The sequence below is a fragment of the Anabrus simplex genome, chromosome 10, assembly GCF_040414725.1.
Source record: "Anabrus simplex isolate iqAnaSimp1 chromosome 10, ASM4041472v1, whole genome shotgun sequence".
Classification (NCBI taxonomy): domain Eukaryota; kingdom Metazoa; phylum Arthropoda; class Insecta; order Orthoptera; family Tettigoniidae; genus Anabrus; species Anabrus simplex.
The window spans coordinates 113,914,310-114,866,565 of record NC_090274.1 but is presented as its reverse complement, the minus strand read 5'-3'; the positions used below and the strand labels follow the sequence as shown (position 1 = coordinate 114,866,565).

The 952,256-nt window shown below is 40.6% G+C and overlaps 2 protein-coding genes and 1 non-coding gene across 13 annotated transcripts; 1 reads left to right on the top strand and 2 right to left on the bottom strand.

Moving 5' to 3' along the window:
• Window positions 1-10,528: 10,528 nt before the first annotated feature.
• capt (adenylyl cyclase-associated protein 1) lies at window positions 10,529-872,437 on the bottom strand. 11 transcript variants are annotated; one of them, XR_010861164.2, is made up of 15 exons: window positions 872,283-872,437; window positions 827,883-827,922; window positions 768,848-768,904; window positions 400,790-401,081; window positions 392,589-392,787; window positions 391,090-391,175; window positions 383,880-384,148; window positions 368,133-368,302; window positions 354,226-354,432; window positions 330,528-330,671; window positions 330,025-330,104; window positions 324,513-324,724; window positions 90,449-90,765; window positions 65,154-65,292; window positions 10,529-11,351 (listed from the first exon to the last, which is right to left on the bottom strand). XR_010861164.2 is itself a non-coding variant. In XM_067155021.2 (10 exons), exons 2-10 carry the CDS (start codon window positions 400,906-400,908, stop codon window positions 306,071-306,073), a joined length of 1,374 nt encoding a protein of 457 aa, XP_067011122.2. In that variant the 5' UTR covers window positions 400,909-401,081; window positions 746,755-746,849; the 3' UTR covers window positions 305,616-306,070. The 11 variants fall into 11 exon arrangements, 3 of the variants coding, with proteins under 3 accessions (XP_067011122.2, XP_067011121.2, XP_067011123.1); XR_011018799.1 differs by having other exon boundaries at window positions 872,279-872,432; XR_011018798.1 differs by lacking the exon at window positions 872,283-872,437 and adding an exon at window positions 871,865-872,050.
• Window positions 570,553-570,629, bottom strand: TRNAS-CGA (transfer RNA serine (anticodon CGA)). Its single transcript has one exon. It is a non-coding gene; the product is annotated as a tRNA-Ser (tRNA).
• A 55,689-nt stretch (window positions 872,438-928,126) lies between the features above and the next one.
• Window positions 928,127-929,438, top strand: Bug22 (cilia- and flagella-associated protein 20). The gene is made up of 2 exons (XM_067154410.2): window positions 928,127-928,429; window positions 928,691-929,438. Exons 1-2 carry the CDS (start codon window positions 928,154-928,156, stop codon window positions 928,994-928,996), a joined length of 582 nt encoding a protein of 193 aa, XP_067010511.1. The 5' UTR covers window positions 928,127-928,153; the 3' UTR covers window positions 928,997-929,438.
• Window positions 929,439-952,256: the final 22,818 nt, after the last annotated feature.

The window sequence follows — 952,256 nt, the reverse complement described above, 5'->3', positions numbered from 1 at the left end:
AAAATACCCATAGTTTGAAAACTTGCCACTGCCTCCCCCTCTATCTCTGCGCGGTCCAGAATGAAGTCCATTGGCAGAACCACTGCTCATACAAAACTTTCCAATCTGATGAACGCACAGTGTTGTGCAATATTGAATAAATTTATTATGGGACATATATGGTATGTCACAATACAAAGGGCAGAATTGTGGTCAGCGGTGAGAAATTTTAGAACAACAAGGTGGGTACGGACAGAAGCATTGAAAATAAAGGAAAAAGATGGGCTTCTATGCACCCAAACTCATTGTCAATTGGCATTCCTGTTGCAGAGGCAACTGTTGAAGCATTCTGGTGCACAATGGGCAAATGATTCTCGCCTGCAGTACTATAAACGCGTGACTGAAAACAGCAAGTGATTCAAAATGTGAATACAGGTCTGGATGACGAAATGTGTGAAGAAAAACCTGAAGAAGAGAACCAAAACATAGATTTTGTGGTTTTTTTTTAAAAAGAAAGGACTATTATCTTAATGCCTAAACCTGTATAACCACTTAAGTGTTCACATTGTTAATTCAAAGGATAATTAAAGCATTATATTATTATGCCTGTTGTATACCATCAAATTTCCCTTTCAGTTCAATACTTCACAAGAAAAGTTGTCAAATCTTTCAAAGACTGTTCAACATTGCAGAAGGTTTGACAAGATTTGAAAAGATTTGGCAAGGTTTGATAGAATTTTGTTTTAATGTGGAAGAAATACAAACAGCTGTTGTGATATTTAGACCAGCAGTGAGATACATTCTAAAAAACAAAGAGGAACATGCAATATGCCATAATTTACATGGGGAAAAATTAATGAGGTTAACTTCACCGCAATTTTTGCAATGTATTTACTGCCATAATCTCACTTGTAGAGGTTATTTTATATTGCATTTACTCGCATTAACTGAAAAAAGTTATAGCAATGCAATGGAAATTAATATCTTATTACAGGAAACATATTTAGGAATTCCAAAATAATAATTGAATTGCTACTAATCACAAACCTATTTGGTACTGAACAATGGTACTACGTGCACGTAAAAGCGACCCATGGTGTTCCCCGCGTGGTGGTACTAATCACAAATAGTTTCATGGTTCTAATTTGATCAACCCTTGGTCACCCCTTTTGACAGGCGTCCCCCCCCACCACAGGGGGTTGTATGTTTGGTCCGCGAGAGGTACTTTATTTCCCTCAAGTCCGCCACCTGGGAGTATCGCCTCTCCCCCTACTACACCAGCATAGTAGGTTTGTGGACAAGCAAAGAATACAAAAGTTTCAATGAGACTGATCTTTATATTATTAGTAATTCCCCCGTTCTTCAAGATCTTAGTTAATTTCATCACCCGAGGTACATGAAGTCATGCACTACCTCCAGCTCTTTCAAACGGCCTGTGCTGCTCCATCAATCACCATGAGTTTGAGCTCCAGTCCATACTCACGACTCACATTCTTCATTCTTGTTCTTGTTAGTATTTCCGTAAGCTATTCCTCACTGCTGGCAAGAAGGGAGGTCTCATCAGGGAAACTGCAAGTTGTTAACTTTTGTCCCACCAACTGAGATGTCTTCAATCCAATATACTCATAGATGTTCTAAAGTTGAGGGGACATGGTGCAGCCTTGTCTGACGTCATGGGCATGGAAGTATTCTGAGATCTCACCATCTACCTTTTCTTTCCTTTTTTTTTTTTCTTAGCCGCAGTGTTGCAGTCATATAAACCTTTTATTAGTGATGTAAGATGAGGTGACAAACCAAATTCACATACCAATTTTCCCCACGCAATGCAGTCGAAGGCTTTTTTTTTTTTTTTTTTGTAGCCAAGGAAGCAGATGAAGACAGGGACAAAAAAACTCCAAGTTTTTTTTATTATTATTTAACGCAGGTTGAGAATCTGCTCACATGTTTCTTTACCCACAACAAAGGAGGCTGTATGTAAGGTTTCAGTTGCTGATTTACGATGTGTTACCTAAAGTTTTTGGATACCTTTGTATACTGATAGGTTATATCTATGAAGATATTTAGGCCCAAGGAAATATTGTAATTTCTCTCATTCCTTGCGCTTTTGCAATAAAGTATTTCTTGCCTTATCTTACTAATAAAATATTACAGTGTCTGTACATTCTTTTTTTTTTTTCTTTGGTCGCAATTTTAAGAGAATAGTATACATGATGTGAAAACTATATCGTAGTGTGACTGTTGCTCAGTTTGGATTGAATAAATGCAAACTATATAGCCTCTGTGGCTCAAGCAGGAACCTCCCATCGCTGGGTTCTGTGGTTCTAATCCTGGTCACTCCATGTAAGATTTGTGCTGGACAAAGCTGAGGCAGGACAGGTTTTTCTCTGGTAATTCCAGCAACACTCTCCAATATCATTTAATTTCATCTGCCAGTCACTAATCATTGCCCCAGAAGAGTGCGACGGGCTTCGGGAACCGGCACAATTCCTATCCTCGGTGCTAAATGGGAGCTTCATTAATTCCATTACTGACCCGGCTGAATGACTGGAAACAGGATGTGGATTTTCAATACAAAAACTACTACCCCATTTTTCATGGAACTTGCTGATATTGAAAAAACAACCAGAACTTCCCTACACTTCGTTTTATCTCAATCCATTCAGTAGGAACTGGGGAAGATGATGCTTGTTTAGAGGGGCCTAAAATCTAGGTCATCGGCCCCTAATAATAACACTATTAACCTAAAAAATATAGCCTCTCAGAGAGAAGTGAACCTTTGCACTCTTACCACTGATACCACACCTAAGTCCGTTGTTTGGTTTGTTGCTAATAATAGTGGTACTTTGTTGCTTTCTGCATGGAATTCAAAACCATCTGAAGTATTTTATTCCAACACCACATGTTTTTGAGACGTCAGTTTCAGTGGTGTGCCATTTGGGGCCCGATTGGTGTATTACATACCCAAGTTCAGTGATTTTCTACTTGTTTCCTCTACACTCCTTCAATCCTCTTCATACAAATATTCAACTTCTAAAAGTAAATTAACAAAAGCCAAAATGCACCAACAATACTAAAAAGATCCTGAACATATTTTGTTTACTACAAGGATGTCGAGAGGAGTGAGGTAAAATCAGTGCTGCTGCTTGTCCTCATCTCATCTAGAAGATCAGGGACTGAAAAGAGAGAGTCTAGTAGTGAGATATTTGAACAAGTTTGTCTTTGCCTCTCCAATACATGGCTCCTCCTGCATACACTGCTTCCTTCAACCCTACCTTCCTTCTCATATCCAGCTGACAATGATGGTTATTTGAAATTAAGTCTTACCCATAAATAATGCTACAATTGTATACATACATGTTTTGTTAATAGCGAGAATACCCTGGTGGTATACTATGGGGAGTTCTATTTTTTGTTCAAGTTGGTTTACATAGCATCGACAAAGATAGGTAGATCTTATGGCAACAACGGAATAGGAAAGGGCGAGGAGTGGGAACGAAGCGACCGTGGCCTTCATTATACGGAATGCCTGATGTGAAAGCGGGAAACCATAGAAATCCTATGTAATAGCGTTATTTGGTGTACGTAATAGAATAATGGCGTAGTAAACAAATATGCACAGAGAAGATGATGGACCCCAGAGGATTAAACAAAAAATGGGGATGGGGGGTGGGGTTAGAATAGAAAGAACCAGAATATTAACAGAACAAATAAATATCTTTAATGATCAACAACAAATATAAGTTTTGTTATGATTAGGACACCAACATGATAAAGCAAACAATGAAAATCATAGGAACAGTTCTGAAATTAATAGATATGAAGTGAGAATATGCCAACATTTACCTCACATAGATAGTCGAAGTACATCCGATGAATAAATATAAATTTAAGCGTGACAAAGATATAATTACAGAAATATATAAAAATGGTGAAGAAACTCCAAAAGAAGTACAAAGAAAGAAGCGGAATGTTATGATAGAAAATGCGAGGAAAGGGAAGGGAGAGGGGAGTAAAGATGGATACTAGGAGGAAGAGATTCTTTGCCGGGTAGCTATATTTGCTTGAAAAATGAGTGTCGAACAACCAGTAGGTATCACAAGCACGTAAATAGGTGATTCCAATTAATGTTCTTCTGTCCAGAGTATAGTTGCGGTAGTAAGCTAAGTTGAAGAGAATAAAGTTTGCATCTTGAATGTTATGAAGGTATTTAGGGGTTGTAGTAAGGATGTAAAGGAGAGGGCATATAAATCTCTGGTAAGACCTGAACTAGAGTATAGTTCCAGTGTATGGGACCCTCACCAGGATTACTCGATTCAAGAACTGGAAAAAATCCAAAGAAAAGCAGCTTGATTTGTTCTGGATGATTTCCGACAAAAGAGTAGCGTTACAAAAATGTTGCAAAGTTTGGGCTGAGAAGATTTGGGAGAAAGGAGACGAGCTGTTCGATTAAATGGTATGTTCCGAGCTGTTAGAGGAGAGATGGCGTGGGAGGACATCAGTAGATGAATAAGTTTGAGTGGTGTCTTTAAAAGTAGGAAAGATCACAATATGAAGTTGGAATTCAAGAGAACAAATTGGGGCAAATATTCATTTATAGGAAGGGGAGTTAGGGATTGGAATAACTTACCAAGGGAAATGTTCAATAACTTTCCAATTTCTTTGCGATAATTTAATAAAAGGCTAGGAAAACAACAAATAGGGAATCTGCCACCTGGGCGACTGCCCTAAATGCAGATCAGTAGTGACTGATTGATTAACATTGACACTAGCTGGCTGAATGAAAAAGTACATAAGAAGCCAGGTATAAAAGAAAGGAAATAAGGCTAGACAGGCCAAGGAAAAGTCTAAAATACAAATAGCATATGATTTTTCTTGCTCACCAAGCTGTCCGACATAAAAAGGCCAAGATGGTAATGGCCAAATAAGACGGCACACAGGTCTTCGGTGCTTCACCACTCTGTAACGATGCAAGACCGACTTGTGAGGGGTGGAGCCCGGGTTATACAGCAAGATGAAAAAATCTAGAAGCATAGGTAAGAGACAGCCAGCATTTTCGAGAACAATGACGTCACATGGGTGGACGTAGCAGCAGGCGAGCAAGGCAGCAGCACAGCAGTCGAAAAGAGAAGTGGCGGGAGAAGGTAGGAATGTAAGAAACTTGCATAGTTGTAGAGAGAATGTTACACCTACTTTAGGGCTGCTGGCAGTGGTGTTCAAACCCACTATCTCCCAAATGCAAGCTGACAGCTACGTGACCCAAACCGTACGGGGAGTTCAATGGAGCAGGAAATCAGTCATAGTGAAGCTAATGAAATATCATTACTTTTAGAATGGCAGACTGTGTAGTGTGTTAAATCAAAACTGATGGTGCCCTAAAACCCGAGTTTTTCAAGGGTTGGTGGTGACTTGTGGTGAACTGTGGGCCCTGAGAATTCTCATAGTTTCTCGGCTGACGGTATGTGATGGACTATGAGAATTCTCGTGTTTTTATGAACTTTGTGTTTCCTTGATCACTGCTACAATCTGGTGGCAAAATTGTAAACTTTAAACAGTGTAGTCATGGAATGAATAGTATAAGGCAACTATTGCTCCATCATCTTTTCTTTAAACCTTCATAACAAAATATCAGAAATGTCAAGCTTTCTGGTAAACTAGAATGTGGAGCTTCAGTGTAGATGTCAATATGACGCGGCGCATGAAGTTGCTAACAGATATTAATATTTGTGATGAATTATGTGCAGACCAGTTATCAGATTGACCTAAGGACACTGAATTAGATAATTCTAATTATGTGAGTGATTCTGACAGTGATTATGGTCCTATGTCAAATCGTGGACAAAAATCTTGTGTTGGAATATAGCAGCAACTCAAAGGCACACAAGTCGAGTACAGATAGCACTTGTAATATGTAGTAGGTACAGATACAGTCAGGAGCTTCTCAAAAGATAATCCAGTTCATAATTTAGAAGTTTAAGGTCAACATCTAGAATACTTTCAGTGCAGCAGCAGTGAAAATTTGTCTTGCAGGCTCGAACTATCCAGTCAACAGGGGGTAGCAGCCTCCATTCGGACCCTGTCACCAGTGTGTTAAGAAATTCCTGAGACAAGCAACCATAGATGTAGTCTCAACAACATTAACATGATGTCATTTTTCTGCTTTCTCCAGTCGCTCCACCAGGCATGGTTTTACACGGCCGCCAATATAACGGATGCATACAGCACTAACCAGGGTGCGGATAAACACTACTGTGACTCGTGACGCCCAATAATTACTGTTATTGACTGGTTCGATTCTAGTTTACCAGAAAGCACTGACAGTGATTAGTTAGTTTAGAGTTTGTACTTATTACTGTTAGCAACTAGTTGGGTCTTTTTCATTTAAAAGCACTGTAGATGGAAAAAAAAACACGAAACATACCACCATTGGAGTATCTTCTTTAGGACTAAGATTTCCTGCTTCTGAGCTCACTGGAGACAGTTTTGACAGTTGTTTGTCATTATGTTAGAAGGTTTCTTGTGTTTTCTTGTGCATTTCAACTATTTTTTCCCCTTGCTATTGATGTTGATAATTTATTTACATCCTTTTAAACTTCCTGGTATAAAAGCACGCAATGACAAGGCTCCTACCACAAGATGCCTTTGTGGATTGGGGGCAGCATTTGACATAACAGTTGTTACATCACTGACAACTGGTCACAACATGGGTTTGATGTGTCATGGTATCTAGTTTACTTGCAGTAACTACTTGCTGCAAGTGAAGGTTCCAGGCAAGTCGATATTTACATGGAGCTAGTAGAAGCTGCACACAGTTGTCAGCTAGTTCAACCCACACATCATTCCGTATTGTCTACACTAACGCAGATTGAGGAAGATACAAGTATACTGCAGTAGTTTCGATGGAAATGTGTAATAATGATGCTGCTATCAGTAGTCTTAAGTGAAGAACTTGGCCAATTACCTTAACGTTTAAACAACAAGCATTATCATCAGTGAAGAACTTAGAAAAATAGTGAAGGAAAAGTGTCGTAAACGACAGCCATGTAGGCAATGGACAGTAGCATTTATCCACACCCTGGTTAGTGCTGTATGCATCCGTTGCATTGGCGACCGTGTAAAACCATGCCAGGTGGAGTGACTGGAGAAAGCAAAAAAATGACACGATGTTAATGTTGTTCAGACTACATCTACGGTTGTTTGTCTCACACATTGGTGACAGGGTCCGAACGGAGGCTGCTACCATGTTGACTGGATAGTTCAAGTCTGCAGGAACAAATTTACACTGCTGCACTGAAACTCATGTAATGCAAAATGTATTCTAGATTTTGAGCTCAAACTTCTAAATTATGAACTGGATTATCTTTTGAGAAGCTGCTGACTGTATCTGTACCTACTACATACTACAAGTGTTATTTGTACTCGACTTGTGTGCGTTTAAGTCTCTGCTGTATTGCAACACAAGATTATTGTCCACGATTTGACACAAACTGTGTGCTTTGTGAATTATCAAATGAAGACCCGCACAAATACAGAAGATATCTTACACTGGATGTAGATAAATTCGAAGAGTTGTTTCACAGGATCGAACCTTTTATTACTAAACAGGATACACTTATGAAATGTGCAATTCCAGCAAGAACCATGCTTGGGGTTACTCTTCGATATCTCACCAGTGAAGACAGCTTCTCCTGTCATGCGTTATTGCTTAGAATATCACCATGCACAATATTAAGATTTTTACCAGAAACTCTGCAGTCAGTAATCACTGTGTTGGATGACTTCTTAATGGTATGCATTTCTCTCATAAGTAAGGTATAGTACTTCTAATAACAAGGATATTATAGTAAGAAAATTTAAATTCAAGTATAAGTACAGTACACCAAGTTCTCTTTCAAGTGATTATGCAGAACAGAACCAAGAAAATTACCATTTCAACATTAGAATTACAAAACAAAAAGCTATAAAAAATTGTGTCCTGATACCGATGCAATAGAGACAGTTACAGCAGAAGCATTGTTCCCTTGCAATGGAGAAGTTACACCAGATACACAGTGAATTCTCTCTGTTGTAATCAGAGACTGGAATCTCCTGAGGGATTATAAAGCTGCGTAACGGCAACTGCCTCAACTGTGCAACAATATGTTTTCCGAATATATCCTGTTCACCATCATCGGCTTTGCATCTTTGTATTATATCTTGTAATATTGTTATTGCTGATTCCACGGTAACAAGCCCAGTATCTCTGTGTTTCCTCTTGTTCAGAGTAGGGAGCATTTTCCCTGCGCAACCTTCCCATGGTCATCGTCCTCATCCTCACCATCACCACCACCGTTGTCCGGTATTAGATGGGTAGGCTGAAAGCAGTGTGTTCCTGAAAAAAATATCACAATATTAAGTTCTGAAAATAAACAAAAATGTTGTTTTTTTTTTGCTAGGGGCTTTACGTCGCACTGACTCAGATAGGTCTTATGGCGACGATGGGATAGGAAAGGCCTAGGAGTTGGAAGGAAGCGGCCGTGGCCTTAATTAAGGTACAGCCCCAGCATTTGCCTGGTGTGAAAATGGGAAACCACGGAAAACCATCTTCGGGGCTGCCGATAGTGGGATTCGAACCTACTATCTCCCGGATGCAAGCTCACAGCCGCGCGCCTCTACGCGCACGGCCAACAAAAATGTAACAACTCATAGGATAGAGTTAAGAAAAATATAATATTTGTATAGACAGCCTCTTCCTTCTTTTCACAGTTACCACAAACAAAAGAAGAGTTGAGAGGATTCAGGATGTATTTAAATCAAAGTGGAATTTCCCAAACTGCTGTAGAGCTTTCAATGGGAAACATTACATAGTAAAGCATCCAAATAACAGTGGGTCTGAATTCTATAATTATAAGTACACTTACAGTATCTTCCTATTCACCTTGGTAGGTAGCGATTACCGTTTTGTGTTTCATAGATGTTGATCCATGGGAGAGTTTATGACAGTGCAGTGTTCAGAGATTCGGCTATGGAAAATAGTTTATTTAACTGGCCTGACAATTCTGTTCTAGTTGGTGATGATGCATTCCCTCCCTTAGAAACAATCTACTAAAACTTTATAGCAGGCAAAATCTTTCCTTACAGCAGAGAATATACAACTATTGCTTGTCGAGAGCCGGGAGAGTCACTTTTGATATTCCGGCTTCATGATTTCTAGTTTTCAGCAGGCCAATCAAATTGAAGGCAAGTACCCCTCATCTGGTGATAAAGAGTGCCTGCTACTTGCACAACTGGCTTAGGACATCTGGTACCCGATATATTACAAGAGAATGTGTCAATGTTGAGGATCCAGCACTGGAGACCTCTGTCCAGGGCACTGGCAATCGGAATTAAATTTGGGATTAGTTTCTGTACAGAATATTGCCTCTAATAACTACAGTTCATGAGCAGCACATACAAGAGATTAGTATTCCAACTACTTCTCCAAGCAATATAGATGTTGATTCCTATAGGGAACCTGAAATATTTCTCCCAGATGAGCCATGCGCCTTGGTAGCTGTGCTATTTACCAACTGATGAGCCCAGCTTAGCACACTGGGGCAAAACGCTGGCAACCAAGGAATGAGTTAGCTGGAAAATTGATTATGTCCAATAACAGACTAACTATATTGGTATTTCTTCGCCAGGTCCGGTTCGGTATCATGGCAACTAAGAACGGTTGGGGCCGATTAGATGAACGATCTCTCGTATGAAAGGAAACTTACGTTTCTCCATGTAGGCCACGTTATAAGAATGTTGGAGTTTTTTTTAGAAATATTTACGTATTTCACTAGTGAGAAATGTAGAATGTAGAAACATTAGTGAAATAAATTATTATAAGATACTTACCAGATTTGATGTGCTTTGTTGACAAGTTATACATTGGAATGATAAATATCATCTACGCCAGCTCCACTTCTTTTAGACTTATCTATCTTGAGTAATTCTTGGCGATAAACATTCTTTACTACTTTGATCTTTTTGTGCAAGTTCTCTATATTATCAACACAAATATTCTCCTTTTCCAATGCACTCATTACTTTAATCATAGCAGAGTCCCGTTTATTTTTATTGCAATAATTAAAATGCCGTATGTTCCAAAGGCGCTCATATTGCTCACGAATATCAAGCAACCTTACCATTTCATCACAATTCCATTTCAATGACATCTTGGTTCTGACTTTCCCAGCCGGTAACTTAGTTAACTCTGTGTTTGCATGCGGCAAGCTTGTCACGTGATTGGTAAGTGGACTGTAAAGTAGCTGCTTGCCACTAGCCTGGTAAGCTGGAATCTAACTAGCGAGTATGTTTACAATGGATAAGTTCACAAGCCGCTAAAACTTGCAGCTCGCAAACTAGCCCTGTCAAAATGCCCCTTTAATGACCATCAATCCATGCTGATATACAAACAAGGACGAAGATTCTTAAAGGAGATAATGTGTGAATAACAAGCACTGGAGTGTTTGATAAGATTGTGGGGCCAAGGAAGGAGCAAGAAAAAAACACCTGTGAGCAACTAAAATTTTTTTCTGAATATCTTACTGTAGATATAGCTCTAAAACACAAAATTATAGTAGACGGTTTCTGGGAGAATGTAGCTGCTATTTACAGCAGGCTCTGTCTCGACACTCAAAAGATTCATAACTAAGTACTTTTTTATTTTCCACCTTGTCGATACATTAATTAATCTTCTTATGTTAATTTTAAGGACACTTCCTCTCAAGCATTGATACTTTGTCAATACATGAATTTTTCATCTAAACAGTGTTATGTGGCTGCAGATGTTAATAATATACGAAACATACCACTTTTAACCAGTAAGTTACCTTAAGCCACTAAATGTATCGTCAAGGTGGAAAATAAAAAATACTTAGTTGTGAATCTGTTGAAGTGCGATACGGACCATGAGGCTGATTTTATATAACTCAAAAGATTAGCGGTCCATTTGACTCAAAAGTACATCCAGTATGTACTTATGTATGTATAAATACACAAGAACATTCTAAGATAAACTAACAAAAAAAAATCAAGTACCGTACGACCATTAACACGGCACACTAAGGCGATCACTCAAAGTCTCTTCACCCACTGGTACTAAATACCAACAAAGAAAAAATGTAACACTTAAAAGAGATTCCTACCTTTACACCATCAAAGAATTAGTAAGAGTAAACATTTCATCTCTGCACTTAAAAAAAAAAAAAATTGATAAATACTTATAAAATACACTTAATACAAGCTTCAACTAAAAACTGTTGCAGTTCTTCTGCAGAAAGTCCACGAGCTAAATCACTAATCTTCACTAAATTTACACCCACTGTTCTCTTCGTTAGCTTATTTGCGCCGCTTGTTGCTTTATCCTGAAACCAAGAGAAAAATCAAACTGAGTACAAGGCTGCAGCAGGGCGCTCAAACGACTGAGGTTACGCTCCACAAAGACAAATACTCTCACAAACAGAACAAGAATCAGAATTTATTTTACTTCAAGTAGATGGCTCAAGGAATTAAAATTTACAACAAAAGGTTTAATAGACAATTTGGACCAAGGAAGGTCTCTTTTCTAGCTAACTGAACTACATGAATAAAGCAGAGGCAACCAATCTGCACTGTGGGGGGAAAAAAATAAAATAAAATGAGAGCCACATCAAATTTTATGCGTGAAGGTTAGAAATTTACATGGGACCATTCAAGAATGCTAATTACACATTAAAACAAGGTGATTACTACAGTCAGAATACCAGGTCGTTGCAACTGAGTAAATTTGAAATTAATGGCAGTAACTCCAACCCATGATGCTGACTTGAGTTTTCTGTTCTGAATGAATACTGTTCACCTGATCTTTCATTGTTGGGTGTCCAACAAGAGCATCAAAAGATTTTTATTTACTCTATTTCTCCGAATCCAAGACTATGTTTTTTCCTCAGGATCTCATGTGAAAAATTAAGTGTCGTCTTGCATTTCCGACCTAACGGTAATAAACACCCCCTGGCGTAATGTCACTGGCTCTCAGGAAATACTGAAGAGAGAATGACATTCTACTTGGCGGGAGACAGGCTCGCAGCACAGGTGACCGACAATCCCCTGAAGAGATTAAAAAATGTCCCTGTATTAGCCTCTTCAAAAACTCTTTTCAAATAGGCAGAATGGCATCAAAACATGCAAGCCTTCAAATTCCTAGAAAGGCCATAGCTATTCAATGTCTACTGTACATAACACTTATTAAAATTAACAGTTTTACAGATAGCAGGAATATTTTCGTGATGAATAGTCATATTGTAAAGACACATGGAACAGGTATTGCTGGCATATTTTCAATGGGTTCTTGCCGGCACTATGATGCCAATTTTAAGTTAATGGTTATTAAACATGCGGGAATGAAGAATAATTGTGCAGCCACAAGAAACTATGGCATAATTGAAGTCAAGGTTCCACATTAGCATGAAGACAAAGATAGCTTAAAAATGAACACCAGTAATGTACAAGAAATGCATTCAGTGGCCCGCAACAAGGACGCTTTAAAAAAGTCGATTAAATTGTGTGGTATGTACGTGAAAAATGCAAGGGCGGAATGGCCATACCACGGTGCAATAAACTCGTTGACCTTCAATGCCCGTGTCTTCGTTATACATCACTAGCCGCTGAAGTCGCCCGAAGCTGGCAAGCAAGACAATCCCTTGAAGATAGTAAAAAGTGCCCTTGTATTAGCCTCTACAAAAACTTTTCTCCAAATCGGCAGAATGGCATCAAAACATGTAAGCCTTCGAATTCTTAGAAAGGTCATAGCTACTCAGTGTCTACTGTACCTAACACTTGGTAAAATTAACAGTTTTACAGACAGCAGGAATATTTTCCTGATGAATCGTCATATTGTAGAGACGTGGAACAGGTATTGCCGGCAAATTTGGAATGGGTTCTCTTCAATATTATGATGCCAATTTTAATTACATGGTTATGAAACTCGTGGAAATAAAGAATAATTGTGCACTCGCAAGAAAATACGGCATAACTACAGCCAATGTTCTGCGTTGGAGTGAGGACAAAGATAGGCTACAAATGTGTACTGTATAAGAAAGGCATTCCTATGAATTCACAAAGCACTTTTTAAACATGATTAATTTTTTTTTGAAGGAAAAAGTGGGGGTTGTCTTGCATTAGGAGAAATACGGTAATATTACACCTTCGGCTCACTGTCCTTTGAAATATTGCTGCACAGTTTTGCCTATATTTTCTTCATAATATGTACATACTAGCCCCAAGATGTTTCTTTACAGTGCTGCTACTGCCCAATGAAAGCAGTATTTTTTTTTTTGACCGAGCTCGATAACTGCAGTCGCTTAAGTGCGGCCAGTATCCAGTATTCGGGAGATAGTAGGCTCATACCCCACTGTCAGCAGCCCTGAAAATGGTTTTCCGTGGTTTCCTGTACCTTAATTAAGGCCACGGCTGCTTCCTTCCCACTCCTAGCCCTTCTCTGTCCCATCGTCGCCATAAGACCTATCTGTGTCGGTGCGACGTAAAGCAACTAGCAAAAAAAATTGTTGGCACAGCCCATAGCATCTACTTAAGTTTTAGTCACATTTATGACTATGGCAGTATGGAAGCTACTGAAGTAAGGGTGGTTCAAAGTAATGACATTCAGAATAAAACTAGTGAATCAGGATGTTATAAAAAGGTCGGTCGTGCTGCAGTAGCAATGTCTTACCCAGTGATGAAAGCCATGGCAACCTACTTCACCCATTTTGCCTAGTATGCTTCACTACCGCCCCACAATCAATATTTGTAGTTTCCCAATAGCTACATAATTTCTGATGAGGTTATTTGAGGACTTGATCTAACAGCCCCTGAGCTAATGGTACAACTGATTTACCATGAACAATCTACTAAATCAGGTCTCCTGAACTGCATAAATTCCAAGTGACTAGGAACCACCTTTAACATGAACTCAAGCCTCTACCATCTGCACTACTTAGCTCAATGGACAGTATTTCAAGCAACAGATTCATTAACTTGACAATAATTTGGTTGAAATTAAGCATGATAAAATTAGAATTTTACAATAGTGAATATCCCACGAGAGAGAATAGATTGAAGCAGATAGTCCATATCAAGTTGATACAGGGCTACAGATATTCAGATAACGAAAAATTGAATTCTCTTTGTATGGATAATTAATGCTCAACTGTACATTCGTTTAACCTCTACAACCCTTGATACCCAAAACGGGCACTAACTATACTACAAAAGGGAAATGTTTACACTTTACTACCATAAGGATGTATGAGAGTATTTTTATGCGACTGTTGACATCGTGATCATTTCAGAAATCTCACATGCATTAAGAGGAAGCCAGTGACTATGCCACTCCGCTATCGCACTCTCTCAGAGGTATAAAATAACTATTAAGTGTGTGCAGTCCAACTGCAACATCCCTGAGGTAAGTGAACTACAATCCTTACTCATATAATCTAGCTCTTCCTGCCGACTGCTGACCGTATGATGGGAGGTTTTAGAGGGTGCTTGGTTCCTCACTGATGAAGGCACTTGAGTTACAGTAGTTCGAACACCGAGCACACTACCTCTCCAAGTTTGACTGATTTATGATTATAACCTATTCTTGGATTTGACACTGATTAAATAGATTGAGAATTGGATTGAAAATCAGACAAGGATTTATTTTCAAGACTTAGAGAGATAAATTTCCCTGCAATTACTGTTACTGTACAGCATGTCTACTTGTGGACTGAGCATCATCATTTACAGCATGACTTATTGTTTGGAGCTTGGAGACATCAGCAATACCAGCAGCACTCAAACTGAATATTCTAATGAGAAAAATAATCTTATTAGTTAGCAGGCACCCAATTTTGAATAACATGGATGACAGGATGATTCATGTATCTTAAATACGTTCAGCCTAGCATTTAAGACTGAAATATTGTAAATTACAAAAACCTTAATTTATTTACTTTCTGCCTTTGTATGTGGTAAAGTTAGGGCTTCCAGCCCTCCCTTACACTTAGCCAGTGACATAATTTAAAATTATTACATAAGACAGTAAAAATGATGGAGAAAGTCATAGACAAAAGACTGAGGGATATAATAGAAAAACAATTATGATGATGATGCTAGGTAATCGGCCCCTAATTGTACGAAATGAGATGAAATGAAATGACAAATAAAAAGCCCAAAAACATCCACTGACCACAATTCAAAACGTGAGGACAAAGAAAGAATGAATGGATGGATATTAATTTAAAACGATCAGTGGAACCGACCCACAGTGTCTGACATGCACAGAAGCTGGCATAGAACAATAGTATTATTCTAGAGCACAATACTGAATCGATGATACTTGTAGTCAAAAGGGGTCCAAAATCCAAGTCAGTGACCCCTCGCAATGGTACTTATCGCTAGGAAAGTAGAACCATGGTATTTGTCATGTTGCGGTACTAATCAAGAGTAGTTTAGACTCACGGTATTCCACACATTATGGTACTACTCACAGGTAATGAAATCCGCACACGTATTACAGACCTGCAGTGTTTCGCAGATTGCGGCGCCATTCACAGGCAACGCAAACCTATGGTGTTCATCACATAAGGGTACTAATCACAGGGACTCGTACTATTCCATGGTGTTCCTCATATAGTGGGTACTAACCATAGGCAAGCCAGAACCATGGGTTCCCCCATTCCATGGTGTTGCTCATATAGTGCTACTAATCACAGGTACTGTAAAAGCCGTCGCGCTCTCGTTTGCTACTAATCACAAACCTATTTGGTACCCAACATAGTGGTACTACGTGCAAGTAAAAGCGACCCATGGTGTTCCCAGCGTGGTGGTACTAATCACAAGTAGTTTCATGGTTCTAATTTGATCATCCCTTGGTTGCTCCTTTTAGTCGCCTATTGCGACAGGCAGGGAATACAGTGGGTGAATTCTTCGTCTGTGTCCCCCACCCACAGGGGGTAGAAAAACAGAGAAAGAACAATATGGCTTTAGACCGAACAGATCAACAACAGACTTGATATTGACAGTGTGAACGATAATGGAAAAACATCTGGAAAGGAACAAGAAAATCATATTCATTTTTTGGATTTGGAGAAAGCTTATGATACAGTTAAGAGAAAACATGGGAATGCCTACTGAAAAGGAATGATATAGATAATGTCCAATAACGGACCATTTATATTGGTACTGAAAAGCACTGGCGTAGCCAAGGGGGGGGGGCCCAGTGGGGCCGGGCCCCCCCCAAAATGTTTCCAGAAACTAGAGCGAGGATCAGCCGTTGTTTTACGTACGATACGAACAACTTAAAACTTACGCCGAAATGACGAATTAACGTAGCGACAAAGAATTTAATCAAAGGTACTTTTCCAAGACTATTACACTTTCTCCCGCACCCTTTATTCCCACCTTAAGCCCTCTTCCTAAGCCATATTTCATTTCAATACAAGAACTTACTGATTTCCATGATTATAATTTTTACAACACCCCATTTATACTTTATTCTTTGTTAAAAACCTCTTAGTATGTATATTCCTTGTATTATTAACTATTACCATAACATCTCATTTCACTTGTTATTCTTTAAAATAACATTTTCTTAAGATTTCGCCACAAATGATCTTTGCTCCAATACGGCTGATGATGACCCCTAGATGGGTCGAAACTAGTACCGTGTAATTTGTAATTTTGTGAATATATTGTAGTATTGAAAAGGTGGAAACGTTTACGTTGTTATTATTATTGTTACCGTGTTTTGGTGGTAGTTATGCATGAAAGAAGGTGCTGGGTGGTGAAGGGGTCTCAAGCTACTAAAGTGAAATTAATTTTAAAATTTAACAAGGTTATATTTTCTTTCCAAAATTAGGTAACAACAAATAGAACAGGTACTTAGTAGCCGAAACACGATTGACAATTACATTTACATAGGTACCCCATTTGGGGCTTCAAAAGGTCAGAAACATAATTCTTGAGCCATGAGCCCAACCTTACAATGAACACCATACAACAAAGGGGCCGAAAACCCCCAAACATGCCAGAAACACCGGCTTCCAATTACATCCAAAAACCTCCTTGAGGCAGAAATACAATTTTCAAAAAGGGCAACTTCCCCTTAAAATACAAGCCTATCATAGGCCACTCCGAACTCCACCTTAAAGCCGTCCTCAAAGGACATATACACAGGAGCAAAATACCCAATCTACTGAGGTCTGTTAAATGACAAGAAAGTTAATACATGACCTCTAAAATCACAATTTGAGAGGAGGCGAACTTGCACTCCTAATACACTTTGTCTTTAAGACCTATTTTGGCTCTAAGGCCACTGATGCAAGGGCTAATCCCATACTAAGGAGGTGACTTAAGAAACTACTAACTTACATTACTGAAGAATAGGTTGCGAAAAATAAGTTCACCTCAAACAATGTGAGTGGGAGCTCGAGAGGGTTAACACTCTCTATCCCAGTACGTCGCTTTACAAGAGAATAGAAGAAAAGAGAAGTTACATATTAGGAAAAGGTTACATAGGGGAACGCTTAGAACCTGCCCCGAAAGTTAAACTGCTGAGCTGGCAAAGAAAAAAATTTATTAATCGGCCATTACCTTATTGTTGACCGCTGCCGAGGAAAGAGGCGCTTCCCGCCTCCAGCTATGTATTTAATACACTGAAAGATGGAACAGAAGTGGCTCGGAGACCCTAAAATCAGCAGTTTAAATACTCTCGCAGAAAGTTCTAGGCGTTAGGGGAAAGAAAACACCCTCCCACAAAGATTTTATTGGGTAGGACCCCGCAACAGATTCAAGTTGGGGAAAGATACACCAGATTGGTCAGAAATTAATTGAAAAAATTCGTGATTGGATACATTCAAAACAAGGGGAAGAAAGGGGTAAATATTGCCAACTTAAACAATGACAGAAAGAAATTTAACAAAGAACAAACTCCTGAAATTAAATTTTCTCCACCAAAATAGTTCTTTGACTCCGCACTAGGGTGCACTATTGTTGATCTTCAGTAGTGTCCTCTAGAAGAGAAAGTTCACACTTCTTAATACAAGCAAGACAAAAGTACGTCGAAAATGAAACAGTTCACAAACTCAAAATTTTCCAGGTAGTGACATCTTCTGAGAAATTTGGAAATTAAGACCGTAGATAAAGTTCAGACTTCCTCCAGAAGAGGGGTTTCAACTGGCGCAACTTTTAAATAAACGGTGTGGAGGTGTACCGCCCGGTACAGACCTCCCCCCCCAAAAGTTCCTCCACGGGGTAACACAGAAGAACATAAACTTTTGTTTGAACATAAGTTCCAAGTTTTGATGTTGATATTAAGATAACTTGCAGAAGTATTTGAGAAATTTCTTAATTCGGTTCCAAAATTTTGTTGTTGGAGGTGAAGTAAAGTCTTTAGGTTTATAGAAGTTGAATTTCTGAAGATAAGCTTTTACTACTTAAAAGAGAAGGAAAAATGTGCAATGTCCATCAGATATTGCTGTTGAATTCCCAAATGTAGTTATCTCTTATAGTAACTGTCCATGTAGTTGATGTTGATGAAGTTGGATGGCCGGACCGGCCGTTGCAGCTTGCGTCCAAAAGGAGGCCGCTCGGACCCCTTAAGTACCCTGAGATACCGCTCGCCCGCACTATGAGGGGAGCGGAGTGTTGAAACACGCCGCGCCCGCGGTGAACATATACAGGCTGCGGGCCAGAAGCAGGTCGTGCGCCGCACATCAGCCTTGGCCGGGAGGAGAGCTCCGGCTCGCCGTGCACATGTCGTCCTCGCTGGAGAGGAGGGGGCCCATCCCCCTCCCCAGTTGCTGCACGGCGCTGCGCGGCTGCGGGGGCACTGAAACATTAAGGCTAGGCGGCAGAATTGTGTTGGACCATCGTCTTTTTGAAGGCACAGGCATTATGGAGAGGTTGAGGGGCCAGCGGCGTGTAGATATCCGTGGCATTTAATCTTATGAAGCCACAGTGTAAGGTGGAGCAGGAGACGGGAGCGTGGTAATGGCCGTGGCAAGAACAGGATGGCAGTTTAACGGATCGGGGCGGGTTTTACAAAAGGCTTACATCTAAAACCAAAATATTATAGAAGGGGCAGAATGCCATAAAAGTGAAACTCAAAAAAAATATAACCTTCATATCCTTTCAAAATAATATGAAGCAAGTTAACACAAAATTACACCGGTTTCACCTGGGACAGGTGAACCCTAAATATCCTCTCGGTGGCTGGATTACTTAACAATAAGGTAACCGGCGTAAGAAAATCGAGAATGATACAAGGCCCATGAAATCTGGGGGCAAGCTTGCCCGCGGGAACAAAATTTTTGACCATAACCTGGTCACCTACCTTCAAAGGGGTGGGTCTCCGTCCACGATCATACCTTTCCCTAACCTTTTCATGAGACACTTTAAGATTGGCTTTAGCCTTCTTCCAAAGATCTTTAATGTTGTCCGGATCTATTATCTCGGGTAGAATGTCATTCAGAGACCAGAGATTAGAGAGCGGCGAGTTGGGAACAAACTTGAACATTAAAGAAGCTGGAGTGAACTTGTGAGATTCATGAACCGCCGAATTCAAAGCAAAAGCTATCCAATGCAGGGACGTGTCCCACCTGGAAGGATCTTCATGATGATAGGCAATGAGTGCGGACCTGAGATTACGGTTAACCCGTTCAGCCAGAGATGGTTGAGGGTAATAAGCAGAAGTAGTTACATGAGAGATGGATAAGTCAAAACAGAATTTACGAAATAAATTAGATGTAAAAGCCTTAGCATTATCGGAAACTATGTATTGACAAGGACCAAAAGAAGCAAAGATAGTATTAAGACAAGAAATGGTGGACTGAGCGGTAGCCAGCTTAGTCGGAAATAACCAGGAAAATCTAGTAAAACCATCTACACATACAAAGATGAACTTGTTGGCATTCCCCTTTGACTGGGGGAAGGGTCCCACATAATCAATATACAGGCGCTCCATGGGGCGCGACGCTTGATGAGAAGACAAAAGACCTACCTTAGTGGACATGGTCGGTTTACTAAGCAAACAGGATTTACATGCCTTTACTAATTCACGGATTTCACCGTCCATACCTTTCCAGATGAACATATCACGAATCTTTTCACGAGTTTTAAAGATACCAAGATGCCCTCCTAATGGGGTCTCATGATAATACTTGAAGATCATAGGTACAAGAACCGCTGGAACAACAACTTTCATCATCTTATCATGCCTCGAAGGGCAACATAGAACTCCATTCCTCAGAACATAAGGGACAACATGTTCCCCAGAAGAAAGGGTTTCCATTATCGGAGCCAGCGTCGGATCTTCACGTTGGTATTTCTCGATATCCCTAAACAGCATGGGAACATCTGTTAGGATGGCATTAACCTCAGATAGCATGGACTCGGGAGGTGATGGACTGTCGACCTGTTCATGCTTCTCAACGTCGTCTGAAAACATACGGCTGAGTCCATCAGCGACAACATTTTCGGTACCTCGGATATGCCTGACATTGAATTGGAAGGCAGAAATACGGATGGCCCAACGGGCTATACGACCAGTACGACGCGGCCTACCTAAGACCCAGCTTAATGCTTGATTATCTGTCTCCAGATCGAATTTGACATGTTCCAGATAGAGACGGAACTTTTCTAAGGCAAATAAGACTGCCAACCCTTCGAGCTCATAGATGGAATACTTGGCTTCTTGAGCCGATAGAGTCCTAGATGCATAGGCGATGGGTCGCCTCCCTAGTTCAGTCTCTTGAAGAAGGACTGCCGCAACCGCCGACGACGACGCGTCCGTTTGGACGATGAATTTCTTTGAGAAATCAGGCATGACAAGGACAGGGGCATTACAGAGAGCTAATTTCAGATCTTCAAAAGCGGCTTGTTGAGAAGGTCCCCACTCGAATTTGATGCCTTTCCTACGAAGAAGGTTCAATGGCGCCGCTCTATTAGCAAAGTTAGGAATGAACTTTCTGAAGAAATTCACCATACCAATGAACCTGGCGATACCTTTAATGTCCTTGGGAGGTTTAAAATCACGGATGGCCTGTGTTCTAGAATGATCGACTGCTACACCATCAGGTGACACAATATGCCCTAGGAATGACATAGAGGGCTTAGCAAAAGCGACCTTGGACAACTTGACAGTTAACCCAGCCTTACGAAGGCGATTCAGAACTTCTCGCAGATGATCTAGATGTTCTTCGAAGGTCTCCGAAAACACGACGACATCATCCAAGTAGTGATATAAGTACTCAAATTTGATGTCGGAGAAGACCCTATCTAGTAGCCTAGTGAGCACAGCTGCCCCCGTGGGGAGCCCGAAAGGCACGCGGTTGTATTCGTATAAATTCCAGTCCGTGGCAAACGCTGTAAGGTGTTTAGACTCTTCAGCAAGGGGAATTTGATTATAGGCCTGATTCAAGTCCAAGATAGTAAAGAACTTGGCCTTACGAAACCATGAAAAGCAAGAATGAAGGTCGGGAAGGGGCACAGATTGTAACACCACCTTCCGATTGAGAGCCCTGTAGTCAATTACAGGCCTGAAGCCCCCTTGGGGTTTCGGGACTAGAAAAATAGGCGAAGAATACGCTGACTTAGAGGGCCTAATAATACCATCCTTCAACATCTGATCGATGATTTCTTTCAGAGCCTTCATTTTAGGTGGAGATAGCCTATACGGTGGAAAACGGACAGGAATCGAATCCGTGACCTCAATTTTGTATTCGATCAGGTCAGTAACGCCAAGAGTATCAGAGAATACCTCGGGAAACGACTGACACAGTTTGCGAATACTATCAGCCTGCTCCTCAGGTAGATGTCTAAGGTCTAACAACATCTCATCCTGGGTAGGCGAAATAGAAGAACATGACACAGAATTACACTTTAATAGTGGAATTTTACAACTAGAAGCAAATTTGAATGTGCACGACCTAGACTGGAGATCGAGCACAAGACCAGTGTGAGAAATAAAGTCAGCTCCCAATATAATGGGGCAAGACAAGTGCTTGGCCACAAACAATTTAATTTTCCATGTAAATTTAAAAATACGAATTTTGACCAGTAAGGAACCTAGAATTTCTAATGGAGATGTATTCGCAGAAACACATTTCACAGGAGAAGAGTCATAGACAGGTAGGTTACAAACAGACTTCAATTTCGAGTACCATTCAGCCGAAATAATGGAACAAACACTGCCTGAATCTAATAGAGCTGTTATAGGTTCGTTATTTACCTCAATCTTAAGGAAAGGAACAGGTGCGGGGGTATCCGCCGCAATCTTAAGACACTCTTTGGGGCATTCAAAGGACAGATTAGCAGATTGAACGTTCCCAGAATTTTCGATCTGCTTACCAGGGGCTGAGCCTCGGGAAGATGAATTAGTTGACTCAGCCGAAGCCACTAGTCACTTTTGATTGTTGTTGGAAGTTACCCCAGAAGTTGAGCAGGAGGGGGTGCTATTCGAATTGGGACAATTCTTGGCGATATGTGAGAAAGCCCCACATTTAAAACAGCCTTGTGATGAACCAGCTCCATTATTTGCCCTACTAGACTTGATCAGAGGACACTTATTGCGCAGGTGGTCAGGCATAACATTTACGGGGATTGACTGGTCGGCGAGGTGGAGGCCGAGTGTTACTAAAGGAAGGCGGGGGTTCTTTCGCGACACGCAAAGAATCGGCGTATCTAACTCCTTCCGCCGAGATGGCCAACGCTTCAAGTTCCGAGAAGGTTTGCGGGCACGCCGCGAAACACAAATATGACCTATAGGGAGGTGAAATTCCCTCTACAATAGCCTGCACAATCTGATCTTCAGGAAAATGAAGGGCAAACACCCTAGTATAAAACTTAATGTCCTGTATGAAATCAGCCAAGTTTTCATCCAAGCGCTGTACCCGATAATAGTATTTCTGAATCAGAGATGACCTCGCGCGGGCAGGAATGAAATTTGCAAGCAAGTGTGCGTGAAAATCTTCAATAGATGACTGTTCAGCAATAGCTCTTACTATTTTATCTGAGAGAACACCAATAGCATAAGGATAGATTATTTGTAAAATTTGACAAGGGGAAAGAGAAAACACAAGGGCGTGATCCTGAAATTCAACTAAAAATCTTAAAAATGAAATAACTTCACTGGTGGTGTTGACAGAAAACTTAGAGATACTTCTTAGCAACATTGCCAATGGATGAGGCAAGCTGCTAAACCCGGGTGACATAGTAGGTAGAGGTTTCAGGGGCAAAGAAGTTAATTCAGCACGGATGTTACTCAACGATGCACGGCGTTCAGACTCGTTGTCCAATGGGGCAGAAATAGTTTGAGCAGTGGGGGTTTTCCTATTTACTTCTCCCTTAGGAGACTCTTCCTCACTACCTACATTCACTATGGTGGGTTGATCAGATTTGGGAGGAATTTCCCCAGTTAACAATTGAGTGACTTTACTAGACAATTCAGAAATAGTTTCAAGGAGCGTATTAGCTTCCTTCCTCTGAACGTCATTCACCTTTAGAGACAACAGATCATTAACTCTATTTGAAAAATGATATAGCCTGCCTTGCACACGCTTAATTTGATTAGGAGACGGATCATTTTCATCAAAAAAACTAACGACCGATGCTAGCCCAGTAATGTTCTCGACGATCGTGGAAAGAGAGTCATCAATTTCTTTCTCTCCCAAATTGGGGATGGAAATGGGCAAATCAAGGGAGTCTCTAAGCTTGTTAGTGTCGATAGCAACCGTGCCTCCAGATTGCACGTTTCTAATAGTTAATTCGTAGATCAACTCCTCTTTGCGCAAGTAGTTAAGGAGGAGAACATCGCGAGGGCCGGGCATGATAACAGAAAAATTTTGAAAAACCTCAATAAAAAATTTCCAGCAACTGAGAAAATGGTTAGAGTTCGGATCAAAACAGAGCTTAGCCGTCAAAAGGGGCTAAATTGAGACCCATTCAACCACGCTCTGCTACCACTTGTTACCGTGTTTTGGTGGTAGTTATGCATGAAAGAAGGTGCTGGGTGGTGAAGGGGTCTCAAGCTACTAAAGTGAAATTAATTTTAAAATTTAACAAGGTTATATTTTCTTTCCAAAATTAGGTAACAACAAATAGAACAGGTACTTAGTAGCCGAAACACGATTGACAATTACATTTACATAGGTACCCCATTTGGGGCTTCAAAAGGTCAGAAACATAATCCTTGAGCCATGAGCCCAACCTTACAATGAACACCATACAACAAAGGGGCCGAAAACCCCCAAACATGCCAGAAACACCGGCTTCCAATTACATCCAAAAACCTCCTTGAGGCAGAAATACAATTTTCAAAAAGGGCAACTTCCCCTTAAAATACAAGCCTATCATAGGCCACTCCGAACTCCACCTTAAAGCCGTCCTCAAAGGACATATACACAGGAGCAAAATACCCAATCTACTGAGGTCTGTTAAATGACAAGAAAGTTAATACATGACCTCTAAAATCACAATTTGAGAGGAGGCGAACTTGCACTCCTAATACACTTTGTCTTTAAGACCTATTTTGGCTCTAAGGCCACTGATGCAAGGGCTAATCTCATACTAAGGAGGTGACTTAAGAAACTACTAACTTACATTACTGAAGAATAGGTTGCGAAAAATAAGTTCACCTCAAACAATGTGAGTGGGAGCTCGAGAGGGTTAACACTCTCTATCCCAGTACGTCGCTTTACAAGAGAATAGAAGAAAAGAGAAGTTACATATTAGGAAAAGGTTACATAGGGGAACGCTTAGAACCTGCCCCGAAAGTTAAACTGCTGAGCTGGCAAAGAAAAAATTTATTAATCGGCCATTACCTTATTGTTGACCGCTGCCGAGGAAAGAGGCGCTTCCCGCCTCCAGCTATGTATTTAATACACTGAAAGATGGAACAGAAGTGGCTCGGAGACCCTAAAATCAGCAGTTTAAATACTCTCGCAGAAAGTTCTAGGCGTTAGGGGAAAGAAAACACCCTCCCACAAAGATTTTATTGGGTAGGACCCCGCAACAGATTCAAGTTGGGGAAAGATACACCAGATTGGTCAGAAATTAATTGAAAAAATTCGTGATTGGATACATTCAAAACAAGGGGAAGAAAGGGGTAAATATTGCCAACTTAAACAATGACAGAAAGAAATTTAACAAAGAACAAACTCCTGAAATTAAATTTTCTCCACCAAAATAGTTCTTTGACTCCGCACTAGGGTGCACTATTGTTGATCTTCAGTAGTGTCCTCTAGAAGAGAAAGTTCACACTTCTTAATACAAGCAAGACAAAAGTACGTCGAAAATGAAACAGTTCACAAACTCAAAATTTTCCAGGTAGTGACATCTTCTGAGAAATTTGGAAATTAAGACCGTAGATAAAGTTCAGACTTCCTCCAGAAGAGGGGTTTCAACTGGCGCAACTTTTAAATAAACGGTGTGGAGGTGTACCGCCCGGTACAATTATTACTTATATATTATTCTCAGTTCAATACGGACCAAAAACATGAAATTCATAACCATCAAAGAATCTACTAGCAGGGCTCAATACGGCCATTCATAATTCTCCATATTTGTAATGCTTGAATGAAAGGCAGACACTTAGGATTGTGATGCACGGGGATATTTCACTGTAGATGCCTCAGTATTGGGAATGTGTTGACAAATGCCAAAAGATGAGAAAAGGGGCAATTAGCCAGGGATTACTCAGTAGGGGGCCAGAACGTGACCACCGAGACAACGGAGTCCACAGCCAGAAACAGTTGAACAACATCGTGTCAGCTTTTGCAGATCAGTTCCAGGAAACTGGGGTTGTACCGTGGTTGAAAGATGTGCTGTGTTTAAGTTGCAGCGTTCGGAAGACTGTGACAGGATTGTGAGCTGCACGGTAGTTTCTCATTTTGTGCCATATAATAACTTTATTTGTCACTAAGGGCAAAATAATGTGCATCCTCGGTAAGTTATGATTTGTTTTAAATTCTAATACCAAGACAGATCGCAGATGCGTACCTTAGTTCTATAGGTAGGTCTATATATTTTGTCAAATGCCCGTGGACTGATTGGAACTTCAAATGGCACCATCAAAAGTGCGTGTAACTATCTTGTAATTACCGGACGTGATAACTCGGTTCCAATGGTTCTATCTTCTCATCAAGACGGCCGAGGCTTGAGTCGCAGTCGATTCATGAAACATTTTTAAAATAGGAAGTCACGTTCTATTGATACAGATTCTACTTAAAACACTAGGTCGCGTGCCTTACCTTTCTTTAGTAATAACCGCATCATTTATGATGGTGTATTTTGAGTATCAACCATTCTTCGGGCTTACCTTGTACCTTAAATGGTGAGTGGATGCAGTGGCGTACCCACGAAATAATTTCAGTGGCCAAGTCTAAGCCAGTAGCGTGGATACAACTTTTCCATGGAAGGGGTTGTGAAAAGATGTTTTATTGTGTATTTAGAATTTGCTTTACGTCGTACCATAGGTCTTATGGCAACGATGGGAAAGTAAAAGGTTAGGAATGGGAAGGAAGCGGCCGTAGCCTTAATTGTATGTTGTATGTTCAGTCTTCAGCCCTAAGGCTGGTTGGATCCTCACCAGCTCCGCCATCAGCTGTCATTAAGGTGTGAAAATGGGAAACCACGGAAAACCATCTTTAGGGCTGCCGACAGTGGGGTTCGAAGCGGATGCAAGCACACAGCTGTGCGCCCTTAACCGCACGGCCAACTCGCCCGGTGGATATGAAAAGAAAGCCGGTCCTACCGAGTGCGGTGACAGATCTTCTGTAGATATTGATGGTTTTGATTGTTGCCATGTAATTATATCCAACAATCGAAATAATAGCTTCTGTACTCTAAACCGGCTGCATTATTGAAACTGTTCGTAAAATTGATAATATCGTTCTTCGTTTGTGAGGAAGTAGAATCTTAATTTTTTTTTCTAAAAAAAGAACCACTTTGGTACGACGCCCCATGAAGGTGACTACCTGCCAGGTCGTAGATATTTCGATCACGGGAGACTCATGGCCAATTCTATTGCACCCACAAACAAGGCTGTATCTTCCCGATCCCATGCCTTTCTTAACTGTCAGTGACGGGCATCGAATGCAGGATGTCTCAAGTCTAATTCTAAAATAAGGTGACCTGAAAGTAACAAGCCGACCCCGCGGTGTAGGGGTAGCTTGCCTGCCTCTTACCGGAGCCCCCGGGTTCGATTCCCGGCCAGGTCAGGGTTTTTACCTGGATCTGAGGACTGGTTCGAGGTACACTCAGCCCACGAGCTTATAACTGAGGAGCTATCTGACGGTGAGATAAAGGCCCCGGTCTAGAAAGCCTAGAATAACGGCGGAGAGGATTCATCGTGCTGACCACAGGACACCTCATAATTTGCAGGACTTCGGGCTGCACAGCGGTCGCTTGGTAGGCGATGGCCCTTCGGGGCTGTTACGTCATGGAGTTTGGTTTGAAAAAGTGTACAGAGAAGGAAGCGACACCCCTGCAAGTCTCTTTAGCTTCCAGCTAGTTCTTCTGTCCGGTCTCGTGCATTTAGGACAGTTGGAAAACGTACGCCTTAATAAATGCTCTTCATAAAACCTGTGTAAACATACTAACTGAATCTATTTATAACAATAATCACAATCATCATCATTACATTCTCATCCCGACGCGCAGGTCGCCTACAGGTGTCAAATAAAAATACCTGCACCTGGCGAGCCTAACATGTCCTCGGACACTCCTGGTACTAAAAGCCATACGCCATTTCATTTCAATATTAAAAACTCTTAAAAATGACATCCTCAGGCACGCACACATTCACATGTCAACCATTCAGTCAGCTGTCCTCAGCAGGTAGTCTCGGCAAGTTTAATTTCGTGCGGCTATTTCTAGCCGAGTGCAGCCCTTGTAAGGCAGACCCCCCGATGAGGGTGGGCGGCATCTGCCATGTGTAGGTAACTGCGTGTTATTGTGGTGGAAGATAGTGTTATGTGTGGTGTGTGAGTTGCAGGGATGTTGGGGACAGCACAAACACCCAGCCCCCGGGCCATTGGAATTAACCAATGAAGGTTAAAATCCCCGACCCGGCCGGGAATCGAACCCGGGACCCTCTGAACCGAAGGCCAGTACGCTGACCATTCAGCCAACGAGTCGGACGTCTCGGCAGGTGACCTTAAATCTTAATAAAGAGCTAGTTTCTCTGACCTGAGCTGACAGAGAATTCCATAAAGTGACGCCGATCACCACAAATAATCTATTAATTGTATTTGTGCCTTGCAGTGGATTAGAAAGATAGGATCTAGAACGTGTATTTAAGTTGTGAAATGATGATAAAAAGGTGAATTTAGAAGAAATATACAGTGGCTGACTTTCAGCTAACACTCCTAAACACCATCGTTAAAGTGTGTAGCTGCCGACGTTTATCAGGCTTCAGCCATGAGACAGCCTGATAGTATGGGATGGTATGAACATCGTACCCGATGTTGTAAATAAATCTCAGGCAGGAATTCAGTGCTCGTTGAAGTTTAAGTGTTTCTTCTCTCATATCAACTAATACAACGTAACAGTAATCAAGAATAGGGAGAATGAGTGTCTGTATTAGTTTTGCCTTTAGCTCAAATGGAAATATATCCCTCTGCCGTTTAAGAGGGTGAAGCACTCCAAAAGTCTTTTTTTACGTATTTCTTTCGTGTGACCAGAACAATCAAGTGTTTCATTCATAATTAAGCCAAGATTTTTTACCGGTTTACTGTGGGGGAATAATGTTCCCATTTAGTAGGATAGACGGGATTGCGACATTGTTTGAGCCTAATTTTCGTGGTCCGATTATGATTGCCTGAGATTTTGTGGAGTTTAGTATAAGATAATTTCGTTGTGCATATATACTGAGTCATCAGAAGTCATTCTTAATATCTTGTCTTGCAGTGTCGATATGTTATTTCCTGTCACGGATGGTATGTCATTGATATAAATACAGAAAAGTAAGGGCCCTAGAATACTGCCCTGTGGGGTACCACTAAGTTTCATTTTCCATTTAGAGGCCATGTCGTTTACTGTTACACGCTGTTGATGGTTACTCAAATAATAACTAAGAAACTTAAGCGCAGCCAGGTCGAAATTTAGCAGTTCCATTTACTTTATCATAGTCAGAATTTCTATAGTGTCAAAGGTGCTACCGTACTGAAGTTCAGAATGATAAGTTTAGTGAGCAGTCGTTTGTCTATAGCGTTTCTTCTTACCTTCAAAAGTGCTGCCGCGGTACTGTGACCCTTCTTAAATCCAAATTGCAAAGGGTCCAAAGGAGCATTTTTATTTAGTTATTCCAGAACTTGCTCATATACTAAACGTTCAAAGGCTTTAGAAAGCGCAGGGAGTATGAACACAGGACGAATGTCAGAGAGAGATTGTGGGTCTAAACTCATAGGTACCAGTATAATATTCAATACTGTCTGTTTTCCAGACAGTAGGGAAAATTCCGTTTAGTAAACAGTAGTTCAGTATGTGCGTCAGTATAGGCAGGACAGCACAACAATGTTATGTATAAAAGTAATAGGATTATCATCTACACGCGTGGCCTTTGATGTAATCGAGTACAAAGCCTTTTTAACCTGATTTTCTGTGACACTGTGAAATGTGAATGGTGGATTGGCTGGAGGGGAGGGCGGTGATTTGGTGCAGTTAATTGGGGTAGGTTGAATATTTATTCTACTAGAGTAATCGTTCAGTTCGTCAAGTAGAATGTCAGGAGTTGTCTGGCTCTGTTGATGTTTTCCTATTCCCAGAGCTCTAAATTGGTCCCATGCGCGATTGGAATTAAAGTTGTTAGCTAAATTCCGGAAATATGCACATTTTTTTATTTCTGATTAACTGCTTTGTGCGATTTCTTAAGATGCGGTAAGATTCGAAGTCTGTGTCATCTAAGGTTTGTTTATAATGTCGAAATAACGAGTCACGGTGGGCCATCATTCTCTTGGTTTCAACATCTAGCCATGGAGAAGGGCGAGAAACCTTTATTCGACGTGTATGTGTGTGTTTCTTTGCCGCATTAATCGTATAAAATGTCACTTCTTTACAGCTTATCACATGACCATTATTATAATAAAATTACCGTATTTATATTCTGGCATGGGGACTTGGTGTTTGTCCCAACATTTTCCTCTTCATATTCAGACAACATACTACACTACCAGGCACCAAAGAAACACACAACAGTGATTACATCCCTCCATATAGGGTTGGCGTCGGGAAGAGCATCCGGCCGTAAAACAGGACCAAATTCACATGTGTGACACAGTTCGCACCCGTGACCCCACAGATGTAAGAAAACAGAAGAAGATTGATAATGATGATGATTACTATTAGCTTCCGGAATCCGCACGAATCCACCACTCTTACTTGGATCCAAGGACACTAATTTCCTTTTTAGGTATTCTATACCACCTAAACTCTGGAAGTTTGGTCACCTATCAAAATAAATGCCCCCCCCCCCAAACTGAAATCCTGGCTACGCTACTGCTGAAAAGGAATGTACCGAAATCATTAATTAACAAGATTAAAATGTTTTATCATGAGAATAAAAGCAGTGTACAAGTGGGGAGTGGTGACTCAGAAACATTTTATACAAAAAAAGGTCTCAAGCAAGGAAGTGCACTGTCGCCATTATTGTTTATTATATTGATGGATGAAATCATAAAACATGTAAAACAGAGTATCAGTAGTGTACCAGGAACTGTTCCAGCCCGGTAAATTATTTTATAATTGTCGGAATATATGGAAAAGGGACGGCAGTAATACGTGTTCGTATGCCCAACATCTTGTATCAGCGGGATACGAAGTTCCTCGTGGCGAGCCGGACATGTCACGAGCAACGAACCTGCGGGTGACGTCACTGACACATGTTGTACGCCTTTCTCTCGAATGTACTGGAAGGAAAATTTCTAACTTTTTAGCCTATAAAGATACTGAAACGAGACATACCTCATAGTGTAGCTCATGTTCTGAACGTAAACATATGTCAATTTCAATAAAATCCATCACGGCATTCAAGTGAGATAAGCGAGAAAGGAATCACACTTCCCCCACTGACGTGGCAAACAACCTTGGGTCTTCCGAAATATAAGCAGCGGACCAGACCGTAGCAAATCAGTTCACATTCTTCACGGCTGGCTCGCATGTCATGCTGATTGAGACGACCGGAGTCGAACTCAGTATTCATTCTGCCGGAACATCGTAATACTTATATAACTTCGACAGCAAGTTGACACTTAGTTTCTGTGAATACTAGTGAGTAACTTATAAACTGTGGGACTTGCAATTTGTCAGACAGTCAAACTTTGGAAATTAACGTGTGTATAACATCGAAGGTATAAGACTTGTAATATTTCGCCCATATTTGAAATGGACAAATATCTCAATTTTCGTGTGAATGACTTTAACAAACTTGGAGTTAGTACGAATACTTCAAAATGTAATGATCTTGAACTGTTTTAGAATATCGTGAGTGTAGGTTGCAGCATATTGACTATTTTGACTATTATCAGAGCCCAGAACACTTTAATTTGTGTAGAAAGACTGTTCGCGTATCATCATAACAGACTGTACCATTTGAAACAACCCGTGTGGATAGACTGTATAATGAACTTCGTAATTCAGTGTTATTGTGAAGTATAGTGTTCATACATGAATACTTGTAGGACTGTGATAGTGAGAAGGAACATTACGAGATATTACGAGAAAGAGCTATTTATTTATTTCTTTGCTGTGAAAGTGAGCCATGATAAACTGTGCTTCGAATGAAAGTTGTTTTTGACAATATGATCAGTGTGCAATAAGTGTCAAGATAAACTATGCATGGAAGTGTGTTTTCTCACTTTTTCAATTATCGCAACTTACGATAAGAGACAGTGCTTCGACATATTTCTCATCCAGTGCATGATGATTATTTACGAGACAGTTATAATCAGTTCTAACAGTGCAAATCAAATGGTGCACATTTCAACACAGGACATTCTTATCAGTGACCTAGTCAGTTGGACTTTCTCTTGTTACAGCCACTCATTTATTAACATGAGAAATCCTGACTTGAGACAACGGAGATCGACGGAGAACGACGTAGATTTGATGCTGATCAATGCGGTGTGTAGACTTGGTACTAGGAGGGATAGTTCCAGGGACGTGGTACTATGGAACATCGTGGCGTTTGCTGCTAGCTGAGTTCCAGATTGCTGCTTGCAGAGCAGTATTCAACTGTTCAAGCTCAACAAGAAGACATACGTCAGGTGATATCAGTGCCTTTTCTATTCAAACATAATTCTGACTTTGAACAGAACTCTCAAACAGTGTCATTACTGACAGAGAATATTAACTCTATTCAAAAGCTCACTTACTTAATATTTTATAAACTTGGAAAATTAACGCTTTACAGCTCTTAAAAGTAAAGACAGACTTTCAAATAACAGTGTGCTCTCGTAATGTTGTATATTCTCACTTATTGGAACATTAGGATTTCAATTGGGTGCTTCATTCATAATAAAAGTGTATCATAAACACTCAATTTACAATATTTACGTAAAGTGTACAATACGTTACAAAAAAAAACTAGGACAATACTCAGAACTTATAGCAGAAGATCAGATTTATTTTCAAGTGTTTCATATTTGAGTTTGATGTGTTCACAAGAAGGAATTACAAATTTTACTTTATTTAACTTATGAAGAAAGCATAATCTGAAATCGCAAGTGCCAATAGAAAGACTTTAGGATTTCTTACTTATTTACAACATGCTATTATTAATTTATACCAAGAAAGTTATGATGGACATAACTAATTGAAAAGGACATTATTCAGTTGAATTTTACTTGATCAGCTTAATTTTTCGATATTCTGTTGTTGAAATTGGGATTTATTTTCTAGTAAAATATCTATGATTCAGCAGTATAATAGGGTGACCTTCCAGAGAATGAATAAAAGAAAGAAAGATATAATATCTATTATTTCGCCTTGTACCATCTCCTAAGGACTAGGCACCCCTCAGAAAGACCTCATGCTCTTTGAAATCAACTTTTCCTGGTACAGTAGTGATGAAGTGAATGCTTTGTACTTGCAGATGATGTGGTGATTTGGAGAAAGGGATAAAAAGGAAGTACAAAAGAGACTGGGCATTTGGAATGAAAATCTAAAGGAGTTTGGAATGGTAATTAGTAAAAAGAAAACTGTAGTCATGCACTGTGGGAAAGAGAAAACGAGAAGCCAAGTGAACATAGAGAACCGTTACAGAATGTAGAACAGTTTACATATCTGGGTAGCATTATTAATGGAAGTAATGAAATCAACCCTGAAATTAATAGCAGACCAAGTAAAGGTACAAATTTTATCATCAAACCGGAGAACTTTTATGGGATGACAAAGTACCCAAGAGAACAAAATTAACATTATATAAACAGCATTTCATACCAGTTGTAACATACGGACTAGAAATGCTGGTAACTAATAAGAGACAAGATAGTAAGATCCAAGCAGTAGAAATGAAATTTTTAAGAACTGTAACCATTACTTCAGTGGCTACATAAAACACAGTAAAGGGAGGAAAATAAGTGCAATTACATGGTACCTAAGACACTACACACACAAGAAAACAGCTGATGAACTATGCAGAACTCCGCCGATAACAACACTGGGAAATATCAGTAGGGACAACTTCGCGATAAAAATCCAGGAACGTGAAAGGAGCTGGGAACCTACCAAGGGCAAGGAGGTGGCTTAGGTTGCAGATTCCGGAAAATTAACTCTGATCCTTGATTTTCAAAATATATTATTTACCAAAATATTATTTACAAAGGACTTTACAAACAAATTCCGAACAATTTCAGTCATACCGAACTTGTGAACTACAAATTACATGTTCCTTGAGACACACCAAGTGGACGTTCCTTGACAATAGCTTCTATAAGTTCAAAGAGTCAAACAAATACCATACACCTAATTACAACTCAAGTCATACAATACAATTTAGAGTGAAGTTAAACGTACCTTTCAAAATATCTGAACAACATAATTGAACACGTCAAGTGACATGGAACTACTAGCGGCAAAACCCCGAAGGTAAATACTGTACATACAACTACAATTTACATGTTTAGTGAAACAAGGAAAGGGGAATGCCTCAGAAACAAACAGGCAAGCCCAGATGAAAAGCTAAGACATCTGAAATAATTGAGTGTCGAGTCTGGGTGAGGTTAGAGCAAACTCCTATATGAAAAAGAAAGTGAACATTAAATGAAATTTAAGGTGGAACAGAAATCAAGAATGATTACTCCAAAGTGACCCATCCCGGTAGCGAGATGATGTCAAAACTTCGGACAGTCAAGAGATAGAAGATGGACAGCTAGACAGACCACGAATTGCTGCCTCGCTCTCTTTAAAAGGGAAATCCTGGCCTTGGAGTAGCCAATCATAATGCAGGAGCCCACCTATCGCCACCCAGATTCACCAATCACAACTCCTACTTCAGTCGCGAACTTTAAATAACTTTCTCGAATACACACGATCGCAAATCTTCCATTTCCAGAAAAGTCAGTACATACTTTCTAGAATACATAACTAACAAAGGCCAATACACCCTGTTCAAAATTTCAAGTTACAACTTTCTGGATAGTTCCAGTAAATATAGAAATGAACTCTAGTTGTTACAAATACCATATGTTACCAAAATATTTACACAGTACAGGTTAGGCAGTTACATGGAATACAAATAAAATATTTTATCACCACACTTCAGATCATACAGTAAGTACTACTTAACAAGGTTTACAAATAAAATCTTCAATAAACACTTTCCAATTCTAATATATTCTACATATGTGACAAGAACATTGGTTAAAAAGACAAGAAGAGATAGAATTCAAAATGTTAAAATCAGAAAAAGAACAGGACATCTAGACAATGGTGAACGGAACACCATTCCAATACATCCATGCTGAAAGAACAAGACATCTAGACAATTGTGAACGGAACAATATTCCAATACATCCATGGTGAAAGAACACGACATCTAGACAACTGTGAAAGGAACACCATACCAATACATCCATGCCAACAGAACAGGACATCTAGACAACTGTGAATGGAACACCATACCAATATGTCCACGCTGAAAGAACAAGACATCTAGACAACTGTGAAGGGAACACCATTCCAATACATCCATGCTGAAAGAACAAGACATCTAGACAACTATGATCCGAACACTATACCAATACGCCCATGCCGAAAGAACACGACGTCTAGACAACTGTGAAAGGAACACCATATCAATACATACATGCTGAAAAAACACGACATCTAGACAACTGCGAAAGGAACATCATACTAATACAACCATGCTGAAAGAACAAGACATCTAGACAATGTGAACGGAACATCATACCAATACATCCATGCTGAAAGAACAAGACATCTAGACAATGTGAACGGAACATCATACCAATACATCCATGCTGAAAGAACAAGACATCTAGACAATGTGAACGGAACATCATACCAATACGTGCATGCCGAAAGAACACGACATCTAGACAACTGTGAATGGAACACCATACCAATACATCCATGCTGAAAGAACAAGACATCCAGACAACTGTGAATGGAACACCATACCAATACATCCATGCTGAAAGAACAAGACATCTAGACAACTGCAAACAGAACACCATACTATTACGTGCCAGCTCCTTTCGGTATTTCCAGGAAGGGGCTGGTGACTCGGATGACATGGAACCTCCCAGCCTGCCTGTGGGGTGGGGCTGGTTGGCTTACCTGTGAGTTTCTTTGAGATTCAACAGGAATGTTCTACCTCCAGTGACATTGTGAAATTTCTGGATCAAATTACGTGAGCTATAAAAAGGAAGACTTGCTGCGGACAGTCAGTCAAGTGTTGGACTCTGGGCCAGTGTTAGAGTAAATTGTTGGACTCAGAGTGCCAGTTGGGCTCCGAGGTGGAGCCAGTGTGACACTCAGTGAGTTGGGGTTCGGTGGCTGGGCTAAGGGCGACAGAGGTGTTGGCTTTCACAATTAAGTATTTATTATTTTCCACCTAGTCGATAGTGTCCCACCGAGGTCTGAACCAGGAGCTGTTGTGGTGTCGGAGAGGTCAGTGAATGCGCGACTGGATCGACGGAACGGAAGACTATACATTGTGTTTGTGTATTCCTGCGTGAGTCAGGGAGGAAAGCCACTGTCGCGAGTGTGAATGGACCTGTGTTAATGTTCGCTGTTGCATCGTTCTGCTTGTGAATACTGTTGAGCTATTTAGTTGTCCACTGCTTGGAAATGTGTGAAGTACTGAACCATATATGGAGCCAAACCAATGAACAGTCATCGTGTGTTGTATAGCCAGTGGCACTGTGTTCAAATCCAGCTGTCTACGCACCACGCCTTGACTGGACTTTGGGAAAGTGAAAGTAAGGATTATAGCGGTCCCCAGGTACATAATTCCAACCGGCTGGGACTCCCGGGTGTGTGTACAGAAGAGAGATTTGTAAATAGACTGGTAATTAGTGTGGCCATTCATAACTGCTTAGAATTGTTAGTGTTTAAATATTTGTGTGTGCATTTATTAACTCATCTTGAAGTAAATTAGAGTAATGAAACAGACAGAATTTTATCCGTACCTAATGGTGTCACAAGTTAGAATAGACCCCATGTGTGATACGTCATTGTAATCAGGGTGAATCAGCGGACCACATACTGCAGGTGTTGACCGCCACCGGGAACATTCCAAAACGTCGGTGTATAGTGAATGCACACTCATATAAATCTCCTTTTTAACTTGTGTTAATTACTGCATGCCAGTTGAGACAAGAGGCCACACGAAAATGGAGGCTCAGTTAAATGCGCTCTTCGATATGATGAAGATGGTGGAGAAGATGGAAGACAATCAAAAGAAGATAAAGGAAGGCCAGGAAATGACGTTGGAGAAGTTGGAAGAAGGCTATAAGAAGATGGAAGAGGGCCAGGAGAGGACAGTTGAAAGCCAGAGGAGGATGATAAAGGAAATAATAGACGGTGAGAAGAAGTTGGAAGACGACCCCGAGAAGACAGAAGATGGTCAGAAGATAATGATAGACGGGCAAAAGAAGACTGAAGACGACCAAACTAAGGAGGAGGATGGCCAGAAGAAGTCACAAGACCACCAGGAGAAGACGGAAGATGGCCGGAAGAAGACTGAAGACTACCAGAAAAGGAAAGATGACTGTCAGATGATGCTGGAAGACAGCCAAAGGAAGCCTGAACATGGCTAGAATAAGATGTAGGGTGGCCAGGAGAAGACGGAAGATGACCAGAAGAAGATGGAGGATGACCAGAAGAAAAGGGTATGATAGAAATGTCGACGAGGGTCCACATGAGATAAAGCATGTTCCGCACGTCGACGCTCTGTCCCGTAGACCTTGTCCGGAAGAGTGCAGTTCTGTTCCAGGAGGGAGGCCGAACACTAAGTTTCCTGCCGAGTGATCACCGTGGGGTCTGAAGGAAACCGGAGCTGTGACGCCTGGATGGAAATGCAGAGAAACGGGGATCGTTACCTTCCCCTGGTCCCCTTGGCTCACCAGTCCGTAGCGCATGAGGCCATGGGATCTTTTCCAGCCAGGACGCCATCTGAAAGAGAGTTGCAACTTCCGGTGGATTTGGGGTTCGACCAGCCCGAGGATCATCCTATCCTGACCGATAAGTATTACCTGGATCTGACAAGGAAACCGGAAGATGTGAGCGCCGCTATCAAGAAGAGTTTGAGCATAGAGAGCGACCGAGTGAAGTTGCGGCACGACCAAAGAGCGGACATCTCGGGAAATCACGAGGATGACCTAGGATGGCTATATAATTCCCTAAGGAAGAAATACTTTTCTTTCAAGCTCCAGAGGACATGGAAACACCCTGGCTCTGTTCTGAGACGAATAAACAACGTAAGCTACCGAGTACGACGGAGACCAAGGTGCAAGATGAAAGTGGTTCATCTAGACCGACGGGTGCCATACCAAAGAGCAACCGAAAAGATTACTGATCGGGACGATCAGCTCTCGAAGAAGGCAATGTTATGTGCCAGCCCCGTGGTAGCTCCTTTAGGTATTTCCAGGAAGGGGCTGGTGACTCAGATGACCTGGAATCTCCCAGCTGGCCTGTGGGGTGGGGCCGCCGGCTTACCTGTGAGATTTTCTGAGATTCAATGGGAATGTTCTGCCTCGAGTGACATCGTGAAATTTCTGGATCAAATTACGCGAGCTATAAAAAGGGAGACTAGCAGACAGTCGAGTGTTGGACTTGGGGCCAATGTTAGAGTCAAGTGTTGGACTCGGAGTGACAGCTGGGCTCCGGGGTGGAGCCAGTGTGACACTCAGCGAGTTGGAGTTTGGTGGCTGGACAGAGGTGTTGGCCGTCGCTAGTGACCCACCGAGGTCTGAACCAGGAGTTGTTGTTATGGTGTCGGGGAGGCCAGTGAGTGCGTGGACTGGATCGACGGAACGGGTGTTTGTGTATTTCTGCGTGAGTCAAGGAGGAAAGCCGCTGCCGCGAGTGTGTTAATGTTCGCTGTTGTATCACCCTGCTGTTGAATACTGTTGAGCAGTTTAGTTGTCCACTGCTTGGGACTTTGTGAAGTACTGAACCATATGTGGAGTCAAACCAACGAACAGTCATTGTCTGCTCTATAGCCAGTGGCACTGTGTTCAAATCCAGCTGTCTATGCACCGCGCCTTGACTGGACTTTGGGAAAGTGAAAAGTAAGGATTATAGCAGTTCCCAGGTATATAATTCAAACCAGCCGGGACTCCCGTGGTGTGTGTACAGAAGAGAGATTTGTAAATAGACTGGTAATTAGTGTCGCCATTCATAACTGCTTAGAATTTTGTTTAAATATTTGTGTGTGCATTTATCAGGCCATCCTGAAATAAATTAGAGTAATAAAACAGAAGGAGTTTTATTCGTAACAATACCAATACATCCATGCCAAAAAAAACAAAATCTAGATAACTGTGAATGGAACATCATACCAATAGTCCATGCCAAAAGAACAAGGCATCTAGACAGCTGAATGGAACACCATACCAATACGTCCATGCCGAAAAAACATGACATCTAGACAACTGTGAATGGAACACCATACACGTCCATGCCAAAAAAACATGAAATCTAGATAACTGTGAATGGAACACCATACCAATAGTCTATGCCAAAAGAACAAGACATCTAGACAACTGTGAATGGAACACCATACCAATACGTCCATGCTGAAAAAACATGACATCTAGACAACTGTGAATGGAACACCATACCAATACGTCCATGCCAAAAAAACATGACATCTAGACAGCTGTGAATGGAACACCATATCAATACATCCATGCTGAAAGAACAAGACATCTACACAATGTGAACGGAACACCATACCAATACGTGCATGCCGAAAGAACACGACATCTAGACAACTGTAGACTTCTTGCGCACATCAACTGGCCTTATCTCAGATACGTCCATATATGTCCATGCTGAAAAATATGACATCTAGACAACTGTGAATGGAACACCATACCAATATGTCCATGCCAAAAGAACGGCGCATCTAGACAACTGAACCGAACATCATACCAATACACCTATGCCGAAAGAACAAGGCATCTAGACAACTGTGAACCGAAGACCATACCAATACATCCATGCCAAAAGAACAAGACATCTAGACAACTGTAGACTTCTTGCGCACACCAACTGGCCTTATCTCAGATACTAACAAACCACCAGAAGAACAGGCATCTTGAATAAGCTTGAGGTGAAGGGAAAGGTTATTGGCTAGAGAACCCAAGGAAGACCTCGAATGAGATGAGTGAAACAGTTGCATCCCGTGGTGGGGAAATCTTTCCACAAGGCTACCCTTAAGAGAGAGAGAGAGAGAGAGAAAGAGAGAGAGAGAGAGCAAGAGTACCAGACTTGGAGCAATTAAATTAGGATGGCAAAAATATGAAACAGCACCATGCCCTGTCAACGACAAAGGATTGAGGAGAAGCTAAGGAGAAGATCTACGAGTCAGCAGATCATGCATTCGAAAATGTCCATTTCCCTATGAAGTTTATTAAGTCTCTGCATTGACCCGGGCCGTCCCATCACAGAATAAAACTCTAGACAGTCTCCTACAGTGTTGCTGCACCAGCTCTTTGTAATGGAACCTGGCTACTAGTATGCGGCTTAAAATCTTATCTGATAAGAGGCAACAATAGTAACTGGCTGTTGGCACTGCACCAGAATAATTTATCAGTAACAGCAGTAGAAAGAGGGCGGCCCACCTGGTGGCCATGATCGTTAGGGCGCTGAAGTCTAAAATGCTCTGACGCCGAGGTTAGCCGTTCGAGTCCCGTTGGGTGAAAAAATTTTCACCATCAGAATGTTGGCCGGCCAAAAAACTGAATTAAATTCCAAACCTCTCTGCAGTACTTGTATGGAGTGAGGGCATTATGACGCTGTTGATGGTGATTTGTCTGTCGGATGGGGACGTTAAGCCTTGAGCAGACCCCCTGGTGCTATTCGACAGGAGTAAGCTATGTGCCGGCATCAGGTTTCACCCTCTCCCTACTATCATATATCACGTCATTCATTTAATCTCATTAACTCCTCTGATGAGGTTGACGTCAGGTAGGGCATCCGGTCATAAAAACCCGCCACGACAGATTCATCTCACCTCATACCCGCCCCCCGTAGGGAAATGGGATAAGGGTTGGACAAACAAACAGCAGTAGACAGAGGGCACCTTCTGGTACAAATGTAAGCACATCTCCTAATGCATTAAAAATCTCAAATACAGTGTAGAGGAGATAGTCTACTAGGACAAAAACTACCAGCATTCTATTTTGGGGAAATGTAAAGAACTATGCCACATTATCTATACAAACACTGAATAAACTTAAAAAACTAGGACTTATTTATCAATTTTTCATAAGAAGAACAGGTACACCTTCTAATCTACAACAAAGCTAATTTCATACCACTGTGAAATGAAAATGCTTAATAAATTGTGTCAAGTTTTGCGAACCTTTCATGTCCCATATTTTAGGAAATCTGCAAAAGAACCCAGTAAACAGTATAGTACATTTTTATTACCACATATATGCGAATTCTGGTCTAGAAAGCCAAGAATAATGGCCAAGAGGATTCGGCATGCTACCCACATGACATCTCCTAATCTGCAAGCATTCGGGCTGAGCAGTAGTCGCTTAGAAGGCCATGACCCTTCAGTGTGGTTGTGCCATGGGGTTCTGAATATACGTAAATACTCCCAATATATATTTTTCGGGAATTTGGCAAAGAAAAACTCAGGTGTGCCCATTGACATAAGATTGATACTACTTCATCTGAAACCATGTATGCCATTATACTAGAGCGTTGTCCAGCCATAGTGTGTGAGGTGTCACTAGCATGTTAGGAGTGAAGTGTCAACCACGTATTAAGTATGGCTTTAAGTTCTCGTAATTGCTCGTTCATGGCTACAGTAAAGCTTAGGCTTATTGAAGATGCAGAGTATATTCGAAACAGTGCAGCAGGAAGAAAGCAGACCTACTCAGAAAAAGTTGAACTCGCCACTGGCGAAGAAAAAATATATATTCAGGAAACAAATAGTAATCAGTGGGCAGTTCACACACACACGCGCGCGCGCGCGCACACCCAATTACAAATATCCGTATGACAATTCTGTTTGGGTGGGTTGCCTAACGAACGGCATGTGACTATTATGATGCGTTTCCTTAAAACAGATTTATATGTTATTCACTTTTGAATATCACTGTTACATAGGATTAATTTCTGGTAAATAAAACGATTGAAAGCCATTTTTAAAAATTATCTCCTAAAATTACGGAGCACGTATTATTAGCGCGTATAAATTACATATATTAATGTTAATATAACTGTCCAACTGCTAGCATAACCAAGGCAACCACTAATCTTTTAAGTAAATGAAATGGCAAACAGCTTTTAGTACCAGGAGTGTCCAAGGACAGGTTTGACTCACCAGGTGCAGGTCTTTGATTTGATGCCCGCAGGTGACCTGCCACGTTGTGATAAAAATTAAATGATGACAAAGACGACACATACACCCAGCCCCCGTGCCAGCGGAATTAACCAACTATGGTTAAAATTCCCGAACCTGACGGGAATTGAACCCGGGACCCCTGTGACCAAAGGCCAACACGCTAACCATTTTAAAACTGATTAAGCAATGTAGTGTTTAGTAACTCAGTGCAGCCCGGCCCACGGAGTAGGGGTAGCATGCGTACCTGTTACCCAGAGGCACCAGGTTAAATTCCCGGACAGGTCAGGAATTTTTACCAGCACCCGAGGGCTGGTTCAAGGTCCACTCAGCCTACACAATTAAAACTGAGAAGACATTTGATAATGAAATAGCGGCCCCGGTCTAGGAGGGAAAAAAACAAACAAAAAAAAAAAAAAAACGGCTGAGACGATTCTTCGTGCCAACCACATGACTCTGCGGGCCTTCAGCCTGGGCAACTGTCGCTTGTATAAGAAATAAATTGACAAGAGGGCCCACCTTTTCAATACAATATATCAAGTAAGTGATATTACATCAGCCTTGGGACTAGTTTCAGCCAACTAAAAATTAAGAAGATTATGTGATAACTAAAACATATGTATAACAGACAAAGACAATGTTGCAGGGATAATTATAACATTAAATTACATATAATAATAAGATTTGTTATGATCTTGTCACGATATGTTGTCTTAAAAGTTCACTTACAACCTCAGGCAAAGAAGTAAATGTGGAAATGATAGCCAGAATTAGGAATGAATAAACATACAGAAAAGAAATTTAAAAGGAGAAAAATTATTTATGACACCTCTAATGTCTGATGTAGAAAAAGATTATTTCTTATAATTGCACTTCAATACATATACCTGCCAACTTTACAAAACTAAAAGTCAGGAGATTTAGATATGAAAATCAGGAAAAATCACGAGGAATCAGGAGATTTGATTGGTCAAACTGCTTATTCTACATGTCTTGCACAATACAGGAGTACTACGGTATATTATAACATTTATTGTCTCAAAACCCAACTAATGCTATACAAAGCTAAAAATTACACACCTCTATTCCCTCACAGGGAGTATGTGAGTGAGATGATCGGTCTCTGATAAGTCTTCCGAAAACAGCATGAACTCGTGTTCCATACGTGTGAATCAGTCATGCACTTAGATGTCATTACTTAGCAAATGCATAGATTAATATACTGCATCATGTGCTCGCGCGATTATGCGAGCGCAATGTCATTTTTATTAAGAAATAAATTAAAACTCTCCAGAATGTCTCCAAATGGCTCCTGAAATCTCTAGAAAAGTCACTAGTTGCTATATTTGAAATTATGTCACTAAATTACTAAAAAAGACTCCAAATCTAGCCACTAGTCTCTAGACTCGACTAGACTGATGTGAGCGAACACGAACATAGCACGCGAGAACGAGAGATTGACAATCGATGTACGAATCACGATATACAGGATTCAATAAACATCGCACATTCGCGCGTATTTCTCGTATTAAGAAACATCAATATTTAATTTGAATGGTATAGATATTGATTCCCATAGGGAACTTAAAATATTTGTCCTGAATGAGTAAATTTATAATATCAATATAATGGTCCGTTATTGGACATTATAAATTTTCCAGCGAACTCATTCCTGGTTGCCTGCGTTTCGCCCTCGTGTGCTAAGTTGGGCTCGTCAGTTGGGACTTAGCACACCTCCCAAGACGCAAGGCTAGTGCATACCGTGGAGGCCACTGGAAATGAGACATAGCTCTCATAGTGCATTGGCACTGCTGGTGGCTTCAAGTAGCCTATGCAGTGGCCTCCACGGTATGCACTAGCCTTGCATCTTGGGAGGTGTGCCAAGTCCCAACTGACGAGCCCAACTTAGCACAGGAGGGCGAAGCGCAGGCAACCAGGAATGAGTTGGCTGGAAAATTTATAATGTCCAATTAAGGAACCATTATATTGGTATTATTTAATTTGAAAGCGGCCAATGAGCAAAGGAATTCTGGCCACTGGCATACAAAGCCGAAATGGCAGGATTTGAAAACAAATGTTTGAAGTTCACCAAAAAATAAGTTAAGATCGGGAGAAACAGTAGAATAATCGGGAGGCGGGGAAAACTGTTGAAAATCGGGAGTCTCACATCTAAATCGGGAACGTTGGCAGGTATGAATACGGAACAAAAATTAAATTTGTAGCTTATAACAACTGTCGCTCTGTAGGCTATGGCCCTTCAAGGCTATTGTACCATGAGGTGTGATCTGGATTTCTTCAGTGCAGTTTACTCATTCGTATGGATTTTGTATTTTATTTCAGATTTTCAACAGATTCGGACGACGGCTGATACCACTGTATGTATAAACACAAATACAGCCAAAACAGTTTATTCCAATATCGTTTTTAATGACATATTGGATATAACGGCGAGATCCTGTCCAAATCCTATATAAACACTGTATTTAAAAACTTGCTTAGTACGACGTCGCATACTACGACACATCGTATATAATGATGTATTTCTATCACATGTTTGAAGAAATGTATCGGCTGTAACGTTTATTTTTATTTGATACACATCTGAGAATTGTTGACAACAATGTAACGCTTATTATTAGGGCCCGGATTCTGATGACATGTCATGTCATCTTTTAAATGATTCACTGCAGACATTGCTAACTTGTATACAAATCCTGTTCATGGCCCCCATATTACAGAAATGCATATTTATTGTCATTTTTCTAAGCGTTTTATTTTTTAGTCAATTTCTCGCTTTTCGCATCATTATTAAGTCATTTTATGGAATTTATTAGAATATTTTATATGCTTTGAGTCATTTTCTGACTTTCTTAATGGTTTATGATGCATTTTTTGCGTATGGTACTGGATATTAACGGAACTGAAAGTGAGGATGAATACAAAGACATGAAAATCTTTACAACTTTGTTCAACCCTTTTTTCTTGGTATATCCACATTCCAGGAGACACACCTGCGCTTGCAGCTAATCTGGAAGTGATGTTGAAATCGACGGGGTAGGAAGACAGACAACAGTAGGCACAGTAATGCCAATCTCGTTAAGTACCACAGTGTAACTACACGTGTGCTAAGTGGATTTGTCTTATCTCCGCGATTGTTGTTCGAGTGTATTAAAAATGCCAAAGTTAAAGCCATCTAGGGCTGTTAATTTCAAAGAAATAATTTCGGAATTTGGCGAGGATATTTTTACCACCGATGGTGAAATTCTTTTCTGCAAAATATGTGAAGTGAAAGTGGCAGGAGATAGGAGATTTACCGTTCAGCAACGTATCGGTCAAGAGAAGCACATACGTGGAGTCCAAAATGATAGCAAACGAAAAGTTTCTCAACTGTTACTCTCATGGTCATCCTCCAATGGTGGTACTTCCTCTGTGTTTTGTAAAGACTTGTGTGAAACTTTGGTTTCTTCGAACATTCCACTCTGGAAATTGAACAATATTAACCTGAGACTTCTTAGGGCCAATTGTATAAATGTTTGATCTTAGATCAGATATGAAATTGATCTCGGTTCATGCAAAACTCGGACATTTGTATTGTATAAACGTTAATCTGAGATCAATTCGCACTGAACTAAGATCAACTTTGACGGGAAAAATTTCTCCGATCAAACTCTTTGATTTTAAGATGTACAATATTATAGGGAAGGATCCACCTTTCAATACTCCGTAGTAAAAAGTAGTTACAACCTGTCTAATGGGACCGGTTTCAACACATTTAGAGTGTCATCATCAGCCAAATAGCGAAGATCTAACATAACTAACATATTAAACATAGGCAAAATATTAACATTGTATCACATCATGGCAATTCAGTTAATGTTCAAAACACAATAATCACAGTCAAGAGAGTAAACAGAACATCACTATCTTGCGCCGAAAACAAATATATTTGAAGTTCATAAGCAGATCAAGTATGCACTTATGTAAAGTCGTTGCTAGGCATTTGTTTTCCGGCCGAAGGGTAAAAGGTGACGTGAATGAAGTCTTAGGGAAACAGTGTAGGATTTAATTTCGTCAAAATCAAAGTGGATATATAGGTTTTAAAATAATTTAAAACGTTAAAAAAGAATAAAGCCAAATAAAAATATATTAAAAATGGGAAGAAATAATTAAAGAAATACGAGGTTCAACTCGAAACAACTTGCCGTAGTAATTGATAAAGAAATGATAAATAGAGAAAGGGGCTGGGGGCCGTTTATTAGAGGGTGGTGATGGTGGTTATTGTTATTAGAGGAAATACAATTGGGTAACAATCCTTTATATAACACTAATTCGAGGAAAAAAGAGGAAGAGAACCGACACTTCGAAAAATGAAGATATCGGTTAAAGGAAGACAAGGGCCACGAAGGGCGTGAAAATGAAAGACTCCCTAGCCCTCGCAAACCTAATAGCTTCGGGGTCGGAAAAGGACAAGAGTTGACCAAGGGAGGTCGGACAGGATAGATGAAAGTGAGGAGCCTGGCACAAGTAAGTGGAAGCAATGCCAGGACTCAGCTAAGGGCCCCGTGGTCGCCAACCCACGCTCCGAAGTTCAGAGCCCCTGGGGGATGGAGGGTGGGAAGGAAAGAAAAATGGAAGGGATCCGATACTTCGAAAAATGAAGATATCAGCTAAAGGAAGACAAGGGCCACGAAGGGCATGAAAATGAAAGACTCCCTAGCACTCGGAAACCTAATAGCGTCGGGGTCGGAAAGGAACAAGAGTTGACCAAGGGAGGTCGGACAGGATAGATGAAAGTGAGGAGCCTGGCACAAGTAAGTGGAAGCAATGCCAGGACTCAGCTAAGGGCCCCGTGGTCACCAACCCACGCTCCGAAGATCAGAGCCCCTGGGGGATGGAGGGTGGGAAGTCCTGGCATTGCTTCCACTTACTTGTGCCAGGCTCCTCACTTTCATCTATCCTGTCCGACCTCCCTTGGTCAACTCTTGTCCTTTTCCGACCCCGAAGCTATTAGGTTTGCGAGGGCTAGGGAGTCTTTCATTTTCACGCCCTTCGTGGCCCTTGTCTTCCTTTAACCGATATCTTCATTTTTCGAAGTGTCGGTTCTCTTCCTCTTTTTTTCCTCGAATTAGTGTTATATAAAGGATTGTTGCCCAATTGTATTTCCTCTAATAACAATAACCACCATCACCACCCTCTAATAAACGTCCCCCAGCCCCTTTCTCTATTTATCATTTCTTTATCAATTACTACGGCAAGTTGTTTCGAGTTGAACCTCGTATTTCTTTAATTATTTCTTCCCATTTTTAATATATTTTTATTTGGCTTTATTCTTTTTTAACGTTTTAAATTATTTTAAAACCTATATATCCACTTTGATTTTGACGAAATTAAATCCTACACTGTTTCCCTAAGACTTCATTCACGTCACCTTTTACCCTTCGGCCGGAAAACAAATGCCTAGCAACGACTTTACATAAGTGCATACTTGATCTGCTTATGAACTTCAAATATATTTGTTTTCGGCGCAAGATAGTGATGTTCTGTTTACTCTCTTGACTGTGATTATTGTGTTTTGAACATTAACTGAATTGCCACGATGTGATACAATGTTAATATTTTGCCTATGTTTAATATGTTAGTTATTGTTAAGATCTTCGCTATTTGGCTGATGATGACACTCTAAATGTGTTGAAACCGGTCCCATTAGACAGGTTGTAACTACTTTTTACTACGGAGTATTGAAAGGTGGATCCTTCCCTATAATATTGTACATCTTATTTTCTCTATTCAATACGGAACAATAATGAAGTTTTTATCTTTGATTTTAGTTCATGCAGTTGTTTTCTACTTGAGATACAAGAACAGCTAATTGTTAATAAAATATTGCCTATGTTGTTACGATAAATGGTAAAAAAATACACTGAAGCCTAACTTTATACATTGCTAGGTATAGTTGTTGTCTGTATATAGGCAATATTACGCTTCTTTTACTGCACTGCAGTGTAATGTAATAATTCTATAACATAACCTTGATAAATTGCTTATGTTATTACCGTATCTCATTCGTATTTTAAAGATGTCTGATTACTCTGATTTCTCAGATATAACTTCTGATGATGAAAAAGATTAATTTCGTCGGGCTCCCCGTGTGTTCTGTAAAAGAGGATATCCAATGAGAGAATTGAGTGATAAGACGTTTAAACTGAGGGATCGCTTGGGAAAAAATACCGTGGAACAGCTAGAACTTAGGTTGCGTGATATTCTAGTTAACATTTAAAACCTACCAAGAGAAACAAACCTTTGTCTCTAATGCACATGTTATTACCAACTTTGAGATTCTTTGCTACAGGAAGTTTTCAGTTAGTTGTTGGTGATTTACTGCATGTAGACACAGGGACAGTCTGCAGAGCCATTCATCGTGTATCTAATCTTATTGCTGCATTGAAACGTGAGTTTATCAAAATACCTTCTGAACAAATTGACGTCAGGAAAGGCATGCATGATTTTTTCGATGAACACTTCCCTGGTGTTCTAGGCGCTATAGATTGTACCCACATACCTATAATATCTCTTGGGGGTAATAACGCAGAAGTTTATAGGAATCGTCATGGGTGGTTTTCGTTAAATGTTCAAGTTATTTGTGATGCTCGGCTCAGGTCCCTAAATATCGTAGCAAGACGGCTAGGATCTCCTCACGATAGCAATATCTTCATTAATTTACAAGTGCATGCTCAGTTCAAAACAGGAGACATTCCAGAAGGCATACTCCTGGGAGACAATGGCTATCAAGTCTTGTTGTTACCTGCTGACTCCAGTAATTCATGCCGAAACAGCTGTAGAGCAAGCTTATAATTGAGCTCTTAAGGCAACCAGGAAAGCGATAGAAAGAACATTTGGGGCTAGGAGTGGGAACGAAGCAGCCATGGCCTTAATTAAGGTACAGCACCAGCATTTGCTTAGTGTGAAAATGGAAAACCACGGAAAACCATCTTCAGGGCTGCCGAAAGTGGGGCTCGAACCCACTATCTCACGGATTCAAACTCACAGCTGCGCGCCCCTAACCGCACAGCCAACTCGCCTGGTACAATTTTAACTAGGGCATCCTTGTCCTCCTCGTAAAAATTAGAAAGGTCCTTTTTCTGCTTCATTTCAGTCGTTTTTTCTTTCTTTCTGCACACAGAATATGAAGGAAAACAGATGCACACAGCTCAACATGATACTCAGCTGTTTCTGCGCTGCTGCCAAGCGCTCGCATATGAACTGGGATCAAAATTGAACTTAGATTCGTTGATCTTAGATCGGTGTTATACAACACGACACTGGTCTGATCTTAGATCATGTTCTGAACTTAGATTAAAACTGATCTCCAGTTAATGATGTTTACACAACGGTATACAGGCCATGTAATTCCGGATGAGTGTACTCTGAGAAAGAACTATGTATCCCAATGCTATGACACAATAAGGAATATCAGAAAAGTCTGCGGAAACAACAGCGAACGGTGCTCAGCCCGAAAGCCTGCAGATTACGAGGTGTCGTGTGGTCAGCACGACAAATCCTCTCAGCCATCTAGCTGGGATTGGCTTAAAAGGGAGGCATGTACTGGTTGCCAAAGTAACTTCCATCCCTTACTACCAGGCTGGGAGCTGTCAGAACACACAAGTTATTTTAATAGCACTATAATGTCTTCTTGGTGTTGGGATTTCATTTTTCATGTGTATATAATGACTTACTTGTAGACAAAATAAAAGCGAAATGATAAGACTGATTAGAATTGTAACAAACACTCAATTATCCGGGATAACCATCAGACAATAGGATTTTGTGCATTTTAATGCGCAACAAAACTTTTGATAACTCAGAACATAAAGTACTGTTTGAAAATGCAATACACTACATAACAAACAATTGTTTATTGTTATTTCTTTGTATTTATTGTATAAAACCAACGTGCTAAATGCGAATATGCCATTAGTTTTTTTCAAATGTCGACACTATTTGATATTTTAACGGTTTGTGAAAAATTGTGAATATACCACTTTTTCTGGCAGTTGTAGTTGTTTAAGGTGATCACCACTTGATCACTTTAACGTGATGTTCCATCAGTATTGGTATACATCTGGAAAGGTTCAATATATGGACTTCTTTAAAAAGCCAACTGTATATATATATATATATATATATCGATATTTTTCACAAAATGTCTTCCTGTCATTTGTGAATATAGATCTAGTTCTGTGGTTATAAGTAACATTGGATTGTTGTCTTTTAACGAAAAATGTCAACATCTAGGCACTGTAAATTGCCAGCAGATGTCTTTTATTATATTTGTGGACATCACATTGATTTAAACAAGTGAAATATAAAATTTGTGCTCGATAGAAAGTTCTGTGAGGCGTACCGCGCTTATTTCAGTGTGAATTTTTGAGACCAACATGTTTCATGGGCTCCCTATGTCACTTGTGGCAGCTGTTGGTCTACTTTAGAGGGTTGGCTACGTGGAACAAGAAAATGTATGCCATTTCCAATTCCCCGCATATGAAGAGAGCCTACAAATCATCATGACGACTTATTATTGTACGGTGGATATTGTACACATTACGAAAGTACAAAGAGCAGGAAATCCATATCCTCGCATACCGTCATCTATTGCTCCAGTACCACAGTGAAGAGCTGCCAATTCCATCACCACCAAAACAGGATACACGTGAAAAGGACGTTAGAGACAAACTCAAGTGATGACAGTGATTTCAGTTTTAGTGATGACAGCAACTTGGAACCACAGCTCTTTGCTCAGCCGAAATTGGATGACCTTGTTAGGGAGTTGCACTAACTAAATCAAAGGCTGAACTTCTTGCATCCCGTATGAAGCAATATAACTTGCTTGATAAATCCTGTAAAACAATAAAATATAGGCTAAGGCATGAGGATTTTGCATGCTTCTACCACATGTACGGAACTCTGTTTTTGTAGTGATATTAACGGTCCATTTGAACACATTAAGATTCCTCATGAACCGGATCAATGGCGTCTATTTATAGATAGTTCAAGTAGAAGTCTCAAAGCTGTCCTCTGCACAATGGGAACAAGTTTCCTTCCATACCAGCAGCTCATTCAGCACAATTTAAGGAGACTTACGAAAATAGGAAGCTGCTCTTGGAAAAACTAAATTAAGGATGTTACAAATGGGATGTTTGTGGTGATTTTAAGATTTTGGGATTTCTTCTGGGGCTCCTACGCGGCTACACCAAATATTCATGCTTCCTCTGCCTGTGAGACAGCATAGCGGATGATCAGCATTACACCAGGAAAGAATGGCCAGCAAGAAAAGAACTCGTTCCAGGTGCACACAATGTGAGAAATGAGCTCCTTGTGTCCAGGAAGAAGATTCTGTTAACACCACTCCAAATCAAACTTGGACTTGCTAAACAATTCATCAAAGGTTTAGATAGCAACAGTGAGGCTCTGAGCCTCATCAGACAAATGTTCCCCAAGTTATATGAAACAAAAATAGAAGGCGGAATTTTCACCGGACCTCAGATTCGTGTGATGTTACAATCAAAAGAACTTGTAGATGCAATGACTCTACATACATACATACATACATACATACATACATACATACATACATAATCATTTTAGACTGTTATGCCTTTCAGCGTTCAGTCTGCAAGCCTCTGAGAATTTACTAAACGTCGCCACAATCCTCGATTTGCAACTAGTGTTGTGGCATCATTTAGTTCTATACCTATTAACTTTAAATCGTTAGAAAGCGAGTCTAACCATCGTCGTCTTGGTCTCCCTCTACTTCTCTTACCCTCCATAGCAGAGTCCATTATTCTCCTAGGTAACCTATCCTCCTGCATTCGCCTCACATGACCCCACCACCGAAGCCGGTTTATGCGTACAGCTTCATCTATAGAGTTCATTCCTAAATTAGCCTTTATCTCCTCATTCCGAGTACCCTCCTGCCATTGTTCCCACATGTTTGTACCAGCAATCATTCTCGCTACTTTCATGTCTGTTACTTCTAACTTATGAATAAGATATCCTGAGTCCACCCAGCTTTTGCTCCCGTAAAGCAAAGTTGGTCTGAAAACAGACTGATGTAAAGATAGTTTCGTCTGGGAGCTGACTACCTTCTTACAGAATACTGCTGATCGCAACTGCGAGCTCACTGCATTAGCTTTACTACACCTTGATTTAATCTCACTTACTATATTACCATCCTGGGAGAACACACAACCTAAATACTTGAAATTATCGACCTGTTCTAGCTTTGTATCACCAATCTGACATTCGATTCTGTTGGATTTCTTACCTACTGACATCAATTTAGTCTTCGAGAGGCTAATTTTCATACCATACTCATTGCACCTATTTTCAAGTTCCAAGATATTAGACTGCAGGCTTTTGGCACAGTCTGCCATTAAGACCAAGTCGTCAGCATAGGCCGAACTGCTTACTACATTTCCACCTAACTGAATCCCTCCCTGCCATTTTATACCTTTCAGCAGATGATCCATGTCAACTACGAACAGTAAAGGTGAAAGATTACAGCCTTGTATAAATCCTGTAAGTACCCTGAACCAAGAACTCATTCTACCATCAATTCTCACTGAAGCCCAATTGTCAACATAAATGCCTTTGATTGATTTTAATAATCTACCTTTAATTCCATAGTCCCCCAGTATGGCGAACATCTTTTCCCTCGGTACCCTGTCATATGCTTTCTCTAGATCTACGAAACATAAACACAACTGCCTATTCCTCTCATAGCATTTTTCAATTACCTGGCGCATACTGAAAATCTGATCCTGACAGCCTCTTTGTGGTCTGAAACCACACCGGTTTTCATCCAACTTCCTCTCAACGACTGATCGCACCCTCCCTTCCAGGATGCCAGTGAATAATTTGCCTGGTATACTAATCAATGAGATACCTCGATAGTTGTTACAATCCTTCCTGTTCCCTTGCTTATAGATAGGTGCAATTACTGCTTTTGTCCAATCTGAAGGTACCTTACCAACACTCCACGCTAATTTTACTATTCTATGAAGCCATTTCATCCCTGCCTTCCCACTGTACTTCACCATTTCAGGTCTAATTTCATCTATTCCTGTGCCTTATGACAATGGAGTTTATTTACCATCCTTTCCACTTCCTCAAGCACAATTTCACCAACATCATTTTCCTCCTCCCCATGAGCTTGGCTGTTCACAACATCACCAGGATGATTTCCTTTTACATTGAGAAGATGTTCAAAATATTCCCTCCACCTCTCCAATGATTCCCTGGGATCTATTATGAGTTCACCTGAATTACTCAAAACACTGTTCATTTCCTTTTTCCCTCCCTTTCTAAGATTCTTTATTACTGTCCAGAAAGGTTTCCTTGCTGCTTGACCTAGCCTTTCCAGGTTATTACCAAAATCTTCCCATGACTTCTTTTTGGATTCAACAACTATTTGTTTCGCTCTGTTTCTTTCATCTACGTACCAATCCCTGTCTGCCTTGGCCCTTGTTTGGAGCCATTTCTGATAAGCCTTCTTTTTACGTTTACAGGCTGCTCTCACTTCATCATTCCACCAAGATGTTCGCCTTTTCCCATCTTTACACACAGTTGTTCCTAGGCATTCCCTTGCTGTTTCTATTACAGCATCCCTGTATGCCACCCATTCACTTTCTATAACCTGCTTACTGTCTACTGTTCGAAACTTCTCACTAATCATATCCATGTACTTCTGTCTAATTTCCTCGTTCTGGAGACTTTCTACCCTTATTCGTTTGCAGACAGATTTCACTTTCTCTACCCTAGGCCTAGAGATACTTAGTTCACTACAAATCAGATAGTGGTCTGTATCATCGAAAAATCCGCGAAAAACTCGTACATTCCTAACAGATTTCCTGAATTCGAAGTCTGTTAAGATATAGTCTATTATGGATCTGGTACCCCTAGCCTCCCATGTGTAGCAGTGAATAGCCTTATGCTTGAAGAATGTATTCGTAACAGCTAAACCCATACTAGCACAGAAGTCCAGCAAACGCTTCCCATTCCCATTAGCTTCCATATCTTCCCCACATTTACCAATCACCCTTTCGTATCCTTCAGTTCTATTCCCAACTCTCGCATTGAAATCGCCCATTAGCACTATTCTATCCTTGCTGTTGACCCTGACCACGATGTCACTCAATGCTTCATAAAACTTGTTAACTTCATCCTCATCTGCATCCTCATCTGCACCCTCACATGGTGAATACACGGACACAATTCTTGTCCTACTTCCTCCCACTGACAAATCTACCCACATCATTCGCTCATTTACGTGCCTAACAAAAACTATGTTGCGTGCAATGGTATTCCTGATAAACAGACCTACCCCAGACTCTGCACTTCCCTTTGTAACACCTGTCAAGTACACTTTATAATCTCCTATCTCTTCCTCATTATCTCCCCTTACTCGAATATCACTTACTCCTAGCACATCCAGATGCATACTCTTTGCTGACTCAGCCAGTTCTACCTTCTTTCTTCCATAAGCCCCATTAATATTGATAGCTCCCCATCGAATTCCATTTCATTCGCCAAGTTGTTTCCAAGGAGTCCCTCGCCTGTCAAATGGGAGTGGGACTCTATTACTCCCATAGGTCCGAGGCTTGCTTAAAGAGTTCTGAGCTTGGTGAATTCATGAAGCAGGATGCTGACCTACTTGCACATAGTCCAAGTGAGGATATATCCTCTAACGGGTTATGGACCACCGGTGGATTTTATAGTCCTAGCCGCCTGAGCACAAGGAGGGCCACGACTCAGAATATGTCCGAGATGCCCACTCCCATTCCATAGCAACTGGTATCCCGACTCTCAGGACCACTTACTAGGCCACTCAGCCGTTGCCCATGGTTCACGAACTAGGACGCGACTACAGTAACCCACAAACATAAACCATTGCAATGACTCTTGATGAACGAGAAGCTTGGGATGCTTTTAGAATTGTAGTGCAACAGTTCTTAGGAAACAATAGAAGTGAGAATTACAAGAAACTGATAGACAATTTGATACAGAGTTATCATGTATTTGGATGTAGAATGTCAGCGAAAATGCACTATTTGTTTTCTCATATTGATTTCTTTACGTCAAATTTAGGAGCTGTAAGTGAAGAACACGTTGAACGCTTTCACCAACCTGCATGGAAAGAAGGTATCAAGGACGTTGGGACTATCCTATGATAGGAGACTATGTTTGGGGTATAGTATGAGCAGGGAGGTCAGAAGAACATAAAGAAAAAGCCGTTCTAACATACATTTTTGAATGTCGCCATTTTGGGTGAAGATTCAGTGTTATTCAATATTTTTACACTTATTCCCAACAATTCTTGAGGTACTGTGTGGTAGATTTCTTCTATAGGACTCTAGTCGTATTAAATAAGCACACAATATTAGTAGCTTTTAAGAAAATTGAAACATTAATTTTCATATCCGAAATATTGACAATTAAGAAAAACTACTTATATATTCATAATCAGCATCACCAAATTAAGCAACAAATGCACAAAAATAAGATAAACAAAAATTTTATCAAATTTTGTTATGTAGTGTAATGTCGCACAATTAAAACATTAAAAAAACACTTTCATCAATAAACTAGGCCAATATAAAAATTACTTCTATTGTTGGTAAAACAATTGAGGTACAAAAGTATACAAGACTGTTCTGTTTGTTGAAATTTTAAAATCTTGCTGTGATTAATATAGTGGCAATCCGACTATAACTCCAGCTGATTAAAAAGTGATTGGCGGGAGGAGTATTACTGATACCAGTGGACTATTTACAATTAAAATGTTGGATATGATCAGTCTTGAATGTTGGGATGCTGTGTGAAATTTAAATTCCATTTTCCTTCAACGAACAATAAATATGTTGGAAGAGGTTTAATAATAATGTTATTGCTTTACGCCCCACTAACTACTTTTACGGTTTTCAGAGACGCCGAGGTGCCAGAATTTTGTCCCGCAGTTCTTTTACGTGCCAGTAAATCTACCAACAAGAGGCTGATGTATTTGAGCACCTTCAAATACCACCGGATTGAGCCAGGATCGAACCTACCATGTTGGGGTCAGAAGGCCAGCGCCTCAACCATCTGAGGCACTCAGCCCGGGAACAGGTTTTCACTCTCTCCTCCAGCCCCAGATCACTGTATAAAGTGACGTTAGCATGTAAGAAATCTGTCAGGTTGGGAATACCAAGCTGGAACCGGTATTTGATGATGATACTTGTTGTTAAGGGGCCTAACATCTAAGGTCATCGGCCCTGGAATAGGCATTTGGGGTGTGTATTTTCCCAGGATGGTAGTATAGTAAGTGTGATTGAATCAAGGTGCAGGAAAGCTAATGCAGTGAGCTCGTAGTTGCGATCAACAGAATTCTGTACAAAGGAAGTCAACTCCCAGAACAACTTTCCTTTACAGGAGTGAAAGCTGGGTGGACTCAGAATTTCTCATTCACAAGTTAAAAGTAATAGATATGAAAGGAGAGAGAATAATCGCCGGTACAAACAGCTGGAAACAATGGCAGGAAGTTACTCAGAATGAACTATACTGATGAAATTGTATGCATTAACTAGCTTCGGTCATCTGAGGCGAATGGAGGGAGACAAGTTACCTACGACAATAACGGACTCTGCCATGGATGGTAAGAGAAGTAGAGGGAGACCAAGACAATGATGGTTAGACTCGGTTTCTAATGAATTAAAGAGGTACAGAACCAAACTTGGCCACAGATGTAGTCACAAGGTTTTTCTTCTATTTCCTCGCCCTGATGGGGAGGACTTCACCGGCTATGACTCACTTGTTGGCTTCCCAGGAGGTACGCATATCTTCTTGGGTACTCCAGTTTCATTGATTAGCTTATCCATAGTTTTGATCTCCTGGATCTTCTCCTCCTCCCTGAATATAGGACACTTATTGCAAACTGGAACATGTGCACTTGTGCAGTTGACACACACAGATGGTGGTAGAGAGTCGACACCAGAATGTTCGCCTTTCCCACAAATATTACAGGTCGTTGCACCTTTATATTGCAATGAGGTGTGGCCAAATTTCGAACAGTTGTAACTCCTCATTGGAACTGGAATGTACAGGCACAGAGTCAGATTACATTCATACGTTCGGGCAGAGTATGGGTGCCAGAGTTCAGGATGAAAGCGCCCATATCGAGCAGCTTATCACCAACTAACCTCTTTAAACTCAGCACGTAGGTCACTCCCTGACAAGCGAGGTTTCTGATCATGTTTCTGCAATCAGAAGCAGAATGATTTGGCTTTTAGCAGCTATCTAGACTGCTCAGTTCTCGATATCTTGATCAGTACAGATCCATCACAAAGCTTACGCATCTCGTCAACTTCACCACAAACAATCTAGGAAACTCTATCCATCGGCCCTGAAAGAAACCAGGAATCGAGGCAGACGTTCTTCACTTTCATAATCCACAGGTACTGGGGTGTATCTCTAGCGCTTCTTAATTTTAGAGGACACTGTTATAAGAGTGCTACCCTGAGAAGAAAGAAAAAGAAAAAAAACAACAGAAGGTTCTGCTTTTTGGACCATAAGTAGCTAGGAAAATCTGCTTTCTGCAGAGCTCTCTACATACCCAGGTAAGGCTGCATACACCAGAGGTCGCCCAGTATCTAGAGGTGGGCCACTAGTAACTATTCTCCCAGTAGCAATGCATCACCTCTCCACGACCTAAAACTTGTGATGGATGAGGATAGAACATGCACACCCCTACTCTTTCAAAAAAAAAAACCATTCTACCTGAGGCAGAGAGACTGGCTAGACAGTTGGAGAAGTTAAAAATCAAGGTGGATTAGAATAAGAAAGAAACAGAAATGAAGGAATAAGCGTAGACACCTCTCGTGTAACTCGGGGGAAACCTTGTTAGTCTTCTTCTACAGGAGAAATATTCAAAAGAAGAAACATGTCAGTAATACCAGCAGTGATTTTGATAGCGAAACTCATTCTCCGACCATAAGCAACGATGAAGGACCGAGTCAGATTCTAACATAAATCCTCAGAATCTTGTCATGCAACACGCCTGTCTCCATGTAAGTCAAAGCTTCAGCTATTTTCCTAGTCCAGAAAGGAAACCTATAGGGCCCACTACAAACAATGCTTATAAGGAAAAAGCTATGAAGTTCTGGATTAATGACACTATACCCCTCCACAATTTTCTACATGGACCAGAGTGTATTTCAAAGAGAAATGTGGTCTAAAAGGGCCCTATCTTTTGTTGGTGAAAGACTAACTCATATACTATAAATGCCTATAATTGGCATGGATACGTTCCCAAAATTATTTACCGTGCCACAGAGCCTGCAGGAAGCTTTGGCTAAATAGTCTGAAAATGATGTTTAAAGCTGTTGTACAGCTACAAAATCCCGGCAACATTTTAAATACTTCGCACATGAACTGATCAGCAAGCAATCCAGTATGCACAAATGACGTGGAGCAAGAATGGTCAACCCTCCAAAGGACTATCATTGAGTCAGCTGCGGAAATCATCGGCTATGAGAAAAGAAAGAGGCAAGACTGGTTCGAGGACAACAATGAAGAAATTCCGAGCCTTATCAGTGCCAAACGGGAAGCCCGCCAATCCCTTTTTCAAGATCCATCATCCAGTGTGAAGAAAGGTATGTTTCAAGATCTGAAATAGACATGTTAGACTCAAATAAGAGAAATGAAGAACTAGTGGCAGGAGAAGGCTCTAGAACTCCAAAGATTATCTGATGCCAGAGACGTGCTGAACTTCAATGCGGGAATAAAAGAGACCTATGATCCATCTCGCTCTTCAATTGGAACTCTGAAAACAGTTGATGGTGCTATCACCCTTACTGATAGTAGAGACATCCTGGAGCGCTGGATAGAACACTTCTCCACTGTTTTAAACCAAAGCACCACTGCTGCCGATGACGTTCTACGTGATGTGCCACAACTTCCCTCTCAACCATGGATGGCGATGCCACCAACTTATCAGGAATTCTGTGTGGCACTTGACAGACTGAAACCTAGGAAAGCACCTGGACCAGACATCCCCCTGGAATTAATTCAAGGAGGAGGCTTACCCCTAAAAACAAGGCTGTTCATCCTCATCCTCTGTATTTGGGAAACCGAAAAAGTACCCGGCAATCTCAAAAATGCCAATATCATCACTATTTTCAAGAAAGGTGACCGTAGTATATGTGCCAACTCTCACAGCATTTCTCTGGTGTCCATTGTAGGTAAACTTCTTGTAAGGATCCTGCTTAGCTGCCTGCAAGTCAAATCCGAGAGGACTCTACCCTAGCAGCGTCCCAATGTGGATTCCGAGCCTCCAGAGGTACTGTTGACATGACAAGGCAATTGCAAGAGAAATGCAGAAAACAACAGAAGCCTCTCTATTTTATGTTTTATGACCTAGAAAAGGCTTTCGATAGTGTTCCAAGACTTGCTATGTGGGCAGTTCTCAGACGCTTTGGCTGTCCTGAGCATTTCATGATGGTATGACTGGACAGATTCCCCATCAAAACAACAACCATCCCCAATCACACATGGATTGAAGCAGGATTGTGTACTTGCTCCAACTCTTTGCCTTGTATCTGGCGGCTATGCTTTATAAAACAACAGACAACCCCGGCATAGAGATTAAATATCATTTTGATTGTGGCCTCTTCAACTTTCAGACTTCACTCGCGAAGACATAACAGTGTTACTAGAGTAACAGAAATGCAGTATGCAGATGATACCGCATCACTGGTTCTTAAACATGAGGAACTGCAACAGTCAGTCATGAGTTTCAAGGATAAATATGACATTTTTAGCCTCACCATAAAAAAAAAAAACCAAGGTACTTGCTCGGCGTGCACCAGGGACTAACATCCCAGAATTTAACATTACCATCTTAAACACCAAACTAGAACAAGTAGATCACTTCACTTACCTTGGGAGTATCTTGTCAAAGAGCTGAACTTCAGAACAGGATGTGGAAAACAGGCTTCGTGCTGCTCACGTGGCCTTTGGCCAACTATCACACAGAGTCTTCAGGAATAAAACCTAACAATTCGCACAAAGCTAATGGTGTACCAGGCTGTAGTCATCTCTACACTTCTCTATCTCTATGAAACATGGACCTTATACCGCCATGACATCAAAAAGCTGGAGCACTTCACCTGCAAAAATTACGCTCCATCATGAACAACAAGTGGGAAAACTACATCTCTAATGTTGAAGTTCTCGAGAAAACATGTGCTAAGAGTGTAGAAGCATTGGTCGTTGGCCATTGCCTCAGATGGGCAGGACTTGTGCACCGTATGAATGACACCAGATCCTCTATAGTGAATTTGGCTCCAGTTCAAGACCACAGGGTGCCCGCCTAAGATGTTTCAAAGATCAACTGAAACAAACCTTAAAGATGGCAGAAATAAACCCTCAAACCTGGAAAAGACTCACCAAGGACCGTTTACTTCGGCGGCAAAGTGTCTGTGCCTCAGTTCAACACTTCGGACAAGAGCGCTGCAGACATGAATATATTAAGCATCAGGAATGCAAACTTCGCCAAACCCAGCCAAGATCTAACCTGTCCCTCAGCTGGGTGATGTGTGGATGTATGTTCTGAGCAAGAATTAGCCTGTACAGCCACCGGAAGTTTAAACACAAACTGCTGTGAATTGAAGTGAGCTATTAAATAGGAAATCTGTAAAACTTGGAAACGAGTAACTGCCGATGATGACGACATCTCTGTACTTTCCAAATATTAACCGGATACTTATATTTTATACTAGAAGGAAGAGCAGCGATAATGAAAAATTACGTAACTGCAAAAGGCCACAGAAAACAAGTATGTCATGGTAAGCTGCTGACAGGAAGTGGTGTCCACCTACATGCCTCAGAATCTCAGGAAGAATATTAGGGATCGACAAAGACTTGCTGTATAACCCCCAATACTACCCACCACCGAATAAGGCCCGCACCCTAAATTTGAGACGGCAAAATATGGAAAAAAAATAAAATATCAAATAACTTGCAAACCTATTTAATTTTCTTCAAATATACCACAAATATGAATTCAAACTACTCACAATTAATAACATCACAAAAATCGTAAATAAAATCGGTCCAATACTCAGATCATTCACAATTCACCGTCATCATCTGAAGTTTCACCATAGGAACTTAAATCGCTGGCTTATTTCCACAAATAGTCATCCTCACTACAGTCCACTGAATTTGAAATTCCACATTTCTTAAAGCTTTTGGACACTAGACCATTGGGAATGCGCGCCCATGCGGTCTTGATCCAGCTGCATATTAGTCCCACTTCAGGCCTCTTCACTCGTCCGGTTGGTGTTAACGCGTCATCACCATCAGACATCCATTCGGTGTAGAACTGTTTCATTGTAGTTCTGAAAGGCCGGTTCACACACACATCCAACAGCTGTAGAATAGAAGTGAGTCCTCCGGGAATTATCGCAAGATCGGTTTTTCCTTTCCTCATCATATCTTTTACGGCATCAGTTGTATGTCCTCGGTAACTGTCCAACACAAGCATGTTTTGTTTTTGTAACAAAGCTCCCGGGCAACATTGCCAAACGCACTTAACCCAGTCTTCAACTAACGCACTGTCCATCCAGCCGGACTCATGTGTTCTAACAATAACACCGGACAGCAAGTTTTCTTTCGGAAGCGTTTTCCTTCTCGGAACCACATATGGAGGGAGTTTAGTTCCATCAGCTAATACGCACAACATTACCGTGCATCATTACTTTTTGTTACCACCTGTTCTGATGGTTACACTTTTAGAACCTTTCGTATCCACTGTATTTTCCAACGGCATTTCAAAATAGACAGGTGTCTGGTCAGCATTCCCAATTTGCGACAGCAAATAAGAATTTTGCTTCATATAATGAATAATGGGAGGCTGAAAGGCCGTTAATTTTTCTTCATACGCCCCAGGGAAACACTGTGAAACAGACTTACATCTCTGAATGCACAATCCCTTTCTCCGATAAAAGTTTCGGATCCATCCGCAGCTTGCAGTATAACCTTGTGTTTTGAGTTCTTTTAAGACCACTAGTGCTTTCAATTGACACATTTCACTAGAAACGCCATGTCCTAACTCATGTTTTTCTATCACAAATTTGTGGAGTAGTTCTTCAATTTCCGGAAACAATGCACTCCGCCCGCGGAATGCCTAGAACCAATATTTTGGGGGAAAAAATGCGGGTGGTATTTGGGATAATACAGTAATATCATCCACATGCAAATTAATGTACCATCAACGATGGGTCTAATTGCTAGTTACCAATAATCTGGGTTTTGTATTGCAGTCACTGTGGTCAGAAGATGATGTTTACATCTTATTTATGTTTCTGAATTATTCAAACTCTTTCATTAACTTCCCCCATATAAAAGCTTTTATGGCTAAAACTGACTCACACACCAAACTAAAAAAGTAAAGAGTATTAACAAAATGTTATTGCTTTCTTCCCTAAAATGAATAGATACATGGAGCTTCTCGTGACTGGAATTCTTTCCAACTCAAACAAATTTCAGTCCAATTTCCTGTCAGGTAACAGCAATGCTTCAGTACTCCATGCAAACAGCTTGCGAGAGAGACATGAAGAAAAAAAAAAAAAAAAAAAAAAGTCGTATGGCTTTTAGTGCCGGGATATCCCAGGACGGGTTCAGCTCACCAGGTGCAGGTCTTTCTATTTGACACCCGTAGGCGACCTGCGCGTCGTGATGATGAAGAGAACACATACACCCAGCCCCCATGCCACTGGAATTAACCAATCAAGGTTAAAATCCCCGACCCAGCCGGGAATCGAACCAGGACCCTCTGTACCGAAGGCCAGTTCGCTGACCGTTCAGCCAACGAGTCGGACGAGAGAGACATGACAGTCCCTCAAGCAGACAGCCATCAGAAATGCAAGGAAGTCCGGACACTTCAGTGGCGGGATATCTTTGCCTCACCTGCCATTCAGTAGGGTTAAGCCTCCCATCTCTCTCTCTCTCTACCTCCTTAGCCCAATACAAGCAAGCCGAATCTGCTGCAGAAGAAGCATGATGGAAAATACATTTTAAAGCATATACTGCTGGCTGCATTTCTGGAAAAAAATGTGATCGTGTGCTGAGTCACTGTGTACCTACGTTATGCAATGTGCATAGCACCAGCATAAATAGAAGTTCACAATGATTCCGAGCAAAGCTCCATCAGCCAGGTATTAAGCAATTTAAAGTACAAAATAGTCAACATAATTACCCATAAAACAAGTCTAATTAATTTCTATCAATGGGCCAATTGAACGAATGCCAAGATCTCTAAACAAACTGGATATTGATATATTTAACTGCTCATTGTCAAAATTGAGAAATCACTTACATAATCTCCAGAATTGACTATTACCTTCCTGTGATTACTTGTAATATAACCTGTGTATATATCTGTACATATTTTTCTACTTATACTCCATTGAACTTTCTTTTTAGTGTGTTTTGTTTTGTTTATTCTTCTCTACTGTTATGTAAAATGGTATTACCATTAATAAAGTATTATTATCACACTATTCTCATAAAATATTATTTTATTACAAACACTTTATAAACAGGTTAATATTTAGATTGATGCTTTCACAGCCCATGTTAACATACAATGAGTGGCCAAAAGTCACGGGAAGGGGTGTCCCATTAGAAAATGCGCCGTGTATAACAATGGAGTGATGTAGCCAGCTGCGGAGTAGCTGAGCAGTCTGTCACACACACCAGTGTCACGAAGATGGCAAGAGGTTGAGAGTTGCGGAGATTGCATGCGAATTTGGGTTTCCGAGTTCAACAGTGTTGAAGGTGGATCTTCAATATTACGGAGAGAATGTTACCACCCACATAAACTACTGCACGGGGAGACCACACGTGTTTAACAAATGAGTATCACGTCGCTTCTGCAGAACCGTACTGGACGCTCAACGGGCTCACTGCCCAGTTCAATGTTGGGAGTCAGGAACCCATTTCTACCAGGATGGTAAGGAGGCAACTGCACCGCATAGGCTTCACCAGCCATCGACCAACTCGTGTCCCTTTGGTGACACCTCGACACAGAGCTCAACAACGTGCATGGGCCCGCAAACATTGGCAATGGACCATGGAACAGTGACTGCGTATGGTATGGTCCGATGAATCCTGGTTCCAGTTGTATCGAACTAATGGGCACGTGAGAATGTGGCGTATGCCCCATGAACCTATGGATCCTGCGTGTCAACAAGGTTGTATCCAGGCTGGAGGTGGCTCAGTTCTGGTCTGGGCGGCGTTCTCATGGTCGCAGTTAGGCTCTATTGCTCAGGTGCAGGGAGTGCGGAGAGGTGCACATTATGCGGACATTCTTTAAGACCATCTGCATCCCTTTCTGGCCGTCGAGTACCCTGATGGAGATGCCACGATTCAACAGGACAATGCGCCATGTCACCGCTCCGTGGTGGCACGCAGGTGGTTGGAGGAGCACTCCAGTGAAGTTACGACCACGGATTGGCCCTCCGGATCCAATGATCTTAATCAAATTGAGCATTTATAGGATGCTGTCGATGCTGATGTACGCTCCATGAACCCCGCACCAACTACATACGAAGAATTGTGGGTAGCAGTGCAAGATGTGTGGCTCCAGATCCCTGCAGAATGATTCCAACATCTTGTAGAGGTGGTGCCTCGCTGTATTGCTGTCGTTTTGAGGGCTTGCGGAGGAGCAGCTTGGTTATTAACATCACATTCAGTGCCTTCCCATGACGTTAGGCCACTCAGTGTATATCCCCAAGGTTTTTCACAAGTAAAAGAAGTAAGGAAACTGGAATTCCTATTTCAACTAAATATACATATATATAATCTGCGACTTCTTATGATTAATACTGCATTTGAAAATGGAAGCGTGTTTTGATACAATAAAACTGATGAAGTTCATTCTAAAAAAAATTAAACATTAAATATTTTTTTTAAATTAATTACACAACATGATTCTCAAATATTAAGAAATGTCACAGTTATGAGACTTTAAAAACTTAAAACAGGAAAAACTAGCTTTAATGATAGTTACCTCATGGATTCTACTCTCCATCAAATGGCCATCTTCAACTTGCCGAGTTCCTTAATAATTTCTTTAACGTTATGAAGTCTCCGAACATAAAACTGATGGAAGTCATTCATTGCTCTTATATACTGGACATCCGATGGTTCTATAATCGAAGAGAGATAAGAATTAGTTAAACTGTTAGGCGTATACATATTTCTTCATAATAATGTCCAACTACTTTAACAGTTTTCAAAAATGAGGACCTAAAAAGTCTCATAGAAGTTTCTCAAAATTCTTTTTTACATGCTGGTTAAGTCCATTGACACGCTGGGCAGGAATCAAACCTGAAAACTTGGGACTGAAAGCCAGTACTCAATAATCTGAGCCATTCAACTCTGGTAAAGGAAGTGAATGTCTCTACTATCGGTTAGGGTGTTAGCACTATCAACTGTTTTCAGAGTTCCTATTAAAGAGCGAGATTCCCACGTAGAAGTTCAGCACGTCTCTGGCATCAGATAGTCTTTGGAGTTCTAGAGCCTCCTCCTGCCACCAGTTCTTCATTTGTCTTATTTGAGTCTAACATGTCTATTTCAGATCTTGAAACATAGCTTTCTTCGCACTGGATGATGGATCTTGAAAAAGGGATTGGCGGGCTTCCCGTTTGGAACTGATAAGGCTCGGAACTTCTTCATTGTTGTCCTCGAACCAGTCTTGCCTCTTTCTTTTCTCGTAGCCGATGATTTCCGCAGCTGACTCAATGATAGTCCTTTGGAGGGTTGACCATTCTTGCTCCACGTCATTTGTGCATACTGGATTGCTTACTGATCGGTTCATGTGCGAAGTATTTAAAATGTTGCCGGGATTTTGTAGCTGTGACAACAGCTTTAAACATCATTTTCAAAACTATTTAGCCAAAGCTTCCTGCAGGCTCTGCGGCACGGTAAATAATTTTGGCAACGTATCCATGCCAATAATAATAATAATAATAATTTCGTGTGGCTATTTCTAGCCGAGTGCAGCCCTTGTAAGGCAGACCCTCCGATGAGGGTGGGCGGCATCTGCCATTTGTAGGTAACTGCGTGTTATTGTAGTGGAGGAGAGTGTTATGTGTGGTGTGTGAATTGCAGGGATGTTGGGGACAGCACAAACACCCAGCCCCCAGGCCACTGGAGTTAACCAATTAAGGTTAAAATCCCCGACCCGGCCGGGAATCGAACCCGGGACCCTCTGAACCGAAGGCCAGCACGCTGACCATTCAGCCAACGAGTCGGACATCCATGCCAATTATAGGAATTTATAGTACCCATGAGTGAGTTAGTGCACTATTAGCTTGTGTGACAATCCATGCATGCGATGCGCATACATCACCCTTTATACACGGAAGTCCTTGCGAAATTTTTAGAATCCAGAGTCGTTAGTCTTCATTACTAACATTTTTGGCATAACTATAGAGTCAACCTTGCAGTGTTAGTAACATGACGCACCCCTATGTGGTGCATGTGAAGTGACTGTGCTTTGTTTAATACTAGGATTTCCACTAGTAGTGCTGAGGGAAGTAGGATAGGACTGCGGCCAACTGTTGGTTGTTGGTGTGATATGGCTGAATTTTTCTTCTTGCCGCGCAGACGGTATGCGCCACGGTGATAGGAAAAAGCCTCTCATAGGGAGTGTGACCCTGAAAGTCCCACTGTTCATGACAAGAGATTGGCCTGGATGTGCAAAGATAGGTTACTGTCCTTGCTGAGCAGACTCTATATCTCTATCACATTATTTTCTTTTGCTTTTCTACCCTCCTGATGATGGTCTCTGGTAAGACCGAAATTAGTTCCAACAAATATATGTAACTTTTTAAGGTTACAACAAACAGTATTGAACAGGTGGAAACTATATTGCTCCTCTATACGGATTAATATGAAATATATTACCTATGACGTTTTATGACAGGAAGACTCCATAACCAACAGATTAGAGACAGATAGTGGAACATGTCACGCGAACATTCTATTGACAGTACTCAATATCATGCAAATGAGATAATGTAGAAGAACCATTTACCTCCCTATAACACTGCATTTGACGACTATAACAGAGTTTTAAGAAACAAGTTCAGCTTAATATGAAGATTTAGAGATTTTACCACATAACATGATTTTATAGTTTGAAGGCCCTTATTGGCCAACAAAGCTTTTTTCTCGGTTTAAAGCTAAGAAAACCAAGGTAAGTTACATCTGTATTCGCCAACAACATTACCTCAGATAACAGGCATTATCTTGATTTAAAATTTTACGAGAGAAAGGTTGGCTGGTGAAACAGTAAATCTAAGATGGCAGCTCGTAGATGGCTGGAATATTTAACTGAAAGGGAAAATCATAGCAATAATACGTCCTATGTGGATAAAAAGAACGTGCTACATACAGTGGAACCTCTATTATCCGCTCCCGGAAACTACGTTTTCCCGGATTATGCATTCAAATTACGTGGTCCCGCAAGCATCCTAATTAAATCATGTTGTAAAATCCTGTATTATCGGTTCCTTGAAGAAACGATTTCCCAGATCAACTGTCCAGAAATGTCAGTCCCATCAACACCAAATCCTTGATTAAGCGTTTTTCAAGAAGCTTTATCTCACAAAAGGACAACTATGGCATACTTCCGGATTTTGGCGTTAACACCCCGTCATTGCGATAATTAGAGCAAATCCTGTACTGGAAAAGCGATCGACGGTGAACTTGCATAAGGGACCATCTTAGCATCGCGTTCAGGTGGTATTGTTTGGAGAATCCTAGGAAATCATAAAGCAGACGGTGGCCACAACAACTGGAAGAAGACAGAGCGCATTTTTACAGCTCTACTTAAAAACTGAACGAGTTTCGTCAAATGCTCACATTTGTAAAACATCCACATTATGTCCAGATTTAGATCTCAGGGCACTGTATAGTCACTGGGTTTTCGGGCAAGAATCGAAACTGCTCCTTCTTAACACAAATCTAGTATTTTAATATCATATAAGATTATGTTATCGAGACCAGAACAGATGTTGCACCTTACATATACAGACAGCCATGAGAGGTCTTGGGATTGCCTATTACTGTTTTGGTCCTAATATAAGACTGGGAATTTTATATTTCTGTGTTAAAATGTCATGAAAACTGCAGTTTGTTTTATTTGCGCATGTTACATTTAAATAGTTTGTATCATTTCCAACTCGTACTGACTTGTGCAGCGAGTGTGCTTTTCAGCTGAGTCCAAGGTCACGAATAACCATAATTTCTGAAGTTTTGATGATATATTTTCTCTTTCCAATTTGATTTTCATTAGTGACGAGCAGAACTGAATATAATGCATTCTAGAACTTTTGAGAATTGATGCTTACATTCAAAACCACAATCTTGAGCCTCGAGTTCAACATAACCTTTAAAAGTTGATGTAGGCCTAATTTACGCGGTTCTAGATTTCCAGAAACTATGAATGGTATACTGGAGACCAAATAACAACCGAAGATTAAGAAAAGAAGGGATTTTGCCAACATGTTGGGTGCTTTTGTATCTAATGTGCTTTATTTTAGTAGATTAGAGAATTAAAAACTACTTGCGGCCGATTGTTGTTTGGCTCGGCGTTATTAGATTTATAATACCAATATAATGGCCCGTTATTGGACATTATAAATTTTCCAGCGAACTCATTCTTGGTTGCCTACGTTTCGCCCTCGTGTGCTAAGTTAGGCTCGTCAGTTGGGACTTAGCAGACCACCCAAGACGCAAGGCTAGTGCATACCGTGGAGGCCACTGCATAGGCTATTTGAAGCCACCAGCAGTGCCAATGCACTGTGAGAGCTATGACTCATTTCCAAAAATAGATGCCTGCTTGGCCATCAAATGATATAGATGTTGATTCCCATAGTGAACCTAAAATATTTGTCCTGAATGAGTAAATTTATAATACCAATATAATGGTCCGTTATTGGACATTATAAATTTTCCAGCTAACTCATTCTTGGTTGCCTGCGTTACATGTAACTATTCTCATGTTTAGACCCATATTGAAATTTGCTATAATTTGCATACAAATTTTTATTTGTTTATTTTTCTATTCCACCTATTCAATACAATTGATTTTGTGCTGTTAGAAATTCATTTTACTACAACATCACATTAAAAGGGACATGCTTCGCTGGATTTACGAGGATCCTCAGCCTTTGTAACTTGTCATTGTTAATTTGCTTATAACTAATTTGTACTTAATTATGATTCTAAAAACTACTCTAATTGGTAAAATACGTGAACATAGGCATTTGTAAACACAATGGACAGTTTAACAATTTAAAATGACAGTGCTAAAATTGGGATATACATTGATTCTAATACTACTGACATCCAAAACACAGTAATATCCTCACAGAAATGAGATTTGGCTAAAATTCGTAAGTTTTTTAAAAAATTAAAAACAATTGAATCATTTTTTTTGAAACAGCACGTCAATAAATCTTAGTTTGGAGATATCCAGCTAAAACGTGCACATGTCAGAGACAAGTGCTGTTTCTCCAACAAACTATTATTACCAGGCAGAGCTACCGGATAAAGCAATGCAGTGACGTGTGTAGTTTCTGCAGAAAACGATAGATCTATACTTAAAGACTGTATTACTTGCCTTAACTCAACTGTGGCAACATCTTGACATGTGTCGTTTCAAAAAAAAAAAAGATTCAATTGTTAGTTGACTTATTATGTTGAATACATTAAAATTTGAGTCATAAATCCTGTTGAATCCCAATAGTATCTAAAGTTTGAAGTCTTAATATGCGTGTTAAAGGGGATGGAAATATTCCGCTCATGTATTGGTTTGAAGCATGCTTCTGTAATTTATTAATAGTAAACAGTAAAATGCAATGTGTTGGCAGTTTCCTTGAACTGGTCTTGAGTTGACGAGGAGACCTTACATTGGACACAGTCCATTTTTAAAAGTGATTTATCAATAGGGACATCAATCTGAAAATCTTGTAATGTTGATATATTATCCTTATTCATAATCTTTAAGTAAAAACGTAAACTCGTGTCCTCATCCCGAGGTGGTGCAGCTCTTTTCAGGCACACCCCCATTGGAGGTGAGCTGCATGTACCATTCCAATCACATACCAGCCCTCCTGCCATTCTTAAATTTCTGGCAGTACCGGGAATTGAACCCGGGCCCCCGAGGACGGCAGCTAATTACACTAACCGTTACGCTACGGAGGTGGACATAATCTTTAAGTGATGGTGCGTCTGAAACAAAGGAAATTACGTGATAATGTTGTGTGTTATTGTGCTTTCACAGTGATCGTATTGGTGTGCGTCACTTATCCCTCTGACTGCTGCTACAATGCCTCGTGGTGCTTGTTACATCATGGTGACTGCTTGCTTTCGTGTTTCTACTTCATGTGTTATACATATGAAGAATCTGTTGTAAAGGGCGAGTAGGGGACTTCGGGGAAGAAACAGTAAGCGGGGTGTTAGACATTGGCGTATCGTGTGGAGAGGAGTCTTTATACGTCGTCAAAATGGGAGTAGAGGAAGAAACGGTAGGCAGGGCGTTGGACCTTGGCGTATTGTGTGGAGGGGAGTCTTATGCGTTCTCAAAGTAGTAATTGTGTCTATTTTTGTGGTGGGAGTTTTCAGATTGAATGTTTTAAAGAATTTACTATTACCTGATTTGAAAGTTTGTAGTAATATTGGCATTTGATCTATTAACAGACTCTTCATTTTGAATGCGTCATTCAGATTTTTAAAAATTAAAATATTGGTCCAAATGAATATAAATATTCTCAAACTCAGTCATTAACTTCCCTTTTTCAATCCTTTTGATTATTTTTAGGTCTCTCTCTATTGTAGTATATTGATGGCTGGTTTCTTTCATGTGGTTACTCATTGAGGAATATTTATTATGCTTTAAAGCATTAAAGTGTTCCATGTACAGTACAAGTCCGTTATAGCGAGAATTCATAACAGCGAAAAATTGACCCGCTATAGCGGATTGTCGTTATACCCGATTTTGTATGAAAGTAAAAAAAAAAAAAAAAACCCTTACACATTAAGATCGGTATGAAACGGCAATCGGTTTGTTCAAAACTTGCGTTTTCGCGGATGATATCCACACTATGGATTACTTGTTTGTTATTTTTCATGGAAGCGTGTGTTTCATTCTGAAAAATACCATATTATGTTGTGTTCAAAAAGGACCAAAAGCATCACGCAAATTAGCAAAGAATAATTTTAAAATTTGGTGTAATCATATTGTATATGCCCTTTCAGGTGCTTTTCCTATTAATAATAATTTCCGCGGGTTTAATGACCAATAACTTAAAATTGGCATCATAATACCGAAGAGAACCCGTTGAAAATTTTGCCGGCAACACCTATTCCATGCGTCTCTACAATACGACGATCCACCAGGAAAATATTCTTGCGTCTATAAAACTGTTACTTTTACTCAGCGTCAGATATAACAGGCTACCTTTACACGCACGTCTCGCTTGCCGGGTTCGGCCAACTTCACCGGCAGGCGATGTATAGGCCTAATCGCAGACGTTGAAAGTCAACGAACAAGTTTATTGCGCCACTGTATGGCCATTTGGCCCTTCAGATTTTTGTGCACATGCCCCACAATTTCATCTTCGACTTATTTAAAGCATCCTTGTTGCGGTATACTGAATGCATTTTTTTGTACAGTATGCATTTTTTAACTATCTTCGTCTTAATGCTAACGTCAAATATTGGCTTTAGTTAGGCCTATGTCGTATTTTTTCCGACTGCACAATTATTCTACATTTCCAAGTGTTTAATAACCGTTAACTCAAAATTGGCATCATAATATCGACAAGAACCCGTCGATAATTTGCCGGCAATAGGCGTACCTGTCCCACGTATCTTTACAATACGACTATCCATCACGGAAATGTTCCTGCTACCTATAAAAATTTTACTAAGCGTCAGGTACAGTAAACGCGTTATAACTCTGACACTGCGTAACCGTTGCCTTTCTAAGAATTCGAAGGCTTGCATGTTTGGATGCCATTCTGCAGATTTGAGAAAAGTTTTTGTAGAGGCTAATAGAATGTCATTCTCTCTTCACTATTTCCCAAGATCCAGTGATGTATAATAAAGAGGCGGTCGTTTATTGTCAACGAGTTTTGTGTGTGTGTGTGCGTGCGCGTGTGAAAAGAAGCAGCATGGTTACAGCGGTAGTTGCCAGCGGTATTCGGTACTGTTAGGCCACGAATGCAAGACAATCCTTGATTTTTCGCATGTGATTCTGAGAAAAAACGTCGTCTTGGATTCGGAGGAATACGGTATCACTCCAGAGGCTTCTGTGGCAAACATTTCAGTTTTCTTCTTTAAATGGCGTTGCCTAACCTAACCGTATATGTATCATGAAAACATATTTGAAACACATGTAGAGAAATGATAACTTCCTCGCTAAATATTTACATGTGAATAGCCATTCCGAAATTTAACTAGACACGAGAAAATATGAACTATCCTCTGAAATCAGTGATGTACTCTGCCATATCTTGAGTTGTATCACATTCTTACTTAATTTCAGTATATAACATTAAAATTAAGCCATCGTTTACGTCAGCCTTTATTTTTAACAAATTGACAACTACTATCGACCACGTTATTTACGGATTTATTACGAAAACGCGTTATCCTCTTTTATTTTGAATTTTCTTTAGAGAACAGCAGTCGACTGGTATTACTAATTGATTCCAACATCACCTTCGAATGTCTACTAGAGAGCTCGCAAATGTTCATAGTGAGATAACTATACCGTACCGAATATATGATCGATCGCATTTTGTGGCAAACGTTTGTTTTCTTATGCAAACAGCGTCACCTATCCTAACTTAACCGTACTATGCGTATGATGAAATCACGCTTCAAGCGCCAGTAGAGAAATTATAATCTTCTCACTATAAATTTACACGATAATAGCCTTTCCGTCATTTAACCAGACGCGAGAAAATATAAGCTAACCTCTGAAAACAATGTGGCACTTTGCCATATCTCGAGGTGTATCCCGTTCTTACTTAATTGCATTAAAATTAAGCAATCGTTTAGTCGGCCTTTATTTTTAACGAGTTAACAGCTGTTTACATGTTATGAGTTTCATTATGATAGTTGTATTGGAGTACAGAATGTAAAAGTTTCAAACAAATTTATTAAAAAATCACCATTGCAATACTTTACAATCTTTAAGTTTAAGATACAAATATGACATATATGTTAAAATGGGACATGTTTCGCATAGGCTATGTAAGCATCTTCAGCCATACTTAATCTAAAACTAAGTTAGGGCCCTGAACTGGGTTCCTCATTAGAGTATAATACATGCTTTATTACAAGATAAAACAGTCATAAAAATCTAGTCTGTGGAGAAAGCAATGCTTAAATGTAACTAAAATTCAATAATGAACTTGTCACAGTATTATATGTACACTGAATGAATACTAATGGTTTTTTTTTTTTTGCTAGTTGCTTTACGTCGCACCGACACAGATAGGTCTTACGGCGACGACGGGACAGGGCAGGGCTAGGAGTGGGAAGGAAGCGGTCGTGGCCTTAATTAAGATACAGCCCCAGCATTTGCCTGGTGTGAAAATGGGAAACCATGCAAAACCATTTTCAGGGCTGCCGACAGTGGGGTTCGAACCTACTATCTCCCGAATACTGGATACTGGCCGCACTTAAGCGACTGCAGCTATCGAGCTCGGTAATACTAATGTTTGTCTAAAAAAGTACAAGTTGGTTGTTTGTAGAATAAGACATAGTCATAATGATCAGACATGCATTTGGAGTCTATAAATTATTTTATATTAATGAAGCGTGGATTAACTAATATCGAAAAATAAATCTTCGAACGTTGTTGATTGAGAATCAAGTACGTAGAATTACAGTAGAGTTGTTAACTCCAAGTGACCGTATGATAAGGTCAAAATGCGCTTGAAGCATCAGTATAGAAGTGTTGTGTCTCCTTCTAGAATAATCCTTGTAATAGATTGTAGTCGTGAGCTGTCTAGCATAGATTCAACAAATAGGGTGTTCAATAAAGCCTTAGATGTGGGAGAATTTGCATTGTAGAGTGTGCTGAAAACTGAAATGTGTAAGAAAATAAATTTAAGTTTTGAAACGTAGAGAACATTCTATTAATGAGTGGAAGTTACGCTTACCCTTAGAGTTGACAGAGAGGTGACTAGCCTTGTTGGTTGTTTCAGACGATCTGGCAGTTGTTATTCTACTGCTACGTGTATTGTAGGGGTGTGTCTGTGAAGGCGGAGAATGAGTCAGGAGATGGGAGGTAGGCAGAGCATTGAAGACATTAGGAGTAGGCGGAGGGGGTGTGGCATGAAACGGTGACCTGGGAGTGGCTACTATTGCGTTAGGGAAATTGCTGAAGTGTTTATAGTTAAATATTTTCATGACATTATTTGTATTTATGTTGAAGGCATGAGTAATTTAGGGATTGATTCAATTAATGGATTATCTGTGTCAAGAACATCGTTTAGATTACTATTAATGTTATAATGCTGGTCTAGAAAAAAATGTAAGCGTTTTCAAACTCCGATGGTTCATGTTTGTGGGTTACTGTAGTCACGTCCTAGTTCGTAAACCATGGGCAACGGCTGAGTGGCCTAGTAAGTGGTCCTGAGAGTCGGGATACCAGTTGCTATGGAATGGGAGTGGGCATCTCGGACATATTCTGAGTCGTGGCCCTCCTTGTGCTCAGGCGGCTAGGACTATAAAATCCACCGGTGGTCCATAACCCGTTAGAGGATATATCCTCACTTGGACTATGTGCAAGTAGGTCAGCATCCTGCTTCATGAATTCACCAAGCTCAGAACTCTTTAAGCAAGCCTCGAACCTATGGGAGTAATGGAGTCCCACTCCCATTTGACAGGCAAGGGACTCCTTGGGAACAACTTAGCGAACGAAATGGAATTCGATGGGGAGCTATCAATATTAACGGGGCTTATGGAAAAAAGAAGGTAGAACTGGCTGAGTCAGCAAAGAGGATGCATCTCGATGTGCTAGGAGTAAGTGATATTCAGGTGAGGGGAGATAACGAGGAAGAGATAGGAGATTATAAAGTGTACTTGACGGGTGTTAGAAAGGGAAGGGCAGAGTCTGGGGTAGGGCTCTTTATCAGGAATACCATTGCACGCAACATAGTTTTTGTTAGGCAAGTAAATGAGCGAATGATGTGGGTAGATTTGTCAGTTGGAGGAATTAGGACTAGAATTGAGTCTGTGTATTCACCATGTGAGGGTGCAGATGAGGATGAAGTTGACAAGTTTTATGAAGCATTGAGTGACATCGTGGTCAGGGTCAACAGCAAGGATAGAATAGTGCTAATGGGCGATTTCAATGCGAGAGTTGGAAATAGAACTGAAGGATATGAAAGGGTGATTGGTAAATGTGGAGAAGATATGGAAGCTAATGGGAATGGGAAACGTTTGCTGGACTTCTGTGCTAGTATGGGGTTAGCAGCTACGAATACATTCTTCAAGCATAAGGCTATTCACCGCTACACATGGGTGGCTAGGGGTACCAGATCCATAATAGACTATATCTTAACAGACTTTGAATTCAGGAAATCTGTTAGGAATGTACGAGTTTTTCGCGGATTTTTCGACGATACAGACCACTATCTGATCTGTAGTGAACTAAGTATCTCTAGGCCTAGGGTAGAGAAAGTGAAATCTGTCTGCAAACGAATAAGGGTAAAAAATCTCAGGATGAGGAAATTAGACAGAAGTACATGGATATGATTAGTGAGAAGTTTCGAACAGTAGACAGTAAGCAGGTTCAGGATATAGAAAGCGAATGGGTGGAACACAGGAATGCTGTAGTAGAAACAACAAGGTAATGCCTAGGAACAACTGTGTGTAAAGATGGGAAAAGGTGAACATCTTGGTGGAATGATGAAGTTAGAGCAGCCTGTAAACGTAAAAAGAAGGCTTATCAGAAATGGCTCCAAACAAGGGCCGAGGCACACAGGGATTTGTATGTAGATGAAAGAAACAGAGCGAAACAAATAGTTGTTGAATCCAAAAAGAATCATGGGAAGATTTTGGTAATAACCTGGAAAGGCTAGGTCAAGCAGCAGGGAAACCTTTCTGGACAGTAATAAAGAATCTTAGGAAGGGAGGGAAAAAGAAAATGAACAGTGTTTCGAATAATTCAGGTGAACTCGTAATAGATCCCAGGGAATCACTGGAGAGGTGGAGGGAATATTTTGAACATCTTCTCAACGTAAAAGGAAATCTTCCTAGTGGTGTTGCAAACAGCCAGGCTCATGGGGAGGAGGAAAATGATGTTGGTGAAATTATGCTTGAGGAAGTGGAAAGGATGGTAAGAAAACTCCATTGTCATAAGGCAGCAGGAATAGATGAAATTAGACCTGAAATGGTTAAGTATAGTGGGAAGGCAGGGATGAAATGGCTTCATAGAGTAGTAAAATTAGCATGGATTGTTGGTAAGGTACCTTCAGATTGGACAAAAGCAATAATTGCATCTATCTATAAGCAATGGAACAGGAAGGATTGCAACAATTATCGAGGTATCTCATTGATTAGTATACCAGGCAAAGTATTCACTGGCAAGGAAGTTTAATGAACTGTCTTTTTCATCTTGAATTTTATGTAACGGTCAATATTATTCTTAAAATCTAAGATTTTTTTGCTGTTATTTTTCCGGTTATCTATGGTTCATGTTTGTGGATTACTGTAGTCACGTCCTAGTTCGTGAACCATGGGCAACGGCTGAGTGGCCTAGTAAGTGGTCCTGAGAGTCGGGATACCAGTTGCTATGGAATGGGAGTGGGCCTGTCGGACATATTCTGAGTCGTGGCCCTCCTTGTGCTCAGGAGGCTAGGACTGTACAATTCACCGGTCGTCCATAACCCGTTAGAGGAGAGATCCTCACTTGGACTATGTGCAAGTAGGGCAGCATCCTGCTTCATGAATTTACCGAGCTCAGAACACTTTAAGCAAGCCTCGAACCTATGGGAGTATCGGAGTCCCACTCCCATTTGACAGGCGAGGGACTCCTTGGAAACAACTTGGCGAACAAAATGGAATTCGATGGGGAGCTATCAATATTAATGGGGCTTATGGAAGAAATAAAGTAGAACTGGCCGAGTCAGCAAAGAGGATGCATCTCGATGTGCTAGGAGTAAGTGATATTCGGGTAAAGGGAGATAATGAGGAAGAGATAGGAGAATATAAAGTGTACTTGACGGGTGTTAGAAAGGGAAGGGCAGAGTCTGGGGTAGGGCTCTTTATCAGGAATACCATTGCACGCAACATAGTTTCTGTTAGGCACATAAATGAGCGAATGATGTGGGTAGATTTGTCAGTTGCAGGAATTAGGACTAGAATTGTGTCCGTGTATTCACCATGTGAGGGTGCAAATGAGGATGAAGTGGACAAGTTTTATGAAGCATTAAGTGACATCGTGGTCAGGGTCAACAGCAAGGATAGAATAGTGCTAATGGGCGATTTCAATGCAAGAGTTGGGAATAGAACTGAAGGATACGAAAGGGTGAGTGGTAAATGTGGGGAAGATATGGAAGCTAATGGGAATGGGAAGCGTTTGCTGGACTTCTGTGCTAGTATGGGTTTAGCTGTTACGAATACATTCTTCAAGCATAAGGCTATTCACCGCTACACATGGGAGGCCAGGGGTACCAGATCCATAATAGACTATATCTTAACAGACTTTGAATTCAGGAAATCTGTTAGGAATGTACGAGTTTTCTGGGGATTTTTCGATGATACAGATGATCTGATCTGTAGTGAACTAAGTATCTCTAGGCCTAGGGTAGAGAAAGTGAAATCTGTCTGCAAACGAATAAGGGTAGAAAATCTCCAGGATGAGGAAATTAGACAGAAGTACATGGATATGATTAGTGAGAAGTTTCGAACAGTAGACAGTAAGCAGGTTCAGGATATAGAAAGTGACTGGGTGGCATACAGGGATGCTGTAGTAGAAACAGCAAGGGAATGCCTAGGAACAACTGTGTGCAAAGATGGGAAAAGGATCTTGGTGGAATGATGAAGTGAGAGCAGCTTGTAAACATAAAAAGAAGGCTTATCAGAAATGGCTCCAAGCAAGGGCCGAGGCAGAAAGGGATTTGTACGTAGATGAAAGAAACAGAGCGAAACAAATAGTTGTTGAATCCAAAAAGAAGTCATGGGAAGATTTTGGTAACAACCTGGAAAGGCTAGGTCAAGCAGCAGGGAAACCTTTCTGGACAGTAATAAAGAATCTTAGGAAGGGAGGGAAAAAGGAAATGAACAGTGTTTTGAGTAACTCAGGTGAACTCATAATAGATCCCAGGGAATCACTGGAGAGGTGGAGGGAATATTTTGAACATCTTCTCAATGTAAAAGGAAATCATCCTTGTGGTGTTGCGAACAGCCAAACTCATGAGGAGGAGGAAAATGATGTTGGTGAAATTATGCTAGAGGAAGTGGAAAGGGTGGTCAATAAAATCCATTGTCATAAAGCAGCAGGAATAGATGAAATTAGACCAGAAATGGTGAAGTATAGTGGGAAGGCAGGGATGAAATGGCTTCATAGAGTAGTAAAATTAGCATGGAGTGTTGGTAAAGTACCTTCAGATTGGTCAAAAGCAGTAATTGCACCTATCTATAAGCAAGGGAACAGGAAGGATTGCAACAACTAACGAGGTATCTCATTGATTAGTATACAAGGCAAAGTATTCACTGGCATCTTGGAAGGGAGGGTGCGATCAGTCGTTGAGAGGAAGTTGGATGAAACCCAGTGTGGTTCCAGACCACAGAGAGGCTGTCAGGATCAGATTTTCAGTATGCACCAGGTAATTGAAAACTGCTACGAGAGGAATAGGCAGTTGGGTTTATGTTTCGTAGATCTAGAGAAAGCATACGACAGGGTACCAAGGGAGAAGATGTTCGCTGTACTGGGGGACTATGGAATTAAAGGTAGATTATTAAAATCAATCAAAGGTATTTATGTTGACAATTGGGCTTCAGTGAGAATTGATGGTAGAATGAGTTCTTGGTTCAGGGTACTTACAGGGGTTAGACAAGGCTGTAATCTTTCACCTTTGCTGTTCGTAGTTTACATGGATCATCTGCTGAAAGGTATAAAATGGCAGGGAGGGATTCAGTTGAGTGGAAATGTAATAAGCAGTCTGGCCTATGCTGACGACTTGGTCTTAATGGCAGATTGTGCCGAAAGCCTGCAGTCTAATATCTTGGAACTTGAAAATAGGTGCAATGAGTATGGTATGAAAATTAGCCTCTCGAAGACTAAATTGATGTCAGTACGTAAGAAATTCAACAGAATTGAATGTCAGATTGGTGATACAAAGCTAGAACAGGTCAATAATTTCAAGTATTTAGGTTGTGTATTCTCCCAGGATGGTAATATAGTAAGTGAGATTGAATCAAGGTGTCGTAAAGCTAATGCAGTGAGCTCGCAGTTGCGATCAACAGTATTCTGTAAGAAGGAAGTCAGCTTCCAGACGAAACTATCCTTACATCGGTCTGTTTTCAGACCAACTTTGCTTTACGGGAGCGAAAGCTGGGTGGACTCAGGATATCTTATTCATAAGTTAGAAGTAACAGACATGAAAGTAGCAAGAATGATTGCTGGTACAAACAGGTGGGAACAATAGAAGGATGGTACTCGGAATGAGGAGATAAAGGCTAATTTAGGAATGAACTCGATGGATGAAGCTGTACGCATAAACCGGCTTCGGTGGTGGGGTCATGTGAGGCGAATGGAGGAGGATAGGTTACCTAGGAGAATAATGGACTCTGCTATGGAGGGTAAGAGAAGTAGAGGTAGACCAAGACGACGATGGTTAGACTCGGTTACTAACGATTTAAAGATAAGAGGTATAGAACTAAATGAGGCCACAACACTAGTTGAAAATCGAGGATTGTGGCGACGTTTAGTAAATTCACAGAACGCTGAACACTGAACGCTGAAAGGCGTAACAGTCTATAATGATAATGTATGTTTGTATGTATGATTACGAATGTGTTGTCTACAAATCTTAGCCAAAGGCAGAGCCCTTCTATATTAGGTTTAATTTTTCTATGTTCCATGTTGTCCATGTAAATATCAGCCAATATCCCCGAGCTGGGGTCATCCACAGCCAACCTCAACTGGTGGTAATTTTGCTATTAAATGTGAAATAGTTGTTATTTAACACAAATTTAAGCAAATTAATAAATTCATCTATTTCAAGTTTACTTTAAGTGGCTATGTTTGGAGAGGTTTGATTCGTTAATAAGGATGTTTGAATACATATTAGTAATGTCAAACGAGCTCATCCTATGATGGGGTTGTAAGTTGAACTTCTTTAGTTTTTTGCAATATTCTATTGAATTTTTAATTGAAGAAGTATTGTAAAACTTACGTTTTTTAAGAAACTGATGTAAAAATTTTGACGTTTTATATGTTGGGCTGTTCCTACTGTTTATAATTGGTCGAATGGGTTTGTTATTTTTGTGCATCTTGGGTACTGCCTTTGCCTTAGGTATTACTGGGTTCATATTAACCAGTTTTTGTCGTTCATGTTCATTAAATAAACAAGTTGAATTTTTAAGGACTGTTTTTAGACTTCGTTGAATTCCAGGGACCGGGTCTTTATTCACTAGAGTTTAAGACATCAGAGAAGAACTACTCGTTTTTTTTTTTAGGTAGTCGCTTTTATTTATTTACTAGGACTACTGTTTCGCCTTTATCTGCCTTAGTTACAATCACATTGTTATCGCTTATTTTTTTATTTTAATTCCCTTGTTTGTTTCAAGAGGGCCTGGTTAGAGTTGGTTTTCGTTTCTTTTACTAAATTTGGGAGTTTCTTTTTTACTTCGAATTTCATATAATTTTGTATTCCTGCCGGCAATTTCCCTATATTTAATTCCGATTCCGCTATTGTGGTTGTTAAATCTTCCGTTTTTTGTGGATTGGACCAATTGAATTTAGCTCCTTTATTAAGTATATTAATTTCTTTTTCAGAAGAGTTGTTGTCCGATAAATTAATTGTCGCGGGAGTGTTTTTCATTAATGAAGTCGGGTTTTTTCTCTTATTTCGTGTATTGTTGACTTTCGTTTAGTTTCTTTTAGGTGTTCTAATTTGTTTTTCAGAGTTTTTTGCTTCTTATCTAAGATGGTGGCAAGTTTTTCATTGGTGTACTGTCGAATGAAACTCCATTCTTATTTACTTGTATTGTATTGAAGAGGTGGAATAGAAAAATAAACAAATAAAAATTTGTATGCAAATTACACTCACGAGGGAACACATACATGTGTTTCACTTGGATTCGGTTGAATGATTCAGTAGAATGCTAAGGTGAAAACTGCATGTCCCCAGCGCAAGTTAAAACGTCAAAATAGAACAAATAAATAGTCGTAAAATTAGAAGTGCCGCGGGAGTATCTGGGTGTGGCGGAGAGGGAGGGAGGAGCGAAGCAGCAGACGTGAGCAGCGTATAGTTGGGCTGCTTGCTCGAGTCGAATGAATGACCACCCACCCCCACCATCCCGGCCACTCTTCTTTACTACACCGCACTTTGCACATATCTCATATCTTCCCGATTAGAAGCGTCAAAGCAGATCAAGAGGTGCACATTAATTAGTCGTCCGATGAGACAATGTTCTTACAATGACAGGTAAAATCTGACTTTCTTATAGTCATTTTTATGAATGGTGACTGTATATTTACTTTAACCATGTATGGTAATAATTGATTTTTTTTACACCTAGATATAAAAAAAAGGCCACTACAGAAGTCATTCAATCCGTGGAATGTAGTAGTGTGCCTTCAGAATTGTTTTGCAGAGTGTGACCAAAAAGACACCCCATTTTCTAAGATGAAAGGAATTTGGGATTGGAATTATATCGTAAGTAGATCAATGTATTTATATATATTTACATCCAAAACTTATTCGCCTTATTGGAATTACCCTTAAGAACACTAAATCTAAAGTCAGATTTAGAAATGTCAAAGCCATTTGAATGGATGAAAACCATAACGGTATAAGTGACATTTTTAAAAAAATGAGTTAAGTGCAGGATGTAATTCTGGGAGGATGTATCCTTTCACCAGCAAAGAGATACAAGTGATAGCGGTAATATTCTGCGCTCTAGTGATGGTTGGTATAACTACAAATAGCATGCTTCATATGAGTGTTGAAGATGTTTAAATGCCTTTTTCTCTGAATGACCAAAATGCTACTTATACCGTTATGGTTTTCATCCATTCATTTGACATTAATATTGGACTTCGGCAGGGAGATGGACTCTCACCATTATTGTTTAATTGTGTGTTGGAAAAAATCATGCGGGAATGGAATAAGATGTGTCAACCTAACATCAAGATTGGCAGAAAAATAAGACTCAATTGTTTAGCATTCGCTGATGATCGTGCACTACTTGCTAATGATATGGAAGAAGTTAAATTGCAAATAGAAGAACTTGATAACATAGCAAGAAAAGTTGGATTGCAAATTTCATATGAAAAAACAGAAATAATGCCAACATTCCCTGTTACAGCACCAACTATTACCTTAGCCAATACCAAACAAATTAAAATTGTGAATAAGTTTAAATATCTTGGTGAAATTATAACTTGGAACACCAACAAAAAGTCATCAATAGAAAGCAGAACATTTAAGTTAAAAAAAAGCACAACGAATTACATGGCCGACGTACAAGAAAAACTCTTTCAATAAATGCTAAACTTCAACATTACTGTTCTGTCATTAAACCTGAAGCGACTTATGCTTGTGAAAACACCAAAGCAACAACTGACACACTGCAAAAGGTTGACAGAAGGATACTCAGAACAATCATTAATAAAAAACATCAGGTGGATGGACAATGGAGATTATTGCCTAATGCAGTGGTTTATAGGGAAAGTGAATCTATAATAGATACGATGAGAAAAAGAAGAATTGCCTTTTTCTGTCATCTTTCTAGATTAAATGATAATAGGATAATAAAACAACTATTTAATTACTTTTGGAAAAGTAAAACAAAAAATAATTAGTTTAATGAAGTTCAGAATGATTTAGAAGAGCTGAATATTACAATGAAGCAAATTGAAAATAGAGAAGAAAAAAGGATTCTCAAGAACAAACAAATAAGATTGTCATTAGAAACTGTACAACAAAAACAATATGTCATATCTGATGAAGAAAGGGCAGCCAGGTCAGCCAGAATGAAGATGTTTTGGGAAAGGAAGAAGTTCTGGCAAAAGCTTTACAGGTGGGAACAACTGGAAAACGGTGGCACAATGGGAGAAAAAAATTAATTTGTTACGAAGAAGACTTATCAAAAGTTCAAAGAAAGTAGACAACGAAACAAAATTGTTCACGATATAAATATTAAAAAATGGGCCTTAAAGTACGCTCATCTAGTTAACTATGACAGGTTTCGAGTGTCTCATTCATGGGTAATGAGTTTTAAAAAGAAATTCAAAATTGAATCAAGAAAAATTTGCAAATTCGTATCTAAAAAAGTACCAATTTGAACAAGAAGATACTAATTGTAACTCAACACTGTTTGTTGAAGAAGTGTCGCAATTAATAGAAAGTCACGGCCCAGAGTGCGTGTTTAATACTGATCAGTCTGGTTTTCATGAAGAGTTCCATTCTGGCAGGACTCATAATGAATGAGGAGAAAAATAATATATAAGTAATAATAATAACAACGTAAACGTTTCCACCTTTTCAATACTACAATATATTCACAAAATTACAAATTACACGGTACTAGTTTCGACCCATCTAGGGGTCATCATCAGCCGTATTGGAGCAAAGATCATTTGTGGCGAAATCCTAAGAAAATGTTATTTTAAAGAATAACAAGTGAAATGAGATGTTATGGTAATAGTTAATAATACAAGGAATATACATACTAAGAGGTTTTAAGCAAAGAATAAAGTATAAATGGGGTGTTGTAAAAATTATAATCATGGAAATCAGTAAGTTCTTGTATTGAAATGAAATATGGCTTAGGAAGAGGGCTTAAGGTGGGGCTGAAGGGTGCGGGAGAAAGTGTAACTGTCTTGGAAAAGTACCTTTGATTAAATTTAGGATTGAGTTTAGGTTGGCTGCATTATTGTTTCTGAGGAAAGTGATAAATAGATCGAAGAGTATGTTGGGTTTCTCTGAGATTTCATTGAGATTGTGACTGGCATTAAAGTATTGGTCTAGGTGTATGTAGTAATTTTCCATTATGTTGAGTAAAGGGCCCTTGTTTGCTAATACGAGGATGTCCATGTCTTGTTCAATATTGGTGAAATTATGGTTATAATCTTGCATGTGTTGGCCGATGGCTGAAAACCTGTTATATTTTATTGCGTTAGTGTGCTCGTGGTATCTGATAATGAAGTTTCTCCCGGTTTGCCCGATGTAGGGTTTTTTTGCAGGTGGTACATTTGATCCTATAAACTCCTGATTTTAAAAAACTGCTGGTCTTGTTGATGTGTGAAGTATTGTATAAAACGTTCATGTTCTTATTGTTGGTTTTGAAGGCTATTTTAACGCCTTGTTTCTTAAAGATGTTGGTTAACTTGTAGATATCATTGTTGAACGTGAAGGTGGAAAATGTTAGAGGTTTGGTTATTTCTTTTTTGAGGGTAGTTTTTGGGCGATGTTTGTGTTTATTGATTATCCTTTCTATAAAATGATTGCTGAAGCCGTTGAATTTTGCGATTCCGCGGATTGTGTTGAGTTCGTTTTTTAGATCTTTATTAGACATAGGTATGCTGAAGGCTCGATGAACTAGGCTGTCGTATGTGGCTCGTTTGTGGGACTGGGGGTGCACTGAATCTTGGCGAATGGTGGAGGCTGTTTGAGTGGGTTTTCTGAAAATTTTATAACTGAAAGAATCTGAGTTTCTAGTGATGGTTAAATCTAGAAAGTTGATTTTTTGATTTGATTCGGATTCTAGTGTGAATTTCATATGAGGATCAATATTGTTGAGTCTTAAGAGGGTGGTGGGTGCGATAATTGATTTCTCATTCATGATTATAAAGACATCGTCGACATATCTGGCCCAAAACAGAATGTTTTCGAATTCGTTGTCAATTTTGGTGTATTCGAGGAAGTCCAGGTATATTTCTGCTAAGATACCTGAGGCCGGTGACCCCATTGCCAAACCATTTTGTTGATATATGACATTGTCAAAAGTGAAGAAGTTATTGTCGATGATAAGTTTTAATATTGTGATAAAGTCTTGTATCTCTAGTTTGCTTAAGTGGCTGTTTTTGTTTAAATTGTTTATAATTATCGGAATTAATTTTGAAACTTGTATGCTTGGGTACATGTTTACAATATCGAAAGAGTGGATGGAGTGATCCGGTTGCAAATTGAACTTGTTTAGTTTTTCTACTAGCTCAGATGTGTTTTTAATAGACTTTTTGGATAAGAATTGATAATTTTTTCTTAAGAAACATTGGATGAATTGTGATATTTTGTATAAGGGGCTCGGTCTATAGTTGATAATCAAAAAAGACCCCACCCAAAAAATTCAAAAACTACTTAAACAAACTCTTAAAAACACTTCATTTTTATTTACCGAACAGGAAAAATCCAAACTCATACATATGAACCCAGGACTCCCCACTGCTAAAGCTCTTCCCAAAATTCACAAAACCGGAATTCCCATCCGGCCAATTATCAACTATAGACCGAGCCCCTTATACAAAATATCACCATTCATCCAATGTTTCTTAAGAAAAAATTATCAATTCTTATCCAAAAAGTCTATTAAAAACACATCTGAGCTAGTAGAAAAACTAAACAAGTTCAATTTGCAACCGGATCACTCCATCCACTCTTTCGATATTGTAAACATGTACCCAAGCATACAAGTATCAAAATTAATTCCGATAATTATAAACAATTTAAACAAATCAGCCACTTAAGCAAACTAGAGATACAAGACTTTATCACAATATTAAAACTTATCATCGACAATAACTTCTTCACTTTTGACAATATCATATATCAACAAAATGGTTTGGCAATGGGGTCACCGGCCTCAGGTATCTTAGCAGAAATATACCTGGACTTCCTCGAATACACCAAAATTGACAACGAATTCGAAAACATTCTGTTTTGGGCCAGATATGTCGACGATGTCTTTGTAATCATGAATGAGAAATCAATTAACGCACCCACCACCCTCTTAAGACTCAACAATATTGATCCTCATATGAAATTCACACTAGAATCCGAATCAAATCAAAAAAATCAACTTTCTAGATTTAACCATCACTAGAAACTCAGATTCTTTCAGTTATAAAATTTTCAGAAAACCCACTCAAACAGCCTCCACCATTCGCCAAGATTCAGTGCACCCCCAGTCCCACAAACGAGCCACATACAACAGCCTAGTTCATCGAGCCTTCAGCATACCTATGCCCAATAAAGATCTAAAAAACGAACTCAACACAATCCGCGGAATCGCAAAATTCAACGGCTTCAGCAATCATTTTATAGAAAGGATAATCAATAAACACAAACATCGCCCAAAAACTACCCTCAAAAAAGAAATAACCAAACCTCTAACATTTTCCACCTTCACGTTCAACTATGATATCTACAAGTTAACCAACATCTTTAAGAAACAAGGCGTTAAAATAGCCTTCAAAACCAACAATAAGAACATGAACGTTTTATACAATACTTCACACATCAACAAGACCAGCAGTTTTTTAAAATCAGGAGTTTATAGGATCAAATGTACCACCTGTAAAAAAACCTACATCGGGCAAACCGGGAGAAACTTCATTATCAGATACCACGAGCACACTAACGCAATAAAATACAACAGGTTTTCAGCCATCGGCCAACACATGCAAGATTATAACCATAATTTCACCAATATTGAACAAGACATGGACATCCTCGTATTAGCAAACAAGGGCCCTTTACTCAACATAATGGAAAATTACTACATACACCTAGACCAATACTTTAATGCCAGTCACAATCTCAATGAAATCTCAGAGAAACCCAACATACTCTTCGATCTATTTATCACTTTCCTCAGAAACAATAATGCAGCCAACCTAAACTCAATCCTAAATTTAATCAAAGGTACTTTTCCAAGACAGTTACACTTTCTCCCGCACCCTTCAGCCCCGCCTTAAGCCCTCTTCCTAAGCCATATTTCATTTCAATACAAGAACTTACTGATTTCCATGATTATAATTTTTACAACACCCCATTTATACTTTATTCTTTGTTTAAAACCTCTTAGTATGTATATTCCTTGTATTATTAACTATTACCATAACATCTCATTTCACTTGTTATTCTTTAAAATAACATTTTCTTAGGATTTCGCCACAAATGATCTTTGCTCCAATACGGCTGATGATGACCTCTAGATGGGTCGAAACTAGTACCGTGTAATTTGTAATTTTGTGAATATATTGTAGTATTGATAAGGTAGAAACGTTTACGTTGTTATTATTATTACTTATATATTATTCTCAGTTCAATACGGACCAAAAACATGTAATTCATAACCATCAATGAGGAGAAAAAGTCGTATTAGCGGAAGCACAATCTATAAATTCACTAACTCATAGCTACACAATACAGCCAATAATTTCGGCAGATGGACAACTCCTGCCGAAGTTGCTAGTGGTGTTGAAAGAAAAAAATGGCAAATTTGGTCCTAATATAGAAAAAAAACTATTTACCGCACCAAATGTGTACACTTTGCCTTCAAAGTCTGGAAAACTGACCAAGGAACTTGTACAGAAATGGTTACGGGATGTTTATTGTGAGCTAGTACCAGAGTACAGTGTTTTAGTTCTCGATTCCTGGACCGGACAGAAAGAAGAAAATATTTTAAATGCTAAAATTGGGAGTAAGAAAATCATTAATGTTCAAACAATTTCGAAAGGAGCCACTGGACTTATCCAGCCGTTAGATGTTTTGGGCTTCCGCATTTGGAAGCAATTTATACGTATTTTGTACGATTTAATTTGGTTAAACTCGTTAGATATCAAGGTACATTTAAGGAACAACATTTTAAAAGTGCAATCTTTGACGCACAACCAGTTCTCCTCTCCGCGTTTTCGTAGCATGTGGCAGTACAGTTGGTACAAATGTGGCTATGTTAACAAGAAACCTTCACAATTTGTTAATCCAGTCGATTATTGTTTCAAAAAAGAGCCATCCTTATAATCAATGTAATACTTGTGAAAGCGACAGCGCTGTAAGATGTGCATGGTGCACACAGTATCTGTGCCTTGTACACTTTTTTGTAAACAATCACTATTGCACTAATTACAACGAGTAACAAGAACTCGGGCGTGAATTCTTCAAACCTTATTGGCATCATTGTTCAAACATTGTCCTTTGTACACTTGTTTCATGTGCTGTTTTCATATTTACGTTTTGCACATCTAATCGGGAAGTTAAGGGGAACGCGCTAACTATATGCTGCCTGGCTGCTGGCGCAGCTCAACGCAGCCCGGTTGGCTCACGTCCACTGCTTCGCTCTTCCCTCCCTCTCCGCCAAACACCGATACTCCCGCGGCACTTCTAATTTTACGACTATTTATTTGTTCTATTTTGGCGTTTAAACTTGCGCTGGGGACATGCAGTTTTCACCTTAGCATTCTACTGCCTCCCACGAATATTCCTACCAAATTTCAACCGAATCTGAGTGGAACACATGTATGTGTTCCCTCGTCAGTATTATCCATAATCAAACATAAACTGGAATTCCCAACACATTGGTAGGCCTAAAATGAATTCTCAATTATATCTTGTATGGTACACAACTGGAGGAATTTTTACTGAAGAATTAAGGAATACTGCCTTATTGTTTTGAGTGAAATATACAATGTGTAGGCTATAATTTGATTCCTTATTCTCTATGATGTTAATGATTTCTGCCACCAAATTCAATAATAATTCACTCTTTTGGAAAGTCATATTAGGCTTCTTTCTTTGTTTCTGCTCAATAGCAGACATAATTTCTGACAAATTCTTTGCAACCCCCAAATGGAGTCAAAACCTTGTTTATATTTCGATAGTGCCAGCAGAACATACTAATTTGCTTTCCGTACGTCAGTATGAAAAACTTAAGGTTTAAATTCTGATTGAAACAAAAACTTATGTTTTGGTAAACCAAAATAAATTCTGTGCTAAATACAGAAGTGAGCGTTATCCAATATTATGACATTATCCAAGTTTTGGAAATCTAAAATAACAGCAAATTTAAGTGAAGTTGGTAAAAACACGCCGAACAGCAAGACACCATATCTAAAGCCATATTTTAATTTTTTTTTTTGCTATTTGCTTCACGTCGCACCAACACAGATAGGTCTTATGGCGATGATGGGATAGGAAAGGCCTAGGAATGGGAAGGAAGCGGCCATGTTGTGAAAATGGGAAACCACAGGAAACCATCTTCAGGGCTGCCGACAGTGGGGTTCGAACCCAATATCTCCCAGATGCAAGCTCAGAGCTGCGCGCCCCTAAATGTAAGGCCAACTCACCCGGTAACCATGTTATTATCTACATACAATCAAGACCTATTGTACCAATGTCCATCGACTTTTATTATGACATTACAGAACTGCAGTTTAAGTACTTTTAAGATTTAAGATTCTAGTGAGACCTATTAACCTTTATGAGGACATGTAGATTACATACCTTTAAAATTCAATCCACAGAAGACGACTCAAAAGAGGGGAGTGTAGAATAGATGAAGTAAATAATGTACTGAATAGGATGACTCAATTAAGCAATTATATTGTACAACGAAAAATGACAGAATTGTTCGACGTTATTTACTGTGCCCGTATTTTAACTGATAAATGTGCTACCAGGGATAGTTTTGTTCAGCATACAATTCTGTATTACTGGAAGAAGTAAATGACAGTACTGTCCAGTATTACTATTGGTGTTATTTCTATAACACATGCAATGTGTATTAAATAAGTATGTACTGTACTACTGTGCACTGTTCTAAGCCGGAACTGGTGTATATAAGTGTGTAATTAGAGTTATAACTGTATCTACTACCATAAGAAATCCTATATACTGCTGGATTATCTAACTTATGATTTTTGTTATTTTTAACCACCTTTATGAAACGGAATCCTGTATACAGCGGAAGAAGAATTCTGGTCCCTTTGGTTTCCGCTGAAGACAGGTTTTACTGTCTACATTCGTTTGAAAGTCATGGTTACCAAACACAATTATAATGATAAAATAAAACTGAAAACCTGTCTATTATGTTAATACTCACTAGGGTTCAGGAAAGTACTAATACTCATATTCTGCAATAATCCAACTTCTTCTGGAAAGAAGGCTTTCACTAAGAGGAATAGTCTCGCAACACGACAAATGTGTGCAGTTACATCCCCATGTTCCAATTCACATCTTGAAGGGACCATTACACGTGTTGTATCTACTCTACAGTCTTCTAGAACAGCATAAAAATATCCTGTCATGAACTGAGCTTTTGGAGTCTTCAAGTCTTCTAGAGTAATTGGGAAATTGGGGAGAATTTTCTTGATTTCTTCCATTAGTGTTTTGAGTTCAGTCCGCATTTTACTTCTCACACTGAAAGAAAAGCAAAAATACAATGTTAACTAGAGTAAAGCAATTCACACAATCTCTATCAGAATTTTGCAAATTCAGCTGCAAGAATAATTAGATGAATGACTAGGTGCATGTAAGCTTTCACTCTTCAAGGCCTGCCTGGAGTTCATTATTTGGAAAATGTTATCCAATAAATTTCATTCTGACTAGTATATTTACTGTAACAGTCTTTAGTGTGTGGGATGCATTTTGCAATCAAACAATGAATTGTGAACTGAACAAGAAATTTTAAGGATAAAATTCCAAGGAACTTTCATATTATACATTTATAACATACAGATTAGCACGCCTGCTGGCCATGATCGTTAAGGCGAGGTTAGCCGGTTCGAGTCACGCTGGTCAAAAAAAAATTTCACCATCAGAATGTTGGCCGACAGGGTAAGGGAGGTGGTGGTATACAATTTCTAATCACTAGATTGCGTGCCAAAATCCTGGATTAAATTCCAAACCTCTCCACAGTGCTCCTATAGAGTGACTGCATATGACGCTGCTGATGGTGATTTGTCTGTCAGATGGAGACAAGCCTTGAGCAGACCCCTTGGTGCTATCTGACAGGAGTAGGCTATGTGCCAGCACCAGGTTTCACCCTCTCCCTTCCTACTATCATATATCATGTCATTCATTTCATCTCATTAACACCTCTGGTGAGGTTGACGTCAAGAAGGGCATCCGTTCATAAAAACCTGCCATAACAGATTCATCTCGCCTCATACCAGACCCCGTAGAGAAATGGGACAAGGGTTGGACAAAAATTTAGTTTCTTTTGCAATTGGATTTATGTCGCACTGACACAGATAGGTCTTGTGGTGATGATGGGATTGGGATTGGGAAGGAAGCGGCTGTGATCTTAAGGTACAGCTCCAGCATTTGCCTGGTGTGAAAATGGGAAACCATGCAGTGAGGTTCAAACCCAGTATTTCCCGGATAAAAACTCACAGCCATGAGTCCCTAACCGCATGGCTAACTCGCCCAATAACACTTAAAATATACAGAGTAGTAAATAATAATTTGCATTAGATCAAATGATCAATATTTTATTCTACTTAGGGTGTTCATGTAAATGATCTGGCAAATGGCATGTCCAAAGATGAACTGACCTAAGAGACATTCAGAATACAAGTGATGCAAGTCCAAAGTAACTGTTACTGAGATGGAATTGGAGTGAATCTCTTTCAAACAATAATTTTAAAACTTACAATTTTTTATCCAATATGATTTTATAAACATCAAGTGATACTAAGGGATATAAATACCCTAAATAAAATATACAGCTCTAATTAAATACTGAAAAATAAACTATGGAATTGCTTATATACTACAAATGATGAAGTATTTCACACTGCTATATTGTTAGTCTGCATTTAAATAATCACTTGCATATGGTTTCCACTTGTTATACATTATCTATCAGCATTAATCTATATTAAAAATATTTATATGGTTCATGGTGTGGGTTACTGTAGTCACGACCTAGTTCGTGAACCACAGGCAACGGCCAAGCGGCCTACTAAGTGGTCCTGAGAGTCGGGATACCAATTGCTATGGAACGGGAGTGGGAATCTCGGATGTATTCTGAGTCATGGCCCTCCTTGTGCTCAGGCGGCTAGGACTATAAAATCTACCGTGGTCCCTAACCTGTTAGAGGAGAGATCCTCACTTGGACTATGTGCAAGTAGGGTAGCATCCTGCTTCATGAATTTACCGAGCTCAGAACATTTTAAGCAAGCCTCGGACCTATGGGAGTAATGGAGTCCCACTACCATTTGACAGGCGAGCGACTCCTTAGAAACAGCTTGGCAAACAAAATGGAACTAGGTGGGGAGCTATCAATATTAATGGGGCTTATGGAAGAAAGAAAGTAGAACTGGCTGAGTCAGCAAAGAGGATGCATTTGGATGTACTAAGAGTAAGTGATATTTGGGTAAGGGGATATAACCAAGAATCAAGAATCTTTATTTGCCATTGACCATATACAGGGTGATTAATTTGAAAGTACAGAGCGGAGTGCCGAGGATTAGACACGCTGGGAAGTGGAGACAGCGAGCGGAGTGCCCACCATGACAAGCAGACATAGTCGGCTCAAAGAAGCGGCATGATTACGCCTACAGAAACTAAACGAAACTGAACTCGCCGGCTACATAGATGCTCTGGACAAATAAGTAAATGAATAAACAAATAAATCAACTAGGAAATTAAACTGAATTCGCCAGTAATAAATAAATATATAAACAAACAAATAAATAAATCAACTAGGAAATTAAACTGAACTCACCAGTATTTACAGACAATGCTGAAAGTGATCTCCTTCAGCTGCAATGAAAGCTTCACATCTTGTAATGAGATTTCGAAACACAGTTTGTAGTTCATGGACACTGATAGAACGCACAATGTTCCTAATTTCAGTTTTTAATTCTTCTGCAGTTTGAGGATTATTCCTGTAAACTTTTCCTTTAAGATTTCCCCATAGATAAAAAAACACATGTGCTTAAATCAGGCAAACGAGGGGACCATAAGCATTTACTGATGATCTGATCATCATCGAACATTTCCCGTAACCGTCGCATAGAGCCACGCGCCGTATGTGCCGTTGCACTATCCTCTTCTTCAGTCAGTTCAGCAAAAAATGGTTCCAGAATGTTGTGAATATAACGGTCAGAAGTAATCGCGTCCTGAAAAAATATCGGACCGATAATTCGTTGGGCACTGATAGCGCACCACACACCCACCTTCACATCGTGCAGAGGTCTCAGCTGTAAAATGTGCGGGTTGTCTGTATCCTAGATTCTATTGTTCTGTGAATTGATATATCCACTCAAATGAAACCAGGCTTCGTCGCTCATAAAAAGAAAGTTCGGATCCACAACACCGTCGTGGACGCTATTTATTAGCCAATTGCAAAATCGTATTCTTGCATTGAAATCTGTAGGCAGTATGTAATGGACGGAATGAGTCCGATAAGATCGTAAACGTAACAATTTTGTTGCATTACGTGCTGAAGAAGGTGAAATACCACTTTCCTGAGCTAATCTCCGAAGCGACTTATGTGGACTGGCCTGGAGTCTTGCCTGTATATCTTCTAAACTCTCTTGTGTGAGAGCTGTTCTCCTTCGCTTCTTTTTCTTATTGCTTACAGAACCAGTACTACGCCACTTGTAAACGAGCTGATGCACGTAATGTTTTGATGGTACTGTCGCACCGGGAAATTATCTACGGAATTTTCGAAGGTACCTTTTAACTGGTTTCTTCTTCTTGTGCAAATAACACTTGACCAAAAATATTCTTTGCTCTATAGTGTATTTAACCATCGTGATAACCTCACAACACACCTTAAAAGTCCAATATTTTCTAACTAACTGAGGGACAGAGTGCTAAACAGCTGCGCATTGCAGTGAACACTTCTTATCTCGCCGTGTTGACAGAAGCCATATGGCGCTCACTCGGGACTTCCCACGGCATGCGAGAAGAATGAATTATGTTCAGTGAGGGATACTCGACACCATACATCTCAAGCTTTGCAAGTAAAATTTCATGATTAATACAATCAAAAGCTTTACTTATACCACATAACACCAAAGAGATGGCCTGCTTGTTTTCAAAAGCTGTTAATATCTGATTAACAATTTCAAGAACAGCAGTAGTAGTACATTTACCTTGTCGAAACCCAAACTGACTGTTGGATAGGAGATTGTAAGTTTCAAAATAGTTGCTAAGTTGAATGTACAAAAGTGTTTCAAATATTTTAGCAATTATTGGAACATATAAGACAGCATGATAGTTCTAAAGAAACTGTTTGTCCCCACTTTTAAATACTGGAATAACTTTAGAAATTTTAAGTAAATCAGGAAAAACTCCAAACTCTAATTACCGTATTAAAAATAAAAGCTAGAGGATCAGAAATCAAATGTATTATTCTTTTGATGATATAATTAGATAACCAATAACAATCCATACTCTTAGAGTTTGATAATTTTAAGCTAACTTTAATTCCTTCATCAGATGGGATTTCAACCCAATGGAAAGTGTTTTGATAGGGGGTTGATTGTGAAGAAAGTCACTCATAGCCGTACCTGTTGCCTTAATTTGACCTCCGATTTCTTTTAGAGTTTAAGAAATAATTATTCAGTTCTTCAGGATCGAGAAGTGTGTCTTGAGTACGAGTAGGGATGTTTTCTTGTACTATAACATCCCATGCCACCTTGCATTTGTTGGGTGCATTCTCAATATATTTTTTCACAAGCTAAAGTTTTGTCATGGATAAGTTTCCTTTTATATATATAACTTTTTACAATTAAGATAAGCTTTATACACACCATTCTGCTCGGTTCCTCCTTGACAAGAGTTTTTATAAATTCTATACAGCAAAAGCATTCTTTCTCTACACTGAGTCAATTCATCAGTATAACAGGTCATTTCATCCTCATCACGACGCACAGGTCGCCTACGGGCGTCAAATAGAAAGACCTGCACCTGGCAAGCCGTACCCGGCCTGGAAAATCCTGGCATTAAAAGCCATACGACATTTCATTTCACTATAAGATCCCATGCCGCCTTGCATTTGTTGGGTGCATTCTCAATATATTTTTCACAAGCTAAAGTTTTGTCATGGATAAGTTTTCTTTCATATAACTTGTTACAATTAAGATAAGCTTTATACACGCCATTCTGCTCAGTTCCTCCTTAACAAGAGTTTTTATAAATTCTATCCAGCAAAAGCATTCTTTCTCTATACTGAGCCAATTCATCAGTATACCAGTTCAACTTCTTCATTTTAAGTTCAGGCACGTAAATGAGCGAATGATGTAAGTAGATTGGCAATTGGAGGAATTAGGATGAGATTTGTCTCAGTGTATTCACCACGTGAGGGTGCAGATGAGGATGAAGTTGACAAGTTTTATGAAGCATTGAGTGATATAGTCAGGGTCAACAGCAAGGATAAGATAGTGCTTATAGCCGATTTCAATGTGAGAGTTGGAAATAGAACTGAAAGATACAAAAGGATGATTTGGTAAATGTGGGGAAGATATGGAAGCTAATTGGAACGGGAAGGGTTTGCTGGACTTCTGTGTTAGTATGGGTTTGTTGTTGGGTATTCAGCCCAAAGGCTGGTTTGCTCTTCTACAGCTCCACCAACAGCTGTCATAGATAGCCTAGGTGTCACTGAAGAGGCATACTAGGGAAATGAGGAGTGAGGTAGTTTCCCGTTGCTTTCCTCAATGAGCCAGAAGTTGCTATTACATATCAGTCTGCCAAGCCCACTGAAATGCATGCACCAACCGACCCTTTGAGCGATATTTTCACACCATTCATAACAGGGACTGGCTGCATAAGGAACGGTATTACTAGAATCGCTCATACCTCAGTCACTTTCATACTGTCAGAGTCAAGGAAGAGATTGAGACAGGTCAATGAAAGTAACAAATTTATTCTAGCCCATACCAGGAGACAGTGCACTGTAAACACTACATCCTGCCAGCAAAGGCATAGTATGGATTTAGCAGTTATGAATACATTCTACATTCACTGCTACATATGGAAGGCTAGGGGTACCAGGTCCATAATAGACTATATCTTAACAGACTTCAAATTCAGGAAGTCTGTTAGGAATGTACGAGATTTCCAGGGATTTTTTGATGATACAGACCACTATCTGATCTGTGATGAACTAAGTATCTCTAGGCCTAGGATAGAGAAAGTGAAATCTGTCTGCAAATGAATAAGGGTAGAAAATCTCCAGAATGAGGACATTAGACAGAAGTGCGTGGATATGATTAGTGAGAAGTTTCGAACAGTAGACAGTAAGCAGTTTCAGGAAATAGAAAGAGAATGGGTGGCATACAGGGATGCTGTAATAGAAACAGCAAGGATATGCCTAGGAACAACTGTGTGCAAAAATGGGGAAAAGCTTTATACACGTGACCAAGTGAGAGCAGCTTGTAAACATAAAAAGAAGGCTTATCAGAAATGGCTCCAAACAAGGGCCAATGCAGACAGGAAATTGTACATGGATGAAATAAATAGGCGAAACAAATAGTTGTTGAATCCAAAAAGAAGTCTTGGGAAGATTTTGGTAATAACCTGGAAAGGCTAGGTCAAGCAGCAGGGAAACCTTTCTGGACAGTAATCAAGAATCTTAGGAAGGGAGGGGAAAAAGAAATGAACAGTGTTTTGGGTAATTCCGGTGAACTCAAATAGATCCCTGGGAATCACTGGAGAGAATATATTGAACATCTTCAACATAAAATGAAATCTTCCTAGTGGTGTTGCGAACAGCCAAGCTCGTGGGGAGGAAGAAAATTATGTTTGTGAAATTATACTTAAGGAAGTGGAAAGGATGATAAATAAACTCCATTGCCATAAAGCAGCAGCAATAGATTAAATTAAACCTGAAATAGTGAAGTATAGTGGGAAGGCAGGGATGAAATGGCTTCATAGAGTAGTGAGATTAGCATGGAGTGTTGGTAAGGTACCTTCAGATTGGACAATTGCACCTATCCCTAAGTACGGGAACAGGAACGATCCCAACAACTATTGAGGTTTCTCATTGATTATTATATCAGGCAAAGTATTCACTGGCATCTCGGAGGGGACGGTGCGATCAGTGGATGAGAAGAAGTTGGATGAAAACCAGTGTGGTTTCAGACCATAGAGAGGCTGTCAGGATCAGATTTTCAGTATGCGCCAGGAGAGTGAAAAATGCTATGAGAGGAATAGACAGTTGTGTTTATGTTTCGTAGATCTAGAGAAAGCATGTGACAGGGTACCATGGGAAAAGATGTTCGCCATACTGGAGGACTACGGAATTAAAGGTAGATTATTAAAATCAATCAAAGGTATTTATGTTGACAATTGGGCTTCAGTGAGAATTGATGGTAGAATGAGTTCTTGGTTTAGGGTACTTACAGGAGTTAGAAAAGGCTGTAATCTTTCGCCTTTGTTGTTCATAGTTTACATGAATCATCTGCTGAAAGGTATAAAATGGAAGAGAGGGATTCAGTTAGGTGGAAATGTAGTAAGCAGTTTGGCCTATGCTGAGGACTTGGTCTTATTGGCAGATTGTGCCGAAAGCTTGCAGTCTAATATCTTGGAACTTGAAAGTAGGTGCAATGAGTATGGTATGAAAATTAGCCTTTTACAAAGACCAAACTGATGTCAGTAAGTAAGAAATTCAATAGAATTGAATGTCAGATTGGTGATACAAAGCTGGAACAGGTAGATAATTTCAAGTATTTAGGTTGTGTGTTCTCCCAGGATGGTAATATAGTAAGTGAGATTAAATCAAGATGTAGTAAAGCTAATGCAATAAACTCGTAGTTGCGATCAACAGTATTCTGCAAGAAGGAACTCAGCTCCCGGATGAAACTATATTTACGTCGGTCTGTTTTCAGAACAACTTTACTTTACGTGAGCGAAAGTTGGGTGGACTTAGGATATCTTATTCATAAGTTAGAAGTAACAGACATGAAAGTAGCAAGAATGATTGCTGGTACAAACAGGTGGGAACAGTGGCAGGAGGGTACTTGGAATGAGGAGATAAAGGCTAATTTAGGAATGAACTCGATGGATGAAGCTGTACGCATAAACCAGCTTCGGTGGGGTCATGTGAGGCAAATGGAGGAGGATAGGTTACCTAGGAGAATAATGGACTCTGTTATGGAGGATAACAGAAGTAGAGGTAGACCAAGATGACGATGGTTAGACTCAGTTTCTAACGATTTAAAGATAAGAGGTAGAGAACTACATGAGGCCACAACACTAGTTGCAAACAGAGGATTGTAGCAACATTTAGTAAAAAGCTGGGCTGAGTGGCTCAGACAGTTGAGGCGCTGGCCTTCTGACCCCAACTAGGCAGGTTCAATCCTGGCTCAGTCCGGTGGTATTTGAAGGTGCTCAAATATGACAGCCTTGTGTCGGTAGATTTATTGGCACGTAAAAGAACTCATGCGGGACAAAATTCCGGCACCTCGGCGTCTCCGAAAACCGAAATAGAAGTTAGTGGGACGTTAAGCCAATAACATTATTAACATTTAGTAAATTCACAGAGGCTTGCAGACTGAACGCTGAAAGGCATAACGGTCTATAATGATAAAATATATATGTATAAATATTTATACACAGTGAAACGTCCCCTAACAGACTCTTAGTAGCAGACAGTATTTGGAAAAAACTTAATACTGAAGAACATACCTAAAATTGAATACAGACAGTTAACACACTAAACTATGAAAATAACAGCTCTAAAATAGTGTGTACGGTGCTTTCAAAGTGCAAAGCAAACTGATTAAGGAATGAGAGAGCTGAAGCTCTACTTCTTGAACGAAAAAAAAAAAAAAAAAAAAACCTGCTGATGACACTCAGATGTTTGGTGAAACTGATGACTGGGGTTTCCTTTTCATTGAGTAGTATGGTGAAATGTTATGACAATCCTTCACGTTTTCAGACAAACAAGACACATCTGCACTTAGACTGTGCTTAGGAATTTTTGTAAGTCTTGAAAGTTCTCATCTGAGAATTCTTACTCACAATTTTGCTCCCGAATAAAGTAACCAAAGGGTCCCATTGCAGTTAATGAAAATCCACAGCCTGTTTTCAGTCATTCGACCGGGTCAGGAATGGAATGAATGAAGCCCCTTTCTAGCGGCAAGGATGGGAATTGTGCCGGCTGCCGAAGCCTGTCGCACTCCTCTGGGGCAATGATTAATGAATGACAGATGAAGTGAAATGATATTGGAGAGTGTTGCTGGAATGAATTATGACAGGGAAAACCGGAGTACCCGGAGAAAAACCTGTCCCGCCTCCGTTTTGTCCAGCACAAATCTCACATGGAGTGACCGGGATTTGAACCACGGAACCCAGCGGTGAGAGGCCGGCGCGCTGCCGCCTGAGCCACGGAGCCCACTGCAGTTAAATCCTATCTAAACACCTTATTAGTGATAACCATCGAATAGGCACATGCTTCAGAATTTTCCTGATCTCTGTGTTGTGTGAAGTCTGAAATTCTCTGAACTCTTCTTTCCTCTTTGCACTCCTTTCCAGATAATAAAATATATCAATTATACTTTCATCTACATTTACAGGCAAGCACGCCGCACCCTTCTCTGCAGCAAGATTAATTAGGTGACATGTATTTTTTGTTTTTAGAAATTCCACATAAGGGGGGTGAAAAGAAGTGAAAATATGAGTGAATTTTAAAAATGAGTAAATCTACAGTATATCTCAAAAACGGAAGATGTTACAGATGTGAAAAATGGTATTCGGGATCGCCTTTAAAAATAAAGCAACTTTTTCTTTTTTTGTTCTCTGAAAATCCACTTAAGGAGTGGAAAGGGGGGTGGGGGGTGAAGAGAAGTGAAGGAGTTGAATTCTTTTTATTATGATACTTATATTTCTAAGCCAACGGCCGTAGCCGTGTTGAAACACCGGATCCTGTGAGATCTCCGAAGTTAAGCAACATTGGGCGTGGTCAGGAGTTGGATGGGTTGCTACGCACTGTTGGTGGGGGTAAGGGAATGGAGGAGCGGAAAGGAACTGGGCACCCTACCGCATGTAAACTCTGGCTCAGGAACACCTCTGCGGAGGTTCGGACCTGCCTTCGGGCAGAACAACCCTTACCTTTATATCTCTAAAACTGAAGACATTACAGACATGAAAAATGGTATATATCTACATAGAAGACAATTGGCACCCACTAATGAAGGGTTTCAAAAAATGCCCGCCTTATGGGGAAGAAACGGGAGTAAAACCCTAAAGACAAAATATTATTTCCTCCAAATCAATGACCACACGAAGTTGAAATGGCACTCAATGATTGCTTCTTTATGTACCGGTACTAGATGTTAAGACAAGTTTACAAATAAATTCAGCCCTTAAGGGTAAAATGGGGGTTAACACCTGATATATTTGTTTCTCTGAAACCATTTGACATATGAGGTTGAAATATAACATGAAGGCTCTTCCTGTATGTCTTAGAATTTCAATAAAACATAGTCTTAAAATAATGCACTGCTAAGGGTGGGGACTGACAACAAAAATATTCATTTCTCTCTAACATTTGCCACATGGGCCTGAAATTTCACATGATGGTTGCCCTATATATAATCATTTTAAAATAAAAAAGGGTCTTCAAAACAATGCACCCTGGGGGGTGCGAGTGAAACCTGATTACAAAAACATTGATTTCTCTGAAATCGCTTGACATACGAGGTTGGAATCTCACATGATGGTTACTCCTCAATATCTTAGATTTTAAATAAAAATTGGTGTTAAAACAATGCAGCCCTAAGGGGTCTTGACTGGGGGTGATGTCCGATGAAAAATATTCTGAAACCGTTTAACATACGAGGTTGAAATTTCACATGATTTTTGCTCCTATATATCTTCAGTTTCAAATGAGAAGTGGTTTTGAAACAATATATTCCTGACTGGTTTTGACTGGAGTTTAGGGCCTGACGACAAAGAAAGTCATTTACCTATCTGAAACCCCTTTAACATACGAGGTTGCAACTTCATGTGATGATTGTTCCTATGTGCATTACATTTTAAATAAAAAGTGGTCTTAAACCAATACACCCTTAAGGGGTTTTGGTTGGGGGCGAGTTCTGACGACATAATATCCATTTCTATTATTTAAAGTTAAAAGCTTCATAACTGATCCATATTGAACTGAGAATCACAATGTTAAAAAGAGCAAGAGTATAAAAACTACATGAACTTCAATTGTTCACTTCTTCACGAAAGTGTTATATGTGTTACAGTTATCCTTTAATGTTTTTTTTGTGTGTTGATAATGGTATACTTCTTGCCATGTTTCTTCTATCAGCTGATGATGGCATAAATATGTGTCAAAACCAGTCCCGAATTAAACATGTTGTGACATAACTTTGTGCAACTGTTTATCATTATATTGAATATTGAATTAAAGTATGGAAGTTGAAGGAGAAAAGCATACAAGAAGAATTTCAAAGGGAAATAATACCCTTGGTACCCAGGACAGAGGTGGGGAATGTTGAAGAGGATGGAAAAGATTTAAGGAAGCACTGGTTGGATGTGCAGAAAAGGTGTGTGGTAGAACATCAGGAAATGTGAAGGACAAAGAAACACACTGGTGGAATGATAGGGTAAAGATTAAAGTGAAGGAAAAGAAAATGGCATGGAAAGCATGAAAAACATCTAAGACTGAAGAAAGTAGAAGAAAATATGTGGAGGCAAAGAATTTGGCCAAGAAAGTAGTGGAGGAAGAAAAGAGGAAAAGCTGGGCCTTATTCACACAGAAATTGAGAGATGATATGCAGGGCAGCAAGAAATTACTGTATGGTATCTTAAGAAACAAAAAGAGAGATCAAGTAAACCCAGATTTGTGAAGGATGAAGATGGCATAATTTTAACAAAGCCAGAAGAAATAAGAAATAGATGGAGGGAGTATTTTCAGAAGCTGCTGAACACAAGAACGGATGACAGTCATTCAATGGGCGACCAGGAAAGGCAATTAGTTGACGAAGAAATGGATAAAGAAATTACAATGAATGAAATTGAAATGGCAGTAAGAAAGATGAAGAATGGAAAAACTGCTGGAATAGATGAAATTTCAGTGGAGATGATAAAGGCAGCTGGAGCTGTAGGCCTGCAGTGGACATATCGGGTTCTCAGGAATGTCTGGGAGAATAAGGAGGTCCCTGAGGATTGGCAAAAAGGAATAATCATCCCAATTTTCAAGAAAGGTAATAAGAAAGTTTTGAAGAACTACAGGGGAATTACTCTAATATCCCATGTTGCTAAGATAATGGAAAGGATACTGGGAAGTAGAATAAGGTTGAGTGTTGAGAAGCAGATACAGGAAAATCAGTTTGGTTTCAGAAGTGGAAGGTCAACAATAGAGCCCATTTTCATTATGAGACAACTAATGGAAAAGCATTGGGAGTATGGGAATGATATGGTGATGACATTCATTGATATTGAAAAGGCATATGACAGTGCCCCTAGGACGAAAGTTTGGGACAGTCTGGTGCAAAAAGGAATTGGACAGGGATTAATAAAAATGATCATGGCATTGTATAAGGAATGTTGTAGTTGCGTGCAAACACAAGTTGGCAGGACAAGTTGGTTCAAAATAACTAGTGGGCTGAGACAGGGAAGTGTTCTATCACCAATCCTGTTTACAATAGTAACGGATGACATCATGAGAACAGCAAAAGCAGCATATGGAGGAAGAGAAATGAACATGATGTTATTTTCAAATGATATTGTGATTTGGGGAGAAGACGACAGGAAGGTTCAAGAACAGTTGAATGTGGTGAATGGGAAGATTGAAGAATGTGGATTGAAAATAAGTGTAGAAAAGAGTAAAACTCTTGTTATGACTAGAGGAGAGAAAGAAGGGAAAGGTCAGATTAGACTTGCAGACAAGCCCCTGGAAGTAGTGGAAACGTTTAAATACCTGGGGAGTGAATTAATGGAGAATGCTCGACTGGATGCTGAGATTAGTAAAAGGATTCAAGCTGGAAGTTGATTCTATCATAGTGTAAGAAATATGTTATGGGACAAAGATGTGCCAATGGAAGCAAAGGATACTATGTACAAGATGTATTACGTACTCATAACAACTTACGGAGCAGAAACTTGGACAATGATAAAGAAGGATGAGAGTCGAATACAGGCAGCCAAAATGAAATTCTTGAGGAGTATGATACAGAAGAGTAGACGAGACAAAATAAGGAATGAGAAAATCCAGGAAGAAATTGGAGTGGAAAAAATGAATGATAGAATAGAGAAGAGCTGACTAAGATGGTTTGAGCACATAAAGCGAATGAGCGACGAAAGAATGCCAAAAAGGGTGATGGAAATGCAAATCCAAGGAAGGAGAGGCCGTGGACGACCACAATTGAGATGGAAGGATACCATCCAACGCAGCATTCTAGAAAGAAACCTGGACTGGGACACAGTGTTGGAGGAGGCGTGGTGGAAAGACCGAAGAAAGTGGAGAGGAACCATATTTGCCCCTATCCGGCTACAGCTGGATAAAGGGAAATGATGATGATGATGATGATGAACAGGTGGAACCCAGTGGCGGCCGGTCAATATGTGCTACCGGGCTCCAGCACGTAGCTTGGAACTGTAAGGAATTATTTATGTACAGTACAATTATCCTGGTGCCTTTTCTTTGTTTTGAGTACGATACGAATTTGTGTTTTGTGAAAATCATGACGAGATCTGTCGAACACTTAGCTCTGTTCTCCCGGGGAATTTAGCTCGTGCTCAAGTGAAATGAGCTCTGGCCTGTAGCCTAAAGGAAGCAATACGCAGAAGCAGCCAAGCTTGGAATACACCCCGTAGCCAGTGGACTATACCATGAACCGGGATCAACTTTCACTGATCCCGTCTACTTTCCCTCCCGCAAGGGGGTAGAACTGCTCGATGTCTCGTGCTACCCTGATGTTGAACGCGGTAAGCGATTCTTGCCACTAGAGAGAAGCATCGTCTGGGCTCGAAAGTAAAGCGTAAGTGGAGGCAATCTATCGCAAACATAATGTTGTTATCAAGGTAACCAACCAATGCTTATTGAAATACCCATCTTCCTTTTGTGTCAAAAATAAGGAATTCGTAGGTGAGTCGAAGAATCTTTGACTGACCTTAAATGTTATCCCGCATTACAATGTAATTTATGCTGGTAGTAGGGGAGGTCTCAATTCGGTTGGCAGTGCTTTCAGTTCTTTTTGCGTTTTTTTTAATCTCGCGGTTATATTGCTGGTGCGTATTTTTCTAGCATTGTGTTAGTGCTAAAGCTCATACCGAGATTTATCCAAGTATTTATCCACTGCAGTGTATATAAAGTGAAATTAAATTAGTGTTCTTAGTGAGGATCTATATTCCCACGATTCTATTTGCACTGATGTAAGTTGGGAAGTTAGTATGCAGCATGAATAGTGTGAACAGTTTGATGACTAGGAGAACATTAGAAGGAAATGTGAACATAAAACATTATAGGTCGTTCCATTCCAGCCTGAAATTTAACTCAGAAGGCTTTGAGAGGGAAAAATTCCAATTATATCAGGCATTTCAACTGAAAAGTTTACAACGATAACATTTGGATATGTGGTTGTGATGTAAGAAATGCTTTATTTTGCTTACCTTGTGTCTTATTTGGAAAATAATGATATCTGGAGTACGAAAGGTGTGAAGGATCTGAAAATGCAGGAGTGTTCTTGGGATTAGTTGATTTCTTGAGCAATTTATACAGTGCCATTAAGGAACACATGGAATCCAATAAGGTATGTGAGGGCACATCAAAAACCATCCAGAATGAACTGCTAGACTGTATGCTGGAAGTCTGGCATGAAAAGATACTGGAGGAAGTACATAACACTAAATACACTACTATCATGGCAGATGAAACTACTGACGTCTCTGAAGAGCTTCAGTTGGCAATTGTGTTCATATACGTATTAAATGGCCCATTACTTGAAAGATTTTGGGTATTTTTTAATCCAGGCGGACAAACCGCAGATAGACCTAAAATATCCGAGTGCATACTGCAGCAGGTCAATAGTATTTTTTACGGTTAATCCAGAGAAAATTATCGCCCAAACTTACGACAGAGCATCTGTAATAAAGTGGAGATCAAAGGAAAATCAAAGCTAGCCAGTTACATTCACTGCTACGCCCACCAGCTCAACCTCTTATTTGAACACGCAGCCTCTCAAAATCAAGCTGCGGGCATATTTTTCTGTAGCCGATCTGCATTTCCTGCATTCTTTTCCAGATCTCCTCAACATCTGGCAGCTTTGGAAAAAGTGGTAGTACAACGAATTCCAGGATGTTCATCAACAAGATGGAACTTAAAGTCTAGAACCATCAATGTCGTGTATGAAAACAATGATGCTTTGTTGCAATGCTTTCTGGACGTGGAAAAGTCAAAATCTGTAAGGACAGTTGAAGAAGCACATGGACTCAGACACAATTTGGAGGATGAAGAGTTTTTATCTTGCCTGTCCTTTCACAGAATAATGCCTCTTGAGGATATTTTGTATTCCCAGCTGCAAGCAAGATCGACAGATACAATCAAAATAGGAAGTGATGTTGGCATTTTTACGAAGGTTGTTGCTTCAGTCACGGATTCTGTCGATAAAATAGCAAATGAAGTTTCTTCAGAAATGCCACAAAGCAAAAGACGCAGAACGGAATCCTACAGGACGGCTGATGCTAAGGATATATGTAATCGAATCACTGAAGAGTTAGATCATAGATTTGGGTCTGTTTCTTATTTAGATGTTGCAAATTTATTCGATTTGATTAATTTGAGCGAATATTCAAAACAGTTCTCTGTAAAAGGAGTTTCTTTTTTTTTTTTTGCTAGTTGTCCCACGTCGCACCGACACAGATAGGTCTTACGGCGACGATATAAAAGGAGTTAACGCTGTGTGTGATGTATACAGACTCCCAGACAAGAATCGATTAATGTAATGATTGAGCTTAGCGTTCTGCATGAAAGAACTGATTTCAGAGAAACTGACGGTGCAGTTCCCTTGCTTCAACTGATCCTGAAGAACAAACTGCAAGATACCTTCGCCCAAATAACAGAATTACTCAGGATTTTGATTACTATTCCAATGACCACTTCAGAACCGGAAAGATGCTTTTTGAGTCTTAAAAGGATTCAAACGTTCCATCGAAATACTATGTGCCAGGAACGGTTGAATGCATTAGCGATGCTATCAATAGAGAAAAAGCTCATCTCGGAAATAATGAACTTCAACCAAAGGGTGATCGACTAGTTTTGCAACAAAAAAGATCGCCGTATGGACTTCGTATTGCGCCATTAGGTGAGTAAAAACAATATTTCTCGAATTAATTATTTATCGTAGAGAACTGTCAAAGTATTCCTCTGCTTCCAAATTAATGTGTTTTTTTTGTTCTGAGTTATAAATTGTGAGAAAGTCTTTATTTTATTATTATTATTATTATTATTATTATTATTAACAAGTTTGAAGTATGAGTTGTTCATTATGGCAATAAGTCCGGCTCCATGGCTAAATGGTTAGCGTGCTGGCCTTTGGTCACAGGAGACCCGGGTTCGATTCCTGGCAGGGTCGGGAATGTTAACCATCATTGGTTAATTTCCCTGGCACGGGGGCTGGGTGTATGTGTTGTCTTATGTGTTGTCTTCATCATCATTCCATCCTCATCACGACGCGCAGGTTGTCTACGGGAGTCAAATCAAAAAACCTGCACCTGGCGAGCCGAATCTGTCCTGGGATCTCCCGGCACTAAAAGCCATACGCAATTTCATTTCATCATTAGCATTTTTTGTAGCACGTAGGATGATTTTTTCACGAACTGCCACTGGTGGAACCTCTCTTTTTAACACTGTAATATCCATTTCTAAAACCATTTGACATACGAGGTTAAAATTTCACATGATGGTTGCTCCTATATGTTCTTAGATTTTAAACAATAACAGGTCTTAAAACAATACACCTCTAAGAGGTTATGGCTTGGGGGGTAGGGGAGTGATGACTTTCGACGAAATTATTCCTCCCTCCAAACCGTTTGACATATGAATTTGACATTTTACAAGATCTTTGTATGTTGTAGGTGTCAAATATGGTATAATTCAAAATATGTCACGATTAAGGATTGGGATTGTGTAAAAGTTGTTGAAGCTGTAAAACTAAGCCTCCACAACAGCCAAGGTTCTTGACCGAATTTCTGACTTCCTTCCTTTATTGCCAAAGATATTTGTAAAACTCAGGGGTTTAACTGAAATAATCTTGAACTCATACACAACTGGAGGAACATTTTTTTTTTTTTTTTAATTTTTAGACTGTATACCATTCTTGCACACGTTGAATGTATAATATTTAAAGACTTAAATCTCTCAAATTACTAATCACTTTCCACAAGCTTAATACGCATAACAGACCTAGATAATAAAGTAGGTTTCATCTCAATTTTTATAAGATACTGTTGCTGCCCTCTATACACACTAAATTCTATGTCTTAGATTTTAAATAAGAAGTGGTCTTCAAACAACACACCCCTAAGGGGTTTTGACTGGGGGATGAGGAATGACGACAAAAATATTCATTTCTAAGAAATCGTTTGAATTACGAAGTTAAAATTTCAAACAATGTTAAATAACAGAAAGTTTGAAACAAATGTAAATTTAGATGGGGGTTAAGATCCGAAAACAGATATATTCATTCCTTCCTCCGAAACCATTTAACTACGAAGATAAAATTCCAAATAGCGTTATATATTTTAATTCCTAGGTTCGAATTAGGAAATATTTTGAAACATCCCACTCTTAAGGTTTTAAATGGAGTTATCTCCGCAAACAAAATTATTTATCCCCCCAAAACCGTTTAACGTTTTAACGTTTACGAGAAGAAAATATCGTATACCATACTTCAAATTATTTCTCCCCTAAAGGATTTAGATGGTGGTTAACTCTCAAAAACCACAATCTTCTGAAACAGTTTCAGGCACGATCTTAAAATGTTACCGTATATGAAGGGCCCTAGTCTTCTATGTCCTAGATGTTAAATAAAATTTTTAAACATTCAACGCCTAAAAAACATTCATTCCTCCATTACTGTTCTACATCCCGGTATATCTAAATTTCACAGGTTGATCGCTTGTTAAATAAGATAGGGTTTAAAAACGTTCCAAATCTTCCGTACAGGGTTCAAATATCTGTAAGATAAGAAAATTAATAATCATTCCCCCAAAACTGTTTGACGTACGAACCAAGGATGTACGGTATTTTATAAGTTGTCGACAGTATACAGACACTCCAAAATGTAAAATTTTGAAAAATAACTTTTCAGTTTAAAACCGTACAGAAGCACGGGTATCTTGCTAGTTCAAAATAACAGTACATAGGAAAAAAAATGTGAAAGTGTGAAATTTTTCTTGAACAATAAAACTAATAACAAAGAGAATGCGTAATATTTATACCTCAGCCAAGCAATCTACAGCACCGAAACACTGCCTCTAAAGTGCAATGACAAGAGGGGTGTAATTTGAAGTGCAATACGTTCTTCTCCTTTAGACCTTTCCCGCGCTCAAAACACAATCGCAGGGTGACTTGGTGACACCCAAGGTTTGTAAATTTTTTTAATCTGGCGCCACAAAGAGAAATGTCAAAGAGTTGTTGTTGGTGATGCTTTTTGGGCTTTTATCGAAGATATTTCACTCAGTCTATAATCCCTTACTTGCTGAATAACACTGATACAACTGAACACTTCAATCCATGAAAAGCTTGTTCTTGTTCTTGAAGTTGATATTGGCTCGTTATTTCACCCAGACACTATACTTTATTATATTCGTACTAGTTCTACACTCGCACACAATTCCGTTAAAGTAAGACACCAATGCAGTTCGCAATTTTCTCTGTACTTGAAGATTGAGTAAAGTAGATCGTGCAGTGGACGCACAAAATGGATTCAAAGTACTTGAAATAGTTCATTAGAAGACGTAGCACCTAGGCAAATGAGAGAGAGAGTAAATTATGTATACAATACTAGGAGATATAGGAAAATCACAGGGATACAAGGTATACTAATCCTCACGCTAGAGTGGCCGATCTCAGCGACTTCTACAAAACGTACAACGCCGGGCCAACATATAAGGGCGAAGTACGAGAGGGCAGTGGAACTACGGAGGGGTGAATATCTGTAAGAGTGTGGGACTTTGGACAGAGGGAAATTAATATCTGATCAACGTATATGGGGGATTTAGAGAGTGGAAAGTGTTATTGAGATCGTAAACAAAAAATTAAGAGGGGTGACCAACGAGCTGGAATAACATAGAGAGGCGGAAGCGCTGCCTGGGTGAACCTAATAGAACGAACGTCCGCCATGTTTCCTGTTGTCACACAAGCAAGGGGGCATGGCCTTTAAAAGACGAAAAGTGTAGAAAATGCGCATTTTAGAATCGCTGGGGGAGAATTAAAGACCGTTGCTGAAAGCTTGAAGCATGAAAGCGAATACCGCCACTTCATCATATTGCGGCACGAGGCCAACATCACGATCAGTTGATTGTAGGGTAGTTCGAAATCATCGCACAGTGACATACGAATAGGCCTCGAAATCGGAACAAGAGCGTTACCCTGCTTGGCTGTTCTGGTTAAGCGTAAATTAGAATAAAAACGGTGGACATAAATATTTATGACAGGAAACCTTAAAATCATAGGAACCTACAATAGGTTACAACCTCATTCTGTTCATATTTTTAAAATTATTGCATCCTCATGAGTACTGTGTTCCTTTCTTAATCTGTTTACCATCCCGGGTTGGTTTTTCCCACGGACTCAGTGACGGATCCCACCTCTACCACCTCAAGGACAGTGTTCTGGAGCGTGAGACATTGGGTCGGGGGATACAACTGTGAGGGAGGGCTGCACCTGATATGCTGAACAGGGGCCTTGTGGGGGGCGAAGGAAGCGGCCGTGGCCTTAAGTTAGGTACCATCCCGGCATTTGCCTGGAGGAAAAGGGGGAAACCACGGAAAATCACTTCGAGGATGGCTGAGGTGGGAGTTGAACCCACTTCTACTCAGTTGACCTCCCCAGGCTGATAGAATCCCGTTACAGCCCTCGTGCCCCTTTTCAAATTTCGTGGCGGAGCTGGGAATCGAACCTGGGCTTCCAGGGGTGACAGCTGCTCACGCTAACCAGTGCACCACAGAGGCTGCCCGTGAATACTTTACCACAATAATCGTTTAGTGTAATTATTTATTATAATGTAGGGGGATATCATGTTTCTCCCATTACCATATCATACTGGGATTACTAGCTTGAAAGTTGTCCATTATGAAGTGTGGCGTAGTTTTAAAAACCAAGGCAATAGACATCTACAATAAAGGCTGTATACATTTCAAAAATAGCAGTAAAATGCTGTATTTATCATACTTGGTGTACGTTTGAACGAAATAAGTGATTGTTTGTGGTTACGTTTTCTTGGTGGTGGGCGTTCCATTTCCTTTATTTGTAAATGTGAATGAACATTAAATAGGGCTGGAAATGTACAGAGCATAAGCAACTGAATTGAATGGGATACCATTTATCTCTTTTCGCCCTCACAACGCATTGTTCAGTTAATTCCTTGTTCTTTAAACGAAATCTGAAACAAAATTCGACAAATAATTACCATGTCCATCCGTACTTTCGCTAAGTAAACAATAAAATGGATTTAATTACTAACAGAAATTACAAAAAGGAATCTCGGCTATAATTCAGTAATACTTACTTAAAGTACGATATATCCTTGGTTTTATTACTCCGATTAGTACAACCATACGCTGAGCTTACGGCTGGCATTCTTGAAAGCGAGAATCTATGTTTTCACTTCTTAAAACTTAGGGAATTAAATTGGCATGCACGATCTCCCTGGCACCTCAACATATGCTCTCGCGCCAATTCGCTTTGTTTTGACAACCGTTAACATGGCTGCACCTTATCAACTTGCTTCAAGCAGGGAGCGCTGATGTCAGGTATACAGCCCCGCCATGTTATTCTAGCTCGTTGGGGGTGACAGTGTGATGATACGATGTCAATGAAAATGTACACGCGATCGGTGGAGGGGGACAGATGACAATATACGGTAGCCATGTGGCCTGGTTTAAAAGCAGGCGGTAGGGAGGACGTGAGTCAAATGAGAATATTATGAAATAAGTAAGTGATGTTAATGTATTGTGGGAATGAGGGATTAGAGTTGTAAATTAGAATGATCTAAGAATTGATTTAATATATTGATTATTGTGTGAGAGGGCTTGTATACCAGACATGCAATTGACGTGGGCAGAGGAAAATTGAAATGTATTAAGCTTGAGTACAGGCAGCATCTAGAGGAGTTATACCAAATACAGTAGAGACAATACACGACACTTACGGACTTCGCCTTGCTAAAGTGGGAGACAATTCGACGGTGGCGCTCCTAGTGACTTGACCTGAACAAATCGCGCTAAATTCAAATATCAATGGAAATGTATATACGGAAATGGATAAATAAATTACGTCTAGAAAGAAAGTGGTATTGAGATATTAACTTCGAAGTTGCTAAAGCAATTCTGGATAAATGAATGAAGGTTATTATTCAAAGACTGAAATTAGACATATAAACAAGGTGTGAAATGGACTGCTGTGAAATGGCTTGATCTTACATTTATGCATTACTTTTTTAGCTTTAGCATACCTGCCTGAAATCTTACGGTTGGATTTGTCTTTTTTCCTCATTTAAAAACATTGTATCATCACATTAAGACATTTGTCAATAAAAAATATCGGCACATTCCTTACACATATGATGCAATAAATTAACATTTAATAGCTGGACAATTTTCCTCTTAACATGAAGCCTACTAACAGAAAGAAAATCTATAAAATCCCGGCTTTAATCTCAGAAGAAAGATAAAAGAAAGAAAAGTTTGAAAATGTTGCTGATAGTGATGCTTTGAGGAATATTTACGTACAACTAGAGTAAAAATGTAACATACCCTTGGCTGTATAGTCGAGGATAGTTAAAGTCGCTGGCCTGGAAATGATCTGATCAGATCTTATAATTCTTATACAAGCGTAACGTCCCTTCTTTCTTGTACACTTTATCCAAATCGCTTCTGTGACATTTCAAAACCCACAGATCACACCTACAACAACACATCGGTACCGGTATTGAAGGTTAACTGCTGCACTATACAATAAAATATGCGTGTTATATTTTAAGCCCGTTAAAACATGAGTCGAGCAGGTCAGAAGATTATGAAGTACTATAAAAATCTCTGTCACTGGAAGAATATATATGCAAACACAATATTACTTATACGTTCTTGTCACGAGGGAACCTGAAGAACGACCACGCATTTTTCTCTACTTCGTAATTACTGCAGCCAAACACAGCACATACCTTTCCCCTCATGTTGAGATGAGATAACAAGGAATGACACACGCTACAATTTAATTATGTCAACTCACTGAAAACGCATAAATAACACCAAAAACTTCACACAAAAATACACATGCTCTTATGACAGAATCAGTACCGTTCAGGTCTATCCGCTAGAGTGAGCTGCAATAGCTGTCCCTCGATATCTCGCTCAGTGTCGCGTATTGTCTCTACTGTATTTGGTTATACAACGGACATTGAAAAAAGAGATGATTGATATCGGCATCTAAGGATCCACAATGACATAGGGGATGCTGTTATAAACGAAAGTGAAATTAATTAATTAATTAATTTATTTATTTATTTATTTATTTATTTATTTATTTATTTATTTATTTATTTATTTATTTATTTATTTATTTATTTATTTATTTATTTATTTATTTATTTATTTATTTATTTATTTATTTATTTATTTATTTATTTATTTGTGGCGAAGTTAGGGCTCTTGGCCCTCTCTTACACTTAACCACATTATGCGGCTTAATCCTGAATCCAAACATAACACACTGTATATAATATAATAGTAATATAATATAGTCTAAAACTAAAAGATTACATCCTAAGTCAAAAATTAGAAAAATTAATTCAATATTAACTACTCTAGGTGGAAATCATAAAATATAACAGTAATTTATGTAAACGTTTGGGAACTATTTACTCCAGACATTCACTCACACATTCACACATAACTACATGATATAGCCTACGTATTCAAGAGGAAATCTTTAGACTGTCTTTTGAAGGTAATTAATGAGGAACAATTTCTAATTTCAGGGGGTAAAGCATTCCATATTCTAGCGCCCGACACAAGGACAGAATTACTGAAGGCAGATTTATGATGTGAAGGTATTGCAATTGTTGACCCAGATGGCGTGTCACGGTCATGAAAGGAGGATAGAAAACGGAAATTACTGGAGAGATATTCAGGTATATTTTCAGTCAAGAGTCGATAGATAAGGGTTGATACAGGGTGATTTCTCTGCTGCTCTACTTTTAACCAAGAAAGTTGTGCATAAAAAGGGGATACATGCGAGGCAAAATTCAATGAAAAAATAAATCTAATGCAGGAGTTTAAAGCTCTCTGCAATTTCCTATTTTATTCACTGGTAGCATCCAGCAACACAACATCACAATAGTTAAAAATTGGAAGTAACCATGTTTGAACCAGTTTTATTTTTAAGATGAGAGGTAATACGGTCTGGTGAATCTTAAGGGGATGAAGTGATGAGTGAACTTTCCTGCATACGTTAGTGACATGCTCATTCCAGTTTAAAGTTTCATTTATAGTGACTCCAAGGCGTTTTACTGATTTACAGAATGGGATAGTAACGCCATTTAGTTGAATGACTGGAATTTGTACACTGTGTAGATGGGCAAGCAGTTTTCTCTGCCCTAGTATGATAGCTTGTGTTTTCGTTGGGTTGATGGAGAGAGAATTCTCAGCTGCATAACAGCTGATCTGCTCTAAGTTTCGGTTCGTATTTTCAATAGCTGCATTTATGTCATTCACTTTTGTGTGGCAGTAAATTTGAAGGTCGTCGGCATAGAGATGGTAGTTGCAGTTTTTCAACTTTGAAGAGATGTCATTCAAATATAAAATAAATAACAGGGGGCCGAGTATAGAACCTTGAGGCTCACCATTATCTTTGTACTTCCACTCCGTTCTCTTATCATTCATGACAACACACTGTCGTCGGTTATGGAGGTAGGAAGCAAACAATGAGAGCAGCGTGGCTAAGATGGAAGGAATGCAATTTCGCTATTAATATGTCCGCACTGGTAGTGTCAAAAGCACTGCTGAAGTCTAGGAGAATGAGCACGGTCACTTTACGTTCGTCCATTGCTTTTCTTACGTCATCCGTAATTTTTAGAAGAGCACTAGATGTACTATGTCCTTTTTTAAATCCAAATTGCAGGTGATCAAGTAACGAATGGTGCATCAAATATTGGAGCAGTTGTTCATGCATGAGTTTTTCTAAGACTTTCGAAAGTGAAGAAAGTATACAGACAGGTCGATAGTCAGATGGAGAATTTGCTAGGGATTTTTTTGGTACTGGGCAAATTAAGGCATCCTTCCAAACAGTTGGGAAGTAGCCTTCCGAAAGACAAGAGTTACATATGTGAGTTAAAATTGGCAGTACTACATCTATCAAGGTAACGACGAAGGATATCAGGATGTCGTCTACTCCGATTGCTTGCGATTTGATTGATGTTAGTTTCCTTCTTACATCGTTTTCATTTACTTTACGAAATTTGAACAAAGGCTGTTGTGGTAATGGAGTAGATTTAAGAGAATTTATTGTTGTTTGTATAATATGAGGGTAGGTATTAACTATTTCTCTAGTAAAGTGGGCATTTAATTCATCTGGATTTATGTCATGCGTATTGGATTTTGTAGTTTGCCTCCCAATACCTACGGATCTGAGTTGTTTCCAGGTACTTTTTGTGTTCAAGTTACTGGCTAATTGTTGGAAGTACGCATATTTTTTGTTTCTGATTATTTGTTTAACTTTATTTCTAAGCACACGGTACTTTTCAAAATATTCAGTTGATAATGTCTGCTTGTAACATCTGTGTAGTGCATCTCGTTCAGCCATTGCGGACTTAATGTCATTTGATAACCATGGAGAAGCTTTACGAGTCACCCTAGCAGTACGTTTAGGTACGTGTTTGTTATACAATCCCAACAATAATGTTTTAAACCTCTTTACTTTTTCGTCATTGTCAGTCAAGTCCAGTATTTCGTCCCACGGGCAGAGATTAGCAACTTGTATCAATTGTTGAGGATTTAACTTTTTCATGTCTCTATAGGTTATCCACTTCGGCCTTGTTTTGGGAACTTTCGAAGAATAAGCTAAATATATGAGAACGTGGTATGATATACTAGGGACAGAAGTTTGTCCGTGTTTTAGTATTTTTCTGAGGATTGTTTATGATAAGTAAATCTAAGAGAGTGTGTGAGGATCCGTTAGCCGTGTGCACGTGGTGAGTGGGGTTAAGTGGCAACACTGGCATGTTACAAGAGGCAAATATGTTCTGTAAACGATTTTCTTCAACGGAGTCTATTAACAGGTTTGTGTTAAAGTCGCCAAATATGAGTACATGTTCGTAGGTAGGTACGAGTCTTAGTAAATTTTCTTCGAAGTCGGTGAAGTTTCCTGCTTTTGGAGGTTTGTAAACAACTCCAATCAGTACTTTAGTCTTATCAACAGATAGTTCTACAAACATATATTCAGTTAAGGTGTCAGTAGATAATGTCGAAGTTTGTATAATCTTCCCCGTTAAATTGTTTTTGTAGTATAGAGCTACTCCTCCTCCACGGCGCTTCGGTCTATTGTGAAAAACTGCATTAAATCCTTCTATATTTACCGAGATCAGAGGGACCAAGTCCTTCATCCAACTCTCACTAATTGCTACAACATTTACCATGCTTCCTTCAAAAATAGCTTTCAGCTCAGTGTGAAGGGCAATTATAGACTGAGCATTGACATGGGCACACAGTAATGAGCGGGAAAAGGACGAGAATTCTCTCTCCAGGTGACTGCGGGCGGGGTTAGAGGGGGTCAGGGAAAGAGAAGGGTGGGAGGGTTCAGCGTTTACCCTGCCCAGGGAGAAAGTTACGTTATTACCTGTGTTAGCCATAATAAAAAATAAACAGAGGGCAACTTACCATGGTTTCCTCTTGCCTACGTAAGCCACTTGAATCATTTAAACATTCACTCACACTAAACTTATAATAAAACCACTTATAATTACAACGTAAATCCATGAGTCATGTACTCTACTAATCACCTAGCCCTGAAATAACATCATTTAGTTCCGCTTTAGTGGTCACAGTGAATTTGTTTTTGTTTTTGCCTAGAACTACTATTCTTCCTTCCTTCCTGGGTCCAAACGTTACGCACTCCGAGCTGGTCTCGGGCTAGATTTAACAGATCTTTTCTAGAAGCAGTCAACGACTCCGTAACCAATAGTTTGGTGCCTTTGAAGAGCTTCTTAGCGGACCAGACACGATCGCGAACATGAAACCGGACGAATTTGACTATAATCGGCCTGTTTCCCGAGGTCACGACTTCCGCAGCTGATCTGCGTAGAAGTCCCAATCTATGACAGCGATCGATGTCATCCATCGATAATTCCACTTGTAGGTAAGATTTTACTGTCTCTATCACTTTGGCATAGACATTCTCAGCCGGTTCTTCTTTCACCCCGTGTATGAGTAGACAGTTCCGTCTACTGTATTGTTCGGCTTCGTCAGCCCTGGCTTCGTGCTGGTCAAGACGCTGTTGAACAACTAGTATCTCCTCCTTTACACAAGAAATTTCCGCCGAGATGTACTGGCGAAAGTCTTTGAACTCGGAACAGAGGGAAGACAGATTTTCATCGGCGCGGTCGTTAGTGTTGGCAGCCCTGCTGGCACTGGCTGATGTCAACTGTTCTAAGCGAGCTTGGAACTCATCCATCCGTTTAACAAACTTTGTTTCAAAGTCCGACACACGCTTATTTACACTTTTTACGGACATGTTTTTACTAGAACTAGACGTCAGTTGTCTGGTGTAATTACTGACACACACTCACCGGACCTGTCTGCTAATTATCTTGCTAATTCGGGCTGGTAACACAGAGTTCTCCTACACGACACACACAGCACGCGCCATTACTGGTGGTGTAAGAGCATGATTAAAGCGAAGGCGTAAGATATTGATAATATGCCGACGAGTGTAGGTTGCGTGTTGATACCAGAAAGTAGTAGGTAATAGTGGTTGTAGACTATGATAGAAATTGCCCTTCTGACGTGCAGATGTTGTCCATATGTGCTGCCATGATTGTTTTTGTTGTGATTTTAAGAGAGATATGAAATCTGTGGCGGGAATAGAAAATGTAGCTGGGTTTGTAGATAATAGTGAAGCCTCTTTCGCTAATCGGTCAGCCTTTTCATTACCTGGTATGTTTTTATGTGCCGGTATCAAATGAGTGTAACTTGGACACCTAATTGATTTAAAGTAAATAGGATGTGCTTTACGTTATATACATACCAGTTCAGCGTAAACTTGTTAGATTTTAGTGTTTGGAGCACGGAGAGAGAGTCAGTAAACATATTAGCAAATTGTATGGATGAATTTTTTATGTACAGTAACGTTTGTCGTATTGCAAATAGTTCGGCAGAAAAAATGGAAAAGTGTGACGATAAATGAAACAATTCAGCATACTGAGTTTGCTCGTAGTAAAAAGCAGCTCCAACGCCACAAGAATTTTTGGATCCATCGGTATAAAAGTTGGTATATGCATTAGTGGGTGAGACACGAACTTTTTAGAATATAGAGGAAAATATGAAAGGCGGTAAGGGAGCATAGCAAAGGATGATTCATTAGAATAAATAATAGTAGGAGTATATTGAATCACGTCATATGACACAGAATAGTATGGTAACACATGACTACGAATAATATTAGGTTTAAATGGGGAGACAGACTCTAATGCCCAAATTAAGGCAGGGGCTCGGCAATTTTGTGTGAGAGGGGATGGAAATGATTGAGCGAGTAGTTGTATTTTAGGTAGAAGGTTATTGGAGATCACTAGTAGTCGTTTGAGAAGATACTTAGATGCTAGAAATCTGCGTCGAAGGAGAAGATGAGGGTCACCAGTTTCTACTAATAACGCATTAGTAGGAGTGGTATATAATGCGCCAAACCAAACTCGTAGCGCTTGATTTTGTGTCGTATTGAGGGATTGAAGGGCGGATGGTGATGCAAGATCAATGATATGTGCACAGTAGTCGAAACGAGCACGGATGGTGGAGCAGTATACTAATTATGCTGTAACAGGATCAGCTCCCCAGGAACGACGTGTAATAGCTTTTAATAGGTTAATGTATGTGGCAGTACTGTTTCGTAGGCGTTGTATATGTTGGGAGAAGTGTAATTTACGATCAAGTATAATGCCAAGATATTTATGGTGCGAACGTTTGGGAATTTCATATCTATCGAACAGTAAAGGCTCCGAATTATAAACACGCTTAGTAGTAAAAATTACCGCAGAGCATTTTCCAGGAGATAAGGATAACCCACGAGTGTGTAACCAAGACTGGACTTTAAGCAGGAGCTGTATTATACATTTTCGGGCAACATCTAGATCTTTATGGGAAAAATAGAGAACTATGTCGTCAGCATACATAAGAATTCTGGCAGATTGGAGGGCAAGTTGCTCAAGGTCGGATAAATATAAAGTAAAGAGTATTCCACTGAATATATCACCTTGAGGGATGCCGACAGTAGCCTGACGAGGGGATGGTGTAGTGAGGGGAGGTTTGAAGATAAGAGTGCGATATATTAACAGATGGCGTAGAAGAATTATGAAAGTAGTCGGGATTCCTTTTTGTAATAACACATCCCATAATAAATTCAGGGGGACTGAATCAAAGGCACCTTGTATGTCTAGGAAGACAGCAATAGTGTGCTGTTTCCGCGATTTAGCTAATAATATATCAATAATAAGCATATTGATCGCATCTTGAGCATTTCGACCTTTACAGTAAGCATACTGATACTTGGGAAGAAGGGAACAATACTCTAAGTTCCACAGAAACTTTTGGAGCATGATTTTGAGAAACAGTTTGCGTAGACAAGATGGCAATATTATTCCCCTTATATTGTGAGGGGTGGTCATTGGACGACGAGGCTTTGGAACCGGGACTAGGAAAGAAGTGTTCCATTCCGGAGGAGGAGTCATAGTGGTTAACACAAAATTAAAGTACTGTACAAGCACGTGTAGGGCTTTGATCGGCAATTGTTGTAACATAGCATAAGAGATATAATCAGGACCAGGAGTGGACGATTTGCAGGAGTTAAGAATGGACGTGAGCTCTGGGAGAGTGATGGGACGAGAAAGGACTGAAGACCGACTAGTGGAAGCAGACATAGCTGAGGTATAAGGAGGAAGTACATAATCTGGAGTGAGGGACGTTAGAAATTGATTCAGAATATTCGATGTGATTTGAGGGCGAGTGAGAGCACGGATAGCGTTCCATAACTGGGATGCAGAAATATGGGCACGGAAAGAGGATATAAAAGTTTACCAAGCTTGTCGTCGTTTTTGATTGAATACACGTCTGATATGAGCAATATGATGTTTGAGGTGACAGTAGTGTAAAGGGGTTAAAGTTTTACGATATATTTTGAATAGTCTCTTGCGTTTAAGGATTAATTGGTGACATTCAGTGTCCCACCACTTTAATTTAGAGTTACCAGGTGTTATGGAGTTTGATGGTGCTTGAAAAGGATGGTAGAGGTCCAGATACTGTGTTATTATTTTGAGAATTGATTGATAGGATAATTCTGTTACAGGGAATGTCTCTAATTGGGTTACCATGAAAGACTTAAAGCACGAAGCATTGAAATGTTTCATGGAACGAGTTTGAGCGGTATAATGGTGGTTAAGAGGGTTTTAGTAATATACCCATGTCCATAAGTAATGAGGATAGGAAAGTGATCACTAGTATGAGTGTCACTTAGTACTCGCCACGTGGTTATAGAGGCGATAGTGTTGCGGCAAAGTGATAAATCTACTGCGCAAGGTAACGAACCAGGAGGAGTGAGCCTGGTAGGGGAACCATCATTAAGAATCAAGAGATTATGTTGAGTTGCAGCATGTAATAACTGTGTGCCTTTAGAGGTGTTGAGCGGGGCTCCCCACTGAGTATGATGTATATTGACATATCCCAAAAAAAGAAAGAGTTGGGTATCAGACGGAAACTGATTAAAAAATTTGAACCATTGGGCGAAGGAGATGTAATTATCAGGAGGATTATATAAGGTTATAACATATGTGTTATATATAAGGCCGAGGGAATAGGTATTTGGTATTATGTATTGTAGATGTAATGGAGTGTACGATAAATAATTAAGTATCATAAGTGCGACACCATCAAATCCTGGTCTGTCATGGCGTTCAATAGAATAACTTGGAAAATAAAAGTTGGTTTTATGAGAAAACCAAGTTTCTTACAGAGCGACTATATGAGGAGATGTTTCGTGCATTAAAATTTTGAATTCGTATTGTTTATTTTGTAGGCTTCTAGCATTCCATTGAAGGATGCGTACTACCATTATTAAAGATAATGTGTAAACTTTCTCGAAGTTGACTAATAACTGGTAAAATATTGGGGTGATCTCCAATTAGGTGAGTAAGCTGCATGACAAGGTTGAGAACACACTGTTGAACATGTTCTCGCTGTGGGAGTGTAGTAGCTGTTTGGGGATGCTGTGCGGGTTGCAGAGGGATTGACGGGCTCGATGTTGAGGGAGTTGTCTGACTGAGTTGAATGGGGTATTGATAACTCAGAGATTGAGAGGGGCGAGAGGATGTAGTGGATTGCACTAGCTGGAGATATCCAGCTCTATCATATCCAGGAGATGGCTTAGGTGGCAAATCCTTGACAATCACTTGTGTGAATTTGCGTTTGCGAGGGATTTCGGGTACTGGAGAAGAATGTTGAGAGGGTAGGTGAGGAAATTGTTGAATGTTATTATACTCAGAATAACTAGGTGGAAACAGTCGAGCAGAAGCTTCTGAGAAGGAGATGTTATCAGTGCACATGACTTTTTTGATCTCCACTTGCTTCTGATGAACAGCACAATCTGATTAACCCGTTTTGTGCTCCCGATTGCAATGTACACATAATTTGACATTAGCAAGGCAGTCTGAGGTAGAATGATTCAAACCACAGTTGCGACAGCGAAATTTAGTAGACTGGCAATTGCGTATGGTGTGACCATAACGCTGGCATTTGGAACAAATAATGGGGTAGAATATAAAGGGATTGACTTCTAACATTACATGATAGATTGAAACATATTTGGGCAAAGTTTGGTAGCAAAAAAGAATCTTTACTGAGCCGATAGGTACATATACTGCCTGACCATCTTGGAGGGTTTTACGACGTAGGCGATGAACAGAATGAACTTTGACGTCACTCTTAAGTAAAGTAAGAATATCTGATTCAGTTAGGTCTTTCTCAACACCGCGTATAATGCCTACTCGGAAGATATTGGAGTGAGGAATAAAGGCATGCAACTTGTGTGTATCAAGGAACTTATTCTGCAAAAAGTCATTAGCATGATTAGGAGAATGAAAGTTTACCTGAATCCTGTTACGGCCTTTATACTGGATGGATTTAACAGTAAAGTTTCTTTCATGGAGTAAACGCCCAATAGCCATAGGGTGTAGATTGCCAATGTTATTACCTTGTTTGGATGAAACAAAAACAAGATATGGTCCTGGGTGGTTTAATGGGTATAAATTACATGCAATAGTATTAGGAGGTTGAGCAGGAAAGGGAGGGTTATTATTGAATTGGGTCGAAGTTTGCAACGAAGGGGTAGTAGGAGAACTATCAGTCACGTTTGTATACATTTTCACCTCTTCTTCCCGTTCAACACTACTATTTGACGCGGGATGAAAGTCCCTAGTACCTCCACTATCAGAACTCATGCCACCACTTCACAATCACACGCAAGCTAGCATTCGAACGCAGGAGTAAGTTCTAGAAACTTCAGACACCGAACACCAAACCTCGAACACTACGAACCGTACAGTACGATGTCGTAGACGAGACTATCCATGAAAAGCTGTTTTTCTGTTTTGAAAGGGATACACAAAATGTCAAAGAGTAACTGCAGTGGGTGACCGCATATGTACGGCCCCATATCGACAGACTCTTAAAGCTGCAACGATTCATTAGTTTTAGCAGCCATTTTCTTGTTGAAACCGCCTGGCACGTTGGCGCGGGAAAAGTCTGTGTACTTTGCTTGTGATGTATTGTTTGCTTACAAACAGAACAAGACAGGTAATTACCCATGAAGTTGAATATGTTATCTACAATGTGGTATAATTGTTACGTTTGTTGGACGTTAGTTATTAAAGTTATTAGGATGTTTGTAAAAAGTCGATGGATTGCGGGGTGACCTTGTGACAGTTCAACATGTAACAATGTAACCCCGCAAGTGTTTTCTTGAATTGTAGTTTATCCTTCGTTTGTTGCAGTGAACAACAAAGTCATTAAGCATGCCGAGAACATATACTCGGAGACTGGGCGCTCGTTCCTATCGAAATTATTCAACGCAACATCTCAGTAGTATAATAGGCGGGTTCTGCCGCCACCTCCACCTCAGGCTCCCAGTGGCCACCTCCACCTCCACCTCCACCTCAGCCAGAGGCCTCCCAGTGGCCACCTCCACCTCCACCTCAGCCAGATGCCTCCCAGATGCCTCCTCCACCTCCCGCGGGAAATTTGAATTTGTAAACAAAGCCACGTGCTTTTTGACAGCTGTCATCGACAACAACGCATCGCTAACCTCAGTACTGCCATCTTGAAGGGCCTAAACCTCAGTAGTGCCAACTTAACCTAACTAGCATGAGGTAAACAAAGCCACGTGCTTTTTGACAGCCACGTGCTTTTTTGACAGCTGTCATCCGCCATCTTTAAACCACAAAGCACTGTGCTACCCTCTTTCGTCACCTGTCATCGGCAGTGCTGCCATCTTGACGGGTCTAAACCTTAGTGCTACCAACTTAACCTAACTAGCGTGAGGTAAACAAAGCCACGTGTTTTTTGACAGCTGTCATCCACCATCTTTAATCTATAGAGCACAGTGCTGCCCTCTTTAGCTACTTACCTTTGAAATGCGGTGGCGGATAATTTGAAAAATGCTTTTTTTGACAGCAGCCATCTTGCATCGCAAACCTCAGTGCTGCCCTCTTTAGCTAGATACCTGTGGTGGCAGACAATTCCACGTGACAGCAGCCATCTTTAATCAAGAGAGCACCGTGCTGCCCTCTATGTGGTGGTGGTAAATTCCACGTGGTCTTGTTTGGAAACAAACTCACGCGCTTTTTTGACAGCCGTCATCCGCCATCTTTAATCACAGTGCTGCACTCTATGTGGTGGTGGCAAATTCCACGTGCTCTTGTTGGGAAACAAAGCCAGGTGCTTTTTTTTGACAGCTGTCATTCGCCATCTTTGATCACTGTGCTGCGGGCAATTTCGTCAGCTGTCATCCGCCATCTTTGAGAACAGTGCTGCACTCTATGTGGTGGCGGTAAATTCCACGTGCTTTACAAACCTATGCGCTTTTCTGACAGCTGTCATCCGCCATCTTTGAGAACAGTGCTGCCCTCTATGTAGCGGTGGCAAATTCCAAGTGCTTTACAAACCTATGCGCTTTTCTGACAGCCGTCATCCGCCATCTTTGAGAACAGTGCTGCCCTCTATGTGGTGACGGCAAATTCCACGTAGAAACAAAGCCATGTGCTTTTTTGACAGCTGTCATCCGCTATCTTTAATCACCGTGCTGCCCGGTGGCGGCAAATTCCACGTGCTCTTGTTTGGAAACAAAGCCATGTACAGCTGTCATCCGCCATCTTTAATCACCGTGCTGTCCCCTCTTTAGCTACTTACCTTTGACAGCTATCATCCGCCATCTTTAATCACCGTGCTGCCCGGTGGCGGCAAATTCCACGTAGAAACAAAGCCATGTGCTTTTTTGACAGCTGTCATCCGCCGTCTTTAATCACCGTGCTGCCCGGTGGTGGCAAATTCCACGTGCTCTTGTTTGGAAACAAAGCCATGTGCTTTTTTTGACAGCTGTCATCCACCATCTTTAATCACCGTGCTACACTCTATGTGGTGGTGGTAAATTCTATGTGCTTTACAAACCTATATGCTCTTCTGACCGCTGTCATCCGCCATCTTTAAGCTGTAAATCCCCGATTCTCGACAGATTCTTAATCCAAGTTCTTTGACGTCAGGAAGGGCAACCGGTCGAAACAATAGTGTATGAGGCTAGATACTGCCAGTTTTGCATCAGGAAGGGCGACTAGTCTTAAAACAAATTCTTGTGATTTAAAAATCTTAGTTTTGCGTCAGGAAGGGCATCCGGCCGTAAAACAATAGTTCGTGATTTAAAATCTAAGAAGTGCATCTAGCTGTAAATCCCCGATTCCCCGTGTTAGACGTTGTAAAACAGATTTTTAATCCGAGTTGTCAGGAAGGGCAACCGGTCGTAAAACTATAGTGTATGAGGTTAGATACTGCTAGTTTTGCATCAGGAAGGACAACTCAACAAATTCATGCGATTTAAACACATTTTTATTCCCAAGAGAATCGAACCCGAGACTACCGGGTGAGAGGCATGCATACTGTAGGCTATAGATTTGTTCTACAGTCCTCGAAGTACCGGCACAGTCATTCTGAGCGAGTTGTGTGGAATGCGTGTGTTAGCTGAAATTGTACACGTATCTTCCGGCTCGACCTTGAATGAGGACACTACATGCTGATAAGCAGCTTGTAACTCGCGAAGGTCTTCTTAGCTGAGTACCATTCAAGCTCTTAAAACACAGTACCAATTAAGGTTGTAAAATATTCTGAAATAGTCCTCCTCTGTGGTGTAGTAGTTAGCTGCTACCCTCGGAGGTCCGAGTTCAATTCCTGGCTCTGCTACGGAATGTGTAGCATTTAGCCTATGTAAGTTCCTAACGTAAAATATCATGATTGTACGGAGAGGTTAAAACACACACAGTGCCTACTCCTATCGAAAGAGCCTGCACGGTACCGGCATGTAGGCTTCTCCTGGTGAAGGAGCTTGCACATGGTTTAACGCCTCCTATCAACAGCCCTTACTTAATGCTGGCTTTCTTGCACACCCCGCCTCACACCATAGTTTTATACGACCGGCTGCCCTTCCTGACTAGGATTTTAAATCGCAGTATACGTGATAAATTTGTTGTAGCGGGTTTTATAACTAGATATCCCGGTACCGACACATAGCCTACTCCACTGAAGAAGCCTGCACAAGGCTTATTGCCTCCATCCGACAAATGAATCAGCATCAACACTCTTGTACTCAAAAAATCATTTTCGAAGGAGTCTGCACAAGGTTTAACGTCCCCATCAACAGCCCTTACTTAATGCTGGCTTTCTTGCACACCCCGCCTCACACCATAATTTTACGACCGGCTGCCCTTCCTGACTAGGATTTTAAATCGCAGTATACGTGATAAATTTGTTGTAGCGGGTTTTATAACTAGATATCCCGGTACCGACACATAGCCTACTCCCGCTGAAGAAGCCTGCACAAGGCTTATTGCCTCCATCCGACAAATGAATCACCGTCAAGTCTTGTACTCAAAAAATCATTTTCGAAGGAGTCTGCACAAGGTTTAACGTCCCCATCAACAGCCCTTACTTAATGCTGGCTTTCTTGCACACCCCGCCTCACACCATAGTTTTATACGACCGGCTGCCCTTCCTGACTAGGATTTTAAATCGCAGTATACGCGATAAATTTGTTGTAGCGGGTTTATAACTAGATATCCCGGTACCGATACATAGCCTACTCCGCTGAAGAAGCCTGCACAAGGCTTATTGCCTCCATCCGACAAATGAATCACCGTCAAGTCTTGTACTCAAAAATCATTTTCGAAGGAGTCTGCACAGGGTTTAACGTCCCCATCAACAGCCCTTACTTATAGCTAGCTTTTTTGCACACCCCGCCTCACACCATAGCTTTATACGGCCGGTTGCCCTTCCTGACTAGGATTTTAAATCGATATCCCGACATAGCCTACTCCTACCGAAGAAGCCAGCTTAACACCTCCATCCAACAAATGAATCACCCTCAAACACTCTTCAATCATTCTCGCTACTTCGGAAGATAGCGGGTTCGAACTGGAAGCCGTAAATGTTAGGCGAGGGACCTGCGCGATCGTCATAACATGATCTAGCTAGATGCCCTTCCCGACGGCATAAGTTACCAGGATTTGAATCGCGTACCCCGACTAGAAGAAGCCTGCACATAGCTTAACGCCTCCATCCGACGAATGAATCACCCTCAACATTCTTCAATCATTCTCGCTACTTCGGTAGATAGCGGGTTCGAACTAGAAGCCGTAAATGCTAGGCGAGGGGCCTGCGCGATCGTCATTACATGATCTAGCTTAATGTAGTTTTAGCCCAATACCTTTAAGTGCCTACAGGTAAGGAATACCGCGGATGTAGCTTAGTACCCTCCCGTTTAAGTCCAGAAGTCGAGGATCGCGCGCTAACTTTCCAAGGCTCGATCCACTGCAGAACACTTAAATTCTGACACCTCGGCGTCAACAGGAGGTTCGATTCCGGCTTAAATACGTCAGCCTGCGGGACTACAGGAGTGCTCTTGTTGCATTCGTTCCGACTGTACTGCAGTTGTCAGCGATTTTTTCACATCCGCTTGGTAACAAGCAGCATATTTACTCACCGCAGTCTGCGTGAAGTGCTCACAGTTCTCTGTATGCGTTTATCACGTACACATCTCCCGTCTAAGTACTGTCTGCTGTGAATATTATTCTTCAGCCTTTATCTTAAGGTAAGCTAGAACTGTTAGCAAAGCAACTTCTACGCTAGGTAATAGACATCTACATTCATATATGTTTGTTCTTTTCTTTTTAGGTACCGTTCGAGTTACAGGCTTGAAAGTACGCATTTTATTCATCCGAGTAACAGTCTGCAGCACATGCATTTTTAAGGTATGTTTTCGAACTTTGAGTTTGTAAAGATAACTAGGCTAGCTGATACACCCTACACTACATTCATATATGTTTGTTCTTTTCTTTTTTAGGTACCGTTCGAGTTACAGGCTTGAAAGTACGCATTTTATTCATCCGAGTAACAGTCTGCAGCACATTCATTTTTTTTAAGGTATGTTTTCGAACTTTGAGTTGTAAAGATAACTAGGCTAGCTGATACACCCTACACTGCATTCATATATGTTTGTTCTTTTCTTTTTAGATTCGACCAGAATATTATCATTCAAGTTTCAGGCTTGAACGCACGCATTTTATTCATCCGAGTAACAGTTTGCAGCGCGAAGATTTTAAGGTATGTCTGACCTCTATTCGTTGAAACTTGGTTTCTTCTAAAACATCGTAACTTTAGTCTATTGATAAATAGTTGTTCTCTTTAATCCTTACGCGGGGTACGTACATAGCTATGTCTGCCCTCAACAGGTTGAAAGTTGGTTTCTTCTGAACATCGTAACTTTAAGCTAATCATAAATAGTTGTTCTCTTTAATCCTCACGCTATAGACGTGATATAATTTCAAACACGTACACATAGCTATGTCTGACCTCAACGGGTTGAAACTTGGTTTCTTCTGTAACTTTAGTCTATTGATAAATAGTTATTTTCTTTAATCTGCATGTCATAGAAGAGGTGAATCTTATAATTTCAAACACGCACGCATAGCTATGTCCGTCCTCAACAGGTTGAAAGTTGGTTTCTTCCGAACATCGTAACTTTAGTCTATTGATAAATAGTTGTTCTCTTTAATCAACATACTATAGACGTGGTATAATTTCAAACACGTACACATAGCTATGTCTGCCCTCAACGGGTTGAAAGTTGGTTTCTTCTGTAACTTTAAGCTAATCATAAATAGTTGTTCTCTTTAATCCTCACGCTATAGACGTGGTATAATTTCAAACACGCGCACACATAGCTATGTCTGCCCTCAACAGGCTGAAACTTGGTTTCTTCTGTAACTTTAAGCTAATCATAAATAGTTGTTCTCTTTAATCAACATACTATAGACGTGGTATGATTTCAAACACGTACACATAGCTATGTCTGCCCTCAACGGGCTGAAAGTTGGTTTCTTCTGTAACTTTAAGCTAATCATAAATAGTTGTTCTCTTTAATCTACATACTATAGACGTGGTATAATTTCAAACACGTACACATAGCTATGTCTGCCCTCAACAGGCTCAAACTTGGTTTCTTCTGTAACTTTAAGCTAATCATAAATAGTTGTTCTCTTTAATCAACATACTATAGACGTGGTATGATTTCAAACACGCACACATAGCTATGTCTGCCCTCAACGGGCTGAAACTTGGTTTCTTCTGTAACTTTAAGCTAATCATAAATAGTTGTTCTCTTTAATCTACATACTATAGACGTGGTATAATTTCAAACACGCACACATAGCTATGTCCGTCCTCAACAGGCTCAAACTTGGTTTCTTCTGTAACTTTAAGCTAATCATAAATAGTTGTTCTCTTTAATCTACATACTATAGACGTGGTATGATTTCAAACACGCACACATAGCTATATCTGCCCTCAACGGGCTGAAACTTGGTTTCTTCTGTAACTTTAAGCTAATCATAAATAGTTGTTCTCTTTAATCTACATACTATAGAAGTGGTATAATTTCAAACACGCACACATAGCTATGTCTGCCCTCAACAGGTTGAAAGTTGGTTTCTTCCGAACATCGTAACTTTAAGCTAATCATAAATAGTTGTTCTCTTTAATCCTCACGCTATAGACGTGGTATAATTTCAAACACGTACACATAGCTATGTCTAACCTCAACGGGTTGAAACTTGGTTTCTTCTGTAACTTTAGTCTATTGACAAATAGTTATTTTCTTTAATCTGCATGTCATAGAAGAGGTTAATCTTATAATTTCAAACATGCACGCATAGCTATGTCTGACCTCAGCAGGCTGAAACTTGGTTTCTTCCGAACATCGTAACTTTAAGCTAATCATAAATAGTTGTTCTCTTTAATCAACATACTATAGACGTGGTATAATTTCAAACACGTACACATAGCTATGTCTGCCCTCAACGGGCTGAAACTTGGTTTCTTCTAAAACATCGTAACTTTAGTCTATTGACAAATAGTTATTTTCTTTAATCTGCATGTCATAGAAGAGGTTAATCTTATAATTTCAAACATGCACGCATAGCTATGTCTGACCTCAGCAGGCTGAAACTTGGTTTCTTCTAAAACATCGTAACTTTAGTCTATTGATAAATAGTTGTTCTCTTTAATCCTCACGCTATAGACGAGGTGCGTACATAGCTATGTCTGCCCTCAACGGGCTGAAACTTGGTTTCTTCTGTAACTTTAAGCTAATCATAAATAGTTGTTCTCTTTAATCTACATACTATAGACGTGGTATAATTTCAAACACGCACACATAGCTATGTCCGTCCTCAACAGGCTTAAACTTGGTTTCTTTTGAACATCGTAACTTTAGTCTATTGATAAATAGTTATTTTCTTTAATCTGCATGTCATAGAAGAGGTTAATCTTATAATTTCAAACACGCACGCATAGCTATGTCTGACCTCAGCAGGCTGAAACTTGGTTTCTTCTAAAACATCGTAACTTTAGTCTATTGATAAATAGTTGTTCTCTTTAATCCTCACGCTATAGACGAGGTGCGTACATAGCTATGTCTGCCCTCAACAGGCTGAAACTTGGTTTCTTCTAAAACATCGTAACTTTAGTCTATTGATAAATAGTTATTTTCTTTAATCCGCATGCTATAGGAGAGGTTAATCGTATAATTTCAAACTCACAGTCATGTCCGACCTCTATAGGTTGAACATCGCAACTTTAGGCTAATCTCTATTGGTTGTTCTCTTTTCAGACGTTTCCCTGCTCGCAGTGTGATATAACGTTTACAAGAAGAGATGCCCTCACACGACATTTACAAACCAAACATAGAGAAGCGTCTACGTTCACCTGCGAGCAGTGTGAGACATCGTTTACAAGGCGAGATAACTTCATGCGCCATATGAAATCAAAACACCCTAGCATAACATCTGCTTTATGTGATGCTTGCGGGCTGTACTTCGCTAATGTAGAGCAATACCAGGCTCACTTAGCAGAGGTACATCAAATATCTACTTGCCCTCAGGTAGTAGTAGGGAGAAAGCGTGCAGCTACTGATGTAGCTGTAGAAAGTACTAGTAGTAAAAAACCTAGAAAAAATCATGAACTTCAAACTATTCACTGCGAGCACTGTAACACTGATGTTCCATCTTCGCATTTTCAGGGGCACTTACGGAGTAATGCGCATAAAAATAATGCGTGTAGAAGTGGTAGTAACGCAAACATCGAGGAAATTAATACAGCATTTAAAAGTAGGATTGCTAGTTACCGAATTCGCACCAGTCAAAAGTTTCAGAGCACTTCAAACTTTTTAAATTGCGTTCAACCGGATGTACAACAGCTTCTTGCTAAATCTTTGTCCAATCATAGTTTATTTAAAGTTAATTTTGAACTTTTCGCCTTGTACATTAAAAGCACGGATGAATCCGAAATAACGGACATTAAATCATTTAATACGAAGAATTTTGTCATAAGTGAGTCGACTAATTTTGGTGATGTACTTAGGGATGTCTCTAACATTATTTCAACTAAGAGCGAGGAATTTCAGGAAAAGGAATCAGGGTGGGCTTTAGTTGAGATAATGTATCTAGAAGTTAACATCAATAAGTACAATCCTATGCGTGGATCTTCGCACATTGAGCTGCCGACATGGATTCAGCAAAGAAAAGCTGTTGTAAACATCCAAAACAATGACGAAGCATGTTTTGCATGGGCGGTGATGTCGGCTTTAAATCCTGCTAAATCGAATGTAGCGTATAGAACATCATCGTATCCACACTATTCAACGCAGCTAAATTTCGATAGTATAGAATTTCCTGTGCAGATAAAGGATATTAAGCGCTTTGAGGAACTAAATAACATTAGTATTAATGTGTATGGTGTAGAGAAAAAGTCTGTAGTAGGTCCTCTGTATTATACATGTCATAAGAAGAGTACTCACGTTAATTTACTCTATATTGAAAACAGTGAGAATAGCCACTTTTGCTGGATTAAAAATCTAGTGTAGACTTGTTGGCAGTCAATTGTCAAAAGATAAGTGTAAAAAGTGGCTATGTGATGGATGCTTGCAGTATTTTAGAACTGAAGACCAGTTAACGAAGCATTCCAAGAATGACTGCAATCATGTACTGTCAGAGATACCTACTACAGGCAATAATGTTTTAAAATTTACAAATTTTCACAAGCAGATGTGGGTACCGTTCGTGATTTATGCAGACTTTGAAGCCATCCTCACGCCATGCAACACATGCTCACCTAATCCTGACAACTCTTTCACTAATACTACGCACATGCATGTCCCGTATAGCTTCGCGTATTACATCAAGTGTAGTTACGATAGTACGCTTAACAAGTTAGAGCTGTATCGAGGACATGATGCTGCTAAAGTATTTTTAGAAAGACTTGAAAGTGATGCAGTTCGTCTCGGTCGTATTCTGAATAGTAATATTCCTATGAAGCCACTCACCGACATGCAGTTAAATGATCATGAACGTGCTACAAAGTGTAGCATTTGTGATGGGGAATTTTCCGAAAATGGCCCTAAAGTTTTTGATCATGATCATTTAACTGGTTTCTACAGATGTGCCGCTCATTATAGCTGTAATCTTAAGTATAGAGTTCCTAAATTCATCCCTGTAATTTTTCATAACTTATCTGGTTACGACTCTCATTTCATCATTTCACAATTTGGAGCTTCAGATGAAAAAGTAGATATAATCCCTCAGAATAAAGAGCGGTACATTGCGTTTGCAAAGTCTGTAAAAGTAGATGCTGAGCATTCTATAAAACTGAGATTCCTTGACTCGTTTCGCTTTATGGCGAGTAGCCTCGATAAACTTTCTAGTCATTTACAGCCTGAACAATTTACAGAAATTCGACGCGTTTTCCCCGAAGAAACGCAGTTTAATTTACTTCGGCGTAAGGGTGTTTTTTGTTACGAATATCTCGACTGCTTAGACCGCCTCGAAGAACGTGCCTTACCATCGAAACAATCCTTTTACAGCTCGCTGAATTCAGCAGATATTAGTGATGATGACTATTTACATGCGCAACATATCTGGGAGCAGTTCCACATTCAAACGCTGGGTGAATACTCTGATTTATATTTAAAGACAGATGTACTTTTGTTAGCTGATGTTTTTGAAAATTTTCGCTGTGTTTGCATGAACACCTACAGCCTTGACCCATGTCAGTATTTTACTGCACCTGGGTTAAGTTGGGACGCGATGTTAAAATACACGCGTGTGAATTTGGAACTGCTGTCCGATATCGATATGGTGCACTTTATAAAAGCATCCATTCGAGGCGGTCTGAGTCAGTGCAGCGGCCGGTATTCGAGTGCTAATAATAAGTACATGCCGAGTTTCGATTCCAGTCAGGAATCTCGGTATATCGTTTACCTCGATGCTAATAATCAGTATGGGTGGGCGATGAGTCAGCATCTACCGGTGAGTGGTTTCCGCTGGCTGACGCAGTGCGAAATTGATGCTTTACAGCTACACGCCCTAGGCGATGAAGCTGATAAAGGTTATTTCCTCGAAGTTGACTTACAGTATCCTAAAGAGTTACACACTTCTCATAATGACCTACCGTTCTGCCCTGAAAATATGAAGTCCCCGTACATTACATCAACGACGAAAATGCTCATTGCTAATTTATGCGATAAATCTAAGTATATCATTCATTACCGAAATTTAAAACAGTGTTTGCAGCATGGTTTGAAGTTATCCAAAATTCATCGCGTACTAGAATTTAATCAGTCACCGTGGCTAAAGCCATATATCGATCTGAACAATAATTTAAGAACGAATGCGGTTAACGAGTTTGAAAAAGATTTCTACAAGCTCATGAATAACAGTGTGTTTGGTAAGACTATGGAGAATGTTGACAAACGCGTTGATGTAAAATTGATTACAAACTGGGATAATATTAAGAAAAGGTATGGTGCTAACTATTTAATAAGTAAACCAAATTTCCACAGCTGCACCATCATACACGAGAATTTAGTTATTATACAGATGAATCGTGTCAAGGTTAAGTATGACAAACCTACCTACGTCGGCTTCACAGTACTTGAATTAGCTAAAACACTCATGTATGAATTCCATTACGATTATATGATGAAGAAGTACGCGCATAATGCGCAATTGCTCTACACAGATACCGATTCGTTTATTTATCAAATCAAAACTGATGACTATTACAATGATATAAAGCCTGACTTGGGTAGGTTTGATACAAGTAACTATCCTGCAGATAATCAATATCATCTACCGCTAGTGAACAAAAAGGTTCTAGGTAAAATGAAAGATGAATGTGCTGGGAATATTATCGATTCATTTGTAGGTACTAAATCTAAGTCATATTGCATAAAACTCTTAAATGAATTACAAATAAAGAGATTGAAGGGGGTTAAAAAGAATGTCGTTCAGAATCAGCTAAGTTTTGAAAACTATAACAATTGCATTAAAAGTAATCCACCTGTTTTGCATAAGCAAATGTCTGTCATTAGAAGCAAGAAGCACCAGTTGTACACTCATTTAATTAGTAAGGTAGCCCTTAATAGCGATGATTGTAAACGGTTTGTCATCCCAAATTCTACCAACACGCTAGCCTGGGGGCATAGTAGTATTGATAAGTACTACTTTACATAAACATTATGCTAGAGGTGTGTGTACTCACGTTACGCTGTCTTACATCACAAAGAGGTACGCTGAGAGTGTAGTACGGCAAGTTTAAACTTGTACATTCAAGAATTGCATCGAGAAGTACGCAAAACATCACTGGGGTAAAATGATTCGAGATAAAACGTGTACATACAAGATGTAAATAAATAATGTAGAATTAGCATATTCTTTTATTTTAGGTTAGGTATCACCTTCCTCCCGCTCCTTATTTGCAAGATAGAGTTTTTGTTTATTACTCATAGAAGAAGAAAGAAGGTGATGAGCAGTTTCGTAAGTATAGTTCGGTAAGTATCTCGAGAGCAGAAATTTTTTTGTCAAAAAAGCACATAGGTTTGTAAAGCACGTGGAATTTGCCGCCACCGGGCAGCACAGTGATTAAAGATAGCGGATGACAGCTGTCAAAAAAGCACATGGCTTTGTTTCTACGTGGAATTTGCCGTCACCACATAGAGGGCAGCACTGTTCTCAAAGATGGCGGATGACGGCTGTCAGAAAAGCGCATAGGTTTGTAAAGCACTTGGAATTTGCCACCGCTACATAGAGGGCAGCACTGTTCTCAAAGATGGTGGATGACAGCTGTCAGAAAAGCGCATAGGTTTGTAAAGCACGTGGAATTTACCGCCACCACATAGAGTGCAGCACTGTTCTCAAAGATGGCGGATGACAGCTGACGAAATTGCCCGCAGCACAGTGCTCAAAAATGGCGGATGACAGCTGTCAAAAAAAGCACGTGGCTTTGTTTCCCAACAAGAGCACGTGGAATTTGCCACCACCACATAGAGTGCAGCACTGTGATTAAAGATGGCGGATGACGGCTGTCAAAAAAGCGCGTGAGTTTGTTTCCAAACAAGACCACGTGGAATTTACCACCACCACATAGAGGGCAGCACGGTGCTCTCTTGATTAAAGATGGCTGCTGTCACGTGGAATTGTCTGCCACCACAGGTATCTAGCTCAAGAGGGCAGCACTGAGGTTTGCGATGCAAGATGGCTGCTGTCAAAAAAAGCATTTTTCAAATTATCCGCCACCGCATTTCAAAGGTAAGTAGCTAAAGAGGGCAGCACTGTGCTCTATAGATTAAAGATGGTGGATGACAGCTGTCAAAAAACACGTGGCTTTGTTTACCTCACGCTAGTTAGGTTAAGTTGGTAGCACTAAGGTTTAGACCCGTCAAGATGGCAGCACTGCCGATGACAGGTGACGAAAGAGGGTAGCACAGTGCTTTGTGGTTTAAAGATGGCGGATGACAGCTGTCAAAAAAGCACGTGGCTGTCAAAAAGCACGTGGCTTTGTTTACCTCATGCTAGTTAGGTTAAGTTGGCACTACTGAGGTTTAGGCCCGTCAAGATGGCAGTACTGAGGTTAGCGATGCGTTGTTGTCGATGACAGCTGTCAAAAAGCACGTGGCTTTGTTTACAAATTCAAATTTCCCGCGGGAGGTGGAGGAGGCATCTGGGAGGCCTCTGGCTGAGGTGGAGGTGGAGGTGGCCACTGGGAGGCCTCTGGCTGAGGTGGAGGTGGAGGTGGCCACTGGGAGCCTGAGGTGGAGGTGGCGGCAGAACCCGCCTATTATACTACTCATCTCGATGAGAAATACTTCATGACTAAAGACGAAAGAGGTACGGGGCTTACTCAGCAAAACAGTAAAATCTGCAGGTGGACAACCAGTCCTTTCAGCTGAAGAAGAAAACTTGTTTGTAGCCCACACAATTGCCATGTCATCATATGGATATCCCATGACAACGTTTGATCTACGGTGTGTTGCCAAAGCTTGCCTCATCAAATCAAATCAATCAATACTGATCTGCATTTAGGGCAATCGCCCAGGTGGCAGATTCCCTATCTGTTGCTTTCCTAGCCTTTTCCGAAATGATTCGACAGGATAGGTAGGAATGTGCCCTGCTTTAAGAACGATTTTCCGGGGAGAGACTGGTCTGAATCATTCATGCGACGCCATGAAAATATAGTTACTCAAAGAACATCGAAAAATATTAGTTATGTAAAGGCTGCCAATGATAAAGAAGTAATTGACGTGTATTTTGGTAAACTGGAGGACGAATTGGATGGTGTTCCCCCTGAAAATGTTTGGAATTTCGATGACACAAACTTGATTGATGATCCTGGGAGTAAAAGGGTAATCACGCGCCATGGAGCGAAGAATCCGGAACATATTCAAAAACTCATCAAAAATATGCACGGCGATAATGGTTAGTGGCAATGCTTTTGGTACACTGGAACCAATGTAGGAGAATTACAAAGCCGAGAAACTATGGACTACATGGACAGAAAATGGACCTGACGGTGCACGGTATAACCGGACGAAGTCGGGATGGTTTAACCACCAAGTATTTGAAGACTGGTTCATTTCCCTTATGCTGCCGATTTTGAAAAGACAAGTAGGGACAAAGGTGATAATAGGAGATAACTTGAGTTCCCACATTAGTCTGGCTGTGCTGCGCCTCTGTGAGGAAAATAATATCAAATTCATTGCCTTACCACCTTACTCCACGCATTTACTTCAGCCGTTAGATGTTGCGGTCTTTCGTCCGCTGAAGAACCATTGGAAACAAGTTCTAATCGACTGGATAAAGACTCCTTCAGGAAGTAGGTGTTCATCGATTCCCAAGGACGAATTCCCTGGACTCCTCAAGACCCTAATGACTGCCCTGGAGCCGAGCACACAACAAAATTTGCGATCCGGATTATGGAAGGCAGGGATACTTCCTCTCAACAAACATGAGGTCTTGAATCGACTACCGTCTGCAATTCTTGAAGAGAGCCTGGTTTCCATTAACGCCAATGTTGGTGATGTGTTTATTGAAGAGCTAGATGAGAGAAGAAAAAGAGATTACCAAACCCCAAGGAATGAAGGGAAGGAGAAAGATGAACGCTCATCAGGAGAGAGTATCGGGCCATTCGGCATTCTAGACGCAATGACTGCTCCTGCCACTACATTCAGTATTGGTATATCCACTGCTCCTTCCGAAAGATTTGTCACCACGTCTGTCAGAAAGAGCAAGAAAGGAAAGAACCCACAATCTTTCCGAAAATGATCTGCTGCCAAATATGAAACAGATGATGAAAGCGAATCGTTTTCTATCCATGACTCCGACCAAAGTCAGAACATTAATGAAGGCGAATCTGACAAATCAGATACCAGCACACCTGAAGTATCCTCACTGTCACGAGCTGAGTGCTGTTCTGGTCAGGATAACATATTTAAAGTAGGAGACCACGTAGTTGTCCAATATGAAGAGCAGCTCTTCCCAGGAAGAATCACTGATACACCAGCTGATGGATACATGGTCAGTGTTATGGCGAGAACTTTGAAGAGCTGCAGATGGCCAGACCGTCGAGATGAAATTTTGTATTCAAAGCAGTAAGTCCTCTTCAAGATAAATTCTCCAAAGCTAATTAGCAAACGAGGACTGTATAAAGTTCAAGTGTTTGACAATTTCGTTTAATGAAACATTGTGTTTATGGAAAATTACTTGTTGACTAAGAAAATATAAAATTAGGTACTGTGTTCTTAGCTGAAAATGAATAAAATAAATTAATACCATTGTCAAATTTAGCTTTAATATGCTACAGAAACGTATAATGGGTGATATTGTGCGACTGTGTTTTACATACATGTTACAGATTAGAAATAGGCCTATTACAAAGTCCCCCCGCACAGCGGAGAGACATTGTGGCAAATGTGAATGCAAATTTCTCGGTGGTTAATTGAGATTGAGATGCAGACAACATACTATCAAGTAAAGGAAAGATGAACTACGCAAACTCCGTAGTTAATTTGGGGTTCAATTAAAAAACTATGTACTGGAAGCAGTAAAACCACGAAATCTGTCACAAAGCCAACCCCCTCCCTCCCTACGGTCTTAATATTGTTACAGAATGTCGTTATAAACGTCATACGTTCTCTCCAGATTAAAACATGGTATCTTCCACAAATCTTCTCACACAGTATACACACGCAGTTTAAGATCAGCTGATGGTACGTCTTCCCTTTGCAGACTTTAAAATGAAAGCCTAGCACAGCCATTCGTGTAATCATGTGGCGGAGTTCATAATTAGACTTCGTCAGCTCGCAGGGCGTCATGGCGTCTGTAAAGAAAAATTCACTCCAGATATGATTCTTCTTGTCATGAAGTTCGCACAGTAGTTTATCGTATGCTCCAGTGGTAGGCATCATCCGTCGGCGTCTATATAAAATGGTTGATTGGCTAACACATATACCAGACGAGAGGATGTATATTTTGAGACGTATACGAGAACCTTACCGTCAAATGAGTCAGTTTGACAGAGGGCGCATTATATGCATGAGACCGTGGTGCATCAATCCGGGAAATTGTTGCTCGTGTGGGACGAGGTTTGTTGGCAGCGCAACGGGTGTGTACAGAATGGTTCACAGAAGGCCGTAGAACACGACGAGATGGGTCTAGTCGCACTACCCAGATCACCCCCCGAGAGAAGATCGACACCTCATCCGAACGGCATTGCAGCACACATTTGCGGCCTCCTCGGCTCTGGCGCAAGAATGGTACAATTTAACACATCGTACATTATCAGGAGTGACAGTCCGTCGCCATTTATTACTGTTTGGGTTACCGGCGCGTCGTCCACTTCTCCGCCTACCTTTGACTAATGTGCATAAACATGCTAGAATGCAATGGTGTATGGAATGACGTCACTAGGGACATGAATGGCAGCAGATAATGTTTTCGGACGCGTCCAGGTTCCGTTTGTTTGAAAATGATGGCCGCGTTTTGGTTCGTCACAGACAGGGGAGAGGCATCACATTGACGGCATTCGCATAAAGCATGCAATGCAGACTCAAGGCCTTGTGGTGTGGGGTGCAAATCACAATTGGTGCGTGTCCAGGGCACTGTGACCAGTTTGACCTGCATAAATGATATCCTGCGACCCGTAGCCATACCCTTTCTGCACGACACCCCATACGCCATATTTCAGCAGGAAAAGGCGCAGGGCGTGCCTTCTTGTTGTTACAGGATATCAGACTGTTGCCCTGGCCCGCCCGATCACCGGAGTTGTAGCCAATCGAAAATGTGTGGGATATGGTGAGACGGCGGGTGCGGTGCTGTGACCCAGTGCCAAGCACCAAAGATGAAATGTGGAACCAGGTGAATGTATCATGTGTTGCCATACCCCAGACGGCATTCGCGCCTTATATGCGTCGATGCCATCACGCATGGAACAAGTTATCAGTGCCCATAGAGGACCCAGTGCTTACTAGGCAACAGGACACATGCTGAACTTAGGTGACTGAAATGCTAATCGTTTCTACAGAACATACTAATGAACATGTCCCATGAATATGAACTTCGTACCTCTAGTCTTTGAAGGTGCTCTATTTTTATGAACAAGAGTGTATCTAGGGAGTGAATTAATGCAGTATACAAGTCTGGACATGAAGATTAATAGATGCAATAGGGCAATGTTTTCTACCAGAGTGCAAGAAACCTGTCTGGAGTACGGAAGTGCCTAGGAAGTGTAAAGAGATAATGTACAACATGTATTATAACAAGTAGGAAGGAGAATGGAATGTAAGCCAATGAAATGAAATACCTAAGAAGTATGATAGGAAAGGCAAGGAAAGACAATGAGAAGCGAAGATGTGAGAAAGGTAGTAGGAAAGGAAAACCTAAATGAGAAAATTGATAGGAGAAAACTAAGATCGTTTGGACATGTGAAGAGGATGGAGGAGGAGGAAAGAATATCGAAACAGATCTAGAAAAAGGTGTATCGACTCCATAAGAGGAGTGCAAGAAAAACCTAGACTGGGACAAAACTACGAAGAGGAATGGTGAAAAGAGAGAGGAAGTTGGAGATCCATAAATGCTCTGACACGCTAGGAGCAGGATAAGGGGAAAAAGGTTGATGATGAATGTTAAAGTGAATGTGGCAGTGTATGAAGAGTTACGTTGTGGGTATCTTAAACCAGAAACGATCAATCCTTTAGATGAAAGTCGCAAAATATTTTTGAGCAATGATAAAATTGATATAATCATGATTTGTTCGGATTCAGCTTCTAGAAAAATCATTTCAAGATGACGGGAAAGAAATCTCAGGAGAGCACGTGAAGACTCTGTACATGAGGAGCTTGAATTTTCCCCAGTTCAAAACCTGACAAGAAAGATGGCATACTCATCAAATTTTGAGAAAATGATTGTAATGCTTGTGAAACGTTTATTTTCATTCTCAATTACAGCTGCTCTAGAAATTCGTAGCTCTGTTGCAAGCGAACATTTCCCGTTAACGAGAGTCCCGACGCTACGGTGCACTTCGTGTATGTGGTGAGAAAGTTGTTTGGTATCCAAGATGTTGGCAGTCGAACTCATTCTCTACTCTCCCGAAATACTGAGAAGTTGAATTTCTTTCCTCTTTGTGCTGAATGACTTGAATGGCTAAGAGATATCTTTTTGCCTTACATTAAGCCTGCCAAAAGAAACAAAAATTACACGTTATGTACTCTGGGCCTACCGTTATTCTTATTGTACCGGTTGGTACACCTATACGCCGCACATTTGAATTTTCCGCCTTAAATTACTCCTCTACAGCTGAAACTCTGAACTTTAAAACTGAAGTTATTCAACCGTTTATCTGAAGATGTCACTGTGTTAATTTCGAATTATTTTTGTTTACTAATTATCAAGAAGTGTGGACATTCTCTCACAGATGTCTCTACCAAAAACTATGAGTATGCAACCTGGTGCGAAGTGAAGGAACTTTTGTTGAAGAAATTTTGTATTTATAAGTTTTGGTCTTTACTAAATTTTGTTCTTTCATTGTGGATTAGCAATATTAAGCTTTCTTTCCGCCTGTTTTTTAACTTAGCCAATCAGTAATTTCTAAAATTAATTTTCCACCTATCAGAGGTTTCTTCTTCGAATTTCCATGTGTAACTCTTAGCTACCCAATAAAGTTGAGTGGGTGTGTCTTTATTATTCATGAAAGGTCTCGAATCTTCCACGAGGGTTTAAAAACTGCTGATTTTCTCGGCTCTTCGCCACTTCAACAACATCTAGCTTAGTGTATGGAAGTATAGCAGGGGGAGGGTTGCCCCTCTTCCTTCGAGCAGCAGCTCTTCAGCAAAGGTAATGGCCTCTTAACATCTTTATTTCTTTCTTGGTCAGCAGTTTAACCCCCGGGGAAGGTTCGAAACTTTTTCAAAGTATCCTACCTGTTTAAAATGTACTTAGTGCCGGCTTATGTAAACATTTTCTTATTACTTTAAATGTAAATCGGGGATAGAGAGTGCTTTACCCTCTCGAGCTCCCCTTCATTTCGACTTGAGGTGACTATGTTTTCGTAACTGATTTTCTAATCTTTCCTAATGTGTTAAAATTTTTTTATACAAGTCACCTTTATAGCGTGGAAATAACCCCTGTGTATCGGCTTAGCGCCACTTAGGTTTTAACAAGCTTTCATGTAGGAGTGCAAGTACTCGCCTCCATTCAATCTTGTATTTTGGGCCATTAATTTAACCCGTTCTTGTTTTCCTTCCTGAGAAGGCCCAGTAGATTGGGTACGAGGTATCCCTGTTCCATTATAAGTTGTGCCTTGATGGCAGTTAAGTGAATAAGCTGTTATTGCCTTTAATAGGCTTGGACGATTGAGAACGGTCAGCTCTTTCTGGTATTTTGAAAGGTGCCTCTAGGAGGCTTGACATTACGAGGAGGGAGCAAATGCTCCATGTAATTACGGGTTTTCTGCTCTTTGGTAATTTGTGGTTGTGAGCTGAGAGCTCAGAAATGGTTAAACTTTGGGGCACGTAGCCCAGAATTGTAAAAAACCCTTAACTTGTGCTTTCGTTTGTACAGTTGCATTGTACCTGATTTTTCTTTGTTATTTCACCTAGTGAAAATTGTTAAATCTTGTTATCAGTTGAAAATATAACCTTTATTTAAATTTTAAATTCATCTTTCGGACTTGTAGTTAGCCCCATTCCAGCCCGCACCTTCTTTCACCTCTGCTGATCCACCAAAACACTGTAACACTTATCATTACCACACAGTCGACAGTTTCCTGTATCAAGTATTTGTTAACTATAGAGTTCCACTGCGTGTTAACGCGAAATTTCTCCAGTGAAGGTGATGAACTGTTTGTAGCCACCTTACGCAATTGGGAGGATTTTATGATATGATGGGTGATTGGTGTTTATACGCATGGAAGTGAGACCACGCTGAAAAGTGGAATCATATGTGCATCTATGCATGCAAATGTCGAGATGAATATTAATAATTTTTCGCAAAATTGGCTCCGAATTCATTGTAAAGGGACTCAGAAGGAGATGGTAGAAATTAATCTGCTATATGCTGTGAAGGAAATAATAATGCGCCCTTTACGTAGTAGGCCTAAGTAGGCTACGAATATATATTCAAATGCCAACGCTATTCTAGAAACAAAAATTGACTTTCCAACTTAGTTTTAAGTTGTCGAACAACGCTGAAAGCAGCATCCGTGACAAGGAACTTAGAATACTCAACAGATAGGCCATTCCGGGCATGTGTGCTGCCATTGGTCAGCCGATTGTGACGTCATCGGGAAAAACACATCTGCGATCTGTAACATTCTCTTGCATTAAAATGCTAAATTCAAAGTAACCTTTATCGTTTCTTTTATGCTTTCAAATGGGAAAGTTTTCTTTGGTGAATTGGAACATATTTTTTTGCTAGGGGCTTTACGTCGCACCGACACAGATAGGTCTTATGGCGACGATGGGATAGGAAAGGCCTAGGAGTTGGAAAAAGCGGCCGTGGCATTAAGTAAGGTACAGGCCCAGCATTTTCCTGGTGTGAAAATGGGAAACCACGGAAAACTATTTTCATGGCTGCCGATAGTGGGATTCGAACCTACTATCTCCAGGATGCAAGCTCACAGCCGCGCGCCTCTACACGCACGGCCAACTCGCCCAGTATGAACATATTTTCAATCTTGAATATGTTTAATGCATCAGATAAAAATATAAAATATTTATCGTAGGACAATTTATAGTGCATAATGTTTGTGCCGGCCTCGTTAGCCATAGTTATGAATGCTTTTTTAAAAAATTAATAATCACATTACTACGAATATTTTTTCTTTAAATTATTTTAAGAGTGTTCTTCTTCATCGTACAAGACAAACAAGACGGAAGTGGATGTCCCACAGCTATCACTCACTATCCGCAGGCTATCATGTCTTGCAGTCTACGGCGCTTAGTGGGCTGTACTTGACACGGTATATTTTAAATATCCCTCAAAAGATGAAGTTAGCGTCATTGTCACCGACTAAAGATGAATTTATGATGTTAAGGCAGGAAATGTAATCCATGGCTGTTAAGGAGCCGAGACTAGGTTCTTCTTCACTCTATTTTCCTTCATTGCTTCCCATTTGGCCTTTTTTGTTCAAATGTCTCATAGGATGGAAAGTCCTTGTCCTTACATACAAGGAAATGATTTTCCTTTCGGTTTCGGGAAATTTCGGTCGTATGGTTGATGTTAATGTTTCCATTACTCTGTAGCACTTCCGTGGAAGGAAGCAAAAATAACTTCAAACTCCATTGTCGGAGACATCCACTCAGGGAAAGGAGAAATGCGGCCACATTTAGAAATAGTAGTGATCCAGTCTTGTTCAGAGGATGGTGACATTTATCCTTTTGTATTCCCAACGAACTGTTATTGCTTTTACGCTTGTAGGCGACGTAAGCTGCCAAGTATTTTAAACCATCGTCTGTTACATCTTCATTGAGAATCGTTAAAATGCTCAGGTCAGAATCAAGCAGCAAGTTTTATTCACTTTCATGAAAAGTTCAACCATTGGACGGGTTGTCAGTCACTTTGATGCAAAGTTCGCTGGAAAGGAAATTCTGAAATTCTTCTTCAGTTTCTTCGTTAGGTCTCAGGGGTTCAGAGAATGAAGAAGGTTGATTTTTGTTCTCACCAACAGAGTTTCCATGTGATAGAGGTATGTCGTTCGCGCTCCCAGTTAATATTAAAGGCGCACTATGGTCTTAACTTCGAAAGGACTGGAATTGTTATAAAACACACCGAGACCTCCAAATCTAGAAAAATAATTTTCCAAACAGTCTTGATTCAGTCTGGAAGTCAAAATGTACTATGCCCCGATGCTTTTCACTTCTCCAAAGAGTGCAATAAGTGAGTTTATGGATATTAAAAATCCTTTCAGGAAAAAGGAGCAGTTTTTCCCAGCCACAAACTCGAACAATTGACCAAAAAATCTTCTTAAAGCGTTTTCTTGATTTCGATGGTAGAGGCCATAACCACTTCTTAGGGGAGCTTTTTCGTCGTTAGGAATCCTTCAGTTCATAACAATTAAAAAATATTGTTTATTGCTATTTGCTTTATGTCGCACCGACACAAATAGGTCTTATGGCGACGACGGGACAGGATAGACCTAGGAATGGGAAGGAAGCGGCCGTGGCCCTAATTAAGGTACAGCCCCAGCATTTGCCTGGTGTGAAAATGGGAACCACGGAAAACCATATTCCGGGCTGCCGACAGTGGGGTTCGAACCCACTATCTCCCGGATTCGAACTCACAGTTGCGCGCTCCCAACCGCACGGCCAACTCGCCCGGTCATAAAAAGTAAAAAACCCATCATTTATTAGTTCAATAATATTCCCCTCATTATATTTGTGTACAATATATTTAAATGCTTGGGCAGTGCGACCTGAAAACAACTATGCAGCCACTCTGACATTTTGACGTGCACGTTCAGTACCGTTCAGGTGCACGCACTTCTCATATATGGTGTACGATTGAAGGGTCGCCTTTTATTCCTTAGGAGATATTCTATTGGAGTCTTTGCCACGGTAGTCCCAGCCGGCAAACCAATAGCATTACACAAAGTAACGGCAAGTTCTATATTTACTCATTTTACTTAATAAATTCTTAGAACACTGAAGAGACCAATCGCCTCTTAAATCAGAAACGAAGTGTTTACACCAGTAAAATAGATTTTAGAACACAGACGTCACTATTTATCAATCATAAAGTCAACAAAACCAAGACTTCAAAGCGAGTAGCGCGTTTAGAGCCCACCGTATCTTGCCAGTGACGTCACGTTAGACTTGACTCGTTGGCCACCAAATGCGCGGGAAACCGGACCCCCCCGCTGATCCGTGACGTTCGTATGTGGTTATCTCGTAAGAGTGGCTGAAGAGAACAGAATTTGGGATCAGCACAGAACATCAATATATAACAGAAGTACACAGTGCATGCTAGAGCTTGGAAACAAAGATGACCGTAGCCCTCCTATTGGTCTGGTCGCTAAGTGATAGCACGGCCGACTGGATCGCCCGCTGCGCTAGTGAGAGCGACGCATCAAATCGGTCGTGATGATAGGTATGAGAATCTTAGCTTTTAAAGTACCTCCTGGTATGGAAATTTTCGTTTTGTTTTTTTAGCATATCCCACCTCCCCACACGTTTCTCAGTATTTTAACATATTGAATAATATGTAATAGTCTATAATTTTTCTCTCACAATGAACATGGCATGACTGCCCAATATATTTTACTACTGGTTAATAAATTACATACATACATACATATCTTTATTACACACCCTAGAGTACACCATCGGCTTACAGGTAATAAAGACAGAAAAAAGCAAAGCCAAGTCACCTCCGTACAGGCCATGAAAGCCCTTGGAGGAGTGAAAGGTAAAGGCTTCCACCATTGTTAACCTCGGCACATGATGGGGTAGAGTGGTTAGCTCTACGCCCGGCCGCCTTTTGGCCCCAAGAATTAACGTGGTACTCATTTTTGGTGTAGGCTGAGTGAACTTCAGGGCCATATGCACCCCCGGAAGTGGAAATCTCGTTTTTAAATTTTACGACTTCCTGACGTGGATTAAAACCCACTTCCTTTCGGGCGAACCGAGCACGCCTTTACCGCCTCGGCCAGGCAGCCCCTAATAAAGACAGTGCGATACAAAAAACAAACAAACATTAGGCACTACATCTCTCCTAAAACTACTTAACTAAATTAACTCGCTCTACATCTACTCAGTATCATACCCCACGTACGCGGATAGTCAGCATACTTGGAGGAAGCCACCGCACTACAAACTACCCTCATTACCAACTCCTACTTACCACCCCATACCAGCCCTGGTATGGAATACATGCCCACCAAACCGTCTACAGCAGCCACCAGCCTCGCCACGTGAGAACTGATCTCATATCTCACCTACACTTGCTGACACTGTATTCCTTCGCTACCATGTGTGACAAGCCAGCTTGGCTGAAACCAGACCCAACACATGGCCTGCCACACATTTCCGCTATGTACACGCGAGCACAGAAAAGTGTCCAGGTATAAACAAAGCGTGGTATACCACCACCTCCACGCTTAACGCAATGCTGCAGGTAGACAGCCCGCTACAAGACTGTTGTGATTGAAATGGACACAGTGGTGGATGTATAACAATACACACACAGTGCCTTCAGCACTACCCTTTCATTCCCTCCCCTCCTTTTCGGTACTGGAGTGGTCTTCGACAGTACCCCTTCACTCCATCTCCTCCTTTTTTGTACTGGAGTGGGGCAATGTTGACTGTTTACGTCGGGACACCATTTCTGTGCTTGTATGTACGTCACACGTACTCTGTTCATTGTCAGCTCACTACCTTCCCTCTCCTTTTTCTTCCCATGCAGACATGCTCAAGCCTAACTTCTTTGGGGTGGGTCAAGTCCCAAACCCTCCCCCTTCCCTTGATACTTCACCTTCTCCTCTCTCGCACTATTCCCTCCCACTACATCTCACCTTATTAAACTTAAGACTTAAACATCAACAAACAACCATTTTACATCCCTCATCAACGCAGCTAAAACAATTTAACTTTTTTTCACACCTCACTTACACACAAACAAACAGTTTCCATGCCAAGTCCATTAGTTCACTCAGACTTCTCAATCTACAGCACCACACTTACATAAAACTGTTAGACTTATCCCAGTTCTTCCATCCTATTAAACGTACTATATAAACATCAAGAATCCATCATTTTACAACGCTCATCAAGGCATCTACAACCATTTAATTTATTTCATATGACCGACTTTCATTATTTCCATACTGTGCCAACATTTTCTCTTAACTACAGTCCCACTTAATCTATCTAAATTACTATTACATACACCTTCTTTATCCTCCCTCCTCACACAAATACACTTAAACAATCCATTTTTCGCCACCGCATTTACACACAAACAGAGAGTACTCCATTCCAAGTCCATTAGTTCGCTCAGTCATCTCACTACATTTTTTTAGCTTCCACCTAAGCTTCATTTCAACCATCCACGATAAACTTAAACTATATACCAGCTTCTTAAATTTACACTACCCTCAAGCCTACTCAACCTCCCCTTTTCTCAACTCTTACCTAATTTTCTCAGGCTTTCCCTTGTAACCAACTCTTCTCATAAACACATCTACTCTCGTATTCCTCAAGTCATTAATCTACCATCTCCTCCCATCCTACTACTTCTCAATCTACTTCCCAACAACTTGCCCCAGGCGGATCACCTTTCCACAGGGCAAGGTGCTCTCCCCCTTTTCCCTAACACTACAGCCCCCTCTTCTGATATCATGGTCACCATGATACCCTTCCCGCATCTGCTCATGGCGGATATCCATTCCTCTGAGCATAATGCCTTCCCCCTTCCTCCTTCGGCAAGCACCACATTATCTGCACAACCCCTGTTACTTCCTCAATTGATTTATAAATCTAGCTCTGGCCACATTTAAGAATTTCGCTATATTCGTTCCTTTCTCCCACTCTCTACATAACCAAGATGTCATCTTATAGCTTTCCCCTACCATATCCAGCTCCTTCTTAGTAGTTTTATCTTTATCTCCTCCAAACCTCGGCATTGATTAAAAATATGCAGGTCCTCCCACCTCTCTCCACATAGCACACATCTATCACTATTCTCACTACCTACCCATCTCCTGTTCCTCGGAACACCCAATACCCACCAATACAAACCTCCTTTATCCCTTCTACCCTCAAACTCCGTTTTCGGGTTTATTACTTCCACCAATTTATTTAATACTGATAAAGAGACTCTCTTTCTACATTCCCCTATTAAGCTCTGGCTTTCAATATCTAGTAGTCTTCCCTTTATCCTTTCCCATACCCATTAATTCCTACCACCACCCAGACCTCTCCATATACCCCCCAATACAATCTGTTGTAACCATTTTTTGCACTTATTCACCCAGTAAACTTCATTCGACATACCTTCTTGAAAACTAAACATTTCTAGTACTAATGCCCCACCCTTCCCTTCCCTTCCCTTCCTCCAATCTAATCCAATACTTGAACACCCTCTTAGCTATTTCAACCTCTATCGATTCTTTACAGACCAATCTGGCACCGACATTGGCTGTACAGTTCGGGAGGTCCATCATGATCTTACTAAATTTCGCCACCACGTGGTTTAGTTCACCCCTGCGCTCCTTCATTCCCCATACTTCGAACCCATATAGCATTTTGCCCATTACCAGTGATTTAAACACCGTTTTCTGAATTTTGTATTTAACATCTGGAAATTTCTTTTCTAATACCCCCACTGCCGCAAGCGCTCCTTTCCCTCTAAATTTTGCCCTCCTACACTGATTTTTCCAAGAACCATTCTTACTAATTATTACATCTAGATACTCAATTTTTCCCTGGTCTAATTTCTTCCTGATCTAGCCTCCAGACTTCCTTGTTTCCCTACCCCTTTTCCTACACACCATTATCTGAGTCTTTCTTACGTTTACTCTGAGAGACCACTTCCCAGTATACTCAACTACCTTGTCCAACCCTTTTTGCAACCCACTTGCCGTCAAAGCCAGAATCAAAAGGTCATCCGCGAATAGTAACCCCGGAACCTCCATTTTCGCTATCCAAGGGCATTGCCATACCTCTTCACAATGACCCTCTAAAATATTATTTATAAATAATATGAATAATATCGGGGATAGCTTACACCCCTGTCTCACCCCGCTCTTCAATTCAAAACACTTACTCATCCTTCTATCCTGCAATTTAATCATCACAAACTCTTCCTCAGAAATTGTTTCTATTGCAACCCTCATTTTCTTCGACATTCCAACCTCCCTTAATCTCAAAAATAGCGCCTCCCTACGGACCGTATCGAAGGCTTTTTCTAAATCGATCGCTGCTACATATAATTTACGCCCTGCTATCCTCACATACATTGTGTCCAGAATCCAACATTATCGACTGTGTTCCTTCCTTTCCTAAATACATTTTGGAACTCAGATATCCTACCGTACTGCTCCGCCCAATTTGTTATCCTATTCGCCAAAACCCCTGTGTACACCTTCGACAAGGAGTCTAGGAGTGTAATTCTTCTATAGTTGATAGGATCGCTACTAGCTCCTTTATTTTTATAAATAGGGCATAATACCCCCTTCCTCCATTTTCTACGAAATTTCCCCGTTTCCAGCAACCTATTAAAGAATTTCACAACCCCCCTCAACATCGGCTATTTTCCTCCTTCCATACACTATTGGAAATACCGTTTACACCTCCTGCAGCCTTGGATCTGGCATTTTTAATACTCTCAATTACCTTCTGCCTTGTTATCTCCCCATCCAATATTGTAATGACTACTTCCAATTCCCTTCCTATATATGACTTGTCCATTTCTCTACCCAATTTCCCCTCTCTTCTAAAAGCCTTTTAAAATGCCTAACCCATTGGTTTTCTCCTATTCTATCCCCCTTCCCCACCGATTTCGTTCTTCTGATCTTGTTTATTGACTCCCATATCCTCTCAAATTTCTTCTCTCTACAATATCTATTTATTTTTTCAGCTTCCGCCTCCTTCCATCCTCTTTTCTTCTCATTCAATACCTCCTTATATTCCCTTCTCAATTTACAATATTCCTTTTTTCTTGCTCACCCTGCTTCCTAAACTCCGCTAGGGCTCTCATTACAACCTCACGTTTTCTCCTGTAGTCTTCATCAAACCATCCATTAATTTTGTTCTTTTTTTCCCTCTACCCTACTCCTCACTTTCTTCCCCACCCTCCATACAGGATGTTCTATTAATGTTAGCACGCTATCCATATCGTTCCCTTCTGCCGCTCTTTTTATTCCTACCCTTAATATATCTCCCTCCTCTTTCAAATGCCGTCTCAATTTCTCTTTAGTATTATCATCCCATACATACTTCCATCACCCATTCCTATATCTCTCCCTACTTTCCTCCATTTTTCCCTTCTCATCAGCAACCAAAGTTCTCAATTTTATTTTGATAGGCATATGTTCCGTTAACCCACATTCCAACACCTCAAAACTTTTAATGCTATCTCTGAGCTTATTCCTAAATCCACTACACTCCCTCCATTTGTTGTAGTATACGTCAAATATCCCACACTATCCCCCTTCATCCACCCATTTAAAAAATTTAAACGTTCTATAGCACATAACTCTAATAACCTTTCTCCATGGCTATTTACACTTTGCAGTTCCCCGTCTACTTTTATTTCTTTCCCGTACACCGGTACCCTATTGCTCACTCTCGCATCCCAATTCCCCAATAAAATCACCCCATCTTCTAGATACATCCCTTTAATTATGTTTATTTTTTCAATCAGTTCGTCAAAAATGTTTATTTGCATAAATTGAATCGCTCGATGGTTGTAAAGCAGTGACAGACAAATTGCTTCCGCTGCCCCTTCTCCATTTTTACTCTCAGCACACTACCCCTTCTATCCTAGTCTGCAACGTCTCCACCCATTCAGCTACCGCATTTCTTATTAAAACTACTATGCCCCCTGGGTTTCGGCCCCCTTCCCTATTTTATACCTTAACACATTAGCTACTCTATAACCGCCCCATGTAATTTCAACACCTTTCCGTAACCACGTCTCAAAATCTTTCACTAAATCCACAATTTCCTTATTCCCTAACTTCCCCATCAACCCCTCAATATTCAGCACCCCTATCGCCATCTCTAGTTATTTTTTCCTCCCCCTCCCTCTCTATACTTCTGCGTTTCCCCCCTTCTCGTAATTCTTACTTTTGTCTCCACCCCATCCCTCTCCCCTTCCCTCCCTTTCTTCTCACCCCATCCTTCCCCTTTTCCGTGCCGGAGCCTTTTTTCCCACCCCATAGATCTTTTAAACTTAACGATCTCGCCTGATTTCTCTCCAGGCTTCTTTCTGCATTTCTCTTATTCGGGGAGGTTGAGTCACTATCCTGACTCCTTTCCCTTCTCGTCATCTCTTCACTACCTATATTCACTTCACTTCGGTCTAGTGTCCTACTTGTTGATTCACTCCTTCCTGGGTTGTTTTGATTCACCAAGGACTCTGCTGTCTCTGTCACCTGACCGCTGTCACCGCAGTCCCGTCTTCCCACTTCCTTCTCCGTACTGATGTCGCCCTGCTCTCGATTTCTGCAACTAATTTTCTCCTCACATATTTCCATCCTCAGCATTTCCTCCTGTGCCCACGATCGCGACCAATTTCTGTCTGAAGTTACCAGACACTTCCCCACTATCTTGGCTCGCAATCCCTGAGCTCTAGCCCGCCACATATGCCGCTTATAGACATCCAACCACATCCTGTCTTCTTTCTCTGTCTCAGCCTTCAGATAAATGTTCGATCCTTTCAAATTTCCAGCATTCCTCAGAATTATATCGGACATCAGGGTTGAAATTAATCTTAACTTTATCTTAAATTTATCTTCATATTATTCGAAACTATGTCCACCATTTTCAATACTAACTCCACTTTTGATTCTGATCCTTCCTCAGGTATACCACACAAAAACATATTCTTTCTTGCTGATTCGTTCCTCGCTAACCCCACTTCTCTCTTCATTGCTGTCAATTCCTCTTCCAGTACCACCACCTTCTTTTTGAAGCTCCGTACCTCATCTTCTATCTCCGCTAACTTGTCTTTTACTCCTCCAATACCTTCTTTTATATTTTTTTCAGTCCTTCACCTCCTTCATTTGGGTTGCCTGGTGTTCCTGCATCATTTCCTTTATTTATTCTCCTTTGCTTCCTTCACCACTCTCTTGATCTCTTCAAGCTCCTCCCAACCGAACGGTCCCTGGTTTGGATCCGGGTTCTTTTCTATACCTCCTACCACCAGCAGCGTTGCAATAACCGTCGCACACAACATAATCTCCAACAGTCCTTTATAACCACTAATTTATCTCCCTCTCTCAGCTCCACCATTCTTCCAACACCACCTTGCACCATGCCATCTTCCAATTTTTAGCCTGTATTGCTGTAGCGTTATTTCCATATTGCACACCTCAGCTCACTCACACGTCCGCACTTCCCGATGACTCGTTCGTGACTCCCGGTTCATAAATACTTTGTATTTTCAGAGTTTCGTATATATAATCATAAACTGATAAATACAAGAAATGTCGTTAATTTTCTTGAGCGAAATAGGCCTAGTTGGTTTCATTTCATTGTTTAATACATGCTTCACGCCGCAACCATTTAGGGAAGTTTTATGGCGAGGATGGGATGTAAAGGACTAGGAGCGGGAAGGAAACGACCGTAGCCTTACTTAATGGTGTGAAAATGGGAAACTTCACAAAACCATCTTCAGGGCTGAGGACAGTGGGATTCAAAACTACCATCTTCCGAATACAAGCTCACAGTTAGGCGACCCTAACCGCACGGCCAGCTCGCTCCATTTGGAAACCTGCAAGCTAAAATATAAACTTTGTGGCTGGGAACAGGACCACAATGTAGCATACAATGACATTATGTGTACAGTTTGAGTGCTTTGTATTCTGTGGGAGAAACACAAACATAACCTTATCAACCAATAAAAACAATACCATGATGCTATTTGAAGTTTTAAAGTTTACTGAAGTTAATGCAAATTAATTAATACATCGAAAACATTATAAATTTCAACAGGAGAAGCAAAGGAACCTAAACTTTCCTTCAGAGAAAGGATATGCACATGAAAAAGACAATCAATCAATCAATCAACGATCAGCGATCTCCATTTAGGGCCGAGGTGGAAGTTTCATTATAATGTACAGTAAATGAACAATCAGTTAATGAAGAAAATACAGTACCATGGTTTCAGCAAAATTACAAGCATCAAAAAAATACATACATATATCTTCATTATGGAGGGTTATGCCCTTCACCGTTCAGTCTAAGATCCTCTGTGAGTTAACTACGCCTATTCAAAGCCCTCTTTTCGAAACTAGCTCTGTGGATTCTTTAATTCTACATCTCTGACCTTTAAGCGGTGGTGGTGATTATTGTTTAAGGAAAAGTAGGCCTACAACTAGGCAAACATCCTCTATATAAATGGAGATATCGGCCAAAGGGAGACAAGGGCCATGAAGGGTGTGAAAGTAAAAGACTCGTTAGGATTCGCAATCTAGTATCGTCGAGGTCGAAAACAACAAGAGGTGATGAAGGCAGGTTGGATAGAATAGATTAAGGATCCTGGTACAAGTAAGTAGACGCAATGCCAGGATTCACCTAAGGACCTCGTGGATGCCAAACCACGCTCCCAAGCGCTTTTAGTCGCCTCTCACGACAGGCAGGAGACACAATGGGTGTTATTACACAGCCCTCCCCTCGAAGGGTGATCGGATCTTTAAATCCCTGGAAAATATGTCTAAACATCACTGGCTTGGTCTCACCCTTCTTCTCTTACCCTCGACGAGCAAGTCCATTATTCTCCTAGGAATATCCATTAGTTCCTCCTGTAGGCGGAGGCGATCGAACAACACCCACGACCTCTCCTGCCTGTCGAAAGGGGCTCTGAAATTTGGAGCGTGGGATGGTGACCACAAGGCCCATAGCTGAATCCTGACATTGATTCCACTTACTTGTGCTAGGCTCCTCACGGCCTATCCTATCCAACCTCACATGGTCAACTCTTGTTATTTTTCAATTCTGACGGTATTACATATGGAGGCCTAGGGAGTCTTTCATTTTCCGGCCCTTTGTGGTCCTTTTCTTTCTTTGACATGTTCCTTTATATTCTAAAGTGTCTGATCCCTTCCATTTTCTCTCTCTGATTAGTGCTGACAGAGGATGGTTGTCTAGTTGTACTCGTTAAAACAATAACAGCCACCACCACCACTCATCCATTAGTCTTACATGACCCCACAACCGAAAACGGGTAGTACATCAAGTTCATTCCTAACTTAGTCTTTATCTCCTTGTTCTGAATAACCTCCTGCATTGAACCCATCTCTTTCTGCATATATTTGTTCCTATTCAATCTCTTGCTTTTTCTACCATTACGTACCTGCATGCCACCCATCCTCTTTCTTTATCCTGAACCAGTTGGCTGTCTAATCCCTGGAAGTTTTCACTAATATTATCCATATACTCCTGTCTAAATTCCTCATTCTAGAGTTTTTCCACCCTTAACCGTCTTATGGTGAGCTTCACTTTCATTATCCTAGGCAAAATTCTGCAAAGATTGGTGCTAACCTAACCTTACTTACACATAGTCCCGTTCAATGAAAATGCTTCCCTCTAACAGGTTATGGGATCACTGATGGATTTTATAGTCCAAGCTGCCTGAGCAAAAGCAGGGCCACTATTCTTAATATGTTCGAGATGGCCACTCTTCTTCCATAACAACTGGTATCCCAACTCTCAAAACCACTTGCTAGATCACTCAACCATTGCCCATGGTACACGAACTAGGATGTGACTACAGGAACCCACACCACGCTCCATACAATATAGGCCATATGCAGATAATATTTACAACCACACAAGTCTTAAAACAGCTCAGCCTATATATGACAACATGTAGCCTAATCAACTAACGACAAGCAGTATACAATAGGCTACAAACAGATAATGCTTACAACCAAACAAGACTAAATCAGCAGTACCTAGGTCAGCATACGGCATAGCAAACCCAATCGACCAATGAAGAAATTAAATTGGTACCAGGAAAGAGGACAACCAATAATACAGTCTATACAACTGCACAAGTCAAAACTACCTAGGCCTACAAATAGCTAACTTGATAATAAATTCCAGCAAAACGAACATGGTTTACAAAAACAATTGTTACTGGGATTTGATTATTTTCATGTCCAGCTGAATACTTTCTCTTGACCAAATTTCTACGATCTTTTATGTAATATTAAATGAGAAATGGAATAGCTGCCTGGAAAATTACATTTTCAAGACAATGTTTCCTACAAAAGGAGTAGTCTGGTCTAGAGAATGTACATTTAAAACTATCTGCTTCTGTATGGCCATATTTGTCCAAATAGTCTTTAAAAATAACACTGAAGAATACCTAATTACGGAGACCACAGCTGTTTTAGTTCCAAGGCCGTCGAAGTACATATCAGATATCACTTTGTAATGTGGAGGGGAAACACTTTCAAACTGTTTCAAATATTATTTCAGGCGATGAAGCCCATATCTGAGGCATTTTCACACCATATCACAGGAAATATCCACGCAGCGCCCTTGCGCTGCATAGCAATGCATTTCAGTCCGTTATGTTTACATTCTGGAAACTCCTTGTATTAACACAGTCATGGTACAAAAGCTATCTTTCACACAAAATATGTTTTCAAAACTTACCGACGAAGAGGTCCATAAATAATCCTAACGGATCCCCTTTTATTAAACAGTAGCATATAACACAGGTTAGTATTTAAACAAAATTAAATAACACTGCACCTATCACCCACTTGAAGAGTAAATAGAAACAAACAAATTAACCCATCACACAGCAGACACAGTGTAAGTAAGAGGCTCCACCGCAACTTCAGTCTCATAACTAGGGTGGACAGTAATCATTTCCCCTAGCCATAATGGCTAGACGGAGTGACATAGCAAACACAGCCATCTTGGAGACGATTAGAAGCCAACTCCCTGTCACAGAGTAGGAATACAGGTCAACCAACGAGCACGTAGACTATTGACACACGCCCCGCGGAGTCAAGGAATAAAAGCCGTAGACATTATCCACGTCGTCCAATCAAGGTATTAGATGTACCATAATTAACAAATTGCAGCCAATTGCTGTCTAGCAGATCATGGGGCATTGTTAAATGATACATTTTAAATTCCACACGTACTAACAGTTATAGATGGCAGTAGTTATACCCGTCCCCTTTAAATTATATCGCCATAATAGTTTCTATAAATACTTTCCCACTTTCTTTCCCCAAATATTTCTCAATAATTATTCTAACTGACATTATATTGTCAGTTCTTCTACCCTTCCTAAACCCACCATGAAAAATCGACAATATCCTGAGTTCCTCAACCCAGTCCACAAATCACGTTTTAAAAATCTTCCATTTCTTACCACCAGGTATTGTCCCCTAATGAAAGCTCTCAGACTTTGGTCACTGGTTCTGATGAGGTGGTTATTTAAAATTCTGATAATTCTAATTCCGTCACTCCTCATGTCTCTTCTCACCCACACTTTCTCGCCTTGTAGGTTTCCAGCATCTCTAACCACAATATCCGCCATCAAGGAGGATAGTAACTTCACTTTCATTGGGCTATTCCCTTTCACTTTACCCACTCTTCCCACATCGTCTATAAACACTTCACTAAAATTAATTTTCATTTTGTTCTATATCGCGTCCTCCACCTTGCACGCTATATCCAATTTTTTTTTTCACTCCTTTCTGTATACTGGATAAAAAATGTGCGTTCCTGGCAGCTGATTGCCTCTTCTCTCTTCACCTTCTCCAGCTAGGACTAGAACGGAAGTGACCGTAGCCCCAACTTAGAAACAGTCCCAGCATTTACTTGGTATGTACATGGGAAACTACTGAAAATCATCTTCAGAGCTGCCCACTGTGGGGCTAAAAGCCACCATTTCCCGAATACAAGCAAAAAGCTGCGTGACCAAACTGTGTAGCCAACTCGCTCTGGAAAGCCAGTAAAAAAGTATCCAAAATTTTAGTCTTCCACCATAGGAAGAAGGTTGGGAATATGCGGCAAGTAACTATGTAAGTGGCTTGTCCGGCGTCTTTTTTCTCTATATCACTCCTTCTCCTCTGTACTAGCAAAGTTATGTTTGCAACAGGTTGCAGCCGATGACGAAGTTTCAGCAAGGATAGATACACGTAATATCACTTGCGATGGCTTTTCAGGGCCTGATGTTTGAGTACCATGTATATTAATGAGAACTACATGAACCGGTTGATATTTTAAAATTATTATTATTATTATTATTATTATTATTATTATTATTATTATTATTATTATTATTATTATTATTATTATTATTATTATTATTATTATTATTTGGTACATTCTTACAATGCGTTTCTACGAAACCGTTTCCCTGTCATTGATTTTTTCCACATAAATTTTATCGGATTTTTTGCTCATTGTCCACAACACGACGTGAAACACGTGATTAAAAGTGGGAAGACCACGCGTAAAAGTTTCAAGGAGTTACGCTTCGGAATGTATTACCACCAATAAGCCTAATACAAAGAATTTTGAATACCTAAAGAATATCTGCAACTGGCCAGCAAGTAACAGGATAGGAATATCTGTACTGCCTCTAATCTGTTACAAAATGGTCGCTCACGCCTGCGCACAAGGCGTGCTTAAAGCGAGCTGCTAAGATTCCTAATATCCATTAGTCAATCAGATACTCCCTACCCTTCTCCTGGTTTCACTCAGGCAGTTACTTTTGTATTAGGTGTCTCCGCTGGAACATAATATTTCTCGAACAGGAATAGGATACATGATCAGGTTACGATATGTAACTCCCATCTCCAATTGTAACACTAACAATGAGAAATTCATACCTACAATTCATTACTGTTGTAAATTACCGATCAGACAATAAGCTGCCAAAATACCTGTACATATGTTATTTAGGTACATGTTTTTCATAATTTACTGATACTTTTGAGATTTTTTCGTAGGTTTTTTAATTCATCCATATGAATACCCACTAGTAAAATGAGTAATTTCAGAGAATATTCAACGTAAAATTATTGTACAAGGTGAATATTTTTGTATTTTTAAATTAAGTTCGTTATAATATGTCACGTTTATTGAGGATTCCTTTTCCTGTTGCCATGTATTTATTGCGGCAGGAAGCCAATAGTATGATACGCTTGTGTACCCAATTTTAATATTTTAGGAGTAATACTTTGTGAGAAAAATGTACTTAAAGACCAGAAATACAATTTTTCTGTACATTGAGAAATAACAAAACAATGAATGCTGTTCCGTACTGCAGGATCTTTCAGTCCGCTCGTGATTTTTGTGTGTACATGGCATCTCCTACCTTTTCCCTCATTAATAATTTGTAAAGTATATTTCTCGGAGGTTAGGAGTCACCAAAGGACGCAATCGCTGTATAAATGGGGCGTAGTAATAGGGATAGTTCACGCAAACCTTGTCCTCTTGGCAGCGTGATGGTAACAGACGGTATGCGTTTTCCGCTTCTCGATTGATTTACATGATACTTATACAGAGTATTTCTAAATTTATGATAATCGGAGCGAAACTGTTACTCTAAATGCATTACCATACTCTGCTGATGTTTTGAAAGAGATGGAAAATAATATACGTGCAATGACAATTGCGGATTTGAAAGCGGAATTGAAGAAAAAGGGCAGAAAAATATCCGGAAAGATAAAGGGGTGATAGAAAGATAAAGTATAAATGTAGCAACATTTTATTTTAATGTTTTTATTGGTATTGAATTGTGTAAGTGCAAATAGCATTTTGAAAATCTGCTGAACCCATGACCTTTGTGCCCTAAGAATATTATGTATTAAATTGTCAATTGGAATAAGGAGTTCGATTTCTTGATAGCGCGGAGTTGACACGTGGCTGCGGATGGCTACCTTCTGTCCCACGCTCGGGGATACGTGACGTCATTCGCACGTGTAGACGGCGGAAGAATCTAAGTCATTTTTGTGGGCTATTTCAGAAGAGTGCGTGTGTATGGCGTACCCAAGCCAAGTCGACAAAATATAGTGCCTACCAAGTGAGGTCATTTATCCAGCTAATTGAATATGTATAAATTTTAAATGTCCATGAACACTACAGCCGAAAATGTAGCAAGTATGTAGTCACCTTCAAAACTCTTGTAATTACAGTTTAGTTAAGTCGGAAAAGTTACGGAAATTTTCTTGGCGGCAAAGGGAGATGCCCGGAGAGAGGGGGTAGTTTCTATAAATAAGAAGTGACGCCATGATGAAGCCCGTGCATTTTGTATCACGAGGCTGAAGGCAGAGGATTGAGCTGCTCTGTACAATTGAACGACAAAAGTAGACTAAGTCCAACCAAACAAATTTCAGCCGTTGTGGCTGGGGTCTTGACTCCATGAGGAGATAGTTTTTCTTGAGTGGAAATTATTGTACCAAAAAGGACGGTCAAGGTACCGAATAAATTTGTATTTGATAAAGAAAGTAATTCGTGTGCGGAAATAATTACAGTCCATCGTGTGGGCTCAACAAGAACAAGTGAAGGGCATTTTTTATGCTTTATTTCCAGGAAACCGGAAGAATAAAATGATCTGTAAGCCGGAAATGTAAAAATGGCTAAATAAAAATGCCAGGCTCACAGGTGAGCACTATGATGAACACTGGCGTGACTTATGGTATGTGACTTACCATCTTACCACCTATTATATCTTGTTTCATGATGTCTAAATTATATGTATTTGAAGGGGGTATATACGACGCAGTTAGTCGCCCTATGTGGATTTTGTGAATGTCAGAATACGACGAAAAAGGGTCATTTGTTTTATTTTCCACTTGGATACGTTTTTGAAGTCTTGCGAGTCCGTATGATATTGTAAAAGGTTATTAAATTGGGTTTCGACGGGATATCGCCTCCAATGCAGATCGTCATTTCCGTGTGTTTATTGCCTATATTTTGTGATGTCAAATTAAGTTGTTCATTCGACGTAAAATTTTTCTGTCTGAATTTTTGACGTAAGTAATATAAGAAATCCATGGTTACCCATTTTCAATCGAGTGGAAGCGCGCTGTCGGGTGAGAGTATAGAGTGATGAATTTGGTCACGGAGTGAAACGTTTTTCTAGGCCCATTTAAACTGTGTCTGACTGACAATAAAATAGATTTATTAGAATTTTAGTCATTTTCGTGAAAATCCAGTTATTAAAATACGAGATCATTTTATGCGAAGTTATTCATTACTAAAGCACTGTGCGTTATTAGACGTCGTGGATTCTAGTAAGGATTTTATTCCAGTTCTTTTGTCAGCGATAGTCGTGAGTTTGGGAAACAGAGGTTAGTTTTGTAGTGTGAGTCGAGATGAGATTTGTGAATCAGGTGTTGTAGACCTGTCAATGAAGCCGGGACTAGTGGAAGCCCGAGGAAGATTTTGTATAATGTTGGGAATGGAAAGCAGTATACAAGAATCCGCGCCGGTATTAATTTACGATGTGTACAATTAGTGTGGGCATTTTGAAGTATAATCTATGTGCATTTTGTTGGTTAGAAATATCGTATTTGTGTAATTATGTCGGCAGAGTTTAAAGGTTGCATTCAGAGAGGCCAGTCAAGTAGAACGAACAAATGTCTCATATCACTGCCAAGCGAGGGTTGGGGCGAAATGCCGTCAGCTGATAGGGGTTCGCCGCTCGGATAACGGAACATGCAGAGTGTGTTACGCATTGAATTGAGATTGGATTTCTCGGCAGCAGGGGATAACGTTAAATGTTGGATTTAGTTGAAATTTTCATCCGGGAATAACGTGTGTGTTATCAGATACTGTAAATTTGTTTAATTGAGATTGTAATGTACATTTGAAACCATGAACTTAGAGTATAATGAGTAAGGTTAGCCAAATTCAGGGTTGTCCAAAATATAGAGCGGTGGTAGTGATGATTGTTTGTCTGTAAGGGGTGCGCAAACTTTATGAAATGTTATGACGCGATATGACATCGTAATTGGCTTACATTATATGGTGAATTACTTTGGTTTGTACGTAATTATTAGGGTTATCCAAGTGTTAATAATGGCTAGCGTTAGATTAGATTTAAAGTGTGAGGTCATGAAACAAGATATAAACTGGACATGAATGATGTAATAGTTCTTTTTCAGCTACTGGAATCAACGATAGACATCCGACATGATTAAATCAAATTATGTCAATACTTGTGTAGGGACACGTGAACGAAACCATTAGTCCGCGGAGATAGAATTTGTTGTTCATTAAGATTTCATTAAATCATTTAATTCTATTTAATTATTAAATTCAGTGAAAACCGTATTTGAAATAACTTTACAATCAAGCGAATAACTTGAAGATGCATTCTGGAAATCGTAGTTTATTTTCTGGGGTATATGTAAATGTTAACGTAACTACAGTATTAAGGGGACATATCCGAAGGTAATGGATTTTACTGCCACGAAGTATAGTGAGCATTGTTGCTGTTGCGTGATCTGACTTTGTTTGATTGAGCAGAAATGTGCTGTGGATAGTAAAGTGGAATCTTTGGTCATCAACCGATGTAACTTAATTGTGTTTAGCCTTCAGCTTAGAAAATTGCATGGTCAGGGGGTCATCAACCTCAGTGACTTAGAGTAGGGACATATGCCACCGTAGAATCATTTTCCTTGCGGTCATCATGCACAATGACTTTAAAGTAACTTAGAAGTTTAGATGTCGGTCCATGACATAGTCGCAGGTCACATCGATTCAATTAAGGGTCCATGCCGTATAACCACTGTGTGGCACACACCGATTGGACTGCCTTAATTATACCCAGAGTTCGTGTTACGAGGTCTGGACCATAAAGAATCACTATGATTGTTCATGTAGTCTCACATGGAAGCCGAATTTAAGAATTTCCATACTTTCCTTTCTTTAATTAATAATTGAGACAACGTTTTCTAATAAGAATGCCCATCAAGCAGTTACGTCAAAGGCTCACACCAGTGTTCTGACCTTCTATGTAAAAATGATTGTCCAGTGGACACGATTGAGTTAAATGATACCGTTGATAACTCAGGAATACTTCAGGAATTACTTGAATAAATATAAATATTTTTAAACAAACCTTTCATTTGAGTAGATAGATTAGAATTACTGAACCCTACCTTTACCTCAGCAAGTGACGAATAATCCGATACGACCCAAAAGACAGATCTCATGAACTTTCGCTGATAGGTAAGAAAGGTTTGTATCCTTCTGTATGGACCAAAGGGTTCACTGCCTTATTATATATATTAGGTTAGGGGCGTACACCAAGCTCGATATTGGTACAACTGCCGTTCCAGTGGCTACATCCAGTACGACTGAACTGCATTTCCCTTCAGCCACGAGTTTCAAGACCATGTTTCAAGTCATAGCACAGATATAAATATTTGAAACTTGAAATTTATGAATTATTTCGTATACGGAAAGTCTGAAATGGATGGTGCTCCAGTGTCAAATTATAGGTCACCCTGTGATTCGCGGCACAGCCTGGCACGCGGTTTAGTGGCTGCTTTCCTACTTCTAAATCTTGTTGCTCTAGGAGTTTTTCCATGGTAATGGTGTCACTCCATGAAAATATCGAAGGTACAGCGTTCTCTCTAAGTTTTCAATTAAAATTATTGAAATAGGTCATATTAACTACTCAGAATATCCCTAAATTATTATAAAATTATTTCTTAATTAGAACTAATTAGATTATTTACCAATTTCAGAAATGACTAAATATTTAATTGCAAAATACTTCGAGCAGACCTTGATTACTACTAAATCTGAAAGGATTTCGTTCCGTCCATGAAGAAGATGGAGGGCTTCCTAGATCGTAACGTCGCATCTCAGATCAGGTGAGGTGGTTGGCAGCCGTTGCCTGTACTAGGAACTGTCCCGGCAGTCGCCTCATTGTAGGAGAATGGAAAACCACGTAAAGTCACGGTGGGGACTAGCCCTTCTCCGTTTCCCGAATGCAGGAGCGTAGAGCCAGGGCAGAGCCGCGGCCACCCGTCTCCAGGTCGGTTGGTCGGTCGGATTGCAGAGCCGTCGAACCACGGACAAACCGGGACACTTATGGGCCGAAGCCCACTCTGAAACCGCCCACCACCTTGATTTTAGGTATCACACTTTTATTTGTTACGTCCTGCCGACTACGCGCGTGCAACCAATTTTTATGAAAGGGTTACTGCTTAGGAAATTGATGGCATGAATAAGATTGACCATTACTTTGACACATTGGAATGCAGTAATGCAATAGTAATGCATCACAGTTTTCTTCGTTGTCGTTAACGATATAATAAAACTATAACTTCGTCAATTAACTCAGCAATTTCCATTAAAAACGTAGAGGATAAATGATGATCGATAAGCACATAACTTCTACTGCTCGTGAGACATCTGTCGGTTGTGCTTCAGTACGGTACATCTCTAATGCACGCACATGTAATTTCAAGGATCTTTATGTTTCCTAAAACCACACAAACTATTAATATTCTTAGTTAGGAAGATCTTTACAATAACAATTAAAGAATCGAGTTTTGACTCAAGATCATATCTAGGTTCCCTTAAGATACTTTGTCACTTGTGCTGGAATTTACAAAAGTTAGCAAAAAAGGATATTACGTCATATTATTTGTTTTCAGCATAGAAACAAGTGACTATAGTCACTAAATGAAACTGAGCGATCATGATACTTTGGAGCTTCCTAAATAATATTTTCCCATAAATCAAATCAATCACTACTAATCTACTGCCCAGGTCACAATTCCCTGTCTGTTGTTTTCCTAGTGATTTTCTTAAATGATTGCAAAGAAATTGGAAATTTATTGAACATCTCCCTTGGTCAGTTATTCCAATTCCTAACTCCCCTTTCTATAAACGAATATTTGCTCCAATTTTTCCTCTTCAATTCCAAGTTATTGTGATCCTGCCTACTTTTAAAGACACCACTCAAACTTATTCGTCTACTGATGTCATTCCACGCCATTTCTCCATTAAAGCTCGGAACATACCACTTCTCCTTTCACCCATGTCTTCCCAGCCCAAACTGTGCAACATTTTTGTAACGCTACTCTTTTGTCGGAAATCACCCAGAAAAAATCGAACTGCTTTTCATTGAATTTTTCCAGTTTTTGTATCAAGTAATCCTGGTTAGAGTCCCATATACTTGACCGATACTCTAGTTGGGGTCTTACCAGAGACTTCTATGTCCTCTCCTTTACATCCTTACTAAAACCCCTATATACCCTCATAGCCATGTGCAGAGATCTGTACCCTTTATTTACAATCATATATATGTGCGTACCCCCAATGAAGATCTTTCATTATATTAAGACCTAGGTACTTACAATGATCCCCAAAGGGATCTTTCACTCCATCAACGCAGTACTTAAAACTAAGAGGACTCTTTCTATTTTTGAAACTCACAACCTGACTTTTAACCCAGTTTATCATCATACCATTGCCTACTGTCCATCTCACAACTATATCGAGGTCAGTAAGTGACTTCTATTATCTCGGTAAAACTTTTCATAACCCTCACCAGCGCATTAACTGCTGTTTAATGTTCGTTTGTCATTAGGGATGTAAGTAAGTTCTTGGCGATTGGTACCAACTGATGTCACGTAATTAGTTCATGGTATCAACTTAACTTAGTTCCTAGTACCACTTTTGTCGGGCTGTTTAATTTATTTGTGGTTAGTTGCTACGACCATAAATCAATTCTTCGTTTCTATGGTAATCAACAAGGTATTGTTAAATATGGATGTTGTTCCGTGCGAAGGTTGCTATGTCAAAATTACTGATTTTAATGATTTCAAGAGTAAGTTCGAAGATTTGTTGTCGTTTTATGTTAACCAAGCCCTGATAACTAGGGAAAGGAATTGTGAGAAATGTGGGCATAACACCAAACTCAGTGTTCGGCGAGGAACGAATTATTCTTTAGATGCTCTCCTATAAGATGTGCTAAATACATGTTTTGCCAACGGTGGTAATTTAACATGATAAATGTAACGTCATAGGGAAAATCACTGTTGCACCTATGAAAACGCTTCGCGAACAACTACTCACCACATATAATCAACTAGAATCAAACATATTCTGCTAGAATAGATGGACAACCCCACAGCAAAAGAGAACAACAAACTAATTATTTAGAAATTTCACTTAGTCAAATAACGTTTTCTCTTAGACTTCACTTCGCTGAATAGATGGAAAAACACTAAAAAACTATTAAAATTATATTTATAACATAATTTTGAATATTTAAACATAATTTAAGGTGCGAAATTCCTCAACTTATTCACTCTCATGAGAACTATGAAACATAACGTGTTGCCTTAGTTTCGAAGTGGTTGACAATTTCTAATGTTCAGCACTCAATGAAAGTGACGTACACCGGAAATGAATATGCCAGCCCAATGAACTGTTCTGGTGATGTTCAGCCTCCTTACTGGAAACCCTTAAAACATATGTTGACATATGGTATAGCAGCGCTTCCAACAATGATGGTAAACTTAGTAATGAAGCGTTCAGACAATAAAGATATAATAGGATTTCCCCATTGAAGAACATCAGTATAAAAACTCTATTGACTCTAAACAATGATGTCTTTAACCTACATGGGCGAGCTTTAATTTCGTGTAGACTGCTTGATAACAGATATCCACAGCATGAATCGGAAGGTATTGGTACAATAAAACCCCTGCGTTACAATCGAAGCTAATCCCTGCAAGTCACAATTTCTCCTGTTTAACAGTGCACAGATTGCTCCATCTGTCACACTACAAGTTTTGTTATACTCTAAGATCCAGCCAAATGTTTTCGCAGGCAAGCACAGATTCCGCAAAATAAAACTGCATTTAATCACGTGACATTTTAAAAGCACATAGACACTGATTGAACATCATCATATCAATTATCATCTATCTAAATTAACTGCTTCTTTTAGGACTACGAATATTTCCACAATTTAGAATTAGAATAAAATTCTTCCCTAACCTCAGACTTACTTTCAGATGACATGTGCAACCTAGTGTTATGTAGAAATATTCACGATTTATGTTCCTAATCCACTTCTCTCTTAATGTTTTATTCCTTAGAAAACTTAAGAATAGTTGTATGAGAGGCATTGTCATAGTTCGATTTAAATCCGGTTCACAACACGATCGAAGGAAACATATTGTCACTTGCCTGCGCATAATTACTGATCCTAAGTGACCACTGACCCATATGAATACATTCACACACTTATATTCTACAAAAGAACTAATATATTGTACCAGGAAAAGTTGTGGGCAAAGGGCATGAGTAGGACCTCAGGGAGTGGAACTGGGTTTTGGAGCCGATACAGAGGAGGATAGTCTCGCAGAGCGAATAATAGATGGTAAATAATTTTTTTTAACAATTTATTAATTTTTCACCCTGCGGTATGATTATTGACTCAAATTTTGCATAGAAATTAAATGGCATAAATATCATTGGTTTCAAAGTCTTTCATATGTGGGAATTTCCACCTAAAGTCTTTTTAAACCTAAGCACACTTTTATAATTGTAAATGGATATGAGAAATTATCAAAGTTTTCAGTTCTCAGTTCGTCAATCTCGATATATAGCACACTTGAAAGCCTACAGTCTTTCTACGAGAAATTAAATTTATCACTTTTGAGAAATTATGAAAATTGTTCACACGCGACACTGAAGTTTCACTGTTCAAAATAAATGAAAAAGTTTAGTCAGTTTGTTACTCACTTATGACAAGAACTGTTGCTACCAAATGTCGAAAGATGGACTTCTGGAATGTTCCATGTAGAATCGGGATTGGCGATGTTGACGTTCCCAATGAGGTGATGACAGCTGGAACTGGATCACGTTGAGTTGTAGCTTGTTCGGGTGATTTTCGCACACGAAAATTTACTTAGTGTGAGTAGTTTATCACTGACACTGTTGAACACTATTTATGGCGTATGAAGAATCACAGTCCTTTCTGTACGAAATGCTATTTACAGTCGTTATTGAAACGTTCATAATCACACAGTTCACATAAAAAAAAGAAAGTAAGTAGATAAGCACAGTCTTTGAACACAGTCTGAAGTTGCTAGGGATTATTTTCTGCTAATCCTGTTACTATAATGTTATATTAACACAGAAAAGTTCTCACTTTTTCACTCAAATTACTACTGTGAGTCTTATGTTGATGTGACGTGAATATGAGTTCTGGTAATTCTAAGTATTAGGCTCAGTAGAAGTTCAATGTTACTTGAAGTTACCTAAGTCCACACGTAATGAAATAGTTAATATTTGTACTCCAATAAGTTCACTCGCGTTACAGTCTTAAATGTCTTTAGGATTATATTGTAATCGCGACGCGGTATACGAACTGCAGTGCGACGTCTTTTAATAATTCTATCGGTGATAGAATTTCGCGTTCCGGAGATACGACGGAAAGTACTTCTACCGTGACTGCGCGAACATACTGTACGCGGGCCGGTCTCTTCGCTATCTCACTCACACAGCTGTTTGCTTGTCCTTGTACTAGTTTCCGGGCTGTCTGGCCTTGACATATATAGATACCAGCGCAGGGAGGGGTGGCGGCTCTCTCGGCCATGTGACCGTGATTACGTAATTTCGTTGAGACTTTAAATTATTATAACTCAACAACCGTTTGATGAATTAATTTGAAATTTACAGGGATTAACTTTTATGATGTTTGCTATAATTCAGCGTTTGTCCCGTTGAAATTGGTTCAGGCGTTAAAAAGCTGTTAAAAGAAAATTTCTTTCGAGAAATATCTCTAGGGGAGGTGAGCTTCAAGCGACAGGTGACGTCACTTGACTCCGCCTAGTGCACTCGTAGGGTCTGGCACATACTGGAACATTCTTTACATGGATGTTCGTACTTCGGTCGGATCTTTAATGCTGGAAATAACATTTCTTTCAATTAACATGGACCAGGACCTAGGCCTTCCTGGTACATCATATATATTTGCTATTTGCTTTACGTCCCACCGACACAGATAGGTCTTATGGCGACGATGGGAGAGGAAAGGGCTAGGTGTGGGAAGGAAGTGTCTGTGGCCTTAATTAAGCTATAGCCCCAGCATTTGCCTGATGTGAAAATGGGAAACCACGGAAAACCATCTTCAGGGCTGCCGACATTGGGGTTCGAACCCACTATCTCCCGAATACCGGGTACTGAACTAATATTTATCGTAAATTTTCATGGAATTACTCCGACTGAATAAGGAAAAAGACGAATAGGCTCACCATTTTCGGTTGGAAAGAGATTTCCCTTACCACAAATTTTGGTTACACGCATACGATAGTTTGGTCTTTGACTTCCAAATGTATTCCCAAGGAATATTCCTCATCCATTTCTCCCGTAAGGATCCATCTTCAGGGAATTTAATGACTTCAGCAACAGTATAATTCGATCTACAACCACGAACGCAGTAGGAACGACCCATTTTATGAAATATAACAGCATGGAGATATAAACATTATTATAGACTAAAAATACCATCATATACACTCCTAACAATACACAATACTAATAAACCGTTATAGGCTACTATTTTACCAAATATATACTTTAATAACTCGATAAAATTAACACTTTTTAACAGAATGTAAACACAGATATGAACCAACCACATGTCTCAAATTTTCACCCACGCAAGCGCCATTTTCCTCCCAATCGATAGTAGTATTAATATATGATATATTGTAGCAAGACCAACTACAATTATATCAGACCGTAATCCAGAAAAAACATGGCGGACATCGGTGGGCGATATGTGAGGTTGAGGGTAAGGTTATGCATGTTTAATCCGAGTCACCTAAAGAAAAGATCACAAGTCGAACGTCATAAAATGCAACTCATCAACTCGAAATATGAATAATTAAAAACCAAAAGTAGCGTTATCGCGTATTGTAAGGCTAAATGTAATTTCAGAGGGGAAAATAACAAAGGGAGAATTATTGTATCAACGTCAGGTTGAAACAGACACAGAGCACTGTATAAAAATATTTCACATATGAATCTCCGGTCAGCAAATACGGTATATAGATGTCAACAAAGCATTATTATCCTTACATGAAATACTATGACACCACAATTAACCACAGCCCATTATGTAAAACACGCAAACGAATTTCTCCAACAATATTTCAACCCTCCAAAATCCACCTGTATTGTTGAGTAGGTACAAGCGATATTTGTATGATACACTTGACCATCTAAAGCACTCGTCACCTTAAAACTCGCCAGAATTGATGGCATAATTGTATATTATATGAAAAAGAATATAATCGTCATGTTCACTCACGGGAAATGGGGTTAGGTTTAGTTTAGCCTACGCATGTTCATTGTAAAACGTTGAAAATTAATTACATCATTCTTGCACCACCGTTTAAGATTAATTTCGTCTCTAAGTCATAAATCTTGATCATGATTTTCCGGATCTTTCTGGGACTGATTTAATTTTCTTTGTAGTAAGGCACGTTGGCTGATAGGGCATCATTAGTTTAAACTTCGGAAGTTCGCGGCACTCGAATTAGATCATCACCTTCTATGGGCATATAATGTCATCCCTTACAATACATTTGATGTCAAAAATGATAAAATGATTAATGCACAGAACATTATTAGGCCTATGATTCGGTTCGAGTTTTTCCTTACGAATGCTCTTAACCCAACTTTGCCTTAATACTAGGTCTTTTGGAAACGGGAACACTGAAACTCTTATACTTACATCCAGGCACACAGCACATTAAACTATACACATATTGCATAGGTAACTAAAAATGAAGAAAATACTTTCAGAGAACAACACGAGAATGAACATTAACCTAATCACTACCGATATTGTTGGAATAAATAACCTCTTTGAGAACAAACAACTTCTAACGGCACTGCAAGAGGATCTATTACCTTCTTAAGACTATAAATAAATATAATGTATGATTAATAATATTCAAATTTCCGTAAATATTTGGTAACAACACGACTTTCACAAATCAAAACAAACGCATGCTAACACTCCAGCTGCCGCCATTATGGACAGTTTCGATAGGTCGGTTAAGGTCTGAGATATTGTAGTTGGTCTTGATTGTAGTCGGTCTTGGTCTGTGGTCTTGTCGGTCATGCTCGCGCCAAGATCGACTCCAATACTCAGACCTCAGACCATAACATAAAATAACATGGCGTCCAGAGTAATCGGACTGCTGGTAAGGCGGAAACAAAAATGTCACGTACATAATATATCAACAATGGTAATTTAACATGATAAATATATCATCATAAGGAAAATCACGGTTTCACGTATGTAAACGCTGCGCTAACAACTAGCCATCACATAGAATAAACTAGAATCACATATAGTCTACTACAACAGAAGGGTAGACACACAGTGAAAGAGAACAACAAGCTCATTATTTAGAAATTTCACTTAGGGCCTGGACTACGGCAGCCAAATTAAAGTGCGCTTTAAATTGATGTGGCAGTTTGCACATTTATCTGGAAGTTATGTTGAAAACGCGTACTACGAGTTTCGTTTATGTGCAATCGGGGAGAATATTCTCGAGTTTAGCTATGCCGAATTTGGTGTTATCTGTGACTTTGCTCCTAGCGGGGACGCTACTGTAAGAATCAAGATGGCTATACATCAAGATAAATCTATATCTGTATGATGCTATACAAAAATAAGTTGTTATAATGTAATTTATGTATGTATTTATAATATACATCAAGCTTCCTGTTCAGCTATCACAGAATTTTTAAAGATTTCCCAAGCTAGCAAGTTGTTGCTAGTAACTATATGAGTTTTACTCAAGCAATCTAACAGCAAGGTTCCAAGGTAGCCGTAGTCCTTACGGCAAAATCGTTTAATGCTGCCACGCGGTTATTTATGAGTTCGAATCCCAATAGTCCAACATTTATTTACCTTCTAAATGTTAGTCGGTGGGGTACTACTGGTGATAGTCACATTTCCTAATCATTTGAGTGCGTGTCAAAGGCTTGGGTTCTATTCCAAATATATCCGCGACCCACGCATGGAGTAAAGATATACGACGTTGTTCATGGAGTTTCGTCTGTCGAATGAGGACGTTAAGGGGGTTATATTTCTTTGACTTCAGAACAACTTGCTACTAAGTATTTACACTAAAGTAAGAAAAATGCTTGCCAGTTACTATTCAAAAATGTTCTCGGAAAAAAGAAACTAATTAATTATTAAATTAGTAAGAATAAATTGAATTAATACAAATTAATGATTCTACACCGCATACAGTGACATTAAATACGAATATAAAATTTACTTTCACCGTGACTCGCATCCTCGTAAATAGTATTAGACAAAAAACATAATTATACCGCGGGGTAGGATTTATTTGATAAGATACACAACCTGAATCTTAACGTTTGCGTCCAGGTTATATTTTCAGTTTTTTATTACTTACCTATGGCGCAACGGCTCGTTTTCGGGTCATGGCCTTCCCAGTTGCTCTCCGCCAAATTTATCGATCTCGCGCAGCAACTCTCCAATTTCGGATCTTGAGGATGTGTACTGCGTCCTGATGTACACCATCTTCCCATCTGTTACGTGGCCTTCCCACAGGCCTTCCTCCACCAAGGTCTCCTAAAAATACCTTCTTTGGGATTCGGTGTTCTTCCGTCCTAATAAGATGACGTGCCCATTTAAATCTCTTAATTCGAATGGCTTGCGACAGGGATGCCTCCCCATACAGGGAATATAGTTCATTGTTATATTTAATTCTCCATTCCCCTTGCACGCATATGGGTCCATAAATTCTCCCCAGGATTTTCCTTTCGAAGGAATGTATCTCCTCCACAGCTTTCCTTGGGAAGGTCCATGTATCACTTCCATACATCACTATACTGCGTATGAGAGTTTTGTATAGCATAAAGTTTAGGCTCTTCTTTATATCTATACTTATAAAAAGAGGTAGTACTGCGAAGTATGCTCTATTGGCAGCTTGAATTCTTGCTTGTAATTCTACCATTTCCTCATCCTTGTTGGTTAGATGTACGCCAAGATATTTAAACTCATCCACCACCTCCACTTTGGATCCTTCAGGGACAAGTTATTCATCTGTATACTTTCTTCTCCGCGCCTGCACCATTACCTTCTTCTTTTGTTCATTGATCCTAAGTCCAATCTCTTTGCATTCTCTACTTAAGTCTTCAAATACTTCTTTAACTGCCCTTGTTGTTCTTCCCATCAATTAATGCCATCAGCATATCCAACTAGTTGATCAGTTTTGTATAGAAGTGTTCCACTGGTGTCCACCGTTAACTTTCTAATCACTGATTCTAGTGCCAGGTTAAATAGAATTGGTGCCAGGCCATCTCCTTGCTTCAATCCCTGATTTACTTCGAAGAAGCTGCCTACTTCAGTCTTAATTTTCACTCCCGCCATCGTATTTCTCATAGTTAATTCCATGGGTCGCGCCAGCTTTTCTGGTATCTTGAACTCTCTTAATATCTCAATTTATTTATCCCTGGCAATAGAGTTGCATGCTTGTTGAAAGTCGATAAACATCTGTACCTCATCTATGCCCCGTTCCCGACACTTCTCCAATACCGGTACTTGTTTCACTGCAAATATCTGATCAATAGTGGATCTTCCCTTCTTGAACCCTGCTTGGTATTCTCCTAAGATTTCTTCCACCAGGTGTTCTAGTCTCTTCCTCAGGATGGAAGTGAACAGCTTATATACTGTACACAGCAGCGTAATCTCTCTATAATTGCTACAAACCAGCCTATATCCTTTCTTGTATATTGGGCATATGATGCCTTTGCGCCAGTCTTCAGGCATTTCTTCTGTAATCCACACACTCACAATTAGATCGTATATAGCTTCTTGTAGTGTGGTTCCTCCGTATTTCCACAACTCTGCAGGGATTCCATCGATACCTGTTTTTTATTGTTTTTCAGTTGCTGTATGGATTCTATCACCTCTTGCATAGATGGTGCTGTTACTTTCGATTCATTTGTCTCATAGTTATTCCTTGAGATAGTTGGTATTTTTCCCTCCATTTCTACTGGGTTCAGGAGGTGTTGGAAATATTCCTTCCATCTATTTTTGATCCCTTCTTTATCACCCAAAAGCTCTCCGTCTCTGTCCTTACACATGTTTGTTCTTGCCTTGAATCCTCCTTTCACTTCCTTAACTTCTCTGTAAGCCATGTAACTATTATCTTCTTTGAATTCCTCCACTATTCTAGCCATTTTCTTATTTAATTTTCTTCTCTTCTTTCTTCGACATACATTCCTTACTTCTTTATTCTGGTTTTCAACCTCTTGTTTCTTCACCCTTGTTGGTCTCTCCAGGTATGCTTTATATGCCTTATCTCTTTCTTCTATTGCTTTTTGGCATTCATCATCAAACAATTCCTTTGTGTTCCTTTTGGGTGAAGTGTCTACAGTATCCTTTGCCACGGCCTTAACGCTTTCCTTCAGAGCAACCCATTTGTTTTCGACCGTTGCTGCTTGGTCCTATTTCTCTACCAGAATTTCTGCCATTTTTCCTCTATCTTTCTGATACTTCCTTATTCTTCAGTTCACTAGTATTGTCCTTTTTTTGTCCTACTCGCTCCTTCCTTGCTTTCATTATGCGACACCTTAAGGTTGCGTTAACTAGAAAGTGGTCGGAACCACAACTTGTTCCTCTGTATGATCTGACATCCATGATATTGGATGCGCAAATTTTCTCCATCACAACATGTCTATTTGATTACAGGTCTTTCCGTCCGGCGATATCCATGTTTATTTGTGTACCCCTTTATGAGGGAAACAAGTTGACATCACTTTCATGTTTCTGCTGGTAGCTAGGTCAAACACTCTCTGTCCATTATCACTAGTATTGTTGTGTAAGCTATAGATCCCTATTATTCCTTGATATATTCCCCCTTCCCAATTTGCGCATTTAGGTCTCCTATTATAATCTTAGCATCATTTGATGAGATTGAATCTAGCACTCGTTCCAGTTCAGCATAGAACTGATCCTTGACTATCTGTTCCTTGTCTTCCGTTGGTGCATATACATTTACGACTGTTAGATTGTAGAATCGCATTTTAACACGCAGTGTTGCCAAGCTTTCATTTACTGCCCAAAACTGTAGTATATCACCTTTCACTTGTGTTCGTACTATAAATGCTACTCCTTCTTCTTGTGCATTCCTTGACTTCCCACTACTAAATAATGTGTGGGTTTTGGTATCCCAGATCTCATCCCTTCCTGACCATCTTGTTTCTTGGATGGCTGTTATGTCCACTTTGTTGGCTTCTAGTTTCTGCGTCAATACTTTCAATGCTCCAGTTCATAGAAGGGTAAGTACATTCCATGTACCAATTGCATAGTCCATTTCCTTTAGCTTAGCTCGTCGTCTATTAAGTCCAGCATTCAGAGGCATATTCTGGGGCTTCGCAACAGTTTGTTTTCCGGAGCGAGGTTGTTAGCCTTCCTCCAACCCCCAGCAATCCTGGAGGACCGATGTTTTCTGTTAGGATGTTATCCCTTAGCTGATTGGTCCCCATTTAAGCGTCGGGAACTCGCTTTCCGCCCTTACATGTCTTAGCCGTGTACCTTAAATAATGTACCCGTTGCCCAGAAGCCAAGGCGTGGACGTGCATGTGTCGGAATTGGTAGGAATACATGGCATTTCCTGTGCTTTACTAGTGCACTTCCATCAGCAAGAAGTGTACCCACAGGATCACATACTACCCCTTCGACCTCCTCAGTATTTTCTACAACAATTGTTGAGTTTCGTTACATTGTTAATTAATTTTAACGTTTCTTCGCATACGTATATTTCAGTCCTAATTCTGTTTTTACCTGAACATCCACCTTATAGCTTAATAAGTGTCTGATATTGGACTCTAGTAACACAATGTCAAAAGGAATTGCGCTAAACAAAAGGAAACGCCAGGAAACATGTATACCACCGCGCTAAATTTCAATATATTTTCAGTAACATTAACAACGCAATAAAACATACAACATCTTCTACATAAAAATACCGTCGTTAAAATCCGTTCGAAGTAACCTAAATATTTGGCTGTTTGTCTCACAGTCGCAGTCCAGGCCCTTAGTGAAATAACAGCCCGCCTGGTGGTCATGAGCATTAAGGCGTCAAGTGTATATGGTCCGACACCGTAGTTATCCTGTTCGAATCCGTTGGTCGAAAAAATTCAGCATCAGAATATTTGCCAGCAGGGTAGTTGAGGTAGTGGTATACAACTTTTAATCGCAATATTGAGTGTCAAAAGACTGGATTAAATTCCAAACCTCTCCGCAGTGTTTAAATGGAATGATTTGTCCGTCGGGTGGTGACTTCAAGCCTTGAGCCGGCCCTTTACTGCTGTTCGACGGGTTTAGGCTATGTGCGGGCACCGGGTTTCACCCTCTTCCTTCCTACTGTCATCACTTCATTCATTTCACCTCATTATCTCCTCTGATGAGGTTGATGTAATGGAGGGCATCAGCTCTTGAAACTCCGTTATGAAGATTCATCTCATTTCACATCTTACGAGGTTGAGAAACAGGATAATGGGAAGAGTTGGACATACATATATACTTACACATAAAATTTGATTTAGATTTCTTGTCACTGGATAGACGGAAGTACATGATAAAACTGGTAAAATGATATTTATAACAGCATTTTGAATGTTAAAGGTTAATTTAATGCAAAACTACTCAATTTATTCTCACATGAGAACTATGAAGTGATGGACAGTTTCTAATGTTCACCGGGCGAGTTGGCCGTACGGTTAGGACCGCGCAGCTGTCAGCTTGCATCCGGGAGATAGTGGGTTCGAATCACACTATCGGCAGCCCTGATTATGATTTTCGGTGGTTTCCCATTATCACACCAGGCAAATGCTTGGACTGTACCTTAATTAATGCCACGGCCGCTTACTTCCTACTCCTAGCCGTTTCCTACCAAATCGTTGCCATAAGACCTATCTGTGTCGGTACGACGTAAAAGCCACTAGCAAAAAGAATACGTGCCACATTGCGGGGTATCGCAGGATATTGATTGCCAGCCCAACTTGAGGGAAGGCCTCAACATGAGCATAGTAATAATACCGATTAGCTGATGTAGTATGAAATTTTGTTCTTGGATTTGCGTTCAGAGTATTTTCGTGAAAATTTAATTGATCCGGTGAAAAAAGTCTTCGGAGTTAAAATCATACAAGCATTGAACCGTTTTTTGGTAAGGTTTCTGCTGTTTTTGGCTGTAATAACTGTGAATTTGTTCAGCTATCGAAATCTGTCTTCATCTTTCCTCGAGACAAAACAGTGGGTTTTTATTAACAACAGTGAATTTAGTACATGTGAAAAAATGTTGTCTTGTTGGTGTATTCAGTTTTATCTATGTTTACTGTACACTAGTATTACCTTTATCTGCCTTGGTGAACATTAAGTTGCTGTCTTCCATTTTTCTTGTTATAGGTTGTTAATTGTTGGTTAGCTACTAAGTTGTTATTATTATTGTCCTATTGTTAAGAAATTTGTATTAATATATTGTTAGATTATGAATAAAATTAAAACATACATAGAACAACATTCTTCTTTTTTTCTTCTCCTTCCGCTTTCCCTCATCTGTGTCGCACATGTACATTTGACCCTATTTTACGGTCGAATGCCCTTCCTAACGCCAACCCTGTATGGAGTGGTGTAATCAATAGAACTCTGACTTTAAGGAAAACCCCATTTTGTTTCTGAAGAGATAATTTAAAATTGTTTTTATTTACACGTTTCATGTATTTATAGGCCTAAGGTTAGATACGGTGGTCCTTTAATGCCTAACAAGGCCTAAATTGATGTTAGAACGTATATTTGCCTATATTCCTACGATTCGTATTATTATCCCTAAATCGGTTAAAATACTTTACTATATCCCGAGAAAATGAAATATCTGCTGACTCGTTTTCAGTATCTTAATCAAAATATTAACATCAGAAATATGTAAGCAAAACTCCCCGGAAAGCCTTAGGGTACGTTTATGCTGCTGCAGCTTCTTTGCTGGCACATCACCAAGCCCCGCTGCTCGATGTTAGGCGATGATGAAACAAACCATGATAGAACAATGATAGGACTTTAAATTATTTAGATTTGACAGTTACTAGAAATTCTGGTCATTTTGATTTTCAAATTTTCAGAAAAGCTACTCAAACAGATACTATTATCAGAAATGACTCCAATCATCCAGGTCAACATAAAAAGGCAACATTTTACAGTTTAATTAATATAGCTATGTACATACCTATGTCTAAGAAGAATCATAATAGAGAGATAAATATAATCCATCAAATCGCTCGTAGCAAAGGATATTCCAACAGATTTATTAATAGAATGATAAATAAAGTGAAAAATGAATCTAAAACAACTTTAATTAAAGAGCGAAAAGAGAAAAAGAAATTCGTAGTTCTAACTTTTCGAAATAAGCACTCTTATCAACTGGCTAAAATTTTCAGGAAAAAGAACATCAATGTCACATACAAAACGGATAATAATACCAATAAGATAACTTTCAATTCAGATAAAATAGAGAATAAATGTATATTTAATAAATCAGGAATTTACAAATTAACATGCCAAAATGTAAACAACGATACATAGGACAGTCCGGAAGAAGTTTGGCTATAAGGTACAAAGAACACGTTAATGCGGTCAAACATAAAAGATATTCGGCAATGGGAGAACATATGGTTGAAATGAATCATAAATTTACAGACATTTCCAATCACATTAAATTATTACATTCGACCAAAAATTTACCTTACACAAAAAATGTAATTCTGAATCAAGTTTAAATGAGAAAAGTACAGAAGGTAACCCACTGTTTAGGCTAGCATATAATCATTTAAGGAACAAAAAGAAGAAGAAAAGAAGAAGAAGATCCTAAATTTGTATAGTGTTCTCATTCAGTTCAACCAAAATTGTATGTATTGATCATTTTTATAATATTTCATAAGTTCTCTTTATTCTTTGATATGATGTATTGGGACACAATACTCCTTCAAATTGTAAAACAAAAGATTGTGTCATATTGTGTTATTCTTTGATCTAACCACTGATGAAGGGAATGGTTGAGATTTCCCGAAACATGTATGGTTTGATTAATAATGTTTCTTTCATTTAATGAGTGTATTGATCAAGGCGGATTTAAATAAACTATTATAAATAGTTATATTATACAAACCATTGGAAATCAATTGGTGCTTTTACCCTGGAGCCCGGCTTATGGCTGCGCTGCTGGCTGCTATCCTCGCCATATCCATGGCCTCAAACACGTTTGATTTTCGAGCCTGGCACATCGCCGGCTATCCTATAACTTGGACTGTGATTGGTTCTTTCAAGGTCACCCGTCCTTCCACTCTTCCTCTCTTCGCACTCTATACACATGTTCGGTGATCACTTTCTCACTTTATATCTGAACCTGTCTTCGAATGCAATGGGATTTGGAACCAGCGGCATGCGGATCATCGTAAGAGGTTCATATGATGTAAAAGGAGTGACGAGATGACGAGCGGCCAGTAGACCTCGTTCTCCGTTTTATGAGGGAGATTGGCTTGTTTTATCGTGTTTAAAATTCAAGTTTCTATTTGTTTTTCTTTTATTGTTAACTACTATTTTATTCTATTGACTATATCTTTATCTACCTTAGTGCATTTTAAATTTGAATTCAATATATTATTTTAATTCTATGCCAGTACATTTTATTCTTTTTTTAATTTTTGAGGAAAATAATGCATTGTGAATTATTAGATCCACTGATTGTTGTAAATACATAATAATTTTCCTCATCATTATCATTTTTCTAATCCTAGTCAGTGGGTTAATTATAACTTTTAATCCATTTCGTCTCGACTCGTACCATCAGGGCCCGATAAGCCTAGATGTTGGCCCGCTTTAAACAACACGCATCATCATCAACGTACTATGGAATGAAGTGGCAAAAGAATGTGGAACGATTGTATCAACTTTGTTCTTTTATTCTTGCTATTTAGGGGACCTCTATCATTACAAGCAGGTGATTTATTAGAAGTACCTCGTTTTTCATGGAAAGTTCGACAGTTATTTTTTTCAAACTGAAAAATACATTTTGTTTATGAGACCTAACTAAAGTCAAAATGAGGTACTTCATAACCCCCTTACTTTACGGTATTCAAAAGTACCCTATTAAATTACGAAATTAAGCATTTGTAACTTCATTCTTCAACCAACACCAGCAGTAGAAATACACTGCAGAATCCAGCCGAGCCATTTTACAGTATTTATTACACATTCAGTACACCAAATTATTGTCAGATACACTCGCCAACAGAACTGCGGCTCACTCGTTAAAAAAATCTGAATTAATTCCGCACTTCAACAGCTTCAGCTGGAGCGGCGTTGTTTCTCCTCGACGAAGTAGCTCTGGGAAGAACGTCTTCGTAGTTTAGGTGTTCAACCGCTCTATATCTATAATCAAATTATGCAAAATACAAACAGCTGTAACTATCAATTCCGCTGTTTTGAATTTTCGACTGCACCTGAGAGCTGCCAGCAGCGAGGTGCTAGGGCGAGCGTCCATGTGCCAGCAGCGAAGCTGCAGCATAAACGTACCCTTAAGAACCTCCATCAGCGGACACTCCCGTAGCCTCTCACGAACAGGAGACAGTATCCATATCCACTGACGTGGTAAAAAACCTCAATTAGATTCTGTATGAATTTTTCGGTATTCCCGTTTGTTCAGTGTGTGAATTATGCCGATAGTGTCAAGTTCCCAGTCGTCCGTAATTAAAAACTGGTTGCACGAATTTCCCCATTTCACATAGGTTGGTAAAATTATATTCTGTGACGTTTGCAGCAAAAAGATAAGTCAAACTTGTTTTATATTACCACCTGACGAGTTATTACCAATTTAGCAAAATAAAAATTATATTTTTATTTATGCCTATTAAAATACTTAAAATTAAAGCTGCGTAAAATATTTTGTCCCTATTTGTGAGTTTATTTTAGGCATCTCAAATAACATTTTAGCACCTAATTATCCGAGATCTATAGTTCCGTTTTTATGACTTTCGACTTGACAGTTAGCCGGAAGTCAGCCGGTGGTGCCAAATTGCTACGAATACAAACAGCTGATTTGCGATACACAACACGAACAGAAATGTAAATACTGGAATATAAGTCCATAATCAGTTATTCTTTGTAGCAACATACATGATTCACATAAGATCAACAATACACAACACATTTAGGATAAGGATACAAGGAAAAATATGTCAATGCTCGAACGGATAAAACGTGAGAAAATTAAATTAAATTTCTACTCACCATGTAGAAGATCTCGCTTTGCTGTTAGATTCAGTTTCCCGTAACGAGGGAAATAATCCTACAAAGGGAATACACCACTCATTTCTGAATCACTATCGGCATTGTCATCGTCTGTTGAGGTTTCACTCCCGTTTGACCCTAAAGACTTTCTTTCTCCCAAGCTTTAATCATCTCGGATTTCGTGTGTCTGACAACGTTGCTCCAGTCCTCCGCACTTACACGGCCTACGGCTTCGACAATGTCTTTCAACTTCCGAAACTGTGAAGATTCGGTTATTCTCAGCCTCATAATCCTTCACTTGGACCCAAATCAGTTCTATGGCGTTAAAATGGCAATGGTATATTGGAAGGTGAACTACTTTATGCCCGTTCCTTCTGGCTATCCACCACATAAACTGGGCACTGGGGCTTGTTTTGCTTCAAGAGATGCATAAGATCCCCCTTCCCCATGTCATCGCGAACCGAAATATTGTGTTCCTTCAACCACTTAATAAACTCATTCTTTCTACCCGCCATTGTTGGTGCTTTTTCAAGAATGACTCCCTAACATTACAAACAATTTCCCGGGCCTGACTCCTTAGTGGAGTACCACGTCCGAAGGGCTTTCTTCTCTTGGGAGCTTCATCCTTAGACGTAGACGTCGAGCGACAGAATGTAAAATTCCCACACGGGACTAAAATTAACCTACTATATAACCACCGGATTAAATATTAAACTAAGCTACTATATACAATAGATCACCTGTTACACACTATTCACTACAATATAACGCGCTGTACTATTAAAATACTAAATAATACATTTATAAACTCTACACTACTAAATATAAACGAACAACAACCTAGCACAAAGACCGCGAAAATAAATTAGCACAATACAACACACAGCTGATAGCACGTGGTTACAGTAAACAACAAATCGACAACAGTGCTAACCGGAACTGGAGTCTAACACGCTCTGTCGGAGCGATCGGCTGCCTATGATTGGCTGTTGATTAATTCACTTACCCTCCGCCAAAAGGCAGCGCTCAAAGTCAAGTCGAAACTCATAATATCTGAACTATAGTAATCATTATTGTAAGCTTCTGTGGTCGTTGGAAGTGTAGTGCTTGACTGAGCATGAACAGAAATGCGTTGGAACAAACACAGACACCCGGAAGAAGGTAACTAGACGTGATTAAAATCCCCGATCCTGTCGGGAATCGTATCCGGGACCTTCTGAACCGAAGGCCTCAAAGCTGACCATTCACTCAAGGATTCATACAAAACGAAATCATTATTTAGTTTCATTATTTCCATCAATTTTAAAATGCAATATTTGTAGTTTCAGCTAGGTGCGCTATTGTCAACATGTCTCTCAGTTTCGTAGGGCACTGTCTTTGGAAAATACAGGCCGTACTGTAGAAAGCGCACCAAGCCCATCAGCTGATCAATTGTTTAAGAATCCTTTCTCGTGGATAGTCCAGATTTTCTTCTCATGGCGTAGAACACAGTTCTCTGCGAAACGTAAAGAATTTCACCTTATTTTCTTGACACGGCATAAGCCCAAAAGCCTACAAAGTATCATATCTATAAGCACGGGCCGTGAAATCATCCATGGCAGCGCACTAAGTTAATGTTACAAATTATACTTGTGAATGTAATCCATAAGGACTGGGGGCATTCTGTGAATAATTGTGACCGTTAAGAGACAGAAATTTATATTTAAATATATTGTATACTTTTCTTGAAATCCATCACATCAGGATTTACGCAAACAGCTGTTATTAAGATAATGATACCTCATAATTTAGGTTAGGTATGGTATCTTCACGTGGTGAATAATGTAAATTCAATGGACGTAATACTTCTCGTGAAGTGTATAAGACGTTTTGGTGAAAATATATTGTTCTGCAAATTTAAATACAGTGTGTGAAATTTCGCAGTTGCCACAAGCTAAGAAATTACGCGTACCACGGCGAAAATACAAATATACAAGTAAATATACATTCATATTTTTATTTTCTTCGTTTAAACGAAAATCCCAACCGAAAAAATACATGTTACGAAGAACGATCTACACATGTTCCAGACCTGATGATGAGTTGTGCTTTTGACTTTCTTGTTACACAGATTTACATTTTTTAAAGTTGCTTTACGTCGCACCGACACAGATAGGTTTTATGGCGACGATGGGACAGGAAGGGGCTAGGAATGGAAAGGAAGTGGCCGTGGCCTTAATTAAGGTACAGCATCAGCATTCGCCTGGTGTGAAAATGGGAAACCACGGAAAACCATATTCAGGGCTGCTGACAGTGGGGTTCGAACCGACTATCTCCCGAATGCGAGTTCACAACTGCGCGCTCCTAACCGCACGGCCAACTCGTCCGGTCCTCTTAACCTGTTGAAAGAGAATTTGTTTAGCAATGTCCTTGGAGACATTTTTGTAGCATAATTTCTGAGTAGATTTTTGACACAAACATTGGCCAGGACTTTAAAGCACTTCTTCAAAATTTTTATTAATGGCATGCGATGCGACATAGGTAACATTACTTAAAGTATTTTCAGCCATTTGGAGACCTAGTTTCACTACAGCATCTCTATGTTTGTTTTAATATTAAAAAAGTGGTTCATATTCAACACTGATAAGGGTTTGGAAAAGGCAATACACATCAAAAGTAAGGGATAGAAGGAAATCTGAAGGATGCCTCAATCCACCTCTGTTTAGCTGATTGAAGTATGAATAAAGTTCCATATTATCACAATCAACTTTTCAATAAATGCACGTTGTCAAAGAGAAGAAAAAGTGACTTGGAAGGATCAGCTGGATGAGGGACACAAGTTTTTAGGAGGTATTAGTTCAGCCGCGGGCCAACATATTTCTAATGTTACAAGTAAGTGGAAATTACTTCAATGTTACTTGGAGAGCGTCTAAGAGAAGAGATGTGTTCACTGCGATGTCCGGGAACCCACCATCCCACACCAAGGGGTGGTGGTGGGGCGTTTTCATTCCTCACTGGTGTGAGGCGGGCCACTTAGAGGGTGTCGCCCTCTCTCTGGCCAGGGGAGTTGGAGGGGTTAGTGAATATATTAGTCTGGGGATGGGAGTAAGCTTGGGAATTTAGAAGGGGTATATAAATTGCTCTTGGCTAAGAAGCGCAGTATCTGCTCGGTGCTTTTTATTGAATTTAATACAGGATTTTACAATTTAGTGCAATAATTTGGAGAATATTAATAAACAATGTATTACAATTTTGACTTAATTACTAAAGATATGAATGATTTGTTTACAGAGTTCCGAGATATTCAAGAGGGATGAGAGTAGTAGTTTTAGGAGGTTATGTATATGGGAACGGATGGGTTGAGGAGGGGGATTCCGGGATTGGTAGGTTGATGCTCTAGGGCGGTTATGCGTTCGTGGGGGACTTCGAGATGGTTCCACACGGTGGTGTCGACGGAAGAGTTGGATTCCCTGTTGGGTGAGCCGATGCGCTTCTTCTGGCGAGTCGAGTTGAAGTCTCACCATGAAGGTGGGCCCTGTTGCATTGCGGATCCGGAATGCTCTTTTAACCTGGAGTCCTCCTTGACGAAGTTCCCGGGTGATGAGTTCTAGGGGGATGCCGGGGCTTACACCACGTATGACGCAGCTGGGTGCCGGTGTTGAAGGTGACGAGGTTTCTCCGTTGTGGGCAGCTGAAGGTGAAGATGGTCTTGTCGATGTTGTCCGTGTGGTGATGGTATCTTCTTCTTGTGGCTGGAGTGCTGGGATGGGTGGGGAAATGGAAAGAGGGAATGTCATTATGGGGGAGGGATGGGTCATGACAGTGGTGGATACGGGACTATAGGGAGAGATGTGGGTTGGAGTAGTGGCTATGGTAGTGGTAACTGTGGTAGTAGTAGCAGTGGTGTATGAGTAGATCGTCGGTTTGGGTGGAGGAGGTGGAATGTATGGATCACACAAGGAGTACATTTACTTTTATAACCTAATTAAGATTATTACACGCCATTTTCATTTCTGAAGTCGCTACTTGTATTCCTATTGGCCAATGTAAAGTGGCACGTGATCTACTTCCCGTGAAGAAAGTTAACAAACCGCAGCACAATAAAAGCGCAAGCAAATGTAACATGTTAAGAAATCTAACCGTCCGCACGGTAAGAATCTTGTCCAGATCCTATACTAACCGTCCAGACCAAACCTTTTTTCTCACGAAACCAGAGGCCTAGGGCTTCTTTGCGGCTTCTAACCGTCCAGACCAATGGTCTTGTCCAGATCCTATCCTAACCGTCCGCACGGCAAGAATCTTGTCCAGGTCCTATCCTAATCGTCCGCACGGCAAGAATCTTGTCCAGGTCCTATCCTAACCGTCCGCACGGCAAGAATCTTGTCCAGATCCTATCCTAACCGTCCAGACCAATCGCGTTTCCTCACGGGGAATATTCACCACCACCAGCAGCTATCGAAGCATAGTTCCTAAGTGCAGAGGTTGGCAGCACTGAGCACTGCTGGAGACAAATACAGTAGAGACAATACGCGACACTTACGGATTTCACCTTGCTAAAATGGGAGACAATTCGACGGTGGCGCTCCTAGTGACTTGACCTGAACAAATCGCGCTAAATTCAAATATCAATGGAAATGTATATACGGAAATGGATAAATAAATTACGTCTACAAAGAAAGTGGTATTGAGATATTAACTTCGAAGTTGCTAAAGCAATTCTAGATAAATGAATGAAGAATTATTTAAAAGGTTATTATTCAAAGACTGAAATTAGACACATAAACAATATATGAAATGGGCTGCTGTGAAAAGGCTTGATCTTGCATTTATGCATTACTTTTTTAGCTCTAGCATTCCTGACTGAACTTTTACGGTTGGATTTGTCTTTTTTCTCATTTAAAAAACATTGTATGATCACATTAAGACACTTGTCAATAAAAATATCGGCACATTCCTTACACACATGATGCAATGAATTAACATTGAAAAGCTGGACAATTTTCCTCTTAACATGAAGCCTACTAACAGAAAGAAGAATCTATAAAATTACGGCTTTAATCTGAGAAGAAGGATTAAAGAAAGAAAAGTATGAAAATGCTGTCGATAGTGATGCTTTGAGGAATATTTACGTACAATTAGAGTAAAAATGTAACATACCCTTGGCTGTATAGTCGAGGATTTTTAAAGTCGCTGGCCTGGAAATGATCTGAACAGATCTTATAATTCTTATATAAGCGTAACGTCCCTTCTTTCTTGTACGCCTTATCCAAATCACTTCTGTGACATTTCAAAACCCACAGATCACACCTACAACAACACATCGGTATTGAAGGTTAACTGCTGCACTATACAATAAAATATGCTTATTACATTTTATGCCAGTTAAAATATGGGTCGAGCAGGTCAGAAGATTATGAAGTACTATAAAAATCTCTTTGTCACTGGAAGAAAATATATGCAAACACAATATTACTTACATGTTCTTGTCACGAGGGAACCTGAAGAACGACCGCGCATTTTTCTCTACTTCGTAATTACTGCAGCCAAACACAGCACATACCTTTCCCCTCATGTTGACAGGAGATATCAAGGAATGACACACGCTACTATTTAATTATGTCAACTCACTGAAAACGCATAAATAACACCAAAAACTTCACACAAAAATACACGTGCTCTTATGAGAGAATCAGTACTGTTCAGGTCTATCCGCTATAGTGAGCTCCAGTAGCTGTCCCTCGATATCTCGCTCAGTGTCGCGTATTGTCTCTACTGTATTTGCTGGAGATCATCCTTTCCGAAATGGCCGCGAGCGAATAAACAAACGACAGTCGTTACGCGTCTGTAAAAGTCTTGGCCCGCGGGCTGAACTAATGATCAAAGTTAAGTTCCTTCATGACTTTGCGAACATCTACTGTTAGTTTCACTGGTGTCTCAGCATTCATGTTTTTTACTGGCAAGACCCCTATGACATCCTTGTACTTCGAATGTAAGGATGAACACATAAAAATCTGCACAGTGGTGGTTGCCTCAGACTCAGACCCATTTTCAGCAATCCGTATTACCTTTCCTGCTTTATATGTCAGCTTGGCATTGACATAAATTTCATCTATCGTCACTGTAGTAATTAATTAATGTTATTTGTTTTACGTCCCACTAATTACTTTCACGGTTTGCGGAGGCGCCGATGTGCCGGAATTTAGTCCGGCAAGAGTTATTTTACGTGCCAGTAAATCTACTGACACGAGGCCGACGTATTTGAGCACCTTCTAATATCACCGGACTGAGCCAGGATCGAACCTGCCAAGTTGGGGTCAGAAGACCAGCGCCTCAACCGTCTGAGCCACTCAGCCCGGCATCATGACATAACCTACTTTTTAGTTTTCACTATTATGTGTGTTTACTTGGCAGTAAATATAAGTGAATCCTTCCCAGTTGATGCATGTGATAGCCCTTCTGACGATCGGGACACGTAATTCTGATATGTATGTAGTCGAAGTGACCTATAATTCCATGGAAATTACACCATGTATATTAGAAAATATATCGGTTGCCACGAATTGTATTCACGTTGACAGTTACCGGACTGTCACTCTGTCAGTCTCAAGAAACAAGTCTCTCGAAAAGCGAAACCTTATTTTAAGATTATCTCCCCGTGCATGTCAAACGAATTGCTGTGATTTAGCAGCGGGCGACTCACAGAGAGGCCGTCGGACTAACCTAACGTCCCGGAATCGTCTCAACATGATAATACAAATTACATATTTCATTGTACACAACCTCTGATTGTGATTCACTCCTCTCCTTTGAGGTTAAAGTGCTCTCGGCAGTGTTTAAACATGACCAGTTGAACATCGGTTTTAGACATTGAAGTGTGGGTAATACTGGAACCCTAACTGTATGGGAGCGAAGTGCGGCTTCCGGGGCAACTAGCTGTACGGCATGGAGGCATGGAGGCATGGCTGACGTATACGTACAAGCGACGAGACACAGGTATCTTAGCGAATTTTAAACATTTAGGCGGAATGTCTCTTGGAGGCTTCACCTTATTTACGGTGAAATATATATTTCAGAGGATTACTAGCAATTTGAAACTGAAAATGGCTAGGAATATTGGATAAAATTAAAATATATTCTAGGCCTGATTATTTTCAAACATTTTTCTTTAAGAGATCACAAGACAGTAAATGCGTATATCTACACCAACACAAAGTACCAAACTCCTGGTGCAACACATCGAAGGGACAGGACCTACGAAGCAACCGCTGCTCACCCCTAAGGCCTGCAGATTAGGAGGTGTCATGGGGTCAGCACGACGAATCCTCTCGGCCGTTATTCTTGGCCTTCGAGACCGATAGCTACACTAGAAAGGCAATAAAATATACGCCATACAAATGAAACATATGCATAAAAATTATAGCTTAGTGAGTTTAGACGGGAAATATCTGCGAATGATGGTCAATTGAAAATACATTGTAATCAGGTTTTGAACCATATTTATTATCAGGACAAAGGCTATAGTAGCCCCTGTGTATAAAGGAAAGGGTGATAGACATAAAGCTGAAAATTACAGGCCAGTAAGTTTGACATGCATTGTATGTAAGCTTTGGGAACGCATTCTTTCTGATTATATTAGACATGTTTGTGAAATTAATAACTGGTTCGATAGAAGGCAATTCGGTTTTAGGAAAGGTTATTCCACTGAAGCTCAACTTGTAGGATTCCAGCAAGATATAGCAGATATCTTGGATTCTGGAGATCAAATGGACTGTATCGAGATTGACCTGTCTAAAGCATTTGATAGGGTGGATCATGGGAGACTACTGGAAAAATGATTGCAATTGGACTAGACAAAAGAGTGACTGAATGGGTTGCTATATTTCTAGAAAATAGATCTCAGAGAATTAGAGTAGGCGAAGCTTTATCTGACGCTGTAATAATTAAGAGGGGAGTTCCTCAAGGCAGTTTTATCGGACCTTTATGTTTTCTTTTATATATAAATGATATGAGTAAAGGAGTGGAATCAAAGGTAAAGCTTTTTGCAGATGATGTTATTCTGTATAGAGTAATAAATAAGTTACAAGATTGTGAGCAACTGCAACGAGACCTCGATAATGTTGTGAGATGGACAGCAGGCAATGGTATGTTGATAAACGTGGTTAAAAGTCAGGTTGTGAGTTTCACAAATAGGAAAAGTCCTCTGAGTTTTAATTACTGCGTTGATGGGGTGAAAGTTCATTTTGGGGATCATTGTAAGTACCTAGGTGTTAACATAAAAAAAGACCTTCATTGGGGTAATCACATACTGTAAATATGATTGTTAATAAAGGGTACATATCTCTGCACATGGTTATGAGGGTGTTTAGGGTTTGTAGTAAGGATGTAAAGGAGAGGGCATATAAGTCTCTGGTAAGACCCCAACTAGAGTATGGTTCCAGTGTATGGGACCCTCACCAGGATTACCTGATTCAAGAACTGGAAAAATCCAAAGAAAAGCAGCTCGATTTGTTCTGGGTGATTTCCGATAAAAGAGTAGCGTTACAAAAATGTTGCAAAGGTTGCTGCTCGACTAAGTGGTATGTTCCGAGCTGTCAGCGGATATATGGAGTGGAATGACATTAGTAGACGAATAAGTTTGAATGGCGTTTATAAAAGTACGAAAGATCACAATATGAAGATAAAGTTGAAATTTAAGAGGACAAACTGGGGCAAATATTCATTTATAGGATGGGGAGTTAGGGATTGGAATAACTTACCAAGGGAGACGTTCAACAAATTTCCAATTTCTTTGAAATCATTCAGGAAAAGGCTAGGAAAGCAACAGATAGGGAATCTGCCACCTGGGCGACTGCCCTAAATGAAGATCAGTATTGATTGATTCATTGGAGGCAGCATACGTATGTGCGTATATATACATACACAACTTCACATTGAAATATTCACTTAACTTAATACACAAAATATATACACTTTACAAAATAATGAATCACCATTGATCTGCATTTAGGGCACCAACCCACGTGGCAGATTCCCTAACAGTTGTTTCCTTCGATCATATATCCAATAGATGGCTGATGACGTCACATTCTTGAAGCAAGGATCTCAATCAGCTGACTGGTGGGTAGTGCGAGAGTTTTGAACATTGTGTTATAGGCGAGAATAGTAATCAGCGTACTTAAAAGTAACTTTTAGCTACTGTTAATGAAGCGATGGTGCACTATTGCGAAGCGTATGGATGCAAGGAGAACTTCAAAAAAGGAACTGGCATTTCCTTTCACGGGTAAGTAAATATTTACGTAAATATGATGATGATGTAAGGGGTTTCATACAGTTGTTGTCAGGTGTCTGTAGAATACGTACAATTACATGTAATTTATTGTATTGGTTACAGTTCCAATTTCCCGGTTACAGCAATTTTGAATACTGTGCTTTTATTGATTTCAGTTAGTTTTCTTGCTGATGAGACAAGAAAAGAGCAATGGGTAGTTGCATTAAGAAGAGAGAATTTCTTGCCAGGAAAGCATTCAAGATTATGCTCTAAGCATTTTTCACCGGAATGTTTTGATAATGAAGCATTTGGTGTGGGAGTTAAACTGAAGCCAAATGCAGTACCAACAATTTTTAATTTTTCACCCCACCTTTTACCAGCTGAGAAGAGGAGAAAACCTCCTGTGGAGAGGAAACTTCAAGTGGATCCTGTTGCATCAAAATGTTGTATGTGAGCAGATTTTCTTATTTTTTATATTATTTTCCATAGATTTATGCAGGAATGTGGCCTGTCATCCTTATGTGAAGTATTTGTGTTTAAGACATTTAACATACTGTTCAACTGCAACATCTATTACAGCATATTAGGTTACTATATTACACACAGGTAAGACATTTTTGTTGTTGAACCTTATAATTTTCAATTTTTTTCAGTGTTCCTCAGGAAGAGGAGAATGAGTCTCTTCCTAAAACAAAGGTGTTCAGAAAATCTTACGTTGGTGATTACACTGAGGAAATGGTAAAGTCACCAAGGAAAGCCCAGACCTCCATGCAGGTTGCCAGGGAAGTTATTCATAAATCCCATAAGAAGCTAAAATTGGAAAGGCAGAAGTATCGGCGAGCTGTTAATCAGTTGCAGAATGGGAAAGCCTTAGTAAACCATCTGAAGGAGAAAGTCTGTAATTTGTTTTTATTGTATCACAATCTCTGTTAAACAAATATTTCAATAATAATGTAATACCATAAATTAACTTGTGAAAAAGCATAATGCACCTTTTAACTTCCATTGTTCCAGAAATGTCCTTCTCCTGCTCCTGCCCAACTTTTGATGCGAACAAAAGATGGTGATACATGAGCAGAGTATCCTCCTGAACTGCGCTGCTTTGCACTTACATTGAATTTCTATTCAAGTCGTGCATACAGCTACTTGAGGGATGTATTTCCTCATGGTTTGCCCCATCCAAGTACACTGCGAAAGTGGTATCAGTCGGTGGATAGTAAGCCAGGATTCAGTTCAGAGGCCCCAACTGCTCTCATTTCGAAAGGGAAGGAGATGGCTATCAATGGAAAGCCCCTAGTGTGTGCACTGATGATGGATGAAATGTGCATCCGGAAGCACATTGAATTTGATGGAAAACAATTTCTTGGTTATGTGAATTGTGGCACTGAAATCGAGGATCAAGATTTACCAGAAGCCAAGGAGGCTTTAGTGTTTATGGTGGTTTCACTAAATGGACACTGGAAAATTCCAGTGGGTTATTTTTGATTAACGGTTTAAGTGGCTCGGAGAGCAAACCTAGTGATTGAGTGCCTTACATTTTTAAATGGCCTAAATGTAATTGTAGTGTCACTTACTTTTGATGGTGCTGCTTCTAATTTATCCATGGCCCGTTGTTTGGGAGCTTCTTTTGATGAAAATAATATGGTGAACTGGTTTGAAAATCCCTCCAATGATTCTAAAGTGTATATTCTTCAAGATGCTTGCCATGCTATAAAATTAGTGAGGAATACTTTAGGAGCTAAGAGAACTTTTGCCAGGGGTGATAATGTCATAGATTGGAGGTACTTAGAAGAGTTAGAGAAACTTCAGAGTATCGAGGGCCTTCATCTAGGAATAAAACTTACCAAAAGGCACATTCACTGGGAGAAGGAACCCATGAAAGTAAAGCTCGCCACAAGAACATTCAGTGAAAGTGTTGCAAGTGCAATGACATATTGTGACAGACTTAAATCTTCCTCAGTTTCAAGGGTGTGAGGAGACAGTAAAATTTGTTAGGCTCATGAACAATATATTTGATATCTTGAACAGCCGTAATCTTTGTTCAAAGGGATGGCAGAAACCACTGAAATCAGACAATATCCACAGTACGAGGGCCTACATTCAGGAAGCTATTGAATATATACATCCACTGCAAGAGATGGATGGTGGTGTTTGTCTAGTGAAGTGCTCTAGGAAAACTGGTTTCATAGGTTTGATTGTGTGTCTAAAGTCTGTCTTAGGAGTGTATGACTCAATTGTGAACATGCCACAGCTGAAGATGCATTTTCTGCTCACCTACAAACTTAGTCAGGATCACCTGGAAGTATTTTTAGTGCCATTAGGAGTCATGGTGGTCATAACAACAACCCCACAGCTAGGCAGTTTGAAGAAGCATATAAAAGACTTTTGCTCCATATACAGATAGGTACTACAACCAGTGCCAATTGCTCTGCAGTTGACCCTACTGTAATTATGAATTGTAGAGACTACAGTCAAATAACTGGTGATCCTATTCATCTGGCTGCCAACAGTACTGATGTACTTTTTGTTAGTCATGATCATGACTACATTCCACACCCAGCCAACCTGACACTGTATGTTGAGGATGTAGTGGAATATATAGCAGGTTTTGTTGTGAAAAGATTACACAAAGCAGTTAAATGTGATGTTTGTAAGGCGGTTCTCCAAACAGCAGTTTCACATTCAGCACTCCTGAAGAGGAAAAACAGAGGTGGCCTTTCAGTCCCATCATTAGATGTGATTTACCTCTGCAGGGAAGGTGAAAAAATGATGCGACAATTCCAGCACAAAATGACAAGGATGAAGGACCCTTTAAATGTACTTGTAATGGCAGTACTGAACCATGTTAAGAGAGAAGTGTTTGATGAACTTCAAGAGCATACATTTGCTTCTCCGCCCCTTGACAACCACATTCATCAGCTGAAGCGAGCAGTTTTGATGGAATACTTTAAGTGAGGTTCCACCATAAAACACGGCTTGAAACACAAAAACTTCGCAGTGTGAGGGTACGAAGCTTTTACACAAAGACTGCTCTATTCAGGAACCAGTAATATAAGGTAGGCTGCTTTATAATATAATTATTGCATTTGCTATATAAACGTGTTAGAGTTTGTAGCCCTATATGAGGATTTCTATGCTTCCTGTGACTGGAATATTTATATACTGTAGACTCAAGTTGCTTATGTAAGAGGATGCTGGTGTGGTATGCTAGTTTTACTGATTTGTATTAGTGTTCTACTTTTAGGCATATTCCCTCTAATCATTCTGTTTATGAGTCAGGTTGATTTTTATAAAAATTCATTCTTAAATTACTTTTATATTGGCATGTCTTGTTTCTTTACTTTGGGAACAACATTACTGAATGCTGCAGGATGTTTTCTTTTCTTCAGATGTCACCTCCTATTTATAGGCCTACTTCAAATGTGGCATGTGCATTAGTTTATGTTGGGCTTTAAACTAAGCTTAATTTAGTAGGTGGCAGTGTAGTGAAATCTTACCTGTGTAGCATTTTATGTATCCCTTATTATTATTATTATTATTATTATTATTATTATTATTATTATTATTATTATTATTATTATTATTTTGTTGTTGTTGAGGCAGCATATTATAACAGATCCCTGTTTCATAGGCATAAATAGGTACTACAACCAGTGCCAATTGATATGCAGTTGACCCTACTGTATTGTGAATTTTTATAACTTATGATAAGTGAATATTTCTTGTTATGGTACCTGTTTATCGTTTACCCTGGAGAGTTCATTTTTGTTGTCATCTGTTGGTGGTGTATGGTTCACTTAAGTATGATACTTGTGTTATTTTATTTCCATAATGGTCCTTTAGGCTATGTGTCACTCTTTGCATCTTGTGTTGTTGGGCACTGGTTTGAAGTAGGCCTATTTCAGTCAAAAGTACACCAAGCACGGTAAATACAGTATTTTAAAGTTGTTTTTGGAAGTTATGAAGTGTTTATTGTAGATATCAGTCGCATAAATATTTCAAATTAGGCTTCACTTTCTTACGGACAATTTTCAGAGGTTACCTTTCAGGTATTAATCCCAATATGATGCGGTAATTGGAAAAAATTACTTGTCTCTTACATTATAATAAATAATTAACATTAAACAATTAGTGTTACGGGGATGTAATACGTGCAAAAAAAAATCACAATGAGGGTGTATCCTATCGTAGGTCTCTTTTTGTTTTAAACATTTTCGTCGTAATTATGCATTTATGTCCACGGTTTTTATTGTAATTTACGCTTAACCACAACAGCTAAGCAGGGTACATATCATATTCCGATTTCGCCGCCTTTTCGAATGTCACTGTTTGACAATTTCCTTATATCCTCTCAGACTCTGCTTCGAACTACCCCCCAGTCAGCTGATCGAGATGTTGGCTTCAAGCCGCAGCATGGACGAGGTGGCGCTAAGCGCACTTTATAGTATTAATGCTCTAAGGTTGTTTCCTTAGACTTTTTTGAAATGATTTCAAAGAAGTTGAAAATGTATCGAGCATCTCCCATTTTGATCGGGTCCAGTATTTCCTTCTCATGGCTATAACCCACTTTTTAAATATTTCAGGACGCTTCCACGGAAATCTGCAATTGAAGTTATAAATTCTGTAACGATATCATTTTGATTATAACCTATAAAACGTAACGTACGACATTTAATATGCCAAAATATCATGTAAGATATCTCCATAAACTTAGAATACTCAATGACATGAGCCAAACCGGAAGAAAATAGTAATTATCGTTTTAAAATACCATATTTATAGCTTTGCAGTGAGGTAGTGCTTAGACTGCTTGCCTGTGGAAATGAAGCTTTTCTGAGTTCATAACTGGTTTCTTCTGCTGCCTATTAGCGCAACCGTATGCTATACAAGAAATAGGTATCTTGATTGTATCACAAATTTGACGTACGGTCAGATATTACCAAAAGAGTCCATCAAACACAACGAATCAGCTAACTTCCAGCAAATACAGTACAGACAATACGCGACACTCAGCGAGATATCGAGGGACAGCTATTAAAGCTCTCTCTAGCGGATTGACCTGAGAACTACTGATCCTGTCATAAGAGCATATGTATTTCTGTGTGAAGTTTTTGGTGTTATTTATGCGTTTTCAGTGAGTTGACATAATTAAATAGTAGCGCGTGTCATTCCTTGATATCTCCTCTCAACATGAGGGGAAAGGAATGTGCTGTGTTTGGCTGCAGTAACTATGAAGTAGAGAAGAATACGCGGTCTTTCTCCCGTTTCCCTCGTGACAAGAAAATGTATGTAATATTGTGTTTGCATATATTTTCTTCCAGTGACAAAGAGATTTTTATAGTACTTCATAATCTTCTGACCTGCTTGACCCATATTTTCACTGGCTTAAAATAGAATACGCATATTTTATTGTATAGTGCAGCAGTTAACCTTCAATACCGATGTGTTGTAGTAGGTGTGATCTGCGAGTTTGATTTAATTCAGGAAAATACATATGCATATGAGTGTGGCTGGTTGTGTTCCAAGTTACCCCATTTGGAATGCCGTAATGCGTTGTCAAGCACTGAAGAAAATATGGGTGATTTAAGAAATGTAGGGTACATGTTTTGTTGAAACAACATGATGACGCAAATTTGCTTTTCCCTAATGTAATGGCATTATGGCAAGTATTGCTTATAGGGAAAGTTTGAATGTTTTTGAGGGTAAATTTATAGATTTTCTTTCTGTTAGTAGGCTTCAAGTTAAGAGGAAAATTGTCCAGCTCTTAATCGTAAATTCATTGAATCATGTGTGTAAGGAATGTGCCGATATTTTTGTTGACAGGTGTTTTACTATGATGATACAATGTTTTTAAATGAGAAAATAGAAAAATCTAGCCGTGAACGTTCAGGCAGGAATTCTAAAGCTAAAAAAGTAATGCATAATTGAAAGATCAAGCCCTTTCACAGCAGTCCATTTCACATCTTGATTATACGTCTAATTTCAGTCTTTAAATAATTCTTCATTCATTTATCCAGAATTGCTTTAGCAACTTTGAAGTTAATATCTTAGTAACACTTTCTTTCTAGACGTAATTTATTTATCCATTTTCGTATATACATTTCCATTCATATTTGAATTTAGCGCGAATTTTCAAGTCAAGCCACTAGGAGCGCCACTTGCGACCTGTCTCCCATTTTAACAAGGCTAAAGCCGAGTTTACACGAGGACAGTATGCAAGACAGGACAATACTGTATTGTCCTGGTATTGTCCTGTGCTCAGTGAACAGTTCACTTGCGCAGGACAAGACAATATCAAGTCGTCCGCTTTCCATCGTCAAAATGGATCCACAACGCCGTGCTCTTCAAGGAAAATTAAGAAAATTGATTCATAGCTTATACGAAGAAGTGTTAGATATAGTTGAAGACGTTATAACTTAAAATAAGAAGAGACTGTGGTTACGGAAATGGTTGTCACGCAGATCTTCATTAGGATCGTCTGTTTTATTATTAAAGTAATTAGAAGAAGAAGAAGAAGAAGATTCTCAAGAATATAAAATGTGCACGAGGATGTCAACTGAATGTTTTGAAGACCTTCTGAGGAAGGTCTCACCGATGATTCAACGTAACGGCACATTAATGAGAGAAGCAATACCCGCCAGAGGAAAAACTACAAATTATGGATTCTAACATACTTATCAACAGGACAACAAAAGCGTTGGGGGGGAAGACATTGTCCCGATAGATAGGAAGCGAGGCTAACACGTAAGACAGTAGCTTATTCATTGTCCTGTCCTCGGCTAGTTCGTTCACACGAGGACAACATTGTCTTGGCCCACTGTATTGTCCAGTGTACTGTCCTCATGTAAACTATGTATAAATCCGGGGTTGCGTTCACAAAATACTACTCTCCAACTCCGAGTAAACTCGGAGTTAACTTTATCCGTTCATAAAAGTAAAGAGTTAATTCTACAAGGCGTTCAGAAAATGCTTTCGAGTTAACTTAGAGTATACTCTTTTTACTCTGCGTAAATAGGTGGGTAGATTTAACTCGACATGCGCAGTAATGCATTCATTGGTGGCGGTGAAAAATATTAACTGCGACTATATTGACATGGCAATGAATTCAAATTATTTTCTCATTGTTGACAAAGAAGGGCGTTATGTATTGAATAAATAAGGGGATATTTTCGTTTAAAACAGGAAAAATAGGCACCGTGCCAATTTTAATAATCGGCGGAAATAGCATGATTGAATTTTATAAGAATACCCATGTTATGAATGAGCAGCTGATTTAATAACCTCAACTTTATGAGATTTCCTTGGGAAAATGCAACCTAACTTTTTAATATTTTAGATGACCTTCTGAATGAGACCATTTAATTATACGATCAGAAATACCACACAGTGCATTTATAATTTTCACGAAACCGATCTGTACGAATCAGGTGCTAAGACCCAAATTACAACCAGCATTTTTGTTTTTTGTCTTGCAATGGTCTTCCTCATTCCCCGATTTTGGATTTAGAAAGTTTAGGGCCAATGACTCTGAGTAGATGTTCGAATGCTGATCCGGCAATCGGAAATGTTGTTTAAATTCAGTTTCGTCGTAGTTGTTAACAACATAATCTTTACAGTTAGTTGTCCTAAATGTCTTATCGTGCACCAGTGCGGAACCGATGTATTGGTATTCATCATCAATGTAATCAGATTGTTCCTACGAGGTAAAGAATAACGGATACTGTTTTAAGGCACAACTTGGTGAGGAAAGTAGTAATAACTCATATAGCACGCTGCTATGAAGAAACTCGCCTGGAAATTAGACATTAAATTCCTCGCAAATGAGGTTATGGTAAAACAAATTACCTTCCTTAATTGATTAGCCATATTCTGTTACTCTGTATTCACTCGAAGTGTTCACAAAATACCGTTACTCAGAGTTAACTTTACCAGTTACTCCGCGATACTCTACTCTACTCCAACTCTACTCGGAGTCGTATTTTGTGAACGCAGCCCGGAAGTATCGTGTATTGTCTCTACTGTATTTGCTTCCAGGTTCTGTATCTAGTCAACTTTGCCGTACATAAGGGGGCGTGACTAGCCAAGGAACAAGAAGCAGTTTTCTGCAAGAGCTACCACTACAGTCAGCATTCCAGTATTACCTATAGTTCAATGGTTTTAGACAGTGTCTAAGTGATAAATAACGTTTCTGCAATGCGGCAGCCATACTTAGGCATTGTTTAACCGTACTCATCCTCTAAATACCGTTTCTGCAATCGGCTCTCTGTCTTCAGGGAATATAAAAGTTGAAGTATCCGCAACGGTATAGCTTGATCTACAACCAGAAACACAGCAAGAACTGCTCATTTCGTGAAATGTTACAGTAGGGTAATATATACACAATTATATACTAATACCACAATTATATACACCCCTAACAATGCACCATACTAATAAACCATTATAAATTATTGTTTCACGAAATATATACTTTATATTTCAATTACTCGATCAAAATAACACTTTTTGCCCAATGTAAACACAGCCATGAACCAACCACTTGTCTCAAACGTTCGCCCACCGAAGCGCCATTTTCCTCCCAATCGATAATAGTAGATATATTCCCAGGCGGTCTTGGTCTGAGGATTGCAGTCGGTCCAGGGAGTGTTGCCAACCTTGCTCATGCCTACGTTGATCGACCAATACATCGATTATCGTTTAGATCGTTCCATAAGGTGCTAGATGCTGTTTCCATTAGTGATGGGTCGAACCAAATACAGTAGAGACAATACACGACACTTACGGATTTCGCCTTGCTAAAATGGGAGACAATTCGACGGTGGCGCTCCTAGTGACTTGACCTGAACAAATCGCGCTAAATTCAAATATCAATGGAAATGTATATACGGAAATGGATAAATAAATTACGTCTACAAAGAAAGTGGTATTGAGATATTAACTTCGAAGTTGCTAAAGCAATTCTGGATAAATGAATGAAGAATTATTTAAAAGGTTATTATTCAAAGACTGAAATTAGAGACATAAACAAGATATGAAATGGGCTGCTGTCAAATGGCTTGATCTTTCATTTATGCATTACTTTTTTAGCTTTAGCATTCCTGCCTGAACTTTTACGGTTGGATTTGTCTTTCTTCTCATTTAAAAAACATTTTATCATCACATTAAGACACTTGTCAATAAAAATATCAGCACATTCCTTACACACATGATGCAATGAGTTAACAATTAAAACCTGGACAATTATCCTCTTAATATGAAGTCTACTAACAGAAAGAAAATCTATAAAATTAGCCTCAAAAACATTTGAAATTTCCCTATAAGCAATACTTGCTATTACATTAGGGTAAAGCAAATTTGCATCATCATATTGCTTCAACAAAATGTGTACATTTCTCAAGTCACCCATATTTTGTTCGGTACTTGACAACACATTACGACATTGCAAATGGGGTAACTTGGAACACAACCAGCCACACACATATGCATATGCATTATCATTAATTAAATCATTGGGAATGTCTTCACAGGTTTCTGAAAAGGCACAGTTTACAGTTAGTGAGGGTATATACAAGGGAGACTGTATATTTTCTAAATCTGATTTCAGTAGAAGCAATGTACTGGCATCAAATGAGCAATTACTGTCTTCTGAAGGGTGCAATAATTGGTTTGTCATTACTAACTTCAGAGCAGATCTAAATTTGCTTGAATCAGGGGTTACATTATTCCCACCCTTACCCCGAATCACAGAGAATACATTTTCTATGCAATCTTGACTAAGCCGTCTTGTCAGAAGATAGGAAAACTCATACTCATTCCTTAATTCTATCCACAACAATTTCAAAGCGGCTATATTTTCAACCCATCCCTTAATACAATGTGGATTATTTGACTGATTGTTAGCAACAGTAATTGTCTTTAAATACTCTGTCATTTCATTTAGATATGTTAGGTGCCTCTTCTCATCATTTAATGCACATCGGAATTCCTTTGCACTGTATTTCTGGGATGAGTTGAAAATATCAAATAGAATGTCCATTTTCTCAATAAAGTTGGCAGTAGGCAATGTATCCTCTGACATAGAATTAAAAGTGACATTGGTCATAATCCCACAACTGACAGAATGACTTAGTACATGGGCTGCAAGACACACTCTCATTGGACTAAATGGAGGTAGTTCAATACATTTCTTACTTAGTTTAGGGGCTAATCGGGGTTTCATAGTTTTATCCTTATTATAAAACTCAACAATATGACTCCATGAACACCTACCATCAGCACACTGAAAGTCATACTTTTTAAATTATTTCTTACAGATTTCAGCAAGTGTGGTGTGTCGTGAAAGAAATAGACTTTATTACCAAGGTCCTCAATAAATGGCTTTTCTTCACTGAGGCCAAATAAGGATCTCATTTTAAGATTATTACTTCCCTGGTCACAAACAACCACCTTGGGTATAAATCCTGTTTCTTTCACTTTCCTTAAGACATCTAAAACTATGTCCTTTAAACAGTCTCCAGGTGTACTATCTTTACTTAGGAAATATCCTATAATTTGTTTAAAATTTAATTTTAATCTTCTTACTAGAACTACCATTGCCTGATTGGCATGTTCAAGACGATTGTTTCTATGACATGCATGCTCTCCCAAATTAACAAAACCATCAAATTCATCTGCCCTGGCATTATATGTGATATTGTCTTGAAGGGACATTTCATCAAACACCACAGAAACCACACGCTCTGAGACACTTAAATTCTCAGCTTTCAATTTCATCAACGATAATACATTCTTGTTGATGCCAGGGCACACACCCAAATTCTGCAGCCACCTCTGAATTGACCTAATTGTAGGAAGACAACATAACCTTCTCAGCATCCTATATGCACTTGCAGAACAATAATAAATTGCTAGAGCAACAGTTTTGTCATTTTCAGTATATCGTCTACCTTTCTTCTTACGACTAGTGTGTATTAGTTGGCTTTTAAAAAACATCTGTGATACTGAGCTGGAATTTCCTAAATACTCAACTAGATCAGTTTTTGATTTAACTTTACTATTCTGCAGATGAGTAATTTGAGCCTTTAATTTAGAAATCAAGGCATTTCTTTTAGAGTTAATTTTTTGAGCTTTACGCAATTTTTCTTTCATGAGTTTGATTTTTTGGACACTATTCTGTTTAGGGAGTCTTGCATCTGGCAGAATAGCTGGTGATCCTACACGAATATTTTCGTCTGGTTCTGATGTTTCATCGTCCTGTCTTATTCTCTTGGAAGGACTACCTCTTTTGGCAGGGGCGGTGGCAATTGATGTTTTAAATTTTGGGAGATTCTGTGTTGGTACAGATCCCGGCTTTAATCTGAGAAGAGGGATAAAAGAAAGAAAAGTATGAAAATGTTGTTGATAGTGATGCTTTAAGGAATATTTACGTACAATTAGAGCAAAAATGTAACATACCCTTGGCTGTATTGTCGAGGATTTCTAAAGTCACTGGCCTGGAAATGATCTGAACAGATCTTATAATTCTTATACAAGCGTAACGTCCCTTCTTTCTTGTACACTTTATCCAAATCGCTTCTATGACATTTCAAAACCCACAGATCACACCTACAACAACACATCGGTATTGGAGGTTAACTGCTGCACTATACAATAAAATATGCGTATATTATAGTATAAGCCCGTTAAAACATGGGTCGAGCAGGTCAGAAGATTATGAAGTACTATAAAAATCTCTGTCACTGGAAGAATATATATGCAAACACAATATTACTTACATGTTCTTGTCACGAGGGAACCTGAAGAACGACCGCGCATTTTTCTCTACTTCGTATTTACTGCAGCCAAACACAGCACATACCTTTCCCCTCATGTAGAGAGGAGATATCAAGGAATGACACACGCTACTATTTAATTATGTCAACTCACTGAAAACGCACAAATAATACCAAAAACTTCACACAAAAATACACGTGCTCTTATGACAGAATCAGTACCGTTCAGGTCTATCCGCTAGAGTGAGCTCCAGTAGCTGTCCCTCGATATTTCGCTCAGTGTCGTGTATTGTCTCTACTGTATTTGGTCGAACTAACTCTTTTGAGGGAGCTAGCTCATTCGCTCCCGCTCCTAACTGAGAGTCGTTCAAAAGAGTCGACTCTTGGGAGCGGGAAGGTAGGAGCGAGCCAGGAAGTCAGAGGCCGCTCACCGCTCCAGGTTCGTTCGTTCATTCGTTCATCCGGTTTAGGGCAGACGGCTCTTTATGACTTCCGGGAACGAATGATATAGCGCAAATAGTTTATATTTTTCACAACAGATGGCAGCACAACGTCCAGTTTAGAAAGCTACTCTTGAAATAAAACAACCACTGCCTGCTCGATCAGCATCCGTTGGCTGCTTGTACTGCCTGCTCATTACAACATTTTAACATGGCATTAAATGAAACACTCCGTTTACAAATACCCACAGCAGGTGGCAGCACCAACCGGCTCCTGTACTGTCGGTATGAAATAGCGGGAAATAGGGTAGTACTGTATTTGTTTACAGTGAAAATGGTGTACTACTGCGTGCCTTTCTGCAAATCAAAGAAAGGGAAACCAGAATGCCGTGGTATTTGATTCCATGACACGGGCTTTTTCAGGAGATCAAGTTGAAGCCATGTTTAGTAGGTACTATAAGAATTGGAGGAGGGTGCAATGACATGACTGACTCCCGGTCCTCTCCATCAAACGAGTAATGACCGAATTACAAAATCACCTGAGCGACCTAAACTGCTCCTTTGATAACCTTCCCCGGCCCCACCCGTCCCGCCTCCAACACCACACCAGACGCCCTAATAGCCCACAACTCCCTCATTCATCTTATCACAATACAACTACTACCCAGCATCGGCAGCGACCACCTCCCAGTTTTACTCCAAATCCCATCCACCAACCCCCGTCCCCCACCCCCACCCCCTAGGACAATCCTAAACTTCAACAAAGCCGACTGGCCCTCCTATCAAGCCACGCTAAATCAAGTACTAGCACACACCCCTCTCCTTCCTACCGACCAACCCTCGTTAGACAACTTGAATACATTCATCCTCACCACCATCGCTACTGCTTCAGAATCCAGCATTCCCACAACACTCCACTCCCCATCCCAACCACGACTCCCCCCCCGGTACGTACACCTCCAAAAGCTTTCCCATTCATATCATCGAGAATTCATGCGCACCCGAGACCCATACTTCCTAAGACTGCACCGCCAAATCCTCCGAACTATCCGAAACTACCTAGGCGCCCACACCCGCCGCTCCTGGTCCCAGACTTGCTCCAAACTCAACGACCTCCAACCCCATCCCGCCAAATTCTGGGCCAAACTCAACACCCTCCTAGGGACCAAAACAACACCCCACTACCCCATCATCCACAGAGACACAACACCAGCGAATACCGAGGAAAAGCTGGGAATCTTCGCACAGTACTTCCGCCAGCGTTTTAACACCCACGGAGACCCCCACTTCGACAACTCAAATACAGAACTATACCTCCACCATGCCTCCTCACCTTCACTCAAACCATCCATCACACACTCTTTATCAAACCACCCCCTAGAAACACCCATCACCCCGGCTGAAATACAGTCCGTCCTCTCTAAATCACAGAACACCGCCCCAGGACCAGACAAAACCCGATACCTTCACATCCGATATGCACCGCAAACCCTCCTATCCCTACTGGCCAACCTATACACCTTCATCCTACGAACCGGGTTCTACCCCTCAGCCTGGAAACACACAACAATGCTGCTATTCCCAAAACCAGGCAAACCTCCCTCTGAACTAAGCTCCTACCGCCCAATAATCCTCATCACAGTCCTAGCAAAAATCCTAGACAAAATCCTAGTCCGTCGCCTACATCCCCACCTGCAATCCCACCATCTACTCCCACCATCCCAGTTCGGCTTCCGTCCAAAACTTTCCACTGAAGACCAACTCCTTCGACTCATCCAAATCACTGCCAACAACTTCAACCGAGCCCGTCCTACCCTTCTAATCACCTTTGAATTCCAGCTAGCCTTCGACTCCGTCTGGCACCCCGCCCTCCTCTTCAAACTCCGGTTCTTCGCCCTCCCCACCTCCTACGTCCGCGTCATTGCCTCCTACCTCACAAACCGATCAACCCAAATATCAGTAAGGAACCAACTGTCACCATCCTTCCCCCTAACATTAGGCGTCCCACAAGGCTCACCCCTCTCCCCACTCCTCTTTATCCTATTTGTGGCCGACATCCCCCAACCACCTCCCCCCATCCAATTGCTCCAGTTCGCCGACGACACCGCCATCCTAGCCCCTCTACACTCAGTCCAAGCCATTAACCGCTCCGTCCAACCCTACCTCAACACCTTCCTAACATGGTGCGACCGGTGGCACCTAAAACTTAACCCAGAAAAAACCCAGTCCATCCTCTTCAGGCGTAGACGGGGAAAAACCAGCATATCCCGTAACCCAGACAACCTCCAACTCCGAATCCGTAGATCCCCCATTAGCGCACAACCCACCCTAAAATACCTTGGTATCCTCTTCGACCAACACCTCTCCTTCCGTCCCCATTTCCAACACCTAAAAACCAAGACTGCCGCCCGGGCTCGACTAGTGCGCCGCCTAGTCGGGACCAGATGGGGTCTAAAATCCTCACTACTCCTCCTCACCTACAAAGCCTTCGTACGCCCCGCAATCACCTACGGCCTCATCACCTGGGCGGCCGCTGCAAACTCCCATCCGAACCTATACCAACCTTTACTATCAATTGAACGCCGCACAGTCCGACACGCCCTCCGACTTCCCTTCCGATACCCCACGACCGACTTACTAGCAATATTCCCTTTCCCACCCTTAGACTCCTATGTCCTCACACAATTCCAGCGATCCTACCGCCGAGCCCTAGACCGAGACAACCCAACCCTCAACCAACTCCTCAGAGGAGACCTACCCCCCAACCCCCACTTCACCCAAACCCCGTTCCATCTCTACCGGTCCCTCCCCCCACCCGATGAGGGCACCACATAAGTAAAAGAAGCTGTGACGAAAATACCCCACCCCATAAGCCCCTAACCCTGTAAAATCCCACCCACTCCCATCACAGGTAAAGCAACTCCAACACCCCAAGAAACCCTGGCGTCCTCCCCCCCCCCCCCAACATCAGGATATATGTTAAATGTAATAACAAAACCCTCCTATGTTTCAGAAGCAGTGCCGGCCAACCACAAGCAGCAACAACAAATGTAAACCTGCTAACAAACAACTGTAAATACCCAGAACAACTTGTAAATAACTCCATTTTGGTCTACAAATAATTATGTAAAACAAGACAATGTACTGTAAATAACAACGTATTGTAAACATCAAGCACTGGAATAATCAAGTGTAAATATCCAAGTTCTGTAAATAGTCAAGCTCTGTAAATAACCAAGTGTAGATAGTCCATAGTGTAACAGATGTAAATATCGTATTGTAAATATCAAGCACTGTAATAATCAAGTGTAAAAATCCAAGTTCTGTAAATAACCAAGTGCAGATAATCCATAGAGCTAAACAGATGTAAATATCCTAATAACCCCCTAATAAAAAAAAGGGGAAGGGATATATCAAATACACAGTAGGCAAAACATTAAACAAGAAAATGTTACAGCACAAGAAAAACAATCTTATTGTAAAAACCCAAAAATTGTAAAAATGTAAAATGAATACTGTACATATTGAAGAAAACAATAAATACTTAGTCAAGAGGTCGAGACCCCCCTAACTCCTTCAACTTAGCAAAGCTCCATCCCTCTCTACCAATCCCACCAAATCCCCAAACCCCGCCAAATCTCCTGGCCAGAGAGAAGGCGTAACCTTCTAGGTGGCCCGCCCCTCCCCTTCGGGGAGGGGAATGAAAACTTCCCCCTTGGTCCTTGGTCCTCTCCATACTCGAGATCAACTTATACACCTGTATTTTTTCGGCTGGGGTGCTCTCAACTCTAAATCGCAACTCAGTCGGCCCACACAAGCAGAAATAGGCAGACTCCTAGTTGGTTGTCGCCTCCCCATAAAAACATGTATTATCTCTCCCTCATCACAGGTTTAGAAACCAGCCTATCAGAACATGTCATCCGGACCCAGCTACGAAAAGCCGGCCTCCGAGTCTACGATGTCCGCAGACTCCTGGACCGCGCAACTTCTCAACCATCTACGCAAGTCTTGGTCTACCTTAGAAACGACGTCGACGCATCAGTCCTGGAAGTCGACGGAGCAAAAATAAACAACAGGATATATACAGTGGTACCAACCCCAGACTATATAATGCAGCAACTGGATGAAAACCCCAACACTCTTCCCACTGTCATGGAAAATCAACCCGCAACCCAGGAACCCCCACCACCTCCCTCCGCCATTTCGTCCATATCAATAACTACTACCACTACTACCATCAGTACCTCGGCCATCACTCCTACCTACACCTCTATCATTACTACCACCACTTCTACGCACCCCTCTCCCATAATGTCAATACCCATCACCCCCCTCAGCCCCTCACAACCTACCACCCAGCAATCCCCTGTCAACAGAGTAGACGCAATCATCACAGCCCAGCCAGCCACTCAAGAAGAAGCAACTCCCAACCGAGTAGAACCAACCAGCACAGCTCAGCCAGCCATACAAGAAGAAGCAACTGCCACACCACCAGCATCTCAGCAGCCACCAGCACCGAGTTGTGTCATACGGGGCATTGACCCTACCATAACCACAAGTGACATCCTCGAACAACTCAAAACAGCAGGCATCCCAGCCCTCAGAGCATTCAGAATATTCAACAGGAACGGCCCGACATACATGGTCCGCATCCATCTCCCTGCTGAAGAAGATGTACACCACCTCGTCACCACCGGTGTCCGAATCCACTCTCAGTACCACCGAGTAGAGCAATCCCGCTCCCCACCTCCACCCACTCGTATACCTTCTAACAACTCCCACCGCCGCCCACGCCCACCCCCACCCCCAACGCCTCCACCAGTCATCTATCCACCCATTCCTCAAACCAACTACTTTATACCACCCCTCCCAATACTAGACCTTCTCCGACTATTAGCCACTTCCATCACAAACATCACAACAACCCTCCACTTCCTAACATCCCAACTCTACCCCAACACCACGTCCAACCCGCAACTATACCACCACTTTATGTAAAACCTCATTGTAATCTCTATATATGTACTTGTAATCTCATTTGTATTGTAAACCTAACATGTATTGTAACTAAATGTATCTCTAGTAAAACTCAATAAAAAGCACAAGAGCAGGTACTGCACCCTTAGCCAGGAGGCCAAACACCCCCACCTCACAAAAACCTAACGCAGCCCCTCTCTAACTTCAAACCACTCCAAATCCCCGAACCCCGCCAAATCTCCTGGCCAGAGAGAAGGCGTAACCTTCTAGGTGGCCCGCCCCTCCCCTTGGTCCTTGGCTACTCAGAATTCCATAAAGAGAATTCTGAAATCCGGTATTTGAATGTCCACCGATGGTGCTAACGTTATCCACAAGCAAAATTCAAAATTGTCTGCCTCAGTATCCTCTCCCGGACTTGACGAAACAGAACCAGTGATGCCCGCTGAGTATGTAGCTTACTTGATTTACTGGATGATGTTCGTGAGCCGCCTGAGTCAGTGTGTGTCACTTTGGAAACTGCTTCCCATGCATTAGTGTGTGGTGCTCTGAGCGCGGTGGTTGCGGTCTGTTTGTTAGGTACGTTTTTGTGCCATAGTTCTGGCAACTTGCAACGTAACGAAACAATGAAATGAAATAAACAACATGTTATTGAGTAATACTTGCCTGTTCACTTCCTGTATGCACTCATAATCTATGAAGGATGTAGGGCCTAGTATAGATCCAGTAGGTTAGGAGCAAATAAACAACACGAAGTTCGGGTTAACTAACCTCAACTAAGCACGAACAAACAGTCACTATCCAGAATACTGAATATACCACTCGGCAAGTAGAAACGGCGTAGTTTTATTCTGTCTGAAATAATTAAGAAATACTCTGACAAATCCTCACCTGTTTCTTAAATGCGTTCGTAGTTATGAATTAACATATTGCCAAAATCTTTCGGTTTTACGGTACAGTGGATACAATAATATACCGTTGTTTTAAATCGAATTAAGGCAAATAGAAAATAACACTAGTTTTGGCTTTAAAATATAGGCTAAATAACTCATACCAAAGTGTATACCACAGTACATTTTCAAATAATTATTTATTGACGTGTAAGAAGTCCGACTCCTTAGCTGGATGGTCAGCATTGAGGCCTTCACTGCAGAGGGTCCCGGATTCGATTCTCGGCCAAGTCGGGAATTTAATTCTTCTGGCTGGGGAACTGGGTGTTTGTGTTTGTCACAACACTTTCCTCCTCATATTCAGACAACACACCTCAATACCAACCACCATAGAAACACGCAATATTGATTACATCCCTCCGCATCAGATTAGCGTCAGGAAGGACATCCGGTCATAAAACAGGGCCAGCCGGGCTGAGTGAATCAAACGGTTGAGGCGCTGGCCTACTGACACCAACTTGGCAGGTTCGATCCTGGCTCAGTCCGGTGGTATTTGAAGGTGCTCAAATAAGTCAGTCTTGTGTCGGTAGATATACTGTCACGTAAAAGAACCCCTGCGGGGCTAAATTCTGGCACCTCGGCGTCTGCGAAAACCATAAATGTAGTTGGTGGGACGTAAAGCCAGTAACATTATTACTTATTATAAAACAGGGGCAAATCCACATTTGCGGAACAGTTCGCACCCGCGAACCCACAAGTGTGGGAAAAGTGGTCAAAGCGGAAGTAGAAGAAGAAGTAAGTTTAGATAGTGTATGGAATGCCAATATATCGAACATATACGACTCATACGGTTTGATCGTTCTTGAAAAAAAAAATAGTAGAAGAGAGTGTGACCATACTGTACACGAAAAATAGGCAAAGTGCTATGCGTACTGTAGTATACTTGGTTATATGTACATTTGTGCTGATAGTAGTTTCCATTATTTTCGTTAAAGATCGCGTTTAATCAGCTATGTTTCTACGCTCCATTAATGAATGAAAGAATCTGTTGTTTCAACGCGGAGTGTCAAATGAGAAACTTTCTGTAGCTCCAGTCGAAAGAGGATTTTCTGATGACATCTTTTGAGTGAAATGCAAACTACGTGCACAGGATAGAGATTCTTCTTATGCTTATCTGGATTGTCGAGGTCGAAGGGAAGTATTGCCAATATCTCGAACATACGTCCCGTACGGTGCATTCAATCTTGAAAGACATCATTTTAAGGAGAATGGAACTTAGGCAAAGTTATATTAGATGTTATCAATCAACACTGTATATTTTTGACACGTTTCTTCGTTACTGTGTGTAAAACGTTTATCATTGCATTAATTGCGAATGTTGCCAGCATTGTACATTTGTTTTATTCCAAGAGTAGCGTACCAAACTGTATATTGTGTTGCTATCTGTTGTGGGAAAGGTGAACTATCTCGCGCCATCTCGCTCCTTCAAATAAAATCGGGAGTCATGATTAATCTAGAAAATGTAAAATCACGCTATTTTGGGCGTTTATGAATAAATAACTCATGGCTTACTGTATACTATAGTAACTTACATCCCATTACATTCTTAAACAATTATTTATTAACGTGTAAGTATTACCAATATCATGAACGTACGTCTCGTCACGGTGCATTCAGTCTTGAAAAGCATCATTTTAAGAAGAAAGGAACATGGGCAAAGTAGTAATATTAGATGTTATCCATTAATACTGTATATTTGTTAAACATTTCTTCGTTACTGTATATAAAGCTTTATCGTTAGATTATTTGCCAATGTTGCCAGGAGTGCATATATTAGTTGTTTTCACTGCCTGCTCGATCTGCATCCGATGGCTGCTTATACTGCCTGCTCATTCCATATTCAAATGTGTAACACGACTTACAAACAATCTGCCGCTAGATCGCAGCACCAGACGTACCCAGTTGTCGCGTGAATACAGCTAGATAAGCATACAAGCAAAATTTAAAATCTGATAGTAATAGAAAAATTAAAGAATTATACGCATAAAGTGATAACTTCAGGATTTTTCGAGAAAGAGATTTCGACGAACAAGAAAACCTGGAAACTTTGTCTGTATGAACTTCCCTACATTACTAAGTAGAGGTTTCACGAATTTGGCCACCACAGTTTCTGACAGAAGTTCCTGGTGCTTATTGTTACTAAAACACTTTAAAATCTTACAGTGGCATAAAGGGGGTAGAACATAGTTTTTATAGTCTGGAGCAGACTTGCAGATTTTTTGCAGTACGGTAGAGCTGCCTCAACAAATTTCTGTAGCACCATAATTAGGCCAATAAATCGTTGCTGGCGATAGCGCAGGCCTCCTCTATCGGACTGTCTGATTATAAGTTCATCAATGGGGATGCATTAACTGAGGTGGAAACGTTACTCAAGCACGTGCTGCATTGTTTTTTCTTCGATTACACGCACTAAATAACCACACACTAATGCATGGGAAGCAGTTTCCAAAGTGACACACACTGACTCAGGCGGCTCACGAACATCATCCAGTAAATCAAGTAAGCTACATACTCAGCGGGCATCACTGGTTCTGTTTCGTCAAGTCCGGGAGAGGATACTGAGGCAGACAATTTTGAATTTTGCTTGTGGATAACGTTAGCACCATCGGTGGACATTCAAATACCGGATTTCAGAATTCTCTTTATGGAATTCTGAGTAGCCCGGGAGTCAGTCATGTCATTGCACCCTCCTCCAATTCTTATAGTACCTACTAAACATGGCTTCAACTTGATCTCCTGAAAAAGCCCGTGTCATGGAATCAAATACCACGGCATTCTGGTTTCCCTTTCTTTGATTTGCAGAAAGGCACGCAGTAGTACACCATTTTCACTGTAAACAAATACAGTACTACCCTATTTCCCGCTATTTCATTCCGACAGTACAGGAGCCGGTTGGTGCTGCCACCTGCTGTGGGTATTTGTAAACGGAGTGTTTCATTTAATGCCATGTTAAAATGTTGTAATGAGCAGGCAGTATAAGCAGCCAACGGATGCTGATTGAGCAGGCAGTGGTTGTTTTATTTCAAGAGTAGCTTTCTAAACTGGACGTTGTGCTGCCATCTGTTGTGAAAAATATAAACTATTTGCGCTATATCATTCGTTCCCGGAAGTCATAAAGAGCCGTCTGCCCTAAACCGGATGAACGAAAGAACGAACGAACCTGGAGCGGTGAGCGGCCTCTGACTTCCTGGCTCGCTCCTACCTTCCCGCTCCCAAGAGTCGACTCTTTTGAACGACTCTCAGTTAGGAGCGCGAGCGAATGAACCAACGAGCACAGAATAACATAGAGATGGCAATGCCTACCGCAATGCATTGGCTCGCTGAAGCCGAGTTTTGCGCGCATCGCCATGTTGGCATTACCAGCCGTGCTAGTTAATTCCTACCCGAGTCTGTCATGTTAAAAGATTTCTGTAACATTATTTCATTGGTTAACGTATCTAACACAGTAGAAAAGTATCTTAGTCGTAATGATAAGCACGGGACAGCCCAGAACACTGTTTTAATCGCAGTACCGGTAGTTTAAAAGTCGGAAATACGAGCTCAAATAGCCTGTTATTATATCAGATTATATTCAGTTCAATCGAATTGCCGATTTGCAAGGTGCAGCTCAGAATAATGGAAAATTTTCATAAAGACCTATTTTAGAGAAAGAATAACACAGGTTATGGACCATGAATATTTATATAGATACCATATACAGTACAAATCCACTCAAAATTTCATATACAATAAACAGATACACAGTCTTTAGGCTTATAAATAAAATAATACAGGTCAATAATAAAGATATCCTGGAAGACCAGTAAGTATGAGGTAAATAGGCCTAATTATTATAGAATTGTTGAGCCAAGTAAATCATATAAAAAAATAGAGAAATATTTTTACATTAGTACACTTGATGAAATTAATTCATCTCAAGGGTTATTTTGTAATGTATACATACATACATACATACATACATACATACATACATACATACATACATACATACATACATACATACATACATACATACATACATATATACATACATACACTACATACATTATCATTATAGACTTATGCCTTTCAGCACAGCCCATTCCCTCAGCCTTACGACACACAATGAAGTACGATCAAAATCACGTTCAGTAAAGTGAGCTGAACATATGGTGCTGAAAGGTGCGGGGTACCAATTTTCCCTTCGTATAACTCTTATCCATATCTTCCGTCGTTCATTATCTTTAGGAAAACTGTAAATGATAAAGGGGCTTCTTAACCTATACTGCATGTGCAAGTGGAAAACAATTCGGCACTGAATATTCGCAAAAACATATTGCTTACCTGTGAAAAGTTATCCCTGGTATTTTCTTTGAAGCTCTGTTTGCACATCCATACGCTACACAAGTCGGCATTTTAAAATCATAACACAACTTCCTTTATTTACTTCACACGTGGCGCACTGTTCACTTACTCACACTAACTGGGGCCTGTTCCACGAACGCACTTTGCAACTTTGCAACTTTGCACTTTTCACTTTTCAAATCTTGCAAAGTGCAAAGTCTTTCTGTTCCACCATGATCTAGGCATTACTTTTCAATTTCTTTGCAAAGTGAAAAGTCTTTGCGTATGAGTGAACCGATCATGTTTATTCCATGGTCAAACTGTATAATACTCCATGATTTTAATACTTTATTTTTCGCGGTGAATTTGACGATAATTGTGGTACCGGCAGCTTTAAAGTTTTGATCATGGGAAAGAAAGAAAATTACAAGAAGCTAGCGGTGTTAGAAGTTGTCAAGGAGAAACGGGACATTCTTTTTGGCAACTTCAAAAATAATCTATCACATGATGACAAGCGATCCGCTTGGACTGAAGTTCTAAAGAAAGCTCAGTCTTTGCAGTTAGCTGGAGCCGAAAAATCTTGGACGTACGCGAGGGATAATCTATTTGGATTATGGAAATGTCGTGCACTAGTAAGTAAATATTTACCTCTTCATTAAATGCATTAATTGAGAATATATCGCTTAAATCAGTTCGTATAACCTCACATATGTCGATGCAGCATGTTGCATAAGATTGTAATGTAGAAGTGATTGAAGAATATATGTAATGATTTCCTCTTACCTATATATCACGTCTGAAGCATTAAATTATTGCTTTTAGGCAAAAAGAGATAATGCCAAGAAAACTGGAAGTGAAGGAGGGAAAGATAAACAATTGGATAAGGTGGATGCTGCTATATTTGACATCCTGCAGAAAGATTCGGCCGTTTTAGACGGGCTGAATCTTCCTGAAAGCTACATGGAAGATCAAGCGACCGTGGAGCCAATACCGACTCCTGCCGAACTTCCCAGTGGCGAAAACCTCGAAAACCTACAAAATACACCGAGGAGAAAGAAAAGGAAGCTGTTGAATTCCCCGGATCCTATTGCTAACATTGAAGATACGGTGACAAAAAAACTGAGGCAGGAACTTCTCCGTGTGGAAATTTACCACAGGAAATTGCAAACTCTGAAGTTGGAAAGGGAATTGGAGATACCACCATCAGAATTTACAAGTGACATTGCGGCTTCTGCTTCGCAGAATTTTGTCTATAATGCAGACGAATACATAGAATACATAGCCAATGAAAGTACCGAGTGATTGAACTTAAATTTCATGGTAACATGTTTATTATATGTAGATTATTAGAAATATAGTATAGTAAATAAAAATTAATGTTATTAATATAGAAACAGATATTATTGTTCAGTTCAGTTAGTGAAATATCTCAATAACGAATTGAGTTTAGCAACGGCGTCTAAATCGGGTGTCTCGTCATTTCCAGGATTGGGGTCTTCATTTTCATCCATCAAGGTAAGTAAGTCTTCTTCATTTTCTCTTCCAACCTTACGTGCAATATTATGCAATGCAATACACGCTAAGACCACCTTTCCCGCTTTTGTTGGACATAATCGTAAGTGGTTTAAGCAGGGAAAACGTTCCTTTAAAATTCCGATACTGTTCTCAACAATACGCCGTGTCGATTTATGTGCCTTGTTAAATCGTTGCTCAACAGCATCGTCAGGATTTCTATTAAGAGGGGGTATTAGCCACTCTTTTAGTCCATAGGCACTGTCACCTAATATAACTGCTCCTGGGAACGGCCTCCAACCTGAGTCAAAACGTCTTCATACGGCAGTGTTTCTTAAGACCCTGGAATCGTGCACGCTACCCGGCCAACTAGCATTAGCACTGTAGAAGGTCAAGTCTGCGCCACTAATCACCATAATATTGAGAGAATGATGCCCATGTCTATCAACATAAACCTCCTCGTGCTCAGTAGGAGCATCAATATTAACGAGAGTACCGTCAACACATCCACACACAGAAGGAAAGCCACGCTTCATTAGAAATTCCGTCGCTATATTATGCGAATTATCAGGCCAACGTACTAAGTTTGGAAATATTACATTTACTATAGCATCTACGACTTTAGTAACAGTTCTGCATACAGTTGATTTTGATGTCCCATGCATTGCTGCCACACCGTGCAGCTGGGCACCATTTCCTAACCAATGTAAGCATATCAGAATTTGTTCCTTTTCGGAAAGGGATTTACTTCTTTTTGTTGCAGGTTTCAATAAATGACCAATCATTTCAAGAATATAGTCAGCCTGTAATGGGTAACACGAAAACACTCGCGAAATTCTGTCGAAGTGAGGTTATGAAAATTAATCCTGTCTTTGTATGTTCTCTTGTTGGATTCATCATCACTGTCCTCACTTGATGATAACAAAAGCTCTCGTCGTAACATGTTTATATCACTAAACCAAATTTTAGGCCGAGAAACTAGTGTACATACTTGTTAATTAACAACTGAAAAGTGAATCATCTCTTTGCAAAATTTCTGAAAACTTTTCACTTAATTACTTTGCACTTTGCATTTCTGTACCAATGGAGGAACATAACAGGCTTGAAAAGTGAAAAGATTCCTAACTTTTCACTTTTCACTTTTCACTTTTCACTTTGCAAGCTAAATCTGAAAAGTGATGGTGGAACAAAAACTGAAATGAAAAGTGCAAAGTGCAAAGTGAAAAGTTGCAAAGTTCGTTCGTGGAATAGGCCCCAGGGGCCTGTTCCACAAAAGTATGGTCTTGTACATTACAAGTAAATTCTCTAGTAACTTGTACAAATACCAGAGTTTCTGTTCCACAAAAGAATTTTCTACAGTTGTACTTTACTACTCCATACTTACAAATTACTAGTGAATTTTTATAGGCGTGTTCCACAAAAGTACTAGTACTTGTAACTTACTAGCAAATTGAGAAGAATTCTCTACCAGTGAAAGGACAATAATATATAAATGTACTAGTGCTATTTAAATACGCTTATTTTGGATACATTTTGATAAATGTGTGGTCTAGCAGTAGTGATAGTGATGGTGATGAAAATGAAAACTATCGTCTGTACAGGGAAAGAATAAACTTCCAGTTTAACACTGTATTTGAATACAGTGAACGTTTTAGGTTAAGCACAATATAGTGGAAGAACTTTTGATAGATATTGGCCATAGCTTAAAATATCCTACGAACAGAAATAAATCTCTCTCTGCTAAACAACATTACATTGGCTAGGAAATGGTGGTCAGTACCATGGTACTGCAGATATGCTTGGGATGGCAAAATCTTCGGTCTGTGGTAGCTGCAATAAATGATATAAAATTTCCTCAAATTGTTTGTTGGCCTGAAAATACTGAAAAAAACATATTCCAAGAAGGACATTCCTGGAATCATTAATGAGCAGAATATCTCTTACATAGTCCAACTTTTCCCCTCAAAAGCTCCATGAGCTTTTCCCAAGTCAAATATTTCCATCCAACCATTTATTTTGTCTTGTTTTTTCAGACTCTCGCTGAATCCACCGAAACGAATATCTTTCCTACCTTCTATTTCCTTCAAAATGAATAACTTTGTTTCTCTTGACATCATTTTAACAATTCATGCAGAGTTTGCAATTTCGTAACAATTAAGTTTGGCGGCCGAATATCATTATTAGCGGCATCTGATTCCTAATGACAGACCAAGGTAGGTATGTTAGACTCTCGTAGAACATACGCGAGGATCGCGGAAGAACAGAATGGGTGATAATAACGGAGTAATTTCCTATCATCAAAGAAATAAACTGAAAAATAACATCGTAGCATTAAGAAATTCCCTGGAATATTAGTTCTTTCAATCTTTGCTGCATAAGTTACAGCAAAATACGATATTACGATAAATGAGGCAAGCATAACCTAATTCAACGAATGGAATGCGAAGATAAACAGCTGATTCATGCTATGACGTAGTATGTTCATTGATATGTCGTCACTTGTAAAACTTGTAACAATTCACTGGTAATATACAAGAGACTATCAATCTTTTGTGGAACAGAAATGTACAACTCCATACATTACAAGAACCCACACTAGTAACTTGTAATGTACAAGACCATACTTTTGTGGAATAGGCCCCAGGTCTCCAATGTTTTGGTACAAACAACATGGCGACCGCTTGTGTCCACTGACTTCAACTCAGACGTCACATTGCCATCTCTATGTTATTCTGTGCTCGGTGGAATGAACTAGCTCCCTCAAAAGAGCTAGTTCGACCCATCACTAGCGGGAAGAGGCTAGACTGGGCAGCCTATAAAAAAGAAAGCGGCTTCTGTAGGTCACGTGATTATCTGAGGCATGGTATTGGCTAGAAATGAACGAGAGTCGATGTGACGAGCTAGCTCTTTCTTGGAGTCGCTGTTGATAGAAGAGTCGGCTCGTGTTAGCTCTCAGGGAGCAAGGAGGGAGCTAGCACATACAAGAGTCGACTCGTAAATGAACGACTAGCTCTCAAGGAGCAAGGAGGGAGCAAGACCGACTCCAATTCTCAGACGTTAATGCTACTCTCGATCGTTCAAAGATGGCGAATCGAGTAGCCGAAATTGCTGGAAATGTGGGTTTGTTTTGGTTTGTTGTTATCGTATGTAGTCAGTGTAATTTTATTAAATTTGACGATAAATGTTAGTTTCTTTGTAGAATATAAGTGTGCGAGTGTATTTATATGAGTCGGTAGGTACATAGGATGTGTAATTATACGCAGTAATGTGAGAATGTGCTTGTTTTGATCGTATTTTTACTCATTAAAAAACATGAGTGCACTAGGTGGACCAGTTTTTAGTCTAACTATGGCAATGCCTCTCATACAACTATTCTTAAGTTTCCTACGAAATAGAACATTTGAAGAGAAATCGTTTAGGAATATACATCGTGATTATTTTGAAGTCCATGGCAAAACCGTAGCGTGCATACATCATTTTGAGAATAAGTATGAGGTTAGGAAATCTAGTTCTCTACTTCCAAACTATTCGTGTTCCTCGAAAAATATTAACTTAGATAGAATATAATTGATATTGTGTTATTCCGTCAGTGTCTATGTGCTTCAGAGTGTCTAGTGATTTAGATGCAAGTGTATTTTACAATAATCTATGCTTTGCCTGCGGAAATGTTTGGCTGGATCTTGGAGTATAACAAAACTTATAAGTGTGACAGATGGAGCAATCTGTATACTGTTACACAAAAGAAATAGTGTCTTAGAGGGATTAGCTGGGTTTGTAACGTAGGGTTTTACACTACCAACACCTTCCAATTCATGCTGTGACTATCAGTTATCAAGCAGACTGTGCCGAACTGAAGCTCGTGCATGTGGTTAAATATCAATGTTTAGTCAATAGAGTTTTTCCACTTATGTTATTTAATGGGTAAAAACCTATTAGTCTATATCTTTAGTGTCTGAAAGTTTCATTATTAAGGTTACTATCACTGCGTGAAGTGCTGTTATGCCATATGTCAACATTATATTAACATCATGTTAACATAATCATTTCGGGTGTACTTGATCTGAGTGACACCGAGCTCGAAAGCTGCAGTCGCTTAAGTGCGGCCAGTGTCCAGTATTCGGGAGATAGTAGGTTCGAACCCCACTGTCGGCAGCCCTGAACATGGCTTTCCGTGGTTTCCGATTTTCACACCAGGCAAATGCTGGGGTTGTACCTTAATTAAGGCCACGGCCGCTTCCTTTCCACTCCTAGACCTTTCCTGCCCCATCGTCGCCATAAGACCTATCTATGTCGGTGCGACGTAAAGCAATTAGCAAAAAACTAGCAATAATCTGAGTAACTCAGACGGTTAAGGCGCTGGCCTTCTGATCCCAAGTTGCTGGATTCGATCCTGACTCAGTCCGGCGGTATTTGATGGTGCTCAAATACGTCAGCCTCGTGTCGGTAGATTTAATGGCACGTAAAGGAACTATAGCAGGACTAAATTTCGGCATTTCGACGTTTCTGAAACCCGTAAAATATGTAGTTAGTAGGACGTAAAACGAATAACATTATGATTTCGGGTGTACTTCCCATTCATTGGGTGGTGAATTTAAGAAATTATCTACCACTTCAAAACTAAGACAACAAGTTATGTTTGTGTTTCACAGTTCTCATGAGAGAGAATAAATCGAGGAATTTTGCACCTTGATTTATTTTGAAATATTCAAAATGATGATAGAAATATCATTTTAACAGTTTTATCACGTATTTTCATCTATCCAGCGAAGTGAAATCTAAAAGAAAACGTTATTTGACGAGTTGAAATGTCTAAATAATCAGCTTGTTGGTCTCTTTTCTAGTAGAATATATGTGATTCTAGTTTATTATATGTGGTGCGTACTTGTTGGCGAAGCGTTTTCATACGTGTAAAAGTGATTTTACTTACGATGCTACATTTATCATATTAAATTACCGTCGTTTATATGAAATGCACGTGATATTTTCGTGTTAGCCAATACCAGTAATTCGGCTACTTCGGCCGCCATGTTTTTCTTATATTACGGTCTGAGGATTGGAGTCGGTCTTGGAGGGAGCTATAAGTAATCGCCGCGTAAGGAAATACCCCAGAAAGTAAATATCGCCGCCCGATGCTCTTCTTTTCTCTTTTTTGTAATGGCTGATCACTGCTGCCAACCTGCCTGGTTACATATTAAAATCACCAGACATAACCATAACAAACTAACCTCAATGTAAACACCGATAATGAATGTGTCCCTACCCTAGTAAATGCTAAAAGTTAAGATGAAATAAATCAAGATATTCATAATTAAGTCGGTTTCCACGCTCAATGAGGAATTAAGGAAATAAACACACTTTCTCACTCAAATTAATGTTACATGTATCTGTCTTTATTTTGATATACAGTAGGCGTACTAACCATATTCTTGAAAAGAGGGGCGTGTTAAACGATACAATTTATTTAATAAATCTTTGCAGTGTGATTTTCGAAAGTTCCAGACATCCAATGACTTCCCTTTCTTTTGCGCGAACATTTCCTTCTCTCTTCAATACCGGTAACCAGTAAGGAGAGAGATTACTGGGCATATTTTCAGCCTGCAGGCTGGTTATATCTTCAAGCTTACCAGGAAACATATAGGAATACTAATGTGCCAAGCTCCGTGAACGGAAATTAGGTCAGCTTTCAAGTTCACTGCGGATTTGAAAATAATAATGTAGTAAGTTCTACTGCCAAAAAATTTCGTCCCGCAAGTTATTTCATGTACCGGTAGATCTAGACATGACACTGGCGTATTTGAGCACTTTCAAATACCGCCGGACTCGAACCCACCATATAAGAACACTAATGTGCCAAGCTACGTGAACGGAAATTAGGTCAGCTTTCAAGCTCACTGCAGAATTGAATATTACTTCTACTATCTACTTCTATCGTTTTCATATACGCCGAGGTGCCAGTATTTCGTCCCGCAAGAGTTCTTTATGTACCGGTAGATCTAGACATGAGGCTGGCGCATTTGAGCACTTTCAAATACCGCCTAACTCGAATCCGCCAACCTGAGCTAGTCATACATTCTCTCCTTCACTTGCTTAAATTAATTTAAAAAATCCTGCCTTTATTCTGATGTACGCATTACTATAACTGCATTCTTAAAGGAAGGGGGGTCGTCGCCATAAGACCTAGCTGTGTCGGAGCGACGTAAAGCAAAAAAAAAAAAAAAAAAAAAAAGGAAGGGGGGAGGGAATATAGATTGTATAATTCATTGCGATTTCTGCAAGTTCAAGGACTTACCACATAAGACATATCTGTCCTTCCTTTTAATAATAATGCTAACAGCTTTACATCCCACTAAGTACTTTTACGGCAATTTGGCATTTGAAAAATATTTTCAGCTTACAAGTTGGTGTATCTCAAGCTTACAACATTACAGAAACCAATGTACAGGAGCACTATGAGTCAAACAACATTACCAGATTTTTACATATACATTGCCTTAAATCACATGAAGACAGGTTGTGAGGCAAGAATGGGATAGGAAAGAGGGCTAAGATTTCAAACGTTTAAAATGTACATAAGCGTACAGACACAGCACTAGCCTGAAATGAAAATGACGGGCAAAAAAAAAACTTCAGACCTGCCGAGTGTGGGGTTCAAATTCATCACCATCTCCTGATACCAAGCTCACAGCAATGTGATCAAACTGCACAGCCAGTTCACTCAGTTTCCTATGACGCGTAATAGGCCTACCACATGGGCGACCCACTTACCTGTATATGGATCTTCAGTTCTTCAATTATACATGTATGCAAAAACATTATGCACCTTAGTAAAAGGTACTTCCCTAGTTGGTTCTCTGATTGGTGCACGTATAACAAATATGTTTGGGAAGAAATACTTTTATTTTATATTTATTTATATCATAAAGAAGTAATGTTGTCATAGCAAAAAGAATATGCAACGAAAAAATGAATCCAAAGAGATAAACATTATTTACTGTATTAAATATTAGTTTATTTACATGTTAAGCGATATGTAGCAGTAATAATAATAATAACAACAACAAACATGTGCAATATGGAAAAAGGAAATAAATACAAGTAAATATAATTTACAACATTTAGAGCCATTCCATGGTCACTGAATTACAAAGCAGGGGTATGAATAAACATGAATACTAATATTTAAAAAGCAAAAAGCAAAGTCATCTCCGTACAAACCATGAAAGCCATTGGAAGGGTGGAAGGTGAAGGCTTCCACTATCCATAACGTTGGCACTTGGAGTGGAGTGGTTAGCTCTACGCATGCCGCCCTTGCCCCCCAGTAGTTAACCTGGTACTCGTTTATCATACGCAAAACATTCCTTCCAAATTACGTTAAACCCCTGTCACTCATTATTATTATTATTAAATTGCAAATGGGAAATATCCCGGTGGCAACGGTCACTTACAGTAATGTAATAATAAAGTAAAGTTAACATAATTACCCAACAACAACAAACAAAAAAACAAACAAACAAGCAAAGAACAAGAGTACAAAAAGCAGATATATGGAAGGAAAATATTGCAAGCATTACTGCTAGTTTAATATTCTAAATCGAGCAACATCATATACAAATTCTCACACAACTTAAGTATTTATAGTGCTTAACAATATGGCTTACAATATTATAGGTTGACCTTACTACTAGCTTACCATTATAAGTGATAATAAAGTGAAGTTAAACCGTAATTACCCTACAACAACAACATTACAACAAGCAAGAAATACTAGTAATTTAACTTTCTAAATCCAGTGTCATTATATACATATTCGCACACAACTTAAGTATTTCCAGTACTTAACACTACAAATTACAATACTACAGACTGAACTTGCTACTAGCTTAACACTACAAGTGATGATAAAGTTAAAACCTACTACCCAACAACTACAACAACTCAAGTATCGGTACAAAAAGGAATTCCATAAAAAATATTACAAGAAATACTACTAGTCGTTTTAAATCCAGCATCATGTACAGTTTCACACACAATTTAATTATTTCCACTATGGCTTACAAAACTATAGATTGAGCTTACTACTAGCTTAACGTTACAAGTGATAAAAAATAAAGTTAAAAACATTGTTAATTAACCAAGAACAACAACAATTACAAAAACATGAGTACAGGAAGCAATTTCCTGGAAAGAGAATACCACAAGTAAAAACCTCCCAGTTTCACAATCGAATCCAAGCAGAAAATCACAAATTCAGTGCCCATAATTTACAACTTTTACTTTTCACTTTACACAAACACTAATGGTCTTCTTAAATGACTTGATACCAGAAGGGAATCTATCAAAGACTGCTGCAGGTAATTTATTCCAATCCCTTACGATCCTGTTGACGAAGGAAAACTTGCCCACATCCGTATGCTGGTTTTTATGCTTATGATAATTTCTCGATAAGTATGAGGGAGGTTCCAAATTATTCCTAATACAACTCCAAGCAGCCCTTTCCGTATAGCTCTTATACAGACCACACAGGCGAGCTCTAGTTCTTCTAGATTCAAGACTTTCCCAGTTAATGGTATTCCTCCTATTCCCAGTTACGAAACGCATCGCTCTTCTTTGAACTTTCTCTAGGGAATTTATTAAACCCATCCTGTACGCATCCCAGCATGCAGATCCATATTCGAGAATGGGCCTTACGAAGCATTTATAAGGTTTATTTAAACCTACTAAGGTGGTGAACACATAAATAAGAATTCCAATGAAAGTATTTTCCTTCTGGACCTTCATGTCAGATTTTTTTAAACAAATTTTTTTCACTATAATATGATTTATCTATAGAGCGAAACCGCTATGCAGTGTGCGTCTCACAGCTATCGAGATGGAATTGGTAATGTACTATGTATCTGTAGAGCCTATATACAAGACTTTTTACAATTACCTCTAAAGTGACATTTCAGCTGTGTGACAACGCTAAAAAGACTATGGACTTTGAGATTGGCATTCCTGAAGAGGGTTTTCTGCACTTTCCCATTTTCACACATTGATTCAAGAGTCTGTATTGGCTTGTGACAAAACCACAGTATTCTTCCGAAAACCACTGATAGGGACAGGTTTGGTTGTGATCCACCGAAAACAAATTATAATGACCGGTTAGGTTGTGATCCACCGAAAACCACTGATTGTCACAGGGTTAGGTTAGGTTCGACAGGAATTGTACTCGAGCGACTGTTGTCATTGAAAGCACTGCCGTGATGACTGAAGGCAATAAACATAAAACTGAATCCATTGATCTACAAAGTTTTCATTCAGTAGATACGCTAGGAACTGGCGAACCAACACCGTACCGGTACATACAAAGTTTACAGGAATCAACAAAACAGGATATTAATTCGTGGTACTCACTGTTCTTTAAAGAGAAGAAATATCCAGTCAACAATAGCTGCAGTGAACGTGGTTTTTCACTATTACTGTCCGGCCCCATGGCTAAATGATTAGCGTGCTGGCTTTTGGTCACAGGATGCGGGTTCGATTCCCGACAGGGTCACGAATTTGAACCACCGTTGGTTAATATCTCTGGCACGGGGGCTGGGTGTATGTCGTCTTCATCAACATTTCACTATTATTGTGTAAAATAGAAACTTACTAGTTTTGACAAGTACAGTATGTTCAACAGCGACTCATGAATGATGACGGGCGGGATGTCCAACCTCACTAATCTATGTTGACGATGTATTTCATGGTAAAGACAGCTGCCTCTGTGGATCAGTGGTAGAGTGACGGCCTCCGGATCCCAAGATAGCGGGTTCAAACCCGGCAGAGGTAGTCGGATTTTTGAAGGGCGGAAAAAAGTCCATTCGACACTCCATGCCGTACGATATCGGCATGTAAAAGATCTCTGGCGACACATTTGGTGTTTACCTGACAAAATTAATTAAATCTCAGCCAGAGACGCCCAAGAGAGTTTCGGTATACTCGGTCTGCCATCTAGTGGGCCTAGAATAAAACGGAACGTCACAATTGACGAGCAGACAGCCAGATGGCGTCAACTTGAAATGTCTACACACGGTAACTGAGGCCATACGATTATTATTATTATTATTATTATTATTATTATTATGGTAAAGACGAATTACTTTGCAATGCTATCTGTCTTAATGGTAATGTACTATGTACCTGTACTAATGTTGGCTACTGAGTGCATGATTCGAAGCAGTGTATCGATTCATTCAAGTGTCCGAGTGAATCGATTCACAGGAACGGCAAGCTCACGGCACACAAATCATGCACAATCACGGCTCAGTGAGCCACATGACACACACGGCTCCTTATCGGCATAATGGACACTGGCGGGGAGCCGAGCTTCCGTTGCAGCGAGACACAGTGAATCATGGCACACTGAAAGAATCGTGCATAGTCACGGATCAGTGAGACACAACACACACGCACGGCTCATTATCGGTACACTGGACATTGGCGGGAAGCCAAACTTCCTCTGAAGCAATACATACAGAGTCATGGTACACTGGAAAAATCATATGCTACAATGGACTCTCGAGCTCAGCTCATTTGAAAATAATACCCACTCGCATTCACTGTCCTCTTCTTACAGGGAGTTTTAAATAATAGATGGATTTATTTGCAGTGTTAAAAAGATAGTCAGAACATAATTCCAAAGTACCTAGCTTGTAAGTAGGCAGGCAATTAGGTTATTCTAATTACCGTATTAGTTTAATCAATCAGTATTTTTATAACTAGTTGACGTTCGACAATTACTTAAACTCAGCTCTCTAGCCTCCACGCCTGTCTGAATGGCTCAGACGGATGAGACGCTGGCCTTCTGAACCCAACTTGGCAGGGCCGAGCTCAGTGCGATGGCATTTGAAGGTGCTCAGCCTCGTGTCAGTAGATTTACTGGCACATAAGAGCTCCTGCAGGACTAAATTCCAGCACGTTGACATCTCAAAAAAACCATAAAAGTTGTTAGTGGGACATAAAGCCAATAACATTATTATTTAGCCTACCCTATGACTATGAGTTATGCTCATGACCACTCGAAATTGTCTCAGTTTGTATGTCGCATCATTGCACAATGCTTCAATAATCAAATCACCAGGTTACCGGTATACGTGGACAGTGAGTATGTAAGTAGACTGATGCAATAGCTTAAATAAATTATGTTTAATCAGAAAACCAGTGGGCTACTGTCCATCTCGCGTAGCCTATACAAAATATGACGATTTAAAAAAAGCCTCTGCCGATAGAAAAAGACATTTTCAAAGATGACCCAGTTAGTTGGCCGACTCGACAATCTTCTTCTCAGTGTGTTTCACTTCATTTTCTCCACATCTCTGCTGTCACCTGTAGAATATATTGAAGTATCACAACTTGACAAGTATATTATAAACTCCACTTGCCTATATCCAATAAATAACATTTCCACTTGGCCTACCTGATCAAGAGATTCTTTCCACACAGCTGTAGCTCTGTCCAATCCATGACCAGGTCTTGAAGCCACTGTTTTGTTATAATACTGTTTTGCCACAGACCATGCAAATTCGATGGCATTGAAAAATGAGTGGTATGGAGGAAATCGTAGGACAGTATGGCCTTCACTGTGCAGCATCTCGTCAACAATGTACCTGGTTTTAAAGAAACAGAGAAATATTATTATGCATACATGAAAGTCAACAACATGAATGTAAACAATATTATCTAAACTTATGTTTAGGTGCTTCTGTACCTCTTTAAGTGACTTCGATTCATATTACACAACCTTTGCAGCTATGAGCAATGCGACATCTCCAATCCGATTAGATAAAGCTGTCAATAAACCCGCATCATCTTTTGTAGCATAATCTTGATTTCTCTTCAAGTTTGTAGCATCAAATCAGCACCTGTAAGAATTTTAAGTTTTAGTTTGAAGTTATTTCTTCTAAAAAAAAGTATTCCCTAAAAATATGAGATCCTCTTCAAGGATAGGCCTATTAATTGATAAAAAATGTGATTTCTGTTGAATGATACAAAAAGATGTCTGATTTTAAGTGAAACCAACTACTGTGTAGCAAAGTCACCTGATGATGAAGTCAATGAATTACTACTTACACTACTTTATCCTAACATCTCTCATGAATGTATTTCCATTAGTAGGCCTATATCTGGATTAGAAGTCCACGATCACTTGCATTAAAGATATAAGTATAAACACCCATTTCAATACCTTAGAACAAATGTAATTGCTGCGAACACTGAACCTATATCAGGCAGTAAGAAATAAGAAGCTTGGAAGGTGTTCAACAGTCAGGTATCAAGCACCGATTCAGGTGGAGATTGTCGAATGCAGAATAAACATAATAAATAGGCCTGCAATACAAGTAATTTACTGATAAAAATATCCAGTAATATTATATGAAAATACACTGGGGAAGTTTTGATTGAAGTACCTCTCTAAGGTTAATCATTGGCCTAAAGTGAATACCTGCAAGTCTTTTTAATAACCAAGAGATCCCTTGACAGTGGAGAAGTCAAAATCAAAAACCACGTACAGAACCCAATGAACGGTAAGTTATAATGCCACTACCGATCTCGTGCCAGTCAATTTCAATCAATCGGGCACCACTGACTTGCACTTAGATCAGTCGCCCAGGTGGAAGATGTAGTTTCAGGGATAGGCCTAGTATTTTCTTCAATAATTGCAAAGAATTTGGAAATTTATTGAACATCTCCCTTGGTAAATTACTCCAATCCCTAACTCCCTTCTTAAAAAAAACAAAAACAAATATTTGCCCCACTTTTCATCCTCAACTTTATAATTGTACTATGATCTTACCTACTTTTAAAATACCACTGAAACGTATTCGTCTACCAATGTCATTCCACACCACCTCTCTACCGACAGCTCGGAACACACCACTTAGTCCAGCCACTCGTCTCCTTTCACCCAAGTCTTCCCAGCCCAAACTCGACAAAATTTTTGTAACGCTACTCTTTTGTCAGAAATCACCCACAACAAATCGTGCTTCTTTCTTTTGAACTTTTCCAGTTCTCAAATCAAGTAATCCTAGTAATCCTAGTGAGGGTCTCATACACAGGAACTGTACTCAAGTTGGGGTTTTATCAGAGACTTACGTGCCCTCCCCCTTTACATCCGTACTACAAACCCTAAATACCCTCATAACTATGAAAAGAGAGATCACCTCACTATAATAAAATGAAGTAAAATAAAGTAAGAACATACCAGGTATAAAGCCATCTTTCTTTCCAGCATGAACAATAACCAGTCTTCCTCCCTAAGACACAGGTCGACGAATTACTCCTTGAACATCATGTCCAGATTTGTGTGGTTTATTCCAGGAGTATGTGGGCGACCCTGAAAGAGAAATGCACATTTGAAACCAAAGACACCTGATGAAGATAAATTATTCTAAGATTTTTAAATAAAATATAACATATATATTCACCACTACCCTGTAAGAATACACACACAGAAATATATTACATACACATACACCGTACGTCAACAGGAATACACAAAGGTTAAGTCTACAAACCGTATCGAAGTCGACACAAGACATGGTATAGGCCTACATGATTAGGTTAGGTTAGGTTCAGAATGAAATACTGCTCCATTTGAACTGATTGTCATTATGTCAGAAACTTATCATAGAAACAAGATAAAAACGAACACTTACCCCAGTTAATAATGAAACTCTTGCCATTAGCTTCGTATCACTGCGACTGATACCTTCTTCGTCGTAGTTCGTGTTTCAATTGCTCGTAGCAATGTACAAGCATTTCTTGACCTGATGTTTGTAAAGGACGTAACCTTGCTTTCCTTTTCGGAGGAGTTCTTGCAGATTTTTCTTCCTTATTCCTTCTTAGACATCCCAATCGAATTCTGTTCGTATAAGTATGGGACGAAATAGGAACGTAATTAATAAAATGTTGTGCTCATCATTTCACACAAACTATGTTATTAAATGCATTACCCGAACATGCCACAATTCTACTTACCTGGTATTAGCCAAATAGATTTACAATCCCACAGAAAAAGAAAATATTCTTTAAATATTCTCGCAAATGTATCATTAGTGACTTTAATACCAATGCGGTGGCAACACGCAATTCACGCTAGAACAGTGATTGAACGTTGCCAACGTGCCAGATTAACGGTAAATGTAAGACGTCGTATCGGCAAGTAGGGTCCCTAAACTGTATGGTTACCGACACTGAAAAAGACCCAACAGCAAGAAAAGTTACTATAAATCAATACTTTAATATTACAGGGGAGAAAGGGTAAGGTTGCACCCTTAGGGTACGTCCTTACACGGGGACGACTACTCTTACAAGAGTCGACTCTCATTGAGAGAGCTAGCTCTCTCCAACGAGTCGTTCAAAAGAGTCAGTTCGTTGATGAACGACCCATCACTAGTTTCCATAGCAACGAGTTGTATTTTGGTGGTATTTGAAGAACAATTCCGATTTCTATACACGCTAAAGTTATTTTTTTCTTTCGTGGGATCTACTACAATATACACTTGTTAATCCATTTAATCAATGGCCAAGAAAGTAATTTCTGCATCGGACGTACAGAGTCCTGTAGAATTATATTCTCAGGAAACATTAGATAAACTTCAACGACAATATAAGTTTGAGAATACAGCTAAGAAAGAGATACTTGAACGTTTGATGAGAAGTACGTAAACACTGACTATTTTACCTAGAATAGAAACTGTATAAACAATTTTCTTAGCAGAATAGCTTGAATAGCATACTGTGAGTTTCATAGATTTTGTAACGTTAATTTCTGCCCCATTTTAAAAGATAAATTCCATCCTTTAGAAACCATGGTAGAGTTCATGAAAATTTAAAAGGTAAGTTAGTTTCATAATGCAAAGTTACTACAGCAGTTTTAAAAACAAGAATAGACTGCTGCTGCACTGTTTGTTCAATGGAGTGATAATTTACCATTTACAGCTGGTGGTATCTGAAGCTGGGTGTTGCACCAAATTTTTCAATGTTACATTTTTATATGAGAAGCTTACAGAAGTAACCTCCATGGCTCAGGCGGCGGCCCACCAGCCTCTCACCGCTGGGTTCCATGGTTCAAATCCCGGTCACTCCATGTGAGATTTGTGCTGGACAAAGCGGACGCGGGACAGGTTTTTCTCTGGGTACTCCACTTTTCCCTGTTATAATTCATTCCAGCAACACTCCAATTTCATTTCATCTGTCGTTCATTAATCATTGTCCCAGAGGAGTGGACAGACTTTGCAGCAGGCACATTTCCTATCCTTGCCGCTAGATGGGGGCTTCATTCATTCCATTCCTGACCCAGTCAAATGACTGGAAACAGGCTGTGGATTTTCATTACAAGCTTGCAGAAATAAGGTGGTGATGATGATGCTTGTTGTTTAAAGGGGCCTAACATGTAGGCAATGACAATTTGAAAATCCAAAACTCATCCACTGACCAGAATTCAAAATGTTCATGATGAAGAATGAACGGATGAATATGAATGAAAATAATCAGCGGATGCAGCTCACAATATTGAAAGTAAAAAGTAATACCAAAATGAATCCACTGACTAGAATTCAAGAAGAAGATGAAGAACAATGATTATGAACTTAAAACAATCAGTGGATCCGACCCGCACTGCCCCACCTTCCCAGAAATGATCTTAAAACAATGGTATTTGCTGACCAAGGGGCTGCTTCCAAAGGACAATTCTGAATCTGTGATGCTTGTTGACTAGAGGGGTCCAAAATCCAGCTCAACGGGCCCTCATAATGGTACTTATCGCTAGTAAAGTAGAACCATGGTATTTCTCATGTAGCGAAACTAATCATAAATAACGTATTGCACACACTGTGGTACTACTCACAGGTAATACGCACATGTAACGCAGACCTATATTGTTTGACACATAATGCCACCACTCATAGGCAACACAAACCCATCGTGTTCCTCACATAGTGGGTAATAATCACAGGCAACACAGATCCACGGAGTTGCTCATATAGTGGTACTCATTACGGGTACTGTAAAACCCATACTGATTCACCCTCTGTTACTACTAATCTCTGTCCGACTCGTTGGCTGAACGGTCAGCGTAATGGCCTTCGGTTCAGAGGGTCCCGAATTTGATTCCCGGCCGGGTTGGGGATTTTAACCTTAATTGGTTAATTCCTACGGCGTGGGGGCTGGGTGTATGTGTTGTCTTCGTCATCATTTCATCCTCATCACAACGCGCAGGTCGCCTACTGGCGTCAAATAAAAAGACCTGCACCTGGCGAGCCGAACCTGTCCTGGGATATCCCGGCACTAAAAGCCATACGACATTTCATTTTTTACTATTAATCTCTAACCTATTGTTTACCTAACATAGTGGTACCATTCGCAAGTAAAGGCGACCCATGGTGTTCCTTACGTGATGGTATTAATTACAAGTAGTACCATGGTTCTAATTCTTCCCCCTGTGGGTGGGGGCGGTAGAATAACACCCACGGTATCCTCTGCCTGTTGTAAGAGGCAACTAAAAGGGGCCCCAGGGGCTCTGAACTTTGAAGCGTGGGTTAGCGACCACGGGGCCCTCAGCTGAGTCCTGACATTGCTTCCACTTACTTGTGCCAGGCTCCTCACTTTCATCTATCCTATCCGACCTCACTTGGTCAACTCTTGTTCTTTTCTGACCCCGACGCTATTAGGTTTGCGAGGGCTAGGGAGTCTTTCATTTTCACACCCTTTGTGGCCCTTGTCTTCCTTTGGCCGATATCTTCATTTTTCGAAGTGTCGGATCCCTTCCATTTTTTCCCTCTGATTAGTGTTATTCGTCTTGCTCTCTGGCCCTTGCACTTTGCCTCCAACATCTGTCTTGGAATTCTATTCTCCTCCATCCTCTTTACATGTCCAATCCACCTTGGTTTATTCTTTTCAAATGTCTCATTTAGTTTTCCTCTCCGAACTTCCTTCCCAATATCTTCATTTTTCACTCTGTCTTTCCTATCATACTTCTTAGAAATTTCATCTCACTGGCTTGAATTCTACTCTCTTGCCTACTAGTCAAAGTCCTAGTCTCAGCTGCATAAGTCAGTATGGGTACATAGTACATTTTGTACATTACCTCTTTACTTTTCCTTGGTACTTCTTTGCTCCCAACACGTTTTCTTACATTTTGGTAGAATGCATTGCCCTGCTGTACCCTGCTGCTAATCTGCATGTTCACCCTAGCATTTTGCATTAATTCACTTCCTAGGTATTTAAAGCTGTCCACAATTTCCAGACTCTGACTTCCAATTTGCACAGTGCCCTTTCCTTGCCTTTCGCCTCTTGACATCACCATAGTCTTGCTTTTCTCTGTACTGATTTTCATACCATACTTCTCAATTTTTTCGTTCAGTACATCTAGTTGTTGTTGCACTTCTTTGCTGTTCTTTCCCCAGATCACAACATCATCTAGTATTTTCATCTCTTTATCACAAAAGGCTTCTCTTGTTTACTTTACAATTTCATCCATGACCATAATAAACAAAAGAGGTTATAACACACTCCCCTGTCTTATTCCTCAACCATTCTGTCTTTCCAGCTGGGGTCAGTACTCTGCTAACACAGTTGTTGTACATTGCTTGCACCATTTCTAATATTTCTCTTTCAAGTCTCTTTTTCACCATGGTTTCCAAAACCTTCTCTCTGGGTACACTATCATATGCCTTCTCTATATCTATGAAAGTCATGACCAGAGGGAGAACTAGAAAGAAATGCAAAAGGGGAAGGACAATCTCCCCATCATTCCCCCTACGGTCTAGGTGGTAGAATACATCCACAGTATCCTCTACATGTTGTACAGGCCGCTGAAATGGGACGCAGGGGCGTGGGTTGGCGAGCATGGTTCCCCTAGCTGAATCTGGCATAACTTCCAATTACTTGTGTTAGACTCCTCACCTTCATCTTTCCTATCCCACCTTCCTTGGTCAACTCTTGTTCAATTCCACGCCTTTCATGGCTTTTCCCTTTCTTTTGCCGATACCTTCATTTTTCAAAGTGTTGGATCCCTTCCATTTCTTCCCCCCCCCCCCCCCCCATTAGTGTTAATAGAGATGCAATATTCTCCCTAGGACCTTTTTAATGGGCGCTCTGCCCTGCTGTTTTTACAGACCGCCCGGCTAACATAGCCTGGATATGTGCTGCTTATATAATATTAACACATATTTGAATCATTAGGTGTTCCAAATTAAAATGTAAATACTCTAAAATTGTTTAATAATAATAATAATGGTTTTATGCCATGCTAACTACTTTGATGGGTTTTGGAGATGGCGAGGTGCCTGAATTTATTCCTGTAAGAGTTCTTTTATTTTATAGGCTTAGGGAGGTGGCGAACCCATCGCCCAGTGGGCAACCAATGCAGTTAGCCTCCCGAGTATTGGCAGGTAAACTATAGATCTAGCTGACATGAGGAAATGCTTGTCAGGCAATGACCATCTAGTGCAAAACCAAACACTTTTGCGAAGATCCATTATGGGCCCAGCAAGCCAGTGGTTAGCATCATCGCTTTCAATCATAAAAAGAGCCTCGGATCGAAGTTATTACCTAATGTGACACAGTCTTTCAGCAGATCTATCAGGTTTGATGCTATTTGTTTTACGTCGCACCAACACAGATAGGTCTTATGGCGACGATGGGACAGGAAAGGCCTAGGAATGGGAAGGAAGCGGTCGTGGCCTTAATTAAGGTACAGCCCCAGGATTTGCCTGGTGTGAAAATGGGAAACCATGGAAAACCATCTTCAGGGCTGCCGACAGTGGAGTTTGAACCCACCATCTCCGAAATGAGAGCTCACACTGTGCGCTCCTAACCGCACAGCCAACTCGCCCGGTTCAGGTATGATGGCGATCATGGTTCCGATGATAGACAGATTTGCAGGAAGAGAAAAGTATGAATTGGGACCATGAATATATTGACCCTAAATGGTAAGACCGAAGAACTCATAGATATGATGCAAAGGAGAAACATATCTATATTGGGTCTGAGCAAAAGGAAATGCAGAAAGACAGGTAGCAAGGTTCTCAGAGGTGGCTACTAATTACATTGGTCTGGACTGGAAAAGGAAGCAAAAACTGGTGTGGGATTTTTACTGACAAAAGATATGGATGCTGTTTCAGAAGTTTCCTACAAGAACGAGAGGATCATAAAATTGTCTGTACAATTAAAGTCAACAAATTACGTGATTGTAGAAATGTACGCCCCACAGACTGGATGCAGTGCTGATGAATGTGAAGATAAAAAAAAAAAATTCTCCAAGACTTAGATATGTAATCAATGAAGAAAACGTAATCATTATTGGAGGCCTTAATGCACAAGTTGGAACAAACACACAAATGCAGAAGGTGAACAACTGATTGTTCTTTGTAGAAGAAATGTCATGATCATCAAGAACACCTTCAAAAAACAGAAGAGCCACAAAATAAACAGGTATAGCTGGGATGGCAAACATAAATCTTTGATCGATTATGTCATCACAAACAAACGTGGGGGGAAATGATTGACTGATGTCAAGGTCATTCCCTGCGAAAGTATGGACAGAGACCATAGGTTACTGATCATGGACTTCGGCAATATGACAAATGAAATTGAGAAGAAAACAAAGAAGAAATGAAAAATAAAGACATGGAGATTAGAAAAAGCTCAATACCAGGAAGAATATCAGAATAGAATACAGCAAAACCTACCGCAGGGAGAAACAACAACAGTAGACGAAGAGTGGAAAATTTTTAAAGATACATTTGTGGGAGAAGCTATAGAACTTGGTGGGTTAACAGGATCGACCAAGAAGGAAAAAGAGACACCTTGGTGGAATGACAAAGTCAAAACAACTATTAAAGCAAGAAACCAAGCAAAAAAGATGCTAGATAAAGATAAACAAAAACTATCCAAGACCAAGTAAGCCAAAAAGTTAATAGACTACAGGAACTTTATAGAACAAAGAAAATCATAGTTAAGAGGGTAGTAAGAGAAGAGAAGTACAAAGCATGGAATGAGTTTGCGGATAAATTGGAATTAGACAGCAGAGGAAATAGGAAATTATTGTACAGGGTAATCAAGAACAGAAGGTGTGAACAAGAGGATATAAAGGCGATAGAAGGGGACAACGGAACCTTAGTGCGAGAAAAATATGAAATCAGGAATGAATTTAAGACCTATTTGATAATCTCTTAAATGGAGTAGCGAGCACTACATCAGACAGTGAGGAACCCTGTAGTAGTAATGAGGAAAGTAGAAGCATAGAACCCCCAATTACATGGATGGAGATAGAAAAGTCCATGAAAAGTATGAGGAAAGAAAAAGCAGTTGGTGTGGATGAGTTAAGTACAGATATGTTGCAAGCATCAGGAACTCCAGCAGTCCAGTGGTTATATAGACTCCTTAACACAGTATGGCAGGAAATCAATATCCCAGAAGACTGGAAGAAGGGTATAATTGTACCTCTTTTCAAGAAGGGGAGTAGACGGAAATGCATCAACTTCCGTGGAATTATTCTGTTCTCTCATGGTCTAAAACTTCTGGAAAAAAATCACAGAGAGTAAATTAAGAGAAAATGTAGAATCTTTATTGGAAGAGGAACAATATGGATTTAGGCCTGGAAGAACAACTACAGACTTTATCTTTGCTGTCAGGGTGTTAATGGAAAAGCACTGGGAAAAAGGAAACCACTTTTTCTACTATTCCTAGACATCAAAAAGGTTTATCATAGTGTACCAAGGAAGCATATCTGTAAATGCCTAAAACAGCTGGGAGTTGGTGACAGTCTTATTACAAAAGTGAAGATGCTGTATGATAAAACCAGAAGTTGTGTGCAAGTGGGCTGCGGGCTGTCCAAATGGTTTGAAACGTAGAGAGGAGTACAGCAAGGCAGTGCTTTGTCACCCATCTTATTTATCACTGTGATGGATGCCATAAGTCTCTAAAAAGGAAGAAGAAGCAGGACTCACAAACTTTCATCTTTGCAGACGACATGGTGATCTGGGGTGAAACCGAAAATATGTGGAGAGAAAGCTGCAGAAATGGAGTCAAGAGTTTAAGAGGTGGTGATGAAGTTACAGAGGGGAGGTGACAAACCACAAATCAGAATAAATGACACCAAACTGGACAGTGTTCCAACATTTAAGTACTTGGGCAGTATAGTACCAAAAGACAACCTTGCAAAGTATTAGGTGGACAGTTGAATAAGCAAGGCAACTCTTATTTTTACCACCAATTAAGAAAACTGCTGTGGGATAAACAAGTGTCATTAAAAGCAAAGATGACATTATATAAATCATATTATACACCCATCCTCACGTATAGCTTGAAAACTACTACGTTAATGAGACAAGACAACTAAAAACTCCAAGCTGCAGAAATGAAGGTCCTACGCACCATGATACAGAAGACAGGAAGGACAAGTTCAGGAATCAAAAAGTCTGAGAGGAGGTGGGAATAGGAGACTCCCTACCATAGAGGATCCAGAAAGCAAGACTGAAGTGGTTTGGCCATGTAATAATAATAATAATAATAATAATAATAATGCTATTTATTTTATGCCCCATTAACTATTTTACGGTTTTTGGAGACGCCGAGGTGCCAGAATTTAGTGCCGCAGGAATTCTTTTACATGCCAGTAAATCTACCGACATGAGGCTGACGTATTTGAGCATCTTCAAATACCACCGGACCGAGCTAGGATCGAAACTGCCAAGTTGGGGTCAGAAGGCCAGCGCCTTAACCGTCTGCGCCACCCAGTCCGGCATTTGGCCATGTAAGAAGGATGAGTGCAAGCAGGAATGCAAGAAGAGAATATGAAAGAGAAGTAAAAGGAGAAAGACCAATGGGCAGACCCAGAGGAAAATGGACAGATCTGGTGAAGAAAGATGTCGGGGAGAGAGGACAAGATGGGGTGAAGATTATGAGAGAACTGTGGTTCATGGACAGACAAAGATGGAGGGGGCTCGTACACCACACCCGGGCAACTGGAGATGGTCAACGATGATGAAGATGAAGAGTTCTTTTATGTGCCAGTAAATCTACCGATACGAGGCTGACGTATTTAAGCACCTTCAAACACCAGACTGAGCCAGGATCGAACCTGCCAAGTTGGGGTCAGAAGGCCAGCGCCTCAACCATCTGAGCCACTCAGCCTGGCAATAAAATTGTTTATTTAAATTATAAATTTGGTTTATTGTCAGCATAATTGCATAAGAGTTTAAATGTTTAGCTTGACTATCGCGTAGCGTTGTGCGCAAGCGGTTTCTGGATTAGTGTGGATTGCATGCAAGCACTCGATTCCGCATGATGTCACAAACCCATAAGACATTCCACAGCAACCAAGTGGTAAGCCCCAGTGTTACATGATTATGAACAAGCAGTAGAACACTAAAAGTTCAGAATAATCTGTTATGTCTTGTTTGTGATAACACTAATATAGTTCAATTTTGCAGTTAATGTTTACCCTATTACTGTTAATGCCCTGAGGGGAATAAATTGAAATATTATCATTTACGTAGTATTTCCCACCTGGCTACTTATTCCTACCACCAGGCTGATAAGCCACTAGATGGCACTGTTGTCTACGTCTGTGGTAGGTTTCACCGTTATCAGATCAGTACAGCTTGTGCTGTTGTGACGTAAAGATGGCCGTGCCACTCCCTGTTTGCTCACAATGTGTACACTACCTAACCTACAATTCTGTGTACAATGGACTGTTATATCGGCAACGTAGTACTGATTGAAATAATAACATTAAGTTATTTATTAGACCACCTAATCAATACAAAATCGTCTTGGATGATTTACATAAATTTGTTAACTAATAGTGGTACAGGTTTCGCCTTCCCTGAAGGCATCATCAGCCATAGTCTTAACCTTAAATTAAAAATAAGCATCTAAATAACATGTAATAATGAAATGAATGGTTTAAAAATACAATGTGATGAGATATAATAATGGAAGTATTAACAAAATTAACATTAGAAGGCTGCTAAAATAAGTGCAATGAATAAAACAACAGATTGTTATACAACAAGTAGTAAGATTGCATAAAAATTCTCCGCAATGGCCAACCACATGAGGAACACAGGGCATAAATTCACCACAATAGAACAAGACCTCTCTATCCTAAAAAGAGTCGATAAAAGTAAACTCATGACAGAATATGAAAACTTATTTATTTTCCTCGACCAACATTTTAATAAAGATAAGAACCTAAATGACACTATTGATAAAAAAAGCCCCTTGTATGAACAGATTCTTATTTTATTACGAGAATCAACTCCCCTCACCAACATATTCTTAAAAAAATCTTCAACCTCACATCAATTAGCGTTCCCACCTCCCCTACAGCTAATATACCCCCTCCCTTCCCCCCGCCGCTAGTACCACTAATTCAAATACAACCAATAAACCCATAGTCACACCCACCGTAACATCGCTCCCTCAAATAGACTTACACCGATACAACACGCGCAGTAATACGCTCTCTTCCTTCCCTCCCACCAATAGCAGCCCCCCTCCAATAGTTACGTCAACGCAAACAAATCCCCCTCCAGCACAAAACTTCAGCTATAACACACGTAGCAAGAAGTCTACTGTTGCAAATACTTCTAACTCATAACGTTACAAGCTACCTTTGTCACCGTCAAATGGTAAGTGCACACGATTCTACTTCAATATTTTCAAATATCTTTTCACACAATTAACTCCACGTTTCTTGCTTCCTTTTACAGATTCCACTATTATATGCTTTTTCAACTAGAATATCTACAAACTCACAATTTACAACATTTGAGCATTACTTCAAATTTTGAGATGGTCCATAGAGATCCTATTTGAAACTGTTCTTCAACTTCTATTCTACAACTTCATATCCTCAACATGTTCTACAACTTCACCATATGCCTCTGACTTTCGTCTTTTATCTTCAAGATCATGATTAACTTCGGATCTCTCGACTAACTTTGACTTTTATTCTCTCTTCTTTACTTTGATTATATACGATTTTTCGCCATCGACTAATGATAACCGCCAGACTATCAACTTTATTTTTATGCAATCTTACTACTTGTTGTATAACAATCTGTTGTTTTATCCATTGCACTTATTTTAGCAGCCTTCTAATGTTAATTTTGTTAATACTTCCTCTATTATATCTCATCACATTGTATTTTTAAACCATCATTGTTATTTTTAATGTTATTTTACTTCAAATCTCTTCAAGATTTTAAAATTCATTTCATTATTACATGTTATTTAGACGCTTATTTTTAATTTAAGGTTAAGACTATGGCTGATGATGCCTTCAGGGAAGGCGAAACATGTACCACTATTAGTTAACAAATTTATGTTAATCATCCAAGACGATTTTGTATTGATTAGGTGGTCTAATAAATAACTTAATGTTATTATTTCAATCAAATATCAATACGGACCAAAAATGATATTTATTACATGTAATGTCAATGCCAACCAGGGGCAATAGTAAGACCTAACAAGTACTTGAACCTAAAAATTAAAATAGGGAAGATTTCTAGAGATATCAAGTTTCTTAAAGATTGCTTGAAATTAGAGTTGGTACCTAAATTTCTCAAATCTTTACAAAGATAAAGTCATCCCTATTCAAAATCTAATGCCACTCAGAAGAAAGTAAACAACATATGGTTGAAAAATGAAATTAAACTATTATACAAGAAGAAATCTCTACTAAATTTGCAATTATATAGGACTCATTTGACCATCTCTCAGAAATTACCCCCACTTGAATGGAGCTCATTTTTAAGGTACACTGACCTTAAACTATCTTACATATTAGACAAGAAACAGAAAACCCTAAACCATAAATTACTATGTCTTCAAAAAAACAAATGTAAAACTCCTGACCAAAATACAAACAACAAAGTGTCCCCTTCCCATTTGACTAACATTCCCACTACAATCAACCTATCTAATACAGCCTTCTCTAACCAAGAATTAAATCTATTAGATAAAGGCATCAAACATAATTGGCCTAATCACAAAAAAGCAGAAAACATCATCACTACCATCGCTGAAACCGAAACTAATATCAATAAACAAATCCCAATTGATAAACAGAATGATGTACGTTATGAAGTAAACAAGAAACTCCCAACTTTGATTAACGAGATAACATCTAATAATGACCACAACGTCTCGAAACAAATTCTAAACCTAAAATCCATAACGACAACGTAGTAATTACAAAAGCAGATAAGGGCAACACCATAGTAATAATGAACAAACAAGATTACATCAATAAAACTGAAACCTTTTTTTCAGACAATACCTACACCTTAATTAACAAAGATCCAACAAACAAAATACAGCATAACTTAAAGAACCTTCTTAAAAATTATAACTTCATTTTAAATGATCAAGATTATCAGAAATTAACTGTAATGAACCCAAAATTACCTACAGTGAGATCACTGCCCAAAATTCATAAAAAGGATGTCCCCATTCGGCCTATAATTAATAGTATTAATAGTCCTACCTATAAAACCCCTCAATTCCTACACAAATTCCTGAAAAAACACTTCAAATTTCACAACTCCAACCCCATAAAGAACTCGATCGAACTTTGTAATTCCCTAAATAAGTTCAGTCTATAACCAAACCACGTTTTATGTTCTTTTGACATCACCAACATGTATACTAATATCCCTATCAACAATACTATTAACATCATAAAAAACAATCTGTTGAAACATAGCACATTGAGTAAAATCGAAACTGATGAATGGTTAAAATTACTTAATTTTGTCTTAGACAACAACTATTTTACCTTCAATAAGAAAATTTACAAACAAGAAGGTCTAGTGATGGGAGACCCGTTATCTGGAATACTAGCCGATATATACTTAGATAATCTCGAACATAGTAAGATTATTAATAACATCAACGGACTCTGTCTTTGGCATCGCTATGTTGATGGTACCATAGCTATCATTGATAAACAAATCAACAACAGCAATAACATACTATCATTTCTCAACAACTTAGATAATAAGATTAAATTCACTAAAGAAGATGACTTCAATAACTCTTTGAACTTCTTAGATATCAAAATTACATGAGTATCGAACAAATTCGACTTCCAAATATACAGAAAACCTACCTTTCCTCCAACAACCATAAAAAATGATTCTTTACATCCCAACTCACATAAAAAAGCCACTTATCACAGAGCATTAAAGATCCCTATGTCATCTATTAATTTAAAGAAAGAATTACTATTCATTAAGGAAATAGCTAAATTCAATGGATTTAACACGAGTATGATTGATAAAATCATTAATAAAACCAAACTGAAACTAACTACAAATTTAACTCCATTGAAACCTGTCAAACCAAAATATGCTAAATTCACGTTCACTAACCATAGCATTTATCCGATAACCAATTCATTAATGAAGCACGAAATAAAAATAGCCTACACAACAAAAAACACTAATCGTAATTTATTCTTCAATCACAACTCTATTAACATCACAGACAATAGTTACTCTGGATCAGGAATATACAGATTGAAATGCTCTACATGTAATTTTTCTTATGTTGGCCAAACTGGCTGCAGCTTCTCCACCAGATATGCCGAGCATTACAATGCCCAAAGACACAACAAATTCTCCGCAACGGCCAACCACATGAGGAACACAGGGCATAAATTCACCACAATAGAACAAGACCTCCATATCCTAAAAAGAGTCGATAAAAGTAAACTCATGACAGAATATGAAAACTTATTTATTTTCCTCAACCAACATTTTAATAAAGATAAGAACCTAAATGACACTATTGATAAAAAAAAAAAAAAAAAACCCTTGGATGAACAGATTCTTATTTTATTACGAGAATCAACTCCCCTCACCAACATATTCTTAAAAAAATCTTCAACCTCACATCAATTAGCGTTCCCACCTCCCCTACAGCTAATATACCCCCTCCCTTCCCCCCGCCGCTAGTACCACTAATTCAAATACAACCAATAAACCCATAGCCACACCCACCGTAACATCGCTCCCTCAAATAGACTTACACCGATACAACACAATACGCTCTCTTCCTTCCCTCCCACCAATAGCAGCCCCCCTCCAATAGTTACGTCAACGCAAACAGATCCCCCTCCAGCACAAAACTTCAGCTATAACACACGTAGCAAGAAGTCTACTGTTGCAAATACTTCTAACTCATAACGTTACAAGCTACCTTTGTCACCGTCAAATGGTAAGTGCACACGATTCTACTTCAATATTTTCAAATATCTTTTCACACAATTAACTCCACGTTTCTTGCTTCCTTTTACAGATTCCACTATTATATGCTTTTTCAACTAGAATATCTACAAACTCACAATTTACAACATTTGAGCATTACTTCAAATTTTGAGATGGTCCATAGAGATCCTATTTGAAACTGTTCTTCAACTTCTATTCTACAACTTCATATCCTCAACGTGTTCTACAACTTCACCATATGCCTCTGACTTTCGTCTTTTATCTTCAAGATCATGATTAACTTCGGATCTCTCGACTAACTTTGACTTTTATTCTCTCTTCTTTACTTTGATTATATACGATTTTTCGCCATCGTCTAATTGTAACCGCCAGACTATCAACTTTATTTTTATGCAATCTTACTACTTGTTGTATAACAATCTGTTGTTTTATCCATTGCACTTATTTTAGCAGCCTTCTAATGTTAATTTTGTTAATACTTCCTCTATTATATCTCATCACATTGTATTTTTAAACCATCATTGTTATTTTTAATGTTATTTTACTTCAAATCTCTTCAAGATTTTAAAATTCATTTCATTATTACATGTTATTTAGACGCTTATTTTTAATTTAAGGTTAAGACTATGGCTGATGATGCCTTCAGGGAAGGCGAAACATGTACCACTATTAGTTAACAAATTTATGTAAATCATCCAAGACGATTTTGTATTGATTAGGTGGTCTAATAAATAACTTAATGTTATTATTTCAATCAAATATCATCAATACGGACCAAAAATGATATTTATTACGTGTAACGTAGTACTGTTCGTTAAAAGTGAGAAAATGTGCTGTTTTTCATTTGATCAAGTATTTCATCTGAAAGCATTGCTTTTACTTGTGCCATTCCTACTTCTTAAGATATCAAAATGTTTGAGTTGTGTACACAAAATTATATATCCAATTTGTGTGAATGTGATGTGTGATGTTAGAAAAGGCTCTTCGGTATAAAGAATCTTGCTTTTAAGAGAGATTTGTGAAATGTTGGTGCGCTGCAATATATTAAAAGCAGCTTTTTATAGATAATCATAAAATGCAGGTTGCAGTTAACGCATAGAACTCCGTAGCAAAGCACGGGTACATTAGCTAGTTTATATTAACATTCAACAGCCATGAAGCAAATTACACAATATTTCGAATAAATTAAACAATGTAACGACACAATGGTCTTAAAAAACTGTACGTACAATCAATAGAATTTTAAGTGAAGGCTGGTTGAATAAAATAATTTCTGTAAAAAGTTTAAGCAATGGAAGACACAGTGTAATGTCAATAATATTAAAAATTATATGTACATACCATATGAGAAATAAGGTAATATTCAAAATTTTTGTTGCACTACATTAAAGAGATCCTTTTAATAGAGGTACCTAAAATGCTGGATTGCTGCTCTATGTTAAAAAGTTGTTTCTCATAGATATTCATAAAATGCTGGTCACGATTCATGCATAGAAATGCGATTGAAGTTGGCTCTCCAAATAAGCCGTAGTCCGTTCAAAGTTCAAGTGATCCAAAATTATATCAAGATGTTTAAGTTGTATACACAAAATTATATATTCAGTTTGTGTGAATGCGATACGTGATATTAGAAGAGGCTCTTCATATAAAGAATCTTGCTTTTAAGAGAGGTTTGGTGCGCTGCAATATATTAAAAGCAGCTTTTTATAGATAATCATAAAATGCAGGTTGCAGTTAACGCATAGAAATGTGATCAAAGCTGGCTCTTTAAACACGTTGTAGTTCTGTTCAAAGATTAACTGAGCCAAAATCACAGTGTCTTCTCATTCAGTTCACGTGAATGCAATGCGTGATGTTAGAAAAGGCTTTATACAGCCTTTTCTTCATGTAACCTTGAATGTGTATATAACTTGGGAATTTATTTTCATAAATGTTTTGTGATTTAAATTCTCTTGTGGATAATGAATGACATTAACAGCAGTAGTGGGAGTAGTGAAAAATTTGAATGAGACCACGCTGGGGTTTTAGGCAAAGGATTAACCTAAACTTCAATTTCAATGACTATGCATTGTATCCAATGATTGATATCACTCTTCAGAGCCATCAAGAGCATAAGACAGTGCTGCTGCTGATGACGACGATGCTTGTTGTTTAAAGGGGCCTAACATCTAGGTCATTGGCCCCTAATGATACAAAATGAGATGAAATGTAACGACAATTTAAAAGTCCAAAACTCATCCGCTGACCAGAATTCAAAACATGATTATGAAGAATGAATGGATGAATATGAATTTAAAATAATCACCGGTTCCAGCTCACAATACTGAAAGCTAAAAGTACAATCAGTGTGAGCTCGCATCCGGGAGATAGTGGGTTCGAACCCCACTCTCGGCAGCCCTGGAAATGGTTTTTTGTGGTTTCCCATTTTCACACCAGGCTGTGCCTTAATTAAGGCCACGGCCGCTTCCTTCCCATTCCTAGGCCTTTCCTGTCCCACCATCGCCATAAGACCATCTGTGTCGGTGCGACGTAAAGCAAATAGAGAAAAAAACACAATCAGTGGATTTGACCCGCAATGCTCCATCTTCCCAGAAACTATCTTAAATAAGTGGTATATACTGACCAAGGAGCTATAATTTTGTGTCGCTATTTCCAGTTGAGTGCAGCCCTTTTAAGGCTGGCCCTCCAATGAGGGTGGGTGGCATCTGCCATGTATAAGTAACTGGGTGTTATGTGTGGTGTGTGAGGTGCTGCGATGTTGGGGACAACACAAACACCCAGCCCCCGAGCCAATGGAATTAACCAAGCAAGGTTAAAATCCCTGACCCAGCCAGGAATCGAACCCGGGACCCTCTGAACCAAAGGCCAATACCCTGACCATTCAGCCAGAGTCGGACACCAAGGGGCTGCTTCCAAAACACAATCCTGAATCGATGATGCTTGTTGTCTAAAGGGGTCCAAAATCCAAGTCAACAGCTCCTCATAATGGTACTTATCACTAGGAAAGTGTCCGCCTCCGTAGCGTAACGGTTAGTGTTATTAGCTGCCGCTCTCGGGGGGCCGAGGTTCGATTCCCAGTACTGCCAAAAATTTATGAATGCAAGAGGGCTGGTATGTGGTTGAAATGGTACATGCAGCTCACCTCCATTGGGGATGTGCCTAAAAAGAGCTGCACCACCTCGGGATAGAGAGTTTGCATTTTTACTAAGAAAGTAAGAACCATGGTATTTCTCGTGTAGTGGTACTAATCATGAGTAATGTAGACTGACGGTGTTCTTCACATTGTGGGTACTAATCACAGGCAACGCAGACCCACGGTGTTGTTCATATAGTGGCACTAATCATGGGTACTCTAAAACCCATATTGATTCACCTTCTGTTGCTACTAATCACAAACCTATTGTGTACCTAACATAGTGGTACTACTCGCAAGTAAAGGTGGACCCACGGTGTTCCTTGGGTGATAGTACTTATTGCAAGCAGTCTCATGATTCTAATTCAATCATCCCTTGGTCGCCCCTTGGAGTCGCCTCTTAGGACAGGCAGGGGATACCGTGGGTGTATTCTTTGTCTGCGTCCGCCACATACAGGGGTTGTGGAATACAGTAAACTTACGTCTGACATAAATTGTTGTGTCCGACATATAATTGTCGTGTTTATGAAACACAAAGTTATAATGACATACTGTATTTACAAATTTTTCAGATCTGACATAATTGCCTAAATTGTTGCATCTGTCGAGTTTATAGACCCCTAGTGATTCTGCAGCCACAGGAGTGAGCGAAAAGTGTAGTTTAGTAGGATGTTTTGTAAAACAACCAGACTTCAACAACACCTTAAGACAACATAACGTGAATGGGAGTAGAATTCGATTGTGAATGGCTGTAGGCAAGGGAGCCTGCCAATGAAAACTCTCCAACTGAGTCTTTACATTAGAAACGACATATGGTGACCTCCCTATGGTGCTTTTCAGTTAACGTTAAAAGAGAGCATATTGACCCTGAAATAATCTTGACAGTAGGTATAATGCCTTTGGGTACGGCGAGTCCATTGTACTAATAGCATATAAAATGAGTGAGTGAGAGTCAAGGACTTGGAAACGTTAGGGAGCCCCCCAAAAGCGACGTGCAGTTCCTGTGTTCTTATCCTGGAGGAACTGTGGAAGGTGATTAACCAGCAACAAAGATTGCAAACAAAATCCTGAAAGAGAGACACAGGTGCAAAAATATTGGTGCTGCACCTCCACAGATGCACTGGGGTTCAAACCAGAATATCTTCCATGGCTGGAGACCTGTAACCCTACAACATGATGTTGGATGACCTTATTTACTTCCCTTCTTTCATTACATCAACCGTAATATTACTGACTGAGGTGTGCTGCCACTCACCTCCACTACTAACCCATCAACAGCGCCTAGCTTACTGTCGTCGTGTCGGCTGCAACTCGTATCCGAGTAAACATATGCAGCAGTTTACATTCTCACACTCATGATGCTTTGAGAATAAGTTTCATATGACTTAAGTTAGTAGTCCAATCTTGGCATGAAACATACGTCCATATAGATCACATGAAATGGCTGTGGGAGGGTGGGGCTGAGCTTGACGGAGCTTCAGCGCTTCTTGTGTGTCCTCTTCACGTCGTCGTCGTTCCTCTTCAAACATCGTAATTGATGTGGAAACAGTGTGGCGCAAAAGTGTATGATTCTCAACAAGCGTATCCCAGGATTGAGTGTTAATTCCAGCTTTTTTCATAGAATGCTTTAGCTGATCCTTTAAACGCCACAAAGGGGCTCTGTGAAGTCTTGTGCCAGAGCAGAGTTCACTATATAGGAGTTGACGAGGAAGCCCTATCCATGTGAGACGGTGGCCAATGATGGTAGGCTCAATGCTTTCTCAAGAACTGCAAGGTTGGTGACATGGTCCTCCCATTTGATGTTCAAGATGGAGCTAAGTTCTTGGAGATTTATGATATCCTGATGCTAGAAGGTCCAAGTTTCACAACCATAAAGCAGTGTTGATAAGACACAGCATGGTAAACCATGATCTTGGTCCTGGTTCATGAAGACATCATGGGATAAATGTGCAAATTCTAAGTGGGCAGCACCAATTCTCCTATCCACATTACCTTACTGTAAACATAAGAGAAATATGTATAAAAACAAAACCTATTGCAACACCACGAAAACAGATTGAAAAACTGTACTGTTCCATTCAGAATGGGATGTCTGATCACTTTAGGATGGTTGTCCAGTTGTACTTCCTCTTAAAACAATAATCACCACCACCATTAGTGTTAATAGAAAATGGTTGTCCAGTTGTATTTCCTATTAAAACAATAATCACCATCACCATTAGTGTTAATAGAAGATGCTTCTCCAGTTGTACTTCCTCTTAAAACAATCATCACCACCACCATTAATATTAGAGAGAATGCTTCTCCAGTTGTACTTCCTCTTAAAACAATAATCACCACCACTATTAGTGTTAATAGAGGATGGTTGTCCAGTTGTATTTCCTCTTAAAACAATTATCACCACCATCATTAGTGTTAATAGAAGATGCTTCTCCAGTTGTACTTCCTCTTAAAACAATAATCACCTCCACCATTAATGTTAATAGAGGATGGTTGTCCAGTTGTACTTCCTCTTAAAACAATAATCACCACCACCATTAGTGTTAATAGAGAATGGTTGTCGTGTTGTACTTCCTCATAGAAGATGATTGTCCAGTTGCACTTCCTCTTAAAACAATAATCACCACCACCATTAGTGTTAAAACAATAATCACCACCATGATCTTGTACTCTATACAGTATTTGTATGTTGCAGGAAATATTGCATTGTACCACATTTTGTGGATGTTCACGCCGGTAATTCTTCCGAGGAGACCCTGCCACGACTTCTTGCCCTTAAAGAGGCTGAAGTGTCCGACGACACAGACGGAGTTGGTGTCAGTTGTAGCAGCTCAGCTGAAAGCTGAAGACAAGGCAAAATTTATCAACAGGAAGGAAGACAATGCAGTCATCGATGTTATAGACTGTAAAATCTCTCAGTTGACAAAACGGTCCATCAATAGGAAAAGGGAATTTGAGGCGAAGAATGAAGACCATTGCAGTGCCGAGGAAAACAGAATGGACAACTACGAGGAAGAAGTGTGGGATTACTTCACCTTCCTGCGGGTATTGGCTCTCAAATTGTGCAAGAGGCGCTACTTGATCAGGTAAGCTTGAAATGGATTGCCACAGATTCTGATTACATCATTATTACTTGCAAGAGGAAGTTTGACTTTCTGTTCTGGACTATTCTAAATTGTCAGCCAAGTTTCAGGGTACTAAATTATGAGTGATGGGATATCACACCCAAGAGTCTCGAGATACCTCCGTATCATCCTAGAGTATGTGCTTGGATGTTTCTTATCTTCATCTCTAACTGTGACTAGGGTTGCCAGGTTTTTGAAATGCCAATAAGGGACAGATCAGTTTGAAATGACTTAACGGCATTTGCAGTTCCAACAATGACAGTTTTGAATTTGGATTTCCCACGTAATCAATACTTGATTTATTTCTGATGTATTTACATTACAAATACATTTAGCAGTACTGGTTTCGGTCTCTATTGGAGGCCATCTCAGCTGCTGAAGAACCTTATTTGATAAAACAACATATACAATTAGATTTGTTCTAATTATACATATACAAATGACATGCTCCCAGCAAGCATTCAAGCGACCGGCTGGACACATCAGGAGAACATTCCAACAGATCAAAATTTATGTAAACCAAATCAAAGGAATGATCTCACCATTTTACTTCAAAACGGTCTGGCTCCATGGCTAAATGGTTAGCGTGATGGCCTTTAGTCACGGGGGTCCCGGGTTCGATACCCGGCGGGGTTGGGAATTTTAACCATCATCGGTTAACTTCGTTGGCACGGGGGCTGGGTGTATGTGCATCTTCATCATCATTTCATCCTCATCATGACGTGCAGGTCGCCTACGGGAGTCAAATCAAATAACCTGCAACTGGCGAGCCGAACATGTCCTCGGACACTCCCAGCACTCAAAGCCATACGCCATTTTATTTACTTCAAAACATCGAATAATTAAACCCTCAAGAGAAATCTGATGTCGAACAAGCACTCAGTTATAGTGATAAGAACTCGATTTACGAAAGTTTGCATCATTTAAAACATGTTAAAAACAGGCACCTGTTTTAATATAAAACTGTATAATTCATCAAATGTTTGTAGAGCAATATACGTATTTAATATTATTGTATATGATGTTTTGTCAAATAAGGCTCTTCAGCAGCTGAAGATGGCCTCTAATATAGAATGAAACTGGTACTGCTAAATGTAAATACATCAGAAATAAATCATGTATTGATTAGGTGGGAAATCCAAGTTCATAATTGTGATTGTTGGAATTATTAACATGGGCTAATGAAGCTAATAAACTATGATAACGTTTGCTCACGAAAGCACTGAGATATAATTTACTGTACTAGGTATAATCAATCAATCAAACAATCACTACTGACCTGCATTTAGGGTAGTCGCCCAGGTGGCAGATTCCATATCTATTTTTTTTACCAATTCTTTTCTTAAATAACTGCAAAGAATTTGGAAATTTATTGAACTTCTTCCTTGGTAAATTATTTCAATCCCTAACTCCTCTTCCTATAAAAGCATATTTTCCCCAATTTGTCCTTTTAAATTCCAACTTTATCTTCATATTGTGATCTTTCCTACTTTTAAAAATACTGCTCTAACTTATTCGTCTACTCATCATCTCTCCAGTGACAGCTTGGAACATACCCCTTATTTTAAGTGTGTAACATTTTATTGCATGTCACCTTTCACCTTTTCAATACAATCAATACAATAGGTGGAAAACAACAAACAATAAAATTTTACACATTTAAAAGAAGTTACTTTCAATACGGATTTAAAAAAATTATTTTACCACTTGCAACATACCCCTTAGTCAAGCAGCTCTTCTCCTTTCTCCCAAGTCTTCCCAGCACATACTTTGCAACATTTTCATAACGCTACTCTTTTGGCGGCAATAACCCAGAACAAAACAAGCTGCTTTTCTTTGGATTTTTTCCAATTCTTGAATCAAGTAATCCTGGTGAGGGTCCCATACACTGGAAGCATACCCTAGTTGGGGTCTTACCAGAGACTTATATGCCCTTTCCTTTACATCCTTACTACAATACTGTTTATGTGATTACCCCAATAAAGATCTTCTTATATTAATGCCTATGTTTCCCATAAGAAACTTTCACCCCATCAATGCAGTAATTCAAACTGAGAGGACTTTTACTATTAGTGAAATGCACAACCTGACTTTTAACCCCATTTATCATCATACGATTGCCTGCTGTCCATCTCACAACATTGTTGAGGTATTTTTTTCAGTTGCTCACAATCTAGTCACTTATTTATTACTCTATACAGAATAACATCATCCATAAAAAGCCTAGTCGCTAGTCTAACCTATGTTCCTAAGTTGGCTGTGAGGTCGTGTGAGCCGCCGCATGCTACGTTCTCTAAATCTCAATTAGTTTTTAAGGGTTTATCAAGGAGGGAAAGAAAGGCCTATTTAACTGAGGCCTCCTGGAAGTCACATTTTCCTTCATGTATAAATCAAACAGCACCTGTACTTCCAGAGCTATACTACAAGCCCTAATATGTAGGAAGCCTGATCAACATAATAGTCATCAAAGAAGCATTCACTTGGGCTACCTGGCAGTGTCGTGTGGAAATCTGAAAACAGCTGTTGTAGATTATTCTTTGGAGTATGCATCACATGCTGGCGCACTACACTTCTTCGTATGGACCATGTTTCCTCCAAAATTACGTACAAACACTGTAACAGAAACTCTTAATACTAGTCAAAATAAACAAGCTTCCCTCCCGCGCGTTTCCGCATGGTAGGCACAAACTTTTTTACAGTATTTTGCTGTTTCATTTTCTACATAAAAAGTTTAAAATCCAAACTCCTCTTCACTTTTAGCCTTTTTCGATAAAGCTGAATCTCCCTTAATCGCACATTACAACAATACTAGTACGAACTCTCTTGCTCTCACCCCATTACAGCACAACATAAACTGCCAGCTTTAACCATTTCTGCTCAAAGAATTTGAAAATGAAAGAATGCAGGGTTTTGTTAATTGTTGCGTTGACATAACTGGATGCCTCTGTGACTTGCTCTGAGTCCCATGCTTGGACTCGGCGCCGGCGATTCGCTCGTCCACTACACATTTTGATCGTAGTGCAGAATCAGTAGATGGAGAATAATGAACTGAAATGCAGGATCGGTAGATGCTGCTGTAAATAGATCATTTTAACCACGGAAGAAGCGTGTTGATTAAATATTGGAAAGAAAAAAAAAGGCTGTTAAAATGGGACAGTACTTCAGAACTTCAAATACGGGAAAGCCCACATAATACAGGACACCTGGCAATCCTAACTGTGACATACAGGCAATAGCGGGGTCCAGAAAAATGTAGACACTTTTTGATGGTCAATATTAATGGAACAAAATTACATATCGTTACATTTCTCGCACGGGGGAGGGGAAGGTTATTTTATATGTTCAAAGTGACCCCCATTAGCACCCAAACAACGTCGATGCCGCTGAACTACTGTTGCCGGTGTGATAGCTGCACAGGACGCCTCAATGGTTTCTCGTAGTTCGTTCAATGTAGCTGACTTCTGTCGATAAATTGTTGTACGTGTTGGTGACCGAGTACTTCCAGTACCACTTCAATATGGCCTTGCATTGCTCAAACAACAATCTTACTTCATTCATTGCTGCACTGTTATCTGTTGGATGTGACAGTATTTAGTGTAATGTACCTCCCCAGAAAACCTTTTGGATTGGTTTCTGTGCCACTAGAAATTTAATGTGAAATTTCTCGCCATTCTTGTTTGAATTCATTTACCGTATCTTGTTGCGCTATGAAGTGCTACGCTCTGGCGACTAGGCTTTAAACTTTCGAGTCTGCCTGAGGGATTCTGCGCGTGCGTGCGGCAACAAGGCAAGCCATGCTGCTTAGCGTGGGTCGCGGGCAGTTGGACTGGAATCGCGACGAGAAGTAGTCGTGTGTGTGTGCGTGTGTGTGTGTGTGTGTGTGTGTGTGTGTGTGTTTGTTGGACTGACGGTATGCTTTGGGGCAGTAGCTTTGAGCCTGGTTAAAACCAGGACCCTGTGGGCATTTGGGTGCCTTTATAACCTGTTGGTTGGCCTCAATTTATTTACTATTGGTGCACGAGCAGTTAAACTGCATTTTCCTTCTACTTCGAGCCTGGTTATGTAAGCTAACAGAATGTAGCTCCCGGCATCTCTTCCCTGTTCATGGATCGAAAACTGTTAAGTTACATTTTAATCTAATCATGGCAATTCTACCTTCAAAACAAAGAACTGTGAAATACTCCAAGAAATGATTTTGGTCAGTTGCTCCAAAAGTGATCTCTACCCGGGATAATAATAATAATAATCATCTCCGACTTGTGTAATGACTGCATGTTCGTTACGTTACAATGTGTTCACAAAGAAGCTTCACCTTAGTATTTTTTTAAAAACAAAATCGGCGGAGTGGACTAATTGCCAAAATTAATTTTAAGTTCATGATTTTAGCTGGTAAATTTTCCTAGAACTTCATGTAAATGGTGAGCCAGCGCAAGCTTCTGTTTGATTTTGGTTAACCTTCTAAATTTTCCATTTGGGTTGGGTTTACTGGTTAATTCTTGGTTTTCTGTTCTCCTTTTTCTGGCTCTTGTAATTTGTTTTCCCTTTGGGGCTATTTCTGTGTCCGTTTTTGTCCTTGCGGATACGCTTTGTTGTTGTTGTTGCCTTAGCAACGTGTTGTTGATGGTATTGTTGGGCTAACTTGGTGTTTTTAATCGATCCGTGGCAACTTAATTGTACCTTCATTATCATGGATGTGATTGATTTTCGTGTGCTCTAAGTATAATGTTATTCTAAATTTGATTCGCCATTTTTTTTTTCCTTGGTTTTTTAATTTTTGAAAAGTGGATTTGCGTGTTTTGTAGGATAATATTCTATCACTTGCGTAGGCTCGCCGTGAAATAAAAGTGGTTCTTTAGTGGTGAATTTTTCTGCAACCTAGGCATAATAGTCTTCTAGATTTTAAGTTTAATGAATTTTAGAGTAGGCGACCGGTCGCGTAGGTAAAATTTTATCCTCCTTGTTTTATTAGTTTTCCTATCAAGGTCAGCTATTTATTTATTTTTCTTTAAAAATCTATTCTATTTTACTTATATTTTATTGTTCCTGTAAAATAATGTCAATTTAAATAACTATTCATTTTTATTTAACCAAATTAATTGGTTTTCCACTTGTTTTTTGAGCATTCCAAAACAGAGAGTTTTAAAAACATTTAAGCACTTATAATTTCAAGCTAAATTTTAATTTTCTCTTTTAACTTATTGAAACATTTTTCTTCAGCAAATTAAAGTTTTTGGTATTTACAAAACATGGGTTTTCATTTCACTAAATCAGTGAAGCACCATCACTGTTTCTTATTCAATTTCTGACCGCGGCCTTTTTCTGCTTCCCGCCACCTTTCAAGGTAAGTGTGCTTTTTTCCTCTTGTTTGGTGGATTCTTGTGTATTGTTGTTTTGCTTGATCATTCTGCCCTCTCTATGGTGTTCGCTTTGGGCAGATATGCTACTAACCTTCTCACCTGGGGGCCTCACTTCCAGGGGTGTGAGGTTATAAACCCATCATCTGGAGGTTGTTTCTGGGATCTTGAGGATGATGTCGGGTTGATGGATAACACGCATCAAGATTGTTGCGCCATTACTGTGACCATAATCTGTTGAGAAAACAATAGACTACGCTACTGTGCAAGAATTGCAATGATATGTCATTTTGCTCCAAAGATATTAACTATCAAAGAGTGTCTACATTTTCTGAACCCTTCTGTATACCTTAGCTTGATAGCACTGATGTACCTTCAATATAATTACACTGTACAAGTAATGGAAAGGAACATTCTCGCTGTCGTGTGGTGCACATTTGTCAGCTGATGCTGTGGTATTGCCGCACAACTCCTCTACACTGAGAGCAGAACACATGTGGAGGTCACTGTCCAGTGTTCTCACCGGAAAGTTTCGTCAGCCGGGTGGCAGGAATGAGTAGCCCGACGGTGAATACTATGTTTAAAAAAAGAAAAAAAAAAAATGATAAAATTTCAGTTTAGTTCCCTCAGGGTATTAACAGTAATATTAATGCCAAAATTGAACTATTTTAGTGATATCACAAACAAGACATAATGGAGTATTCTGAACTTCTAGTGTTCTACTGCTCATTCACCACTCGGTTGCTGTGGAGTGCCATACGGGTTTGTGATGTTGGTTGGAATCGATTGCTCGTATGCGATTCCACGCTAACACAGACACCGCTCATGCACAACACCATGTGATAATCAAGCTAAACAATGAAACTCAGATGTAATTGATGCAATTATGCTGACAATAATGAAGATTTATCATTTAAATAAACAGTTTTACACTATTTACATTTTTATTTGGGACACCTAATGATTAGATGGATGGCTTTTCTGGCGTTTGCTCTATTAACCAGCGTTTCGTCTTAGGTCTGACACATCCCACTCTGAAGAGTCTAGTCTGACGCTGGGGTGTATGCAGGTGAACTTATCAGAAGCTTATTTATGAAGCACAGTCTGATAACTGCATACGGGAGATAAAACTCCACAATGGAATTAATGCCCGCCTAGCAATTCCAAATGGAAATTCTAAGTTCCCATGGAGGGAATTAGATTCTTTTCCACCAATAGAGCATATAAAAAATTAGATGGATGGCTTTTCTGGCGTTTGCTCTATTAACCAGCGTTTCATCTTAGGTCTGACACTAGACTCTTCAGAGTGGGATGTGTCAGACCCTACCCACTGATGCTGGGGTGTATGCAAGTGAACTTATCAGAAGCTTATTTATGAAGCACAGTCTGATAACTGCATACGGGAGATAAAACTCCACAATGGAATTAATGCCCGCCTAGCAATTCCAAATGGAAATTCTAAGTTCCCATGGAGGGAATTAGATTCTTTTCCACCAATAGAGCATATCAAAAATTAGATGGATGGCTTTTCCGGCATTTGCTCTATCCCACTCTGAAGAGTCTAGTGTCAGACCTAAGACGAAACGCTGGTTAATAGAGCAAACGCCGGAAAAGCCATCCATCTAATTTTTGATATGCTCTATTGGTGGAAAAGAATCTAATTCCCTCCATGGGAACTTAGAATTTCCATTTGGAATTGCTAGGCGGGCATTAATTCCATTGTGGAGTTTTATCTCCCGTATGCAGTTATCAGACTGTGCTTCATAAATAAGCTTCTGATAAGTTCACCTGCATACACCCCAGCGTCAGTGGGTACGGTCTGACACATCCCACTCTGAAGAGTCTAGTGTCAGACCTAAGACGAAACGCTGGTTAATAGAGCAAACGCCGGAAAAGCCATCCATCTAATTTTTGATATGCTCTATTGGTGGAAAAGAATCTAATTCCCTCCATGGGAACTTAGAATTTCCACACCTAATGACTTAAATATATATTAATATTATGTTAGCCGGGTGGTTTGTAAATGGCAGATCGGTGTGCCCATTAAAAAGGTCCTAGGGAGAACACTGCTGTCTATTGAAACGTACACATGAAATTCTACGTCATTCACGCCCAGCTTTTCCCAATCATCAATTAACAATGTTGTCTACATATCAGTGCAGACCCTCACAAGCGTCTTATGAAAGATTTTCCACACTCCCTCGCCAAAAAAAAAAAATAGATATTATTATTATTATTATTATTATTATTATTATTATTATTATTATTATTATTAGCTCTCTTAGAAACAAGAAAACTCCAGGACCAGATGGTATACCTACAGAAGTGTTAAAGATAATAGCAGAACTATGTCCAGAACTGTTGCTGAATATGTACAATCATTGCCTGCAAACGGGTGTTTTTAGTCCCCGATGGAAAATGGCTCGTTTGGTTCTGATCAGCAAAGGAAAACTTGGCGGTTGTAGACCTTTATGTATGCTGGACACAGCCGGAAAAGGCCTGGAGAAACTTCTGCAGCCCAGAATCCTCTCAGCAGTTCAACTAGCAGGGGATCTATCTGTTCGCCAACATGGATTTCGGAGGGGACACTCGACGCTGGATGCAGTGTGGGAGGTGGTGAATACAGCAGAAAGGGCACAAATGGGCAATCATCATTCCCGTAAATTGACATTTCTTGTGACCCTGGATGTGAAAAATGCCTTCAATTCGGCAAGATGGAGCGACATGTTGGTAGCTCTTGAGGAAACTTTCAAGCTACCACAATATCTTATGCGCATAATGAGAGATTACTTCAAAGATCGCACTCTGTTGTATGATACGGAAGATGGAGAAAAGACAAAACGCCTGACGGCTGGTGCAGCGCAGGGATCGATCCTTGGTCCAGATCTTTGGAACATAATGTATGATGGCTTGTTACGTTTGGAGATGCCAGAGGACACGAAGCTTGTGGGCTACGCCGATGATGTGGCCGCCTTGATAGTAGCTCGTAATGTTGAAATGGCTCAAATCAAACTGAACCAGGTGATGCGGCGCATAAAAGAATGGATGATGAACCACAGTCTAACATTAGCCGAACACAAAACGGAGATAGTTCTTCTGACGAGGAAAAGGATCGAAACTCTTGTACCAATGACTGTTGGAGAGTTAGTGATTGAAACATCTGCGAGCACAAAATATCTAGGAGTGACACTTGACTCCAAGCTCACATTCTGGAATCATATTCAGAGAACGACAGACAAGGCAGTAAAATACATGACTGCACTTAGCAGACTAATGGGAAATATTAAAGGTCCGAAATCCAGCAAACGACGTCTTCTCATGTCGACGGTTCAGTCAGTGCTCTTATATGGCTCTGAAATCTGGGCTGAATCCTTGAGATTCGCTTGGTATCGGAGAAGGATAGCTGCCGTACAACGGAGAGCGGCTTTACGTATTGCATGCGCATACCGCACGGTCTCCGAGCCTGCAATCCTCACGGTGGCAGCAATAGCCCCAATAGACCTACTTGCATTGGAGCGACATGAAATCTGGCGAACCCAAGGAGAGCTGGGAAAGAAATGTGCAGAGAAGCGTGCCTTCAGTCAACGGATGAGGCGATGGCAACTCAGATGGGAAAGTGACCCTCGAGGCAAATGGACCAAGCGATTGATACCACGCTTGGATATCTGGGTTGAAAGGGCCCATGGTGAAGTAAATTACTACCTCACGCAGCTTCTAACAGGGCATGGATATTTCCGGAAATTCCTGCATAAAGTGGGCAGAGCGAATGACGCAGACTGCATATACTGTGATGACATTGATGACGTATTTCACACCTTTTTTGTATGCGGCCATTGGACGATTCAGAGAAGATGTGTGGAAACTGAAATAGGAGAATTGACAGCAGATAATATTATTTCGGTGATGCTGCGAAACCAGGAATCCTGGGATCGCGTGGCAGTGTACGTGGAGAATGTCCTTCGTCAGAAGAAGAAGGATTTGGAAGCATACGAACGTTCGTAAAGGAGAAATGAAGAAAGAAGACGTCTGAAAGACAAAGCACGATATCACCCTGAAGTAATGCGAGAGCGGTTCCGGGGTGATGATACACATCGTGGGAAAAGGGTGTGTGGTTTTTAGTGGGTAAGAATCCCACACACTTGTGGAGTGCGGACCCTTCACAAGTGTCTTTTTGAAGATTTTCCACAATCCCTCGTAAAAAAAATTATTATTATTATTATTATTATTATTATTATTATTATTATTATTATTAAAGGAATTCGATGACCAATGAGATCTTATGACCAGCTGAGAAGGTCGAAATTGGTACTGTATAGTAACAGATATAATAGAGTATTGATTAGGTGGAAGATACCCATTCTTTGTAATTGTGAATAATGGCTCTGTTCCCATTACCTGCCTGACCACTCCTAATGTAGAACTTGCTTCCTTTAGTGACTGAAAATAGAAATGTTTTCTTTCTTTCTTTCTGCAGGGAGGATGTTGGAAGATATCTCGTGAATTATGACTCCTTCGAGCGGATACTACACAGAGCCCTAGCGAGGATGGACTACCGTGAACCTACTCTGCATCCTCTGATAACACATATAAAGAAAAAAATAAAGTTACTTCACTTAGCCCATTTCTTTGAAGACAAAGAGAAATCTGAAGCACTACAATTCCACAAATATCTTGTGAAATTCACCAGAAGAGGAATTGTACTGGACACTACGGACATTAAGCCCGACTTCATGAACTGGTAATATACAGTATAGTACCTGTGATCACAAATTCCAGGGGCTCACATTATGTATATGGCTTTTTTTTTTTTTTTTTAATGTATATGGCAGTACTGCAAAGAACTCTGGGTCCTTTTCAAACTCTAGCATTATTATGAGTGATATTTAGTTCTCTTTCCGAGTTGAACCGTGTTGTTGTTGTCTTTTTGTACACAGACGCAGATATTTCAGCAGTAGCCAAGCATTCGTATGAAACAAGACATGAAACATAATTTGACAGGACGAAGATCTTAGCAGCTATCCCCTGGAATCTCGAAAGGAAAGTCTGTGAGGCTATAGAAATTAAGAAACATCCGAATAATATCAATTTAGAAGGAGGTTATAAAATCAGCGATTCTTGGATGCCCATCATATACATAGATTAAGAGATTCAGACCACAACATAAATATGCAGGATGAACCTCAAGTTACGTAATAGCATTGACAATCCCCACTACCTGGCTGTGACACATATTGTTCCAGAATTCTCATGAAACAGCCAGGGGCTTACGTTAGCCAGAGAGAGGAGGATATGTAAGGCCAAGGCCAAGTCTCCATCTTCTGATAACACATATAAAGACAAAAATATACTTCACTTAGCCCATTTCTTTGAACACAGAGAGAAATCTGAAGCACTACAGTTCCACAGATATCTTGTGAAATTCACCAGAAGAGGAATTGTACTGGACGGGGTATTTTGGTGGTCTTGACAAAGAACACTGTAATGTATTCAAAACCGACAAACTGTACAGAACCTATAGAAAACAACAACATGGTTCAACCCCTGGAAGCTTCAGTTCTAAGATATTACGTGTGCCTTCCATGGTATTTGTCTTTCTTTGGTCCGTGCCGTGCACGTTTCATTCAGTACACAAGTTATTTTAATTTGAAGCAAAAATGGAATGATGAATGGTCCTACATAATGGCAGGCCATCAAAAAGCCCCCAGGACTTAACCTACCCCATCCTCTGCTACTGCTGGGGGGCCAGCTACCTACTTGACACCTGAGTTCTACATCATCATCATCATCATCATCATCATCATCATCATCATCATCATCATCATCCACTCCCCTCAATCCTGCTGTTCTCTTCACTTCATTGTAGTCTTTACATCCCATCAAGTTCCTCACATCCTCGACGTATATCTTCCTTGGTCTTCCTCTTCCTTTCTTTCCTAGTATTTTTCCTTCAATGATATTTACTAGGAAGTCATTATGTCTCAGGATATGACCAAGTTTTATCTTCCTTCTTTCCATATCCTTAATCTGTCTCCATTGTTCATTGATTTCCTGTAGAAAATCTTGATTTGTCTCTTTTTCAGTCCAGCATATAAAGTCAAATTTCTCTACAACCTAAGAGTAGGTTTCTTAACAATCCCAGTAATGAAGACAAACCGCAGAAATTTCTTCATCTCAAAAAAATCCACACGAACCCCTCTTTGAAATAGCAATCACTTTGTGAATGGCCTCGGTGTCTCTGCAGTCACCTGACTGGTATATAAGTTAGTTTGCTCGCACAAATATTTAAAGAAATCATCATTGAAAAATATTTATATAACATCATTTTCCTTTTTTTTTTTTTTTTTTTTTACACTTGTACTTATGTTAAATATTGGATGTGATGGACGATAGAAACGATAGAAAGGAGACTCAGGGTCATTGTTCCTCTCTCGATTACTTTTTTTTTTTTTTTACAACTTGCTTTATGTCACACTGACACAATAAGGTCTATTACAAGTAATGAATTTCATCTTGGTCCATGGTGGAAATATTCATCATCAGGAATTCCTTCCACTGAGCCGAGTGGGATAATGTGCCTCGTGTTATGCTTTTTTTCTCTCTAGGGCATCCCATGTTTCTCCTCTCTTATCTGATCTAACCACCTTTGTCTGGGGCGTCTAATACACATTATTTACACAAAATTGTTCTCACTTCTTGCAAAAACTTTTGTTATCTTTAATGTTAAAAGTTGAAATATAACTTGAAATACGGCATACCAGCCATAATGTCTCATAATGAAATACATTGTTTATTGTTGCTGTCTAGTAATTTAAAATGGAAGTTCCTTTATGAACTGTTGAGAAAACACTGAAGACAAAATATACACATTATTTAACAAAGTAGTTTAAAAATCAGATCAAAAATTAGATGTATGGCTTTTCAGGCGTTTGCTCTATTAACCAGCGTTTCGTCTTAGGTCTGACACTAGACTCTTCAGAGTGATCTAATTTTTGATATGCTCTATTGGTGGAAAATATCTAATTCCCTCCATGGGAACTTAGAATTTCCAAAGTAGTTTAACACTGCAAGAAGACAAAATATACACATTATTTAATAAAGAAGTTTAACACTGCAAGAAGTGTTTTTATATTACATAGTTTTCACTTGTAAAGTGATGTGTGTTGATTAGGTAGACCATAAACTTAACATTGTTTCTTAATTTTAATTACATCAATACGGACCTATATGATGAAGTTTGTAAATTATACTAAGTGGTATGCTCCGATCTGCGAGTGGAGAGATGGCATGGAATGACATTAGTAGACGAATAAGTTTGAGTGGTGTCTTTTAAAGTAGGAGTGATCACAATATGAAGATAAAGTTGGAATTCAAGAGGACAAATTGGAGCAAATATTAATTTATAGGAAGGGGAGTTAGGGATTGGAATAATTTACCAATGGAGATGTTCAGTAAATTCCCAATTTCTTTTTGCAATTATTTACGAAACGGCTAGAAAAAAAAAAAAACAGATAGGAAATCTGGCACCTGGGCGACTGCCCTAAATACAGATCACTAGTAATTGATTGATTTAAAATACACTGACTGACAGAGCAAATGCAACACCAAGAAGGAGTGGTTCAAAAGGGATGAAAGTTGGGGAAAAAACAGAGACGGCACGGACGAATAATTGATGTTTATTTCAAACCGATATGCAGGTTACACAATGCGCACGGCATCGACTCAGTAGGATGTAGGACCACCGCGAGCGGCGATGCACGCAGAAACACGTCGAGGTACAGAGTCAATAAGAGTGCGGATGGTGTCCTGGGGGATGGTTCTCCATTCTCTGTCAACCATTTGCCACAGTTGGTCGTCCGTACGAGGCTGGGGCAGAGTTTGCAAACGGCGTCCAATGAGATCCCACACGTGTTCGATTGGTGAGAGATCCGGAGAGTACGCTGGCCACGGAATCTGTACACCTCGTAGAGCCTGTTGGGAGATGCGAGCAGTGTGTGGGCGGGCATTATCCTGCTGAAACAGAGCATTGGGCAGCCCCTGCTGCATGTAGCGGTGGGCATTTAACGTGCCTTGAATACGCACTAGAGGTGACGTGGAATCATACGCAATAGCGCCCCAAACCATGATGCCGTGTTGTCTAGCGGTAGGGCGCTCCACAGTTACTGCCGGATTTGACCTTTCTCCACGCTGACGCCACACTCGTCTGCAGTGACTATCACTGACAGAACAGAAGCGTGACTCATCGGAGAACACGACGTTCTGCCATTCCCTCATCCAAGTCGCTCTAGCCCGGCACCATGCCAGGCGTGCACGTCTATGCTGTGGAGTCAATGGTAGTCTTCTGAGCGGACGCCGGGAGTGCAGGCCTCCTTCAACCAATTGACGGGAAATTGTTCTGGTCGATATTGGAACAGCCAGGGTGTCTTGCATATGCTGAAGAATGGCGGTTGACGTGGCGTGCGGGGCTGCCACCGCTTGGCGGCGGATGCGCCGATCCTCGCGTGCTGACGTCACTCGAGCTGCGCCTGGACCCCTCGCACGTGCCACATGTCCCTGCGCCAACCATCTTCGCCACAGGCGCTGCACCGTGGACACATTTCTATGGGTATCGGCTGCGATTTGACGAAGCGACCAACCTGCCCTTCTCAGCTCGATCACCATACCCCTCGTAAAGTCGTCTGTCTGCTGGAAATGCCTCCGTTGATGGCGGCCTGGCATTCTTAGCTATACACGTGTCCTGTGGCACACGACAACACGTTCTACAATGACTGTCGGCTGAGAAATCACGGTACGAAGTGGGCCATTCGCCAACGCCGTGTCCCATTTATCGTTCGCTACGTGCGCAGCACAGCAGCGCATTTCAGATCATGAGCATACCTCAGTGACGTCAGTCTACCCTGCAATTGGCATAAAGTTCTGACCATTCCTTCTTGGTGTTGCATTTGCTCTGTCAGTCAGTGTACAATCAGCAAAAGCAATAAAAGTCCATGTTTAGAACTGTTCATTGCTTCAGTCTTGTTGTAAGATGAATCTAGTTTTAACAGGTGTGAGTAACCATGTTTACCACAACTGCTGATTGGCTGGAGGAATACTTTAACCTTATGAGGACAGTCAAATACTATCTGTTTTTCACACTTCTGGAAAATTGTGAAGTTTTAAGCTCTGTAAAATTTCTTGAGGGAGAATAAAAATGTAAACAGGATCTAAAAGTGAAACCAAAAAGCCGAGTGAGAGAATGAAAAAATTACGACGTTAATAAGAAGCATCGCAAAACATTACTCACTTCGTCTTTCCTTCAGCCCTGTGCTTGTGTAGTTCAAGTTGGGTCGGTGTTGTTCTTCACACCGACTGGGGACTATTCTGAAATTGTGTTGGCTACCAGAGGGGGGAAGTGAGGGGAGGGAGAGTGAGTAGAAGAGTGGGAGGCTGGACCTGTATTGCGTGTTACGGCAGACTTAATTGTTCATTGCTTCAGATCTTTGTTGATTATTATGTCAACCAGAATGTTCATTTTTCCTGAATTTCATTACTATTATAGATGAGATTAGATTTTTGATTGAGTTTTATGTAAATATTTTCTAGAATGTTCAGTAAAGTTTCCTTTTCTTATTTCTATGTAGGATGTCTAAATCTTTATCTATTTTGGTTAATGAGTGATTGTAACCTTTCATGTGTTCATTCATAGTGGAAAATCTCCTGTTTTTAACATTAAAATTGTCTTTGTTTCTTACAAAATTGTACATTCATATACATTCATTATATTTGTCTTACTGAGGATGACCCAATACTGGGTTGAAACATGTCTATGTGTGTGTAAAGTTTCGTCTTAATTGGACGATTTAGATGTTGATCCCCATAGGGAACCTGAAATATTTGTCCCGAATGAGTAAATTTATAATACCAATATAGACCAACTATATAATAAATTTACTCATTCGGGACAATTATTTCAGGTTCCCTTTGGGAATCAACATCTATATCATCTGATGGCCAGGCAGGCATCAGTTTTTGAAAATGAGACAGAGTTTCTCATAATGCGGTGGCACTGCCGGTGGCTCCAAGTAACCTACACAGAGCCTCCACGGTATGCACTAGCCATGCATCTTGGTAGGCGTGCTATTTACCAACTGATTAGTCCAATTTAGCACACTGTGGCAAAACGCTGACAACCAGGAACTAGTTAGCTGGAAAATTTATAATTTCCAATAGCAGACCAACTATATTGGTATCTTAATTGGATGTAAAATATTATAGTACTGACTACGAGGATATCAACATAATTTTTTACAATTTTGTAAGAAGTTCAGTCGACAATACGGTTGTAACATCAGATTCATAGTCTGTAATGTTCTTTGTAGCGGATATTTAAAGTTAATATGGTACCGAAATGAAGTTCATTACTCGTAATAGTATTACACAGTATTTTAAATAAGTGGTTTTTGTTTCAGGTGTAATAATGTTACCATATGTTTTCTCTTTCAGCACACTAAAGAGCCGAACAGTTATAAAAATGAAAGATTGGCTGTTACGTAACTACAGAACAGATAATTTGCAAATTTTCTGTGTTTGTTCAATTAGATGGCTGCATTGCAGAGGGATTGCCATATTTTTATCTGTAATTTTAATTTTGAATTAATTTTGTCTTTGAAGTTTGACTTTTTTGTTTGTTTTCAAAGTGTTCAGAAAATATATTTTGAAACTTAATGGTATCGGTAGTAATTATGTACCATCCTCAACATTTGTGTGCGTGCGCAAGGAAAGGGACCACTTCTCAGTCAACAGTTCATGATATAATCGTAAAAAACCATCGAAGGGTGTAAAATGTCGAATTTTCATTTTTGATACCTACGTATTGCTTAGACCGTCATCTGTTCACTGCGTGAATTTAGAAGCCCTCTGACAATAATCACTGCTGAAACATGAGGTTTATTTAACACTAAGAAAAGGGATCACTTTTCGCATCGTAAGCGAGAGTCCACACACTTAATCTCTCGCGCTCATAGCTGCGTGAGCATAAGATAAGATGACTCAGATATCTTATCTTATAATAAATAAACCCTAGCGCCATACATATCTGATACCGATGCAGTCTTCTTAACGAGATACCTCACGTGGAGAGTTATGGCAGGAAAGAACAGCAGTTGTAAAATTTCATTTTTGCTAGTGGGACACATGAAATTTCAACCTGAATTGTATTTTGGTTGTTTCAAGAGAGCATTCCGGAAAAATGAAAGTGAAGTTATTGAAGATGTAATTAATGTCACCCGTAAAAGTTGTCAGGTTTCTAGCTCTATTATTCCTGTTGCTGTTGGCACAGAATCCAAAAATGTGACAATTCCTCCTTTATGACTGGCAAAACAAGTTCCGTGCTGGAATGAAAAACATTCCACAAATAGCTCAGATACATCACTTTGTGTATATGAAAGAGCACCCTGGTGTAGTGTTGGCAAAGAAATCCATAGTTTCTGATGAAGTACCCTACACCATCCTTCCAGAAGATCCACAACCTGACTTCAGTGAGGTTCCGCAAGTCATCAAACCTCAAGGACTTAGCATCAATGGACAGACGTACAGTATCCCCATGAGAAAATTAGACTCTTTGTATCTGAAGATAAGAAAGATGTACACAAAAACCTTGTTTATCCGGCCCTCATTAATCCGGATCTCCGGTTTATTCAGATAGAAAATAATCAACATTTATTTTTACTTGTACAGTATTTCTTTTATGGCGTCGACTCTTCTTGGTTGTCTTTTCCGCCAAGGATAATTAAGGACAGGAATTGAAAGTAATTCGGCCATGGTCTATTAAAGGTACCGTCCCGGCATTCGCCTGGAATTGAGATTGGGAAACCGTGGAAAACTATTCCCAGGACGGCCGAGGTGGGATTCGAACCCACGCTCTTCTGAATGCAACTCGCTACTAATTCACTGATGAATTCGAAAATGAAACCGGCGCTCCATCAGAAGAAACAATTACTCATGCAAAGGCAACAATGCAGCTGGACAAACTGATGGCCTATTTAGAATCCTTGACTGAAACCACACCAGCAGAATTGTTGTTAGTAAAACGTCTTCGTCATCGTGCTGCGCGCAGACGATTTACTAATGTAAAACAGAAAAAACTCACACATTATTTTAGTGCATAAAACAGTCGTAAATGTAAGGAAAGTGTTCTTATATTTTTTGTACAATTGAGAAAAGGTATTACTATACAACTTAGGTTAATAGATTATATAATATGTAGTGCATTTGTTTTTTTTAAGTTTTTTTTTGATTATCCGGATTTTCGATAGTCCGGATCAGTTCCGGTCTCACTTATTCCAGATAAACGAGGTTCTTGTGTACTATGTCCTGCTGTAACATCTTAGGAGCCGGCTTCTGTTTCTCCTCCTCTGCCAATAATTACACCATCATCATCATCTTTAAAACGTGTAATGCCTAAAAATACAACTAAGGCTCAGAAGAGAAAACCACCAACTCCAAGACAATTCTCCCCAAATAAGAGGTCTCGACCCACCAGCAGCTGCTGTGGAGACGTAGGACATCGGAACTAAGCGGTGAAAGGGCATATAATATGCCTAAAACGCAGGCTTCAGCATGAATATAACTGATATCCCTGTCTTATGCTGGCTGGGATTAATGATCATTAAGGTATGTGATAATTTTTGTGAAGTGCAGTAGTGTTGCAATTAGTTGTCTTCAGTGACCTTCTGCAAGTCATAAAACTTCAGAGACTTAGCATCGATAGATAGATCTCCATGAAAAAATTAGACCGTAAATAATATATGTTGGTAATTTTTGTTAAAAAAATTCTGTCAGAATACCAGTGAACATGAAAATGTAAATGCCAGCATAACTTCCAAATAGTTTAGTAGTTATTTGTGTCATAAAGTAACCAAATTTTTAAACAGCTCTACTGAAAAGTTATGAAATCTTATGTTGTAAAATTACATGCTAATGTAAGGCCTTAATTTCTTTCGGAGGCATTCAATTCAATTATATGATATTAGTTACATACTATGGAACATGACAGTACCTTTATCTCAATACCAGACATGTTGTCCCTTTTCATATGCACGCACACATTTCCTGCAAGTTCAAAATCATCATCATCATCATCATCATCATCATCATCATCATCATCATCATCATCATCATCATCATCATCATCAATGTCCCACTCCAGTCGCCCGGGTGTGGTTAACAAGCCTCCTCCACTCCTTTCTGTCCTTCCACTTTTCCTGCTCCATTACTTCTGCCAAATCCAATCCAGCTTCTCTAATGTCCTTCCAAATCTGATCCATCCACCTTCTTCTCAGTCTTCCAAGCCCCAGGGGCTCTGAACTTTGGAGCGTGGGTTGGCGACCACGGGGCCCTCAGCTGAGTCCTGGCATTGCTTCCACTTACTTATGCCAGGCTCCTCACTTTCATCTATCCTATCCGACCTCTCTTGGTCAACTCTTGTTCTTTTCCGACCCCGACGCTGTTAGGTTTGCGAGGGCTAGGGAGTCATAAGAAGATGTACAATATTAGAAGGATCCACCTTTCAATACTCTGTTGTAAGTTGAACTAAAAAGAAGTCACAACTTGTTTATTGGGACCGGTTTCGACACATTACAAGTGTCATCATCAGCCAAATAGTAAAGTAGGGCAAGATATAAAGATCTTAAAACAACTAATACATTGAACACAGGCAAAAAATTAACATTGATTCATATCGTAGCAATTCAGTTAATGTCCAAAACTTTAAATGGCTAGGGAGTCTTTCGTTTTCACGCCCTTCGCGGCCCTTGTCTTTCTTTGACCGATATCTTCATTTTTCGAAGTGTCGGATCCCTTCCATTTTTCCCTCTGATTAGTGTTATATAGAGGATGGTTGCCTAGTTGTACTTTCTCTTAAAACAATAATCACTACCACCACCATCACTCAGTCTTCCAACTGGTCTCTTTCCCTTAACTTCTCTTTCCAATTCCCTTCTTGCTACCCATTCCTTTCCCATTATTTTTACATGTCCAAACCATCTCAGTCTTGTTTTCTGTATGTTCTGTACTAACAGTTCTATACTCAGCTCTTCTCTGATTTTAATATTTTGAATTCTACCTCTTCTTGTCTTTTTAACCCATGTTCTTAAAAATTTCATTTCTACTGCTTGGATCTTACTGTCTTGTCTCTTATTAGTTACCAGCGTTTCTGGTCCGTATGTTACATCTGGTATGAAATACTGTTTATATAATGTTAATTTCGTTCTCTTGGGTACTTTGTCATCCCATAAAAGCTCTCTGACTTGATGATAAAATGTTGTACCTTTACTTAATCTGTTATTAATTTCAGGGTTGATTTCATTACCTCCATTAATAATGCTACCCAGATATGTAAACTGTTCTACATTCTCTAACCGTTCTTCATCTGTGTTCACCTGGCTTCTCTTTTTCTCTTTTCCACAGTGCATGACTACAGTTTTCTTTTTACTAATTACCATTCCAAACTCCTTCAGATTTTCATTCCAAACGTCCAGTCTCCTTTGTACTTCCTTTCCTACCTTTCTCCATTCACCACATCACCTGCAAATATCAAAACATTCACTTCATCACTACTGATACTCTGTTTTACACGTTTTATGATTTCATCCATCAATATAATAAACAATAATGGCGACAGTGCACTTCCTTGCTTGAGACCTTTCTTTGTATAAAATGTTTCAGAGTCACCACTGCCCACTTGTACATTGCTTTTACTCTCATGATACAACATTTTTATCTTGTTACTTAATGATTTTGGCACATTTCTTTTCAGTAGGCATTCCCATACACTTTTTTCTCTTAACTGTATCATAAGCTTTTTCCAAGTCCAAAAATACGAAGATGATTTCCTTGTTCCTTTCCAGATGTTTTTCTATTATCGTTCGCATTGTAAATATCAAGTATATTGTTGATCTATTCGGTCTAAAGCCGTATTGTTCTTCCTTTAACTGTGTTTTTATTATATCCCTCAGTCTTTTGTCTATGACTTTCTCCATTATTTTTAGCCCATGTGGTAACAGGGTTATACCTCTATAATTATCATATTTCTTCCTATTTCCCTTTTTGAACAATGGTACAACGCTTCCTGCTGCCTTAATCATATTAGCATTGAATTCGTTTTTTCCACTTGATTTACCTTTGGTCATTGCTTTCACTGCCCTTTCAAGTTCCAACCATGTTATTAGGTTCTCTTCTTTTTCTGCATCTATTATTTCCACTTTCTTATCTCCTTCTTCTTCCGAGCAGTCATCCTCATTATAAAGCTTTTCAAAATACTTTGTAATCACCTTCTGAAGACCCTTTTCGTCACGTACTTTGGATCCATCTTCTCTCTCACCTTAATTTTTTCTTGATTTATTCTTTATTCTTTTATTACTCTGTGTAATAGTTTCTGATTTCCTCGACTATCTTGCTCAATTTTGTTCGTAAACTCCCCCCAACATTTCTCCTTTTCTTCCTTGATACTCCTCTTTACTTGTAGTTTCAATCTTTGGTATTCCACATGTAACCTTTCTATCTCATTCTCATCCCCCTGATATTTTTTTTTTGCTTTTCTTTATCCATTTCTTTCTTCATCTTGTTCCTTTCTTTTATTTCTTTTTTTATTTTGTCTGTCCACCATCGTGTCTCCTTTCCCTTAACCTTTGCTTTTGTTTTTCCGCATACCTCAATTGCTGCTTAAATTGTCCCACTCTTCTTCTCCACTTCGTATTTCCGTGTTAGGCAACTTCCTTTTTATATAATCTTGAAATGCCATTCTTTTATCCTCCTCCTGCTCCTCCTCCTCCAATTCCCAAATCCTGATCTTTGGTTTCTTCTTCAATACAATTTTAGGGATTTTTACTTGTTTTAATTCCACATTTAATAATCTACGATCACCCTCCATCCTTTCACTGGAGATTATCTTCGTATTCATGACGTATCTTCCCCATTCTCGGTCTGTTGTTATAAAATCGGTAAGTGTTCCATACTGTCCATCCCAACTATATCGGCTGATCTTATGGCTATTCCTCTTCATAAACCATGTGTTCTTTATTATCAGGTTATTTCTGATACAAAAGTCGAACAGTTTATCTCCATCTTCATTTCTATCGCCATACCCACATGGGCCCAGTACATTCTCATATCTCATTCTATCAGTTCCCAAATGAGCATTCAGATCTCCCATTATCATAATCCCATCTCCAACAATATGTGTTTCCAGTTCATTGAGGAACTCTTTCTTCCATGCTACACCCTGTCTGTGGAGCATACACCTGTACTATCTTCAGTAGTTCTTTGTTTACATATATGTGCAAGTTCAAAATCAAAATTGTAAATTGTGTGTCATTTTAAATAGGGACTTGCCGGGTGCTACCAATCAGCCTGGAATAATGAGGGACCATTAGGATTATCTGCACACCAGTACAGAGAGTTACGACTGTTCACACGACCATTAAGATGAAACCAGGCCGAATAAATAATCATTCAGTGATGAAAGATACCACTCACAGTATCTCACTCTTGTGGTTGCATCAGCAGGTTTTAAACAGTGGGTCCCTGTAAATCTGTACGGTTTGATGTGTAACAGCTCTGTGTGCAGAAGAAACTGAAACCCCTACTTGTGCTAATTTTGTGAGTGATTTATTCAGTGAGCGTTCAATATTCGCACCAATGTCATCTAGCTTTTCCTTTGTTACAACTGTTCATGTGCGTGCGCATGTTTTTTATTGAGCACTGAGCCAATGGTTTCAAATTTATTTACAATAAATTATGTGAACCTGTGTTTCTGTAGGTGATACTTCACAAGGAAAGTGCTGAACAAATGCATCGCATACCTGTCGAGCCAACTGGAACATTTACATACGAAAATACGGTGTTACAATGATAACTGCTTCACCATGTTAACAGCTGAGATTCAAACTGGCTGTTGATGTTAGGTTGAACACGTGCATGCTCCATGCAAGGTCACACACCTCCCGTACAGCTGCTTAGGTCTCGGAGAGTAGAAACACCGCTGGACGGTCTTGGTTTATAAGAGAGACCTTGTATATGGACTGTTGGTGTACATTCTAACCTCTGCTCTAGTCATCGTTAACCATTCGTTACTCATCTTTTCAGAAGTATGTGAAAATATAATCGGATCATCATCATCTTCTCCTCTTTCTCCTTCTCATTTTGGTTATCAGTGTCATCTCCGTACAGGCCATGAAGGCCCCTGGAGGGGTAGAGTGTTAGCTCTACGCCCAGCCGCCTTTGCTCCCAGGAATTAACCTGGTACTCATTCTAGGTGTAGGCTGAGTGAACCTCAGGGCCATGTGAACCTCCGGAAGTGGAAATACCATTTCTTAAATTTTACAACTTCCTGACGGGGAATCCAACCCACGTCCTTCCGGGTGAACCAAGCGCGCCTTTACTGACGCGGCCAGGCAGCCCCTGATTATCAGTGTACTTAAGTGTAAGTATAAGTGGTTGTGGAGCTGCTGCTACAGATCGTCCAGGGTTAACAGCTGCTTCCTTCACTTTTGTATCTGGACAACAGAGATACGCTCGCTCCTCAAGGGAGTTTCAGTTGTTCGCCACCACGTCCTTGCTTCTGCGATGGCAAATGTACAGAGCCGCACAGCATTCGCACCTCTGTGGTTCTTGTGCCTTGTGCAGGGCAGGTCTAACAACCATCTTGTAAACTTTATGGGCATTCATCTGTCAGCTATTGCCAACACTGAGGCAGTGCTTCACATTGTCATCAATTGTGGGTGATGACATGTCTGTCATCATCAGTGATTCACTAGCTAGGAAGTCCAAACAGCTGCGAAGTTGCAGAACATGGATTCTGTCTTCTTATGACTGGTGCCGAGTCCATTTCTCCCCATCTCCTCGACCTCTTCACACATTTCACCAACCAGAACAGTACCATCCGCATATAACAAAGTCCATCAGCTGCTGCTGTATGAAAGTAAATACAGTACATTTCTAGGGGCACATTGGCAGGTCTCTAGCCTTGGCTAGGAACAGATCTCTCTCCCTTACATGTTACACGAGGTATACCTGCATTGCTCATAGATCTAGGAACGTCAGATCAAACATTTTATTCTACTGGCTGAAAACTACAAGTATATCTGCAACTGAAGGTGGAGGGAATAGTCTCTATGTCATCCTCAACATTTCCTGCAAGTTGTTGTAGTCTGCTTTGTTCCTCCAGCTCTTGTCCACTCTCAGTTGTCAGACATCATTCCTTGACACAAGAGGTTTCTAAACTTAAACGTTTCTTCTGGACAGGTACGAGAATGACCGACGGCAGTTCCAAGATGAGATCGACCGTTACGAGCTGGCTTTGCAGTTACTGGAGCGAGCAATGGACAAGGTAATTACTGCAAGGTTCACATCCTGTTCCTATCTTCATCACTTGTTTGCTCCTTTTGTGTTTGTCCTATATATTACACTATGCTTTAGCAGCTCACAGTAAAATTATACTGAAAGTTGGTGAAGGTTATTGGGCCCACAACATTTTGAACAATAAATTGGTTGAAAGATTGTCGATAGAACTATACTGAGCAATTGGCTGTGTGATAGAAGTCGTGTAGGCAAAAATTCAGCCCTTGTTACACATCCTTTCTAACATTCTAAGACATAAAAATTAAAGAAATCGTACTTGGAATGAGTGTCAGAGGAGAGATATGTTCATAGCAACGCACCATCCCACCACTAGAAGTACATTTTTACTTTTATAATCTAACAAAGAGCATTACACACCATTTTCATTGCTGAAGTACCTTAATGTAGAGGTCGGTACAAGTCGTCATTTCCAGAGGAAGCTAGAGGAGTAAGGCCGCATCACAGCTTCTAACATGTTGGCTTATTCTCCCGACACCCTCTGCTTGTCAACATATCATTTGTGTTTTCCAGACCCTACCCTAACTAGCCCCGACCAATGGTCTTTTCCAGACCCTACCCTAACCAGTCCAGACCATTGACCTTTTCCAGGCCCTACCCTAACTAGCCCCGAGCAATGCTCTTTTCCAGACCCTACTCTAACCAGTCCAGACCATTGGACTTTTCCAGACCCTACCCTAACCAGTCCAGTCCAGTGGCCCTGTCCAGACCCTACCCTAACTAGTCCAGTCCAATGGCCCTGTCCAGACCCTACCCTAACCAGTCCAGTCCAATGGCCCTGTCCAGACCCTACCCTAACTAGTCCACACCAATGGTCTTGCCCAGCACCTACCGTAACCAGTCCAGAGCAATGGTCATGTCCAGCACTTACCCTAACCAGTCCAGACCAGTGTATTCTCTGGGTCGTACCCTAACCAGTCCAGACCAGTGGTATTTTCTGGGTCCTACCCTAACCAGTCCAGACCAGTGGTCTTTTCTGGGTTCTACCCTAACTAGTCCACACCAATGGTCTTTTCCAGACCCTACCCTAACTAGTCCAGATCATGGTCTGTTCCAGAAACTACCCTAAGCAGTCCAGAGCAATGGTCATGTCCAGCACTTACCCTAACCAGTCCAGAGCAATGGTCATGTCCAGCACTTACCCTAACCAGTCCAAACCAATAGTCTTTTGCAGACCCAACCTTAACCAGTCCAGTCCAATGGCCCAGTCCAGACCCTACCCTAACTAGTCCACACCAATGGTCTTGTCCAGCACCTACCCTAACCAGTCCAGAGCAATGGTCATGTCCAGCACTTACCCTAACCAGTCCAGACCAGTGGTATTTTCTGGGTCCTACCCTAACCAGTCCAGACCAGTGGTCTTTTCTGGCTCCTACCCTAACTAGTCCACACCAATGGTCTTTTCCAGACCCTACCCTAACTAGTCCAGATCATGGTCTTTTCCAGAAACTACCCTAACCAGTCCAGAGCAATGGTCATGTCCAGCACCTACCCTAACCAGTCCAGACCAATGGTCTTGTCCAGCACTTACCCTAACCAGTCCAAACCAATAGTCTTTTGCAGACCCAACCTTAACCAGTCCAGTCCAATGGCCCAGTCCAGACCCTACCCTAACTAGTCCACACCAGTGGTCTTGTCCAGCACCTACCCTAACTAGTCCAGAGCAATGGTCATGTCCAGCACCTACCCTAACCAGTCCAGACCAGTGGTCTTGTCCAGCACTTACCCTAACCAGTCCAAACCATTAGTCTTTTCCAGACCCAACCTTAACCAGTCCAGTCCAATGGCCCTGTCCAGACCCTACCCTGACAAGTCCAGAGCAGTGGTATTTTCTGGGTCGTACCCTAACCAGTCCAGACCAGTGGTATTTTCTGGGTCGTACCCTAACCAGTCCAGACCAGTGGTCTTTTCTGGGTCGTACCCTAACCAGTCCAGACCAGTGGTATTTTCTGGGTCGTACCCTAACCAGTCCAGACCAGTGGTATTTTCTGGGTCCTACCCTAACCAGTCCAGACCAGTGGTCTTTTCTGGGTCCTACCCTAACTAGTCCACACCAATAGTCTTTTCCAGACCCTACCCTAACTAGTCCAGATCAATGGTCTTGTTCAGACCCTACCCTAACCAGTCCAAACCAATGATCTTGTCCAGGCCTTACCCTAACCAGTCAAAACCATTGGTCTTTTCTGGGCCATACCCTAACCAGTCCAGACCAATGGTCTTTTCACAGGAAGCTAGAGGCCTAAGGCCACTTCGTGGCTTCTGATGTTTTTCCTCTCTCCTGTAAAATGTGGTTTCCATTGGTTTGGTACCGAGTTAACTTTTGTCCATCCTCATTCTTTCTTCTCCACAGTTGGAACTACTGCGTGACACTTTGAATGGACTGGCAGAGGCTGCCCATGAAGCTCCAAAGAAGTCCCAAAAGAAGTGAAGATCACAGCTTTACTGTACAAGGAGGTTTTGGAACGTAAGGCAAAAACTGATACTTGAAACAGATCCAAGGTTGTAAATGAACATATTTTAACAAATTCTGATAGAAACAACAAAGGACATAATTCATTTCAGAACTGCTATTTGTACTGCAGGTATCCAAAAGGCCAAACTGTTTACAGAAGTTGAGAAAACTTTTATCATCCAATGTTATTTCAAAACTCTTGAGTTTCCTTTTACTTTTCCATGCTTTGCTGCTTTGTAAATTAATACACGACAATTCTCTTTCTTCCTCTCTTGTGTTGTGTTGTTATCTCATGTAATGTTCTCTTGTTGTAGACAAATTTGCATGGTAAAATCTATTTAATGTTAACATTCAGCAAATCTGCATTTCGCTGCACGAGTCTGATGAGCAACTGAATTAGAGATTAGCCTTTTCACTGCTGAGTTTTGATGAACAGGCAAACCCTCTGGGCCTGTTTTTAAAAGGAAGAAGCACTTTTACAGGTAAATTTTTACTGATAATATTAATGGAATACATATTGACCCCTTAGCCCTGCTGCATAATATGGGGTTGAGGATGAGGTGAGATGATGTTTATATGGCCGGATGCCAACCTCAGTTAAGATGATAATGAATCTGAAATGAATGATGGTGAATGAAACTTGGTAAGGAAGTGGAAGGAATCGGCTGTGGTCTGTGAATAATAACTATCCCGGCATTTGCTTGGGAGCAAAAAAGAGTAATCACACAAGACCATTCTCAGGAGAGCTGACGGTGGGGTTCGAACCCACTCGCTTCCTGAATACAGAGCTTGGTTCCATAGCCGTAGCACGGCCACTCCGCTGAGCGATATTATTCGTCATCATCTTCATTTCCCGTTTCCAGCTTTCCGGATCAGATTATGAATCAAGGACCTCCATTGCTGCCTGTCTCTCCATCACTGTTCTCCTTTTTTTTCAAATTTATCTTTTTAGTACACTCCCCTCTTCTCTTATGCACTTCAGCACTGAATCTGTCCATCTCTTTTGGGGTCTTCCTCGTGGTCTCTTTCCTGTTAACTTCTCTGAAAAAGCTTTTTTTTTTGGCACTCTCTCTTCTCCCATTCCCATCATATGCCCATACCACTTTAGCTTTGTTGTTTCTATCCTGTCTTGAAGTGTCAAGATTCCTGTCCTTTCCCTCATCTCTTCATTTCTAATTCTATCCTTTCTGGTCCTGCCGTTGATACCTCTTAGGAATTTCATTTCCGCTGTCTGTATTCTACTCTCGTCTTGTTTTTTTGTAGTCCACGATCCAGCTGCATAAGTTAGTATGGGTTCATATACGAGGGCAGATCAGAAAATAAGTTGCACTCCCCAGTTATGGCCATTTATTACACCACCTATACAACAGCAACATGACTATAACGGCATACATTGTAACGTTGCTTTTTCACATAGTTTCCAAGAGACGCCAAACATTTCTACGAAAGCACAACCAACTTGTCGATGCCGGATGCATAGAAATTTCCTCCAGCATTCTGCAACCTCTCGGAGACAGCGGCCTTCACCTCCTCATCGGTCTGGAAACGTCGACCACCGAGCTCCATTTTGAGCTTACCGAACAGGCGTCGTATTGTCAAACGTTGCACCTGTTGCGTAAAGTGATTAAAGAGAAGCATCCGGGGCAATTGAGCGCCGGTGTGATTTTGTTGCACGATAATGCAACACCTCACAAGGCCCGCCAAATGAGAGAACTGCTTCAGTGTTTCAAGTGGAAGGTCTGGCAACATACACTCTACAGCCCGGACCTAACGCCATGTGACATTCATCTGTTCGGTAAGTTCAAAATGGAGCTCAGTAGTATAATAGGCGGATTCGGCGGCCTCCTCCACCTCCCGCGGGAAATTTGAATTTTGGCGGGAAATTTGAATTTGTAAACAAAGCCACGTGCTTTTTGACAGCTGTCATCGACAACAACGCATCGCTAACCTCACTGCTGCCATCTTGACGGGCCTAAACTTCAGTGGTACCAACTTAACCTCACAAGCGCGAGATCTGAATTTGTAAACAAATCCACGTATTTTTTGACAGACAACAACGCATCGCTAACCTCACTGCTGCCATCTTGACAGGCATAAACCTTAGTAGTACCAACTTAACCTCACAAGCGCGAGATTTGAATTTGTAACCAAATCCACGTGTTTTTTGACAGCCACGTGCTTTTTGACAGACAACGCATCGCAAACCTCACTGCAGCCATCTTGACGGACCTAAACCTCAGTGGTACCAACTTAACCTTGTTGTATGTCCGGCGCTCCCTGCTCGCTCCGCCAGCCAGCTACACGCGCGCCAAGTGTCATTCTTCTAGCCTCGACGCGCAGCCCTCAGTGCGCGTGCCTGAACCATCGTGTGTGTAATATAAAGAGGAACTTCCAGCCTGTCCAGATGCCCACTTGCCCCGGTGTCCAGCTCCAGAATACACCCTACGTCGAGCACGGAGGCTACTCCTCTTGAAAATGTGCTTCGGCCAGGTGGACTGAATTTCTGGCAGTACGAGGTATCACCTCTGGTCACCGCTCCTCTTATTCCGCTGCCCATATCCAGTCATACTATTACATACCGTTATATTTCCCTAATTAATGCAAGCTCCCTTGGTTTCGCCAAGTAAGAATTCTTCCAACATTGAACTTGCTTTTATGAACTCAGCAAGGAAGGACTTTCCAAAACATTTATGTCAGTACTTCGGATAGTTTTCGACTATCGACTTTTCATACCACAAGAACTATTTTTTCGAGATAGTAGTGGATGTAAATACTGCAAACTTGTATATAGTGTACAAAAGATAGACTCTTTTTCAAGATTCCTAATTCATTTTGCTTCAAGTTAAATTTCAGTTTTATTTGTGTAAATAGTGTATTTTGCATTTGAAGCGAATAATAAAGTTGTGTTTTGTAAATCTCAACCTTGGTTACAACAAACCTCACTAGCGCGAGATTTGAATTTGTAAACAAATCCACGTGCTTTTTTGACAGCTGTCATCCGCCATCTTTAAACTACAGAGCACCGTGCTGCCCTCTTTATCGCAGTAGCTGCAAATTCGTCACCTGTCATCCGCAGTGCTGCCATCTTAACGGGCCTAAACCTTAGTGCTACCAACTTAACCTCACTAGCGTGAGATAAACAAAGCCACGTGAATTTTTTGACAGCTATCATCCGCCATCTTTAATCAAGAGAGCGCCGTGCTGCACTCTATGTGGTGGCGGCAAAGTCGAAGTGCTTTACAAACTCACGTGCTTTTGTCATCCGCCATCTTTAATCCAGAGAGGACCGTACTGCCCTCTTTGTGGCGGTGGCAAATTCCACGTGCTCTTGTTTGGGAAACAAACTCACGTGCTTTTTTTTTCTGACAGCTGTCATCCGTCATCTTTAATCAAGAGAGCACAGTGCTGCCATCTTTAGCTACTTACCTTTGAAATGTGGTGGCGGATAATTTGAAAAATGCTATTTGACAGCAGCCATCTTTGAGCACCGTGCTGCCCTCTTTGTGGTGGCGGCAAATTCCATGTGCTCTTGTTTGGAAACAAACCTATGTGCTTTTCTGACAGCCACTATCCGCCATCTTTAATCAATAGAGCACCGTGCTGCACTCTATGTGGTGGTGGCAAAGTCGAAGTGCTTTACAAAGCCAGATGCAGCTGTCATCTGTCATGAGAGCACCGTGCTGAACACTGCATTGTATGACTAGAATCAAACACTGTTTAGAAGGAAAAAATTATCTTCTTAACATACTTACTAAGCTGCTCTTCTTCCTTTGACAAGGTACATCTCTATCGAACATGCATTGCAAAAGCAAGAGTGTGCAAGTTTAGACTTGAACACATACTACCGTTTATAGTTCGATGTTGTTGAACACTGCATTGCAATCAAACACTGTTTAGAAAAAGAAACAAATTCTCTTCTCAACATGAGCTAGACAATAACATATTTACGAATCTGCTCATCACCTTCTTTCTTGCTTTTCTTCTTTGAGTAATAAACGAAACTCTATCTTGCAAATAAGGAGCGGGAGGAAGGTAATACCTAACCTAAAATAAAAGAATATGCCAATTCTACATTATTTATTTACATCTTGTATGTACAAGTTTTATCTCGAATCATTTTACCCTAGTGATGTTTGCGTACTTCTCCCATTCTCAACGCAATTCTTGTATGTACAAGTTGAAACTTGCCGTACTACGCTCTCAGCGTACCTCACCCTATCTTTATACAATATGTACAGTGAATTGTGATGTAAGACAGCTTAACGTATATATTACAAAGTACACACCTCTAGCATAATATTTACACACATCTGCTTTATGTAAAGTAGTACCTATCAATACTACTATGCCCCCAGGCTAGAATGTTGGTAGAATTTGGGATGACAAACCGTTTGCAATCATCATTATTAAGGGCTACCTTACTAATTAAATGAGTGTACAACTGGTCCTTCTTGCTTCTAATGACAGACATTTGCTTATGCAAAACAGGTGGATTACTTTTAATGCAATTGTTATAGATTTCAAAACTTAGCTGATTCTGAACGACATTCTTTTTAACCCCCTTCAATCTCTTTATTTGTAGTTCATTTAAGAGTTTTATGCAATATGACTTGGATTTAGTACCTACAAATGAATCAATAATATTCCCAGCACATTCATCTTTCATTTTACCTAGAACCTTTTTGTTCACTAGCGGTAGATGATATTGATTATTTGCAGGATAGTTACTTGTATCAAACCTACCCAAGTCTGGCTTTACATCATTGTAATAGTCATCAGTTTTGATTTGATAAATAAACGAATCGGTATCTGTGTAGAGCAAATGTGCATTATGCGCGTACTTCTTCATCATATAATCGTAATGGAATTCATACATGAGTGTTTTAGCCAATTCAAGTACTGCGAAGCCGACGTAGGTAGGTTCGTCATACTTAACCCTAACACGATTCATCTGTATAATAACTAAATTCTCATGTATGATGGTGCAGCTGTGGAAATTTGGTTTACTTATTAAATAGTTAGCACCATACCTTTTCTTAATATTTTCCCAGTTTGTAATCAATTTTACATCAACACGTTTGTCAACATTTTCCATAGTCTTACCAAACACACTGTTATTCATGAGCTTGTAGAAATCTTTTTCAAACTCGTTAACCGCATTCGTTCTTAAATTATTGTTCAGGTCGATATATGACTTTAGCCACGGTGACTGATTAAATTCTAGTACGTGATGAATTTTGGATAACTTCAAACCATGCTGCAAACACTGTTTAAAATTTCGGTAATGAATGATATACTTAGATTTATCACACAAATTAGCAATTAGCATTTTCGTCGTTGATGCGATGTACGGGGAATTCATATTTTCAGGGCAGAACGGTAAGTCATTATGAGAAGTGTGTAACTCTTTAGGATACTGTAAGTCAACTTCGAGGAAATAGCCTTTATCAGCTTCATCGCCTAGGGCGTGCAGCTGTAAAGCATCAATTTCGCACTGCGTCAGCCAGCGGAAACCACTCACGGGTAGATGCTGACTCATCGCCCACCCATACTGATTATTAGCATCGAGATAAACAATATACTGAGATTCCTGACTAGAATCGAAACTTGGCATGTACTTATTATTTGCCTTGGAATACCGCCCACTGCACTGACTTAGACCGCCTCGAATAGACGATCTTATAAAGTGCACCATATCAATATCAGTTAGCAGTTCCAGATTCACCTGCGTGTATTTTAACATGGCATCCCAACTTAACCCAGGCTCAGTAAAATACTGACATGGGTCAAGGCTGTAGGTTTTCTTGCAAACACAGCGAAAATTTTCAAAAACATCAGCTAAAAAAAGTACATCCGTCTTTAAATATAAGTCGGAGTATTCACCTAGCGTTTGAATGTGGAACTGCTCCCAGATATGTCGTGCATGTAAATAGTCATCATCACTAATATCCGCTGAATTCAGCGAGCTGTAAAAGGATTGTTTCGATGGTAAAGCACGTTCTTCGAGGCGTTCTAAGCAGTCAAGATATTCATAACAAAAAACACCCTTACGCCGAAGTAAATTAAAGTGCGCTTCTTCAGGAAAAACGCGTCGAATTTCCGTAAATTGTTCTGACTGCAAATGACTAGAAAGTTTATCGAGGCTACTCGCCATAAAGCGAAACGAGTCAAGGAATCTCAGTTTTATAGAATGCTCCACATCTACTTTTACAGACTTTGCAAATGCAATGTACCGCTCTTTATTCTGAGGGATTATATCTACTTTTTCATCTGAAGCTCCAAATTGTGAAATGATGACATGTGAGTCGTAACCAGATAAGTTATGAAAAATTACAGGGATAAATTTAGGAACTGTGTACTTAAGATTACAGCTATTATGAGCGGCACATCTGTAGAAACCAGTTAAATGATCATGATCAAAGACTTTAGGGTCATTTTCGGAAAATTCCCCATCACAAATGCCACATTTTGTAGCACGTTCATGATCATTTAACTGAATTTGGGTGAGTGGCTTCATAGGAATATTACTATTTAGAATACGACCAAGACGAACTGCATCACTTTCAAGTCTTTCTAAAAATACTTTAGCAGCATCAGGTCCTCGATACAGCTCTAACTTGTTAAGCGTACTATCATAACTACACTTGATGTAATACGCAAAGCTATACGGGACATGCATGTGCGTAGTATTAGTGAAAGAGTTGTCAGGATTAGGTAAGCATGTGTTGCATGGCGTGAGGATGGCTTCAAAGTCTGCATAAATCACGAAAGGTACCCACATCTGCTTGTGAAAATTTGTAAATTTTAAAACATTATTGCCTGTAGTAGGTATCTCTGTATGTACATGATTGCAGTCATTCTTGGAATGCTTCGTTAACTGATCTTCAGTTTTAAAATACTGCAAACATCCATCACATAGCCACTTTTTACACCTATCTTTTGACAACTGACTACCAACAAGTCTACTCAGATTTTTAATCCAGCAAAAGTGGCTATTCTCACTGTTTTCGGTAGAGTAAGTTAACATGAGTACTCTTCTTATGACATGTATAATACAGAGGACCTACTACAGACTTTTTCTCTACACCATACACATTAATGCTAATGTTATTTAGTTCCTCAAAGCACTTAATATCCTTTAACTGTACAGGAAATTCTATACTATCGAAATTTACTTGCGTTGAATAGTGTGGATACGATGATATTCTCTTAGCTACGTCTGATTTCGCAGGATTTAAAGCCGACATCACCGCCCATGCAAAACATGCCTCGTCATTGTTTTGGATGTTAACAACAGCTTCTTTTCGCTGAATCCATGTCGGCAGCTCGATGTACGATGAACCTCGCATGGGATTGTACTTATTGATGTTAACTTCTAGATACAAAATTTCAACTAAAGCCCACCCTGATTCCTTTTCCAGAAATTCCTAGCTCTTAGTTGAAATAATGTTAGAGACATCCCTAAGTACATCACCAAAATCAGTTGACTGACTTATGACAAAATTCTTCGTATTAAATGATTTAATGTCCGTTATTTCGGATTCATCCGTGCTTTTAATGTACAAGTTCAAAATTAACTTTAAATAAATTACGATTGGACAAAGATTTAGCAAGAAGCTGTTGTACATCCGGTTGAACACAATTTAAAAAGTGTTCAGTACTCTGAAACTTTTGACTAACACGAATTCTGTAACTAGAAATCCTACTTTTAAATGCTGTATTAATTTCCTCGATGTTTGTGTTACTAAGACTTCTACACGCATTATTTTTATGCGCATTACTCCGTAAGTGTCCCTGAAAATGTGAAGATGATACATCAGTGTTACAGTGCTCGCAGTGAATAGTTTGAAGTTCATGATTTTCTAGGTTTTTTACTACTAGTACTTTCTACAGCTACATCCGTTTTTTTACGCTTTTCTCCTATTACCTGAGGGTTATAGTTGCAAGTAGATACCTGATGCGCTTCTACTAAGTGAGCCTCGTATCGCTCTACGTTAGCGAAATACACACCACAAACTTTACATAAAGCAGATGTTATGCTAGGGTGTTTTGATATCATATGGCGCATGAAGTTATCTCGCCTTGTAAACGTTACATTGCATTCCTCACAGCAGGGGAACATCTGAAAAGAGAACAACCAATAGAGATTAGGCGAAAGTTGCTATATTTGAAAGAAACCAAATTTCAACATATAGAAGTCAGACATTGCTGAAAGTTTGAAATTATAAGATTAACCTCTTCTACAGCATGCTGATTGAAGAGAATAACTATTTATCATTAGACTAAAGTTGTGATGTTCGGAAGAAACCAAGTTTCAACCTATAGAGGTCGGACGTGGCTGTGAGTTTGAAATTATAAGATTAACCTCTTCAACAGCATGAGGATTGAAGAGAACAACTATTTATCATTAGACTAAAGTTGTTATGTTCGGAAGAAACCAAGTTTCACCGTATAGAGGTCGGACATTGCTGAAAGTTTGAAATTATAAGATTAACCTCTTCTATAGCATGAGGATTGAAGAGAACAACTATTTATCAATAGACTAAAGTTATGATGTTCGGAAGAAACCAAGTTTCAACCTATTGAGGTCAGACATGGCTGTGAGTTTGAAATTATAAGATTAACCTCTTCTACAGCATGCTGATTGAAGAGAATAACTATTCATCATTAGACTAAAGTTACGATGTTCGGAAGAAACCAAGTTTCAACCTATTGAGGTCGGACATGGCTGTGAGTTTGAAATTATAAGATTAACCTCTTCTACAGCATGCTGATTGAAGAGAATAACTATTTATCATTAGACTAAAGTTACGATGTTCGGAAGAAACCAAGTTTCAACCTATAGAGGTTAGACATTGCTGTAAGTTGGAAATTATAAGATTAACCTCTTCTACAGCATGTCTATTAAAGAGAACAACTATTTATCAATAGACTAAAGTTGCGATGTTCGGAAGAAACCAAGTTTCAACGTATAGAGGTCGGACATGGCTGTGAGTTTGAAATTATGAGATTAACCTCTTCTATAGCATGTGGATTAAAGCAAACAACTATTTATCAATAGAGATTAGCTTAAAGTTACAATGTTCGGAAGAAACCAAGTTTCAACCTATAGAGGTCAGACATACCTTAAAATCTTCGCGCTGCAAACTGTTACTCAGATGAATAAAATGCGTGCGTTCAAGCCTGAAACTCGAGCGATAATATTCTGGTCGGACCTAAAAAGAACAAACATATATGAATGTAGTGTAGGGTACGTCAGCTAGCCTAGCTATCTTTACAACTCAAAGTTCGAAACATACCTTAAAAATCCACGTGCTGCAGACTGTTACTCGGATGAATAAAATGCGTGCGTTCAAGCCTGAAACTCGAATGATAATATTCTGGTCGTACCTAAAAAGAACAAACATATATGAACGTAGTGTAGGGTACATCAGCTAGCCTAGCTATCTTTACAACTCAAAGTTCGAAACATACCTTAAAATGTTCGCGCTGCAAACTATTACTCGGATGAATAAAATGCGTACTTTCAAGCCTGTAACTCGAATGATAATATTCTAGTTGTACCTAAAAAGAAAAGAAAATATATGAATATAGATGTTTATTACCTAGCGTAGAAGTTGCTTTTCAAACAGTAACTAACAGTTCAGGCTTACCTTAAGTTGAAGGCTGAAGAATAATATTCACAGCAGACAGTACTTAGACGGGGGATGTGCATGTAATAAACACACACAAAGAACTGTGAGCGCTTCACGCAGACTGCAGCGAGTAAATATGCTGCTTGTTACCAAGCGGATGTGAAAGTCGCTGACAATAGCAGTACAGTTGGACCGAAATGTTTATGCAACAAGAGCTCTCCTGAGTGCCTTACGCTGAGTTCTGTAGGCTGACGTATTTAAGCCGGGATCGAACCTGCTGTTGATGCCGAGGTGTCAGAATTTAAGAGTTCTGCAGCGGATCGAGCCTTAGAAAGTTAGCGCGCGATCCTCGACCTCTGAACTTAAACGGGAGGGTACTAAGCTACCTCCGCGGTATTCCTTACCTGTAGGCATTTAAAGGTATTGAGCTAAGACCGCATCCGGCTAGATCATGTAATTACACGTTATGACGATCGCGCAGGTCCCTCGTCTAGCATTTGCTATTTTACGGCTTCCGACAGTAGGGGTTCGAACCCGCTATCTCCCGAAGTAGCGAGAATGATTGCGGGTACAAGATGTTGATGGTGATTCATCTGTCGGATGGGGGCGATCCTACTGTTACATATTACATTCTCAGGTAGTTTCGAATAACCAGAGGGTGTGCAAAAAGCCAGCATTAAGTAAGGGCTGTTGGTAGGGACGTTAAACCATGTGCAGGCTTCCCCGAAACTGATTGCGGGTACAAGATGTTGATGGTGATTCATCTGTCGGATGGAGGCGATAAGCCTTGTGCAGGCTTCATCGGTAGGAGTAGGCTATGTACCGGCACCGGGTTTTACCCTCTCCCTACTGTTGTATATTACATTCTTAGGCAGTTTCGAATAACCAGAGGGTGTGCAAAAAGCCAGCATTAAGTAAGGGCTGTTAATGGGGACGTTAAACCTTGTGCAGGCTTCCCCGAAACTGATTGCGGGTACAAGATGTCGATGGTGATTCATCTGTCGGATGGAGGCGATAAGCCTTGTGCAGGCTTCATCGGTAGGAGTAGGCTATGTACCGGCACCGGGTTTTACCCTCTCCCTACTGTTGTATATTACATTCTTAGGCAGTTTCGAATAACCAGAGGGTGTGCAAAAAGCCAGCATTAAGTAATGGCTGTTGATGGGGACGTTAAACCTTGTGCAGGCTTCCCCGAAGCTGATTGCGGATACAAGATGTTGATGGTGATTCATCTGTCGGATGGAGGCGTTAAGCCTTGTGCAGGCTCTTTCAGCAGGAGTAGGCTATGTGCCGGCACCGGGTTTTACCCTCTCCCTACTGTAGTATATTACATTCTTAGGCAGTTTCGAATAACCAGAGGGTGTGCAAAAAGCCAGCATTAAGTAAGGGCTGTTGATGGGGACGTTAAACCTTGTGCAGGCTTCTCCGAAACTGATTGCGGGTACAAGATGTTGATGTGATTCATCTGTCGGATGGAGGCGTTAAGCCTTGTGCAAGCTCTTTCAGCAGGAGTAGGCTATGTGCCGGCACCGGGTTTTACCCTCTCCCTACTGTAGTATATTACATTCTTAGGTAGTTTCGAATAACCAGAGGGTGTGCAAAAAGCCAGCATTATGTAAGGGCTGTTGATGGGGACGTTAAAACTTGTGCAGGCTTCTCCGAAACTAATTGCGGGTACAAGATGATGGTGATTCATCTGTCGGATGGAGGCGTTAAGCCTTGTGCAGGCTCTTTCAGCAGGAGTAGGCTATGTGCCGGCACCGGGTTTTACCCTCTCCCTACTGTAGTATATTACATTCTTAGGCAGTTTCGAATAACCAGAGGGTGTGCAAAAAGCCAGCATTAAGTAAGGGCTGTTGATGGGGGTGTTAAACCTTGTACAGACTCCTTCAACAGGAGTAGCCTATGTGCCGGCGCCGTGTAAGCTCTTTCGATAGGAGTAGGCTATGTGCTGGCACTGTGCTTTAACCTCTCCGCACAATCATTATATTTTATGTTAGGAACTTACACCAGCTAAATGCTACACGGCTAAGAAAATGTTCCGTGAGTTACAAGTATCTTATCAGCACGCAGTGTCCTCGTTCAAGGTTAGTACAGCCGGAAGACGAGTGTACAATTTCAGTCAACGCATGCATTCCGCACCTCGCTCTGACTGACTGCGCCGATACAACTTCAAAGACATTGTTCTAAGCAGTGGAACAAAAATGTAACCTGGTGTGAGCACATAGCATGTTCCTAAAGCTTAACACTGTAAATGTTTGGAGCTCCTGTTTTTACAGCTAGATGTGGTTCCTAACGTAACAGGACCGGGATTAAAAATATGTTTTACAGCCGAGTGCCCCTTCCTAACATGAGATTTTAAATCGCAAGAATCTGTTTTACGGCCGGTTGCCTTTCCTGACGCTGAAAGACCAGGATTTAGCCAGTTGCCCTTCCTGATGTAACAAGACTACGATTTATTTTTAGACTGCATTTGGCTAGAAATAGCTACACGAAATTATTATATAGAAAGAGAATTGCCGGCTCCTACAGTTTGGTTTAGTGTGCTTGCCTCTCACCCGGCAGTCTCGGGTTCGATTCTCTTGGGATTAAAAATATGTTTTACAGCCGAGTGCCCCTCCTGACGCAAGAGTTTAAATCGCAGGAATCTGTTTTACAGCCGATTGCCCTTCCTGACGCCGAAAGGCCAGGATTTAGCCAGTTACCCTTCCTGATGCAACAAGACTAGGATTTATTTTTAGACTGCACTTGGCTAGAAATAGCCACACGAAATTATTATATAGAAAGAGAATTGCCGGCTCCTACGGTTTGGTTTAGTGTGCTTACCTCTCACCCGGCAGTCTCGGGTTCGATTCTCTTAGAATGAAGGTGCACCCCAAACACATCATTCAATGTTCTGATCATATGTTGTATCGATTATATTCTTAATCACTTCTTTTGTAATATAATCTTCAAGTATTCGATAAAGCTATACCTTAACAGAGCAGGGAAAAGGAGGTTATAACAATCGCTATCTTACGCAAGCCGTTCAGAACTGTAGTCTTGTTTTCTTTTAGAACAAAGGTATCCCTTGACATGTTCTTTTTAAATCGTCCGCTACTACGATCAAGAGCGCAGCACGGTGCTCTCAGATAGCGGATGTGGAATTTGCCGCCACCACATGTCAAAGAATAAAGATGCCAACACGATGCTCTCTTGGCAGCTTTTCAAATTGTCTGCCACCACATTTCAACTAAAGATGCGGCACTGCGCTCTCTTGATTAAAGATGGCGGATGACAGCTGACGGAATTGCCCGCATGAGGGCAGCACGGTGCTCTGTTCATTAAAGATGGCGGATGACAGCTAACGAAATTACACGCATGATAGCAGCACAGTGCTCTGTTGGTTAAAGATGGCGGATGACAGCTGTCAGAAAAAAGCACGTGGCATTGTTTCCAAACAAGAGCACGTGGAATTTGCCGCCACCATATTTCAAAGGTATCTAGCTAAAGAGTGCAGCATGAGGTTTGTGGTGCAAGATGGCGGATGACAGCTGTCAGAAAAAGCCCGTGAGTTTGTAGAGCACGTGGAATTTGCCGCCACCACAAAGAGGGCAGCACTGTGCTCAAAGATGGCTGCTGTCACGTAGAATTGTCTGCCACCACAGGTACCTAGCTAAAGAGGGCAGCACGATGCTAAAAGATGGCTGCTGTCAAAAAGCATTTTTCAAATTATCCGCCACCACATTTCAAAGGTAAGTAGCTAAAGAGGGCAGCACTGTACTCTCTTGATTAAAGATGGCGGATGACAGCTGTCAGAAAAAAAAGCACGTGAGTTTGTTTTCCAAACAAGAGCACGTGGAATTTGCCACCGCCACAAAGAGGGCAGCACGGTCCTCTCTGGATTAAAGATGACGGATGACAAAAGCACGTGAGTTTGTAAAGCACTTCGACTTTGCCGCCACCACACAGAGTGCAGCATGGCGCTCTCTTGATTAAAGATGGCGGATGACAGCTGTCAAAAAATTCACGTGGCTTTGTTTATCTCACGCTAGTGAGGTTAAGTTGGTATCACTAAGGTTTAGGCCCGTTAAGATGGCAGCACTGCGGATGACAGGTGACGAATTTGCAGCTACTGCGATAAAGAGGGCAGCACGGTGCTCTGTAGTTTAAAGATGGCGGATGACAGCTGTCAAAAAGCACGTGGATTTGTTTACAAATTCAAATCTCGCGCTAGTGAGGTTAAGTTGGTACCACTGAGGTTTAGGTCCGTCAAGATGGCTGCAGTGAGGTTTGCGATGCGTTGTCTGTCAAAAAGCACGTGGCTGTCAAAAAACACGTGGATTTGGTTACAAATTCGAATCTCGCGCTTGTGAGGTTAAGTTGGTACTACTAAGGTTTAGGCCTGTCAAGATGGCAGCAGTGAGGTTAGCGATGCGTTGTTGTCTGTCAAAAACACGTGGATTTGTTTACAAATTCAGATCTCGCGCTTGTGAGGTTAAGTTGGTACTACTGAGGTTTAGGCCCGTGAAGATAGCAGCAGTGAGGTTAGCGATGCGTTGTTGTCGATGACAGCTGTCAAAAAGCACGTGGCTTTGTTTACAAATTCAAATCTCGCGCAAAATTCAAATTTCCCGCCAAAATTCAAATTTCCCGCGGGAGGAGGAGGAGGCCGCCGAATCCGCCTATTATACTACTGAGCTCGGTGGTCGACGTTTCCAGACCGATGAGGAGGTGAAGGCCGCTCTCTCCGAGTGGTTGCAGAACGCTGGAGGAAATTTCTATGCATCCCGCATCTTCCTTATCATAATCACTGTTTATGAAGAAACATTCAATTTCTTTGTCAACAAGAGGTGAATGTATAGTTCAAGACGCCATGATGGCTACACGTTAGCGGGAAAGATGTTCCACTCCAGCGAAGCTGAAATAAAATTAGATCGCTTTCAAAACACGCAAAATGGAATTGTATATTTGCCATACAGAATTCCTTTAAACATTTCCATGGAAATTCAAAGCACGACGCTATATCCTGTTCATGTACGAGATCGGTACAGTAGACATTGCACCAAAACGTATAAGTACAGGTTTGGTGGACGAGGCACGGCGTTCAATAACGTATATATATATATATATATACAGGTTTGGCATTGAATGTGTTAGAGAAAGCTGCTGTTTTGGAGAAATAGTGCTGTAGTCAACCCGGGAAACGTAATAGTACAGCAGACTGACACATGACAGCAATGTCGTCGGACCTCTTACTGGCCGTGATACGGCACATGATCTCAGCGCATTTGATGGGGCTAAACTGTCAGCTCCAAACGTTCATTCCATCCCTGAAGTTGTGCAAGTATTGGGCTTTACACTGGCCACCATGTCAAGAGGGCATCGCGAGTAACGCCACTGCAACCAGGGTGTACAAGGTGTTGATTTCAGGGGGTTGTCATTGACTAGCTCTGATGGTAAGAGTGAATAGATGGGCCACAGTGTAGCAGTGAGGTGTGAGCAACCGTACCATCCAGAACCATGTGCAGTGGGGTACAGAAGCCATTCTACCACTAGCAGAACTCTTGGGGTGACGAAAGAGACCACATTCTCCTACGTACCGACTTGTTAAATTCTATGCAGTCTATTGACGTTAGCTTCCCGCAGCACCCGCTGGTGTAGAGGATTCTTTGAGCCAGGTTGTACGATGCTCGCACCAGAATCACTTTCCCATGGCTCCTAAGCCACGTTAGGATTATGTAAAATGAGCTTGCGGATGAAGCTGCAAAACAAATGGCACTCCTACCATCTGCACCTATGAACATACCTGTTTTTTCAGCTACGTCGAACCATCTTGGTGTCCTGGGAATTCCCAACAAGCTGAGAACAATTAAGAAGACAACTGCTGTGTTGAGTTGTAACGTGCAAATGATAACTACGTCTTTCTTACAACACTTTATTACTACAACAAAAAAACAAAAGGGGCATCTACAAGCGTAAAACTCCACTTAGTTACTAGTCTGTCCGGTATGTGTCATTTGCTTGTACATTCAAACCTCAACATCCTCCCCACCCTGGTCGATTTCGAGAGGAATCGCCCATTTCACCGGTCGGCCGACTCTTGAACCATCTGGCAGACGCAGGATGGCTGTCCTCACTCGGCCGTCTCTCCCCTGAAGGACTTCATCGACTCGGGCTCTTTTCCACATATGGCTAGGCAGGATATCTTCTTGTAAGAGGGCAACATCTCCTACTCGAAGTATTGGATGTTTACCGGTTGGAGACTTGACCTCATGGTAGTTCCGCAGCTGAAGGAGGTATTTCTTTTTCCATCTTCGCCAAAAGTCTTCAACCATTTTCATTTTCGTGCGAAATTCCCTAGTAAGGTCTTTCTTATTTACTGGTTCAGGTTCAACTGGAATGGTCGTGAGTTTCTCGCCATTGAGGAAATGTGAGGGTGTTAACACTTCAGAGTTACTTTAGTCTTGAACAATGGGACGTGAATTCAGGGTGGCTTCAATGCTGATTTGAACTGTACGGAGACCCTCTTCATCGACCTGTGAGTGACCTAGAACCTTTCTAAGGCAGCGCTTAGTGGAGCCAATCATTCTCTCCCACCATCCTCCCCACCAAGCCGCCCGTGGAGCTATAAACTTCTACGTCACATTGTGATGTGCCATATATTCATGAGTCTTCGGACTGCGAGAGGACGTCCGAGAGTTGGAGTTCTCTGTTCGCTGCTTGGAATGTTTGGGCATTGTCGGTGTATATATTGTGTGGGACACCTCGTCGTCCTATGAAGCGTTGAAAACCCATTAAGAATCTGTCGGTAGTTAAGTTCGTTTAGAGTTCCAGGTGTATAGCTCTCACGGTTGCACACGTGAACAGAACGATGTAAACCTTCTTGGTCGTGTTCTCTGACTTGACATAGAGTGGGCCTGCGAAGTCGATTCCGGTCACAGTAAATGGTCGAATAGGACGGACGCGATCTAAAGGCAATGGGGCTTCTACCTCCTCACACCTTTTCTTGTGGGATATACTGCATGGCAGGCATCCGTACAACACCTTTTTGATGATTTGGCGGGCTCGTAGAATCCAAAATTCATTGTGAAGTTCAGTGAGTATTATGCATACGCCCAAGTGATGGAGTCTGATATGGGTCTGCCGAATTAGCAGGTGCGTGAAAGTGTGCGATCCATCCAAAAGCACTGGGTGTTTCTCAGCATTTGTCAAGTCTGCAGATTGTAGGCAGCCACCAAGACGAATAATACCATCTTGTAAGAAGGGAATGAATTGCAAAATCTTGGATGATTTTGGCAACTGATGATTTTTTTTCAAGGCTGCCAGTTCAGCAGTGTAGCATTCCTCTTGAACCTGACGTGTCCAATACACACTTGCATTTTCGATATCTTCGGCAGTTAAATATTTTCCGCTGCCCTTTTGTTTCTTCTTCATACACGTAACAAAACGTAGGACCCATGCGGTAACGTGTAATAACTTCCAGTACGAACTGAAACGTGACATGAGGAGCAATGGTTCTGGAGTTGTGGTTACTAGGACTTGAAACGTCTTCTTTTCTTCTGGTAGGGTCATGTCCGGGACAGTGACGTCACGGGGCCAGGAGTTTGGATGCTGAAAGAGTTTACTTAAGCCAGGAAGGTCCGTGCCACCATGAATCCCTCGAAGCTAGATCTTGGGCTGTAATTCCTCTGGAGAGGCAATCAGCAGGATTGTCGATGCCGGGGCAATGTCTCCACTGACTAGACAACCGGTATGCGTCTGAATCTCTGTCACGCGGTTGCAGACAAAGGTCTTCCAGCGGTTTGGACTGTTGCAGATCCATCCTAATGTAACGGTAGAGTCACTCCATAAGGTAGCACAAGAGGACTCAACTCCAGTCTCTTGGCAAAAGTAGTGAAGAAGACTGGATCCAAGCAAGGCTGCAAGCAATTCCAGTCTGGGAAGTGTGACTTTCTTCACGGGCGATAATCGGTTTTTACTGCAAACCAGCGTGACGGAGAAAGTGTTTTTGGTAGTCATCCGAACGTACAGCGCAGCACCATATGCCCTTTCGGAAGCATCACAAAACACATGCACGGATAAATCGTCGTTAAATTTAGATATACCAATCCATCTTGGAATGCGGATGGAAGACAAATACGGCAGGTTAGATGTCAAAGTTTGCCACCTCTGGCTTAGGACAGTTGGGAGTATTTCATCCCATTGCAGTCCCTTGCACCAAGTGTCTTGGAAGAGGATCTTTCCGGTGATCAGGACAGGGGAAAGCAGCCTTAGAGGGTCGTAAATTCTGGCAGTAACTTGCAGAAGGTGGCGTTTAGTTGCTGGCTGGTCAAGTAGTACGGCGGTCATATCATCTGGAGTTGCGAAGAGGTGGTCAGATTCCGTATTCCAATTAACACCAAGGACTCGTGTTTCCGATTTCACCTCTCGACCTTCTGCTATCCAGATGGCTCTCAGTGGCTCTGAATTCGTAAACCATTTCGACAGCGGAAGTTTGATGTGTTGAAGTAGGCCTGTGAGTTCATAATAGACGACGACGGCCAAGTTATCATTATCGACACTCCCTGCGAAGTCGTCCATAAAGGTACAACCATCCAGGAGTGCTGCTGCAGTGGGATATTTCTTCTGATGCAATGTAACCAGTTCTCGTAGAGTAGCGGACAGAAGGAATGGGCTGCAGGCAAGTCCAAACGGTAATCGAGTGAAGCGATACGTTATGACGTCTCTGGTGATCTGGTATGTGCCGTCAGTGGTAGTTTGGACTCGGTACCACAGAAATCTTATGAGATCTCTGTCATTTTCATCTAGGGATAGCTGTAGAAAGGCTTGACTTCCATTGCAGACAATGGCACTTGGACGCATTCGAAAATGGAGCAACGTCGCTAGAATTTCAGGCAGCAGATTTGGTCCCATCTCTAGGGCATCATTTAATGCTGGTTGGCCTCGTTCATGAGAAGAGGCATCGAACACGATCCTCCATTTTATGCCCTCTCTCTTTTGCTTCTTCACAGCGTGATGTGGTAGGTAGAAGACGTTTCTAGTAGTCTCATACGTTGGAGCTATTTCCATTTGTCCCTTCTCTATGTAGTCCAACATATGCGTGTGGTACGTAGTTTGGAAGTCCGCATCTTGATCCATTCGTTTCTCAAGGCTCTGAAATCTTTTCTCAGCTGTTGACCGGTTATCAGACAAGATGATGTCCTTTTTTCTTGGAAGTGATACAACTCTTCTTCCGTGTAGGATCCGCTGTCTCATGAAATTTGTGAAGGATAGCGGCAGCCTTGAGGGCTTGAACTCTTCGGTGGCATTCCACGTATGTCATATTTAGTTCTTCAGGGGTCTCCGAGAAAGCGGGCTTTAAATTCTCCAGGAAGTCCAGGTGGGCCTGGATTATTCTGTTCTTGTCTCCGTAGCGTGCTATCAGTATTGTCTTCGTTTGTTCGCAGGTATCTGCGCGCACTGCAATGCCATGTACGAGTCGCTTTGGCTCCCCTTCGAGATACCCTCGCAGGAACATGTGCTTGTTTATGTCGGATATTGATGGGTTCTTGTCGACCGAGGACTGGAACTGCTCCCAGAACGTAGACCAAGTCTCTATGTCGCCGGAGAACGGTTCGAGCCTGATCGTTGGTAATTTTACTCCTTGAATATTCGTGGGATGAACGTCCGGACAGGGTGTAGAAGACACACTAATTTGTTCTTTCTTATTTCCGAGAAGGCTATTAGCCTTCTGAATAGCGCGCTTTGAGGTATCTATTTATTCTTCACAAGTGCATGCGTCTGCTTCATAATCTTCATCTTGTAACAGGTCATGTATAGAGTCATCTAAGGCTATTAACTGTTGCAATGTATCTTGAAGACGATCATGGATGTGTTGTATCTCACTGAGGTCTGTAGAGTCATTACAGCCTTTTAAAAATGTGATGAAGCGTGTAGCATTATTACGCTGAGTTGTTCTCTTCCGTTTAAGCTTCTTAAGCTGCTGTTCATTGTCAGTCATTGTGAATGGAAAGTGCTGGTCAAGTAGAAGTGAGGTAATTTATTGCTCTTCCAGATAAGTATGCGACTAGGGGGTGGGGTGGGTCAGTTCTGATGTGATGTAGTATGTCGAAGTTGTAAAGATAGCGCAGTATGCAGTGTTCTTACTCTAGTAGATGCTGACAGATGGCAGCACTAGTCACGTACTTAATCGTGGAGACACCTAGAAGGCGGCAGATGGCGTTTCTATAGCTATTCAAAATGGCTACTTGTGCACAATGAGAAAATCATGCGTGCATGCTCACAGTAATTTCGACTCAATCCATGCAGTAGTTGCGAATTCCTTTACTAGCATGCTCTGTTAAGCAAACGATTCTTAATATATTTCACAGAATGAATAAATATTGTACTTATCAAGTGTGTATCAGTTATTACTGGCTGGCGTCTCGTGTTAAGTCCCGTGTCTTATTTAATGTAATCTGCACTTTGCTTCACTTTCCACTTCGTATCTTCGTCTAAGAATGTTCAAAGAATGTCGCGTGATGCAGTGATACGTAATTTGAACCATGAGCGAGTTTTCGGCACCAATATGTTGAGTTGTAACGTGCAAATGATAGCTACGTCTTTCTTACAACACTTTATTACTACAACATAAAAAACAAAAGGGGCATCTACAAGCGCAAAACTCCACTTAGTTACTAGTCTGTCCGGTATGTGTCATTTGCTTGTACATTCAAACCTCAACATGCTGTTTGGCAGTTCTTTTTCTGGCCTTCACGGAGAGAGGCTGTAGTTTTATGAAGGCTGAGGATAGGTCATCGATGATCTATGCACTCTTATGTACTAAAGAGGAAGAACCCCCAGTGTGTTCTTGTAGTGCCGACTTCACCGTGGCCCACATCCTCACAGAGTGAGCCGATCTCTCTGGCCTAAGAGGAATCTCAGGCTGCAGAAGACACTGGAACTCACACTAGCCGATGACAACAATGCCGCTGATCTCGTCATTTTCTTTATGTGTGAGAGTGGATTAACCAAGGAGTTCTAAATTTCAAGTTCTCAATATCCTGTTTGGCTTAATAAAAATCATTTATTATTATTTTTAAAAATTCTTTTCAAATTCCTCTGTTTAATAAATAGTATATTTTAATTTTGGTTTCTACCTAAATTGTTCAGTAAGGATGGTTGCCAAGTTGTACTTCCTCTTAAAACAACCATCACCACCATCTCAGTGCACGTCTTATCATAAGACATGGGCAAAGGAACATCTCCATTGAACACACAAAGCATGGTAAAGGATCACCTGGGCAGATGAGTCGAGATACCAGTTGGCACACGCCGATGGCAGGGTACGAGTACGTAGCAACAGTTGGGCCCACGAGAGTTGGAGTCTGACGTTTAGCACAACCGGCGAGAAGAAGTTGAGTAACGCTGCTCGAAAATGATCTGTTGCTATGACGATAACAGCGATGCCACATTTAAGGAAGCTCTCGCCACGTGGGTTGGCTTGGTCTCCGTCGCTTTCGTGATATTATTCAGAGTAGTACTGTGTTAGTTGTTCCTGATTTATGTAATAATTTAAGTGTTTGTTTCCTGAATATTATTTTCGTTGTTAGTTTACTTTTTGTCAGTTAATCAGTGGCTAGTTGTACAGTTCTATTCTCTATGTAACATGTGCATTTGTTGAGGTTATTGTCGGTTTGGTGAATACGAAATCTCATATTTATGGGCAATGACATGTTCTGTCTTAAATGCCAGAATTATTAGCACGAGCTTAGGAACAGGTCAAAGTTTATTGAATTGCATTAGGCCAACATAGTTGATTAAATATTCTGCCTGTATGAAAGGATGATATGCCACAGATTGAGGTAACTATGACAACGCAGCGTACTTCGTTTTCGCCGCTAAAATGTCAGACTTCAACTCACGTCGGCCCAACTATAAGCACATGAGGCAATGGATCCCTCTTGCCAGCAGGTTGCAGTTCCGACTGGTGGTGAATTCTGGCTCCTGTTACATCTGCCAACTTCTATCACTGGCAAACGATATAATAACCTGCTATAAGATCATATCCACCCATTTGTTCGCCTTCAGCACCCTGCTGCAGACCTACACCTACAGCAATACATTGTACTCGGTCATATGGTCGGTTACTTTGATCAACACTCCATGGGCTCGAGGATGCTTGCCCAGCCCCCAAGGTGATCTGAACTCAATCCTACGGAGCACATCTAGGATGTTGTCAAGAGGGAAGTGAATGCCCTGGAAACTGTTCTGATAAATATCTGTGCATCATGAGATGCTGTGCAGTTCTTGTCTAGCCCATACCACCTCACCTCATCAGGGCGATGCTACCAGTCAGGTATCTGGTCAGTGGATATTAATTTCGTGAAGAAGGGTGTACTGGAGAGAGTACAAGTTAATGCAGGGCTTGTTCACTACACCCGGACATGGTTTAAGATGATGATAAATGAGTATGATATATAAAATGGCACCAATTACTGTAGTATATGGTCATGCCCTTAACACTTTGCGGTCCAATTAATTTCCTGCCTGCATCTTACACAAGTCCAATTTAACATTAGACAAATATGGGAAGGAAATACCGACATAAGTAAAATGCTGAATTTTTATATTAAAAAAATACAAACTTCATATTTCTTTACTATCTATCATGTTAATAAAATTACCACACACCGAGCTCGATAGCTGCAGTCGCTTAAGTGCGGTCAGTATCCAGTAATCGGGAGATCGTGGGTTCGAGCCCCACTGTCGGCAGCCCTGAAGATGGTTTTCCGTGGTTTCCCATTTTCACACCAGGCAAATGCCGGGGCTGTACCTTAATTAAGGCCACGGCCGCATCCTTCCACTTCCTAGGCAGTTCCCATCCCATCGTCGCCATAAGACCTCTGTGTCGGTGCGACGTAAAGCAAAAAAAAAATAATAATAATAAAAGCAAAATTACCACAAATATTTTATGAAGGTGTGGTACTTCCGGAGGCATTCGTTTGGGTGCAGTCATGGGTTTTCTGGCCAGGTCTCACCATCAAATGATGTCTCATTTCTGCCTCCTTTCACTTTCCTGTCAGAAAGTACGGCAAAGTCCTTAGTTTTTTATGATATGTAGCTTCCTATTCAGACAAAGTACTTCATCACAGCTGCTCCATTGGCCACACTTATGGCTGTTTTGTTTTGTAACGCCCACCATAAGTCCCATGATAATTTGATCCCTGAAAGATTTCTGACGTACTTCAGGCTTATTCCCTACCTTTTGCTGCATATAATATATCTGAAAACTGTTCACTAAGATACCGGCTTCTTTCCTGTGTTAGGAGGCATGTAATCCATAGCACTGTTATGAGAATACTTTGAAAAATCGCAGTTGCCTTCTTCATTCTTCACGCCCCCTGCATCACCATCGTCGCTAGTCTTCCACATCAATTTCCTACTTCTCACTCAAAAAATTGTTTTCAAATTTGCTGATACTAATTTCTCTTTCAGAATCAGTCAACAAACCAATATCAATATCGCCACTCTCAAAGAACTGTCTGTAAATATCATCAGGTTCCATGCTGCGACTGATGGATGTCATCTCGATAATAAATATAAATACAACAGTGATGAACTATATCCACAGAATAAACAACTCAGTTAAAACAAATTAACAGTAAATGGGAGCATGGAACAGAGAAATATTAAGGTAAAATACTGTTTAAAGCTCAATGCCATTTTCACTCCAACATACTGTACCGGTTACGACCTGTACATAAGTGTTTTTTGAGCATAAGTTACGTTTATTTACCACGCGTAATGTTCCGAGCGCGTCTGGTTTGTTTTCCAGCAGCGAGGACCAGCTAGCGATGTGTGTGACGACTGTGAGCTGTGACGTAGCCACAGGGGCTAGCTAGGCCGCCCGCTCATCTCAACACGTGTTACCAGCCTTGACTGGTATTTTCTGGATTCCACGTCACTTGTTCTAGTGAGTTCGATGGAGAAAATTTGGAAATTTCTATAATAATTGTGCTAGCGAGTCGAGCGATATGTCGATATGTCATCTTGTTTGGGATCACCTAAACGTCCCAATGCTCGAGTTTCAAGCAAATCCATCGGGGGATTCGGAAGATATTCAATCAAACCGTATTATGACGTAGACATCCCGGATTGAATAAAAAGGGGACCCACTGTAGCCTATTCACACAGTCTCAGCTGAGTAGTCAGCGAGGACACTCTTGCTGCTACTATCATCGTGGAACTCTGTCATTATACAAGTGTGGGAAGACGATTCTTCCAAGTTTTATAAATTGGACTCATAAGACTTCGAGTGTGGTAGAAATTTTTCTAAGTCTTCGTAATTGAACATGGAATATTTACAAGTGTTCATTGAAGGGACTTGTATTATTTACGTGTCATCGAAGTTGGAATTTTTCTAAGTGTTAACTAAATGGACTTGTGTTATTTCCATGGGTTCGAGACCCGAATTCTTCTAAGTGTTCACTGAACATTATTTACGTGTCTTCGAAGTTGGAATTTTTCTAAGTGTTCACTGAACGGACTTGTATTATTTACGCGTAAACGAGATTGGAACTTTTCTAAGTGTTCGTAAAATGGACTTGTGTTTTTTACGTGGAATAATTGCAACTGTTGAGGAACTCATTCGTCTAATAGACAGTGATTGATTAACATTGCCAGTGATGAACTTTAACTTTCCAACGGCTTTGAACAAAGTTAGGATTTCACTTGCATTTACTCAAAGACTTGTATATTTGCCAGTGTTGGTTTAAAGGACTTATAAATTTCGTCAGCGAATTTATTTATGCGAATGGACTTGTGTTTTCGTCAGTGGTCACTCAAAGACTTTATGAATTTCACCAGTGATTAACTTTAAATATATTCAGACTTCCAAGTGAATGGACTTGTGTTTTTTCGTTCGAGTTTAGGCAAAGACTTCCACCTTCGCCAGTAATGAACTTTGAGTTTAACTATAATTTCACAAGAAGGGACTTGTATTTTTCGTTGCCAAACGTTATTTAGAGACGAAGATTTTCCTAGTGATGAACTCTAAAATTATTAATACCACTCATATCATTTTAGGGGTGTTGGAAGTCTTGATGTACAATTATCAAGATCTCTGCTTATAAGTTGATCATCCAAGGTGTTCATGGACTCAGTGCTACTAGTGACCTTGGGAACATCAATCCTCTCAGTCTCATTGGGCTGAGGTAGTACGTGACTATCTACAACATCGCCTGGATCATCGGGGTTCAACCCGGGCCTCAGAGTTCGAGACATCTCTACTCGCTGTCAATCCAGACAGTCCAGCTGCCTCTGTCTGGAGTATCTGGAGTCCCTGGAATCCCTGGAGTCTTCTGGAACGTGCTTCAACCAGCTTGGCTTGGCGAGCTGGAGAACCCAGGCCATACTTTTGGAATACGAGGAAGACAGTCCATTTCTACTTAGAGGTGATGTGCAAACTCATGACTTATTTGAATAAACTCTTATACAATCAGAGTCAAAGTTTTCTGTAGATAGGACCCTACCTCCTGTACTGAGCCCTAGCTACAATTAATCCAGTTTTTTGCCCTGAGATCTCTATTTCATGCCCCTATCAAATTTAATCTGAGAGTCGGGCTCTTTTACTGGTACAATACAAAACATACATAACCTTAAAGTTGTGTCGGACTAGGTCCGACATAGGACTGGACCGGAAAATTAATTAATTAAATTAATGATGTTGGACTGAATCTGACATTGGACTCCAAAGGGCCTTAAAAACCCATATAAATTAAAAGTATGTATACAGTAATTGTGTGTGCACATTCATGCATCTGAGTGAAAGCAAGTATCCCATTTATTGATAAGCTATGTATTAATGGTATCATACATAGCAATGTCATACATGCTTACACATCTTCATTAAGCCTTTCAGTGTGCAGTCTTGCAAGTCTCTGTGACTTTACTAACAGCTGCCACCTAGCTTTGTGGGCTCGTTTAGTTACATACCTCTCATCTTTGAATCATTAGAAGCTGAAATCTAAATGTCATCGTCTTGGTCTCCTTCAACTTCTCCTACCCTCAATGTCCCAGTCTATTATTCTCCATTCACTTCACATGACCCATGACCCCACCACGGGAGCCAGTTTATGCGTACAGCTTCATCGATTGAGTTCATTCCTTAGCCTTTACCTCCTCACTCTGAGTACCCTCCTGCTGGCTGGCAAACAAATATTTAATTTTACACATTCTTGAAACATGAGGATATTCATAAACTGTGGATAGCCGAAGAGATAATACTTGGAATTCTACCACCTGCACAATATGTTCATCTTATTCCAAACAAGAGGATTTTAAAAGAAAGTCACCTTCTACGACAGCCAATTTTTGTGTGGTTTAGTGTAAGTTTTGCCCTAAACTTTCTCTCGAATGTGGAAGAAAAACAATTGCTGGACTTGAACCAGTATTGATACAAATAACTATTTTCACCTACCTTCCTCTTAAAACAGTAATCATCACCACCTTATGTTCATGAGTGCCACCTTCCTGAAGGGTGAAGAAACTGTCACTTGTAGAATACAGCACAGGCTCCATTACTTCCACTTACCTATAGCAGGCTCCAACACAGGTGTAAGGAGCCGGGCCAGGCACGTCATTAGTAAGTTCTTGGAGTTCTATCTTTAACCAACATTCTTCTCTCTTACAAGGGTCTGATGACCTTAATGTTAAATCCAAACACCAAACTAAGATACTTACCTTTTTCTACCAGGCATAATCTTAACAGAGTACATTACATCAAGAAGAGGGAACACATTAAACCACCACCACCACCACCACCACCACCACCACATTAGGACTTAGCTATCCAGTATTATTTAATTCCCAGTACACACTGCTACCAAAGAGAGGTAATTAGCCACTCAAATTTCTTTCATATGTATTAAATCTTTATTTTATTAAGGAATTTTAAGAGTTTAAAAAGAAAAAGTTGGCAAACACTTGTAAAACACACTAGCAAGCACATGCACTGGCTAGGATCCTTAGCAAGGAGTCTGGGACATGCGACTGCTAATTTTAGTATGAAAAGGCATATGACAGCATCCCCAGAATAAACGTTTGGGAAAGCCTGACACACAGGGGCATTGCCAAAGAAGTAATAACAGTGATAAAAGTAATATTGTAACTGTTACAGCTGTGTGAGGACAACAGTGCGTAAAATTGACAATGGGCTAAAACAAGGGAATGTGTTGTCACCATTACTGTTCATAATGGTGATGGATGACATCATAAAGGGAGCAAGGGAAGATTATAGCGGGGATAGAATGAATGTGATGATGTTTGCAGGAGATGATGTGATCCGGGGAGAAGATGAGGCATTTCAACAACAGCTGAAAAAACTGAATAGAAGGATGGGGATTGACGATCAACATGGAGAAGAGCAAGACAGTGGTGATGGGTAGAGGAAGGGAAGAAGGAAAAGGAGCTATCAAAATTGGAGACAAAGAACAGGAAATAGTAGAACACATCAAATACTTGGGAAGTGAACTGACAGAAAATGGAAGGCTGGATATGGAAATTAGTAGGATACAACTGGGGAGTGCCTTCTACCACCAGGCACGGAGATTATTATGGAATACAGATGTTCCAATGAAGGCTAATGAAGTCATGTACAACGGATAATGAGATATACAGCAGAAAACTGGCCAGTGACTCAGAGAGATGAGAGTAGAATACAGCCAGGAGTATGGTACAGAAGACAATGAGGGATAGAGTGAGAAAAGAAGACATATGAAAAGAGCTAAAGGTGCAAAAACTAAATGACAAACGGGAACAGAACAGATTAAGATGTTTTGGGCATGTCAGGCAGGTGAAAGAAGAAAGATTGCCGAGACAAGCACTGGAAAGATAGACGATAGGGAAGAAGGATGACAAAGACCAAGATTATGTTGGATGGACTGTGTGAAGAACAGTGGATAGACAGGACGAAGTGGATTGGAACCGTTTCTGCCCCCACGCAGTGTCAGCTAGAAAAGGGGAAATGTGGATAATGATGATGACTTTGGAGGTTCACTTACCTACTAATCTCTAGTTGCCTTCAGATTTTCAACCATTTTTCTTGTATCCCGATGCGTAAGTTGTAGGACACAACTCCTTAAACAATTTTGGCTCTGCCTGAGCCTTGGGATTACATTTCCTTGTACCTCAGTTACAAGACACGGTTGTGTATCAACTAAGGTGGACTAATTGTACATTTTTTTCATACAGAATATTGTACACTGCTATTTATTTCACAATCACTGTTAAATTACTGAAAACAATAATGAACACGAGTAGAAGCTTTGCTGTCATGTGCTACATCACCAAGTACAAAGGTACACATGGTGAGATTTACCCAAAAGTGTGTTAACGTTTGACGAGGCAATACTTCACCGAAAAATTGGAGGTAGAGAGATAATAATTGACACACATGATTGGCATGACATGAGGTTTTATTGACACCAAAATAGAGTTGAGAAAAATCTATAAATTAACCACCTAATCAATACACAATATAATCTAAAAATATTATTAATCTAACAAAAGTAGACATGTTTCGGTTCATGAAGCCATTGTCAGCACATAAACACTTAACCTCTCAGCGCGGGGCGACTTTCACTACCTGGCTACCCTGTGCTGCAGGAGGAGTATAGCACCAAGCACGCTATGAGTGCAGGCATTTAGTTAATTGGGCATAAATGACAAGCAGTTCAATGAATTTTACCAAAATGTTCAGTTTGTTATTAGAGCATAAACACACAAACAGCATAATTTACTGGAATTACCGAAGGTCAGTGAAGTGGAGGAATCTTCTGATGCTTTCAAATTGAACAGGACATATAGCTAAACCAAATATAGGAGTAGCTAGTACCCGTTTCTGTTTAGGTAAAGAAGATCTCAATACAGGTTTCTGTACAATGCTCATTAACATACACCATTCAAAAACGACATACATTTCCTCCATATACACATTCATTTACCCTGATTGAAATGAAAATAACATACCGTGTGACCACACATGATATTGAGCATAAATATCTGCCTATTCTAGTATCAACTTTACGAACTCGACAGTAGAAAAACAGAAAATATTCCACACAGGATATAAGCCATTCTTAGCAGCATTCTGAGACCCATAATCTGCCATAAACATTTCCCTTTGCCCTCTGTATTTATCCTTGTCTTCTCATACAAACCCACCAGTCCTTGTTTAACAAAACTAAACTTTTTGTATCATCATTTGGTAAAACATCGTTAACTTTCGAATTCGCGAACACAAGAAAATGTTTAGCTGCCATGATGTCAACAACAGAACACGTTGGTTTTTCAGACATGATATATGTAATCGATAAAAACTCAATAGATATATGCATCAAATGAAAGATCAATACTTCGTCTATAGATATATCTTAATACATCTGTAATGGTTCAAGAACTATTCGCTAGATAGAAGCAAAAAAGCAGAAGCTGCTTCGCACGTGCAATGTACGTCACTCCGTGACAGAGAGCGTTGGGGAATCTGCATGCAGTGTACGGCACTCCACGTTGAGTGGTTAAATAAGATTAATGGCACATAAAACACATTTGAAAGGAAATTATGAATGTAGTATTGACTGAGACAATTCAAAACAGAATACAGTATATAAATGTGTTTTATCTGCTATTAATGTCACTTAGGTGTTTATGTGCTGATGCTGGCTCCAAGAGCCAAAAAATGTCTACTTTTGTTAGATAAATAATATTTTTAGATTATATTGTGTCTTGATTATGTGAATAAAAAACATATATTTTCCCTCCAATTATATAGTCAATACGGACGATATGAGCATGATTATTTGTAACCAAAATAAAGTACATAAAATGACCAACAGATAACTATAACGAGTGCACTAACACGCCAACAGATGGTGCTGGACAGCAACATGTCAGCTACAAATGGCGTGACATGTGGTTTTACTGACATCAACGAGTGCAAAAATAGGCCAACAGATGGTGGTGGACACCAACAAGTCAGATGCGCCTGCAATTGTGGTATATCAACGTTACCAGAAAAGGCATTGTTAGTGAAGCTTTATTTTGGTGTCAATAAAATCCCATGTCATGCCAATCATGTGTGTCAATTATTACATCTCTACCCCCAATATCCCGTGAAGTATTGCCTCGCCAAATGTTAATGGACTTTTGGGTCAGCCTGTACTTTATACCCTGCACATAGCACTGAGGGGTATCAAACAGAACATTTTGAGAATGATACTCATGATTCCTCAGGAGGACAAGAGTCAGCTATAAGTTGACTTTGTAGCTCCTAGAATTTGTGATGTGTGTGCTGGTAAGTTTCATGAATTAGAGATAAAATCTGAAATAAACGTAAAAATACTTCACCATATTTTGAACTTCAAAGGAAACAGGGCAGTGTTTCCACCTCTTATGAATAACCAATAGTTTTTTTTTAGTTTTTATGTACGTTTTAGACAATTTTTTGAAAAGCTGTGCCTTAGTGCATTTTTATTGTTTTCACCTAAGCAATGACATTTGTAGCTGCTGATGTTAGTATAAAAACAAAACATGTTCTACTGACTGAAGAAATTGCTTAAGGCAATAAATATATAGTTTTGATAATGTGGAATAATTATTTAAGTTTTCTTTATCAATTACTTTAGGCATTGGTACAAATCATGAAGTTGATTGCTTGTAATGAACATAAGTTAAGCAGAAATGATCTGTGGTGGGCTTCAAGGTCTGAGAACGTCAACTTTTACATCTACTCAGTGTGTAAGGGGGACAACATTAAGAGGAGTTATTTCTTGAAAGAATTTCAGACCATCCATCCATCCATCACAGCCTGTAAAGTAACACTGACCATCCATACCCGCCATCATAGTCTGTATGACTGCTAGGGTTACAGTTCTATCATGCGAACTTCTGTAATGCAAATTTTCAGATGACCACCAGCCAAAAGACTTATTTATATCAAAATGCACAGTTAAGCAGTGCTGCTCAGAAACAACTGTACATCTGTTTTAAAAACTTAATTCTAGAAGAAGGTATTATTTTAAGAGCATACATTCTTATAGAGTTCTCTAGGTGTTCCAAAACTGGACGTGAATTAGAGGTAAATATCACTTTACACTAATTTATTTACCTACAAGAAGTTGTAGTGTAATGTGTAACAGCTTCCTTCAACACGATACTTACTCTTTGCTTTCGATACTTACTCTACCAGAGGCATGTTTATAATGAGATAGTGATGTGATCCTGGTAAATTAGAGGAAAGAGCTCCATTCTCTCAGTTTTTGTGGTGATTGTCATAAATCAATATCTTTATTCACCAGCAAAATACTGTATATTTAAATTCATTTTACAAGTATTTTAATTTTCTTTGGCAATGATCATCCATTGAACTGTTTGTAAAAGGAGCTGCAATACTCTACCACAAGGTAAAGTCTTCCAAATGGGGAAATTGCACAGGAGGGATATTTACTTTTTCTAGTTTTATGTACAGGTTACCAGCATTACAGTTTTTTATGGCAATTCTACTCGATGACGTAATCAGTCTTCACGGGCAGCTAAAATCAACCTACCTCTTCACCCCCAGGCTTCCACGAGCTCAGAGGATGCCCTCATGGTCCGACTTGCATACTGGTTATCGGTGTATAATAGGCATCCCAAAACTGGAAAATTTGTAGCCTTCCTCTAAATTCATGTTGTTTGGACACTTCTTTATTTCTATGGCTTGTCAGATTTTTCTTTTGAAAATTCCAAGACTTAGCTTTAGAATTTTACTGGTTTTTAAAAGAAATTTTGTGGTTTGTTTCAGAGGAATGATTAGCTACAACTGGTTCTTGGTGTGACGGATATATTCTTCAAGTCTGGTAGAAATGAGTCAGTTTGTTTTGCCTACGTAACGGATACCATAGCTACATTCAATATGGTCATTTCCAAGTGTCTGTAATTCTATGGTATTTTTAACCCCCTGTGAGTGGGGGTGGTAGATTAACACCCATGGTAGCCCCTGCCTGTCGTAGTAGGCAACTGTAAGGGGCCTCTGAACTTGGCAGTGTGGCGACCATGGAGCCCTTGGCTGAGTCCTGCAATCGGTTCTTCTTACTTGTGCCAGGCTTCTCACCTTCATCTATCCTATCTGACCTCCCTTGGTCAGCTCTTGTTCTTTTCCTGAGGGTTAGGATTATTTCATTTTCACACCTTCCTGACCCTCGCCTTCCTTACACCGATAACTTCATTTTTTGAAGTGTTGGACCGCTTACATTTTTTTTTCACTCTGATTGGTCTTAATAGAAGATGGTTGCCTGGATGTACTTCCTCTTAAAACAATAATCACCACCACCACCTCTATAGTGTCTTTTGAGTGGCTGGAGTTAACTCTCTCCCTGTGTGGTTTATAAAGGGTCTTTATGTTTTGTATGTGTCCAATATATTCCCAGTCTTATGTGAAGTGTTTTTCATGTAGAGAAGTACAGCTGTTACTGAAACTGAACGGGGTGGTTCCTCCTTCCTACGTTCTCTTCTGTAATGGTTAACCATTTCCTTTGATGGTTCCAGTTAGGTTACGTTATCTCAGATCAAATAGGGAAACATCAGTTGCCTTGATAAACAATGCTGTAATGTATTTAGAACCTGTACATAACGTACAAAGAACACGGAGAACAGAGTCCAACCAAGAAAGGGAACTTCACAGTAGTTTAATGGATCATGTTAAATTATGATTTTAGATTGCTCTAAAGACAGTGGCAAGCATCCTGTTTAACAAAGTCCCAATTCTGATTAAGTTTCTTACCATCAGTCATAACAGAAAACACTTAAAATTATTAATATTGATTTTACAAGAGAGTTCTAGACTTATTCTGTATCCTTCAGTCCACAGACATAGTAAATCATAAAGCTCTTAATAATTCTGAAAGCTAAAGCTTTCAATCTTCAGTCTGGAATGCAAGATTACAACTGTTTGTCTCGAGGATTGATGTTATTGGTGTAGATCCTGTTCATGTGACTACACAAAATGCCAGGTTACCAACAGGTGGTGTGGTGGTGGTGGTCTGGTCAGAGAACTTCACAGCATCTAAAATTTGAGTCTGGTTTGCTGGGGAGCGGCTTCTCTTCTGGAGCAGGTTCGATCTTCATGGGATGCAGCTCAGGTGATCTGGACAGGAAGGGTCTAGTTAATAGATGGGGTAGTTAATGGAGTTAGATGTTCACCCTCCATAACCAGCTAAACACACAGTTATGGCAAAAACTCCATCCAGTCTTATTACTAACAATACTATGAGACAGTTAACTCAAGTACAGAACAATTAGTGAGGTTTATACAGGGCATTTCAAAAATACATGGCAAAATTGCAGGGCTGGACTCCTCATATGTAGTGCAGACAAAAAAGGTTATAGGTGATGCTCTCGAGGAAACCATACCTTCAGTGTTGCCAACTCACAAACACAAAAAGTAGCTAAACTGTATTAGAAAAAAAGCTAAAAGTGGCTAAAGCTAAGACTGAAATAGCTTAAAAAAAAAGAAAGCTAGATGAACTCAATTATTCTCCATGGCTAAAGGGTTAGCGTGATGGCCTTTACCAGGGGTCCCGAATTTTAACCTTCATTGGTTAAAATTCCAATGATGCAATTAATAACCATTCAAAGTTGTATCATTCTGTCAAAGGCTGCCTATAAGTGTCAATCGCAGTGAATATATTAAATTCTATTTATAAAAGTGAATATTTAAAAAAATAAAGCAATTAAAATGAGAGAATGCAAAAAAGAGAGCTCGCCTACCCAAAATTTATAGCTAAAAATGTAGCTAATAGCTGAACTCAAAATTTTGTAGCAAAAAAGTTTTCAAAATAGCTAGAACTAGCTATAAAATGGCTAAAGTGGCAATACTGCATACCCTACATTGGACAGCAAGATTTTACAGGTTGAAGAAAAAAACTTGATGTGGCAATAAATATGAATTTTTTTTTCAGAACCATTAGTTAACTTGATCCTTGAATTACACGATGGTAGCATGAAGAACGCTGTCAGTGCACTGGAAAGTCTCTAAAAAGCCCCTTGATACTCAACAAATAATTCTACAAACTGTGTCAAAATAGGTTTGTTTATTTTTTCGCTAGTGGCTTTACGTCGCACCAACACAGATAGGTCTTATGGCGACGATGTCAAAATATTAAACTTGCGGCAAATGCTTCTGGTTTTCAAGAATATTATCCTGATATATTGTATTATCAGACAGTGAAATAAACAAACAACATTTTCAACTAACAGTTTCATTTCTAGGCGAGCGTCACATTTCATCACGGGTCCACAAATTCATAAATCTGAGATATAAGGCAGACTCTTAGGCATCATAAGCTGGAATTATATTGGCAAAAATTTAATAGTATACCAATGTACTGTATGTATAGATAATTGTAGCTAAGAAGAATTATGCAGTCTTGTCAAACTATACTTACCTCATACTGTTTTGAGAAACAACAAGCAGAAGCCTACCATATGGCAGGCAATGGGCATTTTGAACACTTCTTGTAAGAGTGCACCGTTACAGGAAATTTGAACTAAATTCTAACAATTCCAGCCTATGATACTGGAGAATCTGATCTTACTAATTATGAATTTCTGAAACCATACTTATATAACTTTTTTTGTCTTCCTTACAACAAGGAATTCATCCCTGCAATTTTGCCATATATTTTTGAAACATGCTGTATATGGGATGGCTAGTCTAAGTCATGGCAACAATTGAAGTTAAACACTCTGGCAGAAGAGAACATGGCATTCAAAGTACATGGAAATGTTACTAGATGACACACTGGCCAACATGACCCTTCCCAGAGGAAGGGTCAGTCTCACTGCTTAGCAAGGAGTGACGGAGAACTGACGTTCATGAGCGAAAGCTGTATGTGTGCAGCTGTGTGCGCTGTCACTGAAGACTGTGCAGGCTGTTTACAGAGCAGTACTTAAAGTGACAATGAAATATGTATTTCACACTGAGGAAAGGAGCATCCACCAAAATAGGAGAATGACTTAAGTTCATGTTTCTATGATAACCTAAGTATTATCATCATTTAATTTAATACCATAATCTATACAAAAGAGAGAGTGCAGGGTTAAAAATCACCCTATTTCAAATAGAGGATATTGTTCTTAAAACTGATACAGAAGTGACACTCGACAATTGGTCCAACAACCGCCGAGGGTGCATTTCGGGGACATAATGCAAACCAGTGAAATAACCCCACTGTGTATTCACAGACAACTGCAGTGTCCTGGCAAGCCCGTGCTGTGACGTTACACACATCGGTCACTGGCCCACCCTGAGACCACCCTGATCTACCTGCGCATCACTGGTATAGAGGGTGATGGGAATTCAGTGGTGAGTCTATTGAGTCCCAGCAAAAACAGCATTTAATTATTTTTTTAAAACAGCCATTCTCCCAGAAAGAAATGCCAAAGAACATCAAAGGAAGCTGGTGGAAGGAGTGGGAAATAATGCCTTTCTGTGCTGAGATGGGTAGCAGCATTTCAGCAAGGACACAAAGCATCAAATGATGTAGCCCCTTGCATGGGAACATCCTTGTCTTCTGAGCAATACTACATTCTCCACAGACTGCACTGAGACTGAGCAAATTCGCTACACAGTAAGATTCTATTCAAGAGATGGTGTGGCGGCAGTAGAATAACACACACGGTATCCCCCTGCCTGTAGTTAGAGGTGACTAAAAGGGGCCTCATGGATTCTGAACTTAGGAGCGTGCGTTGGCGACCACGGGGCCGTTAGCGGAGTCCTGGCATTGTTTCCACTTGTGCCAGGATCCTCACTTCCATCTATCCTATCCCATCTCCCTTGGTCAACTCTTGTTCTGTTCCGACCCCGACTGTATTAGAGCATTTGAGACCTCAGGACTCTCTCATTTTCATACCCTTCACGGGCCTTGTCTTTCTTTGGCCGATATCTTCATTTTCCACAGTGTTGGATCCCTTCTATTAGTGTTATATAGAGGATGGTTGCCTAGTTGCACTTTCTGTTAAAACAATAACCGGTTCGTATCCCACTATCGGCAGCCCTGAAAATGGTTTTCCGTGGTTTCCCATTTTCACACCAGGCAAATGCTGGGGCTGTACCTTAATTACGGCCACGGCCGCTTCCTTCCCACTCCTAGGCCTTTCCTATCCCATCGTCGCCATAAGACCTACCTGTGTCGGTGCGACGTAAAGCCCCTAGCAAAAAAAAAAAAAAAATAACCACCACCACAACTCGGGAGATGGTGGATTTCAATCCTACTCTTGACAGCCCTGAAGATGGTTTTCCATAGTTTCCCCATATTCACACAATGCAAATGCTGGGAATGTATCTCAGTCAAAGCCATAGCCACTACTTTCCATCCTTGCAGCACCGAAAACCATCTATGGGTTTGTGGACAACACAGTAGACATTGTACAGAGCTACTGGAACACCGGATCAGTATACATGCAATTTTGATCCAATATCTGAAGAAAAGGAATTACTCTGGTAGACAGTTTTGGACCCGTATTGAATAAGGTGGAACCTTCGAGACTGTTATATGGTATTGGTGTCAATACAGGACGGCGAATATGAGATTTATCAACTGCTGTTTTGGACCTGGCACTGTGAAACATTACATCCTCTCTCGATACCCCCCTGGGTGGGGGCGGTCCTAAGAGTATCAGGGGCTCTCTACTTGGGGAGAGTCCCTTAACGGGTGCTCCTACTTGTGCCAGTCTCCTGACTTTCATCTTTCACATCTGACCTCCCTCCTGTCAGACCTCTTCCATTTTCCCCTCTGAATAATGTTAATAGAGGAGTAGTAGTACATCCTCTTAAAACAATAGTCACCACATTGTGGTCACTCTGGGAGGTACATGGTGTTCTTATTGTGATCGTTTCAAAAAATAAAAAGTAGCACGATGTTGTCATTTAATCAGTGGCGGCTCGTGGATATCAGCAGTGGGGGGCGCACCTTAGTTTCATAATTCCACAAATATATCAAGTTCTTCAAACCATGTTATCAAGATACACACTTCGAACACTATACGCTGCAATGCATATGCAATTGTTTTGATTATTATTATTATTATTATTATTATTATTATTATTATTATTATTATTATTATATGCCTTTACTGGCAGGACCTAGTGTTTACAGTGCACTATGTCTTCTGGTATGGGCTAGTGTAATTTTGTTACTTTCATTGATCTGTCTCTGTCTTATCCTTGGCTTTGACAATATGAAAGTGACTGAGGTATGAGCAATGCTAGTAATGCCATTCCTTCTGCAGCCAGTCCCTGCTATGAATGGTGTGAAAATGTTGCTCATAGGGTCGGTTGGTGCGTGCTTTTCAGTGGGCTTGGCAGACTGATATGTAACAGCAACTTCTGGCTCAGTGAGGAAAGCAACGGGAAACTACCCCACTCCTCATTTCCCTAGTATGACAGCTGATGGCAGAGCTGTTGAGGATCCAACCAGCCTTAGGTCTGAAGACTGAACATACATCCCCCTGTGGGTGGGGGCGGTAGTATAACATCCACGGTATCCTCTGCCTGTCGTAAGAGGCGACTAAAAGGGGCCCCAAGGGCTCTGAACTTTGGAGCGTGGGTTGGCGACCACGGGGTCCTCAGCTGAGTCCTCGCATTGCTTCCACTTACTTGTGCCAGGCTCCTCACTTTCATCTATCCTGTCTGAACACTCTTGGTCAACTCTTGTTCTTTTCCGACCCCGACGCTATTAGGTTTGCGAGGGCTAGGGAGTCTTTCATTTTCACGCCCTTCGTGGTCCTTGTCTTTCTTTGACCGATATCTTCATTTTTCGAAGTGTCGGATCCCTTCCATTTTCCCCTCTGATTAGTGTTATATAGAGAATAGTTGCCTAGTCGTACTTCCTCTTAAAACAATAATCACCACCACCACCACTGAACATACATACACATATATTATTATTAATAATAATTATTAATAATTAATAATTATTAATTAATATTAATTATATATCAATTATTAATTAATTAATATTAATTAATAATAATTAATAATTATTAATAATAATAATAATAATAATAATAATAATAATAATAATAATAATAATAATAATAATAATAATAATAATAATAATAATAATAATAATAATTGCCTGTTCTTGTCCACGATCGAGTTATGTTTACGAATAGTTTCACTGTAGTGATCACTTAAACAAGACACGACATTGACTTCACCAAGCATTTCAAAGCTCATGGTACTATTGATATCACCCCTGTGGTGACCCATTTTTCTCCTTTCCTAGAACGGGAGAATAGCAGGCAAGGAAAGCAGTAAAAGGTTTCTGAGATATCACTTCCACATATCCGCGAGTTCTTATTATATACGTCAGGAGAATTAATTTGTGTTTGGAAAGCCCTGTTTTCATTTTTCTTGGTCTCCGGTTTTTTCAACAAGAAGTCTGGTGTGTCGGCCTAAAACACTCCTTCAGTTCGACTTTCTTCTCGATAGAAAGAGAAGAAAACGTTAGTACTTTAATATGTTCGACGGTAATTATACCATACGAAGTGCAAACATAACACTACGCCTACATATAAATCACAACCTTTCTCCTAATTTCACCTTGTCACAGTCACCTCACGAGATCATTCATAAACACAAAGTTGAACATCGCGCTCTCCAGTGAGTATGGCCAATATGAGTCAAGTGCGAGAAGACAGTAGTTACAGTCGTTACTCGTTTCGTTAGTTAATAATCGTAAAAATTACAAGACTATTTTAAATATATACCGGCACATTTAACTTGGGTAAGTCCTAGTTTTAGGAGAGAAATGGCATAAACTGACCCCTAATAAATAGACATCAGATCACCAATGTTTCGGGTAGGTTGGCTACAACAATAGGCCGCGGCAGAAACGCGCCGTAATCTCCATAGAACAGCACATCTCTACTACGCCTCTGATTGGCTCCCTTCAAGGCCAGTCAAGCGAGACTCGGAGTATTTGGTCCGCTATGAGAGAGCGCCCTCCTGCGTGGGGGCCAGCAGCACATCGGGCCGCTGTACAGTACCACTCGCGCCCTTGATAATAATCTTATAGTAAAATATTTCCCTTGTTAACATTTAAGATTAAAATTCCCGCATTTAATGGAACCCCGTGGGGGGCGCGCGCCTTAGCGCCTCCCAAACGAGCCGCCACTGCATTTAATATACAGGGTCTCTCATATAAACCCGAACCGAACGCACAGTGTTTGTAGTCTGCGCTATGGCAGCTGCAGTATGGGAGGAGTGCGCATAGTTCTTGACCTTATAGGTGATAAATTTCATATCAATTCGTACTGAAGAGCATTATAGTGTAAAACAAAAGCTAAAGGTTTTCACTTATTCAATACTGTTTGTTGTAACCTTAAAAAAGTTATATATTTGTTGAAACTCATTTCAGTCTTACCAGAGACCATCATCAGTCAAAATCAAAGTAAAGGCAAGACGTGAATAAAAAATAAATAAATAACAAAAATATATACAGAGTGGCGCAAAAGACACTGGGCACTGATTTAAACAAAATATTGAATTTATGTTTCATTACAAATACAAACAATGCTCACAAACAATTATATTTTATGTTCAAACTATTTTCCGTCTGCATGAATACATCTTTTAAGCCTTTTTGGAACACTGTTACATACTGTATGGCATAGTGTCGTATCACTATCCAAATTATGAGCGCCCAGATCTTGGTGTATCCATAACAGATCCATGTTCTTCAAATTTACTCCGTATGTCGTACACCGTTTGTCTAGAGTAGGCAGCACCATACCTCTCCTTCCCCGTGCATGTGTGCTTGAGAGACAGTACATTCATTCTCATTCTCTCTGTGTGTGTGTGTCACTCGCAGTAGAATCTATTCGACAGAACAGACAGCGGAGCAGTCTTCGTTAAAAATGTTGTTTAATCCTGTTCTCAATACCGAAGGGAAAGCTCAATGTTTAATTTGTCATGTCACTTTAAGCGTAAAGTCTTCAACTGTTCGACGACACTACCGCAATAAATGTGTTTCAACCTATGACGACATTGTTGGCGCAGCAAGAACTGAACGAACTGCTAAGTTAAAATCAGAATTGCCAAGTTCTTCAGGGGTAAGTAATAACTTACTCATTAGGAATTGTTTTACATGCAATTTAAGAGATTTTTGTTTTGTTTTGGGGTTTGCATTGTTAAGGACTGCTTAGAATTAGATTTAGCTGTGCTGCTAAGAAAACAAAGATAATTATTTTATCTCCCTGCCCCATAGATACTTGAACCTAACACTTTAGGAGGCGCAGTTTGAGCAAGTTGTAGACTATTGTTGCTCTGAAAATTGCAAAAAGTGGGCGACCCTTTACTGATGGTGAATTTGTAAAAGAATCTTTAATAGAGCATTCGGAAGTATTGTATGCACAAGTTGTGGCCCAAGCTTATCAAAACAAACTAGCTCTTGTCGTGTACAGGAACTTGGTGCCAACCTGAAAGAGCAATTGTGGAACAAATGCGGCACTTTCGAGAAGTACTTGATTGCTCTCGATGAGACTACTGACAAAAGTGACATGGCACAGCTATCTATTTTCGTCAGGGGAGTTGAAAAATATTTCGCTATAACTGAGGAACTACTGGACATCATTCTCCTCAAAGATACTACCACCAGCGCAGATTTGCAGCTGTTGAAGACGCAATTAACGATACGGACTTACCACTCAAAAATATGTGTAGTGCCGCTACTGACGGAGCACCAGTGAAGTGGTCGGATGGGCAACGTTTTGCAGGCCGCATCAAGATGAAGGTGCGCAATGCTTCCACTTACTTGTGACAGGCTCCTCACTTTCATCTATCCTATCTGACCTCTCCTGGTCAACTCTTGTTCTTTTCCGACCCCGACAGTATTACGTATGGAGGCCCAGTGAGTCTTTCATTTTCACGCCCTTCGTGGCCCTTGCCTTCCTTTGGCCGACATCTTCATTTTTCGAAGTGACGGACCCCTTCCACTGTTTCCTCTGATTAGTGTTATATAGAGGGTGGTTGCCTAGTTGTACTTCCTCTTAAAACAATAATCACCACCACCTCCAATGTTATCAGTACATTGTGTTTTACATCAAGAACAATTATGTGCAAAGAACTTTTGCAACTTTAAATCTGTAATGGATACTGTGTCAAAATGTGTAAATTTCTGCAGAAAGCAAGGCTTGAACCATTGGCGGTTCAAAGAATTTTTAAAAGATCTTGAGGCAGAATGTAGCGACATTTTCTTTTATTGTATTGTGCACTGGTTAAGTTGCGCAAAAGTGCTAGCAACCTTCTTTGCAATAATTGAAGAAATTGCTCCATTCATGGAGATGAAAGGTTCTCCACAACCAACTTTGCGGAATAAACAATGGGTAGCTGATCTCGCTTCCTTGGCAGATATAACGTCTTATTTGCTATTGGCTTTACGTCGCACCGACACAGCTATGTCTTATGGCAACGATGGGACAGGAAAGGGCTAGGACTGGGAAGGAAGCGGCCGTGGCCTTAATTAAGGTACAGCCCCAGCATTTGCCTGGTGTGAAAATGGGAAACCATGAAAAACCATCTTCAGGGCTTCCGACAGTGGGGTTCGAACTTACTATCTCCCGAATACTGGATACTGGCCGCACTTTAGCAACTGCAGCTATCGAGCTCGGTGTGGCCTTAATTAAGGTACAGCCCCAGCATTTGCCTGGTATGAAAATGGGAAACCACGGAAATCCATCTTCAGGGCTGCCAACAGTGGGGTTCGAACCCACTATCTCCCGAATACTGGATACTAGCCGCACTTAAGCGACTGCAGCTATCGAGCTCGGTACGTCTTATTTGAATGATATAAATATTTAATTGCAAGAGAGAAACAAACTGATTAGCACCATGTGTGATAGAATTAAGGCTTTCAAAATGCAGAGTTTGTGATTGAAAAGTTAGCTTGAAGCCAGAAGATTTGACAATTTTCCTTCATTAAAATCCTTACATTTCTCTACTTATGAAAATCCTGGAGACTATCAGACGTTGTTACAGACTGTGCACTCTGAATTCAATGCCTGATTCAAAGAAATGAATGATATGGCACCTCGACTTCAAGTACTTATGATGATGATGATGATGATGCTTGTTGTTTTAAGGGGCCTAACATCGAAGGTCATCGGCCCCAAGTACTTATGATCCCATTTTCAGCACGTCTTGAAAAAATCACCATCATATTTCCAAACAGAGCTGATAAAACTATAGTGCGACGCAATCCTAAAGGACAGGTACTACCACTACAGCGGTGATTTAATTTTCTTTGACAAAGGTGTTCATCCACAAGAATTTCCCAGACTTCAAGCACTTACCTTAAAATTTCCGTCAATGTTCGGTACAACGTATGCATGCGAACAGATGTTTTCAATTCTGAATTTAAATAAATGGAGCACTAGGACTTCTCTGTCTGATGCTGACTTGCAGGCTGTAATTAGAATTTCTGCTGCCAAATCGATTGTACCCAATATTGGTAAATTAGTTGCTGCAAAACGATGTCAAAAATCGACGCTAAGTGTACATTAAGGCAAACACAATGTATGTACAGAATAAACTGTGTGTTTATATGTTCACAGAATTGTCATAAATAATGTTTTCATAAGCTGTGCGCTGACTTGACGACCTGTGGTTCTGCCTTTGCCACTTCCCCTCCTTCCCCCTCTACCACACCGGTGCTACAACACAGCGCCGGTGCCGGCCGGGCCGTGGGAGCACCTCAGTTGGAATCGCTTAGTCTAGACAGTGGTTTTAATCTAAAGTGTTGTCCTCATTCATTAACAATTGCAGTAGCAGCACTTTTATAAAATGTTTTTAATGCAAAAATCCTTTCTTCAACATTGTGACAATTCGGAAAACTACAGCTGTAAACACGTCTCGCAGATCACGCTTTAAACAATGCACTAGTTTTTTAATTGTATTTGTTATGTTTATCATAGCACTGTATTCTAACCTGACAAAGAGTAATCATCGCCATTTGGTAATAGCAACTTAACAGGTTAAAACTTCCTACTGTACTACGTCTTGCTGTTACTTTCGTTTTCTTTTAACCAACTGTCCAGTGACTTTTGCACCACCTGTTATACGAAGCAAGCATGAAATTCAATACAAGTAAATATTTTAAAAACACTCATCACAATCACATGCCCAGTGCAAGCTGAACGCTTTGTTGTAACCTTAAAAAAAAATTACATATATTTGTCAAAACTAGTTTCTAGTTATATTTTATTGTTTTATTCATGTCTTGCCTTTACTTTGATTTTGACTGATGATGGTCTCTGGTAAGACAAACTAGTTTCAACAAATATATGTAACTTTTCTAAGGTTACAATAAACAGTATTGAATAGGTGGAAACCTTTAGCTTTTGTTTTGAGTCTTGCAAGCAGCCTGCACGTGTTTGACCTGGCAAGCATGAGTCACCAGTCTGGATCTCAGCTATTAACAGGGTGAGAGTTATCATTCCAACACCATATTTTTGTATATAAAAGTTTTGATTTCATCTTAATGTTACAAGTTATAAATCTCATTATAAAACCGAACATTTAATCGCTACATACTTTAGTAACATTTCATGTCATTCATTCCACTTACATTTTAAGCAATTTTAATAATCAATATTTGTTTTAATAGACATAATATAATCTTATTGATTATTTTTAAACTGTTAAAATTCATATTTTATCAATGTATATTAGACGTTTTTCCATTATATATACCAGGATCAGGGCCTTGACCCACCATGGATTATGTTATCTATAGCTGATGATGCTCACTAAGATTGAGCGAAACATGTCCTACTTGTAATTAAATGTTTTTTTTCCTAAATATAAAGGACTATTGTGTATTGGAAAGGTGGTTTTATTAATATAATAACTTCTTATTCATCTTAATGGTCGCCTGGAGAGTCGTAACTCTCGCTATTGGTGTGCAGAAAATCCTAATGGTGTTTATGAAGTCCCTCATTATGATCGGAAGATTGGTGTTCGGTCTGTTAATGCAAGACAAATAATTGGACCTATTTTTTCAAGATGACAGTAAATGCAGGGAGGTACCAAGATGACATTTTGACACCTTTCTTCCATCAGTTAACGGAAAAAAATAAATTGCGTGGGTGGTTTCAAAAAGATTCAGCCCCTGCTAATACAGCAGAAGATTCCCTTCTTACAATGTTGGAAGTATTTGCAGACAGAATGATCAGTGCTGGTCTACTTTTCCCTTGTTCTCCAGATCTAACAATGAATGGTTTTTACTTGTGGGGTAAACTGAAAGAAAATATTACAAGTGAAATCACAAACATTATAGTGGCACAACTCGCTCCCGTCAGCCAGAATGTGGTTACCAGATACAATGCCTGTATAACCCAGAAAGGAAGACACTTCCAGCATGTTTTGTGCGTTTTCCAAGAAATCAAGATATATTTCAGCTAGGATGCCTGAGGCTGACGAGCCCATGAGCTAAACCATCTTGTTGGTAAATGGTGTTATCAGAGGGGAAAAAATTATTGTTGACGACCAATTTTAAGATGGACATAAAGTCCTGATTTTCTAGTTTAATCAGATAACTAAAGTTATTTAAGTTGTTATCAATTATGGGGAATAATTTGGAAATTGGAATACTGGGATACATGTTTATGATAGTCAAAAGAATGGAGAGAAAGGTTTGGTTGAATGTTGAAGTTTTTTAGTTTGTCGATTACTTCAGAAGTGTTTCTGATAGATTTATTGGATAAAAATCGATAATTTTTTGGTAAATTTTTTTTGGATGAATTTAGAAGTATTATATAATGGACTAGGTCTGTAATTGATTATTGGGCGGATCGGAATGTTAGTTTTATGGATTTTGGGAAGGGCTTTGGCAGTAGGTAGGCCAATAACAGAAATCTTGATTTATTACACAACTCTAACTCATTAAATAAATCTAATGCTTTTTCTAAATCTGAGTATACAGATTCAAATGTAACAACCACAACTCTTCGTACAATGGACAGACTGGACGTAACTTTATTATCAGATACTCCGAACATGTCAATGCCATAAAATATAACAGATTCTCTGCAATAGGACAACACATACAAGACTCTAAACGTAATTTCACCAAAACTTAACAGGACATGGAAATACTTAAAATTATTAACAAAGGCCCCCTTCTAAACACAACAGAAAATTGTTTTATTCACCTTGAACCCTAATTTCAATTTAAACAACATTTCTGAGAAACCCAATATTCTATTCGACTTCCTCATTCTCATTTTCAAAAATGCTAAATTTCTAAACCCGAATTAGATTTTCCATGCCTTACACAGTTCCTACCCATGTTTTCTACTACCAAGAACCCATCCACCTGCCCCATCTTAAACTACTACTTCTTAATCCGTCGTCTCCAAACGGAGGTAGACGATCCACACGGCCAGCTCCGATCTTGACGTTGTAGCCATGCCATGTGGATTTATTGGAATATCTCTCAGGATCTGTAATGCAGTGGTTTCCCGTTGACTTCTGCATCCTAATGCCGTTGACCAAACTGGTTCTTCCGCCTTTGGGAACAATTTCTTGTACCCAGGACAATAGAGTGCCCTTACCCATACCCGCTCATCCACTCTCAAAGAGACTGTTGGCACTTGGTATAGGGGATCTCCTTATACCGGGAGATAATCTGTCCCTTCATTCGTTAGCCGCCTGCATATACTACTCCTTCTTTATATCCCTATCTTATCCTTTTTCTTCTTTCATCATTCCACATCCCGCTCCATTGATCATCTCCTATCTAAGTCAACCCCTCTCTATATATAATGTTTAAAAATGAAATTTATTTTACCTGCTTTAGTTATTTATATTCTGATCCACACCTATTTATCTTCTATTAACATCTTTGTTTTTCTCTCTTTTTCTTTTCCGCATTGAACTGTGTATTATATTATCACTTACGGTTCAGATCATTATAACATTTAAATTTATACCTTACGCCACCTCAAGAACTACGTGAGCTCTTTTCTTCAAGAAATCACACGCTGAATAAATACGTTTCTCAATTGTTCTAATATTGAGTTTTGTAACTTTTTTCTTTTCACAACTGCTTTATATGTCAACTGTTCTGCATCTCCAAACTTCAAGAATCTGACATACAAGATTCTGTAAACATTAATATATATTTCTATTGCCAAGTATATTACACTGTATTGTATGATTTTGCACCTAGCAGCATTTGCAGGCTTGATCCTTGAACTATTTAATTTTTCATAGAGTTTTCATAAAACATTTGGAAGCACAGTGCTGGTCAGCACGGATGTTTTGCTACTCTCCAAGAACTTGCGTCTTGATTGATTTATGTGTTTGATCCTCTACTTCTTCAGGATTTTGGGAACTTTCAACACGCAGTGCTAATCCCTAAAATGTTATAGTGCTTCATTAACTGCAAGTGGTGAAAGATTTATACATCACTTGTTGTTTTCCTATACACTGTTCTTTATATTTCAAGTGATCGCCTGATGATGACCCGGAACAGTGGTTGAAACGGGTACTGCTTGTAATTAACTAGGAATGTAACATTACATTTCTAGTTACTATTAGTATTGAAAAGGTTGAACCATTATATATCTTATTTCAATTTAATTGTGAACTCAGTTCAATATGCAACATTATAAAATTCTTATCTTTAAATGTGCCATGCAGTTGGCAAGCAATACAGTAGTGTGGATTGCGTGACTCAACACATGTGGCGGAGGGGAGTGGACACGCGGGACATCGTGAAAGATAAATTTAAACCATCATTTCCTATAAGTTTTTGCATTTGTGCCCTGCGCCACGTGAAACACACTACAAAAATGAAATAAAAAATATTAATGTTCACAGTATGTATGATACATTGTAACCGTACAACAGGGTTCCAGATTTCATTCAGCATTTATTATTATCATTAATTGACCCAATTCATTAGATTTTTAATTCTGATTTTCATTATTTAGACTGTAATATAATTAGGTAACACGCATATTATGTCATTTAATCATAGTATACGGGAATTTTGTTGGTAATTATTCTGTACATAAATAAGTAGATTTCTTGATTTGAAGTGGTCATGCTGTGACTTGTAACTATGGGTAGGTGAGCTGGCATAATATTTTGCAACCGAGGCTGTATTAGGCAAGTAAATTTTCCACTGACACATACTATATAGTCATCGTTTGTACGCGTGGGCAAGCTATAAGACACACGACTACTTTTGTATAGTGCATAGCCACGTGGTTTTGATAGTGTGCCCGTATTTGCCAGCTACCGTGTGTCGATGTGGAGGGGATGACCAGATAGTAGGGAGATGAGTGGTCATCACGAGTTTATAAAAGTGGATGTAAGGGTGGTGGTCAGAGCTAAGCGGTGGTCTAAGAGTGATGTTCACGTCGAAGAAGTCTAAGAGGAGTGATCTGATCTGAGACTTGTACTGGGCTGATAGTGAAGCAGCAGGTAGAACTTTGTAATGTACGTTTATTTCAGAAGATTCACCAGAGATTTAGTGCCATGGTCTGCAGAGGTATAGGAAATATATATAAATCAAATTTAACGGAGATATGCAGTTAATAATCGTCATGGTACTTCGAATTCTTTATTGAATTCTACTAAGCAATTCGCGAACTTTGTTCGAGAATTGAATCTAACGTAGATACATCTAAAATTGCATAAAACTGTTGTATTTATTTCAACAGTCTCTATATTAGCTATCAGGACGTGTGAAACTAGATAGTATGCCTGGATATTACAGGTTCTTTCAGTAAAGTTTTCCAATTTATAACAATAAATATTGAGTTGACGTAACCGCATTGGAGCTTACTACACTCGGACGGGGAACGTAGGTCAACTCCAGGTTACATAAGAAGATAACAGCAGGCGGCTTCCAACTACTACCCGATGGTTTTTTCAGGAATTTCCAGTTCAACAGTGGTTTAGTAAGTTTGGTTTAGTAATGTTTTATTTTACCTGGCAAGATTAAGGCCTTCAGGCCTTCTCTTCCATCTAACCAGTGGTGTGTGCAGACATCAGGTAATTACAGCGTCAGACATGATATGCATAAATAACATGAAGAAGAATGTAATCAGTGGCGATATCATAGTTAAATTCAAGTTCATGCCAATAGCCTTCTTTATTTAAACTGACTGACAGAGCAAATGCAACACCAAGAAGGAGTGGTCAGAACTTTATGCCAATTGCAGGGTAGACTGACGTCACTGAGGTATGCTCATGATGTGAAATGCGCCGCTGTGCTGCGCACGTAGCGAACGATAAATGGGACACGGCGTTGGCGAATGGCCCACTTTGTACCGTGATTTCTCAGCCGACAGTCATTGTAGAACGTGTTGTCGTGTGCCACAGGACACGTGTATAGCTAAGAATGCCAGGCCGCCGTCAACGGAGGCATTTCCAGCAGACAGACGACTTTACGAGGGTTATGGTGATCGGGCTGAGAAGGGCAGGTTGGTCGCTTCGTCAAATCGCAGCCGATACCCATAGGGATGTGTCCATGGTGCAGCGCCTGTGGCGAAGATGGTTGGCGCAGGGACATGTGGCACGTGTGAGGGGTCCAGGCGCAGCCCGAGTGACGTCAGCACGCGAGGATCGGCGCATCCGCCGCCAAGCGGTGGCAGCCCCGCACGCCACGTCAACCGCCATTCTTCAGCATGTGCAAGACACCCTGGCTGTTCCAATATCGACCAGAACAATTTCCCGTCGATTGGTCGAAGGAGGCCTGCACTCTCGGCGTCCACTCAGAAGACTACCATTGACTCCACAGCATAGACGTGCACGCCTGGCATGGTGCCGGGCTAGAGCGACTTGGATGAGGGAATGGCGGAACGTCGTGTTCTCCGATGAGTCACGCTTCTGTTCTGTCAGTGATAGTCACCGCAGACGAGTGTGGCGTCGGCGTGGAGAAAGGTCAAATCCGGCAGTAACTGTGGAGCGCCCTACCGCTAGACAACGCGGCATCATGGTTTGGGGCGCTATTGCGTATGATTCCACGTCACCTCTAGTGCGTATTCAAGGCACGTTAAATGCCCACCGCTACGTGCAGCATGTGCTGCGGCCGGTGGCACTCCCGTACCTTCAGGGGCTGCCCAATGCTGTTTCAGCAGGATAATGCCCGCCCACACACTGCTCGCATCTCCCAACAGGCTCTACGAGGTGTACAGATGCTTCCGTGGCCAGCGTACTCTCCGGATCTCTCACCAATCGAACACGTGTGGGATCTCATTGGACGCCGTTTGCAAACTCTGCCCCAGCCTCGTACGGACGATCAACTGTGGCAAATGGTTGACAGAGAATGGAGAACCATCCCTCAGGACACCATCCGCACTCTTATTGACTCTGTACCTTGACGTGTTTCTGCGTGCATCGCCGCTCGCGGTGGTCCTACATCCTACTGAGTCGATGCCGTGCGCATTGTGTAACCTGCATATCGGTTTGAAATAAACATCAATTATTCGTCTGTGCCGTCTCTGTTTTTTCCCCAACTTTCATCCCTTTCGAACCACTCCTCCTTGGTGTTGCATTTGCTCTGTCAGTCAGTGTAGATCAAATTTTCTGTATTTGTAACAACAAATCTCACAGGGTATATTTTTAGTGTTAAATTAAGTACAGCAATGCTAGTTCATTGTGACGTAAAGGATAGTCATAAATTCAGATTTATTTTAATAATAATAAGTGATTCTATTTCCAAGTACAATCCTCAATTGTGGAAATGCAACTGTAATATACAATTGTTCTGATCCATATTCCTGTATGTTGCCAGATGTGCGGAGTTTATCCCCTCACGCCTTGAAAATAATTGAGATAAGAGGCATGCTCTCTGAATTTTGTTGCTTATTACAGCAACTGGCGCTCAACCGATTTATAACATATTGTGTAAAGGAAATTAATAATAAGAGTAGTGGTAGGAGTAGTTACAACATAAACAATGAACAGAATTCAATTATCACTGAACATTTCTCCTCAATGACCTGAGGACAAGTCGAGCTGGGCCCAATCTGTTTCGTCAGGAAATCTAAATAATGTAAAGAAGAAATTTGGCATCAATAGTGGTGTATATTTCTGATTAACACCTATCAAAACATAGTAACAACATACTGTAACGTGTTGGAGAAAGAAAGAAAGAAAGAAAGAAAGAAACGAGTACACACACACACACACACACACACGCACACGCACACGCACAGAGTCATCGATTGTTTACACTACACTCACTTACTCAGCCACTCAGTCACGCTTGTTAGCGGTCACGATCCACAGCCGATAAGTCAGTCTCGCAGGTCGGGATAGTATCCGCTGTTCACTCAACCCATCGAACCCCGTTCGCAGTCTGCACACGTCAGCACCCAGTGTTCCCTTTGTGCTGCTCCAGAACACCCAAGGTTCTTCTTCTCCAGCAGCCGGCCTCAAGGGACTCACACACACGACATCAGGGAAACAGGAACGAGTCCTCGGCTCCAACAGGCAGATACTCCATCAGGCTGACATCTCAGCCCAGGCTATTACTGACTGCGCTCTTCCCTAATTCACGCCAGCGAACTCAATCTCACTCCTCACACACTCACTCCATATAACTCTCACTAACTGACTGCAGGCAAGTAACTGTTCTTATATACCTGCGTCAGCCCTTCTAGAACAGTCCGGATGCTCAATGAATCCAGGAACCTCGCGAGATGGAAGACTCCAGATTAATAGTCGAGTAATTTCCGTCGTCCCATGCGGCGCGACCACGGATAGAAGAGAGAGAAGGGCCCGCCCAGCACTTAATCGCTGCTTGTGATTGGCGCGGTCGAGCATAAGGGGGGTGGGGCCGATACATCCGATAGCAAGTAGGCATGGCGGACGCTACTTCAGACTTAGTTTTATTAGCCCATATTCCAGGATACTTTGTTCTAAACAGCCTTTAATAACTGTCAATACCACAGTCCGTGCTTGCAATGTTTACTTTTCATAAGTTATGTTAAATGGGTATGTCATTTTAGTAATTATTTTGTAGTGTGGCAAACTTTGACATGCATGAGATGTACTGCGTTTACTGCCATGTTTTATAAAACCAATGCATTTTTCTCACCCGAAACCAGCAGGAGTTTTACTACTAGTATTCCTATTTTGTACGCCAGTCGGTTCAGGATACCTTAGTGCATGGTGATTCTAATAAGAATAAAGACACTACATTATCCAGGCATGATGATCAGAGGTTGCTCTGTGATACACCGCTAGTACTAGCAAGATTGCATGTGAGCGAGTGACACATCTGTATACTACGGTAGTGCACCGCCCAGCTTGGCTGGCCACACGCTGCATAGGCTGACAAAGAAGTTGCTTATGACTGAACTTACATTTCTTTGTTGGTTTTCCTGTGAGCTTTCACTATGAGGAAATAAAAAAATGCCAGAAAGACTTTGAACACTACATGCTCTTACAATTTCTGTAACTTACTTTCAGACACCCTGTATAGAGAGAGGTAGGAACATGAAGTCTCTTCCCATGTTTATCCATCTTTCTACATGGACTGAAGGTCTGTCAATATGGCCTCTCAATGAATGTTGAAGTTGGAAATCAGAAACAAGCTCGTTAGTGGCCAAGAAGAAATGGACGCAGAAGAATTGGGACTGATGAAGCGAGAAGACTTGGAGATTGTCCACCCCCACCTAAAGACACATAATGACATGAATGGGACAGGGAAGGTCAAGAGCAATGAAACCAAACGTTTTACTGAATCATTTATTTAAAGTTTATGAGGTCCAAATGTGTGTATCTTTTCTTCCTTAAAACAGATATGTAAAAGCAGTAGAAAACATTTCACTGAAACGTCTTCTGCCACCCAGATCAAAACATTCTATTTCTCAAATGCAGAAAAAAATTGACACCCATTGCATATTTAATTAAGGCTGATTGTATCATTCTCTGCTAGCCTTCAACATACACAGATTATAAAGATTTAAATATAGTCCTGTTATTTAGAAGAGATTATTATTATTATTATTATTATTATTTTTATTACGTTTAGCCTAACAATGGTGAGCAGTGCTCTGGAGGATCAGACAGTGACTTGAAGGTAATGGCTGGACACTCATTTCATTTTGCCATGAGGAAAGGGGGAACTGTGGGAAGAAACAGAAGGAGTAAATCAGTCTGTTAAATACAGGTATTTTCACTGAACTTGTCTGGTGAGGAGAGCAAAATGAAAACAGAGGCCAAAAGTGACTTTCAAGTGGCAGAGTCTACAATAACTAAATTGATTTCTCGGGCAGCAGTTTCATCATCACAATGGAGTAAGGAAATCTTGTAGAAACTACATGTCTGACATAGGAAATGTACTGAAAAATGGCTCCACTTACTAACGACAAACCACAGGCAATAATACAGACTGTCAGAGAGTTGCAAACATTATCTCTGATGAAGATATGTGCAGACATTTAGGCTCCCTGCACGTTTTGATGTTGGACAAGTACAAGAGCACTCCCATTAAGATAAGTTCTAACTTTCAAGTATTAGAAGGATATAAACAGAATTTAAACACACTTTTTACATTTCTTAATAATACTGTATTCATCAATTCTATGTTTTTAAGAATTAAAGTGTGATTTGGTAGAAGTTCTTTCAAGAACAAAACGTGTCATTCTGTTTTTAATTAATGGTATCTATTTCAGGTATAATATGTTAAATGTTTTTTTTTTTTCGAGGTATTTCTCTAAATGTATGGTATACTGAATTAGTTTTGAAAGACGGAAGAACCTTGCAGTTATAGAAATAACTTTTTTTTTTTAAACCTTGCACTCATACTTTTTATCCCCTACACGGGAAAGCACAGAATGTTTTTAGGCTTAGATGATGAGAGAGTAAATACAGATTCTTTGCTTGTTCCCCTTTTACTAGATTCTTATGACATGCAGGGAGTACAGATAATGTACACCCACAGCATAGATGATGATGATAATAATAATATTTTCATTACATTGCACGAACTACATTTACGGGTTTTGCAGACACAGAGGTCCGGAATTTTGTCCTGTAGTAGTTCTTTTACGTGCCAGTAAATCTATCGACATGAGGCTGATGTATTTGAGCACCTTTATATACCACCGGACTGAGCCAGGATCGAACCTGCCAAGTTGGGGCCTCAACCGTCTGAGCCACTCAGTCCGGCATAGGGGAGATAGAGTTTCGATAAATCAAAAGAAAAATGACTGTAGCCAAAGAACAGTAAAGTTCATGGATTGTGAGAAAATGAAAGACATTCCACACGTAATTCTTCTTCTTTACTTTCTCCGTTAGGGTCTTCTAGGGACCACAATGCAATTTTAATGCTTCATCCTTTGTTGTTGTTGTTGTTGTTGTTCCTTCTTTCTCCTCCAATTCTCCTTCATCTGCTCACTACTTCTTATTATCAGCCAACCCTCTGGTGTAGAGGTAACGTGTCTATCTCTTATTCTAAAGCCCTGGGTTCGTTTTTCTGACCAGTTCAAGGATTTTAATTCTGAACTGAGGAGTAGAACAGGGTTCACTTGGTATGAGATTTTGTCAAGCTCCTGGTTACAGGAAGAAACTGCGCAGCGAGAAGATGACACTACTGACCTGGTGTACATAGACGAACACTGGCTGTCACGATTACTATAGTGTCATGAAACTGATGTCGTTAATTCCCAACCATACATCCATAACTTAGCATCAACGTAAGTACTGATTGACAGGGATACTGTGAAATTCTCAAATCTGTTTTGAGTTTCACTACAAATCTCTCAAATTTCTTTTTTGAACATAGAAAAGGGGTGAGAACAGGGAAATAGGCTGCATGAGTGAAGAGCTGTGACCCAGCTTCTTCTAGGCCGTACAGACAAGTTCCATTATTAGGCTCCTTATTTCAACCAGTGATTTAGCTTTTTTTACGATCTGGGTAAATGTCGCAGGCCTGCTTGTTCTCGGAAGAAGCAGGTTGTATCTCCAGAGCACCAATCATCAATGAATAATACATAGTACTTGCAGCAGATTAAATTAATAATATTCTTACTTCACACCACAAAATGTAACAATAATAATCATTAGCAATAATTAATAAACAATATAAGCATCAGGAAAAAGATTGTCGCAAATACTTTATACAGGCAAAACTCTCACAACGCAAAACTGAAAGAACTGAAATTATAAAATAATTTTATCTTTATATGATATATATATTTATTTAGAATGAAAAATACTGTTCATCACTTGGCATGGTCAACTCGACAAAGCCATAGAAAGTCATTTCCACATGTCAGTCGTCGGGACAGAGTACCACCATCAGAGATTAGCACCCGCATAAAAGTCTTAACCAATTTTTAAACTTGGAAAAAAATTGGTACAGGGTGATTAAAAAATATTCATCTAAATCATCTCAGTACAGGAGAGCCTCAACATACAAACTTACTCCACAGAGCTTGTGCTCGTGAATCTCACCAGGAACAAAAAAAGGTAGCGAATGAATCAAAACACTTCATACAATCATTAACTATGGAAATACATGAATTTATAGAAAGTCTGATGTCGACAGCGTGGCAAGACTGTAGTGTCAACATTTGTGTTCAGTGGAAGACTTCCCATTCAAAGTAATTTGACTATTATTTTAGCAAGAAAAATACCAAAATCATGAACTTTATTATTTGTGAACAATTTTTGCCCCAACGTTTAGAAATTCCATATTCACCCAGTGAATCAGAAAACTAAACATTGGGCAAAATGAGAGGCTTTTCTGTACTCAGAATAATACAACTTAACGTAAGAGCACACATCCAAAAGAAACAACTTCAGTAAAGCATTGGATTATTTCTTCCTCGTCGATACCAACAATTTCCATTATCACATTTAAATTTCCAGCAAACATACAAACCCAAGGTCTTTTTTTAAAAAATGTTTAATAATGGTGGTCTTCAAGGTAAATGAACGAAGATGGATGTACGTTCTGTTCCTCTAAATCTGTTCTTAACAATGCAGGTTTTCCTTTCTTCTTTTATTTCTTTGGGTGAGCTTGGACACTTTTGAAGAATGCATAATTTAATATGGAAGAGAATATAGCACAACATTTGATTCTGTAGAAAGTAACATTGTACAACTCAAGGCAAGTTAACAACGAAATTACCATATTTTCTTCACGACTGTATTGTTAGTATGGTTTGAGAATTAACAAAGGCCGCACAATCTATCTCAAGTCAACAAAGAAAAGCTACTCCTCAAAGTGGTGACTGCACTCATCAAGAGGATAACGAACAGAGCGCTGAGAAAGCTCGTGATTTTGAACAGGACTTGAATAACTGGAAATGCTAGTATCGATAGAAGAAATAAATATTTTTAATTGGTAGATGTGCTCAATAAAATGCAGCTCAAAACAAATTGGAGAGGCTCCATGATTGAAATAATTCTGTTTTCTTTAGGTGTGTCTTACACACAGATGCTGAACAGCAGACTTTATATAAACTGCTGAGAATTATGGAGCACAGTTTGATTAAGTTCTGGAATTCTTTACTGACCACATCAGTTTGAAACAGATTCACCACTGCAGTCTCAACAATTGAAATAAAAATATGAATTATGTAACACTAGGGGCAGACAGCAACACCACCTGCCTTTCACCACCATAACCAAAAGTTACACCCCAGTGTCACTTGAATGCTTACAAGTCCGAAGGCTGTTAAAAAAATAACTGAACTTCGAAAATACCACGCTTACTCTTAGTGCCAATGTATCCTTTGTAAGCAACTAGCCATTTGTTGTACATTTCTGAAACAATTATACTTCAGCAGCTGTTGGTGTATATCAAAATGTCAGCTTCTGCTTCAGACTGAAAAAAATGTTCTCTCAAGCATGCACGTACACAAAAATTATGAGCAAGAAGTTTGCCAATACTGAAGAAAGTGCATCAGATCAAACTGAACGTGAAAGTGTTATTAACAGTCCTTTCGTGACATCAGCGCTGTGGTGCTACAAGAATTCCTAGCCGAGGGTCAAATAGTAAATCGCTAGTATTATCTTAGTCTTAAGATGTTCAAGAGAAAACGACCTGGTTTGTAGAGAAATAAGTCTGGAACCTCCACCATGACAACACATCTCTGTTGATTCTTGACTTTTTGACAAACACAACTGTGCTTTCCCTTCCAAGCTACTCTCGAGCCCTAGCTCTGGCAGACTTTTTTTCTATTCACCCTGAAAGGACAACTGAATAGGAGAGTTGGATTAACAGAAAGGGGAGTACTTGGAAGGAGACAGGCACGCAAGTCCCCTAAGAGTTATTTCTGGAGTTCAGTTATGTTTTCAACAGGCCTCGTAATGTTTAATGTTTTACGAACATACAAGCACCAATTCTCAAAATTAAGTTATTTATTGAAATAATCTTCCAAACATTTTGTAAATGCAGAAAACAGGTAACGATCATAACTGCTTTTGACAATGGAACCTTTCCATTTAGCAAATTAGTGACCAAACTGACACACTTTAAAAGCAGCACTCACAATTTAGTGAACAACATTACAGGAATATAAAAATGTACACAAACTGAATAAATACACGATGAATACTTTTCATCACTTTACAACATGATAACCATGGGCTGTTTAACAATACCAAAGCCATAATTGTAACTATAGAAACATGACAAAGAGTGGCTGAGAGTGAAGTGACTAGCCAACCACAAGATGTGTGGACCCTTACTGTTTAGTGTAGTGATCAATTTGGAAAAGCTTTACGAGGCGATGGTCTAGTGAACTTTGTCACCAGAAAACAGGTGAGCATATCTCGTTCCATTTCCGGAGAACACAGCATTCATGTTTCTTTAGTTCCACATCTTAGCCCATTTTGTCCGAGTAATTTCTGGTTAAAATACACGACTGCACGTTCATTTTTTTGTGTTGTTTCAATTTTTTTCACCAAAGCATTTCCCCTTTACACTTCATGAATGAAACCATTTTCTAAGCAGTCTTACCCTTTATTTTCAACAGCCACTGTTTGCAATCCCTTAGATGATACGGTCGTTTTGTACTGTTCTGGTATAGGAAGCTCTAACTGCAACAGAAAAATTAAACAGAGAAATTAAAGACTTCAGCACTATTTTAACTACTCAGATTCTACCCTAAGGGCAGTACTGTACTGCTGTAGTGTCCAGCTACCACAAAACAAGACAGTTCAGTGAACAGCAGTTTCAAGATGATGATAGGCCTAGCAGTAACTGTATCCTTGTAACATACAAAGCAAAAGTAAAAAAGTACCAGACAGGTTTATCAGAATGGTTTGCAAACAATTTCAACAGAATTGTTACTTATCCCCACTACTCTTCATTTCTGTGATGGATTAGGTACTAAAGGCTGTTGAATAGGAAGATAAGATTTTAAATGCTGATGACGACATGCAATTGGAATTCCAAATCTCTCCCATTTCCAAGTTGCAACAACATTTCTGAAATGCGAAGATGCCCTGGAAACTACTTACGTAATCTCCACTGCCTTTTGGAACCATCACATTCATTTCTGACGACTTGGAGCTGACAATTTCTACATCCAAAGACTCGGGACTAAGATACATCTGGCAACCATCAGTCTTGTCGATGGAAATCGTTGGCACCTTATTGAGCACCTGAAATGATAGAAGCAATATCCTTTACAGTCCACAGGAATCAGCCATGAACTTTGCACACACTACATACTAAATAACATGTCAAGTCTTTAAATTGTGGTACTGCCATCCTGAGCAAGTTCTCCTTCCTTAAGGGTGCAAGTTTATACAGAGAGATTTTTTTAAATATGATAAGTGTCTTATAATTCAGCCTGGCAGAAAGAGTGAAGACTAGAAAAGTCGGAAAAATGAAATTTGGTAGGAGCTTAAAGTCATTTGTATGATAGGAAGTTACAAATGGATTTAGTTCATTTAGGTATCGAGATGGAGGCGTATCTCCTGGTACGAGACTAGGTATGTTAGGTCGGGGTGGGTGCTCAGTCGAGTTCAAGGCGGTGTATGGCATCACTTACTAAACAAAAACCTACCTTCTCTTTCTTGGATGAAAACAGAAGCTTCGGTCTGGATATTGCAAGCATATAACATAGCATTTAATTGACCGATTCACCCAATAAGGAACAAAAAATGAAACTAATTTCTTGTAATGTATAAACTTTTTTTAAAACTGGCTTTACATCGCACTGACACAGATAGGTCTTATGGCGATGATGGGATAGGAAAGGGTTCTAGGAGTGGGAAGGAAACAACCGTGGCTTTAATTAACGTGCAGCCCTAGCATTAGCCTGGTGTGAAAATAGGAAACTACAGAAAAGCATATTCAGGCTGCCAACAGTGGGGTTCAAACCCACTATCTCCCGAATGAAAACTCACAGCTGTGCGCCCCTAACCATACAGCCAACTTGCTTGGTAATTTGTTGTAATAATTCACCCATGTTGAAACTGAAGAAACGTACTCAAACTGCCAGAACGCATCAAGAAACCCAGGAAAAGTGGTCTATAAGGAAACTGAACTGAACGCTGGCCCTTGTAAAGCTCATATGTCTAAATGGACCATCAGCAGGGTTCAAATCCAAACAGTGGTCATCATGCAACCAATTACCCTTTTGCTTGGCTGATCAATTTGGAAACTTCCACCTCATTTCTGAGTAGAGATGAAACTTACATGGTCTGAAGCCTACTTGTCACCAAGCCCAGCACTGTCAAATAATGGCCATCACTATTTCTTATCTTTCAGCTGGCAAAGCCATCCCCCCATTTCTTAGTTGTACCGTTGAGGAACCAAGTTGTGCTTGTACCTCCTATAAGCATTAGCATCTGACATACAAGGCTAGCTGGTTAGCACGCTGGCCTTTGGTCCGAGGGGGCCGTGTTCAATTCTGGGTCAGGGATTTTAACCTCAATTGTTTATTTCCACTGGCTCAGATTCTGGATGTTAGTGCCGTCTCCAACATTAGATTTCATCCTATATAAGGCCTCATCCTCAAAGACGTGCAGACTGCCCTCAGGTGTCAACTCGAGACCTGCACCACGCATCTCTAGGTGCCATATAAACCCAGACAGAGCACATGGTGTTGGTACTCTGTGCTACAGCAGCTGCCTCAGGCGCCCTGCTTTGAGCATGTATACCATCTTATATGAAATCTTACCTTTAAAAGATACTGGAACGGTCATCATTCACAATGAGGGATTTCATAAACACCATTAAGATTTTCTGCACACCAATAGCGAGAGTTACGACTGTTCACACGACCATTAAGATGGAGCCAGGTCTCGTCCGAAAAGAACACAACCTGTGGGTCGAATAAACGATCATTCAATGATGGAAGATACCACTCACAATATCTCACTCTTGTGACTGGATCAGCAGGTTTTAAACAATGGGCCTGTGTAAACCTCTACGGTTTGATATGGAACAGCTTTGTGTGCAGAAGAAACGGAAACCCATACTTCTTGTGCTAATTTTGTGAGTGATTTATTGTCACTGTTCAACATTCTCACCAATGTCATCTAGCTTTTCCTCTGTTAAAACTGTCCGTGTGCGCGCATGTTTTTTATTGAGCACTGAGTCAGTAGTTTGAAATTTATTTACAATTACATGAATTTGTGCTCATGAAGGTGCACATGCACGCTCCTTGCAAGGTCAACAACTATGCGCGCACCTTCTGTACAGCTGCTTAGGTCTCCAAGAGTAGAAACGCCGCTGAACGGTCTAGGTTTACAAGAGTAGTTTGCGGGAATTGTAATGACCTTGTAACCTCTGTTAATGTTTGTGAAAGTTTACCGATGATTGAATGTAAACATGGCTTCTGCTTCATCTCTGCTCATGGAAGTGTATATTTTAGAACAGTTAGTGGACAGTGATAGTGATGTTGATGAACCAACAACTGACTTGGATGATTTAATAGTGAATAACAGCTTTGTTCGTGCAGCAAATCTGTGATAGTTTGTGATTTTCGCAAGAGTACATGCATGGATTAGGAACAGTTGGAAACTGTTTCAGATTCTTTCCTGCGCAAATGGTCATGTAGTAATAATTATTGACATTAGATGTCAGCACCTTTCCCCAGTTAATTTCTATTGGATTGACTGCGGTTTTGTTTTACTGAACGTAATATTAAAATTTATCTAGTTTCCCTACAGTACCTAGACTTACTTACAATGACAGTTCACATGTGTTTTATTGTGATATTGCTTTTAATTAAGGATATTTGATTTGATTTGATTTGTTTATTTATCAACAGAGTTATTGATTCTCCAATTACAGATGATATAATACATTCAAATAATAACAATATTAACAGAACTTACTGCTACCACTAATTATAACTAAGCAATATATAATATATACATATTTACAAAACACACAAGCAACACTCTGTCCATGAGGCGTCCATAAGATGTCTGCGAATTTCACTAGCTGACGAGTGAAATATATCCACTATCCCTCTAATTTCGTTCAGGGATCTTAGGGCCTGCATAAACCAAGAGCTCCTGTGCGATTCCGTTCTGCACCTGGGTAAGTGACGATGCAAATTAACCATTCAAGTATGTTCGTTAAACAGAGTGTGCAATTACTACATTTAATTAAGAATTTTTGAATACCACGATCAAGGAATTTTATTGTCCAGAAAACACGGAACAAATATATTTATAAGGATCGGATCTGTGCTTTGTAAACCAGGTGTGACGGGCTGACGCGCATGCCTCATTTAAAAATCCGAAAACAATCCCCAAATTCTGTTGAGTGTTCCCAAACTGTACAAAATTGGAGCCCACGCCTGCAAGAACAGCAGACTAGGAGTCAGAATACCAAATTCTCCCTGCACAAACGCTTCAAATACAGCGAAGTGCATGTGTGCATGCGCCTGAGAGTTTGGGATAGTTTTGTATTGCTGCACAAACGAAGCTAATATAACTGAAAGTGAACAGAGTAATAGTAACTGTACCGGGCGGTACACATCCACGCCGCTAATTCAAACTTTGCGCCAGTTGAAACTCCCCTACTGGAGGAAGTCTGAACTTTATCTAATGTGCTAATTTTCAAGTTTCTCAGAAGATGTCACTACTTGGAAATTTTGAAGTTTCTGAACTGGGTCGTTTTCGATGTATTTTTGTTTTGCCTGTAGTAAGAAGTGTGAACTTTCTCTTCTAGAGGACACTACTGAAGAACTACAATGGTGCGCCCTAGTGCGAAGTGAAAGAACTTTTTTTTGGAGAAAATTTGAATTCATAAGTTTGTTCTTTGTTAAATTTCTTGCAGTCATGGTTTAAGTTGGCAATATTAACCCTTTCTTTCCCCTTGTTTTGAATTTATCCAATCCCGAATTTATGACCAATCAGGTCTATCTTCTCCACCTTGAATATCTTGCTTAACCCTAGCCAATAAAGTTTTTGTGGGAGGGTGTTCTCATTCCTGAAACGCCTCGAACTTTCTGCGAGAGTATATAAACTGCTGATTTTCGGGTCTCCGCGCCACTCCAGTAACATCTTTTGGTGTGTAAAGTACATAGCAGGGGGCGGGAAGCGCCTCTTTCTTTGGGCAGCAGTTCAACAACAAGGTAATGGCCGTTTAATAACTTCTTTTCTTGCTAGCTCAGCAGTTTAACTCTCGGGGCAGGTCCGATGCTTTTCCACCATGTAAACTTTCCCTAAAATGTAAAGACTCTTAGTATCTATTCTCTTTTAAGCTACATATTGGGATAGAGAGTGCTTAACCCTCTCGAGCTCCCACTCATATTGCTTTGAGGTGAACTTATTTTTCACAACCGTTTCTTCCTTAACGTAATGTAAATTGTTTCTTTCTAAAGTCACCTCTTTAGTATGGGATTAGCCCTTGCATTAACAGCCTAGTGCCAAATAGGTTTTAAACAAAATGTATTAGGAGTGCAGATCGCCTCCTCTCACATTGGTATTTTAGAGGCCATGTAATTAACCTTTTCTCACTTAATAGGCCTCAGTAGGTTGGGTATTTTACCCCTGTGTTTATGGCCTTAGAGGACAGCTTGAAGGTGGAATTTGGTGTGGCCTTTGACAGGCTTAAACTTTGAGAGCGAGTTGCTCTTTCTTGAAAATTTTGTTTTCTGCGCGCCTCAAGGAGGCTTTACTGTGTAATTTGGAGCAAGTGCTCCTGAGCATGAATGGAGTTTTCTGCCCCTCTGTTGAAACTTGTTTTGGGGTAAAATTGGGCTAATTGCTCAACAATTGTGTGTCTGGTTCTCGGAGCCCAAATCCTGTAACTCTGTAATTGTACATTCTCGAATAGTGTCTTTGCTACTCTGTACCTGCCATGCTTGTTATTTCTTGATATTGAAAAGAAAATATAACCTTGTTAAATTTTTAATTAACTTTAATTTCGTATTTTGAGGCCCGTTCACCCCCGCACCTTCTTTCACCTCTGCTGTTCCACAGATACCTCGGAACAGTAACAATGATTCTCCAAATCCATGGTGTGAGTGGAGAACTGGCAATCCTGATTCACCTGCATTGTTATTCAACAAAACAATCTGTGGATACAAAGCATCACGTAGGAACAATCCTACAACATTGCAACTGTAAATATATTTCATGCAACACAATTTATTGTATTTTCTGTTAGATCGTTTTGCAGTGTTCACTTCCTACAGCTGTTCATAGTGCAGAAATTAATTAGGAGTGGAGCAGGAAGCATATAGCAAGGTATTTTGTAATTCATTTTGAAATTCCTTTGTTGAATAAATAATACCTTCTTCTTCTTCTTCTTCTTCTTCTTCTTCTTCTTCTTCTTCTTCTTCTTCTTCTTCTTCTTCCCACTTTAGCCAATCATTTTCTGGTCATCTAATTTTGTTTTATTTTAATATTTTTTTCCACTTACTTTGTTCAGAGACTATGATTACCTAGTTGCACCTCTTCTTCAAATAAAAATACCACCATCACTCGTAAGACAACCACCATAAAACGGTCTCAGGTTCACAGGTCTCTTATTTGAACAGACAAGATTCCAACAATAGTACAATTGTTGCATTCGGTAACCGAGCAACTGGCCTTCACCCAAAAGTAATGGGTACTTCAGGTTGTGAAATACCATGTGCTGGAGGCATCTTTACTGGAGAAGGACAATGTGGTATGAGAAGTGCCAAGAAGACTGGCTCAGCTGCCCTTGGGAAGTCGCGAACAACGCCACTCCTGGCGAAGTGCTTGCCACGCTGGTGTCTATTTTTAAAACATCAGAGTCCATTTACTTCCACCTCGGCCTCCTATCTCTAGTGTTCATGTGCTGTATCACCAAGGCCATCAGGAAGAAGAAACAGGAGCACGAGAAGTTCTTCAGGAACACGCTCAAGGACATGCAGATAGCCTGCAACATCGCCAACTACGAGTGCGAGAGGACGCTCGAGAAGATGACCAGCCTGGCGCAACACCTCCGCCTTGTGGCCAACATCATCAAGAAAAAAGAAGAACTGGTTCGAAAACTTTTCATAACGAAGGCACTTCAATGCAGGTACATGTTCCTTTTTTCCTGTATCACCTGTGTCCAGTTTCATTTCCCATTTTGTATCCTGGTCTTTTACCACCAGTGGTGGTGGTGATTATTGTTTTAATAGGAAGTACAACCAGGCAACCATCTTCTATATAACACTAATCAGAGAGAAAAATGGAAAGGATCTGACACGTCGAAAATGAAGATATCGGCCAAAGAAAGACAAGGGCCACGAAGGGCTTGAAACTGAAAGACTTCCTAGGCCTCCAGTGCTCTAATACCTTACATGTAATAAATATAATTTTTGGTCCATATTGATGATATTTGATTGGAATAATAACAGTAAGTTACTAAATTTACAATTATATAGGACTCATTTGACCATCTCTCAAAAATTACCCCCACTTGAATGGAGTTCATTTTTAAGGTACACTGACCTTAAACTATCTTACATATTAGATAAGAAACAGAAAACCCTAAACCATGAATTACTTTGTCTACAAGAAAACAAATGTAAAACACCCAACCAAAAAACAAACAACAAAGTGTCCCCTTCCCATTTGACTAACATTTCCACTACAATCAACCTATCTAATACAGCCTTCTCTAACCAAGAATTAAATCTATTAGATAAAGGCATCAAACATAATTGGCCTAATCACAAAAAAGCAGAAGACATTATCACTACCATCGCTGAAACCGAAACTAATACTGACAAACAAATCCCGATTCATAAACAAAATGACGTACGTTATGAAGTAAAAAAGAAACTCCCAACTTTGATTAACGAGATAACATCTAATAATAACCACAACGTCTCGAAACAAATTCTAAATCTGAAATCCAAAATCCATAATAACAACGTAGTAATTACAAAAGCAGATAAGGGCAACACCATAGTAATAATGAACAAACAAGATTACATTAATAAAACTGAAACCTTTCTTTCAGACAATACCTACACCTTAATTAACAAAGATCCAACAAACAAAATACAGCGTAACATAAAGAACCTTCTTAAAAATTCTAATTTCATTTTAAATGATCAAGATTTTCAGAAATTAACTGTAATGAACCCAAAATTAGCTACAGTCAGATCATTGCCCAAAATTCATAAAAAGGATGTCCCCATTCGGCCTATAATTAATAGTATAAATAGTCCTACCTATAAAACTTCTCAATTCCTACACAAATTCCTGAAAAAACATTTCAAATTTCACAACTCCAACCCCATAAAGAAGTCAATCGAACTTTGCAATTCCCTAAATAAATTCAGTCTGCAACCAAACCACGTTTTATGTTCTTTTAACATCACCAACATGTATACTAATATCCTATCAATAATACTATTAACATCATAAAAAACAATCGAAATTGATGAATGGTTAAAATTACTTAATTTCATTTTAGACAACAACTACTTTACCTTTAATAAGAAAATTTATAAACAGGAAGGTCTAGCGATGGGAGACCCGTTATCTGGAATACTAGCTGATATATACTTAGATAATCTCGAACATACTAAGATTATTAATAACATTAACGGACTCTGTCTTTGGCATCGCTATGTTGACGATACCATAGCTATTATTGAAAAACAAATCAACAACAGCAATAACATACTATCATTTCTCAACAACATAGATAATAATATTAAATTCAATAAAGAAGACGAGTTCAATAGCTCTTTGAACTTCTTAGACATCAAAATTACACGAGTATCGAACAAATTCGACTTCCAAATATACAGAAAACCTACCTTTCCTCCAACAACCATAAAAAAATGATTCTTTACATCCCAACTCATATAAAAAAGCTACTTATCACAGTTTAATATATAGAGCATTAAAGATCCCTATGTCCTGTATTAATTTAAAGAAAGAATTACTATTCATTAAGGAAATAGCTAAATTCAATGGATTTAACACGGATATGATTGATAAAATCATTAATGAAGCCAAACTGAAACTAGCTACAAATTTAACTCCATTGAAACCCGTCAAACCAAAATACGCTAAATTCACGTTCACTAACCATAGCATTTATCCGATAACCAATTCATTAATGAAGCACGAAGTAAAAATAACCTAGACAACAAAAAACAGTAATCGTAATTTATTCTTTAATCACAACTCTATTAACATCACAGACGATAGTTACTCTGGATCAGGAATATACAGATTGAAATGCTCTACATGTAATTTTTCTTATGTTGGCCAAACTGGCCGCAGCTTCTCCACCAGATACGCTGAACATTACAATAAATTCTCCGCAATGGCCAACCACATGAGGGACACAGGGCATAAATTCACCACAATAGAACAAGACCTCCATATCCTCAAAAGAGTCGATAAAAGTAAACTTATGACAGAATATGAAAATTTATTCATTTTCCTCGACCAGCATTTTAATAAAGATAAGAACCTAAATGACACTATTGATAAAAGAAAATAGCCCCTTGTATGAACAGATTCTTATTCTATTATGAGAATCAACTACCCTCACCAACATATTCTTAATCTTCAACTTCACATCAATTGGCATTCCCACCTCCTCTACAGCTAATACACTCCCCTCCCTTCCCCCTCACCGCTAGTACCTCTAATTCAAATGCAACCAATAAACCCATAGCCACACCCACTGTAACATCGCTCCCTCCAATAGCCTTACACCGATACAACACGCGCAGTAATACACTCTCCTCCTTCCCTCCCACTAATAGCAGCCCCCCTCCAAGTACTACAAACAAGCCAATAGTTACGTCACCGCAAACAGATCCCCCTCCAACACAAATCTTTAGCTATAACACACGTAGTAAGAAGTCTACTGTTGCAAATACTTCTAACTCATAACGTTACAAGTTATCTTCGTCATCGTCAAATGGTAAGTGTACATGATTCTACTTCAATATTTTTCAAACATCTTTTCACACAATTAACTCTACGTTTCTTGTTTCCTTTTACAGATTCCACTATTATATGCCTTTTCAACTAGAATATCAACAAACTCACATTTTTGCAACATTTGAGCATTGCTTCAAATTTGAGATGGTCCATAGAGATCCAATTTAAAACTGTTCTTCAACTTCTATTGTACAACTTCATATCCTCAATGTGTTCTACAACTTCACCATATACCTCTGACTTTCGTCTTTTATCTTCAAGATTATGATCAACTTCGGATCTCTCGACCAACCTTCGAATTTTATTCCCTCTTCTTTATTTTGAATATATACGATTTTTCGCCATCGTCTAATTGTAACCGCCAGACAATCAACTTTATTTTTATAGCAATCTTACTACTTGTTGTATAACAGTCTGTTGTTTTATCCATTGTACTTATTATAGCAGCCTCCCAATGTTAATTTTGTTAATACTTCCACCCTTGTAACTCATCACATTTTATATTTTTAAACCATCATTGTTATTTTTAATGTTATTTTACTTCAATTTAATTTTCATTATTACATGTTAATTAGACGCTTATTTTCAATCTAAGGTTAAGACAATGGCTGATGATGCCTTCATACAAGGCGAAACATGTACCACTATTAGTTAACAAATCTATGTAAATCATCCAAGACTAGACTCTATATTGATTTGGTCTATTTAATAAATAAGTTACTGTTATTATTCCAATGCTCTAATACCGTCGGGGTCAGAAAAGAACAAGATTTGACCAAGAGGGGTCAGATAGGATAGATGAAAGTGAGGAGGCTGGCACAAGTACGTGGAAGCAATGCCAGGACTCAGCTAAGGGCCCCGTGATCGCCAACCCATGTTACAAAGTTCAGAGCCCTCAGGGCCCCTTTTAGTCACCTCTTACGACAGCCAGGGGATCTCGTGGATGTTATTCTACCACCCCCACCTACATGCTGTAGGGGGGGGGGGGGGGGGCGTGATCATTACAGCGTCAAGTCGTTATGGTCCAACATCGTGGTTAGTGTAGGCAGTGTAGGAGAGATATGTGCCAATAGCCTGAATTCAATTCCAAACTTCTCCACAGTTTTCGTATGGAGTGAGGACACCACATGTTGTTGATTGTGGCTGGGACATAAGCCTTGAACAGACCCCTTCGTGTTATTCGACATGAGCAGGTTATCTACTGACAGGGTTTCATCCTCTCCCTCATCTTCTGACAAAGTTGAAAGTATCAGTTTCGAGTTTCTACACCATTACTTCAATTACTATCACAGGCAGCGATCAGCTTGTTTCAAAAGTGAAATTTCACCTAATTTTGTCAGTTCTTCTGGTGTGCCACAAGGGTCCAATCTTAGGCCTCTCTTATTTCTCATTATGGTTAATGATTTGCCTGAAATGATTCATTCCTCTGATTGTTTGTTGTTTGCTGATGACGTACAGTTATATAAGACCATATATAAATGATTTGCAACAGGATAATACTATTATATTATGGTGTGTCAGCAATAAATTATTCATAAATGTTAAGAAAAATAAAGTTCTGGTATTTAATAGGAAAAAGGAATTTATAAATCCGACATATTACATTGGTAAAACAACACTTGAAATTGTACTGTCTATTAATGATTCAGGAATTATTTTTGACAGCAAATTTACTTTTAATAGACATACTGCAAAAGTAATGAGTCTAACACGAAGCTTGGTTTTGTTATTAGGAACTCCAAATTATTTACTCAGCCAGAAGTAATTGTTAAGTTGTATATAAGTTCAGTATGAAGCAAATTAGAATATTCATCGGTAACCTGGGACCCCCTTTATAAGGACCAAACGCGTCACATTGAGACTATACACAAGTTATTTGTATCATAAACCTTTTTAATGTATTTTGACCAAATGACATTTCATCCAGTTTTTAAGAAATTTGTTCAATTTCATGTCTTTAAAAAAACATGACAACAATTTCATAACAATTATTGAGGAAAGTTTTGAATGAAAAAATTGACTATAAAGAATGACTTGCTTTCATCCCTTTTCATGTACCACAAGTAACATCATGAAAGCAAGTACCATTTCACATCCCAAGATCTAGAAGAGTTCATCGCTCTAATTCACCACTAGTTAAAATATTATCGGTTTATAATTAAATTAGTGCTCAAGTTGATTTCTTCGCTGGCACTAGATTGTTCAGTAAGCAAACAAAAGCAATCTTCTACTAAATCGTAATCATTATTAACATTTTTGCTGGAATGCTAGGTGCTCATAAGATTTTTTTTGTTCTTGTTTGTGTTCTTTTCCTAACTTGTTTAGCAATTTTCTATGGCTATACCAGGTGTATGCACAGGTATTTTCCGGTTTCACTAAGAGATGGCGCCAGCGAACAGCACGCAACGTATGAATTTGACACATACATCAGTTTGTTTGTCTGACATTCACCTACCAACACACACAAATCGAGTCCACCAAACACTAGTGTCTGTGTTGTATCATTCAGTGATCATGTCGACGTTTGTGCCTGAAAAAAAATTTTAAAAATTTTTCAAAAAATTGTGGCACGCATTGTGTTTCTTCTTTAATGAAAAGAAAAGGGCTGTGGAAGGTCATTGTTTGCCGGTAGAAACATATGGTGAACACGCTCCATCGATTAGAACATGTGAGATGAATCGCTTCGGCAATGTGTCTGGTGGTATTGTGTATTATGAACTCTTGAAGCCCAGCGAAACCATTAATGAACAACGCTATCGCCTACAAATTATTAATAAATAACGCACTGATCGAAAGACGACCGGAGTGGACCAGAAGACATAGCAAAGTGATTTTGCTACTAGACAATGCGCCGCCTCAAACAGCAAAACCAGTGAAAGACTCCTCGAAATCGCTTGGATTTCTCAGACGTGGCGCCATCTAAGTATCACCTCTTCGCATCGGGGCATGCACTCGCAGAGCAGCACATCAGCAATTTTGAGAAAGTTAGAAAATGGCTCGACGAATGGTTTGCTGCAAAAGACAAGCAGTTTATCTGGCATGGTATTCAAAACTTACCTGAAAGATGGCTGATGGCCAATATTTGAATAAACAAAAAATTAATTTCCCTTGAAAATTACGTGTTTTCTTTACCACAAAAACCGGCAAAAACTTATGCATGCACCTGGAATTATGGTTTAATTTGTAGTATTAATTTTAAATTGTGTTCTGCTGGTTAGTTTTCTTCTTTTCCGTCTTCTTACTATTATTGTTATTATCTTTGAATCCTGTATGTCATGAAGGAACGTAATTGTGCTCAGGCCTGTGTACCTTCGTGGATAAGAAACTTGCAAGACTGGTCAGGACTGAATTTGCATACCCCCTTCTGAGGGCAGCAGAGGAGCAAGCTGAATTCCAGGATTCATGCTAACTTTCATTAATGGAGAAGACACCAAAAGAAGTACGTTAAGCGGACGCAGGCGACTAACTCCAAGGAAGTATTTTGAGAAGATGTTTCTGGGACGAAGACCGAATTTTGGATGCCCTAGAAAAAGGTACTTAGACCAGATAAGAGAAGGGAGAAGAAACATAGGATCCCATAGAGAGACAAGAAGCATACCGGAACCGTAATAAATGGAGGCACATCGTTCTTAATAAACATCCCACCCGGCTCACTGGAAGGAATGCACGATGATGATAGGTTTTATTTTGTGACAGCATTAACCATCTAGGTATTTAGTGGATAAAACATACTGAATGCTAAAAGGCACTAATAAAACAAAATAAAACAAAAAAATGTGGAAAATAATTTTAAAAATTCCAAGCTATCATGTTTAGTCTCACAGAGGACAGCTTCTATACCATAAACACAAAATGAAGTAATATAATTTTTCCTTCCATTTCCGTAAGACCGACGTTCAGTGATGCAATTGTAATTCAGTAAATTATTTCTCAGATAAAAATACTTCATCTCAATTGCTTTGCTTTTTAGTGCTTCTCCCATCACTGTATATATTGTACCAGGAAGGCATAGGCCCTGGCATATGTGTTATAAATCTTTATTCATGAAAGTACAGCTGAGTTACGATGTTTGAACAGCTGAGCGAGAGATTGTTCTCGTCTCTACTGCTCTGTGTGAGGAAGACAGCATGAGAGGGGGCAAGGTTGAGTTACGTCAGTGCCACATGTATCTCATCTCACCTCTCTGTAGAAACGTCTCGAAATAATTTTTATACTTCTCAACGACTTGACCAATAAATATGAGACTAACACCAACTTGTAGCTCACATTTTAAATGTACGATGTTGAATATTTGAGATTAATCCGCCTAGTGGTTTGAAAGATATGACAAATTGAAGTTTGGAATGTACAATCACCCCTCTGTCACCTGACCCAGAGAGCTTGCTTCCAGCCGGATATAAATAGGTTGACGACCCGAGGGTATAGTCAGTGTCTCTTGAACTTTACGACTCGATCATGACTAGACGTCATTATGCTCCGTTGCGCTTCACGAGAGTTATGAAAGTTATACTCTAGAACTTTGCATTTGTACAAGGTCGTAGTAAGTGAAGTTTCAACCGACGTGGCGTGTGAGATGTAAAGTTTTCTCAAATTGAGTTTTCGTTGTATAAGATTTACGAGTGTCTTAACTAAGTGAATTTACGATAGAGACTGTGCATTGAAGTATAATTGAGAATACCAGTGTTTAATTTATCATTCGACAGTATTGTGGACTTCATTAATCTCTCATATTTTTGAACTTTGTCATGATCATTGACAGTGACAGCATACTAGTAAATTGTGCATGATAAACTGAACTTTCAATTTATGACAACTTCATTAATTTTGAGATGCATTTCTCGTATACAATTACGATTGTGAACTGTTTGAAGTACTATTCCACTCAAATAATTAATTAATAGGACTAAATGTGACTATTTTTCACGAATTTTCTCAAACTTTCGATTACTACCAGAAGAAACGAACTGAATGTTAAGGATATTTTATGGCAATATTAGGTCATACGAACTCGTGTCATGCAAACTCATTCATAAAAACCTCTTAAGCTGTGAACATTAGTATTCAAGAAACTGTTATAGGAGTGATATTAATTGCATTTTCTCTAGTGTTTCACGGATCGTGATAGTTATTCTAAGATTGAACTTAAGACATAATCAGTGATTATTATGAACTGTGATAGTGTTCAATTCATATTTTATAAACTGTGAGTGAAGGACTGTGCTTTCGATTTTGAAAATGACCTCAGGTCATTACTGCATTAACATGACTTATGGTTCAAACTGCAGCATAGACTGTGATATTCTGAGTCACGTATTTAATATTGTAGAAGAGAAATGCGAGTACAAACTGTGCATTAAGACTTTTGTCAGTGTAAAACACAACTCATTAATGATAATTAAGAGTCCTACAGCCCGTTGCCAATTGAACTTTCCGTGCTTCAACATTTCTCTTTAAAAGAACATCGGAAATCTTGGCAAAGTGTCGTAATATTACACTACGTAGAACGTCATCTCCAGTGTGGGATTAATCGTGGTTTCTTCGTGGGATATTCGTGGTATCTAGCGAGGGACTGATCGTGGTTTCTATGAGGGATGATAACGGTGTCTTCATGGGATGGAACGAGTTACGCTGCTGGTGGCGAGTTCGGGCTGCACGCTGCAGAGAGTTCCATTCACCAAGCCGCAGGACAGTACTTCATCAATCCTTATGAGCAGATTACAGGTGATATAAGTGTATTTCATATATTTTGAGTGAGTAATTACACTTAGACACTGACTGACTTTTTAATAAAGCACTCAATTATTCACTGTGCTACATTCGCCAAAGGAAAAGTGCTTCGTGTGGATTCTAATCCTACTGTTCATAATAATTGTAGGAAGTTATTCAAGAAGACTTTAGGTCTTATTTTGAACTGTAGGATTCTCTTCAAAGTTTATGTAAACTGAAGTCATTTCACTTAGATGAACTATAGGGCTTGCCATAAAACAAATGCACTATTTTACCATCTTATATAATTGGTTTAGATGAATTATAGGAGTTTTCAGCAAGTGGTTGAAAATATTTATTTGAACTATCAGATTGTTAAAGGAAGTGTGAGTTAATGTTATATTTAATAATCTTAGAAAAACTTTAGGTTTGCATCACAAGTCATGGACTTTTCTATGCAATCTAGAAATTTGGTAAATCAACAAGTGGTTAAATGAAGTTCTATGTACAAAGTATTATTTTGAATTTGAGTCTATATAAGAGATCCTAGATGAACTGTAGGGTGTTTGAGATCTAAGAAGATTGGTATTCATTTTGGACATTATTAATATCAAGTGGATGTCTCAGAATATAACAGCACACATATTTCATATTTGCATTCTGAAAAGATTGATTGAAAATTTTATTTTGATAAATCAACAGCAGGGTGATTTACTTGAGAATATCAATAAATATTGTCAAAAATTTTAGTTACCATCTATTATTCGCCCTGCGAAATTATCCTTCTCTGTACCTACTCGAAAAGTAACTGCACACAACCCGAGATCCTTCCCATGCTCGCCCCATAATCATTTCCCGGTACAGTATGTACGTACACGCGTGCGTGTTCAATTATAACTTTGAGAACTGTTGGATACATTTTTATGCAGATTTTACTCTTGTCTAGAGGATCTCCCGAAGAAGGTTTTGTGTATTAACTGTGATGAAAGAGGGCCAAGCAGTAATGGTTTCTGGAGAGAAAAAAAAAAACACACACCAGCTTATGCTGCCTAAACCTTTGTACAAACTATACGCATAGGAACTGTAGAGGATTACAGGAGACCACATGCTGTCCTCAAGAACAGTTTTATACAATAGAAAGATAATAATGCTCTTGGCTAACTACTTTTATGTTTTTCGGAGATGTTGAGATACCGGAATTTAGTGCTGCAGGAGTTACTTTATGTGACAGTAAATCTACCGACATAAGGCTGAGGTATTTGAGTACTTTCAAATATCACCGGACTGAGTCAGGATCAAATCTGGTAAGTTGCAGTCAGAGGTCCAGCGCCTCAACTGTCTGAGCCATTCAGCCCGGTACAGTAGAAATCCAGTCAACAGAAATGAAATTAATCAGAACAATGAACCAAAAGACCAAGAAAGACAAGATTAGAAATGAAGCAGACACAAAGGAGGCTGGCATCAAAATTATTGTTACCAAACTTTTAGGAAGATGGTTTGGACACGTTAGGAGGATGGACAGAACGAAAACAGCAAGGATAGAGACAGAGAAGTAAAAGGGGAGAGGCCAGTTGGAAGGCCAACGAATCGATGGATAGACACAGTGAAATCGGAGGTCAGCAAGAGATATGTCAAATGGGAGGACATAGAGGAATAGAAACTATACTTTGACAGGAATAATGGCGAGCGCTTGTACACCACCCCTAGGGAAAATGGAGCTGGAAAATTATGATGATGACAGTAGGAACTCTGACATAGGTAAGGGAAGAAAATTTCCTGAGAAGCATTGCAGTTATCTTCAAACTATGACAGGTTTCCCATTAATTCCTGTTAACTCATGGAACATAGAACATCAAAGCCTCGCCATCTCACCTAGTCTTCAATTTACCTGGAGTGAAGTGAAGTCAAGGTTTAACATTTCTGAGTTATATTTTATGAAACTCAAGGGCACAATAGCTTCAGTTGGTAAAACCTGGAATTATGTAAAGCTGAATAATGTTAGATCTTAAGATATGGGGAATATTGATGTATGATGGAGTAATCGCTGAAGGGAGTTGGGGAACCCGAAACATGTACAAGTGAAACACTGTACAAAATTAGAAAATGATAATATATTGACAGGGAGGACCAACAATCATCCATAGTATATCACATGAACCTAGTCAATACGAACCAATTAAGGGACCGAAAATGGTCAAATTTGTTGAATCTGGTAAAACCGGGTCGACACAAGTTAAAGCCATTATCATTAGTCATAAATTTCGTTATGGTCTGTATTGACAATTGATCACTATCAAAGGGTAGGAAGGGTCCACCTATTCAATACTATTAGTTTGTCTATTGTCTTATAACACTGGGACTAGTTTTGACCCCATATATATTGGGTCATCTTCAGCCATGCTCCAATTGGAACATATAAACAATAATGATATAAACACTGATATGACACAATTTATAGTCTTAATTTAAACCATTGATGAAGTCTGAATAACATATCTATACCTTAAAGTAATTAACACATCAAAAATATTGTGGTTGACAGCGAACTATTTTGTCGTTTCTACAGCAGCCATTGTTTTTGAGTTGATTTGGGAGTTGGTATCCTTTTCTGCGTAGATGAGCAACTTGACTGATATTCATGTTTGTTCAATAGTAATATGGGTCAAGACTTATGTAGCTTTAAGAGGAACATTCGTACTTTGAATAGGTTTTCCTTATCGATGTAGTGCTCTACTGTTTAATTTATTTGGAGGTGAATGTTCCCATGTTGTTTGTAAGTTACGTGCACCTGGTACGGATATCAACACCAGACTTCATCAATGGTTTAAATTAAGACTATAAATTGTGACACCAGACTTCATCAATGGTTTAAATTAAGACTATAAATTGTGTCATCAGTGTTTATATCATTATTGGTTATATGTGTGCTTATATCTTCCGATTGGAGCATGGCTGAAGATGACCCAATATATAAGGGGTCGAAACTAGTTCCAGTGTTATAAGACAATATACAAAGTAATAGTATTGAATAGGTGGTCCCTTCCTATCCTTTGATAGTTAAAGCCATTAGCCGATAAATTTAAAACAATTGTTCCTTTTACACCTAACAACCTTATGTCATTCCCTACTTCTCTACCTTTATGCACTAATCTGCCTTGCTTTGCTACAAGTGTAATCAACTTCGTTCATTAAGATAATGAGTCCGCATCCCTCTAGTGTTTCCAGGAGACCACAGACGCTGTACAGAGGAGAGTCTCGAGTTGGGGTCAGTACTGGAGAGGTCTCAACGGTCGACAAACAATCACCGCAGCCGCCACCAACACCGCCACCTCCTCCGCCGCCTCCACCGTCAGTGCAACCTCTATTCCCGATTGGTTTTGCCGGAGAGACGGAGATAATGACGGCGCTGAAACCGCCGCCAGTTCCGTTGGCAACGTGTACGAAAGGTTTGCCACGATCAACGCCGACCACATCTCGTAAACCGCCTTCACGATTTCAGAAAGTAAACAAGACATCCGATGGAGGAAGGTGACATTCTGAAGGAAGATGGAAGGCAACTCAAAAATGGCACATTTCTTGTCGATTTTGTGGTCCCGAGCACAGAAGTCGTAATAAATGGCCATTGAGAAAAATGCACACTCTCTTGGGTTGATGACCCTTAACCTAAACATGACAATTCATGAATCATCATGGACTGCCTACACTCCATTACTTGGTTAAGTTCCAATTCATCTGGCATCTGCCTGCTACCATTTGTCCATACGTCCAGCAAGAAGTTAACATTCTTTATCACTGCTGCATTCTCAGACGAGAATGTGCACCTCCAGTGCTCTATTTATTTTGCTTACCCACAACTGCCTGTTTATAAAATATGAAGGCCATCCAATAAATAAGTTGCCTATTTTTTTTACTGTAAAACACGTTTTAAAATTAAGTTGGTACTATAGGAACTTTCAGTGGGGTATGGTAGCTTCGCCTGACCTTCAACAGCAAGTGCTTGCTCCGAGTTTGCCAGTACGGCGCCAGCTGTCACGGAGGTACCACTTGAAAGTGTGTACGCTTGTGAACACCGTTCTGTTTTTCACGGCGAGAAATGAAACAACTATCAATATCCATTGCCATTTAGTGTGTGTTTATGGTGAAGGATGTATGAGCATCCAAATGGTTCACCACTGGCTTTCATGGTTCCTGGAAGAACGGCAAACTGTTATGACAACAAACGCAGCGGCAAGCCCATTACTGCTGCAGGCAATGCAGCCACTGTTGCAGTTCGGAATGTGGTGGACAAAGATCAACACCTTCTCCTGGTATGCAAATTGGACGCTCCTCTATTGCGACGACCCTGTCAGATGTCTTGCAGTATCGAAAAGTCTGTGCAAGATTGGTCCCACGTTTGCTTACTGATGCAGCCCGAGCTTTCCTGCAAATGCTTCAAAGAGAGGGAGATGAACTGTTTTCCCGCATTGTCACTGGAGATGAAAGCTGAGTGCATCATTCAACTCCAGAAACAAAAGGACAAAGCTCGGTATGGAAGAAACCTGGCGAGCATGCACCCAAAAAGGGCAAGACCTCAGCCTCTGTGGGCACAGTTATGGCTACTGTCCTCTGGGACTGTAATCGTGTTCTACTGGTTGACTATCTGCCCCGACACACTACGGTCACAGCTGAGGGAGTACTGCATGACCCTAACGAAGATCAGAGCTGCAATCATACTAAAATACCCTGGTCTTCTGTCTCGGAAAGTGTTGCTCTTTCATGACAACATGCCTCCATTCAGCTCAAAGGACCCAGAATTTGCTGCAGAACTTCAAACAGGATCTTTCCCCCCCTCCACTTTATTCTCCCAATCTTGCCCCGAGTTATTTCCATCTCTTTCACAACTCAAGTTGCACCTTGGAGGCAAGCAGTTTGTGACCGATGAAAAGGTGGAAACGGAGGTGAACCAGTGGCTACGGAGACAGGACCCGACCTGATATGACGAAGGTATCAAAAAACTGCTGCCAAGATACCAAGTGTCTGGACAGAAATGGTTACCATGTGGTGAAGTAGTGTACGAGTTGTAGAATGAAAATAAAATATTTCACAAGTGTAAATAACCCGCTCTTTTTTTTTTTTTTTTTTTTTTTTTTTTTTTTTTTTTTTGTAAAATAGGGGAAACTTATTTATCAGATGGCCTCGTATGTAGGTTTCACCCAGAACATTTGTTAATATTTTCTCATTACAAGAAGTTTAAACTACTTCAGATGTGGGGATTCTGGAATCAAATTAATATTTGAAATACCTGGATTTGGCTCCTGACCTAAGTTCACTATCAGACCATGTGAAAACCACATCAATTTCACAAAGATTTTTCTCCTTATCCCACAACACTTTGTCATCACCATCACTTTCCAAAATTTCTTCAAATCCCCCCCTGGGGCTGATAACCTTAGATGTTAGGCCCCTTTAAACAACAAGCATCATAATCCCCCTCCCCACAACATTCACCACTATCAAAATGCGCATCTGAATTAATCTCATCAAAAACAATTTCCTTTGGGCACATGGAAGCCATTATGCACAGCAGCATGTTAACATCCAGGTAACAGATGATTTATTTATTCCACTGCCACCTACATGTAAACAAAGAAATTAAGTAGTTGAAGATAGCCAACAGATCGCAAAATACAAGCATGTTTCAAGCAAATGGAGTTTAGCTGAGGGCAGTAATGATGTAGCACTTAGAGTAAAGTTGATCATAGCAGGAAAATGATAACACTCTAGCATTAAACATGATCACTGTTTTGTGTGTTAACATAACCAGAAAGATGGAACCAGGCCTCGTCTGTATGGGTGACAAAGAATGACAACAGTAGCCTACACTGATCAGCTATAACATTATGACCACCTACCTATTATCGAAATAAACCTTTCCAGGTGACAGCAGTGCCACCTGACGAGGAATGACTGCTAGTCAGACACACACACGGTGCATATAGTATCAGTGAGCGTGCTGCCGTGTGTAGAATGGGGAAGGTGCGTGATCTATCTGAGTTTGACCGAAGGCAGATTGCGATGGCCCAGAGGCTCAGCACGAGCATTTAGGAAACTGCACAACTTGTTGGGTATTCAAGGAGTGCTGTGGTGTCTTCAATAAGTGGCGAAACCAAGAAGAAATCACGTCCAAACGTGGAGGGATTGTGTGACTACCCCTGCCCCAGGGGCTCTGAACTTTGGAGCGTGGGTTGGCGACCACGGGGCCCTCAGCTGAGTCCTGGCATTGCTTCCACTTACTTGTGCCAGGCTCCTCACTTTCATCTATCCTATCCGACCTCCCTTGGTCAACTCTTGTTCTTTTCCGACCCCGACGCTATTAGGTTTGCGAGGGCTAGGGAGTCTTTCATTTTCACGCCCTTCGTGGCCCTTGCCTTTCTTTGTCCGATATCTTCATTTTTCGAAGTTTCGGTTCCCTTCCATTTTTCTCTCTGATTAGTGTTATATAGAGGATGGTTGCCTAGTTGTACTTCCTCTTAAAACAATAATCACCACCACCTGTGACTACCCCTCATTACAGATGTCGGACGTCGTAGGCTGGACAGACTGGTAAAACAGGACAGGCGGCGAACTGTGGTGGAACTAACATCAGACTTTAATGCTGGGCAGAGTACAAGTATGTCTGAACACACAGTGCACTGAACGCTCCTAAGGATGAACCTCCACAGCCGACGGCCCATGCATGGTGCCAACGTCAACACCACAACATCTGCAACTACGACTGAAATGGGCACATGACCATCGTCACTGGACGTTGGCGCAGTGGCAAAGCGCTGCATAGTCTGATAATCCCGATACCTTCTTCATGATGCTGATAGGAGGGTGCGAATCCGCTGTCATTGAAGGGAACAGCTCCCCGACACCTGTACTGCGGGACGGAGACAAGCTGGTGGTGAACATTCACGTGGGTATCCATGGGTCCAGTGGAGCTTGTGCAAGGCACCATGTCGGCTGAGAAGTATGGTTGCAGACCAGGTACACCCCCCTTCATGATGATCGTGTTTCCCAATAGCAGTGGCATTTTTTAACAAGATAATGTGCCATGTCATAAGGCGAGTAGTGTGTTGGAGTGGTTTGAAGAATACAGTGGTGAGTTGCAATTGATGTGCTGGCCCCCAACTCGCCAGACCTTGATCCGATCAACCACTTCTGGGATGTGATTGAACGTGGCGTCAAGAGATCGCCCCCCTGGAATTTACGGGAATAAAATGACTTGTTTGTGCAGATGTGGTGCCAACTCCGTCCAGCAATCCACCAAGGCTTCACTGCTTCTATGCCACGATACGTCTCCGCTGTTATACGTGCCAAAGGTGGACATACTGGCTATTAAGTAGGTAATGAAATGGCGTATGGCTTTTAGTGCCGGGAGTGTCCGAGGACAAGTTCGGCTCACCAGATGCAGGTCTTTCGATTTGACTCCCGTATCGTAATCTATAATCTATTTCTAATTGACTCCCGTAGGCGACCTGCGTATCGTGATGAGGATGACATGATAATGATGACACACACACCCAGTCCCCGTGCCAGCAAAATTAACCAATTATGGTTAAAATTCCTGACTCTGCCGGGAATCGAACCCGGGACCCTTGTGACCAAGGGCCAGCATGCTAACCATTTAGCCATGGAGCCATTAAGTAGGTGGTCATAATGTTCTGGTTGATCAGTGTATTCCCTTCAATAAAAATTGAGGTGGTCAACATATAAAGGGCACATAGACCTACGGGCCCACACAAAATACATAGGTTTGTCTGCCATTTTCTCTAGTTAATAACAGTGAAAGATTCAGAGGGACACGTTGAAAAACGATGTTGTTACAGTTTAAAGTTAGCCGTACAACTTTTCCCAGTTCGTGGTCACAGCTTCTCACAGTGTGATAAGCACTTTGAACTTATCAGACAGTACATTAACCAGAAAGATGTGATTGGGAATGCCAAGCCTCATCCTACTGCAATGGTATTGTGCCACAGAAACACTTCTCCATTTTTGAAGTTATAATGGATGTGGACCAGACTGGGTAAGTTTTTATCTTCATTATTTTTGGACGAGCCAGGATCCAGAAATAATGTCCCATTCACAATAGTGCAGTATATGAACATAAGTGGTCCTGTTTTGTGTTCTCACACCTTCACTGCAAATTTCAACTTTTTTTGCATTTGAAAATATTCAAGAAAACTTCACCACTGAAAAGATGCTCCAATGGACATCAAACAAAAGAAAGTGAAGGATGTAAGAAGCCTGTACAAATTTTTGTCTGAAGATGATGTTGCGTTTATTGAGGCGATGGTAAAAACCAAGACTGAACTCAAAATTCTGTTCTCTGACAATACTGATCTAGCTACTTAATTTTTCCACAAACTCAATCTTTGGTATTAATACCGGATTACATTTAACTTACAACACTGTATTTAAGTCTTCTTTATTGAATTTTACCACCGAAAATGCTGTCTGGTAAAAAGGGTTTGTAATATTGATTTAAAAGCTCTTGTTTATTTAATTCATGAGCCATATTTTACATGAATTATTCATATCTGAATTAAATCTTTAAAATATTCTAAATAATAATAAACACTACAGTATGGATAAAGAAATAAACACCGAAGAAAAACAAAGACAAATATTTAATTTCCTTTTTCCACCTATGTGTCCGTTTTACATCTAACGCCTCAATTGTAAACCATTCACACTAATGGTTTCACTTTTCAAGATATGCATCTTTTTCTTGCACCACTTTTGTATGAAAAAAATGTTGATGTTTTCCAAACTGCTTTATGCACGGATACAACTGTACCAACTTGCCCTCCAAAACACCGAGTCAGGAATGTTTAATAAGAAAAACACGTTACTCCATTGAAAGTACTATAATTATGAACTAAATAGAACAACTAAACACTACACAATAGAATATCAAACTAAAACAGTCAAATATCATGGAACGAATGAATACAGAGAAAGTCGCACATCAATAAACCATCATTTCTACCAATATAGCTTGCGGTAACATTCGCGAGAAACCTTAGTTTGATTCAAACTTACAACCTAATCCATATTCTCTGCGGAAGTGATATAAGAGACTTACCTGCATTTGCACCGACTGGCAGTTGACAAACTCAACGGAGGACACCACAGAATCAAAGACGACCGAGGACTTGCGACACGAGTCTAGCACCACCGAGTTGATCTTGCCTTTGACAGTGAGTGTAGAATCCTGGCACTTGAACATGTAGATAACGTTGTTCATCTCAGTCTGGTCGATCACCAGGGAGTGGTTACCCTTGTGGTACTCCTGCAATAAGACACACAAAAGTTTGTGTAAACATCACGGATAGCTCAGCAGTATTATGAGGAAAGTTCTGTAAAATCTACACATTAAAATAGTTTACTGAAAACAGCTTTGGCAAATCCGTCCCTCCATTCTACTGGACCGATTTGCTTCATTTTTATTTTATTCTCTCCGGAATTACTTGCTGGTGTATCATTAGACACTGACAGGTCTCCAAGTTCAGCCAACTTTGAGTAATCATAAAAACAACAGCAGCCAGATACAAGTATGGTTAAAATTTATGTAGCAGTTTGCATATTTATCTGGAAGTTTGGTTGAAAACATGAACTACGACTTTCACTTATGTTATCAATATAAATGGTCTGTTATTGGACATTATAAATTTTCCAGCTAACTCATTCCTGGTTGCCAGTGTTTCGCCCCCGTGTGCTAGTTTGGGCTCATCAGTTGGTACCTAGCACACCTACCAAGACGCATGGCTAGTGCAGACCGTGGAAGCCACTGCGTAGGCTACTTGGAGCCACCGGCAGTGCCAATGCACTATGAGAAACTTGTCTCATTACCAAAAACTGATGCCTGGTTGACCATCAGATGATATAGATGTTGATTCCCATAGGGAATCTGAAATATTTGTCCCGAATGAGTAAATTTAGGCAACCAGGAATGAGTTAGCTGGAAAATTGATAATGTTCAATAAAGGACCATTTATATTGGTATTATAAATTTACTCATTCCGGAGAAATATTTCAGATTCCCTATGGGAATCAACATTTATATCATTTCATTTATGTGCAATCTGGGAAAATATTCTCAAGTTTAGCTATGCCGAAGTTAGAGAGGCAGTCAACACTCTTATCTGTGACTATGCTCCTATCGGGAACGCTACTATAAGAATCAAGACGGCTACACATCACGATGAATCTACGTCTGGATGATGCGATACAAAAAATAAGTTATTATATAATCTATGTCTACAGCATGTTTATAAAATATATCATGCTTCTTATCCAGCTACTACAGAATAGCTAAAGATTTCCCAAGCTAGCAAGCTGTTGCTACTGACTATATGAGTTGGACGCAAGCACTTCAACAGCAAGCTTCTTAGCTGTAGCCGTTATGGCAACTTCAATGATGCTGTCATGCAGTAACGTATGGGTTCGAGTTCCAATAGTCCAATACATTTTTACCTTCTAAATGTTAGTTGGCAGGGAACTAGAGGTGATAGTACATCTCTCCTAATCAATAGAGTGCGTGTCAAAAGCGTGGGTTCTATTCCAAATCTATCCACAATGCACATATGGAATAAAGGTATACGGCGTTGTTCATGGTGATTCGTCTGTCGAATGAGGACCTTAAGGTTATATTTCTTTGACTTCATAACTTGCTAATAAGTATTTACACTAAAGTTAGACAAATGCTTGCCAGTCACTATGCTAACATTGTACTGGAAAACATAAACTACTTATTAAATTAGCAACAATAAATTGAATTAATAATAAAATTAATGATCCTATTGGGCATACAGTAGCATTAATTACGAATATAAACTTTACTTTTGCCGTAATGTGCACCTTCATAAATAGTGTTAGACAAAAAACAAAATTATACCGTGTGGTAGGAATTATTTGAGATGATATATAACCTGAATCTTAACCTTGGCATACAGGTTACATTTTCAGTCTTTTATTTTATTCAACAATTTCCGAGTTTCGTTACATAGTTAATTAATTTTTTTTTAACATTTCTTCGTATGTGTAGATTTCAGTCCTAATTCTGTTTTTGACCTGAACTTCCACATTATAGCTTAATAAAAGTCTGGTATCGGACTCTAGTAATACAATTCCAAAAGGAATAGCGCTAAACAAACAAAAACACCAGGGAACACTTATACCACTGTGCTAAATTTCACTATATTTTCAGTAACCTTGTGACCAACGCATTAAAATTGTTACTACATCTTCTGCATAACAATACCATCATTAAAATCCGTTGGTAGTACGCAAGAAAATATTTACCTTCTAGTTTGCAAAACTGCAGCCTATGTATTTAGCTGTTTATCTGACAGTCATAGTACAGGACCTAAATGATCACTCCAATAACTGCAGGCGAAGGCTTACCCTAACCCGCAATGCATACTGTACTTAGTAGGTTGCTAAGCGAACACTTTCATAAATATTCTGATATATATGATTTTCATCGTTAGTAATGTCATTGCATGCAACCTGTCAAGCCAGAGTATAACACTTTCTCTGATCACGGAAGAATACTATTTCCCGATAGATACTCTTTGATTTTCTTACCTTTCCCAGCTTCCAATTATATTCAACAGACCAGCAAGTACCCGCGGCTTCATCGACACTTATTAATTCAGCTGTTAGATGTTTAAACTGTTTAAAAGCAAAATAAAACATATTTTATTAACACATGCCATTTTTATATACATACTTTTATTTATAACAGCTGTGCCTGCGACTTTGAACGCGCTGAATTCTGTTTTTGTCAACTTTTGGAGCATTTTGAATTATTTTTTTCGTATTAATCTCATTGGAAAATCTCTTTATATGCAATGTTTGGTGTACGACTTCCTTGAGCTATTTTGACTTATAAAGCTTCCTTGTCAACGTTTGAAGTTTATTTTGTATTAATCTCATTGAAAAATCTCTTTATAAACAATGTTTGGTGTACAATTTCCTCGGGCTAAAATAACACTTGTGGCATCCCTCGCTCGTGAACATGCGACGTACAGCTGCCCATGTGTAAAGCAACCCTTAGTTAAATCTATGCCAGCTTTGCTCATCGTTTGCCCTTGTGACTTGCTGATTGTCATAGCAAAGCTGATATTGATAGGAAATTGCAGTCTTTTGAAATCAAAGGGAAAATTTGACGGTATGATGGGAATCTGTGGTATAAATACTGTCTCACCTTTTCCGCATCCGAATATTATACGACCTACTATAACGTTTCTTTGCAATGAAACTACTCGCAATCTAGTACCATTGCAAAGTTTCGGTGGGTTTAAATTACCAAGTAGTATGATGGACACGTTTTACAGAGGCGTTAATTTCATGACAATTCGTAATATTTGTCTAAAATCTCCAGCGAATAAAAATGTTACTCCTCCAAATAATAGAGTATTACCTCTGTTCTGTCCACAGCTTCGATTGGAATTTCGTTTGCCATAGTGCATTTGTCCCACACTACAAAGACACACTCTTGTAATACTTTGGCTTTATGACTATTTTTTGATACACTGCACATTGGATTTTCCATAGGCTCTGCTTCTATTGGTATTTTAAACATAGAATGTGCTGTTTTTCCCCCAGGAAGTAAAGTTGCAGCTATTCACGAAGATGCAATTGCTATGGCATTCTTTTTTCTGAACGTATTTCGGCCAGTAAAAGATTTATCAAAAATGTCTTGCCAATACCACCTGGAGCATCTAAAAAATATACACCACCAGCATTAGCAGCATTCACACTGTCAATGAGGAATTGGTAAACTTGATTTTGTTCGTTGTTTACTCTCGGTTCATTCTGATTTATCGTATGTTGAAGTTCAACTGGATCAAAATTTGTGTGTTCAATATATTCTTTGTTCAAATTAGCAACAATTCCATCAGTCGCTTGTGCAGATGGTAAACCATAATGAGGGAGAGTACTGCCGCTTATGGAAAGAAGAATATCTTGTAACGCAAACAGAGCACGATTGGTAAAATTTTGTAAATGAACGTTTATGTCTGCATCTACGTAATGTCGTTGGAGGTCTCTTACCTTATCTTCCATGAAATGATCCTTAAACTTGTCCCATAATTCTGAGGGATTAGAAACATTGCAGAATACCAATATAATGGCAAATAGCTCTCGCAACTGAGATGTGCTGCTGCACTGCTTGACCCAGCATGTTGCAGACAAGAAATTGAAAGCCATATGCGTCCACCACCCACCTTTAGATGTGACCTGCGTGGTCGCATGTTTCATGTGAAGTTGGCTTGATCAGTCGTCAGCGACATCTCCACAGAGCCAACAGACTTTTAAGAATAATTGCAGGAGAAAAACGTATTCTCCGAATCGACAACGATAATTATTATTACTATTATTATTAAAACCTAGGACCGTATACATAAATCTTAAGTAGAGTAATGTTTCAATTGATGTTCTTTATATTTTGACCATTAGTGTTAATGATAATAGCTGAAGATGAGCCATAACAGTTCTATTATGTAATTTTAAGGTTATTTAACTTTTTGTAACCTTCAAAGCTATCATTAAATTAATTGGTAACTGTTAACATCATCCTTATTTAGGTAATGAATGTCTTCGGTGGCTATGATTTTACTATTTTATTTTTTTAAAATTTTTTTTTTAGGCTCTGATTATTTTGTTCCGTTTGGTTTTTGCTTCTTCAGCTGTTATTTGTCAACTAGGGGTGTAGCGTGCCATACTTAATTTGATTTCAAGTTTATGTGATATTCAGTAAGAATTCTTCTAAGATACAGTAATCTGGAAGTTTGACATGTGTTACTTATTTAAATGACTGAAATTCATGTTTTACCCTGAATTAAGTATTTAAACAAATCTTTTTGTGAACTTTTTCACTTCACCATTATTTTCTTGTTTGAACTTTGTTGCCAATCTAAGACACAATATTAACTGTATAATTAACTGCGATCAATCACGTAATTATATTTTTTTCCAAACTAAATGTTAATTAATTTCAACTAATTTCAACTCATTATTTTATTTAAGAATTCTGATTACTTTATTATCATACATTATCAAATGTGTTTATTGCAAACTAGACCTGATTATGTAATCATATTAATGTAAATCAACCCTTTTAATGCCAGGCTGTAATGTAATGGTGGTGCTAAGGATGCCAAGACAATTTTAATGAAAATGCACACACTAAGGAAAAATATTCTCCTACTTATATTTTTCAAGGTAAACGGGTAAGACATTTTTGATGTTGACCCTTATAATTTTCATATTTTTTCAGTGCTCCTCAGGAAGAGGAGAATGAGTCTCTTCCTAAAACAAAGGTGTTCAGAAAATCTTATATTGGTGATTACACTGAGGAAATGGTAAAGTCACCAAGGAAAGCCCAGACCTTCATGCAGGTTGCCAGGGAAGTTATTCATTTATCCCATAAGAAGCTAAAATTGGAAAGGCAGAAGTATCAGCGAGCTATTAATCAGTTGCAGAATGGGAAAGCCTTAGTAAACCATCTGAAGGAGAAAATGATAACTGAAGATGCTGCTTGCACGCTTGAGGTAAGAAAACAACAGCCTTTTTTTTTTTTTTCTTTTTTTTCTTCCCCGGTTTCCCTATAACCGCTAGCCTTTGGTGGTGCTATTTGAGGATCCAACCAGTCTCTGGGTTGATGACCTAACAGAGAGACAGACATACATAAAATTTGGAGTCTGTAATTTGTTCTTATTGTATCACAATCTCTTGAACAAATATTTCAAGAATAATGTATTACCATAAATTGACTTGTGAAAAAGCATAATGTACCTTTTAACTTCCATTGTTCCAGAAATGCCTTTCTCCTCCTGCTGCCCAACTTCTGATGTGAACAAAGGATAGTGATACAAGAGCAGAGTATCCTCCTGAACTACGCTTCTTTGGACTTACATTGAATTTATATTCAAGTCGTACATACAGCTACTTGAGGGCTGTATTTCCTCAGGGTTTGTCCCATCCCAATACACTGCGGAAGTGGTATCAGTCAGTGGATGGTAAGCCAAGATTCAGTTCAGAGGCCGCAACTGCTCTCATTTCGAAAGGGAAAGAGATGGCTATCAATGGAAAGCCCCTAGTGGGTGAACTGATGATGGATGAAATGTGCATCCAGAAGCACACTGAATTTGATGGAAAACAATTTCTTGGTTATGTGAATGGTGGTACTGAAATCGAGGATCAGGATTTACCCAAAGCGAAGGAGGCTTTAGTGTTTATGGTGGTCTCACTGAATGGACACTGGAAAATTCCAGAGGGTTATTTTTTGATTAATGGTTTAAGTGGCTTGGAGAGAGCAAACCTAGTGATTGAGTGCCTTAAATTTTGAAATGACCTAAATATAATTGTAGTGTCACTTAATTTTGATGGGGCTGCTTCTAATTTATCCATGGCCTGTTGTTTGGGAGCTTCTTTTGATGAAAATAATATGGTGAACCGGTTTGAAAATCCCTCAAATGATTCTAAAGTGTTTATTCTTCAAGATGCTTGCTGTGCTATAAAATTAGTCAGGAATACTTTAGGAGTTAAGAGGACTTTTGCCAGGGGTGATAATGTAATAGAATGGAGGTACTTAGAAGAGCTAGAGAAACTTCAGAGTATCGAGGGTCTTCATCTAGGAACAAAACTTACCAAAAGGCACATTCACTGGGAGAAGGAACCCATGAAAGTAAAGCTCACCACACAAACATTCAGTGAAAGTGTTGCAAGTGTATTGACATATTGTGACAGAGACTTAAATCTTCCTCAGTTTCAAGGGTGTGAGGAGACTGTAAAATTTGTTAGGCTCATGAACAATATATCTGATATCTTGAACAGCTGTAATCTTTTTTCAAAGGGATGGCAGAAACCATTGAAAGCAGAGAATATCCACAGTACGAGGGCTTATATTCAAACACTAAGGAAAAATATTCTCCTACTTACATTTTTGAAGGTAAATCCATATTCTTTTCTTTTTTTTTTTTCCACAGCACACAGGTGAATACAGATCATGTGCGTGAGACTGCGATTGCATTTGAGTTTTATTTTATTCATTTAAAAGTGTACACATTTTTTATTATTTTTTGAAAAATTAAATTCTAAATTTGACCTAATTTTTACATTTATAGTGTATTTTTATCAAGGGTACGATGTCTTTGAAAACATTCAGCTAATTTTGAATAAAATTCAAATTCTTGACAGAACTTTTTAAGAATTACTAATTTTTACAAAATTACGCACACACAGGTTAAATACACAATAACCTCTTTACTTCGAACACTTGTCAGTCGATAAATTATTGTCTAATGAATAACTTGATGTTAAAACATTGTGTATTTTAATATCTTTCATATACTTATCCATCCTTACACTACTGGAATTAAATAAACAAAAAAAGAGTGATAACAAGCAACACAAAGCGGCAGAATGCAGGGCTACCACGTGCAAAACAACCAATACGTCAAAAGAAATCTTTTATAAAAGTTCACTGATATCATATGTTATCAATCTTTTCAGACAGTAAAAGTTTCAAACTTTGCAGCGGTATTCTTATACTGCCATCGTGCAGCAGAAATTGAAGATACAGGCGAAAGAAAAACAGACAGATCGGTTCCGGACATTTTTAGCAGCAGCTCGCATGGCCGATAGATCTACCGCCTAGCATTTTAAGAGTTAAATTATTTTTCCTTTTAATTTGTGTTGTTTTTGAATGGTTAAGTGGAGCAAAGTTCCAGTATTTGTATTTCTTTTAGATCCACTGAGTGGGTATAGTTGGTAGTCCTTGGTCAATATATCATGACAGGGATTACGGTACAACTGAATGAGGCACTTTTAAAACTAAAACATTACAACGCAGAGAGCTAAATATCCTCCTCATATCCTAATCAGTGTCAAACCACTTAATACGTTTCTCTATTAGAGGCAGACAACTGTTTCCTAATGCAATAATTTATTTTGTGTGCAACAACTGAAAATATACTAAAATTTCTGATGCAGTATGATGTTAATACTCCTCCTGAAGCCTTTCAATCACTTCGCAGTCTCCAGTGACTGAATGAGTATATAAATGAACAAATGGAACTGTTTTCCCCTGCCCCTCATATCAATTCACTTTCAGCCTTTCTCAAACAATTTTTGTTGTTCCTGCACTAAGTCACCTGTATTAAGTATCACTATCATTTTCGGACAGAAAGCCGTGAACTTCACATAATTACTTTTAATCATTATCAACCGTCTCCAGTTGCCCAGGTGCGGTGCAAATCTGCCCTCCATTTGGGTCTGTTGAGGAACGTCTCATCTTGCTGGATCTGCACCCAAACCAATCTTCATTCTCTCATATCTTGTCCACCTTTTCCTCGACTTACCCCTGGGTCTCTTGCTTTCAATGTAAGTTTCCAGCCATTTTCTTCCTATTCTGTGGTTCCAATCATTTGACATGCCTGCGCCACCTTCAGCAGGGTTTCACTTGCTCACTGGTTAACATGGGCCTGTCTTATCACTTCATTTCGGAGTGTGTCCTTTCCTGTTTTTTGTGGACAGTTCTTAAATATTTCATCTCCACAGCTTAGAGTTTACTGATGAGGTAGGCAGGTTAACTACATCTATGAAAACCTTCGCCTACGGTAACCCCTGCCTGTTGTAAGACGTGACTAAAAAACCCAGGGGCTCTCAACTTGGGAGAGTGGGTTGGTGACCACAAAGCCCTTAGCTGTGTCCCGGCACTGCTTCCATTTGTGCCAGGCTCCCTATCCGACCTCCCTTGGTCAACTCTTGTTCTTTTCTAACCTTGACGCTATTAGGTTTCCATGGCCTAGGGAGTCTTTCCTTTTCACGCCCTTCCTGGCCCTTGTCTTTCTTTGGCCGATATCTTCATTCTTCGAAGTGTCGGACCCCCTCCATTTCTTTCTCTGATTAGTGTTTTATACAGAGGATGGTTGCCTAGTTGTACTCCCTCTTAAAATAATAATCACCATCTCCATATGAAAGCCTTCAACTCAGAAGACTGGGCAGGGTCACCAAGAATAGGATGAAGGGTATCATTCCTACTTTGTACATGACATGAACATCATGTGCAGCACAAATGATACATCCTGTTCTCAGCGATCCTGCCCATTCTTCTGAGTTGGAGGCTTTTACAGATGTGGAGAACCTGCCTACCTCATCATCCGGGGAGAATGGGTTGAAAGCGATAAAACAGACCACTCTCTCATAAAACAGATGATGAGATCTACCTACTGTTTGTCATCTTCTTGAATGAGGGAACTTGTAGGCTATGGTGGAGATAGGTGAGGACCGTGCACTCTGTAACGGTGTGTACTAGTGTCAGATGGGCGCTGTAAGCACACAAGGAGAATAATTCAAAAAAATAAATTTTGCTAGTCTATGAAGCCCAGGAGTTTTTAAATACATTGTCAATATATCTTCACTGAACACTTGTCATACCTGTGAACAATCTTAAAACACCAACTACCTTGGAACATCTTGAGAATCATATTTAATGAAGATGATGCTATTTATTAAAGGGGCCTAACATCTAGATCATCGACTCCTACTGGTATGAGGTGGAACGAAATGAAACTACACAGTACAATCTCGATAATCCGGTGGTTGCAGAGGTGCCAACTTTGAAGTGGATTATCAGTAATCGCCCTCCACCCCCGAGAAAAATTTCGAGTCAAGTCCAAAGCATGTTCCTTTATTCTTGATAATGACACCCCTTTTGCCCTTCCCTCTAGCAATCTATCCAAAAGTATATCATATTACACTATAACATTTGCACGCAACCTGTTGGTTCTGTGATAAAACATTCCTTGTAGCTTGATTCTCACGCAGCAGCTGCTTTTCAGTGTAGTTTTTCTTGAAGCATCCTTCCGACTGTGAAGACATTTTCGTTTTCTGAACCACAAGCGACACCAGTCCAGATGAGCTTAATGTAGGCCTCACTCTTAATCTTTCTGTCAACTGTCAGGTACACTTAACACAGCAAATACAACATTACTGAAGGATTTATAGTGGAGAAGAGCAGCGCCTGAGCTCCTTCATTCACAATGAATTTTACAACACTTATCGGTAGCAAAAGGAAGTCACGATCAAATAATTATTGTTGCCAACTCACAAGCATTGAAATAAAGACGATTTAGGAGAAAGGCTCGAAAGGACTGAACATTTTTTCCTTTTCTTTTCTTTCCTTTCCGTCGAAAATTATTTTTAAGTGATAATGTCAGCTTTTCCGTAATAATTTCCCCTTTGACTGTAACTCCGTAATCGTGAGGTGAAATCCATAATAATTACGGACAATTCGTAATAGTTGGCACCTCTGTGGTTGGTTAGTCCGGCACGTTTGGTAATCCGGCACTCTCGGGAAACACGTATCATATTGACTTCTCTCCCTCCTCCCTTCACTATCTGCTCATTCTGTACGCCGCTTTCCTGCCATTAGCTCTTTTGCCATTGTTATCAAGTTTACAACCTAGTGTATACAGTAGTACGTACTGTACGTATGTGTAGGTACTGTATTTTGTAATGCGTTTATCTAGTGTACTACCAGCAATGTCGACCAAATGAAAGGACGTGACTAAGTTTGTATCAAAAACAAGAGCTAATTAAACTTGACAAAGGAGAAACCACGGCAAACCTAACATGGACTTATGGCGTTGGGCGATCTACATTCTATAGCAGACCCTACACGGTCAGTAATACTGAGTCAATAATACTGACAGTACGCATCAATATTGTAGCGACCTTACACGATCATTATTACTGTCAATATTTTGGTCAGTACCAGTGCACTTGCTACCACTGCGGTATTCTCACCTTACAAATAAAAAGTCGATAACCGTCAATATAACTTGAAATTGCAGTATTTTATCAAAATGGATCGTAAAAGACGGGGATGTGTAGCTACCATACTAGTAGTCTGCACAAAACGCAGTGTTAAACGTAAACGAGAAGAGAAGAGTATTCTCATATGAAGTTCTTCTTCCTCTTCTTAATCTGTTTACCCTCCAGGGTTGGTTTTTCCTTCGGACTCTACCTCCTCAAGGACAGTGTCCTGGAGCGTGAGATATTGGGTCGGGACATACAACTGGGGAGGATGACCAGTACCTCTCCCAGCGGCCTCGTCTGCTATGCTGAACAGGGGCCTTGGTGAGTGATGGAAAGATTGGAAGGGATATACAAGGAAGCGGTCGTGGCCTTAAGTTAGGTGGGAAACCACAGAAAACCACTTCCAGAATGGCTGAGGTGGGAATCGAACCTACCTCTATTCAATTGACCTCCCGAGGCTGAGTGGACCCCGTTCCAGACCTTGTACCACTTTTCAAATTTCGTGGCAGAGCCGGGAATCGAACCCGGGTAATCACACTAACCACGGCACCACAGAGGCGGACTCATATGAAGTTGTTGAGGGAAATACAATAATATCGAAGTAGAAGATTATCAGAACTATCTCCGAATGAGTGAGGTAGGCCTATTTTTGCGAAATTACTAGGAGTGGTAGAGCCTTTTCTAATAAGGCAAAATACAAACATGCGGACCTGTTTATCGGTGGCAGAGAGAAATTAGCGGTGACATTGAGGTATCTTGCAACTGGTAGAAATTTAGAAGATTAATTAGGCCTAAAGTTTTCCTCTATAATGTACCAGTTTCCATCAGTATAGCAGTTGTGGAAACATGTGAAGTATTGTGTTGCGTTTCATATAGCTTGATAAACTTTTGCGATAGGCCTACTTGGCGGTTCCAGAAGCACCTCTACTTGGCCTTGGTGAGAAACGCATTTGTCGTCCATCGCTGCTCTGTTAATACTGACAGAAATAATGACGAACGCACTCACACGGTCAGTATCCCCACCATTCTACAGTACTGATGCTCGCAGATCAGGAAATCGGGATCTGCTTCAGTATTGGCCTTCATTCCATCATTCCAGTCCACACGCGATCAGTATTACTGTCAATATTTTTCGATACTGACAGTTTTATTGACCGTGTAGGGTCTGCTTAAGACATCAAATTCAACCGTGATAAAATCCTGGAGCACGTTAGGACTGCTGAGGGAGACTTGAAGGGAAGAAAGACAGTTGTTAAAACAGGTGAGTGTCCTGAAATGGAAAATGCTTTATTCACTTGGTTTATGCAAGAGCATGCCAGGCACATGCCATTATCGGGTGACATTCTTCGTGAAAAGTCAAAATATTTTTACGAAAAATAACAAAAAAGGACGATTTTCGGGTTAGCGATGGCTGGCTTGATAATTTTAAGAAAATATTTGGGATTCTTTTCGTAACTGTCATGGGAGAAAAATTGTCTAGTGATGTTTTGGCCGTTGACCCTTTACAGAAGAAATTTGAAGTAAAAATCCAAGAATTAGGTCTTCTGTCAGAACAAGTTTACAACGTGGATGGAAGTGGTTTATTCTTCGTACACTCTTCCGAAGAAAGTGCCCCAGGAAGAAAAATGTCAAAAGACAGACTGACATTCATGCCTTGTGCACATTCCACTAGCACACACAAACTTCCGTTACTGGTTGTAGGAAAAGCCAATCATCTGAGGGCATTTCAAAATGTATCTCACTTACCAGTCACCTATAAAAACCAAACCAAAGGATGGGTTACACGAGACGTTTTTACCAAATGGTTCAAGCAAGATTTTTTACCGGCTGTAAAAAGATTTTCAAAAGACCACAATTTACCTCCTAAAGCTTTGCTACCTCTGGGTAACGCTCCTGGACACCTTAAAGAAGAGGATCTACATTCCGAAGACAGGCAAATTCAAGTCCTCTACATGCCTCTGAACACAACACCACTCTTGCAGCCCATGGACCAAATTCGCTCCTTTCTGATATAATAAAACAAACTGATAGAGTAATACATTTTTGAAGAAAAAAAAAAACTAAAATTAGATGTAATTTTCAATCTAGCTCATAGCTGGAACAAAGTTAAAAGTGACACTATCCAGTGTTCATGGAAAAAGGTTTGGCCAACGCACCCTGTTTTCAATTCTGAAAACGTGGTTGACCATTTCTGAAGATGATAACTCTTCTTTACAATTGACTTCTCAATTTTTCCATGAGTTTTCTAACAAATGTGAAGTGGATGTTACCCTCACACACGAGGATATCACTGATTGGCTTCAAGGGACAAGCGAGGAAAATTGTCAGTCCCTGTCCGACGAAGAAATCCTCAGCCAAATAGCCAAATTCGATCCCCGGATGACGAATCTAATGACGACTTGGAGATTTCGACTCGGCGAACTGTGACCAACAGCGATGCATTGAATGCTCTCAATGTCTGCACTCAATGGGCAGAAGAAAATGGCATCGCAAGTGATTATGTCCTGGTGCTTAAAAGGTTACAAGAGTGGGTTTTTGATAAAATGTATAAATCAAAGAACAAAAAACAATCAATGATTATTTTTCATAGCCAAAACCTGTGTAAGTATTATTTTTTCCAGAAATAGAAATGTACTCTACTTATCTGTATAATTGTTTCTTTTTTTTTTCTTCTTTTTAACTCCCGATAATTTGGAATTTTTCGATAATCCAGTGGTTGCCCGGTTCCATATGTCAGATTATCAAGATTGTACTGTAATTAAAATTTTAAGATATATCCACCTACTAGAATCTAAAACGAATGAAGATGAAAAATGACCATGAATCCAAAACTATCAGTGGATCCAATTTGCAATGCCTTATTTTTCGAGATGATGCTTGTTGTCCAAAGGGGCAAAAGCCACGTCACTGGCCCCGTATAATGTTACTAATCACTGGTAAAGTAGAACCATGGTGTTCCTCATATAGTGGTACTAATCACAAGTAATGTACACCCGTGGTGTTCCTCACAAAGTGGTACTACTCAGAGGTAACACAGACCCGCAGTATTCCTCATACAGTGGTATGCAGGTGCTGTCCAGACCCATACTCCTCAACGTTGACGGTTCAGCCAACGAACCAGACAAAAACAGTAATTTTAAGTCATGAGGAAGAAATACTTACGACAAGCCACTTTTTGCCTTCTTTGACGAAGTTGGGCGGCTTGTCAACAGGCTGGCTGGATCCTATAGATCGGAAAGTGCTGCTCTGTGGGGGAGGCTTGAACGGCGCTGGGCCGGCACGAAGAGCAGTATTTTTGTGTGTCTGCATGTCTGGAGTCACCTTCTTCAAGGCTGGAAAAATGTTTAAAAAAATCATACATCATAAAATTTGTGGGACACAAGGTACCACTTTGAGTTCCAAGAGACATGAGTAAAATTAGTTTAGTAAGCGTTTCATAACATCATCATAGTCCCCAACAGTATGAGCTACACAACAGCATATTCTGAATTCCATAAAGCTTCTAGAATTTCAACATAATTTCTGAGCCCTCTCATTAATTCTGTTCAGCATTGCCTGGAGATAATAATTGCAAGATACAACGAACATAACCATTGTTTTCCAAAATAAACTTTTAGCTTATTAGGTAGTATTGAAGAGCATCCGATGCAAAATTGGAAGGTTGTGGATTTGCATCTTACTTGTGTCCATTTGGCCTTTATATTTTGATTTTTTGCTAGTGGCTTTACGTTGCACCGACACAGATAGGCAGATAGGCAACGAAGGGATAAGAAAGGCCTAGGAGTTGGAAGGAAGCGGCTGTGGCCTTAATTAAGGTACAGCCCCAGCATTTGCCTGGTGTGAAAATAGGAAACCACAGAAAACCATCTTCAGGGCTGCCGACAGTGGGATTCGAACCCACTATCTCCCGGATAGAAGCTCACAGCTGCGCGCCTCTAACAGCATGGCCAACTTGCCCAGTTGGCCACTTTTTTCTTTACTTAACATATCTTCGATATACAGCGTATATTATAACTATAGCAACAAAAACAAAAACCAACAAAAAAAACCAAGGATGCTCTTCGTGTTAAGAACGATGGTGCAATCTGATTGACGGAAAAAATTGTTCTTTTTGAGAAAATGAGGTTAATTTGTTACTTTAGGCGTGATTCAAATTCACGAATTCGCCACATTTCCTATGCCAGAATAAAAGCCGCTGTTCTATAGGGAAGAGAAGGGGAGTGGGAGTGAAGTGTACCATGGAGACATGGACAAGTTTTCTTGTTCGACTACCACAGGATTGTTCTTGCCTCTTACAGGCAATATCAACCGTTCGTTTATTGAACAGCCGTAACTGCACACACAGTACAAGAACACACTGTAATTACGACACACTTGTCAGTCAAGGAATGTACCAGATCGTTTCTCCTTAGTTATAGTAACATTATAATTTATGCTCGAAGATGCAAAACTGCCACCCCACGATTGTGTATTCCTTCACTCACAACATTGTAAATGGTATGAAATACTGAACGAAGGAAACAATACGCCCACTGGTTTGATCACAATGGATGCCCCCGCTGCTACTTCGATACACAGTTCACAAACTTTGGACTCTGTTCAGGATGTGTGGTGTGTCGCGAACGACCTGGAAGCTGTCTGTATTGTTGGTACAAGTTCATCTTCTCTTTCTACAGGGTTCACATAGTGCAGAACAAACCGTACACTGCCTTCTGGGGCTGGGAAGCGACTATGAGAAACGAATGAGAAATTTGTGCATTCGTACCAAGCATTACCTCTGTCTCCCACTTCCCTCCTCTGACGCACAGCAACAGGCAGCGGCTGGCTCTTTGGCACAGCAAATATGGTGAGACCGTCAATTTGAATCGCGCACCCAAAAATAACGAAGTAATCTCATTTTCTCGAAAAGAAAAATTTTCTCTGGCGATCTGATCGCACTATTGTTCTTAACTCGAAGAGCATCCCTGGTTTTTTTTTTTTTTTGTTTCTTTGTCGGTATAGCTCTATAGCATCCTGTAAATGTACTGAACACTATCTAATAAGCTGAAATTTTATTTCAAGTAAAATGCAATCATGAAAATTAAAAATATTCACAGACCACTGTCTATTGGCACTTTGAAGCCCAGGCTGTTTTGCCCACCACCAATGCCAGAATCCTAGCTTTTGGCATTACATTTATTAACAGAACTTCATATTATAATGCCTAATTTTTATTTTTTAAAAGAAGCAAAGAGAGAGCCAGTCAGCTAAGATTGGCATCACTTACTGACTGTAGCCTTTTCTCTTTCACCCCCCCCCCCCTCCCCCCTCAACAGATTTCTCTTGATGAAAATTAAGTTTTGTTTGTTTTTGTTTTCTGCTAGTGGTTTATTGTCACACTGGCACGGAAGGTTTCGGTGATGCAAGGGTGGGAAAGAGCTAGAATTAGGAAGGTAGCAGCATCATATAATGAGCTGCGGTCGCGTGCAGTGTTTTTGCGCATGAATCAAACGACGAGCTCAGATCACAATGACACAGTGCCTCGCTTATCTTCGTATACTAGATTCCCTTTGCAATATGATTTCTAACAATATAGACTGTAATGAACTAGAGGCAAGTACTGTTGGTAAACAATACTGTCTATTTCTTTGTGACATTGGAAATGTTGGATAAGATTTTATTTCATCAGTATTCTCTATTCATTATGCAGTAGAAATGGTTTCGCGATAATGACATGAGATTGAAAGCACTTGAAAATGGCAATAATGTGGAAAATGAAGAGTTCAAGGATAGTGATGGCAACAGTGAAAGTTACTGCAGTGAGCAGAATATTGAAGAAAGTGACAGTGAAAGTGCTCGCCAGGTTCTTCCAAACGTGCACGGCCGGTGACACAAATGAACCGTAGTGACTGAAAAAAGAGACAATCATCATGATGGATACAGCGGGCTTTCAGATATATTTACAAAAAATGTACACGTCACCCACTGTCCGAAATTGCGATGTTTTTTAGAGTACACGGATCTGCTATTTTCGAAATTACAGTATTTGAATAGAAACATTTGTACCACAGCCAGCAGTCACTCAAGGAATGAAGAATGGGTAAGTCATAACCTTCAATGGCATGAATGCAAAATATGAGTGAATTATCAGCATTAGTTATTATTTAATGTAAGTTTTTGTGTGACAGATACGCTCAAGCTATGGCCATGCAAATTAAATCTGATTCCACAGTCAACAACGTGGCCATTTATTGTGACTTGAATGGGTAAATTACAGTGGCCTGGTGTGAAAATGGAGAACTATGGAAAACCATCTCCAGGGCTGTCGACAGTGTGATCTGAACCCTCCATCTCCTAACTGAGAATGTTTTCTGGGCGATGTTCGTGACATGCGTTTTCCATGACATGTCATCATCAAAAGTAACACCTAAGACTTTTACTGATGATATGGATGGTATATTAGTATTACATAACCTCATCAATGGAATCTCTCGTCGACTGACCTTCGCAAGTAGTTTCGGGTATCCAAGGATGATGGCTTGCGTTTTTACTGGGTTTAACGTACGAACACAGCCGTCGAAACATTTGGTTGAATTAAACTGTGAGCGTGTCTTAGTTTTGCGTTTCTAATCTGTTGGGTTGTAGAGTTTCTCAGTCTCTTATAGTTAAGCAGATTGTCAGGAGTGCAATGTTTTCTGAGCCGTCTATACGCAGCATCGTGTTCAGCCATTGGTGCTCTAATCTCATCTGAGAGCCAGGGAGCTGGCTTCCGCAAAACTCGAGCCTTTTTTTCAGGGGCATGTCTATTGTACAACTCAGTCATATGTTGATTGAAAAGAGTCACTTTGTCATTTACGTCTTTAAGTTTAAATATGTCATGCCATGGCACTGCAACTGTGTCTTGTAAAAGTTTATTCTTATTAATTCTTCGTAGATCTCGATACGAAATTATTTTCGGTTTGAACTTGGGACGTTTAATAGAATAGGCCATAAATAAAGCGTAACGTAAACACACTATCTTACTCAGAATTTCACAAGTGCTGACCAGAAAGACCCTGCTAGCATGAGTTCGGAGATTACGTGCTGTCACACATCCTTGACCACACCAATTCCCCAAAACCTACCACTTCCATACATTGTAGCTTAATGACAGTAATCCAGCAAACAAAGTTACCGCCACTACCTCACTATGCTACAAGAATATATTCTTCTTTCTCAGCCTGGAATTCTTTGCCAGTCAGTGCAAATACTATGAGTGAACAGTATACAGATGGATTTCTGTACCACTGTAATATGGACAAGTGTCTGAGTCACAATGGTTAAAAGCTTTCCTGTTAACAATAAGCCAGTAGTGCTTGTATTCCCAGGACAATGCCTAATAAACAAAGAACATGATGCAAATTTAGTTGTATATTCACCTTCCACATCTGCTTCAGCTCTCGCTGGTAGGGTTAATTATTTGATAGAAATAAAAGTACACAAATATCAAGACAATTATCTAAAACCAAGTTTCACTTAACATTCTAGTGAATTACCAGAAATGGCCTCAGTATATTATTTGCTTGGGCATTTTAGCCAACAATAGTTTGAAACCTGTAAAACTTATGAGATGCTTCCAGGGAAAGCATCCAGAGCATGGAAGTAAACCTATCAACATTTTTTTTTTTTTAAGAGCGTTATAGATAAATGACAAATTCCTAGAAAAGCACGCTACAGTTCATAAGAATGCACTAAGAGAATCATTTGAGTTTTTTTTGCGACGCACCAACACGGGATAGGTCTTATGGCGACGATGGGACAGGAACGGCCTAAGAGAGGGAAGGAAGCGCCGTGGCCTTAACCTTTTCACTGCCGAATTTTGATGACTAGACGAGCCCTCTAGGCCGGGTTCTTTTTAAGGAGGTAGCACTTTTACAGATACATATTTACTGATATTATTAATGGAATGCACATCGTCCCCTTAGCCCCGCAGCACAATACGGGGCCGGGGGTGAGGTGAGATGATATTTTATACCACATTTTTACGGCCGGATGCCCTTCCTGATGCAAACCTCAGTTGAGAAGATAATAAATATGAAATGAACGATGGTGAATGATACTGGGTAAGGAAGTGAAAAAGAAAAAACACCACCTCAGGACAGCTGACGGTGAGGTTCGAACCTACTCGCCTGCAGAGTGCAGATCTTGGTTCCATAGCCGTAACACGTTAATATGCGCACCTACTCCGCTCGGTGATAGGCTACTATTACTGAAATATAATAAGAAATTATTGATCCAAGAACTGGTTAATATCAAAATCATTTACATTTGTGGAAAAAATAATTTATCTGAGGAAGGGGTGACAATTCCGCATGAGATTCATCATTACTACTTTGTCCCGCACTTTCTTGTAGTTCAGTATCGCCACATAGATATTCTCCGTCTCCATTATCGAAATATAGCTCTCCAGAATGTCTATTTATGAGGAAACATTCAATTTCTCCGTCAACAAGAGATGAATGTATACTTCAAGATGCCATGATGGCTACACATTAGCGGGAAAGATGTTCCACTCCAATGAAGCTGAAATAACTCCACATTGCTTCCGAAACACATGAAATGGAGTACAGAACTTCTTTGAGCATTTCCATGGAATCTCAAAGCATGACACTACATCGCGCTCATTTGTGAGATCAGAGAAGTACACACTGCGCCAAAACGCATATATACGGGTTTGGCGATGAATGGGTTAATTAAGGTACAGCTCCAGCATTTGCTTGGTGCAAAAATGGGAAACCATGGAAAACCATCTTCACGGCTGCCGACAGTGGGGTTTGAACCCACTATCTCCCGGATGCAAGCTCACAGCCCCACGACCCTAACTGCACGGCCAACTCGCCCGGTCATTCGAGGTTTTTAACTAGCATTATTTGCTGTCACAGACCATTGATTTAAAAAAATGATTAACAGAAGTTTCATGAGCTGGATTTTTGAGCAATCTAATGAGAGGTGAGAGGGAAGGAAGGGTGGGGATGGCGCAAGAAATTTTATGCTCCATGAAGGGGGTATTACAAAAACTTCATTAAGAATTTATTCATTCGACCATTTTTATTGTCTTTTTGGTGCATTTGTGGTTGAATTCAATTCGAAGTGTACCTACATCGAAAAAAGACTGAAAACTATGGTATAAACTTGTTTGCTGTTCATGCTGCAGACACAAGTTTATGCACTTCCCATGATAGAGCCTAGTGTTAATATTACTATTATTATCATTATTATCGTATAGCATTTACAAGCATAATGTGCAAAAAGATACAATGAACATATAAGTTAAAATAGAGAAATAATTAAACTAGAATGTCCAGCTTCGACAACCAGTCCACTGCACTTTGTGTCAATTCATGCAGACCCCATAAACCATCCTTAAATGCTGACAGTGGAGAGCTCTCAACAACATGACGCAACGGCTGCTTCTCAGCACCACACTCACACGCAGCACTTTCACAATATCCCCAATTTTTCATCATATATCGGCACCTGCCCTGGCCTGTTCTGAAACGGTTGAGTGTTGACGACTCATGATGAGGAAAAACGAACCCTGGCACTTTGTTATACTGAATTTTTCATGGGAGTGTAGATCAGTCCAGAGTGGATTCCGAAATTTTAACCTCATCACAGGTGAATCTCGTAAGGCTTAGAACAAGAGCAAGTTCCTGTGTGCTAAGGTCTTCTTGAGAAACTGAACTTTTTCTGCTTTTCTCCTCAGATCTAGAGGAGCACTGTTTGCTAAAACAGGCAGCCACTGAGTAGCAGTGGACTTCACTGTACCAGTAACAACTCTCGTGGTTTCATTGAGCTGTACGTCAATCTTGCTTGAATGCATGCTGTTTTCCCCACACAGGAGTGCATTAGTCACCAGCCAAGAACGCTAGAGAAAGTGAAGCAGTGCGAAGAGTGTTTGCATCTGAACCCCAGTTGCTGCCCGCTAATTTAAGCAGCAGATTTACTCTTGTACTCAGCTTCCTTGACAGATTCAGGCAATGCTGTATGAACAACAAGGATCGATCCAGTGTGACACCCAGATATTTTGGGAAGAAGTTGTGGGAGACTTCTGTTCTGTTAAAAAACCACATGTAGCTTCCAATTACCTTCCATGTTGTGCAAGTGGAGTGGCTTTTTTTTGCTTTATGTCGCACCGACATGGATAGGTCTTACGGTGACGATGGGACAGGAAAGGCCTAGGAATCGGAAGGAAGCGGTCGTAGCCTTAATTAAGATACAGCCCCAGCATTTGCCTGGTGTGAAAGTGGGGAAACCACGGAAAACTATCTTCAAGGCTGCCGACAGTGGGGTTCGAACCCACTATATCGCGGGTGCGAGCGGTGGAATGCTGTTACTTCCATTTTACTAGGATTTGGCTGGAGTCTCCATTTGTGGAAATAGTCACACATGGTAGCTAGATCCTCTATAAGTACATCCTCACAGTGTGCCAAATCCATACTCTGAGTAATAAAAGCTAGATCGTCCACAAACCGTTAGCTTCTTTGAAGTTGATCTTGGCAAATCAGGGATGTAAAGATTGAATAGATATATGGGATATGGGATATAATACCGACCCTTGAGGTAAACCAGTATTTAGTGATCTCCATCTGCTTCTTTCACCATTCAGAAATACAGCAAGCGGGTGTTGGATAACATGTTGTTTAGTAAGTTAATATGATATACTGGTGTATCTACGTATATGAATGATCAGCATTCTATAAAATTGTTTATACAAATACCCACATTCTGATGTATAAATTTTATCTAGCAGTTTAATGTCATCATAGCATTGGAATCCTGGGACAGGAAAGTGCTAACAATGGGAAGGTAGTGACTATGGCCTTAAATTAACAAATAACCTTGGGCATTTTATAAGTGTGGAAATTCCCACCACGAGACACTCTCATCCCCTGCTGCCCATCACCAGCAAGACAATGTGTCGTTTAACGCATGCTCCTCCCCAAACCACAGCAGGCTTAGCACGGCCAAGAACTCTTACCCACAAACAGATTCGTCGAAGTCTTTGCCTGCAGTTTAGCACGAACTGTAAGTCACATCGTGGCCGTTCATGAAAAGAAGAACAACAATGAGAACCTTCACTGTAATTATCCGTCGACAGCAAACGATTTAACACTCACCCAAGAAAATGCAAACGATAAAGTATTTTATTTCCTGACAACACACATTCTGTCATCAAAGGCATGCTAAGACAAAAACTAGAGGTAGAGATACCTAGATAGGCAAGGGAATGATAACAGAATTATAGTCAAATTTTAATATAGTTGTTACTTTTTCAGGTATAACTCTTTTACAATATGTTTTATTTTTTCAGGTAGTTTATAAATTTATTACTCAAAATTTGTTTCAGCAAACTGAAGAACCTAACAATTATAATTTGTAATATCTGAAGCCATTTCATTTCACTTGACTCCAAGTTATTTTGTAACTCTCTGCCGAAACTAAGTTTGATTAAATACATTTACTAACTACCTGCAAGAAAACATAAGGTAACAGTATTAAAGAGACAACAGTTATAAATCAACAGAACAGTATCCTCCAACTCCCTGCAACAAGTTGGACAGACTCATTCCTTCCGACACTCTGAAGCCACAGTCCAGCTTGACTTGGGTAGCAGCAAGATGAGGAAGAATGCCCATTCACCCAATACTTCCCAAAGAAACAATAGTCAAACGCTTTCTTGTAGTCTAGAAAAACAAATCAGCATCGGTATGTTGAATTCATATATCTTTTCAAGGACACACACACATACGCAGACACACCACGGAATCTGTTTCGATATCTGAAGGGAAGAGCTGATCTTCAGCAATTATCTCACACATTCAGTGCAACACAATGTTCTGTCGTTACGATTGTGAGTCCAGATTTCTTCCTGCAGATCATCACACAAGAGTAGCAAAGTTTGTATACACTAACATTTACTGTCCATCTTCAACTAATTATTATTATTTGATAGGAAATTCAATTCTACCTTAAAGGCATGTTCCTTTTTATATGACTAACAGTTTACCCATCATTTTCGTTTTTACTGTGTAACATTGTCAACTCACCACCGCTAAATTCGTCATTTTCCGCGCTTTCTTTCCGATGTTTGACATCCGCACACTGCCACACCGTGGAACTACTGTCAGCCGATTACCTGCATTAAACGTGGATGACGTCATCAACTCTACACACTTCACGGACTTTCTCGGCGTTTCTTCTGCCGTGTGTCATGATTTCCCCTGTACCTCCCCTCTCCAACTGGCCTATATAAGCAGCCCCCTTTGCCTACTACTTCGAGGCATTTTTCGGCTGTTGTGTTATTACATGTAACCAATCTCATGTTGTGTTATGCCGATGTAAATGTTCACACTAGTATGGGACTACGTTCTCGAGTGGTTTTACTCGATAAGGGAGCAGCTGGATGTCTAATTCCTTTGTTTAGAACGCTGTTTTAAGTTACGTGACTATGAACTCTCTGTGTGTCAAAACTCTCGAAATTTCTGGTACTTCAAAATTAGTTTACATTCTTCTACTGCGTAATACTCGCATCTTGAACTTGTTTACGTTTATCCTGCTGACTGCTTGTGCATTGCTATTTAAATGTTCCCTCTTTGTACAATCCACGTTTACATCTCGTCGTCCAGCACTTGCATATGTCACTTCCACGATCCCTTTTTATCTTTCGTAAATAACAATAATCATAACAACCTACCTGCCATAATTGGATAAACCACGAGCCAAAACACAGAAAGGGTTTCTTTCCTTGGAAAACTCCTAGGTTAGGAAGAAAATTTGCAAGTTATTTTTTTGTAGAAAACAATTCTAAGTCGACTTGGTGAACCAACAGTTAACAGCATTTCATGAAGCAATTTACTCAATTCTTTACCGGATGTCATGACAAATCTACTTTTTTATCATTCTCGATGCCCATAGCAGTCATGAGTTCAGTTTCATTCATAGTTACAACCTCTTCGGGCACAATTTTACAGAAATAAATGAGTGTAGTTTTCCAACCATCTGTTTGAGCACCATTGCTGTAGTGTTTGTAAACAAACCTTCATCGTCTTGGCTTTGCCATTCTATTTCATTTTATTTCGTAGTTTTCCATTAGGCAAGAGTTATTTACTCTGTATGTATATTGTTATTTGATTGATTACATACATTTTTAGTACAGTGTGCGGCTAAATATGGAATTTTCATTATGGAAAATCAGTGATGAGTAGGGTTCATAAGTTTATGACCTAAAGAAGTGCAAAATATGCCCTACGAACTAGCTAAATATTACCTAAAAACTGTAAAATACTACTTAAGCATTTTAATGATGGGTAGTATTATTATAGTTTTACCATGACTAATATGAGACCAGGTGTGAGGACTCTGCCATTAGAGCATGGTAGTTTGTGGTCCCGCCACTGCAAGTGATTATATCCAACACGTGCTCCGACAAGCTGGGTATAGAAACGTGCGGGAGACGTTTCTGTGCGAGATATTTCAGTAAATAAGTTGACAGTTCCTATACTCAATTCATTGTCTGCTGTGTACTTCAAGCATGTATCTTATGTGGCTTGATTAATTTAGTAGTTCAGCATGCCATGCCTGTAAGTCAGGCTATGGTAGAGTAGTTCATTATATGAATTTTGTTTCACCACCAAAGGACAAAAATCAATTTGAAAAACAGACCAGAGCTTTTCCATGGAAGGATACCGAGTTAACACGTAATAGCAGAATTTGTCATGTTCATTTCTCTGATGATTTGATAGTAAAATCGGATAATGTTATAGTGCATTGTGAAAGAGTGGATATCTCTCGTGTGAGATGGAAATTACGTCCAGGAGCAGTGTGCCTTACATTTTCCCTAATTTGCCGAAATACCTTTCAAGTGAGATTAAGTCCCGTGATACTCCCAAAAGAAAAAAAGAACCTAAACACCATCAGGAAAAGAAGAAAGAAGACTAAAAACAGGAGTGCAGCAGCGAATGGGGAATGTAATGTTGAGGCCGTAGCTCTTATTTCCATGTACAATTTATTCTACTGTAACCCACCATGGTATTTTAGCTGTAATCTCTCATTTTTTAAAAGACTGCGTATATACTTATCAGTTACAGAGTAATACGTTTCCTCTAGGATCATTCCTAACACCAACTGATCGGTACTGTGGAGCTTGCCCACTCTAGAGCTGCTTGAATTCAAAGAGTCCTCACACTTTTTCTTACATTCGTCATGGTATTACTAACATTAACCGTACCAAAAAGTGATAAGCGATAATACAGCAGGCATATTCAATCATACAAACTGACAGAGCTGCAGTAGGTACGTTAAAACTATTCACTCAGTATCACAGCCCTGACGTGCATTTCTCAACCTGCAAGCTATCTCCTTCGGAAAAAGGAAAGATACAGTGGAACCTCGATTCTCCACTTTCGGAGGGACCATGCAAAAAAAAAAAAAAAAAAAAAAAAAAAAAAAAAAAAAAAAAAAAAAAAAAAAAAACAACCACACACAACACAGGAAAAATGAAAATCCGGGAATGAATCAACCATCAACAATTGGCTAAACATCACAAAAATTAAATATTTATATTTATAATCTTACAAACACTCCTAAACCAAACCAAACCAAACCAAACCAAACCAAACTACAGCCCCAATGAGCCTTCTGCCTACCAAGCGAGGTTGCTTGGTCCGAAGGTCTGCAGATTACGAAGTGAAGCATGGTCAGTGTGACAAATCCTCTTGGCCGTTATTCCTGGCTCTCTAGACCAGGGTCGCTATATCACCATTAAATAGCTCCTCAATAAAGGTAATCGTAGAATGAGTGAACCTGGAACCAGCCATCAAATTCAGGTAAAAAATCCTGACCTGGTCGGGAATCAAACCCGGGCCCTCTGGGTGAGAGGCAGGAAATTTAGACTGTGGGGCCGGCTTCAAACCTTAAGTACCGGTATGCGACTTAAAAATCTCGAAACTTTACATTAGTTTTACCAGGAAAACTTTGTCAGTTTCCTCTGAAAACTTCTTTCAGTTCAGCAACTTTGATCAGCCAAACTCTTCAAAAACGAATACCCGTAACGCCAAGCCAAACAACAATCGACCACAAGTAGTTTTTAATTCTCTAATCTAATAAAATAAAGCACATTAGATACAAAAGCGCCCAACATGATGGCGAAATCCCATTTTTATCTTCCCTTGTAATTTGGTCACCGGTATACTGTTCGTAGTCAGTTTACAGAAATCTTGCACTGCGTAAATTAGGCCTACATCGACTTTTAAAGGTTATGTTGAACTCGAGAATATGGTTTTGAATGTATTGATCCTCAAGTTCTCGAATGCAGTATATTCAATTTTGCCCGTCACTAATCACAATCAAATTGGAAAGAGAAAAAATATCATTAACACTTCCGAAATTACGGCAGTCGGTATGACTGCGAATGATACTATTTTTAAATGTACCGTACGCAAATAAAATGACTGCAGCTTTTATAACATTTCAACACACAAATGTGAAATTCCCAGTCTAATATTAGAACCAAAACAGTAATAGGCAATCCCAAAACCTCCCATGGCTTCATGTACAGTATGTAAGGTGCAACATCTGTTCTGGTCTCGATAACAATCGTATACGATAATATTAAAATAATCAATTTGTGTTACTTAAGAAGGAGCAGTGACTATATAGTGCCCAGTGTCGGTGACCATCGTTCACAGTTATTTTTCAGGTTTTGGGTAAAATTAACTCTGGAATGAAATATGAACCTTGCTGATGAGTATGGTGAAATTTGTTGGCAAATGAAAGCAACAGATCTGACTTCGAAGATACTGAGATTCAGAGTCTGATTCGGAACGTGCATCAGCTATTTCATCCCATCAAATATCGGAAAATGAAGTTACGACAGCATGGTCCTTCTGAGCAAGGCATGCCAATACGTTTTCCCTCTAATATTTGAGATTTTAACACCAAGATTGGACAAGGACGAAGATTTGACTTGGTACGAGACTATCGTCTGGGTGTACCTAACTAACAACAGGGGAGACAGGCTATTTGAATTTTGTCAAGAAAACAAACTGGTCGTCACTAACACTTGGTACAAACTATTCAAATGTCGCTTATAAACATGGATTTCACCTTTGGAAGCGGACCCCAATGAACTAGAAAGAAACCACATTGATTATATCCCGATTAAAAAAAGCAATATAAGAACATGATCAAAAGAATAACATACATGGTGCAGACATTTGCTCCGACATATCCCAATAGTAGGAGATGTACAATTGAAATTAAATAATGTCTTAAACCAAATCAGGCTTCAAACTGAATGGACACTACTGAATTACAAGATACTACAACAAGACAAGCAATTAAAGAAGAGTTCAACAGTAACACAATGGCAAATGTTGATAACGCACAAATCAGGCAGGAAGCCCTGAAAGACATATTGGTTGGTGTTTGTAGAAAACATCTACGGACAACAAAGATACAGAAGACGAATGAGGTACTGAAGCTGATGGAACAAGGACGACTAGCAAAACAGAAGGTACGGCTTCAAAACATCAAAGACTGGACTTGCATCAACAACACCGAACAACTCTTCAAGTTGGCTAACTAAATAAATGGGTGCTTTCTCCAGGGTGATTACCAACGTCTGGAAGACTGGGTATGACATTTGAAGAGGAAGAAGAAGAAGAAGAAGAAGAAGAAGAAGAAGAAGAAGAAGAAGAAGGAGAAGAAGAAGAAGAAAAAGAAGAAGATGATGATGATGATGATGATGATGATGATGATGATGATGATGATGATGATATAGGGGCCAGAGTGATGAAACTTTTGCTACTGTATTACAAGTACATTATTGACAATTGGTATATCTCAGTTTGCGACATGTGTACCGCCTTACCGACTTTCAGCAGTAGAAGTCAAACATAGACAAGAAAATATAAAGACCAAGAACAGAAAGAACAAATTAAACCCCTAAACACTTACCTTCAGTAAGTGAATTAATTACCCAGAGACCATGAACCAAAATAAATCTTGGTACGGCAATGAATTGCTAGTCTACAATTAAAGAAAACAAGTTTCTCATACTGAACATAATTTACATATTTATTAAATCAGAATGAAACCATTACTAGTGGGGAAAACGTCCAAGAAAATAAAAACCACCCAAAACTAAGTTACAATAAATTAAACCTAGAGATTAAACCTTAACGCACCACCCGGAGGAAGAAATAAAATAAAATTATATATTTGCGTAACTTCCAAACAACCAAAAACTCTTGTGAAATTATTAACAAGTTTCATGCATCTCGTCTTCTAATAATATATTCTTTTCAGAAGACTTTCTTAACTCATCTAAACATTTTCATTACTCTGCAAACAGGCAGAATAAATTATCACCAAGGAGATTCCACACGGCCTCGTGGATCAGAAAATGACAGGCTTAAACTGACAGAAGGCCAACACCAAAGAGGAAGAGGGATAAATAAAATTACATAGAAGCAACACCAATGCGACCAGTTACCATGGCGACGTAAGCATGCCAAGAGACCTTAGCCACCACAAAAACATGAACCAAAACAACAATGGTCCAGCAAGAAAGGTATCAAGGGAATAAAGAATAAACTTACAAATACCCGGTCAAAATTAAATAAGGAGAAACAGAAGTTAACAAGAAACAAAAATGAATCAAGAGACTGGTACCCAAGTGAAATCGCATAGTTTTAAAAATTATACACAGAGTAGTTTCATAGAATTGCTCAACAGTATTAATCTGTAAATTATTTCAATTAATCACACACTTTATTTTTACAAAACGATTTGGAGGTATAACTAGAGTAAATACCAGTTGGAAACCCAACTTAGAGAAAACTAAGGTAACTCAAAAAAGAATAGTGGGATGACTTAACAAATTCAAGACCCACGACGATTCTGAAGATGAATGAATTTCAACTCATTTTTCTTCACGCAGCCAGAAGCAGATGCAAGACAGAAATGAAGAAGAGCGTTGGAGTTTGTAGAAGCATTCCAGCATCCATTACTGACATAAATAAAATATTCTTGAAGTTACTAAATTCATAATGAAAAATTGAGATGTTTCCAGAGTCCAATAAGGCAGCACTAAGGACTAAATCCTTTATGCAGAACCCTGTTATCCTGTATCCATGCGGTAGATTGGAACCGGATCTAGAAGTGAGAACGAAACACGTCTTGACTTCATCGTACTCCGGCGATTACTCATGGCGTCGCACGCCTACAATCAGCATGGACCTCCCAACAAGGAAGGCCCTTAGCGCTGTGATTGGCCAAAGAAGGAGCAAGGAGAGGGAGAGACTCGCTCTCAATGTAACACCACAAGTTAGGGCAAGAGATCGTACAAGATGCAATTTTAAGAATTACAGGAGAAAACATTAAAGCAATATAAGAGCATAGCCACAATGACGAAGGTGATATCAAATAAATGTGAGCAAAGCCACACAGGAAGTAACAGTGGAATACAATGCGGAAATAATTTCCGAAAGATACCAATTTCTACAGCACGAATGCCGTTTCAAAAATATATCTCAGAAGAGCAGTATTTTGAATTTGGGAATTACACTTTTTGAACAGACTGAAAATTTTTCTAGTCAAAACATTTCCACAATTTCGAGTCAACACGACAATCCTCAGTGTATTAGTTTTACGTAGATATATATGAAACTTTGTAGATTTAATCAATCAATCAATCTTGCATTTTATTTAGACAAGTCAAAGCTGCACCACAAGATTTAACATTGGCAGTTCTAGGGTTAAACTACCTGCTTCCCTGACAGCCTATAATACTCTGGAAGTGATACAAAAGAATTACTGAAATCAGCTGTGTTGTTACCCTCCAAATAGAAACTTTCTGTTTTAATAACTATGGGACAGTATACTCACTAGCAGTGATGCCTTCTCCTCTGTTGATCTCGGCGAAGAGTGCCGAGCGGTCTTGAGCGGCAGGGTCCAACGACGGGGCCATGTCCCCTGTTGGGAGCATGGGAGGTGGAGGAGGTAGTCCAGACGGTGGCGGAGGAGGAGGAACTCCGCCTCCAGAGGCCTTACCTCCGCCCCAGACCAAACCTGTCGTGTGGTGCTGTTTCACAAACTTCTGGAGCTCTGTCAGCGTCTCCACCCATGCGTCCACCCAGGACTTGTGGGTCTTGTCCCTGAAGAAGCAAATGAAATCATATACTGGATGGGAAGTTCCTGGGAACCTAACAAATATTGTTTTCACGTCACACACTATTTCACTTGCCAGTGACTGTGATCATACAAAGAACTCCTAGGATACTCTTGTTTTCTCTACAATTTGCTTTACGTCTCACCAACACAGATAGGTCTTATGGCGATGATAGGATAGGAAAGGCCTAGAAGTGGGAAGGAAGTTGCCATGGTCTTAATTAAGGTACAGCCCCAGCATTTGCCTGATGTGAAAACGGGAAACCATGGAAAACCATCTTCAGGGCTGCCAACAGTGGGGTTCAAAACCACAATCTCCTCAATACAAGCTCACAGCTGTGCAACTAACCACACGACCAACTCGCTCAGTCCCTAGAATACTAAATTCATTTCTTTTTATAGTAAATATATCTGCAGTTATGCCAAAACACACCTGGGGTCCTTCCTGATGCCATTCATTCCAAACTTGAATAATTCAGAATATAAACCCATATGCATTCCATTCTCTCCGGCAGACATTCTACTTACAATATTTGTGTATTTAAATACAGTAGAACCCCGCTTAACTGAAACCCGGCTTCGAAATGCTATGGCAAAATTGTATTTTAATATTTTGTTTTTACCCTCTTGATTTTAGCCGTCATTATTAATAATTCTCTTGCTATATGTGCTGAGAGCTACTAGGCAAACACTATTTTTATATTATGACTTATGCCAGAATCCACGTGTAGCATAAAACAAAACTGTTTCTTACCTTCTAGTTCATTGCATGATACACTTTTCTTGAACAAGCAGGAATTATTATTACTGTATTATTATTAATACCGTACTGAATTATCACATGTAATAACTGAATTATTCGCCATGAAGATTATGCAAACGACTCCGACTTTGACAATAACAGTTCTGACAACAGAGTTACAGCAGATGATAAATTTAATGGACTGGACATAAGATTGATTTCGAATTTTTAATAAAATACAGTACCACATGCTTTAATTACACTACCGTAATAAATTACTGTATACAGTATTCAGTTCAGATGTAACGAAAAATTGTTTCATTATTTCAGATTGCTTTGCGCTTTGTTGAACAAACCAATGAATCTACACCAGCTGATTTATTGTTCATTAAAAGACGGCACGACATAGCTGCACAACAGCGCTGCACAAAGAAAATTGAGAAGAAAATCACTGATTTTATACAATGAGTGACATTATGTAAGACATTTTAATGTTAATATACAGTATGCACTTTTGCTTAACAGAGTCTATGCATTTTTATTTCGACATTTAACTTCCGGCCTCTGTGGCTCAGACGGCAGCGCGTCGGCCTCTCACAGCTGGATACCGTGGTTCAAATACCGGTCACTCCATGTGAGATTTTGTGCTGGACAAAGCAGAGGCGGGACAGGTTTTTCTCTGAGTACTCCGGTTTTCCCGTTCATCTTTCATTCCAGCAACACTCTCCCTTCTCATTTCATAGTATCTAACAGTCATTTAAAAATCACTTTGGGAGTGGCGACCCCATCGTACTAATAGCCTATACATGATTCACTCATTACATCCCTGATCCGGTCAATGACTGGAAGGTTTTCATTTTCACTTAACTTCCGAAAATATTTGTCATGTGTCATCCGACAAACAACGTCAAACCGTAGTGGTTCAGCCCCCTTTATTTTGAATAAATGGGGTTCTGCTGTACTAATTCTTTTTCTGCGATAATACCGTATTTACGTGAATAATCTCCGCCACAGAATAATCCCCGCACCCTAAATTTAGGAAGGCGGATTTTGAAAAAGAAATGCCAACACTGACTCAAACAAAACCCGCACCCCAATTTCGTGCCTCAAATTTTCTTTTTAAAAAATATGCGGGTATTATTCGCGTAAATATGGTAATTTTCTTTTGAAATGGAGCCATGTTATTTCTAATTTTCATGCTTAATGTTCTCCAAGTCTGTAATTTATCGTTATCCTAAGAGCAGAATTTATTTCTACTTCTATTGTTGGTGCTTTTCTTTTCAGAAAGACTGTAGTATTAACCCTCGAAGTGGCGGTCATTTGGCAGCGATATTTTACCAGTGTTGCAGACTCTTAGTATAAATTGTGTTAAAAATCGTTGACCTGTTATACATACATAAACAGCACACCCTTTTATCCTCAAAAGTACAAGGAATAAGATGATGATGATACTAAAGCTGTTATTTATCATCATATTATTTTTATTTTTGCAAAAGTTTTGCTATATATAAAATGTTTATATTTAGGTAAATTTAAAAAAATGACATATACAAAAGAAGCACCAGTTCATAGTAAACAGGTGCGTACCAGTATATAGTTCATAATACTGTTCTTAGCTGGAAAAATTATACAACAATGTATACAACGATTGTATGCTACCACTTGTAGGCCTACATTTCACTCACAGTCACTTGGGTGGGTCTTTCTTTTTACTCCATGACTGTGAGGCCTCCAGAAGTGCACTAGTTTATAACACCCCTGGTGAATACCACCATTACATCCTCGACACCAGAATGTAGACTTCTTCTCTTTCTTCTTCTTTACTTTCAAGCACACAACACATAGGCGATTGTTATTCTGTGGCAATATTTCGAGAGCATGAGAGGGGCCTCCTGCATGACCTGTTGGCCTCACAACTGGAATTGGAAACTGTTCATTTAGCAATCTCCTAACTATAGTGATCATGAAGTCTCATCTTGCTAAAGGCTTATCAGTGTTCTTTATGTACAGGACGTATGTGTCAAATAATGTTATATCTAGAAGATTTGAAAAAAACTGCTTCCAGTACCTTCTATTGGGTCTGGAACAAGTGGCATGGAAAATGCACTTACCTTTATTATCTACACCTCCCATGAAGTTATTGTACTTATGAATCAGTAGTGTTTTCAACCCCTCATTTCCCTCATTGTAACATCCCACTGTGAGACAATAGACTGGTTTCCTTGCTTTCGTCTCTTTATAAGCAACCAGTAGAACGTCACCTTGGCTAAAGTAAACGATTTGTCTAGGTTCAAGTTTTGTACCTAAAACAATCTGAGACAGTCCCTTTGAAGATTTATTCACTGTTCCTGTGAGGAAATGATTCAGTATTGCTGAGATGAGTGCATATCAACACTTCAGATTGATATCAGAAGGAAAACTGGCGACTAAATATAGCTGGCTCAGCTAAGACATTCGTGTGGCCGGCCGCCGAGTATGTAGCAGCTAGCAAAAGACAGCGGAATTATGACGCTACTTTGGCAACGATTTACACTAGATTAGTGTAAGATGTTATTATACAAACTATTTCATGATTATGGCCGAACATTTCTCCTTCAATTGATTCGTGATTAGCACATTTCAATGAATAATAATAAGATTATCGAAATAAAATAAAGAACATGTCAAAACGCCTGATATCAGGCGCTTGCCACTTGGAGGGTTAAGGGCACATGGACATAAAAAGTCAAGCCAACAAAAATTCACTTGTTTGAATAGAGTAAGTTTTTCTCGATAAATACGTATATAAAACGTGTATTTCTACAATAAAACTGTATTTTAAATGACTTTCATAAAAAAGCGAATGCCACTCCGCTAATATTACATTTCCAAATAAAAGGAACTGTAAGCCAGTACACTTCTTTAATGCTATAGGATTTACGTCCCAGTAAATACTTGTACAGTTTTTGGAGATGCTGTAATTTTGTCCCACAGGAGTAAATTTGCTGACACAGGGCTGGTGCACCTTCAAATACTGCTGGACTGAGCCAGGATTGAACCTGCCAACTCGGGCTTAGAAAGCTTCTTGACTTCGACACGTGCATTTAGAATGGTTTGGATGTTCTTGCCACTGGAGGAATTCACCTAGGTGAATCCATCTCTCCTTACTTCACTTTCTCACCCTAGAAGTGCAATCCTGATGGCCTTGAATCATTATTAACACACGCAGTTCTTATGACTAAAAAAGATAAGAGGAATCTGGGTTGGTGGGGACGTTACCTGCTGAGTAACGCAGTGCAGTTCTCCTACTACCCTCATATTCAGTGTTTACTGTAAGCAGCCACAGGAAAGATGTCGTCGTACATTTAAACACAAAAACTAAGGTTATAGAAGCTCGCAAGAAGATCAAGCTGTCTGTTAAGCAGAACATCAGGAAGTTTAAGATCGCTAAGTAGAAAATGATGCGATAGTGCAGTATATGAACATCTCTCTGCCACTGTACAAAATAAACAGGGTGTCTGAAAATAAGTTACAGAAAATTTATAGGCATAATAAATCCAATAATATAAAAGAGGATCTTTTTTCCTAAACCCTTTAGTTAATCGTCTGGGGCAACTGGTTCATATCTCTTATGTCCTGCGACGTAGTGCACTGAATTCGCAACAGAATGTTAGCAGTGAAATGGGTTAATATTAGCATTAAAAATTCTCAAGGTAAGTGCATGGCATACGCAGAAATGATCAGAATCTCTTCACTTTACAAAGCTGAAATCTTGTAATAAAAGAATCTCTTCAAGCGAACGGAGAACAGACATGAGCATGTGACTAAGGAACGCATGGTATCAGCTGTTTACATGTGCTGTGCAGTTGGCAAGCAATACAGTAGTGTGCATTGTGTGACTCAACACTTGCAGGGGAGGGGAGTGGACAAGCAGGACATCGGAAAAGATAAATAAAGCAACATTTGCTGTAAGTTTTCGTGTTTGAGCCCTGTGGCACGTGACACACTACAAAAAATGAAATAAAAAATATTAACATTCACAATGTGTACAATACATAAACAATTAACAGAATTCAATTATCAAAATTTCTCCTTTAATGGCCTAAGGAAAAGCACACCATGTTCTGTCAAGAAATCTAAATCTCACAAAGAAAATGTTTGGGGTTAATAGCGGTGTACATTTCTGATCAACACTTATCAAAAGACAATAATAATGTACGGATCTACTTTGGACTTAGTTTCATTAGGCTATATCCTAGGATACTTTGTTTAATACCTGTCAATACTGCAGGATGTGCTTGCAATGTTTACTTTTATTACATATGTTACATGGGTATGTAATTTCAGTAATTATTTTGTAGTGTTGCGAAGGTTGACACGCATAAAATGTAGACTACTGTGTTTACCGACATGCTATATAAAACAAATGCACTCTGCTCACCGGAAACCAGCAGGAGTTTTATTACTTGTATTCCAGTTGTGTACGCCAGTCGGTTCAGGATACCTTAGCACATGATTTTGATGATGATGATGATAATAATAATAAAAAATATGCTACATTATCTGGGCATTATGATCAGATGTTGCTCAGTGATACACCACCAGAACTAGCAAGGTTGCATGTGAGCGAGCGACACATCAGTATACTACGGTAGCGCACCGCCTGACGTTATCAAGCAAGACAGATCGGCTCGCTACACGCTGCATAGGCTGACACAGAAGTTGCTCAACGATTGAACTTACATTTCTTTGTCGTTTTTCCGGTGAGCTTTCACCAGGAGGAAATAAAAAAACGCCACATCGATTTTTGTTTCAGAACACTGTCATCTTACAATTTCCTTAAACTTATTTTCAGACGCCTTATATATAAATCCACTGACGGAATATCTACTGGAAGTATGTACTTACAATTTTTATTTTCTCTTATTTGTAATTTTTTTTTAATTTGTCTTTAGTATTGGCAAAGTTAGGACTCGTGGTCCTCTCTTAGACTTAACCATTTCACAGTATAGTAAAAATGAAGAATGGTAAATAAAAAGAGTCATTTGTAATATAAATTCAGAGTATATGATATATAAGAACCACTTTATACTAAGCTGTACATATCAGAGGAGCAGGTATTATGCTGGCGAAAAGAGGAAAGTTTTGTAAATTTTGGGGACAGGTACTAGCGAGTTCTCACAGGGATCTGAAAACCAACAAGGCTACCTGAAGTTTTCAGAGTTCTCAAAATTTCAGAAGGGAAAGTTGCTTGTAATAAGGTGTGACATGTGAGTCATAATGTAAGAAAAATATATATCTGATGCAGGAATTCATGGTCTTCTGTATCGTCCTAATTTGTTCATTACTTGCATCACCTTTATTAAATGGAATCCTGCATACAACAAAATAATTTTCAGTCCGTAAGGATTCTGCTGCATACAGGATTTACCGTTCTTTTGAATAAAAATAAATAATAAAGTAAAAATGAAAAACGTGACCTTTAATTTAGGCTTTTAGAAAGGTTTGGTTTCTATGTTAAAGAAAAAAAAAAAAGACAACCACCATGTAAATTAACTTTTTCTGGGACAGAGAGCTAGGTTTAGCATAAGAAAGGTGGTGGAGCAGACAGGCAGTCTGACAAGCAAATGCATTGCCAGGAACACATACAAGGACTGATACTAACGGATATCCCATGATTTTCTAACCGCTAGCTGATAAGACAGAAGATGTAGAAAACAGAAAAACACTGAGAACAGAAATTGTGGAATTGAAGGATCTGTCTGAGAAGAAATCAAAAACAACAAAGACCTTCGCGGAAGAGGAACAAGCTACGACGAGATGGAGAATGTAGGAGTGTTGGCTTACGAGAAAACAACTTATTAAAGTAATGAGAGTTGTATAACTGTAGCCCATTGGTGGTTGAAATGAGTATTAAAATAATAATAATAATAATAATAATAATAATAATGTACTGAGGGAGTTGGCTACGTGGTTTGATCATGCAGCTGTCAGGAGATGGTGGGTTCAAACCCCACTGTTGGCAGACCCAATAGTTTCCCATCTTCACACCAGGCTGTACCTTAATTAACACCGAGGTCGCTTCCTTCATAGTCCTGTCCAGCCTGTGTTGGTGCAACGTAAAACAAATAGCAAAATAATAATGATGATGTGTACTTAATATCTCTCACAAGAAGCTCAAGTGTTGAAATTTGCCTTGAAACTCACTTCTCCTTCCAGTCCTTGAGCACTCTGTTGGTGTAGAACTGCCCAGCGTCGTTCATCTCCTTGACGTACGGAGCTGGTGCAGGACTCTGGAAATATTACAACCACATTACCATCACAGAACACTGATCTTACATAATACTAAATAACAGCCTTAGACTTGATGAAGTAAAGAGGGAGACATACAGATCTTGATCATCAATAAATTGGCTACAAGTGGAGGGAGTTACTGCTGTATTCAGCCGAAAGAACAGTCAAAGGCAAGGACAAGACAGACAGATAAATTAAATAGATTTGAACTCTAGAATAAAGCTACAAACATTTTACCTACAACACATTTTTTGAGCATTACTATGTTACTCTCGAGTGGTTGTTTTCTCTGTGATTCAGTACTAGAGTGTCCACCTAGAGATACCAAGATTGTGGGTTCAAATGTAACAGAGGTAGTCAATTTCCAATCGGCACTCGCCGTCGTACGATGGCAATACATTTGGTGTTTACCTGAAAAGAGTAATTAAAACCCAGCCATAGACCATGTAATGGATACACATTTCTCTGCCTACATGGCATCAAATTAAAATGTCTGCACACGGTAGGGACCACAATTAGTTTCATTATACATGCTGGCCTTTACTCAGTTTTAGACTGATCCAGTAGGTTTTCATTAACTTGCTGCGTCAAGCATGGCGTTAATCCGACCATTTTACATCCTAGAAAGTCCCGAAAGTCACGATGCTCATTCTGAAAAGGCCCTGTTTGTGAGCATCACCTGGCCATAGGCCCATTTCTTTAAGATTTTTCTTAACGTTAAAGTACCAGGGAATTACAGTGTTTGGTTTTGGGTCAAAATTGTCAAAAATGCGTTATGTACATCCATCATACGTGACCGTAGAAGTGAGCCCTGCGATCTTCTCCATCTTAGAGTAGATTTCTTGTCTGGATTTTCTTATGTACATACTGTTTTTGTAGTTAGGGCCAAGAATGTTGTGCAGAATATTTCTCTCTTTTTGCTCTAACACGGCAAGCACACATTTCTGAGAGAGGATAATGCATGCTGATGCACAGACAGATACCAGCTTGATAACAGTGTTATAATGGTAAACTTTTGTATTATTATTAAACTTAGTTGGCAACAAGGAGGGCAGGACCAGACATTTTTCTGGGTATTGCGCAGAATTCATCCCGGAAGTCCTCGAAGAATTGGCAGCTTCGAATGCCAAACGTGCAGACAACTTCCAAATCTCAGTCTCCTAATAACTTCAAATAACTTTCCAAATGCTAAAATTCTGGAAAAATTCTCAAACAGAAAAATCCAAGAGTTCTAGAAAGTCACTGACCTGCACAGCTGGCAATATATCTAAGAAAATAAAATCTAAACATCTTGAGTTATATTTAACCACAAATAATGGGAGATTTGGGAAAAACCTAGAGGTGCTGGACAATGTTTTTACTTTGGCTATTTTACTACTTTGTCTAGCAACCTCCCTTTTTGAGGAACTCACCATGGTGACCCAGCCGAGGGCTGCGATGCTCTCGCTGATGGCACTCAGGTGGTTGAAGTGCTGTGAACCCCGGTGTTTTTCTCTGTAGTCCTGGATGGCGCGGATTTCTCTCGAAGTGGGTTCCAGTTGCTTCATGATCTCGTCCTGAGTGGCCGGAGCTTTGGACTGAGCGGCGTGCGTGAGGTACTGCAGCTGGGCCCTGCGACAAGTCACAACAATACATCAGTGAACTGACTTGCAAACAATAGCAGGAAGGAACGAAACGTAACACACTGTACATTACAACACAAGCTTGTTGAATGGGCTCCTCACTTTCACCTTCCATAGTAAACTGCTCTTCTCTTTGGATCCAAACAGTACAACACTCATGTTCAAGTTAAGCGACCATCGACATATATATATATATAGTTACAATTTGCTTCACGTCACACCGACACAGATAGGTCTCATGGCGATGATGGGATAGGAAAGGGCTAGGAGTGGAAAAGAAACGGCCGTGGTCTTAAGGTACAGCCCCAGCATTTACCTGGCATAAAAATGAGAAACCACGTAAAACCATCTGCCGACAGTTGGGTTCAAATCCACCATCTCCTGAATGCAAGCTCACACATGGCCTGATGCAGAGTATGGGGAGCATTTATGTATCCTGTATTGCTATGCGAGGTCATCACACCACATATTGACCGGCGGAGGGACGCCACACAAGGTCAGTGCCATCCACCGTCTATGTCTGGTTTTTCTGTATACCTGGTGTTAGTAACACTGTGTTACAAGTCAAATTGTTGCTAGGACCTCTTTTAGTGCACACATCATCACCATGCCCCATATTTTTCTATACCAATGCACTATGAGAGACTTTGTCTCTTTACAAAATTGATGCGTGCTTGGTGGAAAAGGTGGAAATATTTTACTCTTAATTTTTAATTTAATTGTAATCACAGTTCAATATGGACCATTCAAAATGAAACTCATATCAATACGAGATCACCAACTATGCTCCAGCTATAATAAGGTCACTAGATTGTTTCCACAATTTCCAGCGACAAATACAAACACGAGTTTAATCTACTTTTTATATTGAGCCGCACGTTAGTTCGCCATTCCGTTACATTATGCCTTACACATTTTAAAAGGATAAAAATAATTATACTTATTTACTCACTTCATGTTACCACTTTCACGACTCGAAATAATTTTCATGTTTTTTCTGTTCCCCTGTGTTCTGCAACGAAGGATTTCTTACCGTTCCCGACAATAAAAGTTGTTTGGCATAGAGAAAAACGGGAAGTTACACGCTGCAGAACTGACATTCACTTGTATTACATGAAATATAAAGGAGCAATCAGAAAGTTTCCATTCGACGGCCATACAGTCCTGAATCTGGATGCCGAACAGGCAAAATCACCGTGAGGATTGAGGCACCAGGTTGAAGATCTCTGTGTGGTAAAACATTGTGTCCTGCTGCATGAAGAAGCCTGCTGCACATCCTCGTCTGACAGGAAGCGTTGATCCTTCAAGGCCTTTTTGAGGGGACCGAAGGCATAACAATCACACGGGGAGAGATCAGAACTATAGCGCAGGTGCTCCAGTGTCTTCCACTTGAGTTATTGTTGTCCGTAATGGAGGAGGCTGGCCTCCCAGATTGACCGACGTCTTGCGTCCAAATGCGACCCGCACCAAACTTGGTGCACCATTCCACAACAGTGGTTTTCAACAGATATGCTGCCCCATACACAGTCTTCATTCTCCAATGGATGTCCAGTGGTGTTTGTCCTTTGGCAGCCAAGAACAGAATAAGAGCACATTGATTCTGTTTGGACACATTTGGTAATAACGCTGCCATAGTTCACATGGCCGCATTTAACGCACCCACCTTGGCACGACACAACTGCCACAGCAATCCCTTTGTCTACAAGTCCGTGCTTATATACCCACAATGGAGTCACACTAGGTTACATGTCTGCTGCAGCAATGCCCTAAAACGGAAACTTTCTGATTACGCCCTATAAATTTCATTATTTAGCCTGTACTGACAATGAATCCTTGTGTTGAATATAACAAAGTAGGAGTCCACCTTTTCAATACTGTTCAAAACTTGCAAACAGAATACAGTTACATATTTACTAACAGTACATGTTTTGTCTCTGTGAGGTACATCCTCAGCTGTTTCCTGAAACAATGCTGAACTAGTAACTTATTTCCCAAATTCTTAGAATCAGTTCAGAAGAAGTCATTTACTTCTAACTGGCACCATACAGCACAAATCAGAACTAACACTATCTGGATTGGGAATGAAATTAAATTGCATTACAGATAGAAATATTTTATACATGTACAAATTTATAATGTCCATCTAAACGTTCCTCAACAGCTAGCTATGTTGGAATGGGATTCGTTCTAGAAACATGTTAACCAAAAACTTCATAATATCACAGTCAAGAAAGAGAATACTTTAGTTAAAAAACAGAAAAATCTCCAACTCTCTTAAGATCACCAAATATTCTAAAAAAGAAGAAAACCCAATGAACACTAGCAATATTTCTGACCAAGTGTTTCAACCCCAACTAAGAATGTAACAGGCATACACTTTGATGATACAGACCTGAATGAAGGTCCTAAACACAACTGGGTCAGTTTTCATAAACAGAATACCCGCTTGTCACTAATATGCCAGAAATTGAACTGCCCACTGAAAAACAAGATGAAGTTATAGACATGATATAGGCTTATGCCACACCAAGAAAACAAGGTGAAACTCTTTACGTTTTGCAGAGAACTTTGCTCCACATCTTCAGAAGAAAATTTCGACTGTTCACGAGGAAGACTTCTACAAACTAGTTTCTATTTATTTCTTCTATCACATTCGTCTGATGTCCTTTCTGTTACTTCTCACACACACACACACACAGTGTGATAGAACATCTTAATTGGAGCTTAACGTTGTCGTCAGCTCCCGCTTACCAACGGAAAAGCATTCTTAAATTCAAGCACTCGTTATTTTATGTACAGTATGGAAGGCGCACAAGTACAAAACGCTGCCGTCATTCTGTCTGTGGCGAGAGTGAAACTTTAGGACATGTACTTGATACCTGTCCCCAGGGAGCACTACAAAGGAATAATTGCCATCACTGGCTCTAGCTTCAGCATTAAGAGAAATGAAGCATTAAATTTATGAAATAGTTCACTGTGTGTCTTCTATGAGGTTTAATAAAAGAGCCGATATTAAAGCCATTCCTTCATAAAAGCACATTGATTTATTGTTGGATCCAACTACACAGAAAAGAAAGATATTTATGAACCATCTCTCCCATATTTAAGCAATATTACAACACTGGACTTGAACACCAGTCAGTTAAATGATTGTTATTTGGCAGCAGGGATGGTACTACAACTGGAACATTTTGAAAAGTCTGACAATATATTTTCCTTTTCTTCCCAATTTTTCTTTCTTAACTTCACTCTAATCTCTCTTCTTTCTTCCATTTTAAACTCCTCTCTCATGAATATTACGACTTTTCTTAATCTTCAAGTACTTCGACATTTTGCTCCATTCGGTGCAATGTTTTACGAAAATCATCATCCATCTTAAATTAGAGAAGAGTTCTCCAGCTTTAGGAAGCTTAAAGTGATGCAACATCAACATATAAAACGAACATTTTACTGTTATGATACCTTAGCAAGATTCACTTAACTTTAATGTGTTTACCTTTTTTAACATCAAGACGCATACCTGCCAACTTTACAAAACCAAAAATCAGGAGATTTTGATTTGAAAATCAGGAAAAATCAGGAGAAATCAGGAGATATAATTGGTCATACTTATTCTACATGTCTTGCGCAATACAGTACTACGATATATTTACAACACTTATTGTCTCAAAGCCCGACTGTTGCTATATGAGGTTACAAGGCTAAAAGTTACACATCTCTATTCCCTCACAGGAAATATGTGAGTGAGATGATCAGTCTCCGATAAGCCTACCGAAAATAGTATGAACTCATGCTCCACATGTGTGAATCAGTCATGCACTTAGATGCCATTACTTAGCAAATGCATAGATTAATATATTGCATCAAGCGCCCGCGTGATTATGCAAAGATCAAATAACTAGCTGATGTACCCTCGTTCGCTATGGAATTCTCAGAAAGACTGTCCTTATAATTTTCCCAACTGAAGGCAACATGTCATTACAATGATGCCAGTATGAATGTCACGATTAAAAGTAATGCTTTCATAAGAAATATTCGATAAAATGAAAACAGAACATGTTCTCACTTTTAGCGAAAAGTACTACAGTGTCAATCTAACAGTTCAAAGTTTCAGAGCTAGAACGACCAGGCTGCAGAGAGCCGTGAACACTCCTGTGTAATTATTCCGTTTAAGTCTGCACATTGCTCATTCAAAAAACTACCTCAGAGTAGGGATCGAATAGGTGGAATACTATGATGATCCAGTGTGTTACGTACCAGTAGTATCAGAAAATTTATGAACCACAGGAATGCCATGCTAAAGAAAGTGATCTAACTTCCCACTCCCCAGGTTCTTCCCGCCAATATTCAGGCAGGCTGTTATACTCGAAATGCAGCAGTAATTCCATCTATCGTAGATAAATGACAGCAGAATACACAATGCACATCACAATAACAATGGTCAATGTAATGTTATTGTTGATCAATTTTATGGGCTTTCTAATATTGGAGGCCTTCACTTTAGTTTTCTTCCGAATCTGTGATATTACAGCGTCTAATGTAAAGTGATTCATCCTTTCTTTCATGACTCCCTCTTGTGTTATTATTCAAGCGATTGTTCCTTCACGACTTTTTCCTCATTCTTATAATCATCTTCATAATTTAATCACCATCACCACCAATATTATTATAGTCGGAACGGTAAAACTGAATAAGCAAATTATCACAAAAATAATTTATTCTATTATCACCACCTTTTCAATACAAGCCATGTGCTATGTGGATGAAATCTACATAATACTCTATACACTTCTCAGGGACATGTTTCACCCCTTGTAAAGGGCATCATCAGCCTGTAGGTAACCTTAAGGTCAAATGTCTGAAACATTATCTATTCATACATGGATTAATGTCTAACATACTTTTCATAGAATAGATAATGTTTCAGACATTTGACCTTATGGTTACCTATAGGCTGATGATGCCCTTAAACAAGGGGCGAAACATGTCTCTGAGAAGTGTATATAGTATTATGTAAATTTCATCCACGTAGCATGTGGCTTGTATTGAATAGGTGGTGATAATAGAATAAATTATTTTTGTGATAATTTGCTTAAGTCAGTTTCAATACGAATCATTCATGAGAACTGTCTCTTGCAAAACTGAATAAGACATAAATAATCGAAATTGCATTCTCTGTAACTTTTGTTATGTAGTTCTTTTCAATATGACCACTAAGATAGGTAATTAAAAATTAATTTTTTGGCACCTTCCCCTAAACTACTATTTCGAACAGAGTGAATAAAATTATTTATAGCATAGACTGTAGTTCCTTATTTCCCGACTTAACATAAAATTCTGTTCGCCATTTTCTCGTACCTCGGCACTGATATGGACTTGGCAAAAAAAAAAAAAAAAATCCAAATTCATGAATATGTCTTATCATAGCTGGTACAGTAAAAATTTATCATACATAAATGATAGGAAATTTAATAATATATAACTTTAGTTATGTAGTATTTATCGCTAGGGGCAATAATAACATAAATATTTGAGAATTAAATTTTAGGCCTTTCCCTAAACTACCATTTCACTCAGCGTGAATAAAATTATTTATGGCCTAGATTGTAGCGACTTATTCCCCGACGTTATATATCGATTTTCATTAAATTCTCTTCAGCCGTTTTCTCGTGATGAGCCTGCGTACGTACGTATATATAGTACATACAGACAGACAGAAATTACAGAAAATTAAAACGGGCATTTCCCCTTGTTACTGTGGTCACGATCGGCACGGAAATATCATTCTTTTTAAATTCTGAGCAATGTACAGGAAAACTGTTATTTTATTTATATTGAGATAAATTAAAATTAGTCAGAATTGTCTCCAAATGGCTCCTAAAATCTCTAGAAAAGTCACCAGTCGTTATCATTGAAATTATGTCACTAAATTACTAAGAAAGCGACTAGTCTCTAGAATCGACCAAAGAGGATGGAATCGACTAGACTGATTTGAACGAACACGGACATAGTACGCGAGAACGAGAGATTGACTGTCGATATACGCGTCGCGATATACAGGTTTCAATAAACATCGCACATTCGCGCACATTTTTCGCATTAGTAAACGTCGATATTTCGTTTGAAAGCGGCCAATGGGCGAAGGACTTCCGGCCACTGGCGTAAAAAAGCTGAAATGGCGGGATTTGAAAACAAATGTTTGAAATTCACTAAAAAATAAGCTAAAATCGGGAGAAAAGATAGAATAATCGGGAGGCGGGAAAAACTGTCGAAAATCGGGAGTCTCCCGCCTAAATCGGGAAAGTTGGCAGGTATGCAAGAGTCAGGTTATACAATGCAACACATTTGGGTCCCTATCTAACATTAGACACATACTGTTCCTTCGATAAGTGCATGCCATATTCTTTTTAGCTAACTATTATTATTTTGTATATTTAAGTTTTTTGTACTTTTGGACTCAATGGTTTTACAAGTGAGGATGATGAAACGTGCAATTCATAAATATGTAATAATTGTAATCTGTTTATGAGTAACGAACAGTACTGTAAAGGTGGACTGGTACTGTATTTTATTCAACACAAGTATTCACTTGTATCAAAAAAACCATACACTGGACACGAATACAAGGAGTACACCAAAAAGAGCACACTGGAAAAACACCATATAAATTCTACTAGTGTATCTTTATAAAAATGATGAGTTCCAAAGTTGGACAGTGTTTTCATTCATATAAAATCATACTAATAACGAACACTGAAAATCCGTGGATTTCTGGGGACAAGCGATTAAATCCACGGGCATTACAAACAAATTTTCTCCAGAGAAAAAAGGCGAAACCAGGGACTGTCTCCAGAAAATCGGGACATCCGCTAACCTTAGCCTCTAACCCCACATGTCTTAGGGGCCTCCAACAATGGAACAAAATTCCACTGACTTGATCCTGAAAGAATATTTCAATGGTGATATGGGAGGGGGAGTGCTTTTGAGGAAAAGAACTTTTCAAGACATGCTCTCCTACCAATATTGGATAAGTTATGTGCTGAGATTTCCCATCATATGGAAGCTATAATATATATATCATTTGGGTTCCTCATTGAATTCTTGTTGAAGGTAGATGCCAAAATTTAAGAAGCTGCCCAAAGAATTAGAAAGAATAATCCTGAGGACATCACATTGGAGTTTGCAGATACATGGTTCAAGCATTTAATATTTTTAAAGCTGATGAAACAGTGCCAGTATCATGATGGTGTAAACTCATTCTTGAAAATATAGTGCAATCAACATAACCAAAGATTATGGCAGTGTTAAGAATTGATAAACAACTCATGATCACAAATGCTGCTGATGAATATTTTGCAAGTTTAAAGTAGTGAAAAAATATGCATCATGAGATTGTTAGTCTGTGGGATACGAGAGGTGGTGGTATCACTAGACAACATGTCAAAACCCTGGATTCAACCCAAACCCCTCTGTAGTATTCATATGGAGTGAGGGAGTATGATGCAGTTGATGGTGATTTGTCTGTTGGATGGGGATGTTAAGCCTTGAGCAGAATCCTTGGTGTTAGTACACTATGCAATGACACCAGGTTTCACCCTCTTCCTACCTCGCCCCTCTTCCTACCTCACTATCATTAACATTCCGCTTCCAGGCACGCAGGTCGCCCCTGGCCGTCAAATTAGACGACCTGCTCCAGGCAAGACGAACATGTCCTAGAATACTCCCAGCACTAAATGCCTCTTGACAAATAAAACTGTCATCAATCTTCACTGACACAATAACTATTGAACTCATGGCCACTGAAAATTACATCTTGCAAAAGATATCTTGGAAGATTTCAAATTTTTAAAAAAGTGAATGTTATAAGTTTTGTTGTTTATTAAAATTAATATTTTAAATGTTTATATAATATTCAGTAATAATGAGCCTGCGTGGCTGTGAGATGGATGAGACAGTCTTCGTATCACGGTGTACAGTAGTATTGTACTTACTGGAACGCCTGGTTGACGTGCTGCGAGATGGACGCCACATCACCGCCGATCTGCAGTGACAGGGCCATGAAGTTGGCCAGGGGACCCTGGACAATGTCCTGGAAGGCCGCCACACTCATGTCCTCTTCGGGCGACTTGGGCAGTTCGGGGATTACGGCTCCAGGCTTCAAGACCACGAACTCGCTGGCAACCACGGTCTGCTCCAGGCGCGTTGTAACCTTCTCTAGGCGGTTCAGTAGTGACTCGAACTCGACGGTCGGCGTGCGGTCCAAATGTTGGTCGAACTCACAACCTGCCAACAGAACACTCGCTATTAGTGACGAGTAACAAGCATCACAAATAGGAGTGGAATATTTTACTGACAAAGAAATATATTTAGACCAAGTAACAAGATACAAAATAACCAGTTGGTATAGTCCTATCACTTCGCGAGATGAAATACAGAATGTATCCGTGATGATGTTGCATACTTTCCAGGATAACGGAGGGCAGATAAGGAACTGTAGTCCGGAAACGTACGAGTCAAAAGTTATTAATAATCTGCCCGTCCGTTCTTAACAAAGCGGTGTCGGAATTTCGTCGCGCAGTAGTTCTTCAACGTGCCGGAAGTCACCGACCTAATTAACTTGGGTTTAGTACACCAAGGCCATATCCACTACACCACTGCGGCCGGTAACTGTCCTGTACACTACAGGTGCTAAGAGCACAATAGGGGAGACAGACGCTGGAACCTGTGCCGGAGACCCCGGCACCCGAGCCGGAGCTGCCGCAGGAGGAGCCGGAGATCGAGGTGGAGACGGAGCCTTACAGGGACGGGTGTGACCCCCCTAACGGCTTCTTCTTCTCCGAAGGCTACACCGACCCGGCGCACGAAGCGCTGCTCGTGTACTACAGGCCGGGGCGCCCTGTAACTTCTGAACGGGGCCTCGTCCTGGACAGAATGCGGCGCCCTCGCCGAGGAGGCAGGATCATCTCGACAACCATGGCCGTCGAGAGCTTCCTACCAGGAGGCCTCATCATCAGGCATCACGGCCAGGAGCGGATGCGCGACGCAGAGAGGGAGCTTTCTTCTCTGTTCTAGGTCATCCGTCTACCAGGGAGGGACGGAGTGCCAGGGATGAACACCGGCGCAGTCAGGGCCGCGACGGAGACCAGGGAGACGCCGAGGAGGCTAAGGAATAGGGCGGTTAACACCGACCTAGTCTTGGCTACCCAGCCGGCGACCAGCGACGCCACCACGGAGGTGGGGCATGACGCCCTCTGGCGCCGCGACTGTGCGACTTCAGTGGAGGAGGACGCCCCCTGGCGTTCTGAGGCTGCTGTCCAGGCCCAGCCTGCCAGCACGTCTATCGAGCTGCAGACCTCGATGTGCGCCCCCACAGGACAGGGAACGCAGTCAAGCGTTAGCACCGACCGACGCCGCCGCCGCCAGCCAGGAGAAGGATGAAGACGGCGACGCAGCGGAGCCATCAGCTACCCTGGGGTCACCAGGCCGGGAGGAGCGTCACCAGGACGAGGCCTCTTCCCCTGCCGAGAAGACACGCCCGGGAAGAAGAAGAAGACGACGCCGGACCACGAAGCAGAAGGCGACGCCGGCCCACCAGGAGAGGGCCGCCCAGCTGCAACCCAAGACTGCTCCCAGGAAAGCAGTCAACCGAGGAGCCAATCAGGAGAGGACCTCAGCGGGTAGCGGCAGTCAGGTGAGAGTAAAACGTCCCCCTCAGCAGCTCTTGCAGTGTTTCCGCTGTCTGAGGTGGGGCCACCGTCAAGTTAGCTGTGGATTCCAAGTGAAGTGCAACCGCTGTGGTGGTGATCACCACTACACGGCCTGCGCAACACTTAAGGAGGCGCCGGTGTGCGCCAATTGCGCGGGGGGGCACCCGGCCTCCCACCGCAGTTGCCCAGTCTACAGGGCCATGGCGCGGGCAGAGAGGAGGGAGGCCCGGCGCCATGACCCACCCCATTCCAGGAGGCCCCCGCCTCGGCGGGCTTGGCCTCATTCTCCGGGATCGGAGACTGGGTACGAGGTACCCCAAGGAGGTGGAGCCGTGCGACAGGCCCTAGTGGTACTTGACGCATGGCTCCGCAGCCGGCAAGGACCGCGCTAGTCCCAGCAGTGCCCAGACGGACTGATCCCCAGGCGATGGAATGGCGAGGAATTGGTTTATGTTTTGTGCATGTTACCTGTTCCTAACTAACACAACCTCTGGTCTTTTTCCAGCCCACATCCTTGCATGTGCTATCAAAAGATGTCAGGTTTTACATGTAGGCTCTTTCTTCTTTCTGCCTATGTGGTTTTTCCCTGACCCTTCAATACCATACTTCAACACCATATACCTAACACAAACTCTTGCCGTGGTAGCGAGTCTGACTCGGAAACCGGCAGATACTCCTTGTATCACTTCCCACTCCTCCCTGCTATCTCTTTCTTCTTCTTAGAAATAATAGCATGTCGGAGGCCATGTAGATTGAGTCGTTGGTCACGCGGGGGGAGCGGGCTTCGCCCCCCCCCCCCCCCCGAGAAAAAAAAAGACGAGCAGAAGAGGCTAGGATAACTCAACGGCTCCAATGCAGGTGGCGTGCTGTGTAGGCTTCAGTCTGTGTTTGCGAGTTGATCAGCCCTATCCAAATGGAGCCGTACACGGTCACAGAACTTGCAGATACCTTTCTTCTGACTCGATCGTTTCCGGAAGATGGTTCCTTATTTCAAACTGATCCACTTGCCGTCCTCTATCATCCCTGAAAGTTTGTAACATCATCATGGATACACCGTGTATGAATTTTACACCTGAATATGGAGTTCTACAGAGATCTAAATACCATAACCATAAAAGTAGTTAGTGGGGCCTACTCAAATGGCATTATTATAAAGAATTTGCATTTCAAAGTCATTAAAAATACGGCACTCGTGTCGAATTTCTGAAGTTTTGTTTTCCTTACTCAACTTATATCATGACCCAGGAGAAAAAAGAAAAACATACATACATACATTATCATTATAGACTGTTGTGCCTTTCAGCGTTCAGTCTGTCAGCCTCTGTGAATTTACTAAACGACGCCACAATCCTCGATTTACGAGTATTGTTGTGGCCTCATTCTGTTCTATACCTCTTATCTTTAAATCGTTAGAAACCGAGTCTAACCATCGTCGTCTTGGTCTCCCTCTACTTCTCTTACCCTCCATAACAGAGTCCATGATTATCCTAGGTAACCTATCCTCCTCCATTCGCCTCACATGACCCCACCACTGAAGCCGGTTTATGCGTACAGCTTCATCGAGTTCATTCCTAAATTAGCCTTTATCTCCTCATTCGGAGTACCCTCCTGCCATTGTTCCCACCTGTTTGTACCAGCAATCATTCTTGCTACTTTCATGTCTGTTACTTCTAACTTATGAAGAAGATATCCTGAGTCCACCCAGCTTTCGCTCCCGTAAAGCAAAGCTGGTCTGAAAACAGACCGATGTAAAGATAGTTTCGTCTGGGAGCTGACTTCCTTCTTACAGAATACTGTTGATCGACACTGCGAGCTCACTGCATTAGCTTTACTACAACTTGATTCAATCTCTCTCACTATATTACCATCCTGGGAGAACACACAACCTAAATACTTGAAATTATCTACCTGTTCCAGCTTTGTATCACCAATCTGACATTCAATTCTATTGAATTTCTAACTTACTGACATCAGTTTGGTCTTTGCAAAAGGCTAATTTTCATACCATACTCATTGCACCTACTTTCAAGTTCCAAGATATTAGACTGCAAGCTTTCGGCACAATCTGCCAATAAGACCAAGTCCTCAGCATAGGCCAAACTGCTTACTACATTTCCACCTAACTGAATCCCTCTCTTCCATTATACCTTTCAGCAGATGATTCATGTAAACTACGAACAACAAAGGCGAAAGATTACAGCCTTTTCTAACTCCTGTAAGTACCCTGAACCAAGAACTCATTCTACCATCAATTCTCACTGAAGCCCAATTGTCAACATAAATACCTTTGATTGATTTTAATAATCTACCTTTAATTCCATAGTCCCCCAGTATAGCGAACATCTTTTCCCTCGGTACCCCGTCATATGCTTTCTCTAGATCTACGAAACATAAACACAACCGCCTATTCCTCACGTAGCATTTTTCAATTACCTGGCGCATACTGAAAATCTGATCCTGACAGCCTCTCTGTGGTCTGAAACCACACTGGTTTTCATCCAACTTCCTCTCAACGACTGATCGCACCCTCCCTTCCAAGATGCCAGTGAATACTTTGCCTGGTATACTAATCAATGAGATACCTCGATAGTTGTTGCAATCCTTCCTGTTCCCTTGCTTATAGATAGGTACAATTACTGCTTTTGTCCAATCTGAAGGTACCTAACCGACACTCCATGCTAATTTTACTACTCTATGAAGCAATTTCATCCCTGCCTTCCCACTATACTTCACTATTCCACGTCTAATTTCATCTAGTCCAGCTGCTTTATGAAAATGGAGTTTATTTATCATCCTTTCCACTTCCTCACGCGTAATTTCACCAACATAATTTTCCTCCTCCCCATGAGCTTGGCTGTTTGCAACACCACTAGGAAGATTTCCTTTTACGTTGAGAAGATGTTCAAAATATTCCCTCCACCTCTCCAGTGATTCCCTAGGGTCTATTATGAGTTCACCTGAATTACTCGAAACACTGTTCATTTCCTTTTTCCCTCCCTTCCTAAGATTCTTTATTACTGTCCAGAAAGGTTTCCCTGCTGCTTGACCTAGCCTTTCCAGCTTATTACCAAACTCTTCCAACAACTTCTTTTTTATTCAACGACTATTTGTTTTGCTCTGTTTCTTTCATCTACGTACAAATCCCTGTCTGCCTCGGCCCTTGTTTGGAGCCATTTCTGATAAGCCTTCTTTTTACGTTTACAAGCTGCTCTCACTTCATCATTCCACCAAGATGTTCGCCTTTTTCCATCTTTACACACAGTTGTTCCTAGGCATTCCCTTGCTGTTTCTACTACAGCATCCCTGTATGCCACCCATTTACTTTCTATATCCTGAACCTGTTTACTGTCTACTGTTCGAAACTTCTCGCTAATCATATCCATGTACTTCTGTCTAATTTCCTCGTCCTGGAGATTTTCTACCCTTATTCGTTTGCAGACAGATTTCACTCTCTCTACCCTAGGCCTAGAGATACTTAGTTCACTACAGATCAGATAGTGGTCTGTATCATCGAAAAATCCGCGAAAAACTCGTACATTCCTAACAGATTTCCTGAATTCAAAGTCTGTTAAGATATAGTCTATTATGGATCTGGTACCCCTAAATTCCCATGTGTAGCGGTGAATGGCCTTATGCTTGAAGAATGTTTTCGTAACAGCTAAACTCATACTAGCACAGAAGTCCAGCAAACGCTTCCCATTCCCATAAGCTTCTATATCTTCCCCACATTTACCCGTCACCCTTTCGTATCCTTCAGTTCTATTCCCAATTCTCGCATTGAAATCGCCCATTAGCACTATTCTATCCTTGCTGTTGACCCTGACCACGATGTCACTCAATGCTTCATAAAACTTGTCAACTTCATCCTCATCTGCACCCTCACATGGTGAATACACGGAGACAATTCTAGTCCTAATCCTTCCAACCGACAAATCTACCCACATCATTCGTTCATTTACGTGCCTAACAGAAACTATGTTGCGTTCAATGGTATTCCTGATAAAGAACCCTACCCCAGACTCTGCCCTTCCCTTTCTAACACCCGCCAAGTACACTTTATAATCTCCTATCTCTTCCTCGTTATCTCCCCTTATCCGAATATCACTTACTCCTAGCACATCCAGATGCATCCTCTTTGCTGACTCAGCCAGTTCTACTTTCTTTCCTCCATAAACCCCATTAATATTGATAGCTCCCCATCGAATTCCATTTCGTTCGCCAAGTTGTTTCCAAGGAGTCCCTCGCCTGTCAAATGGGAGTGGGACTCCGTTACTCCCATAGGTCCGAGGCTTGCTTAAAATGTTCTGAGCTCGGTAAATTCATGAAGCAGGATGCTGCCCTACTTGCACATAGTCCAAGTGAGGATTTATCCTCTAACGGGTTATGGACCACCGGTGAATTGTATAGTCCTAGCCGCCTGAGCACAAGGAGGGCCATGACTCAGAATATGTCCGAGATGCCCACTCCCACTCCATAGCAACTGGTATTCCGACTCTCAGGACCACTTACTAGGCCACTCAGCCGTTGCCCATGGTTCACGAACTAGGACGTGACTAAGAAAGAAAAGAAGACACTAGTCGACAATCATCAATTTGCAGACAAACCTAAAGCAAAACCTGCATAGAAGAACGCAGTTTTCAGCGAGAAGTTGAAAGAACTTTGGGGAAATAAGTTTTTATTTTATTTTTTCAATTTGCTTTACGTTGCACTGATACAGTTAGTTTTTTTTTTATCTTGACGATGGGGTAAGGAAGGGCTAGCAGTGGGGAGAAAGCAACCGTGGGTTTACTTAAGGTACAGGCCTAGCATTCGCCTGGTGTGAAAAAGGGAAACCACAGAGAACCATCTTCAGGGCTACCGACAGTGGGGTTCGAACCCACTATCTCGAATGCAAGCTCACAGCTGCGCACGGCCAACACGCTCGATGGGAATAGAAGAAAGCAGCACTTCGGCTAAATAAGCAGACAGGTACTCCTCAGTTGTGCAGAACGACCGCAGTTGGCGAAATACAAGTTCTCGCTCCAGTAACTAACTGTAGCCATCGCCATGTTTGGTATAACGCCTGACTGCACGAAGTTGGCCATCTATCTCAACGGACGAGACAGTTCACCACAACTTATTCATCCCATTTTGCTACTCGCGTGTTTCAGCAGTCTTTCTCAGCCCCCGGATCATGATAATGAAAATGATATTGAAAATATACTTTTAAAATCCAGTACATTCAATAGTACTGAACAGGCGTAAGTAATAATATTTTTTTAATTATACGTTATTTTGAATTTATTTAATTACTCAATCCAGAGGTAACTCTCCACTCTGCACAAAATGAAATAAATGCCACATTTTTTTTCCTAGGGGCTTTACGTCGCACCGACACAGATAGGTCTTATGGCGACGATGGGATAGGAAAGGCCTAGGAGTTGGAAGGAAGCGGCCGTGGCCTTAATTAAGGAACAGCCCCAGCATTTGCCTGTTGTGAAAATGGGAAACCACGGAAAACCATCTTCAGGGCTGCCGATAGTGGGATTCGAACCTACTATCTCCCGGATGCAAGCTCACAGCCGCGCGCCTCTACGCGCACGGCCAACTCGCCCGGTAATGATGGGCGATCAGAAAGAATTACAGTAGCAAATTACATATATTTTAAAGTTTGCACATAGGACAGATCTTCTATTCTCACGCAACATTGACTTGTAACGGGGAAAAGACCGCTCAACATCGCAGGATGTTATTGAGGCAAATCTGAAATACGTCAAATCTTTATACAGTTCAATTGAGACTCACCTTCCTGCCGCTTTCTACACATCTGTCTCTTTCTATACAGCTTACCCTCCCAATTCCCAATTTCTAGGAAAGATAATCGTAAGAAATTACAGACAACAATTAGGAGATGAGACGAGTGCAAGCAGGTATGCAAAAATGGAATAAAAAAGATAAACATATGACAAAATACGAAAATTCACGGGAAAATAAGACCATAACATGAAAAATTACCGGGAAATGACAAAAACGTTAAAAAAATACAAAATATGACTTTATATGAGGCGCGAAAATTGCATAATTTTAGTCACCGTAGATAAAATCATGCTTAAGTTGTATTTTCTATGGAAACAAACACGAAAGAAAACTGTAAAATTCTCAAACATTACTGTGATAAACTTCTTAATTGCCAGAAACCAATAGAAAAACAAACATTCCTAAAAACTACATCCAACCCCGATTCTAATCCACCCACAACAAAAGAGATACAGGAAATCATAAAAGCAAATGAAAAGTAACAGAGCAACAGGAGAGGATTGTATTATCGCCGAGATCACCAACAAAATCCATAAGATTTTCACAGAAATTTGGGTCACAGGGAAAGTGCCAGAGGAATGGAAATGTACATTAATCCATCCATTACATAAAAAACGTGATAAGTCAGATCCAAATAATTACAGAGGTATTTCGCTAGTACCAGTCCTCTAACAGACTAGAACCACAAACAGATCCACAAATACGGGAATACCAGGCAGGCTTCAGAAAAGGGAGAGCACTTTTGAAAGTCAGACAAACACGAAACACTGTAGTTACCTTTAAGGACTTTAAAAATGCGTACGATTCCATAGACAGACGCTCTTTGACGTACTGGAAGAATATGGCATTGACAGAAAAACAGACGCTTACAGACACCACCTCCAAGATCAAGATCATGGGATAAGTTTCGAAACCCTTCCAGATACACACAGGTGTCCGACAAGGAGACGGGCTCTCACCAATCTTGTTCAACATGGCGTTAGACAAAATTATCAAGCAGTGGAAGGAACATGTTAAAGGAATACAGCTGGTGAGAACACGTGAAATAAAAACAAAAATATGTCTGGCATTTGCAAATAACATAGCCATACTCAGCAATAATACACAGGAGGCAAAGGAAACATTGGAACGCTTGCATGAAATACCCGCCAAAACAGGTCTACAGATATCCTACGAGAAGAACCCAATACATGGAACGACAGAACAACAATGTGCACACCATGCATACTGTATCTGGATCCGTTAGGAGACTCGAAACATTTAAATATTTAGGGGAATACATGCACTAGTGTCCAAAGGTTAAGCATAATCACCAAACGAGGCCATACCGCCTGATAGGAATGTCAGACGGATTGCTGAACAAACGGAAGCTGAATCACACACATATCACACAACTTGTCAAAAAAAAAAAAAAAAAAAGTGTCAGAAAGGTTCTGATAGCTAAGGAACGGCTTTGGCAACTAACAAAACTTGGCAATGTCTTCCTCAGCAAAATATGCTGTTAATAGGGTGTATGGTTACCCCTAACGGCCACACATGCTTCGCAGCGACGTGGCATGCTCTCTATCAGATGGTCCAAGACTTCTTGTGGCAGTCGATCCCATTCCTCCAAAAGGGCAATGCGACGGTCTTGGAGGGTCCTTCATGGAGGCTGACGGGACGCAATTCGCCTCCCCTATGCATCCCAGGCATGTTCTACACTCTACAGGATTCAGATCCGCAGACCTCGCTGACCAGGCTATGCGATGAATGTCTTCCCCAACTAGAAATTCATCCACCAGAGCACGCGGTGCGGTCGGGTATTATTGTCCATTAAGAGGAAGTCTGGACCAACCGCACCTCTGAAGAGTCGAACATGTGGTCTTAGTACCTCATCCCTGTATCTCCGAGCGTAAACAGTGTTCCTCGAACCACCCATGAAGATGTGCAGGTCCGTACAGCCATTCGACATGATGCCGCTCCACACCATGACGCCACCACCACCATACTGGTCCCGTTCCACGATGTTTCTGTGGTAGTATCGGCTACCCGATTATCTCCAGATTAATGTGCGACGGGAAACGTTCTGCAAACTTAAGCGGAATTCATCTGTGAAGAGCACATGCCTTCATTCATTCAGGGTCCAGTTTCGATGTTGACGGCTCCACACTAAACGAGCTCGTCTCTGTGCTGGAGTGAACGGGACGCACACCGCTGGACGTCGGGCAAACAGCCCTGCTGTTCTGAGCCTCCGGTACACAGTTTGCCGGGAAACGGCAACCCCTGAGACCGCTGCAAGCTCCGCCGACATATTGTCCTGCAGGTGCACTCCGATTTCGTCGGGCGGTTATGGCCAGATATCGGTCCTGCTGTGGGGTGGCTACCCTTGGTCGAACTGGTATTGGCCTACGACTGACATTTCCTGTGTTTCGAAACAGTCTCCAAAGCCTGGAAATGACACTTTGTGGCACATTCAAGGAAGGATACGGCGACTTCGGTCTGTGTGTGGCCTGCTTCCAGGCGGCCGAGTATTCTACCCTGCAAAACGGGGTCCAAATGGCGTCGTTGTGCCATTATTTTGTCACGTTCACCACGAGGCTACACTCCGCATACTATAACAGGGCAAACACGACTGAGGGAATATGGGGTGCAGGCACTGGCTGTGTTTACCTTGTGGTTACGCCGCTATTCGAAGCAGGGAACACTCCTTTCCTATACAGAGCGAACACGTACGGTTGATAGGTGCATATGTCGTGCGATTTGCGGTCTATTTCCTGTTGTCCTGCTTACTCGTTAACTTATGCTTAACTTCTGGACACTAGTGTACAAACAGGATGATCAGACAAGGCGTCTAACATAGAACGAACGGAAACACTCCAGAAAGCATACAAACTCACATAGTCACATTATAATAAAAGCATATCAAGACAGGCCAAACTTAGACATTACAAAACAGTCGTATTACCAGAAGCATTGTATGCATCAGAAAAGACCACAATTGGAGCATCAGGCATCATAGAGACAGAAAAAATAGAACGCAAAATTCTCAGAAAATATTTGGACCAATACACAGAGATGCATGTGGATGAAACGACCTACCGAAGAGCTGTACAAAGCACAATGACAGACTCACAGACATGATCAGGAAACGCAGACTAACTTTCTACGGGGACATACAGAGAGAATGGACAACAACAGACTTACAGAGCAAATCTTTGATGTAGTAAGCAGTTCAAGCAAGACACAAATTGGCATCATGAAATAGAGGAAGACTTTAGGCAGGTGGAGATCAAAAGGCAAGCGATAGGAGACAGAAAAGAATTCAAAAACAAAATTAGGAATACAAAATTTATAGTAAATGAGAAGACAGTAACATTGAGGACAGAACAAAGGAAACAGGAGCACAACCAAAGGATGAAGAGATTTTGGGAAGAGAAGAGGAAGAAGGAAAAAAAATTAAAATTGTGTCATCATGAGATATTGGAGTTCAAACACTGTCCTAAGGGCAAAAATGATATGAATGACATGTCATAAACATCCGGGCCATAGTCATGATGTAAGCTGAATACGGAAAACAAGTAAATTTCAAAACGTCAACGTGCATACCGTGTTTTTAAATTAATTTAAAATGCAAATTAATAATATTAACAATGCTATTTGTTTAGGCCCCACTAACTACTTTTATGGTTTCGGAGACGTCGGAATTTTCTCTCGCATGTGTTCTATTTAGGTGCCAGTAAATCTACCGATATGAGGTTTGGCGTATTTGAGCACTTGCAAACACCACCGCACATCACAGCCGGGATCGATTCAGCCCGGCGTGCTAATTCTAATTTACTTAGAGCTTGAGCTAAATCGCAATTGCATGCAGTTCAACGGGCCCAAATACGTCTAATTAAAAGCAAAAAGGCTTTCCAACTCTTCCGAAGCAATTGTTATCTCATCTCTCCCGAGAAAAATTAAATATCTAACCACTAATAATAGTGTATTTTTTCTATGGATATTCCTTCACAAGAGGTTACGATGTTGAGTTAAAGCATCAAGTCAAGTCATGGGTCCAGATCCGTAATGTACCGGTACCGGTTAACGCTATTAGTTGCCATCCTCGGGGGCGCAGATTCGACTCCCGGGACTGTCAGAAATATAAGATCGGCGAGAGGGCTGGTATGCGGTTCAGTAAGTACATACAGTTCACCACCTTTGGGAGTATGCCTGTAAAGAGTTGCACCACCTCGGAATCAGGACATGAATTTATTAATAGCAAGTCAGGGAGGAAGGAAATAATATCAGTGTTCCGTCAACGTCAAGGTGTCATTTAAACGTTAATAACAGTTTCAGTTGACAGTAGCTCACAGCTACGCGACAGTAGGTGTATTGTCATGGCTAGTTCAGGAGCGAAAAGGGGAAAAATCCATGTTTAATGACGAATGGGAAAGTTCGCACGATTAGTCTAAAGCAATTTTGAAATAGAATGTGGTGACTGACGTCAAAGTCTTTCAATAAAGTTTGAAGGAATATGTACTGTAATTTCTCATTCAAATTCCTCTAAAGAGTAGTGGTATGAGAAACAAGTAGAATAAAGTGCTGCGTTCGCTTCGTTTAGGAAGCCCTGGACTGTTTTGTGTAAGGTCCAAATAAAACGGTCATCTACACGCACTAAATCAAGCACGATTGTGGAAAACGTGATAACGCCAGAAGTACAAGCAAAACTCAAAAACATCTTCACATTTAGAATAGGCATAGTACTATATATACATTATTATCTTCGGGGATAATAAGTTATCACGCCTAAAAGCAAGCACTGACTGTACTTTGACGCAGAATACGAATTGGAAGTGGCTCTCATTTCAAAAATGCATTAGCCCGGACACCTTCCTTTAGAGACTAGGGTTCTAAAACGAGGACAGCGTGCGCCTTGGCTTTCAGTCATCGGGGCCCCGCATTCGATTCGTGACCGGGACGAAGGATTGTAATAGCAAACTGTACTCGGGAACTGCGCCAACATTCCAGTAGCTACCCTACGCAGTTTTCTATAAACCGTAAATGCCTAACAAAGCCTACACTACACCAGTTTTACTTCGACGCTGCTGACCTTTGAGCGAAGGGAAACTCTTCCTATAGAAGCCCATGGATCACAGATTTATAACCGTATTCTGGTTTTATGATTCCAGAAAGTATGGGTATGAAGGGTTCTGTAGTACAATGCCCGGGCGGACGTGAATGTCAACACCGGTCTTGTCCTTTAACGACTTTTGGCCCTCAGGAACAAGGATTTACGACCATCACTTTCTTGTCCGGTCCAAGTTGATCAACTCCTCCTCTGTTGCATTCCACAAGTATTCTTTTGTTAAGGCCTTCACCTTATGTTATCTTCATTCTCCGAAAGCTGTTATTCTAGAGGAAGGAGGGGCTGGGTTACGCTCGTCAAGAAGTGGAAAATTAGTTATGTGTGTGGTGAGGTTCACTCAGCCTACACCAAAAGTGAGTAGGCTAACCGCGTTAATTCTTGGGGTCGCGGGCGGCCAAGCATAGAGTCGATCACTTAGTGCCGAGATTAAGAAGAGTGGTAGCCTTTACCTTCCATTCTTGGAAAGAACCTTCATAGGTTCAAACCTGGAAGAGGAGGCGTCCCATGTATACATGTAAAATATTTCTGGTGCCACATCTGATGTTTACCGTCAAACTCAGCCCAAGAGCGATCCGGTTTAGTAGAACAAAACGGAACGTCGAGACTGACGCACACGCACCCTTGATCACATAAAATCAACATACCTGCACACGGTAACCGTCACAATATTATTATTATTATTATTATTATTATTATTATTATTATTATTATTATTATTATTATTAATGTACTAGCTGCAGCATCCGCCGTTCACAGGACTATCATATAGAATGTGCAACTCCCAAGCTACATTCCGTTAATATTCAGGCAGGCTGTTTTACTCGGGACGCAGCAGAAATCCCATCTATCGGCGACGAGTGGCAGCAGAAGAGACAAATCACATCACAACAATGCGTCGAACAGTTTTTTGAGCTTTCGATATTGTAGGCCTTCACATTTAATTTCCTTCCAACTCTGCGATATTAGGGCATTTAATATAAAGGGAATCCTTCCTTCTTTCATGAGTCCCTCTTCTCTTATTCATCAAGCGATCGTTCCTTTATGATTTCTTATTTTTTATCATCTTTTCACGATTTTCCTTGCTGATATGGACTGATGACCACGCGGTTTTACATCTTAAGAAATGATGATGCTTGTTGTTTAAAGGGGCCTAACATCTAGGTCATCAGCCCCTAATGGTACGAAATGAAATGGCAAATTATAAGTCCCAAAATATCCACTGACGACAATTCAAAACGTGAGATGGATGGATGGATGGATGGATGGATGGATGGATGGATGGATGGATGGATGGATGGATGGATGGATGGATGGATGGATGGATGGATGGATGGATGGATGGATGGATGGATGGATGGATGGATGGATGGATGGATGGATGGATGGATGGATGGATGGATGGATGGATGGATGGATGGATGGATGGATGGATGGATGGATGGATGGATGGATGGATGGATGGATGGATGGATGGATGGATGGATGGATGGATGGATGGATGGATGGATGGATGGATGGATGGATGGATGGATGGATGGATGGATGGATGGATGGATGGATGGATGGATGGATGGATGGATGGATGGATGGATGGATGGATGGATGGATGGATGGATGGATGGATGGATGGATGGATGGATGGATGGATGGATGGATGGATGGATGGATGGATGGATGGATGGATGGATGGATGGATGGATGGATGGATGGATGGATGGATGGATGGATGGATGGATGGATGGATGGATGGATGGATGGATGGATGGATGGATGGATGGATGGATGGATGGATGGATGGATGGATGGATGGATGGATGGATGGATGGATGGATGGATGGATGGATGGATGGATGGATGGATGGATGGATGGATGGATGGATGGATGGATGGATGGATGGATGGATGGATGGATGGATGGATGGATGGATGGATGGATGGATGGATGGATGGATGGATGGATGGATGGATGGATGGATGGATGGATGGATGGATGGATGGATGGATGGATGGATGGATGGATGGATGGATGGATGGATGGATGGATGGATGGATGGATGGATGGATGGATGGATGGATGGATGGATGGATGGATGGATGGATGGATGGATGGATGGATGGATGGATGGATGGATGGATGGATGGATGGATGGATGGATGGATGGATGGATGGATGGATGGATGGATGGATGGATGGATGGATGGATGGATGGATGGATGGATGGATGGATGGATGGATGGATGGATGGATGGATGGATGGATGGATGGATGGATGGATGGATGGATGGATGGATGGATGGATGGATGGATGGATGGATGGATGGATGGATGGATGGATGGATGGATGGATGGATGGATGGATGGATGGATGGATGGATGGATGGATGGATGGATGGATGGATGGATGGATGGATGGATGGATGGATGGATGGATGGATGGATGGATGGATATGAATTTAAAATGATCAGTAGAACCGACCCACAGTGCCTCACATGCACAGAAGCTGGCGTAAAACAATAGAATTACTGACCACAATACTGAATCAATGATACTTGTAGTCAAAAGGGTTCCAAAATCCAAGTCAGTGGCCCCTCACAATGGTACTTATCGCTAGGAAAGTGCAACCATGGTGTTTGTCATGTTGCGGTACTAATCAAGAGTAGCGCAGACTCGCGGTACTACTCACAGGTAATGAAATTCGCACATGTATTACAGACCTAAGCTGTTTCGCACATTGCGGCGCCATTTATAGGCAACGCAAACCTATGGTGTTCCTCACATAAGGGTACTAACAACAGGGACTCGTATTATCCCGTGGTGTTCGTCAAATAGTGGGTACTAATCATAGACAAGCCAGAACCATGGGTTCCCTCATCCCATGGTATCGCTCATATAGTGCTACTGATCACAAACCTATTTGGTACCCAACATAGTGGTACTACGCACAAGTAAAAGCGACCCATGGTGTTCCCCGCGTGGTGGTACTAATCACAAGTAGTTTCATGGTTCTAATACAGTCAGCCCTTGGTCGCCCCTTACGACAGGCAGGGGATACCGTGGGTAAATTCTTCGTCTGCGTCCCCCACCCACAGGGGGTTCTTAAGAAATGTCGAAGATCATTGCTAGTTAACACGTTTAAACAATCTTTCGATATTAGCAATGGTCAATGTTGATATGAACTAAGCAACAAAAGTCTAAATTCAAAATTCTATTAACATAGTCGGTATGGTAAAACTGTATAAGACATCAAAGATCGGAAATTGCTTTCTCTATAACTTTTATTATGTAATACTTTTCGGTAGGACCAATAACATAGGTTCAGACACCTTCCCTTAAACTACCATTTCATCTAGGGTGAATAAACATTATTTATAGCCTAGACTATAGTATCTTACTCCCAGACTTAACATACCGATTTTCATTAAATTCTGCTCACCCATTCTCGTGGTTCGGCCTTCATAAGGGGCCGGCATTAAAAATCGAAATTGATGAATATCTCTGTTATCACAGTCGGTGCGGTAAAAATGTATAAGACATACATGATCGGAAATTTAATTATATATAACTTTAATTATGTAGTATTTATACAGGACCACTAATAACAAATATTTAAGAATTAAATTTTAGGCCTTCTCCTAAACTACCATTTCAATCAGCGTGAATACAATTATTTATAGCCTATATTTTAGTGCCTCATTCCCCGACTTCACATACTGAATTTCATTAAATTCTCTTCTGCCATTTTCCCGTGATGCCCAGACAGACAGACAACGAAAAATTGAAAAGTGTAAGTCCTTGTTAGGTCGACACGACCGATACAGAAATGCCATTCCTTTTTAAATTCTGAGCAATGTACAGACATAACTCTTATTTTATATGTTTAGATAATTGCCCGTTTGGGTATGGCTTTACTTTGAATTTTGTTACGAGAAAATAATTATCTCGTATTTACCGTTACAATGACCACTGCCTATTCAGAGTTGGATTCCTTTCATGGCTATGAATAACTAAACAGAGAAGAGTTTTCTCAGCTCAGATTGGGAGATAACGAACCACTAACCCCTCACAAACCAAGATGTACTTTTATCATCATTAAGTAGCCTTCTGTTCCAAAAATAAACAAAATTAATGTAAAATAACGTGGCCTTTGTCCAATCAACTAACTGCAATTTTTAACTACGTTTTCCAATATTAACACATTCTTATGATGATTTGTGAAAAGCTTCCTTGTTTTTTTGAATTTACCTTCAAATGTAATGTTTTCTCAAAATTTCCCTAACAAATTACACAAGCAATACAAATCACAGCAGGATGAGTTACGAGCTGTTCCTTCAGCGCAATCTCAACATTACTCCACACTCCACACACAAAAATACCACTGGATCACATCCAACTGGTCTCAATTTTAAACGCGTCTGGTTTTCATCAACACATTCGCGATCCATGTTCCCTTCCGTTCGTATAGTCAAAACGATCCATTAAACATCTCAATGTAGTACCTTCAGTAAATTGCTACAACACTGGATTACTACTTTCCTGGTCATCTTTTTTTCAATTGCCTGGGATCGGTACTGTGTATGTGTGTTGGGTATTCAGCCCGAAGGCTGGTTTGATTCTTCACAGTTCCACCAACAGCTATCATAGACAGCCTAGGCGTCACTGAAGAGGCATACTACGGAAATGAGGAGCGAGGTAGTTTCCCGTTGCTTTCCTCGCAGAGCCAGAAGTTGCTATTACATGTCAGTCTGCCAAGCCCATTGAAATGCATGCACCAACCGACCCAATGAGCGATATTTTCACACCATTCATAACAGGGACTGGCTGTATAAGAAATGGTATTACTAGCATCGTTCATACCTCGGTCACTTTCATAATGTCAAAGCCAAGAATGAGACTGAGACAGGTCAAAGTAACAAATTTATTCTAGCCTATACCAGAAGATATAGTGCACTGTAAACACTACATCTCACCAGCAAAAGCATATATGGCATACTGCATATAAAAATATATTAACACAATTTACTAGACCTATTTAAATCTTACATTGCAATTATCTTAGAAGTATTATTTTTGCACTTGTGGCACTCTCCCTCCGAAGGTGCGATATGTTCAGGAGTTCAAGTCCCCATGAATGAGGAGGAACTGCACTTCACGTCACGCGAACTTGATAACGGCGGATTCCAAGCGAATGAATACGACCTACTCGTTCGCTACAGAGTGCTGCTATCTGGTGACTGCGCCACATGGCAGAGATTTTGCTGCCTACAGTAACTGTGTCTTAGCAGGTTCGATCCTGGCTCATTCCGGTGGTATTTGAAGGTGATCAAATACGTCAGCCTCGTATGGGTAGGTTTACCATCACATAAAAGAACTCCTGTGCGACAAAATTCCGGCACCTCCGAAAGCCATAAACGTAGTTAATGTTCTTGATTCTTTTACATCCCACTATCATTTCATCTTCATGAGCGTCAGGAAGGGTGTCCGGCCGTAAAACATGCCATATAATCTCGGTTCCGACCAACAAACAGGACTAACGAGTTATTATTATTATTATTATTATTATTTAGTCTAATGTTTTATAGTAACAAGCAAGGTGGCTACGTATTTCCGGTCAAGTAACTGTTAGTTTGCTTTCAGGAGATGGTACGTTCGAATAATAATAATAATAATAATAATAATAATAATAATAATAATAATAATAATAATAATAATAATAATAATAATAATGTTATTGACTTTATGTCCCACTAACTACTTTACGGTTTTCGGAGACGCCGAGGTGCCGGAATTTAGCGCCGCAGTTCTTTTTATGTGACATAAATCCACCGACACAAGGCTGAGGGTATCTGAGCACTGAGCCAGGATCGAACCTGCCAAGTTGGGATCAGAAGGCTAGCGCCTCAATCTTCTGAGCCACTCAGTCCGGCGGGTTATTCTGAGTACCAGTCTACTATAAACGTAATAATATTATACACAACTAATCTCTGGACTCTTGAACTATCGAGAAAAAATATCCGGACACTTACCGGGCGATATGGACGTTAATTTGCATCCAAACTGTGACTCTGTCGTGCTAAGATCAAATGGCACTGCAATCAAGATACACAGCTGTCTTCAAACGTCCATAGAGTAACAAACTAGGCTTGCACAGCGCACGCGCTGTCTGGCTGCTGTAGAAACTACAGATAAGCGATAATGACAGGTGGCTGGGTTACAGTACGGAAAGGGTTAAAATAAAAGGTATATAGGTTACAAACCAAGAAGGTATTTTAGGTCTTATACTATGTAAGTATATGAAACGTATTCTGAGAGTAACTAGATACTCACGGCTGGGAGAGACACTAGACACTAAAGTCACACTAGGGCACCTTATACGGAACTACTCGGATAGCCGACTCCCTGACCTACATGAGTGGCTGGCTGATTCATGCCGTGCAACACCTGGGACGGAGTAACACTGTTCCTAGAAATCAATGCTCTACGTCACATCCAAGACACTGCTCAACGTGTATGTTTGAGACTTCCAGTACGTCAGACGAAACTACGATACCTGAGTTATGTCTAGTATGGCTTACCCGTGTTTATGCCACACATCTGTTAACCGTCACTTCCCCATGGTTGCAGTTCCCTTTCTCGATCGCGGTTCGAACTCGGCAGAGGTGGTGGTGGTGATTATTGTTTAAAGAGGAAGTACAACTAGTCAACGATCCTCTATATAACACTAATGAGAGAGAAAAAATGGAAGGGACACGGCACTTCGAAAAATGAAGATATCGGCCAGAGGAAGACAAGGGCCACGACGGGCGTGAACATGGAAAAACTCCCTAGCCCTCGAGTGCTCTAATACCGTCGGGGACTGCAAAGAACAAGAGTTGACCAAGGGAGGTCCGATAGGATTGATGGAAGATAGGAGCCTGGTACAAGTAAGTGAAAGCAATGCCAGGACTCAGCTGAGGGCCCCGTGGTCACCAACCCGCACACCTATGTTAAGAGTCCCTGCGTTCCTCTTTAGCCGCCTCTTACGACAGGCAGGGGATACCACGGCTGTTATTTTACACTGGGTGCCTGTGGTTGTGGGTGGTAGAATACATCCAGGCTCCTAAACCAACCAACCAACCTCCCTCCCTTGATCAAGTAGTCTTTCCTTCCTTCTCTTCTGACGGTACCCTCACTCATCTCTCCAGATAGTGTTCAGATGCGATGTGTGGATATTTGCTCATCGTAACGTTGGACACAGTCTGAGGTCAGCGAGATTATCCATTAAGCAGGTCATCAGCATTCCTTTCGCCTGAAGCGGGCGCCACGCTGGACTCTAGGCCTTCCTCCAATCTTGTACAAATCTGCCATTCTAATACAACACATCCCTGCGAGCTGAGAGGAGATTCGCTCTCCCACACCACTCCAACCGAAAAGAAAATCTCTAAGAAACACGAATTCTGCAAGGCAGCGTTAATAATGAAAGAACTCTGAGCAGAGAGAAAAGTAAGTTAATGTAATGTTAACAGGATCATTTCTTTCGTGAGTTTGAAAGCAAACCACATTGAGCCATACATCTTACTTCTGCGAAAAATAAAGGTTTGAAAGTTTTCAGTGTTTCGTCGTCAATATCTATTCTCAGAATAAAAAGTATGTATCTTGAAAATACATGAGTATCTGCAGTATCTGCAATAGCGCTATAGGGCAGAATGTTTTCCTTCCTGAATATGTTAAACTATCACACAGTAAGGGTAAGGTAAGAGCGTGTTCTGCCCGAAGGCAGGTCCGAACCTCCGCAGAGGTGTGCCTGAGCCGGAGTTTACGTACGGTAGGATGGCCTGTTCCTTTCCGCTCCTCCATTACCTTACCCCTACCAACAGCGCGTAGCAACCCCTCCAAATCTTGACCACGCCCAATGTTGCTTAACTTCGGGGATCTCACGGGATCCAGTGTTTCAACGCGGCTATGGCCGCTGGCATATAGTGTACTATTATTATTATTATTATTATTATTATTATTATTATTATTATTATTATTATGTCCGACTCGTTGGCTGAACGGTCAGCGTACTGGCCTTCGGTTCAGAGGGTCCCGGGTTCGATTCCAGGCCAGGTCGGGGATTTTAACCTTAATTGATTAATTCCAATGGCACGGGGGCTGGGTGTATGTGTTGTCTTCATCATCATTTCATCCTCATCACGACGCGCAGGTTGCCTACGGGAGTCGAACAGAAAGACCTGCATCTGGCGAGCCGAACCCGTCCTGGGATATCCCAGTACTAAAAGCCATACGACATTTAATTTTTTTATTTTTATTATTATTATTATTATTATGCCTTTGATGGCAAGATGCAGTGTCTACAGTGCACTATGTCTTCTGGTTTGGGCTAGAATAAATTTGTTACTTTCACTGACCTGCCTGCCTTATCCTTGGCTTTGACAATATGAAAGTGGCTGAGGTATGAGTGATGCTAGTAGTACCATTCCTTATGCAGCCAGTCCCTGCTATGAATGGTGTGAAAATATCGCTCATAGGGTCGGTTGGTGCATGCATTTCAGTGGGCTTGCCAGACTGATATGCAATAGCAACTTCTGGCTCAGTGAGGAAAGCAACAGCAAACTACCTCATCCCGCATTTCCCTAGTACACCTCTTCAGTGACACCTAGGCCATCTATGATAGCTAAAGGTGGACCTGTTGAGGATACAACTAGCCTTCGGGCTGAATACCCAACATACATACACATATTACTTAGTTCCTATGAGTTCATTTCAACTCTACCCACAGTTTCTTTCATCCTAGCGCTCTCTCTCTCTCTCTCTCTCTCTCTTCTTGATCCAAAAACACTGCTGCTTTTCTTAGAAAGCTTTAGAGTTTTATAGCACGTTATATGGTATTTTTTTGGTTAGTTTCTAAGTCTCCTCTGTTCTCTACAATAGATGAAACGTTTACTCACGAGTCTGTTGAAATTCATTCTCTGGAGAAAGCAATATTCTTTTTGATAAAGCGACTATACTCTTCTCAGTTTGCGAAAAAGTCACTGTTATATCGCCCTTTGTAGTTATTTCCATTTATAATTAATTGGTCCCAAGCGTCTTCTGTATTGTAGATCATCTTTAACGCGTACCAATGTTCTCCTTAGTATTATCTTCTTCTCAGCCTCCGTGACTCAGGCAGCAACGCACTGACCTCTCACCGCTGGGTTCCGTGGTTCAAATCCTGGTTACTCCATGTAAGATTTGTTCTGGACAAAATGGAGGCAGAACGGGTTTTTCTCCGGCTACTCCAGTTTTCCCTGTCATCTTTCATTCCAACAACACACTCCAATATCATTTCATCTGGCAGTCATTAATCACTGCGCCAGAGGAGTGCGACAGGCTTCGGCAGCCGGCACAGTTCCTATCCTCGCCGCTAGATGGGGCTTCATTCATTACATTCTACAGTGACTCTACATGTACAGTGTGGCCAAGTCCAGTCCAGCCGCCATGTTTTAGGCAAGTACTCAATAAGCTGTTCGATGAAGGAGAGTGATAATATTATTGTTTCAATAAAGAATATGCTAGTTCAATTTTTTGTGTTATTATTTATTTTGCTTATACTGTGTGTATATAGGCCTATCAGTATTTGTTATATTTAGAGGAGGTGGTGATTACTGTTTTAACAGGAAGTGCAACTAGGCAACCATCCTCTATATAATACTAATCTGAGGGGGAAAAAATGAAGGTATCGACCAAAGGAAGATAAGGGCCACGAAGGGCGTGAAAATGAAAGACTCCCTAGGCCTCGCGAACCTAATACCGTCGGGGTCGGAAAAGAACAAGACTTGACCAAGAGAGGTCGGATAGGATATATGAAAGTGAAGAGCCTGGCACAAGTAAGTGGAAGCAATGCCAGACTCAGCTAAGAGCCCCGTGGAATCCCTCCCTCCATTTTATAACTCACGAAATGATCTATAAATACCATGAACAACAAGGGTTAAATATTACAGCCTTGTCTAACCCCTGTAACTTCTTTGAACGACGAACTCATTCCACCATCAATTCTCACTGCGGTCCGATTATCAACATTGATGTCCTGATTGTCTGTTAATAAGCTAATAACCTACCCACAATCCTCCTTGGTATTCTATCGTATGCCTTCTCTACATCTGTGAAATTCGGATCATTTCAAAATGAATATCGGGATTTTAAAGCTCTGTAATACTTATTACATTCAACTTACAATTATAAATAATACATCGAACGATAGAGCAACTCAAACAGTTTGTTCTACAAGTGTTCGTACCTGTGCACTAATACTGCTTCCTGTATCTACTACCAAAGACGGCCACTGAGGAACAGAAACTTCGTGTGTTTTACAGTTTGCACGGACTGAATCTGTAGTTGCAGTGCAAAGTGCACTGCGTTTTAAGTACCATTGTTATCTTCCGTAGATGCAAAGGGAAGCGTCCCGGACGACCAACAAAGGAAGCAGGTGTTGAACGAGTGAGAGTCATTCACGCGTAGCCCCAAGAAATCAGTTCGGAGGGCTTGCCGTGAATTAGCAGTTCTGGAGACGCATACAACTACGTCCTTATCGCTTACAGTTGGGACAAGCTCTAAGGCTCAGGTTTACGTGGCAACTTTGCAAAGGATATACTGCTGCATGACGATGAAGATTTTGTGGATCGTGTCGTGTTCAGCGAAGAATCGAGATTTCACATAAGTGGACATGTAATACTCATAATGTGCGCATCTGGGGGTCAGCAAAACCCCACGAGATGGTACAGTTGTAACGTGACTCCCGCAAATTGAATGCATGCGCGCCATATCCCAGCGGAAAGTTTATCGGCCTTTCCTTTACGATGAAGCAACTGTAATTGCTGTTCCTTGATGTGCTTGAACGATGGCTGTTTCTTCAATTACAACAAGCGGAATCAGATAACTTTATTTGACAGCAATATGGTGCACCGCTTCATTGCCATAACTCACTATGCGATTGGTCAAACGACGCTGTACCCGACCGGTGGATTGGCCGCAAAGGGCCAGATGACAGAGCTTGTTTCCCATGGCCTCCACGTTCACCCGATCTGACGCCATACGATTTTTACTTTTGGGGATTCGTCAAGGATTATGTGTTTGTACCTCCGCTACCAGCTGACCTAACCGATGTAAGACACATGATTGAAGCAGCTGTTACAATAATTACTCTAGACACATTGAGCAAGGTGTGGGACGAACTCGGCTATCGACTCTACAGTATATCTGCAATGCGACGAATGGCGCTCACACTGAACACTAACAGGACAAACTGAGTTGCTCTTTCACCTGATGTATTATTTACACAAGTCCTGCAAAGTCTTAAAACCCCGATATTCATTTTGAAACACCTTGTATGTTATGATTATGTAGCTTGCCACGAGACGCTTGTGCTATTATCTACACTGTTCGTGTCGTTTCCCTCCAGCAGGAACTTCACTTGACAACATCCTGATTGAAGAAAACTCTTTTGGTTTGGCAGCTTGGCAACTTACGTCAGAGATTCGTCTAAAATTACCTCCGAGCGAATATAACCTAACTCGCTGATCGCCAAGGTTAAAGTTGTTATGACAGGAAGTTTGTTTTACTTCGCTCTTGTCTGTTTAATTCGGAACACGCGTCCTTCCAGTCCGGGATAAGCACGTAGTGGGAGCTCGCTGGACCGCTCATCTACCCAATGGGGTGTTCCTTAGCATAATGGGCGACGTACTGATTGTTTTAAAGAGCACAACGACCGGATAATCAGACCCGTCATGATCTTAGCAGTGTGTTTTGGCGGCAATAAAAGTAAGATTCAAACAAAGCTAAATGTGTCTAACCCCTTATCCCGTTTTTCTACGGGAACGGGTATGAAGTGAAGTCTTCACGGCGAGTTTTATGACCGGATGCCCTTCCTGACGTCAACCTCATCAAAGGAGTTAATGAGATGAAATGAATGACGTGATATACATATACGATAGTAAAAAGGGAGAGGGTGAATAGCGGTCCGTACACAAACCTATTCTTATAGAAAATTATCAAGGGATCCATTTAAGTCTTTATGTCCCCATCCGACGGACGAATCACGTCATATGCCCTCACTCCATAAACACTGCGAACAGATTTGGTATTGCATCCAAGCTTTTGGCATGCTATCTAGTAATCAGAAATTATATGCCACTACCTCTCCTACCCTGACAGAATTTTTTCGACCAACGAGACTCGAACGGGCTAAACATAGTGTAAGACCATATAAACTTAACGCCTAACGATCATGGTCACCAGGTGGGTTCACATGTACTAAATATATATATTGCTAGGGGCTTTACGTCGCACCGACACAGATAGGTCTTATGGCGACAATGGAATAGGAAAGGCCTAGGAGTTGGAAGGAAGCGGCCGTGGCCTTAATTAAGGTACAGCCCCAGCATTTGCCTGGTGTGAAAATGGGAAACCACGGAAAACCATTTTCAGGGCTGTCGATAGTGGGATTCGAACCTACTATCTCCCGGATGCAAGCTCACAGCCGCGCGCCTCTACGCGCACGGCCAACTCGCCCGGTGTGTACTAAACAATATGGTCTCAAATACCGTGGCCAGGCATTTTAATTTGAATTCACACTGCCTGCGTGTCAATTTCAAACGCTCCGTTTTACTGTACGAAATGATACAGAAAGAAATGGCGAATAGTAGGTATTAGAAAACTTTTCGGGAGAATTTTGTAAAATTCCATGTTTCACCAGCCGTTTTGAAAACTAAACCCGCCCTTTATAAACTCATCGTTGCACCGTGCATTACAGCTAGTCTCGACCAACAACTAGAAATTAATATCTTGTTTCATACAAGGCGCTCCGAAGATGAAGGCCGAACTCACCGTGGGACGAAAACTTTCTTATTTCCTACATTTAATTATGAGCCGTGAAAAAACAGTAATGTGTATATTTACCGTATCGCAATATTATGTGCAAATGCCTACACTGTAACCGACAAAGAAAGCCTTTAGCCTCAGATGCAATGCACTGATCCATCAAAATAAAGGCAGAAATATAGAACATTGCAAAAAAATGCGTGTTCATGTTTGTGGGTAACTGTAGTCACGTCCTAGTTCGTGAACCATGGGCAACGGCTGAGTGGCCTAGTAGGTGGTCCTGAGAGTCGGGATACCAGTTGCTATGGAATGGGAGTGGGCATATCGGACATATTCTGAGTCGTGGCCCTCCTTGTGCTCAGGCGGCTAGGACTATACAATTCACCGGTGGTCCATAACCCGTTAGAGGAGAGATCCTCAGTTGGACTATGTGCAAGTAGGGCAGCATCCTGCTTCATGAATTTACCGAGCTCAGAACACTTTAAGCAAGCCTCGGACCTATGGGAGTAACGGAGTCCCACTCCCATTTGACAGGCGAGGGACTCCTTGGAAACAACTTGACGAACGAAATGGAATTCGATGGGGAGCTATCAATATTAATGGGGCTTATGGAAGAAAGAAGGTAGAACTGGCTGAGTCAGCAAAGAGAATGCATCTGGATGTGCTAGGAGTAAGTGATATTCGGGTAAGGGGAAATAATGAGGAAGAGGTGGGAGATTATAAAGCGTACTTGACGGGTGTTAGAAAGGGAAGGGCAGAGTCTGGGGAAGGGCTCTTTATCAAAAATGCCATTGCACGCAACATAGTTTCAGTTAGGCACGTAAATGAGCGAATGATGTGGGTAGATTTGTCAGTGGGAGGAATTAGGACAAGAATTGTGTCCGTGCATTCACCATGTGAGGGTGCAGATGAGGATGAAGTTGACAAGTTTTATGAAGCATTGAGTGACATCGTGGTCAGGGTCAACAGCAAGGATAGAATAGTGCTAATGGGCGATTTCAATGCGAGAGTTGGGAATAGAACTGAGGGATACGAAAGGGTGATTGGTAAATGAGGGGAAGATATGGAAGCTAATGGGAATGGGAAGCGTTTGCTGGACTGCTGTGCTAGTATGGGTTTAGCTGTTACGAATACATTCTTCAAGCATAAGGCCATTCACCGCTACACATGGGATGCTAGGGGTACCAGATCCATAATAGACTATATCTTAACAGACTTTGAATTCAGGAAATCTGTTAGGAATGTACGAGTTTTTCGCGGATTTTTCGATGATACAGACCACTATCTGATCTGTAGTAAACTAAGTATCTCTAGGCCTAGGGTAGAGAAAGTGAAATCTGTCTGCAAACGAATAAGGGTAGAAAATCTCCAGGACGAGGAAATTAGACAGAAGTACATGGATATGATTAGTGAGAAGTTTCGAACAGTAGACAGTAAGCAGGTTCAGGATATAGAAAGTGAATGGGTGGCATACAGCTATGCTGTAGTAGAAACAGCAAGGGAATGCCTAGGAACAACTGTGTGTAAAGATGGGAAAAGGCGAACATCTTGGTGGAATGATGAAGTGAGAGCAGCTTGTAAACGTAAAAAGAAGGCTTATCAGAAATGGCTCCAAACAAGGGCCGAGGCAGACAGGGATTGGTACGTAGATGAAAGAAACAGAGCGAAACAAATAGTTGTTGAATCCAAAAAGAAGTCATGGGAAGATTTTGGTAATAACATGGAAAGGCTAGGTCAAGCAGCAGGGAAACCTTTCTGGACAGTAATAAAAAATCTTAGGAAGGGAGGGAAAAAAGGAAATGAACAGTGTTTTGAGTAATTCAGGTGAACTCATAATAGATCCCAGGGAATCACTGGAGAGGTGGAGGGAATATTTTGAACATCTTCTCAATGTAAAAGGAAATCATCATGGTGGTGTTGCAAACAGGCAAGCTCATGGGGAGGAGGAAGATGATGTTGGTGAAATTATGCTTGAGGAAGTGGAAAGGATAGTAAATAAACTCCATTGTCATAAGGCAGCAGGAATAGATGAAATTAGACCTGAAATGGTGAAGTATAGTGGGAAGGCAGGGATGAAATGGCTTCATAGAGTAGTAAAATTAGCGTGGAGTGTTGGTAAGGTACCTTCAGATTGGACAAAAGCAGTAAGGGAACAGGAAGGATTGCAACAACTATCGAGGTATTTCATTGATTAGTATACCAGGCAAAGTATTCACTGGCATCTTGGAAGGGAGGGTGCGATCAGTCGTTGAGAGGAAGTTGGATGAAAACCAGTGTGGTTTCAGACCACAGAGAGGCTGTCAGGATCAGATTTTCAGTATGCGCCAGGTAACTGAAAAATGCTACGAGAGGAATAGGCAGTTGTGTTTATGTTTCGTAGATCTAGAGAAAGCATATGACAGGGTACCGAGGGAAAAGATGTTCGCCATACTGGGGGACTATGGAATTAAAGGCAGATTATTCAAAGCAATCAAAGGCATTTATGTTGACAATTGGGCTTCAGTGAGAATTGATGGTAGAATGAGTTCTTGGTTCAGGGTACTTACAGGGGTTAGACAAGGCTGTAATCTTTCACCTTTGTTGTTCGTAGTTTACATGGATCATCTGCTGAAAGGTATAAAATGGCAGGGAGGGATTCAGTTAGGTGGAAATGTAGTAAGCAGTTTGGCCTATGCTGACGACTTGGTCTTAATGGCAGACTGTGCCGAAAGCCTGCAGTCTAATATCTTGGAACTTGAAAATAGGTGCAATGAGTAAGGTATGAAAATTAGCCTCTCGAAGACTAAATTGATGTCAGTAGGTAAGAAATTCAAAAGAATTGAATGTCAGATTGGTGATACAAAGCTAGAACAGGTTGATAATTTCAGGTATTTAGGTTGTGTGTTCTCCCAGGATGGTAATATACTAAGTGAGATTGAATCAAGGTGTAGTAAAGCTAATGCAGTGAGCTCGCAGTTGCGATCAGCAGTATTCTGTAAGAAGGAAGTCAGCTCCCAGACGAAACTATCTTTACATCGGTCTGTTTTCAGACCAGCTTTGCTTTACGGGAGCGAAAGCTGGGTGGACTCAGGATATCTTCTTCATAAGTTAGAAGTAACAGACATGAAAGTAGCAAGAATGATTGCTGGTACAAACAGGTGGGAACAATGGCAGGATGGTACTCGGAATGAGGAGATAAAGGCTAATTTAGGAATGAACTCGATGAAGCTGTACGCATAAACCGGCTTCGGTGGTGGGGTCATGTGAGGCGAATGGAGGAGGATAGGTTACCTAGGAAAATAATGGAGTCGGTTATGGAAGGTAACAGAAGTAGAGGGAGACCAAGACGACGATGGTTAGACTCGGTTTTTAAGGATTTAAAGATAAGAGGTATAGAACTAAATGAGGCCACAACACTAGTTGCAAATCGAGGATTGTGGCGACGTTTAGTAAATTCTCAGAGGCTTGCAGACTGAACGCTGGAAGGCATAACAGTCTATAATGATAATGTATGTATGTATGTATGTATGTATGTATGTATGTATATAGAATATTAAATTGGGTGAGGGTGAGTGCGTGTTTAATTCCTCATCCAGCTTAAAAACTGAGTTGATTACGGATATCTTGATTTATTTCATCTTCACTTTCGGATTTAAAAAATGTGCTGAATATTTTGTATCGGAGCATCCCAGTCGCACCAGGGAGATGCAATTCTACCCCACTTGAAGGGATTCAGCGCAAATGCCACAACTGGTACGGCTCGGGTTTAAGAACAGTCTTTTCCTCGGTAGATTAAAGCCAGGTGCAACGCTGTTCAATCTCAATTCTTCTCTCTACTGGACATTTGCTCTCTGCCAAGAATCATTCCGTACCCAAAGGCTCTTTTCGGAGTCCCATGTCAAGAGCCAAGTCATTGTTGTTTACGTAAGCGTCTGTACGCACCACTTGTTCCCGTTCGGCAGTTCAGCTAACGTATTCTACTGAAGAAAATAATCTGCAAATCGCCACACCACCTCCAAAACTAAAAGGCAACACGCGGAGAAAGTCTTTTGTCGACATTATCGGCACCCAGGCACAGGAACTACACTGAACGAGGATACGTCTGACTACGAATTTGTGACAATTTGATGGAACAGATTATTATTATTATTATTATTATTATTATTATTATTATTATTATTATGCCTTTGTTGACAAGACCTTGTGTTTACAGTGCACTATGCCTTCTGGTGTGGTCTAGAATAAATTTGTTGCTTTCACTGACCTGTCTCTGCCTGATCCTTGGCTTTGACAATATGAAAGTGACTGAGGTATGAGCGATGCACCCTGTCTGTCCCTGTTATGAAAGGTGTGAAAATACTGCTCAAAGGGTCGGTTGGTGTATACATTTCAGTGGGCTTGACTCAGATGTAACAGCAACTTTTGGCTCTGTGAGGAAAGCAACGGGAAACTACCTCACTGTTGATTTCCCTGGTACGCCTTTTAAGTGAGGCCTGCGCCACCTATGACGGCTGATGGCGGAACTGTTGAGGTTCAATCCAGCCTCCGGGCTCTACATTATATTATTATTCATCCATGCTGAGGGACTCTTTGTTCTCCTCGAGGTTATGACATTCATTCATTTACAGCCTTGCAGCCTGCCTTTGGAGAAATGTGAAGCGATTAGTCCGCGTGATGCTGTCTAAGGATTTATATTACTCTGTACTAACTTCAATTTGCTGTCCGGATCCTTGGCCTTCAGTTCTGGGGACCCGGGGTTCGATTCCCGGTAGGGCCGAGGATTTTAACTGCGTATGATTACGTTAATTCCACTGGCTCAGGGACTGAGTCTTAATGCATTTCTCTTCATATAAAACCACTATATCACGTAACCACCCCTCCGCGTAAGTTTGGCATCCAGCCGTAAAACTGGATCAAATCCACACCAGATGCAAACCCATTAAAACAGGGAAAATGAAGATTGACATTATACTACTGATTTCTTTTTACTAACCCGTCCTCACTAGGGTTCACATCTTTGTGCAACTGCAGAAAGACATTCGTAGACATCGGTTTACATGTCTGCTCATTACTTGTGAGGTAAGAAATGTTCTACTATACTTTTTGTGCAGGTGACCTATTCTCATTTTATTGGCTTTCATAATTTCCAGGTTTTCTGATATCACAGCGGACCGTGATCAACTCAGTGGCTTAACCGCTGACTTCCCATCCGAAAAAAAAAAAAACAGTTTCCAATGCCGGTCGAGATCTTCGTCTCAAGAATCACGTGGCGTCAGGTTCTTCCTCGATTTTTCCATTCCCGATCTCTTCTGTTGTATTTATGTGGATTTTCTTTTCTTCATGTCATTGTTTATGGAAATACGTAAAACATCGGATTTTAGTTGCACTAGGCTTGGACAGTATATTTTGTTTATAAATGTTTCCTTTGAAAATGTGTAACTGCTGGTTGTATTTCTCGTTGTTGATAATTAATAAATATTATAACTGAATTTTTTGTTATGATATTGTAACCAAGCACTGCCACCGGGATCTCTCGTAATAATTGTTATAAATTTACTACTACTACTACTACTAATAATAATAATAATAATAATCATCCCCAATGTGCACCCAGTTGCGGCATCTGTGATGTGTTTTTCCGTACATGGAGATCTGTATCAAGACGAACACAAGAACGCAAACCCCGAGTCAGAGGAGATTCCAGGCGCGGTTACAATCCCGACAATCGCACGCCACAACCCTGGCGAGAAGGTGGTGATCATTGTTTTAAGAGGAAATCAACAGGGCAACCATCCTCTATTAACACTAATTATTGTTATTGTTCTAAGAGGGAGTACAAATGGGCAACCACCCTCTAATAACACCAATGATTATTGTTTCAAGAGGAAACTTTTTTACGTCGCCCGAACACAGATAGGTCTTATGGCGACGATGGGATAGGAAAGGGCTAGGACTAGGAAGGAAGCGGCCGTTGCCTTAATTAAGGCACAGCCCAGCATTTGCCTGGTGTGAAAATGGGAAACCACGGAAAACCATTTTCAGGGCTGCCGACAGTGGGATTCGAACCCACTATCTCCCGGATGCAAGCTCACAGCTGCGCGCCCCTAACCGCACGGCCAACTCGCCCGGTTTAAGAGGAACTACAACAGGACAACCATCCTCTATTAACATTAATCAGAGAAAAGAGGAATTCTAATCCTTCGAAGACTGAAGGTACCATCAAAATAAAGGGAAGGGCGATCAAGGGAGGTCAGGTAGGAAAGATGGAAGCGAGGACGCCGTTACAAGTAAAAATTAAGCCAAAGGGCTCGACAAACATTTTCACTGAAATATTCAGCCAAAATCTCCCAGATCAAATTTGATATGTGATGTACAACAGATGGTTCGGACACGTTCAGCACTGAGTGGCCTGGACATTGTTATAGCAGTTGTTGTTGAGAAGCGCCCAGAAAGAGAGCTCTTCACACTCCCATGTTTGTGTGTTCAGTCAGTAAATCAACATGGGTGATGAAATGAGAAGTCTGCAGCGTCGCCTAATTTAGTAACATTCGGTGTGGTCAAGCAAATGAAGTGACTAGACGGCCGTCCAGAAATACGCGATACACACACAGCGAATAATAATAATAATAATAATAATAATAATAATAATAATAATAATAATAATAATAATAATAATAATAATACTTCTACAACGGTGTCCTTAAAAACTAACAATGGTTCGAAAGAGAATTATTCCTCAAAATCAACCAGCCAGTCTAATTAGATACAGGAAAATTATAGACTGCCTAGCATTTGCAGACGACATCTTAACAGCCATACACAGATCCAGCGAAGCGTGAGTTCAAGTCAAAGGTATGCACAATTTAATTATACCAATTTTTACGCAAATTATAATAAACTAGTACATAAGTCTGTTTTCGATAGTCGAAATTACTATCTAAAACGTAATTGGAAATTCTAAATCGACTATTTATACATATTATGAATAAACGTTATAGTTTCCAGGTTTCATACGGCATTCCAGCGGAAACAAAACGGGTATTATAGGATTTCCTTACAAACCATATTAAGTGCAGTTGTAGCTCGGAGTTGTACTTTAACATCTAGAGATGTGCGTACTCTTGAGAAAGCTACACACAACTATTCACCATCAACAGCGTCATTATGCCCTCACTCCGTATGAGCACTGCGGAGAGGTTTGGAATTTAATCAACACCACCGAGATATAAGGCCTGAGCACAAAACCAAGATGGCTGACAATAGAGGCAATCATCATAATGTCACTATGGCATCTTACCATATGTTTTAATTGATCTGGCTACTTAAATCTCAAAATAATTAACCCAAACCCTCATTCTTTCATATAAAAGTCAGTTACACCTTCAACAAACTATTTCTGAAAAAATCAGGGATAGCTGATACACAAGGTTTGTAAATAATTCTGAAACTCACGTGAGGTTCAAGAATTAAGGGAATGGCAGAATACCGAAATTCATAATAAATGTTTTATTTTGCCCCCCCCACACACACACACACACACACAAAAATGAAAGCAACAACACACTTATTTACATAAATGCAGATTTGCATGAAATTCAGTCCTGTTGACAAATAACACGTTTCTTCCTCGTCAATACATTCTTTGACATGGAGCTTTTTTTCTTACAATAATTATTCAAAAGAATGTTTGTTGAAGTCCATACCCGTTTTCTGCAAACACATTCTGATGTATGTCTGTTATTACACATATCTGGCTCCCACAAAAGTTCTTTATCATGAATAACATTCATTGTACTCTCACATGCAACCTCCCTATGAACATTTACTAAAAGAAACTCTGTTTCAAAATCTGTACATAATTTTGTTACTACCAGGTAATTATGTATTATTACATTGATAACAAACATTTCAGGGAACAAAAGCCTACCCCTACTCTTATTTATAATTAGATTATATGCCTCATCATCAGCATCAATGAAGTCCTCAGTAACAAGAATTCCTTTACAGTGTCCACATTTCAAATGTTTTGAGGCACTATAGCAACAATATCCTGCTAAATAGACTAAAATTGGCATGTCATTGTTACAGTTTTCAATATCCTGTAAACTTACATGTACATCTATGCTCTTACACAATGAATTTTCAAAATCTAAAAAGGCAGAGGATTCAGAGAACTCATCTACTTCAATCTCCCCAAATGCATTTGATCTTTAGAGTCAGTGATGACAGTAACCTTAACTTCTCTTCAACTTCAAACAACTGCCTCACAGAAATATTGTACTGCCCTCCTGCAAGCTGCCGACATTTCCCAAACTTGTCCTCTAATATGTCTGTTTGAAATTTTCCTAATAGGACATATGCAAAATTAAGTTTTGACAAACAATATTCTATCCACATCAACAATCCTTCAGTTGTCAATATCAAAGCAGCCATTGTTTCAGATGATAATGAACCCTTTCCATCTAGATCTCTCCACTTTACTAGCCACTGTAGGAATTTCTTCAAATATTGAAGCCCTTCCCCTGAATTTGAAGAGACTGGACACATTAAGCTGTTGTTGAGCCTTACCCCTTTACCTGGTGTTTTGACATTGACAACAACCCACCAATCTATTATTATTTTGATATATGAGGCTGTTTCTTTATAATATGATAGCTTACACTTTTCACCTAACACTTTCAGCCCTTCTATAACATTGTCATTGAAAACTTGCAGAGCTAATTTTACATTCTGCCTTTCAAATGTTGAAGGTCTTAATGCTTTGAGAGACAGACCATAACCATGTTTTTGAACTCTTCATGCTCAAGATCATATAATTTCTTAATTGTAAGAAAAGCAGCACACTGCACTGCACTGTTATCTTCAAAATCAGGGAAGTTCATGCACATATTCTCATCCTTTCAATTTAACCAATTGTTGCAAATACATCTGAGCAAGTGAACACTATCAAACACAAAGAAAAGTGGTCTGCTCTCATCAGCAGGATGCGGATAACCACATTTCAATTCATTTTCAGGTGAAAATATTAACAACACAAACAACTTTAACTCTATTTCCTCTAATCCTACAATGACTTTTCTTAGTACACCATGCAAATATTCTCCAGTAATTGATTTTACAGGTAATATGTGAGCTACTTCCTTAAAATCAGATAACAAACTTGAAACCATAAAACAATAAGCACCTGTTGCTAACTGCTCATCACTGAATGCTTTGCCAACGACATTACCACCTTTATAGTCCATTAATGGTTTAACATGAATTTCATCTATCATCAGCACAATGAACTTATCACTATCATTGCCAGAAAATTTGTCCCTTATATACTTCAGGAAATTGTTATCCTGCTGTTCTATTCCAGAATCTACTTTTAAAGAAGAAGAAAGCCTTCTGATGGTACATGGATGAGGCAGATACAACAAATTGAGATGTCTGAGGTATGCATAGCAATGGGATGAAATGGACTGCAATATTGAAGATAAAAACAGAAAGGAAGGACTATAACTCCTCCTCTCGTATGACCAAAGCGCAATCTGTTCAATCATGAATTCAAGTGGTCCTTTTAGTCTCGGTTCTAACATGCCGACTTGTTTCAAAAGATATGCTGCTGAACCTAAAATGTAATTAGTGCTGTTTGCACTGTGAACCTCAGAACTTAACGTGTCAACTTTTTCCAAGAAGCACTGAAATTTCATCCAGGTCCTTTACAGACTGTGGGAAATGAAAGTTGCCAATACTGTCTAATTTGATGTTCTTCACTCCAAAGTTTCATTGATAACTACAGAACTAATTATTTCAGGTACAGGGTTCAACACAATTTTAACTATTACTATATTTACACCTTTGTGAAATATGTCCCATGATTGACCTACATTCAGATTATTTAACTTGTCTTTCAGGTCAGTGATATTAGAAAATGTTATTCTATTCTTGTGTAAATTATATTCTACTTCACTACCCTCGATTGCTGCCTGGATATTTTCATTTTCTCTTCTCTTCAGGACCTTCTCGATACGTTTTTGAACTACTCAAATATGCTGGGCAATTTGGTAAAGGTGAAGGAAAAGCACTGGGGATAAGTCGTGGAACCTTCAGTGGTGGAGTTATAAGCTGTCCATCCTCACAGTGAAACTCAGTATATTTGCTTATTTCGGACGGATTAAAATGTAATTCACAAACCTGCAATTACAGACAATCAGTTAACCTAACCTGAACGAATTTCACCATGCGTGTAAGGCTTCGTGCACACCGAGCGCGCTTCGCATAGTGTGTCGCGTGTTGCTTAACGCTAAGCGTCACGCTAAGCATAAACCAGTGCTTTGTTCCCAAGCCAGGTGTTCACACCGTCCGCGCTCCGGTGCGCTGAACGCCTACCTTACAGCTAAGCGAAGCGCCAGACAACGCGCACTGTTGGTTAATTGCTTAGCGTTACCTAGCTGGTTCTGATGCTATGGAAGAATAAATTATTCATGCAGTGTTTCAAAGAGAAGAAATATGGAACCCAAGAGACAAAAACTGTAAAAATGTAACTGTTTTGCAAAATAAGTGGACTTAAGTATCTACAACAGTTTCATCGCATTCCTACAGTAAACATATACAGTAATATTACTTCTACTGTCACACTTTACTGGGCTTAACATTGTGACAGGCTGAAATTGCGTATGAATTTTAGTGTCGGAAGTGTCCGAAGAGAAGTTCGGCTTGCCAGGTGCAGGTCTTCTGAATTGATTCCCGTAGGTGACCTGCGTCGTGATGAGGATGAAATGATTATGAATACACACATACACCCAGCCCCCGTGCCAATGGAATTTGCTAATTATGATTACAATATTCCCGACTCTGCAGGAATCGAACCCGTGACTTCTGTGGCCAAAGGCCAGTACGGTAACCATTTAGCCATGTAGCCGGACACTTGGTGACAAAGTGCATAGAATCTCCCAGACTCTCTAATATCGGTTTGTAATTTGGCCAATGGAGGGTGGTAACATTAAGAATATCACTCTGCAGGCTAGTAGTGGGCTTGGAAGTAAACATTTCTATTTATTAATTATATTTGTCACACATTTACTCCACTTTTGTTACGATAATTAATTGTGTATGCTAATTGTAACAATATTGCAAAATACTATTTATAATTATAATTCACAATATAATATAATATAATATAATATAATATAATATAATATAATATAATATAATATAATATAATATAGCCGGAAATTTAATTTCCATGTGTTTGCTGAACGGTGCTCCTAGACAATTCGGAAAATTGAATTTCTCCCAATACTTCTTTGCTACTTGTCGCCACATTTCAGTTGCAGGGTTTGGAAGGTCAAAGGTACTTTTTGTCGTTCTTAAGTAATCATAAAATTTATCGCGATAAAGTCTTGCATCTCTGTACAAACGATGGAATTCTCCGAAAGTAATTCGTTCTTCTTTTTTTTTTTCAATTGGCTTAACGTCGCACCGACAGAGATAGGTCTTGCGGCGACGACTTCATTAAATTCATGAACCCACATTCGATTCTTCTTTCTAATTTTCAATATTAGGTAACTGTTAATCATCAGTAACCTGTTTCTAGTGTACGTCGATAACGGCATTAGTTTGTGACCACCCTAAAACGCCTCGCGCCAAACTAAGCTGAGAGCACGGCGTAGAGTTTTCGGTGTGAACAACAAGCACGCTTTGCGCTATGCATAGCATTTCACGCTACACGCGACACACTATGCGAAGCGCGCTCGGTGTGCACGCGGCCTTAGAGGTTACATCCCGTCTAACCTATAGCCATTTTTTCAGATATCTTATACTACCATCTCTTGATTACATGAATATGTGAACACAATATGAAATAAAACATTTGCGAATAAAAAATGCATAACTTAGTATCTAGTTACTTACCAGTGAATACTTCGTTGGAACGAAATTCTCGCGTTTTATTGCACATATCCATTTCTTTTTTAGATCTTCATCTTTCGGAAATCTAATCTGTACTTTGCTATTGGCACTGTAGTCAAATACAGTAGAGACAATACGCGACACTTACGGATTTAGCCTTGCTTAAATGGGAGACAATTCGACGGTGGCGCTCCTAGTGACTTGACCTGAAAAAATCGCGCTAAATTCAAATATCAATGGAAATGTATATATACGGAAATGGATAAATAAATTACGTCTAGAAAGAAAGTGTTATTGAGATATTAACTTCGAAGTTGCTAAAGCAATTCTGGATAAATGAATGAAGAATTATTTAAAAGGTTATTATTCAAAGACTGAAATTAGACACATAAACAAGATGTGAAATGGACTGCTGTGAAATGGCTTGATCTTCCATTTATGCATTACTTTTTTAGCTTTAGCATTCCTGCCTAAACTCTTATGGTTGGATTCGTCTTTTTCTCATTTAAAAACATTGTATCATCACATTAAGACACTTGTCAATAGAAATATCGGCACATTCCTTACACATATGATGCAATTAATTAACATTTGCTAACAAAGAGGACGTCGTAACAGCATTTCGGAGAGAGGTGTCACACGTTAGCGATACACATGCAGCGAATGGTAATCAGCGCCTACCCCACCGCTGGCAATGCACAGTGGAAACCATGGGTGATTATTTCGAACGTCTGTAACCAGTGGAGACCTGTCCTTTGTACGTAGTCTCGTGTATTTGCTGTCTGTACCATAATAAAACAATGTTTACCAATGGCCTATGTTCTGTCACTTGCTTACAAGAATCTCCTGAAGTCAGAATTTGTCTTCAGGCACTATACATTAAGTAAATGCTCTATATTTCCAAATGCATATCTTAGATTTTCCGTGTTGTCTCCTATTAGCGAGAAAAACAATAATAGTTGCCATGACATGACTCGACCCTCGTATAATGCAGTATAATTTTAATGTTGCAATTCACTTTAATATTATGTCATTATTAATACAATAAAATCAGTTCATAAAACATAAGGCATAATCTTCAAAATATACCAAATTATTTATACGTGAAATCCAATCACCGCTCCCTTTTTTCTTTTCCATGAATTCTTCAATGGCCCCACCATAATAGGCTGAAGGTGATTTTCTCTTCATGGCTTTTGACGTATCTTCCTTAATACAGTTCCGGGCACCCATTATCGCAACGCTACAAAAACCTACTACTGTCGGACTTTTTAAATATGGACACTCGGTGGTGATGATGGTGGTGATTATTGTTTTAAGAGGAAGTACAACTGGGCAACCACTTCTATACAACACTACTCAGAGTGAAAAAATGGAAGGGATCCGACACTTCGAAAAATGAAGGTATCGACCAAAGAAAGACAAGGGCCGAAGGGCGTGAAAATGAAAAACTCCCTAGGCCTCAGAAACCTAAAAACATCGGGGTCGGAAGAGAATAAGAGTAGACCAAGAAAGGACGGATAGGACAGATGAAAGTGATGGGCCTGGCACAACTGGAAGCAATGGCAGGACTCAGCTAAGGGCCCATGGTCACCAACCCACGCTCCAAAGTACAGAGCCCCTAGGGCCGCTATTAGTCGCCTCTTACGACAGCCAGGGGATACCGTGGGTTATTCTACCGCCCCCACCCACAGGGGGATAAGGACACTCGAGTTCGAACTTTAATTACTAACGAACCGCTAGATCTATTGAAAATGGGTTATATCAGCATTTGCCTTGTTTAATTCTACATTGGAGTGTATAAGAATATGTTTTTGAAGCTCATTAATTATTTTTATTTGTGGTTGTAATAAATATTGTCTGGTTTTTTGGCTTGTTCTCTAGAACCCGCTCACTTAAAAATACACATATGGAAAACTACTTGTCTGATGGTGATGACATTTTTATACGTTATATAGTAAATTAATTTTCTCATCCGCGAAGTATTTCACAGCAATTGGCAAGAACACTTGGGAGACTGCAGTGCAAGACTAAGCAGGGATAAAGAAGTATGGGTTCTCGAAAGGGCTAATTTGAGGAAAGGAAAGGGAAAGAGACAAAACTCCATGTTTCCGGACCTCTCTTTCGTCCGTTTTGCCATGGCTTGTTCCTGAGATGCATGGCAAGGTGTCCCCAAGCTTTCAGAGGCAATTCCGTCGTCAACTGCAGTCTTACTAGCCTGACTTATACTTGCTTGCAGCCTAACCTGAATGTTCTAGATGCAATTACAAAAATTATGCAAAAAAACAAAAAAAATGATGCAACAAATATATTAACTACAGAGGGCACCTTAGAGTATGCTTTGCATGTTACTCGCTACTGAGTTCCGAATACTAAACGAAACAGCGGAGAAAGACTGCCGACAAGTATCATTCGAAAATATTAATATAAGTACCGGTACCAACATACATGGAAACAAAGTGCGGAAAAAAAAAGAGTCCCGTAAATTGCATTTCTCGGTGAAATTATTCAAGAAAATTGAATCGAAATAAGAGGACAACGAAATGAGGTGAAAAAAAAAATGTGAACACCCCAAGACTCACCAAAACTATCTAAAAAAAAAAAATCATTTACAAACACACAACATGGTCATTAAACCAGAATGGATCGGAAACACTGATTTCGAAGTGGAGAGCAGACATCGAAAACACTGAGAAAATCTCAGACTCAAAAACAGACATTCACAACGACATTAGAAACCCCATTAACATTTTACCGGCACGGTCTAACAAAACTAACAGGCACAATGAAATGGATCGTAGAAATCGAAAACGACCTTACAATCGGCAGGAATCATACAAGGAAACTTCCAAAACAGACACGGGTGTTTACATTTTAAAAAATCACATATGACAAGTTGACCCAGAGGACAAACCGAAGAAAATATTTGCGTAGTCATAATTGGCCTTATTCGAACATATAATAATAATAATAATAATAATAATAATAATAATAATAATAATAATAATAATAATATCCTTTCTGCAACGCGCTGTTCCACAGCATAGTTTACTTAGGTTTAATTACATGGTGGTGGTGATTATTGCTTTAAGAGGAAGTACAACTGGGCAACCATCCTCTTTTCCTTCTTCTTCTTTTCTTATGACCACATAGGATCACTTTAATCAGTCCGTCGTTCAGGTCTCTTTGAAGGGATTGTTCGGGCTTTGCGGTCCTCCCAGTACTTCTTCAGACGCTCCGATCTTCGTGCCCTTTCCTCAGTTGAAAATGTGCGTGTTGTTGGTTTGTTTTGTGTAAGGGTAAAGAGGAGGTTTGTATTCAATTTTATCTTATTTGTGGTGCCTTTTTGTTGTAAGGCCTATTTCCTTCAGATCCTCTCTTACTTCTCTGATCCATTTACATCCTGTTGTGGTATTTTTTGAGACGAGATTGTGTTATACTAGTTGTTTCAGAAGTCTCGAATCCTGCATCCTCATGATATGTCCAAAGAATCCCAGTCTCCTCTTACGCATAGTATCTGTAATGGGTTCTAGCTCTTTGTACACGACTTTGCTAGGTATTAACCGCCACAGTCCATCTTTCTGGTATTTTTTGTTGATGCAGGTTCTTACAATCCTCCTTTCAATTTTCTGAAGTCTGTCATTCTTTGATTGTTTATTCAGGTAGAAGAGTGTTTCTGCTGCATATGTAGCTTCCGGTTTTATAACTGTGTTGGTAGTGTTTTATTTTTGTATTTATTGATAGACATTTCTTTTTGTAGATATCCCATGTGAATTTTTGTGCTTTAGCTAATCTATTTGTTCTTATTTGGACTGAGATTTTTTCATTTAGGTTATGCGTTATTACTTCTCCAAAATAAATTGAGTTACTATTTTGATTTTATTACCATTTATGGTGACTTCTTTTAGCTGTGTTGGTTTTTGGGGCATAATTTGTTTTTTTTTTTTCAAATGATATTCTGAGGCCAATTTTATTTGCAATGTTTTGAAGTTCTGATATCTGGGTTTTTGCTTCTTTTATGTCCACTACCAGTAATGCTAAATCGTCAGCAAAACCCAGGCAATTTGTTTTGATTTTTCGGCCAATCTTTATTTTGGTGGGACATTTCCTAAACCATTCCCTCATTACCATTTCTAGAGCACAGTTAAATAATAGTGGTGAGAGCCCATCTCCCTGCTGTAGTCCAGTTTTAATTTCAAATGTCTCTGATGTTTCACCCCTAAACTTCACTTTTGATTTGGTGTTGGTGAGAGAATTAGAGAGAAAAAATGGAAGGGATCCGACACTTCAAAAAAGGAAGGTATCGGCCAAAGACAGACAAGGGTCACGAAGGGCGTGAAAATGAATGACACTCAAGTCCTTGGAAACCTAATACCGTCGGGGTCAGAAAAAGAACAAGAGTTGACCAAGAGAGGTTGGAAAGGATAGATGAAAGTGAGGAGCTTGGCACAATGCAGGAGAAGCAATGCCAGGATTCAGCTAAGAGCCCCGTGGCTGCCAACCCACGCTCCCAAGTTCAGACCCCCTGGAACCCCTTTTAGTAGTCTCTTACCACAGGTAGGGGATATCGTGGGTGTTATTCTCCCGCCTCCAGCCACAGAGCGTGGTTTAATAAGGACTGTCAAAACTTAGAGACATCTCTATGACTGAACTGCACCAACCTAACGGAAAGTCAGCGTCACGGTTTTACGAAAGCGAACAACACTGTACTAACGGAGCGAACACAGTGCACGTGTCGCACTGAACACAAGCGAAAAGTTGTGACAGTTGTCCTCTTCACAGGTGAAAGAGGTCTCGACACAAGTAAATCCTGCCGGGAACAGACTCCGAATCTGAGAGGGTTTTGTTTATATCTCAGCTCGCGGGAGGTCTGCTCTTGAAACAAGGGACAGCTGTTGACAACAAAAAGTTTTTCTTCGACTATTTAACTCCCTGCTAAGAGAAAAATGTCAACAGGGTGTTCAGTTCTCCTACCCTGAGCGTTCATAAACCACGTTCTTACAACTGAGCGTACGCTCTGTTTAATAACACAAAAGTATGTAAAAAAAAAGTGTTTATCCAATTACGTTACATTATTTAGTATTTGACACGTGTACAACAGGATACGTTTCCTTTCAATGAGTACAATACTTTACAGAATGTAAATTACAAATCAAAATATCTGTGCTTTACGAATCACATACACCATTATATTTGTAAAATTCGAGAGTTTTTGATAGCCGGTAGTTTGTATATCAGTTGTTAGCCTCTAGGAATAGATTGTAAATGCTCAGGTCACTGAAGGAAGAATCTTCTGACACTCGTTTTGCGGCATCTGTTTCGTTGTACTTTTGTTGGCGACTTTGCACCTTTGCAATTACTTTTCCAACTCCCACCACAGATTCTTTATTGGATTCAAATGTGATGACTGGTGGAGTTTGCAGTCTCTCTGGTGTGTTACACATTTTCACAATCCACGTTGTCTTGCTGAACAAGCCCAGTTTCCTTTTACTTTCCTTCAGATTCATACGTAGTATTGATAAAAAGACGTATCTGTCCAGGGTAGTTTCAATGAATTTGATACGCAACCCCACACCACCTCCTTTGACAGTGGACTCCTTTCTTCTAGAGCTCTACTGCCCCGCCGCCATCCATACTGCAGTTCTTGAATAAAGTTCTAAGAATAGTTGCACAGGATCTCGGATGCAACTGTCGCAGTAAGTTTTGGTACACCTTGCTGTGGATTCTTTCTCACATGTAATATTACATTTCTCTTTTTGCTAGTGGCTTAGCATCGCACGAACACATGGAAGGTTTTCGAAGGTAGCGGCCGTGGCATGAAATGAGGTACAACCCTAACACATGCCTGGTGTCAAAATGGAACACCACGGAAAAACTGCATTTCTCTTAGCTCATTCATTAAAACTAGGTTTCCAACCCCTCCCTACTTTATTGCGCACTGACCCTTCGTACATATATCAACAATTTGCTTCACTATAGAATGACTACTAACAATCGGTGCGATTTTTTGAAAATATTTTCCTCACAGGGCCAATTTCACAATTACATTGCGTTCTGCAGTAGTTCATTTTTCATCTGACATATGACAGCAGTCCCTGACACTGCCCTTACAGCCTAAACACGTAGGAGGTGTACGCTGAATTCTGACTTACATGGGTGCATATACCTTCCGAAGCAACGGAAGTAATTGTTTTTGTGATTGAAAGGATACAGGGACATCACAGCATAGTACGATAATTTTCTAACTTACTTACAGGTTAGTGACAACATTTTTAACAAAAAAGAAACTTTTCCCCTTGCAAAAAGCTAATGATCATGAACACGTATTTTAATACATGAAACTCAATTTTATATCAAGCAGAACTGCAACTATACGTCAAAGGAATTTACAGCCGCAGTATCTTTGGCGACCAATGCTAAGAGATCGTGCAACTGAAGTGATAAAATTATGAACCATTGCATTGGAACGATGTCTTGCAATTTCAGTGTATGGACTGAACGTCGACTAGGCGGACAGCTGGCATCACGAGGCTGGATCGCATCCAAGGAAACAATCTGGTGCTGCACCAATCGAGGAAAAAATCGAAAGGGCAGTTTACGACATCAGTAGAAGAAACCATCGCGAAGAAGTTGCTGGACAAAGACCAAAGCGGGCGACGGGCTGATAAAACACTTCAGACTGAGATGGCTCTGGGCGGAAAGAAGCAAGTGACAAGCAGCGGTTAGGGTAGTTGGTAACGAATTTTACACTTTCACTAGTAAAGTGTAGAGAAAAGTCTGACTTGCCTCATTCGCGATGCACTGAATATTGACTAATCCCGTCAGTTTCAACAACACTTCAACCTATCACGGTCGACGAACACTGATAGTTAATGGTTTCATTTAAATTAAATACCATTATTTAAAGGTAGGAAATTAAAGCAACTGTGTCCAGAAAAGAAAGAAAAAACAAGTGCAGTGCCCTCTGCGAGTTCGCAAATGTTCAAAATTGCCTGATGCGATGTTAAATGGTTCCTTCAACTGCACTTACTGGACGGTTAAAATTCCACACGTGAATCTAGCAGGGGTTACCCGTGTGCTTACCATCGTGATGTCAGGGCCTATCTCGATGCCACACTTTCGAATACAGGGATTGGGCGAAAACTGCGTGTTCTCCCCAACCTCACGCCAAGGGACCTCAAAGATAAGGTTTACGGCACAAAACCCACAACAGTCGATGCACTGAAATAGGAAATTGCAAGACATAGTTCCAATGCAATGGTTCATAATTTTATCAACTCCATCGGTCCACGTTACCAGCTGAGTCTAGAAAATAATGACCATCAGTTTTAACGCAGGGGGCTCTGGACTTGTTTTCGTTCATGAGCCTCCGTGGCTCAGGCGGCAGCGCGTCCCCTTTCACTGCTGCGTTCCGCGGAGGCGGGACATGTTTTTCTCTGGGTATTCTGGTTTTCCCTGTCATCTTTCATTCCAGCAACACTCTCCAATACCATTACATTTCATCTGCCAGACACAAATCATTGCCAGCGAGGAGTGCGAAAGGTTTCGGCAGCTTATCCTCTCAGCTAGATGGGGGTTTCATTCATTGAATTCCTGACCCAGTCGAATGACTAGGAACAGGCTGTGAACTGATATATTAATACATACTGAATTTTTTCTCATTCCAAGAGTGAGTAACTTTTGGGGGGTATCCTTACCAAATACAACTTGTGGTTTTAATTTGCCGATGCCCTTGTTAATGTGCTCAGGTCGCGTGGCTACTGCCAGGCTGGTAAGGCAGATCCTCCGTGACGTGTTAACTTACAGGAATGTTGGGAACAGGACAAACACGCAGTACCCGAGCCGACGTCGCGTCACGAGGACCGAAGGCCTTCATGCCTCTATCGCCTTGGATGATTCTGCCAAGGAATAAATCACATCTTCCGAACACATGTGACTAGTTTGTCTCTTTCTTCGTTTGTAATGTCTCATGAACCTCCTCCAGCCAACAGCACAGCACACAACGCTAAAAAAATGGTAAATTCTCTTAATGTTCATTATCGAGGAAGATATCATTTTGCGACCAGGTGTTCAGAATATCAATGTTGTTGAAGACATCCTCGACCTCTCTACCACCAAGTAATGAATACGCTCGATCGAGATCTCGAATCACCAATAAACTTGATACAATGGCTCAGATTAGCTGAAGATCTAAACTCTCACCATCTTGGAGTGGATTTAAACAAAGCACTACATATACAGCGATGCGCTAGTAACTGGGCTGAAGTAACTTACCCGATATATGTTTTAATCAATTACAATTTAATTTTCCAACAAGCAAGCAGTAACATTAGAATTACTTCACAGACCGCCAGTCTTCAGGAAATCGCTGAAATGTTATCCCTTGGGTATGGAGTGGCAGCAAAGTTTGCAAGCAAAACATATTACTTCTTTATCTGTGTATTTAGCAGAGAGACATTAAATCAGTCATCACTAAGCGAGACTAAACGCGATACCAAAAACTTTCAAAATGATAGTTCCCAAACAATGTTTGCATTTCACACATGCTCTCATTGTTTTGAGGACCAACTATTTCGAAAAAGGAAAAGGAAATTCCTTAACCCCTTCGCTGCCATACGTTTCTTCCGGTTCCATAATCGACCAAGTGCAAACTCTCAAACTCGTAACACGCGATTGCCGGACAAAGTGGCTCAGACGGTTGAGGCGCTGGCCTTCCAATCCCAACTTGCCAGGTTCGATCCTGGCTCAGTCCGGTGATATTTAAAGGTGCTCAAATACGGCAGCCTCGTGTCGGTAGATTTACTGGCACGTAAAATAAATTTGCGGGACTAAATTCCGGCACCGCGGCGTCTCAAAAAACCGTGAAAGCAGTTAGTGGGGCGTAAAGTCAATAACATTATTATTATCATCATCATCATTATTATTATTATTATTATTAAACGACTAGTGGATCCGCACTGCTCCGCAACATTCCTTATAAATAGGTCTGATAACTCGTCTTGATATGCCCGTTGTAGTCATATTGTTTTTCCTGTCCCTTTCAATATTAACATCGGTAATGTAGTTTATAATACTTCCTTTCATATAATATTCTCTGCTTCAACCATTCGGCCATATTAACATTTTCTAACAATCTTGTTTCAGATAGCCGTGACTGAATACTGGTTCGGGTGAGCAGACACCCACTTTTTCAAGAGTTTGTCCCTGCGCTTTATTAAAGGTCATACAGAAGGATAGTCAACGCCATGCCTTCTTTCGTCTTAGCAGCATGTAAGTTATTAGGAACGTCCTGCCATCTGTTGAGTATATTCAGAAGCTGGGGAAGGTCACAGAATCAAAGGGTATCTAGCAGAGAATAGTATTTTTCCGTGATCAGAGGAAGTGTATACTCTCTGGCTTGACAGGTAGTAAACAAACATGGCTGCTTGCAGTGACATTACTAAGGATGAAAATCGCATATTCAGAATGTTAATGAAAGTGTTAGTCGCTTAGCAACCTGCTACGTACAGAATGTATTGCGGGTTAGAGTAAGCCTTCGCCTGCAATTATTGGAGTGGTCATTTAGCGATTTGATTTCATGATTACTCAAAGCTGGCTGAACTTAGAGAGTCCGTGACTAACCGGCAGGTAATTCCGGAGAGAATGAAGCAAATTGGTCCATTACAACGGACGGACGGATTTGCCAAAGCTGTTTTTAATAAACTCTTTTCATATATAGATTATCTAAACGTGAACCAGTAACCCCAAGAAGCTACAAGGTAGCCATAATTCCCAACAGTGTCGGGCGGGCTCGGTACTATTCGAGGATTTTAGCTATTCGACCTGCGTGACACATTGAGAGTCTTGGGGCTCCCAAGTTTCCAAACTCTCGATTCATGTATATCGATTAGCCCAACTAGAACATAACGAATACAATTTGATTTCAAGAAGTAAATTCAGAGTAAAAAATATATGTGGTGAAAAGCAACGATTACAGAACCAGTTGTATGAGCGTTAGAGGGTTGCTCTTGCTGATAAATAATTACATATCTCGCGCTGTTGTCATTTTATCATTTTAGTCAATCAGATCGCTTCGCTGGCAACTTCAGATGGACTATGCGTGAGAAATGAACTTATCCAGGGGAGGGACTTGAACAAGCAAGCACGCTACGGTGTGTTTGTGTATGATTCTCACTTCTCGGCGTGGCCTTCAAGCCCGACCGAGCCACGTGCAGATTTAGCCACACCGCCTCGTAAAGCCCATTTGAATTCGCAGAGCAGCTTTACCAAGGAAACTGTCAGCCATGAAAACCTTGTGCTACATAATCTGTATTGTCAGAGTGTACAGTAAACCCTCGAAGTAGTCACAGATATTGTCCACAACACGTTGCCAACGATGCGGGAGACGCTAGATACCAGTCTTCTAACCATGTGTGAATTTTACAGTCTCATGTTTCTTCTCGTGTCTCAAATCGTCTTCCATGCACTTGGGGGATGAGGTGAAACTCGCACGGAGACAGATCCGGTGAATATGAAGGCCCACCCCCACAGCACCTTACGCTCCCCACACCAACTGTAGATTTCCAGTTATCTGATAGATCCGCACAGTTCTCACGACTTATTCCCCAACCCTCCTAATTAATAGGGAGGCTGCTAGGAAATACTCTAAGAAAAATCCCGAAATCAATTTAGGAAATGCAATGAAAATAAACGACTGATCCCGTGGAAAATAAAATATTTATCGGGATTCAAATATGACTGCAATACATATTACAGTAATAATATGGTAGCTACTACTGGTCAGAAAGTGGATTGCAAGTGGTTACTCGCAAAAAATAACAAAAAAGAAAGCCCCGGTCTCTGTTACAGAAACGGAGAGGTACATCTCCCTCCTATTGTCGAGCCTCCTCATCCTCCTCTACACAGCCTTCTTAAAAATGGTCAGCATTTTTTGAGGAACATTAGGAAATACAGTATGAGGGATGTTTTCAAACGACGTCCTTTGGGGCTAAGAAGGTACATGACGGAAATTGTATACCAACTTTTAAAGTTCAAGTCCAAGTTTACCACAAAATAGGAAGTTTATTTGCCTTCACCACAACAAAAAACGAGTCGGAAATTCGGTCCAATACCTTCCCTGTTTTGCTAACCTTGATTCATTTAACAAATTCAACAACCTTATGCATAATATGAGATTTTTAAAAAAGCATCGGCGAATACTCCAGAAGGTCAAAAAGTTACAGTTGTGACTCATGCGGACCGACAACCTCCATGGGGGTCGATATAACGCACCTTTAGTGACTGTAGGGCAGATGTTTGAAAAATGGATACTTAATTAGCGTCCCCCAGCTTGATCCAACTCGAATGTGAACTCCCCATATGGATTGTGACTGGCAGTACGCAACGGGACTTGCCATTGAATGAAAACCCCTGCAACGCGGACTTTACATGCAATACGATGTACGGTGACATTCCCATGGTGTTTCTCGGATTACGTTAAGAATAATGCAAACTAATTAAATCTTACAACGTGTACAGTATTTGTAAAAAATGTATATTACACTGCAACGAGTAGGAACAAACGCTTGGGTACTATTTAAATGATGTCAGAGCAGTAATGGAATCAGCTTGGATAGAAAGAAAAAAAGTTTACGAGCAATAATTATGAGAAGTGCAAGAGGCCATAAATCATTTCCGTTTAGCTGCCTCTGTGGATCAGTTGGTAGAGTGTCGGCCTCCGGATCCCAAGATAGCGGGTTCAAACCCGGCAGAGGTAGTCGGATTTTTGAAGGGCGGAAAAAAAGTCCATTAGACACTCCATGTCGTACGATGTCGGCATGTAAAAGATCTCTGGTGACACATTTGGTGTTTACCCGACAAAATTAATTAAATCTCAGCCATAGATGCCCAAGAGAGTTTCGGTTTACTCGGTCTGCCATCTAGTGGGCCTAGAGTAAAACGGAACGTCGAAATTGACGAGCAGACAGCCAGATGGCGTCAAATTGAAATGTCTGCACACGGTAGCTGAGGCCATACGATTATTATTATTTTTATTTCCGTTCAAACAACTTCTCCGTGTCCTTAAAGACCTCGATCGTTCATGTAATTAAATATTTCTAATAGAAAGTCAGTGTCCGAAATATTATTTAAAACTCAGCAAGAGCAACACAACCCCTACGACGTCTGGGAGAAACCGTCAAACAAATGGTTCACGTCCTGGTTAGCTTTAGAGATGACGCGCCTAGCACGCCCGCTAACAAGACAACTATGGATCAGACACTAGCAATCGAAATAGAACAAATGTGGGTTAACTCGAGCCTGAAAGATACTAAACGAAAGGGAATTAACTACGAATTCGAACTTCAAAATATTGTCCTTACTTTGAAGGTAAGTGGATAATGTCCCCGGGAAAATGCCGAAATCCTATTCGATCTGCTTGAAACCCTTCTCTACTTCGTTTATAAGTTCGACCTGCTGAACTAGAGATAACGTTTTGTACTCACCAAGTTTTCTTTTAAGTAAAGACGTGACGGAAAACCTTGCAAACAATTCTGAACACAGGCCTATAAGTGAGCCAGTACTGAAAAACAACAGCAGGTACCTTACGCGGTTCAGTTTTGGGTTGGTAGCTAAGGTTAGCAGTTGTGGCTTAATCCATCAGCATTCAACGTGCTGTATGTTCCACCTTCCAAGTGGAATGTCTACTATCTGCGCACTTTTTAGCGATAGATTTGTGTACGGGTTTGAGGAGTAAGGAGGGAGCTCTTCCGGTTCCGTTAGTACTGCCAACTGAATGGAAATGAAATCTGAACTGAATCGATAATATGATCGAGCGATATGAATTTTCTAAACCTTTGTTATTTTAAGCCAACAACTGTGTCTCACACACACATTATATAACATTATATAACTTTTCTCGATGCGAATCTTATTCTTAGAGTGAATTCTATAGTTTGGCTTTGCTGTGTAAATAACAACAGTACTAGTACTTCAAGTGTACGCCAGACGTCACACAGCGATGCATAAGCGATTCATAGTTTGTGTTTCAAAGATTGCCAGTACGAATCTCGAAAATTGCCGAGGTTGACCGCTTCAGCACTAGGGTGTAAATCTATCGCTAAAAAGTGCACAGATAGTAATTTCATCTGGTGATAGCTGTCAACTGCACGTGCAGTTGCAAATTTTCCCGGTTACCAAAACTCAGAATGTTTCTGCCTTTTGCATTTGCCATATTAACAATTGCTATGGAAGCCCAGACGAGTTTTATGGCATTTAACTCTCAATGCGTGACAGGCAACCGCACCAATTCAACATCTTGGCGCAATTCTTTCGTAATTTGGTTGTCTCTTTTGCTGAATTCCAAAATAAGGCTTAGCGTGATCAATCAGGGCGGCTTTTGTTAAAGGCATCGGGAGGGAGAGAAATATTCCTTTTCTCTACCCAGCAAATACTAGTTTAAATGTTCCTTTTCTCTACCCAGCAAATACTAGTTTAAATGTTCCTTTTCTCTACCCAGCAAATACTAGTTTAAATGTTCCTTTTCTCTACCCAGCAAATAGGCTACTAGTTTTCAGCGAAGCCATCGTTGGGTTTTTGTTTCCGGGTAAAGCATTGTATGGTAAGATGCCTTATCAATCACAGTAACCGACTAAGCTGGGAGTATCATTAAAATCTTGTGAAACCATTCCTCAACATGCCGAGAATTCATCTCCTCGTGACAGTCTCCAGTTTCTTTCTTTTCTACAAAGCAGAGTTCCGCCCCGTCCAAAAAGCCGTCTTCACTACCTATATCTAGTATAATTACACGTTTTCCGCCACCAGATGAGGTTCTAAAGACCCGTCTCCATTCAAAAACCTCCTGTAAATGACCGCGACAGTAGTCTTAGTTTGAGGAAATGTTTTCTTGCTAGGCATGTGATTTTGACAGCACCAAGTCTCATCTGTGTAATACACTTTATACCCACTTTTCCTGAGTCATCGTATTTTTCTTAAAAATGGATGCCGTGACGCAGCAACAGACACTGATTCCATAAGGACCTAAAACCCATGGCTTTAATCAGTTGACGAAGCTTTGTACATGGCATATTGGGAAGTCCGTCATATTTCTTCAAGTTTATTCTTCAATTTTTTAATAGTTGGAAACAGTTTCTTTTTTTTTTTTTTTTGCTAGGGGCTTTACGTCGCACCGACACAGATAGGTCTTATGGCGACGATGGGATAGGAAAAGCCTAGGAGTTGGAAGGAAGCGGCCGTGGCCTTAATTAAGGTACAGCCCCAGCATTTGCCTGGTGTGAAAATGGGAAACCACGGAAAACCATTTTCAAGGCTGCCGATAGTAGGATTCGAACCTACTATCTCCCGGATGCAAGCTCACAGCCGCGCGCCTCTACGCGCACGGCCAACTCGCCCGGTGGAAACAGTTTCTCCAGAAAGAACTCGTGATTAAACCTGCGAATTACTCCAATAGTGAACAGATCCATTTGCATACTCGGCCGTCCGCTCGATATCCTCTTCCTCTAAGATGGGGTCGATAAATGAATGAACACACGAATTTTACGCGTTTTCCGCTTTAAGTTTCTGCACTGATTGGAGCGAAGTACCAAGACAATCTGCCCGTTGGCACACAGGATATCAATTTTCACGTAGCCTTTCTCCCTGTAGCGTGAACAAGCAAATTGCATTTACTATCATGACCTCGGAGGCATTTTTAACTCAGACAGAGCATTATGGTATGCAACCGCCAGCATATTGCAGTCGACATCAGAATTAGTGATATACCACTAAGGCAAGTAAATGCCTTTACCTACTTAGGAAGTAAAATCACTCCAGATGGAAAAAGTTCAGTCGACATAAAGAGCAGAATTTCCCAAGCAAAAATTGCTTTTTACAAGAAAAGGATACTACTTACATCAAGGAATTTAAATGTGGGGACCAAGAAGAGTTTTATTAAGTGCTATGTCTGGAGTGTGGCCTTGTATGGTTCAGAAACGTGGACTATTAGTGCACGTGATAAGAAACGTTTGGAAGCATTTGAGATGTGGTGCTGGAGGAGGATGGAAAAGATCTCATGGACAGAAAAACTCACCAATGAAGAAGTTCTTCGACGAATAAGTGAAAAAAGAACCTTTTTAGCAACAATAAGAAAAAGAAGAGACCAGTTAATTGGCCATCTCTATAGGCACAATGGATTCATAGTCAATGTCATAGAAGGAAAGATTCAAGGTAAAAGAGGAAGAGGACGACCTAGACTGCAATATACAAGACAGATCAGAGATGACGTAGGAACAGGCTCATGTGTGGAAATGAAGAGATTAGCGGATTACAGAGAAGAGTGGAGAAGACGAATTGCTGCCAACCGATCTTAGGATTGAGAATTAAGAAGAAGAGAGAGCATTACAGCCTGATACTGAAAGCCCAGATGAATGCAAATAACTACACACAAATATGTCTGCAAATACAATGATTCACCTGCTTGTGATATCGTGAAAGGGAGCTCACGCCTACTGAACGCTTTGCTCAAGCTGCTTGACACGCCTGAGTGCATATCGCTTGCTCGCTTTCAAATAACAATCGGTATAAAATACAGAAATCATTGTACGTTTTCGGTATACAACGATTTGAAACAAAAATACTTCAGACCTTTCTGATGAACTCATTCTCGATTTCGGAAGACCACCCAGTATCAAACGGACAAACTTTTACAAAAACAATAACTTTTTGCCAAAGTGTGTAAAGTAATTAAACTTCAGAAATATATTTATAATAGTACATTCCATAATTCACCTACATTTCATGAAAATCGAACAGTGCGTTTTCATGTAATGGTACTGGAAAGTTGTTGTTTACACACAAAAGAACGGACAAGAAAATAAGTACTTTTTGCATTCCGCCTAATATAAATTTATCAAGAAACATAATACATATATGCAAATACCACCAAAGAACGCAGAATAAAACAAGCTTTACGATGGTGAGATTATATTTTAGATTGGAGGTCTGATTCAAATTTCATTACCGTTTAAACTCGATCGCAATACTTTCTGTGCCGACAGTAGAATACTATTCAAGGAACAGTTTGTCAGAGTTTGTAGCTTCGCAATAACTACACCACCAGGACGACTCTTCCATCCAGGCGGCGTCCCATCCTCGAAGACCATTTATTTGAAAATCTGACATTTCTAAAGTGGTATTAAGACATGCGTGTTTTATAGGAATATTAATAAAGTTCTAATGTTTAATATTATGTCAAAATTGTCACTATGGATCGGGAACTCTCATTTTGAATACGAAAGCAGACTTCTAGGCTCAAAACCAATACAGACTCGCAAAACAAACAGTCCAACTCTATGACAACGGGAGTGAAGTCAAGAGAGACCATGGGAAATATAAAAACCGACCATAAATCATCAGGAGCCACACAAGAGCGAGATCTTCAGATTAATGGCAAGTTGAACGACCAGTACACATTGGACCGAACAGAGAAAAGCAGCTTACAGTGGTGGTGGTGGTGATTTTAGTTTTAAGAGGAAGTTCAACTAGGTAATAATCCTCTCTGAACAAATTAAGTGGAAAAGAAATTTAAAACAAAACAAAACAAAACAAAACAAAACAAAACAAAATGATTTACTCAATGAAGGAATTTCGAAACAGCAGAACAATGAAAGAAATATACGCAAAATTAAAAATAAAAGTATTTTGGGGGCTTGTTCTCAACTAAAAACAATCACCTTAGTCTTAGCTAACAACCCATCTACTAATTACCACGTCCCAACTGTAATGCCAACTATCAGCGAATGACGACTAATTCTGAGTTAGTTTTGTAGAAAGAACAAAGAATGCGTTAGCGGTACTTCAACAGATTAACAACACTCTTACAATAACTAGTTAAAATCGAACCCGAGACTTGGGATTGAAAGCTGGTGCCTCTACCTCGCATCCAGCTACGCGCCGATTAAGCTAAGCATTCGTAGATTCGGAAATTAACCTAGCCCAGTCTCGGCGTTGGATTCTCTTCCGGGCCGTTCGGGTGGAGGTGATTGTTGTAACATCTGAATGATGGTATTACCTAACGAGCAAGTGAGAAAATGGCAGAGGCACTTGAATGCGAAAGACGCACACACAAAATAGCGTTCAGTCTTCGTCAGTCGGAACGGAAGAGTGGGGACTACACAGATAAACAAGCAGATGAAATGTACCTTTTATCCACATAGATCGCAATGTGTCCGTGACGACAAAAAGTGCCCGGCCCAGCCATAACAGTAGTCCGTTGATACATAGAGACGTGTTCAAGGTGTTACCCCCACGCAACCGACACTGGATCGTAAGAATAAGACTTATAAAAATAGTAGCAGAGCATAGATGAGATAACGGACGATATGAGAGTCCTCGCCAATTCCTTGTGACCACTTTATTTATATCCACATTCTTCTCACCGCCTGACGTCTCGATCATATCTACACACCAACTGCAACCTTCTTTCCTCTTGTACATCTGACATCATCGAGTGGGGAAGAGTGGCTCAGACGGCAGAGCGGAGAGATGAACGAGTCAGCGTTTATCTGAATAGTTTGGGGCGATGAGCGACCTTATTTGACACGTAGTGAGGGACGATAATCTCTAATAATTGGAGCCCGGCAGGCTTTCATTTGTTTCGAATTGTAGATTTCAAGAGATCAGACCCTTCGGGCACAGAGCTGTATGTTGGCTAGGGGGCTCAGAACACACAAACATGCCTGGACTACTTGATTTAGGGTCGGTATTATAATAGAGGTTTAAACTGCTGGTTATGTTTAAACTTTAATTTATCTGTCAGTCGCATCTCAGTCTATCTAGAGATTTGTTATTGCCACTCATCTACCGTTTAAGGTGCAGTTTAAGAATACATAACAGTACAACATGGCAGAACAAATGGATCTCTAGGATATTTTCGAGGTGTTTAAAGACGTGGTTCAAATTATTGAACGGCCACGCCCAATGGAACGCTACTTTCATAGAGGGAATGAATGAGTTTTTAAACAGACTCCGTAACACTTTCAGGAAATTCGGAGCAGGAATAACATATGCAACGCAAAGATAAGAATGCAAAAATGACGTTTTTGAACTGTTAATGTCAAGAGCGTACATTTTGGAAAACAAAGTAACAAAGCAACGCTTGCATTTGTATTACTTCTAATAGATAATAAACATACACCGTGTCACTGCCTTAATGGACAGTCACCATACACCACGGCAGCTGTAAGAGAACAGTAACAGTTCGAAAGTTCTCGTAGCACACATCAACAGTTAAGCAACATTAATCACGGTCGCACCGTGGATGGATACCACATGTTCACTTGTGCTAGGTATGGCGAATTTACTCGTCTACTGGCAGTCATTACTTACTCTGGTAATGACAAGTTTTTTCGTCTGGTACATTCAGAAACTGTTCTGTTCTCTAATGCATGGGATCTCATTATGTTGTGAAAAGTAGTCTGATGATCGTTTTACATAAATGTCAGTAGTTTCCATATTTGATGTGCAATGCAGTGTGAAAATATTGTTGTTTTACATGACTACTGCATTTACTGTACTTCAGTTTGTAATGGTCCATGCTTTAAGGCTTACCACTGTAAATATAGAGTCGTTGAAAAATGTATTTCTATATACCAAACTTACGAGTTCTTTATGTACAGCTTTTACAGTTTTTTTGATATTGCTAATGTAGAATTTTACAGGATAGGAGAGTAGTTTCTCTGGGTCAGAATCAGTCTCATATTGAATTATAATTTGAATCGTGAAAAAATCAAAATAGATAGGATTAGCTGAAGAGTTACTTTGTCACCTGTACCAAGGTACCGTATGGTGCATGAGAAATTAACTTTTTTTTCAGTCAAAGTACATTTTTCAGTGTAAACCTCCCGGTTAAGATGATAAAAGACAAACGAACAGCACCGGGTCCGGAAATTTGACCCTCCCTTCCGAGGGGTAAACAGAAAACAATACTCGACGCAATGCACAAGTTCGATGTTAGCGACAACATTCTGTCTTCTCTAAATCCCCAAACTTTCACCCGAAGTCACGCCAGACTACAGCTTAGTAAAAATCAATCAAATAACAACACTGAGAAGGCGTTATCACAAAGTCTCTGCGCAAAGTGGCGGATTTAACATTTCTAGGTATGTGCTCTCCGAAAACGAATAGTCAAGTACCACACATTAAGGTGCACTGTACAAGTACGCTAAACTACGAGTATCTAGGTATATTCTCTTTGTTTTAAACAAGTTGTTTTACGTCACACCGACACAGATACGTCTTATGGCGACGATGGGATAGGAAAGGGCTAGGAGTCGAATGGTATCGGCCGTGGCCTTAATTAAGGTACATCCCCCGAAAATATGGTAAACCATGTTCAGGGCTGCCGGCAGTGGGGGTTCGAACCCACCATCTCCCGGATGCAAGCTCACAGCTGCGCACCCCTAACCGCACGGCTAACTCACCCGGTGATTTCGAAAAAAAAAAAAGGAAAAGCAGCAAAGACAACTAACCTGCAATGACATTATGATAATATGAGTTTCATGTTCACAACAGTTAACTTACAGGGGTTAGACAAGGCTGTAATTTTGCATCCTCCTCCTCCTTTCGAATAAACCTGCTTCAGACCACGCTTGTTCAACCTTTGTTCAGTACTGCCTCATCTTCCGGTGTAGCTCTGACTAGGGAGTTCATTTCTTCTTCGGTGATAGTTTTCTGAAAACCACGGACTTTCTTTAGGATTTGTCTCATAGTCTGTCAGTTCCAGTTCTATCTCCGAAAGCCACGTTGTGGGGACCACCAGAAGGCGAGCAAGTGGTTGGTCCAGTCTGAGGGGAGACAATCTTGCCACATGAACACCCCTCTATCGCGAAGTAGAGGTCTTACACCTCCGGTATTTCCCATCGTCCGGTATCGGGCCTAGGCTCTTTTCGAGAATTCTTTTCTCCGTCCTCCAGTTTTTTAACCAAGCCTTTTCTGTTTAGTGACAGAATCTTTCACCCTTATTAGTCACCGTTTCCATTGATCACTCACAAAAGATAGGATACCCAATCGAACCAAAGTAAGCAAGCTTGTTTTACGCGACTGTAGATGCTTGATGCTTGTTGTTTAAAGGGGCCTAACATCTAGGTCATCAGCCCCTAATGGTACGAAATGAGACGTAATGAAATGACAAATTAAAAAACCCAAAATCCTCCACTGACCACAATTCAAAACGTGACGATGGACGGACGGACGGACGGACGGATGGATGGATGGATGGATGGATGGAATTTTAAAACGATCAGTGGAACCGACCCACAGTGCCTCACATGCACAGAAGCTGGCCTAAAATAGTATTACTGACCAAGAGACTGCTTCTATAGCACGATACTGAATCGATGATGCTTGTAGTCGAAAGGGGTCCAAAATCCAAGTCATCGGCCCCTCATAATGGTACTTATCGCTAGAAAAGTAGAACCATGGTATTTTTCATGCTGCGGTACTAATCAAAAGTAGCGTAGACTCGCGGTATTCCACATATTATGGTACTACTCACAGGTAATGAAATTCGCACATGTATTACAGACCTACTGTGTTTCGCACATTGCGGCGCCATTGACAGGCAACGCAAACCTATGGTGTTCATCACCTAAGTGTACTAACCACAGGGACTCTTACTATCCCGAGGTGTTCCTCATATAGTGGGTACTAACCATACGCAAGCCAGAACCATAGGTTCCGTCATCCCATGGTGTCGCTCATATAGTGCTACTAATCACAGGTACTGTGAAAGCCGTCACGCTCTCGTTTGCTACTAATCACAAGGAGTTTCATGGTTCTAATAGAATCATCCCTTGGTCGCCCCTTTTAGTCGCCTCTTACGACAGGCAGGGGATACCGTGGGTGTGTTCTTCGTCTGCGTCCCCCACCCACAGGGGTTTGTGTGTTTGGTCCGCGAGAGGTATTTCGCGACTGTAGACATCGTGATTGTGGTCACAGGACATCCGAACCGCAGGGACATGACTTTTCATTATGGCCAGTGCAGCCTTCTGCATACAGTATACAGCAAAAAAAAAAAAAATTAAAAATAAAAAAAAATAGTAAGATTAAAATAAAACACATCGGATACATTGCGAACAAGTGGAACTATGCTAATGTTTGTAGACGCCCCACTACCAAGCCTGTGTGACGCAAGAAACAAAGGGCGAGTACAAACAATGTAAACCGCTAAGAAATGCACAGTCATTAAAACGCGCCCGGCTTGTGAACGCAATTACAGTAGTTCTAATAGCGCCGGACATACTTCAGTTCCACTACCCGCAATACTGTCGAGAACAGGCGCAGCTATGCACCTAACAAACTTTCCACACGGTAACATTCATAGATTTGGAAATTCCACATCTGCAAGGAGCTTAAAACCGACTTCCTGCCAGCCAGTAACCGAAAGTTCGAAGATACTGTAAACTGGTTAATGTTTTCTCTGCATTCTCACGAGGGAGTTAGCTCTCGCAATTCAGTTTTGGATTATAAAAAAGATTTGTAGATTACACATACTCAAAAAAGTTTGTACAATTCTCAATTGCGTTAGAAGTTACAATAATTTATTTGATGTTGAGCTCACAAGGCGACCACACGTCTACCATCAAAATTGCACTCCGTCAAGACACAGCTAACATGTCAGATTCAGAAAATACAGTATGCCTGCTATGCTCTACATAGGCCACATCCAATGTCACGCGATGAAGTTAACGGAGCGATATTTGGAGTCACTGGTAATGTACAAAAGCCGTAGACGGAGTTTAAAAAAGTGGTTCAAATTGGTTACAAGGCGCGGCCTAACCACGAAACGTCTTCCTCCCGCAGGCAGCTGCTTGACGTACTCGAGACATTCCGTAATAGACCCGAGAGCAGATGAGCCTCCCTTTCTTTCGTAACATTTAATCTAATATATAAAATACGAGTTTTGTTTGTACATTGCTCAGAATTTAAATATATTTGTATTTCTGTATCGGTAGTACCCACAGTAACAAGGAAATGCACTTCTTAATTTTCCGTAAATTTCGAGTGTATGTATGTATGTATGTATGTATGTATGTATGTATGTATGTATGTATGTATGTATGCGCATCACGAGAAGACGGCTGAAGAGAATTTAATGAAATTCGGTATGTAAAGTCGGGGAATAAGTCACTGCAATCTAGGCCATAAATAATTTCATTCACGCTGAGTGAAATGGTAGTTTAGGGGAAGGCCTAAAATTCTCAAGTATTTATGTTATTACTGGTCCTATCGATAAATACTGCATAGTATTAAATTTCCGATCATTTATGTCTTTTAATAGGTGGTACGGTAAAAATGTATAACAGCGATATTCATGAATTTGTATTTTTATTGCTAACTCCAGATCAGCGCCGAGTCACGAGAAAACGGATAAACAGATATACAAAGTCGGGGAATAAGGAACTACAGTGTACACTATACATAATTTTATAAGATGCCCTAATATCACAGAGTCGGACGAAAACTAAATGTGAAGTCCTACAATGCAAGAAGCTCAAAAAATTGATCACCAAGAATATTACCTTGACCATTGTCTTTTGTGATGTGCTTTGGTCTTCTGCTGCCACTCATCTCCGATATATGGGATTACTGCTGCGTACAGAGTATAACAGCGTGCCGGAATATTGGCAGAAGTAGCTGTGGAGTTAGATCCCTCTTCTTTAGCCTGCCATTCCTTTCCTCTGGTTCATACATTTTCTGATAATTCTGGTGCGTAACATCATAGCATTCCAGTTATTCAATCCCTATTCGGAGGCACCGATTGGAATGAGCAGTGTACATATTTAGCGGAATAGTGACAGAGGAGTGTTCGTGGCTGTCTGCTTCCTGGTCATTCCAGCACTGTTGAATCGGAAGCGTTAAAAGAAAGAAAATGTGCGGTTTTCATTTGATCGAGTATTTTACTATAACAACATTGCCTTTAATCGCCCACTGACGTCAATGTAATGATCTATGATGACTTCAGTTGGGAAAACCACAAAGACGGTCTTTCTGAGAATTCCGTAGCGAAGCACGGGTACATCAGCTAGTATTCTAAATAAAGTAAAATATTTCACAAGACCGATGTGCCTGATGTTCCACATGTGCGTCCACAAAATTTACAATGAATGACGATATTTTGGAATGTATTACTGAAACAACTGTGAACTGAATGCAGTGCACTTGCAAGTTACAACAACTAAGAAACATTCAAACCAAATGCCGCCTGGCAATATCTTATGCCTAGCCACGGAATATTTTCGTCCAGCTTTGTCTTGCTCTGCTTTAAGTCGACACCAGTCTATATTTCAGGAACAAAGGGGTTCACAAAAATATTCCTATAGTAACAAAGACCAAAGAATTACGAAGTGCGGGTACACATCTACGGTCTCTCCCTATTGCACACATTACGTTCAAACCCCCGTTAGTGCTATATTTTTGCAGTTCACTGAGGTGCTAAAGCGGATTGAAAATTACGTCGTCCTTAACAATGTTCCCTCCATACCATCGACGGGTGATTCAATTTTACTGCTAAAGTGTAAGCTCACCGGACAAAAAATTAGTCACCGAAGTGCGCATGCACAGATGGGTCGTTAAGCCTCTTCCGAGTTCCGTGCTCAATCTCACGCGCACTGACTCTGCGTAAGCATAAGGCAGTAGCGATCAGTGAGACATTAATGTTTCAATCGGACAGTGTAGGTCAACATGGGTAGATGTAAGGATGTGACAGTGGCAGAAAGGGGAAATGGTTTCTTCCGCCATGCCCATGGCCGCACGGTGCGTGAAGTTGCTGGATGTGTTGGTGTTTCACAGTGGACTGTTCAACGTGTCTACAAGCAATGGTGTACAACACGTGGCCACGAAACACGTCGGAATTCTGGTCGGAAATAGAGAGAAACCGGAGACACGTTTCACAGCTTGTGACTTAAAATCACTTTCAAAATCGACAGTCAGTGAATGAAACTCCTTCCCAACCTGTTAGCGAGAGAACATTGCGACGGGAACTGCATGCAATGAACATTTAGAGTCTGTCACCTCGCAAGAGCCCATTGCTCACACAGGCACAAAAAGGTGCGCGTCTTCGATGGGCTAGAAATCATCGAACGTGGACAGTAGCTGCTGGCGGAACGTGATGTGGTCTGACAAATTACGTTTTTGTCTGTATTCCAATGATGGACGTCGTCGAGTGCACCGAAGGCAAACGAAGCATTTCATCCTGGATGTGTGCAAGTTCAGGTTGGGGATGTGTTTCGTATTATGGATTGGGCCCGCTCACTCAGGTGACCACTAACATGTTTATTTAAACATTCTGGATGTTCTGGACTTTCAGTCAACATCTGCATGGTGAGTATGCTATCGATACTCCTATTTTTTAAGATGACGGCAGCAAAGTGACTGGTTTTATCACATAACGACTGACACCTCTTACCCCATTGAAAATCTGTGGAACATGTTGGAACAGCGGGCAAAACGCCGAACTCAGCATCCCCGCAATTTGGTGGAATCGTGCGATCAAATCCTCAGCGAATCTAGGCGGTTATCATGTGAAGAGGCGGAGTTACACGGTATTAAATGAGGCTTGTACTGATATCTCCAGAGGCGACTCTTTTTGTCCGCTGAGCTTACAATACACCACAAGACTTAGATACTCCCGGAATAAGTAATGGATATGACTTCATCGTAAGACCAGAGAGGTGTCAGGCTCCACTCTACAGGGCATTTGACCTTGCAAAGTTGCGTGATTTGAAAGACTGCCGGGAGCACCTACTGAGATCCGCATAGTCTTATACAAAGAGCTATCAACAACTCTGTGAGTGAACATGTTCTTCATTATTGACAACCTGCACATCGATCTACTGTACCTCAACTACAACTGAACTACAATCGCAAATGCAGTAACTACTGAACACTGAAGCTCATAAGGTTTACTATTTTTTTTTTTTACTCCAGAGATATATATATATATATAGATTGCAAGCTTAATAACGTACGCGATGGAAAAATAAAAGGAGCAAGAGCCGATAAGAGAACAATAAAGCTGGTGAACCCATTCTTCAATACCTCAAACACGATATTAATTTTCTTAATATTTTAGCACCAGTCGGCGAGCTAGAAAACCCGTCTAAAAGCCAACCAGTCTCTAACGAAGCAATACCTACGGCACTGACAAAATCTCGGTACCTGTCAGATATAACTAATTTGCCAATTAAAACAAACCGAAAACATAATACGATACAGTCAATGAGGGAAACAAATTAAATTACAGGTCTGCAAGACAGTAATTAAAGCCAATGTAATTGAATTTCCGCCTCCTGTCGGAAGGAAACATGGTAGAGTGGCAGAGGGAGAAGGAAAGTTCATTCCGCATTCCATGTCATACGATATCGCTATGCAAACCATTTTTCGTGACACATTCCATACTACTCGTCAATAAATAGCTACATCGTTGCGGCCTGCGGTTCAGGGTGCCACGGGTTCGATTCTCTGCCAGGCGGCGGTTTCAACTGGGTCAGCTTTACTCCTCTGGGTCGGGAACTGAGTGTTTATATCAATGCACAAAACACCACCAACAGTCATAGAAACACATATCCCCCACACAGGGAGAGCATCAGGCCGCAGAAATGGGCCAAGTTCACACGTTGCAAAAAAAAAAAATCATACCGACAAATCCCCGCCCCCTAGTGTGATAGAAAAATAAAATGTTGCCCAATAGAGTTCTAGGTTTATTAGTTTATTCAACGAGTCTTAGTCGCTCGCACGCAAATGAATACAGAATGAAATATTTATTAACATTCCAACGACTATCAGAGCGCCGATATCTTTCCTTAAACGTGTCAATAAATCTATTCACAACTCAATACGAACACCCTATGCTGTTATAATGTCTTATTCAGTTACACGATGTTAGTTCTGTCAAATTACAAACAGAAAAGTTAAACACCTAAAAAGGAGGCAGACGGGCAATAAAGGTGGCCGATGTTTCCTGGCCTAACAGACGAGTGCGTTTTAGCGAACGCTTCCGAAAACACACATTCTTATTTTTTTTAATTTGTTTACATGTTGGTTTACGTCGCACCGACACAGAAAGGTCTTAAGGCGACGATGGGATAGGACAAAGCTGTGATTGGGAAGGAATCGACCGTGGGCTTAAGATACAGCCCAGCATTTGCCTGATGTGAAAATGAGAAACCACGAAAAACCGACAGCAGGGTTGGAACCCACTATCTCCCGAATGCAAGCTCCCGAACGACCAACTCGCTAGGCGAAACGATATTACAACTTGTAGAATACGAGCCCATCCTTCCCGTATTTCGATTTCAATTGCGTGTATTCATGTTATTCGCTATCCACTTGCTCGGGATTTTATCCTACGCCATCACGGCCACCGTCAGTTGGTCCCATACTTCGCTCTGGACTTGGATGTCTATGTTTGTTGTCGCTATAGACGTTCGGTATTGCAGTTCCAAGTGTGTGTATTTATTTGATTAATTAATTGAGGACGCGCTACAAGACTGGTTTGTTTGTGTTGCTGAATTCTGTACAATGGCAGGTGAGTAACACGCCGCAATCATCTGTAATTTTCACGGCCCGCATAATGTCTTCGGTTTTCACCTCATATGAAAGATTAGTAAACGAGAGCCTGCGTAGCTCAGTCGGTTCCGTGGTTCAAATCCCTGTCATTCCATGTGAGATTTGTGCTGGACAAAGCGGAGGCGGGACAGGTTTTTCTCCGGGTACTCCGGTTTTCTCCTATCATCTTTAATTCCAGCAAAACTCTCAAATATGTTATCTGTCAGTCATTAATCATTGACCCAGAGGAGTGCAACAGACTTCGGCAGTCGGCACAATTCCTATCCTCGCCGCTAGATGGGGCTTCATTCATTCCATTCCTGACCCGGTCGATAGACTGGAAAAAGGCTGTGGATTTTAAAAAAATGAAAGATTAGAAAACAGGCGTCGAAAATAGATTAACTTCCACTTTTGTCTGCCTGTTTGCTTGGTATGACATCCCTGGAAATCGAATGAACATGATTTCTAAACACTTCACGTATACTGGCACCATACCAGGAAATGTCAATTTTCTCCGTTAATCTATATATATAAAATATAAGAGTTTTGTCTGTACATTGCTCAGAATTTGAAAATAATGGTATTTCTGTATCGGTCATGTCCATAGTAACAAGAAAATGCACTTTTCACTTTTCCGTAATTTCTGTCTGTATGTACACGCATCACGAGAAAACGGTTGAAGAGAATTTAATGAAAATCGGTATGTGAAGTCGGGGGATGAGCCTCTACAATCTAGGCTATAAATTATTTTACTCACGCTGAGTGAAATGGTAGTTTAGGGGAAGGCCTAAAATTGAATTCTCAACTATTTATGTTATTAGTAGTCCTATCTTGATGAAACTCGGTATGCAAAGTCAGGAAATAAGTCGCTATAGTCTAGGCTGTAAATTATTTTATTTGATGGTTAGACTCGGTTTCTAACGATTTAAAGATAAGAGGTATAGAACTAAATGAAGCCACAACACTAGTTGCAAATCGAGGATTGTGGCGGCGTTTAGTAAATTCACAGAGGCTTGCAGACTGAACGCTGATAGGCATAACAGTCTATAATGATAATGTATGTATGTATGTATGTATGTATGTATGAGTGAAATGGTAGTTTAGGGGAAGGCCTAAAATGTAATTCTCTAATATTTCTTATTAGAGGTGTAATCGATGAATGCTACATAACTAAGGTTATATAGTATTAAATTTCCTATTATTCATGTCGTATACATTGTTACCGTACTGGCTATGATCACAAAGATATTCATGAATTTGGATTTTTGTTACTAAGTCCATATCAGCGCCGAGTAACGAGAAAATGGGTAAACAGTATTTAATGAAAATCGGTATGTAAAGTCGGAGAATAAGAAACTACAGTTTACGGTATAAAATATTTTACAAATCACAGAGTCGAAAGAAAACTAAATGTTTAAGCCTACAATATAGAAAGCTCATAACATTGATCAACAATAACATTACATTGACCGTTGTTTGTAGTGATGTGCTTTGTGTCTTCTGTTGCCCCTCATCTCCGGTAGATAGGATTACTGCTGCGTACAGAGTATTTTTTATTTGATTTACGTCGCACCGACATAGATAGGTTTTATGGCGACGATGGGATAGGAAAGGGCTAGGAGTGTCTTAGGCCTTAATTAAGGTACAGGCCCAGCATTTGACTGGTGTGAAAGTGGGGAAACCACGGAATACCATCTTCAGCGCTGCCGACAATGGGGTTCGAATCCACTATCTCTCGGATGCAAGCTCACAGCTGCGCACCGCTAACCACACGGTCAACTCGCCCAGTCTTACAGAGTGTAACAGCCTGCCTGAATATTGATGGGAAGTAGCTGGGGAGTTAGATAACTTTCTTCTTTAGCATGCCATTCCCCTGGTTTATAAATTTTCTGATACTACTGGTACGTAACACACTGGATCATCATAGCATTCGAGCTATTCAATCCCTACTCTGAGGCACTGATTGGAATGAACAGTGTGCATATTTAGCGAAATAATGGCAGATGAGTGTTCATGGCAATCTGCGGCCTGGTCATCCCAGCTCTAGAACTTTGGACTATTAGATGGCACCGCAATCTAACCGCAGCACTGTTCGTTAAAAGTGATAAAACGTGCGGCTTTCCATTTGATCGAGTATTTTATAGGATAGCATTGCTTTTAATCGCTACATTCATACTTACGTTTTTGTAATGACCTATGTTTATTTCAGTTAGGAAAACCTCAAAGTCAGTCTTTCTGAGAATCCCGTAGCGAAGCACGGGTACATCAGCTCGTGTTAGCTGTATAAAATCAGAATTCTGACCTTTCATGTACCATGCAATTTTACAGTACAACGAAGTATAACGTACATATTCACTTTTATTACATTGTTCAAAAATTACCGAATATCTCCGGAAATATTATTTCTATCTCTACAGAGAATAATAAAAGGTACAAGAAATAACATTTCTGATCATGTAAGTCTCATGTACATTTGCTGTACGGGCTAATGATAACCCAGATATTCCACGAATTTAGATTTTTAATGCAGAGTTCATCAACAGCGGGAATCGCTCCACGGCAAGAGTTACGCCATGGGTTACCTGTGATTGCTGTCCTCCTCCTAAGCGGACCCTGCACCACTGCGGGACTAAACGCTAGGAAAGAAGTCATCCTCCTCCTGTGTATTCATGACGATGAACACCGAAACGAGAAGGAAAACATGAAGAAGAAGAAGAAGAAGAAGAATGACGAAAGGAGAAGAAAATGAAAGATTCCCCTGATCTTGAATGCGGGAATATCACTGATCCGCAAGAAATCCAAATGTGATGCGAGTGTTCTAGGACCATCATCTTTCTGTATTTACAAATAACTTGCCTGACATTATACAGCGACTGGATTGTTCAATTACTGGACTGAAATGTAGCAGATTAGCAACGTGTAAGTGAACCGATCGACTCTAAAGTAAGACGGGAGTGAATATTAATAAAAAAATAAATACCTTTCGTTCTTCAACACAAACGTGGCAATATTTGATAACTTATTACTGAAATCTTAACAAGAAGAGAATCTTCAAACTAACCGAGAGGAACAGTAACTAAATATCCGAATATGCATTCTTCGTAATAAGAAGCAAATGGTGTGGCAAAGAACTGCCCCGTACATTGTCTATTGAAGGTGGTATTGGAGAAATGAACAGACTTGTGGAACTCCGAAGATGGCACTAACACTTAAATTACAAACAGTGCAAGATCCTTACTCTGAACAATTTCATATCAGCAAGAGGTTTTTGTTGCAGTAATCAGAATATTAAGTTTAGTGCCCTTACAGGAAGACTATTTGAACGAATAGGCCTACACATGTGAATAGCCAGGAAAGAGATTAAAAGTAGAATGAATCCTCTTTACTTGGATTAAATAGATTATTTACATACAAATTAAAGCATGTCACATACACGTGTAAAAACGGGGTATCGAATTGTGACTAAGAGAAATCTTATAACTTTCGGTACATGGTGAGGATATGATTACGCGTAAGTATATATATTCGTTGGAAACATCTCGATTTCTGCTTATATATTGGTCGTGCGGTCTATCAGCTAACCAGCAGTTCCCGCGACCCCGCCTTCATTAGGTCTGTGTGGTAATAATAATGAACTAATAATAACTAACCCCTCTCCTCGGCCTCTAGATAAATTCTCGTGTCCAAGATCGCTGTGTTCCCAAAACCGATACTTCTCAAGACTCAAGGGTCGCTTAAGTACGTGCCTGAATATCGGCTGGGGAGTTAGATCTCTCTTCTTTAGCTTGCCATTACTCTCTTTCCTACTTTTAAAAGCTCCACTCAAGCTGATTCCTCTACTAATATCATTCCACGCTAACTCACCACTGACAGCTCGAAACATACCATATGGCCGAGCACCTCACCTCCTTACGCTCAAGTCTTCCCAGCCCAAAGTTTGCAACGTTTTCTTTGTCGGAAATCACCCAGAACAAATCGACCTGCTTTGCTCTGTATCTTTTCCAATTCTCGTATCAAGTATTCCTGGTGTGTGGTCACATATACTGGAACCATACTCTAGTTGGGGTCTTACCAGAGACTTATACGCCCTCTCCTTTACATCCTTACTACAAACCCTAAATACTCGCATAGACGATCATTTCTTATAACAACACCTGGGTACTTACAATGCTCCCCGCAGTGGCGGCGATTAGAGCCAAAACACAGACAAGCATTTCCAACTGGAGAAAGCATATGAACTTACTTTGTATAGAAGTGAGAGAGGACTTGCAGTTCCCATACAAGCTAGTATAGCCTATTGAAATAAGTTGAGTGGTTCACAAACACACAATGTTGTGGGAGATCCAAGTCCCACCTGGTAAACTATCACTAGCGATACTGTTCAGCTGATGTGGCGGCGCAGGGACCGCGACAAGTTACTACACCACATGACACAGCAGTTCACAAAGCCCACAATGTAGGCCACAATCACACAGACGATCACACGGAGGAAGGCCCCCATTCAGCCGCACTTTCTGGAGTGGAGCGCACGGGGCAATCACTGAGTATTTTAAGACGAGCGCTTCTCCTACGCTCAATGGCCAGCCGGTCACGAGGGATACGGAGACACGCCCTGTTCATATTCACAAACACATCACTGGTACCACACCAAATTTAATTCAACATAAGGTGGCCCAGATGAAGTGTTACAAGCTAGATAACACCGACCGCATCATCTTTAAAATGTTTCTGGTGGAAGGGGCCTTCCAAACTAAGATATAGGTAATAATTCGCAATCGTATCCTTTAATAAACTATGCAACTTATATTGAAACATTTTCTGAAGTGATTTGTTCAGCACTTACTGTGTTTTTATTCAAGTATACAGTAGTGAAAAAAAGTACTGATAATGACAACGACGATGTTTGTTGGTTTAAAGGGGCCTAACAACTAGGTCATCGGCCTCTAATGGTACGAGGTGCAACAAAATGACACGATAATTAAATTTATCCACCGACTAGAATCTGAAACGGATGATGAAAGAATGACCATGCATCCAAATCAATCAGTGAATCCAATTCACGATTCCTTATTTTCAGAGATTATGCTTGTCCAAAGGGTTCCAAAATCCAGGTCACCGGCCCTTCACAAAGCAGAACCAGTGTTCCACGCAGACTCAGTGTTTCTCGCATGGTGGTACTAATCACAGGTAATGTAGACCCACGATATGTCACACACAATGATACCACTCACAGGTAACAGGTGTTCCGCACGTAAGGGTAGTCTACTACTCGCAAGCAACGCAGATCCATGGGGTTGCTCACATAGTGACACTACTCTGAGGTAACGCAGACTCACATAGTGACACTACTCTGAGGTAACGCAGACTCATTTTGAGCACAGGGGAAACGACACATTCCAGTGCAGCGTACGGCACCTTTTCTCGCATGGACATTACTCCGCGCAGCCGACGTCCCCCAAGCCCGCCTCGGTGGGATACACACGATCGTCATAACCACAGAAAACGCCCAGACCCGTGGTGTTCCTTGCGTAATGGTACTAATCACACGTAGTCTCATCGTTCAAATTTCATCATCCCTTGGTCGCCCCTTTTAGCGGCCTCTTACGACAGGCAGGGGATACCGTGGGCGTATTCTTCGTCTGCGTCCCCACCCACAGGCGGTGTTTATGTAAACGTAACGTGTAATATTTGTACTGTTTATATTGTTAATCAACGCTCGGACACGAAATAATAATAATAATAATAATAATAATAATAATAATAATAATAATAATATTCGCTTTACGTCGCACTAACTACTATTACGGTTTTCGGAGACGCCGAGGTGCCGGAATTTTTCCCACAGGAGTTCTTTTACGTGCCAGTAAATCTATCGACACGAGCCTGACGTATTTCAGCACCTTCAAATACCACCGGACTGAGCCCGGATCGAACCTGCCAAGTTTGAGTCAGAAAACCAGCGCCTCAACCGTCTGAGCCACTCAGCCCGGCGCCCGAAAATCTCTTTGTGAGAGGTCTACACGCGAACGCCTATGATAAGAATGGTAAAGCTGCTGCTGTACTGATATGTGGCCAATTCACGTGTATTTATCTGTGGATTTCTACAGCGCGCAGAATATTTATAGCATTTTCGTAATTCACTTTTGACTTCACCTTTAAGCGATTCTTGTTCTTAACACTTCAATACTTACGCTTCAGCCATTTGAATCATGACACATCTTTCATTAAACACTGTCCATGCAATTCGATCATTTCCCATGCATTCATCAAGTACTAAAATCGTATTAACTTCTACATCAAAAACTGCCATATTTCTAAATAATCAACATGACTAACTACCGTACTTATATTGATAATTTAGGCGACTTTGAAACGAGAATAATGATGCCCTGTCGTTCGATAGTTTGCTTTCCCGGAAGTTCACGAAGTATACTAACCTAATATAAACACCGTCAACAGTTCATTTTTGACACACACAAAAAGTGTTTATTAAAAGTTCCTTAGTTTACTGAGGGGAGCCATAATATTAAAAAGTGGTATTACTACTGTTCCATTTAAAGTTATGATGTCCTCCCCTCCTCCCCCAGAGCCCCATAATGGACGTTGGGAAAATATTGCCCATATCACAGTTTGGCAGGCTCGTTCGACCAATGAAAATCCACAACCTGTTTCCAGTCAGTGACCGGGTCAGGAATGGGATGAATGAAGCCCCATCTAGCGGCGAGGATAGGAATTGTGCCGGCTGCCGAAACCTGTCGCACTCCTCTGGAAGATGCAATGAAATTATATTGAGAGCGTTGCTAGAATGAAAGATGACGGGAAAAACCGGAGTACCCGGAGAAAAACCTGTCCCACCTCCGCTTTGTCCAACACAAAGTCTCACATGGAGTGACCGGGATTTGAACCACGGAACCCAGCGGTGAAGGCCGGTGCTCTGCCGCCTGAGCCACGGAGGCATCCTTCGGCCAATAACATTTGGAACACACAGCGTTCGGTTTTATTTATTCATTTACGATATATTCGCTTGCAACACTAGATCCGCGCCACCCAGTGTATATAGAAGATTTCAATTAAAATTCATGAATAATTCAAGCTTTCCACACAGTCCTCGACTTTCTTATACCATACCAGAACAGCCATATCTGGAAAAGAACGAGGGAAAGCTGTATATGGTAGGACAGCATCGTGCTGCTGCTGGAAACGGAACTGCATTCGTTGCGAAGCTTAAGAAAATTTTCAAGCTCTTCACTACCTGAGGGTATGTTTCTTCAATAATCTTCTAGACAGCGAAATTCTAATTTTGGTAACTAGAAAAATCCACTCCACGTGCAGTTCCTTGACGAAATGGGACGTTCTACTTGCTACTGAAAAGCTTGGAAGGTGGAACATGGGAACACCTGATAAAATATCCGCCATTAATTGCAGACAGCCTTCGCGCTGAGCATGTGTCGCTGTTGCGCCATGCACAGAGGTTCCATTGTTTTCGCCACATTCTACTGCTATTGCAACGCGTGGAATCGTTTTGAAGTACGGTGTGCGATATCGTTTAAATTCAATTATTCTTTTTATTTTCTTGAGCCTTCAGGTTCATAAACATCTGCGAAGAACCGACATTTGATCCTCAATACACCCTGAAAAACCGAACCGTGTAGAAATCGTTTCTAACTCATCGTTGTTGCAAATTTTAAGCCGTTCTATCACTTCCGCTCGCATATATTTATTCCAGGCAATATCTATGTAAAAACTCCCACAAAGATTTATATCCGATGCATATAAGATACCTGGCAAGATACCCGTGCTTCGCTTCAGTATTATACTGAAATTTATAATTGAATGCTTAAAGTTTTATATATAATCCACCGAAATTCGCGACCTGACTCGTTTTCTGAGAGATTACGGAAAAGTTCCTTCCATTTTTCAATCTTTCTTTCCAGCAATGGATTTCGTACTTCCCGGGCTAGGTCCAGGTATTCCGCCCGGTCAGTTGGGTCCCTAAATCTTTGCCAGCTTTTCCTATAAACATTTTTAATATGGATCAAATCCTTGAGGAGATCCGGTGTGGTGTCGTCTTGGGTGCCTTGGCGGTTCTGAACCAGCGGCCGGACTGGATTCATAGTCATTACCCGGCCAGGACCCGCTTCCAGCGCGGGCCGCACATTTGGACGGTCCAGAACATTATTATTATTATTATTATTATTATTATTATTATTATTGATGTTCTGGACCAAGCAGCAAGACGCAAGACCGCTACTTGGTGATATACTTCCGTGCATTATTGACATTATAGAGGTGAACAATTGCACGGTCAAATCATTCCTATCGCTTATTTCAAATGTGTTAAAATTTTTATTTATACGCCAGAAGAATCTACTGTAATCTAAGTTCTCCAAAGGAAATTATGGCTCTTGAAAACGAACCCCGGTATATGATCAGAATCAAGTACATTATGAACAGTAAAATCTATTGGTTTCAACTCATTTTTCTCCCCACCACCTCAACGGTTGATTTACCCCCTTCCCCCAAAACAAGAAGGCGTGTTTCTTTATGTTTAAAGGAAATTCCAAATACCAATGTTCACGTCTGTTACCTTCAGTTTTGAGATATAAGTATCCCCATAAAAAGAATTCATTTTTTCACTTCCTTTCACACTTCCCCCCCCCCCCCCGTTAAGCTTCAGTTTCTGAGATATGTGTCATAAAAGGAATTCAACTCCTTTTCGCCCCCAACCCAAGATGATTTTCCCCCAAAAATGCTTTTTTCGTTTTTAAAGGAAATCCAAACCAATTTTCACGTCTGTAATAACTTTAGTTTTTATTAGATGTAAGTATCCTCATACAATTAATTAAATTAATTTTTCAATTCTTTCACCCCCCTTCATTGGATTTTCCGAAATAAGGGAATACGTGTTCTGTAACATCTTTCGTTTTTGAGGTAATAGTATCTTCATACAAATAATTCAACTAATTTTTCAATTGTCACCCCCCCCCTTTTAAGTGGATTACCGAAAGCAAAAAATACGTATTTCTTTATTTTTAAAGGATATTCCAAATTGCAATTTTCACGTGTGTAACATCTTCAGTTTTTAAGATATCAGTATCGTAATAAAAAGAATTCAACCCCAATTTCAGTAATTTTTACCCCCACCAAAGCGGTTTTTCCGAAAACAAAAAATACATGGTTCCTTATTTTTTAATAGAGATTACAAAGACCATCTTTCACTTCTGTAACGTGTTAAGTTTTTGAGATATACTGTAGACATGCTCATTTTAAAACGTAACCCCCCTTTTTAGTTCCCCTTAAGTGGAGTTTCCGAAAAGAAATCACCTGTGTTTCTTTACTTTTACAGGAGATTCCAATACCAATTTTTACGTCTGTAACATTTTACGTTTCTGAGATACACTATAGATATAGTCTTTCTAAAAATTCACCCCATTTGTCACTCCTGTTTAACCCCCATTAATTGGATTTTCCAAAAACAAAAATACGCGTTTCTTTAATTTTTAAAGGAGATTCCAAATACCAATTTTCAGGTCTGTAATGTCTTCAGATTCTGAGATATATCATCATTAAAGGCATTCAACCCCTTTTTCACCTCTCCTAGTGGGATTTTCCGAAGACAAAAAATACGCGTTTGTTTATTTTAAAAGGAAATTCTAAATACCAATGTTTACATTTGTAAACTTTTATCAAGTTTTGAGATATGGATACACTCATTTTAAGAATTCACCCCCCTTTTCACCCCATTAGCAACGGAATATCCAAAAATGCTCCCTTAGCGAGACCTACATTGCAATATAAATATATCTTCAAAATTTCATTTCTTTATGTCCAGTAGTTTTGGCTCGGCGATGATGGATCAGTCAGTCAGTCAGTCAGTCAGTGCATGTTCTTTTATATATACAGATAAGAGCACCCGAAGGAGGTCCTTTAATACTCGCCATCGTATGTCTTGGTTTCTCCTGTGTATGGTGAGAAGCTCAACTTCAACGTTTCTGGGAACAGAACACAACCTTTACACATTTCTTTTGCGGTTATAATGGAAGGCATTGCTCTTCACATTCGACTTAATAACTATGAGGTCCTTCAGTTTGTCGTAACTAATTCAGTATAACATAAATTTAGAAAACACCAGAAAAAAACATTTGTTAACAGATTATACCGGAAAGATACCATTCTTTAAAATCAGAACGACATGCTTCGTTCTTGAAAGATCACTATTAATAGTCTTGTCTATCCAGCCACAGTCATCTGTCCTCAGCTCCCAGTTTCATTTTATAGTAGGAACCACCAGAACACCATCAGATTATATGAAATCAAATTTTAAATTTAAATTTATTTATTTATTTATTTATTTATTTAGAGTTGGTGAAGCCTCCGTGACTCAGACGGCAGCACGCCGGCCTCTCACCGCTGGGTTCCGTGGTTCAAATCCCGGTCACTCCATGTGAGATTTGTGCTGGACAAAGCGAAGGCGGAACAGGTTTTTCTCCGGGTACTCCGGTTTTCCCTGTCATCTTTCATTCCAGAAACACTCTCCTCTAACATTTTATCTGTCAGTCATTCATCATTGCCCCAGAGGAGTGCGACAGACTTCGGCAGTCAGCAATTTCTTATCCTTCCCGCTAGATGGGGGCTTCATTCATTCCTGACCCAGTCGAATGACTGGAAACAGGCTGCGGATTTTCATTAAGAGTGTGTGAATACTAAGTAATAAACAACATTTATGTTCAAATTCTATTCATACCCTTCTAGTAACTGAATGTCAAAACTTGTCTTAATGAGGTGCTCCAGCAATACATTTACTTCTATTTCGAATCGTTTACGTCTGATCCAAATAACGGAGAGCTAATTACATCAACGGCGATCGTCGCCAAGGTAACCAACTGACTGACGATGGTGGTGGTCATTGTCGTGATTGTTTTGGTCATCAGCCGATAAGCGAGCAAGACGATAATGACGATGACAAGGAAAACGTGAAGAAGTCATGAAAATAGGAGGAAATTGAAGACACTTCTGACCTCGTATGTTCTAACATACAAACGCTGTTATGATACATCAAAACGTGTTCCGCGAACTTCTCATTAAGAGTATGGGGAAGTCACACTTGAATGACATTCCCACTAAGCCAATCGGGAATCGAACACCACCCATCCCTGTGGAGTGTAACGTCTCTCTGGCTGTCAGTACGTGCCCCTCAACCTAACCCTTGATATAGTTTTATAAATGTGTACATAAGGATTGGTATATTTTGATACAGAACACACCATTAGTTTAAACTAATATGATAAAACACATGAAAATCGAAGAAGTAATAATATAGAATACAATACTCCAGTCCCCGAGTCGCGCATGACCTGAAACTGGGAGAGAGCATGCATTTATTGCAATCCCAACTTCAGAATTGCCTCCCCCCCCCCCCCGCTAAATATCACCGCGGGCCTTGTGAGATTCCCCCCTCCGCGGCTCATGCAGTCGGTGCCTGGCTATGATTATGGCTTAATCTAACTTTTATCTACAAGCTTGTGAGCATCTCGCTTCTTGAGTAGCGTCGTATCGACTCTAGAGAGACTGGATATGGGTCTACTTGTGCACCATGCGACTGTTTGAAGAATGCGACATAAGCTTGGGCCCATCTTACGATGTCAGAATGCGCTCACATTCCTGCATCCTATACACTTTCCTAGAACTTATTTTATAGCTCTGGAAAGACAGGAAAATCACAAAGATTGTTCAGTTGACAGGAAGAGGAAAGACATTAGAAACGCAGGTGTATAGTGTTGTGTCCTACGAATATCTCGGAGAGCATACCGTACTAACGCATCAGTTCTTCAAGAGCTCATCGTCAAGGGTAGGCTAATGAAAAGTGATCCTCTGAAAGATAATTTGGACTCATCTCTAGGCGAATGGGAGCAATGAAGAAGTCGATTTAACGACAAGTACAAACGAACGCGAGGCTCAGGAACGTAGATCATGGGGGAAACTTTCAAGTTCTACACGACACATCAGTTTTCTAGACAGTAACTAGATGCAGTACCGGGACAATCATACAGAATGTGCGAAGTTAACTCTCCGGCTACTTTCAGTCAATATTCGGGCAAGCTGTTTTATTCGGGACGCAGCACTATTCCCATCTATCGGAGATGGGCGGCAGCAGAAGAGCCAAATCACACCACAACGATACTCAATACAATGTTACCGTTGATCAGTTTTATGAGCTTTCGATACTGTAGGCCACAGTTAAGTTTTCTTCCGACTCTAGGATATTAGAGCATCTAATGTAAAGGCAGCCCTTCCTCCTTTTCATGACTCCATCTTGTCTTATTCTTCAAGCGATCACCTCTTTACAATTTCTCTCATTTTTAGAATCATATTCCGGTGGCGAAAAGTGCTAGTATCCTCTGTTACCAGTGGTAGCATTCTGAAAATATAAAATTTGCAAGTTGCTTTACGTCGCACCGACACAGACAGGTCTTATGGCAACGATGGGACAGAAAGGAGCTAGGAGTGGGAAGGACGCGTGAAAGTGGGAAACCACGGAAAACCGTTTTCAGGGCTGCCGACAGTGGGGTTCGAACCTACTATCTCCCGAATACTGGATACTGGCCGCACTTAAGCGACTGCAGCTATCGAGCTCGGTCTTGTCATGTTACCACAATGCAAAGTGGTAACGAATTCTTAAAACGTTTGTGCTGAGCAATTCTGTCCGTTCATTCCGCCGCGCTCAAAAGTGCACTGTTATAATTTGTGTTAATTATGGTTTTCGATATAATACGACGTGGCTTTCCCTGTTAAAGTGGGAATTTATATTTAATTTGTCTAAAGTAAAGATAGCATATAGTACTGCACAACTTATTAAACGTTAAAGTGAATGCTGTAACTTCCACCTCGAAAATAAATGTGTTGTGGGCCCAGAATGCTCATGTATAATAGAAGGTTTAATGAACACACCAATTTCCTTAGGAAACATTGAAGATAAAGGAAAACATAATTGGAAACGTTAAACCCACGCCTTCTCTTTAATCACGGAATCGAAAATAACAGAACGATATTTTTATGACTCGTGGTTCAGAGATCTGCATTGGTTATCTGGATATCGTCGTTGCCGGTACAAAACCTCCTATCTGATAATATTTTTGGAGATATACTGACCCGCAGCACATGCATTATGAAGAGCGAGAATGCCTTGACAATATTGGTCTCAGATGTACATTGTTAATGAAGTGTGGTTAAGTGTAAGAGAGGACCATGAGTCCTAACTTCGCCACTACAAATAAAGGCAAATATAATATAATAATATATAATATTGCACCTTAGATGACAGAACCTTACCGGCCAAAGTTCTAAGCTAAAATATATATATTTTTTTGCTACTTGCTTTACGTCGCACCGACACAGATAGGTCTTATGGCGACGATGGGACAGGGAAGGGCTGGGAGTGGGAAGGAAGCGGCCGTGGCCTTAATTAAGGTACAGCCCCAGCATTTGCCTGGTGTGAAAATGGGAAACCATGGAAAACCATCTTCAGGGCTGCCGACAGTGGGGTTCGAACCTACTATCTCCCGAATACTGGATACTGGCCGCACTTAAGCGACTGCAGCTATCGAGCTCGGTCTAAAATATTTCACATAGGAGGTTTTGTCCCGGCAGGGACGATATGCAAAAATGAAGAAACTGTATTGTTGGCCGTGTGTTCCATTTTCCTCAGGAATGAATACTTGGAAAAACGACGGTATGGAGAATTTATATAGTTTCAGAGTTTTGAAGAGACGCCATGAGGTGTTGCCGACATGATTCAGTTCGGAAGGTCCAGAATACAGTACAGCTTAAAGAAAGAAGGTGCGAGCGACGATATACGCTCAAGAAGGAGTGTGGTAACACTTTTCAAAACGTCACGCGTCGCCACTGTCATCTTCAGATTTTTCCTTCTTGGTACGGACCGATGACGACGCGTTTTTACACCTTAAGACAATCATGACAAAAACCATCACCAGTTAACGCTATTAAACAATACTTCCACATTAACAATGCTTAAGCAACAAAAGTCTAAACTCCGTTCACATAGTCGGTATGGTAAAACTGCATAAATGATTGGAACTTTTGTTATGTTATGTAATACTTTTCATCAGGACCAATAACATAGGTTCCAGTATTATAAAAAATACATTTCAGGCATCTTCCCCTAAACTACCATTTTATCCGGCGTGAATAATCTAGACTGTAGCACCTTATTCGCAGAGTTTACACACCGATTTCTGTTCACCTATTTTCTCGTGACTCGGCGATGATATGGACTTAGCAACAAAAATCGAAATTCACTAATATCTCTGAACATAGCTGGTACGCTGGGCTGAGTGGTTCCGACGGTAGAGCGCTGGTCTGCTGACCCAACTTGGCTGGTTCGATGCTGTCTCACTCCGGTGGTTTTAAAAGGTGCTCAAATACGTCAGCCTCACGTCTGGCACGTACAAAAACTCCTGGGGGACTAAATTCCGACACCTCGGCGTCTCTGAAAACCGTAAAAAAGGAGTTAGTGGGACGTAAAGTATAAACATGTATAAGACATTTGATCGGGAATGTAAATCTATATAACATTAGTTATGTAGTATTTATCAACAGGACCATTATTAACAAATATTTGATAACTACATTTTAGGCCTTCCCCTAAACTACCATTTCGCTCTTCGCGAATAAAACAATTTACAGCCTAGATTAGGTGCATCATTCCCCGACTTTCCATACCGATTTTCAATAAATTATCTTCAGCCATTTTCTCGTGATGCCTGTACAAACATACATACAGATAGAAGTGACGGAAATTTAACAAATGCATTTCCTTGTTCCTGTGGACACAACCAATACAGAAATACCATTCTTTTTAAATTCTGAGTAATGTACAGACAAGACTCTTATTTTATTATACAGATTGGAAATACTCTTCTAAATAAACATAAGGTAATTCTTTACGGCTGTGATTACTTGCGCTGACAAAGTTGTTAACGAGCCCCGGTGAAGTCCAATTAACTGTCAAGAAGAGCACCTGAGAAGAAACTCGCGTTGTTTCTCATTTCCCTGTCTGAGAGATGCTTGTTAACAAAAGCACATTTCAATTCACGTTCTAATTGAATTGCGATAATAATGTTGTGAAGTCTGCTGCTAGGAGAACACAAAGTGCAGCAGAAAATCGAAGTGACAAAGCACGGGATAAAATAATGTAATTTTATGGAGACAAAAACCTGACTGAATAAAACGAATCACTCCGAGCCCAACCCCGGAGAGGTCTGACAGCGAAATGCTACAGCTTCCTGTTTTGAACATGTTGCAGTACAGGTTGCGGGGAGGGGTTCTATGAAAGGGGCGGAGTGGGATATTTGTGTTCCCGTCCGTCTCAAACATGCTTTGGTCGAAGGAGCAGCGCGCTTTTGCTGGAGACGTATTTCTCTAACGGTCGATCAGCGATTGCAGTGTAACGTGCCTTTCGTCGTCACTTGCATACACCTGAAAATGCGGACAGAGTTCGTGTGTCGATTCTGCGGTCAACCAAGCGTTCTGTGCGTAAACATGCAGTTGCCCTAGGAATGTCGTCCAGTTGACTTCGTCGAATTCTTCTCTATGAGCTCCATTTTCACCCGTACAAAATGATTAGGGTACAACAACTTATGGAGCAGGAGGCACATTTTCACCTCAGTGGCTGTGTGAATAAACAGAACATGCGGTATTGGAGAGCAACAAATCGCAAAGAACTTTATGAGCGCCCCTTCATTCGGATCGTGTCACACAAAATGGTGTGCCATATCAAGAGTAGGGATCATTGGCACATACTTTTGTTACCGTCAATTCAGACCGTTATGTGACAATGATCAAATAATTCTTCTTACATGCTTTCCAAGAAATAGATCTTGACAACGTGTGGTTTTAACAACATGCGGCCACAAGCCCACACATCCAGGGTTTCCAGGGATGTTTTGAGAGCAGCCTTCCCCGAACGACTGATCTCCCTGCGAGGGGACATAAACTGGCCTGCGCGCTCGCCTGATTTAGCCCCTCTTGATTACTTCCTATGAGTTACCTATGGAACAACATCCGAGCCGATACTGACAATATCCCGGTCGATATGCTTGAGAAGGTGACTCAAATTTTCGAAGTCGACTGAATCAGTGTATTAACAACGGAGGGCGATATTTAACAGATATTGTGTTTAAAACTGTGTAAATTCAAGTGTCTAATGTGTGGTAGGCAGAAAATAAAGATGAAACATGTAGTGTGTTTTATTGCATTTTCAAAACAGGAAGTTTCCACGCAAGTACAAATGTCCTGCTGACTGTGCTTTTCTACTGCTATTGCTAGCGAATTGAATTTTCTCTCACAAGAGAATCATTCAGACTTCTAAGACATGGGATGTCCGGCCCCGCGGTGTAGGGGGCAACGCGTCGGCCTGTCAACTGGCGGCCCCGGGTTCGATTCCCGGCTGCGTCAGGAATTTTTAATTGTAAATGATTAATATCCCTGACCTGGGGACTGGGTGTTTGTGTCGTCCTTAACGTTCCTTTGCTAACATTCAACAACCTACACTTCCTCCATTCCAAGTACACGCAGGTTCATATCGCATGCTGCAAGAAGGGGTGAAAGATCTCTATAGGTCGCCCCGAACAAATGTCATTTTAAAAAGTGACATGGGATATGCCTTTAAGGTAGGCGCGCATAATCGCTTCATTAATCGGCTGAGCATGATCAGGCGAGCGTTGCTTTAAACGCGCGCGAACCTATTTTGCTCTGGCCTGATCGGTTTAATCGCGATGAGGCGAGGCAAATCGCCCGATCAGACACACATCAAGAACTGATTTCATTTAAGTAGCATGTGTTGCTGCTCTGCTACTGAGATGTCAAAACCATACTGAGTGCAGTTGTAGCTCGGATTTGCGTACTCTTGAGAAAGCTACATACAACTGCCATAGGCCCTCACTCCATATGAGCGCTCCCCTACCCTGCCGGCCAACATTCTGACGGAAGTCGAACAGGCTAACCCCGGTGTCAGATTTGACGCGTTAACGACCGCAGGTGGGCTGCTCTATCTCGTGCTTACTGATAAACACCAGAACAGAAAGAAATGATTCATTCATTTCACTGAAAGATACAATTTTTCACTGAACGTTTCAAGTGTGATAGTCATCGTTGCATTGTACCAGTTTAAGTCTCGCAAATATATGTGTGGAAAATAACAGAAGCCAGGATGTACACAGTTCGACATCAAATGCCCGAATTAGGGATTCTATATACAGGCTGTCCCAAGATGATTGGTCGCTATTCAGAATGACAGGAACGATCATTTCAAACAAAAAACGTCACATGGATACAGGCCCTATTCCGAATGGCTTCAGAGATAGAACACATTTTCATGTAGCACGGCCATCAGGTTGGCCACTCTACCTTTGCTTACGACTGTCTGCTGCCTGTAGCGAAGGTCGGGCACGTCACCTGATGATGATATAACTTCAGAACAAAGTTAAGAATCAATAAATGATACTTAGTACTGTTTTCCTTTGCAGCAATGACTGACAGCAATTTCTGGTGACAGGAAGCGGACCAAGTTAGGAGTGGTGTTCAATGGAATTACGTCCCATTCGTCTTGCAGAGCTTGTTTCAAGTCATTCTTGTTAGAAATTCGCCATTTCCTGATGTTATCTTCCAGTACTTTCACATATGTTCTATTTGATTCATATCGGGGCTCTAATGGGGTGTACCGAGTTGTTTTGGGGTGTTATATAATAGCAACAGCTTAGAATTTAGAGCTGTGTGCTTCGGATCTTTGTCCTGCTGGAAGATAAACGTGCCTTGCAGACCCAATTTTTCGCCAGTAGTGTTCAAATTTTCATTTAAAATATTTATAATAATAATAATAATAATAATAATAATAATAATAATAATAATAATAATAATAATTGCTTTACGTCCCACTGACAACTCTTTTACGGTTTTCGGAGACGCCGAGATGCCGGAATTTAGTCCCGCAGGAGTTCTTTTACGTGCCAGTAAATCTACCGACACGAGGCTGACGTATCTGAGCACCTTCAAATACCACCGGACTGAGCCAAGATCGAACCTGCCAAGTTGGGGTCACAAGGCCAGCGCCTCAACCGTCTGAGCTACATCTTGTGATCCATTTTTCCTTCTATGGCATGCAAATGTCCTATACATGCTGCACTCATACACCCCCATACCATGAGGGAACCCCCATCGTGTTTCACCGTGAGACAAGGTTCTACGGCTGCATCTCCGTATTTTTCTTCCGCCAAACCATTCGCCTGCCATCTGACCAAATTATGTTGTACCTGCTTTCGTCCGAAATTCGTTCAAAAGTTCGTCCTTAACTATACGTTATCTCGCGAACGCAAGCTGTTTCTTGCGATTCGTTGCACTCACCCAACATTTCTTTCGAGCTACGTGGCCATTAAACCCATTTTGCTTGCAGGTATTCCTTACTGTGTTAACACATATCTTTGTTCCTCTCCTGTCCAGCACACCAGCTCTAAGTCTTGGATTTTTTCTCGATTTCTCGTGTAATAAATATTTCGTCTTGATCGGTCAGTGCCACTCCGCGGCTTGTTTTGGACTGTTTTTGTTGTGGAGAAGCGTCTACCACCGATCGAGGTCTGCCCACTAGCTTTGCAATTGCAGGATGAGCGTCCTCTCCGTTACGCTCGTCGCTTTACCTTTCCGACCCTAGAGCCGTTCACAACGAGTTGCGGAAGGGTGGCAACACCGCGTGCATGAATCACGAGTGACAAACAGCCACTGCGAGCGTAGACGAATACTTTATGAACTAGCTAATAACGGAGCTTTCGTGCTATCCCTGTTAACGCTTCGTATATTTTTGTTTGTTTTGATTTTGTATAATAATGATGTAATGACCTATGCGCCATCCAAGTAACGTACATTTGCTTTTTGTTTATTTTCAGCTTTTCACTGTCTATGGACAGGTTTCATTCGCGAAACAGCAAGTAGACGAGTACTTTTTGGAACTACTGTACATGATGTTGAACACTTCGCACGCATGTCGACAAAGTCGGGGGGGGGGGGGGGAATTGGACTTTCGGAACACACTGTATATAGCCTAACGATGCTTAATACAAAAATGCTTCAATTTCGGGTTTCGTGTAATATTAGTATCGGGGATAGGAACAGACATTATTTTGCTGTACATTCAAAATTCGAGAAGATTTAATTCTATCAGAAAAACCACCTCCATTTTCTTTTAAGTGGCACTACTAAAACATTGGGCGTGGTCAAGACTTGGATAGGTTGCCAAGCGCTGTTGGTGGGGGTAAGGGAATGAAGGAGCGGAAAGGAACTGGCCACCCTACCGTACGTAAACTCCGGCTCAGGCACACCTCTGCGGAGGTTCGGACCTGCCTTTGGGCAGAATACTCCCTTACCTTACCTTTAATCTCCAATTCGCTTGACATTTTGTATTAATATCAATAAAGCTCGAAGGGAAATACTGGTTTCAATCTACCTCAGCCAATTTAAATAATAATAATAATAATAATAATAATAATAATAATAATAATAATAATAATAATAATAATAACAATAATAATAATAATAATAATAATAATAATAATAATAATAATAATAATAATAATAATGTTATTTGTTTTACGTCCCACTAACTACTTTTTAAGGTCTTCGGAGACGCCGAGGTGCCGGAATTTAGTCCCGCAGGAGTTCTTTTTACGTGCCAGTAAATCTACCGACACGGGGCTGTCGTATTTGAGCACCTTCAAATACCACCGGACTGAGCCAGGATCGAACCTGCCAAGTTGGGGTTAGAAGGACAGCGCCTTAACCGTCTGAGCCACTCAGCCCGGCAGCCAAATTTTTAGCCAGGCATATGTAACAATGTTAAGAGTGCGAAATTTTGACATTCTGAAAGTTCCAATACTGCCAGAAAGTAATTGTACAAAGAATTTCTTATATATCGAAATCCTTCACTAAATATATACCCAGTTGATCGTTATATTTTGACGGGTTTCGGCTAATAATAGAAAACATAACAGATACGAGGAAGAGGCGACTGATATTTTTTGGACATTCATACAGAATGGATGACAGACAGGTTAACGAAACAAATATCTTTGGAACAAGAACTCAACAACAACCTGGATTCATGGAGTAAAGACGGATTTGGAAAGAAACAACGTAGAGGAAGAAGCAACAGAGAGAGCGAGAGATATTTTTTAGAAAGAAACTGTTAAAAATGGTAGGACCGGGCGAGTTGGCCGTGCGGTTAGCGGCGCGCAGCTGTGAGCTTGCATCCGGTAGATAGTGGGTTCGAACCTACTGTCGGCAGCCCTGAAGATGATTTTCCGTGGTTTCCTATTTTCACAACAGGCAAATGCTGGGGCCGTACCTTAATTAAGACCACAGCCGCTTCCTTCCACACCTAGCCCTTCCCTATTCCATCGTAGCCATAAGACCTCTCTTTGTCGGTGCGACGTACAGCAACTAGCAAAAACGTAGTTCGGAAGGGAAAGAAAACAGGCTCAAAATGGTCTCAGGAGAGGAAAAGGAGGCATAGCCAGCTGATGAAGGAGTATTGGAGGAAGAAGAAGGAACAATAAACGATGAAGCGTTGAAATTGTCTCGTGGTCCTCAGAAGAACCTAACGGACAAATATATATATATAATAATAATACCCGTGTGGGGATTTACCAGTTACCTCCATCGGGCGCGTCCCATTGGAATTGGGGAAGCTCGCTGGCTCTCCCGCCAGCACAGTCAGAAGGTAGTAGGGAAATAAAATACCACCGTGAAAAAAAAAAAAAAAAAAAAAAAAAAAACTGGTCCCTTGCCAGGGTTACGGCGAAGACTGGTAAATGACCAGAAGCCAGAAAACATCTTGAGGCAACCTCTAGGGCTAATAACCCTAGTTGTAAAAGGATGGGTACCCGTCCAAAGCAAAGTCAAGTCAAAAAGCATGATGGCACAACATTTCAAGAAACATACCCCAGGGGGTAAATCTTCGGATAAATCCCTCGTCATGGACGCCATGGCGCACGAGTCTCGTTCGGATTCTGGGGGAGACTCGGCATCATGCAAGAGACGAGTCGGAGCGTCTCGGTGTACCCCGAAGAGTCAAAAACTCAGGCCAAAATCCAAAACCTTTCTGGCAACTTTCAACATAAATTCACTTACACAAACTGGCAAGCTGAAAACCCTCACCAAAGCTCTTCACGAAAATCAGATATCCATAATGGCCCTACAGGAAACAAGGTACCCAGATGAAGAGATTTTTGAATCCGAAGGCTACCGATTTTTCAAGAGCAAAGCGCAAAGAGCAATCCTCAATGGAGCTGTGATGCTTGGAACCGCGTTTGCTGTTAGAACCAAGATCCTTAAATCGGTTGCAAATTTCGAATCTGTGAATGACAGATTGTCTATACTCACAATTAAATGAGCGAACAAAACCTACACCCTAGTTAACGCACATGTTCCTACAAACGATAAGAACAAGTCTGATCCAGACGAAGTTAATAATTTCTGGGACCTACTGGATGAAAAATTAAACAAAATCCCCAAACACCATGTCAAGCTTCTTTTGGGTGACTTCAATGCCCAACTAGGTCGTGAACAGAAGTACAAGAAAGTTATAGGAAATTACCCTGCTCACAAAAGAACCAATCTCAACGGCAAAAGACTGGTGTCCATTTGCGAAAATCACAACCTGCAGGTCATGTCGACGCACTTTCGCCATCTACCCAGAAAGCAAATGACTTTGCGTTCTCCCGTCCAAGCTCTCGGAGAGTTCCAAATAGATCATGTTGCCATCTCCAGGAGAAACAGCCCTGAGATTATGAATGTCAAGGTAAAGAAAGGCATCAATGTGGCCTCAGATCACTATATGTCTCTTATCAAATTCAAACAAATTCCCGCAAACACAAGGAAGACAACCAACCATATTACACGCTTCGACAAGGATAAACTTCGGCAAAGGGTCGAGGATTTCCACGAGAAGGCTAGACCAAATGACTGTGACTTTTTAACAACACCAAAAGTCTCCTTGTTGCGGCCGCCAAAGAGTTGCAGAAATCAAGAGAAGCAAAAAGCATGCCTAGTGGAATGGTACCTGCGAATCAGTCCTCAAAGAAAGACTCAATGCGTGGAAACAGTACTACTCTACGAAAACAGAAAACGATAGGGAAACTTAGGAAACCCAACTTGCCCAAGCAGCTAGGGTGTTCAGAACTGAGAAACGTAAATACGAAAAATATCTCATTGAAATGAAATGTCGTATGACTTTTAGTGCCGGGATATCCCAGGACGGGTTCGGCTCGCCAGGTGCAGGTCTTTCTATTTGACACCCGTAGGCGACCTGCGCGTCGTGATGAGGATGGAATGATGATGGAGACAACACATACACCCAGCCCCCGTGCCATTGGAATAAACCAATTAAGGTTAAAATCCCCGACCCGGCCGGGAATCGAACCCGGGACCCTCTGAACCGAAGGCCAGTACGCTGACCGTTCAGCCAACGACTCATTGAAAAGATAGAACAAAACTTTAGGAAGAATAAAAGCAGAAAGTACTACAGAGCCTTCAAACGCAAACTCACTGGCTATAAACCATCATCTCTATGCTTTGAGATAAAGGACGCACACTGGCGACGTCAAATGAAAAAAATTGCAGCATTCTGGCAGATTAGTTAAAGAATTTACTTAATTGCTCTAAACCGCAAAGCCCCATTGAGACCAAGGAACCATTACTCAGGTACCCAGATTCCAGACCACCCGACAGAGATGAAATCAAGCGCCACATTGCCCGCCTCAAAAATAACAAAGCGCCGGGGGAAGACTCAGTAGTAGCAGAACTATGGAAATATGCCCCAGAGGAATCACTTGATATCTTGCAAAAGGAAACAGAAGAAATTTGGAACAAGGAGACCCTACCCGAAGATTGGAAAATAGCTTTGATTCATCCATTACACAAAAAGGGCAGTAAGAAGAACATCAACAACTACAGAGGAATATCTTTGCTACCCGTGACTTACAAAATTCTATCACTTGCCATCCTGGAGCGTTTGGAAGCACAAGTCGAACATCAAATAGATGAATACCAAGGAGGGTTCAGAAAAGGTCGCTCAACAGCCGAACAGATCCAAAATCTCAAAACGATCATCAGATATTGTACACTAAGGTCCAAGCAGTATGTGTTGTCTTTGTGGACTTCAAGAAAGCGTACGACTCCACTGACCGGGAAGTCCTGCTAAACATCTTAAATGAATTTGGAGTTGATTTGAAACTGCTGGCATTAATTAGAGCCACCCTGACCGATACAAAATCCAAGGTGAAGTTCCACGGATGTCTCTCACATTCCTTTGACATCAAAACAGGAGTCCGACAAGGTGATGGGCTATCCCTGATACTCTTCAACAGTGTTCTTGAAAAGATCATCAGAACCTGGCGGGTAAGATTACAGGCAAACAACTACAGTCCATTGAGAATAGGAACCAAATCCAAGGGGATCGCAACAGATTGCTTAGCATTTGCCGATGATATTGCTGTTCTCTCAAACGACATAGAAACCGCTAGAGCTCAAGTTGAAATTTTAAAAGATATTGCCGAACAAATTGGTCTGCAGATATCGTTTGAGAAAACAGAAGTAATGACTAACATCAAAGAGGCTCCATCAAAATTCCATACAAAATACGGGGACATCACTCGAGTAGACAAATTCAAATAACTGGGTAAGATTATCATGAAACATGGACTGGACAAAGAAGCACTTCAGGAGCGAGTACGCAAACTGGAAATAGCCTACCAAACATCCCGCACAATCTACAACAAAAAATGCCTTTCCCAAAACACCAAGATACGTCACTATGAAACAGTTCTGAAGCCAGTAGTTCTATATGCAGCCGAAACCCTGTCTCTAAATGCCAACAAAGGACTCCTTGAAGAACTGGAGAAAAAAGAACGCAAAATTGTGAGAGGAATCTTGGGATCAAAGTACAGAAATGGAATCCATCAAGAGGGATCCAACGAGGAAGTCTACAGCAAAATAGAGAAAATTACCGACACAATCAGAAAAAGACGGGCACGATTTTACGGTTATCTGAAAAGAATGGACGGAAGAAAGTTAACTAAAGAAATCTTTCACTTTTTGATTCAAACCCCAAAACCACAATTCCCTGGTTTAGAAATACCAAAGAAGACCTGCAAATGCTACATATCTCAGCTGAACACGCCCTTAACAGAGATCTCTTCCGCAATAAAATATTGACGAACGGGCTAAACCGAGACGAGCAACCGAAGAGAAGACACGGTGCCCCTTCGACAGAGGAGCGTAAGCAGGCCGAATCACAATGAATGAGGGAAATTTGGGCTCTAAAGAAGGCCAAGTTCAGTGTCAAATGCAACAAGACTTAACGTGGTCCTTGGTGGCCCCAGCGAATTATATAATAATAATAATAATAATAATAATAATAATAATAATAATAATAATAATAATAATAATAATAATAATAATAATAATCTACAAACCTCATGTTTTTAGTCTGCCACCAGACAAAATATCAAATGTGTACGTGCCCAAACCAGGGTTCGACAGCAGTAGTATAAAAAGAACGAACTGTTACAGTTATAAATACCTATGTATTGAATTTGGTTCACAGTAATCTGCTGTTCAGTTTTATCATTATTATTGGCTAACTAGTCAAAATAAGTAAAATTTGAGTTCCACATTATCTCTAGATAAAATCTGAAGCTACAGTCGTGATAATTGAGGATGTAGACATTTTCAGCCTAGAATGTTTTGTGTCAGCGAAGGAAATACAAGGAGGGAGTTTAATAAACATTTGCTTAATACTTTTGCATAGTTTTACCGCAGCTGGTACGTTATCACTAACTCTTGGCCTAGACACAGCTGTCCATTCATCAACCACATGAATTAAGCGGATATGTTGCTGCCCGGACCCACACGTCGATAGAGCTACATAATAGAGGCGCGATTGTTCACACCACGCCTGTATCGTTCAAGTCCACGCCCCACCCTGTGCTCGGATCCTGTGGAGATCCCCAATACACTGAATCCTGACATACAATATTACACGACAACCAAGAACACTGTCCAAGTCCCTTAGTTCACACAGAAATTACAATAAAACTCTGGAAGTCTCCTTTTCTCTCATATCGACACTAGATTTATTTACTTCAATAAACATCTCGAAACAGACTACGGATTTACATTTTTAAAATACATTTGTATGCAAATTGGTACCAAACCCCCACAACGAAGGATCGAACTCCTCCGGTTTCTTCAACGGGCTGATGATGCCTTCCTACCAGGGCCTATTCCCCGACTGCCTCCATAAACCATTAAGAGATTGTTAAAATATACCTTACAATAAGTCTATTACAGTTCGTTAAAACTGTGAAGGAGGCTCACGTCTTGTTAATCGTGTCTCCAAGTTGCTTTATGCTCGATGAAAATCTGATAATTGGAAGAGTTGATACGCATCAAGTGGGAAAGCGCCATCTGTAGCTAACCAAGAGGCAGCTCGCTACAACGTAAAACAGGTCTAACTCTATTTCTCTACTTAAATATCACTTCGCCCACCACATAACTTGCGTGCGTATGGCGTGACAACCACAGACCAAAAGCGGAACCTGTACAATGATGCTAGTATTTGGAAGAACATTTAACTGTAAGAGCCGATTTCGCCTATGTATTATTATTATTATTATTATTCCATGTCACAATTTTACAATTGGGTTTATGTGCTTCTTCGGTACAATGTTCACGGAACGAGTACAATTTAGTACAAACGCACATATGCTCATATATGCTGGTATATACTTACAATGTCGACAAGTTAGACGGATATTTATAGGATATTAACTATACATAAATTGTCAAAACTATCAGTCCTTTTCATTAGTCCTCTGCATATGGTGGATGGTTCATGGCAATAAACGTCCTTACTATATGGCAAGTGGCTAGGATTGCTGCTTTGTGTAATTCTCTGTGAGAGGGTGGAGATTAAGTGCCTCAATGCTCCCGTGTAGTGTATTTGGTATATGATACCATTACATCCAATCACAACTGGAATGATAACACTGTTGAGTTCCTCATGGTTTTTAATTCTGTGGCCAAATCTGTGTACTTTGATATCTTCTCTGTACGTGTCGACTAGAACCACACGATACCTCGTAATCTGCAGGCCTTCGGGCTGAGCAGCGGTCGCTTGGTAGGCTGTTGCGCCATGGAGTGTGGTTTGGTTTGTGTTGACTGGAGGTTGTGAGGATCATAGGGTATGTCAATTATGAAGCAGATTTTCTTGTCTTTATCTACAAAAATTATATCTGGTCTACTGCATGTAATAGTTTATCAGTGATGATACTTCTATCCCAATAACGTTTGTAATTTTCATTTTCCAAGACTGATTGGGGTTTGTACTTCCAATATGCTTTAGAACAACGGATTAATTTATTTTGTCGGGGTAATTTCTGATGAGTAATTTTTTTGCAATTTGGTCATATCTGTACTTGTAGTCTATATTTGCCATTAATCGACAACCTGAGGTTGTGTGCTGGATGGTTTCTGGAAATGTATTACACCGCCGGCACTGATCTACACAGACAGATCATGCAGTATGTGCTTTCTGTAGTTCCTTGCGGCAATGAGTTGATCTTGTATGGCGAACATGAAGAGCAATAGACGGATGAAGGGAGCGGTGACAGATCTCTTCATGAGCAATACTTCATTGTATCTGATTGATTGTTATTAGTACAGTAAGTGACATATCGTACGTTGCATCGTTATTCACAAGTTGGAAGATTCGATTTGTCATTGGAAACCAAGCAGGTCTACAACCCGTCAGCCGGTTGCCTGAATGTGAGTCAGTCAGCCCATATCTCACACTATCTCATATTTGTACTTAGCTTACAGTATTTTATATCAATGAAAAATAAACGGCGCCGACGTACGCATCTAACTGCATTGTACGAGTGCGTAGTGGGATGGTGATTCGACTATTACGAATATTTACGAGGTATCAGACAGAGTCAGTTGATCACATTTCGAAATGAGTACGGAATGGAGTGTTTACAAGTCATGACTGATCGTGCGATCCAAGGTAGTAGGCAGAGGAAGCAGTTATCGAACGCAACCAACCGCTCGTGCAATCAAGTACAGTACATAATTAGTCACCAATAACGCTTTCCTGCTAGTTCAGCAAACGAGTGCAGAATACGTGACTGTTTACAAACGACAGTGGAGTTTAACAGATCAATGACAAGGCGAGCTAACTGCCGCTGCTAGACAATTGTTTCTTCGTGGTATCGGAAAATTCACGTCTAGCTGACTTTATCTTATGCGACTGTCCCGTATGTAATTATTAAGGTCAAAAGGACGGGAGCTTTTGCGAATGAGCCGCGATGGATGGCCTAGAACACTTTAACAGGCAGGAATTCACGGTACATAGCGTAGTAAGTGCGCAAGAACCCGCACGCGAGTACTCCAGCACTGGATGAAGACATCGCGACATGACCGGGCAAAGAAGCGACGCCGCAGACTGTATGCAACTACATTCATAAATCTGGCTACAACAAAATGTACTTCGGCTCTAATTTTGAACATTTTATCTCCTGATAATTCCTGACAGCGAACTCTTAACTGCAGTTTCTGTCAATAGCCTCAGAGGAAACCATTTGAACTAATCAATAATAACATTAGGCAAGTTGCCGTTTACTGCCATGTGCTCTTCTGCAACCCTCAGTGGACGGTGACAGTACAATATACTCGTAGTACCCCTGACTGTCATTAGAGGCGGCTAAAAGGGAGACTAAGAACGTCAACTTGGGAGCGTGAAAAACTGAATATGGCAATGCTTCAACTGTTATCTCACTTTCATCTTCCTTATCCGACCTCATTTGGCGAATTGTAGTTCCTTTTCGACCCTGGCGGTATTAGAGCACTCGAGACCTAGGGAATCTTTCATTTTCACGCCCTTCGTGGCCCTTGTCTTCCTTTCGCCGATACCTTCATTTTTCGTAGTGTCGGATCCCTTCCATTTTTTCTCTCTGATTAGTGTTATATAGAGGATGGTTGCCTAGTTGTACTTCCTCTTAAAAAAATAACCACCACCACTAGCAAGGATGGCTGTCCAGCTGTACTTTCTCTTAAAACAATCACCGCCACTTTCTCTTCTGCTGCCACTCTTCTCCGTTTGAAGGTAACAGGACGAGTTCGGCGTGCGGTTAGGGTCACGCAGTTCTGAGCCTGCATCCGCGAGATAGTGATTTCGAACCCCACGGCAGCACTAAAGACGATTTTCCGTGGTTTCTCATTTTTACACCAGGCAAATGCTGCGACTGTACCATAATTAAGGCCACGGCCACTTCATTCCCACTCCTAGGCCTTTTGTATCCCATCACCGCCATAAGAAGTACCTGTCTCGGTGCGACGCAAAAAAAAAAAAAAAAAAAAAAAGATTTGAAGGTATTATTGCTGCACCCGTATATATAATAAAAATATTGAGGAAGATATTAGGAGCAGGCAAGGAAACGAACGAATTCAAAAGTTCTACAAATATGCGAAGAGACGCGTCTACAAGATGCATCATGCCAGCTTCTCGTTTACTGGCAAAAGAGGAAGACCAAGTTACCATGGTTGAGGGATCTGCAGGAACTGGAAGAAACAGAAAGACCGGACATATTTGAGGAGGATGTTCTATTCAGGACAAACCACCAAGAAGGAAGACAGGTACTCTCTGGACAAAGGAGAGGAAAGAACTCAGGCAGAGTATGCGCAATTACTCGGCAACATCAAAACGCAACAGTTGAATATCGTGGTCCTTAGTCGGCCTAGAAACCATCAATGACCGGGTACAGCAAGTAGTTACAGTTGTTAAACGCAATTTTCCAGAGCAATGAAGGAGCCGGCGCACAAACACATCTGAATGAACGTACGCGTGCCTCTCTCATCCACCCACAAATTAAAAATAGATTGAAATAAGCGCGGGAGTGGGCCCTGATTTAATTCTGGCCGTCCACATCATTCAAGCAAATACGAATTCAGCCAACCCCGTCACTGTGGAGGCGTGGCGGGCGCGCTCCCAACAGCCACTCAGAGAACCACAAATTCATGACGTAATAAATGAAATTAATTCCTCTCGGTGCACTGCTGAATTGTATTTCGTGTAAATGTGCAGGTCGTGTGCGTTTTTCTACATCCAACGGCCGCATGCGATGTGCGATATAAATTCCTTAGATTTATTTCACGGGTATGACACGAGGTGCATTCAAGTTATAAAACGTCCAATTTTTCTCTCACTAATTAATCAGACGAAAACGATGAAACCTGTGTCTCCTCTCGACGTAATCTCTCTGCACTCGAAAATTTTTTTAACAACGTCGACGCCATGATTCCATGGCCGCTGTGGACGCTTCTTTAGGTGTCTGTTTTGACCACTGAAAAGTCGCTAACGCAACAGCGGCACGGCTAATAAATGTACGGCCACGGAGACGGTCTTTCATCGTTGGAAACAGCCAAAAGTCGCTAAGAGCCAGGTCAGGTGAGTAGGGAGGATGAGAAATCACTTCGAGGGTGTTTACACGAAGAAACTACTGCGTCACATTCGCACCTACCTGGAGGACACTTTCAGGTCGTCATGCAGGATTGTGCGCTGATCCCACGGAAATGTCAACTTTGGGGGCGATCTGTTCCACAGCCATTCGGTAATCCTGCCGATGACGTCACACTGGCTTGTGCGAGGCCGAGATTGTCTTGGTTTGTTGTCATACGACGTTCTGCCTTCCTTGAACTGTCACACTCAAGAACGCACATTGTTAATAATAATAAAAATAATACTCGTATTTGCTTTACGTCCCATGGACTACTTAAGGTTTTCGGAGACGCCGAAGTGCCAGAATTTTATCCCGCAAGAGTTATTTAACGTGCCAGTAAATCTACCGACAAGGCGCTGACGTGTTTGGGCACCTTCAAATAGCATCGGACTGAGCCAGGATGGCACTTGCCAAGTTGGGGTCAGCGCCTCAATCGTCTGAGCCACTCAACCCGACAGAACGCAAATTAGACACATCCATGATACCATCACCACATGTCTCCCTCAACTGGCGATGAATTTCAATCTGCATCACACCACGCAAATGGACAAAGGGAATCATTACACGCTGATCCAGTAGTGAAACGCCGCCATTTCAAGTATCAAAACCACGGCCGACTGGATCCCTCGCTGCGCTCCGCTAGCTAGAGTGACGCATCTAGTCGGCCGTGATCAAAACAGTCCTCACTCTCGCGCTGCCGCTAGGGTTCGTTGTGCTGTACAGTGATGCCATCTCTGTCACGCATTGACAAAGAGTGCAGGCTTATTTTAAAACAAACCCGATGTTTCTATCTGTTTCCAGTTCTTAGAAAAAATCGTAAGTTTTATAACTTGAACGCGTCTCGCATATTCTGGTTATGCTCAGAGCAGCTTACAAGCTAAAGATCCATAGGATGTAATTCTGCAGAACTGAGTAGATTTCGCACGATTTTCTACAATTTTCCGATGAGATAAATAGCTAGACATTTCTCACAAAGTTTCAATGTGGCTATAATCTTGATGCACAAATTTCATTAACAAAATTACAAACTTGGCAAGAATATTTAAGAAACAATTAAAAAGTACTTGGAGTTAATCTTGCTACCTATTCCACTGATTCATCCCGTACTGGAGAACCCAACAGATCGTTTATACAGACTAGTTGTAATTCAGATATTCATTTAGGTTATTGTATATTTCAACCATCCACAACATATTTTGGCCATCCCGCAGCCCTGTTTACAAACTAGCGCTAAAAAAAGAACTAGCACGCATGGCGTCTATAAATATATTATGTGAGCAGGAAGAGGTACAGCCAAAGAATGCTGTGTCGCAGGGGAAAAGAAATGCACATTTTTGACGGTATGTACCTCCTCCCGTCACAAGGATAACATGATGACAAATATAACTGCCAGTCGTATGAATTTTAGGAGGACATGTAAGCGTAGGCCTATGTATAGATTCTAAAAGGCAGAAAGCTACGAAGGTCATTCCAGGGATCATTAATGAACAAGGGGAGTGTATATGAGAGGACTTACGGCAGACACAAGTATTATGTCAGTAGTACGTAATATTCCGTCAGTAGTACGTAAAGATAGCTAGATATAAGGTAGAGAAGGTGACTAATACTGGCGAGGTATTGAAATGTACCTATGACAATGAAGACATTAACAAAAAGACAGAAAAGTTGAAAGCTAGCAAAGCAGCGGGGACTGATAAGATTTCTTGGGACATGCTATGAAGGCAATGGGTTGGGATGTAGTGCCATATCATAAACATTTGATTACAGTTTGCATGAATGAGCTATACCAAATGAATGGAGAGTACAAAGGAAAACATAAACCGGATAACTACAGGCCAGTCAGCTTGACAAGTTTTACTTGTAAGCTTTGGCAAAACATTTTTCTAATTATATAGACGCGTTTGCGAAATTACTAGTTTGATAAGAGAGAGTTCGGGTTTCGGGAAGGTTATTCTAGTGATGCTCAACTTATACGATTCCAGCAATATATAGCTGATATTTTAGATTCAGGAGGTCAAATGGACTGTATCGCTATTGACCTATCTCAAGGTTTTTGATAGGGTAGATAATGGGAGACTACTGGCGAAAATGAGGGCTAATAGAACACACACAAAAAACGGCTGAATAGGTGGCTACATTTCTAGATAATAGAACTGAGAGAATTAGAGTAGGTGAAGCATTAATCGATCCTATATTGGGGGAGGAGAGGAGGGAGGTCCCCCTACAAGAAATTAAAGTGGTAAAATTCACAATAAATTTAATGTACTAGGTAATTGGCTTCAGAAGAAATGTAGGAACACGTGAAGCAATCCTGACTTTACGTCTGATCTTAGAGGATCGAATCAAAAAGGACAAGCCCACGTACATGGCACTCGTAGATCTAGAAAAGGCATTCGATAATGTTGATTGGACCAAGCTATTTACCATTCTGAAGGTGATTGAGATCGGATAGCGAGAACGAAGAATTATCTACAATTACCGCCTCCCATCACAAGGATAGCATGATGACAAATATAACTGCCAGTCATATTTGGCTGCTTTGAAAAAGAAGCAGCAATCCAGAAAGGAGTGAGGCAAGGCTGCAGTTTGCCCCCCTCCTTTTCAATGTTTACATGGAACAGGCAGTAAAGGAAATCAAAGAGGAATTTGGAAAGGGAATCACAATTCAAGAAGAGGAAATCAAAACCTTGAGATTTGCAGATGATATTGTTATTTTATCTGAGAATGCAGAGGATCTCGAGAAGCTGCTGAATGGTATGGACGTTGTCTTGGGTAAGGAGTACAAGATGAAAATAAATAAGTCAAAAAACAAAAGTAATGGAGTGCAGCCGAACGAGGGCGGGTGATGCGGGAAATATTGGATTGGGAAATGAAGTCTTAAAGGAAGTAGATGAATATTGTTACTTGGGTATTAAAATAACTAACGATGGCAGAAGTAAGGAGGACATAAGATCCAAACTAGCACAAGGAAGGAAGAGCTTTCTTAAGAAAAGAAATTTGCTCACTTCAAACATTTATACAGGAATTAGAAAGACGTTTTTGAAGACTTTCGTGTGGAGCGTGGCATTGTATGGATGTGAAACATGGACGATAACTAGCTCAGAAAGAAAGAGAATAGAAGCTTCTGAAATGTGGTGTTAGAGAAGAATGATGAAGGTGAGATGGATAGATCGAATCACGAATGAAGAGATACTGAATCGAATTGGTGAGAGGAGATCGATTTGGCTAAATTTGACGAGAAGAAGAGATAGAATGATAGGACACATCTTAAGACACCCAGGACTTGTGCAGTTGGTTTTTGAGGGAAGTGTAGGTGGTAAGAACGGTAGGGGTAGACCAAGATATGAATATGACAATCAGATTAGAACAGATGTAGGATGCAATAGTTACGTAGAAATGAAAAGGTTAGCACAGGATAGGGTGGCATAGAGAGCTGCATCAAACCAGTCTATGGACTGATGACTCAAACAACAACAACAAGTTGTAAACAACATTGTAAATAAACGGTTGTAAATAAAGGTTACGCATCTCTTCATATGTTTATGAGGGTATTTAGGGATTCCAGTACGGAAAAGTGTCAGGTAAGACCCCAATAAGAGTGTTTCCAGTATATCGGACCCACACTACGATTGCTTGATACAAGAATGGGAAAAGATCCAAAGGAAAAACAGCATTTCTGACAAAAGAGTAGTGTTATGAAAAATGTTGACAACTCTGGGCTGGGAAGACTTGGGAGTAACGAGACGAGCTGCTCGACTAAGAGGTATGTTCAGATTTCTCAGTGAAAAAATTGTGTAGAACAGCTTCAGTGAAACTTCTAAAGAGAAGAAATATAATATGAACATAAAGCTGGAACTCAAAAGGACAAGTTAGGGCAAATATTAATTTAAAGAGCCTCCGTGGCTCAGACGGCAGCGCGTCGGTCTCTCACTGCTGGTTACCGTGGTTCAAATCCGGGTCAATCCATGTGAGATTTGTGCTATACAAAGCGGAGGCGGGACAGGTTTTTCTCCGGGTACTCCGGTTTTCCCGGTCATCTTTCATTCCAGCAACACTCTCCATTCTCATTTCATAGCATCTATCAGTCATGAATAAATCACTTTGGGAGTGGCGACCCCATCGTACTAATAGCCTATATATGATTCATTCATTTCATTCCTGACCCGGTCAATGACTGGAAAACAGGTTGTAGGTTTTCATTTTCATTAATTTAAAGGAAGAGAAATATGGAATTGGAATAACTTATCAACGGAAATGTTCGATAAATACAAACAAATTTTAGAAGTTGTTTTACGTCGCACCGACACAGATGGGTCTTATGCCGACGATAGGATAGGAAAGGGCTAGGAGTGGGAAGGAAACGGCTCCAGTATTTCCTTCGTGTAAAACCACGGAAAACCATCTTCCGGGCTGCCGACAGTAGGGTTCAAACCCACTATCTCCCGGATGCAAGCTCACAGCCGCGTGGCCCTAACCGCATGGCCAACTCACTCGGTTGTTCGATAAAATCGTTTAAGAAAAGACGGTGAACAACTGATAGAGAATCTACCACCTGCGCGACAGCTCTAGATGGAAAGCCGTGTCTTACTTCCACGGGCCCTTAAGAATGGGGTGGCGGGACACGTGCAACAAAATTCGTCGTTGTTAAGTCGATTTTCATTATAGGTCTATATAATTATTTTAATTTGGTAATCTTTTATCTCGTAAATGACACTTGCTACGTCTCACTTTGTCACATGCTTGTGCTCACGCGATTTTCACCAACATTTAAAAACTATTTAATATATTGCACCCCTTTATGATACTTAATGGCTGAGGGAGAAGGGGGGGGGGCACTCCAGTGACAATTTTGGGCGTGAAGAATTGGGTAAAAATAGTTTTTTTAATGAAATAAGTGGTAAAATTCACAATACATTTAATGGCACAGTTAATTGTTCAAGTATCCATTGGACTCGTGTCCTGCAATACGACATGAATACATAAGTTGACACATTAATCGACGCAACAACAAACACCACTGAACAAAAACAGCGCATTAAGACGGTAACATTGGTCAACCTCCACTCAATGTTTATTTCCTGGTTTTTATGCGCTTTGTCAAGCCTGGAGTCTGACGAAGCGCGTTATGCCCCTAACTAAAGTTAATTATTTATTCATTATGCAAAAATTCACTAAGACATTAACTTTTTCACATGAACAACAAAGCAAGCAGCCTGCAAGTGTTCGACCTGGCAAACATCAGTCGCTAGGTGAGACAGTTATCAATTATCATTGCAACACCGTATTTTCGTATGTAAAAGTTCTGGTTTCATCTTAATGGTCGTGTGAACAGTCGTAACTCTCGCTATTGGTGTGCAGAAAATCTAATGGTGTTTATGAAGTCCCTCATTATGATAGGAAGATTGGTGTTTGGTGCGCTGGTGTGTTAGAGCAAGACTAATAATTGGGCTCCCCCCGAGACGACAGTAAACGCAAAGAGGTACCAAGATGACATTCTGACGCCTTCTTCCATCAGTTAACGGACGAAGAAACATCGCGTGGTTTCAACAAGATTCAGCCCCTGGGAGCAGAAGATCCCATTCTTATAATCTCAGAAGTGTTTGCAGACTGAGTGATCAGTGCTGGTCTGTTTCTCCCTCATTCTCCAGATCTAACAGTGTGTGATTTTAACTTCAGGGGTAAACTGAAAGAAAAAGTGTATCGAACAAATCCTCACACGTTGCAGGAATTTAAAACATTACGAATGAAATTGGAAACATTATAGTGGCAGAACTCACTCGCGTCAGCCAGAATGTGGTTACTACATACCCAGGAAGAACGACACTTCCAGCATCTTTTATAAGGTAAGATTTCATATAAGATCGTATACACGCTTAAGTTCGGCTGAGGCAGCTGCCGTAACGCAAAGTGCGTTCGGTCTTAGTTTAAGTGGGAGACCCTGTATGTAACCACGTTTCAACGTTACACCAGGAACTAATGAACTGCTGACAAATGTTCCTCTACCTCCAGAAACAATACTAACTAGACAGGGAACGTGGATAAACGCAGCTATCTACTAATGTGATGATTTTGAAGAAGTTAAAGGAGGTAAGGATTTATTATACGCCAGGGCGGCGTGGGTTGTGTAAATATACCTACAACTATGGGAATGAACGAATGAATAAATCCATAATTAAATGTTATAACAGTAATTTGCACTCGTTGCAGGAGTTATGAGCCTTAGATTTAGATGATGATGATGAAGAAAAGGCCAAAAGCATCCAAACAGTTATTCAGGCGTGCAGTGCGGGTAAATTACAGAGTCAATTAGTACTCATTAAACTATCACGACTGGAGAAAAGATGAATGTTGTTTACCCCTGCTCTCGATACCTATATACTGACCCAGGGAAAACAGGAATAAGGTTAAAAGACAAAGTAGAAGCACGAAATACAGGGCTGGAATGTCTACGTGAAGAGAATAGTATTCTGGAAGGTGAATATGATCGCGACATGTCAGCTTCGGAGATTGCAGCAGTGAAATTTGCACCTGTAACTTGATGTGAAGTACAAAGGGCATTTTCAGCACATACACACATTCTCACAGATAAATGAAAGCCCCTGTTGCCTGAGAATTTGGAGAATTGCTTAACCGTTTACTCTAACGGAAGCATAACTGGCTTTGAGACAGAAGACAACAGGGTTGTTGTTAAAGAGACGTACTGTAGAATAAATGGTAAGAAATGGTAAATTCATGGTAAAGAACTGTTTACGAGTGTATGCTCATCTTTGGATAAGATTAATGAAGTGCAATATTATTAATGCTTCAGTTTTCTTTGTACCTTTCGCAAAGCGCATTGCAATATCTCTTTCATGCCACAGGGAATAAGATAAGTCAATGTTATACTGGGCCCTCGCAGTGCAAGTCACTGATTTAATTTTCAACAGTTAGCAGAACAAATTATTATTAAAAAATGAAGATACAATTTTCTTAAATATGTTGATATAGGTCTAATCATTTCAAACCCTCTACAATTAATACTGTCTCACACTTATGTCCTGAAATGCAGCTACTTTTGACTCATACTCTTTAGCCTTGGCACAAGGGATTTCACGAAAAAGTGAAATATCCTGTTATTTTGTGGTAATTATTTTCATACGAATATCTTGGGACATACTTTATGCTTTAGTGTAGATGAATACTCCCCTCTACTCAAGACATACTTACTTCAACGAGCAGTAACACACAACGTCTCAAGCTCACCTGGAAAGATAAGAACAAGATGTTAGTGACCATTGGAATGAAACACTTCGGTTAAGCAGTACAAAAAATTCACAATTCTAGTCCTCTGGACAAGCAACTGAACATTGAAAATGTTCCTTCACGAAATGTGAAAAAGGGAACTTTTAGGACATGGAGAAGAAGTGAACCATAAGATTACTTACAATGTACACAACATTTATTACTATAATTATATACAAATAAATACAGCTTTTGTCAGGTGTATTTGAGTTTCTTTCTTTTCAAACGATTTAGCTTGCTTCTCGAACTCCTCACTACGCCTACAAACATCGTTGCAACCAAACGACGTTTACGTGTTGGCGCCATAATGGCGCAAGACATACTCACGTGATTCATTGTTGGATAACGTAAGCTCAAACCGTAGACTCATTGGTTCACTAACTCGCTATTGTCACTTCATACATGACCCCCTCAAATCGAACTGGAGACCTTAGATTTGCGAAATTCAAAAATAGGACAAAAAATGTTTAACAAGGGATCAATCTCTTTATTGAAATATTTAAAATGATCATCGGACAATTGTGGAAGAAGTTCCTTTTTAAAAAAATGCCCATTTTAAGGGGTCTTCGTGAACATGTGGACCGGGTATGAAAATCAAATCCACAGCCTGTTTCCATTCATTCGACCGGGTCAGGAATGTAATGAATGAACCCCCATCTAGCGGCGAGGATGGGAATTGTGCTGCCTGCCGAAGCCTCTCACACTCCACCGAGGCATGATTAATGAATGACAGATGAAATGAAATGATATTGGAGAGAGTTGCTGGAATTAAATATGACAGGAAAAACCGAAGTACCCGGAAAAAACCTATCCCGCCTCCGCTTTGTCCAGCACAAATCTTACATGGAGTGACCGGGATTTGAACCACGGAATCCAGCGGTGAGAGACCGGCGCGCTGCCGCTGGAGTTACGGAGGCTCTTGAACCGTATATGATTTCCAAAATTTTCTTTTTCCATTTGACAGAGCTCTCCGAAACACACGTTTTGACATTTCTCTATCTTGAATACTTTAGTCAAAATTGAATGACATAGCTTAACTTCACGTTTTTGCTAAAGTGGAGCCCTATACTGTTTGATCTAAGAAACATGTTCAATGTTAAAACACAAATTTTGCTGGAAGAGAAAATGAAACAATCAAAAGAGAATCCTGAAGACCCCTGGAAGAGTGAAGGCAAATACTTCCTTGGCAATAAGTGAGATGTCAGGGCAGATTTGTCCCATGAATTAACCTACACTGTAATTCAAGAGAGGGAAAGATCCTTCCGCGCACGGGCCGAGCTTTTTCCCTCCTCCAGTCATCTCCTCTCGCTGTGACATAACAGTGCACAAACAAGTGAAGAATTTATGCTAGTACAGTAAAATAAGACGATCGACATTAGCTGGATACATGTGACTACAGACAGCACCTCTGTCGAAGGCGAGAATTTGCTGATAATCAGTCTAGCCAACCCCGTATAACGATGTCTATATACGTCAGCTCCGAAAAGGTACCTGGCGCTCACACGGAAGTGCTAATACCGACAGATTTAGGGCCTATACTACGACAGCCAGATAAAAGTGCGGTTTAAATGTATGTGGCAGTTTGTACATTTATCTGGAAGTTCGGTTGAAAACGCGCACTACGACTTTCGTTTATGTGTATAATCTGGGAGTATATTCTCGAGTTTAGCTATGCCAAAGTTGAAGAGACAGTTAATGCTCTTATCTGGGATTTTGCTCCTATCGGGGACGCTACTGTAAGAATCAAGATGGCTGCCTGTAAGAATCAAGATGGCTACACATCAAGATGAATCTACATCTGCATGAAGCTATACGAAAATAAGTAATATACAGTATTTATGAAATATATCATGCTTCCTGTCCAGCTACAACAGAATTTTAAAAGATTTCCCAAGCTAGCAAATTGTTGCTACTGATTATATGAGTTGTACGCAAGCAATTCAACAGCATGCTTCCCAGGTAGCCGTAGTCGTTACGGCAACATCGTTTGATGGTGCCACGCGGTTATTTATGGATTCGAGTCCCAATAGTCGAACACTTTTACCTTCTAAATGTTACTCGGTAGGGTATCAGAGGTGACAGTACACATTTCCTAACCATTAGAGTGCGTGTCAAAAGCTTGGGTTTGCCGATGGATGGCGACAACGATACGTAGCGGTCGAACGAAACAGGTCGCAGACGTCAGGCAGTTAGCTTGAACCTCCGTCAACATAACCCCATTCAAACTTAGTCGATGTGTGTCTGCATCATAAAGTTCTTCTCGATTGAGCATGGCTGTGTACGAGCCAAATTCTCGGAATTTGCGGGAGGTGTTACTGTTTTGTTTCAATATGAAGAAAACAGCGGCTGAGTCTCATCGAATGCTCTCACGTACGTATGGTGAGGACACTATTAGTGGAAGAACGTGTCGTGAGTGGTTTCAACGCTTCAAGAACGGTGATTTTAACGTCGAAGACCGGCATAGTGGTGGAAGAGAGAAAGTTTTCGAAGATATAGAATTGGAGACGTTGCTGAGTGAAGACTCGCGTCAAACTCAAGAAGAATTGGCACGATCAGTGGGAGTGCCACAGCAAGCCACTTCGAAACGTCTCAAGACCATGGGCATGATTCAGAAAGAAGGAACTTGGGTCCCGTATGAGTTGAAACAAAGAGACGTTGAACGGGGACGAAAAATGGGTTCATTATGATAACCCTAAACGCAAAAAATCATGGGGATATCCCGGCCATGCTTCAACGTCGACGGCAAAACCGAATATTCACCGCTCCAAGATCATGCTCTGCATTTGGTGGGACCAGCTCGGCGTCGTGTACTATGGGGTGTTAAAACCCGGTGAAACAATCACAGATGCTCGTTATCGAACGCAATTAATGCGTTTGAGCAGAGCATTGAAAGACAAACGGCCGCAATACAGCGAGAGGCACGATACAGTGATTTTGCAACACGACAACGCTCGACCCCGCGTTGCAAAAGAGGTCAAAACATACCTGGAAATATTAAAATGGGACGTCCTACCCCATCCGCTGTATTCTCCAGACATTGCTCCCTCTGATTATCACCTATTTCGATGAATGGCACATGGCCTGGCTGACCGACACTTCCGATCTCATGAAGAAGTCACAAATTGGATCGATTCGTGGATCGCTTCAAAAGATGAACAATTTTTTTCGACACGGAATTCGAACACTGCCCGAAAGACGGGAGAAAGTCGTGGCCAGCGATGGACACTACTTTGAATGATACATGTGTAAGTTATCAGTTTCATTAAAGCCTCCAATATTGGGGACAAAACGGCGGAAACAAAGTTGTAGCCTACACCTTGTATATTATATTCCAAATCTATCCCAGACGCACATATGGAGTAAAGGTATACGACGTTGTTCATGGTGATTCGTCCGTCGAATGAGAACGTTAAGGTTATATTTCTTTGACTTCATAACAACTTGTTAACAAGTACTTACGCTAAAGTGAGATAAATGCTTGCCAATTAATATTCTAACATTGTCTTGAAAAAAAAAAAAAAAAAAAAAACTAACTACTTATTAAATTAGCAACGGTAAACTGAATTACGGATTTTACGCCGCATACAGTGGCATTAATTACGAATATTACGTACCACGCACCCTCGTAAATAGTATGACAAAAAAATATATACCGTGTGATAGGAATTATTTGACAAGATACATAACCTGAATCTTATCTTTGCATCCAGGTTACATTTTCACTCTTCTTTTATTTTCTACAATTTCTGAGTTTCATTACATAGTTCATTAATTTTAACATTTTTTCGTATGTGCAGATTTTAGTCCTAATTCCGTTTTTGACATGAACTTCCACATTATAGCTTAGTAAGAGTCTGATATTGGACTCTAGTAATACAATTCCAAAAGGAATAAAGCTAAACAAACGAAAACACCAGGGAACACAAATACTCTGCGCTAAATTTCACTATGCAGTATTTTCAGTAACCTTATTACATCTTCCGCTTCAATACCATCGTTAAAATCCGTTGGTAGTACGCAAGAAAATATTTATCTTCTAGTTTACAAAACTGCAGTCTACGTATCTGACAGGCCCTTACACCTCCGGACAGTTTATCACCAGGGTAACTACCATCTGGTTTACCAGCGGACGGTAGAATTGGCCCTGACGTGTTACTTGAAGACAAGCATGCAGTATACATACAAACTGCAGTTACATCTTATCACAATACAAGAAAGTAGCTTCTCGTAAACTTTGAATTCAACGCGACCCATGTAAACATTGCAAGTAGAGACGCCAGTGAAATACAGTTTTATTTCCTCCACGGTCCGCTGCTGGCTATCGTCTCATAAACATTTCAAATAACTGTCTTACCGAACTCTTTCTGACAAGCTTTTCATCATTTTATTCGCTCTGAAATATCACACAGGCCTTTCGATAAAATTCCAGTGGACAGACACGCACTTTGTTTGCGCTAGCTGAAATTTCCACCAACACGAGCACGTGGGGAAGGCTAGGGTTGCCATAAGGTTCAGGATGAAGTTCATGACACCAATATCGATAAGTTCCAAACATAGGCGCCGACTCCACGGGAGCACTTGCCCCCATGCATATAGTGTTACGGGAACGCAACCATGTTTTTGCTCTCCTAAAAATAGTTGATATATTCATTCCTGCCCCCGTGCTCAAGACCATAATTTGGCGCCTATGGTTCCAACGAGTGAATTTGGGTAATTCCATATGAACTGTCACATCCACTACCAGAATACACACTTGTTATATGATAATGTTAAAAATCAAATAGAGAAATAAGAAATCATACTTTACGTAAAATAAATACCTACTTTACAGCCCATTCCAGAATTATATAATATTCAATATTATTTGCACATATTTTTAAGCAAGGTTGTGGTTCATACTACGGTAAATGGCTGTATTCTTGTTACTTAATTTATAAAACTGTTAGTGAACTATTGAAAGCGTATGTACGCGAATTTCAAGACTTTTCAACAGACGGAAGTGTGTTGTTTTGCAAATACACTAGCACTGTCATAACCGCAACTAAAAGGATAAATTAAACATTTTCAAGCAACGAAACACAGTAAATTGAAAGAGGTAAACTTAAAACAAAAACTCCAGCCTCTTGTAACCAACACGAAGTAAATTCAATGAAGATCTGTGTAAAGCAAACATCCCACTGGCTAAGTTAAACAATAAAACATCGTTCAGTTTCCGAAGGAGTATACGAAACATCCAGTCCCAGATGAATCAACATTTAGGAAAAATTACGTTCCTGAGCTTTATGAATTAATGTTAGGTAAACTAAGGAGAAAAACCTGATGGAAAATATATTTGGGTCTCACAAGACCAAACAACGGACGTGGATCAAAGACATGTAGCTAAATTCTTGTTTGGAATTTTAGGAGAGAAAGAAGAGAGAGACTAATCATATCTACTACATATGGCTGCGTTACCTAAGGTGAATCACTCAACAGTTGCTGCATTTTTCAATGATACACTATTGTTTTTTGGCATCAGGCATTCTTTACTATCATGTTCCCGTGGTCTGCAGTGATGCTGCAACGTGTATGTGTAAAGCCATGGGGAGATGATACACATCACATGTGTAGCACATGGATTCATCGAGTCGCTGAAGTGAGCACGTTGATATCTACTGTGAAGTGTTCCTGAAGTCACCAAGTCGCAAGAAATCCTTTTTGGATGCATTTGATGTGCCGCTCCCGCCTTCACCAGTTCATATAAGATGGGGAACGTGGGTCCAAGCTGCTGTTTATTATACAGATTATTTTGAGGTACTAAAAAGTGAGTTAAGACCTCGATTCTGAAGGAGCTGCTTCTATTAAAGCAGGTCAAGAAGCCTTGAGCACAGACGGTGTTCATGAGGAACTTATATTTATTCGTTCCCATTTGCACTGCATACCTTCAGCCTTCAAGAACTTGCAAGAGAAAAGACTGCGTAACTAATCAAGTTTTCTCGGGGAAAATGCGCAGTGTTGTGCTAAAAAAAGCCGGTCTCCTCAAACATAAAAAGTATTTCTGGTGTTATCCAAGGCAAGGCAAATTTAACAATGTATCGATACCAGAAGTCTCTACTTTCGACAAGATGCAGTATGCTCTGTGGTGTGGAGAAAGCGTTTTCGGAGTACAAAGTCATTTTAAGCGAAAATAGGCGCAAATTTGTGTTTCAAAACCTATTACGTCACGCAGTGATTTTTTTAAAGTTGCTTTACGTCGCACCGACAAAGATAGGTTTCATGGCAACGATGGGACAGGAAAGGACTAGGAATGGGAAGCAAGCGGCCGTAATCTCAATTAAGGTACAGTCGCAGCATTTGCCTGGTGTGAAAATGGGAAACTACGGAAACCATTTTCAGGGCTGCCGACACTGGGATTCCAACCCACTATCTCCCTGATGCGAGCTCACAGCTGCGCGCTCCTAACCGCACAGCCAACTCGCCCGGTACGCAGTGATTAAGTGAAATCCAGAGTTTGATTTTCACTGACAAATTGGAGCATTTTGTTGTGGTACGATATGCAATTATTTTTTATATTGGCATTGTTTAAAGTGTAATATTCATTTATCTATACCTACGTATAAAATAAGCGTTTTGTATGTACATTGCTTAGAATTTGAAAAGAATGGTATTTCAGTATCTGTCATGTCCACAGTAACAAGGAAATGCACATTTTTCTTTTCCGTCCGTCCGTCCGTCCGTCCGTCCGTCCGTCCGCATGCATGGTGTATGTACACGCATCACGAGAAAACGGCTCAAGAGAATTTACTGAAAATCGGTATGTGAAGTCGGGCAACGAGCCACTACAATCTAGGCTATAAATCATTATACTCACGCTGAGTGAAATAGTAGTTTAGGGGAAGGCCTAAAAATGAATTCTCGAACATTTATATTATTAGTGGTCCTATCGATAAATACTACATAACTAAAGTTATATAGAATCAAATTTCCGATTATTTATGTCATATTTGTTACCGTATCAGCTTTGATAACACAAGATATTCATGAATTTGTATTTTTGTTGCCAAGTCCATATCAACGCCGAGCCACGAGAAAATGAGTTAACAGTATTTAATGAAAGTCGGTATATAGAGTCGGGGAATAAGAAGCTACAGTCTAAGTTATAAACAATTTTATTCACCCTGGAGGAAATATTGTAGTTTAGGGGAAGGCACCTAAAATTTAATTTTTAAATACCTATGTTATTGGTCCTACCGAAAAGTACTACATAAACATAAAAAAAGTTGTAGAGAATACAATTTGCGACCATTTATGTTTAATTCAATTTTACCGTACCGGCTATGATAAGAGTGGTATTTCAGAGTCGGAGGAACACTAAATGTGAAGGCCTACAATACTGAAAGCGCATAACATTGATCAACAATAACATTACATTGACCATTCTTTATGGTGATGTTCTTTTATGCCGCCGCTCAACTCCGATAGATGGGATTACTGATGCGTACCGAGTATAACAGCCTGACTGAATATTGGCGGGAGATAGCTGGGAGTTAGAAAACGTTCTTCTTTAGCATGTCATTCCTCTGGTTCATACATTTTCTGATACCGTACTGCTGGTACGTAACTTAATGGTTCGTCATAGTATTCTAGCTATTCGACCCCTACTCTGACGTGCTATTTTGAATGAACAGTATGCACTCTTAAGACAGAGGCTCACTTAGTAGTAGAAGTAGTAGTAGTACCTGGTCTAGGATTACAATTTAGGCATATTCCAAACTAGCTGATGTACCCGTGCTTCGCTACGGGATCTTCAGAAAGACTGACTTTGAGGTTTTCCTAACTGAAGTCAACATACAGTAGGTCATTACACAAGCGTCAGTAGGAAAGTAGCGATTAAAAGCAATCTTGTCATATAAAATACACACTCAAATGAGAAACCGCACATTTTCTCATTTTAACGAACAGTACTATGGTGCCGATCTAACAGTCCAAAGTTCCAGAGCTGGAATGACCAGGCCGCAGACATCCGTGAACACTCCTCTGCCTTTATCGTGTTAAATATGCACACTGCTCATTCCAACCAGTGCCTCAGAGTAGGGATTGAATAGCTCGAATGCTATGCTGAACCAATCTGTTACGTACCAGTAGTGTCAGAAAATTTATGAACCAGAGAAATGGCAGGCTAAAGAAGAAAGTTATCTTAACTCCCCAGCTACGTCCTGTCAACATTCAGGCAGGGTGTTATACTCGGTAAGACCAGGCAGTTGGCCGTGCGGTCAGGGGCGCGCAGCTGCGAGCTTGCATCCCGGAGATAGTGGATTCGAACCCCATTGTTGGCAGCCCTGAATCTGGTATTCCCTGGTTTCCCAAATTCACACCAGGAAAATACTGGGCTGTACCTTAATTAAGACCGAGGCCGCTTCCTTTACACTCCTAGCCCTTTCCTATCCCATCGTCGCCATAAGACCCATCTGTGTCGGTGCGACGTAAGGCAAATAAAAGACAAATACTCGGTACGCAGTAGTAATCCTATCTATCGGAGATGAGTGGCAACAGAAGACACAAAGCACATCAGAACAAACAATGGTCAATGTAATGTTATTGTTGATCAATTTTATGAGCTTTCTATATTGTATGCCTTCACTTTTAGTTTTCTATCGACTCTGTGATATAAGGGCGTCTTATAAAATTATTTATATCACAGACTGTAGTTCCTTATTCTCCGACTTCACTTACCGATTTTCATTAAAATATGTTTAAGTTTACCCATTTTCTCGTGACTCGGCGCCGATGTGGACTTAGTAACAAAAATCCAAATTCATGAATATATCTGTGATCATAGTTGTACGGTAACACTGTATAAGACAAATGATCGGATATTTAATACTATATAACTTTAATTGGGTATTAATTAACGATATGACCAGTAATAACAAATATTTGAGAATTAAATTTTAGGCCTTCCCCTAAACTACCATTTCACTCAGCGTGAATAAAATTATTTATATCCCAGATTATAGCGACGTATTCCCCGACTTTGTATGCCGATTTTTATTAAGATAGGACCACTAATAACAAGAACATTTCAGAATTAAATTGTAAGCCTTCCCCTAAACTGCCATTTTTCTCGGCGTGAATAAAATTACACTGAAGAAAATTGAAATTGAAACACCCAGAAGGAGTGGTGCTACATTGCTGCAATTGAACATGCAGGACATGTGTTCTGTTGTTATTCGATGATTACACTTTCAGGTCCCTCTGACCGCAAGTTTGAACAACAATCAATACAGGATATGCCCAACACGAGCTGCAATACATTGATGAATTCGTGGAGGCATGGAGTCAATAAGGCCTTGGATCACTTGCAGAGGAATTATGGCCCATGCTTGCTGTACTGTACGGGTCAGTTGTTCCAGAGTTGTGGGTGGCTGAGGACGGTTGGCCAGTTGTCGACCCATCATGTCCCACACATGCTCAATAGGACTGAGGTCCGGGGATCTGGCGGGCCATTCTAAGGTTGTGATGTCGTGGAGAGCTTCTCTGGAGATACGTGCAGTGTGAACCCGGGCACTGTCCTGCTGAAACATCCCATTAGCAATGTTCGTAATCATAGGGACAACCACTGGATTGAGGACCCTATCAACGTACTGTCGAGCAGTCATAGTGCCCTCAACAAGCACTAATTGTGATTTCACATTATAGCCAATAGCTCCCCAGACCATAATGCTTGGTGTTGGCCCTTTGTGCCTCTCGACAATAAGATCTGGGCGGCCCCTCTCCCAGGTACGTCGGCGCACACGATTTCGGCGATCACTGTGGGCAAGACAGAAGCGCGATTCATCACTAAAGACGACCCCATGCCATTCGTCGACCCACGTCGATCTTTCTCGACACCAGGCCAGCCTTACACGTCGCTGTTGTGGGGTCAATGGAATGCCTTCTGCAGGGACACGGGCTCGTAAGCCAGCTGCACGCAGGCGAATACCAACTGTTTGTTGTGTAACGTGGGGTCCCACAGCTGCTCGAATTTGCGCTGCTGTTGCATGGGGTTCCATCCGGTTCATCCGAATGATACGGCGATCCTCTCTCACAGTTGTCTGTCGCGCTGGTCCTGTGCCAGGTCTACGAGTGTGGGTACCTTCATTTGACCACTGCTGCCATACACGTTGTACCGTAGATGCCTGTCGGCCAACACGTGCAGCGACAGTCCTTAGCGATAATCCAGCCTCACACAGCCCAATTATCCGAGCCCTCTCAAACGGCGACAGTTGTTGATAGCGTGCTCTTCTCTGTCGTCGAGGCATGTTTGACGCGGAATACTTCAATGGACAGACTGCAAGTCAACTACGCTACACCAGAGTCCGAATACTGGAGTTGATTCCTCCACGACCAATCACGTGGGGAGACCTGTAGCAACAATCCAATGGGTCTGAAACTTTGATCGTATACATACCTACATGGCATCGTTCCATATCTTTAAAATCAACACAAACGACCAATGCCTTCATGGTGTTGCAATTTCCATTTTCATATGGCCAGCAATGCAGCGACTTATTCCCCGACTTCGCCTACCGAATTTCGTTAAGATATGACCACTAATAACAAATATTTGATAATTAACTTTTAGGCCTTCCCCGTTTTCTCGTGATGCGTGTACAGACAGACAGAAATTACGGAAAATTAAAAAATGCATTTCCTTGTTACTGTGGACACGACTGACACAGAAATACCATCCTTTTTAAATTCTGAGCAATGTACCGATAAAACTCTTATTATATATATTATAGCACCATAATTCACTAAACAACTCAAAATTCAACCCTGAAAAGAGCCGTTTCTTAAAAAGAGCTTTTTCCTCTTCACTTTTATTAAATTCTACATTGATTTTATTCAAAACTAGCAGTGAAGAGGGGGTTTCTCCTCTGGCTTGGAGGAAAGAATTGCTTCCAAGTCGGATAGATTTTTCCGCCGCCAGTGTAGTGACTGAGATTTTCCGACTCATCGGGTACTCCTAAGGAAACAGATTGGTAAAAGGGCATAGTTTTTGCCCTGGGATTCAACACTATTCAAGCCCCCCCCCCCGCGAAAAAAGACAGTGTTCACGGATCATGGCTGTCTGCGGCCTGGTCATTCCAGCTCTGGAACTTTGGAGTGTTCGATCGGCAGCGTAATACTGTTCGTTAAAAGTGAGAAAATGTGTGGTTTTTCATTTGATCAAGTATTTCATGTGAAATGATTGCTTTTACTCGCGCCATTCCTACCGTCGTCATTGAAATGACCTATGTTCATTTCAGTTGGGAAAACCACTAAGACAGTCTTTCTGAGGATGTAAAAAGGCAGGTGGAGAGTGAGTGTCTGTCATTATAACGCAATTCCCCAACCTGATTTTGACTGATGGCAGGCAAGCGGGCTTACAATTACAATGAAAATTCCCTAGCGCAGTCTTCATATGAGAAAATACGTTTTGTGATTTCTCCGTCGCGTTTATAGGGTAACGTTAAGAGCTATGCAATTTAATGCAGTCTTGCTCACAGCTTGTACTCTACCTAACCTACAATTTTGTATACATTGTAGAATTCCATAGCGAAGCAAGGATACATCAGCTAGTTATAATTTTAAATGCTAATTGATATCAGATATATGTTTGTTTTCAATGTACGAGGGTTAGGGCATGTGTCATGGCAACTTTTTCTTTCTTGAAGATACCAGTCCGGTTGGAAAATGTGACATATACAGACGGGACAAGGTTTTAACTACATGTGTGGACAATGAAGAGCACTGAAATATCGTAACACACTAATTTATTACGGTAGTATACAGGGCAATATGGCCTTCCCGGTGCAAAAGAATGACAACACAGTACACAAAGTTGACATGACAAACCTGGGACTAAAAACCCTCAAAGTACTCCCCTGCTACTGACACCACACGCTGCCAACGATGTGGGAGGCGCTGAATACCATCTGCCTCCGCATTTGCCGCACCGTGTGTGAATCGGGTCACCTGTTGGCGCACAGCATTAGCAATGTCCTCTCGTGCTGAAACCGCCTACCACGTGGAGAGTGAGTGTCTGTCATTATAACGCAATTCCTTAATCTTTCGATAGAGATCAAAGTCACAGGGCGAAATGTCGGGAGAGTACGGTAGGTGCTCCAATTCTTCCTATCCCCACCGTCGCAGGAGCTGCCCTACACAGTCTGCTTTATGTGGTTTTGCATTGCCGTGCAGGATTATTACACTGTTCACAAGATCCGGACGTTTCTCCTCCCGAACGCCACGTCGTACCTGTCGCACTATGAAGTCCCTGTAGTACTGTGCGGTCACTGTTCTGCCATGTGGAACAAAGTGGCAAACAACGACACCCCCGACGTCATACGCGGCGATCACCATCAATTTGACTGGGGAAGGATTCTGACGGACCTTCTGCCTCCTTGGTGATCCAGCATGTCGCCACTCCGCGGACTGACGTTTCAGTTCTGGTTCGTATGCCCTGGCCCAAAACTCATCGATGGCGATTATTCGTGACAAGAATTGATCGCCGTCCTGTAGCCAGCGTGCAAGGTGGTCGGAGCATATTGCATAGCGCACCCACCTTTGAACTTCCGTCAGTGCATGCGGTACCCACCGCGATGCGATTTTTCGCAGTTGCAGCTCATAACGCAATATCCTGCGGACGGTGCGTTTCTCGATGCCACTGAGCACTGGCCCTCTCTAACTCCAGCAGCGTCCATCGTCTATCTTCATCCAGGAGCTGCTCGATGACGGCACGTGTCACGTCGGTCCGCACAATGACAGGTTATCCCGAACGTTGCTAATCACTGGTTGACACACGTCCTTCCTGAAACTTTCCTACCCACCGTGCTAGTGTACGCTATGGTAAGGCATTATTCCCAAGGGCTTCCACTAATTCACTGTTACGTTCCATCGCATTTCTCCCTCGGAGAACGGCTATGTTGATGTACGCGCGCTGCTCAACACGGGTTACTTCCATCTGGCACGACACTCATCAACTGACTGATTTCACAGCCCTCACTGCGCTCTACCAGCTATCACAGAGCCATCTGTTGTTCTGCATACACACTATGCCTGCAGAACTTCCACACGACACATATACGTTTATGATCCGTTCACGTATCTAAAAGAAAAAAAAATAGTTGCCTTGACTTTTGCCCCAATCCTCGTATATTTCAAAATTGTCAGTGCCTATTTTGGCATTTTAAGTGCATAATTAACCGAAGCCAGGTACATACCAGACGCTACTATTAAAACAGAAACGATGTTCGTAATACTGTATTTCATATTCATGCTCATAGGCTTGTATACTTCATGATGGTCAGAATATTGTTCCTAATCGTGAAAGAGGTTTCATGCAAAACAGTATGAAGTCTCTCACTTGTTCGCTCGGCAACGAACAACAGAACTATTTCCTGCTGCGCTCCCTTCACTGTTCCCAAGCAGCATGACCAAAAGGACCAAAACGAGTTCTTGGTTCAAGAGGGTTGTTCACAGTATTCACGGATCATTGACTGAAAGGTATAAAGCAGTGCTTAATTTCGTCCGGAACAGCGTTCCGGCACCTCTCAGGAATTCTTTTGCACAGTTTCTTTAAGGTGACTGCTCAATAAAAAGTTACTGGAACACGGTCCACGCCGGAGATTTAAAAAAGCGCCCAAGACGGTGTATGATTTCTTATTGTAAGGTTTATCATACGTTTTCAAATATCGAAACTTGTGACTTACTGGGAGGCGGGGGAGGGGGCGTATAGTTGAAAAAGGGGGGGGGGGAAATGTGTGGGTGTGCGTTCCGGCACTTGAAGTTTTGGAAATTAAGCACTGGTACAAATTGGCGGGGAAGGATTGCGTTGGGTGAAAATGCAGTATGCAATTTGCCCTATGCCGACAACTTGGTCTTAATGGCAGATTGTGCCGAAAGTCTAATATGCTGGTGCAATGAGTATGATATGAAGAATAAAGTAATGTCGGGAGGTACGATGCCTAAGAGAATTGAATGTAAGGTTGGGAATACAAAACTGGAACAGGCAGATAAGTTCAGGCATCCAGGATGTGTGTTCTCCCAGGATGGTAGTAGAGTGAGATTGAATCGAGGTGTAGCATAGCTAATGCTGTGAGCTCATAGTTGCGATCAACAGCATTCTGTAAGAAGGAAGTCAGCTCCCAGACGAAACTATCTTTATAATGGTCTTATTTCAGACCACCTTTGCTTTACGGGAGTGAAAGCTGGGTGGACCAGGGTACGTTATTCAAAAGTTGGAAGTAACAGACATGAAGGTCGCATGTACAAACAGATGAGAACAATAACAGGAGAGTACTTGGAATGAGGACAAGAGGCTAAGTGAGGAATGAACACGACGAATGGAGCAGTGCGTGGTGGTAAGATCATGAAGGGACAGAAGACAGTAGTTAGACTCGGTTTTTAAAGATAGATGTGGAACTAAACAAAGCCAAGAAGAGTAAGAGAATAAGAAGAAACAAGGCCAAAGATCTAGCTGAAAATAAAGGATGTGGAGGCATTTAGTTAATACACAAAGGCTTGCAGACTGAAAGGGATAACGGACAATGTACGTTAGTTTCAGTTCGTATTGTTCGACAAGAACTGGCCGAAGTAGCATTATTAATTACATGAAAATGTATGCACGTTTACACTATTCATCTCACCGTAATTTGTTACTGATTCGTAAACGATTTATGGCGCTGTGTGTGAAGTTTTCAACCCGTCCTATGTCAGAGTGAGTACGTGCTCGAAGTATGAAAACAACGAGAGGCCTTTGTATATTAAGCCTCTTAATCCGTGCACGCTGTTTTAATAGCGGCTTCAATAGAACGTGACGGTAATACAGTCCACCAACACAAGCTAACGAGCCGACACGCTGTTACTAATGGGGAACATCACAATCAATAGAGCAGTGGCACATCAAAAGTTACACGTTGTTCATAATTAACAATAATAATGCTTTTGAATGTTTATATTTCATTAACAATTATCCGCATCTTTTTCCAATATCATGGACCTTGTTGTGTATTTCTGTAACTCACCACCAAGGAGAGGCTAGGCTAACGCCCTCTGTGAAATATCTCAATGACTGATATAATAATAATAATAATAATAATAATAATAATAATAATAATAATAATAATAATAATAATAATAATAATAATAATAATAATAGTAATCAATGCTTGGCTTATGCAGACGACCTAGTGATACCGACGACCTAACAGCGAGGAAACTGGTTGACAGACACTACACGTCTCGCACGAGTTCATTGCGAAGAATAAAGAGGCCCCGAACAGTAGGGAGTCGAAATAACGATCAAGTACTAAGAGGAATTAGGGATTGGAATAATTTACCAAGGGAGATGTTCAATAAACGTCCAAATTCTTTGCAATTATTTAACCCATATCTGCCAAAATTATTTTTATGTGGAATATAGCGATATATACCATAAGTACAATTGTTTGTAACCTAAATGAAAGAGTTATTATGATTTTAGGTTTCATTAGCACATTTTCGCGGAGATGTTCCGTGTCGACAGTGAGCATGGATGGGTAGGGTAAAACAAGTGCTCAATAAATGAACATTTCTTCGCATTTTAAGCTCATATGAATGTAATAATATCATTTAGTAAATATTAGTCACACAAGTGTTGAATAAGCACAAAAAATTACAAAATATATTGACATAACAAAACATAAATGAGGAACAGTTTTGTCTCAGTTTAGAATGCACACCATTCGTATGTTTGTATTACTTGTTATACACAAACTACCAAATTTCGAGGAAGTATGATCACTCTGCGAAGAGCAAAAAAGGAAAACTACGAGTAGAACTTCAAAGCAGTTTAGTCTGTGTTTTGAGGTTACACTCTGCTTTAGCGTGAGTGAAATGCCTCGAAGCAAAGGACGTGGCAACCAAAGTTACATTTTTTTGCACTGTTTCCTGACAGCTTTACCATACTGAGCGCACAGTACTTGCTTCTCTCTTGTTTCGAGATAGTGGGATACCCCATTGAAACGCACTTCTGGCAACACGCGTGAAGATACGTTCATACTAGGTCTTCCTGCGTTAGAACGCGTAGCGGCACAGGATCGGATATATGCCTTAACGATGTACCGTGTGAAGCCAAGAAGGTCTAGATTTTCCTCTTTGGGATCCAACGGTCAAGTTTCCATGCATTGTTCATGGAGACGTTAAGAAGGAACGCCATTAGAGGTCAGTACCATTTCTTGTTTTTGATGCTGATGAGGTAACAAGATACATTTAACACTACCGATCGACGCACACCATATGCGTATTATACGAAATTATACATGCTGGCTGAATTACTGCTATGTATTCCTTTTGAACATGATTCCACCTTCTGGCATGCCCTACAGGCGCTACACCAGACACAGTTTAGGCTACTGTACCAACATTATCATCATTGTAGCGTACGAGGGTGATACCTGAGTTACGTTCTGTTACCTGGTGGTAAATGCCACGTTTCTCTTTTTTACAGAGTCTCAGGAAGTGGATAATTTTCCACTGGATTCTGGCGTACGGTGCCTGTACCTTCGTGGCCTTTCTCTTTCAGCTTTTTCAACAATCGGAAGGATGTAAAATAATTACGAATGGACAGGCTGAGTTGGGTGCCTTCTGTTAGCTCTGAAAGTAGGTCCGTAACAACTGAGCCACCTACTCCTAATTCTGGTGTTGTGTTTCCAGTAGTCGCTCGTTGGTGAAGTTCTCCTTCAACTAGATACCCGAGACGAGTCGAGAGCCTAGACTTTATTCCCAAAACGTATTGGTTTGCCATGAATGTGTTGCTTGGCACCGTATCTTCCAAAGTAGGGGACCACTGTCTCGTCCACAGAAAGATGCGTATTACCAGGATAATGCCGTAGCCAGTGTTCGTTTAGCATAGTCCGAATGGGACGAATTTTTCTGAAACGGTCATTGCAGTCTAATTTAGCGTTGTCACAAAAAGGTAAATATCTGAGAATTTCATCAAACCAATTGCGGGACATTGCTGTGCTTACCCCAACATGATTACATCTTCAGCAATTTCCTAGTGCATTCTCGCCTTGACCATAGCATTGCAAATGCAAAGAAACAATATTGCAAAGAATAGCCGAAGTTCAGTTTTTCCAACGAAAATGACGCATCACCTTTTTCAACAGAGTACTGAACTCTGCTCTGAATGATATAATCAAGTATTTCATCATCGAAGAACAGCTCAAACAATTGCGTTGGAGAATATTCATTGTTTAGGAAGTTTGGTTGAGTAAACTCTGTGCTTGGCTTGTTCACAATGCCACTGTTTTCCCCACACACTTTGGTTTGGTTTGGTTTTCACATGATTTGATGTGCTTGGCACTGCATGCTTATTATTTTTTTAAATTATTTTTTTGTTTCTTACATTTGGATTGACCGTCATCGGAATAATTTGAAGACGTTCATGGTACTGCTTCATCAATAACATGACTTACTTCATTTTCACCCAAGACACCATCTCGCACACGGACTGTACCATTTTCACTTATTTTTGTACACACTAGTTCAGCACCAGCCCGGAGCTGATTGCCAGAGAGTCTTAATATCTCCACATGATTTATCTTCATCGCTATCCCCGTCACTATGGAAAGCATTTTCACGTGGTTCTATGCATATATTAGCATCTAGGATGTCTTCTGATTCCTCCAGGATTCTTACAATCTGCTCGATTGTCAATCTGAGAAGAATGAATGAAAATTCTATATCATTACTGAGGCAGTCCCGTTCACACCCACTGTCGACATATGTCGACGAGGGCAATTTTGTGCTCTGCTAGACAAAAACTATAAATCAGCCATAAATGAATTTAAAATCTGTTAAAGGCACGTTTCGTTATTACGTGTAACACAACAGCCTCCGATCTTACTTTCAACTGTAACAATATTATAACAAAATATTACTCACCACGACGGAATTGTCTTTCATACACAACCACGCGATAAGGCGCGAAAAAGAGTGTTTCTTGTTTTCGTGCTGTGCATTAAGTATCAAACAATGAACTGTAAACAATGCACCTCAAAAATATTCTTCCGGTTTACCGATATAAGAGCGACAATATTCAGATATTAACGTCAACAAATGTCGACAGTGGACACATATGGGTTAAGAAAAGACTAGGCAAACAACAGATAGGGGATGTGCCACCTGGGTGACTGCCCTAAATGCAGAGAAGTGGTGCCTGATTGATTGATTGAGAAAGAATACAAGAGAACACGTCGGAAAATGAATGCAACAGTCCACCAAGCAACGAAGGGCACGCGCAACACGACGGCGCCATCCTATGCGGCTAAACCAGGCATGTCAAGGGCGCGAGCTGACCGACAGCTGTTACGAGCGCTGGTCCAAGACATTAATAAATAGTGGGATGTACACTACACGTTCATAACTACAGTACTCCTTACAATAATACAGTACGTATACAGTATACATTCTTTCATATAAGGATATAACAATTGAACGTGTTCAACACGGCGTTTGCATCAAATATGCCAACAAACATGCTTTGCAATCACCGTACAGCGATCTCCCCAGAAATGTTCATCAACCGGGCGGGGAATTCTTAAAAAATGAATATGATATAATCTCAATTTATCCCCTTTAGGGCATTAACAATAACATCAGGCAGGTAAACATTAACTGCAAGATTGAACTATTTTAGTGTTATTATCACGAAGATATTTTGAACTAGTGTTCTACTGCTTATCGCTCGGTTGCTGTGGAGTGCCATGCGGAATCGAGTGCTACACCGTTCACGCACGACACTACGTGACAGTCAAGTTCAACATTTAAACTCCGATGTAATTGATGCCATTTTGCTGACAATAATGAGGACTATTAAATAAACAGTTTTACAGTATTTACGTTTTCATTTGGAGCACTCAAGGTCTCAAATACGTAAAAGTAACTAGCATATGTCTAGGTTATGTTAGCCGGGCGGTCTGTAAAAACGGCAGGGAGGACCGCCCATGAAAAAGATCATAGGGAGAACAGTGCCGTGTATAAGAAAAATAATTACTTTAATAGTTACCATAAGTGATTAAGTATAAAATAAAACACAGTTACTTACAGGGCCTTAACATTCTCAGCTCTCCTATGAACAATCTAACCAGAAATTTTCAATTTTAAATAGTTCAATATCACCTACTCTTATTTACCCACTCCAAGTTACTCCCCTAAACAAGATACCTCAAACTTTTCTATCAGATGCGGATAAAATATTAAAGAGTGGAACTAAAGAATTATTACAACTACCAGCAGACGTTCCGGATCACATGGTGTACACCGAGAGGAAGTATAAAGGCCTCAGTTTGTTTCGCGCCACTTGGGAAGCCAAACTACAGCATAGTAACATCTGTAATAAATTATCGCTTGCAAATAACGGCTACATTAATGCAACTAGAAACTTGGAACAAGAACGTACAATTTGTTTGCAAGATCTAGGCATAGAAATGAATGATCGAGTTATGTCCAAAAATAGCCATCTTCCCAATGTAAGGAAGGTCCGACAGATACTACGAGATAGAGAAGTTCAGTCATGGACGAAGTTGCCGCACAAAGGAAAGGGCGTTGGACTCTTCCAGGAATACACGCCAGGGAACAAATGGATAAGAGATCACCTGTGCGGAATGGAGAGAGGCCATCAAGATAACAGCGAATGTGTGCGCCATTCGCTCCGTGCCAGGAAGGTCCCAGGACAACACCCTCTGTTGGCGTTGCCACAGAGAGCACGAAACTCTTGCCCATGTCCTGGGAGCCTGCCCTCACGGGGAGGTATTGAGAAATTCCCACCATCATACAATACGACACATGATCGCAACCTCGCTGAGGGATCACGATTTCACGGTGCACGAAGAGGTCTCTGGCCTAGCTACCGACGGGAGTAACAGGCGTATTGACATGATAGCTTTTCAACCAGCTAGCAAGCAAGGACTAATCTTCGACCCCACAATACGCTTCGAGTCGCACGTTGGCCAGGCCTAAGAGGTGGACGCCGAAAAGAAGTCAATTTACCAGCCAACTGTAAACTATTATAAAGATAAATATCACCTAGACAATATTTCCGTCCATGGACTCATGATCCAAGCTCGAGGCACAATCCCTACATTTCTTGTACAGCTATGGGATTCTCTCGGTCTCAACCGGACACGACTTCACGACATCGCTATCGCCGCAATACGTGGTTCAGTGACCATATTCCGCGTATAACATTTGAAGAACCATATTGCAAATTTATTCCTGAGCCTTGTGGTGATTTTTCTACCTGGCACATTAGCAAAGTCAACCGTAACTTAGAAGACAAAATACTGTGTAGTCGACATACTTTGTCCTTGTGGCAGTCTCCGCATGGGGGAAGTTGCAATAATAATAATAATAATAATAATAATAATAATAATAATAATAATAATAATAATGCAACAGAATAATACCGAATAATATGCCGCTACTGTATCACTTCTGAAGCAAAACTTCATACTTCATTGTCACATCACCACCGAAAAAGAATATTACTTTTACATAAATCTGGATGACAATTTAAAAATTGATCACAGCAGAGCAGTCTGGGCCAACGCTATTCTAGCACTGGTCGAGATCACAGTTGAATTAATCTCGGACAAAGAAGAGAGACACAATATCGGATGGAGATCGAAATCGTTAGCATTAAAACATATCTGCTTGTAGATTCTAGCGGGTTTCGAGCACTGATTTAGTGGAGATTGATAGGCGTATGACCAGAGACACCGGTTGAGTCACAAAGCACAGAGACTATGAAAACCAGTGGGGTTCTAACCACTGATCTCTATACATGGATGGCTGGTAGCTTGGGTAGCAGTAAGCCGAATAGAAGATGACTGGCGTAGTAAGATGGCAGCGAGAGCACGGTGCAGTAGACCACGAGGAGCGCGCTTACTTTGTTTATGCTTAGTTAAGTGACTCCAGGCCTCCTGATTGTAGTTCCACGGGTATCCTGCGCTGTTTTATTACAATACCGCACACATTTCCAAAGGAATTAAGATGAAATACATCAATGAAAAATAACTGGTTTAGATATTTTACTCGCTGAATTGAAACCACATGTTACTTTTGCATGTTAGTAAAATATAAACAAACAAGGGAGCCATGCTTGTACTACTACGATTAACACAAATACGAATTCCTAAATGTAAATAATACAAATACACTGACTGACAGAGCAAATGCAACACCAAGGAGGAGTGGTTCGAAAGGGATGAAAGTTGGGGAAAAAACAGAGTCGGCACGGAAGAATAATTGATGTTTATTTCAAACCGATATGCAGGTTACACAATGCGCACGGCATCGACTCAGTAGGATGTAGGACCACCGCGAGCGGCGATGCACTAAGAAACACGTCGAGGTACAGAGTCAATAAGAGTGCGGATGATGTCCTGAGGGATGGTTCTCCATTCTCTGTCAACCATTTGCCACAGTTGGTCGTCCGTACGAGGCTGCGGCAGAGTTTGCAAACGGCGTCCAATGAGATCCCACACGTGTTCGATTGGTGAGAGATCCGGAGAGTACGCTGGCCACGGAAGCATCTGTACACCTCGTAGAGCCTGTTGGGAGATGCGAGCAGAGTGTGGGCGGGCATTATCCTGCTGAAACAGAGCATTGGGCAGCCCCTGAAGGTACGGGAGTGCCACCGGCCGCAGCACATGCTGCACGTAGCGGTGGGCATTTAACGTGCCTTCAATACGCATTAGAGGTGACGTGGAATCATACGCAATAGCGCCCCAAACCATGATGCCGCGTTGTCTAGCGGTAGGGCGCTCCACAGTTACTGCCGGATTTGACCTTTCTCCACGCCGACGCCACACTCGTCTGCGGTGACTATCACTGACAGAACAGAAGCGTGACTCATCGGAGAACACGACGTTCCGCCATTCCCTCATCCAAGTCGCTCTAGCCCGGCACCATGCCAGGCGTGCACGTCTATGCTGTGGAGTCAATGGTAGTCTTCTGAGCGGACGCCGGGAGTGCAGGCCTCCTTCAACCAATCGACGGGAAATTGTTCTGGTCGATATTGGAACAGCCAGGGTGTCTTGCACATGCTGAAGAATGGCGGTTGACGTGACGTGCGGGGCTGCCACCGCTTGGCAGCGGATGCGCCGATCCTCGCGTGCTGACGTCACTCAGGCTGCGCCTGGACCCCTCGCACGTGCCACATGTCCCTGCGCCAACCATCTTCGCCACAGGCGCTGCACCGTGGACACAGCCCTATGGGTATCGGCTGCGATTTGACGAAGCGACCAACCTGCCCTTCTCAGCCCGATCACCATACCCCTCGTAAAGTCGTCTGTCTGCTGGAAATGCCTCCGTTGACGGCGGCCTGGCATTCTTAGCTATACACATGTCCTGTGGCACACGACAACACGTTCTACAATGACTGTCGGCTGAGAAATCACGGTACGAAGTGGGCCATTCGCCAACGCCGTGTCCCATTTATCGTTCGCTACGTGCGCAGCACAGCGGCGCATTTCACATCATGAGCATACCTCAGTGACGTCAGTCTACCCTGCAATTGGCATAAAGTTCTGACCACTCCTTCTTGGTGTTGCATTTGCTCTGTCAGTCAGTGTACATTAAACTATCAAAGTATACATGTGTGGCAGATATAAATTGAGTACTATTTGGAAGAGGTACAACATTCTCTCCGTCAGTTCAAATTACAATATTTCCTAACACAACGTAATTGTATTGATTACGTGGTAAACAAGTGACTGTCAGCATGCCGAAGTGTACTTCTACAGCAAATACGCCGCGAAATACTTGAATATCCAGCGAAAAACATACAGTAAACTATCATTATGCCGTTACAGGAGAAGTGAGTGTGGTTCTGGGCTTTAAAATGTCCTGCGGGCTCATATTAAATGGCTTCTACAAGCTTTAAAGAAGCCGGAATCACTAAAATAAAAACATTTTCTGAAAGAGGAAAAATAGGGCTGTTTTTGTACGAATAAAAGGTAAAACAGAGTTTTTGGCTCAAAATACGAAAAATTCAGTCATACCTCCCCTTAAGCATGCATAATTTCGTGGCATACATGTATAAAATTTACAGCAATGTTTCCAGAAATTGTTTTTCACTCGTATTGTATTACCGATCGCTAATTGCATATATTCAGCACCTAAGTTAATATTTGTCGGACGTTATTATACACTTTTTTTTTTTGCTATCCCGGAGATTTACTGACTTCGGAATGACTTGTCGGTGTTCCCAATGTCCTTATGCTTTGAGTGAACATGTCCCTGTATTTTTAATTATTCCAATGCGCCATTAATTGCGATTTAAAATTGATTATATTATCATTGCTTCCCCATAATGAGAGCTCTAGGATGGGTACACCAACATGGCGAACCGCGCGCTCAACTTGGCGTACTTTCTCCTGCAGCGGAGAGCTGCCACCAGCGATCCATGTATGGAGATCAGTGGTTCTAACAGAACACCGTACTGCAAAGGGCAAGAACAGCTTGAAGGAGTTTTATGTGACTAAGGAAGAAATACATAAAGTTGACATTCAATCAGTACTATTCATTATGGAGCATCCATGTTTCGCCCTGCTTTACGGGCCGTGTGAGTGCGGTGGATCCTTTAGATCAACATCGTAAGTATTATTCAATGTTAACACATAGTGATGTGTATTTCAATCATATTTAATGTAAGTAAAATAAGAGTTTTGCCAGTGCGGGCATAATTTTTAAAAAACAGTATACCGTATTTCTGTATGGGTGTCCAAAGTAGGAAGAAAATGTCATTTTTAACTTTTTATTAATGTATATACGTACGTACATCACGAAAAAGCTGCTAACAGAATGCAATTCAAATCGGTATTAAAGGTCGAGAGACACTACTGCGTAAATTAGTAGTTAAGGGGAAGGTTCAACATTAATTCTCAAATATCTCGGTTAATACAGGTCGTATCGATTACTTAACAAAACTTGAGAAAATAAAAAGTCCGATTTTTTATTTATCTTACGACGAATAATAACGGAATTCTACGAGTGGTACAGCACAATCTCCGTGCAGGGAAGCTGGAGAGTTGAATAACTCGCCATTCCTCTAGAGATGTTCGATCCGTGCTATGGAGGAACTGACAGCACACACGGATAGGCCGAGCGGAACACAGCAGAGTATGTGGCCACCGTTATTCTAGCGAGGTAATGTCATTAAACGTGAGAATGTGTGCTGCATTTCATTCGATTTCTCGATTTACGTGAACCACCCGCATGGCTAGCTGTACATAAAACAGTATGTTATGAGACGTTCTTCATATCTGAAGTGTTTAAGGATACTGAAGGACTACTTACATGCTTTCGTTTCCGTTTGTATCCTGGTCTAAAACTATATGTACTCATTTTATTTAAAAGATCAAAGCTGAAGTGTGATTTATATATTTATTCAAATTAATACATGGCAATGAGAGTGAGACACGGAAAATGGACAGCATTTGCAGTGTCACAAACTGTGATACAGAAATACGTTGCTACATTAACATGCAGTTATGTGAGCAAAATGACATTTAGATCAGGCAGAGCTCTGAGAGTGAAGCCCAATGACAGTGCTCTACACAAAGGACGTGGTCAAATGAAGGCGCGAGAACGTATGTTATTTTGTGACAGTCAAACCCATCACAGCTCAGTGAAGTGAATACGGTGAACGCAAATTGTAACTGCGTGAACACTGTACGACACACAAAACCGTAAAAGAGATACTAATATTAAGTTGGTGTTGTAGCAATTATGTCATGTTGTGTGTACGGATGCACGAATCCGGAAACCAAAAATATTCCTGGAATAACATTTCACAGCTAAGATTCTAAGTATGGCTTATAATATGTAGTACAGTATATTATATTACCTCCATTATTACTGTGCTAGTATTTCGGAATCCCAGAATCACCGTCCACATTTCGTAAGAATTTTTAGGTTGAACCTACTTAGCACCTCTGAAATATCTATCCCGTTGTGGTTGGTGGCGGTAGAAAAAGCCACGTTATCCACCACCCATCGTAAAACGCGACTAACATGGGGCCTAACACAGTCCAGTTTTTAATCGAGGCAAACTCACATTCGCAACAAGTGACACTGGTCTAAACCATGTTAGGATCAACTAAACAGTGATGACCGCGCTATTTTATTGATGCCATTTACAAATACATTGTGTAGAGATGGCGATAGTACATATATAAGGGGAATTCCATACCATGGTTATGTTAACTAATATTTCTATATTGAAATTCGTCTATGGGAAGTAGGTCTTCGTAAATCAAATGTCCAGGGGAAGTGCGTGCATACACAGTCATATATAGCGAACTCAAATCATTTTAGGGTGAATGACACGATGTAACTTCAAACGTTTTGAATAAGCGCCACCAACCTTCTATCCAATAACAGAGCAGGTTCACATTTCGTTTTAAAAACTGATCTCATTTAATGACGGTACAACAGAAATACGTCCTACTGATAGTAGACTATACTTCCAGACCAGTAAAACACATGCATGCAGGTACTGATCCTCGTATACTTCGACCGTGCTGTATATAGAACTAAAAAAAACTATAGAGTCGTTAAAACATTTCTTTTGTTTCTGATCATTCATTGGTACAGTACAAGAATAGTCAAAGAATGGAACAAAGTGGTCTTCTTGTACTTGCTGTTGTATTTCGGGACGTACTAAGCTGAGTAAGTCCCCATTCTTCACACACGAACTGAGGATAATTTTGCATTCTATAGCAGTAGGGGAGCTACAGGGCTCCCAAGACGCGGAGTCAACTTTTTTTATGCTGAGTCAGCACCCGAGGTCATTGACCCCGGCGGAGGTCAATGACCCCTAGTGGTGTACCTAGGAGGGTTCTGACCCCGAGGTCATTGACCCTAGTATAGTAGAGGGGCTAGGCCGATTTGCGGATTTTTGCATTAGAGAGCGAGCCTAAACTCACAGTCGCCATCGTGAGGGGCGTAACCTTACCTTAACGGCTAGTTGCCCTTCCCGACGCCTAAGAGAGCAAGCCTAACCTCACATCCACCTTCTTGAAGTTTTACGGCAAGATGCCCTTTCCGACGCCAATTGCACAAGATGGCGGCTATACATGGGCTCTTATGAGACGGCTTAAGGGCACTTGCGCAAGATGGCTGCTTTACATTGGCTCTTATGAGACACCCTAGGGGCGCTTGCGAGATATGGAGGCTAATCAATTGCACAAGATGGCGACTATACACAGCTCCTTATGGGACGGCCTAGGGGCGCTAGCGTAAGATGGCGGCTAAACACAGCTCCGAATGGGACGGCCTAGGGCGGTTGCGCAAGATGGCCGCTATACATAGGCTCAGAGCATCGTGCTGCCATATTTACAGCACTAAAGCCCACGGCTAACACCTTTGCCATGTGGCGGCGGCCAATTTGAAATTCCACGTGTTCTTCTTTGTAAACAAAGCCAAGTGCTTTTTTGGCAGCAGCCATCAACAGAGCACCGTGCTGCCATCTTTACGCTACTAAAACTCACGGCTATTACCTTCGGCATGTGGTGACGGCCAATTTGAATTTCTACGCGCTTTTTTGACAGCTGTCAGCGGCCATCTTTAAACAACAGACGATCGCACACTTCGGTGCTGGCAGGGGCTAAATCCACATGCCTGCAATCTTAGGCATGTAGTGGCGGGCAATTTGAAAAATTCCACATGCTTTTTGACAGCTGTCAGGCGCTAGCTTTAACTACATGCACATGGCTTACTGCTATCTTGACGGAAGTAAACTTTATAGCGCGGGACTTAGCCACGCCGCAAGCAAGCTTAGAGGCTACTGTACAAGATGGCGGTTATACATAGGCTGTTAAGGACTCCGCCTCCTCCTCCTGGCAAAAGGGCACCCCTTCCTAGCAAAAGGGCTCTTCCTTGATGTGTTCAGATCACTAAATAAGTTAACAAGACTAGAATTGAACACTGTACTCGATGCCGTTAACTAAAACGTGTTCAGAACACTGACTGATGTGTTCAGATCACTAAATAAGTGATTAAAACATAAGACTAGAATGGAACACGATACTCGATGTCGTTACTTACAACATGTGTTGAGAACATGTTTACTGGTTAGCAGGGGATACCTTTGTTCATTCAATCTAGTTACAGAATGCAATTGTTAAAATATAGAATTGATATGCTGTATGACAAAACATGTTGACTATTAAACAGAAAATTTTATCGCTACTGTTTCTATTCGTCAAGACAAGTTACAATGAGAACTCACTAGAATCGACTGTAGGACAAGACGAAACATGTTTACAATTAGTGTTAAAAAAATTAAGAGATTAATCTCTCTGTTGATACAAACCCACTCAGCGCGCACACATAGAATTGCAAATGTTGTATACATCCATCCGACATACTTCTTAATCACTGCAGATAAAATAACTACTACATGACAGAGGATACTTTTGTCCTAAGGAGATGGATTTTGCGGGATTCGAACTCATGCAACAGAAAAAATCTGTATAGATTTCGAACTCTGGTTTAGTTACAATAGATTCATTCCGCGTTCTCTTATCGCAAATACCATAGAGTTTTTCTTTTTTTTTTAAGGATTTGGACTTAGATCCTAGGGGGAGACAAACTGACGTACTTCCTCTTAAATCGATAATCACTACTATGCAGATAAAATAACGCAAGAATAACGATTTTCTGCAAATATATCTTCTATTGTTATTCATTTTTTAATTTAAAAACATCACAACAACCTATCTTCTTGTAATCCCGGGAATCGAACACATGATTACTTAATTGTGCAACGATAACGCTGTAATCATTGACAGAAGGGCAACTCAAAGTCAGTGGAACGATAGAAATAGAGGACAGATGCACTTCCTTATAAAACATAGTACGCTACATAGTACGCCGGTATCGACGCTTACATCAGATGTTTAGAACACACTATGTTTAAAATCGATCTACGAAATATAGAATTAAACGTCACATGTCTCTTAAAACAATCATAACTACTACTACGATTAACATTACAGTTTGAACCGACTATCTTACGATCTGGAGGTTAACACGTCGCCAACCCTACAGTTTAAAGTTGATTACAGCTAAGATGCATCTTCTATTTGCCTGGTGCGGTTCGAATCTGCCCGCTCCAAGCTGACAACTACATACAGTAGCATTTGAATAAATGGTAACACAATAATTACTACTTACTATTACTCTGCATCGTAAAACTAAACAAGATGCATCCAGTTTTCGAAGGCGTTGACGTGTAAATTATTAACACTGCACAATAGAAACGCACACACTTACTTGAAAAAGGGAAAAGAAGAGATGTGCATTTAACACACACAGAACATTCAAAGTAAATATTTGCATGCGGCGAGCTTGCTGACTCGTGACCGGAAATATGCGTTAAATTACTAATGACACAGCAGTGTGCGTCGATTGCATGTCGTGGCTCACAGAGGAACAATGTACCGAGTTAAGATTACGTGGATTTTAAATTGCCCGCTACTACATGCCTAAGATGGCAACGGTGAGTTTTAGCCCGTTAAGATGCCACCACTGAAGTTTGCGATGTTCTGCTGTTTAAAATTCCGCGTCCACGTGGTTAAAGATGGCAGCTGTCAAAATGCACATGGATTTTAAATTCCGCGCTACGACGATGCATAAGATGGCAGCAATGAGGTTTTGCGTCGTGAAGACGGCAGCAGTGAGGTTAGCGATGCTTTATTGTCCTTAAAACTGAGGTTAGGGTCCGTCAAGATGACAGCTGTCAAAAAAGCACGTGGCTTCGTTTACAAACAAGAGCACGTGGTCGTGACGTCACGGTCACGTGGCTTGCTGTGTCAGCACTTGAAGTTTAAACTCCATGCCCACGTAGTTAGAACTCATCAAAAAGCGCATAGATTTTAAATTCCGCGCCTACGTCGTTAAATTCGAGCACATAGGTTATGCCAGGGATGGCGAATCTATGCCACGCGTTGTTACTAGGTGACACGCGAACACGATTTCGGTGGCACGCCACATGAACATACTAATGTTTTTGTATACATCTTGTACAACAGACAATACATATCTTATATTGTTTCACATGTAAGAATTAAATATAGAAAACTAAATACTTGTTATATTCAGACGTGCAATATGGCAACATTGCTACACTTATAGGTCCGAAAGTCAAGTGAGATAAGTGTCATCTTCTGGTGGATATGTATACGGACCTTTCAAACATGTTTTCGGTGCCGAAAAGAACAGAAACTTAATGAAGGTAGTGACCGGATGTTTCAAGAACAGTGAACAGGGGAATTCGGACTAATAGAAAGATGTATTGCCTGTGTTCGAAAACAATTTTATGCCCCACATTGAATGTAAAGCGCTATTTCGAGTCTAATCAATTAAATGTTTGTTCCATGCCAAATGAAGAAAGAAGAGAGTTCCTTTCACAAAATATCGAACATTACACAAAACAACCTAGTTCTTTTTATCACATTTCCACACTAGGAATAATATCAGTGCGGGTGTTTCCAACTGCCTCACTGCATAGTACAGCATGCATGGGAAACTGCTTTCTGACGGTGTGTTCTTGAAAGAAAATTTCTTATTGGCGACCAAAACATTATTTGAAAATTTGCTTAACAACAAATAATTAACAGAATTAAAGGAATGCCACACAGCTGAAATGCTGTCAAGGGTAAATAAGAATGAGTGAAGAAGATTCGGAGCAATTGAAAGCAGATTTGGATAACTCCCAGATGTATGCAGAATGTTTTGATGAAAGCGTGGATGTGAGTTTACAAGCGAGGATAGCTGGATTTTCCGATTTCCTTGTGGAGATGTGATCAGGGAGAAATAAGTTAAATTGTTGAGCATACAAACTACTACTACCACATGGAAAGATAATGAAGCTAATGGAGGAAGTGAAGTCCATTGACAATATTAGTATTTTTGATTTTAAATCTAATATTTTTTACGATTTGTTCTACGTCGCATCGACACAGGGTCTCATGGCGACGATGGGATAGGAAAGGCCTAGGAATGGGAAGGAAGCAGCCGTGGCCTTAATTAAGGTACAGTCCCAGCATTTGCCTGGTGAGAAAGTGGGAAAACACGGAAAACCATCTTCAGGGCCGCCGACAGTGGGGATCGAACCCACTATCTCCCGGATGTAAGCTGACAGTTGCGCGCCCCTAACCGCGCAGCCAACTCGCCCGGTAATCATATTTAATGTCGAAGTGTGTTACAATGGGAGCTTTTTTTTTTACAAATAATATTAGGTATTCTCAAAAATGACATACAGTGGAACCTTGGACTGCGAGCATAATTCGTTCCGGCAACATGCTCGTAATCCAAATCGCTCGTATATCAAAGCAAATTTTCCCATAAGAAACTATTGAAACTCCGATGATTCGTTCACAACACAAGCCCACAAAAACATTTTATTCGCATAACATTTCTAAAACAAAATATAACGTAAAACAATTAAACTGCACTTTACCTTACAATAGAATCATTGTTGGTGTGAGGGAATCTCAGTTGAAGTGAGAGATTCCATTGACTTTTCCTCCTCCTCATTCTCGGACGAGATCTCCATAACCTCCTCCTGTTGTAGACGTAGACTTGTTATAAAATCTCGCGATATCAGCCACTCGCATACCTCGTTCGTGTTTTTCGATCATTTCCTTCTTAAATTCCATTATAATCATCTCCTTCGTCCGACCGAATTCCTTTTTAGCCTTCTTTTCGTGCACAGGGCCCATCGTTGCGGAACAGTTATATCACTAATGACAGAAACAAAACATGTACACTCGTACGGTGTTGACTATGCGAGCGAGGCACGCCAACAGAAGTCCAGCGCGGGAAATGATTACACACACTTTCCCAGGAAAGAGTGTGGCAGGGGGAGGGGAAAACAAAGGCACAGGGGAGGTGGAAACGTACGTACACGTGATGCTCGTATTGCGAAACCTCACTCGCTTATCAAGTTACAATTTATTTAAATGTTTGCTCGTCTTGCAAAACACTCGTAAACCAAGTTACTCGCAATCTGAGGTTCCACTGTATTTAAAAATGTATATTTTGCAGTATTTTCAAAATACGACCACGGAACATGCAATCAAATGTATTTACACGATATATATAATAAATCAGTAAATAAAGACATGTATAAATAAATAACATATTTGGAAACATAATTGGGAATTTGGAAAGGAAGACGTGGTTGGAGGGGCGGGGGGTTGTGCTATAGGTTGTAGCCATTTCTTAAACGAATATAACAAGTGGCACGGTCAACAGTTGAGAATAATCAATCAGACTTAAAATGGCACACTATTTGGAAAAGGTTCGCCATCCCTGGGTTATGCTAACATAGCAGCGCGCACATGCAATTGCCGCAGGCTCTGGCGGAAGATGATTAGTACGATAGTCGACACATGCATTATCGATAGGTCTGCGCGCGCACATGCGATTGCCGCATGCTCTGGCGGAGGAAGTTTAGTACGACAGTTGATGCAAGCATTATCGATAGGTGTGCGCGCGCACATGCGATTGCCGCATGCTCTGGCGGAAGTTTAGTACGATAGTCGATGCAAGCATTATCGTTAGGTGTGCGCGCGCACATGCGATTGCTACACGCTCTAGCGGAAGAAGTTTAGTACAACAGTCGATGTGTGCATCTTCGATAGGTGATGTGTACACGCTTTTAAACATTGCTATTATTTGTGCTTTAAGTTCGTGCACATAGCCCCTGAAGCGTCTCAAAAGAGTCTATGTATAGGGGCCATCTTGCGCAAGCACTCTTAAGCCGTCTCATAAGAGCTCATGTATAGCCGCCATCTTGTGCAATTGGCGCCGGAAAGGGCATCTTGCAGTAAAACTTCAAGATGGCGGATGTCAGGTTAGGCTTGCTCTCTTAGGCGTCGGGAAGGGCAACTAGCCGTTAAAGTAAGGTTACGCCCCTCAAGATGGCGACTGTGAGGTTAGGCTCGCTCTCTTATGCAAAAATCCACAAATCGGCCTAGCCCTTCTAGTATACCAGAGGTCAATGACCTCAGGGTCAGAACCCGCCTAGGTAAGGGGTCAATGACCTCGGTGCTGGCTCAGCAGAAAAAATGCTGACTCCACGTCTTGCGAACCCTGTAGCTCTCCTACTTATAGCTGCGTTTACACTAGCGAAACTCCCTCGCGAAAGTCGCTCGAGCGAAACTTACTCACTTCGAGTGAAATTTCGCACTGCCGAAAACAGAGTGCAATTCAGAGCGATTGGGGCGAGTCGCCTTCGACAAGCCTGAAAGCTTCAGTTTTGGTTTTTCAGCCAACATGGAAACTTGTTTTGTCCCTCCAGCCGCTACAATATTTCATCATATAGTAGACTGGTGTTATAAAAGTGTCAAAGTTAAAATAAGTTTCAGTTTTTGTAAGAAATTGAAGTGTTTCTTTTTCGTGCCGGTCAGTTCAAGTTCTTCACAATGACCTAAGTTGCTTCAAAACAGGTACCGGTAGGTTCAAAAAAGTAATGAAATGACAATTTTGCTTTATAAACCAATAGTAATAGCTTATCTGATCAAGAGACTCTGCTCTTATTTCGATCTTTCGCTTCGATATGATCACAGTAGCGCTTTCATCTTCCCTTACACTGTAGAAATAGAAAAGTATAGTTGAGAACTAATTTCCTTCCACGCATCTTCTCTTTTATTGCGATTGAAAGTTTTTGTTTTTCGGGTTCCAAATAAAATCTCTATTTTTGTAGAGCTCGATGAGCTGCAAGCACTGTTCTTGATTCATCCCTTGCCCAAATATGGGGATCACGTTTACACTGAGCGAAATTCGATGAGCGAAACCGTTTGATGCGCGGACAAAAATCGACTGAGCTCCGGCTCGCAGCGAGGGCCCACACTCCGCAATTATAAAGGGGCGAGGTAGCGTTTACACTAAGCGCAGCTTTAGATCAATTTCAATGTGCTATTTTACGGTCGCTAGGTGGTCATTTACGAGTTAGTTATTCGATGTCGGGAATATTTTTTAAACCTAGACTGATCTAGACAATGGTTGATAAATCGCCGCACTAGTTACAGAAATTTGATACTAGAGCGTTTTCAGCTTTTGGTTCTACATATGTACATCAGGCATTCTTAATAGCAAATTCAGACCACCAACTGTTTCAGGATAGCTTAACTCACCATGTGGTCACAAGAAGAAGATACAGCAGCGAATAGAGGAATAGAAGAACACCGCTAAAATTTCAATGAGTGACTTCAGTGACAAACACTAGCTACTTGTCAAACATAGAAATCTTCCTTCTTAGATGCCTTCCATTGTTTTACAATATCAACCAAAGATATAATAATGATAATTTTTTTTACAACTTGCGTAATGCAAGTCGCACCGACAAAGATAGGTCTTATGGAGACGATGGGATGTGAAAGGGCTAGGAGTGGGAAGGAATCGGCCGTGGCCTTAATTAAGGTACAGCGCCAGTATTTGCCTGGTGTGAAAAAATGGCAAACCACGGAAAACCATCTTCAAGGCTGCCGACAGTCGGGCTCGAAACCACTACCTTCCGGATGCAAGCTCACAGTTGCGCGCCCCTGCCCGCATGGCCAGCTCGCCCGGTAATAATAATAATAATAATAATAATAATAATAATAATAATAATAATAATAATAATAATAATCGTGATCTCACGAACATACTAGTGCAGCTTAAGAGGCCGCCTCTCCCAGCAAGAGATCGTTAAGCGTTACGGTAAGTGGTAGGCGACTCGTTACCGCCGTTATCGACCGCCGCACAGTGGCGCACCTACCTAACGACATCTCAACTACAATCCAACATTTCATAGAACGGGAAGAATCTTCCTCAAAGTTTCTCTGAACTTCTGACATTCCGGACTAATAAAACAAAAACTTAATCCGACATTCTCAAGGAAGCACGTCTTTTTTACTCTTGCCAGCGTGGATTTCTCTCTTGTTACTGAACAAGAAGCAAAATTGCTCATATTAATCTCAAAGGATTCTCGTCTTCCGAGGATCGTTAGAGGTTCAGCGCGTGTCTTGTGTGAGTTTAAAACTACCTACATCGCAAAATTCTTTATACATAATAACAACAGGTTCACTGATGTACGCAAGAGACGCCTGAAGTTCTATGGCCATGTCTATAGAATGGACAGCGACAGACTCATCAAAATGTTAAAGTAATCAACCCAAAGGAGGTCAACATAAACTGGCTAGAAGAAACTAAGGCGGACCTCCAAGAAATGAATATCATGGACGACATAGAAGATCGTGGAGCCTTTAGTATAGTAGTGACCAAGCACAAATTTGTGGAGAAAACCAGGCGCGCCGGTAATTATTGGGGGTTAATAACATGAACACACGTGTGTGAAATGAGGAACAACTATTAACGTAAACATTCCTACACAATAACAATACTCACAAACAGAAAAAAACAGAACAATAACAGAGCTTACACGTAATAAATCTCATTGTAGACCGTATTGGATATCAGATTATAAACTTAAAATAAGACAAATAATATACATCACCTTTCCAATACTGACCAAACTTTAGGCTAAAGTTTAATTTGGCTTACGACAGTTAAGCGAAATATGTCGCAACTTACAACACCGGTGTAATGTTTGTATCCTAAATATAAGAACTGATAAGTACTGGAAAGGTGGTGTATATTATTGTTCTTATTTTAAGTTTATAATAACAGAGCTTGTTTTTCACGTACATTTTTGAACGAGTCTAATGTACGGAGTTTTCAATAATATTCACAAGTAAACAAAACAAAAATTGATTCGTAAATATTTTGAAGGAATGTTTTATGTACGAAGCTACCAAAACTAATCACAAGTTAAAAAAAAAAAAAAATAGAACTTGCTTCATAAATACATTTTCTTAATGTCCTAATACTGTATACTATACATTTCCTGATACGAAATGTCAAAAAACTTCGACCACCAGAGGTACCGCCTGAACAGTCTCCGTTGGGAAATATAGTTTTCTGAAGGAATGCCCGCTTTCTAATATTTTTTGATACAAAACCAATTACCACCTTCTCCAGGTTTAATGCTTCATCAGCCTCCGAAGACTACCGAACTCCGTGTTTTAAGGGGACTTAACATCAAGGAGGACATTTCTTTTTTTTTTTTCTGGAAGGGGGAGGGGGGGGGGGGGGATGGCACTCTGCCACAGAGAAACCTCAAAAGAATACTGGTAGGAAGTGTCCACAGAACACAGTGCATTCATGAAGAGATTTTGGGAGGATAAGAAGGCAAAATCCATCAGGCCAACGAACAAGTTCAAACACGCTCTTTGAAGGGGCATACCGAAGATGATGATGATGATGATAATAATAATAATAATAATAATAATAATAATAATAATAATAATAATAATAATTACAGAGGGATCTCCTTGCCACCTACAACATACATCATCTTGTCTAAAGCACTGCTGAATCGTTTACAAAAACAAGTTCACTGTCAAATTGGAGAATACTAAGGCGGGTTTAGAAAAGTAACGCCTTGTGCAAAACAAATTCTAAATCTTTATTTAATCATCAGAAGCCACTGCCTCAGCAACCACACTATGGTAATACCTTCGTAGTCTTCAAGAAAGTATATGACTATTGACAAAGATACATTCTTCGGTGTCCTGGAAGAATTTGGTACTGATAAAAAGATCTTGCCCATAAATGAACAGACATTAGAAAATCCAAAATAACGTTTCTCGGAAAACCATCTTCAGGGCTGCCGACAGTGGGGTTGAGTTCTTTTGAAATCACAACTGGGGTTAGACAATGTGGTCTTTCGCCAATACTTTTCAACTTTGTTCTAGAGAAAGTGATCACGGAGCAAGTTGGCGCGCAGCTGTGAATTTGCGTTTGTCGCCATAAGACCTATCTGTGTCGGTGCGACGTAAAACAAATCGTTAAAAAATTAAAAAGTGATCAAAGAATGGAAAATCACACTCTAAGAAAAACGTATTCTAGATACTGCAACGGAACAAATCTACCTTTTGAAAGTGACAGCGGGGAAAGGAGAACTACGAATTTCTTTTGAATAGACGGCATTTATGACAAACATTAAAGCAGATCCAAAATAATCTCAACACGAAATATGGACAAATCAATACAGTAAACAAACCTAGGAGAATAATGGACTCTGTTATGGTGGGTAAGAGAAGTAGAGGGAGACCAAGACGTTAGACTCAGTTTCTAACGATTTAAAGATAAGAGGTACAGAACTAAACAAGGCGACAGAACTAGTTACAAATAGAGGATTGTGGCGGCCGATAGGAAATTCAGAGGAGGCTTGCAGACTGGACGCTGAAAGACAATGTCTATAATGAAGATGTAACAACTTCAAGCATCTAGGAGAAATAATTCAGCCCGATGTTCTTGATACAGAAGCTAACACAAGTTCACAAATAACTGGAACTTAGATTATCAATTTACTAAATATATTTACAACAAATAACAATGTCAATAAAAGCGAAGCTTCATCACTGGCATAAAACCGGTGTGCTTGTATGCAGCCGAATGTTTGCTCTTGAACAAGAAAAAAAGAAATCGATCAATTAGAAACGAAGGAAACTACTAAGAAAAATGTTTGGTCCAAAGACAGATAAAAATGAAGAGAGGAAACTGAACAAAAACTCCTTCTCATCTGAAACAGTATCAGAAAAAGGAGAATTTTTTTAATGGTCGTTTCCTCAGCTAAGGACCCGTGGTCGCCAACCGACGCTCCCAAGTTGAGTCTCTGGGATACCGTGGATGCTATTCTATCGCCAACACCCACAGGGGGGAAAGGTAAACAGGATATGGCTGAGCTGGGTATCGCAAGAAACACGTCATTAAAGTCACTTTTAGAAAAAGAATGAGGAGTTAAGGGGGTTTCAGGAGAAAAAGAAGCAGCAAAGGAAATCTATCTGGACGGAGGAGGGAACAAATTGAAAAAATAGAACGACAGAAAGGCAAGGAGAGGAAGTAAATAATAACGGTACTTCACGTGGTCCACAGCTGGCCAAGAAGGAGGGGAAGAAGGTTTCTCCCGTCGATCATAGGACAGTCGCGTGCCTGAATTTTGCGCTGGAAATGAGTTCTTTCATATGATAGATAACAAACAGGTTCTGTCGCACTTACGGGTTCCCAAGTGGGCAAACAACTAGCTACAGAGAGTGAAACAACCCTGAGCTAAACCGGCTAACTGCTAATTAGACCTCTCTGACTCCTATGACGTGTGATACTTTTACAAACCAAGCCCCATGCCACTACAGCCCTCATGGGCCTTGGCCCACCAATCGACCACTGTTCATCGCGACAAATCCTCTCAATCGTTATTTTTTTCGCTTTCTAGACCAGGGTCGCTATCTCACCACCAGGAAGCTCTTCAATTGTTCCCATGTAGACTGAATCCAGCCAACCTGGCTGGGAACTGAACCCAGGGACTCCGGGTGTGAGGCAGACTCACTACGGAAGTTAAATTAAACGGTTTTTTTAATTTATATATTTGTCTTACGTCACACTGACACAGATAGGTCTTATTTTGACAATGGGATAGGAAAGGCCTAGGAGTGGGAAGGAAGCGACCGTGGCGTTAAGATAGAGCCCCAGGATTTGCTTGGTGTGAAAATGGGACACCACGGAAAACCATCTTCAGGGCTGCTGACAGTCGGATTAGAACCAACTACTTCCGGAATGCAAGCTCACAGGTACGCGACTCAAAATGTGCAGCAACTTGCTCGGTACTTCGTCTCTCTAAAGTAAAATGTGAGTTCAGTTAAAAACAATCAGTTTATTCTATATTTATGATGAAGGGAACGGCCTGCTGTGGCCAAGAGGAAATGAATATCCAGTTTTCTTTTTGTAAAATACGAATACAAATATCTTTTAGTTTAATTTTGGACAATATTTCCCTGTTTTAATGTCATATTTTGGTATCTCTTAGGGAATAAGTGCAGACATCTTTCCAGAGTATTTCGGCCGGTCACAGAAATCCCAGCCGTTGTACTGATAGAGGTTACAGTCTAATTTCCTCCTCTTCCTTTTTATTCATATTTGCCATCCTTTCTCGTGTAGACGGGTAGAACTTTGCTCGAGTTAAGATGCAGGGTTCTTTTTTTCCTCCCAAACAGCCATCTATCCCATCATTTTCTAATTAATTCTGTTAGGTAACGAAGTTTGAAGCGCTCATCGCGAGCCGAGCGGAATAACAAGAGTGGCGCGGCAGTGACGATGCTCCAGATCATGCGACGGCATGAAGGCGATCTTTATCAATTGTTTTCTGACGCGGCAAAAGCCCAACACTTTATCATGTCTACAACAATTTTCTCGTTCTGTCATACTCGAATGCTCCATAATATCTATCCCCACGTGGGCAATAATAATAATAATAATAATAATAATAATAATGTGCACAAACGAATTTTATGGCAACACTATCTTCGTGTTGTATGCACGAAGTCTGGTGTTCCGTTCTCCCTCGACAGCCAGCCGTCACGTGCGGAGCAAACAGTGCCCGCTCCATAGAGCAACGAGCTGATGACCCATGTCATAAAGCACCGTCACAATACTTGTAACTGAGAAACTTCAATAACAGAATATTCTTTCTTACAGTATCATCTTACCGCTGCAAAATTATAAGACCACCTCCCTTTCGTCTCAGGAATTACTCGTATTTGAATTCGTTCTTGGCTATAGTTGCCGCGTGACCTGCTGAACATTGTACGTTCTGTGCGTGTGAAGGTTACGGCACACAATGTCAAATGGTTCGGAAGTCACACTGTCCTACTTCGAGAAGGGACGGCTTACAACCTATAAAGAGGAGGGATTATCTTCCCGGTAAACCGCAAAGAGACTGTCAGATCACTAGGGTGGACGACAATGTCCAGAAGATAGAAGGAAAATCATGGCAACAAAAACGCTTCCAAGACCACAGAATCAGACACCTAGACAAAAAAAAAAAAAAAAAAAACTAAGTTGTTAGGAAGCTTAAAGCTTATGGAACAATGCTGGGACAAATCTAACAAAATCTCACTATTGATGTCCACCAATCTATATTACCCAGGATGGTCAGTCAGAGAAACATTTCGAAATACATGTACGATCGCGATCACAAGAATTCCGGATGGAAAAGCAAACAGGTAACGCCTGGCCGAAGATTTTGGCCAACCCTGAGGATGAAGGAGAAGTAACCAAGGTAACGTCAGATGTGTTCGTCTTCCAGGAGGTGTGGATTGCAACGTTGCGCACTCAAGAGGTTACCCCCGACTCCATTTTTTCGGAAACTAATTAAGATGTTTCTATGGTTAAACATTCTGGCCATACTAGCTTTTCTTAATCAAGGAAAACAATTAATTAACTGCGATGAAGTGAGTACGATGTAATCCAACTCCAATGTATGGCAGTTAATTGTATGATCAGCGCTGATAACTTCATAAGAACGGTTTTCCCAACGCCCTTGCGTCTCTGATAATCATAATTATTTAATGCCAGGTAATTTTTCTTTGGTTTTTGAGGTTAAAAATTATTATTATTATTATTATTATTATTATTATTAGTAGTAGTAGTAGTAGTAGTAGTAGTAGTAGTAGTAGTAGTAGTAGGCCTAGTATTTAATAGCGCCTACGTTGACGAAAATAAGGATCATTCCTTCCTGCAGTCGTTCAGCGTGATGTCATTTGATAATGAAATCAGTCGAGACCGCTAACATTTCAGCCAGACTTCGCATACAAGAATTACGAAGAAACTGGAGAATTCGACCCTCAATGAGTTGACATGCGCATTACGTCTGTTGCCTTGAAGGAGCCGTGTGGTTCCTCACTTCATTCCCCTTTCCCTTCATTGTCGAGCCACCGGGACGTGTGGGCAGGCGGGGAAGCAAGTATCTTCCCCACCGCGCGTGTTTCGTCATGCTAGACATCCTCGTACTTCGTTTTCTCCACCTCCCCTCACTCTTCAGATGTGTGTATGTGTTAACGCATCTAATAGATGTGACCAATGAGAGAGAGAGAGAGAGAGAGAGAGAGAGAGAGAGTAAGCAGGTACTGGGTGGTTCTGAGGGCTGTACTGATTTCTTGCCTTAAATTAATACTAAAGATACTAAAGATTTTGAGTGTACAAGAAACAAACAGCAGTTCGTATGACAGTAAAGCATAAGGAGAACAGAGTTAAGTGGGCGTCAGAGCACGTAACTTGGAAGAAAGAATGATATTTTAAGTGACGAAAATAAATTCATTTTCGATGAGCCTGATGCTACTGGCATGATCTCAGGAAAGAAGAGCAGGTATGTTCTAATAGACAGCTAGAGGGAAAGCCTCTTCAAGGTGTGGAGTGGATTCAGTTATAGAGGAAAAGCCAGTCTTCATTTCTCCTCACGCCACAGAACGCCACAGACTGAAGATTGTTTTTATGAGTTGCAGAGAGGTGTGGCACAGAGTCCTGGATATTCCTACAAGACATTGCATCAATCCGTTTTTGGAGCAAAGGTGTTAATGTAATGGGAGCGGCCACGTATTTCTCCAGACCTTAACCCTACGGAAAAATGAGGAATTGTTTGCAGGACTGAATATGAAGGAGGGAAGCAGTATAATAATGTTCAAGAATTGAGGACATTATAATTTCAGCACGGAGGAAGATTAACATTTGTGTGTTATAGAACCTCGTGGAGCGTACAACTGGCGTGTGTTTAAAGCAATGAACAAAGTATCATTTATAGGGCACCAAGATGACGTGATCTTATCATGTTTCAACTGCAATTATTTTTGTTTCCTGATATAACCTAACAATGTATTCGTATTATTTAAATGTCCTGTAAATACTATAAACCTTTGTTGCAAGTAAATTAACATCACACTGCCCATCACACTGAGCTGAAAGCTACTTTGAAGGAAGCATGGTAAAAGTTGTAGCAATTGGTGAGAGTTGGATGAAGGACTTGGTCCCTCTAAACACGGTAAATATAGAAAAGATTTAATGCAGTTTTTCACAATAGACCGAAGCGCCGTGGAGGAGGAGTAGCTCTATATTACAAAAACAATTTAACGGAGAAGATTATACAAACTTCGACATTATCCACTGACACATTAACAGATAGTTCAACAAAGTTAAGAAGACTAAAGTACTTATTGGAACTGTTTACAAACCTACAAAAGCAGGAAACTTCACCGACTTCGAAAGAAATATACTAAGACTCATACCTACCTACGATCATGTACTCATATTTGGCGACTTTAACATAAACCTGTTAATAGGCTCCATTGAAGCAAATCGTTTACAGAACATATTTACCTCTTGTAACATGTCAGTATTGCCACTTAACCGTACTCACAACGTGCATACGGCTAGCGGATCCTCACACACTCTAACAGATTTACTCATCACAAGCAATCCTCAAGAAAATACTAAAACACGGACAAACTTCTGTACCTGGTATATCCTACCACGATCTCATATTTAGCTCATCCTTTGCAAGTTCCCAAAACAAAGCCGAAGTGGATAACCTATAGAGACATGAAAAAGTTAAATCCTCAACAATTAATGCAAGACGCTATTCTCTGCCCGTGGGACGAAATACTGCACTTGACTGACAATGACGAAAAAGTAAGAGGTTTAACACATTATTGTTGGGATTGTATAACAAACACGTACCTATAGTTCAGTTATTATGAGTTTCGACTTGACGTTTGAGCGCTGCCTTTTGGCGGAGGGTAAGTGAATTAATCAACAGCCAATCATAGGCAGCCGATCACTCCGATAGAGCGCGTTAGACTCCAGTTCCAGTTAGCAGTGTTGACGATTTGTTGTTTACTGTAAACACGTGCTATCCGCTGTGTGTTGTATTGTGCTCAGATCTTTTTGCGGTCTTTTTGTGTCTCTGTGCTACGTTGTTGATCGTTTATATTTCGTAGTTTAGAGTTTATAAATGATTTGTTTAGCATTTTTAATAGTATAGCGCGTTATATTGTAGTGAATAGTGTGTAATAGGTGATCTAGTTTATATAGTAGCTTAGTTTAATATTTCGTTCAGTAGTAATATAGTAGGTTAATTTTAGGCCCGCGTGTGAATTTGATATTTTGTCTTGTCAACGCCTATGTCTAAGGATGAAGCTCCCAAAAGAAGAAAGCTCTTCGGACGCGGTACTTCACTAAAGAGCCAGGCCCGGGAAATTGTTTGTAATGTTAGGGAGTCATTCTTGACAAAGCACCAACAATGGCGGCTAGAAAGAATGAGCTGATTAAATGGGAGAAAGAGCACAGTATTTCGGTTCGCGATGACATGGGGAAGGTGGATCTTATGCATCTCTTGAAACAAAACAAGCCCCAGTGCCTAGTTTATGTGGTGGATGAAATAGCCAGAAGGAACTGGCATACAGTAGTTCACCTTCCACTATACCAATACCATTTTAACACCTTATAACTGATTTGGGCCCAACTGAAGAATTATATAGCTGAGAATAACCGACTCTTCACATTTTCGGAAGTTGAAAGACTTCTTTTCGAAGCCGTAGGCCGTATAAGTGCGGAGGACTAGAGCAACGTTGTGAGATGATTAAAGCTTGGGAGAAAGAAAGTCTCACAGACGATTATGTTGAATACTTTATTATCTCTGTAGGATCAAGCGAGAGTGAAACTTCACAACAAACGATGACAATGCCGATAGTGACTCAGAAATGAGTGGTATATTCGCTTTGTAGGATTATTTCCTTCGTTACGGGAAACTGAATCTAAACGCAACGGTAGGTCTTCTACATGGTGAGTAGAAATTTAATTTAATTTTCTCACTTTTTATCTGTTCGAGCAATGACATATTTTTATCTTGTAGCCTTATCCTAAATGTGTTGTGTATTATTGTTCATCTTATGTGAATCATGTATGTTGCTACAAAGAATAACTGATTATGGACTTATATTCCAGTATTTGCATTTCTGTATCGTAAATCAGCTGTTTGTATTCGTAGCAGTTTGGCACCACCGTCTGACTTCCGGCTAACTGTCAAGTCGAAACTCATAAAAACGGGACTATAAACGTACTGCTAGTGTGACTCGCAAAGCTGCTCCATGGTTATCAAATGACTAAGTCCGCAATGGCTGAACGTGATGCACTACACAGATGTTACAAGCAGACATTATCAGCTGACGATTTTGAAAAGTACTGTGTGCTTAGAAATAGTTAAACAAATAATCAGAAACAAAAAACTGCATACTTCCAACAATTAGCCAGTAACTTTAACACAAAAAAATTCCTGGCAACAACTCAGATCCGTAGGTATTGGGAGGCAAATTACAAACTCCAATACGCATGACATAAATTCAGATTAATTAAATGCCCACTTTACTAGTTGGTACCCATCCTCATATTATACAAAAAACAACAACTTCTCTTCAATCTACTCCTTTACCACAACGGCCTTTGTTCAAATTCCGTAAAGTAAATGAAACTGATGTAAGGAGAAAACTAACATCAATCAAATCACAAGCAATCGGAGTGGACGACATCCCGATATCCTTCGTCGTTACCTTGATAGATGTAGTATCGCCAATTTTAACCCACATATGTAACTCATGTCTTTCAGAAGGCTACTTCACAACTGTTTGGAAGGATGCTTTAATTTTTCCAGTACCAAAAAATCTAGCAAATTCTCCATCTGACTATCGGCCTGCCTGTATACTTTCTTCACTTTCGAAAGTCTTAAGCCGGGTATCGACTGCGCGCGGCAAACTCGTTTGTGTTACGCGCAACACCAGGTTTGTGATGCCAGAGTCGAGCGCGGCAGGTGATCGACACTGGTTCCTCAGTTCGCACGCGAACATGAGTACTGCACGTGCAGGCGTATTGTAATGAAACAGATACGTACAGCACACAAAGTATCCACAGTATCGTTGGGTGTATTTTTGTCCGCCATGAAGTAGAATTACTTGAAAGCAAACCACTTGGATACGTAAACAGTAACTGCATCTGTAAATAATGAGAGACTTCGTAATCCGAGACTTTTCTGTATGACGCCAATAAAGTTGAAATTTTCTTCTTTAACTCTTGAACTGGCATTTTCTTTTCCTCACACTTTTCCATAATATGTTGACTGCATTTTAATCAGTACAGTGGTTCTACTTCAGATACTGACAACACGAACACTGTTCACGTACTGAACCACTATGAAATTATGTATCCGTGATCCGATATACAGTAAATACGTAGAAAGAGACACAAATGTCGCTCGGTCGGTCACTTACTTGCTTTCTTGGCTTACGCTGCGTGAACCATCAACGATAGACCTCAAGTGTAAGCGTACGAAATGTAGAGCATAGAATCCTCTACAAAAAAAAGTCCGCGATGGCACATACCTATTTCCAACCGGCTGCCCTCTAGAAGCGATTTTATGCTACAGTCCACAGTAAAAAATATAACTCCTTAAAATTAAATAAATATTTCGATATTATCCTAGAGTTCCTCATCAAAATAAATTGTTTGACATCCTCCAGTATTTTATAAGGATTACAATAACCTTGTCAGGATATTATTTGCATGAATGGTTCAGAAGTTACCATTTTAGACTGTAGTGGTAATACGTGTCAGCAGGACGGGAGAGCGTTTTCCCATATCACATGACGTCACGCAGAAGGCGGACAGAGAGAGAAACAAGTGAGCGCGATGCGGGAAGAGACCCCTCTGCCAACAGCCGTCTCAACTGAACGAACACAGCGCACTGAAATCCCTTTGCCGCGGGACAAGGGACCGCTCCGATTTGGCTCGACCCGCGCCAAGCTCGAGCGCGGCAGTGTTCGTCTTGCCGCGCGAGGCAACATGGTATCGACTTCGCGAGGCAAAGCAGCGAACACTGCCGCGCGCAGTCGATACCCGGCTTTAGAAAAACTCATGCATGAACAACTGCTACAGTATTTGACGCACCATTCGTTACTTCATCACTTCCAACCTGGATTTAAAAAAGGACATAGTACATCTACTGCTCTTCTAAAAAATACGGATGACGTAAGAAACGCAATGGATGAACCTAAAGTGACCGTGCTCATTATCCTAGACTTCAGCAGTGCTTTCGACATTATCAGTACGGACATACTAATAGCGAAATTGCATTCCTTCCATCTTAGCCACGCTGCTCTCAATTTGTTCACTTCGTACCTCCATAACCGACGACAGTGTGTTGTCGTGAATGAAAAGAGAACGGAGTGGAAGTACAAAGTTAATGGTGTGCCACAAGGTTCTATACTCGGCCCCTGTTATTTATTTTAAATTCGAATTACATCTCTTCTAAGTTGGAAAACTCCAACTACCATATCTATGCCGACGACCTTCAAATTTACTGCCACACAAAAGTGAATGACATAATTGCAGCTATTGAAAATATGAACCGAAACTTAGAACAGATCAGCTGTTATGCAGCTGAGAATTCTCTCTCCATCAAACCCAACGAAAACACAAGCTATCATACTAGGGCAGAGAAAACTGCTTACCCATCTGCACAGTCTACAAGTTCCAGTTATTCAACTAAATGACGTTGCTATCCCATTCTGTAAATCAGTAAAAAGCCTTGGAGACACTATAAATGAAACTTTAAACTGGGATGAGCATGTCACTAATGTATGCAGGAAAGTTCATTCATCACTTCATCCCCTTAAGATTCAACAGACCGTATTACCTCTCAACTTACAAATAAGACTGATTCAAACACTGATACTTCCAATTTTTAACTATTGTGATGTTGTGTTGCTGGATGCTACCAGTGAACAAAATAAGAAACTGCAGAGAGCTTTAAACTCCTGCATTTGATTTATTTTTTCATTAAATTTTGCCTGGCATGTATCCCCTTTGTATGCAGAACTTTCTTGGTTAAAAGTAGAGCAGCAGAGCAGCATGTATCCACCCTTATCTATCGACTCTTGACTGAAAATATACCTGAATATCTCTACAGTAATTTCCGTTTTCTATCTTCCTTCCATGATCGTGACACGCGTTCTGGGTCAACAACTGCAATACCTCTACACCATACATCTGCCTTCAGTAATTCTTTCCTTGTGTCGGGCGCTAGAATATGGAATGCTTTACCCCCTGAAATTAGAAATTATTTCCCATTAATTACCTTCAAAAGGCAGTCTAAAGATTTCCTCTTGAATACGTAGGCTATATTCTGTAGTTATGTGTGAATGTCTTGAGAAAATAGTTCCCAAAATTTACATAAATTACCATTATATTGTATGAATTTCCACGTAGAGTAGTTAATATTGAATTTATTTTGTCCATTTTAGACTTAAGATGTAGATTTTTAGTTTTAGTCTATATTAAGTGATATTATTATATTACTAGCTGATGCACCTGTGCTTCGCTACGGGATTCTCAGAAAGATTGTCTTCGTGGTTTTGTAACTGAAGTCAACATAGGTCATTAGCTCATTACAATTAACGTCAGTAGGAATGTAGCGATTAAAAGCAATGTTATCATATAAAATACTCGATCAAATGAAAAACCGCACATTTTCTCACTTTTAATGAACAGTACTACGGTGCCGATATAACAGTACAAAGTCCCAGTGCTGGAATGACCAGGCCGCAGACAGCCGTGAACACTCCTCCGCCACTGATTATGTAGGCCTAAGTGAGCACACTGCTCATTCCAATCAGTGCCACAGAGTAGGGATTGAATAGCTCGAATGCTATGATGAACCACTGTGTTATCTAAGTTATCTAACTCCTCAGCTACTTCCCGCCATTATTCAGGCAGGCTGTTATACTCGGTACGACCGGGCGAGTTGGCCATGCGGTTAGGGGTGCGCAGCTGTGACCTTGCATCCGGGAAATAGTGGATTCGAACCCCACTGTCGGCAGTACTGAATATGGATTTCCGTGGTTTCCCATTTTCATACCGGGCAAATGAAGGGGCTAAACCTTAATCAAGGCCACGGCCGCTTCCTTCCCATCCCCAGCCCATTCCTATCCCACCGTCGCCATAAGACCTATCTGTGTCTGTGCGACGTACAGCAAATTTAAAAAAAATACTCGGTACGCAACAGTAATCCCGTCTATCGGAAGTGAGTGGCAACAGAAGACACAAAGCATATCACAACAAACAATGGTCAATGTCATGTTATTGTTGATAAATTCTATGAGGCCTTCACATTTAGTTTTCTTTCAACTCTGTGATATTACGGCGTCTTATAAAATTATTTACAGCGTACATTGTAGTTCCTTATTCCCCAACTTTACATACCGATTTTCATTCAATTCTGTTCACCCATTTTCTCGAGACTCGGCGCTGATATGGACTTAAAACAACAAAAATCCAAATTCACGAATATCTCTGTTATCATAGCCGGTACGGCAAAAAATGTATAAGATATAAATGATCGGAAATTTAATACTATATAACTTTAGTTATGTAGTATTTATCGACAGGACCACTAATAACAAATATTTAAGAATTAAATTTCTGGCCTTCCCTTGAACTACCATTTCACTCAGTGTGAATAAAATTATTTACAACCTAGATTATAGTGGCCCATTTTCCGACTTTACATACCAATTATCATTAAGATAGGACCCCTAATAACATAAACATTTGAGAAATAAATTTTAGGCCTTCTCCTAAACTACCATTTCACTCAGCGTGAATAAAACTATTTAGAGTCTAGATTATAGAGATTTATTCCCCAACTTTGCATACCAATTTTCATTAAGATAGGACCACTAATAACAAATATTTGAAAATTAAATTTTATGCCTTCCTCTAAGCTACCATTTCTATCAGCGTGAATAAAATTATTTGAGGCCTTGATTGTAGCGATTTATTCCCTGAATTTGCATACCGATTTTCATTAAGTTCTCTTTAGCCGTTTTGTAGTGATGCGTGTACATACATACATACAGAAATTACGGAAAATTGAACCTTGTTACAGTGGACACGACCGATACATAAATACCATCCTTTTTAAATTTTGAGCTATGTACAGACAAAACTCTTATTTTATATATATAGATATACAGTGTATTAAGTTTGAATATTTAAGTGTGTATTCGTTATCAAGCCGCATAATGTGGTTAAGTGTAAAAGAGGGCTAAGAGCCCTAACTTCACCACAAATATATATATACAGGGTGAAGCGTAATTCGCGCACTCGGGCGTCGCAGCGCGACTCCTCACATGCCAGCAATAAAAAAAGTCTCTTAAAAAATTTCGTCTTGCGAGTATATCCGGTAGAAAACGGACTTTGAAGAGTAGCAATCTGGCAACACTGTAACCATATGTAGGGTAACTACCACTGTCAGCACGTCGTCGTCGTGCTGTACAGTTGGTGCAGTGGGTAGAATTTTTGGTTGGCATGCAGGAGGTCGATGGTTCGATCCTGGGTTAAGCCGCATTTTTTATTTGATAATTTCCATCCGACATTACCTACTGTAATACAGTAAGACATCGTTTCCGAGGTCACATGTATCCTACATTTACAACATAATAATAATAATAATAATAATAGGCGTAGGGACGTGGCGCCCCCATCGCCCAGTGGGAAACCACTGCAATCAGCCACCCGAGTACCGGCGGGAGAACCGAAGCATGGGGTATGGAGGAAATGCCATCCCGAGTCGAACATCAGGCTCTCTCCAAGGCTTACAACCTTGGAAGTAACTTGGTCGATGTAAAACTACACCGACCCCAAACTACAAGTTTTCAACTGCAAAGCATGGAGGAAAATTCAACAGGAAATTGTACCCCAGGTGGTTACCAATCCACCGTCGCCTTGAGGGACGCAAGCAGGCCTTTGGATTCTGGGGAGCCTGCACCTACATGCAAGGAGGTATCGGAGACTCCTAGGAACAAAATCAGCCACAAACACCGAAATTGTTTTGCTACCTTCAATGCCAACTCCCTCTTGAAAGTTAGTAAACTCAAACATCTTACGGATGTCCTCTCCCATCATGAAATCCTAATTACAGCAATTCAAGAGTCAAGGTTTACTGATGAACATGCGTTTGAATCACAAGGTTATAGAATCTTCAAAGGGAAAACTGGCAAACGTGTGATGAAAACTGTTCCACACCTCGGCACAGGATTTATTGTCAGCAGGAAAATTATTGACTCACTCACCAATTTCAGCTCTCCTAACAGCAGGGTCTCGATGCTTAGCTTTCGGAGTATGAACAACGTCCACACGCTTGTGAACGTACATGCGCCAATTAACCAGGCAAACAAGAAAGACCCAGAAGGAACAGACAAATTCTGGGAGGACCTGGAAGATGTTATATAAAAAATTCCTGACAAACACACAATCATTTTGCTTGGAGACTTCAATGCCCAGATTGGCAAAGAAAGGAAATTCCAAAATATCGTTGGAAACTATCCAGCCCACAGACGAACCAACCGAAATGGGGAAAGGCTTATAGAGCTTTGTAAGGCATTCAATCTTATTCTTAAGTCAACAGCCTTCAAACATCTACCAAGAAAACAAAAGACATGGATATCACCAAAATCTCACTTGGGAGAATTTCAAATAGATCATGTTGCTATTGCACGAAAAGCAACACAAGAGATCCAAAATGTTAAAGTCCTGAGAAGTGCTAACCTTGACTCAGACCACTATCTATCCAAGATCAAAATTAAGCTTCATCCAAGAAATAAAAAAAGAGTTAAGATAAAGAAAACTAGCAAATTTGATACAGAAAAGCTGAAAACCAGCGAAAAATTCACTCAGAAACTTCAGTCTTTGGACACAGAAAATTGGGAACAACTGAAAAATGCCATTGTTGAAACGGCTGAGGAGACAGTATTGCTAAAGAAACCAAAGAAGCATCCGTGGTGGACTCAAGAATGTGATGAAGCCATAACACAAAGACAAATCGCTTGGCAACGATGGAATTCCCTGAAGAATCCAGAAAGATATGAAGACTTTCTGGAGGCTAGGAAACATGCAGCGAAAGTGATCCGCCGAGTAAAGCGTGCATTTGACAAAAACCAACTGACACAGATCGAGCAGGACTTCAATAAGAATAATACTAGGGATTTCTATAGAACCTTCAAACACAACCTCACCAAGTACACCCCACCAAGTCTACATTTCCGAGATCACAATGGAAAAGTTGCCTACAACAACAAGGATAACTGCCAAATCTTGGCTAAATATTTTGAATCTCTTCTTAACTGCGAAGAACCAGAATCAGAATTCACCTTTGAAGAATCCAGACATCCCAACCCAGACTCTTCTCCCCCCACAAAAGAGGAAATCAAACAGATAATTACATCATTAAAGAACAACAAAGCACCTGGAGAAGATGCGATAATTGCTGAACTCTGGAAGGCTGCAGGTGAAAAGGCGATCGATAAACTAACTGAGATCATTCGCGAGATCTGGGAAACAGAGAAGATCCCAAATGATTGGACAGCAGTCCTGATTCATCCCCTACATAAGAAAGGTGACAAAACAGATGTAAACAACTATCGCGGCATCTCCCTTCTCACAGTCACATACAAAATTCTCTCCAAAGCCCTTCAAACTCGGGCAGAAGAGCAACTTGATTCACAGTTGGGTGAATACCAAGGAGGCTTTAGAAAAGGACGATCTTGTGCAGAGCAGATCATGAACCTTAAGTCTGTCCTGTCGTACCTAAAATCCAGGAATAAGAATTTTGTAGTTACTTTTGTTGACTTCCAAAAAGTCTACGACTCCATAGACCGACACACACTCCTCCGCATTCTGAAGGAAATGGGCTTAGACAACAAAACGAGAGCTATCATTCAACAGACCTTAACCAGCACTATGTCCAGGGTGAAATTCAGGGGAGAAATTTCGAACGTCTTTGAAATCAAGACTGGTGTTAGGCAAGGGGATGGACTATCACCGCTTCTCTTCAACTGCGCTCTGGAGAAAATCATTCGGGAATGGCGCAAGGAGATGTGCAAGGAAGAGGTTGAAAATGACCTTAGAATAGGATATAAGAAAGACGATCTTATCATAGACTGCCTAGCTTTTGCAGATGACCTAGCGATCTTTTCTGATTCCCTAGATACTGCTGAAAAACAAATTAACCAACTGAGAATCCAAGCAGCAAAAGCTGGCCTCCAAATCTCTTTCCAAAAAACAGAGTTTATAACCAACATCAAGCCAGCCCCCAGAGAGCTCATTGTGGAACAGGGAAAAATCAAGCAGGTGGAAAAGTTTAAGTACTTAGGCGAGTGGATAGTACCTAACAACTCTGAGAAAGAAGCAATCATGTGCAGAATCAACAAGATGGAGGTGGCATATCAGCTGTCTAGGAATGTCTACAACAAAAGATCAGTGTCCATCAACGCCAAGCTTAGGCATTATTGTTCGGTTGTACGCCCGGAAGCACTGTACGCAGCAGAATGCCTTGCAATAAACAGAAAGGGTCTGATGGAGAAGCTAGAAGCTAAAGAAAGAAAAATCCTGAGAAAGATTCTTGGACCAATCAAAGAAAATGGTGAGTACAGGAGACGACACAACAGCGATCTGTACCAGCAAATGAAGAGGATAACGGACACGATTCGGAAAAGGAGGATTAATTTTTATGGCCATATAGCACGCATGAGCACACAGAGACAAACCAATAGGATCTTTTCCTACTTTCTTAACAAGAAAACCAAGGGACCCTGGTTTATCGAAGTTGAAAAAGACCTTCAAGAAATAGGAATCACACTCGAAGACATCCAGAAACGTGCTCCTCTCCAGAAAAAGCTCCAGGGATACAAGAGGTTCCAAGAAAGGCCAAAGTTGAAAACAGGCAAGAAGTGGACTGATGAAAGGAAGGAGGCTCACAGAACGAGAATGCGTGAGTACTGGGGAAGAATTAAAGCTCAAGGATGCAAACGGTTGAAATAACGTGGTCCACGGCAGGCCGAAACGAAGAAAAAAGAATAATAATAATAATAATAATAATAATAATAATACATTGAGATACGTACTAAACAGCATGCGGTTACCAGACGCAACACGCAATGTTGAAAGGCAGAATTATTGGGACCATGGTTATAACACATACAAATTGTAACCGAGTTTGGACATTATTCGCAGAGCACGTTGCTAGGCCTACTTGTAACGTAAGGCCCTAACGAAATGTAATGGACCTAATCGAGGCAAGAATAATAGTTGGTATTAATCTATGGGGCCCGCCTCTGTGGTGTAGTGGTTAGCGTGATTAGCTGCCACCCCCGGAGGTCCGGGTTCGATTGAAAAGTGGTATGAGGGCTGGAACGGGGTCCACTCAGCCTCGGGAGGTCAACTGAGTAGAGGTGGGTTCGATTCCCACCTCAGCCATCCTGGAAATGGTTTTCCGTGGTTTCCCACTTCTCCTCCAGGCAAATGCCGGGATGGTACCTAACATAAGGCCACGGCCGCTTCCTTCCCTCTTCCTTGCCTATCTCTTCCAATCTTCCCATCTCTCCACAAGGCCCCTGTTCAGCATAGCAGGTGAGGCCGCCTGGGCGAGGTACTGGTCATTCTCCCCAGTTGTATCCCAGACCAAGAGTCTGAAGCTCCAGGACACTGCCCTTGAGGCGGTAGAGGTGGGATCCCTCGCTGTGTCCGAGGGAAAAGCCGACCCTGGAGGGTAAACACATGATGATGATGATGATGATGATGACTAATCTATGGGACCATTGGAGGAGGGTACAAAGAAAACAGGTTTCACATCTAGTAGATGAAGTGGTGCGAATAAATTCACGCCGACGACGTGGAAAGGGCGCCTTTCAAAGCTGACCAATGAAAACGATTGTTCGTCCATTTCTAGGATCGTAGTATGTAAGTGCAAATGGTTTCTAGAGGACCCGCTGCAATCGCTGTTGACGATTAAGATGCCACCTGGACTACATTTACGAAATAACAAACATACGCCTCAACCCAGGATCGACCACTCGACCTTCGCATGCTAACCCAAAACTCTATCCATTGCACCAACTGTACAATACGACTAACTACTGCTGACAGAGGTAGTTACCCTACATATGGTTACAGTGTTGCCAGATTGCTAATCTTCAACGTCGTTTTTCTGCCGGATATACTCACAAGATGAAATTTTGTAAGAGACATTTTTTTATTGCTGGCATGTGAGGAGTCGCGCTGCGACGCCCGAGTGCGCGAATTACGCTTCCCCCTGTATATATAAAATAAGAGTTTTGTCTGTACATTGCCCAGAATGTGAAAAGAATGGCATTTCTGTATCGGTCATGTCCACAGTAACAAGGAAATGCACTTTTCACTTTTCCGAAATTTCTGTCTGTCTGTCTGTCTGTCTGTATGTATGTACACGCATCACTAGAAAACGGCTGAAGAGAATTTAATGAAAATCGGCATGCATGGTCGGGAAATAAGTCGCTACAATCTAAGCCATAAATAATTTTATTCACGCTGATGGAAATGGTAGTTTAGGGGAAGACCTAAAATTTTATTCTCAAATATTTATGTTATTAATGGTCCTATCTAAACGAAAATCAGTATGCAAAGTCGGAAAATAAGTCGCTACAATCTAGGTCATAAATACTCTTATTCATGCCGAAAGAAATGGTAGTTTAGGGGAAGGGCTAAAGTTAAATTCTGGAATGTTTATCTTATTAGTGGCCCTATCTTAGAGAAAATCGGTATGCAAAGTAGGGAAATAAGTCGCTACAATCTAGGCCATAAATACTTTTATTCACGCTCAGTGCACTGGTAGTTTAGGGGAAGGCTTAAAATTTAATTCTCAAATATTTGTGTTATTAGTAGTCCTATCGACTAATACTACATTACTAAAGTTATATAGTATTAAATTTCCGATCATTTATGTCTTACATATTTTCACCGTACCGGCTATGATAACAGAGATATTCATGAATGTGGATTTTTGTTGCTAAGTCCATATCAGCTCCAAGTCACGAGAAAATGGGTAAACAGAATTTAATGAAAATCGTTATGTGAAGTCGCGGAATAAGGAACTACAGTATACACTATAAATAATTTCGTAAGATGCCCTAATATCACAGAGTCGAAAGAAAACTAAATGTGAAGGCCTACAATATAGAATGCTCGTAACACTGAACGACAATAACATTACATTGACCATTGTTTGTTGTGATGTGCTTTGTATCTTTTGTTGCCAGTCATGTCCGATAGATGGGATTACCGCTGTATACCGAGTATATTTTTAATTTGCTTTACGTCGCACCGACACAGATAGGTATTATGGCGACGATGGGATAGGAAAAGGCTAGGAGTGGAAAGAAAGTGGCCCTGGCGTTAATTACCGGTACAGTACAGCCCCAGCATTTGCCTGGTGTGAAAATGAGAGACCATGGAAAACTATCTTCAGGGCTATCGACAGTGGTTTTCGAACCCACTACCTCCCGGATGCAAACTCACAGCTGCGCGCCCCTAACCGCACGGCTAACTCACCCAGTCGTACCGAGTATAACAGCCTGCCTGAATATTGGCGGGAAGTAGCTGGGGAGTTAGATAACTTTCTTCTTAAGTATGCCATTCCTCTGGTTCATACATTTTCTGATGCTACAGGTACGTAACAAATTGGTTCATCATAGCAGTCAATCCCTACCCTGAGGCACTAATTGGAATGCGCAGTGTGTATACTTAACGGAACAATGACAGAGGAGTGTTCATGGCTGTCTGCGGCCTGGTCATTCCAGCACTGGAACTTTGTACTTTTAGATCGGCGGCGTAGTACTGTTCGTTAAAAGTGAGAACATGTGCTGTTTCTCATTTGATCGAGTATTTTATATGATAACATTGCTTTTAAGTGCTACATTCCTACTGACGTTTTTGTAATGGCCTAAGTTAACTGTAGTTAAGAAAACCACAAAGACAGTCTTTCTGAGAATCCCGTAGCGAAGCACGGGTATATCAGCTAGTAAATAAATAAATAAATAGCGTTTGTATTTTCTCCCTCCCCCCACTGAGAATATTTTCATCAGATGATATCTTGCAATGCACCCTAGTTCCAAGGTCGTCCGTGCTGTATGTATATTTCTTATAAGTAATCAAGAACTTCCACTATATCTAGTACATAATATGTTACAAGAACTCGGTACTATCATTGTTTTCATGCAAGTTTGTTAATCTCCTATAAAGTTTACTCTTCAGTTGAAGTTAATGCTAACTTTTTGTTGTTTGGAGTACAAAAGAACGCTGACGCGCGTTAGGCGATGTTAGTAACTTGTAATTCAGCAAAAGACCATTTCTTATTTTCAAACGAGCATGTTGCCGAAGCAAATTCTTTGTATCTAATGCTATCGACGGCGCTGTTATTAAAATACGGCGCTCCAGGGCAGCTTGAGGAATGTGAAGTTTTAATATCTGGAGTACCAGCCCAGTCAGCCTCGCGCGTCATGGTGGCCATCCTTGAAATGGTTTCATGGGATTTCCCACATCAACGGCAGTGCCACAAGTATATGGCGGACTTAAGGAACACGCAAGACCAATAGAAAGGACATGGAGCGTGAGCTGACGCCAGAACAAAACAAGGCACTGGGCAATAGAGAAGTGAGGGACCATTTAACAGTTTCAAAATACTGAACGAGGAAGGTTCCGGTATCGAACTTTTATGTTATACCACGACAACTGTGTCTTATGACAAGCACATGTTATATAATAACAGTGTACCGATAAGCAATATTTTGAAGGTCATGTATTTTAATTATTTTAGGAAACATATAATAGCATAAAATGAAAGGCTGTTATATTATGCTAAGAGTATTTTGTAAGAAGGCTGATGAAGGGATTACAATATAATCCCGAAACATGCACTGAACTAAATAAAATGTAGATAATTTGTTGTCACAAATATGTATTGACCAGGCGGAGTGCGGGAAAGTCAAAAGTGAACGGAAAACCATTATATATAAACTGTACTGACCTAACATTTCACTGACGCCCATTCTACATGAGCGGCTGAAACGCCGGTGTGTGGCCGCTTGCAACTACCGTTAACATTTGCAAACTACACGCGACAGTCAAAACGCGGCTGCTAAACAGCGATCAAAACGCTAGCCTATTCTACACGAATAGTTAAAACACAGACATTGATCAGGGCGCTTTTAAAACGGACTGTGTACTAATCGGGAGTTTTGCAGGATTTATTTTGGCTGAACAAATCCGTAGAGAAATTTCATGAAAGGAGACGTTGGTGGACTCACCCGCGCATTACCTAACTGCCTAACATATCAAGTAAACATAAAGGGCCGATTGCAGAAACGATGACTAGTTTTAAGCCTTAGACAACTTCTACCGAAACAACGTCTAAATCCAGCACGATCTTCCATTCCATAAACAATATTCAGCCGATGTTTAACTAGACATCGTTTCAAGTTTCAACATTGGTTTGAAAATGGAGATAGAAGTATCTTTCATGCAACTCTTTGCTTGTCGCAACCAATGAAATTCGTCGGTGCGCGCGCCGAACGCCAGTCAGCTGTTTGTCTTCCCCTACACATTACTGAAATATGGCTAAGCATGAGCATGACTTGCCCACAGGTAAGAGTACCGCTTTCGGTGGAAATTAAATCTCGTATCATCGACACTAAAGCGACACGCCACCGTGCGGGGAAGTGTAGCTTTGATTATTACGTTGTTACAATGAGTGTAATCTACTCATAAATACGGTAGCTTCGACGAAGGGAAGATGAAACAATAGTAATGTGTAGTTGTACGGGACGTATAGATGTAGCTTGCATTCTGGAGATCGTAGGTTCGAAGCGACACATGGGCAGCCCTGAAGATTGTTTTCCTTAGTTTCCCTATTTTTACACCAGGCAAACACTAGGACTGTTATTATGGCCACGGCTCTTCTTCCCCAGTCCTCCTCTTTAGTTGACGAAAACTTATAAGATTATATATATATAAAAACCACATAAAACCTACTTTTTAGTTTTCACTATTTTATGTGTTTACTTGGCAGTAAATATAAGTGAATCCCTCCCGGTTGATGTATGTGGCAGCCCTCTGACGATAGGGATACGTAATTCTGATATTATGTAGCCGAAATGACCTATAATTTCATGGAAAATAACTCGTGTATACATTATATCGGTTGCCAAAAATTGTATTCAAGTCGACAGTTACCTGACTGTCCGTTTGTCAGTCTCAAGAAACAAGTCTCTTGAAAAGCGAAACCTTATTTTACTATCTCCCCGTACATGTCAAATGAATTGCTGCGATTTAGCAGCGGGCGACCCACAGAGAGGCCATCGGACTAACCTGTCTTCCCGGAATCGTCTCAACATAATACAAATTACATGTTTCATGGTAACCTCTGATTGTGATTCACTCCTCACATTTGGGGTTAAACAGTGCTTTCGGCAGTATTTAAACATGACCGGTTTAGTGTTGACTACTGAATGTATGATTCGAAGCAGTGTATCGATTCACTCAAGTGAATCGATTCACAGGAACGGCGAGCTCACGGCACATGATTCAGCTCACTCCCAGCGGACAGTGCTGAGTGGCGCACTCACTGGACGTTGACGGGGAACCGAGCTTCCGCTGCAGCGAGACAGTGAATCATGGCACATCGAAAGAATCGTGAACGAGCGCGGCTCAGTGAGACACATGATACACACGGCTCCTTATCGGCTCACTGGACACGCGGAGAGCCGAGCTTCCGCTGCAGCGAGACAGTGAATCATGGCACATCGAAAGAATCGTGAACGAGCGCGGCTCAGTGAGACACATGATACACACGGCTCCTTGTCGGCTCACTGCAGCGAGACATACAGTGAGCCATGCTACACTGAAAGAATCGTATGCTATAATGGACTCTCGAGCTCAGCTCATTTGCAAATAATACCGATTTGCATTCACTGTCCTCTTCTTACAAGGAGGTTTAAATAATAGATGGATTTATTTGCAGTGTTAAAAAGGTAGTCACAACATAATTCTGAAGTAGCTAGTAAGTAGGTAGGCTATTAGGTTATACTATTTATTAGTTTAATGAATCTTAGTATTATAACTTAGTTGACATTTGACAATTAAACTCGACTCTAGCCTGCCCTATGACTATGAGTCATGCTCATGGCCACTCAAAAGTATCTGTTTTATATTGGGAAGAACGGCTCAGTATTCTCTCAGTTCATGTGTCACATCGTTGCACAAGACTTCAATCATATGTGGACAGACGCAATAACAGTATGTTGAATCAGAAAACCAACGGGGTACTGTACATCTCGGGTAGCCTATACAAAATATGACTATAAAAAAAAATCCTCAGCTGATAGAAAAATACTTTTTTTTTTAATGACTGAGCGAGTTGTCGTGCGGTTAATATCGCGTGGCTATGCGCTTGCATTCGGGGGATGGTGGGTTCGAATCCCACCGTCGGCAGCCGTTAAGATGGTTTTTCCGTAGTTTCCCCATTTTCACACCAGGAAATGCTGGGACTGTACCTTAATTCAGGTCATGGCTGCTACCTTCCTAATCCTAACCTTTCCCACCCTGCGTCACCGGAAACCTTCGATTTATTAGAGTAACTAGCATTTTTTCTAAGAAAGGAGTTCATAGTATGAAGACCAGATGGCAGCTGCGAGCACTGAATGCTGTTGCTGCTGTCTTACCAGCACATACTACACAGATGCAGTAGGAGCGGTGACCAATGAGTCGTGAATCGGATCACTGTATCGATTCAGTAACGTGAACGGAATCAAATGAATCGATTCAGTAAAATGAATCGAATGTCCCATCACTAGACCGGTTGAACATCAGTTTTAAACAGTGTCTAAGCGATAAATAACGTCTCTGCAATGCGGCAGCCATACTTAGGCATTGTTTTACCGTAGACATCGTCTGAACACTGTTTCTGCAATAGGTCCGTGTATCCAGGTGCTCTTTCAGTTCTATAAGATGCGAGTTTCTCCATACGATGAGCGACTTTATTTTATGCAAACAATTATACCGTCAGCGTCAGGAGGAAGAATATTACTCCAGCCGACGATGGATATAGTGTGGAAAATCTTCAACCTCCTGTTACTTACTCGTGTAGATAGGTGCGCGATCATAACGCCTACGAGGGCGTTGCCACTGCCCGTAGCTGTTCAACGCCAACCAAACCCGCCGTGAAAACGCCCGTCTACATGAAAAGGAAAGTTTCCATCCTTAGAGCTTATTTAATTTATTTTAATTTATTTGTTTAATCACACTGTGCTGTGATAACATTAGTTTCTTTTATATTACAAATACTGCACTCTTCAGTATTTCACAAAATAAATTATTATGTAATAATTACGTATAATTACGTTCCACCCACTTAATTAAATCAATTAAAGTAATTTATCTGCCGCTCCTTTGTGACTAAGTATTGTTTTCTCTGCATTATCAATATAATTGTTTTTATTCTGTATTGTAATTCGATTAGCGACTAAATTTATACTGTATTATATTCTTTGTCGGCTTGGGAACCTCAGTAATTTGAGGAAGAATAAATACTATATTATATTCCCAAGTATAGACACAATAAGTATCTTAGAAAAGATTTTTATGATTCAGACTTTGTCATTCAGACCAGATATCGGCCCCACGAGTGAGGGTTGACTCGTTATAGTTGACTCTTGCGCCAAGAAGTAGTGGCGGTGGTGGTGGTGATTGTTTTAAGAGGAAGTACAACTAGGCAAACATCCTCTATTAACACTAATCAGAGAGAAAAAATGGAAGGGATCCGACACTCCGAAAATTGAAGGTATCGGTCAAAGGAAGACAAGAACTACGAAGGGCGTGAAAATGAAAGACTCCCTAGGCCTGGGGAACTTAATAGCGTCGGGGTCGGAAAAGAACAAGTGATCAAGAGAGGTCGAACATAATAGATGAAAGTGAGGTGCCTGACACAAGTGGAAGCAATACCAGGACTCAGCTAAAGGCCCTGTGGTCGCCAACCCACGCTCCCAAGTTGAGAGCCTCTGGGGCCCCTTTTACTCGCCTCTTATGACAGGCAGAGAGTACCGTGGGTGTATTTATCATCTACGTCCCCCACCTACATGGGGTATGAAAGTGAGGAGCCTGACAAGTGGAAGCAATGCCAGGACTCAGCTGAGGGCCCTGTGGTCGCCCAACTCACGCTCCTTAGTTAAGAGCCCCTGTGCCTTGTTTCAAGAAGCCACTGGTACTGTTAACCTGTTTCTCAAGGGCTGATGTCCAGGAATGTGATGGCCTTATTGCCGCCGGCACTAACAACGTAACCCGCCGCGGAGTCTGGAAGCGCGGTCGATATGAAGAGAGGTTGTGGGGTCAAGAAAACAGTTTAGATCGTCTCGACTGGAGCAGCACACCATCTCCGAGCAGGCTACAGAAATAAATAAAAGATTGGCAGACAGAAAATGATACGAGGGAAGAGAACTCTTCAACTTCAACAATGACATATTATGTATCATACTTCCCTTAAAACGAACATGTTAGACAAGAAGAACGCGACTGAAATCACTTAGCGTACGGCTTCCTCTCTTTGAAATAAGTGATAATACAAAATATCTCGTCTGGACGAATCATGTATTCACGAAATTCGTACATACAACACAACATTTTAAATGAAGGCGTTCGAACGTAACAATATCTCACTTGTACACCCAAGATGCAATGCGAAATTATCTCCTTCATGGAAATTTATAAGCAAATCATTATTTTTTGGATGGAATTTTTATCTGTGATGAAGGGAGGGATGGAAATAAACATGGGTGAATGAAACGAGCACTGACGAAACTCCAACATTCTCGGGAACTACAGAACCATAGCTAGCTTATCAGAAAATCAGAGCACCCTCTGTGGGTGGGGGACGCAGGCGAAGAATACACCCAAGGTATCTCCTGCCTGTCGTAAGAGGCGACTAAAAGGGGCGACCAAGGGATGATGGACTTAGAACCATAAGACTACTTGTGATTAGTAGCACTATAGGAGGAACACCACGGTTCTGGTTTACCAGATTATGAGGGACCGGTGACCTGGATTTTGGACCTTTTTGGACAACATGTATCATCTCAGGAAATAAGGCATTGTGAATTGTATCCTCTGATTGTTTTGGATTCATGGTCAATTTTCATCATCATTCGTTTTAGATTCTAGTCAGTAGATACATTTTGAAGCTTTAATTATCGTTTCATTTCGTTGCACGTCATACCCTTACGGGGCGATGACCAGCTGTTAGGTCCCTTTAAACAACAAACACCATCATCAGAAAAGCAGAGTGGTCTCATAAAGTACAGTAAGTAGTGAGTTGGGGATCGTTAAAAGAAAATGGAGTCCACCAATGCACTTAAAATTCAGTTTTCTACAGAACGTTCACATGCATAATCTTCTCAATCCTAGCACTTTTCCGGTACACTCTTACCATGGTCTAACAAATAGGAGGAGTATATGCATATATCATTTACACTTAAATCTCTAATGAAAATGTTGAAATACCCTTTTCGTTTTCCACAAAATTGTGGTTTTCGAGTTCTAGAAAGAGCCCGCGACTCTCGCACGTGTACGCATGATCCTCCATGACCTTCAGAAAAAGAACTACACTGCTGCAATATGCTCGCTTGTATGCAGTTACAAATGAGGGGAGAAAGAAGCTGTACCAAATACTTTAATATGATAATACCGGACAGCTTGCTGTTTTCAGTGAGAAAGTCGATAGTGCTGCTACCTACATGGCTTGGTGTGACCAACTCTTCAATAACATATTGTCATCTGTATGATTCTTGGCGCACTGCCGTGTTGTTTATAATGTATCAGTGTTTGTCACTAAATAATCTTACATTGCAGTTATATTCCATGAAAAGTGTTAGGCGCTGAACAAATTACCCACAAGCTAATGGGCGTGGGAACTGATAAGGACAGCAAGTATTAAAAAAGTTATGACCTCGCATCTGTGTTGAGGTAACATTCTATGACCCTTATATTAAGAAAATCAATCAAATACTCTACTGAAATGTTAGTGAGACGTAAAAACAATAATATTAATATATATGGAACTCTAGTATACTCAAACTTGAGGGTCCACATTGTTAAACAGTACCATAAATTTCACAAACGGAAACTTGTGGGCCTGTAGCGTAATGGTTATCGCGGTAGTCTTGAAATTGAAAATTGAAGGCCATGAGTTTCGAATCCAGTCATTTTTTACTGTAAGAAAATAATAATAATAATAATAATAATAATAATAATAATAATAATAATAATTTTCTTTACGTCCCACTAAGTACTTTTACGGTTTTCGGAGACGCCGAGGTGCCGGAATATAGTCCCCCAGGAATTCTTTTACATGCCAGTAAATCTACCTACACGAGGCTGAGGTATTTGAGCACCTTCAAATACCACCGGATCGCATCAACCGTCTGAGCCACTCAGCCCGGCGTAAGAAAATTCTTCTTCTTCTTTATCTGTTTACCCTCCAGGGTCGGTTTTTCCCTCGGACTCAGCCATGGATCCCATCTCTACCGACTCAAGGGCAGTGTCCTGGAGCTTCAGAATCTGGGTCGGGGGACATAACTGGGGATGATGACCAGTACTTCGCCCAGGCGGCCTCACCTGCTATGCTGAACAGGGGCCTTGCGGGGGCATAGGGAGATTGGAAGGGATAGACAAGGAAGAGGGAAGGAAGCGGCCGTGGCCTTAAGTTAGGTACCATCCCGGCATTTGCCTGGAGAAGGATGGCCACTTCCAGGATGGCTGAAGTGGGAATCGAACCCACCTCTATTCAGTTGACCTCCGGAGGCTGAGAGGACCCCGTTCCAGCCCTCGTACCACTTTTCATTTTCGTGGCAGAGCCAGGAATCGAACCCTGGCCTCCGGGGGTATTAGCTAATGACATGAACCACTACACCACAGAAGCGGGCAAGACAATTATTTCAGTGTATTACAGGCATAGGCTTGAGCACCAGTCCAACTAATTTAATACGTGTGTATGGTAATGCTTCATGCATAAATTTGTGAAAGAGACTTTAGGAAATTCTGAACACTTCTTCCTTGTCAAGAACATCCTAGTTCATTCACCGTAACCCCAATGTATTATACATATTATGTATTTCTGTCTTCAGAGATAAAACAGAAAATTCAAAGTACAGCAAAAACGAGAGAGCAGCGTGAGCTGAGTTTTCCTGTAGCATTCGGGAAGATCGGCCTATCGAAGAAGAAGAAGAAGAGGAAGAAGAAGGAGAAGAAGAAGAAGAAGAATAAGAAAATAATGGATCAAAACTCCTGTTCCTTAATTACAGCTTCTCTTTCTCAAAATTGTAATAAATCATGGATGTTGTTAAGTTATCTGCCCGCTCTGGCGCTTTGGCTGAATGGTTAGCGCTTCGTGCCCCCCGTTTTTATGATACCTTCATTCTTCGGAGTGTTGGACCTCTTCCATTTCCCTTCTGATTAGTGTTAATAGAGGATGGCTGGCCAGTTGTACTTCCTCTTAAAAAATAATCACCACCACAGAAAGGTCAGCGTACTGGCCTTCGGTTCAGAGGACCCTGGTATGATTCCCGACTGAGTCGGAGATTTTATTCGCGTCTGTTAATTCCTGTAAATCGGGGGCTACGGGTTTGTGTTCGTATTCATACGCATCTTCAAATATATACAACACATCACACGAGAAACAACCACAGAAACACGAGTTAGTGAATATATGTCCCTCCACATACGATTGGTGGTAGGAAAGGCATCCGGCCGCAAAACTAGGCTAAGTCCATACAACGTCCTTCGCCAGGCTAGAAAAAACTGGAGAGAGTAGGTAGTTGTTAAATATTTCCCCCAGAGGATGGTTGGAATCTCAAACAAATGCTGCTTTTAATTTTCAAGACATAGCGAAAGGCACGGCTAACATAATGCTCGTTTGGAGGTTTATGAAAGAGGCATTTCATATTTTAAAATGTCATTCTTAATTATTATGATTATTCAATGTATTATTTTAACAAAAAAATTTCCAATGAGTGTAGTGCATTCCTCTCAACTGTAGCATAGACGAGTATGCAGTTCACACCAACACGCTAGATGTCACCACCATCGCTGTTCGCACTCGACTCAATGCTGTTGAGATAGAGCTGTCCGGTATTGGTGTATTAAAGTATTTGGCTGTACTCCTCCTACATCCGCGCTGAGGAGGAAACCAAGAGCAGCGGAAGGCAACCTGCCACAATAAGCTCTGGACTTCCTCGCATTTCTGCTTGTGGGACTGTCATGACTATGTTAGGTACATATTGTTCACATGGGACCATTATCTCCTATCAAAGCGGAAATAATTCCTCACGTACCAAGCCGCTAGTCAGGGGCGATGCGTGGTATTGTTGCAGTGCTCCACAACTCCCAACAATGTTACGCTCCATTTGTTGTATTTTCTTATAATATGTTAGTTTAATAAACCTAGCTTATATTTTAAAATATGTTAAAATCAGCCATCCTTGGTTGTTCGATGTAGTAATGCTTCGTAATGAACCAATACACGATGCCGCCCTCGAATCAAACTCAAGGGTTTGCTTTCCTACGGCAACTTTCAAGCGGTAAGGCTAAGGCACCTTTCATACGAGGCAACTAGTGGCGGCGATCGGTGGCGGGAGCCGATCGCATGTACGGAAAACAGGTCTACTTCCCATTTCTAAAATGGTATCTATGAGTGAGGAACTGCTTCTGCTTGCTTTGCTAATCCAAAAGAAAAATATAAATAAACGCAGGGCAAGAGCAATGAAGGTGCATCCTCCACCACAGAGGTCTTACACAGGATTTGATGAGTCAATGCCCTCTGTATTTGTAGCTGATGAGGGATTTGGTCTTTCCCGTCATATACAGCGACCATATGCGGGCACTTTTCTGAGTATAAAGAAAGGCGTCTTTTAATTACAGACTTTCAACGGCACTCAGGAACATTGAATGTACCTTTGGAATTCTTTGAAACAAATGGCGTATTTTCCATAGACCAGTGAATGTTGACACTACACTAGCAGAGGACATAGTGTGTTGTGTTTTGCATAATTTTGTACGAAAGAGGTATGGTGTTCAAATCGAAGATACTTTGACAGTAGATGGATTGTTTGAAATGGGCCCTGCTTCAGGGCCTACTTAAGGCTTGCCAGAAAATTACGAGACAAGTTTGCCAACTACTTTATCAGCGAGGAAGGTGCAGTTTCATGGCAAATGCATCGTATTTAGAGACATAAGTATTGTGTCTAGAGTACTACACAGATCATAGATGGACACCAAAAACACAATTGTACTTCAGTAATTTTCAATTTGCCAATGGGCTTTTTTAATAACATTAGTTAAGTAGTGATGATCGTTTATCTTTCATTCTATTGCTATCTTGCTTACCATGTAAATCTCCTGCATGATTGAAACTTTTCACTACAATAATTTTTTTTTTTCTGAATATACTCGGTAATTTACAGAATTGTTTTGCTAAATTGAGTTTTCTTGTAACAAATTAACAAAAGATGGTACGTATAAGCAAAAAGCTTATCTCGTTTCTCTTCGCTGGTGTTTTGTCATCAAACTCGTGAAGAACCTCAATATAATGCTACGCCATGCGCTTCTTCGTTCACTTTTCCAGATTCATCGACTGAAGCGTTCCAAATCGTGGGATATTTTTCAACTCCATATAGCACGTCTTCCGTTTCACTTGTTCACCTGTTAATCCAATAAGACTACTTTCCACGTTTGCACTTATATCTGACAATGAACGCAGTACGCTCGTTATTCAGGACTTTCTGAATTACACGAACTGGATCAAACTGGAGTGGACAGTGAGAAGTAGCGGCAACTAGTGGCACCGTGTGAAAGCTCTCATTTAAAATAATGCTCCGCTGTAAGTTGCCGCCACTAGTCGCCGCGTGTGAAAGGGTCCTAAGCCTGTACGCAGCATCAGGTAAGCACCGCTAGCCAGTATCGGCCCTTGGGTGTTGAAGCAAGCCCCCTATCAAGAAACAACTCCCAATGTTCCCGTTAGACTGCACCAGCCTGCGAAGATTACTTTATGCCTGCTTTCTCTCCTCTCGCATCCGGTAATTTCTTTTCCATGCTATTAGAGTATCCCATACCGATCCACCCACATATATTACTAACATTTAGCATCAATGAAAAACAGGGCAAATGTTCGATTCAAGTGAGGTAAGAATAACTGTAGTTAGACTGTACAATTAGCCTCGTATTTCCTGTGTTTCAATTGCCGGATATATCTGAGTTTTAATAGGAATGTAGTTCATTACTGAACGGTTACAGAGTTCCTTTTTATTTATGTAAGCTGCTCATATAAAATGTGACGTTGGCATTTTTGGTGCAACACTTCAGATACCACCAGCCGCCACTGATAATAGTACTCAACAGCACAATTTTACACCCATTCTAACTGGCAGGAGTTCTTTATCACACCAGAAGCCACCCATCATCGACAACACGGGCTATCTTCGGCACAGGATAAGGGCCAACCGTCTGAGTCTTACAGCATTCGCGAACTTAATACCGTCTGTGTCTGAACAGGAGAAGAGTCGCTCAGAGCTTCTGACAGGATTACGAAGTTTAATTAATTACACAAGAGCTACCATTAATGAGCATCAACCTTAGAGGGTACGTCAACTCGACGTGCGATCTATCACAACAGCCAAAATGAAGTTAGCTATGACTACGGAGTTTACAACTTCAGGCGAGATTATGCGTGTGACGCGGCGCTATGCTCTTCTCCATCCATTACGGATATGACTAGTTAGTGTTTGAAGAGACATATAACAATGAGATTGTGGTATAAGTCGATACTCCAAACTGTTAAGGCCCTGCGGAGACATTTAAATAACACCTGCACGCCATCTCCAGTTTTACGTTTTCTCTAAAGCATCTTTTAGAATTCAAAATGGTTTAGACGAAGCAGCATTAACTGGAGTAGGCTATCAATTTCTAATATAGTTGAGTACTTTCCATTACCGAGCGAGTGGCTGCGCGGTCTGAGTCACCCTGTATTCGGGAGATAGTGGGTTCGAACTCCACTGTCGGCAGCCTTGCAGATGGATTTTCCATGGTTTCCCATTTTAACACCAGATAAATGCAGGGGGTTGTACCTTAGTGAAAACCACGGTCGATTCCTCCCATTTCTTTCCCTTTTTATTTCTACGTAACTACTACATCCTACATCTGCTCTAATCTGCTTGTTATATTCATACCTTGGTCTACCCCTACCCTTCTTACCGCCTACACTTCCCTCAAAATCCAACCGCACAAGTCCTGGGTGTCTCAAGATGTGCCCTATTATTCTCATCAAATTTAGCCAAATCTATCTCCTCTCATCAATTAGTTTCAGTATCTCTTCATTCATAATTCGATCTATCCATCTCACCTTCAGCAATCTTCTGTAACACCACATTTCAAAAACTTCCGGTTATCTTTATTTCTGAGCTAGTTATCGTCCATGTTTCACTTCTATAGAACACCACGCTCCAGATGAAAGTCTTCAAAACCATCTTTCTAATTACTATATCAATGTTCGAAGTAAGCATATTTCTTTTCTTAAGAAAGGCCTTCTTTGCTTGTGCTAGCCTGCATTTTATGTCCTCCTTACCTCTGCCATCGTTCCTTATTTTACTATGCAAGTAACAATATTCATCTACTTCCTTTAAGACTTCATTTCCTAATCTAATATTTCCTGCATCACCTGAGTTCTTTGGACTACACTCCATTACTTTTGTTTTGCACTTATTTATTTTGATCTTTTACTCCTTACCCAAGACTCTGTCCATACCATACATACATACATACATACATACATACATACATACATACAAACAAACAAACAAACAAACAACACAGTCGCATGACAGTGTTCCCTTCTTACTAGTCCTGGGATGAGAATCTTCTCTTGTCCCCACTCGCTCGATCATCGTAATTCCTGACAAGATTACCAACTACAGCATATCGGCATGCATGGAAAACATCGGACGATTCTTAACATTTTGCTATAAAGGGGCGCGATATTGGGTCCTTAGCTTCGGTAATTAGCACATCTCTTACATGTTTTAGGTCAGATTTACATTGCTAAACTTTTGAAGATGGTTTCTGAGAATAAAGTTTGAAAACTTGAAGATTCATATCGTGTTCCAGTGAAGTTTAGCTGAAAAGGAAGAATAAGGTAAGATGATTCTGCACGTAGATTTATTCAAATACATTTCCTGTTTTTGCGGGGAAAATTAATGTATTATTTTATAGGGGTAAATAGTTTGCTATGCCCAATAACCAGTTAATATATATTTTAAATTGTAGAGTAGTGAATAAAGAATTCTTCTAAACAATTTTTGGACAATATTTACTTTCTTTTTCGACAACACATAATGTCATATTTCTGTATTTTTAGGGCATATTTCCAGACTCCTAATCATTAACCTATTGTTAGATCCAACGTGGGCTCATTACGTTCCCTAATTACCTGGCGAACCATCGATCGTCGAGTCTGGTGCTGAACCCAACAGCTCTATCCTCGTTGCGAGCGCTCATTCCGCATCATCGGAGTTTCTGCTATTTGCCTTCCATTTAAAGCCAATGCACATTTCGCAACACAATACGACATTGTTCCATAGCTCAACCTCCTTCCCTGAGGACGTCTAATATATGAAATAGACCATGCTGTACCATTATTTGGCTTAACAACGAACTTCGACCAGCAACAGCGCCGAAGATAAAGTAACTGGGCGGAACTAAAAATAAACTGGATAGCTATTGAAGCCGTAACTTTGCAGCAGTAATGCCCTCTAACGGATATGAGTGCCAGTAGCAGAGCCAGAACATACCTCAATATTCATTCAGAGTAATTATCGGTGCTCTGGGACGCATGCCTTACCATGTTAAAGCGTTAAGTTAAACGTCTCGAAGAAAATTCGTACGATTTTTTACTTGAATATTGAATTTTCACGACCGCATTGTAATCGAAACAGACTTTCAACGTATTAGGTCGTGTTATGTACATGTAGTACGTGTTGAAGAGATGTTAAGTACAGAACAAAAATGGCCAGCCGGACACCAGTGGGATCCGAACCCACAACCTCCCGATTTCGCGTCGGTTGCTCTACCAACTGAGCTATGGTGGCCTAGGCCATCTTTGTTCTGTTTGAAAGGATCTGAGCTACAGGTCTGGCACTGCTGCTAGCACACTGTAGAGTGCGTTTAAGTCGCCCGTTGTGGGGCATGTCAATGAATATTGAATTTTCACGACCGCATTGTAATCGAAACAGACTTTCAACGTATTAGGTCGTGTTACGTACATGTAGTACGGGTTCGGATCCCACTGGTGTCCGGCTGGCCATTTTTGTTCTGTACTTAACATCTCTTCAACACGTACTACATGTACGTAACACGACCTAATACGTTGAAAGTCTGTTTCGATCTTTTTCTTCTTTGTAGAAAACTGAGTTTTAAGTATTTGTTTTGTATTTGTCCATTAGTAACGTTTGTAGCGGACAAAAGATGCACGAGTTTAGTGAGTACTAACAGATTATCGGTTAACTATTGACAAATGAGCTATATTCGGCTCAACTAGCCCTCGGTACGTAAGCAAAATATCGCCGTCTTGTTCTCTTTTTTAATGGCTCATCACTGCTGCCAACTTGACATATTAAAACTACCAGGCATAACCATGATAAACTAAGCTCAATATAAGCACCAATAATGTAGATTCCCTCCCCCAAGTAAATTATGACACTTAAGATTAAATAAATCAAGATATCCAACGTCTGTTTTCAAGCTTAATGAGCAATTAACGAAAGACACACACTCTCACCTCCATTCAATTTAATGTTATACATTTCTGCCTTAATTTTGATTTACACATTACTGTAACTGTATTCTTGAAAAGAGGGATACGTCTTCAACGATGCAATTTATTTAACAGAAATATATATTTGTAGTGTGTGTGTGTGTGTGTGTGTGTGTGTGTGTGTGTGTGTGTGTACAGGAGGAATGAAAAATCGAGTCTTCCGCTTAAATAAAAAAGAACTGGCATGTCTGCTATTGCCGTCGAGTTCGAAGAGAGCCAGAGTGATGATGATGATGATGATGATGGTGGTGGTGGTTTAAAGGGGCGTACCACCTATGTCATCTGATCAAGAGAACAAGAGTTTATCAAGAGAGGGTCAAGCTGTGAATGACAGGAATGACACGTTCAGCTGCAATTCTGTGGCCCACGAGAAGAAAACAAGAGAAATATTTAAGGCTAGTCTGACAGCAACAATTCGGGAATCCACGACAGCTAGAATAGTAGAGATGACATTCAACTCTACACTTTGTCTCTCTATAGTAATCACGAAATCACTGTTACGTCTTTCAGTCTGAAAGCCCCTCAATGAATTACATCAGCGCGTCGTTAATCCACTGATGCCACTACAGCGTCTTACCTAGAACTAATTAAATAGAGTGTAATCTCCCCATCTCTGATGTTATTAGCCATTACAGCCCCTTCATTATCGCTCCATCAGTAATCCTCCTCATTACTTCAATGTCTGTTCCTCTAGAGGTTATATTGAAGTTCCTCAATACCCACGTCGGTTTAAACACAATAATACTTAGCCTTTGAACTCATTTATTTAAACGATCATCGAACACATCACCTTGAGCCGCTGTATCTACCCAAAATGCAGAGCTGTCTGTCAATATCCTCATGTTTCATCTGACTGAAGGCGCGCGTTGATTTTGATTACACAGCACAACAGCAAATTGCTCTCAGACACAAAATATATCAATTACCATGTTTTCGAAGACGATTATCACGAAATAATAGTTTTTTGCGCATCTCCTAACATTGTTGAGATATTTGTATCGCATCCTATAGCGGGACTGTTACTTTCTTCAGGAGCGGAAGGAGCTATTGTCTCCCTGTCTTATTAGACCTCTTGATTTTATTACTCTAAGGGAATGCTAAACCCCCCAGTTGCCTATTCCATTAATATGAAATAAACATATGATAATATCGAAACAATTCTTAAGGATTTGAATTATACAGAACACGGGTAGCAGCTTTGTACAGATCTAAAAGTGATAGGCATGCTAACAGGAATGTATGTTTGTTATCTCTGTGAGTGGGGACAGTCGAGATAAGCGTAATCAATCATTATGAAATTAGAGAGTTGTCATCAAGACAAAGTGTGATATTAGGGGGGGGGGGGGGGGAGGAGTGTTAAAAACTTGCCACTTGATGTCACCAAAATAATTGCATATAATACCGGGGTTGATGAATTCTGTTAAGGCGATAGGCACATCAGGAAGGGCATTTCAATATTTAAGAGGGAAATTTCAAAGGATGAGCGAGGCAAAACTAAAGTAAGGTATCTTTAGAAAGCCACAAATATGCGATCTCTTACATGATTCTGCATCCGAGGGGACTCTCATTTCCGTTAAAAAAACTTAGCTTGCTTTTAAATCGGATTGTGTGAATTTTCTGGGAAACTATAGAGTAGACAATTACAGAGCCTTACAAGACAATGGGATGCAACATGTCCCGTAAGACTCACTTCTTCCATTCGTACTTGAATTTCTTTCCACCGAACCTTGGTGAGGCCAGTGATGAACATGGGGAAAGGTTCCATCAGGACTTATTAGAAATGGATAGGTGATACAAAGGGAAATCAGCGGCAAGGTCACATGGTTCACAGGGGCGGAAGAAACATAATCCCTGAAAAATGCAATAGTCTATATATATAGTCTATCTATATATAGTATATATAATAAATGCATAACACTTAGTGTGAAACCCAGTTGTAATTTAACAATCAACATAACGCTCTTGTATACACTAACATGATAAACATTCGTGTAGCGATCGTCAATGGATATGAGCAGATAAAATGAAATGAAATGGCGTATGGCTTTTAGTGCCGGGAGTGTACGAGGACAAGTTCGGCTCGCCAGATGCAGGTCTTTTGATCTGACTCCCGTAGGCGAACTGCGCGTTGTGATGAGAATGAAAAATCATGCCAGCGGAATTAACCAATTATGGTTAAAATTCTCGACCGTGCCGGGAATCGAACCCGGGACCCGTGGGGCCAAAGTCCAGCTCGCTAACCATTTAGCCACGCAGTCGGACAGCAGATAAATGAAACAAAACAACAAACAATTCATTGCGATGTAAATACGGGGCGTTAGCTGCTGTGCCACCGCGGGGGTTGAATTTGTTATAAGTATTTCTTCTTCTTGTATGCTGCTTGTCCTGTCTGCACCTTTTTCAAACTTTTAAGCTCCCGACTGTAAGAGTCTCTGAGGCTTTTCCACTTCCTTTGGAGACCCGTAGCTGAAAACAATAAAAACAAGAACGCGGTGATTACTTGTGCAATACTTGATGGGTCCCTACATGTTAGTTTGATTTCCCTGTAAATATTACAATTTGCCACATTTCTCATAGGAGGAAGACGTGATTGGCATTAAGGCGGGACCTTACTTAGTTTTTTATTTTGTGTAATTACCATCCGATTAATATGAAATTTTAGGAGTGTCTTGTTATTATATTTTAGAATATTCCATAACTTGGACCCGATTTAATGGTTAGTTTTATAAGTATGGCAATTTTAGAGGAAGAGAAAATTGATTTTCAAAATATGCCAGGTGTAACAGTTTTACATTTTTATTTCAAAACCTTTCCGTTATGGTTATGAATGTTTGGCTAATAAACAGTAATATTATTTTAAAATCTGGTTAGTACTTCTATGATAAAAGGGCATTTCTTTAGTGTATGTATAAATCCTACAAAAATGTTAAGTTTTCCATGATATGGCGCATCATAATTCACAAAGTTACCAACCATCTTCAAAGTGAATACTACAAATGATAAATACTATAAGACTGCATATGTGTGAGATATTTCAGATCTCTCCGATCAAACCTGTTGAACACTGAAGTAATACATTTAAGAAAAAGCCATTTCAGTTAGCTGATACATTTCAAATGAAGGTCCCTGCCTCAGTATTTGTCAGCACCATACAAATACCTTTTACTGGACTTTTTTCTCTCTTTTACTGAAGAAATGAGTATCACTATGTACTGTGAAGTCTATCCCAACAACTCTTCAATTTTTGGACCGCTTTTGGCTCCCTTTAATGAATACTGGGACTAAATTACAGGGAAAAAAGTGAAAACATCGATTTTTGGTTTTCACAATATCAATACACCTTTAATTCCCGTGCATCAGTTGCCAGTGTTATTATCTGAAGAAGGGTGCCACTTGTGTTACAGGAGTTATAAAATGTTTAAACAAGATGAAACTTAGTAAATTAATTAGAAAATCACTTTTATCTCTGTTTCACGTCTTAAATCATTCAAAATGTTGTACGGGACACGAATCTTACGACATTGTTTTGAAAATATGCACAAATAATTTTCATTGCCTCAACTATTAACATAAGGATCAAGTTTCAGATTGCTTTATTGGTGTATCTGCAAAATGTTAGTGAAATTAAAAGGTTAACATTTGATTTTCAGATTAAAACTGGGATAGCATAAAAAATATCTCAAAAGTTATTGATGCACTACCAAATAGGATCCGCAGGTTTCTTCTAATAAGTAAAACGCGCTAAAATTTTACCAGGAATGTAGAGTACCTTGACTGATAAGACACTGCTGACCTGTACAACACTTAAAGGTTTACGCATGTAATAAGACTAAATCATTAATATCTGAAATAGAAATTAAGTCACAATAGTCAAAAATTTCGTAGGGCTTATTGTAATGATTTTTCACGTGAATAAAAATGTTCGACGTTATGTCTCAGTTTTACGTGAGTTTGAAACGGCGGTAAGGAAATTAAAGTAAAATAAATCGTTGTATTTCATTATTATTGTACCGGTTGGTACACCTCTACGCCGCAATTTTGAATTTTCCGCCTTAAAGTACTCCCCTACAGCAGAAACTCTGAACTTTAAAAAACTGAATTATATCAAACAGTTTCTCAGAAGATGTCACTGTGTTAATTTCGAACTGCTTTTGTTTACTAATTATCAAGAAGTGTGGACATTCTCTGATAGATGTCTCTTCAAAAACTATGACCATGCACCCTGTGCCAAGTGGTAGAACTTTATTTGAAGAAATTTTGTATTCATAAGTTTGTTCCTTACTAAATTTCGTTCTTTCATTTGTGGGTTGGCAATATACATCTTTTCTTTCCGCCAGTTTTGAAGTTAGCCAATCAATAATTTCTGTCAATTTTCAGCCAATTGTGTCCTTCTCCAATTTTGATGTGTAAATTTTAGTCAACCAATAAACGCCTGTGGGTGTGTCTTAATTATTCATGAAAGGTCTCGAATCTTCCACGAGGGTATAAGACTGCTGATTTTCACGGCTCGTGGCCACTTCAACAACATCTAGCTTAGTGTGTGGAAGTATAGCAGGGGGCGGGTAGCGCCTCTTCCTTCGGGCAGCAGCTCTTCAACAAAGGTAATGGCCGTTTAACATCTTTATTTCTTGCTAACTCAGCAGTTTAGCCCTCGGGGAAGGTACGAAACCTTTTCAATGTAACCTACCTATCTAAAAATGTAACTTAGTGCCGGCTTATGTAAAATTTTCTTATTACTTTAACTGTAAATTGGGGATAGAGAGTGCTTTACCCTCTCGAGCTCCCCTTCATTTATGATTTGAGGCGACTACGTTTTCATAACCGATTTTCTACTCTTAATGTATTAACATTTTCTTATACGAGTCACCTCCCTAGCTTGGGAATAGCCACTGTGTCATCGGCCTATTGCCCCTTAGGTTTTATAAGGTTTCATGTAGGAGCGCAAGCAACGCCTCCATTCATCTTGGTATTTTGGGCCATTTAATTAACCTATTATTTTTCTTTTAAGGCCCTGTAGGCTGGGTACGAGATACCCCGGTTTAATTCTTGTAAGTTGTGCCTCGATGGCAAGTAATTGTAAAGCATATTATTGCCTTTAATAGGCTTGAAAGATTGAGAGGGGGTCAGCTCTTTATGTTTCGAAAGGTGCCTCCAGGAGGCTTGACATTACTAGGTGGGAGCAAGTGCTCCAGGTAATTAGGGGTTTTCTGCCCTTTGATAATTTGTGGTTGTGAGCTGAGAGCTCAGGAATTATAAACTTGGGGCTCGAAGCCAAGATCTTGTAATGATACCCTAAAACTTGTGATTTCTTTGTACCTGATTTTGGCTTGTTGTGACTTGTTACTTGTTGAATTTTGAAAGTCTATATGAAAATTGTTAAGTTCTGAAAATATAACCTTTATGAACATTTCAATTCATCTTTCGGACTTGTAGTTAGACCGATTCCAGCCCGCACCTTCTTTCACCTCTGCCTTCCACGGATATCTCCGTAACAATTATTATTATTATTATTATTATTATTATTATTATTATTATTGTACCGGGTGGTACACCTCCACGCCGCTAATTCAAACTTTGCGCCAGTTAAAACTCCTCTACTGGAGGAAGCCTGAACTTTAACTTCTATACTAATTCAACGATTTCTCAGAAGATGTCATTACTATAAATTTTGAAGTGTTCTGAACTATGTCAGTTTCGATTCGTTTTTGTTTTATCTGTAGCAAGAAGTGCGAACATTCTCTCCTAGATGGCACTACTGAAGGACTACAATTATGTACCCTAGTGCGAAGTGAAAGAACTGTGTTTTTGGAGAAATTTTGGGTTCATAAGAAAAGGCATTCGATAATGTTGATTGGACCAGGCTATTTATGATTCTGAAGATGATAGGGATCAGATACCGAGAACGAAGAATTATCTACAACCTGTATAAAAATCAGTCTGCAGTGATAAGAATCGAGGGCTTTGAAAAAGAAGCAGCAATCCAGAAAGGAGTGAGGCAAGGCTGCAGTTTGTCCCCTCTCCTTTTCAATGTTTACATAGAACAGGCAGTAAAGGAAATCAAAGAGAAATTTGGAAAGGGAATCACAGTCCAAGGAGAAGAAATCAAAACCTTGAGATTTGCCGATGATATTGTTATTTTATCGGAGACTGCAGAAGATCTCGAGAAGTTGCTGAATGGTATGGATGAAGTCCTAGGTAAGGAGTACAAGATGAAAATAAGTAAGTCCAAAACAAAAGTAATGGAGTGCAGTCGAACGAAGGCAGGTGATATAGGAAATATTAGATTAGGAAACGAAGTCTTAAAGGAAGTAGATGAATATTGTTACTTGGGTAGTAAAATAACCAACGATGGCAGAAGTAAGGAGGACATAAAATGCAGACTAGCACAAGCAAGGAAGAGCTTTCTTAAGAAAAGAAATTTGCTCACTTCAAACATTGATATCGGAATTAGAAAGATGTTTTTGAAGACTTTTGTGTGGAGCGTGGCATTGTATGGAAGTGAAACATGGACGATAACTAGCTCAGAAAGAAAGAGAATAGAAGCTTTTGAAATGTGGTGTTATAGAAGAATGATGAAGGTGAGATGGATAGATCGAATCACGAATGAAGAGATACTGAATCGAATTGGTGAGAGGAGATCGATTTGGCTAAATTTGACGAGAAGAAGAGATAGAATGATAGGACACATCTTAAGACACCCAGGACTTGTTCAGTTGGTTTTTGAAGGAAGTGTAGGTGGCAAGAACGGTCGGGGTAGACCAAGGTATGAATATGACAAACAGATTAGAGCAGATGTAGGATGCAATAGTTACGTAGAAATGAAAAGGTTAGCACAGGATAGGGTGGCATGGAGAGCTGCATCAAACCAGTCTATGGACTGATGACTCAAACAACAACAAGCTTGTTCTTTGTTAAATTTCTTTCAGTCATTGTTTAAGTTGGCAATATCAACCCTTTCTTTCCACCAGTTTTCAATTTGACCAATAAGGAATTTCTGTTATTAATTTTCCACCAATAAGGTGTTTCTTCTTCGTCTAGTGTAGTAGTTTTTGCCATTATCCAATAAAAGGCTTGTGGGCGGGTGTTCTCATTCCTGAAACGCCTCGAACTTTCCACGAGGGTATATAAACTGCTGATTTTCGGGTCTCCGGGCCACTTCAGTAACATCTATCAGTGTGTAAAGTACGTAGCAGGGGGCGGGAAGCGTCTCTTTCTTCGGGCAGCAGTTCAACCACCAGGTAATGGCCTTTTAATAACTTCTTTTCTTGCCAGCTCAGCAGTTTAACTCTCGGGGCAGGTCCGAAGCCTTTTACCATGTAACTTTCCCCTAAAATGTAAAGACACTTGGCATCAATTCTATCTTTTTAAACTACATATTGGGATAGAGAGTGCTTAACCCTCTCGAGCTCCCACTCATATTGCATTGAGGTGAACTTATTTTCACAACCGTTTCTTCCTTAACGTAATGTAAATTGTCTCCTTCTATAAGTCACCTCTTTAGTATGGGATTAGCTCTTGCATTAGAGGCCTAGTGCCAAGTAGGTTTTAATAAGGCGTATTTGGAGTGCAGTTTCGCCTCCTCTCAAGTTGGTATTGTGGAGGCCATGTAATGTTTCTGTTTCTTCACTGAATAGGCCTCAGTAGGTTGGGTATTTTTACCCTTGTGTATATGTCCTTGGAGGACAGCTTGAACGTGGAGTTTGGTGTGGCCTTTGATAGGCTTGAACTTAAGAGCGGGTTGCTCTTTCTTAAAATCTGTTTCTGCGTGCCTCGAGGAGGCTTTACTGTGTAATTGGGAGCAAGTGCTCCTGGGCATGATTGGGGTCTTCTGCCCGTTTGTTGAATCCTGTATATCATAAGGTTGGGCTTATAGCTCAAGAATTGTGTGTCTGGCTCTCGGAGCCCAAATTCTGTAACTCTGTAATTGTACATTCTCGATTTGTGTTTCGGCTACTGAGTACCTGTTATATTTGTTATTTCTTAATCTTGAAAAGAAAATATAACCTTGTTAAATTTTAAATTAACTTTAATTTCGTAGATTGAGACCTGTTCATCCCAGCACCTTCTTTCACCTCTGCACATCCACAAAACTCCGTAACAATTATTATTATTATTAATTTTATTTTTCGAAATCTTTGATTTACTGTAATTCCATGTACTTGGGGACTGGTTGCTCCTTTATGGACATACATTTTGCCTTCAGATGTGGAGTTACAACAGCTACACAAATTGTGAAAGAAACCTGCCAAGCCATCTGGAATGAACTTCAGAAGAGGATAATTCCTACTCCCAACAAAGAAACATGGTTGAAAATTGCATCAGGTTTTGAAAAACGAGCCCATTTTCCTAATTTGAAGCTATTGACGCAAACACGTCTGGTAATAAAACCATCAGACAGTGAGTCATTGTATTTCAATTATAAACATTTCTTTTCCCTAACTATTTTAGCCGTATCCGATTCAAACTACTGTATAACTTTGTTTATGTTGACAGAGGATCCTATGGGAGGTCCTCTGACTCAACAGTTTTTTCTAACAGTTCACTGCATCATAAAATGTTCCAAACTCCAAACCACTTACAGAGAATGGAATAGCTTTACCATTTGTTTTCATCGGGAACGAGGGATTTGGCCTTTCAAGTAATTTGTTACGTCCGTATGCAAGGAAGAATCTATCCACTAAGAAGAAGGTCTTTAACTATCGCTTGTCTAGCGCTAGAAGAACAGTAGAATGTACTTTTGGGATTCTAGCCAATAAGTGGAGAGTGTTTCATAGGCCATTAAATGTATCAATTAGTTTTGCTGAGGATATTGTTAAGGCATGCTGTGTGTTAGGCTTCGTGATGGGTACAATTACGACGACACCCTCACTTCTTAAGGATTCCTGGACTTGAGAGACGGCCTCACTATAGGTGGAAGATCTGTGAACACTACACGAGAGGAATTTGCGAATTACTTTGTTTCTGAAGAAGGGCAAGTTGACTGGCAATGGAGAAGGATTTGAACACAATGCAGTTATCAGGAATGATTGGAATTAATGTGGCACTGAGTTTATATGCCATGTATGTAAGAAGTTAACAATCATACTGTTACTAGCTTAAAGCCTGCTAAGCACATGTGGGAATGTTTAAATATTTTGTAAATAAATATATGTAAATCTTACCTATTTCATTTTTTTCCTTTGTGCTTAAGTCCTGGAAGTTACTGTGAAAGACTTCACAGATCTCCCATGCTCTGTCCTTCTCAACTCGGTTGCTGTATGTATCATTAGCGTAGTTCCATACAGCGGGTTCAGCTTGAATCTCGGCAATGAACGTATCTGTATCAAACGACTCCATCACGAATACTGACAGCGGGAGCTTGTCAGGATGTCGCCCGTGTGTAAAGGAATGCGCTGCAGTCGGCAAGTGGTCGGTGACCGGGATCGGCTACAGCTGGCGACATGTGGTTCGCATGTGGTCGAGAAAACGCTCGTGTGTATGGTAACGGGCCCTAACAGGCACGTAAAGCACGTCAACTTTGACGGCAATTGTCTTGGGAACGGTCGAGTGTTTACGGATAAGCCGAAACCCGTGTTCGCTTATTTCGACCCTCTTTGTCTGAGCGAAGTTTCTGGGAAATCGGGTAGTTACACTTGGCGGGTTCCCTTCGTAAGACCCATACGAGGTTCGGTATTTGTCCGATAGGGGGTATTTCCTGTGTTGGTCAGTTTAACGAAATCTCTCTTGTGCAGAGTAGGCTGCGGCAATGATGGTCCGTGGTCCAACAGCTCTGCACTCCGACCGACCAACCGAGCAGAGGAGGGGCTGGGCCCCACCGTCGGGTGTCCTGAGAATCGTTTTCTACTCTCTTGCATTAAGGCGAATGTCGGGACAGACCGCTAACCCCCTCACCTCCGAACATCACCTTTACCGTAACAAATTTCCTGGCCTGAGATACGGCGTTACCGCCTTCCTCTTCGTATCCTGAAACACCTGAGAGCTGTTCGTGACTCTTGGGGGGGGGGGGGGGTGAACACGCCAAATACGCGCAAGTTCGACGCTAACTTGTGTGTCCGGAACATTCTGAGTTCTACAAAAAGCTACTTTTGAGAAAAAGCAAAGCAGCAGTGGGCATGCAGATGTGATTTAAATGTGTCTACAGAAGATTTAAGAGGCCGCACATTCAAATATATATAGGAAGGCCCTCTATAAGCTTTGGTCTAGGATGCTGTTAAAGTAAACTTGTGTCCTCATCCCGAGATGGTGCAAATCTTTTCGAGGCACACCCCCATTGGAGGTGAGCTGCATGTACCATTTCAACCCTCCTACCATTCTTAAATTTCTGCCAGTACCGGGAATCGAACCCGGGCTCCCGAGGACGGCAGCTAATAACACTAACCGTTACGCTACGGAGGCGGACAGGATGCTGTTGAATGAGGCACTTCCAACTCAGGAGGAAGTTGTACAACAAAGAACCGCACGCCTTAAGTCGCCAACTCGCCTGGAAGACTGCTGTGAAGTTAAAAAGTAGCTACTGCAACTCCAACGTCAGCTGGTTAACAGAATGGACGTCATCTCCACCTCGGGGCGTAGTGGAAATTAATAATCCTTCCTTAAAACCTGCAGGATTCAATCTACCCCGCCGTACATGGTGTAGTTTAACCCTAGAATGGTAGACTACGTAAAAATGACGTGTCTATTATGAACAGGCGCATCCCTCCTTTCCCCCACTCAACGTTATCGCTTGTCCGGCCGGAAGTGCATCCGCTAATCAGTTGTGAAACAGAAGTGGCTACGAATGGCACCCGTGCTCCCGCCAGTTTGTCTATAGCTCTCGTCCATTGAAACTCTACACGTAAGTATGACGTACTCTACCAATGCACGTAAATTTTCTGCACGTCTGTTTGACGTATGTCTACCAATAATGGATCTTCTCTTCACCTACACAACGTATATGATATATATAATAAACACATATAATATAAAAGTACACACACACATTTATGTACAATAAGTGTTTAATTAATAATAATTATTTCTAATTGCAGAATGGCGAAGTATCTGGATAATGACGAGGCGTTAGCAGCGTTTTAGGAGAGCTGTCAGATGAGTCGAAAGGTGAAGAAGACAATGTGGAAGTGTGCTCTGGTTCTGAGGAATATAATTCTGACATTGATGAAGACTATGTGCCAATTGAAGATGATATCATATATGAAGAACTGAGTGAAGTAATACGTGACGTAGAGGTGGAAGAACATAGCAACTCAGGAAAGGATCCCGTCTCAAGTGGAGGTAAAAGGAAGAAAATATTACAGAATATAGGAAATAGCAGCAAGAAACGGCAAAAGGAGACCTCCAGAACATCTACTCAGCGTGGAGCTCCCAGTGGAAGTGTTTCTAATCCTTTAGTTCAGAGTGATAAACTCATAATGACTGGACGAAATGAATTTCAGTGGACAACAAAGTGAAATTAATTGTTTTTGTAAATATAGATAACTTGCACGTGGATTTACTTGCTCATTTCCCAAAAATTCCTTTGACACGTCATTTTTACGTATGTCTAGTAATAATAGGTTGGTGATTATGACTACCATTCTAGGGTTAAACCGTTTCAGATGTGGAGTGGGAAGAACTGCTGCTACTCTATACAGTTGAGGATGGACAACTTCCCCTTTCTGTGACTGCGGACAAGTCCAGGACGCAATAAAACACATTGTGCTAAGACTGTCCACTTTGTGCCTTCCCTGGGAGCGTGGAAGACTTTCATTAAGCAACGCCTGAAGCAGTACAATTTATACTAAATCTAGATCTCCTTCTATAGTCTAGTCCGAAGTGATTTAAATACTGACGGTATTCGTATCTTCGGTTGCAGAACAGACATTAGACATAACATAGTTAATTTAATAGAGCTTTCCCCTTCTAGGTGCAGCATTACTTGTAACAATTTCCTCAGTTTTCTTCATAATTAGTTACTTTCTTGGAGAGTCAATTACACCCATAGTCACCCAGTACTTAAGTTGTTGTTATTTTGTAATTCTGTAGGTTGTCATACGCTAACTTAACAAACCTCGGAACCGAAGACCACGACTATCACCATTCAGCCAAGGACGTGGACGTGGCGGAGGAAAAATGAATATTGTGGGGAATGCGTAACGAATTTCAGTAAAACCCTGTGTGGATCACTGGTAGTGTGTCGGCCTTGGGATGCCACGATTGCGGATTTAACGGCAGAGGTAGTCAAATTTTGGAAGAGCGGAAATCGAACCCGGAGAAGCCGGATGACAGGCGGACGCGTAGTTCTCTATCTACATACTGCCGAAGCCTATTTTGCAGGATCTTGAGCATAACTTTACTAGCATGCGATTCTTCGGTAGTTTGAACATTCTTTAGCACTGCCCTTCTTTGGAATTGGGATGAACACTGAGTTTTTCCAATCTTTTGGCCACTCCTGGGGTTTCCATATTTGCTGACATATTGAATGTAGCACTTTCGCAGCATCCTCTCCTAGGATTTTGAACAGTTCTGCTGGGATTCCATCACAACCAGTTGCCTTATTGTTTGCAATTGTGAGGCTATACGATTTTTTTTTAATGTGCGAAATGATCAACTTCTCTAGATCTTTACGAACTTCCTAGTCTCCTTGTTACACAGGTAGTCGAATAACTCTTTAGTTAGTCTGGTTTTGTCCATTCAGTACAAATATCCGAGAAATGATAACCAGCTCCCTTTCATGCTCTCTGAAATTTTCTCCACATTTTTTTTGTAGACTTCATCGTTATTCCAAAGTTTTCATCCGGTTTCAGTCTGCATTGGACCCAAGATTTTCCGTAGTTTTCTTCTTTCTAGGATCTCCAGCTTCCCCACATTGTAAATTCGCTGGCATACAGGCATTCTCTTTACTACAGTGCAGTAACGCCTTATTTTGGCATTTCATGAGACGCATTCCTTGTTGTAGATGTTTTTAGTTAGTCTATAAACTCCCTCCATTTTTGAGATCGTCTACAGCAGCTTTTTCTAGTGCATTCTCTTAACCTTCTGAATCCGTCCAATCTCTCTTTCATGGAATTTTGGTTCATGTTTGTCCTTTATCATGAACTTAACTTCTCTTTCGAGATCCTAAGTCCCCTTGCTCGCGATCTTTTCTAGGAGGTTGATCTGGGTTTTCTGAAAGTATCGCAAAATCATCAGCGAAAGCCAAGCAGTTGACCTTGATCATTATTATTATTATTATTATTCTTTCGAAAGACAAGTACTGTACACACTATTTGCTAAAACTTATCATTTTACCTGACACTGCCTATTGAGCCGCGCACTTTTGGACGTTCTCCAGCACTCAATGGCGTTGGACTGCCATTATAAGGCTACGTACTTTGAGGGTCTTCATCACCTAATTACATTACGAGAGAACATAGGCTCTTTCTTCGCCTCTATTCATTCGGCGGCGCAACAACTGTGAAATTCAAAGGTGGTAAGCCAGCGCACGACGCAAGTTGATGGAATTTTAATTCCGACGAACCAATGGCAGTATGGCTAGAATATAGATATACACAAAACCTTTCAAAAACACCGTCCGGGACGAAACGTTGGGGTTGGAACACTTGCATGGAGCCTTTCACTCTACCTGATGAATCAGAAGTAGGATGGTGACACTTGCACGGAGGCTTTCACTATCTAACATGAGTCAGAAACAGGGTGGTCATACTAACATAAATTTTGGATGTCTAATCTAATTTGATAGGTACTTTGACGAAGATGCACATAAATACTGGTCTCTCCTGGAAATCCAATACCACACGCGTAAATGCTTCAACATGTAAGAAAATGACTCAAGAAGTATAAAACAGTCTTCGGCTCTCCAGGTGCAGGTCGTTTTGATTTGACACCCGTAGCCGACCTGCGGGTCGTACACCCAGCCCCCGTGCCAGCGACCCGACCCTGCCGGGAATCGAACCCGGGACCCCTGTGACCGGCGGCCAGCAATCTAACCATTTAGACATGGAACCGGACAATAAATTCCATAAAATGACCATATAATGACTTACAACTTTATAAAATGACAATGATACAAAATGGCAGAAAATGACCTACAGTAATAAATTAGCATTTCTTTTTTTGTGTGTGTGCTATTTGTTTTACGTCGCACTAATACATCGAAGGTTTTCGGCGACGGAAGGGTGGGAGATTGGGAAGGTAGCGGCCGTGGCCTTCATTAAGGTACAGCCCCAGCATTTGCCTGGTGTGGGAAACCACGGAAAACCATCTTCAGGGCTGCCGACGGTGTGGTTCGAATCCACTATCTCCCGAATCCAAGCTCACAGCTGCGCGACCCTAACCGCACGGCCACTTGCTCGGTAATTAGCATTTCTACAATGAGGGAACTATGAAAGGATTTCTATACAAGTTAGCAATGTCTATTTAGAACCAATTAAAAGATGGCACGTCATCAAGAACCTCTGGTAATCACGGTAGTAAGTTTAGATGCAATTTATAAGTAACTGTTAATTTTATAAATCCCGGCACCATGGTGTAGGAGTAGCGTATCTGCCTCTTACCCGGAAGCTCCGGGTTCGATTCCCGACCAGGTCAGGGATTTTACCTGGATCAGAGGGCTGGTTCGAGGTGATTAGATTAGAATTGAGGAGCTATCTGATGGCGAGATAGCAGCGTTAATGTAGAGAGCCAAGAATAACTACCGTGGGGATTCGTAGTGCTGACCACACGTCACCTCGTAATCTGCAGGCCTTCAGGCTGAGCAGCGGTCACATGGTAGACCAAAGCCCTTCACGGCTGTTGCGCCATGGGGTATATTTTTCTGGTTAATTGTATACATTGTAGCCCGCCTGGTGGCCATGATCGTTAAGGCGCTGAAGTCTAAAACGGTCTAACACCGAGGTTAGCCGGTTCGAGTCCCGTTGGTCGAAAAAATTTTCACCATCTGAATGTTGGCCGGCAGGGTAGGGGAAGTGGTGGTATACAATTTCTAATCACTAGATTGCGTGCCAAAAGCCTGGATTAAATTCCAAACCTCTCCGCAGTGCTCATATGGAGTGAGGGCATATGACGCTGTTGATGGTGATTCGTCCGTCGGATGGGGACGTTAAGCCTTGAGCAGACCCCTTGGTGCTATTCGACAGGAGTAGGCTATGTGCCGGCACCGGGTTTCACCCTCTCCCTACTATCATATATCACGTCATTCATTTCATCTCCCATTAACTCCTCTGATGAGGTTGACGTCAGGAAGGGCATCCGGTCATAAAAAAACCGCCACGACAAATTCATCTCACCTCATACCCGACCCCGTAGGGAAACGGGACAAGGGTTGGACAACAAAACAAAACAATTGTATACATTGTAAGAGACATTTAGCCGACTTAGCGCCGTTTCCAGGGAACACCACGGAGAGGTAGTCTCTTTGCGTTCCCCATAGATATACAGGGTGAAGCGTAATTCGCGCACTCGGGCCAGCAATAAAAAAATGTCTCTTACAAAATTTCGTCTTGCGAGTATATCCGGCAAAAAAAACGACGTTGAAGAATAGCAATCTGGCAACACTGTAACCACATGTATGGTAACTACCTCTGTCAGCAGAAGGTAGACGTACTGTACACTTGGTGCAGTGGATAGAGTTTTGGGTTAGCATGCAGGAGGTCGAGTGGTCGATCCTGGGTTGAGGCGTATGTTTTTTATTTCGTAAATGTAGTCCACGTGGTATGGTATCTGGCATCTTAATCGTCAACAGCGATTGCAGCGGGTCCTCTAGAAACCATTTGCACTTACATACTACGATCCTAGAAATGGACGAACAATCGTTTTCATTGGTCAGCTTTGAAAGGCGCCCTTTCCACGTCGTGGGCGTGAATTTATTCTCACCACTTCATCTACTAGATGTGAAACCTGTTTGTTTCAGCTGTCTATTTCTTATTAGTCTAACGTTGTTTCAGCGTTACAAAATGTTGTAAATGTAGGATACATGTGACCTCAGAAACGGTGTCTTACTGTATTACAGTAGGTAATGTCATGGAAATTAGCAAATAAAAAATGCGCCTCAACCCAGGATCGAACCATCGACCTCCTGCATGCCAACCAAAAACTCTACCCACTGTATCAACTGCACAGCACGACGAAATCGTGCTGACAGCGGCAGTTACCCTACATATGGTTACAGTGTTGCCAGATTGCTACTCTTCAACGTCCGTTTTCTACCGGATACACTCGCAAGACGAACATTTGTAAGAGACATTTTTTTATTGCTGGCATGTGAGGAGTCGCGCTGTGACGCCCGAGTGCGCGAATTACGCTTCATTCTCTATATTTTTTTTCACTTTATGCAAGTTCGTTGAATTTTGTATTTTTTACGTGCTGATTCATCATATTAGTATGATTATCCAGTGATAATCCATTGTCACATTTTTTCTTTATTAATTATGATTCAAAATATTCATATATTTACAATATTTACAATATTTACAAATCTTGTAATATTCCAGGGTAGTTTCGCTGCAGTTTCTGAGCGTAAGCAACACAAACTAGGAATGATTTTAGTTTGCCATCAACTTCAAGTCTTTTTAAGGCCTTTGAAATCCTCTCATCGATCTTCACTGCTGATTTCTTTCTTCTCTTCCCATCGATATTCAAAACTATCCTGTCAAATTGGTGACCGTAGTACTCTGCGTCATCTCGAGGAGTCTTGATCAGCGAATATACATTTGGATGCGCTCTCGAAATTAAACTGTTTATTCTTTGGTTCCAGCCTTCAGAAACGTTATTGGTCCGATGCAGCTTTACACAACAGTTCCACATATTCCTTGGCATGTGCTCGTTATCCAGCCAGTGATCGACGACATAGTCGTAAAACGCCTGTAGATTCTGATTTTCAGGAGTGCTCTCCTGAATACATAGCCCACCATCATCAATAATTTCAAGAGAAATGTGCGCTAGTGCTGAACACTTTCGAACATGAAGTCTAATTTCTTCATTCTCCCTGTACGCAGTAACAAGGCCACAAACTTACTTTCCTCCCTACACACTGATTAAAATTATAGTTGCAACCCATAATCTCAGCTTGAGGAAACAGCGTTTTAGCTTGGACAATGGCAGGGTTCCATTCTAGTACGTTGTTTTTGACAGCTTCGATGAAACGAGTATATGTTTCCCGTTTGCTGTTTGGTAAAAGCGCGTAGACTGTTGGTTTCTTCCCAAGAACTTCCAAGATCGGCGTGGATGATAAATAACTGCCCAAACTGCTTGCTTTAACTTTTGAAGGTCCCGTCGACAAAGAATGAAGAGCAACTTGATAAAGCAGATTTTCCTTTCCCGCGGGCAAACACTAATATCCTGTCTTTCGGTCCTCTGGTTTCGTCTGCAAGTAGGAATTTTCCACCGTCGTTCATTGCTATGTGTCTTTCCTGTATTATTACACCTCCAGAATCGATCGGGTCTTTTGTAGGTCCCATTCTTTTCCGTCGGATACGATGCAATGATTGTTTGGCACTTCTATGTGATGGCAGCGATGTCACAAGGTCATAGCCTCTATTGCAGAGCTGGCTTACTTCTTCGGTGTAAATTGTTGAAATAATACTGCCTTTTTCCCTTGCGGTTTTTTTTCCCTACACTTTTCTCACTTGATTCGTCGCGTCGTCCGGAATGCAAACATGACTTGTCTCGCCTAAAACTGTATTCTTTCGATGTTATTCTTCCTTTACATTTTCTTTTCTTGAAGTATACGCACCGCCAATAAATCATTTGATCTTTATTGGTATAGTCCACAATATACTGATGTCCATTGTAAATCAATAACGGCTTTCCCTTGGCGGTTTCAGTGAACTCCATAGCTGCAGAGCAATTATCACCAGTTCAACACGGAACACTAGTTGACACACAGGTATCGACTGTAGCAATGAACTCCACTTACCGGGTGGGCCTTTACCTCCCCTGTTTCTGCATTCCAAACCTCCTTGGGCCTCCGTGCAAGTGTCTCTGTTTGAAATAGCCATGCTTAGTCATTTCCGGGAAGTTTTGGCTTTCCGTGCAAGTGTCAACACATTCGATCTCCGTGCAAGTGTCACAACTTCCGAGACGTTGATCACCTTCTAGTTGGCAGCCCACGTGCGGAAACAACAGTGGACCTAAAGCGTAATTTACTCAAAGCAGTAACTGGTATGCTGAACAGTAAACGGGATATGCGACTGGTGTCCAACCAAATCCTGTCATAATGCCCGGGGAGAAGAGATCTTTAATTTAAAGGGCAAAAAGATCTTTTGCTTCAGTGTTGTATGACGATCGCCTGGAAATTACATTAGTACACGAATAAGTTTGAATGGAGTCGTTAAAAACAGGAAAATCATAATATGAAAATAAAGCTGAAATTCAGGAAAAACTGGAGAATTAAGGACTAGAGTAAAAATTTCCAATGTCCTTGAAATTATTTATGAAAGGCTAGGTAAACAACTGATAGAGAAATCTTCACCTGGGCGACAGCCCCAATGCAGATCGGTAGTGACTGACTGACTGACTGACTGACGCGTTATTGGAATCGCATTCCTTAACCCACTACTGCATTAATTATTTTTCCTTTGCGTTTGGTGATGAAAATGCCAATCTTTAAAGTTCAATTTGCGTTCAGTGTCTTAGATTTACCAACAATTCTTAACTGCAGCTAATACCTTGTTGCCCCTTCGAATGTAGGTGGACGCGGATCTACACAGAGCTAGAGTCCCAACATCAACTGTCCAGTTTTCAGCAATAAGTTATCCTTTTCCTCTGAAACGTACATTAACGTTACAATCACCTACATTACGTTCCATGCGATCTTTCTTGGTTTACATTTTATTATTATTATGCAAATGAGTGCATATTGAATTACAAAACGTACACAACAAGACGATCGACATATTTTTCATGACAGTGGTAGGGAAGCAGGTACTTAAAAATCACGACGTCTAATAAGCATGACTGTGCGGTCTTTAAATCAAAGTTTGGAACGCACTGTGATTGAGTGTGTAAATTGTACTGGTACGTTCTTGTCTCCGGCGACAATCTCGCATAAAAATGGAAATACAAATTACAGGAAAATTTAGTTTGATGCAAATATTTCCTTTTGCGCATTACGCAAACTGGTTTCTACTCATGTCCGTAGTACCAACTGCAAAATGGTCCACTCCAGTCTACAATTTGCAGAACCCTTAACAGTTTATAAAACTGTTTATTTTTATTATTATTATTATTATTATTATTATTATTATTATTATTATTATTTAATCAATGTAAATGAACTAAGCGCCTCCATAATATCCCATTTCAGATCAACAGAAATGATTTAACACTAAGTCCACCCATAATATTCCATTACCCTGGTAATCTATTCCATCCCATTCACTTCAAATGACCCCACCTCCGAAGTAGATTCATGTTTAACGTCAGCCACCTAAAGAACTCTTGTAGGCCTACAACAAAATTTCTGCATTCTCTGAAAACCGTTAAGGTGGGACGTAAATTGTTACTATTATTTTATTAATTCGTTATGCCGAACTAGGGAGCGCGTATGAACTTATTAACACTTGTTTGTTTGTTTGTCTTCTCTGTATCTCTTCATTCTCTCGCTGTGTTCCTTTTAAGTTGTTCAGTCCATCCTGTATTTAGTCCGGCGAGCTTTACAGAAAATGTGTGTTTGTGAATTAAGGTTCTGAATTTTATTCCGTCTTGAATGGTTTCTTCATTAATGCCAATTTCATCGTGGTCTTCACTGGTTTCTTTTAGCCTATTATTGCGATTTTTCATTGACAAGGGTAAGTTTAAAATTGTTTTTGTCAGTGTAAGTGACCATAGAATTGTAATTACCGTTTCTCGATTGTATCGAATTTTTCCTGTAACTTGACCGATTTCATGTGATTTATTTTTAATCCAAATTCCATTTCAGCATTTTGAACCTAAAATTTTCCTGAGAATTTTTCTTTCTTGTTTTTCGATCGTATTTATTTGAGATTTGCCACCAATTATAATAGTTTCAGATGCATTAAGAGCTTCTGTTTTAACTACTGTGTTATAATTTCGTAATTTTGTTATTTACTTTGTTTCGACCCATAAAGGATCACATAAAGCAAATTATGATTTGTTGAAATAATTCTGCGAGAACAAGAAAAATAACATCATGTCGCTATGTTTAGCTCGACGTTCGTCAGTCCATTTTCTTCTAGATCTGCTGGCTTTATCTTCTGAAGCAACTTCCCAAGTGTAGATCTTATGTCTGAAAGTTGTGCGGTCTTCGATATCTGTAGGTTTGATGCTGGCGTTATTAAGATCAGTTTGGACTTGTGTGATCCAAACCGTTGTCTTTAATGTTTGTGAGTACATCAATATTTTCTTTGCTAGTCGGTTATCATCTAGCCTCATAATGTGTCCATACAATTTCAATCGTCGTTTTCGGAAATCTGTTCCAATGTTTGACTTCTCCTAATTCGTAATTCGAACGAAACATTTAAACATTTCCAATGCCTTCACCATAAACAAATAAATAAAACTGAGCTAAACGCACTTTCTATTCGAACGCCAAGCTTCAAGAAGGTGATTACGGCCGAGCTCAGCTCATCTTTCTCCACAAAGAATGTTTCTCTTCCTGGCCGTAATGAAAATTCAAGCAGAAAGACTGGAGTTTCATTCTCTGCCGAGGTCTCATCACGGCGTGATCCCCTGCGGCACATTCGCAGTACACGGTGAAGGGATGAGCATGCATCATAACAAGAAACAGTAATCTCGAACGGGAAATATTGAGAAAATAACGCAAAATCAGAAGTAAAATATAGTTGGTTAACACAAGACACAAACACAAACAATGCACATTCACAGTGGCATTACAAAATCCAGATTAACGTATTACGGAGACCTTAAAAGAATAACCCTAACAGACACAAAAGAAAAACATATAGTGGAAGTCAATGATAGCAAAAGCAAAAATACATACTAAGAAATGAAAAATAAGAAGACTTCAAACTAGCAGGAAACACACACGAAGATATTCAAAACAGAGATCTTTAGATTAAAAATTAATAAATAGAAGATGATTAACAAGGGAAATGTTTAGGTTAGACCAGAAAGATTTCTATGAAACCTGGGTCGATGATCAATAATAAAATGAATAATCCCATGTTTAATGGTAATAATCCTTCACCCGTAAAATCGAGGACAGTATTATAATTCGGAGCAGTTAGTTTATGATTTATTGTACTAACACGTACATAATATCAACATAGTATATCAAAATATTAGAATTTGAATATGTTGAGTCGTTTATAATGAAAGCTAAAACATTGTGAAGTATGAAATCTGCATGCTATATTTTATAAGCACAAACGGGGAAGCTGGCGGTTTCCTCTTCAGAATCATCCAGTGGACAAGCCTATGCAGAGCTAGTCTAGCAGGAAGGAGCGAATGTTCGAGAAAAGGAGACAGCATACCGACCGAACTGACTCCCAGGACGGGCGAGCTCTAACAACAGCGATGTTTTGACATCTTAATAACTTAAGTGGTCACAGCGCCCAGCTTCATTACAATCAGTCTAGTCCAACCCAAACAGTTCCCGAATAAAACAAGTCCACAGCAGAAGAATGAAAGAATGATGGACACCGTGTGTAGACCTAACTTCGCAAATAAATAAATAAATAAATAAATAAATAAATAAATAAATAAATAAATAAATAAATAAATAAATAAATAAATAAATAAATAAATAAATAAATAAATAAATAAATAAATAAATAAATAAGTAAATAAATAAATAAATAAATAAATAAATAAATAAATAAATAAATAAATAAATAAATAAATACCAAGTTAAAATAAAGTGTGTAGTTTTAAATCACTGTTTACAACGCCGTCATAGGCACAGAACCTTCAGTTTTATGTGGAACCCAACCTACAGGGACATGAATATTCATATCAAAATATCATGTGACTGGGGCCACTGCCACCTTGGTGATCATGATAATACCGAGCGAGTCAGCTATACGGTTTAGGTCACGTAGCTGTGAGCTTGCATGAAGGAGATTGTTGATTCGAACCCCACTGTCGGCAGCACTCCAGATGGTTTTCCGAGGTTCCCATTATCACAGCAGGCAAATGCTAGGGCTGTACAGGATGTCCGAGAAGTCCCCGTACCCCTAGTTTCATACGTTTCATATTATACTGGAGTATTTACAAATAAAAACTATGCATCCAGGGAATCTGTATGTGCACCATCATGCCTTACACAGAGTTATATTCGTCTCCAAGTCCTCAATGACATCTTGCGGAGCATCTCAGGAGTTATGGAACGAAAGGCTTCCTCCACACTTTGGCGCAATTCTTCATTAGTCGTGAACTGACGTTGAGCCACATGGGACTTGATTATTGCCCATAATGAGTTGTCTGGCGTGGTAAGGTCCAGGCTTCGTGGTGGCCATTTCAATGGGGCTGGAGATGTTGGTGAGCCACGGCCAATCCAGCGGCCTTGAAATTGTTCATCAAGGAACTCGCGCACCTGAAGCGCAAAATGTGCTGGAGCACCATCCTGCTGTAACCACACATGACCCATGATTCCCTTGTCTTGAAGCTGATGTATTAACCAAGATTGTAACATATGCAAATAAGATTTTCCATTCACATACCCATAAAAATAAAAAAAATACGGCCCGCACAAGTGACGTGATGATATCCCGGCCCATACCATAACATGAGGGGGGGGGGGGTTCCTTTCCAAATCTTGCACATAATGAGGACTTTCCTTAGACCAGAAAACCACATTCCTCCTATGTGAACTGCGATATATCCCACATTCATCAGAAAATAACACTCTTGAGCGAGACACGGCAGTTAGGAATTGTGCCAACAAAGCAGGCTGCAACTCGTTGCTCCATGTCATTGTCAGATAATTCCTTCACATGCATCGGCCTAAATCCTTTCATTTTCAAATCTCTTTTAATGTGGTCATGCATTGTTGACAGCGGTACTTAAAGTTTAGCTGCTCTTTTGGGAATGGATTTCAATGAAGACTGCTCAATTGATTGAGCGACGGCGGCACACGTATGAAATTAGGGGTACGGGGACTTCTGACACCCTGTACCTTAATTAAGGCCACAATCGTTCCTTCTCACTCTTAACCCTCTCCTACCACATCGTCGCCGAACTATTAAAAAGTCCTTCAAAGATCTTCGTCATGGAGACAAATGTACTCATAACTATTCTCATAATCTACCAATGTAAGTACAGTAGTTATTACCTAAAAAGAAAGCGCTTGATCCACTGAGCGTTTTTAGACCAAAACGAACTGCGTACCTCAATTAGAACGAAAGATATGATTAGTTCAATGAGAAAAAATGTTGAAGAAATGAGACGTCAAATTTAATGTGCACTCATAACTTTGCTCAGAATCAACCAATTTGAATAGTTAAGAGCTGAAATGAAAGAACCTGATCCACTGGGTGTTCTTAGGCCAAAACGAACTCCGTACCTCAATTAGAACCAAAGATATGATTGCTTCAAAGATACAAAAAATTGAAAAAATGAAATCATTTGAGGAAGGTGGAAGTGAAGTGATTTATAGTGCCTGATGACAAATCTGTGCATGAATACCTTTCAGTTTTAAAAAATGAAGGAAATCGACCGGATAGAATGGCCGTACTGACTGACTTTAGTTTTCATCAATTTTAATATATAGATAATAATAATAATAATAATAATAATAATAATAATAATATAATACACTTACAGTAAGTCCAGAAACACAATGCTGGTTCCCAGGAAGCCACAAATACATGGTTCGTAAGTAGAGGATTTTTTTCCAATGCCACAATCTCCTCTTACCTGAGATCATTTTTTACAACTGGCTTTACGTCGCACCGACACATAGGTCTTATGGCGACGGTGGGAAAGGAAAGAACTAGGAGCGGCCGTGGCCTTAATATTAAGGCACAGTCCCAGATTTTTCCTGGTATGAAAATGTCAAACCACGGATACCATCGAACCCACTGTCTAACGAATGCAAGCTCATAGGTGCGCGACCCCAACCGCACGGCCAACTCACTCCGTAGAAGTTCATTTATACAATAAAGGTGGATAATTTGTTTATCAGTACGGTACCATATTCAATCCCTGTTCTAGCTTCCTCAACTGAGATCTCATTTCGAAATGAAATATATCAACAAATGGGACACTGGGAGACTTGCGCCAGGCGAGCTCCCTCCACCCTGTCCCTCAGAAATCCCTAATCTACCTATCACGTTTTCAACCGTAACTGGAGTAGTTTCATTCGGACGAACGGATGCCCCATTCGAGTGAAACAAAAAGTGATGACGATGTATTACTTCCTCTACTAATTTCGATTTCCACCATCCCGTATACATTCAGACAGTACATACATGTGTCAGAGCTGGGGGTGTAACGAAATACTGTTTGTAACAAAACGTGTGAGGTGATGTTGCCTAGCAACAGTACCTTGAGAGCTGCACAGGTCAACACTTCACAGCCTGCATGGTTGCTATAGGTAACATTGCGGTACACAATTTTATTGAAAGGCATATTTATGATCATTTGATTTTCCCAAAGCGTTTTTCTCCTTCAGTACCGTATATAGCTCTGCGGATCATGGTACAATAACAGCCTTCGGATCCGAAGATCGCAGGTTCAAACCCGGCGAACACATTTGGTGTTTACCCGGCAAAATTAAACCGAGCCATAAGCCCAGCGAAACCGTTAACACACAACAAATCATTAAATTAAATATAGCATTGATCGAAAGACGACCGGAATGGTCCAGAAGACGACAATGCGCCGTTGTCATTTTACCAGCAGATGATCGCTTCGTGGGCGAATTCAAATGGACTTTAAGCGGCACTGCACCAGACATCAGCACCAAACACAAACACACCCTTGGTTTCAATCAGTGTCACCGCACCGTACTTGCTTTGATGCCCCGGCCGATCCGAAGACGACAGCTTCCTGCGACCTTTAACTGACGCACATGTGACACGCACGGTAATTTACAATCGAAAAGGAGTCCAAGAAATCGGTGTCAACTATACGAAGAGCGACACCCCCCCCCCCCTCTCCCCTAAATGGAGATGAATGAGTTTCCGGCAGAAGCGAACAACAGAAGTCTTTGCAGTTGAAAACCGAAAGCCAAGTTCTAAGGTTCACGGGTCCACTCTTCTAATGCTGCAATTGTCGCTCTGCGACTGCCACATTTTGTGCAGAGTAAAATCATCCACATATAGCGGCGGTATTACTGCTGAACCAGCAGCAGCGACAATACCGTTTATGGCAATCGTGAACAGAGGTACACTGAGAACACATCCAAGTGGGACTCCATTTTCCTGAATGAGATATTGCGAACATGTCCTCCCTACTCGAACACGGAATAGACGGAGGGATAACACATTTACAATAAAAACCAAAAGTTACCTCAGAATTTCCACTGATGCAGGGCTGAAACGATGCCGTATTGCCATATGGAAGAGAACAGCCACCAAATGATGTTTTCGGGGAAAGCGTCCTAGATAGAACTCTGCAGGCGTTCCAAGTGATCAGTGGTGGAGCGAGCACCTCGAAAACCACACTGGCACTCTGACAAAAGTCCTCTTTTCTCCAAACACAACACAAGTCGTCGATTCAACATTTCAAACACTTTACATAGTAAGATAAATAGGTCTGTAACTTTCTGTATATTCAAGATCTTTGCCAGGCTTGAGGAGTGGAATTACTATTCCTTCCCGATGAGGTGATTCAACATGTCATCGACATTATCTGGTCCAGAAGCCGTGTCCTTGGATAAGCGCCAAGACGCTACGGATTCTCCACTCCGTAAAGGACACGTTATATTATTTTGAAGCATAAGTGGCAAAACATAGATGATGGCGATCTGCTTGGCGCTTCAGTGCAAGGAAATCAGGACGGTAATTCCCGGAATCACACACATCTGTGAAATGACTATATGATTAGCAACCATGGGTGGATGAGTAACGGTACTGCCTGCAACAGGCATTCCCCGTACTAAGGATAGTCCTTGTACTCCGAAAATGAGTCGAAGTTTAGTCCACACCTGAAATGACGGTGTATGGGACGACATGAACGACATATTTTTCGCATGAAGCTTTGCCGAATAAAAAAATGCGCCTCAGCGCGACATTTTTTAAATGTTACCAAGTTGGCCACAGTAGACTGCCCACGAAAGCGTTTATGAGCGTGTCATCGTTCTTTGATAGCTGCAGCAATTTCTTCGTTCCACCAAAGAACGAGTTTTCGTTGAGGAATCCCAGAAAAAGATGGAATGGACTCAGACTACTCAGAAGCTGTAGCAAGGATGACTTATGATGTCTACGCTCCGGCTAGTCACTTCACTGTTAGACAGCATTAGGAAAGGAAAGATACAGAGAGATGAAGAAAAGGGCAGAAGACAGAGAGATGGAGGTCACAGCCATGAATACACCTGCTAAAACGCAGAACGACCCTACGATGATGTGGGGCAAAGTAACTATTTGTGTCTGTCCAGAAAATACCTACTTTCCAAATGTTATTTGGAAAATGGCCAGTTTTGTTGTGGTAAAGGGTAAAAAAAAACACACACACACAGGAATATATTAAACTAGCTGATGTACCCGTGCTTCGCTACGGGATTCTCATAAAGGCTGACTTTGTGGTTTTCCAACTGAAGTCAACATAGGTCATTACAAAAACGTCAGTAGGAATGTAGCAATTAAAAGCAATGTTATCATAAAATACTCGATCAAATGAAAATCCGCACATTTTCTCACTTTTAACGAACCGTACTACGATGCCGATCTAACAGCCCAAAGTTCCAGAGCCGGAATGACCAGCCCATAGACAGCCGTGAACACTCCTCTGCCCTTATTCTGTTAAATATGTACACTGCTCATTCGAATCAGTACCTCAGAGTAGAAAATGAATAGCTCGAATACTATGATGAACCAATGTGTTACGTACCAGAAGTATCAGAAAATTTATGAACCTAAGGAATGGCATGCTAAAGAAGAAAGTTATCTAACTCCCCAGCTACTTCCGCCAATATTCAGGCAGGCTGTTACACTCGGTACGACCAGCCGAGTTGGCCGTGTGGTTAGGGGCGCACAGCTGTGAGATAGAGGATTCGAACCCCACTGTCGGCAGCCCTGAAGATGGTATTCCATGGTTTCCCATTTTCACACCAGGAAAATTCTGGGACTGCACCTTCACACTCCTGAGCCTATCCCATCGTCGCCATAAGACCTATTTGTGTCGGTGCGACGTAAAGCATTTAAAAAAAAAAATACTCGGTACTCAGTAGTCCTATTTATCAGAGATGAGTGGCAACAGAAGACATAAAGCATATCACAACAAACAATTGTCAATGTAATGTTACTGTTGATCAATTTTATGAGTTTTCTATATTGTAGGCCTTCACATTTAGTTTTATTTCGACTCTTCGATGCGTCTTATAAAATTACTAGCTAACCCGTGCTTCGCTACGGGATTCTCAGATAGACTGTCTTTTTGGTTTTCTTGCCTGAAGTCGTCAGTAGGAATGTAGCGATTAAAAGCATTTTTACCATATGCAATACTCGATCAAATGGAAAACCGCACATTTTCTCACCTTTAGCGAACAGTACTACGGTGCCGATCTAACAGTCCAATTTTCCAGTGCTGGAATGACCAGACCGCAGACAGCCGTGAACACTCTTCTGCCATTATTCCTCTGAGTACAGATTGAATGGCTCGAATGCTATCATGAAACAGTTTGTCACGTATCAGTAGTATAAGAAAATTTATGAGCCAGAGGAATGGCATGCTAAAGAAGAAAGTTATCTAACTCCCCAGCTACTTCCCGCCAATATTCAGGTAGGCTGTTATTTTCAGTACGACTGGGCGAGTTGGCCGTGCGGTTAGGGGCGCGCAGCTGTTAGCTTGCATCTGGATGGTAGTGGGTTCGAACCCCACTGTTGACAGCCCTGCAGATGGTTTTCCGTGGTCTATTTTCACACCAGGCAAATGCTGGGACTGTAACGAAATTAAGTCCAGGGCGCTTCCTTCCCTTTCCTAGCCCATCGTCGCCATGAGTCCTATCTCTGACGGCGTGACGTAAAGCAAATTTTTTAAAAAAACTGGGTTACAGCAGTAATCCCATCTATCGGAGATGAGCGGCAACGGAGACACAAAGCACATCGCATCAAACAATGGTCGTCAATTTTTCCTCCAAGCCAGAGGAGAAACCCCTTCTTCACTGATAATTTGGAATTAAATGAATGTAGAAAAGTGAAGAGGAAGAAGCTTTTCTTAAGAAACGGCTCTTTTCAGGGTTGAATTTTGAGTTATTCAGTGAATTGTGGTGCTATAATTTGAAATAGGCCTAAATTGTTATTCTAGACCAGGCCATACTACTACTACTACTACTACTACTACTAGGTCAGTCTCTGCCTTAAGTATGCACACTGCTCAATCAAAACAGCGCGTCAGAGTAGGGATCGAATAACTGGAATACTATGAAGAACCAGTGTGTTCCGTACCAGCTGTATCAGAAAATGTATGAACCAGACGAATGGCATGCTAAAGAAGGAAGTTTTCTAACTCCCCGGCTATTTCTCCCCAATATTCAGTCAGTACGGTCAGTCAGTTCAGTCAGTCGGTACGCAGCAGTAATCCCATCTATCGGAGTTGAGAGGCAGCATAAGAGACAAATATCATCACAACAAACAATGGTCAATGTAATGTTATTGCAGATCAATGTTATGCGTTTTCGATACTGTAGGCTTTCACATTTAATTTTCTTCCGACTCTGAAATACCACTCATCATAGTCGGAACGGTAAAACTGAATAAAACATAAATGACCGGAAATCGTATTCTCTGAAACTTTTTGCTATGTAGTACTTTTCGATAGGAACAAAAACCTAGATATTTAAAAATTAAATTTTAGGCGCCTGAACAATGTACAGACAAAACTTATATATATATATATATATATATAGATAGATAGATTACATTTCAGGCCTTCCCCTAAACTACCATTTCATTCAGTGTGAATAACATTATTGATGGCCTAGATTATAGCGACTTATTCCCCGACTTTGCATACCAATTTTCGTGAAGATACGACCACTAATATAATAAATAATTAGACAATTCAATTTTAGGCCTTCCCCTAAACTACCATTTTTCTCGGCGTGTATTGCCTATATTGTAGCGACTTATTTTCCATCTTTGTCTACCGATTTTCATTAAGACACGACCACTAATACCATAAATATTTGAGAATTAAATTTCAGGCCTTCCCCTAAACTACCATTTCACTCAGCGTGATTAAAATAATTTATAGCCTAGATTGTAGCGGTTCATCACCCGACTTTACATTCCAATTTTCATTAAATTCTCTTCAGCCGTTTTCTCGTGACGCGTGTACAGACAGACAGACAGACAGACAGACAGAAATTACGGAAGAGTAAAAAATGCATTTTCTTGTTACTGTGGACATGGCTATACAGAAATGCCATTCTTTTCAAATTCTGAGCAATGTACAGACAAAACTCTTATTTTATATATATATTTATAGCGTAGACTGTAATTCCTTATTCTCTGACTTTACATACCGATTTTCATTCAAATCTGTTTACTCATTTTCTCGTGACTCGGCGCTGATATAGACTTGGTAACAAACATCCAAATTCATGAATATCTCTGTGATCATAGCCGGTACGGTAAAAATTTATAAGACATACCGGTAAATGATCGGAAATTTAATACTGTATAACTTTCATCGATAATAAATATTTGAGAATTAAATTTTAGTCCTTCCCCTAAACTACCATTTCACTCAGCGCGAATAAAATTATTTATGGCCTAGATTGTTGCGACATTCCCCGACTTTGCATACCGATTTTCATTAAATTCTCTTTAGCCGTTTTCTAGTGATACATACATACATACATACATACATACATACATACAGACAGAAATTACGGAAAAGTAAAAAAGTTCATTTCCTTGTTACTGTGGACATGGCTATACAGAAATACCATTATTTTCGAATTCTGAGCAATGTACAGACAAAACTCTTATTTTATATATATAGAAGATGAACAGCACAGTCATTTTATTACTTACGTCTCCAGGTGGCACAAAATCTCGGGTACTCACCTACAACGACAAAAAAACCACTGAGTTAGTTTCACGCTATGGAGCATGTACAGAACATAAGTACAAGGTGTCAAGAAAATTTAGTCACACTCCGAAAGGCAATAAATGTGTTTATGAACAAAGATACAAAGTTTAACCATGAAAATGGAAGATGTTAAGGAGCAATACAATTACATAACGCGATTTAAAATAAACAAGTTCATGAAATATGACGCCTCGTGCCCCTGCGTGTACACAAATGTTCAAACTGATGATGGTCACACTTTCAAACCGATGATGTGAGCGCGGACCAAGGGATTCAATAATCTTACAGAACATTTCACATTGTTTTAAACTCTTCGATTGTTATTGACTTTCTGCAGAACTTATTCTTCAAGAAACTCATTTTTTAAAATATCCATTGGTGTGAGGTGAGGAAAAAGTACAGGGATCACAACGCAACCAAAGGAGCGTAACATCCAAAAACTACAGATTTGTTACAGCAGGAGAAAACTGGTAGCATGATTTATTTTTGCTAGCTGCTTTACGTCTCACCGACACAGATAGGTCTTATGGCGACGACGGGATAGGAAAGGCCTAGGAGTTGGAAGGAAGCGGCCGTGGCGTTAAGGTACAGCCCCAGCATTTGCCTGGTGTAAAAATGGCAAACCACGGAAAACCATCTTCTGGGATGCCGACAGTGGTGTTCGAACCCACTATCTCCCGGATGCAAGCTCACAGCTGCGTGCTCCTAACCCCACGGCCGGGGGCAACAAGGACAGAAACGTTAACTAAAAGGGAAAAGGGAGGGATAACTTAGCGGTTGGGAAAAATTCAGGGCTATGTTTTAAACACTTGACCACCACCAAGCGCGCACTCTCGGAGTCCCTGTTTCAAATACTGTCTATACAATACAATCTTCCTGGGTTATACAAGTACTGTATCTGGAAAGCACTGTTATCTCATTCGTACCGTTTTCTTGTGGTTCCTCAAATGCATGAGGATTAGTCCACCCGGGCTTCGACCTTGGATTGAGCACTCATCATCGCAGGCTACAGGCCGGCTTTCAGAACCGGTGCTATCGGGCGCCTGGCAGTGGAGAAGAAAAACTGTCATCGCTCGCTCAAGAGTTAAAAATAAAGCCCTGTACTTAAGAACAAAGCCACAAGACAAGAAAATGAGGAGAATGCATTTTATGCTATAAGCATAGCCAACGGCCGTAGCCGTGTTGAAACACCGGATCCCGTGAGATCTCCGAAGTTAAGCAACATTGGGCGTGGTCAGGAGTTGGATGGGTTGCCACACGCTGTTGGTGGGGGGTAAGGGAATGGAGGAGCGGAAAGGAACTAGCCACGTAAACTCCGGCTCAGGAACGCCTCTGCGGAGGTTCGGACCTGCCTTCGGGCAGAATAACCCTTACCTACCTATAAGCATACGGAAATGACACACACACTACGAGACTGCAAAGAAACAAGAAAAATGGGTGAAAGATAGGTAAAGTCGAAAATGAACTTTACACTCTTGTGTTAATAAACAGAAAATAGAAAAATCAGTGGTATAAGGTTGTCAGTCTATTTTATATACGCCCAATAATTATTTATGTAATATGCATTAGTAAGATTATATTTTAATTATTTTAACGTAGACGAATACTCTCTTCCCAGCTGGTAGTCAACCGCGACTGTGTGAGAAGAGCGTTCCATCAATTCACACACGTGCCTTTATCCTTTCCCTTTCAACAACTACCCTTAAAACTACCACCACCATTACCACTATTGTAGGTCATGCTCCATCACGCTAAAACAAACTTCCTTTTATCGCAAAGTCGCTTCTATGCGTTAGGTAAGTTCCCCTCGCCAGAAACAAGTGACTTTTGGCGACATTTGTAGCTCACACAAAAACTGCACCAGACGTGTTTGACTTTTGTGTATACACATCCAATAAATATTCCGAGTTAGTAAGCCGAAGCTTCACGACAAAATTGGATTACGTTCAGGACAGACAGCCTGGTGCCACTAAGAGATATCGAAATAGACTTTCTCCACAATAACACAGAACTTTCAACAAAACACTGAACATTTCCCCGCATATTCACAAATTATATACATGTTCGTAACTGAGTAGAAGTGCAGAGAAACGCCGATAATATACTATCCCACACGAAACGCGTTTCTTCTCAGGTCCCTGCGCATCACATAACTATAATGAAACTTTTACAATTTATCCGATACACAGCGCTCGAATCCCACCAATAACGCTTTTTTTTTTTCGTGAAATATGTTCAACTCATTTTCAGCAATAGTTCGATGAAAATTAGAATTTTGGTTACTTGTTCTCACTGTGGTGTCAGTATTCCACTCTGTACTTGCTGGTTCTGCAAAGTACTGGTCCCGTGACCTGTGAGCACTGTTTTTACTCCTCTTTAACACTCATATTCCTTAGTCCTTGTCAGTCTCGTATTGCCCTGATGAATTAGAAATCTTACGCAATTTTAATCAGAAACAATTCCTTGGTTTAATGGGCGTTCCAATGTCAAAATTAAGAACATTAATAAAGAATCACAATTTCGTCGTTGGGAAGGTGCAATGCGGGAAACACGAGGAGATTTTCGTTGAATGGCTTAATCAGTCGCGGAACTCAATATTTAAAAAAAAAAAAAAAAATCTTTTACAATTTCCTTTACGTCGCACCAACAAAGATAGATGTTACGGCGACGATTAGAGCTAGGAGCAGGAAGAAAGTATCCGTGGCCTTGATTAAGCTACAGCGTGGTGTGGAAATGGGAAACCAAGGAAACAATCTTGAGGGTTGTCGGCAATGGGGTTCGAACCCATTATCCCCCGAATACAAGCCGATAGCTGCGTGGCCCAAACCGCAGAGCCACTCGCTCGGTGAACAATACCTCGTACATCTGCTATGTTCCGCTCAACACACGTGATACGGTGATGTTGGTTTTAGCGGGGTTTTACTGCATTCAAAAAGACATAACAGAAAATAAGTCGTGGTATTTTAAATTAAAGAACTGTCAATGCATTTGATGGAGTTGCAGTAAAACGTATCCCCTGCCTGTCGTATGAGACGACTAAAAGGGGGGGTCACGGTTCCCCTAGCTGGGCACCCTGTACCAGTCTCCTGTTTCACCTTTCCAATCCAACTCTTGATCGTTTCCGACCCCCATGGCCTACATCCTACGTAGCCCTTCTCTTTGTTTTAAGTATACATTATTCCTCTGGTTACTATTAACAGAGGATAAGTTGCCGTATTAAAACAATAATCACCACCACGACAGGTCATCATAAATGTTAACAGCTCCCTCTTGTTTCATTCAATTGTTTTGCAGTTCTTATTCTACAAGGACGCATCTTCTATCAAGTTTTTTTCTATTACAGCTCATTTTTCGCATACAGAAAATACCCTTGTGTTTGTACAGAAAAGCACTTGCTCAATGGCAACGATAACACATTGAAATACAAAGTACGAGAACTCACCACAACAGCTTAGTACAAACTAACTCCACTGTGTATCCGCGGAAATTCATTCATCTTGCAGTTTAGGAAATCCAACTGTCTGTCTGATTTCTATGTTTCTGATTTTATCCCTTCGAGTCTTCCCAATTATTATTGAATCAATGAGACAAATGTGATTGCTGTGACTTTCGGACACTTTTAAAACCTTGCATTCTGCGTTTCTCCATGGTATTTATTTATTTATTTATTTATTTATTTATTTATTTATTTATTTATTTATTTATTATTGTCCACAACCAACTGTCCCACTTATAAAATTAATACCTACATTTACCATACCGTTAAGTTTAAGTTACATGACACCTTTTGAATCGTAAATTCAATTTCCGAGAAATTTCGTTGATGCGAAGAATACTAACACATGTAACCACCTACATGCCCAAAACCTGTCGTATCAGAAACCAACTTTCTAACGTTAGGTGCGATTCCGCTCAGCTCGATTTGCAGTAGCTATTAATTCATTTCCAGGATTGGATAACATTCAAGCCCGTTCCTAAAGTAAATCATATCTGTGAAATATTCAGTTGTTTAGTATCAAAGTTGTTTCGAACTCACACACGTTTCTTTGCATATTTAACTTATGTTGTATTATAGGAAACGTATACATATCTGATTAAATTATTTTACGACCTTAATCTGCCTTAATAACAAAGTATGTTGACGTTATATTCAACATTTCCGTAACTTCTTGTTACAGAGATCGAGTTGATAACGAGTACGGCACAGTTATCCACAGGGCAATTAGCTGGCAATTCGTATGGTGCAGTTTGTAACGGATCTCATTAGCACGAGTTCGAGTCCAGACAGGGATGAGCGACCAAGCGCAGTCGTTCAGTAACCCGTAGATTGTTGGGGCGTGTCCCGTAGTGTGTTGTGAAACAACAGCTGAATTACTGACGGGGTAGAACGAAGATGGTGGTTAATATCCGAGGCAAGAGAAGGAAAAAATTCTCAAATCTCAACGAACTTAGAAACTGCTTTCCACTAATAATAATTTCAGGTGCGATTTACACCTTTATGGGGCAAATAAAATAACCAATTGATTTTTTCTTTATACAGTACACTTTCTGCTTTAATCTAGTAAAACAAATCACCAGCAATACTTGTATATGTCACTTGCTACGTCCTACTCTGTCAAGTATTTATGTTTTTCCTAAACTACCACTGTTACAGGTAGAACTCATCATAACTCAGAATAAATTCAAGACACGTATATGAAATGTTGCCCGGTCGTGCATTTCCTTTATGCAAACACCCTCCTCTAAGCTCGTTTCTCTAGCAAAATATCATTAGTGAAAAAGTTTAAACATTTCTTGGCAGGTATTTGTCAACTTCAAAAAATCATATGACATCACACACTGAAAATGTACTTTTCACATTCTAGCAGAATAAGGACTAGATTAGAATAAAATAAACATCAAGAAAACACACAAGAAACCAACGGCGTATGGCTTTTGGTGTCGAGAGTGTCCGAGGACAAGTTCAGTTCGCCAGCTCCAGGTCTTTTGATTTGACGCCCGTAGGCTATCCGAGTGTCGTGATAATGAAATGATGAAGATGACACACACATCCAGCCGCCGTGCCAGCGGGATTAACCAAAGATGGTTAAAATTCCCGACCTCGCCGAGAATCGAACCCGGGGCTCCTGTGACCAAAGGCCAGCACGCTAACCCTTTAGTTACGAAGACAGACAAGGAAACACAAAGACGAAATCTAACGTTAAAACTTATGGGAGAATTGAGTAAAGAATGTTAAACATACATAGGATTGCGACAAGGGGAAGGACTATCCTCGTTAGACTACGTGCCAACTGTGTCTCTGAAACAATATACAAAATGGGGAAAATCTGTATCAAAACATCGAATAGGACCCAAACTCAAAAACAGACTGTCTATCTAGTCCCTGTTGATGACACAGTACTAATTGCCAAATACATTCCACGTGCACAAACACAGTTTAAACACTACAAGGACAAGTGGCGAAAATAGGACTACAAAACTCATCCGAAAAAAATCATAAGACATCAAAATCGGCAACAACAAGATACTCTGCCATTTGTTTTACGTCGCACAGACACAGACAGGTCTTATGGCGACCATGGGATAGGAAAGGTCTAGGAGTGGGAAAGAAGCGGCCGTGGCCTCCATTAAGGTACAGCCCCATTTGCCTGGCGTGAACATGGGAAACCACGGAAAACCCTCTTCAGGGCTGCTGACAGTGAGGTTTGAACCCACTATCACCCGGATGCAAGCTCACAGCGGCGCGCCCCTAACCGCACGGCCAACTCGCCCGGAATCAACAATATTTGCCGTGTCAAAGAATTTTAATAGCTCGAAACGGATCACAGAGGATTAAAATGAGAAGAAATCCACAGAATCAAACACCAGAAAATAGGAACTGCTATAACATCGCGATTACCACACTCAAGAAGTCCACCATGATCTTCAAGAACCACGCTTGCGGACGTCAAATAAATGTTTGACATGCTTCACTCAATTGCCTACACATAATATCATACGATCACATTATCTACGGTATCTTTGTCTTTGGGCAACCTGCAGCTGTTGCAGGAAGATTGTATAATAAATAATATAGCAGTTATCAAACCAGAAGCACTATACGCATCAGAAAAAAGCAATCTGCAACATAAAACACTGAAGTTATGAAACTCAAAATTATGGGGGAAATTCTAACACCAAGAACCAAAGATGGAGTACGTTACCTTAAACCCTATGCAGAAATCTACCAAAAAGAAAAAAAAAACCCTAAATCACAGATATAATGCACGTGCGAAAAATTCATGATGATCACGCCCCGCTAACTACTTTTACGGTTTCCGGAGTTTGTCCCGCAGGAGTTCCTTAACGTGTCAATAAATCTACCGACACGAGGCCGACGTATTTGAGCACCTTCAAATAGCACCGGACTGCGATCTACAGTCTGAGCTACTAAGCGACCGAAGAATTCAATTCCTGGACGTGTAAATGGAATCGACCCGAACACAATTCACAAATTCCTGAAAACAAAACTAATAGGCCGAATTGTTATAAACAAACAGGAAAAAAAGGACCAAGAAACAGGATGGTGAAATCTACAGGACCGAGATGTAATCAGTCAACGCAACTCCCGAAGAGACAAAAACCACACGAAACATGGTCGGAGCAACGGAAACATATCCACTAGTAACGTTTGAAAGCTGAGAAATGCTGATGCCGTGTGGTGCTACGCGATCCATTCGCGAACACCGCACAGATTTCGAAAAACGTATTCTCGGAGTGATAATCTAAAAAATATGTTACTGTAATACAAATCAATTCAAGAAAAAGTATCGTGCAAGTAGTCAATAGATTGTAAGACCCTATTCAGCAGGGAAAAAAAAACCCGACTAATATAATGATGATGAAAGCTAACCACTTAATGACAAAACGTGTTCAATAATAAATGTAAGAAGAAACTATTCATCAAATTAAAAATACGTCTTCATAAATCCAAATCAAAATCTGTGCTCATTAAACACAGTTTTTTAAAAATGGAACAGTTCTGTGCCGGTGTCAGGTAGAATACGAACCGCGTGTTGGCGGGGGAGATAAATGAACACGGAAACTGGTAGCGTTAAACTTCTAAGCCTGATTATTTAATTACTTAATTTACACATTAACACACACAGGGACATCAGGATCACAACTTACGTAGTCAGCTCTCCCTCAATTCTCTCTGTCCATTCACACTAATTTGCATTCGGTGTTCGTCCTTATAGCATTCACAGAGTCGCTCCTGTTGCTGCTGTCGGAGTCTCGCAGTACGCTGCCCGTTCTCTCCAGTAGAACTACCGTTCCCTGCCCCCTGCCGAGATCCAGACCGCTTCAGCACTACACAGCGGCTAGCGAATACTCAACAGGCTGTCAACTCACTCTCTGACTGTCGGCACAGACATAGCTCAACTCACACTCAACCCACACCACCAACTGAACCGAACTCGCACTTCTTAACTGAATTTTCTTTTTCAATTTGCTTTATGTCGCACCGACATAGCTAGGTTTTATGGCGACGATGGGACAGGACTGGAAGGAAGCGGCCATGGCCTTAATTAAGGTACAGCCCCAGCATTTGCCTGGTGTGAACATGGGAAAACATGGAAAACCATCTTCTAAGCTGCCGAAAGTTGGATTCGAACCCACTATCTCCCGGATGCAAGCTCACGGCTGCGCGCCCCTAACCGCACGACCAACTAACCCGGTCAACTGAATTATATACCTGGCTAGTCGTTCCAGAACAGTCCAGAGGCTGGACACATCCAGAAACCTCACAATATAGAAGACCCCAGGTTAATCGTTCTTGCATTTTCCATTTGGCCACCACGGGCGAATAGAAAGTGGGGCCGGCCTTACACCTAGGGTCGACCATGAGGGGGACGGACGCCCCGACGGTGACGTCACTGCTTCATATGCTGGTCCATAGCCATCTTGATATAGAAGCCTGCCACTAACAGTTGTGACGTCACACGCTTAGTGCTAAGTCTTCGTTGTCGCGTGTAATTCCTATACTACTGATACGATAATTATTATCATAATATAGCAAAAGAAATGCAATAATAAGCCTATAAACACATAACACTGAAGAAGCATTATCAAAAGAAACTACATACAAATACAGGAAATATATTCACTCAACATATGTTGCATTTTAAAAATATTCGAATGAAGGCTACTCACCTGGACTGTACGATGGTATCACTAGGTGAATTGTTCTTTCTAAAAATAATGTCAGTGTTTTATGCTTGTGCGAGCACATGATGTTAATTATTTATGAATAACTGTTAAAACGTATTTCCCAAAATATGACAGATCTTAGACACAACACTAATTAATTGTACACCACATACCCTCGCTTGTCACCGAAATTGGCTAGCTTCTTCAACTCTCGTTTTCAAAACTTCCCTATGCTTTCCACTGCATCATCAGTTAATTTTCGATTTTCCCTGGGCACAGTTGAAACGAAACCGTCTGGTCTTTTCGCTGTGTCTACCCGAATGATATGATTTCCAGAATAATCACGATTAAATCATAATTAAATAACTAAACGATAAGCTTTAAAGTACGTTGCATGATTTATTATAGTTCAAAGGTTTCACGTAACCTATCACATAACCTAGCAATGCTCAGGCGCTCAAGTTACAATGCTGTAGTAGCAAACACATACTATTGACAAAAACACATCTTTTACTGATGATTTTTCGTACAGTTATCCTTTGAAAACAGCAACGAACACCTTTAATAATGTTGAAATAACAACAAGATGCAAGTAAACTATCATGAAAACAAGACTCATGCTTCCATTTCGAAGCACTACACGTGTGACGTCATCCGTGCGAACTGTCAAGTGTAGCAGGTCGGAACTACCTATCGAGTTGGCCAAGGCTGGTCCCACCCAAAATAGGAAATGGTCGCCCGCGTTGCGATGTAAAATAAAGTACAATATCTAGTCAGAATGGGTTCGGAATTTTATTGTCGAAATCTTATTTCTTCATTCTAAACAAATTTACCCTCCCGAAGGTATCGCCACCTTGACGAAGGCAAAATATATTTTGCCGGGTGTTTATTGGAGGCTTGCGTGGTGAATTGACCCTTAGAGCTATGCCGGCGGGAGCATCTGCTCCTGGTAGGGCCACCCAAGCCGGACAGGTCTAAGGTGATGATCCAGACTAAGAGTGATACCCTGGTCCTCCAGGTTGGGGGTTGAGCGTAGGGTTAACTCCCCTACCTCGTAAAAAAAAAAACAACTGTTACGGATATCTTAAGAATGAATAAAGTAGGACTGGAAAACTTGGTGACGAACCGGCGAGAAAAACGGCTAAATAGAAGGAAAAAGTATATTACATTAGCAATGTGGAATGTTAAGACATTGAAGAGACCTGGCAAGTTGAAAGAATTAAGGAATGAAATGGATAAGTATGGAGTGAAAATAGCAGCTCTACAGGAACTAAGATGGAAAGGGCAAGGGATGATGATGTCTGGAAAATATATCTTGATGTACAGTGGAGAAGACGCAGGCAGTAATGGCACAGGATTCCTCATACATAAGTCGGTAAAGCAAAAGACCATGTTATCATAGACAGGCGACATGCATCAGATATTATGGATGTTAGAAGCTGCAGAGGTGCTGATGCAGATACAGACCACTATCTTGTTAGAGTCAAGTACAGACAAAAAAATAAATTTGGCAAGAACGGAAAAAGTAAGAAAGGTAAAGCACAATATTGAAGGTCTAAAAAATGAGGAATTGCAAGAGAAATACAAAAAGAAAACGGCTGAATCTTTGGAAATAAAAAAGGGAATTATGGGAGAAAGGAGAAGTGGAAGATAAATGGGAGATACTGAAAGCAACTATCAGTGAAGTTGCAGATAGTACCCTGGGAAAGAAGAAATTGGTAAAGAGAGCAGAATGGTATGATGAGGAATGTTCAACATTAATCCAAGAGAGGAATGATGCTCGGAACAGAATGCTTCAAAGGAGAACAAGACAAACAGTAGAAGAGTATAGAGAGAAATGAAGAAGGGCAGATAAGGTATGTAGATATAAGAAAAAAGCTTTTGAAAGAAAGAGAATCGAAGAACTGGATGAAATGAAAGATAGAAACGAGGTACGAAAGTTCTATGAAAGAACAAAAGACCTTAAGAGAGGATTTCAACCAAGAGCTGTTTTCTTCAAGGATGAAGATGGAAACCTTCTGGGTGATAAAAGCAAAGTGCTTGGAAGATGGCAGGAGTATTTTTACGAGTTACTCAATGTAAATAATGAACATAAGAGGAAAATATAAATATTGATGGGGAGGAAAGAGAATTGGAAGAGGAATCAGTAAAACAGCCAGACTTAGAAGAGGTCAAAGCTGCAATTAATGCATTAAAGAATAATAGAGCCCCAGGTGAAGATGGAATGGAGTCAGAACTGTTGAGATATGGGGGAGAGGGAATAGAAAAGGCTGTTTATGAATTGATTAAGGAGGTTTGGACAAAGGAGGAAATACCCAAGGATTGGACATTGGGTATAATTTATCCAATACATAAAAAAAGGGAGATAAGGCAGTATGTAGAAATTATCGAGGGATCACCTTGCTGGATGGAACGTACAAGGTTTATGGTAAGGTACTAGCCTTAAGATTGGAATTATGGATGGAAAGAGTATTAGGGGATTACCAAGCATGCTTTAGAAAACATCGCTCTACTCTGCATCAGATATTTATATTACGACAAGTGCTAGAGAAGTTTTATGAATATGACAGTTACATCAGCTGTATGCTGATTTTAAACAGGCATATGACAGTCTAGATAGGGGTAAAATTTACAAGATTATGAAAGAATTTGGAATCCCGAGGAAATTGATTAGATTAACATAAATGACCTTGAAAACAACAGTATGCAAGGTGAGAGTGGAGCAAGATCTGTCAGAGGAGTTTTTAGTGGAGAGAGGACTAAGACAGGGAGATGTACTTTCTACACTGCTTTTTAATCTAGCATTGGAAAAAGTAATCCGTCAATTGCCCATCAACCCAGGGGGAACCATTTTGAACAGATCAGTACAAGTGATAGCATATGCTGATGATGTAGCAATAATTGCAAGAAATGAAAGAGCTCTTGAAGATAGCTACTCAGTATTAGAAGAGAAAGCACGGGACCTAGGACTAGAAGTGAATATAAACAAAACAAAATATATGAAGATGAGAGATACAAAGGGGGTAAGATGAAGGACCACAGTAAGATTAAATGGGAAGGAATATCAAAGAGTCACATCTTTCAAATATTTAGGCTCTATAATAACAGAGGACAATAAAACCTCTGTGGAAATACAGGAGAGGATAACAAGTAGAAACCGATGCTTTTAAGCCTTGCAAAATATGTTTAAATCCAGGAATGTCAGCAGGAATACAAAAATTAAATTATACACAACAGTACTAACGCCAATAGTTATGTATGGATCAGAATGCTGGGTGATGACCTCCAGAGAAGAACAGTGGCTGTTACGGTGGGAAAGGAAGATATTGAGAAAGATATTCGGTGCAGTAAGAGATCAGGATGGGTGGAGAATGAGGACAAATGTAGAGCTGCAAGGACTGTTTGGCCAGCCAGATATTGTTACTAAAATTAAGCAGGGAAGAAATAGGTGGGCCGGTCATGTTCAGAGAATGGCAGAAACCTGCACCGTTAAAAAGATGTTTATAGGAAAGCTTGATGGAAGGAGGAGGAGAGGAAGACGCAGGAAAAGATGGATTGATGACATTGAGGATGACTTTAGAAAGTTAGGAGTTAAACGTTGGAGGAGAAAAGCCGAGGAGCGAGATGAATGGAGGCAGGTGATAAAGGAGGCCAAGGACCTACAAGGACTGTAGCGCCGACCAGTAAGTAAGTAAGTAAACAAATTTACAGATCTTCTAGACAAATAGGAACAGACTAAGGTGATCGGTATCCACATCCAAGAGTACAAATAATTCTCCACCACTAGGGCAGTAGCTATGTTCGACTAGAGCTCATGTAGCGCGAAACTTGCCTCACGACTCTCACGATAAACCTCTTGAAGCTCGACATTAGCGGTTTTGGTTGCTTGGTCTTCATACGTTTTCGATCATTTCAAAGCTACAAGTTGTAACATTTTGTGAAACAATTGTTCACATCTAATTATGAAAACGAAAACTGAGTACTATAGGAATCTGATCAATCGCAATTCAAATAACCGGGGTAAGGTCTGGGGCATAGTCAATGAAATAACACAAAGGTCAGTTAGAAAAGAAGAGATCAAGGAAATCAGATATAAAGGTGAAATCTGGAAAGATGACATAAATATTTCTAATAAATTTAACAATTATTTCATTAACGAAACCACTGAGAAAGCAAAGCATCACAGACAGATTTCCGACTCCACATTAAATAATATCGCTCGCAACCCTCATACTTGCTTCCTTGCACCGGTAACAGAATACGATCTGAAGAGATGTTTGAGTGAAGTACATGAAAACAAAGCTGTAGGAATAGACAATATTTCGGCTCGAATTATTAAAGAAAATATAGAGTCATTAAAGGAACCGTTGCTGAATATTATCAATGATTCCTTCACCTTAGGTTACTTTCCAAAACAGCTTAAAACAACAATAGTAAAACCTCTTCACAAGTCTGGAAATATTTGTGACATTAGAAATTACAGACCCATTTCGATAACTACAACAATATCAAAAATATTCGAGAAATGCTTAAAGAACAATATTTACCAATTTTTAGAAAAACACCAAATACTTTCGCCCAGACAGTTTGGATTCATTAAAAATCTCGGAACGACTGATGCTATATCCGCCTTAACAAAGAGAATATACGAAAATCTTAATTCTTCTCTGCTCTCCACAGGGATATTTCTCGACCTTGAAAAGGCATTCGATAGTGTGTCACACCGCTTGCTCCTCCAGAAATTGGAAAAATACGGCTTTAGGGGTAATGTGCTGGATTTGCTTGAGAGTTACTTGACAGATCGAGTACAGTATGTCAAAATTAATCAACATCTAAGCACACCAATGAGGATAATAAAGGGTGTCCCACAAGGCACAGTATTAGGTCCTTTATTGTTTATTATATTTATTAATGATCTAGAGAAAACAATAGCAAATGCCGAACATACGCACGTCGTAACATATGCAGATGATACAGTCATTTATGTTGAGGGTGATAGCTGGAATCTCGTCAGACAGAGAGCAACTCGAGCACTGCTTAAAGTTCAAGCATGGTTAGATAATAATGAATTATTTCTAAACATTAAAAAGACAAAATTTATTAATTTTTCTGTAACAGATACACGAAACGATTTTAATGAATTAATTGTACACAACATCAACTGTAAATTTAATTGTAACTGCTACAAAATTTATAAAGTAAATAATGTTAAGTATTTGGGATTATTAATTGATTCGAACATGAAATGGAAAAGTCACATTACCGATTTAAGAAAGAAAATCAGAAGAACTGTTTATATATTTCATAACTTAAAATACATATCCAGTATAAAATTGTTAAGAGAGGTTTATTACGCTTTAGTTCAGTCTATTCTTAGCTACGGAATTTTGGCATGGGGAGGAGCCTACAAAAATGTAATCAATAAAATACAGGTTGTTCAAAACCTTATATTACGAATAATGTACCAGAAAGGAAGATTATACCCAAGTAGTCAATTATATGCTGAAGCAAATATATTTAATGTAAAACAGCTCTATGCCCTTGAAATATACAAATATATTAACAAAAACAAAAATATAATTGAGAACATTAAACATGAATATTCAACACGCAGTAAGATGAACCACCGTTGTATGTTATACAAACCCAAACTTAGCATAACAAAGCGCAATTTCTTGTACTTCATTCCAAAATTCTTTAATGTCCTTCCCGGTTCTTTACAAACTACTTTATTAGGTCAGAAAATGAGTCTGAAGTGTCTTAAATCCTTTGTCAGGGATAATAAAACTGTTATGGAAGAAATAACTAAATGAGAATATCACGTCACCATATCCAATTTCTATTCAATGCTCCACCATGTGCTGTTGATCATATCCGTCATTCACTCATACCCATACTCGTATTTCAGGCATCATTTAAAATATATTTCTCACTATGTAATTAATATTCTAAATTACCACACACAAGGTTTCACCTTACGTGGTATTTTACTGATATCTACTCGACTCTGTTGAGGTTGGTGTGATTTTGTATAATAATAATAATAATAATAATAATAATAATAATAATATATTTAATGTGTGCAAGAGATAGTTAGAAGTTCAATTTATTTTTAAGTATTAATATGTTGATAATAATACTACTACTTCTGTAATATATGTGGTTTAGTTATAAGATTAATATTTCTCAAGTAATAATGTTATTAGAAGAGTTATGTATATATAAAACAGAGTCCTGTAAATATGTAAACGACATGATGAATGAATAAATACTACTACTACTACTACTACTACTACTACTACTACTACTACTACTACTACTACGTCCTCCGGCCACAATTTCGTACTTTTTCGCCGTATACTGAGGTGAATGAAAGGTCACTTCGCACGACATACTACCACGCCGGCCGGAGTCCAGAGATGCACCAAATTGTAAGCCGCGTCTACAGCGTTGTCAACAGTGGAATAGGATTTCCCACTAAAAGGCTGCTTGGAAACCACCAGAAATCACTTCCCCATCCCCACCCCAATACGCGCCCACCTTCTCCTTAAGCTTTGTTGATTTACAAAAATTAAGTATAGCTTTGTAGTTCAAAGGTCAAAAGTATACGAAACACATTTTCAAGGTGAACTTTTCTAAGAGTCCGGGACCATTGACGTCTTTTTCTAACACTTCACAGTCCCTTCAGCTACTTGCTGTGATACTTCGTTTGGTAGCTTATTTGGAGGCATTGTTTCTTCTCAGTCCTGTGTGAGTCGATAAAAGCAAATGTATCTTTTCGAGTCTCATTCTATCTTTGACTTTTGTTTTTATAATGTCCTACTCACTAAAAAGTATCTCCAATCGCACATGTTGCCAAGCTCGTGGAATGAATTGGTGTTACTTGCACCAGTATTTCATCACTTTACACCTGAAATGAATGGTGTTCACAAATGGCGTACTACCAGTTTCCTAACCAGTAAGAAACAGCGAAGGAGAACAGCTCTCACACAGAAGAGGGTAGAATTTATACAGGCAGTGCACAAAAGTCGTTCGGGAGAGTGGTGGTGTTGGTGGTGGTGATTGTTTTAAGAGGAAGTACAACTATGCAACCATCCTCTATATAGCATTAATCAGATAGAGAGAGAAAAAATGGAAGGGACCCGACACTTCGGAAAATGAAGGTATCGGCCAAAGGAAGGCAAGGGTCATGAAGAGAGTGAAAATGAAAGACTCCCTAGGCCTCGAGTGCTCTAATACCGCCGGGGTCGGGAAAGAACACGAGTTGACCAAGGGAGGCCGGATAGGATAGGTGACAGTGAGGAACCTGGCACAAGTAAGTGGAAGCAATGTCGAGACTCAGCTAAAGGCCCCGTGGTCGCAACCCACGCACTAAAGTTCAGAGCCTCAGGGCCCCTTTTTGTCACGTTTTACGACAGACAGGGGATACCGTGGGTGTTATTCTACCGCCCCCACCCACAGAGGGATCGCTTCGGAGAGTAGATAAGGAAACTAACATTCGTCAGCGTGTATTGCAACAAAATTGTTACATTTACGACCTTAGCGGACTCATTCAATTCATATTGTACAGGCTACAGAAATCATTGCAAGAATAAGATTTTGCAATTGGCTAATGAATAGTGCCCGGCAACGCGGTCTAGATGTAGCATGCCTGCCTCTCACCCGGAGGCCGCGGTTGGATTCCCGGCCATGTCAGAGATTTTTGCTTGGTCCAGAGAGTTGGTTCGAGGTCCACTCAGCCTACGTGATGACAACTGAGGAGCTATCTGATGGTGAGAAGACGACGCCGGTCTAAAAATTCAAGAATAACGACCGAGAGGATTCGTAGCACTGACCAGGCATCACCTCGTAATCCGCAGGCCGTCGGGCTGAGCAGCGGTCGCTTGGTAAGCTAAGGCCCGTCAGAGCTTTAGTGCCATGGGGGTTTTGTTTAATGAATAGTGTCCACGACGTATCGTGGATCCAAACTTTCTCTTTATGAGTGACGAAGCGTGGTTTCATTTGAGAAGATATGCCATTTTACAGAACAATAGGATCTGGGACACAGAAAACCCGCATATTTTACAGCCGACATCTCTGCACGACGAATTATCGATCAGATTATTTTTTAAGTACACGATGACTTCCGACCGTTATATTCATGGCATTCTCGAACCATTTTTTTGCTGAACTGACTGAATAAGGAAAAAGGTACGGCTATTTCCAGCAGATGATGCGACGGTGCATAAGGCGCGTAGCTTTATGCGACGGTTGCAGGAAGTGTTCGATGATAATCAGATCAATAGTAAAGGCCGATGGTTCCCCTGTTCGCCTGATTTAAAACACATGCTAATTTTATCTATGGGGAACTCTTAAAGGAAAACTTTACAGGAAAAAGTCTGGAACCGCAGAAGAATTTAAAATAAAAATTCGAAACACTGTACGTTCCGTCACTGTTCACGAACTGCCGAGTGTCGCTCGAAATGTCATAAGATGTGAAGCTTGCATAGCAGCTAAAGGAGACATCTTCTGCAAATACTGGTCAGTTCAGTTTCATTAACTAATTTATTTGTCCTGAGCATTTTTATGGCTGGTGAGTTCAGTTTCGTTTGGTTTCCATCGGCGTAATCAAGCCTCTTCTCTGAGACGACTACGTCCGCTCGCCGTCACCGCTTCTCTGCATTCCTATGCCTCGGTACTCCGCTATGAAGTACACTGGCGGGCAAAAAGAGTGGATCGCCTTGTAAAAACGAAATCTTTATTGTTAAACACCAACTATTGGAGGGAATTGTTTCATTAATTACATTAATGTTTACACTAGCAGTTTCCCGCTGGCTCCACCCGCGATGTACAGAGTATGGTGTTGTTCGTTACTATCCTCACGGATGCATTTGCAGAGTTTAGAGTTAATGAAATGAAGCACATGGTCTGCTGTGGTAATAGAATGTAATATTATGTCAACAAAACACTTGAAAATACATCACACAAAGAAATTGAATTAAACGTTCCTTGGAACAACACTACGCACCGAACTGTTTAAAAAGTCCTTCAAAGATCTTTGTCATGGAGACAAATGTACTCATAACTTTTCTCAGAATCTAGCAATTTAAGTAGTTATTACCTCAATAGAAAGCGCTTGATCCACTGAGTGTTTTAGACCAAAACGGACGCGTACCTCAATTAGAACGAAAGATATGATTGCTTCAATGAGAAAAAAAAAATGTTGAAGAAATGTGACGTCAAATTGAATGTGCACTCATAACTTCCCTCAGAATGAACCAATTTGAATAATTAATAGCTAAAATGAAAGAGCTTGATCCACGGAGTGTTCTTAGGCCAAAACAAACTCCGTACCTCAATTAGAGCCAAATATATGATTGCTTCAAAGAGACAAAAAATTTAAAAATCAAATAATTTTAGGACGGCGGAAGTTAAGTGATTTATAGTACCTGATGACAAATCTGTGCATGAATATCTTTAAGTTAAAAAAAGAATGAAGAAAATCGACCGGATAGAATGACCGGACTGACTTTAATTTTCATCAATTTTTTAAATATATAGACAGTTTACAACGTGTATTCTGCAATTTTGGAAAGGAATACGATGTTTAGAGATCATAAATCAACTTAAGGAGCCGCTTTCCATCCCTAAGTGCTAGGAACTCAATTTTATTCCCTCGACTAGCAGTAACACCTTGGAAGTTTTACGATACCGGGACGGAAGCTAGTGATGGATTACTAGTATGTGACACCATATCCGTCACTAAGGAGTATTTTCCTTCAGTTTCTTTTTCACGTTTGACAAGTTAAGACGCCTCTTAGCCAAGAAGACGTTGTAAGAGCAGTGGCGTTGGTGGATGATGTACGCAGTATTCGTTATACGGCTAACATTCAGGGAGCTCTAGCTAGTGTATAACTTTTATACAAGGTTCATACACCGTTTATCTGAAATTTGTTACTAATAAACCTTGTGTAAGTCTCATTTGTATACATCTGTTATATTCATTCACTGAATTACTTATACAGACGAGGATCCTTGTGTAAGCGTTACATAGCAACGAATGACGAAAAAAACAACGAGCCACCACTTTATTTTACTGGTATTTACTGTGTTGTAACCACAAAGACGCAAACAGGAGATGCTGCCAACTGTGTACACTGTTTTATTTACAAATCATATACACATTAATAAACCACGATTTTGAACAAAACACTTTTACGAAGAAGAAAAAGACTGCTACATTAGCATATCAACCGATTACCAACACAACAAAATCACAACATGAGTTCACCCACTCGGCTAACGACTTCCACAAGTCTCGCTGACAACTCAACTCCAACTCCCAAGACTGTCTCTATATACACTGCCTGGCCAGGCTTCTGGAAAAGTATGGCAACATGTTTTTGTCGAAGTTTCTATAGTCTCCAATAACCTATGTACAAATGGATCGAAAGTTCTGTAAAACTCTAGTGACATACGTTGTTCTGGACTATTACCCTGTGTTGCACAATATTGCAATGGATTTACACATAATAAAATGTACAGGTAAATATGAAATTATATACTAGTAATTGCGTGTTTTTACATTAAATAAAGTCTTATTAATATACTTACAGCAGATGCGTCGTGACATAACCTCACATGTTTTGTTACACAAGACAGATCATACAACACACAAATAATAAATGATACGACCATGATACATAACTACGTAAATAATAATAGACGTAAACAACTTCACAGCCACACCTCATAGATGATAATAATAATAATAATAATAATAATAATAATAATAATAATAATAATAATAACACCTACTAATTGAGCTCTATATTTCCATTATTTATCCATGGGTTAGAGAATTGTTTCCAAGTTATATTAGTTCAATACACTTGCATCAATTGTCTGTGGTAATATAACTGTGTTAAAATATCCGACTTATCCATTAAGTACACTTTGAAATTAAATAACGTTGATGATCTCCACGATATTTGTAACTCAGAAGACGCAAGTTTTAAAATGAAGTATATATTTACGAAAATAGTATGCTCGAATTGTCATTACCACGATGAAAGATGACAGAAAAGCACTGCGGACATGAGTGCGGAATGAGGTTAGTAATATTATTAACAGTGACATAATCATTACTAATGAAAATAAGATGGGTTTTTTTTGGTCATCAGTCCACAGACTGGTTTGATGCAGCTCTCCATGCCACACTATCCTGTGCTAACCTTTTCACTTCTACGCAACTACTGCATCCTACATCTGCGCTAATCAGCTTGTCATATTCATACCTTGATCTACCCCTACCGTTCTTACCACCTACACTTCCTTCAAAAAACCAACTGAACAAGTCCTGGGTGTCTTAAGATGTGTCCTATCATTCTACCTCTTCTCGTCAAATTTAGCCAAATCGATCTCTTCTCGCCAATTCGATTCAGTATCTCTTCATTCGTGATTCGATCTATCCATCTGACCTTCAGCATTCTTCTGTAACACCACATTTCAAAACCTTCTATTCTCTTTCTTTCGAGCTAGTTATCGTCCATGTTTCACTTCCATACAATGCCACACTCCACAAGAAAGTCTTCAAAAACATCTTTTTAATTCTTGTATCAATGTTTGAAGTCAGCAAATTTCTTTTCTTAAGAAAGCTATTCCTTGCTTGTGGTAATCTGCATTTTATGTCCTCCTTATTTCTGCCATCGTTACTTATTTTACTACCTAAGTAGCAATATTCATCTACTTCCTTTAAGACTTCATTTCCTAATTTAATATTTCCTGCATCATCTGCCTTCGTTCGACTGCACTCCATTACTTTTGTTTTGGACTTATTTATTTTCATCTTGTATTCCTTAACCAAGACAACGTCCATACCATTCAGCAGCTTCCCGAGATCTTCTGCAGTCTCAGATAAAGCAATGTGTTGTATGTTGGGTATTCAGCCCAAAGGCTGGTTTGAACTTCTACAGCTCCACCAACAGCTGTCATAGATAGCCTAGGTGTCACTGAAGAGGCATACTAGGGAATTTGAGCGGCAGCTGTAATTTTGATTAAGATCGTCGACCTCATGGGGTCTTTTATCTCACCTTGATTTGGGGCTCTTAGAGCATGGACTTTTGGTATAATTTGGTGCAATGTATGTTTATTTACATTTGTGAATTGTAGTGTATTTGTCCAAAGGTAAAATATTTACAGATTTGCTATTGGGTGTTTGTGGGAAGGGTCTCGGCTAGGCATGCAGTATTTAAGAAAATTTTTGAATATAGTGGGGGAAAATGTTACTATACAGTTGTTTGTGTACAGTGTTGGTGTGGTTTGCGGTATTTACAGGTGTTTACAATATTTACATGGTGTTTTAATGGTCCTGGTTTTCTGACTATCTACGGTATTTACAATATTTACAGTATTTACATAATATATATTTTAATATTTGGTTTCTGCTGCGCAGTTATTTGCTCGGTCAGGTTGGTGTATGTTATGAGATGTCTTTTAGTCGTTAATTAGTGTTTTTGGATGTTTATATCTGTAGTAAACTCCAGCATCAAGTTCATGAAGTTGCTGAATTAGTGGGTTTGCATGTTCTTGATCCGGACAGTAGAAATGCTTTGCGGCATTTTTTATTTCGTCCTTGATGGAGGTAATCTTGAGTTGCCGATGAATTTCTGTGTTCCCTAGATGGTAGGGTGCGTCGACAATCAGTCTCAAGATTTTGTTTTAAAATCGTTGTAGCTTCTTAATGTAGCACTCCTTGGCTGTGCCCCATACTGTGGATGCATATAGTGTCACAGTCCGAAGGAGTGTTTTGTATATAAGGAGCTTTATATCGAGCTTAGATCTTTTGCTAAGGAGACATTCAATGGATTTGTATGCCTTCTGAGACTTATCAAGGAATGTAGTTGATGTGCGACTTGTATTGGAGCGTACGGTCCAGTATCACTCCTAGATATTTGGCCTCGGGTGTCCACTGAATTTCTTCACCGTTAAATCGAAGATTTGTTTGGGGTTTTCTTTCATATCTGACAGTATAGTATACTGCAGTGGTTTTGGCTGGGTTGATCTTAATCCTCCACATGCGACACCAGATTTCCAAGTGTGCTATGGCGTCCTGTAGATCTCTTATGACAATTTTTGGCTGGAAGGATTCTGCCATTAGCGCAGTGTCGTCTGCATATAGTGCTAGTTCTGTTTTTTTGGGTACTTGGTGTATCTGAGCGGTAGAGCAGATACAGATACGGCCCTATGATGGATCCTTGAGGTACGCCAGCTCTCACTGTTTTAAGACCTGACTTTTCGCCTACTATTTCAACATAGAACTGTTGGTTAGTAAGATAGTTGGCGATGAGGTTCCAGTATACTTTTTGAAGCCCTTTGAGATGAAGTTTGTAGAGTAGGCCTTTATGCCATACTCGGTCATATGCCTGCGCAACATCGAGAAATAGGAAGCTACGTCCTCTTTTGGTGTTGAAGGTCTTCGTGATCTTGTTTACCATTCTGATAAGTTGTTGTACAGTTGAATGTTCTTTCTGAAATCCGAATTGCTGCGGGGGAAGAGAGTCATTTAGAGTGGTGTTATTTAAAAGTCGTCGGTAGAGTAGTCTTTCCATGACTTTGCCAAGTCCCTCCAGTAAGCTAATTGGTCTGTAGCTTTTGGGGTCTGGTTTCGGCTTTCCCGGTTTGTGAAAGGGTGATGATTCTGGCAAGTTTCCATTTAGTGGGAAAGTGACCGATGCGAAGGATGGCGTTGTAGATGCTTGTTAAGTGTTCTAACGTAGTGCGAGGCAGCAGCTTTAATATTCTGTAGCCTATTCCATCTGGACCTTGTGCCCTGTTATTTGGTAATTTTCTGATCAAGTTTTTGACTTCAGTAACTGTGATGATTGGGTATTCATCTGCATGTCTTGCTTGCGTTTGCCGGATGTTGGCGATTTCTTCATCAATTTCCTTGGTGAAGTTGGTGTACAGTATTGTGGCTCGTCGTTTGGTGTAAATTGTTCTTCCAGGGAAGTGGCAAGTAGTTCAGCTTTTTCAGAGTTGGTGATTGCTGTAATGTTACTGGTTTTGAGGATGGGAATATTGCTGGGCTTCCGTTTGAGTATTCTGGTCATTCGCCAGATGATGTTATCCTTGCTTGACAGATGGCGGAGGGTATTGTTCCATTGCTCATTACTGTACTCCAGTATTTCTGCGGAGCATTTTCTGTTGAGAAAGTTGTATGTGCGTTTGTGTTGTTGATTCCTGGAGTTTTGCCACCTTCTTCTCGCGATGTTTTTAATTTTGATTAGGAATTTTATTCTTTCCGGTAATCCTACAGTCTCTGTAGTGGTGATCGGTGAACTGGCTGCCTTTGCTGCTGTTCTTATGGATGCAGTGAGGTTTTGCACTGCTGCATTGATGTCTTCAGGGGTGTTTACTTCTTGAAGTGGGTGTTCGGTATATGTCTCCATAATGTCTTTCAATTTGTCCCAGTTAATATTTTTGGTAGGTATGATATTTGTTTTGTTAGCAAGGGTTGGTATGATGGAATCATCCTGCATTTCCAATAGGACAGGGTTGTGGTCTGAGTTTGTGGCCCAAATCGTGGCAAGATGTATATAGTCTTCGATGTCTTGTGTTACAGCAATATCCATAGTGTGAGGTTCGTGGTTAGGGTTATATGGTATATAGGTGGGTTCTGATAGTCCAAGTATGTTGATATTTGTTTTTTGACAGTGTTCCATCATCTTACTGCCTGCAGGATTTATTACTCGTGAGTTCCACGCAGTGTGTTTAGAGTTTAAGTCTCCTGCAAGTATGGTGGGGTAGCCATTGTTAAAGATGTATTCAAGATCTCTTGTTTGCAACGGTTTCTGTGGTTGTTTGTAACCAGCTACTAGTATTATAGGGCCACGTTTAGTGTAAATCTTCACTGCTGAGGCTTCTATAGTTTGTAGTGTTGGTAATAAGTATTCGTCGTATTTTAGGCGTTGTCTGATGAGGATAACTATTCCTCCACCTTCTATGGAGTCCCTGTCTACTCGTTGGATTTTGTACCCTTTTACAGAGAACGTTACAGTAGGTTTCAAAAACGTTTCATTGATGAGTGCCACGTCTATGTGGTACTGGTGTAGTATTTTTTCAAATTCGATTTTTCTTTGCTTGAGCCTACATGCGTTCCAGTATAATATACGTAGTCCTTCGATCAGAGCATTGATGGGTGATCGTCTACTTCCCATGTTTTAATTGAAATATATAATCGAGTGGTGCTGATTCAACTGATTTGCCGGCAGGAGGGTAGGAGAGATCTAACAACAGATGTATTATTCTCTCGCTTACTCCACTGGCTGCGATGTGATTCATGAGTATATTAAATTGTTGATATGTAGGAAATTCTGATAGCACTTTAAGTGCTTCTTGCCGGGTGGGTAGCAGTATATTGGGAGTGACTGCATTGGACTTGTTCGCGATTTGGGATCGACCAGGGTTTTTGGTTGCCGTTAAGGAGGCAGCAGATGTGGAATTTTGGGTGTTGTGGTTCTTTGTTCGACAAGGTTGTTGACGCGACATTTTGAGTATTGCTGTCCTCTTCCATAACCGGTTGTGTGGTAGTGAAATCTCCTTGTGTAGCTGCTGATGGAAGTGCTGGGAAGTCCTCTGGCAGGGTGACGAATTCAACGTTCTGCTGCTGAATTGTTGCAGCCTCTTTCCGCTTCGCTAGGAGTAGTGCTTCTTTAGCCCTTTGGAGTGCAGGGCAGCCACCGTAGTTTGCCGTGTGGTTACACTTGCAATTAACGCATACAAAATTATTGACATCAGTGCCAGCACATTCCTCCGTTCTGTGAGCTCCAGGGCACTTGACGCACCTGGGGGTGAGATTGCAGTTTCGATGGGTATGTCCAGTGCGTTGACACCTCTTACATTGAGGTGGTCCGACGGGCTTTTTAGGTTTTTAAACTTTTATGACTAGGTCTAATACAGTGGTTTCGTCGTAGATTTGTCGTGATTTGTCGGTAAATTTCAACGTTACCGCGTAAAGTGGTATTTTCCTTCGTTCTCTTGTCTGTTCTTCTACTTCTGTTCCGTCCTCTTGAATTCTTTTACTGGTATAAGTGTAGCTCTTTGTTAGCTGTACCGTTTGACAGATTCGCTTGATTCGATCCTCTAAGATCAGACGTTAAGTCAGGATTGCTTCACGTGTTCCTACATTTCTTCTGAAGCCAAATTGATCTTCTCCCAACTCAGCTTCAACTTGTTTTTCCATTCTTCTGTAAATAATACGTGGTAAAATTTTGCAGGCATGAGATACTAAACTAATGGTGCGATAGTTTTCACACCTGTCAGCAACGGCTTTCTTGGGAATATGTATAACAACATTCTGCCGATACCGCTGAAATATGTGTATTACTGTTCTGTTCTTGTTTATTCTATTCCTGTTACCACGCGGGTTCTTGAAAGGTTTTGCTCCTATATAATCAGCAAAAGCGATCATAAAAGCGGTGAAGGTGAAGAATTACGAAAGAAACCATGCATAAACAGTATGATACAGTAAGGCTCGGCCAAACTTACAGTACGCATTTTAGAATTCATTTTCTACAACTCTACGCAGTACATTGTTCAAGGGGAGAGCACATCAGAACACCACATCTCTCCGATAGCACTGATACACGTACCAGCCCGCCGTCACATTAAATCCCAGATGCGCTGATGTAAATGGAGGCTATGCATTAGTTTCCCCTGTTCTGTGCATACACTCTGCTCATTTCTCTGTAAAGGTTTAACTTGTCCTTCATATGTAGCATGCGTTTATGACAGACACATTTAAGGCCGCCTTGTGGCTGTGACAGCGTGAAGTCTACATGGTCTGACACTGTGGTTACAATGTTCCGAGTCCCGCTGGTAAAAAAACACGATGAGAATGTTGGTCGGCAAGGCAGGAGATGTGGGGTAGACAGGGCACCAAGAGCCTGGATTCAGTTCCAAACCTCTGCGCAGTGTTTATATGCGGCCCGTCGGACGGCGACGTTAAGCACAACAGGTCTCTTACTGCTATTCGACACAAGTGGCCTTCACCCTCTACTGCCATATATCATCTCACGAACTCGTCTGATGAGCTTGACGTCAGGAAGATTCATCTCACTTCATTCCCGACTCCGAAGAGAAAGGGGACAAGGGTTAGACAGAGCCATTCAAAGCTTAGCAGCTGCATATGTTACAAAACACCGCGCTGCAGATTCACACAGTTGTATTTTCAGGTCAAAAACTCATTCCATAGTGATTGCACTGCGGTAAGTGCGAAACTGCAGCGAAATGCAAGGGAAATAACGAACTTGAAACTTTATTTCAGTGTTGTGTGTTTGAAGGGAAACGGAAGAGAGATTAAGGATTTCCCAATTCGACAGAAATTCCTGTTGGTTTTAATTTTAACAATTTGCTTTACGTCGCACCGACGCAGATATGTCTCCTGGCTACGATGGGATAGGAAAGGGCTAGGAATGGGAAGGATGCCTCAGGATCTGACATGTGTGAAAATGAGAAACCACGGAAAATCATCTTCAGGGCAGCTGACAGTAGCGTTAGAATCCACTATCTTCCAAACCGCAGCCACTTCCTTGGTCGTTTTACTGCTCCACGAAATCCTTTAATGGTATGGCCATGTAGGATGAAAGTGTGAATTATTATGTAATCTTGATTAGGGCTATATTACAGTCCTACTCAAGATTACACACGGAATGATGAATGATTACTGTATCAATGTTGTTTCTGTTTATATATCCTTAACATAAATAATTCACAGATCGCACAAATTAAACTTTTTATGAATCATTTTTGAAAATGATTAAAGCGAAATTCAAGCGAAGCGGGAAGTGTTATTTCGCGAAATAATGCTAAAAACTGTTTTCTTTTCGCAAAATCGCACATAAATGAATGCGAATAAATAATGTGTCTACGAACGACTATGACCACCTCTAGATGGGACAAGGGGTTTCAACTCCTAAACAACAGACTGGGTACCACAGCGGCAGGTGAAGCGGGTCTGCTATGCAGTGAAACATTAATGAGTGCTGTCAAATACTGGGCTCCATTTTTAGAACACAGCCACATTAATGAGATTACTAATACTCCTTATCTTGTTGGGCAGAGCGCGTGTCTGGAAACTCCATTACGAAACAAAAGTTTTTAAAACTTCGTTCTGTTCGTCGCTACTCACGAATTACAGCCGCGCTCTCTTCTTACAAACAAGTTACCAGCGCAATGCGGTCTGGATAAGTAGACAACTCTCGCCTTCTGGCTAACACCACCACGGATGTAGTGGTACCAGAAGGCACCAGAACGGAGTCTGAAACCTATTTGAAAGGCGAAACGCAGCCTGAAACCTATTTTCCTTTTAATAGGCTGACGTCCCTTTGTTTAAAAAGATGTTAATATTTTACAAGTCCTGAATTACTTCAAAGGCCCATAGTGAAGACTTCAGTATCTAATCAGTTCTGCCCAGTGTAGTTCTACCATCACTGCTGCACAAATCTCTGGAATGTGTAATATTGATTATTATTTCAATTTTCCAAGTGTGACAAGAACATTTTATTTTTAAATTAACAGAAGAAATTACTAGCCGTTCTCAGTGGTGTGAAAAGAATCAGAGAGATTTTCCACATACCGCAACTCATACTCAATAATAGACAGTAGGCAAGGAATAGTTAATTATACGAGTAATTAACAACACCAACCTAAATCACCTATGAAAATCTAAGAATATTATACTAATTGAGTAACAAGATAATAATGCAAGTTCTACCGTTTCCTTCTTTATTTTTTGGTGAATACGTTAGTCCCGCTTGGGTCAGTCTTTTCCTCTGGAAGTCGTAACTTGTAAAACTTGAATAACACTGAAGTTCAATAAACAGCGTATATCCATTTTACGTAGATGAAGAGGACCTCAGCCAGTTATTTCAACAAGCGGACAGACTGTGAGACATCTGGAGACTCAGAAAATGTCCTGTATCCATACCCTTGGCTAGTTATAGAAGCCCAGAAAATTGCTTGTAAAGTGTGTCTGAATGAACTATAAATTGATTACTGAGCAAGTAGCTGCGCGGTTTGAGGCGCGCAACTGAGAGCTTGCATTCGGGACATAGCGGGTACGAACCCCAATGTTGGCAGCCGTGAACATTGTTTTCCGTGGTTTACCATTTTCATACCAGGCAAATGTTGGGGCTGCACCTTAATTAAGGCCACGGCCACTTCCTTCCCACTTCTAGCCCTTTCCTGTCCCATCGTCGCGATAAGACCTATATGTGCCGGTGCGAAGTAAAAAAAAAAAAAAAAAAAAGTCTGGGCGTTGAAAAGGAATCACGGCTCTATATTTCAAAAGAATGGGGAAACACTGAGGTTACGTATTTTGGAAGCGGAACAGCAAACGTCACTCAGGAAGAACATATTTAATCACAAAATCGCACCTTGGAAAGAAGAGAGCCACAAATGCAAAAAATGATACTTCTGAGAAAATTGCAACGTATGAATATCAAATACATAATATATAACATTTATAAAAATACATTAAAATGGAATTACAACACCTTTTTAAATCTTACACTGCAATTATCTTAGAATGATCATTTTGCACTTCCGAAAATTATCAAGATGGCAGTGAGTGTAAACATCACAGAGCTCCTTAGCTCTGCTCAAAAAGAGATACATTTTATTCAAACAGTGTTAAATACGGATAAAAGAGCAAATAGAAACTAGTGTGAGAAGGTTTTATCTTCAGTGAATAGTATAAAACAGATTCTTGATGTTTATAATGAAGAACTGACGAAGGTAAACAATACTGTAACCTCACAAATTGATCTCAAATTAAAACATTTTCTAGTGCTGTTGAACTCCCCGAACATTAATGAACAAACTAAAAATGTCGTGATGATATCACCACTGGAGGATAGTGATATTCAAGATTCAGAACAGACCCTGAAAATGATACAGACTACAACAAAACCTACCTCAATTAACAATGGAATCAACAACATTAAGAAAACAGAAACGAAGGTATAATCATGGAACTAAGGAATAAAGAAGAATATGCAACACTTGTACAAACTATTGAAAGATCTAATGCCAAATTATGAGCAAAAATTCCTTTTAAGAACCCCAAAATTATTATCCATGGCATAGATATTAACGTTATTGAAGACGAACTAGTAGATGCATTAGTAAACCAGAATCCTCTTAACAGTAATGGAAGAGGACAAACAAGAAATAATTAAGCATGTAATTAGGTCAAGAACTGGCAAGAGTAAGTATGCAATAATTTAGGTTCCTCCCAAGCTTTTTCAGGCTATAATAACTGGTGAAAAACTCCCGGTGCAGTGTTAATGAATATATATCTGTGATTCGTTGTTATCGATGTTCTGGTTGTAGTCATTTTTCTTCTGACTGTAAAGAACAGCTAAGATGTTCCAATTGTTCTGAATCACATGACTTAAAGGATTGTCCTAACAATCAAACACAATGCATCAACTGCAAGTTATATAATCATAAACAGATTACAAGGCAACAACACGATCTAAGAAACACTAATCACCCTGCAACATCATTCACCTGTCCAAAATTAAATATGGCTACACTGAGTATTTATCACCAAAATTTGCACAAATCAATCGTACTAATGCAGGAACTTATATTTAATTCAAACTATAATAGTGTTACACAAGGGGATATAAATTTGCTTTGCATTCAGGAACCCAATAGCAGGAACAACATGATTATGGGTTTGGGACATGGCAGTTTTATATATCACTTTGTAGATAGTAATCAAGAAGAGAGAGTTCGAGCTGCCATCATCACAAGATATCAAAACAGCCTTCAGTTAATGCAGTACTGTAACGCTGACAGAGTTGTTCTCTGCATCAATGTTCACAACAAGGGTGTGTGTGTATGTAACGTTTATCTTGATTCTGCAATCGACAATCCGATATCACTGGACGAGCTCCAAATGATATGCTCGGAATTAAAAGGGAAACCTCTTCTCATAACTGGTGATATAAATGCTAAACATGCAGCTTGGAGCAGTCCCGTCACAGACAAACGTGGCAATCTATTTTACGATTTCTGTTGTAGTAATGACTTTTACATTCTTAATAATGGAGATGAGCCTACATATGTCCGTGGTGATTATAAAAGTTTGTAACTATGCATTTCTTAAGTTTAATCCGGTGTGAACTGTAAGAAGTACAACATTTTCTGATCACAGGCTTATAGAAATAAAATTGGAATCCAATCCGTATAGGATTATGCCAACTACATCAAGGTATTTAACTCGAAAATACAAAACCAAAAATGTCAAATGGTCTCATTTTCAACGATCAGTTAAAACAAGACTAGCAAAAGTCTCTGAAAAAATAAAGAAATGCACAACTTCAGCAGAACTTGACCAAATAGTCGATAATTTAACACATGAGATCACAGTCATTTGTGATGCTCATCTCCCGCAGATTTCTGAAGCATAACCAAAAAACTTTTGGTGGAATTCAAGTCTCAACATTATGAGAAAACGAGTCTTAGCCTCCTACAGAAGATGAAAAAGATCTAGAAGTGCAACTTTACGAGAAATATATGAACAAAGATATTATGAACTTAAAAGTGAGCATAAGAATTTGATAATGCAGGCAAAAACAAATGCCTGAAAAAGTTATGTTCCTTACAGAGTGCCAGTAATCCATGGAACATTGTGTATAAAATGTGTCGGAAGACCAGAGACTTCAATACGATACTAACCTCGATAAAAACAAAAAACGGTTTCACCAACTCTACACTGGAAACAGCAAATGTTTTGATGGACCAATTTTTCTCGGTAGAAGACAATGACAATGAATTTCAAAAGATTTTATCCAATTTTGCTGCTAATTCACCAGATACTGAAGATGACCTTCTGTGGACCGAATTATCACTAACTTGAACGACCAAAAAGCTCCTGGACTAGATGGAATTTCAGTCAATATTGTTAAACATATTTATTACTGTCTTCCGTCTCTTTTTATAATTGTTTTTAATAAGTGCCTCAAGTTATGTTTCTTTCCCACCTGCTGGAATAAATCTGTAGTCAAAGTGATTCCTAAGAAAAACGCTAAAAATGTATTTGCCGTCAACGCATTCCGACCATTATGTCTGTTGGCTTTGCTTGGATTTTTTTATATTTGAAAAGCTGTTAATTGATCGTATTATGTATTTTCTTCTTGCAAACAATTTTTTGAGTGACGGACAATTTAGATTTTCTCCACAAAGATCTACAGAAGACTCGGTAACATATGTTGTTGATTGGGCTAAGGAAATCATCTTACATCAGCATGTTGGTGTATTGGTATCTCTGGACATTTCTGGTGCATTTGATAATGCATGGTAGTCCAAAATTCATCAACTAAAAATTAAAGCCTGTCCAAAGAATTTATATAAATGAACACAGTTATTTTAGTAATCGCAGTGTACAGTTAACAATAGGTACCAGAACAATAACTAGGACTCTTGTTAAGGGATGTCCTCAAGGTTCAGTATGCAGTCCAGGTTTCTGGACTATACTATATGATGATTTACTGCAACAAACTCTTCGACAAAATTGTAATATTATAGCTTATGCTGATGAGCTCTTCTCTTGGTTAAGGCTAATACTGTGAAGGAATTGAATATTTCAACAAATTCTGCTTCAGAAATCATATATAAGTGGGGATGTGATAAACTACAATATAATCCTAACAAAACTACTGCAATGTTAATAACAAGAAAAAGAAAAGTGAAGAAAACCAAAGATCATATTGAACTCAAAACAATTAACATTTACAGACAAAATATCTTACTTGGGAGTCATAATAGACAGTAAATTAACATTTCGAGCTCATTTTCAGTGCTTAGCTGAAAAGGCTGGTAAATTCTTGCAAGGATTATCTATTGTTTGTAAACCATCTTGGGGTCTGAATTCAGATATCTTACGCATAATATATCCTGGATCGTTTGAGCCAATGATATTATATTGTGGTTCAGCATATCAAAATGTCCTGGAGAAGAAATGGGTTCAATGTAAATTTGCACAAATTCAGAGAGGATTTATACTCAGAATAACACGAGGTTATGGAACAATATCCACAGATGCTGCTCTTATTATAATTGGTACAGAACCTTTGCATCTGAAAGCCATGGCCAAAGCTGAATTGACTAACATTAAGAAAGGAAGACAATGCAATAAGGTAATACAAGAATATGATATTGAGCAAAAAAGTAAATATCCTTGAATGTGGTCATCCAGCCTATCATTATGTTATCACCGAATGTTTTCTCTCACATGAGGTACAAGTTTACACAGATGGCTCAAGAACACCCAAAGAGGATTGTACTAATCTAGTAGGAAGTGCCTTTGTTGTGTATAAAGATGAAGCAGAAATGTATTTTAAGTCTATGAAACTTTCCTCCCAATGTTCCATTTTTCAAGCAGAACTTCTTGCTATAAAATATGCAGTTCAGTGGATAAAGGAAAGAAAGTTTAGTGCAAGTATAAATAGTAACTCGCAAGCAGCTCTGAAACCTTGTGATAGTACATATATCACACCCCCGAATTATATGTAGAAGGTAGAGATATTATTGTCAGTATTCGATTTATTATTATTATTATTATTATTATTATTATTATTATTATTATTATCGGTATTTCATTTGTATGTTTTGTCATTTATATTTATAAGCTGGAAGATATCCACATATGTAGGTATGAGTAATTTGTTTTGCACGAGTGGGAAAACATTGCTTCAATAACTCTGGTAATTCGAATGAGTCATATGGCTACCCCAGTGCTTGTTGTGATGTACTTGTGGCGGGAAATTCATGAGTCATGTATATATCCCAGCCTGATGAGATAAGCTTGTTGTTGTACCAGGGAAATTTGATGATTCATGTAAAACTCCCCACAGTTTGTTACTGTCTTGGGAGGAAGAAGTAGTTCAGGGCTTGGTCTTGACAAGAGGTTCACGCATGATTGGTGGGCAAGCACCAATCCAGACGTATCATCTGAGAGGAGGGGGATGTTGATGTCTATAAAGGTTGATGATACGGCGGCAACCGGGGACATTGTAAGGAACATTGTAAGGGTGATTGTGAGAGTGATTGTAAAGGAACGAGAAGGAACTACTACAACTACAAGCAGTAACACTGTATGAAGGAACGACAACGGACACACTGTACGGAAAGGAAGTGGTGCTGATACACGGTACTGGAGTGACATGGCTGCAATGGACTGGACATCAAACGTTCGTGGAGCGTAGTCTTGTTATGTTCGTGGAAAGTGGCTGAATGTGGAGAGTGCTTGCGCATTAAGTACTGTAGCACTTGTGGCGGCCTAGCATTATATGTTGGTGAAAGCTATCTCAGATTTTCCATAAATTTATGTTGAGGATCGACAGACGTGTGTATATATCTTTACAACAAGTGTTATAATATGTGAACACACTAGTACAAGGTACAGTATCTGTGTGATGTGATAACTGCCGATTATGAGAATCGGTAAGTCGAATTGATATAGAGACAGTGAAGGGTATTTATCTTCATACATGTACATTGTTCATCGGACTATCTACAAATGGTGCCTTAGTTCTCGCTTTCGTTTTCCCACGATTTTCATTATTTTTGTTGTTGTTGTAAATATGGAGTCTTCCAGCAATATTTTATGTGTGTATTATATGTATAATGTTGTATGTTGATGAGGTGCTCATGCACGGAATTTGTTAAGAATATAGTTAGCTATTTTAGAATCAGTGTTATTGATGAACCTAGGTGCAGTTCCTACCTAATTAGTCGTTTTCAGGAGGTTAGGTAAGGCCTGCAGCAGATGTACCAGTACGCAGCATTATGTACACGCCCTGGGATATGCAGTTTATCATGCTCTTATCTAAATTCGAGGGATCCATTCTGGTGAACTCTGGCGCCCATACTACGGACATTTCGGATAATTATGCTTATTAATTTTATTAAGTTTTTGAGTAATTTTATTTATATATTTTTATTCATGATTTTATTTATTTATTATCAGCACAAAAAAGTTACAATTGGCTTCCCAACGTGTGGCTGAATGGTTGGTACATCTGTTAGGCTTATAAGCGTAGGTGCACTTGTCAGGTGTGGATGGAATTCTGAAAACTATGTCAGTGAAGTGTTTTATATGTACGTGATTTGTATGTTGGAGTATGAAGAAATGTTGTAGTGAGTCAAGTATTATAAAACTGAGAAATAGAGAGGTTGTTAAAGTTACTAGTACTATGAATCAGGACAAGAGAAGTCAAAAGAATTCCACCACATTGAGTTTATCTAATTTAAGTGAGAAAAGCGAAATGGCTGATAGTAGGAAAGATCAATCGGTAACGATAGGTGAGGAACCGAGTAACCCGTCTCAAACTCAGAACGTAGGGAATCAAGGCGAGGCTTCAATGCTCATTATGCTTAAATCGCTCCTTAATGAATTGAAGGGTGAATTAAACAGTAAGAATGAAGAGTTGAAGGTTGAATTGTGTAGTAAAATTGATAGTCAGAGTAAGGAATTAAATTCAGTGAGTGTTGAATTAAATGTTGTTAACAGTAAAAGTGATGCATTGTCCAGTAAAATCGATAATAATAATGTTGAATTGTCCAATAAGATTGATAGAGTAAAGAGTTGAAGAGTGAATTGAGTTTTTTAAGTAATGAAACATACAGTATTAATAGTGAATTAAATTCAGTTAGTATGGAACTGTCTAGTAAGATTGAGAATCAGAGTAAGGAATTAAATTCAGTGAGTGTTGATTTGTCTAGTAAAATTGATAGTTTAAGCAGTGCTGTGAATGGTAGAATAGATGAATTGAACCAGAAGTTTGACCATCAAAGCAGAGAAATTCAGGAAGTCAATAATAAGGTTGAATCTCAACGCTTGGAATTGACTGAGAAAATCGAATGCCGATTTAATGTTGTTAGGAAGGAATTTGTTGAAAACAGCAAGGAATGTGATAAGAGAATAAAAATAGTAGAAGATAAAGTCGAAGAAATAGATAGAATTAAAACCAGCCAGAATGTTTTAGCGAAGCGAATAGATGAAAAGACTGAGAAATTGGAGAAAGACCTCAAGTCAGTAGAAGGAAATGCCAGAATGGTAGTTGAAGAAGGAATTAAAGCATGTCATGTAAAGTTAAGGCAGGAGATCAGTCAAATCCAAGTAGGTAGCAGCATATGTAATAGGTACGTATCTTGTACGAAGGACTCTTAATTACCCAAATTTAATGGTCGGCAGTTTAATCCGATGGAATTCTTGAAAACGGTGGAGAAACGGTTTTCCAAGAATCTTGACGATGGTTTGATCGAGTGGAGTATGGTTGATGAGATGTTGGATATTGCATTTGTTGGAGAAGCGAGATCCTGGTTTCAAGTTTACAGACAGGGTATTTCGAGTTTGGAGGAATTTAGGGAGAAATTTAGTTCTAAATTTTGGAGTGAAGCTATTCAGGGAAGGGAAAGAGATCGCGTGCTATTTGGCAAATATAGACCTCAGGAAGGTGTGTCTATGACGGAATATTTCTTGGCGCATGTTCTGATCAGCCAGAATATTGAAGGTCTAGCATCGGAGAGAGATACAGTCCGCCAGATGTTGAGGCATTTTCCTGAGAAGGTCGGATTAGCTGCATGTATGCAGAATATTGTTACGATTAAGGAATTAGAGCAGCTGTTAGAGAGGTTTGATGCTTTGGAAGGGCAGGGGAGGACTAGGCAAAGTGAAGGTAGGAATTACGGGGATAATGGGAGACAAGGTAATCAGCTAGGGGGAGATAGGAATAACCAGAATTTCAGTCATTCTAGGCAAGGGAATCAGGGTGGTAATTCCGGAAGGGGAAACAGACAGTCTAATCAGGGAGTTAATCACCAGGAATATTTTGGCAGAAGACCTAATCAAGGGGAATCAGAAAGTAGGGGGCGTACGGATCAAAGACCTCCAGATCAAGTGCCGAGAAATGATAACAGTGAACAGTCCACGTCAAGTAATTTAAACCGGAATCGGACTTCTTAGTTGGGTCAGATAGGCAGTCCGATACCGAAATTCCTATTCACGCGATGAAACAGGTAAGTTACGAGGTAGACGTGAAAGAGGAATTATTGTATGACCATGTGTTTTGTGTTCAGGGAGATTTTGAGAATAGGGGGCGTGATGAAGGTAAGAAAGCTGTGTCGGATGACTTACTTTGTGCTAGTGGTGATGGTAATAGCGGTGTTGTGATCGATAATCTTGTGGAAGTTTCTGAAATTGAAAATGAAGTTTTTTGTGAAGTTGATGAAGGTTGTTTAGTAAGTGAAGAGTGTTCACGGAGTATACATCATGAGGACGTTTTTGTTGATTTAAGTGTACGTGAGGAGAATAAAGTTAGGTCCATTATGTGTGAAAATGGTGACTTTGAGATTAATGAAACTTCTGATAAGAGAGTCGAAAGTAGCAGTGTTGTTGGCATGAAAGTGGTGCAAGTAGTAGCTGATATGAAAGGTGGTGACGGTGGATTAATTGTTGGGTCATTAAGTAGTAATGACAGCAATTTCAAAGTGTATTATGGTAAGAATTTCAGTAATAGAGTGAGCGTGTGTGCGAATGGAAGTGTGCGTGAGATGAAAGAAAGTCTTTTCAGGCGAGTGTGTTATGTTTTATTTAATTCTGAGAGATGTGTGAATGATTTGAATGACGTGCTGTATGATATCGATGTGGAATGTGTGAAAAAGTATGTGACCTGTTTGCTTGCATTAATTATGGTTTTGTGGAAGAGTAAACGTAGTGAGACTCCCGGGCATTTCAGAAATTGGGATTTCTATGTTCCGAATAAAAGCTTGTATGATTCTTGTGTGACTGGATGGTACGAATCTTTGTGTGTGAGATAGAGTGGATTCTAGACGTAGTTGGATTTTATTACGGTACGCATTCCTCGTCTATCGATGCCAATGTTAAGTTTATATATAGTTTTTTCATTGTATCAGGGTCCATATATTGTGGAAAGTAGAATAGGCAAGTGTGCTTATAGGCTCCTAACCGCTGAAAATAAGGTCCTTGGGACATTTAATATCTATAGCCTTCGCAGATATAAGAGATAGGATCTGCACCTTGGATGTATATATTATCATTTATGAGTTATGTGTACAGTAGTAAGAAGAGATTGTGTTCTATGGTATATGAAACAATCAGAGTTGTGTGTACATAGACATATTATTATTATTATTATTATTATTATTATTATTATTATTATTATTATTATTGTTTGGACAAATTGTAATTCGTGTGTGCGAATACAATGCAGTAGACGCAATGTATATATCATTATTACAGTAAATTATGTGTTCAGTTATGCCATTATAAGGTTATGTATGAAGTTCTGTTTTATGGTGAATCATAATATGTGATATCATCGATTCACCAAGGGGGCGTTATGTGATAGTACATATATCACACCCCCGAATTATATGTAGAAGGTAGAGATATTATTGTCAGTATTCGATTTATTATTATTATTATTATTATCGGTATTTCATTTGTATGTTTTGTCATTTATATTTATAAGCTGGAAGATATCCACAAATGTAGGTATGAGTAATTTGTTTTGCACGAGTGGGAAAACATTGCTTTAATAACTCTGGTAATTCGAATGAGTCATATGGCTACCCCAGTGCTTGTTGTGATGTACTTGTGGCGGGAAATTCATGAGTCATGTATATATCCCAGCCTGATGAGATGAGCTTGTTGTTGTACCAGGGAAATTTGATGATTCATGTAAAACTCCCCACAGTTTGTTACTGTCTTGGGAGGAAGAAGTAGTTCAGGGCTTGGTCTTGACAAGAGGTTCACTCATGATTGGTGGGCAAGCACCAATCCAGACGTATCATCTGAGAGGAGGGGGATGTTGATGTCTATAAAGGTTGATGATACGGCGGCAACCGGGGACATTGTAAGGAACATTGTAAGGGTGATTGTGAGAGTGATTGTAAAGGAACGAGAAGGAACTACTACAACTACAAGCAGTAACACTGTATGAAGGAACGACAACGGACACACTGTACGGAAAGGAAGTGGTGCTGATACACGGTACTGGAGTGACACGGCTGCAATGGACTGGACATCAAACGTTCGTGGAGCGTAGTCTTGTTATGTTCGTGGAAAGTGGCTGAATGTGGAGAGTGCTTGCGCATTAAGTACTGTAGCACTTGTGGCGGCCTAGCATTATATGTTGGTGAAAGCTATCTCAGATTTTCCATAAATTTATGTTGAGGATCGACAGACGTGTGTATATATCTTTACAACAAGTGTTAAAATATGTGAACACACTAGTACAAGGTACAGTATCTGTGTGATGTGATAACTGCCGATTATGAGAATCGGTAAGTCGAATTGATATAGAGACAGTGAAGGGTATTTATCTTCATACATGTACATTGTTCATCGGACTATCTACAAATGGTACCTTAGTTCTCGCTTTCGTTTTCCCACGATTTTCATTATTTTTGTTGTTGTAAATATGGAGTCTTCCAGCAATATTTTATGTGTGTATTATATGTATAATGTTGTATGTTGATGAGGTGCTCATGCACGGAATTTGTTAAGAATATAGTTAGCTATTTTAGAATCAGTGTTATTGATGAACCTAGGTGCAGTTCCTACCTAATTAGTCGTTTTCAGGAGGTTAGGTAAGGCCTGCAGCAGATGTACCAGTACGCAGCATTATGTACACGCCCTGGGATATACAGTTTATCATGCTCTTATCTAAATTCGAGGGATCCATTCTGGTGAACTCTGGCGCCCATACTACGGACATTTCGGATAATTATGCTTATTAATTTTATTAAGTTTTTGAGTAATTTTATTTATATATTTTTATTCATGATTTTATTTATTTATTATCAGCACAAAAAAGTTACAACCTATAAGTACCGTAACAAATATAATTTAAATTCTTTGGCATGTAGCATTACAACAGATTCCTTACAGTATGGAAAACATATCTGTTTTAAGTGGGTTAAAGGGCATGAAGGTCTATTAGGAAACGAAAGAGCAGATGAGCTTGCTAAACTTGCAGCATTTAGTGACAATGAAACTGTATACAAAAGAGCCCCTATATCAAAAGTGAAACGTGAATTATATAAATTCAAATGGCCAAAGCTGTGGAACTCAAGTAATAAGGGTGAAGTTACAAGAACACTTTTTCCCATGGTACAGGACCGTTTGGATTGCAGTTTATTGAAACCAAACTTCACCAGCACTCAGTTTCTTTCGGGTCACGGAAAATTTAAATTTTATTTACATAAATTCAAAATTAGTAGTAATAACAGTTGTGTTTGTGGAGATGAAGAAACTGCAACTCACAGTACTACTCCACTGATTGTCCATTCTTCAGCAAAGCTAGATATATTTTGGGACAACACTTAAATTGTTGTACAGTAATGTTAGTCAAACCTATTTTTAGGATATTTCACACGATCTGTTGTTTGAATGAATTTTTAAGTTTATGCAGTTTATTTTAGAAAAAAATAAGAATATTTTACCTTTTCTCCCAGTTTAATTAATTTGTGTGTGTAATCACTCACTTCAAAAATTTTGTAGTATATGTTTGTACTATTTAGGGTACCTAGTTATAACCTACAGCCCTAATATGCTAGACAAAGTAGGGCTTTTTCATGGAAAATAAACAATAAATTTTGCACTTGCGGCCCTCTTCTTCCCAAGGTGCGAAATGTCAGTCACATAGAACAATCTCAGAAAAATTTAACCTTGCAGAGGCAACAATTACCACATCTCATTTCTCAACAACTTAGTAAACAGCATGCAAATACCAAGAAGGTTATTTGTACGGCATACAGTGTAGCAAAAAATGCATTCCATATAAGAAACACCCTGATTTAATAGATCAACAGGTAGTAATGGACTAGATATGAGCAGAGGACCCAGAAATCCTTCATCAACCGCCAGTATAATTAACTGCATCAGTTCTGATAAGAAAAATGAAAAAAAGAAAAGTTATGCAAGAAAATACAGGGTCTCTCTTATAAACCCAGACCGAACGCACGGCAGGTGCAGTATGGGACGCGCACGCGTAGTTCTTGACCTCGCAAGCAGCCTGCACGTGTTCGACCTGGCAAGCATCAGTCGCCAGTTTGAATCTCAGCTGTTAACATGGTGAACAAGTTATCTTGCAACACCACGTTTTCGTATGTAAAAATTCTGGTTTCATCTTAATGGTCGTGTGAACAGTCATTACTTTTCGTTATTGGTGTGCAGGCAATCCTAATGGTGTTTATGAAGTCCCTCATTATGACAGGAAGATCGGTGCTTGGTGTGCTGTTAGTGCAAGACGAATAACTCGGCCTATTTTTTTAGACAACAGTAAATGCAGAGGGTACCAACATGACATTTTGACGCAGTTCTTCCATCAGCTATCGGAAGAAGAAAAATCGGTTGGGTGGTTTCAACAAGATTCAGCCCCTGCTCATACAGCAGAAGATTTCCTTCTTACAACCTCGGAAGTGTTTGCAGACATAGTGATCGGCGCTGGTCTATTTTCCCCTCCTTCTCCAGATCTAACTGTGTGTGAATTTTACTTGTGGGGTAATTTTTTTTTGCTATGGGCTTTACGTCGCACCGACACAGATAGGTCTTATGGCGACGATGGGATTGGAAAGGCCTAGGAGTTGGAAGGAAGCGGCCGTGGCCTTAATTAAGGTACAGCCCCAGCATTTGCCTGGTGTGAAAATGGGAAACCACGGAAAACCATCTTCAGGGCTGCCGATAGTGGGATTCGAACCTACTATCTCCCGGATGCAAGCTCACAGCCGCACGCCTCTACGCGCACGGCCAACTCGCCCGGTGTGGGGTAAACTGAAAGAGTAAGTGTATCGAACAAATCCTCAAGGGCGCCCATACCCTTGGGCAAAGGGGGGGGGGGGGCGGCGGCGGCCCAACTCTAGCTCTCAGGGAATGACAAAAATCTAACGTAGTCAGGTGTTTTTCTTTCAAAAATGATTTAAAAGTCGGTATTACGTAGAAGTGGTAGTACCGCCCCCCACCAACAGGCAGGGTGTTATTCTACCGCAGAATACAGGTCGCCATTCATCTTCCAAAACATTAAAAATACTACATACCCCCAGGTCTAGCCCCCCCCCCCCCCCCGCCGTACAAACTGTCATATGAGCGCCCATGCAAATCCTTACACATTCGAGGAACTGAAAGACAATATTACGAATGAAACCAGAAACATTCCAGTGGCAGAACTTAGTCGTGTCAGCCGGAATGTGGTTACCAGATACAGTGGCTGTATAACCCAGGAAGGACGACACTTCCAGCATCTTTTATAAGGTAAGATTTCATATGAGATTGTATACACACTTAAGCAGGGCGGCCGCGCGGGAGATAAGTTCGGCAGAGGCGGCGGCCGTAGCGCAGAGTACAAACACTGTGCGTCGGTCTGGGTTTATAAGAGAGGGACTGTAGTTGCAGCTGATTCTAAACTGTCGGTTTCTATAGATGAATCCACACAATATAGCATCCATTCTCAGTGGAGATCAAACAATAGTATTCTGTCTGTAAATTGTTGGAACTGGAGGCTGCTGCTTCTGAGAAGTTTTAGGAAAAAAGTTCGCCTGTGTTAAAATCTGATGAACTTATTACGTGTAAACAGGCCGGCGATCCATTATCAACAAGAACTGATGCAAGTGGTTACACTCTTGAGCATTGCACTTGAGCAGCCAGAACACGTCCCTCGTCAGACCCGTTATATGTGCTGAACAGTGGCGGATCTTCTCCACGACCATTTATCACCTGTTCAGCGGCGCGACGAGAAACAACCGTCACGGCGACAATCACACAATTTATCAAGCACGACGGCACAAGAAAATACCTTCATAAGTCGCTAACGATTTATCCCTATGCCGCAAGGGGATGTCCCAGAAGAATACAAGACTGTTCAGTTTTGCGGCTAGTGAAGACAAACAAAACGCTTGATGTGATGTTTTACTCGATAGGCCCGCATACACGGTCAGTTGGCGTTCCGAAAAATCCGCTGTTTCTGGCGAACATTCTATATTCAGATATCGCTAGACCATTCCATGTTAAAAATAAACAGTATTGCTCTCATGGACCAAATTCCTCGTGATTAAGGAATACTATAATGTAATTTATATTGTATTATGAAAGAAGTTATTTTAATAACTACTTAACATTCTCTATTTAATAAATACATTCGCAAGGAGGAAGCGCAATGGTGGCAACAGCCATCGCTTTGTTGCCTTCCTTCATTTTCCTTTGGTTCGGCTCCATGGCTAAATGGTTAGCGTGCTGGCCTTTAGTCACAGGAGTCCCGGGTTCGATTTCCTGCAGGGTCGGGAATTTAACCACACTTAGTTCATTTTGCTGGCACGGGGACTGGGTGTGTGTATGACTTCTTCATCGTCATTTCATCCTCATCACGACGCGCACGTCACCTGCGGTCCGTCAAATCGAAAGACCTGCATCTGGCGAGCCGAACTTATCCTCGGACACACCCGGCACTAAAAGCCATACGACATTTCGTTTCATTTCCCCTTCTGAGTTGCTCTGGTGCATGTTATGCGAAATCCATTACGCTGTGAATTGCCGGCAGCTTACAACTGGTGAAGGGTCATCTAATTTGTGTCTGTTTTCTAATATTCTGGTACTATACAGCAGTTGTTACTGAAAATGTTGATGCTGTAGTGTACAGCGAAACATTGCGGCATGACTTGTACTGATACAGAAATTCGCTATGATTTTTATCTCCGCTTGATTTTGTTATTTCGCCGTTTCTTAAGTGCGTTTTATTTTTATCACTTTTTTTTTCACAAGCGCATGTAATTTTTACCATTCTTCTCACGGTACAATATGACGGCAGAGTAGTACCCGGCGTTGCCTGGGCAAATGTATTGAATGCAATTAACTACATCCCGCAACCTCCGAGCCTATATTAAAAAATACTTGTTATCTATCTTCTACCCCCCAGTTTGCCTTAAATTGCGGTACTGATATTTTGTATGTGCAGTAGTTTATCCTTGTTGCAGTAAAATCCTAAATATGCCCGCTCTACAACCCCTGTACCCTAGATTTCATAAAAATAATGTGCAGCTTAGTTTCTTCCCCCTAGAAATTAAGTACTGAGTTCCACAAACTGATGTGCCACCGTTTTCCCATAGTGCGGTGAAAAACAAAATCTCTCTTAATTCTCAATCCTAAGATTGGTTGGCAGCAATTAGTCTTCTCCACTCTTCTCTGTAATCCGCTAATCTCTTCATTTCCACATATGAGCCTACTCCTATGTCATCTCTGATGTGTCTTGCATATTGCAACCTAGGTCTTCCTCTTCCTCTTTTACCCTGAATCATTCCTTCCATGACAACTATGAAATCATTGTGCCTATAGAGATGGCCAATTAATTTGTCTCTTCTCTTTCTTATTGTTGCTAAAAAGGGATATTTTTTCATCTATTCGTCGAAGAACTTCTTCATTTGTGAGTTTTGCTGTCCATGAGATCTTTTCCATCCTCCTCCAGCACGACATCTCAAATGCTTCCAGACGTGTCTTATCACATGCACTAATAGTCCACGTTTCTGAGCCATACAAGGCCACACACCAGACACAGCACCTAACAAATGTCCTCTTAGTCACCACATTCAAATTCCTTGATGTAAGTAGTATGCTTTTCTTGTAATAAGCAATCTTTGCTTGGGGAATTCTATTCTTTACGTCGACTGAACTTTTGCCATCTGGAGTGATTTTACTTCCTAAATAGGTAAAGACATTTACTTACCTTAGTGGTATATCACTAATTCTGATGTCGACTGCAATATGTTGGCTGTTACATACCATAATTTCGGTGTTTTTTGTATTAATTTTCATGTTATATTTATCTCTCAATATCTTATTCATTTTTATTAATGCACTTTGTAATTTCTCTTCGTTCTCCTCTATGACAGCTATATCATCACCAAATCTTATCATTTTGATTTCTACTGCATTTATCTTTATCCCTTCCATTTCCTCTATAGAATCCTCAATGCCTTTCTCAATATACAGGTTGAACAACACTGGTGACAGATTACATCCCTGTCGTACTCCTTTCTTTGCCTCCCATACTTCACCATTTATGTATATAATGCCTCTTTGGTTGTTATAGAGTTCATATACTATTCGTCTATCTCTAAAATCTAGACTAACACTAGTCATAATCTTCACTAACATATTCCAGTTCACATTATCAAAAGCTTTTTCTAAATCGACGAATGCAATAAACGAAGGTTTTCTTACGTCTAACATTTTGTCTATAACCTGTCGTAAAGTTAGAATAGCTTCTCGTGTGCCTCTATTTCGCCTGAATCCAAAATGATCTCCAGCCAAATGTGGTTCAATTTTATTGCTTATTCGGTTATATATTATTCTTGTCAATATTTTTGACATGTGCGACAATAGACTCAAGGTGCGATGTTCTTCACATTTTAGAGTTCAAGGTTTCTTTGGTTATGAGAGACTTTTTTAAATCTCCTGGAATTTCTCCGGTATCATATATTTCCGTGATCAGTTTAAAAATATAGCCGTGTGTTTCATCATCCAGTCTCTGTATCATTTCTCCAGTTAGTTCATCACATCCTGGCGCTTTATTAGGTTTCAATTCTTTCACAGCCTGAAGGTATTCTTCTTTTGTTAAAGAGGGTCCCAGTTGATCACTTGTAATGTCTTCATTTTCAAGGTCATTTAAGTCAGTAGGATCTACATACAATGTTTCTATGTACCGCTCCCATCTTTCTCCCACTTCTTTACTCTCAGACAACAGTTTCCCATTTTCACTTAATATGCTGTTACTACGGTCAGTGACTGTTCTGAATTGTTTCTTAATTCATAAGCAGTTTCCATGTTTCCTTTCTTCTATTCCTTTGCATTGTCTCATTATATATTCTTCCTTAGCCTTCTTTGCTTCTCTGTTGACTAGGTTTCGAAGTCTTCTATAGTTTCTGATTCCGTCTTCACTCTGAGTTTTTAAATTTCCTCCTTTCCTCTATAAGTTCAAGCACGTAATCTGTAACCCATGGTTCTCGTGCTGGTTTCGTCGTTTTCCCTATTACCTGATTTGCAGCTTCTATGATAGAGTGTTTAAGGCCCATCCATTTCTCATGTATTGTACCATTGGGTATATCTGGGACGTTTTGTTTTACCAGTGTTTGATAGTTTTCCTTGATTCTGTCTTGTTTTAGTTTCCTGACATTATATCTGCAATATTTTTCCACATTCTTCCTCTTCTTTCTTAGTCTTAAGTCAGATTTTAACAACACTAGGTTGTGGTCACTCGCTACATCAGCCCCTGAATAACTTTTGCATTGCTTAACTTGGTTACGGTATCTTTCCCTTACCATAATATACTCTATTAGATATCTCGCTTTATCTCCAGGTGCAGTCCAGGTGTACCTTCTTCTCTTGGGCTGTTTGAACAAGGTGTTTGTAATTATTAGTCCTTTTGGTTTACAAAAGGCTATTAGTTGTCCTCTGTCATTTCTTACTCCAAGACCATACTGACCTACAGTCTTCCCGTCTTCTCTTTCACCAACAGAAGCGTTCCAGTCTCAAAGAAAAATGAGGTTCTCGTTATCCTTAATGGTATTCATCAACTCCTCTAACTGATCATATACCTGGTCTACTTCTTCATCTGAATGATTCGTTGTTGGCATGTACACCTTTATTATTATCATGTCAACTGGTTCATTTTCTATTCTCACCATAATTATTCTATCACTGCATTGTACATAGCTCTGAACTCGTACACCTACGTTTTTACTTAATACTATTCCTACACCTGCATGGCTTCCTTTGGCTCCAGAGTATATAATTCTAAAGTTATCACTCCAAAAGTCCCCCTTCCCAGGCCACTTTATTTAACTCACTCCTAATGTGTCTATGTCATATTTAGCCATCTCCTTTTTAAAGTTTTCTAGTTTACCACAAATATTGAGAGATCATACATTCCAAGTTCCTAAAATAATATTTCTTGTGTTTCTTCCACGCTTTGTCCCTGACCCCAGCCGGAGATCCGAACTGGGGACTATTTTACCTCCGGAATTACATTTAGTTCTAAAGGCCACCACCATTGCTGCATAACAAGGGATATCCAGTGGATCTTTAATGGAGTGGTTTCCCTCTGGCCTTCTCCATCCTATGCCGTTGACCATACTGGTTCATCCGCCTTTAGGACCAGTTTCCCATTCCAAGGGCAAGAGAGTGCCCTACCCCATACCCGCCCTCCTTGGAGGCCGTTAGCACTTGGTAAAGGGGGGGGGGGGCCCTTATCCCGGGGGGTATTCGGTCCATATCTTCTATCCAAGAATAAAACCAACTTGGTAAGACTTGGGATTAGTTCTTCCGCCCTCCAAGCCGTTGGGAGACCTCCTCTTCCGCCTTACAGACCGTTGACCATTTTCTTTTTAGCCTCATTTGATCCGCGGGTGCTTATTTGACCATGCTTTATTCGCACCTGTCCTGCATATATACAAGACGTCCCCTATCAGCCATTGGGACGCGCCGTGTCGGGGTTGAGGCCCCCCATCCCAGTGTCTCACGCAGGGTTATGATTAGCTCCTACTCATTTCAGAGCCAAACCCCCACGCAAGCTGACCAGGTAATGTGTAATACGCCGTTCAGTACAGAAGGCTCACTTATGTTAAGATGGCTGTGTAACCTAGACAACGCTAAGATTGCTAAACAGAGTGCCAATCTTAATCATAGTTTCTATGGTGGCAAAGGCAAAAGAAACAAAATGGGTGAAAGTGAGGGCAAAGATGTTAGCCGAACATAACGAGTGGCTATCTAGGTAGTGTTGTCTATGGAACTATTGTAGCAGTTAACAAGCTGGCTGACACTTACTGCACAAAATTTTTAAATTTATAAAAGCACTATTAAACGAGAGTATATTCTTTGGACAACACTAACACAAACTCAGCACCCAAAATGAGCCACAATATTCCTCGGAAGCTACGAAAGAAGCGCAGGTTTTCTGTATAGGCGGATGTAAGACTCAGAGATATTACACATGACCTCACCCTCTGGTGGTTGCCCCTCTAAAACCCCCGTCCCCTCGAGTTCCTAAAATGATTTGCAGCTGAGTTTCCTTCACCTTTTACCTTGAAATTAAATGCCGACTTTCATCAGTGTAAGTAAGGTGCCGCCGTTTTCCCGTGATGCTCTTGAGCAGAGCCACTGCCATTAGAGCAACAACCTGTGACAAAGTTCGATGGATGAAGTCAGAACGGTCGACCCGGCAACACTGGCGAGACGCAACGCTGCACCTGCGTAGCAGCAGGTTTTGACCACCTACTCCCAACGTTGTTCAGCTGAGCATCGTGTGTGTGCCGTGACAGACCTGTTTGACACTGTGCGTGTTTAGTGCGTTGGTTCTCAACTGCGAACAGGAACATGAACGACCAAAAGATCAATGTACAGTTTTGTTTCAAGCTTGGCAAGACACCGAAAGAAACGCATGCGATGCTAGTATGTGTTTATGAAAATGAAGCACCGTCCTTTAAGTGTGTATACGAGTGGTTCGCCCGTTTTCGAGGAGGCCGGGAAAGTGTTACTGACAACCCCCGTAGCAGAAAACCGGCGTGGGAATAGGAAGAAGTTTGGAGGATTGAGATCTGGCGAATATGGGGGATGTTCAAGTTGCACCACCCCCATGACTAAAACTCTCTTTGAAAGTAAAGAGATTTGACGATATTCCTGACATCCAACGAAACATGACGAGGCTTTTGAACACCATCCGAAAGGAAGCCTTCTTGCAAAGTTTCCAGGACATGTATCGCCGATCTGAGAAGTGCACAGTTATGGAAGAGGACTATTTCGAAGGACAGTAAGGTCACTGTCGTGTTTTGCTCATCAATGTTGATAGTACAGGACTATTCATCGAACTCTGTCACAGGTTGTATATCACAACGGCAAATTCACCGCGATGATGCCAACTCTCCCCGTGGGAGGGGTGGGGGGGGGATCTGAACTATCTATTGTTAATTTCTCCTGAGAAATCTTTGTGTTCGTTTGAATACGCTCTTCATAACATACCACACTACCTACTGAGTAATAGTGTATACACCCTTCCGCACAGGGCGACATTCTATTACACAAAGAGCAAATGGTCTTATCACTGTCTTGTAAATGTTAGCCTTCAGGTATTCAGGCATATTTTTATCGCAAAGTACACCAGTTACCTGTCTCCACCGATTAGCGCTGCGCTGACCCTCTTCCAGGCATTAGATGCAGCGTTGCCAACCGTACGATCTGGATTGTTCATGTACGATAATTCAATGCTGTGTACTATCCTACGATCCAACCCACGGATCGTAAATTTTGTCTTGTTTTCTTTTTAAAATGCGTAGACTTTTATTTCTTTTTTCTTCCCATTATGTTCTATGATGATGATGATTTCCAGCTATGAAATAACTTTATATGTCATGTTGACTACTACTTTACAAATTATCATATTCTGGAGTAATCTAAATACAATTTATTTTCGTATCGTTCATACTGAATCTTACATATTAACACAATGACGTATATTTATTTGCCATACTAACCTGTTGGGGCAGTGGCACCCCTAGCTATCGTGTTTCACGTAAAGGTGCGTCCACACCAAGAAGTTTTCGTTAACTTTGTTTATTAACCATAATTCGCGGAAGGTGAAGTGTTAAGCGCCAGAGGTACCCGACTTTTTGGAAATTTCATGTTATTAATCAAGAATTGTACCAGTCAGTTTCCTGAGAAGCAAGCTGCTGCGAAAGTGAGCTTTTGCATCTGTAAAGAGATCTACAGGGAAAATGTTAATGGTTATTTTAAGTTGTACGATCCTCTTATGAAGAAATACTATATTTTTGGCGTTATTGTACAATCCTGACTATGTCAGAGGTTGGCAACGCTGATCACAATGTCAAACACAGTTTGTGTGCTGATGATGTTATGACCGAGCTCGATAGCTGCAGCCGCTTAAGTGCAGCCAGTATCCAGTACTCGGGAGATAGGTGGTTCGAACCCCACTGTCGGCAGCCCTGAAGATGGTTTTCCGTGGTTTCGTTTTTCACACCAGGCAAATGCTGGGGCTGTACCTTAATTAAGGCCACGGCCGCTTCCTTCCCAGTCCTAGCCCTTTCCTGTCCCATCGTCGCTATAAGACCTATCTGTGTCGGTGCGACATAAAGCCAATAGCAAAAAATAGATGATGTTATGAATATATATTTTTCACTGATATTAATTTGAGCTAATATCCAGTCTTACGAACTTAAATACCCATGCATATGTAACGGGTTCGACTTTTCAGGTCGATTGACGTCTTCTCTTATAAAGCGCAACAAAACTTCGCTTCTAACAGTGTCTTGAGAACTAACATCTCTCAGTTCAGTAGAGGCAGCACTAGACAATTAAGAGAACGTGTGAGGTAGTACGACGTCGGGAGATCATTGTCTTACGTGACAAGTTGAGCGACTTCAGGCTTATCGGTTGCCTGTTACATGTACGCCAACCTCGCTTGGCAGATATCTGGTGAGTCTGTTATTCTTAGCGAAGACTGTTTACATTCGTTTGTCTGCTTCACTCAGGATTCGTCAAGATGCTGATTTCATCATGATCTTATCAATTGTTATTAGAGAATGTTTCATTCTCTGTTAGCTTTGCTTTTCCGCCGGTATATTTTCATTTTATTTTTACTCCGTAGCTTACTATTATAATTATGTCGAATACGGGTCACTAACGGAATAACTTCAACCCAGTGATTGATTTCTTCCTCCACTGGCTCTGACGTTCCGCCAACATTCCTTGATCTATATATTAAAAGAGTTTACTAAGGAGCTTTGGCAAATCCGACCGTCCGTTCCACTGGACCGAGTTGCTTCATTTTTGTTTTATTCTCTCCGGAATTACCTGCCGGTGAATCATGAGAGGTCTCTAAGTTCAGCCAACTTTGACTAATCATAAAATCAAATCAGTAAATGATCACCCCAATAATTGCAGACGAAGGCAACTAACACTTTCATTAATATTCTGATATACACTATATATATATAATTTTCATACTTAGTAATGTCATTGCATGCAGCCACGTTTTTCAAGCCAGATAGTATACACTCGCTCTGATCATGGAGGAACATTATTCTGTGCTATATACTCGTTGATTCTCTGACCCTCCCCAGCTTCTAAATATACTCAAAAGATGCTGCTAACAGAAAACATAGACGTACGCACAGACGGCAAGGTATCAAGTCGACTAGCCTTCTGGATGACCATTACCAGTAATAAAGCGCAGGGACAAAGTCTTTAAAAAGTGGGTGTCTACATACCCGAAAGAGTATTTAGTCACGGCCCTTTGTATGGTTCAATAACTCGGGCAAAACCGTTTGTAAATGTTAAGATCCAGATACGCCCGAATGGTCGAAGCACAGTGAATACTGTATGGAAAGAAGTGTTATAAACTACATTAGCGGTATTAAATGTTTATAAAACCATGTGAAAGGGCAGGCAAAATTTATGACTACGACTGACATATCAAGACGAGTTATCTGACCTGTTCATAATGAGCATCGCGAGTCCACTAGTTACTTCATTATTTTTGATCATCATGATGATAATGTTGTTGTTTGTTGTCTAACAGCTAGGTCATCAGCCCCTGATCGTACGAGGTGGAACGAAATGAAACGATAATTAAACAATGGATCTACTGACTAGAATATAAAACGAATGATGGTGAAAAATTGACCATGAATGCAAAAGAATCAGTGGATTCAATTCACAATCCCTTATCTTCTAAGATGATGCTTGTTGTCCGAAGGGGTCCAAAATCCACTCATAATAGTACTAATCACAAGTACAGTGGTCTCATGGTTCTAATTCCATCATCCCTTGGTCGCCCATATTAGTCGGCAGGGAATATCGTGGGTATATTCTTCGTCTGCGAGCCCCAACCATAGGAGGTACTTTATTATTATTATTATTATTATTATTATTATTATTATTATTATTATTATTATTATTACATCGGTGTGTCCAACTAAGCACGCAAAATCATTTTCTCGCCGAAATGTTTCTTGCTCTCTTCTGTCCAGGTTTCACTGGTTCTAATTTTGAGTTTCTCTACAAACTAGTGATTGTCCACGAGTGTTATGAATGTAGACCTGCCCTGTAATGTCTATTTCCTGGAGATCTATTTTGATTTCAATTAGCCAATTGTTACCGACCTTCAGTGAGATGACAAGATTCAGATTTATTCTGGTCAGTTACTCATTGTGCGTTCTGAGAATTTCAATCGCCTTTTCCCAAAAGCGTCGTGAGATTTTTTTTCAGAACACCGATATAGTTCATGACACTTCCTTTCCATCCAGTCTCCCTCTATGCACACTGGGCCGAAGATTTTCCTAGTGATTACCTTTACTTGCTTTTCTGCTTTTAATATTAATGATCTGTTTCCAATGATCAACGTTTCTGATGCGTATAATACTTAAGGTTTGATTACTTTGTTGTAGTGCCTTAGCTTTGCTATTTTATTATTACTCCGCGAAGGCTTTAATCATTTCCTCTTTGTTTTAACAGCACGTAGCTGTGCTCCACAAAGTATCTAGGTGTAGCCCTGTAACGGCAATTCCACTGAAGAGCGGATGTCAGAGCAAATCTTGGTCTTATTCCCACTCAAAGCTCTTGTGACATGGTGATATTCTCATGAATAAATTCGAATGTCTTCCTCTACGATGCATTGAGCTTTTTGAGGACGACAGTCTCTCGAGAACACAGCTGTTCTTTGTGTCCGCCCTCCATTCTCAGTCTTAGATCTTTCCCATCCCAGCCTCACCGAAAATATGTATATATTCATGGGACGTTATATCCACTACCAAAATATCCCTTTAGAAATAAAGTTGACATGGCATGTTCTTTAAGAAGCTATATTTGCGGTAGTGAACCGTGTTATCAAAAGTTAATACTGCGATTGCTAACCGGCGTTGCACGAAAATGCATAAAATACAGAAGGTCGTTCAGTTTATATCCGGCCGATTTTTCAAGCAATCGGTGGGGTGGACAAGTATGGGAATTGTGTCTCATTCCTCCCTGCAAGCTTTCTCTACACTGATTGCAATGCTGGAGACCGCACTGTGCAGAAGTCATTGGACTGGCATCAGGATCCTTCACAAGAATGGCACGAAACCGAATTACATGAATTTCTACGACTTCTTCCATTTCCAGATCACAATGCAGAGATGTTCTGGAGGAAAGAATTGCGGCCTTATCCATGGACCCGCACTTGGTTTGAGTCCATTCCACACAACTGTGGGAAGTCCGTCCGAAAGATGTCTGCCATGGATTCCTCGAAGTATCTTCCATTCTCTTTTATCTTTTCCTTCAACCTTGCGTATCATGAACGTATTATCTACCTACAACGTTCCGTCGGTGGATTTTCTAGGCACGACAATCGGCGAATTCCTCGAAGTACTACGGCTGACGCCTTTCTCGGGAGCACTCTTCGTGGTGCTTTCCGTGAGCGAATGTTTCACCAAAGGCTCCTGTAGTGTGTAATATTTTCAGTAGTCACCTAGAGTGTTAATCCATACACTTTCCACTACGGTTGATTTTCGGTGCCATTTCACGATATACACACGCTTGCAAGGTCACGACAGCATATCGTAGTTCCAACGGTCACTCAGTAGTTGGCAGCAGCGTTACGCAATCGGTCGCATGTAAACCGAAGGGTCTTCTGGTTACTTTAAGAACTGTCATAATCTAGCTGCTTCGTCGCCATAAGACCTATCTGTGTCGGTGCGACGTAAAGCCCCTAGCAAAAAAAAAAAAAAAATCTAGCTGCTGACTTTCTGCAGTAAACGCTGCGATGCGAAATTTTGCTGATGATTCGACATGCGGACTTGCTGCCATCTGGTGCCACGGAAAGAGCTTTGCCAGAATACCAGTACCGACTGCATCTCTCCTATTTGGCGAATATTAAAATTAAAAAAAAAAAACAGGGCTTTGGAGCACGAAGAACTTCGTGTTTGCCTGTCAAGTTGCGGACAACATCAAAATTGAGCTCGAAGAGGAAAGCTTGACTATCACACTGAATTGTTAGCATCAACAGAATTATGCACTGCATGAACTGTTTGCATTTATAAATGGGAGTGAATCAAACATGGTTTGCAGTGAAAAAATTAATATGCGTTTCTATAAGGGCCATTCACAAAGAAACGAGCTGGAGGCTGTAAAATGAAGACCTGTACTGTTATTTCAACAGCACTGCCCAGCACTCTCGAGGCACTTGTCCCAGAGCGACACAAGGTGGTGAATGACCGTCTCACAAAATTCCTGGGACTGCGTTGTGAACCAGTTCCGAACGTACTGCTTGACGTCGTCGTCCGAGGTACATCGTTTGCCGCTCAGAGCCTTCTTTAGCTCGCTTTGGATTATTTAGGTGGCGGCGACCCTGCATGCTTTCACTGGAGACTGTCGTTTTGACTCGGGTAAGAAGTGATGGCATTATATCTCGGGACACAAACTCACCCCCTTCCTTGGCATACCGCAGCAGATATTCAAGAGAAGTCCATTCGACATGCTTCCTGTGCTGGCGAATACTGTGAGGCACCCACTAGGCGCACTTTTAGCGAAATTTCAATCTGTCCTTAATGATGACGTGAACGCTTCCGACGCTCACGCCGACCTCTGCGGCAATGGCTGCTACCGTAACTCGCCCGTCTTACATAATGAGGGCATCCACTTGCTGGACAATGGCATAGGTAATGCGGTGTGGTGTTCATCGGGCAACGACATCCGTCCTTCCCTGAATAGCTTCTACCACGCCTTGACACTTACATCGAACATAAAGTGTTCTCCGTACACTTGTTCCATTCTTCGATGAATTTTCGTCTCCCTCACTCCTTCTGCTGTCAGGAAACACTCTACACCCCTTTGCTCTGCTTTTGAAGTCCCCATTTCACTGTAGTGAGCATGAGCGGGTGCAGTGCTCGCTCTGTCGCTACGTGGTACGCACTCATGTCCGTCCAGCAGCGAGTTTAGAACGTCAGCGCTCTTATCGGGACGGCGCCTTCTTCCGCAGGTAATTGCATTAAGATCCTTTAAGCGGTTTTCATTTTATAGCCTCCGGCTCGTTTCTCATATGATACTGCTCCTCAAAATAAGAGATTTTGTAAGTAATAACATTAAGGAGATTGAATTTTTACGAAGAGTTTTGAGTAGGTATATACTTCGAAGATATACGAATTGCCGTACTGTAGTTAAACTTTGCCCTACGTTAAAATATGAGCCAGGCAGCCACGATTCCCGCAAGGTTAAATGTTTGCAGGGTTTCTTGAAACAAAACAGTCTGGGGAATGGTGCGCTAATAGAATCCACATTGAGGGAGATACCAACTGGCTTGCGATCTCCTCGGGGGATCTCTTTGTGTTTACGCCGGAGAGCCCTGAAGCTCCAGTAAATGGAGAGGAAACTTCAATTCTTGTTGGTCTTGTCAAGAAGGAACGTTTGTTGTCAGGGATGGTCTCTGACAGTGGCGCCCTTGTTCACAACTTGGAGCAATGCTTGTACGTACAATACGAACGGTTCAAGTGTTATCATGAAAGTTGTTCTGGACTCGCAACAGTAAGGCAGTGCCAACCAAGTTTTGCTCTGTTGATGAGGACATTCAATCCTTCACCAGCGTAACGAGTGCTGGCACGACCAAATTCTTTCCCCGTGATATATTTCTTTATGCGTATCCTCCTTTCCGAAAACAGCATTAATATTTTATAAACTAGCGAGGAGTTTTCATATTTTTTTTACAAGTTGCCTTACGTCAGACCGACAAAGATAGGTCTTACGGCGACGATGGGATAGGAAGGGGCTAGGAGTCGGAAGGAAGCGACCGTGGCCTTTAGGCACAACCGCAGCATTTGCCTTGTGTTAAAATGGGGAAACCCCGTAAAACCATCTGCAGGGCTGCTGACAGCGAGGTTCGAACCCACTATCTTCCAAACCGCACGGCCAATTCGCTTGGTCTTCCCAGTTTAACAGGCACCTATTTTCTACTAGACGTCAGGGAAATTCCCCGCAGATTAGCTTTTGTAAGACAGCATTCAAAAGGTCCGATAAGATTTTCTGATGTACTGATGTCTGCTGTACACACAACGATCAAAATGCCTAAGACAGCCTTGTCCATACCTACATATGGTTGTGAAACCCGAACCACAAAAAATATGTAAGTAAATGCATCCGCTACACGGAGAAGTATAGAATCATGGATATGCAGACGTGCTAACTTTCAAAAATAAAAAAGCAGACTTGTTTGCATCATATCCCGGCATTTAAAGATATGAACTTCATTAATGTTTCCGTATTGAATTGAGATTAACGATAAGATATCTATTAGGTTCAACCTTTTCAATACTAATTAGGTACGTGTTTATGTTACAAATACCTTTTATTCAAGTTTGGGACCGGTTTCGGCATATATAATGTCATCATCAGCCAAAAAAATAAAAGATAATAATAATAACAATATATAAGCAAAGACACAATCTGTAACTGACTATTCACACCATATGTCATAACAGAAGAGTAACATATGGTGTGAACAGTCAGTTACAGATTGTGTCTTTGCTTATATATTGTGATCTTTTTATGGCTGGTGATGACATATATGTCGAAACCGGTCCCAAACTTGAATAAAAGGTATTTGTAACATAAACACGTACCTAATTAGTATTGAAAAGGTTGAACCTAATAGATATCTTATCGTTATATCCCGGCATGTTACGACACATAATTGATGACGTAACTTTGTAGATTATTTAACACATTATACGACTCAATTATGTTTCATTAATTAATATATTTATTTATTTATAAATACTGAACTACTGCATGTATATGAGCTGTAGAACACACGACTCTTCATTGTAAATGCCTTAGGCCTTTTTCATAAATACTGAACTAGATTTATGTTCAAAGCACTGGCCTTGTTGAACGAGTTCTAAGGCTTAATATTTATTTTCAGAATTATTTTCCGCGAAGCTTTGATCTGAAGTGAGTTTTTGGTAAACATAGTCCCACAGTCGGCATTGTTATGTGGAAATGATAAAACAACAAGCATTACGTTAGAGATTATGTCATTTTTAAGAACACCAGCAGCTGATTGCATCTGTCTTGCCAATGACCACTGAACATCTTAATAGGCTCTTACTACATGCAGAGGGTTCAGACTCCACCCACAGGGGAAATACAGTGTTCCGATAAATCGTAGCATCACAATGTTCGTCCAATAATATGACAGCTAATCCAGCACACAACATTCCTATGACAGATCACAAGATAGCCCTACCTATCAAGATCTACGTCCAACAAAATGGTCGCTGATTTTATCGCCATAAATATTATCAGATGTAAAATGAAGGCATTTTTTCCTTTGAGAAAATCAAATGAAAATAAAAATCCACAGCCTTTTCCCAGTAATTCACGGAAATTGCCGAGGAACTGTTTTTACTCGCATTAATTTTCGGCTGTGCGTACTCAACATTACTAACCCAACAAATAACCATATGTAGGTCCAATTGGTTACAGCCCACTTTTATGTTTGTTCCGTATCAACAATGAAACGCCCTGCTGTAAATCTGTTAACAAGAAAGTCAAAAGCAGAACTCATCGTCAGCTCAGGAAAATGGCTGAAACATACTCCTCTATTCTTCGCAACATGTATTTTTTCGGTTGGGATTTTTGTTTTTCATAAAGGTAACTTGCCCTCATACGAAGAAAATGAAAATATTAATGTATAACTACTTGTATAGTTGTATTTTCGGCGTGGTACGCACAGCTTCTTCGCATTGTGACAACTGCGAACTTTCAAACACTGTATTACAATTAGCAGCACATTATAATTCCACAAAAACGTGTTATATTTACATTACTCACCACGCGAAGATACCATACCTAACCTAAACTATGAGGTCTCATTATCTTAATAACAGCTGTTTACGTAAATTCTGATGTGATAAATTTAAAGAAAAACATTCAATATACATTAATATAAGTTTCTGTTTCTGAACAGTCACAATTATCCAAAGATTGCCCCCAATCCTTATGGATTACATTCACAAGTACAATTTGTAACATTCGCTTACCTCGGCTCAATTGATGAGCTGATGGGCTTGGCGCGCTTTCTACAGTTCGGCCTGTATATTACTAAGGCAGTAACATTATTATAGGATATGGTTAACGGAGATCGCTACGACGAAACCATGTCAAGAATGAGGCAACAAAAGCGTTATGATTATGAATGAGAAATAAATGATGATATAGATTTAATTTTGAAATATGCAGGTGTGTTTGAAAAATGATAGAATGGACTGTTATATTACAAGATTCAATACATTCTTATATGAATGTAATCTAAAGCTCCTACATCACCGGGAAAATGTGGCAACTGATATGTCTTCAATGATTTTCAGGTACTCTTTTACTGCGGGGAAAATACTGTAATGCCTTGTTAATGCTGCAACGGCAGCAGGAATTCTTTGCAGACTTCTACATACTCTTGTCTTGCACTCATGAACATAATCGCCTACAATTACATGAAGAGTCTGAAGTACCACAATATCTAAGAACTGTAACCAATGTACTGCTGTGGCAAACTAACCTATTTTCAATTTCTTCTAGTACCTTGTTCATTATGGCTTTGGTAATTGGATATCTTTGTAGAAAACTCTAAAAAGTCGGTTTTTTCTTAGTCTTTTACCTTCTTCAGTATATAAATAGTCTTCATACAGCAGTAAAGGTTCAAACTTACATTTTCTACATGCTACCAATTTCGAATTTTAACAAGTATTAAGAGGTTTAACACAGGGCTGCTGCCATGTTAATTTAACACAAGTATTAATAATTTGTTAGAGTTAACAATTCTATATGAGACGGTAATTTTGTTAAATTGTGTGTTAAGCCTGCCCCCGTGGTGTAGGGGTAGCGTGCCTGCCTCTCGCCCGGAGGTCCCGGGTTCCATTCCCGGCAGGTCAGGGATTTTTCTCTCGACCTGAGCGCTGGTTCGAGGTCCACTCAGCCTACGTGATTAGAACTGAGGAGCTATCTGACGGTGAGATGGTGGCCCCGGTCTCGAAAGCCCAGAATAACAGCCGAGAGGATGCGTCGTGCTGACCACACGGCGCCTCGTAATCTACAGGCCTTCGGGCTGAGCAGCGGTCTCTGGGCAGGCCAGAGCCCTATCAAGGGCGTTAAGTGCCGTGGGGTTTGGTTTTATGTGTTATGACCCCTTAACAGCAGTGTTATCACTTAACATTCGTTGAAGAAACTAGGTCTAGCTTACCAATGAAGTGGGGTATGTATGGCTTTGAGTGCCGGGAGTGCCAGATGCGCAGGTCGCTTTTTCATTCGACTCCCGTAGGCGACCGGCACGTCGTAATGAGGATGAGATAATGATGGCGAAGATACACGCACTCATCCCCCGTGCCAGCGGAATTAAACAATTATGGTTAAAATTCCCGACCCTGCTGTGAATCGAACCCAGGACCCTTGTGAGCAAAGACTAGCACACTCACCATTTAGCCATGCATGGAGCCGGACGGCCATCAATGAAGGATCTGGAATGTCTACTTGAAAACTGGAACACTAGGAGGCGTCAAGCGGCGTACATAAGGTTCGGGGGTTTCCCAAGGCGACAGTAGCACATTTCACACCAAGTTTTGGTCAGTCTCCAGTGTAGCTGTGCTGTAGAAGGCGGACGAGATGATGAGGGTCCAAGAATCAATAACCCCGAGAGCAGATCCGAGCCAAGCCTGGCGCCAGACCTAGCGCGTGTTGGATGGAGCATCCTGGCCAACATCATCTCGTGTCCGACATTCCTTGCCTATACGGGATCATCTTGCGATCACCACCCTCGTTAAGTTCCTTTGAGACTAAAGCTCATTATTCGGATCTGAAAACATCTTTGTTGTCGTCCGGCTTCTTGGCTGGATGGTCAGAAGGTCCTGGGTTCGATTCGCGATCGGGCTGGGTATTTTAAACATATCTGCTTCATTTATCTAGCTAGGGGACTGGGTGTTTGTGATAGTCTGCACACAACACGTCACACTACGAAGAAACGTAGAACCATGCCCTCCGCATAGGGCTGGCGGCAGGAAGGGCACCCGACCATTAAGTTGTTTTCTTTTTTTTGCTAGTTGCTTTACGTCGCACTGACACAGATAGGTCTTATGGCGACGATAGGACAGGAAAGGGCTAGGCGTGGGAAGGAAGCGGCCGTGGCCTTAGTTAAGGTACAGCCCCGGCATTTGCCTGGTGTGAAAATAGAAAACCACGGAAAACCATCTTCAAGGCAGCCGACAGTGGGGTTCGAACCTACTATCTCCCGAATACTGGATACTGGCCGCACTTAAGCGCTATCGAGCTCGGTGACCATTAAAGTAGGCTTAATCCGCGCATTACTGGGGGGGGGGGGGGGGGGAGGCCACAGATGAAGAAAAATCTTTCTTGTCCTGCTTTGCAGCCTCAATGGGAGAAGCGTGTTCCAAGTTGGCAGTCATATTTTTAAACTTTATAACTGTTAGGTTCTTCGCCTGCCGAAACTAATTTCGAGTAATAAATTGATCAACTACCTGAACAGGCAAATATATGGTAACAGTATGATGATGATGATGATGGGGATAGGCTATCATCGTTGACGAGTATGATTGTCTTCCTCAGATGTTACTGGTGTGTCTGAGTTTTTAGGTGACTGCGGAGGCCAATCCTTGAGCCACAAATTCTTCCACAGTGGTAACAAACATTGCCAATGTTGAGATTCACTTCTTGAGGGTTATTCATCCTGAGGATCGCCCTTCTTTCCGAGCAATTCTCTTCTCAGTTTCAAATCTCCGGCGTTGTTGTTCGAAGTTCTTAGGACCTCCGTGTATAAGATGTCATAACAGGCGGTTAACTGCTTTTCTTTCCCAGTTAGTGGTGTTGATGTAGCATTTATTCGTGTCTGACTTTACTACGCCCCTGAATCTTTTTTGTTGTCCACCCCAGTGTTGCGAGCCACTCTTCAGTTGAACATACACAATTTGTTTCGAGAGGCGAAAATCAGGTATACGAACGACATGACCTGTCCAACGAAATCTATGTTTCATGATCATAGCCTCAATACTGACGTTAGTTCGGTGATCTTGCCATTTAACCCTCCTCAGACAGCGCTGATGATATTTCTCCAGGCACTTTATGTGCCTCCTGTAAATGGGTTAAGTTTCACACCCATAAAGGAATGTTCGTATTACAATAGCCTGGCAGACATGAGGTGTTGTCTGAGTACTGATGTTACGGTTATCGAAGATCCTTTGACGTAAACGACCGAATGCTGCACTAGAACAATTCAGGCGATATCGAATTTTAGCATCTATATTAGCATTTGTTGAGAAGTGACTACCAAGGCAAGCAAAATTTAGAATGTTTTGCAAGATCTCGTCGTGGACTGTAATGGTAGGAGAAGTAGCATTGGCTTTGGATGTCCTTTGGATGTTGAGACTTAGACCGATGCTCGTGTGTCCTTTTGTGAAAGCATTTAGGATGGTCTGTAGATCATCTTCTGAGCTGGCCAGAACTTAACAGTTTACTGGGTGGCACTTGTCCATTGTTCAACTACTTAGTATCTACTTCAAAACTACCTTTAAAAAGTTGTTCCACCAAATCAACACTTGTTAAGTAGTTAACAAGTTAATTACACTAAAGGACCAGTTTCAGCTCACCATGGAGTCATCTTCAATTCAAATATTAAATATAAATATCACAGTCCATGCATACATACTTCCTTCCTATTCCTAGCCCTTTCCTGTCCCATCGTCCGGCTCCATGGCTAAGTGGTTAGCGTGCTGGCCTTTGGTCACAGGGGTCCCGGGTTCGATTCCCGGCAGGGTCGGGAATTTTAACCATAATTGGTTAATTTCGGTGGCACAGAGGCTGGGTGTATGTGTCGTCTTCATCATTTCATCATCATGACGTGCAGGTCGCCTACGGGAGTCAAATCAAAAGACCTGCACCTGGCGAGCCGAACATGTCCTCGGACACTCCCGGCACTAAAAGCGATACGCCATTTCATTTTTTTTTCCTGTCCCATCGTCGCCACAAGACCTTTCTATGTCGGTGCGACGTAAAGAAATTTGTAAACAATCGTATGATAAGGGTTCTGAAAATTCTTCCTCAGTGTCCTGTTTTTCATCATATTTTTAACAGTCTCTCGTTTAAAACTCAGAAAACGTTAGAAAATAAACATATGTACGCCCCAATATGATTGGAAACCTTTGTAGAAGTCTAACACTTCTGTGAAATGTGGATATATCAGTCTTATATTGTTTATATTAAACTGATGTCAAATGGGCCTTATCAGTATATTATGTCTTGGACGGCAACATCCTTTGTGTTTAGCCACTGTCAAGTGTACTAGTTCATATCCTTGTCCCTAGTGTCGTGGTCTGCTTCCGAACCAACGCAGTAGGATCAGTGGTAGAAAAAAGATGAACTAGCTCGGATCTCAATAGATGAGATACGCAATGAGGCAGAAAAGACTGCAGAGCCAAGTGTAAGAAATGTAGATATGAGTGAGAAGGCTAAGTACAAGGAATAAAAAATCATGCAATACATTTATAGAAAGAAGCCATGACGAAGATACGATATTAATTTCATTATTATCTGTTTTTTCATCATTTAATAGTTCCTTGTTAGGTTTTCTTACAATAAATCTTAAGGTAACACCCAATTCCTTAAATCTTCAATAATTTTCCTTTATTCGTAACAGGATTTTCAAATTTTTAACAAAAAAAAAAACAAAAAAAAAATACTAGTTTGCTGAAAAGCAAGGAGCTAAACAATTTAGAAGGAATTTATTATACTTTTACTAAGCTCTATTTATATGTTATATTTTTCCATTTTGGGTCTTTTGCTCAAATCCAAGCACAAGGCCTAATACTTTTTGACTGTCATCAAATTTTCACCACAAAAATTGAAGTGGTATCTTTCTTTAAACATTACTCTGGGAGATAAACACATATTTGTTCTTTGATTTTTCCAGACAATGGCTCGCTTAGATGCACCATATATGCAAGCAATAAAATAGTACGAGAGCACGTTTCCAACAAGAAAAAAGTATCATCTTCATTGGAGTTGTTTGTTGTCAAAACCACATTTACAAGTAGCCTAATATTCACTTTATATGTTTTCTCTCTCTCTCTCTCTCTCTCTCTCTCTCTCTCTCTCTCTCTCTTTTTTTTTTTTTGCTTTACGTCGCACCGTCATAGATATGTCTTATGGCGACGATGGGATAGGAAAGTCCTAGGAATTGGAAGGAAGCGGCCGTGGCCTTAATTAAGGTACAGCCCCGGCATTTGCCTGGTGTGAAAATGGGAAACCACGGAAAACTTTATATGCTAAGAATACTGCATTTCGTAGACTGGGGCAGCCTCAGTTTCTCCAGCTAATGCAGCAACTACGTCCCTGTTACAAATCGCCAAATAGAAAAGAAATTGGAGTTTGTTTTTTTTTTTTTTTTTTTTTTTTTTTTGCGAACAATCGGCTGATACAAAACTTATGCCAGCTGAAACCCGAAGTGACAGTTTGGATGACTGCCTGGATCCTTATATTAACGGTTGACCTACCCTTCTACAAATCAGCGAAGATAACAAGGATACAACTGATAATGTACAAGCAAAAGTTACCAATATTATGCTTCAGAGGAATGTTGAAAATATGATGTCCAGTTTGAATCCCATCGCTAAAACTAGATAAAATTCACAAAAACAGGTGTTCCATAGTTCATTAAAATATTAAGAAGAAATCTGTAAACAGATATCATATAGCTTTAACTCCTGAACAGTTTCTTGCTTACATGCTTGATCCAAAGCAAATTAATAACACTGAACTAAGCGAAAGAAAGTAGGGCTTGATTTTGTACGTTCAAAATAGAAATTTAGTTCTCAACTGTCACTGATAGTGAAGTTGCATTTCAAGAATCATTTTGCAGAAACTATTCATGTATTTGCAGTGAATCTGTGGTGTTGCACGTGTCATCTTACGCATGGTAGAAGAGCTTACAAGGAAAAAAATGCAATTGCGTTATTTGTATTATCGTCCTTGAGTATCAAGAACACTGAAGACTCGTGGACACCCTTCTGTAGCATGTGAAATAGTCACGTGTCACTGATCTACTGTGACATGTGTTCAGCCTTTAAACCACGAAGTAGGCGACTAGATTATACAATAGGCAAGCAGCGAAACGAGGTTACTTGCTCGCTCGTGCACACAAGACGTATTGAGCTACTATCGCGGAGCCGAGCCGAAGCACACAAAGGTGCAGACCCACCTCGCTTAAGTTATGTTTGCTCTCTGTTAATTCCCCAAACATATACTCCCTCCAGCTAAATTAGTATTTTTATTCTACTTATCTTGTTCACTCTAGAGCAGAGAAACAGAACGCAGCCCGGGACAGACTGCTGCTCTCCATTCAAGCCGTGCACTAAAGTAATTACTTATGCATACGGTTGGCAAACAAGCCTGGAACTAGAATTAGATGTCACTATTGACGTGCATATATCGCTGTAACATCTCAGCTGGTCATGCGGCCGTCAGCCATCTGCGGTATTTTCTGGAAGTGATGAGCAAATCAGGCCGGAGACCTCCCGCTATTGTGCTTTTCGTCGGGTGTATCATGGATTTGGATGATGATGATGATGATGCTTGTTGCTTAAAGGGGCCTAACATCTAAGGTCATCGGCCCCTTATGGTATGAAATAAGACAAAATGTAATGACAATTTAAAAGTCCAAAATTCATCCACTGACTTGAATTTAAAATGTGATGATGAAGAATGAAAGGATAAATATGAATTTAAAATAATCAGCGGAGCCAACTCACAATATTGAAAGTTAAAAATAATTCCAAAATCGATCCACTGGCTAGAATTAAAAAATGACGATCAACAATGATTATGAACTTAAAACAATCAGTGCTTCCGACCCACAATTCTAATTCTCACAAACTATATTAAAAACTAGTATTACTGACCAAGGGACTGCTTACAAAGCACAATTCTGAATCGATGATGCTTGTTGACCAAAAGGGTTCAAAATTCAGGTCAACGGCTCCTCATAATGGTACTTATTGCTAGTAAAGTAGAACCAAGGTATTTCTCAAGTTGTGGTACTAATTAAGAGTAGCGTAGACTCACGGTGTTCCAAACGTTATGCTACTATTCACAAGTACTGTACTGTTGGGAGATCAGAAGAATGCCCCGATGAGGTACGGGGCGAAGGGGTTTTCACCAGCAGAGTGAGTGACGCAATGGTTACCACAGCAACTTCGCTACTACCCAGGCGACTTTATATTAACTTCTACTGGCAGCTCTTCGCTTTTGTCAGTTGTAATCCAGCAAACTGCAAAGTGTGAGTCAATGTTTTCGTGTAGCAGATAAGAGCAGATAAGAGCCGATCTGTCTGGGCAGAACAGAAAGTTCGTGCTTGTAGGCCACATTCCTCATTCTTGCGTTCTTCTCATCTCTGCACAGTACGTCGCGCAGGTAACGCAGGTGTTTCTTACATAATGGCGCCACTCGTAACCAACGCAAACTCATGGTGTTCCTCAAATACATAGGTGTACTAATCATACGGGCTCGTACTATCCTGCGGTGTTCCTTGCACAGTGGATACTAACAGGCAACGCAGACCCACAGTGTCGCTCATATAGCACTTACTAACGCCCAAACCCGTGGTGTTTCTCACAATGCTTCTAATCACAGGTAACGTGGTACTAATCACGGGTACTGTAAACCCTTAGTGACCCACCCACTATTGCTACTAATCTCAAAACCATTGTGTACCTAACATAGTAATACTACTCGCAAGTAAAGGCGCCCCATGGTTTTCCCTGCGTGATGGTTCTAATAACAAGTAGTTGCATGGTTCTAATTCAAACATCCCTTGGTCGCCCCTTTTAGTCACCTCTTACGACAGGAAGGGGATACCGTGGGTGTATTCATCTGCAACCCCCACCCACAGCGGGTTCCGTGGATTTTCTGGAAGGCGAAGCTAGTTCATTTTATGGACGCACCCCAAAATACTGTAGAACTTCATCACTAGGTCCGGCTCCATGGCTAAACGGTTAACGTGCTGGCCTTAGGTCACAGGGGTCCCGGGTTCGATTCCCGGGAGGGTCGGGAACTTTAACCATGACACGGGGGCTGGGTGTATGTGTCGTCTTCATCATCATTTCATCCTCATCACGACGCACAAGTCGCCTACGGGAGTCAATTTAAAAGACCTGCACATGGCGAGCCGAACTTGTCTTCGAACACTCCTGGCGATAAAGGCCATACGCCAATTCATTTTTACCACGTATATAAAAGCAGGCCCGCCGCGAACAGGAGTCACATGTTGGATTAGTGTTGTCCTATAGGATCAATTTTCGCCTGCCTGGATTTTCTTGAAGCTCGATATTAAAGTTAGCCAAATGAAACCCTAACTTCAGTACGAGTTTTTTTTTTTTTTTTTTCTAGTTGCTTTACGTCGCACCGACTCAGATAGGTCTTATGGCGACGATGGGACAGGAAATGGCTAGGAGTGGGAAGGAATCGGCCGTGGCCTTAATTAAGGTACAGCCCCAGCATTTGCCTGGTAAGAAAATGGGAAACCACGGAAAACCATTTTCAGGGCTGCCGATAGTGGAGTTCGAACCTACTATCTCCCGAATACTGGACACTGGCCGCAATTAAGCGACTGCAGCTATCGAGCTCTGTACGAGAGCTGTTATTCGAAGAAAGAGAACATTGCGCATACGTGGGTGGAAGGCTACGCTATGTCAGGAAGAAACCTGTAATCGGTGGTAAATGTTAGTCTGTACGTGCGGAAGCGAAGTCTCTAAACTTAAAATACAGTATGCGTTAAATGGGGCGCACTGATATATCTACTGCACATACAAAGTAATATCTGAAATTCATTACATAACCGTTTGATCACCCGGTACTTGTGTCTAACTCACAGCATAACGCTTTTCTTTAAGAAATTAAATATATTCAGTATTATAATGGGTTCTTTACAGCGGAGTTTGCCAATAGTAAGGTTTCTGTATTCATAATTAATATAATAATAAATATAAAATTCTAACAATTCATAAAGAATACAAGAACCACAACTAATATTATGACACTGAGCTCTGAAGAATGCGGAATCTTTCCCTTCCCTTTTTCAAACGCAGTCTGAGGACAAGATAATTATTGGTTTTTACAGTTTTTGGGGACACCGAGGTGCCGGAATTTAGTCCCGCAGGAGTTTTTACGTACCAGTAAATCTACCTAAACGAGACTGACGTATTTGAGCACCTTCAAATACCACCGGACGAGCCAGGATCGAACCTGCCAAGTTGGGGTCAGAAGGCCAGCGTCTGAGCCATTCAGCCCGACCGGAGGACAAGATTAAGAACACCTGAGTAAAGAAAACTTCCGAGTCATGAGTCCGACAAGCAGCAACTTATGAATGATGTCTGCTCTGGTTATTTTAAAAACTATTTCAAACATTTCTTCTCGCTTAGTCAATGATGTACAGTCAATAAAAAATAGTATAGTCCTTACCTAATTTTTACCATCTGAGATTTATCAAGTAGTATTTAATTTTAAAAATATATGCAAGTTTGTTCATCTAAGTTGTCCACCTCAAAGATCTTCCGATCCGTTAAAGACATAGACATTGTTTTCAAACTATTAAATTGTATTACGGGGCTCATAAAAACTGCCCTTTTCGTCTCCACAATGTGCGTAATTACCGAGAAACCGATATCAACTTTATTTTTTAATGAAAATACACTAATTTCACCCAAAAGAGCAACTAAAAATCGAACGACAAGTTCAGTGATGTTTTTATTTTGAAAAATCGACGAGTACTTTTGGAGATATTAAAGGTTTTCATATGTACAGAGAACGGGGTGCGTGAACCACAGCATGTTGATACACACACGTACTGCACATTTCCCTGCGCGATGGAAGTGGCTATACCTGAACCATATTGTCTAAACAGCGGTAATTCATTCTAATATCGACCATTGTCTGTTGTAACTACGTCGACCGTACACGTTGGCTTTAAGGAGGACAAAGAGTCCAACAATAACTTTCCCCGTTAATTTTTCATGCATTTCTTTCCAATGACCATGTCTTTCATTGGATTTTGAAGTTGTTGATTTCATTCCGTGCACTGTGTATTCATGAGGACAATCCCACTATGTTATCTCGCCTGTTTCCGATTCAACGTCAACGAAACGAAAGTTTTGTAACTCCACTGGAGATAAGGGCGAGGTGAGTCACGCAACATCCCAGCGAGAGGCGCATCGTTTTCGGTCTATTACCTACACACACAAAACCTCGTCTGATTTACAACATCGCTGAACTTGTCGCTCAATTCTCAGTTCTACTGCGTGAAATTACTATAGTCCCATTTAAAAAAAAGGTTGTGACCGGTTTCTCGATAATTCCGTATGTGATGGAGATGAATTAGGCAATGTTTTATGAGCCCCTTAATACAATTAACGAATTTGAAAACTGAGTGTCTTCTTTTCCTTCTCAGTTCGAAAGGGCCTACTTTGGACCACGCTTGTTCAACTGTTGGGCTTTGATCTTTCATCAGTCCAGGGGGTACCTTTCTTCGGGAGTTTTACTGAAATCCATGGACTTTTCACAGTACGTGGCACGTGAAGATCTGACATTCTCAGTGTTTAATGTCCTCAGTTTCGGTCAGCCAACTTGTTCTGCCAGAAGATGAGCAGGTGATTAGTCTTTTGGGAGGCAGTCTTACTATATGGCCATAGAAGGTTGCTCTCCTTTTCCTAGCACAATCAGAGAGCCTCTCTGTGTGTTCCTAAAGCTCGGAATTGTGCCGTCTACGGAATTCTTCATCTTCCTTTACCGGACCTAAGATCTTCCTGAAAATGCTCCTCTCTCGCGTAACTTCCAGTTTCTCCATCACACCTCTTCGGTTTTTTAAAGAGATATTTGATATAGACAACTTAGCTGAATAACCCTGTATACAGCCTCTTTCGTATGTAAAATTAAATGCCCAGGGAAAGAGTATTTTCTATCAACATCAGGCAATAAAAAAAGAATATCTGGTTTGATCATTGGTGTTTCGAACAGCGCGTGAAGTTATTTATCTGCAATCAAAATAGGTTCACGCCATAATAACACAATTATGAAAAACAGGCCTTACGGTAATATTTATGACTTTACTGTACCGGGAGGTACACCTCAATGCCGCGCATTTAAAACTAGAGCCTAAATGAACTCCTCTATTGGTGAAACAGTGAAACTGAAACTACTCCAAGTTAGAAATTTACTCAGAAGATGTTTCCACAGAAATAAGATGTAATTTTGTTATTGTGAAGTTTCCTGAACTGACTGTATTTCTACTAGTTTTGTTTGCTATCCACTAAGAAGTTTGGATATTCTTACACAGATGTCACTACTAAAAACTATGATCATGCACCCTGGTGCGAGGTATAAGAACTTATTATTCAAAGAAGTTTTGCATGCATAAGGTTTTTTTACTGATTGATGTTCATTTATTTTTGGGTTGGCAATATTTTCTTTTTATTTCCGCCAGTTTTGAATCTAGCCAATCCCTAATTTCTGTAATTAATTTTCTACCAATCACAGTCTTCTTCGATTTTGAGTGTAACTTTTAAATTGACCAATAAATTGAGAGGGTGTGGCTGGTTTATTCGTGAAAGATCTCGAACCTTCCCTGAGGGTTTATAAACTGCGGCTTTGCACGTCTCTTGGCCAATTGATCGTCATCTTATTGAGTGTGTGTATCAAAGCAGGAGGCGGGCGGCCTCTTTCGTCGGTCAGCAGTACATCCACAAGGTAATGGCCACATAACATCTTTCGTTTTTGCTACCTCCGCAGTTTAACCCGAGGGAAAAGTCCGAATCTTTAACTATGTAACCAACTTTTCTAAAATGTAAATGTTCTTTCGGCCAATGTAAAAACGTCGTAAACTCTAACTGTAAATCGGGGATAGAGAGTGAATTACCCTCTCGAGCTCCCCTTCATCTTGGTTTGAGGTGACTACGTTTATAGCCGTTTTTCATTCTGTAATGTGGTAAATTACTTTCTATACGAGTCTCCTCAGTAGTTTGGGAATAGCCCCTGTTTCACCGGCCTAGTGCCCTTTAGGTTTTTAAGTTTTCACTATCTTGGAGCACTGTACGCCTCCATTCAGTTTGTGTTTCGGGCCATTTACTTAACCTGTTCTTTCCGCAAAGGCCCTATAGGTTGGGTACGAGATACCCCTGTTTCAATTTGTAAGTTGGGCCATGGAAGGCCAAAGAGTGTAAGATTTTTTTCGTGTTGCCTTGAGTAGGCTTGAGAAACTGAGAGCACGTTAGCTCTTTGTCAAGTGTTGTAAAAGTGCCTCTGGGAGGCTTGATATTGTATTTAGGGAGCAAGTGCTCCATGAATTCGGGGATTTCTGCCGTTGTATAAATTTGTGCTCTTTTGTAAATTTGAGTTTATAGCTCAGGAAATGTAAAGCTAGGGGCTTAAAGCCCAAAGTGTTAAGATTCTGAATCTTGGATTTCCCCCCATCTTATTTAATGATTGCTACTTGTACCTATAAAATTGTTAAGTTTGAAGTTTTTGAAAATATAACCTTCAGTTTAAGTTTTAAATTCAATTCTTGACATTGTAGTTAGACCCATTCACCCCGGCACCTTCTTTCACCTCTGCGTTCCACGGGAAACCCCGGAACATCAGAAAGAGCGAAACATTCTCTATAAGACTAGCAAAAACTTTATTAGATTTGTCACTTTGGGTTATCGGGAAATAAATAAGATCGCCGGGGTAGAAAAGGACGAACCTAATTGCAGGATATACGAGTGCGAGTCAGCGGCAAATACTACATCTAACTCCATGTTATTTTCTTAAGTCAGAGACGCACTTTAGATACGGCTCTGCTATGAATTCAGGCAGAATTGCCTAGCGTCGGTGATTCAGTTTATGGTGGTATGTATGCTAACGGAGCCGACATTTATCATCGTATGAACGATGTGTACGGGAATGAGTGTGTATATCACGCTGTCGTATTCTGACTGCGATAAGAATTTCAGCATGAATGTACCAAATCAAGGTTAGCACTGCTAGGCAACACAAAGTGTCCGGCCAGTACACGCTGAACAAGCATGATGCATGCTATTGGTAGAATATGGCACGAATGGCCTTGTATTTAATCCTCAAAGCTTAAAATGCGAATAAAAATATTTAGCGCTCGTGGAATTCGAACCCACTTACCAACAGCACATGCGTCAGCACCTCTGTGTTTGATCCATGGCACCACGGTAACTTGCCTCGAGCTTATCAGAAAGCGTACTTGGTGTGAAACTACTTCCCGCTTTACAAACTCACGCACGTTTTCTGTAAGTATGCCATCACTTTTAGCGTTCATTTCATATCTAATGGGCAATTGGCACGTACTTCTTTTTAGATAACCTTATGACAATTTGATGCTCTGTGTAAAAACCTGTCGCATACGGCTTTTTTTTTTTTTTTTTTTTGCAGAAGTGTTGCTGTGATGACGCAATAAGTGCCTAACAACAGAAAAGGTCAGGCGCAACGGACACACACACACACACACACACACACACACGTTGACCCTCGAACCCCGTACTGTCTACGTATAAGTGTCCCGCATGCACTAATGGTGCATGGAATGCCTAGTCGCTGGTTTACAAAGGAGCGCTACAACGTGCTGTATTTCGGATGTGAAACAAATAGTCATACTGCGTACGTTCTGTAACTGGGTGAGTTTGTAAATAGACAAAGATGTAGAAAATAAAGTTTAATAACGCATTAATTTATAAACGTACAGATATTCCACTCTACCAAAGCGTTGCTTGTATGTGGTATGTGCCATGAACGAGCTCTTAATTGCAAGCCTGTTCGGCAAAATACAGGTATAGAAGGCGGGTAGCAAAGTCCCGCGAACTTCAGGTGCATTCCAAGCAGATTCTCCACAGATTTATGTCTGTGTATTCGTCTTTGCTGAACATGCAGCGAGCGGCCTTCCGATTATCTCTTCATAACTTGCAGCCAGTGATACTCCTGTGAAAATCGATTAGGCATCATTGGTGCATGCAGGACCACCTGGTATGTGTATGTTCTGTTTAACATGATTTCATTTCCAGTAAAACAGAGGAACCTATGAAGTTTAAAAAGCCCTGCATGATCACAGACAGAGCTAACACTTACGAATACACATTTCAGAATATAAAAACTCATTTTGGGCGAGAATTGCAGGCTGAGTTTTCGTTTTAACTGATGCGCACACTGTACACAGTGTGAATAGCAGTGCGTCCGTGTGTCGTTGTGAGGTACAGAGACTACTGCACTCATTTAAGCACGTTGTAAATCAACCAGCAGACACATCTTAACGAGGTTCAAGTCGCAAGGGCCGTCACTTTGATCCAGGAAGGACGGACTTTTCGTCGTGTTGCTGTCAGCCTATCTCTCCGTCAGTTATTCACCGCTTGTCGAATCGCTACATTGAGACAGGCCAGTTCACAAGGAGGGTTGGACAAGGTCGTGGACGCATGACAACCCCACAGGATGGCCGATATCTGACCATCTGTGCGTTGCGGCGTCGTTCAGAAACTGCCAGAGAACTGCAACAAGACCTCATGAGGGTCACTGGAGTCACGGTGTGTGACCAGAAAGTAAGGAACAAATTAAGAGAAGTGTCCTTACGACCCAGACGTCCTGTTCGAGAGCCCCTTTTACCGCAGCAACATCGCGCAGATCGCCTTCTGTTTGCCTGTACCCACGTCAACTAGCAACTTCGCCAATGGTGACCTGTGTTTCTCACAGACGAGTCCAGATTTCCCCTGACACAGCGTGATGGACGTCACCAGAGCTGTCTTGCGAGAACTGGACATTCAAGAGATGGAATGGCCAGCAGTGAGTCCCGACCTTAATCCCATCGAGCATGTGTGAGATAGGCTTGACAGAAGTCTTCGTGGGCGTCCTGTTCCACGACAGACTCCCCAAGACCTTGAACAGGCTCTCATTGAAGAATGGGACCTGATACCGCAACGTGATCTCCGTCGACTTATACGGAGCATGCCACGTAGGGGCCAAGCTGTGATAGGACATCATACACCATACTGAAGTTCTCCAACTGTGATAAAAATCTAACCCGGAGGACTTTTATCACCGTTTTCGCCCCTATTTGGACATTCCCATTTGTGTTCTGAAAATGAACGCGAATCCATCGATGTTCTTTTGTATACTTCAGCGGTAAAGAACAAAGGTTTATTTCATAATATACGTGGGTGTGAGGTATTGTTTTGTGGAGCATCGCATACGTTCAAAAACATATTCCCCTAATTGTTTTGACATGTGTATAAATAGCAGAACATCGACAACGGATATACGTTGGCTCCTTAAATGTTGGCACTTTACTAAAAACTAGTGCATCTTAGGGAGACTACAAGCTACTCACCGTTTCTATTTCATCGTCAACTGAATTAGAGAGTAACGTTCACAGGAACACACAAACATCCACCTTCACAATGGATGAGCTGCAATATGCACTCAACTCTAAGTGCAACATTTAACAGAACTTGAGATGTGCAGCGAAAAGGAAACCACGAAGTTGCGTGCTCACCGCGAGACACGAGAGACCTAAGCTCTCATCCAGAAAGCATTCGCTTATCTTGTAACACTACGATCCGTGCCGTACATAAACGAATTACTGTATTCCGTAAATGAGTGGTGAAGTCTGGTACAAAAACAAAATAGTGCAGGCTGATTGAAACAGAAAGTGCGAATCATGTTACTGAAGATATCACGATATAAAAAGGTGCGAGACACGGCTGAATCCCCTCTTCAATATTTTTTGACGAATAGTAAATAGGATGCCTGTTTGAGAAGGTTAGCCAGACGAAAATAGGGAGATTTTAAAACGTAATAAAATATAAACGAGTCAAGTTGCGTTTATGCGGCCAGTCTACTTTGTGAGTACAGTAAAACCTTTGACTGCGAGCAACTTGGTCTGCGAGTGTTTTGAGAATGAATTTGAAAAACGAGCAGGGTTTTGCAATGGTCGTATAATTAACATAAGAGCGTATACTCACTCTGCTATATACTAACCTATAGCACTGCAATCACGTATGTACATGAAGTTGTGTCCAAGTGTAGTGACTTTTGCAGCCTAACTGGACTACAGCAATGGCACCCACGAAAAGAACACTTGAAGGTGATTACTGAGAAAGTTAAGAAGGAAATCATCGAGAAGTAGCCTACGAACAAGGTATGCGCGTGCCGGATATTGAGAGATTTTACACGAAGTCCATATCAACTATTTGCACATTATTAAAGAAGGAAAAAAGGGTCTGGATGTAGCAATAGAGTATCCTAGTAACGGCCACATGTTGTAGATGAAGGAACGTTGCTTGTCATATGTATCCATACGTATTTTTGGGCGGATGAAATAGCGATTTCTTACTGGTATTCTGTGTGTAAGCGGATGCCAGTCAAATTAAAGGGCAAAGTGTACGATACCATTGTTCGGACTGCCGTCGTATACTGTTCCGAATGTTGGGCAAGGCAGCGAATAAATGTCACAGAGATGCGGATGTTGCGATGGTCGGCGGGAGTCACTCTGAATGACAAAGTGTGCAATGGACATCTGCAAGGATCCTTTTGAACACCAGCGACAAGATGGAGGAGAAACAGCTCCGCTGGTGCACCATTTAGTATGGAATACTCTTGCCATCGAAGAGCCGAAGAGAGGAAGAGCGCGTCCTACGGCAACATCGAAACAAACTGCTGAGGCTGCTTTAAGGAAAAGTTAAGTGCCATTAGATCTGGTACAAGAATGTCGGACATACTCTCTGCGAGTCAGTCGAACCGACCCTGAGTGGACTCGGAAGTGTCCGTTTTATGGGTACACATGCGGTCAGGAAAGAAGAAGAAAAATTATTTCTTACGGGAAAATTCGCTTTGATATAAGAGGGCTTTGGATTACAAGCACGTTTACAGAACGAATTATGCTCGCAATCCAAGGCTTAACTGCACACGAGTGAGCCGATTTAGAAACCACGTCATGAGTGAAGAGTTAAATCGGTGTTACGGTTTAAGAACTCTGAGAAGAAATTACAAACATTTGAAAATGCCGGGGCATATGGCCAATTTCTTCAAGTGGAATTTGGGAATATAAAGCACCGTTCAGCCACCCGATCTCGTACTACTGAAACGCTTACCAATGATGGCTAACACACGAAGGCAGAATCGCCACTGCGAGGAGAGTGTACAACAGTGAGCTCCGGTCGTACAAGCCTTTGAAATGTGAACGTACGACAGAATACGGTAGAGCAGAGCTGCTCAGCTGGACAGGCTTGACGTAACTGTGGGCAGCTTTCGTACGTCACAGTCGGGCCAGAGAGCGAACATATTCGGCACGGCAAAGGAGGAGTGCCGTTCAACGAAATGTTGATTGGAGTAGAGGGTAGAGACAGACACTATAATAGCCACACCAAAGAAACCTTCAAATAGTCGTGTGTGAGGCCGTTTATGTTTGATGCTGGACACAGTTCTCGTGTTTTGCGAATTTGCCTGTTTGTTGAGTTTCTGAAAACAGTATTTAAAATCTATTTTCAACCAGTGTTATTCGAACATCCTCTATAACATGCAAATGAGCATGTTTCGCTTTGTAGTGACGGTGGCGTTCTACAGTGTACTTTATCGATATAACAGTCTGCTCCCTAGTAGGCATTTTTGCACGGCCCGCTGGCGAAAAGGAAAGAAAAAAAATAGAACCTCTTCTTTCCACTGGCTCTCCTCTCTGCAGCGAGACCCTGCAAGGCCCATTTCATTTTCATTAGTTTGGTTTCTGCCACCATTTCGAACTCGGGTATCGCCGCAACGATCGAGTCTGATTAGCAGGCCTTCGTCTGGCATTGACCATCATGGCCTGTGACGTAACCACAACGTCACTGTGGCTCAATAACATAAGCCCGTCGCCTGCTTGCCCCACCCTCCCACAACAACATGAAAGTCACAAGTTTCTATATTTGAAAACTTGTGACAAAACTTACAATGATAAATCAGACACGTGTAGGATATTATCTCCGGTATGGACTATCATTCCAGGAATTATTTTATTGAGCAATTCTCGGGAAAATTGCGTGCAAAACATCCCTGAGAGGTGCCGGAACTGCGTATAACCAAAACACTGTTCTTCCTAGGACCTTTTATAATGGACGCACCGCCCTGCCGTTTTTACGGACCGCCCGGCTAACATAACGTAGATATTGTGTGCTAGTTACATAACAGTTTGAGTCATCTGTGCTCCAGATTAAAATGTAAATACTTTAAAACTGTTTATTTAAATGATACATCGTTATTATTGTCAGCATAAGAGAGTCTGGATTAGCGTGGAATCGCTTGCGAGCACTCGATTCTACACGAGGTCACAAACCCGTATGGCACTATACAGCAACCGAGTGGCAAGCACCGGTGTTATAATAAATGGTTATGGAGGAGCAGTAGAACACTAGAAGTTCAAAATACTCTGTTAAGTCTTGTTCTTGATAATAATGGTATAAGAGTTCAATTTCGCAGTTAATGTTTACCTGACTGATATCATTGTTAATGGCCTACGGGGAAAAACTTATATTTTACCATATTCGATTTTTTCCCGTAGTATTCCACGCCCGGCTACTCATTCCTGCTACCCGGTTTACGAAAATTTCTGGGAAAAACACTGCAACAAGTCTCAAATTATCAAGAAAAAATGGACACGGCAGGTTTCTACAGCAAGCGATTCAAATACTCAAGCACTTGAAAATAGTTCAGCCTTCAACTTAGCCCAGCCACTGAAATAAAAGCATTGACACTTCTGTTTCTTGGAGCACAGCACTAAAACACGGGTTCGTAAATGATCCGTTTCCGGAGAGCGCCAAAAAGTGGGAACTTTGTGTGTGTGCAATGACATAACGAACAGGAACACGGTGACGCACGACGACCTGAAGAATGGGTCGTTAGTCACGTTCCGTGGGTCACTATGAGAATTTACTAGAACTATTCATTCTGAAGTTGGCATTGGGTGAGTAACTTACAGCAGGCAGACGGCCAGAGAAAAACACGCTAACTTCGGTCCTTTATTAACCCTAGAAGTGCCGACCCACTAACTACTGTTACGGTTTTCGGAGACGTCGAGGTGCCTGAATTTTGTCCCGCAGGAGTTCCTTTAAGTGCCGGTACATCTACCGACACGAGGCTGACGTATTTGAGCACCTTAAAATACCACCGGACTGCCAAGTTGGGGTCAGAAGACCAGCGCCTCAACCGACTGAGCCACTCAGCCCGGTAAAAAAAGCATCGAATATTAAATAAAGGAAATTGTATTTTGTACAACTTTTAACATGTCCCCCGGTCTAGAAAGTCAAGAGTAACAGCCGAGAGGATTTGTCGCGTTGATCACGTATCACCACGTAACCTGCAGGCCTTCGAGCTGAGCTGCGGTAGTTGGGTAGGCAAAGGCCCATCGGGGCTGTACTGCCATGGTATTTTTTTGTTTGATTCTTAGTTTGTTTAACATGTCCGGTTTTTCGTACATCTTCATTGTAGACTGTTATGCCGTTCAGCCTTCAGTCTGCAACCCCCTATGAATTTAATGGAAGTCTTCATAATACTTAATTACCGGGCGAGTTGGCCGTGCGATTAGGGGCGCGCGGCTGTGAGCTTGCATCAGGGAGATAGTGGGTTGGAATCCCACTGTCGGCAACCCTGAAGATGGATTTCCGTGGTTTCCCATTTTCACACCAGGGGCTGTACCTTAATAAAGGCCACGGCCGCTTCATTCCCATTCCTAGCCCTTTCCTATCCCATCGTCGTCATAAGACCTATCTGTGTCGGTGCGACGTAAAGCCACTAGCATAATACTTAATTTGTAACTAACTCTGTGGCCTCGTTTATTTCCACACCTATTATCTTTAATTTATTAGAAACAGAGTCTAATCATCGTCATCTTGGTCTCCCTCTACTTCACTTACTCTTCATGATGTAGTCCATTATTCTCTTAGGTATCTATCCTTCTCCATTCACTTCACGTGGTCCTACCACCGAAGCCGGTTCATGCGTAAAGCTTCATCCATCGAGTTCATTCCTAACATATTCCAGTCTATTCTGAAAAATAATTTCTAGAGCATACTATGATTTTTATAAAACGAAATTCAAATTAGCAAAATATGTCGTTATAATGAGATTTTATTAAAAATATGCCACAAAACTAACACAGAGCTAAATATGCATTTATATGCCCAATAAAAATGGTTTAATTTTGATTATCATGCTTGGAAACATAACTTGTCATAGAAATCCAACCCCCACTCTTTACACTGTATGCCGTCATGTTGCTAGACACCAGGCTCTTCGTCACACCGTCCTGGTACCACCCACACTTGCTCGAAAGATGTCACTGGATATTCAAAACTACGCGGCACGGGTGCTGTAGCTGTAAATCTAGATTCAGACTTGAAGATGGCTTTCCATAGTTTCAAAGGCTTCCCACTAACGTGGCTGCGGTTCGAATCCTGGGTCAATGCATTTTTGAACTGAGAAGCCACGTGTGACGTCCTGCCAGGTCAAGCACTCCATCCAGTCCACTCAAAGTGATTACAGAGGGGCGCGTTTGTCCTTGACGTCAGAGCTTGACGCCTGCATACCACTCACAGCACTGGTCTCCCTCCTGCAGCGTCAACAAAACAGCCACCGCCTGACAAACACAGGGTTGTTCCTTAATCATATAGATCTTCAGTTTATCGTTCGGGACCAGTTTGACTAATTTAAGTTTCGTCGGGGATTCAGTTGGCTGGAAATGCAGTAAGCAGGACGTTATTGTTAATGACAGACAATGCTGAAAGTTTGACTTGAAAAATACGTTCGGTGAATGTGATACGAAAATTAGCATTTCCGAGATTAAAGTGATGTCAGTAGGGTCAAGGTCGTTAAGGAGTTAAAGTCTAAGCGGTCTGACACCGTGGTTACCCGGTTCGAGTCCCGTTGGTCGAAAAACATTGTCACCATCAGAACGCTCGCCGGCAGGGTATGAGAGGTCGTGGTATATAATTTATAATCACTAGATCGCGTGCCAAGAGTCTGGGTTCAATTCCAAACCTTTCCGCAGACCTCATATGGAGTGAGGGCATATAACGCTGTTGTTAGTGCTTCGTCCGTCCGTCGGATGGAGACGTAAAGCTTTGACCAGATAGGAATAGGCTAGGTGCCGACATCGGGTTTCACCTTCTCCATACCTCGTTATCATCCCACATCCAGACGCGCAGGTCAAATCGAAAGATGTGCACAAGGCGAGCCGAAGATGTCCTCGGACATTAGCGGCAGTAAAAGCCACACGATAGAAGTAGGAAACTGGGTTAAATACGTAGATCATTTCAAGTATTTATGATGTTTATACTCTGAGGATCCCGGTCTAGACGGCCGCCGAGAGGATTCATCGTGCTGACCACATGACACCTCATAATCGCCAGGCCTTCGGACTGAGCAGCTGTCGTTTGGTAGGCCATGGCCCTTCCGGGCTGTTTCGCCATGGGATTTGCTTTGGTATACTCTCAGGATGGCTGTATAGTGAGCGATTTTTCGAGACATCGTTGCTTTATGTTTCACTTATCTCTATTATCTGAGGGACATTGACCGAGTGGGTTTTCGGCTTATAAAAATGACCGCCACCACGGGCTAGTTATAACCGACCACGTCCCCGACAGATACCTGGTACTAAAAACTTAAATTCACGAATGTCAACATTATTAAAGCTTGTAACTGTTCACGTTTTAGATAGACCTAATATCTGGACCTTTATGGAAAATGCAATCGCGAATATCGCATTTATTATTATTATTATTATTATTCCTCACTAAAGAACCAGAGAAACAAGGAAATGCCATGAGGGGGCAACGGCCGCATATAAAAATAATATTTTATATGCAGGCGGCTAATGAATGAAGGGACCGATTATCTCCCGGTATAAGAAGATCCCCTATACCAAGTGCCAACAGTCTCTTTGAGAGTGGATGAGCGGGTATGGGTAAGGGCCCTCTATTGTCCTGGGGACAAGAAATTGTTCCCAAAGGCGGAGGAACCAGTTTGGTGGACGGTATTAGGATGTAGAAGGCAACGGGAAAACACTGCATTAAAGATCCTGAGAGATATTCCAATAAATCCACATGGCATTGCTGCAACGTCAAGATCGGAGCTGGCCGTGTGGATCGTCTACCTCCGTTTGGAGACGACGGCTTAAGAATATTATTATTATTATTATTATTATTATTATTATTATTATTATTATTATTATTATTATTCGTACGGTAAAAGTGCATACAAATTAAAAGATTGAAAATTATATTTTACATAACTTGTACAATTTACAGGTTTTTCTATACCATTAATATTAACGAAAGAATTCGACATTTACCTTTTCTTTATTTTACTTTAGAATTTGTTTTACGTCGCATCGACCCACACAGGTCTTATGGCAACGATGGCATAGGAAAAGGGCTAGGAGCGGGAAGGACGCTGTCGTGGCCTTAATTAAGATACAACCCCAGCGTTTGCCTGGTGTGAAAATGGGAAACCACGGAAAACCATCTTCAGGGCTGCCGACAGTGGGATTCGAACCGACTATCTTCCGAATGCAAAGCTGAGAGCTACGTGCTCAACATTTCCTGTTCCCCTTAATATATTTAATACTTATCAAATATAAAGCCTAGTGCGCTCTCCAGATATCCCACAACTTAATACAGAGTTTCAAGAAATTGTGTCGAGCAGTTTTCCCGTGGTGTTCAGACAGACAAAAATGGAAATGAACGTATTTTCCACTTCTGTACAGTTAATGCGAGGTAAATACGAAGTATGAGGCCAAAACCTGAGATGTAAAGGCAATATTATAATTAAGGTACAACCCCAGAATTCGTCTGTTGTGAACATTGGAAACCATGGAAAAACGACCCACAAAACTGCTGTGTCAAACAATAACTCAACCATTCCGATCAGATCTGCCTCAATGTGCGAAAATTACCTAGTAGCCTGATTTAGCAGATGTTATGTGAAACGTGCTCGATCCTGGAATTCTAACTTGACGATTACCTCATCGAGTGTGCCACGGCTTCATCCCGGACTGGACTTTGTGAACTGGTTCCTCACACTGCTTCAGTACGATCGAAACTAAAAGTAACCGGACTTGACTTTGTGAACTGGTTCCTCACACTGCTTCAGTACGATCGAAACTAAAAGTAACCGGACCTGATTTTGTGAACTGGTTCCTCACACTGCTTCAGTACGATCGAAACTAAAAGTAACCGGACTTGACTTTGTGAACTGGTTCCTCACACTGCTTCAGTACGATCGAAACTAAAAGTAACCGGACCTGATTTTGTGAACTGGTTCCTCACACTGCTTCAGTACGATCGAAACTAAAAGTAACCGGACTTGACTTTGTGAACTGGTTCCTCACACTGCTTCAGTACGATCGAAACTAAAAGTAACCGGACTTGACTTTGTGAACTGGTTCCTCACACTGCTTCAGTACGATCGAAACTAAAAGTAACCGGACTGGACTTTGTGAAGTGGTTCCTCACACTCCTTTTGTGCGGTCGAAACTGAAAATAAATTTAGTACTAGAGCGATATGATGGATGACGAACAGAACTTACCGCACTACTGGCGTTCACAGCAGACACTGTATGTAAGTACAATGGACGTATGACTAGTTTGTGAATAATTCCCTTGGAGGACTACAATAGCATCAGACCACACCTGTCATGACCTCAGCACATTCCCACAATAGCACTACAGCCTCCCATCATCAACTAGGGTCAAACAATAGCAGCAGGCAACGAGTCTAACATTTTATAACGAGGACCATGCGATCTCTCGAAGAATGCGTGTACTCGTGCATCGTACTGAAAGTCCGGTTACTGCATGGGAAGAGTGTTGCCAACACTGGAATAGGATTACCCACTAAACGGCTGCTTAAAAAACACCGGATAGGTGATTTGTGAGGTACCGATATCGGTGCGCCCGTTGTCGCTCCTCTGTCGGTCTGTAATGAATTTTGTGTAGCAAGTTTAATTTATGTGCTGTATGTATGTGTGTGGCCAGGGGCTCAAGACTTTTGAAGTGATGTGATGCATGGGTCCCATGCAGGGTTTATCCTAGCTTAATGTTGCGTTTGGAAGTTTGCAACGCTGCACCGTATGTTATAGTCGCAACTTATTATAAATAAGTATCTGCGGGTGTTAGAATTTCGAAAAAAAACCCAGCTTTTTGATAAGTTTGCAGCTTGTGGCACTCCGCTTCGGCTGTACTCAAAGTTCCAGTGCTTTTAGAAGGCTAAGGTTTTATTAGAAAGTGAGAACTTTAATGTGAGCTTGGTGGGTAAGTTTGATGGTACTATGGGAAGGGGGTGGGGATGTCTGTTTCGGTCTTATTAATATATGGTGGTCGTTGGGGTTGGGGGTGGTCTGTTCTGGCCGTGAGAAGGTTTAGTAGTAGTAGTAGTAAGTTGTATGAATCTTGAGTTTGAGGATGGGTGTGAGTGGGTTGGGGGACTGGGTTCGAGGGGGGCAAAATGTTGATGCTTAGGAGGGAAGGTGGGGATGTATTTGTGTGTTTAAGGTGGCGTTCTAGGTCTGCAATATTTCTTTGCTGCCCGTTTTAAATGTGGATAGCCAGGGAACGAAGCTGCATGGCTGCCTTGGCAGTTGGCACACTTCGCCTGGTCCCAAGGTACCGTACAGAGTGGTGATGAGTACCACCGCATCTGTTGCAGCGGGTGGGTTCTGAGCAATTAGCTGCAGAATGATACAGTTCCAGGCAATTGAAACCTTGTGTAACGAGGGAGGTTACGAAAATACTACCTCATAAGGAACATTAAGAATATCCTTTTAGTTCAAATGTTAAAATATTATATATATATTTGAAAGTGAACTTCTAATAGTCGGTGGTCACTGATGTCTTTTCCTGTTATTACTGTACTAGGCAGAGAGGAAGAAGATGTCTGCTAGGCTTCCACAGTCCCTAATTTGTGTAATACTTCGTTTGGTAGCTCATAAGGCAGCAGTGTTTGTTTCTTCTCTGTCCTGTCCGAATCGATAAAAGCAAATTTATCTTTCGGGTCTGATTTCATTTTTGGCTTTAGTTTTAATAAGGACTAAAAATTATATCCGATTCCTCATTTGACCTTGGCAGTGCAAATGTTGCCAGCTCCTGAAACGAATTGGTGTTACTTGCATCATAAATTAGCGGTGTCCATAGACTGAGATCATTTGACAAAGGACACCTTTATTCATCTGATAAATTCATATTTGCGCTGGCGTCTAAGTTACATAATTCAAGCAGGGGAATCAATGACTCTATAAGTGCACTTGACACTTGGAGTGTTACAGTTCGTATTGTGTGGTCTAGGTCTCCCTTCCATTGCGTAAACTATTGCGGCTCGAGTGACAGCGAATTATTTCGGCTTTCTTTTTTCCTTATTGCTGATTTTAAAAACCTATTATTCTGACAATTCCATCAGCTTTGCTGTTCATGAGATCTTTTCCATCATCCTCCAGTACCACATCTCAAATGCCTCGAGACGTCTCCTGTGACAAGCACCAACAGTCCACGTTTCTGAGCCCTACAAGCCCAACCTTCAGCCATACCACAGAAATAACCTTCTCTCTCTCTCTCTCTCTCTGTGTGTCTGTCTCTCGCTACATGTTGATTTGTTGATGTAAGCAACGCCCATTTCTTGTAATAGGCTACCTCTGCCTGTACAATCCTGTCCTTTATGTCGGCTGAACTTTTGCGGTCTAATTAATAATGTTATTGGCTTTGCGTCCCATTAACTACTTTTACGGTTTTCGAAGACACCGAGGTCACAGAATTTAGTCCCGCAGGAGATATTTTACATGCCACTAAATCTACCGACAAGAGGCTGGCGTATTTGAGCACCTTCAAATACCACCAGAATGAGCCAGGATCGAACCCTTTTGCAGTCTGAAGTGAAGATGCTTCCTAAGTGGCAAGCTTATTTATCCGTTAATCGTTAATTTTAATGTCGAGTACACTACGTTGGCGGTTATATAACAATTTCTGTCTTCTCTGCAATAATTCCCATGTTGCGCTTTTCTTTAAAAAAAAAAAATATCTTGCTCATCCCTGGTAATGCCCATTGCAGTTCTCCATTCTTCTGAAGATGGTAAGTGTTGGGGATATCACTAATAAATTAAACACTGAATCACTTTACTTCGTCATGGCTGCCATCTTTATTCTTACTTACTACAAACCAGTACAAAACAAAAGCATAAATACAAGCGAAATGGCAGTTCCCAGTAGCTCCGCTAGATAGCAGGAGCTCATACTTGAAATACTGAACTATGTACAGGAAGATTGCATATCCAAATCACATAACGCCGTTAGAGTGTGTACGAGTCCTTTTCTATGAATCTCCAACAGTAAGCAACCTTTATGTTGACTTTTAACTGAACATCCTCTTTACATTCTTCGATACCATTGTCAATAAACAGGTTAAAAAATCTGGTGACCCTTCCGTATTAACCACACGAGCCTCTTGTGCTTCTCCACTTACAATAACTCTTTGGTTTCTATCCTGTCCATACACTATCAGTTTGTCACTGACAGCTAGACCAACACTAAGCCAATTCACATTCTAAACACCCACGAATGCAACAAAGAGTGGTTCTGCCATGCCCAGTAGGAACGTGTAAAATTCTCATTTCTTTTAACGTACGCGGTATTTCAAAATAACTTGTTCCCATTTCTCACGCTCCGTCATTGTGGTCAATACATAGACACTCCCAAAATAAACATGTTTACTGTTCGGTCTATCAATGATCTTAACGAGCAACAAGACACCGAACGATACGCAGCTGTCGCACTCAAGACACTTAACGCCAACGACCTCACCAATTAAACAGTGGCCCAACTGACAAAAACACACTTCTTGTCTTACATGAACTAATCAATGAACAGGTCCTGGCGAAGGAGAAAACAATCGTTCGAGAGCTTGAAAAACGGGGAGAAAAGAAACAGCGTAGATTCATATCTATATATTTGTTTATAATGTTGTGAATTTGCTTTATCTCTATTGATAAATTATTTCCAATGAGGCTTACTTAACAGGCGAATGGTAACGAGTCTATAGGTTTCTTCAGTATTCTTTTCTGAACTTCAGAATATACTTTCGTCTTTAATTTCGTGGAAAAGGATTCTTCTTGAATCTTCAAAATGTGTTTGTAAATGTCCATGTACATTGGTCATGTTCTGCAACTTTCACTTTTGCACAAGATTTTCCAAAACTCTATCCAACTTTCTAGGATAGTATACGGTATTTTATGTATATAAATTACGCAAGTAATTTGACTTGGCGTCGTCTGCTTACAGAAGAGTGGTGACAATCCCCGAATCAGAGTTGCTGTATGTCAAAGTACCGTCGGAGGTCGCGCGCTTAGGATAATCTCCTCCCACAAACTAATTACGTGTGCAAAAAACTGAATTATTTGTTAGCCACTGATTAAGCAGATATTTCCTGAAGGATACTGAGTGCAAAGGCGGGCACAGTTCGGCTCAATGAGCAGTGCTGCAGCTCGGGCAGGTAGAGGAGCAGAGGACAACCTAGCAGCTGCTTGCACGGCTCTCAGTTACAACTAGTAAAGGGGCGCGTAACTAAACAGATTTAAACTTTTAACAGTTTTATTGTGTCTAATGTCTCGTTCTAGTCGGTGTTATTTTGTGAATGCACACGACGCCATGTGCTAATAGTTAAATTGTATACGTTCCATTAGGAAACTGAATTAGTTATTTTGGTGTGTGACCACAAAATACTTCTTTGACTACTCACAAAAATAACCCCGGATCCTGTTTCAGGATGCAAAAACCATCCTAAAAAACTATACAGAATGGCGTCAGTGAAATCATCGCAGGGAAGTGTTATACATGTTGCTGCTACACTAACTTACTTCCGTCCGTCATATTAACACAGAGAAAGTGTCCAGGCACTCAAGTGGCTAGGAGTTACGCCGTTAAGTGGGCATGCATACCTTCAAGGCGTTCTAAATGGCGATACGGACGGACGTTTGTCCCCACCAGATAACATAGCCACGAAAACAACACGGCGGCGAGCTTGTTCGTTGTGGTAATACGTCTGATGCTGGTCCTGTGAAGCACTCTCTTGGAATTGGATAGGAGTTGTACTTTGCAATTTCAACCGGGGAAAGTTCTCGACACGGCCTGGAAATACACTACGTAGCCAACAGTCTCCGCAGACCTGACGTAATGTAAGTGCATCATCACACAGAGAGTCGAACAGGGCGATCGGCGGTTGCAGAGTGGGCTTCGGCCTACAAGTTGTCCGACAGTTCTGCATTCGGAGACAGAGAGGGGCCGGTTCCCATCGTCGACTGCCCTGAGAATGGTTTTCCATTCTCCCGCATTAAAGCGAATGCCGGGACAGTTCCTAGTAGTACAGGCCACGGCCACCAACCCCTCCATCACCACCACAAAATCTCCAAGCATGAGAGACCCGCCTCTCCCTTCAGGTGAGGAATGAAAATTCAGTACTAATCGAACGGGGGCCCCACAAGTTGGGCATCGCGTCAGAGTTCTCACGGGGGTAGACAGGTCTATTGTTAGCGATATTATTGTAAAGTGGAACCCAACCATGGCTTCGTACACCTAAGAAATCAACTGACAGGGACCGCCGAACTCTAAAGCGTATTGTACGAACCAATCGTCGTACATTCTCGCGAACTACTACTGAGGACGATCCTTGCACGTCCTGTTTCCAGGGTCCTGCTGCTGCCCGGAACATCCTGATCACACGTACGAGTGCACGACGTCACTTTTTAGAGTGGCATTGGTCTGTGGAACAGTAAAATTCGGTGGAGGTGGTGTGATGGTCCGGGGCTGTTTGTGTTTGCACCATCAGGTTTGGTCGATGACACTGTGAACTCGGATGTTCATGAAAGCATTTTAGACAGCAGCAAGCTTACCACACTATAGCAACAGTTTGGAATCTGACCATTTCTATTCTAGTATGATAAAGCTCCTGTCCACAAAGCGAAGAGCATTGCATCGTGGTTCGAAGAAAATCAGATGACTGTGCTGAAGTGACCTGCTCAAAGCCCCGAACGTATTCGGGATGAACTAGAGCGTCGGTTGCATGCCAGATCAATTCACCTGGCAACAACTATTCATCATGCTTCATGAAGAATGGAAACAAATTTCACCTTCAGTGTATCTGAACTAAAGATGGAACGCTGTACTACGCGCTATTTGTTACACGGCTGGAGTCTTTGGAATGAACAGCAAGGGGTGTCCGCAGACTTTTGGCAATTCAGTACATATTGAACATGGATTTCTTTTCTTTCTACTGCTTTAACGTCGCCCTAACAGATCAAAGGCTTTCGGCGATGGAAGAATGGGAAGGTAGTGACCGTGGCCTTAAGGTACTACCCCAGCATTTCCATGTGTGAGAATGAGAAACCACGGAAAACCATCTTCAGGGCTGCCGACGGTGGAGTTCAAACCCATCAACCTCCCGAAAGCAAGCTCACAGCTGCGCGACTCTAACCGCACGGTCAACTCGCTCGGTGAAAATGGATGAAATCGATGGAGATACGATGGTAAGCATTGTAAGTATAGTTTGTTAATAATAATAATAATAATAATAATAATAATAATAATAATAATAATAATCTTATTTGCTTTACGTCCCAACTACTTTTACGGTCTTCGGAGACGCCGAGGTGCCGGAATTTAGTCCCGCAAGAGTTCTTTTACGTGCCAGTAAATCTACCGACACAAGGCTGTCGTATTTGAGCAGCTTCAAATACCACCGGACTGAGCCAGGATCGAACCTGCCAAGTTGGGGTTAGAAGGCCGGCGCCTCAACCGTCTGAGCCACTCAGCCCGGCAGTATAGTTTGTAGTTGTCGAGCCCTACAAATTCGAATTTAACTAAATTAAAGCTAGTGAACAGCATACTTCCCCTCCTGAAATATTTCAAGCGGACTCCATTGTGAAGTAGGCTGCTAGCCTCGTCGTTCAGAGTATTCATCATAATCATTCGTTGAGATCATTAGTGACCCCACTGACACGGTCCTCAGATCTCTTCAAGGCACAATGGAAAAACAAGCCACTGATGTTATCCGTCCTATCCATCTCTTGGCAGCCTTTTTCCGTGGTCTCCTGCCCTCTACATTTCCTTTCATGATGGTCTTCTCGCATCCCAATATGGCTATAAACCTGGAGAATTTTCTGGTCGACACGGAAAGAAAGGTGTTCAGTTCATCGATGACTAACACATTACTTCTTTGAGACGGCAAAGGTATGCGCAGCATTCTACGTCAACAGCACCATTCAAAGGTATCAATATGCTTCCTGTCAATAGCCTTCACTATCCAAGTCTCACAGATAGGCGTCCTTCGTGTGGTTTCTTATTGCCTGGTTTTGCCATAGTTTCGTGAGTTTTCTCAGAGCAACTCGCCCTAGTGATCCTTCTTTTAATCTCTTTTTTTAGCCCCCCCGCAACTGACTGTCGATCTAAGATCAACGAAATAATTCACGACCTCCATGTCTCTCAACCGGGCTGTAAGCTGAATTATCAATTTTTGACTTATTAAGATTGGATTTCTAAACCAAACTCTAAGCTAGCATTCTTTATTCTTCCGAGCATTGCTGCACGCTTTTCTTCACTGATTGCAAGGAGAACTGTGGCATTTGCTAAGCACACGCTGCTGAGCGATTAACCTGGGGAGAAATGTACAGTAGTAACCAGTGTGGCCTATCTCAGAGTAACTCTTTAAGCAATATCTGAAAGTAGCTTTTCAATTCAATAATTTATGACTTGACAGCCAACCTGTTGAATCTGAAGACTTAACAAGACTATACGTGTAAGAAATACACCGTAAACCGGCAAATGCCAGAACAGATTTTCATTTCCTAATAAGACATGGGATTTAATGTAGCATTCTATTCCGCGACCAGTAAAACTATTATAAACTCAACACTCACCACAGCAGAGGTTATGAATGTGACTGCTGTCTTACCTAGAACAAAAATAAAAACAACATTTATTAGAACTACGTAGAACATACCGTGAGTTAAGAAGCTGCAAATAGAAACGCAGATAATTATTTTATCTAAACTCAACTTATATCAATGAAAGACGTAATATTTTAAATAATAATAATAATAAAGCCAAACTCCGTCACTACCACACAGAAGTTCTCCCAGAAGCACTCCACGCAAGTGAGACGGCATACTTAACCATCAACATCAAGGACATAGAGAAAATAGAACGGCAGGTACTCAGGAAGATATCTGGACCCAATATGGTATCTGGATACGAAGAGGCTCATTGTATTCCATGAGTCAGCGATTCCCCTCAGTTGCACGGAAGAGGCGTATGAAATTTTATGGATATACAGCATGAATCGACGACTCTCGACTGACAAAAAAAAAATCATTAACAGAACCCGACAAATCACATTACGCTGGTTGGTAGACATTCAAAGCGACCTTACAGAAATTAATACTGACCCACTGGCAACTACACGGACCACATACAGACAGAAAATCAATTCACATACGTTCACATCCAAGAACCCAACAGCTAGGAACTTGAAACTGAAAAATGCATGGACACAAGAGAGAAGACAAGCCATAGTGGAAGGATACGGAAGTTTTGGGAAGATAAGAAGAAGACCAGTGCTAAGTAACGGTTCTACGTGCTCGTTAAAGGGCAAAACGTATTATATAATAACTAACTGATGTACCCGTGCTTCGCTACGAGATTCTCAGAAAGACTGTCTTTGTGGTTTTCCTAACTGAAGTCAACATAGGTCATTACAAAAACGTCAGTAGGAATGTAGCGATTAAAAGCAATGTTATAATAATTACAGTACTACTCGATCAAATGAAAAACCGCACATTTTATCACTTTTAATGAACTGTACTACGGTGCCGATCTAATAGTCCAAAGTTCGAGTGCTGGAATGACCAGACCGCAGACAGCCATGAACACTCTTCTGACATTATTCCGTTAAATATGCACACTGTTCATTTATATCAGTGCCTCAGAGTACGGATTGAATAGCTCGACAGCTCGAATGCTTTGATGAATCAGTGTGTTACGTGCCAGCAGTATCAGAAAATTTATGAACTAGTGGAATGGGATGCTAAAGAGGAAAGCTATCTAACACCCTATCTACTTCCCGCCAATATTCAGGCAGGCTGTTATACTCGGTACGACCGGGTTAGGCTCATTCTCCACGAGCAGGTAAAACGCCGCTGTTCGCCCGCTACAAACCCGCTTGCGGAACAGAACCATGGGGTATTTGTAGAGTTGTCTACACGGGCGGTTTGCACGACGCGGGTGGACGCGTTCATGAGCGGGCAGGCGGGTCTAACGCCAGCAGAGGCGTTAGGCTGATTCTCCACGAGAAGGTAAAACGCCGCTGTTCGCCCGCCTGACCGCTCAAACTTTTTGCCTATTCTACACGAGCGGTTAAATTGACGCCTGTAAACAGCGCCAAAAACGCCGGCGACACACGCAGCCATTCTCCACCAGCGATAAACCTGGCATACTATAATGATGGATGTCGTACGAATAGGTTGTGTTGTCGGAGCTGTTCACCTACAGTTATTAGCAATATTAAAAAATGAACCTGGTAAGAAAAGACGTTGGTGGATTCACCCTGCGTTTTCGAATCGGCTCACCACTGGACAATGTAAGTTAGAGGCTCACCTAGTAGTAGTAGTATGACCTGGTCTAGGATTAGAATTTGCTGGGGATGTACTTTAATTAAGGCCACGGTCGCTTCCTTTCCACTCCTAGCCCTTCCCTGTCCCATCGTCGCCATAAGACCTATCTGTGTCGGTACGACGTAAAGCAACTTGCAAAACAAAAACAAAAGCAAAGAATTACAGTTTAGGCCTACTCCAAATTATAGAACCACAATTCACTAAATAATTCAAAATTCAACCCTGAAAAGAGCCGTTTCGTAAGAAGAGCTTCTTCTGCTTCACTTTTATTAAATCTATATTCATTTTACTCCAAATTAGCCGTGAAGAGGGGCTTTCTCCTCTGGCTTTGAGGAAGAATTTGCCTCCAAGTCAGATAGTTTCTTCCTCCGCCAGTGTAATGAATTAAGATTTTCCGATTCATCGTGTATTCCTAGGAAACAGATTAGTAAAAGGGCATAGTTTTTGCCCTGGAACTCTCCACTATTCGACTCTCCCCCATCCCCGCCGAAAAAAAGACGAAGAGTGTTCACGGATCACGGCCGTCTGCGGCTTGGTCATTCAGGCTCTGAAAATTTGGATTGTTTGATCGGCAGCGTAGTTCTGTTCGTTAAAAGTGAGAAAATGCGTGGTTTTTCATTTGATCGAGTATTTCATATGAAAACATTGCTTTTAATCGCGCCATTCCTACTGACATCTTTGTAATGACCTATGTTCATTTCAGTTCGGAAAATGACTAAGACAGTCTTTCTGAGGATGTAAAAAGGCAGTGTCTGCCATTATAATCTAAACTCCCCAACCTGATTGTGACTGATTGTAGGCAAGCGGGCCTATCGTTACAATGAATATTCCCTAACACAGTCTTCATATGAGAAAAGATGTTTGGTGACTTTCCCGTCGCCTTTCTAGGGTAACGTTAGGAGCTATGGAATTTGATACAATCTTGCTCACAACGTGTACACTACCTAACCTATACTTCTGTATACAATGTAGAATTCCGTAGCGAAGCACGGGTACATCAGCTAGTAAAGAATATACTACACTTCAGGCAGTTCCTATCGTGCGACACAGGCGGGTGAACTGCTCACTGCCGCCACGTGGAGTATGACTCGCTGTTCTACCGCTAGCCGGAATGACGCCTCTGTTGGCGTTAGGGTACGGCCATAGTGCACCGCTTCCCGCTTCCTGCTTTATCGCGGCGGGCGAGCGGGAAAGAAAAGATAGTGAAAACTGATTGGGGCGGCCATAGTGCACCCGCCTACCTGCGTTAACCGGCTCAAACCGCTTCTACCCGCTTTAACAGGAAATAATTTTTATTTCTTTTCCCCGCTTGAACCGCTTTACCGCCCAACACGCCCGGTCATTCTGCTGTTTATCATCCGACTGCGCACGTTGTTCGCACTCTTGCTTTTATAAAATAGAAGCGGTTAAAGATATTTTAATCTCCAAAGTATTTATGTAAAGTGTAATTTGGGACAAAAGGTTTCAAGCCCATGCCAACGTTGTTGACAAAGCATGGAAGGAAAGAGCTGCTGAAATGGGTGTTGAAGACGGTACGTGAGAAATAGGCAGTACTTTTATTATTATTATTATTATTATTATTATTATTATTATTATCAACAAAAATTAAATCGTCATTATTGTATCAAACAACTACATTAGTAGTCACTAAACATTACTGCATTTCCCAGTAATGTGTTTTCAGATATTTCCTAATAGTTGAATAGTTTTGAACGGGACTTCAGATGATCAGCGAGTTATTAACAGTGTAAAACTAAGTAAATAATCAATCGATAAACTAATAATTCTGTTTGTTTTCTCAGATGGGGTTCTGCGGAAAAAGTGGTAGTATCTGAGAGAACAATTCGCCATAGAAATGGGAAAGTTTCCTCCCTGTCATTCAGGTGATGCTGGCGGTCATCCAGAATCCAAATGGCCGTATTCTAAATCACTGACGTTTTTAGTGGGTACCAAGAACTACATCGAGCAACTTGAAAAACAGTAAAACTCCAGCTCATCAGGAAAATGAGCATTCTGAAATGGTAGCTCACACTGCAGCTGGGTGTGGAGAGTATTCAGGAAATAAAAAACCCGCACAGCTCAGGAAACACAGCAGGATGAAACCACAGGCTTGCCAAGGAAAAGGAAGCGAGACGAACTAAGTTAAAAGTATAACCAGAAAATGATACTGATTGAGAAAAAAAGGCTTCTTTGTTGGAACGCGTCATACAAGAACGCAGATGTGACCGATGTGACGACAATGATGATGCATTGTTCTTTCGAAGTGTTTTGGCTTATGTAAGCAAAATACCGCACCATTAGAAACTGCAACTCAGAAATAGAGTTCAGCAATTAGTTGACGAGTTCGTTTATCCGAATTTCCAAGATATTCCACACATTCCCAGCCCTAATTCCAGTCATGGTGGTACTTCATACTCAAATGAACAGACCGTTCAGACCGCACTTCATGGTGATGCATTTGAGACATTGTGCAACTGTTAGGTGAATTTGTGTTACGTTAAAAAGTGTAATGCTAAACATTTTCATTAATATTTACTTCGTATTCATTCTCTAATAAAAATAGTTTTGAAAAAGTGTACTTTTAACGCTTCCGCCATTAATTTATCGTTGAAATTAAATGTTTTTATTTTGTTTTATAAGACGATTATGATTGGTGTGAAAATATCGCCCATAGGGTCGGATGGCGCATGCATTTCAGTGGGCTTGGCAGACTGATATGCAAAAGCAACTTCTGGCTCGGTGAGGAAAGCAACGGGAAACTACCTCACTCCTCATTTCCCTAGTATGCCTCTTCAGTGACGCCTAGGCTGTCTCTGATAGTCTTTGGTGGAACTGTGGAGGATCAGATCAGCCTTCGGGCTGAATACCCAACACAAGACGATTTACGTCGCACCGACACAGATAGGTCTTATGGCGACAATGGGACAGGAAAGGTCTAGGAGTGGGAAGGAAGCAGCCGTGGCCTTAATTAAGCTACAGCTCCAGCATTTGCCTGATGTACAAAGGGGTAACCACGGAAAAGCATGTTCAGGGCTGCCGACAGTGGGGTTCGAACCCACTATCTTCGGAATACTGGATACTGGTCGCACTTAAGCGACTGCAGCTATCGAGCTCGGTAATTAAATGTTTATAGCCCAACTATTGTTATAAAATCCTGTTCAAAATTACCACATCATCTCATTTTCCCTTTTGTATAAATAAAACAATCAAAACTAATAATTCAAAACTACTTTCCTCAAAGTTACCGTAAGACGTTCTTCTGGAAGAATTTTCTGTTGGTGAAAGTTACACCATCCTTTTCTTATCCGTATTCGATTTTATTCAAGATGTAGTCTGTTCATCCATTCGGAAATATTCGTAAAATTTATCGGTGTTAGCTTTCAGTTGAGGTAACAAAGTACGTTATTCCCCTACTTTAAGGCGAGTTCTGTTCATTTCGTACCGCGCGAGTTGGCCGTGCGGTTAGGGGCGCGCGGCTGTGAGCTTGCATCCTTAATTAAGGCTACGCCCGCTTCCTTCCAACTCCTAGGCCTTTCCTATCCCATCGTCGCCATAAAACCTATTTGTGTCGGTGTAACGTAAAGCCACTAGCAAAAAAAAACACGTTCATTTCGTGGACGTTTTTAATTCTTTCTTGTTTAATTTTATGATAAATAATATCTGTTGTCAATAACATACACATTAGATCCTCGCGTGACACCTCTATCTTGCCTATTGACAGATGCTTCCGGCCTTCCGCGAGCGGTGCACTATAACCACCACCAACTAGAATCGTGTGGGTTCACCTCGCTGCTTGCAACTGCCGCGGTTTACGCGACAAAGCGAGAAGCGGGAAGCGGTGCACTATGGACGTACCCTTAGACCCGCCTGCCCGCTCATGAACGCGTCCACCCGCGGCGTGCAAACCGCCCGTGTAGACAGCTCTACAAATACCCCCATAGTTCTGTTCCGCAAGCGGGTTTGTAGCGGGCGAACAGCGGCGTTTTACCTGCTCGTGGAGAATCAGCCTTATTCCCGCTAGCGGTAGAACAGCGAATCATTCTCCACGTGGCGGCAGTGAGCAGTTCACCCGCCTCTGTCGCACGATAGGAATTGCCTGAAGTGTAGTATATTCTTTACTAGGTGATGTAACCGTGCTTCGCTACGGAATTCTACATTGTATACAGAATTCTAGGTTGGGTAGTGTACAGTCACTCCCATAAATATTCAGCCACTGATAAAATCCGCGAAAAAGTGATGACAATAACGCACCTATGAACCGAATGTGAAGCCAAATGTGTCCAAGTTATGAAACTACATTTGGTTTCTTAGGCCGAAGAGGAATCACGGAACATTGATGTACAGTATGCTGTAAAAGAAAGGCCATTTGTGGACATGGGTGAAATGACACGCCTCAAATATATTCGGTCACCTGAAAAGGCCGGGATTGCCTTTGTGTTCACTGACAGAGACAGGGCAGATAGCGTTGCAAAACGTTCAGTTCAGGAGTGCGGTGCCGCGAGATACGTCGTGCAGATATCATCTGCTGCAGTGTTGCGGAATGGTATCAAATGGGGTGCAAAAGACAACACAATACCACTTTTGAAGAACGCCAGCTCGTGATATTCCATCGTGCTCGAGGTAAATCGCATAGAAAGATATCGCAGATGCTTAACATAACCAAAACAACAATTGGAGATATAATAAGACGATGCAAAAATGAATATAGAATTGATTCAATTCCCCGGACAGGCAGACCAAGAAGGCTGACACAACGAGAGGAGCGGTTGTGCTTCAGAATGGAAAACGAAATCCGAAAATTAGTGCTCCGAAACTGGCAGCAGCTGTTTTGGAGGAGTGTGGAAAGAAAGTGGGTACTAATACCGTACGAAGAGCACTGCGAAGGAATGACTTCTTTCGGAGAAGAGCTAGGAGGAAACCATACATTAGTGCAGTAAATAAAAACAAGCGGCTAGAGTTCGCAAAAACCTTCGTACGCAAACCCAGTGCTTGGTGGGAGGATGTGTTATCTGTTGATGAATCAAAGTTCAACGTCTTCGGGTCCGATGGAAAGCAATTTGTGTGGCGGAAACGTCACGATAAATGAGAACAAGCAATTTACAAGCAAGGGTAAAAGAAATGTGGAGGAAGAGCAATCGTGTAGGGATGTGTAGCATCGAACGGGGTTGGTGCACTGAGTTTCACTGAAGATACTTCGACAAAAAAGAGAGCATTTGGCTATCTTCAAAAACAATTTGCGACAATTTTCGGAACAACTTGGTATAAAGTGTACTTTCAAGTTCTACCATTATATCGACCTCAAGCACAAGTCGTAACTTGTCAGGGAGTGGCTGTTGTACAACTGCCCGAAGGTCTTGAAACTCCACCACAATCACTCGACCTGAACCCCATCGAGAAGGTATAGAGTAGAATGAAGGCAGCTCTGCAATTGCGGCGGCCAAGTTCCTTCAGAGACTTCAAGAGGAGACTGCTACAAGAATGGGTGGCATTAAGCCCTGATTATATCAAGAAAGTTATCACCGAGCTCGATAGCTGCAGTCGCTTAAGTGCGGCCAGTATCCACTATTCGGGAGATAGTAGGTTCGAACCCCACTGTCGACAGCCCTGAAAATGGTTTTCCGTGGTTTCCCATTTTCACACCAGGTAAATGCTGGGGCTGTACCTTAATTAAGGCCACGGCCACTTCCTTCCCACTCCTAGCCCTTTCCTGTCCCATCGTCGCCATAAGACCTATCTGTGTCGGTGCGACGTAAAGCAACTAGCAAAGAAAAAAAAGTTATCGCGAGTATGCCGAATCGACTGGAATAGGTCCTAAAACATCAAGGTGGACCTACAAAAGTACTGAACGTGTAACATTGTTGTGAATTACGAGAGTTTACGTTGCTTTTTGTATAGTGGCCGAATATTTTTGAGGTGGCACTGGAATTATTGCTTTTATTTAATGTACGACAGAGGGCGTACTAATGACTGCCAGAAGATTTTGAATTACATCACAATGTTTGTAGAATGTGTTACTATGTTTTCCTACAGGCTTCGTTGTATTAAACGTTATCATTATAGTGTAAGAATAACTACCCAACAAAAGTGTGTGAAAAATCAGACTGACCGAATATTTATGGCAGTAACTGTATATGTTGTGAGCAAGATTGTGTTAAGTTCCATAGCTCTTAACGTTACCCTAGAAACGCGATGGGAAAGTCACCGAACGTCTTTTCTAATATGAAGACTGTATTAGGGAGTATCCATTGTAACAATAGGCCCGCTTGCCTACCGTCAGTCAAAATCAAGTTAGGGAGCATTATAATGGCAGACAATCTCCACCTGCCTTTTTTACATCCTCAGAAAGACTTAGTCATTTTCCCAACTGAAATTAACATAGGTCATTACAATGATGTCAGTAGGAATGACACGATTAAAAGCAATCTTTTGATATGAAACACTCGATCAAATGAAAAACCACGCATTTTCTCACTTTTAATGAACAGTACTACGCTGGCGATCTAACAATCCAAATTTTCAGAGCTGGAGTGACCAAGCCGCAGACAATCGTGAGCCGTGAACACTCTTCGTCTTTTTTTCGGGGGGGGGGGGCAGGGTCGAATAGTGGAGAGTCCCAAGGCAAAAACGATGCCCTTTTACTACTCTGTTTCCTAGCAATACACAATGAATCGGAAAATCTCAATTCACTACACTGGCGGGGGAAGAAACTATCTGACTTGGAGCCAAATTCTTCCTCAAAGCCAGAGGAGATAGCTCCTCTTCACGGCTAATTTGGAATAAAATGAATATAGATTTAATAAAAGTGAAGCGGAAGAAGCTTTTCTTACGAAACGGCTCTTTTCAGAGTTTAATTTTGAATTATTTAGTGAATTGCGGTGCTATAATTTGGAGTAGACCTAAATTGTAATTCTAGACCAGGTCATACTACTACTACTACTACCACCACTAAGTGAGCCTTTGCCTTAAATGTGCACACTGCTCATTCAAAACAGCGCGTCAGAGTAGGAATGGAATAGCTGGAATACTATGATGAACCAGTGTGTTACGTACCAGCAGCAGTGGCGGCCGGTCAGTACGTGCTACCGGGCTCCAGCACGTAGCTTGGAACTGTAAGGAATATTATTTATGTACAGTACAATTATCCTGGTGCCTTTTCGTTGTTTTGAGTACGATATGAATTTGTGTTTTGTGAAAATCAGGACGAGATCTGTCGAACACCTAGCGCCGTTCTCCCGGGGAACAAGGCTCGTGCTCATGTGAAGTGAGCCCTTGCCTGTAGCCTGAAGGAAGCAATACGCAGGCGCAGCCAAGCTTGCAACACTCCCCCTAGCCGGCGGAGTATACCGTAAACCGGGATCAACTTTCACTGATCCCCACCGCCGTCTCGATCCTCTTATACTGCCTGCTCTATGCCACTAGTTTAACACAGGAAGGCGCGACTACCGACATTTCTCCAAGTCGCCGTAAGAGTGCAGCAGTAGACGCACAATCTTCGCTGTCATGGTGGGTGTAGCACTGTGTTATTGGTGCATGAATGTGTGTGAAAATCTGAGTTATTTCGTACAATGAGTAAACGTGTCTGGTCACTTTCGTTCGTACAAGAGATATTTTGTATAGAAATGTGAAATGAATTAATCATGTTACGCTTTTAGATATTTCAAAAGTGATTTGAAGGTGCTGGTACTTGTTTCTTTCCGTTTGTATAAGTTATACTTTTCGTAGAACTGAAACTTCAGATTCCTTCCCCAAAATATTCAACTGCTGTGTACCATTTTGCCAATCTCGGCAAGGTGGTTCGCAGCCAAAAAAGATACGACTCCATGAAATACCGTCTAGAAGGGAATTAAGAGAAAAGCGGCTGTCGGCTTTATTTAGGCAAGGGCTTAATAAAGGAAGTAATTGGATATCCTCAGATTACTCTCGCATCTGTGCCTTTACACCTTATTTCAGAACGTGATGGAGCCTCCGCGGCTCAGGCGGCAGTGCGCCGGCGTCTCACCGCTGGGTTCTGTGGTTCAAATCCCGGTCACTCCATGTGAGATTTGTGCTGGACAAAGCAGAGGCGGGGCAGGTTTTTCTCCGGATACTCTGGTTTTCCCTGTCATATTTCATTCCAGCACAACTCTCGAATATCATTTCATTTCATCTGTAATCCATTAATCATTGCCCCGGAGGAGTGCGACGGGCTTCGGAAGCCAGCACAATTCCTATCCTCGCTGCTAGATGGGGGCTTCATTCATTCCACTCCTGACCCGGTAAAATGACTGGAAACAGGTTGCGGATTTTTTTTTCAGAAGGTGATTGAAGCCGTGGAGGTTAGTGGATTCCTTGTGATAAGAATTGTGATGGACAATCACAAAACAAACGTCTTCATGTTTAGACATTTTGGACAACCTCAGATATCCAGTCGATAATATTCCAATCAAACTAGAAGCAGGACATCAAATCCTAATTTGCGGGTACTAGGCTCGTGTTGTTGAAGAGAGGATGGAGTGTGACATTTGTGTCAGCAACATCTCACTGCCTAGAGCTTCGACACCGCTAAATGGAACTGATTATGCATCAGGACAGAGGAGGAATTCGATACCCAAAACCTGGTTTTGTTGCTCTGGTGAAGCATCTTCAGGAGTTCGCTAAGTTGCTGTGCCCTATTGTCGACGTCCTTCAAACGTACGAGCGTAATACGAGGACTTGCGACGTCTTCCCTTTCAGAATACCGGGCGAGTTGGCCGTGCGGTTAGGAATGCGCAGCTGTGAGCCTTCGTGCGGGAGAAAGTGGGTTCGAATTCCACTGTCGGCAGTCCTGAAGATGGTTTTCCGTGGTTTCCCATTTTCACACCAGGCAAATTCTGGGCTGTACCTTAATTGAGGCCACGGCCGCTTCCTTCCCATTCCTAGGCCTTTCCTATCCCATCGCCGCCATAAGACCTATCTGTGTCGGTGCGACGTAAAACAACCAGCAAAAAAACCTTTCAGAATGTGTTTTGTTACAGTGTGAGGTCAAAAAACATCAGCAAACTGTTAGTGATATTATCCTAACCAAGTTCGTAAGACCTCTATTTTTTTATATTGCGTTGGCAAGAACACAAAAAGTACGGTACCACTCCAAGCCTTCGTCCAGGAAAATCTTTAAATTGTGCATGAAGAGGCCAACTGCGACTTCATACAGGTAATTTTGCCGATATTTAATATTACTGATGTCATTTACGAGCTCCAGTGAACATATGACCATACTGCATAGTGTTTTGTAGGCTGTCGTCATTAGAATAAGTTTAAAACATTGTGCGTCTATGTCTGCCATCTAGCGGAGAAATTATGTCGCAGCGTAGTCGCAAAAAGGCTCGCATAGAGCAGGCAGTATAGGAGGATCGAGACGGCGGTGCTGATCCCGTTTATAGTTACTTCCTCTCCCGCAAGGGGGTAGAATTACTCAATGTCTCCTGCTACCCGGAGCGCAGCGAGGGATCCAGTCGGCCGTGCTTATGTTGAACGTGGTAAGCGAATCTGCCACTAGAGAGTAGCATCGTCTGAGTTCGAAAGTAAAGCGTAAGTGGAGGCAATCTATCTCACACATGCTTATTAAAATATCCATCTTCCTTTTGTGTCAAAAATAAGGAATTCGTAGGTGAGTCAAAGAATCTTTGACTGACCCTAAATGTTATCCCGCATTACAATGTAATTTACTCTGGTGAAATGAAATAGCGTATGGCTTAGTGCCGGAAGTATCCGAGGACATGTTCGACTCGCCAGATGCAGATCTTTTGATTTGACGCACGTAGGCGACCTGCGAGTCGTGATGAGGATGAAATGATGACGACGACAACACGTACACCCAATGATGGTTAAAATTCCAGACCCTGCCGGGAATCGAACCCGGGATCCCTCTGACCAAAGGCCAGCGCGCTAACCATTTAGCCATGGAGCCGGACATTTACTCTGGTAATAGGGGAGGTCTCAATTAATCAGTTGGCAGCTCTTTCAGTTGCTTTGTGCGGTTTTTAATCTCGCGGTTATTTTACTGGTGCGTGTTTTTTCTGTCATTGTGTTAGTGCTAAGGTTTATACGAAGATTTATCAAATAATTTATCCACTGCAGTGTATATAAAGTGAAATTAAATTAGTGTTCTTAGTGGGGATCTATATTCCCACGATTCTATTTGCACTGATGTAAGTTGCGCCATTAGGTTAGTAAAAACAATATTTCTCCAATGAATTATTTATCTCGTAGAAGACTGTTGTCGAAGAATTCATCTGCTTCCAAATTAATGTTTTTATTTGTTCTGAGTTATAAATTGTGAGAAAAGTTGTATTATTATTATTATTATTATTATTATTAGTAGTAGTAGTAGTAGTGGTAGTAGTAGTAGTATTACGAAGTTTGAAGTTGCGTTGTTCATCATGGCAATATGCAGATTTAAAACAGCGTATTTAGCTTGTTTTTTGTAGCACGTAGGACGATTTTTTCACGAGCCGCCACTGACCAGCAGTATCAGGAAATGTATGAACCAGAGGAATGGAATGCTAAAGATGAACGTTTTCTAACTCCCCAGCTATTTCCCGCCAATATTCAGTCAGGCTGTTATTCTCTGTACGCAGCAGTAATTCCATCTATTGGAGCCGAGTGGCAGCATAAGAGACAAAGAACATCATAACAAACAATGGTAAATATAATGTTATTGTTGATGAATGTTATGCGCTTTCGATATAGTAGGCCTTCACATTTAGTTTTCTTCCGAATCTGAAATACCACTCTTATCATAGTCGGTGTGGTGAAACTGAATAAAACATAAAGGTAAGGGTGTATTCTGCTCGAAGGCAGATTCGAACCTCCGCAGAGGTGTGCCTGAGCCGGAGTTTACGTGCGGTGGAGTGGCCAGTTCTTTTCCGCTCCTCCGTTCCCTTACCCCCACCAACAGCGTGTGGCAACCCATCCCAAGCTTGACCACGCCCAATGTTGCTTAACTTCGGAGATCTCACGGGATCCGGTGTTTCAACACGGCTACGGTCTTTGGCAATAAAACATAAATGATCGGAAATTGCATTATCTCTAACTTTTGTTATGGAGTAATTTTCGATAGGACCAATAACTTATTGTAGGTATTAAAAAATACATTTTAGGTGGCTTTTCCTAAACTGCAGTTTCATCCAGGGTGAATAAAATTGTTTATAGCTTAGACTGTAGTTTCTTATTCCCCGACTCTATGTACCGATTTTCATCATATTCTGTTAACCCATTTTCTCCTGGTTCGGCGTTGATATGGACTTAGCAACAAAAATATAAATTCATGAATATCTCTGTTATCATAGCGGTACGGTAAACATGAAAGAAACATAAATGATCGGAAATTTAATTCTATATAACTTGATTTATGTAATATTTATTGATAAGACCACTAAAATTATAAATATTTGAGAATTACATTTCAGGACTTCCCCTAAACTACCACTAGTTACGCAACTGACATTCTATAATATTGGAAAAACATTTTCGGATAGTTCCTGTGTTCGCACAACTTTAAATGAAATTGTCTAGTGGTGAGTCGATTCGATAACGCAGGGTGAGTCCACCAACGTCTTTTCTTACCAGGTTTACTTTTTAATATTGCTAATAACTGTAGTTTAACAGCTCCGACAACACAACCTATTTGTACGACATCCATCATTATAGTATGGCGAGCTTTCTATGTTGTAGGCCTTCACGTTTATTATAGTTTTCTTTCGACTCTGTGATATTACGGCGCCCTATAAAATTATTTATAGTGTAGTAGACTGTAGTTCCTTGTTCACCGACTTTACATACCGATTTTCATTAAATTCGGTTTACCCATTTTCTCGTGACTCGGCGGTGATGTGGACTTTGCAACAAAAATCGAAATTCATGAATATCTCCGTTTTCATAACCGGAACGGTAAAAATGTATAAGGCATAAAACATCGGAAATTTAATATTATATAACTTTAGTTATGTACTATTTATCGATAGGACCACTAATAAATATGTGAGAATGCATTTTAGGCCTTCCCCTAAACTACCATTTCTCTCAATGTGAATGACATTATTTATAGCGTAGATTGTAGCGACTTATTCTCCGACTTTGCATACCGATTTTCATTAAATTCTTTCCAGCCCTTTTCTCGTGATGCCGCGTACAGACAGACATTACGGAAAATTAAGAAGTACATTTCCTTGTTCCTGTGAACACGACCGATACAGAAATAAAATTCTTATATAATACAACTCTTATATAATAATAATAATAATAATAATAATAATGATAATAATAATACATAACGAAAAATGGAAAATATCAGGAAGGATTCAGACCTGGCAGATAAAGCCCAGATCAAAACCTGAACCTAAAGTTAATCCTCAGACATCAATAAATTTGCAGTTAAGAAAAAAAAAAAGAAAGTTCTGACTCAACTGATGTGGCATAGAAAGAAATAAGGTTCAGACCTCAAGATCGTTGCAATAATAAAACAGACATTAAGAGACGCAAAATCTAACGTTTAATTCATGGGGTAAATTTCATTTAGTTTTAAAATCAAAACAGGGGCAAGACAAGGTGATGGGCTCTCTCAATATTACTCTACAACCATGCCTCGAAACGTAACATACCGACTGGTGCAAAAGAAAAAAACTCAAAATTAGTCATCAACCATACCAGACAGAGGAAAATTAGAGACAGATTGCCTAGCATTTGCAAGCGACCTAGCAATCTAGTCGCGACATCCCAAAATGGATCGAACTCCTAAAAGGAACATCGGGAAAAGGCAAGTCTCCAGGTATAGTTATTTTTAAAAAAATTAAAAAAAGGGAATGCATTACTTTCAACAAACAAGTACCCATCAAAATGAATGGAAACAAAAATTTGACAAAATCAAATGAGTTCCACAATTTAAATACCTGGGTGAAAAAATTCAGGTAAACGGTATCTTTAAAAAAGCCAACGAAATTAGATGCCGAAAAATAAAACAGCAGATCGACTACCCAAACACACCAAACAACACGGCCATTACACCAGAATGTCTCCATGGACCGGGAACACTCATTCTGGAAAGCAAGGAGACTTCACACCGAAAAAAAAAAAAAAAAGAGAGAGCGCAAAATCATGAGGAAGCTTCTAGGCTCAAAACTCACATGTGAACAATAGACAGACATTCACAGTGATTTTAGAAAATGTAGATAAAAATTCGACGAACACATGAAAAGAAAGACTCACAAAACTAATAGTCGAATTCCATGAAGACTGCAGTAATGCCAAAACAGACTCTGTGAAGTGGGTACACGAAATAAACTACCTTAAAATGGCAGGAATCACTAAAAAAGACATCCGAACACAAGAGATATTTTGTTGCAAAGTTCACAAATGGCAAGCTAACCAAGAGGACAAACCGAAAAAACTGGGCCAAAGAGAGAAAAGCTCACAGCACAAGAACGAAAGATATAGAAGCACAGGGAAAGGCAAACACTCTTCGAAGTACTAGGCGTAGGGTTTTCTACCACTATGAAAAAGATAGTGATGCTTGCTGTTTAAAGCGACCTGACATCTCGGTCATCGGCTCGCTATGAGAAAGAGGGACGGGCACTGCAGTCCACATATTCATCATATTCTATCCGCAATAAATTGTGTTACAACTGCAATTGTACCGCTCCTATCCCAATAAATCCACAGATGTTAAGTAACACTATCAGCATCACACGGCTGGTTAATGCTAATCAAACCAACACTGAATGGTGTTATATTTCAGTCTGCCACTCCATCACACGGACTGGCTGCATAAGGAATGCTGTTACTGGCATCACACAGGTGGTGATTATTGCTCTGAGAGGAAGTACAACTAGACAACCACCTTCTATTAACTCGAATGAGAAGTAAAAAAAAAAAAAAAAAAAAAAAAAAAAGAAAGGGTCCGACACTTCCAAAAATGAAAGTATCGGCCATAGAAAGGCAACGGCCACGAAGAGCGTGAAAATGAAAGACTCCTCAGATCTCGAAAACCTAATATCGTCCAAGTCTGAAAAGTACAAAAGTTGACCAAGGACGATAGGAAAGATGAACTGAATAGTGTATTTTATGTTCTACTTTTATGTCCGCTTTAAAAGTAAATATGTGCAAAAAAAAAAAAAAAAAAGCACACGGTTTAAGTATTTGAAAGTCCGTCGCATGTGCTACACTTTTCTCAGAATCAACAGAGCCTATCGATATACAGGTTGACCCAAACGTCCGTTAACTTTTGACGAGGCAATACTTCAGGGAATATTGGAGGTAGAGAGGTATTGCATGTACAGACAATGACCAACAGATGGCGCTGGACAGCAACACGTCAGTGATGCCGCATGAGACCCGTGTACGGTATAAAATGAGATGTCGTGAGAGACCGTTAGATGCACCTGCAATCGCGCCATGTTGACGTTCCCAGAAAAGGCACTGTTAGTGAAGTTTTATTTACTGTATTTTGGTGTCAGTAAAACCCCATGTCATGTCAATCATGTGTGTCAATTATTACTTCTCTTCCTCGAACATTCCGTGAAGTATTGTCTCGTCAAATGTTAACGGACTTTCGGGTCACTCTGTACACTTTATGTTTGCAGTGGGTCAATAATGTTATTTCATTTTACGTCCCACTAACTACATTTTTTGCGGTTTTCGGCGACGCCGAAGTGCCGGAATGTTGTCCTGCAGGTTTTCTGAAGAGCGCCATTAAATCTACACACATGAAAGCCTGACGGATGTTAGCACCCTCAAATACTACCGGACTGAGCTACTCAGTCCGACTTTGTCATGGATCCACAAGATCCTTATCTACACGGGAAGTGAATTATATTTCAATATATTTAAAATTAAAGGCCATAGGTCTTTCTCTGACAAGCTCCAGAAACATCTCATTTAACTTCTGTACTGCAGCACGTCAAAAAGAGTAGAACTTTGTAATATAACAGTTATGAAGGCACACAGCGAGGTACGGGCTACATTACACAAAGCATGACTCAACCTTAATGAACGAGCTAGCCTCCTCCAATTAAGAGTTCAATCTTGTTCGTAATTATCACGAGAGAGCCACCGATAGGTCATTTAGTGAGCACATTAAAACATATATCCACTAAGAGCATTACCAGTCTGTCTTTACAAACAGCCATAACGATATTTCTCACGCAAAAATGATCCCAATCCTAACATACGGTAGGTACAGAACTGACATGGGAGAAGCTACTCGTATCTTTGACAGATCTAACCACAAGAGAGAAAACAAGGCCTACATAATTGAAAAGACCGCTTGGGGCTGCAAGAATAGCAGCATCACGATTATAGTCGCGGCCACCAAATTAGGCGCGTCAGAGAAATTATGCTGTTGCCAAAGTTATGCACCAACTGGCGAAGTAATGTCTTACTGAAAACATTATTTCGGAGTGCGAGGCAGTTCTGATGTTACCACCTACCTCCTACAATGTTGCAAAACAAATTATACCACAAGCTTCAGGAAAGACTGCTGATTTATTTCAGTGGTGTAACTATTTTACATAATCCAATTACAATAATTATTGGAAAAACGTAGATAAACGTCTAACATTTTTAAAACTCTGAAACATGTTTCCACGGGGCTTTTAGTTTTCCTAGAAAATTGCCGGAAAGTGGCCATATAAATGTCGCTAGCGTAGGTCGTTTGGGTCGCGCGCGCCAGCGCAAGACATACGACTCTTAAGTATTTTTGGATTACGCATTAATATGTATCAGTTTTATTAAAATATTTTTATTTCTTTATGGTTTACGATATCACTTTAAATTCTTGAATACTATACAATGAACTGCGTAATATAGAAAAGAGAACTACTTTAAACAATACGTGGGCGTGGAGCGGACCGGCTTCGACTAGACAGCACTGCACGAACAGCGTTGCCAATCTGCGCTTAGAGGTAAGCGACTCTATTTTTTTCTACTTGCTTTAAGTCGCACCGACACAGATAGGTCTTATGGCGACGATGGGTCAGGAAAGGGCTATGAGTGGGAAGGAACGGCCGTGGCCTTAAATAAGGTACAACCTGTCTGGTGTGAAAATGGGAAACCACGGAAAAACATCTTCAGGGCTGCCGACAGTGGGGTTCTCCCAGATGCAAGCTGCGCGCCCCTAACCGCACGGCCAACTCGCTCGGTGATGAGGTATCAAACTTTATGTTCTCCGATAGAAGGGCATCGAAAGATTTGAACATTCTTATGTTCTCGTACGAGATGGTCTTCTCGTCTTTCATATTCATTTAAGCCTTTTGACTCAAAAGTTAAATTCTATTCCACAATTTAAAAATATGCATATAAATGACATTTTCAAATGAACTAATATGAGAAGCGACACTTTTTCTCTCTCACCAACTTGGCTAACTGGTGTCAGCAATGCGGAGAAAATCTGTATGCGCGAAAAGAACGCACACTGCCCGGAATATAGCTATTACCAGCAATGTACATTTCTTCATATCTGGAAGTATGAATTATATCAACCCGAAACTGAACCATTTGTACATCTTGAAAGTGGTCACTCAATGAAGATGACGATTTCAGGTCAATAATTCCCAGCTAAAGAGGGCTTTCAATGATCTGCGGAAGAAGTCTGCATTTTTCAAAAAACACGTTGTCTATGGAATTAGAATGGATTCCTTACAAATGTCTTTTTGACGCAAACTTTCACATTTTAGAAGGGCGTTTTAAGGGGATAAGTGGTGTATAACAACAAATAATTAACTCATATTGAACCATTCTGTTCATGACTTAACAGGCGATATTTAACGTAATTTGCAATATTGCGCAACATGACGCCAAGTATGTGGGCGCGAAGCCGTATAGAACGCGGGAGCTTGGAGGTGGCTCCCTAGGAAGGGTGTGACCATATATGAGTGAAACAAAAGATGTGTTGGAGAGAGAGATAAGAATTTTGTTTTGGGAAGTACCATGCCACCTTAACAGCATTTAAAGCGGGAAGAGACAGGTTTACCATGTCACGGAAATTCAGTGATATCTCCTCTACCCGATGTTTTTTTGGGAAAATAAAACAATGAAAATAATCCCCAGAATTTCATGAACATTATGGTATGTTTAACGCCATTAATACATGTCAAATTTGATAATTTCGCAGTTATACAGCCACCGTGGGAAGCAGTCAAGTGGTCGCATACCAAAATCACGGGTGTTTGCCGGGACTTTCCCTGGCGTGGCTTCACTTTTTGCTCCCTATAAGAGACGAGAGATGTGGAGGGAGGCATCTCATTCGACGGTAAGATTGCTGCCAGTGTGTGTCGCGGGTCTGTCTGTGTTATTGCGCAATAAACCATTGTCTAAACAAAGACTAAGATTACTTTTGCGCGTTCGCGCTAACTTCATTCGGAACTGTAGATATTTGAATGTAGTTTTCCTCGTGAGATTAGATTTGATTTGTCATAGTGCGGTCATGAACATACAATGAATCAACTATAAACTTTGCCAATGGCACAGACTTCTTCACAGTAGTGGTACGGGTCAGTCTGTAGTATGATGTTGATCGGCAGTAGACTGTAATCTGCGAACTGAAATTATCTCTGTGTTTCAGAAGAACGCACATTTGTGGTTGAGCTAGAATAATCAGTTTAGCTCGACAAAATAGGCTATGAACACATGTACACGTAAGCCTCGACACACCTCAGTGTGTGTTTTTAACGCCACACAAAACTATGTCTTAAATTCAGTACGCTTCAAACTTGTCCAGTATACGCAGGAAACTGCGTCTGTATGACGGTTGTGCTGTGCGGATAAATAACTGTAAATTTCATTCTAGTAATTCGGGAACAGAGTACAAAGACCGTGTGGACGTGAACGTCAAGCGGAGCCTCAAGAAGATGCCGGAGATGGATCGACCTGGAGACATCAGTACGAGAGGACCAGCAGCTATGAACGTCTTCACAATGCTTAGCTAAATGGCATAGCCGAGTCCTGAAGGAGGGAGGAGAAGGTCACTGAAAATGAGCTAAGTGAACCAAAATTGTAAGCATGTGGTAGGATTAGTGACAACTACGCACAAAGCTTGCAATTAATTATGTAAATATTAGTAAGTTAAGCCCTTTGGCAATTAGAGTAAGACAATCAGGACGTAGGGGCCCATCAGGCCATTTGTTAAGATGATTTTGAAGTCACTAATGTTTTTAATGCATATAACTTATTATTTACGGATTCGTACCGTGTGTTATTTTATGGGTGATAAGAGGGCTTTGAGTAACTTAAGGTTGTTATTTTAGTGTTCTGTCAGAATTTTCTCTATGTTTCGTGACTTATATTTTTTCTGTAAATAAGGGTCGTCTAACGAAAGCTTGTTACATTCTGATATCAGGAAGGATAGAAAGATTAACGTAACGTTGTATTTGCATGCTGTATGTGCACGATTTTTCTGCATGGTTCACTATGAGTAAAGTCTACTGAGCGAATTAAAACCACGTTGTAGGCAATGTCATCAACATTTCTGACCAAGTTTTGCACTGCCAAAGATATAGCTCGGACCTGGGTCTTGAGGGCATGAAGTTGCGGCATATGTGTAAAGCGCTGTGTTTTTATGAGAAAATAGTACGGGATAGTACTGTGAATTAAAGGAATTAGACCCAGAAGCGGTCTGGTAACCGAGCCTGATATTTAGAAAGGGAATTGGTTCGTTACTCGTCATAAGAAGTTGTGTAGAGGCTCATATGTTTGTCGAGGGAAGACGAAAATGAAAAACCCTTATGGAGTTTCGAGAGCAGAAAGTGCAGCCGAGGCAAGGTCAGTGTTAGCGTTGTTACGATTTTTTGTGTGTCTGGGATTCCCTCACACTCCCGTCAGCCAGGTCATTGGCACAGATACCGCACCCTAGGGGGTGACTGCCATTTTTTAAAACCGCATACAGTAACGCGTTCCTTTTCTTTTCAGCTGATATTTATTGGTGACAAAGATTTTTTTCTTTCCACTTGCTTGTCCATATTTGTGTGTACTGAATGTGTGATATTTTTGTGTACTAATTGATTTTATGATTGATCGTTAAATTGTCTGGTAATCATAAAGTTTAGCCAGGGGATATGTGCTCACACTCATCCAATTTTAAGTGGAATAGGGCCACAAGTAGCTTCAGTGTTTTTCTTATTTTTGGTTGGGTTTTATAGCGTTCGTTGTTTTCTGTTTATATGTAAATATGCCCCAGATGTAAGGGAACTTTAATGGTAAATTTATTTCTGCGAAACGTCCCTAATCCTAGCACTATGTTTTTTTTTTTAGGTCCAATGGTGCTGCACACCGTAGGACCCATTCACAGGTTCATTAGTTCGTCCATCAGCACGTCGACATCATCTTTTTAAATTTTAAATACACGCCGTCTTTGGCATTTTGTTTTTGCACCATGAGTGCATCCTATTGTGAATAATTATCATCATGTGAGATTTATGAATTGACTATGTTTTGTCAATTAAATAGCTAACATTCAATTAGTTCCTCATTTCAAGCTAGTAATAATAATAGAGTAGTATACCTGTCCTATCACACTCTCGCCACAAGAACCCGATCCATTCTCTTCGGCTGCTGCTTGTTCGGTGTAATTTATTTTATGGACAGGTAAGCAGATAAGTTATGTAACCTACCATTATTTGTGTGATTGATCCATTCCATTTATATAACCCCTAAAGGGTATAATATATACATAATGTATTTTGTCCAGAGGCTTGCTTATCGCCGCAAACTGAATATAGGCCTGCTTTATGCTGTCAAATTTCTGCACGCCACCGTTCATTAAATTCACCACTTAGCAGCCCAAAAGCACGGATTCTTTCGCGCTTGAGGACACATGGTGGAGTTGGGATTAGAACTAAGCACAAAACATGTTTTTTGGTGGCCAACTTATTCCTATCCTATTACATATAGAACACTCAGATGTTACACATGCACTATATTTATAGGTCTTCTATAACCCAAAACAAGAAATCAGCTACATCTTTTAAAAATCCATGCGTAAAATACTATTTTAAAATGTATTTATCTCTAAAAGGTACACTTCTCTCTGAAACAGTTGAACCAATTGAAGTAATATTTGTTGAGGATATCCACAGGGATAGTAGCTAGGTGAAAGATATCTTGAAAATTAAGTAAAAATATAAACAAAAAATATTAAATACTGCAAAAAAATATTAAAATATGGCGATACAAGAATAATATTTTTATGACGATTTTGTTAGGAACATTAATATAATATCTCGCCTAGTTTGTAAATCTACGTCCATAAATCATGTGTATGAAGTTTAGTTGCTCTCTCTTTCTGCGAAAAGTCCACCTTTAGAGAAAAATACTCAAAAATATTTTACAAATGGAATTTTAAAATACATTTTTCTGCAAATGAATGCGTAAATCATGTCGTATTGTTTTGTTTTGGGTTGAAGAACTATATAGTGTTCAATGTGTAATAGAATGGAATAAAGTGGCATCATAGAAACATGTATTATTGTGCTTACTTCTGTTCCCAACTCCACCATGTGTTCTGAAAGGTGTTTTGAACTTCTGTCCTCTTCCGTGGTAGTACCAGTTAGAGTGAAGAAGAGTTAGATGGCCTCCACAGTGCATTAGCAAACGTACTCGGCTGCTATTACTCTTGTTAGTCACGTATCTCTTCTCATATGATCTACCTCCACCGAAAGGACATTTTATTCTCAAGACAGCTCTCGTTTTCAACTCTCTTGTCTGAAACTGTGCACTGTCCCAACTGACCTCTACGGAAGGTGAAATCCGTTTAAATTCCCACCTCTGGTTTATCGATTCTCGTGACAGGCAGTTCTCGGGTGCGGAACAGAATGCCAGACCACGACGTACATTCTCTCTCCAGTAGGTGCAGTTACAGAATACCCCCAACGCAACTCCTACCCCCAGGTGCCGTCGAACTGGTGGTGGTGAAATCCTTCCTTCTAGCACGCCGAAACTAGAACTCCGGCGACTGAGTGGTTGCAGTACCTCTCCCACCATTATTATTTTCCAAAGGCACTGCAACCATTCTTCTGCTTAAGACGTTCTCCTCATTTCTTGGTAACTCTGACTAATAGTTATCTGATCTACCCAACTTATTTCCATGTAAATGTACAGAACTGCAGAGTCATTAAAATAAATATGTAATATTAAAAATAAAATGTTCGACGCAAACACCCCCAGCACTTTTTTTTAATACTCGGCTCGGGAGGCTTCACCTGCAAGAACGACGCACATTTGATATTCTTTGCTTTTTGTGTAATATTTCTAAATCTTCTCAACCAGCCTATCTCCGTGACGGCATCAAACTCCTCTCCACAGACCATAACAAAAATACCCGATCCTGCAGCACCATCTCTACACAGAACAACAATCATTCACCGTTACCGCAGCCCGACAACGGAATATTTTACCAGTGGACGTCAGAAGAATGTCCAGCAGCTCAGCTTTTAAACATGCCTGTGTCGAAATACTATAGCTGCGCCCACGAGAGTTGGAGTCTTGACATCTGAGCGGCGAAAGCAGTAACTACGAAGTAAACTGCGTTGTCACAGTTACCTCCATCTGCAGCATATCACCCTTTCATACAGGCTGAATATGTAATCAACTATGTTCGTCTAAGCTCGTGCTAATAATTCCAGCATTTAAGATAGAACACGTCATTGCCCATTAATGTGAGATTTCATATTTAAAAAACTGACGATAACCTCAACAGATGCACATGTTAAATAGAACTGTGCAACTAGCTACTGATTAACTTACAGAAAATAAACTAACATCGAAAATAATATTCAGGAAACAAACAGTTAAATTATTACATAAAGCAGCAACAACTAACACAGCTAACACAGTACCATCCCGAATAACATCACAAAAGCGACTGAGAGCAAGCCAACCCACGTGGCGATAACTTCCTTAAATGTGGCATCTCTGTTATCGTTGCCATAGCAAGACCATTTTCGAGCAGCGTTAGACAACCTTTACTCGCCGGTGGCGCTAAACGTCCGACTCCAAATCTCGTGGGCCCAACTATAGTTAAACCTGCATGAATCATCAAGTTTTGATCTGAAAACAAATCCTTCTACCTCCTCTTCATCATTATTTGCCCTCTTCCTTCCATAGTCTTCGTTTTTTTTTTTTTTCGTTTTCTGCTTCTCTCAAATGAAGGCGATATCTCGGTATCATCTCAAAATGTATGTGTATTATATAGATGATATGATTTTTTTATGTATGATATGATTCTTCCTTAATATTACTACGTTTGATTATTTTACTAATACCTACTATTACTGTTATTATTGACATCAGTAGTTATTGTTAACAGTGTTCTAGGTTAAGACTGGTTATGTGTAAGAAAGGGGGTACATCCCTAACTTTGCCAGAACAAATAAAACATTATGTTTACATAGAACAGGCTACAAAAGCAATCAAAGAGGAATTTGGAAAGGGAACCGAAGTTCAAGGAGAGGAAATACAGTAAAAACCCTGAGATTTGCCGACGATATTTTTATTTTATCTGACTCTGCAAAAGATCTGGAGTAATTGTTGAATGGTATGGACATAAGAGTCTTGGGGAAGGAATGCAAGATGAAAATAAATAAATCCAAAACAAAAGTAATGGAGTGCGGTTGAACTAAGTCAGGCGATGCAGGAAAAATGAGATTAGGAAATGAAGTCTTAAAGGAAGTAGATGACTATTGTTACTTCGGTAGTAAAATAACTACCGATGGTAGAAGGACGTAAAACGCAGACTAGCACAAGCAAGGAAGGCCTTACTTAAGAAAAGAAATGTGTTCACCTCGAACATGAATATAGGAATTAGAAAGACGTTTTTGAACGCTGTCACCTGGAGCGCGGCATTGTATGGAAGTGAAACGTGGACGATAACTAGCTCACAAAGAAAGAGAACAGATGCTTTCGAAATGTGGTGTTACAGAAAAATGCTGAAGGTGAGACGGATAGATCGAATCACGAATGAAAAGATACTGAATAGAATTGGTGAGAGGAGATCGATTAGGCTAAATTTGACCAGAAGAAGAAGTAGAATGATAGGGCACATCTCAAGACAACCACGATTTGTACAGTTGGTTTTTGAGGGAAGTGTAGGTGGTAAGAACGGTACGGGTAGACCAAGAGGCATGGAGAACTCTATCAAAATTAAAATAATAATTTACACCACCTTTCGAATACTTGTGGTGTTGTAAATTATTATTATTATTATTGTTATTATTATTTTAATGTTCATAATCTGATGTCCAATACGGTCTACAATGAGATTTATTACTTCTAATGGAACTGTATCAAACCAGTCCATGGACTGATGACTCATTATTATTATTATTATTATTATTATTATTATTATTATTATTCGTGAACTGTATAGTATTTCCTCAAAGTCTGAATTTGATCGAAAGGGCTTCGAATTCGAGAATCACTTTTAATTAGTATAGCATTTATTAATTAGAAATTGTCACTAGCCTCGAAACAAATGTTAATGAATAGGTGTAATGTATGTTCGCGAGTATTAATTTTTAAAAATCCCAGACATAAACATGAACATGTGCTCTTAACGTGCTGCCCCAAGAGGCCGACCACATCTTCTCTATATAACACGATGGCACATCCCGTCCACAATCGTATCTCCGCGCCACGATCTTATCTGCTATGCTCCGTTTATGTATTCTTTTGATATTCTATCTCTCCTGCTTGTCGAGCGGATCTCTTTTCTCGTTTATTTACAAAGAATAGTTCTTGAAGAATTTCTACTCCAGTTTGCCCGCAGTTCTATCTCATTTCCCGCTAATCCGGCTGCTGTCATAATCTAGTAATTGAATCATATTTGTTGTGAGTACGTCACTATTTTTTCGTCTGTGTACGTCGATTCCGTAGGCTGAGCCTTCAATCGTAATATTACTTATGTTTTCTATATTTTAAAAAAAAGATGGATGTTAAGATACTGGTTTAATTGCATAATACAAATGTGTTTAAATGAGTTAACACACGAAGAAATCTTAATTACGCCAGAGACAGACTTATCTTCGGAGATTTAATTGGGAAATTAAAAAAAAAAGATTTCAATGCGTGGTAAAAATCTTCGGTCAAACAATTTTATAAAAGCTATAGAATAGTTAAGTCCAAATGCATTTCTACACGTCTTCTATTATGGGCTACAACAAGTCTGTTGGTTTCATTAGCTTTGGCTTGGACAATACCCAAACACATTTCAATGAAACTTGGGCCAAAGATCAATTAACATTTCCTACATTTAATGAAAATAATCAGTTTCTGAACAACAAACGATGGAGTTATAATTGCTACCTGGCTCGGAGGTACAAAGTACAAATACCTAAGGTGTAACCAGGTGGGGTTATATATAGATACAAAATAATAATAATAATAATAATAATAATAATAATAATAATAATAATAATAATAATAATAATAATAATAATACACGTGTGGGGATTAACCGGTTACCTCCATCGGGCGCGTCCCACCATTGGAATTGGGGAAGCTCGCTGGCTCTCCCGCCAGCACAGTCAGAGGGTAGTAGGGAAATAAAATACCACCGTGAAAAAAAAAAAAAAAAAAAAAGGGTCCCTTGCCAGGGTTACGGCGAAGACTGGTAAATGACCAGAAGTCAGAAAACATCTCGAGGCAACCTCTAGGCCTAACAACCCTACTTGTAAAAGGATGAGTACCCGTCCAAAGCAAAGTCAAGTCAAAAAGCATGATGGCACAACATTTCAAGAAACATACCCCAGAGGGTAAATCTTCGGATAAATCCCTCGTCGTGAACGCCACGGCGCACGAGTCTCGTTCGGATTCTGGGGGAGACTCGACATCATGCAAGAGACGAGACGGAGTCAAAAACTCAGGCCAAAATCTAAAACCTTTCTAGCAACTTTCAACATAAATTCACGTGCACAAACCGGCAAGCTGAAAACCCTCACCAAAGCTCTTCACGAAAATCAGATATCCATAATGGCCCTACAGGAAACAAGGTACCCAGATGAAGAGATTTTTGAATCCGAAGGCTACCGATTTTTCAAGAGCAAAGCGCAAAGAGGAATCCTCAATGGAGCTGTGATGCTTGGAACCGCGTTTGCTGTTAGAACCAAGATCCTTAAATCGGTTGCAAATTTCGAACCTGTGAATGACAGATTGTCTATACTCACAATTAAATGCGCGAACAAAACCTACGTCCTAGTTAACGCACATGTTCCTACAAAAGATAGGAACAAGTCTGATCCAGATGAAGTTGATAATTTCTGGGACCTACTGGATGAAAAATTAAACAAAATCCCCAAACACCATGTCAAGCTTCTTTTGGGTGACTTCAATGCCCAACTAGGTCGTGAACAGAAGCACAAGAAAGTTATAGGATATCACCCTGCTCACAAAAGAACCAATCCCAACGGCAAAAGACTGGTGTCCATTTGCGAAAATCACAATCTGCAGGTCATGTCGACCCACTTTCGCCATCTACCCAGAAAGCAAATGACTTGGCGTTCTCCCGTCCAAGCTCTCGGAGAGTTCCAAATTGATCATGTTGCAATCTTCAGGAGAAACGGCCCTGAGATTATGAATGTCAATGTAAAGAAAGACATCAATGTGGCCTCAGATCATTATATGTCGCTTATCAAATTCAAACCAATTACCGCAAACACAAGGAAGACAACCAAACAGATCACACGCTTCGACAATGATAAACTTCGGCAAAGGGTCGAGGAGTTCCAGGAGAAGGCTAGACCAAATGACTGTGACTTTAACAACGCCAAAAGTCTCCTTGTTGGGGCCGCCAAAGACGTTGCAGAAATCAAGAGAAGCAAAAAGCATGCCTGGTGGAATAGTACCTGCGAATCAGTCCTCCAAGAAAGACTCACTGCGTGGAAACAGTACAACTCTACGAAATCAGAAAATGATTGGGAAACCTACAAAACCCAACGTGCCCAAGCAGCTAGGGTGTTCAGAACTGAGAAACGTAAATACGAAAAATCTCTCATTGAAAAGATAGAACAAAACTTTAGGAAGAATGAAAGCAGAGAGTACTACAGAGCCTTCAAACGCAAACTCACTGGCTATAAACCACCATCTCTATGCTTTGAGCGAAAGGACGGCACACTGGCGACGTCAAATGAAGAAAATTGCAGCATTCTGGCAGATTACTTCAAGAATTTACTTAATTGCTCTAAACCGCAAAGCGCCATTGAGACCAAGGAACCCTTACTCAGGTACCCAGATTCCAGACCAACCGACAGAGATGAAATCAAGCGCCACATTGCCCGTCTCAAAAATAACAAAGCGCCGGGGGAAGACTCAGTAGTAGCAGAACTATGGAAATATGCCCCAGAGGAATCACTTGATATCTTGCAAAAGGAAATAGAAGAAATTTGGAACAAGGAGACCCTACCCGAAGATTGGAAAATAGCTTTTATCCATCCATTACACAAAAAAGGCAGCGTGAAGAACATCAACAACTACAGAGGAATATCTTTACTACCCGTGACTTACAAAATTCTATCACTTGCCATCCTGGAGCGTTTGGAAGCACAAGTCGAACATCAAATAGGTGAATACCAAGGAGGGTTCAGAAAAGGTCGCTCAACAGCTGAACAGATCCAAAATCTCAAAACGATCATCAGATAATGCACACTAAGGTCCAAGCAGTATGTGTCTGTCTTTGTGGACTTCAAGAAAGCGTACGACTCCACTGACCGGGAAGTCCTGCTAAACATCTTAAATTAATTTGGAATTGATTTGAAACTGCTGGCATTAATTAGAGCCACCCTGACCGATACAAAATCCAAGGTGAAGTTCCACGGATGTCTCTCGCATTCCTTTGACATCAAAACAGGAGTCCGACAAGGTGATGGGCTATCCCCGATACTCTTCTACTGTGTTCTTGAAAAAGATCATCAGAACCTGGCGGGTGAGATTACAGGAAAACAACTACAGTCCATTGAGAATAGGAACCAAATCCAAGGGGATCGCAACAGACTGCTTAGCATTTGCCGATGATATTGCTGTTCTCTCAAACGACATAGAAACCGCTAGAGCTGAAGTTGAAATTTTAAAGGAAATTGCCGAACAAACTGGTTTGCAGATATCGTTTGAGAAAACAGAAGTAATGACTAACATCAAAGAAGCTCCACCAAAACTCCATACAAAATACGGGGATATCGCCCGAGTAGACAAATTCAAATACCTGGGTGAGATCATCATGAAAAATGGACTGGACAAAGAAGCACTTCAGAAGCGAGTACGCAAACTGGAAATAGCCTACCAAACATCCCGCACAATCTACAACAAAAAAATGCCTTTCCCAAAACACCAAGATACATCACTATGAAACAGTTCCGAAGCCAGTAGTTCTATATGCAGCCGAAAACCTGTCTCTAAATGTCAACAAAGGACTCCTTGAAGAACTGGAGAAAAGAGAGCGCAAAATTGTGAGAGGAATCTTGGGATCAAAGTACAGAAATGGAATCCATCAAAAGAGATCCAACAAGGAAGTCTACAGCAAAATAGAGAAAATTACCGACACAATCAGAAAAAGACGGGCACGATTTTACGGTCATCTGAAAAGAATGGACGGAAGAAAGTTAACTAAAGAAATCTTTCACTTTTTTGATTCAAACCCCAAAACCACAACCCCCTGGTTTAGAAATACCAAAGAAGACCTGCAAATGCTACATATCTCAGCTGAAGAGGCCCTTGACAGAGATCTCTTCCGCAAGAAAATATTGACGAACGGGCTAAACCGAGACGAGCAACCGAAGAGAAGATACGGTGCCCCTTCGACAGGGGAGCGTAAGCAGGCCCACTCACAAGGAATGAGGGAAATTTGGGCTCTAAAGAAGGCCAAGTTCAGTGTCAAATGCAACAAGATTTAACGTGGTCCTTGATGGCCCCAGCGAATTATATAATAATAATAATAATAATAATAATAATAATAATAATAATAATAATAATAATAATAATAATAATAATAATAGTGCTAAGGGAAGATCCCAATATATCGACGACACCGGGTAGTTTCAAAATCGGTAGGTTATAGTATTAACACCATCCAGTTATGCCAAATTGGAAATAGAGGCCGTGGTAATAATGATTTCCTACTATCAAGATAATTGCATTCACGACGAACTAGCAAATAGCGCAGTGGAAACCGTGCGTAAAAGCATTAGAAAAAACGGGAGTGTCAAGTGAAATTAGGAACATGACGGGTGAAGATTAGGTAAGAAAGCATAATAAACTTTGGAGACAGATATATTAAAATAAACAAACCAAACCACTTACAAATTTTCACAAAAAGAAGAACATTCAAATGTTGTACTTTCCCAACCAGTAATACTAAAATTCGAGTTTTTGTACAAAAAGAAAGAGACCAAATGAGGAAGAACCAAGCAGGAACGGAATGGAAGAAGCAGGAAAAAGGAAAAATACGCCTATCTGTTGAGAAACCAAGAGTATATAAAAAAAGATATACACAATTACAAGATCAGGATACAACAGCAACAATCTTCGAAATAAATTCCAAATATATAAATCAGAACTGCATCAGTTAACTTTAGTTACGACACGAATTGACGCCAAGTAAAATTATTATGCAAGCCGAAATCACAACATAATTTGAATAAAGCTGTTCCAAGACAGTCACATTCAAAGCTAACCAACTGACAACACGAATGGCGAAGCACTGTGTACGTATGAGCGTGTGTAGGATTCGCGGAGATCCAAATACCGCACACGCACAGCTCGAAAGAGAGTTGTAAATAAGTTCTTCAATGGAAACTTTAAATAGTTAAAAAGTGAGTGGAATCTTGGCCTGGAAATGCCATGCTCCCTATCAAAATTTCAAAGGAAAATTATTCCTGGTGAAACTCGAAATTTTACAGAAAATAAATTAACAGTTTATCATATCTCATCTTGAAATTCCTAGTTCTGCCACAGAAAAGACACTCATGGGCACAAGTCCCTAAGGACGGAGACGACGTATGGTGTTCCACCCTCCACACAGGCTAAAGTCCATCTCGATCAATCCAGAGAAAGGCCAGGTATTTATACGGTAGAGTAGAGGGGAAATAATGAGGAGAAATACGTCTGGAAGATTCCAGATGTTTCGGGAGCATGCGTGACAAACCAGACAGCGTCGTATGACGTCAGCAGGCAAGAAGGTAGTCAGTTGAAAGCAGAAAGTAGAGATGGATAGTGCTGAAGTTCGTGCAAAGTATATGATGTCCAAATAAATATTCACTGAAGTATTTAAGTCCCAGTTGCAGAATGAATTACGCCGTGTTATCAGAAGAAGGTGAGTCCATATTAGAAGTACATGGCGAATTTTCGTTGCAGTAGGTGCCGGTGAAGTGAGGAGTCCGTTACAACAGATAGTGCAATTCTCCAGTCACTTTGTGTTGACAACACGAGCAGAATTTCGCCCGTTATAAATAAATAAATAAATAAATAAATAAATAAATAAATAAATAAATAAATAAATAAATAAATAAATAAATAATCATATATCGTCGTTGCCGGGAAAACCTCTTATGAGATATACTGACCCACAGCACATGCATTATGAAGAGCGAGAATGCCTTGACAATATTCACACAATATTGCACCTTAGATGTCAGAACCTTACAGGCCAAAGTTGTAAGCTAAACTATTTCACAAAGGAGGTTTTGTCCCGGCAGCGACGATATATTATTTCTCAAAGGTCTTCTTTTGCCGCTTAATATTTCCTTAATACTTCATCAAAATTAATTACTGAGCCATCATTTTAAAGATTACTTTCCCCGCTGACGAAAAATGAACAAATAGTTTAAAATTGTTTTCGTTAAAAACTGTATTTTAAAAACCTTAGAAGGTGTCATCTGTTGACAATCTGTTTAAAACTAATGCACGACAGCTGTCCGTTGGAGTTGTTTACATTGTTAAAGAATGTAGAAGACGCCATCTATTTACGATGTGTTTTTAAATCACGTGAGTACCACATATTTTTATTGCTCCTAACCTCAGTAACACTGATCGACCAATTCATTCCACGATGTCAACGTGAACAATACGCAGACCGAGAGGGAGCCCTCCAACCACATCATTGGAACGTACCACAGATCGCAGAAAAAGAAATTCCAGACGTGACGAACATAGACAACTTCGACTTCAGGAAAATCCAGAAGCTCACCGCAATCGCAGACAAAACAGATTCAATGTTCAACGACAACAGTTCGTGCAAGATAATAAGTAATAACTTCGTGTCATCAACGTACCTACTTTACCGCCAAGAACACAACCACACTGAGTGGCCAAAGTCATGGGAAGATACTGAATGTGATGATAACGAGTTGCTCCTCTGCGAGCAGCAATACGGCGTTGAAATGGTTCTGGATGGATCTGGATCCAGGTATCTTGCACTGCTACACACAACTGGTCTTGTGTAGTTGGCGCGGGGTTCATGGAGCGTACACCAGCATCGACAGCTGTTCGACTGGATTAAGATCGGGGGATCTGGAAGGCCAATCCATGGTCGTAACTTCACCTGCGTGCCACCACAGAGCGGTGATATGGCACAATGTCCTTTTTAAACATGGCATCTCTATCATGGTACTATAGGGCCAGAAAGGTATGCAGATGGTGCACCTGTCCGCGCTCCATCCCGCCGGACAGTGGGACGAACGCCGCCCAGACTACAAACTGAGCCACCTCCCGCCTAAACACAACCTTGTTGACACGCAGGATTCATAGCTTCATGGGGCATACGCCACACTCTCACGCGCCCATCAGCTCGATATAACTGGAACCGGGATTCATCGGACCATAGCACACGCCGCCACTGTTCCATGGCCCATTGCCGATGTTCGCGGGCCCATGCATATCGTGATCCGTGCCGAGGTATCAGCAAAGGGACACTAGCTGGTCGTCGGCTGGTGAAACCTGGGTGGTGCAGTTGCCTACTGACAGTCCTGGTAGATATGGATTCCTGACTCCCAAACATTCAGCTGGGCGGTGATCTGACTCACAGTAGCCCGTCGAGCGCCCAATGTGGTTCTGCGGAGGCGACGTGAAGTGCGTTCGTTAAACACTTGCGGCCTTTCCGTGCGGCAGTTCACGCCGGTGGTAACATTCTCTCTGCGATACTCAAGATCCACCCTGGACACTGTTGACCTCGGAATCCCGATTTGGCGTGTACTCTCCGGAATGGTATGACCCATACGCCGTGCGCCGCTGATCATCCCACGTTCAAAGTCCGTCAACTCGCGACGTGTTGCCATCTTCACGACACTGGTGTCTGTGACAGACTGCTCAGCTACGCCGCAGTTAGCCGTAACACTCAAGGGTCATACACGGCACATTTTTACTAACGGGACATCCCTTCCCGTGACTTCTGCCCACTCAGTTCATATTAACTACCAAAAAAACATGTTTTGCCCATCTTTTTCCTGAAGACAATGAAGCGCAAACACATAGCGCTGGTGATATGGACAAAATATGCGTAATTGCTCTGCAAGGTTGTTTGAAAGGGAGTTCAGTGACAATTCAGCAACCACGTTTTGCAACAGGGGAAAGGTCAATTTAGAGCCCACTAAAGTTCGGTGACTGATCACGATAGTGTGCGAAATATTCGCATGGGTCAGATAATAATAATTAGGGAACCCGCGGTACTCCGCAACATGTTATAAATAGGTCATATAACTCGTTTTAATATGCCCGTCATAGTCGTATTGTTTTACCTGCCCTTTATAATAGCTTTATGGATATTTAATACCATTACATAATACAGTCTCAATGTAATTTGTAACACTTCTCTCCATACAATATTCACTGTGCTTGGACCATGCTCGATCATTCGGGCGTATCTGGATCTTAACATTTGAAGGGTACACGGGAAAAAAGGGGAATGTCAATGTAAAACAAAAAAATGAATTAACACTACCCATATATACTTTATGGTCAGGAGAATAGTTTAAGACAATGTACAACGAAGTAAAGGGAATTGTCACGAAAATATAACAAGTTTAAGAATACATGTACAATTGATGAAAGGGGAGTGTCACCACAGAACAAGAAACAAAGGGGGAATGTCAGTTTGGTATGTGGCAATAGCGATACTTTATGTACATGTATTATTGTAGACAGTATTAAAGGTTGAAACTTTCAAATTGAATTATCTCAAGTTTGTAGAAGATATGACATTCCCCCTTTTTCCCGTGTACCCTTCATTTACAAACGATCTTGCCCGAATAGTGCACCATACAATTGGCCGTGGCTGAATACTGCTTCGGGTAAGTAGACTCCCACTTTTTCAAGAGTCTGTTCTTGTCATACAGAAGGCAGGTCGACTTAATTTCCCGTCTGTGGGTACGTCGACTGTTTTCCCCTAGCAGCATGTACCTTATTAGGAACGTTCTGCCATCTGTTGAGTCTATTCAGAACCTGGGGAAGGTCAGAGAATCAAAGAGTATCTAGCAGAGAATAGTAGAGGAAGTGTATACTCTCTGACTTCACAAGTAGTAATCAAAAAGGCTACATGCAGTGACATTAATAATAATAATAATAATAATAATAATAATAATAATAATAATAATAATAATAATAATAATAATAATAATAATAATAATGGCGTGTGGCCTACGAAGAGGCCTGGTGAGGATGAGGCCCTACCCAGGATGAATTATACACCCAGCCCCCAAGCCATCGGAAGTAACCTATATATATATATAGGTTAATATCTCCGACCCGGCCGGGAATCGAACCAGGGACCCTCTGAACCAAAGGCCAGCAGGCGAACCATTTAGCCATGGAGCCGGACATTACTTAGGATGAAAGTCACATATATCAGAATACTAATGAAAGTGTTAGTCGCTTAGCAACCTGATAGGTGCAGAATGTATTGCGGGTTACGGTGGACCTTCGCCTGCAATTATTGGAGTGGTCACTTAATGACTTGATGTTATAATTACTCAAAGCTGGCTGAACTTAAGAGACTTATTATCAACGTCTCATAATGGACCGGCAGGAGAATAATACAGAAAGGAAAAAACTCGGTCCAGTAGAACGGACGGACGGATTAGCCAAAGCTGTTTTTAGTAAACTCTTCATATATTAGATAATCGTATAGCCTCAACTATCGTGTGCAAGCAATCTGTTTTCTAATTTAACGCCATCTGGCTGTCTACTCATCTATTTCAACGTTCCGTTTTACTTTAGGGCTACGAGATGGCAGAGTAATCCGAATCTCTCTTCGTGTGGCTTATTCTAGACTGGTTCAGCCTTTGTAAGGCAGACCCTCCGAAGGGGGTGAACGACATCTGCTGTGTATAGGAACTGTGTTATACTGTAGTGGAGGATAGTGCTGTGAGGGTTGCAGGAATGTTGGGGACAGTAAAAATACCCAGTCCTCGAGCCGAGGGAAATAATCATTTAAGGCAGACGCATCCAGAAATCGAACCAGGGGCCCTCTGAAGCGAAGAGCATTACGCTAACCATTCAGCCAAGGAACCGCACTTGGGGTCTATGCCGGGCTGAGTGGCTCAGACGGTTGTGGCGCTGGCTTTCTGACCCCAAGTTCGCAGTTCGATTCTGGCTCAGTCCGGTGGTATTTGAAGGTGCTCAAATACGCCAGCCTCGTGTCGGTAGAGTTACTAGCACGTAAAAGAACTCCCGCGAGACTAAATTGTGGCACCTCGGCGTCTCAGAAAACCGTAAAAGTAGTTAGTGGGACGTAAAGCAAATAATATTATTATTATTATTATTATTATTATTATTATTATTATTATTATTATTGGGGGTCTATAGCTGAGTTTAAATAAATTTTGCTGAGTAAACACCAAATGTGTCACCGGACATCTTTTACATGACGACATCGTACGACATGGGAGTGTGGAATGGACTCCTTTTCCGCCCTTCAAAAATCCTACTACTTCTGGCGGGTTTGAACCCGCTATCCTGGGATCCGGAGACAGACACTCCTACCGTTGATCCACGGAGGCAACTATATTTTACCAACTCGTACAGTATCTGAATATATCCAAATCTTCTGTATCGTTTATAATGCAAGCTAAAACATTCTGTAATAAAAATCTTGGTGAATTGCGAAACGAGGAAACTGCCGGATTCCTGCTCAGTTTATCATACTGTGGACAGCCTATGTAACAACTGCCGGCTCAGAGCATTCATTCCGCCATTCATTTATTCATTCAAATATCACGAGCCTTCGATAACGTCTGGCATGCAGGATTAATCTATAAAATAAAACATTTCGGCTTTCCACGTCACCTGACGGCTCTTATTACGAGCTACCTCACAGAGAGGTTGATGATGATTATGATGATGCGATGACTGTAGTTTAAAGGGGCCTAACATCTAGGTCATATGCCGCTAATGGTACAAAATGAGACGAAATGCAAAGAGAATTCAGAATTCCAAAATTTACCCAATGACCAGAATTGAAAACTTGATGATGAAGAATGAATATCAATATGAATGTAAAACAATCAGCGAAACAATTCAAAATATTCAAAGTTAAAAATAATTCCAAAATAAATCCACTGACTAGAATTCAATAAGACAACGATGAACAAGGATTATGAACGTAAAACAATAAGCGATTCCGACCTGCAATGTCCCCAACTTCCCAGAAACTAACTTGAAACAGTGGTATATCCTAACCAACAGGCTGCTTCCAAAGCACAATCCTGATGATGATGATGATGGTGCTTGTTGTGTAAAGGGTCCAAATTCCAGGTCAACGCCCCTCATAATGGTACTATCGTTAGTATCGCTGGTATTTCTACTTGGGGACAAAACATGACGGTCTCAGTTCCTGGAAGCGAGCTGGAAGCCAGCAGTCAATCACACGCTGCTCACTGCTGAGTTAACGAGATCTAAGTGATCCCCGTTTCGTGTGGAGAGGTCGTCAAACCACTTTCTTCCACACTCTCTTCAGTCTTTACCCTTTCTTCATGTGGAGTGCAGTGGACGATTTTGCAACTTCGGCTTCAGTAGACGTAGTAAATCCTATAAGCCCCTAATGGACACCGGGCTGCCGCCGGAAAGGCGAGGTCGTCATGTTTTGTCCCCAGGTATCCTAATCACAAGTAATGTAGACTCACGGTGTTCCTCACATTGTGGTACTACTCACAGGTAATGAAATTCGCACATGTAACACAGACCTATGGTGTTTCGCACACTGCGGCGCTATTTACAGCCGTTCCTCACATACAGTAAGTGGACTAACCACAGGGACCCGCACTATCCTGTGGTGTTCCTCACATAGTAGGTACTAAGCACAGGCAAAGCGTCCGGCCCTATGGCTAAATGGTTAGCGTGCTGGCCTTTGGTCACAGGGGTCCCGGTTCGATTCCCAGCAGGGTCGGGAATTTTAACCATCATTGGTTAATTTCGCTGACACGGGGCTGGGTGTATGTGTCGTCTTCATCATCGTTTCATCATCATCATCATCATCATCATCATCATCATCATCATGACGCGCGGGTCGCCTACAGGAGTTAAATGAAAAGACCTGCACCTGGCGAGTCGAACTTGTCCTCGGACACTCCCGGCACTAAAATCCATACGCCATTTTATTTTTTCACACGCAAAGCAAAACAATAGTGTCGCTCATTCCATGGTGTTGCTTATATAAGGGAGTACGAATCACAGGTACTGTAAAATGCATCCTGAGCCACACCTTTCGCTACTAATCACAAACCTATTTTGTACCTAACATAGTGGTAGTACGCGCAAGCAAAAGCGACCCATGGTGTTCCCCGCGTGGTGGTACTAATCACAAGCAGTCTCACGGTTCTAATTTGATCATCCCTTGGTCGCCCCTTTCAGTCGCCTCTTACGACAGGCAGGGGATACCGTGGGTGTATTCTTCGTCTGCGTCCCCGCGTCGGTCCGCGAGAGGTATTTTATTTCCCTCAAGCCCGCCGGCAAGCCGGTTAGGACCCCTCTATCCGTCACCTGGGACGCGCCACGTGGGAGTATCACCTCTCCCCCTGCTACGCCAACGCAGTAGGTTCGTGGGTTAAAGGAAAAATAATGTTATTCTTAAAATTTACCTATTTTCCAAATGTAATTTTCAGTCATGTTTGCAAAATAAAGACATGAAACATTTAGTCGAATGTATGTAATGCAACCTAAAAGGAAGTCAAATGAGGGGTTTCAATACGATTGTGTACGAAAATAACCGATAGTACACTAAACAGTAAAAAGGAACAAACAAGACCTTAACTGACACGCTAGTCTGTACAGGTTTGCCATCCCTGTCCTAGACTAACAACACTTAACGTCTAGGACAAACATTAATAAAATTGAAAAACTACAATTTAGATATTGGGTGTAAATAGTGATTAGTTATTAGGATTAACTGTAATGTTTAACGTAGTTACAGATAAACTAATTTTAACAACGAAAATCATGCACGTGTCAAAAACAATTGGGATTGCAATTAATGACTACTCTCTCCCCTGCTCCAGGCCACCCGGATCTAGGAGATGGGAGTATTCTACTGTAAAAAAACGGCACGCGATATCTTAATGTATCGTCCAACCAAGTTTTCAACCCAAACAGTTTCTTGCCAAATGAACATGTCCTCTGTGTTGCAGGAGTGAAAGTTCATGGGTCATGGGGATCACTGTAAGTACTAGTGGGTTAATCACATCATTAACAAAGTTGTAACTGCCTTTTTTTTTACTACGCAAGAACCTCGTTTATCCGGATTAAGCGGGACCGGAACTGATCCGGATTATCGAAAATCCGAATAATCCGGAAAAACTAAAAATAAATACAGTACATGTTATATAAAATATGAACATAAGCTGTACAGTTACTGTACAAATACATATAAGAACACTTTTCTTACATTTACTACTCTATGTTTTATGCACTAAAATAATGTGCGAGGTTTTCTGTTTTCCATTTGTATAGCGTTTGCGCGCAACACGATCACCAAGACATCAGTTCTGTCGGTGTGGTTTCAGCCAGGGATTCTAAATAGACCATCAGTTTGTCCAGCTCCATTGTTGCCTCTCCATGAGTCACAGTTTCTTCTGATGGAGCGCCGGTTTCATTTTCGAATTCACCATCACTCTCGACATTACCTACCGAGGAACAAGGGGCATTAATTTATTTAACTGTCATTATGCCGTAGCCTGAATTACAGTCATTTTTCAATAATTTATTTACGTCGTTCACATCTACGTCCGAGCATCCGGGAATGCGTGCTAATGTGTCGAGGGGCTCAGAAGAGTCCACGGTTTCCCATTCTCAATTCCAGGCGAATGCCGGGACAGTACCTTCGATAGACCACGGCCGACTTGCTTCCAATTGCTGTCCTTAACTATCCTTGGCGGAAAAGACATTCAAGAAGAATCGACCCCGTAAAAGAAATACTGTACAAGTAAAAATAAATTTTTATTATTTTCGATCCGGATAAACCGGAGATCCGGATTGAGGGCCGGATAAACGAGCTTCTTGTGTATCTGCTTTAGGTCTTATGACGAAGATGGGAGAGGAAAAAGTTAGGAGAGGGAGGGAAGCTGCCGTGTCCTTAATTAAGGTACAGCGCCAGCATTTGCCTGTTGTGAAAATTGGAAACCACGGTAAAAACTGACTGTCTTAATATTACACTCACAGAGTACCTGAAGGCCTTAATCTTGCCAGGTAAAATAAAACATTACTAACTCACTAACTAAGTAACTAACTAACTAACTAACTACATTTGTACACCCTGCCACGTAAGCTTACACACTCACCTTACTCTTTCTCCCCTGTTAATACTGAAGGTTATTTTCTAACGATTGGCTTCGATTCAGTGTCGCCAACCATACAGTTTAAGGACCCTATTTGCTGATATGACGTCTTACAGTTACTTTTAATATTGCACGGTTGGCACTACATAGTCAAGTTTTTTTTTTTTTTTTTTTTTTTTTTTTTTTTGGTGACTTGCGGGATTTACGGATTGTCACTGCCGTATTGTGAAAATCACTAGTGTTACATTTGCAGGTATAAGTGAAGCATATTTTGTTTTTCTGTAGGGTTATAAATCTGTCTGGGTAATACCCGGTAGTTAAGAGTTCTGGCATGTTCGAATGATGCATTTAATAAAGTAGTCTCTGTTAAATGACGAACGCAGCATTTTGTTAATTACGGTCTTATTTCGTCCAATTTGTATGTATGAAATGCAATTAGGAAGCAAGAAAAATCTGCAAGAACTCCTCCAGAAAGGAAGGCAACATTACCTCCTCTGTTGAAATGAAAGGAAATTTCGTTATCAGCGTAACGTAACCTAACCATGTCTTGACATTACTTTGGTACGGTATGTTGAGGTTTGAATGTACAAGCAAACGACACCTACCGGACAGACTTGTAACTAAGTGGAGTTTTACGCTTGTAGATCCCTTTTTGTTTTGTAGATAGTAGTAAATAAAGTGTTGTAAGAAAGACGTAGTTATTATTTGCACGTTACAACTCAACATATTGGTGCCGAAACCCGGGAGTGACTGTTACAATACGTGATACGGCTGTGTGAGAAGACGAACGACAACCTCCAGGAATTTGGACGTCCACGCAGCGAGAGAAGAGTTAAAAACGACGAATGTGTAACCAGCCACTCCAGACGCCACGAACACTTCATCACAGAGCTAAGTCGCATGGACTTATATTTGGGACATATACTTTACAGATCAATTGGAACTAATGCATGATTGCAAATATAATAGAAAATTCGCTAATGCTTAAAGATAATGCATCACAACAAAAGACATACATTCATATTAACAAAGCATGATGCCAGCGATATCTAGTAGCAGTGAGATGTACTAACAGGCACGCTGATTTTCATCGCGATTCTAGCGCCTAAGACGACTCCAAGACGAACGTTGCAGATTTAGCGCCATCTATCACCTAATCACTGTACTGTAATCTCAGTCTACGATCTCCATCTAACGGCTACTGAGAGTACCACTGCTGCTAGCCCTCACAGTTGCTTCATCCCTCTCACGACTACCCTCCTCTTCCAGCGAGCAGGTAGTGAAAGGGATTATAGCCAGCCGGTCCCTTTCTTTACTACTTAAAACATTTCAGCCGACCAGCACACCATGACAGAAGACAAGCCTGATTTACAACTGAGGAATTTGAAAAGGAAAAGGACGACTTCCAGGGCGCTGCTAACTAAACTCAGCACTGCAGTTAACGAGGCTACTGCGGACACAGTAATTGACTACGAATACAATAGCATAAGACTTCAAGATACACTAGATAATCTCATCACCCTGGACTCTGCTATACACGAACTTTTATCCGACGAAGAATATGAAACTGATGCCGCTAAGTGCGAAGAGTACATTGACACAGCCAAGAGAGCAATTCTTAAAGCAAAACGCGCGATCGAAGAGAGACTTTCCTCATCGGTCGCCAGTTTGAACCTCACTCCAGTCACTCCAGCAGTACAAACACCGCAACCCTTTACGCATACCGTGAAACTCCCTGTCATCAGATTAGAGCCCTTCTCTGGGGACGTAGAGAAGTGGTCCCGCTTCTGGGAGCAGTTCCATTCATCAGTAGACAGCAACCCTTCAATCTCTAATATCGACAAACATGTCTTCCTCCGCGGGTACCTAGAGGACGAGCCTAAGGATTTGGTTGATGGAATACCAATAACCGGCGACGCATACGAGGAGACAAAACGGATCCTAGTTTCACGATACGGAGACAAGAATCGTATAATCCAGGCTCATCTGGATTATCTCGAAGCTCTCAAACCCATATCACACGCTTCTCCCGATGCCTTAAATAGCACTTACATTGAATGTAACAGACGCATACAGGCATTACGAGCATTAGGGGAAAGGGTTGACGACTACGGACGGATGCTAGCTCCCAAGATATTACGCGCGTTTCCGGAGGATATCGTCCGCCGGTGGACCATATATTCAAAGAGAGAAAAGATCGCAGAAAGTCATATAACGAAACTTATGGAATTCTTGAATGACGAAGTGGAAGGAGCCGTGACCTCATACAAAATTAGAGGAGACTGTACCTTTTCAGACACGTTCACACCCACAGCTGCTACGCTTCACGTGAATGCGAAATCGAAAACGGTGGACAGAAGAACGAAGAAAGGACCATCGGCATTCTGCGTATTCTGCGAGTCACGAGACCACTGGGCACAAGACTGTTCCAAGGTGTCCAACATTAAGGAACGAACTGATAAGCTACGAGCTGCTCATCGATGCTTCTTGTGCCTCAAGCGAGGACACAATACAAAAGACTGCAGCAAAAGAAGCAAGGTAGCTTGTTCAAAATGCAAGAAATCTCATCATGTTTCAATCTGCAACGAAGAACGGGAAGTTTCAGTAGGAAAGATCGACGTAGAATTGCCTCACTTCACGCATCTCCAGACTGCCAGTATTTGGATCACGGGCCCGACTGGGTTAAGGAAACGTACACGTTGCCTATTTGACGCAGGAAGCCAATCCAGCTTCATCAGCATGGAACTGGTAAATCAATTGAAGCTACGCGTCGTGGGACACAAGGCTATAACCGTTACAGGTTTCGAATCACCTCACTCTACATCCAGAAATCGTCGTCTCATCCAGTTCAGCATTACCGGAGTTTGGACAAATGCTACAGTAAACCTCTCAGCGTTTGAAAGCGAAAACACGTGCTCACCACATCCAGCTGTCCCGCACGACATTCAAGCCTTACCACGAATTAGAAAGCTGCAGCTTGCGGATCCCAATGATGACGGACATGACCATCCTATTGAAATCCTAATAGGTGGAGATCAGTATTGGAAGGTGATGAAAGATGATGAACCGATTCGCCTTTCAAGTTCAGCAGTGCTCCTTCCATCGATATTTGGTTGGGTTTTAAGTGGCAAAAAATCCGGTATCACTGTAAACCATGTCGCTGTGAATCACGTGCACTTCAACGACGAACCTCCGGCATTGGACCACGAAATTCGCCGCTTCTGGGACCTGGAGACCTTGGGAATTAAGGAACAGCAGGAGCGATCACTAACGACGAAAGACGCTGCCATTCTACAAGACTTTCACGACACCTACCGAACAGAAGATGGACGGAGAGTGGTTTCTTTGATTAGAAAGGAAGACGCATGCCCGTCTTCAAACCGCTGCAATGCAGAAAAGCGTTTCCAAACACTTCAAAGAAAACTTAATGGCAATTCCTAGTTCCGCGAAATGTACCATTCTCTAATGATAGACTATATTGAGAGGACACGTCGAGATGATCGACACTCAGGACACCACGGACGACATATTCTACCTTCCTCATCACGCAGTGAAGAAAGAGAGACACGAAACAACCAAATGGAGGATTGTCTTCGATGCTTCATCCCACGACAAGGATTCACCATCCCTCAATGATTGTCTGGAGGCAGGGCCTAATCTCTTGCCAGAAATACTGTCGACCCTGATCCGTTTCCGAATGTTTCAACGAGCGATCATCGGGGACGGAACTCAAGCATTTTTGCAATTGTCTTTGGACAAGTGTGACAGGAACTTAACCAGGTTCTTCTGGTTTCGCGTCGAGAAGGACGAAAATGGAACTTGGTGTACGACAGATGACGTAATCACGTACAGATTCACTCGTCTACCATTCGGGCTCACGTGTAGTCCCTTCCTCCTCTCTGCTACTCTGCGTGAATTGGCTACCATGTTCAGTGATCAATTTCCCACGGCTGCGAAACTGCTTGACAAGAGTACGTTCATGGACGACTTCGCCGCCAGTTCCGAAGACGACAACGAGGCTATAACCTTGTACTACGAGATGACAGCGCTGTTGCGGCAAATACGCCTACCAATGGCAAAGTGGGCTACGAACTCCGTGCCACTCAAAGATATATGGAGGGCAGAAGGGCAGGAAATCAAACGGGAAACGACAGTTCTGGGCGTCAACTGGGACACTGAATCTGACTCACTGCTCTTCAACCATCGCGATGTCACTGACAGGCTGCAGGACGAACCCGCTACCAAGAGACAGGTGCTTCACACTATATCCAGATTTTACGACCCTCTCGGCATCCTCTCTCCAGTATCCATCGTGGGAAAAATCCTCTTCCAAGACACTTGGTGCAAAGGACTGCAATGGGATGAAATTCTCCCAACCGTCCTAAGCCAGAGGTGGCAAGCTTGGACATCTAACCTGCCGTATTTGTCTTCCATCCGCATTCCAAGATGGATTGGTATATCTAAATTTAACGACGATTTATCCGTGCACGTGTTTTGTGATGCTTCCGAAAGGGCATATGGTGCTGCGCTGTACATTCGGGTGACTTCCAGAAACACTTCTTCCGTCACGCTGGTTTGCAGTAAAAACCGATTATCGCCCGTGAAGAAAGTCACACTCCCCAGACTGGAATTGCTTGCGGCCTTGCTTGGATTCCGTCTTCTTCACTACTTTTGCTAAGAGACTGGAGTTGAGTGCTCTTGTGCCACCTTATGGAGTGACTCAACCGTCACATTAGGATGGATCCGCAACAATCCAAACCGCTGGAAGACCTTTGTCTGCAACCGCGTGACAGAGATTCAGACGCATACCGTGTCCAGTCAGTGGAGACACTGCCCCGGCATCGACAATCCTGCCGATTGCCTCTCCAGAGGAATTACAGTCCAAGATCTAGCTTCGAGGGATTCATGGTGGCAAGGACCTTCTTGGCTTGCCGAACATCCAAACTCCTGGCCCCGTGACGTCACTGTCCCGGACATGACTCTGCCAGAAGAAAAGAAGACGTCTCAAGTCCTAGTAGCCACAGCTCCAGAACCACTGCTCCTCGCGTCACGTTTCAGTTCGTACTGGAAGTTATTACACGTTATACGTTTTGTTACGTGTATGAAGAAGAAACAAAAGGGCAGCGGAAATTATTTAACTGCCCAAGATATCGAAAATGCCAGAGTATATTGGGTACGTCAGGTTCAAGAAGAATGCTTCACTGCTGAACTGGCAGCCTTGAAGAAAAATAATCAGTTGCCAAAATCATCCAAGATTTTGCGATTCAATCCCTTCTTACAAGATGGTATTATTCGTCTTGGTGGCCGCCTACAATTTGCAGAGTTGACAAATGCTGAGAAACACCCAGTGCTTTTGGATGGATCGCACACTTTCACGCACCTGCTAATTCGGCAGACCCATATCAGACTCCATCACTTGGGCGTACGCATAATACTCACTGAACTTCGCAATGAATTTTGGATTCTACGAGCCCGCCAAATCATCAAAAAGGTGTTGCATGGATGCCTGCCGTGCAAAATATCCCACAAGAAAAGGTGTGAGGAGGTAGAAGCCCACTGCCTTTAGATCGCGTTTGTCCTAGTCGACCATTTACTGTGACCGGAATCGACTTCGCAGGCCCACTCTATGTCAAGTCAGAGATCACGACCAAGAAGGTTTACATCGTTCTGTTCACGTGTGCAACTGTGAGAGCTATACACCTGGAACTCTCAACGGACTTAACTACCGACAGATTCTTAATGGCTTTTCAACGCTTCGTAGGACGACGAGGTGTCCTACACACTATATACACCGACAATGCCCAAACATTCCAAGCAGCGAACAGAGAACTCCAACTCTCAGACGTGCTCAGCAGTCCGAAGACTCATGAATGTATGGCACATCACAATGTGACGTGGAAGTTTATAGCTCCACGGGCGGCTTGGTGGGGAGGATGGTGGGAGAGAATGATTGGCTCTACTAAGCGCTGCCTTAGGAAGGTTCTAGGTCGCTCACAGGTCGATGAAGAGGGTCTCCGCACAGTTCTGATCAGCATTGAAGCCACCCTGAATTCACGTCCCATTGTTCAAGATGAAAGTAACTCTGAAGTGTTAACACCCTCACATTTCCTCAACGGCGAGAAACTCACGACCATTCCAGTTGGACCTGAGCCAGTACATAAGAAAGACCTTACAAGGGAATTTCGCACGAAGATGAAAATGGTTGAAGACTTTTGGCGAAGGTGAAAAAAGGAATACCTCCTTCAGCTGCGGAACTACCATGAGGTCAAGTCTCCAACTGGTAAACATCCGAGACTTCGAGTAGGAGATGTTGCCCTCTTACAAGAAGACGTCCTGCCTAGCCATATGTGGAAAAGAGCCAGAGTCGACGAAGTCCTTCAGGGAAGAGACGGCCGAGTGAGGACAGCCATCCTGCGTCTGCCAGATGGTTCAAGAATCAGTCGACCGGTTCAACTGGTGATTCCTCTCGAAATCGACCAGGGTGGGGAGGATGTTGAGGTTTGAATGTACAAGCAAACGACACCTACCGGACAGACTTGTAACTAAGTGGAGTTTTACGCTTGTAGATCCCTTTTTGTTTTGTAGGTAGTAGTAAATAAAGTGTTGTAAGAAAGACGTAGTTATTATTTGCACGTTACAACTCAACACGGTATGCAGACTTCGGCTTTGTGCATTCTTATTGACTTACGGCATATGTGCATGCAACATATTTGCTTGTGTGTATTATTACAGCGCGGTTTCACCTAAGTCTGACAAGTAATAGCAAATTTCAAAAAGGGAGCTGAATTATTTACACAATACGGTTATTGTAATGCGTATATCAGAATAAAGGCAGAAATACATAAATTATTTCCTTAATTCCTCATTGATCTTGAAAACAGACTTCATTATGAATATCTTGATTGATCATTTATTTGGGTAAGGGAACCTCCATTACTGATACAGCAGAACCTCATTAATCCGGACTAACTGAGGCTGTAGGTTGTCCGAACTAATGAAAGTCCGGATTAAACAAAATAACTTACGAAATGAGCCAAGGCACATACAGTATTTAAAATTTAAGAAATAAAAAGGTTATTTAGTATACAAGATATGATGCTATACAGAATTAGAACATAGCAATCAAGGCACACCTTAATTGACCACACTTGACACGGTTTCTGGTTTGAAGAAACTGCTGATCTTTTGTTGTCTTCCTTTGACAATTTCCTCAAATGTTCACAATATGCGGCTATGTTTTCATCGTTTTTATCTTCAACGTATTTAAAGACAATATTTATATGGTCTTTAATTCCAGTAAGTTTTGGTTTAAGGTTTAATAATATCACCTGCTCCTCCTGGTCATATTCATCCGTTTGAGATGTTTCTGAGCACGTAACTCAGCTTCATACTGTAATTGCATTTATGTATTATTGTTATTATTACTAAACGACTGTCCGGATTAATGAGGTTCTACTGTACTTACATCGAGGTTAGTTTGTTGATGGTTTGTCTCGTGATTTCAATATGTAACTAGTCAAGTTGGCAGCAGTGATGAACCATTCAAAAAAGGGAATAGGGTGGCGATATTTGCTTTTTAATGTATAACCTTAGGTGACGGGTACTTAAGTTGAGGTGTGCCCTGGCTCTTTTGCTGTCATTCATCTCCAATAGATGGCAGTGCCAAAGCAATTGCAATAACTAACTAGTCAATTATGGATATGCAACAGAGCACTCTACGAACACATTTCAAGACTCTCAGAAATAGGACGTAACCAAGAGGCACTGGACAGTCCCCCAGTTGTAAACGGTGTGCACTTACTGCCACCTCAGAACCCATCTCCCGCACGGCCGGCAGCAGCTCGCAGTAAAGTGAATTAGCGGTCAGCTCTGTGACTGGTAGAGCACATCAAATATTAGGAGACGAGTTCTCTCCTTGGACATCGTGTATTTTAATAGCACCGGGCGGAATATCAATCAGCCTCCACGAGATACGTTTAATTAGCAAATGGGAGATTATAAAAGGGAGTTATGATTCACTAAATATTTAGATAAAAGACTGACATGGCATTCTTTATTTTATTCATGAAACACACACTCTCTTCATCGCCACTGATCTCATGTGGCGAGGCGTGGAATATTCCCCCGGTCGCTGACCAAGCGCATTCTTCTTTCTTTCTTTCTTTCTTTCTTTCTTTCTTCGTTATGCCTAACTGAAGAGCGCGTTTGAATTTGTTAGGTTGCTCTGACGGCTTCCCCTTCTTATTCTCCTCCCAAAATCTCTTCATAAATTCGCTGTGGTGTTTTATCCGTTCTTCTGCCCACTGTTTTCCAGTGGTTCTTTTAGTTTTCTCCACGAATGTGTGATTCGCAACCAGAATTCCAAAGATTTTACGATTTTTTATGTTATCGTCCGTATCGTTTATTTCTTGTAAATCCTGCTTAATTTATTCCAATCAGTCGATTTTGACCTCATAGTTTTTTACTAATTTATTACTGCCCATTCTACAGATGAGACCATAGAATTTCATATATATTTTGCTAAGAATTTTGTTTGTGCTCTCCAATTTCACCAATTTTAGAATGGCCTCCCTGAGATATAGTTTCTAAGGCATACAATGTTCCCGGCGAAACAACTGTCTTGTACTGACAAAGTTGCGCATTACGCGATATCACTTTTATTGTAGTGATTTCATGTTACTCTATACGCTTTCCGGAATTTGATGGGATTTTCTAGTCTCATGTAACTGCTGTATGGCATACCTGGTTTCTTCACTAGTCTTAGTAATGATAGCTAGATCATCAGCTAAAGCCAGGCACTTCACCATATGCTTATACCTTCGAAAAATTTTCCCCATTCTCTGATGACAGTCTAATACTCAGTTAAACAAAATCGCCGAGAGGTCATCTCCTTGGCGAACTCCTTGTCTTCATATCCATTCTGAGCTCTACTAATGTATCAAAAACGGCTTGTCAATAGACTCGTGCGCTTTATCCGAGTCCACAAAGGTGAGAAACCTGTTGGCGTGTCCTTAATATTGTCTTTAAACTGCAAATCTGCTCACAACACGATCTAACTTTTCTGAAGCCTGCTTGGTATTCACCAATCAAATTATCTGTTTGTTGCTCAACTCAGTTTAAGAGAGCTGTAGATATAATCTTGTACAAAACTGGCAAAAGAGATAGGCCTCTGTAGTTGTTAGGGTCCGCTCTATCACCTTTTTTTAATGCAATGGATGGATTTTGTTTTACGAACTGAGCCTATATGGACTGTGTGTTAACAACCAGTCTCATTGTCAATGTTTACGTCTTGTTCGTCTGGCGGCTTTGATATCCTACCAGTATCTCTTGAGCCCCCGTTCAGCGCTTCCTTCCGCTCCTCTGGTAAAGAGCCCTTCCGTCTTCTGGGTTCTGTCTCCACCATAAAACCCTGATAGCATTTCACCATCCTTATGAAACTAACCCCGTCATTGATTTTATCCTCCTCTCTCAGATCCTTCTCACACTCTTGGAACCATCTCAACTTAGATGCCTTTGTTTTTAGAAAATTCCAGACTTTCTTAGTGAGCCGGTCGTTATTCATGCGCCCATAAAACAGCAATCTTCTGTTTCTAATTGCAGTTGTTATTGGTTCATCTTGCTGTATACTTCTTTATTGGATGTCAGTCGAATCTGCCCGTCAACCCATCTGTTCCCAAGATCTTCCGTCGTAGTAGCCTGTGTTCTCTTTCAAGTAACTGATTGACTTGTCATTTTCTATTCACGCACAGGGTCTCCGAAGCATATAGGCCTATGCCTTCTGCTCTAACAACAGTGCTGTTATGTCTTTTATTATTATTATTATTATTATTATTATTATTATTATTATTATTATTAACCTACTCTCATCACTTTTTAAAGTTATTTTTTCCTTTTTATTTCGCCAGTTCTTCTCCAGTTCTTCTGAGAACGTACTTATCCTCGCACAGATTTCTCACTTTCACAATTACCTTGCTTAACACTTTTCTGCCCGGTTCCTTGGCTGAACAGTCACCGTACTGGCCTTCGGTTCACAGGGCCCCGGGTTCGATTGCCGACTGGGTTGAAATTTTTAATCTTAAATGATTTATTATTCCGTTGACTCGGGGGGCTGGATATTTTGCGCTGTACCCAGCATCCCTGCAACTCATACACCACGCACAACAGTATACTCCACCATAACACTGAGCTTCCTATTCACGCCAGATACCACCAACTCTGGTCGGAGCGAACATCTTACAAGCGCTGCATTAGGCTAGCAGTAGCTACATTAAACAGTTTTCTACGTCTTCTGTCTTCACCCCAGATTTTTAGAAGTCGTGATGGACTTATTTCACCCAAAACAGCTTGGATTTTCCCTTATCCTGGAATGTGAGTATCTTCTCTGCTGTTCTGGATACATTCCTTCAAATAGTCCCTAAAACAGCAGTCTTCTTCATTGTACTGACATACCAGTTTCTGTGGAATAGGAGTGGACATTCCGGTCTGAGTCGAAGTCCTCCTTGTGCTAGGTCCTGACATAAAAGTTGCCATGTGATAAGAGCCGACATCTCGGAAATAGTGGTCCTGAGAGTAGGGACATCACTTACTACGAAATAGGAGCTCGGAGTTCGGTGGCTCGTGAACCAGTAGAGTTGAAACAGTTAACGATGTGCAAACGTGCCAACTTCCAAAACTCAAAAATCGGTGGGTTTTTTTTGGCATATACCGACATGCTACGATAAAATTTTGAAGAATATTTAACACACTGACTGATATGTAATAGCAACTTCTGGGTCCGTGAGGAAAGCAACGGGAAGCTACCCCACTCATTTCCCTAGTACGCCTCTTCAGTGACACCTAGGCCACCTATGACAGCTGATGTTGAAACTGTTGAGGATCAAACCAGCCTCCGGGCTGAGCACTTAACATAGATACTAATCAATTATGTCATTTGTCTTGTTTATTCGTTTATTAATTTATTTATAAATACTGAAATATTGCATGTAACTGAGATTTAGAACACATTACTCCATTGTAACCGCCTTAAGCCTCTTCATAAATTTCTGAACTAGAACCACTGGCCTTGTTGAACGGGTTTTAAGGTTTAATTTTTTCCAGATATCTTTTTTTTCGGGAACCTTTGATCTGGATTGTGCTTTTGTCCTTGTAAATATGTTAAAAAATAGTCTCAGTCGGCACTGCTATGTCGAAATCATATCACGTTACAGTTTCAGTCATATTTAAGACCACCAGCAGCTGATTGCAAAACGAGGAAAAAACCTGAGATTTAAAAAAACATAGGAATACTAAATCTGCTCTCAAAATCGGAAGATAAGTCTCTGCGATCAGGGGAGAGGGAGGAAGGACCAAAAATAGAGAGTCTCCTGCTTAAATCGGGGGAGTTGGCACTTCTGTACGTTTAACTAAAGCCAGCAATCTGTATCCGAGTTATGCTCGCATTATGCTTCCTGCGAACCTCCTACTTGCATTTAACAGGTCAGGACTCCTCAGAAATGACAACGTACAACTGGAAGTTTATCATATTATAAAATAATGACAAGAGGTGACCGACTACCATCTTCACTGAATCCATACAGATCATTTGCTTTACTATCCCTAAAATACACTATATCGAAATTGTAGAATGCCGCTAGAATACTAAAACTAAACTCAATTCTGCCTCATGATACAAGGAGAACAACACTGAGTTCTTTAAGTAAAACAGTTTAAATATCCGCAGCTACTGGACAGTCTCCTTCAACAAATGGGCAGTGTACGCCCCGCAATGTATCCACGTTATCTCAACTGATAGCTCGATATCTCTGTTGAGTACCAAGTTAGGTTATCAGTAGCCTTTACCGTTCGCCGACATGATTAACAACCTTGCACTTCGACCGGAATTCGCGATCAACTTATTTGTTCATGTTCTATTCTATTTCTGTGATAGCGCGGGGTCTAATCAGAGAATGGAGTGAAATGGGAAAGATATTACATTTGTATTATATTCTCATCTATAAGGTTAAAATAACGGTATATACTTGAGGAAACGACTACTGTATGATTTCTGCTATCCTTTGAAGCCGATGCACAATACATCATCTTCCCTTTTGCGAATGGGTCACCTACGACCACGCGTAATCAACATTTTCCGGCCTTCTTTTTTTTCCCCAGTAGTTCTTCATTTTCAATTATTGTGCACGTCTCCGGTCCTCCGACCATGCCGATCGCGTTGGGTTTCCTTTCTAGTTGAATGATGTTTTGTACTTCCTTTCGATCTTGTAGATTTGGCGATCCTAATTCAGTGACGGCTTTCTCTAATAATTTGTACGAGTACCACTTTGATCTAGTGGCCTTGAAGTAACATGAATTAATCATTTTACAGTATTTTGTTTTCATACGTTTCGTATGTGGACGATAAATGCCAAAATTCATAATATATGAATCAATACAATAAATATTCACTTATATTCGTTTTAAGCTTTAAAAACGTTTCATTTATGCACGAAACATGCCAAAATCCCGTCTGCATAGCTCCTGCATCCTGAGTTCACAAGAAATATCATGTCTTTGTTAGTAAAACTGGGCCGAATCCACACAATATCCAGTGTCGACCCCAATACATGGGGGGAAAAGGCCAGGAATAATAATAATAATAATAATGCCGGGTTGAGTAGCTCAGACGGTTGAGGCGCTGACTTGGCAGTCCGGTGGTATTCGAAGGTACTAAAATACGACAGCCTTATTTAGGTAGATTTACTGGCACGTCAAAGAACTCCTGCGGGACAAAATTTCGGCATCTCGATGCCTCCGAAAACCGTCAAAGTAGTTAGCGGGACGTAAAGCAAATAATTTATTATTATATTTCAAAAAATCGTAAACGTCATTTTACCCTGCAAAGATGACAAAAAGCCACAAAAATCAATGTTTGAAAAGGATACGTTCTCTCTCTCTCTCCTGATCCTATTCTTAGCTCGCGGGGAAGATCTCTTCAGCTTCCTCCGAGATAATCCACACTCTTTCGTGAGCACTGTAAATACAGTTCCCAGGCTGAGTATAACGAATTTATGACCGAGATTGATTGTTTCCTAGTCAGTCCAACCCTTGTCAGGTTCTCTACGGCGTCGGATATGAGCTGAGATGAATCTGTCGCGGCGCTTTTTATGACCGTATGCCCTTCCTGACATCAACCTCATCAGAGGTGTTATTGAGATGAGATGAGGAAACGAGAGGGTGAAACCCGGTGCCAGCACATAACCTACTTCTGTCGAATAGCACGAAGGGGTCTGCTCAAGGTTTAACGTCCCCATCCGACGGACGAATCACTAACAACAGCGTCATATGCCCTTCCTCCACATGAGGTTGGGAATTTAATCCAGTATTTTGGCATGCAATCCCCTAACCTGGCGGCCAACATTCTGATGGTGAAACTTTTTTCGATGAACGGGACTCGAACCGGCAACCACGGTGTAAGACCGTTTAGACACGATCATGACCACCAGGCAATCTGCAAGAAGAACGCTGTCATCAGCGTGGACGGAACGGTGCTGCTTTACGAACCGACTGGCAGGCCTATGAAATGTGGATGTGGAGTCTCAACCCTCGCAAAGCGCAGGTCAGAGCGGAGACACGACACCGAAAACACAAAATAGGAAAAAGGAGAAGCAGTACTACCCTTTGCGGTTTTCGCAGATACCAACGTGCCAAAATTTTGTCGCGGAGGAAGTCTTTTAAATACGGACACGAAGGTGGCATATTTGAATACCTTCAAGTACCACTCGACTGAGCCAACTGAGCCAGCGTTTTAGCGTCTGAGTTACACAGCTCGGCACTGTAAAATCGCTGCCTTTACAATGAACGTTGTAAATCGCAACACCCTGAGCAAAACCAATAATAATTTATTTTGATTTGTCAACAACTCTACCTTCCCACGTTTATGCTGCGTCGGCGGAGGACCCAGGCCGACTTCATCATACCACGCACTGCTCCTAGAGAAATTGCCAACGATAGTGGCCACGTTTCGATTGGCAGTGGAATGGTTAGATCACTGCATCCTCGTTATTATTTACATTAGTTTTATGTTTCTCTGCTATCACGTCGTGCAAATGTACACCGCGTACAAGTTGTGCAGATACTGGACGCAGCTTAGCCACGATGGCACGAATTGTTAGCTCGGTGATCCGGGGAATTCTCCAGAAGGTAAAAGAAAATTATTACTACAACGAGAGTAGAATTAGACTGGGTTGCAAGAAAGAAGAACCTTAAAATCAACTGCATGGCGTTTGCAGATGATATGGCCTTGTTTGCTAAAACAATGAAAGGAGCAAGAGAGCAAATCCTTGAACTAGAGAAACAAGCATCTAAAATTGATCTTCAGATCTCTTTCGAAAATACCAAAATCATGACAAACACCCACACAAATACCTCAAAGTCCAAGAACAAAAGACTGAAATAGTAAAATAATTCAAATATCTCGGAAAATGGATTAGTTGGAATGCTGTGGAATGCAAAGCAAGGAAATCCAGGAAAAATGAACTTGAACTGGCTTTCCAACTAACAAAAGATACAGACAACAAGAAATCCCTCCCATGGGAGTCCAAAAGTAACGTTATAAAAGAGTGCTTAAACTAGAAGCACTAAACGCAGCAGAAACACTAAATATGAATTTCAAAGGCCAGATGGAGAAACTCGAGCTAAAAGAAAGATCACAGGACCAAAATTTCAAGATAATACGCATGAAGAAAGAAACTCTCTTCAAGAAAATTGAAAAACTCTAAGATACTACGCGAAAAACGATACATTTTTACGGTCATCTGCTCAGAATGAACACTTAATAGATTAGCCAAACAAATCTTTCACTTCTTGCGTAACCGCAAAACAAACCCAACTGGTTTAAAGAAACTGAAAAAAAGATCTAGTAGAATTTAAAATGACAGAAAATTCACTATTTGATCGAACAGCTAAAGTAATAACTAAGGACGAAAATGTAAGGTTCCAAACCTGTTATCTCGGAAGACAAGAGGAAACGAAGATTAGAAAGAATGAAGAAGTACTGGGCACTAAGAAAATAACGTCAGACAGAGAAATTATTGATTCAACGTACCCCAAGGAGGGCGAAACTAAAGAAGACGACGAGCTGCCGGAAATGTGTCTGGCAGATCTATTGTGTTCCATTAAATCCAGCGTCCGCCTGTTGCTATTTCGTGACAGATGTACTATTTTTTCATCTGTCCGTTGGTAAAATGTAGCTTCTAGCGAAGTCTCAGTCATTGTCAGCGTGGAGCTGCAGAGCTATGGGTGGTGTTGAGTAACAACTCGTGCGTCTGGGTCTTATGAAAGATGCTACTCACACGGCTGGTCATGGCTCAGAGAGCAAAGCAACATGGCTAGGATTGTGAGTGACTGCAGGGGGACCTACACAATGTTGTGAGATGGATAGCGGATAAGGATATGATGGTAAATGGGATTAAATCAGGTTGTAAGTTTCACTAAGGGGAAGAGTCCTCTCAGGTTTAATTATAGTGTTCATGGGGCGGTAGCGGAACAATGTAAATACCTAGGTGTTCATATAAAGAATGATCATTTGGGTAATCATATTAGCGAGGTAGTTAAGAAAGGTTACACATCTCTTCACATGGTTATGAGAGTAATTAGGGGTTGTAGTAGGGATGTAAAGGGGGCCGATGATGTTAGGCCCCTTTAAGTAACAAGCAAGGATGTAAAGGAGAGGGCGTGTAACTCTGTGGTAAGACCCCAATTAGAGAATGATTCCAGTGTATGGGAGCCACACCACGACTACCTGATATGAGAACTGGAGAAGATCCAAAGAAAAGCAGCTCGATTTGTTCTGGGTGATTTCCGACAAAGGAGTAGTGTTACTAAAGTGTTGCAACGTTTGGGCTGGGAAGACTTGGAAGTAAGGAGACGAGGTGCTCGACTAAGTGGTATGTTCCGAGCTGACAATGGAGAGATGGCGTGGAGTGACATTAGTAGACGAATAAGATTGAGCAGAACTTTTCAAGGTAGGAAAGATCACAATATGAAGATAAAGTTGAATTTCAAGAGGACAAATTGGGGCAAATACTCATTTATAGGATAAGGAGTAAGGGATTGAAATGAATTATCAAAGGTAATGTTCGGTAAATTTCAGAGTTCTTTGAAAGCGTTAAACAAAAACATTGATAGGGATCACTGATTGATGATAGTACACCTCATTACGATGCCGCCACTTTTCTTTTGCGGTTGACTTTGGTGGAGCTATTTTGAGGATCCAACCCACCTCTGGGCTGAGATTTTAACAGGACCTTCAAACACCACTGCACTGAATTAGGACAACCTATCCCTAAATGCCAATAAAGGACTTCTCGAAGAAAAACTGGAGAAAAAGGAGCGCGGAATAATTAGGGGAATCATGGGATCAAACTACAATCGCATCCACAAAAAAAAAAAAAAAAAATTCCAACAAGGAAGTCTATAACAAAACAGGTAAAATACAGACACGGTCCGCAAAAGATTTTACAGTCAGCTCAAAAGAATGGACGGAAACAGATTGGCCAAACAGATCTTTCAAAACCTAGAACCACGATGCCTTGCTTTAGAAACACCAAAGAAGACCTTCAAGTGCTACAGATCAAACCAGAAGACGCCTTTCAACAGATGTCTTTTCCGAAAAAAAGACAAGTGACGAACGGGCTAAACCGAGACGAACTAGCGAAAAGAAGACACGGTGTCCCTTGGACACAGGAACACAAGCAGGCCTACTCAGAAAGAATGAGAGGAATTCTGGACTCAAAAGAAAAAGTTCACTGCCGAATGTAGCAAGACTTAACACGGTCCTCGATAGCCCCAGCGGATAAATAATAACTGCATTCATGGCTACGAAACACATTGAACCCCAAACGTTGGTAACAAAATACGGCACAATAAACAAGGTTAATTATTTCAAATATTTAGATGAAATCATTGAATCTACAGGTACAGAAAGAATAGCACAAAAAAACACGTGAACTCAAAATCCCGGAAGCATATGGGAAAACCGCGAACATCTACAACAAAAAATGCATGAGCATTAACACAAAAATTCGACGTTACACGTCGGTCGTCAAACCTGAAACACTATGCCAGTGAGACCTTAAACCTCAATTATAAAGGGGATCTCGAAAATATCAAGAAAGCTGAAAGGAAAATCATCCGAAAAATCCTTACCCCAAAACTTTGAGATGAAGGATATCGTCTACAATCGTACAAGATCACAGAAAAAATACTCAAACATTGAAACAGATTTTCATAGATGACGACTGAAATTTTATGGACACATTATGAGGCTAGATGACAACCGACTAACAAAGAAAATACCGATGTACTCACAAACATTAAAGATGACAACGGTTTGGAACAAACTAAGTCCACAATGATCTCAATTACGCCAACATCACACCTACAGATATCGAAGACCGCAAAACTTTCAGACATAAGATCTACACTTGGGAAGTTGCTTCAGAAGATAATCCCAGCAGATCTAGGGGAAAATGGACTGACGAACGTCGAGCTAAACATAGCGACATGATGAAAGAATTCTGGAAGAACAAGAAAAATAACAACTCATAATTTGCTTTATGTGATCCTTTATGGGTCCAAGCAAACTAAATAAATATATAATAATAATAATAATAATAATAATAATAATAATAATAATAATAATAATAATAATAATAATAATAATAATAATAATAATAATAATAATAATAATTAAAAAGCCTCAAGGCGATACACCCCTAATGGGATTTGATCTACCAAGCGACCGCCGCTCAGCCCGAAGGTCGTTATTATTGACTGGTCTATGAACCTATCGCAACATCGTCCAGGAACATGAATTAAAAGTTTCGTACATGGACTGGTGGTGGTGGTGATTGTTTTAAGAGGACGTACAACTAGGCAAACATCCTCTATATAACAAATCAGAGAAAAAAATGGAAGAGATCCGACACTTCGAAAAATGAAGATATCAGACAAAGGAAGACAAAGGCCACGAAGAGCGTGAAAATGAAAGACTCCCTAAGCCTCGAGTGCTCTAAAACCGTCGGGGTCGGAAAAGAACAGGAGTTGACCAAGGGAGATCGAATAGGATAGATGAAAGGAGCCTGGCACCAAGTGGAAGCACCGCCAGGACTCAGCTCAGGCCCCGTGGTCGCCAGCCCACGCTCCCAAGTTAGGAGCCCCTGAGGCCGCTTTTAGTCGCTTCTTACGACAGGTAGAGGGTACCATGGGTGTTAATTCTGCCGCCCCCACCCATAAGAGGAACATGGACTGCTGTTTTGTGCGTTGATAAAAAAAGACAACAACAAATGACTCAAGGTCGATAAACAGACACCTGTGCAGATCGTTTGGCTACAGCATGCACATTCCGGGCACAAGTTGGCAATCTCTCAGTATAAAAGCATGCATTTCGTAACACGTGCTTCAGTACCTGCAACAGTAGGTCCCAGGGGGTCGAAGCGGACCCTATGCTCACTAGCAGCCTGATGCGCTTGCAGCAGATCGGAGAAGAAGCGGTGTCGTCTAAGCGCAAGTTCGTCTCTTCCAACAGGTGTGGCCGGAGGTTCGGTCACTCCACCTCCTTCTCCGAAGACGTCGTCATCTTCCTGGGACAACCACTGAGGGAGGGAGCCAAGGCCGGGGATGCTGCCGGAACGTTTAGAAGGGTGAGGTGTCGCCAACATGCCGTGAGCCAGAGCTCTGAGCGTGGCCGTGTCAGGAGGCTCTGGAGAGTCTTCGTCAGAGGCCGAGCCTGCAGCTGCCCTTGTACTGTCATCCTCTGTGGACTGCTGTGGTGTAGGGGGCACTTTCTTCACAGAGCTTGCTGCCTCCGTCACATTAGCAGGGGGCTCTGGCTCAGATGCTTCAATAACTTCCTTTGTATCGGAATCAGGCTCCGTAACAGTAACACTTGGAGTTCTTGGTGCATCCGGTGGTCTTTTAGGCGATTCTTTGTTGTTCTCGAATGGAACCTGAACGCCGGTATTGTTTGCCGTACTATTCTTAGCATAAACATCCGCATCTTTCTCGGTATCCCCTCCTCCTTCTTTCTCTTTCTTCTTCTTCCCGCCAGTGTCCTTGCACCCACAACAATTCTTAAACATGTTAACAAATTAATAATACTAATCTCCTAAAGAGCCACCAGATTATAAAAATCCAACTTCATTTGTTATAGCAAAACATATCCGCTGCACTGTCACACTGACGGAAACGGTCATGATTTGAAAAAGAGATCACAGTTCACACAAGTGCCTCAACAAGAAGAACAACAATATCTTAAAAAACATTAATAACATTTTAGGCAGAGGTTTTATTTCAAACGACGGTGATTAAACCTATTTTAAAATTCTGATTTTTAATAGATAACGTGATTGTAGATTGGATTAAATATGGCAGTTACAAAGAACTGTTAAAAAATCTTAAATTGTGCGTAATGAATGGTTCGTTCCACACAAGAGAGGTTAAAGTTCATGCGCTGCTGATTGGTAGAAACGCCAAGGCGGGAACAGTTCGATACTGCCAATTCTGTCACAAAGTTATGACTTGATCTGCATTCAATGTTCAAAAGAGCAGTTTTAAACCAATACAGTTAATGATGTAACTGAAGTGCAAGTGCATTTAAACGTTTTCAGGAAGAGATAAAAATTGTGTTTAAATTCTAATATTATGAATGAAACACTGGAGAAAACAACACACACACTAGGTCACAGAAAACACAAAGCCCCCTGCAGCACATGAAGTAAGCGGGCCCGCCCAGACAGAGCCCTATCCCGTCTGTCTGCAGGAAGCTCACTCCTGCCATCTGCAGGCTGGGACCTCGACTGACGGCACAGAGTTCACTACGCATGGCTCGTGAAGCAGCATCCCGTGCGGTCCATAGAGTGCGCCGCTGACCCAGTGCAGCGAGTATTTTAAAGCGGTCGAAACAGCTGACACTGAAATAGTTTCACAGTACGTAATACAACTGAGATCAAAGCAGCGAAGCAGTTCACAAATAAAACAATAGCTCTATTGTAATGATTTGAGCTCACACGTTTTTAGACTTATAATAACCGAGCTCGATAGCTGCAGTCGCTTAAGTGCGGCCAGTATCCACTATTCGGGAGATAATGGGTTCGAGCCCCACTGTCGACTGCCCTGAAGATTATTTTCCATGGTTTCCCATTTTCACACCAAGCAAATTAAGGCCACGGCTTCTTACTTCCCAATCCTAGCCCTTTCCTGTCCCATAGTCGCCGTAAGACCTATCTGTGTCGGTGCGACGTAAAACAACTTGAAGCAAATACGCTCTTAACATCAATACACGACGTCAAAATATAAATCTCCTGTCGATTACCTGCAAAACAAAACCCATGGCACTACAGCACTACAGGCCCTTGGTCTACCAAGCAACTGCTTGCTCAGCCCGCCGACACAGAGCCATAATATTATTTGGTATACAACCTTCGAGGTGAAGCGTAATCAACTTGACCTTTATCCTTGGCTTTCTAGTCCAGGCTCACCGTCATGAACCTCGAACCAGCCCTCAGACTCATTAATTACTCTGATGAGGTTGAGGTCAGGAAGGGCATTCGTTCGTAAAAATTCGGTACAAAGATTCAGCTCACTTCATACACCACCCCGTTGAGAAACGGGATAAGGGTTACACACACACACACACACACACAAACTCTCTCTGCGCTATTGTGATGAAAATGTATTTTTAAAAACAAGAACACAAAGGTGCAAAATTAAAAATCAATAATATTCCCGTGAAATAAAGCTGTCGATTGGTTGAGGTTGCAAATATTCTTACACCGCATTGGTCAGTGGAGCCATGAGGTAGTCATTATTCCCCTACCATTTACACACGTAGGCCTACTGTACGTGACGCAGAACCAGTGGCCATTCCGTTAAGCCCTTGAGGTCACCGTCAGCCACCCCACAGCTCGTCCCTCACCTGCGCTACAAGTATGTCATTACTCCTAACTGCTAGAAAAGAAATAACGGCACACCCTCCAGCGTTGCCAACAGAGTACATTCCGGACAACACATTAACTCCTTTAAAATGTCGTTGCATAGCATTCGACATCATAAACGCCGTTATAATTATACATTTGACGATGATTGTTGTTTAAATGGGCCTAACAGCTGTCATCGGCCTCTAATGGTACGAGGTGCAACGATATGAAACGATAAAAACTTCAATAATGCATCTGACTAGGATCTTTAAAAAAATTATTATGCCTGTACTGCAAAGGGGTTCAAAACAAGGTCACCGGCCACTCACAATACTACTAATCACAGGTAACGTAGATTCAAGGTGTTCCTCACATAGTGAGAGTAATCGCGGGCGCCGTCCGACTCGTTGGCTGAATGGTCAGCGTAGTGGCCTTCGGTTCAGAGGATCCCGGGTTCGATTCCAGGCCAGGTCCGAAAATTTAAGCTTCATTGGTTAATTCCACTGGCCCGGGGCTGGGTGTCTGTGCTGTCCCCAACATCCCTGCAACTCACACACCACATATAACACTATCCTCCACCACAATAACACGCAGTTACCTACATATGGCAGATGCCGCCCACCCTCATCGGAGGGCCTACCTTACAAGGGCTGCACCCGGCTAGAAATAGCCACACAAAATTATTATTATTATTATTATTATTATTATTATTATTATTAATAATAATATTATCGAGGGCGCCGGCAAGACCCGTGGTGCTCCTAACATACTGGTACTAATCACAGGCTACGTAAATTCATGATGTTACTCACAGAGTGGTACTAATCAAAGGCAATGTAGACCCACGGTGTTCCTTTGCAGCCGAGCGCACGATCCCCCGCCTAGGTGGGATGAACACGATGGTACTAATCACATGTAACGCCCAGACCCGTGGTGTTCCTCACTTTATGGTATTAATCACAAGTAGTCTCATGGTTCTAATTCCATCATCCCCTTGTAGCCCCTTTTAGTCGCCTCTTACTACAGGCAGGGGATATCGTGGGTGTATTTTTCGTCTGCGTCCCCTACCCACATGGGGCCAGAGAAAAAAATTGAAGGGTTCGACCCTTCGAAAAATGAAGTACCGGACAAAGAAAGACAAGGGCCACGAAGGCCGTGAAAATGAAAGAATCTTTAGCCCTCAACTGCTCTAATACCGTCGGTGTCGCAAAAGAACAAGAGTTGACCAAGGGAGGTCGGACAGGATAGATGAAAGTGAGGAGTCTAGCAAAAGTAATGCCAGGACTCAGCGAAGGGCCCTGTGGTCACCAACCCGCACTCCCAAGTTGAGAGCCCCTAATTACAGATTTTTGATAGTGCATGAGCCCTTCCTGGCGTCAGCTGCAGTTCCTACCCGTTGCCTAACGTCCGGCTCCATCACTAAGTGGTTAGCGTGCTGGCTTTTGCTCAAAGGGGTCTCGGGTTCGATTCCCGGCAAGATCGGAAATGTTAACCATAATTGGTTAATTTCGCTGGCACACGAGCTGGGTGTATGTGTCTTCATTAACATTTCATCCTCATCACAACGTGCAGGTCGCCTACGGGAGTCAAAGCAAAAGACGTGCACCTGGCGAGCCGAACTTGTCATCGGACACTCCCGGCACTAAAAGCCATACGCCATTTCATTTCCCACTAGAATGTCACGGGCTCCCTAGCCGATCCACCTGGAAGGACGAGAGTTCAACATTTATAAGAAGGAATTTCACTTCTGACGAGGCACATCACCCTGAGGTTCACTCAGCTAGCACCAAAAAATGAGCACCAGGTTAATTCCTGGGAGGAAAGGCGGCCGGATATACAGCTAACCACTCCATCTCACTCAGTGCCGAGGTTACGGATAGTGGAAGACTTTACCTTTCCCTCCTTCATGGCATGTATGGAGATGGCTTTGTTCTTGTTTTATTACTTTCAATTAGTGGTTGTGGACCGTATCAACTCTTACTTTCTTCAACGCCGATAGTATTAGCACAGCGACTAGAAGACAGCAGTCCATCCGTCCCTCCGCTGAGCTCTTCCTCATCCTACAAGTCAGCAGAAGAAAAAAATACATTCTTGCATGCACAATGTTATGCCCTCGCTTACTATTCCAGAAGTCAGTTGTCAGATAGTTTACGTAGCTTATACGTAGACTCTGAGGTCATAGAACATTTCAGTTACTTTCTAATCTGTCTTGTTACAAAATCAAAGACACTTCATGTAATGTACACTGACTGAGTAAATGTCATGGGATAGCGGAGCACTGATGCGCAGGTGTATTGTCTGCGCACCACACGCCCCCTGTGCCAGCGGCAATTGTATAGGAGACCTTGTGAGCAGTGGCTATGCAAGTGACAGGTGTAACATGGAACGTCGTCGTGAGCTGACACCGTTCGAACGGGGCATGGTGGTCGGTGCCCGACGGATGGGAAGTGCCATTTCGGAAGTGGTGCGGGAATTCGGCTTCACACGATCAACCGTGTCCAGGGTGTATTGTGAATGGCTGAATGCGGGTGTCACCATCCACAACAGACGAACGACCGGCCGTCCAGCCACCCTCGATTACCGTGACCGGCGACATCTGAGACGGATTGTCAATAGTGACAGACTGGCAACCGTGCAACAAATCACGGCTCAATTCAACACAGGCTGTGCTAGACACGTCTTCCAGTGGACAATCCGTAGGAACATGGGTTCTATGGGGGTATGGGAGCCGGCGCCGCACACGGGTGCCACTGTTAACCCAACGTCATCGGACACAACGACGCGCATTTGTCGCCAGTCACCAGGGATGGACACTGGAACAATGGCGTGACGTGATATGGTCGGGCGAATCACGATTTCAACTGCACCATGCCGATGGGAGGCACCGTGTATGGCACAGACCACATGAAGCGATGGATCCCGCCTCCCACGAAGGTGTGGTCCAGGGCGCTGGTGTGTCTGTTAATGTCTGGGGTGCATTTTCCTGGTATGGAATGGGCCCCCTAGTTGTTCTGGAAGAGACTTTGTATGGTACGCGGTATGTTGAGCTGCTCGGAGACCATCTCCACCCATTTTTAGCCTTCCAGCGCCCAGACGGTTCTGCGGTGTTTCAAGACGATAACACGCCGCCACATCGCTCCCACGTCGACCGGGAATGGTTCCAGCAACATGCAGTGGAGGTCCAACGACTTCCATGGCCACCCAGGAGCCCCGATATGAGCCCTATCGAGCATATCTGGGATGTCCTAGAACGCAGGCTCCGTGCCATGGATCCTGCACCCACGAACAGACCAGCATTGGCGGCCGCTCTGCAAACGATTTGGTGTCAGCTGCGTCCAGAGGACTACCAGGGACTTGTCGACTCACTTCCACGGCGTCTCACTGCAGTTCGCAGGGCCAGAGGAGGCCCCACACGCTATCTTTTTTTTTTTTTTTGCTAGGGGCTTTACGTCGCACCGACACAGAAAGGTCTTATGGCGACGATGGGATAGGAAAGGCCTAGGAGTTGGAAGGAAGCGGCCGTGGTCTTAATTAAGGTACAGCCCCAGCATTTGCCTGGTGTGAAAATGGGAAACCACGGAAATCCATTTTCAGGGCTGCCGATAGTGGGATTCGAACCTACTATCTCCCGGATGCAAGCCCACACGCTATTAGGTGACTATCCGATGACATTTGCTAAGTCAGTGTAAAACAAGTCTAGGGATGTGCACTATATAGTCATTACCAGGGCCAGGATTTTGATGGCCTGAAAATGTTTTAAAAATGATCTACAAAATGACGGCAAAAATCCAGCAAAATGATCCAAAAACTTTTTAAAAAGAAATTTTAAATGAAATTTTACAACTACTTTGGTAATCGAGTTGGTATGGCCTATGTTTATGTTAATGCATTATCATAAGCTCTTGAGCTTTTGTCATGTTAAGAAAGGAAGGTGAAACTCTACATTTCGCAGAGAACTTTGCTCCGCGTCTTCAGAAATCTCGACTGTTCACGAGGAAGACTTCTCTCTCCTGGAATGTGGACATTTCCCAGAAGTAAGGTGTGAACAAAGTTTCTTTAGTCCCCAGACTGACAAAGCGTTGTGAAGATTCTCAAGTCTCCGGATCATCCTCACTTAAAGTTGAGATAATGTCCAATACCAGAAGCGTTAATGTTTCAAAATCCACAAAAACGTAAGAAAATGACTCAAAAAGTATAAAATAGTCTAATAAATTCCACAAAATAACCAAACAATGAAGTATAATTTCAGAAAATGACCTAAAATACAAAATGGCAAAAATGACAAATTAACATTTCTACAATGTGTGAACTATGATCAGGGTTTCTGTACAAGTTAGCAATGTATGTTGTGAACTAATACAAAGATGACATGTTATCAAAATCCTAGGCCTGGTCATCACAGCACCCAAATTCTTTGGAATTGTGATACTGTGTAAACTGTCCAACCACTCGCTAAACCGAGCGAGTTGGACGTGCGGTTAGGGTCGCGCAGATTAAAGCTTGGATTCGGGAGATAGTGGGTTCGAATTCCACCGTCGGTTTTAACAAAAGTCAAATGCTGGGACTGTAACTTAAGAAGGCCACAGCCGCTACCTTCCCAATCTTTCTCATCCCCACGCCGACGAAAGCCTTCGATGTGCTAGTACGGCATTAAATCACTGTGGGATTTTTTCCCCTTCGTAAAATACATCGCCCCATCGACTACGTTCACAGGAACATTTTTGTAACAATACATTTTCGACATGGACGAATACATTAAATGGCTCTGGAAGGATGAGTGAGGAAAGTGCTGTCGATGCTGTGTTTACTGCTGTAGTTTCTGATAAATGTGAGGACTGCGGCAGATATTTCTTCTGTAGGCTTTCAATGAAGCACGCTGACATGTGTGACTTTGAAAGCGTCGCGAACTATATATATATATCCTCCTAGTAGTGTAGTGTATTTAGTAGTGTATTTATTCGATTGACGAATGATGGCAATGGCAATTCACACCTGTACTCGTAATTACTACCTGATGACAGAGCCAAGTTTTGTTCGGATATAAATAGACTGTAGTCCGGCTCCATGGCTAAATGGTTAGCGTGCTGGCTTTTGGTCACAGGGGTTCCGGGTTCGATTTTCAGCAGGGTCAGGAATTTTAGTTAATTCCACTGCCACGGGGGCTGGGTGTATGTGATCATTTCATCCTCATGACGACACGCAGGTCACCTACGGGTGTCAAATCAAAAAGACCTGCATCTGGCGAGCCGAACTTGTCCTCAGACACTCCCGGCACTAAAAGCCATAGGCCTACGCCATTTCATTTCAATAGACTGCAACATGTGTAAATTAAGGAAATCTGTTGTTTAAGGGTGAACTGAACGTAATAATCCAAAGAGCCGTTCTAGCGGATCCTGATTAAATTTTGCTATGAGCATACATCGGAATTCACTCTTCCATTAATACTCGGGCACCAGTATGGTGCTCTCAGTTGCTGCTTTTACGGATTCAAAAGTTTTCTGAAGTAAAAGTATTCTTGTTCCCAATCAATTAAGGTTTGGTGCCCTACTGCAACTTGATAAAGAGCCCCTGCTGGTGTAGAAAAGTATTTAAAACAGCTATTAGCCAATTTAATTCCTAAGTGAAAATTTGTCAGTTCTCTGTCTTCAAATTCCTCTGAGTATCTGTCTCAAGTGTTGTTGTTTTTTGTGGTTTTTAACTACTATTTGCAACCGAATCACAAAATACTCGTAACATCCCACTAACTAATTTTACGATTTTCGGAGACTTCTAGCAACAAAAACTTAGCATTAACTACATTCCATTTACTATGGACAGTAATCAAATTACGTTCCTGGCTATAGCTTTTTGTAAGTTAAATTATTGCCTTTTTAGCTGTGTCTAAAGCAGTGGCGTGCGGTGACCCTCGAGACTAGTCAAACACTGTATTAAAGTGAAGAGTACCGGGCGAGTTGGCCGTGCGCGTAGAGGCGCGCGGCTGTGAGCTTGCATCCGGGAGATAGTAGGTTCGAATCCCACTATCGGCAGCCCTGAAAATGGTTTTCCGTGGTTTCCCATTTTCACACCAGGCAAATGCTGGGGCTGTACCTTTATTACGGCCACGGCCGCTTCCTTCCAACTCCTAGGCCTTTCCTATCCCATCGTCGCCATAAGACCTATCTGTGTCGGTGCGACGTAAAGCCGCTAACAAAAAAAAAAAGTGAAGAGTAATTACCGAAATTGGATACCCAACCCACTATACAAACAATAATATCATTAAAAATATTTTGAAGTCACCCTCATACAGTACAATTCAGTACTGCACGTACAGTATAACAATTATTATAATAACAATTGTAATTAATTTTAATATAATAAAATAATGTTTTAAGACACGTCCATGCAGTGCAATGCCACAATTTTAGGACATATCTGTTTTAAAACTGTGATGAAGGAATAAATTTAGACAAACTATCTACCATAAAAATACCGGGGGGGGGGGGGATAAATCTATTTTCATGTGAATCCATTATTAACAGCTTTTGCTTAAAAATCTTCCAACTGAGATGATAGCATGGCCTTTACACTCACAGGTTACTTTGGGTGTGGAATACGCTATGTCCTGTTGATATCCAGTATACAGATGGCATGTAATCACAATATGTTCACCTCTATGCTGTCCGGCGCAATGGCCGAGCAGTTAATGTGTTGGCCTTCTGAGTGAAGCGACCCCGGTTTGATTGCCGCCAGACCAGGGAATTTTACCTTCAATGGTGGATTCCCATCGGTCGGGGACTTGTTTGTGACGTCATGGAAATCTTTTCTTCCCATCCATAATTCACACACAGCACGAAATGCTTCCTTCCATCACAGTTACAACACAGAACATTCACTAGTAGACGCAGCCCATCCTCTTCGAGGGTCCGCCTTATAAAAAACTATACCAGCCTGGGATAGGCACATGAAATTACATCCGTGCATTCTTTTTAAGTTTAAATCATCTTCTAAACATAAATAAAAATGTGAACTCAATTGGCGTTAACAAAGTTAAAAGTCCATACGCCTTTCTTTGCCTGCATATAAGCTGACAGTTCTGTCAAAGAAAGTTCCACATTGTCTGATTTTCTCCAGCAGTCGAGATTCGATTGATATTACTGCTAGGTTGGTCAACTTTCTTTCCCCCGTCGTGTTCCTTGAATAAGATTTTATTGTTTTAAGAGCATTAAAGGATCGCTCCACTGTCGCTGTCGACACGTGAATTGTGCGTATTAATTGCACAAGAAGGGACGTTTTGGGGAAACTTGAAGACAGAGCAGGAAAACTATTTATCAGCTTACCCAATTAAAAACAGTCCTACCGGGCGAGTTGGCCGTGCGCGTAGAGGCGCGCGGCTGTGAGCTTGCATCCGGGAGATAGTAGGTTCGAATCCCACTATCGGCAGCCCTGAAGATGGTTTTCCGTGGTTTCCCATTTTCACACCAGGCAAATGCTGGGGCTGTACCTTAATTAAGACCACGGCCGCTTCCTTCCAACTCCTAGGCCTTTCCTATCCCATCGTCGCCATAAGACCTATCTGCGTCGGTGCGACGTAAAGCCCCTAGCAAAAAAAAAAAAAACAGTCCTTGTTTTGGTGGAATTCACCGCAGCCATATAGCATTATTAATTCGTTTTTCAGCCGGATGCTATCATTCGTTTTTCAGCCGGATGCTATCAAACTTGCTTGCCAAATGATTTCAGCAGACGTGTAAATTCATTTTCAGGAAACATTTTACTGAATGAATGAAATTTGTCTTTGGAAAGAAGGCCTAGAAAGTGCAAATTAGAATGATCTGGAAATCGGGTTTGAAGATGAGAACTAATATTGTCAAAAAATTCAAAGAAGATTCGCCTGAAGTTTATAATTCTTCTTTTAGAAATATCATTTACATCAAAAACGGTTCGCTGGTACATTTCGTCAAAACTTTCTCTGAGATTGGCAATGTAACGTTGAGTTTCAGTGATTTTCTGCCTACAGTACATAATGTCAAATGACTGCTTTTGAAGAATGCCGAATAAAACATCTGTGAAAGCAAAAATTTTATCGAAGATATTAAGAAAGAAACAAAAAGTAAAATCTTCTAATGAAGAGAGGAATCCAGATATAGGCGCAAGAATATCAGGTTCTACTTCCTGTGGATTATTTATTATGGCAGTGAACACATCACACGGTTGAGATTCGTTGCTCAACACAGTATTTACGAGTCTAGAAGAATAATTCCACCTTGCGGGTAAAACTCTTGGAAGCCTACACTTCAAAAACTCATCGAGAAATTTAGCTCGTTCTGGAGATCTCGTAATAAAAAAAAAAGGCAAGTCCACTCAAAGTACTAAAAAAAAAACCCTTACACAACACAGACACTTTGTGATACACCCAAGTTCAGAACATGGGCATAACAGTGAATGAATAAAGCCTCGGGAATAGTTTAATTTATCAGTGCCTGTACCCCGCCATGGTGGCCCAGCCATTATAGGATTGAGCAACTAATTTGTGATTCATTTTGAATTCCGTTAAGGACTGTTTAATTATCTCGGCTATTGCGATCATTGAAGCTTATGAATCGTTCCTCTACTTCGACCTCATTTGAGCCTTGCTTGAAACATATGTCGTTTCGTCTACTAATGCTGCTACAAAATTTGCCGATTTCCATTCATATTTCATTTCTTCTAACAAAGAAGATGCAATGGCGCCAATCAGTTCATTTTGAGTTCTACTGGAAATTCCTTTGTACACTCACGATGTTCCTAAGTGCTTCGCCAACAATGGGTCATATTCTGCCGTGTACTCAAGTAATCTATATAAAATTTAATTCTCAAATATGTGTTATTAGTGATCATATCTTAATGAAAATCGGTATACAAAGTCGGTGAATAAGTCGCTATAACCTAGGCCATAAATAATTTTACTCACGCTGAGTGAAATGGTAATTTAGGGGAAGGCCTAAAATTTAATTCTCAAATATGTGTTATTAATGGTCGTATCTTAACGAAAATCGGTAAGGGAAGTCGAGGAATAAATCGCTACAATCTAGACCATAAATAATTTTATTCACCCTGAATGAAATGGAAGTTTAGGGGTAGGCCTAACATTTAATTCCCAAATAATTATGTTATTAGTGGTCGTATCGATAAATACTACTTAATTTATGTAGTATTATATTTCCGATTATTTATGTCTTATACATTGTTACCATACCGGCTATGATCAGAGATATTCATGAATTTGGATTGTTGTTACCAAGTCCTTATCAGCGCCGAGTCACGAGAAAATGTGTAAACAGGATTTAATAAAAATCAGTATGTAAATTCGGAGAATAAGGAATTACAGTCTACGCTGTAAATAATTTTATAAGACGCCCTAATATCACAAAGTCTAAAGAAAACCAAATGTGAAGAAATACAATATAGAAAACTCATAAAATTGATCAACAATAACATTACATTGACCATTGTTTGTTGTGATGTGCTTTGTCTTCTGTTGCCACTCACCTCCGATAGATAGGATTACTGCTGCCTACCGAGTATTTTTTAACATTTGCCTTACGTCGCACAGATACAGTTAGGTCTTATGGCGACGATGGGATAGGAAAGGGCAATGAGTGCGAAGGAAGCGGCCTTGGCCTTAATTAAGGTAATTTGGCTGGTGTGAAAATGGAAATCCACGAAATAATATCTTCAGGGCTGCCGATGGTGGAGTTCGAATCTAGTATCTCCCGGGTGCAAGTGCACAGCTGCGCGCCCCTAACCACACGGCCAAATCGCCCAGGCGTTCGAGTGTAACAGTCTGCCTAAATACTGGCGGGAAGTACTGAGGATTTAGGTAACTTTCTTCTTTAGCATGGCATTCCTCTGTTTCATAAATTTTCCGATACTACTGGTACATAACACACAAGTTCATCGTAGCATTCGAGTTATTCAATCCCTACTCTGAGGCACTGATTGAAATGACAGGTGTGCATATTTAACGGAATAATGGCAGAGGAGTGTTCACGGCTGTCTGTGGACTGGTCATTTGAGCTCTGGAACTTTCGACTGTTGGATCGGCACCACAGTACTGTTCCTTAAAAGTGAGAAAATGTGTAGTTTTCATTTTACCGAATATATTATGTGATAACATTGCTTTTAATCGCTATATTCCTACTGACGTTTTTGTAATGACCTATGTTGACTTCAGTTAGGAAAACCATAAAGTCAGTCTTTCTGAGAACCACGTAGCGAAGCACGGGTACATCACCTAGTTCTAAAGAATAACCGCGATTTAGTGATGGTTCTGATTCATCGTGACATCTAAAGGATAACTCTTCTTTCCCTAGAAAACAGACAGCATTAATGAGACGCTTCAAAATTTCCCTATTTTGTCTAACCCTTCGATTGTGTTCCAAAATATCATTTTCCAATTGCGTATCTAATGCAGTTTCTATTCTGAGGTCTCCGAATGCCGCTAGAGATACGGATGCCCAAGTGTCCCACTGTCGTTTCATGATCTGTAATAGATTTTGAAAGATTGCCTAAATGCGTGAAACCAGTGTTTGCCCAGCTTGTGTTCTTATCGGCTGCAAATAATAGACAATTCCAGCAGAAAACGGCATTTAATTCTGTACTAACAGCAAGCCAATCATGCTTCTCATACAAGTTTATGAGAAAACGGCGCGTGAATGTTTTATACATCTGAATTACACTTAAGAAAATATAAATCTCAACACCATGAAGGCATTGGTGGTTTGTGTTGATTTTCAAGATATGGAACGATGCCATGTAGGTATGTATACGATTACAGTTTCAGACCCATTGAATTGTTGCTACAGGTCTCCCCACGTGATTGGTCGCGGAGGAACCAACTCCAGTATTCGGACTCTGGTGTAGCGTAGTTGACTTACAGTCTGTGCAGTGAAGTGTTCCCCGTCAAACATGCCTCGACGACAGAGAAGAGCACGCTATCAACAACTGTCCCCGTTTGAGAGGGCTCGGATAATTGGGCTGTGTGAGGCTGGATTATCGCTAAGGACTGTCGCTGCACGTGTTGGCCGACAGGCATCTACGGTACAACGCGTATGGCAGCAGTGGTCAAATGAAGGTACCCACACTCGAGACCTGGCACAGGCCCAGCGCGACAGACAACTGTGAGAGAGGATCGCCGCATCATTCGGATGGAACCCCATGCAACAGCAGCGCAAATTCGAGCAGCTGTGGCATTCCACGTTATACAACAAACAGTTGGTAATCGCCTGCGTGCAGCTAGCTTACGAGCCCGTGTCCCTGCAGAAGGTGTTCCAATGACCCCACAACAGCGACGTGTAAGGCTGGCCTGGTGCCGAGAAAGATCGACGTGGGTCGACGAATGGCATAGGGCCGTCTTTAGTGATGAATAGCCCTTCTTCTTGCCCGCAGTGATCGCCGGAATCGTGTGCGCCGACGTACCGGGGAGAGGGGCCACCCAGATCTTATTGTCGAGAGGCACACAGGGCCAACACCAAGCATTATGGTCTGGGGAGCTATTGGCTATAATGTGAAATCACAATTAGTGCTTGTTGAGGGCACTATGACTGCTCGACAGTACGTTGATAGGGTACTCAATCCAGTGGTTGTCCCTATGATGGGATGTTTCGGCAGGACAACGCCCGGGTTCACACTACACGCATCTCCAGAGAAGCTCTCCACGACATCACAACCTTAGAATGGCCCGCCAGATGCCCGGACCTCAGTCCTATTGAGCATGTGTGGGACATGATGGGTCGACAACTGGCCAACCGTTCTCAGCCACCCACAACTCTGGAACAACTGACCCGTGCAGTGCGGCAAGCATGGGCCACAATTCGTCAGGAAGCGAACCAGGGCCTTATTGACTCCATGCCTCGACGAATTCATCAATGCATTGCAGCTCGTTGTGGGCACATCCTGTATTGATTTGTTGTCCAAACTTGCGGCCAGAGGGACCTGAAAGTGTAATCATCGAAGTACAACCGAACACTCGTCCTGCATGTAGCACCACTCCTTCTGGGTGTTGCAATTTCCATTTTCTTCAGTGTATATTGGGGAGTTCCGGTGTTGGTCTACCATTTGTTATAATTTCACATTTTTCTGAGAATGAACGTGCTGAAAATGGTCGGGCCATTAGGTCGTGAATCAAACACACACATAAATTCAAAATCTATACTGTACAATTCAGATACTGTATCATTACTGTTTACTCATTCACAGAATGTTGTCCGCTCCGTGGTTGAGTCACGGGGCGCGGCCTATTCATGCAGTTCAAAGTAAAAGTTTTCTCACCCCCTATTCAGTGTTGTTCTCGCTGCCTGCTGCTATCTTTTGATTACGAAAGGAACTAGGACGTCTTGGAAACTAGGTGATGCATGTTTCAGATCTAAACTGCTGGGCCATGCGTTGCGGGTGTAGGACCTTCGGGAGTACACGCTATATCTTCTCTGTGTTACCTCTGAAGCAGAGGTACTCGCTAGTCGTGGACGAGACAAAAACTGAGCGCTCAAACAAGAGGAAATGTGGGAAATAGCTAAGAGAAAAGTAACGAATTTAAGGGGAATTTCGGGCACTGAAGCAGTGCTTCCCTTGCTTCATCCCAACGCACGCCGCTGGTCTGAAGCTACTTCATTTCTTTTGGCACACGCAGAACAAGCACCGACATTAATTGCGCGAAGAGGCCTAAAGGCCCGATCCCACGTAGTAGAATGGAGTGGAATATATACATATTTTTAAAAAAGTTTTTAACGTGTTTAATCGGGAGAAGAAAGCGATGGATGTTCCCATCATCGTGCTTCGTCCCTGCGAATGTTCTTATGAAATAGGAAAGCTTCAGTAGTTATTTTAATAAAGCACGGGCAAAATATGCCTGATCCTCTTTTTCCTTTTTTCATAATACAGTATAAAGTACATTATAATATTCCTAAATCACGAGGTATTTTGGGTATCTGCTCCTTGTAGGTTCATAAGACCAATACTGTTTACTTAACATGGAATGATCTACATATAGCCGAGTGGAATAGAACAGAATTATCAACATCCTTTTAACTTGGGGTATTTCGGACGGCCATTTGGCGGCAAATGTGTGTCAGCTTCAGGTGGGAAGTCAGCTGTTTCCTGTATACGGTCAGGAACTTTGTTTCCAACCAAACCCCATGGTGCAAGGACCGTGGCCTACCAAGCGACCGCTGCTCAGCCCGAAGATCTACAGATTACGAGGTGCCGTGTGGTCGGATACTCTCCGCCGTTTTTCTTGGCTTTCTAGACCGGGGCCGTCAGATAGCTTTTCAATTTTAATCACGTATGCTGAGTGGACCTCGAACCAGCCCTCAGAATCAGGTAAAAATCCCTGACCTGGCCGGTAATCGAATCCGGGGCCTCCGGGTAAGAGGCAGGCACGCTACCCCTACTACACCGCGGGGCTGGCAGGAACTTTGTTTCGTGATAGTTTATTTAACTTAGTAATAATGTAATTTCCTCTACGACTAGACCCACGAGTATTATTTTAACACCAGTTTACGAAATAATGCCTGGGAGGAAATGAGCAACGCTATGAGAAATCAAACTGGTTAGAATATTCAATTTCGTGGTAGATTATCCAATTTATTTCACAATTATTTGATTTCACCAAAAAATCATGCTAGAGTCTCCAGTGCATACAGTACGATAATTGACACCGCATGCGATGATTATAGGTACAGCGAAAAATTTCGTAAGTGGCATTTCCTACGTTTGAAACTGTCGTACATGTATTCCTAACAAACAGTACTGCATACGAAACTGCTGTGCTGTGGACAATAAATACACTTCACAGTTTTTAATTAAGTTGAGGCTACCTTGATTAATGAATTCATCCTGCACGATACGTAAGCACTGCTTTAAAGTAGTTTTAAATTGGTCATGGACCCCCACTGCATCTGAAGTAGCATTTCCTCCTGTAAAATTAAACTGTTTTGTTAAATTCTATCTGAAACAATTGAAATTTCAACTCATTAACTCTGAAGTCCTGCCGAGACTTGCTTTATCGCGCAGTAAACATTCAAATAAGCTTGAAGGCTCTCCTTTCGGCTCTCTTGTTACGTTGATTTCAGGCACCCAGAATATTCTCCGATCTCTTTTCCTATCACACTCTTCATTTTCTGCCTCCTCACATAAAAATTCTGGCGCTATCAGACCGTCAATTGCGTGCTTTATGTTTGCCGTAGAATCTCGTTCGGTTCTGCTCCGCTAGATGTGAGCGATAATCGAGTGGAAATTTCGACTGCTCGGTTCGATTCTATTCCACTAGGTGGGAGCAAGCCTTAAGTGATTTGTTTCTTGAACGTGTCTCTGTCTTCGGATGCTCTCTTTTGTGAAGTGTTTTCGTTTCTTTAATTGTTTTGTGAGATACTGTGGCAGACTGGGGAATATGCGAGGGACAGTGCCAGTTTCCATCTCTGGGAATCTCTACATGTTTACCTTGGACTACGAATGAGTTTCAATTAACTACAAATTCATCACAAAATTGTGAATCGCACACACAACACTTATCAGAAAGATTCTTGTCCTTTCTGGGAATTGTCTTTTCCCATCTTGAAAATTCTATTTTATCATTCTTTAGGTGGCTTGAAATGTTTACTTTGAGATGTTTTGTAACTGACTTTACAGCCTGGAACGAAGTCCTCCTCGATTGTTTGTATGATGATCATACTTGTTTAACGGGGCCTAACATCTAGGTCATCGGCCCCTAATGGTACGAAATGTAATGACAATCTAAAAGTGAAAAATCATTCACTGACCATAATTCAAAACGTGATGACGAAGATCCGATCCGCAATACCCCACAGGCACAGAAACTAGCGTTAAACAATAGTAGTACTGACCAAGGGACTGCTTCAAAAGCACAATCCTGAATCGATGATGCTTGTAGTCTAAAGGGGTCCAAAATTCAAGTCATCGGCCCCTCATAATGGTACTTATCGCTAGGGAAGTAGAACCATGGTATTTGTCATATTGCGCTACTAATCAAAAGTACCGTAGACTCGCGGTATTCCACACATTATGGTACTACTCACAGGTAATGTAATACGCACATGTAACACAGACCTATGGTGTTTCTCACATTGCGGCGCCATTTACAGGCAACGCAAACCTATGGTGTTCCTCACAGACGTGTACTAATCACAGGCACTCGTACTATCCCGAGGTGTTCCTCACATAGTGGGTACTAATCATAGGCAAGGCAGACCCACGCTGCCGCTCATCCATGGTGTCGCTCATATAGTGGTACTAATCACAGGTACTGTAAAACTCACCCTGATTCACACACTGTCGCTACTGATCACAAACCTATTGTGTACCTAACGTAGCGGTACTACGCGCAAGTAAATGCGACCCATGGTGTTCCTCGCGTGGTAGTACTAATTACAAGTAGACTCATGGTTCTAATTCGATCATCCCTTGGTCGCCCCTTTTAGTCGCCTCTTACGACACACAGGGGATACCGTGGGTGTATTTTTCGCCTGTGTCCCCCACCCACAGGGTGATGTTTGTTTGGTCCGCGAGAGCTATCTTATTTCGCTCGAGTCCGCCGGCAAGCCGGTTACGACGCCCCTATTCGCCACCTGAGAGGCGCCACGCCAGCGTAGTAGATTCGTGGGTTTGTATCACATTTCATTTGTAAGTTTTATAAGTTCGGCACAATGTTGATACTAAATGCATTCAACTCGCCCGGTACCACTCAGCCTTGGGAGATCAACTGCGTAGAGGGGGCGATCAATTCCCACCTCAGACATCCTCGAAGTGGTTTTCCATAGTTTCCCACTTCTCCTCCAAGCAAATGCCGGGATGGTAACTAACTTAAGGCCACGGCTGCTTCCATCTCTGTTCCTTGTCTATGTCTTCCAATCTTCCCATCCCCGACACAAGGCCTCTGTTCAGCATAGCAGTTGCGGCCGCCTGGACGAGGTACTGGTCATCCTTCCCAGTTGTATCCCCGACCCGCAGTCTCACGCTCCAGGACACTACCCTTGAGGTGGTAGAGGTGGGATACCTCAAGGAGTCCGAGAGAAAAACCAACCCTGGAGGGGTAAACAGAGCAAGAAAGAAAGAAAGAAAGAAAGAAAGAAAGAAAGAAAGGAATGAATACCCGAAATAGAAATTGAAAACTAAGATGAGAATGCTAACTGCTTTTTAGCCACTCTGTAGTTTTGTCCCGGTCTACACAGAATTCGTGAAATGATAGTGTCCCTTTGCTCTTTTTTCCCTCTTCGGAATACAAAAAAGGCACACAGCAATACATATTCGAATTTTTCCAAACACAGTTAAAGAAATGCAAATCACCACGCCATTAAAAAAAACGAATTAGCGCATAAATTAAAATTATTGTTTAGGATGAAGTTACAGCGAGAAATCACTTTGTTCTTGTTTGCATAAAATTTCTGCTCGAAGTCCGAAAAGGTGCACAAGAATGACACAAATTCCAATATTTGTAAACACAATTTACAAATTATAATACCACACTACACAATAAAAAAATAAATTCACTAGCGCATAACTATCAGATCTCAATATCAAGCCAACAAGCACCTCATTGCGAACACATTGCCAACATTTACTACAACAAAACCATATAAATAAAACTGGATATGCGGCAATTTTCGGTACACAGCTTCCTGTCAGTGGGTAGGAGGCGAGCGCTCCAGCGGCAATACGGTGAAACTTCCTAATTACAGCTTTATGCTGGGCTTCACAAGCGATTGTCAAGGCCGGTATAAGGAGCGCAGCGAGGGATCCAGTCGGCCGTGTTAAACGTCGTATGGTACGTCCATTCGTCACCAGATGGCTCACCGGACGCGGTACAGTGCTAGCGTTTGAAGCGGAAGCTGACGGAACCATCAGAACCAGTTCGAGAGGGAGTCATGGCATAGATAGAAGCCTGGAATGAAACATCTGGTTTGTTTGAACGTCGCCGTAACACATCGAACGATTTCGGCGACGGAAGTATGGGAAAGTGCTAGGATTGGAAAGGCCGTGGTCTCGAGGTGTAACCCCAGCATTTGCCTGGTGTGAAAATGGGGAAGAAAGGACAATCTACCGAATGCATCCTCACAGCTGCGAGACCCTAACCACACGGCCAACTCTCTCGGTAAAAATATTTATTGAACTGGTGTAAAAATACATTTTTTTATTTAACTTCTTACTTGTAATGAGTTGTAAGTCTAGAATAGAACTTCGTAACAGACAGTTTACTGAAGTGTGTACATGGTTACTACCGCAAGAACAACTTCCTTCAGGTCATTGGTTAGACTGAAAACCTGGAACAACAGTGGGAAGATGCAGGGGAAATTTGCAGGTGCGCGTGCATGTGGAGAAACACACACTATGAGCTACCTTATTCAATGCCCTTTGGCTCCCGTGACCTGCACCCAGGAGGGCTGTAAATAAGGTAGCAGTCCGGACACTGGCAGGAGATCGGGCATGCGTAAATACAGTAGGATATGGGTGGCGCTGTTGTCGATATGTAGTGAGCATATGACGGGCATCCGGTTGCGAGTATTGTGTTGAAGACGGACTGTCGGCGATAATCCGTAGAGGTTGGTCTCAGTCATCAAACGGTGTGGCACATACTGACGGAATATCTTAATAGGAGGAAAATTGCCTCTCGTTGGTTCCGCATCAACCCACCGACAGCAACTACAACCAATAAGAAACTGGGATTTGAAACAGTATTGCTACAAAGGAAAGAGGGTGATGATCTAATTTTCCAAAAGTAGATGGCACTATATTCTGTTACTGAAGCTTACCAATAAATAACCTGTCCTATAAATGTCGTGTGGTCATTGTTACTACGCCAGTACGGCGCAATAACCTTATTGATACGAAACGCACCTTACATCCCCTAAACGCTGCCGGTATACGTTAAATATATATTGAAGTGTAAAAGCGAAGTGTACAAAGTTCAACACCTGTTCGCTTTTTTACTCTATCCACCTAAGTTTCAAACCTAACTTTATCTCTCTTCTTTAATAATAACAACTGTGCCGAGGTACACCTTCCCCGGTCAGTTGAACTACGCACCTCCTATAACGCCATCTATGTAATGTAACTGGAACTAATGTATTGCAAGATACTTTGGTTTTCAACTGTTAGATGTCTCTATCATCGCTTTAAGTGTCCCCTCTGGCGGGATCAACAATCATTAATAACTGTTAAAGGAAAATATATTGTTACAGTTGGCAAACCTCAGGTTTTAAAGATTGTTTTGTTCATGTATCAAAGTTGTCAACACCGGTACTTCTGCTGGTTCCTTCTTTAATAGCAATCAACCTATCAGAATTTTTTAAATATTTTCTCTAGCCAATAGGGCCGTATTGTCTTCATTGCTCCAGTTATTTGAGTACGCAAGGTCCATCGGATAGCTGGTGGAGAAGGTTTCAACCTCTTTTATTGATGCAAAGTTCTAAATTTGGTGGTTTAAATGTAGAATTTTCGGCAAGTCTGTGGACTTCCCTACTGGGAAATATGTAATCTAAGGGAACAACCTGGCATGGGAGTGACTAAAGTTTCTAAACCTCTAAAATTCATAACACTTATTTGGTATTAAATGTTTCTCATTTAGTCACCCCTCTGTATCATTGTGCCATAAGCCCACTATGAGGGCCAAGTGTTTCTCCTCCTAGCCTGTTGTTTATGCCCAGTCATTTGAACCTTTTCTTTTTACATTAAGGCTATTTAGTATGGGCACCTTTGCCCCCGTTTATCGGCGTTAGTTCCCTTTAGGAACAGTGTGTTACAAACTGTTGAACAACAGATAAGCCAACATCAGAGCAACGGTGTATACATACTATATTTCTATTTTATCAATTTTAAAGCAGAGAGAAAAAAGGGAAAGAAATAACATTTCAAATTATGTTGTGTTAAGCTAAGCTCTAGTTAAGTCCTTGTCCACCCATTTACCCTCACACTTCTTCTTACACCTCTGAGTCACGGAAACCCAATAATAATAATAATAATAATAATAATAATAATAATAATAATAATAATAATAATAATAATAATAATAATAATAATAATAATAATAATAATAATAATAATAATTAAAACAACAGAAAAAGTTTCAAACATTGAAATTGACATTAAGGAAAGACGAATGAAATTCTTTGGACACCTCACAAGATTACCAGAAAATCGACTGTCAAAAAGAATATTAAATTATGTTAGCTCACTTAAGAATTCAACACCTTGGCTGGACGAACTTCGAAAGGACCTCAGAAACGCAAACATATGTGCAACAGACATTTTAGAAAGAGACACCTTCAGACACAAAGTCAACAAGTGGGAAGTTACATCAGAGCAACCAAAGCAAAAACAGTGCAGACCGAAATGGTCGGAAGAACGTAAACAAGCCTTCTCAGAGAGAATGAAAGCCTATTGGAAGAACAAGAAGAACCCAAAGAAAGCTTGATTGAGTTGTTTGCTTAACGTCTTCCATTATTGGGAGAATACGCTAATAATAATAATAATAATAATAATAATAGAAAATTGGTAGTAAGAATTCCGGGTCAATTAAAACGATGCAACAGAGAAAGGTCAGTAGTGCAAATAGCTTACCTGATTATAGGGCACTGTCAACGTTATTGGTGTTCTGTTTCTATCGATCACAGTTTTCTGCAAAAAAGAAAGAACAAACACTTATTAAAAATACATATCCGAAATACACAAAAGAACAATGCAAAATGAAATTAGACACACTGATAACTGTTGTGAGTACGATAGTACAGAGATACACGAATGTTCGTTAGGTAAGGTGAAAATAGGTGGAGATTTCGTGATGTAAGCTCACCGAACAAAAAATATTAAAAAATCAGTCACTCCTGGAAAAATCATTATAAGTATCATTTAATACCGTGTAACTCCGCCTCTGGCCATGATAACCGCCTGGATTTCGTTAGGAAGTGAGTCCACATGGCTGTCCAGGAACGTCACATCCACGTTAAGCCACTTTGAGGATTTCATCGCGTAATTCCACCGAATTGCGGGGATGCTGATGTCGGCGTTTTACCCGCGGTTCCAACATATCCCACAGATTTTCAATGGGGTTCAAGTCAGGTGAATTTGCGGGTAAATCGAAATATAATAGGGTGGGGAGTGCTCATAAAACCAGACACATATGCATCCAGGACGATGAGCTTTGCTGTTGTCATCTTGAAAAACCGGGGTATCAATAACATACTCATCATGCAGATGTTGACCGACGGAAAGGCAACACCTGAGTGGTCACCTCAGTGAGCGGGCTCAATCCATTATACGAAAAACACCCCCAAAGCATCACACACCCACCTCCGGCTTGAACCTGACCTTGCACACATTACGTTCCGCCAGTCAGCTAATGTCCGTTTCTAGCCCAATGAAGAGGCGCAGCTTTATGTGCCTCTTCCGAAGTGCCCGCCTCCCAGTGTTCACTGCATACAGTTCCCGTCGCTAACGCGTCACCGGCCCCTCTCGTTCAGGATGTCTTCCGACCACAATTCTGACGTCATGTTTCGTGCCCACTGCGAAACACCAACAAATCCAGCAACTTCACGCACCGTATAGCACGTCCAAACACGACTGCCCTTTTCTGCCACGTACACTGTCCGCTTGAAACATCAGTGTCTCACTTCTGCTCCCGTAGAGGCACTGCGCGTGAGCTTGAGCATGGGACTCATTCGCTGCGCCATCTGTGCGTGTGCACTTTTGTCCGGTGAGCTTATGTTGGCTCACTGCAACGTTTTATGACTTATCGACACTTCGTTCCATTTCAAAGTAGTCCTTCACAAGCAATACATGCGCCGTTTTTTCATACCGTGTTATTAAAATTTCAAACGCATGACTTTTTTTTGGCACTGTGGATGTGCCTTTTCACACTGCCTCATCTGAAGGGAATTTCTGTGAACAGTGGCATTATGCAAACGTCCCGAGGAATCATCTGCGTGGAGCTATGAAGAATACTGGATATTCGCCGCACTTAAGCGAGCTCGGTGCTGCGGCAATGCAGACACTAACAGGCACTAATGGGACAGCATTAGAACACCTCACATCCATGTGGTATCTGAAAATTCCGAAATCTGAAAGAACAAATTATGCTGCAAGAAATTCCCTTCGCGTCTTGCAGTGCTAAAACAGAATGTTTCGTGCGTCTGAAATGTTAATACCACCCTGTAAAAAAGAAAAATGCACTGCATGTGGAGGGTGATACTTTGAAAAGGAACGGAGTGTAAAAGAAAGCTTCTAAAAATATGTAAATAATGTGGACTATAATGGCCGTAAAAGAAGCAAGATAAAATGTGTACCGTACGTTTGGAGTGACGGATTCGAAAATATGGACACGAGTTTAAACGTCAATTGAAAACGAAAAGCACTGTGTGGACCAACCTCAAATCTAATGACACCAAGTTATAGCTGCATTCATCGCACGTTTAAGGGCGGTATATACACTTGTTAATGCTTTAGCTATTTCAACTCTGAACACTCCACAGTCCTAAGAGAACATAACCACATCCGAGTTACAAATTGGTGAGTTAAATGATTTGGTAGCAGGGTAGGTATTTACACATAACGTACATTGATGTTCTTATGAAAAATGTGTGTTCAAAATTACAGACTCGTATAATCTAAAACACCTTTGGCCAGTACGTCCGGCAGTTCGAATTTATGACACTTGCACGGAGATGGAATGTGTTGACATTCGCACATCCAGGAAATTACTAAGCATGGGTGTGTCAAACAGTGACACTTGTACGAAAGACCAAGAAGGGTTGCAATTCAGGAGCAAAGGAGGTGAAGTTGTAAAGATAGGTAGATACCTTTAGAGTTCACTGCTACAGTTGATACCTGGTAACAACTAGTGTTCCATATTGAACTGGTGATGATTGTTCTGCAGCTATGGAGTTCACCAATACCACCAAGATGACCCTTTGTTGATTTACAACGGATATCAGTCCATTGTGGACTACACCAGTAAAGATCAACTGACTTATTGGTGGTGTGAAGATTTCAGGAAAAGTAAATGTAAACGAAGGATAACAAGAAAAAGTAATATAGTTTTAGGTAAGTCGTGTTTGCATTCCAGATGAAGCGGCGAATGAAGTGAGAAACAGAGTATGATTTCAACAATTTACACCGAAGAGGTAGGCAGTATATGAATACTGAGACTCCGTGCAAGTGTTCCAACCCCGGCCGTTCCACTGGACCGATTTGCTTCATTCTGTTTTTATTCTCTCCGGAATTACCTGCTGGTGAATAATCAGCGGGCTGCACACTGCACGGGAGTAATATCCTGACGTAAACATTTCAGCCAAGTTAAACGATGTTAAATGGCAGACGTATATGACTTAATACTATCCGGAGATAAATACTGTAAGGGGTGAGACACCATAGCATTTCGGGGTCGCTGAGATGAACAGCGACACTCCGGATGCCACTTAAGTCTTCGTCAGCATTGGGGGTGAAAAACGGTGAAAAAAGAAAGTATTCAAATGAGCGAGATTATAGATGCATGTCCGTATATTTCAGCATAGCCCTCAACCAAACTTGGTATCTATATGACTATCTGGAGAAAAATACCCCTACGATTGCGGGTTAGGAAGGAGTGACATGAAAAATCATCGAAAAAGGCCAATATAAGTTTTGAATCCATACTTTTCGGGGTCACTAAGATAAATTCTGACTCTTTATAATTTAGCTTATGGCTAGTACATAACTCTACATACAAATATTCAAAAATATAACAAACAATATAACACCTTAAACAATCAACCAATCTCTAAAACAGTTCATAAACTTAAAAACCTAAGTAAGCTGTCCAACCATTGTACAACCCCGTCAGAAGCACACACAAACTCCTTCAGCTGACCGGAGTATGACCTCCTAGGACATTCGGTGACAATATGACGGATGGTCTGTTTCTTCTCACCACAGTCGCATGCAGGAGAGGAGCGCAAACCCCACATATGCAAAAATGACCCGCATCGTCCATGATTGGTACGGACTCTATTGAGAAGAACCCAAGCTCTTCTGGGGAGATTAAAACCAGGTGGTGGATGTTGGCGACTAAAGAGGGTCTGCCATTCATCTGGAGCTGTGTTGGTCCACTCCAATTGCCATTCATCAGAACCGTTAAAGTTCCTATTGATGAGTTCCCTTGCAGTCCGAATGAGCGGAGATCTTGACTTCAGACGTCCATACCTAACAACGTCTTCGTGAATTGGAAAACTTGGGTTCATTGTTATCTTCCTGAATTCGCGAATTAGGTTGTTTTGTCTGCGAATCCTTGGAGGTGTTATGTGGCTCAAGACTGGCAACCAGAAAAGTAGATCTGACTGCGCCGCTGACAATGCGCATCGTCTGATTCAGAACAACATCAATATTCTTAACATAAGGACTTTTCAGCCAAACAGAAGAACAATACTCGGCTGTAGAGTATACCAGTCCCAGTGCTGACGACCTAAGACTGGATGCTGATGCTCCCCATGTAGAACCTGCAAGTTTCTGAATGATATCGTTCCTGTTTAGCAGCGGTATTCATTAAATGTTTCCTGAAGGTTAGTGTCCGATCAAGAGTCACTCCAAGGTACTTGGGGTTAGGATTGTATGGTAGGGGAGAGTTGTCGAGGGAAACATTCAAAGTAATGTTTGCCTGCCTGTTATTAAGGTGAAAGAGACAGGTTTCCGTTTTGCTGGTGCTAGGTATCAAACACCACTTATCAAAGTACTCGCTCAAAATGTCAAGGTCTCTGTTCAGAATTGCTTCTGTCTTATTCGCATTGGATTGCTGAGTAACTATTGCTAGGTCATCCGCGTGCGCGAATTGGCGTGATGTAGTGCGGGGTATATCGGCAATGTACATATTAAACAGCAATGGAGAGAGCACAGAACCTTGAGGGAGACAATTGTTCAGCTTTTTAACTTTACTATGTTTGTTATCCGTAACTACTCTCTAGATGTCGTTTAAATCAAAGTTTTGCTTCCGTCTGCAAGGATTGAAAAATAAAATGTCCAAAATGACAGATTACTGTTGAATCCACAGTTGTCACGCTCGCTAGGCTAATTGGTGACAATCCCAATGACAGTTGGAATCGCCCACATCATATCTACTGTATAGTGCCGCGACGTGTAAATACATACAATTATTGTTTTTCTCATTATTTGTCTGAAAGGAGCATCTGCTTCCCAGACAATATGACCTGCAACAAGAACCAACTTCCACGCGAAACAAAATAATCTAAAACTCACTACAAAAAGTCTAAAACTAAAAAATAGTTCGTGAAATATCAACCTACGCCACAATAAGGAAATCTACAAACATTCACCTGAAACATAATTAACAGGCAATACAAATCCTAAAAGTTAACATTCAAAAATATATCCAGGCAATTTCACATCGAGACACGTTACTCGACCTATTTATAACGAATGCTGCGGAGCACCACGGGCCCTCTAGTTATTGCTTAAAATGTTATCACTTTAATGTGCAACGGGTTTTCTTCTTCTACTTCTGTTCGGTTTTGGCCACTATGGACCACGGAGTAACTACTACTGTATTTTGGATCATCTTTTCCCTCCCCTGGCTTTGATCTTCTGCCAATGTCGCTTCATTCGTTGGCTTATCTGCTTCCTTCCTTCCTTCCTTCCTTCCTTCCTTCCTTCCTTCCTTCCTTCCTTCCTTCCTTCTGAAAAAATCGCTTTTGAAGATTTCTTTTCTCCTCCTTCTCGGAAGCCTCTGAAGTCTGAAACTAATTGTCGAAAGTGGTTGCTGTTTTAGATGTCTTCACGACTAATGCCCATTTTCTCCATATCAGCATGTATCTCCATAAACAACCTGAACAGTTTTTTCCTTCAAAATGTCAAACGAGCCTTTCTTTATTCATACGTATGAGATGTTCATAAAATTGTATTCGTCTCTTCTTCATCGACTCTATAATTCAGTCTCTTTGTATAACTCTTTGTCAGGTCTTAATCGTTGTCGGATAATCTTCCTTAGGACCTTCCTTTCATACTTCTCCAATTGTTCCAGCAATCCTCTGCTTGTTAAATCCAAGGTCTCAGCAGCATATAGTCCTTCTGGTTTGATCACGGTGTTATAACGCCTTAGTTTTCTTCTCAGACGTACAGTATTTATTTACAAAAAACAAGTACATCTATCCTTACGTCACACGCCAATTCGGAACGAGCCTGTATAACGTACCGTTATTCAGTCAGGCAAACAATGAAGCAGCTGCGGTACAATACTACCAAATCATGAGATTGCGCTCTTGAGCCTGTGACGTACAGTTTTTTCCCTCAAATTAGCTGAGCGACAGTGACGGAAATCGTGGTGAACGTGTATGTACACATCTGTAAATGCGGAACTTGGGAGTCGAGACTGAGAAGGCTCAATGATATTGAAACAGGCTATGCATACAAAGGGAGGAAGAGGCGATATTTAAGACGAAGTTTACTGTACTAATGTTAGCACTCAATAGCGGTTACTGCACATATTTGCGGGTCTTCATAAAGATAACGGGATATCTTCATCAAACATGCTCCCGTCTACCACCTATACCCCCTTGCTGGTATTGCCTCTCAACAACAAGATAAGACGTTGCCGCATGGGTAAACATGAAGAAGCAAGAGACAGACCTTAAGGTCGCAATAATGAAAGATGAGTTATGACAGATCTTAGAGAGAGGTCCGTTGACTGCCTGCCGGGGCAGGATAAAGGAAGGTAGGAGTATGATTGCTACGGAAACGAGGTTGCCATGGAGAAAAGCCTGCTGGCCAGCTCGTGTTGCTTGGAGTTACCGAACCTCTCGCTTCTGACTTAAGTCTTGTCCCAAGCAATTCAGTGTGAGTTATATTCTATTTATGTTTCAGTTTTGTGGCCGTTGAGTATCTAACGGTTTTTTAAATACTAATTCCGTACTATTATTTTATTTCCATACATATTTCCAGCATGATGAATACTCCTCGAGGGAGATAAGACTCGTCTACCGTGTGAAAAAATTACCGCCAGCCGTGGTGTGACAATTCATCACCAAGGAAGGGAAATGATATGTGCCGCAAGGGAATTCTATGAAGAGGCTACAAGTTTTTCGGAAAGGAATGTTCCTTTAATTTCATTCCAGAGTCCAGGAACGCACTGCCAAAACTCAAGAGTTAGCGAAAGTGCTAGGACAAGAGTTACGATTACGAAGGAGAAACACAACTCGGGAGGAGGTTCATCTAAACTGTCCACGCCTGAAAAGAAGAGGCCTAGAACTTCCACAATTACAAAGCTGGATCCGTTTAATTCGTTGCCAGTGAGTGAACAGTACAGTGTGCTGTATAGATGAATTTCTGCGCTTTCTGAGTAGGGCTAGTTAACCTCTTTTACCGGTAAATATATCGCCATAATCATGGACTGGCTTGATCCATGCGATCCTGTGAAAGTGATTCGCCCAGTGCCTATTCTCCTACGAAAATACCGAATAAAGAACAGGATGTGAATTTAGTTCTAAGTTCACTTCCCACATCTGCTTCAGTTTTTGCCCTTAAGTCCAATTATTCGACAAAAACAGAAGTGCGCAAATATCATGACTAAAACTAGGTTTCACTAACATTCCTGTGAATAACCCGGATGGCCGCAGTGTATTCTTTGCTTAGATATTTTAGCGAACAATAATTTCAAACATGTAGAACTTAAAAGACTTCCAGAACATGTGAGTAAATCTATCGACATTTGTAAGCGTCACGAGCAACAATTAAAAGTAAACATGAATCAAATTCCTATAAAAACAAGCTACAGTTTCTAAGGAAGCAAGGATATTTTACTCAATTACAAAATCTGACACCGCACATTTTTAGTGAATAATAATAATAATAATAATAATAATAATAATAATAATAATAATAATAATAATAATAATAATAATAATAATAATAATAATATATAAAGAGGAAAATGTGTATATTTGTTTGTAACGGATAGACTCAAAAACTACTGAACTGATTTTAAAAATTACTTCACCTATAGAAAGCTACATTGCCAGTAACATGGGCTGTATTTTATTTTCAAAACAATTCGAGGGGGGCGGAGCACGGGGAGATGTAAAAATACTACGCTAATATAGGCGAAATATCGAATTTGTCGTACAAGGACGAGACAAAACTCAATTTAAGCCCCTTGACGCAAAGAACAAAACTCGGTGAGCCCTGCGGGCCCGAAAACCATGTTTTAAGGCCCTAAAACCAACCGTTATGGAGATATTGGCACGACACTACGCCTGCTCTAGTAATCGAATAAAGAAATGAACTGCCGTAACCATGGCAACGTCAGTTCCAGTATTCTTACAGCAGCGAGATTATCCACAATGTATCACAAAAACCTAACATGTTACAGACATGAAAATTGATATTCGGAATCTCCTTTAAAAATAAAACACAAAATTTTGTTTTCAGAAAATCCACTGAAGGGGAGGATGGGAGGGGGAAAGAACCGATGAAGGAGTTGAATTCTTTATATGAGGATACATACACAGTATCTCAGAAACTGAAGAAATTACAGACGTTAAAATTGGTACTTGGTATCTCTTTTACAAATAAATGATCCACTTTTAAAAAAAATCCATTTAAGGGGGTGGGGCGGGTGAATTTTTACAATGAGTATCATCTACCTCTTTTCCCACACCTGTGGGGTCGCGGGTGCGAACTGTGTCGCACATGTGGATTTGAACCTGTTTTATGAGTGGATGCCCTTCCTGACGCCAACCCCGTGTGTAGGGATGTAATTAATATTGCGTGTTCCTGTTGTGGTCGGTTATGTGGTGTACTGAGTGAATATGAAGAGAAGAGTGTTGGAACAAACACGAACAACCTGTCCCCGGGCCAGATGATTTAATCACACCCGATTAAAATCCCCGATCCAGCCCGGAATCCTGTTAACCCAAGGCCTCAACGTTGACCACTCAGCCAAGGAGTGGGTCAGTTTTTAAAATAAGTATATCTACAGTATATCTCATAAACTTAATATGTTATAGACGTGAAAATTGGTATGTGTAATCCCCTTTAAAAATAAAGAAACACGTACTTTTGTTTTCGTACAATCAACTTATGCTGGAGATCGAAAAAAGTGAAGGAGGAGTTGAATTCTCTTGATGAGCATACTTATATCTCAAAAACTAAGATGTTACAGACGTGAATATCGATATTTGGAATCATCTTTAGAAATAAAGAAACTTTTTTTTTCGACTTAAGAGGACTGTTTCTCACATGTAGAGTTCCAGATTGGGCTCTGCCAGTAGCCTGGTCATCTTAGCCGCAAAAGGTAATGCCACAAACGTGGTTTTACAAAGAGGTTCTGGGGTAAATAAAATACAATTTTTCGGCGAGTTTTTATACCTGAGGGATTTTGAGATAATGTCTTCGTGCAGTACAGAGATACAGTCATTTTTTATTAAATTACGAAATCCTCGCGAGCGAAGCCGTAGGTAACAGTATATGTATACATGCTGAAGCGTAATTCGCGCACTCGGGCGTCGCAGCGCGACTCCTCACATGCCAGCAATAAAAAAATGTCTCTTACAAATTTTCGTCTTGCGAGTATATACGGTAGAAAACGGACGTTGAAGAGTAGCAATCTGGCAACACTGTAACCACATGTAGGGTAACTACCGCTGTCAGCACGTTCTCGTCGTGCTGTACCAGTTGGTGCAGTGGGTAGAGTTTTTGGTTGGCATGCAGGAGGTTGATGGTTCGATCCTGGGTTGAGGCGCATTTTTATTTGCTAATTTCCACCTTACATTACCTACTGTAATACAGTAAGACACCGTTTCTGAGGTCACATGTATCCTACATTTACAACATTTTGTAACGCTGAAACAACAAATACCTGGTTAGACTAATAAGAAATAGACAGCTGAAACAAATGACCAGACATACGACAGAATAACTACACAAACAATATCACTTTCTATATGCTAAAGATGATAGCACAGTACAATAACACAACATCTACTCGTCATTTACATACTACATGTATAATAATAATAATGTTATTTATTTCACGTCCCACGAACTACTTAAGGTTTTCGGAGACGCCACCATACTGCATGTAACATGATCGCGCAGATGTAGCAAATTAGCTCTAATACTGTCCATATCAATGACCGCATGACCTTCACAACAGAATACGTTGTCTTCAGGACAACAGATGCTCAAAGCGACCTCCCTGCACGTCCAAACGTTGCGCAACCCGCCGGATCATACAGCTCTGGACCCTTCGCAGCATAGCTGTGTTCACAGTAACAAAAGCAGCATGAACACGCGCTACCAATTCTTCCACATTTGTCGGCGGAGTAGAGTACACGTGCTCCTTCAGGTGTACCCACAGGAAGAAATCCAGGGGAGTTAGGTCAGGTGAACGCGGTGGCCATACAACTGGACCTCCACGTCCCAGCCATTTCCCTGGAAATGTTCTGTCCAAATACTGTCGCACATTACTTCCGGAGTGTGGAGGCGCACCATCATGTTGGAACCATATCCTCTGCCGTACATGTAGCGGAACATCTTCCAGCGCATCAAGCATATAGTTTGAGAGGAATGCATTATACCTTCGTGCAGTCAACCGGTGAAGCAACATGTAGGGGCCCAGACACCTGTCGCCCAGACGTTGATACCAAAGCGAACTTGATATCCACGGTCGCGAGTGACGTGTGGGTTAACCTCACACCGATGGTGGGCATTGTGCAAATTGAAGACACCCTCACGATTGAATGCTGCTTCATCCGACCATAGTACCGTGTTCACGAAGTCATCGTTGGCTTCCTGTTGTTGTTGGAACCATTCACAGAATTCCACCCGCTGATGGAGATCTGCAGGATGCAGGTGTTGCGTGCAAGAATAATCATAGGGGTGCAGACCATGCTCGTGCAGCACGTTAACGACCATGCGTTGCGAGATACGCAGCTGCCTTCCTACGCTACGTGTACTTCTCTGAGGTTCTTGGTGTATGACCTCCAGAATAGCCTCCTCAGTAGCTGGAGTACGGCGAGTCCGTGGACGACCTCTGTCACGTGATGGTGGAAGGAGAGAACCTGACTCCCGAAGGCGCACCTCCAGACGACGAAACACATTTTTATCTGGATGGCGTCGACGAGGATATCTAGCAGCATATTCACGAGCGGCAACACCAGCCCGGTTATCAGATGCACCAAGGAACAGAAGCATATCCACATATTCATAGTTTGTGTATGCCATACGTCTGCCACAGTGGTTTAGAAGTTTATAAGACGGACATTCGATATGTGTACGCATGTACATTGGAGTCTGTCATGGGCGCGTTACTCCGCTCGCCACTAGTCCATGTCTGGTGGACAGTGCATACGCTACGTACTAAACACGCCGTCAGTCCTGCGCGCTGTTCCACCTAACGAGCAATACCTCTCTGACAGATATTGTTCTGCATGATTCATCCCGGAATGGTGAAATGGTCGGTTTCGAATTACACTGTTTCCCTAACAGTAATAGACATGATGTTTCCACGATCGCATCGATATAATAATAATAATAATAATAATAATAATAATAATAATAATAATAATAATAATAATAATAATAATAATAATAATAATAATACATTGAGATACGTACTGAACAGCATGCGGTTACTAGACGCAATGCCGAAAGGCAGAATTATTGGGACCATGGTGATAACACATACAAATTGTAACCGAGGTTGGACATTATTCGCAGAGCACGTTGCTAGGCCTACTGGTAACGTAAGGCCCTAACGAAATGTAATGGACCTGAACGATGCAAGAATAATAGTTGGTACTAATCTATGGGACCGTTGGAGGAGGGTACAAAGAAAACATGTTTCACATCTAGTAGATGAAGTGATGCGAATAAATTCACGCCCACGACGTGGAAAGGGCGCCTTTCAAAGCTGACCAATGAAAAAGATTGTTCGTCCATTTCTAGGATCGTAGTATGTAAGTGCAAATGGTTTCTAGAGGACCCACTGCAATCGCTGTTGACGATTAAGATGCCAGATACCATACCACCTGGATTACATTTACGAAATAAAAAACATACGTCTCGACCACTCGACCTCCTGCATGCTAACCCAAAACTCTATCCACTGCACCAAATGTATAGTACGACTAACTTCTGCTGACAGAGGTAGTTACCCTACATGTGGTTACAGTGTTGCCAGATTGCTACTCTTCAATGTCGTTTTTCTGCCGGATATACTCGCAAGACGAAAAGTTGTAAGAGACATTTTTTTATTGCTAGCATGTGAGGAGTCGCGCTGCGACGCCCGAGTGCGCGAATTACGCTTCACCCTGTATGAAAATCTACAACCTGTTTTCCAGTCACTGACCGAGTCAGGGATGTAATGAATGAAGCATATATAGGCTGTTATTACAATGGGGTCGCCACTCCCAAGGTGATTTATTAATGAGTGATAAATGCTATGAAATGATAATGGAGAGTGTTGCTGGAATGAAAGATGACAGGGAAAACCAGAGTACCCAGAGAAAAACCTGTCCAGCCTCCGCTTTGTCCAGCACAAATCTCACATGGAGTGACCGGGATTTGAACCACGGTATCCAGCGGTGAGAGGCCGACGCGCTGCCGTCTGAGCCACGGAGGCTTCACCCTGTATATATTGCTTAATTCTGTCTGTCATTAACAGCGATATTGAGAAAGCGAGAATTTTTAAACAGTTGAAATTGGTACCAGTTATGTCTTCTTCACAAGAAAAATACAATAAAGCTCTCACGATCACGACTTTTGTACTTTTAAAAAAGAAAAAAATTGTTTCTGACAACGAAGTTACTGTCTCATCGCCATGGCGACGTAAGTACACAGCTATCTGTATCGGCATGAGTTGGAACTACGTACATCCTGACTTTGTTGCCTTCCACCTGGTACTAGACTTGGGTTAATGCGATGTTGTCCACCATACTGCTTAGTGAAAAATGCTATCTTTCAGTAAAATAAATAACGTATATTTTCACTGACTCCATAATATTAATGAGGTTAATAAAGCAGATTTTTGCAATGGAACGAGATTGAATTTACGGAAGCTGGACAAAAATATGGTTCATGCAGAAATTCAGATGGACTCAGTCAGCATCAGGAAAAAGTGTTTTAATCCAAGAATATTTAGTACTAGTGAATATTCGTTCTTAAATGCAGCAATTTCCTCTAAATTTAGCCTTATCTCTCACAATGAATAAGCCACCAGCATAAACATTAATGTCGGGATAAATCTCTCCACTCCAGTGTTTTGGACAGTTGTATGTAGATTTCCCAAGCGCACGCACAGATCCATAGACGTCAAAGTACAACTCCGAGCTACAACTGCACTCAATATGGTTTCTAGGGAAATACTTCAATACCTGTTTTGATTCCATTCGAATGCGGCATAAAACTCGGAAAGTGTAACTTTTATTGATAATATATATTAACAGTCCGTTTAGAATTTTCAATTACTTTCTAAATAGTGTTACAAATAAAACTCCATCTGTTTCATTACTCTAATTTATTTCAGGGTGATCTAATAAGTGCACACACACAATTCTAATCAGCTATGAATGGCCACACTTACTAATTACTGTCTATTTACAAATTGCTCTTCCTTATGGCGCAGCAGGCGGTCCAGCCCGTTGCTCTACCTGGGGACACTAAATCCTTACTTTCACTTCCCCAAATCCAGTCACCTCCTACAGCAGCTGTGTGTAGATAGGTGGATCTGAACACAGGGCTACGGGCCACTCGATACACGACGACAGTTCGTTGGTTCGACGCCAAAGACAGTCCACTAATTCAGTCACATGGAGCAAAGAACTAACAGCTCAACAGCATTTAACAGCAGGACGATACTCACAACACGAACATACACAGGTGCATTTATCTTAGCACTCACGACAGCGGGTTTTCTCGCAGACTCACGGCGATCCTCAGTCCACACGCAGTACTATCAGGTGGCACACGCTTCCGTTCCGTCGTCTCCAGCCCATCTACTCACTGGTCACTCCGACACCACAACAACAGCTGCTGGTTCAGACCTCGGTGGGACACTAGCCAACACCTCTGTCGCCGTCAGCCCAACCACCGAACCCCAACACACTGAGTCTCACGCGGAGTCCAACAATGACCGACTGTCCGCGGCTAGCATCCCATTTTATAGCTCAGGTGATTTGAGCCAGAATTTTCGCGAGGTGAATAGAGGCAGAACATTCCGGCTGAATCTCCAAGAAACTAACAGGTAAGCCGGCAGACGAGAACAACACACGGAAAGGCCAGCCCCACCCTACAAGCCGGTTGGGAGATTCCAAGTCGTGTAAGACAATAGGCTCTTCCTGGATGTACCGAAAAAAAGCTACCACGAGGCTGACACGTAACATTGCCCGCCCCCCCCCCCCAGCTGTTCTTCGGGATAGCGCCCGTCGGTCTAGATGTACCTTGGCCTCCGTCGTACTCGGTAGCTGACGTCATTTATTCCTCTCATAGCGTGGTAAGGGCTTTTCCACGTCCTCTGGAACTTCAAAGACAATCATTTCTTCCTTACGTAGTTATATCGCCTTCGTGATTTCCCGTGGTGTCCGCTCGTTGGTCGTGCCGCACCTTCACCCGGTCGCTCTCTATGCTCGAACTCATCTTGACAGCGGCGCCCACATCCTCCGGTCTCCTCCTCAGATCCATGTAGTACCTATCGGTCGGGGTAGGATGGTCCTCAGGCTGGCTGAACCCTAAATCTACCCGAAGTCGCAGCTCTCTTTCAGATGGCGTCCTCGCTGGAGCAGATCCCGTGGCCTACGGACTGGTAAGCCAGAGGGACCAGGGGAAAGTGACGATCCCTATCCTTCTGCGTTTCCATTCAGGTGTCACGGCTCCAGTTTCCTTCGAACTCCACGGTCGTTATTCGGCAGGAAACTTCGTGCTCGACCTCCGTCCTGGAACAGCTTGCGCAGTCTTCTGGACAAGGTCTTCGGAACAGAGCGTCTAAGTGCGGAACACGATTTGTCTCGTGAAGACCCTCGTCGACCATTTTCTGCCCGTCCTCGTTTGCTGTTTGCTACACAGTACACAAACGCAACTTTTGTTTGGACAATGAAATTTCTCGTTTTGGCATATTTTGTTGTGGAATTCGTGGATTGCGCGTCTAATGAGAACGTTCCTTAGTTTCTGATTTTCGTTCGCCCGTCTTCTGTCAATCATCGCGTCTGTAGAGTAGAAGTCTAGGGTTATTTCTTGACGTTTCTTCTCCGCTGTCTCGATAAGCGTCCTCGCTGGATTGGTGAATGGTAAGGATAACTGGAGTCGTAGTTCCTCTACGTAGAATGGCTCTCTCGCTAGTTCGCATACGAGTCTAGATAAGGCTGTTTTTGCTACTCCTAACACTCTTTCTAGGTATCTGCCTTTTACTTTCTCAACTATCATTAGGTCCGTTAGGGATAGTTTTTCTCATATCACTTCTAGGCCGTACGTTAGGATTGGGCTTATTTTTTCGTGGAATAACGTCATGGCTGTTTGTAATGAGAGAGACGTTTTATTCCTTGTCATATATTCCCCTGATAGCGGCAGTTCCTCTTTCATTAATACGTATCCTGAAAGAGTTGCCTGTTGTTTGTAAGGGTTGTACCAAGATAGTTGTACGAATTTACTAGATCTACTTCTTTCTCTTCCAGTGTCACTAACTTTAGCTGCTGGCTTACCCCCTTTTCGGAATACCATGTGCACTGCCTTGTTCTGATCTTTAATTCGTTCTCCGTCGTCCATTGACATAATTCGTTCAGAGATTCTTATAGTTCGGTCTTGCTTGGTGATTCTAGGATTATATCGTCTGCGTACATATACAGTGAAACCGAGGTGGTTCTCTCTAGAATCCTCGTGACGTCTGCAGTGGCAATGTTAAACAGAATGTGGCTTATCGATCGCCCTGAAGGACTCCGTTGGTCTAAATGATTTATTTTGCAGTTGCAGTTCCATCTTTGATTTCTACCTTGTTGTATGTATGTTTCTTATTGCTTGTGCCATGTACAATTGAAAAATCAAAAATAGACGCATGGAGAATTCTGAAGTCCTATATTGGGTATAATCGTCCTCGGAAGAGGCGGTACAGCTACAAAAAGCAAGTGAAGCAACTCGCTATTGTTAAGTGACACATTCCTGACGAAATGAAACTGTCAGTACACTATGTAACTATCCGCATATCAGAATAACATAATAGAATGAAACGGATGAGGAACTGGCATAATGGTTAAATAAATGTGTGAAGTGAGGGACACGCGTGGCAACTGAAGCACTTCACGGCGTGTTGGTGTAGGGAAAAGTCCTTTGTTATCAACAAGGAGATGCGGGTTTCGAATGCTGGTATCGGAACTTTTCTTTTACTTGAACTCCGTTACTCTATTGTATTGTATAACTACATCATACTAACGGACTTGGCATTTCCACTCCGAATGCTTGCAATGAGTGCTTGGTTTATCATCACTGGCCCCTCAGGTCCGATATCGAGGTGTAAATATGCTACGTGCCTATTACAGCGAGGAATAACCTTACAATATTATGCTTGTTCTTGTGTGCAACAGTTAGCTCCGAGGAAGAGTACCCACCTCTCAAGGTGAGAACCAGGGTTCGAGTCCAATTCTAAGCATTACTTTCTTTTTTAACTCTGAGAGTGTTTACTTCTATTCATTGCGATATCTTGCACTGTGCTTTTAATTATGTTAGTCCTAAAGAGGACTGTTTTAGACATAAATTATACCTCGCTTAGAATCCATCACTTGACGGAACTGTCGTGGCATTGACTCAACAAGCTTGCTGAAGTATTCCCCGTCGAGGGCGATCTCCTCACATGCGTCCAACTTAATGCCTCGCAAAAAGCATCATGCGAACGCGGGGGAGGTAGGCCAGTGTTTCTTTATATGGCATTTCCACCTTCCTATACATGTTCAATGCGGTTCAAGTCTGGGGCTCGAGAGACCCAACTGACAAAAAACGAGATTTCCAGTTCCGGAGGTGCACATGGCCCCAAGGTTCACTCAGCCTACAGCATAAAGGAGTACCAGTTAATTCCTGGGGGCAAAGGCGGCCGGACGTAGAGCTAACCTCTCTACCCCACCAAGTGCCGAGATTACGGATAGTGGAAGCCTTTACCTTCCACCCCTCCAAGGGCCTTCATGGCCTGCGTGGAGATGACCTCGCAAAGCCCTCTTAAAGCGATCTGCTTGGCTGATTTCACCAGTTCTACGCGGCTCACATTGTTTCCGTTTACCCTGTATGAATGCAAACAAAATGTTATGGTAACAGTGGGAAAATTGCCTTAAAAGACATCAACAAACAAAATAGAGACAAACACATCGAAATAGGCTATTACAGATACTGTTTTGGCTTGTGAAAGCAGTAACGGGTTTATACATTAAAAACCTACGTTTCTGAACAAAGGAATACAAAAAAAAATCGCCTCCCTACTTATCCTCCGTAGCATGATACAGCGATAGTGCGTCTTCCATTGTGCCACCGTGATTAGGACAAGTAGTGTTTGAGGAATACACCACGTATTCGTAGAACAGCTCCCGTCTTCCCTGACATAAAGCAACACACCGTGCACAGCAGAGCAGCGGGTGACCTACATCGCGGAGTAAAACCCATTATCCAAGTGGCTCGGAGTTTTACGAGTAATGTGCTAGCCTTACCTACGATACAAAAATTGATGGCAGCTCTTCCCCGCCGCGACAAAGTTATATGGAAACACATTATCAGCACGAGCCGGCGATTCTACCTGGTCTCTTCGTGTCTCTCACTGCATTTATTTATCATGTTTGTTATGGTATGACAAAATGCCGGTGTTTCTCCGAGGTTGTTGATAGATTGTATTACGGTTAAATATGCAATCAGCCTTGCCAACCCCCAAAACTTGAAAAACTGTACAGAAATTTAAAATAAACCGTCTTCTTTATCGTAAAACCGTACAGTAGTAATATTCACCAAAAGGCGTGCAATAATGGCAAGTAGCAATAGTATCAAATAGGAATACTTAACAAACGTACTACTAGAAGTATAATTTCGTGTGTATTTCTCGCCGGGTGCAGCCCTTGTGAGGCAGACACTCCGATGATTGTGGGCGGCATCTGCCATGTGTAGGTAACTGCGTGTTATCGTGGTGGAGGGTAGTGTTATGTATGGTGTGTATTATTACTAGAAGTAAGAAAATGCAACGTATACACTTTGCCCTTTCTACACATGTTGGATCGGGACGAAGTCACTTCCTATACTGTCTATACACTCTCCCACCACCGCATGTACGTTTGTTTCCTTCCGGGTGTTTTAACGGAAAGGTGTAATTCTTTTGGCTGCCGAAGGATCTCCTTCATTTTTGGAAATCAGAAGTTAACAGCATCTTTCTTATTTAACATTCAAAATAAACCCCAAAGAAAATATGCCGCCGTTGTCGGGGCAAAACCTCCTATGTAATAATATTTTTGGAGATATACTGATCCGCATTATGAAGAGCGAGAATGCCTTGACAATATTCACACAATATTGTACCTTAAATGACAGAACCTTAATGGCCCAAGTTCTAAGCTAAAATATTTCACATAGGAGGTTTTGTCCCGGCAGCGACGATATACTTAATACATATTAAGATAATCAACAAGAAATTGAAGCAATGCACTGTCAAGCAAAATAATTTGTAAGTACATCACAATATTATTGATAAGTTTGACGAAATCACGTTATCCATAAGATTTACAACTAGACACTGCGCTGTTACATGTCTGATGTTACACCACACTGGTTAAGAAACGATTGACGGAGTTCGGCGTGGGCTCATTCAAGACTGTGACTGAACAAATATACGACTACAAGATTCACAGTTGATAATGTTTGAAGTACGGTAATCCCGGCCGCAGAGTGATACAGAAAATCCCACATGTCAGGCTACTTAAGCGCTTCATTGGATGATCTGAAACCAGCTCAAAGGTGAATCACAACAGTCAAAGGTTGAAGTCCCCTGGATAAATGGAGACCATGTCATACATGTCCAGGAAATGAGGTATGTTCAAAAAAAGAGAAAAACATACGAAATCTGAACATTTCCAATAATTAAAAAAAAAAAAATCGCAGAACTGTATATAACGCGCATGGTTTGAGATTCGAATCGTACGCCGTATAAAGATAGTTGAAAACCGTAAATGTACGGTTCAAACCGTACAGGTGGCAACGCTGTATGCACTATTAGCTACACTGACAAGTTAGTTTTTGTATTATCACAGAGGTGCCATCTAGAATAGAATACTCCCGGATAGCCTAAAACTAGGAAGAGAACACTCTTTTATTGCAATTCATTAAGTTCGATACAAGCATTTCATTCTCCTCTTATAATTATTTGATTATTACAACAGTAAACATAATTTATTTTGTCCCAGACGTTACCCATGTTATAAGTCTAGGACAACATACATCTTCCCCTTCCTTAGCTGATTTAGTATTAACTTTGACGCAAGTGCGATAAAAGGTATAACTTGAAAACAATGTTCTCTCACCCGTGAGTAACTAATGCAGATATCGAGCTATTATTATTATTTACGTAGCTGAATGATCGTATTGTGTGTGAGGTTATGTCATGAAAGTATTAGTATTATTATTTACGTAGCTGAATGATCGTATTGTGTGTGAGGTTATGTCATGAAAGTATTAGTATTATTATTTACGTAGCTGAATGATCGTATTGTGTGTGAGGTTATGTCATGAAAGTATTAGTATTATTATTTACGTAGCTGAATGATCGTATTGTGTGTGAGGTTATGTCATGAAAGTATTAGTATTATTATTTACGTAGTCGAATGATCGCATTGTGTGTGAGGTTATGTCATGAAACATGTGTTGTACATAGACAAGGATATCAGTTCCGTTAATGTAAATACCTGTGAATTAATATTATAATTTATTCTTACCTGTATATATAAATTGTAATCCATAATAGTGAAACACTGTAACTTCCAGAATGGTATAGGCATGAGAACGATTGATAATATTCTATACATTATAATCTATGTATTATGCACACACGGGTTTTCGAGATATATTTTGTAAGGTAACCTTCTAGACGCCTGGCCAGGCACATACAGTGGTGGTCAAAATTATAGAGCCACCTGGCAAAGGTTTGGAATAAAGTCCAAATTTATTACTAAACATGTTTGTACTATGATGGAAACAAAATTTTACGTTGTACAGGAACCATTACAACAAGGAAGTTGAAGTAAGAGGTAGGGATCACGCGCAGGTCTCCCCACCACCCTTGGCCGTCGATGACGTCAACGTGAACCCTCAACGCCTTGTCTTCTGTATGAGGTAGGCTAATACACAGATGAAAGCTGTTCTGTTTTAGCCACAAGTTAGAGATAAGAGAACTTCATTGATATTTTAACATCACCTCAGAAAAGGCATTCCACTTCACTATTAGAGTAATAAGAGGAGATCAAATACAGTGTGAATCCAGCAGCGTTTCTGAAGTATTTCGATCTGTACAAAAGGTTGTAACAATGCTAAGACTGTGATCCCAGTGGAACGGCCATTTCATATGTTCATGTTTTCAACACCTATGATAACAATAACAAGGGGCTCTAATTGTTACAGACTCGAACATTAAAGCTTGATGAGTGCAAGAAATATGTCCGTTGTTACAAGCAAGATTGGGAAACTATATACACTGTCAACAACACAAAGAACAAATGTTCGGAAACTGTCCACAACACAAACAGTACGGTACAGTAAATATTCTGCAAGTGCCAGGAACTGACAAATTCCACGTTAACATTAGATAGGCCATATAAATTAATGAGCCTGTATGTTAACATTCTTTGCACTTGCTTCATATACAACATAAATTGTCTTTCATAAAAAAATAACAGGTATGTTATACACAAAGAATAATGCTGATATTAAAAAATATCTTCTTTGTTTATCGGTAATGTATTAACTGAAACCCGGTCTTTTGAATGTCTTACTTTTGTTTAAAGCGTCCATTCGAATAAAAGAACGGCGTCTCACGAAGCAACTTGCAGGCTCATAAATTTCGGGGAATTTATTCTTCAGGATATCCGTAAGGTTTGTGATGATGTTAGAACCCTCTTTTAGTTCTTTCCCGTGGTAAAATTGAAACTACCGAGCTCGATAGCTGCAGTCGCTTAAGTGCGGCCAGTATCCAGTATTCGGGAGATAGTGGGTTCGAACACCACTGTCGGCAGCCCTGAAGATGGTTTTCCGTGGTTTCCTATTTTCACACCAAGTACCTTAATTAAGGCCACGGACGCTTCCTTCCTACTCCTAGCCCTTTCCTGCCCCATCGTCGCCATAAGACCTATCTGTGTCGGTGCGACGTAGAGCAACTTGGAAAAAAAACTTTTTGAAATATAATTTCCACCCCTTGTAGTTTGACCTGTTTTCTCTCCGTAATTGCTTTCTATATCGAGGTGGTTCTTCTTTACTCTAAAAGCTATATAGCCAGTGAAGTTTTCAAGCAGCTCATCACGATCCTTAATTTCGCAACTGTCCTCGAGCTGTTTTACTAGCTCTTCAAGGGCTTTAATGACCCCTTGCCCATCCTCCGGTAAAGAATAGGATGTTGTGGGCTCAACGCTGGCCTTAGACTGGCACACGATATCAGAGTTTTGATCGAGTTCATCAGTAGCATGTAACATATTTTGGACGTAATGTTTCATAATCTTCCGGAGAACAGCTGGGATTTCTTATCGCCTCCAAAGCATTGAGACTGAGAAGCAATAATTTGACACTTTGCGTCACAGTTGTCGGAAGAGGATGATCATAAAGCCTTCCGAACCCTCGAAGCTGAGAAAGATAACTTTCGATAATGTCTTGATTACTTCTGTCACTATTTATTTGGGTCAGTGGCTTTAGGGAATACATGGAAGTGTATGTTTCGTTCCTTCGCGTGCCTGCTATGATTTGTGCAGCCTGCAATGGCATGACAAAGCATAGTGAAGTGTACCGTATTATCACATAAAATAAACACACACAGTTTCTTATACACCACAGATATGTTACTATCGTGTATTATTAGCACCTAGCTTCTGCGTGCACAGCGATTCTTATTCGAAATACCTCTACCTCATACCCTCATTCAGAGCAGATTCAACGCGAGGGTCCTGCTGACGTCACAGCTCTGCTTTGCTACTGCGCACCTCTCTCGTGATCCCTACCTTGTATTCTACGTACCTTGCATTACAACAGAGTCACACTGTACCACAGTCAGTTATATAGATAACACAACTCAAACTAATCAATAATATTCAAAAGAATACCAGACCACAGGGTCCAAAAAAAAAAAAAAATTGAGCCAATTGACACAAATATTTTGTACTTGATCTCAGTCTTATGAAATTTACAGGAACGTCGTTTTTGCATAGGAGTGCATTAGTACTTCGTGGGGTAACCCTTATTTTTGAGGATTGCCCTGCACCTCTTACCCATAGAGTCGTCTAAACGCCTGCATTCGTCGCTGCTGATCGCATACCAGGCTCTCTGGATTTCTTCCCAACGTTTATCTAAAGATGTAGCTTTTGAGCGGTCAATTCTCTTGTCAACGATCTCCCGTAAGTTCTCAATGGGCAATGCGTCAGGGGATCGAGGTGGCCACTCTAATACTTCGATATGGTGATATTGAAAAAACTGCCTTATGATTCTTGCGGTATGCTTTGGATCGTTATCGTGCTGAAATTTCCATTTCAGCGGCATTTCCTCTTCAGCATAAGGCAGCATCACACTTGCCAAGATGTCTTTGTACATTTCTGCGTTCATTATGCCGTTGATACGGTGTATTGGACCAATGCCGTACCATGAAAAACATCCTCATACCGTAACATTTCCGCCACCATATTTCACAGTTTTTAAAGTGTACTTGGGATTAAATTCCTGCTTTGGTGGGCGGCGCACATAGACTTTTCCGTCTGAGGCAAACCTATTATACTTGGATTTATCGGACCAAAGGGTGTTCCTCCACCAAATATTAGGTTTTTGTTCATTTCTCCGGGCGAAGGCCAACCTTTTCCGAACATTAGCTTTTGAAACATGTGGCTTCTGTCTCGCAATGCGCCCATTCAATTTTGCGGATCTCAGTCGTCTTTGAATCGTTGAGGGTGATGGTTGAACAACATTTCTGTCGCTAAACAAAATGGCTTTCAGTCGTGATGTTGACAAAAATGGGCCTTTCTTTACTTCCCTAGTGAAGAGTCTGTCTACGCGAGCAGTAGTTACACGATGTCACCCCCTGTTCTCCACCTGCGGCTTTGTTTGTTTTGCCAGTCTAATGGCATTCTGGACTCGTTATCGCGAAACGTGTAAATCTTTGGCTATTTGAATCATGGACATCCCTCTTTTGAACATCCGGAACGTTACTATACGCTCATCACCACTTGTATGCTTGGCTCTGCCCATCTAGAAGAATGTAAACAAAACCAAACGTCAATTTTACATACAAAATAATATTGAGTAGAGGTTTGTTGACAAATAATATCGCTAGCCCCCTAAACAACTGCAAAAAATCAATTTGAACGGGACTTCGGTAAAACGGCTTTATTATTTTGACCCATAACATTCTTACCTTTATGCCTCTTTTCGCACGTTTGGCTCAAACACTTCCTTTCGCACGACAACAGATATCAGCGACGTCTTCTCTGATGTCTAAAAGGGGCTGACAATACGGCACTCGTGGAGATTTTGCGAACTAATAGATATCCTAGTTCTTAATCCCGTCAATAGAGGTGGCTCTATTATTTTGACCGTCACTGTATATAAGGAGACGATCTTGACGGTAAAGTCAGTCACTGACCGAGAGTTGTTGGAAGTTAGTTGTTTAGTGGAGTTATGGTGTAGCAATATATATCCCGGGCTGACATGCAATATTTGCAGTCTCCATATTGAAATATGCAGTCATCTGTTTTCAACTGTGTTTCAACGTTGTTTGTTGTAACCTCCATAAGGACGTGTTAGGAGTTGTTTTTAACAATGGCGGCTTTGTTGATATTCTCGAAGTGAAGCGTTTTATTGTGATACTGTGATTAAGGTTATGTGTGTGTTAATTTCTGAATATATGTGAATAAAAATAATTGTACCAACCGATAGTATCTCGTGTACGTCTTAGTGGATACGTTAACTTTTGTGTCACAAGTCTTATGGAGCATACTACCATCACACCACGCATACAAGGTGTATGGATAAGTCCATTCCGGTTTCGCTAAGAGATGGCGCCAGCGAGCAGTACGCAGCGGATGAATTTGACATATACGTCAGTTTGTTCGTCTGACATTAACCCACCAACACACAAGTTGAGTCCGCCAAACACTAGCGTCTGTGTTGTATCGTTCAGTGATCATGTCTACTGTACGTTTGTGCCTGAAAAAGAATATTTGCAGCGCACATTGCTTTTCTTATTAAAATCAAAAGAAATAGGATGTAGAAAGTCATCGTTTGCAGGTAGAAATATATGGCGAACACGATCCATCGATTAGAACGTGTGTGACATGTTCTAATCGGCAAGAAGACGTGTCTGGTGGGAACAGAGCGCCAGTGTGTATTATGAACTCTTGAAGCCCGGCGAAACCGTTAATGCACAACGCTATCGCCAATTAATTATTATTTTAAATCACGCATTGATCGAAGGACGACCGGAATGGGCCAGAGGACATGGCAGAGTGATTTTGTTACACGACAATGCGCCGTCTCACACAGCAAAACAAGTGGAAGATCGCTTGGATGGAACATCTTTCCGCACCCGCCATACTGCATCGAACTGGCGCTATCACCTCTTCGCATCAATGGTGCACGCGCTCGCAGAGCAGCACCTCAGCAGTTTCGAGGAAGTTAGAAAACGGCTCGACGAATGGTTTGCCGCAAAAGACAAGCAGTTTTTCAGGCGTAGTGTTCATAACTTACCTGAAAGATGGGCGAGGTGTGTAGAAGCCGACAGCCAATATTTTGAATAAACAAAAAAATAATTTTCCTTGAAAATTACGTGTTTTCTCTACAGCAAAAATCGGCAAAAACTTATGCATACACGCGATATGCATTGAGCATTCCATTACGGGCGAGATCTGCCTAAAGGAATGAATAATGAAAGAATGCACTGGTTTCCAAGTCCTCTCTTCCAGTCGCGGACAGCCGCCAACTGCGGAGAGACTTTCATGCATTATGAATTGATGCTTCCCAGACTGAATTTCATGCCAGAGTGAATGGATAAACACTCTCCTCTCACGGTCACGGATAACCACTAACTGGGGAGAGTTTTCATGAATGAATTGATGAATGAAGGGATGTTCTCATTCAACTGTACTTAAAGACTGAATTAAGGATAGAAGACACGAGAATACAAGAATTTGTATATTACTGCATTTGATATATTTAACCTAACAGTAATTATATTCACTATTCTAGGACAGGCATGCCTCTTTCTTATCCTTCATTATTGCCGTTCATATTTGTGTTTTTTCTTATAAGAAATGCCATTTAGCACAGGGGAGTGGCAGGAGAGGACTCCATCAGGGAAGACAAAGCGGTAGCGCTACTATTTCCTAGGTTATTTCGCGATTCGTCTACAACACCGTAAGTTGTTGGACGGGCACGATTTAAAAACAATAATAATAATAATAATAATAATAATAATAATAATAATAATAATGTTATTTGCTGTACGTCCCACTAACTACTTTTATGGCTTTCGGAGACGCCGCGGTACCGGAATTGAGAACCGCACGAGTTCTTTTACGTGCCAGTAAATCTACCGACACGAGGCTGATGTATTTGAGCACCTTGAAATACCACCAGACTGAGGCAGGATCGAACTTGCCAAGTTGGGTCAGAAGGCCAGAGCCAGACCCACTCAGCCAGGCTAAAGACAATATTAAGTACGGTATTTATATTGGAGTCAGGAAGGAGAAATACAGATCGCAAAAATACGAACAGCGGATATTTAGATGCATTGCGGTTTAGATTTCCAAAACTCGGATGTCATTATCTCGCATAATGCTTGCTCCTGTATTCCACACAGAATTTATTATCTCGGTTTACCAAAACAAAGTTTACCTTTCAATTTGAATTTGAATCTAAATTTTTTGTATTCTGATGCACAGAAAACAAATGACTGCTTGCTGCTGTCACTATCTAAATGTAAACAAGTTTTTAATTCCATTCGGTGCATGCAAATAAGTGACCATAACAAATGATGTCGCTATTAACCAGAAACAAAGCAAGAAGCCTAATAAGCATAATAGAGAGCATTAACATCTACATATATATAAAATAAGAGTTTTGTCTGTCCATTGCTCAGAATTTAAAAAGAATGGTATTTCTGCATCGGTCGTGTTCACAATAACAAGGTAATGCACTTTTTAATTTCCCGCCATTTCTGTCTATGTATGTATGTATGTATGTATGTATGTATGTATGTACACGCATCACGAGAAAACTGCTCAGGAGAATCTAATGAAAAATCGGCATGTAAAGTCGGAGAGTAAGTCGCTACAATCTAGGCCATACATAATTTTATTTACGCTGAGTAAAATGGTAGTTTAGGGAAGCACCTAAAATTTAATCCTGAAATATTTATGTTATTAGTGGCCCTATCGATAAATACTACATAACTCCGATCATTTACGTCATACCGTACCGCCTACGATAACAGAGATATTCCTGAATTATTATTTTTGCTCCTAAGTCAATACCAGCACCGAGTCACGAGAAAGTGGCTAAACAGAATTTAACCAAAATCTGCATATAAAGTCGGGGAATAAGGGACTGCAGTCTACGCTATAAATAATTTTGTAAGATGCCCTAATATCACAGAGTCGGAAGAAAACTAAATGTGGAGGCCTTTTAAAACGCTCATAAAATTGACCAATACTAACATTATATTGACTGTTGTTTGTTGTGATGTGCTTTGTGTCTTCTGCTGCCACTCATCTCCGATAGATGGATTATACTGCTGCGTACCGAGTATAAAGGTAGTCCAGAAGTAGCTGGGGAGATAGATCTCTCTTCTTTAGCATGCCATTCCTCTGGTTCATAAATTTTCTGATACTACTCGTACGTAACACACTGGTTCATCATAGCAATCCAACTATTCAATCCCTACTCTGAGGCACTGATTGGAATGAGCAGTGTGCACATTTGGGAAAATGGCAGAGGAGTATTCGCGGCTGTCTGCGGCCTGGTCATTTTAGCACTGGAACTTAAGACAGTTAGATCGGCACCTGTTCGTTAAAAGTGAGAAAATGTGCAGATTTTCATTTGTTCGAATATTTGATATGATAACATTGCTCTTAATCGCTACATTCCTACCGACTTCATTGTAATGACCTATGTTGACTTCAGTTGGGAAAACCACAAAACGGTCTTTCTGAGAATTCCGTAGCGAAGCACGGGTACATCAGCTAGTAGAGAATAAGAAAAATTATAGGCTACACACTGTATATTTCACTCAAAAAATAAGGCAATATTCTTTGAAGTTCTTCATTAAAACAAACATACAGTCGTGTACCGTACGAGATATAAGCTATAGGTCTAATGGAGAAATCGTTTTTGGACAACCGATGTATTGGTCATGTTCGATCATGGATAACAACGAGTGTCGAAGCTTTAGATAATCTAAAATGTGTTTCAAAATCAGTGTCAGAGTAATCCTGGAAGTATAAGGCGCGTTCTTTTTATCCACCTAGGGCTTTATTGCATTGTCTTGGTTGTATTCCTCGCTGCTGTGATTTTCTCTTTCAGTTAGATATTCAAGCCATCTACGAGCTGCCATCCTGTTTTATCGGCTAACCTTTCTCCGGTAAAATTTAAAACCGAGATATCCGAGATAATGTTGTTGGTGAATAAAATAATGTAATTGTTATCTCGGTTTTGTTAGCTTACCAAGATAAAACCTTTTACTCGCGTAGGTGAATGCAGGTTTCCTAAGTAGCTCTGCTTCTACTGGAGACACTTCAGACGTCAGAATCATGTAAAGACATCTTTGGAACATGGCAGCAAGTTCAAATACATGGGAAGAACATAAGATGGTGACACAGAGATGCAAGTCCATGTCCATGTATGAGATCTCTTCTACGCAGCGATAATATGTAAATCTCAAGTTGAAACTGTCCTACCTGTTAGGTGTCCTCAAATAGTTCATACCTGGCATTCGCAATGTGCTCAACACCATTTTTTAAAACGAGATCAGGTGATTGATCTTATCTCGAAAGAATATGAAGTGGTGATTATAGATTTTTTTTTTAAAAAAAAGGAAGTTCAACTGGCCAAACATCCTCCATTACAACTAATTACAGGAAGAAAGAACTCCCTCCGTGAAGCACTGGCAGTGTGTTGACCTTCCGCTCCAAAGATTGCGGCTTCAAATACGGCACAGATAACTGAACTTTTGAAGGGCGGAAAAAAAAAAAAAAAAAAAAAAGCCTTTCGATACTACAGTATGTCGTACGATATCGGCACGGTCAAGAGATATGGCGAAACGTATGGTGAGACCATTAATAATACAATCTCAACCATAGGTTCCTCAAAAGCTACGTTCTGCTATCTGCTAGTTGAACGTAGAAACTGATGCACAAGGAGCGTAAATGGCGCCAATTAAAATGTCTGCACGCGGTAGCTGAGGCCATACGATTATAATTTTTTTTTGTTTGTTTTGGGCCTAAATAGAACCAAGGTGCTCGTTTTCACTGTTTAAATGGATCTTCGATTTGTTCTTGGCCCGGACCCATTCTAAACACAGGGGACCCAACACATTCCAGCGCAGCGTACAGCATGTTCTGAACAAGGAACAAGCGCCCGCTCCCCCCGCACACTGTGGTACTGATCACAGGCAACGCCCAGACCCATGGTGTTCCTCGCATAAAGGTACTGCTCCTACGTAACGTAAACCCAAGGTATCCCTCACTAAGTCCATCATCCCTTGGCCGCCTCTTATGACAGGCAGGGGATACCATGAGAGTATTCTTCGCCTACACCCCCCCCCCCCTCCAGGGGGTTACAGAATAAATAACAAAGCTTCCAATTCACCCTCCGTCCTGGCAAATAGATTAATTAAATATCTGCAGTCGAAATGGACAGCAGTCCTTGACGGTATCTAACAACACGAGTTCCTGGCATTTTTCAATGTCATGTGCCCGTGACGTCAAACGCCCACCCAAAGAAGAAGACCACAAAGCAGGACATAACGAACAAAACACCGTAGGCTTTCGTAACGTGACATTCAAACTAAGAAAAGAATCAATGACGCACACCACCACGACTGCTTTGTAATTACTGCAAGTGACAACTGACAGCATCTTATGTATCACTAACAACGGATCGTGTCTCTATTAAAACTGAAACTCCACGGTAACAAGTAGGCACCCCGCGGACAACGAATAAACACTGCAGCATCGAAGATCACAATGAATGGTTGTGTAGGTGGTCATTTTTGAGGCAGAACCAGTGGTTATAACCCTCAAACGAAAGTGCCCTGTTTTGAACCTCAGAAAATGAGGAGGGGGGGGGGGGGAACAAGATCTCTCAATGCGAATTTGAGAACCCTAGAACTATTTATTTATTCGTGCCAAAAGAAAGTAAAGTATATTCTATATAATACATAATAATACTTATATACAATTAAGAAAGAGGAGAACCGAGCTCGATAGCTGCAGTCGCTTAAATGCGACCAGTATCCAGTATTCGGGAGATAATAGGTTCGAACCCCACTGTCGGCAGCTCTGAAGATGGTTTTCCGTGGTTTCCCATTTTCACACCAGGCAAATGCTGGGGCTGTACCTTAATTAAGGCCACGGCCGCTTCCTTCCCACTCCTAGCCCTTCCCTGTCCCATCGTCCCCATAAGACCTATCTGTGTCGGTGCGACGTAAAGCAAATAGCAAAAAAAGAAAGAGGAGATAAAAGACAAAGATGACAATGTAAATACAGTAACTTGAGCCCAATATTTAGCAATGACTATCATTATGAAGATCATCAATGTTACATCTTGCAGAACACAGTCTACATTGGTATAAGTGCTCCGTAGATTGTTGAATTCCACAGTCGCAAAAACTTGATGATGTGGTGTAAACCCCATTTCTTCAAATTATATTTTTACCTTGCGACCCCTGTTCTGAGCCTATTCAGAGTTTTCTCACAGAGGCCATTCTTCAGTGAAACCGGCAGCTAGATTTTCTGATGGTATCACCCAATGGTGTTCAGATCTCATCTTCCTCTATCTCATAGATAATCGAGAAGATATCTGTTGCTCTCAAACTTTTCCTGGATATTAGTCTTGATGCTCCACGCCTGATCTCTGGAGCAGCAATTCCAGCCAAATAATAGAGTTTATCATTCGGCGCAGGTTTCAGGCATCCAGTAATAAGTCTACATGGGCGATATCTACTTGTTTAGCATGAGTAGAATTACACCACACCAGGCTGGCATATTCACCTGCGGCATAACACAGAGATAAAGCTGTAGTTTTAACTATTTTTGCTGCTGCACCCCAGGATGTTCCAGTAATTTTGCGTAATATGTTATTTCTCGCAGATACTTTTTGCGCCTGGCTGAGTGGCTCAGACGGTTGAGGCGCTGGCCTTCTGACCCCAACTTGTCAGGTTCGATCCTGGCTCAGTCCGGTGGTATTTGAAAGTGCTCAAATACGTCAGCCACGTGTTGGTAGATTTACAGACACAACTCCTGCGGGACTAAATTCCGGCACCTCGGCATTCCGAAAACCGTAAAAGTAGGTAGTTAGTGGGACGCAAAGCGAATAACATTATTATTATTATATATATATAATTCGCTGGGGCCATCAAGGACCACGTTAAGTCTTGTTGCATTTGACACTGAACTTGGCATTCTTTAGAGCCCAAATTTCCCTCATTCTTTGTGAGTGGGCCTGCTTACGCTCCTCTGTCCAAGGGGCACCGTGTCTTCTCTTCGGTTGCTCGTCTCGGTTTAGCCCGTTCGTCAATATTTTCTTGCGGAAGAGATCTCTGTTAAGGGCGTCTTCAGCTGAGATATGTAGCATTTGCAGGTCTTCTTTGGTATTTTTAAACCAGGGAATTGTGGTTTTGGGGTTTGAATCAAAAAAGTGAAAGATTTCTTTAGTTAACTTTCTTCCGTCCATTCTTTTCAGATGACCGTAAAATCGAGCCCGTCTTTTTCTGATTGTGTCGGTAATTTTCTCTATTTTGCTGTAGACTTCGCTGTTGGATCTCTTTTGATGGATTCCACTTCTGTACTTTGATCCCAAGATTCCTCTCACAATTTTGCGTTCTCTTTTCTCCAGTTCTTCAAGGAGTCCTTTGTTGGCATTTAGAGACAGGGTTTCGGCTGCATATAAAACTACTGGCTTCAGAACTGTTTCATAGTGATGTATCTTGGTGTTTTGGGAAAGGCATTTTTTGTTGTAGATTGTGCGGGATGTTTGGTAGGCTATTTCCAGTTTGCGTACTCGCTCCTGAAGTGCTTCTTTGTCCAGTCCATTTTTCATGATGATCTCACCCAGGTATTTGAATTTGTCTACTCGGGCGATGTCCCCGTATTTTGTATGGAGTTTTGGTGGAGCCTCTTTGATGTTAGACATTAGTGTTGGCTACTGAATGCATGATTCGAAGCAGTGTATCGATTCATTCAAGTGTCCGAGTGAATCGATTCACAGGAACGGCGAGCTCACGGCACACGATTCAGCTAACTCCCAGCGGACAGTGCTGAGTGGCGCACTCACTGGACGTTGACGGGGAGCCGAGCTTCCGCTGCAGCGAGACAGTGAATCATGGCACATCGAAAGAATCGTGAACGAGTGCGGCTCAGTGAGACACAAGATACACACGGCTCCTTATCGGCTCACTGGACACGCGGAGAGCCGAGCTTCCGCTGCAGCGAGACATACAGTGAGCCATCGCACACCGAAAGAATCGTGAACGAACACGGCTCAGTGAGACACAAGATACACACGGCTCCTTATCGGCTCACTGGACACGCGGAGAGACGAGCTTCCGCTGCAGCGAGCCATGGTTCATTGAAAGAATCGTATGCTATAATGGACTCTCGAGCTCGGCTCATTTGAAAATAATACCCATTTGCATTCACTGTCCTCTTCTTACAAAGGGGTTTAAATAATAGATGGATTTATTTGCAATGTTAAAAAGGTAGTCAAAACATAATTCTGAAGTAGCTAGTAAGTAGGTAGGCTATTAAGTTATACTACTTATTAGTTTAATGAATCTTAGTATTATAAGTTAGTTGACATTTGACAATTAAACTCAACTCCAGACTACCCTACGACTATGAGTCATGCACATGACCACTCAAAGTACCTGTTTTATATTGGGAAGAACGGCTCAGTATTCTCTCAGTTCATATGTCACATCGTTGCACAAGACTTCAATCATATGTGGACAGGCGCAATAACTTAACCAACAGTATCTTGAATCAGAAAACCAGCGGGCTACTGTACATCTCGGGTAGCCTATACAAAATCTGACGATTTAAAAAAAATCCTCAGCTGATAGAAAAATACATTTTTTCAAAAATGACTGAGCGAGTTGTCGTGCGGTTAGTATCGCGTAGCTGTGCGCTTGCATTCGAGGGATGGTGGGTTCGAATCCCACCGTCGGTAGCCGTTAAGATGGTTTTCCGTAGTTTCCCCATTTTCACACCAGGAAATGCTGGGACTGTACCTTAATTCAGGCCATGACTGCTACCTTCCTAATACTAACTTTCCCCACCCTGCGTCGCCGGAAACCTTCGATGTATTAGAGTGACTAGCATTTTTTTCTAAGAAAGGAGTTCATAGTATGAAGACCAGATGGCAGCTGCGAGCACTGAATGCTGTTGCTGCTGTCTTACCAGCACATACTACACAGATGCAGTATGAGTGGCGACTAATGTGCCGTGAATCGGATCACTGTATCGATTCAGTAACGTGAACGGAATCAAATGAATCGATTCAGTAAAATGAATCGAATGTCCCATCACTATTAGACATTACTTCTGTTTTCTCAAACGATATCTGCAAACCAGTTTGTTCGGCAATATCCTTTTAAATTTCAACTGGAGCTCTAGCGGTTTCTATGTCGTTTGAGAGAACAGCAATATCATCGGCAGATGCTAAGCAGTCTGTTGCGATCCCCTTGGATTTGGTTCCTATTCTCAATGGACTGTAGTTGGTTTCCTGTAATCTCACCCGCCAGGTTCTGATGATCTTTTCAAGAACACAGTTGAAGAGTATCGGGGATAGCCCATCACCTTGTCGGACTCCTGTTTTGATGTCAAACGAATGCGAGAGACATCCGTGGAACTTCACCTTGGATTTTGTATCGGTCAGGGTGGCTCTAATTAATGCCAGCAGTTTCAAATCAACTCCAAATTCATTTAAGATGTTTAGCAGGACTTCCCGGTCAATGGAGTCGTACGCTTTCTTAAAGTCCACATAGACAGACACATACTGCTTGGACCTTAGTGTACAATATCTGATGATCGTTTTGAGATTTTGGATCTGTTCAGCTGTTGAGCGACCTTTTCTGAACCCTTCTTGGTATTCACCTATTTGATGTTCGATTTGTGCTTCCAAACGCTCCAGGATGGCAAGTGATAGAATTTTGTAAGTCACGGGTAGTAAAGATATTCCTCTGTAGTTGTTGATGTTCTTCACGCTGCCTTTTTTGTGTAATGGATGGATAAAAGCTATTTTCCAATCTTCGGGTAGGGTCTCCTTGTTCCAAATTTCTTCTATTTGCTTTTGCAAGATATCAAGTGATTCCTCTGGGGCATATTTCCATAGTTCTGCTACTACTGAGTCTTCCCCCGGCGCTTTGTTATTTTTGAGACGGGCAATGTGGCGCTTGATTTCATCTCTGTCGGGTGGTCTGGAATCTGGGTACCTGAGTAAGGGTTCCTTGGTCTCAATGGCGCTTTGCGGTTTAGAGCAATTAAGTAAATTCTTGAAGTAATCTGCCAGAATGCTGCAATTTTCTTCATTTGACGTCGCCAGTGTGCCGTCCTTTCGCTCAAAGCATAGAGATGGTGGTTTATAGCCAGTGAGTTTGCGTTTGAAGGTTCTGTAGTACTCTGCTTTCATTCTTCCTAAAGTTTTGTTCTATCTTTTCAATGAGAGATTTTTCGTATTTACGTTTCTCAGTTCTGAACACCCTAGCTGCTTGGGCACGTTGGGTTTTGTAGGTTTCCCAATCATTTTCTGATTTCGTAAAGTAGTACTGTTTCCACGCATTGAGTCTTTCTTGGAGGACTGATTCGCAGGTACCATTCCACCAGGCATGCTTTCTGCTTCTCTTGATTTCTGCAACGTCTTTGACGGCCTCAACAAGGAGACTTTTGGCGTTGTTAAAGTCACAGTAATTTGGTCTAGCCTTCTCCTGGAACTCCTCGACCCTTTGCCGAAGTTTATCATTGTCGAAGCGAGTGATCTGTTTGGTTGTCTTCCTTGTGTTTGCGGGAATTGGTTTGAATTTGATAAGAGACATATAATGATCTGAGGCCACATTGATGCCTTTCTTTACCTTGACATTCATAATCTCAGGGCTGTTTCTCCTGGAGATTGCAACATGATCAATTTGGAACTCTCCGAGAGCTTGGACGGGAGAACGCCAAGCCATTTGCTTTCTGGGTAGATGGCGAAAGTGGGTCGACATGACCTGCAGATTGTGATTTTCGCAAATGGACACCAGTCTTTTGCCGTTGGGATTGGTTCTTTTGTGAGCAGGGTAATTTCCTATAACTTTCTTGTACTTCTGTTCACGACCTAGTTGGGCATTGAAGTCACCCAAAAGAAGCTTAACATGGTGTTTGGGGATTTTGTTTAATTTTTCATCCAGTAGGTCCCAGAAATTATCAACTTCGTCTGGATCAGACTTGTTCTTATCGTTTGTAGGAGCATGTGCGTTAACTAGGGCGTAGGTTTTTTTCGCGCATTTAATTGTGAGTATAGACAATCTTAGATTTAAATATAGACAATCTGTCATTCACAGGTTCGAAATTTGCAACCGATTTAAGGATCTTGGTTCTAACAGCAAACGCGGTTCCAAGAATCACAGCTCCATTGAGGATTCCTCTTTGCGCTTTGCTCTTGAAAAATCGGTAGCCTTCGGATTCAAAAATCTCTTCATCTGGGTACCTTGTTTCCTGTAGGGCCATTATGGATATCTGATTTTCGTGAAGAGCTTTGGTAAGGGTTTTTAGCTTGCCAGTTTGTGTAAGTGAATTTATGTTGAAAGTTGCTAGAAAGGTTTTAGATTTTGGCCTGAGTTTTTGACTCTTCGGGGTACACCGAGACGCTCCGACTCGTCTCTTGGATGATGTCGAGTCTCCCCCAGAATCCGAACGAGACTCGTGCGCCGTGGCGTTCACGACGAGGGATTTATCCGAAGATTTACCCCCTGGGGTATGTTTCTTGAAATGTTGTGCCATCATGCTTTCTGACTTGACTTTGCTTTGGACGGGTACCCATCCTTTTACAACTAGGGTTGTTAGCCCTAGAGGTTGCCTCAAGATGTTTTCTGGCTTCTGGTCATTTACCAGTCTTCGCCGTAACCCTGGCAAGGGACCAGTTTTTTTTCACGGTGGTATTTTATTTCCCTACTACCCTCTGACTGTGCTGGCGGGAGAGCCAGCGAGCTTCCCCAATTCAAATGGGACGCGCCCGATGGAGGTAACCGGTAAATCCCCACACGGGTATTATTATTATTATTATTATTATTATTATTATTATTATTATTATTAATTACTGATACTTTTTGTTTCACATTCAGAGAGTGCTGCTCAAAAGTCAATGCACTATCACTAATGACCCCGAAATATTTAGGATTAAAACAGAGTTCCAGTTGTACTCCTCTACAATGCACTTGAAGCTTCCTGTGAGCTGCCTATTCTTTAGATGGAATGCACACACTCGAGTTTTAGTGGGAGTTGGTTTTAACTGAATCCTACGATAGTAACTACCTAACTCTTTCAGAGCAGCGTTCAGATTTAAGAGGATTGATTGAAGTGTCTGTAAACTGTCGTTCTAAATATATCATTCTTGTCGTCAGTTCGGAATTCAAGAAAATGAAAGAGATAATCTTCGTCTTGTTCTTTCTTGTCCTTCCACATTTTTCGCTACTAGAATACAAGAGATTAGGGGGATGGGTCTCACCCATCAGCAAACAAACTGTTCTTTCTTATCAAGGACAATCTGACAGTATCCATGCTGCAACTAGTCCAGGGAACAAAATCGCCACCTATATATGGCATTCATAGATCATGTCAAGGCCTTTGACTAGGTTAATAGAGATGCTCTCTAGAAAATCTTCATTAAGATCCTTCAACTTACCCTTACGAATAATGGACCTGGAGAACGATTTAAGACCAAGTAGTTGTAAAGCAAGGATATGCAATTGCTTCCACACTATTCTCAATTTATGTTGGAACTATACTTCACCTTGTTATGGGTGAACTACCACAGCGCACAGGTTGGAAGGAAGTTACGTGCCAAGACCAAGATTTCTACTGACTGGATTATGGAACTCCAGTATGCAGATGACAATGTTGTTCTGGCCAGCTAAGAAGATAATCTTAGACCATCGTAGATGCTTTCACAAAAGCAAACAAGATCATCGGTCTACGTCTCAACATCCAAAGGACACAGATATTGCATCAGTCTGCAGCCAAAACCAATGCTACTGCTCGTACCATCACAGTCCACAACGAACATCCAAGACTTTGCTTCCCTTGGTAGTCACCTCTCGGGAAATGGTAATATAGATGGTAAAATTCAATTTCGTCTGAATTGTGCTAGTGCAGCATTCGGTCGTCTACGACAAAGGATCTTTGATAACCGTAACACCAGTACTCAGACAAAATTTGATGTGTACGAGGCTATGGGTGTGAAACTTGGACCACTTGCAGGAGAAATATCATCAGCGCTGTCTAAGGAAGGATCCTTGGTGTTAACACCAGTACCATTAGCATTGAGGCTATGATCACGAAACATCGACTTCGTTGGATAGGTCATGTCGTTCGCCTCTCAGAGCACATTATGTATGCACAACTGAAAGGTGGCCATCGAAACCAGGGTGGACAAACATTTTTAGGGACGTAATAAAATAAGACTTGCCACATCAACAACACTAAATGGGAAACAAAAGCAGCTAACCACCTGGTATGACGTCTTATTCAGGAAGGTCCTAAGAACTTCGAACACCACCACCGCAGATTTGAAACTGAGAAGAAAATTGCTCGGAAAGAGCGGGCGTTCTTCAGGGTGAATAACCCACAACAACTGAATCTCAATACTGGCAATATTTTTACTTATTTATTTATTCAGGATCAGCAACAGCATAACGCCGAATTACAACGATCTGACCTATGTACAATAGATATGAATCTAAAATTAAAGATATATAAATATTTAAAAAGGACACAAATATACACAATGAAAACTCTACAATTCCATATAATACATATTTACATAAACAACGTTATTAACAAAGAAAAATACATTTACAGTAAATACAGGAGCAGAACGGGAAAGAACAAGAAGGAAAATTAAGTTATATGATAAATATCATGACAGAAGGAAGGAAACGTTACGAAGAGATCTAGGTTGTTGTTGATAGATAATGTATTAAACATTGCTGGAATACGTACCGAAAGGGACCTTTGGGTGAGAGAAAGCCGGGAGTAAGGAGTATGGAATAGGGTCTTCATTCTGGTATTACGGGATGGGACGTGGAGGGGGAATAAGGAAGCTAAATCTGGAGACCTAAACAGACCATTAACTGCTTTGTATAGCAGCTTTAGGTCGGCTACTTTCCTCCGAGCAGAACTTGAGGTTCAGTTTCCCAAGCACTTGGATAGTGCTTAGATTGCGACATCCAGGGACCCTGGCTCTGACGATAGCACAGAAAAAAGATTGTACACGGTCGAGGTGGCTGAGGTTTGAAGAAGCAGAAATGGACCAGACTGGAGAGGTGTATTCAACAATAGGTAAGATACAGGAGACGTAGAATGCTCTGAGGGCATTTACATCTGTGATGTCAGAAAACCTGTACAGTAAACCAAGGAGTGACATAGCACGTGAGGTAACCCTGTTTATGTGCGAGACAAACAACAATTTACTGTCAAAATGCACTCCTAGGTCTTTTTGATCGTCAACAAGAGCAATCGGTTGGTTCAGTAGGTGATATTCTTGTAGAACAGGGGATTTACGAAGTGTGAACGAAATGGTGGAACACTTGGAGGGATGAGGTTTAAGACGCCATGTAGTACACCAACCTGATAGTGAATCAAGTGCATTCTGCAATTGGATTGTATCTGTAGGAGAATCGATCTGCTTGAAGATTTTACAATCATCAGCAAAAAGCAGTATTTCACATGAATGGTGGGAAACAGTAGCGATAAGGTCATCAATAAACAGAGCAAAAGAAGTGGACCAAGGACACTACCCTGCGGGACACCAGAGAGGGTGGTGGTGAGAGAAGAACTGTATCCATCAAGAACAACGCGCTGTAGTCTTTCGCTCAGAAAGCTATTAATTAGAGCTAGGAGTCTCCCATGCACGTTAAACCGTTCATAAAGTTTGTGCGCAAGAAGGGTGTGATCCACGGTATCGAAGGCCTTCGCGATGTCGATATAGCATACATCAAGTTGAGAGCCCGCGTGGATGACAGACGTGGCATGATGGAGGATAGCCAAGTTAGTTACGCATTGGCTTCCAGGAAGGAAACCATGCTGCTGAGGGGATATATATGGATTTGTAAACGCAAGCAAATGCTGATGGATGATCCTTTCACAAATGATTGATAAAGCAGGTAATATAGAGACCACCACTGTGGGAGAATACTGTATGTAGCTCGAGAATTGGCCTCCACTATCACCAAAGAACTCAGACTCACGAGTAACATCTGAGGAAGACAATCATACTCGTCAGCGAGTGGTAGTGTAATCACCATCAGTGCCGTTAATACCAACGTACACAGTTTCTAGATTCAACTGCTTTCGTTATTTTTAAATAATTTGAAAAGTATGTATAAAACACTTGGTGTTGCCGAGGCAAGCGAGTTCATAGTTAATTGGTAGGAGCAAGAGGTGCACGTGGTTCATAAGTTAGAAAAGTGAAATTAATAAACTATTTTGTACATTGTGCAATAACAGAAGGCATGACGATTCTCCGCAATTATCGCCTGAACCTGCGAAAAGTAAATCAAGTGAATATGAAGAAAACATCGCAAGCGGCGACAAATTTCCTGCGGTTCAAGAGGGAACAATTCTGTCCAAGACGGGCCCCACTGCTGGACATTAACTCAGAAAAATTACTTTTCCCAGAGAAACGAGTGACTTTATGCGAAAAATAAAGTCCTAGATTGTAAGGTGTGCCACGATTTTACAATTTTACGAACAATAAAAACAGGTAGAAGTGTAAATTTCTTCAGAGTGGGCCAGTAGAAAATCAGTACCGGTACCTTGGGAAGAAAAGACGACGGTGCATTTGGAAATGTGAACAAGAGCGAAATTCAGTTTATGAAAACGTTCGAGTGAACATCGTCACCTTTTTTTCTTAAAAAGAAATCTGCAGTTGTAGCCCTTCAAGGCAAGCATTCCTAGGGATATGAGCTACGAATTTTAGGTAAATAAAGTATAATAAAGTATGAGAATATATTCATTTATTCCTAAAAATATATATTTTTTAAAATCGTCATCAGGTCGATTAGATTAGCAGTTTACCTTTTTCTGCTACTACGAGCGTTAATACGAATCAATGCAGAGTTTCACTAAAGCACCACTACGAGCGCTAACGTCAGTCAATGCAATAGCTTCACTTAAGCCCTTATAACTACATTCGGTGTTGATATTTTTCAAAAATAAAAAAACGCCTGAGGGCATTGAACCAAGGAACACATTACAGAAAAAATTATGTAAATAAGTTAATTTGGCTAGGATTGGAATAAAAAACAAAACGAGTAAAGAAACAAGCTATTTTAGGCAGTTTTTCCGAAACTGCATTTAGGCCGGAAGTGATTTTCGAAATTTGTTTTTCGTAGTTTGATGGATCTACTCAAGACTCACAATTTGAAACCTTTCTGGGCCTTTTAGCCCTTCAACTTTCGGCACATTGAGGAAATTGCTTAATTTTCGTTTTTTGTTATTTGGGGACCTCTAGTTTGCTAAGGAAATAATGCTCTCAACATTATAAGCACTATATATATATCGCAAAGAAGTTTGGAATATCAAGGATGCAATGAGTAATAATGTTACATAATGCTGTTTATTGTATCATAAAGACTCACAACCTGGAAACGTCAACTTTTTCAAATGCTATTCTTCCAATATTTAATGCAAACAAAGAGTAATTAATGGAAATATTTTTTTTTTTTGAAGGTTTTCCATGTTTAACTATAAGTATCGCGCATAGCCACCTCTGGCAGTATTCAGGTACCCGACACGCTGCGGCGACCATTACACTGGTGGCTATGATCGTTAAGGCGTCGAAGTCTAAATGGTCTGACACCGAGGTTAGCCGGTTCGAGTCTCGTTGGTTGAAAACATTTTCACCATCAGAATGTACAATTTCTAATCACTAGATTGCGTGCGAAAAGCCTGGATTAAATTCCAAACCTGTCCGTAGTGCTCATATGGAGGGAGGGCATATGACGCTGTTGATGGTGATTCGTTCGTCGGATGGAGACGTTAAGCCTTGGTGCTATTCGACAGGAGTAGACTATGTGCCGCACCGGGTTTCACCCTCTCCCGTTATCATGTATCACGCCATTCATTTCATCTTATTAACTCCTCTGATGAGGTTGACGTCAGAAAGGTCATCCGGTCGTAAAAAACCCGCCACGACATATTCATCTCACCTCACCCCCGACCCCGAAGAGAAATGGGACAAGGGTTGGACAAACAAACAACAAACAAATATATTCTATCTGGATGTCTAGGAGTGTCTGAAAAGATTGCGGACGATCAAAAACGAATGAAGTCTTGGATGGTCTGATATGAAGAACCACAGGCACACGCAGAAGTGGAGATTCTGTTCCACTTATAGTGGATGTCTGCACAGTTCACATGGTCTGTCCGTATCCTATTGAGAGCAGGCGAGATTTTGCGTGGGAGTTCAAAACCAGGTGTCGGTGACTTGTTAATGCGTGGCATAGTTCGACACCATGTTAAAGTTATCTGAACGTTGTTATTCCTCAGATCTATTGCAGTTCTTGTTTATGGGCTTCCGGAACGCAGACGGCTCAACCTCGCATCAGCGATATCACCATGTATCGGCAGTTGTGGCCCATTCAATATTTTCCTGAATTCTCTGAGAGCGTTTTTACGTCAAACACCTGACATGGGAATATGGCTAAGTATAGGTAAGCCACTGTGTGGGTGGAGACCTTATTGATCGTGGTGATGAGCTGCGTATCTATCCGTTTAACGTGAGGGCTATTTTAGCCAGTCGCACTATAATCAGCAGTCGAGAATACAAGCCGGAAAGCCACTGAACCGCAAGATGTTGCACACAGTTTCTGTATTATACTGTTGCGCTGTCCTATTTTGGATGCTATATTTCGAAGGTGCTGTTTAAAGGACACTGCTCTTTACAGGGTAACCCCCGTTGTTTAGGATATCTATTGTGCCTCAATAACCGATCTCCAGGGTACAACTACTATTCTGTGTTAGCCATGTTATTGTTGAGATGGAAGCAACATACTTCTCTCTCGTTAGCCGGAACTTAAAGTATACCTCTAACTTTCGAAAGTCGTCCGTTAGGGAGTCCACACTTTCCTCACACGTCTCTGATGTGATAACAATTGCCCCAGCCATTTGTGTATCCATATTTTCTTGATACTGTTCCAGCAGGGCCGCAGTATACAAATTGAACGAGGCTGGGACAAGAACCAAACCTGAAGTAATCTATTATTCAGTAATCTTTTGTTTCCACGGCATTGCCTACACACACTCGGAATAGTCTCTGCCTCAGCATACTATTCAGGAGTTGGGCAATCATCTTACACGAGATAACTATCAGCAACTTGAAGATTAGACAATTTTTCTAGATTGTGGCATATGCTGCAGTCAAGTCAAGGAATGCTAATGATGTTTTCAGGTTTTTCTGATAACCTGCTTCTGTGACATAAATCCTACTTACTCAAATGGAATATTCTTAAATATCTCTGCACATATTTTATTTAAAACAAGCCTTTCTCGAAGTATGTTGTGTATGTTCAGGTAAGCGGCCACCAGTACGGTGACTCAGGTTTTCCACGTACATTGCCTTTCATATGATGGCTAAGATCTTCGATTTCTTAAAAGCTTTGGTAATTTTTCTTATTGAGGATGTCTTGTAAAAAAAAATCTGACAGCCATAAATTATTAGCCTGAGTTCCACAATGAATTTAAAAAATCCAAGTATATACCACCAACATCAGCTGCTTTGCCTGGCTTCGTATCATTCATTGCATTAGTTATGCCATTCCCACTAAAAGGCCTAGCGTATTCCGATACATCTGGGGTACTGTATCTCAGATGGTTTAGCTGTTCCACGTCCGTAAGCAAAACCTTGAAAGAACCCTACACGTGTCCTTAGGTAGTGCTAAGTGAGCAACAGCGAACGGCCGACCGGACACTAATATTTTATCTCCTGAGGCCTGTTCCACGAACGAACTTTGAAACTTTGTACTTTTCAGTTCAGATCTTGTTCCGTCATCACTTTTCAGATTTAGCTTGCAAAGTGAAACGTTAGGAATCTTTTCGTTTTTCAAGCCTGTTATGTTCCTCCATTGGTACAGAAATGCAAAGTGCACAGAAATGAAGTGAAAAGTTTTCATAAATCTTACAAAGAGATGATTCCCTTTTCATCTGTTAATTAACAAGCAAGTGCACTAGTTTCTCGGCGAAGAATTTGGTTTAGTGATATAAACATGTTACGACGAGAGCGTTTGTTATCAAGTGAGGACAGTGGTGAAGAATCCAACAATAGAACGTACAAAGACAGGATTAACTTTCATAACCTCACTTCGACGGAATTTCGCGAGTGTTTTCGTATTACCGCAAAACAGGCTCACTATATTGTTGAAATGATCGGTCATCTATTGAAACATGCAACAGAAAGAAGTCAATCCCTTTCCGAAAAAGAACAAATTCGTATATGCTTACATTGGTTAGGAAATGGTGCCCAGCTGCACTGTGTAGCAACAATCCATGGGGCACCAAAATCAGTTATTTGCAGAACTGCTACCAAAGTCGTACATGTTATAACATAGTACGTTGGCCTGATAATCTACATAATATAGCGACGGAATTTCTAATGAAGAATGAATTTCCTTCTGTGTGTGGATGTATTGATGGTACTCTCGTTAATACTGATGCTTGTCATCATTTAAGAGGTTTCTCCTTGACAACTTCTAGCACAGCCATCTTCTTGTAATCAATCTTTCTTTCCCATGATTAAAACTTTAAAACTACCGGTACCACAATTATACTGTCAAATTCGCCGCAAAAAATAAAGCATTAAACTCATGAAGTTGTACACAGTTTGCCCATGGAATAAACTTGATCAGATCATTCATTCGAAAAGACTTTTCACTTTGCGAAGAAATTGAAAAGTAAAACCTACATCATGGTGGAACAGAAAGACTGCACTCTGCAAGACTTGAAGAGTGCTAAGTTCGTTCGTGGAACATGCCCCTGGTCGAGATACAGCACGCAAAATTAAATATTTGGATAATATTCTTAGTCCGCAATTATGTCAATTATTGTGAAATTATTAAAAAAGTATATCATGGGCTTAATTAACGAAAATTAGTAAATTTTAAAACTTGGCACATAGAAATTACTCTGAAGATCTCTTTCTGAATGTGTTTCATACTTGTTTGTGACACAGGTTTGCTCAAATTATTGTACTTGTTCTCTTTGAGTTTACTTCACTTCCACCAAATAATTAATTTCATTTGTCTAATATTTAATCTAAAACTCTTTCAATTAATGATTCACAAACCTTTTAGACATTTTCTTGGAACGGATTTCACAAGAACAGTATTCGCTCTATGAGATCAATAACATGACTGATTAATCAGTGTTCTCCCCCGAAATGTTCGTCAGCCGAGCGGCAGGAATGATTTTACGGGTGAGGGAATAAACCTTTACTACGTAAGAAATGAAAATGATAACTTTTCAATTTATTCCCCTCAGGGGACTGACAATAATATCAGACAGGTAAGTATTAACTGCAAAACTGAATTATTTTAGTGTTATCACCAAACAGACATAACAGAGTATTTTGAATTTCTTTATAATCTTGACCACCGATAGAGTGCTCGCATGCGATTCCACGCTAATCCAGGCAACACTCGCGCACGACACTACGTGAAAGATACACATTTAAACTCCGATGTGACTGATGCAATTATGCTGATAAATAATGAAGATTTATCATCTCAACGAACAGTTTTGCAGTGTTTGGAGCATCCTTATTACGTAAGTAGCACATATGTTAGCCGGGCGGTCTTGATGACGATGATGCTTGTTGTTTAATGGGGCCTAACATCTAGGTCATCGGCCCCTAATGGTACGAAATGAGACGATATGTAAAGACAATTTAAAAGTTGAAAATCCTCCACTGACCAGAATTCAAAACATGAGGACGAAGAATGAATGGGTGAATATGAATTTACAACAATCAGTGGATCCGACCCGCAATGCCCCTGAATCGATTATGCTTGTAGTCTAAACGGGTCCAAAATCCAAGTCATCGGGCCCTCATAACGGTACTTATCGCTAGGGAAGTGGAACCATGCTATTTGTCATGTTGCGGTACTAATCAAAAGTAGCGTAGACTCGCGCTATTCCACACATTATGGTACTACTTACAGGTAATGTAATACCCACATGTAACACAGACCTATTGTGTTTCTCACAATGTGGCACCATTTACAGGTAACGCAAACCTATGGTGTTCCTCACATAGAGGATACTAATCATAGGCAAGGCAGACCCATGGTGTCCCTCATATAGTGGTACTAATCACAGGTACTGTAAAACCCACCCTGATTCACACATTGTCGCTGCTAATCACAAATCTATTGTGTACCTAACACATGGAACTACGCGCAAGTAACAGCGACACCATGGTGTTCCCCGCATGGTGGTACTAATTACAAGCAGTCTCATGGTTCTAATTCGATCATCCCTTGGTCGCCCCGTTTAGTCGCCTCTTAGGACAGGCAGGGGATACCGTGGGTGTATTCTTCGTCTGCGTTCCCCACCCACACGGGGGTTAATAAAAAAAGTCTTGGGGAGAATACTGTGATTATACAAACACTATAGGTGTTTGCTGAAAATGTGATTGTTAGTTACATCAGGTACTGCATGACTGCAGATACGAGAAAAAAACTACATGGATACAGCATGGACTCCGAAGAGGGGCATTCCTTGAACCAGTAATATTTTTTATATTTTCGACATAAATATGTCTTATGGCTGCAAATCTGCGCCACGAAATCAGCGATATATGTGATGGTTACCTGGCAACTGTGCGGGCTGTGATAGGTGGCCATGACTGGGGCGCTACAGTACAGATGGTCGATGTGACAATAGTTTGTTCTGAATTTCAATGCAAGATTGTGTTGTGTACCGCAATCTGGATATCAGCATACTTGCATGTGCGCACCACACACGCACAAGCACCTTCATTGTGCTTTATCACCATAACCCCTCCTATCGACCGATCCTTGCTACGCTACTGCTGCCGGGGTACGTGGGCAAGTGATCCTGCTGGTGTACCTTCAACGACAAGCGTCCTTCTTTAGCCGAAACCTTCATTCTTCGAAGTATCGGACCACTTCCATTTTCCTTCTGAAATGAAATGGCGTATGGCTTTTAGTGCCGGGAGTGTCCCAGGACAAGTTCGGCTCGCCAGGTCCACGTCTTTTGATTTGACTCCCGTAGGCGACCCACGCGTCACGATGAGAATGAAATGATGAAGACGACACATACGCCCAGCCTCGGAGCCAGCGAAATTAACCAATTTTCCTTCTGATTGGTGCTAATAGTCTGATTGCCCAGTTGTACTTCCTTTTAAAACAACAATCATTACCACCGCCTGTATGTACGATGGTCTTGAACAACAACAAACAGGCATATCTTTCCAGAGGAACGACTATCACGAGTGCACTGACGGAGTCTTGTGACAGCAGAGGACGTAATGGCCTGTTTACACGTGGAAAGTGTTTAGTACAGTAGTAAGTGGTAAGTTACCAGTTAACTCACGTTGGCTAGTTTAAACGTAACACAGCGTTTAATACAGTAACAAATGGCAATTTGTCACTCAAGTCGGTTGATTCAGTCGTTTTTGCGTCGTCAACTACATCAGACATAAGATGATCGGCCATCAACAGCGAGTAAAACTTGTTAGTAACGTTATTCGTTGCGTGTTAATGACATTTTAGAGGAAATTGAGGATTAGGTGACCGAAATTAGGAGTGAAAACGAATAACCAGAAGGAATATGTCGGGACAAGTACAATTCTTTTAAAATAATTAGCCGAGGAGGATCGACAGGAATATTTGTTAATAGCCGGGCTGAGCAGCTCAGACAGTAGAGCGCTGGCCTTCTGACCCGAACTTGGCTCAGTCCGGAGGTATTTGAAGGGTTCTCAAATACGTCAGCCTCGTGTCGGCACGTAAAAAAGGTCCTGCGGGACAAATTTCCGGCGCCTCGGCTCTCCGGAAACCATGAAGGCAGTTGCTGGGACGTAAAGCGAATAACATTATTTATTTGTTAACCTTACGAATGTCAAAATTAACATTTAATGAGTTACCGTACTGTATAAAGTTGAACCTTTTTTACAAAAGAGAGATACTATCATGCGCAATGTATTTTAATATTCCAAAGCTACTCGTGATGAACGTATTCACTAATGAATTAGAGTGTTATAGAGGCTTGCAGACTGAACGCTGAAAGGCATAATGGTCTATAATGATGATGTATGCATGTATGTATCTTATGTCCACGCAGCCATTGTTCTCAGCAATTAGAACGAACGATCGAAAGAAAAACGAACTCACAGGGATGATCAACTCCGTAATTTCACCCACAACTTATGAACTTGACTAAATTGAGCCTGTTCACACGTGGTAAGTAGCAAGTACAGTACTACCCCCACTACTGCGATGGGTGCGCGCGCGGCTTGTGGGAGATCTACTTGCAAGGAAAAATAGATGGGATTCTATTCCACTTGACGAAATTGTTACTTAATCGTTTACTTACCACCAAAGTCGCAGTTCACACGCTGCAAGTCACTTAAAATTAAGTTTAAAATGCAATACTACTAAACTACTGTCCGCGTGTAAACAGGCCTTAACTTCACGCTGTAAACTTAATGAACGTCCCGTACCTATTCACCAATACGACGTTAAGGGTAATTTGGCCCGTGATTCCTGCTCCTTATTTATACCTGAAGGTGAAAATATAAAACCACGGAACACTATCTTAAGGACGGCTGGCGGTGGCATTTAAACCACTCACCACTCGAGTGTAAGAAACTCGCCGTAGGCTGATATCAACCGGCCTGAAGTGTCTTCCACTCTTGACGACCGGAAGTTCACTAAATCAGATTAGTTCGTTCAGGCGGTCAACATTTTTATGTGCGCCACAAGTTCGAAGTTTTTGTTTCAAAACTTCGTTTCCATTTATAATGCTGAAGAGTTAATAATAGAAATGCAAAATCGCTCTTGTTAGTGGGATTTGCGAACGACAGACTATTCAAATAAAATATAAAAACCTCAAATGTGGACTAAAATTTCTCAGGGAGTGATTCCAAATTTTGCCGAACTGGACGACTCCAAAAAGTCGGTAGGCACAATAATATTGTATGTGTTATATGTTAACCATTAATTCAATATTATAATAACATAGGACACTGAAAAAGTAATGAAGGTTTTTAGCTGTCTTTATTTCAAAAGATTTGTTTCCTATTAAATAACATAATAACATTTTCTTATTCGTGAGAACTACCAGTGTTTTATTTACAGAAATTGGGTGTAGGTAGTAAGGCCGTACTGGTAGCACATTAAATCAGTCGTTCAGACCGTCAATATTGTGTGCGTCACAAATTCGAAGTTTCTGTCTCAATATGTCGGTGGAATACATTTTCTCATGTTGGTGTCCTGATGCCGTAAACTTGCTTCAAGGATTGACAACAATTCATCAAACGAATTACCACTCACACGAAAGTAATTAAAGAACTTTTTTGGATCACTGGTACTTTCACCTAGAAGAAAACTATGAGCTCGTCTTAGGCGATGTGAATTCAATGAATGGACCCAATGGACCCCAAGTACTTTTCTTTCTCCTCAATCTTCTCATTGTAAGAATATAAACCCCAAGGATAACGTTCGCGTCCATGGTCCAAAGTCAAACTGAGAAGCAAAAGATGTGGTGGGGACTAGAAGTTGCCGGAAGTGGACAGCAAGGAAAAACAGTGTGTCTGAGAAGTGGAGTGGGGTGGAAAGCAGTGGATCATGGGAAAGGGGCCTTAAACCTCGCGATCTATTCCCGTCTCAAGTCACTCATACCAGGGAATAACAAGCCCAGTCAAAAAATTAAAAGTTCTCAGGGGAAGTATTTTTTGGGGGTTTTTGAACGATACGAAATCACCGATTAACCAAATGTTGCCAAACCACTCTGCGTTATATGAAACATGTTTTTAAATTTTGGGTTTGGTTTGATTTTGTTTAATTCAAAATATTAATGAAGCATCTGCTTTGGATCGTGAATGAAAGTGACTTGTCTGATAATGACCGGGTATTATTTTCCTATGTGGACCAGGGAAAACCAAAGTGGTGTACGTCACATTTGTGTATTGTAAGATTTTAACAGTTCTCTTAACAAAGGCAGTTGTGCAAATTCACTACCCATTGTTCATTTACAATATAATAATGTCCACGTCCGTAACAACTGAAAATACACTATACACGAGACAAACTGATTTATCCGGTTGAAGCCAAATTTATTAGCAATATTCAGAATATTAACAAGATAACTGAGCTTATCTGGTTCTTACCGGTGACTGTATTGTATTCTTGAATACTCTGGAAGTAAAATTTGAACATTTCTTCAGTATTATTACCAAATACAGTAGAGACAATACGCGACACTTCCGGATTTAGCCTTGTTAAAATGGGAGACAAGTCGCAAGCGGCGTTCCTAGTGGCTTGACCTGAAAATTCGCGCTAAATTCAAATATCAATGGAAATGTATATACGGAAATGGATAAATAAATTACGTCTAGAAAGAAAGTGTTACTAAGATAATAACTTCAAAATTGCTAAAGCAATTCTGGATAAATGAATGAAGAATTATTTGAAGACTGAAATTAACAGGTTATTATTTAAAGACTGAAATTAGACATACTGTATAATCAAGATGTGAAATGGACTGCTGTGAACGGGCTTGATCTGTCATTTATGCATTACTTTTTTAGCTTTAGCATTCCTGCCTGAACTTTCACGGCTAGATTTGTCTTTTTTTTCTCATTTAAAAACATTGTATCATCACATTAAAACACTTGTCAACAAAAATATCGGCACATTCCTTACCCACATGATTCAATGAATTTACATTAAAGTGCTGGACAATTTTCCTTTTAACTTGAACCCTACCAACAGAGAGAAAATCTATAAATTCAGCCTAAAAACATTCAAACTTTCCCTATAAGCAATACTTGCCATTACATTAGGGTAAAGTAAATTTGCATCATATTGTTTCAACAAAATATGTAGGCCTACATTTCTTAAATCACCCATATTTTCTTCAGTGCTTGACAACGCATTACGGCATTCCAAATGAGATAACTTGGAACACAACCAGCCACACTCATATGCATATGTATTTTCCTGAATTAAATCAAACCCACAGATCACACCTACAGCAACACATCGGTATTGAAGGTTAACTGCTGCACTATAAAATACAATAAGCTTATTATATTTTAAGCCAGTTTAAATATGCGGCGCGCAGGTCAGAAGTTTAGGAAGTACTATAAAAATCTCTTTGTAACTGGAAGAATATATATCCAAACACAATATTTACTTACATAATCTTGTCACGAGGGAAACGGAAGAAAGACCGCGCATTCTTCTCTACTTCATAGTTACTGCAGCCCACTGCCTGCTCGATCTGCATCCGATGGCTGCTTATACTGCCTGCTCATTACAACATTTTAACATGGCACTAAATGAAACACTTCGTTTACAAATACCCACAGCAGGTGGCAGCACCAACCGGCTCCTGAACTGTCGGATTGAAATAGCGGGAAATAGGGTAGTACTGTATTTGTTTACAGTGAAAATGGTCTACTGCTGCGTGCCTTTCTGCAAATCAAAGAAAGGGAAACCAGAATGCCGTGGTATTTCATTCCATGACACGGGCTTTTTCAGGAGATCCAGTTGAAGCCATGTTTAGTTCTATAAGAATGGGAGGAGGGTGCAATGCCATGACTGACTCCCGGGCTACTCGGAATTCTATAAAAATAATTCTGAAATCCGGTATTTTAATGTCCACCGATGGTGCTAACGTTATGCATAAGCAAAATTCAAAATTTTCTGCCTCAGTATCCTCTCCCGGACTTGACGAAACAGAACCAGTGATGCCCGCTGAGTACGTACTTGATTTACTGGAAGATGTTCGTGAGCACCCTGAGTCGGTGTGTGTCACTTTGGAAACTGCTTCCCATGCATTAGTGTGTGGTTATTTAGTGCGTTTAATCGAAGAAAAAACAATGCAGCACGTGCTTGAGTAACATTTCCACATCAGTTAATGCATCCCCGTTGATGAACTTAATCAGACAGTCGGATAGAGGAGGCCTGCGCTATCCCCAACAACGATTAATTGGCCTAATTATGGGGCTACAGAAATTTGTTGAGGCGGCTCTACCGTACTGCAAGAAATCTGCAAGTCTGCTCCAGTCTATTAAAAATTATGTTCTACCCTCTTTGTGCCACTGTAAGATTTTAAAGGGTTTTAGTAACAGTAAGCACCAGGAACTTGTGGTGATAAAATTCGTGAAACCTCTACCTATAATGTAGGGAAGTACCATACAGACAAAGTGTCCAGGTTTTCTTGTTCGTCGAAATCTCTTTCTCGAAAAGTCCTGAAGCTATCACTCCCTAGAGCACCACTTTATGCGTACAATTCTTTAATATTTCTGTCACTTTCAGATTTTAAATTTTGCTTGTATGCTTATCTATCTGTATTCACGCGATAATTGGGTACGTCTGGTGCTGCGATCTAACGGCAGATTGTTTGTAAGTCGTGTTACACGTTTGAATATGGAATGAGCAGGCAGTATAAGCTGCCATCGGATGCAGATCGAGCAGGCAGTGCTGCAGCCAAACACAGCACATACCTTTCCCCTCATGTTGAGAAGATATAAAGGAATGACACACGCTACTATTTAATTATGTCAACTCACTGAAAACGCATAAATAACACCAAAACCTTTACACACAAATACACGTGCTGTTATGACAGAATCAGTAGTTCTCAGGTCAATCCGCTAGACAGAGCTCTAACAGATGTCCCTCGATATCTCGCTGAGTGTCGCGTATTGTCTCTACTGTATTTGTTATGAATGATCTTGTTAGTGTCAAAGGATAGAAAGCATTGACTTTAGTAAGTTACTGCAAACATTTAAAAAAACTTATCTGGTTTTTCCCTGGGATGAACGAAATAAAGCCGGATACAACTGGTAAAAGTGGAAAGTCCGCCAATGATTCGATGCACAATACGGCAACTCTGACACGGGTAAACACAAGATAGGAAAACTTATTCCATGACTGCCGCCAACTTGCTATGAAGAAATGAAACTTGAAGATCATCAGGGGTTGGTGCTGGACCTTATCTGTGAAGACTATGATTATTCTCGTGCAGAACACAAATATGCTACTTACCCTGTATTCTAGCAAGGACAGCTCATACGGCAGAGACCAGAACCGGTAACATTAACTGGACATTTAGCAACACACTCACGTTTTACAACTGTAGAGTGAATTGCTCTGCTTTTCATTTATATCACATATAATTCTACACTTGGCTGGCATTGCAGGATATCTACAGAGTGCATCGCTCCAGAACAACCTAGTTACGTCATCAGTAACCTCCTGCTGAACTGCTCCTGAACCAACTCCACACCAATCACAAGGGAACTAACAGGAAGGTGGCGGTAGGAAACATCCACAGCTTGAGAGCGTCCGTTCGTGACCACGGGGCACCTAACTCAATCTGGTATTGCTTTCACTTACAAGTACCAGGCTCTTCGCATGCATTTGCTTATCAGGTTAAGTCTCGTTCTCTTCCGACCCCGACGGCATTCGGCTTGCAAACCTAGGAAGACTTTCCTTTTCAAACCCTTCATGGCTCCTCCCTTCCTTCGGTCGGACCTTCATTCTTCGAAGGGTTAAGCCGCTTCCGTTTATTGCAACGATTAGTATTTTAATTTATTTATAAAAGAAAAACACATCTAACAAAAATTATGTCATTACATTTGTCGATTTCAAAAAAGCTATCAGGAAGATTCGGACCTGACAAATAAAAAAATTAAAAAAAATTATTATGAAGCATACAGTGACTGAACTAAAGCCAAAGTAAAGTTTATGGGTGGATGTAGTGATAAGTTTGAAATAAATACACGTGTGTAGGTCAAGGCGATGGGCTTCGACCCTTTACTGTTTAACTCTGATCTTGAAAAAGTTGTCAGAGTGTGGAAAAAAGCATGTGCATGTACGGTATTAAGGGTATTGACATAGACTGTCTAGTGTTTGCTGATGATGTGGCACTAATTACAAAAGACATCTCTGATGCACAGAAACGGATTTCTATACTGGAAAAGCAAGCAGCAAAAATAGATTTACCACTGATGTAAATAAAATTGCAAGATTAAAGGATGATGATGATGCTTGTTGTTTACAGTGGCCGAACATCTATGACATCGGCCCCTAAGAGTAAAGGAACAAATGATCATCGCCTTTCCTCTGTTGCCAGCGCGCTAAGCCCGCGAGAATAGCTGATGTAATACGACCGCGGTAAACAGCCCTTGTAAAATGTAATACCGTACTCAGAAAAACTAATGAATATGGATTGAAAGCAAATTCACAAAAACTACACTTACTAACAACATCTGACTCTAATAAGAGTATATATTAAGAATAAAAGAGAATGAGGAAATAAAACATCACTCACTGCTAATGGCTGGCACAGGAATGACGTTATGGCCTACAAAGGGAACACTCCACTGGTCTCAGTCACTAGAACCCTCCAACAATATGAAAAACACACTAATTACTGAAGGAAAATGCGAAAGATCGCGAGCGTACCAAATACCATACGCGCTGAGCGAGATAGGTTAACCACGTGGCGAATGTAAATATTAGAGTTGGCACCTGGGTTTCGAGATCGCGCTCTGTCGATATAAATCGATGTGAATGGCAGATTGGGATTGGTTGGATGTCCATGCTTCAGTGCATAACCACCAGACAGAGCCAAAATATGCCAAAACGTCAATTTAGAAGTAGAGCCGTGCGGAGTATAAATACCTAGGTGAATGGATCAGTGAAAATGACAATGAAAACAAATCGGTAGCGGTAGCTTCGAGAATTCAGAAAATGGAAATTGCTTTTCAATACAAAGAATATTTATAACAAGAAATGCTTGTCCAGGAACAGCAAAATTCGTCATTACTTAACAGTGATCAAACCTGAAACTCTTTGCTTCAGAAATGCTCAATTTACACCATAAAAAAATTAAAGGACCAAGTAGAGATTAAAGAAAGGAAAATGACGAGAAAAACCTTAGGACCAAACATTAAAAATGAAATACATTACCCCAAATCCAACTCGGAAATATATCAAAACATATCTAAACTTACTGATACAATGAGACTGCGACGAATTCTATTCTTAAGCCATTTGGAAAAACAGAATTACTACACATTTGTTTTACAAATCAAACGTACGAGATCAAAGAAAAACCTCACGGAATTACAACCAGGAATGTAATCAGGAAAATTGTTCAAACAACGGGATCTGAGAAAGACGAGAAAAACCAACACCACGTACCTCGTCGGAGGAACAGAAATTACAGCAATCGATGAAAACGAACTACTGGGCGAGGAAGAAAGCTCAACAAATGTTGATTCCGCGTGGTCCTAAGTGACCCATTCGCGCAGAAAAAGGAAAAACACTATCGATCGTTACACATTACAGACCTATGGAATGATTCGTATTATGATTGCCTGGTTGTGCTTCTCCTTTAAACAATCATCACCACCACAATTCAGCATCAAAGACTAATAAGGAATGAAACAAAGCGTTAGATTAACCCCCATTTTCATCAAGCGGTTAAATCGTTTTAGCGTTCGAATTAACTGTGTTCCATCAACGTTAACAATGTATTAAACTACGCGCAACACATGACAGAGGTCTGGAAAAAACTTTCCTCATTTTCAAAAGCTTCAATTAATCCATCCGCACATATTTATTTACAAATAAGCTGCGATTACAACATACGATGCAGCGTTGCAAACCCAAAAGCAACATTAAGCTAGGTTATACCCTGCATGGTTACCCGTGTTACACATACTGAATTACAAACTTAAATTCACTACACGAAATTAACCCCCACACAATAAAAAATCCCCTTTAAATTCTTTAAATCATAAATAAATATAATTGTTTACAGACCGGCAGAGGAGGGCGATAAAGCGTACCGGTATCGGTACTTCTCACACCACCTACCTCTCCGGAGATACTTAACCAGGGAGCTACGGACTGGACACCCAAACCTTGAATTGCTGTAGCAGCAGCCGTGCTCAACATGACAGTGCAGGATAGAGATAAACTACATTTTTTTATGGCTGCAGTCAAAGCTTATCCAAGGCAAGCTTGTGTCACTGGCTTCTTGATTCTTATAGTTCGTAATATATCTTTCAGGAAGGGTTTGACGCAACACAAGAATCTTAACAGGTCGTTTAATTTTACACACAGTACCAAACGTGTGGCCGCGTGGTTTCGGTCACATAGCTGTCAGCTTGCATTCGGGAGCCCTGAAGATGGTTCTCTGTGGTTTCCCATTTTCACACCACGCAAATGCTGGAGCTGTACCATAATTAAGGCCGCGGTCACTTCCTCCCTTTTCCTATCCCATCGTCACTGTAAGACCTATCTGTGCCGGTCCGACGTAAAGAAAACTAAAAAAAAACCTGTGTTATCACTAAAATAGGCAGCATTTGTTCCATAAGATAAGCAATGTGGGGAACGACACAGAAAAGAACGATATTGTACTGGGCGATTTCAACAAACAAAATGTTAATCGGAAAGGTAATGCGAATGACAGAAAGCAAGAACAACAAATGGTAAATAAGGAGAAGGTCAAAATGAATCAGAAAGAAAGTAATGGGACTAACCTGTGAGAAAAACATTCTAGATGTCGTGCTAACAAAACCAGACGACCTCCACTGATAAACTGAAGTGACACGAAGCTGTTTTAGTCGTAGTTAAAATAAATGTAATAGAAATGAAGGTCAATGAAAGTAGGACTATTAGGCAGTGTCATTTGGTTGATACGAGAGACAAACGGGAGTTTAAGTAATAATTATGGTCGGTGGAAAGTAGTAAATAACAATGTAAAGGTCTATGGGATGGGTTTAAAGCAATTATCAACAAGTCTGAAAACAGGTACGTACACTCAACCCACAAAAACTGGCCATCACAGATTATTGCATTCTTTCAAACTACACTTCATTCATTTACTTATTTATGAACAGCAACAGCAGAGCGTCGTACTACAAAAATCCGTAATAAGTACAATATTTAAGCCGCGCCGAGTGGCTCAGACGGTTGAGGCATTGCCCAACTTGGCAGGTTCCACCCTGACTCCGACCGGTGGTGAGTAATTATTACAAGCACTATTTAATAGCGTGTAACTCTGCCCCCTTGACTTGATAACCACTGGATCCGGTTAGGAAGTGAGTCCACAAGGTTGTGCAGGTACGTCGCATCCAGGTTAGGCCACTCACTGAGGATTTGATCGCGCAATTCCGCGGATGTTGATGTCGGCGTTTACCCGCTGTTCCATCTTCCACAGGTTTTCAAGTTCAAGGGGTTCAAGTCACGTGATTTCGCAGGCCACTCGAGATGTAATAGGGTGGGTGAGTATTCATAAAACCAGTCACATATTCGATCAGCGCGATGAATTTTGCTGTTGTCATCTTGAAAATTCTGGGTATCAACAGCACACTCATCATGCAGATGTTGACTGAAAGGCAACACCTGATCATCCAGGATGTTTAAATAACATGATGGTTCACGTTAGTGGTCACCTCAGTGAGCGGGCCCAATCCATGACACGAAAAACACCTCCAAAACATCGCACGCAGACCCACCTCCGGCTTGAATCTGACCTTGTACACATCCAGGATGAAATGCTTCATTTGGTCTTCCGTGCCCTTAACATGAGGAACTGGTATACAGGCAAAAACATGATTCGTCAGACCACAATACGTTCCGCCAGTCAGCTACTGTCCACGTTCGAGCTTTATATGCCTGTGTGAGCAATGGCCTCTTGCGAGGTGACTGACTTCAAATGTTCATGCAATCGGTTCCCGTAGCAATGTTCTCTCGCTAACAGGTTGGGATGAACCTTCATTCACCGACTGCAGCGATTCCTGTCGGGTTTGGAAGTGATGTTGATTCACAAGCTGTGAAACGCGTCTCCGGTCCCTCTCAGTCAGGACCCTTTTTCCGACTATAATTATTACGTGAGTCGCGGCCACGTGTAGTACACCACTGCTTGTAGACGCGTTGAACAGCCCGCTGCGAAACACCAACAAATCCAGCCATGCGCACGGCCAAACACGATTGCCCCTTATTGCCAGTCTGCTGATCCTTACATCTACGATGTTGACGAACACTGTCAGCGTGAAACATCAATGTCTCACTGATTGCTGCTGCCTTATGATCACGTAGAGGGACTGCGCGTGCGGTTGAGCACGGGATTCGTTCGCTGCGCCATCCGTACAGGCTTGACGATCTATCTGCGAGTGCACCAGGGTGACTTGACGTTTTGTCCGGTGAGCTTATGTGAAAGTGCCAGCCTCATATAGGCACGTAAAAGAACTCCTGCGAGAATAAATTCCGGCACCTCGGCGTCTCCGAAAACCGTAAACGTTGTTAGTGGGACGTAAAAACAAGAACATTATTACAATATTTAATCATCTAAAATCAGAAACATACAAACATTTACAAAGGACACAAATCTACACAACTAAAGTGCACAAGTCGATTTCATGTACGTACATAAACAAAGAAAAATTCACTTAAATATCAGATAAGATATAGAGGAACAAAGATTAGGAAAGAACCGAATGGAAAAATGAAGCTACACTAAGTGAGAAGGAAGGATATGATAAGATGCCCAGGTACCTTTTGAGAAATAAGGTATTATGCATGGCTGGAATGGCGGGAAAATCTTGGCTCAGAATCACGTCCTTTTGTCCTTATTTCATGCGTGATTCACCAGACGGCAGCAAATGTCGCGCATGCGTACTGGCTTCCAGTAATACAGCATGGCGGACAAAGAGTGGTTGACATCTGAACAGAAGGCGAAAACAGCGTTCTTTTGTGCGGAAACAAAGAGTGTAGCTCGGAATTAGGGAAAGTTTCGTGATCATTTCGGTACCCGGTGGGCTCCCTGCCAGCAGATGATGTATAGACTAGCCAGTCAATTTGAAACAGAAGGTCCTGTCTCAAGCAGGTCTATTGCCGAAGAGTATTGCTGCTGTGAGAGCACTCGCAGCCCTTCCAAATTCACCAGAACTGCCTGTGTTCAGCTGTGCATCACTTGTCGGTTAATTCAGAGAATACTGCAGCCTGAGCTAGACCTTTTCCCATACAAAATGATAATAGCTCATAAATTAACGGTACATGATAAGGGAAGGGGAGTGCAGTTTGCTGCGTGGGCTACTGCGGAAGGTGACCCCGTACTGTACAACACATGGTTCGGTGATGAGGCGTACATTTTACGGAATTGTGAACAAACAGAATTTCCGGTTTTGGGCGAAAGAACGACCTGAAATTGTGCACACGAGACTGAAAGTCATGGTGTGAAAGTGTATGTGTGGGCTGCAATGTCCAATGGGCCAATCTTTTGCAACAGTGAGTATGACATGGACATGTTGCAAAACATTTTCCTTCCACCACACTACGCATAAAGACTGCAGTGGTTCTTGAAGGATAAAGTTCGTCCGCACTCAGCAAATGTTGTTCTGGACCTCCCGCATTAACATGTCGGGCCCCGTGTGATGTCCCATCGATATCCCGGCTCAATCTAGCCACCACATAGCCCCGATTTTATATCTGCGACTTCATCCTGTGGGGATATTTGAAAAACCAGAAAATGTACTCCAGTTGCAAGCGGCCATTCTGACTTCTTTGCAACCGTTGAGCAAGGAAATGCGTCGTAGAGTGGTCACCTGTTGTACGTCGAGAAGGTGGGCATATTGAACATGTCCTGCATACTGACTAATCACGCACATTTCAAGGAGTATTGCAACGGCATTTTGTATTAAATATATTGTATATCAAAGATTTTCCAGTGCATGTATGACATTTCATGTGTCACCCTTTAATTAAGGTACAACCCCAGCATTTGCCTGATGTGAAAATAGGGAAACCACGCAAAATCATCTTCAGGGCTGCCGACAGTGGGCTTCGAACCCACTATCTCCCGGATGCAAGCTCACAGCTGCGCGCCCCTAACCGCACGGCCAACTCACCCGGTAACGCTAAGAAAACCGAGATAACAGTTACCTGTATTCACCAACATTATCTCGGATAAGGCGCATTATTTCGGTTTAAAATGTTACCACATAAAGGATGGCCGGTAAAACAGATGGCTGCCCGTAGACAGCTGGAAAATTTAACTGAAACAGAAAATCAGAGCGACGAGGAATATATAACCAAGATTATGCAATAAAACAATGACACTGATTTTGAAACACATTTTAGGTTACAGTATCTAAAGCTTCGACATTGTCAGTGTTGTCCTGTGATCGAACATAACCTGGAATTCCCAACACAAAGGTAGGCGATTATAGCATATCTTGTACACTATACGACTAGATGACTTTTTAATGATGAATTAAGGAATCCTACCTTATTGTTGGGAGAAATATACAACGTGTAGGCTATGATTTTTTCTTACTCTCTATTTTATTAATGCTTTGTCACAAAATTCAATAACAATTCATTTTCTGTGAAAGTCATATTAGACTTCCGTCTTTGTTTCTGGTCAATAGCGGGCATCATTTATGATAAATTATTTGCAAACCCCGAATGAAATAACTTGTTTACATTTTGATAGTGGCGGCAACAAGTAGTCATTTGTTTTCCGTGAACATTTTAAGGTTCAGATTCAGATTGAAACGAAAACTTGGTTTTGGTAAACCGATATAAATTCTGCAGTGAATACGGAAGTGAGCGTTAGAATGGGCTGCCGTACTTTATAGATTGACTTCTTTCAGACTGTCACGCCTGTTAATATACAGGACCATTTGCTAGTGTGTTACTCACCTAATAACCTGAGTTGTTCACCACTGCCTAGGCACAGCTTCTGAAACATGAGAAGAAAGGAATATTACACTCTACCGCCTTTAGTACGAATATTATCTAAACAAAAATGTAAAGGATATACAACCCAATCATACGAAAACTTTGTCCGAATGCGTAGAGACGTGGTTAAGAATTTCATCTAACCAGTTCTAAAATGAATCGTGCAGATGACTGCAACCCGGAAATCAAGCGGCGACTGGTACTTCCAAGAAACGCAACGATGTGGTTGAAAAACATCTGGTAAAGTGGGGACATCACTGAGAGAATCACATACAGACTGATCAGCAGCTGTGAAATGTGGACTGTGAAGAAAGCTCACACGAAAAGGATAGATGCATTTGAGCTTTGGTGTTGAAGTCTACTGAGAATATCGTCGACAGCCAGAATTATAGTAATAAGAAAATCAAGCGAAAAATACTGTTGGAAGGGAGCACGGTGACAGAAAAGGTATCATAAGAACAGTCCTGAACGTGTTGCGACAGTCGCCTCATTCTAGGCTGTGTCGAGTTTATACATTTGTTGTTTTATAGTGAATAATAATTCAAAATTATGCAGCCAGACATAGAACACTTCATAGGTGGTATTGGTGATTATTATTTTACGAGGAAGTACGACTACACAACCATCTTCTATTACTCCGCATCCAAAGAGCAACTAAATTCTAAATTATGAAACGGAACTGACATGCTTGCGTCCTGGTAATGAGAGTTGAAAGACATCTAGAAACAGCAATCTCTAACAGACAATAATGCTCTTGATCGCTGAACACCTGGATAGCAGCAAGGCTTCAATTCACTCTCCTCTATCAGCTGACTGTGTACCGGTACTTGGCTACAGCATGGCGGCTGGACAAGACTTCGGCACAGTGTCCATGCAGAGTCATTGTAATGGATGACAGGTTGCCTCCTTCCAGAATAAGGCACAATTAGAAGGGCAATATTTTTGCGGTAATATATTTACCGACTCTGGCCAGGAAACTTGGGGCAATGTTGAGCAATATGTTTCGAATACCAGCAAGTGTTGCTGTATGTTGCCGATACCGTTTCCGGCATTCTTCAGGGTTGCCGAGTGTTCCAACGGAGGTGGAAAACACGGCAATATTGCCAGACTAGCTGGCGTACCCGTACTTCGCTACGAAATTGTAAATTGCACACAAATTCTACATGAAGTCGTGTACACGTTGTGAATAAGATAACGTAATTGCATAATAACATAGGTATTTGAAAATTAAATTTTAGACGCCTTCACCGAAACTACCATTTTTCATCCAGCGTGAATAAAGTTATTTATAACCTGGACTGTAGTGCTTTATTTCTCTACTTTACATACCGATTTCCATTCTCCTCGCCCATTTTTTTGTGGCTCTGCACTGAAATGGACTTAGCAACATTAGTCGAAATTCATGAGTACTCGGTAGGGTAAAACTGTATACAACATAAACAATCGGAAATTTGATTCTATGCAACTTTAGCAATGTAGTATTTATCGATAGGACTACTAATAACTTAGATTTTTGAGAACTGAACTTTAGGTCTTCCCCTAAACTACCATTTCACTCAACGTGAATAAAATTATTTATAGGCTAGATTGTAGTGCCTTATTCCCCGGCTTCACATACCGATTTTCATTCAATTATCTTCAGCCATTTTCTCGTGATGCCCGTACATACATACAGACAGAGAAGACCGAAAATTAAAAAGTGCACTTCCTGGTTACTGTCCATTCGTCCATACGACCGATACAAAAATGAGCAATGTACAGAGAAAAGTGAAATGGCGTATGGCTTTTGGTGCCGGGAGTGTCCGAGGACATGTTCGGCTCGCCAGGTGCAAGTCTTTCGATTTGACACCCTTAGGCGACCTGCGCGTCGTGATGAAGATGACACATGCACCCAGCCCCCGTGCCAGCGAAATTAACCAATGATGGTTAAAATTCCCGACCCTGCCGGGAATCGAACCCCAGACCCCTGTGACCAAAGGCCAGCACGCTAACCATGTAACTCTCTTGTTCACCACCCCCACTGCCACCTTTCTTCTTGGCCGACAATTTTAATTTTATTTTCACTTCTGCCATAAGTCAAATTTTTAAATTTCGAAGGTGCAACATCTACCGAAACATCAAACTTATTTGCAATTTCAAGTCATTTGTCAATTTCTTTTTTTTTTTCCCCGGCCTCTCTACTTGTCGGATAATATGTCCCACAGTTCGGTATATAACTAGGTAGGTAGTATTGATAAAGTCTATTAATTTATCTTTACTCCCAAGACATTTTGACTTGAAAACCACAGAACGGAATACCACACTCACGTATACAGAGCGTGTAGTTTTCACACTATGTTTACGAGGTCTACGGAGCCTTATTTTTACACCTTGTTCTACGCTTTCATTCGTCGAAGGTCGAGACATTTTTTATACGACAGTACTATGAAAACTGATACCAAATAAATGTTGAAATGCATTATATTGTTACGTGCCAGTCCTGTGGTAGCCCTTTTGGGTACTACTTGAAAGGGACTAGTGAGTCAGCCGGCCTGGAGGGCCGTGTGTTATTCCCGTCGGCTTGTATACCTGCAAGTTTCTTGGCGATACGATAATGTTCCTCCTCTAGCCACATCGCAAATATTCTGGTTCACATCGCCCGAGCTATAAGGGAAGCTAGCCGCGGACAGTGGGTCAGTGTTGGACTCCGTGGTGGAGTCAGTGTGTTGGGCTGAGGGCGACAGAGGTGTTGCCTGTTGCTAGTGTCCCTCCGAGGCTGAACGAGGAGCTGTTGTGGTATATACGAATGCCAAGTGAGTAGCTGGACGGCAGACGACGTACGGGACAGAAGACTGTGTACTGCCTTAGATGACTGTGCGTGTGCTTCTGTGGATTGTGGGCCGCCGTAAATCAGCTAGGGCAGCCGCTGTCGTGAGTGTGAAAGTAATTGGACCTGTGTTAATATACAGTATGCTGTGGCGAGTATCGTCCTTCTGTGGAATACTCTTAACTGTTGCCGTTCAGTAGTTCACTGCATGTGACTGTGTGAATTACTTGACTGTCTTTGGAGTCGAACCACGGAAGTCTTCGTGTGTTGTGTAGCCAGTAGAACCGTGCTCAGATTCAGCGGTCTGCTCAAAGCTGCTGTATGAGGTGACTATAGCCGTCCCCAGGTAATTCCAACCGGCCGGGACTCCCTGGTGTGTGCTCAAAAGAGACAGCAATTAGTAAACGTGGCCATTCATAGTTGAAAAGAATAGTATGTGTGTGTGCATTTACTAGGTCATCGTGAAATAAATTCCTTCAACATAGCAAATCTCCATCCCTCTTTTCCAAATCCATCAAATCCTCCAACCCCGCCAAATCTCCTGGCCAGAGAGAAGGCGTAACCTTCTAGGTGGCCCGCCCCTTCCCTTCAGGAAAGGGAATGAAAACTTTCCGCTTGGTCCTTGAAATAAATTAAGAGTAATTCGTAACAGTATACACTGAGTTGCCAAAAGTCACGGGAGCGGGTGTCCCATTACAAAATGTGTCATGTACGACCTCTGAGCGTTGCGGCTAGCTGAGCAGTCTGTCAGAGACATCAGTGTCGTGAAGATGGCAACACGTCGCGAGTTAACCGATTCTGAACGTGGGATGATCATCGGCGCACTGCGCATGGGTCATAGCATTCCGGAGATTACACGCAAAATCGGGTTTCCGATGTCAACAGTGTCGAAGGTGGATCTCCAGCAGCGTAAACCGCCGCAAGGGAAGACCACAGGTGTTTAACGAACGGACAACACGTCGCCTCCGCAAAACGACACTGGGCGCTCGACGGGCTACTATGAGTCAGATCACCACCCAGTTGATTGTTGGGAGTCAGGAACCCATTTTTACCAGGACTGTAAGGAGGCAACAGCATTCACAAACTCGTGTCCCTTTGCTGCTGACACCTCGAAACAGAACTCAACGACGTGCATGGGCCATGGCAACGGACCATGGAACAGTGGCGGCGTGCGGTATGGTATCCAAATGACGGGCGCCTGAGTGTGTGGCGCATGCCCCATAAAGCTATGGATCCTACGTGTCAACAAGATTGTGTCCAGGCGGAAGGTGGCTCAGTTCTGGTCCGGGCGGTGTTCTCATGGTCGCAATTAGGCCCCGTTGTCCGGCTGCAGGTAGCGCTGACAGGTTCACGTTATGTGGACATCCCTTTCTGGCCCTAGAGTACCCTGATGGAGATGCCATGTTTCAACAGGACAATGCGGCATGTCAGCGCTCTGTGATGGCACGCATGTGGCTGGACGAGCACTCCAGCGAAGTTACGACCATTGATTGGTTCTCCAGATCCCCGATCTTTATCCAATCGAGCATTTATGGGATGCTGTCTATGCTAGTGTACGCCCCATGAACCCCGCACCAAGTACACAAGACCAATTGTGGGGTAGCATTACAAGAAGCGTGACTGCAGATACCTCCAGAACGATTCCAACACCTCGTAGAGTCGATGGCTCGCCCTATTGCTGCTATTTTGAGGGCTCGCGGAAGAGCAACTCGTTATCTTTCCATGAATTTGACCACTTAGTGTATATATAGTACATTGGGGTTCCCATAATTTTTTTGAGAAACGGGATACCCGCATTCTTCACTTGAAAAACTGGGAAATGTTGTATAAAAGCGGGTCACGTTAGAAATGAGAAAGAATTAAATTCACCCTCCATATACCTGTATTATAAATCACAATCACACTAACAACGAATAGAAGAACAAAACTTTAAAATATGCCTGACTAAAGTTCCTGTTAACAATACATTAGAATATTTATTAGATTTATGCACGTGATTAAGAAGTTACTTCTTTAGATATTTGGACATGAAATCAACGCAAGACAAATCCTTAAAATGAGCCTTTATAATGATTAAATCTTTCACTGCTTCATTAAAGTCTGTATCTCCACAATGCATGCAACGTTCCACAGTTGACGAGGTGGCGTTCAAAAGCGAACACGTCCTCCCCTGGTCAAACGCGAGTTACACGTGATCGATTTTTGTGCAGTTTCAGAGGAATCTATCGATATCCGCAATTGTTTCCAACCAAATCCTAACTAGTCCTGTATATCTGACAACCTAAAGTGACATTTCATTCAAAAGTGGACACGTTTTTTGATCGAACAGGTTCTCTTCATTCACAATGAGATTTGGCGACACAGTTTTCATGAATATGTAGCTTTCTTGTATGTTTTTCCACATCAGAGACAACTTTCCTTTCAAACTGATCCAATTCAAAATCTCAAGAGATGTGGGATATGGCGTAGTCCACTCTGGAATATAATCAATGAAGTGTCACAGAAATCTATTTCATAGCTTTGCAACTTTTCATTTGTGTGTCCTTCACTATAGAATTCTTGTAACCGATTTTCCACAGCAACAGCAAGGAAATCTTCTGACTCTGCAATTTATCTTTTCTATCGACGTGTTTACTTCATTCTTCACTTCAATAATTGTCATATACTGATTTCCAACACATCTGATAGTGATTTGACAGTGTTTCATAATAGGGAGTGGCATGCGTTGTACACACATGTACAGAAATGGTATCCCGATATTAACAATCAACACTGCCCTACTCCAGAACTGAAAAGCTGGGGAAGGAGTAAAGGGGTAGTGATGAAGACCAGTTCAGTACCGAAAAGGACGGGAAGGCACAGTGAGTGTATTGCTATACTGTACATCATCAGGCATGTCAAAGTCACGAGCGGAACAGGTTTTCAAGTGGGTGGCAAGAAAATGTCGGAGTGTAACTGAAAGAGTATTTTCGAAGAAAGTTTTGAGACTGGTGGATATTCGCCAATGTAAAGAAAACTTTAATGCAGGGTAAATGTCAATAACTCTCTGGAGTGCAGGGAGAAGAGATAGCCACCTTGTTTTGCTGTTACCCAAAACAGTTATGTTTTACAATCTGCGTTACGGCACAGCGACACAGATAGGCCTTGTGGCGACGATGGGATAGGAGAGTGACAGGAGTGGCGAGGAAGTAACCGTGGCCTTAGTTAAGGTACAGCCCGGACATTTGCCTGATGTGAAAATAGGAAGCAACGAAAAACCATCTTCAGGGCTGCCGACAGTAAAGTTCGAACCCACTATCTCCCGAATGCTAGCTGACAACTAAATGACCCAAACCGCGCAGCCAATTGCTCGGTCCAGAACCGTTTTATACTCTAAGCTGGTGAATTTACAAAAGGATTCAAGCTCTTCACCTCCAACACAATAAATGTGGAAAAGCTGATAGATCTTGTTAATTATGAACTGAGCGGGGGAGTTGGCCGTGCGGTTAGCGTCGCGCAGCTTTGAGTAGTGGGTTCGAACCCACTGTCGGCAGCCCTGATGATGGTTTTCCGTGCTTTCCCATTTTCACACCAGGCAAATGCTGGGGCTGTACCTTAATTAAGGCTACGGCCGCTTCCTTCCCATACCTAGCCCTTTCCTGTACCACCGTCGCCGTAAGGCCTTCCTGTGTCGGTGCGACGTAAAGCCAATTGTAAAAAAATATGAACTGCACACCGATAGGTTAGCTGTTCGTACGGCATTAATGGATCAGATTTACAGGACAAGAATCCAATTAAATTATTCACCCCTGTTTTCCTGCATTTTAGAATACAAATTCGTTTGGTTGAGAGCCACGCTGGAACATACGTACGTACATAATCTCGGTCAATTTCTTTTTCACTCCTTCTCAGCCCCCTGGCGAAGATAGCATCTGGAGTGTCACTATCTCAGTGACCCCGAAAACTATGAATTCAACACTAACATAGGTCGTTTTCGATTATTTTTAAACGTCACTTCTTCCCCACTAGGGGTGCTAGGTTTGTCTTACCCTGATAGCGTTTCTCTCCAGATAGCATTAACTCACATGTGTACCAGATCTGGTTGATATTGCAGGTTTGCTTGTAGTTGTCGTCCTTTTTAACCGTATAACTTCGCCGATATCTCTATGTAAATGTATTGCTCCTTTACTGTGTGCAGCCCGCTAAGTCCAGATTGTATTGCGGGCTAGGTTAAGCCTTCGCCTGCAATTAATGGAGTGGTCATTTAGCGATTTGATTTTATGATTACTCAAAGTTGACTGAAGTTAGAGACCTATCAATGCCTGATGATTCAATGGCAGGTAATTTTGGAGAGAGTAAAACAAAATTGAAGCAAATCGGTCCAGTAGAACGGACGGACTTGCCAAAGCTGTTTTAGTAAACCTTTTTTTAAATCATATATATTATTTCAGTAGTGTCCGGCTTTATGGCTAAATGGTTAGCGTGCTGGCCTTTGGTCACAGGGGTCCCGGGTTCGATTCCCGTCAGGGTCGGGAATTTTAACCATCATTGGTTAATTTCGCCGGCACGGGGGCTGAGTGTATGTGTCGTCATCATCATTTCATCCTCATCACGACGCGCAGGTGCCCACGGGCGTAAAATCAAAAGACCTGCCCTTGGAGAGCCGAACATGTCCTCGGACACTCCCGGCACTAAAAGCCATACGCCATTTCATTTGATTAGTATTTATCTATTTTGCGGCGCTCACAAGTAACCGATCGTAATAAATGAGCATTCAAAAGAAAGAGAATAGACATAAGCAGTGACGATTTACACTCATTTCATAAATACCGATCATTTCTTTTAAAAAATTGTACGAAGTGTGCGATTTGCAAATATTGTTACTGTAGGATAATACGCTCCATCATTGCTGCCCACTTCACATTTCGGCCGCTGGGACGCCTGTTTTATGTCATTATTGCATGCTGTAATTATCAGTTAAGAAAAGAATGATAGTAAAACCAAAAATTACTTACGGAACATTCGTCAGTACCGGTATAATAATGCACCTGCTTTTGCTTCCGTTCAAGTGGATACAATAAAGATGACTAAGTGGTAACACTGTACTGATCTGTGTATTCATTAGTTCACTAGGGGGCTACTCCACCGCATACTTTATGAACATGCGAGATTTCCGTAGTATATAGATGTTTTATTACTGCTCGCTTGTTGCTTGTTGTTTTAAGGGCCTAACATCGAAGGTCATTTTATTACTTATTACTTACCGATGCCTTTACAAGTGGCAAAGTTAGGGCTTTCGGCCTCTCTTAAACTTAACCACATTCTAAAATACACGTAGGGTTAAATAAATAATGAGGTGATAGCAGAGAAGACGTTTTAACATTCAATTTAAGAAAAAATTATAGACCAAAACAGTTCTGTACGTAACCAGAGGGTAATAATAATGATACTAACGATAATAAAAACAAGTAACTCATAACATAATAGACTGATGGTCTACATGACTTAGTGCATCGTATTACAATTATATCATTAATGGAAATAATTGAGGACATAATTCACGCATACCTTCATACAAGCTGGCTACGCACTAGGGAAGAATTCCTGGGAAGATCGTTTGAAAGAGGCTAGAGCAGAATCTAACTCTGTGGAAAAATAATTCCATCGCCTAGTACCAGACACGAGAAATGAACGAGTGTTCAATTTATATGTCTCATAAGCGACAAGCTGGATCGGCTAGTAATACTGATGAGTGGAGAACAGGTAGCTAAGATACTGCAGTGCTGCTTCATTCAAAAGCTAAGACAATGAGTATAAAAGTGCGTAATTATGCAATTTGTTTAATCTTGCCAACCGACTGTTTCATAATAGGGAGTGGCATGAGTTGTACACACATGCACAGAAATGGTATCCTGACATAAACAACCAACACTACCCCACTCCAGAACTGAAAAGTTGGGGAAGGAGTGAAGGGGTGGTGTTGAAGGCCGCTTCAGTACGTAAAAGGAGGGGAAGGGAGTGAACGGGTAGTGCTGAAGGCACAGTGAGTGTATTACTATGCTGTAGATCACAGGCGGGCACAATTCGGCTCAATGAACAGCGCTCCACCTCAGGCAGGCGCTCTGGCGGAAGTTAACCTCGCAGCTGCTTGCCGTTACAACTGGGGACAAGCCGCGTATCAAAAAAGATTGAAACTTTTGACATGTTTGTTGCGTCTAATGTCTCGTATTATTCACTGTATTAGATTGTGATGCATAGGAAACAAAATTAATTACCATGACATCTGAAAAATAAATACTCCTTTGAAGAATACAAAATTTATTACCTTGTCATCTGAAAAATAAATACTCCTTTGAAGAATACAAAATTTATTACCTTGTCATCTGAAAACTAAATACTCCTTTGACTACTACCTATAGTCCTAAAAATACATTAAACCAACAAAAAACTTGTTTAAAACACAGCATAAACAAGAATTTTTTTTTTTTTTTTTGCTATTTTGCTTTACGTCGCACCAACACAGATAGGTCTTACGGCGACAATGGGACAGGAAAGGCCTAGGAATGGAAAGGAAGTAGCCGTGGCCTTAATTAAGGTACAGCCCCAAGTATTTGCCTGTTGTGAGTAAAAAAGAACAAAAACTAGATGAAGTAAAGAAATAAATAAGCTACCTATTTGTTCTTATATATCTGAAATTTCATTCAGCAGACGAGGAGGAGTGCGTATCTTTTCGCTGAAGATGATATACTTGGTGCTATCGATCTTGCACTTGCAATTCGAAGAACGGCACGTAGACTGGCGGCTCAACGTGGAGATTTGTTTATCTTCATTAGAGAGAACAGTTTCTTACACAAATATGTTGAGCCAAACATTGATAGAAGTTTGGCAGCCATTTTGAGCATGTTTGCGAAAAATGTTCATGAAAATGTGATAGGCTTGTGTGTGATTCATATTTAGCCTTCAGTTCACTATCACATCGAACTGTGAGCAACTCGCACTGTAGATCAAACAGAACATCAATTGCTACAGCAATTGAAAAGGGCGCAGCAAACACTTTCAGATGAACTGATAAATCGTCCAGATCGCTAAATCGGATGGGAAATTCGTTCACAAGACTGACAAGAGTACCTGAAAATGCCTGCAACTGATCTTGAGTTAATCTAATTTCCGCATTGACAATTTGGGAAATGGGCTAACTCACCTTTCAACATTAGACGCTACCAACCAACATTTGCTTGAAAGCAGTGATACTGTCTACAAAATGACTAATAAGTATTTTAACTACACAACGCACTGTACCATACTATGCTATTTTTATGTGTAAACATAATATACTCAGCCCGGTGCAATGCTGTAGGTATCCTCGAGCCTTGAGTCCACATATCGCCATCTAACCTTTACAAAACAAACTGTTCGACAGACGTCAGCCGCTGTCGGCTCTGCTCGCGCTCAAGCGATTGGCTCAAGGAGTTGAGCTCTCTTATTGCCCGCCTATCAGCTGACTGACAACTCTGCGTGCATGAGAAACAGCTGTTACGAGCGCCAGCCCAGGACGTTATCAGATAGCGCAAGCCTGAAGGGGTGTACAATGCACGTTCATGGCTACGGTACTTTGAAGGACGTAAATAATTAAATGTGTTCAACAGGGCATTTGTATAAAATATGCCGAACAACATGCTTTGCAATCATCATGTACCACGAAAATAAATAATTACTTTATAAGTTGCCATAAGCAATGAAGCACCAAGTTAAATGCATTCTTTAGAGGCTAAACTTGCTCAACTCTTCTGTAAACAATTATGAAGCAGAATAAAACCAAATACTATGCCACTACCCTATCACTTCCATAGCAAAACTTTTTTCATGCCGAAAACATTTCTTAGCAGACATACTACGAAAACGTAAAATCAACCAATTTCCTCAATTGTGCCGAAAGCTGAAGGGCCCGAAAAGTTTCAAATTGTGATTTTAAAAAACATTTCGAAAATCACTTCCGGCCTAAATGCAGTTCTGGAAAAGCAGCCTAAAATCGCGTATTTCTTTCCTCGTTTTCTTTTTCTAAATATTCAAATCCTAGCCAAATTAACTTATTTACATAATTCTTTCTGTAATGTGTTCCTTGGTTCAATTAGCCTCACGCTTTGTTTTGATTTTTTGAAAAATGGCCACACCGAATGTAGTTATGAGGGCTTAAGTAAAACTCTGCACTAACTCGCATTAGCGCTCGTGGTGGTAAAAAGGCAAACTTCTAATCTAATCTACCGGCTAAAGATAATTAAGACAAGGATTGTAACTTTTAGGAACAAATGAAGAATATAATTCTCATACTTTATTATATTATATTTAAAATTCGTAGCTCATATCACTAGGATGTTTTCAACATAGAGTCGCTTGCCTGAAATATAATTTTTTTTATAAACTTAAACAAAAGAAAATAGGCTATGATAAAAGTAGGATCCCTTCAAGCAACGGTGTTGACAGAGAAGTACACAAACACAAACTAAAAAATTACTGTGCCAATCCTTATGCCACAGCCTATGCATGTTCCAACCATTATTTCTAGACCATAACAGGTAACTGGAGCCTGTCACGGTAAGCCTGCACAGCCCCGAGCCAGGAACGTGGGGAAGTACAAGTCGAGTGAGAGGAAGAGACTTGCGCCCTCCTCCACAGGTATTCCTAGCACCGGCACTGCGCTTACGGCGGTAAGCTTTGACTCCCGTGCTGTACATCTGCCACTGTGTCCATCTCAATCACGACAAGCCTTGTAGCAAGCTGTCTACCTGCAGCAATGCGTTAAGCAAGGAGGGTTTGTTTATAGTGGGACACTATTTCTGTAAATGCGTGTACACTTATATGAAAAAATAATAAAACTAATGCAAGAGTGCCTTCCGCAGTTTGTTTATTTGTTCCTCAGTAGCATCAGGCAATACTACAACACAGTAGCTGAGTATGGGTAAAAAACAAACATCTGAATTAATCTTATTTTCCTGTTGTGTGGGAGGAGCAACTGGTGAATTCTGAGAAGAAGAAGTGTAGCGTATACTTGCCTGCAAATAGTTTTAAATTGTTAATTCCAAATTGCCGGCCCCGTGGTGTAGGGTTAGCATGCCTGCCTCTTACCCGGAGGCTCCGGGTTCGATTCCCGGCCAGGTCAGGGATTTTTACCTGGACCTCAGGGCTGGTTCGAGGTCCACTCATCCCACGTGATTAGAATTGAGGAGCTATCTGACGATGAGATAGCGGCCCCGGTCTAGAAAGCCAAGAATAACGGCCGAGAGGATTCGTCGTGTTGACCACATGACACCTCGCAATCTGCAGGCCTTCGGGATGAGCAGCGGTCGCTTGGTAAGGCAAGGCCCTGTAGCAAGGGCTGTAGTGCCATGGGGTTTGGTTTGGTTTAATTCCAAATTGAAACTTCATTTCTAATGACCCGAAGGCTCATCATGAGTGGGGATGGAGGTCTTTCTTTCAGAGTAGCTATACCGTAGTCTTTACCTGTCCTATAATTACAGCTTGTGTCTTATGATTAATTAAAAGAAATGAGTTGATTAAACGTATATATTCATTTATTGAATGGTGCTATCAATATCTTGTATTTAGAAGTGGCTACAGAGCTGTAGTTCATATGCATAGAGGTCATGGGTACAGCTGTGCAAGTGATTAGCTATAATATTAGTATAATGTAACGTTCAAATACAGATCCCTGATGGATGCGTGTAATTTTACTTTGCCATTAAAGTAAAGAATTTTAGAAATTATTTTCAATTTTGGGATAGCAATCTTAATACTATATTCTTATTAAAATAGTTTAGAATGAAATAGCCATTTTTGTTTTAAAGGAGTTGTAAACAAAAACTCACTGATATTCACTATGGCATAATTTTAAAAATTACAATCGAGCCCAAGTGTGGAAACAGGACTAAGGGGTTGACATATACACACATAGGCCTACGCAGATGGCATACAAACAGTTGAACCCAAAAGCTAAAGAAAGAGGAAGGTGGAAAGTTGATAACGCATCCCAGAAGAAATAAGGAAGAAACATTTTGATAAACTACTAAATGTGAGAAACTGCAGGAGATAGTAGTAATATGGTGTGATGACTCAACAACAGAAGATGATACAACATGTTAGAGGTAGAATTAGCAATCTGTAAAACAAAAATGAGACAGGCATCGAGGTCAGATGAAATTAGTGTGGATAAAGATCTTAGAAAGGAAGTCAGAATAAATAAACTAAGATGGTTTGGACATGCAGAGGATGGAGGAGAAAAGAAAACCAAAACAGATGGAGATTAAGTCTGCAGGAGACCTAGAACAAGTTGGAGGAGTGCAGGGAGAAAAAACCTTCTTTATATCCTTACTACAACCCCTAAATACCCTCATAACCATGTGCAGAGATCTGTACCCTTTATTTACAATCCCATTTATGTGATTACCCCAATGGAGATCACGCCTTATATTAACACCAAGATACTTACAATGATCCCCAAAGGGAACTTTCACCCCCCATCAACATCGTAAATAAAACTGAGAGGACTTTTCCTATTTGTGAAACTCACAACCGGACATTTTTTTAACACAGCACATCATTATATACTGATCTAAAATACTATCAGTAATACAGACAGTGATCAACACTTGCTCACAACTACAATTCACTACACTGACAGTATTACTGAAGTGTAGTGGTAGCTATAGAATTTTGTGTGAGGAAATATTCAGTTAATTAAGTAGTCAACGTAAACACTACTTTGTTCTGAGGAAGTGCACACAGTGTAAGGAAAGAGGAAGTGGTACCATTAGTTAGAACAGGAGATAACTGGGCTGACACACACACAGACATATACGCATCACTTGGCACTAGTTCAGGACAGTTATTCTGGGACTGCAATATCTACATCCTGAACATTGAGCCACACTTCACAGCAATGCGGCCCAATTTCAACTGGCGTTAACAAGGTGGAAAGTTATGTAACACGCTGTGATGTTTCAGTTCAAGTGAAGTAAACCACCCAATCTTCACATTTTCACTGCAATTCAAACTTCCTGCACTAGTAGGGCTATTCCTTGCAGTGTTCCTAACATAAGGGGGTAATAAGAACTCCTCAATCAAGGGGGGAGAGAAAAGCTAAAGCAAGAACAGGCCTAACTGGTAATGACACAATAAGGTGCAGTGGTACATGTTAAACGAAACATCACATTCTCGTAAACTGAAGGAATGAAAGGAACAATTCCAACTTCACAAACAGTGAATATAGACACTTAACAATATTAAAAGAGCAAGTACAACAGAACACAACATGAAATAACCAAAGCTTAAATTTAAATCTACAATTTCTCGCAGTGCATATTGTGAGAGTGTTCGGTAAATGTTCACAATTATAATCTTCATTTTACTAATTCCTTAACTAGATGACCCTCAAAACATTTGGTCATCATTAGCAATGGTGAACTTTTACAATAGTAAGCGAAACGCTTAATGCCTGTACTTCCGTTTTTCATGCCCTGAAAACATTCTAAACGCGTTTTGAAAATGAAATGTTGTCCAACCCTTGTCCCGTTTCTCTACCGGATGCCCTTCCTCATCAGAGGAGTTAATGAGATGAAATGAATTATGTGATATATGATACTAGGAAGGTAGAGGGGGAAAGCCGGTGCCAGCACATTTCCTACTCCTGTATAATAGCACCAAAGGGTCTGCTCAAGTGTTAACGTCCCCATCCGAGGGACGAATCATCATCAACAGCTTTTGGCACACAATATGGTGATTAGAAATTATATAACACCACCTCCCCTACCGGCCAACATTCTGATGGTGATCATTTTTCGACCAACGGGACACGAACCGGTTAACCACGGTGTCAGACTGTTCAGACTTCAACGCCTTAACGATCATGGCGACACAAAATTTACTGAAGTGGGAAATTCATACTAAAATGTGATATAAATTTGAAACTGATGACTTTCTTTTTCTTAAGCCTTGGAGTTTGTGCACCTTTGGACTGCCTGCAATGCAGTTGCCTGCTGGGGTCAGATACCCAGAGTTTGCCCAAATAGCTCCACGATATGCTTGGGGTCCCATGGCGGATAGTGTATAGTCACGAAATACGAGGCTCGTGGTTTGTGCGGCATTAGGAGGTGAATTTTAGCAGTTTGACAGTCGCAAGTGTGATACATTACTCGAACTAGTACAGTTATTCACGTCAGTGTGTTCGTGAAGTGTTCAGTGAAACCTGAAGCGAAATATCTACAAAAACAACCATGCCTCCCAAAGTTAAAGAGGTGGCCATGGAAGCCATTGTGAAGCAAGCAGTGCAGGAAGCGCTGAGCAGTAAGGAGACTCTCAACACGCTTGCCAACCTCATCCAAGGTCAGGTGACGAAGACAGTTGTAGAGCAACTGAAAGAAACTATAAATTTCAATACGAGTGTGATCGAGGAACTAAAGCGTACGCTGGAAGAAAGAGACACGACCATAAGGGAATTAAGAAGAGAGCTGCAAATTAAAACAGACAGTTTAGAGCAGTACCAAAGAAGACAGTGCTTGCGTGTGTTTGGTGTGGAAGAAACTGCAGGAGAAAACACGGACACTATTGTCATTGATATTGCTCGTGAAATTGGGGTGGAACTCTCAGTGGATGAAATAGATCACATAGGGTTGGGAAAAATCAAACTGGCCGTCCAAGACCCATAATTGTGAAGTTTGTTTCGTACCGGAAAAGAAATGCGATGTTTATAAACAAAAAGAAACTCAAGGGCACAAATAAAACAATTAGAGAGGACCTAACCCCAGAGAGACTGCGGCTTCTACAGGACGCTATAAGCAAGTTCAGTGTGCGGAACGTGTGGTCAAAGGATGGCATAATTTATGTTAAGCAGGGAACTCGTAAAATACCTGTGTCAAACCGCGAAGATCTCAATCGTATTCGCTAACCATGAGCCGACATTCTGTAAACTAAATACCGCTGTATAGAACTTTAATCAGAATTTCAACTGTAGCTATAGCCTACATTTTTATCATTAATTTCAATTTTTAGTTTCTTGATTTTATCTAGTGTAGTTTTTCCTTTTATATCTACAGTTAAATTTTAAGTTGGCAGCAACAAGTAACCAGGAAACAAATGCCTCTAGTTTCAGCCTCTCCAACCCACAGTCCCAAGCAGGTCACTACCTGGATCTCTCAGCCCCCACCCTAAGTACCGCTAATCACCTTCAAGAAATTCTTTCGCCTTACCCTACCTCCTTACAAATAGCTCATGTAAACACTCAGAGCATTCTCCCACATTTCTCGGAATTCTCTGAAATATTCTCAACCTGCAACCTACATGCCATACTATTCTCCGAGTCATGGTTGCGTCAGTCTATCCCTTCATCTCTTGTTAGTATGAATGGTTATTCATTAGTTAGGAATGACAGGAGCGGTAAGCTCGGTGGAGGAGTCGGTATGTATATACGGGATGATGTGAAATATAAGGTGATATTAAAATCCCCCAGTGAGTTCTCCAATAGCCCTGAATTCTTGTTTGTTGAGCTCATAGTTCGCGGGACAAAGTGCTTGCTAGGTGTGGTGTATCGTCCACCGAAGACTGGTAACATCACAAATCTAGAGGAAGCCCTACATGATCTAACACCCAGGTATGAGCATTTGATTTTAATGGGAGACTATAATTCAGACTTGACAAATAAATCTACCGAAACAAAACGATTGACTGAGATGTTTTCATCCATTAATTTGACAATACTACCCCTTAACCCTACACACCATGTTGCCAACTCACGTACGCTCCTCGATCTAATAATTACTAATAATACCAACCGAATCCTAACTCATGGACAAATGCCCATTCCCGGTCTTTCCCGACATGACATGGTTTACGCTGCATATTCCTTGAAGTGCCCTAAATTCAAGCCGAAATTAATTACATACAGAGATTTTAAACACTTTAATGAAGACGCATTTTTTGACTATGCTCTTAACACACCATGGCACAATATTCAGTTCATAAATGACATTGACGGAAAAGTAAATCATTTTAACGAACTACTACCGACTCTGTATGACAGACATGCACCACTACGCACTGTTAGGGTAAAGAGACCTTCAAACCCATGGCTGTCCCAAGAAATACGCGACCAGATGAAAATAAGAGACGCAGCCTATAATTATTACGTGAAATATCCTACATCTGACAATTTCGGAAAGTATAAAAAACTCCGAAACAGAACAACACAGTTAATTAGAAATGCTAAAATACGTCACTCTTATGATATTTTTAACACTCAAAATTCTAGTCAGATTTGGAAATCTCTTCGCGAAATGGGATTATGCAAATACAAGACAAATGACAACAATTGTAATGTACCACTAGCTGACCTAAACTCATACTTTAGCTCAAGATCCTCTCATATTGACGATCATACCAAAGCAGCAGTAATTAACAGAATATCCTCAAAAACAAGACATAATGGCGAGCAGTTCTACTTTTCTCATGTGACTCCCAGTGACGTTAGGGAAGTCTTCAGTGAAATAAAATCAGGATCCACTGGCCATGATGGAATCAACCTGTCTCTTTTAAAAAGAATCATTGACATCATACTTCCAACGGTCACACATATCATTAATAACTCACTCATGACTGGAGTATTTCCTTCGAATAGGAAACATGCAATCATTGGGCCTTTCCCTAAAAACAACAACCCCAACAGTCCCGAAGATTATCGTCCTGTAAGTATCCTTCCTATATTAGGAAAATTGTTGGAGAAAATAGTACATAAACAAATGACTGAATATCTTATACAGTACAACTTACTTGACAAATATCAATCGGGATTCAGACAAAACCACAGTACTGCCACTGCATTAGTTAAAGTGACAAATGACATGCAACTAGCGATAGATAAAGGACAAATGACTATACTTGTTCTCTTGGACTTCAGCAAAACCTTCGATTGTGTAGATAGAGACACATTACTCGCTAAACTTAAGGCACTGAAATTTTCTTACAGCACTTTAACCTGGGTACACTCCTATCTTAGTGATCGCCAGCAGCGCGTTTCAGTGGGAAACGATACATCTTCGTGGCAAACCACTAAGATGGGCGTGACTCAGGGAGGAGTATTGTCACCACTTTTGTTCTCACTGTACATGAACGACTTATCTGAGACGCTGACCAATTGTAAATATCACCTATATGCAGATGATATACAGTTATATATTCACACAAAGCCTAATGACTTAAACACTTCAATCACTAAGTTAAATGAAGACCTTGCAAATGTTAATGACTGGACTAGCAGACATGGCCTGAAAGTGAACCCATCAAAATCACAGGCCATCATAATTGGCACGTATAAATCTCATGCTAAAATACAAAAAACGTCTATACCCAGTGTTATGCTCAGTGGAATACCAGTAACATTTAGTGATCATGTAAAGAACCTTGGAGTAGTATTCGATAAATATTTAAGTTGGTCGGAACACATCACAAAAATTTGTCAAAGAGTATTCTACTCACTACATTCTGCAAAAAGGATGAGGGACTTCCTTCCAAGAAACACAAGAAAACTATTAGTACAGAGTCTGATATTTGCAATATTTGACTACGGAGATGTAGTTTATAATAGTATGAGCAAAACACTTTCATGTCGACTACAGCGAGCCTACAATGCTTGTGCTCGATTCGTATTAAATATCCCAATCCAAACTCATATTAGCCCTTTCCTCTCTCAGCTGTCATGGCTAAGATTGACTGAACGACGTAAATACCACGCTGTTCCCTTCTCCACAGTATTCTGCAAACATACAAACCAGACTATCTTAGAACAGACTTTAAATACCTCTCCCTTTCCGATAGAGCTCCCTCAAGGTCATCCACACGTTCCCTCTTGTCCATTCCCATTCACCACAGTAACTCGTACAACAACTCATTCATACCTGCTACCATACGTTCCTGGAACTCAATCCCAGCTGAAATTAGAGGCATAGGCAATCCGAAATTATTTAAAAGGAAATGTTTAATGTGGTACACAAATATGTAAAAAGTAGATTTTACTAACGTAAGAATTTAATAATTAGCTCTTAATTATCAATAAGGATACAAAATTATAGAGGTAAAGTAAATTAATTTTAGTGATTTTTAGAAATATATGTAAAAATAATTTTATGTACATTATTCTGTAAACTGTATAAAGGTGTTGTATAATATGGTTTGGCATAGCCTGAGCCCCGCCATATAAGAAAGGCAATAAACTAAACTAAACTAAGATTCTAGATGCTGAAAGATATTTCAGTAAGTACAATTTAAATGTGAGAGGAGAATATGAACGACAAAACAAAATGGAGTGTCCATGATTCATGAATATGACTGAAGTTAATTTTGTATATTAACATTCTGATTTTGCATAATTATATCTTGTGGTTGAGGATCTTCTGAAAACTTGTGTAATGTGACGCGATAAAATGTCTGACGGGAAATGGTCAGACAATGTTACCAAACCACCGTGTAGGCAGTGATGAAAGGTGTGGATGGATGGTCAGACAATGTTAACCAAACAACCGTGCAGGCAGTGATGTAAGGTATGGATGGATGGCCAGATAATGTTACCTAGCAACCATGCAGCCTGTGATGTAAAGTATGGATGGATGGCCAGACAATGTTACCTACCAACCATGCAGGCTGTGATGTAAGGTATGGATGGATGGCCAGACAATGTTACCTAGCAACCGTGCAGGCTGTGATGTAAGGTATGGATGGATGGCCAGACAATGTTACCTAGCAACCATGCAGGCTGTGATGTAAGGTATGGATGGATGGCCAGATAATGTTACCTAGCAACCATGCAGGCTGTGATGTAAGATATGGATGGATGGCCAGACAATGTTACCTAGCAACCATGCAGGCTGTGATGTAAGATATGGATGGATGGCCAGATAATGTTACCTAGCAACCATGCAAGCTGTGATGTAAGATATGGATGGATGGCCAGATAATGTTACCTAGCAACCATGCACGCTGTGATGTAAGATATGGATGGATGGCCAGATAATGTTACCTAGCAACCATGCAGGCTGTGATGTAAGATATGGATGGATGGCCAGATAATGTTACCTAGCAACCATGCAGGCTGTGATGTAAGGTATGGATGGATGGTCAGACAATATTACCTAGCAACCATGCAGGCTATGTCTTATGGCTGACTGCGATCTGAAATTAGCAGACATTGATGGATGGCCGGACTGAGCCAAGATCGAACCTGCCAAACCTACTGTGTATAGATTAATTCCAAAACCTCCATGGTCACAATATATAAATAGCCATAAACATTACACTTTCCAAAGCAACAAAACCTCATCTTCCTGTCAAAAATGGAGGATATGTTTACTAGTAATTTATTGCATAGCACAATACAAATCACAAAATGAGTCAAATGCAGAGAAAATGGTTATGTTCACTCCCTTGAGGACAACCAATCAGGAATGAGCCAGGAGTGGTAGGCAAGCCCTCCTCTGTCATCACTGTGTCCTCTCGACATCACTAGAAAGACCTGGAAGATAAACCCAGATCATACCATGTCAAGAGAATTGTGGAAACTACTACTTCTCAAGGAGACGGGCTCCCTATATAACGCAGACTGGATGAGCTCTATGCAGTCAGTCAGTTAACAGTGACAGATGAGAGCAGTACAGCAACACAGTTGAGTGCATCTCTTCAACTAACTTTCACATGATTTTTGCAGGACTTTCTCCTTTCTAAACCTGCACCCCCTCCAGTTAAAGAGTAACAAAGTCAAAGCCTCAAACTGTGTCACTTGTAAGCAATTGCCGTCAAGTGGAGGAGGAACAGAAATATAAAGTCCACAATCAAACTGTTTCTGGAGTGAGCGAGCAAATAGAATGGACGTAACCTAAATTTTTACTCAGCTATTACTAATAATAATGTTTAGAAAGGTGAGCATGGCCCAGAATAACAAACATGAAATTCTTGTGAATTTAACAGTTAGGACTAGTCCATCACTTCTGGTAAAAGGAAAAGTATTCGGAAAACCAAGTTCCCCACAGGTTTGTCTCAAATTATACACCAGGAACTCAATTAGAACATCATGGCTAATAATTTATTTATTTTCTCTCTGGTTTACAACAATTACAGTAAACCAGACACTAATTAATTACTTTTAGCTTCATGTTAATTTATTTACAATCTAACCTAAAACTATTTGTACGAGGGCAGCCCAGAAACTAATGCACCACATTTTTTTCTTCAACAATTATTTATTGAACACAATGAAACTTATACAGAAAGAATAATTCTGTTTCTTTTACATTCCCTATTTTTCCACATAATCTCCTTCCTCCAGCGAGACACAAGATGATGTATGCCCTGTCGGTACCACTCCTTGTTCTGTTTATGAAACCATTCCTTCACTGTGCGAATCACCTCTTCGTCATGATGACCTTACCAGCGGAAGCAGTTGCTTTGAATTTTTTCTTCTGTGCAGAGTCAGAATTGTGCCATTCCATACATTGTAGTTTTGTTTCGGGCTCAAAAGGGTGAACCCAGGATTCATCATCACCCATCACAATCCGGGTCAAGGTGGCTTCCCCCTCAGCTTCAAAATGTTGCAGCAAGTCAGAAGAAATGTGTTTTCTGAGAGTTTTGTGTTGCTCCGTAAGACGATGCAGAACCCATCGTGAACACGTTTTTAGCGCAATCAAGAGGACTGATGATCACACCTACATTTCCTTTGCTGATTGACAGCTCCCACGCCAAATGCAGAGTCGTTTTGCGTCGGTCCTCGCAAATGAGCACATCAGCAAGTGTCAGGTATGACAGCCGTGGGTGGCCTCCCCGACCGCTGCAAATCTTGGAGCTCTGCCAAACCGCTTTCAGATGGCCTCACCCTCTGTACCCAGCGGCTAACTGTACTTCCGTCGACTACTGATGTTCCATAAACTGCACATAAATGTTTCTGAAAGTTTCCAACCGTTTCTTGGTCCGCAGTGATAAATTCAATGATGTAACATACATCACTTACAGACACCATGTTGAACCATTGCTGCAAGTACTATCTATCGGAAGAAGTGGACACTTTGTATGCGCACTCTGAAAACTTCGTGCTCGTATGCGATCCCATGCTAATTCATACACCGCTCGTGCACGACACTACGTAAGAGTCAAGTTACACATTTAAACTCCAATGTAACTGATGCAATTTTTCAACAATAATGAAGATTATTAAATAAATTTGTTTAACAGTATTTACATTTTTATATGTATTAATATTATGTAACTAGCATAAGTCTAGGTTATGTTAGTCGGGTGGTCTCTAAAAATGGTACGGGGTCTGCCCATTTAAATGGTCCTTTTGCATATATTGCAAAAGTTTTAATTACAATATTTAAATTTTTATGATTATGAAACTAAACTAACAGACCTAATTGTCACAAGGAGTGTCTTCTGTCATTCATGTTAGTCTTGTGAAAATATTTAAGAACTGTGTGATAGGCAAAGTTAGGTCTAATGTTTGCTGTTGTAGCTACTACACAACTTGTAAAGTGGTGAAATGTTGTGTGAGGTAGTGTGCTCTTTCTCATACTTTAATGTAGTATTTAGCCTTGAATTTATACGAGATACACAAAAATGTATCCTGGATAAAATGTCGGGGTTATCTACGGTACTGTTAACAATATACTGTGGAGGAAGTTAGCATCACTAATTTTTCTACGGTCATTATTTTCATGTTCTGAAACAGCTGACTGTATGACACCATAAAAGGATAAATACCATTTATTTTACTGTCTAAACATTTTACATTCACCTGTGGACCATTTCAATTGACCTAATATATTTTTCACACCTCAGGCTCCACACTACACTCACATACTCTAGTACTGCTCTTACTTGTGTTTTGTAGAGTGCCATGACTGACTTTGGCTTGGTGAATGGTTCTGCGCTTCTCATGATAAATCCTAGTGTTCAGTATCCCTCGGCTGTTATTTTCCTGCCACGCAAAGAGAAAGCAAGACCCCTGTCAAGCATCACCCACAGGTCATTCACCTCATTAACTTCCCTTAACGTGTTCAGTCCCATAATAAGCAGAGGATCAAAGAGTTTTTTTTACAATCTGCTTTACGTTGCACCGACACAGATAGGTCTTATGGCGATGATGGGACAGGAAAGGGCTAGGAGTAGGAAGGAAGTAGCCGTGGCCTTAATTTAGGCACAGCCCCAGCATTTGCCTGGTGTGAAAATAAGAAACCATGGAAAGCCATCTTCAAGGATGCCCACAGAGTGGTTCGAACCCACTATCTCCCGAATACTAGGATCAAAGAGTGGAGTCAAGATTAACCGCCTTGCTTTTGCTGATGACCTGGCTATCGTATCTAGAAATACAGACACAACTCTTCAGCAGATAAATCTACAGCAAGAAGAAGCAGGAAAAGCCAGTCTCCAGATTTCCCTTCAGAAAACAAAGTACATGACATAACAGATCCCCATCACCTAAGGACCGAAAAAGTAGACACCTTCAGAAACCTCGGTGAGACTGTCAAATTGAAAACTATGAAAGGGAAGCCTACGGTAGCAGACGAGACAAGATGGTCACTGCATTGTGTGTGGAGTACACAGCCTGTACAAGAAAAAGGCTAAGCTCAAGACATTACAACAGTCATTAAAACTACTGAGTGCCCTTATGCATGTGAGTACCTCTGAATGACAGGAAAGCTTGGGCTAACATAAGCCGAGGTTTCAGAAATGATGATGATGCTTGTTCAAAGGGGCCAAACATCTAGGTCGCCTCCCACAAGGCCAACCCCTTGTCCACCTCGTGGGAGTTGGGCAACGGCATGAAGTAGGGGATTGCCTGTAGGGGTGATGTACAGTGGGGACTGTGTGTGCCCCATGACCGCTACGGTAGCTGCGAAGACCCTACAGGAACCCAGAAAAGTGACGGCTAACGGGGCTCTGGTGAAGACTGATGCAAGTGCGATAAACAGATATAACTTGAAAACAATATTCTCTCACCCATCGGTAACGAATGCAAATATCGAGCTCGAATTAATATTATTATTATTTTACGGTTACTATTATTATTATTATTATTATTACTACTCATATGTATGGCTATGAAGTGATGTACATCCATTTAGTATCAGTATTATTATTTACATAGTCGAATGATCGTATTGTGTGTAAAGTTATGTCATGAAACATGTGCTGTACATAAACATTTATATCAGTTCAATTAATGTAAGAACCTGTATATAATTAATTCTTACCTGTATATATAATTTGTAATCCATAATTGTGAAATACACTGCAACTTCTAGAATGGTAATAGGTGACGAGAAAGATGGAGAATATTCTGCACATTATAATCTATGTATTAGGCATTCTAGAATTTTCACAAAGGTAGTTTTTATTTTGTAATGTATCTTTCTGGAAGCCTGGCCAGGACATATAAGGAAACGATCTTGATGGTGACTAAGAGTTATTTTTCAGTAGAGTTATGGAGTAGCAAAAATATTTATCTCGTGTGACATGCAATAGTTGCAGTCTCCATATTGAAGTGACAGTTGTTTTTAAAATGGTGGCTTTGTGATGCGAGTGTTTTGTTTGTGACAGCAGTGATTAAGGTTATATGTGTGTTTAATTTGTAAACAGATGTGAATAAAATAGCTGTACCAATTGAAAGCATCTCGTGTGCATTTTTGTGGATACGTTAAGATCTCAACGGCAGAGAGGGAGTCCTTTAGTACGGTGAAGCTAGCAGAGGAGGTAGTCCTTCATGTTGGAGATAAACATACAGGAAACCACTGCCTTGTGGTAAAAAAGGGATCTTTAAACGCTAAGACAGATAACCCCTACAGAAAAATCCTGCGGTCTAGCAGACAGGAAGAAGGCCCTCTTAGCGTGCTGTGGGCTAATATCTTGCACACCTGAAGTAAACTCATTACAGAAACCAGACAAAATTTATGCCGGCCGCATTTTATGTAGACGAATTTTCCAATGAAATACAGGACACGAATCAGATTCTGGAATGTGAAAACTATGTATGAAACTGGCAGACTGAGAGAAGTAATGGCAGAAATGAAAAGGTATAAACTGGAGATACTTGGGTTGAGTGAAACAAGATGCACTGGCTACGGAGAGGTGAGGACAGAAGAGGTTGGTGTCTTCATTTACTCTGGAAGAGAAGAAAATGACCGGCATTCAAGTGGAGTGGGTGTCTTACAAAGAAAGCAAAAAATGGAATGGACCCCTGCATCACGCAGGATAATTACTGTACGAATAAGTACCAAAATTAGATCTTTGACCATAGTGCAGTGCGACGCACCAACAGAGGTAGCAGAAGAGGAAGAGAAGGAGTTTTATGATAGGCTGACATCAACAATGGCAGGGATAAAGGACACTGTGGTACTGATGGGAGATCTAATGCAAAAATCGGTAGTGAAAATGAAGAGAAATCATTATGAGCAGACATAGAATAGGAGAAGAAAGTAATAATGGCCAGAGATTCATAGACCTATGCAGTAATTTTGGATTGGTTATAGGTGAATCATTGTTTCCACATAAGAACTGCCAGAAGATCTTGTGGGTGTCACCTGATGTCCGGACAGAAAACCAAATTGATCACTTGGCAATAAGTAAAAGATGGAGACATTCACTCCTGGATGTGAGGAATAAACGTGGAGCAGATGTAGGGAGCAACCATCACCTTATGATTGCTGATATTAGATTGAAGGTGGCAGCACCGGTAAAACAGACAGCAGTATGAATAAACATTTCAACTCTGGGAAATTTGGGAAACTTGAGGTGCAAAATGAATTTAAGATACAACTGGATGGTGTTATGCATCACTTGACCAAGCGCCAACAGCAGATTTTGAGATATTGACACAAACCCAAAATCCTTTGTATGAATTCATATTTCCTTTTAAATGAAGATAAAAACATAAATTTTCTGCTTAATGTATTCAATTTAGGGATATTTGAAGTATATCGTCATAATCTGATATAACAGTGCTTGGTCACTTGATGCTTTATTGCGGTTACATTATGCGTCACTTGACCAACAAATAAAATAGTCATTTAATAATAGATCTGACTTTTAAAAATTCATTGCAGTGTAAAATATGGTACTTAACCAATTTTATTGCTTATTTAAGTACAGGATTAAATTATACATCACAGCATACAACATGGCATAGAAAAAACATGGACTTTAGAATATACAGTAGTATAGATATTACACTGCTAGATCATCGTATTAAGGCATCATAAACACACAGTTTCTCCAACTGTAATATAATGCAGGATTTTAAGAATTTTCAACTTCAAAATCCATACTTTTAGGTTAAGTCAATATTCCACCTTTACAATACCATAAGTTTATTGTCTATTTATTTAAACAACATTATTAACTATGAAGGGACATGTTTCGTCTAACTTGTAGACATCATCAGCCGTAAGATATTTAAGAAAAAGCACAAAAAAGACAAGGACCGAACAACACATTAAAATAAATTGGGTTGCCGAACACGTCAACCAAAATAGCCAGTATGTTCCAGATTGTTCCAAGTACAAACATTCAAAAGCTGTTGATGAACAAAATTAAAATCATACACATGAGACGATACAGTAAACCTTGTTGTTAAAGTTCTTCTTGAGGGTGCCGTTGACATGCAGCATTCAGGTGCGTCGGCAAAAGCTGATAATGAAATGCATTTTGCATAAGCTTTACTGCATCCTCTCATGTGTATGATTTTAATTTTGTTCATCAATATTTTGAATGTTTGTACTTGGAACAATCTGGAACATACTTGCTATTTTGGTTGATATGTTCGGCAACCCAATTTATTTTAATGTGTTGTTCTGTCCTTGTCTTTTTTGTGCTTTTTCTTAAATATCTTATGGCTGATGATGTCTACAAGTTAGACGAAACATGTCCCGTCATAGTTAATAATGTTAATAATAAATAAATAGACAATAAACTTATGGTAATGTAAAGGTGGAATATTGACTTAACCTAAAAGTATACGTACGACAATACGGACTTTACGATGAAATTTATTTTATGTAATTCAAAATCCATATTTCCAGAATCAAACTCATCTATACGTCGTCTATTCCAGGATCACCTAACAAGCCCTTATAGAAAGGCTTAGCATCACTGGGAATTAGCTCCATGAGAGAGCACAGGTCGTTCAGTTTCACTTTTGAAACGGGTTTTCCATTGGGCCATAACAGAGTGAACAGACCATGTAGGACTGATCCATTTTCATTCTGAAGCCGCGACCAACTGCAGATTTCTTAATGTTCACTCCAACAGTGTTCTGCATCAAAATGCATTTTGAAGAAAACTATCTATTTCTCTCTATTTCTCTCCCAAGCAGCCAGATTACCCTCTCACTGTTTGTGCTTGTCTTCCTGTGTACAATGTGCTTCTTCAGATGAACTGTACTATGAAAATCTGGTCCGGTCATTCTGTCCACAACAAGCAGGTTCTTCTTTCGGTACATCTTCATTACATTTATGTAGTCTTCAGTGGTATAGAGGCGCTGCTGAAATTTGAGTTAATGTCATTAGGGAGGAAGCTATGGCCTGGATATAAAAATATTTGTGTAATCTTTTCAATGGCAGGGTGTTGTTCCAAAACTGTTTTCATTAGAAGAACAATCTTTATATTACGATTTTGGCCTCCGCAAGAATCTGACCACAATATGATTTCTTTGGCATTGTGCATGTTTTCCATGAAATGCTTGTAGAAGCAGGATCCAACCTCCTGAGCCCTTCGTCCTGCTTTTCCTTCCAACCAGACATAACAATGACCTTTCTTATCTTTCCCACTATGAATCCCTAAGTTAGATAACCAGAACTGGCGCTTATAAAAAACCACGTTTGTGGGAATAAGGAAAATGGCAGTGGTTTTTTTTCCAAGGTCAAAACAAAACGTTTCCAGTTTCTCATCCAACTTCGATTTTTCCATATCGGAGGATTTTAGGTTCTGGGCGTATGCCACAGGGAAGAAAACCTGTGCGGGAATCTTCTATGCAGGAATCTACATTTAGCATCACACGACCAAGCAACTGCACGCTTGTCGTGTGGTCATATGATGCGTAATTCAGACTCAAAAATGGTGATTGGTCACTTGATGCAAAACTTCAATTTAATAATTGAGAGGTTGGCGTTTGGTCAAAATTAATTTCCCGCGGAAATATACCGAGAATAAAAGTCCGAACAATAACCTATGTAAAGTTTACCAGATGGTGCATTAATCTTTAAAAAATCCATTTTAGCGCTTGGTCAATTGATGCATAACACCATCCAATTGAAGAACAGGTTTGAAGCCCTCGCCAAATACTAAATGGAACACAGTCAAGGATCTCTTTCATGACACATGTGAAGAGATAGTGGGCTCCAGAGAACCAGGGAGGAAAGAATGGATATCGGATGACAATTGGGAATCAATCCAAAAACGAAGAGAGTGCAAGGCAGTAGAACAAAAAACCAGAAAGCAGAAGAAATGAAAACATACAGGGAGGCTGACAAGGAGGCTAAAAAGAAAATGAGGAGAGATAAACAAGTGTTTACAGACCAACTGGCAACACAAGCAGAAGAAGCAGCAAGAGCCAGCCATTATGAGTACGCTTTCTAGGAGGAACTTTTCAGGGGAGAAACCAGTCAGAGATGCAAATGGAGTAGCACTAACATCTGAGACAACAATTGGAAAGATTGAGAAATCACTTCATGGAAGTACTCAATCTTGGCGAGGAATCAGAACTGAAGAGGTTGAAACCATTTTGGAGGATCCAGACATCTCAGTAGAACCACCAACATGACAAGAGATTGCACAAGCAGTGAAACAAATGAAGAGTGGCAAAGCACCCGGTGTAGATAACATTATCCCAGAAGCCCTAAAGGTAGATCCAGATTTAACAGCAGAAATCATGGAGCCACTTCTAATATTAATATGGAATGAAGAACATCTTCCTGAGGAATGGAAGAAGGTTGTTCTCATCAAGACACCGAAGAAGGGTAACCTCTCAGACTGCAATAACTGGAGGGGAATAACGTTGCTCTCGTATGGGGGAAAAGTGATGTCAAGTCATACTGAACAGAACAAGCAGAGCCGTTGACAGGAGACTACGTCAATAACAGGGAGGTTTCAGAGAAGGTCAATCTACTGTGGATCAGATAAACACACTAAGACTAATCATTGTAATCATTGAACTATTTGCAGAGTATCAGACATCGCTGTATATACTTTTCACTGATTTTGAAATGGCCTTTGATTCTGTCAACTGGAGGAAAATGTGGAAGGCTACGGAAAAGATCGGAATTCCACAAAAGATAGTCTGTCTTATATAGGCAACATATGATGGATATACTTGACAAGTAGAACATAAAGGGAAGCTGTCTGAACCTTTTGCTGTAAAATCTGGAGTAACTTTACAAAGGAAATTTAATTTGTCCTGTTCAATACATACATATCTCCATCTTTTGACGGAGTAATATTATCTTGATTTATCAGTAATATTAATCATACAAGTTTCAACTCGTTTGAGCCATCTTCAGTGAAAAAAGGTTATTTTTTTACATAATTGGTACTAAAAGAATATGTTAAAACACAATAAAAAACGAGACATGATGGAATTAAAATAATAAGTAATTATGGCGAGGATGTGGACCTCTTAGTCTAGACGTGCAGTGTGTTGCAATTAAAAAACGAAGATGAATTCACTGTGCTAAAATTTAAAATAACAACCTGTCTTCATTGAGTCACAATCACAAATAGTCAAGAGGACACCAACAAATTGAGAAACTATGTTTGAGAATAAAACAAATGCCAGGTAAAATGTATGTGACCCATACTGGAAACTGCCAATGAAGTTCAAATCTGTAATGGAAAAAAAATGAGTGTGTATGAGAAACTTGGGCTAATAAGTAAAAAATAAGTGTGAAGAAAATTTTAAACTTACTTATTGAATAGCTGCCCTCTTGTACGGCCTGACTTTCTCAACATAGTGATCCCGCTTTCACTGTTCGTGTCTGTTGCTTACTCAGCTGTGTTTACGATGATTGAAGAAATAATAAATCTGGAGTAAGACAAGGATGTCTACTGACGCCAATCTTATCATGACTCTGGATTGCAAGCTGAGGGAAGGGACGAATAGAAAGCGTGGCATTCAGTGGGGATTAAATAACCGATGGGAAGAACTGGACTATGAAGGTGATCTCAGTCTTCTTGCAAAATGTTTTTGGGACATGGAAATCAAACTGAATGACTTAAAAATAGAAGCTAAAGAAGTAGGCTTAAAGATGAATAACAAAAAGACTAAGGAAATGCGGATAAACCATCGTAACAATTCTAGCGTGACTCTAGATGGAATGGATATAGAAAAGGTAGAGGAATTTTGCTACTTAAGAAGCACGGTAAGCCAGGATAGAGGTGCTTTTAGAGATGAGGCGAGTCGTATAAATAAAACCAAAGGAGCTTTTGCAGAGTTACGACCAATATGGAGATCCGCTCACATTCGTATAAAAACGAAGCTAAGCATATTCAACTCAAATGTTAAATCTGTGTTACTGTATGGAAGTGAGACCTGGAAAGTGAACAAAGACATTACCACAAGGTTACAGACTTTCATAAATCGTTGTCTAGGTACATTATGAGAATGTGGTGGCCAAAGACCATCTCAGAGACCACAAGAAAGTATCACAAGGCAGGCACTGAGCTGGAATCCACAAGGTAGTCGGAGGCAAGGCAGACCGAGGATTACCTGGAAGAGAACCATAGACAGGGAGATTGCTGGAGTTAACAAGACGTGGAGGGAGGTGTCAGCATTGGCGGCAGATAGAACAAGCTGGAGAAATTTTTTCAAGGCCCTATGTTCCACCTGGAATTAAAAGAAATAAGTCAACATCTAGGTCAACAGCCCCGAATGGTACGAAATGAGACAAAATGTAATGACAATTTAAAATTCCAAAATTCATCCAATGACCAGAATTCAAAACCGGATAATGAATTAATGGATGAATGTGGATTTAAAATAATCAGCAGATCCAACTCAAAATATTGAAAGTTAAAAATAATTCCAAAATCAATCAACTGACAAATTAAAAAAGATGACTATGAACAATGATTATGAACTTAAAACCACCAGTGGATCCAACCCGCAATGCCCCACTTCCCAGAAACTAACTTAAAACAATGGTAAACTTATATACTGACCAAAGGGCTGCTTCCAAAGCACGATTCTGAACCAATGATTCTTGTTGTAGGGATAGGGTGCCTACCTCTTACCCGGAGGCCCCGGGTTCGATTCCCGGCCAGGTCAGGGATTTTTTCCTGCATCTGTGAGCTGGTTTAAGGTCCACTCAGCATACGGGTTTACAATTGAGGAGCTATCTGACCGTGAGATAGCGGCCCTGGTCTAGAAAGCCAAGAATAACTCCAGAGAGGATCCATCATGCTGACTACATGACATCTCGTAATCTGTAGGCCTTCAGGCTGAGCAGCAGTCGCTTGGTAGGCCATGGCCCTTCAGGGCTGTTGTGGCATGGGATTTGGTTTATTGTCTAAAGGGGTCCAAAAGCCAGGTCAACCTCGTAATGGTACCTCACACCTATGGTGTTTCTCACATAATGGCGCCACTCGAAGGCAATGCAGACCCATGATGTTCCTCACATAGTGAGTATTAATCACACGCAACGCAGTCGCATGGTGGTGTTCATATATTGGTACTCATCACAGGCAACGCCAAGACCCGTGGTGTTCCTCGGAACGCAGACCCATGATGTCCATAACCAGACACTGAAACACCCCAGCAATGATAGCCTCTTTTTATCTTCTTGGGGTGCTCAACCGAATCTGGACAGAGTGGAGCCTCAGTCACAGTGGTGGACACTATACACAGACCCATGGTATTCCTCACATAGTGGTACTAATGGCAAGTAAAGTCGATTCATAGTGTTCCGTGCGTGATGGTACTAATCGCAGTGATTCTGAGCTTCCAGAAATGTTACCAGATATTTAACGGGGTCTCCAATGCCCTAAACAAATTTTAAAAAGTAATGAGCAATAAGGTGTCTGGAACACTTCATTGGGAGTGCTAAATGTTGGAGAAAGAGGTCAAAAGGAGTAGGGAATCAACAGAGGAGGGTAACCCATACAAGCAGGGTATAAAGGTGCTCCGAGGTCAGTGGAGATCGGATAATGTTAAGTGTACACGTAACGTTTTATCGTCAGACTTGTATGATCATGCCATTGGTAAATGTGACGTCTTACTTGAACTGAATGAGGTCTGAAGATTGAGCAAAAGACTGATAAGTGAATGGTTTGTGTTCATGCAAGATGAAAGACGAGTCTTTGCATCTAGACGTCCATCCGTATGGCCGTCAAATCGCGCCCAGTATTGCATGAGCTGTGGGTGCTAGCAGATGATCATTTCCTCTTGTGTGCTGCTTGCATATTATTAGTTCACCACCACTTTTTATATCAAGAACTAGTTTGCCAAGGAGCTGTACCTTCATTAAGGCCAGTTCTAGACCTAAGCTATCCCGTCGCCGCCATACGACCTGTACGAGTTGGGGCAACATAAAACCCATTTTAAAAATGTTTTTAAGAGTAATAGTCAAACAGATTGAACCCTTAGGTCGGAATTAAATTCCACAACAGGTTGTCCGTGAGTGGAATTTAATATATTAAATGGTCAGAGATCCAGCGTCACCAGCACACGTAGTAATAAAAACCTCAACAGATGACAGTAATTGACACTCACTGGTCTGGCTGAAAGGGGATTCCTCGAATCGAGTTGCGTTATCTTCCTTCTAGTTTTTTACAAACTGTATGAGGCTATCGTGTTCAGTCAAGCGTGCATCACGAGTTCTGGCGCCGGCTTTTTGCGATTTATATAGCCATTTTGCAACATACTTAGTAAAAACAGAGTCAGTGAGCCTTCAATTTTGGACTCTATGGATGCAGATGAAAGTTATTTTCATTTGAAGTCAAAAGACAGAAATTCAAGTAGCGAGTCTTCTCAGTGCAAGAGCGACTCAAGTGACCCAGAGAACGGAAGAGCTGACGAAAGGGTTCACATGAGTAACTTAGACCTGGGATCTTGAAAAACCATTCTGATATATAATTTATCAAGAACCAATTTTACATTCTTATTTTGGCATGGTGACCGAGCCTACAGAGTACTTTTCACTATATTTTGATACCAAAATTTTGACAAAATCCAACAGGACACAATAATTCAGGGAAACAAATGAAAACAATAGGCAATAACTCAAACCAGAAGACGTAGAATCAATGATTGGTCATCTCCAACACTATCTGCTATAAGGGCTTTGATTGGCGTTGTAACTTATTGGTGGAATGACTTATGCCCTTTTTTGCACTAACATGCTGCCGTGAAAAAATCTAATAATATCCTACAGACCTCTGCAATGGAGTACGTCCAATATGCAAGGTAAATAATATGCGTGTTTATAGCAAGTGTTCGACAATTCTGAACGAGTTTTAATTTGCCGTATTTTCGATCCACGTACAGACATAAAATGCTTCCGCCTGCGTAGGGATAAACGTCAATATGAATAAAAGACACAAGACTTTTCTTAATTTTGATATTAAGAAATGTTGTGCTGAAAGTGTTTGTAATGTAACAAATAATGATAATAATAATGCACAAAGCGGAAGGCCTCCGCGTCTGCCACGTTGTAAGTCATGGGGAGACACAGCAGAGCATGGACTGCTGGGCTATTGGCCGCCGCCTATGCATTCTCTCAGGAAGGAGGAGCCTGTAGTGGGATGTGCCGGTCTCCCTCTAGTGCCTCTCTAGCTGCTAGCGATGACCAGAAAGTATGGAATTATTGAACCGAGAGGATTCCGTCTCCAGAGGGTTCTAGTGTTCGATGTATCTCGAAGGGCCATCTGACTATATCAGACACGTGAGGCTTGCCAGCAGGAGTTCAGTTCAGTCCAGTTGGAGTGGAGAGTTCAGTATGCTCAGCCAGTATGAGAGAGAGTGAGAGAGCCACTGTGGACGCTGACAGCCTGACATTGAGGGACAGTCTGTGGAGTGTTCTGTCCGTGGAACCGAGTGCTCATTCTGCCTCTCGGTCATCGTGGCGTTGTCTCTCGGGTCAGCTGCTGTGAGTCAACATTGTGTTCTGGTGCAGCGTGGGAGAGACTGACTGAGTATCGGCATGGCACAGTGAACGAAGGAGCGAGCAGACAGCGTGTCGTATCAAATTGTGAGACTGTCATGTGCAGGCTGTGATAGTGTGAATTAGTGTGAGTGAACATTGAGAACACAGAGAGCGCGCTAACTAGTGTGGGTGTAAGTTGTGGTCCTGGTGTGTGATAGTGCATGAGATTAAGAAGATAGTTAATAAATTTTAGAAGTTAAGCAATACCAGCTTCTGTGTTCATTCATCTACCCCACCAACACATTACAACAACAACAACAACAACAACAACAACATTTTTTTTCCCTCTGCGTTTCTCCCTCCTGGTGGCGGAGTCCCCTCCATGGATCTGCTGTCTCCATTTAGTTACTGTATGTTCTGGGCCATATCAGGCTGAAGAGTGACGCTCTTGAGATCTTTGTGAAGAGAACTGATCCATCACTGTTTTGGTCGTCCTTTTGGTCTCCTAACAAGGACTTCAAACATGTAACATATAAGCAAATTTTGTCTTGTATCGGTGCAACGCCAAATCTCTCCTTGATTGATTCACTGGAGATGTGACAGAGTTTAGTAACGCCAGCTGTCCATCTGAGCATCTTCGCCTCCACGACACCCAGTCTCACTCGTAATCAGTCAACATTTGCTATTTGCTTTACGTCATACCGACACAGATGGGTCTTATGGCGACAATGGGATAGGAAAGATCTAGGAAGTGGAAGGAAGCAGCCAAGGCCTTAATTAAGGTACAGCCCCGGCATTTACCTGGTGTGAAAATTACACAAAAAGAACTTCACTGTAAAGCCCGTATTGACGTAAGTATACTTTGAAGGTTGAGTCAAATGTTCCACCTTTTTTTTTTTTTACCACATTGTAATAATTATTCATTTTCTTTTATGGTTAACTCTCGCGGATTATATTAAACCTGGTCTGTATAGCGGGCCCTTTACTGCACATTCCACACACGTTATTACGTTCAAATATTCCACCTAACGTCTCAGTAAGAAATGTCGACATCATGCCAATAAGACGACCTTAACATCTGCTCACTGGATTCCTTACACATCATTTTTATGCTACTGGATTTAACGTTGTGCACCACATTATCAAGCTTTCACCGACACAACAGAATATTGTATGTCAACACAGCACCTTCCAAAAGAAGAATTTTAACGCCAAGTTTTACTGAATCATCCCATATGGACAATTTTAAATTTAATGACAACAATATATTTTTAAGTGTTGGTGCTCTGAACAATCCTGAACACTCTTCACCATTTTAATTGACGTATTCAACTACCCGAATTATTTTAATGTGTTGCTTTGTCCTTGTTGCTTTCTCTTAAAGACTCTTGCGGCTGATGATGTCTACAAGTTAGACGAAACATGTCCCGTCATATTAAAAAAAATGATTTGTAAATAATTAGATAATAAAGAATCTTCGTATTGTAAAGGTGGAACATTTGACTCAACCTTCAAAGTATGGTGTGAAAATGGGAAACCATGGAAAACCATCTTCAGGGCTGCCGGCAGTGGGGCACGAACCCACTATCTCCCGGTTACTGGATACTGGCCACACTTAAGTGACTGCAGCTATCGAGCTCGGTATCAACATTTGCAACCATATGGTGCAACAGATCATATGATAGTACGATAGACTTTTTATTTGAGATTATCGTTCATCCTCCAGTCAAAATAATAATAATAATTTTTAAAAATGAAAAACTTTTAAATAAAAAAATGACAAAATAGTTTTTCTAAAAAGAAAACTATCGGTAGACACGAGCTTTCCCACTGAAACGCATTATTTTTCAGAATTCGATATGATCCTCTGTGTGTACACAGCACCACCACGGTTACAGTTGTTGTAGTTTCTAATAACCATGACTGAGTGCTTCAAAATAAGCCCAAGTTTGGTGCTGTACTTTTATCCTGGGCTGAGAAAGAGTTGCTTTAGAAAAATGATAAGAACGTTTTTGAGGGTGGTTGAAAAAAATTGTAACTCGAGTATTACACTACAAATACATGTGGTTATAACATATAAAAATTTCATTAGAATCAGACAAGTCGTTCTCCTTGTATATATTCCTAAGTGAGCGCTTCGTAGAGAAAAAGCCAAAAACCCGGGCAATATTTATTACAACCACAAATAAAAAATATTTAATGAATGTCGAAAACAATGCATCTTATATACGCTAATGTAGAATTAACCAAGGACAATATTGGTATAACTCGAATTTCAATAGGCCTATTGGTTCGTTTGTAATTAAAGCCTAAACTCGAGTGTCCATAATAAAAAATCCGACAGTAGAACTCCTCCCGCAGCTCAGAGATGGCCGGGCATTTAAATCACTGCGCATAGGGGTTAATTGTATGAAATTTTAAAGAACTCGCTCAGTGACAAATATATACAGGGCGGTCAGAAACAACGTGAACCGGGTATATGAGAGAACATTCGTCATACTGAAGAGTAATTTGAAAAAAATTACATCGGTATCTGCGTCGTCGTTTTATCAGATGCTGAAATTAGCCAATCAGATCGCTTTGCAGGCGACTTCAGATGGGCTTTGTGAGGCGGTGTTGCTAAATCTGCACGTGGCTTATGAGCGGCTTGAGAGCGCCAATAAAAGAAATAAACTTTTCCCAGGGGAGGACTTGAACAAGGCTCGGCCCATAGCAAGTACGCTACGGTGGCATTGGCTGAAACCCAGGGTGTGTTAGTGTTTGATGCTCATTTCCCGGCACAGCTCTCAATACCAATGTAAATGGTCCTTTATTGGACATTATAAATTTTCCAGCTAACTCAATCCTCGTTGCTAGAGTTTTGCCCCCGTGTGCTAAGTTAGGTTCAACAGTTGGTAAATAGCACACCCACCAAGACGCATGGCTAGTGCATACCGCAGAGGCAACTGCGTAGGCTACTCGGAGCCACCGACAGTACCAATGCACTATGAGAGATTTATACCTGTGAACTTTCAAAAAAGAGAAATCCAGAAGATCCTAAAGCGGAAAGTTTTTTTTAACACATCCATGCGTCGCAAAGTCTTGAGACATAATGAAAAAGGACAGCAAGGGTTGAGATTATAAACAATACTAATACAAGTCAAATGTATGTTATGATCACCGCTGAAATTTACTTACACCAAGTTACATCTTGATGAGTGCTCATCTGTTTCCACTTAACATTGGGAACACTTTCCGTGATTGAATAAAACAAGGAAATTAAGCAGAATATGCCTCCCTAAAAGACTGATGATATCCTTTCTTAGTTTAACTCATTACGAACACCACTAAAGATACTAAATCGCTTACAAACTCATCACACAATTCCACGAGTTTCAGAACAACCGCCAATGTTACTCACACCCACACACAAACAAAGCCTTTCCCAACTGCTACGAAGCACGACGCAGTTACTAAAGTTGTTATATATAAATTCACAGCCTGCTGCCTTTCCACGGATTTCTTTTCTTCAAAATCACAGCCTGCTACTTGTTTGGAAGCATCTCGATGAATGAAATAGCAGTTGAGCTCGAACAGGTGACAAAAGCACGGTGATAATCGATAATGTAATTCTCGATATATTTACCGGTTGAATTTCAAACACTACATCTCGTATTACCAGCTACTATCGAATTGACCACAGAAAGCGAAACCAAGTGCGGATATTCAAAATCCGTACATTTTACGGAAAAACCAGAATTGGCAGGTATGTAATACCAATATAAATGGTCCATTATTGGACATTATGAATTTTAAAAAAATTAAATTTAAATTTATAAATCAGACAGTCTCTCATAGTGCATTGGCACTGCCGGTGGCTCCGAGAAGCCTATGCAGTGGCCTCCGTGGTCTGCACTAGCCATGCGTCTTGGTACGTGTGCTATTTACCAACTGATGAGCCTAACTTAGCACACGGGGGTGAAATGCTGGCAGCCAGCAAGGAGTTAGCTGGAAAATTTATAATGTCCAATAACGGACCATTTATATTGCTATTATAAATTTACTCATTCGGGACAAAGAATTCAGGTTCCCCATGGGAATCAACATCTATATCTACACTACCGGTCAAAAGTTTTCCATCACCTATGCACAAAACTAGATACTTTATTTCAATGTACAATTTCAATTTAGTAAAAACTAAATAGACCAACAAAATATATATTTTCTCTCTCTATCATTAAGTATGGTTTATATTTTAGCCTCTTCAAAGTATCCATCCTTTGCCCTCCGAACAGCTGCACCAACTCTGGGCATTCTGGAAATAAGATTTTGTAGTCTGTGTAGATATTGCAGTCCAACAGCTCTGTAAATTATTCCATAGCTCTTCAACATTAGTTGACCTCAGTTTTTGGACCTCTCTGTCAAGTTCATCCCATAACAGTTCAATGGGATTTAAGTCTGGTGACTGACTTGACCAAATCATATTTTTCAGTTCCCCACATTTCTCTTTTCTATTGACATACCCTCTACACAATTTAGGGCCGGTTCCACCACCTACTGGTAAAGTAGCACGTAATTTGCCCTCCGCTAAAAGGAAGTTTCCGTTCGACCACCCCCAGGTAGCGCTATCGGCAGTATAAATCGTAGTTACCCGGTGCGTGATTTATCTGCAACTCTCCGAGGGCCCGATAAGACTACCTTACATGTTATAATTCTCATGTTTTACTTTACCTGCCGGGTAAATTTTGAGAGTTGAACATTATTAGCTGTATTTCTGGTGACATACAACTTAAATTAGCTTAGTATACTGAAAAAAGCATGATACTGTAACAGTGGCCGATACTGTATTGCAGGATCTTGAACATTAATGCTTCCCTTGTGTTGCAACGGTCACACCAGCCTCTCGCATCGGTAGCTTATGGAACACACTTTATAAGTCAAGCTTTCGCAAAGAAACTTTAAAAGGATATAAAATCAAAATCTATTTGGAAATCATTTCAAATGGACTTTAATTTTCTACTTTTTCAGTTTTCAGACACGAGGTATAACTTAATGTATGTATCCTAACTATTCAAGTGTTCTCGTAGCGTAATGGCTAACATGCTCACTTCGTAATACGAGGTATGCAGGTTCGAGTCTTTATTATGACGAATCTTTTTTATTTCCATTATTAGCGTTGTGTTAATCTGTATGCCTCTGATCATACGTTCTTTTGTTAATAATATATTTCATTGAAATATTTAATTACAATATTATGTCTACTAGGAAATTGCTTTATATGTATGCTACTTATAGAAAGTGATGTTATGATTAATAGCACATAGGACTGTCGGCCAGGTAGCAGATTCCCTATTAGTTGTTTACATAATCTTCTTGTAAATTATTTTGAAGAAATTGGAAACTATTCCATTCCTGAATTCCTCTTCCTATGAATGGATATTTATCCCGATTAGTTCTTTACATTTATAGTTAAAACATTAGAATGAAATGCTTTATCAATAAATGGAAGCGTGTGGAACTGAACGAGGTCACACAACTAGTTGCAAATAAAGCATCATGGAGATATTTAATCAATTCACAGAAGCCTGCAGATAGAATGCTCAAAGGCAATAAGTCCGTAAAGAAGATGCGTGTATATAGGCATACGTAAATGGAAGCGCGTAAAAGAGAGTTAAGAACAACGGCAGGGAACAAAAATACAATTTAAAATGTAAATTAGAAATACGATGAAAACCTGTGTACCTTCTATTATGGAGCGACCGACTTGACCAATCTACTACGAGAATACTTTTCAAAAACGCTGCCTCACATGACAGGTTATAACGGGCGTAAGAAAATGTAATCTCAAGATTTTAATCCCAATTAGGTATTGATATTGAAGATCATAGATTAAAATCACGAAAGCCTGACATAAATCGTTGTCCATACCTCTTAAGACTCCCCTTATTAGGCTTCTTGGTGATAATCAGCAAACGCAAGCACAGGGAAATAAGACAATCGAAATGAGTTTCATGCATCTGACGATATATTGCACCACACTCGAAAGCGAGAAGTCGCTGAAAATCAGTCTAGCCAACTTCGTATATCGGTGTCTAGCTCCGGGTAGCTACCTAGCGCTTGCGCGGAGGTGGTTGGATGCAAGCCAAAGTACCAGCCGATTTACACCTCCAGGTAGTTTACCTCCTGGGCAGCTGCCAGTCACTTTACCAGCAGATGATAGAACCGGCCCTTAGAAGAATGTTTGGGGTCATTGTCCTGCTGCAGAACAAACCCATGACCAATAAGCCTCCTGCCAGATGGAACTGCATTGTTGATCAGTATCCTGTGATATCCTTCCTTCTTTAATGTTCCATTAATTCACAATAGATCACCAACTTTATTACCAGCATAACATCCCCACACCATAACTGACCCTCCACCATGCTTCACCGTAGGTGTCACGCACTGACTCCTCATACATTCTCCACAAAGTCGACGAACAAACATTCGACGATGGCTCCCAAATACTTCAAAGTTCGATTCACTCATGAATAACACCTTGGACCATTGCTGCACGCTCCAATTTTTATGTTGCTGTGCCCATTGCATTCTTTGCACCTTATTTTGTGTCCGTAATAACGGTTTTCTGGCCGTTATGCACCCCTTTAAAGCTAGTTCACGAAGACGACGTTGCACTGTTGAGAAAGAGATTGGAGCAGCTCGCATATTATTGACTTCCTCGCGAATTTCAGGTGCCGTACGAGTCCTCTGACATTTACTCTGTACACATATGAACTGATCTTCCCTGAATGTTGTTACACACTGCGAACACTTGCACTGGCACCAGTTTGCTTGAACCGCTGCAACGTATATACCACTGTAGACTGGGCTACGCCAACTTTTGTTGCTATTGTCCTACTAGAATACCCTTCGTGATGCAGAGCTACAATTACAGCACGTTTTTCAGTTCCAATCTCCTGCTTCCGTCCCATTTGGAGGTAATATGGTATGCACCTGATCAGATACACAAACACACAGCTAGCTGCACAGTGTACTGAAAACTAATGTGAACTGCTTGCTACACAGACAGCTGAAGGAATGAGGCCTATTCGAGTGGACACATCTTGGGTAAAGACACGTCAGTGTTGTGGTTACTCATCAGCGACCCTCCATGCGGAGAACCGGTCAAATATACAACCGAGTCGTTCCCGTCTTTATATGTTTATGCTTGTTTTATTATCAGAACAGGGCTATGATAGGTTATTTAAAACTACATTTCTGTTTTAACCACAAATCCATAGTTGTGATAGGTGATCGAAAACTGTTGACCGGTAGTGTATATCATGGCTCTCAAGCCTGACCAAGTCAGTGCAGATTTAGCAACACCGCCTTGCAAAAGCCATTTGAATTCACCCGCGAAGCAATTTGATTGGCGCAGCTGTTAAATGACAACGGCATGGGATATCAACGTAATATTTTCAAATGACTTATTAGTATGACCGGCTCTCTATGGCTTTTGGTGCCGGGAGTATCCGAGGACAAGTTCGGCTCACCAGATGCAGGTCTTTTGATCTGACACTCGTAGGCGGACTGCGTGTCGTGATGTGGATGAAATTATGATTAAGACGACACATACACCCAGCCCCCATGGCAGCGGAATTAACCAATTGTGGTTAAAATTCCCAACCCTGCCAGGAATCGAACCCGGGACCCCTGTGACCGAAGGCCAGCACACTAACCATTCAGCCATGGAAGCGGACACCAGTGCTCTAACGCTCATATACTCAGTTCACATTGTTTCTGACCATCCAATAAGTGAAACGAAGGAGTCACCAGTTGCTAACGTTATACCTACCTGTCATTAATGGAGGTGGCTTTCCGATAATCTGTATCATATCTTGCAAGTTCATGCTCGATTGCTGTCAACAAGAACTGAAGGTCATTCTCAAGAATATTTTGAAAGCCTGCTGCATCATGAATTAAAATTCTGACATGAGTGTTCTCTCCAAACTTAATTCTAAATGCCTTTCCAATCATTTTCTTTGCCACGCTTTGTGTCTGCGCTTTTGTCCAATAGTGCTCACTAAAATAATGAAAGCAAAAGCTGTATTTTCTTTTTCCTGACCCTATTCATCGTAATCTCACAAGCAGCTTTTTTGGTGCGGATATAAGGTTGAACAGAAGAGGCTGTTGATGCTGTTGAAATGGGAGACCCAATTTTGAGGTCAGAGTTTGACAGAGCTGTGGGAGACATAAATAGGAACAAAGCACCTGGAATTGATGACATTCCCTCTGAATTACTGACTGCCATACAAGAAACCAGCATGGCAAGGTTATTCCATTTAGTGACTAAGATGTACGAGACAGGAGAAGAGCCATCTGATTCTCGGCAGAATGCTGTTATACCTGTTCCCAAGAAAGCTGGTACTGACATGTGTGAAAAATATCGCACCATTCGTTTAGTATCTCATGCCTGCAAAATTTTAACACGCATTACTTACAGAGGAATGGAAAGACAAGTTGAAGCTGAGTTGGGGGAATATCAATTTGGCTTCAGAAGAGCACACCGAGCTTGATTGCTGCAGCCGCTTAAGTGCGGCCGGTATCTAGTATTTAGGAGATAGTGGGTTCGAACCCCACTGTCGGCAGCCATGAAGATGAATTCCGTGGTTTCCCATTTTCACACCAGGCCGCTTTCTTCTCATTCCTAGCCCTTTCCTGTCCCATCGTCGCCATAAGACCTGACTGTGTCGGCGCAACATAAAGCAACTTGCAAAATTGCTTCAGAAGAAATGTAAGAACACGTGAAGCAATCCTGACTTTACATCTGATCTCAGAGGATTGTATTAAGAAAGACAAGCCGTCGTACATGATGTTCGTAGATCTCTAAAAGGCATTTGATAATGTTGATTGGACCAAGCTTTTTAAGATTCTGAAGGTGATTGGGATCAGATACCGAGAACGAAGAATTATCTACAATCTGTATAAAAATCAGTCTGCAGTGATAAGAACTGAGGGCTTTGAAAAGGAAGCAGGAATCCAGAAAGGAGTCAGGCAAGGCTGCAGTTTGTCCCCTCTCCTTTTCAATGTTTACATAGAACAGGCAGTAAAGGAAATCAAAGAGGAATTTCGAAAGTGAATAAAAATCCAAGGAGAAGAAATCAAAACCTTGAGATTTGCCGATGATATTGTTATTTTATCTGAGACTGCAGATCTTGAGAAGTTGCTGAATGGTATGGATAAAGTCTTGGGTAAGGAGTACAAGATGAAAATAAGTAAGTCCAAAACTGAATGGTATGGATGAAGTCTTGGGTAAGGAGTACAAGATGAAAATAAATGGTACAAGATGAAAATAAGTAAGTCCAAAACAAAAGTAATGGAGTGCAGTCAAACGAAGGGAAGCCATTAGTAACCTATAATCAGTGAAATAAAATCACCAGTTCATTAAACAATTTTGCCATCAAAGTATAAGAGGCTTGGTATTCTTTAATTTTGAAAATAATAACAATATGCCTGGTAAGTATCGCATCTACAATCTAACAATATGCCAATTAGGCCTATGTTATAGGATCCTAAATTTTGTTCAAAACAAAAGTTTTATAATTTGCAGGGAAACCTCTATCTGACATGAAAATATCTAAAATCTTGCAGTATTAAAACAATTGTGTTACAAGTCCACCACATTTCCAAGGACTCCTGAAGTTTATACATTTTAGAAGGCTACAGTACTCTCTCTGTACACCCTCTCCAACTGTCAGTCAGTAGTGCATTCAAGGTGCATTCAAGCCGTAGCCTACGCCAAAAATTTCTAGGCCTATTTACTGAAGACAAAAACAATGTCGTACAAATTTTTCAAAGATTTGAGAACTCTCAAAGACTGCCAAATAAGAAAATGAATATCAATAAAATGTTCTCCAAAATAAACCATGTACCATTCGCGATTGCAAGCACAAGCTCAAATCTCAAGAGAAATGTACCCTACTACCCACTTAATAACACTTTTGACATGTTTAAAAAAAAATCATACATTTGAAGCTGGTACTTACACAAAATGATAGATGTAGTACTCAACCACTTACTGTTATTTTATAACAGATGAAAGTGTGCAACTCATTCAACGTCCTGGCAGATAAAATTGAAAGAAACACTTCAGGCCAAATCTTCTACTATATGCATTGCATCATTGGCGAGATTTCAGAAAAGCAACAGATATAGCTGATGAGCAGGTATGCTGACTCATACCATAGAAATATCCACGCTGCTTAAAATTACGTAATGGTTCATACCACACAATTAACTTACATAATTCACTAATTGTTGCACATTTTCACATCGGTGTCAAACACGAGTACAGGAACACACGACATTTATCACACTAACCACAGATACCGGCAGTCATACAAGCAGGCAAAACGTAGCAGTTAAAATAATAGTAACTAATACAGTTATTTCAAACATACTTACGAGAATGTCCGTACTCTTATTGAAGAATACGCTGCACACTTTAATTTCACACCGAATGCACATCAATATGACACTAACCCTAAACAAAAAAAGTTTATCTATTTCATAGGGCGTTCGCACGAAATAACACACAGGAAGTAGAAACAGTGGTATGGTTCAATATTCTCGATAACAGAGTCGGCTGCCACCTCTTAATCGATGTATAAGCATATCGATATTAGTTGTTCGTGTATGATTCGATTCAAGATACTTATTTCGATTCGAAGACTTTCAGCCAAGACCGTCTGCACTACTACTGGAGATGGTCTTGCTTTTAGATTTTCCTTACCTCACTTCATTCCCGCCTCTATCCCTGGATTATCCATACGCGTTGAAGTCGCTACAACTGAAATGCTTCAAATTGAAATTTTCAGCATTGCATTCACAGATGCGGGTGTAGGAAATTTGTTAACATGTTGAGCATTCTTCTGTACTTACGCCAGAATTAAGACAAGCAGGGGCGTAGCCAAGAGGGGAGGTACTGGGGGTTAGAACATCCACCCCACTGGAATATTTACAAAATAAACAGAAACTAACAATAAACAAATGAAAATCGATCCAATGTGATGGCTCCTTTGAACATTCACAGAGACAAAATTGTAAAACCAACAGATCTCTTGAATCTAATTTCTAAGAAGCCTCGGAAGTTGTACTTTATATTGTAATCTGAACATACCATTCGCAGTAACACGATTCACATTGCCATTGATGCTTTCACTGCCCGTACTTATAGACATGATACTGTATAGGCTTTTGGGCTTACGCTATATCAAGAAAATAAGGTGAAATTCATAACGTTTCGCAGAGAACTGTGCTCTGCGACATCAGAAGAAATCTCGACTGTCCAGGAGAAAGGCTTCTTAGGTTGAAGGGTTATAGTTGACAACTTGATGACGAAATACCGAGAGTCCATGACGTACGATTCAGTACGTCCTATGTGTGGCTGAAGCAATTTGCTTAGGAATTTAGTCAGAGCATACGTAGGAGAACCTATCGCACTAACAATAGGTCTGAGGGGAACATCTTTTCACAGATCTTAGGCAGTCCATATTATCTAGGTGGCACTGCATCCCCCGGGGACAGATGTTTAGCCTCCTCTTTTGGAATTGAAGATTGCCTTAAGAGCTTCACGGTGGCGTTGGACACACGAATGGTGGGGTCACATGAGCTCAGTTTGTAAACAGGCTCTGACAATATAGCCGAGATCTTATTCTTATACTCGTCAGTGTCCATAACCACTGTCGCATTACCTTTATCAGCGAAGAGAATGGTCAGTTCAGAATCATCTCTAAGTTCCTTCAGAGCTCTTCTTTCGCCTCATGTGAAATTGGGCGCGGGTACAACAGCGGACCTTATGAGTCTCACACATTTCTGTCATAACTCCTCAGCCTCATCCGTAGGTAGTTTGTGGATGGCTGCCTCAACGGAAGTAATTAACTCCTCAGCGAAATTAGGACCTCTAGCTAGAACTGCCGTTTGGTTCTCGTCCAAGGATTTCGTGGAAAGATTCACGACAGTTTTACTAGCATCCGGGTTCGTGCAAGAGACCGCCTGTTTCTGACCTAGATGGAGGAACTTTGATTTCCGTCTGAATGACACCTGGTTGAATTTTCGTTCAGCCTGTATAGCAGTAATGCGACCGAAAGTCAACCACAATTCCCACGAGAGAGTGTTGCTTGACAGCAGGGTAACCGAAACAATTCTCGGGAGACTGAATCCAGTTCCTCACGAGTGTGCTGCACTCTCTCGATCACAAGAGCCTTGCTGGCGCTTTCATTTATTCTCCTGGCCTTCGGTGTATTTAACGTGTGCTTCAGCTTCACATAGTTCCCACTCAGGAGTTAATTACTTCCGCTGAGGCAGCCATCCACAAACTACCTACGGATAAGGCTGAGGAGTTAAGACAGAAATGTGTGAAACTCGTAAGGTCCGCTGTTGTATCCGCGCCCAATTTAACAAGAGGCAAAAGGAGAGATCTGAAAGAACTTAGAGATGATTCTGAACTTACAATTCTCTCAGCTGATAGGGGTATAGTTGAGGACAAATCATGACGACCTCAGTTCCTAGAAGCGAGCTGGAAGCCAGCTGTAAATCCCACCCTGCACCCTGCTGAGTTAATGAGCTCTAAGTGATCCTTGTTTGTTTTGGAGAGGCTACCAAACCACTTTCTTCCTCACTCTCTGTAGCATTTACCCTTTCTTCGTGTAGAGTGCAGTAGCCGATTTGGCGTCTATGGCTGCAACAGAGGTAGTAAATCCTATTAGTCACTAATAGACACCGAGCTGCCGCTGGAAAGTAGTGGTGTGAGGCGAGGTCGTTATGATTTGTCCCCAACTATAATGTGACAGTGGTTATGGACACTGACGAGTATAAGAATAAGATCTCGGCTATATTGTCAGAGCCTGTTTACAAACTGAGCTCATGCGACCCCACCGTTCGTGTGTCCAACGCCACCGTGAAGCTCTTAAGGAAATCTTCAATTCCAAAAGAGGGGGCTAAACATCTGTCCCCGGGGAATGCAGTGCCACCTAGATTATATAGACTGCCTACGATCTGTAAAAAAAGATGTTTCCCTCAGAGCTATTGTTAGTGCGATAGGTTCTCCTACGTATGCTCTGGCTCAATACCTAAGCAAATTGCTTCAGCCACACATAGGACGTACTGAATCACACGTCAGGGCCTCTCGGTATTTCGTCATCAAGCTGTCAACCATAACCCTTCAACCTGGAAGCCTTTCTCGTGGACAGTCGAGATTTCTTCTGATGACGCAGAGCACAGTTCTCTGCGAAACGTAAAGAATGTCACCTCATTTTCTTGACACGCCATAACCCCAAAAGCCTATACAGTATCATGTCTACAAGTACGAGCCGTGAAAGCATCAATGGCGTCATTAAAAACCTCTATGGGGAGGATACTTTTAAGAAGGCTTCAAAATACAGCAAATTAAGGGGAAAGAAGTATATTCTTCTTCCCAACTGACTAAAGCTTAAGCACACGTAAAATCACCGAAGGCCATGAGAATATATCAACGCGCTAGCAAGGCTCTTGTGATCGAGAGAGTGCAGCACACTCGTAGGGAACTGGATTCATTCTCCCGAGAATTGTTCCGGTTACACCTGCTGTTAAGCAACACTCTCTCGCGGAATTGTGGTTGACTTTCGATCGCATTACTGCTATACAGGCTGAACGAAAATTCAACCAGGTGTCATTCAGACAGAAATCAAAATTTCCTCCGTCTAGGTCAGAAATAGGCGGTCTCTCACACGAACCCGGATGCTACTAAAACTATCGTGAATCTTTCCAAGAAACCCTTGGACGAGAACCAAACGGCAGTTCTAGCTAGGCGTCTAATATTTTTTTTGAAGTGAGGTGCCGGTTAGATGGCAAGATTGCCGGTAGAGAATGCTTGATCGAGTCCAGGGCCGGAACTTGGAGATTTTTCAGGGGGGAGGCAAAGATATTATTAAGAAGTTTTATTTATGAACAACACATGTATTAATACACTTATACATGACTAATAAAAATAATTTTTTTGTAGTGTAAGTTAATTGTAACTACGCAAAAATTGGTTGCGTATTGTACCTCAAAATTGAATTCTTCGAGCCTTCTTAGCTTCAAATGTACTGATTATATCGTCAAAGTTGATAAGGGATGCTCGTTTCTGTTCAGTTGACATCATACTTAGATTAGAGAGTCTCTCCTGTCCGATTGTACGTCTCATGTAGTTTCTGATGATTTTGAATTTGCTAAAACTTCGTTCTCCAGATGTCACTGTAACTGTCAACGTGAGAAGCATTCTCAGTGCAGTAGTAATGTTAGGGTAGCCTTCCTCTAGTTTATTTTTGTAAATAAGATGTGGCTTCCTTTACATTTTCCTCAACTGATAAAGCCTGGTGCTTGAAACTTTCTATTTCAAATTTAAATTCTTCAATGTTGAGATCAGCAGTGTAGATATTTGCCAATTCTACTGCTTCCATTTTCAAATCTTTTGTTTGCATTTCTTAAATTCGAACTCCATTCAAAAATCCTAACTTGCTGTTTATGTTGTTCAAAGCCTTCAACTTGTCACTGAGTTCCTTAATCATCTGGTCAACAACCTTTAACATAGCTACTTGGTACACATTCTCAGTACTTGTCGGAGCTTCATCGCTACACAGCTCATCAGACATTTTTCTTTTTTCTGAGAACTTAGATGGTAGATCACTCATGCTTGCTAATAATTTACCCTCAGTAATGGCCTCAGATGGAGCAAACTCTCTACAAGACTTCAAGAGAGTTGAAAGTCCTTGAAGGTTCCGGGCAGCCAAATCTACTGTAACATATTTGCTTTACAAAAACTCATTGACATGATCGATCTTTTTGAACAAAGCGTGCCAAAAACATGTGAACACTATGAATTCAAGTTTCCCAGTATTTTTCAAAAGGGATTTGGCCTCGCTCTTAGTTTGAGGTGTTGAGAGATCATGGTTTTTAAGATCCTCTCGAGTCTGCACAACTTTACCGCAACGTTTATACACAGCTTCGACCGCATCTAATCTTGCAGACCATCTTGTATTACTTTCAGGTTTCAATGTCAGTGGCACATATTTTCGAGGAACTTCTCAGCGAGAAGTTGAAACCGCAAAGAAAGAATACATACTGTTCAAAGTTCCGAAAAAATTCTGAGCCTCAATAGTAGCACCGACCGCATTAGCACCAACCAAATTGAGGGAGTGAGCAGCACATGGGACAAACTATGCTAGATCGTTCTCCTGAAGTAGTTTGGACTGAACTCTTTTATACTTCCCGGACATATTTGCCCCATTGTCGTAGGATTGGCCTCTACAGTCCATCTTTGTCTTTGTCTAATTTGTCTAATTTTTTAGAATTTCTTGGCTGAGACCTTCACCTGATTTGTCACTAAATTGGAAAAAATCAATAAAACTTTCTTATACATCCGATGTATTTGTTTTGACGTAACGAACTACTTGAGTCATTTGCTCACTGTGGATGATATCCGGAGTGCAGTCAAATATTAAGGAATAATATTTCGCATCCAAAATGTCTTGTATTATCTTCTGCCTTATGTTATTAGCAATAATATCAAGGAACTCATACTTTATGTGAGAAATACGAGATTTGCCCTTTCTTATGCCGCTCAATATGTTGTAGAAGAGGGACATCGTAATGCGATATAAGTTGTACTGTGTTCAAGAACTTTCCACTGGATGGGTCACTGAAATCACAGTCTTCTTTAGTCCCTCGGAATGAACTCCATTCCTTTGCTAGGAATAGAATAGCATCGATAACGCAGCACAATACCGCCTTCCAGTGAGACTCTTCTTGATGGATCTGGTTTTGGAGCTCTGTATCAAGATTCTAAAGCTTTCCACGAACAAAAGCAAAGTTTGTGGTTGGAGGAATTTTCATGTTCAGGCAATTTTACACTGAGTTTTCTCCAATTAGTAAGTCGTTTTTCTTTAGCTAAGGAAGGCAATTGATTTGATGCTATGTGCGAAAACAGCCTGCAGGGAACACAATATAGAGCTTTCTTACTTTTACTATAGCCTAACGGTGATCTATGTACTTTTTCTCAATTTTTGAGAACTTTATAAAACCAATCTTTGGTTAAGTTACGTCCTTCTCTGCTGCTATTACTTAAATTTGGCTCAATCAGATTTTCAAAGGTCATTTTTGTTATGTAACACCTTCAGGAATCTGAAAAATTATGTGGCCATGAACCAGGATTCCTACAACCAAATGAAAACTTTGACGTTTCTTGAGGGCAAGTTGTAGGGTCTGGACGAGATAATAATTCATCTTCATTCGCTTCACCAGTAGGACTGAGTTTCTTGCAAAGTTCGACATGTTGCGTGCCTTTCTCTCCAGCTTCAACGTCATCTAAAATATTAAAGGACGGGATTAAAATTCAATCAGTAATATAATATATTACAAAACGAAGTATTACAATAATGTCGTAAAATCCGATATGGCACAATTAATTCATCTCTTCCCTAATGTGCGATAATTTAATTATTGAAATAAAAATTAATATTTACTTACCTGATTTTTTATTTTGAGCCTTCGTCTTCATTAACATTAGGTTTTTAAGAAAATGCTTCTAATTTTGGTGTTTTTGACAGCACATCGCTTTCTTTCTTTCTTTCTTCCTTTTTTTCTCTGGCAAGTTTTCTATACTCGGCTCCACTGAGTCGTTTTCTGCATCCATAATTTTGCAACAGATAAATACGCAGCTCAAAGTGTACTAAACAATTCTATTTTCCAACGCTGATAAACGGCAATACGAATAACTAACCAACACTCCGAACACTACTAACTAAATATTAAATGCAATTAAATAAAACAAATGTCGGTTCGTATCAACACACGCAGACAACAGTCTACGCAGGCTGCATAACGACAACGATGTCTGCAGGTGTCTGTTTAGCATAGGGAGAAAGGGGGTGAGGTAGATGAGATGGTCGCGCATCGCGTCAACGTCAGACCGACCCCACTGCCGAGCGCTCAGGCTACTTTATTCACATCAGTAGTAGGCATAACAGTACAAGACTCACTCCAGACCCTTGAATTAGGTTAATTCTCGTGTCGTGTCTTATAATGAAGAAAATAACTTGGTATACAGTGAAATTAAACAATATTAATTGTGGTATTATTATTTTGATAAAATAAATTATTTTTAATAAACTTTTCAAATTTTGCCGGCCCTAAAATTTGCCGCCCGGGGCACGTGCTCCCCCTGCCCCGCCCTAGTTCCGGGCCTGATCGAGTCTCATTCAAATAACTGATTATACCATGGTGTATGTTGTCTAGGTTGTGAAGTTTTGAAGTTATTCCCGTATAGTCTGAAGAGGAGTTAAACTGGATTCTGGGTGTAAGTGTAACGGCTTGTGAAGTGTGTTGAAATCTGTGAAATAAACGGAAAAGTGTGTGAGTGCTATATTGGGATAGTTCATAGTGGAATTACTGTAATCTTCTTCACACTTTCCCTTTAGACTTTAGGAGAGAAGTCCGGCTATGGTGCTTGTATGAGTTGGTTTGACAGTAGCTTTAACTCTGCTTCTCGTATTGTCAGGGGTGTGTGTTGGGAGAGGTGGGGTGGGCGAGGCGTTAAGATCGCTATTGGTGCGAGTGGGGGGAAGGGGTGTGCCCAGGCGAAGTGGCATTGGCTGCTGTTGATATAGGGGTATTAATGCTGGATTTATAGTTGAAGATTTAAAAAATATTACTGTTTATGTTAAGAGATGACAATAAGTTAGGACTTTCTTCCGTGACTGGGCTCTTTGTTTCTACGATTTCATTTAGCTTTTGATTCTTATTGAAGTGTTGGTCTAAAAAGATGTAGGTGTTTTCTAATTCAGTCATTAAGCTACCTTCATCAATAATCTTTACGATATGAAGGTGTGGTCTATAGTAGTGAATCTATGCCCCGTTTCTTTCATATAAATACTCATAGTGGAGCACTCATAGTGTTTGTTGCGCTGGTTTGTTTAGGTCGTTCAGGGGTTAAATTAGTAACAATTTTTAATTTAATTTTGTTTATAATTTTATTAACCGTGTTTGGTTTGTAGACGTTAAGCTTAGCCAGTTATTTAATATAGCCTATTGTAGATCTTTTTTTTGTCTATCGTTGGAAAGAAGAATTTTTTACGCTCTATGGATTAAGCTGTAGAAGATTGCTAATATGTGAGAATGTGGGTGCAAAGATCCTTTTCTTGTAGTCAGAGGGGCAAAGGTGGGTTTTCTATAAATTTGAAATTTGAATTTATTACTGGTTCTATTTATGGTTACATCTAGAATCTCACTTCAAAAAATTAATAGAGATTCTCATTTCTTTAAAAAAGTGATGTTGATCTATAGAAGATTTTGGCTATTCCAAAAACCATATGAGGTGAACGTGTATAGACTTCAATTGCCGTCCCCTTATCGGCATTATGAGAGTTGATATTTTTGTATTATCTCCATTGAATGTGGACATGGGTAGGACGTCACATTAGTACTCTAAGGCAAGATCGGCCAGTTCATTTCCAAATGTACCATATGTTCTTGTACCTTAGTGCAAATTGTTGTAACAATTGTTTTTAAGATTAGACTTAGTACAGTTAACCTCCTGTATAGCTGAAAGGACGCGTAGATTATTTGTTCCTGTTGAAAATATCTTCATTTCTGCTCGCTTACACCGCGTTTAGGACAAAAACTTATACCATTGAAACACCAGCTTCATGACACATCCATTTATTACGAGCTGTTGACTACAACTGACTTTCACACACACACATGGCAATTCAAAAACGTCCAAAGAATAAAACAAACGAAGATAAACCACTTGACTAAATTAATATGAATTACCAACACATAACCTCAAAGTTGTATTCCTAAAATATGTACAAGATATGATACATGACATTTTATTTTTACGAGAAAACCTCAACATTCCAACACTCCCCCTTTTCTCAAAAAAATAAAATACAACACCTCAATCAATTGTCCTCTCATCGCAAATCTATAAGCTTATACAAACTCCTAAGCTTGTTGCTTGATAAATTCTTTGTGAACAAGTCTGCAGCATTTCTCTCTGATGCTACATATACAAACGCAATGAACCCCTTTCTACCAGTTCTCTACATACATGGCACATGATGTCATTATGTTTTGACCTTTCACTCACAAAATCGTTTTTACTCAATTTAATTGCTGCTGCATTGTCAGCAAACACTTTACAAGGTATATCCATAAAGCTTTCCATCCGTAGCTCTCATAGCAAATCTTTCATCCAAGTTACTTCTCGAGATACCTCTGCCATTGCCATGTATTCAGCATCCATGGTAGATCTAGCAATACAACTCTGTTTCTTACTATACCATGATATTCCTCCCCCTGCCACTGTGGTTACATAACCACTCACTGATCTTCTAGACTTAGTACCTCCTTCCAAATCTGCATCACAGAACACTTGTACTGATTCCTCACAATTTTTGAAACACAATTTTAAATCTCTAGTACCACATAGATATCTAATGATATGCTTCACTTCTTTCCAATCTTTAATCTTAGGTTTTTGACAATTTTGACTAACTTTACTTACCGCAAATGCAATGTCAGGTCTAGTATTATTTGACAAATATAGCAAACTTCCTACTGCACTGCGATAAATGGTACAATCAAATTCCTGCTCATCATATTCAGCTGGTGAATACTCACTTGGTAAAACAGTCTTACTCGGTTTACTGTCACTCATGGAAAAATCAGCAAGTAATTTGTCAATGTATAAACTTTGACTCAACATAACCCCTTCTTTTGTCTGTTCTATTTTTATTGACAATAAGTTTATTGTTTTCCCTAGATCGTTAATCTCTAACTCATCTGCCAACCTTATTTTAACCAACTTAACAACCTCTTTTTCACCTATTGCAATAATGTCAACATACAAGCCAATAATACAACACTCCTTTACATACACACATGGTTCTTTGATACATCTCTTAAAATCTAGTCTTCTAATTATAGCATCCACACAAGCATTCTAGTCTTTACTCGAATTAGGTAGTTCCATAGATGCTTTTCTTCAATTTACATACATAGTTTTGGACTTTCTTTCCTACGAACAATTCTGGTTGTTCCATGTATACAGTACAACTGATTTCACTATTTAAGTAAGCACTAGTTACATCTAGTTGTTCTACAGTCCAACCTTTACGTACTGCAATACCTATTTCTTCCTGATCCACCTTCCTATTGAACCACAGTTCATACGGTATCTGAAAATTTATTGCTGAGGATGGGCACCTATTTCTTAAGTACACTGCTGTCATTACCGCTTCTTCCCAGAATTCCTTTGGTAACCCTCACTGGATCAATAGACATCTAACAGTATCAAACATCGTTCTATTCTGCCTCTCTGCTAATCCATTTTGTTGTGGAGTGTACGGTACTGACCTCCTATGAGTAATACCACATTTTTGCAATTGTGCTTGAAACCCGCTACATGTATACTCTGTACCATTGTCAGATTGAACCACCTCAATTCCTACACCATGTAACTTTTCTGCATTTGCCTGATACCTATTAAACACCTCTAATACTTCATCCTTATTTTTCATACATACAGCCACATTAAATCTGGAGTATTCATCAATCATAGTTACGACATGTTGAGCTTTCCCAAGTGATGGTGGACTAATTTTTCCAATTACATCAGTGTGCACAACATCAAGTGGTTTTTCTGCCTTACGCTCACAAGACTTAGGTACTCCCTTGTTACTTAGTTTCCCCTGAAAGCATACAGAACAAGTATTAATATCATTACTCCTTTTCAATTCTAACATAGGCAGTTTAAACAAAGCTTCAGAATGTGCATGCCCGTATCTCTCATGCCACAACCTAACCTGCCCAACACTTTCAAATGCTACATTGTTATTACATTCTTGATCTATCATTTGATCACAGTCACTCACAGCCACAATATCATTTCTCCACTCCATTTGTACTACATACACATCATTCCTCCTGTTTGCAACAAACAATGTTTCATCTTCATTCTTATCTACAACCACTGCTTTCTCACCTGCATATCCTACTTTGAAACCTTTGCTGGTTAACTTACCAACTGATATTAAATTTGCACCTAAGTTTGGTACGTACAACACGTGTGTAAATGTAATTGTCCATCCTGTGGACATTTTTACTTTTACCTTACCTATACCTTTAATATCCAGCTCACTGTTATCTCCTATTTCTACATTCCCAGTTTCATTTGTTAACATGTCTGTAAACATCTCCTTTGTTGGACACATAAGAATAAAACAAACGAAGATAAACCACTTGACTCAATTAATATGAATTACCAACACATAACCTCAAAGTTGTATTCCTAAAATATGTACAAGATATGATACATGACATTTTATTTTTATGAGAAAACCTCAACATTCCAACAGTTCCACTTGACTTCAAATGCCGTCTCGTTATCGGCATTATGAGAATTGGTATCTTTGTCTTATCTCCAATGGATGTGAACATGAATTGGACGTCCCATTAGAACTGTAGGACATGATCGGCCGGTTCACTCCAAATACGACCGTGATGTTCGTGTACATCAGTGATAATTGTTATATATAAAAAAAATAGTTCATGAGAATAGATGTCGTGTAGCGTCCACTCAGATCTCTGACTTGGAGTTTAGAGTTTATGGCTGATGATGCCTGAATGGCAGGCGAAACATGTACCATATGCTTAACCTTTAATGTAATGATTGTATTATAGTCTTAAAGACTTTAATAGTATTGAATAGGTGATTTTCAATAAATTAATTGATAAACATTTAATATATAGAATTTCAATAGGTCAAAATGAAAATAGTCACTTGTAACATACCACTTAGTCGAGCAACTCGTCTTATTTCTCCTATTTCTTCCCAGCCCAAACTTTCCAACAATTTGTACGCTATTCTTTTGTCGGACTTATATGCACCCTCCTTTACATCCTTACTACAACCCCTAAACACCCTCATAACCACGTGCAGAGATCTGTACCCTTTATTTACAATCCCAATTATGTGATTACCCCAATGAAGGTCTTTCCTTATATCAACACCGAGGTGCATGTAGTGATCCCCAAAAGGAACTTTCACCCCCATCAACACAGTAACTAAAGCTTAGGGGACTGTTCCTTTTTGTGAAACCCACAACCTGACTTTGAACCCCGTTTGTCATCATACCATTGCCTGCTGTCCATCTCACAATATTATCGAGGTCATTTTGCAGCTTCTCATAATCTTTTAACTTACTTATTATTCTATACAGAATAACGTCATCCGAAAAACACTTAGCTCTAATTCCACTTCTTTACTCATATCATTTATATATATAAGAAAACATAAAGGTCCAATAATACTGGCTTGAGGAATTCCCCTCTTAATTATTACAGGGTCATTCTGAGATCTGTTTTCTAGAAATATAGCAACCCATTCAGTCACTATTTTGTCTAGTGTAATTGCACTCATTTTTTCCAGTAATCTCAGATGATCCACCCTATCAAATGCTTTAGACAGGTCAATCGCGATACAGTCCATTTGAACTCCTGAATCCAAGATATCTGTTATTTCTTGCTAGATCCTTTCCTAAAACCGAACTGCCTTCTATGCAACCAGTTATTAATTTTGCAAACATGTCTAATATAATCAGAAAGAATGCCTTCCCAAATCTTACATGCAACACATGTCAAACTGGCTGGTCTGTAATTTTCAGCTTTATGTCTATCACCCTTACCTTTATACACAGGTGCTACTTCAGAAACGCTCCATTCATTTGGTATAGTTCCTTCAACCAAACAATAGTCAAATAAGTACTTCACATATGGTAATATATCCCAACCCATTCTCTTTAGTATATCCCCAGAAATCGTATCAATTCCAGCCGCTTTTCTAGTTTTCAACTTTTGTATCTTATTGTAAATGTCATTGTTATCAAATGTAAATTTTCATACTTCCTTAGCATTAGTCTCCTCCTCTATCTGGACATTATCCTTGTAAACAACAATCTTTACAAACTGCTGACTGAATATTTATGCCTTTTGAAGATCCTCACATACACACTCCCCTTGTTCATTAATTATTCCTGGAACGTCCTTCTTGGAACCGGTTTCTTCCTTAAAGTACGTATACATACCCTTCCATTTTTCACTAAAATTTCTATGACTGCCAATTATGCTTGCCATCATGTTATGCTTAGCTGCCTTCTTTGCTAGATTCAATTTCCTAGTAAGTTCCTTCAATTTTGTCCTTACTTCCAGGGCCAATTCTAACGCTATTTCTTTCCAATCTGCACCTCCTTCTTAGTCTCTTTATTTCTCTATTATAATAAGGTTGGTCTTTACCATTCCTTACCACCTTTGAAGGTACATACCTGTTTTCACATTCCTCAGCAATTGCTTTAAACCCATCCCAGCGTCTGTTTACACTTTTATTTACCGTTTTCCACCGATCCTAGTTACTTTTTTAAAAACTGCGTCATGTCTGCTTTATCAGCCATATGGTACTGCCTATAAGTCCTACTTTCAAGACTTTCCCTTGTATCACATTTATTTTTAACTACGACAAAAACAGCTTCATGATCACTAATACCATATATTACTGCGGTTTCTCTATAGAGCTCATCTGGTTTTACCAGCCCCACGTCCAGGATATTCTTCCCTCTAGTTGATTCCATCACTTTCTGAATCAGCTGTCCTTCCCATATTAACTTATTTGGCATTTTTGGTCATGCTTCCTGTCGTTCGCATTTCCTTACCAATTGACATCTGGTAAATTCAGATCTCCCGCTGCAATCACATCCCTTTCCATGTCGTTTCTCACATAGCTGATTATCTTATCAAATAATTCTGAATCCGTGTCAACGCTACCCTTTCCCGGTCTTGTCACAATGTCACCTGATTTGATAAACAGTGTTAGAAACCTCTACAGAGAGGGAAATAATTTTCCCTCAGATATCTCAAAAGGGCCATCATTGGAGTACATAATCCAAGGAATACATAAACAGGTTGAAACATACTTTACATTCATATGTATAGAGGTTTTGTACTAAATGAGGGATGAAACACAAAATCCATGCATTATTCTAATAATTTGCATATGTCTGTATATTTATTTCTGTTTAAATACTTACGAACTTGAAATCTGGAACTTACGTAAAGATGTCCTCTTTTGTCTCTAGTCCAGGATTTACTGCGAGGTTTATCATTCCCCCGCTCTCTGATGTTCTCCAGAACGTCATAAACAAGGCTTGTTTCTGGAGCCAGCTAGGCCTAGGCCTGCTATAGGTGTTCAGGAATTTACTATGAGTAATCTTAAGAGCAAATCAGCGGGAGGTTGTAATGGTATTAGCAACGCTTTTTGGAAGGAAATAGGCAAACACGAGCAGATAGTAGGGTGTATAGTTAAATTTTAACAGGGCTTTCAAAGGGGGGAATTACCCAAAAGATTGGGAAGTTGGAGAAATATGCCCTATTCATAAATAGAAACGTTGCAGAAATCTACCAAAGAACTATAGAGGAATAACATTGTTGGACTCGCTGAGTAAGGTCTACACAGGGGTAATGGCGAACAGGTTAAGTGTCTGGGCCGAGAGATAGTCCGTATTGTCATTCTGTCAAGGGGGGTTTAGAAGAGGACGATGAACAATAGATAGTATAATGACCGTCAAGATGATCATAGAAAAATATCTGGATAGGAAAGGGGGTAAAGTGTACTTAGCTACAGTAGATTTTGAGAAAGCATTTGACACGGTTAGTAGTGCATTAATAGAAAAATTAGGGAAGGTGGGGGTATCTAGGGAAATGATCAAAGCGATTCAAACGTTACATGGGAAGGTATACTGTCGTGTTAGATTGGAGGAAAATCTGATGAGTAGCCAAACAGAATGTAAGGTGTGGCTGTAAGTTATCGCCCATATAATTTATTCTGTCCATTAACGACATCCTCCAGGATCACGGTGGAAATAACTGGGCAGTGCCAGCGGTAAATGAGTTTGATATACCTGGTTTAATAATTGCCGATGATGTGATCCTTCTAGCCCTGACAGGGGGAGGCTTACAGAAAAGTCTCAACATGGTCGAGGAGTTCGCAAAGAAATGGTCCTTGAAAATTAATGGAAGTAAGTCGAAGGTGATGGTAGTAAGTAAGACTGAGAGAAAGAAGAATGAAAGGATATGGATGGTACAAGGTGTGAAGATTGAAGAAGTAACCAAACTGGAATATTTGGAGTAATTATAAACAAGAGAGGAGGCTGGGAGGAACAAATTAAGAAGGTGAAGTGGAAGGGGAACGTAGCTCTCTCGCTGGTAAATATCCCAGAATCAAAATTCCCTGGTATAAATTACAGTTTGCTGAGATTTATTGTAAGAACATTGGTGCTAGGAAGAGTACTGTACGGGGTGGAACTATGGGGTTTAGAGGAAGAAAGGACACCTTGAAACAGATTTTATCCAGATTCATCAAAACAATAACGTAATTAACACAGTGCACGGTAAATGTGTAGGGATTTTATCGAAACAGATTGTGTTAAAAGAGTACTAAACTACTGGATGAGACTTAAAATGAGAAGGGGGTGTGGTTTTGCAAGCAGCGTATGTCCAACAGTTGAAGCATGTGTATACGGTGTGTTGGCTTACAAAAATTAAAGCGTATTTGGATAGGATCGGTATGGGGTATATTTGGAAGACAGTTAGGTACGGGAAGGAGAACAGCTGACTGAGAGAGATAATAGGGAGAATTAAAGATATCCAAAGGCAGCGCCTGATAGAGGAATGTACAATACAATAAATTCACTAAAGTTGCAAGAATAAGCCTTATCAGTGTAAACAGAGCAGAGAGAAGAGATTTGTTATGGTGGTTTGTGGGGCTGTATAAGAATAAAGTATGGACTAGAAGGACAGACAAGTCACGGTGTTTATTGTGCGAGGAAGTGTCCAATGACCTTCACTTGGTGAAAGAATGGTTAGCATTAGCAAAAGTGAGAAATAAGTTATTGACTCCAAAGGAACAAGCCCTACTAAAGCAGAGGGATGAACGAAAAATTATAAAAAGGGTGGCGAATGAATGTACCAGGGCTGGTAATTTAAATAAATACTTACGTGCTGTTAAAAAATTATGTGTGGTCAAAATAGAAGAAGGAAATGGCCAAGTATCTTTTAAAAAATTGTATAAAGAAGGCTTGGCGAGTGTGATTTAAATACTGCTCTTCAAATCGAGTCAGGGGTTTAGGATATTTAGAGTTAAAAGTAGTTAATGGGTAACTCAGCAGGCTGTTGGAGCGATATGTCTGTGCAGCGAAATGCAGTAATAGAGGACGTCATGATTAGGGAGCGGATTTTTATGTGCTAAAAATGTGAAAAATATTTATTTTTTATGTGCTGAAAAACTTTAAAATGTGTGATAAAAAATTGAAATTATTTTCCTTTAAATATCACATAAGTACTCGCGCTCAAGAAGTAAATAAGTATAATGTTTTTTATTAGAATATGGTGCTACCAAACGTGCTCCTTAAGGCAAAATGGTGTCTGTGTATGGAAATGTGCTGTATGGTATATTAATTTTTGACATGCCAGAGTAGATATTATGAATGGTTATTTTTTTAAAGGTAATGATTTGTTTAAATATGGCAAAAGCAACCTATCATTTTTGAAAAAATACTACCAGTTCTTACTCACCCATCACACCCTGGAATATTAGTTGCTAGAAGTAGTCTCAGAATTGCAGTGAACAACAAAGGTCATCTCCAAATTGTCCATCACAAATGCATGCCAATTATCTCTAAAGAACGCCTTATACTGCGAAAATGATCGCTCCACATCACAGGAAGTCAGACGAGCATAGTTAAAGAGAGGAATGTCACCAACAATAACGCCATCAATTTCGCCAACATGAGCACACTCTAAAACATTAGAAATTTGGCACATTGTTTGAAATCCTCTGTTTTTCCTGAACAAATTTTGATATTTGACCTTTAACAGTCCCTGTACCTGCGAAGCCGGGAGTGAATCTAATTTATTTTCAACAGCGCGCACTTCCTTCACTGTTTCGGACAACAGGTTAGTGGATTTTTCAAGTATGTCTATAGTTTTATACAAGAAGCTTAGATTGGCAGATATAAACGCCAAATCATTTTTCAAAGAGCTGACTTTTAGTATCTCTTGAAGAATCTGAATTGACGACGCGTCGTTTTTATCTAGCACGTTCACAACGGATGCATAACTTTCGAAATTGTCTGCGTAGTATACCACAGCGCTAAGCCAAGTACCCCACCGCGTAACAATAGGCAGAGGAGGAAGCCCAAGATCCGGGTTTTTGTCTTTAAAAAGATCGATTCTTGAGGGTGCTTTTACGAAGACTATTTTGCTATTAGACACTAATTTATCCACTTGAGGACACTGAGCCCGCACAGTTTCACATAACCTGTGTAGAGCATGAAAAACGCAAGTTACGTGTATCATTTTCGGAAAGCTCACAGAAAGGCCTTCGGCTGCCTTTTTCATGTAAGCTGCACTGTCAGTAAGGAAAAGCAATACATGGTTGTATTTTATACCTTTTGGCCAAAGTAAGTGCATGGCTTCATTGAATAACCTAGCTACAGTGATGTGGTTTGCAGCAAGCATTTCTTTACACGCTAGCAAATGAGAATGTTCGCAAGCAGTTTTGTCATTCTTCAACACACCAACTACAACATTTCCTACTTTTCTGCCACTTGAATCAGTGGTTTCGTCAATGCTCACCCATAGCTTTTCGCTATCACATACTGCCCGAATTCTCTGTAAAGTTCCTTCGTAGCATTTTGGGAGATAGTTTTTCCTTAATGTGGATTCGTCTGGAGGCTCAAAATTAATGTACTTTGTTAGGAAATTTCTCAGTCCCGGATTATTTATTTTACCAAGAGGAATGTCGGCGCAAACAAATGCTCTGCACACATCTAAATAATACTGGGAATATTTAAATGGGCCTGCGTTTGAAGTAGCTGGTTCAGCTATTAGTAATTGTCGCGAACGCACACGCGAAGCAGCCGCAGTATGCTTATTTCCAGACAAATGCTGGGTTACTTGAGAACGTTGATCTGCACGTACTGTTTTACCACACGGTTGTCAAAATAATACTTTTCCATCGGTAGTGAAAATGCTTTTAAATTCCACTACATATTGTTGAAGACGCGATCTTGTACTCGACTTCTCTTTTGGCATTATTTTGCAGGTTACGACACACGCATTTACGGTGAATCACTGTTTCAATAAAAAGAATAGCAGCGGACACTGAAGGAAATATTTCTTATAAATCCATACAAAATCACACGACCACGGGAATGATATATGGACCCGAACAGCTAACCTTACTCTTAGGAGTGATGAAATTCCACTACCTAATGGTGGGGCAATATTCTTCTGAGTCTCCCATGTCGTAACGGAATTACGTCACCTTATCTCTCCGTGATTGCCTTTCGCTGATATTCTATAAACAAAACCTGAAAGGGCTGACTCATAAAGAGTTGGAATTACATCATGCAAGGAAACATGTTGTGCAGCAAATCAAATCGCTGTCTAAATGTAACGACGTAGCCAGTGACCAGCAAGTTTTAGAACTTATGGAGGGAAGTCCATAAATAGCCGAAACATTCAGATATATATGTTAAATACACCTAAAAACAATACCGTAATCGTAAAATGAAAATACGAGCATTATTTTATAACAAAGAAGCATTTTCAATTTTATTGATCAACAAATATTGCCGAGTTATGTGCTTATTATAGATTTTCTTAAAATATGTATTTATATTTTTTAAATGTGAAAATATGTGTTTTATGTGAAATAAGATTCAGTTTTTACACTTGGGGATGCACAATGGGAATAATGAACTTCGTAACTTGCGTTAAAACCTACGCAAAAAAATATGTAATTACATAAAATTCCGCTCCCTAGTCAGACAGGTTCAAAGTTGTGGAACATGGTTCAAGAACAGTGGCTGCTTGCTAAGATATGTGCATGTGAGGAGGAAGTGAATAGGCGAGTGTTGCTGACACAAAGAATGGGGGAAGGTCATGTACCCCCATAGAGTGCCGTTGTGTTTTATTTATTTTACTGTTTCATATAGCCGAAAGGCATTTCTTTTCTTTATTCAGTGTTGTCGTACTGTCAAGGTCCCCGAATAGGAGCTAAACGTTCCTCTGTTTTTATTAGTTTTATATGTCTTGGGTTAGATGGAAATTAGTAAATATATTTGGTAGGAGGCGGCAGGAGGAATAGTACATTTGGTTTTATGGGTATTGTGAACATTTATTTGGGCGAAAGCCTGCTATGTTCAATGTGTAATAAATAAATAGTCATTTACTACATTTTACTGTGTAGTACAAAGACTCAGTTTTCTTTATAATAATAAACTCGTGCACTATATAAACTGGTACATCTTACAGAACATCAACCATTACTCGAAATGGTTAATTTTGATCTCTCTTCATTAAGTGCTAGCCAGATGCACTACTTGTGCTCAGAATGCCATTAATTACTCACACTGCTGCAGCCATAAAGGAGCTACACTGATCTATTTCTGGTTATTGATTTAGGGCTTGACTCTAAGTATATCTTGTAAATCTGAATCATCAAACAACTGATTCTAAATTAATACAGTTTGCTAAATGCACTTTCTCATACTAGCAGCTTTGAAAAGTGAAGGAGATAAATTGGAAACTGGAAATTTAATAAGCAATTTTTGAATACAAAGGGAAATTCTTTATTTGACTTTCCTCATAGTTCGTTTCTTTTTAAGAAAGTGAAATTTCATATGTCTTTGCTTAGACTGAAGTGTTTGGATCAAGAGGTAGCTAGCCTTCATATTCCATTCCATGGCCGTGACCGGCCTCTACATTATCATCTTCATCATCTCCCCTTATCCAGCTCCTGCCAGGTCGGGGTATTTATGGCACTTCTCCAGCTTCCTCTTTCCTTCAACCATTCCTCTTCCACGATCATGTCCCACTCTAAGTTTCGTCTCCTTATGCCGCTCTTCACTAATTCAGTCCACCTTGTTCTAGGTCTTCCTCTTGCTCTCTGGCCCTTGCACTTTACCGCTAGCATCTGTCTTGGAATTCTATTCTCCTCCATCCTGTTTACATGTCCAAACCAACTTAGTTTATTCTTTTCAACTCTCTCATTTAGTTTTTCCTATTAAACTTTCTTCATAACATCTTCATTTATCACTTTGTCTTTCCTTGTCTTTCCTATCATACTTCTTAGGAATTTCATCTCACTGGCTTGAATTCTAATATTTTGCCTGCTAGTCAAAGTCCAAGTCTCAGCTCCATAAGACAATATGGGTACATAGTGCATTTTGTACATTATCTCTTTACTTTTCTTTGGTACTTCTTGGCTCCAAACAAGTTTTCTTACATTTTGCTAGAATGCATTACTCTGCTGCACCTTCCTGCTAATCTCCATGTTCATGTTAGCATTTTGCATTAATTCATTTTCTAGGTATTTAAAGCTGTCCACAATTTCCAGTCTCTGACTTCCAATTTTCACAGTGCCCTTTCCTTGCTTTTCCCCTCTCAACATCACCACAGTCTTGCTTTTCTCTGCACTGATTTTCATGCCATACTCTCATTTTTTCGTTCAGTACATCTAGTTGTTGCACTTCTTTGCTGATATTTCTCCAGATCACAACATCTGTCCGTATGCTATGGTACTATGACTGGCCTCTACAGGCATATCAAAATATATTATTTTCAAGTCTTCATGGAAAGAATCTAATCTAATTAACTTAATAGATATAGAAAATGCATATGCTAGTGTACCCAGAGAGAAGGTTTCGGAAACCATGGTTAAAATGAGACTTGGAGGAAAATATTAGAATTAGTGCAAGCAATGTACAACAACTTTGTTAGCAGAGTACTGACCCCAGTAGGTGGGCCCTCACCATCACATTACCACAGGCTTCAATAGTACTTCTCGACCGAGCTCGATAGCTGCAGTCGCTTAAGTGCGGCCAGTATCCAGTATTCGGGAGATAGTAGGTTCGAACCCCACTGTCGGCAGCCCTGAAAATGGTTTTCCGTGGTTTACCATTTTCACACCAGGCAAGTGCTGGGGCTGTACCTTAATTATGGCCACGGCCGCTTCCTTCCAACTCCTAGCCCTTTCGTGTCCCATCGTCGCCGTAAGACCTATCTGTGTCGGTGCGACGTAAAACAACTAGCAAAAAAAGAAGAGTACCTCTGGGTCAACCTCAAAGACATTACTTGTAATAATGCTTTTAGGTATGCATGTAGTCAGGCCGGAGAGGTACTAGGACTGAACTCTACAGACATACCGAAGTGCATTATTACACCTCAAAGTGAAGATACCTATATAGCCCCCTTCGACAAGGAAGGGAAGGTATGGGAAAAAGATATTACTGTATCAGGTAAGCAATATTTGCTTTATCGTGAGTTTTCCAGTAAAATGTTGCCAATTTAAAGAATTTGGATTTGTAATGAAAATGAAAACCAGTCACTGACCGGATCAGGGATGTAATGAATGAACCATATATAGGCTATTACTACAATAGGGTCGCCACTCCCAAAGTGATTTATTAATGACTGATAAATGCTATGAAATTACAATGAGAGTGTTGCTGGAATGAAAAATGACAGGGAAAACCGGAGTACCCGGAGAAAAACCTGTCCCGCCTCCGCTTTGTCCAGCACAAATCTCACATGGAGTGACAGGGATTTGAACCACGGTATCCACTTGTGAGAGGCCGACGCGCTGTCGTCTGAGCCACGGAGGCTTCCTTTGGATTTGTAATAATCTGTAATATTGTAATATTAATGAGATACCGGAAGTAAATCATTCAATGGTGATTGCATTTTCAGTAATGCACTACCTTTTCTAGCCATCAGGAATTGCAAATGATTGTGTTCTCAAAGCCTACACAGACATTTCACTTTATACTACACGTGTATGAAGCCATGGGAGGTCACGTGATATTACGTTACTTAATAGTACATGGACTTCATAGAGTTGCTGAAACATTATGATCTTCCTTCCTTGAAGTGAGTGTCTGTATTTCTTTAGTCAAGAGAGTGTTCTTGAGGGTTACAGATCGCAAGGAAAATCTTTTTGATCAGTTAAAAGTATGCCACTGCTGACCGCCAATTATAACAAGATGGGGAATATGACTCAAAACTGTATCTTAATACGCCAACAATTTCAAGCTAGTGAAAATTGCAGCTGGGCTGAGTGGCTCAGACGGTTAAGGTGCTGACCTTCTGACCTCAGCTTGGCAGGTTCGATCCTGGCTCAGTACGGTGGTATTTGAAGGTGCTCAGCTTCATGTCGGTAGATATACTGGCACGTTAAAGAACGCCTACGAGACTAAATACCAGGACCTCGGCATCTCTGAAAACCATAAAAGTATTTAGAGGGACGTATAAACAACAACATTAGTAGTAGTAAAGTCTGTAGTTGAAAATGTTGATCTCGAAGAAGGTTCTTCTTTTAATCTTTATCGGACTAAAGGACTATAGGTTAGGGATCCAACCAGGACTTGCAGACGAGCGGTCGATGTATCAGCTGCATGCTTCACCGTGAATTCTGGGTTATGAATAGTATCTTCTCATTCTATTGCTGATGAATGAGAATGTGAACATTTGTGGCACCATCCGACATAAGCGGGAGGCGTGCAGAAAACTAGTGAGTAGTGATGGGTAGAAATGGTCGATAAATCACAGCCTGTTACATTGTCACCGATATTTCAGATACGCTGTCACGGAATTATCTGTGACAATATATCGTTTAAGTTGTGTACCCTGATCGCGCTCACAGGGCTATGTCATCCGCTGTAGCTCAAAGTATATATCCGTTTTGCATCTACCAGTTACTTACGGCGACATTAAAGGTGTTGAAACATACATTTTATCATAGTGTATTTAAGAGCACAGTAGAGAGAATACATATCTAGCAAATCTGTATGTCAGTAGCTAGCTTATGCTTCATACGTATCGAACGGATTAGTCCTCAGCTAGAAAATGAGGCATGTTTGAATACAATAATAATGTTTTTACAGAAGTGCTTGTCCGTTTTTCAAAATAATCACGGTGCTGAATTTGTAATGTTTGAATTAAGGCTATGTGAACAAAATAGAGTGGTACCATTTCAAAGAAGCAAAGTTAGTACCATCATCCCATAAAATATTAACGTCAGACACAGTACTTTAAGTCCAATTATTTGCCCTTTGGCACCATTACTGAAAGTGAAAAAAATGGCAATATCTTTAACCGTTCACGAGTTATTTTAGGTGGAACACTTTGCTGAACAGCCCTGTATATGGGAGGAATCTTTGTATTAAGTTCATAAATTTATTATTTTTTGGTCATTTTATTGTAAATACTGTAAATAATTGATATCTCGGAGACACGACACGGGTAATCACATTCCGCTTGTTAATTTATTCGCATCATGTTAACAACCTTTTCCCTATGCATTATTAAAACTTCAAATTATAAATGTGAATATTATTTTTCCAACTTCTAATGTACCGAATCTTCTGAAAAATACTACCCGACTTTGTCATCATATCAACTAGTATTTCCATACTGGCCGCCCGCGACCCAAGAGTGACCGTGACGATAATCATATGCTCGTGCTTCTTGTGACTGATTCACAGACAAAAGTCACAGATATTTTTGTGTCATAGATACGTCTGTCACTGATATTCTGAAATATCGGTTAAGCTCATTTTTATTGATGGGCGGTCTGAGACGAGGTCTCGAGATTTCTCTAGATTAGCGCAGGCACTATTTCTCGCTAGACATTTCGAGATATCTCGAGAGCGTTTTCCTCGCATTGTGTGTCGAGAAGTGTGTCGTAGGCCTACAGGTACGCGGAGCTCAATGTTATTTATGCCGATTATGCTAATAGTAAAAAACACGCACCTTCCCTATTCCGTAAATACGTGTCAACAAGCGACTAGGGCGTTCATTTCTTTCATTTCTACCGAGGTCTATTTTGACGCAGTATAACATAATTATAAAGGATAAGCATTCTGGCATTGTATGTAGCGGCAAACACACGAATGAATAGACTAAGTACAGCAACTGACGGCTTCTGTATGTACACCTACCTTGGATACTAAAGGCGTGCATTACTCGAGACGAGGCGAGATGCGCCTTGCTGCATATGCAACCACCATTACGCATGGGCAGAACGTGTAATTTACAATTTACCTAAATTATTTCGAAAGGTAAGTGTACATCGTTATCAGACCTCAAATTCAATATCATATTACCACTGTTTGTGTTTACCAATATTTTGGTGACAGAGGAAATAATTCCGTAATATGTTATAGAGTATTCGCCTCATAATTATCTACTTCGGTATATAACGGTGCAATTGTGTCTAATTGCACGCGACAATTTTAAGACGATGTCCGAAATGCAACGTAAATCGTGGATGTAGGTTATTTTGGAGAGATGCCACATAGCACAGGCCGCTGTGTTGTTTATTCAAAAGAAGTAAAATACGTCAGCAAAAATACTCCTAGGATGATCCGGCACTGAAAAACACATAATATTGCTGAAGGTAGTGATGGTCAGTCTGAGACGGGGTCTCGTGATTTCTCGAGACTAGCACAGGCACTATTCCTCGCGAGAAATGTCGAGAGATTTTGAGACCTTTGTCCCCGCATTTTACAGCGAGCAGCGTGTCGTAGGCTGACAGGTAGGCGGAGGTGAATGTTGTTTGTTCGGAGTAGGCGAGTAGCCAACCACGACCGTTCTCCATTCCGTAAATGCGTGCCAGCAAGCGACTAGACCGTTCATTTCTACCGAGTTCTATTATAAAGGATACACATACTGGCTTTGCATGGAGCGGCAAGTACACGAATGAATAGCCTGAGTACAGAAACTGGTGGCTACACCGTTATCAATAAATTTATCGGCATATTCAACACTCATTTGACCAGTGCCATATGTACCGACATAACGGTGACGAAGGAAGTAATTCGTTACAATATTACAGAGTATTCGCGTCATAATCAGATACTTCGCAATACGACTGTGAAATATATGATTAGTCTAATTGTACGCGATACCTTTTAGACGATGTCGCAACGCAACGTAAGTCGTAAACTTGTGACGCCACATAGCACAGTTCGCTGTGTTGTTTGTTCCAAAGAAATGAAATACGTCAGCAGAAATACTTCTGGTATGATCCGGCACTTAAAAACATATAACATCTCAGCGAACAGGTAGAGAAACATGTTCGTAATGAATTAGCTGCCGCAGCGCATGTTTCCTTGACAACCGGCATGTGGACATCGATGAACCGTGAATCGTACATGACCGTAAGAAATCTCGACAACGAATGTGCCACGCACAGTATACCGCTCGAAACATTTCGATTTCCCCAGAGGCACACGGCGTTGAATATTAGTGAAGCACTGGATACTGTAATTATAGACTGGTGGATAGGTGGAAAAGTAATATCAGTTGTTATGAACAATGCTGCCAACATTACAGCTGCTATGCAATTGGTCCTTAGCGGAGGTGAGGATGTGCAACACGGATCATGCGTAGCGCAAACGCTTAACGTACCTATAAAGAAAGTTCTTGTGAGCAATGAAGTGTTATCAGCCGTACGGAAAAAGCGAGAAAAATAGTCTCATACTTCAAGTCCAGCTGCACTGCTAAGGAGAGACTAACGGAGACACAAAATAACTTTGAAAAACCTGAACATGAGCTCATTCACGAGGTGGAAACGCGTTGGAATGGTACGTTTGACATGTTTAGGAGGCTGCAGGAGCAAAAGGAGTGCATTGCAGTCTGTCTGACAGCTCTCCGTGCATGCATTGAATGTCTGCGGAGGAAGAATAGCATGTAAACATGATGGCTGAACAAAAATAATCTATAATAATATTGACACCGGCCGTGAAAGCCTTCATACTTTAAAAATAATCTAGTAATAAACACATCAAAAACAAAATACATGATATTCCATAAACCAACACAAATTATCAATACCTGTAATGTATACGTAGTAAAAATTGGCAATGAGCCCATTGAAAGAGTAAAGCAGTTTTCATATTTAGGCCTGGATTTAGACAATAACTTAAGTTGGAATGAGTATATCTCAAATGTAAAGAAAAAAATATTAGTGTTGTTCCGAGGGTACTGTGGAACAGCAGAGGTGAAAGAAGGTGCGGGTTGGAATAGGTCTCAACTACAGAAGCACGAAAGATGAATTACATTTTTAACAAGGTTATATTTTCAAAACTTAACAATGGTAGCATAGAATTTTGAGCATACAACAAATAACAACAAGTTAAATCAGGTACACAATTTAGAGAATATTTAACCGGTTCCCACTAGGGGAAATAACAAAGACAATCAGGTATACAGCCGCTGTACCAAAAACCAGTTAAGTGATTTTTACATATATTTGGCTACGGCCCGAATTCATTAACTCTTGAGCTCTCAGCTCACAATCACAAAAGCTACAGGGCAGAAAACCCCTAAGTACAAGGAGCACTTGCTCCTAATTACATTAAAGAAAAGAGCAGAACCGCTCTCAATATTACCAGCCTATCAAAGGCTACAACCTTCATTTCAGACTGCCCTCAAGGCACACTAAGAAACAGGGGTATTTGATACCCAACCTACAGAGCCTTTACATGAGGAAAACAAAACATCAGGTTAAATTACTGGCCCATAATACAAGATTGAATGGAGGCGATAACTTGCACTCCTACACAAAGTTTTTGTCTAAAAACCTATGTGGCGCTAGGCCGATGATACAGGGGCTAATCCCAATCTATGGAGGTGACTAGTTGGCAAATAAGTTTAAGACTTTAAGAAGGAAGAGAAAAACGGTTACGAAAACATAGTCACCTCAAATTCAAAATGAAGGGGAGTTCGAGAGGGTGAAGCACTCTCTATCCCCGCTTTACAGATTTGTAATTTGTAGATAGACAGAAAAGAATTTACATTTTAAAAGGGTAGGTTACATACTAAAGGTTTCGAACCCTCCCCGAGATTTAAACTGCTGAGCTAGCAAGAAATGAAGGACGTTAACAGGCCATTACCTTGTAGATGAACAGCTGCTTGGAGAAAGAGGCGCTTTCCGCCCCCTGCTACATATCCATACACTAAGAAAGATGTTACAGAAGTGGCCCCGAGACCAGAAAATCAGCAGTTTATATATCCTCGTGGAACATTCGAGACCTTTTCATAAATGATAACAACCCGCCCACAAACTTTTATTGGTCGGCTAAAGATTACAAGTCAAAACTGAAGAAGAAATCTAGGATTGGTGGAAAATTAATTTAGAAAATTTAGGATTGGCTAAATTTAAAACTGGCGGAAACAGAGATCAATATTGCCAACCCAAAAAATGAAAGAAAGAAATTTAACAAAGAACAAACTTATAGATACAAAATTTCTTCAAAAACAGTTCGTCCACTTCGCACCAGGGTGCACGGTTATAGTTTTTAAGTAGTGACATCTAGAAGAGAATGTCGACACATCTTGCTACAGAGCAAACAAACACAAATCGAAATAGACATAGTTCAGAACACTTCAAAATTTACAGTAGTGACATCTTTCAAGAAACCTTTGATTTAATACAGATTTTAAAGTTCAGACTTTCTCCTGTAGAGAGGTTCCAACTGGCGCAATGTTTGAATTCGTGGCGTGGAGGTGTACCGCCCGGTACAAGTGTAATTGGAGTACCAAAAAGATTGAAGGACTATGGAATAAACAACCAACACTTAAGAAACATATATACCTCCCTCATTCACACCTTATGTACATTAATATAATATGGGGAAATTGTACACGGGAAGCTGTAAAGGGACTAGAAGTACTCCAAAAGAGAGCTTTAACAATTATGTATGGATAAGATTTACTAAAATCATCTGTGGAAGTTTTTCAGGAAACAAACATATTACCAGTACAATGCCAGATTGAATACTCTGAAGCTTTATTTACGTTCAGTTATACAAATAATATGATATCTGTTAATACTGAACTACGGTACAGCAAAGATTTTCACACCCATAAATCAAGATCAGCAAACCAGTTTTACAAAGATTCCACTAACACCACCAAATATGGTGTTAAAAGCATTTCTTATTCTGCAAGCACAGCCTTTAAACATCTACCATCAAAATTGAAACAGATTTCAGAAAGAAGTACGCAGGTACTTACTTGAACAGCATGTTGGAGAATAAATCGATAACCACTGTGTACCTATTTTTCCACCTAAGTTTAGTTTATTTTGAATATCTTCTTTTTTTCATGTAAAATAATGATATTATAATGTAAATCAATATTTGTAAAACAATCCTTGTCATGTATGTAGGCCTATGCCTGATCTGTTAACTGAAACTAAAAGCTGCCAAGCTGTGATTGTAAAGGGCAGTCCCTCCTTGAGCCACTAGCTCATTAGGACATTCTATAACCAATAAATAAATAAAAATTATTACAGCCATTTGAACACACTACTACAGAGATGTCAGCATAATAGCATATTTCGATATCTAAAGCTATAGCTATCAACAGGCAACTTCGTTTGGTGCTCTCAAGGGGAGGCGGGAAAACTGACGCAATGCGGCAATTGGAGAGTGAGTTGGGAGAATCCGTAAGTATAAAGCTAGGTGACCCTGAAACCTATCTCCTATTCGCCACCACAACCATTCTCGACCCATTCACGGACGAACATCATGCGAATAGCGCAGTGGAGTATTTGACGATACAATGTACAATTACTGACCAATACATCGAGTCATGTATCAGATACCTCAACCAGTGAGCAATGCACACCATCAGCAACCGACGCATTTTCAGTATGGGCATCATATGATACCGTAGTAGCAGAGAGAAACAGAAGCCAAAACGCTGCAGCCGATGCTGATGTAGAGATGCCACATTTATTTGGTGAAGCCTATGTTCAGCGCACAGACATTACTGACCCTGTAACAAGAGGTGATATCCAACATCGTATGTTTTACCCAGGAAACACTTCTCCATACCGGCTACATCAGTTCCCACTGAAAGGATTTTTTCCAAGACTGGTTTTCCGATTGATAGAAACGTGAGGAATTGAACTGAAGATGATGATAGGAATTGGCACAGATAAATGACCGGTGTTAACAATGGTATTCATAAATTTTAAAAGACGAATACGAATACAGAATTTAGTTCAATAATAATAACAATGGCGGGTGGCCTCCGAAGAGGTCAGATGCAGCTCTTTGAAGTTGACATCATATAGGCGACTAGCGCGCCTGTGAGAATGGGGCCCTACCTACCATGAATTCTAATATTGGAGACGACACACATACACCCAGCCCCGAACCATCGGAATTACCCAATGAAGGTTAAAATACTCGACCCGACCGGGATTGGAACGCGGGATCACCTGGACCAAAGGCCAGCCGTGGAGCCGGGCAATACCATGTCTTTGCCATTCTTTACAGTTTAGTGTATTCCATGCATCAGAAAGTAATATGCCGATAAATATAGGGCCGATTGCAGAAACGATGACTAGTTTTAAGCCTTAAACAATGTCTATCTAAACAACGTCTAAATCGATCACTATCTTCCATTGCATAAACAATTTTCAGCTCGTGTTTAACTAGACATTAAAGTTTCAATATTGGTTAAAGTGGAGATAGAAGTATCTTTCATGTAAATCTTTGCTTGTCGCAACCAATGAAATTTGTCGGTGCGCGCGCCGAAGCCCTGTCAGCTGTTTATCTTCCTACACATTACTCAAATATGGCTGAACATGTGCATGACTTGCCCACAGATAACAATATCGCTTTCGGTGGAAATTCTTATTCTTATTATTATTATTTGGTTCTACAGCCAGGTTCCAGCCCTGACCGCCTCAACAACATGCCTCCAAGTGTCCCGATCCTCTGCTTTTGTCCTCCATCCTCTGACTCAACCTCTCCTTAGATCCTTACAAGATTTTGGAGGGCACCAGTTCTGTACAATGATCGTACATAATTTCATAATATTATAGACACTAAAGTGACACGCCACCGTACAGGGAAGTGTAGCTTTGATTTGTTATGGCGAGTGTAATCTACTCGTAAATAGCTTCAACGAAGGGAAGATGAAACAATAGTAATTTGTAACCGAATGTGTTGTACGGGCCATATAGATGTAGCTTGCATTCTGGAGATCGTACTTTCCCTATTTTATAACAGGCAAATACTCGAGCTGTTATTATGGCTCATCTTCCCCATTCCTCCTCTTTAAACAATAATGACCACCAACACCACCATTTGCCTTATCCTATCTCATAGTTGTCGAAAACTTCCCTGAATTAGCGCGACGATTATACATAAAAACCACATACAACCTACTTTTTAGTTTCCACTATTATGTGTGCTTACTTGGCAGTAAATATAAGTGAATCCCTTCCGGGTGATGTATGTGACAGTCCTCTGACCACTGGGACAAGTAATTCTGACATGTATGTAGTAAAAATGACCTATAATTCCATGGAAATCACCCCATGCATAATAAAATATTTCGGTTGCCTAGAATTGTATTCAAGTTGACATTTACCGGACTGCCCCTTTGTCATTGTCAAGAAAGATGCGAAATCGTATTTTAAGCTCAACCTCCCCGTACATTTCAAATGAATTGGTGCGGTTTCGCAGCGGGCGATCCACAGAGAGGCCGTCGGACTAACCTTTCTTCCCGGAATATCTCAACATGATAATACAAATTACATGTCTCATGTAACGTAATCTCTGATTGTGATTCACTCCTCTTATTTGAGGTTAAATAGTTGTCCCGGCAGTGTTTAAACATGACCGGTTGAAAATCGGTTTTAGGCAGTGTCCAAGTGATAAATAACGTCTGTGCAATGCTGCAGCCATACTTACGCATTGTTTAACCGTAGATATAGTCTAAACACCGTTTCTACAATCGGCCCATAGAATTTATGTTCAGATAAACCTACAATTGGCTTAGTCTTTCACAAGATAGGCAAGGAAGTACAAGAAAATGAATGAGACAATTAATTGTGGAGCGAAGCATCTGCGCATACTACAAACAAGTGCGACAATGTGGCTTTCTATTGAACAGGCTGTCTAAGGAATCTTAGACCAATGGGAAGAGCTAAAATAACATTTCTCTTCAATGAGATCAAAATAATTGTTACACTGCTGAAATGTTGTATTCAGTGTACTGTGCTAAAAAAATGCTTTATCTTATATCTCAAGTCTCCGTTCGGTGTGACATTCAGCACGCTGTTGAGGTGTTAGCAGGAGAATAAAATGACACCAAACTCTTAGAAGTTCTCACAAACCTGCTGCTCTCTCGTAGTAACAGAATACTGATCCCATCTGCAAGAATTCATATTTTCCTTATGAGGACGTAGAAATGCTCCTTGATCCTTAACCATACCTCGGATACTCGTCCGAAAATGGATTAAATGAATTATCTCTTACAGCAGAAAACCTGTAATGCCTGAAGGAGAGATGTATTAGCTTCAGTGTGGAGCTCTGTAAGGAATTACAATGAAGATTTCCATCAAGCCGTAAAGTACCTTGGTCCATGTAACCCACCTTTGCTATCTAAATCATACGATCTGCAACTCTGTGTACAGATGTTAAGGAAGTTACACAAATCATAGAAGCCCTAGCCAACAAGAATAACTACACAGATGACGGAATAAATAACATACTCCTCAATAGGTGTGTAAATCATTTGGCCCCCTTGCTCACCGAGATAATTAATTTGTCATTGCAAAATGGAGTAATACCAGATAAATGTACAATTGCAAGAGTGGTACCAGTTCTTAAGAAAGGAACACAATCTGACCCCAGTAATTACAAACCACTGTGGATAGTATCTTGACTAGCAAAAGTACTTGAAGTAGTAATAAAAAAACCAAGTCTTGAATTTCCTAATAAAAACACATTTCTTCTTCAAATTGCAGTATGGCTTCCTACCCAAACATAGTACACTTTCAGTAGCTTTTGACACAGTGTCCCTTACACAGAATGCATTAGATAGTAATAAAATAGCAGCTGGACTTTTCATAGATCTTGCAAAGGCATTTGACACAGTTAACCATACCCTACTACTTAATAAACTAGCAAGTGCAGGAATTAGAGGAATAGCCCTTGAGTGGTTTAAAATTATATAACTAATAGGAAGCAATATGTTAATATCAATGAAACTAAAGGGCCCATCTGCAATGTTAAACATGGTGTCCCACAAGGGTCAGTGCTGGGACAATTACTTTTTTAAATATTTATTAACTAGCAATATACCCGTGCTTCGCTACGGTGTTATACCGAAATTTGTAATTGAATGCTTATTGTTGAATGCCGAAATTCGCGATCTGACTCGTTTTCTGCGAGAATCCACCAAAATTCGAGATCTGACTCGTTTTCTAATAGATTACGGCAAGTTTCCTCCCATTTTTCAATCCTTCTTTCCAGCAATCGGTTTCGTACTTCCCCGGGCTAGGTCCAGATATTCTACCCGGTCAGTTGGGTCCCTAAATCTTTGCCATCTTTTCCTATAAGCATTTTAAATATGGATCAAATCGTTCAGGAGATCCGGCGTGGTGTCGTCCTGGATGCCTTGGCGGTACTGAACCCGCGGCCGGACTGCATTCTTAGTCATTAGCAGTCCAGGACCTGTTTCCAGCGCGGTCCGCACATTTGACGACGGTCCACAACATTATTATTATTATTATTATTATTATTATTATTATTATTATTATTATTATTATTATTATTATTATTATTATTATTATTATTATTATTATAGATGTTCTGGACCCCACAGCAAGATGCAAGACCGCTACTTGGCGGTAACTTACACCCGCTGCCATTGTCATTGTTGACAATGTGACCAGCACCATCGTCGCGCGTAGGCAAATGTGCGGGATTTCTGGCGATACGAATGACATACTTCCGTGCATTATTGACCTTATTATAGAGGTGAACGGACGGTCAATCTCTTTCCTATCGTTTATTTCAAATTAGTTTAAATTTTTATTTATATGCCAGCAGAATCTACTGTAATCTAAGAACGTTCTCCGAAGGAAAAGATGGTTCTTGAAAATGAACCCAGGAAAGGTTAGAAATGATCGGTTTATGATCAGAATAAGTTCATCGAAAATCTACAGCCTGTTTCCAGTCATTCGACAGGGTCAGGAATGGAATGAATAAAGCCCCCCGTCTAGCGGCGACAATAGGAATTGTTCCGGCTGCCGAAGCCTGTCGCACTTCTGTGGGGCAATGATTAATAAATGACAAATGAAATGAACTGATATTGGACAGTGTTGCTGGAGTGAATGATGACAGGGAAAACCGGAGTATTCGGAGAAAAACCTGTCCCGCCTCCTTTTTGTCCAGCACGAATGTCACATGGAGTGACCGGGATTTAAACCACGGAACCCAGCTGTGAGAGGCCGGCGCGCTGCTGCCTGAGCAACGGAGGCTCCTTGTAAGTACATTGCGAACAGTAAAATCAATTGGTCTCCCCTCCTTTTACACCCCACCGCCGTTAAGTTTATTTAACCCCCCCCCAAAAAAGAATGAAAAGATGGCGTGCTTCTTTATGTTTAAAGGAGATTCCAAACACCAATGTGGTCACGTCTATTACCTTCAGTTTTGAGATATAAGTATACCCATACAAATAATTAACTTTTTTCACTTCCTTTCAAACTCCTCCCCCTCCCCCCTAAGTGAATTTTCCGGCAAAAAATACTTGTTTCTTTAATAGTAAAGGGTTTTCTAAATACCAAATATCACGACTCTAACTTCTTCAGTTTTAGATTTATGTGTCCTCACGAAAGGAATTCAATTCCTCTTCACTCCCCCCCCCCACACACCCCAAGATGGTTTCCCCCCCAAAACGCGTTTTCCTTTGTTTTAAAAGGAGATCCAAATACCAATTTTCACGTCTGTAACAATTTTAGTTTTTATTAGCTTATGTATTCTCATAAAAATAAGTCAATTAATTTTTCTATTCTTTAACCCCCCCCTCATTGGATTTTCCGAGAATACGTGTTTCTTTACTTTTAAAGCAGATTCCAAATATCACATTTCACGTCTGTAACATCTTCATTTTTGAGATATCAGTAGCCTAATTAAAAGAATTCAACACCATTTTCAGCCATTATTAACTACCCCCTCCACCCAAGTGGCATTTCCGAAAACAAAAAATACATGTTTCTTTATTTTTAAAGGAGATTCTAAGTACAAATTATTACATCTATAAACTTTAGAAGTTTTGATATATAGATATACTCATTTTAAAAATTCACCCCCTTTTCACCCCCTATTAATTGGATATTCCAAAAACCAAAAAATACGTGTTTCTTTATTTTTAAAGGAGATCTCAAACGCCAATTTTCAGGTCTGTAATATCTTCATGTTCTGAAATATAAGTAGCCTCATTTAAGGCATTCAACCCCTTTTTCACCCTTTTCCACCCTTCCTATTGGGATTTTCCGAAAACAAAATAATACGTGTTTCCTTATTTTTAAAGGATATGCTAAAGACCAATTTTTACATCTATAAACTTTAAAAGTTTTGAGATATAGATACACTCATTTTAAAAATTCACCCCCCTTTTCACCCCCATTAATTGGATTTTCCGAAAACAAAAATATACACGTTTCTTTATTTTTAAAGGAGCTCCCAGACACCAATTTTTAGGTCTGTAATATCTTCATTTTCTGAGATATAAGTATCCTCATTAAATTCACTCAAACAATTTTGCAGCCCTTTTCACCCTGCCTATTGCGATTTTCGGAAAACAAAAAAAAATACGTGTTTCTTTATTTTCAATGAAGATTCTAAATACCAATTTTTACATCTGTAAACTTTCAAAGTTTTGAGATATAGATACACTAATTTTAAAATTCACCCCCCCATTTCACCCTCCCATTAATTGGATTTTCCAAAAATAAAAAAATACGTGTTTCTTTATTTTTAAAAGAGATCAAAAGTACCAATTTTCAGGTCTGTAATATGTTCAGTTTCTGAGATATAAGTACCGGTATCCTCATTAAAGGCATTCAACCAATATTTCACCCTTTTTCACCCCTCCCATTGGAATTTTCCGAAAACAAAAAAATACGTGTTTCCTTATTTTTAAAGAAGATTCTAAATACCAATTCTTACATCTGTAAACCTTTAAAGTGTTGAGATATAGATACACTCATTTTAAAATTTCACCCCCTTTTTCACCCCCTTAGAGACGGAATATCCAAAAATCCTCTCTTAGCGAGCACCTACATCTTATTATGAATGTATCCTCAAAATTTCATTTCTTTATGTCAAGTAGTTTTGGCTCGGCGATGATGAATCAGTCAGTCAGTCAGGACAAGTTACTTTATATATATATAGATGATATAGGTTATCTTGAGTTTACTGGTAAGATATTCCTGTTTGCAGATGATATATTTATATTTTATGTCAGCAGTTGCGAACAAACAATTATGGAGTATATGCAAAAAGATTTGGACATACTAATATTCATTCATTCATTCATTCATTCATTCATTCATTCATTCATTCATTCATTCATTCATTCATTCATTTATTTCAATTAATTCCAACGAGCCTGCAGGCTCATACATAGGAATTGTACAGGACATTACATACTGGCGGGCACTTACACATCAAAATATAGTTTGTGTAATATAAGATAATTAGTAAATGGTTGAACATATAAACACATACAATATATAAAATATGTACATCATCAATATGAGGAATACAGAGAATTATTTCTGACTGTATTTACATTTACGTAACATGAAAGTTGCAAATGTACAAGAATGGATTATGGAGTATTTTCCAGTGGCGAAGCTAGCTATATTACTTGGGGAGTCTAAGAATATTGTTCAAGCTTACCTTAAATTCTTTTATACAGCAAGTGTACCTATGCGGCGCTCCTTTCTCTCTGCAAATGCATCAATGACACGGTCCCTGAAGCTCTGATTATTTGACAGTTCGTGCAATAGAGATTTCTCTATCGCAAGTGTACTTAAATTACATAGTCTACTCTTTGTCATTGAATTCCTCAGGATGGATTTTATGCGTTTTAGCGCACTCATACTTCTTTCACTCGAACACGTTGTCACTGGAAATGTGAGAACTAAACGAACCAAACGTGTTGTTTGTTCGTAAACCTTGTCCAGACCATTATCCAACATATATTTTAGCAGTATTTGTGGAGGTAAATGTTTAGCTTCATCAGAGTACACATTCACAAGTTCATTTGTCAGTTGTTCACTTTCGAAAAAAAGGGTACATCTTCAGGAGTTGTTTCATTTTCATTGAGGGAAAACTTGTGTTGTAAGCCTTAAATTGATTCTCATCCAATAATTCTGCAAAATGGAAGTTTTCAAAGTCACAGAACCGTATTTCCATCTGTACCACGGTGGTATCAATTATTTCATATGCTAATGCTGTGAGGGTTGGCACTACAAATAATTCTGTTGCTATTGCGGTATTGAGAGCTTTGCTGGTGTCTATGCATTCATTCACTGTTTCTTCATTTCTCAGATTTTTTAGGTTATTTATGGTTTGCTTTATCTCATGGTTGCAGATATTTACATTAGATGTGCATTTTGCTTGCAGCACCTTGAATAAATGATCCGTGTAGCAAAATATCTTGTTGAAGACGCACAACAGGAAGAGGAAATTAGGGTCATCTAATCTCTTAACCAGTCCCATAGCACCATTAACTGATTCGCCATCCCATTCTTCATCTTTATCAACAATGTGTGTAAGAGCTTCTTTCAAGTCCTTGAAATGGGATGCTATTGTTAGTGTTGCTCTGGAGTGGAAGTTCCAACGTGTCGTACATGCCGGGGGAAGTTTAAAGCCTTTATCTCTTAGGACTTGAGTTCTCTTTGATGACTTGCTGAAATATGTATGGAAGGCAGTCAAATCATAAGTAAAGAGACGCACTTTCTTTATAGCTTTTGCTCCATACAAGAGTACCAAATTAAGCTTATGTGCATAGCAATGTATAAACATTGCATGTGGGCAAACTTGCTTTACGATAGTTTGAACACCCCCTGTAGAACCCGCCATTACGGAAGCCCCGTCGTAAGTCTGACATATTAACTTCTTTTCTACGCCCCATTTTCGTAAGACATCCAATATTACGGCTGACAGTCCAGTGGCACTTTTATCTTTTGAGACGTCATAGAACCCCACAAACCTCTCGTGAACGTTATAACCAACACAATACCGAAATATAATGTTCATCTGATTCTAACAAGATATATCTAATGTTTCATCCGCCTGAACTGATACAAATTCACAAATAGAAATTTCTTTCTGAATCTCTTCATTCATCACTTGAGTTACACAGTCAATAAGTTCATTCTGAATGTCACTCGAAGTTCCTTTAAATCCTGAAGTTGCTCCCAGATGCTCTCTCATGAATTGTTCTTCTTGTGCTAGCAATTCCAAGGTCTCGAGGTAGTTACCTTTATTTACGGAGTCACTACTCTCGTCATGCCCACGGAATGGAAGTTCTTGTTTTCCGAGAAAACACACCACTTGAACTAACCTGCCAAGAACCCGTCTATTATGATTTACTAACTCATTATGCTTTAGAGCTGCAAGCCGAGCCGCTTCTGATATCGCATGATCTATTCTACTCCTGCCGAGAAGAAGAAAACGCTCACTGTTCTGAATATGTCTTTTTGAAATCTGGTGTTTACGTGCTCTTCTATGAAATTTTTTTAGGGTACTGATGCCACCCTCATTCCATTCACTATCACCTCCAAATAATATGCAAATGTAACAATAAAACTTACAATCTGTCACACTTGCTGTAAGCCATGTGTAATCCTTATACCATTGGGACTGGAAAGTTCTTATTTGGTTTCCATCCTTTTGCACAATTTTCAATAATGGCTGTGGCCGCTTGTCTTTCAGGGCACATTTTTCTTCGAAAGACAAAGAAGAAAATGGAGTTCGAAGCAAGTATGTAATAAGATCATTACTTTCATTCATTATACACGGATTTAAAAAATACTGGCAACTCTTCATAAAACACAGACCACTAATAATAAGTTGTAAACTTCACAGATCAACAGATCAGAACGCAAACATTAACTCGTAACTCGCGACTTGGAGACTAGACTCCCAGCTAGGTTTCAAAGCGAGCACTTACCGCTGCATGACGTCATACGTTGTCATAGCAACCAGTACAAGCCCCGCCCGCTAGCAGAAAGGTAAGAGTCTGGCTGAAGCCAGACTCAACGGCTAGGCTCAGTGCTCTGCGAGTACGCGGCAGATCGGAGATCCATGAAGTCTATTAAGTTTATTAGACATACTTTTCGTGCCTTATATCAATAATTTATTATTCGTATTTCGTCTGGGGAATCTGAGACTCTTAGATTCCCCCCAAGCTTCGCCACTGGTATTTTCATTTACATAAGAGTTGCTGAAGTACAAGAATATCATGGATGAACAAAAATAACCTAGTTATAAACACCTCAAAAACAAAATAAATGATATTTCATAAACCAATACCTGCAATGTAGGAAAAATTGACAATGAGCCAATTGAAAGAGTAAAACAGTATTCATATTTAGGCCTGGCTTTGGACAATAACTTAAGTTGGAATGAGCATATCTTAAATGTAAAGAGAAAAATATTAGTGTAATTGGAGTACTAAAAAGATTGAAAGACTATGGAATAAACAACCAACACTTAAGAAACATATATACCGGTACCTCCCTCATACATTCACACCTTATGACACCTTATGTACATGAATATAATATGGGGGAAATTGTACACAGGACGCTATAAAGGGACTAGAAATCAATACTGATCTGCATTTAGGGCAGTCGCCCCGGTGGCAGATTCCCTATCTGTTGTTTTCCTAGCCTTTTCCTAAATGATATAAAAGAAATTGGATATTTATTGAACATCTCCCTTGGTAAGTTATTCCAATCCCTAACTCCCCTTCCTATAAATTAATATTTGCCCCAGTTTGTCCTCTTGAATTCCAATTTTATCTTCATATTGTGATCTTACCTACTTTTATAAATGCCACTCAAACTTATTCGTGTACTAATGTCATTCCATGCCATCTCTGCGCTGATAGCTCGGAACATACCACTTAGTCGAGCAGCTCTCCTTCTTTCTCTCAATTCTTCCCAGCCCAAACTTTGCAAGAAATCACCCAGAACAAATCGAGCTGCTTTTCTTTGGATTTTTTCCAGTTCTTGAATCAGGTAATCCTGGTGAGGGTCCCATACACTGGAACCATACTCTAGTTGGGGTCTTACCAGAGACTTATATGCTCTCTCCTTTACATCCTTACTACAACCCCTAAACACCCTCATAACCATGTGCAGAGATATGTACCCTTTATTTAAATCACATTTATGTGATTAGCCCAATGAAGATCTTTCCTTATATTAACACCTAGATACTTACAATGATCCCCAAAAGGAACTTTCACCCCAGCAACGCAGTAATTAAAACTGAGAGGTCTTTTCCTATTTGTGAAACTCACAACCTGACTTTTAACCCCGTTTATCAAGATACCATTGCCTACTGTCCATCTCACAATATTATCGAGGTCATTTTGCAGTTGCTCACAATCTTGCAACTTATTTATTACTCTATAGAGAATAACATCATCCGCAAAAAGCCTTACCTCTGATTCCACTCCTTTACTCATATCAGTTATATATATAAGAAAACATAAAGGTCCGATAATACTGCCTTGCGGAATTCTCCTCTTAATTATTACAGGGTCAGATGAAGCTTGACGTACTCTAATTCTCTGAGATCTATTTTCTAGAAATATAGCAACCCATTCAGTCACTCTTTTGTCTAGTCCAATTGCACTTATTTTTGCCAGTAGTCTCCTATGATCTACCCTATGAAATGCTTTAGACAGGTCAATCGCGATACAGTCCATTTGACCTCCTGAATCCAATATATCTACTATATCTTGCTGGAATCCTACAAGTTGAGCTTCAGTGGAATAACCTTTCCTAAAACCGAACTGCCTTCTATAGAACCAGTTATTAGTTTCACAAACATGTGTAATATAATCAGAAAGAATGCCTTCCCAAAGCTTACATACAATGCATGTCAAGTACTCCAAAAGAGAGCTTTAAAAATTGTGGAAGTTTTTCAGGAAACAAACATATTAGCAATACAATGCCAGATTAAATACTCTCAAGCTTTATTTATGTTCAGGTATAAAAATAATATGGTTTCCGTTAATACAGAACTACGATACAGCAAAGACATTCACACCCATAATACAAGATCAGCAAACCAGTTTTACAAAGATTCCACTAACACTACCTAATATGATGTTAAAAGCGTTTCTTATTCAGCAAGCACAGCCTTTAACCATCTACCTCCCAAATTAAAACAAATCAATAAGTTGTACAGATTTAGGAAAGAAGTACGTAGGTACTTCCTTGAACAATATGTTGGAGAATAAATCGATAACCACTGTGTACATATTTTTCCACCTAAGTTGAGTTTATTTTTTAATATTAATTTATTAATAAATAAATAAATAAATAAATAAATAAATAAATAAATAAATAAATAAATAAATAAATAAATAAATAAATAAATAAATAAATAAATAAATAAATAAATAAATATGTATGTTGAGTATACGAGGGATACTTCAAGAACGTAAACCCCGCAAATTACTGAACTAGCAGAGGAGTTGGACTTTTAATGAAGACCGATCGAATGTTACCCAACGGCGCAATATAAATAAAATAAAATGAGAGAATATGGAGGATACAGTATCGTTTTGTAGTCAAGTCGGTTAATTCCGCGATACCGCGAATATAAATACATTTAATGTTCTGGGTGATCTGGCGATCACAGTGCTATGCCACCGCATTCCAGTGCCGAGGATTTTACTGACAGGAACAATGGTGAAACAAAGTTACCTGCACGCAATCGTCTCAGTCCAGGTACTTTAAATGCAAACTTGACAGTTCAAAGTGTTCAAAGATCGTTTAGGAAATGTTTGCCGTTCCTGTTCATATGAACTCCCAGAAGAGGCCCTGCTCGTCACAACCAGCCAGTTCAGAAATTGAGGATATTTGCGCATTTTCAAACGCAGAATAGGTACCGTAAATTCAGTTTGGGATTTATGATGTTGTGTAAAAGCAATATAGGATATTTAAATTTAGCGACATTACTAGCGTCTTTTAACTTTTCGTTTAGCAACAATTCCGTGACTTTTACCACGAAGTTAGTGACTGAATTCTATTATGAGCTAGCAACACTGCATTTTAGCCACGCACTATCGTCTTCTTTCAATCCCGTTGACTAAACCGCCGTTTCAATCTCTGTATACTGCCTGATCTATGCTATGCATTTAACATGCAGCTTGTATCACAAACCTCCGCTAGGGGCGACAGCTAACGCTACCAGCTTATTTCCGTACCCACGTTGTTGAGTTCCCGCGCGTTTACTTCGAGTATACATATGTGTATTTCTGGCTGTAAAATGGTGAATTAAACTGTTCCTGTCTGTAAATCAAAGCTAGGGAACCAAAATTCTTCAGGTGTAAGGTTTCATGAAATGCCGTCAAGTAAAAAACGTCGGAGAAAGTAGCTTAACTTTACCCCAAGACAAGGATCAAACAAAGGTAGTGAAATGATTCCATACAATTGTTCTTGTGTTTGTAGCCTGCATTTTAGTGATGGAAATTTCCGAAAAACTACTAAAGAAAGATACTGAAGCCAGATATTTTACCTAGCCAGATTCCGAATCATCCCCATTAGGCTACCTTCGAACCAGAAAAATAGCTCCACGAAAGACCAGACAGCGACAAGTTATTTCTTCGGAACAAATCCTTGAGGGAACAAGCTCTTCAACCGCAGGAAATACATTGGATATCGAGCACGAAATTCATGTTAACAATTACGTCTCAATCCAAGTCGATATCCTAACGGGTGATAATGATAGCAGTCATCGTAAGAAGGTCAAGCATCAGAGGCCGCGATCGAGAGTTCTGAGATTGCGAGAAAAGCTGGTGAAGAAGGATATTGAACTTAAAATACTACAGAGGAAAGTCGAAGACAACCCAGAAGTTGTTTATTTGAAGAGAATAAAGGAAGTAGCTAAAAATAATGATCAAAAGGTCGTTTATTGTTTAGATCAAATCAATAACTTCCGCAAGACAAAATCCGCGTGGTCAGAACAAACCATAAGGTAGTGTGGCATGGAGAATACGAGGGTCGAGCCATAAGTCATGGCAACTATTTTTTTCTCGCGAACTGGAGACAACACGGAAAATCTAAGATATGCATTTGGAAATATAGGGCATGTACTTATGCATAGTGCCTGAAGACAAATTGTGACTTCACGAGATTCTCGTAGGAAAGTGACAGAACACAGGCCATTGGTAAACATTGTTTTATTATTAGACAGCAAATACACAATAATGCGTGCAAAGGGCATATCTCCACTGGTTACAGACATTGGAAATAATCACCCAATGTTTCCACTGTGCGTTTCCAGCGGTGGGGCAGGCTCTGAATACCATTCGCTGCATGTCTATCGCTAACGTGTGACACCACTCTCTGAAATGCTATTACGATGAACTCTTTGTTAGCAAACCGTTGTCCACGTAATGGCTTCTTGACTTTGGGGATTAGATCATAGTCACAGACCTAATGCTTCCCGCAGCTCTGCATGGCATTGGCGTGCATTTCTGCCGCGGAGAACTGTTATGTTAATATACGATCGTTGCTCCTGCTTGTTGACTTCCATTTTGAGACGCTCTCATTCACACACTGAACTTGGGGGCATGCTTAGACCCACACTATTGTTTACATACACCATCTAGTGGCATCATACGCAAGTACATACCGTACGTTTCCAAATGCATATCTTAGATTTTCCGTGTTGTCTCCTGTTCGCGAGAAAAAAAAATAGTTGCCGTGACTTATGAATCGACCTCCGTAGTATCCCCAAAAGATAACGAATATAGGAGGACTTCTATTCTCACGTGAGCTCCATCGCGAAGTACTCTGGATAGGTACATGGGAAATGTTAAATGTGGTGTTGGGATTTTCCAATTTCTGAATGTGAAACTCTCCAACCAACAGAGAGGATTGTAACAGTGATTTTCGATTAAATGACTTAAGGAACGGCTCCTCTACGACCGAACGAGTGACAAGTTCGTAGGCGTGGTCAATGCTGATATTGGAAAATCTCCAGTTCTCACAATAAACTGTTGTGTTTTGTTGTAAACGGACTTTCAAAAAGTTCACTATTTCTACTACTTACTTCCTCTTTAAGGCTTATAAGCCTGCGATCTATACCATTTGGTCCAGAATGTGATTAATGCCATTGAAGAAACAGGCGTTTATGTGCTTAGAATAGTGACCGACATTCATAGAATCAATGTTTCTATTTTTTAACATTTTGGAGGGGAAAACTGAGAACTTTGTAACACATCCGTGTGATTATCTCCTCAATTAGTAGCATGTTAAGTATCTTCTCACTTTATATTCGTCTTACGGACGAACTCTAATTCAACTAACGTATGTTCCGGGTGCGGTAAGTTCTACCACCTCCAATGTCTTTGTATATAAACGCAAATCTCGCTTTTCTTCGGTAGTGGGGGGGGGGGGCCAAGCCCGCTCCCCTCGCATGACCATCAACTCAATCTACATGACTTCCGACATGGTATTAATTTCTAAGAGATAGCAGGGAAGAGCGGGAAGTGATGCAAGGAGTATCTGCCGGTTTCCGAGTTAGACTCGCTACACGGCTAGTTTGTGTTGGTAAGGTGGTGGTAAGGTGTGGTATTGAAGGGTCAGAGAAAAACCACATAGGCAGAAAAGAGAAAGAGCCTACATGTAAAACCTGACATCTTGTGATAGCACATGCAAGATGTGGGCTGGAGAAGTCCAGAGGTTGTGTTAGTTAGGAGTATGTGTCATGCAATCATAACCATTTCCTTGCCATTGTCTATTATTATGGGGATCAGTCCTTCTTGTCATTGCCGAATCGGCTCGGGTCCACTAGCGTCTGGGCTTTGGGCCACAGGTTCGTTCCATTGCCCATCAGCCAATGGTCCCTGGTGCCAAGTCTCCGTTTGGAGAAGGGAATAAGAGCCAAGCCTTGCGTGGTGCAAGGGGCTATCTTCTTCCGCCTGACGATGTCCCTCTATTGCGGTGCTGTTGAAGCACACTTGTCACTACAGATCTGCAACTAACTAAGCTAAGGTTATCAATACAATATATATATATACAGATGTTCGTTGAAGTGCCGGCTTTCTTGCCTGCTCTCAAGTCCAGGGTTTTACCTATATAAAGAGTGGAATAACACAAATAACTTTCTAAATTAGTTCTGCTACTGCTGTCTTCGTTATAGGGCGCGGGCAGGTTTTCCGCTCCCGTGTCTCGGTCGGGGGGCGAGGTTTGATTCGTCCTTGGCCGTCTGGCTTCGTTGCCGTCGTCTTCTTGTGTTGTGTTTCTTATCAATCCTTCCTCACCTGGGTCCCTGGGGGTAAAGACAGCTGTAACAAAGAACATATATACATAGATACATGGTGTCTGCAGTGTAGTGTGTATTTGTGTGGTGTGTAGGTGTTAGCTTGGGGGGGGGGGGAGTCCTATCCTAACCCTGTGGATGAACGGAATGTGTTCCGGTGTGGGGTGCTTGGTGTAAAGATCTACGTCGTAACGTCCTATCCCACTTATTAGTGGGTTAATTTTGTTACCCCATGACTTGGTGTACATTCTTAGTGTTGCCTTATCGAGCCGACTTTCGCAATTAGGTGGTGTATTGGTGTGTCGAAAGGAAGTCTGGTCGCTGCTCGTATGCATTTATTTTGTATTAGTTCCAGCTTATCCAAGTTCGTCATTTCAGTGAACACCCACGCAGGGGCTGCATACATGATTATTGGCCTAATTAAGGCCTTGTACATGCTTTTAGCTACGTTCGTGTTTATGCTGGACTTCTTATTCAGTATTGGGTATAGTTGGCTAGTCCTATGTGTGTTTTTCTCTGGATGTCTTTGATATGGTAGAGCATGGTAAGCTTCCTATGTAAGACTTCTCCTAGGTATTTGGCTTTGTCGTGCCATGCTATTCCCTGGTTAAACAGCTTTAGTGGTTTAATGTGGACTGGTCTGTGCTTGCGTCTGTTCTTCCTAGTGAACATCACGGCTTGGCACTTGTCGACATTGACCTTGATGCGCCATTTCGTTAGCCAGGGTTCGAGAGTTCGTAGTGCTACTTGTAGCCTCTACTGAGTGCACGCTACTTGTGGGTGCTGGACTGTGATAGCAGTGTCATCTGCATAGAGGTGTGTGGTAGTAAGTTCCGCAGTTGGCATGCCATTTGTATATAGGATGAAGAGGATTGGTCCAATAAGGGGCTCTTGGGCTACGCCCGCTCTAATCCTTCGGGTGCTTGAAGTCTTATATAGCCTGGGTGGAATTCGAGGTCTATTAGTTTCGCTAGTAGGCCTTCGTGCCAGACTTTATCGAATGCTTTCTGGATATCAAGGAAAACCGAACCTGTGTCCCTTCGTTTATTGAAACCTATGGTAGCTTGTTTTATGAATCGCGTGAGTAGTTGTGGGGCAGAATTCCCGTTCCTGAAGCCAAATTGCTCATTGCGAATTATTCCTTTTTCCTTGATATGTCCTATTAACCTTTTCAGTAGTATTTTCTCGAATACTTTACTGACGGCGTCCAATAGGCTGATGGGTCTGTAATTGTTTGGACCTGACTTGTCTTTGCCTCGTTTTCCAAATACGAGTATACTAGCCATTTCCATTGCTCAGGTTAGTACTGGAGCCTGAACATAGCACTGAAGATGCTGGTGAGTAGTGTAAGGGCTCTGTGGGTTAGTTTCTCTATTATATTATTTTGAATCTCGTCTGGGCCAGGCGCCTTCTTGGGGTTAAGATGATCTATAATCCACTTAATTTCGTGTATATTTGTCCCCTTAACCTCCGGCTTAGGTGCGTTTTCGAGAAACTCTGCTACCTTTGCCTCAGTTTGCCTGGTGAAGGTGGGGTCAGATGGTATTTCGTTCGGAATGAATGCCGCCTCGATCGAATCCGCTATGACTTCCGCTTTATCACGGTTATCGTATACCGGGCCGTTAGGTCCCTTAATAGTAGAGATGCTGTGTGTTTCTCGAGTGAAGTGTCTCGCTAAGTTCTACATAGGCCTGGTTTTTTGTGTCGAATAAACGGAGTTTATTGTTCCATTCTCGCGACCTGCATTTCTATAGTTTTGTTTGTATTTCTGTGTTAAGTTCATTTTTCATAACGCGGTCGTAGCTTCTTTGGTGCCGTGCTCAGTTTCGTCTGTGGCTGTTGCGTTTACGTATTAATTCCTTAATGTGGGCTGGAATTTGGAAATGAGGGTATTCTTTGCGTTTGCTTGCTGGTATGCTCGCTGCTGCGGCTGCCTGAATTGCTTCTACTGGGGTTTTGACTGCTTCGTCTATTTGGGCTGTGCTGTTTAATAGCATGCTCTCGTATCCCTGCAGAAGTGAGTCTAGTTTGTGTTCGAATTTACCCCCATTTGGCTGCTTTATTGTTGAGCCGGGGCTTGGGGTTTGTTTTCATATTCCTCTGCGGTCGCAGTTAGTGTAAATATCACTGGTTGGTGCCTCGACCCAAGGTCGTTCACTACTGTTATGCTATGCCCTTGAGGAATATGTCGCAGTAGGGCTATATCCAGAATGTCGGAGGTCTGTCCGCTAGGTGCTAGGAACGTGGGCTCGCAGGGGGCTGTTGCCACATAGTCCTGGGATAGCATGTGGTTGTACAGCCTTGTGCCTTCTGAGTTAGGTCTCAGGCAGCCCCAGCTGGCGTGTTTCGAATTTAGATTTCCTCCTAGTATCGTGATTCAATTTAGCCGTAGTACAGCTTCTATGTCTTGTGTGTTTATGCTTTTCGGTCTGGAGTATGCCGCTATGACATTTATGAGTCATGTGGCAATTCCGCATTCCTCCAGTTCGACCAGCTCTGGTATGTCCACCTCCACATGTTTGGTGTCCTTTTTTACCAGAACTGCCACCCTTCCAACTCCGTTAGCCTTATCGCTTCTGTGTATTTTGTAGCCTCTTATGTTGAACTTCTTCCCCGGTGGGAGGAAAGTGCTACATGTATGGTGTTCGCGGCTAGGAATGTTCGATTTCGTATTTTCTGGACCTGACGCCTTGGCAGTTCCATGTCAGTACTCGACGCCCTTGTATTATTATTATTATTATTATTATTATTATTATTATTATTATTATTATTATTATTGTCCTAGTTGGGTGGTTCAGCCATCTTGGGTTAGGAGTTCGGATATTGCGTTGGACAGGTCCCCTAGCCATGGGTGTGATAGGGTGACGGCCAGTAATTTGGCCATCATAACTCCAGTGTTTATGACGTTTTTCAGAATTTCGTCTATCTTTCCCTTGAACACCCTTCCTGCCATGTTCCCTTCTGGCTGCTGCACCTGTATTAATGTTTCAGGTATATGGGTGAGATTGATGTGGTGTGGTGTGGGGAGCGGGCGTTGGAGGCGGTGGTGCGGATGCCTGTTTGTTAGCGGCAGGTTACCTGCGGGGTTTGGAGCTGGCCTGGGGCGGGTCCTGTGGCAGCTCAGGGGGAGCTTGCGTGGACTTTACCTGCCTTTGGTTTGTTGATTGGGGTTGGGCCTTCTTTCTATTACGTTGGAGGTCTTGCCTTGGACGGTGGTGGTTGGGCTGAGGGCCCGGGGTTGTTTTCACTCTCCGTCCGTGTAGGTTTAAAATGCCTCCTCCTGATGAGTCTTGCTTGCTTGCCTGAAGGGCCTTGTTTCTGGCCCTTTGTGCCTGAATGGCCTGCGGTACCTGAAGGGTTCTTATTGCCTGAGGGGCCTGATTTCTTCTTGCGTGAGGCGCCTGTGCCTGAAGGGCTTTTTGGGCTGTAGGGTCGCCACGCGTGTCACCCTTTGGTTCTTTGCCTTGATTGGCGGCTTCGAAATCCCTGCGGCTGGGACAGTCCTTAAAATTAGCCGCCTGTTTCCCCCCGCAGTTAGCGCACTTGGAGTACGTGGGGTCGCTGCCGTGGGGGCAACCGCCGGACAAGTGGGAGGCGGCGCATCTGCGAAATCTGGGCTCCAGTCGGCAGACCGTCCCTGGATGGCCATGCGTCTGACACACTCCACATTGGGGGCCAGTGGCTCGGGGGTGATACGGCTCGACTGACACCACCATATTCGCGAGCATCCGCATCTTCCACAGATTGTCCGTTCCTGGAGTGTCCGCCACGACAACTAGGAACTAGTTGCCTCTGGCTGGCATATTCCTTGTCCTCATCCGCACTACGGAGAATGCGGGGATATCCTGTGCTTTCATCCGCATTACTTCCATTTATGGGGATCCTCACTACGAATCGCTACATAGTGCTGTTGGGCAGTACTTTTACAAAATTATTATTCAGCCCTTTTGGCACTCCGAAAGCAATTTCACAGCTGTCAAAGCTCGTCATACGCAGCCTGGTCTACTCTCGGCCTAGAGAAGTAATAATTTCTCTGCTCACGCGGCAGCTTTTTGAGGAGCTCCATTTCGAGTGTCTTCGTGTTCTTGGTGTAGACCGTAAGGGGTGGGGGAGTGATGGTTGAGGTGGGCTCTGCCGAGTCTGCCTCTTGTGTGTGGTGTGCTGTGGCTGGGTTGAGCCGATAGATATTTCGGTGCTTCTATCGGCTCGGGTACTTGGTTTGCATACCCCGCTTTTCTAAGCCTTGCGCCTCAGGGGCTGGGGTTCTGTGCCTTTCCCCTTCCCCCTTTTCCTCCCTTTAGCCTCACTGAGGCCGTCACCCTGGTTTCCCGTCTGGGTGGCTGGGTGCACGGGTTCGGTCACCTCGTGCTCGTGGTATTCCTCTCCCTCAGAGCTTTCGGACTCGGCCTCCCGGGACGTACCTGATAGGTCCATCACCAGTTGAGACTCGTCCGAGTCTGAGTTTCTCGTGCGCACGGGTGGGAGTTGGTCTTTAGTTCGCGCCATCCGCCGAGTCCGTTTCCTCTCTATCCTTCCCCTGTGCGCTGCCTCCTCAGTGAGGTTGGCGGAACTGGGTCCCGCTTTCCGAGCGTCCGACTGGCTGACCACTGGGTTAGGCTTGAGAGTGCGGTTTGTGTTGGGGGAGACGTAGCCTCCAGTTCGTGTTGCTCCTCAATCGCTGGCTCGGCGGAGCCATACTCGTTGGCTGAATGGTCAGCGTACTGGCCTTCGGTTCAGAGGGTCCCGGGTTCGATTTCCGGCGGCGTCGGGGATTTTAACCTGCATTGGTTAATTCCAACGGCCCGGGGCCTGGGTGTTTGTGCTGTCCCTAAAATCGCTGCAACTCACAAACAACACATAACACTATCCACCACCACAGTGACACGCAATTACACATGGCAGATGCCGTCCACCCTTATCGGAGGGTCTGCCTTACAAGAGCTGCACTCGGCTAGAAATAGCCACACGAAATTATTAAAGCTGAGCCATGCGATTGTTCCTTCCCGTGTTCAGGTTCCGGCACTTCGGGGTTTAGCCCCGGCTCCCGTTCGCCCGCACACAACGTCATGCACTCCATTTCGCCCTCCAGGCACCGCCCTCTCTTGTATCGGGGGTCAGCTTTGCAGCTGGCCGGCCGAGTGGGGAGCTGCTGCACCGGTATGTGCGATCTGGCGGGTACTGACGGGGTAGTTATAGGAGATGTCGTGGTGGTGGTTGTGTTGGTGATGGTGGTGGTGGTGCACGCATAGTTTCGCATGGCGTGCCCGGTCAGGTAAACGTCGCGCGTTAGGTTTACTTGCTGCGAGTCAGAGGTGAAGTCTGCTAGCTGCTCCTCTGGCGCATTCCGATCCCTGCTCTCGGAGCACGTGCGACGCTGAGGGAACGAGGGCCGGTAGCGACACGCTATGCGCGCTTGTTGCGTATGGCCCTAGTGATATTTCCAATATATCATCCATTAATATATCGCCGAAGGGAGTGGTTGCCGGGGAGGGAGGGCGCAGTGAGAACTGCGCTTTGTCCTCCGCTGATGGGTTGACGGCCTCTGAGTGGTTGGGGTGCCGTGATAACGGCAGCCCCTCACTCTCCGCCAGTTCTTGAAGATCGTCGTGTGTCTGTATGGTACCAGGCTCATTGACAAATTGCTCTTTCGGAAAGAATGACCCTGATCCCGTGTGTGTAAGTGTGGGGATATTCTAGAGCGAGCTAGTGGGCGCGGGATGATCCATTGTTAAGCGGGTCCCTGGACCACAGAGTTCCCTAACTAACCCTAGGTACCGAGAAAAGGGTCACACAAGGCAAGAAATTGTACAGAAAAACTGAAGTTTATGAATTTGGGACTTACCTTAAATCACAATTCAGTTGTTGGATAAATGAAGGGAGTAATGTGGATACACTTTGGGCTAAATTTAAAGGAATCATTTGGGAAGGAGAGAAGAGATTTGTACCTGTTAAGAAGGGTAAAATGACCTCAGACCCTGTTTATTATACAAGGGAAATAAGAAAATTAATAAGAAAATGTAGAATAGTGAACAGGAAAATCAAGGAGGGTAGGGAGAGTAGAGAAACTAGAAAACAGCTAATGAGGGAACTGAATAGAGTGCAAAAGGCAGCAAAAGAGAATTATATGAATGGCATACTTCAAGAGGGTAATGAGCACAAAGGGAAATGGGAAACCCTGTTTCATATATCAGGAATCAAAGGGGAAAAGGAATCCAAATTCTACAATGGTGGGAGAAGGGGGTGAGCACTATTTAACAAATACTGAGAAAGCAGACCTATTGAGTAGGGAATTCAGAGATTCAGTAGAAGATTGTCAGGAGTTGGAAACCGAAACAGAAGATAGAGAGGGAGAGACACAGGGAAACAGGAAGCTACTCATTCACAAATGAAGATATTTTCAGAGAAATCCAGCTGCTTCAGCAGGGAAAAGCAGCAGAAAGTGATCAAATTACAGGGGAGATATTAAAGACACTGTGGTGGTACATAGTCAAAGAGAAATATTAAATAAGGCACTATGTCATAAATAATAGTGTAATACGAAAGGAATGGAAGGAATCTATAATAATACCAATTTATAAAGGAAAGGGTGATAAAAGGAAACCAGAGAACTACAGACCAATCAGCCTGACCATTATCGTTTGTAAAATACTGGAGAGTTTAATATCAATGTACAACAGAGGGATATGTGAGGATAAAAATTGGTTCATGAGGAGCCAGTATGGATTTAGAAAAAAAATCTTGTGAGGCACAACTGGTAGGATTTCAGCAGGACATATCAGATCAGTTGGATTCAGGAGGCCAGTTAGATTTCATAGCCATAGATCTTTCCAAAGCCTTCGATAGAGTGGAACATGGTATATTATTAAAGAAATTGGAGGGAATAGGATTGGACTAAGTGTTACACGTTGGATAAAAACATTTCTAAAATCAAGGGTTCAGAAAATCAAAGTAGGAAATAATGTATCGCAGGAAGAGAGAGTTTGGAAGGGAATTGTACGGGGTAGCATAATCGGTCCGTTACTTTTCTTAATATACGCAAATAATTTAGGGAATAATATAACATTAAAAATCTGATTATATGCAGATGACATAATTGTTTATAGGAAAATAACATTGAGGATTGTTCAGAATTACAAAGGGAACTTGAGAGTATCCAACAATGGGTTGAAGAAAATAATATGAAGGTTAATGGAGGCAAATCAACTGTTACATTTATAAACAGGAGTTTTAAAACTGAATTTGAATATACACTGACTGACAGAGCAAATGCAACACCAAGAAGGAGTGGTTCGAAAGGGATGAAAGTTGGGGAAAAACAGAGACGGCACGGACGAATAATTGATGTTTATTTCAAACCGATATGCAGGTTACACTATGCGCACGGCATCGACTCAGTAGGATGTAGGATCACCGCGAGCGGCGATGCACGCAGAAACACTTCGAGGTACAGAGTCAATAAGAGTGCGGATGGTGTCCTGAGGGATGGTTCTCCATTCTCTATCAACCATTTGCCACAGTTGTTCGTCCGTACGAGGCTGGGGCAGAGTTTGCAAACGGCGTCCAATGAGATCCCACACGTGTTCGATTGGTGAGAGATCCGGAGAGTACGCTGGCCACGGAAGCATCTGTACACCTCGTAGAGCCTGTTGGCAGATGCGAGCAGTGTGTGGGCGGGCATTATCCTGCTGAAACAGAGCATTGGGCAGCCCCTGAAGGTACGGGAGTGCCACCGGCCGCAGCACATGCTGCACGTAGCGGTGGGCATTTAACGTGCCATGAATACGCACTAGAGGTGACGTGGAATCATACGCAATAGCGCCCCAAACCATGATGCCGCGTTGTCTAGCGGATGGGCGCTCCACAGTTACTGCCGGATTTGACCTTTCTCCACGCCGACGCCACACTCGTCTGCGGTGACTATCACTGACAGAACAGAAGCGTGACTCATCGGAGAACACGACGTTCCGCCATTCCCTCATCCAAGTCGCTCTAGCCCGGCACCATGCCAGGCGTGCACGTCTATGCTGTGGAGTCAATGGTAGTCTTCTGAGCGGACGCCGGGAGTGCAGGCCTCCTTCAACCAATCGACGGGAAATTGTTCTGGTCGATATTGGAACAGCCAGGGAGTCTTGCACATGCTGAAGAATGGCGGTTGACGTGGCGTGCGGTGCTGCCACCGCTTGGCGGCGGATGCGCCGACCCTCGCGTGCTGACGTCACTCGGGCTGCGCCTGGATCCCTCGCACGTGCCACATGTCCCTGCGCCAACCATCTTCGCCACAGGCGCTGCACCGTGGACACATCCCTATGGGTATCGGCTGCGATTTGACGAAGCGACCAACCTGCCCTTCTCAGTCCGATCACCATACCCCTCGTAAAGTCGTCGGTCTGCTGGAAATGCCTCCGTTGACGGCGGCCTGGCATTCTTAGCTATAAACGTGTCCTGTGGCACACGACAACACGTTCTACAATGACTGTCGGCTGAGAAATCACGGTACGAAGTGGGCCATTCACCAACGCCGTGTCCCATTTATCGTTCGCTACGTGCGCAGCACAGCGGCGCATTTCACATCATGAGCATACCTCAGTGACGTCAGCCTACCCTGCAATTGGCATAAAGTTCTGACCACTCCTTCTTGGTGTTGCATTTGCTCTGTCAGTCAGTGTACTTTGGATGAGGTAGTTATCCCAAAAGATGGCCAGTGCAAATACTTAGGTGTGAGATTTGAAAGTAATTTGCACTGGAAGGGTCATGTGGATGACATTGTTGGGAAAGCATACATATCGTTACATGTCATAATGAGGCTACTTAAATGATGCAACAAAGAATTAAAAGAAAAAGTTACTTAAGTATGGTTCGTCCATTATTGGAATATGAATATAGTGTTTGAGATCCTCACCAAGAATAGCTAATAAAAGAAATAGATAGTGTGCAGAGGAAAGCAGCAAGATTTGTAACAGGGGATTTCAGGAGAAAGAGTAATGTATCAGAAATGTTAAAGGAACTTGTGTGGGAAACTTTAAGTAAGAGAAGGGAGAAAACTAGACTTATAGGATTATATAGATCCTATACAGGAGAAGAAGCATGGGGAGATATCCGTGAGAGGCTTCAGTTGGAAAATAATTATATCGGCAGGACTGACCACAAGTATAAAATTAGAAGTAATTTTAGCAGAAGCGATTGGGGTAAGTTTTCATTCACTGGGAAGGGCGTGAAGGAGTGGAACAGTTTACCAGGGGTATTGTTTGATCCTTTTCCAAAATCTGTACAGATATTCAAGAAGAGAATGAACAGCAACAGAGAAAATAAATAAAATGTTAGAGGGCATTCGACCAGTGCAGGTTATTGTAAATAAAAATTGTGTGTGAATTAAATTAATTCCATCCCCTGGTCTAAGAAGTTTGGACAGCCAAAGTAGGGGACTGCCTGTAGGGGTGAAGTACAGTGGGGACTTCGAGGGCCCTGGGACCGCTACGGTAGCTGTGAAGGCCCTTCAGGAACTCTAAAAAGTGTTGGAAAAATGGGCTCTGGTTAAGACGCAGCAGGTCGTTATGCTGCTTATGTTCCAAAATGGGTAAAAAATAAATAAGTAAATAAATGCAATGTAAATTTTAATCTTATACCAGTTGTATAGTATTATTTATAGAGATTGAGACGGCGGTGGTCATTACTAAGGAGCCAATGAGCGAGGCCACGAGAAACGTCACGCCCTAGTCCCTGGTTTGCAGTTTAGCATTCTAATTCAGTGCTACTGGTCGGTCCAAAGTATAGCCGTAACAGGGAGAGACAGGTAAGACTATGAGTTGAGATGAACAATATTTTTAAGTCTTCAGATAATTGATTGAATTTAAAGTAACTTTTGTTGTTGAAGGCTGTGAAATTTCGCTGCACGTTAATCGTGCATTTAAATTGAGCTAATCTCTTTCATGACGTTGAAAGCTGGAATAGGCCTGCGGATCTGTCAAATTGGTATAAGCAAGCATTGGAACTTAGAAAATTTTCCCTTAGCTGTGAAGTAGGCCTATGTAGTGTTACATTTACAGAAATTATACCAAGAGTTGTGATGCATATTTGCGTTCAGTGTTCGGCAAGTTGTCTTCATTTTACTATTTTTCTTCTCCATTCAGACTTCATCCCCTTGAGAAAAACTGCGACGGGATACGTTACAATAAAGAAGTTACATGTTTAAATATCGTACTTCAGTTAAGATTACTTTCCATTCTAGTAAATTTCATTTTAAATGTTGATTCGCTGCTTCGCCTAAATTCCTTGAACACCACGATAATGAAAACACTGTTTCACTGTTTTAGATCATAATGCGATATTCCAAATTAAATCACTTCAAATACAGTAGAGACAATACGCGACACTCAGCGAGATATCGAGGGACAGCTATTAGAGCTCTCTCTAGCGGGTAGACCTGAGAACTACTGATTCTGTCATAAGAGAACGTGTATTTTTGTGTGAAGTTTTTGGTGTTATTTATGCGTTTTCAGTGAGTTGACATAATTAAATAGTAGCGTGTGTCATTCCTTGATATCTCCTCTCATCATGAGAGGAAAGGTATGTGCTGCGTTTAACTATGAAGTAGAGAAGAATGCGCGGACTTCCTTTCACTTCTCTCGTGACAAGAAAATGTAAGTAATATTGTGTTTGCATATATATTCTTTCAGTGACAAAGAGATTTTTATAGTACTTCATAATCTTCTGACCTGCTCGACCCATATTTTAACTGGCTTAAGATATAATAAGCATATTTTATTGTATAGTGCAGCAATTGACCTTCAATACAGATGTGTTATTGTAGGTGTGATCAGTGGGTTTTGAAATGTCACAGAAGTGATTTGGATAACGTGTACAAGAAAGAAGGGATGTTACGCATATATAAGAATTATATGATCAGATCATTTCCAGGCCAGCGACTTTAGAAATCCTCAACTACACAGCCAAGGGCATGTTACATTTTTACTCTAATTGTACGTAAATATTCCTCAAAGCATTACTATCGACAACATTTTCATACTTTTCTTTCTTTTATCCCCTTTCTCAGATTAAAGCCGGGATTTTATAGATTTTCTTTTTGTTAGTAGGCTTCATGTTAAGAGGAAAATTGTCCAGCTTTTATATGTTAATTCATTGCATATGTGTGTGCGGAATGTGCCGATATTTTTATTGGCAAGTGTCTTAATGTGATGTTACAATGTTTTCTGAATGAGAGAAAAAGACAAATCTAACCGTAAAAGTTCAGACAGGAATGCTAAAGCAAAAAAAAGAAAGTAATGCATAAATGAAAGATCAAGCCATTTCACATCTTGTTTATATGTCCAATTTCAGTCTTAAAATAATAAGCTTTTAAATAATTCTTCATTCATTTATCCAGAATTGCTTTAGCAACTTCGAAGTTAATATTTCAATAATACTTTCTTTCTAGACGTAGTTTATTTATCCATTTTCGTATATGCATTTCCATTGATATTTGAATTTAGCGCGACTTTTCAGTTCAAATCACTAGGAACGCCACCGTCGAATTGTCTCCCATTTTAACAAGGCTAAATCCGGAAGTGTCGCATATTGTCGCTACTGTGTTTGATCACTTCACATCCCATATTATATTCACGGGCAGCTGCTCCGTAAGCGTCAGTGTCCAAGGAGTATATAAAAGATCGTAATGAACGAACTATCGACATGCAGCTTTAGGTAATCTGTTCCGGTTACATCTTATTCCATGACGTTCGACACAAAGTGAACGATAAATTTCTTTGATGTATATTTCTTTGCTCGTTGAAGAAGTAAACAACAGCCGTAATGTTTAAGAACACTTTTCAGAGCGGATTTTTGTCCATATTATATAGCATAGGAAGCAAACCGTTACAAATATGGGATAAAAAAGTAAGAAATGGTCACATCAAGCGCATTACAGACAACGATATTCAATCTTTGGTTTTGGAAATCGTTGGTACAAATGTCAGTACCACTTACATAACCTGCCCGGCGGATCCAAAAAAGACACTCGGCATTAAATTGCCTTTCCTGGTTATGATTATAAAGAACTTGAAAAAGTACTTTACGTTTGAGGTTCAGGTGAGCTATTTTATACCCAGTGTATTTATTGTTGACAATGTCTTAGTTTTTAGTTTATGAACCCCCACATTCTCGATTCATATTTCCAGAGTAGAATATATTGCACGCTAATTACCTGTTTTAAAAATATTCCGCGTTTCCCAAAATCCATAACGTATGTTAATCTAACGGAATTGTTGAAATTCCTTTAAACTACTGTACAGTACCTTATTCAGTATTTTCTGGGAGTTTATAACTATAATTTCCTGGTTTATTTTCTAGATCCTGGATGATAAGAATGTCCGTCGGCGTTTCCGTGCCAGCAATTACCAATCCACTACGCGCGTAAAGCCATTCATTTGTACAATGCCAATGAGATTAGATGATGGCTGGAACCAGATTCAGTTCAATTTGGCTGACTTCACCCGAAGAGCATATGGAACGAATTATATAGAAACTTTACGTGTGCAGATTCATGCTAATTGTCGCATTAGGCGAGTTTATTTCTCAGACAGGCTGTATTCAGAAGATGAATTACCTGCAGAATTTAAGTTATTCCTTCCAATACAAACTAAGGCAAAATCATGAATCGGTTGAAGTCTACCAGGGGCTATCAAAACGAGGACTAAAAACTACTCATGTGCACACTTTCCCAGTATGAGCTGACAATTGCTGTTCATGTAACTGCACTACATTATCTGTAAACACAGAATGACATTTGCACATTGCAGAAATAACGAACCATTGCACTATCAAAAGACGATTTAATGAAAAGAAAGGGAGCTTTTGTGCCTGATTTTAATTCTTGCTACCTTATGCGTAACATCAGAATGGTAAGAGAGCAAAGTGCATGAAGGAAGGCTGTATTTAGATGTGATTTAATAACATTTGAAATATAATATTCCTTTTGATATGTAAGAATATATTAAAATATCTTTTTCACTTTTGATTGAGATACTTCGCCTATAATTCGTATGCTGCTGTTTCCTATTATTATTCGTAGCAGTTGGTAATGTGTTCTCATCCAAAGGATTGTTTTTCATCCTCAGTGTCCTTTTATTTGATAACAGAAGTAAAATTGGTAGTTTAATAGTTTGTTCAGTGGCATTTTATCAAGAAAGAAAGTTCATTCTCGGTTATAATTGGAATATGTGTGTTCAAGGACTTAATTCAACATCCTTTCTGAAAGGTAAGTTCTTATCTTAACCTTGGTGCATACTCAAGGATAATTGGAATTCTAGTCCTGCAACAAATTTTTCTGATGTGGAATTTTGGTCAGCAGAGAGAAGGTTGGTATCAGAGATCATAGCTTCCTTCCTCATTGTTTGCATTGATCTCTCTAGTCTAAGACGGAACTTGTCTGAACTTGACGTCCTACTTGCCATCGACGAGAATACTGTTGGTCTTGTAATTTTCTTTATGTGCAAGAGTGGACTCATAAAGCTCATATACATTTTTTTACAATCTGCTTTATGTTATATCAACACAGATGGGTCTTATGGCGCCGATGGGATAGAAAAGGCCTAGGAATGGGAAGGAAGCCGCTGTGGTGTGAAAATGGGAACCACAAATCCATCTTCAGTGCTGCTGACAGTGGGGTTCGAACTCACCATCTCCCAGATGCAAGCTCTCAGCTGCGCACCCGTAACCACACGGCCAACTCGCCCGGTCACATGTGAATCTGAAGTGTCTTGAAGTTACTTGGGGAACATTTTTGATCATTGGTTCAGCCCATGGGCCAAGACTTTCACAGACGCGAATCGACTGTCATTTGTTTACTCACTCGTGGCCTTCTTGGAAAGGATGTTCTCCAGCAGTGCTCAGTGCTGCCAACCTCTGTACTTAGGAACTATGCTTCGATAGCTGGTGGGGGTGATTATTGACAGAATTGTTACACGGTTAGGATAGGATCTGGACAAGATTCTTGCCGTGCGGACGGTTAGGATACTATCTGGACAAGATTCTTGCCATGCGGACGGTTAGGATACTATCTGGACAAGACCATTGGTCTGGACGGTTAGAAGCCGCGAAGTGGCCCTAGGCATGTTACTTTTATTGTGCTGCGGTTGGTAACGGATTATGATTAACTTTCATCACGGGAAAGAGATCATGTGCCACTTTACATTGGCCAATAGAAATACATGTAGCTACATCAGAAACGAAAATGGCATGTAATAATCTTAATTAGGTTATAAAAGTAAATGTACTTCTTGGCGCGGGATGGTGGGTTCCTGGACATTGCCATGAACACATCTCTCTTCTGATTACAAGATATTAGAATTATTCTGTATTGACGGTTTTCACTTTACAAAGGAATAATTAAGTGTATCCTCCTAATTCAGTACATCATATAGTTCCATCATTAGATGGAGTAATCAAATTCAAACATGTTTCGACTCGTTTGAGCCATTTTCAGTGAAACAAAGGGGGGGGGGGGGGGGAGAGTTAAAGTAATTTACATAATACAAGCTAAAAATGTGCCAAAAAAACATAATGAAGGAACAAATGAAAAAAGCAAAAGAGATATGACGGAAATAAAAACAGCATAATGTACAATATTTACATCATCATATGGAGCAATAAACAATTCGCTGCAACAAAATTCAGTGAAAGAAAGGTTAAAACAAAACATAATTGAATCTAAAAACTGTATTAATCTAAGAAGAAAACAAATGATATAGATGGAAACGAACAATGAGTGCACATAGCGAGGTTGCGGACCTCTTAGTCTAAAAATGTTTAGTTGTATAAGAGTTCAAAACAGGATGAAACCACTGTGTCAAAAATTCAGGCCGAAAGTCTGCCTTTGTAGAAACGCAAATAAACAAGGGAATCAAAGGTCCACCTATTCAATACTGAAGAAAACTATGTGATAGATTCTAAAAGTCTGTTAAATCTTCACATTTCATTTATTTAGTCATATGGGACTGGTTTTGACAAAAATTGTATGTCATCATCAACCAAGAAAAACATTAAATACATTTAAATACATTAAAATTTACATCTCTAGTAAAATTATACCAATAGTTTACAAAATTATTCATATTAGGGTTAAAATGTTTATACAAACATGAACTAGTAATCATATTACATTGGTGTATGTTTTATATGATGAGGCGTACACCATAATAATATTATAATTGAGAGATATGTTAAAAATCTTTGTACAATACGCTTTGTAATAAAATGTATGCAATTGTCAATTTTTCTGTACTAAGTGTAATATTTTTGTTTACACACAATTTAATACAATATTAAAAATAGATGGGTATTATAATCAAGTTTCATGAGGCTAAAAAACAGGTACTCAATTATAAGTCGTTCCACAAAATTTTATACAATGATGGTGTTAGAACATTCTAATGGGAATACAGCTTTGTACTTAACAGAAATAATGATTAAAATATAGTAATTATAGTAATATAGTAAATATAGTATAGGTTGAGTTTATAGATCATTGGTGTCTTGGCATTAAAAGCAAAGTACTAAAATAGAGTTTTTATATCAGCTTGCTTCACTTTTATGTCCATGATTCTCATAATAAATTATGATATGAGGTTGATTAATATAAAATGACCAAGGCTCTTGTTAAAACAGTGTGTCGAAAAAAGGATCTTATATGAAAAATCCATGGTTACATAGGGGGGTCTAGAGCGGTCTCGAGCCAAGACGGAACCTACAAGAAGAATAAGACGCGATTAGCATTACGAAAAGGAGGCGGGAAAAGATATATTAATGAAACTCACCTCAGTTGCCTTTAAATTTGTAGAAACACCATCACATCGAATGGCTAGGAGGGGAGCGGGAGCAAAAAAGTTTGAGAAACCAAGCCTGAGACAATGATAGAATTATATGATGTATTGAATTAGGAGGATACACACAATTTTTCCTTTATAAAGTCTCTCCTCTGAGACATTCTCCAAGTAAGATTGCAGTAATTTCCGATTACTTGTAACATTAGAAATATGTTGGCCCACGGGCTGAACTAATACCCATTTCTGAAGCGTTAGTGTCCATTTCTACTTTTAAAATTAATTTATATATTTTATTTTCCTTTTGTTTACAGGCTCAATTTAGTAGGTATATAATTTGTTTATATTTGTTCATATTTACATTGTTAAGAGAGGACAATTGCCTAGTTGTACTCAATCAGTCAGTCAATACTGATCTGCATTTAGGGCAGTCGCCCAAGTGGCAGATTCCCTATCTGTTGCTTTCCTAGCCTTTTCTTAAATGATTTCAAAGAAATTGGAAATTTATTAAAGATCTCCCTTGGAAGTTATTCCAATTCCTAACTCCCCTTCCTATAAATTAATATTTGCCCCAATTTGTCCTCTTGAATTGGGTCTACCTGAATAAGGGTTATGTTTTGTGCTTCCCTGATATTTCCACTTGACAGTGACCTCATTAACAGTGAACTGGGACACCTTTAACTGCTGAGAAATCTCTGTTATGAAATGTCCCATTAATAGATCCCTACTGTCATGCCCCAGTAGAACTTCAGGATACCTTCTTAGCTAAAACTACACAAGTAGTTGAAAGTTATCAGTCTTACCTTAGGAGACATAGAAGAGTTTGTTGTGACTGCTGGGAAACAACCAACCCTCCCTAAAGAGTAGTTTTACAATTGTAGTCAAATATCTCAAACCATCATTATTTTCCAAAATACTCTGCTGAAGGAACACTGCTATTGGATGAATACATTCAGTATGGCATCACTCATATAATTGTACTAGATTTTGTCCTACAAGTTATAAAAAGCCTGTCCTATAGCCACTGGCAGCTGTCCGCCCTGTGGATGCTATGTTTGCCACTAGAGGCACTGTATTACAACCTCACTTGAACACCTCAGTTCATAAGTAATAAATTTCATAATGAAATGAAATGGCGTATGGCTTTTAGTGCTGGGAATGTCCGAGGACATGTTTGGCTCGCCAGGTGCAGGTCTTTTAATTTGACCCCCGTAGGCGACCTGCTCATCGTGATGAGGATGAAATGATGATGAAGACAACACATACATCCAGCCCTCGTGCCAGCAAAATTAACCAATGATTGTTAAAAGTCTCGACCCTGCCAGGAATCAAACCCGGGACCCCTGTGACCAAAGGCCAACACGCTAACCATTTAGCCATGGAGCCGGACAAAGTAAACTCATTTTCTCATCCGGAGGTGGTGCACCTCTTTTAAGGCACACCCCCATTGGAGGTGAGCTGTATGTACCATTTCAACCATACCAGCCCTCCTACCATTCTTAAATTTCTGGCAGTACTAATAGCTAATAGTGCTAACTGTTGCGCTACGGAGGCGGACAATTTCATAATGATCCGTTTGGACGGGTAATGCACAATTAATGGGAAGTCCACGTATTCAACATACATACATACATACATACATACATACATACATACATACATTATCATTATAGACTGTTATGCCTTTCAGCGTTCAGTCTGCAAGCCTCTGTGAATTTACTAAACGTCACCACAATCCTCGATTTGCAACTAGTGTTGTGGCCTCATTTAGTTCTATACCTCTTATCTTTAAATCGTTAGAAACCGAGTCTAACCATCGTCGTCTTGGTCTACCTCTACTTCTTTTACCCTCCATAGCAGAGTCCATTATTCTCTTAGGTAACCTATCCTCCTCCATTCGCCTCACATGACCCCAACACCGAAGCCGGTTTATGCGTACTGCTTCATCCATCAAGTTAATTCCTAAATTAGCCTTTGTCTCCTCATTCCGAGTACCCTCCTGCCATTGTTCCCACCTGTTTGTCCCAGCAATAATTCTTGCTACTTTCATGTCTGTTACTTCTAACTTATGAATAAGATATCCTGAGTCCACCCAGCTTTCGCTCCCGTAAAGCAAAGTTGGTCTGAAAATAGACCGAAGTAAAGATAGTTTCATCTGGGAGCTCACTTCCTTCTTACAGAATACTGTTGATCGCAGCTGCGAGCTCACTGCATTCGCTTTTCTACACCTTGATTCAATCTCACTTACTATATTACCATCCTGGGAGAACACACAACCTAAATACTTGAAATTGTCGACCTGTTCTAGCTTTGTGTCACCGATCTGACATTCAGTTCTGTTGAATTTCTTACCTACTGACATCAATTTAGTCTTTGAGAGGCTAATTTTCATACCATACTCATTGCACCTATTTTCAAGTTCCAAGATATTAGACTGCAGGCTTTCGGCACAGTCTGCCATTAAGACCAAGTCGTCAGCATAGGCCAAACTGCTTACTACATTTCCACCTAACTGAATCCCTCCCTGCCATTTTATACCTTTCAGCAGATGATCCATGTAAACTACGAACAACAAAGGTGAAAGATTACAGCCTTGTCTAACCCCTGTAAGTACCCTGAACCAAGAACTCATTCTACCATCAATTCTCACTGAAGCCCAATTGTCAACATAAATGCCTTTGATTGCTTTGAATAATCTGCCTTTAATTCCATAGTCCCCCAGTATGGCGAACATCTTTTCCCTCGGTACCCTGTCATATGCTTTCTCTAGATCTACGAAACATAAACACAACTGCCTATTCCTCTCGTAGCATTTTTCAGTTACCTGGCGCATACTGAAAATCTGATCCTGACAGCCTCTCTGTGGTCTGAAACCACACTTTTTTTCATCCAGCTTCCTCTCAACGACTGATCGCACCCTCCCTTCCAAGATGCCAGTGAATACTTTGCCTGGTATACTAATCAATGAGATACCTCGATAGTTGTTGCAATCCTTCCTGTTCCCTTGCTTATAGATAGGTGCAATTACTGCTTTTGTCCAATCTGAAGGTACCTTACCAACACTCCATGCTAATTTTACTACTCTATGAAGCCATTTCATCCCTGCCTTCCCACTATACTTCACCATTTCAGGTCTAATTTCATCTATTCCTGCTGCCTTATGACAATGGAGTTTATTTACCATCCTTTCCACTTCCTCAAGCATAATTTCACCAACATCATTTTCCTCCTCCCCATGAGCTTGGCTGTTCACAACACCACCATGATGATTTCCTTTTACATTGAGAAGATGTTCAAAATATTCCCTCCACCTCTCCAGTGATTCCCTGGGATCTATTATTAGTTCACTTGAATTACTCAAAACACTGTTCATTTCCTTTTTCCCTCCCTTCCTAAGATTCTTTATTACTGTCCAGAAAGGTTTTCCTGCTGCCTGACCTAGCCTTTCCTGGTTGTTACCAAAATCTTCCCAGGACTTCTTTTTGGATTCAGCAACTATTTGTTTCGCTCTGTTTCTTTCATCCACGTACAACTCCCTGTCTGCCTTGGCCCTTGTTTGGAGCCATTTCTGATAAGCCTTCTTTTTACGTTTACAAGCTGCTCTCACTTCATCATTCCACCAAGATGTTCGCCTTTTCCCATCTTTACACACAGTTGTTCCTAGGCATTCCCTTGCTGTTTCTACTACTGCATCCCTGTATGCCACCCATTCACTTTCTATATCTTGAACCTGCTTACTGTCTACTGTTCGAAACTTATCCCTAATCATATCCATATACTTCCGTCTAATGTTCTCGTCCTGGAGATTTTCTACCCTTATTCGTTTGCAGACAGATTTCACTTTCTCTACCCTAGGCCTAGAGATACTTAGTTCACTACAGATCAGATAGTGGTCTGTATCATCGAAAAATCCGCAGAAAACTCGTACATTCCTAACAGATTTCCTGAATTCGAAGTCTGTTAAGATATAGTCTATTATGGATCTGGTACCCCTAGCCTCCCATGTGTAGCGGTGAATAGCCTTATGCTTGAAGAATGTATTCGTAACAGCTAAACCCATACTAGCACAGAAGTCCAGCAAACGCTTCCCATTCCCATTAGCTTCCATATCTTCCCCACATTTACCAATCACCCTTTTGTATCCTTCAGTTCTATTCCCAACTCTCGCATTGAAATCGCCCATTAGCACTATTCTATCCTTGCTGTTGACCCTGACCACGATGTCACTCAATGCTTCATAAAACTTGTCAACTTCATCCTCATCAGCACCCTCACATGGTGAATACACAAGACACAATTCTAGTCCTAATTCCTCCAATTGATAAATCTACCCACATCATTCGCTCATTTACGTGCCTAACAGATACTATGTTCCGTGCAATGGTATTCCTGATAAAGAGCCCTACCCCAGACTCTGCCCTTCCCTTTCTAACACCCGTCAAGTACACTTTATAATCTCCTATATCTTCCTCGTTATCTCCCCTTACCCGAATATCACTTACTCCTAGCACATCCAGATGCATCCTCTTTGCTGACTCAGCCAGTTCTACCTTCTTTCTTCCATAAGCCCCATTAATATTGATAGCTCCCCATCGAATTCCATTTCGTTCGCCAAGTTGTTTCCAAGGAGTCCCTCGCCTGTCAAATGGGAGTGGGACTCCGCTACTCCCATAGGTCCGAGGCTTGCTTAAAATGTTCTGAGCTCGGTAGATTCATGAAGCAGGATGCTACCCTACTTGCACATAGTCCAAGTGAGGATCTCTCCTCTAACGGGTTATGGACCACCGGTGGATCGTATAGTCCTAGCCGCCTGAGCACAAGGAGGGCCAGGACTCAGAATATGTCCGAGATGCCCACTCCCATTCCATAGCAACTGGTATCCTGACTCTCAGGACCACTTACTAGGCCACTCAGCCGTTGCCCATGGTTCACGAACTAGGACGTGACTACAGTAACCCACAAACATGAACCATCCACGTATTCAATACACACAGAAATGATGTAACTATGTTTTTTCTTTCTTTTTACACATTGTATGCTTATAAGTGAAGTCATATTGTTAAAATATGTCAGTTATATTTTATGATGTATTGCTATGTGCTGTTTTGCAAACAAGGCTGTAAAAATAAAATTTCTTGTACTAGTTTTCATGAATTCCCTTGCCAAGAGCCAAATAGGAAATTAGGGATTAAAGAATAAACAGGCAAGGTGTAGTATTACGCAGAGCATGTTGTAGCCAAACTAGGTTACTTTGTATGATTGCTCCTGTTCTGATGATAATAATTTCCTTGTTCTGTTGTGTAGGTGGTACCAAGGATAAGTTATATTACAGAAAATTTTTATCATCTGCGTAAAATGTCAGCAAGTTTGTCCTTGCTATACAATGGAGTAGATGATACTGTTCACAGCGTTGTCCACATAGAATGCTGGAACATCGAGGTGACGCCTGGTGAAATCCTCGTTGGATGCAGATTCTGAAATGAAATCCATGCGCTGCCATTCTCGTACAGACGTGTCGCAGTGGGAAGTTAGGGGCCCTCCATTCATCTGTGCTCATGGCCGGCATGTTATAGAAGCTTTGATCTATTGTATTAGCTTTTTCTTCCCTTTCCTTTATATGGGTTTTGTATGCTGGAGTTTGCGGCAGATGGTTCTTTATTGCTACCTCCCTGACAAAGAAGTCTGTGTCTGCTAGTAGATAAACAAGTCTGGTCCTTGTCGCTTGGGATAACCGAAGGGCTCTCCGTAGATAGGTTGATTTCACGGCCTTCAGCCTTCTTAGATTAGCGGGAGTAAGGTGGAACCAAATTTTGTTGATTGCTTAACAGGCTATAGGGGCAATCTTAATGTAAAAGAGTTTTGAGCTGTGTTTGATGTTGAAGATGGCTCTAGTTGCTGCGGTGCATCTTTCTCCTGTATGTTTCGTGAATGCTTTCCCTGCGACTTGAAGGGTTAATCCTATGTATTTATAAGTGTTTACCAACTCTATCTTGTCCTTTCCGCAGTGGAAGTTGTCTAGTTTGCAGATACTGCCTCCTCTCTTGAATTTCATGATTTTTGTTTTGTTGGTGTTTATCACTAATTATTTTCCTGTGACCACTTGCAGAGCTTAGTCAGTCCTACGTGCAGGGCAGATCTGATTTTCAAAAGAAGAACCATATCATTTGCGTAAGGATCATTGATACTTCATCTGATGCAACTTGTCTGACTACGTCATGAGTTAGGATATTAAATAACATCGGGCTAAGAGGGCCTCCTTGGAGAGCCCCGTTTGTTAGGAGTATGGACTTTGATTGAATTACTCTATCCCTGAAAAGTAAAGCAATTGCCCAGATTTTGTACAAGGGAAAAGGACCGAAAGATGTTCCAGATTTTTACCGTGGAATTGGCGCTTGAATGCGTTCTCTTCAAAGTCCTCTCAAAGGTTATATCAACACACTTCCAACCATTAGCCATAGCATATATGCCAGAGGAACAGTTCGGTTTCATACTCGGCAAATCCACACTCCAGGCTATTGAGAAAATACTTGCAAACATATGGGATGCCACCAGTGAAATAGGACAGTTATACTTCACTAAAGCCTTCGATAGCGTGAATTGGAACATCCTGATAAGGAAACTCTCTGCCATTCTAGGACAATGAAACCCACTCCTGCAACTAATTGAGGGTATACTAGCGTTCAATCTGCTATCAAGGATAAGTAATGGAACCCTAATGTCCGTTGGTGCAGTAATTACTTTATCGAATATGACTACGAACCTGAATTAAGTGCAAAGCAGTTAAAGCGTAATGTGGTTCCCAGTGTCTTAAGGGACTACCCACCAAGTAAGAAAATTAAAATGTCCGTGCCAAGATAATGTATTGTAAAATCAGTTGTACTATTAACACCCAGATCTTTATCCAATGTTGGTCCTGTTCTGAATGATTCTTGTGCTTCTGATGACATCCTGCCTATTGGTGTCTCAAGTGGTGGTGATTTAGTCAAGGAAGATGTGTCAACACAATACAAAGTTACACATGTGACATATAAACTCACGGAATAGGACTTTAGCAAGAGCAACTCAAACAACAGATCAGTAAGCTAGAGGCAAAAATGGTGGTCTACAATCTGGATGCAATTGAGGCTGTGGGTGCTAAGGAAAATTGAAAAGCAAAGTTCCAGGTGTTGACATTTATTTTGGTGCTATTCATAGTCTTACACTGGTCTTTATAACGTTTCAAGGGTGCACCTTGAGGCCTTTTGCCATGGCCAGTCTCACTTAGAGAAATTGTTTATGCAGTCTGTTATTATTCATACGCTGGATGTGACCAACCCATCTAAGCCGATGAATGGTGATTGAAGGCTTCTACGTTGTTCATATGCGCCTTGTTAGGAACTGCCACATTGCTTATGTAGTTTCCCATTTGTTGTTCATGATGGATCCAAGGATCTGCTGATCGAAGCTTTCCAGTTTCTTTATGTCACAATGGTAAAGCGTTCAGGTTAAAGTATATATAAGCAAAAAGCCCAGGTGGAGTGATATAACTGTCAGATATGTATATTGGCATATTAAGTCACTGGCAGGTTACAGATTTATACAAAGTAGTGAACTTCTAATATCAAATGTCATGTTTGGAAGTGCTACTGGTGTAATGGTATCAAGATTAGTAGTAAAGAGACTGCACGAAGGAGCAAAATGTATGGAGGAATAAATACATTTGACTTGATTGTTGTAGATGAGATGGCTATTCAATCACGCGCAGATGATGAAGTTCTTGTATCACTGGGTGGACTGGAAAAAGATTCAGCCTAGAAAAAGTGATTGCAACAAAACTGCTGTGCTTTGTGTTCATTGGACTTGTTTCACATTTAAAATCACTGTGGCAAACTTTATCAGGCACCTAAAAGGCTGAAGTACTTCATCAACTTACCAAGTTATTGATGAAGTTGAAAAGGTTTTCTTTTAGTGCTGTACGAGTAGTGGCAGATCATCATTCCGTTTACGTTCTGGAGGTAGCACACATCTACCCATAATGCCACATTCCTAAAATAGCTCACATGGTGTGTTTCTCTCTTATGATTAGACCTGGAATTTTAAGGCAAATGCCTATTTTGTTCCTTAAGTAGTAACATGTGCACCTCTGTGGTGTAGTGGTTAGCGTGATTAGCTGCTATCCCCCGGAGGTCCGGGTTCGATTCCCGGCTCTGCCACGAAATTTGAAAAGTGGTACGAGGGCTGGAACGGGGTCCACTCAGCCTCGTGAGGTCAACTGAGTAGAGGTGGGTTCGATTCCCTCCTCAGCCATCCTGGAAGTGGTTTTCCGTGGTTTCCCACTTCTCCTCCAGGCGAATGCCGGGATGGTGCCTAACTTAAGGCCACGGCCGCTTCCTTCCCTCCTCCTTGCCTATCCCTTCCAATCTTCCCATCCCTCCACAAGGCCCCTGTTCAGCTTAGCAGGTGAGGCCGCCTGGGCGAGGTACTGGTCATTCTTCCCAGTTGTATCCCCCGACCAAAAGTCTGAAGCTCCAGGACACTGCCCTTGAGGCGGTAGAGGTGGGACCCCTCACCGAGTCCGAGGGAAAAGCCGAACCTGGAGGGTAAACAGATGACGATGATGATGATGATGATGATGATGATGATGATGAAGAAGTAACATGAAAATTTCAAAATATGTTTATGTTTTGTGATAAATACCATACATTGATTTTTTATAGTGCCCTAAAATACCTATTTGGACCTTTAGAGACTATTTTAGTGCCTAAAGTGCCTATTTTGTACATGTAAAATAAAATTTAATTTCTGTAATTTTTATAAGATTTAGATTTATTGAACCTCACAGGTTTCCACCCAATACATGGTTCAAATTTGGTATAGTCTGAACGACATACAATAAAAAAGCATCCAAATAAAATAAACTGACAATAAAGGGCAATCATTCCCCATACGCACTGCCATATGGCCATGATCAACCCTCATTAGTGATCCATAGACCTTGGCGTGCAATGGGCATACACGATAAAAAAAACAGGGTAAATAAACAAAACAAAATAATAATTTCAAGGAAAAGGAAACATGATTCTCCTTGGACATGGCATGAGGTCCTTCGGATACTCCGGAAATGTGACCCCCAAGATGCAGGTCACCACAGTAGTCATCTTCTGCCCCTCATGGCATGTCGAATGTCAGCGACCTTCTTGTCCCTCCTGTCTCGTCACGCAAACCTTTGCACATTTCATTCCTCACTTGACCCACTCTGTCTAGCTGATTCAAGCCTTACATCACCAGCTGCTTATGTTGCAATTTAATCCTTACACTACTAAACTCTGTTACAGTTATCATATCTCATCATGCTTAATCTCATTTAAATACCCAGCCATTCTCCACATTATATTTGCCATTACCAACTCCATAAAATAAACACAATCACACTTCCTATAAACAAGGTTGAACACGTGCATGTTGCTTGCAAGGTCAAGAAGTATGCGCACGCCTCCGATACTGCAGCTTATATATCGGAGAGTAAAAATGTCGCTTGGATGGTCTTAGTTTATATGGGAGACACTACAGATAAAATTTCATGTGTTAAAGTTAGCTTAAGAGAATAGTTTCTTTAACATTGGTTTTCTAATCTACTATGTGATGAGTAGACGACATGGTGTGAACACATATTATCTCTAAAAGGAAAACGATGAACATAAACTGGGCCGGCTTGTGAGATACACATAAAGGCTGTCATTAAGGTGCTGAGAGCTTGCCGAGTTATGGGAATGCAGCGAGGTTTCACAAAATCGTACAATATTTCTGTCAATACACTTCTAATGAGCGCATGGCAGGCGAATCATTTATAAACCTGTGGCGCTCTGGAGCAAATGGTTTTAATTTGCGACTGCTGACGAGCGTATATTAGTGGTGTTCTGTTTAGTCTGTACCTATGTAAAATGGACTTCTGAAAAATGGCTCCAATTAAATCTAGTCTTGCATCAAAACTAAGATTGTGGACGAGTACTGAGAAATGTATTACAATGGACTGGAAAGTGGTGTTGTACCAAGTGTGTAAAAAGCCTATAGGGTGCTCCATGAAGTCACAACTTGACGAACATTTACATAGTGCATTGCACACAAACATCATGTGTCTTCTAAGCAGGTACTTTTAACTCAAATGGAACGGTCAGGTTCCAAAAGTAACTTTTAAAAAAAAGATATGTGCTGAGCAATGGCAGCTGCAAATATTCCGTGGAACAAACTTCAGGTGCCGCAATATATCTTGGGAAGTATTGCAGTAGACGAATTTCAGACAAATCTATGTTTCAAAGGAACTATCTGGACGAGTGTTATCAGGATATGCTGGCATCTATTCGAAGTGATATTCAGAACTCCTATATCTGGATCGCAGTGGATGAAATGACAGACACCTTGGGACGTTACATTGCCAACCTTATTGTTGGGAAACTGGATCCAGAAGCCCGTTGCAAGTCACACCTAATCTGTTTGAGAATCCTGGAACAAACAAACCATGCAACAATTGCACGTTTTATTAACAAAGGGTTGAAAGTTTTTTTGGACTGAAACATACAAGCAGGTAAAGTACTTGTTTTGTATTCAGATGCTGCGGCTTGTATGTTTAAAGCCGCTAAAACAATGCAATTTTCTTTTTTTTACCTTAAGACTGTTCATTTCACATGCTTAGCACAAGCATTACGTGTTGCTGAAGAAATGAGAAGTAACTTTATGAATGTAAATAATTCAATAGTGTCAACAAAAAAAAGTATTTGTGATAGTCCCAATGATTCCGTATTATAAAAGGCATTTTTTAACTTTTTTTTTTTTTACAATTTGCTTTATGTCGCACCGACGCAGATAGGTCTTATGGCGACGATGGGACAGGAAAAGACTAGGAGTGGGAAGGAAGCAGCCATGGTCTTAATTAAGGTACAGCTCCAACATTTGCCTGGTGTGAAAATGGGAAACCACGGAAAACCATCTTCGGGGCTGCCGACAGTGGGATTCGAACCGACTATCTCCTGAATAGTCGGCCATATGGAATAATACAGAATCATTGGGACGATACATAGTCTTGCCACCCGAGCCTATCTTAACATGATGGGACACTTGGCTTCAAGCTGTTAGTTTCTACAATGAACATTTTGAAGCTGTTAAGTCAATTGTAGATTCATTTCCTCCTGAGTTGGCAGCATCAGTAAGACGCGTAAATAATACAAGTCCATTCAGTGAACACTTAGAAAAATTCCAGCTTCGAAGACACGTAAATAATACAAGTCCAAACACTTAGAAAAGTTTCAGTCTCGAAGGCACGTAAATAATACAAGTCCATTTAATTAACACTTGTAAATATTCTAAGTTCAATTAGGAAGACTTAGAAAATTTTCTACAACACTCGAAGTCTTATGAGTCCACTTTATAGTACTTGGAAGAATCGTCTTCCCAGACTTGTATAATGACAGAGTTCCACGATGATAGTAGCAGCAAGAGTGTCCCCGCTGACTACTCAGCTGAGACTGTGTGAATAGGCTACAGTAGGTCCTCCTTTTATTCGATTCGGGACGTCTACGTCATAATACGGTTTGATTGAATATCTCCCGAATCCCTCGATGGATTTGCTTGAAACTCGAGCATTGGGACGTTCAGGTGATCCCAAACAAGATGACACATCGCTCGACTCGCTAGCATCATTATTATAGAAATTTCAAAATTTTCTCCATCGAACTCTCTAGAACAAGTGACGTGGAATCCAGAAAATACTAGTCAAGGCTGGTAACACGTGTTTGAGACGAGCGGGCGGTCTAGCTAGCCCCTGTGGCTACGTCACAGCTCACAGTCGTCATACACTCGCTAGCTGGTCCTCGCTGCTGGTAAACAAACCAGGCGCTCTCGGAACATCACGCGTGGTAAATAAACGTAACTTATGCTCAAAAAATACTTATGTACAGGTCGTAACCGGTACATATCCCTCCCTCTCAGGGAAAAGAAAATACGATGAGGATTTTCTTTAATGAACCTTATTCGAAGTATTTTTTGAGATTAGAAGCATTGTAAATGCCTTCAAGGTTGCCATCTAATCTTGCGATCTCATAAGCACCGTTGTCCAAAGATCTAGAAATCCTGAAATATATTTCTTTCCATAAAATCGCTTAATGACATCTTTAAGCGGAGGAGGGTGGTCATATTCAAGGATCAGTCGGTCATTTAAGGCACGAGCGTCCAAACACAAACGAAGCTTACCATCGGGTTTCCTTACTATGGTGAGCGGATTAATATAAGGCGTGACGCACTTGGAAATAATTCCATCAGCCTCCATCTGGCGAATCAGTGTCCTGGTTTCTTCCATGTACTTCTCGGGCACTGGATATGGTTTGCGCTTATAAGGCGAAGTATCCTTGACGTTGAAGTGGTGCTTAAAATTCTTAATTTCTCCAGGCTTTTCATCAAAAACGTCCGAATAAGCCTGATAGATTTCTTCCTCTGCCGCTGCTATGTCAGGGTGGTGATCTGGCGCTTCAGTTACACTGGAGATATAAGTGAGAAAATCGGGCCCTTTGTCATGTAAAATTTCCTCAATGGGTCCCTCTTCATCGGGATCTCCTTCTGACACGGGTCCCTCTTCTTCCTCGGGATCACCCTCTTATCTCAATACCTGGTCGGCTGGGGCGGCGTTGCCAATCACACCATCGACTTGGGTATAGGGTAAATCAATCCCTTGAAGCCTAAAGTCTTCACCATCCACCAGCTGCAACTCTACAGACCCAATCCTACATAGATGAATGGTGTTGGCAGAGTAGTCATACTTAGACAAAAAGTCTGAACCCAAGATAAGGTTGAATTTTATAGGCGAAACTATCAGAAAGACATGTTCACACATTTCCTCATTAATGGTAAACTCAAGGAATACTTGCTGCTTGCACTTAATATTCCGGTCAGGAATAATGCCCTTGATCTTCACTTGTGTAACTGGCAAAATCAGAAGATCACATTTATCCTTAATCAATGTTACCAGTTTGTCCGCAATCAGGGACACTTGCGCTCCCGAGTCCACCAATGATGATACTTGGACTCCCCCAATGGTAATATTAATTATAGGTAAACCTCGTTGGACCTGTTGGCGAATAGGTGACTCGTCCTCAAACAGTAAGTCATCATCGATGTGCCAATAATTTATTATATCGACGTGAAGTGACCCGACCTCCTCATTTTCAGGCAATCTTGTTTTGGAAAAATTTAAGTTTTTTTGGTAACAGCACCCGTGGATTCTGGACTTTGTCCAAAGGTGTTGTTTCTCTTATTATATTCTTGATATTCAAGAGAAGTCGCTCCAGGTTGATGACCCTCTTGTTTCAACTGATGGAGGTATTCCTGTGTTTCCTTCCATCGTTTGTGTAAGTCCGGATTATTTGAGTCTCTACTCTCTTGTTTTCTTTCTTGTTTCAACCAAGTAGGTTTGGTTGGGTATGGCATCTGGCTACGGTATGGGCGTTTTCTATACCCTCTATACCGCTGAGGTGATGATTGAGTATCTCTATCTTCCTTGTTATCCATTCGTTCTGGACTTTGACGTGGTTGCTCAGAAGCATTAACCTGCACTGGGTGAGCAGCTATGTCTTTATTCTTGCTCGGCTTTAAAGTGCCCTGTGCATGAGCAGTATCCAGACGTCGTAATACAGCGTCGAATTGATCCAAGTTCTGTATGTTAGCAGCTACTAAAATTTCTTGGGCGTGAGAAGGGTATTGCAAAGTAATAACCTGAATAAGTTCCTTCTCAGGCAAAGGAGGATCTAAGTATTGCATTTTCTTCAACTGGGATAGTAGAAAGTCTGCGTATCGAGAAGTATTGATGGAGGTGTTATACCTTCTCGAGTACAGTTGAAGTTTGATAAGGTGTTGCGTTTCTGCATTCCAAAAACGGTCAATTAACGCCTTCTCAAAATCAGAATATGCCTTGAAATTGGACTTGAATACGGAAAACCAAGAAAGAGCTTTGACTTCTAGTAATCGGGCAACTGTCCTTAGCTTTCTATCTTCGCCAATCTTATGTTCTTGAAAATATTCCGCTACATTTATGAGAAATTCCTTAGCAGTATAGTCTTCTTTACCAGAAAATTTTGGAGGTTTTTCCTCTTGGATTTTAACAATAGTCGTCTGGTACGACGTTCCTTCAACTCCTTCTATCGAACTAGAGATAGGTCTGGAAGTATCTCGAGATTGAAGATTAACGACCTTAGTGGCTAATTGTTCGAGATTACTTTTGACATCTCCAAATTGGAGTTGGACTACTCCTTCGACTTGTTTGACATCGTTCTTCAATTCGGCTTTAAGTTGACCCACATCTTTGCAAATACGACTAATTTGTGTGGTCGTATTATCTGCTTGCTGAGTGAATCGTTTGTCAAACTCACCCTGTTTAGATTTTAATAGAGCAACTTCGTTTCCAACTCTGGAAATGTCATTCTTAACTGTCTCCCTTAAGGTATCCTGGACGGAAACAATTTTGGCCTGCATTTGCGAAAGCTGACCCTGAGACTCCTGAAATTCGGCCTTGAATTCCTCAATGCCCTGTGAAAGTTGTTGAACGGAAGGAGCAACCTTCTTTAAATCTTCCTTCACAGCTTCTAAGACTTGATCTTTAATAGTATTCTTAATTTCTTCGATATTGCGAGTAAATTGGGAGTGGATCTCAGTGAATCTTTCTTCTATTCGAACACTTGCTTGCTCAAAACGAGATTCTAATTTTGTGTTAATTTCCGTAAATTGGGATTGAACCACGTCATGTAAACGCTGATCTAACCTGGCATCAGCTTCAGCTAACCGCCTGTCTAGGTTGGTATTTAATTCTGCCAGATTATTTAACTTAGCATTGGATTCAGCTAATCGCCTATCTAGGTTGGTATTTGACTCAACATTTGCTTGGGCTAAGTTACTTAAACGTTGGTCTACATTGGCAAGATCAGCATTAGTTTGAACATTAGCCTCAGCCAAGCTAGAAAGATTAGTATTAGTTTCAGTGAGGCGTCGCTCTAAGCTAGCACATGTCGCAGTAAGCCTAGTCTCTAAATTGGCGTTAACCTCATTCATGTTAAGCCTAAGGGCTTCAATTGCTGCTAATATATTTTCCATGTTGAGAGTAATGAAAATATTTCAATATGTGACACTTAGAAAATTTCACATATAAATTGAAATATCAGTGGCTTTAAAGTTCAAAAGCACTCAGTTCATCATATATCAGCACATAGAAATCAACCATATGACAAAGAACACATAAAACACAAATTATTTGCCACGCCCAGGGCATAAATTTCACTTTGCAAATAACGAAAGAAAGAAAGAACGAACACCACGTCCAGGGTGTTATAATTGTCTCTTAATTGATAGCACTGTTGACCTAGCTATCAAGCCCCACGTTGGGCGCCACGTATACTACCCCCTCTCTGTACCAGTAAAAGAGCCCGACTCTCAGATTAAATTTTAAAGTAGCATGACTATAGTTCTCAGGGCAAAAAACTGGATTAATTGTAGCTAGGGCTCGGTACAGGAGGTAGGGTCCTATCTACAGAAAAACATTGACTCTGATTGCACAAGAGTTTATTCAAAGAAGTCATGAATTTGCACATCACCTCTAAGTAGAAATGGATTGTCTTCCTCGTATTCCAATAGTATGGCTCGGGTTCTCCAGCTCACCAAGCCAAGCTGGTTGAAGCACGTTCCAGAAGACTCCAGGGATTCCAGGGACTCCAGATACTCCAGACAGAGGCAGCTGGACTGTCTGGATTGACGGCAAGTAGAGAAGTCTCGAACTCTGAGGCCCGGGTTGAACCCCGGTGATCCAGGCGATGTTGTATACAACCTCAGCCCAATGAGACGGAGAGGATTGATGTTCCCAAGGTCACTAGTAACACTGAGTCCATGAAAACCTTGGATGATCAACTTATAAGCAGAGTTCTTGATAATTGTACATCAAGACTTCCAACACTCCTAAAACGATATGAGTGGTATTAATAATTTAGAGTTCGTCTCTAGGAAAATCCTCATCCCTGAATCACTTTTGGCAACGAAAAATACAAGTCCCTTCTTGTGAAATTATAGTTAAACTCAAAGTTCATTACTGGTGAAGGTGCAAGTCTTTGCCTAAACTCGAATGAAAACACAAGTCCATTCACTTGGAAGTTTGAATATATATTTAAAGTTAATCACTGGTGAAATTCATAAAGTCTTTGAGTGACCACTGATGAAAACACAAGTCCTTCCACATAAATAAATTCACTGACGAAATTTATAAGTCTTTTAAACCAACACTGGCAAAGGTACAAGTCTTTGAGTAAATGTAAGTGAAATCCTACCTTCGTTTAAAACCGTTGGAAAGTTAAAGTTCATCACTAGCAATGTTAATCAATCACTGTCTATTAGAAGGATGAGTTCCTCAACAGTCGCAAATATTCCACGTAAATAAGATAAGTCCATTTCACGAACACTTAGAAAAATTCCAATCTCGAATACTCGTAAATAATACAAGTCCATTCAGTGAACACTTAGAAAAATTCCAGTTTCAAAGACACGTAAATAATACAAGTCCAAACACTTAGAAAAGTTTCAGTCTCGAAGGCACGTAAATAATACAAGTCCATTCAATTAACACTTGTAAATATTCTAAGTTCAATTAGGAAGACTTAGAAAATTTTCTACAACACTCGAAGTCTTATGAGTCCACTTTATAGTACTTGGAAGAATCGTCTTCCCAGACTTGTATAATGACAGAGTTCCACGATGATAGTAGCAGCAAGAGTGTCCCCGCTGACTACTCAGCTGAGACTGTGTGAATAGGCTACAGTAGGTCCTCCTTTTATTCGATTCGGGACGTCTACGTCATAATACGGTTTGATTGAATATCTCCCGAATCCCTCGATGGATTTGCTTGAAACTCGAGCATTGGGACGTTCAGGTGATCCCAAACAAGATGACACATCGCTCGACTCGCTAGCATCATTATTATAGAAATTTCAAAATTTTCTCCATCGAACTCTCTAGAACAAGTGACGTGGAATCCAGAAAATACCAGTCAAGGCTGGTAACACGTGTTTGAGACGAGCGGGCGGTCTAGCTAGCCCCTGTGGCTACGTCACAGCTCACAGTCGTCATACACTCGCTAGCTGGTCCTCGCTGCTGGTAAACAAACCAGGCGCTCTCGGAACATTACGCGTGGTAAATAAACGTAACTTATGCTCAAAAAATACTTATGTACAGGTCGTAACCGGTACACAATGAAGGCTAAAGAAGTAATGTACAACAGATATTACTTACCTATAATGACATATGCAGCAGAAACTGGGCAATGATCCCGAGAGATGAGAGTAGAGTACAGGCAGCTGAAATGAAATTCCTGGGGAGTTTGGTACAGAAGACAAAGAGGGATAGAGTGATCAATTATGACACACAAAAAGAGCTAAATGACAAACTGGAACGAGATTGAGATAGTTTGGACATGTCAGGCAAGACAAGTGACAAGGAAGACCAAGATTACGATGGAGGGACTCTGTGAAGAACAGCATAGGACAACTGAATCTGATTTAGAACATGGTGCTGCAGAGACAGGACAAAGTGGAAGTGATGATGAAATGATCTGGCTCAGGCAATGTATTAACTTTAATGTGTGAGAAGGTGAAAGTTATTTCTTCCTCACTAATGGAAATACCCTCCAGTGAACTAACAGCTGCTGGTTGGTACAATTAGACCAAGGCCATTTTCTTTATCAAATAGATTTCAGAAAAGTTCAAGAATCAGTTGAACAGGAATTTTACATCCAGTATCGATTTGGTTTTTAAGTATATTTTGGACTACTTTTTGCCTATGGTTGCAATAGTCATACTGAGCGAGTTCATATTCCTATCTTATTAAAACATTCTCTGCTGGGCTGAGTGGCTCAGACGGTTGAGACGCTGACCATCTGACCCCAACTTGGCAGGTTCGATTCTGGCTCAGTTCAGTGGTATTTTGAAGAGGCTAAAATATGTCAGCCTCATGTCGGTAGATTTACTGGCACGTAAAAGAACTCTTGAGAGACAAAATTCCGGCACCTCGGCGTCTCCGAAAACTGAAAACAGTAGGTAGTGGGACATAAAGCCAATAACATTATTATTATTATTATTATTATTATTATTATTATTATTATTATTATTATAATACATATATACATTATAGACTGTTATGCCTTTCAGCATTCAGTCTGCAAGGCTCTGTGAGTTTACTAAACGTCACCACAATCCTCTATTTGCAACTAGTGCTGTGGCCTCATTTAGTTTTATACCTCTTATCTTTAAATCGTTAGAAACCGAGTCTAACCACTGTCGTCTTTGTCTACCTCTTCTTGTCTTACCCTCCATAACAGAGCCCATTATTCTCCTAGGTAACCTATCCTCCATTCACCTCACATGACCCCACCACCGAAGCTGGTTTATGCGTACAGTTTCATCCATAGAGTTCATTCTAAATTAGCCTTTATCTCCTCATTCCGAGTACCCTCCAGCCATTGTTCTCACCTGTTTGTACCAGCAATCATTCTCGCTACTTTCATCTCTGTTACTTCTAACTTATGAATAAGATATCCTGAGTCCACCCAGCTTTCGCTCCTGTAAAGCAAAGTTGGTCTGATAACAGACCGATGTAAAGATAGTTTTGCCTGGGAGCTGACTTCCTTCTTACAGAATACTGTTGATCGCAACTGTGAGCTCACTGCGTTAGCTTTACTACACCTTGATTCAATCTCACTATATTACCATCCTGGGAAAACACATAACCTAAATACTTGAAATTATCGACCTGTTCTAGCTTTGTGTCATCAGTCTGACATTCACTTCTGTTGAATTTCTTACCTACTGACATCAATTTAGTCTTTGAAAGGCTAATTTTCATACCGTACACATTGCACCTATTTTCAAGTTCCATGATATTAGATTGCAGGCTTTCGGCACATTAAGACCAAGTCGTCAGCATAGGTCAGACTGCTTACTACATTTCCATTTAACTGAATACCTCCCTGCCATTTTATACCCATCAGCAGATGATCCATGTAAACTACGAACAACAAAGGTGAAAGATTACAGCCTTATTATTATTATTTAAAACATTCTCTCATGTTTTTGTAGCTAAACATAGTGGATTATTAGTGGAGGAATAACTGGTACAGAATGGAATCTGACCATTTTTACAAGCTTTATAATACATACTGTGGTATGTTTAGGCCCCTGCAAAGAAGAAGGTACATTGCGTTAACCAGACACAGCAGTTAGAAAAATCCAACAAAAGAATCTCGAATTATAGTCGCTGTTGTTAATGGCATCAAGAAATTTCACTTCAAAGGAAACTCAGGGTTATGAGAGGAGTTAAAATCTTCAATACAATTATCATCCTTCAGAGAGTTTGTATTCTGGACTGTACCAGACTGAGTATCATGTTTATTGGAGATACTACTTCTTCTTCTTCTTCTGTGAATCTGTGTTGAGACAGGTAACTGGACATTCTCCATTATTTTCTGTCCTGAGCATCTTGTTTCAGTTTGTTCACTGCTTCCACCTTGCTTGATGTCTGTTAACATTCCAAATCATCATCTTTCTCCGTCTAGTTTCACCTCCATCACCCTCTCTTGAAGACAATTTCTGCATAATATGTGACCCAACCAGGATATTTTCCTCTTCCTTATCGTTTTCATCAGGTGTCTCTTCTCTTCTACTCTTCTTAGTACTTCTTCACCGGGCGAGTTGGGCGAATGGTTAGGGTTGCGCAGTTGTGACCTTGCATCCAGGAGATAGTGGATTTGAACCCGTCGGCAGCCCTGAAGAGGGTTTTCTGTGATTTCTCATTTTCACGCCAGGCAAATGCTGGGGGCTGTATCTTAAGGTCACGGCCGCTTCCTTCCCACTCCTAGGCCTTTCCTATCCCATTGTTGCCATAAGACCTATCTGTGTTGGCGCAACATAAAGCAAACTCTCAAAAACTTCATTCCTTACTTTATCTGTTCACTTCACTGTTTCCATTCTTCTCCACAATCATATTTCAAAACTTTCCAAATACTTTGTATCTTTCTTTCTCTCTTAATGTTCATGTTTCAGCTTTGT

Excerpts from the sequence above, each read along its gene's own strand:
- Bug22 (XM_067154410.2), top strand. The coding sequence starts at position 928,154 with ATGTTTAAGAACACTTTTCAGAGCGGATTTTTGTCCATATTATATAGC. Across the intron at positions 928,430-928,690 it reads ACTTTACGTTTGAGGTTCAG|ATCCTGGATGATAAGAATGT; the intron begins GTGAGCTATTTT and ends TTTATTTTCTAG.
- capt (XM_067155020.2), bottom strand. The coding sequence starts at position 400,908 with ATGAGTGTGGCGGCCTTCCAGGACATTGTCCAGGGTCCCCTGGCCAAC. Across the intron at positions 391,176-392,588 it reads CCCTCGGCTGGGTCACCATG|AGTCCTGCACCAGCTCCGTA; the intron begins GTGAGTTCCTCA and ends TAATATTTCCAG. Across the intron at positions 330,105-330,527 it reads CAAAAGGCAGTGGAGATTAC|TTAGAGCTTCCTATACCAGA; the intron begins GTAAGTAGTTTC and ends TTTCTGTTGCAG.